The following is a 1119525-nucleotide window of genomic DNA, read 5'->3' as shown; positions in this document are numbered from 1 at the left end:
AGTGCTGAGAGTGCTGAGAGTGCTGAGTGTGCTGAGAGTGCTGAGAGTGCTGAGTGTGCTGAGTGTGCTGAGTGTGCTGAGAGTGCTGAGTGTGCTGAGTGTGCTGAGAGTGCTGAGTGTGCTGAGTGTGCAGAGTGTGCTGAGAGTGCTGAGAGTGCTGAGTGTGCTGAGTGTGCTGAGAGTGCTGAGAGTGCTGAGTGTGCTGAGTGTGCTGAGTGTGCAGAGTGTGCTGAGAGTGCTGAGAGTGCTGAGTGTGCTGAGTGTGCTGAGTGTGCTTAGAGTGCTGAGAGTGCTGAGAGTGCTGAGTGTGCTGTGTGCTGAGTGTGCTGAGTGTGCTTAGAGTGCTGAGAGTGCTGAGAGTGCTGAGTGTGCTGTGTGCTGAGTGTGCTGAGTGTGCAGAGTGTGCTGAGTGTGCTGAGTGCTGAGTGTGCTGAGAGTGCTGAGTGTGCTGAGAGTGCTGAGTGTGCTGAGTGTGGTGAGAGTGCTGAGTGTGCTGAGAGTGCTGAGAGTGCTGAGTGTGCTGAGTGTGCTGACTGTGCTGAGTGTGCTGTGTGTGCTGAGAGTGCTGAGTGTGCTGAGTGTGGTGAGAGTGCTGAGTGTGGTGAGAGTGCTGAGAGTGCTGAGAGTGCTGAGTGTGCTGAGTGTGCTGTGTGTGCTGAGAGTGCTGAGAGTGCTGAGTGTGCTGAGAGTGCTGAGAGTGCTGAGAGTGCTGAGTGTGCTGAGAGTGCTGAGAGTGCTGAGTGTGCTGAGAGTGCTGAGAGTGTGCTGAGTGTGCTGAGTGTTCTGAGAGTGCTGAATGTGCTGAGAGTGCTGAGAGTGTGCTGAGTGTGCTGAGAGTGCTGAGAGTGTGCTGAGTGTGTGAGTGTACTGAGAGTGCTGAGAGTGCTGAGTGTGCTGAGTGTGCTGAGAGTGCTGAGTGTGCAGAGTGTGCTGAGAGTGCTGAGTGTGCTGAGAGTGTGCTGAGAGTGCTGAGTGTGCTGAGAGTTCTGAGAGTGCTGAGTGTGCTGAGAGTGCTGAGAGTGCTGAGTGTGCTGAGAGTGCTGAGAGTGCTGAGTGTGCTGAGTGTGTTGAGAGTGTGCTGAGAGTGCTGAGAGTGCTGAGAGTGCTGAGTGTGCTGAAAGTGCTGAGAGTGCTGAGAGTGCTGAGTGTGCTGAGTGTGCTGAGAGTGCTGAGTGTGCAGAGTGTGCTGAGTGTGCTGAGAGTGCTGAGAGTGCTGAGAGTGCTGAGTGTGCTGAGAGTGCTGAGAGTGCTGAGTGTGCTGAGTGTGCTGAGTGTGCTGAGAGTGCTGAGTGTGCTGAGTGTGCTGAGAGTGCTGAGTGTGCTGAGTGTGCAGAGTGTGCTGAGAGTGCTGAGAGTGCTGAGTGTGCTGAGTGTGCTGAGAGTGCTGAGAGTGCTGAGTGTGCTGAGTGTGCTGAGTGTGCAGAGTGTGCTGAGAGTGCTGAGAGTGCTGAGTGTGCTGAGTGTGCTGAGTGTGCTTAGAGTGCTGAGAGTGCTGAGTGTGCTGTGTGCTGAGTGTGCTGAGTGTGCTTAGAGTGCTGAGAGTGCTGAGAGTGCTGAGTGTGGTGAGAGTGCTGAGTGTGCTGAGAGTGCTGAGAGTGCTGAGTGTGCTGAGTGTGCTGACTGTGCTGAGTGTGCTGTGTGTGCTGAGAGTGCTGAGTGTGCTGAGTGTGGTGAGAGTGCTGAGTGTGGTGAGAGTGCTGAGAGTGCTGAGAGTGCTGAGTGTGCTGAGTGTGCTGTGTGTGCTGAGAGTGCTGAGAGTGCTGAGTGTGCTGAGAGTGCTGAGAGTGCTGAGAGTGCTGAGTGTGCTGAGAGTGCTGAGAGTGCTGAGTGTGCTGAGAGTGCTGAGAGTGTGCTGAGTGTGCTGAGTGTTCTGAGAGTGCTGAATGTGCTGAGAGTGCTGAGAGTGTGCTGAGTGTGCTGAGAGTGCTGAGAGTGTGCTGAGTGTGTGAGTGTACTGAGAGTGCTGAGAGTGCTGAGTGTGCTGAGAGTGCTGAGAGTGTGCTGTGAGTGCTGAGAGTGCTGAGAGTGCTGAGAGTGCTGAGAGTGCTGAGTGTGCTGAGTGTGGTGAGAGTGTGCTGAGAGTGCTGAGAGTGCTGAGTGTGCTGAGTGTGCTGAGAGTGTGCTGTGAGTGCTGAGAGTGCTGAGAGTGCTGAGAGTGCTGAGAGTGCTGAGTGTGCTGAGTGTGGTGAGAGTGTGCTGAGAGTGCTGAGAGTGCTGAGTGTGCTGAGAGTGCTGAGAGTGCTGAGAGTGCTGAGTGTGCTGAGAGTGCTGAGTGTGCAGAGTGTGCTGAGTGTGCTGAGAGTGCTGAGAGTGCTGAGTGTGCTGAGTGTGCTGAGAGTGCTGAGAGTGCTGAGTGTGCTGAGTGTGCTGAGAGTGCTGAGAGTGTGCTGAGTGTGCTGAGTGTGCAGAGTGTGCTGAGTGTGCTGAGTGTGCAGAGTGTGCTGAGAGTGCTGAGAGTGCTGAGTGTGCTGAGTGTGCTGAGTGTGCTGAGAGTGCTGAGTGTGCTGAGTGTGGTGAGAGTGCTGAGTGTGCTGAGAGTGCTGAGAGTGCTGAGAGTGCTGAGTGTGCTGAGTGTGCTGAGAGTGCTGAGAGTGCTGAGTGTGCTGAGTGTGCTGAGTGTGGTGAGAGTGCTGAGTGTGCTGAGAGTGCTGAGAGTGCTGAGAGTGCTGAGTGTGCTGAGTGTGCTGAGAGTGCTGAGAGTGCTGAGTGTGCTGAGTGTGCTGAGTGTGCTGAGAGTGCTGAGTGTGCTGAGAGTGCTGAGAGTGCTGAGTGTGCTGAGTGTGCTGAGTGTGCTGAGTGTGCTGAGAGTGCTGAGAGTGCTGAGAGTGCTGAGAGTGCTGAGAGTGCTGAGTGTGCTGAGTGTGCTGAGTGTGCTGAGAGTGCTGAGAGTGCTGAGTGTGCTGAGTGTGCTGAGAGTGCTGAGAGTGCTGAGAGTGCTGAGTGTGCTGAGTGCTGAGAGTGCTGAGTGTGCTGAGTGTGCTGAGTGTGCTGAGAGTGCTGAGTGTGCTGAGAGTGCTGAGAGTGCTGAGAGTGCTGAGTGTGCTGAGTGTGCTGAGTGTGCTGAGAGTGCTGAGAGTGCTGAGTGCTGAGTGTGCTGAGAGTGCTGAGAGTGCTGAGAGTGCTGAGTGTGCTGAGAGTGCTGAGAGTGCTGAGTGTGCTGAGTGTGCTGAGAGTGTGCTGAGAGTGCTGAGTGTGCTGAGAGTGCTGAGTGTATCACACAGTATCACACAGTATCACCAAGGTTGGAAGAGACCTCACAGATCATCAAGTCCAACCCTTTACCACAGTGCCCAAGGCTAGACCATGGCACCAAGTGCCACATCCAACCTTGCCTTGAACTGCCCCAGGGACGACGACTCCACCACCTCCCCAGGCAGCCCATTCCAGTGCCCAATGACTCTCTCAGTGAAGAACTTTCTCCTCACCTCGAGCCGAAATTTCCCCTGGCGCAGCCTGAGGCTGTGTCCCCTTGTTCTGGAGCTGGCCACCTGAGAGAAGAGAGCAACCTCCTCCTGGCCACAACCACCCTTCAGGTAGTTGTAGACAGCAATAAGGTCTCCCCTGAGCCTCCTCTTCTCCAGGCTAAACAACCCCAGCTCCCTCAGCCTCTCCTCGTAGGGCTTGTGCTCGAGGCCTCTCACCAGCCTCGTTGCCCTTCTCTGGACACGCTCAAGCATCTCAGTGTCCTTCCTAAACTGGGGGGCCCAGAACTGAACGCAGTACTCGAGGTGTGGTCTGACCAGTGCAGAGTACAGAGGCAGAATGACCTCCCTGCTCCTGCTGACCACACCATTCCTGATGCAGGCCAGGATGCCACTGGCCCTCTTGGCCACCTGGGCACACTGCTGGCTCATGTTCAGGCGGGTATCAATCAGTACCCCCAGATCCCTCTCTGTCTGGCTGCTCTCCAGCCACTCCGACCCCAGCCTGTATCTCTGCATGGGGTTGTTGTGGCCAAAGTGCAGCACCCTGCACTTTGAGCTATTGAACCCCATCCCATTGGCCTCTGCCCATCTGTGCAGGCGGTCAAGGTCCCGCTGCAGAGCCCTTCTCTTAGTGTCATCTGCAAACTTGCTGATGACTGACTCGATGCCCTCATCCAGATCATCTATGAAGATGTTAAAGAGGATGGGGCCCAGCACTGATCCCTGAGGGACACCACTAGTGACAGCTGCCAGCTGGATGTGGCACCATTCACCACCACTCTCTGGGTCCGGCCCTCCAGCCAGTTCCTAACCCAGCACAGAGTGTTACCATCCAAGCCGCGGGCTGACAGCTTAGCCAGCAGTTTGCTGTGGGGGACAGTGTCAAAGGCCTTGCTGAAGTCCAGATAGACTACATCCACAGGCCTCCCCACATCCACCAAGCAGTCACCTGATCATAGAAGGAGATCAGGTTAGAAAGGCAGGATCTGCCCTTCCTAAACCCATGCTGGCTGGACCTGAGATCTTTGCCATCCCTCAGGTGTGCAGTTATTGGCCCCAAGAGAACCTGCTCCATCAGTTTCCCTGGCACTGAGGTCAGGCTGACAGGTCTGTAGTTCCCAGGTTCCTCCATCCGACCCTTCTTGTGGATGGGGACCACGTTGGCCATTTTCCAGTCTCCTGGGACCTCTCCGGTGAGCCAGGACTGCTGGAAAATGATGGAGAGTGGTTTGGCCAGCTCAGCTGCCAGCTCTCTCAGCACCCTGGGATGGATCCCATCTGGTCCCATGGACTTGTGGGTGTCCAGATGGCTCAGTGTGCTGAGAGTGCTGAGTGTGCTGAGAGTGCTGAGAGTGCTGAGAGTGCAGAGTGTGCTGAGTGTGCTGAGTGTGCTGAGTGCTGAGTGTGCTGAGAGTGCTGAGTGTGCTGAGAGTGCTGAGAGTGCTGAGAGTGCTGAGAGTGCTGAGTGTGCTGAGTGTGCTGAGAGTGCTGAGTGTGCAGAGTGTGCTGAGTGTGCTGAGAGTGCTGAGAGTGCTGAGAGTGCTGAGTGTGCTGAGAGTGCTGAGAGTGCTGAGTGTGCTGAGTGTGCTGAGTGTGCTGAGAGTGCTGAGTGTGCTGAGTGTGCTGAGAGTGCTGAGTGTGCTGAGTGTGCTGAGTGTGCTGAGAGTGCTGAGTGTGCTGAGTGTGCTGAGTGTGCTGAGTGTGCTGAGAGTGCTGAGTGTGCTGAGTGTGCAGAGTGTGCTGAGAGTGCTGAGAGTGCTGAGTGTGCTGAGTGTGCTGAGTGTGCTGAGAGTGCTGAGAGTGCTGAGTGTGCTGAGTGTGCTGAGTGTGCTGAGAGTGCTGAGAGTGCTGAGTGTGCTGAGTGTGCTGAGAGTGCTGAGTGTGCTGAGTGTGCTGAGTGTGCTGAGTGTGCTGAGTGTGCTGAGAGTGCTGAGTGTGCTGAGTGTGCTGAGTGTGCAGAGTGTGCTGAGAGTGCTGAGAGTGCTGAGTGTGCTGAGAGTGCTGAGAGTGTGCTGAGAGTGCTGAGAGTGCAGAGTGTGCTGAGAGTGCTGAGTGTGCTGAGTGTGCTTAGAGTGCTGAGAGTGCTGAGAGTGCTGAGTGTGCTGTGTGCTGAGTGTGCTGAGTGTGCTTAGAGTGCTGAGAGTGCTGAGAGTGCTGAGTGTGCTGTGTGCTGAGTGTGCTGAGTGTGCAGAGTGTGCTGAGTGTGCTGAGTGCTGAGTGTGCTGAGAGTGCTGAGAGTGCTGAGAGTGCTGAGTGTGCTGTGTGTGCTGAGAGTGCTGAGTGTGCTGAGTGTGGTGAGAGTGCTGAGTGTGCTGAGAGTGCTGAGAGTGCTGAGTGTGCTGAGTGTGCTGACTGTGCTGAGTGTGCTGTGTGTGCTGAGAGTGCTGAGTGTGCTGAGTGTGGTGAGAGTGCTGAGTGTGGTGAGAGTGCTGAGAGTGCTGAGAGTGCTGAGAGTGCTGAGTGTGCTGAGTGTGCTGAGTGTGCTGAGAGTGCTGAGAGTGCTGAGTGTGCTGAGAGTGCTGAGAGTGCTGAGAGTGCTGAGTGTGCTGAGAGTGCTGAGAGTGCTGAGTGTGCTGAGAGTGCTGAGAGTGTGCTGAGTGTGCTGAGTGTTCTGAGAGTGCTGAATGTGCTGAGAGTGCTGAGAGTGTGCTGAGTGTGCTGAGAGTGCTGAGAGTGTGCTGAGTGTGTGAGTGTACTGAGAGTGCTGAGAGTGCTGAGTGTGCTGAGAGTGCTGAGAGTGCTGAGAGTGCTGAGTGTGCTGAGTGTGCTGAGAGTGTGCTGTGAGTGCTGAGAGTGCTGAGAGTGCTGAGTGTGCTGAGTGTGCTGAGAGTGTGCTGTGAGTGCTGAGAGTGCTGAGAGTGCTGAGAGTGCTGAGAGTGCTGAGTGTGCTGAGTGTGGTGAGAGTGCTGAGAGTGCTGAGTGTGCTGAGTGTGCTGAGAGTGCTGAGAGTGCTGAGAGTGCTGAGAGTGCTGAGTGTGCTGAGAGTGCTGAGAGTGCTGAGAGTGCTGAGTGTGCTGAGAGTGCTGAGAGTGCTGAGAGTGCTGAGAGTGCTGAGAGTGCTGAGTGTGCTGAGAGTGCTGAGTGTGCTGAGTGTGCTGAGAGTGCTGAGAGTGCTGAGTGTGCTGAGTGTGCTGAGTGTGCTGAGAGTGCTGAGAGTGTGCTGAGTGTGCTGAGTGTTCTGAGTGTGCTGAGTGTGCAGAGTGTGCTGAGAGTGCTGAGAGTGCTGAGAGTGCTGAGTGTGCTGAGAGTGCTGAGTGTGCTGAGTGTGCAGAGTGTGCTGAGAGTGCTGAGAGTGCTGAGTGTGCTGAGTGTGCTGAGTGTGCTGAGAGTGCTGAGAGTGCTGAGAGTGCTGAGTGTGCTGAGTGTGCAGAGTGTGCTGAGAGTGCTGAGAGTGCTGAGTGTGCTGAGTGTGCTGAGAGTGCTGAGAGTGCTGAGTGTGCTGAGTGTACTGAGAGTGCTGAGAGTGCTGAGAGTGCTGAGTGTGCTGAGTGTGCTGAGAGTGCTGAGTGTGCTGAGAGTGTGCTGAGAGTGCTGAGAGTGCTGAGTGTGCTGAGAGTGCTGAGTGTGGTGAGAGTGTGCTGAGTGTGCTGAGAGTGCTGACAGTGCTGAGTGTGCTGAGTGTGCTGAGAGTGCTGAGAGTGCTGAGAGTGCTGAGTGTGCTGAGAGTGCTGAGTGTGCTGAGAGTGCTGAGAGTGCTGAGAGTGCTGAGAGTGCTGAGTGTGCTGAGAGTGCTGAGTGTGCTGAGAGTGCTGAGAGTGCTGAGTGTGCTGAGTGTGTGAGTGTACTGAGAGTGCTGAGTGTGCTGAGTGTGCTAGAGAGTGCTGAGAGTGCTGAGTGTGCTGAGAGTGCTGAGAGTGCTGAGAGTGCTGAGAGTGCTGAGAGTGCTGAGTGTGCTGAGTGTGCTGAGAGTGTGCTGTGAGTGCTGAGAGTGCTGAGAGTGCTGAGAGTGCTGAGAGTGCTGAGTGTGCTGAGTGTGGTGAGAGTGTGCTGAGAGTGCTGAGAGTGCTGAGTGTGCTGAGAGTGCTGAGAGTGCTGAGAGTGCTGAGTGTGCTGAGAGTGCTGAGAGTGCTGAGAGTGCTGAGTGTGCTGAGTGTGCTGAGAGTGCTGAGAGTGCTGAGTGTGCTGAGTGTGCTGAGTGTGCTGAGAGTGCTGAGAGTGTGCTGAGTGTGCTGAGTGTTCTGAGTGTGCTGAGTGTGCAGAGTGTGCTGAGAGTGCTGAGAGTGCTGAGAGTGCTGAGTGTGCTGAGAGTGCTGAGTGTGCTGAGAGTGCTGAGTGTGCTGAGTGTGCTGAGTGTGCTGAGTGTGCAGAGTGTGCTGAGAGTGCTGAGAGTGCTGAGTGTGCTGAGTGTGCTGAGTGTGCTGAGAGTGCTGAGAGTGCTGAGAGTGCTGAGTGTGCTGAGTGTGCAGAGTGTGCTGAGAGTGCTGAGAGTGCTGAGTGTGCTGAGTGTGCTGAGTGTGCTGAGAGTGCTGAGAGTGCTGAGTGTGCTGAGTGTACTGAGAGTGCTGAGAGTGCTGAGAGTGCCGAGTGTGCTGAGTGTGCTGAGAGTGCTGAGTGTGCTGAGAGTGCTGAGTGTGCTGAGTGTGCTGAGAGTGTGCTGAGAGTGCTGAGTGTGCTGAGTGTGCTGAGAGTGCTGAGTGTGCTGAGAGTGCTGAGAGTGCTGAGTGTGCTGAGAGTGCTGAGTGTGGTGAGAGTGTGCTGAGTGTGCTGAGAGTGCTGACAGTGCTGAGTGTGCTGAGTGTGCTGAGTGTGCTGAGAGTGTGCTGAGAGTGCTGAGAGTGCTGAGAGTGCTGAGAGTGCTGAGAGTGCTGAGTGTGCTGAGAGTGCTGAGTGTGCTGAGTGTGCTGAGAGTGCTGAGAGTGCTGAGAGTGCTGAGTGTGCTGAGAGTGCTGAGAGTGCTGAGTGTGCTGAGAGTGCTGAGAGTGCTGAGAGTGCTGAGTGTGCTGAGAGTGCTGAGAGTGCTGAGTGTGCTGAGAGTGCTGAGTGTGCTGAGTGTGCTGAGTGTTCTGAGAGTGCTGAATGTGCTGAGAGTGCTGAGAGTGTGCTGAGTGTGCTGAGAGTGCTGAGAGTGTGCTGAGTGTGTGAGTGTACTGAGAGTGCTGAGAGTGCTGAGTGTGCTGAGAGTGCTGAGTGTGCTGAGTGTGCTGAGAGTGTGCTGTGAGTGCTGAGAGTGCTGAGAGTGCTGAGAGTGCTGAGAGTGCTGAGTGTGCTGAGAGTGCTGAGAGTGCTGAGAGTGCTGAGTGTGCTGAGAGTGCTGAGAGTGCTGAGAGTGCTGAGTGTGCTGAGTGTGCTGAGTGTGCTGAGAGTGCTGAGAGTGTGCTGACTGTGCTGAGTGTTCTGAGTGTGCTGAGTGTGCAGAGTGTGCTGAGAGTGCTGAGAGTGCTGAGTGTGCTGAGTGTGCTGAGTGTGCTGAGAGTGCAGAGAGTGCTGAGAGTGCTGAGTGTGCTGAGTGTGCTGAGAATGTGCTGAGAGTGCTGAGTGTGCTGAGAGTGCTGAGAGTGCTGAGTGTGCTGAGAGTGCTGAGAGTGCTGAGTGTGCAGAGTGTGCTGAGAGTGCTGAGAGTGCTGAGTGTGCTGAGTGTGCTGAGTGTGCTGAGAGTGCTGAGAGTGCTGAGTGTGCTGAGAGTGCTGAGTGTGCTGAGAGTGCTGAGAGTGCTGAGTGTGCTGAGAGTCCTGAGAGTGCTGAGTGTGCTGAGAGTGCTGAGTGTGCTGAGAGTGCTGAGAGTGTGCTGAGTGTGCTGAGAGTGCTGAGTGTGCTGAGAGTGCTGAGTGTGCTGAGTGTGCTGAGAGTGCTGAGAGTGCTGAGTGTGCTGAGAGTGCTGAGTGTGCTGAGAGTGCTGAGAGTGCTGAGAGTGCTGAGTGTGCTGAGTGTGCTGAGAATGTGCTGAGAGTGCTGAGTGTGCTGAGAGTGCTGAGTGTGCTGAGTGTGCTGAGAGTGCTGAGTGTGCTGAGAGTGCTGAGAGTGCTGAGAGTGCTGAGTGTGCTGAGTGTGCTGAGTGTGCTGAGAGTGCTGAGAGTGCTGAGAGTGCTGAGTGTGCTGAGAGTGCTGAGAGTGCTGAGTGTGCAGAGTGTGCTGAGAGTGCTGAGAGTGCTGAGTGTGCTGAGTGTGCTGAGTGTGCTGAGAGTGCTGAGAGTGCTGAGTGTGCTGAGTGTGCTGGGAGTGCTGAGAGTGCTGAGAGTGCTGAGTGTGCTGAGTGTGCTGAGAGTGCTGAGTGTTCTGAGAGTGCTGAGTGTGCTGAGTGTGCTGAGAGTGTGCTGAGAGTGCTGAGTGTGCTGAGTGTGCTGAGAGTGCTGAGTGTGCTGAGAGTGCTGAGAGTGCTGAGTGTGCTGAGAGTGCTGAGTGTGCTGAGTGTGCTGAGAGTGCTGAGAGTGCTGAGAGTGCTGAGTGTGCTGAGAGTGCTGACAGTGCTGAGTGTGCTGAGTGTGCTGAGAGTGCTGAGAGTGCTGAGAGTGCTGAGTGTGCTGAGAGTGCTGAGTGTGCTGAGAGTGCTGAGAGTGCTGAGTGTGCTGAGTGTGCTGAGTGTGCTGAGAGTGTGCTGAGAGTGCTGAGAGTGCTGAGAGTGCTGAGAGTGCTGAGAGTGCTGAGTGTGCTGAGAGTGCTGAGTGTGCTGAGAGTGCTGAGTGTGCTGAGAGTGCTGAGTGTGCTGAGAGTGCTGAGAGTGCTGAGTGTGCTGAGAGTGCTGAGTATGCTGAGTGTGCTGAGAGTGTGCTGAGAGTGCTGAGTGTGCTGAGTGTGCTGAGAGTGCTGAGTGTGCTGAGTGTGCTGAGTGTGCTGAGTGTGCTGAGTGTGCTGAGAGTGCTGAGTGTGCTGAGAGTGCTGAGAGTGTGCTGAGTGTTCTGAGAGTGCTGAATGTGCTGAGAGTGCTGAGAGTGCTGAGTGTGCTGAGTGTGCTAAGTGTGCTGAGAGTGCTGAGTGTGCTGAGTGTGCTGAGTGTGCTGAGAGTGCTGAGAGTGCTGAGTGTGCTGAGTGTGCTGAGTGTGCTGAGAGTGCTGAGAGTGCTGAGTGTGCTGAGAGTGCTGCGAGTGCTGAGTGTGCTGAGAGTGCTGAGTGTGCTGAGTGTAGTGAGAGTGTGCTGAGAGTGCTGAGTGTGCTGAGAGTGCTGAGAGTGCTGAGTGTGCTGAGTGTGCTGAGTGTGCTGAGAGTGCTGAGTGTGCTGAGTGTGCTGAGAGTGCTGAGAGTGCTGAGTGTGCTGAGAGCGCTGAGTGTGCTGAGAGTGCTGAGAGTGCTGAGTGTGCTGAGAGTGCTGAGTGTGCTGAGTGTGCTGAGTGTTCTGAGAGTGCTGAATGTGCTGAGAGTGCTGAGAGTGTGCTGAGTGTGCTGAGAGTGCTGAGAGTGTGCTGAGTGTGTGAGTGTACTGAGAGTGCTGAGAGTGCTGAGTGTGCTGAGAGTGCTGAGTGTGCTGAGTGTGCTGAGAGTGTGCTGTGAGTGCTGAGAGTGCTGAGAGTGCTGAGAGTGCTGAGAGTGCTGAGTGTGCTGAGTGTGGTGAGAGTGTGCTGAGAGTGCTGAGAGTGCTGAGTGTGCTGAGAGTGCTGAGAGTGCTGAGAGTGCTGAGTGTGCTGAGTGTGCTGAGAGTGCTGAGAGTGCTGAGTGTGCTGAGTGTGCTGAGTGTGCTGAGAGTGCTGAGAGTGTGCTGAGTGTGCTGAGTGTTCTGAGTGTGCTGAGTGTGCAGAGTGTGCTGAGAGTGCTGAGAGTGCTGAGAGTGCTGAGTGTGCTGAGAGTGCTGAGTGTGCTGAGTGTGCAGAGTGTGCTGAGAGTGCTGAGAGTGCTGAGTGTGCTGAGTGTGCTGAGTGTGCTGAGAGTGCTGAGAGTGCTGAGAGTGCTGAGTGTGCTGAGAGTGCTGAGAGTGCTGAGTGTGCAGAGTGTGCTGAGAGTGCTGAGAGTGCTGAGTGTGCTGAGTGTGCTGAGAGTGTGCTGAGAGTGCTGAGTGTGCTGAGAGTGCTGAGAGTGCTGAGTGTGCTGAGAGTGCTGAGAGTGCTGAGTGTGCAGAGTGTGCTGAGAGTGCTGAGAGTGCTGAGAGTGCTGAGTGTGCTGAGTGTGCTGAGTGTGCTGAGAGTGCTGAGAGTGCTGAGTGTGCTGAGTGTGCTGAGAGTGCTGAGAGTGCTGAGAGTGCTGAGTGTGCTGAGAGTGTGCTGAGAGTGCTGAGTGTGCTGAGTGTGCTGAGTGTGCTGAGTGTGGTGAGAGTGTGCTGAGTGTGCTGAGAGTGCTGACAGTGCTGAGTGTGGTGAGAGTGTGCTGAGTGTGCTGAGAGTGCTGAGTGTGCTGAGAGTGCTGAGAGTGCTGAGTGTGCTGAGTGTGCTGAGAGTGTGCTGAGAGTGCTGAGTGTGCTGAGTGTGCTGAGTGTGCTGAGTGTGGTGAGAGTGTGCTGAGTGTGCTGAGAGTGCTGACAGTGCTGAGTGTGCTGAGAGTGTGCTGAGAGTGCTGAGAGTGCTGAGAGTGCTGAGAGTGCTGAGTGTGGTGAGAGTGTGCTGAGTGTGCTGAGAGTGCTGACAGTGCTGAGTGTGCTGAGTGTGCTGAGAGTGCTGAGAGTGCTGAGAGTGCTGAGAGTGCTGAGTGTGCTGAGAGTGCTGAGTGTGCTGAGAGTGCTGAGAGTGCTGAGTGTGCTGAGAGTGTGCTGAGAGTGCTGAGAGTGCTGAGAGTGCTGAGTGTGCTGAGAGTGCTGAGAGTGCTGAGAGTGCTGAGAGTGTGCTGAGAGTGCTGAGAGTGCTGAGAGTGCTGAGAGTGCTGAGTGTGCTGAGAGTGCTGAGAGTGCTGAGAGTGCTGAGAGTGCTGAGTGTGCTGAGTGTGCTGAGAGTGCTGAGAGTGCTGAGTGTGCTGAGAGTGCTGAGTGTGCTGAGAGTGCTGAGTGTGCTGAGTGTGCTGAGAGTGCTGAGAGTGCTGAGAGTGCTGAGTGTGCTGAGAGTGCTGAGAGTGCAGAGTGTGCTGAGAGTGCTGAGTATGCTGAGTGTGCTGAGAGTGTGCTGAGAGTGCTGAGTGTGCTGAGTGTGCTGAGTGTGCTGAGAGTGCTGAGTGTGCTGAGTGTGCTGAGAGTGTGCTGAGAGTGCTGAGTGTGCTGAGTGTGCTGAGAGTGCTGAGTGTGCTGAGTGTGCTGAGTGTGCTGAGTGTGCTGAGAGTGCTGAGTGTGCTGAGTGTGGTGAGAGTGCTGAGAGTGCTGAGTGTGCTGAGAGTGCTGAGTGTGCTGAGTGTGCTGAGTGTGCTGAGAGTGCTGAGTGTGCTGAGTGTGCTGAGTGTGCTGAGAGTGCTGAGTGTGCTGAGAGTGCTGAGTGTGCTGAGTGTGGTGAGAGTGCTGAGAGTGCGGAGTGTGCTGAGAGTGCTGAGTGTGCTGAGTGTGCTGAGTGTGCTGAGTGTGCTGAGTGTGCTGAGAGTGCTGAGTGTGCTGAGAGTGCTGAGAGTGTGCTGAGTGTTCTGAGAGTGCTGAATGTGCTGAGAGTGCTGAGAGTGTGCTGAGTGTGCTGAGAGTGCTGAGAGTGTGCTGAGTGTGCTGAGTGTGCTGAGTGTACAGAGAGTGCTGAGAGTGCTGAGTGTGCTGAGTGTGCTGAGAGTGTGCTGTGAGTGCTGAGAGTGCTGAGTGTGCTGAGAGTAGTGAGAGTGTGCTGAGAGTGCTGAGAGTGCTGAGTGTGCTGAGAGTGCTGAGTGTGCTGAGTGTGCTGAGAGTGCTGAGAGTGCTGAGTGTGCTGAGAGTGCTGAGTGTGCTGAGTGTGCTGAGTGTGCTGAGAGTGCTGAGAGTGCTGAGTGTGCTGAGAGTGCTGAGAGTACTGAATGTGCTGAGAGTGCTGAGAGTGCTGAGTGTGCAGAGTGTGCTGAGAGTGCTGAGTGTGCTGAGTGTGCTGAGTGTGCTGAGAGTGCTGAGAGTGCTGAGTGTGCTGAGTGTGCTGAGTGTGCTGAGTGTGCTGAGAGTGCTGAGAGTGCTGAGTGTGCTGAGTGTGCTGAGTGTGCTGAGAGTGCTGAGAGTGCTGAGTGTGCTGAGTGTGCTGAGTGTGCAGAGTGTGCTGAGAGTGCTGAGTGTGCTGAGTGTGCAGAGTGTGCTGAGTGTGCTTAGTGCTGAGTGTGCTGAGAGTGCTGAGTGTGCTGAGAGTGCTGAGAGTGCTGAGTGTGCTGTGTGTGCTGAGAGTGCTGAGTGTGCTGAGTGTGCTGAGAGTGCTGAGTGTGCTGAGTGTGCTGAGTGTGCTGAGTGTGCTGAGTGTGCTGAGAGTGCTGAGAGTGCTGAGTGTGCTGAGAGTGCTGAGAGTGTGCTGAGTGTGCTGAGAGTGCTGAGAGTGTGCTGAGTGTGCTGAGTGTGCTGAGTGTGCTGAGTGTACTGAGAGTGCTGAGAGTGCTGAGTGTGCTGAGCGTGCTGAGAGTGTGCTGTGAGTGCTGAGAGTGCTGAGTGTGCTGAGTGTAGTGAGAGTGTGCTGAGAGTGCTGAGAGTGCTGAGTGTGCTGAGAGTGCTGAGAGTGCTGAGTGTGCTGAGTGTGCTGAGAGTGTGCTGTGAGTGCTGAGAGTGCTGTGTGTGCTGAGAGTGCTGAGTGTGCTGAGTGTGGTGAGAGTGCTGAGAGTGCTGAGTGTGCTGAGAGTGCAGAGAGTGCTGAGTGTGCTGAGAGTGCTGAGTGTGCTGAGTGTGCTGAGAGTGCTGAGAGTGCTGAGTGTGCTGAGAGTGCTGAGAGTGCTGAGAGTGCTGAGAGTGCTGAGTGTGCTGAGAGTGCTGAGAGTGCTGAGAGTGCTGAGAGTGCTGAGTGTGCTGAGAGTGCTGAGAGTGCTGAGAGTGCTGAGTGTGCTGAGAGTGCTGAGAGTGCTGAGAGTGCTGAGTGTGCTGAGTGTGCTGAGAGTGCTGAGAGTGCTGAGAGTGCTGAGTGTGCTGAGTGTGCTGAGAGTGCTGAGAGTGCTGAGAGTGCTGAGTGTGCTGAGAGTGCTGAGTGTGCTGAGTGTGCTGAGAGTGCTGAGAGTGCTGAGTGTGCTGAGTGTGCTGAGTGTGCTGAGTGTGCTGAGAGTGCTGAGAGTGCTGAGAGTGCAGAGTGTGCTGAGTGTGCTGAGAGTGCTGAGAGTGCTGAGTGTGCTGAGAGTGCTGAGAGTGCTGAGTGAGCTGAGAGTGCTGAGTGTGCTGAGAGTGCTGAGTGTGCTGAGAGTGCTGAGAGTGTGCTGAGTGTTCTGAGAGTGCTGAATGTGCTGAGAGTGCTGAGAGTGTGCTGAGTGTGGTGAGAGTGCTGAGAGTGTGCTGAGTGTGCTGAGTGTGCTGAGTGTGCTGAGTGTACTGAGAGTGCTGAGAGTGCTGAGTGTGCTGAGTGTGCTGAGAGTGTGCTGTGAGTGCTGAGAGTGCTGAGTGTGCTGAGAGTAGTGAGAGTGCTGAGTGTGCTGAGAGTGCTGAGTGTGCTGAGTGTACTGAGAGTGCTGAGAGTGCTGAGTGTGCTGAGTGTGCTGAGAGTGTGCTGTGAGTGCTGAGAGTGCTGAGTGTGCTGAGAGTAGTGAGAGTGCTGAGTGTGCTGAGTGTGCTGAGTGTGCTGAGTGTACTGAGAGTGCTGAGAGTGCTGAGTGTGCTGAGAGTGTGCTGTGAGTGCTGAGAGTGCTGAGAGTGCTGAGAGTGCTGAGAGTGCTGAGTGTGCTGAGAGTGCTGAGTGTGCTGAGTGTGCTGAGAGTGCTGAGAGTGCTGAGTGTGCTGAGAGTGCTGAGAGTGCTGAGAGTGCTGAGTGTGCTGAGAGTGCTGAGTGTGCAGAGTGTGCTGAGTGTGCGGAGTGTGCTGAGAGTGCTGAGTGTGCAGAGTGTGCTGAGTGTGCGGAGTGTGCTGAGTGTGCTGAGTGTGCAGAGTGTGCTGAGAGTGCTGAGTGTGCTGAGTGTGCTGAGAGTGCTGAGTGTGCTGAGAGTGCTGAGAGTGCTGAGTGTGCTGAGTGTGCAGAGTGTGCTGAGAGTGCTGAGTGTGCTGAGTGTGCTGAGTGTGCTGAGAGTGCTGAGAGTGCTGAGTGTGCTGAGTGTGCTGAGTGTGCAGAGTGTGCTGAGAGTGCTGAGTGTGCTGAGTGTGCAGAGTGTGCTGAGTGTGCTTAGTGCTGAGTGTGCTGAGAGTGCTGAGTGTGCTGAGAGTGCTGAGAGTGCTGAGTGTGCTGTGTGTGCTGAGAGTGCTGAGTGTGCTGAGTGTGCTGAGAGTGCTGAGTGTGCTGAGTGTGCTGAGTGTGCTGAGTGTGCTGAGTGTGCTGAGAGTGCTGAGAGTGTGCTGAGTGTTCTGAGAGTGCTGAATGTGCTGAGAGTGCTGAGAGTGTGCTGAGTGTGCTGAGAGTGCTGAGAGTGCTGAGAGTGCTGAGTGTGCTGAGTGTGCTGAGAGTGTGCTGTGAGTGCTGAGAGTGCTGAGTGTGCTGAGTGTAGTGAGAGTGTGCTGAGAGTGCTGAGAGTGCTGAGTGTGCTGAGAGTGCTGAGAGTGCTGAGAGTGCTGAGTGTGCTGAGTGTGCTGAGAGTGCTGAGTGTGCTGAGTGTGCTGAGTGTGCTGAGAGTGCTGAGTGTGCTGAGTGTGCTGAGAGTGCTGAGTGTGCTGAGTGTGCTGAGTGTGCTGAGAGTGCTGAGTGTGCTGAGAGTGCTGAGTGTGCTGAGTGTGGTGAGAGTGCTTAGTGTGCTGAGAGTGCTGAGTGTGCTGTGTGTGCTGAGAGTGCTGAGTGTGCTGAGTGTGGTGAGAGTGCTGAGTGTGCTGAGTGTGCTGAGAGTGCTGAGAGTGCTTAGTGTGCTGAGAGTGCTGAGTGTGCTGTGTGTGCTGAGTGTGCTGAGAGTGCTGAGAGTGCTGAGTGTGCTGAGAGTGCTGAGAGTGCTGAATGTGCTGAGAGTGCTGAGTGTGCTGAGTGTGCTGAGTGTGCTGAGAGTGCTGAGAGTGTGCTGAGAGTGCTGAGAGTGCTGAGTGTGCTGAGAGTGCTGAGTGTGCTGAGAGTGCTGAGAGTGCTGAGTGTGCTGAGAGTGCTGAGTGTGCTGAGTGTGCTGAGAGTGCTGAGAGTGCTGAGAGTGCTGAGTGTGCTGAGAGTGCTGAGAGTGCTGAGTGTGCTGAGAGTGCTGAGTATGCTGAGTGTGCTGAGAGTGTGCTGAGAGTGCTGAGTGTGCTGAGTGTGCTGAGTGTGCTGAGTGTGCTGAGAGTGCTGAGTGTGCTGAGTGTGGTGAGAGTGCTGAGAGTGCTGAGTGTGCTGAGAGTGCTGAGTATGCTGAGTGTGCTGAGAGTGTGCTGAGAGTGCTGAGTGTGCTGAGTGTGCTGAGAGTGCTGAGTGTGCTGAGAGTGCTGAGTGTGCTGAGTGTGGTGAGAGTGCTGAGAGTGCTGAGTGTGCTGAGAGTGCTGAGTGTGCTGAGTGTGCTGAGTGTGCTGAGAGTGCTGAGTGTGCTGAGTGTGCTGAGAGTGCTGAGTGTGCTGAGAGTGCTGAGTGTGCTGAGAGTGCTGAGTGTGCTGAGTGTGGTGAGAGTGCTGAGAGTGCTGAGTGTGCTGAGAGTGCTGAGTGTGCTGAGTGTGCTGAGTGTGCTGAGTGTGCTGAGAGTGCTGAGTGTGCTGAGAGTGCTGAGAGTGTGCTGAGTGTTCTGAGAGTGCTGAATGTGCTGAGAGTGCTGAGTGTGCTGAGTGTGCTGAGAGTGCTGAGAGTGTGCTGAGTGTGCTGAGAGTGCTGAGTGTGCTGAGTGTGCTGAGTGTACTGAGAGTGCTGAGAGTGCTGAGTGTGCTGAGTGTGCTGAGAGTGTGCTGTGAGTGCTGAGAGTGCTGAGTGTGCTGAGAGTAGTGAGAGTGTGCTGAGAGTGCTGAGAGTGCTGAGTGTGCTGAGAGTGCTGAGTGTGCTGAGTGTGCTGAGAGTGCTGAGTGTGCTGAGAGTGCTGAGAGTGCTGAGTGTGCTGAGTGTGCAGAGTGTGCTGAGAGTGCTGAGTGTGCTGAGAGTGCTGAGTGTGCTGAGTGTGCTGAGTGTGCTGAGAGTGCTGAGAGTGCTGAGTGTGCTGAGAGTGCTGAGAGTGCTGAATGTGCTGAGAGTGCTGAGAGTGCTGAGAGTGCTGAGTGTGCTGAGAGTGCTGAGTGTGCAGAGTGTGCTGAGTGTGCTGAGAGTGCTGAGTGTGCTGAGTGTGCTGAGTGTGCAGAGTGTGCTGAGAGTGCTGAGTGTGCTGAGTGTGCTGAGAGTGCTGAGTGTGCTGAGTGTGCTGAGAGTGCTGAGTGTGCTGAGAGTGCTGAGAGTGCTGAGTGTGCTGAGTGTGCAGAGTGTGCTGAGAGTGCTGAGTGTGCTGAGTGTGCTGAGTGTGCTGAGAGTGCTGAGAGTGCTGAGTGTGCTGAGTGTGCTGAGTGTGCAGAGTGTGCTGAGAGTGCTGAGTGTGCTGAGTGTGCAGAGTGTGCTGAGTGTGCTTAGTGCTGAGTGTGCTGAGAGTGCTGAGTGTGCTGTGTGTGCTGAGAGTGCTGAGTGTGCTGAGTGTGCTGAGAGTGCTGAGTGTGCTGAGAGTGCTGAGAGTGCTGAGTGTGCTGAGTGTGCAGAGTGTGCTGAGAGTGCTGAGTGTGCTGAGTGTGCTGAGTGTGCTGAGTGTGCTTAGAGTGCTGAGAGTGCTGAGAGTGCTGAGTGTGCTGTGTGCTGAGTGTGCTGAGTGTGCAGAGTGTGCTGAGTGTGCTTAGTGCTGAGTGTGCTGAGAGTGCTGAGTGTGCTGAGAGGGCTGAGAGTGCTGAGTGTGCTGTGAGTGCTGAGAGTGCTGAGTGTGCTGAGTGTGCTGAGTGTGCTGAGAGTGTGCTGAGTGTGCTGAGTGTGCTGAGTGTGGTGAGAGTGCTGAGAGTGCTGAGAGTGTGCTGAGTGTGCTGAGTGTGCTGAGTGTGCTGAGTGTACTGAGAGTGCTGAGAGTGCTGAGTGTGCTGAGTGTGCTGAGAGTGCTGAGTGTGCTGAGAGTGCTGAGAGTGCTGAGAGTGCTGAGTGTGCTGAGTGTGCTGAGTGTGCTGAGAGTGTGCTGAGTGTGCTGAGTGTGCTGAGTGTGCTGAGTGTGGTGAGAGTGCTGAGAGTGCTGAGAGTGTGCTGAGTGTGCTGAGTTTGCTGAGTGTGCTGAGTGCACTGAGAGTGCTGAGAGTGCTGAGTGTGCTGAGTGTGCTGAGAGTGCTGAGTGTGCTGAGAGTGCTGAGAGTGCTGAGTGTGCTGAGAGTGCTGAGAGTGCTGAGAGTGCTGAGTGTGCTGAGAGTGCTGAGTGTGCTGAGTGTGCTGAGTGTGGTGAGAGTGCTGAGTGTGCTGAGAGTGCTGAGTGTGCTGAGAGTGCTGAGAGTGCTGAGAGTGCTGAGTGTGCTGAGTGTGCTGAGAGTGTGCTGTGAGTGCTGAGAGTGCTGAGTGTGCTGAGAGTGCTGAGAGTGCTGAGTGTGCTGAGAGTGCTGAGTGCTGTGTGTGCTGAGAGTGCTGAGTGTGCTGAGTGTGCTGAGAGTGCTGAGAGTGCTGAGAGTGCTGAGTGTGCTGAGTGTGCTGAGAGTGCTGAGAGTGCTGAGAGTGCTGAGAGTGCTGAGAGTGCTGAGTGTGCTGAGAGTGCTGAGAGTGCTGAGAGTGCTGAGAGTGCTGAGTGTGCTGAGTGTGCTGAGTGTGGTGAGAGTGCTGAGAGTGCTGAGAGTGCTGAGAGTGCTGAGAGTGCTGAGTGTGCTGAGAGTGCTGAGAGTGCTGAGAGTGCTGAGAGTGCTGAGTGTGCTGAGAGTGCTGAGAGTGCTGAGAGTGCTGAGAGTGCTGAGTGTGCTGAGTGTGCTGAGTGTGCTGAGAGTGCTGAGTGTGCTGAGAGTGCTGAGAGTGCTTAGTGTGCTGAGAGTGCTGAGAGTGCTGAGAGTGCTGAGAGTGCTGAGAGTGCTGAGTGTGCTGAGTGTGCTGAGTGTGCTGAGAGTGCTGAGTGTGCTGAGAGTGCTGAGAGTGCTTAGTGTGCTGAGAGTGCTGAGAGTGCTGAGAGTGCTGAGAGTGCTGAGTGTGCTGAGTGTGCTGAGTGTGCTGAGAGTGCTGAGTGTGCTGAGAGTGCTGAGAGTGCTTAGTGTGCTGAGAGTGCTGAGAGTGCTGAGAGTGCTGAGTGTGCTGAGTGTGCTGAGTGTGCTGAGTGTGCTGAGAGTGCTGAGTGTGCTGAGTGTGCTGAGTGTGCTGAGTGTACTGAGAGTGCTGAGAGTGCTGAGTGTGCTGAGTGTGCTGAGAGTGTGCTGTGAGTGCTGAGAGTGCTGAGTGTGCTGAGAGTAGTGAGAGTGTGCTGAGAGTGCTGAGAGTGCTGAGTGTGCTGAGAGTGCTGAGTGTGCTGAGTGTGCTGAGAGTGCTGAGTGTGCTGAGAGTGCTGAGAGTGCTGAGTGTGCTGAGTGTGCAGAGTGTTCTGAGAGTGCTGAGTGTGCTGAGAGTGCTGAGTGTGCTGAGTGTGCTGAGTGTGCTGAGAGTGCTGAGAGTGCTGAGTGTGCTGAGAGTGCTGAGAGTGCTGAATGTGCTGAGAGTGCTGAGAGTGCTGAGAGTGCTGAGTGTGCTGAGTGTGCTGAGTGTGCAGAGTGTGCTGAGTGTGCTGAGAGTGCTGAGTGTGCTGAGTGTGCTGAGTGTGCAGAGTGTGCTGAGAGTGCTGAGTGTGCTGAGTGTGCTGAGAGTGCTGAGTGTGCTGAGTGTGCTGAGAGTGCTGAGTGTGCTGAGAGTGCTGAGAGTGCTGAGTGTGCTGAGTGTGCAGAGTGTGCTGAGAGTGCTGAGTGTGCTGAGTGTGCTGAGTGTGCTGAGAGTGCTGAGAGTGCTGAGTGTGCTGAGTGTGCTGAGTGTGCAGAGTGTGCTGAGAGTGCTGAGTGTGCTGAGTGTGCAGAGTGTGCTGAGTGTGCTTAGTGCTGAGTGTGCTGAGAGTGCTGAGTGTGCTGTGTGTGCTGAGAGTGCTGAGTGTGCTGAGTGTGCTGAGAGTGCTGAGTGTGCTGAGAGTGCTGAGAGTGCTGAGTGTGCTGAGTGTGCAGAGTGTGCTGAGAGTGCTGAGTGTGCTGAGTGTGCTGAGTGTGCTGAGTGTGCTTAGAGTGCTGAGAGTGCTGAGAGTGCTGAGTGTGCTGTGTGCTGAGTGTGCTGAGTGTGCAGAGTGTGCTGAGTGTGCTTAGTGCTGAGTGTGCTGAGAGTGCTGAGTGTGCTGAGAGGGCTGAGAGTGCTGAGTGTGCTGTGAGTGCTGAGAGTGCTGAGTGTGCTGAGTGTGCTGAGTGTGCTGAGAGTGTGCTGAGTGTGCTGAGTGTGCTGAGTGTGGTGAGAGTGCTGAGAGTGCTGAGAGTGTGCTGAGTGTGCTGAGTGTGCTGAGTGTGCTGAGTGTACTGAGAGTGCTGAGAGTGCTGAGTGTGCTGAGTGTGCTGAGAGTGCTGAGTGTGCTGAGAGTGCTGAGAGTGCTGAGAGTGCTGAGTGTGCTGAGTGTGCTGAGTGTGCTGAGAGTGTGCTGAGTGTGCTGAGTGTGCTGAGTGTGCTGAGTGTGGTGAGAGTGCTGAGAGTGCTGAGAGTGTGCTGAGTGTGCTGAGTTTGCTGAGTGTGCTGAGTGCACTGAGAGTGCTGAGAGTGCTGAGTGTGCTGAGTGTGCTGAGAGTGCTGAGTGTGCTGAGAGTGCTGAGTGTGCTGAGAGTGCTGAGAGTGCTGAGAGTGCTGAGTGTGCTGAGTGTGCTGAGAGTGTGCTGTGAGTGCTGAGAGTGCTGAGTGTGCTGAGAGTGCTGAGAGTGCTGAGTGTGCTGAGAGTGCTGAGTGTGCTGAGTGTGGTGAGAGTGCTGAGTGTGCTGAGTGTGCTGAGAGTGCTGAGAGTGCTGAGAGTGCTGAGAGTGCTGAGAGTGCTGAGTGTGCTGAGTGTGCTGAGAGTGCTGAGTGTGCTGAGTGTGGTGAGAGTGCTGAGTGTGCTGAGTGTGCTGAGAGTGCTGAGAGTGCTGAGTGTGCTGAGAGTGCTGAGAGTGCTGAGAGTGCTGAGAGTGCTGAGTGTGCTGAGAGTGCTGAGAGTGCTGAGAGTGCTGAGAGTGCTGAGTGTGCTGAGTGTGCTGAGTGTGCTGAGAGTGCTGAGTGTGCTGAGAGTGCTGAGAGTGCTTAGTGTGCTGAGAGTGCTGAGAGTGCTGAGAGTGCTGAGTGTGCTGAGTGTGCTGAGAGTGCTGAGAGTGCTGAGAGTGCTGAGAGTGCTGAGTGTGCTGAGTGTGCTGAGTGTGCTGAGAGTGCTGAGTGTGCTGAGAGTGCTGAGAGTGCTTAGTGTGCTGAGAGTGCTGAGAGTGCTGAGTGTGCTGAGTGTGCTGAGTGTGCTGAGAGTGCTGAGTGTGCTGAGAGTGCTGAGAGTGCTTAGTGTGCTGAGAGTGCTGAGAGTGCTGAGAGTGCTGAGAGTGCTGAGTGTGCTGAGTGTGCTGAGTGTGCTGAGAGTGCTGAGTGTGCTGAGAGTGCTGAGAGTGCTTAGTGTGCTGAGAGTGCTGAGAGTGCTGAGAGTGCTGAGTGTGCTGAGTGTGCTGAGTGTGCTGAGTGTGCTGAGAGTGCTGAGTGTGCTGAGTGTGCTGAGAGTGCTGAGTGTGCTGAGAGTGCTGAGTGTGCTGAGTGTGCTGAGTGTGCTGAGTGTGCTGAGAGTGCTGAGTGTGCTGAGTGTGCTGAGAGTGCTGAGTGTGCTGAGAGTGCTGAGTGTGCTGAGAGTGCTGAGAGTGCTTAGTGTGCTGAGAGTGCTGAGAGTGCTGAGAGTGCTGAGAGTGCTGAGTGTGCTGAGTGTGCTGAGTGTGCTGAGAGTGCTGAGAGTGCTGAGTGTGCTGAGAGTGCTGAGTGTGCTGAGTGTGCTGAGAGTGCTGCGAGTGCTGAGTGTGCTGAGAGTGCTGAGTGTGCTGAGTGTGCTGAGAGTGCTGAGAGTGCTGAGTGTGCTGAGTGTGCTGAGTGTGCTGAGAGTGCTGAGAGTGCTGAGAGTGCTGAGAGTGCTGAGAGTGCTGAGTGTGCTGAGTGTGCTGAGAGTGCTGAGAGTGCTGAGTGTGCTGAGAGTGCTGAGAGTGTGCTGAGAGTGCTGAGAGTGCTGAGAGTGCTGAGAGTGCTGAGAGTGCTGAGTGTGCTGAGTGTGCTGAGTGTGCTGAGTGTGCTGAGTGTGCTGAGTGTGCTGAGAGTGCTGAGAGTGCTGAGTGTGCTGAGAGTGCTGAGAGTGCTGAGTGTGCTGAGTGTGCTGAGAGTGCTGAGAGTGCTGAGAGTGCTGAGTGTGCTGAGAGTGCTGAGTGTGCTGAGAGTGCTGAGAGTGCTGAGTGTGTGCCCTTGTGTGGCCACTGTTGGTTGGGTGCTGTGGGGTTGATGTCAGGGGTTGGTGTTACCCTGTGAGTGCCATTGTGTGGGTACCATGGGGTGGATGCTGTGGTTTTGATGTTATCCTGTGAGTGCCATTATGTGGGTGCTGTGGGGTGGGTGCTGTGGGGTTGGTGTTACTCTGTGAGTGCCATTGTGTGGGTGCTGTGGGGTGGGTGCTGTGGGGTTGGTGTTACTCTGTGAGTGCCATTGTGTGGGTGCTGTGGGGTGGGTGCTGTGGGGTTGGTGTTACTCTGTGAGTGCCATTGTGTGGGTGCTGTGGGGTGCGTGCCAGGGCAGGAGTGCTGTGGTTGAGTGCCACGGGGTGCACGCAGTGTATGTGGCTGTCACCCAGCTCAGGATGCCAGAGCCTCCCTGTGCCCCCGCGTGTGTGCCCACCCGGCTCGGCGTGGCGTGGATCCGCTGGCCAGCAGCCTGCCTGTGCAGCAGGACTCTCTGACCCCTCCTTTCCCCCTCCCCTCCCCTTGGCAGCGATGCGGGGCAGGGGCAGGGTGCGCGGGTGCGAGGCGCCGGCTGAGGAGCTGGGCAGAGAGGGGAGGTGGGGGAGGCTGGGAGGGGAGCAGCGGAGTGGATTTCTGCTCGAGTGGTTATTACAGCCTCGATTTGAGGAGACAGATGACGGCGGTGGCAGAGGAGGCAATAATTGAAAGCGCCATGAAACATTAATGAATGCCCAGGGACTGGATCAGGAGTTGTTAACGCTCACTTCGCTCTCTCTGTCTCCCTCTCTTTTTAAAGTCAAAATTGTTCCACTGCCCTCTAGGCGAAGGATTTATTTTATTCTTTTTTTTCCCTTTTTTCCCCCCCCTTTCTTCTCTTTTTCTCCCTGATTTAAAGGTGCAGGCACCCACCAGAGCAGCCCTGCCTGCCTGCATCAGCACAGCAGCTCTCCTCTGCTGGCGCTTCCACCACGGGAGGTGATGGTCCAGAGAGATCTGTGGGGCTGGGGGCTGCACTCAACAGGTTTCAGCCATGCACTGGGCAGGGAGGGAGTGGAGAGAGGCGAAGGGGGGCAGGGGAGCTGAGGTAGAGGTGCAGGGGGCAGGGGCTGCCAGCAGTGACAGCGTTGTCCCCTCTGGACACACATCTGGGTGTACGGGAGAGGGTCTGGAGGAGGACACAAAGATGTCAAGAGGCTGAGGAACAGGCTGGGAGAGTTGGGGCTGTTCAGCCTGGAGAAGAGAAGGCTCCAGAGAGCCCTTAGAGCTGCCTTCCAATGCCTGAAGTGGCTCCAGGAGAGTTGGGGAGGGACTTCTGTTGAGCATGAGGGACAATGGCTTTGAGATGGGAGAGGGGAGACTGAGAGAGGAGATGAGGAAGAAATCCTTGAGAGAGAAGGTGGTGAGACAGTGGCACAGGCTGCCCAGGGAGGTTGTGGATGCCTCAACCCTGGAAGTGTTTCAGACCAGGTTGGACGAGGCCTTGAGCAGGCTGTGCTGGTGGGAGGTGTCTGTGCCCATGGCAGGGGCTGGAACTGGATGAGATTGAATCACAGAATCACAGAATCAACCAGGTTGGAAGAGAGCTCTGAGCTTGTCCAGCCCAGCCTAGCACCTAACCCTTCTCATTAACTAGCCCCTGGCACCAAGTGCCTCATGCAGCCTCCTCTTAAACACCTCCAGCCATGGGCACTCCACCACCTCCCTGGGCAGCCCATTCCAGTGCCAATCACTCTCTCTGACAACAACTTCCTAACAACATCCACCCACAACCTGCCCTGCCACAGCTTCAGGCTGGGTCCCCTTCTTCTGTCCCTGGCTGCCTGGCAGCAGAGCCCAACCCCACCTGGCTACAGCCTCCCTGCAGGCAGCTGCAGGCAGCAATGAGCTCTGCCCTGAGCCTCCTCTGCTGCAGGCTGCACCCCCCCAGCTCCCTCAGCCTCTCCTCACAGGGCTGTGCTCCAGGCCCCTCCCCAGCCTTGCTGCCCTGCTCTGGGCAACCTTCCAGCACCTCGACATGCTCCTAACATCCATCCTGAAGCTGCCCTGGCACAGATTGAAGGTCCTTTCCAACCCGGTTCACTCCTCAGCTCTATGATCTGTGCAAAGCATCACAGCCATGGGACAGGGCTCAGCCCTCCTAGCCTAAATGTGAACAAATCCCACCCCCCCCACCAAGCAGACATCAGCCATGATGCTGCCCTTAGCCCATCACTGCCCAGAGGAGCAGGCAAAACAGCCTAGAGAACCTCTCCCCACCAAGACAGCTTCCTCCTGGGCTCCACAGATGCTCTCTGTGCTGTTTGCCACTCAGTGGGGCCTTCGGGGCTGAGGAACAAAGAGCTTTTAGCAGAGCTGTCAGCAGCAGAGAGGTCTGTGACCTGCAGGTACGAGGCTGTCGCTCAGGCAGGGCTGAGCCGGGGGCTGGGGATCCCCTGGCTGTGCTCTGAGGGATCTGACATCAGCGAGTGTCTGCTGCTCCGGCCCTGAAAGGAAATTAAAAGCCCTTGCCTGAAGGCAGGGTGAAGTGGAGGTGAAGCTGTGAGTGCCTCTGCCCCCCCTGCCTTTCTCCCTGGGGACAGTGTGGTGAGGTCCTTCTGTCCCCTGCACAACCAGGGCACAGGGAGGCTGAGGGGGAGGAGGGGGAGCTAGAGGGAACAGGACTCATTCTAGGGCAAAAGGGTGCAAGACAACCTAGGGGCTGGCTTCTGGTCCCCAGAGAGTGCCTTTGGCAGAGTCACTGAGTCACAGAATGGGTTAGGTTGGAAGGGACCTTAAAGCTCACCCAATTCCAACCCCCTGCCATGGGCACTTCCATCTGCCCAGGCTGAGGAAAGCCTCATCCAACCTGGTCCTCAACACCTCCAGGGAGGTTGTGGAGCACAGAAGCACCCAATGTGATCAAAGATCACATTGGGTGCTTCTGTGCTCCACAACCTCCCTGGGCAACCTGTGCCAGTGTCTCACCACCCTCAACCTGTGCCAGTGTCTCCCCACCCTCACTCCAGCCAATTTCTTCCTCACTGCCACTCTCAATCCCTCCTCAAGCTTCAGTCAGTTCTCTCTCATCACTATAAGCCCCTGTCAGAAGTCCCTTCCCACCTTTCCCACCCACTCCTGTCAGCAGGGCTCTGCAGCTCCTGGAAGATGGCAACATTTGATGGAGCAGGGAGCAGTGGTGCCCACTTCTCAGGACACAAATCCATGGCTGGACAGTGGCAGGGACACAGGCAGCCCAGGCTGTGCTGTCAGAGGCAGGAGGCAGCCCTGTGTCAGTGGGAGATGGAGACAGGCTGAGTGCTGCACTTGGGCCACAACCACCCCAGGCAGTGTCACAAGCTTGGGGCAGAGTGGCTGAGGAGTTGCTTGGTAGAGAACGACCTGGGGGTGTTGCTTGCTGAGCCAGCAGTGGGCTCAGATAGCCAAGAAGGCCAATGCCACCCTGGCCTGGATCAGCAGTGGTGTAGCCAGCAGGGCAGGGGTGTGATTGTCCCACTCTGTTCAGCACTGGTGAGGCCACAGCTTGAGTCCTGGGGTCAGTTTTGGGCCACTCACTCCAAGAAGGACATTGAGAGGCTGGGGCAGGTCCAGAGAAGGGCAACAAAGCTGGGGAAGGGTCTGGAGAACAGGGCTGGGGAGGAGCAGCTGAGGGAGCTGGGGGGGTGCAGCCTGGGGAAGAGGAGGCTGAGGGAGACCTCATTGCTGTCTGCAGCTCCCTGAGAGGAGGCTGCAGTGGGGTGGGGGCTGGGCTCTGCTCACACACAAGTGACAGGACAAGAGGAAACAGCTTCAAGTTGCACCAGGGGAGGTTCAGGCTGGAGATTAGGAACAATTTCTTCCCAGCAATGGTTCTCAGGCACTGGACCAGGCTGCCCAGGGAGGTGGTGGAGGGAGGGTTTGAGGCTAGAGTAGGGCACTGAGACGGTGGAAGAGGTTGCCCAGGGAAGTGTGGGCAGCCCACCCCTGGAGGTGTTTAGAAGCCACCTGGTGGGGTGCTGAGGGATGTGGCTTAGGGGCAGTGTCTTAGCAGCAGCAGAGGGGTTGTGAGCCCTGGGTGAGTGCTCAAAGTGCTCTTCCACCCTCTGGTTCTGTGACTATGAGACACAGGCAACCCCCAGAGCCAACCCAGGCTCTGCACCAGAGGAGCTGATGCCCTAAGTGCCAGGAGGGGAGCAGAGCAGGGTGAGTGCTGCCCTTGGTGGGGCAGCTGATTCCATTTCACTCAGGACATCAGAGTCCTCTTGGGGCTGCTCCTGGCCACCTGAGCACCCCAGGAGACCCTGAGACAGCTCAAAGCTCTGCAGCATGCAGCTCCTCACTGGTGCAGAGCAGGAGTGAAGGCAGCAATAATGATGGTAACAGCTCCTAATGAGATGGAAGAGACCCAGGAGCTGAACCAGCACCCAGGTGAGGTCTTCAGGGCTGTGTGGTGACAGCAATTGGCAGTGACAGCCTTCAGGAGCCCTGCTGCAAATTGACACTGGCATTTCTCCTGCCTGTCACCACAGGCTGTGCTGGTGCAGGTTCCACTTCACGTGGGCAAGCTGCTCACAGCCCAGCTGGGGCCCCAGCCCTGGTGCCACGCTGGTGCCCCACAGCTTTCCCACGCTGTGCATTCCCACACAGCTCGGGCTGGAAAGTGCCACTTTGTCCCCTGAGGGGCTGTGGGCTGACAAAGTGGCACTTTCCAACCCAAACCAAGACATCTCCAGCATGGGAACTGGTGGTGGAGGTCTTGGGCTGGGATCCCTGTGACCACAGGAGCCAGGCAGTAGCATCCCAGCCCAGAGTGACCTCCAGGCCCCTGACCACAGCCTCCACTGCCTCTTCTGAGCTCATGCCAGGAACAAAACCTCGACTGTGGCATCCAAGAGGCACAGCTGAAGTCTGCCAGTGAGGACAGCAGGTTGCACACCCTCTATGCTTAGGGACTGGGAGGCCAAGATGCTCAAGGGTCTCGGAGGGACCATTGGTCTCTGGGGCTCTTCCCAGGCTGTAGAGGGAAGAGCTAAGGTGGGCAGAGAGCTGTGCTCAAAGAGGCACCACAGAGACTGGGATGAGCTTGCTCCTAAATCAAGGCTTGCAACACTATTGAGAGATCCCTTCCCACCAGAGTGGTCTGAAACTAGAGCAGGGCAGACTTAGATTGGACATGAGGAAGAAGGTCTTGACTCTGAGGGTGGTGAGACACTGGCACAGGTTGCCCAGAGAAGCTGTGGACATCTCATGTCTGAAAGTGTTTAAGACCAGACTGGACCTCAGAGGAACCTTCCAGTAACTGAAGGAGTTCCAGGAGAGCTGGGAAGGGACTTTTGACAAGGGCTGGGAGTGAGAGGAGGAGAGACAATGGCTTTGAGCTGGGAGAGGGGAGAGTGAGAGTGGAGATGAGGAAGAAATCGTTGAGAGTGAAGGTGGTGAGACACTGGCAAAGGTGGCCCAGGGAGGCTGTGCCCCACAACCTCCCTGGAGATGTTCAAGGCCAGGCTGGATGGGGCCTTGAGCAGGCTGTGCTGGTGGGAGGTGTCCCTGCTCATGGCAGGGGTTGAAACTGAATCACAGGATCACAGCTCACAGATGCCAGGGGTTAGAAGGGACCCAAAGAGCTCATCCAGTCCAACCCTTGCCAGAGCAGGACCACACAATGCAGCTCAGGGCACACAGAACACATCCAGACAGGCCTGCAAAGGCTCCACAGAGGAAGACTCCACAACCTCTCTGGGCAGCCTGTGCCAGGGCTCTGGGACCCTTCCAGGCAAGAAGTTGCCCTTGTGCTGAGCTGGAACCTCCTGTGCTGCAGCTTCCATCCACTGCTGCTTGGCCTGTGCCAGGGAGCAGTGAATGCTCTTTAAGGTCCCTTCCAACCCAACCCATTCTGTGACTGTGTGATTTTTGAGTAGGTTTATTTGCTGCACCATGATGGAAAATATCAAACCACACATCTGAGGGGCCTGGGGTAGATGTGCCTGTAGCATGGCAGGTGACACCAAGCTAGGAGCAGCTGTGGAGCTATTAGAGGGTAGCAGAGCCCTGAAGTGGGACCTGGCCAGGCTGCATGGGTGGGCAGAGGCCAATGGGATGAGATTGAACAAGGCCAAGGGCAGGGCTCTGCACTTTGGCCACAACAACCCCATGAGTGCTACAGGCTGGGGCCAGAGTGGCTGAGAGCAGCCAGGCAGAGAGGGCCCTGGGGGTGCTGGGAGAGAGCAGCTGCAGAGGAGGCAGCAGTGCCCAGGTGGGCAGCAGAGCCAATGGCATCCTGGGCTGGCTCAGGAGCAGTGTGGGCAGCAGGACAAGGGAGGTTCTTGTGCCCCTGTGCTCAGCACTGCTCAGGCACTCTCCCTGTCTCAGTTTCCCCACCAGTGTCTCGGGGCCTTGCCAGCACTGGCCTGGCCACAGAGCCCCTGGCTGGAAAAGCTCCTCAGATGATGGAGTCCAGCCATAACCTAACACCCTCCTGCACACAGCTCTCACACCCTGGCTCTCAGCTCCTCATCCAAATGGCTTTTGAACCCCTCCAGGCATGGTGGGCATTGGCAGTGCCCAAGGACCCTTTCAGTGCAGGGATTCTTCCTAATTCCCAACCTGGTGCAACTTGAGGCCATTTCCTCACATCCTAACTCTTGTAACCTGGGAGGTTCTTCTGCCCCTGTGCTCTGCACTGCTCAGCCCACACCTGTCCAGTTCTGGGCTCCTCCATTGCAGAGAGATGTTGAGATGCTGGAAGGTGTCCAGAGCAGGGCAGTAAGGCTGGGGAGGGGCCTGGAGCACAGCCCTGTGAGGAGAGGCTGAGGGAGCTGGGGGGGTGCAGCCTGCAGCAGAGGAGGCTCAGGGCAGAGCTCATTGCTGCCTGCAGCTGCCTGCAGGGAGGCTGTAGCCAGGTGGGGTTGGGCTCTGCTGCCAGGCAGCCAGGGACAGAAGAAGGGGACACAGCCTGAAGCTGTGCCAGGGCAGGTCTAGGCTGGATGTTGTTAGGAAGTTGTTGTCAGAGAGAGTGATTGGCATTGGAATGGGCTGCCCAGGGAGGTGGTGGAGTCTGTGTGGCTGGAGGTGTTGCAGCCAAGCCTGGCTGGGGCACTTAGTGCCATGGTCTGGTTGGTTGGGCAGGGCTGGGTGCTAGGCTGGGCTGGCTGAACTTGGAGCTCTCTTCCAGCCTGTTTGATTCTGTGATTCAGTGATTCTATGAGCCTGTGTGAGCAGGTCCTAGTGGTGGCTGTCAGCTCCTCTCCAGGAGCTCTGCCCCAGGAGGTGCTGGCTCACCCTGCAGCTCTGTTGGTTGCACAACTGCTCGTGCCCAGGCAGTGTGTGCTGTGTGCTGTGGTACCCCCAGACCCGGGGCCGTGGGACATGGCTCCTACCTGGCTGGGCATGATCAGGAGGTCAAGGGAAAATGCTTGAGGGTCCTGGAGCCTGGTACCTGAGAGCAGCAAGCAGCAGCTGAGGTGTGCTGACTGCATCAGCTCTTTGCTGACCACTCAGAGTTGGAGATCCCAAAGGTCTCTTCCAACCCCACCAGGTCTGATTCTGTCATTCTGTCTCCAGCTCCAACCCTCCAGCCCCTGGGACACCTTTTTCCTTCTGCTCTTTTTCTTTTTTATGGAATCATTAAGGTGGAAAAAGTCTTCTAAGGTCATCAAATCCAACCTCCTACCCAACATCAGAGGGCTGCAGCAGCTCTGCTCTGAGCACAGGCTGAGAGAGTTGGGGCTGTGCAGCCTGCAGAGGAGAAGGCTTCCAGGAGAGTTTGGAGTGGCCTAGCAGGGTCTGCAGGGGGCTGCAGGAGGGCTGGGGAGGGACTATTGAGAAGGTCTGGGAATGGCAGGAGGAGGAGGAGGAAGAGGAGGAGGAGGAAGAGGAGGAGGAGGAGGAGGAGGAGGAGGAGGAGGAGGGGGAGGAGGAGGAATGGGTTTGAAGTGGCAGAGGGGAGATTGGAACTGGATGTGAGGAAGAAGTTGTTTGCAGTGAGGGTGGGGAGAGACTGGCACAGGTTGAGGGTGGGGAGAGACTGGCACAGGTTGAGGGTGGGGAGAGACTGGCACAGGTCTCTCAGGCAGGTTTCAGGACCAGGTTGGATGAGGCCTTGAGCAACCTGTTCCAGTGAGAGGTGTCCCTGCCTCTGGCAGGGGTTTGGAGCTGGCTGAGCTTTGAGCTCTCTTCCAACCCAACCCATTCCTTGAGTCCATGATCTCCATGGCTACCAGACCATGTCCCAAGGTGCCACACCTACCTGTGACCCCTCTGCCTCCCCAGGCAGCCTTCCCTTGTTGCCTCCTTGCTTTCCCCTCTGTCCCTCTGGTCTCTGCTGTGTTTTCCCCCCTCACCTCCTCCTGTCTTTCAGCCTGGCTTTCCAGTCTGCAGCATCAGCCCTCTCTCACCTTAGCCCACCCATCCAATTCACCCTTGGAGCATCCTGGCTGCTGCTGCTGGCTTCACTCTGCTCTTTCCTAGGCACACAGAGGGATGGCAGAAGGGGGAAGACCTCCCCTGCTGATCCAGGCACCCATCCAAGCGTGCAGCAGCCCAGCCCCAGCCCCTTGCCAGCAGCCAGGGCTGTCACTTCCCCGGGAGAGCAGTGCCAGGGAGGTGCTGGTGTATTTTTAGCTGTGCTGCTCGTGTCTGATAAGTGTTTTGACCTTTCTGAGCAGAGCTAATCGTGCTGTCTGCTCCTCACTCCTGCTCAGCTCCTGCTCCGCCTGCCAGGCAGCCGAGGGAGGAGCTGCTGCCTCCCCACCGCACCCCAGTCGTGCTGGGAGAGGAGCCCTGGGGCTGCTCTAGGCGTGAGCCCTCTCCCCCCTGCAGCCTCACCACAGAATCATTCCGGCTGGAAAAGACCTCTGAGGTCATGAGATGCAGCTGTGAGCCCAGCACCGCCAGGGCACCACTAAGCCATGTCCCTCAGCACCACACCAGCAGGGCTCTGACCCCCACCCCAGGCATGGGGACTGCAGCACTGCCCTGGGCAGCCTGGGCCAGGGAAGAAACTGCTCCTAACCTCCAACCTGAGCCTCTCCCTGATGCAGCCCGAGGCTGATCCCTCTTGTCCTGTCACTTGTTGGATCTGGGAGGAGCCCAACCCCCACCTCACTGCAGCCTCCTCCCAGGGAGCTGCAGAGAGCAATGAGTTCTCTCTCAGCCTCCTCCACACCCTCAGCTGCTCCTCCCAGCCCTGTTCTCCAGACCCTTCTCCAGCTTTGGTGTCCTTCTCTGGACCTGCTCCATCCCCTCAATGTCCTTCTGGGATTGGGAGGCCTCAGACTGCACTCAGCACTCAAGCTGTGGCCTCAGCAGTGCAGAGCTCATCCAGATGATCCCTGCCCTGCTCCTGCTGCCCACACCATTGCTGATCCATGCCAGGATGTTTCTTGGCCACCTGGGCAAGCAGAGGCACCTGCGAGGAGCAGCTGAGGGAGCTGGGGGTGTTCAGTCTGGAGAAGAGGAGGCTGAGGGAGACCTCATTGCTCTCTGCAGCTCCCTGAGAGGAGGTTGGAGTGAGGTGGAGGTTGGGCTCTTGTCTGAACCAGTAAGTGACAGCACAAGAAGAAACAACCTCAGGCTGCACCAGGGGAGGTCTGGGTTGGATGTGAGGAACAATTTCTTCCCCCAAATGGTTGTGAACCCCTGGCCCAGGCTGCCCAGGGAGTGGAGTCCTCATCCCTGGGGAGGTTTCAAAGCTGAAGGGCAGTGCTGGGTTCATGGCTGGACTCGATGACCTTAAAGGTCTCTTCCAATCAAAACTGAGGTTCTGTGACTCTCTGGTGCCCACAGCACCCAGCCTGTTGGTGTTGGGTCACAGGGACCAGGGGAGCTGCCTGCTCTGGTGCCCAGGGTCAGTGTGCTGTCCCAGAGGAGGCCAGGGCTGGGCCAGCAGAGTGCCTGCACCAGGGAGATGCTGCTTGGTGCCACAGAGGACGCTGGAGGCAGGGAGGTCTGGGACTGGCCTGGCAGCTCCTTGCAGTGGGAGATGCCAGCCAGGAGCAGGACTAAGCTGGTGGGACTTGGGGACCCACAATGATGCCCTGCTCAGGTCTCTGCTTGCCCAGCTCACCCTGTTTGCAGCCTGTGCCCCTTCTCATGAAGGGCAGAGGTGCAGGGAGGGGACTCTGTGGTGAGGGCAGGTGGCACTTAGCTCCCACTCTGGGCCTTCTGTGCCCCATGAAAACCCTGCAGGGAGCTTCCCCCTCTGCTGCTGCTGCTCTCTCTGTGCTGTTCTGCAGCCAGCCTGAGCAGCGCACCGAGAAGCTGCCATGGCCTCTGCCGGGGTGGATTTGGAGGCTCAGAGCTGCTCTTGCCCCTCAGCGGGACCGGCAGAGCCTTGGGGGCCAGCAGAGCCCCTTCTCAGCTTGCCTCCACCCAAGGCGAGAGGCCAGGAGTCGCCTCCTGGAGATGCTCCTTCCCCAGGTGCTCTCTGCGGAGCCTGCGCTGGGGGGGCAGGGGGAGAGGAGCCGCAGGTTCCCCGCGGGCGGCGCCGGGGGCCGTGCGCGGTGGCTCCGCGCAGCGCAGCAGCCACAGCCTGGAGCCCGCAGCTTAATCCTGCTGCTGCCGGGGAAATTAGGCAGAAAATGCTGCGATTGAGTGTGAAGGCCTCTGCTGCAATTTGGAGCGAGCAGCTGACATGCACTCAGCATTCGGGGGGAGATGAAAGCTTTTAGAGCTGCTGAGCACCAGCGAAATCTGTGAACATCTCTTTTTTGTCAGGATGGTAAAGACAGAGGCAGATGAAAGACAGCAGATAAAATTAGCCCCTTTGCGAGAGAGAGACAGGGAGAGGGGAACTGGGAGAGGAAAACCAGGGGGAGAGAAACAGGGAGAGAGAAACCAGGGGGAGAGAAACAGGGAGAGGAAAAACAGGGGGAGAGAGAAACAGGGAGAGAGAAAAACAGGGGGAGAGAAACAGGGAGAGGAAAAACAGGGGGAGAGAAACAGGGAGAGAGAAACAGGGAGAGAGAAAAACAGGGGGAGAGAAACAGGGAGAGGAAAAACAGGGGGAGAGAGAAACAGGGAGAGAGAAAAACAGGGGGAGAGAGAAACAGGGAGAGAGAAACAGGGAGAGAGAAAAACAGGGGGAGAGAAACAGGGAGAGGAAAAACAGGGGGAGAGAGAAACAGGGAGAGAGAAACAGGGAGAGGAAAAACAGGGGGAGAGAGAAACAGGGAGAGAGAAACAGGGAGAGAGGAAACAGGGAGAGACAGGGAGAGGGGAACTGGGAGAGGAAAAACAGGGGGAGAGAAACAGGGAGAGAGAAAAACAGAGGGAGAGAGAAACAGGGAGAGAGAAAAACAGGGGGAGAGGAAAAACAGGGGGAGAGGAAAAACAGGAGGAGAGAAACAGGGAGAAACAGGGAGAGGGGAACTGGGAGAGGAAAAACAGGGAGAGAGGAAACAGAGAGGAAAAACAGGGGGAGAGAAACAGGGAGAGAGAAACAGGAAGAGAAAGAGAGAAACAGGGAGAGGGGGAACAGGGAGAGAAGAAATAGAGAGGGAAACGGGGAGAGGGGAAACAGGGAGAGGGAGACCAGGGAGAGAGAAACAAGGAGAGAGGAAAAGGGAGAGAGAAACAGGATGAGGAGGGAGAGGGAGAAACAGGGAGAGGGGGAGCAGGGAGAGTGGAACAGGGAAGCAGGGAGAGGGGGAAGCAGAGGAGTAAACACAGAGGGGGAAACAGAGAAGGAGACAGAGAAAGAAGGGAACAGAGATGGGGAGACAGTGAGAGGGAGAATATTTCTGAGAAGACTCTTGGCAGAGAAGGTTCCTAACACTGGGACTGGAAGGCAAAGTGGAGTCACAGAGAGAGAGCTGCTGAGCTGTGGTGCTGTGGGACATGGCTGAGCACCAGACTTGGTAGAGGTAGTTTTTGGTTGGACTCCATGATCTTAGAGGCCTTTTCCAGCCAAAACAGCTCTGTGACTCTAGGGTCCTGCAGGAGCATGTGCATGAGGCTGTACATCCCTGTGGCAGCATTGGCTGCACTCCCACCTGGGCTGGAACCTTCTGGAAGGATGAGCTGTGGCTGCACTTGTCTGCCACGGCTGGCTGGGAGCCTTCCCCATGCCCCATTCCCCACACCCCAGCCTTGCTGCCCCAGCCCATGGGCAGAGGGACTGCAGGGGCTGCCCCTGGGCTCCTGAGCAGGGCAGTTCCCTGAGGAGGGCAGAGGACACCCAGGCTGTGATGGCCTCCCCCGAGCCCTGACCAGCCGAGAGGAGCAAGTGCTGACCAGCAGCAGCCACAGGGGGACTTGGTGAGGCTGCTGTGGGGTGCAGCTGTGCCAGAGGGGTGACAGCAGCAGGAGGCAGGGCTCCGAGCAACCTGCTCCAGTGGAAGGTTTTCCCTGCAGGGAAAAGCTTTAAAGGTCCCTTCCAACCCAAACTGTTCCAGGTCTTCCTGACCACTAGGTCTGTCTGCCAGCATTTTCCTGCAGGCTGCTCCAGGCCCTCACCCTGGGACACCTCTCCAGTGGTGAGACAGGAGGGACCAGGCTGGGCTCTGTCTGCAGGTGCTTGATGCTTCAGCTCTGACGCTGGGTCCTGCCCAAGGTCCAAGGCAGTAACAGAACCTCCTTCACTGTTCCTGCTTCTGCTGCTGGAGAGGAGAGGGCTGCTGGGGGCTCTGCTGTCTGGGCCACCACAAGGGAGAGTGGCTGGAGTTAGATTCCTTCAGTGAGAGGCTTCTCAAACACTGGAATGGTCTGCCCAGGGCATCCCTTCCCTGGGGGTGCTCAAGCAGTGTGTGGACCTGGTGCTTAGGGACATGGTTTAGTGTTGGCCCTGCTGTGCTGAGTCAGAGGTTGGGCTGGAGGAGCTTGGAGGTCTCTCCCAACCAGATACATCCTGTGAGCTCTGTAGCCATGAGGTTGCTGCATTCCAGAGTACCAATGGGATGGGAGAAGGGTCCCTCTGCTGTGTCCTTCTCAGCTGTACCAGGGAGCCAGGGAGCTCTGGGGTTAGCATCTGCCACAGGCTGTGGGGATGTGGCAAAGCAGACAGGGAAAGCTTCCCAAAAGGGCCTTTTGATGCTGCTCAGGACCCTCCTCTCTGTGGTGATCAGCTGCTGGATGATGGACTTATGGTGAGACATGGAAGGAAGGGAAGCAGCTCTCAGATCTCTCTGCACTGGTGGCCATCAGAACCTGGAAGAGTCTTTTCCCTCAGCCCACAGCTTTTGCTGCACAGGGCAGCACAGATGCAGATGTTACACCCCAGGGAAGTCTTGGCCCTTTTGGCAGGCTGCAGCTACACTGTGCCCACGAGAATGCAACTGAAGGGTAACTACCACCTTGGGGGGTGTAAGGACTGGGGATGTCCCCTCCCTGGAGATGCTCAAGGCCATGGGGCCTTGAGCAGCCTGTGCTGGTGGGAAGTGTCCCTGCCCATGGCAGGGGGTTGGCACTGGATGAGCTTTGAGGGTCCTCTCCAACCCATTCTGTGATTCTGTGGCCCAAGACCACCCTCTGAAGCAGCCACAGCCTGCAGGCACCAGGGATGCCCTGGATGCTGCCTGCCAGCTCAGGGAGCAGAGGCAGGAGGACTTCCCTCTTGTCCTCACGATGCAGCCCCAGGAGCTGCAGCAGCAGGAGACTCCCTCGAGTGGCACAACACCCACCAGAGTGAGTCAACAGGAGCATCAATAACAAGCAGAAAAGCCCCAGTGCCTCCTCCCCCGCCTCAGCCAGCTCCATGCAGCAGGACAGGAGCCCCCCGGGGGCTGCGATCCTGCTCCCCTGCCCCATGGCGCCTCGCACGGAGGGGCTGCTGCTGGCAGCAGGCAGGCGCTGGTCCTCGGCAGGGTGAGCAGGGCTGGGAGATGCCCTGGGCCCAGCATGGGGCTGGGGAATGCCCAGGGGTCTGCTGGTCCTTGCTGCCAGCGTGTGAGAGGCACCGAGAGCTCTGCTCAGTCGCGCAGGAGGCTGAAGCAGAGGAAGGAAGAAAGCCAGCGGTGAGCAACCAGAGCCGGGCAGAGCCTCCCCAGGAGCCGGCTGCGATTCCCAGCTGCAGTCCCCGCTCCTGGCTCACTGAACCCTCCGGGGATGACAGCAGGGACGGCAGCTCCTGCAGCCCGGCGAGGATGCAAACCTCCCTCCCTCCCTCCGGCAGCCCTCCGAGCGCTCCGGAGCGCCTCCCAGCAGCAGTGAGCGCTGCCGCCCCTGCTCCTCCTGCTCGGCACTTGGGCTGTCAGGGTGCCCAGCGGGGCAGGAGCTGCAGCTGATTGCTGCCAGACGTCGCCTTTGCAATTAGCACCGTGGATTGCATCACTCTCGGCTCTCACCTGCCCTCCCCCAGCGGACTGGAGCTGTGCCTCTCACCTGGCTCATCCCTCCCCAGGGCAACGAGGCCATGGGATCCCTTCTGCAGCACCATCCCTTGGCTTGGAGGGGTCCTTTGGGCTGGGCAGGCAGGAGGATGAGCTCAGCTCCCCAGCTCTGCAGCTCTCCCACAGTCACAGAACTGTCAGGGCTGGAAGGGACCTCAAGGATCAGCCAGTTCCAACCCCCCCTGCCATGGACAGGGACACCTCACACCAGAGCAGCCTGCTCAGAGCCACATCCAGCCTGGCCTTAGACACCTCCAGGGATGAGGCTTCCACCACCTCCCTGGGCAACCTGTGCCAGGCTCTCACCACCCTCATGCTGAAGAACTTCCTAAGGTCTAATCTCAATCTGCCCTCCTCTAGCTTGGATCCATTCTCCCACTCCTGACAGCCTAAAAGGTCCCTCCCCAGCTTCCCTGGAGCCCATTTGAGACACTGCAAGGCCACAAGAAGGTCACCTCAGAGCCTTCTCCTCTCCAGACTGCACAGCCCCAACTGCCTCAGCCTCTCCTCACAGCAGAGCAGCTGCAGCCCTCTGCTCATCCTCATGGGCCTAAAGAGTCCCTCCCCAGCCTCCCTGTGTTGGGAGGCCTTTCTTCAGGTAGGTCTTCAGCTCTGCAGTGTGGCTCTTTGCTCCTCCCTGCTCCTCAGCAGTCATCCTCTCCCCCAGCCACATCTGAGCAGACCCAAACCTATCACCCCAAAGGCACTGGGAAGGTCCCACTGAGGCAGATATTTGCCTGCTGGGAACTCCTCTCTCTGGCTGCTTGCACCTGGGAGTGAATTTTTTTTTCCCTTTCATTTCCCCCCCCCCCCCCCCCCCCCCCCCCCCCCCCCCCCCCTTTTTTTATTTTAGGGGGAGGAAGATGTTAAAACACAAAATGAAAATTCAGATTTGCCAACACCAAAAGGTTCTGGAAGGCTCTGCCAGGTCTACTGAATGGTTTGTTTGGAGAGGGAGGAGAGAAAAAACCCAACAAAACCACCACAGCAACAACAACAACAACAAAAAAACCCCCCCAGCCCCCCAAAGATCAAAACATTTCATTTCAGCCCTTGCAGAGTGAAATGTTTTGATTTTCTTGGGTGTTTTTTCCCCCACCCCTTCCAAACGACTTTGTTGCAGAGTTTGCCTTCATTTTATTGTCTTAGACACCAAAAACAAAAAGAAAGAAAGAAGAAAGAAAAATAAATAAAAGCTCAAAGTGTCCCCCAAAAAACAACCTCCCTCCCCCCCCCCAAAATAAATCTGTGACATGGCTGCAGTTGGAAGAAAGCTGCACTGCTTTGGTCACAACAAAACCTTGTGCTTAACTTCCACCCTCCTGAGAAGTTCACACCTCACTTCCATCCCCTCCCCCAACCCCCCTGGGGTTTTCATCTCATAGAACCATAGAATCAGTGAGGGCTGGAAGGGAGCACAAGGAGCAGCCAGTCCCAACCCCCCTGCCATGCCCAGGGACACCCTACCCTAGAGCAGGCTGCACACAGCCTCAGCCAGCCTGGCCTCAAACACCTCCAGCCATGGGGCCTCAACCCCCTCCCTGGGCAACCCAGTCCAGCCTCTCACCACTCTCCTGCTCAACAACTTCCTCCTCACCTCCAGCCTCACTCTCCCCACCTCCAGCTTTGCTCCATTCCCCCCACTCCTGCCACTCCCTCACAGCCTCAAAAGTCCCTCCCCAGCTTTTCTGTAGCCCCCTTCAGACTCTGGAAGGCCACAAGAAGGTCCCCTGGGAGCCTCCTCTGCTCCAGCCTGCACAGCCCCAACTCTTTCAGGCTGTGCTCACAGCAGAGCTGCTGCAGCCTCTCAGCATCCTCCTGGCCCTGCTCTGGACACTCTCCAGCATCTCCACAGCCCTCTTGTCCCAGGGGCTCCAGAGCTGGATGCAGCACTCCAGGTGGGGTCTCAGCAGAGCAGAGCAGAGGGGGAGAATCCCCTCCCTGGCCCTGCTGGCCACACTTCTGCTGCTGCAGCCCAGGCTCTGCTTGGCTCTCTGGGCTGCAAGTGCACACTGCTGGCTCCTGCTGAGCTTCTCCTCCAGCAGCACCCCCAAGTCCCTCTCCTCAGGACTGCTCTCCAGCCTGGCACTGCCCAGCTTGGATTGGTGCTTGGCATTGCCTTGACCCAGCTGCAGGACTTGCACTTGGTCTTGTTGAAGCTCCTGAGCTTGGCTTGTGCCCACCTCTGCAGCCTGTGCAGGTCCCTCTGGATGGATCCCTGCCCTCCAGCCTGGCTGCTGCACCACACAGCTTGGTGTGGGCAGCAAACCTGCTGAGGCTGCACTCAGTGCCTCTGTCCATGGCACCCACAGAGATGCTGAACCAGACTGGTCCCAGGAGTGATCCCTGAGGGACTCTGCTTGTCACTGCCTGCACTTGGCCATGGACTTTGTTAGGGATTTTCATCTCCAGGCCACCTCTGAATTCTTGGCTGCTTGTGGAATGGTTCTGCTTTCCCAAGTCACCAACCCCTCACAGCTCTGCTGCCCTGCTCTAGAGGGAGGCAGAGGTGTCCCAGGAGGCTGCAGACCCTCTCTGACTGCAGCCTCCAACCCTCCCTGCCAGGGCTCATGCTGGGACAGTGATTAATGGAGTCATAGAGTCATGGAAGGGGCAGGAATACCTCCCACCAGCACAGGTTGCTCAAGGCCTCCTCCAGCCTGGTCCTGAACACCTTCAGGGAGGTCGTGGAGCACAGAAGCAGAGAATGTGAGCAAAGATCACATTTGATGCTTCTGTGCTCCACAGACTCCCTGTGCAACCTGTGCCAGTCTCTCACCATCCTCAACCTGTGCCAGTCTCTCACCACCCTCACTCTCAACAATCTCTTCCTCATCTCCACTCTCACTCTCCTCCTCCTGGCACTCCCAGCCCTTGTCCTAAGTCCCTTCCCCAGCTCTCCTGGAGCCCCTTCAGTTACTAAAAGGCTGCTCTGAGGTCTGCCTGAAGCCTTCTCTTCTCCAGGCTGCACAGCTCCAACTCTCCCAGCCTGGCCCCAGAGGGGAGCTTCTCCATCCCTCTGATCATCTTCATGGTCTCCTCTGGACCCTCTCCAACAGCTCCAGGTCCTTCTTGTGCTTGGGACCCCAGAACTGGAGGCAGTGCTGCAGGTGAGGTCTCAACAGGGCAGAGCAGAGCAGAGGGGCAGAATTCTCCCCCTTGAGCTGCTGGCCAAGCCTCTGGATAGAGTCCAGGCCAAGGTTGGCTCTTTGGGCTGCCAGCACACATCACCTGCTCGTGTCCAGTGCCTCATCCAGCAGCACCTTGGCCAACCTAACTCTACCCTGCTCCACTTCCAAACCATTGCCCTCCTGCTATCCCCACAGCCCCTTCCAAGCAGTCCCTCCCCAGCTGCCTGCAGCTCCCCTGCAGATAGTGCAGCTCTGAGGTCTCCCTGCAGCCTTCTCCTCCAGGCTGCACAGCCCCAACTCTGCCAGCCTGTCCCTACAGCAGAACTTCTCCAGCCTCTGGTTATCTTTGTGGCCTCCTCTGGACCCTCCCCATCAGTTCTGTGTCCATCTTGTGTTGGGGCCCCCAGAACTGGGTGCAGTGCTGCAGGTGATGCTGGGGCTCAAAGCTCTGTGTCTGACACCCACACCTGCTGATTTTGCCTGACTCTGCCTGTGCCCAGCACAACCTGGGTAGAAGGAGAGCCTGATGGTGCTGGGAAGGGAGCTGATGTTTGGTCCTGCAGTGCTGGGCAGGGCAGGAGGCCTCCTGCCTGCTCTGGTGGTGGGCTGTGGGGATTTGAAGGCAGCTGCCTGCTGGGCTCCAGGCTTCCAGGAGTGTGAGGAGCAGCTGGTGAAGGGACTGGAGAACGTTGTATGAGGAGTGGAGGAGGGGAGCTGGGGGGTGCAGCCTGGGGAAGAGGAGGCTGAGGGAGACCTCATTGCTCTCCACAGCTCCCTGAGAGGAGGTTGCAGGGAGGTGGGGGTTGGGTTCTGCTCCCCAGTCTCAGGAGGAGAGGAAATGTCCTGAAGCTGTGCCAGGGGAGGGTTAGGTTGGTGAGAAGGAAAAATGTGTTTGCTGCAGGAGTGGTCAGGGACTGGCAGAGGCTGCCCAGGGAGGTGCTGGAGTTCCTATGCCTGGAGGTGTTCAAGAGATGTGTGTCCATGGCACCTGGGGCATGGTTTGGTGGCCATGGTGGGGCTGGGCTGAAGGTTGGGCTGGATGAGCTCAGAGGGCTTTGCCTACCCAAACCACTCTGTGTCTCTGTGGGGCTGAGCTGGCTGCTGGCTCTGGCTCTGCAAGCATGGTGGCAGCCTTGTGGTGCAGTGGAACAGGCTGCCCAGGGAGGCTGTGGATGCCTCATCCCTGGAATTGCTTAAGGCCAGGTGGGATGGGGCCTTGAGCAACCTCCTCTAGTGGGAGATGTCCCTGCCCACGGCAGGAGACTTGCAGCTGGATGCTCTTTAAGGTCCCAAACAATTCCATGATTCTCTGGCTCTGGATGGGGCAGCCTGGCCCAGGGCTGGAAGCTCCCAGATCTGCAGTCCTGGGGAGCCATCCACAAGGCAAACCTTCCCCATGACAGCACAGCCACCTCCTTACCCACAGCCTGGCATCGTGGCAACCACCCAGCATCACTCCCTCCACCCCTGCCTGCAGCCTGGCAACAGCCAAACCCCTGCAGGTGTTCCAGAAGCCTGTGCCCATGGCTCCTGGGGCCATGGTTTTGTGACCATGGGGGTCTTAGGTCCATGGCTGGACTCAGCTCTTAGAGGTCATTCCTAAGTGGAAGGGGTCAGTGGCTCTGTGCTCTGTGACAAGATGCTGGCCCTGCTCGGGCCACAGTCACCTCCTGAGCAGCTGGGGGCTGAGGGGGGCTTGGGCTCCGTGCTCCAGGTGGCTGCAGCAGTGAAGAGCTTTGCAGAGCAGCAGGAGCTGAGCGCACACAGCAGCTGCGCCGCTCGCTTCGCCCGCACCAGCTTCCTGCCCCAGCAGAGGGGGAGCAGCCAAAGAGCTCCCTCCAGCCCTGCTGGCTGCAGTCCCAGCGAGCTGCAGCAATGCTGCACCACCTGTGCAGATCCTGGAGCCTCCTCCTGCAAGCCCTGCTGCAGGCTCACCTCCAGCTTGGCAGCCTGCTGGCTACGTCAGTGCCAGCCCAAGCACGGATGCCAGCCCTGAGCACCCCACAGCATTGTCTGGAGGAGTTCAGGGCCAGGTTGGATGAGGCCTCGAGCAGCCTGGTGTGGGCAGGGAGGCAACAGAGAAGTGAAGGAGGGCAGGGAAGCTGAGGTGAGGTGGAGTGTGGCAGGGGCTCCCAGCAGTGACAGCACTGTCCCCTCTGCACACACATCTGGACTGCTGGAGGACACAAAATGATCAGAGGCTGAAGAACCTCTGCTATGGGGACAGGCTGAGGAGGCTGAGGCTGTTCAGCCTGGAGAAGAGAAGAGACCTCAGAGCAGCCTTCCAGTATCAGAAGTGAGCTCCAGGAGAGCTGTGGAGGGACTTTGGCCAAGGGCTGGGAGTGCCAGGACAAAGGACAATGGCTTTGAGCTGGGAGAGGGGAGAGTGAGAAGGAGACGAGGAAGAGATTGTTGAGAATGAGGGTGGGGAGACACTGGCACAGGTTGAGGGTGGTGAGACATTGGCACAGGTTGCCCAGGGAGGTTGTGGAGCAAAGAAGCACAGAATGGGATCAAAGATCCCATTCTGTGCTCCTTTGCTCCACAACCTCCCTGGAGGTGTTCAGGACCAAGCTGGATGAGTCCTTGAGCAACCTGTGCTGGTGGGAGATGTCTCTGCCCATGGCAGGGGGGTTGGAACTGGCTGAGCTTTGAGGTCCCTTCCAACCCACCCCATTCTGTGACTCCAGGATCCCACAGCCATGAGTTGCCATTGCATCCTTGTGCCAGCTGTCTGCCACCCCCCAGCATGTGAGGCACAGCTGGTGGCAGGGAGCAGCCCCCCAGAGCTGGCAGCTGAGCAGAGAGGGCAAGGTGTGAGGAGGGAATTAGTGTCCAGATCCATGAAACACTTGGTCCCAATTATGATAATGCACTGATTAGGAGGACTCAATAGTTCTGCTGGTGGTTAATGGCAGTAATTACCCAGATATGACTTCAGTGGCAATATTAATAACTCTGGGCCATTAGTATTGGTGAGCAATGAGCAGCAGGCACAGCTCTGAGCCTCCTCAGCCCCACTTCAGCTCCTGGGCTGGAGCTTGGCTGCAGAGGAAGCAGATCTAGGACCTGGCTGAAGTCTGTCAGACCCAGGAGAGCACAGTGCAAGCCACCTTTGCACCAGGGAGATGGTCCTGTTGCCCAGGCAGACCTAACAGCAGCTTTCCAGTACCTGAAGGGGCTACAAGAGAGCTGCAGAGGGACTGTTCCCAAAGGTCTGCAGGGACAGCAGCAGGGGCAGTGGCTTGAAATGAGAGCAGAGCAGATGGAGATTGGATGTGAGGAACAAGTTCTGCAGCAGGAGGCTGCTGGAGCACTGCAGCAGCTGCCCAGGGAGGAGGCTGAGGCTGTGATTCTGTGATGGAATCCTGCAGTCAGAGAATGGTTGGGGTTGGAATGGACCTTAAAGCTCATCCAGTTCCAATCTGCCATGGGCAGGGACACCTCCCACCAGCACAGGTTGCTCAAAGCCTCATCCAGCCTGGCCTTGAGCATCTCCAGGGAGGTTGTGGAGCACAGAAGCACAGAATGGGATCTTTGATCCCATTCTGTGCTTCTGTGCTTCTGTGCTCCACAACCTCCCTGGGCAACCTGTGCCAAGGTCTCACCACGCTTCTCTCCTCACCTCTTCTTCCCCCTCTCCACTCTCAGTCTCCCCTCTCCCAGCTCAAATCCATTGTCCCTACTCCTGGCACTCCCAACCCTTGTCAATATTCTCTGCCCAGCTCTCCTGGAGCCATCTTCAGGTCCTGGTACCTGTCCAACAGCAGTGTCTGTGCTGAGGGTACTCAGAGCTGCAATTGCTTGGTGGTGCTGCTGCAGCATAGGGCATACAGGAGGGCTGGGGAGGGACTGCTGAGAAGGTCTGGGAATGGCAGGAGGAGGAGGAATGGGTTTGAAGTGGCAGAAGGGAGATTGAAAGTGGATGTGAGGGTGGTGAGACCCTGGCACAGGTTGTCCAGGAAGGTTGTGGAGCACAGAAGCACAGAATGGGATCAAAGATCCCATTTTGTGCTTCTGTGCTGCACAACCTCCCTCGAGGTGTTCAGGACCAGGCTGGATGAGGCCTTGAGCAACCTGTTCTAGCTGTGTGCAGTGGAGATGGGAAAAGGTGAGCAAGGGACTGGGCTCTTGTGCTGCTGTGAGCGCATCTCTGCCTGACAGAGAAGAGGGAGCTGCAAGGGACCCACTGCAGGGAGGTCTTCACAAGCCTGATAATGGCCATGGGAAAGTGGGGAAGGGCTCCTGTAAGTGGCTTGGCAGAGTTTGAGTGTGAAGAGGGCGAGAAGGGCAGTGCTGGGATGCTGCTTCTCTCAAGAAGGGGCAGGACAGGGCTGGCTCAGGAGCAGTGTGGGCAGCAGGACAAGGGAGGTTCTTCTGCCCCTGTGCTCAGCACTGCTCAGGCCACCCCTGGAGTGCTGTGTCCAGTTCTGGGCTCCTCCATTGCAGAGAGATGCTGAGGTGCTGGAAGGTGTTTGGAGAAGGGCAGCAAGGCTGGGGAGGGGCCTGGAGCACAGCCCTGTGAGGAGAGGCTGAGGGAGCTGGGGGGGTGCAGCCTGCAGCAGAGGAGGCTCAGAGCAGAGCTCATTGCTGCCTGCAGCTGCCTGCAGGGAGGCTGTAGCCAGGTGGGGTTGGGCTCTGCTGCCAGGCAGCCAGGGCCAGAAGAAGGGGACAGAGGCTGAAGCTGTGGCAGGGCAGGTTGTGGGTGGATGTTGTTAGGAAGTTGTTGTCAGAGAGAGTGATTGGCACTGGAATGGGCTGCCCAGGGAGGTGGTGGAGTCTGTGTGGCTGGAGGTGCTGAAGCCAAGCCTGGCTGGGGCACTTAGTGCCATGGTCTGGTTGGTTGGGCAGGGCTGGGTGCTAGGCTGGGCTGGCTGAGCTTGGAGCTCTCTCCAGCCTGCTTGGTTCTGTGATTCTCTTCTGTGGTTGCACACACTCACTGCCAGGCCTCCATGTCCTTGCTGCAGGGGAGCACGGAGGAGCTGCAGCTCACACGGTGCAGGACATTTTGCTGCTCATCAGCAGCCTCTGCTTGCAGAGCCCTTCCCAAGCTCTGCTCCTGGCCTGGTGCCCCAGGGAGGGCTGAGAGCTCCTACCCAGGGGTCGCATTTTGGTGTCCTGTCTGCAAGAGGCTGTGCAGCCTCCTCTGCCGCCTTCCTGCCCGGAGTAGCATCCCTCAGGGGCTGCTTACAGCACCGGGGGCTGTCTGCTTGGCTCCCCCACTGCTGTCTGCCTGGCAGAGACCCTCGGCTCCGACTGCCTCTCAGCTCTGCTCCCCCAGGACCAGCCCCGACCGCAGGACACGGCTCTGACTCCCCCCCTGGGCTGTGGGTTGTGGGCGGCTGCTGGAGAAAAGAGGTGATTGATTGATTGATTGATTGCTGCTGCCTCACTTGCTCTCAGCAGAAGATAATTGTCCCTTCCACCAGCCCCCGAGAGACTGCTGATGGGTGAGAGAGTGAGGGCAGAGCCACCAGGCTGTGAGGGCACCCAGCCAGAGCTGGCCAGGCTGGAGAGCAGGGCCAAGGGAGCCGCAGGAGCTTGGACAAGAGCCCTGCACCTGGGGAGCAGCAGCAGCGTGCACAGGGCAGGGCAGGAGGTGACCTGCTGGGAAAGCAGCTCCCTGGAGAAGGACCTGGCAGTGCTGGTGGGCAACAACCTGCCCAGGAGCCAGCAGTGTGCCCTCCTGGCCAAGAAGGCCAACGGGCTCCTGGGGGGCACGAAGAAGAGTGTGGCCAGCAGGGCAAGGGAGGTTCTCCTGCCCCTCAGCTCTGCCCTGGTGAGGCTACCTCTGGAGAGCTGTGTCCAGCTTAGGGCTCCCCAATTCCAGGGGAACAGGGAACTACTGGAGAGAATGCAACAGAGGCTGTGAGGATGCTGCAGGGCCTGGAAGCTCTGTGTGAGGAGGGGAGGCTGAGAGCCCTGGGGCTGCTGAGCCTGGAGAGCAGCAGCCTGGGAGGGGCTCTGAGCAGTGGCTACAAACAGCTGAGGGGTGGGGGGCAAGCGGCAGGGGCCAGGCTCTGGGCAGTGTCCTGGGGAAGGGCAAGGAGCAATGGACACAAATTGGAACCCAGGAGGTGCCACCTGGGCATGAGGAGAAACTTCCTTGGTGTGAGGGTGATGGAGCCTGGAGCAGGCTGCCCAGAGAGGCTATGGAGGCTCCTTCTGTGGAGGGGCTGGACTGGATGATCTCCAGGGGTCCCCTCCAACCTCTACCATTCAATGATTCAGTGATTCCTGGACAGGTGTCCAACCTCCACCCAGCAAACTGCTGCCTGCTCTCTGCTTCTAAAGCCCAGGAGGCTTCCTGGGTTTGGCTCCTCTGCAGTCTTGTTCCCAGATCCTCTGCCAGCCTAGCTAAAGGCTGGAGCTGGAGAGAGGGAGAGATGGAGCAGGAGGCTCAGGGCTGTGCATTCAGCTCTTTGTTCACCAATACTAATGGCTCAGAGTTGCTAACTTTGCCCCTGATGTCCCCAGTGGGGCACAGGCCACCAGGACCAGGTGCCAGTGCAAACCCAGCCTGCATCCCTGCTCCCAGTGCTGCAGGGAGCTCTCCCACCCAGGCTCCTGCAGCTGAGTGCTAATCACAGCATCACAGAATGGCAGGGGCTGGAAGGGACCTCCAAAGCTCAACTCCTGCCAGAGCAGGAGCACCCAGAGCAGAGCACACAGCAACACATCCAGGTGGGGGTTGAATATCTGCAGAGAGGGAGACTCCACAGTCCCCCTTGGGCAGCCTGTGCCAGGCTCTGGCAGCCTCACAGGGAAAAATTCCTCCTCCTGTTCCCATGCCACTTCCTCTGTCTCAGCTTGCACTGCCCCTTGTGCTGGCACTGGCATCCCCCAGCAGAGCCTGGCTCAGCCTCCTGCCACTCACCTGCTCATCTTTACCACCATTGCTGAGGTCACCTCTCAGCTCCTCCTCTCCAAGGGTGGCAGCGTTTAGCACAGGGCCTGAGGCAGACACCCTGGCACCCAGGTGACCTGCCAGCCTGGCAGCTGCTGCAGCCTGATCCCCCAGGACCTGGGCTACCACTGGGAGCCGCTGCTGTGCCAGCCCCAGCTCCATGGGCAGCACCCAGGACACCCACCCAGGCTCTGCCCCACTGCCCAGGCTGGACATGGGGGGCCCTGGCAGCTCCCCAGCAGGAGGCTCACAGGAGGCAGTTCAGAAGCAACCACCAAGCAAGCAAACAAATCCATCCCTGGTTGTTTTCCACAGCCAGCTCCGGGGTGGATCCTTCTCTGCCTCCTGTTTGCCTGCGCTGCCATCAGATTCCCCCTCCCCTGCCAAACCCTTTCCTTGCAGGAATGAGAAACCCCAAACAAAAGCTGTCAGGGCACAAGATGGGGAAGCTGCTTGGCTCCCCAGCAGCCACAGACTGATTTTACCCAACCAAGAGCAGGAACAGGTTTTTTTTTACCCTGAGAATTTCCAGCTTCTTGGCTTCTGGCTGTGTGGAGTGGCTCAGGGACCTGGGATTGTGCAGCCTGGAGAAGAGGAGGCTGAGGGCAGGCCCGGAGAGGAGGATGCAGTGGAGTGGGGGTTGGGCTCTGCTCCCTGATATCAGGTGGTAGAAGGGGAGGAAATGGCCTAAGTTGTGCCAGGGGAGGGTTAGGATGGAGAGGAGGGAAATTTTCTTTGCTGTAAGAGTGGTCAGGGGTTGGCAGGGGCTGCCCAGGGAGGTGGTGGAGTCCCCTGGGGTCCTGGGGTGCATTAAGAAGAGTGTGGCCAGCAGTGCTCTGCCATGGTGAAGCCACACCTGGACTACTGCATCCAGTTCTGGGCTTCTCATTTCTATAGGGACTGGAGAGAGCCTAGGGGAGGCTACAAAGCTACTGAGGGGCCTGGAGCAGCTCTGAGGAGCAAAGGCTGAGAGCCCTGGGGCTGAGAGCCTGCAGGAGAGCAGCCCCAGGGGGGAGCTGAGCAATGCTCACAAGAGCTAAAGGGTGGGGGGCAAGAGGCTGGGGCCAGAGTCTTGTCCCAAGGACAGGACAAGGAGCAATGGGCACAGACTGGAACTGAGGAGGTTCCACCTGAACAGGAGGAGAAACTTGTGTGGTGTGAGGGTGCTGGGGGCCTGGAGCAGACTGCCCAGAGAGGTTGTGGAGTCTCCTTCTGTGGAGAGCTTCCAACCCCCCCAGGCCATTGTGATCCTGAGCAAGCTGCTGTGGGTGCCCTGCTCGAGCAGGGAGCTTGGACTGGCTGAGCTCCAGAGGTCCCTCCCAACCCCACCATGCTGGGATTCAGGGACTCCCTAACTCCCTTCAGAGGGTCTCAGCTCAAACACTTTCCTGGGCCTGACCATTGCAAGGTCTGGGGAGTCTCCCACACGAGTGGGAGCAGCTGGAAGCTCGTGGAGGTGTCTGCCAGCTCTCCCCCTCGTGCACCAGGATGTGGCTGCTGGGACGATGCCAAGGCTGCATCTTCACTTCTGTGCTCCCTGTTCCCACACTGTGCCTCCTCCACTCCAGTCCTGGGGCTGGGGCTGGGTAATGCTCTGATCAATACCAGCCTTAGTCGTTACTCCTGCCAGGAGAAGGTTAATTGTGCCTCCTGCCTGGGGGCAGCAGCTGATCGCCACGGGGGCCAGGGAGGCTTTGGCTGTCTCTGGTCAGCATTTCACAACCCACCAGGTTGCAGGTGGCAGAGTTTAACCATGTGCTGGAGCATCAGGTGCTGCTCAGGGTGGCAGCTGGGACATTGCTGTGACCCTGCCACACCTGGGATGTTTGCTGGCACCAGTCCCATGTGGGGATGCTGCCCCACCTGTGCTCATTCCAGGTCACCCACTCAGCCCCTACCCTAGTGAGGCCTCATCTGGAGTACTGGGTTCAGTTCTGGGCTGCTCAGTTCAAACGAGAGAACTGCTGGAGAGAGCTCAAGAGAGGCTACAAAGCTGCTGAGGGGCCTGGAGCAGCTCTGGGAGGAGCAAAGTGGGCTGAGAGCCCTGGGGCTGAGAACCTGCAGGAGAGCAGCCCCAGAGGGGAGCTGAGCAATGCTCAGCAAGAGCTAAAGGGTGGGGGGCAGGAGGCTGGAGCCAGACTCTGCTCAGTGGTGCCCAGGGACAGGACAAGGAGCAATGGGCACAAACTGGAGCCCAGGAGGTTCCATCTGAACAGGAGGAGAAACCTGTGTGGTGTGAGGCTGCTGGGGGCCTGGGGCAGGCTGCCCAGAGAGGTTGTGGAGTCTCCTTGTCTGGAGAGCTCCCAACTCTCCCCTGGCCATTGTAATCCTGGGCAAGCTGCTGTGGGTGCCCTGCTCGAGCAGGGAGCTTGGACTGGCTGAGCTCCAGAGGTCCCTCCCAACCCCACCATGCTGGGATTCAGGGATCTGAGGCCACCCTGGGATCCTCTGCACTGCCTCCACCGTGGCTATCCTTGGGCTCCCCAGGGTGACACGGGGGCACAGGGGCTGCCCCTGCCAGGCAGAGGATTGTGCCTCCCTGTGACCATGGTGTCTGAGCTGCTTCTCTGCCCCCACTCCAGGTGTGGCTCCGTGTCCCGGTGAAACCTGAGCGCTTGCAGAGCCATGAGGAGGAAGCTGAGCTGCACCCAGCAGGGAGAGCAGGCAGAGGCTGCAGAGCTGGGAGCATCCTCCCCCCAGAGCCCAGCAGGCAGGGGCTGGGATCCTGGAGCCTGCTGGGCAGGGAGCAGGAGGGAAAAGTTTGGCTGCTGCTGCTGCTGAGAAACACAGCAGAGAGACCTCTGCGCCTCTGCAGGGCTGCTCAGGACCTGGTCCTCTGTCTGCCTGCCTGCAGCCCCCCCGTGCTGCCTCGCTGTCTGTTCCCAGACATCCCCACCCCCCTTCTCCCCTCTCTTCTCCCTCTTGTATTTATAGTCTGTGCCCGTGGCCTCGTCTCCAGCCTCGCGTGTGACCTACTTACAGCCTCGGCTTTGCCTTTTCTCTGGCGAACAATGGCTGGGGCCAGCTGCACGCAGCCTGCTGCCCGCAGCCCCGCGGAGCCTCCCGCCCTGCCCGCAGCAGCCCCAGCGCCGGTGCCCGCCGCAGGCTCCGCGCCCCTGCTGCCCCGGCTGGCGCCCAAGGCTCTCACCCTGCCGGGAACAGCCAGCCAGGAGCTGGCCGGCAGGGCACACAGCCTGCAGCCAGCCGGCTCAGGGTGCTCAGGGCAGGGTGCTCAGCCAGAGCACTGCCCCAGGTGTGCCTGGGGCCAGCCTGCAGCATCCCAGCTGTGCTCACCCCTCTGCCGGTGTCTGCCCACTCCCCACCAGAGAACCACAGAACTGTTGGGGTTGGCAAAGCCCTCAGAGGTCACCCAGGCCAACCTTCAACCCAGCACCAGCATGGCCACCAAACCATGGCCCCAGGTGCCATGGCCACACACTTCTCCAGGCATGTGCACTCCACCCACTCCCTGGGCAGCCTCTGCCAGTCCCTGACCACTCCTGCAGCAAAGGCATTTCTCCTCCACTGCAACCTAACCCTCCCCTGGCACAGCTTCAGGCCATTGCCTCTCCTTCTGTTACCTGATTCTGGGCAGAGGAGCCCACCCACAGGCACTGGCATGCCACACTCAAGCACTGGGATGGCCACACTCAAGCACTGGGATGGCCACACTCAAGCACTGGGATGGCCACCCACAGGCACTGGGATGGCCACACTCAAGCACTGGGATGGCCACTCATAGGCACTGGGATGGCCACACTCAAGCACTGGGATGGCTACTCACAGGCACTGGGATGGCCACACTCAAGCACTGGGATGGCTACTCACAGGCACTGGGATGCCACACTCAAGCACTGGGATGGCCACACTCAAGCACTGGGATGGCCACCCACAGGCACTGGGATGGCCACACTCAAGCACTGGGATGGCCACTCATAGGCACTGGGATGGCCACACTCAAGCACTGGGATGGCTACTCACAGGCACTGGGATGCCCACACTCAAGCACTGGGATGGCTACTCACAGGCACTGGGATGCCACACTCAAGCACTGGGATGGCCACACTCAAGCACTGGGATGGCCACACTCAAGCACTGGGATGGCTACTCACAGGCACTGGGATGTCACACTCAAGCACTGGGATGGCCACTCACAGGCACTGGGATGCCACACTGAAGTACTGGGATGGCCACACTCAAGCACTGGGATGGCCACTCACAGGCACTGGGATGGCCACACTGAGGCACTGAGATGCCACACTCAAGCCCGGGCTGCCCGTGGGTGCCCGGAGAGGAGGGGACTGCTCCCCTCAGCTGATGAGGACAATCAGGTTATTAGGGCTGCACAGTCAGCAGGGGGCAGGGCCGTGGTGCTCTGCAAGCACTGAGCAGGGAGCTGCTGCCCTCTCCCCTGCACACCTGACTGCTCTCTGGGCTGCCTCTGCTGCTTGACACAGAGCTGAGAACCTCCTTCAGACTTCTTTCATCCACTACTGTCTTCATCAGCTCTGTGGTGAGGAAGCACAGGAAAGGGTCTTCACCCCAAGGAAGAAGGCAGAGGAAGAGTTTCCCTGTCCCATGCTGATGTTGGCTCATATCCAGGGATTAGCACAGGCTGCCCAGGGAGGTGGTGGAGTCCCCACCCCTGGAGGTGTACCAGAAACCTGTGGCCATGGCACCTGTGGCCGTGGTTTAGTGGCCATGGTGGTGCTGGGCTGATGGTTGGAGTGGATGAGCTCAGAGGGCATTTCCAGCCCAAGCCATTCCATGGTTCTGTGATTTGGCTTCTGAGTAGTGCCAGGCAGCTTGGGTGGGGTTGAACATTGAGATGAAATATCACAGGATCATGGAATTGTGTTGGGAAAGCTCAACACCACCCTGGCCCACATCCCAGCCCCCAAAGCATCTCCCTCCATGACCCAGACCATCCCTCCATGGATCATCCCTGCACGGCCCAGATCGCAGCCCCCAAAGCATCTCCAGCCCCCTCTGCCTGGGGCTGTCACCCAGAGGGGGCTGTGAGGCAGGGCTGAGGGCTGGGGGGGTGCCATGGATGCAGCTCAAATCACCACCTGCAGGAGATGCCCATCGCACCCAGCCCTGGGCACAGACCTGTCGCTGACACCACACACCCCAGAGCAGGGATCAGGACCCAGACTCCTCTCCGCACCCTTTCCACACCCGGGGCTGCTGGTCCCCTGCCTCCGCCTGCCACAGCTGCCTCTGCCTGCCACAGCTGCCTTCTGCTGCCACATCTGCCTCTGCCTGCCACAGCTGCCTCTGCCTGCCACAGCTGCCTTCTGCTGCCACAGCTGCCTCTGCCTGCCACAGCTGCCTCTGCCTGCCACATCTGCCTCTGCCTGCCACATCTGCCTCCGCCTGCCACAGCTGCCTTCTGCTGCCACATCTGCCTCCGCCTGCCACAGCTGCCTTCTGCTGCCACATCTGCCTCTGCCTCCCACAGCTACCTCTGCCTGCCACAGCTACCTCCGCCTGCCACAGCTGTCTTCTCCTGCCACATCTGCTTCTGCCTGCCACATCTGCCTCTGCCTGCCACAGCTGCCTCCACCTGCCACAGCTGCCTCTGCCTGCCACAGCTGCCTCCGCCTGCCACAGCTGCCTTCTCCTGCCACAGCTGCCTTCTCCTGCCACCTCTGCTTCTGCCTGACACATCTCCCTCCGCCTGCCACAGCTGCCTTCTCCTGCCACAGCTGCCTCCGCCTGCCACAGCTGCCTTCTCCTGCCACAGCTGCCTTCTCCTGCCACAGCTGCCTCTGCCTGCCACATCTCCCTCCGCCTGCCACAGCTGCCTTCTCCTGCCACAGCTGCCTCCGCCTGCCACAGCTGCCTTCTCCTGCCACAGCTGCCTTCTCCTGCCACAGCTGCCTCCGCCTGCCACAGCTGCCTTCTCCTGCCACATCTGCTTCTGCCTGCCACATCTCCCTCTGCCTGCCACAGCTGCCTCCGCCTGCCACAGCTGCCTCTGCCTGCCACAGCTGCCTTCTCCTGCCACAGCTGCCTCTGCCTGCCACAGCTGCCTCCGCCTGCCACAGCTGCCTCTGCCTGCCACAGCTGCCTCTGCCTGCCACAGCTGCCTCCCGACCCCGTGTGCTGAAGGTGGAGGAACCCCCAGGGCTGTGCCCTGCCCGGGACTGTGCCCTGCCCGTGGCTGTGCCCTGCCCGAAGCTGTGCTCTGCCCGTGGCCTTGCCCTGCCCATGGCCGTGCCCTGCCCATGGCCGTGCCCTGCCCGTGGCTGTGCCCTGCCCGAAGCTGTGCCCTGCCCGTGAAGGTGCCCTGCCTGGAGCTCTGCTCTGCCCGTGGCCTTGCCCTGCCCGTGACTGTGCCCTGCCTGGAGTTGTGCCCCACCTGTGGCCTTGCCCTGCCAGTGGCCATGCCCTGCCCATGGCTGTGCCCTGCCCCTGGCCGTGCCCTGCCCGTGGCCGTGCCCTGCCCGTGGCCATGCCCTGCCCGTGGCCATGCCCTGCCCGTGGCCGTGCCCTGCCCGAAGCTGTGCCCTGCCCGTGTCTGTGCCCTGCCCCTGCCCGTGCCCTGCCCGTGTCTGTGCCCTGCCCCTGCCCGTGCCCTGCCCGTGGCCATGCCCTGCCCGTGGCCGTGCCCTGCCCGTGGCTGTGCCCTGCCCTTGGCCTTACCCCGCCTGTGGCCTTGCCCTGCCCGTGGCTGTGCCCTGCTCGTGGCCTTGTCCTGCCCCTGGCCATGCCCTGCCCGTGGCCGTGCCCTGCCTGTGGCCATGCCCTGCCCATGGCCTTGCCCTGCCCCTGGCCGTGCCCTGCCCATGGCGGTGCCAGCGCCGGGCGCCACTCCCGCGCCGCAGCGGAGCGCTGACAGGGGCTGTAAATCGTCAGGCCCCGTAAAGCATTTAATGATTTTGAATTTATCTGCATCGATAAATACATGACAAGGTAACAGTCAAATAAATACCCATTAGTGCAGGCTCTCTCTTCTTTTTAATTAGGAGCTGGGCTCTAACCAATCATTTTCTGCTAAGCGAACGCCGCAGGAAATCTTCATTAGCAGCAGCCGCGGCCCCGGCCCCGGCCCCAGCCCCTCTGCAGCCTGCGGAGGAGGCAGCAAACTGCGAGCAGCTTTGGCCCCAGCTGCGTCCTGCTCTCACCCAGCACAGGCAGAAACCTGCCTGCTGAGGGGGGTGGGGGCTGTTGTCTGCTGGGCATCCACCCCCTGGCAGTGAGCAGCCCGAGCCGGGGGGAGGTGTCCCTGCTCCTGGCAACTGGATGGTCCTGAAGGTCCCTTCCAACCCAAACTATTCGGTGGTGATTCTGTGACCTTCGTTGTGCTGTGCAGCTGCCTTAGTGACAAGCTGAGCTCTCTGCTGGGGCACTCGCTGCCCAAGCTTGCACTGGCACTGCTGGGTCTCCTGCCTTCCCCTGCCAGCCTGGGAAAGCCCTGCAGGGTAGGGGGAGCAGAGAGGCTTAGACCAGGTCAAGAGGATGGGAGGGTGAGAGCTGCTCCTCCAGATTAGGCTGGAGGTACCATGGAATGGGTTGGGTTGGAAGGGACCTTAAAGCTCATCCAGTGCCAACTGCCTGCCATGGGCAGGGACACCTCCCACCAGCACAGCTTGCTCAGGGCCTCATCCAGCCTGGTATTGAACACTTTCAGGGAGGGGGCAGCCACAACCTCCCTGGGCAACCTATGCCAGTGTTTCCCCACCCTCACTGCCAAAGGTTTCTTCCTCATATCCAGTCTCAATCTCCAGGTAGTGCCCAGGGAGGGGGGTCTGGGGCAGTGATCCTGGCTGGGGGCTCTGCACACCCCACGGGCAGCATTTTCTGCAGGAAGATGCCAGCTTCTCAAAGGTCGTGCAGCAAGGGATGGGTCTCCTGTCTGGGCCACCACTGCACCCCTCACCACTCACCTCCACACTGGGCAGGCCAGAAAGTGTCAGAGGGGTGCAAAGTACCCAGGTCAGGGTCTCAGAGCAAGCCCTGATGCAGCAGTGCCAGGCTAGAGGAGTGGCATAAAAAAAAAACAACCCAGAAATGCTGAGACAGAAGTGGGCAGGTGGCTGGGCTGGGAATCCCCAGAGCTGCAGCTCCAGGGTCAGCTGTGATCCCACTGCCACCAGTGCTTGCTGCCAGCACTAAGGAGCAACCACAGACATGGAGGGAGTGCCAGTCCCTGGGTGGCATGGCCCTGGAAGGGCTGCAGCAGGGTCAGGATGGCAAGGCCCTGGCAGAGACAGAGCAGAGTCAGGCTGGTGGCACTGACAAGGGTGGATCAGGTTCAGGATCAGGATCAGGATCAGGGCTCTAGCCCTGGCAGGTGTGGAGCAGGGTCTGGATGCTGGCTCTGGTAGGGATTAAGCAAGATTGGCCTGGTGCCCCTGGCAGGGCTGGAGCAGGGTGAGGCTGGTGCCCCTGGCAGGGCTAGAGCAGGGTGAGGCTGGTACCCCTGGCAGGGCTGAGACAGGGTGAGGCTGGTGCCCCTGGTAGGGCTAGAGCAGGGTGAGGCTGGTACCCCTGGCAGGGCTGAGACAGGGTGAGGCTGGTGCCCCTGGTAGGGCTGAGACAGGGTGAGGCTGGTGTCCCTGGCAGGGCTGAGACAGGGTGAGGCTGGTGCCCTCGGCAGGGCTGGAGTAGGGTGAGGCTGGTGCCCCTGGCAGGGCTGGAGCAGGGTGAGGCTGGTGCCTCTGGCAGGGCTGAGACAGGGTGAGGCTGGTGCCCTCGGCAGGGCTGGAGCAGGGTGAGGCTGGTGCCCCTGGCAGGGATTAAGCAGGGTGAGGCTGGTGCCCTCGGCAGGGCTGGAGCAGGGTGAGGCTGGTGCCCCTGGCAGGGCTTAAGCAGGGTGAGGCTGGTGCCCTCGGCAGGGCTGGAGCAGGGTGAGGCTGGTGCCCCTGGCAGGGCTAGAGCAGGGTGAGGCTGGTGCCCTCGGCAGGGCTGGAGCAGGGTGAGGCTGGTGCCCCTGGCAGGGCTGGAGTAGGGTGAGGCTGGTGCCCTCGGCAGGGCTGGAGCAGGGTGAGGCTGGTGCCCCTGGCAGGGCTAGAGCAGGGTGAGGCTGGTGCCCTCGGCAGGGCTGGAGCAGGGTGAGGCTGGTGCCCCTGGCAGGGATTAAGCAGGGTGAGGCTGGTGCCCCTGGCAGGGCTGGAGCAGGGTGAGGCTGGTGCCCCTGGCAGGGATTAAGCAGGGTGAGGCTGGTGCCCCTGGCAGGGATTAAGCAGGGTGAGCTGGTGCCCCTGGCAGGGATTAAGCAGGGTGAGGCTGGTGCCCTCGGCAGGGCTGGAGCAGGGTGAGGCTGGTGCCCTCGGCAGGGCTGGAGCAGGGTGAGGCTGGTGCCCCTGGCAGGGATTAAGCAGGGTGAGGCTGGTGCCCCTGGCAGGGATTAAGCAGGGTGAGGCTGGTGCCCCTGGCAGGGCTGGAGCAGGGTGAGGCTGGTGCCCCTGGCAGGGATTAAGCAGGGTGAGCTGGTGGCCGCCCTGGGGCAGCGCCGGGCAGGGGTTGGTAAAGGGTCGTAGCGCAGGGCACCTCCTGCTGCTGCCCTTCGCAGCGTCCCTGGCACTCCTCTTCCCTCGGTGCCAGAGCAGCGGCTCCGAGAGGGGCAGAGGGAGCCGCTGGCTCCTTGGCTCTGTCTCCGCAATGCCTGGCAGCGTTTTTCCAGCAGAGCAGCTTTTAAAGGCTGGGAGTCTCCCGGGAATGCGTCGATCCTGCTGCCGGGGTTGGTTGTTCCGTGGGGGGGGTCGGTGGAGAAGTGTCAAATCAAATGATCGCAGCTTCCCCGCTCCGTTCCAGCACCGCGGCGAGAAGCTTTCCGGGGGGAGCTGAGCGCTTCCATCTGACATTATCCTTTGGTTTCATTTCATTTGGGCTTTCCTATTATCGCATCCCTCCAAACCTGCACTCCCAGCCCAGGCAGCTCTTCCCTCTCCAGCGACTCTGCAGCAGCAAAGCCCAACCGAACATTTTGATGTTTCTGCGTGGGGAATTTTCTCCTCCCTCCTCACCTCTCCCCACCCCCCCCCCCCCAAAAAAAAAAAGAGAATTGTTCGTGGTGGAGAAGGCTGCAATGGGAAGCCCTCAGCACCCCAGGGCAAGGAGCTGCCATCTTGCAGCTGGCTCTGGCTGCAGCAAAGAGCAGTGTGGCAGAGGCAGCAGCGATCCAGGGGCACTTTTGTGCCGTGCTGGAGGCAGAGGAAGGACACCAGATGTGACCTGCTGTGTGCTGTGCAGCCGCCAACAGTGAGGAGGGAGGGGAAGACACCGAGCATGAAGTGGAGATGAACTCATCAGGAGGGCTTAGGAGAGAAGATGCTCTTGGTACCCACAGCGGCTCCAGGGAGAGTTTGCTGCCCCTGGAGAGCAGGGCAGGCTGGATGCCAGCTCTGGCTCCAGGAGTGGCAAAACACAAAGAGAGCTTCCTTGAGGGGCAGGGTGGAGAGGAGCCAGATCGTTGCCTTCGTGAGCCAGCAGCCCCCAAGGGGCAGGATGTGACTCTGCTCCCCAGCACTGAGCCGAGGCAGAAGCCTGCTGCATCCTTTGTGGGAGCTGCCCTGATGGGAGCTGGGCTGTGGCTTCCCCTTGTCTGGGCACACCCTGCCTGCCCCAGTGGCACGTTTGGACCCATGCAGCTGGTGCCAGGGGTGTGTGCTGGGCTGCAGCTCTTTCCTCAGAGGAGGTGGCACAGCAGCACGGTACCCTGGCACTGCTCCTGGCTCAGCACTCCACAGACATGGCTCATCCCCTCCGTGGGCAGCGAGAGCCTGCGCTGGGATGCCCGAGTGCCCTGCTGCCTGCGTGCCACCTGCTCCCTGCGTGCAGCCTGCCAGGCTCCTGTCCCTCTCTCTCCAGCATCCCTGTCGGTAGCAGTATGCATTAAGAGCTGCTTTAATGGATATTTATGATGCCCATCACAGCCTTTTGCTGCCTGTCCCCTCACATCACAGCCGCTGCTGCTGCCATGTGCCCAGGCAGCTCATGGGGATGAGCCATTAGCACACCCCAACAGCCCCCTAGAATGCTTCAGACAGGTTCTCTTCTGCATCCCCCCATAGATCTCACAGAAGAGCCACCCACAAGTACCTCTCTGTGCCTCCTCAAGGCTCTGCAAACTCTCAGGTTTTACTGGGACACGGAGTGGGGGCAGAGAAGCAGCTCAGACACCATGGTCACAGGGAGGCACAATCCTCTGCCTGGCAGGGGCAGCCCCTGTGCCCCCGTGTCACCCTGGAGAGCCCAAGGATAGCCATGGTGGAGGCAGTGCAGAGGATCCCAGAGTGGCCTCAGATCCCTGAATCCCAGCATGGTGGGGTTGGGAGGGACCTCTGGAGCTCAGCCAGTCCAAGCTCCCTGCTCGAGCAGGGCACCCACAGCAGCTTGCCCAGGATCACAATGGCCAGGGGAGAGTTGGGAGCTCTCCAGACAAGGAGACTCCACAACCTCTCTGGGCAGCCTGCTCCAGAGCCCCAGCACTAGATGGGCAAACTGAGGCCCAGTGAGGAGTGAGCAGACAATGCCACTCATTGCCACTGCTGCCAGCTCTTCCCCCAGCATGTAGGGCTGGGACTGGCACATGTGCACGTGGAGCAGGAGGTGAGCATGGGTCAGAATTCAAGGCAGGGATGGCATCTGGAGTGGCCTGGGCAGTAGCCCAGTGCCTGTGCTGGGGGTATGCTGGGCATAGTGGCACGGGGCACGGTGGCAGGAACCATGGGCAAGTGCCAGGTCTGGGGGAAGCAGCCTCTGTGGGCATTTGCTGAGCACATCCTGCTGCCTTTTGGAGCTGGTGATGCTCCTGGGCTCGCAGGGGAGCTCAGGCTGCCTCTCCCCAGCTCTGAGGGAAGCTCCCTCAAGGCAGCACATTAAACCTGACCTGTGCACCACCTCCTCGATTAACATCAGAGCAGGAAGAATTGAAGGTCTGTGGAGGGCAGCTGAAGGGAGCAGGCAGGCACAGCTCTCCTCTCCTGCTGCAGGAGGGGGTGGAAGGGCAGCTCCCTGGGGACATGTGCAGGCCAGCTCTGCCCGGCTGCTGGCACAGCGTGGTGGCCTGAGTGCCACTCGTGCTGCCAGGGGGAGTTGATGCTCTCCTTCCCCAGCTCGCTGATGACAGGAGAGGCAAGAGAAGTCCCCTGGGAGGCAGCAGGGGAAACCAGGCCTCATTTGCTTTCCCACAGCACAGATGGGGCTGCAGCCCTGGCAGAGCCCTGCTGCCCACGGGGCTGGGCACCCAGCTGGGGCTGGGATGGGGGCTGGCAGCTAAGGTCCCAGCAGGCTGCCCACAGGGTTCATGATTCCTTGTGTGCTCCACACTGTGAACTGGGCTGCTCTGGGTTGCTGTGCACCAACACTGCTTCCTCACCACCTCTGGCTCACACCCAGGCTGTTCTGCACAGGGTCATGGTGGAGTTGGGAGGGACCCCTGGAGCTCATCTAGTCCAACCCCCCTGCCAGAGCAGGGACACCCAGAGCAGGTCACACAGCAACACCTCCAGAAGGGGTTTGAATGTCTCCAGAGGAGGCTCCAGCAGCTCTCTGGGCAGCCTGCTCCAGGGCTCTGCCACCCTTAAACCACAGAAGTTCCTCCTCACTTTCAGATGGAGCTTCTGATGTTCAGTCTGTGCCCACTGCCCTTTGTCCTGGCATTGGCACCACTGGGCAAGGCCTGGTCCCATCCTCCTGACCCCTCCCCTTGAAGCATTGATCAGCATTGATCAGCTCCCCTCAGGCTGCTCTTCTCCAGGCTCCAGCCCCAATGCTCTCAGCCTTTGCTCCTCACAGAGATGTTCCAGGCCCCTCAGCAGCTCTGCAGCCCTTGGCTGTGCCCTCTCCAGCAAGTCCCTGTCCTTGTACTGGGGAGACAGAACTGGACACAATACTTCAGATGTGGCCTCAGCAGGGCAGAAGAGAGGAGGAGGAGAACCTCCCTTGCCTTGCTGGGCACACTCCTCTTGCTGCACCCCAGGGCACCATTGGTTTTCTTGCCCACAGGGGCACCTTGCTGGCTCATGCCCATCCTGCTGTCCTCCAGGACTCCCAGGTCCTTTCCCAGAGCTGTTCTCCAAGAGATCAGCCCCAGCCTGTCCTGTTCCCTGGGGCTCTTCTCCCCCAGCTGCAGGACTTGCAGTTTCCTGGGGAGCTGAGGCACAGGCAAGCTGTAGAAGGGAACTGTCTGAAGGGGGCCACAGGAAGACTGGGGAAGGACTGTTCAGAAGAGCCTGTGGGGATAGGAGAATGAAACTGGAGCAGGGCAGAGCTAGGTTGGACAGCAGGAGGAAGCTGTGTAGAGTGAGGGTGGTGAGACACTGGCACAGGCTGCCCAGGGAGGTGATTGAGGCTCCATCCCTGGAGACATTCAAGGTCAGACTGGATGTGGCCCTGGGCAGCCTGCCCAGGTGGCCAAGAGAGCCAGTGGCATCCTGGCCTGCATCAGCAATGGTGTGGTCAGCAGGAGCAGGGAGGTCATTCTGCCCCTGTACTCTGCACTGCTTAGACCACACCTTGAGTGCTGTGTTCAGTTCTGGGCCCCCCAGTTTAGGAGGGACATTGAGATGCTTGAGCGTGTCCAGAGAAGGGCAACGAGGCTGGGGAGAGGCCTTGAGCACAGCCCTAGGAGGAGAGGCTGAGGGAGCTGAGATTGGTTAGCCTGGAGAAGAGGAGGCTCAGGGGAGACCTTATTGCTGTCTGCAACTACCTGAGGGGAGGTTGTGGCCAGGAGGAGGTTGCTCTCTTCTCTCAGGTGGCCAGCACCAGAAGGAGAGGACACAGCCTCAGGCTGTGCCAGGGGAGATTTAGGCTGGAGGTGAGGAGAAAGTTCTTCCCTGAGAGAGTCATTGGGCACTGGAATGGGCTGCCCGGGGAGGTGGTGGAGTCGCCGTCCCTGGAGCTGTTCAAGGCAGGACTGGACGTGGCACTTGGTGCCATGGTCTGGCCTTGAGCTCTGTGCTAAAGGGTTGGACTTGATGATCTGTGAGGTCTCTTCCAACCCTGATGACACTGTGACACTGTGACACTGTGATACTGTGATACTGAGCTGTCCCTGCTGCCTGCAGGGGGGGTGGGGCAGGATGCTCTTGGAGGGTCCCCTCCAAGCCTGCCAAGCTGTGACCCTGTGGTGCATCCACTTAGCTCTTCCAAGGGGTAGCAAGGCTGGGGCTGCTGCTGCTCCCCGCCGGCGCCTGGCAGCGAGCTGAGGAGCATCTCTGCGCCACGTCAGGCTCACCCCCACCCCATCAGCCAGCAGCAGACACCTGAGGCGCTGGCAGCTCGCAGCAGCAGCTGACAGGCCTGCGAGGATGAAAAGTTCAGCAGCAGCGCCGGGGCCGTGTCGGTGTCTGCGGCAGCAGCGCTCTGCCGGCAGCGCCGCGGCCGTCTGCGCAAAAGGTCACCCTTCAGCAGCCCGCAGGCACCGACCTGCCCCGGCACCGGGGCTCGCCTCCTGCTGCCCTTAATGAGGTGACCTTCAGACTGGCCAAGGCCAAGAGCCGGCAGGAAAGGCTCAGCAGAGGCTTTGTTCTGCCTCCTCTGTGGCTGGCCGAGCTGGAGAGAGGCTGAAGTGCTGCTTGCTCTGCAGCCTCCTTCATGGCTTTGCAGCCTGGGCATGGGCAGCTTCTGGGATGGTGCAGCCCTGGAGGTGTTCAAGGCCAGGTTGGATGAGGCCTTGAGCAGCCTGGTTTAGGGGGACATGTCCCTGCCCATGGCAGAGGGATTGGAATGTGGATGATCAGAGGGCTGAAGAACCTCTTCTGTGAGTACAGGCTGAGGGAGCTGAGGTTGTTCAGGCTGGAGGAGAGAAGGCTTCAGGGAGACCTTAGAGCCTGAAAGGGCTCCAAGCAGGCTGCAGAGGGACTGTGCCCAAAGCCTGCAGGGACAGGACCAGGGCAATGGTTTGGAATGAGAGCAGAGCAGACTGAGATTGGATGTGAGGAACAAGTTCTGCAACAGGAGGCTGCTGGAGCACTGGGGAGGTGGCTGAGGCCCCATGCCTGGAGAGAATGGAGGTGAGGCTGGACAGGGCTCTGGGCAACCTGATCCAGCAGAGGATGTCCCTGCTGAGGGCAGAGGGGGTTGGACTGGATGAGCTTTGGAGGTCCCTCCCAACCCAAACCACTCTGAGATCTCAAGGTAGAATCCATCCAGCTCCAGCCCAGGGGGGTTCAGTCTGCAGGTGCCTGTGTCTGGCTGTGTGCTGCAGTCCAGAGCAGCCACACAAAGGGGGGTCCCAGTGCTCCCCACCTCTCCAGGCTCCCAGGGTGAGGGAGATACCAGACACTGCTCTAAGGTGAAGTGTGGATGAGGAAAGAGAAGATTAAGGGCAGGAGCATCAAGGTTAGCTTCTGACCCCAGTGAAGGAAGTTTCTAGGATGGGTTCCTGCCTCTCACATTGAGCAGGGACCTCTCTCCCTGGTTTAATGCAGGTCTGACTGGAGAGGGCTCTGCTCCAGCCCTGTGCTTGGCAGGGCAGACAGGGAGCCCTGCAGCTCCAGGCAGGGGCTGCTTCAAAGCCAGGCTGCAGCACCAGCAGGGAGGTGTTTAGCGCTTGTGCAGGCTTCAAAACTGGTAAGAAGCTGCTCTGGAGTCCCCAGATGTAGAAGTTATTCCTCAGAGCTCAGAGCCTCAGAACACTTCTCCACAGCCAGGCAGTCTCAGGCCAAGGCAGAGGCAGGGCTGTGGCACCAGCACCATGCCAAGGGCTGGTGGAACACCAGGGGGAAACCCGAAGCAGAGGCAATGTCTCAGCTGGGGACTGTTTGCTTCATGCTCTGCAGTGGGGCACATTGCACTGAAGGCTCCTTCCATGCCCATCAGCCCATGGGCATGAGCAGACCCACCCAGTGCTGGAGGCCACCTTGAGTGGGGGGAGGCCTGGCAGGCTGCTGAGGCTGGTGGTGGCTCAGAGTGCAGGCAGGCACAGGCTGCTGTTTTGCAGCAGGGACCCCTGGAGCAGAGCAATTCCTTCAGATAGATTCCTCCTGCCACAGATTCCCCTCCAGCAGGGCTCCAGATCTCCTCAGCAGAGTGCTGCTGGTTCTCAGGGCACAGACACTGAGTTCACAGAGCCCAGGAGTGGAAAATGGAAGCTTCCCTTCCATGGCTGCACTGCTGGAGCCCCATGGCACTGCCAAGCTGAGGACTCAGAAGAGACAAGTGATGGAGGGGAACATCTCCTCCCTCTTGCCCTTTCCCTGCCAGGAGAAGCAATCCATGACATTCCTCCAGCAGAGGTGACCCTGAGTGCCCAGGCCATGGGCCCCCACACTGCCAGGCTTTGAAACAGGCCAGGAGCACAGAATCACAGAATGGGCTGGGCTGGAAGCAGCTCCAGAGCTCATCCAGTCCAATCCCTGCACTCAGCAGGGACATCCTCCACTAGATCACAGCTCACAGATGTCAGGGGCTGGAAGGGACCCAAAGAGCTCATCCAGTCCAACCCCCTGCCAGAGCAGGACCACACAATGCAGCTCAGGGCACACAGGAACACATCCAGACAGGCCTGGGAAGGCTCCACAGAAGGAGACTCCACAACCTCTCTGGGCAGCCTGTGCCAGGGCTCTGGGACCCTTCCAGTCAAGAAGTTGCCCTTGTGCTGAGCTGGAACCTCCTGTGCTGCAGCTTCCATCCACTGCTGCTTGTCCTGTGCCAGGGAGCAGTGAGCAGAGCCTGTCCCCCCCTGCTGACCCCCAGCCCTCAGAGAGTTACAGACATTGATTCAATCCCCTCTCAGGCTTCTCCTCTCCAGACTCTCAGCCCCAGGGCCCTCAGCCTCTCCTCACCAGGCACTGCCCCAGTCCCCTCCTCATCCTCACAGCCCTCCACTGGCCCCTAATCAGCCTTGTAGCCCTCTGCTGAGCCCTCTCCAGCAGGTCCCTGTCCCTCTGAAACTGCTTGTCCACAGCCCTCTCCAGCCTCACCCTGAGTATCTCCAGGCATGGAGTCTCAGCCACCTCCCTGGGCAGCTGCTGCAGTGCTCCAGCAGCCTCCTGCTGCAGAACTTGTTCCTCACATCCAATCTCCATCTGCTCTGCTCTCATTTCTAACCATTGCCCCTGGTCCTGCCCCTGCAGGCCTTTGGTAAGGTCCCATGGAATTCCCTGTGCAGGGAACATGAACTTTCTTTGCAGTGGCTTGGCCATGCCAGCTTTCAGCAGAGTTGGAGCTGCCAGGGACACGTGTGGCATGTGCACTGGCATGGCTTACCTGGCATGCAGCAGAGTACAGCTTGTTACCTGCTAGACTTCAGTGCCCAGCTGTGGGCTGCAGAAGGGGAAGCAGAGAGAGCTGCCAGGCTGGCTTGGCACAGAAGGCTGATCTCTGCCCCATGCCCTTCCCATGGGGAGCAGAAGCTGCTGGCCTCCCTCTCCCACCACAGATGCAACTGCCCAAGCTCAGGCACTTTGCTGCAAGCCTCCTAGGCTGGATCTGAAGTGTGCCCCCTGGGAGGGCTGGATCTAAAGTGTGCCCCCTGGGAAGGCTGGATCTGAAGTGTGCCCCCCGGGGAGGGCTGGATCTGAAGTGTGCCCCCTGGGAGGACTGGATCTGAAGTGTGCCCCCCGGGGAGGGCTGGATCTGAAGGGTACCCCCTGGGGAGGGCTGGATCTGAAGGATACCCCCTGGGGAGGACTGGATCTGAAGTGTGCCCCCTGGGGAGGGCTGGATCTGAAGTGTGCCCCCCGGGGAGGGCTGACTGCCATGCAGAGATGACCTCCATGGAGGAGTCTCCTCTGAGACCCTTTCTGGAGGGAGAGACCTGGAAACCACAGCATGGAGTCACCAAAACGCTGCTGTTAAATCTGGTGAGCTGGAACAGCTCCAGCCCCAGGGAACCTCACCCTGTCCCTCAGCAAGACATGGCTCTTGCCAGGGACTGTGGTGCTCCCTGGGCAGGACAAGCCACCCTTCCTTCCTAGCCTCTGTCATCCTCCCTGCTCAGCCATCTGCTTCCCATATCTGCTTCATCTCCAAGCCACAGAGCTCTGTCCTGGCCTCAGCTCTGCCTCCCTAAAATCCCTCACTTCCCTTGTCCCAGGCTGGGGGAGTTGGAGCTGTTGAGCCTGGAGAAGAGAAGGCTCCAGGGAGACCTCAGAGCAGCCTCCCAGTGCCTGAAGGTGCTCCAGGAGAGCTGGGGAGGGACTTTGGACAAGGGCTGGGAGTGGCAGGATGAGAGACAATGGCTTTGAGCTGGGGAAGGAGTGAGAGTGGAGATGGGGGAGAAATTCTTTGCAGTGAGGATGGTGAGACCCTGGCACAGGTTGCCCAGGGAGGCTGTGGCTGTCCCCTCCCTGGAGGTGCTCAAGGCCAGGCTGGATGAACCTTGAGCAGGCTGTGCTGGTGGGAGGTGTCCCTGCCCATGGCAAGAGGTTGGCACTGGCTGAGCTTTAAGGTCCATTCCAACCCATCCCCTTCTGTAATTCTATGACTCCTTCCTGCCCCCAGCTCTGCTGAACATCCTCTGCAGTGGCAGCTGAGTGCTGTCCTCGGCAGGGCTGAGGCACTCCCGGTGGCTGCTGCGGCTTTGCCACTGGTCCTCAGCCGCAGGAACCCACACAGCAACATCACCTTGTCAGAAGAGAGCCAGGGACACCCCCCCGGGCCCTGCTGAGCACTTGCAAGAGCTGCTCTGTGCTTCTCCTGTGACAGCAGCCAGGGTCGAGATGAAAAGGACCGGGGATAGAGCAGCCTGAGCTTGTTGTGGTGCTGCCTACCAAGGGGCTGGGGAGCGGCGTGGGAGAGGGAAGGCAGGAGACAGCAGCAGCAGCCAGAGCAAATGGTTCTTTATTTTATCTCCAGGATAAAAAGGAATTGGGAAGCCAGGTCCTTCAGAGGAGGTGCCTTCATCCTGCTGCAGAGTGTTTGATCATCTTAGCTGTTGTACAAGGAGGTGTTCGGCTGAATTATCATTAGGGGAGGTGATGGAGCTGAAGAGCAGCAGCAGAGTTCCCCCGTGGTGACCCAGACTCGTGTTATGTGCCTGCAGGGAGGAGAGGGGACAGCAGAGGAGCTGGCATGGCTCTCAGCCAGGGGACCAGCAGCAGGAGACCCCCCAGCTGCCCCCAGCTGCCCAAGGGGTTCCTGTTCCCTGCTTGCTGGGAGGTGGTCTGGGAGCCTGCGAGAGCAGCCCTGCCGCAGCTTCCCAGCTGGGGAGCAGGCACAAGCCCCAGGTACTTCTGAGCCTCCAAACCCCAGGCAGGCTCAAAGTACCACCCAGCATGGTGGCAAAGCCAGGATGGCACCGTGTGGCTCCGTGTCAGCTGGGCTGGTGGGGCCAGGGTGCTCTGAGCAGGGGATCCCATCGGTGGTTGGGATCCAGAGCAGTGGCATGTAGCAGCCGAGGACAAAGGGATCGTGGAGCCAAGGATCCTGGGGCTGGCAGTGCTGGCATCCCCAGCAGAGCAGGAATTCTTGCCTCTCTTTCCACATCAGTGCCCCTAATCATCCATCCATCACCCAGCCCTTCTGTCCTGAGTCCCCCAGCAGGTGTGGGGATGGCTGTGGCACGCCTGGAGCTGCCAGCCCCTGCTCTGCCTGCATGCTTGCTTAGCGCTAGAGCAAGAGCCATTTCCAGAGCCTCATTAGTATTTGCACTGTTGCATGGCTGTCTAAGAGGAGTAGCAGCTAAGTGAGCCAGTCAGCGCTTGCTAATTTGCATGTTAATGAAGCCCACAGAACGCAGCTTAGAGAGCCTGGCAAAGTAGACCTCCAACGGCTCGAGCTATAGATGCAGGCTGTGTGCGCTCAGAGACACAGCAAACACTGCAGGCAGACACCCAGATGGCTGGAGAGACAGACAGACAGATGGCTGCACACAGACGTCCTGGATGGGAGGGGTGAGGGGGAAAGAAATCTCTGTGGAGAGAGGTAGGGAGCAGTGCCGGAGAGGAGGAGGAAGGACAGCAAGATGGATAGGTGGGGAGAGAGAAAATATGAGTGGAGGAACAGATTAGTCAAGGGCTGTGAGCATGCTTGGGAATAAGAATCTTCTCCATTTGTTTCTCTCTCTCTCTCTCTCTCTCTTTTCTCTCGTGGCTGTGCACAAGCCCTGGCACAGCCCAGCCCCTGGTGGAGCTCTCTCCCCATCCCTGCGCTGGAGGGTGCTGCCCTGCAGTGCTGCAGAGGCTGGGCACACAGACATGGCATGGCTGAGGGGCAGGTGGACACAGGGGTTGGCTTCTCAACGGGCAGCTGCCCAGCCCTGGCTCTGGGAGGAGCCTGGCCAGGGTGCTGCTGGAGGAGGCACTGGGCAAGAGCAGGTGATGTGTGCTGGCAGCCCAAAGAGCCAACCCTGGCCTGGGCTTCATCCAAGGAAGCTTGGCCAGCAGGTCAAGGCAGAGGATTCTGCCCCTCTGCTCTGCTCTGCTCTGCTCTGCTCTGCTCTGCTCTGCTCTGCTCTGCTCTGCTCTGCTCTCCTCTGCCCTGCTGGGACCACACCTGCAGCACACCTCCAGTTCTGGGGTCCTCCAGGACATGGAACTGCTGGAGAGGATCCAGAGGAGACCACAGAGATAATCAGAGGCTGCAGAACCTCCTCTATAGGGACAGCCTGGGAGAGTTGGGACTGTTCAGCCTGGGGAAGAGAAGGCTCCAGGCAGACCTCAGAGTAACCTTCCAGTAGCTGAAGGTGATCCAGGAGAGATGGGAAGGACTTTGGACAAGGGCTGGGAGTGCCAGGATGAGAGACAATGGCTTTGAGCTGGGAAAGGGGAGAGTGAGAGTGGAGATGAGGAAGGAATTGTTGAGAGTGAGGGCAATGAGACCCTGGCACAAGCTGCCCAGGGAGGCTGTGGCTGTCCCCTCCCTGGAGGTGTTCCAGGCCAGGTTGGATGAGGCCTTGAGCAGGCTGTGCTGGTGGGAGGTGTCCCTGCCATGGCAGGGGTTGGCACTGGATGAGCTTTAAGTTCCCTTCCTACCCAAACCATTCTAGGATCATGCAGACTTTGCTCTCCTCAAGCCTCCCGTGGAGGGCTGGGGAGGCTGCACTGCGACTGTAGCCAAAGAGATGCACATCAGATGCCCACAGTTAGGGCACTGCTGGTGCCAGTGAGCTGAGCCAGCTCTCAGCCATGAGGTGCAGCAGCTGCAGCTCCTGGAGGAGGTGGTGCACAAGGGGGTCCTTGTTCTTCCCTGGGCAAGAGGCTCCAGCAGCCTGGAAGGTGCTGCTGCTGAAGGGCTGGAGAGTGAGATGTACCCAGCCAAGGAGAGGAGCAGGAGAGCTTTGCTCCAAGCATTGGTGACTCAGCTGGGACAACTTCCATCCACATCTGCACCTCCACAGGGACCAGCACCACCAGCAGCACTGCCCAGTTGGGAGAGCAGAGGAAGCAGTTGAGTGTGGAGAGAGATCTTGCAGCAATCCCCATCTGCTGGGCTGGGGCACCACATGAGCAGCTGCCACTGGGCCAAGAGGGCATCACTGTCCCTTGGGCAGTCACTCACTCCAGCTCTCCTCCATGTGGCCCTGCACTGGATTGGCAGCTCCATATCAGCAGGCTGGAGCCACCTGCAAGCCCATCACAGGCAGGTGCCAGGCTTAGAGCCCCAGCTCCTGTACTGCTGTTGTTTGTCCTCCTCTTGCTTTCTGCCCCTGTGCTCTGCACTGCTCAGGCCACCCCTGGAGTGCTGTGCCCAGTTCTGGGCTCCTCAATCCAAGAGAGATGTTGAGGTGCTGGAAGGTGTTTGGAGAAGGGCAGCAAGGCTGGGGAGGGGCCTGGAGCACAGCCCTGTGAGGAGAGGCTGAGGGAGCTGGGGGGGTGCAGCCTGCAGCAGAGGAGGCTCAGGGCAGAGCTCATTGCTGCCTGCAGCTGCCTGCAGGGAGGCTGTAGCCAGGTGGGGTTGGGCTCTGCTGCCAGGCAGCCAGGGACAGAAGAAGGGGACAGAGGCTGAAGCTGTGGCAGGGCAGGTTGAGGCTGGATGTTGTTAGGAAGTTCCTGGCAGAGAGAGTGATTGGCACTGGAATGGGCTGCCCAGGGAGGTGGTGCATTGCCCATAGCTGGAGGAGGCTGCATGAGGCACTTGGTGCCAGGGGTTAGGTTGGACTCAATGATCTCAGAGGTCTTTTCCAACCTGGTTGATTCTGTGATTCTGCTCTGTCTGCCCATGAGGGCTGCAAGATGCAGGCCATGGGGACAGGCAGCCTGCACTGGGTGGGTTTGCATCTCCAGCCACAAAGAGGGATCTAGAGGCACCAATGTGTTTTGTGTCCTTGTCCCAAGCTGTCAGAGGATTGTGAACAGTTTTGGTTGTGCCCAGCCACAAGGCAAGAGGTAAGAGGCACAGATCTGAACACAGAACTCCCATCTAAGCATGAGGAAGAAATTCTTGGAGCACTGGAGCAGGCTGCCCAGAGAGGTGTTGGAGTCTCCACCTCCAGAGCCATTCCAGCCCTGCCTGGACACTGCAGTCCTGGGCCACCTGCTCTGGGTGACTGCTCTGGCAAGAGGCCTGCACTGGATGACCCACAGAGGTCCCTTCCAGCCCTCCCCATGCTGTGATTCTGTCATTCTGTGGTCTCTGAACACAGTTCAGGCTCACTGGGAGAGGAAGGTGTCAGAGCCCAGACCTCAGCAGGGCTCTCTGGAGCCAACGCTCTCCCTGTTTGCATGGGCAGGGTGGTTGGATGCCAGGCAGGGCTGGAGCCAAAGGCAACCTGCAGAGGACAGTGCCTTGTCCCTGCTATTAGCTGGACTCAGAGGCCCCTCCAGAGGCCACTGAGCCATGCAGGGGTGCTGCAGGAGCATGCACAGGAGGAGGAGAAGAACCTCTCTGAGTTCAGTCAGCCTGGACCAGTCCCCATCACTGCTCCTGCTCCCATGTGCCCAGGAACGACAGGGGGAGGAGGATGCAGATTTTGCCCAGGACAGGCTGTGTGGGAGGGCTGGCACACAGCTGGGTGCCAGCACTGCCAGCTCTCACACAGCTCTGGTGTCTGAGGTGTCACTCAGCACAGCCAGCCCCTGCCATGCCCATTAGCTGCAGCGCTGATGCGGAGCAGCCCTGGCCCCGACAGCCCCTGCCGAGGAGCATGGCAGGGCTGGCCTGGGGAGCAGGGGCACAAATAACAGATGCCCACATCCAAACCACCCTGAAACACAGCCAGGGTGGGCACTCCACCACCTCCCTGGGCAGCTCCTTCCAGTCCCTGACCACTCCTGCTGGGAAAAAAAGATCTTCCTGATGTCCAATCTAAACCTCCCCAGTGGCAGCCTGAGGCCATTCCCCCTGTGCTGGCTGCAGCCACCTGTGAGCAGAGCCCAGCAGCAGCCTCTGCACAGCCTCCTTTCAGGTGGCTGCAGACAGCAGTGAGCTCTGCCCTCAGCCTGCACTGATTCACTCTGCCCATCCCCAGCTCCCTCAGCCTCTCCTCATCAGGTTTATTCTCCAGGCCCTTCACATCTTCCTTGCCCTCCATCTGGGCCTGCTCCAGCACCTCCACAGCTCTCCTGTATTGCACTGCCCAGCACTGCACACAGCACTCGAGCTGTGGCCTCACCAGAGCTGAGCCCAAGGGGACAATCCCCTCCCTGCTGCTGCTGCACACAGCATTGCTAACCCCAGCCAGGATGCCATTGGTCTCCTTGGCCTCCTGGGCACACTGCTGGCCCACACTAAGCTGCCTGGGCACTCTGCTGGCTCACACTCAGCTGCCAGGGCACACTGCTGGCTCACACTCAGCTGCCAGGGCACTCTGCTGGTTCACACTCAGCTGCCTGGGCACACTGCTGGCTCACACTCAGCTGCCTGGGCACTGCTGGCTCATGTTCAGCTGCCAGGGCACACTGCTGGCTCACACTCAGATCCCTGGGCACACTGCTGGCTCACACTCAGCCCCCTGGGCACTCTGCTGGCCCACACTCAGCTGCTTGGGTACACTGCTGGTTCATGTTCAGCTGCCTGGGCACTGCTGGCTCACATTCAGATGCCTGGACACTGTTGGCTCACACTCAGCTCCTGTCTATTCCAGCTCCCAGGTCCCTTTCTGCCAGCAGCCTTCCATCCACACTGCCCCAAGCCTGCAGCATTGCTTGAGGTTGTCGTGCTCCAAGTGCAGGACCTGACATTTGGCCTTGTTGGAACTCATCCCATCCATGTTGGCTCATTGGTCTGAGCCTACCCCAGCCCCTCTGGAGAGCCTCTCTGCCCTCATTCCAATCAACGCTGCCACCTCCCTTGGTGCCACCTGCAGACTCACTGCTGCCTCTTTCTGTGCCTGAATGGAGGGCATCAATAAAGAGGTCAAACAGAAGTGGTCCCAACACAGATCCCTGAGGAACACCACCAGTGCCCAGCCCCAGCTGCACTGAACTCCATTGAGCACCACCTGGGCAGTGGATGGGAAGTGCATGGGCAGTGGTGGGCATTGGATGGGCAGTGGATGGGCAGCGGTGGGTAGTGGTGGACAATGCATGGGCAGTGCATGGGCAGTGTATGGGCAGTGATGGGCAGTGGAAGGGCAACCTTGTTCCTTACCCCTGCTCAGAGCCTCTCTGCCTCCTTTTTATGAAGCAAGAGGAATTCTGGCACTGGGAAGGCCAAAACCCTGCCCAATGAGGTCTGAGCTCACCTCAGCACATCTCAGGGCTTGCTTGCACTTCAACTCCTCCAGCATGGACATTCTGCTCTCATGGTGGCCCTGCCTGTGGCCATGGCCATGTGGCCTCCAGGCAGAGAAGAGCAAACTGGAGTGAGCCAGAAAGGAGTCCAGAGTGGCAAATGATGGTCTGGAGCAGGGGGCTGAGTCCAGCAGCAGTGAGTTTGCAGATGGCACCAAGCTAGGAGCAGCTGTGGAGCTGTTGGAGGGTAGCAGAGCCCTGCAGAGGGACCTGGCCAGGCTGCATGGGTGGGCAGAGGCCAAGGGGATGAGACTGAACAAGGCCAAGGGCAGGGTTCTGCACTTTGGCCACAACAACCCCAAGCAGCACTACAGGCTGGGGCCAGAGTGGCTGAGAGCAGCCAGGCAGAGAGGGAGCTGGGGGTGCTGGGAGAGAGGAGCTGAAGAGGAGGCAGCAGTGCCCAGGTGGGCAGCAGAGCCAATGGCATCCTGGGCTGGCTCAGGAGCAGTGTGGGCAGCAGGACAAGGGAGGTTCTTGTGCCCCTGTGCTCAGCACTGCTCAGGCCACCCCTGCAGTGCTGTGTCCAGCTCTGGGCTCCTGAATCCAAGAGAGATGTTGAGGTGCTGGAAGGTGTTTGGGGAAGGGCAGCAAGGCTGGGGAGGGGCCTGGAGCACAGCCCTGTGAGGAGAGGCTGAGGGAGCTGGGGGGGTGCAGCCTGCAGCAGAGGAGGCTCAGGGCAGAGCTGATTGCTGCCTGCAGCTGCCTGCAGGGAGGCTGTAGCCAGGTGGGGTTGGGCTCTGCTGCCAGGCAGCCAGGGCCAGAAGGGGACAGAGGCTGAAGCTGTGGCAGGGCAGGTTGAGGCTGGATGTTGTTAGGAAGTTGTTGTCAGAGAGAGTGATTGGCATTGGAATGGGCTGCCCAGGGAGGTGGTGAAGTGGCTGTGGCTGGAGGTGTTGAAGCCAAGCCTGGCTGGGGCACTTAGTGCCATGGTCTGGTTGGTTGGGCAGGGCTGGGTGCTAGGCTGGGCTGGCTGAGCTTGGAGCTCTCTTCCAACCTGCTTGGTTCTATGGCTCTATGGTCCTTGTGCTCAACACACCTGTGGCCATGGCACTTTGGGACAGAAGTTTGGTGGCCATGGAGGTGTTGGGTTGCTGGTTGGACTGGATGAGCTCAGAGGCCTTTTCCAACCTAAACAGGTCAAAGGTTCTGTGATTCACAGATCTACAGAATGGGTAGGGTTGGAAACCAGTTCCAATCCCAAATCCAGTGCCATGGGCAGGGACACCTCCCACCAGCACAGCTTGCTCATGGCCTCATCCAGCCTGGTCCTAAACACCTCCAGGGAGGTTGTGGAGCACAGAAGCACCCAATGTGATCTTTGATCACATTGGTTGCTTCTGTGCTCCACAACCTCCCTGGAAAACCTGTGCCAGGATCTCACACCCTCAACCTGTGCCAGTCTCTCACCACCCTCAACCTGTGCCAGTCTCTCACCACCCTCACCCTCAACAATTTCTTCCTCATCTCCACTCTCACTCTCCCCTCTCCCAGCTCAAAGCCATTGTCCCTCCTCCTGGCATTCCCAACCCTTGTTCAAACTCCCTCCCCAGCTCTCCTTCAGCCCCTTCAGGCACTGGAATTCTGCTCTGAGGTCTCCCTGGAGCCTTCTCTTCCCCAGGCTGCACAGCCCCAACTCTCCCAGCCTGTCCCTGCAGGGAGGTTCTCCATCCTCTCATCATCTCTGTGGCTTCCTCTGGACCTTCTCCAGCAGCTCCTTGTGCTGGGGACCCCAGAACTGGAGGCAGTGCTGCAGCTGGGGTCTGTCTCCTTCTCCAACTGACACACAGACAGAGTGATTGATCGATTGATTGATTCTCCTTTTAGAAGCTCTCATCTGCCCATCAGCTTCCTCCTCATGACTGCCTGCAAAATGCTTTGAAGCCTCCAGCTGGAGGAGGCCACAGACACACAGAGCATTGCCAGCAGAGGTTGTTTGGGTGCCCCTCTCCTCACAGCTCATCCCCATCCCATGCTCCCCAGGGGCTGTGGAGCCTGGACACAAAGTCCTGGGAGCTCCCAGGGCCATGTTGTGTAGTGCAGGTGATGCCTGCACAATCCCTGCCTGTTCTGCTGGGGGGGGATTTGTCATCAGCTGGGAGCTTGGGGCTAGGTGATCCTGTGGGAATGGCTGGCTGTGGATTAGGGGATGCTGACAGCTCCTAATCCCCCTGCTCCACAGTGCAGGAATGGAGCTGCAGGGATTGCTCTGCAGGGCTGCTGCTGGCCTGGTTCTTTTGGGGGGCATTGCAAAGAGTCCTTCTGAGCATTACAGGAGGTGTCTTGTGCTGGCTCTGGGCTGTGCCTGAGGCAAAGGCAAAGGCAGGGGAAATAGAATCATAGAGTCATGGAATGGGTTAGGTTGGAAAGGACCTCAGAGCTCAGCCAGTCTCAACCTCCCTGCCATGGGCAGGGACACCTCCAGCTGGAACAGGTCACTCAAGGCCTCATCCAGCCTGGTCCTGAACACCTCCACAACCTCCCTGGAGGTGTTCAAGGCTAGGGGGTTGGAACTGGGTGATTTTTAAGGTCCCTTCCAAGCCAGACCACTCCATGAATCCTGCCCAGGGACACTCAGGCACAGGCACAGGAGGTTGTTCCTGAGCTCATGCTGGGAGGAGCAGCTGAGCTGAGCCCTGACCAGCAGCAGCAGCCCTGAGGTTTGGTGTGCTTTGGCCATGCTGATCTCTGTGCCTAGCAGGAGAGCTGAGCTTCATCATCCCACCACTGGAGCCAGGCTTTCAGGGACAAGTGTCTCTAATTATTAATTAGCTGATGAGGGAGTCTTAATGCCTCAGCACAGCTCTCCTGTTGCCTGTGACACTTAACTGGCACAGGGGAGGGGAAGGCTTAGTGCTCCTGTTGCTGGCACACGTGCAAGAGCTGCTGTGCAGGAACAGGGAGCTGCAGGGTGGGCAAATCCTTGTCCCACATGGACCACAGAGCTGGAAGAGCAGGAGAAGCCAGGTGCTGCTGGTTGTTATCCAGCCTCACTCACCCCAGCTTCCACCAGTCTGCACCCTCACAGCCTTCAGCGCCCTCAGGATGCTTCAGCCCCATCAAACCCTCCCCAGCATTCACAGAGATCCTTTGGTTGGGAAGGGACCCTCAAGATCATCCAGATCCAATTCCTACTCCAGCACCTCCCATCAGCACAGGTTGCTCAGGGCTTCATCCAACCTGGGCCTTGGAACACCTCCCTGGGCAAACCTGTGCCAGGGGCTCACCACCCTCAACCTGTGCCAGTCTCTCACCACCCTCAACCTGTGCCAGTCTCTCACCACCTTCAACTTGTGCCACTCTCTCACCACCCTCAACCTGTGCCAGTCTCTCACCACCTTCAACTTGTGCCACTCTCTCACCACCCTCAACCTGTGCCAGTCTCTCACCACCCTCTCCCACCTTCAATCCATTCTCTCTTGTCCTGTCACAACCAGCCCTTGCTAAAAGTCCCTTCCTGGCTTTCCTGTGTCCCTGCACTGATGTAGACCTGCTGGAAAGCAGCTCTGTGGAGGTGTACCTGGCAGTGCTGGCAGACAGCAGCCTCTCAAAGCTCACCTGGACACCTTCCTGCACAGCCTGCCCCAGGTGAACCTGCTTTGGCATGAGGGCTGGACTGGATGATGCCCAGCTCCTACCCATTCTTTGCTTCTGTGATACTTTTGGAGGCTTCAACCTGCACAAACTCCTTGCAGAGACCCTTAGAAGGTTGCCACACCTCTGGATTGAAGCCTGGGCTGGGGATTGCTCCAGGTGAGGATGAGCCTGGAGTGGGAAATGGTTTTAAAGTGGAGCAAGATGGATGTAGATTGGACATCAGGAAGAAGTTCTTTACTCTGAGGGTGGTGAGACCCTGGCACAGGTTGCCCAGGGAGGTGTTCAAGCTGGATGAGGCTTTGAGCAGCCTGGGCTAGTGGGAAGTGTCCTTGCCCATGGCAGGGGTTTGGGACTGGATGAGCTTTAAGGTCCCTTCCAACCCAACCCATCCTGTGATGCTATGAAATAGAGGAGCTGGCTCCCAGATGTGTTCCTCTCCTGCCTTGCTCTGGAGGAATCTCACTCCCAGCTGCCTCTCAGCAGCCCAAAGCGTCCCCAGGAGCTGCCATCCAGCTGTGCTACACTGCACTCAGCTGGCACCCAGCCCCAGCAGCTCTCCTCCTCTGCCTCACCCCGAGGTGAGGTGTTCCCTGCTGCCACCTCAGCTCAGCCTCTGCTGGCTGCAGCAACCCAGGGCAGGAGTGAGCCCCACGCTGCTGAGTCAGGCAGCGCCGGGCTGCTGGCAGAGGCTGGCAGAGGGAAGGGTTAAGTGTGACTGGGAGGCTCTGACATTTTGCTAATGTGCTGTGTTAATTGATTCGCTCATTTCCATTTGTTCCTGTTAAAGAGAGACAGATGAGAGTGGTCCTGCAGAGCAGCGACTTGGCAGGGAGCGGCTCCGCTGCGTGCAGATGTGCTCCTGACTCATTTGTTACCCACAGCCAGCCCCAGCCTGGCCTGGGCATGCTGCTGGCTCCGGGGCCAGGAGACAGCAAAGCAGCACAGCCCTGGCAGCCCTCCTGGGCCACCAAGGCCACGTGCCCCAGCTCAGAGCAGCCTGCTCGGATTGACCCCAGCTGGGCAAGGGGGAGAGTAACAGCCAGAGAAAGGTAGGGGCTGGGAGGGAGCTCCAGAGATCCTCCAGCCCAAGCCCTGCCAGGGCAGCATCACCCAGGACAGGGCACACAGCAGCACAGCCGGGGGGGCTGGAAAGGCTCCACAGAAGGAGACTCCACAACCTCTCTGGGCAGCCTGCTCCAGGCTCCAGCACCCTCACACCAAGGAAGTTTCTCCTCATGCCCAGGTGGCACCTCCTGGGTCCCAGTTTGTGTCCATTGCTCCTTGCCCTACCCCAGGACACTGCCCAGAGCCTGGCCCCTGCCTCTTGCCCCCCACCCCTCAGCTGTTTGTAGCCACTGCTCAGATGCCCTCCCAGGCTGCTGCTCTCCAGGCTCAGCAGCCCCAGGGCTCTCAGCCTCCCCTCCTCACACAGAGCCCTGCAGCATCCTCACAGCCTCCCTTGGACTCTCTGCAGCAGTTCCCAGTCCCTCTTGAACTGGGGAGCCCAGAACTGACGCAGTACTCTGGGCATGAAGCACAAAGGGCATCCCAGGCTGACAGGGTCTGGGGAAGCAAGACCTGAGCAGCTCTGAGAGGGGCATGGAGCACGCAGGGAGTGTCCTCCACACCCAGTGTGGCTTCCCCAGCCCTTGAGACACGAGGCAGGAGCAGAGAGGAGGTGGGAGAAGAGAGCAGTGGCTGCAGTGTGGGTGAACTTCAGAGCTGGGCTCAGCCCAGAGGGCATTGCTGCCACATCTGTCTGTGGAGTGGGGGATGCCCAACAGGCTGCCACGAAGGTGTCTCCAAACACTGCCTTCCTGCCCACATCTCCACAGGGAGGAGGCACAAGTCCCAAGAAGAAGATGCCCACCAGCACCCTCCAGAAGCTGGGCACTGGGGCTGCCTGCTGCTGCCAGAGCAGCACAAAAGCCACAGTTGGCTCCTCTGCTTCTCCTGCCCCTTCCACTGCTTGTCCCCAAAGGAAGAGTGGCAAAGTGGGGAGAAGTCCCTGCCTGTCCATGCCAAGTGTGGGCAGCTCTGCTAGGACCTGATGAGAGCAAAAGGTGTGGAGGTTCCTTGGTGCCTGCCCACTGCCCCCTGGCACGGGGATGGATGGGCAGCCCCCAGCCCTGGCAGGGCAAAGTGCTGCATGGGGAGGGGACTTCAGCTTCTTTGCTGTGAGGGTGCTGGAGCAGGCTGCCCAGAGAGGCTGTGGAGGCTCCTCTGGAGAGCTTCCAGCCCCTCCTGGCCATTGTGCTGCTGGGCAAGCTGCTGTTGGTGCCCTGCTGGAGCAGGGGGGATGGACTGGATGAGCTCCAGAGGTCTCTGCCAACCCCCACTGCTGGGATTCTGCGCTTGGATGTGTCTGGGAGCACCTAAGGGCTGTGTGTGGCTGCTCCATCCAGAAGGGCCCTGGCTGGCAGGCACAGAAAGCAGGTGGCACCTCCCTTCTGGCTGCTTAGATGCTGTAGTTAATGTGCAGGTGCCATGGCCACCCTTGCCAGCTCCTAAGGCCACCCTTGCCAGCTCCTATGGCCACCTATGCCAGCTCCCTTGGCTCCTGTGCCAGCTCCCACAGCCAGCAAGGGAGTGAGGTTCTGCTGTCCTGTGTGCCCGGGCACTGCGTGGTGGTAGCCTGAGCTGGCAGCTTGTGCTCAGATGCCTCTGGCTGGTCCTGATGGGGCACCTGGGCCAAGCTGGCTGTGCTGTAGGCTGGGCACGCCTGGGTCAGAGCAGAGTCTGAGAGCTGGTGAGAGTCACAGACGCTCTGAAAGGCTGGCACAAGGGCAACCCTGCAGCAGGCAGATGCCCTGGAGCTGTGGCCACTGGCCCATGCACACCTCTCTACCCAGGGCATGTCTCTCCTGTGCCCATCTCCGGAGGCACCCAGCATGGCACTGAATCACAGACTGAGTTGGATTGGAAGGGACCTGAAAGTTCATCCAGTGCCACCTCCCTGCCATGGGCAGGGACACCTCCCACCAGCACAGGCTGCTCAGGGCTTCACCCAGCCTGGCCTGGGACACCTCCAGGGAGGAGACAGCCACAGCCTCCCTGAGCAACCTGTGCCAGTCTCTCCCCACCCTCACTGGAAAGAGCTGTGGGGCAGATTTTGCCCATGTCCAGCAGTATGGCTGGCAGTACCCATAAGCAAGGCTGCCAGTGCCCATCAGCATGGCTGGTGGTGCCCATAGCCATGGCTGACTGCCTGTCACAAGGTTTTCAGTGCCAATCATCAAGGCTGGCAGTGCCCATTACCATGCCTGGCAGTGCCCATCAGCATGGCTGGTGGTGCCCATCAGAATGGCTGACATTGCCCATCACATAGTTGGCAGTGCCTATCAGATGGCTGTCAGTGCCCATTACCAAGGCTGGCAGTGCCTATCACTATGGCTGGCAGTACCTATCACATGGCTGACAGCATTTGGCAGTGCCCATCAGAGTGGCTGGCAGTGCCCATCACATGGCTGGCAGTGTCTGGCAATGCCCATCACTATGGCTAGCAGTGCCCATCACATGGCTGGCAGTGTCTGGCAGTGCCCATCACTATGTGTGGCAGTGCCCATCACATGGCTGGCAGTGTCTGGCAGTGCCTATCACTATGTGTGGCAGTGCCCATCACATGGCTGGCAGTGTCTGGCAGTGCCCATCACTATGGCTGGTAGTGCCTATCACATGGCTGGCAGTGTCTGGCAGTGCCCATCACTATGTGTGGCAGTGCCCATCACATGGCTGGCAGTGTCTGGCAGTGCCCATCACTATGGCTGGCAGGGCCCAACATATGGCTGGCAGTGTCTGGCAGTGCCCATCACTATGTGTGGCAGTGCCCATCACTATGGCTGGCAGTGCCCATCACATGGCTGGCAGTGTCTGGCAGTGCCCATCACTATGGCTAGCAGTGTCTATCACCGCAGCTGGCAGTGCCCATCAGCAAGTCTGGCCGTGCCCATCACACGGCTGGCAGTGGCACAGCCCCTGGGGAGGGAAGGAGCAGGGATGGAGAGCAGGGCCCTTGGCTGCTGCCACTTCCTGCTGCCTCTGGGCCATGCGGCGTTGCCTTGGCAACTGCTGCCTGGCGCTGCTGAGGCGGAGCAGGGGGGGCTGGAGGAAGGAAAGCAGAGCAGTGACTGCCAGCTCCTCGGAGCAGACCGTGCCATGGCAGAGGGCTCCAGCAGGAAGGGCAAGGCTCAGATGGGGCACCCCTGCCCCAGCCTCCTGTGGGCACGGATTGTGCCAGCAGCTGCCCATGGTCCAGCGCTGATGAAGAGTGCCCAGCAGTGAGTGGGCTCCTGTTCCTCCCCCTCCTTGTGCCCTCCTCTGACCTTGGCATCAATCAGGAGCTTTGGCCACCCTCTGGCACGGTGTAGGCTTGGTTTGCCAGCTTGCAGGATCAGCCTTGCCCTGCAGGAAGGGCTTTGTGCCACCTGCACCCAGCACACTTCCCTTTGGCTCCTGGCTGTTTGCAGACCTGGGAATGGTCCTTCCTTAGCTCTTCCCAAACAGCTCAGCTGCTCCCCACCTGCAGGAGCCAGGGTGGGGCTGAATCACAGCATGGGTTGGGTTGGAGGGGACCTGAAAGCTCTGCCAGTGCCAACCTCCTGCCACGGGCAGGGACACCTCCCACCAGCACAGGCTGCTCAGGACCTCATCCAGCCTGGCCTTGAACACCTCCAGGGAGGTTGTGGAGCACAGAAGCACCCAAGGTGATCAAAGATCCCATTCTGTGCTTCTGTGCTCCACAACCTCCCTGGGCAACCTGTGCCAGTGTCTCACCACCCTCAACCTGTGCCAGGGTCTCCCCATCCTCACTCTCAACAATCTCTCCCTCACCTCCACTCTCACTCTCCCCTCTCCCAGCCCAAAGCCATTGTCCCTCCTCCTGGCACCCCCAGCCCTTGTCCAAAGTCCCTCCCCAGCTCTCCTGGAGCCACTTCAGGCACTGGAAGGTTGCTTTGAGGTCTCCTTGGAGCCTTCTCCAGGCTGCACAGCTCCAACTCTCCCAGCCTGCTCCCACGGGGGAGGTTCTGTAGCTTCTCATCTTCCTCATGGTCTCCTCTGGACCCTCCCCACAGCTCCATGACCTTCTCCTGCCAGGAGCTCTGAGCTGCACACACGAGCACTGCTCCTGCTCCTGTTCAGGCAGATGCTGCCTCCAACCCTTGCAGCAGACCTCAGGTTTGACCTCCCCAGCCCCTGTCCCCAGCAGCCCCAGCTGCAGTCCCAGTGCCCAGCCCCTGGTCGATTCTCCCCATGGGCTGTCTGCTGCTGCAGCACAAGCTCAGCCCTGCAGGCTGGTGGCAGAACCGGGGCTGGCTGTCCAAGAGGCTCTGGTCTGAAGCTAATTCCTCCCTCTGCCATGCCCCACAGCCCCGGGGCAGGGCAGCAGGGGCTGGCTCATCTGCCTGGGTTCAGACGTCTAGACAGAGAGCAGGGAGGGCTGGCTCGGGGGTGTCCTTCAGCCCAGGGCTGCCCAAAGTAGGTCAGAGGAGTCTGTGCTATCAGGAGCTGTTTATTGCTATTGCCTCTCCAGCATGGGACATCTGATTCGGGCTGAGCTGCCTCAGGCCAGGCAAGATGCTCACACCTCACCTTGCTAGCAGCCTTTGGCCCTCCTCTGTGCACTTCTTTGCCTCCCTGCCCACACATTCATGTTTGAGAGGACACATCTGGAGCAATGTGTCCAGTTCTGGGCCTCCCACTTCAAGAGGGACATAGAACTGCTGGAGAGAGTCCAGCACAGAGCCACAGAGAGGATGAAGGGAATGGAACAGCTCTGTTAGGAGCAGAGCCTGAGGGAGCTGGGGCTGGGAGCTGGGAGAGGAGAAGCTGAGAGGTGACCTCAGCAATGGTGATAAAGATGTGCAGAGGAGGCCAAGATGCTGAGAGGGCTGCAGCAGCTCTGCTCTGAGCACAGGCTGAGAGAGTTGGGGCTGTGCAGCCTGCAGAGGAGAAGGCTTCCAGGAGAGCTTGGAGTGGCCTTGCAGGATGTGCAGGGGGCTGCAGGAGGGCTGGGGAGGGACTGTTGAGAAGGTCTGGGAATGGCAGGAGGAGGAGGAATGGGTTTGAAGTGTGAGAGGGGAGCTTGAAAATGGCTGTGAGGAAGAAGTTGTTTGCAGTGAGGGTGGCAGAGCCTGGCACAGGTTGCCCAGGGGGCTGTGGAGTCTCCCTCTCTGCAGATACTCAACCCCCACCTGGATGTGTTGCTGTGTGCTCTGCTCTGGGTGCTCCTGCTCTGGCAGGGCTTGGGCTGGCTGAGCTCTGGAGCTCCCTTCCAGCCCCTGGCACTCTGTGGCTCTGTGAGGTGCCTGCAGGCTTTGCCGAGCTGCTCACACAGTGAGTGTCAGCTCAGGAGCAGTCCCAGGCAGCCCTCAGGGGTTCTTTGAGGACAGACAGAATCACAGGATCACAGAATCAAGTAGGTTGGAAGAGAGCTCCAAGCTCAGCCAGCCCAACCTAGCACCCAGCCCTGCCCAACCAACCAGACCATGGCACTAAGTGCCCCAGCCAGGCTTGGCTTCAACACCTCCAGGGATGGGGATTATACCACCTCCCTGGGCAGCCCATTCCAGTGCCAATCACTCTCTCTGCCAACAACTTCCTCCTAACATCCAGCCTCAACCTGCCCTGGCACAGCTTCAGGCTGTGTCACAGATCAGAGGCTCTGGCCCAGCATTTCAGACTAAGAAGGGTGGCATGGGCAGTGCCAACCATGGCTGCAGAGCTGAGGGTCACAGGCAGCAGGAATGGGTCACACTGCCCTTCAAATGAGAGACTTTCCAGATGTGCCCAACCCAAGGGCCACTTCTTCTAACCAGATGAACCAAATTCTCTCCTCCTACCATGAAACCATGGCCATGGAGCCAGCACTTAGGTTGGGCATTAGGAAGACCAAGAGAGTTGGGACTGTTCAGCCTGCAGAAGGCTCCAGGGAGACCTCAGAGCAGCCTTCCAGTGCCTGAACGGCTCCAGGAGAGCTGGGGAAGGATTGTAGGCAAGGGCTGGGAGTGGCAGGAGGAGGGACAATGGCTTTGAGCTGGGAGAGGGGAGAGTGAGAGTGGAGATTAGGAGGAAATCCTTTGCAGTGAGGGTGGAGAGACCCTGGCACAGGCTGCCCAGGGAGGCTGTGGCTGTCCCCTCCCTGGGGGTGTTCAAGGCCAGGCTGGACGAGGCCTTGAGTAGGACAGAGTTAGATTGGAGAGCAGGAGGAAGTTGTGCACAGTGTGGGTGGGGAGAGACTGGCACAGGCTGCCCAGGGAGGTCCCCATCCCTGGACACATTCAAGCTCAAGCTTGCTGTGGTGCTGAGCAGCCTGCTCTAGCTGGAGCTGTCCCTGCTGCCTGCAGGGGGGATGGGCAGGATGCCCTTGGAGGGTCCCTTGCAGCCCAATGCACTCTGTGAATCCAAGCTGCCTGTGCAGCTGAGGTGCTGAGCTCCCAGGCACTCTGCCTGCATCACCAAGGAGACCTTTGGGGTTGAAAGAGAGCAGAAGTGCTGTGAAGTTTACCTCTTTTGGGTGCTGAGAGCTGTAAACCCCTCCTGGGGCTTGCTGATGGCTCCTTCATTTTCCTGCCTTCCCATGCTGGGAACAGAACCAGCACTGAAGATCCCTGGAGCTGGGTAGGCTTAGACTGGAGATGAGGAAGGAATTGTTGAGAGTGAGAGGGGTGAGAGACTGGCACAGGTTGAGGGTGGTGAGAGCCTGGCACAGGTTGAGGGTGGTGAGAGCCTGGCACAGGTTGAGGGTGGTGTAGACTCTGGCACAGGCTTCCCAGGGAGGTTGTGGAGCACAGAAGCACAGAATGGGATCAAAGATCACATTGGGTGCTTCTGTGCTCCACAACCTCCCTGAAGGTGCTCAAGGCCAGGCTGGATGAGCAACCTGGAGGTGTCCCTGCCCATGGCAGGAGGTTGGCACTGGCAGAGCTTTCAGGTCCCTTCCAACCCAACCCATTCCATGATTCCATACTCTCACAGCTCTTTTCCAACTGAAACAATTCTCTGACTTCTCTCCCTCTGCACCCAGGCTCTGCAGTGCCCAAACCTGCATCTGCAACTCCTTTCTCCCCCACCCCCACCCCCACCTTGCCAGGCACCTGCCCTACCCCATAAATAATCAAATGCTTGTTTGGTCTCGGTGTAATTAAGCTCCTAACTCCCTGCTTGGCGACACTGCCCGGCCCTGGCTGCAGTGATTGATTGTGGGGGATTGTTTGAGGCTCTAATTGAGTGCTGGAGTTTGGCTCTGCTCTGACAGCTTCTCCCAGCAATGATCTGTTGATGCTGCAGAGCAGTTTGGGGGTGAGCGCCGGAGAAAGCAGCTTAATAACAGAGCTCAAGCTCCAAAGGCAGGGACCTGTTGAAGGTGCTGCTTGGGGAGGCTTTTTTTGTGCCCCTTTTCCTTCCCCCTCCTTGCAAGCAGAGCAGGAATCTCCCCAGGGATCAGCTCCTTTTCATGCTCTGAAGCCTCGCAAGCTGCTCCATTGGAGGGATTGCCGCAGGAAATCGTCTGAGGCTTGGAAGTTTCCTTCAAAGGATTTAACTCTCTGCGCCCCTGGGGGTGCTGAGTTGGCTCCCGGAGCTGTGATGCCCGCGGGGTGAGGCAGGAGCCGCTGGCAGCTGAGCCACAGCAGGGTTAGGCTGGAGCCAAGGGAGTCCTTCTGTAGGAGGCTGCTGAGAGTCTGGCCCAGGCTGCCCAGGGAGGCTGTGGCTGCCTCCTCTCTGGAGCCTGGCACAGGTTGAGGGTGGGGAGACCCTGGCACAGGTTGCCCAGGGAGGTTGTGGCTGCCTCCTCTCTGGAGCCTGGCACAGGTTGAGGGTGGGGAGACCCTGGCACAGGTTGCCCAGGGAGGTTGTGACTGCCTCCTCTCTGGAGCCTGGCACAGGTTGAGGGTGGGGAGACCCTGGCACAGGTTGCCCAGGGAGGTGTTGAGGACCAGGCTGGATGAGGCTCTGAGCAGCCTGTGCCAGGGGGAAGTGTCCCTGCAATGGCAGGGGGTTGGCACTGGCTGAGCTTTCAGGTCCCTTCAGGGATTCGGTGCCATGCTGCCAGTGTTGGGTGCCTCTGGAGATGGGTCCTGGGTAGAGAGGTGTGCGTGGGCCAGTGGGCACAGCTCCAGGCTTCAGCAGCTGAGTCTGGCTGAGGGCTGCCCCTGCCCGCTGCGGGAGCTGGCTGCAGGTGAGCTCTGAGCTGCCCTGCAGCCTGAGCTGCTGCAGGAGTCCACGGCCCTGTGCCAGCGCTGCCCTGGGCAGTGCCCGCAGCTCTGCCCACAGCCTGCTGGAAGCAGCCTGGGAGGTCAGCCCTCCGGGGGGGTCTGTGGGTGAGGGTGAGTGTGAGTGTGTGAGTGAGGGTGAGTGTGAGTCAGTGTGAGTCTGTGAGTGCATGAGAGTGAGAGTGAGTGTGTGTGTGAGAGTCAGTGTGAGCCTGAGTGCATGAGAGTGAGAGTGAGTGTGTGTGTGAGAGTCAGTGTGAGCCTGAGTGCATGAGAGTGAGTGTGAGTGTGTGTGTGAGAGTCAGTGTGAGCCTGTGAGTGCATGAGAGTGAGAGTGAGTGTGTGTGTGAGAGTCAGTGTGAGTCTGTGAGTGCATGAGAGTGAGTGTGAGTGTGTGTGAGAGTGAGTGTGAGTGTGTGAGTGCATGAGAGTGTGAGTGTGAGTGTGTGTGCAGATTAATGTGAGTCTGTGAGTGTCTGAGAGTGAGTGTGAGTGTGCCTGTGTGAGTGTCTGAGAGTGAGTGTGAGTGTGCCTGTGTGAGTGTGCCTTTGTGAGTGTCTGAATGTGCCTGTGTGTGTGAGTGTGCCTGTGTGAGTGTCTGAGTGTGAGTGTGAGTGTGCCTGTGTGAGTGTCTGAGAGTGAGTGTGAGTGTGCCTGTGTGAGTGTGCCTTTGTGAGTGTCTGAATGTGCCTGTGTGTGTGAGTGTGCCTGTGTGAGTGTCTGAGTGTGAGTGTCTGAGTGTGAGTGTGAGTGGCTGAGTGTGAGTGTGCCCGTGTGAGTGTGAGTGTGCCCCTCGGGCACGGTCCCGGGGCCAGCCCTGGCTCGGACTCAGCTCTCAGCTCCTCTCCCACAGGCTCAGTGCCTGCAGGGGAGGCTGCAGCGGCTCCTGGCAGCCTGGCACACTGCCCTGTGGCATTCTCCACCTGAACCTCCCCTGGCAGAACCTGAGGCCGTTCCTAGGGAGCAGAGCCCAACCCCCACCTCCCTGCGGCCCCCTCGGGGAGCTGCAGACAGCAGTGAGGTCTCCTTCAGCCTCCTCTTCCCCACGCCGAGCACCCTCAGCCCCTCAGCTGCTCCTCCCAGGACTTGTGCTCAAGATCCCCCCGGAGCCAGCGTGGCACAAAGGGCACAAAGCTTCAGCTGAGGCAGCCAAACCCACCCAGGGTTGCCGGGGGGGTCCCCTCTCTCTCGTGCTCTCCCCCCAGCTGCCTGCAGCAGGGAGCTGCAGCATCACCTCCTGCCCTCCCTGCGCTCTCAGCTGCACGCAGGAGATTCCCTTCAGCCCTTTCCAGCAGCATGAGGCTCTGCAGAGCTCTGCTGGGGAAAGCCTGAGGTGTCCTCAGCCCTGCAGCTTTCTCCTGCTCCCTCCCTGGCACCCCCAGCACCTCCTCCTGTTGCTTTGCCCTGCCTGGCACACACAGGCTCACAGAATGCAGACATCACCCAGTGCAACCCTGTGGCCAAGCAGGGTCACCCTGGTGGGCTGGGGAGACTCAACCCAATCTTACTGCCCCTCCTGAGGCACAACACTTGAAGAGCCATTCCAGGGACCACCTCTGGCCACTCTGCAGCCAGAACCACCTCCAGAGCTGTCTGCAGGTCGCCTGAGCCTGGACTCTGCAGCCAAGCAGGGGCAGGAGGTAGCCCTGCAGAGCAGCAGCAGAGCAGAGTCACACAGGGGGTGCTGGGCTCAAGCAGGGCTCCTGTGCAGGCCTCCAGGCTGTGCTGCACACCTGCACTGCTGGGCTGGGGCTGCCTGAGCTGGGGAGCAGCATGGGAAGCCTCCAGCACAGTGTGCTGGGCTCTGGCTCCCTGCCCTTGCCCAGGGCACAGGATGTGCTCAGGGACTCCAATGCCTGCTCCCAGCTCAGCACTGCACCGAAGGGCACAGCCTTGGAACAGCAGCTTGGGGGGGAGGGAGAGAGTCACCAGGCAGAGACATCTGTGCCAGCTGCCAGCCCAGGGAAAGGGCCTGGCAGTGCTGGAGAGCGTCCTGGGGTGGGGTGGGGTAGGGTGGGATGGGGTAGGATTGGGTGGGATGGGATGAGGTGGGATGGGGTGGGATGGGGTGGGATGGGATGGGATGAGGTGGGATGGGATGGGGTGGGTTGGGATGGGGTGGGATTGGGTGGGGTGGGATGAGATTGGGTGGGGTGGGATGAGATGGGGTGGGGTGGGATGGGATGAGATGAGGTGGGCTGGGGTGGGATGGGATGGGCTGGGCTGGGCTGGGCTGGGGTGGGGTGGGCTGGGGTGGGCTGGGGTGGGCTGGGCTGGGGTGAGATGCTTGCTTGCCACACCTGAGAGGAGAGCAGCAGATCCTAGAATCACAGAAAATGGAGGTTGGGAGTGGCCTCCAGAGATCCTCCAGCCCAGCCCCTGCCAGGGCAGCACCACCCAGGGCAGGGCACACAGCAGCACAGCCAGGGGGGGACGGACTTGGAAGCTCTCCACAGAAGGAGACTCCACAACCTCTCTGGGCAGCCTGCTCCAGGCTCCAGCACCCTCACACCAAGGAAGTTTCTCCTCATGCCCAGGTGGCACCTCCTGGGTTCCAGTTTGTGCTCATTGCCCCTTGGCCTGTGCCAGGGCACCACTGGCATTAGCCTGGCCCCTGCTTCTCGCCCCCCACCCTTTAAGTCTTTGCAAACATCGCTCAGACCCCTCTCAGGCTGCTGCTCTCCAGGCTAAGCCCCTCCCCGGGCTCCCCCAGCAGCGCTCCTCTGGGCTCTTCCCATCCCTGCAGGGCTGTGTCCATGGTGCTGGTGCAAAGCATCGCAGCCTCTCCCTCTCTCCCCATCTCAGCAGCATTAAGCTCCTTGCTTATCCCTCCTCCCCGCGAGCAAGGGCAGAAGGGACAGGAGCAGCTCTTTATCTGCCTCGCTCTGGTCTCTGGGGGTGCAGGAGAGCTGCCCCCAGCCCCCGCCCAGGCAGACACGCGTCTGACAAAGGCTTTGCTTGTTCCAACAGGGACCTCTCTCCTAACTCTGTGTTCTCTCTGCAGCTGCCGAGGCCTCTGGGGAGAAGCTTCAGATACCTGATCGCGGCAGACGCCCAGGGAGGAGCGCAGCGAGGCTGCTCCTGCTCCTCTCCCTCCTGCGGGCAGCGCCTGCCGAGCGCCTGAGCTGCCGCAGCTCCCTCCCCGTCCCAACACCTGCCCCTGCTGCTGCTTTCCAGCCAGCCCCACAGCCACAGGCTGGGCCAGAGAGGTCTGCAGGGCACTCACAGCTGGGTCACCTCGCAGCTGGCACCGCAGGGGCTGCAGCAGCTGCACCCTTAGCCAGCCTCAGCTGCTGCAGCCCTCTCAGGACAGCAAAAGGTCTCAGACACAAAAGGCTCCCCAGGGCTGGGACATTTGGTGCTGTGCAGCCTCTCATCAGGAGAGAGGATTTGTGCCCATGGGTGCAGGGAGCTGCCAGGGCTGTCTGCAGCAGTGGCTTGGCCCAACCCTGCTGGTGCTGTGCCCCAGAGCTCAGAGTCAGGGAGTGGTTGGACTCTGTGATCTCAAAGCCCTGGAGCAGTTCTGAGATGTGATGACCTCATGTAGAAATACAGCTGCAGAGCAGCAGCAGCCCTCCTGGGCCCCTCCCAGGGCTGCCCCTTCACATCCCATCCTGCTGGAGACATTGCAGAACGAGTTGGGCTGGAAGGGACCTGAAAGCTCAACCAGTGCCAACCCCCCCTGCAGTCAGCAGGACACCTCCCACCAGCACAGCCTGCTCAAGGCCTCATCCTGAACACCTCCAGGGAGGTTGTGGAGCACAGAAGCACCCAAGGTGATCAAAGATCACCTTGGGTGCTTCTGTGCTCCACAACCTCCCTGGGAAACCTGTGCCAGGGTCTCACACCCTCAACCTGTGCCAGTCTCTCACCCCCCTCAAGCTGTGCCAGGGTCTCACCACCTTCACTCTCAACAATCTCTTCCTCATCTCCACTCTCACTCTCCCCTCTCCCAGCTCAAAGCCATTGTCCCTCCTCCTGGCACTCCTAGTCCTTGCCCAGAGTCCCTCCCCAGCTCTCCTGGAGCCCCTTCAGGCACTGGTAGGTTGCTCTAAGCTCTCTTTGGAGCCTTCTCTTCTCCAGGCTGAACAGCCCCAACTCTCCCAGCCTGTCCCCACAGGAGAGGTTCTGCAGCCCTCTGTGCATCTTCATGTCCTGCTCTGGACCTGCTCCATCTGTTCCAGGTCCTTCTAATTGCTTTCCTTCAGACTTCCTTCCAGCTACACCCAGAGCAGGACTAGCATCAAGCCTTGTCCCCCCCCCCTTGCCACCCTCCTGGCCTTTGCCCTTGCCCTTTACACTCTGAATGCAGCCCATGGGAGGTCATTTGGCCCCTGCAGGGCTGCTGACCAATTCTGGAGCCCCCTGAGTTGTCATCAGGCTGCTACCTGTGCCAAAGCCACCCAGCACACAGTGCAGAGCCTGGGACAGGCTTCGGGGGGAACTGTTGTGACCTCCTTGGTAAAGTCCACTCAGGTTTGCTGCTGGGAAGTGCTGTGCAGCAACTGCAGTAGTGAACAGCTCAGAGAGAGAGCAGTGCACAGAGAGCCCAGCACGGGGAGGGGGTTCCAGTGCCCCTGGTTCCAGTGCTCCTGGTTCCAGTGCTCCTGGTTCCAGTGCTCCTGGGTGGCTCAGCCATGGGCACATCACAGAACTGCAGAATCCAGACACGGTGTGGGCTGGCAGGGACCTCTGGAGCTCAGCCAGCCCAGCCCCTGCTAGAGCAGGGCACCCACAGCAGCTTGCCCAGGGTCACAATGGTTGGGGGGGATTGGAAGCTCTCCACAGAAGGAGACTCCACAACCTCTCTGGGCAGCCTGCCCCAGGCCCCCAGCACCCTCACACCAAACAAGTTTCTCCTCCTGTTCAGGTGGAACCTCCTGGGTTCCAGTTTCTGCCCAGTGCCCCTTGTCCTGTCCTTGGGCACCACTGACAAGGGTCTGGCCCCAGCCTCCTGCCCCCTACCCTTTAGCTCTTGTGAGCACTGCTCAGTTCCCCCCTGGGGCTGCTCTCCTGCAGGCTCTCAGCCCCAGGGCTCTCAGCCTTTGCTCCTCAGAGCTGCTCCAGGCCCCTCAGCAGCTCTATGGCCTCTGCTGGACTCTCCAGCAGCTCTCTGTCTCTCTTCAGCTGAGCACAGTGCTGGAGAGGCACAGGAGTCTCTCAAGCCAGCTCTTGGCACTGCTGTGCCTGGGAGATGAGGAGGTGTTGGGGCTGGGCACTGGGCAGAGCCCTGGCAGTAGGCTGTTTGGAGGCAGCAGCTGGTTGAAGGAGCTGCTCTGTCAACTCTCCAGCTTTGGGCACGACAAATCCACAGCTGCACTTTGCTCAGAGCCCAGGCCAGAGCCTGCTGCCATCACTCCTCTCTGGGAGGGCTGCAGAACCCCAGCCCTGTGCTGTGGGGCTGTGCCCAGACCTCGGCCCTGTGGCTGCCTCATCTTCTTCTCTCACCCACTACATGCTGCAAAGGGCTGCAGAAGGTCAACCACACAGAGAGGGAGGTGGAAAATGTCCCCTGGACAGACCTCAGAGCCTCATTGCCTCCCACATGCCCTTGGAGTGTCTGAGCTTTGAGTGGGGATGGAGCAGGGATGGAGGCCAGGACCTGGGATCTCACATCCCACACTTTTGGCTGCCTTCTCAGAGCTCCAGCCCCAGCTCTGAGCACAGCACAGTCACAGAATGGAGTCTCAGGTTGGCACTGGACAATGTGGATGGCACTGGACAGGGGCAGGCAGGAGGTGACCCCAGAGGCGTTGGAGCAGGGAGCTTTGGGGGCAGCTTTGAGTTTGTCCCAGCAGCATGCTCAGGATCTCCATGTCTGTGCCCTGCAGGGGGGAATCTGAGTTGGAAGCACGAGAGGGAAGGGGCTGAGGGAGGCAGAGGGGGAGGCTGCTGACCCCAGAGAGGCTGCAGCCACCACATTCCCTGTCCCAGCACGGGAGGGCTTTGGCTTTGCTGTCAGAAGCATCTTAGCAGCTGGGTGGAGTTTGCACAGACAGAGGCACAGGAGAGGTTTGCTTGGGTGAGACCTTTAAGATCCTCAAGTCCAGCACTGCCAGGTCACCCCCAGACCCTGGCCCTCAGCACAGCTACACAGCTCTGGAGCCTCCAGGGATGGGAACTCCACCACTGCCCCAGGCAGCCTGGGCCACAACCCTTGCAGAGAAGAGATTATTCCATGTGTCCAACCCAAAGCAGCCTTGGTACAGCTTGAGGCCATTTGCTCTTCCCCTGCAGCTTGTTCCTAGGGAGCAGAGTCCAACCCCAGCTCACTGCAGCCTCCTCTCAAGGAGCTGTAGAGTAATGAGGTCTCCTCTCAGCCTCCTCTTCTCCAGCTCCCTGAGCTGCTCCTCCCCAGCCCTGTTCTCCAGACCCTTCCCCAGCTTTGTTACCCTTCTCTGGACCTTCTCCAGCCCCAAAATATCCTTCTTGGAGTGAAGGGCCCAATCCTGACCCCAGGACTTGAGTTGTGGTCTCACCAGTGCTGAGTGCAGTGGGACAATCCCTGGCTGGTCCTGCTGGCCACACTATGGCTGGCAGCAGCCAAGATGCTGGTGGCCTTCACACACAAACATTCTGCTGGGGTGGGTGCAGAGGAAGCCACAGAGGTGTCCAGAGGGTGCAGAACCTCCTCTGTGGGCACAGGCTGGGAGAGTTGGGGCTGTGCAGCCTGGAGAAGAGAAGGCTCAGGTTGAGGGTGGTGAGAGCCTGGCACAGGTTGAGGGTGTGAGTCACTGGCACAGGATTCCCAGGGAGGTTGTGGAGCACAGAAGCACCCAATGTGATCTTTGATCACATTGGGTGCTTCTGTGCTCCACAACCTCCCTGAAGGTGTTCAGGACCAGGCTGGATGAGACCTTGAGCCCCCTGTGCTGGTGGGAGGTGTCCCTGCCCGTGGCAGGGGGTTGGAGCTGGGTGAGCTTTGATGCATCTTCCCACTCAAGCCACTCTAGGACTGCACTGGGATCTTTCATCTCTCTCTCTCAACCCATCCCTCTCCCCCCAGCTCTCTCGGTGCCCAGGAGGGGAGAGCAGCTGCCTGCATTGTCTGCCTGGGAAGTGCTCCTGCACTGCTGGATTTGCAAAACAACTGATTAAAGACAATGCAATTCATTATTCCTTGATGAAAGAGTGGGAATTGCCCTGCGAGCTGCAGAGGTGCAGCAGGGGCAGACCAAACCCCAGCCGCAGCTCAGCTCTGCTCCGGGAGCAGGGAGGTGAAGTGCCGAAAGCAAGCCCCAGCCGCAGCGGGCAGGGCTGGCCCCGGCGGGCTCCTGCTGGCAGCGCTGCTGTGCAAGAGATGCCCCCAGTGCTCCGCAGAGACCCCCACTGCTCCACAGAGACCCCCAGTGCTCCACAGAGACCCCCACTGCTCCACAGAGACCCCCAGCGCTCCACAGAGACCCCCACTGCTCCACAGAGACCCCCCAGTGCTCCACAGAGACCCCCACTGCTCCACAGAGACCCCCAGTGCTCCACAGAGACCCCCACTGCTCCACAGAGACCCCCAGCGCTCCACAGAGACCCCCACTGCTCCACAGAGACCCCCAGTGCTCCACAGAGACCCCCACTGCTCCACAGAGACCCCCACTGCTCCACAGAGACCCCCCAGTGCTCCACAGAGACCCCCAGTGCTCCACAGAGACCCCCACTGCTCCACAGAGACCCCCCAGTGCTCCGCAGAGACCCCCAGCGATGCACAGAGACCCCCAGCGATCCACAGAGACCCCCCAGTGCTCCACAGAGACCCCCAGCGATCCACAGAGACCCCCAGTGCTCCACAGAGACCCCCAGTGCTCCACAGAGACCCCCACTGCTCCACAGAGACCCCCCAGTGCTCCACAGAGACCCCCACTGCTCCACAGAGACCCCCAGTGCTCCGCAGAGACCCCCAGTGCTCCACAGAGACCCCCACTGCTCCACAGAGACCCCCAGTGCTCCACAGAGACCCCCCAGTGCTCCACAGAGACCCCCAGCGCTCCACAGAGACCCCCAGCGATCCAGAGACCCCCCAGTGCTCCACAGAGACCCCCAGCACTCCACAGAGACCCCCAGCACTACACAGAGACCCCCAGCACTTCACAAGGACCCCCAGTAACCCACTGAGTCCTCCAAAAACCCACAGAGACCCTAGCAACCCCCAGAGACCCCCAGCAACTCATCGATACCCTCAGCATCCCACAGAGACCCCCAGCATCCCCCAAAGACCTCCAGCACTCCACAGAGACTCCCAGCACCCCACAGAGACCCCCAGCAACCCAGAGACCCCCAGCAGCCTGCAGAGACCCCCAGCACCCCCAGAGACCCCCAGCAACCCATTGAGACCCCCAACAACCCAGAGACCCCCAGCAACCCAGAGACCCCCAGCAACCCCCAAAGACCTCCATTGCTCCACAAAGACCCCTAGCACCTCCCAGAGACCCCCAGCACTCCACCAGGACCTTCAGTATCACACCAAGACCCCCAGCACCCCCCAGGGACCCCCAAGCAGAGGTGAGGAGCAGCAGCTGGCAGTGGCTGCCCCCACAGAGCCCTTCCTCTCCATCTGCTGTGCCCCGGGCTGGGTGTGGGCCTCCAGCTGTGCTTACAGCATCTTCCATCAGCCCGGGGTGGGGTGCAGGAAGTGCCCACACCCTGGCACCACCCCTGGGGACAGCCCTGGAAAGTCTGAGGTCCCTCGGAGGGGAAGCTGTGGGCCAGCCCTCCTCATCCTCACCGCTGCTGCTCTCAGAGGGGATGAGGATTTGTCTCCAGCTCCTCCCAGGGACTGGCACCAATGCCCTGCCCTGCTGCTGTGGGCAGCACCATGTGCGGCCACGGGGACACCAGATGGGCTCCCAGGATGTCCCCCACACAGCTGCTGGTGCCCTGTGTGCCAGCTGCACTTCAGCCTCTGTTTTGTCCCCAGGCCAGGCTCCTGGGGGTGTCTGCTCCCCACCACTCTCCACACACCTCCCCCAGCATCCTCGGCCATACAATCACAGAAGCAGGCAGGGCTGGAAGGCACCACAAGGAGCAGCCAGCCCCAACCCCTGCCGTGGGCAGGGACACCTCACACCAGAGCAGGCTGCCCACAGCCTCACCCAGCCTGGCCTTAAACACTGCCAGGGATGAGTCCTCAACCACCTCCCAGAGCAACCTATTCCAGGGTCTCACCATCCTCCTGCTGAACAACTTCTTCCTCACATCCAGTCTGACTCTGCCCACTTCCAGCTTTGCTCCATCCCTCCTAGCTCCATTCCTCTGCCCAATGTGCTCCTTTGGATGGCTCTCACCTGCCACCTCTCCATCATCTGTTCCCTTCCTCACCACCAGTTCCTGCCTCATAAAAGCACAGTCACCCAGCCCAGCCTAGCCCCCAGCCCTGCCCAACCAACCAGACCATGGCACTAAGTGCCCCAGCCAGGCTTGGCTGCAACACCTCCAGCCACACAGACTCCACCACCTCCCTGGGCAGCCCATTCCAATGCCAATCACTCTCTCTGACAACAACTTCCTAACAACATCCACCCTAGACCTGCCCTGCCACAGCTTCAGGCTGCATCCCCTTCTCCTGGCCCTGGCTGCCTGGCAGCAGAGCCCAACCCCACCTGGCTACAGCCTCCCTGCAGGCAGCTGCAGGCAGCAATCAGCTCTGCCCTGAGCCTCCTCTGCTGCAGGCTGCACCCCCCCAGCTCCCTCAGCCTCTCCTCACAGGGCTGTGCTCCAGGCCCCTCCCCAGCCTTGCTGCCCTTCTCCAAACACCTTCCAGCACCTCAACATCTCTCTGCAATGGAGGAGCCCAGAGCTGGACACAGCACTCCAGGGGTGGCCTGAGCAGTGCTGAGCACAGAGGCAGAAGAACCTCCCTTGTCCTGCTGCCCACACTGCTCCTGAGCCAGCCCAGGATGCCATTGGCTCTGCTGCCCACCTGGGCACTGCTGCCTCCTCTGCAGCTCCTCTCTGCCACCACCCCCAGGGCCCTCTCTGCCTGGCTGCTCTCAGCCACTCTGGCCCCAGCCTGCAGTGCTGCTTGGGGTTGTTGTGGCCAAAGTGCAGAACCTGCCCTTGGCCTTGTTCAGTCTCATCCCCTTGGCCTCTGCCCACCCATGCAGCCTGTCCAGGTCCCTCTGCAGGGCTCTGCTACCCTCCAACAGCTCCACAGCTGCTCCTAGCTTGGTGTCCTCTGCAAACTGACTGCTGCTGGACTCAGCCCCCTGACCCAGAGCATCAATAAAGATATTTCCCTGCTGCTCTGGATCCTTTCACCATCAGCTCTCTCTGCCCAGCACAGCTACTCCCCTCTGCTTTCCCCTTTAAGCTGCCCAACAGCAGCCACCTCTCAGCTCTCAGGGATGTTCACCTCCCTCACGTTGCTCCACAACCTCCCTGGGCAACCTGTGCCAGTGTCTCACCACCCTCAACCTGTGCCAGGCTCTCACCACCCTCACTCTCAAGAATCTCATCCTCATCTCCAGTCTCAAAGCCATTGTCCTTCCTCCTGGCACTCCCAGCCCTTGTCACAAGTTCCTCCCCAGCTCTCCTGGAGCCCCTTCAGGCACTGGAAGGTTGCTCTGTTCTCATCTCCAGGCTTCACAGCCCCAACTCTCCCAGCCTGTCCCCACAGCAGAGGTGTTTCAGCCTCCTCATCATCTTTGTGGGCTCCTCTGGTCCCTCTGCAACAGCTCCAGGTCCTTTTTGTTCTGGGGGCAGGGCAGCAGAGCTGGCTGCAGTGTTGCAGGTGAGGTCTCAGCAGAGCAGAACAAAGGGACATCTCCTTCCACCTGCTGGCCCCAAATCCCTTGCTGCAGCCCAGCACACTCTTGGCTCTTTGGGCTGCTGCAGCACCTTGCCAGCTCCTGTCCTGCTTCTCATCACCCCCAGGTTCTTCTCTGCAGGGCTGCCCTCAACCCCACTCTGTATTTGTGTTTGGGGTTGCCCCAACCCAGCTGCAGGACCTTGCACTTGTCCTCGTTCAACTCCCTGAGGTTGGCTTGGGCTCAGCTTTGCAGCCTATCAGGGTCCCCCTGGCTGGGTCCTTCCCTCCAGCCTGGCAGTCAGGCCACACAGCTTGGTGCCATCTGCCAACTTGCAAGGGTGCCTCAAACCCTCTCCTCGTGTCCCTGGTGAAGATGAGCAGCACTGAGGGTCCCCACCCAGATCTCCTGTGGATCATCCGTGGGCAGCTGCCAGGGGCACAGCCCTGCGCTTCCCTGGGCATCACTCCACGTGTCCCTGCTCCACCCACACTGCTCCCCAGCCTTTCTGCTGCCTGTTTGTGTGCCTGTGTCATTGCCTGTGCCAGTGCCAGTTCTGCTGCCAGTCTGCCTCCAGAGCAGGGAGAATGCAGGGTGCAGCTGAAGCCCAGCTCCTGCCTGGGGAGCGTGGGCAGCGCGGGGCACGGGGAGGGGCTGCTGCCTCCTCCTCTCTGGCAGCTGGGGGCTGTTGATTTGATTTATTTCTGCTATTCTGAGTTTTAGCCAACGTGGGACTGGAGCCTACCCCGTGCCTGGTGTGCGTGGAACCAGTCCAGGCCCCACATGCCACCTGCTGCAATGTGCTCACCACACGAGTGGCACAAACAAAGCCTCCAGGCAGTGCTTGCTGCTTGTGCTGCTGCACCCATGGGGATCTCCCCTGGCCCTGCCCTGAGCTGCCCATGCCAGCCCTGTCACTCTGAGCCCCCCACGGACCCTGACACAGGGGCTGAGGTCTGGGCAGGTCTCTGTGGAGCTTCCCACAGGGTCTCAACCTCTGGGTCGCCACCATCAAGTCTCTTAGGCTTATCTCTTTCAGTGCTTCTCAGTGTGGGAGGGAGACCTGCCCTGGGGGCTTGCCCACGGTGTGGGTGCTGTAGCTCCAGGAGGGGAAACCCAAAAGCTGTCATGGGTTACAGTTGTAGTCTGAGTTGTTTGAGTTGCAAAAGCTCTCTGAGCTCATCCAGTCCAACCTTCAAGCCAGCACCACCACAGCCACTGAGCCCTGGCCCCAGGTGCCATGGCCACATGGCTCTGGAACACCTCCAGGCATGGGCACTCCACCACCTGCCTTGTCAGCCTCTGCCAATCCCTCACCACTCTTGCAGTAAAGGAATTCTTCCTCATCTCCAACCTAACCTCCCCTGGCACAGTTTCAGGCCATTTCCTCTCCTTCTATTACCTGAGACTGGGGAGCAGAGCCCAACCCCCACCTCACTGCAGCCTCCTCTCAGGGAGCTGTAGAGAGCAATGAGGTCTCCTCTCTCCCAGGCTGAGGGAGGTGGCAGCTGGCAGCAGAGCAGCCTGAGGGCTGCCCCCAGTGCTGTGCTAAGGATGTGCAGGGCAGTATCAAGAGGACTCAGCCAGGCTCTGCCCAGGGGTGGCCAAGGGCAGCACAAGGGGCACTGGGTGCCAGCTGCAGCAGAAGAGGTGCCAGGGGAAGAGGAGGGGAAACTTTCACTGTGAGGGTGCTGGAGCCTGGAGCAGGCTGCCCAGAGAGGTTGTGCAGTCTCTTGCGCTGGAGCCTTTCCAGACCCCCCTGGCTGTGTTCTGTGTGCCCTGCCCTGGCTGATGCTGCTCTGGTGGGGGGCTTGGACTGGCTGATCTGCAGAGCTCCCTTCCAGCCCCTATCACTCCGGTGCTGTGATCAGCTGCTGCCCTCCTTCTGGAGCCCTGAGCTGGAGAAACAAAGCAGGAAAAGTTTCACTGCTCATGGCCTGGTTTGGTGTTTTTCTTTTCCCTAATTCCAGTTAGAAAAGAAGAAGAAGGAGAAGGAGAAGAAGGAGAAGAAGAAGAAGAAGGAAAAGGAGAGGGAGGAGAAGGAGAAGGAGGAGGAGGAGGAGGAGGAGGAGGAGGAGGAGAAGGAGGAGGAGGAGGAGAAGAAGGAAAAGGAGAAGGAGAAGGAGAAGGAGAAGGAGAAGGAGAAGGAGAAGGAGAAGAAGGAAAAGGAGAAGGACAAGGAGAAGGAGAAGGAGAAGGAGAAGGAGAAGGAGAAGGAGAAGGAGAAGGAGAAGGAGAAGGAGAAGGAGGAGAAGGAGAAGAAGGAAAAGGAGAAGGAGAAGGAGAAGGAGAAGGAGAAGGAGAAGGAGAAGGAGAAGGAGAAGGAGAAGAAGGAGACAGAGAAGGAGAAGGAGAAGAAGGAGAAGAAGGAGAAGAAGAAAGAAGAAGGAGAAGGAGGAGAAGGGGGGAAGGAGGAGAAGGAGGAGAAGGAGGAGAAGGAGAAGGAGAAGGAGAAGGAGAAGGAGAAGGAGAAGGAGAAGGAGAAGGAGAAGGAGAAGGAGAAGAAGGAGACAGAGAAGGAGAAGGAGAAGAAGGAGAAGAAGAAAGAAGAAGGAGAAGGAGGAGAAGGAGGAGAAGGAGGAGAAGGAGGAGAAGGAGGAGAAGGAGGAGAAGGAGAAGGAGGGGAAGAAGAAGAAGAAGAAGAAGAAGAAGAAGAAGAAGAAGAAGAAGAAGAAGAAGAAGAAGGAGAAGGAGAAGGAGAAGGAGAAGGAGAAGGAGAAGGAGAAGGAGAAGGAGAAGGAGAAGGAGAAGGAGAAGGAGAAGGAGAAGGAGAAGGAGAAGGAGAAGGAGAAGGAGAAGGAGAAGGAGAAGGAGAAGGAGAAGGAGAAGGAGAAGGAGAAGGAGAAGGAGAAGGAGAAGGAGAAGGAGAAGGAGAAGGAGAAGGAGAAGGAGAAGGAGGAGAAGGGGAAGAAGAAGGAGAAGAGGAAGAAGAAGAAGAAGAAGAAGAAGAAGAAGAAGAAGAAGAAGAAGAAGAAGAAGAAGAAGAAGAAGAAGAAGAAGAAGAAGAAGAAGAAGAAGAAGAAGAAGAAGAAGAAGAAGAAGAAGAAGAAGAAGAAGAAGAAGAAGAAGAAGAAGAAGAAGAAGAAAGAAGAAGAAGCAGCAGCAGCTAAAAAAAGCAAGGCCAAGGCAGGGCTGGAGAGGGAGGGTGCAGGAGCCTGGCTGGTGGGGCCAGCTCACCACGCTTGTTTTTGCACCCATTTCCTGACCATTCCCACTAATCACACACCATGAAATGAAGCAGTTTGCAAACACCCCATGGGCTGGAAGCTGTTTGCATAAACTGCTCCGTGAGCACTCACAGATAACAAATTCATTTGCTGAAATCAGGATCAGCTTCCCAGCAGCTCACAGGATGGGAAACAACCAAACACATAAATAAAGCAACAAAATAAACCCCCCCCAAACAACAACCAAACCTTCAGTGAGGCTCCCACCAGGAGCTTCTCCCTTGCAGGACCACAGCATCAGCTGGGGTGTGCGGGGGATGGTACCAGAAGGGTTGCATCAGTTTGTGGAGCAGTCAGAAAGAGGCAGGGTTGGTTGTGGTGCTTCTGTTTGGGTTGTGGCACCCAATACAAAGGTTGTGTCGGGGGGGGCAGAGGGCTTCAGGTTGCAGATCCAAGCTGGGTCTACAGCTAAGGTTCTTCAGGCTGGAGGAATTGGGGCTCAGGTTGGGAGAGTTGGGGCTGAGCAGCCTGGAGAAGAGAAGGCTGCAGGGAGACCTCAGAGCTGCATTTCAGTGACTGAAGGGGACCTGCAGGCAGACTGGGGGGGGGACTATTCAGAAGGGCTTTTGGGAATAGGTTGAGGGCAATGGTTTGGAGCTGAGGCAGGGCAGAGTTAGATTGGAGAGCAGAAGGAAGTTGTGCACAGTGTGGGTGGGGAGAGACTGGCACAGGCTGCCCAGGGAGATCTCCATCCCTGGACACATTCAAGCTCAAGCTTGCTGTGGTGCTGAGCAGCCTGCTCTAGCTGGAGCTGTCCCTGCTGCCTGCAGGGGGGTTGGGCAGGATGCCCTTGGAGGGTCCCTTGCAGCCCAATGCACTCTGTGAATCCAAGCTGCCTGTGCAGCTGAGGTGCTGAGCTCCCAGGCACTCTGCCTGCATCACCAAGGAGACCTTTGGGGTTGAAAGAGAGCAGAAGTGCTGTGAAGTTTACCTCTTTTGGGTGCTGAGAGCTGTAAACCCCTCCTGGGGCTTGCTGATGGCTCCTTCATTTTCCTGCCTTCCCATGCTGGGAACAGAACCAGCCCTGAAGATCCCTGGAGCTGGGTAGGCTTAGACTGGAGATGAGGAAGGAATTGTTGAGAGTGAGAGGGGTGAGAGACTGGCACAGGTTGAGGGTGGTGAGAGCCTGGCACAGGTTGAGGGTGGTGTAGACCCTGGCACAGGCTGCCCAGGGAGGTTGTGGAGCACAGAAGCACAGAATGGGATCAAAGATCACATTGGGTGCTTCTGTGCTCCACAACCTCCCTGGAGGTGCTCAAGGGCAGGCTGGATGAGCAACCTGGAGGTGTCCCTGCCCATGGCAGGAGGTTGGCACTGGCAGAGCTTTCAGGTCCCTTCCAACCCAACCCATTCCACAACTCAGTGGAATCACAGAAGCCCAGAATGTGGTCCCAGGGGGGTTAGATTGTAGATGATCAGAGGCTGAAGAATCTCTGCTATGGGGACAGGTTGGCAGAGTTGGGGCTGTGCAGCCTGCAGAAGAGAAGGCTTCAGGGAGACATTAGAGCAACCTTCCAGTGCCTGAAGGGGCTGCAAGCAGGCTGCAGAGGGACTGTTCCCAAAGGCCTGCAGGGACAGGACCAGGGCAATGGTTTGGAATGAGAGCAGAGCAGATTGAGGTTGGATGTGAGGAACAAGTTCTGCAGCAGGAGGCTGCTGGAGCACTGCAGCAGCTGCCCAGGGAGGTGGCTGAGGCTCCATGCCTGGAGAGACTGAAGGTGAGGCTGGAGAGGGCTGTGGGGACCTGCTCTAGAGGAGGATGTCCCTGCTGAGTGCAGGAGTTGGGCTGGATGAGCTTTGGAGCTCCCTTCCAGCCCAGCTCATTCTGTGATTCTGTGCCAAGAGGGCCAAGAACAAAGCTGCCAAAGAGGCAGAGATGTGGTGCTGAGGGACATGGCTCAGTACCAGCATGGTGGAGATAGAGAATGGTTGGGCTGGATGCTCTCAGAGCTCTTTTCCACCCAAAACCATTCACTGGTTCTGTGACTCCTGGGCTCTGGGGTGGGCCAGAGGGCAAAGAGAGGCCAAGAGATGAGCCTGCAATCAGCTGCCGTGACCCCAGCACCAGGACCTCCTCCTTTCTCCTCTGCTTGCCCCTGTCCTGGCTAGCAGTGCCCACAGGGGAGCCCACCCCTACCCCCTACCCCCCACACCCCCCTCCACCACAGGGCTCAGACTTTCCAGGAAGGAACTGAGCTCCAGGAATGAAAAAAGGCTTTGCAGTGAGATGTGACAAGAAAGAAAAGGAAGCAAATGCCTTCAAACGAAGCTCCTTCATCTCCCCAGCAGCTCACCTTCCCGGCGGCTTCACTCAGCTCCCAGCCCCTGGAAAGGAAGGAGGAGAAGAAGGGGAAAGAAAAAAAAGAAATGAATCAAAAAAAAAAAAAAAAAAAGGCAGTTAGGAACTTGCTGAATAAATCATCTCCAGCCCCTCCCCTCCCCCCCGCCTGCCTTTTGTGCGAATCAAAGGCTGGGAGCTGCCAGGAGCTGCCAAGGGTGCCCCCAGCCCCCCAGCCCTGCCGCTCCTCACGGCCCCCGTCCTTGGGAACTTGGCGGGGAGAAGGAGCTGGTTTCAGAGGCAATCAAACTGTGACAGCCCTGCCGGAGGGACCTGGGGTGGGGGGGTGGGGGGGGATGGGGATGGGGAGGGAGCGGGGAGCGGCAGCTCTGCTGCTGTCGCTCCTGCAGGCGCTGGCTGCCTGCTCCCCGTGGGTCTTGTAGTTTGGAAACAAGGTAGGGAACATGTGGGGAAGGCTGATAATGGGCACAGAGGCTGTGATTAAGTGAGCCCAGCAAATTGAGATGCTTAGACAATTAGTAATCCTGGCGTGAAAGAAAGGGGAGGGGGGGGGGGGGGGAGGGGGGAAAAGAAACCAACCCTGGAAGAATCAAAGGCAGGCGCCGGGAGGGTGGCTTTTATTTATCTCATTCCATCCCCCTCCAGCCCCACCCCCTGCCCCAGCCCCAGCCTGCTCATTTCTGCTGCTTCTGCCAGTTGGAGCTGAAGCAAAGAGCCAAGGCAGGAGCACTGGAGGGTGGTTGGCACTGGAATGGGCTGCCCAGGGAGGTGGTGGAGTGGCTGTCCCTGGAGGTGTCCAAGCCAAGCCTGGCTGGGGCACTGAGTGCCATGGGCTGGGGCACTGGCTGGGGCTGGGTGCTAGGCTGGGCTGGCTGAGCTTGGAGCTCTCTTCCAGCCTGCTTGATTCTGTGATTCTGATTCTGTGATTTGCTCCCTGCTGCTCAAAGCCTCATCCAGCCTGGCCTTGAACACCTCCAGCAGCACCTGCACTTCAACCTCTCTCCATCCTGCTCTCCACCTCCACCAGCCACAGATGAGGCAGAACAAAGCATCTGCTGAGCCTGTGCTTCCCCAGGCTGAGCTGTGGGAAGCAGGGCACAGACAGCCCCAGCAGGGTGGGTGCCATGAGGGACATGAGTGCTGTGTCCAGTTCTGGGCTCCTCCATTGCAGAGAGCTGCTGAGGTGCTGGAAGGTGTTTGGAGAAGGGCAGCAAGGCTGGGGAGGGGCCTGGAGCAGAGCCCTGTGAGGAGAGGCTGAGGGAGCTGGGGGGGTGCAGCCTGCAGCAGAGGAGGCTCAGGGCAGAGCTCATTGCTGCCTGCAGCTGCCTGCAGGGAGGCTGTAGCCAGGTGGGGTTGGGCTCTGCTGCCAGGCAGGCAGGGCCAGGAGAAGGGGACAGAGGCTGAAGCTGTGGCAGGGCAGGTTGAGGCTGGATGTGAGGAGGAAGTTCTCCACAGCAAGAGAGATTGGCACTGGAATGGGCTGCCCAGGAAGGTGGTGCAGTGCCCATCCCTGGAGGTGTTGAAGGGGAGGCTGCATGAGGCACTTGGTGCCAGGGGCTAGTTAATGAGAAGGGTGAGGTGCTAGGCTGGGCTGGCTGAGCTTGGAGCTCTCTGTCACTCTGCTTGATTCTGTGACTCTGTGATTCTCTCTCTGCCCTCAAAAGCCTCCTGCCCACCACAGGCTCCTCTGTGAGAAAGGGGCACAGGCACTGCTGCCTGGCTGGCACGGAGGGAGGTGACCCAGGGCTGCTGGTGGTGGCTGATCAGGCTGCCAGCCACACTCCCACTGCTGCCACAATGCTGTGTTCTGCTGGGCAGGGGAGCTGGCAGTGTGCCCATTGCCATCCATACTCTGACAAGGGCTGGCAGCCCCACACCCAGCCCCTGGGCTGGCAGGATGGGCCATGCTGGCTGTGCCACAGCCCCAGGAGCACTGCTCCCCAGCTGCCCTCCTGCAGCTGCCTGCCAGCAGCTCTCCTGCAGCATGCAGGTGGTGCCCAGGCTGTTGAGGAAGCTAATCCCAAACCTGAGCCCAGCCCCAGCCTGGCAGCTGTCGAGTACCCATGCCAGGTCCATCCCAGTGCCCTCATCTGCTCTGTGACACTGCTGCCAGGTGAAGGGCTGGCTGGGGGCTGCCTCAGCATATGGTGAGCTGAGGGCTCCTGGCAGAGCAGCCTGGCAGCAGCAAAAGCACAGGCAGCAGCGGGGCAGGGGCATTGTGCAGGAGTCACCTGTGACTCTGGGCAGTCCTCACACTGCCCCTGAGCCCCTGCAGCCTTCAAAAGCCAAAGCTGGCACCAGTGCCTCTGGCTTTGCCTTGCTCAGCTGCCAGCAGTGTCCCAGGTGGCACTGGCAGGAGCTGAGCCTGTATCTCCCTGTGATGATTTCTCCAGCCTCAGCCAGGCTGCAGCTCAGGGGCAGCATTACAGGATATTAGGGGTTGGAAGGGACCCAAGGGGTCCAACCCCCTGCCAGAGCAGGACAATCCTAACACAGATCACACAGAACACATCCAGACAGGCCTGGAAAGGCTCCAGAAAGGGAGACTCCACAGCCTCTCTGGGCAGCCTGTGCCAGGCTTTGGGACCCTTCCAGGCAAGAAGTTGCCCTTGTGCTGAGCTGGAACCTCCTGTGCTGCAGCTTCCATCCATTGCTGCTTGTCCTGTGCCAGGGAGCAGTGAGCAGAGCCTGTCCCCCCCAGTCCTGATCCCCAGAGCCTGTCCCCCCCTGCTGACCCCCAGAGCCTGCCCCCCCACTCCTGGCAGTCCTCAGATACTTACAAACATTGATCAAATCTCCTCTCAGTCTTCTCTTCTCCAGACTAAGCAGCCCCAGGCCCCTCAGCCTCTCCTCATCAGCCATGCCCTGCAGTCCCCTCCTCATCCTCGCAGCCCTCCACTGGACCCTCTCCAGCAGTTCCTGTCCTCTGAAACTGGGGAGCCCAAAACTGAGCACAGGATTCAAGATGAGGTCTCAGCAGGGCAGAGCAGAGGGGCAGGAGAACCTCCCTTGACCTGCTGGGCACATCCTCCTACTGCACCCCAGGATCCCATTGGCCTCTTGGCCCCCAGGGGCACATTGCTGTGCCATGGGTGTTAGCCACCAGCACCCCCAGGTCCCTCTCCCCAGGGCTGCTCTCCAGCAGTCACCTCCCAGCCTGGACTGCTGCAGTTTGTTATCCCTGCCCAGGTGCAGGACTCTGCACTTGGCCTTGGTGAGCCTCATCTGGTTCCTCTGTGCCCAGCTCTGTCTGCCCAGGGCTCTCTGGATGGCAGCACAGCCTGCAGCTGTCTCAGCCAAGCCTCCCAGCTTGGTGTCAGCAGCAAACTTGCTGAGCAGCCTCTGTCTGTGCCCTCAGCAGTGGCACTGATGAAGATGCTGAACAGGTCTGGCCCCAGCCTGATCCCTGGGGGACACCACAGGTCACAGCTCTCCAGCTGGCCCTGGCACCATTGCTCACCACCCTCTGAACTCTATCCTGTAACCAGTTCCTAACCCCCCTCACTGCCTGCTCTTCCATCCCACACTGCCTCAGCTTGCTCACTAAAGTGCCATGGGAGAAGGTGCCAAAGGCCTTGCTAAGGTCCAGGCAGACTCCATCCACTGCTCTCCCTGGATCTACCCATTCAGTTATGGCATCACAGAATGCTCCCAGGTTAGCCAAGCAGGACTTCCCCTTGGTAAATCCATGCTGACTGCTCCTGGTAACTTCTGCTCTCCCAGGTGCCTTGAGATGCCCTCCAGCAGGAGCTGCTCCATCATTTTTCCAGGGCTGGAGGTGAGGTTGCCTGGTCTGTAGTTCCCTGGAACCTCTTTCTTGCCCTTTCTGAAGCCTGCAGTGCCATTGGCTCTGCTCCAGCCCTCAGGCAACTCTCCTGTCTGCCACCACTTGGCCAAGATGATGGAGAGTGGCAGAGCAATAACCTCAGGCAGTTCTCTCAGCACCCTTGGGTGCAGACCATCAGGGCCCAGGGACTTGTGGATGTTTGTGGAACTGCTCCCTAACCCAGTCTGCACTGAGCAGTGGGGAGCACTCCCTCCTCCAGGCTTCCTCTCCTCCATCCAGGGTCTGGAGTACACAGGGGAGCTCAGGAGCATGGGTCCAGGCTCCTGCAGGCACACTGCTCAGGCTGCCAGCAGCGCACAGCAGGGCTGTGAGCCACCATGGGGCTCAGCCTCCTCTCAGCAGGGGCCCTCTGGGCAGATGCAAACCTTCAGGGCACTCCTGTGCTCCCATGGGCAAGGCCTCCCCAGCTGGTGCAGTGGCTCCGTGCTGGCCCTCCCTGCCCTCCAGCCCCCTCTGCTCCAAGCCAGGGCTTGGCTCAGGCTCCTGCTCCTGGCGTTCAGGTTTCCTGCTGTTTGCTCTCCCCAGACACAGCCTGGAAGAGGTTTCATGTTTGCAGGACTCTCCTCCAGTTGGAGCTGCCCTGCCTTGCCAGGCTGCTCGTGGGTCCTGCCACTGCTCCTAGCCAGCAGCCCTGCCAAGAGCTCCAGTGGAAGGGCAGTATCCTGCTGCTCCAGGGATGAGTTGCTGCTCTGCTGGGAGCTGCTTCTCCCGAGCCAAACTGTTCAATGGCCTCAAGTTGCACCAGAGGAGGTTCAGGGAAACTTTCTTTGCTGCAGGAGTGGTCAGGGACTGGCAGAGGCTGCCCAGGGAGGTGGTGGAGTGCCCATGCCTGCAGGTGTTCCAGAAAGGTGTGGCCCTGGCACTTGGGGCTGTGGTTCAGTGGCCATGGTGGGGCTGGGCAGTTGGATTCAATGATCTTGGAGGTCTGTTCCAACCCAAACAATTCAGTGACTCTGTGGCACTGGATTCTGGATGTGTTCCTCTGTGACCTGTGCTGGATCTGTGCTAGGTCCCGCTCTGGCAGGGGGGGTTGGACTCAATGATCTCCTTGGGACCTTTCCAGCCCCTAACATCCTGTGAGCTGTGACACCTCTGGGCTCACCCCAATCTTCTGACTCCAGAGGTCTCTGAGCATGCAGAGATGTCCCTGAGCAGCACCTACAGCCACAGTCCTGCCTGCCCAGGGAAGCAGTGAAGAGCAGGACACCCTCCTCACCCCCACCCTCCCCTGCTGGCCTGGCATTGGCTTTGCCCCTGCACAGAAGCTCTCTCTGTGATGCTGTGTCTCCATTTCCCAAGGGCTGCTCCAGCAGCCCTTTGTGCATCACTTTCTGACCAAGTTTCATTTCCTTCCTCTTCATCTGCTGCTCTCTTTATTTGTTTAGAGTTTTATCTCTGGGATTGCAATTCCTCCTCGGGAGGTTGTTGCCTAAGTAGCCTCCATACTGATTGCAAGGGGTTTAATTTGGGAGCTTTCATCTTAAGCTGTTTCTGAGGCACTTCCTCATTTGTTTAAAATCTCCCTGCCTGGAGCCCTCCAACTGTTTTTCTGCCTTGATACTTCCCAAAGGGCTGTGGGACTTAATTAGAGTCCCTGCTCCTTTGTGGCTCGGTGACAGTTGTCTGGATTAAGCCAAGAGTTGCCACTCCACTCCTCTGCCCCACACCCCTCCTGGCAGCTCTGGCACTGCAGCGCTGCAGCTCTCGGCACAGGTAACTGCAGCCACTTGTAAGTGCTCTCCTGAAAGCAGCCAGGAAGAAAGGCACCTGGGGGTACTGGTGGATAGTAGGCTGCAGAGGAGGCAGCAGTGCCCAGGGGGGCAGCAGAGCCAATGGCATCCTGGGCTGGCTCAGGAGCAGTGTGGGCAGCAGGACAAGGGAGGTTCTTGTGCCCCTGTGCTCAGCACTGCTCAGCCCACACCTGGAGTGCTGTGTCCAGTTCTGGGCTCCTCCATTGCAGAGAGATGTTGAGGTGCTGGAAGGTGTTTGGAGAAGGGCAGCAAGGCTGGGGAGGGGCCTGGAGCACAGCCCTGTGAGGAGAGGCTGAGGGAGCTGGGGGGGTGCAGGCTGCAGCAGAGGAGGCTCAGGGCAGAGCTGATTGCTGCCTGCAGCTGCCTGCAGGGAGGCTGTAGCCAGGTGGGGTTGGGCTCTGCTGCCAGGCAGCCAGGGCCAGAAGAAGGGGACAGAGCCTGAAGCTGTGGCAGGGCAGGTCTAGGCTGGATGTTGTTAGGAAGTTGTTGTCAGAGAGAGTGATTGGCATTGGAATGGGCTGCCCAGGGAGGTGGTGGAGGCACCGTCCCTGGAAGTGTTCAAGAACAGCCTGGATGAGGCACTTAGTGCCATGGTCTGGTTGGTTGGGCAGGGCTGGGTGCTAGGTTGGGCTGGCTGAGCCTGGAGCTCTCTTCCAGCCTGGTTGATTCTATGAGATTCTGTGAAGCACAAAGAGAGCTGCAGAGCCTGCCAGGGTGGGCACAGCCTGCCCAGCATCCCAGAGCTGATGGAACCGCCTGGGGCAAGGAGCAGATCTGCAGGCAGAGCCCAGGGCAGGAGGGCTGGCTGGGGGGCATGGTGCACTGGCACGAGAAGCATCACAGCCCTGGGGTTAAAGTGACCCTGTGGAGGGCAGGAGGCTGAGCCAGGCTCTGCTGGGGGATGCCAGTGCCAGCACAAGGGGCAGTGGTGCAAGCTGAGATAGAGGAAGTGGCATGGGAACAGGAGGAGGAGTTTTTCCCTGTGAGGCTGCTAAAGCCTGGCACAGGCTGCCCAGGGGGGCTGTGGAGTCTCCTTCTCTGCAGATACTCAACCCCCACCTGGATGTGTTGCTGTGTGCTCTGCTCTGGGTGCTCCTGCTCTGGCAGGGGTTGTGCTGGATGAGCTCTGGAGCTCCCTTCCAGTCCCTGGCACTCTCTGACTCTGAAGACCTGCAGTGTGGGGGGATGCCTGCCCCAGCTGGTGCCCGAGCTCTGGCATTCCTTACTCCACTGGGGGCACCACCTCTGCCCACCACACTGCCACCCCTCTCCCATCTGCCATCCCCCTCTCTGGTGCAGGTCTCCTCCCATCTCTTTTCCCTCCCTGATGGTGCCTCCAAGGGTTTCTCCTCGCTGGAAGGGAGCTGTGCTGCCAGGGTCAGCCTCAGGCCAGCTCTGACATCCTTCACAGCAGGGTGTTTGCCTGAGCCCCACCTCTGGTTTATGGGATGTGATTGATGTTGGTTTAATTGGTGTTGGTTTAATTGGCTCATCCAACTCCCATATGTGCTGGGAGGGGGCCAGGGAGAGCATTAAAGGCTCACTGCACATTGCCAGTGTCTTTCTCCAGCTTCTCTCTGCAGCTCCTTCTCCTCCCTTCCATTTCAGGGAGCCAGGACAGGCTGCCACGAGGTGCAAATGTTTTCTGGGAATCCTGACCATGGGAATCTTGCTGAAACCAGGCAAAATGGTAGCCTGTGCCCCGAGCCACAGCTGCAGTGCTTAGTGCTCCCCCTTCCAGTGATCCCCCAGCAGCCCCCGGGCATGGGCAGCTCTGCAGGGAAGCAGCTCCCACCCCCAGTCCCCAGGTCCTGCATGAGCTGTGACTGCTCACACATTGGCAGCAGTCAGGTAGAGCCTGACATGGCCCTTCCCAGCCCTTTGCTTTCTGGAGGCAGCCCCAGCTCAAGAAGGGACACTGGGCAGGTGCTGGGCAGTTGTGTGCCACCAGGGTCTGAGGTTTGTGTCCTTGTGCAAGGTGTGTGTTGGATGGGATGGTCTCGGGCAGGCTTGGAGGAGAGGGATGCTCTACCTGGCACAGGGGTTGTGAGGGTGGCAGGGACATCACACGGGGAAGGACATTGCACACGTGGGGTACCCAGGGGGTGCCCAGGTGCCCTCTGTCCTCTGCATAGGAGGAGGGCTGCAGAACCTGCCCTGTGGGAACAGGCTGGGAGAGTTGGGGCTATGCAGCCTGGGGAAGAGAAGGCTCCAGGGAGAACTCAGAGCTGCCTCCCAGTACCTAAAGTGGCTCCAGAAGATCTGGGGAAGGACTTTGGACAAGGGCTGGGAGTGCCAGGAGGAGATACAATGGCTTTGAGCTGGGAGAGGGGAGAGTGAGAGTGAAGATGAGGAGGAAATCCTTTGCAGAGAGGGTGGGGAGAGACTGGCACATGTTGCCCAGGGTGTTTGTGGATGTGCTCTCTCTGGAGGTGTTCAAGGCCAGGTTGGATGAGGCCCTGAGCAGGCTGTGCTGGTGGGAGGTGTCCCTGCCCACGGCAGGAGGTTGGCACTGGCTGAGCTTTAAGGTCCCTCCCAAGCCAAGTCATTTTAAGACCCCAGGATGCACCAGCTTCAGGCGACCATGTCATACCTCAGCCCTGCTGGGCAGCGCCCTGATGCCAGCTGCTGCTCCTGGGTGCCACCTGTCCCTGCCCCAGCGGGCTGGCAGCACACCCCCTGCTTTCTGGGACCCTCTAAGGCTGGGGGTCAGGCTGCACCAGCACTGCTGTTCTCCCCCTGGAGTGCACAGGGTGTGCCCTGTGCTCGCACCTGCAGCCTGGCCTGCAGCATCCCCACAGCACCTCCCCTCCTCCCCCCCAGTCACCTTTGCCATGCTGGCTGCTGGCAGTGCCACTGTGCCTCACACAGCCAGCAGCAAGGCTCTCCCCAAAGCTCCCTTCCTGCCAGATGTGCCCAGTGCACCCCAGAACTTGCCCTGCCACCAGCTCCCCGGGGCAGAGCCACCCACTCAGCTCCACCACAGAGCAGTGTGAGAGGTGGCCCAGCCCCGGTGCCCTGGAGCGCCCCCCAGAGGCCTGCTGGTTTCTGAGCTCCACGAGGAGAGCAGCAGGAAGCTGCTGGGTTCTGTGCCCTGTAGAGTGCAGGGGGAAGGAAGTGCCAGCTGTGTGCAGGAGCCCTGGAATGGCAGCACTGCTGGGCACTGAGGGCAGCAGCCCTGGGGCATTCCCAGCACCGGCTCTCAGGTGCTGCTGGGCTCCCTGCGGGCAGGGAGCAGAAGCTTTGGGCTTCCCCTCCAGCCCTTGGCTGGGGACACCTCTTGCCCCGGGCAGCAGCTCCGGGCGGCAGCTCTGGGGGCAGGAGCAGGGTGGGAGGTGACATCCGTGGGGCTGTGCAGAAGGGACCTTGCTCTGCCCACTGCAGGGGGAGTCCCCTGCAGGCTAAGCCACAGGACCTTCACCTCCCCCCTGGAACCTGCTCTTTCTGAACCAGCCTGCAGAGATCCACCTCGGGAGGAGACCCCAGAGAGGAGCAGGAGCGGTGGTGCTGGGTGGGTGCGGGGCGCAGGCTGCGGGAGGAGCTGGCTGGGGAGCCTGCCCATGCTGCCAGCTTGGCATGGCAGAGGCAGCAGCCCCAGTCCCAAGCCACCCAAGCTGTTGGGAGTGGGTATCAAACAGACCCTGCTGGCCAGCGCCCAAGGGGAAGAGCTGGCTCGGGCAGGAAGCATCAGCGCTGACATTTAAGAGCGGGGGAAAGGCGCCCAGCTGGCAGCCGGCAGGAGCAGCACCGGGGCCAGCATCCTCCTCCTCCTCTTCCTCCTCCTCCTCAGGGCTGCAGGCCCCTTCCCGTGCCTCACCATTGCCTCACAGGCTCACAGCTCACAGATGTCAGGGGTTGGAAGGGACCCAAAGAGATCATCCAGTCCAACCCCTCTGCCAGAGCAGGACCATCCAATCTAGCTCAGGGCACACAGGGACACATCCAGACAGGCCTGGAAGGGCTCCAGAGAAGGAGGCTCCACACTCTCCCTGGAGGTGTTCAGGACCAGGTTGGATGAGACCTTGAGCAACCTGTTCTGGTGGGAGGTGTCCCTGCCTCTGGCAGGGGGTTGGCTCTGGCTGAGCTTTGAGCTCCCTTCCAACCCAAACCATTCTCTGAGTCTGTGGTTTCCAGCTCCTGGGACAGGACCAGCCCTGCCCTGCCTCAGTGTGCAGAGCTCTGCCTGACCACAGACAGCTCTGAGCATCTCCTGCAGGCATGGAAGTCTGAGCACTCCTCAGGACACTCAGCCCCGAGGGCTGCAGAACTTGGGCAGCTGCAGGACAGGGCTTGGGAGGAGCAGCTGAGGGAGCTGGCAGGAGAGGAGGCTGAGGGCAGAGCTTGTGGCTCTCGACAGCTCCCTGAGAGGAGGCTGCAGGCAGGCAGGGCTTGGTGTCCTCACTAGGCACAAGGGACAGGACAGGAGCAAATGGCCTCAGGCTGCTCCAGGGGAGGTTGAGGTTGGACAGGAGAAGAAAATTCTCCACTCCTCAGAGCCTGTCCCAGGCTGCCAGGGAGGTGGTGGAGTGCCCACCCCGGGGGTGTTTCAGAGAGGCAGAGAGGTGGTGCTGGGCTCCATGGTTCTGTGATGCTGGGGAGCTCTCCCTGAGCCCCAGGCTGGCTGTGCTGATGGAGGAGCTCATGCTGAGCAACTCCCCCTCAGCCCCAGGGTGGCAGCCTCCCTGCGAGCGGGCACATGGAGAGCCCCACCCTGCCAGGCTGCAGCCAGGGCAGCCTCCAAACTCAGCTCCAGTGGGTGGCTGAACCTGACTCTGGAGCCCCACTCTGCAGATGGCTGCAGCTCCCTGGCAGCTCTCTGGCAGCTCCTGGCAGCTCCCTGGTGAGGTGACTCAGCCTCTGCTGCTGAGGGAAGAGGTGCCTGAGTGCCCATGGGGTGCATCAGGCCCTCTGGTCCTCTGCGGGGCCAGCTGGGAGTGTCTGGGGTCAGCTCTGTGGCTGTGGGGCAGTGGAGGTGGAGCCCCCCAGGCACTGTCAAAGCTCAGCCACAAAACCCAAGCCCTGCCCTGAGGCCAGGGTGACCCAGAAAGAACCTGGAGAAGGAGGGAGGTGGATGGGCAGAGAGCTTGGAGTGGGCACTGTGGGCTGAGGGTCCCTGGTGGGGCACTGGGGATGGTGTGGGCAGGTGGAATGAGCCCACAGAGAGGGGATGGGGACCTGGCTGCTGCTGCAGGCAGCTGGAGGTACCAATGCAAATTCCATCATGGCAGAGCCCAGAGCTTGTCCTGGGCAGCCAAAACCTCTGCCTGGCCAAACTCAGGCTCAGACTGGAGGTCAGGGAAGAGCAGGAGGAGCAGCAGGACCCTGCTCACCCCAAAGGCAGCTTAGCATGAGACCTTCTTACCTCACCACCGTCCCGGGTGGCCATCAGGACAAACCCCACGCAAGACCCTGGCAGATGTGGGCATGAAGCCCTCAGGACAGGCCTTGGTCTCCAGCAATGGGTGGGCTGGTGGCACCCAGGGTGGGCAGAGGCCAGAGCTGCCTCCTGAACTTCCCCACCCCCCTCTCCCAGTGTCCCCCAGCCCTATGGGCTGGCAGCAAACCCGAGGGTGCCCACGGCGCGGGGCTGGAGCTGGTACCTGGCGGCACAGCTGGCGAGCAGCAGCAGCAGCAGCAGCAGCAGCAGCAGTGTGGGGCTCATAATTATCTGAAGATAATGAAGGGTTTCATTAAATACACTTGGAAAACAACTCAGCAGCCTCCCCAGGTTGAACTGCTGGGCTCAGCTCTCCAGACTGGTTAGAACTGATTAGCTTCCCCCGCGGGCCTCAAGCCTCTGAGCAGCAGAGAGGTCTGGCAGGAAGATCTTTTCCCTTCCTTTCTCCCTGCCTCCTTCCAGCGCCCTTGGGCTTCTCAGAAGTGCCTCTGTGTGTGTCAGGGGGCATCCACCAGCTCCCAGCTCCTTGCTTTCCCACTCCCTGTGCTCTCGTTTGCTCTCTCCCACCTGCCCCCGGCAGTGCTGTCCCTCCCCAGGCTGTTTCCAGGGGGGTGATGGAGTGGGAGGCTCCCATGGGCTGCTCCCCGCTGCAGCCCAGGCTGCAGGCTGCAGGTGGCTCTCGCTGCAGAGGGCTCAGCAGGAGGCTGAATGAGCCTGGGCTCGATCCCTGGCACGGGGCAGTGCCCTGGGCTCAGCTGAGCTCCCCTCAGCTGTATCTCTTCCTAAGGGCTGAGGGGAGGCAGAGCAGGGAGATGCTTTTCAGCTCCATGGAAAGGAAATTCCTGGTCTTGAGCAGCAGCCACAGCTTGGTGCTTGTGGTGCTCGGCAGCTTGGTGCTGCCACTCTGCCCTGCTAAGCCCTCACCTGCCATGCTGTGCCCAGCTGTGGCACCCACAGCACAGGTAGGGCATGGACCTGATAGAGCAGGCCCAGAGGAGGCCGTGAGGATGCTCAGAGGCTGCAGAACCTCCCCTGTGGGAGCAGGCTGGGAGAGTTGGAGCTGTTCAGCCTGGGGAAGAGAAGGCTCCAGGGAGACCTCAGAGCAACCTTCCAGTGTCTGAAGGGGCTCCAGGAGAGCTGGGGAGGGACTCTGGACGAGGGCTGGGAGTGCCAGGCAAGGGACAATGGCTTTGGGCTGGGAGAGGGGAGAGTGAGAGTGGAGATGAGGAAGGAATCCTTGAGAGTGAGGGTGGGGACAGCCTGGCACAGGCTGCCTAGGGAGGTGGTTTTGGCCTCACCCCTGGAGACACTCAGGGTCGAATCTGACATGTCCTTGGGCAGTTTGACCCAGTGGGAGATGTCCCTGCTGCCGGCAGGGGCTTGGCCAAGATGCCCTCCGAGGCTCCCATCCAGCCAGGGCTGTTCTGCAGATCTGTGAGGTGCCAGAGCCCAGCACTGGACCTGGGCTCAGCGAGGCTGAGTGGGGCACACAGAGCGAGCTGGGGGCTGCTCAGGGGCTCCAGCTCTCAGCCCACCCCTGCGAGGGAAGCTCCCAGCTCTGGAGAGGCAGGGAGCTCCCTTAGGGGCCGTGGAGGGCTGGGAGGGAAGGGACCTTGTTGCTGCTGGGGCTGATGGCAGGGCTGGGTCTGGCTCTGGTGCCAGCACAGCCCCAGGGGCTGGAGCCTCACCTGCCCTCTGGGAAGGATTGCAGCTGGTGCCAGGGGAAAACTTTGTGGCCCCAACTCTGCTTGGGTGAAGTGTTTGTGTTGAGGGGCAGCAGGGTGGCTCTTCTCATGGAGCCCATCGAGCCTGGTGCCAGAGAGCCTGCTCAGACCTTAGCCTGGTGCCAGAGAGCCTGCTCAGACCTTAGCCAGGTGCCTGAGAGCCTCCTCAGACCTTAGCCTGGTGCCAGAGAGCCTGCTCAGACCTTAGCCTGGTGCCTGAGAACCTCCTCAGACTCTAATCTGGTGCCAGAGAGCATCCTCAGACCTTAGCCTGGTGCCAGAGAACCTCCTCAGACTCTAATCTGGTGCCAGAGAGCATCCTCAGACTGTTCTGGTCCACAGCCCTGAGGGCCTGGCTGAAAGGAGCTGCAAGCAGAGGGTTGGCACAGAGGGGCCAGGTGGGCCTGAGTGTGTTGGGAGCCCCACGAGCTGCTCTGCTGCCTCCATGCTCCCCTGCTCTGCACTTCTGGAAGGAGCACTGGGCTGAGAAGTCGAGGTCTGGGCCAAGCTCCTGAGGAGGGCTCAAGGCATGGTCCTGGGGCTGCACCCAGCTGTGGAGTGGCACCAGAAAAGCTGCTGGGGGTGGGAACAGTTGGGGAGAGGGAAGGAAGGGTCCCAGCACCACTGCAAGGGGGTAGAAGTGGGATGGAGTCTCCATCTCTGGAGGTGTTTAGTGTGGGGAAGAGGAGGCTGAGGGAGACCTCATTGCTCTCTGCAGCTCCCTGAGAGGAGGCTGCAGGGAGGTGGGGGTTGGGCTCTGCTCCCCAGTCTCTGGTGATAGGAAGAGAGGGAATGACCTGAAGTTGTGCCAGGGGAGGGTTAGGTTGGAGAGGAGGAAAAATGTGTTTGCTGCAGGAGTGGTCAGGGACTGGCAGAGGCTGCTCAGGGAGGTGGTGGAGTGCTAATGCCTGGAGGTGTTCCACAAACCTGTGGCTCTGGCACTGTGGCCATGGCTCAGTGGCTGTGCTGGTGCTGGTTGCAGGTTGCAGGTTGGACCTGGATGATCTTAGAAGCCTTTTCCAAGCAGAACAGTTCCATGGTTCTATGGAAATCCATCTCCACCTTGCCCTGGCTGCACCTCTGAGCCACCTCTGCCCACGCTCTGAGCCCCAGAGGGTCCTTACCTGCTGCTCTGGGCTGGCCCAGCCTGGGGCAGGCACCTGGCAGCAAGCTGTGGTGGAGCCAAACGGCACAGGAAGTGTCTGCAGGGCAGAGCAGGCAACAACCTGGGTGCCAGGGGCTGGGGGCATGGAGCAGCACTGGCACAAAGCCAGCAAGAGGATTGTCAAGTCAGGGGAGAGCAGGGGACAGGCCCTGGGGCGCTGCCTTGCTGTGCCACCCAGCAGGGGTGCCCCACACAGGCATCTGCAGGGGGCTCTGGGGAGGGCTGGGGAGGGCTGGGGAGGGAGGATGCAGTTCCAGGTGGACTGAAGCAGCTCCCAGGGCCAAGCAGCAGCTGCCTCACAGCTCAGCCAGCCAGGGACACCTTCAGAGGTGCTTCAGAGGGGTTGGGTTGGAAGGGACCTGAAAGCTCAGCCAGTGCCAACCTCCTGTCATGGGCAGGGACACCTCCCACCAGCACAGCCTGCTCAAGGCCTCACCCAGTCTGGGCTGGGACACCCCCGGGAGGGGACAGCCACAGCCTCCCTGGCAGCCTGCTCAGGGCAGAGCAATGTGGAGAGTCCCAAAGCTGCTGCGGGAGGGAGCCAGGAGGGGCCAGCAGGTGAGGAGCCCCTGGGGCAGCTGGGGCTGGTCACTGGGAGCCCTGCAGGGCTCTGGGGGGGGATGCCCCCGGGGGTGTGACAGCCAGGCTGTGCCCAGCCCTGGGCTGCCAGTCTGCTGTGGGGGCAGCTGGGGCAGGCGGAGCAGAGAGAGATTGTGAGTGGGAAGAGGGCTGGAAGGCACATTGCTGCCTTGGCACCACTCTGTGCCCCACACTGCTGCCTTGGCACCGCTCTGTGCCCCACATTGCTGCCTTGGCACCACTCTGTGCCCCACACTGCTGCCCTGGCACCGCTGTGCCCCACATTGCTGCCTTGGCACCACTCTGTGCCCCACACTGCTGCCCTGGCACCGCTTTGTGCCCCACATTGCTGCCTTGGCACCACTCTGTGCCCCACACTGCTGCCCTGGCACCGCTTTGTGCCTCACACTGCTGCCTTGGCACCACTCTGTGCCCCACACTGCTGCCCTGGCACCGCTCTGTGCCCCACATTGCTGCCTTGGCACCACTCTGTGCCCCACACTGCTGCCCTGGCACCGCTTTGTGCCTCACACTGCTGCCTTGGCACTGCTCTGTGCCCCACACTGCTGCCTTGGCACCGCTTTGTGTCCCACGCTGCTGCCTTGGCACTGCTTTGTGCCCCACGCTGCTGCCTTGCCTGGGATTGTGGACCCGGAGTGGGGAGCTGTAAGGAGAAGGGCACACATGGAGCAGGCAGCTGCTCCCTTTGCCAGGTTGCCTCGGGCAGAGTGGCAGCAGCGGCAGGATGTGGGCATCAGGTGCAGCTGCCTGGCAGCAGGGAGGGCTTTTCCTGCAGGCACTGAGGCAGGAGCGGGGCCGAGGCTCCCGGAGCACCGCCTGGAGGAGGCTGCGCTGGGCTGTGGCTGGCAGTGCCCTGCTGCTGGCTCTCTGCTCTGCCGGAGCGGGGGCGGCTGAGCCTCCCGGGGGGGGCAAGGAGCAGAGGTGCCCAGGAGCTGGGCTCGGCCTCGCTCGCAGAGGGGCTCGGCCCCGGCTCGGAGCCTGCCCGGGCGGGAGCTGCTCTCCCAGGCTGCCCTCCCGCTGAACAGGGGCTGGGCTCGGCGCTCCCCGAGGGGGATGCTCCGCAGCTGGGAACTTCTCTCCCCTCTTTGGAAGGGGCCAGGTGAGAGCAGCTCTCTCCTGCGTTCCACACTCAGCTCTCTGCTCCCAGCCAGAGAGGGCAAAGCGGCTGGAGCCAGCTCGAGTGGGAGCAGCGGGGGCAGTGCCCGCCCCGGGCAGGCAGCCACGCAGAGCAGGAGCCCTGCCTGCAGCTCGGCTCATCAAAGCTGCTCTCCTAAGCAGAAGGGGCAGCTCAGTGTGTAAGTGGCTCACTGCCCCGAGCAGGGCACACATCTGCAGCCTGGCCCTGCTCCACGGGCACTGTCCTGTCTCTGCACCAGCCTTGCCCACGCGTCCCTGGCTGTCCGGGCACCGCAGGCAGCAGGGCAGGGGCTGGGATTGTGCTGTGCCCCCAGAGGAGTGTTCAGAGCTTGACTGGGCAGAGGGAGGGCTCTGTGCCGGGGCAAGGGGGCTCCAAAACCTGTCAAGGTCTGGCAGCAGCAGAGCTGAAGCCGTGGGAGGTGCAGCAGCGCTGGCACCGCCTGGCAGCTGGCCCGCGGCTGAGCGCAGAGGCTGCAGCAGGCACCGTGGTCCTCCCTGGCCCAAAGGGCTGCAACCTCATCTGCTCCCACCACAGAACCTTCTCTGTGGGCAGTGCTGTGTACACTGATGGGTGGGAAGGACAAGCACTTGCAGTCCAAACCCTGCCAAGCTCCACTTTGATGTGTCCAGAGGCAAGCCTGTAGCCGGCTGGAGCCAAGCCCTTTGCTGCCAGGGCAGTCGTTGCCAGCCCCACGGTGAGGGCAGTGCAGCTGATGGCTGCTTGGTGCCTTCTGTGGGGGGAAATCCACACCACGAAATTCCTGCACCACGTCCCACCGGAGGCAGCCTAGGGAAGGAGCTCATCCCCGTGGCTAAGTGGTGCTTGCTGAGCAGAGCCAGCTCTGCCCTGCCTCGGCTGTGCTGGGGCTGCTCGGGGACAGCCTGCAGTGGCTGACCCGGAGGCAGCCCCAGCTAAATGCCATGGGGCCACAGCAGGAGAGGCTCCAAGGCTGCTCCAGCTGCAGTTTCCAGATGGAGCTGGGGGTCGTGGGCATGACCTGTGAGGGTGCAGGTGAGGAGTCTGTGCCTGCAGGGTCAGGGCTGTGTGGAGAGAGAGGATTTGGTTTTGCATCTCAATCAGCCTGGGCTCTTTAGCAAGCTGACAGAGGGGTGGTGCTTTTCCATGCTGCTCTTGATCTCTGAGCCAGTAGCAAAAACCTTCTGGCAGGTCCCTGGGCACTGTCAGCTCCTCTCTCACCTGGCATCACTGCAAGGGGTACAGACAGAGCCAGGAGCAGATCTGAGGTCCAGGAACAGAGCTGAATTCCAGGAGCCGAGCTGAGTTCCAGAAGCAGAGCTGAGCTCCAGGAGTGGAGCAGAGCTGAGCTCCAGGAGCAGAACTGAGGTCCAGGAACAGAGCTGAGCTCCAGGAGCAGACCTGAGCTCCAGGATCATGCAGCCCTCCCTGCCAGTGGCCTCCACACTATGTCCTGATCCCAGCGTGGGTTGGAGGCTGGGGACCAAGGACAAGAGCAGTGCAGGCAGCTGGCTATGGGGGTTCTGGATCAGTTTTCCACTCAGCTGAGTAATTCATAGATTCACACAATGGGCTGGGTTGGAAGGGACCTTAAAGCTCAACCAGTTCCAGCCCCCTGCCAGGGACACCTCCCACCAGCACAGGCTGCTCAAGGCCGTATCCAACCTGCCCTTGAACACCTCTTTTGTGCTCCACAACCTCCCTGGGCAACCTGTGCCAGTGTCTCCCCACCCTCAACCTGTGCCAGTGTCTCCACACCCTCACTCTCAAGGATTTCTTCCCATTCTCCAGCCCCACTCTCCCCTCTTCCAGCTTCCATCCCAGGTTTATTAGTGCTGCACCACAGCAGTGGGTTCCTGGAGGTGGCAAAGCAGATTAGTGTGCCCAGGCTGCCCAGGGGAGTTGTGGAGTCTCCCTCTCTGGAGGTGTTCAAGAGCCATCTGGATGTGTTCCTGTATGATCTGCTCTGAGTGATGCTGCTCTGGCAGGGGCTGCAGCAGATGAGCTTTGGAGGTCCCTTCCAGCCCCTGACATTCAGTGATTCTAAGACACTCTCCTGCCTGTCACCTCAGTCCTTGATGACCTTGGGGATGACTTCCCTTTGCTCCCCAGCTCTTCTGCCTCTCCTCCTTCATCCCTCTGAGGTGAGGCTGTGGGGCTGTGTTCAGCCATCCTAAGGGGCACTTCTGCTCCTCCCCTGGGAGGCTCCAGCTGCTTCTCAGCACGGAGCCATTGCCCTTCCATGCTGCAGGCTGAAAGGGATTTCCCTCGGTGGCTGTGGGGTTGTTGTTGTTTTCTTCTGCTCTTTTCCTTCCTTATTCCCTCTCCCTCCTATGCAGTCTGTGAGGAGAACACTGCAGCTTGGGAGCCTGAGCCAACTGCTCCATACATTGCATGATCCTAGTGCTGGTGTGAGGAGGTGAGAAGGGCTCTGCGTGCCCAAAGGCAACCAGCTCGCACTCACACTCACACACACACACTCACTCACACTCACTCACACTCACACACACTCACACACACTCACACTTGCAATTCCTTGCTAAGCCTTTGTGCCTTTATTGTGCTCCTGACTTCGTGCAGCCTCTGCAGCTCAGAGCTTGAGCAGGAGAGAAGCAGAGGGGGAAGGTGGAGGAGACAGGGGCTGAGCTGCTCGGGGCTGAGCTGCTCACCTCTGAACTTTTGGCTGCCTCCTGTGCTTTGAGATCTTTTGGGCTTTGCAGGGTGTCTGATCAGAGCTTGGTGCTGCCCAGAGCTTGGTGCCTGCTCAGAGCTTGGTGCTGCTCAGAGCTTGGTGCTGCCCAGAGCTTGGTGCCTGCCCAGAGCTTGGTGCCTGCCCAGAGCTTGGTGCTGCCCAGTGCTTGGTGGCTGCTCAGAGCTTGGTGGCTGCTCAGAGCTTGGTGCTGCCCAGTGCTTGGTGGCTGCCCAGTGCTTGGTGCTGCTCAGAGCTTGGTGCTGCCCAGAGCCTGGTGCTGCCCAGAGCTTGGTGCTGCCCAGAGCTTGGTGCTGCTCAGAGCTTGGTGCCTGCCCAGAGCTTGGTGGCTGCCCAGAGCTTGGTGCTGCCCAGAGCTTGGTGCCTGCTCAGAGCTTGGTGGCTGCCCAGAGCTTGGTGGCTGCCCAGAGCTTGGTGCTGCCCAGAGCTTGGTGGCTGCCCAGAGCTTGGTGGCTGCCCAGAGCTTGGTGCTGCCCAGAGCTTGGTGGCTGCCCAGAGCTTGGTGCCTGCCCAGAGCTTGGTGATTGTCCAGAGCTCGGTGACTGCCCAGAGCTCGGTGCTGCCCAGAGCTTGGTGCCTGCCCAGAGCTTGGTGCCTGCCCAGAGCTTGGTGGCTGCCCAAAGCTTGGTGCCTGCTCAGAGCTTGGTGCCTGCCACGGTGGGGCTGGTGGAGGTGCCTGTGTGGGCTGCAAAGCCTTGGCCTCTAGCAGCAGGGGCTGGGCACGGAGATGTTTGCTCCAACTTGCTGCTGCTCGCCCGTGAGATGCTTGATTTATTCTCTGCCTGCAAACATCCATTTCACACCTAAGCAGGGGCAGGTTCATCACTTCTGCAATCATCATTTATTCATGTCGGGAGGGTTGCAGGAAGCAGAGATAAATGCATTTCCTTGGAACTGCTGCTCCAGGCTGCTTGGGAGGCTCCAGGGTGGGAAAGGCTCTAACTTCAGCTCCTCCACCCCAGCACAGCATCCTCCTCACAGCCCTGCTGTGCCTTGGGGCAGGATGTGGCAGCTGGAGGGCTCTGACCCCCAAACCAGCCAGGGGACGCTGGGGTGCCTCGTGCCCAAGTCTCAAGGTCTCCACACTGGGGTCCCTCCTTCCCCCATTGCAAGTTGATGGGTGCTGTGCACAGAGATGTCTGGCTGCAGGTCCCTGCTTTGCTGGCTGCTGGTCTTTGGGAGCTCTCTGTTCTCTGCGTTAAGAAGGGATTCCTAAATACCTTTTTCCCTGAGGGGGGAGGGGGAACACTCAGCTTTTCTGGAGGAGAACTCCCTGCCTGTTGTGCTCCTCGCAGAAGACAAGTGGCTGAGAGGGGCTGGTGCTGCATGAACCCTCCCAGCCACCCTGGAGGCCACAAGATGTGGGACAGAGCTGGGGACTTAACTGTGTCCACCAGGGCTAGAGTAAACCTTCTCAATGCCTGCAGGACATCAGAGCCCCGATGAGGAAATGCTACACCCAGGCAGCCCCTGAGCAGTTGCTGCTCTCCCTGTGGCCCCCAGGCTGGCAGAGCAAACCCCAAACCCTCAGAGGTGGATTTGCTCTCCCTAAATAATTCCGGGCTGGAGCTCACGCTTGGCTTCCTTTGTTACCTCGTTAGGAAGGGGGAAAATGATCCAAGATTCAAGAGCTCTGCCTCTGCTTCCAAATTTATGGGCATTTGAAATGTGATGTTGGAGCTTGTTCCTGCTCTGGCTGCTGCCAGGCTGATTCAGTGTGCAGCAGCGTGGGCACCCTGCCCCCAGCCAGCCTGGGCAGCGCCGCGCTCCAATGTGTCAGAGGCTGCTCAGCATCCTGTACACCCCCGGGGATGAGTGGATCCAGAGGGCTCACAGCCACCTGGGCACAGGGCTTCATGCAGTCCCCATGCTAAGCAGCTTCACCACCACATCCTCCTCCTTTTCCTCATCTTAGAGTCATAGACTGGTTGGGTTGGAAGGGACTTCAAATATCATCCAGTTCCAAGCCTTCTGTCGTGGGGAATGTTCAGCCTGGAGAAGAGAAGGCTGCAGGGAGACCTCAGAGCAGCTTTCCTGTGCCTGAAGGGGCTCCAGGAGAGCTGGGGAGGGACTGTGGACAAAGGCTGGGAGTGCCAGGAGGAGATACAATGGCTGGGAGGGGGAGAGTGAGAGCAGAGATGAGGAAGAAACTGTTGAGAGTGAGGGTGGGGAGAGACTGGCACAGGTTGCCCAGGGAGGCTGTGGCTGTGCCCTCCCTGGAGGTGTTCAAGGCCAGACTGGATGAAGCTTTGAGCAGCCTGTGCTGGTGGGAGGTGTCCCTGCCCATGGCAGGGGGTTGGAGCTGGATGGTTTTGAAGCTCCCTTCCAACCCAAGCATTCTGTGATCCCATGAATGATCCTGGCCTTGTCCAGCTTCTGCAGCTGTCCCTTGAGACATTCCAAGCCAGACTTGCTGTGGCCTGCTCGAGCTGGAGGTGTCCCTGATGACTGCAGGGGGGTTGGACAAGATGTCCTTCAAAGGTGCCTCCCAGCCCAGTGCATTCTCTGACTCTGTGTTGCTGTGTGAGGACCAGGACTCAGCAGCTGCGTTTGGAGCACACTTGTGAGCAGGTTGCTTGCAGCCACAGGATCATAGAATGGTTCAGGTTGGAAGGGACCATCCCTGCTCCTGTCACACCTCTGGCTGCTGCTGCATGTTCTTAGAGCTCTGCTGTGTGACATCTCACCTGCCCATCTGCACATGCACAGCCTCCCTGTGCTCTGAGTCTTCTGCCCAGGGAACCAGACCCAGATGCTCATGTCCTACACTCACAGGCAGCTCCTGGCATCTCATTTGGTGGCAAAAGGGAGCAGGGGAGCAGACTTCCTTCGTGGCCAGCAGGTTGCTGCCCTAAGTGTTGTGGTTGCTCCAGGTGAGCTTTGGGTTGGATGCTGGAGACACAGAACCTCTCTCGGGGGGTGCAAGGACCAGCCTCAGTGTGCAGAGCTCTGCCCGACCACAGCCAGCTCTGAGCATCTCCTGTAGGCATGAAAGTTTGAGCACTCCTCAGGGACATTGAGCCCTGAGGGCTGCAGGACTTGGACAGCTGCAGAACAGGGCTTGGGAGGAGCAGCTGAGGGACCTGGGAGGTGAGGAGGCTGCAGGCAGGCAGGGGTTGGTGTCCTCACTAGACACAAGGGACAGGAGATGAGTAAATAATAGAATCAGAATGGGTTAGGTTGGTAGGCACCTCAAGGATCATCCAGTTCCAACCCCCTGCCATGGGCAGGGACACCTCCCACCAGCACAGGGTGCTCATGATCTCATCCATCCTGGTCCTGAACACCTTCAGGGAGGTTGTGGAGCACAGAAGCACCCAATGTGATCGAAGATCACATTGGGTGCTTCTGTGCTCCACAACCTCCCTGGGAAACCTGTGCCAGGGTCTCAGCACCCTCAACCTGTGCCAGTGTCTCACCACCCCCATCCCTGGGGGTGTTTCAGAGAGGCAGAGAGGTGGTGCTGGGCTCCATGGGCTAGCCCCAGCCTTGGCAGAGCTGGAGATTGGTCGGGCAGGATCATCTGAAAGGGATTTTCCAGCCAAAATAATTCTCTGATCCTGTGATTCTCTGCTTCTGTGCCTACCTCCCTGCTCGCTGCAGCGCTGGCAGGAGGCAGGCAGCAGAGCCCATCAAGGACAGCAGAGCCAAGACCCCACCCCCCACCCCCCCGCCCTGCCCAGACTGTATCCTAAAATTAGCCTTTTCTGGGAAGGTTTCTGCTCTCATCCTGCATCGATGTCCCTCTGACAGGAGCTGAACTGCCTCAGAGCCAGAGAGCAGAGAGCAGGCAGGGTGAGAGGAGAAGAGCTCTAATGCACATCTAAACGGTGTCCAGCCACCCACTGCGGCCAGCTGAGCTCCCAGCGGGGCCTCAGCCGCCTGGCACCGAGCAGCAGCTGCCCTTTCATCAGCAGCCTGCTCATCCTCTGCCCCTGCAGCTGAATTTCCCTGGAAAAAAAAAGAAAGGAACAGAAAGAGAGACTCGAAGTGACAGGGAGGAGCAGGAGCCCCCGAGCCCAGCGCTGCCAGCCTGGTGCGCTCCTCAGCTGCGCCCTGCTGGCAGTGTGGGGACCTGAGCAGAGCCCTTGGGTCCTGCCCTGTCCCACAGCCACTGCAGCAGGGGAGTGCAGGGGTCACTGCTCCCCTCTCCAGCCCATCCACTGCTTCTGTGAGCTGGGGGTGTGCAGCCTGCAGCAGAGGAGGCTCAGGGCAGAGCTGATTGCTGCCTGCAGCTGCCTGCAGGGAGGCTGTGGCCAGGTGGGGTTGGGCTCTTCTGCCAGGCAGCCAGGGCCAGAAGAAGGGGATACAGCCTGAAGCTGTGGCAGGGCAGGTTGAGGCTGGATGTTAGGAGGAAGTTGTTGCCATTGGAATGGGCTGCCAGGGGAGATGGTGCAGTGCCCATGGCTGGAGGTGTTTGAGAGGAGGCTGCATGAGGCACTTGGTGCCAGGGACTAGTGAATGAGAAGGTGTTAGGGGATAAGTTCACAGGATCACAGCTCACAGATGTCAGGGGTTGGAAGGGACCCAAAGAGCTCATCCAGTCCAACCCCTGCCAGAGCAGGACCACACAATGCAGCTCAGGGCACACAGAACACATCCAGACAGGCCTGGGAAGGCTCCAGAGAAGGAGACTCCACAACCTCTCTGGGCAGCCTGTGCCAGGGCTCTGGGACCCTTCCAGGCAAGAAGTTGCCCTTGTGCTGAGCTGGAGCCTCCTGTGCTGCAGCTTCCATCCACTGCTGCCTGTCCCAAGGCCGGATGACCTCAGAGGTCTCCTCCAACCTGGTTAATCTGAGGTTCTGTGCTTGCTGGAGAGCCCCTGGGTGCTGGAGCATCTTGGTTTCAGCTTCAGGCCAGGAGGGCATGAGCCAGCCCTCAGCATGACCATCTCCTCCTTGCACATCCAGCCTGCAGAGCTGCTCCCCTGGAGACAGTCCTTTGCCTCAGGGATGCTCTGGAGAGGAAATGGCCTGGAGTTGTGCCAGGGGAGGGTTAGGTTGGAGATGAAGAGAAATTTCATTGCTGCCAGAGTGGTCAGGGATTGACACAGACTGCCCAGGGAGGTGGTGGAGTGCCCATGCCTGCAGGTGCTCCAGAAACCTGTGCCCGTGGCACTGTGGGCCATGGTTTAGTGGCTGTGGTGGTGCTGGGTGGGAGGTTGGACTGGATGAGCTCAGAGAGATTTCCTCTGTGATTCTCTGATTCTCCTTCAGCAGCCTGGGCAGTGCTGGGCAGGAGCAGGAGCCCTCAGCTGGCAGTGTGGTCCTGCACTGAGGCAGCACCGCAGTCGGAGAGGGGAGGCTGGGAGGAAGCTGCTTCATCTCCTCACCCTGCCAGTGAGCACAGGACTGCATCTTCACTGCACCTCTGGAGTGCCCACACCCAGATGCCCTCTGTCCTCTCTTGGAAGCCCCAAGGGAATGACCCTAATGAGCTCCAAGAGGAGCAGAGGAGGTCTGCAGCAGGAGCAGCCTGTGCAAGGCTTCTCTGAGTGTGGGGCAGGGCTGCGTGTGCCATCCAGTGCTCACCTCACTGCCAGCCAGCACTCACCTCACTGCCATCCAGTGCTCACCTCACTGCCAGCCAGTGCTCACCTCACTGCCATCCAGCGCTCACCTCACTGCCAGCCAGCGCTCACCTCACTGCCAGCCAGTGCTCACCTCACTGCCAACCAGCACTCACCTCACTGCCAACCAGTGCTCACCTCACTGTCATCCAGCACTCACCTCACTGCCAACCAGCACTCACCTCACTGTCATCCAGCGCTCACCTCACTGCCAGCCAGCACTCACCTCACTGTCATTCAGCACTCACCTCACTGCCAACCAGCACTCACCTCACTGCCAGCCAGCGCTCACCTCACTGCCAGCCAGCACTCACCTCACTGTCATCCAGCACTCACCTCACTGCCAACCAGCACTCACCTCACTGTCATCCAGCGCTCACCTCACTGCCAGCCAGCACTCACCTCACTGTCATCCAGTGCTCACCTCACTGCCAGCCAGCACTCACCTCACTGTCATCCGGCACTCACCTCACTGTCATTCAGCACTCACCTCACTGCCATCCAGCACTCACTGCACTGCCATCCAGCACTCACTGCACTGCCATCCAGCACTCACAGCACTGCCAGCCAGCACTCACCTCAGTGCCATCCAGCACTCACCTCACTGCCAGCCAGTGCTCACCTCACTGAGTGAGGCTTGGGGCAGAGAGGGATCTGGGGATGCTGGCCAGGAGCCTACTGAAGATGAGCCAGCAGTGTGCTCAGGTGGCAGCATTCTGGCCTGGATCAGCAATGTTCTGCTCAACAGGAGCAGAGAAGGGATTGTCCCCCTGTGCTGGGCACTGCTGAGGCTGCACCTTGAATGCTGGGGTCAGAATCAGGCCCCTCACTCCAAGAAGGACATTGAGGGGATGCAGCAGGTCCAAAGAAGGGCAACAAAGCTGGAGAAGGGTCTGGAGAAGAGGACTGGGGAGGTGCAGCTGGGGGTGTGCAGCCTGGTGAAGAGGCTGAGGAAGACCTCATTGCTCTCTACAGCTCCCTGAGAGGAGGCTGCAGTGAGGTGGGGGTTGGGCTCTGCTGCTTAGGAACAGGTGACAGGAGGAGAGGAAATGGCCTCAAGCTGCATCAGGATAGGTTCAGGCTGGACATTAAGAAAGATGTCTTCACTGAAAGAGTCGTTGGGCACTGGAGCAGGCTGCCCAGGGAGGTGGTGGAGTCAGCATCCTTGGAGCTCCTTCAGACATATTTGGCTGAGCAATCCTGGGGCAAGGCCTGAGAGTTGTGTGTAGGGAGAGAGATGCTGAGTTGTGGTCTCACAGTGAGGGTGGTGAGAGCCTGGCACAGGTTGAGGGTGGTGAGATCCTGGCACAGGTTGAGGGTGAGTCACTGGCACAGGATTCCCAGGGAGGTTGTGGAGCACAGAAGCACCCAATGTGAGATCACATTGCGTGCTTCTGTGCTCCACAACCTCCCTGAAGGTGTTCAGGACCAGGCTGGATGAGACCATGAGCACCCTGTGCTGGTGGGAGGTGTCCCTGCCCATGGCAGGGGGTTGGAACTGACTGACTTTGAGGTCACTTCCAACCTAAACCATTGGAGGATTCATCAGCTCAGGATCTTTCCCCATCAGCCCATTCTATGATCCTATGAAGCCAACCTCTGGGAAGGCACTGGGCAGGTGGAAAAAGACCTTTAAAGCCTTCTCCAAGGTGCTTTGCAGAGCTCTAAGAACTGCTCCTGCTTCTCCCCCACCCCCCTCAGCAAACCCTGCCAGGCTGTGAGCTCACTTCAGCTGCCCCAAACTGAGCAAGTGGAGGAGAAAAATGATTCCAATGATTTACAGCACTTGGGAAGAGCTGGGAAAAGAGGGGAAAAAAAGAAGTAAATAATAAATCAAACCCAGTCCTCCCCCCCAAAAAAGGCAGCAGAAGAAGGCATCCATCTTTCATGAGCTCCATTCACTGCTGCATGTACAGTTCAGACATAAAACAAAGTTGCTGCTGCTGCTGCTGCTTCAGAAGTGGCTGTGCCCAGCAGTTGCTCAGCTCCTCCAAACTACATAAAAGCAGAGGCAGAGGAGGTGCAGGAAACCAGCTCTGATGCTCTGCCTCCTTATCAGCCCTTCCCCAGCCTGGGAGGGGTTCAGCTGGGAGAGGAGCAGCAGCAGGCTGCCAGGATGAAAGCAGTGCTCTAAGTTTTGCCAGATTTGCCTTTCTTGCTTTTTTTAACCTCCCCCTCCCTCCTCCAAAATAAAAAGTGTTTTTATCTGCAGGGTCCTTGCTGCACCTGATGAGTTCATCAGCTGGGGAATGTCCTCTCAGCCCTAGCCCCATGTGTCTGAAGGACACCCAAGTGCCCACAAATGGTCTCTTCATCCAAGCTGCGTTCAGTCTGGGGGGGGTCCTGGGGGGCATTCAGCAGAGTGTGTCCAGCAGATCCAGGGAGGTTCTCCTGCCCCTCTGCTCTGCTCTGCTGAGACCTCATCTTGAACACTGCCTTCAGTTTGGGGCTCCCCAGTTTCACAGAATCATAGAATCAAGCAGGATGGAAGAGAGCTCCAAGCTCAGCCAGTCCAACCTGTCCCCAGCCCTATCCAGTCACCCAGACCATGGCACTAAGTGCCTCAGCCAGGCTTTGCCTCAACACCTCCAGGGACGGTGCCTCCACCACCTCCCTGGGCAGCTCATTCCAGTGCCAATCACTCTCTCTGCCAACAACTTCCTCCTAACATCCAGCCTGAACCTGCCCTGGCACAACTTGAGACTGTGTCCCCTTGTTCTGTTGCTGGTTGCCTGGCAGCAGAGCCCAATCCCCACCTGGCTACAGCCTCCCTTCAGGTAGTTGTAGACAGCAATGAGGTCACCCCTGAGCCTCCTCTTCTCTGGGCTAAACAACCCCAGCTCCCTCAGCCTCTCCTCATAGAGTTTGTATTCCAGGCCTTTCAGAGGGATAGGAACTGCTGGAGAGAGTCTACGAGAGGCTGCGAGGATGAGGAGGGGACTGGAGCAGTGCCTGGGGAGGAGAGGCTGAGGGCCCTGGGGCTGAGAGTCTGGAGAGGAGAAGCCTGAGAGGGGATTGAATCAATGTCTGTAACTCTCTGAGGGCTGGGGGTCAGCAGGGGGGGACAGGCTCTGCTCACTGCTCCCTGGCACAGGACAAGCAGCAGTGGATGGAAGCTGCAGCACAGGAGGTTCCAGCTCAGCACAAGGGCAACTTCTTGCCTGGAAGGGTCCCAGAGCCCTGGCACAGGCTGCCCAGAGAGGTTGTGGAGTCTCCTTCTGTGGAGCCTTTGCAGGCCTGTCTGGATGTGTTCCTGTGTGCCCTGAGCTGCATTGTGTGGTCCTGCTCTGGCAGGGGTTGGACTGGATGAGCTCTTTGGGTCCCTTCCAACCTCTGACATCTGTGAGCTGTGATCCTGTGAACCACAGAAGGCTCTTTAAATTCTTGCCTTGGAAGGGGTCCTGCAGGACTGTCAGAGTCATAGATCCATAGAACATATTGGGATGGAAGGGATCCCCAAAGGGCATCTTGGCCAACCCCCCTGCAGGCAGCAGGGACACCTCCAACTAGAGCAGGCTGCTCAGGGCCACAGCTTGAAGCTCTTCCTTGAGGGGTCTCAATTACACCCCTGGGCAGCCTGTGCCAGTCTCTCCCCACCCTCACTGTGCACATCTTGCTCCCAGTGTCCAAGCTAAATCTCCTCTGCTCCAGTTTCAAACCACTGTCCCTTGTCCTGTCACTCCCAGTCCTTGTCCAAAGTCCCTCCCCAGCTCTCCTGAAGCCCCTTCAGATACTGAAAGCCTGCTCTGAGGTCTCCCTGGAGCCTCCTCTTCTCCAGGCTGCACAGCCCCAACTCTGCCAGCCTGTCCCCAGAGCAGAGGTGCTCCAGACCCCTGATCATTTTTGTGGCCTCCTCTGGACCCTCTCCAGCAGCTCCAGGTCCTTCCTGCATTGAGGGCTCCACAGATGACCCTAGCCCTGCAGGTGAGGTCTCCCCAGAGCAGAGCAGAGGGGCAGGGTCTCCTCTCTCCATCTCTGCCCACACTGCTTTGGATGCAGCCCAGGCTGCCCTTGGCCTTCTGGGCTGGCAGTGCCCACTGCTGGCTGCTCCTCTGACTTTCCCCTTGGCAGGCACTCACTGCCCAGGGGGTGGCTGAAGGCTGCATCCAAACACTGATCTGAGCAGAGGTCACTCCACAGCAGAGCAAAGCAAGCCAGGGGTGGGAGGAAGGTGAGCAGAGCAAGCACTCTGCTGAAGTCACTCTGCTCTTCTTCACAGAAAGAGGGAAAGAGAGATTGGCACTGGGATGGGCTGCCCAGGGAGGAGGTGCAGTGCCCATCCCTGGAGGCATCAGTGCCAGTGAATGAGAAGGGTTAGGTGAGAGGTTGGGCTCGATGATCTCAGAGGGCTTTTCCCACCTGATTCATTCTGGTCCTGGTGCTGACACAAACTCTTCCCAAGGGCAGCTGAGCTGGAGCAGTGCAGATGATGCAATTCCCTCTGCCCTCAGGTTGCAGGAGCTCTTGGTAGCCTCTGAACCAAATCTATCCCAAACCTCCTCCACCAGTTTTCCCTGCAGACTGAGTCTAAACACCAAAGGAATTTGCTCCAAGGTCCTGGCTAGAAGTGAAGCCCTCCAGACACACTGACCCAGGACACTGTCCCTCTTTAGGGTGAAGTTGTGCCAGGATGTGGATGTGGCTTTGGAGCACCTCTTACAGGCAGCAGAAATTCCACTGCCACCCCAAAGAACCAGGATTGACCTTCTGCACCCCAGGGGCTGACAGCCCCAGCCCTGGGCAGTGGGGGCAAGGACCAGCCTCAGTGAGCAGAGCTCTGCCTGACCACAGACAGCTCTGAGCATCTCCTGCAGGCATGGAAGTCTGAGCACTCCTCAGGACACTCAGCCCCGAGGGCTGCAGAACTTGGGCAGCTGCAGGACAGGGCTTGGGAGGAGCAGCTGAGGGAGCTGGCAGGAGAGGAGGCTGAGGGCAGAGCTTGTGGCTCTCTGCAGCTCCCTGAGAGGAGGCTGCAGGCAGGCAGGGCTTGGTGTGCTCACTAGGCACAAGGGACAGGACAGGAGCAAATGGCCTCAGGCTGCTCCGGGGAGGTTGAGGTTGGACAGGAGAAGAAATTTCTCCACTCCTCAGAGCCTGTCCCAGGCTGCCCAGGGAGGTGGTGGAGTGCCCACCCCGGGGGTGTTTCAGAGAGGCAGAGAGGTGGTGCTGGGCTCCATGGGTCACCCCCAGCCTTGGCAGAGCTAGAAAACGTTTGGCCTGGGTGAGCTGGAAGGGCTGTGCCACTCCCCAGCTCTGACAAGTGGCAGCAGATGTGTCAGGGTGGGGCTGGGCACATCTGGGCTTGCCCACAGCAGGCACTGGGTGACACAGCCTGGTTCACCTTGCTGCAGGCAGGAAGTCTGTAAGACCAAGGAGGAAGGAGCCTGAGGTCCTGCCCTCAGCCAGGATGCTCTGGGCCCCCACAGCTGTTCTCAGGGAGGCTGGGGCCAGGCTGAGTCCTGAGGCCACTTTGTGGCTCCTCCACACACAGGGCTCCTGTCTCCCGCTTGGCACAGGCATCTGTGAGCTGCCCTCAGCTCCCTGCAGGGCCAGGGCCCCCCTGGCTGTTGGATGTGAGTCTGGCTGCTGGCTGCTGGCTGGCAGGGCTGCCAGGGGAGGTGGTGCAGTGCCCATGCCTGGAGGTGTTTGAGTGGAGGCTGCATGAGGCACTTGGTGCCAGGGGTTAGTTGATGAGGAGGTGTTAGGGGGTAAGTTCACAGGGTCACAGCTCACAGATGTCAGGAGTTGGAAGGGACCCAAAGAGCTCATCCTGTCCAACCCCTGCCAGAGCAGGACCACCCAATACAGCTCAGGGCACACAGAACACATCCAGACAGGCCTGCAAAGGCTCCACAGAAGGAGACTCCACAACCTCTCTGGGCAGCCTGTGCCAGGGCTCTGGGACCCTTCCAGCCAAGAAGTTGCCCTTGTGCTGAGCTGAACCTCCTGTGCTGCAGCTTCCATCCACTGCTGCTTGTCCCAAGGTTGGATGATGTAGCTAATGAGAAGGTGCTGAGTGCTAGGTTGGACTCGATGACCTCAGAGGGCTTTTCCAGCCTGCTTCATTCTGTGACTCTCCTGCAGGACATCCCAGCAGCCTGTCCCTTTGCTCCTGAAGGTAGTTACCTGCTTTTGCCCACTGTGCAGCTGCCCTGTCCTGCCCTTTGCTGTCAGGCAGCAGCCACAGGCTCAGGACACAGGGAGGCTCCTCAGAAGCTTCCAGTATCATCTTTCTGCTGCTCCAAGCTTCAGCAAAGCCTTTGGCACTGTCTGCCACAACAGGCTCCTGGTACAGCTGGCAGCTCGTGGCTTGGACAGACTCACTCTGATATGGGTCTAGAACTGGCTGGAGGGCAGGGCCCAGACAGAGGTGGTGAATGGTGTCCCATGCAGCTGGCAGCTGGCACTGGTGGTGTGCCCCAGGGATCAGTGCTGGGCACAGTCCTGTTCAATGTCTTTATTGATGCTCTGGACCAGCAGGTTGAGTCCAGCAGCAGTGAGTTTGCAGATGACAGCAAGCTGGGTGTCATCTCAGGAGAGATGTTGAGGTGCTGGAAGGTTGCCCAGAGCAGGGCAGCAAGGCTGGGGAGGGGCCTGGAGCACAGCCCTGTGAGGAGAGGCTGAGGGAGCTGGGGGGGTGCAGCCTGCAGCAGAGGAGGCTCAGGGCAGAGCTGATTGCTGCCTGCAGCTGCCTGCAGGGAGGCTGTAGCCAGGTGGGGTTGGGCTCTGCTGCCAGGCAGCCAGGGCCAGAAGAAGGGGACAGAGGCTGAAGCTGTGGCAGGGCAGGTCTAGGCTGGATGTTGTTAGGAAGTTGTTGTCAGAGAGAGTGATTGACATTGGAATGGGCTGCCCAGGGAGGTGCTGAAGCCAAGCCTGGCTGGGGCACTTAGTGCCATGGTCTGGTTGGTTGGGCAGGGCTGGGGGCTAGGCTGGGCTGGGTGAGCCTGGAGCTCTCTTCCCACCTGCTGGATTCTGTGGCTCTATGGTTCTAAGCTTTAGAGAATCAGTTTCACCACCTCCATCCTTTCCAGGCTCCAGCAGGAGCAGAGGTGGCCTCTGGAGAGCCCCAGTGCTCTGCATTTCCATCACCACTGACCTCTCACAGCCTTTCCCTGGAGGGATGTTCTTTCCTCAGAGGCACCAGCTTGTGGCAAGACTAAGTTCACTTCCAGCCCCTTGGATTCAGTGCTCACTGTAACCCACTGCAGCGCCATGAAGCCTGTGCTGAAGAAAGAGGAGGATCTTCCTCTGCTCAGCAGGAGCTCCTCTGCTCCATAGAAGTAGAGCTGGGAACCAGGATGCTCTGAGCACCAGGAGGAACTGTTGTGGCTGGCTGAGCTGCACAGCCAGGGAGCAGTGCTCAGGCTGCCATGCAGCAATGGGGGCCAGAGGGAGCTGAGACCCTTGTGAGAAGTGTGGGCACAGGGCAAGGGAGGGGATTCAGCCCCTTGGCTCTGCTCTCCTCCTCACCTGCAGTCCTGGGTGCAGTTCTGCAGCCCCCAGCACAAGCAGGACATGGAAGTGTTGGAGGCAGTGCAGAGGAGGCCACCAAGATGCTGAGAGGGCTGCAGCAGCTCTGCTCTGAGCACAGGCTGAGAGAGTTGGGGCTGTGCAGCCTGCAGAGGAGAAGGCTTCCAGGAGAGCTTGGAGTGGCCTTGCAGGATGTGCAGGGGGCTGCAGGAGGGCTGGGGAGGGACTGTTGAGAAGGTCTGGGAATGGCAGGAGGAGGAGGAATGGGTTTGAAGTGTGAGAGGGGAGCTTGAAAGTGGCTGTGAGGAAGAAGTTTGCAGTGAGGGTGGTGAGAGCCTGGCACAGGTTGAGGGTGGTGAGAGACTGGCACAGGTTGGGGATGCTGAGACCCTGGCATAGGTTTCCCAGGGAGGTTGTGGAGCACAGAAGCACCGAATGGGATCAAAGATTCGGTGCTTCTGTGCTCCACAACCTCCCTGAAGGTGTTCAGGACCAGGTTGGATGAGGCCCTGAGCACTCTGTGCTGGTGAGACATGTCCCTGCCCATGGCAGGGAGGGGTTGGCACTGGCTGAGCTTTGAGGTCCCTTCCAACCCTGTGCCTGTGAAGTGAAAGGAGGCCAATGCAGTTCCTGCTCTCCCTGCACTGCCCCAGAGCCAGCCTGTGCCCTCGGGGTGCCTGGGACCTACCTTGCACACTCTGTGCCAGGAGCTGGCAGTGCCCTTGGGGTGCTGTGGAGCTGAGCTGGCTGCCTCTGAAGCAATCTGCAAGGAGGCTGCTTTTAATTAGAAGGGGCTGCACACCCACCTGGAGCTGCTGTAAATCTGGGCAGGGCTGTAACGAATGTGCAGGGTTTAAGTTGTAATTAGAAGTTCTCCCGAGGCCCCACAGCCTCATTTGTCATCTCAGGCTGCTCATTGCTCCCAGTCAAGAAATCAATCTGGGCCCCTGCAAGAGATGGGCCCCGTCAGGTTTGCAGGGTGGATTGATGGGGCAGGATGCAGCTTCCCTTAACCCCTCTGCTGCCCTGCCTGGAGTTTGGGGGGGGGGGGTGGGGGGTGGGCAGGGGCAGGAGGAGCTCCATGGCTCCCTGCAGCCAAGCCCTGCTGCAGGCACTCCCAGTGCAGAGAGCAGCAGCAGCAGTGGCTCTGACTTCCAGGGTGGTGACTTGCAGCTGTCTGAGATGCCTGCTGGAGCAGCACAGGATGGGGCCAGAGCTCAGCACCCTGCAGGGAGTCATAGAATGGATTAGGTTGGGAAAGGCCTGGCTGGAGACCTGCCCCTGTCATGGATGCTGCAGCTCCAGGAGGGGGAAGGCAAAGAGATTTCCTGGGATATGGAGTCCCAGAATCATTCTGGCTGGAAAAGCCCTTTCAGGTCCTCTCCTCCAATCCTTCCCTAACCCTACCAAGGCCGGGGCTAAGCCATGGCCCTCAGCATCACATCTCTACCCTTCTAAAACACCTCCAGGGATGGGCATTCAGCCACCTCCCTGGGCAGCCTGGGCCAGGCTTTGGGAACCCTTTCAGTGAAGAAGTTTCTTCTGATGTCCAACCTAAAGCTCCTCTGGGGCAACCTGAGGCCATTGCCTCTTGTCCTGTCTCTTGTTCCTCGGGAGCAGAGCCCAACCCCCACCTCCCTGCAGCCTCCTCTCAGGGAGCTGTGGGGAGCAATGAGGTCTCTCTCAGCCTCCTCTTCTCCAGGCTGCATCCCTCCAGCTCCCTCAGCTGCTTCTCCTCAGCCCTTCTCTCCACAGGACCTTTAAAGGTCCCTTCCAACCCAATCCGTTCAGGTTCCCTGATCCAGCTGGAAGCAGAAGAGTGCTTAGAGGCTGCTCCAGCTGTGACACACAGCTCCAGCTGCTCACAGCTCCCCACCAGCCTGGGGCTCCCTGGGCTCAGCAGTGCTGCTGCTCCAGGGGGGCTGCATTTCACCCCTCGGGGTTGCATTTCACTCCTGGCTCTGCTGAGCTTGTTCCTTGTCACAGATTCTCAGGCCAAGGCCAGAGCTGGATCCCCTCACCCCCTTGCTGGGCTCTCTAGCAGGTGCTGCTCTTCCTCCTTCCCAGTGTGGCATGCTCAGGGGCTGCCTTCTGCACACACTGCCAAGATCTTCCCCTGGAGCAGCTTTTCTTATGCCATAGGAAAGCCACCAGGTGCCAACCTGTGCTGTGCTGGAGCTGTGCCACCACTTCACACGGTGCCTCTCCCTGCTGGAGGGGGAAACCAGGGATTAGCACTGCTTTGGCCAAGCCTCTGTGCCAGCACAGGCTGATCAGGCTTGTGCCCACTTAATTACAGCACATTATGAACCTCTGCTAGAGCAGGGCTGGCCCAGTGCAGTCAGCTGGAGCCCTCCCAGTGAAGAGCAGAAATAACTCAGGGCAGCAGTGCTGGCCTTGTCCCCAGCCAGCATCCATGATCTGCTTCCTGCTCCAGCAGCTCACACAGCCTCTGCTTTTCTGGCCCCATCCTGGCCCTGCTGGCATCTGCTGCAAACCCTCAGCACTGCTGCTCAGCTGAGGCCACTGTGGAGGGCTTCTGTTTGCCCACAGCCCCCTCAGCCCTGCTGGTGCTCTGCTGTGCTCTCTGGTGAAGCCTCTTGGGCATCACTCCTCTCCTCTTCTCCTTCTTGCTCTCTGTCAAGCAGAGCTCTGGAGCCATCCCCTCTCATCCCACACACCCCACAGGAGAGCATTTCTCCTCCTTCAGTAATGGAGGAACTGAGGCACAGGTGAGCATAGCCAAGCCTGGGCAGCCCCTGGGCAGCATCCCACTGCTGAGCTGCTCTGCAACGCAGGCCACAGGCCCTGCCCTGCTCCCCATCTGCCTGTTCCCACCTCTGACCTCCAGGAACAGCATCTGCTGGGTGCAGAAAGCCTCTACAGAGATGCCAGGGCTCCACCTCGGGGTCCTCAGCAGCCAGGGCCAGCAGCTGGTGGCCTTTCCTCTGGAGACTGCAGGGTCTGCTCTGTGGAGTGCCCCAGACCTTGGCTGCTGTGGCAGTGTAGAGGTTTGCTTGCCTGAGAACCATGGAACTATGTTAGAAGAGAGCTCCAAGCTCACCCAGTCCAACCTAGCCCCCAGCCCTGCCCAACCAACCAGACCATGGCACTAAGTGCCCCAGCCAGGCTTGGCTGCAACACCTCCAGCCACACAGACTCCACCACCTCCCTGGGCAGCCCATTCCAGTGCCAATCACTCTCTCTGACAACAACTTCCTAACAATATCCAGCCTAGACCTGCCCTGCCACAGCTTCAGGCTCTGTCCCCTTCTTCTGGCCCTGGCTGCCTGGCAGCAGAGCCCAACCCCACCTGGCTACAGCCTCCCTGCAGGCAGCTGCAGGCAGCAATCAGCTCTGCCCTGAGCCTCCTCTGCTGCAGGCTGCACCCCCCCAGCTCCCTCAGCCTCTCCTCACAGGGCTGTGCTCCAGGCCCCTCCCCAGCCTTGCTGCCCTTCTCCAAACACCTTCCAGCACCTCAACATCTCTCTGCAATGGAGGAGCCCAGAACTGGACACAGCACTGCAGGGGTGGCCTGAGCAGTGCTGAGCACAGGGGCACAAGAACCTCCCTTGTCCTGCTGCCCACACTGCTCCTGAGCCAGCCCAGGATGCCATTGGCTCTGCTGCCCACCTGGGCACTGCTGCCTCCTCTGCAGCTCCTCTCTCCCAGCACCCCCAGGGCCCTCTCTGCCTGGCTGCTCTCAGCCACTCTGGCCCCAGCCTGCAGTGTTGCTTGGGGTTGTTGTGGCCAAAGTGCAGAACCCTGCCCTTGGCCTTGTTCAGTCTCATCCCCTTGGCCTCTGCCCACCCATGCAGCCTGGCCAGGTCCCTCTGCAGGGCTCTGCTACCCTCCAACAGCTCCACAACTGCTCCTAGTTTGGTGTCACCTGCAAACTCACTGATGGAGAACTCAATCCCCTGACCCAGGGCATCAATAAAGATATTTATTCCTTTGTACTCCGAGGTTCTGCTCTGCCTCCTGAACCCAGAGGCTCCCAGGGCTTCCATTCACCACCTCACCCAGAAGTGTGGAAGCAGAGACAGCAGCCTGGTGCCAGTGGGAATGAGGCAGGATGGAGGAGAAGGCTGAGCAGAGCTGGGAAAGAGGAATCACCACCCAAAGTTCCCCTGTTCCTCAGTGCTGCCCTTGCCTGCTCCTTTGGCAGTGGCATGGGGGTAGGTCTTTCCACCCTCTTCACCCTCAACACTTGCAGCTCAGCATCCCACACCTGTAGGATGTCCCCAGCCTGGCTCCAGCCCATGGGGACTCTGCCCCCCAGAAGGGGACTCCCTGGGACACCCACACCTGCCTCTGCTCCTGCTTCTTCCACGTTTGCTCTGGTTGTGTTTTGGGCTTGGTTCTCCCCTGGCTGGGTCAGAGCCACAGCCCTGATGTTGTCTGACATCCTGTCAGAGGACAACGTCCCCAAGTGCCTTCTCACTCTTGGACTTGCCTCACTCATGTTCTCAGCACTGCCAAGCCCAGGGGAGGTGGTTTGGCTGCTGCCTCCCGATGAGGAGCACCACCCAGCAGCCTGCCTGCTGCCAGCCCTTGGTGGCTGGGTCGGGTTTGGGCATGGATTCAGGGGTGCAGGGTGCTCTCCCACCCCCTGGGACGTGCCAGACGACAGCAGAGGACGCTGGACAGCACCTCCCAGCCAGTGGCCCAGAGGGAGGCAGGAGGCCAGGGGGGATTTCGGGAGCTGCCTTCCCTGGGGACTCCTGAGGGCAGTGTGAGTGTTGTGTGAGTGCAAACCGCTGCAGACCTGGAGGCAGCCTCCCGAGCTGCAGGAAGCTGCAGGGAAGTGATGTGAACTCATCAGAGCTGGTGTAAAGCTGCCAAGGCTGCAGCTAAGCCCAGGGTGGCTTTGGATCACACAGCAGATAAAGAGGCAGCTCTCAGAGCTGGCCTCTGGAGCTGCTTTGGATTAACCTGGATTTCCAGCATCATTTCCTGCCATTCCAGGCCACAAATCCTGGGGGCTCTGCCAGAGCCTGCTGGGCTGGACCACAGAGCCCTGCAGACTCCCCTCTGCCAGCCCAGCCTGTCCTCACCTCTGTGCCAGGAGCTGGTGCTGCTGTGCTGAGCCCTGGTGCCCCTTTCCTCCTCTGCCCTTGGCAGTTACAGGTGGATAGGGCAGGAGGGTCTAAGGAGATCCCCAAGTGCCAAGGGAGGGGCAGGAGCCTGTACCCAGACACAGCCTCTGTGAGTGTGTGCAAAGGGCACTCTGCAGCAGCCCTGCACAGCCTGACCCCATCCCTGGGCTCCTCCATAGCCTGCTGCCACCTCTGCCTGGCCTTGTGCTGTCCTCCTCTGCCCTGCCCTGCTGAGACCACATCTGGAGAGTTGTGCCCAGTTCTGGGCTCCCCAGTTCAAGAGGCAGGGAACTACTGGAGAGAGTCCAGCAGAGGCTGTGAGGATGCTGCAGGGCCTGGAGGCTCTGTGTGAGGGGAGGCTGAGAGCCCTGGGGCTGCTGAGCCTGGAGAGCAGCAGCCTGAGAGGGGATCTGAGCAGTGGTTACAAACAGCTGAGGGGTGGGGGGCAAGCAGCAGGGGCCAGGCTCTGGGCAGTGTCCTGAGATAGGGCAAGGAGCAATGGACACAAACTGGAACCCAGGAGGTGCCCCCTGGGCATGAGGAGAAACTTCCTTGGTGTGAGGCTGCTGGAACCTGGAGCAGGCTGCCCAGAGAGGTTGTGGAGTCTCCTTCTGTGGAGCCTTTCCAGCCCCCCCTGGCTGTGCTGCTGTGTGCCCTGCCCTGGGTGGTTGCTCTGGCAGAGCTTGGGCTGGATGATCTCCATGGGTCACTCCAGTCTGTGGTTCTGGGATGCTTCCCCCATGGAGAGACAAAGCCTCCAGCACCTTTCTGCTGGCCAGGGAGAGGAGGTCTATGTGGGCAGCAGCCAGCCTGGTACTTAGCCCAGCCCTGATGAGCTCCTTCCTGGCTGCCTGCTGATGGCACCCAGGGCCGTGGCACTCCGGGGGACTCCTGCAGCTGTCAGACCAGGGCTAGGACTGAGGTGGAGCTGTCCCTACTGGGCAAGTTGGCATGGGGTGCTTGCCTCATGGAAATGCTCCTCCTGGCTCCCAGCTGAGCATAAAAGTAGCTTCCTCATCCTTCCTCATCCTTCCTGAGCTGGCTCCTGCTGCTAAAGCATTGCCTGGGTGATGCTCACCCAGCAGCCTTTAGGCAGCCAGGAGCTGTGTGAGATGTCCTCTGGCTTGGGCCTTTCCCCCCAGCTTTGTGTTGTGACATGAGATGTGACATGACCCTGAAAAGGGGGGTGGGGGGGGGCATGGAGCAGGGAAAGGGAGAGCAGCAGCAGGGAAAGGCTGGAGAGTGCCATGGGAGTGCTCTCTGCACCTGAAGGGAGGCTGCAGTGAGGTGGGGTTGGGCTCTTCTGCCCAGAATCAGGTGAGAGGAGAGGAAATGGCCTGAAATTGTGCCAGGGGAGGGGTAGGTTGGAGAGGGGGAAAAGTTTCTGTGCTGCCAGAGTGGTCAGGGCTTGGCAGAGGCTGCCCAAGGAGGTGGGGGAGTGCCCATGCCTGGAGGTGTTCCACAAGCCTGTGGCACTTGGGGACTTGCATGGCTAACCCCAGAGGCTTGTTCCATGCAAAGCAGCTCTGTGGTTCTGTGGGGGAGAGAAGGATTCCAACCTGGTTGATTCTATGGTTCCAAGATCCCAGCAACCCGAGCACATGTGGGGAGCAGAGAGAGTGGGCTCCATGGTCCCCTGCACAGGTTCTTTGTGGCCATCAAGTCCAACCATTGGCTAACCCCAGCAAAGGCTGGGTGGGTGCCACTCTGGAGAGGTGGGCACTGTGTCCCCAGCTCTCTCTGGAGGCAGCTCCTCCTTCCAAAACAGCCTCAGGTACTGGCCAGCTCCTAAAGCAAGTCCTGGCCACAGAGCATAGAGCTTCTTGGCCCAGGCCACCTCACAGGGCTGGAGTGAGGCCATCCCAGACACAGGCACTGGGCAAGCACTTTGCTCCTGCCCTCTCCAGGGTTGGGAGATCTCCTTCCCACCTCCATCCCATTGCTGAGGCAACTCAGAGGAAGGAGACATCCTTAAAGGTTTGCAAAGGAGAGTACAGGAAGCCAGCAAGGGGATGGGCATGGGGCTGGATGTGGACCTGGAGATGGGGATGGAGGTGGAGGTGGGGATGGGGGTGAGGGTGAGGATGAGGATGGAGATAGACAGAGATGGGGATGGAGGTGGAGGTGGGGATGGGGGTGAGGATGAGAATGGAGATAGATAGAGATGAGGATGGAGGTGGAGGTGAGTGTGGAGGTGGGGATGGGGATAAGCATGAAGGAGGAGGTGGAGAAGGTGATGAGGGTGGAGGTAGGGGTGGGGATGAGGGTGAGGATGAGGATGAAGCTAGTTAGAGATAAAGATGGAGGTGGAAGTGGAGATGGGGATGAGAATGGAGGAGGAGGAGGTGGAGAAGGGGATGAAGGTGGAGGTGGGGGTGGGATGAGAAGGGGATGAAGGTGAGGTGGGGGTGGGAATGCAGCCAAGGCTCATGGCCGTGAGCAGGAGGCTGTGTGGCAGCAGTGACAGTGCTGTGCAGGAGGTGTCCCAGAGGGCTCTGGCTGCGACAGGCCAAGATGCTGCAAATCCACCTTAAAATAGACTCCAGGAGGGCTTCCTCTCCAAGCCTATTATCTGCACTGAACGCCAGATTAGCGAGCAAAGCCCTCCCTGGGCTTTGGAAAGGCTCTGCTAAGGAGGGATAATCAGCACTGGGCCCCTCCAGGAGCCGCCCCGGAGGAGCTGGGGACAGCGGTGACCTCAGCAGATGCTTTATGCAAGGGGGATCCGGGCAGAGGGGGAAGGGCTCCTCAGTTCAGAGGCTGCTCTCCAGGGCCACCTTCACCAGGGATCATCCATTTCTCCATGTCCTGAGCAGTCACTGCTTCCCAGGGCTCTGTGCAGCTTGGCAGCACACCCTGGCATCTCCCACCCTGGCATCTCCCACCCTCCCTCCCAGCTCCCTATGCACCTCTGATCTGGCACCAGCAAGGCTGGATGTGCTCACAGCCTGCAGAGCTGCACCAAAGCCCTGGGGCACATCTTTCCCCTGGGCAGAAGAGGCAGAGGGTGAAGTGCTCCCTTCCAGCAGGCACAGAATGGGTTGAGTTGGAAAGGGACCTTAAAGCTCAGCCAGTGTCAACCCCTCCTGCCACGGGCAAGGACACTTCCCACCAGCACAGGGTGCTCAGAGTCTCATCCAGCCTGGTCCTGAACATCTCCAGGGAGGTTGTGGAGCACAGAAACACAGAATGGGATCAAAGATCTGTGCTCCATAACCTCCCTGGGCAACTTGTGCCAGACTCTCCCCACCCTCAACCTGTGCCAGTCTCTCACCACCCTCACTGCAAACAACTTCTTCCTCACAGCCACTTTCAAGCTCCCCTCTCACACTTCAAACCCATTCCTCCTCCTCCTGCCATTCCCAGACCTTCTCAGCAGTCCCTCCCCAGCCCTCCTGCAGCCCCCTGCACATCCTGCAAGGCCACTCCAAGCTCTCCTGGAAGCCTTCTCCTCTGCAGGCTGCACAGCCCCAACTCTCTCAGCCTGTGCTCAGAGCAGAGCTGCTGCAGCCCTCTCAGCATCTGGGTGGTCTCCTCTGCACTGCCTCCAACACTTCCATGTGCTGCTTGTGCTGGGGGCTGCAGAACTGCCCCCAGGACTGCAGGTGGGGTGTGAGGAGAGCAGAGCCAGGGGGCAGAATCCCCTCCCTTGCCCTGTGCCCACACTGCTCTTGCTGCACCCAGCACAGGGTTGTGTCTGGGCTGCACTCCCACTGCAGGCTCCTGTTGAGATCCTCCCAGTGCAACGACACAAACTGAGCAAGCCAGAGCTGAGCTTCCCCTGGGCTAAACTCTTCACTCCTAACCTGCTCTAATCGCAGGATCTTCCTGGGCTGCTGGGATGAGGTCCCTGTGCCCCATGGGGAGCATGTGCTGGGCTTTACTGGATGACCTTCAGGCTCCAGGGAGGGAAAGAGGAAGCCTTTGCTCTTGTTGGGGCAGCTGTTTATGCTCTCCAGTTTCCACAGCACGTTTTTACTGCCTGCAATCCTAAGCCTCATCAATCCAGAGCCAGCACCGAGGGGCTGGCTGCAGGCAGCGGCAGGCACCCAGCTGCTGGGCACAGGCAGCAGGGGTGGGGTCCCCAGCAGGCTCTGGGATGCTGGGAAGGGACATTTGCTGGGACGGGTTGTTCTTGGAGGACAGGGGACTGCCACCTACAGAGGCTCCCTGCCCCCCCACTGCCCCTCCTGGAACACTGCCGTCAGCGCTGGCTCAGGGCTGCTCAGCACAGCAGCTCAGCACGGCACTGCTGTGGAGAGGGAAGGGAGAGCCCCAGCCTGGGGAAAGGTGGGACAGAGGCTGTTGGGAGATGTGAAGACCTGGGCTGGCTTCTCCTGCTCCCCCCAGCCCCACCATGTATTGCTGGGCACCTCTGCAGCAGGTGCAGAGCACTGGCATGGGCAGTGTTAGCCAGGCAGGGGGAGACTTCTTCTGTCCCCCCCTGGCTGCTGCCTGCATGCTTGTGCCCAGAGCCTGCTCTGTGGATGACAGGAGAAACCCAAATCCCAACTGCTGACACTGAGGGATGTCCCCAGAGAAGTGCTTTGGGCAGGAGGAGACTCCACAGCAGGGCATGTGGAGGGGAGGAGAGCTGCTCTTCATCCCCAGGCACCGAGCGTGGATGGAGTGCCTGTGCTGCAGCAAAGCCTGGGCAGAGCAAGGCCTCCCGAGGGAGGTGTGCTGCAGGCACTGGGCTGTGCCCAAGCCCCATCCCAAGGGAGCAGTCCCAGCTCAGATCCTTGTTCCACCAAGCATGGAGCAGCCTTTCTGCAACCTTCACTGCAGGCAGCAGATGGTTTCCTGCACAGCAGAACAGGCTGCTCCTCACATCAGATAATTTGCTCTGCACCCTCAGTGCACAAATCTGACAATATTTTGTCACCCTTTATCACTGCAATTTCGTTGCTATCATGGCCTGGTGAATCATTATTGATAGACTCTTAATATCAGCAGCAGCCCTTGGCAGGGAGGAGCTTTAATGAGTGCTCTGCTCAAGGCAGCAGCTCGACTGCTCTCTGAGATGGTTCAGGGGGGGTCAGGCTGGAGCTGTAAAGCTGAATGTGTCCTGGAGCCATGGAATGGGTTGGGTTGGAAGGGAGCTCAGAGCTCAGCCAGTGCCAACCCCATGCCATGGGCAGGGACATCTCCCACTAAAACAGGTTGCTCAAGGCCTCATCCAGCCTGGTCCTGAACACCTCCAGGGAGGTTGTGGAGCACAGAAGCACAGAATGGGATCTTTGATCCCATTCTGTGCTTCTGTGCTCCACAACCTCCCTGGGAAACCTGTGCCAGGGTCTCAGCACCCTCAATGTCAGTCTCCCCTATCCCAGCTCAAAGCCATTGTCCCTCCTCCTGTCACTCCCAGTCCTTGCCAAAAGTCCCTCTCCAGCTCTCCTGAAGCCCCTCCAGATCCTGTTATTGGTCCAAGAGCAGTGTCTGTGCTGAGGCCATTCAGAGGTGAAATTGTTTCCTGCTGCTGCAGCACAGGGCTGCTGACCACTTGAGATGCCACAGCCTGCCCAGGGGCTGCAGTGCAGGGGCACACTCAGGATGTGGTTCTCTTCCCCCTCTACTCTGCCCTAGTGAGACCACATCTGGAGAACTGTGTCCAGTTCTGTGCAGCCTGAGAGGGGCTCTGAGCAGTGGCTACAAACAGCTGAGGGGTGGGGGGCAAGCAGCAGGGGCCAGGCTCTGGGCAGTGTCCTGGGGTAGGGCAAGGAGCAATGGACACAAAGTGGGACCCAGGAGGTGCCACCTGGGCATGAGGAGAAACTTCCTTGGTGTGAGGCTGCTGGAGCCTGGAGCAGGCTGCCCAGAGAGGTTGTGGAGTCTCCTTCTGTGGAGCCTTTCCAGCCCCCCCTGGCTGTGCTGCTGTGTGCCCTGCCCTGGGTGATGCTGCTCTGGCAGGGCTTGGGCTGGAGGATCTCTGGAGCTCCCTCCCAACCCCTACCACTCTGTGGTTCTATGCTCAGGAGGTCTCACGTGTGGGATGCCTGAGCTCCCACTGCATCTCCTCACCAGCTCACCTTTGGCTGCTGGAAGGATTTCTTTGAAGCTGTTTCCTGTTCAGTTCTCCTTTCCAAGGGGTGAACAGCTCCAGGATGTTCAAAGCAGATTTACTCTGTACTGTTTTCCTCCCACACCTCCCACACCCTTATTTTCTGGTGTCACCCCTGAAATACCACTTGAGGTGCACAGCACAGCCTTGGCTCATCAGCTGAGCCACCCTGACCTGGCATGGGGCAGCCACACTCACCCAGGAGGGCAGAAGGAGAGGCAGAACCAGCTGCAGCCACACTTCTGCCCTGGAGCTGTGGCAGTGATGGATGTCTCTGCTAAAACAAGGAGCTTCAGGCCTGTGCTCTGTGGGGGTAGCAGCTCCTTGGCCATGTCCATGGAGATGTGTAGAGAACCACAGAACCTTAGAGGTTGGAAGGGACCTCCAGGGACCATCCAGTCCAACTCCCCTGCCAAGCAGGAGCACCCAGGGTAGGCCACTGAGGAATGAATCCAGGTGAGTTTGGAAAGCCCTCAGGGAAGGAGACTCCACAACCTCCCTGGGCAGCCTGCTCCAGGGCTCTGCCACCCTCACACCAAAGGAGTTCCTCCTCACATTGAGCTGAAACCTTCTCTGCTCCAGTTTGTGTCCATTGCTCCTTGGCTCATTGCTGTACTCCACTGGCCAGAGCTTGGCCCCTCCACTGCCCCCCACCCCTCAGCCACTGATAGACATTGCTCAGGTCTCCTCTCAGCCTCTCCAGACTAACCAGCCCCAGGGCTCTCAGGCTCTCTCCAGAGGGGAGAGCTCTCTGCTGGCCTCTCTCCAGCAGGTTCTCTCTGCTCAAGCCCAGCTGGCAGCCTGCAGCGCTGGGTCACTGCGTGTGCTGCCAGGGAGCCAGGAGGGCAGCTGGGCTGCATGTCTAATGCCTGGCCCCCTGCCAGCTGCAGCAGGAGCCGAGCTCATCCTCCTGCCTGCTCTGCCCCCAGCCCTGCTTCAGCAGGCAGGGTGCTGAGCCCTGTCCGCCTGGCAGCTCGTCTGGCACCTGTCACTCAGCAGCACTGACAGCTGGAGGGGCTGGATGCACACAGGCTGGATGCACACAGCCTCTGCCTGCTGCCCCGGGCTGGATGCACACAGCCCCTGCCTGCTGCCCCGGGCTGGATGCACACAGCCCCTGCCTGCTGCCCCGGAATGGATGCACACAGCTCCTGCCTGCTGCCCCAGAATGGATGCACACAGCCCCTGCCTGCTGCCCCGGAATGGATGCACACAGCCCCTGCCTGCTGCCCCGGAATGGATGCACACAGCCCCTGCCTGCTGCCCCGGGCTGGATGCACACAGCCCCTGCCTGCTGCCCCGGGCTGGATGCACACAGCTCCTGCCTGCTGCCCCAGAATGGATGCACACAGCTCCTGCCTGCTGCCCCAGAATGGATGCACACAGCCCCTGCCTGCTGCCCCGGAATGGATGCACACAGCCCCTGCCTGCTGCCCCGGAATGGATGCACACAGCCCCTGCCTGCTGCCCCGGGCTGGATGCACACAGCCCCTGCCTGCTGCCCCGGAATGGATGCACACAGCCCCTGCCTGCTGCCCCGGAATGGATGCACACAGCTCCTGCCTGCTGCCCCAGAATGGATGCACACAGCCCCTGCCTGCTGCCCTGGGCTGGTTGCACACAGCTCCTGCCTGCTGCCCCGGAATGGATGCACACAGCCCCTGCCTGCTGCCCCGGAATGGATGCACACAGCCCCTGCCTGCTGCCCCGGAATGGATGCACACAGCTCCTGCCTGCTGCCCTGGGCTGGCTGCGCTGGCGCCGGCGACAGCTGCGGAGCTACAGAGGGTCAGGAGGCAGGCAGGCCCCGGCAGAGCCCACGGCAGGTTTGCACCTCCCAAGGCCGCCTCAGGAATGCAAACTCATCCTAGGGCAGAGCACTGCAGCTGCTGCCCTCTGCCATGGGTGCTCAGAAAGAATCATAGAATCACAGAATCAATCAGGTTGGAAGAGAGCTCCAAGCTCAGCCAGCCCAACCTATCCCCAGCCCTAGGCAGTCATCCAGACCATGGCACTAAGTGCCTCAGCCAGGCTTTGCTTGAACACCTCCAGGCACAGTGACTCCACCACCTCCCTGGGCAGCCCATTCCAATGCCAATCACTCTCTCTGTGCAGAACTCCCTCCTAACACCCAGCCTGTGCTTCCCCAGGCACAGCTTGAGGCTGTGTCCCCTTGTTCTGTTGGTGCTTGCCTGGGAGAAGAGGCCAACCCCACCTGGCTACAATGGCACCCAAGTGCCTGGCTCTGCTCATCTCCTTTGTGGGAAGGGCTGAGGGCCACGGGGAGGGATGAAGCAAAGGTCCATCCTCAGCCCCAGCAGGGACCTCTGCAGCACTGGCAGGAGCCATCGCGCTGCTGGCAGGGTTGTGCTGCAGGGCACGAATCCAAGTGAGCAGGGACACGACCTGGGAGCTCGGCCACGGTGCCAGGGCTAAAGAGAGCTGAGAAGATGCTGAATGGACAGAGCCGAGTCAAGAGCCCCTGGGAGCTCTCCAGCACGGCAGAGGGCAGCTGGACAAGGTTAAGCAGGGCTGTGCTCTGCCTGCCAGCCAGAAGGGAGGCTCTCAGAGAGGGCTCTGACAAGAACTGGCTCTGAAGCACTTGATGGGTTTAATGCTGGGGAACTCGAGCAGAGGAGATTGCGGAGCAGTGGCGCCGGCTCCTGCCGAGAGCTGCACTTGATGTGGTAATGAAGCTGTGAGAGATGTTTGTGACGGGGAGAGAGAGGAGGTGAGCGCAGAGAGCAGCCCAGAGCTGAGCCTGAGCTCTGCCCTTTCGGGCTGCTAAATGGGTTGGTGATGGGGAGCCAGGACTGGGCGGTGGCACAGCACACTCCAGACCCACAGCGAGCTCTTGAGGCATCAATTTGGGTTCTCCCAGGGGAGCACTCTCCAGTTCTGCCAAGGGATGCGTGGTGCTTGGGTGGGGAGCTCACAGAGAGCACCCAGCACACAGGATGGGCCTGGAGCTCAGGGCTCTGGATGTGGACAGGGTGGGAGGTGAGCTCCACACCAGTGTGCAGCCCAGAGCTGTCCCACAGCAGAGCTGAGGGCTGCAGAGGATCACAGAATGGACTGGGCTGGAAGGGACCTTAGAGATCATCCAGTTCCAACTCCCTGCCATGGGCAGGGACACCTCCCACCAGCACAGCCTGCTCAAGGTCTCATCCAGCCTGGCCTGGGACACCTCCAGGGAGGTTGTGGAGCACAGAAGCACCCAACGTGATCTTTGATCACGTTGGGTGCTTCTGTGCTCCACAACCTCCCTGGGCAACCTGTGCCAGTGTCTCCCCACCCTCAACCTGTGCCAGTCTCTCGCCACCCTCAACCTGTGCCAGTGTCTCCCCACCCTCAACCTGTGCCAGTCTCTCACCACCCTCACTCTGCAGAGTGTCTTCCTGATGGCACTTCCAAGCCATCACCAGGTTGGCCTCGTTTGCTCGCAGGGCTCTGCTCAGCCTCCAGCTCCTAGCACCTGAGTCACAGCTCCAGCAAAGCTCACATCAGAAGCTCAGAGGTTTGCCTGCTGAAAACAAGTTCCCAGCATTCAGTCTGTGCCTGGTGGAGCTCCTCAGGGCCTGTCCTGTCCTGGCAACTCTCACTAGAAGTTTGGCCATGACAGAGATGCCAGCTTGGCCACCCAGCTCCAGGTCGTGGGGCTGTGCAAAGCAGACACCACTCATGCTGCTGCCTGCTGCAGGGAGGGTGAACAACTCACAGGCCTCTGCAGGGCAGATCACTCCTGCACCTCACCCAGACCTCTCCCTGAGAAACCACAGCTGAGTGTCTCATGGAGGCATGGAATAGATTGGGCTGGTAGGGACCTCAAAGCTCATCCAGCTCCAACCCCCTGCTATGGGCAGGGACATCTCCAGCTTGCTCAAGGTCTCATCCAACCTGGTCCTGAACACCTTCAGGGAGGTTGTGGAGCACAGAAGCACCCAATGTGATCTTTGATCCCATTCTGTGCTTCTGTGCTCCACAACCTCCCTGGGAAACCTGTGCCAGGGTCTCAGCATCCTCAACCTGTGCCAGGGTCTCACCACCCTCAACCTGTGCCAGTGTCTCACTTCTTCTGTTGCTGGCTGCCTGGCAGAAAAGCCCAACCCCAGCTGGACACAACCTCCCTTGAACACCTCCAGGCAGGGGACATCCACAGCCTCCTTGGGCATCCTGAGCTTGCTGCTGTGCTTAGCCCTGCCTGGGCAGCTAGAGCAGCAGAGGGAAGATTCTTGCTGAACACCATGGGGAAGAGGGGAGGAAGATTCAATTATTCTCATGCATAAAGACACAAATTAATTAACTGAGTATGTCACAGGGGGACATTTCCCATGACCTGCAGAGAAGTGTTTCAGGGAGAAATGGCTGATGATTAATGCTCTTCTCTCTGTGCTGCATCAACAGGATCCTGGGAAGAGCTGCCTGAGAAAGAGAAGGGTTTCTCCAGCTTCAGTGTGGAGGTGATGGGTACTTAGGCAAGCACAGAATGGTCAGGGGTGGAAGGGACATCTGGAGAGCATTGAGTCCAACCCCCCTGCCAGAGCAGGGTCATCTAGAGCAGGTCACAAAGGAACACGTCCAGGAGGGTTTTGAATGTCTCCAGAGATGGAGACTCCAGCAGCTCTCTGGGCAGCCTGCTCCAAGGCTCTGCCACCTTTAAATTGCTGAAGTTCCTCCTCATGTTGGCACAATCCCAAGCACAGCTCCAGGATGGGGGGGAAAGGCTGAGAGCAGCCCTGAGGAACAGGACCTGGGGGTCTGGGCTGATGCAAAGCTCAACAGGAGCCTGCAGTGGGAGTGCAGCCCAGACACAACCCTGTGCTGGGCTGCAGCAAGAGCAGTGTGGGCACAGGGCAAGGGAGGGGATTCTGCCCCTTGGCTCTGCTCTCCTCACACCCCACCTGCAGTCCTGGGGGCAGTTCTGCAGCCCCCAGCACAAGCAGCACATGGAAGTGTTGGAGGCAGTGCAGAGGAGGCCACCAAGATGCTGAGAGGGCTGCAGCAGCTCTGCTCTGAGCACAGGCTGAGAGAGTTGGGGCTGTGCAGCCTGCAGAGGAGAAGGCTTCCAGGAGAGCTTGGAGTGGCCTTGCAGGATGTGCAGGGGGCTGCAGGAGGGCTGGGGAGGGACTGTTGAGAAGGTCTGGGAATGGCAGGAGGAGGAGGAATGGGTTTGAAGTGTGAGAGGGGAGCTTGAAAGTGGCTGTTAGGAAGAAGTTTGCAGTGAGGGTGGTGAGAGACTGGCACAGGTTGAGGGTGGTGAGAGACTGGCACAGGTTTCCCAGGGAGGTTATGGAGCACAGATCTTTGATCCCATTCTGTGCTTCTGTGCTCCACAACCTCCCTGAAGGTGTTGAGGACCAGGCTGCATGAGGCCTTGGGCAGGCTGTTCTAGTGGGAGGTGTCCCTGCCTCTGGCAGGGGTTGGCACTGGCTGAGCTTTGAGCTCCCTACCACCTAAACCATTCTATGTTGGGATGCAACTTCTGCTGTTCAATCTGTGCCCACTGCCTTTTGTCCTGGCACTGGCACCACTGGGCAAGGCCTGGGCCCATCCTCCTGACCCCTCCCCTTGTAGCATTGATCAGCATTGATCAGCATTGATCAGCATTGATCAGCTCCCCTCAGGCTGCTCTTCTCCAGGCTCCAGCCCCAATGCTCTCAGCCTTTGCTCCTCACAGAGATGTTCCAGGCCCCTCAGCAGCTCTTCAGCCCTTGGCTGTGCCCTCTCCAGCAAGTCCCTGTCCTTGTACTGGGGAGACAGAACTGGACACAATACTCCAGATGTGGCCTCGGCAGGACAGAGCAGAGGGGGAAGAGAACCTCCCTTGCCCTGCTGGGCACACTCCTCTTGCTGCACCCCAGGGCACCACTGGCCTTCTTGCCCACAGGGGCACCTTGCTGGCTCATGCCCATCCTGTTGTGGTCATCACTGCTCCCAGTTTGGTACCATCACAAACTGGCTGAGGGTCCACTGTGCCCCTTGGCTGCTGAGCAGGGCTGTGTGGCACAGGCTCTGCAGGGCTGTGCTCAGTCGACTGAGTTCTACTGCCAGAACTTTGCCACAACCTCTGATGCCACTGAGCTTGGCAAAACCACAGTCTGCAGCTGTGGAGAAACAGCAGAAAGTGAGAGCAGAGTGTGGAGACTCAGAAGATCACAGAATGGGTTGGGAGGAATCTCAAAGCTCATCCAGAGGCAACCCTCTCCCACCTCTCACCAGCACAGGCTGCTCAAGACCTCATCCAGCCTGACCTTGAACACCTCCAGGCACATCCACAGCCTCCCTGGGCAACCTCTGCCACTCTCTCCCCACCCTCACTCTCAACAATCTCTTCCTCATCTCTACTCTCACTCTCCCCTCTCCCAGCTCAGAGCCATTGTCCCTCATCCTGCCATTAGAGCCCTTGTCCAAAGTCCCTCCCCAGCTCTCCTGCAGCCCCTTCAGGCACTGCAAGGCTGCTCTGAGGTCTCCCTGGAGTCTTATCTTCTCCAGGCTGAGCAGCCCCAACTCTCCCAGCCTGTCCCCACAGCAGAGCCTCTCCAGCCTCTGAACATCCTCATGGCCTCCTCCAAACTCTCTCCAGCAGCTCCAGGCCCTTCTTGTGTTGGGTTCCCAGAGCTGGAGGCAGTGCTGCAGGTGAGGTCTGAGCAGAGCAGAGGGGCAGAATCCCCTCCCTGTGCTGCTGCTCTCCCTGCTCTGCCTGCAGCCAGCACACAGAGGGCTCTGGGCTGCAGGTTTTAGCAGTCAGAGCAGATCCAACCTCTGCTCTAGAGCCCAGAGGGCAGCTCCAGCTCTGCAGGTAACCTGAGTCAGAGAAAGCAGCAGCAGAGAGGGTGCAGGGAGGTGATGGCTGGGGTCAGCCCCTCACCACCACGCTCATGGCTGGGTTAAAGAGTTGCCAACTGGACACAGCAAATTGATGCTTCCCAGAGCTGCAGCAGTGCAGAGGCAGAGCAGAAGGAGGTTGTCTCTGTTGGCATTTGAAGGGGACACCAGAGCAGCTCACTTAGCACTAGGCAGGAGTCCAGCAGCTCCTGTGCTGCAGAATGAGCAACAGAGGAGCTGTGAGCACACCACAATGGCAGTGAAGTTCATGGCCATGGCAACCAGCATTAAACACTTCCTATTGAATCATGATGAGCAGAGCCAGCTGCAGGCAGGGCTGGCTGCAGGGGGAGGTCAAATGCTCCCCAAGGACTGGTTTTGTATTTCAGCTACAAAATGCAAGGGTTAGAAACTGACTCTCAGAATGTGTCAGGTTGGAAGGGACCCTCCAAGGGCATCTTGTCCAACTCCCCTGCAGTCAGCAGGGACACCTCCAACTAGAGCAGCAAGTCTGACCTTCAATGCTTCCAGGGATGAGGCCTCCACCACCCCTCTGGGCAGCCTGTGCCAGTCTCTCCCCACCCTCACTGTGCACAACCTGTTCCTCATGTCCAACCTAAATCTCCTCTGCTCCAGTTTCAAACCATTGCCTCTCGCCCTGGCACTCCCAGCCCTTGTCCAAAGTCCCTTCTCAGCTCTCCTGGAGCCCCTTCAGGCACTGGAAGGCTGCTCTGAGGTCTCCCTGGAGCCTTCTTTTCTCCAGGCTGAACAGCCCCAACTCTCCCAGCCTGTCCCCATTGCAGAGGTTCTCCAGAGCCTTGATCATCTTCATGACCTCCTCTGGACCCTCTCCAGCACCTCCAGGTCCTTCCTGTGTTGAGAGCTCCACAGCTGCAGGTGAGGTCTCCCCAGGGCAGAGCAGAGGGGCAGGATCTCCTCTCTCCATCTCTGGCCAGGCTGCTTTGGATGCAGCCCAGCCTGCCCTTGGCCTTCTGTGCTGCCAGTGCCCAGTGCCTGCTCCTGCCCAGCTTCTCACCCACCTACACCCCAAGGCCATTCCCTGCAGAGCTGCTCTCAATCTTATCACCCCCTAGCCTGATCTGGTAGCAGAGCCTAACCCATCCCAGGTGCAGGACCTTGCACCTCACAGAGAGTCACCTGGAGGCAGCCACTGGCCGTGAGGATCTCCCAGAGCATGAGGACAGGGCAGGGACAGGTCCTGTGCATGCTGCTTTGCTAGGAAGAAGATCTCTTTGCTCAGCCCAAAATGTGGCCTGTGCCTGAGAGTGCTGCTGCTTTGGATGAGACCCTGCAGAGAGGTCCTCAGCTCAGTGACTCACACAGCACACCCACACCTCCTGCTCCCAGCATGGCAGAAGGCCTTGGTTAGTAGCTGAGGCTCTGCTGATGGTCACATCAATGTCATTTGTAAGTCACAGCTCCTTAGAGGCTGGCTGAGGCCTCCAGAGATCCTCCAGCCCAGCCCCTGCCAGAGCAGCATCACCCAGGGCAGGGCACACAGCAGCACAGCCAGGGGGGCTGGAAAGGCTCCACAGAAGGAGACTCCACAACCTCTCTGGGCAGCCTGCTCCAGGCTCCAGCAGCCTCACACCAAGGAAGTTTCTCCTCATGTTGAAGTGAGTTTGTGTCCATTGCTCCTTGGCTTATTGCTGTGCTCCACTGGACAGAGCTTGGCCCCTCCACTGCCCCCCACCCCTCACATTGCTCAGGCCTCCAGGACCCTCACACCAAAGAAGTTTCTCCTCCTGTTGAGCTGAAACCTTCTCTGCTCCAGTTTGGATCCACTGCTCCTTGGCTCATTGCTGTGCACCACTGAGCAGAGCTTGGCCCCCTCCTCTTGCCCCCCACCCCTCAGCTATTTGCACACATTGCTCAGATCCCCTCTCAGCCTTCTCCTCCCCAGACTCACCAGCCCCAGGGCTCTCAGGCTCTCTCCACAGGGAGATGCTCAAGTCCCCCACTCAGCCTGGTGGCTCTGTGCTGGACTCTCCCCAGCAGGTCTCTGTCTCTCCTGAACTGGGGAGCCCCAAACTGGACACAGCACTGCAGCTGTGGTGTCAGCAGGGCAGAGCAGAGGGGGAAACTGGAACATCCCAGAGGAAGGAGCAGGTTGTGCTGCACTGCTCCCAGGTGGACTCTGTCCCTGAGAAAGGAGGGGATGGATTCTGCCAACGGGTCTGGGCTTGGTGGAAAGGGAAAACAAACCTTGGGAGAAAAGTGATGCTGAAAGCCTCCAGTGCTTGCTCCTTCCTGCTTTCCAAGGTCAGATCTGCTGGGGGACAGAGCTGCTAGAGAGGCAACCTTGGCCACCCAACACAGCAGGTTATAGTGAGCCTAGGGTTGGGCTCTTCTGCCTAGCATCAGGTGAGAGAAGGAGAGGAAATGGCCTGAAGTTGTGCCAGGGGGGGATTAGGTTGGAGCTGAGGAAGAATTTCTTTGCTGCCAGAGTGGCCAGGGATTGGCAGAGGCTGCCCAGGATTTGGATGAGCTTTAAGGACCCTTCCAACTGAAGCTGTTCTACAAACCCTCTGCATCCTTCTGGACCCCTTTCCCTCCATCTAACCTCTTGGTGCCAGGACCCTGCTTTAGGCTCAGTGCTGGGCATGGCCCAGGGGATGTCCTGCTAGCTTGGCCCTGCAGGGACTGCTGTGTCAGTCAGCAGGACTTGGGAGCAGAGGAGAAACCCAAAAGTGTTTTCAAAGTGCCTGTGTGATCAGAGGCCTCTTGGCTTTACCAACAGCTGGCTGTGGGGCAGCTGAGTGCTGCTTTTGGGCTGGATAATTTACACACTAGTAAAAGAAAACTGGAATGGAAAAAATAGAAAGGAAATCAAATAGAAAGGAAAAAAAAAGGAAATGAGAGAAAAAAGAAAGGAAAAAAAAAAAGAAAGGAAATCAAATAGAAAGGGGAAAAAAAGGAAATGAGAGAAAAAAGAAAGGAAAAAAAAGAAAGGAAATCAAATAGAAAGGAAAAAAAAGAAGGAAATGAGAGAAAAAAGAAAGGAAAAAAGAAAGGAAATCAAATAGGAAAAAAAAGGAAATGAGAGATAAAAGAAAGGAAAAAATAAAGACAAAATAGGGGGGGAAGGAAAAAGGAGAGGGGAAAAGAAAGAAAAAAGAAAGAAATAATGGGGACAGGAAAAAAAGGAAGAAAAAAGAGAGGAAAGGAAAATAAAAAAGAGGGGAAAAAATCAAGGAAAAGAGAAAGGAAAAAATGAAAGAAAAAGAAAAGAAACTAAAAAAAGGGGAAAAGAAAGAGGGAAAACAGGGGGAAAAGGTTAAAAAGGAAGAAAGGGAAAAAAAGAGAGATAAAAAAGAAGGAAGAGAAGAAAGATAAAAGGGGAAAATGAAAGAAAAAAAAGAAAGGGAAAAGTAAAAAGAAATGAAAGAAAGAAAGAAAGAAAGAAAGAAAGAAAGAAAGAAAGAAAGAAAGAAAGAAAGAAAGAAAGAAAGAAAGAAAGAAAGAAAGAAAGAAAGAAGGGGGAAATAAAAGAGAAAGGAATAAAGGAAAGAAGAGGGAGGGGGGAAAGTAAGCAAAGAAAAAAGAGAAGGAGAAAAAGAGAAAAGAAAGGCCAAAGAAGAAAGGCAAAAGAAGAGAGCTTTGGTTCTGCTGTGCCTGGATTTATTTTCACCCCTCAGCGAAGTCACCTCGAGATGGAATCCTTTCAGCAGCAGAGTCTCTCCCAGCTCGGGAGGGTTTCTGTCCCAGCTCAGGAGTGTTTGGTTCCTCCCCCAGCCCAGGAGGGTTTCTGCCCCAGCCTAGGAGGGTTTCGTTTCTCCCCCAGCCCAGGAGGGTTTCTGCCCCAGCTCAGGAGGGTTTTGTTTCTCTCCCAGCCCAGGAGGGTTTCTGCCCCAGCCCAGGAGGGTTTCTCTCCCAGCCCAGGAGGGTTTCTGCCCCAGCCCAGGAGGGTTTCTCTCCCAGCCCAGGAGGGTTTCTGCCCCAGCCCAGGAGGGTTTCTCTCCCAGCCCAGGAGGGTTTCTGCCCCAGCTCAGGAGGGTTTGGTTTCTCTCCCAGCCCAGGAGGGTTTCTGCCCCAGCTCAGGAGGGTTTGGTTTCTCTCCCAGCCCAGGAGGGTTTCTGTCCCAGCCCAGGAGGGTTTGGTTTCTCCCCCAGCCCAGGAGGGTTTGGTTTCTGTCCCAGCCCAGGAGGGTTTCTGTCCCAGCCCAGGAGGGTTTGGTTTCTCTCCCAGCCCAGGAGGGTTTCTGTCCCAGCCCAGGAGGGTTTGGTTTCTCCCCCAGCCCAGGAGGGTTTCTGTCCCAGCCCAGGAGGGTTTGGTTTCTCTCCCAGCCCAGGAGGGTTTCTGTCCCAGCTCAGGGGGGTTTGGTTTCTCCCCCAGCCCAGGAGGGTTTCTCTCCCAGCCCAGGAGGGTTTGGTTTCTCCCCCAGCCCAGGAGGGTTTCTCTCCCAGCCCAGGAGGGTTTCTGTCCCAGCCCAGGAGGGTTTCTGTCCCAGCCCAGGAGGGTTTCTCCCCCAGCCCAGGAGGGTTTCTGTCCCAGCCCAGGAGGGTTTGGTTTCTCTCCCAGCCCAGGAGGGTTTCTGTCCCAGCTCAGGGGGGTTTGGTTTCTCCCCCAGCCCAGGAGGGTTTCTCTCCCAGCCCAGGAGGGTTTGGTTTCTCCCCCAGCCCAGGAGGGTTTCTGTCCCAGCCCAGGAGGGTTTCTGTCCCAGCCCAGGAGGGTTTCTGCCCCAGCCCAGGAGGGTTTCTGCCCCAGCCCAGGAGGGTTTGGTTTCTCCCCCAGCCCAGGAGGGTTTCTCTCCCAGCCCAGGAGGGTTTCTGTCCCAGCTCAGGGGGGTTTGGTTTCTGTCCCAGCCCAGGAGGGTTTCTGCCCCAGCTCAGGAGGGTTTGGTTTCTCTCCCAGCCCAGGAGGGTTTCTGTCCCAGCCCAGGAGGGTTTGGTTTCTCTCCCAGCCCAGGAGGGTTTCTGTCCCAGCCCAGGAGGGTTTGGTTTCTCTCCCAGCCCAGGAGGGTTTCTCCCCCAGCTCAGGAGGGTTTGGTTTCTGTCCCAGCCCAGGAGGGTTTCTCTCCCAGCCCAGGAGGGTTTCTGCCCCAGCTGCCCCCTCCCAGAGCCTTCCTTTCCAGACCCTTCACGTTCAGAAGCAGCAGAAGGGAAGAGGCTCAGCTGCTGCCGGCAGAAGGAGGCTTGGGTCAAGCCCTTCGTCACAGCCTCAGTAATTCTTAATTCCTTTTTCAGCTGAGCTAATGAAGTGAAGAATCAATTACCCTCACAGCTTCCAACCTGCGGGGATACGGAGCTAATCTGGGGCCAGCTTCGCGGCGGCGCTGCCGCGCCTGGCACTGCAGCCAGGCACTTGGCAGGCAGCACCTGGAGCTGCTGCAGGGCAGGCTGCTCTGCGCTCGCCCAGAGGCACTCACACAGACCTTGACAAGCCCAGGTGCCACCTGAGAGTGGGCTCTGCACTGCCAGTTGCAGTGAGCAGCTCCTGAGTTCTTATTGATGGATCATGCTGGCAACTGTCCCTGATGCCATGAGAAACACACTTGAGAATCACAGGCTGGGTTGCAAGGGACCAGTGCCAACCTCCTGCCATGGGCAGGGAGACCTCCCACCAGCACAGGCTGCTCAAGGCTCCATTCCACCTGGCCTTGAACACCTCCAGGGAGGGGACAGCCACAGCCTTCCTGGGCAACCTGTGCCACTCTCTCCCCACCCTCACTCTCAACAGTCTCTTCCTCATCTCCACTCTCACTCTCCCCTCTCTCAGCTCAAAGCCATTGTCCCTCGTCCTGGCACTCCCAGGTCTTGTCCAAAGTCCCTTCTCAGCTCTCCTGCAGCCCCTTCAGGCACTGGAAGGCTGCTCTGAGGTCTCCCTGGAGCCTTCTCTTCTCCAGCCCCAACTCTCCCAGCCTGTCCCCACAGGAGATGTTCTGCAGCCTCTGAGCATCTTCATGTCCTCAAGCAGCTCCAAGTCCTTCTTGTGCTGGCAACACCAGAACTGGAGGCAGTGCTGCAGGTGAGGTCTCAGAAGAGCAGAGCAGAGCAGAGACCTCACCTGTGGTAGGGCATCTTGTGAGGTGCAAGGAGTGAGCAACTGCAACCCAGGTTAGGTGCCCCTGGGTGCTGAGCTCTCCACTGCTCTCTTCACTACTGTGAACTGGGACAGAGGATGGGGGCACAGAGAACTGGGCTGTGAGAAACCACAGTGCTGGGGGAGCTCATTGGTGTCCTGGAGCACTGCCAGGGCTTTGCTGGTATCAGCCTGGCACACTGCATGGGCACTGCTGGTGCAGGTGAGCAGCAGTGCATGGGCTGCACTGGGGGGTTCCAGGTGAGCAGCTGCTCAGGGGCTGCTCTGTTTAGATCTGGCAATGAGGACAGGAGCAGTTCTGCCCCACACGGGGCCTGCCCTTTGCCAGGGGCAGGGTGAACAGAGAGGAGGCTGCAGTGAGGTGGGGGCTGGGCTCTGCTCCCCAGGCTCAGGTGGAAGGGAGGAAATGGCCTGAAAGTGTTCCAGGGGAGGGATAGGTTAAAGACAAGGAGAAATTTCTTTGCTGCAAGATGGTGAGGGAAGGGCAGAGGCTGCCCAGGGAGGTGGTGGAGTGCCCATGCCTGGAGGAGTTCCAGAAAGCTGTGCCCTGGCACCTGTGGCCATGGCTCAGTGGCCATGGTGGTGCTGGGTTCCACTCAATCATCTCAGAGGCCTTTTCCAGCCCCAAAAGCTCTGTGGTTCTGTCCTGTCCTTGTCGCAGCCCTTGGGGCCCCCAGGGCAGGAGGCTTGGTTGGGGCAATGCCTCTCCTGTGGAGCCTGCCAGGGCTAGTTCCAGCCACCAGGAGATGCTCGCTGGCCGTGCCCCGGTGACATTTGTGCCCGGCAGCTGTTTCCGTCTCCTAGATGAAGCTGTAGAGGGGAATGGATGAGGGACGAGCAGGAGATTACCTCCAGCCTCTGCTCCCTGCCTGCTCCCAGCGGGGTGATGGATGGCAGGAGCGGGGAGCGGAGGCTGAGTCAGCTCCCGGTCTGACCTTGGCAGAGTGCCCCCCGGTGCCCGTCCCCGGGGCCGCTGGCGAGCCCGGGCAGATTGATGGCAGCTCAGGCTCGATTGCTCTGATGCACTTTTGCCGGGAGACACTCGTACATCTTCCCCACGTCGGCTCTCCACGTCTGAGGTCAGGCTTTCAACAGGCAAGAAATGTTCCCAGATAAATCACCTCCATCCCTCACCAGGGCTCTGCCAGCCGCGGGGGGGCAGGCTGAGGAGGGCAGCGAGCTGCAGAGCTGCCGCGGGCTGGTCTGTGCCTGCAGACCTGCAGCTGCAGCCAAATGTTCTCCCTGCCTGGGAGGGCTGCCCCGGGGAGAGAGCCCACAGCAGGCAGCAAGGGTGAAGATGCTGCTCCCACAAGGATTTCTCCAGGCTTCCTGTGGTTCTCTTCCTGCGTTCCTTGCACTGAGGCTCAGCACCTCTCGACTGGGAGTCTCCCTGCTCTGGCACACCTTGGCATGGACTGAGATGGGGGGCACCAAGCAGCACATCCTTCCCTGTGCCAGGAGGGGAAGGTGCCCCAGAACACACAGAACCATAGAACAGGTTGGGCTGGAAGGAAACTTAAAGCTCATCCAGTGCCAACTCTGCCCATGGGCAGGGACACCTCCCACCAGCACAGGCTGCTCAAGGCCTCATCCAGCCTGGTCCTGAACACCTTCAGGGAGGTTGTGGAGCACAGAAGCACAGAATGGGAAAGCTCTTGTCCCTTGTCCCCAGCCATGAGGACCAGCTGCCAGCAGTCAGGCATCCCAGGCAGTGTGGCCATCCCTTGCCCCAGGGGTGCTTCTGCACCCCAAAAATGCCTCTGAGAGCTCAGCAGTGAGCCTGGCAGCCCCTGCAAGCCTCTGCAGCCTCTCCTTCCACACCCTCAATGCCCTGCTCAGGCTTCAGCAACATCAACTCTCTCCTTCACATCCCTGCTCCCAAAGCCCAGCTACTCTGTGGCCTCTTCCTGCTCTTCCAAAGAACAAATCTCTTCTCCAGGCAGGGTGGTGGCCATGGTGGAAACCATGCAGAGCAGAGACCCCTCTGCTGGGAACAGCAAAATGCAGTGGGGTGTTTTGGGACCCCACGGGCTGGGGGCACAGAGGCCTCTGTGTCTCACTGTGAACTGGCTCTGGCTCTTCCCAGGAGATCCCAACCTTCCTGGGATTTTGATGCTGTCAGTCTTCTGTTCTGCAAGCCAAGCTGCTAAGCCTGGGGGAATTGGGCTTCTCTTGAATGAGCACCCACGGTCTGGCCTCCCTGGTGCTGTGCAGCCAAGCTGGAAATGAGAGACTGAGACTGTGCCAGGGGCTCTGAACTGGAGAACAAAAAGTCAGCCCTGAGCTTTGCAAGCTCCTTTCATCCAGTCACAGAATGGTAGAGGTTGGAAAGGACCTCCAGAGATCATCCAGTGCAACTCCCCTGCCAAAGCAGCATCACCCAGGGCAGGGCACAGAGCAACACAGCCAAGCAGGGCATGTAAACCAGGGTTGGGCTAAGAGCCAGACTGGCTGCTGCCCACATGGGCCCTCCTCTCCTCTCTCTGATGATGCCAGGAGGCTCCAGCAGAAAGGTGCTGGAGGCTTTGTCTCTCCACAGGTGAAGCATCCCAGAAGCAGAGATGGATGGAGTGGGGAGGGACCTCTGGGAACCACCAGGTTGACCACCCCCTGCCAGGGCAGGGTCACCCAGGGCAGGCCACCCAGGAGCACATCCAGATGAGTCTTGCAATCCTCCAGAGAAGGTATGGCAGGACACTCCTAAGTCCCTGCCCCACGGGAGGTTTGAATGGGGCATCAAACTGTTTTCCTCCTTCCCAGCCCCCCTCTGGCTCCACGGGTGTGGAATGTGGAAAGAAGTAGGTGCAAAGTTCCTTCCCCCACCCCCACGGGCTTGAATGGGGAAGAGCAAATCCTCCCAGCATAGACACATGGCAGCTGGGCACACTGGCTGCTCATGGAATCATGGAATCACAGGGTCAAGCAGGTTGGAAGAGAGCTCCAAGCTCAGCCAGCCCAGCCTAGCACCCAGCCCTGCCCAACCAACCAGACCATGGCACTAAGTGCCCCAGCCAGGCTTGGCTGCAACACCTCCAGCCACACAGACTCCACCACCTCCCTGGGCAGCCCATTCCAGTGCCAATCACTCTCTCTGACAACAACTTCCTAACAACATCCAGCCTCAACCTGCCCTGCCACAGCTTCAGGCTGTGTCCCCTTCTTCTGTTGCTGGCTGCCTGGCAGCAGAGCCCAACCCCACCTGGCTACAGCCTCCCTGCAGGCAGCTGCAGGCAGCAATGAGCTCTGCCCTGAGCCTCCTCTGCTGCAGGCTGCACCCCCCCAGCTCCCTCAGCCTCTCCCCACAGGGCTGTGCTCCAGGCCCCTCCCCAGCCTTGCTGCCCTTCTCCAAACACCTTCCAGCACCTCAGCATCTCTCTGCAATGGAGGAGCCCAGAACTGGACACAGCACTGCAGGGGTGGCCTGAGTAGTGCTGAGCACAGGGGCACAAGAACCTCCCTTGTCCTGCTGCCCACACTGCTCCTGAGCCAGCCCAGGATGCCATTGGCTCTGCTGCCCACCTGGGCACTGCTACCTCCTGTGCAGCTCCTCTCTGCCAGCACCCCTAGCTCCCTCTCTGCCTGGCTGCTCTCAGCCACTCTGGCCCCAGCCTGTAGCACTCATGGGGTTGTTGTGGCCAAAGTGCAGAACCCTGCACTTGGCCTTGTTAAAACTGCTCCCCAGTTGCATTTTTGGCTCCTCTGCTGGACACAAGGGAGCAGTGGTGGAGGCTCTGGCCACAGGAGCTGTGCTTCTGCCATGCTGTCCCTCTGTTGGCTCCCCAGGTGCCATCCAGGCACTGTTGTGCCTCTCCAGCACTCACATTGTTGTCTGTGCTAAACCAGGGGGGATCTGATCCTCACAGCACTGGGAGCTGTGTGACAGGCTGGGAAACAGATCCTGGGTCACACTCCCAGCTTCAGGGGTTGAACTGAGCAGGTCTCCACTGCCCAAGATGGAGACCTGGACACCCAGGTCAGCTCTGGCTGACAGCCCTGAGGGCAGGAGTGGTGCTGGGGGAAGTTGTCAGGTCAGAAGATTCCTTGTGTAGTAGTTTGGGATTCTAATTCAGTTCTGGAGTCCCAAAGAAGTGAGTGGCAGGGGTGGGGGGAGCAAGCAGCTGCCTAGGAAGCAGAAGGCTGCAGGGTCAGGCTCCAGCAGCCTGCACTTGTGCTGCACACAGACCCAAGTCAGCAGAGGAGAGGCTGGCACACGACAGGCTTCTGTGCCTGCAGCTCCTCAGAGAAGGAGGAAAGGTCACTTGGGAGGACACAACATCCCTTGCTGCTCTTGAAAACCATCTCTGAACCTCTGCCTGGGCAATGACTACATCCTGAGCCAGGGCCGAAATGGTTCCCTGCTTTACTGCCCACCCCAGGGCTCCTCAGAGCCCTCCCAGACCCACACAGCAAATCCTCCCTTTTGGCAGTGGAGCTCCAGGCAGTGGAGCTCATCTTTATTCCCCAAAAAGGGACCCCAGATGCCACCGAGTTGGATGAGTCCTCAAGCAAGATGATGACGGCCTGGAGCTATTTCTGTGTGAGCAGTCAAAGGGGAGAGGCTGGGGGAGCTTTTCCCAGGGGGCAGCAGGAGGGAAGCATTGAAGATTGGTCTGCTCTCCCTAGCATCAGGTGATGGGATGAGAGGAAATGGCCTGAAATTGTGCCAGGGGAGGGTTAGGTTGGAGAGGAGGAAACATTTCTTTGCTGCAAGAGTGGTCAGGGTTTGTCAGAGGCTGCCCAGGGAGGTGGTGGAGTGCCCATGCCTGGAGGTGCTCAAGAAAGGTGTGGCCATGGCACCTGGGGCATGGTTTAGTGGCCATGTGGGGCTGGGTTGGTGGCTGGACTTGGTCTCAGAGGGCTTTCCCAATCCAAACCCTTCTCTGATTCTCCTTCAGAGCCTGGGCAGTGCTGGGCAGGAGCAGGAGCCCTCAGCTGGCAGCCTGGTCCTGCTCTAAGGCATTATCTCAGCGGGAGGCTGGGAGGAAGCAGCTCCAAGCTCTTCCCTTTGCCCTGCCAGGGGGCACAGGGTTGCCTTTGCCCATTTGTAAGACAGCTAAGCTCAGTCTCCCTCCCCTGCCAGCCTGTCCCTGAGCCTCCACTGGTTTGTGCCAGAGGAACAAGGCACAAAGTGCTGTGTGCACACAGAGTCGGGCCTGATGCCCTGGCTCCTGGCACACTGCCCGTGCTGGAGCATGCCCTGGGGTGTCCCCTCCCTGTGGCACCAGGAGGACACAGCGAGCATGGCACAACACAGGCCCACAGCCAGGTGAGAAGAGGTGGTGTGGGTGGTGAGGAGGAGGGGTGAGGCAGGTCGTGGTGCCCTCCGGATCCTTGGGGAAGTGAGAAGGCACAGAGAGGGCTGGGACCGCGGGAGGATGTGTCCCCCCCGGGAACGCTTTGGGTCTGGTGTTTAAGGGCTGTGACTGGCACCAGGCTCCTTTGCAGTGTCTGCTTTCAGGGGGTAGCTCCAAGCCCCCAGACGCTCTGCTGTTGTTTTTCAGCTCCCACCCAGAGCTGTGGTGCCAGGCTGCCTGCTGTGCCATGCCTGGGCACTGCACCAACCTCCCAGCGTTGTGCACCAGGGACAAACAGGGCAGGGCTGTCCCCGGGGACAGGAAGGCTCCGGAGGAGCTGCCAGCTGCTGCCTCCCCGCACAGGGCACCACCGGTCCCGGGGAGCCCCGGGCACAGCACAGCCTTGTCCTTGCTCGTCTCCCGCTCCAGCCAGCCCTAGCAGCTCAGCGGCGTGTCCGTGGGCAGCCACCACCCTCTGCTGGGTGGACGTGGACCAGAGCAGGACAGACCCTGTGCCACGGCAATCTCTTGGCTCAAGAGGGGCAGATCCTGGCGGCCCCTGAGCAAGCAGAGCTGGTCCCTGGCACACGTCCTGGCTCTGCCCACCCTCCAACCTCTGAGAGCATCTCCACGGGAGCATCCCAGAGCCGTGACAAACGCACTGGCTGCACCATTTCCCCCACCCCCCCTCCAGCCTGGGCTCTGCCTGCTGAGCTCCCTCCACAGCCCATTAGGCAGTTCCTCTCGGGAACACGGATTGCTCCCCGCTGGCTGCAGGAGGTGGTGGCCTCCTCCGGCCCCCTCCTGTGCCTGCTGAGGGGACCGTGGCTGCCGCTCACTTCCAGCTGCTTAGCTCGGCGCTGCCTGGCAGTGCCCGTGGGGAGCCGCCGGTCGATCTCCCGTGGGTCACCTGCTGCTGGCAAGCGGAGGAAGGGCAGCAGACACCGCGCAGGGGCTGCCTGCCCCACGCAGAGCTGCTCAGGCTTGCAGCGAGCCTTTGAGCAAGGTGAGGAGGGAAATTCATTAACTGCGGGAGGGGAGGGGCAGAGCCCCCTCCCTGCTGCCCCAATTTGCCAGCCCCAGGAGCCGGCAGCTGGCCCGGGGTGGGGGTGGGCAGCTCCTGGGCTCTCGGCGGGGTCTGTCCCCAGCGCGCAGCAGGCACCCTGGAGCCGGATCCCATCCTCCAGGCTTGCAGGCAGCGGGAGGAGGGTTTTGAAGTTGGTTGAGTGAGACGCTGCGGCTCAGACCTTCTCCCAGGGCCTGATTAAAATGCAGACTGCAAATTCAGATACTGTAAACAAGGTCACTGGAGAATGAAGATCAACAGAGTGCAAGCGCGAGGAATGCAGAGCATTAATATTCCGATGTGTGAGCCCCTCCTAAATATTTTATCAGGCTAAGCTTTTTTGTACTGAGGCAGCCTTCCCCTGCTCTTCCTCCTCCTCCTCCTCTGCCTGCTTCGCGTCCTTCTCTCCGCTGCTCACAAAAAGCACTTTGTGTTTGGGCTGAGGCTTGAAATGTATGCAAGCCTCTACCCCCCACCCCCTCGCCCCCTTCCAGGCGGAGGGGGAGAGGTTTCCTACCCGAGTTGCTTTTGTTTCTGCCGACGTCTCACTTAGGCGCAGGGCTCGGCGGCTGCCGACCGCCCCCGGGGTCTCATCACCCAAGTGTCATTCCCTGCCCCCCCAGAGGCAGGGATTCCCTCCCACCTCCGGCAGCTCTGGAGCGGCAGGGAAGGGAAGGGAAGGGAAGGGAAGGGAAGGGAAGGGAAGGGAAGGGAAGGGAAGGGAAGGGGAAAGGGAAAGGGAAAGGGAAAGGGAAAGGGAAAGGGAAAGGGAAAGGGAAAGGGAAAGGGAAAGGGAAAGGGAAAGGGAAAGGAAAAAGAAAGGGAAAGGGAAAGGGAAAGGGAAAGGGAAAGGGAAAGGGAAAGGGAAAGGGAAAGGGAAAGGGAAAGGGAAAGGGAAAGGAAAGGGAAAGGGAAAGGGAAAGGGAAGTGAAAGGAAAGGGAAAGGGCAAGGGAAGGGAAAGGGAAAGGGAAAGGAAAGGGAAAGGGAAAGGGAAAGGGAAAGGGAAAGGGAAAGGGAAAGGGAAAGGGAAAGGGAAAGGGAAAGGGAAAGGAAAGGGAAAGGGAAAGGGAAGTGAAAGGAAAGGGAAAGGGCAAGGGAAGGGAAAGGGAAAGGGAAAGGAAAGGAAAGGGAAAGGGAAAGGGAAAGGGAAAGGGAAAGGGAAAGGAAAGGAAAGGGAAAGGGAAAGGGAAAGGGAAAGGGAAAGGAAAGGAAAGGAAAGGAAAGGAAAGGAAAGGAAAGGAAAGGAAAGGAAAGGAAAGGAAAGGAAAGGAAAGGGAAGGGAAAGGAAAGGGAAGGGAAAGGAGGGCAGGGCAGGGCAGGCGGCAGCCTGTGCCCTGCGTGCCATGTGCCAGCCTCCCGCTGCCCGCCCCCTGCCCGCACTGCCCGGGTTTGGCTGAGGGAGCCGACCCAGAGGTACTTGAGCTGGTGGCAGAGGAGCCGCGGCAGGGTCGTTGGCTTTTGGCCTCTGCCGAGAGCGGCTGAAAGCCTCTTAGTTAGAGAAGGAGGAGCTGGAATCCACCCTGGCCTCAGCTGCTGGGGCGAAGCTGCTCCCTGGCCCCGAGGAATCTCTGCCCGTGCCCCGAGGTGCAGGCTCTGGGTTTCCTCTAATGGCACTCCACCACCTCCCTGGGCAGCCTCTGCCAATCTCTGCCACTCTTGAAGCAAAGAAACTTCTCCTCCTCTCCAACCTAACCCTCTCCTGGCACAATTTCAGGACATTTCCTCTCCTTCTATCTCCTGGTCCTGGGGATTTCCTTGCACTGCACCTGCAGGAGTGGGGTTGGCTCCCTCCCTAGAGCTGGGTGGTGAGGTCATGCTGGGACCCTTCTCTCCCCCACGGAAGCACAGAACTGTTTGGCTTGGAAAATACCTCAGAGATCACCAATGCAAGTCCCCAAGTGCCACAGGTTTCTTGAACACCTCCAAGGATGGGGACTCCACCACCTCCCTGGGCAGCCTCTGCCAATCCCTGACCACTTTTGCAGCTAAGAAATATTTCCTGACATCCAACCTAAACCTGGGGCAGTTTCAGGTCATTTTCTCCTATAAACTGAAATCCAGAAGCCCAGGAAAGCATTTCTGATCACAGGATCACAGCTCACAGATGTCAGGGGTTGGAAAGGACCCAAAGAGCTCATCCAGTCCAACCCCTGCCAGAGCAGGACCACACAATGCAGCTCAGGGCACACAGAACACATCCAGACAGGCCTGGGAAGGCTCCACACAAGGAGACTCCACAACCTCTCTGGGCAGCCTGTGCCAGGGCTCTGGGACCCTTCCAGGCAAGAAGTTGCCCTTGTGCTGAGCTGGAACCTCCTGTGCTGCAGCTTCCATCCACTGCTGCTTGTCCTGTGCCAGGGAGCAGTGAGCAGAGCCTGTCCCCCCCTGCTGACCCCCAGCCCTCAGAGAGTTACAGACATTGATTCAATCCCCTCTCAGGCTTCTCTTCTTCAGACTCTCAGCCCCAGGGCCCTCAGCCTCTCCTCACCAGGCACTGCTCCAGTCCCTTCCTTATCCTCATAGTCCTCCCTTGGACCTTCTCCAGCAGATCTCTGTCCCTCTGAAACTGAGACTCTGAGCAACCTGCTCTGGCTGCAGATGTCCTTACTGAGTGCAGGGGGTTGGCCTGGATGAGCCTTAAAGGTCCTGCTCTTGCCCTGATCCAAGGATTTCTTCACCTTGCCAACTGGTGCTCCCTTGTGCCCCTCTGTGCTGCCCCCCAGCCCTAAATTGATCTGGTTTGAAAGGCTCCAGCCAGCCCACTAGGGATAATATCCAGTGAGTGGAGTGGCCAACCACATAGCTGGAGTAAGACACAGTGGAGGATTGAAGGGAAGAGTTTGGGAATAGTCAATTGAATGGGAATTATTCATGCAAGCTGCATCCCAGGCTCTTACAGGCTCCAGAAAATGAGGGCAGTTATGCACTGACATCTCATTACCAAAATAATCAGAAGAAATTGATTATTAATAAAGTATTGAGAGATAATTAACTTTTTTCCCCTCTCCTCACCCCCCACCCCCCCCCCCCCACCCCAGCAGAACATTCCAGCAAAGTGACCACTTAGAATCACAGAATCAGGCAGGGTTGGAAGGGAGCACAAGGAGCAGCCAGTCCCACCCCCCCTGCCATGCCCAGGGACACCCTACCCTAGAGCAGGCTGCACACAGCCTCAGCCAGCCTGGCCTCAAACACCTCCAGCCATGGGGCCTCAACCACCTCCCTGGGCAACCCATTCCAGCCTCTCACCACTCTCCTGCTCAACAACTTCCTCCTCACCTCCAGCTTTCCTCCATTCCCCCCACTTCTGTAACTCTCTCAGAGCCTCAAAAGTCCCTCCCCAGCTTTTCTGTAGCCCCCTTCAGATCCTGGCAGGCCACAAGAAGGTCCCCTGGGAGCCTCCTCTGCTGCAGCCTGCACAGCCCCAACTCTTTCAGTCTGTGCTCACAGCAGAGCTGCTGCAGCCTCTGAGCATCCTCCTGGCCCTGCTCTGGACACTCTCCAGCATCTCCACAGCCCTCTTGTCCCAGGGGCTCCAGAGCTGGATGCAGGACTCCAGGTGGGGTCTCAGCAGAGTGCAGCAGAGGGGGAGAATCCCCTCCCTGGCCCTGTGGCCACACTTCTGCTGCTGCAGCCCAGGCTCTGCTTGGCTCTCTGGGCTGCAGGAGCACACTGCTGGCTGCTGTTGAGCTTCTCCTTCAGCAGCACCCCCAAGTCCCTCTCCTCAGGGCTGCTCTCCAGCCACTCACTGCCCAGCCTGGAGTTGTGCTTGGCATTGCCTCCACCCAGCTGCAGGACCTTGCCCTTGCTCTTGTTGAAGCTCCTGAGCTTGGCTTGTGCCCACCTCTGCAGCCTGCCCAGGTCCCTCTGGATGGATCCCTGCCCTCCAGCCTGGCTGCTGCACCACAGCTGCTGTGGGCAGCAAACCTGCTGAGGCTGCACTCAGTGCCTCTGCCCATGGCACCCACAGAGATGTTGAACCAGACTGGTCCCAGGAGTGATCCCTGAGGGACTCTGCTTGTCACTCCCTGCACTTGGCCATGGACCTGTTGACAGGGTCAACCACTTCTGCTTTACAACTTCAACTCTGGCTTCCAGAGGCCTTGGAAGGGAATCCTCTGCACCAGAGCAGGGAGAGCTGTCCCAGGATCATTTAAATGCGATGTCAATCAGTGGCTGAGCTTTGCAGCAGGTGGAAACGTTGGAGCCTGTACCAATTGGCCTTTCCTGATCAGAAGGAGCAGCCTGGGGCTGAGGCTGCTGTGCAGCTCAGCAGATCTTGCACCCATGACCATTTTGCTGTTGTGCTCCTTCCTTTGCCTGCACTGCTCTGGCAGCAGCTTCGTTGCCCAGCGCTCGGCAGGGCACAAGCAGTTAGCAGTGGATGTGCTCCAGAGTCAGCAGTGTGGCTGGAGCCAGCAGCCAGCATCTTCCTTCAGCTCTTGGGAGCTTTTGCCCTCTCTGTGCTGACCCCTGAGAGCTCAGCACCACTGGGGTGGCAGAAGAGAGCTCCTGTGTGGGTATGGGCAGGCAGGACTGAGCCCTAGCAGAGATGCACAGGTTGTGTTGGGCTGGAAGGGACCCTCAGAGGTCTGCCTGTGCATTCACCTGCAGGCAGCAGGGACAGCTCCAGCCAGAGCAGGCTGCACAGGGACACAGCAAGGCTGAGCTTGAATATCTGCAAGGATGAGGCCTCAACCACCTCCTTGGGCAGCCTGTGCCAGGCTCTCCCCACTCTCACTCTGCACAACTTCCTCCTGGTGCCCAACCTAACCCTGCCCTGCTCCACTTCCAAACCATTGCCCTCAGCCTGTCCCCACAGCCCCTTCTGAGCAGTCCCTGCCCAGCCTGCAGCTCCCCTGCAGACACTGAAGTGCAGCTCTGAGCTCTCCCTGCAGCCTTCTCCTCTCCAGGCTGCACAGCCCCAGCTCTGCCAGCCTGTGCCCACAGCAGAGCTTCTCCAGCCTCTGACCATCTTTGTGGCCTCTTCTGGACTCACTCCAGCAGCTCCATCTCCTTTTTGCATTGGGGGCCCTACAGCTGGCCCCTGCCCTGCAGCTGAGCTCTCCCCAGAGCAGAGCAGAGGGGCAGGATCCTCTCTCCATCTCTGCCCAGACTGCTTTGGATGCAGCCCAGGCTGCCAAGGCAAAGAGGCAGTGAAATGTGTGGTTCAAGCTGCTGCACACAGAGCCAAAGGATTGTTTGCTTTGCAAAAGCCCTCTAAGCCCAACCAACAACCCAACCCCACCATGGCCACTCAACCATGGCCCCAAGTGCCATGGCCACAGGTTTCTGGAACACCTCCAGGGATGCTGACTCCAGCACCTCGCTGGGCAGCCTGTGCCAATGCCTGACTCACACAGCAGGCACCAGGCTCTTTGGCCCCATATTTCGTCCAGGTTTGGTCAGCCAGGGCCCAGGTGCCCTCCTGCAGGCTGGAGCAGTGCATGGCTGCTGCTGAGGATCTTGGCAGCAGCAGGGCAGAGGGAAAACCCTGGCAGGTTTTTTTCACTCCCTTCTTGGCACAGCTCTCTGGGAAGGCCTGAGCACATCCCCTCTCCCTCTGTGCCCATGTGCTCCAGCCCTCCAGTCCAACTGGGGGGACCCCAGGGAATGAAGACATTTCTACTGCTCATTGCCTGGCCTCTGCTCTGCTCTCCTTTGAAATACAGCAGCTTATTGATTTATGTTTAAAAGGGATGAATGCAGCATAGATCAGTATATTAGACACACTCCACACAAACAGAAAGGGCACCAGTGCCCTCCCACTTGGGCAATCCATCACCTCCCACAGCTCTCCCAGGGCAACAACTGGGCAGGCCAAGGAGGAAAGAGGATTTCTTCCCTCTACAGCCTTCCCCAGCAGAGAGGAGAAGTGGTGTGGAAGCAGGCTCTGCCCAGTGCCCTGCACTTCTCCATTGGTGCCCTCTGCAAATCCTTCTGGGCTCTGGATCATGGCACAGAGCCACCCAGACAGAGTGGCTGAGAGCAGCCAGGCAGAGAGGGCCCTGGGGGTGCTGGCAGAGAGGAGCTGCAGAGGAGGCAGCAGTGCCCAGGTGGGCAGCAGAGCCAATGGCATCCTGGGCTGGCTCAGGAGCAGTGTGGGCAGCAGGACAAGGGAGGTTCTTCTGCCCCTGTGCTCAGCACTGCTCAGGCCACCCCTGCAGTGCTGTGTCCAGTTCTGGGCCCCTCCATTGCAGAGAGATGTTGAGGTGCTGGAAGGTGTTTGAAGAAGGGCAGCAAGGCTGGGGAGGGGCCTGGAGCACAGCCCTGTGAGGAGAGGCTGAGGGAGCTGGGGGGGTGCAGCCTGCAGCAGAGGAGGCTCAGGGCAGAGCTGATTGCTGCCTGCAGCTGCCTGCAGGGAGGCTGTAGCCAGGTGGGGTTGGGCTCTGCTGCCAGGCAGCCAGGGACAGAATGAGGGGACCCAGCCTGAAGCTGTGGCAGGGCAGGTCTAGGGTGGCTGTTGTTAGGAAGTTGTTGTCAGAGAGAGTGATTGGCATTGGAATGGGCTGCCCAGGGAGGTGCTGGAGTGGCCGTGGCTGGAGGTGTTGAAGCCAAGCCTGGCTGGGGCACTTAGTGCCATGGTCTGGTTGGTTGGGCAGGGCTGGGTGCTAGGTTGGGCTGGCTGAGCTTGGAGCTCTCTTCCAACCTGCTTGGTTCTGTGACTCCATGATTCTATGTCCCAGCTTGGGGAAATGAGGCACGCAGCAGCAATTCAGTTTAGATCATGCCAAAGCCTGCACTTGGGTCACAGCAGCCCTGTGCAGTGCTCCAGGCCTGGGGCAGAGTGGCTGGGAAGTTGTCCAGTGGAAAAGAAGGACCTGAGGGTCCTGGCTGGCAGCAGCTGAGCATGAGCCACAGGTGTGCCCAAGAGGGCCACCAGAATCCTGGATCAGCAACGGTGTGGCCAGCAGGAGCAGGGCAGTGACTGTGCCTCTGGACTGGGCACTGCTGAGGCTGCACCTTGAGTGCTGGGTTCAGTTTTAGGTCACTGAGAGGCTGGAGCAGGTCCAGAGAAGGGAAACCGAGATGGAGAAGGGTCTGGAGTGCAGGGCTGGGCAGGAGCAGCTGAGAGTGTTCAGTCTGAAGATGTTCTGTGAATCCATGAATCCATGAATCCCTGTTCCCATGTTCTGAGCTCCAGCAGCTGCAGGTGAGGACCCCTCCTCAAGCAGAGTGAGGCAAGCCCCTTGCAGGGGCCAACTTGAATGCTGCAGCATCTCCTCCTGTTGGCTCTTGCTGTGTGTGAGGTCTCCATCAGCAGCATGAGCTGAGGTCACCTGTCACATCCACCTGCCCCAGAGATGACACTGAGACAACAGAGAGACTCACAGAGTGGGTTGGGTTGGAAGGGACCTTAAAGCTCATCCAGTTCCAACCCCCTGCCATGGGCAGGGACACCTCCCACCAGCACAGGCTGCTCCAGGCCTCATCCAGCCTGGCCTTGAGCACCTCCAGGTAGGGCACATCCACAGCCTCCCTGGGCAACCTCTGCCAGTCTCTCACCACCCTCACTCTCAACAATTTCTTCCACATCTGCACTCTCACTCTCCCCTCTCCCAGCTCACAGCCATTGTCCCTCATCCTGCCATTAGAGCCCTTGTCCAAAGTCCCTTCCCAGCTCTCCTGCAGCCCCTTCAGGCACTGGAAGGCTGCTCTGAGGTCTCCCTGGAGTCTTCTCTTCTCCAGACTGATCAGACCCAACTCTCCCAGCCTGTCCCCACAGGGGAGCTTCTCCAGCCCTCTGATCATCCTGGTGGCCTCCTCTGGACCCTCTCCAGCAGCTCCAGATCCTTTTCATGCTGGGGGCTCCAGAACTGGAGGTGGTGAGGTCTGATCAGAGCAGAGCAGAGGGGCAGAATCCCCTCCCTGTGCTGCTGCTCTCCCTGCTCTGGCTGCAGCCAGCACACAGCTGCCTCTGGGCTGCCAGGGACCATTGCCTGTACCTCTGCTCCGGCGGTAGATGAGGGCAGCTACAACCCATCCGGAGAGCAGCTGAGTGCAGCAGCTGGAAGGGGAGAGGTGCAGAGGACATGCTCAGTGAGCAGCTGATAGCTGAGTCAAATCGAAGCTGCTGCCTTCATGGAGGGGAGCAGACCTGTGCCAGAGCATCCCCCTGAGATACGATCTCAGGCGGTGATTACTCTGCCCGGCAGTGCCTGCCCCTGCTGCCCTCACAGCAGCCTTATTTATCTGGCAATAAACTGCCCTCCTGTCTGCACAGCCAGCCCTCAGCTGCAGCAGTAATGGGCAGCTTCAGCTCAGCTGGAGATGTGCCTGGAGGTGAAATGTGATTGGGAAGGAGCTTTGTCCTCCTGGCTGAACAAGAAATCCCCTGACCTGCTGCCCAGGGTGGCCAGGCAAGGGCAGCCTTGGGAAGGGGAACTGCTGCAGACACAGCTCACAGAGTCATTAAGGCTGGAAAACACCTCGAGGATCATCAGGTCCAACCTCCCACCCAACACCTCCCCACCCATTAGACCCTGTCCTGAAGTGCTACATCTACTCAGCCTTTGAACACCTCCAGGCATGGGCACTCCACCACCTCCCTGGGCAGCCTCTGCCAGTCCCTGACCACTTGGCAGCACAGACTTGTTTCCTCCTCTCCAACCTAACCCTCCCCTGGCATAATTTCCTCTCCTTCTATCACCTGAGACTAGGGAGCAGAGCCCAAGCCCCACCTCCCTGCAGCCTCCTTTCAGGCAGCTGCAGACAGCAATGAGCTCTGCCCTGAGCCTCCTCTTCTGCAGGCTGCACCCCCCCAGCTCCTTCAGCTGCTCCTCCCCAGCCCTGCTCTCCAGACCCTTCCTGGCTTTGTTGCCCTTCTCTGGGCCTGCTCCAGCCCTTAATGTCTGTCTTAGGCTGCAGTGCCCCAGACTGAACTCGAGCTGCAGCCTCACCAGTGCCCAGAGGGTGAAGCATCACTTCCCTGCCCCTGCTAGCCAGGGCACTGCTGGTCCAGGCCAGGCTGCTGGTGGCCTTCTTGGCCCCCTGGGTCTCCCTGCTCATCTTCAGCTGGCTGTTGGGCAGCACCCTCGGGTCCTTTCCAGGTTCCTTGGTTCTTTTCCTTCAGCAACTGTCCCTCAGGAGGATGCTTCTCCCTGTGGCTGATTAACAGGGCAGAGGAGCATGGCCATGCCCAGGGAGGGTTCCAAAAGCCTTTGCCTGTCTGCACAGTGCTGCTGCTGCTGCCTCCCATCCTGGCCCAAGCCATGCATCACATTAATGCCTTCCCTGTCAGCCCCTCTCTTGGGCCAGAGGGACAGATCCTGCCTGTCTCATTTCACCCTGCAGTGAGAACCTTGCACCAGAGCTGGAGAGACCACCCCGTGGATAGCTGATCCCTAAGGCAGTGTCTGTGGCCATGGGCTGCTCCCTTCTCCTTCATGGGCTTGGGTCTTCCCTCTGGCAATCATAGAATCATAGAATCAACCAGGTTGGAAGAGAGCTCCAAGATCATCCAGTCCAACCTAGCACCCAGCCCTAGCCAGTCAACCAGACCATGGCACCAAGTGCCTCAGCCAGGCTTTGCTTGAAGACCCCCAGGGATGGTGCCTCCACTATCTCCCTGGGCAGCCCATTCCAGTGCCAATCACTCTCTCTGACAACAACTTCCTAACAACATCCAGCCTAGACCTACCCTGGCACAGCTTCAGGCTGTGTCCCCTTCTTCTGGCCCTGGCTGCCTGGCAGCAGAGCCCAACCCCACCTGGCTACAACCTCCCTGCAGGCAGCTGCAGGCAGCAATCAGCTCTGCCCTGAGCCTCCTCTGCTGCAGGCTGCACCCCCCCAGCTCCCTCAGCCTCTCCTCACAGGGCTCTGCTCCAGGCCCCTCCCCAGCCTTGCTGCCCTGCTCTGGGCACCTTCCAGCACCTCAACATCTCTCTGCAATGGAGGATCCCAGAACTGGACAGAGCACTGCAGGGGTGGCCTGAGCAGTGCTGAGCACAGGGGAAGGGTTAATAAATCGTGGGATGGAGCAAAGGGAGAGTCAGAACTGACTCCACCAGCAGATCCCTCTGGAAGAGCAGCAGCACACAGGAGGGAGGGGTGCAAGATCCCTCATCACCGGGGACAGGAGGAGGGTGGCACCCTGCTGGCTGAAGTGCCTGGGAGACTCGGTGCCCTCGGGGGACAACAGAGGCCATTAGCAGCACAAAGACAGCTCCAGCCTGGCTCTCAGCCCTGTGGCACTTGTGACAGCCCAGCCTGTGCAAGACAAGTGACAACAGCAACTCCATTTATCACCTGCTTCGGGATCCTTCGGTGCCGGCTGCTGCCGGGAAGCCAAGCTCAGAACTGTTGTCCTTAGCAGCATTATTTTGTTATCACTGCCGCTATTATTAGCAGCATTAGCAGCATTCCCCTTCCAGCTGCACGGCAAAAGCATCCAGAGCAGCTCTGGCGCCGTTTCCCTCCCCCACCCCCAACTCCCCCTTGCTTGGAGCAGACAGAAATTGCCCCAAGAACTTCTCTCTCCTGGACGCTGATTTCTGCTCAGTTAACTCTGATTTTCGATCTGATTTTCAGGTTCCTGCAGTTCCACTGCCAGCAGTCAGCCACTCGTGGGGGGCACCACACCTGGTCCTGCCCTGCTTCTCCAGAGGGACTTGGATTGAAGCAGGTCTAAAGCCACAGAGATAATGCACCCGCAGCAGCTTGCCCAGGATCACAATGGCCGGGGGGGTTGGAAGCTCTCCGGAGAAGAAGACTCCACAACCTCTCTGGGCATCCTCCAGCACCCTCACACCAAAGAATCTCTTCCTGCTGTTCAGATGGAGCCTCCTGGCTTCGAGTTTGTGCCCCTTGTCCTGTCCCTGGGCACCACTGAGGACAGTCTGGCCACATCCTCTGCCCCCCACCATCACCCCGTGGCAGAAGAGGCAGCCCCACTCACAGCCACTGCTGGTGCCAGCCTCCCCTGCGGGCAGCAGGGTGGTAATTGCCTCCCCTGGCACGGGGAGGGTTAATTAGGCAGTGTTTGTTCTGAGCCGTGAATAGGTAAAAGGCTGTCTAAGTGCAGAGCCTGGTGATTAATAGCAGCCAGGCTGCTAAAGCAAAGTGCTTAGAAGGATTCCGAGAGGATTATTCATTCCTATGAATACGGAGGGTAGCTACAGTTACATTAAATGGGATAAAAATCTGCAGGGGACCTAAACCCTCACGCTTCAGGACATAAAGCAGCCATTAGCTGCCTGGGCTGGGGAGGAAGAGCTCTCAGAACACTTTAGCATAGTGTCAGGATGCTCAGCAGGAGACCCGCAGCGACTCAGAGAATCCTTGCAGCTGGAGAAGCCCTCCAGGATCACCCAGGCCAGCACCGCGGCCACTAAACCCTGTCCCCAAGCGCTGTGGCCTCACCTTTCTGGAACAGCTCCAGGGATGGGGACTCCATCACCCTCCCGGGCAGCCTGTGCCAGGCCCTGAGCCAAAGCATTGTGTGATGCTGGGGGCTTGTTGCTCAAAGAAGAGCATCTTGGGCAGAAGCTCCAGATCTGCACTCACCTTCAGAATCACAGCCACAGACTGCATCAGCTTGAAAGGGACCCTTGGAGGTCATCCTGCCCAACCCCCCTGCAGGGACGTCCCCAGCTAGAGCAGGCTGCTCTGGGCCACATCAGATTTGACCTTGAATATCTCCAGGGGTGGGAACTCAACCACAACTCTGAGCAGCCTGTGCCAGTCTCTCCTCATCTTCATGGGGCACAACTTCCTCCTGCTGCCCAACCCAGTTCTGCCCTGCTCCACTTCCAAACCATTGCCCTCAGCCTGTCCCCACAGCCCCTTCTGAGCAGTCCCTCCCCAGCCTGCAGCTCCCCTGCAGATTCTGAAATGCAGCTCTGAGCTCTCCTTGGAGCTTTCTCTTCTCCAGACTTAACTCCCTCATCCTGTCCTCCCAGAGAGGTGCTCTGCTCATCTTCCTGGCCCAGAAGCTGCTCTGCTGTGCACTTCACTCTTTTTTTGGGGGGAGGGAGGGGGATGCCAAAGGGTTAAAAACATCCCCAAACAACCTACTGAAGGTGCAGGTGGCAAAATCTTGCCAGAGCTGCAGGTTGTGTGGCATCCCTGGTGCCAGGGGTGGGAAGAAAAGAAGACTTCAGAGCTGGTCTTGGAGAGTGATGAGGAGCTGGAGGGGTCATGAGGAATTAAACTCAGGATCTGCAGAACATCACCGTGCAGGAAATGAAGCTGCAGTAAACCCAAAGCCCATCCAAGGTTTTATGCAGCCTGTGGTTAATCTGTGGAGCTCATTGCCACCAGATAGTAAAAGAGGTTGTCTGTGCACCTGAGCACCATGGACTGCAGGGCTGCACTTGAACCCTCCTGCTCCCCAGCCCAGGCTGACCAAGCTGCACCTGTGGTTAGCAGAGAGCTTCTCCAGGAGGAATTAGAGGGCAGTGCTGAACTGGTGGTTAAGAGGTCACAAAACTCTCAGGCCAGTATCTACATCTCCATGGGCCCCCAGGCCTCTGCTGGGCTTCAGGCAGGAGGTCTGTGCATGGCTTTGTCACTCTGAGTGTGCTGGAGCCCTGGAGCAGGCTGCCCAGAGAGGCTGCAGAGGCTTCATCTCTGCAGACATTCCAAAGCCACCTGGGTGTGGGCTCGTGTGGCCTGCCCTGGGTGATCCTGCTCTGGCAGGGAGGGGGTTGGGCTGGATGATCTCTGGAGGTCCCTTCCAACCCCTACCAGTCTGTGATCCTGTGATCCTGTGGTCCTGTGACCCTGTGACCCTGTGATCCTGTGGTCCTGTGATGCTGTGGTTCTGGGGTTCTGTGATCCTGTGATCCTGTGGTCCTGTGGTTCTGAGGATCTGTGATCCTGTGGTCCTGTGATGCTGTGGTTCTGGGGTTCTGTGATCCTGTGATCCTGTGGTCCTGTGGTTCTGAGGATCTGTGATCCTATGATCCTGTGGTTCTGTAGTTCTGTGGTTCTGTGACCCTGTGATCCTGTGGTCCTGTGATCCTGTGGTCCTGTGATCCTGTGGTCCTGTGATCCTGTGATCCTGCAACCCTGTGACCTCTGCTCCTTTCCCCAGAGGAACGCAGTGGATCTGCAGGATGCTGGGCACAGGCAGAGGCAGAAGTGGGGTGAGCTGTGGGCAGCAGTGGGGTGAGTTGGTGAGCAGCAGTGGAGTGAGCTGTGGGCAGCAGTGGGGTGAGTTGTGGGCAGCAGCTCTTGGGCTGAACAAGATGAAAAGAGTCCTCCAGAGCTCTTCTGCTTCAGGCACTGCTGAGGATTGACTTCAGCACCTTTGATCTTCAACAACAACCCTCTGCAACCCTGCAAGCTCTCCCACTTGGTGCAGATCTGATCTCCTGCATAAGCCCCCCCATGCCCACTTGTGACCCAGTTATCTACTGGGATGCTTCGTTTTCCTCAGACAGGTCCCTGTAAATGACTCAGTGCAATGCTCCAGGGTTAGGTCCTGCTGCACAGAGTCCCAGCATGGTGAGGGTTGGAAGTGACTTCTGAAGATCATCCAGTCCGAGACGCTGCTCAAGCAGAGCATCCACAGCAGCTTGCCCAAGACCACAATGCCCAGGGTGGGTTGGAAACTCTCCAGAGAAGGAGACTCCACAACCTCTCTGGGCAGCCTGCCTCCAGCAGCCTCACACCAAAGAATTTCCTCCTCCTGCTCAGATGGAACCTCCTGGGTCCTGTCCCTGGGCACTACTGAGGACAGTTTGCCCCCAGCCTCTTGCCCCCACCTTTAGCTAATGGTCTCTAGATCTTTATCAGATGAGATTTGGGATGATCTCAGGACCAGGATGAACCATGAGCCCTCCTGCCAGAGCCAGCTGCCAGGGCTCGCTTCCACCCCATGTTACAGGTGAAAGAGGTAAGCAGCAGCCTGCAGCTTGTTCTGTGTTGGGTGCTCCAGCCCAGAGGGACTGCCTTAGGCAGGAGGCTCCCTGGATGCCCAAGCAATCATAGAACCATGGAATCATAGAACCATGGAATCACCAAATCATAGAACCATGGAATCATGGAATCACAGTGTCACAGTGTCACAGTATCATCAGGGTTAGAAGAGACCTCACAGATCATCAAGTCCAACCCTTTAGCACAGAGCTCAAGGCCAGACCATGGCACCAAGTGCCACGTCCAGTCCTGCCTTGAACAGCTCCAGGGACGGCGACTCCACCACCTCCCCGGGCAGCCCATTCCAGTGTCCAATGACTCTCTCAGGGAAGAACTTTCTCCTCACCTCCAGCCTAAATCTCCCCTGGCACAGCCTGAGGCTGTGTCCTCTTGTTCTGGTGCTGGCCACCTGAGAGAAGAGAGCAACCTCCTCCTGGCCACAACCTCCCCTCAGGTAGTTGCAGACAGCAATAAGGTCTGCCCTGAGCCTCCTCTTCTCCAGGCTAACCAATCCCAGCTCCCTCAGCCTCTCCTCGTAGGGCTGTGCTCAAGGCCTCTCCCCAGCCTCGTTGCCCTTCTCTGGACACGCTCAAGCATCTCAATGTCCCTCCTAAACTGGGGGGCCCAGAACTGAACACAGCACTCAAGGTGTGGTCTAACCAGTGCAGAGTACAGCCATGGGCTGACAGCTCAGCCAGCAGTTTGCTGTGGGGGACAGTGTCAAAGGCCTTGCTGAAGTCCAGACAGACCACATCCACAGGCCTCCCCACAGCCACCAAGCAGTCACCTGATCATAGAAGGAGATCAGGTTGGAGAGGCAGGATCTGCCCTTCCTAAACCCATGCTGGCTGGACCTGAGCCCTTTGCCATCCCTCAGGTGCGCAGTTATTGCCCCCCAAGATAACCTGCTCCATCAGTTTCCCTGGCACTGAGGTCAGGATGATGGAATCATAGAACATGGAATCATAGAACCCTGGAATCATAGAATCATGGAATCATAGAACCATGGAATCATAGAACCCTGGAATCATAGAATCCCATAATCATAGAATCATGGAATCATAGAACCATTGAATCATAGAATCCCAGAATCATAGAACCATGGAACCATGGAACCATGGAATCATAGAACCATGGAATCATAGAATCATGGAATCATGGAATCATGGAATCATGGAATCATAGAACTATGGAATCATAGAATCCCAGAATCATAGAACCATGGAACCATGGAACCATGGAATCATAGAACCATGGAATCATGGAATCATGGAATCATAGAATCATGGAATCATGGAATCATAGAATCATAGAACCATGGAATCATAGAATCTCAGAATCATAGAACCATGGAATCATGGAACCATGGAATCATAGAACCATGGAATCATGGAATCATGGAATCATAGAATCATGCAATAATAGAACCATGCAATCATGGAATCACAGAACCATGGAATCATAAAATCATGGAATCATAGAATCATGGAATCATAGAACCATGGAATTACAGAATCATAGAATCACAAGATCAGGGAATCACAGAATGGCAGGGGTTGGAAGGGACCTCCAAAGAACATTGAGTGCAACCCCCCCTGTCAGAGCAGGATCACCGAGGGCAGGGCACACAAGAACACATCCAGATGGGTCTTTGAAGTCTCCAGAGAAGGAGACTCCTCCTCCCCGTGCTCATTACAATGGCTGAGGCCCCTTCCTTTGCTGAGAAGGAGCCAAACCCAATTTGTGTCATCTCCTAATATGTGCTCTAATACCTTACATTGGATCCAATTAGGTAATGGCAGCCCCAGCAGCAGAAAGACGAGGGGGGGTCAGACTTCATCCCAGTTTGGGCTCTGCTGTCAACATCGATCCTAATGAACGCCAGGCAGAGAGGTGTCCTCCTGAGCTGCTCTTTGTGATGCTGGAGCAGTTCAGGACTGGTTAATGCACGCTTAACACGGAGTGGTACCTGCAGAAGATGCTCAGCGAGAGGCAGCCGACACGGGGCCGGCTAATTTATGCCTGCAGAGCAGCATCCTCCGCGGGCATCGCGGCGGCGCTCGGGAAGGGCTCGCTGCCTGCCGCAGAAGAAAGGAAGGTTTGAAGTGGAGAGCTAAAGAAGGGGCTGGAGCATCTCCAAAGCAGGGCCACACACGCCCTCCAGCTGCGGAAGAAGGCAGAAGGGAGGCCGAGATAAAAGGGCAGCTTTGATCTGCCTGCATCCATCGGGCTCCGTTCAGCCGCGTCCCGCTGCGCAGGGGCTGCCGTGTGCCCTCTGGAGCTGCCGTGTGCCCTCCGGGGCCATCGTGTGCCCTCCTGAGCTGTCGTGTGCCCTCCTGGGCTATCGTGTGCCCTCCAGGGCTGCTATGTGCCCTCCGGGGCTGCCGTGTGCCCTCCAGGGCTGCTATGTGCCCTCCAGGGCTGCCGTGTGCCCTCCAGGGCTGCCGTGTGCCCTCTAGGGCTGCCGTGTGCCCTCCAGGGCTGCCGTGTGCCCTCTAGGGCTGCCGTGTGCCCTCCAGGGCTGCCGTGTGCCCGCCGGGGCTGCCGTGTGCCCTCTAGGGCTGCTGTGTGCCTGCCGGAGCTGCTGTGTGCCCGCCGGGGCTGCTGTGTGCCCTCCAGGGCTGCCGTGTGCCCACCGGGGCTGCCGTGTGCCCGCCGCACTGCCCAGCTGCCTGCCACCAGAGGCACCTTCGCTGCCCCCTGGCCTGTCCCCGGGCTGGGAGCCTCTGCTCAGCAGGGGCTGCTCTGCGCTGAGAGCCCTGCGGGGTCCTGCTGCTGCTGAATGATAGAATGGGTTGGGTGGGAAGGGACCTCAAAGCTCAGGCAGTGCCAGCCCCGTGCCATGGGCAGGGACACCTCCCACCAGCACAGCCTGCTCAAGACCTCCTCCAGCCTGGCCTTGAACACCTGCAGGGAGGGCACAGCCACAGCCTCCCTGGGCAGCCTGTGCCAGGGTCTCACTGCCCTCACTGCAAAGAATTTCTACCTCATCTCCACTCTCACTCTCCCCTCTCCCAGCCCAAAGCCATTGTCCCTCATCCTGGCACTCCCAGCCCTTGTCCAAAGTCCCTCCCCAGCTCTCCTGCAGCCCCTTCAGGCACTGGAAGGCTGCTCTGAGGTCCCCTCTCCAGGCTGAACAGCCCCAGCTCTCTCAGTGTGAGCTTCTCCATCCCTCTGATCATCTTTGTGGCCTCCTCTGGACCCTCTCCAGCAGCCCAGGTCCTTCCTGTGCTGTGTTCCCCAGAGCTGGAGGCAGTGCTGCAGGCGAGGTCTGAGCAGAGCAGAGAAGCAGATTCCCCTCCCTGTGCCGCTGCTCTCCCTGCCCTGGCTGCAGCCAGCACACAGCTGGCTCTGGGCTGCCAGCTCACCCTGCTTTGCTGAAGCAGTGTTCCCACTCCAGGTGCTCCAGCTGGGCACATTGGGGTTCCCCAGTGCTGGTTTGCAGGTATTTCAGTGCACTCACATGTCCAGCTTCCATCTCTTGAGGTGAAACTTCTTGGGTTCCAGTGTGGTCCTGTTGACCTCCCTTGAACTCTCTCTGCTTTTTCCCTGTCCCTTTTGAGCCCAGAACTGGACACAATACTCCAGATGAAGCTTTCTCTGCAATCCTTCTTCTCCTCTGCTCTCCCCTGCTGGCATAAAGTCCCTGTCTGGTGCTGCTGCCAGAGCATCTCAGTTCCACTTACAAACCCTCTGAGCAACTCCACTCATTTCAGAGCTCCAGCTCTCAGTCCAACACCCATCAGCAAGGAAGCCTGGGGGGGTCAGAGGCAATCCTAATGGACAGCATCTCCATGGGACAGCAATGTGCTCTTGTGGCCAGGAGAGTGCCTTAAGAAGTGTGCCCAGCAGGTCTAGGGAGGTTCTCCTCCTCCTCTACTCTGCCCTGGTGAGGTCACACCTGGAATACTGTGTCCAGCTCTGGGCTCTCTAGTTCAAGAGAGACAGAGACCTGCTGGAGAGAGTAAAATGAAGAGCTGCAAGGATGCTGAAGGGACTGGAAGATCTGTGTGATGAGGAAAGGCTGAGAGACCTGGGGCTGGTTAGTCTTGAGGGGGTCCTTATCAGTGCCTCTAAGTACCTGAGCAGTGGGTGTCAGGGTGAAGGTGCCAGGCCCCTTTTGGTGGTGCCCAGTGACAGGACAAGGAATGACTGGAACAAGCTGGAACCCAGGAGGTGCCACTTCAACATGAGGAGAAAATGCCTTGGTGTGAGGGTGCTGGAGGCCTGGAGCAGGCTGCCCAGAGAGGTTGTGGAGCCTCCTTCTGTGGACACTTTTGACACCCACCTGGATGTGTTCCTGTGTGCCCTGCCCTGGGTGACCCAGCTCTGGCATGGGGTTGGGCTCAATGGACTCCAGAGGTCCCTTCCAACCCCTAACATTCTGTGATCCTTTGAACCAACTCCTTTGGCCCCTGCTGGGCAGGGCTGGACACCACATGTCAAGGGATACGGGGCCGGTGGTGAGGGGTCCCCTGCCACAACCTACCCCTTGCACAAACCAAGAGCCACTGCCAGGAGCCCAGGGGGGAGGCAGAAACACATCGCTGGGGTCAGGCACGGTCACTGCAGCACCCGGAGCAAGCCTTGCCCTGGTTTGTGGAGACTAATTCACCTCGGAGCTGCAGCACCAATACGCGGAGGAGCTTCACTCACAGCTCCCTCGGAGCCTCTCGCCCAGCAGCGGAGCCTGCCGCAGCGCTCGGAGCCCGGCGCCGTGCTGGAGCCGCGGGGGAGCCGCATGCCCCTCGGGTGCCCACCGGCACACACCGCGCTGCCAGCGGAGCCGGGGGGGGGCTGCACTGCTCCGCGGATCCCAGGCTGGCAGGGAAATGAAGCTGCTGAGCTGCAGGCGGCTCCCGGCCCGGAGGGGCAATCACCGGCGGTGATTAAGTGGGGCAGTGCCGGGGGCAGGGGGCAGAGAAGGGGCAGGGGAGGTTGCTGCCCAGTTCAAACCAGCAGAGATCAGTGGGGGAGCTGAGCAGCATCCTGCCAGCAGGCAGGTGAGCAGAGCAGGACACACATCTTGGCTGGTGGCCTCATGAGCTGTGCATGTGCCCAGGATTGCTGCCCGGCACCAGGGGAGACTGGGGGAGGGGAACGCTGCTGGCCGGGAGAGCCACTGCAGTGCCTGGGGGGGAAGCTCTGGGAGCATCGAGCCAGACCCTTGGTGAGAGCCCATCTTGAGCACTGCCTTCAGGTTTGGGCTCCCCAGTTGGAGAGGGACAGGAACTGCTGGAGAGAGTCCAAGGGAGGGCTGTGAGGATGAGGAGGGGACTGGAGCAGTGCCTGGTGAGGAGAGGCTGAGGGCCCTGGGGCTGAGAGTCTGGAGAGGAGAAGTCTGAGAGGGGATTGGATCAATGTCTGTAACTCTCTGAGGGCTGGGGGTCAGCAGGGGGGGACAGGCTCTGCTCACTGCTCCCTGGGACAGGACAAGCAGCAATGGATGGAAGCTGCAGCACAGGAGGTTCCAGCTCAGCACAAGGGCAACTTCTTGCCTGGAAGGGTCCCAGAGCCCTGGCACAGGCTGCCCAGAGAGGCTGTGGAGTCTCCTTCTGTGGAGCCTTTGCAGGCCTGTCTGGATGTGTTCCTGTGTGCCCTGAGCTGGATTGTGTGGTCCTGCTCTGGCAGGGGTTGGACTGGATGAGCTCTTTGGGTCCCTTCCAACCCCTGACATCTGTGAGCTGTGATCCTGTGAGTGCAGCCACAGCCCAACCCTTCCCTGCACACAACTCTCAGGCCACATCCCTCAGCTCCTCACCCAAACATCTGCTAAGCCCTTCCATGGGAGCTCCACCGCTGCCCTGGCAGCCTCTGCCTGGTGCCCAACCACTCTTTCAGTGCAGAAGTTTTTCCTGACACCCAACCTGAACCTCCCCTGGTGCAACCTGAGGCCATTTCCTCTCCTCCTATCACTTGGTACTTCACAGAATGCACCAGTCATCTTGGCCAAACCCCCTGCAGGCAGCAGGGATGTCCCCAGCTGGATCAGGCTGCTCTGGGCCACATCAAGTTTCACCTTGAATGTCTCCAGGAATGAGGCCTCCTCCACATCCTTGGGCAGCCTGTGCCAGCATTTCACCATTCTCATTGGGAAGAACTTCCTCCTGATGTCTAAATCTACTGGGCAGAAGAACACCTCCAAGGCATGGGCACTCCACCACCTCCCTGGGCAGCCTCTGCCAATCCCTGACCACTCTGGCAGCAAAGAAATTCTTCCTCCTCTTCAACCTAACCTCCCCTGAAACCATTTCAAATGGCCACATTTGACACAGAATGGAGTCAGAGAATGGTTTGGGTTGGAAGGGAGCTCAAAGCTCAGCCAGTGCCAACCCCTGCCATGGGCAGGGACACCTCCCACTAAAACAGGCTGCTCGAGGCCTCATCCAGCCTGGTCCTCAACACCTCCCTGGGAAACCTGTGCCAATGTCTCTCCACCTTCAACCTGTGCCAGCCTCTCACCACCCTCACTGCAAACAACTTCTTCCTCACAGCCACTTCCAATCTCCCCTCTCACACTTCAAACCCATTCCTCCTCCTCCTGCCATTCCCAGACCTTCTCAACAGTCCCTCCCCAGCCCTCCTGCAGCCCCCTGCACATCCTGCAAGGCCACTCCAAGCTCTCCTGGAAGCCTTCTCCTCTGCAGGCTGCACAGCCCCAACTCTCTCAGCCTGTGCTCAGAGCAGAGCTGCTGCAGCCCTCTCAGCATCTTGGTGGCCTCCTCTGCACTGCCTCCAACACTTCCATGTCCTGCTTGTGTTGGGGGCTGCAGAACTGCCCCCAGGACTGCAGGTGGGGTGTGAGGAGAGCAGAGCCAAGGGGCAGAAACCCCTCCCTTGCCCTGTGCCCACACTGCTCTTGCTGCAGCCCAGCACAGGGTTTGGGGTTTGGTTTTGTGGTTTTTTGGTGTTTGTTTGTTTGCCTTTTTGAAGGGGTCTGAAGCCTTCTCCAGCTTTAAAAAACCTCTCTTTGGTTTCACTTGGAAACCTCCAAATTTGCTTGATTGAAGCAGAATATTCTGATGCTGTCTAGTGAAATGTTGACTCTAAACCCTTTTAAAAGTCAGTTTGAGGATGATTTGGAAGGACTTTGATCTTTGCTCCCAGCTTGAACCATGCTAAAAAGCCAACCCAACCAAGCCACAGCTCCCAGATGAGCTGGGAAGGGAAGCTCTTGGTGCAATAAAAAGAAGTCACTCATCTCATTTGCTGGGTGTGCAAAGAAAAAGGCCCCAAAGCCTCCCTTCCAAACATGAGGAACAATCTGGGCTCTACCCAGAGGTGCCCACATCCCACAGAGTCCAAGCCCTTGGAATGGAAGTTGTGGGTAAGGAACAAACCAGAAGCCACCAGGATGTGGCTGCCAGACCTGACCCAGCTTTTGGCTCAGTGAGCAGGCAAAGAGCAGCTTGCAGCAGGGGCCTTTGGGAGTGACTGATGGAGGCAGCCACTCAGCCACTGCCTGTGCCAAAGGTCCACATCAAATTGGGGAATTATCAGCCAATGAGCTGAGGGATGGCCTGAGGTGTTGGGAGGGAATGCAGGAGGAGAGGAGTGCGAGGTTTAGCAGCACTGTGAAAGGCAAACATCAGTATCTGACTCGGCTGAGAAGAGCTTTGAGAGGAGGAGATCCCAACAAGCCAAGTGGCAGACAAAGGCAGGACAGCAGCTAGCAGCTGGAGGGTGCAGCCAGGCAAATGGGGAGGGAGCTGAGTGCCAGTGTTAACAGTCAGGGAGAAAGGCCCTGGGCAGCTTCCTCTGGCACCTGCTGTGGTATCCACCCCCCAGCAGTGCTCACTCACTTGGGCATCTCCCTGTAGGATCTGCTGTGACCATGCAGTGGCTTTGGAAGGGCTGAACCACAGAATGCATCAGGTTGGAAGGCACCATCAGAGGGCATCTCGTCCAACCCCCCTGCAGGCAGCAGGGACAGCTCCAACTAGAGCAGGCTGCCCAGGGTCACACCAAGTCAGACCTTGAATGTCTCCAGGAATGGGGCCTCAAGCACCTCCCTGGGCAGCCTGTTCTGGTGTTTCACCACCCTCAGAGTGAAGAACTTCCTCCTGGTGTCCAACCTGACTCTGCCCTGCTTCAGTTTCAGACCACTGCCCCTTCCCTTTCTGGGAAGATCAGTGGTGGGTTTCAGAGCAAGGATGAAGGTCCCACGGTGTTCCCCACCCTCCCTGCACACTGTGGGCTGCAGTGATGCTGCCAACAGGAGATTCCCACAGCCTGGGGCATCCTCCACTGCCCAAGAGCAGCTGCTGAGCCTTGCTCATCCCTCAGGAAGTGCTTGGCCCATGGGGTGGTACCTCTGGCTTACAAGAACCATAGAATCATAGAATCATAGAATCACAGAATCAACCAGGTTGGAAGAGACCTCCAAGATCATCCAGTCCAACCTATCCCCCAGCCCTATCCAGTCAACCAGACCATGGCACTAAGTGCCTCAGCCAGGATTTTCTTGAAGACCTCAAGGGATGGCAACTCCACCACCTCCCTGGGCAGCCCATTCCAATGCCAATCACTCTCTCTGTGAAGAACTTCCTTCTCACATCCAGCCTCGACCTACCCTGGCACAACTTCAGGCTGTGTTCCCTTGTTCTGTTGGTGCTTGCCTGGCAGCAGAGCCCAACCCCACCTGGCTACAGCCTCCCTGCAGGCAGCTGCAGGCAGCAATGAGCTCTGCCCTGAGCCTCCTCTGCTGCAGGCTGCACCCCCCCAGCTCCCTCAGCCTCTCCTCACAGGGCTGTGCTCCAGGCCCCTCCCCAGCCTTGCTGCCCTTCTCCAAACACCTTCCAGCACCTCAACATCTCTCTGCAGTGGAGGAGCCCAGAACTGGACACAGCACTGCAGGGGTGGCCTGAGCAGTGCTGAGCACAGGGGCAGAAGAACCTCCCTTGTCCTGCTGCCCACACTGCTCCTGAGCCAGCCCAGGATGCCATTGGCTCTCTTGGCCACCTGGGCACTGCTGCCTCCTCTTCAGCTACTATCTATCAATACCCCCAGCTCCCTTTCCTCCTGGCTGCTATCAGTCACTCTGGCCCCAGCCTGCAGTGCTGCTTGGGGTTGTTGTGGCCAAAGTGCAGAACCTGCCCTTGGCCTTGTTCAGTCTCATCCCCTTGGCCTCTGCCCACCCACCCAGCCTGGCCAGGTCCTTCTGCAGGGCTCTGCTACCTTCCAACAGACCAACATCTGCTCCTAGCTTGGTGTCATCTGCAAACACTGATGCTGGACTCATCTCCATGCACTGCCCACGGCTCTGCTCTCAGCCACACAGCCCCACTCTGCAGTTCAAAAATCCTCTGTGGGTGGCTTTGTGCTAATCAGGATTCCCTCCCCAGACCACTTTCCGTTCTCCAAAGCACTTACACACCCCTCCCTCCACATCCCTATTACCCTGACTCAGTCTCAGCTCTAAGTAGTGCTTTGAGTTAAGGTTCTCCACTCTGCATTCAGCTGCAGTCGAGCAGGGGGTAGTTAATGTATGGACCATAAATAGCTGTTATTAAAGACCTTCAGAGGAGATTAACAACTGTGGTGTGAAATGGAGCTGTGTCTCACTGCTGTGCCATGGGCTGGGGGTCCCTCTGATGGAGCTGCTGGGTCTGTGTCTGCTGAACAGAGCAGGAATTCACAGTGAATGGTGCAGCAGAGGGCTGCAGCCACTGCCTCTGCTTCTGGCTGCAGTTGTGTGGAAGCTTCCAGTGTGTTCATGAAGTCACAGCAGGGTAGGGGTTAGAAGGGAGCTCTGAAGATCCTCCAGCCGAACCCCCTGCCAGAGCAGCATCACCCAGGGCAGGGCACACAGCAGCACAGCCAGGAGGGGCTGGAAAGGCTCCACAGAAGGAGACTCCACAACCTCTCTGGGCAGCCTGCTCCAGGCTCCAGCAGCCTCACACCAAGGAAGTTTCTCCTCATGCCCAGGTGGCACCTCCTGGGTTCCAGTTTGTGTCCATTGCTCCTTGCCCTACCCCAGGACACTGCCCAGAGCCTGGCCCCTGCTGCTTGCCCCCCACCCCTCAGCTGTTTGTAACCACTGCTCAGATCCCCTCTCAGGCTGCTGCTCTCCAGGCTCAGCAGCCCCAGGGCTCTCAGCCTCTTCTCACACAGAGCTTCCAGGCCTTCCATATCCTTCCACATACTCTCCCTTGGACCCTCTCCAGTGTTTCCCTCTCCCTCTTGAGCTCAGGAGCCCAGAACTGGACACATTTCTCCAAATATGGCCTCACAGGGCAGAGTAGAAGGGGAGGAGAATCTTCCTTAGCCCTCTGCATGCTTCCCTGGATCTCATTTGCCTTTTAGGCCGCCAGGGCACTTTGCAGTCCCACGGATAACGTAGCTGTCCTCCAGCACTGCCTGCTCCTTCTCCATGGTGCTGCTTTCCAGCAGGTCAAGCCTGCAGCTAGCTGGAAATTGGAGCTGCCTGCACACCCTCCCCTCCCCTGCTGGCGCTGGGGATCCATTCACCGGTGGTGTTCCGCAGGACTTGGTACTGGGTCCAGTTCTATTTCACACCTTCAGCAATGACCCCAACGAGAGGATGGAGACACCCTCGGGAAGCTTGCAGACAGCAATCTGGGTGGCAGTGCTGATAGGTCAGAGGTGAGGAAGACTCTGCAGAGGGACCTGCCCAGGCTGGCTGGAGGTGGCTGATGTCTGTTGTGTGAGGTTCAACAAGGCCAAGTGCTGGGTCCTGAACTTGAGTCACAATCACCCCAGGAACACTCCAGGGTTGGGGCAGGGTGGCTGGAAAATATTGTGGCAGAGAGGGATCTGGGGGTGCTGCTCAGCAGCTGACTGAAGATGAGGCAGCAGCATCCCGGCCTGGATCAGCAGTAGTGTGACCAGCAGGACCACAGCAGGGATTGTCCCTCTGGATTGGGCACTGGTGAGGCCACACCACAAATCCTGGGGTCACTTTTGGACCCCTCACTCCAAGAAGGACATTGAGGAGTTGGAGCAGGTGCAGAGAAGGGCAACAAAGCTGGGGAAGGGTCTGGGGAACAGCAGCTGAGGGAGCTGGGAGGGTGCAGCCTGGAGCAGGCTGAGGGGAGAACTTCTGCCTCTCTGGAATCTTAAAGCTCATCAAGGAAAGAAAAGAAAAGAAAAGAAAAGAAAAGAAAAGAAAAGAAAAGAAAAGAAAAGAAAAGAAAAGAAAAGAAAAGAAAAGAAAAGAAAAGGAAAGAAAAGAAAAGAAAAGGAAAGAAAAGGAAAGAAAAGGAAAGAAAAGGAAAGAAAAGGAAAGAAAAGGAAAGAAAAGGAAAGAAAAGGAAAGAAAAGGAAAGAAAAGGAAAGAAAAGGAAAGAAAAGGAAAGAAAAGGAAAGAAAAGGAAAGAAAAGGAAAGAAAAGGAAAGAAAAGGAAAGAAAAGGAAAGAAAAGGAAAGAAAAGGAAAGAAAAGGAAAGAAAAGGAAAGAAAAGGAAAGAAAAGGAAAGAAAAGGAAAGAAAAGAAAAGAAAAGAAAAGAAAAGAAAAGAAAAGAAAAGAAAAGAAAAGAAAAGAAAAGAAAAGAAAAGAAAAGAAAAGAAAAGAAAAGAAAAGAAAAGAAAAGAAAAGAAAAGAAAAGAAAAGAAAAGAAAAGAAAAGAAAAGAAAAGAAAAGAAAAGAAAAGAAAAGAAAAGAAAAAAGGCCAAAAGGCTCTGGGCTGGAAATGCCTCCCCGGGGCGCGTCCTGCGCTGGCCGCGGAGCGCCGCCGGCTGTGGCAGGCTGGTGCCAGCCGTGTCTGTGCCTCTGCCTCCGTTCCTGGGGGGAGCCCACCCGGGGGCTCTCGGTGCAGCCGCTGCGGCCGCGCCGGCTCCTTCCTGCCTGCTGCGCTGCAGGCTGCCGATGGAGGGAAGGGGAATGCAGGGGGGCTCGGGAAGGGAGCGAGGCAGCAGCAGCGGACAGGAGCTGCCAGCAGCGATGCCGGTGCCGAGCGGCGCAGGAGCTGGGTGCTGGCGGTAGCGGTGGCTGGGAAGGAGCTGCTCTGCGGAGAGGGTTACGGCACCCCGGGGGAATCTGACCCCCGGCCACGGCGGCAGCCCTGCTGCTGCGGGCAGCCCTCAGCCACTGCCAGCGCCGCGCTGCGCGGAGCCAGCCTGCCCCGGCTGCCTGTGTGCCTCAGCCGCCTGCACAGGGGGTGGGTGCTGGGCTGCAGAAGTGACCTTGAGCAGCCTGGGCAGGTGGAGGTGTCCCTGCCCATGGCAGAGCGTTGGAACTGCATGAGCTTGAGGGTCCCTTCCAACCCAAGCCCTTCTAAGAGCACAGGTGTGCGTGTGGATGAACCAGCCCTGAGGGTCTGGTGAGGATGTGTGGGGCTGTGTGGAGCTTGGAATCATTGGTTTGGTTGGGAGAGACTTCTAAGATCATCAGGTCCAACCATCAGACCCTCACTGCTGGGCAGCCTGGGCCTGGGCTTGACAACTCTTTTGAGGAAGAAACTTTCTCAAGTCCAGCCTCTGTCCGTTTGCTCTTGCCCTTCCACTTCTTCCTTGGGAGAGGAGATCAATCCCTGCCTCTCTGCAGCCTCTTCTCAGGGAGCTGTAGAGAGCAATGGAGTCTCCTTCAGCCTCCTCCACACCAAACCTCCCCAGCTCCCTCAGCTGCTCCTCCCCAGCCTTGTCCTCCAGACCCCTCCCCAGCTTTGTTGCCTGTCTCTGGACATGTTCCAACCCCTCACTGTCCTTCTCGGAGCGAGGGGCCCAGAACTGAACCTGGAATCTGAAGTGTGGCCTCACCAGTGTTGCTTAAAGGGGAGCAATCCCTGTCCTGCTCATTCAGCCTGACCTATTCCTGACCCAAGCCAGGGTGCTGGTGGCCTTCTTGGTCACTTGGGCAGCTTCTGGATGCTTCCCAGGGTGTGAAAGGACAGCCAAGTGGCAGTGTTTCTGTGCAGTGCCACCCACAAAGGTGTTTTCAGACTCTTCTCTGGGAGCTCTCTCCTCAAGGGCTGATTTCCAGCTGCTTTGTGCTGCCATTGCTGTCACAGCATCACAGAATCCTCCAGGCTGGTACAGCCCCTCAGGGGCACCAAGCCCAGCCTAGAACTTTGCTCTGCAAGATTCATCTTAAACCATAGCCCCAAGCACCACATCCAAACCACCTTGAAACACAGCCAGGCTGGGGACCCCAGCACCTCCCTGGGCAGCTCATTCCAGTCCCTGACCACTCTCACTGTGAAAAACTTATTCCTGATGTCACAGAATCACAGAATGGTTTAGGTTGGAAGAGACATCAAAGCTCATCCAGTGCCAACCTCCTGGCCACAACCACCTTCCACTAAATCAGGTTGCTCAAGGCCTCATCCAACCTGGTCCTCAACACCTCCAGGGAGGTTGTGGAGCACAGAAGCACAGAATGGGATCAAAGATCAATGATCCCATTCTGTGCTCCACGACCTCCCTGGGCAACCTGTGCCAGTGTCTCTCCACCCTCAACCTGTACCAGCCTCTCACCACCCTCACTGCAAACAACTTCTTCCTCACAGCCACTTCCAATCTCCCCTTTCACACTTCAAACCCATTCCTCCTCCTCCTGCCATTCCCAGACCTTCTCAACAGTCCCTCCCCAGCCCTGCTGCAGCCCCCTGCACATCCTGCAAGGCCACTCCAAGCTCTCCTGGAAGCCTTCTCCTCTGCAGGCTGCACAGCCCCAACTCTCTCAGCCTGTGCTCAGAGCAGAGCTGCTGCAGCCCTCTCAGCATCTTGGTGGCCTCCTCTGCACTGCCTCCAACACTTCCATGTCCTGCTTGTGCTGGGGGCTGCAGAGCTGTCCACAGTGTCCAATCCAAACCTCCCCAGCCTCAGCTTGAGGCTGTTCCCCCTTGTTCTATCTCCAATTACTGTCACAGAATCAGAGCATCCCAGACTGGTTTGGGTTGGAAGGGACCTTTAAAGGTCTTCTGATCCAACCCCCCTGCAGTCAGCAGGGACATCTGAATGTCAGCCTGCTGTGGTGACAGCAAAATCTTGCTGAACATTAAAGCCTTGCTGTATCTGCTGGTTGGGGAACCAGTCAGGAGGCTGTGGGGAGGCTCAGCACAGCCCAGCCTGGCACGGTTGGGTGGTGAGGAGATGGTGAGGAGCTGTTCCTCCTGGGTAAAAAGTGCTCCACAGCCCTTCCTGCTCCACGGCAGGAGGTGATGTGAGTGGCTGGGGCAAGCTCTGCTGCTCAGCCAGCCACAGGAACATTTCACATAGCCTAGGGCATGACAAGCAGCACCCGGGGGAAGGCAGCAGCAGCTCCGGGAGGAGATCCATCTGTTTAGGAACACTTCTTGAAGGTTATCTGGGAGGAGATACCTGTGGCTGGGTAGGAGGAGCTGAGGAGCTCCCTCCCCATGCCTGCTGTGCTCACACACACCTGGGTCGTGGCTGCTCCTCTTTCCTCAGTGCAGAGCTTTTCTTGTGCCCTGAAAGAGCTTTGCCTGCACTGATCCATGCCACACCTGCACTGCTGACCCCAGGCCACAAGAGCTCTGGGGGCACTGCTGCTGCTCAGCTCCGGTTCACAGGATCACAGCTCACAGATGTCAGGGGTTGGAAGGGATCCAAAGAGCTCAACCCCTGCCAGGGCAGGACCATCCAATCTAGCTCAGGGCTGTTGTGGTAGGGTTCATTACCTCAGGCTAACCAGACCTGTATCCTGAGACCCAGAACAACATCTGTCTGGTCTCCAGCTGTGCACCTCACCTCTGTGTACATCACTGCACCCTGGAGACTTCCCTTACTGCTCCCCAGGGAGCTGCAGGCACAGAGCAAAGGCAGGAGGTGAACTCTGTCCTGCTCCTGGGCTCTGCAGAGTTCATGGAATGCTTCTGCTGCCCGTGGGCTGCTGAGCCATTCCCAGGATTTCTGTGGGGCTGGAGAGGGACCAGAGCTTCCCAAGAGGGTGCTGGCTCCAGCTCTTCTGCCAGGCTCTGAAGCCAAGCAGGGAGCCTGCTGCCATGAAGAGCTGGAGATCTCTCCACAGCCCAGCACCCTCAGGTGAGTCCAGAGAAGCCTTCCCAGGCCTGAGCAAGCTCCCAGAGCTCTGCCCCTGGGCTGGTGCCACAGCTCTGGTGCTGCACAAATGTCTTTTGTCAGAGGCTGTCTCATTCTCCACCCTGGCTGTGTCTTCCCCCAGGCTGCTGGGGCAGGCAGTGCAGCCTCTCCACACCCCTGCCTGCTTCTCCTCTGCCCTCTTCCCCTGCATGCTTTCTCCTGGATGTTAGGAGGAAGTTCTTCACAGAGAGAGTGATTGGCATTGGAATGGGCTGCCCAGGGAGGGGGTGGAGTTGCTGTCCCTGGAGGTGTTCAAGGAAAGACTGGATGAGGCACTTGGTGCCATGGTCTAGTTAATTGGCTAGGGCTGGGTGCTAGGTTGGACTGGATGATCTTGGAGGTCTCTTCCAACCTGGTTGATTCTACTCTATTCTACTCTATTCTACTCCTGGGGGTGAAACATCTCTTCCTCTGCCCACCCAAGCCAATGCAAGCCAGGAGCCTCAGTAGCTGTTTCCAAGGACAGAAAGGCCCAGAGAGCTCCCAGCTGCTGTCCCCCTGTGACTCAGGCAAGCCCCAGCCAGCAGCTGCTCACAGCCAGAGGGTCAGATCCTTCCAGGCACATGGAATTGCTCCCAATGAGCACAACCACAGCTCAGAGGAGCTTTCTGGCTGGAGATGTCGGAGCCCAGAGGCCGTCTGTGCTCGGCATCTCTCCTGGCTTGGAAGGGAGCAGGGATGCTGGCAGCTCCCACCCAGCCTGCTGCTCTGTGCCAGGAGAAGAGTGTGGACCATCCTCTGATCACACAACCAGGCCAGGCTGTGCACAGATCTGCTGCCCTTGGCCTCTGATGGTGTCCTGGCTCCTGGCATCAGCTGGGAGAAGCCTGGACCTGTGCAGCCCCCAAAACAGCAGCTAAAGTCTTCAGCTGAAGTGTGCAGACAGAGACAGCTTCACACCACCTTTGCCCTCCAGACCACAGCCTGCCCACAGCCTGAGAGCTGCAGTGAGTGTGGCTGCTGTTGTCCTCTCACAGGTGGAAATCAAGCAGCCAGCAGCACAGGGAGCCTCTCACACCTGACAGGGGCCAGTGGGCTCTTGGTACTCAGTGGATGGGGCATAACCTCCAAACAAGTTTTCTGTGACCTCATGCTTTGAATCTGGGAGTTAATTCCAGCTCTCCAAATCCCTGGAGCATCATCATGCTGTCATGAGATGTGTGGCCATGGCACCTGGGGACTTGGTTTAATGGCCATGGTGGTGTTGGGCTGCTGGTTGGGCTGGATGAGCTTCGAGGTCTGTTCCAACCCAGGCAGTTCTGTGATTCTATCACCTGCAGTTGGCTCTTTGGCTGCAGCTGCACCTTGTGTTTGCTGGAGGCAGAAGTCTTCTTCCCTTCTGCAGATCAGGGTCTGCTCAGGACTGGGTCAGCAGTCAACAAGAAAAGTCCTTTTAGACAAGCTTTGTGTCCCACCTGTGCCATCAGGGTCACAGGGTGTTAGGGGCTGGAAGGGAGCTCTGGAGACCAGAGCTGTTTGCCCATTGCTGTCAGCTGCAGCCATCCCAGTTCTGCTCTGCTCCATCTGCTGGGAACCTGCAAAGAGGAAGAGCTTTTGCCCCATGGTGGCTCCAGCTCACAGGAGCAGGATAAGTTCTCCTGGTGTCCTGAGCCAAGGGGAGAAGTGCTGATGCCTCAGACTGCACAGAGGAGTCCCACACAGCCCGTCCTGAAAAGCCAAAACCTTGAGGTCATTCATAGCTGAGTCCCCTCCCTCCACACCCTGCCAGGCTGTGCTGCCATCCAGCCAGCTCTGGACTGGCTGAGAGCCTCAGGAGGTTCGATAAGACAAGTGCAGAGTCCTGCACCTGGGGAGGAATAACAGCAGGCACCAGTACAGGTTGGGGCTGCTCTGCTGGAGAGCAGCTCCGTGGAGAGAGACCTTGGGGTGCTGCTGGGCAGCAAGTTCTGATAGGCAGCAGTGTGCCCTTGGGCCAAGAGGGACAATGATGGCCTGGGGGGCATCAAGAAAAGTGTGGCCAGCAGGGCTAGGGAGGTTCTGCTCCCCCTCTGCTCTGCCCTGCTGACACCACAGCTGCAGTGCTGTGTCCAGTTTGGGGCTCCCCAGTTCAGGAGAGACAGAGACCTGCTGGGGAGAGTCCAGCACAGAGCCACCAGGGTGAGTGGGGGACTTGAGCATCTCCCCTTGGGAGAGAGCCTGAGAGTCCTGGGGCTGGTGAGTCTGGGGAGGAGAAGGCTGAGAGGGGATCTGAGCAATGTGAGCAAATAGCTGAGGGGTGGGGGGCAAGAGGAGGGGGCCAAGCTCTGCTCAGTGCTGCACAGCAATGAGCCAAGGAGCAGTGGATCCAAACTGGAGCAGAGAAGGTTTCAGCTCAACAGGAGGAGAAACTTCTTTGGTGTGAGGGTGGCAGAGCCCTGGAGCAGGCTGCCCAGAGAGGTTGTGGAGTCTCCTTCTCTGGAGGCTTTCAACCCCCTCCTGGATGCATTGCTGTGTGCCCTGCCCTGGGTGATGCTGCTCTGGCAGGGGAGTTGGACTGGATGAGCTCTGGAGGTCCCTTTCAGCCTCTAAGGGTCTGTGGCTCTGTAACTGGAGAGGATTTGTCCTTTTGAAATGTTTCATTATAATTAGCTGAAATTCAAAAGCAAGAGGTCAGCTGAGCTGCAAAACAGAGAACTCTTTTCCTCCTGGGGGGGATGTCAAAACACTTCATTCTGACAACTTCTCAACTCCTTCCAGTTTGACTTGTTTGTTTGTTTGTTTGTTTGTTTTCCCTGACTCAACAAATTCATCAAACCAAAGCAAACCTCCTCCTAAAACAAGAGGCAGTTCTGAACAAGTCAGCAGTTTCCAGAGGGGAAGGGAAAAAAAACCCAACACCACCACACTGCATCCCCAAATCCCTGCTCTGCTTCCAGCCTGGCTTCTCACCCCTCTGCCTTCTGTCCCTGAGTCTGAGGAAAGTTTCCTGCCCAGGCTGGAGCTGTTCCTGACCTTCTCTCATTGCTCACTTTAATAAACCCTCTGCTGCATTCCCAGGACCTCTGATCCTTGCTGGATTTATCAGCATGGGCAGTGAGAGAAAGTCAGGAACAGCTCCAGCCTGAGCAGGAAACTTTCCTCAGATTCAGGGACAGAGAATCACAGAACCTTAGAGGTTGGAAGGGACCTTCAGAGCTCATCCAGCACAGAAGTCCTCATCCATCCTGGTCCTCAACACCTCCCTGGGAAACCTGTGCCAGTGTCTCACCACCCTCAACCTGTGCCAGGGTCTCACCACCCTCATTCTCAACAATTCCTTCCTCATCTCTTCTCTCTCTCCCCTCTCCCAGCCCAAAGCCATTGTCCCTTCTCCTGGCACTCCCAGCCCTTGTCCAAAGTCCCTCCCCAGCTCTCCTGCAGCCCCTTCAGACACTGGAGCCTTCTCTTCTCCAGGCTGCACAGCCCCAGCTCTCCCAGCCTGTCCCCACAGGAGAGCTTCTGCAGCCTCTGAGCATCTCTGTGGCCTCCTCTGGTTCTCTCAAACCGTTCCATGTCCTTGCACAGCTTTGCAGAGCTTTGCAGCAGCTGTTTCACAGCTGTCAGTGAGACCCAAGCACAAGAATTAATTCCTCCCTGAGCCCAGTGCCCTGCCCAAGCCGGCCCCGAGTGGAGGGGCAGTGATTTCCCAGGTAGGTAAATCCTGCTGCAGCTCTCTGTGATCCTCATCCACAGCAGGCACAAACCCCCTCCCTTCTGCGAGTGCCTTAGGGGCTGCCCTGGCTGTGCAGAGCTGAGTAGCAGAGCTGAGCAGCAGGGCTGGGTGCAGAGTGGGCAGCACAGGGCAGGGCTCAGCTGTGTGACCATGAGCCTGACCCTGCTCTTGGGCCAGCAAGCTGCAGAGGAGCCTGCAGTGCCAACTCCTTTCCCCAGGGCATCAGGCAGAAGCAGAGGCCAAGCTCTTCGCTGGCATTCAAGACCAGTTTGCTAATGCCTGCAAGGTGCTGGCCGGGACAGTGATGGAGAGGAGAGCCCCCAGCACTGCAGCTCTCCTGGGACTGGGGGCAGTGAGGCCCTGGACCAAAGGGGACTTGTCTGCCTTGGACCTGTGCCCCCTGAAAGTGCCACCTGTCACTGCTTTAAAGGAACCCCCTGGTGCAAACAAGGCTCAGATTCCCCAAGGACTCTCACCTTGTGCTGTCTCCTCCAATCAGCTCCCTGAAACACAAACCCTGACACAGCCACCACGCACAGCCACCTCTGAATGAAGTTGCCATAGTTACTGGTGCCTCACAGCAGCAGGCTCAGCTCATTAAAATGATTTGAATGGCTACCCTGTAATCAAGGCAGGAGGGGAGGGGAGCTCTGGCGGGGAGGAGAGCCCCGGGACGTTATGGGCTCCAGTCCCTGTGGTGGGAGGATGGCTGGAGAGTGGCTCCAGAACCCTCATGGATCCATGAGCAAGCCCATGAGGGAGGTGTGGGAATCTTGCAGGGATGGGGCAACCCTGAAGGATGGCAGTGGATGCTGCCCACACTGCTGTGTAGAGGTGGGTGGGTGATGGTGTCTCTGTACTCAACACTGGGGAGGTCACATCTCAAATCCTGGGGTCAGTTTTGAGCCCTTCAATCCAAGAAGGACATTGAAGGGGCTGGAGAAGGTCCAGAGAAGGGGAAGAAAAATCTGGAGAAGGATGTGGAGAACAGGGCTGGGGAGGAGCTGCTGAGGGAGCTGAGGGTGTTCAGCCTGGAGAAGACGCTTAGAGGAGACCTCATTGCTCTCTACAGGTCATGGACAGGAGGATGGAGTGAAGTGAGGGTTGGGCTCTGCTCCCCAGTCTCAGGTGACAGAAAGAGAGACCTGAAATTGTGCCAGGGAAGGGTTAGGTTGGAGATGAGGGAAAATGTCTTTGCTGCAAGAGTGGTCAGGGATTGGCAGAGGCTGCCCAGGGAGGTGGTGGAGTGCCCATGCCTGGGTGGGGCCATGGCACTGTGGGACACGGTTTGGTGGCCATGGTTTATAGTTGGACTGGATGATCTCAGAGAGCTTTTCCAGCCAAGCAATTCCATGATTCTATGATCAGGCTTCTCTGCCAGGACCTCCTTACCAGCACTTGAACACCAATATCTCCCTCCATGGCACTCACAGCCTCACCCTTACACCACATGCCCACATCTCCAGCGGTGAGGCTTTGCCACCCTCTCCAGAAGCCCAGGAGCTGATGCTGCAGATGTGGCTTCCCACTGAAGAATTGGTGGAACCATTTTAACCTAAGATGGGGCAGATTTAGACTTGAGATTAGGAAGAAGTTCTTCACTCTGGGGGTGGTGAGACCCTGGCACAGGTTGGGGGTGGCGAGACCCTGGCACAGGTTTGCTCAGGGAGGTTGTGGAGCACAGAAGCACAGAATGGGATCTCCCTGGAGGTGTTGAGGACCAGGATGGATGAGGACTTCTGTGCTCCACAACCTCCCTGGAGGTGCTCAAGGTCAAGCTGGATGAGGCCTTGAGCAACCTTTGCTGGTGGGAGGCATCTCAGCCTATGGCAGGGGGTTGCAACTGGCTGAGCTTTGAGGTCCCTTCCAACCCAACCCCTTCATTGGTTCCCTGAGCTGGAGCCTTCCTCTTGTTTCTATCCATATTTAACAAGAAAACAACCCCAAATCACATCATTTTGGTTTGGATTCACCCAAAACATTCCCCCCAAATAAGGTTTCATGCTCTTTCTTTTTGCTGTTGTTTTTTCTCACCCCAAGACAAGGCTGTGAAGAAGTATTTTGGGATTTAGCTTCAGCTTAAACAGTTTTAAAGAGGAGAACAAAAATAAAAGGTATTAAAAATATCAGGGAAGGAGGGGGGGGGGGGGAAGGGTGGAAAGTCCCAAAGGTGCTGAAAATATCCTCTTAAAAATAAAACCAAACCCCCAAATTAATCCTCTTGGAGCAGTTTTTGCCTCCCAGAGCAGGTTGTGCTGGCATCCTTCACAGGGGCTTGCTCATAGCTGCTCTGCTGCATCCGAAGCTGCAAGGCAGCGTGGGTGAGGCTGCTGCTGGCTGAGGGTACCTGCGGGAGGAGCAGCCTGGCTGCTCCCAGCTGCCTGGTTGCTGGGAGATGAAGGATTCCCAGTTCCCTCAGCCTGTCATCAAAGGCAGCCTCTCTGCAAGGGAAGCCTTTTCCCTCAGCTCAGCCTGACCAGCTGCTACTTGCAGCTTGCCTTGGGTTGTGCAGGGGCCTGCAGCCCAAGCTGGGCTTGGCAAGGATCCCATCCCACCCCATTCTTCCCAGCCCATCCTACTCCACCCCATTGCACTTTATCCACTGCCATTCCATCTCATCCTACCTCATTCCATCCTATCTCACTCCATCCCACCCCATTCCACTCTAGTGCACCTCATTTCACCCCATCCCACCCCATTCTACCCCATCCCACTTCATCCTACTTCACCCTACCCCATCCCACTTTATCCCCTCCCATTCCACCCTATCCTACTCTATCCCACTTCATCCCATCTCATTCTACCCCATCCCACTTCATGCCACTTCACCCTACCCCATCCCACTTTATCCCCTCCCATTCCAGCCTATCCCACCTCATTCCACCCCATCCTACTCTATCTCACTTCATCCCACTCCATCCTACCCCATCCCACCCTATTCCACTTTATCCCCCCCCTTCCACCTCACACTACCCCACTTCATTCCACCCCACTCCACCCCATCCCACTGTATCTTCCTATTACACTCTATCCCACCTCAATCCATTCCATCCCACCTCATTCCACCTTATCCCACTTCATACTACCCCACCTCACTGCACCCCACCCCAACTCATCTCATTCCACCCCACCCCACTCCACTCCATCCCACTAGATCCCATCCCTGCACCCCAAGCAAACCCAGCCCAGTGCCCACCAGCTGCCTGCCTCCCTCGGTCAGATGTGGCTGGGCAGGTGGAGGTGTGGAGTGCAGCTGAGCCCCTGTGAGCTGGAGACAGCTGCTGAGAAGTCTCCCCAGCCCCTCCCCAGCTCCAGGGGAGTGCAGCTGTCTGGGAGCTTCCTGCCTCAGCCCAGCTGCAGCAGCAGCAAAACCTCTCTGCAGGCAGTGAGGAGGAGACTGCTCCATGGGCAGCTCTTGCCTCATGGAGCTGTGCTGGGTAGGGCAGTCAGGGCTGTGCTTCCTCATCCTGTCTGCCCTTCCTCATCCTGGCTGTGCTTCCTCACCCTGGCTGTGCTTCCTCACCCTGGCTGTGCTCCCTCACCCTGGCTGTGCTCCCTCACCCTGTCTTTCATCACCTTCATCTGTCTTTCCTCATCCTTGTCTGTCCTTCCTCACTCATGCCTGGCCTTCCTCACTCAGGGCTGGCCTCCTTCACCCTCATCTGCCCTCCTTCACACAGAGGATGCTGCCTTAGGCCAGGCCACCTCCCTGTCCCCTGGGTTCCTTGGGCTTTATTAAGCAGCTGCAGCATCTCCACCGTCCTCTCCCTGCCACCTCCCCCCCCAGCACAGAGCCCCTCCGCGGTGGCTCCCAGGTGGCCTCCCAGCTCCTCCACTCCCCACAGCCCCACAGCTCTCTGCAGAGAGGCCTCCCCGGGGGAGGCAGGGGCCTGCACCCCTGGCTGTGCAGGGAGCTCTCAGGGTGCAGGGAGAATCTTTTACTCTCCAGCACAAATAATTTATTACATTAAAATAACGGCTCTAAAAAATGAGTACTTTGGGAATAATTCAGCCTCGCCTGCGGAGGCATTTTTCAAAGTGCCATAATAGGCACTTAGGAATGGGAGGTTATTTTTATTCTCCCAGCCTGTCAAGAAGCTGATGGATCGAATTGGCTGATGACAAGGCAGCAGAGTGCTCCTCGGCGGAGGCCACAGCGTGAGCGCCGAGCCCGTGACAAACGAGCAGCCAGCTCGGGGCACAGCTCTGGCCCCAGCCACCTCCTCAGCAGCCTCCTGCCCCCCCCCCCCCCCCCCCGGGGCAGTGCTGGCCAAGTGGGCTGCAAGCAGAGAGCAGCAGGCAGCCCCTGCCCAGCAGCAAGTACCCTTCTTGCCTACAGCTTCCTCCTGCAGCAGGGAGCAACATCTGCCGTGCCCCTCTCCGTCCTGCCAGCTGGAATTGCTCCCTGTAGATCCAGGGACTCATAGAATGCCAGGTTGGGAGGGACCTCATGGATCATCCAATCCAACCTTTCAGGGGAAGAATATAGATTCCCACATCCCCACCCCTCTGCCAGGAGGATGAGTGTCCCAGGCATTGACAGTGTGCACTGGGTTGGAAGGGACCCTCCAAGGGCATCTTGTCCAACCCCCTGCACTCAGCAGGGACAGCTCCAGCTGGAGCAGGCTGCCCACAGGCACTTGAAGCCTGATCACAGATCAAAGGATGCCAGGGGTTGGAAGGGACTCAAAGAGATCATTGAATCCAACCCCCCCTTGAATGTCTCCAGGGATGGAGCCTCCACCACCTCCCTGGGCAGCCTGTGCCAGGCTCTCCCCACCCTCACTGTGCACAACCTCCTCCTGCTGTCCAACCTAACCCTGCCCTGCTCCACTTCCAAACCATTGCCCTCAGCCTGTCCCCACAGCCCCTTCTGAGCAGTCCCTGCCCAGCCTGCAGCTCCCCTGCAGGTACTGAAGTGCAGCTCTGAGGTCTCCCTGCAGCCTTCTCTACTCCAGGCTGACCTCTGCCAGCCTGTGCCCACAGCAGAGGTTCTGCAGCTCCCTGATCATCTTTGAGGCCTCCTCTGGACCCTCTCCAGCAGCTCCAGGTCTTTCCTGTGTTGGAGCCCCACAGCTGGCCCCAGCCCTGCAGCTGAGCTCTCCCCAGCGCAGAGCAGAGCAGAGCAGAGGGGCAGGATCCTCTCTCTCCATCTCTGCCCACACTGCTTTGGATGCAGCCCAGGCTGCCCTTGGCCTTCTGTGCTGGCAGTGCCCAGTGCCTGCTCCTGTCCAGCCTCTGCCCACCAGCACCCACTAATGTCCATACCCTAAACATCTCCTGGTGAACCCTGAGGCCATTTCCTCTCATCCTATCACTTTCTGCTGGGGCTAAGAGTCCAAGAAGTTATGGGCTCTGGTCTCCTGCAGCCTGTTTTTCACCCTGCTGCCCAGCAGCTGGGGATCTCCAGAGAGGGCAGTGGGGGCACATGGGACTGCTCAGGCTGCACCCATCCTACTGCCAGCTGCAGCTCCTACCCATTTGGCTCAGCCCTCCCAAGCTCTGCCAGGCCAGGCTGCAATCCCTGACTAGAAGAGGTCTGCCAGCTGCAGGCAGCTGCCCAGAGCAGCCCTTCTGTGCAACCCTGGCTGGCCTTGTCCCTGGTGCTTCAGCCTGCCAGGACCTGGCATGCCCTGGGAGGAAGGAAAAGGAACATTACTGGGAATTGCAGAGTACCAAAGGTGCAACACCTTCCTCTCCCACAGCCTCCTGCCTGCAGTTTGGAAGCTCTCCTGATGCTCCTGGACTGCTCCTCTGGCTCCTGGGGAGGGTTTGCAGGCTGACAGCAGCGTTTGGGCTGTGTGCTGATTGGAGGCTAAACTGGAGCACTTGAATGACAAAAACGATAGGCTGTGAAAAGGAAACAGTGCTGATGGCTGCTGCACTCAGGGGCTTGCTGAGGTGTGTGGAACAAGGACACAAGCACAGATAAGGGAGTGAGAGAGGCTCCTGCTGTGGCAGTCGCTGGCTGTGTTTTCTCCCTGGGCTGCTGCTGCTCTGCCTGCATCTCTGTAACCCAACTGATCCTTCTGCTTCTAACCCCCTGCCCATCCCCCCAGCTCTCCGTGCTTGTAAGGCAGACTCTGGGTTAAGGGAGAGGGGGGGAAAGAAGGTGGAAGGGTGGTTGGGAGCCCCTCCTGGGGACTCTGCTTTCTGGGAGGGCTGCTGTGTGTCTGTGTGCAAGTTAGAAGTAATACACAATATAATGGAAAGGAATATAATGGAATGGCCACAGCTTGAGTGCTGTGCCCAGCTCTGGGCTCCTCCATTGCAGAGAGATGCTGAGGTGCTGGAAGGTGTTTGGAGAAGGGCAGCAAGGCTGGGGAGGGGCCTGGAGCAGAGCCCTGTGAGGAGAGGCTGAGGGAGCTGGGGGGGTGCAGCCTGCAGCAGAGGAGGCTCAGGGCAGAGCTCATTGCTGCCTGCAGCTGCCTGCAGGGAGGCTGTAGCCAGGTGGGGTTGGGCTCTGCTGCCAGGCAGCCAGGGACAGAACAAGGTGACAGAGGCTGAAGCTGTGCCAGGGCAGGTCTAGGCTGGATGTTGTTAGGAAGTTGTTGTCAGAGAGAGTGATTGGCACTGGAATGAGCTGCCCAGGGAGGTGGTGGAGTCTCTGTCCCTGGAGGTGCTGAAGCCAAGCCTGGCTGGGACACTTAGTGCCATGGTCTGGTTGGTTGGGCAGGGCTGGGTGCTAGGTTGGGCTGGCTGAGCTTGGAGCTCTCTTCCAACCTGCCTGGTTCTGTGATTCTGTGACTCTAACATACCATAGCATGATATAAATGTGTTGTTTCTGTGTGTGTCTGTAATGCACTGCAGAGATCTGCTTATGTCTTGTGCTGTAGGTACAGCTTCATGCCCTCACTTGCAGCTGGCTGGGTCTAGCCTGGGTGATGTCCTAGGTGTGTGGGGTGGGTAACTCCCAAACCATCACAGGTTGGCAAAGCTCTCTGAGCTCATCCAGCCCAACCTCCTTCAACCAGCACCACCATGGCCACCAAACCATGGCCCCAGGTGCCATGGCCACAGCTTTCTGAAGCACCTCCAGGCATGGGCACTCCACCACCTGCCTGGGCAGCCTCTGCCAATCCCTGACCACTCTTGCAGCAAAGAAAGTTTTCCTCATCCCCAAATTAACTCAACTCTCCTCTGGCACAATTTTAGGACATTTCCTCTCCTTCTATCACCTGAGACTGGGCAGCAGAGCCCAACCCCCACTGGCTCCAGCCTCCTCTCAGGGATCTGCAGAGAGCAAAGAGGTCTGCCTCAGCCTCCTCTTCTCCAGACCAACCCCTCCAGCTCCCCCAGCTGCTCCTCCCAGCCCTGTTCTTCAGGCTGTGCTGGTTAAGGGCCAGGAGCTCCCCAGCACCAGAGCAGAGCAATGAAGCAACCAGACCATGGCACTAAGTGCCCCAGCCAGGCTTGGCTTCAACACCTCCAGCCACACAGACTCCACCACCTCCCTGGGCAGCCCATTCCAGTGCCAATCACTCTCTCTGGCAACAACTTCCTTTGAGATCCTCCAGTCCAACCAGTCCCTAACCCAACCAAGGCTGGGGCTAACCCATGGCCCTCAGCACCACCTCTCTGCCTCTTTGAAACATCTCCAGGGATGGGCATTCAACCACCTCCCTGGGCAGCCTGGCCCAGGGTTTGGGAGCCCATTCAGGAAAGAAGCTTCTTCTACTTCCCAGTCCAAACTTCCCCTGTTACAAACAGAGGCCATTTCCTCCTGTTCTGTCACTTGCTACTAGGGAGCAGAGCCCAACCCCCACCTCCCTGCAGCCTCCTCTCAGGGAGCTGTGGAGAGCAATGAGCTCTGCCCTCAGCCTCCTCTTCTCCACACTGAACCCCCCCAGCTCCCTCAGCTGCTCCTCCCCAGCCCTGTTCTCCAGACCCTTCCCCAGCTTTGTTGTCTTTCTCTGGACCTGCTCCAGGCTCTCTATGTGCTTCAGATGGAAAAGCACTTTCAGATCCTCCAGTCCCACATTCTCTAACTCCATCATGCCTGCTGCTAACCCATGGCCCTCAGCACCATCTCTGTGCCTCTTTCCAGCATCTCTGGAGATGGGGATTCAATGACCTCCTGGCAATGGAGAAGAGCCCCTCCAAGCAGCCAGGAGAGTAGTTCTAGGGCTGAGCACAGGGAGTGCTGCTCTCTGGAAAGCCTCAGCTCAAGGCAGGAAGCTGGGCAGCACTGCTGGTCTGCAGCTTCCTCCCAAAGCCTGTTGTGGTTGCTCGGCTGAGCAGTCCTGATCAATGCCTCCGTGGTGCAGGTCCATGAGGACAGCATATTCGTGGAGAAAGGGCAGTAAAACACCTCCAGAGCAGAGCTGGCTCTGAGCTTGCAGACTCTGAGGAGCCATGGGCAGAGCACATCAGCAGCCAGCTCTGGTGACAGCCTCCGGAGTGCTCAGCAGCCCCCAGGCACAGGCAGCTCATGCTCAGCTGTGCCATGGAGCCCTGCACAGGCAGCACCAGCACGGCCCAGAGAGCCAGCAAGGGCATCCAGCAGAGCAATCCTGGCTGCTGGAGAAGAGGAGAAAGAAGGCTGCAGTGAGGTGGGGCTTGGGCTCTTCTCCCAAGGACCAAAAGGAAATGGTCTCCAGTTGCACCAGGGGAGGTTTAGGCTGGAGATTAGAAGAAGCTTCTACACTGGAAGAGTTCTCTAAGCCTGGCACAGGCTGCCCAGAGAGGTGGTTGAAAGAGGTGTTTCAAAGAGGCAGAGGTGTGCTGCTGAGCACCATGGGTTAGCTCCAGCCTTGGCAGAGTTAGGGCCAGGTTGGACTGGATGAGCTTAGAGGTCTCTTCCAGCCCAAAGGTTCAGTCTCTCATTATAGCTGGGAAGAGACAGAGCAGTCACCCTCAGACCCTTGCTGGAGGCCCCTTTGAGCCATGCAGTGTGAGCTCTGCCTCAGAGCATGAAGGCATCTCTGGTCACTGGCTGATGGAGCACATTGTCACCTGTGATTGGTGTGACTGAGCAGCTGGAGGTGGCCTGCAGCTGTGCCTGATGTCCCAAGGTGTTCCCATGAGCAGGTGAAGCCCAGGGGCTCACACCCACACTTGTTCAGCCAGCACATGGAGAGAGAACAGTTCATGGGCTCTGCTTCCAAGGGGGGGGGGGCTGAAATCCTAGCAAAGAGCTTCCCAGCACAGAGGAGGTGTCTGGAGACCGGAACCAAGGGAGGACTTAGCCCAGGGAAGAGCTGCAGGCAGGTGCCCAGAGAAGGAAGCACTGAGGGGCTTCACTCTGTAGTCACCTCCCCACCTTTGAGCTCTTCTGGGTCAGGGAAGTGGGGTCTGGAAACACACTTTTGCAGTCAGGGAGAGGGAATCACTTTCTCCAGGCACCTTGGTAAGTCTCTGGGCCTGCTCCAGCCCCTCAGTGTCCTTCTTGGAGTAAGAGGCCCAAAACTGAGCCCAGGATTTGAGGTGCAGCCTCACCAGTGCCCTGATCCTGCTGGCCACAACATTGCTGGTCCAGGCCAGGATGCTGGTGCCCTTCCTGGCCACCTGGGCACACCCTGGCTCATCTTCAGCTGCTGCCAACCAGCACTCCCAGGACCTTTTCCACTGGGCACTTTCCAGCCACTCTGCCCCAAGTCTGGAGCACTCATGGGCACCAGGGGCAGATGCCAGCACTTAGCTTTGTTAAACATCCTGCAGCCAACCTCAGCCCATGGATGCAGCCTCACCAGGCCCCTCTGCAGAGCCTCCTACCCTCCAGCAGACATCTGCAAACTCACTGAGGGTCCCTCTCTCCCCTTGTCCACATCCACCTTTGTGACACCAAAGAGTAGGGGGCTGAGTCCTGGGGAGCAGCACTGGTGACATGTCCAGAGCAGAGGAGTTGCTAAGGGTCAGCAGCACAGCACCTTCGTGGCCCTGGGGAGTGGCTCTTGCTGAGAACACAACAGCAGTCTGGGGAGGAGAGTGGCCAGCCCAGGCTGGGTGCATGGCCAGAGGTGCTGGGGACTGGTACCCAGGGCAGCTGTAGCAGCTGAGGCCTGCCCTGGGTTTGGCTGGGCCAGAGTTAATTTTCTTCCCAGCAGCTGAGGGCTGGGTTTGGGATGAGCAGGCTGCTGATAACAGGCTGCTGATAACAGGCTGCTGGCTGAGTTGCTGCTGTCACTTTTGCACTAAATCCAGGGATTTTCAGCTTTTCTTGCTTTGCCAGCAAGGAGCTGGAGGGGCACCAGGAGCTGGAACAGAGCCAGGACAGCTGACCCCAGCTGACCATGGGGTGCCATAGATTCCCAGGATGGTTTAGGTTGGAAGGGACCTTAAAGCTCATCCAGTTCCAAGCCCATGGCTCAAGGCCTCATCCATATATCCCAGCCCATATTCCTCATGTTCCAGACCATGTGAAATCATGCCCAGTATCTAAACTGGGGGGCACTGGGGTGCTGCCTGGGGACTGGCTGAGCATCAGGCAGTGGATGCTGAGCGACTGTGCAGGGCATCACTTGTCTGCCTCCCTTGCTCTCTTCCTCTCCACTGCTCCCACTGCTGCTGTTACCCTCACTGAGCTTTAGTTCAATCATTAAAATGCTCTTACCTCACCCTGGGAGTTTCACTCATGTTCAACCCCCCTGCCCACTCCACCGAGGGCAGTGGGCACTGGGTCGGGCCGAGAATGGAAGCAGAGGAATAACCTCCTTGGTTCAGCACCTCCAGCCTGGAGGACAGTCCCAGCTCTGAAGATCAGGAGAGGAAAGCTTGGCTGGCTGCTCTGCACCCAAAAATGCACCAAGACCTGGCTGAGGACTCAGTGTGTCAAAGCTGTCATCCCCCATGGTGTCTGGGTCTCCTCCCCACCTCCCCCATGGAACTGACCTTCCTTGTCCCTTGGCTCCAGCCTGAGCAGTGCTCTGCAGTGGGACACTGGAACAGCTTCTTTGCTGTTCTGCATCCCTGGACACCAAGCTGGGTTCACTTAAGTCTCACAGCTCAGCCCCTTTATGATGCCAAGGAGCAGCTGGGGAAGGAGGAGGTTTGGAGGTGGCTCAGGGCACCTTTCCCCTCCATGGTTTGTTGTCACCAGCCCATTGCTCATTTGAAGGCCTTCAGCAGGCTCTGATGCCCAGCATGCTTCTGCCTTGCCTGCCTGCTGGGCAGCTGGCTGGACACAGTGGCTGGTGCTGTGTGGCTGCAGTGCCCTTCAGCTGGGATTGTGCCCACGAGGTCTGCCCCTTTTACCCTCTCTGGTTTTGAGCTCCCACAGGGAGCCTCCAGGCTGTGCAGGGCATGGGGACACCACTGCTGATGGAACCAAGGACTTGGGCAGGTTGGAGAGAGCTGATGGCATTGGCACTGCTGCCTGCTCAGCTGGGCCTGCCCGGGACACACCGGAGGCAGCTCCCAGGGCAGCAGCCCCCTGGGAGGTGACCCTGCCTGGCCCCTGCCCGCAGCTCCTTTTCTTTTGTTGCCAGTTCTCAGCCTCTCCGTCTCCAGCATCCATTAGGGTGAGCGGCTTCATGCTTCCCTCTAGCGGCCCCAGCTGCCCTCCAGCAGCACTCCAACACTGCTCCATCCCTACCCATCTCCCTGTCCCCCCCTCCAGCAGCACTCCGACACTGCTCCATCCCTGACCATCTCCCTGTCCCCCCCTCCAGCAGCACTCCGACACTGCTCCATCCCTACCCATCTCCCTGTCCCCACTCCAGCAGCACTCCAACACTGCTCCATCCCTACCCATCTCCCTGTCCCCCCCTCCAGCAGCACTCCGACACTGCTCCATCCCTACCCATCTCCCTGTCCCCACTCCAGCAGCACTCCAACACTGCTCCATCCCTACCCATCTCCCTGTCCCCTCCCCTCCAGCAGCACTCCGACACTGCTCCATCCCTAACCATCTCCCTGTCCCCACTCCAGCAGCACTCCAACACTGCTCCATCCCTACCCATCTCCCTGTCCCCCCCTCCAGCAGCACTCCGACACTGCTCCATCCCTACCCATCTCCCTGTCCCCACTCCAGCAGCACTCCAACACTGCTCCATCCCTACCCATCTCCCTGTCCCCTCCCCTCCAGCAGCACTCCGACACTGCTCCATCCCTAACCATCTCCCTGTCCCCTCCCCTCCAGCAGCACTCCAACACTGCTCCATCCCTAACCATCTCCCTGTCCCCTCTCCAGCAGCACTCCAACACTGCTCCATCCCTACCCATGTCCCTGTCCCCTCCCCTCCAGCAGCACTCCAACACTGCTCCATCCCTGACCATCTCCCTATCCTCACTGTGTCCTCAGCACTCTGCCCAGCTCAGGGGTGGGACCAGAGAGGCTCTGCCACAGGCTGGACTCGAGGAGGGGCCCCAGGCAGGGGTAGCACAGCTCAGCTCTGTGCCGCTCCTCAGTGCCCCACCCTGGTTTGTGAGTGGCTCTCTCACTGCCTTGCAGGGGCTTCAGAGGATGGGTTGGGTTGGAAGGGACCTCTGGAGGACCTTGGGTGCTGCAGAGCCTGTTCAGAACAATCCTGAGGCTTCGTGTTTAAAATCTGTCACCTCCCAGGGGAATCTTCTCCTCCTTTTTTTTGCTTCCCTTGACAGACTTTGCAGTCTTTGCCAAAGTGCTGACTCAGCTCAGATTCTCTTCTGGGGCTCCAAATGCTGCCTTCTGCTTGGGCACTGACCCAGGCAGGTTCCTGTTTCCCCTTTAAGGGTTGCTCAGCTGAGCTGATCTCTTTCAAGTCCCAGAACTGAGCAAGTCCAGCAGTTGGAAGCACAGAGTGCTGCTGCCTCAGCCTGCCTGGGCTGCAGAGCTCAGGGCTTTGTTGGCACAGGGAGAAAACTCCTCCTTGAGTTCCAGAGAGCTGCTTGGGCTGTCCCCTTCTTCACTGGGATGCACTAGAGACACGTGGAGCAAGCCCCACTAGGGAGGGATGTATCCAGTGTGCTGCAGTGAGACCAGGCCAGGCTGCAGCTCCAAAAGGCTCAGCACTGGGCTTGACAAAGCAGAGAGGAGATCCCAGCTGAGGACTTTGCTGTCCCACACCAGCAGCATGACCTCGACCCCAGATCCGTGGAGGGAGCTAAGCCCAGTCCTGCAAGTGAATCCCCAGCATCAGGTGACAGAAGGAGAGGAAATGGCCTGAAGCTGTGCCAGGGGAGGGCTAGGTTGGAGAGGAGGAAAAATGTCTTTGCTGCAGGAGTGGTCAGGGACTGGCAGAGGCTGCCCAGGGAGGTGGTGGAGTGCCCATGGCTGGAGGTGCTCAAGGAACCTGTGGCTATGGCACTTGGGACCATGGGGTAGTGGCTGTGGTGGTGCTGGGTCGAGGGCTGGACTGGATGATCTCAGAGGGCTCTCACAGCCCAGACAATTCTCTGGCTCTATGAATACACCTTGGCAGCTTCTGAGCACAGCCAGGAAGGACAGGTCAGGCTCAATGTCACAGAGGGCACTGACAAGGTTGGCAGGTGCCAATGAAGTCCTGACTTGCCCATCCAAGAGGCCAGAGGGATCTCTTGCTGGCTTGTCTTAGTAAAAGCTTCCAAAGGAACCTTCCAGAAGGCTGCAGAGGGACTTCTCATGAGGGTGTCTGAGACAGGACACAGGGGACTGGTTTGAAGCTGAGGGAGAGCAGAGACAGATTTGAGCTGAGGAAGCTGTTGAGTACAAGGGTGATGAGACTCAAGTTGCCCAGAGAGGTTGTGGATGTCCCTTCCCTGCAGGTGTTCTGCTGGCTGAGGCCTTGGGCAACCAAATCTAGTTAAGAGGTGTCCCTGCACGTGGCAGGGAGGCTGGAGCAGAGGATCTCTGAGGTCTCTTCCATCCTAGGATCCTGTGACTATGGAAATGAAGCAATCCAAGCAGAATGGGGCAAGTCCCAGTTTCCAGCACACCCAATCAGCTCTTCAGCCCCACTGCTGCTCTTCAGCCCAGCACAGCAGCACAGCCAGGCTGAGGCAGCTGGTGGCTTCCTGTGCCACTTGTGTCTTGCAGAGCTGACTTGGCCCAGGAGCAGAGGCAGAAGGAGCCACACAGCCCAGGCTCCTCTGTGCATCACAAGAGAGGCATGGAAGTTACCTTGTGCACTCCAGCCCCCCTGAGCAGCTGGGTCCTCGAGGTGCCACTCACTTCTCCATCAGCACCACGGCCAGAAGCAAGTGAGAAGATGTGGCTGCAGGCCTGGGGGAGGCTTTAGCAAGGCTGATCACGCCTGCTAATTAACATTGAGAGCTCTGAGCTCATCCACATCTCCTCATCTCAGCATTGTCCTTGTCTTGCTACATTACTTTTTGGCAGAGGCCCAGGCAGCACATGAGAGATATTGAGCTGACCTTAGAGTGAGGTAATAAAGCACACGTGGAGCATCAGCACCCAGCCCGAGCCAGCAGACCCACAGCAGGCAGCCAGAGGACTCTTGTTAACTTTGTTGACCTCCACATCAATCTACAGCCCTGTGTGAGGGAGCTGGGAGAGAAAGAGCAGGGCAGAGCCCTGGGCAGGGCTGCAGCCACCCCTTGGTGCTGGCTGTTTAGGTAGAGCAAACATGCTTGGGTGTTCCTGGGAGATTTGGATGCCTGCTTGTGAACCTGCAAGGTGACAGAGGCCCAGAGGCAGCTGTGTGCTGGCTGCAGCCAGGGCAGGGAGAGCAGCAGCACAGGGAGAGCATTCTGCCCCTCTGCTCTGCTCAGACCTCACCTGCAGCACTGCCTCCAGCTCTGGGGCAGAGGTCTTGGGTCTATGGGGCCAGACTGGGAGAGTTGGGGCTGTGCAGCCTGGAGATGGTTCCAGGGAGACCTCAGAGCAACCTTCCAGTACATGAGGGGGCTCCAGGAGAGCTGGGAAGGGACTTTGGACAAGGGCTGGGAGTAGCAGGAGGAGGGAGAATGACTTTGAGCTGGGAGAGGAGGGAGTGAGAGTGGAGATGAGGAAGAGATTGTTGAGAGTGAGGGTGGTGAGAGACTGGCACAGGTTGCCAAGGGAGGCTGCAGATGTCCCCTCCCTGGAGGTGTTCAAGACCAGGCTGGATGAGGCCTTGAGCAGGCTGGTGGGAGGTGTCTGTGCCCATGCCAGGGGTTGCCACTGGATGAGCTTTAAGGTCCCTTGAAATTCAACCCAGTTTGTGATTCTGTGACACCATGGACAGGGGACAGCAGGGAGGAGACTGAGCTCTGCACTTCTACACACCATGGACCCTCCTCAGAAACAAAGTCAGGGGCAAATGTCCTCACCCCTGTGTTCAGGCTCTGGTTTGCTCATTGTGTGGATCTTGCCCTCACAGCCTGGGGCAGCAGCTCCCTCTGTGAGCTTGTCCCATGGAACATTTACACAGGCATGGCTGGAGGCCACTGGATGGTGACAGCAGCAGGAATCCCATGGCTGATGTCCCTGGCAGGTAGATTTGGATTACACTTGAGCAAGAAGTTCTTCAGCATGAGGGAGGTGAGAGCCTGGCACAGGTTGCCCAGGGAGGTGGTGGAAGCCTCATCCCTGGAAGTTTTTAAGGCCAGGCTGGATGTGGCTCTGAGCAACCTAACCTGGTGGAGGATGTCCCTGCCCATGGCAGGGGGGACTGGAACTGGCTGACCCTTGGAGTGCCTTCCAACCCTGACAGTTGTGTGATTCTGTGACAGGTGGAGGAGCCAATGGACTGCCTGAGGCACTGAGTCACACTGAGCTGTGTGAGAGGAAAGCACAATGCTGGGCAAGGAGCTAAAAGCTGCTGCAGGCTGAGAGGGGAGCAGAGCAGCACATGGCCAGGGGCAGCAGTGGAGCTGTGTCCTGTCCACTCGCAGGAGGTGACTGCTGCCACATCCCCAGGCCCTTGGGGGTGGTTTCAGGGTAAGCTGCAGGGTGCAAGCCCAGCAGATAGATTGGCCCTTGGCCCCTGTCAAGTGGCTGCACCGAGTGCTGCTCACACACCAGCAGCTCCAGTAGGGTCCTGCCCCAGCGCTGACCTCCACCATCTGGGCCAGCAATCCGCAGCTCATTAACCACACAGCTCAGCTGCTGCCAGGTGTGACAGCAGACAGAGCTCACACTGAGCCAGACGTTTGGAGGAGCCTCCCTGGTGCCACGGGGCTGCTCAGGCTGTGTGAGCTCTGCCAGCACTGATGCCCTGGAGCACAGGTGGGAGAGGAGGTGCTGGGCTGGCACCTCCTGGCTGCCCGTTCTGGGCCACACTCTGCAGTTGCCATGGTAGGGTTTGAACACTCAGAGATCCTCTGTGCAGAACTTGTCCTGGCTGGACTCCTGACTGCCACCTGTATCAGGGAAGAGTCAGTGGGTCACAAGTCACATGGAAGGTCAGAGCCTCTGTGCTGGTTTGGACTGAAGGACTGAGCAACAAGCCCTGCACAGCCCTCACAAACCAGATCCAGCTCTGCCCTCTTCCAGGCTGACTCAGAAGCTGCAGCCTGGGCTCTGGAGGGACACTGTAACCAGGTGGGGTTGGCCTCTTCTCCCAGGCAAGCAGCAACAGAAGAAGGGGACACAGCCTCAAGCTGTGCTGGGGGAAGTACAGGCTGGATGCCAGGAGGAAGTTCTGCACAGAGAGAGTGATTGGCATTGGAATGGGCTGCCCAGGGAGGTGGTGGAGTCACTGTCCCTTGAGGTCTTCAAGCAAAGCCTGGCTGAGGCACTTGGTGCCATGGTCTGGTTGACTGGATAGGGCTGGGGGCTAGGTTGGACTGTGTGAGCTTGGAGGTCTCTTCCAACCTGGTTGATTCTGTGATTCTATGATTCTCTGAAGCAGTCTTCAGGGAGCAGCACATCTGCAGCCAAATGAATTCTGGTTCCTTTTCTTTGCATGACCTGAGGGAAACCCATTCTGACCCTCAGGCTCAGCTTCTGGTGGCCTTACTCTGCCACCACTGCAGTGTGGTGGTCCCTGAAAGGAGAGGATGCATTTGTGTCCTTCCACAGTAGCTGCTGACCTCACCTGCTCAGAGCTGGACACACATTCCTGCTTGGCTGGCTGAGGTCTTGCTTGCCAAGGGCCAGGAAAGGCACTTGTCAAGGCCCTTCCCCTGGCCAGATGGACATGCAGGTGAGGTTTGCATGCTGGGATCACACAGGATAACAAAGACTCATTCCTCAATCCTCATCCTGTTACAGAACCATAGAATGCTTAGGCTGGAGGGGACCTCAGAGATCATCTGCTCCAGCCCCTGGCAGGGAGTTGGCCAGGGACAGGGACACCTCTCAACTAGACTTGGTTGTTCAAGGCCTTATAACTCCCCCAGGGAATGAACAACCACAACCTCCTGGGCAACCTCTTCCAGAGTCTCACCACTTCTTCCCAAGATCCAGTCTAACTCTTCTGTCCCTCATCCTCAAACCATTCCTCATTGCCCTGTCCCTTCCCAGCTTTCAGCACCTATGAGCCAGCACCAGGCAAAGTTTGGTTCCTCCATGGTGAAGCAAAGCTCTGAAGAGAGGTGGCAGAGACACGAATGAAAGGGCAGAATCTCCAATCCTCTGGAAGCAATTTGGAGGCCAAGAGGTTGCCAATGTTCAGGCAAGGCAGAGCAGAGCAGGTGGAGAGGCTGTGGGGCACCAGCCAAGCAGGGAGGGTGAGGCACAGCTGTGCACGCTGAGGAGCAGCTCAGATGGCAGCTGCTTGGAGGAGGACATCCACTGCCAGAGGGCTTGGCTGAGGAACATCATCCCATTAACCTCTGCCAGACTGGAATGAGGCCACAGAGACCACTCCTGCTGAGCAGGTACCCAGCATGGGGGCAGAGCAAGCACTTGGGCATGGGCTGGGTGGCAGAGCTGCCCCACATGCAGCCACACAGCATGACAGAGCTGATGGCTTCATGCAGAGTGAGGTGCAGGGTGAGGCCACCACTCCAGTGACACTCCTACCAGAGACTCTTCCCACTGGTGTGGCATGGGAGTGCCACTGGAGCCACACTCCCTGCCACGGAATCACAGAGTCACAGAGTGAACCAGGTTGGAAAAGACCTCTGAGATCATGGAGCCCAACCTAGCACCTAACCCTTCTAACCTAAGCCCTGGCACCAAGTGCCTCATGCAGCCTCCTCTTCAACACCTTCAGGGACAGCGACTCCACCACCTGCCTGGGCAGCCCATTCCAGTGCCAATCACTGTTGCTGGGAAGAACTTCTTCCTGACATCCATCCTGAGCCTGCCCTGGCACAGCTTGAGGCTGTGTCCCCTTGTTCTGTCCCTGGCTGCCTGGCAGCAGAGCCCAACCCCAGCTGGACACAACCTCCCTTGAACACCTTCAGGCAGGGGACATCCACAGCCTCCCTGGGCAACCTGTGCCAGTCTCTCCCCATCCTCACTCTCAACAATTCCTTCCTCATCTCCACTCTCACTCTCCCAGCTCAAAGCCATTGTCCCTCCTCCTGGCACTCCCAGCTCTTGTTAAAAGTCCCTCCCCAGCTCTCCTTCAGCTACTGGAAGGTTGCTCTGAAGTCTCCCTGGAGCTATCTCCAGGCTGAACAGCCCCAGCTCTCCCAGCTTGTCCCCACATGGGAGGTTCTGCAGACTTCTGTCTCAGAGCTGGAGACAGTGCTGCAGGTGAGGTCTGAACAGAGCAGAGGGGCAGAATCCCCTCCCTGTGCTGCTGCTCTCCCTGCTCTGGCTGCAGCCAGCACACTGTTGCCTCTGAGCTGCCAGTGACCAGTGCTGGCCCCTGGGCACTTTGTCACCAGCTGATACCCCCAAGGTCTTCTCTTGCAGGCTGCTCTCCAGCCACTGCTCACTGAGCCTGGATTGCCCTGACCCAGCTGCAGGACCCTGCACTTGTCCTTGTTGACCTTCATGAGGTTGGCTCTTGCTGACCCCATTCATTTCCCTTGGGCTGAAGAAGCTGCCCAGGAGAGAACCTCTCTGCCTTTGCTGCTTTTGCTGCCTTTTGACAGGTTTTTTTCCCCCCAGTTAATTTATCTTCTGGCTCAATTCACGGCAACTTCACAGCACAAACCCAGCCCTTGCTCACCTGTGAGGTGTTATTGTCCTGCTGCAAAGCCCTGGCCATGTTGTTATTGCCACATTGTCCTCTCACGAAGTGAGGGACATCCTGGAGGTGGTGTGGGAAATGCCTGCTGCTGGCTCCTTGGCATTATTGACTGCAGAGGTCTGGCAGCTCCATTTTGTGTTATTTTTATTTCCTCAGCCTGCTCTTCAATAGCAGAGAGCATTTCCCAGCATTAGCAAGCTGGGAGCAGCAGAGCTGCCACACACTCTGCTTTGTCCCTCTCTGTCTCTGCTGCACATTTATCTGGGTCAAGATTCGGGGGGGGGGGGGGAGCCTGCTCTGTTCTCAGCTCTTCCTGCTGGGGCAGAAGGTCACAGCACCACTGCCACCATCACCCCTTGCCAAGCTCCTCACCAGTGAGAACCTGGAGGAAGACAGGAACAAAGCTGCTTTAGAAGCAGGGAATTGGTTGAGTTGGATAATATCTTGCAGCTCCTCCTGTCCAACCATTCTCTAACTCCCCCATGGCCTCAGCACCACACCTCCATGGCTCTGAAGCCCCTCCAGGGTTGGGGCACTCCACCACTGCCCTGGACAGCCTGAAAGGGTTTGAGAACCCTTTCAGTGAGGAAGTTTCTTCTAATATCCAGCCTAAACCTCACCTGCTGCAACTCCAGGCTATGTCGAGGTGCTGGAAGGTGTTTGGAGAAGGGCAACAAGGCTGGGGAGGGGCCTGGAGCACAGCCCTGTGAGGAGAGGCTGAGGGAGCTGGGGGGGTGCAGCCTGCAGCAGAGGAGGCTCAGGGCAGAGCTCATTGCTGCCTGCAGCTGCCTGCAGGGAGGCTGTAGCCAGGTGGGGTTGGGCTCTGCTGCCAGGCAGCCAGGGCCAGAAGAAGGGGACACAGCCTGGAGCTGTGGCAGGGCAGGTCTAGGCTGGATGTGAGGAGGAAGCTGTTGTCAGAGAGAGTGATTGGCATTGGAATGGGCTGCCCAGGGAGGTGATGGAGTCTGTGTGGCTGGAGGTGTTGCAGCCAAGCCTGGCTGGGGCACTTAGTGCCATGGTCTGGTTGGTTGGGCAGGGCTGGGTGCTAGGCTGGGCTGGCTGAGCTTGGAGCTCTCTTCCAACCTGCTTGGTTCTGTGATTCTGTGATTTCCCCTTGTCCTATCACTCCTTTACTCTGCAGCAGAGTCCATCCCCCACCTCACTGCAGTCTCCTCTCAGGCAGCTGCAGACAGCAATGAGCACTGCCCTCAGCCTCCTCTTCTCCAGGCTGCACACCCCCAGCTCCCTCAGCTGCTCCACTCCAGCCCTATTCTCTAGACCCTTCCCCAGCTTTGTTGCCCTTCTCTGGACCCACTCCAGTCCTTCAATGTCCTTCTTGCAGTGAGAGCCCCAAAACTGGACCCAAGATTCAGGACATAACCTCACCAGTGCTGAGTACAGGATAATGCCTGCCCTTGTCCTGCTGGTCACTGCTGCTGACACAGGCCAAACCTGATCTAACTTTGTCCCTGCTGAGGAAGGACAAACATGAAACAAGGCAGAAACTGACAGGAAAGGTCTGGAGTGGGAAACAATGATCTGGGAGCAGCTCTGCAGCAAAATATCTCTGGCTTAATTGGTGTGCCCAGCTCGCTGGGGAGGAGGTGACCAGCACAAGGAGATGTGCAAACACTGCCTGCAGCCACCTCCAGCCAGGCTCAGGAGCTGCACTTCAAGAAAGTGGAGGAGGGCTGGGGAGGGACTATTGACAAGGTCTTGTAAGGAGAGGAGGAGGAGCAGGAATGGAATTGAAGTGGCAGAGGGGAGATTGAAAGTGGATGTGAGGAAGAAGTGGTTTGCAGTGAGGGTGGTGAGAGACTGGCACAGGTTAAGGGTGGTGAGACCCTGGCACAGGTTGAAGGTAGGGAGACCCTGGCACAGGTTGCCCAGGGAGGTTGTAGAGCACAGAAGCACAGAATGGGATCAAAGATCACATTTGGCCACTAAGCCAAGAGAAATAAAATGGCATAAGCACAAGAAGGAAGATGGTTTGAGGGCAGAGAAGGAAATCCACAGACTAGAAGATGGCCAAAAGCCTCCCTGAGTCCAGCATGGGGGAAACAGGAATGCAGCCAGCACATCTGCTGGTGTTTGCTCCTCCTCCAAACGGGCAGACAAAGCATGGGCAGGTCCCTCCTCACTGACTGCTTCCTTCACAGCAGCAGACACAAGCCAAGCACTTGCTGATCAGAACCATCAGGCCAAAGTTTTCTTTGGTACAAGAGTGGTCAGGGATTAGCACAGACTGCCTGGGGAGGTGATGGAGTCCCCATCCTGGAGGTGTTCAAGAAACCTCTGACCATGGCACCTGGGGACATGGTTTAGTGGCCATGGTGGGGGTTGTGCTGATGGTTGAACTGGATGATCTTGGAGGGCTTTTCCAACCCAAACCATTCTTGATTATAGGATCATAGAATCAGTCAGGGTTGGAGACCCCATAAGGATCAGCCAGTTCCAACCCCCTGCAATGGGCAGGGACATCTCACACTAGATCAGGCTGGCCACAGCCTCATCCAGCCTGGCCTTAAACACCTCCAGGGATGAGGCTTCCATCACCTCCCTGGGCAACCCCTGCCAGGCTCTCAGCACCCTCATGCTGAAGAACTTCTTCCCACCATTCAGTCTGACTCTCCCCATTGCCAGCTTTGTCCCATTCCCCCCAGCCCTATGACTCTCTGACTGCCTAAAAAGTCCCTCCCCAGCTTTCTTGTAGCCCCCTTCAAATCCTGAAAGGTCACAAGAAGGTCACCTGGGAGCCTTCTCCTCTCCAGACTGAACAGCCTGATTGTATGTTTCCATCATCCTTGTTTCTCTGTTTCTATCACTCTGTTTCTATGTTTCTATCATCCTGTGTTTCTCTGTCTCTCTGTTTCATTCTCTGTGCTTCTGTTTCTCTGTTTCATTCTCTGTGTCTCTGTTCCATTCTCTGTTTCTCTCTTTCATTCTCTGTTTCTCTCTTTCATTCTCTGTGTCTCTGTTCCATTCTCTGTTTCTCTCTTTCATTCTCTGTGTCTCTGTTCCATTCTCTGTGTCTCTGTTCCATTCTCTGTTTCTCTGTTCCATTCTCTGTTTCTCTCTTTCCTTCTCTGTTTCTCTCTTTCCTTCTCTGTTTCTCTCTTTCATTCTCTGTGTCTCTGTTCCATTCTCTGTTTCTCTCTTTCCTTCTCTGTTTCTCTCTTTCATTCTCTGTGTCTCTGTTCCATTCTCTGTTTCTCTCTTTCCTTCTCTGTTTCTCTCTTTCCTTCTCTGTTTCTCTCTTTCATTCTCTGTGTCTCTGTTCCATTCTCTGTTTCTCTCTTTCATTCTCTGTTTCTCTCTTTCATTCTCTGTGTCTCTGTTCCATTCTCTGTTTCTCTCTTTCCTTCTCTGTTTCTCTCTTTCCTTCTCTGTTTCTCTCTTTCATTCTCTGTGTCTCTGTTCCATTCTCTGTTTCTCTCTTTCATTCTCTGTTTCTCTCTTTCATTCTCTGTTTCTCTGTTCCATTCTCTGTTTCTCTCTTTCATTCTCTGTTTCTCTCTTTCATTCTCTGTGTCTCTGTTCCATTCTCTGTTTCTCTCTTTCCTTCTCTGTTTCTCTCTTTCCTTCTCTGTTTCTCTGTTCCATTCTCTGTTTCTCTCTTTCATTCTCTGTTTCTCTCTTTCATTCTCTGTTTCTCTCTTTCATTCTCTGTGTCTCTGTTCCATTCTCTGTTTCTCTGTTCCAGTCTCTGTGTCTCTGTTCCAGTCTCTGTGCCTCTGTTTCAGTCTCTGTGTTTCTGTTTCTGTTTTATCCTATGTTTCTCTGTTCCATCCCATGTTTCTCTGTTCCATTCTGTGTCTCTCTTTCTACCATTCCATGCTTCAATGTTTCTCTCCGTCTCTGTTTCTGTGCCTGCAGAGCGCAGCCTCCAGCGTGTAACAGGAGATGGAAGCACACTGCCCACAGCCCATGGGAGGCGGCTGAAAGCCCGAACCGCCTGACTGCTGGCGAGAAGCAGCAGAGAAGGTCCTCAGCCACTGCAGCCCGGAGGTGACACAGGGGCCAGGACCCCCCCGGGCCCCTGCGCGGCAGCTGCGGAGGCTGCTGGGGAGCGCTGCCGCTGCCCGCCCGGCGGCGTGCGCGTCCCAGGGCGCCCTCTGGTGGCGCCGCTCCGGAGCTGCGCCTGGGGAGGGGGGAAGGGTTTGCAGAGCTGCCGCGGGGGCGCAGCTGGGGCTGAGCGCAGCTGCTTAGCTCTGCTTGAGATCCTCTTCTTCACCAGGGCACTTCCTACTGCTCGTGGTCGCTGCGTGCGGCGCCCAGCTAAGGTGCTCCTGCCTCCTCCTCCACCCTCTCTTGGCGGCTTGGCTGCGGGGGCTGCGAGGAGCTTCAGTCAGCTGCGGCCGAAGAGGGGCTGGGAGGGCTGGGAGCAGGGGAGGGACCAGCTACGGCAGCAGGAAAGGGGAATCATTTTGCAGCCCTGGCAACCTCTCTTCTCCTTCCAGCATGCATTGAAGTTTGAGTCAAGCTGACATCTACCCACTGCAGGAGCCACAGCCACCCCCCAGCAGTGATGGAACCCAGCCACTGGAAAGCAGCTGTGCTCAGACTGAGGGCAATTATCTACCAGAGAGATGACAATTAATCCTGCTCAAGGGAAATAGTTACTCTTTGGGATCTAAATGGAGTATGACGAGGCAGAGGAGGGGCACACACAGCTCCCCCAGGGCTGTTGTGCTGCCTGACCAGGCTGAACACCCCTGCCCTGCAGAGCTGTGGGGTGGGAAGTCACCTCCCTTGCAAGAGTTACCTTGCATTGGGCTGGAAGGGAGCCTCCAAGGGCATCTTGCCCAACTCCCCTGCAGGCAGCAGGGACACCTCCAGCTAGAGCAGGCTGCCTAGGGCCACATCCAGTCTGACCTTGAATGTCTCTAGGGATGGAACCTCAATCACCTCTCTGGGCAGCCTGTGCCAGTCTCTCCCCACCCTCACTGTGCACAGCTTCCTCCTGCTGTCCAACCTAACTCTGCCCTGCTCCAGTTCCAAACCATTGCCCTCAGCCTGTCCCCACAGCCCCTTCTGAACAGTCCCTCCACAGCCTGCCTGCAGGTCCCCTTCAGGTACTGAGAGGCAACTCTAAGGTCCCCCTGAAGCCTCCTCTCTGCAGGCTGAACAGATGTGCTTCCCCAGGCCATTGATGCACAGCCTGCTGGGGCTCCAGCCCCACATGAACCCCTCTGCCCTCCCAGCCCCTCCATGCAGCCAAACACAGCCCCCTCCCCACGTCACCTGCTGCAGGAGGGAGGAGGATGAGCATCACTGGCAAGGATGCAGAAGGCAGGAAAGGGTTAAAGGATCCAATTTGCGTTTTGCCTGAGAACAGCTTTTGCTCTGCTCTGCCTGCAATAGTGTTTATCAGCAATTGCAGGCTTTAAAATCCCTGCTTTACAAGTGCAGCACAACCTGCCAGTTATAATTGGTTGAATTATACTTCATCCCTGATGCAACTCTTGATGACTTCTCTGCCTCAGCCAGCAAACTGATAGCAGACAAGTTTATAGCTCTCTTGGAAAACCCAATTATAAACTGCATCCCTGCCACAAACCCTGGGAAAGGTTAACTCCTTCAGTGCAGCTCCCAAGGTGAGCAGAGTGTTGCAGCCATTTCTGTCCACATCTAGGAGGGGGGTGGGAGAGCAGAGAAAAAGGGAGCTGGAGAAGTTCAGGGGGATGCAAGAAAGATAAAGGAGAGGAAAGGAGGCATGTGCTGGGCTAGCTCCTAGGATCAGGAGGAAGAAGGAGAGGAAATGGCCTGAAATTGTGTCACGAGAGGGTCAGATTGGAGATGAGGTTGAAGAGTGGTCAGGGGTTGGCACAGGCTGCCCAGGGTGGTGGTGGAGTCACCATTGCTGGAGGTGTTCAAGAAACCTGTGGCCATGGCACCAGTGGCCATGGTGGGGTTGGGTTGGTGGTTGGACTGGATGAGCTTAGAGGTCACTTCAAGCCAAACCAATTCTATGACTTCTATCACACAAGAGAGGGACTAAGTGTCCTTGGGGAGCAGCACCCCAAGGAAAGGTACCAGGAAGCTGACTGGATGTGGCCATTGTGTGCTCTGCAGCCTTGTATGGGTCCAAATGAGACCACAAATCACTCATCCAGGGATGAGGCATGCACAGCTCCTCTGGCCTACCCATGCCAGTGTCTCACCACCCTCAGGGCAAAGCATTTCTTCCTAACACCCAACCTAAATGTACCCTGCTCCAGTTTGAAACTATAGTCCCTTGTCCTGTCCCCAGCCCATCCCAAATCCCTCCCTGGGATGGGTAGGCCTGTTCAGGACTGAACTCCCACAACCAGAATGACTCAGAGGATGCAGCATCTCCCAGGCATGGCCCAAAAGACCCTGATGGACCCTGAGGTGCTGTGATGAGGACTGGATGTGATGAGTTTAGTGCAGCACTCCAACCCAGACTGATCAGTTCTCAGAGCACCTGGACCTCAGTGCTTACAAGAACCTTGTCACAGCTACAAGAGTAGTCTCAGAGGCTTTCACTCTGCTGCCCAGGGCTTGTCTTTGAGGTGCAGCAGGACCAGCAAACAGCAGAGCTGCTCCTGCAGCACCTGACACAAAGGTGACCTGGTTTGCAGCTGAACTGTGCCTAGCCACTTGAACAGGTCCTGCACCAAGGTCAGGCCAAGGCTGCCTCTAAGCCTTCCATCCCCAAGGGCCATAGAACAAGGAACAGAGGGCACAGACCCCACAGAGGACACCCCAGAGAGGTTGTGGAGCCTCCTTCCCTGGAGGCTTTCAGGGCCCACCTGGCTGCATTCCTGTGTGCCTGCCTTGGGGGATGCTGTGCTGGCAGGGGGTTGGGCTCAAGGGTCTTTGGAGGTCCCTTCCAACCCTCACCATCCTCTGGTTGTGTGACACAAACCCCACACAGCTCACAAACCCCACAGAGCTCCAGCCAAGCACTGGCAGGTGTTACACCAGGGGTGCATCCAAAGTGCCTCTTGCCTTCAAAAACAGAAGCAGGACCCTTCCAGGGAAGGAAAGGAAAAGAGAGGAGAGGAGAGGAGAGGAGAGGAGAGGAGAGGAGAGGAGAGGAGAGGAGAGGAGAGGAGAGGAGAGGAGAGGAAAGGAGAGGAGAGGAGAGGAGAGGAGAGGAGAGGAGAGGAGAGGAGAGGAGAGGAGAGGAGAGGAGAGGAGAGGAGAGGAGAGGAGAGGAGAGGAGAGGAGAGGAGAGGAGAGGAAAGGAGAGGAAAGGAGAGGAAAGGAGAGGAAAGGAGAGGAAAGGAGAGGAAAGGAGAGGAAAGGAGAGGAAAGGAGAGGAAAGGAGAGGAAAGGAGAGGAAAGGAGAGGAAAGGAGAGGAAAGGAGAGGAAAGGAGAGGAAAGGAGAGGAAAGGAGAGGAAAGGAGAGGAAAGGAGAGGAAAGGAGAGGAAAGGAGAGGAAAGGAGAGGAAAGGAGAGGAAAGGAGAGGAAAGGAGAGGAAAGGAGAGGAAAGGAGAGGAAAGGAGAGGAAAGGAGAGGAAAGGAGAGGAAAGGAGAGGAAAGGAGAGGAAAGGAGAGGAAAGGAGAGGAAAGGAGAGGAAAGGAAAGGAAAGGAAAGGAAAGGAAAGGAAAGGAAAGGAAAGGAAAGGAAAGGAAAGGAAAGGAAAGGAAAGGAAAGGAAAGGAAAGGAAAGGAAAGGAAAGGAAAGGAAAGGAAAGGAAAGGAGAGAGAGAAAGAGAGAGAGAAAGGAGAGAGAGAAAGAGAGAAAGAGAGAGAGAAAGGAGAGAGAGAAAGAGAGAGAGAAAGAGAGAGAGAAAGGAGAGAGAGAGAGAGTGAGATAGGGAGAGAGAAAGAGAGAAAGAGAAAAAGAGAGAGAGAAAGAGAGAGAGAAAGAAAGAAAGAAAGAAAGAAAGAAAGAAAGAAAGAAAGAAAGAAAGAAAGAAAGAAAGAAAGAAAGAAAGAAAGAAAGAAAGAAAGAAAGAAAGAAAGAAAGAGAGAGAAAGAGAGAGAAAAGAAAAAGAAGAGCTCTGTCTTTTCTTCACCAGAGTCATTTGAATTGGGCCTGGAAGCAGCTGCCTGTGCTGGTCACCTCTGCTCTAGGCAGCACAGGTCTCAGGACAAGTAAGTAGGAGCTGTAACAAAGCAGGTCAGAGAGCCCTGGCTGTGGGGTGTGACCAGCCCAGCTTGGCCAGAAATCCTTCCCCTGGCACCAGTCAGCTCACTTGCAAAGGGCCCAGCATTAGCTCTAGAGTGGAGGCACTCTGGCATCTCCAGGAACCCAGCATCCTCCTCCCACCATCCCCCAGAGTGGTCTCCCTCAGCCGCTGTTGGCACTTGGAACGATGCAGTTTTAGGGCTGGCAAAGCCCTCTGAGCCCATCCAGCCCAACAGATTCAGCCCCACCGTGGCCACTAACCACTGGCCCCAAGTGCCACGGCCACACCTTCCTGGAACACCTTCAGGGATGAGGACTCCACCACCTCCTTGGGCAGCCTGTGCCAGTCCTTGACTACTCCTGCAGTGAAGAACCTCTGCTGGCACAATTTCAGGCCACTTCCTCTCCTGCCATCATCTGATCCTAGGCAGAAGAGCCCAACCCCCACCCCACTGCAACCTCCTTCCAGGGAGCTGTAGAGCACTGAGGTCTGTCCTCAGCCTCCTCTCTTTCAGGCTAAACAAACTTTCAGAACCTTGCTGAATCCAAGTGGCCTGAGAGCAAAGCTCTTGAGAGCCTGCTCCTGGTGCTGCCTCTGGTGGTCTCTGGCTCCCCTGGCCCCACATCACACCACACTTCTGAAGATCCAAGCTGATGATCCAGGTCCCAGCAGAGGCAGAGCAGCCTGAGCTGCTGGCACACAGGGAGGACCAGGCTGGTGACGTGCTCAGAGCAGAGGCTGTGGAGCCTCACCTGGTGCAGGGGTGGCTGCATGTGCAGGACTTCTCTTCTGGTGCTGCTCAGGGCAGTTGCTTTGGTGCTCTTGGAGGTGTCCTCAGGAGAAGATGTGGCCAAAAGTAGCCACATCCTAACCAGCACTTCCCAGCACTGTCTGCCTCCAGTGCTGCAGCCACTGCCAGGGCTCCCTCTGGCCCTTTCAGCTGCAGTGAGGATCTGCACTCCAAGCAGAAGGCATGGTGCAGGGCTGGTGCCCACCAAGGGGTCTGCATGGGACAGCTCAGGCAAGAGTCTTGCTTGCTCCAGGGTTTTCACCCTGCAGCTTCCATCAGCAAAGGCTGCAGTCAGACCTCATCCCAGGGTGAAAATGCTTCAGGGACCTTCCTGACCTAAACCTGATTTCTTGGGATGGGATGAGTAGAGAAGGCTTCAGGGGGACCTCAGAGCTGCCTTCCAATACCTGGAGGGATCTTATGGGAAGGCTGCAGAGGGAGTTTTCATGAGGGTGTCTGAGACAGGCCAAGGAGGAATGGTTTGAAGCTGAGGCACAGCAGGTTTAGACAGGAGCTGAGGAAGAAGCTCTTCAGCACAAGGGTGCTGAGACTCTGGAACAGGCTGCCCAGGGAGGCTGTGGCTGCCTCCTGCCTGGAGGTGTTGAAGGTCAGGCTGGGTGAGTCTAGTTGAGAGGTGTCCCTGCATGGCAGGGAGGGTGGAGCAGAGGAGCTCTGAGACCCTTTCCAACCTGAGCCATTCTGTGGGGGTCACCCTGGGCCACGCAGCTCTGTGGCATGGTCCTTCCCCTCCCACCTTCTCCCTTCTCTCTCAGCTCCTGCTGACTCAGAGGCCAGGGGCAGCCTGAAGCCTTCTGCTCTTCTCCAGTGCTCTGAGAGATGGGCCCAGCAATATTTACAGCCCCTCCCTCTCTGTCCCTGACCTTCAGCTTTTATTTGTGTACGTAAATCCTGCTCTCCTCTGGAGCTACAAGTTTCATATCAGGGCAGTTCAATCTTTATGAGGATAAAGTGTTTGCAGTGCTCTTAAGCTGCTTAATGTAAGCATGTGTGTGAAAGATTAACAGCTTTCTAAGACACAGCAGTTAAGTGACAACATAAAGAGAAAGGAAAGGGGAAAACATCATCAATCTACAGCAGCACTGGAAATATTGGAGATGAATTACGGGAGGGAGCTGCCTGCCAAGCCCAGCAGGGGCTCAGCAGGAGGCACCAATGGCCAGTGGAGGAGCAAGGCAGGGGCAGAGCAGCTTGGAAGGATCACAGGGTCACAGCTTACAGGTGTCAGGGGTTGGAAGGGACCCAAAGAGCTCATCCAGTCCAACCCCCCCTGCCAGAGCAGGACCATCTAATCTCGCTCAGGGCACACAGGAACACATCCAGAAAGGCTCCAGAGAAGGATCAACTTCTCCACAGCTCCCAAACTGGGAAGAGGAAGGAAACTAATTGACCCCTGGGACCTTTGTGTGGTGTGCTGCTCAGAGCTGACACTGGAAGGCTGAGAGAGGATCTGATCAATGCCTATAAACATCTGAGGGGTGGGGGGCAAGAAGGAGCCAGGCTCTGTCTGGTGGTGCCCAGTGAGAGGACAGGAACACAGGTGCAAGCTGCAGCCCAGGAGGTGCCACCTCAACATGAGGAGGAACTTGTTTGGTGTGAGGCTGCTGGAGCCTGGAGCAGGCTGCCCAGAGAGGTTGTGGAGTCTCCTTCTCTGGAGCCTTTCCAGCCTCCCCTGGCTGTGCTGCTGTGTGCCCTGCCCTGGGTGATGCTGCCCTGGCAGGGGGGCTGGGCTGGATGACCTCCAGGGCTCCCTTCCAAGCCCTACCATGCTGTGTTCCTGTGGCAGCCAAGTGGGGAAGGCAGAGGCAGACCTCTCAGCACAGCACAGAATGATTTAGGCTGGAGAAGACCTTTAAGATCAAGCCCAACTATTAGCCCTGCTCCACCAAGAGCACCTCTAAGCCATGTCCCCAAGCCTCACACAGTCTTGAACACCTCCAGGGATGGTGACTCCACCACCTCCCTGAGCAGCCTGCTCCAAGGACACCAGGATCAGGCTGCTCAGGCCTCATCCAGCCTGACCTTCAACACCTCCAGGCAGGAGGCAGCCACAGCCCCCCTGGGCAGCCCACCCAGAGTCCCAGAACCCTGCTCCTGAAGAACTTCCAATCTAAATCTCCCCTGTTCTGGTTTTGAACCATTTCCCCTGGAGCTTGGACCCAGAGGAGCTTTCAAGGCCACCTTCTCCAGGCAGGGAATTGCACTCCAGAACTTCTTCCTCAGCTCCACTCTAACCCTGCTCTGCCTCAGCTCCAAACCATTCCCCCTTGGCCTGTCTCTAGACAGCCTCATGTAAGTCTCCCTGCAGCCCTGCTGCTGAGTGCACAGGAACCCTGAGACATGGTTCTGAGAGCATCTCCTTGAGCACCCAATGCCCTCCCCGGGGCAGGAGGTGGCAAAGCATTAGTCAGAAACACCTGGAGGGGACAGCTCAGCACAGGGCCTCTTTTATTGGCCTGCTGCACCTGCAGAGTGCTCCAGGAGGCTCCATCAAGATACCAGTGCAAAGCACAGGGCCAGGTGAGGACAAAGACTCTTTATGACCTCTGGCAAAGCAGCTCCTGTCTGTGCCCTTGACTTGACCTCCCCACAGCCCAGGGGCAGCTCTGCCTCTCCTCCAAGGCTGCTTTACTACTGAGTGCTCACAGAATGTCCTGAGAGCCCCTGCTGAGGCATCTCTTGAAGAGCAAAACCCTCCTGACGCCAATGGGAAGTGGCTTCTTTGGCTCCAGCTTTTAGCTGCAGACAAAACGAGAGGCAGAGAGCAGAGCAAGGCCTGGCACAGGGAACAGGAGGCAGCAGCAGAGCCAGGGAGTGGTGCTGGGTGTCAGCCACCACCTGCTGGAGCTGCTCTTTGCCAGACTCACAGACCCAGAAGCAGCACAGCCAGAGATGGAGAGAGGAGATCCTGCCCCTCTGCCCTGCTCTGCTGAGACCTCACCTGCAGGGCTGGGGCCAGCTGTGGCACCCTCCACACAGCAAGGACATGGTCCTGCTGCAGAGGAGGCCACAAAGATGGTCAGAGGCTGGAGGAGCTCTGCTGGGGGCACAGGCTGGCAGAGTTGCTCAGCCTGCAGAAGAGAAGGCTCCAGGGAGAGCTCAGAGCTGCACTTCAGTACCTGCAGGGGAGCTGCAGGCTGGGCAGGGACTGCTCAGAAGGGGCTGTGGGGACAGGCTGAGGGCAGTGGTCTGGAAGTGGAGCAGGGCAGGGTTAGGTTGGGCCCCAGGAGGAGGTTGTGCAGTGAGGGTGGGGAGAGACTGGCACAGGCTGCCAGGGAGGTGGTGGAGGCCTCACTCCTGGAGATATTCAAGGTCAAACCTGATGTGGCCCTGAGCAGCCTTCTCTAGCTGGAGGTGTCCCTGCTGCCTGCAGGGGGGGGGGGTTTGGCAACCCTTGGAGGGTTTCTTCCAACCTGTCATCTGTGACTGTGAACCCCAGAATGACAGCTTGGAAGGGACCCCAAGGATCATCTGGTCCAACCTCTGCAGGAGCTGCACCCCTGGGTTATGTATTCCCAGCTTCAGGCCCCTACCTTTGGTGCCATTGTACTCCATAAGGTTCTTGCCAGCCTCTGCTGCAGCCTGCCCAGGCCCTCCTGGAGGGGGCTCTGCCTTCTGCAGTGCCAGGCTGCCCACTCAGTTTGGTCACTTGTGAGACACCAAATCAGTCAGGATGACTCAGTAAGAGGAGAAGGCTTCACTGAGGCTGCTCTAGAAGGGAATCACAGAATGGTCTGGGTTGGGAGGGAGCCTCAAAGCTCATCCAGTCCAAGGCCCTGCACTCAGCAGGGACATCCTCCACTAGAGCAGGTTGCCCACAGCCCTGCCCAGCCTTACCTTGAGGGCTGGGACATCAACCACCTCCTGAGCAACCCCTTGCAGTGTTCCAGCAGCCTCCTGGTGCAGAACTTGTACCTCACATCCAATCTCAATCTGCTCTGCTCTCACTCCAAACCATTGCCCTGGTCCTGTCCCTGCAGGCCATTGGGCACAGTCCCTCTGCAGCCTTCAGCTGTTGGAAAGATGCTCTAAGGTCTCCCTGGAGCCTTCCCTCCTCCAGGCTAAACAGCTCCAACTCTGCCAGCCTGTCCCCATAGCAGAGGCACAGATGAGATGCACCAGGAGAGCCTCCAGTGTGTGTGAGCTGTGGACAAGAAGATCAAGCAAGGCAGCTGCTCAGCAGCTGGCACTCACCCCCATTTGGGCAGGGCCTTTACTGCCCATGTCAGAGCCTGGCAGGAGGCCTGGCCCCCTTGACCCTTGCCTGGTGCCCAGGGCTGTCACTAAGCACTTGATCTTCAGCAGTGCTGTGCATGAGTCCTTGCTGCCAGCCAAGGTAGCCAGAGGCTGGGGAGAGACATCTGCTGCCTGCAGAGCTAGCTTGAATGCTGACAGCCTCAGGAGCTGCACTGTTAGCTTTGGGGATGTCTGTGGCTGGAGCAAACCTCTCTTGGGCAATACCTGCTCAGCAATCTGCAACTGGGTTTATTTTTTCTCCTCCAGGGAATTTTGCCAAACCTCAGCCCTGGATTAAGGGATTGAAGCAAAGGATTTAGGGGACTCCACTTCAGAGCTGTTGGAATTTCCTTTTGTGGTGAGGCACAGAGCTGAGGCAGAGCCCAAACATCTCCATTCCATCAAAGCTGAGTATTTTGTTTATCCTGACCATAGACTCAGAGAATGGGTTAGGTTGGAAGGGAGCTCAAAGCTCAGCCAGTTCCAGCCTCCTGCCATGGGCAGGGACAACTCCCACTAGAACAGGTCACTCAAGGCCTCATCCAGCCTGGTCCTCAACACCTCCAGGGAGGTTGTGGAGCACAGAAGCACAGAATGGGATCAACCTCCCTGGGAAACCCATGCCAGTGCCTCACCAGTGTCACAGGTGGAGACTTGTGCCAGGCTCTCACCACCCTCACTGCAAACAACTTCTTCCTCACACCCACTTCCAATCTCTCCTCTCACACTTTAAACCCATTCCTCCTCCTCCTGCCATTCCCACACCTTCTCAGCAGTCCCTCCCCAGCCCTCCTGCAGCCCCCTGCGCATCCTGCAAGGCCACTCCAAGCTCTCCTGGAAGCCTTCTCCTCTGCAGGCTGCACAGCCCCAACTCTCTCAGCCTGTGCTCAGAGCAGAGCTGCTGCAGCCCTCTCAGCATCTTGGAGGCCTCCTCTGCACTGCCTCCAACATTTCTTTGTCCTTCTGATGTGGGACATTTCCCTGTGTTTTCACTCTCGTTCCATGTCAGTGGAAAAGGGAACCTGGCTTCAAAGCAAACCCTGGCCACATCAGTGGAAAATACCCCAGGTTTGCCCTGACCTTCAATGGGGTCTGCAGTGGTGGCAGAGAGGGCAGCAGGACACAGCAGTGGAGCTGGAGGTTAACAGGCTTCATAGATGTATCACTCAGCTCAGTCAGGCTCTGCTGCTTCCAAGGAGGGCCCAGGTTGCTTTCAAGGGAGAATAAAACCTCCTCTCTTTGCATCAAGGGGAAGTCTGAGCTGTGGCAACCAGAAAAGGGAACTCTTCTTTCGACAGGGATTGGCAGGAGTACAAATAAACACCAACAGTTGCCTTAGAGACTCAGAGACTCACAGAATGGGTTGAGCTGGAAGGGACCTCAAAGCTCAGCCAGAGCCAACCCCCTGCCATGGGCAGGGACATCTTCCACCAGCACAGCCTGCTCAAGGCCTCATCCAGCCTGACCCTGAGCACCTATAAGGAGGGGGCAGCCACAGCCTCCCTGGGCAACCTGTGCCAGTCTCTCCCCACCCTCACTCTCAACAATTTCTTCCTCATCTCCACTCTCACTCTCCCCTCTCCCAGCTCACAGCCATTGTCTCTCATCCTGCCACTCCCAGCTCTTGTTAAAAGTCCCTCCCCAGTTCTCCTGCAGCCCCTTCAGGCACTGGGAGGCTGCTCTGAGGTCTCCTTGGAGCCTTCTCTTATGCAGGTTGAACAGCTCCAACTCTCCCAGCCTGTCCCCACAGCAGAGCTTCTCCATCTCTCTGATCATCTTCCTGGCCTCCTCTGGACCCTCTCCAGCAGCTCCAGGTCCTTTCTGTGCTGGGGCTCCAGAGCTGGAGGCAGTGCTGCAGGTGAGGTCTGAGCAGAGTAGACCAGAGCAGCAGAATCTCCTCCCTGTGCTGCTGCTCTCCCTGCTCTGGCTGCAGCCAGCACACAGCTGCCTCTGGGCTGCCAGTGACCAGTGCTGGCCCCTGGGCACTTTGTCACCAGCTGATACCCCCAAGGCCTCCTGCAGGAAAGCTCTCCTGAGGCAGGACACTTGGCCCATGTCACTTTGCTGCCTCATTTGTTGCAGATGCAAAGAGGAGAGCTCACAATTCTTCTGCAGAGCAATGGATCCTTTGCAGACCTCCCTGCCAGCCCTGGGAGCAGCACAGCTCCCTGAGCAATACTGAGAGATCTTGGGAGGCCAACTCCATGAGAGAGACAGCCTAAAGCTTCCAGCAGCTCAGCACTTGGCTTTGCAGTATTAATGATGCTCATTCAATAAGGTCTTCACTTCCCTCTGCTCTCTTCTGAGCCTCTCACTGCCTATCAAAAGCTGAGAGCACACAGCCTGGATGGCAAAGCAGAGATCAAGAAGTGACAACCTGGACCTTAACATCACTGCATCTATATTTGATATGCCCAGGTCAGAGCAGAGCATTCTGCAGCACAGCAGCCCACAGCTCTCCTGCTGCTCTGCCTGACAGGCAGCCAGCCAAAGCCCAGCTGAAATAAGATGCACATCTTTAACACCTCCTGAGTAATTACCTGCTGAAAGAACTTCCCAGGCAAGGAATTAAGCACAGATCCCCTGAAGGGTCCTGGGATTCTCCAGCTCAGGTTTTCTTCTTCTCACTGCTAGGCAGATTTCAGCCCGAGGTGAAATGAGTCCTGGACCTCAAACTTTACCCCAGTTTGTACAGGGCTGGGAAGCTGCTGAGGGGCCTGGAGCAGCTCTGTGAGGAGCAAAGACTGAGAGCCATGCAGCTGAGAGCCTGCAGGAGAGCAGCCCCAGAGGGCATCTGAGCAGTGCTCAGCAGGAGCTAAAGGGTGGGGGGCAAGGGGATGGGGCCAGACTCTGCTCAGGACAAGGGGCAAGGGACACAAACTGGAACCCAGGAGGTTCCATCTGAACAAGAGGAGAAACTTCCTTGGTGTGAGGCTGCTGGAGGCCTGGGGCAGGCTGCCCAGAGAGGCTGTGGAGTCTCCTTCTCTGGAGAGCTTCCAACCCCACCATGGCTTTGTGCTCCTGCGCAAGCTGCTGTGGGGGCCCTGCTTTAGCAGGGGGTTGGACTGGATGAGCTCCAGAGGTCCCTTCCAACCCCACCAACATGTTGCAAAGGATTCCCATGTCCAGGGTTTGGAATCTCTCCAGAGAAGGAGACTCCACAACCTCCCTGGGCAGCCTGCTCCAGGCCTCCAGCACTCTAACACCTCCTCCTGTTCATATGGAGGCTCCTGGGTTCCAGTTTATGCCCTCTGCCCCTTGTCCTGTCCCTGGGCACCACTGAGCAGAGTCTGGCCCCAGCCTCTTGCCCCCAACCTTTAGCTCTTGCTGAGCATTGCTCAGCTCCCCTCTGGGGCTGCTCTCCTGCAGGCTCTCAGCCTTTGCTCCTCACACAGCATCTTCACAGCCTCCCTTGGATTCTCTCCAGCACTTCCAGCCCAGAACTGGATCCAGGCCTCACCAGGTCAGAGCAGAGGGGGAGGAGGATCTCTCTGTTCCCTGGGACAGGACATGGGCACTGCTGGGCCACTGGCACCTGCCCCAGCTTATCCTTGTGCTCAGCAGGCTGCAGCAGAAGCAGTGGTGCTCAGCACTGGGGCAGGAAGCAGCTGCTGGCCCCACAGGACACAGAGATGCCAGGGGAGCTCACTCTGCTCCACTCGCTCCGGGGGGCTGTGGTGCTGCCTGTCCCCCAGGGGCTCCCTGGAGGGCAGGGAGGGCAGGCAAGGGAGGGATGTCCCCGGGGAGCAGCCCAGTGTCCCCGCACAGGATGTCCTCCTGCCCTTCCTCCTCCCCAGCAGATTAAAAGGGCTATGAAACAGGCAGCAGATAAGGCCCAGGAGCAAAGTGCTGCAGGGCTCATTCCCCTCTGCCACTTCAAAAGAGCCTCCTGCAGCACCTCCCGGCCGTGCCCGGGCACGATGCCCTTGGCCACTGAGGCGCTTTGTGGGGAGGATGCCTGCAGAGCTGGGGGAAGGAGCAACCTCCTCAAACTGCCCTCCCCACCACAGACACCTTCCTGTGCCCATCCATGTGCCCGGCCCATAGCCACAGCCCCTCACCCGCCTGCAGGTGGGCGTTCAGCTAACGCCAGAGGCCATCCTGAGCCACTGTGCTGTGAGCCAGCTCTGGTCAGCACTGCCCCCTCCCAGCTCAGGCTCTGCACTCCAGGGCACTCTCCCTGGAGAGCCTCTGGCACTTGCTCAGTAACCATCCTGCCCTTGCCAGGAGTGGTCCTGTGGGTGCCAGGAGTGTCTGGAGCACACAGCCTGTGTCTGCAGCCTGCTCTGGCACCTCAGATATGGGTCAGCACTCAACAGGCTTTGCTGATGGACTCTGCCCATCACCTGCTGGACCTTCCCTCTGCAGAGCTGAGGCCTCTTGCTTGAAGCTGTCACATCACAGAGTCACAGAGTGGTTTGGCTTGGAAGGGAGCTCCAGAGCTCATCCAGCCCAACCCCTGCACTCAGCAGGGACATCCTCCACCAGAGCAGGTCCCCACAGCCCTGTCCAAGCCTCACCTTCAATATCTCCAGGCATGAGATCTCAACCACCTCCCTGGGCAACCCTCCTGATGCAGAACTTGTTCCTCACATCCAACCTGCTCTGCTCTAGTTTGAAGCCATTGCCCTCATCCTATCACTACAGGCCCTGTCTCAGGCCTTACTCTTTCAGCTTACTCCTTCTGCTGTCTTCCAGGATCAGGATTTTCTCCAAGCTGCCCTGGGAGCTCTGCTCCCCTCTGGGTGATCTTTAGGAGCAGTTGGCAGCCAGAGCTCCACACGACAGCAGTGCCCTTTTGGCAGGGGCTGGGGCATAACTGATCAGGCTGCTTGTTCCCAGGGCTGTGGCAGCAGCCTGACATTTCTCCCTCTCTCTGCTCCTGGTGCTGCAGGAAGACTTCTGCTGAGTTCTGCTCTCTGCCTCCAGCACAGGCACCCTCGGGAGCCACCGCGCTCGGCTGCCTGGGGCACGCAGCTGTGCCCAGGGCACCTCTGCAGCTCCACTCCTCCCTGCCCAGCACTCCCAGCACGGAGCTGGCAGGGCCACTGCCACCACTGTGTGCTTAGCTATTACTGGCAGTTATGGCTGGGAGGTCCTCCAGGAGCTCATCATCATGAGAGGAGGCTGCAGAGAGGTGGGGGCTGGCCTCTTCTCCCCGGTGACAAGGGACAGAACGGGAGGCAGTGGCCTCAGGTTGCACCAGGCTGGGCAGTAGGAAAAATGCCTTCACTGAACGGGGCACTGGGCACTGGGCAGTGGACACTGGGCACTGGGCACTGAGTACTAGGCATTGGGTACTGGACATTGGGCACTGGGCACTGGACATTGAGTACTGGACATTGGGCACTGGGTAGTGGACACTGGGTACTGGACACTGGGCACTGGGCACTGGACATTGGGCACTGGGCATTGGGCACTGGGCACTGGGCACTGGACATTGGACATTGGGCACTGGGCACTGGACATTGAGTATTGGACATTGGGCACTGGACATTGGGCACTGGGTAGTGGACATTGGGTACTGGACACTGGGCACTGGGCACTGGACATTGAGCACTGGGCATTGGGCACTGGGCACAGGACATTGGGTACTGGACATTGGGCACGGGGCAGTGGGCACTGTGCAGTGGGCACTGGACATTGGGTACTGGACACTGGGCACTGGGCACTGGGCAGTGGACATTGGATACTGGACACTGGGCACTGGGCAGTGGGCACTGGACATTGGGCACTGGGCATTGGGCACTGGGCAGTGGGCAGTGGGCATTGGGCAGTGGGCAGTGGGCAGTGGGCAGTGGACATTGGATACTGGACACCGGGCACTGGGCAGTGGGCACTGGACATTGGGCACTGGGCAGTGGACATTGGGTACTGGACACTGGGCGCTGGGCACTGGACATTGGGCACTGGGCAGTGGACATTGGATACTGGACACTGGGCACTGGGCACTGGACATTGGGCAGTGGGCAGTGGGCAGTGGGCAGTGGGCACTGGGCATTGGGCATTGGGCAGTGGGCATTGGGCATTGGGCCAGGCTGCCGGAGGAAGTGGTGGAGTCGTCACCCCTGGAGGGGTTTAAGAGCTGTCTGGATGAGGAGCTGAGGCCATGGCCTGAGAGCTGTGTGCAGGCAGCTGCTGGATCCAGCTTGGACTTGCTGCTCTGCAGGGGCTGCCCAGCCAGGGGACTCCATGGCTCTGCCATCTGCCCTGCTGGGCTGTGCTGAGGAAGTGCTTCCCACGGGCTGTAGGGAAAGCTGCTTGGAACTTTGCTCCTCCAGAGGAATGGCAGAGGAAGGCTTCACTTGGTGGGTGCCCTCCCAGCCCCCCTTGCCCTGTGCTGCTGGTGCTGTTCTCTCAGCAGCTTCATGCTCAGCAGCCCAGGGCTGATGCTTGCTGCACTGCCTGCAGCCAGAGATGCTGGTGAGGAGCAGCTCCCTGCTGGCAGCAGCTCTGCCTCGGAGCCTCTTTCTTCCCGAGGGGATTTTCCTTCCTTTGAGGAGATCTGAGGCTTTCCTTGGAGTTTACTTTTGCTCAGTTTGCCTCTGGGAGAGGCAGGAATAGGGGAAGCAGTGAGAGAAGGCAATAGAGATGTTATGTGTCCTGTGCTCTCTGTTGCTCCAGACCTCTCTGTGAGGGATGCTGAGGGGGCTGAGCATGAGGCATTTGGGCTGCAGCTGGCAGGAGGGGTGCTGGGTGCCTGCTGGCTGGCAGAGGTGGTGGACAGCTCTGTGGTGCAGGGCAGAGGGTACCTGGCATGCACTGATGCCTTGCAGGAGGCTGGAAGAAAGGCCCTGGGAGAGGCTGGGAGCTGTGGGCAATGGAGGGGAGAGATTGCATGGAGGAGATTTTGGCCAGGGGAGGGGTGGGCACTCCAGATGGGACATGGGAGCTGTCCCAGCCTGGTGGCAGGACAAGGGCAGTGATTTCTCCCTGTCTTTAGAGAATGGGCTGTTGGCTGGAGGTGCTGAGAGAAGAAAGGATGCCAAGGCAGGAGAGCACTGGGCTGGCAGGGCAGGAGGCCAGAGGGACTCTCTCCTGCCCCAGGGTTTGTTGCTCAGCTTCTCAGGCTGTGTCCCAGCCCTGCCAGCAAACCATTCCCACGTTCCCACCGCCTCTGTCACACGGAGATGCTGCTGGGATCCCCGAGGCTGCTCAGCACAGCCCTGGGCACAGGCTCCACTGCAGCAGAAGAAGCTGCCCTGCAGCTGACACAGGGCTTGCTGGTTATGGGCTGGGGCCAGACACGGGAGGGAGCTCAGCACACCCCTGGAGAGCTCAGCATCACCTCGGGCACAGCTGCCTCAGTCCCGTGGTGCCCAGAGCTGCCAGGGTGCCAGGGCCCCATGCAGGGAGCTGCCTGGGGGGCTGCTCTGCAGCAGGGTGCTGCTCTCAGCTGGGCTTCTTTAAAGCTGTCATCAGCAGAGTCATGAGTCAAGTGCAGTGTCAGTGGTGCTGTGTGAGTGGCTCCCTGGGAGCCTGCCTGCCCTGGAGGTGCCAAGCTGTTGCTGCTGCTCTTGGAGAGGAGCCAGCTCCAGCATTATGATTTCATTACATGACCCCAGCAGTTGCAAGGGAAAGAGCTGTGCCATGAGACAGGAAGGAAAACAAGGCTTGGGCTCCTGCCCTTTGGAAGGGAGAAGGGCAGGGCTGTGAGGTTCCCTGGCTGCACCCATGGGGGTGCAAAGAGGGCTTAGCCCCTTCAGGCTCTCTCCACTCCCCCTGGGATTGGGAGCACCATCCTGTGGCCCTCCCAGTCCTGTGAGGCTCAGGGCAAGGCTGCTGGATCTTTCTTAGACCTGTGTCTTAGCCTGACCCCATCCAGGTGCAGGCTTGCAGGCTGCAGATGGGACAGCAGGAACCACCCAGCCAGCAGGCACCACTGGCTGTGCCAAGGGGCTAAAGGCCTACAGAAACAGAGGACATGGGGAGAGCTTCAGACCCACTCCCTTCTTGACCCAGGGGAGGTCTTCTCCTCCCTTTCCTCATCCCATCCTCAGCCTCCTCAGCTAATCTAGACTCTGCCTCACCAATCATTTCCCTTCCACCTCTAACTCACAGAATCATAGGATCACAGAATGGGCTGAGTTAGAAGGGACCTCCAGAGCTCATCCAGGGCAACCTCCTGCACTCAGCAAGGACAACTCCACTGGAGCAGGCTGCCCACAGCCCTGTCCATCTTCACCTTCAGTATCTCCAGGCGTGGGGTCTCCAATCCCTCCCTGGGCAGCTGCTGCAGTGCTCCAGCAGCCTCCTGCTGCAGAACTTGTTTCTCACATCCAATCTCCATCTGCTCTGCTCTCATTTCTAACCACTGCCCCTGGTCCTGCCCCTGTAGGCCTTTGGGAACAGTCCCTCTGCAGCTTCCTTGTAGCCCCTTCAGCTATTGGAAGGCTGCTCTAAGGTCTCCCTGGAGCCTTCCTGAGGCTGCACTCTTCTGGACTTTAGCAAGCCTTTGAGGTTGGAAGCACATCCATGGATTGCTGGTGGTGATGGCATTTCCTAGTTCCTGAGACACCAGCAGTTAGGACAGCAACCCCTCACCCTGCTCCCCTCTCTGCAAGGCCCAGGGATCAGCCACTGCCTCATTTTCAGGGTGGGTGGACAGGAGCAGACATTTCAATCACTCATGCACTGAACCAGGGCCCTCCAGCTATGGGTCAGTGCTGATCTCCACAGACAGGCAGGCTCAGAGGGGCCACAAGGGATCAGCATCCCCACACTGGCTGCCATCCACTCACACCAGGGACGTGCAGCAGACATGGCCCCAGTGCCTCTGCAGAGGGCTGGCACTCCCCTTTCCCCCTGGCAGTGAGGCTGCAGGAATGGCAGGAGATGCTCTCACCTCTCCTAGACCATGATGGTGACAGACAAAAGGCACCTGAAGGTGCTGGCCACTGCCTTTCAGAAGGGGCCAAGTCAGGAAGGACACAGAGCAGCACTGCACTGCCTGAAGGGGCTACAGGAAGGCTGCAGAGGGACTGCTCCCAAAGGCCTGCAGGGACAGGCAATGGTTTGAAATGAGAGCAGAGCAGATTGAGATTGGATGTGAGGAACAAGTTCTGCATCAGGAGGGCACTGGAACACTGCAGCAGGTTGCCCAGGGAGGTGGTTGAGGCCCCAGCCCTCAAGGTGAGGCTGGAGAGGGCTGTGGGGACCTGCTCTGGTGGAGGATGTCCCTGCTGAGTGCAGGGGCTGGGCTGGATGAGCTTTGGAGCTCCCTTCCAAGCCAAACCACTCTGTGGCTCTGTGATGTGACAGCTTCAAGCAAGAGGCCTCAGCTGTGCAGAGGGAAGGTCCAGCAGGTGATGGGCAGAGTCCATCAGCAAAGCCTGTTGAGTGCTGACCCATATCTGAGGTGCCAGAGCAGGCTGCAGCCACAGGCTGTGTGCTCCAGACACTCCTGGCACCCACAGGACCACTCCTGATAAAGGCAGGCAGTAAAACCATAGATGGAGGAATAATTACCCAGGGGCTGGAAGGGGATAAAAAGGAAAAGAGCCTTGATGTAACATAAACATCATAAAAGGCCATAAAGGCAGAGCTAAGGGAAGTGTGAGGGAGACTGAAGGTTGGCAGCAAATGTACACAAACAGAAGGAGCCAATCTGGCATGGCCTGGAAAGAAGGAAAGCTGTGGATGGACTGGAATGGAGAAGAGATGAAGCTGAGATGAAAACAGGCAAGGAAATAGGTTGATGGATGGGACCCAGCACTGAGAGCTGCAACCCAGAGCTGTGGGGCTCCTGAACACACCTCAGTGAGGGCCATCTCCAGGAGGCTGAGTGAGACTGAGAGGAGGGAGAGCAGGAGGAGAAGGGAAGGCCAAAGCTCTGACAGCTGGCAGCAGCCATGAGGTGGGGAAGGCAGGTTGAGGGCACCCCTGCCTGAATTGTCACCCACACCTGGCCAAAAGAGGAGCTGGTGCCTGCTGGCGAAGTCTCAAGAGGAGCAGGGCAGTGGGTGGAGGCTGCCTGCTCCTGCCTGCACAGAGCAGCTGAGGCAGAGCCAGCATGGGCAAGGGCAGAGGAGCCAGGGCTGAGGCAGGGCTGAGCTGCTCTGGCCCCTCCACACAGTTTGGAGCCTGTTTAGCCGACCTCAAGGTTCCTTATTCCTGGGAGTGGAAGCAGAGACCAAGAGGAACCTCCTGGCACTGCTGACATCAGCCTGGAGCCACTGAGAGCTGCTGCTGTGGAACCAGGGCAGAAGCATCCTCCAGCTGCTGCGAGGGCCAAACACTTCTCCTTCCTCATGCGCTCTGATTACACCTCCACACTCAACAGAGCTGCAGGCAAGGTCCTCCCCAGCCCTGCTAATTATTAATCATGCTTCTGGTGAGCTTAGCCTGAGCTGCTTGTCAGCTGCTGGCAGGAAGGGAACTGTGGGAGAGCCTGGAAACAGATCTGACGACTCACTGGAAGCACTGCCAGGGTTGCAGAGCTCTGGAGCCTGCTGCCTTCAGGTGTCATTGTCCACCCTGTGCCCCAGCCCTGCTCTCAGGCTGCTCACCCTGGACCTGGGATCACAGAATCACAGAATGGGTTAGGTTGGAAGAGACCTCAAAGCTCAATCAGCTCCAACACCCTGCCATAGGCAGGGACACTTCCCACTAGAACAGCTTGCTCAAGGTCTCATTCAACCTGGTCCTGAACACCTCCAGGGAGGCTGTGGAGATCACATTAATTGCTTCTGTGCTCCACAACCTCCCTGGGCAACCTGTGCCAGGCTCTCACCACCCTCAACCTGTGCCAGTCTCTCACCATCCTCACTGCAAACAACTTCTTCCTCACATCCACTTTCAGTCTCCCCTCTCACACTTCAAACCCTTTCCTCCTCCTCCTGCCATTTCCAGACCTTCTCAACAGTCCCTCCCCAGCCCTCCTGCAGCCCCCTGCACATCCTGCAAGGCCACTCCAAGCTCTCCTGGAAGCCTTCTCCTCTGCAGGCTGCACAGCCCCAACTCTCTCAGCCTGTGCTCAGAGCAGAGCTGCTGCAGCCCTCTCAGCATCTTGGTGGCTTCCTCTGCACTGCCTCCAACACTTCCATGTCCTGCTTGTGCTGGGGGCTGCAGAACTGCCCCCAGGACTGCAGGTGGGGTGTGAGGAGAGCAGAGGGAAGGGGCAGAATCCCCTCCCTTGCTCTGTGCCCACACTACTCTTGCTGCAGCCCAGCACAGCACTGCAGGCTCCTGTTGAGGTTTGCATCAGCCCAGACCCCCAGGTCCTGTTCCTCTGGGCTGCTCTCAACCATTCCCCACCGAGCTTGGATTTGTGCTTGGGATTATACCCACGCAGGTGCAGGACCTTACACTTGGCCTTGTTGACTTCTCTCCTCTGAGATCAGGTTCAGGAGCCTCCCAGGGACAATGCTGACAGGAAGCTGTTTCAGTGCTGTTGCTCCTGGTTGCCACTGCTGGTCACACTGAGGTGCCTCACCAGGACCTTGCTGGTCTGGGGCAAGCAATGGCCCTAGGCAGTAACCTACCTCTGCTGTGAGGACAGGCTGAGGCAGCTGGGGGTGCTCAGCCTAGATGAGAGAGGACCTAGAGCTGCCTTCCAGTAGCTGAAGGGACCCTACAGGAAGGCTGCAGAGGGACTTTGGGAATCACAGAACGGTTTAGGTTGGAAGGGACCTGAAAGCTCAGCCAGTTCCAGCCCCCTGCCATAGGCAGGGACACCTCCCACTGGAACAGGTTGCTGAACGTGTCCAGAGAAGGGCAGCAAGGCTGGGGAGGGGCCTGGAACACAAACCCTATGAGGAGAGGCTGAGGGAGCTGGGGGTGTGCAGCCTGCAGCAGAGGAGGCTCAGGGCAGAGCTCATTGCTGTCTGCAGCTGCCTGCAGGGAGGCTGTAGCCAGGTGGGGTTGGGCACTGCTGCCAGGCAGCCAGGGACAGAACAAGGGGACACAGTCTCAAGTTGTGCCGGGGCAGGTCTAGGCTGGATGTTAGGAGGAAGTTCTGCACAGAGAGAGTGATTGGCATTGGAATGGGCTGCCCAGGGAGGTGATGGAGTCTGTGTGGCTGGAGGTGTGCAAGAAAAGCCTGGCTGGGGCACTTAGTGCCATGATTTAACTGACTGGATAGGGCTGGGTGCTAGGTTGGGTTGGCTGAGCTTGGAGCTCTCTTCCAACCTGGTTGATTCTGTGATGCTGTGATTCTATCCAGCCTGGTCCTGAACACCTCCAGGCAGGCTGTGGAGCACAGAGCACCCAGCGTGCGGCAGGGGGCGCTGCTGCTCGGGGGCTGAGCGCTGCAGACGGAGGCAGGCAGAAGCAGAGTGCTGAGCGCAGGCGAGCGCCGCGGGGCAGCCTGAGCTGCTCACCTGTGTGCCCCCACTCCCTGAACGTGGGCCCAGACTGATGGCCCCCTGGCCACCAGAATGGCCAACCAGCTTGGCAGTCAGCCAACCCCTACCACAACAGGCAAAAGCCACAGGCCTGGACCTCCCAAGGGTGGGGACCACAGGGGCCTGACACTGGGCAGGCAGGAGCTGGGCGTGGGGGGGCTTACATGACCTAACGCCTGGGCAGGCCAGACCTGAAGGGAGGCTGTAGCCAGGTGGGGTTGGGCTCTTCTCCCAGGCAACCAGCAATAGAACAAGGGGACACAGCCTCAAGTTGTGCCGGGGCAGGTTCAGGCTGGATGTTAGGAGGAAGTTCTGCACAGAGAGAGTGATTGGCACTGGAATGGGCTGCCCAGGGAGGTGGTGGAGGCACCATCCCTGGAGGTGTTCAAGCAAAGCCTGAATGAGGCACTTAGTGCCATGGTCTGGTTGACTGGATAGGGCTGGGGATAGGTTGGGCTGGATGAGCTTGGAGCTCTCTTCCAACCTGCTTGATCCTGTGAGTCTATGGTTCTAATTATGGCACCAGGCCTGTTGTGTCCCTTTGTGCTCATTATGTGTTTGCCCCTGGTGTGGGCAGAAAACATGTCCAGGCAGGACAAGGCATAAATAAGCCTATTTTTGGGCCTACAGGCCCTCCACAACAGCTCATCCAGTCCAACCTTCAACCCAGCACTGAAGGATCAACACTAAACCATGTCCCTAAGTGCCAGGCTTGCAGGGTCTTCAAACACCCCCAGGGGTGGTGGCTCCAGACCTGCCCTGGGCAGCTTGTGCCAGTGTCTGAGAGCCCTTCCAGTGCAGAAATATTTCCTAGCAGCCAGCCTGAGCCTCCCTCTGGGGCAGCCTGGAACCATCTCCTCTGCTCCTGTCCCTTGGCACCAAGGAGCAGAGGCTGTGCCCTCCTCACTGCAGCCTCTCTGTAGGGAGCTGCAGAGAGCAAGGAGCTCTGCCCTCAGCATCCTCTTCTCCACCTGCACACCCTCAGCTCCCTCAGCCCCTCCTCACCCCCAGCTGCTCCAGGCCCTTCCCCAGCCTCATTGCCCTGCTCTGCACAGGCTGCAGCCCCTCAATGTCCTTCCTGCAGTGAGGGGCCCAGAGCTGAACACAGCATTCAAGCTGTGGCCTTCCCAGTGCTGAGCACAGGAGGATGATGCCCTCCTCTCCCTGCTGCCCACCCTGTTTCTAACCCTAGCCAGGATGCCATTGGCCTCCTTGGCCACCTGGGCACTGCTGGCTCACGGTCAGTGACTGCCAACCAACCCCCCCATGTGCCTCTCTAATCTGCAGCTTTCCAGCCACACATCCCCAGGTCTGGAGCTCACCATGGGGCTGTTGTGACCCAGGTGCAGGACCTGGCACTTGGCCCTACTGAACTTCATACAATCAGTCTCAGCCCATGGCTCTCATCTGTGCAAGTCCTGCTTTAAAGCTTCCCTACCCTCTAGCAGAGGGAGAGCCACCCAGCTTGCTGCCACCTGCACTCTGAAGTGATATGCAAACTGCTCACCTCACTCCAAAGCTCTTCATTTAAAGCCCTTCCCAGAAGCAAGCCTGCAGCTGCAGGCAGCAGCCAAAGTGGTTTCAGCTCCTACAAACCAGGGACTTCTTCTTTCTACAAGCCAGGCTCCAAATCATGCCCTGCTGCTCTGCCAGCACAGCCAGGCTGAGGGATGGATGCTTTACAGATTCAGACTACCTCAGGGTGGAAGGGACCCTCAAAAGTCATCTTGTCCAACTCCCCTGCCAGGCAGCAAGGACACTCCCAACTAGAGCAGGCTGCTTATTGATTTAGGAGGGGAGTGGAGGTGGCAGCTGATAACAAGGGGCAGCTGATAACAAGGGGCTCAGCTCTCCTCAGAGGCTGACCCAAATTATGGAACCTGTATCTTAGTTTAATCCTTCAGCAGCAGCTGTCTACAACTACCTGCAGGGAGGCTGTAGCCAGGTGGGGTTGGGCTCTGCTGCCAGGCAGCCAGCAACAGAACGAGGGGACACAGCCTCAAGTTGTGCCAGGGGAGGTCTAGGCTGGATGTTGTTAGGAAGTTGTTGTCAGAGAGAGTGATTGGCATTGGAATGGGCTGCCCAGGGAGGTGGTGGAGTCTGTGTGGCTGGAGGTGTTGCAGCCAAGCCTGGCTGGGGCACTTAGTGCCATGTTCTGGTTGGTTGGGCAGGGCTGGGTGCTAGGTTGGGCTGGCTGAGCTTGGAGCTCTCTTCCAACCTGCTTGATTCTATGACTCTATCTCAGCTCTGAGCCCCTTGACTTCTTTCTTACCTGAGTAACTGTGAGAAGCATCCCAGCTCTAACCCCCTGGGACACCTCCCACCAGCACAGCTTGCTCAGGGCCTCATCTGACTTGATCCAAAACACCTCCAGGGAAGGGACAGCCACAACCTCCCTGGGCAACCTGTGCCAGTCTCTCACCACCCTCACTCTGCAGAGTGTCTTCCTGATGGCACTTCCAAGCCATCACCAGGTTGGCCTCGTTTGCTCGCAGGGCTCTGCTCAGCCTCCAGCTCCTAGCACCTGAGTCACAGCTCCAGCAAAGCTCACATCAGAAGCTCAGAGGTTTGCCTGCTGAAAACAAGTTCCCAGCGTTCAGTCTGTGCCTGGTGGAGCTCCTCAGGGCCTGTCCTGTCCTGGCAACTCTCACTAGAAGTTTGGCCACGACAGAGATGCCAGCTTGGCCACCCAGCCCCAGGTCATGGGGCTGTGCAAAGCAGACACCACTCATGCTGCTGCCTGCTGCAGGGAGGGTGAACAACTCACAGGCCTCTGCAGGGCAGATCACTCCTGCACCTCACCCAGACCTCTCCCTGAGAAGCCACAGCACCAGGGAATGCTAGGGGCTGGGAAGGAACTCTGCAGATCAGCCAGTCCAAGCCTCCCAGAGCAGGAGCACCCAGGGCAGGGCACACAGGGCACAGCCAGGGGAGTTTGGGAAGTCTCCAGAGCAGGAGCCTGCACAACCTCTCTGGGCAGCCTGTGCCAGGCCCCAGCACCCTTACAGGGACAGTTTTCCCTCCTCTTCCTGAGGCACCTCCTCTGCTGCAGCTGGCAGCCAGTGCCCCTTGTGCTGCCCTTGGCCACCCCTGGGCAGAGCCTGGCTGTGTGCCTGAACATCTTTAGCTCAGCACTGAGGGCAGCCCTCAGGCTCCTCTGCTGTCAGCTGCCAGCCCTGGGGCCTCACAGGAGATGTTCACTGCCTGCAGCAGTTTTGTGGCTCTGGGCTGGACTCTCTCAAGCACTTCCCTGAGCTCCTTCTTAAACTGAGGGCCCAGAACTGGACACAATATTCCAGCTGTGGCCTCAGCAGAGCAAAGGGGCAGGAGAACCTCTCTCACCACAGCCCTTCTAATGCACCCCAGGATGCCCTTGGCCTTCCTGGCCACCAGGACACTTTGCTGGCTCATTGGCATCCTTCTGCCCACCAGGACCTCAGGTCCCTCTCCTCTGTGCTGCTCTCCAACAGGTCAGTCCCCAACCCACACTGGCCCTTGGGGTTGTGCTCTCCCAGGTGCAGGAATCTTCTCTTGCCTTGATGGAATTTCAATGAGCTCAGCATGACCAGGCCAGAGGGAGGCAGCAAAGCCATCAGAGCCCCTTTTTGTGTGCACTGATCTGATAAACACCTGAATGTGTTTTTTCAGAACCCAAAGCAGCTCCCAGTGGTGAGCTGAGTGGATCCTGCCTGCAAAAGCTCCTCCATTGTTCAAAGCAAACTCTGCTGTCCAACACAAACAGGGACTCCTAAAACCATTCTCATCCAAAACAATTGCCCTCGCCTTTGGTATTTTCATGGTCCTTGCTCTCCCCTGCTGTTTTTCCCTTTTCAAAGGCCCTGTTCCAGGTGCCTCTGCTCTGGAATTCAGGGCTTCATCACCCAGGCTTCAGTATCAGATGCAATGGAAAGAATTTGGTGGCAGTTGTTTTGACTCCAGCACCTCCCTCTCGTGTGTTTCCACAGCCTCCTTGCCCTCAGCAGAGCTCACAGATGTGCCTGCAGCCAGGCTGGAAGAGTTCAGCTCTAGTGCATCATCTCTCTTCTGAGCAATCCCCCTCCTTGCTCCCCTGTGGGTAACTTCTTCCTTGGCATTCACAGAGAAGATGCTGAACACTTCCTTAATGTTGCTACAAAGGAACCTTCAGGATCTCTCTATGACCTATGGATCTATGATCTGTGACCATGAGGTGCTGGATGCTGTGCTCAGAGGAACGATCCCTACTCCTGAAAGCAAGACTCACAATGCCCAAGGCAAGAGAGGGCACATGGAGCCAGCCAGGCTGGCACACTCGCCAGGTCTGGCAGCCAAAACCCACTCAGCTGCCTGTGGAGTTTGCTGCATTTTATCGAGGGCTGCAGAATGGGGCACAAGGGAGGACTTCTCTGAGAGAGAGACATTTATGAGCCAGGAGAAGAGATGTGAGGGCAATGCCCGAACACAATCAGAGACTTATTTGGTTGGCAAAAGCCCTCTGAGCTCATCCAGTCCAAGCAGCAACCCAGCACCACCACGGCCACTAGACCATGGCCACACCTTTCTTGAAAGCCTCCAAGCACAAGAGGCTCCCTGGGCAGCCTCTGCCAATCCCTGACCACTCCTGCAGCAAAGAAACTTTTCTACAGCTCCAACTTGAACCTCCTCTGCTGCAACTTGAGACTCTTTCCTCTTGTCCTCTCACTTGTTGCATGTGAGAAAAGCCCAACCCCCACCTGGCTCCAGCTTCCTCTGCTACTTTCACAGTGTCACAGTCTCACAGTATCATCAGGGTTGGAAGAGACCTCACAGATCATCAAGTCCAACCCTTTAGCACAGAGCTCAAGGCCAGACCATGGCACCAAGTGCCACGTCCAGTCCTGCCTTGAACAGCTCCAGGGACGGCGACTCCACCACCTCCCCGGGCAGCCCATTCCAGTGTCCAATGACTCTCTCAGGGAAGAACTTTCTCCTCACCTCCAGCCTAAATCTCCCCTGGCACAGCCTGAGGCTGTGTCCTCTCCTTCTGGTGCTGGCCACCTGAGAGAAGAGAGCAACCTCCTCCTGGCCACAACCTCCCCTCAGGCAGTTGTAGACAGCAATGAGGTCTCCCCTGAGCCTCCTCTTCTCCAGGCTAACCAATCCCAGCTCCCTCAGCCTCTCCTCGTAGGGCTGTGCTCAAGGCCTCTCCCCAGCCTCGTTGCCCTTCTCTGGACACGCTCAAGCATCTCAATGTCCCTCCTAAACTGGGGGGCCCAGAACTGAACACAGCACTCAAGGTGTGGTCTAACCAGTGCAGAGTACAGGGGCAGAATGACCTCCCTGCTCCTGCTGGCCACACCGTTCCTGATGCAGGCCAGGATGCCATTGGCTCTCTTGGCCACCTGGGCACACTGCTGGCTCATGTTCAGGTGGGTATCAGTCAGCACCCCCAGATCCCTCTCTGTCTGGCTGCTCTCAGCCACTCTGACCCCAGCCTGTATCTCTGCATGGGGTTGCTGTGGCCAAAGTGCAGCACCCTGCACTTGGAGCTATTGAACCCCATCCCATTGGACTCTGCCCATCTGTGCAGGCAGTCAAGGTCCTGCTGCAGAGCCCTTCTGCCCTCCAACCCAGTCACATCTGCCCCCAGCTTGGTGTCATCTGCACACTTGCTGATGACTGACTCCATGCCCTCATCCAGATCATCTATGAAGATGTTAAAGAGGATGGGGCCCAGCACTGATCCCTGAGGGACACCACTAGTGACAGCTGCCAGCTGGATGTGGCACCATTCACTTTGCAGCGAGCTAGAAGGTTTGGGTGAGAAGAATTAGCTTACAGGCTGTGAAAAGGAACCAGTGGTGATCTCTGCTTCACTCACAGGCTTGCTGAGAGGCAGAAGAACAAGAACACAGATACAGATAAGGGAGTGGCTCTCTGGGTGCTGGGCTGCACTTCTCTCCCTCACCTCACTTGCCGCCTGTGTGCCTAATCCATCTGCCTCTTACCCCCCTGCCGACCCTCCACACTTTCCTGGACTGGAAGGCAAGATCTGGGGTGAGGCAGAGGGGTGGTTTTGAGCCCTTCCTGGGGACTCAGCTTCCAGGGAGGGCTGTTGTGTTCCTGCATTGCTGTCCCACTGGTACCTTTCTCTGCCTGTCTCCTGTGTCAGCTGGAACTATAAAGCTTCACTCAGTTCCCAGAGCTGCTGGCTCTGGGCTGGGTCATTTTCCAGAGTGGGAGGGGGGGCAGGTGACACCCAAACCATCACACTTCCTTTCAGGGAGCTGTAGAGGGCAGTCAGGTCTCCCCTCAGCCTCCTCTTCCCCAGGCTGAACAACTCCAGCTCCCTCAGCTGCTCAGAGCAAGGATCCTTGCTCCCGAAAGCAACACTCACCATGCCCAAGGCAAGAGAGGACACAGAAGGGAGCATGAAGAGCAGCAGTGGAACTGATCTCAGCAGAGCTCCAAAGCCCTTTGGCCTCTCTGCAGAGCCTCTCCCAGCCAAGCTCAGCCCAGGCATGGCTCTGACCATGGCAGCCCTGGCAGAGGAGCAGCTCTTCACCAGATGCACCCAGGGGCTGAAAGGGTCAAATGCCCTTCACACAAACAAGCCCAGGTCACAGCTGCCAACTCCTGTGAGCCCCACACCACTCACCCTGGCAGCATGTGGCAGCCACTCCACGTGGGCTGAGGAGCACAGACAAGTCAGCACTGCACAGTCACAGCCAAGCACAGAATGCTTCCATTGGGAAGGCACTTGGAAGATCATCAGTCCTAGGGGAACCTCCCAGCAGCACAGCTTGCTCAAGGTCTTCTCCAGCCTGCCCTTGAACACCTCCAGGGAGGGCATCCAGAACCTCCCTGGGCAACCTGAGCCAGGGTCTCACCACCCTCACGCCCCTCACCTCCAATCTCACTCTGCCCTCTCCCACCTCAAAGCCATTGTCCCTCCCCATGGCACTCCTCAGAAGTCCCTCCCCAGCTCTCCTGGAGCACTGCAAGGCTGCTCTAAGGCCTCCCTGCAGCCTTCTCTTCTCCTGCCTGAAGAGCCCCAAGCTCCTCATCCTGTCCCCACAGAGGCAGTAGCACAGAGGACACCAATTCCATTTGGCTTTCTTTACTTCTGCTCCAAACATTTCCATTGCTAAGCAATGCACTGCCCTGAGCAGCCTCTTGCAGGGCTTGGCAGCCCCAGGCCCCTCAATCCAGACTCTGCAGCCCCTCTGCAGCCCCTTCCTGCCCTCCAACAGCTCCACAGCCCTGCCCAAGGCCCCCAGAGCTGCCCCTTGCAGCTGTGTCCCCGGTGTGAGGCTGGCACAGACCCAGTGGGCCATGCCCACTGCCCCTGCCCCTGTCCCTAGCTGGGCACGGGCAGCTGAGGGGACGCTGTGGCCATGGTGCCAGCAGGGACCAGGGGGGCAATGCAGGACACTGGGCTCAGGACCTTGCTCTGTTGCACCTGGTGAGGTGAGCAGAGGGCAGGGGAGGGACAGGGGCTGGCATGGGGGGGCCGAGGGAGCAGTGGGCCCCACACCTCAGAGCTCCAGGCCTGTGCTGCAGGCACACCTGTGCCCTGCTGCTTCTGGATGAGCCTTGGAGCTGCCTTCCAACCCAGAGCTTTCTCTGACCCCATGAGTGCCTTGCCCTAAGCAGAAGGAAAAGAGCTGATGCTGGAGCAAGGCAGAGAGGGACATGGGAGAGGGAATTTGATGGCTCCTGAGAGAGAGCTACCAGGACAGGAAACACTTTGGCAGCCTCGAGCTCAGGGGGCAATAATGATGATTAAACTCTCAACAAGTGACTGGAAAAGGGCTCCAGCACTGGGCAGCCAAATCCCAGGAGGGGTCTGAACTGCACCAAGTGATGCAGACACCTGGAGAGGACCCCCAGCATGGGAGGAAAGGTGATGTGAGGCAGCTGCAAAACGGACCAGTTGGGTGCAGAAGAGGAGGGAAGGAGCAGAGTAGCTGTGACCATGCAGCTCCTGTGGCCACCAAGCTCTGGAGCCCAGACAGAAGTGACACAGCAGGGATGGGCTGGCAGGGGTGGCAACTGCCCAGGAACCTGCACTTGCCTGCAAAGTTGATCAGAGTGGGGAGGGAGAGGAGAAGGGAAGGAGGCAGAAAAAGAGGCCGAGGAAGGATGGAATGGAAGCAGGAGAGTGGGCAGGAGCTGCTGCCCAGGCAGCAGAGCTGGCTCAGCCAGGAGGCCAGGGGCTGTTGGGAGGGAGGTGGCTGGCACTGAACTCAAGGCAGGGTCAGCCTATGTGCAGCTCAGCCTCGACAGCCCTGCTGGGCACTGCCCTGCTGCTGCCACTCTGCCCTCACCACCAGCAAACCCTTTGCTTCCCCAGGCCCTGGCAGATCCTTCTGTGCAGCTCCTGTGCTGCTGAAGGGACTCACAAGAGCTGCTCCAACCTGAGTGCCAGCACAGACAGCTGGCAGTGCCCAGGAAGCCAGGAGCAGCAGCCACAGCTGTGGCAAGCAGGGGGCTCCTAGGCAACCTCAGGGCTGCTGGGCAAGGGCCTGGGTGCCCAGGGCTGGGCTGCTGCAGGGCAACGGTGGTGATGTCACAATGGCCTTGGTGACCTCTGCAGCTGGCCCTGCCCTGCAAAAGGGAGCTCTGGGCTCAGGTCCTTGTTCACTTGGACCTGGAGAGGTAAGGAGATGGCAGGGGAGGGACAGGGGCTGCCATGGGGGGGCTGAGGGAGCAGTGGGCCCCACACCTCAGAGCTGCAGGCCTGTGCTGCAGGCACACCTGTGTCCTGCTGCTTCCTCAGCCCTGTGCTGCTTCTCCCCCAGAGCCAGCAGCAGAGCACTTGCAGCACCCCCAGCACTGCGCTGAGAGGGACACTGCAGAGGCTCAGCCGCGACCAGTTCCAGCAGCGAGATGAGCACCACCCCAGGGCAGCAAGGTGAGAGCAAAGCCTCCCTGCGGCAGCCTGGCAGAGGGCAGCCTGGGGGCAACCACCTGGGAGGCTTCCCCTGGCCCCACAGAGCTGCTCATCCCACTGACATTGCTCTGTCCCCTGCAGCCTGCCAGCTGTGCCACCGGGCACACTTGGACCCTCAGCTCTACGGGCCCTTGTTAGAGCAAAAGGGGATCTGTGTCCATGAACTGTGCCTGGTGAGTGCCTCAGCAGCTCCCTCCTGCTCTCCCACAGCTGCCCTGACAAACTCCTCAGCAGCTCTTCTCTTCTCCCTCTCTCCTGCAGTACTTTGCCACTAATATTTATCCCACCAATGTGGAAGGAGATTGGGTGATCTATTCCTGTTCTGACATAAGGAGAACAAGCCAGGAGGTAGCAGAGAAGGTGAGGCCCTGGCAAGCACAGGGAGAGTTGTGCCAGGAGAGGTTTGCAGGAGCTTAGCCCAGACCCCTAAGCAAAGCCCAGCCCTGCCAAGCAGCTCTGGGACACAGCTCTTGCTCCCAGCACCTGCACAGTGCTTCCTCCACAGCAGCCTCATCTGCCAGCCAGAGCTGTGTGGGGGCTGCCCGCGGCACTGGGCACATCCTGCACCTGCCCAGGGCCGTGGGGCTGGCTGGGGAGGTGCTGAGCAGATGCTGACAGAGGCTGCTCTGCTCTCCCCAGCAATGCTGTGTCTGCGGCAGTGGTGGAGCTGCCACCGACTGCTGGGAGCCAAGCTGTGAGCGCAGCTTCCACCTGCCCTGTGCCCTGCCTGGGGAATGCATCACTCAGTACAACCAACACTACAGGTAAGGGCAGATGCCCCTGGGCCCCAGGGATGCTCCTCACCTTCAGTGCCCCTCCGGACAGCCTCGGGCACACCAGAAGCCAAGCTGCTGTGCCTCTGGCCCCAGCCAAGCGCAGGCACAGCCAGCGCTGGCCCAGCTCTCCAGCTCCTCCAGCCCTCCCCTGCCATCCTCCTCACCGCCAGGGAAGGGCTCAGCACCACACCCCTCGCCCAGCCCTTTGCTCTTCCCCGCAGGGCCTTCTGCTCGCTCCACCGCCCACAGCAGGCAGTGGACAGCGACCCAGAGCCCCGCACCGAGTGCCCGCTCTGCACGGAGCTGCTGGACGACACCAAGACCTACAGCACCATGGTGTGCCCAGCGTGCCAGCACGCCTGGTTCCACAGGCACTGCATCCAGGTAGGAGCTGCTCCCTCCCACCAGGGCCACTGCAGCTGCTCAGCACCACCACGGCCCCCTCATGCTCCTCCTCTTGCCCCTGCAGGCACATGCTCTGTGTGCTGGCGTTTCAGCCTTCACCTGCATGCTGTGCAGAAACAAAGAGCTGTTCCAGGAGGAGATGCTCAGGATGGGCATCCGCATCCCCAGGAGGTTGGTTGCATTTCTTCACAGCCCACGAAACAGAAGGCTGCCAGGGCTGTGCCAGGCCAGGGGCTGCCCCTGCACTCCTGCCCCTCCACTCTCTCCCCACACTGGCCTTCAGCTGCAGGGGGAGTGGGGAACAGGGCAGGGGGAGGCAGGGACACCCTGCACCTGCCCCAGCCTGGCACAGCAAGAGCTCAGCAACTTCCCTTTCTCCATCAGACCCCCAGCATGGGAGACTGCTGAGGCATTCCAAGAGCTCGTGGCAAGCCACAGCCGGTGCGATGCCAGCCTGTGCCTGTGCCCAGCAGGCAGGGAGCACGCAGAGGAGGAAGGGTAAGTTCCCAGAGATGCACCCTGCAGCTCTGCACAGGCTCCCTGCCTGCCTAAGAGCTCAAAGCACAAGGCCCAAGAGCTGGAGCCCTGCTGGACACTGCCCTGCTGCTGCCACTCTGCCCTCACCACCAGCAAACCCTTTGCTTCCCCAGGCCCTGGCAGATCCTTCTGTGCAGCTCCTGTGCTGCTGAAGGGACCCACAGGAGCTGCTCCAACCTGAGTGCCAGCACAGACAGCTGGCAGTGCCCAGACTGTGCTGGCTCCAGCACTGGTAAGAACCACAGCACTCAGGTGCCCCTGGGCTGCTGCCCTGGCACGGAGTGCCCAGCCCGGCTTGCCACAGCCCCTCTGCTCCAGGAGCCAGGGGCACTGCTCTGGCCTGTCCTCTTCAGCCTCCTGCTTCTCTTTGCAGCTTCCAGTGCCAGCTCTGCGATGGCTGAGCCCAGCATTGCCAGGCGGGCAGCACCGGGGCCATGCCAGGGCTCCCCAGGGCCGGAGGGCAGCAGCTGCACCCATGCCCCTGGGCCCGTGTGGGTGCGGGTGGGCTCCCGCTTGCAGCGCCGAGCGCAGCCCAGCCCCCGCAGCCGGCGCAGGAGACGCTGCCAGAGCAGCTGCAGCGCAGCCCCCGGCGCAGGCAGCAGCGCCCCGAGCCCGGCAGCGCCGGCGGCGCCCCACAGCTCGCTGCCCCCCGAGCCCAGCAGCGCCCACAGCTGCCCAGCAGCACCCAGCGGCAGCCGCTGCAGCCCTGCCGGGACCCTGCGGCGCCCACACCGCTCCCGCAGCCGACCTCGGACCCCACACCCTTACGGCCGGCCCCGAAAGCGACGACGGAGCTGAGCTGTGCTGGCCGCGACTGCTGCCCTCAGCCCCCTGCCTGCCACACCAAAGGTCGCTCTTCAACTCTGCCCTGCCACTTGCAGGCTCTTCTCTCCCCTTCTCCCTCCATGCCCTTTCTCCAGGGGCACTGGCAGAGACTGTGCCCAGAGGCTTCTCTTCCCACAGGGCTTGCCAGAGACTTCCCAACACCTCCAGCCTCCAGGATGCCCCTGGCCAGCGACCCAGCGCCGTGCTCAGATGCTTCGGACCCCACTGACTCCAGCAGCTTGGTAGGTTCACAGCCAGCCTGAGCACTGCCCCTTTCTGCCCCTGCCCCTGGGAGGCTGCCCACACACAGGCCAGGCAGCTCTGCTGCCTCTCTCCTAGCAAGCTGAGCTCTGTGTGCCCACCTGGCATGGCCTGACAGCTTGGTGCCCACAGCCACCCAACCCCACCCAGCCTGGACTGGCTGTAACCTCTGGGCATCTCCTCTCCTCCCTGCCCAGCTCAGAGAGGGCTCTGGCACAGACACAAAGCTGCTTTTCTGCACAGGCTCAGTCACTGCCATGTCTGCCCTGATGACACAAAAGCCTTCTGCACATGGTCCTGCTCTTGCAGCCCCAGAGTCTGCCCCTGCCCTGCCCCAGCACCTCCTTCCCAACACCATTGCTGCTCTACCCACCAAAGGCTTCCTTCTGGTAGCCATAAGCCAAGAAATCTTTCTCCTGCAGGGAGACTGCAAAGCCCTGATAAGAACTTTTCTCCCCAGAACTCACAGCAGGACCTGGTCCTCAGGGCTGAGGCAGAGAACCCAGGGCTTGCCAGCACCTTCCCATCACCTTCTGCCTGTACCTGGCCACCCCTGGCCAGCTGCCACTCCTGCACCCAACTGCTCCTCAGCTCCAGCCCTGTTGCTGGGGCTGTGCCCATCTCCCTCAGCTCCCTGCTCAGGGGATGCCCCTACTGGGAGTGCCTGCTCCAGGGACATACCCTGGAGCAGCTTGTGGCAATCATCTCCCTGCTCAACAGGACAGAGAAGAGGAATGGGGTGGGGAAATGCTTAGAGAAAGGGAGCCACACTGCAGCTGTGTGCAGAGGAGCTCTTCCCCAGCAGCAGCAGGGCCATTGGATTGCCTGCATGGAACAGCAGGTGTGGGAAGATCCCAGTGCTGTAGTCAGAAATGGCCTGGACAGACACTGTGTTTGGGTGAGGGCTTTGATGAGGAGGCAGGAGCGGGGAAAGCCTTTCCCAGCCAGGCCAGCTGGAGGCCACAAATCTCCCTGGTGGTTTCTGCCGTGGGAGCCAGAGAAGGCTCCAGGGAATGTCTCTGCTCCTCTGGAAATCACTGCAACTGCAGCCATGGATGCAACCCACAGGTGCCAGGAAGAGCTTCGGCAGGCAGGGATGAAGGCCTCGCAGAAGAGGATGGTGATGGCTCCGGGATCGGCGCCAAAGGCAGGGAGGGGCAGGCTTGGTGAACAGGACGAGTTGCTGGTGAGGCTGTGCAGCAGGGTAAGGGAATGTCTGCAGGTCAGAGCAAAGCAGGGGAGCTGGCAGAGACACTGCCCGAGGCCGAGAGGGGTGACACTTGTGGGGGGGGTCTGCAGCAGAGCCTTGGTTACCCTCCTGCTTCCCTCACCTAAGCATGAAAGTGTTCCCGGTGCTGGCACCAGCACTGGGACAGAAGAGACTCAGGCAAGTCCTACAGGGCAGAATCTGTTCCCCAAGGCAATGTCTTGGGGCAAAGAGTTTGAGCTGGAGTTGGGAACCCTGCGCTGGGCTTGGCAGAGCCTTCCCAACAGAGCCCCACCAAGGTGCTCATGGCACTGCCACTTGCTCTGTGCCCTGCAGCCTGCCAGCTCTGCCCCCGGGCACACCTGGGCCCTGAGATCTAGGGGCAGAAACCAGAGCAACAGAGGAGCTGTGTCCAGCAGCTCTGCCTCCTACATGCCCACAGCCTGGCCCTGCCAAGCTCTCCTCAGCAGCTCTTCCCTTCTCCCTTGCTCCTGCACATGGCTTGGCAGAGCCTTCCCAACAGAGCCCCACCGAGGTGATCATGGCACTGCCATTAGCTCTGTGCCCTGGAGCCTGCCAGCTCGACCTTCTTTCTACTCCTGCTAATGTTTGTCACCTGCTTGGCTTCACCCTCTACCACAGAGCCTTTTGCCTCTGTGCCATGAGGGCTTTGAAGGCTCTCCAGAAGGTGATGCTCCAGGAGAGCCCCAGCTGAGCTGCAGGCACTAGCCCCTGCATCTGCATCAGCTCCAAGGGCTCTCTGATTTCTGGTTCAACAGCCTTGATTCCCAATCGCTTCTGTCCCAGGGGGCTCACTGGGGAATGGGATTGAGGATGTTAAAAAGCAAGGCAAAGGCAGCACCAGGAGCCTGCCAGCTGGGGCAGAGGCAGGTCACAGAATGGCTTCGGTTGGAAGGGACCTCAGAGACCATCTACTCCAACCTGCCCACCCTGGCTAGGGACTCCTCTCGACTAGACTTGAGTGCTCAAGGCTGAGTCTCTGCAGGTCTGGGTGGTATTCTGGCCCTTCTTATAGTCCCCATCAAGAGCATTAACTCAGCCAAAGGAGAACAAAACTCCTTTGAAGAGGATGATTTTTCTGCCATTCCTTTCTTAGCTGTGAGCATTCCAAGTGCCCTACACACAATCATAGGAACATAGAATCAGTCAGGCTTGGAAGGGACCACAAGGAGCAGCCAGTCCCAACCCCCCTGCCATGCCCAGGGACACCTTACCCTAGCTCAGGCTGCCCAGAGCCCCATCCAGCCTGGCCTTAAACACCTCCAGCCATGGGGCCTCAACCACCTCCCTGGGCAACCCATTCCAGCCTCTCACCACTCTCCTGCTCAACAACTTCCTCCTCACCTCCAGCCTGAACCTACTGTGTGCAATATATGTTTGATCCAATCTATTTGTGGCAAGAGGCCACAGACAGGGGAAGAAGGGGGACTTTGAATGGAGCTGCACTCCTCCTTGCACAACCAGCACAAAAGCATGCACTTGGTTTAAGGTAACAGAGCAGTGAATAATTAGGAACTAGAAAGGCTGGTGGAGGAGGGAGGCAGGTGGAAGAGACATCCTTTGTGCATGAGTGTGGTGGAGGGGCAGCAGCCCCAAAACAGAGGCTTCTCTATGCCTCTACATGCCTGGACATGTTTTTCTGCCAGGACCCATGAGGCAGCAAACAGGTTGTGTAACACACACACGTGCAGTCTGTGTACCCCGGGGTCTGCCCAGGTAATCCCCATTGGGAGGGTCCAGGCATGTCTCTATTGCCTATTGGGGCAAGGTTTGGCTTACTGCCAGCCTGATTGGTCGTTTTAGATGTCCAACAAGCCACGAATCTCGGCCCAGAGCCTATAAAGAGGGGTGCACAGCAGCACCACGTGGTCAGAGGTTCATTAGTTCGGAGCATTCAGAGCATGCAGACCCAGCTCTGATCCACAGCAGCACCCTGCTGCCCTGACCTGCTTGCATGGCCTAGACACAGGATCAGGCCTTACTCACTTGCAAGCATTACAGAGGCTCAGACCTCATGCATTGATCTCAAGGCGCAGTCAAGCTACCTGTGAGCCCTTTGAGAAGCAGAGCACATTCATGCCTGCACTTCATACACACATGGGGAGCCAAGAACCCCCTGCCTAAGCCTAGAGCTATCTTGATTTACCTATGGAGCTCGTCTCCCTGCAGCCTGGCAGACCCTGCTTGCCCGGCATAGACTGCTTATCAGCTGTTCTCTAAGTCTGGAAAGACCCAGGCCCAGCAGACCCTCAGCCTGTCTGCTAACCTGCAAACACAGCCTGCTAGCTGTGAGACTGTGTCAGAAGCTACACAGGCAAATCCTTCTCCTGCCCCTGGGAATCCTGCCAGCTGACCATCCCTGGACACACGGCTTCCAGAAGTAGCAGCTCCGAGGCAGAGACCGCACCAGGAGAGAAGGTTAGAGAAAATACAATTACCCCAGGGACTGGGAACACCTTATCAATTCCCCTTGCAAGCCAGGACAGACCTTCAGCTCCATCAAGACCCGAATATGGGGCACATGCTGAGACAGAATCCTGAGAGGTTGGTTAATGATTAATACCTGAGAGCAACACACCTGAGTAAGCTTTAATTCTTTTGTAATATGAGTTACCTCTACCTTTAGAGCAGACACAGTTTCAGCCCTTGCTGAGCAGGCAGTATAGTTGCTGAGAGGCATTAAGCCTAAGGGAATTTCTCTCTGTCTATAGTTGTTGATAATTTGATATTTCCATTTAATAACCAATCCCTGTAAATATATCCCAAGCTATGTTCATCACTTTGCAATATGAACCTGGATTTCATAGTGGTTGGGGGTGGGTACAAATTTGTAAATATTAATTTTAATTAATAATTTTATAAAAAATCAAAACCACCTCAAATTAATTTCTCACCTCCCCCTAACAGAGGAGGAACAGAGAAATCCCCTCCACGACAATGAGCAAACCGAGGAAGAGCCATACAAAGGACACTGCTAGTTTGGAGTTCAAGGACACTTGAGGAAGACCCCTTACTTCATCACTGAAGACCACCAGAGGGACCACTGGATAAAAAGAGACAAGTGTGGAAGAGGCACCTCCCATTGTTGGAACTGATAAGGAAACCTCAACCTCTTCTTAGAGTTAGCAATGAGTCTGTAGTAGAGTAGGACATGAACAGAGAGCACCGAAGGCAAAGGCTGTGCATTAGGGCAGAGCAGAGCTCCCCACGCACCCAGGTCTGTGCATTGCTTGATTCCTGTGACTCTATTAAAGCCTTGTTCTGCATGAAGCTAAGTTTATGCCTCTTATTTGTGACTCTCCCACCTCCAGCTTTGCTCCATTCCCCCCAGTCCTGGCACTCCCTGACAGCCTCAGAAGTCCCTCCCCAGCTTTTTTGTACCCGCTTCAGACCCTGGCAGGCCACAAGAAGGTCCCCTGGGAGCCTTCTCTGCTCCAGCCTGCACAGCCCCAACTCTTTCAGGCTGTGCTCACAGCAGAGCTGCTGCAGCCTCTGAGCATCCCAGTGGCCCTTCTCTAGATGTTCTCCAGCATCTCCACATCCTTCTTGTGATGGAGACTGCAGAGCTGGATGCAGCACTCCAGGTGGGGTCTCAGCAGAGCAGAGTATCACAGTATCACAGTATCACCAAGGTTGGAAGAGACCTCACAGATCATCAAGTCCAACCCTTTACCACAGTGCCCAAGGCTAGACCATGGCACCAAGTGCCACATCCAACCTTGCCTTGAACTGCCCCAGGGACGACGACTCCACCACCTCCCCGGGCAGCCCATTCCAGTGTCCAATGACTCTCTCAGGGAAGAACTTTCTCCTCACCTCCAGCCTAAATTTCCCCTGGCGCAGCCTGAGGCTGTGTCCTCTTGTTCTGGAGCTGGCCACCTGAGAGAAGAGAGCAACCTCCTCCTGGCCACAACCACCCTTCAGGTAGTTGTAGACAGCAATAAGGTCACCCCTGAGCCTCCTCTTCTCCAGGCTAAACAACCCCAGCTCCCTAAGCCTCTCCTCGTAGGGCTGTGCTCAAGGCCTCTCCCCAGCCTCGTCACCCTTCTCTGGACACGCTCAAGCATCTCAATGTCCCTCCTAAACTGGGGGGCCCAGAACTGAACACAGTACTCAAGGTGTGGTCTGACCAGTGCAGAGTACAGTGGCAGAATGACCTCCCTGCTCCTGCTGACCACACCATTGCTGATGCAGGCCAGGATGCCACTGGCTCTCTTGGCCACCTGGGCACACTGCTGGCTCATGTTCAGGCGGGTATCAATCAGCACCCCCAGATCCCTCTCTGTCTGGCTGCTGTCCAGCCACTCCGACCCCAGCTTGTATCTCTGCATGGGGTTGCTGTGGCCAAAGTGCAGCACCCTGCACTTGGAGCTATTGAAGCCATCCCATTGGCCTCTGCCCATCTGTCCAGGCGGTCAAGGTCCTGCTGCAGAGCCCTTCTGCCCTCCAGCTCAGTCACATCTGCCCCCAGCTTGGTGTCATCTGCACACTTGCTGATGACTGACTCCATGCCCTCATCCAGATCATCTATGAAGATGTTAAAGAGGATGGGGCCCAGCACTGATCCCTGAGGGACACCACTAGTGACAGCTGCCAGCTGGATGTGGCACCATTCACCACCACTCTCTGGGTCCGGCCCTCCAGCCAGTTCCTAACCCAGCACAGAGTGTTGCCATCCAAGCCATGGGCTGACAGCTTAGCCAGCAGTTTGCTGTGGGGGACAGTGTCAAAGGCCTTGCTGAAGTCCAGATAGACTACATCCACAGGCCTCCCCACATCCACCAAGCAGTCACCTGATCATAGAAGGAGATCAGGTTAGAAAGGCAGGATCTGCCCTTCCTAAACCCATGCTGGCTGGACCTGAGATCTTTGCCATCCCTCAGGTGCGCAGTTATTGGCCCCAAGAGAACCTGCTCCATCAGTTTCCCTGGCACTGAGGTCAGGCTGAATCCCCTCCCTGGCCCTGCTGGCCACACTTCTGCTGCTGCAGCCCAGGCTCTGCTTGGCTCTCTGGGCTGCAAGTGCACACTGCTGGCTCCTGTTGAGCTTCTCCTCCAGCAGCACCCCCAAGTCCCTCTCCTCAGGGCTGCTCTCCAGCCTGGCACTGCCCAGCCTGGATTGGTGCTTGGCATTGCCCTGACCCAGCTGCAGGACTCCAGTTGAATCGGGAGCGTCCCTGGGTGACAGTCGATGACTTCCAACCAGACTTGGATTCTGCCCTGCACGAAGGGGCACAGATGGCAGATACTCAGCTCCAGCTTGGAATCCTGCTGAGGGCTTTCACAGTCAGCACTCATGAGACCTGTGCCCAGGGCTTCTGGCCCAGGCAAACGCTGGCTGCATCGATGCCCTCTCACTTAACACAAGAGAGGTTCCAACCAGAACTCATCTTTTCAGCCCAGGAGAGCCTCCTCACATGGCTTAGGTAGCTGCTTGCTGAGGGGAAGGAGGCTCTCAGGGACTGTGCACAGACACACTCACAGGCAGCTGCACCCAAGGGGCTTAGCTTAACTCTTCCCCACAGGGCAGAACTGGGCATGAGGCAAATCTCTCCATGGCTGTGGGGGCTTGTCCTGAGATGGTAGATAGGAACTGGGGGAGAGGCCTTGGCACTGCATCTCTTGGGGGAGATCCTGAGGCACCAACCAGGGCTCTGGCAACAGAATTAGCATCAGAGGGACCCTCTGTGTGAAGCTCCCCTGGCGAGAAAGTTCCACATCACAGCTCTTTGCCCAGGGAAAGCCCTCACCCACTCAGCAGGCCCAGGGAGCTTCAAGGGAGCTCCAGAACAGCACTGATGCTTCTCACATGGCACTGATGCTTCCTGCTCTGGCAGGGGGGATGGGCTCAAAGATCTCCAGAGGTCCCTTCCAACCCCTAACAGCTGTGATCTTCCACTTCTGGTGCATGGACAGGCTGACATCATGTGAAATACAGAAGCAGTTCTAGACATGGAGGTACACCAATGTCTGAGCCACAGGAGCCACCTGAAATCCAGGCATCTGATGGACATGCATTTAGTCCTGAGGTCAGGACAGGAGCTTTAGGCTGCAGATGAGGAAGAGATTCTGTAGAGTGAGGCTGGAGAGACACTGGCACAGGTTGCCCAGGGAGCTTGTGCTTGCCCCCACCCTGGAGGTGTTCAAGGCCAGGCTAGATGAGGCCTTCAGCAGCTTGCTCTAGTGGGAGGTGTCCCTGCCCATGGCAGGGGGGGTGGAACTGGATGATCTCTGAGGTCCCTCCCAACCCAATCCATCCTGTGAGTCTCTACTGTCTCCCATGCACATCTCTTTAGGCCCCAGGTCTGAACCTGAAGGCAAAGCTGGGCAGATCTGAGCACTGCTGCTCTAAGCTGTGAGCCACAGAGGAGCTCTTACTGGCTGATTCTAACTTCTCACACTGCTGGGTTGAAGCTCCTGCAAGAGGAGCAGGGATGAGATGTCCTGTGCTAAAGGACAAGGATGCTGGCTCAGAGGGAAGCAAAAGAGGCAGCTCAAAGGGCAAAAATGCCTGCAGATGAGCAGCATTGCTTAAAGACATCATCAAGCTGCCCAGACTAAAGATCATCTCACTGCAGCCCTCGGAACTTTTGCCTTTGAACATCAGTTTGGAACTGTCAACCTAGGAGCTAGAAGCAATTGTGACTTGGTTCCACTCACTTCAGAAGCTGCTCTCACCCCTCCATAGGCTGCCAGTATCTTTCTCTGTGGGGTGTAATTTCCCTCTGAACCTCTGCAGCTACAACCCCAGGGACCAAGTGGATGACCACAAATGTGTCCCATTGGGAGCTCTCTGCCAAAGACTCCAAGTTGGACCATTGTCACTGGCAGCTGTGCACAGAATGTTCTTAATGTCCAGACCAGTCCAAACAGGTCCCAAATCCACTGCATGGACTACTTCTCGCTTGATCTGATCGCAGGCTGCTTGCTGTGCAGGTGCCCATTGTTGAAGAACTGCAGCTGCTCTGGGGAGCTGAGGATGTGGCAGCTGCTTTTGTGGCATTGCTGCCTCTGTTTCTGCCACTCTGCACTTCCTTGGTCCTCTTCAAAAGAACTGAAGTAGGTTGACTCTCTCACTTGTTCACGTTCTCAGCCGATTGGTCATAGAATCAGAATCAATCAGGTTGGAAGAGAGCTCCAAGCTCAGCCAGTCCAACCTAGCACCCAGCCCTAGCCAGTCAACCAGACCATGGCACCAAGTGCCTCAGCCAGGCTTTGCTTGAAGACCTCAAGGGACGGTGCCTCCACCTCCCTGGGCTGCCCATTCCAATGCCAATCACTCTCTCTGTGCAGAACTTCCTCCTAACATCCAGCCTAGACCTACCCTGGCACAACTTGAGACTGTGTCCCCTTGTTCTGTTGCTGGTTGTCTGGGAGAAGAGGTCACCCCCACCTGGCTACAATGTCCCTTCAGGTAGTTGTAGACAGCAATGAGCTCTGTCCTGAGTCTCCTCTGCTGCAGGCTGCACACTCCCAGCTCCCTCAGCCTCTCCTCATAGGGTTTGTGTTCCAGGCCCCTCACCAGCTTTGTTGCCCTTCTCTGGACACCTTCCAGCACCTCAACATCTCTCTTGAATTGAGGGGCCCAGAACTGGACACAGCACTCAAGGTGTGTCCTGAGCAGTGCTGAGTACAGGGGAAGAAGAACCTCCCTTGTCCTGCTGCCCACACTGCTCCTGAGCCAGCCCAGGATGCCATTGCCTCTGCTGCCCACCTGGGCACACTGCTGCCTCATCTTCAGCCTACTCTCTATCAGTACCCCCAGGTCCCTTTTCTCCTGGCTGCTCTCAGCCACTCAGTCCCCAGCCTGTAGTGCTGCTTGGGGTTGTTGTGGCCAAAGTGCAGAACCCTGCACTTTCTTCCTACACAGCATCCTCCACAGTGGCCCATGAGGTCGCTGATGTCTGGGTGGAATTTGTCTCCTGGGCCGGAATTGCCTTGCAGGAGGTGGGTGTCTGTTCCTGGTGGCAGAAACATGCACCCACCCAGGAGAAGAAGGGATGGGATCCTTTGCAGGATTAGATAGGGAGGATTTAAACCTCTCCTTCAGGTTTTTCATGGTGTCTTCTCTCTCTGTACTGAGAGTCTTTGTGACAGAGGCGAGGGCAGAATGCGACAAGCTGTCCTCTGTAGCTGCCTCAGTGGCTCAGTGAAGTCACTCACAGTGAGAAGCCTTCCATGGTCACTCCTTGACAGGCACCTGCTAGCCAGGATGTTAGCTTAGGATGAAGGAGCAAGCTTAATGAGCTTCTTTGTGAGACCTGTTCCAAGAGGAATGTCATCAGGCTCGTGTGTAACATCATCTCCACAGAGCACTTCCTTCACAGCAAACTCCTTCAGAAGCTTCTTTCCCTGCTTGGTTGTGCCCCACTTCTTAGCTGCCCATGGCCAATCATCTCAGGCAAGATACAGGCACAGCCAACAGGAGGCATGTCCAGAAGCTAAGCTTACCGAGAGGGCTTGCCAGGTATTTGTCCACTCCACTCTCCTTTGTGAGTGGCCCCAGCTGCTTGGCAGACTTGGCTCCTACCTGTAGGGCATTGGCACCAATAGTACAGCATTCCACCAGCCAGCTCAGCATGGGCTCTCCTGATGCCCTTGCATATTCCTTTCTAACTCCCCTGATCTCTTTGAGGGGATCATTGGAATCCTGGGTGTCCTCCTTCTCCTCTTCCCCTGCTTGTCCTTGGCCTAGAAACAGAACTTGCCTAAGAGCACTCTAAACTGCTCAGAGCTATCCTCCTCCTTGGCAGCCAATCTCACACAGCTCCTTTCACCACTGCACTGCAATTTGAATATTTTGGCTAAATCTCTAAGGTTGCATTTATCCTCCTCTTCCTCTTGTGTACCAGAGGTCCCTTCTCCTAAATCCTCCCTTGAGTCACTCCTTTCCAAATGTTTCATCTCAGCCTGCACCTTTGCTGGAGCCAAAAAGGCTTTGGAAGTTCCTTCTAGCAGCTCTGATTCTCTGACAGGCTGAGAGCTTGAATCTGCCCCTAAGTTTCTGTCTGGTTTAGGGTTAGAAGCTGCTGCCTGAAGATGTGAACTAGCTGAAGAGACAGCTCAGACTTGAACAGCTGGACCTCTGCTTTGGCTGTGTGGTGGAGGGTTACACAGACCCAAATGGCCGTGCTTACAAGTCTATTCTTGCCCCCACATGTTGTCCCCCCGAAAGGTGTTGCCCTGCCCAAACCTGGGGAAAACAAATTAAGGGGGACAAAGGAGCACAATAAGCCTGGTGCCTTCGAGTCTGGGCTGCCTGCTTGCAAGGTTGAAGTAAACACATTGTGTAAGCTCACACGCCCAGGGTGGGGATCCACCTGAGCCCCCTCCATATTTGGGGGTACCAGACCTGTGGACTTCACCTTATTTGGTATGCTTTGGCCTGCTGCCAGACACTTATTGGACAGAATTGTGGCCAAGGACCATCAATCTCAGGCTCAAACCTCATAAAAGGGACAATTCAGTGTTCCTGCCACCTCTCCTCCACCCGCCACTCCTGGCCGCTTTGCTGCTTTTGGGGCCATTGCTGCTGCATGATTTTGACCCACAGCATTTTGCACCAGCCCAGGGAAATTGACCAAGGTGCTCCTGGCCAGCTGCTGCTCCAGCCTGCTGTGCCCAGCTCGATCATGCCCATGGAGTCCCTCAGACAGCACGCCCCAATAATCCCTGAACTGAACTATTCAGACCCACGAGGGTCAACAGCGTAGCTTTGCTATACTTATTTTCACAGTATCACAGTGTCACAGTGTCACAGTATCATCAGGGTTGGAAGAGACCTCACAGATCATCAAGTCCAACCCTTTAGCACAGAGCTCAAGGCCAGACCATGGCACCAAGTGCCACGTCCAGTCCTGCCTTGAACAGCTCCAGGGACGGCGACTCCACCACCTCCCCGGGCAGCCCATTCCAGTGTCCAATGACTCTCTCAGGGAAGAACTTTCTCCTCACCTCCAGCCTAAATCTCCCCTGGCACAGCCTGAGGCTGTGTCCTCTTGTTCTGGTGCTGGCCACCTGAGAGAAGAGAGCAACCTCCCTCTGGCCACAACCACCCCTCAGGTAGTTGTAGACAGCAATAAGGTCTCCCCTGAGCCTCCTCTTCTCCAGGCTAACCAATCCCAGCTCCCTCAGCCTCTCCTCGTAGGGCTGTGCTCAAGGCCTCTCCCCAGCCTCGTTGCCCTTCTCTGGACACGCTCAAGCATCTCAATGTCCCTCCTAAACTGGGGGGCCCAGAACTGAACACAGCACTCAAGGTGTGGTCTAACCAGTGCAGAGTACAGGGGCAGAATGACCTCCCTGCTCCTGCTGGCCACACCATTGCTGATGCAGGCCAGGATGCCACTGGCTCTCTTGGCCACCTGGGCACACTGCTGGCTCAAGGAGATGTGACTAGGTCTGAAGGAAAAGGCAGAATGAAAGACAAAATGGAGAATGTTTACTTCTTCTTCCCAGAGTTCTCAGCCTGACTGTGAGAGAAGACACAACCATGTTTACCTTTTCACTGCCCATTATCTAGTTCTTTTACCAAAACATTCCAGCTTGCTTCAAACTAGCACAGCAGTGAACTCTCAAAAATCACAGACTCTTCATTTCAGCCATTCTGTATTTTAATTCGCAACCACGGACCAAGAACTTATGTGGGATAGCTCTAAATAGGTCTGGGGAAGGGAATTTCTGGTGTTTATAGTCATAAATCTATTAAATTCTTTCTATTTTGGCCTCGCATATCATTCCCCAAAACTCCCCAAACTCTTCTCCACAGCGACAAGAAAATGCTTCCCCTGAAGGGACTCCTGGTTTCCAGAGCTCCCATTGGATAGGCAGCAGCACTAAAAGCAACATTTCACTGGCCCCAGGGCCAAAGCACAGTCAGTGCTGAATAGCTCTTGGAAGGGTGTTGAGAACAATCTCAGGAGTTAGAGATGTGTTAACCTTAGCTTAGGGTCACTAAAACCAGCTGAGGCTATGACTGCCCTGAAGTGAGCCCCAATGCAGGGAAGTAGGAGCCCATCCCTAGTAACCTATTTAACCTGTCTGAGTTCTTCAAGCAGTAATGAGCTGCCCCTGGATGAGAGAGGTGGAGGGAGGACAACACACTGAGAACTCCTAAAGCTTGGCCAGGTGGCCAGAAGTGTCCACAGAATCCTAGAATGGCTCAGGTTGGAAGGGAACCCAGAGACCTCCAACTGCCCTGCCATGGGCTGGGACACCTCTCAACCAGACTTGGTTACTGAAGACCTCATCCAACCTGGCCTTGAACATCTCCAGGCAGGAGGCAGCCTGTGCCAGAGGCTCATCACCCTCCTACTGAAGAACTTCTTCCTCAGCTCCAGTCTAACCCTGCTCTGCCTCAGCTTCAAAGTATTTCCCTTTTTCTTGTTTCCAGACACCCTCAGGAAAAGTCTCTCTGCAACCTTCAGGTACTCTCTGACTCCTTCAGGTACTGGAAGGTAGCTCAGTCCCCCTGGAGTATTCTCTTCTCCAGGCTGCACACCCCCAGCTCTCTCAGCCTGTCCTCACAGCAGAGCTGCTCCTGCCCTTGGATCACCTCTGTGGCCTCCTCTGGACTCTCTCCAGCAGTTCTGTGTCTGTCTTATACTGGGGACAGCAGAGCTGGAGGCAGGATTGGAGGTGAGGTCTGAGCAGAGCAGAGCCAAGGGGCACAATCCCTTCTCTTTGCTGCTGCCCACACTGCTCTGGCTGCAGCCAGCACACAGCTGCCTGCAGGGCTGCATGGGGGCACTGCTGGCTCCTGGGGAGCTGCTCAGCACCCAACACCCCAAGGCTCTTTCTTCAGGGTGTCTTTTAACCCACCCTGCACTCAGCCTGGATTTGTGCCTGAGGTTGGCCTGACCCAGATACAGGACCTTGCACTTGGATGTCTAACCAGAGGTTGAAAGACAAAGCCCCATCCTGGGTGTAAACTGCCATAAAGCAAAGGGGAGGTAAAAACCAACTCTGACCTGCATGGCCCAAAGATCCTGAGGGACCTCGGGTTTTGGTGCCTGGCTCTGCCAGACAAACCCTTACAGAGCAGTCATTGCTGTGTTGGCTTCTGTTTCCATTTGGACTTCTGGTTCTGAATGAGGTCCTCGTGCCTGTGACCAAGCCTCCAAATGCCTACGATTCACAGGAGCAGGGACAAAGGAAGCAATGACAAAGAAGAGACTTAATGAACTTCATCTGAGCCTTGATTTCACCACTACTACTGTGCTCTACTGCAGCAGAGTTATTAGAGAAGAGGACTGCTGAGGAGCAGCTGAGGGAACTGGAGTGGTTTGGTCTGGAGAACAGGAGGCTGAGGGCAGACCTCATTGCTCCCTACAGCTCCCTGAGGGCAGGCTGCAGGGAGGTGGGGGTTGGGCTGTCCTCCCTCATCTCAAGTGATAGAAGGAGATGAAGTGGCCTGGAATTGTGCCAGGAGAGGGTTAGGCTGGAGATGAGGAAAAGTTTCTTTGCTGCAGGAATGGTAAAAGATTGGAACAGGCTGCCCAGGGATGTGTTGGAGTCCCCAGTGCCAGGAGGAGTTCAAGAAACAAGCAGATGTGGCACTTGAGTGGTCATGTAGGTGTTGGTTAGAAGGTTGGACCTGGTGATTTCAGAGGACTTGTTCAATCTTAATGATTCCATGACTCCATGCAGTAAATCCACACAATTCCTTGGACAAGGGCAGCCTTAGCAGGTCAGATCCACTTCCCCCACCAGGCCACAGTATCTGTTCTTAAACAAAAGCCCCTGTGAGGGTTGGCTTTGGCCCTTCTCCAGTGAAAACTCCAAGTAAACAAGGCAACTAAGTGCAGTAAGTCAGCTTCACTCAGCTGGAGTGTAAATGACAGCGCAAAGCTCTGGTGGTGACTCTGACATCATCCATGGTGACAGGAGGAGCACTGGTGAGGGTGGGCAGACAGCTTCACACATGGCAGTGAGGAGTCATCAGGGATGACAGCTCATTAGAAACTGCTGGCCCATGGGCCTGCAAATAGTGCTGCTGTTAGCTGGTGTCCTCTTTCCAGTCCTCATCCATCATCTCAGCTCCAAATGAATGAAACAGACCAAACAAATGTAAAGAAGCAAACCCAGAGTAGGGCTGAGATTGGCAGGTGCACCACAGCCAGAAGGAGAGCAGCTCTCTGTTGCAAGGAGACTCTTTAGAGCCCAGGACCAAGGATGGGGAAAAGACAACCCAAGCATATGCAGAGTTCTGGGCCACAACCACTCCATGCAATGGTAAAGGTTTGGGGCAGAGTGACTGGAGAGCTGCTTAAGGAGCAGGACCTGGGGGTGTTGACTGATGGGCAGCTGAATATGTGTCAGCAATGTGCTCAAGTGGCCAAGAAGGCCAATGGCATCCTGGCTTGGATCAGCAGTGGTGTGGTCAGCAGGGCAGGGACGTGATTGTCCTACTCTGCTCAGCACTGGTGAGGTCACACCTTGGATGGGGCCAAGCTCTGCTCAGTGGTGCACAGCAATGAGCCAAGGAGCAGTGGATCCAAACTGGAGCAGAGAAGGTTTCAGCTCAACATGAGGAGAAACTTCTTTACAGTGAGGGTGACAGAGCCCTGGAGCAGGCTGCCCAGAGAGGTTGTGGAGTCTCCTTCTCTGGAGACTTTCAAACCCACATAGATGCATTCCTGTGTGAACCACCCCAGTGCTGGGCTGCTCAAAGGCTGTGCAGGAGACTGGAAAGACACAAGCTTATGCCAATATGATACACAGAAGGTCAGTCTGTTTACTGGAGCTCAATGTGACACTTCCATAGTGGATTGGGTACACCTGTATGTAATTCTGGTAGGCTTTGCTGGCCACAACAATTTTGCTTGTCCCAGGGCTGACCATCCTGCCCCCCTTCAAGGCCCCCTCGCACAGCTCAGCTACAAGAGAGCAGCTAAACTTTCTCAGCTTGTACCCAGGGCTGCTTCCCTGCAGCTGTGCCTCTTAGCAGAGTGACCCTAGTCTTACCCTGCCTGCTCTTCTCACTTCTCAGACTATTCAGTTCTGCTCAAATCCCAGCACGCCAGGTGATGCTGCCTTGGCAGGGAGGCTGGACTGGATGAGCTCTGGAGGTCCCTTCTAACCTCTGAAGTTCTGTGACTCTGTGCCTGCCTTGACAGAGTTCATAGAATCACAGAATCAAGCAGGTTGGAAGAGAGCTCCAAGCTCAGCCAGTCCAACCTAGCACCCAGCCCTAGCCAGCCAACCAGACCATGGCACTAAGTGCCTCATCCAGTGTTTGCTTGAACACCTCCAGGGATGGTGCCTCCACCACCTCCCTGGGCAGCAGACAGGCTGCTGCAGTGACAGGGTTCCCATTTGGACCATCCCTGCTTTTGGGTGGCTCCTACCTTTTCACACGGCTCTTGGTTTTGCACCATCCCTGCCTTCAGATGCTGCTCCCCACTTTGGCACCATGCTGTGCAAACTTGCACTTGGCAAGTCCTGGGCTCCACTGGAGAGAGCTGCTGGCAGCACCTGGCCCTGGCTACTCTCTGGCTGCTATTCCAAGCTGGGCAGACCCCAGCAGTTTGGCTCTTCCCTGCTGCTGCCGAGCAGCATCACTTCCACCAGGGCCTGTCTTGTGGCAGCTGTGTGCAGAGACATTTCTGGCTTTGCCACTCACCTTGGGCTGCTGCTGCCTGGGTCCAGACTATTGGATATTGCTTGCAGCATCAGGAGGCAGCTGAGCTGCAGAGAAATCCAGCAAGGGATCACCACTCTATACCTGTCTCTCACCTCTGTGAGTAAAGCCTGCTGCTCCCTTCGTTCTCTGCCCAGCCTGTGTGATGGTTTGGGTGTCACCTGCCCCCCCCCCCCCCCCACTTTGGAAAATGACCCAGCCTAGACTCAGCAGCTCTGGAAATTGAATGAAGCTTTATAGTTGCAGCTTACACAGGAGACAAGCAGAGAGTTGCCATGTGCACAGAAAGACACCAGTTAAAAAGTAATGCAGGAACACCACAGCCCTCTCAGGAAGCTGATTCCCCAGGAGGGGCTTTCAACCACCCTTCCACCTTCCTCCCAACCCTTCTATCTTACACTAGATCTTGCCTTATGTTTAAGGTAGTCTGGAGGGTCGGTCAGGGGGGTTAGGAAGCAGATGGATTAGTCACACAGATGACAGGTTAGGTTAGAGAGAGAGAGAGGTGCAGCCCACAAAGCCCAGAGAGCCACTCTGTTATCTATGTTCTTGCTCTTATACATCTCAGCAAGCCTATGAGTGAAGTAGACATCATCATTGTTTTCTTTTCACAGCCTGTAATCTACATTCTTCTCACCAAAACATTCTAGCTAGGCTCAAACTAGCCCAGCCTGGTTGATGGAGGGGTAAAGCTGTGTTTGTAGCTTAGCCTTTTCCATTGCCTGACTTCCCAAATCTCCAAATTTGTCCATAACATCCTTTGAAGAATTCCCAATCGAATCAGAATCTGTAAACAAACCTAAAGTAGTTCTGGGGGCAGAGGTTTTCAGGGAGAGAAAATAATTCTGCTTTTATAATTCCTGCCTCAGCCCCATTAATTCCCTGCCTCCACCACAGGATGTGAGCACAGGGCTGGGGAGGAGCAGCTGAGAGAGCTGGGGGTGTTCAGTCTCCAGAAGATGAGACTGAGGGCAGAGCTCTTTGCTCTCTACAACTCTCTGAAAGGAGGTTGCAGTGAGGTGGAAGTTGGGCTCTTGTGATATGCAGCAGTGTCAGGACAAGAGGAGACAGCCTGGAGATGATTCTCCATCAGCCACATTTGTCTGTGGCATTGCCTTTTACCCCTGAGCATCCAGCTCTGGATGCTGCTCAGGGCTGGTGGACAGCATCAGCCTGTGCTGGTGTGGCAACAGACAGACTCCCACGCACAGGGATGCTGCAGGGAGATGCCTGCTGGATTTCAGATTGGTCTTTCCAAGTGCACCCTGACCCCAGCAGTCAGTGCCAAGGTGAACCTCACCTGGGGATCCCAGGTCATCACATCCCCAGCACCTCCAGGTGGGAACACACATCAGGCTTGGCTTCTGCTCTCCACAACCATCTCAAGCAGCCTGGAGCAGGTGAGATCCTTTGCTCTTGCCACTCTCAGTTGATCTCTCCTCAGGTTGGTAATGTCACTCTGGACCAAGCCAACCTCTCCCTCTCAGATCAGTGCATGCTGATGGTACCATTAGGATAAGCTTCACTTTGCCCTCCCTCAGCAACAAAACTCCTTTTGTACCTCCACAAGGACTGTTAGAAGTTGCTGTTAGACTACTCAAGGGAGAGACCAGAAGGTGCAGGTTGTGAGATGCCTCCTACCATGCAATTAAGGGAGAAGAGTTGGAGCTGGCATTCACCTGTGGTTAGCTCTTGGGCTCTTCAGGTGGATGGAGAAGCCAAGGAACAATGTTTGGGCTTGATCTGGCTTCAAAGTCTTAAAGAAGAGGAGACTCTAAGTAAATCAATGCACTTTTCCATGGAAAAATGGGAAGGGATCCATCCAGAGGGACCTGGACAGGCTGCAGGAGTGAGCCAATGCCAACCTCATGAGGTTCAACAAGACCAAGTGCAGAGTCCTGCACCTGGGTTGGGCCAACCCCAGGCACTGATACAGGCTGGGCAGTGCCTGGTTTGAGAGCAGCCCTGGGGAGAGAGACCTGGGGGTGCTGGTGGTCGAGAAGCTCAACAGGAGCCAGCAGTGTGCACTTGCAGCTTAGAGAGCAACCAGAGCCTGGGCTGCAGCAGCAGAGGTGTGGCCAGCAGGGCCAGGGAGGGGATTCTCCTCCTCTGTACTGCTCTGCTGAGACCCCACCTGGAGCACTGTGCCCAGTTCTGGAGCCTTAATTGCAAGAGAGATCTGGAGGTGGTGGAAAGTGTCCAGTGAAGGGCCATAAGGGTGCTCAGAGGGCTGGAGCTGCTCTGCTGTGAGGGGAGACTGAGGCAGTTGAGGCTGTTCAGTCTGGAGAGGAGAAGGATCCCAGGTGACCTTCTTGTGGCCTTCCAGTGCCTGAAGTGGGCTATAAGAAAGCTGGGGAGGGACTTTTTAGGGTGTCAGGCAGTTATAGGACTGGGGGGGAATGGATCTGAGCTAGAGGAGGGGAGATTGAGATTGGATGTTAGGAAGAAGTTGCTGAGCATGAGGGTGCTGAGAGCCTGGCACAGGTTGCCCAGGGAGGTGGTGGAAGCCTCATCCCTGGAAGTTTTTAAGGCCAGGCTGGATGTGGCTCTGAGCAAGCTGACCTAGTGTGAGGTGCCCCTGCCCGTGGCAGGGGAGTTGAAACTGAATGATCCCTGAGGTCCTGTGCAGCCCAGACAGTTCTGTGAAGTCACATCTCTATTCCACATGGCTGGAACTCAGCTGAGCCCCACTCCCACTGAGACAAAGGCTGCCAGGAGGTCTGAGCAAAGCCAGGAGGCTTTCTTTAGCCTAAGTGGACCCTCAGTAAGGCTCCTGCAGGCCATGAGTCATTGCTGCCACAACATGATGAAGACTATCATCGTTATTATTATTATCCTCTTATTACCACTTGGCCTTGTTCAGTCTCATCCCCTTGGCCTCTGCCCACCCATCCAGCCTGGCCAGGTCCCTCTGCAGAGCTCTGCTACCCTCCAACAGCTCCACAGCTGCTCCTAGCTTGGTGTCATCTGCAAACTCACTGATGCTGGACTCAATCCCCTGCTCCAGATCATCAATAAAGACACTGAACAGGACTGTGCCCAGCACTGATCCCTGGGGACACCACCAGCTGCCAGCTGGATGTGGCACCTCCTGGTTAGAGGTGTCCTTGGGGTAGGGCTGAGCTGTCAGTGCCTTGTCCCTGAGGTGCCTGCAGTCACTGGGAGGTGCCTGGCTCCGGCTGAGAGGCAGGAGCAGGCTGGGTGCTGAGCTGAGCGCTGTTCACGCTGCCTGCAGGCAGCAAACCACACAGCAACCCGGCTCTGAGTTACCCAGAACTGGGGAGGTGATTAGCAGGCAACCTGCCCCAGCCTGCCCTGTGGACAGCATGTGGATGGCATCTGCTGTGTAATTAAAGAGCAGGTCTCTGGCTGGCTGTGCTCCAGGAAATAAAAGGATACCTGAGGTGTGACTAAGAGGAATGCAGAGGTAATGTCTGGTGTGCTTCAGAACATGAGATGTGTCACCTGCCCTGACGCCAGCCCAAGTCCAAAGCACTGCCAGGCTGCCTGAGTGAAAGTCACATTTCTAGTAGCATTGTCCCCTAGAATATTTCTTGAAGGGAGCCACTGAGGGACTCAGCTCAGTGTCACCTACCCCTCCCTGCCAGGGGTTGCCTTCCTCCACCTCCAAACACACAAGCTGAATTCATGCAAATTTTACAGCTCTTGCAGAGCTGCTGCTGGGAGTTCTTCAGATGAAATCCTTGCTCCACACCCAGGTCAGGGCAAATTCAGGCTGGGTGAGGAGTGGCTGGAGAGGATCTTGGGGGTGTCAGCTGGTGACAAAGTTCCCAGGAGCCAGCACTGGTGGCTGGCAGCCCAGAGGCAGCTGTGTGCTGGCTGCAGCCAGAGCAGGGAGAGCAGCAGCACAGGGAAGGGATTCTGCTCCTCTGCTCTGCTCTGCTCAGATCTCACCTGCAGCACTGCATCCAGGTCTGGGGTCCTCTGCCTGGAGACACAAGAAGGACCTGGAGTTGCTGGAGAGGGTCCATTTGAGACCATGAAAATGATCAGGGGATGGAGAATCACATCCTCGAGGAGGCTGTTCCAGCCTTTGAGAACCCTTTCAGTGGAGAAGTTTCTTCTAATGCCCAACTTAAACCTTCTCTGGTGCCACCTGAGGCCATTCCCTCTCATCCTATCACTTTTTACTTGGGAGAAGAGACCAACCCCACCTCACTGCAGCCTCCTCTCAGGGAGCTGTAGAGAACAATGAGGTCTCCCTTCAGCCTCCTCTTCTCCACACCAACCTCCCCCACCCCCCCCAGCTCTCTCAGCTGCTGATCCTCAGCCCTGTTCTCCAGACCCTGGAGAAATCAATACCCAAAGCAATTAATTGGTCAGTGCTGAATGCAGTACGTCAGGGACCAACAGAAACAGCCTCTGAGGGAGGTGATGAGGGAACACACACCTCTGGACCCAGGTTCTGATGAAGGGATTCAGCAGCTGGTGTCACTATTTATGGGACAGGCTGCTAGTGGCATCAGAAGAAAACTTCAAAAGCTGCCTGCAAGGGAGGGAAGGGACCTGGAGGTATTACTGGATGTAGCCTGGAGAGTATTTTCAAACAGGGAGGATGAAACTAGAAAGAAGGAGAAAAAGATTTTGGTAGCAGCACTACAAGGAGTGAATAAGCAAAAGGTCACAAGAATAAGGTTGGAAAAGGATCAATGTGCCCTGTGCAAAAAGAGGGGGCACTGGAAAAATGAGTGCCCAGAGAGGAGGAGGTCTAAAGGGCATTTGCAAGCACAAGTAGAGGAAGCAGAACAGGGAGGACCAGGATGGTCTACCCTAGCAGAGCCACTGGTTACAATGAGGCTAAGGAAAAGGGAAAACAGCTGGAAGTCTTAGTAGAACAGAATGGAATAGAATCAACCAGGTTGGAAGAGAGCTCCAAGATCATCCAGCCCAACCTGGCACCCAGCCCTATCCAATCAACCAGACCATGGCAGTAAGTGCCCCAGCCAGGCTTGGCTTCAACACCTCCAGGCATGGTGCCTCCACCACCTCCCTGGGCAGCCCATTCCAATGCCAATCACTCTCTCTGACAACAACTTCCTAACAACATCCAGCCTAGACCTACCCTGGCACAGCTTGAGACTGTGTCCCCTTATTCTATTGCTGGTTGCCTGGCAGAAGAGACCAACCCCACCTGGCTACAGCCTCCCTTCAGGTAGTTGTAGACAGCAATGAGATCACCTCTGAGCCTCCTCTTCTCCAGGGGAAACACCCCCAGCTCCCTCAGCCTCTCCTCATAGGGTTTGTGTTCCAGGCCCCTCACCAGCTTTGTTGCCCTTCTCTGGACACCTTCCAGCACCTCAACATCTCTCTTGAATTGAGGAGCCCAGAACTGGACACAGCACTGCAGGGGTGGCCTGAGCAGTGCTGAGCACAGGGGCAGAAGAACCTCCCACGTCCTCCTGGCTACACTGCTCCTGATGCAGGCCAGGATGCCACTGGCTCTCTTGGCCACCTGGGCACACTGCTGGCTCATCTTCAGCCTACTCTCTACCAGCACCCCCAGCTCCCTCTCTGCCTGGCTGCTCTCAGCCACTCTGTGCCCAGCCTGTAGTGCTGCTTGGGGTAGTTGTGGCCAAAGTGCAGAACCCTGCTCTCATCCCATTGGCCTCTGCCCACCCATCCAGCCTGGCCAGGTCCCTCTGCAGGGCTCTGCTACCCTCCAACAGCTCCACAGCTGCTCCTAGCTTGGTGTCATCTGCAAACTCACTGATGCTGGACTCAATGCCCTGCTCCATATCATCAGTAAAGCTATTGAACAGGACTGGGCCCAGCACTGATCCTTGGGGAACACCACTGGTGCCAGCTGTCAGCTGCACGTGGCACCATTCACCACCACTCTTTGGGCCAGGCCTTTCAGGCAGTTCTTGACCCATATCAGAGTAAATCTGTCCAAGCCAGGAGCTGCCAGCTGTGCCAGGAGCCTGTTGTGGCATACAGTGTCAAAGGCTTTGCAGTCCAAGTAGACTCCATCCACAGCCTGCTCCACATTCACCAGGCAGGAACCTGATTACCAAAGGAGCTCAGGTTGGTGAGGCAGGACCTGCCCTTCCTAAACCCATGCTGGCTGGGCCTGATCCCTTGGCCATCCTGTAGGTGCTTTGTGATGGCACTCAAGATGACCTGTTCCATGACCTTGCCTGGCACTGAGGTCAGGCTGACAGATCTGTAGTTTTCTGGCTCCTCCTTTCGAGCCCTTTTGTGGATGGGCATCACCTTGGCCAGCTCCCAGTCTTCAGGGACCTCTCCAGTGAGCCAGGACTGTTGGTAAATGATGGAGAGTGGCTTGGCCAGCTCAGCTGCAGCTCTCTCAGCACCCTAGGGTGGATCCCATCTGGTTCCATGGACTTGTGAGGATCCAAGTGTCTCAGCAGGTCCCTTACTTCTTCCTCATGGATTAGAGGGGGACTGTACTGGTCCCTGACTCCATCTGCCAGCTCAGGAGTCCAGCTGTGCTGGAGACAACCTGTCCCACTAGTGAAGATTGAGGCAAAGAAGGTGTTAAGCACCTCTGCCTTTTTTTCATCCTTTGTCACTCTGTTCCCCTCTCTATCTAACAAGGACTGGAGCTTGTCCTTGGCCCTTCTCTGCCATTCAGATATTTATAGAAACATTTTTTATTCCCCTTACCAGCAGTGGCAGCCTAAGCTCCAAATGGGCTTTTGCCTCTCTCATTTTTCTCTACAAGACCTAGCAACATCCTTGAACTCTCCTGGGACACCTCCCCTCTTTTCCAAAGGTGATATACTCTCTGTTTTGTCTTTAATTCCCTCAGCAGCTCCCTGCCTATCCAGTCTGGCTGCCTCCCTCCTTGGCTCGTCTGCCGGCTCAATGGCACAGCTGCTCCTGTGCCTTCAGGAGTTCTCTCTTGAAGCAGCTCCAACCTTCCTGGACCCCTTTGTTTTTAAGGGCTTTTTCCCAAGGAACTTTCTGAGTTAGTTCCTTAAATAGGCTGAAGTCTGCCCTTGGGCAGTCCAGTGTGGAGGTTCTGTTGATGCCCTCCTGGTTTCACTCTATCATTTCATGGTCACTGGACCCCAGGCAGCCTTCAACCACCACATCCCCTACCAGCCCCTCTCTATTTGTGAGCAGCAGGTCAAGCAGGGCTGCCCCCCTGGTAGGCTTATGTAACAGCTGGGATAAGAAGCTGTCCTCCATACGCTCTAGGAACCTTCTAGGCTGCCTCTCCTCTGCAGTATTAAAGTCCCAGCAGCTGTCTGTCAGGTTAAAGTCACCCACCAGAACAAGGGCAGGTGATCTTGAGGCAGCCTCTAGTTGCTTAAAGAGGCTCAACCTCTTCTTCCTGGTTGGGTGGTCTGTAACAAACTCCAACCAGGATATCAGTCTCGTTGCCCTTCCCCTGAATTCTCACCCATAAAGACTCCACTTGATCATCCTGAATTTCTACCTCCACGACATCCAGACCATTCCCAATATATGATCGGAGACCTCATTTTGTGGCAAAAGCAGTGCAACAAGCTAGCTCCTTGTTGGAGACTGCTGGGCAATTGCACACCCCTTATAGCCCACAATCAAGTGGGCAAATGGGAAAAAATGAACCACCAAATCAAAACTCAAACAGTAAAGATTGTCCAGGAAGCAGCCATGCCTTGGCCACAGGCACTGCTGTGGTGGTTTGGCTTCTATCCCGCCCCCCCACACTTTAGAAATGTCCCAGCTAACTCAGACGGGCTCTGGGAGTATAAATGAAGCTATTTATTTACAGCTAGCACAATATACAAGCAGATATTTACAGCATATACAGTTATAGACAGAAATAGACAAGTTAAAAGTAATACAGAAACCCAACTCCCCTCCCAGAAACCTGAGTCCCCAGGAGGGGCCCTCAACCACCCCTGCACCTCCCCCCTGCCTCTCTCAACCTTACCCCAGTTCTCAGGAAGAAAATAGGTGCAGCCAAGAGGTTAAGAAGCAAGGTTGAGCCAGCAGTGTGCCCAGGTGGCCAAGAGAGCCAGTGGCATCCTGGCCTGCATCAGCAATGGTGTGGCCAGCAGGAGCAGGGAGGTCATTCTGCCCCTGGACTCTGCACTGCTTAGACCACACCTTGAGTACTGTGTTCAGTTCTGGGCCCCCCAGTTTAGGAGGGACATTGAGATGCTTGAGCGTGTCCAGAGAAGGGCAACGAGGCTGGGGAGAGGCCTTGAGCACAGCCCTACGAGGAGAGGCTGAGGGAGCTGGGATTGGTTAGCCTGGAGAAGAGGAGGCTCAGGGCAGACCTTATTGCTGTCTGCAACTACCTGAGGGGAGGTTGTGGCCAGGAGGAGGTTGCTCTCTTCTCTCAGGTGGCCAGCACCAGAACAAGAGGACACAGCCTCAGGCTGTGCCAGGGGAGATTTAGGCTGGAGGTGAGGAGAAAGTTCTTCCCTGAGAGAGTCATTGGACACTGGAATGGGCTGCCCGGGGAGGTGGTGGAGTCGCCGTCCCTGGAGCTGTTCAAGGCAGGACTGGACGTGGCACTTGGTGCCATGGTCTGGCCTTGAGCTCTGTGGTAAGGGTTTGGACTTGGTGATCTGTGAGGTCTCTTCCAACCTTGGTGATACTTTGATGCTGTGATACTGTTAGTGGCAGCGAGGTTAAGGAGATGCAGCTTCATCCAAGCCCAGCCCGAAAGTGAAGCCAAAATGGAGAAAGTGTTATCTAATGTTTACTCTCTTGTTCCCATACCTCTCAGTGAGACTGTGAGGGAAGAAGACACAATCATTGTTTTCTCTTTTCAGCCATTTATCTCCTTTCTCTCACCAAAACACTGTAGCTTGCTTCAAACTTGCACAACTGCCTACTGCACTGCTCCACATTCCAACCAAGCAGTGCACAAAGGAAGGGCTGTGGTGGAGGCAGGAATTAATGTGTGGCCGAGTCAAGAATTTTTAATACAAAAATAGAGTTGTTTATTTGCCCAAAATCCGCCCCCAAAACTATATATACAAAGATTACTTTAGGTTAATTAACAGATTCAGTTACTTGAGAATATCTACAGGGATACCATCGGTAACCTGACTATTTTGGAAGTCAGAAGTTGGGAAAGGCTTTAGCTATTAATTAATAGCATTTTCTTACTAATAAAGATGAGCCAAAATAACTCACGGCCAGGCTGACTTCCTCCTGCAGGCTGTCTCTCTCTCTCTTGTTCCCTTTCAGCACCCGCAGGTGGACCATTAAGGGTCGTTAAGCTTACAAAGGGTGTCATAGGATCATAGAATCATAGAATCAACCAGGTTGGAAGAGAGCTCCAAGCTCAGCCAGTCCAACCTAGCACCCAGCCCTAACCAATCAACCAGACCATGGCACTAAGTGCCTCATTCAGGCTTTTCTTGAAGACCCCCAGGGACGGTGCCTCCACCACCTCCCTGGGCAGCCCATTCCAATGCCAATCACTCTCTCTGGGAAGAACTTCTTCCTAACACCTAGCCTATACCTACCCTGGCACAACTTGAGACTGTGTCCCCTTGTTCTATTGCTGCTTGCCTGGGAGAAGAGGCCACCCCCACCTGGCTACAATGCCCCTTCAGGTAGTTGTAGACAGTAATAAGATCACCCCTGAGCCTCCTCTTCTCCAGGCTAAACAGGCCCAGCTCCCTCAACCTCTCCTCATAGGATTTGTGCTCCAGGCCCCTCACCAGCTTTGTTGCCCTTCTCTGGACATGTTCCAGCACCTCAACATCCTTCTTGAATTGACAATGGGTGAAGTAGTCTTTGAAGATCTCTCTGCATCCAGGCCAGGCGAGAGAGGTGGGGGAGCACGAAGGTTCAGGCAGTAACGAACTCCAAGCAGGACGAACTCCAAGGCGGGAACAAACTCCAAGGGGGGAACCCCCAAGAGCGGGAAGCCCCCAGTGTTTATACCCTCTTGTCATGGAGAGTATCACAGTATCACAGTATCATCAGGGTTGGAAGAGACCTCACAGATCATCAAGTCCAACCCTTTAGCACAGAGCTCAAGGCCAGACCATGGCACCAAGTGCCATGTCCAAGCAAAAGCACTTAGCAGGCCTCCCTGTTGTGAAAGTTGTAGTGTCTCCCATTAATGCCAGGAGCATTGCAAAACCAAAACAATCCTTCAGTGCCATGAGAAAGTCTCTCCCTAGTCGAGATAAAAGGTAAACCTTGGCCACTGTTTTCCTGTCGGCCTTGCTTCCCAGCCATGCTCTGCACCTGGTGTGGGCTGAGCTTGGGATGGTCTTAGAAATTGTTTTGGTAAAGATTCTCCAATTGTATGGATTGATTATAACTTTGTGCCAATCTGTAAGAATAACATCACATAGCCTGGACTGGAGGGTTACACCTCTTTTGGACATGATAAAATGGTGTGCCGGCCTGGATCGGGAGCTCGCTCTCGCTCTCTGCTCTGGGCTCTATGCCTGCTCGCTGCCTGCTTCACTCCTGATCAGCCCTGCCCGACGAAGGGGCTGCAGAGGCCTGAAGCCTGCCTAGGCCCGATCCTGACAAACAAAGGGACACCACCCAAAACTTCTAACCTAGCTGAACTGAACTGCGGCACAGTGAGTAAATCAAAGCAAAGACTCTTCTACCTAAAGACTGAATCACTTTAAAGACTCCAAAGAACTCTAAAGAAATCAGAGACTCTCTTTCCTTTGCCTTTTTCTGAAATGTTATTCTACAACCTCAGATCAAAAGAATTCAGGTGGGGAGTTTAGTTCGGGAGGGGGATCTCCGTGTTTGAGCAATAAATCACTTGAAATTCACAAGTGAGCCTTTGTGTATTTTCCCTAATCCCCCCAAACTATCTTCCGTGACAGCTCTCCAGACAGAGGGCAGAGTTACCACTTCCTTAGGCGCGAAAGCGCACAGCCAATCCCAGCCCGATTCCAGCGCGGGCACTGCACGGGGCACTCCTCATGCGGGCAGGACCCCTTTGCTCACCCCCTTCACTGCCTGCAGGGCAGGCGAGGTGGGATGGGGGACAAGGCAGCTTTCCCTCTCCCCCGAAGTCACGGCAGGAGAGGAATTTAGGGGTATACAGGACTCCAGGACAAGGGCTCAGCCCATCTGAAACTTTGTTTGGTCATTGCTGTGGAGGGGGATTTCTGTCCCTACGCCTATTTGGCGGAGGTGAGAAATGAATTTGAGGTGATATAAATTTTATACAAAAATATAATTTATAAAAATTAATATTTATGAACTCTTGCCACCCCCAACCACTGCGTATTAAACCTTAGTTCTTGTGCAAAGTTATGAGAACAATTAGGACATAATATATACAGGGATCTGGTTAATAACTAGCAAAACATTCAGACTCTAAACAGAGAGAGGAGTTTCCCTTCTGGCTTAGTGCCGCTTGGGAACTTAGGCTAGTTGCCCAGCAGAGGGGCTGAAACTCTTTCTGCTCTAAGGCAGAGATAACATATTACAGAGGAATTAAAGCTTTACTTGTAAGTGTTATTATTAATTATTAATCGCCCTCTGGGGTTGTGACACAGCCTGTGCCCAGTGTCCGGACTTCCAGAGGTCTCTCTGTGGACTCTGTGAGGCTGGAATCTCCCTGGCTTGAGGGGAAATGATAAATCTTTCCAGTCTCTGGGGTAAACAGGTTTCTCTAGCCTTTTGTTCTCCTGGCATGGGATGATCTCTGCCTCGATGCTGCTGTCTTCTTCTGGATACCGTGTCCAGGGATTGTCAGCTGGCAGGATTCCAGGAACAGGAGAAGAATTTCCATGCAGTCTCTGGCACGGTTCTCTTCACGGCTATCAGGCCAGGTGTGGGGGCAGACAATCCAGAAGTCTGCTTTCCTGCTTCCCTTACCAGGCTTTAAGCTGGGAGTCTGAGCTCTGTAGATAAATGATATAGCTTGCAGATATGCACAGCTGGCTTTAGGAGGCTATCGGCTCCTTGTGCATGTATGTGTGTGCAGGCTTGAATGAGCTCAACATCTAAGGGACACAATCAGGTTAGCTGTGAACTGAGTCAGAGCATGAGGCCTGAGCCTCAGAGAGCATCGGAGCTATGCAATGGCATCCGAGTGTGTGGGTATGAGTGGCTGAGTGCTTCAGGTGAAGGTCAGAACTGTGTCTGATCCTTGCAGGTGGGTCAGAGAGCTGAGGGAGCTGAACAGATATGAACACGTGGCTCTCCTGTGCACCCCTCTTTATAGACTGTGGGCTGAGATTAATGTGCCCTTTGGCCACCAGAGTGACCAATCAGGTTGGCAGTCAGCCAAACCTTACCATAATAGGCAGGAGGCTCTTGCCTGGACTTTCCCAAGTATGGGGATCACATAGGCTTGCCCCAGGGATACACGAGCTGGATGTGTGTGTGTGTTACACAACCTGTTCACTACCGGGGTCCTGGCAGAAAAACATGTCCAGGCATGTAGGGGCACAAAGAAGCCTCTGTTGGGGCCTAAAGGCCCTCCACAACAGCCATCCATACAGAGTCCAGACCACGCAAAGTGTGGTAACTGAGGGATTTAGAGAGGAGACACTTAACAGTTATGTTAAAGAAACACAGAAAAACTTAGCAAAAATCAACAGGCAAGCAGTGACCTCACAAGCTTGGGGTTTGGACAGGCCAGTGCAGAATGTGGGACCAGGTGACTGTGTATATGTCAGGTCTGTTTCAGATGATCCCCTTGTTGTGGAGGGCCTATAGGCCCAAAAATAGGCTTGTTTGTGCCTTGCCCTGTCTGGACATGTCTCTCTGCATGCACCAGGGGTAAACGAGCAAATAGGGGCACAACAGATCGGGGCCATAAAGTTAGTTGCCCAGGACACCTGATTGTGTAAGCCCCCACATGCCCAGCTCGTGCCTGCCTGGTGCTGGGCCCATGTGATTCCCATATTTGGAGTCCAGGCCTGTGGGTTTAGCCTAGTATGGTAAGGTTTGGCTGACTGCCAACCTGATTGGTCATTTGAGTGGCCAATGAGACCATTAATTCTCAGCCCACATTTAATAAATAGGGATACACAGGCTCACATGGGAGGCTTCCCCACACTGCTTGCTTGCCTGCCTGCATACTTCCTTGCTGTGCTCACCTATGCCTGCCTTTATATGATTGCCCGGTGTGCACCACTGCCACAAGTTGCCAGGAGCAAAGCCACCTGTCTGCATTTGATCAGCCTGAGTAGTCAGTGTTAGACCCGTGCTCAGACTGCACGGAATCCTGCCTCTGCACCTGGAGATCCTGCTTACGAATTCCCTGGGCAGAGCATCCAGAAGGAGCCAGCAGCATAAGGTCAGAGACTGACATTTCCCCTGAAACCAGAGGATTCCAGCCTCAAAGTCCACAGGCAGAGACCCTGGAGAATTGGACATTTGTATAGGCTGTGACATAGCCCCGGAGGGTGGCTGTTGATTAATCAGAATTGTGAGTAAATACTTGAATGCCTCTGCAATTTCTATTACCTCTGCCATAAAGCAGAAAACAGCTTTCAGCTCACCCTTGCTGGGCAAATGGTATATGACCCCAAGCGGCGTTAAGCCGTGGGGATAACTCCTCTCTCTGTTTATAGTTTAAATGTTTGCTAGTTATTAATAAGTTACTGTAGATACTTATCCTAGAATGCTTTCATAACTGTGTAGAACTGTTTTAATATTAACATACAGTGGTTGGGGGTGGCAGAGTTCAGAATATTGAGTTTAATAAATAGATATTTTTATAGAACATTACCTCTCAGCACTTAATTTCTCCCCTCCGCCGAAATCGGCGTAGGCAGCAGAATACCCCCTTGTGACACCCCTCAAGCCGAAGTGGACAGAACCACTCCAAGTCCTGTTAACATCCTTCACTGCCATCAAGATCAAGGAACAAACTGCTTGGATCCACCACACCTGAGTCAAGAAGGATCTTGTGAGACAATGGAAACTCGAGCCTCGGGGCCCCGTGAAACTCAAGCTATATCAATAGTTGTGATAAGCTTCTTGGTTATACCTGGGGGGGAGGTGCCACGGGCTGGATACCATGGGTATCTGTGGTGGAGGGCCACATAGGCCCAAATAGCCTTGTTTACAAGTCTGTACTTGCCTAGACATGTTTTCCCTCCTAAAGGTGTTTTTCTATCTAAACCAGGGGAACACAAATTAAGTGGACAAAGGGGCACAACAAGCCTGGCGCCTTCAAGTCTGGCCTGCCCTGCTTGCAAGGTTGGGGTAAACAAGTTGCATAAGCTCACACGCTCAGTGTGTGGGCCCACCTGTGCCCTCTCCATATTTGGGGATATCAGACCTGTGGACTCTACCTTATTTGGCATGTTTTGGCCTGCTGCCAGGTGCTTATTGGACAGTATTGTGGTCAAAGGACCATGAATCTCAGCCCACATCTCATAAATAGGGCAATTCAGTGCTCCTGCCACCCTCCTCTGCCCACCGCTCCTAGCCTCTGTCACCTGGGGCCACTACCACTGCATTAGGCTGAGGGAGCTGGGATTGGTTAGCCTGGAGAAGGCTCAGGGGTGACCTTATTGCTGTATACAACTACCTGAAGGGTGGTTGTTGCCAGGAGGAGGTTGCTCTCTTCTCTCAGGTGGCCAGCACCAGAACAAGAGGACACAGCCTCAGGCTGCACCAGGGGAAATTTAGGCTGGAGGTGAGGAGAAAGTTCTTCACTGAGAGAGTCGTTGGACACTGGAATGGGCTGCCCGGGGAGGTGGTGGAGTCGCCGTCCCTGGAGCTGTTCAAGGCAGGGTTGGACGTGGCACTTGGTGCCATGGTCTGGCCTTGAGCTCTGTGCTAAAGGGTTGGACTTGATGATCTGTGAGGTCTCTTCCAACCCTGATGATACTGTGACACTGTGATACTGTGATATGATTCCAGCCCATGGTACTTCGTACTGGCCCAGAGGAACGATCGACCAAGGCACTCCCAGCCAGCCACCGCTCCAGCCCGGCGTTCCCAGCCCGATCGTGCCTGTGGAGCCTTCAGACAGCGCACCCTATTAATACCCAAACTGAACTATTCAGACCCATGAGGGTCAACAACGTGGCTTTCGCTACACATATTTGGGACCACCGAGACTGTGACTCCCACTAGTGAGTAACTGAACAATCTCGATTTGAACAGCAAAGAATCTCAGTGACTTTACCCGTGGCACTTTTATGCCACAAGACTCTCTCTATCCAAACCTTTCCAAACCTCTACCAAATTCCTTAATCCTGCTGTAAATAGACATTCTGTAAAATAATTTCACAACCGCATACAAAGAACTTGTGTAGGTTAACTGCATATAAGGTTGGGGGGGAAATTCCCTTTGTATATATTATTGAATTATTTAAAATGCTTTTAAATTCGGCCTCTCATCTTACCCCAAACACAGACAAAACCCCTTCACAACAGTATCAGAAGAGTAAGAGACGGGGCAATGATTAATGTAAGCAAGTTCCAATCCAATCCATTTATTGCATTCCAAACATGTGTTTCCCATACCTTTCATCAGAAGGCTACAAATTGTATTGAACTACAATTGGTTACATGCACCTGCGTTAGAAATTACATGCCAATTAGTATAGACACCCATCACGTTCTCTCAGCAACACCTGCATTGTGTCCAAGCAATCCAAGTCCGCAGAGCTAGGTGAAAACCACAGGCTCCAGCCTTACATTTGTTTGTATTTGTTACACCATTCTCTATGGTCATTCCAACAGTGTCACAGTATCACCAAGGTTGGAAGAGACCTCATAGATCATCAAGTCCAACCCTTTACTCAACGCTAGACCACGGCACCAAGTGCCACATCCAATCTTGCCTTGAACAACCTTCCACTTTATCTTAACTCAGCACTTCTGAGCTCCTGCACTGTGATGGTTTGGGTGTTCCCTACTGTGATGGTTTGGGCTTTTACCTGCCCCCCACACTTTGTATTTGCCCCAGCTAACTCAGAAGGGACTCCAGGAATATAAATGAAGCTATTTATTTACAAAGCAGCACAACATACAAGCAGCTATTTACAATATCTACAGTTATATACAGAAATATACAAAGGATAAACAACATAGAAGCACAACTCCCCTCCCAGAAACCTGAGTCCCCAGGAGGGGCTCTCAAACCACCCCAACACCTTCCCTGGCCCCTCTCAACTTTACCCCAGTTCCCAGGAAGAATAGAGGTGCAGCCAAGAGGTTAAGAAGGAAGGACACTGGAATGGGCTGCCCGGGGAGGTGGTGGAGTCGCCGTCCCTGGAGCTGTTCAAGGCAGGACTGGACGTGGCACTTGGTGCCATGGTCTGGCCTTGAGCTCTGTGCTAAAGGGTTGGACTTGATGATCTGTGAGGTCTCTTCCAACCCTGATAATACTGTGATACTGTGATACTGTTAGTGGCAGTGGGGTTAAGGAGATGTGGCTAGGTCTGAAGGCAAAGGCAGAAGTGAGAACAAAATGGAGAATGTTTACTTCTTCTTCCCAGAGTTCTCAGCCTGACTGTGAGAGGAGTTGACACAACCATGTTTTCCTTTTCACTGCCCATTATCTAGTTCCTTTACCAAAACATTCCAGCTTGCTTCAAACTAGCACACCTACCCCCCCACACTTTAGAAATCACCCAGACTAGACTCAGCCGGCTCAGGGAATATGAATGAAGCTATTTACTTACAGCTGGCACAATATACAAGCAGATAGTTACAGTATATACAGTTATAGACAGAAATAGACAAGGTAAAAGGCAATACAGAAACACAACTCCCCTCCCAGAAACCTGAGATCCCAGGAGGGGCTCTCAACCACCACTTCACCTTCCCCCTGCCCCTCTCAACCTTACCCCAGTCCCAAGGAAGAACAGAGGTTCGGACAAGAGGTTAAGAAGCAAAGTGGGTTAGGCCAAATGGAAGGTGTGTTAGAGAGATGCAGCTCAGCCAGCAGCCCAAGTGAAAGGGAGAGAAAATGTCGAGAGTGTTAGCTAATGTTTTCAGTTCTTGTTCCCATGCTTCTCAGCGAGACTGTGAGTGAAGCAGACGTCACCATCGTTTTCCTTTCACAGCCTGTGGTCTGGTTCTTCTCAGCAAAACATTCTAGCCTGCTTCAAACTGGCACATGCACTCTCACCTGTCATGGAATCATAGAATCACAGAATCAACCAGGTTGGAAGAGAGCTCCAAGCTCAGCCAGCCCAACCTAGCACCCAGCCCTATCCAACCAACCAGACCATGGCACCAAGTGCCTCAGCCAGGCTTGGCTTGAAGACCTCCAGGCACAGTGCCTCCACCACCTCCCTGGGCAGCCCATTCCAGTGCCAATCACTCTCTCTGGGAAGAACTTCCTCCTAACATCCAGCCTGTACTTTCCCTGGCACAACTTGAGGCTGTGTCCCCTTCTTCTGTTGCTGGTTGCCTGGCAGCAGAGCCCACCCCCACCCGGCTACAATGTCCCTTCAGGTAGCTGAGGCTGCTGGCCGGAGCTGGGGCTGCGGCTGGGGCTGAGGCTGCTGGCCGGAGCTGGGGCTGGGGCTGGGGCTAGGGCTGAGGCTGCTGGCCGGAGCTGGGGCTGGGGCTAGGGCTGAGGCTGCTGGCCGGAGCTGGGGCTGGGGCTGGGGCTAGGGCTGAGGCTGCTGGCCGGAGCTGGGGCTGGGGCTAGGGCTGAGGCTGCTGGCCAGAGCTGGGGCTGGGGCTGCAGCTGGGGCTGGACCCCGCTCCGAGGAAGCGGCCCCGCTGCCAAGGGCGGGCCTCGGCCCGGGCTTCCCTCTGCCGGCGCCTGCGGGGAGGAGGCAGGGGCGGGAAGGGCGCTCAGGGCTCGCCGCTGCGCAGCCGCCCTCAGAGGGGCCTGCGGCTCCCGGCCGGGGCGGAGCTGCTGCCGAGCCGCGCCGAGGGCCGTCCCGAAGGCTCTCGGTGCACACAGCCTGCCAGCGGCTGCGGCCTGCTGAGGAGCGGAGGCTTGCTGGAGCCTGTGGAGCCGGCTGGGGGCTCCGTGCTGCTCCTCTGCGCAGCGTTCCTCGCTGGGTCACCTTTCTGGCCCCCCGGCAGCTGGCGCAGAGCTGCCCAGCAGAGGCTCTGCAGCACAGCTTTGCTTCGTGCTGCGCTCCAGAGGCACTCGCTGGTCTCCAGCAGGAGGCAGATCCATTGCCAAGGCCTTTGGTACCTTCCCGCAGAGCAGAGCTGGGCTCCGGCACACAGAGCCTGCCTTGCTAGGAGAGAGCAGCAGAGGTGGCCTGTGTGAGGGCAGCCTGCCGGGGGCAGGGGCAGCTGGGCAGGGGCACCCTGGAGGCTGGAGGTGCTGGGAAGCTTCTGTCCTGTGCAGGAGCAAGGGAGAAGGGAAGAGCTGCTGAGGAGAGCTTGGCAGGGCCAGGCTGTGGGCATGCAGGAGGCAGAGCTGCTGGACACAGCTCCTCTGTTGCTCTGGTTTCTGCCCCTAGATCTCAGGGCCCAGGTGTGCCCGGGGGCAGAGCTGGCAGGCTGCAGGGCACAGAGCAAGTGGCAGTGCCATGAGCACCTCGGTGGGGCTCTGTTGGGGAGGCTCTGCCAAGCCCAGCGCAGGGTTCCCAACTCCAGCTCAAACTCTTTGCTCCAAGACATTGCCTTGGGGAACAGATTCTGCCCTGTAGGACTTGCCTGAGTCTCTTCTGTCCCAGTGCTGGTGCCAGCACCGGGAACACTTTCATGCTTAGGTGAGGGAAGCAGGAGGGTAAGCAAGGCTCTGCTGCAGACCCCCCCCACAAGTGTCACCCCTCTCAGCCTCGGGCAGTGTCTCTGCCAGCTCCCCTGCTTTGCTCTGACCTGCAGACATTCCCTTACCCTGCTGCACAGCCTCACAGCAACTCGTCCTGTTCACCAAGCCTGCCCCTCCCTGCCTTTGGCGCCGATCCCGGAGCCATCACCATCCTCTTCTGCGAGGCCTTCATCCCTGCCTGCCGAAGCTCTTCCTGGCACCTGTGGGTTGCATCCATGGCTGCAGTTGCAGTGATTTCCAGAGGAGCAGAGACATTCCCTGGAGCCTTCTCTGGCTCCCATGGCAGAAACCACCAGGGAGATTTGTGGCCTCCAGCTGGCCTGGCTGGGAAAGGCTTTCCCCGCTCCTGCCTCCTCATCAAAGCCCTCACCCAAACACAGTCCCTGTCCAGGCCATTTCTGACTACAGCATTGGGATCTTCCCACAGCTGCTGTTCCATGCAGGCAATCCAATGGCCCTGCTGCTGCTGGGGAAGAGCTCCTCTGCACACAGCTGCAGTGTGGCTCCCTTTCTCTCAGCATTTCCCCACCCCATTCCTCTTCTATGTCCTGTTGAGCAGGGAGATGATTGCCACAAGCTGCTCCAGGGTATCTCCCTGGAGCAGGCACTCCCGGTAGGGGCATCCCCTGAGCAGGGAGCTGAGGGAGATGGGCACAGCCCCAGCAACGGGGCTGGAGCTGAGGAGCAGTTGGGTGCAGGAGTGGCAGCTGGCCAGGGGTGGCCAGGTACAGGCAGAAGGTGATGGGAAGGTGCTGGCAAGCCCTGGGTTCTCTGCCTCAGCCCTGAGGACCAAGTCCTGCTGTGAGCTCTGGGGAGAAAAGTTCTTATCAGGGCTTTGCAGTCTCCCTGCAGGAGAAAGATTTCTTGGCTTATGGCTACCAGGAGGAAGCCTTTGGTGAGTAGAGCAGCAATGGTGTTGGGAAGGAGGTGCTGGGGCAGGGCAGGGGCAGACTGTGGGGCTGCAAGAGCAGGACCATGTGCAGAAGGCTTTTGTGTCAGCAGGGCAGACATGGCAGTGACTGAGCCTGTGCAGAAAAGCATCTTTGTGTCTGTGCCAGAGCCCTCTCTGAGCTGGGCAGGGAGGAGAGGAGATGCCCAGAGGTTACAGCCAGTCCAAGCTGGCTGGGGTTGGGTGGCTGTGGGCACCAAGCCGTCAGGCCATGCCAGGTGGGCACACAGAGCTCAGCTTGCTAGGAGAGAGGCAGCAGAGCTGCCTGGCCTGTGTGTGGGCAGCCTCCCAGGGGCAGGGGCAGAAAGGGGCAGTGCTCAGGCTGGCTGTGAACCTACCAAGCTGCTGGAGTCAGTGGGGTCCAAAGCATCTGAGCACGGCGCTGGGTCGCTGGCCAGGGGCATCCTGGAGGCTGGAGGCGCTGGGAAGTCTCTGGCAAGCCCTGTGGGAAGAGAAGCCTCTGGGCACAGCCTCTGCCAGTGCCCCTGGAGAAAGGGCATGGAGGGAGAAGGGGAGAGAAGAGCCTGCAAGTGGCAGGGCAGAGTTGAAGAGTGACCTTTGGTGTGGCAGGCAGGGGGCTGAGGGCAGCAGTCGCGGCCAGCACAGCTCAGCTCCGTCGTCGCTTTCGGGGCCGGCCGTAAGGGTGTGGGGTCCGAGGTCGGCTGCGGGAGCGGTGTGGGCGCCGCAGGGTCCCGGCAGGGCTGCAGCGGCTGCCGCTGGGTGCTGCTGGGCAGCTGGAGGCAGCCGCTTCTGGCAGCGGAGTGGCGCTGTGGGGGCTGCTGGGGCCCAAGTGTGCCCGGTGGCACAGCTGGCAGGCTGCAGGGGACAGAGCAATGTCAGTGGGATGAGCAGCTCTGTGGGGCCAGGGGAAGCCTCCCAGGTGGTTGCCCCCAGGCTGCCCTCTGCCAGGCTGCCGCAGGGAGGCTTTGCTCTCACCTTGCTGCCCTGGGGTGGTGCTCATCTCGCTGCTGGAACTGGTCGCGGCTGAGCCTCTGCAGTGTCCCTCTCAGCGCAGTGCTGGGGGTGCTGCAAGTGCTCTGCTGCTGGCTCTGGGGGAGAAGCAGCACAGGGCTGAGGAAGCAGCAGGACACAGGTGTGCCTGCAGCACAGGCCTGGAGCTCTGAGGTGTGGGGCCCACTGCTCCCTCGGCCCCCCCATGGCAGCCCCTGTCCCTCCCCTGCCATCTCCTTACCTCTCCAGGTCCAAATGAACAAAGACCTGAGCCCAGAGCTCCCTTTTGCAGAGCAGGGCCAGCTGCTCCTGGTTCCAGAACTGTAAGAGAAAGGACCAATTGCAGCTGCTGGGCTGAGGTGCCAGGGAAAATGGAAATGCCCAGCCCAGCTGGCTGGCACTGCTGGGCTCACAGCTTAGTGCAGAGCTGCTCAGCTCTTTCCAGGTTTCCCTTCTGGCTTGCATCTGGGGACTAAACAGATGTGCAGCAGAGAGTGCTGAATGGTTTTGTTGGCAGGGCCCAGAAGCATCTTCCAGTTGCAACCTCTCCAGCCCAGGCTGCTCAAGGAAGGCCTCATCCAAGCTGGCCTTGAACACCTGCAGGCAGGGGGCATAAACAGCCTCCTGGGCAAGCTGTGCCAGTGTCTCCCCAGCCTCACTCTAGAGACTTTATTCCTTGTATCCATTCACCTCTGCCCTCCTGCTTACCCTCCTGGATCAGGTCTGAGCACTGAATGGATCAGTGGACTGCAGGTGGCTCCTGCAGCTCATGCCTTGCTGTTCCTCGGTGTTTAGGAGTGCATCTGCCTGCATGAAGGCCCTGGTCTGTGGTGCTCCTGAGAAGCCCAGCGCAGGGTACCCACCCCCAACTCAAACACTACTCCAAGACATTGCCTTGGGGAACAGATTCTGCCCTGTAGGACTTGCCTGAGTCTCGTCTGTCCCAGTGCTGGTGCCAGCACCGGGAACACTTTCATGCTTAGGTGAGGGATCCAGGAGGGTAACCAAGGCTCTGCTGCAGACCCCCCCACACAAGTGTCACCCCTCTCAGCCTCATGGAGTATCTATGTTAGCTGTCCATGTTTTGGAGAGCTGTGCCCAAGCCAACCTCATGAGGTTCAGCAAGGCCAAGTGCAAGGTCCTGCACCTGGGTCAGGGTAGCCCCAAGCACCGATCCAGGCTAGGCAGTGACAGGCTGGCAGCCTGCCCTGGGGTGAGGGACCTGGGGGCTCTGGGGGATGAGCAGCTCAGCATGAGCCAGCAGAGTGCACTTGGAGCCCAGAGAGCCAACAAGATGCAGGCTGCATCAAGCAAAGTGTGGCCAGCAGGTCGAGGGAAGTGATTCTCCCTATCTGCTGCACTCTGGTGAGAGCCCACCTGGAGCAGTGCATGCAGCTGTGGAGGCACTATTACATGAAAGCTCTGGAGGGGCTGGAGCTTGTCCAGGGAAGGGCCAGGAGGATGCTCAGAGGTCTGGAGCACCTCTCCTTTGCAAGGGAGTGAGAAAATTGGGGCTGTTCAGTGTGGAGAAGAGAAGGCTCTGAGGAGACCTTACTGCAGCCTTGCAGTATCTGAAGGAGGCTACAGGAATGCTGGGGAGGCCCTTGGTAGGCTGTCAGGTAGTGACAGGGCAGGGGGGGAATGGAGCAAAAGGAGAAGTGGGTAGGTTCAGATTGGATGTTAGGAAGAAGTTCTTCAGCATGAGGGTGGTGGGAGCCTGGCACAGGTTGCCCAGGGAGGTGGTGGAAGCCTCATCCCTGGAGGTGTTTAAGGCCAGGCTGGATGTGACTGAGCAAGATGATCCAGTGGGAGGTGTCCGTGCTCACGGCAGGGGGGTCAGAACTGGCTGATCCTTGAGCTCCAATAGCCAATTCCTTGCCTCTTTGCTGAAGACCTCTGGAAAGTTCCTATTCCTTATTTACAGCTAGAGACAAAAGCTAAGCTAAGCCTTAAAGCAGAACTGTCCTCCCCTTCTGTGTGGTCCCATTGCCTGCATTGAAACCTCTGCCTCCTCTAAGCATCCTCCTAATCTAAAGCAGTACTTACCAAGGTGATGAGTGAAGTCCATGTGCTGGTGTCTGCCACTGTGACTGTCTCAGCTGTAGGTGATTCAACAGTTCAGGCATTAGGAAGCAGGAAAAGTTCCTTTCTCCGCAGGTGAGACGAAAGCAGGGACTGCTCCCAGGGGACTCAGGGTTTGTGCTCCTGTCCCGTAGATTCCTCCTGAAGTCTCCCTCCAGTCACCACCTTGTACCCGACCCAAACTCTCCTAAGAGCTTGTGTTGTGCCCTCTGGATTTCAGCTCTCTCAGCTCAGGTTAGCTCTCCCTGTGGCAGGCGCCGAGTGTCAGCATTCTCTGGCATTGTCCAGTGTGTGTGAGCAGGACCCGCAGCAGAATCCACTCCTTGGGCTGGTTTTCCAGCTTCCCAAAGTTCCATGCCCATGGCTTGCAGGGTGGTTCTAGCAAACCCTTGTAGCGCTGAAGCCTTCCTGAAGCTGGTGCACAGCAGGGGGTGTGGGAACTGCAGTGGAGGCTGTGCTTTGACCCAGGTTGTAGGGGGGTTGGTTTTGAAATGAGTTCCACTGCCTGATTCCATTGTCTCTGCAGTTCCCTGTCTCCAAGACCGCTGCTAGGTGCAGCAGCAGAAGTCCTTGGGTCGCTTCCTAACCATCCCATGCAGAGCTGAGGTCGCTGGGCACTGTCCAGGCTGGCTGCAAGGACTGGGGGTCCGACGACTCAAGTGGGAACAGTGTGGGCACCGCAGGGTCCTGGCAGGGCTGCAGCGGCTGCCGCTGTGTGCTGCTGGGCAGCTGTGGGGGCTGCTGGGCTCGGGGGGCAGCGAGCTGTGGGGCACCGCCGGCGCTGCCTGGCTCGGGGCGCTGCTGCCTGCGCCGGGGGCTGAGCTGCAGCTGCTCTGGCGGCATCTCCTGGGCCGGTGGTAGGGACTGTGCTGAGCTCGGCGCCGCAAGCGGGAGCCCACTCGCAGCCGCATGGGCCCAGGGGCACTGCCACAGCTTCTGCTGTGCGCTGCTGGTGAGCTGGAGGCAGCCCCTGGCTGCGGCTGAGTGGCAGTGCGGGGTGTGCTGCTCTCAGGTGCCAGTGACCTGCAGGGCAGCAGTGGCGCTGCCTGGCTTGGGGGGCTGCTGCCAGCCCCGGGGGCTGAAGTGTGGCTGCTCTGGCGGCGCCTCTTGGGTGGGCAGTAGGGACTGAGCTCAGCACGGCGCCGCAAGCGGGAGCTGGCTCGCAGCCGCACGGGCCCAGGGGCACCAGAGCCTCTGTCCCTGGCAGCTGCTGGCAGCCTGCACACAGCTGCTGGTGGCAGCTGACTGGCGGTGCCACGGCTGCCAGCAGGTGCCTCGGGTGCCAGCGAGCTGTGTGGCACCCCTGGTGCCGCCAGGTTGGAGGTGCTGCTCCCTGCCATGGCCGAGGAGCCTTGGCTGCTCTGGCGGCGCTGGCAGTGTCTGCGGTGGCAGCTGTAGGGAGCGAGCTCAGCACGGCGCCGCAAGCGGGAGCTGGCTCGCAGCCGCATGGGCCCGGGGGCACCAGAGCCTCTGTCCCTGGCAGCTGCTGGCAGTCTGGAGGCAGCCACTGATGGTCGCTGACAGTCAGTGTGGGGGCTGCTATCCTCCGGTGGCAGGGAGCTGTGGGGCACCACTGGTGCCGCCTGTCCCAGAGGAGTGCTCCCTGCCCCGGGGGCTGAGCTGCAGGTGCTCTGGTGGCGTATCCTGGACTGGCTGTAGGGACTGTGCTCACTGTGGCACTGCCGTGGGGAGCTGCCTTGCACCTGCATGAGGGCAGGGGCATTGGAGTGGTTGCTGTCCTCAGACCCTGGAGAGCCCTGGGATGGCCCCGATCCTGCCTGGCTGGCACTGCTGGGCTCAGCCATCGCAGAGCTGGCACTGGAAGCTGCAAAGAGAAGCAGGAGGGTGAAGGGGACAGGCCAGAGCAGTGCCCCTGGCTCCTGGAGCAGAGGGGCTGTGGCAAGCCGGGCTGGGCACTCCGTGCCAGGGCAGCAGCCCAGGGGCACCTGAGTGCTGTATTTCTTACCAGTGCTGGAGCCAGCACAGCCTGGGCACTGCCAGCTGTCTGTGCTGGCATTCAGGTTGGAGCAGCTCCTGTGGGTCCCTTCAGCAGCACAGGAGCTGCACAGAAGGATCTGCCAGGGCCTGGGGAAGCAAAGGGTTTGCTGGTGGTGAGGGCAGAGTGGCAGCAGCAGGGCAGTGTCCAGCAGGGCTCCAGCTCTTGGGCCTTGTGCTTTGAGCTCTTGGGCAGGCAGAGAGCCTGTGCAGAGCTGCAGGGTGCATCTCTGGGAACTTACCCTTCCTCCTCTGCGTGCTCCCTGCCTGCTGGGCACAGGCACAGGCTGGCATCGCACCGGCTGTGGCTTGCCACGAGCTCTTGGAATGCCTCAGCAGTCTCCCATGCTGGGGGTCTGATGGAGAAAGGGAAGTTGCTGAGCTCTTGCTGCACCAGGCTGGGGCAGGTGCAGGGTGTCCCTGCCTCCCCCTGCCCTGTTCCCCACTCCCCCTGCAGCTGAAGGCCAGTGTGGGGAGAGAGTGGAGGGGCAGGAGTGCAGGGGCAGCCCCTGGCCTGGCACAGCCCTGGCAGCCTTCTGTTTCGTGGGCTGTGAAGAAATGCAACCAACCTCCTGGGGATGCGGATGCCCATCCTGAGCATCTCCTCCTGGAACAGCTCTTTGTTTCTGCACAGCATGCAGGTGAAGGCTGAAACGCCAGCACACAGAGCATGTGCCTGCAGGGGCAAGAGGAGGAGCATGAGGGGGCCGTGGTGGTGCTGAGCAGCTGCAGTGGCCCTGGTGGGAGGGAGCAGCTCCTACCTGGATGCAGTGCCTGTGGAACCAGGCGTGCTGGCACGCTGGGCACACCATGGTGCTGTAGGTCTTGGTGTCGTCCAGCAGCTCCGTGCAGAGCGGGCACTCGGTGCGGGGCTCTGGGTCGCTGTCCACTGCCTGCTGTGGGCGGTGGAGCGAGCAGAAGGCCCTGCGGGGAAGAGCAAAGGGCTGGGCGAGGGGTGTGGTGCTGAGCCCTTCCCTGGCGGTGAGGAGGATGGCAGGGGAGGGCTGGAGGAGCTGGAGAGCTGGGCCAGCGCTGGCTGTGCCTGTGCTTGGCTGGGGCCAGAGGCACAGCAGCTTGGCTTCTGGTGTGCCCGAGGCTGTCCGGAGGGGCACTGAAGGTGAGGAGCATCCCTGGGGCCCAGGGGCATCTGCCCTTACCTGTAGTGTTGGTTGTACTGAGTGATGCATTCCCCAGGCAGGGCACAGGGCAGGTGGAAGCTGCGCTCACAGCTTGGCTCCCAGCAGTCGGTGGCAGCTCCACCGCTGCCGCAGACACAGCATTGCTGGGGAGAGCAGAGCAGCCTCTGTCAGCATCTGCTCAGCACCTCCCCAGCCAGCCCCACGGCCCTGGGCAGGTGCAGGATGTGCCCAGTGCCGTGGACAGCCCCCACACAGCTCTGGCTGGCAGATGAGGCTGCTGTGGAGGAAGCACTGTGCAGGTGCTGGGAGCAAGACTTTGCACTTGCCAGGTCCTCACCTTCTCTGCTGCTTGCTTGATTGCTCTTAGAACATCAAAGCTATCATAGATGAGAAAATCCTCTATGGTGGTGACAGGAGAGACTCCACTGGCAAAGCGCTGCAGGACAGGGAGAGCAGAGGAGGAACTGCTGAGGGGAGTTTGTCAGGGCAGGTGTGGGAGAGCAGGAGGGAGCTGCTGAGGCACTCACCAGGCAGCAGTTATGGACACAGATGCCCTCTGTCTCTATTCGCCAGCCATAGAGCTCAGAGTCCAAGTGTGCCCGGTGGCACAGCTGGCAGGCTGCAGGGGACAGAGCAATGTCAGTGGGATGAGCAGCTCTGTGGGGCCAGGGGAAGCCTCCCAGGTGGTTGCCCCCAGGCTGCCCTCTGCCAGGCTGCCTCAGGGAGGCTTTGCTCTCACCTTGCTGCCCTGGGGTGGTGCTCATCTCGCTGCTGGAACTGGTCGCGGCTGAGCCTCTGCAGTGTCCCTCTCAGCGCAGTGCTGGGGGTGCTGCAAGTGCTCTGCTGCTGGCTCTAGGGGAGAAGCAGCACAGGGCTGAGGAAGCAGCAGGACACAGGTGTGACTGCAGCACAGGCCTGCAGCTCTGAGGTGTGGGGCCCACTGCTCCCTCGGCCCCCCCATGGCAGCCCCTGTCCCTCCCCTGCCATCTCCTTACCTCTCCAGGTCCAAGTGAACAAGGACCTGAGCCCAGAGCTCCCTTTTGCAGAGCAGGGCCAGCTGCAGAGTCACCAAGGCCATTGTGACATCACCACCGTTGCCCTGCAGCAGCCCAGCCCTGGGCACCCAGGCCCTTGCCCAGCAGCCCTGAGGTTGCCTAGGAGCCCCCTGCTTGCCACGGCTGTGGCTGCTGCTCCTGGCTTCCTGGGCACTGCCAGCTGTCTGTGCTGGCACTCAGGTTGGAGCAGCTCTTGTGAGTCCCTTCAGCAGCACAGAGCTGCACAGAAGGATCTGCCAGGGCCTGGGGAAGCAAAGGGTTTGGTGGTGGTGAGGGCAGAGTGGCAGCAGCAGGGCAGTGCCCAGCAGGGCTGTCGAGGCTGAGCTGCACATAGGCTGACCCTGCCTTGAGTTCAGTGCCAGCCACCTCTCTCCCAACAGCCCCTGGCCCCCTGGCTGAGCCAGCTCTGCTGCCTGGGCAGCAGCTCCTGCCCACTCTCCTGCTTCCATTCCATCCTTCCTCGGCCTCTTTTTCTGCCTCCTTCCCTTCTCCTCTCTCTCCCCACTCTGATCAACTTTGCAGGCAAGTGCAGGTTCCTGGGCAGTTGCCACCCCTGCCAGCCCATCCCTGCTGTGTCACTTTTGTCTGGGCTCCAGAGCTTGGTGGCCACAGGAGCTGCATGGTCACAGCTACTCTGCTCCTTCCCTCCTCTTCTGCACCCAACTGGTCCCTTTTGCAGCTGCCTCACATCACTTTTCCTCCCATGCTGGGGGTCCTCTTCAGGTGTCTGCATCACTTGGTGCAGTTCAGACCCCTCCTGGGATTTGGCTGCCCAGTGCTGGAGCCCTTTTCCAGTCACTTGTTGAGAGTTTAATCATCATTATTGCCCCCTGAGCTTGAGGCTGCCAAAGTGTTTCCTGTCCTGGTAGCTCTCTCTCAGGAGCCATCAAATTCCCTCTCCCATGTCCCTCCCTGCCTTGCTCCAGCATCAGCTCTTTTCCTTCTGCTCAGGGCAAGGCATTCATGGAATCACAGAGAAAGCTCTGGGTTGGAAGGCAGCTCCAAGGCTCATCCAGTCCAAGGCCCTGCACTCAGCAGGGACAGCCTCAAGTTTGCCCAGGGCCCCGTTGAGCCTCCCCTTGAGTACCTCAGCTATTGCAAGGCAGCTCTAAGGCCTCCCCACACTCTTCTCCTCTCCACACTGGACAAGCTCAGCTCCCTCAGCCTGTCCTCATCACAGAGCTGCTCCAGCCCTTGCATCATTGCTCCTCCAGATTGCTCCAGCACTTCTGTGTCCTTCTTATGGTGGGGACATCAGGAGCTGTCTGCTCAGGAGACAGGAGCACAAGGGTAGGTCAGGCAGGGAGCTGGCTCTCAGCAGGCTCTGCATCAGTGGGAGGTGGTGGAGGCACCGTCCCTGGAGGTCTTCAAGAAAAGCTTGGATGAGGCACTTGGTGCCATGGTCTAGCTGACTGGATAGGGCTGGGGGATGGGTTGGAGTGGATGATCTTGGAGATCTCTTCCAACCTGCTTGATTCTATGATTCTGTGGGACTTTTACAGCAGTTTTGGAGGAGTCTTTTTATTGGTGCAGTTAAGAAAGGGAGTGTTGAAATGCAGAACTCTTCTCTCAGCACAGACAATCCTCTCAAGGTTTTTGGTTGGTTGGTTGGGGTGAGTAGAGCTGAGTGCTCTCTTGGTTCTGTGCTGTAAAACTCCTTGGTGAGGGACTGAAGAAGAGAAAAGCAAACAGATTGAAGTCATTTGGGCCTTGCCTCATTTCTCACAGCTCAGATTTCCATGGAGACATCAGCACAGCTTCCACCTGAAGGTACAAATCAGCATTCCAGTGTGGCCATCAGCCCCAGGCCTGTGAGATGTCCAAGCCTCACAGAACTGCCACTTTGCTCTGGTGAGACCTCACCTGGAGTACTGCATCCAGATCTGGAGCACTCAGCACAGGAAGGACATGGACCTGATGGAGCAGGTCCAGAGGAGGTCACAGGAATGATCAGGGGGTTGGAGCAGCTCTGCTGTAGGGACAGGCTGAGGGAGCTGGGGATGTCCAGCCTGGAGAAGAGAAGGTTCCAGGGAGACCTTAGAGCTGCCTTCCAGTACCTGAAGGCGCTACAAGCAGGCTGCTTCCCAAAGGCCTGCAGGGACAGGACGAGGACAATGGTTTGAGAGCAGAGGAGATTGAGATTGGATGTGAGGAACAAGTTCTGCACCAGGAGGCTGCTGGAACACTGCAGCAGGTTGCCCAGGGAGGTGACTGAGGCCTCAGCCCTGGAGATATTCAAGGTGAGGCTGGACAGGGCTGTGGGCAACCTGCTCTAGTGGAGGATGTCCCTGCTGAGTGCAGGGGTTGGGCTGGATGAGCTTTGGAGCTCCCTTCCAACCCAGCCCATTCCGTGGTTCTGTGAAGTTCCCAACTCCTTTTGGGGCCTTTCCCTCCAGGATGTCACTGTGTGATCCTTTTCAGGAGCCACTCAAGCTCTGGCTTCAAAGTGAGGTGGGACCCACAAGTCCTGCACCACCTCTTCACTGTTCCCAGTCCTAGAAGCTTCTGTAGAGTTTTGTGACCCATTTATGCTCAGCTCTTTGCATCACTGTGGTCCTCAAGTTTAAACACCTTCTAAACCTGCCTAATTCTTTTGCTCCCTGGTGCATTTACAGAAGATTTTAGTCTTTGTTCTCCTTCCTACTTTTTTCTCCTTGGTGTATTTTCAGGAGGTTTTGTTCTGTGCTCTGCTGGTTGAGAGGAGTCAAGGATTTGGCCTTCTCCTCTGGAAACACTTGTGAGGGTGCAGCTTTGGGAGCTGCCTGGCCAAATCTAAGGGCAGTTTTCAGTCTTACCCAGACAAAGCAGACTACACCAGGATTCTGTTCCCCTTGCCAAAGCCTCACTGCAGAGCACCCCTGCACTGCTGTGAGTGAATCGGGGCATGAGCTCAAACCAAACCTGTCCCTGCCTGGAGCTTTGCAGCTCTCAGACCTCCTGTGGCTTCAGATCAGAAAGGCAGAATTAGACTGGAGATGAGGAAGAAATTGTGCAGAGTGAGGGTGGGGAGACCCTGTCACAGGTTGCCCAGGGAGGCTGTGGATGCTTCCTCCTTGGAGGTGTTCAAGGCCAGATTGGCTGAGCCTTGAGCAGCCTATGCTGGTGGGAGGTGTCTGTGCCCACGGCAGGGGATTTGGCACTAGAGGATCTTTAAGGTCCCTTCCAACCCAACTCATTCTATGATGGCAGAGTCCTTCCCTGTCCCTCAGCATCTCCTGTGTCTCCTCAGACAGAGGGGTTTTGTTGAAAATGGGTTTAAAGGGATGATATTACCCCCCCCCCCCCCCCCCCCAGCCAAACAAAAGCAATCCCAGCTGAGCCCATTACACATTATTGAGTTAAATAAGAGGGATTTTACACAGCCTGTAATTGGCTTCTAAATCATGGCTGTAACCAGCTGCTGCTCTCTAGAAAGCCTCAGAGAGGGAGTGCTTAGGCACAGTCCTGTTAGCAGAGCTCCCAGATGCCATCTTTGGGCACATTTACCATCCAGGTTTTGTATCTGAAGGAAGAATTTACTGACTGCCTAATCTCTGCTGATTAATAATGCTCTCACAAAGCCACCACAGAAGGTTTGCTGCTCTTGTCTAGAGAGTGACAGACTTTGGCCAAGCAAAGTCCTTTATCCTAAACCATATTTGCCTAGAAAGTGCAATGATTATTCTGGGGAATGCCAGGTGTGGATGCCCAGGGTGCTTGCTCTTGTTCAGTGTGGGCTGTTCCACAGATAAGAAGGCAAAAGGGTAGGAGCTAGGCCAGGTTTGTCAGCCCAGATAACATCTTCAATTAGACCAAAAGCAGCACTGGGAGATTGAGAGAGGCTTGCAGACACGGAAGCAGACGTGGAGGAAGCCCACGTGTGCCAGAGCTGACAGGGCTCCTTTCTGCCCATTTATCACAGGGCAGATAGCACAGCTCCCTCAGAACCTGCCTTTGTTTGGTTTAATCCCCATTAGATGTGGGTTAAGCCAGAGAGGAACAAGGCAGAGCTGTTTCACACTGGGCAGGTCCACAGTGGGAACTCTCTGCTGCTTTCTGAGTCACTTAGCTCTGCTTAACAGCAGCCTTTAGGATCTGTCACACAGCAAAGCCAAATCGCTGAAAGGATTTCAGCTTTCATCTGGGGGTTTGACTGTGCCAGAGTGGTGCTGCTGCATGATTCATTGCTGGGATAAGAGTCCCTCTGAAAATGTGGGTGAGAAGGCCACAAGGATGGGGGTTGTTCAACCTGGAGAAGAGAAGGCTTCAGAGGCACCTTAGAGCAGCCTCCCAGTACCTGAAGGGGCTCCAGGAGAGCTGGGGAGGGACTTTGGACAAGGGCTGGGAGTGCCAGGAGAAGGGACAATGGCTTTGAGCTGGGAGAGGGGAGAGTGAGAGTGGAGATGAGGAAGAGATTGTTGAGAGTGAGGGTGGTGAGACCCTGGGACAGGTTGCCCAGGGAGGGTTGTGGATGCCCTCAGCCTGGAGGTGTTCAAGGCCTTGAGCAAGCTGTGCTGGTGGGAGGTGTCTCTGCCCATGGCAGGGGATTGGAACTGGGGGAGCTTTAAGGTCCCTTCCTACTTAACCCATTCTGTGATTCAGAGCTGGAGGCAGTGCTGCAGGTGAGGTCAGAGCAGAGCAGAGCAGAGGGGCAGAATCCCCTCCCCGTGCTGATGCTCTCCTGCTCTGGCTGCAGCCAGCACACAGCTGCCTCTGGGCTGCCAGTGACCAGTGCTGGCTCCTGGGGAGTTTGTCACCAACTGACACCCTCAAGGCTTTCTCCTCCAGTTTGCCCTCCAGCCACTCCTCACCCAGCCTGCATTTGTGCTTGGGCTTGCCCTGCCCCACATCCAGGAGCTGGCTGTGGTCTCCAAGTTGGCAGTGTGGGATAATTCCTTCCCCAACATGCAGAACGACCACAGCCTGTGCTCCAAATGCTTGCAAATTGTTGTTCCTCCTACCTCCATTTGCTGATCTGAAGTTGTGTCTGCAGCCTCTCTGGAGCTGGTAGAGCTGGGTGGAGCCAGAAAGTCCCAAGATGATAAACATGGAATCATTTTGGTGTTTCCTTTTCTTGCTTCCTGGGAATGCAAAGCAAACTCAGCAGAACCTTCTGGGTACCAGGCAAAGGCTTTGAACTCTGCAGCAACAGAAAAGAATCTCAAGTCCCTCCTTCGTTTTTGCCATCTGTATCAGGTCTCAGGAGTGATTACTTATCTGGGAGCCTGGCTGGAACACAGTGGGTGTGCTACAGCTCAGCCCCCAGCCAGTCCCAGGCAGCAGGGAACAGGGAACAGAACCTCTGTCTGGTTTAACCTGCTCCAGCCCCTCATGTCCCTTCCAGCCATGCCGTGGGAAGTCCACGACCAACAGGGACTGCAGTGGCTGCAAACACAGGGACCTGCGAAGCACTTGCAAAGCCTCAAAGGGTTTCCTGGCTTCAGGTGGGTCCCTAAGTGCTGTAAAAGTGGGCATGGTCCCCAGTGGCTAAAGTCGTTCTCTGCAGGAAGGATGGGACAGCAGCATGCTGGACCTGCAGAGAGCAGTGCATGAGCACTCTGTGCTTGTCCTGGTTTAACCTGCTCCAGCCCCTCAGTGTCCTTGGAGTGAGGGCCCCAGACTTGAACCCAGGGTTTGAGGTACAGCCTCAGCAATGCCCAGGCCAGGGGCACCATCACTTCTCTGCTCCTGCTGGCCACACCATTGCTGACCCAGAGAGGCATTAGTAGGTGTGGGCAAGATGTGCTCTTGGGTTGACTCCTCCAACACAGTTGTGACCTCCTCCTGAGGTCACAGCTGAGCCAAAGTGTGAGAGTGGCACTCACAGGAACCATAACCTGGCAGTCCAGGAGAGGCTCAGCTGCCTTGCCTTGTAATGAGAGGCTCTGAGATGAGGAAGGCAATGAGCTCATCATGCCAGAAGCTGTAATGATGCTCTGGAAACAAAGACTCAGAAGAAAGGGGAAGATCCTCTGGCCTGTGCCTCAGTGAGCTGCTTGCTTTGACCACAAGCAGAGGATTTGTGACCAATGCCTGAGATGCCACAGGAATGTAAGGAGCTGCCCATCTGGATTCAGCACTGGTGAGGACAGGCAGAGCTCTCCTGACCTCATAGGTGTTTTCCATCTCTCATTTCTCCAGCTCCATGATAGAACAAGACAGGAGGCATTAAAAAGACATCTGAAGGGAAAAAGCTTTCCCATGACATCAATAAAAACTACCAGCCCCAACAGGAGGAGGCTGTCAAAGACACCCAGCCTGAAAGCCTCAATAAAAGCTGTCTTGTGAGCAGCTGATAGCCTCTGCCACAGCCTGTAAAGCTGCACAAGCTGACAGCCAAGCAGCAGTCAGAGCCTTTGCCTGTGACAGCAGAGGCTGCTTTGCTGTCAGCTCTGAGGGCTTCTAGGGAGCTTCAGCTTCTTGAGTGCTTCCCACTCAGATGAGAAGTGCTGACATGCTCTGGGTGGAAGGAGCCTTTTTCACTCCCCTTTCCTCTGCCAAGTCTCTCTCTTGCCTTAGCACAAGGCAACCCACAATAACCTCCTGGAGAGCAGCCTGGCAGCGAGGGACCTGGCAGTGCTGGGTGCCAGCTGGCTGGGCATGAGCCAGCAGTGTGCCCAGGTGGCACAGAAGGCCAAGGGCTTGTATCAGGAATGTTGTGGCTGTCATTCTGCCCTGTGCTGGCACTGGGGAGGCCTCACGCAGAGCACTGTGTGCAGCTCTGGGCCCTCACTGCAAGAGGGGCTGGAGCGGGGCCAGGGGAGAGCTATGAGGCTGGGGAGAGGGCTGGAGGGGAAGGCTGATGGGGAGAGGCTGAGGGAGCTGGGGTTGGTTAGCCTGGAGAAGAGGAGACTCAGGGGGGACCTTAGCACACTCTGCAGCTACCTGAAGGGAAGTTGCAGACAGGTGGGGGCCAGACTCTGCTCCCAGGCAACTTGTGCCAAGATGGGCATGGCCTGAAGCTGTGCCGGGGCAGGGTCAGGTTGGCTGTCAGGAAGCACTTCCTCAGGGCTAGGTTGGGTGTTAGGAAGCAATTTCTCATGGAAAAGGCAATCAGACACTGGAATGCACTGCCCAGGGAGGTGGTGCAGTTGCTGCCCCTGGAGGTGTTTCAGGAAAGCTTGGATGTGGCACTTGGTGCCTTGGTCAGGTGGATGTGGTGGTGTTGGGCCATAGGCTGGACTGGATGACCTCAGAGCTCTGTTCCAGCCTCAATAACTCTGTGATTCTGTGAAATGCCTGCCCAAGACCAAACCACTCCTTGGCTGCAGCTAAAACCCAAGGTCTTTTCCTTGCTGTGCTCCCTGCAGGTGGACTCTCACTGCCTCTTGAGTGTCCAGGACACTGCCTGGCCCCAGGCCACGTTGCAGCAGATTCTCTCATTTCTTCAAACCCCAGGCAGATGAAGCAGTGCCCACAGACAACAGAGACAGCACCATCAGTGGGAGGCCACCACGGGCTGCAGTGTGCATCCCACTTCAGGGACAGCAAACATGGGAGCAGAGAATAACCCAGGCGAGAAGGGACCTTAGGATCTCTCTAGACTCATCTGCTCCATTGCCACCATCTGCATCTGCCCATCTGCTGTGTGGTCAGAGAGCTGCAGGTAGCTGCCTCAGAGGTGTTTTTCTAGGAGCCATCATGTTTGCAGCTCCCAGCTCCCAGCAGCTCCCAGCCTGGTGAGGTGGCAAGCACCCTGCTGATCTTCACCCCTCTTTTCCAGAACCTGGCTCAATAAGTTACATCTACCAAATGAGCCTGGATCCTGCTCTTGAATCAACCCTTTGCACCTCTCAGGTGTATCTCCCATCCTCCTGGCCCTGCTCACCTGCTCCTCCTCTCTCAGGACAAAACAGAGGCATAGGAACCACAAAGCAGAACTGAGCCTTCTGCTGCAGGGATCACCTCTCTTGATGGCTTGTGGGCAAGAAGCTCTCCAGAACCAGAACATCCTCCCTACATCCCACCACCGGCTGTGGCCCTCCCATCCCTGCTGCCATTCCCCGTGGGGAGTGCCAGGTCTGTGCTGCTCCATGAGAGGGCAGTGTGGTATGGAAGCAAGGAGCCCACTGAACCGATTGGGAGGTCTGGGCTGGTGGGGGATGAAGTCCCAGCCCCAGCTCCTTCAGCCTGGTCCCACAACCACCCTGGGCAGCCTGTGCCAGTGTCTCAGTGACCTCAACCTGTGCCAGTTTTGTGGCTCTGGGCTGGACTCTCTCAACACTTCCCTGAGCTTCTTCTCAAGCTGAGGGTCCCAGAACTGGACACAATATTCCAGCTGTGACCTCAGCAGGGCAGAGCAGAGGGGCAGGAGAACCTCTCTGACCTTCTGTTGCACCCCAGGATGCCCTTGGCCTTCTTGGCCACCAGGGCACCTTGCTGGCTCGTGGGCATCCTTCTGTTCAGCAGGACTCCCAGGTCCCTCTCCTCTGTGCTGCTCTCCAGCAGGTCAGTCCTGTTCTTGGGCACTTAGAAGATGTTGCAGACTGCCAGAAATTATCTCTCCATGGGATTCTAAAGTCTGGACTGGAGCTGGGAAGCTCTCTGAAAGATTGGTGAGGAAAGAAAATGCAGGAGAGGAGGTCACAGCCTGTGAGATCCTGTAGGATACTTCTGTTCAGAGCAGTTCTGAGGGGCTCTGCTGTGGCTCTTCAGCAGTCCTGCCTCTGGCTGAGCAGCCTCAGCTCTGTGCTGCAGGAGGGCACAGCTCTGCTCGTTGTGTGTGTCACAAAAGCTCCCCGAGGCTCCTGGCTCATCACCACATCTTCAGAGGAGACCTCCACCTGCTGCCTGCTGGGAGCTGCAGGGACAAAAGGAAGATGTAGGCCAAGCACCCTGGGAGTGTTTAATCCCTGAGTGCTGCTGAGGGAAAATCCCCTCCTGACTGCTTAACTTCTGGTGTGGAGCTCCAAAGAGAGGCCTCTGAATTCCCAGCAGCTCACCTGCAAAGGTCCCATCCCAGATCCTCTCTCCTACAAACATTTTCCACTGCATAAATAGGTCACAGATCAAGAAGTTGCTTCTCCAGAGCTTACAGCTCAAGCAGAAGCTCTCCTCCAGCACAGCTGGGCTTGCTCCTGAGCTCCCCTGCTCCCCCTCCTCCACCAAGGGGTCATGGGGCAGTGTGGCAGGAGGGGTCAGACACTGACACTGGTACCTGCCCTCAGAAATGATGCCAGGTGTAGGAGAGGAAGGGAGGCTGCCCCCACTGCTTGCAGCTTTGTTCTGAGACATGCAAGGGAAGAGATTCACCTCCAGCCACCTTCCATTAGGAAGAGGATCTTCAGTTTGAGGATGGTGAGACCCTGGCACAGGTTGCCCCAGGGATGCTGTGGCTGCCCCCTCCTTGGAGGTGTTCAAGGCCAGGCTGGATGAGGCCTGGAGCAAGCTGTACTGGTGGGAGGTGTCCCTGCCCATGGCAGGAGGCTGAGTAGATGTTCTCTGAGGTGCCTTGCAGCCTGAGCCCTGCTCTCACTGACTATGATCCTGCAGCCTGTCCCTCTGGAGAGGGGACACAGCCTCTTCTGCAGGGGGAAGGAAACTTTCTCCTTCCCAATGTGGCTGACCAAAGGGCAAGCCACAGACATTGTCCTTAACCATGCACAGCCACGAGGAGGATATCAGAGAGCTCTGCTCCTTCGAGCTGCTCTGTGGTGTGACCCCAGGCAGCTGCAGCTCACATTACTGGAGACCTTCTCATATAACCCTGCTGGGTTCTGCCTCACCAGGAACCTCCACACATTGCTGCCTCAGGGGCACTGTTTTACAGCAAAGGACGTTTGGGTCACACTGGGTAGAAGATGATCAGAGCCTGGACAAGCTCCCATGTGGGGACAGGCTGAGACAGTTGGGGGTGTTCAGTCTGGAGAAGGAGAACTTAGAGCAGCCTTCTAGTACCCAAAGGAGACCTGAGGAAGTCTGGGGAGGGACTGTTGAGAAGGGCTGGGAGTGGCAAGAGAAAGGACAATGGCTTTGAGCTAGGGGAGGGGAGAGGGAGAGGGTAGATGAGGAAGAAATTCTTGTGAGGGAATTCAGGGGGGTGAGACCCTGGCACAGGTTGAGGGTGATGAGACCCTGGCAAAGGTTGAGGGTGATGAGACCCTGGCACAGGTTGAGGGTGATGAGACCCTGGCAAAGGTTGAGGGTGCTGAGACACTGGCACAGGTTTCCCAGGGAGGTTGTGGAGCACAGAAGCACCCAAGGTGATCAAAGATCACCTTGGGTGCTTCTGTGCTCCACAACCTCCCTGGAGGTGTTCAAGGCCAGGCTGGATGAGGCCTTGGGCAGCCTGTGCTGGTGTGAGATGGCAGGGGGTTGGAATTGGGTGAGCTGTAAGGTCCCTTCCAACCCAAAGCATTCTATGGATCTGTGAATCACCTGAGCCCCTAAAGCCAGCACTGCCTTTTCAAGAGATTGGCACAGAAGGGGCAGATGAATTCTCTGTGCCCACAGAGTGAGTCCTTCCCATGTAATCAGCAGAGCTGCCAAGGGGATGCCTTTGGAGATGCCTCTGAAAGCTTCCCTGACCATGTCCTATCCACTGTGGTTATGTAACTTGTTTGTTTTCTGGGGCCCTGAGGGCAGCAGTGCTCATGGCAAACCAGCAGCAGCAGCAGAGGGCAGGGGGGCAGCATTTGGGCATCTCTCCAGCACTGAGGCTTTCATTTGTCAAAGTGCTGTGAGGTCACTGCAGGCAAAGAAGAGCAACGAACCAGGGAACAACCTCAGGTACCTGTGGTGCTGCTGAGCTCCCTGTCAGTGCACTGCTCCTTGCTCTCCTCCTTTCTCCTGTTCTCCTTTTCCTTCTGGAAAGCTCTTTGTGTGCCCACTCTGCTCTGCAGTTTGACTTGGTCTCCAGGCCTTTGGACTGCCTTTAAAGACTCACACCTTTGCAGATTGCATCTAGTTGGAAGGATCCCTCAGAGGTCATCTTGTCCAACCCCTCTGCAGTCAGCAGGGACACCTTCAGATGGATCAGGCTGCCCAGGGCTACAGTGAGGCTGATCCTGGGTATCCCCAGGGACAAGGTCTCGACAGCATCCCTGGGCAGCCTGTGCCAGTGTCTCACCACCCTCACTGTGCAGAACCTCCTCCAGATGTCCAGCCTAAGTCTCCCCTTTGCCAGCACAAAGCCACTGCCTCTCATCCTGCCACTCCAAGTTCTTCTGAACAGTTGTTCCCAGGGGGGGCTCTTCCTTAGGTCCCCTTCAGGTACTGGGAGGCTGCTCTGAGGTCTCCCTGGAAGGAGCCTTCTCCTCCCCAGGCTGAACAGCCCTGACTCTCCCAGCCTGTCCCCATAGCAGAGCTGCTCCAAACATTGATCATGTTCGTGGCCTCTTCTGGCCCCATTCCAGCAGGTCCATGTCCTCTTTGTGCTCTGCAGTGTGATTCTGCTGCCCTCAGGGCCCTGAGCTCCTGCAGGGACTGCATGTCTCAAGGGTGTAGTATCCCTGGGCCGTTGGTTCTCCTGCCAAGATGCTGAGGCAGAGAAGTGTGAGAGTTTTTGCAAGGTTATGCTGAATCAGTTGCTCAAGAGTGCTGGAGGGATCCCAAGGCTGCTAAGATCCTGTGTCATAGGTCTCTGGAGCTGCACCCAGCATCATTTGTTTCCAATCAGCACTCCTGGGGTAGGTTTTCAAAGGACTTTCCAGAGATTGATGTCTGAAACAACTGTGAGGCACTTTGTGGTGACATCTCCCATGTGAGGAGGTTCAGCTGCCAGCAAACCCCAGGGCTTGGTGCTTTGGGGATGTGGATTGGTGAGGCTGGTGACACATGAAAGCAGATGACTCTGCAGGTCACATTCCAGTGGCTGCAGGCTAAAAATCAAAGCTGGGAGCCACTGGCAATGATTTAGCAGGAAGCCTGCTCAGTGCTCCTCACTGATCCCTGTCACACAGAAATGCACAGAGCTCACCTGCAGGGAGCTCAGCTCTGGGGCTCCCAACACAAGAGAGACATGGACCTGCTGGAGAGGGTCCAGAGAGGGCCACCAAGATGATCAGAGGGCTGGGAGCAGCTCTGCTGTGGGGACAGGCTGAGAGACATGGGAGTGTTCAGCCTGGAGAAGAGAAGGCTTCAGGCAGACCTTAGAGGAGCCTGCCAAGGGGCTGCAGAGAGCTGGGGAGGGACTTTGGACAAGGGCTGGGAGTGGCAGGATGAGGGACAATGGCTGTGAGCTGGGAGAGGGGAGAGTGAGAGTGGAAAGGAGGAAGAAATTCTTTGTAGTGAGGGTGGTGAGACCCTGGCACAGGCTGCCCAGGGAGGTTGTGGCTGTCCCCTCCCTGGAGGTGTTAAAAGCCAGGCTGGATGAGGCCTTGAGCACCCTGTGCTGGTGAGAGGTGTCCCTGCCCATGGCAGGGGGTTGGGACTGGTTAATCTTCAAGGTCTCTTCCAACCCAACCCATTCTGTGACCCTGTGAATCCACGAGAGCAGCTGGCCCAGGGGTACCACACTGCCCCCAGCACTGGAGGGTCCCTTGCAGCTTGAAGCATTCTGTGTCTGTGTGGTATGACAAAGGGGCAGGTGGAGCTCTGAGCCAGCAGGGAGCCTGATTCTGGCTTCAGTTTTGGGTCCCTCCCTCCAAGAAGGACATTGAAGTGCTGGGGGATGTGCAGAGAAGAGCAATGAAGCTGAGAAAGGGTCTTGAACACAAGTCCTGTGAGGAGCAGCTGAGGGAACTGACCTTGTTCAGGCTTCAGAAGAGGAGGCTGAAGAGAGACCTCATTGCTGTCTTCAGCTGCCTGGAGAGAGGCTGCAGAGAGGTGGGGGTTGGGCTCTGCTCACATGGTGCAAGTGATAGGACAAGAGGAAAAGGCCTCAAGTTGCACCAGGGGAGGCTCTGGTTGGATGTTAGGAAAAAAGTCTTCACTGGAAGGGGCAGTGGGCAGTGGGTGCCAGAGCAGTGGGTGCCAGGGCAGTGGGTGCCCAGGGCAGTGGATAGTGGGTGCCAGGGCAGTGGGTGCACAAGGCAGTGAGCAGTGGGTGCCAGGGCAGTGAGTGCCCAGGGCAGTGGGCAGTCGGTGCCAGGACAGTGGATGCCCAGGGCAGTGGGCAGTGGGTGCCAGGGCAGTGGGCAGTGGGTGTCAGGGCAGTGGGTGCCCAAGGCAGTGGGTGCCTGGACAGTGAGTGCCCAGGGCAGTGGGTGCCCAAGGCAGTGGGCAGTGGGTGCCAGGGCAGTGGGTGCCAGGGCAGTGAGTGCCCAAGGCAGTGGGTGCCAGGGCAGTGGGTGCCAGGGCAGCGGGTGCCAGGGCAGTGAGTGCTCAGGGCAGTGGGTGCCAGGGCAGTGGGTGCCAGGGCAGTGAGTGCCCAAGGCAGTGGGTGCCAGGGCAGTGGGTGCCAGGGCAGCGGGTGCCAGGGCAGTGAGTGCTCAGGGCAGTGGGTGCCAGGGCAGTGGGTGCCAGGGCAGTGGTGGAGTCACTGCCCTGGAGGGGTTTTGAAGATGTCTGGAGGAGGAGCTCAGGGCCATGGTGTGAGAGCTGTGCGCAGGGAGCCGTTGGGTTAGGCTTGGACTCAGTGACCCTAAGGTCTTTCCCACGCAGGCCATTGTGTGGTTCCATGCTCCCTGCAGCTGTGCTTCCCCTCGGCAGCAGAGCTCCATCCTCCCTCCCTGGAGCAGTGCTCCAGCAGGGCTGTGGCACTGCAGGCACTGCCTGGCTGCTCTCGCTGGCTCCAGATGCGTTTCGTGACTCACTGCTCAGGGCTGTGCTCACTTCTCATAAAGCAGAGTGACTTCATCATACCTTCTGCCTGAACTCATGCTGCTGCACCTTCCCTCCTGGCTACAGCTCCAGCAGAGCTGGGTAACCCTGCTGCTGCCAGCTGCTGCTGCTCCTGGGCACGATTACCCAGCCGGGCAAGGTGCGGAGCTGGCCGCTGGGCGCTGCTCTGCCAACCCTGCAGCTCCACATGCCTCTGCTCAGGGACCTGCCTCTGCCTGCTCTCTGGGGGAGTTGTCCCCACCTAGCAGATGGGCAGCAGGCCTGGAAATCCCAAAGCCTGCTCCCTAAGGAGCTGTTCGTGCAGAGGAGGCTCCCTCCTGGACTCAGATCCCTGTGCCTCGACAGGATTTGCCTTGGCAGCTCAGCAGAAGGTGCCTCAAGAAGTCAGCTCCAGCCTGGCAGCAGCTCAGCCTGCCCCAGACAGCAGCCCCCAAGTGCCTCTTCACCTGCTGGGAAGTGCCAGGGTTTATACTGCTCCTTCCCTGCCCTTGGAGCTTCCACAGCTGTGGCAGGAGAGGAGGCTGGGACTGAGCTCTGCCAGCTCTGTGCTTACTCAGAGGAGAAAAGGAATTCATAGAGTCATAGACCTGCAGAGCTTGGAAGAGACCTTTGAGATCACCAGGTCCAATCCCTGCCCTCACCATCCCACCCCTGCCACTGAACCTCTGCCCTCAGCTCTTATACTCCTCCACCAGCCTCTGCCAGGGCCTGGGAGCACTTTTGGTGAGGAAACTATTCCTAACATCCAACCTGAGCCTCCCCTGGAACAATTTGAGGCCATTTCCTCTTCTTCTATCAGCTGAGACTAGGCAGCAGAGCCCAACCCCCACCTCCCTGCAGCCTCCCTTCAGGGAGCTGTAGAGAGCAGTGAGGTCTCCTCTCAGCCTCCTCTTCTCCAGACTGAGCAAAGCCAGAGTCCTCAGCTGCTGCTCACAGGACTTGTGTTCAAGAGCCTTCACCAGCTTGGCTGTTCTTCTTTGGACATGCTCCAGCCCCTCAGTGTCCTCCTTTGAGGCAAAGGCCCCAGACTGAGCCCAGGACTCCAGGTGTGGCCTCAGCAGTGCACAGTCACATCCCTGGACCTGCTGACCACTGCTGCTGATCTGGGCCAGGATGCCATTGGCCTTCTTGGGCACAGATTCTCCAGCAAGGAAGTGTGTTCTCCAGATGGGACCAGGAAAGCTGGGCTGGGAGATCTGGGTGCCTTCAGGAATCAAACCCCCCTCTGCTCTCAGGAGAACAGCAGTGGGCACAGGATCTGGTTCCCTGAGTGTGCACTCCCTGCCTGGAGTGCACTGCAGTGCTTGGGAGGGGAGGGAGCTGGTGAGTAAGGATCCCACATGGCTCAGGTTGGAAGGGAACTCAGAGGTCATCTATTCAAACCTCCCCTGCTGTGGGCAGGGACATCTCTTGGCTAGACTTGGCTGCTCATGGCCTCATCCAGCCTGGACTTGAGTATCTGGAGAGCAGCCAGGAGGAAATGGACCTGGGGGTACTGATAGATAGTAAGCTGAAGATGAGGCAGCAGTGTGCCCAGGTGGCCAAGAGAGCCAATGGCATCCTGGGCTGGCTCAGGAGCAGTGTGGGCAGCAGGACAAGGGAGGTTCTTCTGCCCCTGTACTCAGCACTGCTCAGGCCACACCTTGAGTGCTGTGTCCAGTTCTGGGCCCCTCAATTCAAGAGAGATGTTGAGGTGCTGGAACATGTCCAGAGAAGGGCAACAAAGCTGGTGAGGGGCCTGGAACACAAATCCTATGAGGAGAGGCTGAGGGAGCTGGGGCCTGTTTAGCCTGGAGAAGAGGAGGCTCAGAGGTGATCTTATTACTGTCTACAGCTACCTGAAGGGACATTGTAGCCAGGTGGGGGTGACCTCTTCTCCCAGGTAACCAGCAATAGAACAAGGGGACACAGTCTCAAGTTGTGCCAGGGTAGGTTGAGGCTGGGTGTTAGGAGGAAGTTCTGCACAGAGAGAGTGATTGGCATTGGAATGGGCTGCCCAGGGAGGTGGTGGAGGCACCATCCCTGGAGGTCTTCAAGCAAAGCCTGGATGAGGCACTTGGTGCCATGGTCTGGTTGACTGGATAGGGCTGGGGGATAGGTTGGACTGGATGAGCTTGGAGCTCTCTTCCAACCTGCTTGATTCTATGATTCTATGATTCTATGATCTCCAGAGAGGAGGCAGCCACAACCTCCCTGGGCAGCCTGTGCCAGAGTCTTACCACCCTCCTGCTGAAGAACTTCTTCCTCAGCTCCAATCTAACCCTGCTCTGCCTCAGCTCCAAACCATATCCCCTTGTCCTGTCTCCAGACACCTCAGGGAAGGTCTCTGCAGCCTTCCTGTAGGATCCCTTCAGGCACTGGCAGGCAGCTCTCAGGTCCCTCTGCAGTCTTCTCTCCAGGCTGAACACCTCCAGTCCTTGGATCACCTCTGTGGACTCCTCTGGACTCCCTCCAGCAGTTCTGTGTCCTTCTGCTGGGGACAGCAGAGCTGGAGGCAGGATTGGAGGTGAGGTCTGAGCAGAGCCAAGGGGCACAATCTCCTCTCCTGCCCTGCTGCCCACACTGCTCTGGCTGCAGCCAGCACACAGCTGCCTGCAGGGCTGCATGGGTACACTGCTGGCTCCTGGGGAGCTGCTCAGCACCCAGCACCCCCAAGGCTTTTCTTTCAGGGCTGCCCTCAACCCACTCTGCACCCAGCCTGGACAGGACACTGCCATGCCTGCTCCCACAGGCTAGAGGTCCAAATCACTGTTGCTGAGCCCCTGCTGAGCTCACAGCCTGTCTTCCTCTTATCCCTCTTTCTATTTTGATGTGTATGAGGTCACGACAGAACCCACAGAGCAAACGTCCACGTTCTTGAGCAGTAAATACTGCTGCCAGGTCCTGGCATCCTGCAGACCAAAGGAATTGTTCTGCTAATGAGTTGTTGTCCTCCTTTATTATGCACCAAAGGCCTGTGCTGACTCACTGCCAAGTGCATGGCTTGCCCAGAGGGCAATCAGAGCCACAGGATGCTTTGGGTTGGAAAAGCCCTCTGAGATCATCCGGTCCAAGCACCAACCCAACAGCCACCAAACCATGTCCCACAGTGCCATGGCCACAGGTTTCCTAAGTACCTTCAGGGATGAGGACTCCACCACCTCCCTGGGCAGCCTGTTCCAGTGCCTGGGGAGCTTGCTCTAGTTTTCCTCCAGCTCTCCTCCAGAACTGCAGAGGAGACAGGAACATGGGAGTCAGGGAGCCAGAAAACCACTGTGAGGCCTCATGTCAGAGCAGGGCCACAGGGACTGAGGAGTATGTCCTGCACCTCAGCTTCTCCCTGGCCATGGAATCATAGAATTGTTAAGGCTGGAGAAGCTCTCTAAGCTCCTCAAGTCCAACCCAACAGCTCCATGAGCACTGAACCATGTCCCAGAGTGCCACTTCTACTCTTTTCATGTTTCATTGAGTAGTCAGGAAGCTGGGGATGAGTGAGTGGCTGATGAGGGGAGAAGCAAGGGTTGGAATGGTGCAGCTGATTAAGAGTGCTCCCAGGGCTCCACCAGAGCTGATGATGCCAGAAGCCTGGAGCTGGATTTCTCCTGAGAGTGCTGCCTTCACAGCCAGAGCAGTGGTGGCTTCTTGCTTCTGCCTGGTGCAGAGCGGCAATGAGAGCATCAGCACTGTGCAGGGGCCCCAGTGCCACTGCAGAGTCAGAGACAAAGGATGCTGCTGGGAATTCCTCTCTTCCCTTCCCACCCACCTCTGCAAACCCAGCACTTGAAAGAGGCACAACTTTTCTTCCTTGCTTCACAGGCTCACAGGAACATTCCAGTGGCAAAGCCCCTCAGGAGCAGCAAGCCCAATCCAGGTCCCTGCTCTGCAAGGTGCAGCCTAAACCATAGCCCCGAGCACCACAGCCAAAGGACTTTAAACACATCCAGGGTTGGGGACTCCACCACCTCCCTGGGAAGCTCATTCCAGTCCCTGAACACTCTTGATGGGAAAAATGTTTCCCAATGTCCAGTCTGAACCTCCCCAGAGGCAGCTTGAGGCCATTCCCTCCTGTTCCATCACCATTTACCTGGCAGCAGAGACCAGCAGCAGCCTCTGCACAGCCTCCTGTCAGGTAGCTGCAGGCAGTGCTGAGCTCTGCCCTCAGCCTCCTCTCTTTCCCACTACCCATCCCCAGCTCCTGCAGTCTCTCCTCAGCAGATTCACTCCCCAGGCCCTTCACAGCTTCCTTGCCCTGCTCTGCACTGGCTCCAGCACCTCCACAGCCCTCCTGTACTGAGGTGCCCAACACCGAACACCACACTCCAGCTGTGCCCTCACCAGAGCAGACTCCAAGGGGACAATCTCCTCCCTGCTGCTGCTGGCCACAGCATTCCTGATCCCAGCCAGGATGCCTTTGGCTTTCCTTGCCACCTGGGCACACTGCTGGCTCACGTTGAACCCTGACCTGCCCACCCCCATCCATGCCTCTTAGGACTCATCTCTCCAGGCCATAACTATTTGAACACAACAGTCATGAGGCAGAGGGTCAGAACTTCCCCTCCCTTGCAGCAGAGCTTGTTGGCAAATGAGGAATGAAGTGGGATGAGATTAGAGGAGCTTTGTGACAGCAAATTGCTTCAGCAAAGGCAAGTGTAGAGCCCTGCACGTGAAGGACAACCCCAAGGATCACTACAGGCTGGGGGAAAGGACCTGACAGTCCTGGAGGACAGCAGGATGGCCATGAGCCAGCAAGGTGCCCTTGTTTGCAAGAGGGCAAAGGTGCCCTGGGGTGCAGCAAGAGGAGTGTGGCCAGCAGGGCAAGGGAGGTTCTCCTCTGCATCTCCTCTGCCCTGCTGAGACCTCACCTGGAATATTTTGTTCAGTTTGGGGCTCCCAGTACAAGGACAGGGACTTGCTGGAGAGGGCACAGCCAAGGGCTGCAGAGCGGCTGAGGGGCCTGGAACGTCTCTGTGAGGAGCAAAGGCTGAGAGCATTGGGGCTGGAGCCTGGAGAAGAGCAGCCTGAGGGGAGCTGATCAATGCTGATCAATGCTTCAAGGGGAGGGGTCAGGAGGATGGGCCCAGGCCTTGCTCAGTGGTGCCAGTGCCAGGACAAAGGGCAGTGGGCACAGACTGAACATCAGAAGCTCCATCTGAAAGTGAGGAGGAACTTCTGCAGTTTAAGGGTGCAGGAGCCCTGGAGCAGGCTGCCCAGGGAGGTTGTGGAATCTCCATCTCTGGAGACATTCAAACCCTCCTGGAGGTGTTCCTTTGTGACCTTCTGTAGGTGACCCTCCTTTGATCTCAGGTTGGTGTTCAGGACCAGGTTAGCTGAGGCCTTGAGCAGCCTGTGCTGGTGAGAGGTGTCCCTGCCCCATGGCAGGGGGTTGGCACTGGCTGAGCTTTAATGTCCTTTCCAACCCAACCCATTCTGTGAATCCATGCCATGGGGGCAGAGTTGGTTTTCTGTGCATAGCTGATTCTCCTCTCCACTTCCCTGCCCTTCAGACACAGCAGCATTCAATTTATTGATGGATTATATAATGCAGCCTCAGCTGCAGGCATTATCTGTCCTCATTCTATTTTTAACAGCCAGCCTCATCTTTCTGGGTTGTTTCCTGAGCTGCAGGCTCAGGCCTCTTTGCTCTCATATCCATGAGCCTTGTGCAATCTGCACTTGAAAGATAAAGCCATTAGCCCAGTGCTGATGATTCCATGATTAGCAGGGAAGAATCATGAGCAGTGCATCACACTGCAGCTCACAGCAGAGCTACAGGACTGCTTCTCTCCCCAGCCCAGCTTTAAACATCTCCTCCAGCACCATCAGCCCTGATGGCAGCTCTCAGAGCACCAAAGCATCTGATAGAGGCAGGAGTATTTTGCAGCACTGGCACCAGCAGTCCCTTCTTTGGGGGTGAGAAAGCCTCTTCTGCACCACAGCAGCATGGGGGAGACTCCAAAGCAAGGCCTGGAGCTCAGGGAACTGCTGGTGAAATAGCTTTAGTTTGTGTGACAGACATGGAGTGGTTTGGGTTGGAAGGGACCTGAAAGGTCATCAAGCTCCAACTCCCTGCCATGGGCAGGGACACCTCCCACCAGCACAGCCTGCTCAAGGCCTCATCTAACCTGGCCTTGAACACCTCCAGGGAGGTTGTGGAGCACAGAAGCACAGAATGGGATTAAAGATCCCATTCTGTGCTTCTGTGCTCCACAACCTCCCTGGGCAAACCTGTGCCAGGGTCTCACCACCCTCAACCTGTGCCAGTGGCTCACCACCCTCACTGCAAAGAATTTCTTCCTCTCCCAGCTCAAAGCCATTCTCTCTTTTCCTGCCACTCCCAGCCCTTGGCAAAAGTCTCTCCTAGAGCCCCTTCAGCTACTGGAAGGCTGCTCTGAGGTGCATGCTGCAGGTGCATGTTGGCAGGGACTGCTCCCAGAACAGTGCTGCAAGTGCCTCTTGGTGCAGGATGCAAAAGCCTCACAGTGCACAAAGCAGTTCATAGATTCACAGAATGGGTTAGGTTGGAAGGGAGCTCAAAGCTCAGCCAGTGCCAACCCCCAGCCATAGGCAGGGACAGCTCCCACTAGAGCAGGTCACTCAAGGCCTCATCCAACCTGGTCCTGAACACCTCCAGGGAGGTTGTGGAGCACAGAATGGGATCTTTGATCACATTGGGTGCTTCTGTGCTCCACAACCTCCCTGGGAAACCTATGCCAGAGTCTCACCACCCTCAACCTGTGCCAGGCTCTCACCACCCTCACTGCAAAGAGTTTCTTCCTCATCTCCACTCTCACTCTCCTCTCTCCCAGCCCAAAGCCATTGTCTCTCATCCTGCCACTCCCAGCCCTTATCCAAAGTCCTTCCCAGCTCTCCTGAAGCCCCTTCAGGCACTGGCAGGCTGCTCCATGCTCTCTTTGGTGCCTTCTCTTCTCCACAATGAGCAGCCCCAACTCTCCCAGCCTGTCCCCACAGGGGAGGTTCTGCAGCCTTCTGATCACCTTTGTGGTCTCCTCTGGGACCTGCTCCAGCAGCTCCATGTCCTTGCTGTGCTAGGCCCATTTCTTTTCAGCCCAGATACCTTTTCAGATGGGGGGAATAAAGTAAGAAAAAAGATCCTTGCAGGCTTGCAAGTGCAGAGATAAAATGAAATCCCTCACAGAGGGGAGAAAATCACTCTCAGAACTGAATCTTTTTACTTTTCTCCCTCTTTTTCTTTCACTCCTCACTTATCCCTCAGTGCCAAAAGGCTCTCTTCGAATTGCCCAATCTGTTTGGAGGAGTTATTCTTGCTCCCATCCAGGGAAATGATTTATTCATCACGTTGGGGCTCAGAATAAATTGGATTCTCCTTTCCAGTTAACTGCTTGGATTGACGCAGCGTGAAGAGCTCCTGCAGCCTTGTGAGCAGCTGCAGCAGCACTGCCTCAGCCTCACATTTCCTTCCAGTTTCTAAGCTGTCAGTTCATTAACATCCCTCCAGTGGCTTCTTTTGCAGCCCCACAGAATGCTGCTCTCAACTCAGGGAACCTGACTGGCAATGACTGCCAAGCAAGCCTGCAGCGCTGCGCTTGTCAGTAGTCAAAGGGCACTTGGGGAGTGATGTTCTGCAGCAGGCTGGGGGAGGTTTGGTGTCAGAAGAGCATTGGCTCACAGCCCATTGCACAAAAGCTCCTTCTGAGCTGGTTTGGGTTAGGAACTGGCTGGAGGGCCAGACCCAGAGAGTGGTGGTGAATGGTGCCACATCCAGCTGGCAGCTGTCACTAGTGGTGTCCCTCAGGGATCAGTGCTGGGCCCCATCCTCTTTAACATCTTCATAGATGATCTGGATGAGGGCATGGAGTCAGTCATCAGCAAGTGTGCAGATGACACTAAGCTGGGGGCAGATGTGGCTGGGTTGGAGGGCAGAAGGGCTCTGCAGCAGGACCTTGACTGCCTGGACAGATGGGCAGAGTCCAAGGGGATGGAGTTCAATAGCTCCAAGTGCAGGGTGCTGCACTTTGGCCACAGCAACCCCATGCAGAGATACAGGCTGGGGTCAGAGTGGCTGAGAGCAGCCAGACAGAGAGGGATCTGGGGGTGCTGATTGATACCCGCCTGAACATGAGCCAGCAGTGTGCCCAGGTGGCCAAGAGAGCCAGTGGCATCCTGGCCTGCATCAGCAATGGTGTGGCCAGCAGGAGCAGGGAGGTCATTCTGCCCCTGTGCTCTGCACTGCTTAGACCACACCTTGAGTGCTGTGTTCAGTTCTGGGCCCCCCAGTTTAGGAGGGACATTGAGATGCTTGAGCGTGTCCAGAGAAGGGCAACGAGGCTGGGGAGAGGCCTTGAGCACAGCCCTACGAGGAGAGGCTGAGGGAGCTGGGATTGGTTAGCCTGGAGAAGAGGAGGCTCAGGGCAGACCTCATTGCTGCCTGCAACTACCTGAGGGGAGGTTGTGGCCAGGAGGAGGTTGCTCTCTTCTCTCAGGTGGCCAGCACCAGAACAAGAGGACACAGCCTCAGGCTGTGCCAGGGGAGATTTAGGCTGGAGGTGAGGAGAAAGTTCTTCCCTGAGAGAGTCATTGGGCACTGGAATGGGCTGCCCGGGGAGGTGGTGGAGTCGCCGTCCCTGGAGCTGTTCAAGGCAGGACTGGACGTGGCACTTGGTGCCATGGTCTGGCCTTGGGCTCTGTGCTAAAGGGTTGGACTTGATGAGCTGTGAGGTCTCTTCCAACCCTGATGATACTGTGACACTGTGACACTGTGATACCTTGGGCAGGCTTCACAACCCTGGCAGCAAAGAGCAGCTTGGATAAGGCTGGGGAGCAACACCCAGGATTTAGCTGAGGTTGCCTTGAGTGAGCAGAAGCTGAGAGAGGGGAGACTGAGAGTGGAGATGAGGAAGAAATTCTTTGCAGTGAGGGTGGGGAGAGACTGGCACAGGTTGAGGATGCTGAGACCCTGGCACAGGTTGCCCAGGGAGGTTGTGGGGCACAGAAGCACCCAATGTGATCAAAGATCACATTGGGTGCTTCTGTGCCCCACAACCTCCCTGGAGGTGTTCAGCTCCAAGCTAGATGAGGTCTTCTGTGCCCTACAACCTCCCTGGAGATGTTCAAGGCCAGGCTGGATGAGGCCTTGAGCAACTTGAGCTAGAGGGAGGTGTCTTTGCCCTGTGGCAGGGGCATTGGAAGGTGGTAATCTTTGATGCCCTCTCCAACCCAAACCACTCTGTGATTCCATGAAGGTTCACTTTTGGTTGCCTGCCCTGAGACTTGTCAATGACTTCCCTGGGGCAGGCATCTCAAACCCTTCCTGTGTGAAGCGTGGGGCTGTGGGTGTGGGTGGCTGGAGCAGAGCATTTGCAGCAGGGACAGCTGCAGGGGGAATTCCTCCATCAGCTGCTGGGGCAGACATGGAATTCAGACAGGAATGTGCTGGATCCAGGATCACTTCAGACAGGAATGTGCTGGATCCAGGATTGCAGCAGGAGCCTCTCTCTTCACTCAGGTGTTTGCTGGAGGTGTGGTGTGCTGGTTTGAGCCTGGCTGGGACATTTTGGTGAGAGGAATCAGATGCCAGGCTGTGAAAAGGAACCAGTGGTGATGGCTGCTGCACTCCTAGGCTTGCTGAGATGGATTAAAAACAAGAACACAAACACAGAGTTGCTCTCTGGCTGCCTCTCTTCTCTCCCTGACCTGCTGTCAGTGTAACTAATGCTTCTGCTTCCTAACCCCTCCAAACTCACCTTGAACATAAGGCAGAGTCTGGGAGAAGGTAGAGGGGTGGAAGGGTGGTTGGGAGCCCCTCCTGGGCACTCTGGTTGCTGGGAGGGCTGATGTGTGGCTCTGTTGCTTTTAACTTGTGGGTTTCTGTCTGTGCTGTACCTCTCTGCTTGCATATTGTGCTAAGCTGGGACTGTAAAGCTTCATTCAGTTTCCAGCCTGGCTGGGTCTAGTCTGGGTGATTTGATAACAGTGGGGGGGGCAGGGAACACTCAAACTCTCACCTGTGGTTTGGGGGCAGTGGTTGAGGCAATGCTGTCATTGTTCAGTGGGCATCAGAGCCCAGGGTGAGGGTTTTGGGGCACCGATGGTGAAGCTCCTGAGCTGTTTATAGAGATCAGCAGTGCTGCCCCCAGAGACACAGACCTAGGGGATGGGTTAGGTTGGAAGGAACCTTGAAGGTCATCCAGTTGCAACCACCTCAGTTGTGGAGGCAGGGAATTAACGTGGCCCAGTCAGGGATACAACAATGGAATGGTTTTGTCTTCCTGAAACCTGCCCCCAGAACTAGATAGGAATTAAAGAGCAACAGATCCATGCTGCTGGATAAATTGGGCTGCAAACTCCAACAGTAGCAAATGGGAGGGTTTAGATAAAGTTTTGTCCTTTTAGCATGTTTTAGCCATTGGAATGGGCTGCCCAGGGAGGTGGTGGAGTCACTGCCCCTGGAGGTGTTCAAGCCAAGCCTGGCTGGGGCACTTAGTGCCATGGTCTGGTTGACTGGATAGGGCTGGGGGATAGGTTGGACTGGCTGAGCTTGGAGCTCTCTTCCAGCCTGCTTGATTCTGTGATTCTGTGATGATTCAGATACAGAAATGAGCTGAGTTTAATTTGCAGCCTCAGCTGGATTGAGAAGATCTTACAAGGATGCCACAGATAAATCTGGCTCTTTTAGAAGCCAGGGAGTGGAAAAGGCTAAGCCATGAGCACAGCTTCCCAGAGTCAGCCAGGCTGAGCAGAAAGTGCCCTCAGAGGTGAGCCAGGCTGGCTGGGAGGAAGGGCAGCCCAGGGCTCAGCAGCTCTCTCTCAGAGGCAGCAGAGGCTCCTGAGGCCTGTGGAGCTTGCACTGAGGGAGTCAGGGCAGGAGCTGCCCGCAGCAGAGACGCTCCTGGCCCCCTGCAGCTCGTCCTGCACAGCGCCAGGGGACCCCTGCAGGAGCTGTCCAGGCAGGGCAGGGCTCTGAGGCTGGCACCCCAAGGCAGGCAGCACCCCAATATTTATCCCTTTCCTAGGCAAAGAGCTGAGTTACCACTCCTGGGCACAAAGAGCACAGCCAACCCCCAGCGTGGGCATCTGCAGGGGCACCCCTAGTGCCAGCAGGGCTCTTTGCTCCCCCCATGGGCATCTGCAGGGGCACCCCTAGTGCCAGCAGGGCTCTTTGTTCCCCCCATAGGCATCTGCAGGGGCACTCCTAATGCCAGCAGGGCTCTTTGCTCCCCCAATGGGCATCTGCAGGGGCAGCCCTAGTGCCAGCAGGGCTCTTTGCTCCCCCCATGGGCATCTGCAGGGGCACCCCTCGTGCCAGCAGGGCTGTTTGCTCCCCCCATGGGCATCTGCAGGGGCACCCCTCATGCCAGCAGGGCTCTTTGCTCCCCCCATGGGCATCTGCAGGGGCAGCCCTAGTGCCAGCAGGGCTCTTTGCTCCCTCTCTCTAGGCCTGCAGGGCAGGGGAAGGTTTCTTGTGCCTTTCCCATTCAAACCACGGAGGGAGAGGAGTTTTGGCATGTCCAGGCCCCCAGGACACCTCCCACCAGCACAGGTTGCTCAAGGCCTCATCCAGCCTGGCCTGGAACACCACCAGGGAGGGCACATCCACAGCCTCCCTGGGCAACCTGTGCCAGGGTCTCACCACCCTCACCCCAAAGAATTCCTTCCTCATCTCCACTCTCACTCTCCCCTCTCCCAGCTCACAGCCATTGTCCCTTCTCCTGGCACTCCCAGCCCTTGTCCAAAGTCCCTCCCCAGCTCTCCTGGAGCCCTTCAGGCACTGGAAGGTTGCTCTGAGGTCTCCCTGGAGCCTTCTCTTCTCCAGGCTGCACAGCCCCAGCTCTCCCAGCCTGTCCCATAGGGGAGGTCCTGCAGCCTCTGCTCATCTTCATGGCCTCCTCTGGATGCTCTCCAGCAGTGCCCTGTCCCCCTGCTGGGGGCAGCCAGCATAAGGACATGAGGCCATTCTCTGAGGGGGGGGAGCACAGCAGGTGCAGGGGACCAGGAGGCCTCCTGACTGTTCTCCAAATCAGCCACACTTTGCATCTGAAGTTGGGAGTGTTCTGCACAGCCAATGGCAGCAATGATTCCACTTGCCAGGAAGGGCAACCTCCTGCCAGCTCAGCTCCTGCACTCCTTCTCCATCCAAAGAACTGGACAAGTCTCTGGACCTTAAGCCAGAGAGCATCCAGGCCAGCCTTGTAACTGGAGAGAGCACTCCATGGCCTGCACATCACCTCCCTCTTCAGCCCTGGTGCTGGGACACTGCTCAGCTGAAGGGTCACTGCCTGGGGCTGTGCACATGGAGCACAGGGACAGGGACAGAACAAGGGAGCTGCATGTAGGGAAGAGAAGAAACTCTGCAGCAGCTGAGGGCTGGTTCTGATACGTGTCCAGCACAGCTGAGAGCTCTGGCAGTGTCCCCAGGCTAACACAGGTCCTCCCTGGAGCAGCCCTGTGGTTGGGATGTTCTTCAGACATGTGGGAGGCCAAATTCCAGCTCCTGCTTGAAATGAAGCTCATCTGTGACTTGAACTTGATGTGCCTGAGTCTCTGCCAGTGCCCTAAGCTCTGGTTACTTTGGGGTGACTCACCCCTCCCATGCCTCCTCAGAGACACCATCCTGGGTTGGAGCAACCTTTGCTGACATGAAACACTTCCCAGCAGCCACAGCCTCTGCTCTGCAGCATCCCAGTGGCTTCTGGTCCAGAACCTTGTGACCAGACAGACAAAGGAAGTGCCAGGACATCTGAGAGAGGACGAAGAGATGTGGGCAGAGTGCTGGGGAGAGTCCTGGGCTCCAGATGCTTGGCCAGATGCTCAACCACAGGACAAACATTCATGAGGAATATGGAGAGGGCCCAAGGAACAGCTGCTGCTGCTGAGCATTCATGGGCTGGGTTGATGCCTTCCTTTCTAAAGGTCTGAAATGAGGCTTCAGGAGAATCCCTGCATGTTCTTGGCTCCATAACTCGCAGGACACAGCTGCCTGCCAGGCTGGGGTGGCTGCAGGCTCCTGGGGATCCTCATCAGTGAGCCCCAGGGCTGCTAAGAGAACCACAGTAAAAAAGATTCAAGTCAGGAACGTGAACTGCTCTGGCCTGCCCCTTTCTTGCTGTTCTTGCAGTGCCTCTTTGCAGGGAGGTAAGAAAGAGAGGAGCAGTCCCAAAGAGAAGGACTTGGGGGGTGTCTGTTGATGGTCATGAGCTGGGAGTGTGTGCAGGAAGCCCAGAGGCAGCTGTGTGCTGGCTGCAGCCAGAGCAGGCAGAGCAGCAGCACAGGGAGGGGATTCTGCCCCTCTGCTCAGACCTCACCTGCAGCACTGCCTCCAGCTCTGGAGCCCCAGCACAAGAAGGACCTGGAGCTGCTGGAGAGGGTCCAGAGGAGGCCACCAAGATGATCAGAGGGCTGAGAACCTCCCCTATGGGACGGGCTGGGAGAGCTGGGGCTGTTCAGCCTGGAGAAGAGAAGGCTGCAGGGAGAGCTCAGAGCAGCCTCCCAGTGGCTGAAGGGGCTCCAGGAGAGCTGGGGAGGGACTCTGGACAAGGGCTGGGAGTGGCAGGATGAGGGACAATGGCTGTGAGCTGGGAGAGGGGAGAGTGAGAGTGGAGATGAGGAGGAAATTCTTGGGAGTGAGGGTGGTGAGACCCAGGTTACCCAGGGAGGTTATGGAGGTGTTCCAGGCCAGGTTGGATGAAGCCTTGATCAAGCTGTGCTGGTGGGAGGTGTCCCTGCCCATGGCAGGGGGCTGGCACTGGATGGACTTTGAGGTCCCTTCTATGAGGGCCTATTTCCTCCCCTTGGCACAAGAGATATCACCCAACAGGGCTGCCAGGAGTGCTGCTGGCAGGCAGCAAGGGGAAGGGGAGCCCTGGTGACTGTGGGGTTCCAGTGCAGTGGTGCTCAGCAGTCGTGGCCTTGCACTTGCTGTCTCCTCTTTGCACTGTGCACAGCTCCTCAGGGTTCCTCTGCCCTGGGCAGGTCAGCAGGCACAGCAGAAAGCTCCATCCCCGTGGCTGCAGCTCTCCCACTCTCTCCTCTGATCCCCAGAGACTGGCAATGAGCACAGTTGGCATCACCAAGTGACCCACACAGTGTCCTCTTTGTCTGAGGTCCAACTGACCCTGGCAGGCTGCATGGAGGTGACTCCTCCAAGGCAGCTGCAGAGCCACTCTGATTAATTCTTTTGGGTAGGTGCCACTGGCAAGTGAGAGCTTCAGTGCCCCTGGTGCCTGCCACCCCCCCAGCCAGCCTGCCTGGCAGCAGAGAGGAGCCAGGAGGAAGTCATCTCAGCCACCAGCTGCAGCTCCAGAGCTTGGCTGGTTGTAGCAGTCAGCTCTGGGCTCTGGCACCAGGTCCCTCTGCGATGTCAACTCAGCCCAGGGCTGCTTTAACTGCCAGGGAGAGTCCAGCAGAGGCAGCTCCAGCCCAGGGCAGTGTGCCCAGCCTGGACGTGTGGGTGTGATTTGTCCCCAGCCTGGTGCTGTGGATGAGATGATTTGTCCCCAGCCTGGCACAGTGGAGGGGGTGATTTGTCCCCAGCCTGGCACAATGGAGGGGGTGATCTGTCCCCAGCCTGGCACAATGGAGGGGGTGATTTGTCCCCAGCCTGGCACAATGGAGGGGGTGATTTGTCCCCAGCCTGGCACTATGGAGGGGGTGATCTGTCCCCAGCCTGGCACAGTGGAGGGGGTGATTTGTCCCCAGCCTGGCACTATGGAGGGGGTGATTTGCCTCCAGCCTGGCACAGTGGAGGGGGTGATTTGTCCCCAGCCTGGTGCTGTGGATGAGGTGATTTGTGCCCTGTGGATGACAGACTTTAGCAGCTGATGACAAGTGACAGGTCTCCAAGCTCTGCATGCAGATTGGAGCTGCCCTGGTCACACTTGACCCCGTGCCAGCTTCCTTGGCCGTGGTTAATGTGGATGTAGCCTTCCCTGAGGGCAGCTGGCCCTGGTAAGTGCTGTCAGTGCAGGTGGGACAGTGTCCTGGAGAACCTGAGCTTCCTGTCCCTGCGTCCAAGGGCAGCCCCTGGGGTTCCTCTGGCTCCAAAGGAAGTGACAGAGAATTTCCCACACAGACAGAGGAAGATGAACTAAACCCAGAGAAACCACAGAGCATCTCTGCTCCCAGGAGAGGGACATCTCATGCCAGGAAGATGTCTGGGCTGGTCCTTCCTCTGTCTCACACCAGCTCTTTACCTTCCCATGGGAGCACCTCAAATACTGGATTCAGTGTGGGGCTCCTCACTGCAAGAAGGACATTGAGATGCTCCAAAGAAGAGAAAGTAGGATGAGGAAGAGCCTTGGAGGTCTGGTGAGGAGAGGCTGAGGGAGCTGAGGGTGTCCAGACTAGAGCAGAGCAGGCTGAGGGCAGAGCTCATTGCTCTCTGAAGCTCCCTGCAGGGAGGTTGGAGCGAGGAGGGCACAGCCTCTGCTCCTTGGTGCCAAGGGACAGCAGCAGGGGAATGGTTCCAGGCTGTCCCAGGGGGAGCTCAGGCTGGCTGCTAGGAAATATTTCTGCACTGGAAGGGTTCTCAAACCTTGGCATGGTCTGCCCAGGGCAGTGCTGCAGTCACCAACCATCCCTGGGGGTGGTGAGCAGTGTGTGGAGCTGGCACTTAGGGACATGGTTTAGTGGTGAGCCTGCAGAGCTGGGTCAGGGCAGGACTGGCTGAGCTTGGAGGGCTCTGCCAGCTGGATGGATTCTGAGGTTCTGTGATTCTGTCATGCTCCAAGTGACAAACCTCAGTCCCTACACAACACTAAACAAGTTGTTCTCCCTCTCTGTTGACATCCTCTCCTTCTGCATGCAGCTCATAAACCCACCAGGAGCAAAGATTTGCCTTCTCCATGTGCATGGCACCCAGCTGGTCGGAGCCTGATCCTTGCTAGGATCCTAAAGTCCTTCCCAGTCTGTGACTCACCATCCCCATTGCTCAACAGAGAGAGAACAGAGGTGTCAAACCACCACAGACATCCCAGAAGGAAGTGATACTCTGCTCTCAGAGCCAGCTCCAAAAGGAGCTGATTGTCCCCTGTGTGTGCCAGATGTCTGCAGCCCAAGGAGCCCAGGCCACGTGGAAGAAGTGCTCAGGAAGCCAATCAAGTCCTCCAGAGAAAGCTCTGCCCATGAGGCAGCAACAGCACTGCCTAGAAGCATGGACTCATAGGATGGTCTGGGCTGGAGGGGCCCTCCAAGGGTCAGCCAGTGCAACCCCCTCTGAACTGCAGCAGGGTACTCATCTTCTCCACCATGGAGTCACAGAACTGGCAGGGCTGGGAGGCACCTCAAGGATCATCCAGTTCCAACCCCCCTGCCATAGGCAGGGTCACCTCACACTAGATCAGGCTGCCCAGAGCCACATCCAGCCTGGCCTTGAAAATATCCAGGGATGAGGCTTCCACCACCTCCCTGGGCAACCTGTGCCAGTCTCTCAGCATCCTCACTGCAAACAACTTCTGCCTCACAGCCACTTTCAGTCTCCCCTCTCACACTTCAAACCCATTCCTCCTCCTCCTCCTGCCATTCCCAGACCTTCTCAACAGTCCCTCCCCAGCCCTCCTGCAGCCCCCTGCACATCCTGCAAGGCCACTCCAAGCTCTCCTGGAAGCCTTCTCCTCTGCAGCCTGCACAGCCCCAACTCTCTCAGCCTGTGCTCAGAGCAGAGCTGCTGCAGCCCTCTCAGCATCTTGGTGGCCTCCTCTGCACTGCCTCCAACACTTCCATGTCCTGCTTGTGCTGGGGGCTGCAGAACTGCCCCCAGGACTGCAGGTGGGGTGTGAGGAGAGCAGAGCCAAGGGGCAGAATCCCCTCCCTTGCCCTGTGCCCACCCTGCTCTTGCTGCACCCAGCACAGGGTTGTGTCTGGGCTGCACTCCCACTGCAGGCTCCTGTTTGAGCTTTGCATCAGCCCAGACCCCCAGGGCCTGTTCCTGAGGGCTGCTCTCAGCCATTCCCCACCCAGCCTGGAGCTGTGCTTGGGGTTGCACTGAGTAACTCATCTGATTTCCAGATGTTTCCAAGCAGGTGTCCTGAGCACCTCTTGGAGTGCCCACAGCTGACCTCCCATGCCCAGGTGGAGGCAGTTGCAGTGAATTCACCTTTTGACACTGCCCAAATGTAAGGAGAGCAGGGGAGGGACTGTTTTTTGGGGTTCTGTGGTGACAGGACAAGGAGAAGTGGTTTGAAAACAGAACAGGGGAGATTTAGGTTGGACATCAGGAGGAAGTGCTGGACAATGAGGGTGGAGAGACACTGGAACAGGTTGCCTGATGAAGTTGTTGCTGTCTCACCCCTGGAGGTGTTCAAGGCCAGGTTGAGGCCTTGAGCAACCTGTGCTGGTGGGAGGTGTCCCAGCCCATGGCAGGAGGTTGGAACTGGATGATCTTCAAGTCCCTTCCATCCCAACCCATCCTGTGACTCTTGGATTCCTTCTGCTCTCCCTCCAGGTCCTTGCACCATGGCCCTGAGTACTGCAGGCTCAGGCAAACCTTCCTGAGGGGCTGTGATGAGCACCTTCAGCCTCAGACTTCCTTTGCAGTGATGCCAGTGACAGGGCAGGGCCAGTGGGCACAAACTGAGCTTCTGAACAGGAGGAGGAACTTGTTTGGTGTGAGGCTGCTGGAGGCCTGGGGCAGGCTGCCCAGAGAGGTTGTGGAGTCTCCTCCTCTGGAGAGATTCCAGACTCCCCCTGGCCACTGTGCTCCTGGGCAAGCTGCTGTGGGTGCCCTGCTTGAGCAGGGGGGCAGGACTGGGTGATCTCCAGAGGTGCCTTCTGCCCCACCCCATGCTGGGGTTCTGGGGTTTCCTGTGCCCTGCTTCTTTAGAGTGCCTTTAGAAGTGGTGCACTCAGTAACAGGCTTCCAATTGGGTTTCAGTTGGGTGTCTGCAAAAGTCAGCCCTCAGCCTGCAGACTCCAAAGCCTGCAGACAGGGAGGCAGTCAGACACTGCATCACCTGCCAAGACACAGCCCAGAGGTGCTTGGCATTTGTGCAGGAGGAGATGCCAGGTGCTGAGCAGCAGAGCCCTGCTCTGTCACAGCCACCCCTCCCCTTGGCACAGGGTGTCCCCCACAGGCCCTCGTGTGGCTCCATGCAGTGGGGATCACTCTTCTGGCAGCCCTAAGAAGAAACTCAAACTGGTTCAGATTGGGTTGCAAGGGATCCTCAAAGGGCATCTTGTCCATGCCCCCCTGCAGGCTGCCCAGGGCCACATTGAGTCTGACCTTCCATGTCTGCAGGGCTGAGGACTCAGCTCCAGTTCCAGTGTCTCTCCACCCTCACTGTGCAGAGCTTCCTCCTGATGCCCAACCTACATCTCCCCTGCTCCACTTTCAAGCCATTGCAGTTGTCCCTCTCAAGCCCAGGTGACACTCACAAGTCAGGGCTGGTCCTGGGCTCTGCTTGACAACCTCAGCCTGACCGGGGCAAAGTTTGCCCACAGCAGCTCCATCAGTCCCAGCTCCAGCACTCTGCAAACCTTCCCCACGTGCAGTGTTTGCTCTCCAGCCCAGCTCAGCCTTTCAGTGCTGTTATCTGCAGTTGAGGCCTCCAGCAGCAGCCTTGGCAGGGCAGAGCTGCACTGCTCTGACAGACAGATAAAGGAGAAGCAAAACATTCCCCTTCCAGCAGGCACTGCTGTGCCAAGCCTGCAGAGGCTGTGGGCAGGCCAAGCAAAGTGGGGCACTGATACAAGAAGCAGCCCAGGCACAGCTATCTGCTGCTGCTGCTGCAGTGTTTGCTCAGTGATAGCTCAGCAATGGAGCTGTCAGTCAGCAGAGCAAGCTGCAGTGCCCCACACGTGCCCACTTCTCGCCTGTGCCACTGCCTCTGTTGGCTGGAACAAGTTATCCATGGCACAGCAAAGTGTCCTGGTGGCTGAGAGGGCCAATGGGGGGCATTCAGCAGAGTGTGCCCAGCAGATCAAGGGAGGTTCTTCTCCACCTCTACTCTGCCCTGCTGAGACCTCATCTTGAGCACAGCCTTCAGTTTTGGGCTCCCCAGTTGAAGAGGGACAGGGATCTGCTGGAGAGGGTCCAAGGGGGGGCTAAAAGGATGATGAGGGGACTGGAGCTGTGACCTCAGTGCACAGTTGAGAGACTGAACTCACACTTCCCTCATGCTGCCCTGCCTGTGCTGCTGGCAGGAAATCCACTCAGCAGCCTCAAGTCCCAGCTCTGAGTGCTGAGCATCAGTGATGGCTCCGTTGAAGAGGGACAGGGATCTGCAGCAGAGGGCTAGGAGGATGCTGAGGGGACTGCAGCACTGCCTGGTGAGGAGAGGCTGAGGGCCCTGGGCCTGCTTAGTCTGCAGAAGAGAAGACTGAGAGGGGATTGAATCAATGTCTGTAACTCTCCGAGGGCTGGGGGTCAGCAGGGGGGGACAGGCTCTGCTCACTGCTCCCTGGCACAGGACAAGCAGCAGTGGATGGAAGCTGCAGCACAGGAGGTGCCAGCTCAGCACAAGGGCAACTTCTTGCCTGGAAGGGTCCCAGAGCCTGGCACAGGCTGCCCAGAGAGGTTGTGGAGTCTCCTTGTGTGGAGCCTTTGCAGCCCTGTCTGGATGTGTTCTGTGTGCCCTGAGCTGGATTGTGTGGTCCTGCACTGGCAGGAGTTGGACTGGATGAGCTCTTTGGGTCCCTTCCAACCCCTGACATCTGTGAGCTGTGATCCTGTGAATCAATGATCTCAGAGGTCTTTTTCAACTGAAATTCCAACTCAGATTCTATGACTCTACCTCCAGCCTCACAGGCCTGAGCCCTCCCTCTGCAGACATCCAGGGCAGATTGAGAACTTCCTTCCCTCTTCCAGTCTCAGTCCCATTTGAGCAGAGGTTGGCCAGGCTGCACTTTAGGGAAGGTCATGTTGATAGGACAAGAGGAAATGGCTTCAAGTTGCACCAGGGGAGGTTTAGGTTGGATGTTAGGAACAGTTTCTTCTCCAGAAGGGTTGTTAAGACTTGGGAAAGATTGTCCAGGACAGTGGTGGAGTTCTCATCCCTGGAGGGGTTTCACAGCTGTGTAGATGTGGTGCTGAGGGACTTGGTGCTTCTCTGGAAGAGAAGACTGAGAGGAGATCATACAATCACAGAATCAGTCAGGAGTGGAAGGGACCACAAGGAGCAGCCAGTCCCAACCCCCCTGCCATGCCCAGGGACACCCTACCCTAGAGCAGGCTGCACACAGCCTCAGCCAGCCTGGCCTCAAACACCTCCAGCCATGGGGCCTCAACCACCTCCCTGGGCAACCCATTCCAGCCTCTCACCACTCTCCTGCTCAACAACTTCCTCCTCACCTCCAGCCTCACTCTCCCCACCTCCAGCTCTGCTCCATTCCCCCCACTCCTGCCACTCCCTCACAGCCTCAAAAGTCTCTCCCCAGCTTTTTTTGTAGCCCCCTTCAGATGCTGGAAGGCCACAAGAAGGTCCCCTGGGAGCCTCCTCTGCTCCAGCCTGCACAGCCCCAACTCTTTCAGGCTGTGCTCACAGCAGAGCTGCTGCAGCCTCTGAGCATCCTCCTGGCCCTGCTCTGGACACTCTCCAGCATCTCCACATCCCTCTTGTCCCAGGGGCTCCAGAACTGGATGCAGCACTCCAGGTGGGGTCTCAGCAGAGTGCAGCAGAGGGGGAGAATCCCCTCCCTGGCCCTGCTGGCCACACTGCTGCTGCTGCAGCCCAGGCTCTGCTTGGCTCTCTGGGCTGCAAGTGCACACTGCTGGCTCCTGCTGAGCTTCTCCTCCAGCAGCACCCCCAAGTCCCTCTCCTCAGGGCTGCTCTCCAGCCTGGCACTGCCCAGCCTGGATTTGTGCTTGGCATTGCCTTGACCCAGCTGCAGGACCTTGCACTTGGTCTTGTTGAACCTCCTCAGCTTGGCTTGTGCCCACCTCTGCAGCCTGTGCAGGTCCCTCTGGGTGGATCCCTGCCCTCCAGCCTGGCTGCTGCACCACACAGCTTGGTGTGGGCAGCAAACCTGCTGAGGCTGCACTCAGTGCCTCTGCCCATGGCACCCACAGAGATCTCATTATTGGTTACCTTACTAAGGTGTCTGAAGGGTATCTGAAGGGCAAGAGGGACCAGACTCTTTTCAGTGGTGCCCTGTGATAGGTCAAGGGGCAGTGGAGGCAAACTGGAACCCAGGAGGTTGCACCTGAGGATGAGGAGAAACTTGTTTGGTGTGAGGGTGCTGGAGGCCTGGAGCAGGCTGCCCAGAGAGGCTGTGGAGCCTCCTGGAGAATTTCCAACCCCCCCTGGATGCGTTGCTGTGTGCCCTGCCCTGGGGGATGCTGCTGTGGCAGTGGGGTTGGACTCCATCTCCCTGAGGTCCCTTCCAAGCCCTACCACGTTGTGATCCGATGATTCTATGAAGGTGGTGCTGCAGCACACACACACCCCCAGCCCCTGTGGGCTGCTCAGTGGGCAAAGCAGCTCACACGAGAAGCTCTGAGGCTCTCTGTCCTTTGTCTCTTGCAGTCTTGCTTTGGGTTGCAGGAAGGAGCCCAACAAACCATTCACTTGCTGCTGGGACAAAGCCCCGGGGCAGAGGTTGTCATTGTGCATCTCCATCAGAAGCCCCAGGGGGTTCCAAGGCTCTTTCTGGGTGCTTGAGCTGTCCTGAGCACAGCAGAAACAAAAAGCTGTGTGAGGAGGCAGCAGAAGGAAGGTTGTTCTGCACACAGCGTGGTGCATGCCCAGAGCTGTGAGAAGTGCTCCTGTGTGCTCCTAGCCCACAGCAAACCCCAGGCACTGTGACTGAGCTTAACCCACCATGAAGGAAGGAACATTCCTTGCATTTGCCACGGACTGGGAGCATGTCCACAGACAGCTCCTATCATCCCCTGGCGTGCTGCAATTTGTTCAGGGCCTGGCACCTGGTAAGTCCTGCTGGTTCTGATAGCCTCTGGGTTCCTAAGCATTGATGTCACCTCTGGAGGTAGAGCTTAGGTATGTAGGAGAGTGGAGGAAGGTAAAGTTTAACCCCAAAGTCACCAGGGAATGTGGAAAGCACAGAAAGGTTAGAGCTGGCTGAGCCAGGGACTTGCAGTGGTGTCATGAAAGGGAGCTGCAGGGACAGGGTGAGAGGCAGTGACTTGGAACTGGAGCAGGGCAGAGTTAGGTTGGACATCAGCAGGAAGTTCTGCACAGTGAGGGTGGGGAGAGACTGGCACAGGCTGCCCAGGGAGGTGGTCAAGGCACCGACCCTGGAGACACTGAAGGTCAAACTTGCTGTGGCCCTGAGCAACCTGCTCTAGTTGGAGGTGTCCCTGCTGCCTGTAGGGAGTAGAAGAAGATGACCTTTGAGGGTCTCTTCCCACCTGATGTATTCTGTGATCTGTGAGCTGGATCTAGACTGGACCTCTCCTGTGGGCCAGCTCAAGTAGTTGGGCAAAGCTTTGAGCCACTTCTGTCAACCCTAACCAACGATTTGGGGCTCTTTGGTGGTATCTCTAAGTTTGCCTGCATGGTGGCTGAAGAGAATCAGTCCTTGTGGTAGCTTAGTAATGATGGACAAAGGCAGGTCTCCAGGTCATATGAATCAACCTCCAGAGGGACCAGCTGGGCTGTGAAGAGCTGCAGACATAAGGCAGAAATGAAATAGAGAAGTTGTATTCCATGACAGGCACATGGGGAAGGCTTATGTCACAGCATCACAGCATCACTGAATCACAGCATCACAGCATCACAGCATCACAGCATCACCAAATCACAGAATCACAGCATCACAGCATCACAGCATCACCAAATCACAGAATCACAGCATCACAGCATCACAGAATCACCAAATCACAGCATCACAGCATCACAGCATCACAGCATCACCAAATCACAGAATCACAGCATCACAGCATCACCAAATCACAGCATCACAGCATCACAGAATCACAGAATCACAGCATCACAGCATCACAGAATCACAGCATCACAGCATCACTGAATCACACCATGTGATGTTTTGGTTCAGCGATGCAGTGATTCAGTGATTCTGTGATGCTCTGATGCTCTGATGCAGTGATTCAGTGATTCTGTGATGCTCTGATGCAGTGATTCAGTGATTCAGTGATTCTATGATTCAGTGATTCTGTGATGCTCTGATGCTGTGATTCAGTGATGCTGTGATGCTGTGATGCTGTGATGCTCTGATGCTCTGATGCTGTGATTCGGTGATGCTGTGATTCAGTGATTCTGTGATGCTCTGATGCTGTGATTCAGTGATGCTGTGATTCTGTGGTGCTGTGCTAAGAGTATATAAAGAGAAGAGCAAATAAATCAATTGGCCAGAAGGTGCCAAAAAATTCAGCTGGTGGAGATGAGATGTGATGGGTTCTGAAGAGGAGAAGGCTGAGAGGGGATTTGATCAATGTCTGTGAATATCTCAGGGCTGAGAGTCAGTAAGGAAAGGACAGGGACAGGCTCTGCTCACTTGTGTCCAGGGATAGGACAAGGGCAAGGGATGGAAACTGCAGCACAGGAAGCTCCATCTCAACATGAGGAAGAACTTCTTGCCTGGAAGTGTCCCAGAGCACTGGCACAGGCTGCCCAGAGAGGTTTTGGAGTCTCTTTCTCTGGAGCCTTTCCAGCCCTGCCTGGATGTGTTCCTGTTTGACCTGTGTTAGAATCTCTGGCAGGGGTTGGACTGGAAGATCTCCAGAGGTCCCTTCCAACCCCTAACATCCTGGGATCCTGTGAACGCCTGAAAGCTCTTCTCAGAGGCAGGGTTCAAAAGCTGTGGAGCAGTTGGAGCTGTAAAAGGACCAGAAGCTAATGTGACAGAAGCATCCACTGAGTGCAGAGGGAGGAAGGCAATGCTGCCTCTGCAGCCTGCAGCTGATCTCCCCAGGGGTAACCAGCTTAAGAGATTTAATGAAACCCATCAGAGCATCCTTCCCCAGGGGATGCTCTTGTCAGGCTCTGCTCTGTATTCCTTGGTGTGTCAGGGAGCAGTGGAATGAGACCTGAATAATGTTCTCAAGGGCGTCTGGGACAGGTCACCTCCATCACTGGTGTTGGAGCTTCTCTCCCATTGTGGTGATCTCTCCTCTGAGGAAGAGGGACAAGCAAAGGGATGCACTCAGACAGGCTGCAGGCAGCAACAGGCTGGAGGCTTGTTTGAAGCTCTCCTGACATCCAAGATGTGGGCTTGGCTATGTTCTGCTGTGCTTGGCAGTCACAAGCTCTCCTGTGGCCTTGTGGTGCTCCATGGCCCCTTGCTTAAGCAAACCACTGGAAGGCTGAGCCCCCTCTCCTCCTGGCCCTGCTTAGTGCCCCAATTCTCAGTGCACCATGTTAAATTGGAGCAGGTCCCCTCCAGCTGCAGGGCAGCTGGAGCTGGATGGCCTTTAAGGTCCCTTCCAACCTAGACCACTCTGTGAATCCATGGATCATCTGTTTTCCAATGGAATGGCAGGAGAGCACCATGGGGGCTGGGGAGTGTGTGTGCTGCAGCAGCAGGCTGAGCTGAGCCACAGCCACACAGTGTCACTGGAGACAGACAGGAGCTCTGAGGACATGACACATCCTGCAGCCTAAATCAGGATGAAGGCTTGAAGCAGTCTACTTCCAGTCTCTGAGTGCAGTGAGTGCTGCAGACACAGATGTGTCCACAGTGTAGGCATCTAAAGTCAGGGAAGAAGAGCTCCAGCTTTGCAGAGCTCTTCCTTCCCAGCTGAGCTTGCACCTGCACAGTTGGCCAGGAGCAGAAGGGTCTGTTCTGCTCTGCTTGACACCAAGCTCCCACGGCAGTGACACAGGAGAACTCCAGTGCTGGGCCCCTCAGCTCAAGAAGGACCTCAGAGAACTGCTTGAGAGAGTCCAGCACAGAGCACAAAGCTGCTGCAGGCAGCAAACATCTCCTGAGGCCAGGCTGAGGGAGCTGGGGCTGGGAGCTGGCAGCAGAGGAGCCTGAGGGCTGCCCTTGGTGCTGTGATAGAGAACACAGGAGCTCAGAATGAACCAGGTTGGAAAAGACCTCTGAGATCATCGAGTCCAACCTAGCACCCAACAGCTTCTCATTAACTAATCCCTGGCACTAAGTGCCTCCTGCAGCCTCCTTTAAACACCTCCAGGCATGGCCACTCCACCGCCCTGGGCAGCCCATTCCAGTGCCAATCACTTTCTCTGCCAACATCTTCCTCCTAACAAACAGCCTAGACCTCCCCTGGCACAGCTTGAGGCTTGTTCTGTCCCTGCCTGCCTGGCAGCAGAGCCCAACCCCACCTGGCTACAGCCTCCCTGCAGGCAGCTGCAGGCAGCAATGAGCTCTGCCCTGAGCCTCCTCTGCTGCAGGCTGCACCCCCCCAGCTCCCTCAGCCTCTCCTCACAGGGCTGTGCTCCAGGCCCCTCCCCAGCCTTGCTGCCCTGCTCCAAACACCTTCCAGCACCTCAGCATCTCTCTGCAATGGAGGACCCCAGAGCCAGACACAGCACTCAAGGGGTGGCCTGAGCATTGAAGTGAAAGATGTGCAATGATGCAGCCAGGCTCTGCTGAGGGGTGGCCAATGACAGCACAAGGGGCACTGGGGGCAAGCTGGAGCAGAGGAGGTGCCACAGGAGCAGGAGGGGAAACCTTTTCCCTGTGAGGCTGCTGGAGGCCTGGAGCAGGCTGCCCAGAGAGGCTGTGGAGCCTCCTGCTCTGGAGACTTTTGAAACCTGACAGGGTCCTGGTGAGCCTGCCCTGGGTGAGCCTGCCCTGGGTGAGCCTGCCCTGGGTGAGCCTGCCCTGGGTGAGCCTGCTCTGGGTGAGCCTGCCCTGGGTGAGCCTGCCCTGGGTGAGCCTGCCCTGGGTGAGCTTGCCCTGGGTGAGCCTGCTCTGGGTGAGCCTGCCCTGGGTGAGCCTGCCCTGGGTGAGCTTGCCCTGGGTGAGCCTGCCCTGGGTGAGCCTGCTCTGGGTGAGCCTGCCCTGGGTGAGCCTGCCCTGGGTGAGCTTGCCCTGGGTGAGCCTGCCCTGGGTGAGCCTGCTCTGGGTGAACCTGCTCTTGCAGAGGGGTTGGACTGGATCACAGAATCACAGAATTGCCTAGGCTGGAAAAGACCTTTAAGGTCACTGAGTCAAATCAGTAGCCCAACACTGACAAGTCCTTCACTGGACCATAGCCCTAACCACTACCTACCCATGACACTTAAATATCTCCAGGCATGGGCACTCCACCACCTCCCTGAGCAGCCTCTGCCAATCCCTGACCACTCTTGCAGCAAAGAAGTCTTTCCTCATCTCCAGCCTAACCCTCCCCTGGCACAATTTCAGGCCATTTCCTCTCCTTCTATCACCTGAGATTAGTACCAGATTCATCTGAATAATTAATCAAGGCAAGACCTCATTTTGCCTTGGGCCATCACTGAAGATCTTTCTCCTCCCTGCACTCCATCTCTGAATGAAGTGTGGGAGCACATCCCCAGTGTCCCCTTCCAAGGGGGTTTGGGAGTATTCCTGCCTCCCCCAGCAGCATGACACTATTCCTGCTGCTGGGGGATGAAACAGAAGGCTGCACAGGCTGCCCAGGGAGGCAGTGGAGTCTCCATCCCTGGAGGTGTTGCAGAAATGTGTGGCCATGGCACCTGGGGCCATGGTTTAGTGGCCACGGTGGTGCTGGGTCGATGGTTGGACTCAGAGATCTGAGAAGGCTTTTCCAATGGGAGCAATTCTGCGATTCTAAGACCAAAGGAGGCTCCAGGATGTGTAGCTCCAAACGCTAAAGAGTGTGAGCAACTCCCAGCCCCTGCCCTGCAGGTTTCCCTCCCTGGCTGGGGGAGGGTGTGGAGGGGATTGCGAAGTTCAGCTGACGGAGCTGGGAGCGGCAGCAGCTTCTCAGAGCTGGCTATATTTAGGTCCCTGCAGGTTGGAACAAGAAAAGCAGGAGGTCTCCTTCTCCCCTTCCACATGAGTGTGCCTGGCAGCAGAGTCTGTCAAGCCTGACCACATTTTGCAGCTCCATTTCCCCTTCTCCAGCCGTGCAGCCTGGCTGCATCCTCGCCAGGAACCTCCCTTGGGTTTCTCACAGCTGCTCAGCAGAGCACTGCCTGAGGGGCTCTGTCTCAGAGGCAAGCTGCCTGCTCTGCTCCACCTGAGTGCTTCAGACCACAGCTTGGAGCTGAAGATTGCTCCTTAGCTGCTCAGCTCCAGCTCCTCATATCTGCCACTGAGCAGGACGACAACAAGAGGCCACAGGCTACATGGGCAGTGGGCAGTGGTGCCACAGACAGGGAGCTTCCCGACCTGATCCTACACTGATGAGCTCTTCCCCAGAGCAGGAGGTGCCATTCCCTTGGGCAAGTCACCCTCACCATTGTCTCAGATCCTTTGGCTTCTTAGAGGCTGTGAGATCTCATCCTGGCCTGGGTCAGCAATGGTGTGGCCAGCAGGAGCAGGGCAGAGATTGTGCCCCTGTACTGGGCACTGTGAGGCTGCACCTGGAATCCTGGGTTCAGTTTTGGGTCCCTCACTCCGGGGTGGACATTGAGGGGCTGGAGCAAGTCCAAAGAAGGTGGTGAAGAGTGTGGAGTCTGGTGATGAGGAAAGGCTCAGGCAGCTGGAGGTGCTCACCCTAGAGAAGAGGAGGCTGAGAGGAGACCTCATTGCTCTCTACAGCTCCCTGAGAGGAGGCTGCAGGGAGGTGAGGGTTGGGCTCTGCTCCCTAGTCTCAGGCGACAGAAGGAGAGGAAAAGGCCTGAAACTGTGCCAGGGGAGGGTTAGGTTGGAGAGGAGGAGAAGTTTCTTTGCTGCAAGAGTGGTCAGGGACTGGCAGAGGCTGCCCAGGGAGGTGGCAGAGTCCCCATGCTTGGAGGTGTTGAAGAAAGGTGTGCCCATGGCACCCGGGGCCATGGTTTGGTGGCCATGGTGGCACTGGATGGTGTGGGAAGGCTTTCCCAAGCAGAACAGCTGTGTGAGCCTGTGCAGTGCACTCAGCAGCCCACAGCACAGCCTGGCAGTGGGCACAGGGAAGCTCTGCCACACCATAGAGCCTGGGAAGGAGCTCTCAGAGCAAAGTGCAAAGAGCCTCCCAGTGCCTGCAGCCAAGCAGGGACATGAAGCACTGATCTAGAAAGCTCACCCGAGGCAGAGGCAGGCACCTGGCTGCTGCCAGCCAGCAGCCAGCCACAGAGGGTCAGGGGGTGCAGGGCAGTGCAGCCTCCTGTCCCCACCTCCCTCAGAGGCTACCTGCTCCCAGCAGCTGTGTGAGCAGCTCCTGACCTGGCTGTGGCATCTGGGGGCATGGCTTGGTGGCCATGGTGGGGTTGGGTTGGTGTCTGGACTGGATGATCTCAGAGGGCTTTTCCAGCCAAACAATTCTCTGCTTCTAGGATTCGATGATCTTAAGGGCAGAGGCCAGCACAGGAATCTGTCTCCAATGTAGCAGGAGCATCAAAGAGCTAAAATAATGAATTTCTCCTCAGACTTCATAACAAAACTTCACTTTCTCTTTAATCCTCTAGAGCAACCCCAACCTGGTTCCTCTCTCACCTCACCCAAACCATCAACCCTCCTGCAGCCCTACCTTGGCCATCTCTGTCTTTCTCCTCTATTTCTTCCTCTCCCCATCCTATTTTGAAGGCAGTGTGAGAAACTCACCTGAAAACTCTTCTCTGGACATCAGTGCTGCCAGTTTCCAGGCTGCTGCCACCACTTCAATCTTGTATCACATTTCTTACTCTTCCTACCCCTAACTTCCAAGACAGGGACCAGAAAACTCACTCTGGGGGTTGTAAGAAACACCTGGAAGGCTCAGGGTAGGAGGTGCACACTGAAGGGAGTTTCTGGCTGACAACCTCTCCATTGCCTGTGCTATGTAGAATTCAGCTCAGAAAAGTGCTGTTCCTTTCACCTTTGGCTTGCACAAAGCTCTGATTGTCCTTTCAGCTGTCTCTGCTGGAGCTGCACTAGAAAATGGTCAGCCCAAGTCATAACTCTGTTGGAGGAACCACAGAGAAGTGAAGGACAATTCGTGTCAGGCTCCTCACATCTACCCTCACTGGGCAAAGATCTGCAGCTCCCAAGCTGCTGCTCATAGCCCTGCCCAGGTGCACTGTTTCAGACTCACAGAATGGTTTAGGTTGGAAGGGACCTCAAAGCTCATCCAGCTCCAACTCTTTGCCATGGGCAGGGACACCTCCCCCCAACCCTGGGTGTGTTTAAAGGCCATTTGGCTGTGGTGCTTGGGGCTATGGTTTAGACTGCACCTTGCAGAGCAGGGACCTGGCTTGGGCTTGGTGCTCCTGAGAAGCTTTGCCAACCTGAGTGTGTCTGTGGTTGACTCCAGATTCCTCCTTTTGGGGTAGGGGCTGCTGCTGAAGGAGGCACTTAGTGCCATGGTCTAGTTGATTGGCTAGGGCTGGGTGATAGGTTGGACTGGATGATCTTGGAGGTCTCTTCCAACCTGGTTGATTCTATGATTCTATGACTATCACAGAGCCATAGAATGGTTTGGGTTGGAAGGGAGCTCCAAAGCTCACCCAGTCCAACCCCCTGCACTTGTCAGGGGCATCCTCCCCTAGATCAGGTTGTCCACAGTCCTGTCCAGCCTCCCTGGGCAAGCTGTGCCAGTGTCTCTCCACCCTCACTGCAAAGAATTTCTTCTTCCTAACATCCAGTCTAAATCTGCCCTCCTGAAGCTTAAAGGAGGTTAGAGTTAGACTGGATCCTGAAGGGAATGGAACATCTCTCTTACGAGGAGAGCCTGAGGGAGCTGGGGCTGTGCTCCTTGCAGAAGAGGAGCCTGAGAGGTGACCTCAGCAGTGGTTCTCAATGTGTGCAGGTGTGTGGCAGGAGGCTGAGCCAGGCTCTGCTGGGGGATGCCAGTGCCAGCACAAGGGGCAATCACATAATCACAGAATGACAGAACCAAGCAGGCTGGCAGAGAGCTCCAAGCTCAGCCAGCCCAACCTAGCACCCAGCCCTGCCCAACCAACCAGACCATGGCACTAAGTGCCCCAGCCAGGCTTGGCTGCAACACCTCCAGCCACACAGACTCCACCACCTCCCTGGGCAGCCCATTCCAATGCCAATCACTCTCTCTGACAACAACTTCCTCCTAGCATCCAGCCTAGACCTACCCTGGCACATCTTCAGGCTGTGTCCCCTTCTTCTGTCCCTGGCTGCCTGGCAGCAGAGCCCAACCCCACCTGGCTACAGCCTCCCTGCAGGCAGCTGCAGGCAATGGTGGAAGCTGAGGCAGAGGGAGTTTCACTTAAACATGAGGAGGAATGAACATGTCACCCTGTGAGGGTGCCAGAGCCTGGCACAGGCTGCCCAGGGGGGCTGTGGAGTCTCCCTCTCTGCAGATATTCAAACCCTGCCTGGCTGTGTTGCTGTGTGCTCTGCTCTGGGTGCTCCTGCTCTGGCAGGGGTTGGACTGGCTGAGCTTTGGAGGTCCCTTCCAGCCCCTGACATTCTGTGATCCTGTGTAGAGATGATGAAGATGATGAAGACAGACTCTAGGAGGTTCCTTAGACATCAGAGTTCTTGTTGGATGCAACAGGCACCAGGCTGCTTCTGCCCTCCCCCTTCTCCTGGCATAGATCAGAGGCCTAAGCCTTGCAGAGGTGGAGAGGGATCAGCAGTGCAGGATGTTCCTGGGGTAGCACTTCCAGGTTGTTAAATCACTGTGCAGGAAGGGCAAGGCTGCAGACTCAAAGCACTCAAGAATGCTTGTGGGCTGCTGCAGAGCCACAACTGAGACCCTGCAGAGTGCTGTCATGGTCAAGTCTTTCCCTTGTCACCACACACAGAGGTTTTTCCCACCAGATCCCAGACTCAGCTCTGGGATCAAAACTCTCTGTGAGCCTTTCCTGACATTTATTTTGTCTAAGTGATTTGCTTTTATGGTTTCAGTCCTCTGTTGTTCCTTAAATCAGCTCTTCAGCACATACTTGGGTGTCTGGAGCAGGCTGGGGAGAGGCCTTGGATATGTTTCCCACAAATCATAGGATCATGGAATTCCAGGGCAGGGAAGGGACCTCTGAGGACCATCCTGTCCAATCCCCCTGCCAGAGCAGCCTCACTCAGGGCAGGGCACACAGGAGCACATCCAGGTGGGGCTTGAAAGTCTCCAGAGAAGGAGACTCCACAACCTCTCTGGGCAGCCTGTGCCAAGGAACCTTCACACCAAGGAAGTTTCTCCTCACCTCCTGGCTTCCAGTTTGTGTCCATTGCTCCTTGCCCTCTCTCAGGACACCACTGGCATGAGCCTGGCCCCTGCTGCTTGCCCCCCACCCTTCAGCTATTTATAGACATTGCTCAGACCCCTTCTGAGCCTTCTCCAGACAAAACAGCCCCAAGGCTCTCAGCCTTTTCCCGTGGGAGGATGTTCAAGTCCTGTAGTGTCCACATCAGAAGATCAGCAGAAGCAAGAGGAGAGCAGGTCCCAGTGCAGACAAATGCTGCTCCCTGGAGAGCAGCCTGCCAGGGCTTTGGCCAGGGGCATGGCCTCATATCTGCTCAACACTGAGCAGCTTCAGCTACATTCTCATCTGCAGGCCAGCTCCAGGGTGCCCTGTGGTGGCTGGCACACTGCTGAGCTCTTGCTCAATCTGGGGCTTCCCCTACCTGCCTGGGGAGAAGAAAACCTTTTCCAGAAGGGTGCTTTGCCTTTTCACTTCCCAGGTTGGAGCTGAAGGGGAGCTCACTGTCTCCTTCCCCATCTGCCTGGGTCACAGTGAATCACAGAATGGGTTGGGTTGGAAGGGTTGTCAAAGATCATCTAGTTCCAACCCCCTGCCATGGTCCCTCCCCAGCTCTCCTGAAGCCCCTTCAGGCACTGGAAGGCTGCTCTAAGGTCTCCCTGGAGCCTTCTCTTCTCCAGGCTGAACAGCCCCAACTGTCCCAGCTGGTCCCCACAGGGAAGGTTCTCCAACCCTCTGATCATCTTCATAGCCTGCTCTGGGCACTTTCCAGCAGCTCCATGTCCTTCCTGTGCTGGGGGCCCAGAGCTGGAGGCAGTGCTGCAGGTGAGGTCTGAGCAGAGCAGAGGGGCAGAATCCCCTCCCTGTGCTGCTGCTCTGCCTGCTCTGCCTGCAGCCAGCACACAGCTGCCTCTGGGCTGCAGGCACACAGCTGCCTCCACTGGTTTTTCTCTTCCCCTTCTTGTGTGCCATGAGCTCAAGCCTTAGGCTGACCCTTCACTTCTCCCACCCTTAAAAGGCAAGTATTAATTATAACTGCTTTCAAAATATGCCCAGCTCTGAGCCCTGCCTCTGCCAGGGGCAGGCTGATGAAGCCACTCCTGCACCAAGCACAGTTCACTCCCCTTTGGCACGCAGCTCCCCAGGACAGCTCACTTGCTGCTTCTCCAAAGTGCCTCCAGAAACAGAGCTTCCAGGAATAAACAAAAGGGTTCAGACTCTTCTCCCAGTGCCCTGAACAGAGGAGTGATGAGCAGAGTCAGTGTCACTGCAGGATCCTTTGGTTTTCACTCCAACCAGCCTCTCCTGTGGGATCTTTTGCCCTTGTAGAGTTAGAGCATGGCTGCCATGCAGAAGCTGAAGGGAGTGGAAAGCTCTCTTACAAGGAGAGCCTGAGGGAGCTGGGGCTGGGAGCTGGGAGCAGAGGAGCTGAGAGGTGACCTCAGCAGTGGTTCTCACTGTGTGCAGGTGAGTGGCAGGAGGCTGAGCCAGGCTCTGCTGGGGGATGCCAGTGCCAGCACCAGGGGCAGTGGTGGAAGCTGAGGCAGAGGAAGCTCCATGGGAACAGGAGGAGGAATTTTTCCCTGTGAGGGTGCCAGAGCCTGGCACAGGCTGCCCAGGGGGGCTGTGGAGTCTCCCTCTCTGCAGATATTCAACCCCCACCTGGCTGTGTTGCTGTGTGCTCTGCTCTGGGTGCTCCTGCTCTGGCAGGGGTTGGACTGGCTGAGCTTTGGAGGTCCCTTCCAGCCCCTGACACTCTGGGATGCTGTGGTTGGACTGGAGGATCATCTTAAAAGGCTTTCCAATTGAGATGGGTCTGTGACTTTGCCAAGGCCTTCAGTCCCCTTAGATCTCAAGTCCTTGCTGATCCAAGATACTGCTCCCTCTGCCTCTTCCATCTGGCTGATCCTGAACTGTGGGAGTGACAGCTGCAGGAGGGCACAGGCACATAGGTGTAGCAGCAAGGCAGTGTACAGCTGGAGTGGGAACAGCCCTGGCTGCAAACCCTACCCAGGCTGCATGGGTACTGATAACTAACTTGGAAGGATAGAATCATTCCCAAGAAGGGAAAAGATCTCAGAGATCATGGAGTCCAGCCAGGCTCTAACTCTACCACAGCTGGGGCTGAGCCATGGCCCTCAGCACCACATCTCTGCCTCTCTGAACGACCTCCAAGCATCAGGATTTAACCACCTCTCTGGGCAGCCTGTGCTTGGGAACCCTTTCAGTCAAGAAGTCTCTTCTGATGTCCAACCTAAACCTCCCCTGCTGCAGCCTGAGTCCATCTCCTCTTCTCTTATCACTTGTTGCTTGGGAGAGGAGAATGACCTCCACCTCACTGCCACCGGGGTGCAACTCAGCCTTGGGGAACAGCTACAGCAAACAACACCTAGCAAAGGGTGGTGGAACCCAAAGCCACCCAACAAAGGGTGGTGGAACCCAAAGCCTCCCAGCAAAGGGTGATGGAACCCAAAGCCTCCCAGCAAAGGGTGATGGAACCCAAAGCCACCCAACAAAGGGTGATGGAACCCAAAGCCACCCAGCAAAGGGTGGTGGAACCCAAAGCCACCCAGCAAAGGGTGATGGAACCCAAAGCCTCCCAGCAAAGGGTGATGGAATCCATAGCCTCCCAGCAATCAGCCAGCAGTGACTATCAGGATCATCTAGAGGAATCTTCCAGGTCTCCTAAATGATTGATTTATCTCCTTCTGGATTGCTGTGGCTCCTGGGCCAGAAGGTAGCTGCCACCAAACAGGGCACAGATAATCTACAGACTCCAGGAAAAGAGAAGTGAGGCTGGAGCCAGATCCCCCACTGACATCAAAAGGCAGAGCATCATTTTCCTGCTCCACCACTTCATGCTGTCATCTCAGAAGAGCATCCTGGCCCCAGCTCCCAGTGGGGCCTTGGGGCAGAGATGTCAGACAGAGGAACCTCTGCTGGAGGTTTTATTTTTACAGAGAAGAGACAGCCAGGGGGGGCTTCAGAGGCTGCAACCATCACAGGCTATTTCCAGCTCCAAATACATTGACTTAGCTCTGACTCACAGACCAACATGCCAGGACTCAGCATCTTGCCCTGCAGCAGCACAGCTTCCCTTGGGTCTCCCACGTAGTCCTGGCTAGCTTGTGAGAGCTGACACACAGTGAGGTACAGCAGCAAACCCTCTCCTGGTCCTCTCTGAGGGGCTCTTCATGGCACCAGGAAGCCTTTCTCACAGAGATGCAGCTTGCATGAACCTGGCAACCTTCTCACCCTTCCCTGGAATCACAGAACCAGAGAATCACAGAGTCACAGAATGAACCAGGCTGGAAAAGAACCTCTGAGATCATCGAGTCCTGCCTAGCACCCAACAGCTTCTCATTAGCTAACCCCTGGCACTGAGTGCCTCCTGCAGCCTCCTTTAAACACCTCCAGGCATGGGCACTGCACCACCTCCCTGGGCAGCCCATTCCAATGCCAATCACTCTCTCTGACAACAACTTCCTAACAACATCCAGCCTCAACCTGCCCTGCCACAGCTTCAGACTGTGTCCCCTTCTTCTGTCCCTGGCTGCCTGGCAGCAGAGCCCAACCCCACCTGGCTACAGCCTCCCTGCAGGCAGCTGCAGGCAGCAATGAGCTCTGCCCTGAGCCTCCTCTGCTGCAGGCTGCACCCCCCCAGCTCCCTCAGCCTCTCCTCACAGGGCTGTGCTCCAGGCCCCTCCCCAGCCTTGCTGCCCCAGCTCACTTCCATGCAATCAGCACCTCAACAGCTGAGAGATTTTGCACTCCCAGGTCTGGACAAAGGGAAAATGAAATGGTCAAAGAGTGCTGATGTGGAGCAGTGATGGGGGTGGGACCAATGCCTCTGGAGCTTTCTGAGTGCAGCCCAGAACTGGACACAACTCTCCTGATGCAATTGGCACACTACATCCCCCAGGGCTATAGGAAAATCACCTCTAAAAGCATTCATTTGAGCTGTCCTCTAGGGGGTCACTTTCTGCAGCCTTTATCCCCATGGAGTTCAGCAGTGGCCTAAGCAAGTTCTGGAGAATTCTGTCAGAGATGTGCCCTTGGAGGTGCTCTGCAGGACTGGCCACTGGCTGGAGCTCTGGCAGCTGTGGGGAGGTGCAGATCCTAGAGAAAGAAGCAGAAGGGCAGGGTGCAGAGGAGGCAAAGGTAGCAAATCCATCAATTGATTACATAATTCCTAGGTGATAAAATTCATTTATCTCCCTTTTTTCTTCCCCTGCACTTTGCCCTGGGAGCCTTCCACAAGGCAGACTTCCAAAGTCCCAAAGCAGCTTAACTCTGTTCATGTCATCAAAATTCATCTTCCTGTCCTGCCCAGAGTGAGTGACTTCTGTCTATGGGAGAGGGAGAAGGAGAGGACACAGCCTGAAGCTGTGCCAGGGCAGGTTCAGGCTGGATGTTGTTAGGAAGTTGTTGTCAGAGAGAGTGATTGGCACTGGAATGGGCTGCCCAGGGAGGTGGTGTAGACCCCAGCCCTGGAGGTGTTGAAGAGGAGGCTGCAGGAGGCACTCAGTGCCAGGGGTTAGTTGATTGGATGGTGTTGGGTGCTGGGTTGGACTCGATGATCTCAGAGGTCTTTTCCAACCTGGTTCATTCTGTGACTCTGTGATATGACAATCCAGTGACCAGGAGCCTGCACTTCCCCTGGGAAGTTCTGGGCATCCCAGGTCTAGAAGGACAAAGAACTACTGGAGAGAGTCCAGTGAAGAGCAGTGAGATGCTGAGGGGACTTGGGACATCTTTCGTCTGAGGATCACAGCTCACAGATGTCAGGGGTTGGAAGGGACCCAAAGAGCTCATCCAGTCCAACCCCTGCCAGAGCAGGACCACACAATGCAGCTCAGGGCACACAGAACACATCCAGACAGGGCTGCAAAGGCTCCAGAGGAGACTCCACAACCTCTCTGGGCAGCCTGTGCCAGGGCTCTGGGACCCTTCCAGGCAAGAAGTTGCCCTTGTGCTGAACTGGAACCTCCTGTGCTGCAGCTTCCATCCACTGCTGCTTGTCCTGTGCCAGGGAGCAGTGAGCAGAGCCTGTCCCCCCCTGCTGACCCCCAGCCCTCAGAGAGTTACAGACATTGATTCTATCCCCTCTCAGCCTTCTCCTCTCCAGACTAAGCAGCCCCAGGGCCCTCAGCCTCTCTTCACCAGGCAGTGCTGCAGTCCCCTCCTCATCCTCCTAGCCCTCTCTTGGACTCTCTCCAGCAGTTCCTGTCCCTCCTCAACTGGGGAGCCCCAAACTGAAGGCAGTGCTCAAGTTGAGGTCTCAGCAGGGCAGAGTAGAGGCAGAGGAGAACCTCCCTTGATCTGCTGGGCACACTCTGCTGAATGCTCCCCAGGAGAGCTGGGGCTGGTGAGCCTGGGGAAGAGGAGGCTGAGGGGGGTCTGATCTATGGTCACAAATGTCTAAGGGGTGGGGGGCAGGAAGGTGGGGCCAGGCTCTTCTCGGTGGCTCCAAGTGACAAGAGAAGAGGCATTGAGCATAAACCTGCACTGGGGAGGTTCCATCTAACCATGGGAAGGAACTTGCCTGAGCACTGCAGGGATTGTGGAGTCTCCAGAAGCAGAGACTCTGCCCCTCTCTGGGCAGCCTTCTCCAGGCCTCCAGCACCCTCACTTCAAAGAGGCTTCTCCTCATGTTGAGGTGGAACCTCCTGGGTTCCAGTTTGTGTCCCTCACCCCTTGTCCTACCACAGGACAGCCTGGCCCCTTTTGCCCCCCACCCTTCAGATATTTAACCATTGCCCAGATGCCCTGTCAGGCTGCTCCTCTCCAGGCTCAACAGTCCCAGGGCTCTCAGCCTTAAGATGAAAATCTTCTCTCAGTTCTGGTTGAGCAGTTCCCATAACACCACTGGAAGCAAGTGCTTGGCTCTCCCAGTCTCCAGCATGTCCAAAGCTGCTGCAGCCAGAGATGTCAGAGCAAAGCTGAAAAGCTTGGGAACATGGCCAGGTCTGTGCCCAGCCCCATCCAAATGTGCAGCCCCACACTGAAGCCAGGGCAGAGGGTTTGCAGGTGCCAGGCTGTGTGTGCTGCCTGAGAGCCAGCTTGAGGGAGAGCAGCCAGAGCATGCAGGGCTCATCTGGCACTGCCCTCCAAGGCTCAGCAGGTTGGGGCCAAGCAGGAGTCCTGAAAGGATGCCCAGAGAAAATCAGCAGCCCTGTTCTGCAGAGATGTTCACAGGCTGCAGAGCAGTGCAAGGGACCCTCAAAGGGCATCTCCTGCCACCCCCCTGCAGGCAGCAGGGACACCTCCAACTGGAGCAGACTGCCTGGGGCCACATCAAGTTTAATCTTGGATGTCTCCAGGGATGAGGCCTCCACCACCTCCCTGGGCAGCTTGTGCCAGTCTCTCCCCACCCTCACTGTGCACAGCTTCTCCTGATGCCCAACCTAAATCTCCCTGCCCCAGTTTCAAGCCACTGCCTCTCATCACCACAAGCCCTTCTGAAGAGTCCCTCCCCAGGCTCAGGTTTCACATGCCAGAGGTTTGAAGATCAAGGCATCAAGAGCTCCCTGCAAGGCAACACTGGGTGTGAGCCACAGGGTGGTACCTGAGGCCCTGTGGAGTGGTGCCAGCTTCTCCTGACAGCCTCCAGCTCTGCTGACAGCAATTAGCCTTGAAGCAGATGACAAACTGTGGACTTCTCCCCTGAGCCCTCCAGCTGGTTCCGAGGGTGCAGCAACCTCTCTGCTGCTGCCCTAAGTCCCAGCAAGATGTGCTGATTCCTGCCACTGGCAAAAAGGTTCCTGGAGCTGCCAAAGCTGATCTGCCAACCTGAGCACACCACTGAGCCACCCAGCTCTCACCGGGTGGGGTGCAGCTCCAGAGCTGCCTGCCCAAGGCTGCTGCACTGATTTCAGCTCAGGCAGCCAAGAGCTTTGCAGTGCAAGTTTCCTGGGAGCATCAGGGTTGCAGAATAGCCACAGCAAGCTCCTGCCTGGCCCCAGGCTGCTCAGCAGGACACAGGCATTAGTGAGCAGCATCCCGGGCTGGAGGACTGGCAGCACTAAAGCTGCTCACAGAGCACCATGCAGCCTGTTTGGAGCAGGATTCTTTCTCTTGCAGCTCAAGCCCTTTCCAGGTCGTGCATGGAAACGTGACCGAGTGTAAGCACAGCCCAAGGCAGCTACCCTCTGACTCCTGCTCCTCAGGTCACAGTGAGTGTTAATTGACAACCTTGGGGCACCTAAACCCTCTCTAAACCTGGCCCTTTGCCCCCTCCTGTTGGACAGGCCAAGCCCTCTCACTGCCAAAATGCCTGTTCAGTTCAAACAGCCTCCAGTCTGCACTTGCTCTGCTCTCTATCTCCATCTGCTCTCATCTTCACTTCCTTTTCCCTCTCAGTAGCCCTAAGGCAGCAGAGGAGGTTGACTGCCCCTGTGCTGCTGTGCTGTGTCAGACTAAGGGCACAGCACTGGCTGTGAGCATCCTGGGCCCTCTCAGCTGCTGCTGCACCTTGGCCACAGCCACTGGAGCTGCCAGCACCAGCAAAGCCACCAGAGGAGACCTGCTTCCAGGAGACACAGTGCAGAGCTTCTCTCCTCTGTGACAGGATCCCAGAATGGTAGGGGTGGGAAGGGACTTCTGAAGAGCATTGAGTCCAACCCCCCTGCCAGAGCAGCCTCACCCAGGGCAGGGCACACAGCAGCACAGCCAGGTGGGGCTTGAAGCTCTGCAGAGAAGGAGACTCCACAACCTCTCTGGGCAGCCTGCTTGAGGCTCCAGCAGCCTCACACCAAGGAAGTTTCTCCTCCTGCCCAGGTGGCACCTCCTGGGTTCCAGTTTGTGTCCATTGCTCCTTGCCCTACCCCAGGACACTGCCCAGAGCCTGGCCCCTGCCTCTTGCCCCCCATCCCTCAGCTGTTTGTAGCCACTGCTCAGAGCCCCTCTCAGGCTGCTGCTCTCCAGGCTAAGCAGCCCCAGGGCTCTCAGCCTCTTCTCACACAGAGCTTCCAGGCCCTGCAGCATCCTCATAGCCTCCTCTGGACTCTCTCCCTGTCCCTCTTGAGCTGAAGAGCCCAGAACTGGACACAATTCTCCAAAGGCAGAGTAGAGGGGCAGGAGAACCTCCCTAGACCTGCTGGCCACACTCTCCTTAATGCCCCCTCCAAGACCATTGCCCTTCTTGGCCACAAAGGCACATTGCTGTCCCATGGATAACTTATTGTCCACTGGGATCCTTCTCCATGGAGCTGCTTCCCAGCAGGTCACCTCCTCACCTGTACTGCTGCGTGGACCTGTCCCTCCCCAGGTGCAGGACTCTACTCCTCCTCTTCTCAAAGCTCATTAAGTTCATTTGCTCAGCTTCCTGATCCTGCTGAATGGATGTCCAGCAGCAGCAGCTGCCCTTGGACTGGGCTCTGGTGAGGCCACAGCTTGAGTGCTGTGTTCATTTTTGGGCATCACAATACAAGAGAGATGTGGAGGTGCTGGAGAGGGTCCAGAGGAGGGCAAGAAGCTGGAGAAGGGCCTGGAGAATAAATGTTATGAGGAGAGCCTGAGGGAGCTGGGGATGGGTAGTGTGAAACAGAGGAGGCTGAGGGCAGAGCTCACTGCTGTCTGCAGCTACCTGAAGGGACATTGTGCAGAGGCTGCTGCTGGGCTCTGCTCACAGGCAGCTGCAGACACAACAAAGGGGAATGGCCTCAAGCTGAGCCTGGGGAGGTTTGAGTTGAACATCAGGAAGAAGTCTTTCCTGGAGAGAGTGGTCAGGGACTGGAATGAGCTGCCCAGGGAGGTGCTGGAGTCCCCAGCCCTGGCTATGTCTCAGGGTGGTTTGGCTGTGGTGCTTGGGGACATGGTTTAAGGTGAATCTTATAGAGCAGGGCTCTAGGCTGGGCTTGGTGCTCCTGAGGGGCTGTGCCAGCCTGCATGGCTCTGTGTTCCTGTGTCTCAGGCAGCCCTCCCAGTCTGGTGTCATCAGCAAACTCTGCCTAGGTGAGCTGTGAAACCAAGAAGCCACAACAACTCCATGAGCTGCCTACAGATGCTGCACTGCCCAGCGGCAGAGGCAGAGGCTGCTGCAGACAGTTCACTTCCTGCCCTGAGCCAGTCCCACCACAGCTTCTTTCCCTTCCCCATCTCATCCACAGCTGTGCTGCCTGCTGCTCCCCACCTGCTGTCCTCTCCTGAGAGAGCTTCATTTTTGGTATTCACAGACTCACAAAGGTTCTGCTCAGCCAGCTGAGCCTGCACACTGAGCCCTTTGGTGTCCCTGGGGCTCTGCTCAGCCACCTGAGCCTGCACACTGAGCCCTTTGGTGTCCCTGGGGCTCTGCTCAGCCAGCTGAGCCTGCACACTGAGCCCTTTGGTGTCCCTGGGGCTCTGCTCAGCCAGCTGAGCTTACACACTGAGCCCTTTGGTGTCCCTGGGGCTCTGCTCAGCCAGCTGAGCTTACACACTGAGCCCTTTGGTGTCCCTGGGACTCTGCTCAGCCACCTGAGCCTGCACACTGAGTCCTTTGGTGTCCCTGGGGCTCTGCTCAGCCAGCTGAGCCTACACACTGAGCCCTTTGGTGTCCCTGGGGCTCTGCTCAGCCACCTGAGCCTGCACACTGAGCCCTTTGGTGTCCCTGGGGCTCTGCTCAGCCACCTGAACCTACACACTGAGCCCTTTGGTGTCCCTGGGGCTCTGCTCAGCCAGTTGAGCTTACACACTGAGCCCTTTGGTGTCCCTGGGACTCTGCTCAGCCAGCTGAGCTTACACACTGAGCCCTTTGGTGTCCCTGGGGCTCTGCTCAGCCAGCTGAGCCTGCACACTGAGCCCTTTGGTGTCCCTGGGGCTCTGCTCAGCCACCTGAGCCTGCACACTGAGCCCTTTGGTGTCCCTGGGGCTCTGCTCAGCCACCTGAGCCTGCACACCGAGCCCTTTGGTGTCCCTGGGGCTCTGCTCAGCCACCTGAGCCTGCACACCGAGCCCTTTGGTGTCCCTGGGGCTCTGCTCAGCCACCTGAGCCTGCACACTGAGCCCTTTGGTGTTCCAGACAACAAAGCTGGTGAGGGGTTTGGAGAGCAGGCTGTACAGAACAGGCTGAGGGAGCTGGAGCTGTGCAGCCTGAGGAAGAGGAGGCTGAGAGGAGACCTCATTGCTCTCTACAGCTCCTGGAAAGGAGATTGGAGTGCAGCTGGTGTTGGCCTCTTTGTCACAAGGCACTGATGAGAGGACAAGAGGAAATGGCCTCAAGCTGCACTGGGGGAGGTTTAGGTTAGACATGAGGAACGATTTCATTGCTGCAAGAGTGGTCAGGGATTGGCACAGGCTGCCCAGGGCAGTGGTGGAGTCCTCATGCCTGAGGGTGTTCAAGAAGATGTGGCACTCTGGGGCATGTCTGGTGGTGATGGAGGCGTTGGGTAGAAGGAGTTGATGACCACAGAATCAGAGTGTTAGGGGTGGGAAGGGACCTCCAGAGATCATTGAGTCCAGCAGGTGTCTGCCAGCCTTGATTGTGCTATGGAACATCAGAGATGCTTCCAACGTCCCTTCAGCCACCTAAGCTCTGTCTCAGCAGCCAATGCCATCTTCATCTTAGAATCATAGAACCAACCAGGTTGGAAGAGACCTCCCAGCTCATCCAGTCCAGCCTATCACCCAGCCCTGTCCAATCAAGTAGACCATGGCACTCATCCAAATGCCTCATCCAGGCTTCTCTTGACTATCATCTCTGGGCCACCTTAGAGTGAGATGGATGGCAAAGGGTTAAAATGATTTAAGTGTTTCAGTGGGACAAATGATGGAGATTCAGCCATGGCAGAACATGGTTTTAGTCCTGGAGCTGTCAAACAGCTTTCATTATTCACAGGAGAGGAAAGGAGAACAATGCAAAGTGCATTGCTGTGCTCTCAATAAGGGCACTGGGGCTTGGCCTTGGCAGCTCTCCTGTCTCTCATGCAGCCTCCATCTCCCAACGTGGAAAAGCAGCTAAAGAAGCAGCAAGGGGTTCAAGGCAGCAGGCAGTGCTCTGCTGCTGAATCAAAGCCCTCCTGCTCGTTTCCCTTTCCCCTCCTTCAGGGCAGGAATTCGGAACCGTGGGTGATTAACCCTGGCTTGAGCCAAAAACAGGAGCAGGAAAAACAAGGGCAGCCCAGCAGAGGAGCTGTGTTTATGTGGTGCTGTTGGATTTCCTGCCCCCTCTGAAGTTCATCTGGAAGTCAGGATGCTGGAGGACCAGAGGGAACAGAAGCTGGCTGGGGAAAGGACCAGGTACCTGCACTGAAGCACAGCAGGCAGAGCTGGCAGCCGCCAGCGGTGAGCTCAGCCTCTGGCCACAAACGTTGTTGTCTGAGGCTTATGAGCAGCTGATATTGTCCTGGCAGGCAAAAGAAAGGCCTCGATTCAAAGGGCTGAGGAAGAGGAGGAGCTCAGCCAGGCAGGTGCCAGGCTGCTCTGATCTCCACGTGTCTCACCTGCTCCCTTTGAAGCCTCTGAGGTTGCCCCAGCACTGCCAGCTGGGCTCCACACTCAGCCCACAGCAGACCCTGCAGCAGACATCCAGACCGAGTCAAAACAACTTTGCCTGCTCTTCTGCTGGCTCTGCAGGCTCTCATAGAGTCACAGAATGGTTTGGAAGGGACCTTAACAATCATAGAACCCTAGAATCAGTCAGGCTTGGAAGAGACCACAAGGATCAGCCAGTTCCAACCCCCTGCTATGGGCAGGGACACCTCCCACCAACCCAGTTTGCTCCTCACAGCATCCAGCCTGGCCTTGAACACCTGAAGGAAGGAGGCAGCCACAACCTTCCTGGGCAACCTGTGCTGGTGTCTCCCCACCCTCACTCCAGGGAATTTCATTCTTCTCTCCAGTCTCAATCTCCCCTCCTCAAACTTCAATCCCATCCCTCTCCTCCTATCACCCCAAGGCCTTTCCTTAGAGCTCAGGGCTTGGCTGCTCTCAAGCAGCATTCTGTGTGAGTGTGATGCTTTGAGAGTTACCCACCCCACACACAATGAATTCACCCAGACTAGACCCAGCTGGCTGGAAGTTAAGGAATGAAGCTTCCTACTCACAGCTTAGCACAACACACAAGCAGATGCTCACCATAGGCTACAAATACCTACAGCTGCAGGCAGAAATCCACAAGGTGAAAGTAACACAGACACACAGCAGCCCTCCCAGAAGCCAGAGTCCCCAGGAGGGGCTCCCAACCACCCTTCCACCTTCATTCCCCCCCTCACCCTTACCCCAGAGTCTGCCTTACAAGCACGGAGAGCTGGGGGGATGGGCAGGGGGTTAGAAGCAGAAGGATCAGTTGGGTTACAGAGATGCAGGCAGAGCAGCAGCAGCCCAGGGAGAAAACACAGCCAGCGACTGCCACAGCAGGAGCCTCTCTCACTCCCTTATCTGTGCTTGTGTCCTTGTTCCACACACCTCAGCAAGCCCCTGAGTGCAGCAGCCATCAGCACTGTTTCCTTTTCACAGCCTATCACCTGAGTTTTCACAGTCTCACAGTCTCACAGTATCATCAGGGTTGGAAGAGACCTCACAGATCATCAAGTCCAACCCTTTAGCACAGAGCTCAAGGCCAGACCATGGCACCAAGTGCCACGTCCAGTCCTGCCTTGAACAGCTCCAGGGACGGCGACTCCACCACCTCCCCGGGCAGCCCATTCCAGTGTCCAATGACTCTCTCAGGGAAGAACTTTCTCCTCACCTCCAGCCTAAATCTCCCCTGGCACAGCCTGAGGCTGTGTCCTCTTGTTCTGGTGCTGGCCACCTGAGAGAAGAGAGCAACCTCCTCCTGGCCACAACCTCCCCTCAGGTAGTTGCAGACAGCAATGAGGTCTGCCCTGAGCCTCCTCTTCTCCAGGCTAACCAATCCCAGCTCCCTCAGCCTCTCCTCGTAGGGCTGTGCTCAAGGCCTCTCCCCAGCCTCGTTGCCCTTCTCTGGACACACTCAAGCATCTCAATGTCCCTCCTAAACTGGGGGGCCCAGAACTGAACACAGCACTCAAGGTGTGGTCTAAGCAGTGCAGAGTCCAGGGGCAGAATGACCTCCCTGCTCCTGCTGGCCACACCATTGCTGATGCAGGCCAGGATGCCACTGGCTCTCTTGGCCACCTGGGCACACTGCTGGCTCATGTTCAGGTGGGTATCAATCAGCACCCTCAGTGCTGATTTTCTCCCTAAAATATTCCAGTTAGCCTCAAACCAGCACAGTGAGCAAAGGCAGAGGGAGAAGGAAGGATAGGGAATGTCATGGGGAGCTTCCTTGAGGGAAGTCTGTGAGGAGAAGGGAAGGGCTGCTTTTCACTGTCATATGCCTGGAGAGGTCACCACTGATGTAAAACTTCATGGATGGGTGGTGAGCACCTCCCCTAGGGGACAGGCTGGGAGAGTTGAGGCTGTTCAGCCTGGAGAAGAGAAGGCTCCAGAGAGACCTTAGAGATGCATTTCAATATCTGAAGGGGCTCCAGGAGAGCTGGGGAGGGACTTCTGACAAGGGCTGGCAGTGGCAGGGTGAGGGACAATGGCTTTGAGCTGGGGAAGGGGAGAGTGAGAGTGGAGATGAGGTCTTTGCAGTGAGGGTGCAGGTCTCAGGTGACAGGAGGAGAGGAAATGTCCTGAAATTGTGCCAGGGGAGGGTTGGGTTGTAGATGGGGAAACATTTCTTTGCTGCAAGAGTGGTCAGGGATTGGCAGAGGTTACCCAGGGAGGTGGTGGAGTGCCCATGCCTGGAGGTGCTGCATAAAGGTGTGGCCATGGCACTTGGGGCCATGATTTAGTGGCCATGGTGGGGTTGGGTTGGTGTTTGGACTGAGTGATCTGAGAGAGTTTTTCTAACCAAAACCAAGAGGGACTCCAGAAGGGCTGAGGAAGGACTATTGTAATGACAGGACAGGGAGGAATGGGTATAAAGTGGCAGAGGGGAGACTGAAAGTGGATGTTAGGAAGAAATTGTTTGCAAGTAGGGTGGTGAGACCCTCGCACAGGTTTCCCAGGGAGGTTGTGGAGCACCTCCTGTGGATCCCATTCTGTGCTTCTGTGCTCCACAACCTCCCTGGGAAACCTGTGCCAGTGTCTCTCCACCCTTAACCCATGTCAGTGTCTCACCACCCTCAACCTGTGCCAGTCTCTCAACACTCTCACTGCAAACTTCTTCCTCACATCCACTTTCAAGCTTCCCTTTCACACTTCAAACCCATTCCTCCTCCTCCTGCCATTCCAGTAGTCCCTCCCCAGCCCTCCTGCAGCCCCCTGCACATCCTGCAAGGCCACTCCAAGCTCTCCTGGAAGCCTTCTCCTCTGCAGGCTGCACAGCCCCAACTCTCTCAGCCTGTGCTCAGAGCAGAGCTGCTGCAGCCCTCTCAGCATCTTGGTGGCCTCCTCTGCACTGCCTCCAACACTTCCATGTCCTGCTTGTGCTGGAGGCTCCAGACCTGCCCCCAGGACTGCAGGTGGGGTGTGAGGAGAGCAGAGGGAAGGGGCAGAATCCCCTCCCTTGCCCTGTGCCCACACTGCTCTGGCTGCACCCAGCACAGGGTTGTGTCTGGGCTGCACTCCCACTGCAGGCTCCTGTTGAGCTTTTCATCAGCCCAGGCCCCCAGACAGCCATGGTGAAGGAGGTGTCCTGCTTGTTCTGTCACACATGGAAACGGAGCTGAAAGGATGTGCAGAGCCCTGCGGGGCCCTGCAGGGTGTCTCGGGAGGGGTCCTGTGCCTACAAAGCCATGGCCAGCCAGACCTGGGCACCAGCAGGAGATCAGCCACCAGAAGATGTCTGGAAGATGTGAACTGTGTGGGAAGAGTTCATAATCTGAGCTGCTCATAGAGATAAAAGCAAGGGGAAAAAAATCCATGGGTGGAAAAAAAAAGGACATTTTAGACTCTTTCAGCTGGGAGGGTGGTGAAAAGTTCTTTGTAAGGAGTACTTAAAAGGGACAGAGACACAAATGGAGTTGATCTGCCTTGGGCAAGGATTGCCAGCTCCACTCCTTTGTGAATCAATGAGGTTTAGGTCGGTTTTTCTTTACTGCAAAAGGATATTCTTTGCATAAAGGAGGTGAAGGGAGGTGGCAGCTCACATGTGCAGGCAAAGCTTCCCTCTCCTCGGAGAAAGCTTCCTCCAAGGAGCCAGGACACAGACAGGGAGGGGTTTTACAGAAGGCAAGGCAGATGATGTAGGGGGAATAAAGGGGTTTGCCCAAAGCCAGGGAGAGGAGATAGCTGAGAGCTTAGCCTGGAGAAGAGGAGGCTCAGGGGTGACCTCATTGCTGTTTATAACTGCCTGCAGGGAGGCTGTAGCCAGGTGGGGTTGGGCTCTGCTGCCAGGCAGCCAGCAACAGAACGAGGGGACATAGCCTCAAGTTGTGCCAGGGGAGGTCTAGGCTGGATGTTGTTAGGAAGTTGTTGTCAGAGAGAGTGATTGGCACTGGAATGGGCTGCCCAGGGAGGTGGTGGAGTCTGTGTGGCTGGAGGTGTTGCAGCCAAGCCTGGCTGGGGCACTTAGTGCCATGGTGTGGTTGGTTGGGCAGGGCTGGGTGCTAGGTTGGGCTGGCTGAGCTTGGAGCTCTCTTCCAGCCTGCTTGATTCTATGATTCTATGTGAAGGCTGCAGAGGGCTGCCTGCAGATATTCCTGCCCCATATCAGCAGTGGTGTGGCCAGCAGGAGCAGGGAAGTGATGATGCTCCTGTACTGGACACTGGTGAAGCCACATCTCCAATACTGGCTTCAGTTTCGGGCCCCTCACTCCAAGGAGGACATTGAGAGGCTGCAGCAGGTCCAGAGAAGGGCAACAAAGCTGGGGAAGGGTCTGGAGAGCAGGGCTGGGGAGGAGCAGCTGAGGGAGCTGGGGGTGTTTAGTCTAGAGAAGAGGAGGCTGAGGGCAGAGCTCATTGCTCTCTACAGCTCCCTAGGGGGAGGCTGCAGGGAGGTGGGGGTTGGGCTCTGATCCCCAGTCTCAGGTGACAGAAGGAGAGGAAAAGGCCTGAAATTGTGCCAGGGGAGGGTAAGGTTGGAGATGAGGAAACATTTATTTTGTGCAAGAGTGGTCAGGGATTGGCAGAGGCTACCCAGGGAGGTGGTGGAGTGCCCATGCCTGGAGGTGTTGAAGAAAGGTGTGGCCATGGCACTTGGGGCCATGGTTTAGTGGGCATGGTGGGGTTGGGTTGGTGGTTGGACTGGGTGATCTGAGAGGGTTTTTCTAACCAAAACCAAGAGGGGCTCCAGGAGAGCTGGGGAAGGACTATTGACAAGGTCTTGTAATGACAGGAGAGGGAGGGATGGGTTTAAAGTGACAGAGGAGAGACTGAAAGTGGATGTTAGGAAGAAATTGTTTGCAGTGAGGATGGTGAGAGACTGGCACAGGTTGAGGGTGCTGAGACCCTGGCACAGATTTTCCAGGGAGGTTGTGGAGCACAGAAGCACAGAATGGGATCAAAGATCCCATTCTGTGCTTCTGTGCTCCACAACCTCCCTGAAGTTGTTCAGGACCAGGTTAGATGAGGCCTTGAGCAACCTGTTCTAGTGGGAGCTGTCCCTGCCTATGGCCAGGGAGCTGGACCTGGCTGAGCTTTGAGCTCCCTTCCCACTTATCCCAATCTATGATTCCAGAAATCTGTGTTTCTATGCTTCTATAACTGAGTGGAGCTCACTGTGAATATTCTGAGCCTCTTCTCCTTCCCTGCCTCTATAACCACGTTGCAAGCAGAGGCTTTTTAGTAGGAAGTGCTCAAACAAGCAAAGCAAAATGCTGCAGGGCACTGCCTTGTCCCCGTCAGAGGAGGCAACCGATTGAGTGTCCATAATTGCTTGCAGCTCCTGGGGACCCTCAGAGCTTCAGTCAGGTACACCTGAGACGGCCAAAACTTTTCCAGAGTGAAGGAATCAAGAAAACTAAAAGCCCTTTGGGGATGAAGATGGACTCGAGGGAGCTGTTTCCTGCTTTCCAGGCTGGAGAGGGAAACGCTTCCATCATCTGCTCCCAACCTGCTGCTGCTGCCTGCCCCGCGGCGCCCGCAGCCAGGTAATTAATTTCAGGAGGAATTACCCAACCCTTAATTCTTCTGAGCAATTATCAGCTCAGGCAGCAGCCAGCAGCCAGAGAGCTCTTTGCTGCGATGATGGCTGGGTGCAAGTAGCTGCAGACTCCTCTGCGATGCTGCAATTTAGCAGGAAGTCTCCTGCGGTATCTGTCTTGAGATGCCTTCAGCTGCTGAGCCTGCCCAGATAGCGATCGCAGCCTCTCCCTTGTGTTCAAACGGGCAGTGCCGAGGAATGCTGCCAGCTCTGCTCCCTCTCAGCTTCTGTTTGGGGAAGTGGTGCAAAGGGCTTGGGCTGCAGAACGGGTTCAGCCTTCCTCCTCAGTGGGCACAGCCTGCAGGAGCAGGGCTGGAGGTGGCAGAGAGGGTCTGGGGCATCTGCGCTGTGGTTTGTTTCTCTGTGCAGCTGCTCCGGAGAGCTGCTCTTCCTCTGTGCCTCAGTTTCTCCACTTGTTGTTCTTCTCGACACTTGGAGACCTCAGAGTGTCCTTCCAGTAGCTGAAAAGGGCCTGCAAGAAAGCCAGGAAGGGAATTCTTACAAGGGCTTGTAGTGATAGGATGAGGGGGAATGGGTTGAAGCTTGAGGAGGAGAGATTTAGACTGGAGAGTGGGAAGAAATTCTTTAGAGTGAGGGTGGGAGGACACTGGCACAGGTTGCCCATAGAGGCTGTGGCTGCCTCCCTGGAGGTGTTCAAGGCCAGGTTGGATGATGCAAAGAGCAACCTGGGTGGTGGGAGGTGTCCCTGCCCATGGCAGGGGCTTGGAACTGGCTGAGCTTTGAGGTCCCTTCCGACCCAAACCATCCTGTGCTTCCCTCGCTCACTGCTTGGTGCACGAAGGACTCCTGCCCCACCCAGCCAAGCACCAGCAGCCCTTTTCCAGTGTCCCCAGGCAGTGTGGGCCAGGTCCTACCTGCAAGCTCCTGGGATGTGTTTGCAGTGAGCAGGTCTCAGCAGCCACTCAGCAGCTGGGTTGGGGTTGCTGCGCTAACAGAGTGCAGCCTGTGGCAGACTGTTGGCTCGGCAGGGCAGGGGCAGGTTCCTGCCCGGGTTCCAAGGCTTCATGTTTAGTTACAGCACTCTATAAAGGCTTTGCTGTGATAAGGGACAGTGTTTGTGAGAGCAGATGAAGGTGACAAAGCATTTCCTTGTCATGGTGTCAGCCACTCCCTGCCATCGTTGCCTGCTCTGCTGGGGCTGGTTTAGATCCCATCCCCAAGGTGAGTTCAGGGTAAACAACAGAAGCAGAGAATGGGTTGGGTTGGATTGGACCTTCAAGCTCATCCAGTTCCAAACTCCCTGCCATGGGCAGGGACACCTCCCACCAACCCAGGTTGCTCAAGGCCCCATCCAACATGGCCTTGAACACCTCCAGGGAGAGGGCATCCACAGTCTCCCTGCGCAACCTGTGCCAGTCTCCTCCCACCCTCACTCTAAAGACTTTCTTCCCAGTCCCCAGTCTGAATTTACTCTCCTCAAACTTCAACACACTGCACCCTCACCCTGGCACTCCCAGCACTTGTCCAAAGCCCCTCCCCAGCTCTCCTGTAGCCTGCTTCAGGTACTGGAAGCCTCCTCTAAGTTATGCCTGGAGCCTTCTCTCTCCTGTGACTGAGTTTATGTCCACTGCCCCTCATCCCATCCCTGTTCCTGAAAAGTGACAGCTCCATCCTCCTGGCAGCCACCCCTCAGACGTTGTAGGCATAGATCAGATTCCCTCTCAGCCTTCTCACTCCCAGGCTAACCATTCCCAGGGCTCTCAGCCTTCCCTCATCACACAGATCTTCAGTGCCTTCAGCATCCTTGGAGTTCTCTATCAGGCTATCTCCAGCAGTTCCTCTCCTCCTTGATCTGGGGAGTCCAGACCTGAACACACTACTCCAGATGTGGTCTCACTAAGGGCTGAGTAGAGGGAGAGGAGAACCTCCCTTGACCTGCTTAATGCACCTGAGTGTACCATTGGCCTTCTTGGCCACCAGGGCACATTGCTGGCCCAAGGAGAACTTATCATCAACCAGGACACCAATGTCCTTCTCTGCAGAGCTGCTCTCCAGCAGGACAACCTCTAAGCTGTCCTGGTGGTGGTGTCAGTACTTGTATGAAGCAGCTGGACTTAGGGACAGAGCTTGTCTGCAGGTGCTGGTTCTGGTGCTGGCAGGCTCAGCGTGGCTGAGCGATGCTCTCGTACCACAGCTGACTCCTGATTACTTTTCAGCCCCCTGTGGCCTGAGTGAGGATGTCAGCAGCGCTGCCAGGGGCCAGTCTGACCCCAGAACACTTTGCCATCTGGATGCCAAGCTTGCAAAGCTGCTCTCTGGGAGCCTGAGGGCAGGCTGAACTGCTCGTGTAGTACAAAGGGTGCTGTCACCAGCTGCCAGCTGCAAGAAGCCAGCACAGGCCTGGTCTGCTTTCCTTGGCTCTCATTCAGAGATGAGGGAAAGATGATGGAGAAGCTTGAACCACAGCCCACTGAAGAAGAGGTTGTGCTGGAGAAGGCATTTCTTTAATCAGCAGGAACCCCAGGGGCCTCTGTGCTCTCCTCGTGCCCTGTGCTGTCTGCATGGGACAGAAGCTTCCCAGTCCACCTCACTCCTGCCTCTGGTGCTGCACTCCTGCATGCTTGGAAGATCTCCTGGGCTCTGCTACAGAAATGAAGCAGCTGTGGATCCAAAGCTGGCTAAATGCGGGGGGTGGCTTCATCACACCTGCCTCAGAGGCACACAGAGTGGTTGAAGAGATGTCCTGCAGCCTGGGAGCAGGCTGAGGTTCAGGTCACTCCAGATGGGCTGTTGTGGTGATGTAGCTGGCATGTGGTGAGTGATCCATGGAAGGCAGCATCCTCAGCCTGTGTGCTTGGTGCTCCTCAGACACAGACATCAAACTCTGTGAGGGAAAGAGGCCAACTTCACAGGGAGTTTGTTCCAAGCCTGCACAGTTAGCATCAGTGCTGGTTCCAGGCAGTGGAACCTGCCTGCTGTGAGGCCAAGTGAGAGAGTTGAGGTTGTTCAGCCTGGAGAAGAGAAGGCTGCAGGGAGACCTTCTGGTGGCCTTGCAGTGCTTAAAGGGCTGAGCAGAAAGCTGGGGGCAGACTTTAGAGCAGGGCCTGTGGTGACAGGACAAGAGGGGAGTGGTTTGAAACTAAAAGAGGGAGATTAAGGCTGGAGAGAAGGGAGAAATGTTTGACACTGAGGGTGGTGAAAGCCTGTCCCAGGTTGCCTGCAAAGGTGGGAGATGCCCATCCCTGAAACCATCCCAGGTCAGGTTGTTTGGGGCTGGACCCAGCAGCTCTAGCTGCTGATGTCCCTGTTGAGTGCAGGGGGCTGGACTGGATGAGCCTCAAAGGTCCTTTCAACCCAAGCCAGCCTGGGACTCCATAATTCCATAGGCACAACAACTGTAATGGCAGCTCCAAGAGCAAGAGAGGCAGCTGAGCTGCCAGCCATGACCAGGCTGAGCTGCCTTTGGGGAGCAGGTGAAGCCAGGAGGAGACCTTCTACTGCTCTTAAGGAGAGAGGTTTAAGAAGAAATCAGACTTGTCACAGTTAAATAAAAGAGTATTTCTGCCCCCTCAAAAACTTGATCTGGTTTTCATCAAAGCCTGGCTTAGTGCCATGGTCTGGCTGCTTGGCCAGGGCTGGGTGCTAGGTTGGGCTGGATGAGCTTGGAGCTCTCTTCCAACCTGCTTGGTTCTGTGATTCTCTACTTTGTTTTCCAACACATTTTGGTTTCAGTGCTTGCTCCTTGGAGACAACTCTTGCTAGGTGGCAGAACAATCTGCAGTGTGCTCTGCTGGCCAAGAAAGTCAAAGCCATTCTGGGGTGGATTAGAAGGGCTGTGGTGAGTAGGTTGAGAGAGGTTCTCCTCCCTCTCTGTTCTGCCCTGGTGAAGCCACGTCTGGAATATTGTCTCCAGTTCTGGGCCTTGCAGTTCAAGAAGGACCTCAGAGAACTTCTTGAGAGAGTCCAGTGCAGAGCCACAAAAAAGATGAAGGCAATGGAACATCTTCCTCACAAGGAGAGCCTGAGGGAGCTGGGGCTGTGCTGCTTGGAGAAGAGGAGGCTGAGAGGTGACCTCAGCAATGGTTCTCAATGTGTGCAGGTGAGTGGCAGGAGGCTGAGCCAGGCTCTGCTGGGGGATGCCAGTGCCAGCACAAGGGGCAGTGGTGGAAGCTGAGGCAGAGGAAGCTCCATGGAAACATGAGGAGGAATTTTTCCCTGTGAGGGTGCCAGAGCCTAGCACAGGCTGCCCAGGGAGGTTGTGGAGTCTCCCTCTCTGGAGATATTCAAGACCAGACTGGATGTGCTCCTGTGTGCTCTGCTCTGGGTGCTCCTGCTCTGACAGGGGTTGCACTGGCTGAGCTTTGGAGGTCCCTTCCAGCCCCTGGCATTCTGTGTAGCATGCTCCAGGAATGCTTCACTGCAGAGAAGTTCACCTACCTGAAGGGCTGCAGACAGCCACTGCTCAGATTGCCAGCTGCCAGCCTCAGCCTACCTGGGGCTCCAGTGGACCAGGGCGAGGATGCTGGAGCCGCAGTGCTGCTGCTGAGGCAGTTCTGTGTTGGATGGAGGAGCTGGGAAGTCCCTGTGATTTTGGCAGCTCACTGCAATGGCTTCAACTGAGCTCACACTGCTGGGTGCCAGAGTGCCCACTGAGCATCCCTGTCCTCTCACAGAGTCACAGAATGAAGCAGGTTGGAGAAGATCTCTGAGATCATCGAGTCCAACCTAGCACCCAGCACCTTCTCATTACCTAACCCATGGCACTAAGTGCCTCATGCAGTCTCCTCTTAAACACCTCCAGGGATGGGGACTCCACCACCTCCCTGGGCAGCCCATTCCAGTGCCAACCACTTTTGCTGGGAAGAACTTCCTCCCAACTTGCAGCCTGAACCTGCCCTGGCACAGCTTGGGGCTGTGTCCTCTTGTTCTATTGCTGGGTGCCTGGCAGCAGAGCCCAACCCCACCTGGCTACAGCCTCCCTGCAGGCAGCTGCAGGCAGCAATGAGCTCTGCCCTGAGCCTCCTCTTCTGCAGGCTGCACCCCCCCAGCTCCCTCAGCCTCTCCTTGCAGCCCAGCCCATGGCTTGTGAGGAACACAACAAGTGATGGTTTTGCTGCTTGCTGGAGGAAAGTGCAGTGCCAACAAGTAGGGCTAAGGGCAGGCTGAGCACCCAGGGAGCTGCCAGCTTCCTCTCTGCAGCACCCTTGACGCCCATCTCAAGCACTGGATTCTACCTAGAGATCCATAGATTGTGAAGGAGGAGTTGCTGTGACATCTAATCTGTCTTCCTGGGTAATAAAGACCTCGGGAGAGCAGAGAATTAATTCCTGGCTGTGGCAGAGACTTTCATTGAAAGCCAAAAGTCATCTTGATTGAAGAAGATGCCAGCAGTGGTGAATCCACAGTTCCACACCTTTTGCAGGCTGTCCCAAGGAGCAGTTTTCCTCCTAGTGCTCAGTCCGACCCTTCTTGCTCAGGTGAAACAGCATGATCATGCTCTCCACTTCCACCCCACCTTCACTGGCAATTGAAGACATCTGCTGAGCTCAACAGGGCTCTGAGCAACCTGCTGCTGGGGAAGAAGTCCCTGCTCACTGCAGGGGGGCTGGACTAGGTGACCTTGGGAGTTCCCTTCCAACCCAGACTGGTCTATGGTTCTACCTCTGCTGTGCATATTCAGAGGTTCACATCTCTCAGGGGGTATCCATGAAGATCCTTCTCTATTCAGTCACCACATGGAGGGTTCTTCACTGAGCTCTTGCAAGCTGTGCTGGAGTACTGCATCCAGTGCTGGAGCCCCTGGGACAAGAGGGCTATAGAGGTGCTGGAAGGTGTCCAGAGAAGGGCCATGAGGATGCTCAGAGGATTGGAGCTGCTCTGCTGTGAGGAGAGACTGAGGGAGTTGGGGCTGTGCAGTCTGGAGAGCAGAAGGCTCCCAGGTGACCTTATTGTGGCCTTCCAGTATCTGAAGGGGGCTACAAGAAAGCTGGGGAGGGACTTTTGAGGCTGTCAGGTAGGGATAGGACTGGGTGGAATGGAGCAAAGCTGGAGGTGGGGAGATTCAGGCTGGGTGTTAGGAAGAAATTCTTCAGCATGAGGGTTCTGAGAGCCTGGCACAGGTTGCACAGGGAGGTGGTGGAAGCCTCATCCCTGGAGGTGTTTAAGGCTGGATGAGGTTCTGGCCAGCCTGATCTAGTGGGAGGTGTCCCTGCCCATGGTAGGGGGTTGGAACTGAGTGATCCCTGAGGTCCCCTCCAACCTTGACTGATTTCTATGATTCTGTGATTCTTGACCCACCTCTGGCACTCTCAGTCTCCTTGAGGCACCACCAACAGCAGCAGCAAAGTGGCAGTCACCAGTACTGGGTTGCTGCCTGTTGTAACAGGGCAGCCCTGGCACAGGGCACTGCTGCTGCTAGCATTGGCACACAAGCTTTGCACTGAGCCTGCAGGACCTCAGGGCTGAGGCTGGTCAAAATCTCTTCATCTGAACTTTACCTGACCCTGTTGGCCCTTTTGCAGTGATGTCAGCTCAGGCAATTGTGTGGGTGCCTGTGGCTGCTGGGTTTGCTCTGCTGCCTTTGCGTGCTAGAGCCAGAGGGTTTTATAGGCAGCACTAACAAGTGCTGCTTCTGGCCATAACGAGGTGTTTATGGCTCTCAGACAATGTGTTGGAGAAATACAATCCAGGTGAGACAGCAGAGAAATGAGGAGTGGAGGCACAGGGTGCAGCATACAGGTGGAGTGATAAAAGGTGGGGTGAGGGCTGGCAAAGGAGACCCCCACAGCTCTGAGCAACTAACTCAGGGACATAGACTGCGTTGGGTTGGAAGGCAGCCTCAAAGGTCTCTTTGTCCAACCCCACTGCAGGCAGCAGAGGCACCTCCAACTAGATCAGGCTGCCCAGGGCCACACTGAGTTTGACCTTGAATGCCTCAAGGGATGGGCATCAACCACCTCCCTGGGCAAGTTGTGCCAGTGTCTCCCCACCCTCACTGTGCACAACTTCCTCCTGATGTCCAACCTAACTCTGCCCTGCTCCAGTTCCAAACCATTGCCCTCAGCCTATCCCTACAGGCCCTTCTGAACAGTCCCTCCCCAGCCTGCCTGTAAGTCCCCTTCAGATACTGAAATGAAGCTCTAAGGTCTGCCTGGAGCCTTCTCTTCTCCAGGCTGCACAGCCCAAACTCTCACAGCCTCTCCCCATAGCAGATGTTCTCCAGGCTCTGACCATCTCTGTGGCTGATCAGGCTGCCCAGGACCACATCGAGTTTGACCTTGAATGCCTCTAGGGTGAGCATCAACCACGTCCCTGGGCAAGCTGTGCCAGTGTCTCACCACCCTCAGCACCACAACTCACCAGTGGCCAGGTGAAAAAGCCATGCAGCTCTGTGATGGGAGAAGAAGGAGGCAGCTCCTAGCAGATGTGAAGGACACCAGAGTGTGAGTTTGGGGGTACATTCATGCCAGAAGGGAGTTTAGCAGCCAGCACACAAACAGGAGCTGTTAGAATGGGAGAGAGCTTATACAAAGCTCTTCAAGTGGATGCTGGAGAGAAAAGAAGGAAAGCAGCAAAGTGGGCATCAAATTCCTCCCAAAGCAGGACTCTGCATCACAGAGTGCCAGAGTGCCAGGTGGGAAGGACCCCAAGGCTCATCTGCTCCAACTTTTCTAGCTCATGGTGCAGCTGAAATGAGCTGGCACAGCAGCCTGGCAGGCTGAGTCTGGAGACTGCCCAGTGCAGGGCACTGCACTGCTGCCCTTGGGGGATGATGCCAGTGGCTGCCTGCTCTCATGGGCAAACACTTTCTTGTGGAGCCCAATGGGAATGACCCAAGCAGGAACTTGTCTCCATCACCACTTGGCTTTCCCATGGGACTCCCTGTAAAAAGGGAGTCTCCACCCTCCTGGTAGCCTCCCTTTACGCACTGGTCTGTGGTGTTAAGCTCTTCACAAAGCCTTCTCTGCCCCAGGCTGAACAAACCCAGGTGGTGGTGTCTTCTCCAGCACCTTGAGCTTCTGACACTAAGACTCAGAGGAGCAATGGAGAGGGAGGGCTGACTCCAAGAGGAAGGGCAGACAGTAGGGAATGTGTGTCCTGCAGTTCTGACTCCACTGTCACTGTCAGAGTCTCTTCTCCTCTAAGCTCTGGAACTTCACTGTTGCACTTTCTGCTACAGTTAAGCCCAGTGAGGATCACTCAGTTCACAGCTTGAGGACACTCCCAATGGCCACTCGGTGCTGGGCAGCAGAGAATCACACAGCCACAGAATCAACCAGGTTGGAAAAGACCTCTGAGATCATTGAGTCCAACCTAGCACCCAGCACCTTCCATTAGCTAAGCCCTGGCACTAAGTGCCTCCTGCAGCCTCCCCTTCAACACCTCCAGGGATGGGGACTCCACCACCTCCCTGGGCAGCCCATTCCAATGCCAATCACTCTCTCTGACAACAACTTCCTTCTCACATCCAGCCTCAACCTGCCCTGCCACAGCTTCAGCCTCTGTCCCCTTCTTCTGGCCCTGGCTGCCTGGCAGCAGAGCCCAACCCCACCTGGCTACAGCCTCCCTGCAGGCAGCTGCAGGCAGCAATCAGCTCTGCCCTGAGCCTCCTCTGCTGCAGGCTGCATCCCCCCAGCTCCCTCAGCCTCTCCTCACAGGGCTGTGCTCCAGGCCCCTCCCCAGCCTTGCTGCCCTGCTCTGGGCACGAAGATGAAGAAGAAGCTTTGCTGCCTCCCCAAAAGGGAATGAGGGAGCTGATGAGTGGATAAACATCTACACTCAGAAAGCTCCAGGGGCATTGGTCCCACCCCCATCACTGCTCCACATCAGCACTCTTTGACCATTTCATTTTCCCTTTGTCCAGACCTGGGAGTGCAAAATCTCTCAGCTGTTGAGGCTGATTGCATGGAAGTGAGCTGGGGCATGCCTGAGGGACTCAGCCTCTCACTGGAGAGCTTGGAGAGCACTGCTGCTGCTGCTTCTGCCTCCACTTTTCCTCCAGCAAATAGGAAAAAGCTTTTCCTCCTTTACTCTGCCCTGCTGAGGCCACATCTGGGGCAGTGTGACCAGGTCTGGGCTCCCCAGTTCAGGAGAGATTGGGAAATAATAGAGAGAGTCCAAGGGAGGCTGTGAGGATGCTGCAGGAACTGGAAGCTCTATGTGAGGAGAGGCTGAGAGCCCTGGGGCTGCTTAGCCTGGAGAGCAGCAGCCTGAGAGGGGATCTGAGCAGTGGCTACAAACAGCTGAGGGGTGGGGGGCAAGCAGCAGGAGCCAGGCTCTGGGCAGTGTCCTGGGATAGGGCAGGGAGCAATGGACACAAACTGGAACCCAGGAGGTGCCCCCTGGGCGTGAGGATAAAATTCCTTGGTGTGAGGCTGCTGGAGCCTGGAGCAGGCTGCCCAGAGAGGTTGTGGAGTCTCCTTCTGAGGAGCCTTTCCAGCCCCCCCTGGCTGTGCTGCTGTGTGCCCTGCCCTGGGTGAGGCTGCTCTGGCAGGGGTTGGATGATCTCTGGAGGTCCCTTCCAACTCTACCATCCTGTGATGCTGTGAAAGATCAGTTCTTGGGTAAAGATGAGTGACACAGCCCAAATGTCAGGGCTGGATCTCCACAGTGACAGGAATGCTCAGTTAGTCTGGGCCAAGGCTGTGCCTAGAGGCAAAGTGGGGCCAGGCAACTCCAGTACCAGTTTGTGCCAGAGTTCAGAAGCAAAACACTGCTGAGTGTTCAGTGCTGAGCTTTCTGTCCCTGGATGTCAGGGGTTGGAAGGGACCCAAAGAGCTCATCCAGTCCAACCCCCTGCCAGAGCAGGACCACACAACCCAGCTCAGGGCACACAGAACACATCCAGACAGGCCTCCAAAGGCTCCACACAAGGAGACTCCACAACCTCTCTGGGCAGCCTGTGCCAGGGCTCTGGGACCCTTCCAGGCAAGAAGTTGCCCTTGTGCTGAGCTGGAACCTCCTGTGCTGCAGCTTCCATCCACTGCTGCTTGTCCTGTGCCAGGGAGCAGTGAGCAGAGCCTGTCCCCCCCTGCTGACCCCCAGCCCTCAGAGAGTTACAGACATTGATTCAATCCCCTCTCAGGCTTCTCCTCTCCAGACTCTCAGCCCCAGGGCCTTCAGCCTCTCCTCACCAGGCACTGCTCCAGTCCCCTCCTCATCCTCACAGCCCTCCCTTGGACTCTCTCCAGCAGGTCCCTGTCCCTCTGAACCTGGGGAGCCCAGAACTGAACAAAGTTGTTGCTTGAGGTGTGGCCAAGCCTCCCTGGAAGCCATTTCTCACTTTTGCCCAGGTTGCAGAGCTGCCTGGAAGGGTTTGCAGAGGTAACTTTTCAATGAGGGAAAGGCAAAGCAGAGAGGGGCATGGGGGAGGAGGGGGCCGTGGGGGGAAGATGATTATTTGCCCTATTTCTAGGTGAGTGCTGCCAAATTCCTGGACCCTTCTGTAATGAGCAGGCAGCCTGAGTGCTGTGCCATGCCAGCATCTGCTCTGCTGCCCTGCCCCGGGCAGCCCTGCCAGGCTCTGCTCCCTGCAGCTCCCAAGCGCTGGTGAGAAACGAGGGGCTGGGGAGGGGCGGGGGGGGGGGGGGGGGGAGGGAGGAAGTTTGGGGGTTTGCTGTGGCTGCCGTATCCAGGTGAGCTTTCTCCCTTCCCCTCCTCCCCGGCCGCCCCTGCCGGCGCTGCAGCGCAGGTGCTCTGCGGCTTTGCTGCCGGCCAAAGCTGCGGTTTGCGGTGTGCCAGGATCCGTAGGATGCATGTTTTGGGGAGGGGAGGGGGGAATGGGGGGGGGGGCGGGGGTGTTTTCTTTGGCTGTGAAGAGTGCTCCTCAGATACCATCCCCGCCTCCAGATCCTGCAGATGCCTCTATAGATAGTGCAGTTTATTCCTGGCTTGGAGTCATCCAGTGGAGTGCAAACAGTTTCCATCCAGCCCTTCCCATCTCGTTGCTGGTAGCAGCAGGGAGGCTGCAGGGTGACAGCGAGCTGAGGATGATGCAGATAAGCATCACCGAGGAAGATGAAGTAACCCAAGCAGATTTCTTCAGCCTTCACTTCTCAGGACCTTGCTGGGCAGATTTTGAAATCTCCCTTTCCAAGGTTGCTTTCACACTGTTTAATAAGCTCTTATCTCATGAGCCAGAATAAGGTTTCAGACCCTGATCCGGCGAGATTAGGTTGGAGGGGGCTGTGATTTCTTTAGCATCTGAGTACCCCAGGGACAGAACATTCAGGGCCAAGCCCAGAGATAAATGAAGTGATTAAAGCTGAGCTGCAGCACGGAGAGGACAGGATCCACTCTCTTGGCCTCCCACGACCCCAGCTGGAGTCAAGAGCAGCTCCTGGCTCTGCTCCCACACCCCCTCCAGGAGGAGCAAGCACAGTCCCCGTGTCACACATTGGAGGTCTGGGTGCCAGGAGAAAAGCCTTTGCTGCCAGAGTGGTCAGGGACTGGCAGAGGCTGCCCAGGGAGGTGGTGGAGTCCCCAGCCCTGGAGGTGTTCCAGAAACCTGTGGCCATGGCACTTGGGGCCATGGTTTAGTGGCCATGGGGGGGTTGTGGTGGTGCTTGGACTGGATGACCTCAGAGGGCTTTTCTAACCCAAGCCATCCTTTGGGTTTATGCTCAGGAGTCCAACCTGCATTGCCCATCTCTGGGGCACTCTGGGTGACCTGCCTTAGTTGCAGATGTTCCTGCTCACTGCAGGGACCTTTAGAGGGCCCTTCCAGCCCAGGAGGCTCTGTGATTGTGATTCTGTGATCTCAGAGGTTTGCCCAAGCTGTGCTGTTGTTCCACAATACACCTGTGGCAGTTCTACTTCAGAAAGGAGTTTGCCAAGGAGGAGGCAGCTCAGCTCTGGAGTCAGGCATCAGCAAGTTTGCAGGTGACACCAAGCTGGGGGCAGATGTGGCTGGGTTGGAGGGCAGAAGGGCTCTGCAGCAGGACCTTGACCGCCTGGACAGGTGGGCAGAGCCCAAGGGGATGGAGTTCAATAGCTCCAAGTGCAGGGTGCTGCACTTTGGCCACAGCAACCCCATGCAGAGATACAGGCTGGGGTCAGAGTGGCTGAGAGCAGCCAAACAGAGAGGGATCTGGGGGTGCTGATTGATACCTGCCTGAACATGAGCCATCAGTGTGCCCAGGTGGCCAAGAGAGCCAGTGGCATCCTGGCCTGCATCAGCAATGGTGTGGCCATCAGGAGCAGGGAGGTCATTCTGCCCCTGTACTCTGCACTGGTTAGACCTCACCTTGAGTGCTGTGTTCAGTTCTGGGCCCCCCAGTTTAGGAGGGACATTGAGATGCTTGAGTGTGTCCAGAGAAGGGCAACGAGGCTGGGGAGAGGCCTTGAGCACAGCCCTACGAGGAGAGGCTGAGGGAGCTGGGATTGGTTAGCCTGGAGAAGAGGAGGCTCAGGGGAGACCTCATTGCTGTCTGCAGCTACCTGAGGGGAGGTTGTGGCCAGGAGGAGGTTGCTCTCTTCTCTCAGGTGGCCAGCACCAGAACAAGAGGACACAGCCTCAGGCTGTGCCAGGGGAGATTTAGGCTGGAGGTGAGGAGAAAGTTCTTCCCTGAGAGAGTCATTGGGCACTGGAATGGGCTGCCCGGGGAGGTGGTGGAGTCGCCGTCCCTGGAGCTGTTCAAGGCAGGACTGGACGTGGCACTTGGTGCCATGGTCTGGCCTTGAGCTCTGTGCTAAAGGGTTGGACTTGATGGTCTGTGAGGTCTCTTCCAACCCTGATGATACTGTGACACTGTGATACCCTCAGCAAGTGCACTGGGAGGAGTGGCTGCCACCAGACCAGGCTGTGCTGCTGCTCAGTGAGACCTGGCCAGGCTGGAGAGCTGGGCAGAGGAACCTCATGAAGTCCAGCAAGGCAAACTGTAGGGTCCTGCACCTGGGGAGGGACAACCTCCTGCTCCAGGACAGGTGAGAGGGGACCTGCTGGGAAGCACCTGGTAAGAGCCTGGGAGTGCTGGTGGGCAAGCTCACCATAAAGCAGTAATGTGCCCCCATGGCCATGGAGGCAAATGGTCTCTAGGGTGAATCAAGAGGAACTGAGGGAGGATCTCCTCATGCTTTATTCACCCCCAGGGAGGCCTCCTCTGGAGTATTGGGTCCAGGTCTGGGCTCCCCACTCGAGGGAACTGCTGGAGAGAGTCCAGCAGAGGCTACAAAGCTGCTGAGGGGCCTGGAGCAGCTCTGGGAGGAGCAAAGGCTGAGAGTCCTGGGGCTGAGAGCCTGCAGGAGAGCAGCCCCAGAGGGGAACTGAGCAGTGCTCAGCAAGAGCTAAAGGGTGGGGGGCAAGGGGCTGGGGCCAGACTCCTGTCAGCAGTGCCCAGGGGGAGGCCAAGAGGCAATGGGCACAAACTGGCACCCAGGAGGTTCCATCTGAACAGGAGGAGAAACTTGTTTGGTGTGAGGGTGCTGGGGGCCTGGAGCAGGCTGCCCAGAGAGGTTGTGGAGTCTCCTTCTGTGGAGAGCTTCCAACCATTGTGCTGCTGGGCAGGCTGCTGTGGGTGCCCTGCTGGAGCAGGGGGGTTGGACTGGATGATCTCCAGAGGTCCATTCCAACCCCACCCTGCTGAGGCTCTGGGATTTGACCAGAGAAATCCTATCTGAAAAACAGGAATCCACCCCACACTGTGATCACTTCCCTGGAACCAGACAAGCCCTGGTGGTGTTCCCAGTGCCAGGAAGAGTGCTGAGCCTTTGTGCTCTGCACCAGCAGAAGTGCCCAGCAGCAAAACTCTTCCCCACTGGTGGGAATAAGTGAGAAGGATGCTCCACGTGTGGGAAATGTTGCCCTGTGGAGTCTGAGTGGAACTGAGATGTTTGCAGTGTGAAACACTCCCCAGGTCCTCAGACCTTCTCTTCAAGACAGCTGAGGCAGCTTTTCTGTCTTCATCTCCTTTTTACTCCTGGTCCCTGCTCCCCAGAAGCTGCCTCTGGCTGGTTTTGTCATTCCAGGTGATGGGAATAGCCTCACCCAACCTGCAAACTGAGCAACTGCTCAGGCAGATACTGTGCTGTGGGGTTAAGCTCCCAGCATCAGTTCAGACCCAGGATCTCCATCATCCCTTTTTCCTATTCAGGGATCATTTTAAGACCTTCCCAAGGTTCAACAAGCAGCACAAGCCCCAATTACCACTTGCCCTGCAGAGTTCACCTGTGGCTGCAGAAAGCAGCTACTTAAACCTAGGAAACCTCAGGTAAAAAGGTCAAACCTTGGTGCAAGCTCTGGAAACTGACCTGAGGGAAGGCCTTGCAAGAGGCAGAGGAAAGCCCTGGGCTCTCAGACTGCCTGAAGCTTCATCTCCAATCAGCTCAGCTCCCATTTTAGGTGTTGACATTAAGGACTCAGCATCTAACTCACGCCTGGGTGGTGCTGATGGTTACACTGCCAGAAGCAAACACCTCCTCCCTCTTCAGCCTCTAGCAGCCTGGCTTCACTTTTGTACTACACTGTGAAGCACTTAGCATGGTCAGACCCAGTGAGAGCTTAACAAACTATCAGAGAGTCACAGAATGGGTTGGGTTGGAAGGAACCTTAAAGTTCATCCAGTTCCAACCCCCTGCCATGGGCAGGGACTCCTCCCACCAGCACAGCCTGCTCCTTGCATCATCCAGCCTGGCCTTGAGCACCTGCAGGGGGCATCCACAGCCTCCCTGGGCAACCTGTGCCAGTGTCTCCCCCTCTCACTGTAGAGAATTTCTCCCTAATCTCCAGTCTCAGTCTACCTCCTTCCAACTTAGTGAGAGCAACCCAGCATGGCCATTACAAGCTGGGCAGGCTGGGCACAGCACACCTGCCCTTGGGCTGTCTGCAGCTACCTGAAGGGACGTTGTGGAGAGGCTGCTGCTGGGCTCTGCTCACAGGGAACTGGAGACAGAGCAAGGGGAATGGCCTCAGGCTGAGGCTGGGGAGGTTTAGGTTGGATGTTAAGAAAAAGCTTTTCCTGGAGAGAGTGGTCAGGGGCTGGAATGAGCTGCCCAGGGAGGTGGTGGAGTCCCCAGCCTGGCTGTGTCTCAGGGTGGTTTGGCTGTGGTGCTTGGGGCTGTGGTTGAAGGTGAATCTTGCAGAGCAGGGCTCTAGGTTGGCCTTGGTGCTCCTGAGGGGCTGTGCCAGCCTGCATGGCTCTGTGAGGCTGTGATTAACCCCCCAAAGGGAGATGTAAAACCTTCACCCTCATCAGAGATGTCACATCTGTGGGTACCCCCTCCTACCCAGCTGGCCCAAGGGGCAGATCTTTGAGCACCCCTTTCCAGACTGTTGCTCTTCCCATGGAGTTCCTGAAAGCTCTCAGGGTGCAGGGGGCAGGCTGGAACTCCAACCTCCTTTGTTTAGTCTCGGGGAATGCAGGGCAGGAAAGCATGGCCATCCTGTTTTCCAGCCTCTAGCACGCAAATAAGAGTGGAGGAAAAACACAGCAGCCCCTGACAGGTCCTGATTAATCCTCATTGTGTCCCACGTTGAAGAGGTGCCAGAGGTGCTGCTCGACCCCGGCTCGGGAAGAGCCCAGGCTGAGCCTAGGAGGCAGCTCCTGTGCATGGGGGGGGAAAAGAGGATTCCTGCACACGTAACTGTGTGTCCTGGGGGGGATGCAGCCGAGCAGCCTGGTGCCTGCCCCGCCAAGGGCTGCTGTAAGAGAGCTGCCAGCAGCCTGCAGAGCCAGCAGCAGGAGGCTGAAGCTCCTCGTGCAGGCTTATCTCTGCTGCCCGTGCAGTGCAGCCTGACTGCTCACCCTTGTCCCGTCCCTATCTCCTCAGCACCCTTTGCTAGCTCAGCCCCAGGGCACGGCTGCTTTGCTTTGTTTTCTCCTCTCCACCCTGGGCCGGCCTCGTGTGGGCATATTGCCTGAGTCAGCAGGGCTGAGGCTGGCAGCTTGTGCAGGGCTCAGGAGCTGCGTGAGCCTGGTCTGCAACCCAAGCACACAAACCTGGCTGCAGGCAAAGCAACCCCGAGCTGAGCTGCAGTGCCCCTGGGACCCAGCACAGTGCCAGTGCCAGGAGGGCATCACAGAGCCATGGAACTGCAGAGGTTAAGGAGACCTTTGAGATCACCAAGTCCAACCACTCACCTGCAGCTCACAACCCTGCGGCTGCTGCTAAGCCTCTGCCACTGAACCACAGCCCTCAGCACCACATCCACACAGCTTTTAAATACCCCCAGGCATGGGCACTCCACCACCTCCCTGGGCAGCCTCTGCCAGTCCCTGACCACTCTGGCAGCAAAGAAATTGTTCCTCATCTCCAGCCTAACCCTTCCCTGGCACAATTTCAGGCCAGTTCCTCTGCTGCTATTACCTGATACTAGCAGGAAGAGCCCAGCCCCCACCTCACTGAAGCCTCCTTTCAGAGAGCTGCAGAGAGCAATGAGGCCTCTCCTCAGCCTGCTTTTCTCCAGGCTGAACACCTCCAGCTCCCTCAGCTGCTTCTCCCCAGCCCTGCTCTCCAGATCAAGTCCATCTTCTTGCCTAGGGCTCACAATCCCACCAGTGCTGCTGAATATTCTGCACCAGCTTCTGGACTCAGACCTGCTGCTCTGTGCTTTGCTGTCCAGAAGGGTAAATCCGTGAGAATTTGTCCTGCTGTTACCCTGCAGGGCACCTCTGGTCTCTGCACACAGGTTGTAGCTTTGCTGCTGCTGGGTTGCAGTGGCTGTGAGTAATGATGGCAGTGGAGCTACTGTGCAGTGTGACCCTCCACTACAGCCCTGAGCAGGGGGCTTTGGGCCCCTCCATCATAGACAGCCTGACCAAGACATCACAGAACCACTGCCTGCAGTGGGATGGAAGGGACCCTCAAAGGTCATCTTTGTCCAACCCCGCTGCAGGCAGCAGGGACACCTCCAGCTAGAGCAGGTTGCTCAGGGCTCACCTTCAATGTCTCCTCTACCACCTCCCTGTGCAACCTGTGCCAGACTCTCCCCACCCTCATTGTGCAGAACTTTCTCCTCATGTTCAACCTAAACCTGCACAGCTACAGGTTCAAACCATTGTCCCTTGTCCTCTCACTCCCAGCCCTTGTCACAAGTCCCTCCCCAGCTCTCCTGGAGCCCCTTCAGGCACTGGAAGGCTGCTTTGAGTTCACAGGATCAGAGGCTCATAGGATGTTAGGGGATGGAAGGGACCCAAGGAGCTCATCCAGTCCAACCCCCTGCCAGAGCAGGACAATCCAATCTAGCACAGGGCACACAGAACACATCCAGACAGGCCTGCAAAGGCTCCACAGAAGGAGACTCCACAGCCTCTCTGGGCAGCCTGTGCCAGGGCTCTGGGACCCTTCCAGGCAAGAAGTTGCCCTTGTGCTGAGCTGGAACCTCCTGTGCTGCAGCTTCCATCCATTGCTGCTTGTCCTGTCCCAGGCAGCAGTCAGCAGAGCAGCCTCGACTCTCCCAGCCTGTCCCTATAGCAGAGGTTCTCAGCCTTCTGACCATCTGTGTGGCCAGTTCCATGCTTGTCTCCTGGGGTGGCTTTGCTGATGCCTGTAAAGTGGAGCCTGTGTTTGCAGCAGCAGGGACTGAGGCTGCTCAAGCCTGAGCACAGCGATGGTGGCGCAGGATGTGGCACTGTGCTGTCAGGGGTTGGTGTCCTTGGCACGGATGCAGACCTCTGTGGCCTGCAGCCTCCAGAGAGTCTCAGTGTTTAAAGAGTGAAGAAGTCTGACTGCACGTTTCAGAAGTGTTTACATCCCACAGAGGTCAAAGCTGCAGGGCTCTGGCTTGTAAATGAACTTCCCATGTGGCACCTGCACAGCGCTGGGGGCAGTGTGGTACCCCTGGGCCAGCTGCTCTCGTGGATTCACAGGGTCACAGAATGGGTTGGGTTGGAAGAGACCTTAAAGATTAACCAGTCCCAACCCCCTGCCATGGGCAGGGACACCTCTCACCAGCACAGGGTGCTCAAGGCCTCATCCAGCCTGGCTTTTAACACCTCCAGGGAGGGGACAGCCACAACCTCCCTGGGGAGCCTGTGCCAGGGTCTCACCACCCTCACTACAAAGAATTTCTTCCTCCTTTCCACTCTCACTCTCCCCTCTCCCAGCTCACAGCCATTGTCCCTCATCCTGGCACTCCCAGCCCTTGTCCAAAGTCCCTCCCCAGCTCTCCTGCAGCCCCTGCAGGCACTGGAAGGCTGCTCTGAGGTCTGCCTGCAGCCTTCTCTTCTCCAGGCTGAACAGGTTGAACTCTCCAAGCCTCTCCCTGTAGGGGAGGTTCTCCAGCCCTCTGATCATCTTTGTATCCTCCTCTGGACTTGCTCCAACAGTTCAGTGTCTTTCTTGTTTTGAGGGCACCAGGGCTGGATGCAGTGCTCCTGTTGGAGTCCCATGAGAATAGAGGGGAGGGAGCCCTCCCCTGCTCTGCTGCTCACACTGCTTTGGATGCAGCCCAGATATGGATCTCCTAAGCAGCCTCCTCTGCTCTTCAAGCCAGGCTGTTAGCAGTGAGTTGTGGAAACAGGGGGACATGGCACTGTCCCACTGCTGCTTGCTGGATCAGAGCTTTCCAATACCTGAAGGGATCCTACAGGAAAGCTGCAGAGAGACTTTTCCTGAGGGCAGGGGGAGATGGTCTGAAGCTGAGGCAGAGCAAGGTTAGACTGGAGCTGAGTTCTTCAGCACCAGGGTGGTAAGACACTGGAACAGGCTGCCCAGGGAGTTTGCCTCCTCCCTGGGTATGTTCAAGGTCAAATTGGATGAGGCTTTGAGCAGCCAAGTCTAGCTGAGAGGTGTCGCCGGGGGGGGGGGGGGGGGGGGGTTGGAGTGGATGACCTCTGGGATCCCTTCCAGCCTGAGCCATTCTGTGACTCTGTGGAATCTGACAGGACCTCTTTAGGCAAAGGAGCTGCAGGCAGAACACAAGCTGGAGGTGAGCTGTGTTATGAGGCAGAGCAATCACCTCTCAGGCCACCGAGTCAGGGACAGAGAATTCTGTGTCTGGACCCAGGCCCTGCTGCAGGCCACCCTCAAGTCCTGGCCGCGGCGTGGGAACCACTGTGGCTCCTTCCAAGACTGCAGTGTTTGGGCAGGTCAGCTGACATCATTGTAATGGTCCCTCCTGACCTTGCAATCTACAAACCCTCATAATTTGTAATCAGGATACCAATTATTTGCCTTCTGAGCTGGGGAAGGAAGTCCTCTGCATCACCTATCTGCTCCCAAACATCCGCTCCTCCGCAGCCTGCCCCCCGCAACGTGCGGCGCTTCCACCGCGGGAGCCAGCTCAGCAGCAGCCTCTGCTACGAGGACAGGCTGAGGGAGCTGGGGCTGGGCTGCTCAGCCTGGACAAGAGAAGGCTCCAGGGAGACCTCAGAGCAGCCTGCCAGTACCTGACAGGGCTGCAGGAAGGCTGCAGAGGGACTGTGCCCAAAGGTCTGCAGGGACAGGACCAGGGCAATGGTTTGAAATGAGAGCAGAGCAGATTGAGGTTGGATGTGAGGAACAAGTTCTGCAGCAGGAGGGTGGTGGAACACTGGAAGAGGTTGCCCAGGGTGGGAATTGAGGCCCCATCCCTGGAGATACTGAAGGTGAGGCTGGACAGGGCTGTGGGCAATGTGCTCTAGTGGAGGATGTCCCTGCTGAGCACAGGAGGTTGGGATGGATGAGGTCTGGAGGTCCCTTCCAACCCAAACTGTTCTGTGATTCTTTGAGCCTGTGACCCACCAGTAGCTTTTCACAGGCTGTCTGGGCAGAGCCAGCCTGGCTTAGCCTGCCAGGCTGTCAGTGATGTGGCTGTTCCACCTGGGGAGGGAACAGGCTGGATGTAGGCTGCTATGGTACGAGTAACATTGCCTCTTCCTTTGGCCCTGGCTTAAGTACAGCTGAGGCAGTCCCAGCTCTGTCCAACATCTCTGCACATCCAATCACCTCCTTTTCATATTCATTCCTCTCACCAACATCTCCCCCAGGGACACAGAGTGAGCTCACATCGACCTCATGGACAGCAACCATCACAGCCACAGTCCCACACAGAACCATAGCATGGACCGGGCTGCAAGGGACCCTCAAGGGTCATCTTGTCCAACCCCACTGCAGGCAGCAGGGATACCTTCAGCTGGAGCAGGTTGCTCAGGGCCACATCAGATTTTCCTTCAGTGTCTCCAGTGATGGGACTTCAGACTTCAACCACCTCCCTGGGCAAGCTGTGCCATTGTCTCCCCACCCTTCACTGCACACAGCTTCCTCCTGCTGTCCAACCTAACTGCCTTACTCCAGTTCCAAACCATTCCCCTTAGCCTATTCACAGTATCACAGTATCCCTGTATCATCAGGGTTGGAAGAGACCTCACAGATCATCAAGTCCAACCCTTTACCACAGAGATCAAGGCTAGACCATGGCACCAAGTGCCACATCCAACCTTGCCTTGAAGTGCCCCAGGGACGTCGACTCCACCACATCCCCGGGCAGGTCCTTCTGAACAATCTCTTCCCAGCCTGCCTGCAGCTTCCCTTCGGACACTGAAATGCAGCTCTGGGGTCTCCCTGGAGCCTTCTCTTATCCAGGCTGCACAGCCCCAACTCTGCCACCCCGTGCCCACAGCAGAGCTTCTCCAGCTTCTCATCATCTTTGTGGCCTCTTCTGGATCCTCTCCATCAGGTCCATGTCCTTTCTGTGTTGAGGACCCCAAAGCTGGACACAGAACTGCAGATGAGGTCTCCCCAGGGCAGGTCTGCAGTCTTAGTAAGTGAATGAAGTTACATCTGCAAGCTAGGAGGAGAGGAAGGGTCTGGGGTGGGGGGTGGAGTGTTATGGCTGTGGTCCCCTGAGGCATGCACAGAGGGCAAGAACAGAGCTGGTGATCAAAGGAGGCTTTGCAGGGTCTGTGGTGTGGTTGCTCTGAGCTGGGTGTCTCCTTGCTTTGGGACAAAACAGCAAGGGAGGCAGCTCCAGGGGGTGAAGGAGGAGGCCAAATTGTCCACCTGCTATGGTACTGTCTCTGTATAGAATCATTTGGTATGGAAAAGACCTCTGAGTTCATCGAGTCCAACCTTCTACCCAACACCTCCATGACCAAAAGGCTGTGTCCCAAAGTGGGGACTCCACCACCCTGGGCAGCCTCTGCCAATCCTTGACCACTCTTGGAGCAAAGAAATCTTTCCTCCTCTCCATCCTAACCCTCCCCTGGCAAGGTTTCAGGACATTTCCTCTTGTCCTTAGTCACTTGTGAGAAGAGGCCAGGTCCAGCCTCACTGCAGCCTCCTTTCAGGTAGTGAGGTCTCCTCTCATCCTCCTCTTCTTCCAGCTCAGCACCCCCAGCTCCCTCAGCCTCTCTCATAACAATCTGCTCTCCAAACCCCTCCCCAGCTTCATTGCCCTTCTCTGGACCTGCTCCAGTACCTTGATGTCTTTGTTATACAGCAGTGCCCAAACCAGAACCCAGTACTCAGGGTCTGGCCTCACCAGTGCCCAGTACAGAACAATCTCCTCCCTACTGCTGGCCACAGAGCTTCTGATCCAGGCTACACATCCAAGCCAACTCCACTGGGCCAGGCCCTGGCTCATGAGCTGGCTGCAGGGCTGTGAGCTCAGTGCACAGTTCAGAGACTGAACTCACACTTCCCTCATGCTGCCCTGCCTGTGCTGCTGGCAGGAAATCCACTCAGCAGCCTCGAGTCCCAGCTCTGAGTGCTGAGCATCAGTGATGGCTCCGTTGAAGAGGGACAGGGATCTGCAGCAGAGGGCTATGAGGATGAGGAGGGGACTGCAGCACTGCCTGGTGAGGAGAGGCTGAGGGCCCTGGGGCTGAGAGTCTGCAGAAGAGAAGACTGAGAGGGGATTGAATCAATGTCTGTAACTCTCTGAGGGCTGGGGGTCAGCAGGGGGGGACAGGCTCTGCTCACTGCTCCCTGGCACAGGACAAGCAGCAGTGGATGGAAGCTGCAGCACAGGAGGTTCAGCTCAGCACAAGGGCAACTTCTTGCCTGGAAGGGTCCCAGAGCCCTGGCACAGGCTGCCCAGAGAGGCTGTGGAGTCTCCTTCTGTGGAGCCTTTGCAGGCCTGTCTGGATGTGTTCTGTGTGCCCTGAGCTGGATTGGATGGTTCTGTTCTGGCAGGGGGGTTGGAGTTGATGATCTCTTTGGGTCCTTTCTAACCCCTAATATCCTGTGATCCTGAGACTCGATGATCTCTTTGGGTCCCTTCCAAGCCATCCTGTGAGCCTGTGAGCTGTGAGCCCCTGGGGGAGCAGGGGGGGAGCAGAGGGAGGGTTTCGGCAGCGCAGCTCCCGGGGGTGCTCAGAGCAAGCGCCCAGAGAGTGTCTCTCTCCTCTGGAGAGCAGGGAAAATGCACCCTGCGCAGTGTCTGTGCCGAGCAGGAAGAGGCTGCATTCCTGGGATGGCAGCGGCGTTGTGTCACTGTCTGTGGCCACAGCCAGGACTCAGGCTGCTGCCGGGCAGGCAGAGGAGGCTGAGCGGGCAGGCAGAGGAGGCTGAGCAGGCAGAGGAGGCTGAGCGGGCAGAGGAGGCTGAGCAGGCAGGCAGAGGAGGCTGAACAGGCAGAGGAGGCTGAGTGAGCAGAGGAGGCTGAGCGGGCAGGCAGAGGAGGCTGAGCGGGCAGAGGCAGCTGAGCGGGCAGAGGAGGCTGAGCAGGCAGAGGAGGCTGAGTGGGCAGAGGAGGCTGAGCGGGCAGGCAGAGGAGGCTGAGCGGGCAGGCAGAGGAGGCTGAGCAGGCAGAGGAGGCTGAGCGGGCAGAGGAGGCTGAGCGGGCAGGCAGAGGAGGCTGAGCAGGCAGGGGAGGCTGAGTGGGCAGAGGAGGCTGAGAGGGCAGGCAGAGGAAGCTGAGCAGGCAGAGGAGGCTGAGCGGGCAGAGGAGGCTGAGCGGGCAGGCAGAGGAGGCTGAGCGGGCAGAGGAGGCTGAGCGGGCAGAGGAGGCTGAGCGGGCAGGCAGAGGAGGCTGAGCGGGCAGAGGAGGCTGAGCGGGCAGGCAGAGGAGGCTGAGTGGGCAGGCAGAGGAGGCTGAGCGGGCAGAGGAGGCTGAGCAGGCAGAGGAGGCTGAGCAGGCAGGCAGAGGAGGCTGAGCAGGCAGGCAGAGGAGGCTGAGCGGGCAGAGGAGGCTGAGCGGGCAGGCAGAGGAGGCTGAGCGGGCAGAGGAGGCTGAGCAGGCAGGCAGAGGAGGCTGAGCAGGCAGAGGAGGCTGAGCAGGCAGGCAGAGGAGGCTGAGCAGGCAGAGGAGGCTGAGCAGGCAGGCAGAGGAGGCTGAGCGGGCAGGCAGAGGAGGCTGAGCAGGCAGGCAGAGGAGGCTGAGCAGGCAGGCAGAGGAGGCTGAGCAGGCAGAGGAGGCTGAGCAGGCGGGCAGAGGAGGCTGAGCGGGCAGGCAGAGGAGGCTGAGCGGGCAGAGGAGGCTGAGCAGGCAGGCAGAGGAGGCTGAGCAGGCAGAGGAGGCTGATCGGGCAGGCAGAGGAGGCTGAGCGGGCAGCGCTCGCTGCCAGCCGCTGCCTGTGCCGCTCGCTGCAGCGCGGTCAGGAGCTCCAAGGCAAACCAGAGGGCATTGTTTTGGGCTTCTTCCCTCGAGAAGGGCTCCCGAGCGAGCCTGCATCTTGCTGCTGGGCCCTGAGCACGCAGGGGTTGCGTTCCCGGGCAGGGCGCTCAGGTCGCTTGCCTCAGCTGCCAGGAGGACGCAGCACTGGGCTGCATCACAGCTCTGCCTCCCAAAGCCCTGACCCCAGGAGCTGGCAGCGTCTGCCCCCAGGCATGAACTCATCTCTGCGTGCATGGACTTTCAGAAGGAGATTCCACCAAGGCCTGCAGAGTTGGAAGGTGCCTGGACCCTTCCTTTGCCCCTTGCTGTGCCATGGAAGATGTTCATGCACCTGTAGCCTACAGCTCCTCCTGGCTGTCCTCACACACCACAGGGACTGACCACTGCAGATTCACAGGATGGGTTAGGTTGGAAGGGATAATCTGTTCCCAACCCTCCTGCCATGGGCAGGGACACCTCCAGGGAGAGGGCAGCCGCAGCTTCCCTGGGCAACCTGTGCCAGGGAGGGGACAGCCACAACCTGTGCCAGGGTCTCCCCACCCTCACTCTCAACAATCTCTTCCTCATCTCCACTCTCACTCTCCCCTCTCCCAGCCCAAAGCCATTGTCCCTCATCCTGGCACTCCCAGCCCTTGTCCAAAGTTGCTCCCCAGCTCTCCTGCAGCCCCTTCAGGCACTGGAAGGCTGCTCTGAGGTCTCCCTGAACAGCCCCAGCTCCCCCAGCCTGTCTCCCTAGAGGAGGTCCTCAGCCCTCTGATCATCTTTGTGGCCTCCTCTGGAACCTATCAAACGGTTCCCTGTCCTTCTTCACAAAGACCCAAGCATGTCTCCTGGGGTGGCTTTCCTGAGAAGTTCTCCAGCCCTCTGATCATCCTCGTGGCTTCCTCTGGACCTGCTCTAACACCTCCAGGTCCCTCTTGTGCTGGGGGCACCACTGGTAGATGCTAGAGAGGCTCAGAGTTAGCAAGGCTGAGTACAGACTCTGTACTGCAAGCCCTGGACGTCTGTCAGGAGGCATCATCGTGGTGGCAATGCTCCTGCTGGGAAAGGGCAGCTCTGAGCTGACTGCAGATGTGCCAACCTTGCCCTCCACACCATCCTGCTGGGCACACCTAGCTACCTCCCTAGATGATGACCAAAGGAGACACCTGGGTGAGCTCTTCCAGAGGAGAGGGCAAACCTCGCTGGAGGGTGAGCAGCCAGCTGGAGAAGGCTGGTGTCTGAATCTGCTGGAGCTCATCCTTCTCCACTGCACCCAGCAGCCTGCTGAGCTGTGGCTGCTTGAAGCTGCTCCACAAAACACTGTGAGCTTCTATCAGTTCTCAGAGAAGGAAGGGCAGATGTGAGTGGAACAGTGCAGAGCAGGCTGCCCTCTGCCGTGGGGGACATCAGGAGAGGTTGACAAGCTGTGGCCAAGGAACTCGAGGCTGAAAGTAGCAGCAGAAAGTACTGTGAAGGTATCAGAGGGACTGGGGAGGGACTTTTTAGGCTGTCAGGTAGGGATAGGACTGGGGGGAATGGAACAAAGCTGGAAATGGAGAGTCAGGCTGGAGGTTAGGAAGAAGTTCTTCAGCATGAGGGTGGTGAGAGCCTGGCAGGGGTTGCCCAGGGAGGTGGTGGAAGCCTCATCCCTGGAGGTGTTTAAGGCCAGGCTGGAAGAGGCTGTGGCCAGCCTGATCTAGTGTGAGGTGTCCCTGGGCATAATAGCAGGGGGTTGTGATTGGCTGATCCTTGTGGTGTCTTCCAGCCCTGACTGATTCCATGATTCCATGACTCTGTGATCAGGAGCAGCCTGCTGGGTCTGGCTGAGCACTGTGGCTGTGGGTAGATGACCTCCTGTGGTTCCAGCTCTGGGGAAGCCAAAGGGGACAGGCTCAGATCCAGGAGACTCATCTAGTCCAACCCTCCTCCTGGCACGCTGGGGAAAAGCCAGGGAGCTGAAGGCCTCTTTTCACCTCCTCCAGGGAGAGCTCTCCTGAGCTTGGCACTGTGGCAATGGGCATGTGGTGCTGAGGGACTCACTGCAGCCCTGCTGAAAGGTGACCCCTCCAGTGGAGACATCTCCTGGCACCCATCCTGACTGCAAGCTTCTCTTCTGGAGCACACCTCAAGGGCTTCCAAGTTGCCTTCTGCTGGTGGAGAGAAGCAGGAGAAGCATTTTCCTTCTTTCCATGTGCATGGTGTGTTTTTGTACTGCTCCTGGAAACAATTGTCCTTCTGAGCAGAGGGTGTGGATGGAGCTGGACTGAGGCACTGTAGGAAAACATCTCTCTCCTTCTCTGGCAGACCAAATTCCTCCCCCCTGTCTGTCAGGCAGGAAATAAAGGAAACCTTTGAAAGCACCGAGGAGGAGCCTTAACTGTTGGAGTGCAGGGCAGGAGGCTCAGGGAATGAAGAGCCTCAGGGAATGAAGAGCCTCAGGGAATGAAGAGCCTCACCTCACCTCTACTGCAGCAGGAGGGTGACAATGGGCAAAGCTTTTCTGTCCAATTCTTAGCTCCCCAGTTCAGGAAGAACAGGAATATAATAGACAGAGTCCAATGGGGGCTGTGAGGGTGCTGCAGGGCCTGCAAGCTCTGTGTGAGGAGGAGAGGCTGAGATCCTTGGGGCTGCTTAGCCTGGAGAGGAGCAGCCTGAGAGGGGATCAGAGCAATGGTTACAAGCAGCTGAAGGGTGGGGGGCAAGAGGCAGGGACCAGGCTGGGATAGGGCAAGGAGCAATGGACACAAACTGGAACCCAGGAGGTTCCACCTCAGCATGAAGAGAAACTTCCTTGGCGTGAGGGTGCTGGAGGCTGGAGCAGGCTGCCCAGAGAGGTTGTGGAGTCTCCTTCTGAGGAGCCTTTCCAGCCCCCCCTGGCTGTGCTGCTGTGTGCCCTGCCCTGGGTGATGCTGCTCTGGCAGGGGCTGGGGTCACACTTGGTGACCTCTTTGGGTCCCTTCCAGCCGCTACCATTCTCTGACTCTGTGGTTGCAGTTTGGTGCCACAGAGGAGGAACAAGATGTTCTGTCAGTGTGACAGAGGCAGGAATCTGCTCCCCCTGTGCTGCTACTACCTGAGTGCCATGCCCAGGGAAGCACAGGGAAGCAGAGGGAAACAGAGGGAAATACGTCTGTCCCTCACACTTCCTGGCACTGACGGTGTTGGTGGCCTTCATGCTCTGCCAAGGAGCCTGCTCTGCCGTCTGGTGACAGCTCTGGTGAGGCCACACCTCTAATTCTGAGTTCAGCTTTGGGCCCCTTGCTCCCAAGAAGAGCACTGAAGGACTGCAGCAGGTCCGGAGAAGGGCAACAAAGCTGGGGAAGGGTCTGCAGAGTAGGGCGGGGGAGGAGCAGCTGAGGGAGCTGGGGGTGAGTAGTGTGGAGCAGAGGAGGCTGAGAGGAGACCTCATTGCTCTCTACAGCTCCCAGAGAGGAGGCTGCAGGGAGGTGGGGGTTGGGCTCTGCTCCCTAGTCTCAGGTGACAGGAGAGGAAAAGGCCTGAAACTGTGCCAGGGGAAGGTTAGGTTGGAGAGGAGGAGAAGTTTCTTTGCTGCAAGAGTGGTCAGGGACTGGCAGAGGCTGCCCAGGGAGGTGGCAGAGTCCCCATGCCTGGAGGTGTTGAAGAAAGGTGTGCCCATGGCACCCGGGGCCATGGTTTGGTGGCCATGGTGGCACTGGATGATGTGGGAAGGCTTTTCCAAGCAGAACAGCTGTGTGAGCCTGTGCAGTGCACTCAGCAGCCCACAGCACAGCCTGGCAGTGGGCACAGGGAAGCTCTGCCACACCATAGAGCCTGGGAAGGAGCTCTCAGAGCAAAGTGCAAAGAGCCTCCCAGTGCCTGCAGCCAAGCAGGGACATGAAGCACTGATCTAGAAAGCTCACCCGAGGCAGAGGCAGGCACCTGGCTGCTGCCAGCCAGCAGCCAGCCACAGAGGGTCAGGGGATGCAGGGCAGTGCAGCCTCCTGTCCCCACCTCCCTTAGAGGCTGCCTGCTCCCAGCAGCTGTGTGAGCAGCTCCTGACCTGGCCCATTCCCAGCCCACACCTCCACCACGTGCACTCTGCCATGCCTGGAGGGAGTTGCTCCTGCCCAGCTGCACCTGCAGCTCCCTTCCCCTGAGGCTGAGGACACAGCTCTGGCACCCAAGGCTGTGCTCCTCTGACATCCTCTGCTTCATGACCTGCTGCTAGGTTGGGGCTTACTAGCAAGGGCCTCTTACCCTCCAGAGTGCCTGAGGAAAGGGTATAAGACTTAGGAGGAGCAGCTGAGTGAGCTGGAGGTGCTCAGCCTGGAGAAGAGGAGGCTGAGGGCAGAGCTCATTGCTCTCTGCAGCTGCCTGGGAGGAGGCTGCAGGGAGGTGGGGGTTGGGCTCTGCTCCCTAGTCTCAGGTGATAAAGGAGAGGAACTAGCCTGAAGTTCTGCCAGGGGAGGGTTAGGTTGGAGATGAGGAACAATTTATTTGGTGCAAGAGTGGTGAGGGACTGGCAGAGGCTGCCCAGGGAGGTGGTGGAGTGCCCATGCCTGGAGGTGTTTGAGAAAGGTGTGGGCATGGCACTTGGGCCAGCGTTTAGTGGGCATGGTGGGGTTCAAGAAAAGAGTGGATGAGGCACTTAGTGCCATGGTCTGGCTGGTTGGACAGGGCTGGGTGAGAGGCTGGACTAGATGAGCTTGGAGATCTCTTCCAGCCTGCCTGATTCTATGATCCTATGACTCTGTGGTTGGACTGGATGAGCTCAGAGAGCTTTTCAAGCAGAACAGATGTGTGATCCTATGACTCTAAGATCAAGGGCTCTGTGCTGATTGCTTCTCCTTCTTTCAGAGGAAATGAGGTGGAAGAGGTTTTCCAGCAGAAGATGTCAGTGAAATGTACAAAAGCAAAGCAACCAAACAACAGCAAAAAGCCAAAGAGCAGAGTTTGGCCAATTGGTGCTGGAGACAATCAGTAAGTAAAGTGCAAGCATGCAGAGCTGCAGGTGAGCTTTCAGCATCCTCCCAAGGCTGGGGCAGGGATGGTTGGAAGCTTGTCTGAAAGCAGGAGGGAGCTCTCCAGCCCTGCCCCTCGGTTAGGAATGACACATTCAGGAGTGTGCCCACAGCTTGTGTTAGTACAGAGTCAACTCTTCCTCAAACCTCTCCTCGGCCCTTCAAAACCAGCAGAGATTTATTCTTGGTTAACTGGCACAAGAAAGCAAGAGGAGCACATAGAGCCTGGGAACCCACAGAGAAACATGGAATGGGTTGGGTTGGAAGGGAGCTCAAGGCTCAGCCAGTTCCAACTCCCTGCCATAGGCAGAGACACCTCCCACTAGAACAGGCTGCTCAGTGTCTCATCCAGCCTGGTCCTGAACACTTCCAGGGAGGTTGTGGAGCACAGAAGCACAGAATGGGATCTTTGATCTTTGATCCCATTCTGTGCTTCTGTGCTCCACAACCTCCCTGGGAAACCTGTGCCAGGCTCTCACCACCCTCAACCTGTGCCAGGCTCTCACCACCCTCACTGCAAACAACTTCTTCCTCACAGCCACTTTCAAGCTCCCCTCTCACACTTCAAACCCATTCCTCCTCCTCCTCCTCCTGCCATTCCCAGACCTTCTCAACAGTCCCTCCCCAGCCCTCCTGCAGCCCCCTGCACATCCTGCAAGGCCACTCCAAGCTCTCCTGGAAGCCTTCTCCTCTGCAGGCTGCACAGCCCCAACTCTCTCAGCCTGTGCTCAGAGCAGAGCTGCTGCAGCCCTCTCAGCATCTTGGTGGCCTCCTCTGCACTGGCTCCAACACTTCCATGTGCTGCTTGTGCTGGGGGCTGCAGAACTGCCCCCAGGACTGCAGGTGGGGTGTGAGGAGAGCAGAGCCAAGGGGCAGAATCCCCTCCCTTGCCCTGTGCCCACCCTGCTCTTGCTGCACCCAGCACAGGGTTGTGTCTGGGCTGCATTCACACTGCAGGCTCCTGCTGAGCTTTTCATCAGCCCAGGCCCCCAGACAGCCATGGTGAGGGAGGTGTCCTGATTGTTCTGTCACACATGGAAATGGTCTTCAAGGCCAGGCTGGATGTGGCTCTGTGCAGCCTGATCTAGTGTGAGGTGTCCCTGCCCATGGCAGGGGGGGCCTGGAACTGGCTGATCCTTCAGGTCCCTCCCAGCCCTGACTGTTCTGTGATTCTGCCCTGTGCAGACAGAAGCATTCCAGAGGTTGACAAATCTTCAGCCTGCAGCAAATCCATGAGCAGTGCTCCCACTGCTGCAGCTCAGTGATTGTCCCCAGAGCCTGCAGCCTCCCTTGCTTTAGCTGAGGCACTGGTGTGGGGCAGAGGGGGGGTCGCAGGCTGCAGCTGCTCTGCCTGCAAGCAGAGCCAAGCACTGGAGTGAAGGAGTGATGCAGGCACAGCCTGCTGTGCTTTCCCCTCCTGGACACCAAGTTCTCCACGGGACAGCAATGTGCCCTTGTGGCCAAGAGGGCCAATGGTATCCTGGGGTGCATCAAGTAAAGTGTGTCCAGGAGGACAGGGCAAGGGAGGTTCTTTCCCCATCTACTCTCCCTTGCTGCAACCACAGCTGCAATCCTGTGTCCATTTTGGGCTCCCCAGTTTGAGAGAGGCAGGGCCCTAATGGAGAGAGTCCAGCAATGACTCTGGGGATGTCTGAGGACTTGCACTTCTTTGCTGTGAAGAAAGGCTGAGAGCCTTGGGACTGGCTAGTCTGGAGAGGAGAAGGCTGAAAGGGGTCTGATAAATACCTGAAGGGTTTGCTGTCAGGGTGAAGGTGCCAGGCTCTTATCAGTGGTGCCCAGTGATAGGACAAGGAACAATGGGTAGAAGCTGGAACCCAGGAGGTTCCACTTCAACATGAGGAGTCTCCAGAGAAGGAGACTCCACAGCCTCTCTGGGCAGCCTGTGCCAGGGCTCTGGGACCCTTCCAGGCAAGAAGTTGCCCTTGTGCTGAGCTGGAACCTCCTGTGCTGCAGCTTCCATCCACTGCTGCTTGTCCTGTCGCAGGCAGCAGTCAGCAGAGTTCCCTCCAGCTTCTGATTCCCAGACAGATGTGCAGATGTGCAGAGATGGAGCCAGGCTCTGCTCAGGGATGTCCAAGGACAAGACAAAGAACGTTAGGTGTCAGCTGGAACAGAGAAGGTGCCACAGGAAGAAATGGGAAAACTTCTTTATCATAGAATCAAGCAGGTTGGAAGAGAGCTCCAAGCTCAGCCAGCCCAACCTAGCACCCAGCCCTGCCCAACCAACCAGACCATGGCACTAAGTGCCCCAGCCAGGCTTGGCTGCAACACCTCCAGCCACGGCCACTCCACCACCTCCCTGGGCAGCCCATTCCAATGCCAATCACTCTCTCTGACAAGAATTGCCTGGAACCTGCCCTGGCACAGCTTCAGGCTCTGTCCCCTTCTTCTGTTGCTGGCTGCCTGGCAGCAGAGCCCAACCCCACCTGGCTACAGCCTCCCTGCAGGCAGCTGCAGGCAGCAATGAGCTCTGCCCTGAGCCTCCTCTGCTGCAGCCTGCACCCCCCCCAGCTCCCTCAGCCTCTCCTCACAGGGCTGTGCTCCAGGCCCCTCCCCAGCCTTGCTGCCCTTCTCCAAACACCTTCCAGCACCTCAACAGCTCTCTGCAATGGAGGAGCCCAGAACAGGACACAGCACTGCAGGGGTGTCCTGAGCAGTGCTGAGCACAGGGGCACAAGAACCTCCCTTGTCCTGCTGCCCACACTGCTCCTGAGCCAGCCCAGGATGCCATTGGCTCTGCTGCCCACCTGGGCACTGCTGCCTCCTCTTCAGCTCCTCTCTGCCATCACCCCCAGCTCCCTCTCTGCCTGGCTGCTCTCAGCCACTCTGGCCCCAGGGTGGGGGACTTTGTCCCTGTGAGGGTGCTGGAGTCCTGGAGCAGGCTGCCCAGAGAGGCTGTGGAGTCTCCTTCTCTGGCAGCTTCCAAGACCCACCTGGATGCCCTCCTGTGCAAGGTGCCCTTTGTGAAGGCCTCAGACTGGGTGACCTCCAGAGGTCCCTTCCAGCCCCTACCATTCTGTGGTGCTGTGACTCTCTGATTTACTTTCCCACCTAATATCTTTTTAACCTTCTGGCTGCCTCAGCAGGTTGCTGAACTCCCTGAAAGCAACAAGACAGGGGTTGAGGAACCTGCTTTGGCCAACCCCAGCCCCAGGGCTTTGTCTTGGAGCTCTGATTACAGTGATTTGTCTGGAAAATTTGGCTTTCAGTGATAAAGGACCTCTCTGATGAGAAAGAGCCTAATCCTGTTTGCAACCTCTGCTGAGCTGAGGCTGTGCAAATGCCTGTGAGCAGAGGTGTGCTGCTCTGCAGGAGAGCTCATGCATAGCAATGACTCTCTTTCCCAAGCTGTTTTCACCTGCTCCACAACACAGCCCCAAGTTATCTTATCTGTGTGGCTAAGGAAAATAAACAGATGCCTCCAAACATCAAAACCCTCCTGCATGAGGAGTTCCTTATCAGGCCTCACTTCCTCCCCCTGGCTCAGTTAAACCTGCACTAAGTCCTTCATTTCCTCCCATGGCTTGTCTAGAAGAGTTAACCAACTTTTCCCTAGCAGCATCTTTTGGATCTGGTGAAGCTGCAGTTGCCTCATGTTTTGTTTGCTTTCTGCATCCTACAGGTCATAGAATCACAGAACCAAGCAGGTTGGCAGAGAGCTCCAAGCTCAGCCAGCCCAACCTAGCACCCAGCCCTGCCCAACCAACCAGACCATGGCACTAAGTGCCCCAGCCAGGCTTGGCTGCAACACCTCCAGCCACACAGACTCCACCACCTCCCTGGGCAGCCCATTCCAGTGCCAATCACTCTCTCTGACAACAACTTCCTAACAACATCCAGCCTGGACCATCCAATCCCTTCAGCTTTAGCCCTGCCTGCCCTACCTCTGCTAATTAGCTCCTTACCCACACACTTCTTCCCTGGGCAAATTCAAAGCCTGAGGACAAAAAAAGCTCAAACCAGAAACTCTTCAGAGCCTGGAAGTGCTTTTACTGTACATTGACTGCCCCTCAAGGAGGAAATAAAAGGGGTAGGATTCCAGCACATCCCTGATGCACAGCTCCTGCAACTTACTATCCCCTGGGGAGATCACAGGTTCATAGAATGGGCTGAGCTGGAAGGGAGCTCAAAGCTCAGCCAGTTCCAACCCCCTGCCATAGGCAGGGACACCTCCCACTAGAACAGGTCACTCAAGGCCTCATCCAACCTGGTCCTGAACATCTCCAGGGTTGCCACTCCAGACTAACCAGCCCCAGGGCTCTCAGCCTTTCTTCTCAGCAGAGATGTTCCAATCCCTTCATCAGTAGGCTGAAGATGACTCAGCAGCATGCCCAGGTGGGCAGCAGAGCCAATGGCATCCTGGGCTGGCTCAGGAGCAGTGTGGGCAGCAGGACAAGGGAGGTTCTTCTGCCCCTGTGCTCAGCACTGCTCAGGCCACCCCTGCAGTGCTGTGTCCAGTTCTGGGCTACTCCATTGCAGAGAGATGTTGAGGTGCTGGAAGGTGTTTGGAGAAGGGCAGCAAGGCTGGGGAGGGGCCTGGAGCACAGCCCTGTGAGGAGAGGCTGAGGGAGCTGGGGGGGTGCAGCCTGCAGCAGAGGAGGCTCAGGGCAGAGCTGATTGCTGCCTGCAGCTGCCTGCAGGGAGGCTGTAGCCAGGTGGGGTTGGGCTCTGCTGCCAGGCAGCCAGCAACAGAACAAGGGGACAGAGGCTGAAGCTGTGGCAGGGCAGGTTGAGGCTGGATGTTGTTAGGAAGTTGTTGTCAGAGAGAGTGATTGGCACTGGAATGGGCTGCCCAGGGAGGTGGTGGAGTCTGTGTGCCTGGAGGTGTTTTGGCCAAGCCTGGCTGGGGCACTTAGTGCCATGGTCTGGTTGGTTGGGCAGGGCTGGGTGCTAGGTTGGGCTGGCTGAGCTTGGAGCTCTCTTCCAACCTGCTTGGTTCTATGAGTCTATGATCATCCTTATTGCTCTCCCTTCAGACTCTCCCCAGCAGGGCTCTCTCTCTCCTGAACTGGGGAGCCCAAAATGGACACAGTATTGCAGCTGTGTTCTCAGCAGGGCAGAGCAGAGAGGGAGAAGATCCTCCCTAGCCCTGCTGGCCACTCTTCTCCTGTTGCCCCCCAGTCTGCCATTGGCTCTGCTGGCCCAAGGGCACACTGCTGCCCAGCAGCACTCCGAGGTCTCTCTCCAGCAGATGCTGATGCGAGGGCAGTGACCACACAAGGCACACCACAGGCTCTGCCCAGACTCGAGTGGAGATCAGCAGATTGCCTTCTCCAAGGCTTTCTGCTCCCCCAGGAAAATGCTCTGAACTCCCCTGTGACCTTGCAATGAAGCAGATAAATCTCCCTTCAGAGCACACAGCACTCACTGCTCGCTGCTGCCCAGCCCCATCCTTCATGAGGATTACTCTGGCTACATCTTCCTGCCAAAGGGTTATTTTGAGGGCAACACAGAAGCTGCTCCCATCAGTCTTGATAGAGAGACATGAAGAACATCCCCTCAGCCCAGAGCCTCTTGCTATCACTCCTCCTCAGCTTCCAGAGGATATTTCTTGCCTGTCTTTAAGGTCTAACATTACCTCAATGACTCTAAGCAGGAGCCTTGATGGAGGAGGCTTGAACAACAGTGATCAGAGCTTAGGCTCCACAGAAAATTAACTCATTTGTTTTCATATTTCCCCCCTGCTGGGCCAGAAGGTGGCTCAGTTGTCATTGATCAAAGGTCAGGTTAAATCAATGGCCTCATCAACCCCTCTTCCTGTGAGGATCAATGCGAGGAGATGGAGAGGAAGGGATCCAAAAGAGCTGCATGCTGGGATCTGGGCAGCAGGAAGCATTTGTGCAGGCTGCTGGCAAGGGCAGGGGCTGGGAGGTAATTTCCCTACTCATCTGGATGGAAAAGAACAAAAAATCAGGAGAAAAGGGATGAACTCTGCAAGGTGGCCTTGAGGGAAAGGAGGAGCAACTCTTTCACAGAAGCTTTGAATCCAGGCATGGTGTGGGCTGGAAGGGACCTCTGGAGATCATCCAGCCCAACCCCTACTGTTCCAGCAGGGCAGCTTGCCCAGGAGTGTAATGGCCAGGGAGGGTTGGAAGCTCTCCACACAAGGAGACTCCACAGCCTCTCTGGGCAGCCTGCTCCAGGCCTCCAGCACCCTCAGACCAAAGAAGATTCCCCTCCTGTTCAGATGGAACCTCCTGGCTTCCACTTTGGGCCCTCTGCCCTTGTCTTGTCCCTGGGCACCACTGACAAGAGTCTGGCCCCAGCCTCTTGCCCACCACCCTTTTTGTACTGAGCATTGCTCAGCTCCCCTCTGGGGCTGCTCTTCTGCAGGCTTTCATCCCCAGAAGCTCTCAGCCTTTGCTTTTCACAGAGCTGCCACAGGTTCCTCAGCACCTTTGTGACCTCCTCCAGACTCTCTCCAGCAGTTCTCTCTCTCCCTTAAATGGGGAGCCCAGAACTGGACCCAATATTGCAGCTGAACCCTCACCAAATCAGATGAGATGCAGAGGAGAACTTATCTCAACACTTAGAATAATAGAACCAAGCAGGTTGGCAGAGAGCTCCAAGCTCAGCCAGCCCAGCCTAGCACCCAGCCCTGCCCAACCAACCACACCATGGCACTAAGTGCCCCAGCCAGGCTTGGCTTCAGCACCTCCAGCCACACAGACTCCACCACCTCCCTGGGCAGCCCATTCCAATGCCAATCACTCTCTCTGACAACAACTTCCTAACAACATCCAGCCTCAACCTGCCCTGCCACAGCTTCAGGCTGTGTCCCCTTCTTCTGCTGCTGGCTGCCTGGCAGCAGAGCCCAACCCCACCTGGCTACAGCCTCCCTGCAGGCAGCTGCAGGCAGCAATGAGCTCTGCCCTGAGCCTCCTCTGCTGCAGGCTGCACCCCCCCAGCTCCCTCAGCCTCTCCTCCCAGGGCTGTGCTCCAGGCCCCTCCCCAGCCTTGCTGCCCTTCTCCAAACACCTTCCAGCACCTCAGCATCTTTCTTGAATGGAGGAGCCCAGAACTGGACACAGCACTGCAGGGGTGGCCTGAGCAGTGCTGAGCACAGGGGCAGAAGAACCTCCCTTGTCCTGCTGCCCACACTGCTCCTGAGCCAGCCCAGGATGCCATTGGCTCTGCTGCCCACCTGGGCACTGCTGCCTCCTCTTCAGCTCCTCTCTGCCAGCACCCCCAGCTCCCTCTCTGCCTGGCTGCTCTCAGCACTCTGACCCCAGCCTGTAGTGCTGCTTGGGGTTGTTGTGGCCAAAGTGCAGAACTCTTAACCCTTTGATAACTGAAATTCACTGCAGGGCAGGTGCAGAGAGCATTTGTTGCAGATGCCTTCTAGGAAATAGTGTTGCTGCTCTTCCTTGTAACCAATCAGCATTGCCCTGAAGATAATTTTTGGGTAGGCTTCTCCTATCAGCCATATGAACATCTCACAGGCTCTGGAAAGAGGTTGAGCAGCACAAGGTAGAAGGTCAGTAGAGTGAGTCTGGGATGTGCTTCCAAGCAGCTTCTTTTCCTGTAGAGATCCAGGAGAACTCGATTTAGATTCAGGTCTCATTCATCCACCTCCAAAATATGTATGAGGTTGAGCACCACTTCTAGATGGTAGGAAGAAGTTCTTTGCAGTGAGGGTGGTGAGACACTGTCACAGGTTGAGGGTGGTGAGTCCCTGGCACAGGATTCCCAGGGAGGTTATGGAGCACAGAAACACCAAATCCCATCTTTGATCCCATTCTGTGCTTCTGTGCTCCACAACCTCCCTGAAGGTGTTGAGGACCAGGTTGGATGAGTCCTTAGAATCATAGAATCATAGAATCAACCAGGTTGGAAGAGACCTCCCAGATCATCCAGTCCAACCTATCACCCAGCCCTAACCATGGCACTAAGTGCCTCAGCCAGTCTTTTCTTGAGCAACCTCTTCTAGTGAGAGGTGTCCCTGCCTATGGGAGATTGGAACTGGTTAAGCTTTGAGGTCCCTTCTAACCTAAACCATCCTATGATTCTCTCACCAGTGGCTGGAGGTGGCTGGCACCAGCAGAGCACTGTCACTGGTTAGCCTCTTACCACACTGCCCTTCAGCTGGTACATCTCTTTCAGTGCCTTCTCATTGTCACTCTCCACAGCTCCCTGAAAAGAGGTTGGAGCCAGGTTGGGGGCAGTGTTTTCACTTAAGGAACAGGAGAAAATAGCCTCAAGCTTCACTAGGGCAGGGTTAGGATGGAGATGAGGAACAATTTCTTTGCTGCCAGAGTGGTCAGGGATTGGCAGAGGCTGCCCAGGGAGGTGGTGGAGTGCCCACTCCTGAAGGTGTTGAAGCCAAGCCTGGCTGGGGCACTTAGTGCCATGGTCTGGTTGGTTGGGCAGGGCTGGGTGCTAGGTTGGGCTGGCTGAGCTTGGGGTTCTCTTCCAGCCTGCCTGATTCTATGATCCTATGACTGTGGTTGGACTGGATGAGCTCAGAGAGCTTTTCAAGCAGAACAGATGTGTGATCCTATGACTCTAAGATCAAGGGCTCTGTGCTGATTGCTTCTCCTTCTTTCAGAGGAAATGAGGTGGAAGAGGTTTTCCAGCAGAAGATGTCAGTGAAATGTACAAAAACAAAGCAACCAAACAACAACAAAATGCCAAAGAGCAGAGTTTGGCCAATTGGTGCTGGAGACAATCAGTAAGTAAAGTGCAAGCATGCAGAGCTGCAGGTGAGTTTTCAGCATCCAGGGTGGTGGTGGAGTCCCCAGTGCCTGGAGGTGTTCCAGAAACCTGTGGTCATGGCACCTGGGGCCATGGTTTAGTGGCCATGGTGGGGTTGAGTTGCTGGTTGGACTTGCCCTTAGAAGGCTTTTACAGCCTTAATCATTGTGTGATTCTATAAGGACAGAAACAAATCTGAGGGCAACCACTGGACAGTAAAACTTTCCTCCTTCCCACTGCATCACACTCCTCTGCCAGGGTCACTCCTTAGGGTGCTGATGCCTTGTGAGCAGATGCAAAGACACCAATAGAAAAAGCATGGTCTGGTGCTAGAAAACAGGTGGTGCTCCTGGCAGTTAGTCCCACAGTGCCATCAAGGGCTGGCAGCCAGAGTTATCCCTCACATGAGAGCAAAGGGGATGTGCAGCATCTGCCCCTGGGAAGTGGCAGAGGAACCAACACTTGAGGGGATGTGCAGTATCTGCCCCTGGGAAGTGGCAGAGGAACCAACACTTGAGGGGATGTGCAGTATCTGCCCCTGGGAAGTGGCAGAGGAGCCAACACTTGAGGGGATGTGCAGCATCTGCCCCTGGGAAGTGGCAGAGGAACCAACACTTGAGGGGATGTGCAGTACCTGCCCCTGGGAAGTGGCAGAGGAACCAACACTTGAGGGGATGTGCAGTACCTGCCCCTGGGACATGGCAGAGGAACCAACACTTGAGGGGATGTGCAGTATCTGCCCCTGGGAAGTGGCAGAAGAACCAACACTTGAGGGGATGTGCAGTACCTGCCCCTGGGGAGTGGCAGAGGAACCAACACTTGAGGGGATGTGCAGTACCTGCCCCTGGGAAGTGTCATGGAGAACCAACACTTGAAGGGATGTGCAGTATCTGCCCCTGAGAAGTGGCAGAAGAACCAACACTTGAGGGGATGTGCAGTATCTGCCCCTGGGGAGTGGCAGAGGAACCAACACTTGAGGGGATGTGCAGTACCTGCCCCTGGGAAGTGGCAGAGGAACCAACACTTGAGGGGATGTGCAGTACCTGCCCCTGGGAAGTGGCAGAGGAACCAACACTTGAGGGGATGTGCAGCATCTGTCCCTGAGAAGTGGCAGAGGAACCAACACTTGAGGAGATGTGCAGTACCTGCCCCTGAGAAGTGGCAGAGGAACCAACACTTGAGGGGATGTGCAGTACCTGCCCCTGGGACGTGGCAGAAGAACCAACACTTGAGGGGATGTGCAGTATCTGCCCCTGGGAAGTGGCAAAGGAACCAACACTTGAGGCTTGTATGTGGCAAGCTGGAAGACACACAGCAGAGATCAGTGTTTGGTAGCTGTGTTACATCCCAAGTGAGGCCAATTCCAGCTAGAGTGGCCTTGGAGCAGCCTTCCACTACTTGAAGGGGCTCCAGGAGAGCTTGGGAAGGACTTTTGGCAGTGGTGAGGGGAAGTGGCTTTGAGCTGCAAGAGAGATTGGAGATGGGGAAGAAATACTCTGCAGTGAAGGTGGAGAGACACTGGCAGAGGTTGCCCAGGGAGGTTGTGGATGTCCCCTGCCTGGAGGTGTTCAAGGCCAGGCTGGATGAGGCCTTGAGCAAGCTGTGCTGGTGGGAGGTGTCCCTGCCCATGGCAGGGGGTTGGAACTGGCTGAGCTTTAAGGTCCCTTCCCATCCAAACCATTCTGTGTTCTGTGGTTCTAATGAAACCTGTGCCTGTCAGTGGTAGGAGAAGTCCTTACCCCAAACCTTGACATGCAAAGAAAGAAGAAAAGAGTAAGAAAAACCACTCAGCATCTCTGTCTTGCAGGATCATTTAGAGCAGACATCCTTCCAACAAGCTGCATCTCCTTCTAGTTCCTTTGCCTGTCCTTTCATCCAAGGGAAGCTCTGCACAGGAGCATTAACTGCAGCATCACAGAGTCCTTTAACCATAGAATGGTTTGGGTTGGAAGGTGCATGAAGAAGAGTGTGGCCAGGAGGCTGAGAAAGGTTTTCCTGCTCTTTTACCCTGCCTTAATAAAGGCACATGTGGAGTATAGGCTGGATGTTGTTAGGAAGTTGTTGTCAGAGAGAGTGATTGGCATTGGAATGGGCTGCCCAGGGAGGTGGTGGAGTTGCTGTGCCTGGAGGTGTTGAAGCCAAGCCTGGCTGGGGCACTTAGTGCCATGGCCTGGTTGGTTGGGCAGGGCTGGGTGCTAGGTTGGGCTGGTTGAGCTTGGAGCTCTCTTCCAACCTGCTTGATTCTGTGAGTCTATGATTCTATTTGCTCCCTAAATCCAGCTGCTTCATACAAGTATTGACACCACCACCAGGACAGGTTAGAGGCTGTCCTGCTGGAGAGCAGCTCTGCAGAGAAGGACCTTGGTGTTCTGGTTGGTAATAAGTTCTCTGTGGGCCAGCAATGTGCCCTGGTGGCCAAGAATCTCAGAATCATAGAATCAGGCAGGGTTGGAAAGGAGCACAAGGATCAGCCAGTTCCAACCCCCCTGCCATGCCCAGGGACACCCTACCCTAGAGCAGGCTGCACACAGCCTCAGCCAGCCTGGCCTCAAACACCTCCAGCCATGGGGCCTCAACCACCTCCCTGGGCAGCCCATTCCAGCCTCTCACCACTCTCCTGCTCAACAACCTCCTCCTCACCTCCAGCCTCACTCTCCCCACCTCCAGCTTTGCTCCATCCCCCCCAGTCCTGGCACTCCCTGATAGCCTAAAAAGTCCCTCCCCAGCTTTTTGTGTAGGCCCCCTTCAGATCCTGCCAGTGGTACACTCAGGTGCATTAGGAGTGTGCCCAGCAGGCCATGGAGGGTCTCCTTCCCCTCTACTGAGCCTTAGCCAGACCATATCTGGAGTACTGTGCTCAGTTCTGGACCCCCCTGGTCAAGGGTGACAGGGAACTGCTGGAGAGAGTGCAGTGGAGTGCAAGGATGCTGAAGGCACTGAAGATCTGTGTGATGAGGGAAGGCTGAGAGCCCTGGGGATGGTTAGCCTGGGAGTGAGAAGGCTGAGAGGGAATCTGATCAGTGGAGGCTACAAAGGTGCTGAGGGGCCTGGAGCATCTCTGTGAAGAGGAAAGGCTGAGAGCCTCCCACCATGGCAGGGCCATTGGAGCTGGGTGATCTTGGAGGTGCCCTCCCAACCAAACCATCCTGTGACCCATCCTATCTGCCAGCCTGTGCAGGTGTCTCAGGTGCCCTAAGCTGTCTCAGAGGTCACTGGACTTCTGTATTTGGGCACCTCAATCAGGTCCAAAGGCACAGCCATGTCAAAGCCCAAAGTGTCACCCTGATGGCTGTGGCTGTTTTCAGCAGGAGGTTGTCTGCAATCACATCGACCCTGCCAGGCAAGGCAGAACTCAGGAGAAAATGGAATGAGAGCACTTCCAGGGGACTCTGAGTCAAGGTAAAGTTCAGCCCACGTCTCAAAGGTGGCTAAAATAAGAAACAAGCAACTCTTTGTTGCCATCTCTGCCAAATCAGGCAGTGCAGACTTCAAAGGCACACAGCTGGGCTGTGATTCCCAAAGGAACCCACAGCCCTCAGCTGCACAGCCCTGGCCAGGTCCCCCCTCACATCCCTGAGCACCACTGAGAATACAGAGCTGGTTCTGTGTATTCCTTCTGCTTCCCATGCTTGCTTCAGAGCCCTGCAGCAGGCTGCCCAGAGAGGTTGTGCAGTCTCCTCAGGAGGCTTCCAAAACCCACCTGGATGTGTTCCTGAGTGGACTACTCTGTGCGATGCTGCCTTGGCAGGGAGGAGCAGATGAGGGAGCTGGGGATGGGTAGTGTGAAACAGAGGAGGCTGAGGGCAGAGCTCACTGCTGTCTGCAGCTACCTGAAGGGACATTGTGGAGAGGCTGCTGCTGGGCTCTGCTCACAGGCAGCTGGAAATAGAACAAAGGGGAATGGCCTCAAGCTGAGGCTGGGGAGGTTTGAGTTGAACATTAGGAAGTCTTTCCCAAGCTGGGAGCAGATGTTGGTCTGTTGGAGGGTAGCAGAGCCCTGCAGAGGGACCTGGCCAGGCTGGATGGGTGGGCAGAGGCCAAGGGGATGAGATTGAACAAGGCCAAGTGCAGGGTTCTGCACTTTGGCCACAACAACCCCAAGCAGCACTGCAGGCTGGGGCCAGAGTGGCTGAGAGCAGGCAGGCAGAGAAGGAGCTGGGGGTGCTGGGAGAGAGGAGCTGCAGAGGAGGCAGCAGTGCCCAGGTGGGCAGCAGAGCCAATGGCATCCTGGGCTGGCTCAGGAGCAGTGTGGGCAGCAGGACAAGGGAGGTTCTTCTGCCCCTGTGCTCAGCACTGCTCAGGCCACCCCTGCAGTGCTGTGTCCAGCTCTGGGCTCCTCCATTGCAGAGAGATGTTGAGGTGCTGGAAGGTGTCCAGAGAAGGGCAACAAAGCTGGGGAGGGGCCTGGAGCACAGCCCTGTGAGGAGAGGCTGAGGGAGCTGGGCCTGTTTAGCCTGGAGAAGAGGAGGCTCAGAGGTGATATTATTACTGTCTACAACTACCTGAAGGGGCATTGCAGCCAGGTGGGGGTGGCCTCTTCTCCCAGGTAACCAGCAACAGAACAAGGGGACACAGTCTCAAGTTGTTCTGGGGTAAGTCTAGGCTGGATGTTAGGAGGAAGTTGTTGTCAGAGAGAGTGATTGGCATTGGAATGGGCTGCCCAGGGAGGTGGTGGAGGCACCGTGCCTGGGGGTCTTCAAGCAAAGCCTGGATGAGGCACTTGGTGCCATGGTCTGGTTGACTGGCTAGGGCTGGGTGCTAGGTTGGGCTGGATGATCTTGGAGGTCTCTTCCAACCCGGCTGATTCTATGATTCTATGGAGAGAGTGGTCAGGGACTGGAAGGAGCTGCCCAGGGAGGTGGTGGAGTCCCCAGCCCTGGCTGTGTTTCAGAGTGGTTTGGCTGTGGTGCTTGGGGCTATGGTTTAAGGTGAATCTCGTGGAGCAGGGTTCTAGGTGCTCCTGAGGGGCTTTGCTGACCTGGCTGGGTCTGTGATCCTGGGATGCTGCTCTGGAAGTGCCTTCCCCCCTCTGCAGTTCTGTGCTGCTGTGTTTCAGCTGGGCTTTGCCTGTCCCTGCAGGGATGCCATTCCAGCAGCACAGCTCTCCTGCAGTTTGGCTTCATTGGGCTCCAGGGACAGTATTGCCCAGAGGAGCACTGCTCCCACCCCTTGCAACACCCAGGCTCTCCTCGGAGGTCTTCCACTGAAGTCACAAACAGGCCCAACCCTGCTCTGTTTCGGAGGTCTGATAAGATCACTGCCCACGGTGCTGTGGCTGCAGGCCAGAATTCTGTCCCAGTAAACCATTTTCTGGAGGACCACCTTGCCTGGACTTGTCCTTCCCCATGGAGCCAGGCACAGCAAAGCATTCAGATGCTAAAAACGTCTACCTGCTGCTGGTGCCTGGCCAACATGTGGAGGCTCATAAATCTCCCAGCAGAGATAGGATAGGAGCCTGGGTAAGAAAACAGGAAGCTTTATGCAGTGATTCCTCTCCTGCTGCTCCCAGCAAAGCTATTGCCTGCTGATGAAATGCCCTCTTTGACTGGCTTCCAACCCAGCACTGTGCCCACCAGTGCTCTTCTGCATGACAGGAGTCAGACACACACCTACAGGCTGTGATCAAAGGGGAAATGCTAATCCATAAGTGCAGAGCTGTCTGCAGGGAGAAGAGAAAAGCCAGCAGCAAAAGGAAGTCAAGAAAGCCCAGGCAGTGTTCCCTCTGCTCTGCCCCAGCACAGGTGTCTGCAGCCACAGGAGTGTGGCCAGCAGGGCAAGGCAGGATCCTGAGGCCACACCTGCAGTGCTGTGTCCACTTCAAGAGAGACAGGAACCTGCTGGAGAGAGCCCAAGAGGAGGGCAGCAAGGATGGGGCAGGGGTTGGAACAGCTCTGCTGTGAAGAAAGGCTGAGCCCTGGGGCTGCTTAGCCTGGAGAGGAGAAGGCTGAGAGGGAGCTGATCCAGGTCTGTCACTAGCTGGGGGGTGGCTGCCAGGATGAAGGTGCCAGGCTCTTGTCAGTGGTGCCCAGGGACAGGACAAGGAGCAGTGAGTACAAACTGGAACCCAGGAGGTTCCACCTCAAGAGGAGGAGGAACTGCTTTGGTGTGAGGCTGCTGGAGGCATGCAGAGGTTATGGAGTCTCCTCCTCTGGAGTGATTCCAACCCCCCCTGGCCATTGTGATCCTGGGCAAGCTGCTGTGAGTGCCCTGCTTGGGCAGGGGGTTAGGACTGGATGGTCTCCAGAGGTCCCTTCCAATCCCCTCCACGCTGGATTAATGTGGTTCTGTGAAGTCTTTCTGGGCCATGCTCAGGTGTCTGTGAAGCTCTTTATTAAAGACATGGCCAAGTGATCTTCCAGTGTGAGCCCAGCAGTGAAGCTGGGCTGAGGAACATGTCCAGAGCCTGCCACAGAGCTTGGCACTTGTGGAAAATCCCAAGTTTCCTCTTTGTCCAAGACAGACAAAGTGGTGGAGAGCTCCAATCTGTCACTAGACCTGACTGGGAGGATGGGAAAATGCAGCCACATCACTCACACCTCTGAGGGCTGAAGCAGAACCTTGCTTCAAAGGAGAGGAACAACCTGGCAGGAGGATGAAGTCTCCCAGGGAGTGAGTGCAGTGGGTGCAGAACAAACCCCTCTGGGGTTAGCTTGCAGTGGCTGCTCTGCAGTGGAGCTGCTGCCACGAGCCAGCTACAAATGCAGTGCACAAAGAGTGCCTGCCTGGACACTCCAGTGCCTGGTGGTGAGAGCTGCTTTGCAGCAGCTGAATGTCCTGCTGAGCTCCTGCCAGCTCCCAGCCAGGGGTGGCTGAGGCCACCAGAGTGTTCTCCTGCAGGTCTTATGACAGTTAGCATCACAGAATCCTTTCAGCTGGAAAAGCTCTCTAAGCTCAGCCAGTCCAAGCATCAACCCAGCCCCACCATGGCCACCAAACCATGGCCCCAGGTGCCATGGACACACATCTCTTCAGCACCAGTGCAGAGCACAGGGGCAGAATGACCTCCCTGCTCCTCCTGGCCACACCATTCCTGATGCAGGCCAGGATGCCACATGGGCACACTGCTGGCTCATGTTCAGGTGGGTATCAATCAGCACCCCCAGATCCCTCTCTGTTTGGCTGCTCTCAGCCACTCTGACCCCAGCCTGTATCTCTGCATGGGGTTGCTGTGGCCAAAGTGCAGCACCCTGCACTTGGAGCTATTGAACTCCATCCCCTTGGACTCTGCCCATCTGTCCAGGAAAACCTCTTCCACCTCATTTCCTCTGAAAGAAGGAGAAGCAATCAGCACAGAGCCCTTGATCTTAGAGTCATAGGATCACACATCTGTTCTGCTTGAAAAGCTCTCTGAGCTCATTCAGTCCAACCACAGAGTCATAGGATCATAGAATCAGGCAGGTTGGAAGAGAACCCCAAGCTCATCTAGTCCAGCTTCTCACCCAGCCCAGTCCAATCAACCAGACCATGGCACTAAGTGCCTCATCCACTCTTTTCTTGAACCCCACCATGCCCACTAAACGCTGGCCCAAGTGCCATGCCCACACCTTTCTCAAACACCTCCAGGCATGGGCACTCCACCACCTCCCTGGGCAGCCTCTGTCAGTCCCTGACCACTCTGGCAGCAAAGAAATTGTTCCTCATCTCCAACCTAACCCTCCCCTGGCATAATTTCAGGACATCTCCTCCTATCACCTGAGACTGGGCAGCAGAGCCCAACCCCCACCTCCCTGCAGCCTCCTCCCAGGCAGCTGAAGAGAGCAATGAGCTCTGCCCTCAGCCTCCTCCTCTCCAGACTGCTCACCCCCAGCTCCCTCAGCTGCTCCTCCCCAGCCCTGCTCTCCAGACCCTTCCCCAGCCTTGCTGCCCTTCTCTGGACACACTCCAGCCCCTTGGTGTCTTTCAGATCACCTTGAGCCTGCCCATTTCACATGTGGAAGCACAAACTGCTCAGGTGGCCTCTTTTCTGCTCTGGGAGAAATGAGATGTGAAGCCAAGTGGCAGTGCTGAGGGGCAGAGAGGTTTGCTGTGCCCAAGCCCTCCCAGCCCCCAGGGCAGGACTTGTAACATCTGGGGAGGCTTCATGCAGTGCCACGGATGGGGACTCCCCTGCAGCTGCACCAGATCTATGCCTGCAGGCTGCCTGTGCAGGGAGCCTCCTGCCTGTCCCCCTCATTTCCACCGGTTGCTGGTGGATGGCAGTGAGGTGCTCTGAGCCCACAGTGCTGCACTCTGCAGGAGCTGAGCAGCCTCACTGGGAGGCTTCCCAAAGTGCCAGGCACTCCTCCAGCAGACCTCAGAAGGAGCTGCTGAGAGCTGCAGAAGTAGGTCCCTGCAGTGGCTCTGAGCAGCTGCTGCTGCTCCTCAACTCAGGCTCTACCCAAGAGCAGCTCCATCAGCACCACAGCTCCAGGTGTGGCCACAGGAGGTTCCTTGGACACAGGCCTGGGCTGTGCTCTGCCAGCTGTGCCCATGGGAAGCACTGTGCAAGGAATCAGAGAATCTCAGCATCCTCCAGGCTGGGAAAGCTCCTGGGACCATCAAGTCCAACCACTGACCCTGCTCTGCCAGGTGCAGCCTGAGCCACAGCCCCAAGCACCACAGCCAAAGGACTTTAAACACATCCAGGGTTGGGGACTCCACCACCTCCCTGGGCAGCTCATTCCAGTCCCTGAACACTCTTGATGAGAAGAAAATTATCCTAATGTCCAGTCTGAACTTCCCCAGTGGCAGCTTGAGGCCATTCCCTCCTGTTCCATCACCATTTACCTGGCAGCAGAGACCAGCAGCAGCCTCTGCACAGCCTCCTGTCAGGTAGCTGCAGGCAGTGCTGAGCTCTGCCCTCAGCCTCCTCTCTTTCCCACTACCCATCCCCAGCTCCTTCAGTCTCTCCTCAGCAGATTCACTCCCCAGGCCCTTCACAGCTTCCTTGCCCTGCTCTGCACTGGCTCCAGCACCTCCACAGCCCTCCTGTACTGAGGTGCCCCAAAGTGGACATATTACTTGAGCTGTGGCCTCACCAGTGCCAATCCAGGGAGCCGGTGACAGCAGTGCCAATCCAGGGGGACAATGACAGCAGTGCCAATCCAGGGAGCCAGTGACAGCAGTGCCAATCCAGGGGGACAATGACAGCAGTGCCAATCCAGGGGCACAGTGACTCCCCTGCCTGTGCTGGACACAGCACTTGCAGTCCAAGCCATGATGCCATTGGCTGCCTTGGCCAGCTGGGCACACTGCCTGCTCACCTGCAGCCCCTTGTCTCTGGGGACAGGTTGCACTGGTGTGGAGGCATGAGGCAAGGGGAGCCTGCCCCTTGCTTCCCTCTCTGGTCATGCCTGCATAAACCTCCACAGCAAAATGCTCATCCACTCTGGGCTGGCATCTCCACATGGGATGTGCCAGCAGAGAAGGGAACAGTCAAGCCACAAGGCCCCTCCAGAGCTGCTGGGGTAGATCTTTTCATTCTATTCCTCTACAACTCAGCCCAGGGAGGCCAAAGGTCATAGTTGGTCCTTCTTAGCTCAATGCCAGCAGGGACAGATGTGGCATTGATGGAAATGGTCAGCAGCTGCTGTAACCAACTTACAGGCTGAGAGAGTTGGGGCTCTGCAGCCTGGAGGAGAGAAGGCTGCAGGGAGACCTTGGAGTGGCCTTGCAGGATGTGCAGGGGGCTGCAGGAGGGCGGGGGAGGGACCATTGAGAAGGTCTGGGAATGGCAGGAGGAGGAGGAATGGGTTTGAAGTGGCAGAAGGGAGATTGAAAGTGGATGTTAGGAAGAAGTTGTTTGCAGTGAGGGTGGTGAGAACCTGGCACAGGTTGAGGGTGGTGAGACCCTGGCACAGGTTTCCCAGGGAGGCTGTGGAGCACAGAAGCACAGAATGGGATCCCTGGAGGTGTTGAGGACCAGGTTGGATGAGGCCTTGATCAACCTCTTCTAGTGGGAGGTGTCCCTGCCCATGGCAGGGGGGTTGGCACTGGGTGAGCTTTGAGCTCACCAGGTACTTCTGTGCTCCACAACCTCCCTGGGCAACCTGCGTCAGTCTCTCACCACCCTCAACCTGTGCCAGGGTCTCACCACCCTCACTGCAAACAACTTCTTCCTCATCTCCACTCTCAATCTCCTCTCTCCCACCCTAAAGCCACTGTCCCTCATCCTGGCACTCCCAGCCCTTGGCAAAAGTCCCTCCCCAGCTTTCTTGTAGGTCCCTTTCAGGTACTGAAGGCTGCTCTAAGGTCCATGCCCTCTAGGTGAAAGAAATGCCCTGAAGTGGTCAGAGAACTTTTATCCTCCATGGATGTTGTCCAAAAATCTTCCCCCCCAGACAGCAGGCAGCCACTGGCATCATTGATGATCTCCTTGGGTCCCTTCCAGCCCCTCACATCCTGTGAGCCTGTGCCCATCTCCCAAGGGCAGCAGTGCAGTGCCCTGCCCTGGGCAGCTTCCAGACTCAACTGGCCAGGAGCTCATTCCAGCTGCACCACCACCTGGGGAGATTGGAGCAGGTGATCCTGGAGGTCCCTTCCAACCTGGCATTCTGTGATCCTATGATTGCATCCATGGTCTTGCTTCTCTGGCACCTTGTTAGCCTCTTGGCACCTTTAAATTGATTACTTAAGGATTTGTTCTCTGCTGAGACCCCACCTGGAGTACTGCAGCCAGTTCTGGAGACCCTGGGCCAGGAGGGCTGTGGAGATGCTGGAGAGTGTCCAGAGCAGGGCCAGGAGGATGCTCAGAGGCTGCAGCAGCTCTGCTGTGAGCACAGACTGAAAGAGTTGGGGCTGTGCAGGCTGCAGCAGAGGAGGCTCCCAGGGGACCTTCTTGTGGCCTGCCAGGATCTGAAGGGGGCTCCAAAAAAGCTGGGGAGGGACTTTTGAGGGTGTGAGGGAGTAGCAGGAGTGGGGGGAATGGAGCAAAGGTGGAGGTGGAGAGAGTGAGGCTGGAGGTGAGGAGGAAGTTGTTGAGCAGGAGAGTGGTGAGAGGCTGGAATGGGTTGCCCAGGGAGGTGGCTGAGGCCCCATGGCTGGAGGTGTTTGAGGCCAGGCTGGCTGAGGCTGTGTGCAGCCTGCTCTAGGGTAGGGTGTCCCTGGGCATGGCAGGGGGGTTGGGACTGGCTGATCCTTGTGAACCCTTCCAACCCTGCCTGATTCTGTGATTCTATAATTCTATCCTTTTGCTGCTCAGGTTGGGTTATTGTCATCTGCAGCTCCTCAAGTCCTCCTTTCCTGCTTTTAAGTGTGATGCTTCCCTGCTTGCCACTTTTCAGTCCTCTTGGGCCTTAAGCATCCTCCACCACTGCTTGCAGAGGTTTGGTCTCAGGGATTGCCTTGACCTAGTTCCTGCTGCACTCTGTGCTAGACCTCATCACATCTCAGTGCTCTGACTCACCATTTTGTTGGATATTCCCAAGCTTCTTCCTTCCCTCTTCTGATCTGCCCATCTGGCTGCTCTAGCAGCTCCCTGTGTCAGCAGGTCCCTCACAAAGGCAGGGGCCAGGAAGGTCTGAAGGCTGACACCTACCAGGATGATCTTTTCTGCACTCAGGACACTGTGCTAGACCAGGAAGGAGACCACTCACCTTTTGCTGACCATATCTCACCTTGGCCTGAGGCTTTCTGCCATTATCACCCATTCCTTGTTAATCATTTGCCTCTCTTAATGTACTTTACTTTCATGGCTGGTTAAAGGACTCCATGGTGATAATCTTGCTGCTTCTGTCTTCTTCTGCAGCAGGATTGTTGCCCTTTGGCTCTGAGTTCCTTCCTCCTGTTAGCTACTCAGACACCCCTAAACCCCTCCTCAATTTGTGCTCCTGCAAACTGGCTTCTATATCCCTACCTTCCCTAGGCTCAGAGAATGGGTTGGGTTGGAAGGGACCTCAAAGCTCAGCCAGTTCCAACCCTCCTGCCATGAGCAGGGACACCTCCCAGAGGCACAGGCTGCTCAAGGTCTCATCCAACCTGGCCTTGAACACCTCCAGGGAGGTTGTGGAGCACAGAAGCACCCAATGTGATCAAGGATCACATTGGGTGCTTCTGTGCTCCACAACCTCCCTGGGAAACCTGTGCCAGGGTCTCATCACCCTCAACCTGTGCCAGTGTCTCACCACCCTCTTCCCTCTCCCAGCTCAAAGCCATTGTCCCTCCTCCTGCCACTACAAACCCTTGCAGTAGATTTCTTTTTGTTTGTCTCTGATTTCCACCCAACCACACTACACAAACCTGATTTCAGCTTCCTTTGGCATTCCATAGAATCATTGAATCAAGCAGGCTGGAAGAGAGCTCCAAGCTCATCCAGTCCAACCTAGCACCCAGCCCTGGCCAATCAATCTCACCATGGCACTAAGTGCCCCAGCCAGGCTTTTCCTGAAGAAGGGGGCACAGCCTGAAGCTGTGCCAGGGCAGGTCTAGGCTGGATGTTGTTAGGAAGTTGTTGTCAGAGAGAGTGATTGGCACTGGAATGGGCTGCCCAGGGAGGTGGTGGAGTCTGTGTGGCTGGAGGTGTTGCAGCCAAGCCTGGCTGGGGCACTTAGTGCCATGGTGTGGTTGGTTGGGCAGGGCTGGGTGCTAGGTTGGGCTGGCTGAGCTTGGAGCTCTCTCCAGCCTGCTTGGTTCTATGATTTTAAGTCCAGTGCCTGTTACTCACTCTAAGAGTTCTGCTGTCCTCCTCACATGCCCTTCCCAACCCAGCTGTCCTTTTCCTTGCCCCACTCCAGACCCTGGGGGCTCTCACTGCCTTTGCTATCAGCTCAGTCACTGTGCTGGTTTTGACTTCAAGTTCCTCTTGTTCATCCCCCCTCCCCCCAACACAGGGCTGCATTTCACCACTTCCATCCATTCTACCCACCCTGGCCTCTCCAGGGCTGCTGCTGCTCACCCCCAGTGAGGTGCCAGCTTGTCAAGCCTCCATTTTTCACACCCCCCTCCCACCCCTGTAGCCTCTGCTGTCAGCCAGCCTCAGCCCCACACCTCTCCCAATCCCCATCCAACAGCCAAAGCCACTCTGCCCTGTGCACACTTGCTCCAATCCTGCCAGCAGCTGCAGCACAGCCAAGAGATTCCAGGTGAGAGATAGCAGAGGTGAGAAGCAATTTTCTTGTTCAATATCATCTGGGACTCTGTTTTAGTTGCTTTTTTTTTTGAGCCTTCTTTCAACCTTCCCAATTAGGAACTCAAACTCTTGTTTTGCCAGGATAAACTCATTTTTACCCTTAAGCATGTCTGGTATTAAAGGCAAGTCTAGGTGAAGCTGTGAGATCTGGATTGCCTCGTTGGAGACAAGGATTCCTTGGACACCTGGGACCAATTTGGAGTACCCTGAAGCTGTTGGGCTGTGCTGGGTCAAGCTACAAGGCCAAGGCCAGGCTTGGAGCTGTCACCTTGCAGGTTGGATGGAGTCAGTGGAAAGACACTTTGCAAGGCAGGCAAACCCCAGCCTGTGGCAAGCATTTGTGCTGGGCTGGCATTGCAGCCTACCCCCCTCAGAAGGGTCAGGCAGGTCACCTTCCCAACCAGCCTTGGCCAAAATTCATCCCTGTGAGGTCAGGGTCAGAGACTCCTCACCTGGTGGCAGAGGATGAACAGAGCTGTCAGAATCTGTTGTCCCCTTGGAGTCTGCTCTGGTGAGGGCACAGCTGGAGTGTGGTGTTCAGTGTTGGGCACCTCAGTACAGGAGGGCTGTGGAGGTGCTGGAGCCAGGGCAGAGCAGGGCAAGGAAGCTGTGAAGGGCCTGGGGAGTGAATCTGCTGAGGAGAGACTGAAGGAGCTGGGGATGGGTAGTGGGAAAGAGAGGAGGCTGAGGGCAGAGCTCAGCACTGCCTGCAGCTACCTGACAGGAGGTTGTGCAGAGGCTGCTGCTGGTCTCTGCTGCCAGGTAAATGGTGATGGAACAGGAGGGAATGGCCTCAAGCTGCCACTGGGGAGGTTCAGACTGGACATTAGGATAATTTTCTTCCCATCAAGAGTGTTCAGGGAGTGGAATGAGCTGCCCAGGGAGGTGGTGGAGTCCCCAACCCTGGATGTGTTTAAAGTCCTTTGGCTGTGGTGCTCAGGGCTATGGTTTAGGCTGCACCTTGCAGAGCAGGGACCTGGGTTGGGCTTGGTGCTCCTGAGGGGCTTTGCCAGCCTGAATGTTTCTGGGGTTGACTTCAGATTCCTCCTTTTGGGGTAGGGGCTGCTGCTGAAGGAACTTATCACAGAGTCATAGAATGGTTTGGGTTGGAAGGGAGCTCCAAAGCTCACCCAGTCCAACCCCCTGCACTTGTCAGGGGCACCCTCCCCTAGATCAGGTTGCTCACAGCCCTGTCCAGCCTCACCTTAAATAACCCCAAGGATGGAGCCTCAACCATCTCCTTGGGCAACCTCTTCATGTTCCAGTGTTCCACTAACTTCTCCTGCTAGCTCACCTGAGGCCAAGTCTTGCTGTCAGTTTGGGTGTCTGGACTACTCAGATGGCTACAAAGGGAGCAGATGTCTCCTTCTGAGCAGTTCTTTGGCCTTTCTCTGAAGTCTGATGCTGGCTGCTGGCAGAGATGGGCTGCTGGGTCTCAGCATGAGGGGGAGCAGAGGCAGCTTTGTGGAGCTGATTCCTCCTGCAGGACCTCTGCATTTTCCAGTCATTTCTATCCTGTTTTCCCTCTTGCCTAGAAGAGCTAAGTGCAGCTCTGCCCATCCCACCCACTCCATGCCTCTGTGTTAAAAGAACTGCAGAGGCCAGAGCTGGGGCAAGTGTTAGAGAAACAAACCCCAGGGCAGGTTGAGTTCGGGGCACAGCATCAGACATGCTTTGCATTCCCTGAGCCAGGAACCAGCTGCAACACATCCCACAGGCAGCAGGCAGCCCATGGTAGGGCTGCAGCTCTTCCACAGGAACAGCCAAGGCCAAAAGCTGGAGGGAGGCAGCACTGCAGCCCAGGAGCTGAAGGGAGGCAGCACTGCAGCCCAGGAGCTGAAGGGAGGCAGCACTGCAGCACTGCAGCCCAGGAGCTGAAGGGAGGCAGCACTGCATCCCAGGAGCTGAAAGGAGGCAGCACTGCATCCCAGGAGCTGAAGGGAGGCAGCACTGCATCCCAGGAGCTGAAGGGAGGCAGCACTGCATCCCAGGAGCTGAAGGGAGGCAGCACTGCAGTCCTGGAGCTGAAGGGAGGCAGCACTGCATCCCAGGAGCTGAAGGGAGGCAGCACTGCAGCCCAGGAGCTGAAGGGAGGCAGCACTGCAGCCCAGGAGCTGAAGGGAGGCAGCACTGCAGCCCAGGAGCTGAAGGGAGGCAGCACTGCAGTCCTGGAGCTGAAGGGAGGCAGCACTGCATCCCAGGAGCTGAAGGGAGGCAGCACTGCAGCCCAGGAGCTGAAGGGAGGCAGCACTGCATCCCAGGAGCTGAAGGGAGGCAGCACTGCAGCCCAGGAGAGGTCATCTCAAGATCCTGGGCTGCGAAGATGTCGGAAGATCAAAGTGTCCCTGAGGGGAAGCCATAAATGGACTTTGTCCTTGTTTTCAGTGTGCCTGGCACCAGGGCAGTGTTTATGGTGCAGCTGTTTCCCTGTCACCATCCCTCAGGTCTATATAGAAAGGCAAAGTGAAACAGCAGCAGGGAGGAGCTGACCTCTGGGATGGGTGACTGTAAACAAAGAGGGCTCCTGCTCTGCTCACCACACAGCAGCCTCCAGCTCCAGCCCCTTCCCACCATAGGTAGCTGTGTCATGAGTTGGATCCCAAATATCCTAATCTGCTGTCAGAGCCTCTAAGATTTTAGTAGGAAAGAGATTTAAGTACATGAGTCCATCCAGACTGCTGGGACCCATCCTAGCCCTCCACCACCTTCAGCTGGAAAGCAGGGAAATGATTCATCAATGCTGTGAGAAATCACAGAACCATAGAACCAAGCAAGTTGGAAGAGAGCTCCAAGCTCCTCCAGCCCAGCCTAGCACCCAGCCCTGCCCAACCAACCAGACCATGGCACTAAGTGCCCCAGCCAGGCTTGGCTGCAACACCTCCAGCCACACAGACTCCAACACCTCCTTGGGCAGCCCATTCCAATGCCAATCACTCTCTCTGACAACAACTTCCTAACAACATCCAGCCTCAACCTGCCCTGCCACAGCTTCAGGCTGTGTCCCCTTCTTCTGCTGCTGGCTGCCTGGCAGCAGAGCCCAACCCCACCTGGCTACAGCCTCCCTGCAGGCAGCTGCAGGCAGCAATGAGCTCTGCCCTGAGCCTCCTCTGCTGCAGGCTGCATACCCCCAGCTCCCTCAGCCTCTCCTCACAGGGCTGTGCTCCAGGCCCCTCCCCAGCCTTGCTGCCCTTCTCCAAACACCTTCCAGCACCTCAGCATCTCTCTGCAATGAAGGAGCCCAGAACTGAGCACAGCACTGCAGGGGTGGCCTGAGCAGTGCTGAGCACAGGGGCACAAGATCCTCCCTTGTCCTGCTGCCCACACTGCTCCTGAGCCAGCCCAGGATGCCATTGGGGAAAGGAAGAAAAGAGAAGGAAAGGAGAGGAAAGTAAAAAAAAAAAAGGGAAAAGGAGGAAGTGAGAAAAAGGAAAGAAAAGGAGGGGGAAGGGGAAAAGAAAAAATGGGGGGAGGGGAATGTAAAAACAGAAAAGAGAGGAAAAGAAAGAAAAAAGGGAAAGGGAGAAAAGGGGTAAAAGATGAAAAAGAGGAGTAATGGGGGGGAAAAAAGGAGGAAATAGAGGAGGAAAAGGGAAGAAAAGGGGAAAATGAAAAAAAAATAGGAGAAAGGGAAAAAAGAGGAAAAAAAGAAAGACAAATGAAAGGGGAGGAGGTGAAGGGGGCAAAAAGGAAGACCTCTGAAACTCCAGGCCAGTCAGTCTGACCTCTGTGCCTGACAAGATCCTGGAGCAGATCCTGCTGAAGGCCCATGGAGAGTGAGGAAGAGGTGGTTGGTGGCACCCAGCTTGGCAAACTCTGCCTGACCCATTCTGTGGCTCTCCATGCTGGCATCTCCTCTCCCTGGGTGCTTCCTACCCTTCACAGCTCCTGTCCTTTGTATGTCCTCCACAGCCTCTCCATGGTAAGGCCCAAACAGGGACTGGAACAGTGCTGGAGTGTTCTAAAAGGCTTCATTAGAGCTCCTCAGCAACAACTTGGGTGGATGCAATCACAAACACTGCACCAGGCTGGGTGGGGAATGGCTGAGAGCAGCCCTCAGGAACAGGACCTGGGGGTCTGGGCTGATGAAAAGCTCAACAGGAGCCTCCAGTGTGAGTGCAGCCCAGACACAACCCTGTGCTGGGCTGCAGCAAGAGCAGTGTGGGCACAGGGCAAGGGAGGGGACTCTGCCCCTTGGCTCTGCTCTCCTCACACCCCACCTGCAGTCCTGGGGGCAGTTCTGCAGCCCCCAGCACAAGCAGGACATGGAAGTGTTGGAGGCAGTGCAGAGGAGGCCACCAAGATGCTGAGAGGGCTGCAGCAGCTCTGCTCTGAGCACAGGCTGAGAGAGTTGGGGCTGTGCAGCCTGCAGAGGAGAAGGCTTCCAGGAGAGCTTGGAGTGGCCTTGCAGGATGTGCAGGGGGCTGCAGGAGGGCTGGGGAGGGACTGTTGAGAAGGTCTGGGAATGACAGGAGGAGGAGGAATGGGTTTGAAGTGTGAGAGGGGAGATTGGAAGTGGATGTTGGGAAGAAGTTGTTTGCAGTGAGGGTGGTGAGAGCCTGGCACAGGTTTCCCAGGGAGGCTGTGGAGCACAGAAGCACAGAATGGGATCTTTGATCTTTGATGTGATCAAAGATCAAAGATCCTATTCTGTGCTTCTGTGCCCCACAACCTTCCTGGAGGTGTTCAAGGCCAGTTTGGATGAGGCCTTGAGCAACCTGTTCTAGTGGGAGGTGTCCCTGCCCATGCTGTGGGGTTGGGACTGGCTGAGCTTTGAGGTCCCTTCTGACCCAAACCATTCTGTGATTCTATAACCCTGAAGGTAAGGAGTGTTGGTTGTGAAGATGATGGGAGAGGATGGTTCCTACAGCACTTCCCAGGGACAGAGCAGGCAGCAGCTGCTGAAGATCTGTCCCTGCAGGGCTGCAGTGGCCAGAGGCAGCTGCAAATGGGTTGCATTAAAGTGTCAATGATGCTGTTTAACCTTATGGGATGGAAAAATCTATCTGGGGAAGCCCACACAGGAGACAGCAGAGACAGGAGAAGGTCAAGTTTGTGCTTCCTTAAGGATTAAGAAAGGTACTTCCTTAGGGCACCAAAATAGCTATTTCCAGATTAAAAGGAAGCCTGCAGTTTGCAGACACTTTGGGTGCAAATGGAAGACTAATAATAACATCATCATCATCATCATCATCATTGTTGCTGTTAGTGTACTGTCTAGATGAAATGTAAATTAGATAGATATAAATTCAATCTAAATACAAAACTGTGCTGGTCTGAGCCCAGCTGGGATACTTTGGTGAGGAGAATGAGATGCCAGGCTGTGCAAAGGAACCAGTGGTGATGGCTGCTGCACTCCTTGGCTTGCTGAGATGCACAAGAACAAGAACACAAACACAGAGAACAGAGTTGCTCTCTCTGGCTCTGGCTGTCTCCCTTCCCTCCCTAACCTGCTGTCTGTGTAACTAATCCTTCTGCTTCCTAACCCCCCTGACTGATGCTCCAAACTCACCTTGAAGGTAAGGCAAAGTCTGGGCTAAGGTAATAGGGGTGGGGAGAAGGTGGGAGGGTGGTTGGGAGCTCCTCCTGGGGAGGGCTGTTCTGTTTCTGTATTACCTTTAACTTGCCTATTTCTGCCTAGAGCTGTGAGTATTGTGAATGCCTGCTCCTGTACTGTGCTGAGCTGCAAATATAAAGCTTCATTCTGATTTCCAGCTGAGCTGAGTCTAGTCTGGGTGATTTCATAAGAGTGAGGGGGCAGAGAACATCCAAACCTGCTCAAAAGTGAACATAATACAAGAACAACCAACAGCAACCACCACCACTAGTAATAGTAAGAATAATTGGAGCTGTGCAGCCTGGACAAGAAAAGGCACCAGGTAGACCTTAGAGCATCCTTCTACTACCTGAAGGGATCCAGGAGAGCTGGGGAGGGACTCTGGACAAGGGCTGGGATTGGCAGGATGAGGGACAATGGCTTTGAACTGGGAGAGGGGAGAGTGAGAGTGGAGATGAGGAAGAAATTCTTGGGAGTGAGGGTGGTGAGACCCAGGTTACCCAGGGAGGCTGTGGAGGTGTTCCAGGCCAGGTTGGATGAAGCCTTGGTCAGGCTGTGTCTCTGCCCATGGCAGGGGGCTGGCACTGGATGGACTTTGAGGTCCCTTCTATGAGAGCCTATTTCCTCCCCTTGGCACAAGAGACATCACCCAACAGGGCTGCCAGGAGTGCTGCTGGCAGGCAGCAAGAGGAAGGGGAGCCCTGGTGACTGTGGGGTTCCAGTGCAGTGGTGCTCAGCAGTCGTGGCCTTGCACTTGCTGTCTCCTCTTTGCACTGTGCACAGCTCCCTGGCACAGGGACACTGTGGATGTCCCCTCCCTAGAGGTGTTGAAGGCCAGGTTGGATGAGACCTTGAGCAACCTGTGCTGGTGGGAGTAGAGGACAGAAGAACAAATCCTTAAGTAATCAATTTAAAGGTGCCAAGAGGCTAACAAGGTGCCAGAGAAGCAAGACCATGGATGCAATCATAGGATCACAGAATGCCAGGTTGGAAGGGACCTCCAGGATCACCTGCTCCAATCTCCCCAGGTGGTGGTGCAGCTGGAATGAGCTCCTGGCCAGCTGAGTCTGGAAGCTGCCCAGTGCAGGGCACTGCACTGCTGCCCTTGGGAGATGGGCACAGGCTCACAGGATGTGAGGGGCTGGAAGGGACCCAAGGAGATCATCAATGATGCCAGTGGCTGCCTGCTGTCTGGGGGGGAAGATTTTTGGACAACATCCATGGAGGATAAAAGTTCTCTGACCACTTCAGGGCATTTCTTTCACCTAGAGGGCATGGACCTTAGAGCAGCCTTCAGTACCTGAAAGGGACCTACAAGAAAGCTGAGGAGGGACTTTTGCCAAGGGCTGGGAGTGCCAGGATGAGGGACAGTGGCTTTAGGGTGGGAGAGAGGAGATTGAGAGTGGAGATGAGGAAGAAGTTGTTTGCAGTGAGGGTGGTGAGACACTGGCACAGGTTGAGGTTGTGGAGACACTGGCACAGGTTGAGGGTGGTGAGAGACTGGCACAGGTTGCCCAGGGAGGTTGTGGAGCACAGAAGCATCCAAGGTGATCAAAGATCACCTTGGGTGCTTCTGTGCTCCACAACCTCCCTGGAGATGTTCAAGGCCAGGTTGAGGCTCTGAGCCTCATCCAGAAGCTGTTCTGGTGGGAGCTGTCCCTGCCCATGGCAGGAGGGTTGCAACTGGCTGAGCTTTGAGGTTCCCTTCCAACCCAACCCATTCTGTGAACGAATCCCTGAGTAAAGACCTCCCACTTCTGAAGTAAGCTGCTCCTACTGGGAAGGGCTCCACAAACTCTGCCTCATTACTTTGTCCAAACCCCTGGAGTTTCAGCCAAAGCTTTCCAGCAGGTCCCCAAGCCACTGCAGTGTTATTAATGACTCCCTTGGCCAATGTGCCTGTAACAAAACAAACTGCAATTAGTTGAACAGCCAAAAACAAAAGCCCCAAGAACCCTGTTCAAAGCAGAGGCTACTTTCCAACCTCCTGACAAATGCAAGAAGTGGAACCCAAACAAAGGGCACAATCAAGGCAGAGCAGTGACTGGAGGGGCAACACTGCTCCAGTGCACTTCAGATGGAGGCTTTCATCCATCAGAGCCCCCAAAAGGGCTTCATCAAAGTGATGGAAAGCAGGAAGGGAAAAAAGAGATTTGCAGGCAGAGGATGGAAGTTTGCAGATGACACTAAGCTGGGGGCAGATGTGGCTGGGTTGGAGGGCAGAAGGGCTCTGCAGCAGGACCTTGACTGCCTGCACAGATGGGCAGAGTCCAAGGGGATGGAGTTCAATAGCTCCAAGTGCAGGGTTCTGCACTTTGGCCACAACAACCCCATGCAGAGATACAGGCTGGGGTCAGAGTGGCTGAGAGCAGCCAGACAGAGAGGGATCTGGGGGTGCTGATTGATACCCACCTGAACATGAGCCAGCAGTGTGCCCAGGTGGCCAAGAGAGCCAGTGGCATCCTGGCCTGCATCAGGAATGGTGTGGCCAGCAGGAGCAGGGAGGTCATTCTGCCCCTGTGCTCTGCACTGGTTAGACCACACCTTGAGTGCTGTGTTCAGTTCTGGGCCCCCCAGTTTAGGAGGGACATTGAGATGCTTGAGCGTGTCCAGAGAAGGGCAACGAGGCTGGGGAGAGGCCTTGAGCACAGCCCTAGGAGGAGAGGCTGAGGGAGCTGGGATTGGTTAGCCTGGAGAAGAGGAGGCTCAGGGCAGACCTCATTGCTGTCTGCAACTACCTGAGGGGAGGTTGTGGCCAGGAGGAGGTTGCTCTCTTCTCTCAGGTGGCCAGCACCAGAAGGAGAGGACACAGCCTCAGGCTGTGCCAGGGGAGATTTAGGCTGGAGGTGAGGAGAAAGTTCTTCCCTGAGAGAGTCATTGGCCACTGGAATGGGCTGCCCGGGGAGGTGGTGGAGTCGCCGTCCCTGGAGCTGTTCAAGGCAGGACTGGACGTGGCACTTGGTGCCATGGTCTGGCCTTGAGCTCTGTGCTAAAGGGTTGGACTTGATGAGCTGTGAGGTCTCTTCCCACCTTGGTGATGCTGTGAGACTGTGATACTGTGAAGACAAATGGAGCCTGTGGCATGTATCAGAGAGAGGCAGAGGGAAAGGGGGTTGCAACTTTTCCTCTCACAGAAATTTCCTCAGGTCACTTATCTTCATTGCTTGTCTCCAGAATTACCACTTCCCCACCCCCCTCCCCTCCTTAACTAAGGTGACAAAGTGCCCAGCATGTGAGAGAGCAGCAGTGATTGATCTATCAGCATTAGCATGTTCTCAGCATCGCTCTCCTGTCTCCTTTACACAGCCCAGCACCACTTCCATCCTTCCTCCCCTGCTGCCACCAAGCTTGCAGTTGGGTTGTGCCTCCACAGTGCTGTGTGAGATGCTTAAGGTTTTGGCTAGAGAAAGTTTCCATCAGTGAGTTTCTGGCAGCAGTGCCTCAAGCACTGTTCTTTCAGGTTGTTTTTCTCTGGGTATTCTTCTTCTCTGGTGAAGAAGAGATGAGACCTCTCACCCCTAGCTGGTGAGGGGTCTGGAGAGCAAATCCCATGAGCAATGGCTGAGGGAACTGGGCCTGGTGAGCCTGCAGGGGAGGAGCTTGGGAGGAGACCTCACTGACCTCTGCAGCCCCCTGAATGGAGGTTGGAGTTGGTCTCTTCTCTCTAGTAACAGGTGATGAGGAAATGGCCTCAAGTTGCACCCAGGGAGGTTTATGTTGGAGATTAGGAGCAAAATTATTTGCTGCAAGAGTGGTCAGGGATTGGCAGAGGCTGCCCAGGGAGGTGGTGGGGTCCCCATCCCTGGAGGTGTGCAAGAAAGATGTGGCCATGGCACTTGGGGCCATGGTTTAGGGGCCATGGTTTAGAGGCCATGGTGGTGTTGGGTTGATGCTTGGACTGGCTGAGCTTAGAGAGCACTTCCAGCTGAAACAGCTCTGTGGTTCTGTTATTCCATGACATCAGGTGAGAGACAGAGTCAAGGCTTTAGCACCAAGCACAGATGCTGGGGACCACACTTGTGGTGGTGCACGAAAGGTGTGGGCATGGCACATGGGGCCATGGTTTAGTGGCCATGGTGGTGTTGGGTTGCTGGGCTCTGCTCGCAGCTAATTGGAGACAACACAAGGGGGAATGGCCTCAGGCTGAGCCTGGGGAGGTTTAGGTTGGACATTAGGAAGAAAGTTTTTCACTGAGAGAGTGATCAGGGACTGGAATGAGCTGCCCAGGGAGGTGGTGGAGTCCCCAACCCTGGCTGTGTTTCAGGGTGGTTTGGATGTGGTGCTTGGGGCTATGGTTGAAGGTGAATGTTGTAGAGCAGGGCTCTAGGATGGCCTCGGTGCTCCTGAGGGGCTGTGCCAGCCTGAATGTTTCTGTCTGTGATTCTGTTGGACTGGATGATCCTGGAAGGCTTTTCCAGCAATTCAGTGACTCTGATTCTGTGACAAGTACCCAGGCACAGCTTTCCCTGGCCCAGCTGCAACCATTAGCCCTGTAACCACGAACCTCATTTAGCCTGGAGAGGAGGAGGCTCAGGGCAGAGCTCATTGCTGTCTGCAGCTGCCTGCAGGGAGGCTGTAGCCAGGTGGGGTTGGGCTCTGCTGCCAGGCAGCCAGCAACAGAAGAAGGGGACCCAGCCTGAAGCTGTGGCAGGGCAGGTTGAGGCTGGATGTTGTTAGGAAGTTGTTGTCAGAGGGAGTGATTGGCACTGGAATGGGCTGCCCAGGGAGGTGGTGGAGTCTGTGTGGCTGGAGGTGTTGCAGCCAAGCCTGGCTGGGGCACTTAGTGCCATGGTTTGGTTGGTTGGGCAGGGCTGGGTGCTAGGTTGGGCTGGCTGAGCTTGGAGCTCTCTTCCAACCTGCTTGATTCTCTGATTCTATGATTCTATGAAACCCTCAAAGTCATTCCTCCTCCTCTGCTGGTTATCCATCTCACCTTTCCTCCAGCACCAACCTATTCATTCACCTGCCTGTGGCAGGTCCACCTGGAGCTTTTCCCACTCTGCTTGCTGAGCTCTTGGCTGCCCTCACTAGCTTGGTGTGATCTGCAGCTCTGTCATTGCTCACTTTCTTCTCAAGATCACAGGCGGAGCCGCCCAGGATGGTGTCAAGCCCAGGAGCTAAATGCAAAATGGCACTCACCCAGAAGGTGAATTTATGTCCCCATGTTGAGCCAGCAGAGGAAGCTCGAAACTAAAAGCCTGTTTGAATAACAGAGGAGTCATCCTTGCTTTCAGCAGTGATTTAGGGGGCTCTCAGTTAATGGCTCCTGCCTGCTCCCCCTGAACGTGGAAGGATTTCAGCATATAGAGGAGCTGCATTAATGTGGCACTAATGGAGCTGCAGAGGCTGGAGCAGAGGTGACTTTGTGCCGTGGAAGGGCAGAGTCAGCACATCCATGGAGGGATGTCCTTGCTGTCATGTCCTTGAGCTGTTTCCACTGCTGTCCCAGAATCACTGAATTGCTTGTAGATCACAGATCACAGAGGTTAGGGTTTGGGAGGGACCTTCGTACGTCATTGAGTCCAACTCCCCTGCTGGAGCAGCACCATGCAGGTCTCACATCCAGACAGGGCTAGAAAGTCCACTTGGAAAAGCCCTCTAGGACCATTGAGCCCAAGCATGAACCCAACCCCACCATGGCCACTAGGCCATGGCCCCAAGTGTCATGGCTCTAATGCATGTGGGGAGTCCTAAGAGGTTCAGGCAGGTGACATCTCCACCCAACCATCTGCACTTCTGGAATTGTTTGGGTTGGAAAAAGCCTCCAGGATCATCCAGTCCAAGCAACAACCCAACCCCACCATGGCCACCAAATTCTGTCCCCAAGCGCCATGGCCACACCTTTTGGGAACACCTCCAGGCATGGGGACTCCACCACCCCCCTGGGCAGCCTCTGCCAGTCCCTGACGACTCTTGCAGCAAAGAATTCTTTCCTGACCCTCCCCTGGCACAATTTCAGGCCATTTCCTCTCCTCCTATCACCCTAGAGGCAGTCTGTGAAGGTAGCTGTGCTTTGAGCTCAGCCTAAATGATCAACCAGAGCTGTGTGCTGGCTGCTGGTGGGGAGACCCTGGGCCAGCTGCTGGTGCTGCTGGCACCTGTCCACAAGGAACTCACCCAGTGACACTTCCTGACTGGTCTTGGGGACTACTCACATCTGAGGTCTCAAACACAGCAAAATCACAAGAGAGAAGATCAGGTCCTTTCATAGAAGATCATAGAAGATCACAGAATCCAGCAGGTTGGCAGAGAGCTCCAAGCTCAGCCAGCCCAACCTAGCACCCAGCCCTGCCCAACCAACCAGACCATGGCACTAAGTGCCCCAGCCAGGCTTGGCTGCAACACCTCCAGCCACACAGACTCCATCACCTCCCTGGGCAGCCCATTCCAGTGCCAATCACTCTCTCTGGCAACAACTTCCTAACAACATCCAGCCTCAACCTCCCCTGCCACAGCTTCAGGCTGTGTCCCCTTCTTCTGTTGCTGGCTGCCTGGCAGCAGAGCCCAACCCCACCTGGCTACAGCCTCCCTGCAGGCAGCTGCAGGCAGCAATCAGCTCTGCCCTGAGCCTCCTCTGCTGCAGGCTGCACCCCCCCAGCTCCCTCAGCCTCTCCTCACAGGGCTGTGCTCCAGGCCCCTCCCCAGCCTTGCTGCCCTTCTCCAAACACCTTCCAGCACCTCAGCATCTCAGGTCCAACACCATGACCGTGGTAAGCTAAGAAAATGTGGAGATGCACAGCAAGGCTGTGCTGGGTCCAGCAGCAGTATCTACCTCTGAACAAGATATCCTGAGGGCTGCTTCTGGGCAGGGTAGTGAGTAGGTTCCTTTCCTAGTTATATTCTTCCCTTGTTTCCCTTCCCTGTTTTCATACCCAGTCCCCTTCCTGAGTCCCAGTGAGGAATGGAGGAGTTGGGAATGGGAGCCAGGACAGCAACCATTGGATGGATACAGAAGTTCCTGGATTCCTGACCCAAAAAGCTTGTGGGCACTTGCTGAAGAAGTGGAGCTGATAGCAGAGGGAGGCTCATAGTGCAAGTCACAACAGCAGACACATTGCTGGGTGGAAGCAAACCTGATCCAAGGCAGCTGCTAAAGAGACCTTCTGCAAGTGCCCAGCAACCGCACTTAGAGCGGTGGAGTTATGGGGGGGACATCTCCCACCAGCACAGGGTGCTCAAGGACTCAGCCTGGCCTTGAGCACCTCCAGGGAGGTTGTGGAGCACAGAAGCACAGAATGGGATCAAAGATCCCATTCTGTGCTTCTGTGCTCCACAACCTCCCTGGCAAACCTGTGCCAGGGTCTCACCACCCTCAACCTGTGCCAGGGTCTCAGCATCCTCAGCCTGTGCCAGGGTCTCAGCATCCTCAGCCTGTGCCAGGGTCTCAGCATCCTCAGCCTGTGCCAGGGTCTCACCACCTTCACTCTCAACAATTTCTTCCTCCTCTCCATTCTCACTCTCTTCTCTTCCAGCTCAAAGTCGTTGTCCCTCTTCCTGGCACTCCCAGCCCTTGTCAAAAGCCCTTCCCCAGTTTTATAGGTCCCCTCCAGGTACTCCTGGGTCAGTTCCATCTCCCAGTTGAGTCACTCCCTGTCTCCCCAGCCATCCTGCAGCTCCAGCTGGGCACAGGCTTTCCTCCACCTACAAATGAGCTGCAGACTTCTTTCTCTGGAGACTTCCCAGCCCTGTCTGGATGTGCTCCTGTGTGACCTGAGCTGGAGTGCCTGGTCCTGCTCTGGCAGGGGGGATTTGGACTGGATGAGCTCTTTGGGTCCCTTCCAACCCCTGCCATCCTCTGATCCTCTGATCACAAAGCTGTGAGGATACTTTCCTGGAAATGATCAGGAGCTCAGGAGAAAAAGGCTGAGGTGGCCTTTGAACCAAAATGTTCTGCCTAAGGTCAAAGGACTGTTCAGAAGGGCTTGTGGTGACAGGAGGAGGAGCAGTGGTTTGAAACTGGAGCAGGGCAGAGTGAGGTTGGACATCAGGAGGAAGTTCTGCACAATGAGGGCAGTGAAATAGTGCAAGAGGCTGCCCAGGGAGGTGGCTCAGTGTGCCTGGAGACATTCAAGGTCAGACTTGATGTGGCCTGAGGCAGCCTGCTCTAGTTGGAGGTGTCCCTGCTGCCTGCAGGGGGGTTGGACAAGGTGACCCTTGAGGGTCCCTTCCAACCTCATGCAATCTGAATCTGCAGACATGTTGAGTATCCTGAGGGTAGCTGTGATGCTGATGTGGGAGGGATCCTTCCCTCACCACCTTCCTGCTGCTGCTGCTGCTGAGTCCCTGCAGGCATGCCTTGGCCTGCAGAAGCACCTCTGGCCACCTCTGCCCATTTTAATGGCTGGAGAGCAGTGCCACCAGCTCCTGTTCCATGCCACGGGTGCCAGGTTAGGCAGATGGCATTTGCAGGAGCTGTTCTGGTCCTGCCTGTGTGGAGCTCCTACAGACATGCCAGGAAAGAGGACTTGGCCTCTGTCTCCAGTGACTTATGGCCTGACTGTAGGCAGCTAATGAATCACTGGGACAGGTCCCAAGCCTCTGTCCACATCTCTCATGGCTTTGGTGGGACAAGTGATGTGCAGACACTCTGGATGCAGGAACCTGTTTCCTTGTGGATTCGATGGGGATGCAGGCAAGGGGGAAAGTGAGTGATGGGGGAGGGAGAGGCTCTGATTCCTGCCTGGCTTTTTGTTTGTTGGTTTTATTTCACCCCACATTTTGAGGGCACCAAGGGGACTGGAGTTGTGTCAGTGCATGAGGAGTTAGGGGGGGCTGTGTGTGCACCTCCTGCCACCATTTAGGCCAAGCCCAGAGCCCACTGACCAGCTGCTGCTTCTGCCCCTGCAACACCTTTCTCTCCTTTGGGCATTTCTCCTTGGCCCAAAGCTTCTCCTCACCTAGAGGGTTCAGAGACCTCCTCCCTACATTAGATGCTTCTCTGCATGGCAGTAGATCTGTATCCTGCCATCCTTTGCCTGCTCTGGAAGATCATAGAGTCATAGAACCAGTCAGGATTGGAAGGGACCACAAAGATCATCCAGTTCCAACCCTCCTGCCATGCCCAGGGACACCCTACCCTAGAGCAGGCTGCACACAGCCTCAGCCAGCCTGGCCTTAAACACCTGCAGGGATGAGGCTTCCACCACCTCCTTGGGCAACCCCTGCCAGGCTCTCAGCATCCTCATGCTGAACTTCTCCCTAACCTCCAGTCTGAGTTTACTCATTTCACAGAAGCACAGAATTAATGTGGTTGGAAAAGACCTCTAGGGACATCCAGTCCAACCTGCCAGCTAACCCTTCTCCTTCACTAACCCCTGGCACTAAGTGCCTCATGCAACCTTCTCTCAAACACCTCCAGGGATGGGGACTCCACCACTCCCCCAGGCAGCCCATTCCAGTGCCAATCACTCTTTCCATGTAGAACTTCTTCCTTACATTTCCAGCTTTGTTCCATTCCCTCCAGTCCTGTCATGACATCCTGCAAAAGTCCCTCCCCAGCTTTCTTGTAGCCCCCTTAAGACACTGAAAGGTCACAATAAGGTCACCTCGAAGCCTTCTCCTCTGCAGGCTGCACAGCCCCAACTCTCTCAGCCTGTGCTCAGAGCAGAGCTGCTGCAGCCCTCTCAGCATCTTGGTGGCCTCCTCTGCACTGCCTCCAACACTTCCATGTGCTGCTTGTGCTGGGGGCTGCAGAACTGCCCCCAGGAGTGCAGGTGGGGTGTGAGGAGAGCAGAGCCAAGGGGCAGAATCCCCTCCCTTGCCCTGTGCCCACACTGCTCTTGCTGCACCCAGCACAGGGTTGTGTCTGGGCTGCACTCCCACTGCAGGCTCCTGTTGAGCTTCTCATCATCCCAGACCCCCAGGTCCTGTTCCTCAGGGCTGCTCTCAGCCATTCCCCACCCAGTCTGGAGCTTGGGATTGCACCCACCCAGGTGCACGACCTTGGGTGGCCTTGTTGGATGTCATGAGGTTGTCTTGGGCACACCTCTCCAGCAGTCCCTAAGCTGATCAACCTTCTCAGGCCCCTGTGTGACCTCAGCATCCATCCCCAGGCAGCAGCTTCAAGCCAAGATTGCTGCTTGCTCAATGATCCTTTCCTCTCCTTTATTTGCAGGTCCTGTTTGACTTTGGGAGGTTGCTAATGGAGCCACAGCTTTGACATCCAGAGGGAGTGTTCCTGACACCTTCCTCTCTTGCCCTGCACAAGAGCAAGCAGAGATTTCTGTGTCCAGGCTTCCCATTACATCATCAGGTGGCCACAAGCCACTGACTTGGCTCTGAAAGGCATCTGTGACATCAGCCCTACCTCAGACATTCCTTGCACAGAAATGGGAAGTCAAAGGTCTCAAAAGCTGAATGAGCAGGCACTGCTCTGCTCCAAGATCATCCAGCTCCAGCCCCCTCCCACCAGCACAGCCTGCTCAAGGCCTCATCCAACCTGGCCTTGAACACCTCCCTGGCAAACCTGTGCCAGGGTCTCACCACCCTCAACCTGTGCCAGTCTCTCACCACCCTCAACCTGTGCCAGTCTCTCACCACCCTCACTGCAAAGAATTTCTTCCTCCTCTCCACACTCACTCTCCCCATTCCCAGCTCACAGCCATTGTCCCTCATCCTGTCACTCCCAGCCCTTGGCAAAAGTCCCTCCCCAGCTCTCCTGGAGCTCCTTCAGGTACAGTAAGGCTGCTCTAAGGTCCCTCTGAAGCTTTCTCATCTCCAGCCTGAATGTCCCAAACTCTCCCAGCCTGTCCCCAAATCAGAGCTTCTCCAGCTCTGATCATCTTGGTGCCCTTCTCTGGGCCCTCTCCAGGTCCTTCTTGTGCTGGAAAACCCCAGCACAGGAGGCAGTGCTGCAGATGAGGTCTGAGCAGAGCAGAGCAGAGCAGAGGGGCAGAATCCCCTCCCTGTGCTCTCCCTGCTCTGGCTGCAGCCAGCACACAGCTGCCTCTGGGCTGCCAGCAACCAGTGCTGGCCTCTGGGCACTTTGGCACCCAAAGTCCTCCTCCCCAAGGCTGCTCTGCAGTCACTCCTCACCCAGCCTGGATTTGTGCTTGGGATTGCCCCAGCCCAAAGTGTCTTTTAGTGCACTTGGCAGGGGCTGAAGTCATTGGAAGCTTCATCCATGCATCTTGCCCAGAGTTGAAGCTGTCTTCACTCCCCAGTGCCTGTTGGAGCTTTCCTTAGCTTCCAACAAATCAATGCAGCAGAAAACAATTTTCCCCCCAGCTTTCAGGGGTGAGGAGCCAGACTTTCCCTGCTCACAGGCAATGTCAACAGCCTTTGTTCTGAGGGAATTCAAATGCCTGCACTCTCAGGAAAGTTTCCAAGTTTCCCTCTAAGGCTTTTTTTTTTTTGCTTTTTGCTTTGTGTTTTCATTTTTTCCCCCCTTTTCCAGTCCCCAGTGCCTGACCTTTCCTCCAAGCCACCTCCTTCTCTCTTTAATCTATAACCAGCATTTCAGTAGGGTGCTTGGGTTGGGTTTTGATGTTTTCCTTTGCAGTAATCCATGCCTCTACAGGGCAGACTCTGCTTCTGCTTTGGGCAGAGAGGCAGAGAGGCAGCAAGGTTGGAAAATACCTCTCCAGGCAAGCACCAGCCCAACCCCACCATGGCCACCAAACCATGGCCCCAGGTGCCATGGACACACATCTCTTGAACACCTCCAGGCATGGGCACTCCACCACCTCCCTGGGCAGCCTCTGCCAGTCCCTGACCACTCTTGCAGCAAATAAATTGTTCCTCATCTCCAACCTAACTCTCTCCTGGCACAATTTCAGGACATCTCCTCTCTTCCTATCACCTGAGACTGGGCAGCAGAGCCCAACCCCCACCTCCCTGCAGCCTCCTCCCAGGCAGCTGAAGAGAGCAATGAGCTCTGCCCTCAGCCTCCTCCTCTCCAGACTGCTCACCCCCAGCTCCCTCAGCTGCTCCTCCCCAGCTCTGCTCTCCAGACCCTTCCCCAGCCTTGCTGCCCTTCTCTGGACACACTCCAGCCCCTTGGTGTCTTTCAGATCACCTTGAGCCTGCCCATTTCACATGTGGAAGCACAAACTGCTCAGGTGGCCTCTTTTCTGCTCTGGGAGAAATGAGATGTGAAGCCAAGTGGCAGTGCTGAGGGGCAGAGAGGTTTGCTGTGCCCAAGCCCTCCCAGCCCCCAGGGCAGGACTTGTAACATCTGGGGAGGCTTCATGCAGTGCCATGGATGGGGACTCCCCTGCAGCTGCACCAGATCGATGCCTGCAGGCTGCCTGTGCAGGGAGCCTCCTGCCTGTCCCCCTCATTTCCACCGGTTGCTGGTGGATGGCAGTGAGGTGCTCTGAGCCCACAGTGCTGCACTCTGCAGGAGCTGAGCAGCCTCACTGGGAGGCTTCCCAAAGTGCCAGGGTCTCCTCCAGCAGACCTCAGAAGGAGCTGCTGAGAGCTGCAGAAGTAGGTCCCTGCAGTGGCTCTGAGCAGCTGCTGCTGCTCCTCAGCTCAGGCTCTACCCAAGAGCAGCTCCATCAGCACCACAGCTCCAGGTGTGGCCACAGGAGGTTCCTTGGACACAGGCCTGGGCTGTGCTCTGCCAGCTGTGCCCATGGGAAGCACTGTGCAAGGAATCAGAGAATCTCAGCATCCTCCAGGCTGGGAAAGCTCCTGGGACCATCAAGTCCAACCACTGACCCTGCTCTGCAAGGTGCAGCCTGAGCCACAGCCCCAAGCACCACAGCCCAAAGCAATGCCCTCAGCCTCCTCTTCTCCAGACTGAACGATCCCAGTGCCCTCAGCTGCTCCTCATGAGGGCTGTGCTCTAGATCTTCACTTGTCCTCACAAGGCAAAGTGAATTCCAAGTGCTACAGCCCAGCTGTGCAGGTGCTTGGGCACTGCTGAGCTCAGAACTGTGCACGCTGCAGCTTGCATTGTGCCATGTAGGCACTGACCTGTGGAGAGCACTGAAAGCTTGGAGCTGCTGCACAAACCTCCTGCAGCCTGCATGCAATGTCCCTGCAGCTAGAAACGAGCAGGAGATGAGGAAATCAGGTTTTGCTGCAAGAGTGGTCCGGGACTGGCAGAGGCTGCCCAGGGAGGTGGTGGAGTGCCCATTCCTGGAGGTGGTCCTGAGAGCTGTGGCCATGGTGGAGCTGGGTTGATGTCTGGACCTGATGATCTTGGAGGGCTTTTCCAACCCAAACAATTCTGTGCTTCTATCACTTGACAGCCAGGTGGGAGGAAGGAGAAGGAAGATGAGTTCCCTGCAGGCCAAATGGCTCTTCAACAGAAGCAGTCACCAGGGGGGTGCTGCTGTGGGGCACATCTGCTGGGGTGCCCTGCACCCATGGCTGGGGTAAGGCACTGCATTGTTCTTGTTGGGACAGCTCTGCTGGGGCAGGCAGGTGAGTCATGGCAGCATATTTAGATCCTTACATAACCAGTGCCAAAAGGCAAGGTGGTACAGCAGGGCTGCCAACACAAATGCCCAGGGACCAGCTCTGCTCTCAAGAGGATGAGTAAACCCTCCAGAGCAGAGCCAGAGCATCTCTTAGGCATCACCAGCAGGGTGTTTTGCAACTGGGAGGAGCTGGAGCTCTGCCTCTGGGGGCAGTTGGCTCCCCAGATGCAGGGATGGACAAAAAGGTTTCTGTGTTCCCAGAGGAGGCTTTGGTGCATGGAGCTACAAACACCTCTGTGCACAGCTCACTGGCACATGTCCCAGCACCATCTGCTGAGTGCTTATGAAGCATCACAGGACCCTTGGAGACCATGGAGATGCAGATCCACAGATTGCATTGGGTTGGAAGGAGCCCTCAAAAGTCACCTTGTCCAACCTCCCACTGGAGCAGGCTGCCCAGGGCCATAGCAGGGCTGACCTTGAATGTTTCCAGGGGCAGGGCCTCCACCACAGCCCTGGGCAACTTGTTCTGGTGTCTCCTCACCCTCACTCTGCACAACTTCCTCCTGGTGCCCAACCTAACTCTGCCCTGCTCCAGCTCCAAACCATTGCCCTCAGCCTATCCTCGCAGGCCCTTCTGAGCAGTCCCTCCCCAGCCTGCCTGCAGGTCTCCTTCAGACACTGATGCAGCTTTAAGGTGCCTTGGAGCTCTCTCTTCTCCAGGCTGCACAGCCCAAGCTCCCCCAGCCTGGCTTCCTAAGTGAGGTTCTCCAATCCTCTGATCATCTCTGAGGCCTTCTCTGGATGAACTCCAGCAGCTCCATCTCCTTCTTGTGTTGGGGGCCCCACAGCTGGCCCCAGCCCTGCAGCTGAGCTCACCCCAGGGCAGAGCAGAGGGGCAGGATCTCCTCTCTCCAGTTCTGCCCACGCTGCTTTGGATGCAGCCCAGGCTGCCCTTGGCCTTCTGTGCTGGAAGAGAGCATCAGTGCAGAGCCCTCTCAGACAGCACCCAGAGATGGGTCTGCAGGCACCAAAAAGCAAGAGCAGCCCTGCTGGAGTCACTCAGCCCTGTCACAGCCTCCTGCTGAGCTGCAAAGCTCCCTTGGCTTAGTGCTGGTGACTGGAGATTAGCAGGAGGTTGTGTTTCACCATGTTCCCCAAACTCTGCCTGTCTCTTGGCCCCCCAAAACAGCAGCTGCCTCACACCTGCCCCCCACGAGAAGGGAAACTCCTGCTAGAAGGGCTCAGTCCCCAGGAAAGGCAATGACAGCACTGCCTGGCAGACACACACCACCCCCAGCACTCCTGGGCTGCTCACCACTTCAAAGCAGCACTGCCCTGACTGATGCTAACTCCTGAGAGGGTTAAATCAGTGGTTCCTAGGCAAGAACACAGCAGAGCAGAAGGCTCCAGCCAGGCAGGGATCTGTGCTGAGCCTCTCTCACCCACAAGAGAGTAGGGAGACTGAGGGATAGAGTCTCAGATTGCACTGGGTTGGAAGACAGCAGCAGTGTGCCCAGGTGGGCAGCAGAGCCAATGGCATCCTGGGCTGGCTCAGGAGCAGTGTGGGCAGCAGCACAAGGGAGGTTCTTCTGCCCCTGTGCTCATCACTGCTCAGGCCACCCCTGCAGTGCTGTGTCCAGTTCTGGGCTCCTCCATTGCAGAGAGATGTTGAGGTGCTGGAAGGTGTTTGGAGAAGGGCAGCAAGGCTGGGGAGGGGCCTGGAGCACAGCCCTGTGAGGAGAGGCTGAGGGAGCTGGGGGGGTGCAGCCTGCAGCAGAGGAGGCTCAGGGCAGAGCTCATTGCTGCCTGCAGCTGCCTGCAGGGAGGCTGCAGCCAGGTGGGGTTGGGCTCTGCTGCCAGGCAGCCAGGGACAGAACAAGGGGACACAGCCTGAAGCTGTGGCAGGGCAGGTTGAGGCTGGATGTTGTTAGGAAGTTGTTGTCAGAGAGAGTGATTGGCACTGGAATGGGCTGCCCAGGGAGGTGGTGGAGGCTTCATCCCTGGAGGTGTTCAGGAAAAGCCTGGATGAGGCACTTAGTGCCATGGTCTGGTTGAGTGGATAGGGCTGGGGGATAGGCTGGGCTGGCTGAGCTTGGAGCTCTCTTCCAACCTGGTTGATTCTGTGATTCCATGATCAGAGGTCATCCTGTCCAACACCCTTCGAGTCAGCAGAGACACCTCCAACTAGAGCAGGCTGCTCAGGGCAACATCAAGTCTGATCTTGAATGTGTCCAGGGATGGGGCCTCAAACACCTCCCTGGGCAACCTGTGCCAGGGTCTCAGCACCCTCAACCTGTGCCAGGGTCTCAGCACCCTCAACCTGTGCCAGTCTCTCATCACCCTCAACCTGTGCCAGGGTCTTTCACCACCCTCACTGCAAAGAACTTCTTCCTCACATCCAGTTTCCATCTGCCCTCTGTTTAGAACAGAACCACAGAATCATAGAATGGGTTAAGTTGGAAGGGACCTCAAAGCTCAGCCAGTTCCAACCTCCCTGCCATAGTCAGGGACACCTCCCACTAGAGCAGGTCAGGAGGTTTAGTGTCAACCCTTTAGTGCTGGACTGAGGGATGGGCTGGGTGAGCTTGGAGGTCTCCAACTGGATGTTTTCTGTGAGAATAGGGCAGGTGGGAACTGTGTCCAGTTCTGGGCCCCTCAATTCAAGAAGGATGTTGAGGTGCTGGAACATGTCCAGAGAAGGGCAACAAAGCTGGTGAGGGGCCTGGAGCACAAATCCTATGAGGAGAGGCTGAGGGAGCTGGGCCTGTTTAGCCTGGAGAAGAGGAGGCTCAGAGGTGATCTTATTACTGTCTACAACTACCTGAAGGGACATTGTAGCCAGGTGGGGGTGGCCTCTTCTCCCAGGCAACCAGCAACAGAACAAGGGGACACAGTCTCAAGCTGTGCCAGGGTAGGTCTAGGCTGGATGTTAGGAGGAAGTTCTGCACAGAGAGAGTGATTGGCATTGGAATGGGCTGCCCAGGGAGGTGGTGGAGGCACCATCCCTGGGGGTGTTCAAGAAAAGCCTGGCTGAGGCACTTAGTGCCATGGTCTGGTTGACTGGATAGGGCTGGGTGCTAGGTTGGACTGGATGATCCTGGAGGTCTCTTCCAACCTGGTTGATTCTATGATTCTATGATTCTAGAGAAGCTTTCTTAACCCCAAAGCAGCTGATAACACAGAACCCTGTGCCCATGAGGAGGTGCTGAAGGGTGTCTTGTACAAAATGCTCTCTCACCTGGGATGCTTCAGAAGGAACAAAGCAGAACTCATAACCCACCAGCAGAAGCCAAGCTGCAGACCAGCCCTGAAGCATGAGATGAGCTCAGCAGCACTGCCTCAGCTCCCCCAGGAGGAGCTGCCTATCTCCACCCTGCCTCAAACACAGACCAAAGGCACATCCCCAGAGTGTGTTTTGTCAACAAGGGCGAAAAGCTGCTCCTGTAAAGCATCTCCTTGTGTTCAAGGACCTCCTCGTGGCACCAGCTCAGCTCCTCAGCTCTCAGATTATCAAAGGCAAAACTCCTTTTCCCAGAGCTTGCTTCCTTCCTACAGACAAACCTTGCCAGTCCACTGGGTCTGTTCCAAAGCCACAGCTGAACTGGGGTTTTTTTTTAACCTCAGACTGCTTTTCTGGCTTCAGACACAGACCTCAGCACTGTAGGGACTGCTCCTGAGATCTCAGGCTCCAGCAGGTTACAGGGACTTGCCCCATCAAAAAGAATGCATTACCAAAGGAGCCTCTTCAGATCCCTTCTCTTCTCCAAATGGGTTCCCCAGAACCTTGCTGTTTGCCTTCTTTACTCCACAACTGACACAAAGAATGGGGATGTTGGAAGGGACCCCAAAGCTCAGCCAGTTCCAACCCCCTGCCATGGCCAGGGATGCCTCCTGCCAGCACAAGGCCTCCTCCAACCTGGTCCTGAACACCTCCAGGGAGGTTGTGGAGCACAGAAGCACAGAATGGGATCAAAGATCCCATTCTGTGCTTCTGTGCTCCACAACCTCCCTGGGAAACCTGTGCCAGGGTCTCAGCATCCTCAGCCTGTGCCAGTCTCTCACCACCCTCACTCCCAAGAGTTTCTTCCCCATCTCCACTCTCACTCTCCCCTCTCCCAGCTCAAAGCCACTGTCCCTCATCCTGGCACTCCCAGCCCTTGTCCAAAGTCCCTCCCCAGCTCTCCTGGAGCCTCTTCAGGTAGAGGGAGGCTTCTCTGAGGTCTTCCTGGAGCCTTCTCCTCTCCAGGTTGAACAGTCCCAACTCTCCCAGCCTGTCCCCACAGCAGAGCTTCTCCATCCCTCTGATCATCTTCCTGGCCTACTCTGGACCCTCTCTAGCAGCTCCAGGTCCTTCTTGTGCTGGGGCCCCAGAGCTGGAGGCAGTGCTGCGGGTGAGGTCGGAGCAGAGCAGAGCAGAGGGGCAGAATCCCCTCCCTGTGCTCTCCCTGCTCTGGGCTGCCAGCACACAGCTGCCTCTGGGCTGCCAGCCACCAGTGCAGGCTCCTGTGGAGTTTGTCACCAGCTGACATCCCCAAGTCCTTCTCTTCCAGGCTGCTCTCCAGCCATGACTGGTTCATTTTCCACCACGAGTAGTTCACTACTGCTTGCAAATGATGCTCAACCTGAGATCTGCAAGTGATGCAAACCCCAAGGAGCCAGAGCTTGTGCAGCTGCAGTGCCTCTCCAGGAGCTGCCACCAGCAGCAGGCTTCACTCTGCTGAGCAGGTCCCTGGCTTTTGAAGTTAGGAATGAGAAGGCACCAAAGAGCTCCACGGTGCTGCAAGGCAAAGCAGGTTAATCATTCACAATCTCAAAGCAGGACAGGAGGTAGAAATCTTGACTGATAATAACCCACACCAAGTTTCCTTGAAGCACCTCCCCTTGCTCGCAGGAGGACTGCACATTCCCGGCGGCTTTCTCAGGCAGTGTCACAGGCAGGGCACCAGAAGGATCTCCTGTGGCTGCCACTTCATTCCTGGCTGATTACACTGCTAACCAGGGCACGGTTTCAAACTGCCCTATCATCACTTTCAGAAGCACCTCCAGCACAGTAGCACCAGACCTGCCCATCCTGCCGGCAGCAGCAGCTGCAGCCTTCTCCTGCTGCTGAATCACACAGAAGCAACCAGGCTGGAAGAGAGCTCCAAGCTCAGCCAGTCCAACCTATCCCCCAGCCCTAGCCAGGCAACCAGACCATGGCACTCAGTGCCTCATCCTGGCTTTTCTTGAACACCTCCAGGGATCACAGTATCACACAGTGTCACAGTATCATCAGGGTTGGAAGAGACCTCACAGACCATCAAGTCCAACCCTTTAGCACAGAGCTCAAGGCCAGACCATGGCACCAAGTGCCACGTCCAGTCCTGCCTTGAACAGCTCCAGGGACGGCGACTCCACCACCTCCCCGGGCAGCCCATTCCAGTGTCCAATGACTCTCTCAGGGAAGAACTTTCTCCTCACCTCCAGCCTAAATCTCCCCTGGCACAGCCTGAGGCTGTGTCCTCTTGTTCTGGTGCTGGCCACCTGAGAGAAGAGAGCAACCTCCTCCTGGCCACAACCTCCCCTCAGGTAGTTGTAGACAGCAATGAGGTCTGCCCTGAGCCTCCTCTTCTCCAGGCTAACCAATCCCAGCTCCCTCAGCCTCTCCTCGTAGGGCTGTGCTCAAGGCCTCTCCCCAGCCTCGTTGCCCTTCTCTGGACACACTCAAGCATCTCAAAGTCCCTCCTAAACTGGGGGGCCCAGAACTGAACACAGCACTCAAGGTGTGGTCTCACCAGTGCAGAGTACAGGGGCAGAATGACCTCCCTGCTCCTGCTGGCCACACCATTGCTGATGCAGGTCAGGATGCCACTGGCTCTCTTGGCCACCTGGGCACACTGCTGGCTCATGTTCAGGATGATGCCTCCACCACCTCCCTGGGCAGCCCATTCCAGTGCCAATCACTCTGCCAGGAACTTCTTCCTAACGTCCAGCCTAGACCTCTCCCAGCACAACTTGAGGCTGTGTCCCCTTCTTCTGTTGCTGGCTGCCTGGCAGCAGAGCCCAACCCCACCTGGCTACAGCCTCCCTGCAGGCAGCTGCAGGCAGCAATCAGCTCTGCCCTGAGCCTCCTCTGCTGCAGGCTGCACCCCCCCAGCTCCCTCAGCCTCTCCTCACAGGGCTGTGCTCCAGGCCCCTCCCCAGCCTTGCTGCCCTTCTCTGGGCACCTTCCAGCACCTCAGCATCTCTCTGCAATGGAGGAGCCCAGAACTGGACACAGCACTGCAGGGGTGGCCTGAGCAGTGCTGAGCACAGGGGCAGAAGAACCTCCCTTGTCCTGCTGCCCACACTGCTCCTGAGCCAGCCCAGGATGCCATTGGCTCTGCTGCCCACCTGGGCACTGCTGCCTCACCTTCAGCTACTCTCTATCAGTACCCCCAGGTCCCTTTCTTCCTGGCTGCTCTCAGCCACTCTGGCCCCAGCCTGGAGCTGCTTGGGGTTGTTGTGGCCAAAGTGCAGAACCTGCCCTTGGCCTTGTTCAGTCTCTTCCCATTGGCCTCTGCCCACCCATCCAGCCTGGCCAGGTCCCTCTGCAGGGCTCTCCTACCTTCCAACAGCTCCACAGCTGCTCCTAGCTTGGTGTCATCTGCAAACTTACTGATGCTGGACTCAATCCCCTGCTCCAGATCATCAATAAAGACATTGAACAGGACTGTGAAGACACAAGAGGAAGCTGAGCACAGAGCAGGTGGTGGATGCCTGTGAGGCTGTGTCCAGCCAGCCTTTAACAACCTGGCCAGGGAAAGACAACCACTGAAATCCAGGTTATGCAGATTGTGATGGGCAGGGGACTGCAGAATGTGATCATAGAAAGCTTTGCTTGGTCTCAGGCTCCTGAGGTATCCTAGAGGATAAAGGCTTCAGGTGGAAACCTGCCTCCTGCCTGTGATCCACAGCATTCCTGGGTCTTCACAGCTCAAGGCCATTTGGGGTGCAGAAAACAGGCAGCTCTGTCCCCACTTCTCCATTCTGTGGCAACCTTCAGCCATTACAGCATCTTGGGAGGTCAGGACTTGAATCCAAGCAGAGTCCCAGCGGGACAGGAGAAGTGCAAAGTCCTCTCACCTAGAAAATCTCCCTTTGTATGGTCAAAGCCCTTTGGAGAGGGAAGTTTAAAGGCCTTTGAAGTGGAGGATTGTCTGGAGGCTCAGGGCTCCCAGCTCCTGCAGTCAGTCAGTGCTCTAAGCAGAGTCTTGTGATGCTGGAGAGGACACAAGGAGGAGCCCACCTGAGAAGTGCAAGGCACAGGCTGGGCAAAGAATCCCAGACAGGCAGTTCAGGAGGGTCCAAATACACCAAGTGGCCTTGAACCTGCCCGTGCAGAACACTCACACTGACCCCATCTGCAGACTGAGCATTGGGCAGGGATTGGAACAGGCTGCCCAGGGAAGTGGTTGTCCTGGCAGGCTAATAGGCCTATGAGATGTCCTGGCTTGCCTCACCCTTCTGCTGATGGGGGAAGCCAGGGCAGGAGGAAATAAAGGCTTGGGCCATTATGTGCCCTCCCAAAGTGATAAGCAGGGACCCACAGGAGGTTAAGTATTTGCTGGTGTCTTGCCCAAAGAAGGCTGAGCAAGCCCTGGGGGCACCTAACATGGTCAGTTTGCAAAGGCCATCTGATTGGTGAATCTCTGTGGCCAAAGAGCCTCTGCACTCAGGCAAGTAATATAAATTGAGCTAAGTTGCAAGCAGTTGAGCTGCCTCTGCCTGGCTGCCTCTGCCTGGCTGCCTCTGCCTGGCTGCCTCTGCCTGGCTGCTTCTGCATGGCTGCTTCTGCCTGGCTGCCTCTGCCTTGCTTCTGCCTGGCTGCTTCTGCCTGGCTGCCTCTGCCTGGCTGCTTCTGCCTGACTGCCTCTGCCTGGCTGCTTCTGCCTTGCTTCTGCCTGGCTGCTTCTGCCTGACTGCCTCTGCCTGGCTGCCTCTGCCTTGCTTCTGCCTGGCTGCTTCTGCCTGGCTGCCTCTGCCTGGCTGCTTCTGCCTTGCTTCTGCCTGGCTGCTTCTGCCTGGCTGCTTCTGCCTGACTGCTTCTGCCTGGCTGCCTCTGCCTGGCTGCCTCTGCCTGGCTGCCTCTGCCTGGCTGCTTCTGCCTGGCTGCCTCTGCCTGGCTGCTTCTGCCTTGCTTCTGCCTGGCTGCTTCTGCCTGGCTGCCTCTGCCTGGCTGCTTCTGCCTGGCTGCCCCTGCCTGGCTGCTTCTGCCTTGCTTCTGCCTTGCTTCTGCCTGGCTGCTTCTGCCTGGCTGCCTCTGCCTGGCTGCTTCTGCCTTGCTTCTGCCTGGCTGCTTCTGCCTGGCTGCCTCTGCCTGGCTGCTTCTGCCTTGCTTCTGCCTGGCTGCTTCTGCCTGGCTGCTTCTGCCTTGCTTCTGCCTGGCTGCTTCTGCCTGGCTGCTTCTGCCTGGCTGCTTCTGCCTTGCTTCTGCCTGGCTGCTTCTGCATGGCTGCTTCTGCCTGGCTGCCTCTGCCTGGCTGCTTCTGCCTTGCTTCTGCCTGGCTGCCTCTGCCTGGCTGCTTCTGCCTGGCTGCCTCTGCCTGGCTGCTTCTGCCTTGCTTCTGCCTGGCTGCTTCTGCCTGGCTGCCTCTGCCTGGCTGCGTCTGCCTGGCTGCCTCTGCCTGGCTGCCTCTGCCTGACTGCCTCTGCCTGGCTGCCTCTGCCTGGCTGCCTCTGCCTGGCTGCCTCTGCCTGGCTGCTTCTGCCTGGCTGCCTCTGCCTGGCTGCTTCTGCTTTGCTGCTTCTGCTTTGCTGCCCCTGCCTGGCTGCTTCTGCTTTGCTGCTTCTGCCTTGCTGCCCCTGCCTGGCTGCCTCTGCCTGGCTGCTTCTGCCTGGCTGCTTCTGCCTTGCTGCCCCTGCCTGGCTGCTTCTGCCTCATGGAGCTGCCTCTGTCTCAGTGTTCTTGGCCAACCTGTTCTGCTCTACCTCATGCTCCAGACCAGCTAAGCCCTGATGTTTTGGGCTTGAACTACCTGGAAACTGAAGTGCCCTGAGTTTCCCAGGAGAAGGCATTGAGTGCCTCACGCTGTGGCAAGCAGTGCCACTGCCATGGTGCTCTCTGCAAGAGATGCTGCCTGCACCTCTGCAAACCTCTGTGCCAAGAGGAACCAGGATGAGGTCAGAGATCCTCTGCCTCTTTCCCAGCACCCTGGGAAGATCTGGAAGCCTCCCAAGGGTTGAGCAGTTCCAACACTGCCACAGAGGAGCCACGGACTAGCTTGACATTTCTACTCCATGGCAGTGAGCAGCACAGACTTGCCCATGGGCTCCAGGCTGCCTCTTTGTAAGTGAGGCAAAGCCATTCTGTGGCTAAACCTTTCCCATGTTCTGATTCTCCTAACTGAATGAACTGCCCAGAAGCATCCTTGGGAAGAGTTTCCTGACCCAATTAGAACCCAAATAAAACTCATTTGCATGGAGTTGTGGGTGGGGCTTGCCAGAAATAAAACTAACTACATGTTTTATCATCCCTGCCTCCTTAATTGCCACAAGTTTATCAGTGGTGCAGTCACCACCCCTAGATGGGTTCCAGATGTGTAGAGGTGGCACTTGAGGACATGGTTTAGTGGGCACAGTGGTGCTGGGCTCCTGCTTGGTCTGGATGACCTTAGAGGTCTCTTTCAACCTTAATGATTCTATGAGCTCTGCACCCAGGTCACCGAGGCACAGAAGGTCATCAGTCCCACCCAAGATGCCTCTCTCCACTTTGCTGAGTCAGGGACCAAAGTGCCAAACAGGGCTCAGGATTTCTCCCCACCCCCACCCCCCAGTGCAGCAGTGCAGCACTGAGCCTCACAGATGCCTTCTGCTGGAGCAGTGCCAGGAGCCACAGGCAACTCACCCTGCCTATGCTGCAGGCTTCACCATCTTCCCCCCTCCTCAGGCCACCCCAGCCAAGTTGTGGAGAGTTTTTTCCACATGCTAGGCCTAAAGGTTTCAATGAGACATGAAAAGGGTGGAATGATCTGAACAAATCACCTTGATGAAGCCACAGGTGGCTTCTTCAAAGGCCAGGTCAGCAGGACCTGCCTTGCCTCCCAGCAGAGGCTGCCTCAGGACACTTCTGAAGTGCACACCAGAGTGTGCAAGACTTTCCAGGGGTCCCCCATCCCTGGAAACATTCAAGGTCAGGCTTGAGCAATCTCACTTAGGTGGGGTTATCCCTGATGACTAGAGGGGGCTTGGTCTAGATGACCTTTGAGGGTCCCTTCCCACCCAGTGCATTCCCTGTCTGTGATTCTAAGGTGATGCTCTGGGCTGCCATCCATTTTCAAGGGGTTCTGCAGAGAGAGCTGCAGAGTTATCAGCTCAGCTGAGTGCTGCAAGCAGGCACCCAAAGAGCACTGCACAGCCCCAGTGGGTAGCAAACATCTGCCTGTAGAAGCATAGAATCCCAGAACTGACCTTGGAACTCCTCTAGTCCAACCTCTCCCCCAGAGCTCAGCATCCCACCACGGCTGCTGAGCCACTGCCACTAACCCACAGCTCTCAGCACCACATCAGGTGTCTCTAAAGCACCTCCAGGCATGGTGACTCCACCACCTCCCCAGGCAGCCTGTGCCAGTGCCTGGCAACCCTTGCTGGGCAGAAATTTCTCCTAACATCCAACCTGAACCTCCCCTGGCACAACCTGAGGCTCTTTCCTCTTGATCTGTCACTTGTTGCATGTGAGCAGAGCCCAACCCCCACCTGACTGCAGCCTCCTTTCAGGGAGCTATAGAGAGCAATGAGGTCTGCCCTCAGCCTCCTCTTCCTCAGACCAAACAACCTCAACTCCTTCAGCTGCTCCTCAGAGCTTGAGAGCTGAGCTGCAGGGCTGCAGTGGGAAACACCTGGAGCGTTTGGGGGGCTGTGATTCCAGAGCACACAGCCACAGATGTTCAGAGCAGCTCTGCTCTGAGCACAGGCTGAGTTGGGGCTCTGCAGCCTGCAGAGGAGAAGGCTTCCAGGAGAGCTTGGAGTGGCCTTGCAGGATGTGCAGGGGGCTGCAGGAGGGCTGGGGAGGGACTGTTGAGAAGGTCTGGGAATGGCAGGAGGAGGAGGAATGGGTTTGAAGTGTGAGAGGGGAGACTGAAAGTGGCTGTTAGGAAGAAGTTGTTTGCAGTGAGGGTGGTGAGACCCTGGCAGAGGTTGAGGGTGCTGAGACCCTGGCACAGGTTTCCCAGGGAGGCTGTGGAGCACAGAAGCACAGAATGTGAACTTTGATCTTTGATCCCATCCTGTGCTTCTGTGCCCCACAACCTCCCTGGAGGTGTTCAAGGCCAGGTTGGATGAGGCCTTGAGCAACCTGTTCTAGTGGGAGGTGTCCCTACCTATGGCAGGGAGTTGGCACTGGCTGAGCTTTGAGATCCTTTCCAACCTAACCCATTCTATGACTCTGTGATCTATAAAGCTGGAGGGGCAGTGTGAGACTGGGAGGAAGTGAAGTGCAGTCTTCTTAGGTGAAGGAGGCTGCAGAGGTTTTAGGTGCTGAGTACAGCTCAGCTGCTCTTTCTTGCTCACATCCCTAGAGGGGTGAGCCCAGCACCTTCTCACTCAGTTCAGCAATGTAAAGGATCCCAAATCTGTCTGGAAATGGCTTCAGTGCAACACTGCCTTCAACCTCTGGCTGTGTGGGTCTCCTCTAATTGCTTTTTTGATGTCAAGCCAGCAAATGTCGTGTTTGAAGTCTGCTTTTCAACAGAGGAGCTGGGAGCAAGCTTTCATCTTTGTGGAAAAGAATGGAGCCTCACAGCACATCATGACCCTAGGAGCTGGGGAGCTAAGGAAGATGTCAAACACAAGTTGTAACACTGTCTGCTGCACCCCAGGCTTGGGGAGGGATCCCAATCCCACCCTCCAGGGAGGAACCTGCAGCTCAGTCCAGCTGGACTTGGGAAGGAACACACTGGGCTGACTGGGGAAGACCTTCAGCCTTGGCAGCCTTGATCTGCTGAGTGCCCAAAGCCCTGCTGCCTGGGCTGTGGTGGCTCTGCCCTCTCAGGCTGGGGGTAGCAGAGAGCAGGAGGGCCTGGGCAGGTTGGAACAACACCTCCACATCTGATGCTTTCCTCAAGGGCAGCTCTCTCTGTGTCACCCTTGAATCCCAGCCAATTAGCCTCTAGAGTGTGATTTAAATGGTGTTGCTCATGTTCAGGTAGGCTGCCTGTGTTGTGCTATTTGCAGCCTGCCTGCAGGCTGGGAAAAACACTTGTCAGCCCGAGAGGAGCAGGAGCAGCAGGGCCTGGAGACCAGGATGGAGTCACCACCCCAGCAGGTAGTTAAAAGCTGGCTGGATGTGGTGCTGAGGGCTGTGGTGCTGAGGGCTGCGGTGGTGGTTTAGCAGCAGTGGTGGGGTTGTGAGCTCAGGGGGAGGGGTTGGACTGGGTGAGCTCAAAGGTCTCTTCCACCACCACCAGCTCTGTGGTTCTTTGGTTCTGCAGGTAACTGTTGGCTGCTCACTGGAGCTGCTCAGTGCTCTCTGAGATGCTTGCAGCACTTAATCAGCTGAACTAACTCTGCAAGCTTCCCCCTGCAGAACCCCTTGAAAGTGGGTGGCAGCCCAGAACATCATCTCAGAGTCAGAGGCTCAGGGAATGCACTGGGTGGGAAGGGACCCTCAAAGGTCCAAGCCCTCTGCAGTAAGCAGTTCGAGCAGGTCGCTCAGGGCCACAGCAGGTTTGACTTTGAAAGCCTCCAGGAATGGGGCCTCAAACACAACTCTGGCAGCCTGTTCCAGTGTCTCACCACTCTCCTTGTGCAGAACTTCCTCCTGATGTCCAACCTAAATCCCCTCTGCTCTAGTTCCAAACCGTTGTCCTCATCCTATCCCCACAGGCCCTTCTGAACAATCCCTCCCCAGCCTTCTTGTAGGTCTCTTTCTGATATGGAAATGCAGCTCTAAGCTCTCCATGGAGCCTTCTCTTCTCCCTGCTAAACAGCCCCAACTCTCCCAGGCTGTCTTCACAGGAGCTTTCTTCCAGCCTCTGATCCCCTCTGAGCTCCCCCCACTCCCTAGCACTGCTAAGGGCTGGTGAGAACTCCCTGAGGTTTCTCTTGGTCTCCTCTACCCTTGGCTTTTGTCAGTGATAGCAGAGGGAGTGAAGGAGACCTCTGGGTGGACCCAAGCCCCATTCTGAGGAGAAACTTCATTGCTAGAAGGGTGCTGGAGCCCTGCAGCAGGATGCCCAGAGAGGTTGTGGAGTCTCCTGTGGAGACTTTCAAACCCCACTTGGATGTGTTGCTGTGTGCCCTGCCCTGGGTGACCCTGCTCTAGCCGGGGGGTTGGACTGGGTGATCTCTGGAGGTCCCTTCCAACCTCTACCATTCTATGACTCTATGATTTGGAGCTGGACACATCTGTCACAGGCTGAGTTTCTCCAGGAAGAGTGATGGTGCTGCAGGTCAGGTTTTGCATGTCTGTACTCAGATTGCAGTGGTGGAGAGGGAAGCTGTGATTAAAGCCTGGACCTGCACCTTCTTGCATCTCTGTGCCTATCCCCTTGAGCATGTGCAAGTATTTGTGTGTCCCACATGTGCCAAGCACAGCACAGTCCCTGAGGGGACCCTACAGGAAGGCTGCAGAGGGACTTTTCATGAGGGTGTCTAGGGACAGGACAAGGGGGGATGGTTTGAAGCTGAGGCAAAGCAGGGTTAGAGTGGAGCTGGGGAAGAAGTTCCTCCATAGGAAGGTGGTGAGAATCCAGAGCCCAGGGACTTTGTGGCTGCCTCCTGCCTGGAGGTGTTCAAGGCTAGGCTGGGGAAGGCCTTGAGCAGCCAAGTCTAGTTGAGAGGTGTCCCTGCCCATGGCAGGGGAGGCTGCAGTAGATGATCTCTAATGTCTCGTCCAACCTGAGCCACTCTGTGAACACAGAATGATGTCCCCAGTGCCATGCCTGGCAGAGAGAACAGACATGCAGGCAGCAGCCTCACCTCCTTCTCAATCCTGAGCCTGGTGACAGCTTCAAGCATGAGCTGAGGGCTCCAGCTACAACCAGCTTCACAGGCTCACAGCTCAGAGGATGTCAGGGGTTGGAAGGGACCCAAAGAGCTCATCCAGTCCAACCCCTGCCAGAGCAGGACCACACAATCCAGCTCAGGGCACACAGGAACACATCCAGACAGGCCTGGAGAGGCTCCAGAGAAGGAGACTCCACAACCTCTCTGGGCAGCCTGTGCCAGGGCTCTGGGACCCTTCCAGGCAAGAAGTTGCCCTTGTGCTGAGCTGGAACCTCCTGTGCTGCAGCTTCCATCCACTGCTGCTTGTCCTGTGCCAGGGAGCAGTCAGCAGAGCCTGTCCCCCCCTGCTGACCCCCAGCCCTCAGAGAGTTACAGACATTGATTCAATCCCCTCTCAGGCTTCTCCTCTCCAGACTAAGCAGCCCCAGGTCTCCCAGCTGTTGCTCCAGCAAGTGATAATCTCTTCTCAGGATAAAGCATTTAGACAACACAAAGCATCAGCTGCTCCCCCAGGGAGGCAGCAGCATCCTGTCCAAAACGGCCATTGAGTTCTGGAAGGTTGCTCTAAGGTGTCCCTGGAGCCTTTCTTCTCCAGGCTGAACAGCCCCAGGTCTCCCAGCCTGTCCCCACAGCAGAGCTTCTCCAGCCCTGTGATCATCTTCCTGGCCTCCTCTGGACCCTCTCCAGCAGCTCCAGGTCCTTCTTGTGCTGGGGCCCCAGAGCTGGAGGCAGTGCTGCAGGTGAGGTCTGAGCAGAGCAGAGCAGAGGGGCAGAATTCCCTCCCTGTGCTCTGCTCTCCCTGCTCTGGCCGCAGCCAGCACACAGCTGCCTCTGGGTGCCAGTGACCAGTGCTGGCTCCTGGGGGGGGTTTGTCACCAACTGACACCCCCAAGGCCTACTCCTCAAGGCTGCTCTGCACCCACTCTTCACCTACTCTGGATATTGGAAGGCTGCTCTAAGGTCTGCCTGGAGCCTTCTCTTTCCAGGCTGAACAGCCCCAACTCTCCCTGCCTGTCCCCATAGTGCAGGTTCTCAACCCTCTAACATCTTGGTGGCCTCCTCTGGAACCTCTCCATCACCTGCAAGTCCTTCTGTTGGGGTGCCCAGAACTGGGGCAGAGCTGCAGCTCAGCTCTCAGCAGAGCAGGGCAGGGAGGATGTGCTCAGTGTGGCAGATTCACTTCATTGCTCACCCCATGAGTGTGAGCTGGCACCAAGCTGCCCTTCCCTGCTGCTTCTCTCTTTCACTGCTCCACATCTCCTGTCTTGGCACCTCTTACCCACCCCTGGAACTGCTCTGATCTCTCTCTTTTTGGTTTGGCTTTTACTGTGTTTGGTTGGTTTGGTTTTTTGCTTGGTTGGGTTTTTTCAGTTGGAGTTCAAACCTCACTGCTGTGTAAAGCACAATAAAGAGGAAGGGAGAGGGGAGAGGAAAAGGGGAAAGGGGAAAATGGAAATAATGATGGCACTGTCATAAGAGCAAAGAGGTAGAGAGATAAGCAAAGGGGGAAGGAAAAGCTGAGCAGAGGATCCCAGCCAGGGGATGGATGTGGGAAAAGAGAGACTCATGGAATCACTTTGGTTGGAAAAGCTCTTTAAGATCACCAAGCCCAAGGCTGGGGCTAAGTCCTGGCCCCCAGCACCACATCTCTGTGTCTTTTAAACCCCTCTGGGGCTGAGGATCCAACCTCCTGGAATCACAGAATCATTAAGGTTGAAAGATACCTCCAAGACCATCGAGGCCAACCATTAATTCAGCACTGCCAGGTCAGCACTCAGCCATGCCCCTCAGCACCATTCTGGGGAGCCTCTTTCAGTGGTTGGTGTGCAGAGAAACTCTGGAAGCTGTGGAAGGGGAAATGTGGGAACAGAAGGAAAGGAAAGGAAAGGAAAGGAAAGGAAAGGAAAGGAAAGGAAAGGAAAGGAAAGGAAAGGAAAGGAAAGGAAAGGAAAGGAAAGGAAAGGAAAGGAAAGGAAAGGAAAGGAAAGGAAAGGAAAGGAAAGGAAAGGAAAGGAAAGGAAAGGAAAGGAAAGGAAAGGAAAGGAAAGGAAAGGAAAGGAAAGGAAAGGAAAGGAAAGGAAAGGAAAGGAAAGGAAAGGAAAGGAAAGGAAAGGAAAGGAAAGGAAAGGAAAGGAAAGGAAAGGAAAGGAAAGGAAAGGAAAGGAAAGGAAAGGAAAGGAAAGGAAAGGAAAGGAAAGGAAAGGAAAGGAAAGGAAAGGAAAGGGCAGGGCCAGTCTGGCTGGAGGAGGGCAGCCACCCCCCAGTGAGCACAGGCAGCAGGGCAGCACCACCCCACTGAGACACTGTGGTGCTCCAGACTGGTCACATGAACCCTGCACACAGCAGGCACAGAGCTGCTGCTTCACCAAGCAGCAGGTGCCCAGGTGGGCACAGGAACATCCTGAGGTCAGAAAGGTTCCTCCAGGGAGAGCAGATTGTGAAGCAGCCTGCCCTGAGCTAGACAGGGCCTCTCAGCAGAGCATTTCCCTCTGTAGCTCAGACATCTCCAGCCTCACCCGTCCAGACTGGCCAATTCCTCCTCTGGTCACACTTTCCATCTGCTTTATCAGCCACTGCTGCTGCTGGGCTCCCTCACAGCCTGGCTCCTTGGCTGTGCTTCCCCTCTGCTGGCAGCTCATGGTCTCGGGCAGCTCTGCTCTGTCACTCATTTCAACACCACCTCCTCGGGAGAGTCCCACTGAGGCAGGGACAATGCAGAGCTGAGCTGCTTCAGCACAGGCAGGAGAGATGCTCAAGGACACTTCAGGAGCCAAGCACCATCTGTCCTTGCTAGGTGGTGGTGTCAGCCCTGTAGGAGCCAGCAGGGCCCTTATGTGCAGGGCTGCTTATGTGCAGCAGTCCCTAGGCATGAGCCCCAGAGTGGCTCCCTGATGGCCTCTGCTCAGGGCTCTGCCTCTCAGAGACTGCCCAGAGAGGCTGTGGAGTCTCCTTGTCTAGAGCCCTGAACACAGACTTGGGCAACCTGCTCTGGGCTACCCTGGACTGGATGATCTCCAGAGGCTCCTTCCAACCCTCACCATTGTAGGAACCTAGAGTGGAATCATGGAGTGCTTTGGGTTGGAAGAGGCAGTTGGAGGTTACCTGTGTGACCCTGCTCAGGCAACAGGGACTTCACCACCTGCAGCAGGCTGCTCAGGGGCACATCAAGTCTGACCTTGAATGCCTCCAGGGATGGGTCCTCAACCACCTCTCTGGGCAATCTGTTCCAGTATTTCACTAATTCACAGTAAACAACTTCCTCCTGGTGGCCAACCTGAGTGAGTCTCCTCTGCTCCAGTGTCAAGCCTTTGCCTCTCATCCTGTCACAGTATCACAGTATCACAGTATCACCAAGGTTGGAAGAGACCTCACAGATCATCAAGTCCAACCCTTTACCACAGTGCCCACAGCCCCTCCTGAGCAGTCCCTCCCCAGCCTTCCTGTGGGTCCCCTTCAGACACTGAAATGCAGCTCTAAGGCCTCCCTGGAGCCTCCTCTCCTCCAGGCTGCACAGCCCCAACTCTGTATTCACAGGAGAGGTGCTCCAGCCCTGTGGGTTCTGTGCTCCTGTGGCAACACTCATGGAGATGGAGCCATTGCCACCTGGCACTGCCCCATGGAGGGCAGAGAACAAAGGACAAATGTCCACACTGTCACATTAAGTCTCCAGCTCTTCATTTACACTGTGACATGTGGACATCATCCTCCTGTCCCCTGTGTGCTTGCCTCTTGCACAGCTTTCCCTGGGAGCAGGAGGGCAACTAAGCCCTCTGCAGCACAGGAGGTTGCAGCTCAGCACAAGGGGCAACTTCTTGCCTGGAAGGGTCCCAGAGCCCTGGCACAGGCTGCCCAGAGAGGTTGTGGAGTCTCCTTCTGTGGTGCCTTCCCAGGCCTGTCTGGATGTGTTCTGTGTGCCCTGAGCTGGATTGGATGGTCCTGCTCTGGCAGGGGTTGGACTGGATGAGCTCTTTGGGTGCCTTCCAACCCCTGACATCCTGGAGGCTGGTGAGGGGTTTGGAGAGCAGGACTGGTGAGGAGAGGCTGAGGGAGCCTGGCTGCACAGCCCCAAATCCCTCAGTCTCTCCTCACAGCAGAGCACCCTCAGCCCTCTGCTCTTCCTCAGGGCACTTCTCTGGACACCTTCCAGCACATCCATATCTCTCTTGCAATAGAGGCTCCAGAACTGGATGCAGTACTCCAGGTGGGGTCTAACCAGATCGGAGCAGAGGCTGAAGAAGAGGAGGCTGAGAGAAGACTTCTTTGCCCTCTACAGCTCCCTGAAAAGAGGCTGGAGTGAAACCAGTCTCGGTCTCTTCTCTCAAGTAACTAACAGCAGGACAAGAGGATGTAGACTCAAGCAGCACAAGGGCAGGTTTTTGTTGGGCGTTAGGAATAATTCCTTTGCTGTAAGAGTGGTCAGGGATTGGCAGAGGCTGCCCGAGGAGGAGGAGGAGGAGGAGGAGGTGGAGTCCTCACTGACGCCTGGAGGTGTTGCAGAAAGGTGTGGCCACGGCCCTTGGGGCCAGGGTCTTGTGATCATGGAGCTGTTGGGTAGGGATTTGGACTCGATGCTCTTAGAGGACTTTTCCAGCCTTCATGACTCTGTGATGCCATCATCTCTAAGAGCGGCTGTGCCAGCCAGCCTGGCACGCAGGCAGCCGCGGCGCGGCAGGCTCTGCGCTGGTGCCGGTGCCAGCGCACCCAGCGCCGGTGCCGCGGGGGAGCTGCGGAGAGCCGCTCCCTGCGGACCGGGAGCCTATTTTTCTCCTGCCTTTGCCGCGGTTGGCTTTTGTTTTGCTGAGCTGTTGCTATGCACCTGAGGCTGGGCCGGGGCAGGCAGCCCTCCGCAGGAAGCAGCAGCGGCAGAGAGGCACCGCAGCATTGTTCTGCTGCGCCCTGCGCCGCCAGCAAACAGGAGGATCTGCGCTTGTTTGTCGGGAGGCAGCAGGGCAGGATTGTGCCTCTTATCCTCAGAGGTGATTTGTCTGGTGGACCTGCTGGTCCCGGTGGCAGCACTTAGCCCCCAACAAAACAAAACCAGGAAAAGACTAAGTGTTCCCATCCAGCTTCCAGCACAATCAGGCAGCCCTCCTCGAAAGCGCCTTTGAAAGGAGAAATGGGAGAAGGGGGAGGCAGGGAGGGGGGGAGGGGGGGGAAAAAAACCAATTAGCAGCAGAGACCTGACTGGAGAGAGGAAAAAAAAACCTCATCAAAATAAAGAAGACAATTCTGTCATTAATCAGCCCCTTATCAGCAGCAAGGTGATAGAGAGCCAGGCTGTAATTGGGCCGGAGCAAATGTGTTTGTGCTGCTGCGGGCAGCCTCGTCTGTGCGCGCAGGAATGTGGCCTGCATCCTGTTTTCCTTCCCGATGGGGCAGGAATCTGCTCCCCCGTTCCTTGAAAAGCTGTGTGTGTGTTTTCCACCGGCTCCATGCTGGGCTTGTGAATTGGGTTCCTGCGTCTCTGCATCCTGGAGGGGACAGCTTTGTGCTCAGAGGGATCCCGAAACACCGCCCGGGGTTTGGAGAGGAAAAGAGCTGCCCTGCGGCAGGTATCACACAGTGTCAGTGTCACAGTGTCACAGTACCACAGCATCACAGTATCACCAAGGTTGGAAGAGACCTCACAGATCATCAAGTCCAACCCTTTAGCACAGAGCTCAAGGCCAGACCATGGCACCAAGTGCCACGTCCAGTCCTGCCTTGAACAGCTCCAGGGACGGCGACTCCACCACCTCCCCGGGCAGCCCATTCCAGTGCCCAATGACTCTCTCAGGGAAGAACTTTCTCCTCACCTCCAGCCTAAATCTCCCCTGGCACAGCCTGAGGCTGTGTCCTCTTGTTCTGGTGCTGGCCACCTGAGAGAAGAGAGCAACCTCCTCCTGGCCACAACCTCCCCTCAGGTAGTTGCAGACAGCAATAAGGTCTCCCCTGAGCCTCCTCTTCTCCAGGCTAACCAATCCCAGCTCCCTCAGCCTCTCCTCGTAGGGCTGTGCTCAAGGCCTCTCCCCAGCCTCGTTGCCCTTCTCTGGACATGCTCAAGCATCTCAATGTCCCTCCTAAACTGGGGGGCCCAGAACTGAACACAGCACTCAAGGTGTGGTCTAACCGGTGCAGAGTACAGGGGCAGAATGACCTCCCTGCTCCTGCTGGCCACACCATTCCTGATGCAGGCCAGGATGCCACTGGCTCTCTTGGCCACCTGGGCACGCTGCTGGCTCATGTTCAGGTGGGTATCAATCAGCACCCCCAGATCCCTCTCTGTCTGGCTGCTCTCAGCCACTCTGACCCCAGCCTGTATCTCTGCATGGGGTTGCTGTGGCCAAAGTGCAGCACCCTGCACTTGGAGCTATTGAACACCATCCCCTTGGGCTCTGCCCATCTGTCCAGGCCTCAGCTGCTGGCACCCCTGCCCCTCCCTGCCTCCTCTGATCCCAGTCTGCCTGTGGACAAAGCAATGGTAGAGTCATGGAAGCATGGAAGCAGAGAATTTCCTTGGCTGGAAAATCACAGAATCACAGACTTGTGATAGAAGCACAGAAGCGTAGAATCAGGCAGGGCTGAGAGGGACCTCAAGGATCATCCAGCTCCAAGCTCCCCATGCCATGAGCAGGGACACCTCACACTAGGTCAGGCTGCTCAAAAGCATAGCATCAGGTAGGGCTGGAATGGACCTCAAGGATCATCCAGATCCAAGCCCCTGTGCCATGAGCAGAGACACCTCACACTAGGTCAGGTTACCCAAAAGCATAAAATCAGGTAGGGCTGGAATGGACCTCAAGGATCATCCAGCTCCAAGCCCCTGTGCTATAAGCAGGGGCACCTCACACTAGGTCAGGTTGCCCAAAAGCATAGAATCAGGCAGTGCTGGAAGGGACCTCAAGAATCATCCAGCTCCAAGCCCCTGTGCCATGAGCAGGGACACCTCACACTAGGTCAGGCTGCTCAGAGCAACACAGAAGCATAGAACCAGGCAGGGCTGGAAAGGACCTCAAGGATCATCCAGCTCCAAGCCCCTGTGCCATAAGCAGGAACACCTCACACTAGGTCAGGTTACCCAAAAGCATAGAATCAGGCAGTGCTGGAAGGGACCTCAAGGATCATCCAGCTCCAAGCCCCTGTGCCATAAGCAGGAACACCTCACACTAGATCAGGTTGCCCAAAACCATAGACTCAGTCAGGGCTGGGAAGGACCTCAAGGATCATCCAGCTCCAAGCCCCTGTGCCATGAGCAGGGACACTTCACACTAGATCAGGTTGCCCAAAACCATAGACTCAGTCAGGGCTGGGAAGGACCTCAAGGATCATCCAGCTCCAAGCCCTCATGCCATGATCAGGGACACCTCACACTAGGTCAGGTTGCTCAAAGCCACATCCAGCATGGCTCTAAACACCTCCCACCAGCAGAGTTTGCTCAAGGTCTCATCTAGCTTGGAGCTGAACACCTCCAGGGAGGTTGTGGAGCACAGAAGCACAGAATGGGATCTTTGATCACATTGATCACATTGGGTGCTTCTGTGCTCCACAGCCTCCCTGGGAAACCTGTGCCAGGGTCTACACCACCCTCAACCTGTGCCAGTCTCTCACCACCCTCAACCTGTGCCAGTGTCTCATCACCCTCATGGTGAAGAACTTCTTCCTAACATCCAATCTCAATCTCCCCACTTCTAGTTTCTCTCCATTCCCCCCTAGTCCTATCACTCCCTGACAGCCTAAAAAGTCCCTCCCCAGCTTTCTTGTAGCCCCCTTGAGACACTGAAAGGCCACAAGAAGGTCTTCCTGGAGTCACCTTCTCTCTAGACCAAACACCCCTAACTGCCTCAGTCTCTCCTGACAGCAGAGCAGCTTCATCCCTCTACTCTTCCTCAGGGCACTTCTCTGGACACCTTCCAGCACATCCATATCTCTCTTGCAATAGAGGCTCCAGAGCTGGATGCAGGACTCCAGGTGGGGTCTAACCAGATCACAGAAGAGGAGCAGAATCCCCTCCCCTGCCCTGCTGCCCACACTTCTCCTGTCACAGCCCAGGCTCTGCTTGGCTTTCTGGGCTGCCAGTGCACACTGCTGGCTCATGCTGAGCTTCTTGTCCACCAGCATCCCCAAATCCCTTTCCTCAGGGCAGCTCTCCAGCCAGTCAGCCCTGAGAAAAGGGACTTGGGAAATCCCTCTAAGATCATCCAGTCCAAGCACCAACCCCACACCACCATGGCCACCAAACCATGTCCCCAAGTGCCATGGCCACAGGTTTCTTGCACACCTCCAGGCATTGGGACTCCACCACCTCCCTGGGCAGCCTCTGCCAATCCCTGACCTCTCTTGCAGCAAAGAAATTTTTCCTCATCTCCAATCTAAATTCCCAAAGCAAGGAGATTTGAGACCCCTGTGGTGGGTGACTCACTGCCCTCTCACCTCACTGCTCACTCCTGCCTTTGGAAAGGGCATGGGGGGCAGAGAGAAAGCCCAGGGAGGGTTGTGCTGCATCCTGCAAGTGGTGCCTGTGGGTGCTGAGTGCTCTCTGCCCTCAGGAAGGTGAGCAGAAGGCAGCATGCATGGGAGGCTCCTCCAGTCCCTTGCACCCCATGAGCTATTTTTGAGGGGCACCTGATCATTGCCAGCTCCATGGTGGATACTCAGAGATGTTGTTGAGCCTCTGCCAGCTCCAGGAAGGTCTCTCTGATCCACCCAGGCCTTTCCCCTCTCCAAGGGGTGCTCTTTGCTCCTTTGCAGCTATCCCTTCATTTACCACATCCCATGATGCTGGGTTGGGTGCTTCAGTGAACCTTTTCCCTGCTCCAGCACCATGACACTTGGAATTAGGGCATCTTTAACACCAGGATCCATCACCTTTGTGTAGGAGTAATTTGGTCTGTCCTCCCCATCTAACTTCTGTAAGACCTTCAAGGACACTTCACAGGCCTCCTCTTCACCTTTTCTCCTCTTCCCATCCCCAAGCTCTTGAAAAGGGAATGGCAGTGGTGCCTCCCCCCTACTTTTTGTCAGAGCAGTTGCTGATGGGATGTAGACCCCCACTCCAAATTCAATAGCCTGGTCTGACATCTCTGTCAGCAGGAGCAGGGAGGTCATTCTGCCCCTGTACTCTGCACTGCTTAGACCACACCTTGAGTGCTGTGTTCAGTTCTGGGCCCCCCAGTTTAGGAGGGACATTGAGATGCTTGAGCGTGTCCAGAGAAGGGCAACGAGGCTGGGGAGAGGCCTTGAGCACAGCCCTATGAGGAGAGGCTGAGGGAGCTGGGATTGGTTAGCCTGGAGAAGAGGAGGCTCAGGGCAGACCTCATTGCTGTCTGCAACTACCTGAGGGGAGGTTGTGGCCAGGAGGAGGTTGCTCTCTTCTCTCAGGTGGCCAGCACCAGAACAAGAGGACACAGCCTCAGGCTGTGCCAGGGGAGATTTAGGCTGGAGGTGAGGAGAAAGTTCTTCCCTGAGAGAGTCATTGGACACTGGAATGGGCTGCCCGGGGAGGTGGTGGAGTCGCCGTCCCTGGAGCTGTTCAAGGCAGGACTGGACGTGGCACTTGGTGCCATGGTCTGGCCTTGAGCTCTGTGCTAAAGGGTTGGACTTGATGAGCTGTGAGGTCTCTTCCAATCCTAATAATACTGTGATACTGTGATACTGTGATACTGAATGTTCTGCACCCCATGAAAGCTGCAGGCTTGAGGCAGAGGGCCTGAAAAGTTGCCCAGCAAAAATAAAAGGACCTGGAGGTGCTGAATGACAGCAGCTGAACGTGAGCCAGGGTCTGCCCTGGTGGTCAAAAGCATCTTGGCCTGGATCAGCAATGGTGTGGCCAGCAGGAGTAGAGAACTGATTGTGCCCCTGTACTGGGCACTGCTGAGGCTGCACCTCAAACCCTGGGCTCAGGTTTGGGACCCTCACTCCAAGAAGAACATTGAGGAGCTGGAGCAGGTTCAGAGAAGGGCAACAAAGTTGAGGAAGGGTCTGGAGAATAAGGGCTGGGGAGGAGTAGCTGAGGGAGCTGGAGAGGAGGAGGCTGAGGACAGAGCTCATTGCTCTCTACAGCTACCTGAAAGGAGGCTGGAGTGAGGTGGGGGATGGGCTCTGCTCCCTAGTCTCAGATGTTGAGGTGCTGGAACATGTCCAGAGAAGGGCACCGAAGCTGGTGAGGGGCCTGGAGCACAAATCCTAACAAGGGGACACAGTCTCAAGTTGTGCCAGGGTAGGTCTAGGCTGGATATTAGGAAGAAGTTCTTCACAGAGAGAGTGATTGGCATTGGAATGGGCTGCCCAGGGAGGTGGTGGAGACACTGTCCCTGGGGGTCTTCAAGTAAAGACTGGATGGGGCACTTAGTGCCATGGTCTGGTTGACTGGCTAGGGCTGGGTGCTAGGTTGGACTGGATGATCTTGGAGGTCTCTTCCAACCTGCTTGATTCTATGATTCTATGACAGAAGGAGAAGAAATGTCCTGAAGTTGTGCCAGGGAAGGGTTAATTTGGAGAGGAGGAAAAAATCTTTGCTGCAAGAGTGGTCAGGGGCTGGCAGAGGCTGCCCAGGGAGGTGGTGGAGTGCCCATGCCTGGAGGTGTTGAAGAAAGGTGTGGGCATGGCACTTGGGGCCAGGGTTTGGTGGCCATGGTACTGCTGGGCTGATGCTTGGACTGGATGATCCTGGAAGCCTTTTCCAACCCAAACAACTCTTAAAAGTGCAGATGGTTTGGGTGGAGATGCCTGAACCTCTTAGGACTCCCCCAGCCGAATGCAGAGCTCACCTTCCCCAGGCAGGAGCAGGAAATGTCACCCAAGAGCAAGTTCTGCAGCAGAGTGGCAAATCCAGGCAGCCTGGCAGCCCAAGCACAATTAAGCAGCATTCCTCATTCACGTCATCCCCTGGCTTTGGCAGAGCTTTTATTATAGTCATTACCAAGACAGATATTGCTTTTGGATTGACTCACTTGATGGGTTGATCAGCACTTTATTGTAGCCTCCAGTTACAGCACTTTTTTATGGCATCCAGGAGAACTTAACCATTAGCACGCTATTAGGAGGTGCACTGGCAGCTGATTAAGTTGCTGAAGGTCAAAGACATTCCTCTTAATTGCTCCGTGTGTGCTCCCTCCTCCTCCTCCTCCTCCCCTTGTGATGGAGCTGGAGGGAGCTGGTTCTGTTTTAAGTGGCAAAGGCATTGCTCATCTTTGCCATCGAATCTCCAGGGAGAGGCTTCCTCAGCCTTTTCAGACCCCGTCTAAACTGTTCTGGGCTTGCTCCTGAAATGAAGGCTTGGAGGTTTTCAGGGCTTGCATTGCAAATGACAACAACAGCAGCAAAAGCCATCAGGGTGACTTATGGAGGTGCTTAACAAAGAGTGCAAACAATCTGCTCTTAGGGGAGCCATCGAATGAATGCATGGGTGAGCTGCTGGAGGGAGGTGCTGGTTTGGGGGGTGAAGGAGGAGGATTTTCCAGCCTCTGGGAGACTCTCAGAGCTCTGAGGTGTGCTGCCAGAGCAACCCCAGCACAGACAAGGGTTTGACAAAGTCTGTCTTGGGCTTTGAGCAAGCCTCTCTTGGGGGTTGTGCAGTCTCCCCCTCTGCAGATATTCAAAACCCACCTGAGCTGGACAGAAACCCTCCTGGGCTGGGAGAGACTCTGCTGCTGAAACGATTCCATCTCGAGGTGACTTCGCTGAGGGGTGAAAACAGATCCAGGCACAGCAGAACCAAAGCTCTCTTCTTTTGCCTTTCTTCTTTTGCCTTTCTTTTGCCTTTCTTCTTTTGCCTTTCTTTTGCCTTTCTTCTTTTGCCTTTCTTTTGCCTTTCTTCTTTTGCCTTTCTTTTCCCTTTCTTCTTTTGCCTTTCTTTTCCCTTTCTTCTTTTGCCTTTCTTTTCCCTTTCTTCTTTTCCCTTTCTGCTTTTCCCTTTCTTCTTTTGCCTTTCTTTTCCCTTTCTTCTTTTCCCTTTCTTCTTTTCCCTTTCTTCTTTTGCCTTTCTTTTCCCTTTCTTCTTTTGCCTTTCTTTTGCCTTTCTTCTTTTGCCTTTCTTTTCCCTTTCTTCTTTTGCCTTTCTTCTTTTCCCTTTCTTCTTTTGCCTTTCTTTTCCCTTTCTTCTTTTGCCTTTCTTTTCCCTTTCTTTTCCCTTTCTTTTCCCTTTCTTCTTTTGCCTTTCTTTTCCCTTTTTCTCCTTCTCTTTTTTCTTTGCTTACTTTCCCCCTCCCTCTTCTTTCCTTTATTCCTTTCTCTTTTCTTTCTTCTTTCTCCCTTCTCTTTCTTTCCTCCTTTCTTTTTTCCTTTCTGGACGTGTCCCTGTGTGATCTGCTGTAGGAGATCCTGCTCTGGCGGGGAGGGGGGGGGGGGGGGGTGGGTGGGTGGACTGGGTAAGCTTTGGAGGTCCCTCCCAGCGCCTGAGATTCCGTGGTTCTGTGCTCAGCTTTGTCATTCTCCCCTTTGGAATGCAGCATTCCAGGTGTTGCCCTGCTAACTCCCCTGCTCAGCAAGGTGTTCGTCTGCAGTCACCAGCACCACACAAGCTGCACGCTGAGCTGCTCCTCCTGACCAGCCCAGAGGTGCCACAGGAGTGTGAGTGCCACTGCAGACTTTGTAACCGAGTCAGTGGAAGCCTCCCTGCCCTTCTGGGAGAGCTGAGGCTGTTCAGCCTGGGCAAGAGAAGGCTGCAGGTAGGACTTAGAGCCTGAAGGGGCTACAGGAGAGCTGGGGGGGGGGACTTCTGGCAAGGGCTGGGAGTGCCAGGATGAGGGACAATGGCTCTGAGCTGGGAGAGGGGAGAGTGAGAGTGGAGACGAGGAAGAAATTGTTGAGAGTGAGGGTGGGGAGAGAGTGGCACAGTTTGCCCAGGGATGCTATGGCTGTCCCCTCCCTGGAGGTGTTCAAGGCCAGGTTAAGTGAGGCCTTGAGCAAGCTGTGCTGGTGGGAGGTGTCCCTGCCCATGGCAGGGGCTTGGCACTGGGTGAGCTTTCAGGTCCCTTCCAGCCCAAACTCTTCTGTGATTCAGCACCACAACTGGAGACAGAAATCAGAAAGGAAGCAGCCAGCTCCTCTGTGGACTCACCTCAGCAGCAGCTACCCTCTGAGATCACAGCAGAGGGCAAAAGGGAGGACACTGCTCCACTGCCCTGCTTCCCTCAAACCCACACGGTCAGCCTGGGAAAGCCACCAGCAGCCTGATGCTCCTGGGGAGGGTGCACATCACAGTGGGACAAGGCTCTGCTGGCTGCCTGCTTTGGCTGCAAGGTGTGGAAGGCTTCAGCTGCCTTCTCACCCAGCGTTGCTGAGGGTGCTCGCAGCTGCCATGCTTCACCCAGCTGCTTGCAGGATCAAGGAGGTGCTTACCTGGAGCTCATTGCCAGGGTGGGGCATCAGGGCAGTTACTGAGCACAGCTTTAAAGTGATGATTTCATCTGACTGTGCCCGTTCAAATGTTCTGCTCCAGCTTCCACCCCCTCACGAGCTTCCTGCTCTCACCTGAGATGGGAAACCAAAGTCACTGAGAGCCCTTTCTGAGGGAAATTCCAGCTGCAAGGGCTCAGCTGTCCTGCTGCTCTCTCACGTTTGAGTTTCAGCTGTGCCCAGGGCTTCATCTTGCAGCTCCAGATTCACCTGACCAAGCTGAAGGCACTGCACCATCAAAGGCCTCCTCCCTCACTTCTCCTGAGCAGGATTTCTCCCAGTTCCATTTTCTCACTGGGTTTTGCCTAGCATCAGCCAGTGCCAGAGGGCAGAGGTGGGCTGAGGACCCAAGGCTGCAGAGCTGCCCTGTTGCAGGTAGTGAAGTGAACCTCACTACTCTCCTCAAGGGAGGGCAGTGAAGGCTTTGCAGGGCACCCTGGAGGAGCAGTGCTTTGCAGAGGAGCAGCCTGCACCCTTTGAGAAGGGGACAGCTGAGAGGGCTCCAGAAGTTAGGTGGGTGAGAAGCACCCATCAGGGAGCATGTGTGGGCTTGGAGAGACTTCAAACGCTCTCATGGGCTGCATAATGCTGCTGTGAGTGCCAGAGGGAGGTGTGAGAGGTGGAGGTGTCCTTCACCCAGCACTCTGATCAGCTGGCTCACCCAGCAAGTGACTGGGGGTTAAACCTGAGGTTTGATTCCTACAGGAGTGGGTCCAGTGCTTCATGTGCACTGTTGCTGAGACAGGCTGTGGCTGGTTGGACCAGGGCCTAGCATCCCAAGAGCCCATGGATGTCCTTGCCCCATGGATGTCCTTGCCCCATGGCTGTCCTTGCCCCATGGCTTTCCTTGCCCCATGGCTGTCCTTGCCCCATGGCTTTCCTTGCCCCATGGCTGTCCTTGCCCCTTGACTTTCGTTGCCCCATGGCTGTCCTTGCCCCTTGGCTTTCCTTGCCCCATGGCTGTCCTTGCCCCATGGCTAGGAGATCCCAAAGATGTGGGATGCAGCTGACCACAGACAGCTCACCAGCCTCTGGCAGAAGGTGAGAAATTGGAGCTGTAGATCCTCCTGCTTTATGTCAACACATCTCCTCCTGAGCAGAGCCTCTCAGTTCAGCAGAGAGGAGATGGGAGCAAACGTTCCATTAAAGAAGAAGCAGGAAAGGTAGCTGCTATCTGGGTCTGGGACATGGAATTGTCAGAGCAGGTCCAGTGGAGGGCCACAAAGAGATCAGAGAGCTGGAGCACCTCTCTTAGGAGGACAGGTGAGGAGGGTTGGGGCTGCTCAGCCTGGAGAAAAGGAGGCTCCACCTTGAGTGCTGTGTCCAGTTCTGGGCTCCTCCATTGCAGAGAGATGTTGAGGTGCTGGGAGGTGCCCAGAGAAGGGCAGCAAGGCTGGGGAGGGGCCTGGAGCACAGCCCTGTGAGGAGAGGCTGAGGGAGCTGGGGGGGTGCAGCCTGCAGCAGAGGAGGCTCAGGGCAGAGCTCATTGCTGCCTGCAGCTGCCTGCAGGGAGGCTGTAGCCAGCTGGGGTTGGGCTCTGCTGCCAGCAATAAAACAAGGGGACACAGCCTCAAGCTTTGCCAGGGCAGACACAAACCAAGCAATCAAAAAGAGAGGACATCAGAGCAGTTATAGGGAGGGTAAGAGGTGCCAAGACAGGAGATGTTGGGCTTGATGATCTTAAAGAGCTTTTCCAACCAAACTGATTCCATGAGTCTCTCTTTTCCCACATCCATCCCCTGGCTGGGATCCTCTGCTCAGCTTTTCCTTCCCCCTTTGCTTATCTCTCTACCTCTTTGCTCTTATGACAATGCCATCATTATTTCCATTTTCCCCTTTCCCCTTTTCCTCTCCCCTCTCCCTTCCTCTTTATTGTGCTTTACACAGCAGTGAGGTTTGAACTCCAACTGAAAAAACCCAACCAAGCAAAAAACCAAACCAACCAAACACAGTAAAAGCCAAACCAAAAAGAGGGAGATCAGAGCAGTTGCAGGGGTGGGTAAGAGGTGCCAGGACAGGAGATGTGGAGCAGTGAAAGAGAGAAGCAGCAGGGAAGGGCAGCTCGGTGCCAGCTCACACTCGTGGGGTGAGCAATGAAGTGAATCTGCCACACTGAGCACATCCTCCCTGCCCTGCTCTGCTGAGAGCTGAGCTGCAGCTCTGCCCCCAGTTCTGGGCACCCCAACAGAAGGACTTGCAGGTGATGGAGAGGTTCCAGAGGAGGCTACTAACCAGAGCCCTGGGCACCCCAGGATGGCATTGCCCCTCCTGCCCACGGGTGGACACTGCTGGCTTCCTGTGCACACTTCTGCTGGCTCCCTGTGCACACTGCTGCTGGCTCCCTGTGCACACTGCTGGCTCCCTGTGCTCACTGCTGGCTCCCTGTGCACACTTCTGCTGGATCCCTGTGCACACTTCTGCTGGCTCCCTGTGCACACTGCTGGATCCCTGTGCACACTGCTGACTCCCTGTGCACACTGCTGCTGGCTTCCTGTGCACACTGCTGGCTCCCTGTGCACACTGCTGGATCCCTGTGCACACTTCTGCTGGCTCCCTGTGCACACTTCTGCTGGCTCCCTGTGCTCACTGCTGGATCCCTGTGCACACTGCTGGCTCCCTGTGCACACTTCTGCTGGCTCCCTGTGCACACTGCTGGCTCCCTGTGCTCACTGCTGGATCCCTGTGCACACTGCTGGATCCCTGTGCTCACTGCTGGATCCCTGTGCACACTGCTGGATCCCTGTGCTCACTGCTGGATCCCTGTGCACACTTCTGCTGGCTCCCTGTGCACACTGCTGGCTCCCTGTGCTCACTGCTGGATCCCTGTGCACACTTCTGCTGGCTCCCTGTGCACACTTCTGCTGGATCCCTGTGCACACTGCTGGCTCCCTGTGCACACTTCTGCTGGCTCCCTGTGCACACTGCTGGATCCCTGTGCACACTGCTGGATCCCTGTGCACACTTCTGCTGGCTCCCTGTGCACACTGCTGGCTCCCTGTGCACACTTCTGCTGGCTCCCTGTGCACACTGCTGGATCCCTGTGCACACTGCTGGATCCCTGTGCACACTTCTGCTGGATCCCTGTGCACACTGCTGGATCCCTGTGCACACTGCTGGATCCCTGTGCACACTTCTGCTGGCTCCCTGTGCACACTGCTGGATCCCTGTGCACACTGCTGGCTCCCTGTGCACACTGCTTGATCCCTGTACACACTGCTGGCTCCCTGTGCTCACTGCTGGCTCCCTGTGCACACTTCTGCTGGCTCCCTGTGCTCACTGCTGGCTCCCTGTGCTCACTGCTGGCTCCCTGTGCACACTTCTGCTGGCTCCCTGTGCTCACTGCTGGCTCCCTGTGCACACTTCTGCTGGCTCCCTGTGCTCACTGCTGGCTCCCTGTGCACACTTCTGCTGGATCCCTGTGCACACTGCTGGCTCCCTGTGCACACTGCTGCTGGCTCCCTGTGCTCACTGCTGGCTCCCTGTGCACACTTCTGCTGGATCCCTGTGCACACTGCTGGATCCCTGTGCACACTGCTGGCTCCCTGTGCACACTTCTGCTGGATCCCTGTGCACACTGCTGGCTCCCTGTGCTCACTGCTGGCTCCCTGTGCACACTTCTGCTGGATCCCTGTGCACACTGCTGGCTCCCTGTGCACACTGCTGCTGGCTCCCTGTGCACACTGCTGGCTCCCTGTGCACACTGCTGGCTCCCTGTGCACACTGCTGGCTCCCTGCTTTCCTGCTTCCCTGCAGTTTCTCTTAAGTAAAGTTTTGCCATCCTCTCCTTCCCTGGCACGTGTGAGAGCTCAGTGACTGTGACTCCTCCAGACTGCTTCAGCCCCTGCCTGCCGCTGACTTTAGAGACCACAGAGAAAGCACAGTGCTGTCTTCTCTAATCACACCTAATTAGCTCTTGTCATTAAAACTGTGCCCAAGGGGTTGGGCTTTGCATGGCTGTTGGCATTGCTTCAGGCAACAGGGTTGGTGTCCCTGCCAGGCTCAGGTTGTGAACAGCTGCTGTGAGCAGGGCCTTGGAGAGCTTTTCTGGACATGAGATATTTTTCAACTGGCTGTGGATATGGAATCATAGAACCACAGAATGTCAGGGGCTGGAAGGGACCTTGAAAGCTCACCTGGTGCAGCCCCACCTGCCAGAGCAGGAGCACCCAGAGCAGAGCACACAGGAACACATCCAGATGGTCCTTCAGTATCTCCGGAGAGGGAGACTCCACAACCCCCCTGGGCAGCCTGTGCCAGGGCTCTGCCACCCTCACAGGGGAAAAAATCTTCCTCAGGTTCACATGGAACATGGATAAGTTGACCTCCAGTGTTTGCCTCTGAAGTTCTCTCTGCTGAGTCACAGGATCAAAGGATCACAGATGTCAGGGGTTGGACAGGACCCAAGGAGATCATCCAGTCCAACCCCTGCCAGAGCAGGACAATCCAATCTAACACAGATCACACAGAACACATCCAGACAGGCCTGGGAAGGCTCCACAGAAGGAGACTCCAGAGCCTCTCTGGGCAGCCTGTGCCAGGGCTCTGGGACCCTTCCAGGCAAGAAGTTGTCCTTGTGCTGAGCTGGAACCTCCTGTGCTGCAGCTTCCATCCACTGCTGCTTGTCCTGTCCCAGGGAGCAGTGAGCAGAGCCTGTCCCCCCCTGCTGACCCCCAGCCCTCAGAGAGTTATAGGCATTGATTCAATCCCCTCTCAGGCTTCTCCTCTCCAGACTCTCAGCCCCAGGGCCCTCAGCCTCTCCTCACCAGGCACTGCTCCAGTCCCCTCCTCATCCTCATAGCCTCCCTTGGACTCTCTCCAGCAGATCCCTATCCCTCCTCAACTGGGGAGCCCAAAGATGAAAACAGTACTCAAAATGAGGTCTCAGCAGGGAGGGCAGAGTAAAGGGGGAGGAGAACCTCCCTTGATCTGCTGGACACACTCCTAATGCACCCCAGGATCCCATTGGCCTTCTTGGCCAGCAGGGCACATTGCTGTGCCATGGGGAACTTGTCAGCCACATGTCCAATGTTTCCCAGAGGAATGCAGCTAGAGAGACTTGGAGGATCTTCCACCACTCAGGTCAAGATTTCCTCTCTTCATTGATCTTAGGGTTGGAATAAACCCAACCAATCAACCCACCCCCAGATGGATGAGCTCCAATTCCCTCTCTCTCTGTTTGACATTGGGGGTTGCTTTCTTCTCTGTAGTAAGAAGTGATGGGATGAGAGGAAATGGCCTCAAGTCACACCAGGGGAGGCTTAGGTTGGACATTAGAAGAAACTTCTTCACTGAAAGGGTTCTCAAAGCCTGGCCCAGGCTGTGCAGGGAGGTGGTTGGATCCCCATCCCTGCAGGTGTTTCAAGGAGGCAGAGATGTGGTGCTGAGAGGCAGGGGTTAGCCCCAGCCTTGGTTGGACTCCATGATCTTAAAGGGCTTTCCCATCCAAAATGACTCTGGGGGTCTGTGGTGTCTGCCTTCCATCCCACATGCCATGGCAGGGCTGGAGAATGCCTCTGAGGTCCCACCTGCAGCAGAGGTGATGCTCCCCTAGCACTGTGTTCCAGGGTGATGGAGCTGCCCGGGGCAGGGAGGCTTTGCTCTCTGTGACCAAGCTCTGACTGAGGCCATAGTTCTTCTGTGCCTTCAGAAAGACAAAGAGGCTGGGCCCAAGGCTGCCTCAACAAACATTCCAGGCAATGGGCAACGCTTCCCTGGGAGATGTGTGCATCTCCAACAGCCCTCAGCTTCCTCATCCAGCTCACCTGAGAGCAATCCAGGCTGGACACCACGGAGGGAGCTGGGGGTGTGCAGCCTGCAGAGGCTTAAGGCAGAGCTCATTGCTGCCTGCAGCTGCCTGCAGGGAGGCTGTAGCCAGGTGGGGTTGGGCTCTGCTGTCAGGCACCCAGGGACAGAAGAAGAAGACACAGCCTGAAGCTGTGCCAGGGCAGGATCAGGCTGGATGTTGTGAAGTTCTTCCCAGCAGGAGTGATTGGCATTGGAATGGGCTGCCCAGGGAGGTGGTGCAGTGCCCATCCCTGGAGGTGTTGAAGAGGAGGCTGCAGGAGGCACTTGGTGCCAGGGGTTAGTTAAGGAGGTGTCAGGTGCTAGGTTGGACTCAATGATCTCAGAGGTCTTTTCCAACCTGCTCCATTCTGAGATTCTGTGAAATTACCCCAAACAGGTAACATTTCCAGACCTGATCTGGAACAAGGCTGAGGAGGACAGAGAAGATCTGCAGTGTTCCAGGACTCCTTTTTTCCCTGTGATTCAAGGTCGTTTTATCCCAGACCTTTATCATTAATGCCATAGAAACTGGGACTGAGTGGCACAGAAACATCTGAAGGAAACCAGCTCTCACCTCTAGCATCAAATCACAGGGTGGAGGCTTGACCATGGGAGATGTAGCTCAGCCAGGCTGGGCAAAGGGAAGAGTTGGGGCTGCAGCTCTCTGGGCTGCTGTTCTCAGGAAGCCATAAAGAAGTGCTGTGGTTCCTGGGCATGCAGCAAGCACAGTGCCAGCTTTGCCAATCCTCTCTCTTCATCACTTCCTTCTCACAGCTGCACTGTGAGATTCACTGAGTTAACTACCCCAGAATCACCTTGGAGTGGTCCTTCATGCAGTGACAACCATCAGGTGGATGATGGCTTTGTGACTGTAGCTCAAAAGAGTTAAACCCACTCAGCACACCTCAGCTCTGTAAGGTGGTGGATGCAGGTGAGGGTGGGTCTGGCCCTGTGATCCTGACACCAGTGACAGACCTGAGAAGAGAATCTGGGGGCAAAGGATCAACCATGGGAAAATTTCACCAAGATCCTTTGGCACAAGAGTCTGAGCTGCCCTCAGAGCCAGAGATTAGTTTGGGCTGGATGGGACCCCAAAGCTCATCCAGCTCCAACCCCCCCACCATGGGCAGGGACACTTCCACCAGCACAGGCTGCTTAAGGCCTTGAACACCTCCATGGAGGGGACATCCCTAAGCATCCTGAGCAACCTGTGCCAGTGTCTCCCCACCCTCACTCTCAAGGATTTCTCCCTAAAACTTCTCCTCTTCCCAGAGCCCTAAGGACAAGTTAGGGTTAATTTCTCATCTGTGTCCCCACAGCCATTGAGAAAGGAACACCTAAAAGGCAGTAGAAAGACTATTACTATGTTACTTTAAGTGCAGGAATGTTTGAGTCCCCTAAATGGGAGATCTTCCAACTGCCTTCCAGTACCTGAAGGGGCTCCAGGAGAGCTGGGAAGGGACTTTGGACAAGGGCTGGGAGTGCCAGGATGAGGGACAATGGCTTTGAGCTGGGAGAGAGGACATGAGGAAGAAATTGTTGAGAGTGAAGGTGGTGAGACCCTGGCTCAGGTTGAGGGTGGGGAGACCCTGGCACAAGTAGAGGGTGGGGAGACCCTGGCACAGGTTTCCCAGGGAGGTTGTGGAGCACAGAAGCACAGAATGGGATCAAAGATCCCATTCTGTGCTTCTGTGCTCCACAACCTCCCTGAAGGTGTTCAGGACCAGGCTGGATGAAGCCTTGAGTGACCTGTTCTAGTGGGAGGTGTCCCTGCCTATGGCAGGGGGTTGAAACTGGCTGAGCTTTGAGCTCCCTTCCAACCCAACCCATTCAGTGATTCTCTGATGATTCACTTTAGCCCTCAGCACATTTCAATCCATTCACAAGACCCCACACAGCCTCCTTATACCCTCCTCCCCCCTCCCTCAAGCTCTGCTGTCCATGTCCCTTTCAGAGGGCTTGTAGCCAGCTGGATTTCATCCACTTCATCACCACCACCCATAAGGAAGGGGGAAAAAAAAGTTATTGACTTTTGTCATGATTTATTACAAATTAAATGTTGCAATTTAGTCTGAATTAAAAAAACCAAACCAACAATCAACAGATTTCAATAAATAGGCAGATTTCAGGATGCTACATGTGTGCAGCAAGTCACTTGAGGAGGTACACTGCAGACACAGGGAGATACAATTTGTCCTTTACCAGCAGGAGTTCTGGTTTAAATTCGTTAGGCTCACATTAAACCATGTGCAAAGTTTCTTTCCTCTGGAACAAAACCCTTTCAGGATTTTCATTCTTTATTTTCTCCCCCCCCCCCCTCCCCCTTTGGTTTCAGAACAACTCAAAACCTTCAGAAGGTCAAAACTATCTATGTGAAAGGATAAAAACAACCCTAAAGAGATCCTCTTGCAGCTTTGGGGACCGAGTGCTCAGTCTGCCCTTTCTTTGGCCATACAATCGGTGGGTCTCAGTTTCCACCCTCCTAAGGCTTAAAGCAAAGCATCGAGGAAGTATTTTGTATGTCCGACGGGACTGCACTTGCAGCAGCCACAGATTTTGGTCCATCACTGACTTCAAGCAGGCTCTGCAAACGCTCGTGTGCAATACTGGGCTGGGCAGCAAGAGGGACCCAGCAGGGACCCAGCAGAACAACTCTCTACCTGCACTAACCCGATGACAGCTGCAGCCACAGCTGGCAAGAGAAGTTAACCAGCCCAGGCAAACGAAAGTGCATTTCTGATACAGCTCCAGAGCCTCGAGTTCGTGTTTGCCTGCAAGAGCAGCTCCTGGGCTCAGTGTTTTAACCTTCCCTCCTCCAGGCCAGCAGTGCCCTGCTGCTCCCTGCCTGGGGGAGCAGGCAGGAATCTGGCACTGGATTTCAGTCCAAGCCCTTCTCCTAAAGCTGTGCAGGCATTGCTGTGCTCTCTCTCACCAATTCTTTCCTCCACAGCCATCCTACCTGGCCCTAATCCATCCTCTGCTCAGGTTACGCTTCTCACAGTGAGATGCTGTCCACTGTCATCTATGACCCCAGAGCCCTGACTGAAGTGAAGCAGCAAGCAAGCCTCTGTGTGCTGTATTCCCACTGCCCTCCTCTGCCCCTGGCCTCTCCTTTCAGGCAGAGCTGGAAGCAAGCTGGGATATTAGGTTGAGCTGAAAGTGCTCTACCCTGCTAAGGTTATGTCTGAGGAGATGAGACAGGCTCATAGCACTGAGCTCACCCAGACAAGCAGCTCAGCTCTGCCTCAGAGCCAGTGGGGCTGCTGACCTAGGCTACATGGAGCTGCATGCACAGAGCTCCACTGCAGACTCCCACCCCTACCCTGATGACCAGGTCGTGCTTGGCTCTGATGCAAGCTCCTGGGTGAGCAAAGCTGTCCTCCACCTGAGCCAGAGCCACTTAAGGCCCTCCAGTTAGGGTCTCAGCCAATGCCACTGACTACTGAACTGGCTTTCAGGCTTCTAGGTGATGTCTACCTTTTAATAGAAGCTGGGAGCTGTTTGGCCAGGGGAGTCTCATTCACGGGCACCCTGCACTGTCTGACAAGTGAGACAGCAAAGTGCAAAGGTGAGCTCACACTGCAGGCAGCTTTTCCCCCTCTACAACTACCAGCCAAGCCACCTCTGACTGGGGTCAGGCTGGAACCATGCTCAAAGATGACTCAAAGGCAGAGCAGCCCAGGCCACTGACATGGGCTCCATGCTGCCAGGTGCAGAGCTGTGTGGCACCAGCCAGTTTGTACACAAAACAACCACCCAGCATGGGCTGCCCCTCTGCCTCGGGCTCCAGTGCAGAGCCCAGCTCGTGCTCCTCCAGCAAGACCCTTGCCTGATCCAAAAAGGCACAACTCAGCTCCACAACACATCTGTGACTGTATAGAGAGAGCTTTCCCTTTACATCAGTCTCTGGAGTGCATGCAGCACTGGTTCACACCAGGGGCATGGAGACTTCCACTTCTTCCCCCTTCCACTCATGGCCTTTCCTTCAGCTCTAACTACCAACAGTGGCGTTAGTGGCACCCACAGGGCTCCAAATTCTTCTGGTGAGCTTGGTGTGCACCTGCTCCTTTATCTCTTCTTCTTCCAGATGTTCTTCTCCCAAGGCAATGCTGCCAGCTGTGGGCTCCTCTGAGAGCGGCGCTGATGCTTGCCGAGCCGCAGACGGGAGGCAGCGAGGTCCCTGCCAACAGGAGAGACAACAGGAGGTGGTCATTCCCCAGTCCAGCCTCCCACTACTCAGCCACAGCCCCTATCCTATTCACCTACCCCTTGCCTAGTTATTTATCTGCCACCCCATCATTTCTGGGGGAAGGAAGCTGGAGGATGCCCAGCGGCAGCCACAGCAGGTATCTGTCCAGCCCAGTGGTGCCTTTGCACCAGTAACAGAGGGTTCCAGGAGTGCTACAGCAGAGCATGGCCCAAGTGATGCTTCCCCAGATCTGCCTTTCACAAAGTGCTGTCTCTGCATCTGACTGAACTGATTTAACTGCCTCCCATGGAACAAAACACCTTCAGCTCTCCAGCTCCAACTCAGCTGCACTCTTGGAGCCCATGGCTTCTTCCACCAAAGAGTCTCATAACTCCGTGATGTGATGGGAGAAAGAGTTCTTCCCTTTGGTCCAGAAGTTTCTGGCCAGACATTTTCCTGCCTGCTGCTGACCCTCCCCTCCTTGCATAACACCCATTTGTCTGTCCTGTGCCACAGGAACTGCCAGCTCCAACCAAGAGTTCCATCTGGTTTTGGAAGGACAGCAGGGGTTTGAGCAGCCCTGCTTCCCTCAGCTCTCAGCCTTCCACCCTACAGAGAGCAGAAAGAGCCAAGTCTGCTTGTTTAAAGGCAGACAGGAGAGACAAGTCAGGTCAGACCCAAGTGGTGACTGCACTCTGGAGTCACAGCCACAGGCTGCGAGGTGCTGCCAAAGGACCCTCAGAGGTGGTTTAGGTGGCACACTCACCTGAGAGCCCTCAGCAGCCCGGGATGGGAAGGCCTCACTCCACTGCTCTGCAGAGACTTCATTGATGCTCCAGAGCTTGCTGGCAGCTTCAGAGTTTGGAGGTACCTAATGAGCAAGAGGAGATGAATGAACTACTCACATCCAGCCATGCTGTGGTAGGTAGCAGGGGGAGGGCTGCTCTAATGTCGCCAGTGACAGACTGTGACAGTTGAATGTGGGGTTTTGAAGGGTTAATTGCAGCTATTTGAGAGCTATTCATAGCTCACTTCTGCTGCTCCCCTCTTTTGTCAGACCTGCCTCTATTCACAGCCCCATTTAACGACTGGAGATTTTAACTACTGCCTTGCTATGACACCAATGACAGGTCCCTGCGGGGACTCTGCTCCCACCTCCCCACAGGTTCTCTGTGCCACTGGGTGAAGCGAGGCAGCTAAGAGCCCACATGCACTGGAATGAGCTGGTGCAGAAGATACAGGACACAGTCTCACACAGTCCTACCCCCCTGCAGCCTCTCCCACCTGTGCCACGCAGGAGACACTGGTGTCCCAAACTTCCACACCCTCCCCTGTCCCTCTCCCAGTGCACTGCCAGCTCCTCCCTTCCCACCAGCGCACACAGCACTTGCTCAGCCTCCTGGCAGCGGGAGGGATGAAGGTAACACTGCTTCATATGGGCCCCTAAAGAGTCTATTGTACAACAAAGCCACCCTGGTGACACTTTGCCAGGGCCTCCTGGGAGGGGTACAAAAGCCACTAGACAAGTTCCAGCTGTTTGCACATCGCTGCGCAGCCGCCCCTGGGGAGGCTCCGCTGTCACTCCAGCTCCTCAGCTCTGCTCTCACCCCCTCAGGGACAGCCCCAGGACCCCCTCGGACTTACCTAGCCTGTGGCTGGCAGAAGGTGGCACAGATGCTGTCCCTGGAGTGCAAGCACTCGCACCTGCCGAGCGCTCTCTTGCGCCGCCTTGGCGGACTTCCCAGCCCGTAGGGAGCGGTGTGCCTGCTCGAAACAAAAGAGAGCAGCTCTGCAGCTAACTTTTTATTAGCCCACAGCTTTATAACGCAGCCCTGGGAGGCGGCCAAGCCAGTGCCAGGATAATAAAAGACTCATCTACAGCTATAAGGTGAAAAGGCCACTGATAGGTCTAAGCCTTTAAACCCCAGCTCCTCTCCCACCTACTGCTTTCCCCACCCTACCCCTCCCAGGGAGATTGCCACTCTGCGCTGGCTTGCAAATGGAATTGTCTCTCCTCACAGCAGCCCAGGTGCCCGTGCAAGGGTCGCTGGACGGGCTGGGTGAGCTGGCACTTCACCTGCGTGGCACAGCTCGGGAGGAGCACAGCTGCCCCAGTCCCAGTGCGGAGTAGAGAGGTCAGGACTCCCCCTCCCCGCCGTGGGCTCAACACACAGGACAGTACAAATCAGGATGTCTTGGGGCCATAACAGGTTCTTCTGATCACAGCAGGCTCTGGGAGCCGTTAGCACATTCCCACTCCATCTTTGATCACAATCTACTCTCCCAGAGGGTTTGGGATTGGCAGCGACTGCAACTATTCTCTGAGCAAGCAGCGAGTTGTAATTGCACGTTGGGAAGAGCGATTATAACCACACCTGAGTACATGTGTTGTGCTGCAGTGTGATGGCCATTGGCCTGAAACTGCTCCCGTTGCTGCTCCAGCATTCTTGAGGGCAGGACTTGGCAGCCACAGCAGGTTAGTGCCAGCCCACCACTGTCTCATTAACAATACTGGCACCCAGCAGCCCGGGTTGCAGTTTGCAAGCGGGTAGAGGAACTTTCTGACTCGCAGCTATAACATCTTGGTGTTGCTTTTGGCTCGCAGAGACACAAACCTCAGCAAAGCACAAAGGAAGCAGCAGCCTGAGCTTTCACCTGGGCTTTCCCTCTGCTCCCACCTGGCTTACGCTGAGCAGGAGCACAGCTTGTCCCTTGCTGGACGCTGGGAAGGACTGGACTTGCTATGCTCTGCAGAGGAGGTGCTGCAAGAGCTTCCCAACAGCGGGACCCTTTTGTACCTTCCTCTAACCTCAGCCCATCCTCCATCAGAAGTCATTTACTCACCCACAGAGCACCCCCACCCCTCCTGAAAGCTCCCTGCATGCTTACCCTGGTGTGTTGACCCAGATGATGTCCAGGTGACAGAAGTAAATGCATTCCTTATCTAGCCAGCTGTTGCAGGAGCATCGTTTGGTCCTGGGGTGGGCAGCCGGGTGGGTCTCCACGGGATGATGTCCCATACCTGCAGCAGAAGGAGGAAGAGATGAGCCGAGGGTCGGCGCAGAGCTCTGCGGTGCCCGTCGGTCCGTCAGCTCTGCGGGCGCTCCCGGGGAGCCCTCCGGTGATTTCTGCAGGGCAGCAGCGCTCCAAGAGCTGCCGGTTACGGCTGGGGGCTCATCAGGGACTCGCACACCCCCGAAGCTGCTCCCGAAGCACAGGCACCGTGGAAAGCACCCACCCCGCAGCCAGCCTTGGGGGCATCCTATGGGCAACTCCATGCGGCCCCAGAACGTCCAGCCGAGGGGGCAAAAGGGGTTTCTCGGCCAGAGCAGACCCTCCCCGGAGGTCCGAAGCCGCTGCCAGCCCGGGGCTCACCGTCTCCCAGGAGGACGCAGAGGGCGAGCGCCAGCAGCACGGTGCCGGTGGCAGGGCTGGGCATGGTCGCGGCTCTGGCTGGAGCGGGGGCTGCGGGAGCTGGGGGGGTTGGGTTGGTTGAGGCTTTTCTTTCCCCCTCTTCTCCCGGCGCTCGCTGTGCGGTGCTGCCCCTGCCGCCGCCGCGGTGCCTCTGGAGCCGGCGGGCTCCTGGCAGGTGCTTTATAGTCCCGGAGCCGCCGCGTCACGGCCCCGCTCCGCCCCGCGGCGTGCAGCGGGGAAACAACCGGGGCCGGGCACGGCGGGAGGCGCTTGCACACCCCCGGCCCGCGGCTGGCCGTGCCCCCGGCCCCGGGCCAAGCCTTAACCCTCCGGGGCAGAACTTCGGAGCTTCTCCCGGCAGGACTACTCTGCCCGGGCAGAACAACCCCTCCAGGGCAGATCTTTTCCTCCCGGGGCAGAGCAGACCTCACCTCCCCGGAGCAGCTCATCCCACTCCGGAGCCCGAGCAGATTGCACCCCCTTAGGGAGATCTCCCCCTCCTCCGGGAAGAACAGACTTCCACCCCGGGCAGACACCCCCCCCCTCCCCACTCCGGGGAAACCCTTCCCTCCGGGCCCCCCTGCCGCAGGGAACACGCGTGGGCACTTCCACCCCCCTCTGCTGGGAGCATGCCCGAAGCGTGGAGTGAGACCGGGGACAGCGTCGCCAGGAGGTGTCAGGGAGTGGATGCGGCGTGGGCAGGGTGAGGAGCATGGGATGCTCTATGAGGGCAGGTGGTCTCTTTGCTGCGGGTCTTGAGTGGGGGCTGCTGCTGTTCCCACTGCATGGCTGGGGCTGAGGTCAGGGCCTTCCAGCAGCAGGTGAAGGCAGAAGCCATGGAATCAATCATAGGACTATTTAGGTTAGAAAAGACTCCTCAGCCCAGCCATGAACCCAGCACTGCCAGCTCAGCACCAAACCATATCCCTCAGCATCACATCTCCATGGCTTTGGAGCCCCTCCAGGGATGGAGACTCCACCACCTCCGTGGGCAGCCAAGGCCAGGGCTTGACAACCCTCTGGGAGAAGAAATTGTTCCTAATGTCCAACATATGTCACCCTCGGTGCATCTGGAGGCCATTTCCTCTCATTCTATCTTTCATTCCTAGGGAAAAGAGCCCCATCCCCACCTCACTCCAACCTCATTTCAAGAGAGCTGCAGACAGCAATGAGCTCTGCCCTCAGCCTCCTCTTCTCCAGGCTGCACACCCCCAGCTCCCTCAGCTGCTCCCCCCCAGCCCTGTTCTCCAGACTCTTCCCCAGCTTCGTTGCCCCTCTCTGCCTCATCCTCTCAATGTCCTCGAAACCCGAAGCCACTTTGGGAGGCAGTTTCGGTCGCCGCCGGCAGATGGAGCGGGAGGGGTGCAGGCAGCGTCTGCCGCCCTGGGAGCCCCGCAGGCTCCACGCGTGGGGGTCAGTCCCAGCCCCGGGCACGTCCTCCAGGCATGGTGACAAAAGGGTAGGTGAAGCTGCAGCTTAGCAGGTGAAGCTGATCTGCCTGGGAAGGCTGATTTAACCTGGGTGGAATCTAAGGCAAGTTACACTTCAGGTAACGTTTTTGCCCGATTGAGTAAAATGTAACTGTCCAATCAAAGCTGCTGCTTGCTCCTCGTGGAATCACTTCAAAGGTTGCTGATAGATGGAGCAATTAACATTTCTTGCGTTGAAACTGCCTGGGTTTTGCTTCAACACCACTGCTGCACAGTCATAGACTCATAGAATCGAGCAGGTTGGCAGAGAGCTCCAAGCTCAGTCAGCCCAACCTAGCACCCAGCCCTGCCCAACCAACCACACCATGGCACTAAGTGCCCCAGCCAGGCTTGGCTTCAACACCTCCAGGGATGGACACTCCACCACCTCCCTGGGCAGCCCATTCCCATCAGCACTCTTTTAGTGTGTGACAGACAGAGGTCAGCTCCTGGTGTGCACGAGGCACAGCAGCTTCATCCCAGCCATCATGTGTGCCATGCAGAAAAGAAGTGTCCTCCGAAGAAGCACTGGGTACTGACCACAGCAGAGATGGAAAACTGCTTCCAGGCACCCCATAGAACCTGGGACCAACACCTCAGCTCTGAGGGGCAGCTGCCAGCCTCACAAGGCTTGGGTGGATCTTGGGAGAGGAGCATGCTTTGGAGGGCAAACAGGTTAGCAGTGCCTGAGGAGCTACTGCACTTAGAATCCCAGAATGGTTTGAGTTGGAAAGGACCTTAAAGCTGATCCAGTTCCAGCCTCCTTGCAGAGACACATCCCATCAGCTCATCAGAACTGCTCTAGCAGACCAATGCCTGGATCCAGACCACTGCTGCATGTGTCATGGAATCCCAGAATAGTTTGGGTTGGAAGGGACTTTAAAGCTGATCCAGTTCCAGCCTCCCTGCAGGGACACCTTCTACCAGCCCAGGTTGCTCAAGGCCTCATCCAACCTGTCCTTGAACACTTCTAGGGAGGAGACATCCACAACCTCCCTGGGCAACCTGTGCCAGGGTCTCACCAACCTCACTCTAAAGAGTTTCTCCCTAATCTCCAGTCTCAGTCTCCCCATTCTGAGCTCATAAGCCACTGCCCCTCATCCTGCCCCCATCACCTGCCTCCAACCTCCTTTCAGGGAGGTGCAGAGAGTCATGGTGACTTGACTGTCTCCCCATGGTTTTGAAGGTTTCCTGGGAACAAGGGAGTGTGTTTGGATTTGTTTACCACCTAAAGATGTCCTGGAGGGGTTATTGCACTGCCTGCATCATGATGGCAATTGCAGTGAATCACTGAGAGGGCTCATGCAAAGCAGAACACGTGTGGGGAAGGGAAAGTGCAATAGGAAAGAGTGTGGTGAGCCAGGGTGTGGAAAACTGCTTTCAGCTGAGCAACAGCTTCTGCTGCAGCATCCCGTGGAGGTAACACAGCTCACAGCTGCATTCCTGCACATGATGGGGAGAAGCTTCAGCATGCAGCCAGACCAAGCTGCAGCTCCCTCTCTGTGTCCATGCAGGCAGAAGATGTGTGCAGGGCAGAACCCAGGGTAGGGCCAAAATGATGTGCTGAGGGGAATGTTCTGTCCTCCAGCAGCTCAGTCTCGCTGTGATGGTAGGTGGTGATGGTGCCCCAGAGCTGGGCACTGATGGGGCCACACCTCCAATACTGGATTCACTTTTGGGGCCCTCAATCCAAGAAGGACATTGAGAGGCTGCAGCAGGTCCAGAGAAGGGCAACAAAGCTTGGGAAGGGGCTGGAGGCCTGGGATGGGGAGGAGCAGCTGAGGGAGATGGCAGGGCTCAGCCTTGAGAAGAGGAGGCTGAGGGCAGACTTCATTGCTCTCTGCAGCTACTGAAAGGAGGTTGGAGTAAGGTGGGAGTTGGTCTCTTATCCCTAGGTGATACAAGGAGAGGAACTGGCCTGAAATTGTGCCAGGGGAGGGTTAGGTTGGAGATGAGGAACAATTTCTTTGCTGCAAGAGTGGCCAGAGGTTGGCAGAGGTCACCCAGGGAGGTGGTGGAGTCCTCATCCCTTGAGCTGTTGAAGAAAGGTGTGTCCATGGCACTTGGGGCCGTGGTTTAATGGCCATGGTGGGGTTGGGCTGGTGGTTGGACCGGGTGATCTGGGAGGGCTTTTCTAACCAAAACAGTCCTGTGGTTCTACAGGAGCTCAGGTACTGCCCACAGCTGTGCCAAGCAAGAGGCCACAGGAGGCCACAGAAGATGGAAAATGTGCGAGTGGGATTGGAGGTAAAATTGCAGAGTGGAGGGCACCAGGCAGAGAAAGTCAGGAGCTGTGGAAGTTTTATTTTGAAAGACCAAAATCCAGAGATGGCAGTGGTACAAGAAAGCTGCAGTGAGGCAACCAAGGTGCAGTGTGCAGGGCAAACGAGCAGAGGGAGGGCTTTAACCTCCGCACTGATGCGATTCACTCTGCAGAGCATGGGGAAGTAGAGCAGCAGCAGAACCTGCCCAGCCCAGGCTCCAGCTGTGCCAAGTTTCAGAGGTATGTCAGAGCTGGGATATGTGTGACATTCCAGATGCCAGCTCACTGATATCATAAACCTCCCTTGGCTCCTGTTTCTGAGATCCTCACTCTGGTCACTGCAGGGTGAAAGAAGATATCCTCGACGTGGGGAAGGCAACGCAGCAGCAGTTACCCCACGGAGGGAGGGCTGGGGAGTAGCTGACATCATCTGGCTCAAAGCAGGGCCTCCTTCTTAGCAAAGGTGGCTGCATGAGTTATGAGGCACAGCCACAGGTATGTGGCTTTCCAGGGTTCACCTGCTGAAAGGATCAGAGGAGAACTTTGTCATCTGCTGACCTCTCATGTCTCCAGGAAGGAAGAAGAGTCTCAAGTTAACATGAGGGTTTGGGGATATGGGTTCAAGAGGTTTCCTTTCCAGGCTCCTTTTGTGGCCACAGCTTTTTCACTTAGCTTTTATTGCCAAGAAGAGCCTAAAGGTAGACAGAACTGTCTGGAAGGTTTCCTTGCATTACTAGAAGTGCTCAGGTACCTGCTAGAGGCAAAGCTCTCAGAGCATGAGCAGTCCACTGCCATCAGAGCCCTGCCTGCCTTTAATGCCAGCTGCAAAACCATCTCTACACACCTGACCTTTCCACCAAGGTTTCTCTCTTGTTTCCTTCACTTCTCATAAATCCCAGAGAGATTTTCACTGGCACAGAAAATGGAGCAAGTGCTGCAGCCTCTTGTTCACAGCAGGGAGTTGGAGATGATTTTTTCTCTCCAGGAAATACCCTGCTGCCTTGGGCAGGCACAGACCTGACCAGCACATGGAGAGAGGTTTGGCACCAGCATTTCAGAGGTCTTAAAGGCTGGACAGAAAACTCCATTTGTGGCAGAGAAGCAGGAATCCTGCAAAGAAGAGGTGAGGTTGGGGTTGCACTGAGCTGCTTTGCACTGATCATGCTCTGGGAGCTTTGCCAGTGCTCTGGGAAGCTTCCAGACAAGAAGTTGCCCCTTGTGTTGAGCTGGAACCTCCTGTGCTGCAGCTTCCATCCATTGCTCCTTGTCCTATCCCAAGGAGCAGTGAGCAGAGCCTGTCCCCATCTCAGCCCTCAGATAGTTATAGACATTGATTCAATCCCCTCTCAGGCTTCTCTTCTCCAGACTAATCAGCCCCAGGGCCCTCAGCCTCTCCTCACCAGGCAGTGCTGCAGTCCTCTCACCATCCTCATTGCCTTCCACTGGACTCTCTCCAGCAGGTCCCTATCCCTCTTCAACTGGGGAGCCCAAAAGTGAAGGCAGTGCTCAAGGTGAGGTCTCAGCAAGGCAGAGTGAGGTGGAGGAGAATCTCCATGGGTCTGCTGGACACTTTTCAATGTCAACCAGGGTCCCTTTGGCCTCTTGGCCACAATGCAGAGCTGAGAGCTTTGCCCAGAGCTGCAGAAGTTCTCTGTGAACACAGCAGTGGCTTCCCAAAAAGGCCTTTGCCTTTAGGCTGGGAAGAAGAGTGTCCAGACACAGGCTGAAAGAGCTGCCTCAGCATCAGCCACCCCCACAGTGCTCTCCTGCCCTCTAACTGTGCTGCCTTCAAGAGCAGCTGCTTTGGATCCCAGAATCAAAGAACTCTTTTGGTTGGGGAAGCCTCTTAAGCTCATGGAGTCCAAGCAGCCTCCAGCTGTCCCAGGGCTGGGGCTGAGCCATGGCCCTCAGCACCACATCTCTGCCTCTTGGAGACACCTGCAGGGATGGGGATTCGACCTCCTCCCTGGGCAGCCTCTTTGGGAGCCCTTTCAGTCAAGAGGTTTCTTCTAACATCCAACCTGAACCTCCCTGGGGCAGCTTGAGGCCATTTCCTCTTGTCCTGTCACTTGTTCCTTGGGAAGACTCCAACCACCAAGTGGCTCCAACTTCCTTTTAGGGGTTGTAGTGAGGCAGAAGGTCTCCTTTCAGCCTCCTATTCTCCAGGCTGAGCACCCCCAGTTCCCTCAGCTGCTTCTCACCAGCCCTGCTCTCCAGACTGTCCAAGCCTCCTTCATATCATTCATATGTCATTACTAGAGGGGTGTGGAGGAGCTGGAGACAGTGCAGAGGAAGGCAACAGGGCTGGGGAAGGGCCTGGAGAATAAATCTGATGAGGAGAGACTGAAGGAGCTGGGGATGGTTACTGTGAGGAAGAGGAGGCTGAGGGCAGACCTCATTGCTGTCTACAGCTACCTGTAAGGAGGCTGTGGAGAGGCTGCTGCTGGGCTCTGCTCACAGGGGAATAGTGACAGAGCAAGAGGGAATGGCCTCAGGCTGCCACTGGGGAGGTTTAGCCTGGGCACTAGAAAGTATTTATCCCAGCAAGAGTGGTCAGGCTCCGGAATGTGGTGAAGTCCCCAACCCTGGATGTGCTTAAAAGTCATTTGGCTGTGGAGCTTGGGGCTATGGTTTAAAGGAGAACTTTGTAGAGCAGGGATCAGGGTTGGGCTTGGTGATCCTGGGGCTCTTTTTGCAACCAGAACATCTCTGTGATGCCACAGCCTGGGGAGATACAACTGGCACTGGGAGCAGTGCTTCAACTTGACTTGGCGGAGCCCGGGAAGCTGCCCAGCTCCTGCTAGTGTCCCTGTTGCCCTGATAAGGAGCAGGGGCCACTGCTTCCCAGGGCCAACCCTGCTGGCACTATCAGCACAACAGAATCACAAAGGAAAGGAGCAGGCTGGAGCTGAGGGCTGGGCCCAGGCTGCACAAACACAGCCTGCACGGCGCGAACAAAGGCGCGCGGAGGGCCCTGGATGCCAAAGATGGGCTTTGCCTCCCGCGGTTGTTTTTTCCCCTTGCTGTTTCTGCCCCTAGGAATACTTTGTTCAGCTTCATTGTCAGCAGCTCCAGGCAGACATGACGAAAGGGACGAAGCAGCTGCGGCCAAGAGGCGTCCGCGCGGAGCTCCTGCGCCTGGAAGGAGCCAAGAGGAAAAGTGCCTGAGCCGTGGAGCAGGCAGGATCCCTGCGTGCTCTGGGCACCAGCGGGAACAATGGGCTGATGTCAGGAGCACAGCTCCCCCCGGGGGGGATGGAAGCCCAGCAAAGAAGCATAACTCTTGTCCTGGGACACCAGCAGCATTCTTCCGTGCTTGGTCATCCCCGCAGCGAGTCCCTGTTAGGAAGCGTAGGAAGGAGACATTGTCAAGGGAGGCTTCCTCAGGGAGATTCATCCCTCCCCCCCTTTGCCCCCCAGCTCACCACATTGGTTGCTGTAAATCACTTCTTTCTGCTGACTAGGAGGAATTTGAGTGGTGGTGCCAGGAGGCTGAGCACGAGGCTGCCTGAGGAGTGTGCTGCATGCAGGGAGGAAGAGACCACGCAAGGGCCTGGACACCTGCAAAGGCAAAGGAGCAGAGGCCTCATTAGCTGCTTAGGGCTTTGAGCTGACAGAGCATCACCACGGAGCTTTGGCCTTCCAGATTCAAAGGTGCCGAGAGTGGGAAAGAGCTTAGGAGACAGAGCCCTGTACAAAGAGTGGTGCTTGGAGAGCTTCTATCAAGTTTATGGCTTCTAAAGGACAGGAGCAACATGAGAGCATCCTCCAGACCCCAGCTTCTCCTCCTTATTCTGCTCTGAAGTCAGCTCTGTGGAGAGTGGCCTGAATTTCAGCTGCAGCACCCAGGTTTAATGGATACTGCTCAGGCCTGCAGTGCTGTGTCCAGTTCTGGGCTTCTCAAGTCAAGAGAGATGCTGAGATGCTGGAAGGTGTCTAGAGAAGGGCAGCAAGGCTGGGGAGGGCCCTGGAACACAAACCCTAGGAGGAGAGGCTGAGGGAGCTGGGGGGGTGCAGCCTGCAGCAGAGGAGGCTCAGGGCAGAGCTCATTGCTGTCTGCAGCTGCCTGCAGGGAGGCTGTAGCCAGGTGGGAGTTGATCTCTTCTTCCAGGCAACTGCCAATAGAACAAGGGGACTCAGTCTCAAGCTCTGCCAGGGGAGGACTAGGCTGGATGTTGTTAGGAAGTTGTTGTCAGAGAGAGTGATTGGCATTGGAATGGGCTGCCCAGGGAGGTGGTGGAGGCACCACCCCTGGGGGTGTTCAAGCAAAGCCTGGATGAGGCACTTGGTGCCATGGTCTGGTTGACTGGACAGGGCTGGGGGATAGGTTGGACTGGATGATCTTGGAGCTCTCTTCCAACCTGTTTGATTCTATGATTCTATATGAGGCTATGGATGAATGATGAACCTATGTGCAGGGTTGTAGAAACCCAGCAGAGAAGAGGAGGGGTTGGGATTGCATTGCCCAGAGCTGCTTCAAGCTGATCCTTCTCTGAGAGCTTCATCCACAGCTAAGGAATTTCTGTGTGCAGACAAAAAGAAGCTGCAAGGCAACTCTTGAATTCCCCTTTGGCAGTTGGCCCTTTCTTTTGACAGGGACTGTGAGGACTGGGATGGGCAGGCAATCCCCATGGAGTAGGGATGGCTTTCAGGCACTATGGGCTCACCTCTCCAACATGAGCTCTGCAAGATCCCCAGTCCATCAGGTTGGGGAAGTGTGCCCAAGACAACCTGACGAAGTTCAACAAAGCCACCCAAGGTCCTGCACCTGGGTGGGTGCAATCCCAAGCACAGCTCCAGGCTGGGTGGGGAATGGCTGAGAGCAGCCCTCAGGAACAGGACCTGGGGGTCTGAGCTGTTGCAAAGCTCCACAGGAGCCTGCAGTGGGAGTGCAGCCCAGACACAACCCTGTGCTGGGTGCAGCAAGAGCAGTGTGGGCACAGGGCAAGGGAGGGGATTCTGCCCCTTCCCTCTGCTCTCCTCACACCCCACCTGCAGTCCTGGGGACAGTTCTGGAGCCCCCAACACAAGCAGCACATGGAAGTGTTGGAGGCAGTGCAGAGGAGGCCACCAAGATGCTGAGAGGGCTGCAGCAGCTCTGCTCTGAGCACAGGCTGAGAGAGTTGGGGCTGTGCAGCCTGCAGAGGAGAAGGCTTCCAGGAGAACTTGGAGTGGCCTTGCAGGATGTGCAGGGGGCTGCAGGAGGGCTGGGGAGGGACTGTTGAGAAGGTCTGGAGATGAGAAGGAATGGGTGTGAGGTGTGAGAGAGGAGACTGAAAGTGGATGTGAGGAAGAAGTTGTTTTGAAGTGAGAGTGGTGAGAGACTGGCACAGGTTGAGGGTGGTGAGACCCTGGCACAGATTTCCCAGGGAAAAAGATGGGATCAAAGATCCCATTCTGTGCTTCTGTGCTCCACAACCTCCCTGGAGGTGTTCAGGACCAGGCTGGATGAGGCCTTGAGCAACCTGTTTTAGTGGGAGGTGTCCCTGCCTATGGCACAGAGGGGTTGGAACTGGCTGAGCTTTGAGCTCCCTTCCAACCTAACCCATTCCTTGATTCTGTGACCTCCCAGCAGAACTCACCAGCTCTGGGCTGATTCACAGGAAGGTTGCTGTTAGCATGATGGAGAGGAGGGGCTGCTTGGCCAAGCTGGACATGGAATTGCTCTTTCAACAGCAAGAAGGACTTCAGTGAGCCTAAGGCAGCCATGAAACAGCAGCCCTGAAGAGAAGCAGCACTAAGACAGGAGTGTTTGCATGGTTTGTGATAACAGCCTTGTCCCTGGGCTGTGTTTGTTTGTGGTTTGCACTATCAGACCCTGAGTTTACCACAAGGAGTTGTTTACTTCAGTGCCAGCTTCCAGATTTTTGTGTGTTTTCCCCATCCTAACATTTTCCAGGGAAACCAAGTGTCCTTCTAGAAGACAAGGCTCTAGGAAGACCTTAGAGCAGCTTTCCAGTGCCTGAAGGGGCTACAGGAGAGCTGGGGAGGGACTTTGGATAAGGACTGGGAGTGACAGGAGGAGGGACAATGGCTTTGAGCTGGGAGAGGGGAGAGTGAGAGTGGAGATGAGGAAGAAATACTTGGCAGTGAGGGTGGTGAGACCCTGGCACAGGTGGCCCAGGGAGGTTGTGGAGCACAGAAGCACAGAATGGGATCTTTGATCACATTGGGTGCTTCTGTGCTCCACAACCTCCCTAGAGGTGTTGAGGACCAGGTTGGTTGAGGCCTTGAGCAGCCTGTGCTGGTGGAAGGTGTCCTTGCCCATGGCAGGGGCTTGGAACTGGCTGAGCTGTAAGATCCTTTCCAACCCAACCCATTCAGTGATTCTATGACACATGCAGCAGTGGTCTGGGTCCAGGCATTGGCTCTTGCTGCCTCCTCACATCACAGACTCAAAGCTGCCCTGGTGCAGAGGCAGGAATCTCTCCAGAAAAGGGGTGAGAGAAGCTGGGATGACACTGCCAGCCTGGCACAGGCTGCCCAGGGCACTGGTTGAACCATCAACCTTGGAGGCATGTAAAAGCTGTGTAGCTGTGGTGCTGAGGGACATGGCTGAGCAGCAGTCAGGGCAGTGCTGGCTCAGGGGTTGGACTCAGTGATCTTTAAGGTCTTTTCCAGCCTAAATGATTCTGTGATTCCATGAAGGTGAAGACTCTGCCCTGCAACCTGAGGCTTGCTGTCTCCATTCCTTCCAGTGAGGTGGGAAGGGAACAAGCAGCAGCAGGTGGTCTGCTGAAGGGACATTTAACCCCAAGCATCAGGACTCTCCTCTTAGATTAGCCCTGGATGAGACCCACAGCAGCAGCAGGACTTTTCCCTTGTCCACCTTTCTCTTCCTCTTTGGGGAGTTGCTGCCACAGACCTTCTCCAGTCTGGTTTTGTGTGCTGCTGCTGAAGGCAGCTCCATGGAGAAGGAGCTTGGAGTCCTGGCAGACAAAGAGTTCTCCATGGGACAGCAATGTGCCCTTGTGGCTATGAAAGCCAATAGGCTCCTCAGGTGCATTATGAAGAGCATGGGCTGCAGGTCAAGAGAGGTTTTCCTCCCCCTCAACTCACCTGGTGAGATCACACCTGGTGAACTGTGTCCAGTTCTGGCCTCCCCAGTTCAAGAGGGACAGGGAATACTGGAGAGAGTCCTGTGGAGGCTATGAGGATGATGAAGGGCCTGACACATGTCTCTTACAAGGAAACAGTGACAGACCTGGAGCTGTTTGTCCTGGAGAGCAGCAGCCTGAGAGGGGATTTGAACAATGGCTACAAACAGCTAAAGGGTGGGGGACAACCAGCAGGGGCCAGGCTCTGTGCAGTGGTGTCAAGGAGGCAATGGACACAAACTGCAACCCAGAGAGTTCCACTTCAACATGAGCAGAAACTTCAGGCTGGAGGTGAGGAGGAAGTTGTTGAGCAGGAGAGTGGTGAGAGGCTGGAATGGGTTGCCCAGGGAGGTGGTTGAGGCCCCATGGCTGGGGGTGTTTGAGGCCAGGCTGGCTGAGGCTGTGTGCAGCCTGCTCTAGGGTAGGGTGTCCCTGGGCATGGCAGGGGGGTTGGGACTGGCTGCTCCTTGTGGTCTCTTCCAACCCTGCCTGATTCTATGATTCTTTGGTGTGAGGCTGCTGGAGCCTGGAGCAGGCTGCCCAGAGAGGTTGTGGAGTTTCCTTCTGTGGAGCCTTTCCAGCCCCACCTGGATGTGTTCCTGTGTGCCCTGCCCTGAATGATGCTGCTCTGGCAGGGGGTTGGACTGGATGATCTCCAGAGGTCCCTTCCAGCATCCCCCCCACTCCGTGGCTCCAGGACACCTTCCCACGCTGCTCTGGGTGCTCACTGCTAAAAACCTGCAACTCTCAACCCCCAAGGAGTCTGCTGAGTATTTTCAGCAGCAGCTCTTCCTTCTTTGACAAAACTAAGGAGTCCAAAGGCTGTGACCTCATCCCATTCCTTCCTCTCTACCTGGGAAGCTGAAGCTCCTTCACCTTTTTTGTTTTTCATCCCCTGTGGATGGAAAAGTTTCATCAAAGGGAAACATTTGCAGGTAAAAAGGAGGCTTTGGGTTTGCTTATGGAGCTAAACTGCAGGACAATTACAGATCTGTCCTGTGGGCCTGCCCTGATTACATCTTTCTGTGCCCAAAGGGCAAGGAAAGAAAAGTGCAGTGTGTGTTTAGGCAGCCCCACGGAGACATTCCTTGTACATTGGGTGTTCATTGGAACACTTTAACATGGATGTCTGCCTCTACTCCACCCTGCTGGGTGAACTCCTTCAGCTTTCCAGCATGATGAGTGACCTGGAATCTATAATTACAATAGGTGTCATGCAATTAATCACCACCTCCCAGCTGCTTCTATTGCTAACTGCTTTACGACACCAACCCTCTGCAGCAAGTGCATGAGAACAGTTTGGGTAACCTCCCTGCTGCCAGCTGAGACAAGTTCAGTGGGCACCCAACCACCCTGGCAGGCAAATGGCCCTTGCTGCACCATCTGCTCTCTGCAAATGCCATTGCTCTGCAGGCTGCAGGCACAGCAAGGCTCAGCACCCAGCTCAGGTACCGGCAGATGACGCAGAGCCATAGAAGTGCTTCAGGTGAGGATCACAGATCAGAGGCTCATAGGATGTCAGGGGTTGGAAGGGACCCAAAGAGATCATGAAGTCTAACCCCCCTGCCAGAGCAGGACAGTCACAGATCACACAGGAACACATCCAGACAGGCCTGAAAAGGCTCCACAGAAGGAGACTCCACAACCTCTCTGGGCAGCCTGTGCCAGGCTCTGGGACCCTTCCAGGCAAGAAGTTGCCCTTGTGCTGAGCTGGAACCTCCTGTGCTGCAGCTTCCATCCACTGCTGCTTGTCCTGTCCCAGGGAGCAGTGAGCAGAGCCTGTCCCCCCCTCCTGACCCCCAGCCCTCAGATAGTTATAGACATTGATTCAATCCCCTCTCAGGCTTCTCCTCTCCAGACTAAGCAGCCCCAGGGCCCTCAGCCTCTCCTCACCAGGCAGTGCTGCAGTCCTCTCACCATCCTCATTGCCTTCCACTGGACTCTCTCCAGCAGGTCCCTGTCCCTCGTCAACTGGGGAGCCCAAAACTGAAGGCAGTGCTCAAGATGAGGTCTCAGCAAGGCAGAGTGAGGTGGAGGAGAAGCTCCCTGGGTCTGCTGGATACTTTTCAATGCCAACCAGGGTCCCTTTGGCCTCTTGGCCACAATGCAGAGCTGAGAGCTTTGCCCAGAGCTGCAGAAGTTCTCTGTGAACACAGCAGTGGCTTCCCAAAAAGGCCTTTGCCTTTAGGCTGTGAAGAAGAGTGTCCAGACACAGGCTGAAAGAGCTGCCTCAGCATCAGCCACCCCCACAGTGCTCTCCTGCCCTCTAACTGTGCTGCCTTCAAGAGCAGCTGCTTCGGATCCCAGAATCAAAGAACTCTTTTGCTTGGGGAAGCCTCTTAAGCTCATGGAGTCCAAGCAGCCTCCAGCTGTCCCAGGGCTGGGGCTGAGCCATGGCCCTTAGCACCACATCTCTGCCTCTTTGAGACACCTGCAGGGATGGGGACTTGACCTCCTCCCTGGGCAGCCTCTCTGGGAGCCCTTTCAGTCAAGAGGTTACTTCTAACATCCAACCTGAACCTCCCTGGGGCAGCTTGAGGCCATTTCCTCTTGTCCTGTCACTTGTTACTAGGGAGAAAAGACCAAGTCCCACCTCACTCCAGCCTTCTCTCAGGGAGCCATGGAGATGAGGAAGGTCTCCTTTCAGCCTCCTATTCTCCAGGCTGAGCACTCCCAGTTCCCTCAGCTGTTCCTCACCAGCCCTGCTCTCCAGAGTGTCCAAGCTTCCTTCATACCATGGGTTGGGGGAATTCAACTTGGCCTAGAAGTAGTTCTTCACTTTGGCATGGGAGCAGTGGTTCAAAATGACCATCTAGACCCAGAGACCCTGCACCTCTTGGCTCCTTTCAGGGAGTTGTTGAGATGCTTGAAATCCTCCCTAAGCAGCTAACCTAAATTGCAGCACAGGAGGTTCCAGCTCAGCACAAGGGCAACTTCTTGCCTGGAAGGGTCCCAGAGCCCTGGCACAGGCTGCCCAGAGAGGTTGTGGAGTCTCCTTCTGTGGAGCCTTTTCAGGCCTGTCTGGATGTGTTCTGTGTGCCCTGAGCTAGATTGGATGGTCCTGCTGTGGCAGGGGTTGGACTGGATGAGCTCTTTGTGTCATTGATTCATAGAATCAGCCAGGCTGGAAGAGAGCTCCAAGCTCAGCCAGCCCAACCTAGCACCCAGCCCTGCCCAACCAACCAGACCATGGCACTAAGTGCCCCAGCCAGGCTTGGCTGCAACACCTCCAGCCACACAGACTCCACCACCTCCCTGGGCAGCCCATTCCAATGCCAATCACTCTCTCTGACAACAACTTCCTAACAACATCCAGCCTCAACCTGCCCTGCCACAGCTTCAGGCTGGGTCCCCTTCTTCTGTTGCTGGCTGCCTGGCAGCAGAGCCCAACCCCACCTGGCTACAGCCTCCCTGCAGGTAGCTGCAGGCAGCAATGAGCTCTGCCCTGAGCCTCCTCTGCTGCAGGCTGCACCCCCCCAGCTCCCTCAGCCTCTCCTCATAGGGTTTGTGCTCCAGGCCCTTCCAACCCCTAACATCTGTGATACTTTCTGTGCCCAGCAGCTCAAACCCTTTGCAGATCTCTCTTTCCAGGTCATTCCTTTGGGGGAGGCATGTGGGGAAAGTGGTGATGTGAGTGAACTGCAGAGAGCTTAGTCAGAGAGAGAAATTCCTACAGAGGCTAAGGCCCAACTTAGAGATGGTTTGAAGAAAACAAAGGAGAACAGTGGAAAAAATGCAAGTGCCTGCCCTTTAAACCTCAGCCCTGCTGGCTGTGGTTAATGATTAATTATTGATATGGTTTATTGATGGATTGATGCCTCGATCTGTGCCACCTAGAGGACAGATCCTGCTGTTCCCGTGGTGGCATCTGAGGAGTTCCCAAAGGCTTTCCAAGAAGTGCTAAATGCTGGAGGGCTGAAAACTTTGCACATTGAGACCCTCTCAGTGCTTCCCTCAAATTAGGAGCTGAAGCCCAGGGCTATGAATCAGTTTGTTGCTTTCAGTCAGGTCTTTTTGCCTGCCTCTCCCCCTCCCCAAGCCTTGCAATCTGTTCAAAAGGATGGAGTTGATTGCATTTGCTTTACTCAGGGGCTCAATGTTGTAATGGATAATAGGTTGGACTGGATGGTCTTGGAGGTCTCCAACTTGCTTGATTCTGTGAAAGAAACAACCAACAAACCAAACATCTCCTGCCCAAAAGCAGCATTTTAATCACAGAATGGGTTGGGTTGGAAGGGATCTTAAAGCTCAGCCAGTTTTAACCTCCTGCCATGGGCAAGGACACCTCTCACCAGCACAGGAGGCTCAAGGCTTCATCCAAAGTGGTCCTGAACACCTCCCTGGGAAACCTGTGCCAGGGTCTCAGCACCCTCAACCTGTGCCAGGGTCTCACCACCCTCATTCTCAACAATTTCTTCCTCATCTCCACTCTCAATCTCTCCTCTCCCAGCTCAAAGCCATTGACCCTCATCCTGTCACTCCCAGCCCTTGTCAAAAGTGCTGTGTGATCTGCTCTGGGTGCTCCTGCTCTGGCAGGGATTGCAGTGGATGAGCTTTGGAGGTCCCTTCCAGCCCCTGCCATTCTGGGATTCTATGAAGTTCCAAGGGCAGTCATGAACCAGCAGGGTGCCCTTGAGGCCAAGAAGGCCAAAGGCATCCTGGGGTGGATTAGAAGGGCTGTGGTGAGTAGATCCAGTGAGGTTTTCCTGCCCCTCTGCTCTGCCCTGACGAGGCCACATCCAGAATATTGTCTCCAGTTCTGGGCCACTCTGTTCAAGAAGGACCTCAAGGAACATGAGCCAGCAGTGTGCCCAGGTGGCCAAGAGAGCCAGTGGCATCCTGGCCTGCATCAGCAATGGTGTGGCCAGCAGGAGCAGGGAGGTCATTCTGCCCCTGGACTCTGCACTGGTTAGACCACTCCTTGAGTGCTGTGTTCAGTTCTGAGCCCCCCAGTTTAGGAGAGACATTGAGATGCTTGAGTGTGTCCAGAGAAGGGCAACGAGGCTGGGGAGAGGCCTTGAGCACAGCCCTACGAGGAGAGGCTGAGGGAGCTGGGATTGGTTAGCCTGGAGAAGAGGAGGCTCAGGGCAGACCTTATTGCTGTCTGCAACTACCTGAGGGGAGGTTGTGGCCAGGAGGAGGTTGCTCTCTTCTCTCAGGTGGCCAGCACCAGAAGGAGAGGACACAGCCTGAGGCTGTGCCAGGGGAGATTTAGGCTGGAGGTGAGGAGAAAGTTCTTCCCTGAGAGAGTCATTGGACACTGGAATGGGCTGCCCGGGGAGGTGGTGGAGTCGCCGTCCCTGGAGCTGTTCAAGGCAGGACTGGACGTGGCACTTGGTGCCATGGTCTGGCCTTGAGCTCTGTGCTAAAGGGTTGGACTTGATGGTCTGTGAGGTCTCTTCCAACCTTGATGATACTGTGAATTGCTTGAGAGAATCCATTGCAGATTCACAAAGGTGCTGCAGGCAGTGGAACAGCTCCAACCTTTGTCCAGAGTCCCTCCCCAGATCTCCTTGGAGCCCTTTCAGGAACTGGCAGGCTGCTCTAAGGTCTCCCTGGAGCCTTTTCTTCTCCTGGTTTGAATGCTTTAAAATCATTTCCTTTTTATAAGACATCAGAAATCATTGCTTGAAAAAAAAGAAAAATCAAAAGCAACCAAACCAACCCAAAAGCTCAACCAAACCAACCTGAAAACTCAACCAAGCCAAACCAAATCCTCAACCAACCCAACCCAAAACCTCAACCAACCCAACCCAAAACCTCAACCAAACCAACCCAAATCCCCAGCCACACCAACCCAAAACCTCAACCAAACCAACCTGAAAACTCAACCAAGCCAAACCAAATCCTCAACCAACCCAACCCAAAACCTCAACCACACCAACCCAAAACCTCAACCAAACCAACCCAAAACCTCAACCAAACCAACCTGAAAACTCAACCAACCCAACCCAAAACCTCAACCACACCAACCCAAAAACTCAACCAACCCAACCCAAATCCCCAACAACACCAACCCAAAACCTCAACCAAACCAACATGAAAACTCAACCAAACCAAACCAGAGCCTCAACCAAACCAACCCAAACCCTCAACCAAACCAACCTTAAAACTCAACCAATCCCCCCCCCCCCCAAACATTTCCAGCAGAACAAGTAGGTGCTAATTTCCAGCCAGCTCCCTTTGGTAGGAGCTGAGAGACTCCAGCTTGCAGGAGCAGCTCAGGCAGGGGGAAGCTTTCCATGAGAGGTTTAATTAAGGCAGGAGCAATTAGGCACTGAGGAATCACCACACGTTGCTGGCGAGGGATCAGTGTAGCTCAGCTGCACCTCTGCCCTTGGCCAGCTGCAGCCACAACTCAGCTCCTGGTGAAGCAGCTTCCCATGCAGCTTCATCCCCCACAGCCTGCCCCCTGCTCTGCTCTGCCTGCTGCTGGCTGCCTGCAGGCCCAGAGCCGAGGGGGGCAGGCAGATTTGCTGCTTCATCAGGAGCTGTGGAGTCTTCTACTCCTACTTAAAATGATGTCAAACTGCTCACTTTTGTGGCCTTCCAGGACCTGAGTGGGCTGCAGGAGAGCCAGTCACTCACCCACCCTGCTTCCAGGACCTGAGTGGGCTGCAGAGGAGCCTGTCACTCACCCACCCTGCCTCCAGGACCTGAGTGGGCTGCAGGAGAGCCTGTCACTCACCCACCCTGCCTCCAGGACCTGAGTGGGCTGCAGGAGAGCCTGTCACTCACCCACCCTGCTTCCAGGACCTGAGTGGGCTGCAGGAGAGCCTGTCACTCACCCACCCTGCTTCCAGGACCTGAGTGGGCTGCAGGAGAGCCAGTCACTCACCCACCCTGCTTCCAGGACCTGAGTGGGCTGCAGGAGAGCCTGTCACTCACCCACCCTGCTTCCAGGACCTGAGTGGGCTGCAGGAGAGCCTGTCACTCACCCACCCTGCTTCCAGGACCTGAGTGGGCTGCAGGAGAGCCTGTCACTCACCCACTCTGCTTCCAGGACCTGAGTGGGCTGCAGGAGAGCCTGTCACTCACCCACCCTGCTTCCAGGACCTGAGTGGGCTGCAGGAGAGCCAGTCAGTCACCCACCCTGCTTCCAGGACCTGAGTGGGCTGCAGGAGAGCCTGTCACTCACCCACGCTGCTTCTTCTGCTGCCCACTTACAGCCCAGCTGAAGCTGTGTGCTGTAGCTCCTCTGATGGGGAGAGCTCAGCCCCACAGGCACCATCTCTCACCAACACCTTCTGCAGCCAAGGGCTGGCTGGGCAGGCAGGTCCCAGCCCATCCTCCTGGCCCAGCAGTGCTGTTTGCATCTGCTCAGGATGGACACCTAGAACCTGTGCTCCACAACCTCCCTGGAGGTGTTCAAAGCTGAGTTGGATGAGGCCTTGAGCCACCTGTGCTGCAGGGGGGTGAGACTGGAACTGGCTGATGTTTGAGGTCCCTTCCAACCCAAACCATTCCATGACTCTGTGGCACTTGGAGAGGTGGTCTGGCTCCAGGTGCTGGGGCTGGTGGAGCAGTTTTGGATGGCCTTTTCCTTCCAACCCAAACCACTCCACGATATGATTCTAGGCTCACTCAGGAATTTAAGCCTCACCAACATCATATCTCAGCAGCAATGTTGTGCCAGGGCTCAGCAATGTTCTCCTCTCAGCAAGCAGTTGGCAATGTTTGCTCTCTTAAAAAAAGAGTTTCATTGCATTAAAGCAAAGCTTCTGGTTGGAGAAGTCAATTGAAAGGGCAAATGAATCCTGTCCAAAGCTGCAGGCAGGAGGAGATCCTGCAGATTGCTGACACTGCTCAGTTTTGTCAGCTCTGCTCTTCGTGTGGTGGTCTCAGCCCAGTCAGGGCACTCGTGGAGGCTGTTTGCCCACGCTCGCAGTGTTTGCCACTCACCCCAGGCAGCTGAGTCTCTAACACTCACTTGGGCTCTGTTTCCCAGTGGAGAAGAGGAGAAAGGAGGAAATCTCTTTTCTTTCCACTGCTTGTTTTGTCTCCTTGGCTGTCTGGGATGGTTCTGAGCTCTCTGACTGTGGCTCAGAGGGGAGGTCTCCATCAGGAGCTGCTGAGCAGGGAGCAGAGTGTTGCCTCTGAGTGGTTTTGCTCTGAAGGCCATGGGTTAGTTGTGTCTGACATCTCTGGGATGCCACAAACCATCCCCTTTGTTGTTGGAGATAATCTGGGAGCAAACAAGGCAGAGGAGTAGCAGAGGAGGTGAGAGGACTCAGCTCCCCTGGAGCTGCTACTATTTTTACTTCAGGGATTCCTCAAAATAGCCTCTGTTGTGCTTACAGGGAGGCTTTGCTTGGCATGAGTCACTCAGAGACCTCCTGCTCAGCACTGACCACAGCTCCTGGGATCTCACCAGCTCAGCCCTGGCAGGAGGCTGGGGAAGAGAAGTTGTCTTGGTGCTGTGAGGAAGGACACCCAAGAGCATCCTCAGCTACTTGCAGGCAAACTCCTCTCTGACCACTGAGGCATCATTGTCAGTTTGGAGCAAGTCCAAGCCTCTCACCCACCCTGCTTCTACTGCTGCCCACTTACAGACCAGCTGAAGCTGTGTGCTGTAGCTCCTCTGATGGGGAGAGCTCAGCCCCACAGGCCCCAGCTCTCACCAACACCTTCTGCAGCCAAGGGCTGGCTGGGCAGGCAGGTCCCAGCTCATCCTCCTGGCCCAGGAGTGCTGTTTGCATCTGCTCAGGAAGGACACCTAGAACCTGAATGCAGCTTAGAAGGACACAGGAGCAGCCTGCTAAAATCCCATCCTCACCTGCAAGTAGGGATGTGGCCTGAGGAGGTGTCAGGTGTCTGCTGTGGGTGCTTGTTTGTAGAGCTTGTTTGCTCTAGCAGTGAGTTTGGACTTGATCTTCAGAGGTCTCCTTCCAACCCCTACCATTCTGTGACGTGCAGCAAGTCTTGGGGTGGTTGCTACCTCATTTTTTTCAGGCTCTTTCTAAGGAAAGGTCTGGATACTTCCAGTGAACCCCCAAATATCAAGGGAGCAGAACAGTCTGAGCCACATCTCCACTCAGCCTTCTCATAATCCTCACTAACCTCTGTTGAGGTCTCCTCTATCTGGCAATGGTGCACTCCTCCATGCTCCCTCTGCAGCTGCCCACTGTGCCAGGCACTCAGCAGGCCCCATCCTTCCACCAGGCACTCAGCAGGCCCCATCCTTCCACCAGGCACTCAGCAAGCCCCATCCTTCCACCAGGCACTCAGCAGGCCCCATCCTTCCACCAGGGTCTCAGCAAGCCCCATCCTCCCACCAGGCACTCAGCAGGCCCCATCCTTCCACCAGGCACTCAGCAGGTCCCATCCTTCCACCAGGCACTCAGCAAGCCCCATCCTTCCACCAGGCACTCAGCAGGTCCCATCCTCCCACCAGGCACTCAGCAGGTCCCATCCTTCCACCAGGCACTCAGCAAGCCCCATCCTTCCACCAGGCACTGAGCAGGTCCCATCCTTCCACCAGGCACTCAGCAGGCCCCATCCTTCCACCAGGCACTCAGCAAGCCCCATCCTTCCACCAGGCACTCAGCAGGTCCCATCCTTCCACCAGGCACTCAGCAAGCTCCATCCTTCCACCAGGCACTGAGCAGGTCCCATCCTTCCACCAGGCACTCAGCAAGCCCCATCCTTCCACCAGGCACTGAGCAGGTCCCATCCTTCCACCAGGCACTCAGCAGGTTCCATCCTTCCACCAGGCACTGAGCAGGTCCCATCCTTCCACCAGGCACTGAGCAGGTCCCATCCTTCCACCAGGCACTGAGCAGGTCCCATCCTTCCACCACTGCTTTTCTTTCCCCTCTGAGAGCAGCATCCCTGCTCAGCCATATGTCAGATCTGCTGTTCCCTGCCCTCTCACACACTCAAATTTGCACATCCCCCTTTAGCCTCCCCACAATAATCCTCATCTGCCTGTCACAGAGGTTAAGCTTCCTGAATTGATGACTACAAAGTACTGCAAACCACTACACTGGAAAACTGAGTTTGGTCTCATTTTTTTTCTGCTGCAAGCTTCCTCCAGAGCCCTGGGAAATGCCCAAAGGCAGTCTGTAAAGTTTTAGCCATTCTGCTGCCAGCTTGGGAGGATGAAGATGCTTTAGATCCATGGATTTTCAGAGGTGCTTCTTCTTCAGATGCTGCAATGTGTAAGGGGAATCAGGACCCAGGGAAGACTCAGGGTGAGCAGAGAGCTGCCTGAGTTAGTGGGAAGTGCAAAGAAGGGAGGTGGGCAGCAGCAGGAGTGTTGGCTGTGAGGTTCCTTAGAAGTGATAGGATGAGAGGGAATGGAGTGAAGCTTGAGGAGGGCAGATTGAGACTGGAGATTAGGAAGAAATTATTTCCAGTGAGGGTGGAGAGACCCTGGCACAGGTTGCTCAAGGAGGTTGTGGATGCCCCCTCCCTGGAAATGTTCAAGGCCAGGCTGGATGAGGCTGTGAGTAACCTCTGCTGGTGGGAGGTGTCCTTGCCCATGGCTTGGGGGGGTTGGAACTGGCTGAGCTTTGAGCTCTCTTCCAACCTCTTTAAGGACTCTTCCAACCCCTCTGTGTATCTATGATGCTCTAAGTTCCATACCAGAAAGGGTTGTGAGCTCCCCACAATTAATGAGGTCTGGGAAGAGGAAGGTCTCTCCTTCCACCCTCTATTCAGCCTCCACTTCCATCCAAGCTTCCACCTCAGCCAAAGTTCAGTTAGTTGTACAAAAGAGAAGGAAGGGTATGGAAGTCCCATCCCAGGTAAGCTCCCTGTCTCCTGCCAGCAGGAGGTTAACAGCCACAGCACCAAACAGGTAAAGTCATTCACACTTGGCCTCTCCCACAGCCTGGGCAAGGCTGCAAGCAGCAGGCTGGGAGCCTGCTGGTACACACACATGTCTGAGGCTCGTCTCTGCTGTCTTTTGTGTGGCTTTGGCAAGCTCTGCACATGCCTAATGGATCAGGTCTTGCCAAAAACACAGGAGGTGGGGAACGCCCAGTGTGAGAGCCTCTCAGGGCTTGTGCACAAGCAGCTCACCGTGGCCAGCACAGCTGAATCCAGAGGGGATTAAGTGCTCAAACCTAAAACCTGAGCTGCCACCTCAAGCTGTAGGTGCCTCAGGTGCCTGGGTGCTGGCATTCCTGAGGGGCAGTGCAGACAAAACTGCCTCCACCCCAGGCCTTTTGAGGCATCCTGCGAGAGCTACGTGCACAGCCCCATGGCATCAGCGCTCTCCACCTGCTGTGGAGGCAGGGAATTGATGCAGCCCAGGCAGGAAGATGTAGAGAGAAACACAGAGCTACTTTATTTTCCTGAAAACCTGCCCCCAGAACTAGATACAGAAATCAATTGAGTTCTAATTAGCAGATTCAGTGAGATTGAGAAGATCTTACGAGGATACCATAGGTACATTTGACTCTTTTGGCAGCCAGGAGCTGGAAAAGGCTAAGCTGCTAACCACAGCATCCCCCACTGTTAACCAGGCTGAGCCAAAAGCTCACTCCTGGGTGAGCCAGGCTGGCTGACAGAGAGGGCAGCCCAGAGGCTTGGCCACTGCTCTCCTTCAAAGCCGTCCGAGGCTCCTTAAGGCCAATCAGGCTGCACAGAGGCAGTGCTTAGGGTGGGAGCCCAAAGCCTGTGCCTCAGCAGCTTGTCCTTGCAGCGCCAGGGGACTCCTGCTGCAGGAACTGTGCAGGCAGGGGAGAGCTCTAAGGCAGCACTCCAAGGTGGGCAGCACCCCAATATTTATACCCTTCCCAGACAAAGAGCTGAGTTACCACTGCCTGGGCGCAGAGAGCACAGCCAAATCCCAACATGGGCACTGCAACAACTTCCTCCCAACATCCAGCCTCGACCTGCCCTGGCACAGCTGTGTCCCCTTGTTCTGTTGCTGGTTTCCTGGGAGAAGAGGCCAACCCCACCTGCTACAACCTCCCTGCAGGTTGTTGCAGACAGCAGTGACGTCACCCCTGAGCCTTCTCTACTCCAGGCTGCACCCCCTCAACTCCCTCAGCCTCTCCTCACAGGGTTTGTGTTCCAGGCCCCTCACCAGCTTTGTCACCCTCCTCTGGACACTTTCCAGCATCTCAACATCTCTTTTGAATTGAGGGGCCCAGCACTGGACACAGCACTCAAGCTCCTCCAACCGAGGTCATTAAGCCCTTTATCCAAGCATCCCCAGCTCTCTGTTGCCTTTGAAGTGTTGTCCATCATGCAAAGTTAGCTTCAGAAAGGTTCTTCCACCCTCAGCCTTGATGTGACTTGGTGTGGAGAGCACAGAGCTCTGCTTTGCTGTCCCTGAGAGCCCTGCAGCTTCCAGCACAGCTCTGCCTGCCCTCACCAAGCTCTCGGCAGGACCTGATGCTGTTGCCTGTGTGTAGCGAGAGGGAAAGGAGTCCCTCAGGAGCAGCTTTTGAACCTGCTGTTAACATCTGCCCCGGTAAATTCCGAGCTGGGAGCAGCTGTTGAGTGCTCTGGAGGCTCGGCTCTGTCTCAGCCATCCTCAGCCCTGCTTCAGCAGCTGCTCAGCCGAGCTTGTTTTCAGGCTGGAAGCTGTGTGCTTGGCTGCCAACAAGCCGCGCTGCTTTGCACAGCTAATTGCAGGCAGCAGCAGATGCCTCATCGTGCTGTGATTGCCTGGACATGATGCAGCAAAGCCTTGGTCTAGCTGTGTCAGAGGGCTGAGCAGAAGCCCTCAGAGGCTGATCTGCCCTGGGTTAATGGCATAATGAGAGAGGTGTGAAAACCATGAGCCCTGGCAGCGCTGGGAGGCAGCTGCTTTATCTGCCTGGTGACAGATGCCACCCGAGGAAGAGGGAGCTCTGCTACAGACAGGTGATGCAACACAAGCCTCAGTGAGCACTTCCAGCACTGGCTCTCCAGCTGACAGTTCACAGGGAGCACACACTCCTGCAGGCACAGGAGCTGCAACCAGCAGCACTGAAGGGCAGCCCCATGGGGGCACAGGGGCTTGCCTGAGAAGGGCTCTGTGGCACTCCACTGCCTCATGGTGCTTGGTGTCCTCAGCTTTCCCAAAGGTGACTGCAACCAAAAGCCACAGGCACAGTCACACAGGCTCACAGGATGGTAGGGGTTGGAAGGGACTTCCATAGAGCTTTGAGTCCAACCCCCCTGCCAAAGCAGGAGCAGAGAATCCAGCACAGGGCACACAGGAGCACATCCAGACAGGCCTGGGAAGGCTCCAGAGAAGGAGACTCCACAACCTCTCTGGGCAGCCTGTGCCAGGGCTCTGGGACCCTTCCAGGCAAGAAGTTGCCCTTGTGCTGAGCTGGAACCTCCTGTGCTGCAGCTTCCATCCACTGCTGCTTGTCCTATCACCATCCCTGGAGGGGTTTAAAAGACATTTGGATGAGGAGCTCAGGGACATGGTCTGAGAGCTGTGTGCAGGGAGGTGTTTGGTTATGGCTGGACTTGATCTCAAGATCTTTTCCAGCCAGGCAGCATGGTTTAATGGCCATGGTGGGACTTGATGATCTTCCAGGTCTTTTCCAGCCCAAACAAGGCCAGGGTGCTGTGCTTTCACTGGGGAGGATCCTGGAGAAGCAGATGGATATTGTGTCTGGGTCAAGGCCATCCCAAGCACCAATATAGGCTGGGCAGTGACTGGCTTGACAGCAGCCCCGAGGAGAGGGACTTGGGGTGCTGGTGGATGAATCATAGAATCCCAGGTTGGAAGGGACCTCAAGGATCATTACCTCCAACCTTTCCAACCCCATACTGCTTTCCATGGCTCTGGCCAGGCTCTGCCACAGATGTCTCAGAGCCCAAGACAAAGACAAACTCCCAAGGCACTGGGAGGTTGTTCTGCTGCTGGAACAATGGTACCAAAACCTCCAGCCCAGGACACATCCATGATGTCCCCAGGTCTGCTCTCCTCTCCCAGAGCAGATCCCAGCAGTGCTGTTTGGAAACACAACACAGAGACAGAGCAACCACAGAGGCAGAGGGGCACAGGGGCAAAGAGAGGGTCCCCCCTCTACAAACTGCTCCAGGCCTGTAAAGTCTGCTCTTGCACTACCCTGCTGAGAGCTTTCCTCCTGCTTCTCTGGGCTCCACCAGCTCCAGCAGAAGTGTCCTTCTGTGCCTCTGCCAAGCATGGAAGTGGCAGAGCAGATTTGCAGTCAGGTTGCACAGGCTGCATGCAGCAGGTTCCAGAGATGGTGAGGAAGGCAAATGGGGAGCACAAAGGTTTTGCCCTCAACAAGTCAAGTGTTTAGAGTGACTGCTCCTGAGAGCATTTGTCATGATGTCTGCAGTCATGGAGGTGTCCCTCTGTTACCCCCTGTGCCACCATGGCTGGAGACCACTGCCCTCTGGATACAGGCATCAGCATTGGATGCCACTTAGGAGAGCTTCAGCTTCTCTAATGCTGTGGGAGGAGAGAGGGGGCTCAGGCTGAGGTGTGGAGCTGTTGGAGGGTAGAAGAGCCCTGCAGAGGGCCAGGCTGGATGGGTGGGCAGAGGCCAAGGGGATGAGACTGAACAAGGCCAAGGGCAGGGTCCTACACTTTGGCCACAACAATCCCAAGCAGCACTGCAGGCTGGGGCCAGAGTGGCTGAGAGCAGCCAGGCAGAGAGGGAGCTGAGGGTGCTGGGAGAGAGGAGCTGCAGAGGAGGCAGCAGTGCCCAGGTGGGCAGCAGAGCCAGTGGCATCCTGGGCTGGCTCAGGAGCAGTGTGGGCAGCAGGACAAGGGAGGTTCTTCTGCCCCTGTGCTCAGCACTGCTCAGGCCACCCCTGCAGTGCTGTGTCCAGTTCTGGGCTCCTCCATTGCAGAGAGATGTTGAGGTGCTGGAAGGTGTTTGGAGCAGGGCAGCAAGGCTGGGGAGGGGCCTGGAGCACAGCCCTGTGAGGAGAGGCTGAGGGAGCTGGGGGGGTGCAGCCTGCAGCAGAGGAGGCTCAGGGCAGAGCTCATTGCTGCCTGCAGCTGCCTGCAGGGAGGCTGTAGCCAGGTGGGGTTGGGCTCTGCTGCCAGGCAGACAGGGCCAGAAGAAGGGGACACAGCCTGAAGCTGTGGCAGGGGAGGTTGAGGCTGGATGTTGTTAGGAAGTTGTTGTGAGAGAGAGTGATTGGCATTGGAATGGGCTGCCCAGGGAGGTGGTGGAGTTGTCCCTGGAGATGTTGCAGCCAAGCCTGGCTGGGGCACTTAGTGCCATGGTCTGGTTGGTTGGGCAGGGCTGGGTGCTAGGTTGGGCTGGCTGAGCTTGGAGCTCTCTTCCAGCCTGCTTGGTTCTATGGTTCCACACTGCACCATTCTGGGGACACTTTCTCAGCTCAGGGATGCAGCAGCACAGCTGTCAGGGAAGTGCTTTCAAAAGGTTAGAAAGGAGGAGCTGGGAGCTGCCAACCTGTCAGCCTCACCCCTGTGCCTGAGAAGATCATGGAACTAGCAGCTATGGTAAGGCACAGGGAGGACAGGGAGGTGATTGCAGCCAGCATGGCTTCCTGCCTGACCAGCCTAGAGACCTTCTGTGACGAACTGACTCCCTCAGCAGACAAGGGGAGAGCTCTGGATGGCATCCACCTGCATCTCTGAAAAGCCTTTGGCACGTTCCTCTACAACATCCTTCTCCAGACTGGAGAGGGAGGGATGGGATGGGCAGATGATGAATAGTGACATCCAGAAGGGAATGGTTGATGACTTCATGTCCATGTGGGGATGGGTGAGGAGTGATGTCCTGCAGGCTAATCCCCAGCAGGGTGGGCAGCAGGGGCAGGGAGAGGATTCTGCCTCTCTGTTGTACTCTGCCGAGACCCCTCCTGCAGTGCTGGCGCAGCTCTGGAGCCCTCAGCACAGCACAGGCAGGGACCTGCTGGAGCAGGGCCAGAGGAGACCACAGCAGTGCTGGCAGCACAAGCAGGACATGGAAGTGTTGGAGCCAGTGCAGAGGAGGCCACCACGATGCTGAGAGGGCTGCAGCAGCTCTGCTCTGAGCACAGGCTGAGAGAGTTGGAGCTGCGCAGCCTGCAGAAGAGAAGGCTTCCAGGAGAGCTGGGCAGCTGCTGAGTGGTGGGCAGATGTTGAGAGGTGGGCAGATGTTGAGAGGTGGGCAGATGTTGAGAAGGTGGCAGCTGCTGAGAGATAGGCAGATGCTGAGAGGCTGGCAGCTGCTGAGAGGTGGGCAGATGTTAAGAGGTGGGCAGGTGCTGAGAGGTGGGCAGATGTTGAGAGGCTGGCAGATACTGAGAAGCTGGCAGATGTCGAGAGGTGGGCAGCTGCTAAGAGGCTGGCAGCTGCTGAGAGGTGGGCAGGTGTTGAGAGGTGGACAGATGTTAAGAGGTGGGCAGGTGTTGAGAGGTGGGCAGGTGTTGAGAGGTGGGCAGGTGTTGAGAGGTGGACAGATGTTGAGAGGTGGGCAGCTGCTGAGAGGTGGGCAGCTGCTGAGTGGTGGGCACATGTTGAGAGGTGGGCACATGTTGAGAGGTGGGCAGATGTTGAGAAGGTGGCAGCTGCTGAGAGATAGGCAGATGCTGAGAGGCTGGCAGCTGCTGAGAGATAGGCAGATGCTGAGAGGTGGGCAGATGCTGAGAGGTGGGCAGCTGCTGAGAGGTGGGCAGATGTTAAGAGGTGGGCAGCTGCTGAGAGGTGGGCAGTTGTTGAGAGGTGAGCAGATGTTGAGGTGGGCAGCTGCTGAGAGGTGGGCAGATGTTAAGAGGTGGGCAGCTGCTGAGAGGTGGGCAGTTGTTGAGAGGTGAGCAGATGTTGAGGTGGGCAGCTGCTGAGAGGTGGGCAGTTGTTGAGGTGGGCAGGTGTTGAGGTGGGCAGTTGTTGAGGTGGGCAGATGTTGAGGTGGGCAGATGCTGAGAGGTGGGCAGATGTTGAGGTGGGCAGGTGTTGAGGTGGGCAGCTGTTGAGGTGGGCAGCTGTTGAGGTGGGCAGCTGCTGAGAGGCTGGCCCCTGCTGAGAGCCCACCTGCACCGCAGCTGCCCCCCAGGGCACCGCTCTGCAGCGGGGAGCAGCGGGAAGGGCTGTGGGACGCCGGCACCAAGCTCCTCAAGCGTCGAGAAGCAAACAGCTCCACGTGGGCCATGCAAACAGAAGTGGATTCGGATCCCCCGAGCCGGCAGCTTAGCCTGCCCTTGAGAGAAGCGCTGAGAGGGGCCAGAAGCTGCCGGGAGGACAGCGCAGACGGGAGGACTATGGGCTCTGACTCTACGGGGAAGGAACAAAACCATCTCTGGTGGGCAGCGCTGCCCGCACGGAGCCTGCTGCGGCTCCCCGATATGCCAATCTGCCCACAGGCAGCTGGGGCAGCTCCCTGCCGCTGCCCGCTTTGGTAAGAGCCTTCTACGTGACTCGGCTCTGACTAAGCAGAAAGGCATCGCAGAGGACTCTTTGTCCTGGAGGCTCAGCCGGAATACGACCCTGCTGGGCTGGCAAGGGAGAGGGAACAGAGAGCTGCGAGGTTAATGAGTGCCAGAGCCAGCTCCTGGCAGCCAGCACGGAGCAGCAGTGACAACAATGTCAGACGGAGATAATCCATCACCCCCAGGGCCCAGCTCACCTGCTCAGTGCCCAGCTCACCTACCCACTGCCCAGCTCACCTGTGCAGTGCTCAGCTCACCTGCCCAGTGCCCAGCTCACCTACCCACTGCCCAGCTCACCTGCCCACTGCCCAGCTCACCTGTGCAGTGCCCAGCTCACCTGCCCACTGCCCAGCTCACCTACCCACTGCCCAGATCACCTGTGCAGTGCTCAGCTCACCTGCCCAGTGCCCAGCTCACCTACCCACTGCCCAGCTCACCTGCCCACTGCCCAGCTCACCTACCCACTGCCCAGCTCACCTGTGCAGTGCTCAGCTCACCTACCCACTGCCCAGCCCACCTACCCACTGCCCAGCTCACCTGTGCAGTGCTCAGCTCACCTACCCAGTGCCCAGCTCACCTACCCACTGCCCAGCTCACCTACCCACTGCCCAGATCACCTGTGCAGTGCTCAGCTCACCTGCCCACTGCCCAGCTCACCTGTGCAGTGCTCAGCTCACCTACCCACTGCCCAGCTCACCTGTGCAGTGCCCAGCTCACCTACCCACTGCCCAGCACACCTAGCCAGTGCCCAGCTCACCCAACCCACTGCCCAGCTCACCTGCCCACTGCCCAGTTCACCTACCCAGTGCCCAGCTTACCTACCCAGTGCCCAGCTCACCTGCCCCACTGCCCAGCTCACCTGCTCACTGCCCAGCTCACCTACCCAGTGCCCAGCTTACCTGCCCAGTGTCCAGCTCACCTAACCCACTGCCCAGCTCACCTGCCCACTGCCCAGCTCACCTACCCAGTGCCCAGCTAACCTACCCAGTGCCCAGCTCACCTGTGCAGTGCCCAGCTTACTTACTCAGTGCCCAGCTCACCTACCCAGTGCCCAGTTCACCTGCCCAGTGCCCAGTGGAGGTGAGGAAGGAATTGTTGAGAGTGAGGGTGGTGAGACACTGGCACAAGTTGAGGGTGATGAGACCCTGGCACAGGTTGCCCAGGGAGGCTGAGGAGCACAGAACGGGGTCAAAGATCAGGGATCTCATTCTGTGCTTCTGTGCTCCACAACCTCCTTCGAGGTGTTCAGGACCTACTGAGGCCTTGAGCAACCTGTTCTAGTGGGAGCTGTCCCTGCCTATGGCAGGGGCTTGGAACTGGCTGAGCTCTGAGCTCCCTTCCAACCTAACCCATTCTGTGATTCTAAGAGTGGTCAGGGATTGGCAGAGGCTGCCCAGGGAGGTGGTGGAGTGCCCATGCCTGGGGGTGTTGAAGAAACCTGTGGCCATGGCACTGTGGGACATGGTTTAGTGGCCATGGTGCTGCTGGATGATCTCAGAGGGCTTTTCCAACCCAAACAAGCCTGTGATGCTCTGACTCTCTGAAGCTGGGCTTCTGCAGACAGGGGCAGAGTCTGCACCTCAAGCTGAGGTGTGCAGCAGGAGCAAGGAACTCTGCAAGCTTTTCCCACCCTAGTTCTAACCCAGGTTGTAGCCAGCTGTTAGGGATGGAATAGATCTGAGTTCCCCTTCCAGTCCCCAAGTGCCTATGGGAGTCTTTAAAGCTCTGAGTTATCTCCCACAGCTGCAAAGTAGCTCTCCACAAAGCCATCACATCCCTGAGGCTGGAAAAGCCCTCCAAGATCATCCAGCCCCACCAGCAACCCAGCAGCACCATGGCCACAGGCCTCCAAGTGTTTCTTGAACACCCCCAGGCATGGGGACTCCACCACCTCCTTGGGCAGCCTCTGCCAATCCCTGGCCACAGGTTTCTTGAACACCCTCAGGCATGGGGACTCCACCACCTCCCTGGGCAACCTCTGCCAATCCCTGACCACTCTTGCAGCAAAGAAGTTTCTCCAATATCTATCTTAATCCTCCCCTGGTGCACCCTGAGGCCATTTCCTCTTGTTCTGTCGTTAGCTGCTTGGGAGAAGAGATCAACCAACCCTGCCCTGTCCAAAAGGACCTGCTCTATATTTGAAATCAATCACAGCTGCCTACTTGCAAGGCTAAGCTGTGCTGTTGGGAAGAGGATTTTCCCTGTAGCCTTCCCAAACCCTTGTGCCCTGTGAGCAGCAAGAGGTGAGATAGGATCTTCATTACTCCAGTGGCTGTCTCAAAGCAGGCTTCAATCCCCCAGCTCCCTGATGGGAATCAAGCACCTAAAGCACAGAATCAGAGAAGCACAGAATGAAACAGGTTAGAAAAGCCCTCTGGGATCACTGAGTCCAAGCTAGCACCCAACACCTTCCAACTAACTAAGCCCTGACACCAGGTGCCTCCTGCAGCCTCCTCTTAAACACCCCCAGGGATGGGCACTCTGCCACCTCCCCGGGCAGCCCAGCCCAATGCCAATCTCTCTTGCTGGGAAGAACTTCTTCCTAACACCCACAGAGCCTAAATGCCACAGGGGGATGATGCCCTCCTGTCCCTGCTGCCCACCCTGTTTCTAACCCAAGCCAGGATGCCATTGGCCTTCTTGGCCATCTGGGCACTGCTGGCTCATGGTCAGTGACTGCCAACCAACACCTCCAGCTCCCTCTCCAAGCTGCAGCTTTCCAACCACACATTCCCAAGGCTGGGGCTCCCCATGGGGCTGTTGTGCCCCAGGTGCAGGACCTGGCACTTGTCCTCATTAAACTTCCTCTAATCAGCCTTGGCCCATGGCTCTCACCTGCCCAGGTCCAGACCTAGGCAGAGCCTCCCTGCCCTCTGACAGAGGCACACAGCCACCCAGTTTGGTGCCATCTGCACACCTACTGAGAGTGCCTCAGTCCTCTCACCCAGATCGTTGATAAAGACATCAAAGAGGACAGCCCTCAGTGCTGAGCCCTGGGGGAACCAGCAGGGACTGGCACCAGGCAGACTCAGCTCCATTCCCCACCACTCTCTGGGCCCAGCCTGATACCAGTCCAGAGTGCAGTGCACTGAGCCAAGCCTTGTGCCAGCAGCTCCTGAAGGAGAACGCTGAGGGAGACAGAGTCAAAGGAGCTCTGTGGAGAATGGTTCAGCATAAACACTTCAAACAGAAAGTGAATGGACTGTGAGGAGCAGCAGCTGCCCAAAGGCCAAATGAGCTCAGAGCAGTGCAGGCTGCACAGGGCTGGCAGTGCAGGGAGGAATTGGCTCTGCTGTGCTGTGCAATGGGCAGCAGAGGAGGACGTGAAGAGTCCTGGCCCTGCTGCAGTGAGTGCCCGGGAGGCTGGCAGGCAGGACCCCATTGTTATCAGCCTGGCTTAAAGGCTTTGTTTGCTGTTCTCACAAGGAGTGAGTAACAGAGCAGCCTTGCTTCCTAAGCGGGGATTAATCACCTGCGGCTCTTGCCCCACAGGCTGTGCTCTGCAGTCCCCTCTGAAATTCTTGCTCTAGGTCTCATCTAACCTGGCCTTGAGCACCACTAGGGAGGGGGCATCCACAGCCACCCTGTGCCAGTCTCTCCCCACCCTCACCCCCAACAATTTTCTTCCTCATCTCCCCTCTCCCAGCTCAAAGCCACTGTCCCTCATCCTGGCACTTCCAACCCTTGCCAAAAGTCCCTTTCCAGCTCCCCTGGAACTCCTTCAGGTACAGGAAGGTTTCTCTAAGGTCTCCCTGCAGCTTCCAGGGCTGGGAATGCTCAGGGCTGGGCTTTCCTCACAGCTATCTCCACTGACAGCAGTGAGGACTTCCCGGGGAATCAGAGCACTGAGTTTCACCTCTCTGGGCTGCCACAGCCACAGAGAGTGGCTCAGCTGCCCAGCGTCAAACGGGGGCTGGCAGCAATGCCCCTCCCCGCAGGGGGAGGATGAGGATGTCAGATGGAAGTGTAAGCAAAGCAGGGCTGGGCACTGGGCTGCATGTCCTTGTGCTGCTTGGATCTGTTGTTGTCTACTCTGAGCTTTGTTAATCAACTGTTGTGACCAGCCTCGGTGTCAACAGGGACATTAAGCTCTCCATGTGCCCCTGGAAGACATCTGTGAACCCATTGCCAGGCACAGAGCCTGGCATGGCCAAAACCACTCCTCCCAGTGCATGTTTTCACACATGGCTGCCAATGAACCCTTCTGCCTCTGGCTTCAGCTCTTGAGTGGATTGCTCATTCCTGTGAAGAAGTGTGCAAGAAGCAGGCTCTGTGCCCTGGGAGGTGAGGGTCTGGAGCAGAAAAGCAGCACAGTCACCAATAAACTTCTTGTCATCAGGAACAGCAGAAGCCCAGTGGAGGGGGGGAGGGAACAATGATCTCCATTCCCAGAGAGTTATAAACTCATGCAATAGGTTGGGCTGGAAGAGACCTCAAAGCTCATCCAAATCCAGCCCCCTGCCATGGGCAGGGACACCTCCCACCAGCACAGCTTGCTCTAGGCCTCATCTAACCTGGCCTTGAGCACCACTAGGGAGGGGACATCCACAGCCACCCTGTGCCAGTCTCTCCCCACCCTCACCCCCAACAATCTTCTTCCTCATCTCCCCTCTCCCAGCTCAAAGCCACTGTCCCTCATCCTGGCACTTCTAACCCTTGTCAAAAGTCCCTTCCCAGCTCCCCTGGAACTCCTTCGGGTACAGGAAGGTTTCTCTAAGGTCTCCCTGCAGCCTTCTCTTCTCCAGGCTGAGCAGCCCCAACCCTTGCAGCCATTTATTGATCTCCACTGGTCCACACTGACGCTGGATGGGACCATCTCAATCACCACTGTGCAGCTTCAGCCTTGCACAGGGAGGCAAATCTCAGCCAGGTTCTGGCTCTCATGCAGCCTCTGTTCCCTGCTTTGAGTGGTAGCAGCATGTGCAGAACCCTCCCTTGCTGTGCCTCCCTACCTTGGTGAGCAGCCTCCTGTGCCTCCCTCTGCCCTCAGCAGCAGTCACCACTGTTAATGCACCCAAATGTGAAGGACATGTGGGCTGGGCACCATCCCAGACCACTGCATCTGCTGGGTCCCTGTGTAGGACTCCATGTGCCTCTGGAGGGCTTTCCCCTGAGCTGTTCCCACTCTCTGAAGATGTCTCCTGCATGTCACTGTAGCAAAGACTGATTAGTTTGGCTGCAGACACCTGATTTTCCATGCTCAGGTGGGTGAATCCCATGGCTGGAGACTCTCCAGGCTGGAGAAGAGAGGACTTCTGGGCTTGTGCTCTTTCTCTCTGGGCATGTCCAGCTTCTTGACCTGTCTAGTGGGAGGTGTCCCTGACTATAGCAGGGGGTTGGAGGCTGAGCTTTGAGGTCCCTTCCAACCCAAACCATTCTATGTGCATTTCCCATCCAGGCTGTGTGGGGAATGGCTGAGAGCAGCCCTCAGGAACAGGACCTGGGGGTCTGGGATGATGAAAAGCTCAAACAGGAGCCTGCAGTGTGAGTGCAGCCCAGACACAACCCTGTGCTGGGTGCAGCAAGAGCAGTGTGGGCACAGGGCAAGGGAGGGGATTCTGCCCCTTGGCTCTGCTCTCCTCACACCCCACCTGCAGTCCTGGGGGCAGTTCTGCAGCCCCCAGCACAAGCAGCACATGGAAGTGTTGGAGCCAGCCCAGAGGAGGCCACCAAGATGCTGAGAGGGCTGCAGCAGCTCTGCTCTGAGCACAGGCTGAGAGAGTTGGGGCTGTGCAGCCTGCAGAGGAGAAGGCTTCCAGGAGAGCTTGGAGTGGCCTTGCAGGATGTGCAGGGGGCTGCAGGAGGGCTGGGGAGGGACTGTTGAGAAGGTCTGGGAATGGCAGGAGGAGGAGGAATGGGTTTGAAGTGTGAGGGGAGCTTGAAAGTGGCTGTGAGGAAGAAGTTGTTTGCAGTGAGGGTGGTGAGAGACTGGCACAGGTTGAGGGTGCTGAGACCCTGGCACAGGTTTCCCAGGGAGGTTGTGGAGCACAGAAGCACAGAATGGGATCTTTGATCTTCTGTGCTCCACAGTCTCCCTGGAGGTGTTGAGGACCAGGCTGGATGAGGCCTTGGGCAGCCTGCTCTAGTGGGAGGTGTCCCTGCCCATGGCACAGGGGGGTTGGAACTGGCTGAGCTTTGAGCTCCCTTCCAACCTAACCCATTCAATGATTCTTCCTTCCTGCAGGGTGAAAGCCATTTTCCTGCAGGTATTCCTGCCTCACATGGACACCGTGGGGGGTCTCTGCTGGCCACTGGAATGCAATCCATGGGGTCTCAGGCACCACTTCTCTGCAGCTCACTGAATTAGAGTAGGGGGGGAATTCTTTGGGGGCTGATAAATGGAACTTGCTGGACTCCAAGCCTCATTAATGCCTGAGGTCATGGGAAGCTGAAAGCAGCAGCTATAGCTGAAGGAATCTCAGGAAGATTAACATCAGTCCCTGGGGGGTGTCCAAGGGAGACAGGAGCCCACTGGCAGGCTCAGAAATGCACCTCCAATGTTTTCTTTCCTCCTGTTTGAAGGCTGCTGCTGGGACCTTTTGTTGTTCCCTGGAATGTGAGCACACTTTGATCCTCAAGCCAGCCACTTTGCCAAGGTGCTGGTGGGCACTGAGAGTGGGCAGTCAGGTGTGGAAGGAAGCTCCAGGGACCAGGCAGCCAGGGGAGCTGTGGTGTTTGCTGCAGCTGAAGCCCCAAATCGTCTCTCACCGCCTGGGAAGTGCATTGGCAAAGGGTCAGAGAAAACAACGTTCAACCCAGTGGCCTCTCCCATGGCTCCTTGGAGTGGCTCCAGCCTCACACCTTTGTTAGGCTCTGGAGAGATTTCAGTTCTGCCTCTGTCAACACTTCCTTGTCTGCAGAGTTGCCCTCCCCACGGGCACGGGCGCCGGCGGTGCCTCCCCGCACCGCTGCAGGGGCTGGCAGCGACCCCACTCCTGCAGCAGCACCCTGCAGGAGCTGTGGCCATGGCTGCAGCAGGCACAGGGCCTTCAGAGGGAGCACAGCTCACCCCTGGGGTGCTGCTGTGGGGAAGGTTTGCCTTGCCACCACTTGGCATCCCCAGTGGCAGCCGTGGGGTGCCATGGAGGCGTCAGGGGAGCAGCAGGGCAGAAGAGCCTTCAGCCTCCTACACACAGCACACTGCTGCCACATCCTCACCCTCCAGCCAGCCTGCCAGGAGGTTAAACCAAAACCTGTCTTGCAGCTGGACTTCATTGCCTTGTCTTTCCGTGTGGGAGCTGGGAAAGAAGCTCTGCTTGGGGTACAGTAACCACCTGAGGGCATCTTATGGCATCCACCTAATGCCCAGCCTAGTGAGCTGGGCTCCCCCTCACCTGTGGCATTCAAAGGCACACCACAGATGCTGACACCACAGCTGCCCTCTCCAGCTTGCTCCTGCAACCTTTCTGCAAGACCTGTGTGCCCAAGGGGCAGTGGAGGATCTGCCCTCACCCCCCACTGAAGGGCAGCAGCCCAGTGCAGAGTGCCAGAACCAGAAAGGCAAAGGCTGGAAGGGATCTCTAGAGATCAACTGCTCCAATCACCCTTCTAAAGCAGGTTCCCCTGCTTGCAGCTCACAGTTGGGCAAAGGCATGGCAAGAATCACAGAATGGTTTAGTTGGAAAGGAGCTCAAAGCTCAGCCAGCTCCAAGCCCCTGCCATAGGCAGGGACACCTTCCACTAGAACAGGTCACTCAAAGCCTCATCCAGCCTGGTCCTGAACACCTCCAGGGAGGTTGTGGAGCACAGATTCACAGGATGTGGCAGAGGGTTGGCACTGGATGATGTTTGAGGTCACTTCCAACGCAACCCATCCTATAAGCCTGTGATTCCCAGCCTGAGCCTTGCACTGACCATTGCAGAGGTCCCACGGAGGACAGTGGCTGGATAAAATTCCTGTGGAGCTACACATTCCTATCTCTCAAACATCCCCTTGAAGCCATCATCCTGACCCAGTGAGCTGCAGAAAAACTGTTGAAGCAGAAAATGCTAATGATTTATGCAGCCATGGAAGCACTGCCACACAGCAAATGTCAGCTGGTTAGAATCACAGAATCACAGAATCAGGCAGGGCTGGAAGGGAGCACAAGGAGCAGCCAGTCCCAACCCCCCTGCCATGCCCAGGGACACCCTACCCTAGAGCAGGCTGCACACAGCCTCAGCCAGCCTGGCCTCAAACACCTCCAGCCATGGGGCCTCAACCCCCTCCCTGGGCAACCCATTCCAGCCTCTCACCACTCTCCTGCTCAACAACTTCCTCCTCACCTCCAGCCTCACTCTCCCCACCTCCACCTTTGCTCCATTCCCCCCACTCCTGCCACTCCCTCACAGCCTCAAAAGTCCCTCCCCAGCTTTTTTGTAGCCCCCTTCAGATGCTGGAAGGCCACAAGAAGGTCCCCTGGGAGCCTCCTCTGCTCCAGCCTGCACAGCCCCAACTCTTTCAGGCTGTGCTCACAGCAGAGCTGCTGCAGCCTCTCAGCATCCTCCTGGCCCTGCTCTGGACACTCTGCAGCATCTCCACAGCCCTCTTGTCCCAGGGGCTCCAGAGCTGGATGCAGGACTCCAGGTGGGGTCTCAGCAGAGCAGAGCAGAGGAGGAGAATCCCCTCCCTGGCCCTGCTGGCCACACTGCTGCTGCTGCAGCCCAGGCTCTGCTTGGCCCTCCGGGGGGGGCACCTGCCCCTTTTTTTTTTGACAAGGGAGAAACCTTTCAGCATGCTCAGCTCATGTGCAGCTGCTTGCTGGGGTTAGCTGACAGCTGCTCTCCTTCACCAGGGAGCCTGTGACACCTGGCATGAAAAGGAGCTCCAAACTCAGAGCTAAATGGTCACAGAGTCAGAGAATCCTTTGGGTTGGAAGGAACATGTAAAGGTTTAAGCCCTCTGCAGTCAGCAGGGACACCTGCAGCTCGAGCAGGTTGCTCACAGCCCTAAACAGCCTGACCTGGAATGGTTCCAGGCACAGAGCAACTCAGGATCACAGAAACATCCAGGTTGGAAAAGACCCTCAGGATCTCAAGTTGTGCCAGGAGAGGTTCAGGCTGGATGTTGTTAGGAAGTTGTTGTCAGAGAGAGTGATTGGCACTGGAATGGGCTGCCCAGGGAGGTGGTGGAGTCTGTGTGGCTGGAGGTGTTGCAGCCAAGCCTGGCTGGGGCACTTAGTGCCATGGTCTGGTTGGTTGGGCAGGGCTGGGTGCTAGGTTGGGCTGGCTGAGCTTGGAGCTCTCTTCCAGCCTGATTGATTCTATGGTTCTATGATGATCACAAAGTCCAGCCTCTGTGGGCAACCTGGGACAGGCTCTCACCACCCTCAGTGTCAAACATTTCTCCCTTCTCTCCAATCTGAATCTCCTCTTTCAGTTCAAACCAACACTCCTTGTCCTGCTACCACAGGCCTTGCTCAAAAGCCTGTCTCCAGCTTTCTGCTCAGCCACTTGAAACGCTGCAATGCCACCAGAAGGTCTCCCTGAAGCCTTCTCTTCCCCTCAACTCTCTTAGCCTGGCCTCCCATCACTGCTGTGGCCTCTTCCAACAGGTCTTCTCCTATGCCATCTCCTGCTGAGCCAGAGGGCTTTGCAGCCTTGCTGATGTGTGCAGGGCTGGAGGGACCAGATGCTGCCTTTAGCAGCACCAGCACGACCCTGGTTCAGCAGTTCACCTGGAGGTAACCAAGCCCTGGACGTGCATGCCATGGGGTAGTAGAGGCTGCTCTGGAAGCTGTGGCTGAGAGTGACTGACTCAGATGGCAGCAGGTTGGCAGCCCTTCAGAGAGCCTTTCTTTGTCTTCTTTGTGGGAGGTGTAAATGAGCTGCACAGAGAGAGAGCTGCTGAAGGCTTTCCCGTGCCAGCTGTTGGCAATCTCACTTCTATATATAGCTTCTGCCTGCCTTGCTGGGGGTGAGCAAGCAGAGTGGCATGTGAGCTATGGCTCCTGTCACGTTCTCCTCTCTGGGCTGCTTGCATTCTGTTTGCTTGCTCTATCCTGGTGATGTAAGGCAGGAGAGAAGAGGCTGTGCAGCTCCACAGCTTCAGAGAACCAAGCAGGTTGGAAGAGAGCTCCAAACTCAGCCAGTCCAACCTAGCACCCAGCCCTGCCCAACCAACCAGACCATGGCACTAAGTGCCCCATCCAGGCTTTTTTAGCTTCAATATGCTTCTGCAGGATCCAGTTAGGAGCTTCCTGATGTGTTGCTACTCCAGGGTGCCACAGCTTCAGGACAGGGAGCAGAGCTCCAGGCAATCTGCCAGGGAATGTCAGGCAATTTCCAAGCTGTTTCTCCATGTTGACAAGGTCTGGTAAGGAGAGGATGAGGAGGAATGGGTTTGAAGTGGCAGAGGGGAGATTGAATCTGGAGGTTAGGAAGAAGTTGTTTGCTGTGAGGGTGGTGAAAGACTGGCACAGGTTGAGGGTGGTGAGAGACTGGCACAGGTTGAGGGTGGTGAGAGCCTGGCACAGGTTGAGGGTGGTGAGACACTGGCACAGGTCACCCAGGGAGGTTGTGGAGCACAGAAGCACAGAATGGGATCAAAGATCACATTGGGTGCTTCTGTGCTCCACAACCTCCCTGAAGGTGTCCAGGACCAGGTTGAATGAGGCCTTGAGTGACCTGTTCTAGTGGGAGGTGTCCCTGCCATTGGCACTGGCTGAGCTTTGAGGTCCCTTCCAACCTAACCCATGCCATGATTCTATGATCTGTCTGGCCAGGTTTGTGGGCATGAGGAGAAGCAGTGGGAGAGCAGCAACATAAGACAGGTGGAAAGCAGTGAAAGTTCCCCCTCTGCCCCTTGTCAAGCAGAGGCTGAGCAGCCCCAGGTTTGCCAGAGCTTTGGGCAGTTTTCCTGCTCTCTCTGATTTCTCTGCATTCTGCACTGGCACCAGAAGCAACATCCCAAAGGCTGCTCCAACAGCACCATGCAGAGCTCCAGAGCACAGCTCCCTCCAGGGGAGACTGGAGTAAAAAAGCCTCTGCCCAGAGCCTGTTCAGCCCAGCCCAGTGTGAACAGGCTCCCTTCACCTGGCTCAGCCATCCCCATTTGCCCTCTGAGCTGCTTAGGATCACAGAACCGTTTTGGTTGGAAGAGACCTTTCAGATCACCCAGGCCAAAAACGAACCCAGCACTGCCAGGGCACCTCTAACCCATGGCCCTCAGCATCACATCTCCATGGCTTTGAAGCCCCTTTGGTGATGGGGACTCCACTACTGCCCTGGGCTGCCTGTCCCAGGCCTTGACAATCCTTTTGGGGAAGGAATTGTTCCTCATGTCCAACTTAAACCTCCTCTGATGCAACTCAAAGCTGCTTCCTCCTGTCCTGTTGCTCACCGGGAGAAGAGAGCAACCCCCAGCCAGCTCCAGCCTCCCCACAGGGAGAGAAGGATCTCTCTGGAGCCTCCTTGTCTCCAGACTAACCCTTCTCAATTCTCTCAGCTGCTCCTCACAGGACTTGTGCCCCAGACCCCTCAACCAAGCAGCCCTCAGACGCAGGAGCTTCCCTGCTGCGCTTGTGGAGGGGCAGCAAGTGCAGCAGCAGCTGGAGCTGCAGGCAGGCAGGTAGGGCTCAGCCAAGGAAGTTAATTAGAGATAGAGAATCTGGGCCCAGTGCCCCACTCCCTCATCCCCACCTCAATTAGGAGACACGAGCAGGCAGCCTGAGGGCTGATCCTTCTCTGGGCTGTCTGTGCCAATGCAAAATGGCTGCGAAGCCTCCCAGCGCTGAGCGGAGACCTGCAGCTGCCTCTTCACAGTGTCACAGTGTCACAGTGTCACAGTGTCATCAGGGTTGGAAGAGACCTCACAGATCATCAAGTCCAACCCTTTAGCACAGAGCTCAAGGCCAGACCATGGCACCAAGTGCCACGTCCAGTCCTGCCTTGAACAGCTCCAGGGACGGCGACTCCACCACCTCCCCGGGCAGCCCATTCCAGTGTCCAATGACTCTCTCAGGGAAGAACTTTCTCCTCACCTCCAGCCTAAATCTCCCCTGGCACAGCCTGAGGCTGTGTCCTCTCCTGGTGCTGGCCACCTGAGAGAAGAGAGCAACCTCCTCCTGGCCACAACCTCCCCTCAGGTAGTTGCAGACAGCAATGAGGTCTGCCCTGAGCCTCCTCTTCTCCAGGCTAACCAATCCCAGCTCCCTCAGCCTCTCCTCGTAGGGCTGTGCTCAAGGCCTCTCCCCAGCCTCGTTGCCCTTCTCTGGACACGCTCAAGCATCTCAATGTCCCTCCTAAACTGGGGGGCCCAGAACTGAACACAGCACTCAAGGTGTGGTCTAACCAGTGCAGAGCACAGGGGCAGAATGACCTCCCTGCTCCTGCTGGCCACACCATTCCTGATGCAGGCCAGGATGCCACTGGCTCTCTTGGCCACCTGGGCACACTGCTGGCTCATGCTCAGGCAGGTATCAATCAGCACCCCCAGATCCCTCTCTGTCTGGCTGCTCTCAGCCACTCCGACCCCAGCCTGTATCTCTGCATGGGGTTGCTGTGGCCAAAGTGCAGCACCCTGCACTTGGAGCTATTGAACTCCATCCCCTTGGACTCTGCCCATCTGTCCAGGCAGTCAAGGTCCTGCTGCAGAGCCCTTCTGCCCTCCAACCCAGCCACATCTGCTCCCAGCTTAGTGTCATCTGCACACTTGCTGATGCCTGACTCCTGCACAGATAGACTGCAGCACTCAGCAGGGCCTCAGGGTGCTGCTGTGCAAGGGCCACAGATGTTCATTAGCCACCTCTGGTGATGTTGTTCTCTGTAGGTCTGGGAGCAGCTTCCCCCAAAGGGTCGTCCCAAGGACACCACTCACACACAGGCAGAGCCAGCAGCATCCCTGATGTGTTTGCTCACCACAGATCCCATCTGCATGCTCTGCTGTGTGCATGGCATCCCCACAGGGGCAAATGCTGGCAGCTGGTACCAAGCATGGCCCCTCCACCATGTCCCCATCTAGGCCCCAGTGCTGGGTGCTGAGCATGCCAAGAGTTCACAGCATCAGCAGGTCCCTGGGGCAAGCTCTGGCACACGTGGGCCAGCAGCGAGCCCCTCAGCACTGAGCCTCTGTGTGTGTTGGCAGCACCAATTAACATTCCTGGATCCCCACCAGCAGCTTTGACTCTGTTTGGGCCAAATTCCCAAAGGGGCCCCTTCTCTGCTTCCATGTTGGCTGTGGCCAAGGTCTCTTGAGAGCAGACTGGTCCAAGTTGGAATATGTTTTAGATAAAGAGCATGTCAGGGTTTGGCACTTGCCCAACAGCCTGAGCCAGCCCCAAATGCAACCCTCCCCACCCCTGCAAGCCCAGCTCTCCTGCAGAGGTGATGGGGGCCCATGACAGTGGCTTTGGGCCCACCATGGATGGAGCACACCATGAAGTCCTTAATCCCCCAAGAAATCTCAGCAGGCAGGATATAGAATCACAGAATTCTGGAATGGTAGGCGTTGGGAGGGATCATCCACTCCAACCCCCCTGCCAGAGCAGCATCACCCAGGGCAGGGCACACAGCAACACACCCAGGTGGGTTTGGAAAGTCTCCAGAGAAAGAGACTCCACAACCTCTCTGGGCAGCCTGCTCCAGGCCTCCAGCAAAGAGGTTTCTTCTCATGTGGAGGTGGAACCTCCTGTTTGCAGCTCATGTTCCTTGTCCTGTCACTGGGCACCATCAAACAGAGCCTTGCACCTTCATCTTGGCACCTACCCCTAAGATACTTATAGCCACTGATCAAATCCCCTCTCAGCCTGCTCTTTTCTTCTGGGCCACTCCAATTCAAGGGAGATGTTGAGGTGCTGGAAGGTGTCTGGAGAAGGGTGACGAAGCTGGTGAGGGGCCTGGAGCACAGCCCTGTGAGGAGAGGCTGAGGGAGCTGGGGGGGTGCAGCCTGCAGAAGAGGAGGCTCAGGGCAGAGCTCATTGCTGTCTGCAGCTGCCTGCAGGGAGGCTGTAGCCAGGTGGGGTTGGGCTCTGCTGCCAGGCAGCCAGCAACAGAACAAAGGGACACAGCCTGAAGCTGTGGCAGGGCAGGTTGAGGCTGGATGTTGTTAGGAAGTTGTTGTCAGAGAGAGTGATTGGCACTGGAATGGGATGCCCAGGGAGGTGGTGGAGTCTGTGTGGCTGGAGGTGTTGAAGCCAAGCCTGGCTGGGGCACTTAGTGCCATGGCCTGGTTGGTTGGGCAGGGCTGGGTGCTAGGTTGGGCTGGCTGAGCTTGGAGCTCTCTTCCTACCTGTTTGGTTCTATGATTCTCCAGTCTAAACATCCCCAGGTCTCTCAGTCTTTCTTCACAGCAGAGATGTTCCAAGTCCTTCGTTATCCTCATTGCTCTCCACTGGACTCTCTCCAGCAGTTCCCTGTCTCTCTTGTACTGATTCTGGCATCCCACTGACCAGTTGCTCCTGGGTGATCACACAGGGACAGGCAGGGTCATTCCAGGTGATGACCTTTGAAGACTCTACTGCCTATCCCAAAGCAGTGGTGGTGACCTGCTGGTGCTGACTCACAGCTGCAGGACCTGGCTGTGCTGTGCTCCCCTGTCTGCACCAGTCCATGGAGCTGTTAGCATCAGGCTCACTGGGAAGGGGAACTCACTTGGACTAAACTAAACTGCTCTGTTCTTCCCCTGCAAGAGAATTAGGAGCAGGAATGGTCTGAGTGAAGCAGCAGGACTGATCCAGCAAATAAACACAGATCCTTTTCAGAGTGAGGCTCCTCCAAGCACCAGCACTATCTGAGGGGGAATGACACAAATGAGAGACCACGAGCAGCCAGAACTATGGAGACAAAAGGCAGAGCCAAGTTAATGTTCCCAAGCTCAGCCATTCCACTTGGGAATCCAAACCTCCAGCTGGGTTTGAGATTCAGTGAAGCCTTTCTCTCTTTGTTGCATGAGGCCACCCTGGGTAGGAGTGAGAAGAAAGGAGATTGAGACTGGAGATAGGAAGAAATCCTTTAGAGTGAGGGTGGGGAGACCCTGGCAGAGGTTGCCCAGGGAGGCTGTAGATGCCTCCTCCCTAGAGGTGTTCAGGGCCAGGCTGGATGAGGTCCTGAGTGATCTGGTTTAGTGGGAGGTGTCCCTGCTCGTGGCAGAGGGCTTGGAACTGGATGATCTTTCAGGTGGGGAGACACTGGCAGAGGTTGCCCAGGGAGGCTGTGGATGCCTCCTCCCTAGAGGTGTTCAGGGCCAGGCTGGATGAGGTCCTGAGCGATCTGGTTTCGTGGGAGGTGTCCCTGCCCGTGGCAGAGGGCTTGGAACTGGATGACCTTTCAGGTCCCTTCCAACCCAAAGCATGCTATGGCACAGGGAGAGGTGGCCTGGCTCCAGCACTGGGGCTGCCAACTGCTCTTGTGCTTCGAGACGTCCTGCTGCCTCCACCTCCTCGTGTCTCAGACACAGAGCTCCTTTGCTGCAGGGGCAGGAACCTCTCCAGGAAAGAGATGAGAGAAGGTCCCTTCCAACCCAAACCATTCCACGATGCTCTGAAGAGCAGAGGAGACAGCTCATGGTGACCTGGATTCACTCTCCAAAGCAACCTCTGATGCCACGTGGCCATGGTCTGCAGGCAGGCAGCCAGGGTGGAGCAGTGATGCAATGTTGTCCTTTTGGGATATCCTGATGCTGAGTGTGCAAAGAAAGCTGGGAGATAGCTCAGTATCTACCACTTCAGATTGTCAGCTTCTCAGGGCTTTACTCAGCCTTTCCTCAGATAAGTGATTTGTGGGTGGTGATTTGAGTAAGGAATGAGTAAAATATGATTAATGCTATCTAGGATCGGCGCTGGAAGAGAGACTCACTGGACCCAGGAGAGGCAGCAGATATAAAGCAGCCTTCTGGCAGCCTCCTCTTTATCAAGTGGTTCTAAATGAAAATGAGAACTGATTTGCTTCTCTGATTCCTTGAAGACTTCAGGCAAACCAGACTAAGAAGCACAAAGGGAAGGTGGAAGGGGCAGCATCTTCTGTGCCAGCTCATAGAAGCACAGAAATCAGTCAGGCTTGGAAGGGACGCCAAGGAGCAGCCAGTTCCAACTCCTCTGCCATGGGCAGGGACACTCACACTGGAGCAGGCTGCTCACAGCCTCAGCCAGCCTGGCCTTAAACACCTCCAGGGATGAATCTTCCACCACTTCCCTGGGCAACTCCTTCCAGGCTCTCACCACCCTCATGCTGAAGAACATCTTCCTAGCATCGAGTCTGACTCTCCCCACCTCCAGCTTTGTTCCATTCCCCCCAGTCCTATCACTCCCTGATGGCCTAAAAAGTGCCTCCCCAGCTCTCTTGTAGCCCATTTCAGATATTGGAAGGCCACAATAAGGTCACCTGGGAGCCTTCTCCTCTCCAGACTGTACAGCCCCAACTCCTCTCATCTGTCCACACAGCAGAGCAGCTCCAGCCCTCTAAGCATCCTCATGGCCCTTCTCTGGACACCTTCCAGCACCTCCACATCCCTCTTGTCCCAGGAGCTCCAGAGCTGGATGCAGTACTCCAGGTGGGGTCTCAGCAGTGGGGAGCAGAGGGGCTCACACTGTGATGCCCACACTGCCCTACTGCCCTTGCTGCAGCCCAGGCTCTGGCTGCTCTCTGGGCTGCCAGAGCACACTGACAGCTCAGACTGAGCTTCTCATCCACCAGCACCCCCAAGTCCCTCTCCTCAGGGCTGCTTTCAACCCAGGCACTGCCCAACCTATATTGGCACTTGGGATTGCCTCGACCCAGCTGCAGGACCTTGCACTTGGTCTTATTGAACTTCATGAGGTTGACTTGGGCCTGGCTCTGCACCTCTCCTTCTTAGCTCTCTTGACAGCCAAGATAACACCAAGCACCCCTCACACTCCCAGAGTAGGCAGAAACACCCAACCCAGCAGGTTTTAGGGTAGTTATTCTGGACATGGCACCTGGGACATGGTTCAATGGCCATGGTGGTGCTGGGCTGATGGTTGGACTTGCTGATGCTGGGGGGTTTTGTCAAGCAACACAATTCTCTGACTCTCTCTGTCTTTAAAACATCAGAAACAAACCTCCCTGGGCCTGTGTGTGTGAGGTCTGTAAGGATACAGCCCACATATTTAAAGAGAAAAGGAAGGTGGGGACAAGCTTTTGAGCAGGACCTGCTGTGACAGGGCAAGGGGTGGTGGTTTAAAATCAAGATAGAGAGATTCAGACTGGAGACAAGGCTGAAATTGTTTTTATGCTGAGGTTGGTGAGAAACTGGACCAGGCTGACCAGAGGGAAGGGAGATCCCATTCTGTGCTTCTGTGCCCCACAACCTCCCTGGGAAACCTGTGCCAGGGTCTCACCACCCTCAACCCATGCCAGGGTCTCATCACCCTCAACCTGTGCCAGGATCTCACCACCCTCAACCTGTGCCAGTGTCTCACCACCCTCACTGCAAACAACTTCTTCCTAACGGCTTCTTTCAAGCTCCTCTCTCATACTTCAAACCCATTCCTCCTCCTCCTCCTCTCATCACAAGACCTTCTCAACAGTCCCTCCCCAGCCCTCCTGCAGCCCCCTGCACATCCTGCAAGGCCACTCCAAGCTCTCCTGGAAGCCTTCTCCTCTGCAGGCTGCACAGCCCCAACTCTCTCAGCCTGTGCTCAGAGCAGAGCTGCTGCAGCCCTCTCAGAATCTTGGTGGCCTCCTCTGCATTGGCTCCAACACTTCCATGTCCTGCTTGTGCTGGGGGCTGCAGAACTGCCCCCAGGACTGCAGGTGGGGTGTGAGGAGAGCAGAGCCAAGGGGGCCTGTTGTGAGAAGGGTCTCTCACCAGAGGGTCTAAGCCCACACAGTCCTTACCCACCCTGTACCAGCACTGCCTCTCGATGCTATCCCAGCCCAAGTGCAAACACACAGAGGATTTTCCTCCTGGAGCTTCCACTCAGAATCAAGTTTGGGAATGTGCCAGGAAATTACAGACATTATGCAAGGCAAGGAGATGGAAAGACACAAGTGGAAAGGAGCTGCTGGGAGAGTGCACCGAAGGGAAAATCCCTGTTAATTGCTTTTCTCCTCTAGGACACAGCCCAGAGCTGTGCCCAGCGCTGTGCTTACAGGGAAATGCAGCTCTGCTGGGGAGCTGTGGGTGGTAAGATAAAATCCCACTAGATGGCACTCCACGGACACAGATAATCCACTTCCACCTCACCCGGAGCCCTCTGCCACGGCCTTGCTGCGGAGCTGGGCAGCCTGGCACAGCTGGTGTCATGCTGGCAGCCACCCCAAGTGTGCTCCCCAGCATCTGTGCTTGGTGCTAGAGCCCTGATTCTGCCTCCCACCTGATGCCATGGAATAACAGAACCACAGAGCCCTTTGGGTTGGGAAAGCTCTCTAAGATCATCCAGACCAAGCAATCAGCCCAGCCCCACCGTGGCCACCAAACCATGGCCCCAGGTGCCATGGACACACATCTCTTGAACACCTCCAGGCATGGGCACTCCACCACCTCCCTGGGCAGCCTCTGCCAGTCCCTGACCACTCTTGCAGCAAAGAAATTGTTCCTCATCTCCAATCTAATCCTCCCCTGGCACAACTTCAGGAGATTTTCTCTCCTTCTATCACCTAAGAAGCAGAACCCAACCCCCACCTCCCTGCAGCCTCCTCTCAGGGAGTTGTAGAGAGCAATGAGCTCTGCCCTCAGCCTCCTCTTCTCCAGGCTGCACACCTCCAGCTCTTTCAGCTGCTCCTCCCCAGCCCTGCTCTCCAGACCCTCCCCCAGCTTTGTGACCATTGAGAGAGTCCAGAACAGAGCTACAAAGGTGCTGAAGGGAATGGAACATCTCTGTTATGAGGAGAGCCTGAGAGAGATGGGGCTGGGAGCTTGGAGAAGAGGAGCCTGAGCGGTGACCTCAACTTTGAGCCCAACCCCCCTGCCAGAACAGGACCACACAATCCAGCTCAGGGCACACAGAACACATCCAGACAGGCCTGGGAAGGCTCCAGAGAAGGAGACTCCACAGCCTCTCTGGGCAGCCTGTGCCAGGGCTCTGGGACCCTTCCAGGCAAGAAGTTGCCCTTGTACTAAGCTGCAACCTCCTGTGCTGCAGCTTCCATCCACTGCTGCTTGTCCTGTGCCAGGGGGCAGTGAGCAGAGCCTGTCCCCCCCTGCTGACCCCCAGCCCTCGGAGAGTTATAGACATTGGTTCAATCCCCTCTCAGGCTTCTCCTCTCCAGACTAAGCAGCCCCAGGGCCCTCAGCCTCTCCTCACCAGGCAGTGCTGTTTCCCTCCTCATCCTCAGAGCCCTCCCTTGGACTCTCTCCAGCAGATCCTTGTCCTTCTTCAACTGGGGAGCCCAAAAAGGTCGGGCATGGACATCACCCCATGCCATGGCAGTGCATCACCCCACACCATGGCAGTGCATCACCCCACACCATGGCAGAGCATCTCCCCACTCCATGGCAGCTCATCACCCTACACCATGGCAGAGCATCTCCCCACTCCATGGCAGCTCATCACCCCACACCACGGCAGAGCATCTCCCCACACCATGGCAGTGCATCACCCCACACCATGGCAGTGCATCTCCCCACACCATGGCAGTGCATCACCCCACACCATGGCAGTGCATCTCCCCACACCATGGCAGTGCATCTCCCCACACCATGGCAGTGCATCACCCCATGCCATTGCAGTGCATCTCCCCACACCATGTCAGTGCATCACCCCACACCATGGCATCTCATCACCCTACACCATGGCAGTGCATCACCCCACACCATGGCAGTGCATCACCCCACACCATGGCATCTCATCACCCTACACCATGGCAGTACATCACCCCACTCCATGGCAGTGCATCTCCCCACACCATGGCAGCTCATCACCCCACTCCATGGCAGTGCATCACCCCACACCATGGCAGCTCATCACCCCACACCATGGCAGTGCATCACCCCACTCCATGGCAGCTCATCACCCCACACCATGGCAGTGCATCACCCCACACCATGGCAGTGCATCATCCCACTCCATGGCAGTGCATCTCCCCACTCCATGGCAGTGCATCACCCCACACCATGGCAGTGCATCACCCCATGCCATGGCAGCTCATCACCCCACACCATGTCAGTGCATCACCCCACTCCATGGCAGTGCATCTCCCCATGCCATGGCAGCTCATCACCCCACACCATGTCAGTGCATCACCCCACTCCATGGCAGTGCATCTCCCCACACCATGGCAGTGCATCACCCCACGCCATGGCATCTCATCACCCTACACCATGGCAGTACAACACCCCACTCCATGGCAGTGCATCACCCTACACCATGACAGTACAACACCCCACTCCATGGCAGTGCATTTCTCCACTCCATGGCAGTACAACACCCCACTCCATGGCAGCTCATTCCACCACTCTACAGCAATGCATCTCCCTGCCCCCACTCTGAGAGCTTCCAGGCTGCACACATCTGTTCCAGGTGTCTCTGGCTCAAGCACAGCTCCTTGAATTTGGTGTGGTGAGACCTTAACCAGACCTGCACCGTGTGCCATGAGCCAGGGCTTGGCCCCAGTCTGCTCCTTCTCAGACCTCCCTCTATAGCTCAGCCCTGCACACACCTCCGTGGCAGTGCAGGTCCCCAGTGCCTCTCCCCTTTGTTTCTGTGCACAGGACGTTTTGTCTGAAGCTTCTTTCTCATCTGGAACCCCAGACATGGGCCCCTTGATGCACCCCAAGACCAGCACTGCTACATGGCTTAGCCCATCCCCATGGCCTGCAGCTCAGACAGGTCCCTGCCTGCCCTTCTCTCAAATCAAAGTCTGGCTGCAGTTTCTTGCTGGCTTCAATTAGCAGCAGCCCAAAATGGGAAGTGCAGCCTCTCTTCATGGTGACTGCAGGCAGGAAAGCTGAGCTGCTTTTTGCCTTGGATGCTCTGGGAATAGCTCATGGTCCAGGAATGTGGCTCTCCAGAGCACTGCTCTTTCCCTGCTTAAAGCCAGAGGAAAAGAGATCAAATTTTAACTGGCATCAGGGGAACCTGCTGCAGGAGGTTTCCAACCTGCCTGGTGGAGAGACAGGCTGCAAACCTCCACCACACTTCCAGCACTGCAGGCTGCAAAGAGCTCTACCAATGCCTGGAGGATGGAATGAGCTGGAGAGAGAGGTGGCAGTGCAGAGGAGGAGGATGTGAATTTGCCTGAAGAGATGATGAAGGCCAAGCAGCATCTCTTGCTCTGATGGTGGCTAAGCAGTGAGACTCTTTCACAGACACATGGAATCCAGAACTGTCTGGACTGGAAAAGTCCTCTCAGATCACCCAGTCCAACCAGCAACCCAGCACCACCACAGCCCCTAAACCATGGCACCTTTCTTGAACACCTCCAGGCATGAGCACTCCACCACCTCCCTGGGCAGCCTCTGCCAGTCCCTGACCACTCTTGCAGCAAAGAAATTGTTCCTCATCTCCAATCTAACCCTCCCCTGGCACAACTTCAGGAGATCTTTTTCTCCTTCCATCACCTGAGACTAGGGAGCTGAGCTCAACCCCCACCTGACTCCAGCCTCCTCTCAGGGAGCTGCAGAGAGCAATGAGGTCTCCCTCAGCCTCTTCTTCTCCAGGCTGCACACCCCCAGCTCCCTCAGCTGCTCCTCCCCAGTCCTGCTCTCCAGACCCTCCCCCAGCTTTGGTTGCCCCCCTCTGGACCTGCTCCAGTCCCTCAATGTCCTTCATGGAGTGAGAGGCCCAAAACTGAGCTCAGGATTTGAGGTGTGGCCTCACCAGTGCCCAGTCCAGGGGCACAATCCCCATCCTGCTCCTGCTGGCCACACCATTTCTGATCCAGGCCAGGATGCTGGTGGCCTTCTTGCCCAGCTGGGCACACCCTGGCTCATCTTCAGCTGTTACCAACCAGCACCCCCAGGTTCTGCAGGGCAGTTTCCATCCACTCTGCCTCCAGCCTGGAGCATTCCTGGGGTTGCTGTGAGCCAAGGGCAGATGCCAGCACTGGGCTTTGCTGAACCTCATGCAGCTGACCTCAGCCCATTGATCCAGGTCCCTCTGAAAAGCCTTTCTGCCCTCCAGTAGCTCAACACTGCCACCCACTTTAGTGTCACCTGACTGAGGGTTCACTCAATCTCCTCATCCACATAAAGACTTTGGAGCCAACTGGCCCCAGCACTGAGCCCTGGAGAACACCACTGGCAGCCAACTGGATTTAACTCCATTCCTCACTACTTCTGAGGCCAGGCCAGCCAGCTCTTAACCCAGCCATGAGCAGCCAGGTTCTCCAGCAAGATGCTGCTCCCTGGCTCAGTTCTGTATCTGTGGAAGTCCTCAGCCCCTGAGCTGGTTCAGGCTGCAGCAAAGAGCCCAGCGGCTGGACTGGGCTCTCACTGGTATCACAGCAACAGCAGGAAGGTTTCAGAGCAATCTCAGTTTGCCTGAAGCCTCTGGGCTTCTGAGGCTCTTTAATGTCTGCAGAAGCAGTTTGAAAGCCAGGGGTGAGGAATGTGGCAGGGGAAGGAGGAGGCTTGTTAAGAACGTGGTGGATTGTGCTCTGAGCGCATCCGAACGCAGCAAGCTCAGAGGAATCACACCCAGAGAGCAGCTCTGTGAGGCAGCTCAGCTCACATCTCTGCCTGAGAAACAGCCAACCTCAGCTGACACCTCTGCCTAAGAAACAGCCAAGCCCAGCTCACATCTCTGCCTGAGGAACACCCAAGGAGACCCAGCAAGCTGCATGGCCTAGAGGATGCTTCAGGTGGGATGAAGCCAGCAGAAAACCAAAGGAGTGATTCTTGATGGTCCAGCACTGCAGGAGCTGTCAGCTCAATGCAAGGGCAGAAAGAGCTCTTTCTTATCCTGCTTGCTGGGTAGAGAGAGGTTAGGAACCACAATGTGCTTCCTGCTCCTTTCCCCATTCCCAGAGTGCCTGCACTGCCCTGGAAAGATCCTGGAAACTTCCAGCCCTGATCATCCCCTCCCAAAAAGCCTCTTCTCTAAAAATCCCCCCTCTAGGATATAGTCCTCAGCCCTGCTAGAAGGCAGAGTGAGGTCTGTGGCTGTGAACTGAACCCACAGGAAGAAACTGGGCAAAGATGAGGTCATTGCTGCCTTGTGCACATCCCTTGGAAGGGGAGGCAGAGAGGGAGAAGAGAGCCTCAGAATGAGCCACGCTGCCTGGAGATGCACTTCAAGATGAGAGGGGATGGATTGAAGCTTGAAGAGAGGAGATTGAGAATGGAGATGAGGAGGAAATTCTTGAGAGTGAGAGTGGGGAGACACTGGCACAGGTTGAGGGTACTGAGACCCTGGAACAGGTTTCCCAGGGAGGTGTTCAGGACCAGGTTGGATGAGCCCTTGAGCAGACTGTGCTGGTGAGAGGTGTCCCTGCCCCATAGCAGGGGCTTGGAACAGGCTGAGCTTGAAAGGTCCCTTCCAACCCAAACCTTCCTATCAATCTTTGACTCTCAGGTGTCCCTTTGGAGCTGCCCTCCCCACTGTGTGGTCAGCCACACTGAACACCTCTCCAGGCTGTGGGATAGGAATGCAGAGGAGAAGAACCCAGCCCTGTTCTTCCTCCTTTGCAGCAGCTGCTGGCACGTTTTGGAAGCAGAGGCTGAGTGCTGAGGCTCAGTGCTCCAAAGCTCTTATTTGCCTGTGGCAGAAAGCATTTAAAACATTCTAATGGGACCTCCAGTGTCCACTAAAGCAGATCAGGGAAGGAGACTGGAGGCTTGCAGAGCTTCTCCTCCTTCCTGAAGCAGTACCCCTGGGTTATTGGACTTATTAAATTAGGAGCTGTAGAGCAAGTGGGTAAATAACAAACTGCTAGGAGGGGAAATGAAAAAAGAGGCTGGAAAAATGCCACCCATTGCAGTTGTTAGCCCAGATGAGTGAATTAGGTGTTGAAAGAGCAGCTTGGAAGTTGGGCTCATTAAATCATCCCCCAATTGAGTGCCTAGCAGGTCTCCAGCCAGATATATAAAAGCAGGGGGAAGATGAGTTTGCTGTCAGCAAGAGCCATTCCTTTTTCTGCTGTGAGCAGCCCAAGAGTCTCTCTCAGGCTGTTTGCTGGGTTGGGAGAGAAGAGTTTAAAGCAGCAGCAGCAGCAGCTCCTGGTGCTGTGTGAGGCTTTGGCAGCTGTGGGCTTTGTTTCTGGAAGAGGAGTTCACAAATGTTCACCAAGAGGCAGGAAGGCACAGAAAATGAGCTGGGAGGAGACTTTCTGGTCTATCTGCTTGTCCCAGAGGAGGATCAGCCAAGGTGCTCAGATGCCAGCAGCCACCACTGCACTGTCATCACAGAATGGTTTGGGTTGGAGGGGAGCTCAAAGATCATCCAGTTCCAACCCCTCTGCCATGGGCAGGGGCTGCTCTCACCAGCCCACGTTGCTCAAGGTCTCATCCAACTTGTCCTTGAACACTTCCAGGGGTGAGGTGTCCATAACTTCTCTGGGCAGCCTGTGCCAGGCTCTCCCCACCCTCACTGCACAACTTCCTCCTGGTGTCCAACCTAACTCTGCCCTGCTCCAGTTCCAAACCATTGCCCTCAGCCTATCCCCACAGCCCCTTCTGAATAGTCCCTCCCCAGCCTGGCTCCAAGTCCCCTTCAGATACTGAGATGCAGCTCAAAGGTCTCCCTGCAGCCTCCTCCTGTCCAGGCTGAACAGCCCCAACTCTGCCAGCCTGGCCCCAGAGCAGAGGTGCTCAAGTCCTTCTCTGGACCCTCTCCATTTCTGAGGTTAAAGAATGATTCATTTCACAGCCTTCCAAGCTCCCTGATCTCAGGAAATCCAAGGTGATGGCTTCCAGCTTCTGTTTTTTCCATCCCCACAGCAAGTGAAGCTGTTAACAGGTTAACAACCTGACCCTAGCAGCAGCCTCCAGACACTTCTTTGGTGCCAGGCTGCTGGAGGCCTGGAGCAGGCTGCCCAGAGAGGCTCTGGAGTCTCCTTCTGTGGAGAGCTTCCAGCCCCTCCCCTGGCCATTGTGATCCTGGGCAAGCTGCTGAGGTAGAAGAGGAGAGCCAGCAGCAAAAGAAAGTGAAGAAAGCCCAAGCAGTGATTCTTCTGCCTTTGCACCAGGAGAAGTGTCTGCAGCAAAACCACAGGAACACAGAATCACAGAATCAGGCAGGGTTGGAAGGGAGCACAAGGAGCAGCCAGTCCCAACCCCCCTGCCATGCCCAGGGACACCCTACCCTAGAGCAGGCTGCACACAGCCTCAGCCAGCCTGGCCTGAAACAAACCCAGGGCCTCAACCACCTCCCTGGGCAACCCATTCCAGCCTCTCACTGCTCTCATGGCGCAGAACTTCCACCTCAGGTCCAGCCTGAGGATGCACAGGAGGGCAGCCAATGTGCCAGCACCACCACACCCCATTCCCACCACCATTCTGGGCAACCTGTGCCAGGCTCTCACCACCCTCACGATGAAAAACTTCTTCCTAACATCCAGTCTGCACCTCCCCATTTCCAGCTTTGTTCATTCCCCCATTCCTATCCCTACCTGACAGCCTAAAAGGTCCCTCCCCAGCTTTCTTGTAGCCCCCTGAAGAAGAGTGTTGCATCTAAAGGGGAGGAGAAACTTGTTTGGTGTGAAGGTTCTGGAGGCCTGGGGCAGGCTGCCCAGAGAGGTTGCAGAATCTCCCTCTGTGGAGAGCTTCCAAACCCCCCTGGCCCTTGTGCTCCTGGGTGTTAAGCAAGCCCAGGCAGTGTTCCCTCTGCTCTGCCCCAGCACAGGTGTCTGCAGCCACAGGAGTGTGGCCAGCAGGGCAAGGCAGGATCCTGAGGCCACACCTGCAGTGCTGTGTCCACTTCAAGAGAGACAGGAACCTGCTGGAGAGAGCCCAAGAGGAGGGCAGCAAGGATGGGGCAGGGGTTGGAACAGCTCTGCTGTGAAGAAAGGCTGAGCCCTGGGGCTGCTTAGCCTGGAGAGGAGAAGGCTGAGAGGGAGCTGATCCAGGTCTGTCACTAGCTGGGGGGTGGCTGCCAGGATGAAGGTGCCAGGCTCTTGTCAGTGGTGCCCAGGGACAGGACAAGGAGCAGTGAGTACAAACTGGAACCCAGGAGGTTCCACCTCAAGAGGAGGAGGAACTGCTTTGGTGTGAGGCTGCTGGAGGCATGCAGAGGTTATGGAGTCTCCTCCTCTGGAGTGATTCCAACCTCCCCTGGCCATTGTGATCCTGGGCAAGCTGCTGTGAGTGCCCTGCTTGGGCAGGGGGGTTAGGACTGGATGATCTCCAGGCCTTCTAAACTCCCCCATGCTGGGGTTCTGTGTAGTGAAGCTGACTCATCTCACAGGCTTTCCTTCTGAGGTTTGAAGCTGCTGATCAGCTCCTTAAAGCTGTGCCACAGGGGCAGGCTCCTTGTGTCCTTTCAACACTGCAGCTGCAGAGAGCAGCAGCAGGAGGCTGTGGTTGACCCCCAGACCCCCAGCTCCTGAGCATGGAGTTGCAGAAGCCATGTCAGGTTGGTTTTCTCTCCACTGCAACTTCTGAGCCCCTGGGAGGCTTTAAGCCATTCCTCACACATTGGTGTGCTGGAGCAGGTCCAGAGGAGGGCAACGAAGCTGGGGAAGGGCCCAGAGAATGAATCTGATAAGGAGCAACTGAGGGAGCTGGGGATGGGTAGAGAGAAACAGAGGAGGCTGAGGGCAGAGCTCACTGCTGTCTGCAGCTACCTGAAGGGACATTGTGGAGAGGCTGCTGCTGGGCTCTGCTCACCTTGGAGACAGCAGAAGGGGAAATGGCCTCAAGCTGAGACTGGGGAGGTTTAGATTGGACATTAGGAAATGGTTTATCATGGAAAGAGTGGTCAGGCACTGGAATGAGCTGCCCAGGGAGGTGGTGGAGTCCCCAGCCCTGGCTGTGTGTTCAGGGTGGTTTGGATGTGGTGCTTGGGGACATGGTTGAAGGTGAATCTTGTAGAGCAGGGCTCTAGGTTGGGCTTGGTGACCCTGAGGGGCTGTGCCAGCCTGCATGGCTCTGTGATTCTGTGGTTCTGTGTATCTCAGGTGGGAGCAGGGTCAGACAGGAGCTCAGCTCAGCTTGCTCTGTCCTCTCTCTAGTCTGATCTTGAAGCCTTCCCTGATGCTCCTGTTAGAAAAGTGAGCATCACACTCCTGAAGATGTCACAGCAAGGCAGTGGCAGGCACAGATTCCACATGGGTGTTGGGGGTCTGCAGCCTGCAGAGGAGAAGGCTTCCAGGAGAGCTTGGAGTGGCCTTGCAGGATGTGCAGGGGGCTGCAGGAGGGCTGGGGAGGGACTGTTGAGAAGGTCTGGGAATGGCAGGAAGAGCAGGAATGGGTTTGAACTGGCAGAGAGGAGATTGAAAGTAGATGTGAGGAAGTTGTTTGCAGTGAGGGTGGTAAGACCCTGGCACAGGTTGCCCAGGGAGGTTGTGGAGCACAGATCTTTGATCCCATTCTGTGCTTCTGTGCTCCACAACCTCCCTGGAGGTGTTCAGGACCAGGCTGGATGAGGCCTTGAGCAACCTGTTCTAGTGGGAGGTGTCCCTGCCTATGGCAGGGGGTTGGAACTGGCTGAGCTTTGAGCTCTCTTCCAACCTAAACCATCCTATGAGGCTGTGATCCCTCTTGGCAAGCACACAGGGGCCACAGGCACAAGTTCTGCTCCAGACCCCAGAGGATGAAGCTGTTTTCATTCTTCTGATGATGAAAGCCAACATTTACACTTCATCACCTGGGGCCAGGAGCTGTGGCTTTACACAGCAGTGCAGGTTGCAGGGCAGCTGAGTGAAATGCAGAGCACCAGCTGAGACCATGAGCTTACCCCAACAGCTTCCTGCACCTCTTGATTTGATGCTGACCTCCTTTTGGGGCAGGGGAGGCTGTGAGGGGGCAGCAGTGACTCCAGCAGGACAAAAAAGCTTTGCTAGGAGGTGATTTATTTGTTGTTGCTTGCCTTGCTACCAGTCCAAGAGATATCAGCAAGGAGGATGAGGTCATGCTTCGGCTGCCAGAGCTCCCCACCTGGCATCTGCTGCAGCCATCAGCAGAGTCTCTTATGTCAGCCTTTATTTCCCCAGCTTTTGCCCACCAGGCATGTGCAGGGTGCTGGGGGGGGCTCAGGCTGCTGCTGGTGTGTCCAGACCCTTCTTTTGCACAGTGGGGTCAGGAGCCACAGCAGAAGGCACCAAGCCTAACCCTGCCTGGTGCCCTTCCTGATGGCTGCATCCCTGGGGATGTCAGGGAATCATTTTGGTTGGAAACAAGCTCTAAGTTCATCAAGTCCAACCATTACCCACCCCAACCAGCCTGGTGCTTCCCTGTCCCTGGGGGGGTCATGGAACCATAGAATGGCTCAGGTTGGAAGGGACCTCAGAGCTCATCTCCCCCAACCTTCCCTGCCACAGGGCAGGACACCTCTCAGCCAGACTCAGCTGCTCAAGGTCTCAGCCATCCTGGCCTTGGGCACTTCCAGGGAGGAGGCAGCCACAGCTTCTCTATTCCAGAGTCTCACCACCCTCCTACTGAAGAACTTCCTCAGCTCAAGTCTAACCCTGCTCTCCCTCAGCTTCAAAGTATCCCTCCTTGGTCTGTGTTTAGACACCCTCAGGAAAGTCTCTCTGCTGTGGGATCCCTTCAGGTACTGGAAGGCAGCTCTAAGGTCCCCCTTCCAGGCTGCACACCCCCAGCTCCCTCAGCCCGTCCTCACAGCAGAGCTGCTCCAGCCCTTGGATGCTCTTTGTGGCCTCCTCTGGCCTCACCCCAACATCTCTGTGTCTGTCTCATGCTGGGGACAGCAGAGCTGGAGGCAGGACTGGAGGTAGGGTCTGAGCAGAGCAGATCCAAGAGGCAGAATCCCCTCCCTTGCCCTCCTGCCCACACTGCTCTGGCTGCAGCCCAGTTCTCCATCCCTGAGGGTGTCCTCCCTGCCTGCACCATGCACCTTAACCTCATACCTCCCTGGCTGGCTGAGACCTTCTCCACCTCAATCCCTTTTCCTTCCCTGTTCTGCTCTGCACCCAGCAGGCTTCTCCCGTTGCCATAACAACAAGCAGCAGCCCGTGGTGGCCATGCCAGCCCTGCCAGCAGCAACACCTCCTCCTGGGACAAGGCTCTGGCTGCAGCCCCAGCACACCTGGCTGTGCTGGGCAGGAGCCTGAGCTCACCCCCAGGCAGAGGCATTGGGTTTGCTGCCTCTTCCCACCCAGACACTTCACCCTGGGTCCTGCTCCTCAGTGCTGGGTGCTGGACACACATGTAATGTGTGACAGAATGAGAGGACACAGCCCCAAGCTGTGCCAGGGCAGGCTCAGGCTGGATGTTAGGAAGAAGTTCTTCATGGCAAGAGTGATTGGCATTGGAATGGGCTGCCCAGGGAGGTGGTAGAGTGCCCATCCCTGGAGGTGTTGCAGCCAAGCCTGGCTGGGGCACTTAGTGCCATGGTCTGGTTGCTTGGCCAGGGCTGGGTGCTAGGTTGGGCTGGATGAGCTTGGAGCTCTCTGCCAACCTGCTTGATTCTGTGATTCTCTGACTCTTTCCCTTCTGCTACCCCTACCCTGCACTGGTGCACCTCTGGGCAAGGCTGGGGAGTGCTCAAGAGCAGGCAAATGGACTGAGTGTGGCTAAAGCCATCCAGCTCACTCTGCACAGCAGCTCAGCAGCTCTGCCCAGTAGTGAGAGAATCATAGGACCATTTGCCTGGAAGAAACCTTCAAGATCACCAAGTCCAACCCTTGCCCCAGCACTGCCAGGTCACCACTAAACCCTGTCCCTCAGCACCACAGCTACACAGCTCCAGAGATGGGAACTCCACCACTGCCTGGCACAGCCTGCCCCAAGCCTTGGCAACCTTTCTGGGGGAGAAAGTTTTCCTCACCCAAACCTCTCCTACTGCAACTTGAGGCCATTTCTTTGTGTCCTATCCCTTGATCCTTAGAAGAGACCAACCCCTACCTGGCTCCAACCTCTTTTCAGGGACTTGTAGGGAATGAGAAAGTCTCCTCTCTTCTTGTCCTGTCCTGTCCTGTAACTGGGCACCAATGCAAGGAGTCTGGCCCCATCTTCTTGCCCCAACATGGTGCAGCTAAAACCCACCCCTTGGCTGGGCAATGCAGCTCCTTCTTCAGCCAAGAACTCTGCAAGAGGTCAAAGAGTGAATGTTCCTGTAGGTGTTTTTGTGCCTGTGGTGCACATAAAGGCCTGGCTGGAAGAGGAATTCATCATTCCTGGCTCTCAAGCCAAGCTCCTGAGCTGCTGGGAGACTGAAGCTGGGGAGAAGCAAAGAGCATTTTTCACCTTGGGTGCTTCAGGAGCAGAGCAGAACTTGAAGCCTCCCAGTGAGGGGCACAGGTTTGAGCTTCCCCCAGTGCCGCCACAGCTTGCACACAGCTCTCAGTAACTGCACTGCCCAGCCTGAACCAGCAGCTGAAGGGCTCAACCTTTCGATGCCACATTTGGCTTCCCAAGGGAGGAAGTGTCTGGGCTCCATGTCTAGAAAGCAAAGACCCCTCAGGGGGAAGGAATCAGGGACACCTGATCAACTGGAGCTACTCTGGAGGGTCTTAGAAACCAAATTGGTTCCAGCTTTGGGAGATGAGCAGAGTTTTAACTGCAGCCTGCTCCAGACAGCTCTGCCTGCCTCTGGAGCTGTTCTGCTTTGGAGTATTGGAGAAACTCACTTTGCCTGCTTTGTTTTTTAAGGAAAAGGCCATGCCTGCTTCTGGTGGCTGCAGCACACAATGGAGGGGCTGGCAGCCTGCCTGGAACAAACATCACCACTCCACAGCCTCCAGCCAAGCCTCGTTGCCTTCCACCACCAGAAAGGAAATCAGAAAGTGTTGTTAGGGTAGGAAAGGGCTCACTTGTCCCAAGCTCTGCCCCTCACACATCTGCCCAGGCCTGCAGAGGCTCTTTGGATGATCAGGGAGCTGGATGAGGGGGAGCTGGGGTTCTTCAGCCTGGAGAAGAGAAGGTTCCAGAGAGAACTTAGAGCTGCCTTCCACTTCACAGTATCACACAGTATCACAGTGTCACAGTATCATCAGGGTTGGAAGAGACCTCACAGCTCATCAAGTCCAACCCTTTAGCACAGAGCTCAAGGCCAGACCATGGCACCAAGTGCCACGTCCAGTCCTGCCTTGAACAGCTCCAGGGACGGCGACTCCACCACCTCCCCGGGCAGCCCATTCCAGTGTCCAATGACTCTCTCAGGGAAGAACTTTCTCCTCACCTCCAGCCTAAATCTCCCCTGGCACAGCCTGAGGCTGTGTCCTCTTGTTCTGGTGCTGGCCACCTGAGAGAAGAGAGCAACCTCCTCCTGGCCACAACCTCCCCTCAGGTAGTTGTAGACAGCAATAAGGTCACCCCTGAGCCTAAGGTCACTTGAGGGGCTGTGGGAAGGACAAGGACAATGGCTTCAAACTACAGCAGAGCAGATTGAGATTGGATGTGAGGAACAAGTTCTGCACCAGGAGGCTGCTGGAACACTGCAGCAGGTTACCCAGGGAGGTGGTTGAGGCTTCAGTCCTGGAGATATCCAAGGTGAGGCTGGACAGGGCTGTGGGCAACCTGCTCTAGTGGAGGATGTCCCTGCTGAGTGCAGGGGGCTGGGCTGGATGAGCTTTGGAGCTCCCTTCCAACCCAGATCATTCTGTGATTCTATTCATGGACCAGAACTTTACATCCACTTCTAGTGCACCTTGAAGGCTTTTGGAGCAGAGGCAACAGCAGGAGTGGAAACCTCATGGAGCAGAGGGCTGCAGAGTAGAGCCAGCAACAACAGCTTTCTAGGCCTGTCACAGAATCATAGGATCAAGCAGGTTGGGAGAGAGCTCCAAGCTCAGCCAGCCCAACCTAGCACCCAGCCCTGCCCAACCAACCAGACCATGGCACTAAGTGCCCCAGCCAGGCTTGGCTGCAACACCTCCAGCCACAGCCACTCCACCACCTCCCTGGGCAGCCTGTGCCAGTCTCTCACCACCCTCACTGCAAACAACTTCCTAACAGCCACATTCAATCTTCCCTCTCACACTTCAAACCCATTCCTCCTCCTCCTGCCATTCCCACACCTTCTCAACAGTCCCTCCCCAGCCCTCCTGCAGCCCCCTGCACATCCTGCAAGGCCACTCCAAACTCTCCTGGAAGCCTTCTCCTCTGCAGGCTGCACAGCCCCAACTCTCTCAGCCTGTGCTCAGAGCAGAGCTGCTGCAGCCCTCTCAGCATCTTGGTGGCCTCCTCTGCACTGCCTCCAACACTTCCATGTCCTGTTTGTGTTGAAGGCTTCAGGGCTCTTGCAGCTCAGCTAGTTCAAAGACCCTGCCATGGGCAGGGACACCTCCCACTAGAACAGGCTGCTCAAGGGCTCATCCAACCTGGTCCTGAACACTTCCAAGGAGGCTGTGGAGCACAGAAGCACCCAATGGTATCTTTGATCCCATTCTGTGCTTCTGTGCTCCACAACCTCCCTGGGCAACCTGTGCCAATGTCTCACCACCCTCAACCTGTGCACTCTCACTGCAGTGCTCCACAGTCTCCTTTGGGCAGGTTCTGTGCTCCACAGCCTCCCTTGGGCAACCTGTTCCAGTGTCTCACCACTCTCACTGCAAACAGCTTCCAAAAGCCTTCACATATTCATAGACTCATGGAATGATTTGGGCTGAAAGGGACCTGTAAATCATCCAGTTCTAACCCTCCTGCCACGGGCAGGGACATCTCCCACTAAAGCAGGCTGCTCAGGGCTTCCTTCATCTCTCTCACCCAGCACAGGCACCATGCCCAGAAACCAGTGCTGGAGCAGGCAGCTCTGCAGGCTCTGGCTCTGCTCTGTGGACAGGGAGCAGCTGGGACTGCTCTGCTGGCTGCTGCCAGCTGCACTCTCACAGACACAGGCTAAAGATTTCCTTCCTTGACCTATTTTTCGAAGCCTCCCCACTCCAGCAGCCCCCAAACCCCTTCCCCCCCCCACACACTGTCTCTGAACTTCTCTGCTAAGGTCCATCAAAGCTGGACAGGCTGCTGGAGGTGCTGGGCTGGAGAGGAGCAGGTGGGAATATTCCCAGAAGGATTTAGTGGTGCATAAAGGGAATGGTTGGGCTGCAGGCAGCCTGCTTTGTGGGGAGGACAATTAGCAGGGGGAAATGACAGGGTTGGCTTTTTTGGGGGGTTGGTTTTGGTTTTGTTTGGTGTTGCCTTTTTTTTCCTCCTAATAACCACATTCATTTCAGGAGCAGGACTGGCACTGGACCAGCCTGGGCCAGGGCTGGTACCCAGGATGTGATGCTCACTGCACCAAGGCTTGCATGAGCTGCAGAATTAGGTGGAAAAGGTCAGGGGTCTGCAAACGTGTTGGGGTGCAGCATGCGCCCCCAGGCTGCTTCCTGCTGGCAGGGGAAAGGGCAGAGCAAGATGAGAAGAGCAGAGCCCCTCCCAGAGCACAATCTCCCTCTGCAGGTTTGCTTTGCCCTGGCTGCCCTATGGCAGAGATGCAGTGGGGCAGGCAGAAGCCTGGCAAGACAGTGTGGCAGAGCAGGGACACACAGATGTACCCTGGATGGGGAAGGATGGGGAGCAGAGCAGTGAGAAGGAGACAGTGAGGACAGGGAACTACTGGGGAAAGTCCAGCAGAGGCCATAAAGATGCTTGAAGGGCCTGGAGCATCCCTGTGAGGAGGAAAGGCTCAGAGCCCTGGGGCTGAGAGCCTGCAGAAGAGCAGAATCCCAGAACCAAGCAGGTTGGAAAAGACCTCTGAGATCATCGAGTCCAACCTAACACCTAACCCTTCCCATTGACTGACCCCTGGCACCAACAGCCTCCTGCAGCCTCCTCTTAAACACCTCCAGGGATGGGACTCCACCACCTCCCTGGGCAGCCCATTCCAATGCCAATCACTCTCTCTGACAACAACTTCCTAACAACATCCAGCCTAGACCTGCCCTGCCACAGTTTCAGGCTGTGTCCCCTCATTCTGTCCCTGGCTGCCTGGCAGCAGAGCCCAACCCCACCTGGCTACAGCCTCCCTGCAGGTAGCTGCAGGCAGCAATCAGCTCTGCCCTGAGCCTCCTCTGCTGCAGGCTGCACTCCCCCAGCTCCCTCAGCCTCTCCTCACAGGGCTCTGCTCCAGGCCCCTCCCCAGCCTTGCTGCCCTGCTCCCAACACCTTCCAGCACCTCAATTTCTGTCTTAGATTGAGGGCTGAAGGAGCTCTCCAGCATTCCCAGATGGGATCAGGGCTGAAGGAGTTCTCCACCAATCCTGCAGCAGTCTCCTGCTGCTCACCTCCCAGCACCACTTTTCTCTTGGGACAGCTCCTGCTGCCCCCCTGACTGGGTTTCCTCGTGGCTATGCCCTCCTTGGCCACAGCCAAGCACAGCAGGTCCCTTCTGACCTGGGATTCTGTGATGCTGTGATCTTCTCAATGCTCAGCAACAGCTGAAGTGTGGGGGACAAGAGGATGGGGCCAGACTCTTGTCAGTGGTGCCCAGGGACAGCACAAAGGGCAATGGGCACAAACTGGAACTCAGGAGGTTCCATTTGACCAGGAGGAGAAAGTTGTTTGGTGTGAGGGTACTGGAGCCCCAGAGCAGACTGCCCAAAGTGGAATCTCCTCTGGAGTAGGACAAGGGGCACTGGGCACAAACTGGAATCCAGGATCACAGCATCACAGGATATTAGGCATTGGAAGGAACCAAAGATCACTGAGTCCAGACACAGGAGGTTCCATTTGAAGAGGAGCAGAAACTTTTTGGTGTGAGGGTGCTGGAGGCATTGAGCAGGCTGCCCAGGGAGGTTGTGCAGTCTCCTTCTGTGGAGAGCTTCCAACCCCCCCTGGCCATTGAGCTGTTGGACAGGCTGCAGTGTGTGCGCTGCTGGAGCAGGGGGCTGGGACTGGGTGAGCTCCAGAGGTGACTTCCAACCCCCAGCAGGAAGGCAGGCAGAGCTCTCTGGGTGCAGTCCCGGGGTGCTAGAAGGGCAGGCAGGCAGAGCTCCCTGAGTGCAGCCTGGGGGGGGGGGGGATAGAAGGGCAGGCAGGCAGAGCTCCCTGAGTGCAGCCTGGGGGGGGGATAGAAGGGCAGGCAGGCAGAGCTCCCTGAGTGCAGCCCAGGGGGGGGAATAGAAGAGCAGGCAGGCAGAGCTCCCTGAGTGCAGCCCTGGGGGGGGGAATAGAAGAGCAGGCAGGCAGAGCTCCCTGAGTGCAGCCCTGGGGGGGGGAATAGAAGGGCAGGCAGGCAGAGCTCCCTGAGTGCAGCCTGGGGGGGGGAGAATAGAAGAGCAGGCAGGCAGAGCTCCCTGAGTGCAGGGGGATAGAAGGGCAGGCAGGCAGAGCTCCCTGAGTGCAGCCCAGGGTGGGGATAGAAGGGCAGGCAGGCAGAGCTCCCTGAGTGCAGCCTGGGGGGGGGGAATAGAAGAGCAGGCAGGCAGAGCTCCCTGAGTGCAGGGGGATAGAAGGGCAGGCAGGCAGAGCTCCCTGAGTGCAGGGGGATAGAAGGGCAGGCAGGCAGAGCTCCCTGAGTGCAGCCGGGGGGGGGAATAGAAGAGCAGGCAGGCAGAGCTCCCTGAGTGCAGTCCGGGGCACTAGAAGGGCAGGCAGGCAGAGCTCCCTGAGTGCAGTCCGGGGCACTAGAAGGGCAGGCAAGTGGCAGAAGGGCAGGCAGGGGACGGAAGGGCAGGCAGGGGGCAGGCAGGGGGCAGCAGGGCAGGCAGAGCTCCCTGGGTGCAGCCTGGGGCGCTAGAAGGGCAGGCAGGCAGAGCTCCCTGGGTGCAGTCTGGGGTGCTAGAAGGGCAGGCAAGTGGCAGAAGGGCAGGCAGGGGACAGAAGGGCAGGCAGGTGGCAGCAGGGCAGGCAGAGCTCCCTGGGTGCAGCCTGGGGCGCTAGAAGGGCAGGCAGGCACTCGAAGGGCAGGCGGGGGGCAGCAGGGCAGGCAGGGGACAGCAGGGCAGGCACTCGAAGGGCAGGCAGGGGGCAGCAGGGCAGGCACTCGAAGGGCAGGCAGGCACTCGAAGTGCAGGCAGGGGGCAGAAGGGCAGGCAGGGGACAGCAGGGCAGGCACTCGAAGGGCAGGCAGGGGGCAGCAGGGCAGGCAGGGGGCAGCAGGGCAGGCACTCGCAGGGCAGGCACTCGAAGGGCAGGCAGGGGGCAGCAGGGCAGGCAGGGGGCAGCAGGGCAGGCAGGGGGCAGCAGGGCAGGCAGCACACTGAGGGATGTTGAGACTTGCAAATTTATTCCAAGATGCTGCTGTTTTAAAAAGCAGCCCAGGCAGAGCAGAGCTGAGCTGTGGGGAAGGCAGAGTGAGAGCTGCCAAAGCTCCTCACTCAGTGCCGATGGCATTTACCACAGGGGTCACAAACAGCAAATACTGAGCAGCTTTTGCCTCTTTTTTTTCCTTTCTTGTTTTTTTCCTTTTTTTCTCTTTTTTTTTTTTAATGTTTTCCCTTTATTTTTCCTTTTTTTCCTTCCTTTTAAAAAACATTTTTCCTTTTTTTCTTTTTCCTTTTTAATTTTTTATATTTTTCCCTTTTTTCTTTTATTTTTTTCCTTTTTCTTTTTCTTTTTTTTTTTCTTTTTTAAATTTTTTTTTCTTTTTCCTTTTTTCTTTTTTCTTTTTCCTTTTTCTTTTTCCTTTTTTTCTTTTTTCCTTTTTATTTTTTCTTTTTTCTTTTTTTTTCTTTTCCTTTTTTTTCCTCTTCTTTTCCTTTTTCCTTTTTTCCTTTTTCCTTTTTTCTTTTTTTCTTTTTTCTTTTTTCTTCTTTTTTCCTTTTTCCATTTTTTTCTCTTCTTTTCCTTTTTCCTTTTTTTTTCTTTTTCTTTTTTATTTTTTTCTCTTTCCTTTTTTCTCTTCTTTTCCTTTTTCCTTTTTCTTTTTTCTTTTTTCTTCTTTTTTCCTTTTTCCTTTTTCTTCTTTTTTCCCTTCTTTTTTTTCTTCTTCCTTTTTCTTTTTTCCTCTTTTTTCTTTTTCCTTTTTCTTTTTTTCTCCTTTCTCTTTTTTTCCTTTTTCCTTTTTCTTTTTTTCCTTTTTCCTTGTTTTCCTTTTTCCTTTCTATTTTTTCCCCTTTCCCCCATTTTCCCCCCTTTTATCCTTTATATTTTTCTTCTCTTTTTTTTTCAGCATGTTGCCTTTTCTTCTATTTTTTTCCCCCTCAGTCTGTGCTTTTACCTGCATTTTTAATTTCTTCTCCTTTCCCTTTCCCCCCTCTTTTTGCTTCCTTTGTGTTGCTGTTTCTCATCCATCGCTGCTCTGTCACCTCTGCATTTTCCTTCACACCGCTACCCCCGCACAGACATTGCAAGATGCAAGTGTAAGAAAGTGGCAGTGAAACCAAAATTCCAGGCCACTAAAAACCGACCCCAAACCCTACCAAATTACATGGTGAAGCTGTACATATTAAACAGGCTGGGGTCAGAGTGGCTGAGAGCAGCCAAACAGAAAGGGATCTGAGGGTGCTGACTGATACCTGCCTGAACATGAGCCAGCAGTGTGCCCAGGTGGCCAAGAGAGCCAGTGACATCCTGGCCTGCATCAGCAATGGTGTGGCCAGCAGGAGCAGGGAGGTCATTCTGCCCCTGTACTCTGCACTGCTTAGACCACACCTTGAGTGCTGTGTTCAGTTCTGGGCCCCCCAGTTTAGGAGGGACATTGAGATGCTTGAGCGTGTCCAGAGAAGGGCAACGAGGCTGGGGAGAGGCCTTGAGCACAGCCCTACGAGGAGAGGCTGAGGGAGCTGGGATTGGTTAGCCTGGAGAAGAGGAGGCTCAGGGCAGACCTCATTGCTGTCTACAACTACCTGAGGGGAGGTTGTGGCCAGGAGGAGGTTGCTCTCTTCTCTCAGGTGGCCAGCACCAGAACAAGAGGACACAGCCTCAGGCTGTGCCAGGGGAGATTTAGGCTGGAGGTGAGGAGAAAGTTCTTCCCTGAGAGAGTCATTGGACACTGGAATGGGCTGCCCGGGGAGGTGGTGGAGTCGCCGTCCCTGGAGCTGTTCAAGGCAGGACTGGACGTGGCACTTGGTGCCATGGTCTGGCCTTGAGCTCTGTGCTAAAGGGTTGGACTTGATGAGCTGTGAGGTCTCTTCCAACCCTGATGATACTGTGACACTGTGACACTGTGATATTTACAGGACTCTTGTGCTTCTCTTTCTCCCCTCCTCTCTTTGCTTCGCGTTTCGCTTGGCTCCAGTCAGGTTTCCTTTTGGAACGCGTTGCCGTTGTAAGACCAGACAGAAACTCTCTACAGAACCCTTCCACTTACAGAACACAGAGACACCTTTTAGAAAAAAAGGCAAATATTTATCTTACATGAGACCATGTATATTAATTTTTTTTTGCTTACACATCATCATTATTCATCATCATCATCATCATTATTATTATCATCATCATTATTATTTTACATTACATTTACTAAAGTGATCGTAAGTGCCATCATACCTCAGGGAATGCAACCAGGGCAGGTTGGTGCCCTCAGGATTGTTAGTTTTAACCTTGCTTTCTTTTGTAAATAATTTACAAGGGTTTGTGGGTTGGTTTGTTGCTTTGTTTTTTCTTTCTTCCCTTTGTCAATGCTGTGCAATAAATGGAAATCGTTAAAAAAAAAAATGAATTCAACCCAAATAAAATAAGAAGAACAATAATAAAGCAAAGGTCAGGGTGAAACCAAGTCAGTAAAAGGAAAAGCTAATGCAAGAAGGGCAGGAAAAGGGCTAGATCAAATTGTCCAGGATCTTGGTATTGGAATCACTTGGATGATTTGGGTATGACCAAGGGTATTGCTCGTCCAGGTGCTGTTCAAAACCAAAAGTCAGGCAAAAGTGAGAGCAGGCTGGAGAGGAAGCCAGCTCCTGGGCAGGTGTTTTGGTGGAGGTGGAAGAAAAGGGATGGGGATGTGGCTAGTTGTGCCCAAGCACTCTGCTGGAGCTGGTGGGTAGTGACTGGGAGGGTGCTTGGGTGCTATGGTGGAGTGCAGGTGGACATCATCCAGCTCTGCTGGGAGACATCTCCTGCCACATCCACCCAGCTCTGCTGGGAGACATCTCCTGCCACATCCACCCAGCTCTGCTGGGAGACATCTCCTGCTATGTTCACTCAAACTCTACCAGAAAACATCTCCTGCCATGTCCTCCAAACTCTGCCAGCACATTTCTCCTGCCATGTCCACTCAGCTCTACCAGCACATTTCTCCTGCCATGTCCACCCAGCTCTGCCACTAGACATCTCCTATCACTTCCACCCAGCTCTACCAGCAGACATCTCCTGCCCTACATCCAGCACCAGGGCTCAGCAAGTGGGTGGGCAGTGGGACCAAGAAAGTGCTCCCAACAAACCCCAGCAGCTCAGGTGGGATCAGGGTTTGGGACCAGTGATGACTTTTATCAGTAACCCAAGCACTGGCTGAGGACTGTACCTTTAGAGATTCCAAGGCCAAGATGTCACCCCCTGAGGAGCAGGTGATGAGGAACATTCTCCAGCCACAAGCTGCGAAGTCAGAGCTACTTCATCATTACTGCTAGGAGTTTCCTGCTGCAGTTGCTGGGTATCAGCCAACAACCTGTGAGTGATTAGGGCTGACAGAGATCTGCTACAGAGATCTACACCGGGTTGGTTTTGGGAGCCAGCTGTCCCACTCTCTTCCTCCCATGGTCTGCTCAGTCCTGCAAGATGCCAAGCTCCTTGACCTTGATAAATTCATGTTTAAGCACAAAGAACTTACTGAAACTCCAGAGTTCCTTAGGGCTGTCAGTGTCCAGGTGCTTTATCAGCTCTGGATACAAAGCTTGGTACTTCACATGACTGCTCCAAGGAATTAGGAGCCAAGGCCTCCAAGTGCAGAATGATTTCTCTGATGCCAGAGCATCCCTTTGCTATTGAGTACCTTCATTCCTGGGAGCTACACCAGCAGCTTGCCAGGGAAGGAAGGATCAGAGCAGGGTTTTTGGCTGACTGACCAGGTGCATAAAGGGGAGCAGGCAGTCTGGAGGCCTGCTGCCTTCACAGAGCCAGAGACCTGTTTTGGGTGGAAAAGCCCTCAGAGATCATCCAGTTCAACCAGCAACCCAACACCACCATGGCCACTAACCCATGGCCCCAAGTACCATGGCCACACACATCTTGAACACCTCCAGGCATGGGGACTCCACCACCTCCCTGGGCAGCCTCTGCCAATCCCTGACTGCTCTTGCAGCAAAGAAATTTTCCACCTCTCCAACCTAATCCTCCCCTGGCACAATTTCAGGCCATTTCCTCTCATCCTATCACCTGATCCTAGGGAGAAGAGCCCAAGCCCATGGACTGTAAATGGAAGAGTCTCTGCCAGAGGAAGGGCAGAAGGTTTTACCTCTCCCTGCTGATGGCAGGGCTGGTCCCATTGGCAGTATGAATCCATTCCCTTGCAAACCACAGCACTGACTGCCCTGCAAAGCCTCCGAGCAGACCCAAACCCAGCCACTCCTGCAGCCCTCCTGGGACAGGGAGCAGGATTTATCCTGCTTTCTTTTTTTCACAAAGGAACAACACACCCAGAGTGATACTGGAAGCTGTGACCCCAAACAGCTTTCACCCAGTGGGAGACAGGAAAGCCAAGTGGGGGGGAGGGGGGGCTGCAGATCTGGGAGGCAGCCACCAGCGCTGGCCGCGTCCCCAGCCCTGCTGTAAGCAACCCTGCGAAGGGCAGAGGGGCTGCACCGCCCTGCTCCGTGGCTGAGGATGAAGTGGGGGGACAGGATTGGCACAGGGGCATGCTCTGATCGCACAGCAGGGTTGGGGCTGCCCTTCGAGAGCTCTGCAGCTGCCCCTCGAGGACTCTGCAGCAGCCCCTCGGGACTCTGCAGCTGCCCCCTCGGGACCTTCTGGCTGCCCCTTCGGGGACTCTGCAGCTGCCCCTTGGGACTCTGCAGCTGCCCCTCGGGGACTCTGCAGCTGCCCCTCGGGGACTCTGCGGCTGCCCCTTGGGACTCTGCAGCTGCCCCTCGGGGACTCTGTGGCTACCCCTCGGGGACTCTGCAGCTGCCCCTCGGGGACTCTGTAGCTGCCCCTCGGGACTCTGCAGCTGCCCCTTGGGACTCTGCAGCTGCCCCTCGGGGACTCTGCGGCTGCCCCTTGGGACTCTGCAGCTGCCCCTCGGGGACTCTGTAGCTGCCCCTCAGGGACTCTGTAGCTGCCCCTTCGGGGACTCTGTAGCTGCCCCTCGGGGACTCTGCAGCTGCCCCTCGGGGACTCTGTGGCTGCCCCTCGGGGACTCTGTAGCTGCCCCTCGGGGACTCTGCAGCTGCCCCTCGGGGACTCTGCGGCTGCCCCTCGGGGACTCTGTGGCTGCCCCTCGGGGACTCTGTAGCTGCCCCTCGGGGACTCTGTAGCTGCCCCTCAGGGACTCTGCGGCTGCCCCTTTGGGAACTCTGTAGCTGCCCCTCGGGACTCTGCAGCTGCCCCTCGGGGACTCTGTAGCTGCCCCCTTGGGGACTCTGTAGCTGCCCCCTCGGGGACTCTGCGGCTGCCCCTTGGGACTCTGTAGCTGCCCCTCGGGGACTCTGTGGCTGCCCCTTCAGGGACTCTGCGGCTGCCCCTTGGGACTCTGTGGCTGCCCCTTGGGGACTCCGTGGCTGCCCCTTGGGACTCTGTGGCTGCCCCTCGGGGACTCTGTGGCTGCCCCTCGGGACTCTGTGGCTGCCCCTTCAGGGACTCTCACCCTGGCCGCAGCCGGAGATGCTGGTGCGGTGCGAAGGAGGAGCTCGTTCCGCGGAGCTCTGAGCTGTCAGTGTGATAATTAGCCCTTAAAGAGTAATTGATTAGTGTGTGTGTGTGTGTGAGAGCCTTTTTGCCTGGCCAGCAGGCCATATTGTGCCCCTTGGGCAGGGCATGAAGCACCATTTCAGCCCGGCCAGAGCCTCCCTGCCATGCCTGTGTCCCAACCGGGTGAAGACTTGGGGCAGCCCTGGGGGAGTTGTTCTCCATCGCCTGAGTTTTCAGAGGTCCGGTGGCTGCCAGAGGGGGGGGGTGAGTGGGTGTGGGATCCAAGCAAAGGCATGACCCAGGAGCACTCCACTGCTGCGAGGACCTTTCCTAAATGCCTCTCCCCACTTATTTTTGGCCGTGGGTTGAAGGCATCTGGATGCAGCCCCACGCAGAGCTGGCTGCCAGCCTGGGTGCTCTGCAGCAGAGCTGCTGAAAGCTTCAACTCATCTCCAGCTGCTGGAAAAGCTTTCAGTAACAGCAACAACAACAATAACATCAATAAAACAAACCACAGCAACAAAAGCAAGGAATCAATGTAATGACTTCTGGGGGTCTGTTGGGCTGCTTTGTGTCTTTTGGTTTCTCCTCCCTTCATTTGGATGTGACCAAGGGAGAGAAAAAGAAACAGTTCCATGCAAAGCATCACCAGGTCAAGGCTTGAAACAGAGACACAGAAAGAAGCCAAACAAATTTGATCTAGCCCAAAGCTCGTCTCCAATGCACCAAGCAAACCCAGGAGGCTGAGTGCACAAATGCTGCAATATTCTTTTTTTTTTCCTCTTTTTTTTTTTCCCCATGTACAAATTTCAAAATAGAGAGAATAGAAAAATGAAATAAAAAAAAGAAAAGAAAGGGGGGAGGAAAAAAAGGAATAAAAGGGAAAAAAATGGGGGAAAGAAAAGTTATCTTGGAATCATGTTAAGAGTGTGACAAGGGCAAGGGATAAATAGGGAAAAGGAAGGAGGAGAAAGGGGGGGAAGAGAAAAGTTATCTTGGAGTAATGTTAAGAGTGTGAAGGGTTCCCTAGAAAAAGGGGGGGAAGGGGGGGGAAAGAAAAGCTATCCTGGAGTAATGTTGAGTGTGACAAGGGCAAAGGAATAAAAGGGGAAAAAGAGGGGGGGGGAAGAAAAGTTATCTTGGAATAACGTTGAGTGTGACAAGGGCAAAGGAATATAAGGGGAAAAAGAGGGGGGAAAGGGGGAGAAAAGAGGGGGGGGAAAGAAAAGCTATCTTGGAATAGTGTTGAGGGTGACAAGGGCAAGGGAATAAAAGGGGGAAAAGAGGGGGGGAAAGGGGGAGAAAAGAGGGGGAAAAAAGTTATGTTGGAATAATGTTGAGGGTGACAAGGTCAAGGGAATAAAAGGGGGAAAAGAGGGGGGAAAGAGGGGGAAATGAGGGGGAAAGAAAAGATATCTTGGAATAATGTTGAGGGTGACAAGGGCAAGGGAATAAAAGGTGGGGAAAGGGGGAGAAAAGAGGGGGAAAAGAAAAGTTATCTTGGAATAATGTTGAGGGTGACAAGGGCAAGGGAATAAAAAGGGAGAAAGAGGGGGGAAAGAGGGGGGAAGAGGGGGGGAAAGAAAAGCTATCTTGGAATAGTGTTGAGGGTGACAAGGTCAAGGGAATAAAAGGGGGAAAAGAGGGGGAAAAGAGGGGGGAAAGGGGGGAAAGAAAAGCTATCTTGGAATAATGTTGAGGGTGACAAGGTCAAGGGAATAAAAGGGGAAAAAGAGGGGGAAAACAGGGAGGAAAAGAGAGGGAAAAGAGGGAGGAAAAGGGGGGAAAGAAAAGTTATCTTGGAATAATGTTGAGGGTGACAAGGGCAAGGGAATAAAAGGGGGAAAAGAAGGGGAAAAGAGGGGGAAAAAGGGGGAAAGAAAAGCTATCTTGGAAAAATGTTGAGTGTGACAAGGGCAAGAGTGGGGAAAAGTGGTGGCAGTGGTTGCCTGGCTGGGGCTGGGTGCTAGGTTGGACTGGATGATCTTGGAGGTCTCTTCCAGCCTGGTTGATTCTAAGTCAGGAAAGTCTACACTGTTGTGAGATTTGGTGTGGGGGTGTCCCAGCAGGGATGCTCACACCAACCCTGGCTGAGCAATCCACTCCCAGACAGCTTGGGGTTAAGCAGGAGCTTAAAGCTTGAGCAGGATTCAAGCTGGTGCTGAAGATTGACTGAATGGAGCTGCCCTGCTGAGCTGAACACCCCCAAGCCTGCAGCCCTTGCTCCTGCCAAGGGATCTGCCTGGGTTTGGAAGCAGAACCAGGCCTGAGGCCAAAGAAAAGGGGAGCTGGGAGGGGAAAAAAAAAGGGAAGGGAAACTTGATAGAAGTGCTAATGAAGGTGGAAAATGCTTCTGGAGGTTGGTTTTGGTCAGTGTCACAGCCTTAATGCTAGTTCCATGATATCTTCTTTTCTACTGAATTCCCTTTACAAGAAACAAAAACTCCAAAACAACAACAACAAAAAAAACAGCCAAAGGAAAAACCCCAAACAACAACCAAAAAAAAAAAAACCCCAACCCCAAATCAAATCACAGAAGATTACCACAAAATTGATATTATTTGCCCATGAAAAAGGGAACAGTTCATAGCTCATCAAGTCTGGCAAGGAAACATGTTCTCATTCAGGGCTCTGAGTGGATTTTTCCCTTTGCCTTTCTTTTTTTTTCCTTCCTTTTTCTCTTTTTTTTTCTCTTTTTCTTTTTTCTTAATTTCCATTTTCTTCTTCTTCTTTTTTTTTTCTTCCCTTTTTTTTTGTTTAAAACCAAAGTCTACTGCATATCCAATCAGTTGGAGCAGCTCTGAAAGGAAAAAGGAACTGGTCCACTGCTTAAGTTTTTTTTTTTTTCTTTTCTGGGGTGAAATTAGAAGAAATAAAAAGGAAGGAAAAAAAGATTAAAAAGGGAGAGAAAAAATGGGGAAAAAAGAGGAATAAAAAGAGAGAGAAATGGGGGAAAAAGAGGAATAAAAAGAGAGAAAAATGGGGGAAAAGAGGAATAAAAAGAGAGAAAAAATGGGGGAAAGGGGGGGAAAAGATGAAAAAATAGGGAAAAAGGATGAAAAAAGGTGAAAAATGGGGATAAAGAGGAAAAATTTGAGAAAAAATAGGGGAAATGAGGGGGGGAAGAGAGGAAAAAATGGGGGAAAATGAGGAAAAAAACAGAGAAAAAATGGGGGAAAAGAGGAAAAAAAGGAGAAAAAATGGGGGGAAAGGGGGAAAAAAGATGGGGAAAAAGAGGGGGAAAAGAGAAAGAAAATGAGGAAAAAAGAGAAAAAAAAAGAAAAATGGGGGAAAGAGAAAAAAGAGAGGGAAAAGTGGAGGAAAAAAGAGAAAAAAAACATGGGGAGGGAAGAAAAAAAGGATAAAATGGGGGGAAAAGAGGAAAAAAGAGGAAAATGGGGGGAAAAGAGGAAAAAAAGAGGAAAATGGGGGGAAAAGAGGAAAAAAAGAGGAAAAATGGGGGGAAAAGATGAAAAATGGGGGGGAAAGAGGAAAAAAGAGGAAAATGGGGGGGAAAGAGGAAAAAAAGAGGAAAATGGGGAAAAAGAGAAAAAAGAGGAAAATGGGGGGGGAAGAGGAAGAAAAAAGATAAAAAAGGGGAAAAAAGAGAATAAAAGGAGAAAAAATTGGGGAAAAGAGGGGGAAAGAGAGAGGAAAAATAAAGTACAAAAAGAGAGGGACTAAAACAGGAGGAAAAGAAACCAAAAGAAGAGAGGTGATTGGAGATTCCACAGACCAGCAAACCCCCCTGAGATAGCAAAGAGCTTCTGCCTGCTGGGGCAAACCCCCAGTGAAGGGCTGGGGATGTGTTATAAGAGGTGTGATGAGGTGACAGAGAGGGGTGGCCCCTGCGGGTCCCCTCTGTATTTGGTATCAGATCTCTTGGCAGTAGAGGGCATTACTTTGCTTGGGGGAGGGGGGGGGTGTTAAGCCTCCAAACCCCCCCTGTGGGAAGAGCTGCTGCTTGTGCAGGAGGAGCTGAATGCAACCACGAAGTGCTCAGCACAACTTCTTCTTTTTCATATATCCAAACCTCTAATCAAAGCATAAATAAGACCAGAAATAGGCTCAGCTGCACAGCCACAGAGTCACAGAACAGGTTGGGATGCAAAGGACCTCAAAGTTCATCCAGCATCAACCTCCCCTGCCATAGGCAGGGACACCTCCCATCAGTTCAGGGTGCCCAAAGCCTCATCCAGCCTGGAGTTAACACTGCCAGGGAAGGGGCAAGAAGGGCAAGGACTGCAGTAGTCTACTTAAAGCAAGAGGCAGAGTCCCTGGTGAGCTGCAGGTGTGCAGAGGAGCAGAGCTCAAACTGCTCCTGCATCCCTGATGCTCAACCAAGGATGGGATGAGATGGGATGGGATGGGATGGGATGGGATGGGATGGGATGGGATGAGATGAGATGAGATGGGATGATAGGAGATGGGATGAAGCGGGATGGGATGGGATGAGATGGGATGGGATGAGATGAGATGGGATGAAGCGGGATGGGATGGGATGAGATGAGATGGGATGAGATGTCTTCTCCTGGGAAGACAGGCTGAAAGAATTTGAGCTCTTCAACACAGAGAAGGCTCTGGGGACACCTTACATGTCAATATCTGAAGGGGACCTCCAGGCAGGCTGGGGAGGGACTGTTCAGAGGGCCTGTGGGGATAGGCTGAGGGCAATGGTTTGGAACTGGAGCAGGGCAGAGTTAGGTTGGACATCAGGAGGAAGTTCTGCACAGGGAGTATGGGGAGAGACTGCCACAGGCTGCCCAGGGAGGTAGTGGAGACCTCAGCCCTGGAGACATTCAAGATCAGACTCATTGGGCAGCCTGCTCTAGTTGGAGGTGCCACTGCTGCCTGCAGGGGGGTAGCACAAGATGCCCTCTGAAGGTCCCTTCCAGCCCAATGCAATCTGTGACTCTGTGGGATGAAGGCAGCTCATCCACCACTGAGAAATGGATGGAGGCAAAATGGCTACAAGGTTGAGTTGACTTCTACTTTGACAGGGGCAACGACATGTCCTGTGAGGAGAGGCTGAGGGAGCTGGGGGTGTGCAGGCTGGAGAGGACAAGGCTGAGGGCAGAGCTCATTGCTCCCAGCAGCTCCCTGAAGGGAGACTGAAGCAAGGAGGGGGCAGCAACAGGAGCAGAGGAAATGGTTCCAGGCTCCACCAAGGAAGGTTCAGGCTGGATCTCAGGAAATATTTCTTCACAGAGAGGGTTCTTAAACCTTGGAATGGTCTGCCCAGGGCAGTGCTGGAGTCACCACCCCTGGAGATGCTCAAGCAGCATAAGGACCTTAGGGACATGGTCCCTTAGAGGACCCTTAGGGACACGGTTCAGTGATGACCCTGCAGTTGGGCTGGATAGGCTTGGAGGTCTCTCTTCCAAGCAGAGACATTCTGTGACCCATGAAAGTGAGGGAGGGCTGCTCAGAGAGGGCTTCCAGCCCCCAGCACAGAGGGGTTCTGGGGCACAGGCATGACTTTGCCAGGGAGGCAGTGGATTAAAGCAAGAAGCAAGTGGGGTGAGGGCAACTCATCCAGCGAGGGGACACCAATCCTGGCACTGGCTCTCCACTGGATCCATTTCTATGCTCTTGCAGTTCAATCTTAGAAGAAGAAGAAGAAGAAGAAGAAGAAGAAGAAGAAGAAGAAGAAGAAGAAGAAGAAGAAGAAGAAGAAGAAAAGAGAGGAGAGGAGAGGAGAGGAGAGGAGAGGAGAGGAGAGGAGAGGAGAGGAGAGGAGAGGAGAGGAGAGGAGAGGAGAGGAGAGGAGAGGAGAGGAGAGGAGAGGAGAGGAGAGGAGAGGAGAGGAGAGGAGAGGAGAGGAGAGGAGAGGAGAGGAGAGGAGAGGAGAGGAGAGGAGAGGAGAGGAGAGGAAAAGAAAAGAAAAGAAAAGAAAAGAAAAGAAAAGAAAAGAAAAGAAAAGAAAAGAAAAGAAAAGAAAAGAAAAGAAAAGAAAAGAAAAGAAAAGAAAAGAAAAGGAAAGAGAAAAGAAAAGAAAAGAGAAGAGAAGAGAAAAGAGAAGGAAAGAGAAAAGCTTTTTTTCCATTTGAATTTTTTAAAGTCCTTTTTTAAGCCCATTTCATTTTTCCCTTTTTTTTTCCCTTTTTCACCTTCTTTTTGTTTTGTCCCTTTTAAGAGCAGGGCTTGGATGTGTTCTGCAGGAGGGATGCTCAAGGTTCCGATTTGGGGGTTGGGGTGTTTTTTGTCTTACCAGTGCACAGCTTCTCTGGCTGCTTCTCAGCTTTCCCCCACCTCCCACCTGCCCCCCCTCTTCAGCCCCCTCCTCAAGCAAGTGCTCAGTTTCAGGTACAAGCTCAGGGTCAAAGACATCTTTGAAACACAAAGCAGTCTCAACCGGTTCTCCAAGCACAACCAGAGGCAGTCTGAGGGATGCCAGGAGAAAACAAACCAACCCAAAAATAAACCCCCACTCCCCCTCCCCTCCCCCCCCCCCCAAAACAACCACCCAGCACTTGGCAAAGAATTAAATAAAGCTCCTAATAAATACTCAACCATCAACTTCTGCACAGGGGGGAGCCAGGAGGGTTTGGGTTTGGGTTTGCTCTCTTGGGCTGTTTGGTTTTGAAGCATTTTCATCAGTAGATATAGATTAAAAAAAAAAAGAGAGAGAGAGAGTTTTTTTCTGGTTTGTTTTTGTGGTTTTTTTCCCTTTGGTTTATTTTCTTTCTTTTTTTTTTTTCTTCTTTTTTTTTTCCCCTTTCTTTATGTTTTTTTTTTCTTAATTTTTCTCTTTTTTTCTTTTTATCCTTTTTTTTCTCTTTTTCTTTTTATCTTTTTTCCCTTTTTTTTCTTTTTTCCTTTTTTCTTTTTCCCCTTTTTTTCCTTTTTAATTTTCCTTTTTTTCTTTATTTTTATTTATTTTTTCCCTTTTTTCTTTTTTCCTTTATTTTTTCCTTTTTTCCTTTCTTTTTTCCTTTTTTCTTTTTTTCTTTATTTTTTCCTTTTTTCCCTTTTTTCTTTTTTTTCTTTATTTTTTCCTTTTTTCCTTTCTTTTTTCCTTTTTTTCTTTTTGCCTTTCTTTTTTCCTTTCTTTTTTCTTTTTTCTTTCTTTTTTTCCTTTCTTTTTTTCTTTTTTCCCCTTTTTTTCCCTTTCTTCTTTTTTTCTTTCTCTTTTCCCTTTTTTTCTTTTCCTTTTTTTTTTGGTGATTTTTTGGTGTATTTTTCTTTCTTTTTTTATTTGTGTTTTTTCCTTTCCTTGTTTTTCTCTTTGTGCATTTTTTTCCCTTTCCTTGTTTTTTTTTTGTGTTTTTTTCCTTCCCTTGTTTTTCTTTGTGCATTTTTTCCCTTTCCTTGCTTTTTCTTTGTGTTTTTTTTTTCCTTCCCTTGTTTTTCTTTGAGCATTTTTTCCCTTTCCTTGTTTTTTCTTTGAGTGTTTTTTTCCTTTCCTTCTTTTTCTCTTTGTGCATTTTTTCCCTTGCCTTGTTTTTATTTTGTGTGTTTTTTCCTTTCCTTGTTTTTCTCTTTGTGCATTTTTTCCCTTTCCTTGTTTTTTCTTCGTGTGTTTTTTCCCCTTTCCTTGTTTTCTCTTTGTGGTTTTTTTTTTCCCTTTCCTTGCTTATTTTCTTTGTGTGTTTTTTTTTCCCTGTTTTTTCTTTGTGTGGTTTTTTATTCCTTTCCCTCTTTTTTTCTTTGTGTCTTTTTCTTTCTTTCTTTTTTTTTTTTTTTAATCTTCGTTTGGTTTTTCGTTTGGTTTTTCATCTCTTTCTTTTTTTTTTTTCCAGTGCATCTTCATCCTCTTCAAACACTTAACCCTTCCCTTTTTCTGCATCTCTCAGGCCCGCACCAAAATGCCAAAACCTTCCCCACCCCCAAAATAAAAATAATAATTAAGAATTAAAAAAAGGAATCATTAAAAAAAAACAACCAAACCACAACATCAACAACAGAAAATAATAATTAATAATAATAATAATAATATAATAATAATAATAACAATAACAAAGAGAAGGTCCTAACAAACCCCCCCCTTTTTTTTTTTTTCCCCAAAAAGACTCTAAAAAAATATTCACAGCCTCAAACAGTTTGGTTTGTTGTTTGTGGAGGGGTTTTTTTTGTTTCTTTTCGGTTTGTTGTGTTTGTTGTTGTACATTTCCAAGCAACGAAAGGTCTAGAAAAAGGCACAAGTAACTGCATACATGTGGAGATAATACCAGACTGGGGACAGAAAGAAAAGAAACAGGAATCTTCCGTGGATTTGGTCATTCACCAGAGTGCTGCTGACAGCCAGGATCGTACCAAAGGAGAAAAGAATCAACAACAAAAAAAAAAAAAGTGTTGAAAAAAGTCTGTTGATTTTACAGAGGAAGCCTAAAAGTGGAACGGATGGTGGAGGCTTAAGCACTTCTCGTGTTTTCATCCACCTTTGGGTGAGTTTGACCTAAATCTGCCGGCTCTAGGTGCGGACTGCTCTGGCTGGAGGTTCCCCCACCTTGGCAGCTGGGCTTGGGCTCTCCGGAGAGGTTTCTCCTGCGGCCGGGGAAGGGTTGGGGGTGCGGGTGGCTGGCTGAGGGCTCTGAGAGGCAACCGCAGCCGCTGCCACCGCTGCCACCGCTGCCACCGCTGCCACCGCTGCCGCCGCTGCCGCCGCCGCTGCCGCCGCCGCCGCTGCCGCTTGGGTCCGACGGCTGCCGGGGGAGATCTGAGATGAAAGTGCAGGACGATTCCAAAGAAGTGCTCGAGCTGCCAGATTGCTTCTTGCCCGTTTGGATCAAGGGTTCTTCTTCTTCTTCTTTTTCTTCTTCTTCCCCGCTCGTCGAAGGCTTTGGAGAGTGCTCGTGGGCTGTGCTGGGGCTGGCTGGGGACGCCGAGCAGCCTGCCCGCTCCGCGCCGCTGGGCTCAGCCAGCGTCTGTACCCTGTGTTCCTCCTGCTCGCCCTTCTGCTGAAGCTCACTAGTCCTCATTTTCTCTTCTAGGTAACCGCTGCTGGTAAGCTCTGGGGACAGAGTGTACTTGGAAACCTTCGCCACCGGGGAGACGGAGGCCGAGGACGGCTCCCGAGGCTCCTGCGGCTCCTGGTCCCTCCTGGGAGCCCAGCTGAGCTCCGGGAAGCTGCTGCCCTCAGGGGCAAAGCATCCTGCTTGCAGGGACACGACGGAGCTGGGCACCAAGCTCGGCCTCGCCTGGACCATCTGGATGCCCCCAATGGGGATCATGGGGTACGGGGTCCTGGTGAGCTGCTGCGAATGCAGTGGGAGATGGCTGAAGACATTCTCCTCCCCTCGGCTGGGAGCGTGGAGGTGGATTTCGTGAGGTGCCTGCAAGGCTCTGGAGCAGACAGGCTGTGTGAGGCCAGGTGAGCATGTTGGGCTCCGTGGTTCTATCTTCTGCACCAGAGAGGGAAAAGAAAGAGCTGGATCAGTGCCACGCACAGGTTACGGCATCAGCATCTCTGGCGCTCACTACAGGGCCTGGGGTGGTTACTGTTTCCTTCTAGCTTGGGGAGATCGATCAAGGGAGGAAGATTTGGACCCCAAGACCTCTAAGGTAAGGAGCAGCACAACCCATTGGCCTTCTGGGTACAAATATGCTCATGGTCTGCTGGGGAACAGACCCAGGGCTTTGGTTCAGGCTTGGCTCACTACAAAATCATGGACTAGCCTGGGGGGAAGGGACCTTTAAAAGGTCTCCAGCCCAACCTCCCTGCAATCAGCAGGGACATCTGCAGCTCCAGCAGGCTGCTCAGAGTCCTGACCTGGGATGGGGAATCTGCCACCCACCTGAGCTACCTGGGCTGGTAGTTCACTACCCCCACCACAAGGCTACCCTGTGCCTAGCCTGAATCTCCCTCTTTCAGTTTAAACCATCACCCCTTGTCCTGTTATCAGAGCTGCCTTGGAAGCCCTGGCAGAGGCTGTCAGTGCTTCCTGCCATCAGAGCTGCTTTGGATGCCTTTTGAGTTGCTGAGAGGCCAGAACGTGTTGCCTCTTTTTACTGTGCTTTCCTACAGCAGGATTACATCCTTACAGCTGCCAGTTGCAAGGAAGCTTTGGATGGAGTGAAGCATTAACTCTCCTGCCAGACAAAGCACACCCAGCAGTGTGGTCCCCACCACCACCACCCTCATGGTGTGGGCTGCAGAGATCAAGGGTTAAATCTCTACCATTTTACCTTCTCCTCTTTCTCTCCTGGTGCTTCTCATAGTTTCCTAATGTACATCATGGAGAGATATGTGGCAGAACAGAAATGGAGGAATTAGTGATGAGGTTAGAGCCAGACCCCTCAACAGGGCACCCGAGGAGGGGAAGCAACAGAAACTGGAATCAACTTCTCCTCCAGCTATAAAATCTGAGGATTCACTGGAGGGTGAATTTCTCTGTGGAGTTGCCTGACCCTGCCAGGTGGATCTCTAGGAAGAGGTGACAGAGGAAAGCAGCAAAAGAGAAGAGGAGAGAGAGCAAGCAGGAGCCACTGAAGATAGTGCCTATTTGGTCAGCACTTAGAAGATCCAAACCTCACTAAATCTCACTTAGCCACATGGAGTCTTGCTAGAATCACTTATAGGGGTGCTGGGAAACCCCCAAACAAACCATCTCAGTGGTGCCACAGCCAGCAGAAAGAGAGATTCTCTCCTGCAAGAGCCAGTGGGAAGGGAGGTGGTGGTGGTCAGGCAGAAAGGCTTCCACTGGTGCTAAGCTAAGATGGTCTCCAAGTTTCCAAGCAATGCACCAAGTTCTGTTTGGGGTCTGACAAAGCCACCTCTGAGCTTTCTGTTTCTTGTAGCCTTTAGCAGCAATCTCATGTTCCAGTGAGAGCTCAGCTGCCCACCTGACTGAGAAATGGGAAGTGTCCCATTTGGGTCCTTGTTGTGGCTGTGGAGGTGCATGAGAAAAGCTGCAGTGGAGACTTAGGGTGCATAGGAGATGCAGAAAATGGGGCAAAAAGGGAAGTGTGTGAGAGGGTCAGTTAAAAGGTGGGGATGGGCAGGTAAACAGAGGAGCAGATTTGTCTCCTGCTGTGGAGTAGGGAGCTTAGGAGCCCTTGCTCCAAGATGTGGCAGTGGCAGTGCTGCTGACAGAGATGCTTCAGAGCTGTAGGGCCAGGGGAGCCACCACAAGAAGTTAACTGAGAGGAAAGGGAAGCAGCATTAAAGAGAGCACAAGTCTGGAGCTACAGCTAAAGGCAGCCTCTGAGAAGGTAGGACAAAGACCCGCAGGGGAGAGCAGAAGGAAGGCAGCACCAAAAGGTGTCACAGCATCAGCCACGGGAGGGACGCACAGCAGGCAGCTGGAGAAGACCTGGGTCAGCATCTGCCGGGACAAGTTCTCCAGGGGCTGGACAAAGGCCTCTCTCTTCCCAGTGCAGTCCCTAAGGGCTCGAGTCTCTCCTCACACCAGTTTCACAGCAGAGGAACTCCAGCAACTGAATCTCATGGTCATCAGCACAAAAACCAGGAGAGCCAGGCACCTCAGGAGGGATGGAAACGCTCCACCAAACCCGACGTCTAATTTGCCTGCAGCAGAACATGCAATTGTCCTTTACCCAGAGGATTGGATATGTCCAGCAGAGACATTAAATAGCTTTCTGGACCCAGTGGGAACCACCTCTCTGTGCTGAAGAGAGAAGTGAGGAGATGAAATCAGAGATGTCCAAACAAACATGTCTCAGCAGTCAGTTGAGCAGAGCTGACCACGCCTGGACGGAGCCAGGCGCCAGCAAGGCAGGGCAGTGGCCAAGACAGAGATGCTTCGGGTCACTGGGCAGGGAAAACAGGTCCCAGCTTCACCCCTGGTGGTGACAGGGGCACAAACACCCCAGGAAAACACGTGGCTCTTAGTGACAACTAATCACTGTGGAGTGGTCACCCCTACTGCTCATGCCAGCAGGAGGCTGCTTGGGTCAGGGGTGGAAATAGTCCCTTGGAGAAGGAACAGCTTCCCCTCTCTTCAGCTGAGACAGGCAGGGCCAAAATGGGTGCAAAAGCCATTGCTGCCCACTGTCACTTTTCTCTGGGTGACCTGTGGCATTGGTCACAGAGTCACTGTGCCCCTCTGCATAGCAACCTTCACTAAAAACCAAGGCAGAGAAGGCACTGCAGGGCTGAGGGGGCTCAAGGGGCTTGCACTTACCAGCTTGGACTCGTGGAGCTGTATGCTTTTGCCAAAGAACCTGTGAGGTAGAGGCATCGAAGACAATATCCCCTGCTGGGCTTGATAGGAGCTCTGAACTTGGTCATCTGCTGCTGGTCTGCTAGTCCCAGGCAAGTCCTCTTTCCCAGGGGATGGATACCTTGGCGACTCCAAACAGCCTGGAGACAAGACCTGGGCCAGTGACAAAGGTCTGACCGCTGACACCTCTCTGCTCGGCGATGAGTGCCTGGCGGGGGAGACCTCTTCTTCTGCTGGCAGGTATGGCCTCGGGGACAGCTCTCTTCTGGGGGAAAGATGCCTGCTGGGTGACAGCTCAAGCCTTGGTGACACACACCTCAGTGGAGACGCCTCCCTCCTGGGGGAGACACGCTGGCAAGGGGACAAGCCTCTCCCCGGGGACAGGCAGCGCAGAGCAGGCAGCTCCGCCGGGGGGGAGAACCGCTTGGGCGAAGTTTCGTTTTTGGTTAGGAGATGCTTTCTCCCTAGCATGGCTCTGCTGCTGCCACCACCTCTGCCAGAGTCCTGGCTGGGAGACCACCTTTTCCTTGGGGAGGTGTCTTTGGAGGTTGACAGGTCCATAACTAAGGACATCTGTGGCCTGGTGACAGACTCTCTTTCGGCAGAAGCCAATTGTTCGGTGGAGGTCAACGCTGGTCTGGTGAGACTCAAGAAGCTGTGGCACACAGCAATGTCACTGCTGTCTGCTGACCACTTTGTTTCCAGCCCTGAGGACGAGGCCTGATGGCCTTCACCTGCTTTTTGGCTGCTGGAAACAGTGTCTGGAGCTAAGGGCAATGCTGTTTCAGTGCTTTCCTCTTGAGAAGAGGGAGAGCCACCTGAGGAGTGCCTCGGGAGGGTGGCCTGTGTGCCTTCAGGCACCTTTACAGTTGGCTCGTCTTGGCTCTCCTCTTCCTCCTCATCTTCCTCATCTTCGTTGTCGTCATCCTCGTCAGACTCCTCTAGGTCTGAAAACTGGTGTTCCTCAATGGGCTCAGATCCCTCCCGCCCCTCAGAGTCCTGGAATAGGTCTTCACTGGTTCCTGAAGGGGCAAAGACAAACAGGGTGTAAAGCACACACACAGCCACAGGCATGGTGCTGGAAGGTGTCCAGAGAAGGGTGACAAAGCTGGGGAGGGGCCTGGAACATAAACCCTATGAGGAGAGGCTGAGGGAGCTGGGGGGGTGCAGCCTGCAGCAGAGGAGGCTCAGGGCAGAGCTCATTGCTGTCTACAACTACCTGAAGGGACATTGTGGCCAGGTGGGGGTGGCCTCTTCTCCCAGGCAACCAGCAATAGAACAAGGGGACACAGTCTCAAGTTGTGCTGGGGGAGGTCTAGGCTGGATGTCAGGAGGAAGTTGTTGGCAGAGAGAGTGGTTGGCATTGGAATGGGCTGCCCAGGGAGGTGGTGGAGGCACCGAGCCTGGAGGTGTTCAAGAAAAGCCTGGCTGGGGCACTTGGTGCCATGGTCTGGTTGACTGGCTAGGGCTGGGGGATAGGTTGGACTGGATGATCTTGGAGCTCTCTTCCAACCTGCTTGATTCTATGATTCTATGATTCTAAGAGGAGAGCACCTGGCTGCTTCCTAGGCCTGATCATCTCCTGCTTTGGTGGCTGCAGCCTTGCCTCCTGTGCCAACTCACCTGATGAGCCCAGTGAACCCCACCACTGGGACCTCCCACTCTACCCTAACTTTGGTTCCAACTATTGCTGAGCCACCAGACCCTGCTTCTGCTGTGCCCTTTCCTTACTCTGCCTGCATCTCTCTAGCAATGCCATGAGGCTCTTGAGAGGTGAGAAGGACATCAGCACTGGCATCCCTCGGTGGGGTTTTTATGACTACCTCTTGCAATGGTGCCTGCAAAGTGTCTACAGCTGCCCAAGTATGGGGATGTTGTTGAGGTGACTGCTGCCATCCTCCAGCTGTTGAGACTTCTGCTGCCTAGGTGATGTGACAGAGACACAGCAGCAGGACAGAACTTCTATTACAAAGCAAACCAGAAAGGAGGCTGTAGCCAGCTGGGGTTGGTCTCTTCTCCCACACAACCAGTGACAGAATGAGGGGACACAGCCTCAAGCTGTGCCAGGGCAGGTTTAGGCTGGATGGTAGGAAGCTCTTCACACAAAGAGTGATTGGCATTGGAATGGGCTGTCCAGGTTGGTGGTGGAGTCCCCAACCCTGGAGGTGTTTAAGAGGAGACTGCATGAGGCACTTAGTGCCAGGATTTAGTTGATTAGATGGTGTTGGGTGATAGATTGAACTTGGTGATCATAGAATGATTTAGGCTCGAAAGGACCTCATAGCTCAGCCAGTTCCAACCCCCCTGCCATAGGCAGGGACACCTCCTGCTAGAACAGGTTGCTCAAGGCCTCATCCAGCCTGGTCCTGAGCACCTCCAGGGAGGTTGTGGAGCACAGAAGCACAGAATGGGATCTTTGATCCCATTCTGTGCTTCTGTGTTCCACAACCTCCCTGAGTGAACCCCTGCCAGTGTCTCACCACCCTCAACCTGTGCCAGTCTCTCACCACCCTCACTGCAAACAACTTCCTCACAGCCACTTTCAAGCTCCCCTCTCACACTTCCAACCCATTCCTCCTCCTCCTGCCATTCCCAGACCTTCTCAGTAGTCCCTCCCCAGCCCTCCTGCAGCCCCCTGCACATCCTGCAAGGCCACTCCAAGCTCTCCTGGAAGCCTTCTCTGCAGGCTGCACAGCCCCAACTCTCTCAGCCTGTGCTCAGAGCAGAGCTGCTGCAGCCTTCTCTCGAAGGTCTTTTCCAGCCTGCTTAGTTCTGTGATTCTGTAAGGTGGCTCCTGGCCCATTTTGATATGCTCCAGCTATGATGCAGACAAATCTTGACTGTTTGACTGTTGACTGGAGCCAAGGTGTGCCCAGGTGGCCAAGAAGGCCACCAGCATCCTGGCCTGGATCAGCAATAGTGTGACCAACAGGACCAGGGCTATGATGATGCCAATGTCCTGGGCAATGGCTCAAATACTGAGTTCAGTGTTGGGCTCCTCACTTGAAAGAAGGACAGTGAGGGGCAGGAGTGTCCCCACAGGAGGGCACAGAAGGGTCTGAAGGCAGTATCTGTGGTCCTCCAGCCTAGAGAAGAGGAGGCTGAGGGGAAACTTTCTGGCTCCCTACAACTCCCTGATAGAAGGCTGAGACCAGGTGGGGGTTAGTCTGTTCTCCTGAGGAACAAATGACAGGAGGAGAGGGAATGCACTCACACTGCACCAGAGGTGGTTTAGGTTGGACATTAGGTGGAGGAGTGTTGAGGCATTGGAACAGGCTGCCCAGGGCAGTGGCTTCATCTCTGTCCCTGGGAGCCTTCAGCAAACCTGTGGACGTGGAGCTTAGGGATGTGGCTTAGTGGTGGACTCGGCAGTGCTGCTTGACAGATGGACCTGATGATCTTGAAAGGCTTTTCCACCTTCATGACTCCGTGGCAGAGAGCTCTGCTGCCTGCCTGGGGAAGGCCTTGCACAGGGACACCTTCTGGGCAGGACTTTGTGAGCAGTGAGGAACAGACAGAAAAGAAATGCTGAAGGTAGCTCTAAAGACAAACCCACAGCATCTGCCTGCTTCAGGGGCCAGCAGAACCCTCCTGAGGTCAGCACCAGGCTCCCAAGAAGCACAAAGGGAAGGTGGAAGGGGCAGCATCTTCTGTGCCAGGTCATAGAGTTAGAGAATCATAGAAGCATAGGATCATAGAATCAGCCAGGTTGGAAGAGAGCTCCAAGCTCATCCAGGCCAACCTATCACCCAGCCCTAGCCAGTCAACCAGACCATGGCACTAAGTGCCTCATCCAGGCTTTTCTTGAACACCTCCAGGGATGGTGCCTCCACCACCTCCCTGGGCAGCCCATTCCAATGCCAATCACTCTCTGTGCAGAACTCCCTCCTAACATCCAGCCTATGCTTCCCCCGGCACAACCTGAGGCTGTGTCCCCTTGTTCTATTGGTGGTTACCTGGCAGCAGAGCCCAAACCCACCTGGCTACAGCCTCCCTTCAGGTAGCTGTAGACAGCAATGAGCTCTGCCCTGAGCTTCCTCTTCTCCAGGCTAAACAACCCCAGCTCCCTCAGCCTCTCCTCATAGGGTTTGTCTTCAGTCAGGGCTGGAAGGGACCACAAGGAGCAGCCAGTCCCAACCCCCTGCCATGCCCAGGGACACCCTACCCTAGAGCAGGCTGCACACAGCCTCAGCCAGCCTGGCCTCAAACACCTCCAGCCATGGGGCCTCAACCCCCTCCCTGGGCAACCCATTCCAGGCTCTCACCACTCTCCTGCTGAAGAACTTCTTCCTCACATCCAGGCTGCCTCTCCCCATTTCCAGCTTTGTTCCATCCCTCCCAGCCCTATCACTCCCTGACAACCTAAAAAGTCCCTCCCCAGCCTTCTGGTAGCCCCCTTCAGATACTGAAAGATCACTGCTGGCTCAGCCTCTGCTCTGCACTGAGGACACCTGCCCTCCCCCATCCAGATGCTGGCAGCAGTGGAGGCTCAGCCTGCAGCGGTCCACCGGGAACAGCCACTGGATGTCACTGCAGCCCAACGCAGCTGCGCTGCCAGGAGGCTTTCCGGAGAGCCCAGCAGCGCTGCAGGGCACAGCCGAACACTCTGCGGGTGCCAAGCACCAAGACGATGGATGCAGAGCTCCCGGGACACACAACCAGGGTGGATGCCAGGAGGATGGAGACTCCCTTTTCACAAGGGAAAGGCTGGGGAGGGGCTGGAGCACAGCCCTGTGAGGAGAGGCTGAGGGAGCTGGGGGGGTGCAGCCTGCAGCAGAGGAGGCTCAGGGCAGAGCTCATTGCTGCCTGCAGCTGCCTGCAGGGAGGCTGTAGCCAGGTGGGGTTGGGCTCTGCTGCCAGGCAGCCAGGGACAGAAGAAGGGGACAGAGGCTGAAGCTGTGGCAGGGCAGGTTGAGGCTGGATGCTAGGAGGAAGTTCTTCATGGAAAGAGATTGGCATTGGAATGGGCTGCCCAGGGAGGTGGTGGAGTCCCCATCCCTGGAGGTGTTGAAGAGGAGGCTGCATGAGGCACTCAGTGCCAGGGGTTCATTGATCAGAGGGTGTTAGGTGCTAGGTTGGACTCTAAGATCTCAGAGGTCTTTTCCAACCTGGCTCATTCTGTGACTCTGAAATGCCAAGGGGTGGTGATGGGGACAAGTTACTGCTGGGGACATTCCCACTGGGCTCCACAAGAAAGTGTTTGCCCATGAGAGCAGGCAGCCACTGGCATCATCCCCCAAGGGCAGCAGTGCAGTGCCCTGCACCGGGCAGTCTCCAGACTCAGCCTGCCAGGCTGCTGTGCCAGCTCATTTCAGCTGCACCATGAGCTAGAAAGGTTGGAGCAGATGAGCCTTGGGGTCCATTCCAGCCTGGCACTCTGGCACTCTGTGTGCCACGTGGTGTCTGGCTGTGAAAGGAGAGCTCCTGGATGCTGCTCTGACACCTATCTGAAGCCAGGTAACTGCTGCAGCACCACTGGCCTCTTTCCACCATCAGTTCAGCCTAGGACACAGTTCCTCCTCTCAACACTGAACAGGTTTTCCATTCAGAGCTGCCATCTGCCAGCAGGATGAGCCCAAGGGGGAACTCAGCAGTGCCAACCCCGAGGCTGGCCCACACCTGCCTGCAGCACACAGGGTGGCTGCCAGAAGGGGTCATGGCCACACAGTGAGAAGGCACTGGGAGCTGTGGATGAAAATGTTGTTTGTCTCTTCTCAAAGGTTAACTGGAGACAGAACAAGGGGGAATGGCCTCAAGCTGCCACTGGGGAGGCTTAGATTGGACATTAGGAAAAAGTTTTGCATTGAGAGAGTGGTCAGGGACTGGAAGGAGCTGCCCAGGGAGGTGCTGGAGTCCCCAGCCTGGCTGTGTCTCAGGGTGGTTCAGGGTGGTGCTTAGAATCATAGAATCAAGCAGGTTGGAAGAGAGCTCCAAGCTCAGCCAGTCCAACCTAGCACCCAGCCCTGCCCAACCAACCACACCATGGCACTAAGTGCCTCATCCAGGCTTGGCTTGAAGACCCCCAGGCACGGTGCCTCCACCACCTCCCTGGGCAGCCCATTCCAATGCCAATCACTCTCTCTGTGCAGAACTTCCTCCTAACATCCAGCCTAGACCTACCCTGGCACAGCTTGAGACTGTGTCCCCTTGTTCTGTTGCTGGTTACCTGGGAGAAGAGGCCACCCCCACCTGGCTACAATGTCCCTTCAGGTAGTTGTAGACAGTAATAAGATCACCTCTGAGCCTCCTCTTCTGCAGGCTAAACAGGCCCAGCTCCCTCAGCCTCTCCTCATAGGATTTGTGTTCCAGGCCCCTCCCCAGCTTTGTTGCCCTTCTCTGGACATGTTCCAGCTCCTCAACATCTTTCTTGAATTGAGGGGCCCAGAACTGGACACAGTACTCAAGGTGTGGCCTGAGCAGTGCTGAGTACAGGGGCAGAATAACCTCCCTTGTCCTGCTGCCCACACTGCTCCTGATGCAGCCCAGGATGCCATTGGCTCTCTTGGCCACCTGGGCACACTGCTGGCTCATCTTCAGCCTACTCTCTATCAGTACCCCCAGCTCCCTTTCCTCCTGGCTGCTCTCAGCCACTCTGGCCCCAGCCTGTAGTGCTGCTTGGGGTTGTTGTGGCCAAAGTGCAGAACCCTGCCCTTGGCCTTGTTCAATCTCATCCCCTTGGCCTCTGCCCACCCATGCAGCCTGGCCAGGTCCCTCTGCAGGGCTCTTCTGTGTCTCAGGGTGGTTCAGGGTGGTGCTTAGGGGTATGGTTGAAGGTGAATCTTGCAGAGCAGGGCTGTAGGCTGGCCTTGGTGCTCCTGAGGGGCTGTGCCAGCCTGCATGGCTCTGTGAGGCTGTGATTTACTCTGAGTAGTGAATGCCCACAAAGTGTTTGTTGGTCCTTAGCAGACACAAGAGATGTGGATTTCTACCAGGGCTTGGGATCCAGCCAAAGGTCACCCTGAAATGCAGCTGGTTTGGTCCCCACCCTGCCTCTCAAAGCTGGGGAAGGGTCTGGAGAGCAGCAGCTGAGGCAGCCATAGTTAGCTTGAACTGGCCACTCCTTGCTTTCACTCTGTAGCTGCCAGGAGCTCTGTCAGGAACTGTGTCCAGTTTGGGCACTGCAGTCTAAGAAAGACACTGAGGGGCTGGAGTGGGTCCAGAGAAGGGCAACCAAGCTGGTGAGGGGTTTGGAGAGCAGGGCTGGGGAGGAGCAGCTGAGGGAGCTGGAGGTGTCCAGCCTGGAGAAGGGGAGGCTGAGAGGAGACCTCATTGCTCTCTGCAGCTCCCTGAGAGGAGGCTGGAGTCAGGTGGGGGTTGGTCTGTTCAACCAAGCAACTAGCAACAGGACCTGAGGTTGCACCAGGGGAGGGTTAGGTTGGAGATGAGGAACAATTTCTTTGCTGCAAGAGTGGTCAGGCACTTGCAGAGGCTGCCCAGGGAGGTGGTGGAGCCTCCATCCCTGGAGGTGCTCAGGAAAGCTGTGTCCATGGCACCTGGGACCATGCTTTAGTGGCCATGGGGGTGCTGGGTTGCTGCTTGGGCTGGGTGATCTTGGAGGGCTTTTCCAACTGAGACAGTTGTAGGTCTGTGTGGCTCTCTCTGTTAGCTACTCCAGAGGGCAGGAGCTCTGCAGGGCTCACACAGCATCGTGTTGAAGTCAGCAGCTCTTCAGCAGGCCACTGACTTGCCTTGGGAAATGCTTCTCTGATGATGTTTTTTGCTGGACTGAGGATCCAGCAAGAGGTTGTTTGCAAAATTCCCCCAGGAGCTGAGCTCAGAACAAATATTATTCCAGCCCCCCCCCCAGCTGCAGGCTGAGCTGTGCACATTTCCTGCTTGGGAAAGGAATGCCTTGCACTACCAGAGCTGCAAACTGACTCTGCTTTTGAGGTTTGACATCTCTGAGCTTGGGCAGGGACACAGAGCTACAGCTTCAGAACCCACCACGTGGCTCTCCCAGCCTTGGCCTGTGTGGTCTCCTTGTTTGGCCCCAGTGACACCACAGACAGGCTCTGGGCAGGACAGAAAGCAAGGTCAGAAGTGTGGAGCGAGGGGAAAGTGAAGCCAGCTCCACACTGGGGAGTTGTTTGCATTTGCCACCGAGGGAAACATTCCAGTGAGGCCTGGGACAGCCCAAAGGGAGTTTGCTTTGGCCTCCTAACGTGCTCCTTGCAGGCAGAAAGAGAGCTCAGACCTGAGCCCTGGTTTCTTGCAACTGAAAGGCATTTTGCTGAGCTCATGAGCAGAGAAAGGGCAAGTCAGGAGAAGACACAGAGGGAGGGAGAGAAGGAGGAAGGCAAGGAGAGAGGGAGGCAGTGGAGATATGCCCTGTCTGAGGGCTGCAGTTCATTCCATCTGTGTTATCCCAAGGTTGTTCCACCAAACTGTTGCAATCAGACCAAGTAAAACCTCTGCAGGAGAGGAGAATTTGACTCCAGTCTCCTTTTATAGCAACACCCTTTGCTTTCTGCTGCCTCTTCAGCAGCAATGAAAACAAGCAAGTGAGACACAGCTCCACTTTAAAACAACCTGGGAGGCCTCTGGGGGAGCTGCTCCCTCCCTGCCTGATCCCAGGGGAAAGCACAAGGAACTGAGAGGAGACCTCGCTCCCTCCAAGCATCTGCAAGGAGGCTGCAGTGAGGTGGAGGCTGCAGTGAGGTGGAGGCTGCAGTGAGGTGGAGGTTGCAGTGAGGTGGAAGTTGCAGTGAGGTGGAGGTTGCAGTGAGGTGGTGGCTGCAGTGAGGTGGAGGTTGCAGTGAGGTGGTGGCTGCAGTGAGGTGGAGCTTGCTGTGAGGTGGAGGCTGAAGTGAGGAGGAGGTTGCAGTGAGGTGGAGGCTGCAGTGAGGTGGAGGCTGCTGTGAGGTGGAGGCTGCAGTGAGGTGGTGGCTGCAGTGAGGTGGAGGCTGCAGTGAGGTGGAGGCTGCAGTGAGGTGGAGGTTGCAGTGAGGAGGAGGTTGCAGTGAGGTGGAGGCTGCAGTGAGGTGGAGGCTGCAGTGAGGTGGAGGCTGCTTTGCTCAACCAAGCAATAGTCACAGTGAGCTTAAATTGGCCACTTGTTGCTTTCACTCTCTCGTTGCCAGCAGCACTGCCAGTGACTGCATCCAGTTTGGGCACTGCAGTCTAAGCAGGGCACTGAGGGGCTGCAGAGGATCCAGAGAAGGGCAACCAAGCTGGTGAGGGGGCTGGGGAGCAGGGCTGGGGAGGAGCAGCTGAGGGAGCTGGAGGTGTCCAGCCTGGAGAAGAGGAGGCTGAGAGGAGACCTCATTGCTCTCTGCAGCCCCCTGAGAGGAGGCTGGAGCCAGGTGGGGGTCAGGCTGTGCTCCCTAGTCTCAGGTGATGGAAGAGGAAATGGTCTCAAGCTGCACCAGGGGAGGGTTAGGTTGGAGACGAGGAAGAGTTTCCTTGCTGCAGGAGTGCTCAGGGATTGGCACAGGCTGCTCAGGGAGGTGGTGGAGCCTCCAAGGTGGTGGAGTCTCCATCTCTGAAGCTGTGCACCTGGGGCCATGGTTTAGTGGCCATGGTGGTGGTGCTGGGTTGCTGCTTGGGCTGGATGAGCTCAGAGAGCTTTGCCAACCTTCCTGCTTCTGCTCTCTGACCTTCCCCTGCTGGTTTCTGTCTCATGGGAAGAGTCTCCTCTGAAAACTGTTTTCCTCTGGTAATTCCAGCAGCCCTTGCTGGGCTCTGCTCTCAGCCTCTTTGCCAAGCAGAGGAGCAGGCTCTGTGGTTGCACAGGGAAAGGCTCTCTGCAGTGCCCTGCTCTGGGGGGTGTGTGACCCAGCTCTGCTCTCTCTGGTGGCTCAGGAACCTTTCTGCCACTTCTGAGCTTATTTTCTCATCCATCCAAATAGCCCCAACCATTATGGCACAATCCACAGTTTTCTGCCCATCTTCTGGGGCTGCTTCATTTGGTAGTTATTTGTCATCTGTGAGCCTGCTGAGGCTGAACTGGCAGCAGGAGCCCAGCATTGCCTTCAGCCAGGTGAAAAACAAACTGGGAGGACAGAAAGGAAGCCTCCCCTGACACCAGACCTTCCTCTTCTCACCTTCCTGCAGGCCTTCCTGGCAGCCCATCCCCTTGACACAGACACAAGCTCAGCTCCTCAGTGGGAGGAAAGGGATGCTTGGGGGAGTTCTACCCTTACAGGAATTGCTGCACAATGCACTAAAGCCCAGAGAGGGCAACAGAGTGAGCAGCCACAGAGCCAACAGCAACAAGGGCAGAGGATCCCTCTGCAAGCCCTCTGCACTCACAGATCCCAGTGTGGTGTGGGCTTACAAGGGACCTCTGGGGCTCAGCTCACAGGATGTTAGGGGTTGGAAGGGACCCAAGGAGATCATCGACTCCAACCCCCCTGCCAGAGCAGGACAATCCTGTCTAACACAGATCACAGAACACATCCAGACAGGCCTGGAGAGGCTCCAGAGAAGGAGACTCCACAACCTCTCTGGGCAGTCTGTGCCAGGGCTCTGGGACCCTTCCAGGCAAGAAGTTGCCCTTGTGCTGAGCTGGAACCTCCTGTGCTGCAGCTTCCATCCACTGCTGCTTGTCCTGTGCCAGGGAGCAGTGAGCAGAGCCTGTCCCCCCCTCCTGGCAGCCCTCAGATAGCTCTAAACTTTGATTCAATCCCCTCTCAGCCTTCTCTTCTGCAGACTAAGCAGCCCCAGGGCCCTCAGCCTCTCCTCACCAGGCAGTGCTGCAGTCCCCTCAGCATCCTCCTAGCCCTCTGCTGCAGATCCCTGTCCCTCTTCAACGGAGCCATCACTGATGCTCAGCACTCAGAGCTGGGACTCGAGGATGCTGAGTGGATTTCCTGCCAGCAGCACAGGCAGGGCAGCATGAGGGAAGTGTGAGTTCAGTCTCTGAACTGTGCACTGAGGTCACAGCTCCAGTCCCCTCATCATCCTTGTAGCCCCCCCTTGGACCCTCTCCAGCAGATCCTTGTCCCTCTGCAACTGGGGAGCCCAAAACTGAACACAGGATTCAAGATGAGGTCTCAGCAGGGCAGGGTAGAGGGGCAGGAGAACCTCCCTTGATCTTCTGGACACATCCTCCTAATACACCCCAGGATGCCATTGGCCTTCTTGGCCACAAGATCATCCAGTCCAACACTGCTGATCAAGCAGGGCACACACAGCAGCTTGCCCAGGAGCAAAATGGCCTCAAGGGTTTGGAAGCTCTGCAGAAGAGACTCCACCACCTCCCTGGGCAGCCTGCTCCAGGCCCCCAGCAGCCTCACACCAAAGAAGATTCTCCTCCTGTTCAGATGGAACCTCCTGGGCTCCAGTTTGTGCCCATTGCCCCCTGTCCTGTCCCTGGGCACCACTGACAAGAGTCTGGCCCCATTCTCTCGCCCCTCACCCTTTAGCTCTTGCTGAGCATTGCTCTGAGGCTGCTCTCCTGCAGGCTCTCAGCCCCAGGGCTCTCAGCCTTTGCTCCTCAGAGCTGCTCCAGGCCCCTCAGCAGCTTTGTGGCCACTGCTGGACTCTCTCCAGTAGTTCCCTGTCCCTCTCAAACTGGGGAGCCCAGAACTCCACCAGGGAGGTGGTGGAGTCACCATCCCTGGAGGTGTTCAAGCCAAGCCTGGCTGAGGCACTTGGTGCCATGGTCTGGTTGGCTGGCTAGGGCTGGGGGATAGGTTGGACTGGATGAGCTTGGAGCTCTCTTCCAACCTGCTTGGTTCTATGATTCTAACTGGACCCAGGACTTCAGCTGTGGCCTCACTGGGGCAGAGTAGAAGGGGAGGAGAATCTCCCTCGACCTGCTGGCCACACTCTTCATGCAGGCCAGGACACCATTGGCCACGAGGACACCTTGCTGACTTGTGCTGAACTCATCCACCAGCACCCCCAGCTCCTCCATGGAGCTGCTTTCCAGCAGGAGATCTCCTGACCTGCACTGGTGCAAGGGCTTTTGTTTGGACCTATTCTTTCCATGAGGACAAAGAGTGAGACCAGCTCAGCCTGGTCACCTGCCAGACCTCACTTTGTACAAGCAGAGAGTTCCCACTCACAGTTCTCACACAGGGTGCTGCTGAGTCCATCACAGTTAACCTGCTATGAGCCCAGGGATGAATCAGAGAATGTTTGAGTTGGAGTGAACCATAAAGATCATCCAGTTCCAACCCTCCTGCCAAGGGCAGGATCATTCAGATACAGTTGCAGGGAACCATAATCATCCAGTTCCAAATCTCCTGCCATGGGCAGGATCATTCAGTTCCAGTTGGACCCATAAAGATTATCCAGTTCCAACCCTCTTGCCAAGGGCAGGATCATTCAGATCCAGTTGGAGGGAACCATAAAGATCATCCAGTTCCAACCCTCCTGCCAAGGGCAGGATCATTCAGATCCACTTGGAGGGAACCATAATCATCCAGTTCCAACCCTCCCACCAGCCCAAGGTTGGTGAGGATGCTCAAGGCCTCATCCAACCTGGCCTTGGACACCTCCAGGCAAGAGACATCCACAACCTCCCTGTGCCAGTGTCTCTCCACCCTCGCTCTCAAGAATTTCTCCACTCTCACTCTCCTCTCTCCCAGCTCAAAGCCATTGTCCCTTGTCCTGGCACTCCCAGCCCTTGTCAAAGTCCCTCCCCAGCTTTCTTGTAGCTCCCTTTAGGTATTGAAGGGGAGGTCTGAAGGAGACTGAAGTCCTGCAGGAAAGCCCAGCTGAAAGCATTCTCCAGCCCTGGTGAATGAGCCCTGGAGTTCTGCCCTCAGGGGGCTGCAACTGTCACAGAAACAGGAGCTCCTGACCTGCAGGTTTCCAAAAGTGCCTCTCAATTAATGAGCTCCATTAGTTCTGACTGCCTGGAGTGGAGAGGCTCAGAACCACCCTGAGGGGCAGAGTCAAGCAACCAACAGCTCAGGAGCCACCTTCCTCTTTCCCTGGTGGAACAGCAAGGAGAGACTTCTGGAGACCATCAGCTCTCCAGTTATTTGAAGTGAGTTCCCAGGCTGAAGGAGGTCTCCAGCACTCCCAGACAGGTGAAGCACTGAAGGAGTTCTTCAGCATTCCCACATGGAACCACAGAGTTAAGCAGGTTGGAAAAGACCTCTGAGATCATCCAGCCCAACCTAGCACCTGGCACCTGACTGACCCCTGGCACCAACAGCCTCCTGCAGCCTCCTCCTAAACACCTCGAGGGATAGGACTCCACCACCTCCCTGGGCAGCCCATTCCAATGCCAATCACTCTCTCTGACAACAACTTCCTCCTCACATCCAGCCTAGACCTGCCCTGGCACAGCTTGAGGCTGTGTCCCCTTCTTCTGGCCCTGGCTGCCTGGCAGCAGAGCCCAACCCCACCTGGCTACAGCCTCCCTGCAGGCAGCTGCAGGCAGCAATGAGCTCTGCCCTGAGCCTCCTCTGCTGCAGGCTGCACCCCCCCAGCTCCCTCAGCCTCTCCTCACAGGGCTCTGCTCCAGGCCCCTCCCCAGCCTTGCTGCCCTTCTCCAAACACCTTCCAGCACCTCAACATCTCTCTTGAATGGAGCAGCCCAGAACTGGACACAGCACTCCAGGGGTGGCCTGAGCACTGCTGAGCACAGGGGCACAAGAACCTCCCTTGTCCTGCTGCCCACACTGCTCCTGAGCCAGCCCAGGATGCCATTGGCTCTGCTGCCCACCTGGGCACTGCTGCCTCCTCTGCAGCTCCTCTCTGCCAGCACCCCCAGCTCCCTCTCTGCCTGGCTGCTCTCAGCCTGTAGTGCTGCTTGGGGCTGTTGTGGCCAAAGTGCAGTGGTGCAGGGGCCAGGCTGACTCTGCCTGCAGAGGTGAGAGCAGCTCATGCATGCAGCAGTGCCTCAGGCACAGCCCAGACTTGCAGTGGGGATCTGCAGCCTCCTGGGCTCAAGCAGATGCAGTGATCCTTACTGAAGATGATCCTTACTGAGAGGTCTTCCTCTAGAGGCCATCTCAGGAGGATGGAATCCTCCTGAGGCTAATACTGCTGTGGTGCTGGAGTGTGTCCCCTCTGCAAGGACATCACCATGGCCTGCATGGGCCACACACCAAGGGTGAGCCTTGGCTCATGCTCACCACTTCAGCTCCATGCCAGTAGAACCTGCAGTTAGATCCTGCCAGGGTTGGGGTTTGTCCTTCAGCCAGCAGGCAGTGCTGCAGCAGCAAAGTGGCAGTTCACACAGGCTCAGCATGCGAGGGCTTGGAAGAGACCTCTGGAGATCATCCAGTCCTAACCCCCTGCCCAAGCAGGGCACTCACAGCAGCTTGCCCAGGATCACAATGGCCAGGGGGGGTTGGAATCACTCCAGAGGAGGAGACTCCATAACTTCTGCATGCCTCCAGCAGCCTCACACCAAAGCAGTTCCTCCTCCTCTTGAGGTGGAACCTCCTGGGTTCCAGTTTGTACTCACTGCTCCTTGTCCTGTCCCTGGGCACCACTGACAAGAGCCTGGCACCTTCATCCTGGCAGCCACCCCTCAGCTAGTGACAGACCTGGATCAGCTCCCTCTCAGCCTTCTCCTCTCCAGGCTAAGCAGCCCCAGGGCTCAGCCTTTCTTCACAGCAGAGCTGTTCCAGCCCCTGCCCCATCCTTGCTGCTCTCCTCTTGGGCTCTCTCCAGCAGGTTCCTGTCTCTCTTGAAGTGGACACAGCACTGCAGGTGTGGCCTCAGGATCCTGCCTTGCCCTGCTGGCCACACTCCTGTGGCTGCAGACACCTGTGCTGGGGCAGAGCAGAGGGAACACTGACTGGGCTTGCTTAACACCCAGGAGCACAAGGGCCAGGGGGGTTTGGAAGCTCTCCACAGAGGGAGATTCTGCAACCTCTCTGGGCAGCCTGCCCCAGGCCTCCAGAACCTTCACACCAAACAAATTTCCCCTCCTCTTTAGATGCAACTGCTTGGATTATACTTTGTGCCCCTTGGGTGCCCTTTGGGCACCACTGACAAGAGTCTGGCCCCAGCCTCTTGCCCCCTACCTGTTAGCTCTTGCTGAGCTTTGCTCAGATCCCCTCTGGGGCTGCTCTTCTGCAGGCTCTCAGCCCCAGGGCTCCCAACTTTTCCTCCTCACAGAGCTGCTCCAGGCCCCTCAGCAGCTTTGCAGCCTCTGCTGGACTCTCTCCAGTTGTTTCCTGTCTCTTTCGAACTAGGGAGCCCAGAACTGGACCCAGCACTCCAGCTGTGCCCTCACCAGAGCAGAGCAGAAGGACAGGAGAACCTCACCAGGGCAGAGCAGAAGGACAGGAGAACCTCCCTCAGCCTCCTGGCCACACTCTCAGTCATGTACCCCAAAGACAGGCTGTGAGGTTCACAGCCTCATGCAAAGCATCTTGAGGGTGGCTCTCATTTTGAGACCAGGCTCTTCCAGAGCACAGCAGCCAGAGGCAGTCTCAACACCAAGAAGCATCTTTCCACAGCACAGATCCACTCCTTGCTCTATCCCAGCCCACACATGCAGCACTGGGCTAAACACAGGTGCTCACTGCTTACTCCTGCCCTTGCCTGCAGCCAGCCAGCCATGACCTCCAGGGAAGGGACATCCACGACCTCCTTGAGACCCAGTACTTGAAGAGGCTCCAGGAGAGACTTTGGACAAGGGTTGGGAGTGCCAGGATGAGGGACAATGGCTTTGAGCTGGGAGTGGGGAGAGTGAGAGTGGAGATGAGGAAGGAATTCTTTGGAGTAAGGGTGGTGAGAGACTGGCACAGGTTGAGGGTGGTGAGAGACTGGCACAGGTTGAGGGTGGTGAGAGACTGGCACAGGTTGAGGATGCTGAGCCCCTGGCACAGGTTGCCCAGGGAGGTTGTGGAGCACAGAAGCACAGAATGTGATCAAAGATCCCATTCTGTGTTTCTGTGCTCCACAACCTCCCTGGAGATGCTCAAGGCCAGGCTGGATGAGGCTTTGAGCAACCTGTGCTGGTGGGAGGTGCCCCTGCCCATGGCAGAGGGTTGGAACTGGATGAGCTTTAAGGTCCTTTCCAACCCCACTCATGCTGTGTGCAACCTTCCAGCAGAGAGCCAGAGGCTCACAGACCCTCCTGCCATTACCCAGGGTGGCCCCAGGGCTCAACCCATGCAAGCAGAAATCCCCTCCTCGGATGCTGGGTGGAGCCTTGGGTGAATAAAGCTGCTGCATGTCATCTGTGGAGCACATCTCCTGCCAGCATGGATTTGGCTCTCTCAGCACCAAATGCACCTTGACAGTGTGGAGGATTTTACCTTCTTCGGCTTCCAGATCCACCAGTGAAGATACCAACACGCCCATCTCCTGACATTTCTTGCTGTGGGCCTTTGACTTCATATGCTTAGTCAGATTCCCTGGAAAAGAAGAAGCAGAAAGCATGTTTGGGTCACCATGGCTCTGCTTTTCCCAGGCTCACAGGGTACTAGGGGCTGGAAGGGATCATCGAGTCCAATCCCCCCTGCCAGAGCAGGACAATCCAATCTAACACAGATCACACAGGAACACATCCAGACAGGGCTGCAAAGGCTCCAGAGAAGGAGACTCCACAACCTCTCTGGGCAGCCTGTGCCAGGGCTCTGGGACCCTTCCAGGCAAGAAGTTGCCCTTGTGCTGAGCTGGAACCTCCTGTGCTGCAGCTTCCATCCACTGCTGCTTGTCCTGTCCCAGGGAGCAGTGAGCAGAGCCTGTCCCCCCCTGCTGACCCCCAGCCCTCAGCTAGTGACAGACATTGCCCAGATCTCCTCTCAGCCTTCTCCTCTGCAGACTCAGCCCCAGAGCTCTCTCAGCCTTTCCTGGATTTCTTTCAGCTCTGATGGTGCAGCAAAGACAAATGGCAGGAAAGCAGCAAAGAGAAACATCTCAATCCAGCCTCCACCTCCCACCCCATGCCCACACTGCTGCTCACTGCCTGGAGGTGAGGAGCTCCTTAGCACCTACCAAAATGAGTGCTCAAGCTGCCAGCAACAGGCCAAAACCTTCCAATCATCCTACCCACCCCAGCAGGATGGCTCAGGTGCTCTGGCATGCACTGAAGTGCCAGGCAAAAGTCCTCAGCTCCCTGGAGCAGGATTCCTGGACCTTCTCAAGTCCTGAGCACTGGTTGGGGGGAGGGGCTGGCAGCACTGAGGAAACCTGATGAGTGTTAATGAGGCTTAATTAGGGCCAGGATGGAACAAGCAGCCCCTGTAAAGGGGAGTCTGGGGTGGGGGCCATGGGTTCCTGGCCTGAGACAGCATGGTGAGATAACCCATGGGCATGGTGGCCTCACAGGGCACCTCTCTAATTGCACCTCCCAAATTACAGGCAGGTTAATTAGACACTTATTAACCTGACTGAGAGCCAAGGGAAATGGTTAACAAAAAGGAAGCTTTTCTGAGAGGGAAAAGGCAGAGAGGTGGAATGAAGGGGAAAGAGAAAGGGCAGGAGAAGCAAAGCAAAAATGTCACCAGAGAATCATGGAATCACAAAGTGGTTTGGGTTGGAAGGGATCACCTCAAAGCTCAGCCAGTTCCAAGCCTCCTGCCATGGGCAGGGACACCTCCCATCAGCACAGGTTGCTCAAGGTCTCATCCAACCTGACCTTGAACACTTCCAGGGAGGTTGTGGAGCACAGAAGCACAGAATGGGATCTTTGATCCCATTCTGTGCTTCTGTGCTCCACAACCTCCCTGGGCAACCTGTGCCAGGGTCTCAGCATCCTCAACCTGTGCCAGTGTCTCAGCATCCTCAACCTGTGCCAGTGTCTCCCCACCCTCAACCTGTGCCAGTGTCCTCAACCTGTGCCAGTGTCTCCCCACCCTCAACCTGTGTCAGTGTCTCCCCACCCTCAACCTGTGCCAGTGTCCTCAACCTGTGCCAGTGTCTCACCACCCTCAACCTGTGTCAGTGTCTCCCCACCCTCAACCTGTGTCAGTGTCCTCAACCTGTACCAGGGTCTCCCCACCCTCAACCTGTGCCAGTGTCCTCAACCTGTACCATGGTCTCACCATCCTCAACCTGTGCCAGTGTCTCCCCACCCTCAACCTGTGCCAGTGTCTCCCCACTCCCACTCTCAACGTTTTCCTCCTAAATGTCTCATCTTTCTTTTGCCTTTCTCCCACTTTCTGATGAGGATGAATCTGAGCTGCACTGAGGGCTCTTGAACCTCCCAGTGGAGGCCAGGAGCTGGCTGAGCACTGCAGACAGGGCAGCAGTTTGATGTGCCACAGCCTTCCTGCCAGCTGGCACCTGAGGAGAGTCCCTTACACCAGCCTTGTTTTTCTCAACCCCACCTCAAGCAAAAATCAATCAACCAATCAATCAATCAAACAAAATCCAACCAAGCAAACCCAAAACCAAACCCCCAACCCAACTAAAACCACAAATGAAGCAAAAAACTCAAACAAAAAAAAAAAACCCAAACCCCCAACCCAAACCCCAAAGGTGCACAATTAAAACCCAACCAAGCAAAAAAAAGCCAAAGCCACAAGTAAAAATCAAACCCAAAACCCAATGAAACAGAAAAAACCCAAACCAAACCAAAACCCAAACTAAAATGCACAATCAAAACCCAACCAAGCAAAAAAAAAGCCAAAGCCACAAACAAAACTCAAACCCAAAACCCAACCAAACCCAAACCACAAATGAGGCAAGAAACGAAACTCAAATACAAACCCAAAACTGAACCAAACCAAAACCCAAACAAAAATACACAACCAAAACCCAACCAACCCAAAAAACCCCAAACCCACAAAAATCAATCCCAAACCAGACCAAAACCCAAACAAAAATACACAACCACAACCCAACCAAGCAAAAAAAAGCCAAAGCCACAAGTAAAAATCAAACCCAAAACCCAATGAAACAGAAAAAACCCAAACCAAACCAAAACCCAAACTAAAATGCACAACCAAAACCCAACCAAGCAAACAAAACCCCTCCAAACCCACAAATAAAACTCAAACCCAAAACCCAACCAACCAAAAACCACAAATGAAGCAAGAAATGAAACTCAACTACAAACCCAAAACTGAACCAAACCAAAACCCAAACAAAAATACACAACCAAAACCCAACCAAGCAAAAAAACAAACCCTAACAAAAATCAAACCCAAAACCTAACCAAACAAAAACCACAAATGAAGCAAAAAAAACCAAAACTCAAGCAAAAAAAAAAACAAATCCAAACTTGAAGCAAACCAAAACTCACAGCATCACAGTGTCACAGTGTCACAGTGTCATCAGGGTTGGAAGAGACCTCACAGACCATCAAGTCCAACCCTTTAGCACAGAGCTCAAGGCCAGACCATGGCACCAAGTGCCACGTCCAGTCCTGCCTTGAACAGCCCCAGGGACGGCGACTCCACCACCTCCCCGGGCAGCCCATTCCAGTGTCCAATGACTCTCTCAGGGAAGAACTTTCTCCTCACCTCCAGCCTCAATCTCCCCTGGCACAGCCTGAGGCTGTGTCCTCTTGTTCTGGTGCTGGCCACCTGAGAGAAGAGAGCAACCTCCTCCTGGCCACAACCTCCCCTCAGGTAGTTGCAGACAGCAATGAGGTCTGCCCTGAGCCTTCTCTTCTCCAGGCTAACCAATCCCAGCTCCCTCAGCCTCTCCTCGTAGGGCTGTGCTCAAGGCCTCTCCCCAGCCTCGTTGCCCTTCTCTGGACACGCTCAAGCATCTCAATGTCCCTCCTAAACTGGGGGGCCCAGAACTGAACACAGCACTCAAGGTGTGGTCTAAGCAGTGCAGAGTCCAGGGGCAGAATGACCTCCCTGCTCCTGCTGGCCACACCATTGCTGATGCAGGCCAGGATGCCACTGGCTCTCTTGGCCACCTGGGCACACAATCAAAATGCAACCAAGGAAAAAAAAAAAACCCCAAACTCACCAACAAAAATCAAATCCAAAACCTAACCAAACAAAAACCACAAATGAAGCAAAAAAACAAAACTCAAGGAAAAAAAAACCAAACCCAAACCTGAAGCAAACCAAAACTCAAACAAAAATGCACAATCAAAATGCAACCCAGCAAAAAAAAAACCCCAAACTCCCCAACAAAGATCAAACCCAAAACCTAACCAAACAAAAACCACAAATGAAGCAAAAAACCAAAACTCAAACAAAAAAAAAACAAAACCAAAGCAAAACCCAAACAAAAATACACAATCAAAACCAATCAAAAAACCCACCAAACCTCAAACAGAAATCAAACCCAAAACCCAAACTGGAAAAAAAACCAAACCAAACCAAAACCCAAACAAAAATACACAACCACAACCCAACCAAGCAAAAAAAAAACCCCTCCAAACCCACAAATAAAATTCAAACCCAAATCCCAACCAAACAAAAATCACAAATGAAGCAAGAAACGAAACTCAAATACAAAACCCAAACCTGAAGCAAACCAAAACTCAAACAAAAATGCACAATCAAAATGCAACCAAGCAAAAAAAAAAAAACCCCAAACTCACCAACAAAGATCAAACCCAAAACCTAACCAAACAAAAAACAGAAATGAAGCAAAAAACCAAAACTCAAACAAAAAAAAACAAACCAAAGCAAAACCCAAACAAAAATACACAATCAAAACCAATCAAAAAACCCACCAAACCTCAAACAAAAATCAAACCCAAAAACCAAACCAAACCAAAACCCAAACTAAAATACCCAATCAAAACCCAGTGAAGAAAAAAACAAACAACAAACCCACAAACAAAAACCTAACCTAAAAGCCAACCAAACAAAAACCAAAACAAAAAATACCAAACCCAAAACCAAGCCAAAGCCCAAAGATACACAATCAAAACCCAACCAAGGAAAAAAGACCCCAAACCCACAGACAAAAGTCTAACCTAAAACCCAACCAAACAAAAACCACAAATGATGCAAAAAACAACATTCAAACAAACAACAAAAATAAACCCAAACCCAAAGCAAACCAAACCCAACCAACAAAAAAAAAACCCAAACCCACAAGCAAAAATCAAACCCAAAACCTAACCAAACAAAACCCACAAATGAAGCAAAAAACAAAACTCAAACAAAAAAACCAAACCCAAAAGCAAACCAAAGCAAAACCCAAACACAAACACCCAATCAACACCCAACCAAGAAAAACACAAACAACAAACCCACAAGCAAAAATCAAACCCAAAACCTAACCAAACAAAAAACACAAATGAAACAAAACCCAAAACTCAAACAAAAAAACCAAACCCAAAAGCAAACCAAAGCAAAACCCAAACACAAACACCCAATCAACACCCAACCAAGAAAAACACAAACAACAAACCCACAAGCAAAAATCAAACCCAAAACCTAACCAAACAAAAAACACAAATGAAACAAAAAAACAAAACTCAAACAAAAAAACCAAACCCAAAAGCAAACCAAAGCAAAACCCAAACACAAACACCCAATCAACACCCAACCAAGAAAAATACAATCAACAAACCCACAAACAAAAATCTAACCTAAAACCTAACCAAACAAAAACCAAAGCTCAAAACAAAAAATACCAAACCCAAAACCAAGCCAAAACCCAAAGATACACAATCAAAACCCAACCAAGGAAAAAAGACCCCAAACTCACAGACAAAAGTCTAACCTAAAACCCAACCAAACAAAAACCACAAATGATGCAAAAAACAACATTCAAACAAACAACAAAAATAAACCCAAACCCAAAGCAAACCAAAACCCAACCAACAAAAAAAACCCCAAACCCACAAGCAAAAATCAAACCCAAAATCTAACCAAACCAAACCCACAAACGAAGCAAAAAACAAAACTCAAACAAAAAAACCAAACCCAAAAGCAAACCAAAGCAAAACCCAAACACAAACACCCAATCAACACCCAACCAAGAAAAACACAAACAACAAACCCACAAGCAAAAATCAAACCCAAAACCTAACCAAACAAAAAACACAAATGAAACAAAACCCAAAACTCAAACAAAAAAAAACAAACCCAAACCTCAAACCAAACCAACCCAAAACCCAAACAAAAATACACAATCAAAATCCAACCAAGCAAAAAAACCACCAAACCTACAAATAAAAATCAAAACCAAATCCCAAACAGGAAAAAAAACCCAAACAAACCCAAAACCCAAACAAAAAACCCCAACCATAACCAAAACCAACCAACAAAACCCAACCACAACCAAACGTCAACTAAGAGCCACAAACAAAACCCAAAAGCCAACTAAAAAACCCCACAAAACCTAAAACTCAACCAACAAAAAACCTCTCCACAAACAGGAATCAAAACCAAACCCCAACCAACAAAAATAACCAACAAACAAAAAGCAAAACCAAACAAAAAACAACAAACAACCCCAAAAGCCAACCAAAAGAACCAGAAGCCAAAGCAAAACCCAATGCCAACCAAAACACCATGAACAAATCCAACCAAAAAAACCCAAACAAGACCAAAACCCAACAAAAAAAAAGACAAAGAAAACAAAAACCAAACAAAAAACACCAAACAAAACCAAAATGTAACAAAACAAAATCACAAAGAAAACCAAAACCTACCCAAAAAAGCCAAAGCCAGCCAAACCAAACAAAAAAATCCAAACAAAACCAAACCCAAACAAAAAAGCAGAAACAAAATCAAACCCAACCAAAAACCCAAAGAAAACAAAACCAACAACAAAAAAAAAACCAAATAAAACCAAACCCAAACTGAAGAACTCAAACAAAACCAAAACCCAACCAAAAAAAGCCAACCAAAACTAAATCAACCAACAAAACCCAAACAAAAAGCAGAAGCAAAACCCAAACCAACCAAAAAACCCAACCCAACCCAAACCAAACCAAACAAAGAAGCTCAAACAAAACCAAAACCAACCAAATAAAATAACCCAACCATACCAAAACCCAACCACAAAAAGCCAAACCCAAAACTCAACCAAAAAAAGCCAACCAAAACCAAAACCAACCAAACAAAACACAAACCCAAACAAACAAAATGCAGAAACAAAACCAAATCCAACAAAAAACCCCAAAGTCAATAAAAAAAGACACAGAAAACAAAAAACAACCAAAAGAACCCAACCAAAGCCAAAACCCAACCAAAAAAGCCAAACAAAACCAAAACCAACCAACAAACCCCAACCAAACCCCAAACAAACCCAAAACCTAACAAACAAAAATCACAAACAAACCCAGCCAAAAAAAAACCCCAAATCCAACCAAGACCAAAACCCAACCAAATAAACCCAACCAAAACAAAACCAACCAAACAAAACCAAACCCAAACAAACAAAAAGCAGAAACAAAACAAAAACCAACAAAAAAAATCAAGCAAAAGAAAACCAACCAAAAAAGACACAGAAAACAAAAAACAACCAAAAGAACCCAACCAAACCCAAAACCCAACCAAAAAAGCCAAACAAAACCAAAACCAACCAAAAAACCCCAAACAAACCCCACCAAACCCAAAACCTAACAAACAAAAATCACAAACAAACCCAGCCAAAAAAAAACCCCAAATCCAACCAAGACCAAAACACAACCAAATAAACCCAACCAAAACAAAACCATCCAACCAAAACCAAACCCAAACAAACAAAAAGCAGAAACAAAACCAACACCAACAAAAAGAAGACACAGAAGACAAAAAACCCCCAAAAGAACCCAACCAAAACAAAACCAACCAAAAAAGCCAAACAAAACCAAAACCTAACAAACAGAAATCACAACCAAAACCAAAACCAGCCAAAAAAAACCCCAAACCCAAACCCAACCAAAACCAAAACCCGACCAAAACCAAACCCAACCAAAACCCAACAAAAAAAACCCAACCAAAACAAAGCCAACCAAATAAAAACCCAACCAAGCCCAAAACCTAACATACAAAAATCACAAACAAAACAACACCCAACCAAAACCAAAACAAAACCCAACCAAAACCAAACCAACCAAAAAACCCCAACCAAACCCAACCAAACCCAAAACCTAACAAACAAAAATCAAAACAAAACCCAACAAAAAAAAACCCCAAACCCAACCAAACCCAAAACCCAACCAAAGAAACCCAAACAAAACAAATGCAACCAAAAACACCCCAACCAAACCCAAAACCTAACACACAAAAATCACAAACAAAATCAGCCACAAAAACCCCCAAATCCAACCAAGACCAAAACACAACCAAATAAACCCAACCAAAACAAAACCAATCAAACAAAACCAAACCCAAACAAACAAAAAGCAGAAACAAAACCAACACCAACAAAAAGAAGACACAGAAGACAAAAAAACCCCAAAAGAACCCAACCAAAACAAAACCAACCAAAAAAGCCAAACAAAACCAAAACCTAACAAACAGAAATCACAACCAAAACCAAAACCAGCCAAAAAAAACCCCAAACCCAAACCCAACCAAAACCAAAACCCAACCAAAACCAAAACCCAACCAAAACCCGACCAAAAAAAACCAACCAAAACAAAACCAACCACAAAAAAACCCAACCAAGCCCAAAACCTGACACACAAAAATCACAAACAAAACAACACCCAACCAAAACCAAAATAAAACCCAACCAAAACAAAACCAACCAAAAAACCCCAACCAAACCCAACCAAACCAAAAACCTAACAAACAAAAATCAAAACCAAAACCCAACCAAAAAAAAACCCAAACTCAACCAAACCCAAAACCCAACCAAATAGACCCAACCAAAACAAAACCAACCAAAAAACCCCAAACAAACCTAACCAAACCCAAAACCTAACAATCAAAAATCACAAACAAAACCAGCCAACCAAACCCAAAACCCAACCAAAAAAATCAACCAAAGCCAAGCAAAAAACCCCAAACAAACCCAATGCAAAACCTAACAAAAATCACAATCAAAACCACACCCAACCAAACCCAAACCCAACCAAACCCAACCAAGACCAAAATACAAACAAATAAACCCACACAAAACAAAACCAACCAAACAATACCAAACCCAAACAAACAAAAAGCAGAAACAAAACCAAAACCAACAAAAAAAAACTCAAACAAAAGAAAACCAACCAAAAAAGACACAGAAAACAAAAAACAACCAAAAGAACCCAACCAAAACCAAAACCCAACCAAACCCAAACCCAACCAAAACAAAACCAACCAAAAAAAAACCCCAACCAAACCCAAAACCTAACACACAAAAATCACAAACAAAACCACCCCCAACCAAACCCAAACCCAACCAAATCCAACCAAAACCAAAACCCATCCAAAACAACCCAACAACCAAAACCCAACAAAAAAAAACCCAACCAAACCCAAAACTTAACACACAAAAATCACAAACAAAACCACACCCAACCAAAACCAAAACAAAACCCAACCAAAACCAAAACCCAACCAAAAAACCCAACCAAAACAAAGCCAACCAAAAAAACCCCAACCAAGCCCAAAACTTAACACACAAAAATCACAAACAAAACCAAACCCAACCAAACCCAAAACCCAACCAAATAAACCCAAACAAAACAAAACCAACCAAAAAACCCCAAACAAACCCAACCAAACCCAAAACCTAACAAACAAAAATCACAAACAAAACCAGCTGAAAAAAAACCCCAAACCCAACCAAACCCAAAACCCAATCAAATAAACCCAAACAAAACAAAACCAACCAAAAAAATCAACCAAACCCTAGCAAAAAAACCCAGACAAACCCAATGCAAAACCTAACAAACAAAAATCACAATCAAACCCACACCCAACCAAACCCAAACCCAACCAAACCCAACCAAAACCCAACCAAAACAACCCAACAACCAAAACCCAACAAAAAAAACCCCAACCAAACCCAAAACCTAACACACAAAACTCACAACCAAAACCATCCCCAACCAAAACCAAAACAAAACCCAACCAAAAGAAAACCAACCAAAAAACCCCAAACAAACCCAACCAAACCCAAAACCTAACAAACAAAAACCACAACCAAATCCCAACCAAAAAAAAAACCCCAAACCCAACCAGACCCAAAACCCAACCAAATAAACCCAAACAAAACAAAGCCAACCAAAAAACCCCAAACAAACCTATCCAAACCCAAAACCTAACAAACAAAAATCACAACCAAAATCACACCCAACCAAACCCAAACCCAAACCCAACCAAACCCAAAACCCAACCAAACCAATCCAACAACCACAACCCAACCAAAAAAACCCCAACCAAACCCAAAACCTAACACTCAAAAATCACAATCAAAACCAAAACCCACCAAAAAAAAACCCCAAACCAACAAAAAAAAATACCCCCACAAAACCCAAGCCAAAACCCAACCAACAAAGCAGCAAACAGGATACAGAAATTCCTCTTCACACTTTCTTACAAGCTTCAGCTGAGGACTGAGGTCCCTCTGCTGGCATCCTGCTAGCCAGGGTCCCCATGTCCCTGAGCTGGGTGGGAGCACAGAAGAGCTTCTCTCAACCTCTCTGGGTAGTGTAAGTAAATCACTAAGCAACTCTTCACTGGAGCAGAGAGCTGCCTGTGGTGCCCTCACAGCTCAGCAGTGCCATACCCACCCAGCTGCCAGCTTTGTGTCTCTCTAGCCCAGCAGTTATTGCTTTAGTCCATTGCATACAAAATGGAACAGCTCCAGCAGGACAGAGCCAGAGAGCCAAAGGCTGACTCCAGAGCCTGCTGTGCCCCCAGCCAGGATGTGGATCTGAAGGGACACAATATTTCAGCCTGCAGCAGAGGAGGCTCAGGGCAGAGCTCATTGCTGCCTGCAGCTGCCTGCAGGGAGGCTGGAGCCAGGTGGGGTTGGGCTCTGCTGCCAGGCAGCCAGGGACAGAAGAAGGGGACAGAGGCTGAAGCTGTGGCAGGGCAGGTTGAGGCTGGATGTTGTTAGGAAGTTGTTGTCAGAGAGAGTGATTGGCATTGGAATGGGCTGCCCAGGGAGGTGGTGCAGTGCCCATCCCTGGAGGTGTTTAGGAGGAGGCTGCAGGAGGCTCCTGGTGCCATGGGTCAGTTCATGAGGAGGTGTTGGGTGCTAGCTTGGACTCCATGATCTCAGAGGTCTTTCCCAACCTGGCTCATTCTGCAGTGTGGATTTCTCTAACAGTCATGCAGCAAAACAGCTCCAATAAGATTCATTCTTTGCTTTATTCCCAGCTCCATGCTCAAACCCCCTTAGCCCCACGGTCAGGATGCTCTGGCAGGAGCTCAGGTCCTTGCTCTCAATCAGACCTTTCTGTCTCCACTTCGGAGCAGGAGCTTTGCAGTGGCTCCCAAGACACCCAGACACCTGCTCCAGTGGACACCTCCAAATGAGGAAGAACTGCTTGGCTGTAAGGGTCCCAGAGCCCTGGCACAGGCTGCCCAGAGAGGTCACCTTGAGTCACTCGTTTTAAAGACAAAATCTCTTTCACCCTGAAGCATCCAAACAAGTCCAAATTGTGGCCTCATGGAATTGGAATTCAATTTTGGACCAAATGAGCAAAGAGACAAACTGCCTCAGCCTGCTGAAACCCAACCCTGCTGCTGCTGCCTGTCCTGCACAGCACATCCTGGCTGGCAGAAGTGTCCCAGCTTCTCTTGGATGCCACAGCAAAAGCCCTCACTGCTTTCTCTCCAGGTGGTAAACAACACAGCAAAGGAGCCCAAGCGAAGCTCTGGTGTGGCCAGGGGGTTGTTGGCTAACCCAGGGGCTGTGGCACCTCAGGAGCTCAGCTGTGACCCCCATGGTGGGGGGGGGAAAGGTCCACCAGGCACTGTGGCACTGCCACATAACCCAAACAGGCTCATCAATCCCCTGTGCCACATGAACATGGCCTGGGTTACACGGGGAGGCAGGGGGATGCTGCTCAGTGCCATGCTGGGGGCAAGGCTGCAGGCACCTTGCACCCAAGGGAAGGGCTCTGCTCCCCAGGGGGCACCTGGGCCACTTTGGCGACACACACAGCACCTCCTGCACTGTCCCTGTGCAAGGCAGCACCATGGCTTCTCCTCTTCCTCCACCATGGCTTCTCCTCTTCCTCCACTACAGCTTCTCCTCCTCCTCCACCATGGCTTCTCCTCCTCCTCCACCATGGACTCTCCTCTTCCTCCACTAAAGCTCCTCCTCTTCCTCCACCATAGACTCTCATCTTCCTCCACTATAACTTCTCCTCTTCCTCCACCATGGTTTCTCCTCTTCCTCCACCATGGCTTATCCTCTTCCTCCACTATGGACCCTCCTCTTCCTCCACTATGGCTTCTCCTTTTCCTCCACTATGGCTTCTCCTATTCTTCCACCATGGCTTCTCCTCCTCCTCCACCATGGACTCTCCTCTTCCTCCACTAAAGCTCCTCCTCTTCCTCCACCATGGACTCTCATCTTCCTCCACTATAACTTCTCCTCTTCCTCCACTATAGTTTCTCCTCTTCCTCCACCAAGGATTCTCCTCTTCTTCCACCATAGATTCTCATCTTCCTCCACTATGGCCTCTCCTCTTCCTCCCCCACCCATGCCTGAGCTGAAGTCACTGCAGGGGAAATGCCAACCACACCCTGCACAAACGAGTTCATGCAAAGCACCCAAGGGCCAGCTCACAGCACCTGTTGCTCTCTTTCCCCTTCTGTTTTCTCCTCTTTCCTTCATTCCCCTTTGCTTAGACAAGGCAGTAGCCACACTGATGAACAAGATAAGCCTGCCAAGCCCTTGGTGCACACCCCCCAGGCATGGTCTGTCCATGCACAGCACCCTGCCTGCATCCCAGGAGGAGATTCCAGCCACAAAGGGATGCTGTCAGCCTTTCAGGGAAGGGAGACTCTGCAGACCAGATTCTCATCTGCCCTAAGGATGTCCCATTTTAAGGGAGTTAAAAGCTCAGTTGGGAAGCAGAGTTCTCACCTCAGGAGCTGTTTGGAGGGCAATGATTTTATCTTCTCAGGGTTCCTAGAATCACAGAATCAGGCAGGTAGGAAGAGAGCTCCAAGCTCAGCCAGCCCAACCTAGCACCCAGCCCTGCCCAACCAACCAGACCATGGCACTAAGTGCCCCAGCCAGGCTTGGCTGCAACACCTCCAGCCACACAGACTCCACCACCTCCCTGGGCAGCCCATTCCAGTGCCAATCACTCTCTCTGCCAGCAACTTCCTAACAATATCCAGCCTAGACCTGCCCTGCCACAGCTTCAGGCTGGAGCCCCTTCTTCTGGCCCTGTCTGCCTGGCAGCAGAGCCCAACCCCACCTGGCTACAGCCTCCCTGCAGGCAGCTGCAGGCAGCAATGAGCTCTGCCCTGAGCCTCCTCTGCTGCAGGCTGCACCCCCCCAGCTCCCTCAGCCTCTCCTCACAGGGCTCTGCTCCAGGCCCCTCCCCAGCCTTGCTGCCCTTCTCCAAACACCTTCCAGCACCTCAACATCTCTCTGCAATGGAGGAGCCCAGAACTGGACACAGCACTCCAGGGGTGGCCTGAGCAGTGCTGAGCACAGGGGCACAAGAACCTCCCTTGTCCTGCTGCCCACACTGCTCCTGAGCCAGCCCAGGATACCACTGACTCTGCTGCCCACCTGGGCACTGCTGCCTCCTCTGCAGCTCCTCTCTGCCAGCACCCCCAGCTCCCTCTCTGCCTGGCTGCTCTCAGCCAATTTGGCCCCAGCCTGTAGTGCTGCTTGGGGTTGTTGTGGACAAAGTGCAGAACCTGCACTTGGCCTTGTTCAATCTCATCCCCTTGGCCTCTGCCCACCCATCCAGCCTGGCCAGGGCCCTCTGCAGGGCTTTGCTACCCTCCAACAGCTCCACAGCTGCTCCTAGCTTGGTGTCATCTGCAGACCTACTGATGCTGGACTCAATCCTCTGGTCCAGATCATCCATAAAGGTATTGAACAGGACTGTGCCCAGCACTGCTTCCTGGGGCACACCACTGGTGCCAGCTGCCAGCTGCATGTGGCACCATTCACCACCACTCTCTGGGCCCAACCCTCCAGCCAGTTCCTGACCCATATCAGAATGAACCTGTTCAAGCCACAAGCTGCCAGCTGTGCCAGGAGCCTGTTGTGGCAGACTGTTCTTCCAGTTTGTGTTTTTACACCCCCTTAATTAATGCCAGCAGGACTAAATGCTATAAAATTTAGACCACTTCAGCTAAGACAAAGCTGGATGTGACTCCTGCAAGCAAGAACTCACAATTACTTGCTGCCTTGCAGAGGTCTGGCTTCCAACTTCCTCATCACAACCAAAATCCACATGGCTTTGCTTCCTTGGAAACAGTGGGGAAATACAGAGGAAGGAGCAAGAGAGAAAGGAGCAGGCAGAGAGGGAGGGTGGATGGAAATAGCTGAGCAGTTGGATTGAATCCCAGGTGGGAACTGATCCTCACTAGGGGTTGACTACCAAAACCTTCACAGATCTGAAGCCACAGAATCACAGTTCCAACCCCCCCTGCCATGGGCAGGGACACCTCTCACCAGCACAGGTTGCTCATCCAGCCTGGCCTTGAACACCTCCAGGGAGGTTGTGGAGCACAGAAGCACCCAATGTGATCAAAAGAGGTTGTGGAGCACAGAAGCACCCAATGTGATCTTTGATCACATTGGGTGCTTCTGTGCTCCACAACCTCCCTGGGCAGCCTGTGCCAGGGTCTCACCACCCTCAACCTGTGCCAGGGTCTCACCGCCCTCACCCACAACAATTCCTTCCTCACCTCCACTCTCTGTTTCCCCTCTCCCAGCCCAAAGCCATTGTCCCTCATCCTACCACTCCCATCCCTTGTCCAAAGTCCCTCCTCAGCGCTCTTGGAGCCCCTTCAGGGATTGAAAGCCTGTTCTAAGGTCTACCTGGAGCCTCCTCCAGCCTGAACAACTCCAACTCTCCCAGCCTGTCCCCATAGCAGAGGTTCTCCAACCTCTGGTCATAGAATGACAAAATCCCAGAGTGGTTTGGGTGGGAAGGGACCTCAAAGGTCATCCAGTTCCAACCTCCCTGCAGGGACACCTTCCACTAGCCCAGGTTGCTCAAAACTTCATCCAGCCTAGGCTTAAACACTTCCAGGGATGAGATGTCCATAATTTCATGGGCAACCTGTGCCAGTGTCTGACCACCCTCAGAGCAAAGAACCTCCTCATCTCTCCAAGCTCTGGCTGCATTTGCACTCAGGAACCAGTGGAAGTTGTGACCTCACCCCAGCTGCTGCTGCGTTGGAGGAGCACAGGTGGCATCAGCACAGCTCTTTCTCTCTCTGCTTATGACTGTCTATTATGGGCTGCTTAAGCTCTTCTTATGTTGTGAGGTCTTATTCTGGACTTAAAGCAGCTTAAATGCTTGTGTTGTTTTGAGAAAGCTCAAAGTCTCCTGTTCCAAAAGCACTTAAAGCAGCTTAAGAGGGACAAAAGCGATTCCCCAGAGCCACTGGCAGAGGGGAATTAACCTCTCAGAATAGCCATTACCATGGCAGAGGTGGCAGGGCTAAAGCCAAGTGCAGACAAGAGGAAGGTAAGATTCTGGGGGGGAATGACCCTGATTTTGGGGGAGAATGACCCTGCCTGTACTGGGCACATCTCATCTTTCTCTTTCTATGTAATGGGAACAAATGAACCCTGAGCAGCCTGACCTAGCTGGAGGTGTCCCTGCTGCCTGCAGGGCAATTGGACCAGATGCCCTTTGAGGGTCACTTCCTAGGCAGTGCAATCTGAGACTCTGTGAAAAACAACCCCAACAACTGCCCAACTGCAGGAGCTCAGTGTCCAAGGCCACACAAACACCTGCAGCTTTCCAGGAGCACTTTCAGATTCCTCTTGAACATGCCCAAGGAGGGCAGCAGCTGCTGTGCTGCTGTGAGACACACACACAGAGCAGGCACTGGCCAAAGCTCCCCATGGCAGGTGCTGTGAGTGCCTCCAGGGATGCACAGACCTTACAGGCCTGGGCAGGGGGTAATGGCACAGTCACAGAGTGTCAGGGACTGGAAGGGACCTCCAAAGCTCAGCCAGTCCAACCCCTGCCAGAGCAGCAGCACCCAGAGCAGAGCACACAGCAACACAGCCAGGTGGGGGTTGAATATCTGCAGAGAGGGAGACTCCACAGCCCCCCTGGGCAGCCTGTGCCAGGCTCTGGCAGCCTCACAGGGAAAAACATCAGCTCCTGCCACCAGGCAGCTCATGGAGTTTTGTCTAAGGCTTTTGAGCCTTTCCATGGAATCAGAGGATGCTTTAATTTGGAAGAGACATTTACCCACTCCACCCTGCCTGCAGGCAGCAGGGACATAGAATCACAGCATCACAGAATGTCAGGGGCTGGAAGGCACCTCCAAAGCTCAGCCAGACCAAGCCCTGCCAGAGCAGGAGCACCCAGAGCAGAGCACACAGCAACACAGCCAGGTGGGGCAGCCTGTGCCAGCCTCTGGCAGCCTCACAGGGAAAAATTCCTCCTCATGTTTCCATGGAGCTTCCTCTGCCTCAGCTTCCACCACTGCCCCTGGTGCTGGCACTGGCATCCCCCAGCAGAGCCTGGCTCAGCCTCCTGCCACTCACCTGCACACATTGAGAACCATTGCTGAGGTCACCTCTCAGCTCCTCTGCTCCCAGCCCCCAGCCCCAGCTCCCTCATGCTCTGCTCCTAACAGAGCTCTTCCATTCCCTTCATCCTCTCTGTGGCTCTGTGCTGGACTCTCTCCAGCAGTTCTGTGTCCCTCTGGAACTGAAGGAGCCAGAACTGGGCACAGTGCTCCAGGTGCAGCCTCACCACATTGGCTGCCCCAGCAAGGTAATGACTCTCCAGGTGAGACTCATCAGAAGGAAAACATTAAACTGAACTCACTTCAGATTTCAGGGGTTAAAAAATCTTATCATTTGTTATACTTTTTTCACCTAAAGGTTAAAGAAGAGAATTTCAACTCCATGAGGGTCAAGCAGGACAAGTGCAGGATCCTGCACCAAGGGAGGACAAAGCTGCTGCACCTCTAGAGGGGAAAGGGGACCTGCTGGGAAGCAGCTCCATGGAGAAAGGCCTGGGGGTGCTGGTGGGCAGTATCCATCAGGCAGCTGTCTGCCCTCATGGCCAAGAAGGTCAGTGGGCCATGACTCCATGGAGCATGGCCAGCAGGTGGAGGGAGGTTCTCTTCTCCTCCCTCTCTGTTTTGTCCTCATGAGGACACAGCTGGAGTGCTGAGTCCAGTTCTGGGCTCCCCAGATCAAGAGGGACAGCAGAGAGGGTTCAAAGGAGGATACAAAGCTGCTGAGGGGCCTGGAGCAGCTCTCTGAGGAGCAAAGGCTGAGAATCAGGGTCACAGAATTAACCAGGGAAAAGCCCTTCCAGATCATGGATCCAACCTATCACCCAACACCTTCTCACTAGCTAACCCCTGGCACTAGGTGCCTCACCCAGCCTCCTCTCCAACACCTCCAGACAGCCCTGGGGCTGGTGAGCCTGGAGAGGAGCAGCCCCAGAGGGGATCTGAGCAGTGCTCAGCAGGAGCTAAAGGGTGGGGGCAAGGAGATGGAGCCAGGCTCTTGTCAGTGGTGCCCCAGGGACAGGACAAGGGGCACTGGGCACAAACTGGAACCCAGGATCCCAGGATGTTAGGGGTTGGAAGGGACCCAAAGAGATCACTGAGTCCAACCCCAGGAGGTTCCATGTGAACAGGAGGAGAAACTTCTTTGGTGTGAGGGTGCTGGAGGCCTGGGGCAGGCTGCCCAGAGAGGTTGTGGAGTCTCCTTCTGTGGAGAGCTTCCAAACCCCCCCCGGCCATTGTGCTGCTGGGCAAGCTGCTGGGGGTGCCCTGCTGGAGCAGGGGGCTGGGACTGGATGAGCTCCAGCAGTGGATGGAAGCTGCAGCACAGGAGGTTCCAGCTCAGCACAAGGGCAACTTCTTGGCTGGAAGGGTCCCAGAGCCCTGGCACAGGCTGCCCAGAGAGGCTGTGGAGTCTCCTCCTCTGGAGCCTTCCCAGGCCTGTCTGGATGTGTTCTGTGTGCCCTGAGCTGGATTGTGTGGTCCTGCTGTGGCAGGAAGGTTGGACTGGATGATCTCCTTGGGTCCCTTCCAGCCCCTTATGTCCTGTGATCCTAGGATCCTGTGAGGATCCTGTGAGGATCCTGTGATCTCCAGGGGTCCCTCCCAATCCTCACCACTCTCTTGACTCTGGGGTTGTGTGATTTACACATCCAGGCTGCCTGCATCAACACAGCCTATCAAATTTCTGCCCCCTTCTGGGTCAAGCCTATCAGCTTGGACTCAGCCTACACTTAATCCTCCAGAAAGGAACCTGGGTTGGATTTGCAGATTTCCAAACACAGGGAACTGGCAGATTTGCCACTGAGGTTTGTACTCAGACTTAAGCACTGTTGAAAGTACATTAACAGCCAACATTCCACTTGAATTTGCCAGTCCTGTGCCTCCAGCCCTCAGTGCTTTCATTTTCACCCTTCCCTTGTACACTGAGGAGCGTTTTTTGCTCATCTCCTGGCTGCATCTTTTGTTTTCATCTCCTGCCTGCACCACTGTGGCTTTCTGTGGTGCCAGCAACACATCTCCAGCCACATTGTGTTAAGGGAGCAGGCAGCAAGCTCATGAGGATCATAGAGACACAGAATGGGTTGGTTTGGAAGTGACCTCCGAGATCATCCAGTCCCAAGCCCTCTGCTATGGGCAGGGACACCTCTCAGCAGTACAGGTTGCTCAAGACCTCATCCAACCTGGTGCTGAACACCTCCCTGGGCAACCTGTGCCAGGGTCTCACCACCCTCAACCTGTGCCAGGGTCTCACCACCCTCAGCCTGTGCCAGGGTCTCACCACCCTCACTCTCAATGATTTCTTCCTCATCTCCACTCTCACTCTCCCCTCTCCCAGCTCAAAGCCATTGTCCCTCACCCTGCCACTCCCAGCCCTTGTCAAAAGTCCCTCTCCAGCTCTCCCAGAACCCCTTCAGGTACTGGAAGGCTGCTCTAAGGTCTCCCTGGAGCCTTCTCTTCTCCAGGCTGAACAGCCACAACTCTCCCAGCCTGTCAGGATAACTCTGTCCCCATGAGATAGCTCTGTCAGGATAACTCCATCAGGATAACTCTGTCCCCATGGGATGACTCCATCAGGATAACTCCATCAGGATAACTCTGTCCCCATGGGATGACTCCATCAGGATGACTCTGTCCCCATGGGATGACTTGGTCAGGATAACTCTGTTCCCATGGGATAGCTCTGTCAGGATAACTGTCCCCATGGGATGACTTGGTCAGGATAACTCTGTCCCCATGGGATAGCTCTGTCAGGATAACTCCATCAGGACAACTCTGTCCCCATGGGATGACTCTGTCAGGATAACTCTGTCCCCATGGGATGACTCCATCAGGATGACTCTGTCCCCATGGGATGACTTGGTCAGGATAACTCTGTCCCCATGGGATGACTCCATCAGGATGACTCTGTCCCCATGGGATGACTCTGTCAGGATAACTCTGTCCCCATAGGATAGCTCTGTCAGGATAACTCCATCAGGATAACTCTGTCCCCATGGGATGACTCCATCAGGATGACTCTGTCCCCATGGGATGACTCTGTCAGGATAACTCTGTCCCCATAGGATAGCTCTGTCAGGATAACTCCATCAGGATAACTCTGTCCCCATGGGATGACTCTGTCAGGATAACTCTGTCCCCATAGGACAGCTCTGTCAGGATAACTCCATCAGGATAACTCCCTATGGGATGACTCTGTCAGGATGACTCTGTCCTCATCCCATTGGAGCTTTGCAACATCCTAAGGAGCTGGGGACACCGAAGCCTCCTCTCAGCAGTGGCTCCATAGGGACCCTCAAACCTTTTCCCTCTTCCCAAGCTCTAAGGAAGGTCCCCAGCAGTCCCAGGCACATTCTGCAGCTCCACAGCAGTTAATTCTTTAAAGCTCTCTGCCAGTTAGATCTGCTCTGGAGTTTCCAGAGGAGGCTTTAGCAGGGCACTGAGTCTGCTGGAGCAGGAATAACAACAATAAACTCTGCAGCCATAACCTTGCCTGTAGGGGCTGGGGGAGGGCTGGGGGGTGGAGGGGGAATGCATTTAATATATTAACATGTTCAATAACCCCAGTGCCTGTCATGTGCTGATTTAAGGAGCTGCAAAACTAATTTACTGAAGGAAGACTATGGCTGAGGACATGAAGAAGTCTGGTGTCTGGAAGGTGTGAGTGGACCAGACTATCAAAAGGAGCTCTTCAGCCAGCAGGCTCTGGTGTCCTTTACACCAGCACCTTTTAAATGAATTGCAGGCTCTGTGTCCCTTCTGACCTCCAAGCAAAGGCAGCAGCAGCAAGCACCAAGCAGCTCCACACACTCTGCTCAGATACAGAATGGCTCAGGGGGGAGAGCCTGGCGTGAGCCTGGACCAGAGCAGGAAGGAGCTGTGGTAGGGAGAATAGAATCACAGAACCATAGAATCAGGCAGGGTTGGAAGGGAGCACAAGGAGCAGCCAGTCCCAACCCCCTGCCATGCCCAGGGGCACCCTACCCTAGAGCAGGCTGCACACAGCCTCAGCCAGCCTGGCCTCAAACACCTCCAGCCATGGGGCCTCAACCACCTCCCTGGGCAACCCATTCCAGCCTCTCACCACTCTCCTGCTCAACAACTTCCTCCTCACCTCCAGGCTGAGGATGCACAGGAGGGCAGCCAATGTGCCAGCACCACCACATCCCATTTCCCCCCCAATTTTCCAACTCATTTCCCTCTTTTCTTTTTTCCTTTCCCTTTCCCAAGGAAGATGGAGACAAACTCTTCTCAGTGGTGTCCAGTGACAGGACAAGGAGCAATGGACCCAAAGTGGAACCCAGGAGATTCCACCTAAACCTAAGGAAAACATTCCTCCCTTGGAGCTCAGGACCAGGCTGCCCAGGGAGGTTGTGCTCCAGCTCTGCAGGCATCCCAAAACCTCCTGCATGTGTTCTGGGGGGGATTTACTCCAGGGGGTCCTGCACCAGCATGATCCCCAGAGGCCCCTTCCGACCCCCACCAGCCTGGGATGCTGTGGTCCTGTGAAGTCACCCAGGAGGAGTGGCTGAGCTTCCCCGCGGGGGCTGGAGGCGAGTGCCAAGGGGAGGCTCTGGGTCCTCTGTGCCAAGGAGGCCAAGGAGCAAAGCTTCCCTGCCCTCCCTGACGGGACAAGGAGCAGGCTGCGAGCGCTGCTGCATTGCCTTCCTGGCAAGCAAGCAAGGAAGAAGCTGCTCTGAAACGACCTCCTGGAGGCTACTGCTGCAGCGGAGGAGGAGACACCTCCTGGGACAGGCACTTCTGGAGCTGGCCCAGGGGCGCCGGAGCAGAGCAAGGCTCGGGCAGCCCTCACCGCGCAGGCTGCTGCGGGAACTGCAGCGAAGCAGAGCAGGCACAACCCAAAGCAGCCTCAGAGGGATCCGGTAATAATGAGATAAGGAATTGAGTAATAGAGAGAATAATAATCGATTAATAATGAGAAAAGGAATTGAGCAATAAAGAGAATAATAATCGATTACAAATGAGAAAATGAATTGAGTAATAAAGAGAATAATAATCGATTATTAATGAGAACAGGAGTTGAGTAATAATAATAATAATAGATTAATAATGAGAATAGGAATTGAGTAATAAAGAGAATAATAATCGATTACTAATGAGAACAGGAGTTGAGTAATAAAGATGATGATGATGATGATAATAATAATAATAATAATAATCGATTACTAATGAGAACAGGAGTTGAGTAATAGAGAGAATAATAATCGATTAATAATGAGAATAGGAATTGAATAATAAAGAGAATAATAATCGATTAATAATGAGAATAGGAATTGAGCAATAAAGAGAATAATATTCAATTAATAATGAGAAAAGGAATTAAGTAATAAAGAGAATAATAATCAACAAATAATGAGAAAAGGAATTGAGTAATAAAGATAATAATCGATTACTAATGAGAATAGGAATTGAGCAATAAAGAGAATAATAATCGATTACTAATGAGAACAGGAGTTGAGTAATAAAGATGATGATAATAATAATAATAATAATAATAATAATAATAATCGATCAATAGTGAGAATAGGAATTGAGTAATAAAGAGAATAAAAATCGATTACTAATGAGAAAAGGAATTGAGCAATAAAGAGAATAATAATCGATTAATAATGAGAACAGGAGTTGAGTATTAAAGATGCTAATAATAATAATAATAATAATCGATTAATAGTGAGAATAGGAATTGAGTGATAAAGAGAATAAAAATCGATTACTAATGAGAAAATGAATTGAGTAATAAAGAGAATAATAATCGATTAATAATGAGAATAAGAATTGAGCAATAAAGAGAATAATAATCGATTAATAATGAGAACAGGAGTTGAGTAATAAAGATAATAATAATCATAATCATAATAATCATAATAATCGGTTAATAGTGAGAATAGGAATTGAGTAATACAGAGAATAATAACCGATTAATAATGAGAACAGGAAATGAATAATAATAATAATAATAATAATAATAATAATAATAATAATAATGGTAACAATAACTGATTAATAATGAGAATAGTAACTGATTATTAATAATAACAACAATAATGATGATAATAACAACATTAAAATACCATTCTAGCAATAACAAAAGCCAGTACATGATTATCCTGTTCTATATCTTATATCTAATAAACATAGGATACGAAAAGCATTAACAAATTAGTAATAACCAATTATTAGAATGATGATAATGGTAACAGTCTTATTAATGATAATGATTCTACTCTGTTCTAGCACTGTGAGATAGGCAACATAAGTCTAAATACAGTAAAAATATGGATGGGTAGTAATAATAGGAAGAAATTATTAATAGAGATTATTAACAGTTATAATTATTAATAATAGCTGTTAAATAACTAAAAATAAATAAGCTCTTAACAGTTAGCATTAAGAATTATTATTTATTCAGTAAAAGTGAAATAATTATTTATTAATAATTGCTTTTACATCAGTTATTAATTACTAATTCGCATTTTTGCATTTAATACTGTTGTTTTATTAATAATTATTAACTTTATTAATACTATCAATTATTTTCCATTAACTATTATTAATTAATCAATGACCGTCTATTAACAATTATGTATTGGTAATATAAAATTAATGACTAACTAACAATAATTATTATTAATGATATCAGTTAATGATAACTGTTAATAACTGTTTATTATTATTACTCGTCCATATCCATAATAATATGCATGGGTTATTAATAATAATAAATTTGAAGTAGTTATTGTTAACAGTTATTATTAGTAATAACAGATAATAAATACAAACAAATAAAAGAAGTTGAGTTAGCATTAATAATAATTAAATATTAAATAAAAGTAAATAAAAATTATTATTAATATTTTTTGCAGTAATTATTAATTAGTAGTTAATGTATTGTATTATCATTAATTAATAAATAATATTTTAATTATTAAAGTTTATTATTAATTAATAACATTAATATTATTAATTAACATACATTTACTATTAATAAATAAGCAAATATCGTTAATTAATAATTATTTATTATTAAGTTATTATTAATAATATGAAATATTTATTAGTTATTAAATAAAGTATTTTTATTAATGCTAACTGTTAAAGAGAGCTACTAATAATTGCTTATTATTATTACTCATCCATATCCGTAATCATAATGGTGGGTTATTAATAGTTATTATTAATAGCTATTACTGTTATTATTAACAGTTAGTATTAAAAAAAGCTATTAAATAAATAAAAATAAATAAAATAAGTTACTAACAGTTAGATTAATAATTATTAATTATTAAACAAATGTAAGTAGAATAATTTTTATTTATTACCAAATATTTTAACATTAGTTATTAATTAGTAACTAGCAATTTTATTATTACTATTACAAATTTTTATTATTAATTAATAACATTATTAATATTATTACTTAATTTACATTAACTATTAATAATTAAGCAACTATCATTTGCCAATAAGTATTTATTAACACTTGATTATTAATAGCATAAAATAATCATCAGTTATTAAGTAAATAAATTATTATTACTTATAAATATTAATAATAGCTATTAATAATAGCGTATTGTTATCGCCACTATCAATTTAATTATTAATATTACTATATTTTATTATTGATGAATAACATAAATATTCCTTCATTTACATTCACTATTAATAATTAAGCAACGGTCGTTTACTAATAAGTATTTATTCACACTTGATTATTAATAGCATAAAATATTCATTAATTATTAAATAAAACAATTATTATTAACGATAAATGTTAATAATAACTATTGATAATAGCTTATTATTATCACCACTCATCCATACCCATAATCATTAATATTATTATTATTAGATAAAAATCTAAACTAGAAATGATGATGATGATGATGATGATGATGATGATGATGATGATGATGATGATGATGATGATGATGATGATGATGATGATCACACTGCCAACCCCCCTTCGGTTCCGTAACCCCAAGGCACAGGCAGAGAGCAGCAGCAGTGAGAAAGGAGCCCCCAGGGAGAGCTCTTTCGCCCGGGAGAGTTTCCCCAGCTCTCGGATTCCCCAGGGTGGGAAGGGCCCGGGAGGGGAGGCAGAACTTAAGCAGGTGCAGACCTCATTAACGTAACAATAACTCCCCCCCAGCTGACTGCTCCCAGCCTGCTTGAGACTTAGAGCTTAGACCATGCTGGAGAGAGCAGCCGTAGGCGGCATGAGGACAGCTCCGCAGGCATCCCCCGGCAGGTTGCACGGAAGGCTTCAAATGCCCTTTGCAAAGCTGATTTCTACCAGAGCCTTATCTCAGCTCCTCTGCTTGCAGCCCAGAGCTCCAGCTTCTTCTCCCCCCTGCAGCCCAGAGCTCCAGCTTCATCTTCCCCCTGCAGCCCAGAGCTCCAGCTTCTTCTTCCCCCTGCAGCCCAGAGCTAGAGCTTCTTCTCCCCCCTGCAGCCCAGAGCTCCAGCTTCTTCTCCCCCCTGCAGCCCAGAGCTCCAGCTTCATCTTCCCCCTGCAGCCCAGAGCTCCAGCTTCTTCTTCCCCCTGCAGCCCAGAGCTCCAGCTTCTTCTTCCCCCTGCAGCCCAGAGCTCCAGCTTCTTCTCCCCCCCTGCAGCCCAGAGCTCCAGCTTCTTCTCCCCCCTGCAGCCCAGAGCTCCAGCTTCTTCTCCCTGCAGCCCAGAGCTCCAGCTTCTCCCCCTGCAGCCCAGAGCTCCAGCTTCTTCTCCCCCCTGCAGCCCAGAGCTCCAGCTTCTTCTCCCCCTGCAGCCCAGAGCTCCAGCTTCTTCTCCCCTCTGCAGCCCAGAGCTCCAGCTTCTTCTCCCCCCTGCAGCCCAGCGCTCCAGCTTCTGCCCCTGCAGCCCAGAGCTCCAGCTTCTTCTCCCCCCTGCAGCCCAGAGCTCCAGCTTCTTCTCCCCCCTGCAGCCCAGAGCTCCAGCTTCTTCTCCCCGCTGCAGCCCAGAGCTCCAGCTTCTTCTCCCCCCTGCAGCCCAGAGCTCCAGCTTCTTCTCCCCCTGCAGCCCAGAGCTCCAGCTTCTCCCCCCTGCAGCCCAGAGCTCCAGCTTCTGCTCCCCCCTGCAGCCCAGAGCTCCAGCTTCTCCCTCTGCAGCCCAGAGCTCCAGCTTCTTCTCCCCCCTGCAGCCCAGAGCTCCAGCTTCTCCCTCTGCAGCCCAGAGCTCCAGCTTCTTCTCCCCCCTGCAGCCCAGAGCTCCAGCTTCATCTTCCCCCTGCAGCCCAGAGCTCCAGCTTGTCCTCCCCACTGCAGCCCAGAGCTCCAGCTTCTCCTCCCCACTGCAGCCCAGAGCTCCAGCTTCTTCTCCCCCCTGCAGCCCAGAGCTCCAGCTTCATCTGCCCCCTGCAGCCCAGAGCTCCAGCTTTTCCTCCCCACTGCAGCCCAGAGCTCCAGCTTCTCCTCCCCACTGCAGCCCAGAGCTCCAGCTTCTCCCCTCTGCAGCCCAGAGCTCCAGCTTCTGCCCCCTGCAGCCCAGAGCTCCAGCTTCTTCTTCCCCCTGCAGCCCAGAGCTCCAGCTTCTTCTCCCCCCTGCAGCCCAGAGCTCCAGCTTCTTCTCCCCTCTGCAGCCCAGAGCTCCAGCTTCTTCTCCCCGCTGCAGCCCAGAGCTCCAGCTTCTTCTCCCCCCTGCAGCCCAGAGCTCCAGCTTCTTCTCCCCTCTGCAGCCCAGAGCTCCAGCTTCTTCTCCCCTGCAGCCCAGAGCTCCAGCTTCTTCTCCCCCCTGCAGCCCAGAGCTCCAGGTTCTTCTCCCCCCTGCAGCCCAGAGCTCCAGCTTCTTCTCCCCCCTGCAGCCCAGAGCTCCAGCTTCTTCTCCCTGCAGCCCAGAGCTTCAGCTTCTTCTCCCCCCTGCAGCCCAGAGCTCCAGCTTCTTCTCCCCCTGCAGCCCAGAGCTCCAGCTTCTGCAGCCCAGAGCTCCAGCTTCTTCTTCCCCCTGCAGCCCAGAGCTCCAGCTTCTTCTCCCCCTGCAGCCCAGAGCTAGAGCTTCTTCTCCCCCCTGCAGCCCAGAGCTCCAGCTTCTTCTCCCCCCTGCAGCCCAGAGCTCCAGCTTCTTCTCCCTGCAGCCCAGAGCTCCAGCTTCTTCTCCCCCCTGCAGCCCAGAGCTAGAGCTTCTTCTCCCCCCTGCAGCCCAGAGCTCCAGCTTCTTCTCCCTGCAGCCCAGAGCTTCAGCTTCTTCTCCCCCCTGCAGCCCAGAGCTCCAGCTTCTTCTCCCCCCTGCAGCCCAGAGCTCCAGCTTCTTCTCCCCCTGCAGCCCAGAGCTCCAGCTTCTTCTCCCCTCTGCAGCCCAGAGCTCCAGCTTCTTCTCCCCCCTGCAGCCCAGAGCTCCAGCTTCTGCCCCTGCAGCCCAGAGCTCCAGCTTCTTCTCCCCCCTGCAGCCCAGAGCTCCAGCTTCTTCTCCCCGCTGCAGCCCAGAGCTCCAGCTTCTTCTCCCCCCTGCAGCCCAGAGCTCCAGCTTCTTCTCCCCCTGCAGCCCAGAGCTCCAGCTTCTCCCCCCTGCAGCCCAGAGCTCCAGCTTCTGCTCCCCCCTGCAGCCCAGAGCTCCAGCTTCTCCCTCTGCAGCCCAGAGCTCCAGCTTCTTCTACCCCCTGCAGCCCAGAGCTCCAGCTTCTCCCTCTGCAGCCCAGAGCTCCAGCTTCTTCTCCCCCCTGCAGCCCAGAGCTCCAGCTTCATCTTCCCCCTGCAGCCCAGAGCTCCAGCTTTTCCTCCCCACTGCAGCCCAGAGCTCCAGCTTCTCCTCCCCACTGCAGCCCAGAGCTCCAGCTTCTTCTCCCCCCTGCAGCCCAGAGCTCCAGCTTCATCTTCCCCCTGCAGCCCAGAGCTCCAGCTTTTCCTCCCCACTGCAGCCCAGAGCTCCAGCTTCTTCTCCCCCCTGCAGCCCAGAGCTCCAGCTTCTTCTTCCCCCTGCAGCCCAGAGCTCCAGCTTCTTCTCCCCTCTGCAGCCCAGAGCTCCAGCTTCTTCTCCCCTGCAGCCCAGAGCTCCAGCTTCTTCTCCCCACTGCAGCCCAGAGCTCCAGGTTCTTCTCCCCCCTGCAGCCCAGAGCTCCAGCTTCTTCTCCCCCCTGCAGCCCAGAGCTCCAGCTTCTTCTCCCTGCAGCCCAGAGCTTCAGCTTCTTCTCCCCGCTGCAGCCCAGAGCTCCAGCTTCTTCTCCCCCTGCAGCCCAGAGCTCCAGCTTCTGCAGCCCAGAGCTCCAGCTTCTTCTCCCCGCTGCAGCCCAGAGCTCCAGCTTCTTCTTCCCCCTGCAGCCCAGAGCTCCAGCTTCTTCTCCCCCTGCAGCCCAGAGCTAGAGCTTCTTCTCCCCCCTGCAGCCCAGAGCTCCAGCTTCTTCTCCCCCCTGCAGCCCAGAGCTCCAGCTTCTTCTCCCTGCAGCCCAGAGCTCCAGCTTCTTCTCCCCCCTGCAGCCCAGAGCTAGAGCTTCTTCTCCCCCCTGCAGCCCAGAGCTCCAGCTTCTTCTCCCCCCTGCAGCCCAGAGCTCCAGCTTCTTCTCCCCCCTGCAGCCCAGAGCTCCAGCTTCTTCTCCCTGCAGCCCAGAGCTCCAGCTTCTCCCCCTGCAGCCCAGAGCTCCAGCTTCTTCTCCCCCCTGCAGCCCAGAGCTCCAGCTTCTTCTCCCCCTGCAGCCCAGAGCTCCAGCTTCTTCTCCCCTCTGCAGCCCAGAGCTCCAGCTTCTTCTCCCCCCTGCAGCCCAGAGCTCCAGCTTCTGCCCCTGCAGCCCAGAGCTCCAGCTTCTTCTCCCCCCTGCAGCCCAGAGCTCCAGCTTCTTCTCCCCCCTGCAGCCCAGAGCTCCAGCTTCTTCTCCCCCCTGCAGCCCAGAGCTCCAGCTTCTTCTCCCCCCTGCAGCCCAGAGCTCCAGCTTCTTCTCCCCCTGCAGCCCAGAGCTCCAGCTTCTCCCCCCTGCAGCCCAGAGCTCCAGCTTCTGCTCCCCCCTGCAGCCCAGAGCTCCAGCTTCTCCCTCTGCAGCCCAGAGCTCCAGCTTCTTCTCCCCCCTGCAGCCCAGAGCTCCAGCTTCTCCCTCTGCAGCCCAGAGCTCCAGCTTCTTCTCCCCCCTGCAGCCCAGAGCTCCAGCTTCATCTTCCCCCTGCAGCCCAGAGCTCCAGCTTTTCCTCCCCCCTGCAGCCCAGAGCTCCAGCTTCTCCTCCCCACTGCAGCCCAGAGCTCCAGCTTCTTCTCCCCCCTGCAGCCCAGAGCTCCAGCTTCATCTTCCCCCTGCAGCCCAGAGCTCCAGCTTTTCCTCCCCACTGCAGCCCAGAGCTCCAGCTTCTCCTCCCCCCTGCAGCCCAGAGCTCCAACTTCTGCTCCCTGCAGCCCAGAGCTCCAGCTTCTGCCCCCTGCAGCCCAGAGCTCCAGCTTCTCCTTCTGCATCCCACTGGGGGCTTGCAAAGCTGCAGAGCAGGAAAAGTGTCCTAATGCATCAGGGCACAAACCAACCTACTCTCATGTGCCTGCAAAGTGAATTGTGAAACCCCTACCCCAGTCCTGCAGACCTCCTGGATCTCTGGATCACACTCCAGGACCACCAGCAAGGATTCTGGAAGCAGACTTTGAACTGCTCCCTCGCTCAGCACACGTGGCTGAGCTTTTCTCCCTCTTCAGTCACTCTCCCAAAGGTCCTTGTGTCTCCAGCAGCAAAGCAAGCAGCTTTCACCCAAGTGCTGCAGAGGTCTGTGGGGTGCAGCCATGCCCACAGGACACAGCCCACAGGACACAGCCCACAGCACTGCCACCCCCTTCCAGCAAAGGGCCACTGGCATGCAATTCCACCTTGCCATCATGCAACTACCTGCCCTGCAATGCTGATGTGGGGAAGTTCTACCCCTTCATGCAGGCACAGAGAGAGTTTTGCATTGAAATCCCAACCCTGGGTTGGGTTTGGTCGTTGGATGTGGGTTTCTTTTGAAGGAAGCATTTCCATGCTCCCTCCCTCATGCAAGTTCCCTGCAAAGCTGAAGAAGGGAAGTCCCTCGGAGGCAAAGGAGTGTTTGCAATGTGCAATCAGCACAGTCAGCACTGATGGTTCATGTGCTTCCAGGGAGCAGGGATGAAGAGCAAAGCAGCCAGAGAGATGGTGAGGAGGATGGTTTGGTCACAGCATCCTGACCAAAAGCCCTACAGAAGCATGGTGGAGAGCGAGGTGAAGTGAGGGAAGAGGTGGAATGGATTCACCTCTGGAAGGCAAACCTCAGAACAAAGTGACACAAGCAAGAGGGAAGGAGAAAGAAAATTAACCAGAGAGGGCTCCAGGCTGGGGGATGAGGGAGGGAGGGGAAAGAATCATCACTCAGATCTGCTGCATGTCTCTGACAAGAATTTGGCCTCAAACTCAGTATCACTTCCCCATGCTCCCATACGTGCCAGTGCTTACCCACAGGTCGCTACCCAGAGATCGCCACCAGCTTCACCAGCAAAGCCCTCACCCAGCAGCTGCCAGCCTGAACCACCCAGGGCTGGGGACGCTGGCATGTCCTGGGGAAGTACATGGTCCACACAGCACCCAGGGCCTCCTCCCCACACCCCTGCTGTGTCAGTTCCTTGGGCAGCACTGGCCTTTGGGGGGTGATGCTCTCCTTGAGCAGCTACCTCTCCCATGAGTGGCGTCTGCTGAGACGGAGCTGCAGAGCGTTCGCGGAGCAAGGAACTCCACTCGACCCCTTCATTGCAAGGCTTGGTGCAACCAAAGATGGAGAGGAGGTCTGTCAAACCCATGGTGCCAGACTCTTCTGAGAAAGGGACCTGGGCACCCCTGGCACTTCTGACAATTCCCCCCACAGTCTCTTGGAAGAGACTTTCTCTTTGCAGGTGGTTTTGCACCTTCCTGCTAGAGCTCTCTCGCTGAGGCCATGATGGAGGTGTCTTGCAAAGAATATCTGGTGGTGGTGGTGAGGCTGTGGGGGATTCATGGCTAAATGGTCTGAAATGGAGACCCTTAGAGACAAAGCCTACTGATGTGATCCAGAAAATGTGGAAGCTCCATGCAGGATGAGGATGTGTAACGCAAAGAGGTCTCGAGAGCACTGGAGCCAAAGAGCCACCCAAAGCCTGCCCTCCAGGTGCTCAGGCAGGGATGTGCTCCTGAGGCCAGGAGCTCCTGCTGTCACTTTGGGGTGCTTTGGTTTATAAATCCCTAGTGCTGAAGCTGCACCTCAGGATCATTCCCTTGAAGAAGCACAGGGAGGATGGCACAGATTCCATAGCGTCATAAAGGCACAGAATGGTTCGGGGTTGGAAGGAACCTCCATGATCATCCAGCTCTAACCCCCCCCTGCCATGGGCTGGGACACCTCCCACTAGCCCAGGCTGCTCAAAACCCCATCCAGCCTGTCCTTGAACACCTCCAGGGAGGGCACAACCTATTCCAGCACCTCACCACCCTCACTGCCAAGCGCTGCTCTGCCGCACACCCTTCACCACGCCGCTCATCCGAAACCTCCAGCCGGGCGCGAGGCTCCCTCTTTCATCCCCCTCCTCCCTCCAACTCCTGGGGTTAAGCTTTTCCCTTCCCCTTTTCACCAGCACCCCGGAGAAGGTTTGGAAGTGGAGATGCTGAGGAGAGGAGCTAGGAGCTGGCTGTGTCTCTTACCTTTGGTTTTAAAAGCAAAGTTACAGTACTTGCAGACGTACGGCCTGACGTCTGTGTGCGTGCGAATGTGCTTCTTCAGCATGCTGGGTTTCTTGCAGCGAATTCCACACTCCTCACATACATACTTCCCTCTTCCACGGCCTCGCACATACACATACTCTTCGTTTGATTTGTACCTATGAGCAACAGGTGTCAGGGTAATAAAAGAGAAGATTCCCACCTTCCAAAGTCAGCACAACCTCCCCGGCGTGGCGCAGCGCTCGCCGCTGGTACCCGCCAGCGTTCCGGAGGGATGGGGACTTGCACGGAGTTGTAGGATCACAGAATGGGTTGGGTTGGAAGGTAGCTGTAAGGCTCAGCCTGTCCAACCCTTCTGCACTCAGCAGGGACATCCTCCACTAGAGCAGGTTGCCCAGAATTCTGTTGAGCCTTGCTTGGAATATCTCCAGGGATGAGGCCCCAGCCACCTCCCTGGGCAACCTGTTGCAGTGTTCCAGCACCTTCCTGGTGCAGGACTTGTTCCTAATATGCAATCCAATCCTCTGCTCTAGGTTGAAGTTGTTGTCCTTTGTCCTGTCCTTGCAAGCCTTTGCAAACAGTTCCTCTGCAGCCTTCCTGCAGCCCCTTTCAGGTACTGGCAGGCAGCTCTAAGGTCTCTCCCTGGAGCCGTCTCTTCTCCAGGCTGAACACCCCCAGCACCCTCAGCCTGTCCCCACAGCAGAGCTGCTCCAATCCCCTGATCATTTTTGTGGCCTCCTCTGGACCCACTCCATCAGCTCCATGTCCTTCCTATATTGAGGGCTGCAGAGCTGGATGCAGTCCCCCAGGTGAGGTCTCACCAGAGCAAAGTGGCAGAATCACCTCTCTGGATCTGGCCACACATCTTCTGATGCAGCCCAGGATGCCACTGGCCCTCTGGGCTGCAAGCTCACACTGGCTATGTTCAAAACATCTGCACAAGCTTTCTGCCCAGGTGCCTGTTGGCTCTTCTGCAGCTGCCTCTCTGTGCAGACAAACAGCCCAAAGGCTGAGGTAAGCCCCAGGGCCACCCAAAGGTCCTGGTTTGCCCTGCCCTCAAGTCCAGCACTTGGAATGCTCTGAGCAAGACCTGCCACAGTCCAGCCTGGCTGCCTGAACCAGCCTCTGCTGTGGTTTAAGGCAAGCCCTGTCTGTCGCTGTGCCATGCAGTGCTGGGAGATCCACCCCAGCCACAGCCCTTGGGAGCCAGCCCCTGCCAACCCTGGGAGCCTGCGACGCCACAGGGGCAGTTGTGTCCCCTGCACGGACACGAGAGGCGCGGAACGGGCACGGGGAGGGGAGAAGGCTCTGCTGGAGAGGTTGTGCTGCTCTGCTGTGAACCCTGCCTGGCACTCAGCAGCACTTCATGCTCCAAGGGAAGGAGACTGCTCACCCTCCCTCCCCATGGCTCACTCTTCTTCATCGCTGGTTACCCTCCCCCACCACTGGTCACTTTTCTTCACCATTGGTGACCCTTCCTCACCACTGATCACCTTTCCTCACCACTGATCACCTTTCTTCACCACTGATCACCTTTCCTCACCACTGATCACCTTTCTTCACCACTGATCACCTTTCCTCACCACTGATCACCTTTCCTCACCACTGATCACCTTCCTTCACCATTGGTCACCTTCCTTCACCATTGGTCACCCTCTTTCACCATTGGTCACCCTCCCTTGCTACTGGCCACTTTCTCTCACCATTGGTCACCTTCCTTCATGTATAGGGTTAACACTCCTGGGGGAGTGACCCTGAACCTGACCCTAGGGGTCTCGGCCCCTCCTCAGGGGTGGGCCACACTCCAGGTGATGGTTAGCCCACTCCCCCCACTTCCTGTGGTATAAAAGACAGGAGCTTTCCTGCTTCTGGGTCTTTTTCTCTCTCTCTCTCACTTCGCTCCCCTTCTTAGGTGCATTGGTCGGGATTCGAACCTGAGTCTCCTGCATGGCAGGTGAGAATTCTACCACTGAGGCAAAGTTCCTGTCTCATGGCTGGTATGGTCACCCTCTCTCACCACTGGTCACCTTCCCTCAGTACTGGTCACCCTCTCTCACCACTAGTCATCCTCCCTCACTGTTGGTCACCTTCCTTCACCATTGGTCACCTTCCCTCACCACTAGTCACCCTCCCTCACCATTGGTCACCTTCCTTCACCATTGGTCACCTTCCTTCACTATTGATCACCTTCCTTCACCATTGGTCACCTTCCCTCACTATTGGTCACCTTCCCTCACCACTGGTGACCCTTCATCACTATTGGTCGCCCTCTCCCACCACTGGTCACCCTTCATCACTATTGGTCACCCTCCTTCACCACTGGTCACCCTCCTTTACCATTGGTCACCTTCCCTCACCACTGGTCACCCTCTCTCACCACTGGTCACCCTCTCTCACCACTGGTCACCCTCTTTCACCACTGGTCACCCTCTCTCACCACTGGTCGCCCTCCCTCACCATTTCTTTTCTGCCCACACACCAGGGCACAGGGAAGGCTACATGATGGGGGGAGGGAGAGGTTGAAAATATCTGTGAGCCTGAGACAAATCACTCAGCCTCCTGCTGCCTAGCAAATGGAGCTGTAATTTCCTGTCCTTGCAGCACAAGAACAAGGTAACAGCAAATTGGTCCCCTCAGGTTTTTAAGAGGCAGGTTTTTGATGCAGGGCACTTCTTGCAACTCATTTTTCTGTTGTTTTTCTTTCTCCAGTAAAACTTCTGTCAGGTCTTCAGCAATCTCCAAGCATCCACCTTTGACAACCAGACCTCCTAAAGCACCTTAATAGGGCAGCCAAAAACCACCCAGCACCATCAGGCACCTTTCAATAGCTTCCCAATAAAAACCTCTTCCAAAGCAGAACGGTGAGAAAACAGCAGCCAGGGCAGAGAGACACTGAAGAGAAGCAGCAGCAGCAGCAGCAGGAGCAGCTTGAGAGCATAAATAAGAGAAGGTTTGGTAAATCCTAAAATAGTATGGAAATTATGGGGGGGGGAGGGGAAATAAATCACTTCCCACTGAGTGAAAGTGCACAGAGGCCACGAGTCCAGCCCTGAGCTGGCAGGATGCTAATGGCATAGTCTGCACAGGATGCCTCCAAACCACATCCCAGCTACCCACAGGTGTGGATGTAAGAGCAGGGAAGTCTCATTGCATGGACCCCTGCAGCATGCAAACATAGAACTGGTTGAGCTGGGAAAGCTCTCCAAGATCATCCAGTCCAAGCATCAGCCCAGCACCACCACAGCCCAGCACCACCATGGCCACCAAACCATGGCTCAAGTGCCATGGCCACAGCTTTCTTCAACACCTCCAGGCATGGGCACTCTAACACCTCCCTGGACAGCCTCTGCCAATCCCTGAGCACTCTTGCACCAAAGAAATTGTTCCTTACCTCCAACATAACCCTTCCCTGGCACAGCTTCAGGCCATTTCCTCTCCTTGTATCACCTGATCCTAAGGAGCAGAGCCCAACCCCCATCTCCCTGCAGGTTCCTTTCAGGGAGCTGTAGAGAGCAATGAGATCTGCCCTCAGCCTCCTCTTCTCTGGGCAGGATGCACCTGGCCTGGGCTCAGTTTCACTCCTTTGGGCAATTTCAGTCCTAGCTGGGTGTTTAAGGGACCTGCTACAGTAATCTTCCTGGGTGCCATCTGCTGCATGTTCTGGACTAAAGTCTTCCTCTCCTGCTAAGACCTGCCCTCTCTGTCTCAAGGGCTCATCTGTAAGAGGCAGCTGAGCCACTCAGTTGTTTCCTAGGAGAGATGTGAGCAGCTGCTTGAAGGATGCTGAGCTGCCATGCATTAAGGTAAAGATCCCCTCTGCGAGTTCAGACACAGACTAGGGAAGGGAGAGGAAAGAAGAGTGTCCAGATAGCCCCAATCCAGGCTGAAATGCCAGCAGCAGCACTCCCATAACCAGGCCTTAGTGTCCAACAGCTGCATGCAGGGCAATACTTTCTTGGTTTTGTCCTCCTACACCAGCAGGAGCTCTGCAGAGCACAGCCAGGGTGTTCTGGTAGCCCAGGTCCTCTGTTCTACCTCCTGTAACTGAAGGCAAAGCAAAGCTGCCTTCTCCATGTCTTCCCCTCTAAAAGAAGTCCAGCACCAAACCTCCTCCATCACAAGGTTCTGCAGAGAGGACAGTTGAGGTTGGACATCAGGAGGAAGTGGAGAAACCCTGGACCAGGCTACCCAGAGATGTAGCAGAGACTCCATCCCTGGGGACACTTAAGAGCAGACTTGCTGTGGCAGCCTGATCTAGTTGGGGGTGTCCCTGCTGGCTGCAGGGAGGTTGGACAGGATGACCTTTGAGGGCCATTTCCAACCTGATGCAATCTGTGAGCTGCTGTCTGCAGAGCACAGCCTCCGCCCCAGCATGAGCAGCATCTCCATCTAACTACTCAGACACCAGAGTGCACATAATGCCCTGGCTCAGGAGCAGTGTGGCCAGCAGGAGCAGGGCAGTCCTTCTGCCCCTGCACTCAGCACTGCTCAGGCCACACCTGCAGTGCTGTGTCCAGTTCTGGGGCCCTCAAGTCTGAAAAAGATGTTGAGAAGCTTGAACATGTCCAGAGCAGGGCAGCAAGGCTGGGGAGGGGCCTGGAGCACAGCCCTGTGAGGAGAGGCTGAGGGAGCTGGGGGGGTGCAGCCTGCAGCAGAGGAGGCTCAGGGCAGAGCTGATTGCTGCCTGCAGCTGTCTGCAGGGAGGCTGTAGCCAGGTGGGGTTGGGCTCTGCTGCCAGGCAGCCAGGGACAGCAGAAGGGGACAGAGTCTGAAGCTGTGGCAGGGCAGGTTGTGGGTGGATGTTGTTAGGAAGTTGTTGTCAGAGAGAGTGATTGGCACTGGAATGGGCTGCCCAGGGAGGTGGTGCAGTGCCCATCCCTGGAGGTGTTTAAAGGAGGCTGCAGGGGGCACTCAGTGCCAGGGGTTAGTTAATGAGGAGGTGTTGGGTGCTAGGTTGGACTCGATGATCTCAGAGGTCTTTTCCAACCTGCTTCATTCTGCGACTCTGAGAATTGTCAGGGTTGGACAATTTCTTCTCTTCATTCAATCAGTGACTTAACTCTAAAGGAGCAAAAGGAGCACAGGAACCCAGGAGTGCTGCTTTCTCTGCTGCTGCTCAGATCAGTGTTGGAAGCTTCCTTCCCTCTCCCTTTCTGTCCCTGTGCTGCTAATCACCTTGCCACTTCAAAGCTCAAATTGCTCCTTTATCAGCCTTGTGCTTGCACTGCCCTTAATTAGTCTCACATGGAAATCTGGAAGGAAGCTCTTTGTGTCCAACAGTCTCTTCATCAGCCTCATTAGAGCTAACAGGAGCTGCCTTTTGCAGGATGAAAAGGGGCAGGGGATGTGAGCTGAAATGAGACCCTGCCACTGATCTGACAGAGAGCCTCAGCCCTCCTTCAGCACTGAGACTGCTCCACAGCTCCCTGAGACCATGTGGAAACCACAGAGAGAATGACAGAATCACAGCATCACAGCATGGGAAGGGACCTCAGGAGGTCATTGAGTCCAAGCCCCCTGCCAAAGCAGGGTCACCAAGGGCAGGCCATGCAGGAACACACCCAGGTGGGTTTGGAAAGTCTCCAGAAGAGACTCCACAACCTCTCTGGACAGCCTGCTCCAGGCTCCAGCACCCTCAGAGGGGCAGAGTTTCCCCTCCTGTTCCCATGGCACCTCCTCTGCTGCAGCTGGCACCCAGTGCCCCTTGTGCTGCCCTTGGCCAGCCCTGGGCAGAGCCTGGCTGAGTCCTGCCCACACTGCCCTGCACATCCTTAGCATAGCACTGAGGGCAGCCCTCTGGACAGCATCCAGCCCAGCTGCCCTGCCAGAGCAGCATCACACAGCAACACATCCTGGTGGGTCTTAAAAGGCTCCAGAGAGAGAGACTCCACAGCCTCTCTGGGCAGCCTGCCCCAGGCCTCCAGCACCCTCACACCAAAGAATGTTCTCCTCGTGTTGAGATGGAACCTCCTGGGTTCCAGTTTGTGTCCATTGCTCCTTCTCCTATCCCTGGGCACCACCAAAAGGAGCCTGGCACCTCTATCTTGACACCCACCCCTCAGATATTTAGAGACTGATCAGATCCTCTCTCAGCCTCCTCTCCAGACTAACCAGCCCCAGGGCTCTCAGCCTTCCTCACAGCAGAGACCTTCCAGTCCCACAATCATCCTCGTAGCTCTCCACTGGACCCTCTCCAGCAGCTCCCTGTCTCTCTTGAACTGGGGGACCCAAACCAGTGTTCCAGGTATGGTCTCAGCAGGGCAGAGTAGAGGGGTAGGAGACCCTCTCTGGACACACTTCTCTTGAGAAGCAGAAGGAAGGAAACTCAAAGAAACACCAAACCAACCAGGAAGGCAAAGGAGGTGAAACTGCCACAGCACAGAGCAGGCTGCAGCAAAGCTGCCTATGCTGAAGGCTAAAGCAGAGACACTGAGCTCCTGGAGTGTGTCCAGAGAAGGGCAACCAAGCTGGGGAAGGGTCTGGAGAACACAGCTGGGGAGGAGCAGCTGAGGGAGCTGGGGGTCAGTCTGGAGAAGAGGAGGCTGAGGGAGACCTCATTGCTCTCTACAGCTGCCTGAGAAGAGGCTGCAGGGAGGTGGGGGTTGGGCTCTGCTCCCTAGGATCAGGTGACAGGATGAGAGGAACTGGCCTGAAATTGTGCCAGGGGAGGGTTAGGTTGGAGAGGAGGAAACATTTCTTTGCTGCCAGAGATGGGCAGAGGCTGCCCAGGGAGGTGGTGGAGTGCTCGTGCCTGGAGGTGCTGAAGAAAGGTGTGGCCATGGCACTTGAGCCATGGTTTAGTGGCCATGGTGGGGCTGGGTTGAAGGTTGGACTGGAAGATCCCAGGGGTCTCTTCCAACTAAACCAGTTCTATGACTCCATGTTTATGTAGATAATGACTTCAGCATGGCCTTGGGTTCTCTGTGGAGCTGATCCACTTGCATGATGTGCAGCTGACAGACACCTCAATGACAGCTGACTTCACATGAAGGCTGACCCTGGGCAAAGGATCTTCCTGCTCTGTAAGGTTGGATGCAACCAGATCCCACTAACATCCACAGCTGGAGCAAATCTGGGCCTCTTCTCCAGAGCAATGTGGAATTCATGAGCCTGCAGTTAGCAACTCCCACACCCCCTGCAGTGTCACAGCCTCCATCTGACAGTCACAGCACCTTAGAGGCTGGAAGGGACCTCCAGAGCTCATCCAGCCCAAGCTCCCTGCCAGAGCAGCATCACCCAGGGCAGGGCACACAGCAATGCATCCAGGAGGGGGTTGAAAGCCTCCAGAGAAGGAGACTCCACAACCTCTCTGGGCAGCCTGCTCCAGGGCTCTGCCACCCTCACACCAAAGAAGTTTCTCCTCCTGTTGAGCTGAAACCTTCTCTGCTCCAGTTTGGATCCACTGCTCCTTGGCTCATTGCTGTGCACCACTGAGCAGAGCTTGGCCCCCTCCTCTTGCCCCCCACCCCTCAGCTATTTGCACACATTGCTCAGATCCCCTCTCAGCCTTCTCCTCCCCAGACTCACCAGCCCCAGGGCTCTCAGGCTCTCTCCAGAGGGGAGATGCTCAAGTCCCCCACTCAGCCTGGTGGCTCTCTGCTGGACTCTCCCCAGCAGGTCTCTGTCTCTCCTGAACTGGGGAGCCCCAAACTGGACACAGTACTGCAGGTGTGGCCTCAGCAGGACAGAGCAGAGGGGGAGAAGAACCTCCCTGGCCCTGCTGGCCACACTTTTCCTGATGCCCCCCCAAGCTGCCATTGGCTCTCTTGGCCCAAGGGCACATTGCTGCCCATCAGAACTTGCCCAGCAGCACTCCAAGGTCTTTCTCCACAGAGCTGCTCTCCAGCAGGGCAGCCCCAACCTGTACTGGTGCCTGCTGTTATTCCTCCCCAGATGTAGGACCCTGCTCTTCCAGCACTGAGTTGCTTTGCAACCCAGGAGGCTAAATGGTCATGATGAGCTCAGGGGATAATTCAGACACATCAAATAACACAACTGCAGTCGTTTTCTGCACTCTGGGATGGTTATTTGCTGTGTTCTGCTCACAAATGCATGGATTTGGATGAGTCCTGATGAATTTGTGTCCAGCCTCTAGAAGCCCTAGAGGAACTGGCAGGGCTGTGGCAGCATCAGTGCTGCCTAAGGCAGTGCCAGATTCAGCCATAGAGTGGGGTGGGTTGGAAGGGACCTCAAAGATCATCTGGTTCCAACCCCCATTCTACCAGCCCAGGTAGCCCAAGGCCTCATCCAGCTTGGTCTTAAACATTTCCAAGGAGGGGAGATCCACAACCTCCCTGGGCAACCTGTGCCAGGGTCTCACTGGAAAGAATTCCCTCCTCATCTCCAGTCTACCCTCCTGAAGCTTCAATCAATTCTCTGGATTGAATGAATGAAGACTCAGAGACTTGATGGCCCCAGGGCAGGACACCACTGTCAGGAGTCACAAGAAGCCCAACAATGAGCAAACATGAACCTGGAGAAAGCTTTGTCTCAGCTCTTAAACTGAGCTGAAACTTAACCCATGAACCATTTATTCCTTTGCAGGCTTCAGGAGGCTTAGCTCTTAACATTTGCTGTTAGAAACATCTGAGTCTCCTTTTTCAGCCACAGACACATTGTTTTCTCTTTCCCCCAGCACTCTGAGCCACATCCAAAACCTTCATGTGGCTGAAAACCACACAATAAAACCTTGGAGAGCAGAGAGGAGAGGAAGTTTGGTGGGTCACAGGCAGGAAAGGAGAGCAGGTTCCTGGGGGACTCACTGCTTCACTATGAGGCATGGTTGGGCTGCACTTCCACTTCACTCTGCTCTGGTGAGACCTGATCTGGGCTGCTGCATCCAGGTGCCCTCAACACAGGGAGGACATAGACCTGATGGAGCTGGTCCAGAGGAGGCCACAAAGATGATTTGGGGGCTGGAGCACCTCTGCTACAAGGGCAGGCTGAGGGAGCTGGGGTTGTGCAGCCTGGAGAAGAGAAGGCTCCAGACAGACCTTAGAGCTGCCTGCCAGTACCTGAAGGGGCTCCAGGACAGCTGAGGAGGGACTTTTGGCAAGGGCTGGGAGTGACAGGATGAGGGACAGTGGTTTGAAATGAGAGCAGAGCAGATTGAGATTGGATGTCAGGACCAAGTTCTGCACCATGAGGGTGCTGGAACACTGTAACAGGTTGCCCAGAGAGAGATTTGAGGCCCCATCCCTGGAGATATTCAAGGTGAGACTCAACAAGGCTCTGAGCAACCTGATCTAGTGGGGAATGTCTCTGCTGAGTGCAGGGAAGGGTTGGACTGGATGAGCTTTGGAGCTCCCTTCCAACCCAGGCCAGTCCATGACTCTATGGATCCCCTCTTCTCCCTTGCCTTCCACAACCCCCAAGAATTCACCTCTGTTTTACAAAGTCTTTGCTGCTGTGACCTTGCTGCCCACAGTCCCAGCACAGCAGCTGCACTTCTGTTCTCTGCAGCCAGAATCTGTGACCTGCCAGCAACTGGAGCTCCAGAAGGTGTCACAGGCAAGGTCACACCACTGGTGAGGTTTGCAGCAAGGGGACAAGTATTTCCTGGGCTGCTTTTGCCACTTGTTCAAGGCCCCTGGTTGCTCTTTGGAACTGCTGCTGCCTGGTCCCAGCAGTCAGAGATCTGCTCCCTGTACTTCGTTCCCCAGGGAGCTGGGGGGGTGCAGCCTGCAGCAGAGGAGGCTCAGGGCAGAGCTCATTGCTGCCTGCAGCTGCCTGCAGGGAGGCTGTAGCCAGGTGGGGTTGGGCTCTGCTGCCAGGCAGCCAGCAACAGAAGAAGGGGACAGAGGCTGAAGCTGTGGCAGGGCAGGTTGAGGCTGGATGTTGTTAGGAAGTTGTTGTCAGAGAGAGTGATTGGCATTGGAATGGGCTGCCCAGGGAGGTGGTGGAGTCTTCTATGTGGCTGGAGGTGTTGCAGCCAAGCCTGGCTGGGGCACTTAGTGCCATGGTGTGGTTGGTTGGGCAGGGCTGGGTGCTAGGTTGGGCTGGCTGAGCTTGGAGCTCTCTTCCAGCCTGCTTGGTTCTGTGATTCTAAGGGATGTGAGCAGCTCCAGTTGTTGTCTCTGGTGGAAGTCCTCTGATATGACTGATGGCACAGTGGAGTTGTCATCAGGCTGCCTACTCCCCTGGCTTGGCTGAAGCCTGTGGAGGTTCCTGACAGCCTGCCCTGGCATTACCAGCTGTGGTTGTGGGTTCAGTGCTGCCTGCAGGGTTTGCCAAGGTGCTGACAGATACCTGGGCAGCCTGCTCTAGGGTAGGGCGTCCTGGGCACGGCATGGGGGGTGGAACTGGCTGCTCCTTGTGGTCCCTTCCAACCCTGCCTGATTCTATCATTCTATGGGTGGCTCTCAGAGTGTCTCCTTGCTAGACCCTTCCCACAGACCACTTCTCCCACAGGGACACCTGCAACCCCACTCACAGCCTCACAGAGCCATGCAGGCTGGCACAGCCCCTCAGGAGCACCAAGGCCAACCAAGAGCCCTGCTCTGCAAGATTCACCTTCAACCATAGCCCCAAGCAACACAGCCAAACCACCCTGAGACACAGCCAGGGCTGGGGACTCCAGCACCTCCCTGGGCAGCTCATTCCAGTCCCTGACCACTCTCTCCAGGAAAAACTTCTTCCTAATATCCAATCTAAACCTCCCCAGCCTCAGCCTGAGGCCATTCCCCCTTGTGCTGTCTTCAGCTACCTGTGAGCAGAGCCCAGCAGCAGCAGTGACCCTTCAGGGAGCTGCAGGCAGAACACTGAGACACTCTGAGCCTGCATGTGCAGAAGTCTTTACCCTCCCTCACCCCACAGCCAAAGGGAGCCCAGGGTGGGAGAGCAGCAGCCCATGTCAAGCACCACCACACACACAGCTGTGTCCTCAGGAGCAGACAGTCACTATGAACTCTCCCTCAACCCAAGCCAAGCTCCAGCAGCACAAACAGATTGATTTCCTCCCAAGCCCAGACCAGACAATGTCATTTCCAGGTTTCTAAAAGCATCACAAAACCTGATCCTTGAGGCCACTTCCAATTCTGGCATTCCAGCATCCCAGTTTGGCAGCCAGGGACACTGCACCCAGACAAACAACCAGCTACAGCAAGACACAGAGCAAGAGCTGGCTGTGGTATGGGAGAGCCTGGCAGGCAAACCCCCTCTGCCCTCTCTAAAGCAGAGGAGCTTTTGCAAGCAGCACTTGCCAACCTCCAGGGGAACTGCAGGAGGCAAAATCTGAGCTCAGAGAGACTTCACCACCCCAGCTGCACACAAAAGGCTGCAGTGAAGCTGTCACAGTGAATCACAGAGTCACAGAATGATCCAGGTTGGAAAAGACCTCAGAGATCATCGAGTCCAACCTAGCACCCAGCAGCTTCTATCTAATGAACTAACCCCTGGCACTGAGTGCCTCTCCTGCAGCCTCCTCTTCAACACCTCCAGGGATGGGCACTCCACCACCTCCCTGGGCAGCCCATTCCAATGCCAATCACTCTCTCTGCCAGCAACTTCCTAACAACATCCAGCCTGAACCTGCCCTGCCACAGCTTCAGCCTCTGTCCCCTTCTTCTGTCCCTGGCTGCCTGGCAGCAGAGCCCAACCCCACCTGGCTACAGCCTCCCTGCAGGCAGCTGCAGACAGCAATGAGCTCTGCCCTGAGCCTCCTCTGCTGCAGGCTGCACACCCCCAGCTCCCTCAGCCTCTCCTCACAGGGCTGTGCTCCAGGCCCCTCCCCAGCCTTGCTGCCCTTCTCCAAACACCTTCCAGCACCTCAACATCTCTCTGCAATGGAGGAGCCCAGAACTGGACACAGCACTGCAGGTGTGGCCCGAGCAGTGCTGAGCACAGGGGCAGAAGAACCTCCCTTTCCTGCCAGAGTCATCAGGGACTGGCACAGGCTGCTCAAGGAGGTGGTGGAGTCCCCATCCCTGCATGTCTTCAAGTAAGGTGTGGCCGTGGCACTTGGTGTAGTGGCCATGGTAGTGCTGGGTTCCTGGTTGGAGTGGGTATCTTGGAGGCCTTTTCCAACCCAAAGAGTTGTATGATTTAATGATCTCCTTGCACAGACACCAGTTCTCCTTGACAGTGCTGCTGTCCCTCAGAACAAATCATCCCCTTGGCTTGACAGCACTGCTGATCACCACCACTGCAAAGCACAAGGGGAGCTCAGCAAGAAACTCTACAGGCACCTTCAGGAACCAAGGATCCTGGGCTGCAGCTAGAGCAGTGTGGGCAGCAGGGCAAGGGAGGGGATTCTGCCCCTTCCCTCTGCTCTCCTCACACCTCACCTGCAGTCCTGGGGGCAGTTCTGCAGCCCCCAGCACAAGCAGGACATGGAAGTGTTGGAGGCAGCCCAGAGGAGGCCACCAAGATGCTGAGAGGGCTGCAGCAGCTCTGCTCTGAGCACAGGCTGAGAGAGTTGGGGCTGTGCAGCCTGCAGAGGAGAAGGCTTCCAGGAGAGCTTGGAGTGGCCTTGCAGGATGTGCAGGGGGCTGCAGGAGGGCTGGGGAGGGACTGTTGAGAAGGAATTGTAATGGCAGGAGGAGGAGGAATGGGTTTGAAGTGTGAGAGGGGAGATTGAAAGTGGATGTGAGGAAGAAGTTGTTTGCAGTGAGGGTGGTGAGAGACTGACACAGGTTGAAGGTGCAGAGACCCTGACACAGGTTTCCCAGGGAGGTTGTGGAGCACAGAAGCACAGAATGGGATCTTTGATCTTTGATCCCATTCTGTGCTTCTGTGCTCCACAACCTCCCTGGAGGTGTTCAGGACCAGGCTGGATGTGGCCTTGAGTGACCTGTTCTAGTGGGAGGTGTCCCTGCCTATGGCACAGGGGGGTTGGAACTGGCTGAGCTTTGAGCTCCCTTCCCACCTAAACCATTCTCTGATTCTGTGATTTCCTCTCTGTGGGAATCTCAGCACTGATAGGAGGAGCAGGAATTTCCTGGCTCTGCAGAAGCTGCTCTGATCGCACAGCACAGCTCAGGCTTAAGTTACCCTTTCTGCTTTGTCTAACATCCCTGGTGGGTCCTCAGCAGGCAGCTCTCATGTGGCTGTTACCTAAGGCCATTTTCCACATCCCTCTGAAGAGCTAACAATAAGTGGGAGTAGCCCCACGGGGAGCTCCTGCTGACCACAGCTCTGGCAGCACCACCTCAGTGGCACTGGTGCTGCCTGGGACATGCCAGCTGCTTCAGAAGTGCTGCTAGCACCATGGGTGGGCAAAGCAGTGGCCAAAAGCAGAGCAGTGAACCTTCAGCTCGCCTGCAAGGAGCAAAAAACCATCACTGCAAGAAGCCACAGGAGCTTCCTAACAACATCCAGCCTCAACCTGCCCTGCCACAGCTTCAGGCTGTGTCCTCTCATTCTGTCCCTGGCTGCCTGGCAGCAGAGCCCAACCCCACCTGGCTACAGCCTCCCTGCAGGCAGCTGCAGGCAGCAATGAGCTCTGCCCTGAGCCTCCTCTGCTGCAGGCTGCACCCCCCCAGCTCCCTCAGCCTCTCCTCACAGGGCTGTGCTCCAGGCCCCTCCCCAGCCTTGCTGCCCTTCTCCAAACACCTTCCAGCACCTCAACATCTCTCTTGAACTGCATCCAAGCTTCTGAGTTTCAAAACTCAACTGGTGCCAGTGAACAAGAAAGCAAAGGGAATGGAAGAACATCTCTGGTGGAAGGGATGAGCTCAAAGATGGATTAGGGAGGGGGTGCAGACATGCTACTGAACCACACAGAGAGCGGTCTAGGGGCAAGGAAGTGACCTGGGAAGGTGTGCATGATGGTGAGGACAGAGAGACATTGATTGGGAGTCACAGAATCATTGCATTGTTCCAGTTGGAAAAGATCATCAGGTCCAACCTTCCACCCAACACCTCCATGACCACTACACCACATCCCAGAATGCCACATCTGCTTGGTTTTTGAACACCTCCAGGGATGAAGACTCTACCACCTCCCTGGGCAGCCTCTGCCAATCTCTGACCACTCTTGAAGCAGAGAAATTCTTCCTCACCTCCAACCTAACCCTCCCCTGGCACAGTTTCCTCTCCTTCAGTATCCTGATCCTAGGGAGCAGAGCCCAACCCTCACCTCACTGCAGCCTCCTCTCAGGGAGCTGCAGAGAGCAATGAGGTCTCCTCTCAGCCTCCTCTTCTCCAGGCTGGACACCTCCAGCTCCCTCAGCTGCTCCTCCCCAGCCCTGCTCTCCAAACCCCTCACCAGCTTGGTTGCCCTTCTCTGGACCCACTCCAGCCCCTCAGTGTCTTTCTTAGACTGCAGTGCCCAAACTGGACACAGTTCCTGACAGAGCTCCTGGGAACCACAGAGTGAAAGCAAGGAGTGGCCAATGAAAGCTAAAGGTGAGAGCAGATGGGCAATGGCCTCAGGCATGCACAGAACCATGGCATGGATGTGAGCAGTGTAACACCTCCATCTGAGGACAAGCAGCAGTGGATGGAAGCTGCAGCACAGGAGGTTCCAGCTCAGCACAAGGGCAACTTCTTGCCTGGAAGGGTCCCAGAGCCCTGGCACAGGCTGCCCAGAGAGGTTGTGGAGTCTCCTCTGGAGCCTTCCCAGGCCTGTTTGGATGTGTTCTGTGTGCCCTGAGCTGGATTCTCTGCTCCTGCTCTGGCAGGGGGTTGGACTGGATGAGCTCTTTGGGTCCCTTCCAACATCCTGTGATCCTGTGATCATCTGATCCTGCATCTTCAGCCTTTAAAGCCCCTTCTTGCTTCACACAGCTCCTTGCTTTCCCTGGAAGAGCTGACCAAAGCAAAGTGTAAAGGTCTCCAGAGGTGGACAAAGAGCCAGAGTGAAGGCAAGACAGAAACCAGGCAGAAACAACCCAAACCCACCCAAGAAGCTTTTGCTGCCACAGAAGCCCAGGCCAGAGAATGACTTTTAATGGCATTTCAGCAGCAGCAAAAGCAAATCCTCTTGTTAGCAGAGTCTGTTTGGATTGAAGAAGTGCTGTGGGCTACAGGGAAAAGAAGATCTGCAATTGCCTGAGGTGGTCTCCACCGAGAGGACTGCTCCACCAACAGCCACATCTGAGCCCTGAGCCTGAAGCTGCCCCTAGAGCAGTGTGGTGTGGGCAAGGCAGACCATGGGACTCAAGTTACACAGGAGCACTGAATAGACCTGGTTGGAACACAGCTCAAAGCCCTCTCCTCACCAGCCCTGCTCTCCAAACCTTTCCTCACCAATCCCATTGCCCTTCTCTGGATGTGCTCCAGCCCCTGGAGCTTCACTATAGACCCGAGCACAGGGACACAATCACTTCCCTGCTCCTGCTGGCCACAGCACTGCTGAGACCTCACCTGGGCACCTGAGCCAGCAGAGACACCAAGGCCACCAAAGAACTAGCACAGAGAAGTCCCCAGGGGAGAGCAGACAGAACACTCCCAGGGCTCTGCTCCAGCAGCAGCAGCTTTGGCTTTTGGGGATCAGATCCAAACAGAGCAAAACAAAGAATCATAGAATCAGAGAAAGGGTTAGGTGGGAAGGGAGCTCAAAGCTCAGCCAGTGCCAACCCCCTGGCCATGGGCAGGGACACCTCCCACTAGGGTGCTCAAGGTCTCATCCAGCCTGGTCCTGAACACCTCCAGGGAGGTTGTGGAACACAGAAGCACAGAATGGGATCAAAGATCCCATTCTGTGCTTCTGTGCTCCACAACCTCCCTGGGAAAGCTGTGCCAGTGTCTCAGCATCCTCAACCTCTGCCAGGCTCTCACCACCCTCACTGCAAACAGCTTCCTCACATCCACTTTCAGTCTCCCCTCTCACACTTCAAACCCATTCCTCCTCCTCCTGCCATTCCCAGACCTTCTCAACAGTCCCTCCCCAGCCCTCCTGCAGCTCCCTGCACATCCTGCAAGGCCACTCCAAGCTCTCCTGGAAGCCTTCTCCTCTGCAGGCTGCACAGCCCCAACTCTCTCAGCCTGTGCTCAGAGCAGAGCTGCTGCAGCCCTCTCAGCATCTTGGTGGCCTCCTCCCAGCCTGCACATCCCCATCCAGCTGATTCATACAATATTCATGGCCAAAGCCTCCCATGGAAATCCCCACAGAGGATCCTGTCTCAACCCCACTCCTTCCTCCTCTGTCTCCATCAGGGTTGATTAAGCAACTTCCAAAGAGGCTGGCATGAAGGACTCTGTCTGCCTCCAAGTGACTCCCATCTGACTCCCATTCCTCTTGCTCACACCACAGCTTCTCCTGCAACTCATCTGCTGAGTGCTGGGCATGGCTCTGGCTGCCATGGCTGCATCAGTTCCAGGCTGCCACCTCCTCATGCTGCTGCTTCTCACTGCCAGGAGGAAGAACTCTGCTTAACAGCCTCTCTGCTGTGGCTCTATCCCAGCAGGGCTGCTGGAGAGGTCCAGAGGAGGCCACAAAGATCATCAGAGGGCTGCAAAATCTCCCCTTATGGGGACCGGCTGGGAGAGTTGGGGTTGTTCAGCCTGGAGAGGAGAAGGCTGGAGGGAAAGCTTAGAGCAGCATTCCAGTGCCTGAAGGGGCTCTAGGAGAGCTGGGGAGGGACTTGGGACAAGGCTGGGAGTGATAGGATGAGGGACAATGGCTGTGAGCTGGGAGAGGGGAGAGTGAGAGTGGAGAAGAGGAAGAAATCATTGAGAGTGAGGGTGGTGAGAGACTGGCACAGGTTGGGGGTGGTGAGACCCTGGCACAGGTTGTCCAGGGAGGTTGTGGAGCACAGAAGCACAGATCTGTGATTTACTGAAAGGTTGATGCTGTTTATTAGCAGCTTTTACATTCGCTGTCTTATTTGCACTTGAGAAGCTCAACTTAGCCCAGCAGAAACCCAGTCCTTTGGAGGGTCACAGAATCACAGAATCATAGAATCAGGCAGGTTGGAAGAGAGCTCCAAGCTCAGCCAGCCCAACCTAGCACCCAGCCCTGCCCAACCAACCACACCATGGCACTAAGTGCCCCAGCCAGGCTTGGCTGCAACACCTCCAGCCACACAGACTCCACCACCTCCCTGGGCAGCCCATTCCAGTGCCAATCACTCTCTCTGACAACAACTTCCTCCTCACATCCAGCCTCAACCTGCCCTGACACAGCTTCAGGCTCTGTCCCCTTCTTCTGTCCCTGGCTGCCTGGCAGCAGAGCCCAACCCCACCTGGCTACAGCCTCCCTGCAGGCAGCTGCAGACAGCAATGAGCTCTGCCCTGAGCCTCCTCTGCTGCAGGCTGCACCCCCCCAGCTCCCTCAGCCTCTCCTCACAGGGCTCTGCTCCAGGCCCCTCCCCAGCCTTGCTGCCCTGCTCTCAACACCTTCCAGCACAGGTCCATTCCTTACAGTAGCCTTTATCTGAGGCAGTTATTAGTTACATGGGCAAACAGGACTAATGCTTCAGGCTCTAATTAGTTCATTTGTTAGCTGCTGGAGTGCACACACTACAGGATTAAGCAGCTCTGGGATGTGAAAGTCTCTCAACAGCAACATTCTGCCACAAAAAATCTGCTTTCTGGCATGATGCTTCCCAGGGACTCAGAGTTTATTCCATTCATGGATGGATTTTGGAGGGTATTTGGCTTTCAATCCCCTCCTGTTCCAAGTGGGATATGCAAAGGACCCTCAACACCTCTGGGTCTGCTGCAAGGATGGTGCAGAAGATTTTACTTGTCAGGATTTCCTTCTGCCTGCCAGACATAGAATCATAGAGTCATAGAATCACAGAATCGAGCAGGTTGGAAGAGAGCTCCAAGCTCAGCCAGCCCAACCTAGCACCCAGCCCTATCCAACCAACCAGACCATGGCACCAAGTGCCTCATCCTGTCTTTTCTTCAACACCTCCAGGGATGGGGACTCCACCACCTCCCTGGGCAGCCCATTCCAATGCCAATCACTCTCTCTGCCAACAACTTCCTCCTCACATCCAGCTCTCTGCATGGTGCCTGTGGATACTGAGGGTTCACAGTGCTCTGCTTGCTCCCTCTGTGACCCAGGTTTGGCTGCAGCTGGCGACAGTGTTACAGCAGTGCTGCTATCATAGCATCTTAGAATGGGTTAGGTGGGAAAGGACCTCAAAGCTCAGCCAGTTCCAACCCATCTGTGCCACAGGCAGGGACAGCTCCCACTAGAACAGGCTGCAGGAACCTGCAAGAACAACAGCAATGGTGAAAGCAAATTCCACTTCCTCTCAGGTTCCTCCACACTGGAGATGTTCTCCTTGGGCATTTCTCCAGCCTGCACCAAGAGGCTGCAGCTGCCAGCCCCCAGAGGAGCTGCAGGGAGCTTGGGAGGTGCTGCTGTTCAGGAACTGGTTTTAATCCCCATCCTTTTGTTACTTAGCAATATAGAAACCCAAACACTTCTCCTCCAAGTGCAGCAGGCGTCCAGCAGCTCCAGCAAGAGCCCTGCAGGGAGGACTGGATTTCATTCACTCCTTCACCAGCGACATGAGGACCCATCCCTGGGGCTGCTGGCACAAGGGAGGTGGAACATCTAAGCCTGCCTGCCATGAGCAGTGAGGCCAGCCCTGGTTTTACACTCTGAACTAACAGCAACTGCCTCCAAGTCAAAGAATCCTGGGCCTGAACCTGATACCTTGCACATGATGGAATAACTTGATGGAGGCAAACACTTCATTTCCAAATGTCCTCACCAGACAGCCCAGGCAGCCTCACTGCCAGCCCCAGGGAGAGCTTCAGCAGAAGGCAGGCTGCTGGCTGGGAGCAAAGAGGTGTTCCAGCAGCATCAATGTGCCCTGGGCAGGTTCTTCTCCCCTCTACTCTGCCCTGCTGAGATCTCATCTTGAATACTGCCTTCAGTTTGGGGCTCCCCAGTTGAAGAGGGACAGGGATCTGCTGGAGAGGGTCCACGGGAGGGCTATGAGGATGAGGAGGGGACTGGAGCACTGCCTGGGGAGCAGAGGCTGAGGGCCCTGGGGCTGCTTAGTCTGGAGAGGAGAAGACTGAGAGGGGATTGGATCAATGTTTATAACTATCAGCAGGGGGGCACAGGCTCTGCTCACTGCTCCCTGGCACAGGACAAGCAGCAGTGGATGGAAGCTGCAGCACAGGAGGTTCCAGCTCAGCACAAGGGCAACTTCTTGCCTGGAAGGGTCCCAGAGCCCTGGCACAGGCTGCCCAGAGAGGCTGTGGAGTCTCCTCTGGCACTTTGCAGGCCTGTCTGGATGTGTTCTGTGTGCCCTGAGCTAGCTTGGATGGTCCTGCTCTGGCAGGGGTTGGACTGGATGAGCTCTTTGGGTCCCTTCCAACCCCTGACATCCTGTGACCCTGTAAGCCCTTCAGAAGGACTCAGGCAAGGGGCTCCTAGGGCTGGACTGGCACCAGCAGCTGAGTCATTGAAGGCTCCTTGTTCTTCCCTGGGGTGCCCTCAGGCTGACCTCAGGACCTGGGGGTACTTCTCCTTGCCAGCAGGATCCTGGGCATCACTCCCAGCTGACTCTTCTGGGTTACACACCTGGGCTCTGACAGCCTCTGGCAGGAGGGAATCTGTTCCACCAAGTCTGTCAGCTCCCCAGGTGAGGTCCAGCTCCCCAGGGAAAGCCTTTAATGATTAATAACAATAAATACCAATAACAGAGGAGATTTAGCTCCAGAGCAAGGAAGCCAAAAGCCTCTGGCTGTACTGAGAGGCAGGAGGACATTGAGCTGTTGGAGCTGCTCCAGAGAAGGGAAATGAAGCTGGGGAAGTGTCTGGAGAACAGGGCTAGGGAGAAGCAGCTGAGGGAGCTGAGGGGGTTTAGTAGGGGGAGGAGGAGGCTGAGGGCAGAGCTCATTGCTCTCTACAGCTCCCTAAGAGAGGCTGCAGTGAGGTGGGGACTGGTAATTAGTGATAGGGAAACAGGTGGTCCTCAAGGGGAAGGTTAGGTTGGAGATGAGGAACAATTTCTTTGGTGCAAGAGTGGCCAGGGACTGGCAGAGGCTGCCCAGGGAGGTGGTGGAGTGCCCATGCCCAGGGAGGTGTTCAGGAAAGCTGTGGCCATGGCACCTGGGGCCATGGCTTAGTGGCCAGGGTGGGGTTGGGTTGGTGGTTGGACTGGATGATCTCAGAGGGATTTGCCAACCTTAATGCTTCTCTGATTCTAAGCCCAGTTGCCTGCTCCCTTTTTCCCCCCAGAGGTCACAGAGCTGCACAGAAAAGCAGAGCAAAGCCAACCTGAGAACCACTGGCAGCAAAAGGACTCAGCCAGGAGCCCTCCCTGGCCTGCTCTTGCCCTGCTCACCGCTGGGCACTGACACTTAATGAACTGCTGCTCCCCAGACAGCAGCACCACTGACAAAACACCCACAGCCACTAGGTTCTTATGACATCTCAAGCCCCCAGAGGATCTATAGTGGATGGAGGCCTTCCTCTCAACCTTCCTCCTCCTCCTCCTCTGCAGGAGCTAAGGGTTGGCATTGTTAATGGGATGCTGTGCACTGCTCTGGGGCAGAGAGCAACGCTGCAAGGAAATGTGAGCCTCAGACCCACCCCAGGCCCTCACCCACCCTGCAAACTGCATCCAAGCCAAGCCCATTGCTGAGAGCTGACTCAAGGACTTCTCATTTCCTGTGCTTCCTGTCTCCTGGCATGGCCAAGCAAGGGAATGAGGACTAATCCCAAGGAGAGCTGAGATACCACCAGTCCAAGTGGACAGCAGAAACTGCCTGAGAAAGCTTTGTCCTGCCAAACTGCAGAGCAGCCCTAGACAGGTAAGAGAACCCAGCTGGGCTGGAGTGCTGTGAGCCACAGGCACTGCTCTGCCTCTGGAGGAGATCATAGAATCATAGAATCACAGAAGCAAGCAGGTTGGAAGAGAGCTCCAAGCTCAGCCAGCCCAGCCTAGCATCCAGCCCTGCCCAACCAACCAGACCATGGCACTAAGTGCCCCAGCCAGGCTTGGCTGCAACACCTCCAGCCACACAGACTCCACCACCTCCCTGGGCAGCCCATTCCAGTGCCAATCACTCTCTCTGACAACAACTTCCTAACAACATCCAGCCTAGACCTGCCCTGCCACAGCTTCAGCCTCTGTCCCCTTCTTCTGGCCCTGGCTGCCTGGCAGCAGAGCCCAACCCCACCTGGCTACAGCCTCCCTGCAGGCAGCTGCAGACAGCAATGAGCTCTGCCCTGAGCCTCCTCTGCTGCAGGCTGCACCCCCCCAGCTCCCTCAGCCTCTCCTCACAGGGCTCTGCTCCAGGACCCTCCCCAGCCTTGCTGCCCTTCTCCAAACACCTTCCAGCACCTCAACATCTCTCTGCAATGCAGGAGCCCAGAACTGGGCACAGCACTCCAGGGGTGGCCTGAGCAGTGCTGAGCACAGGGGCACAAGAACCTCCCTTGTCCTGCTGCCCACACTGCTCCTGAGCCAGCCCAGGATGCCATTGGCTCTGCTGCCCACCTGGGCACTGCTGCCTCCTCTGCAGCTCCTCTCTGCCAGCACCCCCAGCTCCCTCTCTGCCTGGCTGCTCTCAGCCACTCTGGCCCCAGCCTGCGGTGCTGCTTGGGGTTGTTGTGGCCAAAGTGCAGAACCCTGCCCTTGGCCTTGTTAAATGCCATCCCCTTGGCCTCTGCCCACCCATCCAGCCTGGCCAGGTCCCCCTGCAGGGCTCTGCTACCCTCCAACAGCTCCACAGCTGCTCCTAGCTTGGTGTCATCTGCAAACTTACTGATGCTGGACTCAATCCCCTGCTCCAGATCATCAATATCTTTATTGATGATCTGGATGAGGGGGTTGAGTCCAGCATCAGTAAGTCTGAAGATGACAAGGTCTCAAGCCCTGCTTGCCTAATGCTGAGCAGGAGGTCCTGTGGTGTGCAGCACTTGACAAGCAGTAAGGGATGAGCCCCAGTGAGTCTAGGAACAGCAGAAAGCTCTTTCAGTGCTTCTCCAGCCAACATATGGGCCCCAGTCTGACCTGCCCTCACGTCACTGGGAGGACCTGGGCATGGGCTGCAGGCAGGGTTGAGCAGAGGTTTGTTTCAGACAGCACAGGCTGGGGCCATGTGTCACAAATCCTTTGCTGACCAAGCAGCTGCTAAGCAGGCAGCTCTCTCCTCCAGCCCAGGCAGGGGTTTGGTGAGTGCCATTCCCACATCTGCACACAATCAGACATCCCTAAGGACCATCCTCTGTCAGCCACATGGTCCTCAGCCAAGTTTTGACAGGCCTGGGACTTTCCAAGGCCACACACCACAGGGAGAGAGGAGTTCCTCTGGAAGTGCCCCTGCCCTCCTCACTGCTCCCCAGGGCAGCCTCAGAGGCAGAACTTCTGACCCCTGCAGCTAAGGAAGGGTTGTGATTGCCCTCTTCTCCTCCTGCTGCAAAACCCAAGGCAGCCCAGAGAGAGGGAGCTGGATCCTGTTCTCTCTTGCACATCATCAAGCCAATGATTTAGGCAGCTCCACCACACATGCAGAGCAGAGGAAGGAAGCAGAGCAGTGGAAGGAAGCAGGGCAGCAGGAGGGTAAGTAGGAGTAGAGCCTTCGTTACCCAGGATGATGTGTGAGGAGCTGAGCAGAGCCAAAGCTGTCCTTGCAGGACCTACAGTTGAAAACAAAACCCTTCGTCTTTTAAGTTGGCACCAAAAAGCACATCAGATACCACAGCTGTGGAGGAGAAGGCCTCTGGAGAGCCCATGATGTCCTTTCCCCAGCCACTGTTCTGCAACTGGGTTTCCAAGAATGAAAGCAGGAAAGAAACCAACCCCCAGCCCACCTCTCTCTTCAGCAGCTGCTCTCAGCTGGCACAGCAGATAATTGCTGTGCAGAATGATTGTCATAATCATAGAGCTGGGATCATGCCAAGAGCAGGCTCCTCTGGAGCTGCAGCAGGATCCAGGCATGCCCTGAGGAGCCAGAAAACTACAAAGCTGTCAGCCTGACCTCAGTGCCAGGCAAGGGCATAGAACAGGTCATCCTGAGTGACATCACAAAGCACCTACAGGATGCCCAGGCAGCAGGGGTTTAGGAAGGGCAGGTCCTGCCTGACCAACCTGAGCTCCTTTTATGATCAGATTCCTGCCTGGTCAATGTGGGCAGGCTGTGGATGGAGTCTGCCTGGACTGCAGCAAAGCCTTTGACACTGACTGCCACAACAGGCTCCTGGCACAGCTGGCAGCTCCTGGCTTGGAGAGGTTCACTCTGATATGGGTCAAGAACTGGCTGGAGGGCAGAGCCCAGAGAGTGGTGGTGAATGGTGCCACATGCAGCTGGCAGCTGGCACCAGTGGTGTGCCCCAGGGGTCAGTGCTGGGCACAGTCCTGTTCAGTGTCTTTATTGATGAGCTGGAGCAGGGAATTGAGTCCAGCATCAGTGAGTTTGCAGATGACACCAAGCTAGGAGCAGCTGTGGAGCTGTTGGAGGGTAGCAGAGCCCTGCAGAGGGCCCTGGCCAGGCTGCATGGGTGGGCAGAGGCCAAGGGGATGAGATTGAACAAGGCCAAGGGCAGGTTCTGCACTTTGGCCACAACAACCCCAAGCAGCACTACAGGCTGGGGCCAGAGTGGCTGAGAGCAGCCAGGCAGAGAGGGCCCTGGGGGTGCTGGCAGAGAGGAGCTGAAGATGGCATCCTGGGCTAGCTCAGGAGCAGTGTGGGCAGCAGGACAAGGGAGGTTCTTGTGCCCCTGTGCTCAGCACTGCTCAGGCCACCCCTGGAGTGCTGTGTCCAGTTCTGGGCTCCTGCATTGCAGAGAGATGCTGAGGTGCTGGAAGGTGTTTGGAGAAGGGCAGCAAGGCTGGGGAGGGGCCTGGAGCACAGCCCTGTGAGGAGAGGCTGAGGGAGCTGGGGGGGTGCAGCCTGCAGCAGAGGAGGCTCAGGGCAGAGCTGAGTGCTGCCTGCAGCTGCCTGCAGGGAGGCTGTAGCCAGGTGGGGTTGGGCTCTGCTGCCAGGCAGCCAGGGTCAGAAGAAGGGGACACAGTCTCAAGCTGTGCCAGGGCAAAACAGGGCACTCACAGCAGCTTGCCCAGGAGCTTGCCCAAGGCCGGGGAGGGTTGGAAGCTCTTCTAGAGAAGAAGACTCCACAACCTCTCTGGGCAGCCTGCAGAATCTCCCTTCTAAGGGGTCCCTTCCAGCACCCTCACATTAGAGAATCTTTCCCTCCTGTTCAAATGCAACCTCCTGGGTTCCAGTTTGTGCCCACTGCCCCCTGTCTTGTCTCTGGGCAACACTGACAAGAGTCTGGCCCCACTCTCTTGCCCCTTACCCTTTAGCTCTTGCTGAGCATTGCTCAGATGCTCCCTGGGCTGCTCTCCTGCAGGCTCTCAGCCCCAGGGCTCTCAGCCTTTGCTCCTCACAAAGCTGCTCCAGGCCCCTCAGCATCCTCAGAGCCTCTGCTGGACTCTCTCCAGTAGCTCCCTGCCCCTCCTGAGTCGTGCAGCACAGCTGGACCCAGTACTCCAGGTGCATCCTCACATCAAACAACTTTCTCCTCCTGCTCAGATGGAACCTCCTGGGTCCCAGTGTGTGCCCAGTGCCCTCTCTCCTGTTGCTGGGCACTACTGAGAAGAGTCTGGCCCCAGCCTCTGTCCCAGATTTCCTTCACTCCATGAAGTGGGAACCTCTTCACAAACTCACATCTGGGAGCTTCTCTGTGGCTAAGCTGTCAGCCCATGGCTTGGATGGCAACACTCTGTGCTGGGTTAGGAACTGGCTGGAGGGCCAAGCCCAGAGAGTGGTGGTGAATGGTGCCACATCCAGCTGGCAGCTGTCACTAGTGGTGTCCCTCAGGGATCAGTGCTGGGCCCCATCCTCTTTAACATCTTCATAGATGATCTGGATGAGGGCATGGAGTCAGTCATCAGCAAGTGTGCAGCTGACACCAAGCTGGGGGCAGATGTGGCTGGGTTGGAGGGCAGAAGGGCTCTGCAGCAGGACCTTGACTGCCTGGACAGATGGGCAGAGTCCAAGGGGATGGAGTTCAATAGCTCCAAGTGCAGGGTGCTGCACTTTGGCCACAGCAACCCCATGCAGAGATACAGGCTGGGGTGGGAGTGGCTGAAAGCAGCCAGACAGAGAGGGATCTGGGGGTGCTGATTGATACCCACCTGAACATGAGCCAGCAGTGTGCCCAGGTGGCCAAGAGAGCCAGTGGCATCCTGGCCTGCATCAGCAATGGTGTGGCCAGCAGGAGCAGGGAGGTCATTCTGCCCCTGTGCTCTGCACTGGTTAGACCTCACCTTGAGTGCTGTGTTCAGTTCTGGGCCCCCCAGTTTAGGAGGGACATTGAGATGCTTGAGCGTGTCCAGAGAAGGGCAACGAGGCTGGGGAGAGGCCTTGAGCACAGCCCTACGAGGAGAGGCTGAGGGAGCTGGGATTGGTTAGCCTGGAGAAGAGGAGGCTCAGGGCAGACCTCATTGCTGTCTGCAACTACCTGAGGGGAGGTTGTGGCCAGGAGGAGGTTGCTCTCTTCTCTCAGGTGGCCAGCACCAGAACAAGAGGACACAGCCTCAGGCTGTGCCAGGGGAGATTTAGGCTGGAGGTGAGGAGAAAGTTCTTCCCTGAGAGAGTCATTGGACACTGGAATGGGCTGCCCGGGGAGGTGGTGGAGTCGCCGTCCCTGGAGCTGTTCAAGGCAGGACTGGACGTGGCACTTGGTGCCATGGTCTGGCCTTGAGCTCTGTGCTAAAGGGTTGGACTTGATGATCTGTGAGGTCTCTTCCCACCTTGGTGATGCTGGGATACTGTGATCACTTCTGGACCTGCTGACATTTCTTATTCATGCCCACCCACCCACAGAGCAGCTCATCAACATCTGCCACTTCTCAGGACCCATGGAACAGCTGCAGAAGCTATTCTAAGTGGATGGAAACCCAACCTGCCTTCATTGGGAGAGGCTCCACTCAAGGACATCCTGTAGCTGCTCTTAAAACCTGCCAGAACTGATTGATGCTGCTTAGAGAGCTGAAGAGGTGGAGTTAGGGGAGCACCAAATATTGGTGCTTCTGAATCAAGTGATATCAAAAAGCATCACTGACAAGAGCCTGGCCTCAGCCTCTTGCCCCCCACCCTTTAACTCTTGTTGAGCATTGCTCAGATCCTCTCTAGGGCTGCTCTTCTGCAGGCTCAAGCTGCCCCCAGGGCTCTCAGCCTGTCACAGAATCACAGAATGAACCAGGTTGGAAAGGGACTCCAGGATCACTGAGCCCAACCTAGCACCTAACACCTCCTCATGAACTAACCCCTGGCACTAAGTGCTTCAGGCAGCCTCCTCTTAGGCACCTTCAGGGATGGGACTCCATCACCTCCCTGGGCAGCCCATTCCAATGCCAATCACTCTTTCTGTGTAGAACTTCCTCCTAACATCCAGCCTTTGCTCCTCACAGAGCTGCTCCATGCCCCTCAGCGCCTTTGCAGCCTCTGATGGACTCTCTCCAGCAGTTCCCTGTCTCTTTTCAACTGGGGAGCCCAGACATGGACCCAGGACTCCAGCCCCAAGGCTCTCAGCCTCCTCACAGAGCTGCTCCATGCCCCTCAGCACCTTTGCAGCCTCTGCTGGGCTCTGTGCAGAAGCTCCTGTTAGCCTCCTGCATCCTGATGGCATCAGCAGTGGTTCCAGCCCTGCCGGGGGAGGTTTGCAGCTGGCAGCTGCATGCCACAGGCGCTCTGTGAGGCTGCAGGGTGGCTCCCAGGGGCCAGCACTCAGCTCCATCGCCCACCGCAGGTCTCCGCACTCCGGTGGGCAGCTCCCAGTGCACACAGAACCACAGAACCAAGCAGGCTGGAAGAGAGCTCCAAGCTCAGCCAGCCCAACCCAGCACCCAGCCCTGCCCAACCAACCAGACCATGGCACTAAGTGCCCCAGCCAGGCTTGGCTGCAACACCTCCAGCCACACAGACTCCACCACCTCCCTGGGCAGCCCATTCCAATGCCAATCACTCTCTCTGACAACAACTTCCTAACAACATCCAGCCTGTACTTTCCCCAGCACAACTTGAGACTGTGTACCCTTGGTCTATTGGTGATTGCCTGAGAGAAGAGGACACCCCCACCAGGCTACAGCCTCCCTGCAGGCAGCTGCAGGCAGCAATCAGCTCTGCCCTGAGCCTCCTCTGCTGCAGGCTGCACCCCCCCAGCTCCCTCAGCCTCTCCTCACAGGGCTGTGCTCCAGGCCCCTCCCCAGCCTTGCTGCCCTTCTCCAAACACCTTCCAGCACCTCAGCAGTTCTCTGCAATGGAGGAGCCCAGAACTGGACACAGCACTGCAGGGGTGGCCTGAGCAGTGCTGAGCACAGGGGCAGAAGAACCTCCCTTGTCCTGCTGCCCACACTGCTCCTGAGCCAGCCCAGGATGCCATTGGCTCTGCTGCCCACCTGGGCACTGCTGCCTCCTCTGCAGCTCCTCTCTGCCAGCACCCCCAGCTCCCTCTCTGCCTGGCCTCTCTCAGCCACTCTGGCCCCAGCCTGTAGTGCTGCTTGGGGTTGTTGTGGCCAAAGTGCAGAACCCTGCACTTGGCTTTGTTAAATGCCATCCCCTTGGCCTCTGCCCACCCATCCAGCCTGGCCAGGTCCCTCTGCAGGACTTTCCCCCACCCTGCATTCCTGCAAGGGCCACGGGATCCCGCAGCTCCTGGTGTTCCCAGAGGCTGTGCCACGCTCAGGTCAGAGACAGAAGCAGGCAGCAGCTGGGAAAGGAGCCAGGAAGCAGCCCCTGGGTCCCCGGCACGGCCACGCACCGGCGGCGTGGGGATGTCCACAGAGAACGTGGGGCTGGTGGGAGGAGGAGAGCAGCTCCCAGGGCACTGCTGGGGAATGCCAAAGCTCTGACCACGTCCCCTGGGGGCCAAAAGGGGACTGTGAAAGCAGTTCTCCTTGGAAAGCTTCCCATGGAAACCTCGCAGAGGAAAACACGTCCGTGGCTGTGTGTGCACATAGGGGCTGGGGTACAGCCCTGAGAGGAGAGGCTGAGGGAGCTGGGGGTGTGCAGCCTGCAGCAGAGGAGGCTCAGGGCAGAGCTCATTGCTGCCTGCAGCTGCCTGCAGGGAGGCTGTAGCCAGGTGGGGTTGGGCTCTGCTGCCAGGCAGCCAGGGACAGAAGGGGACACAGCCTGAAGCTGTGCCAGGGCAGGTCTAGGCCGGCTGTTGTTAGGAAGTTGTTGTCAGAGAGAGTGATTGGCACTGGAATGGGCTGCCCAGGGAGGTGGTGGAGTCTGTGTGGCTGGAGGTGTTGCAGCCAAGCCTGGCTGGGGCACTTAGTGCCATGGTCTGGTTGGTTGGGCAGGGCTGGGTGCTAGGTTGGGCTGGCTGAGCTTGGAGCTCTCTGCCAACCTGGCTGATTCTATGATTCCAAGCTCCAACAACTTCCTAACAACATCCAGCCTCAGCCTGCCCTGCCACAGCTTCAGCCTCTGTCCCCTTCTGTTGCTGGCTGCCTGGCAGCAGAGCCCAACCCCACCTGGCTACAGCCTCCCTGCAGGCAGCTGCAGGCAGCACTCAGCTCTGCCCTGAGCCTCCTCTGCTGCAGGCTGCACCCCCCCAGCTCCCTCAGCCTCTCCTCACAGGGCTGTGCTCCAGGACCCTCCCCAGCCTTGCTGCCCTTCTCCAAACACCTTCCAGCACCTCAACATCTCTCTGCAATGGAGGAGCCCAGAACTGGACACAGCACTGCAGGGGTGGCCTGAGCAGTGCTGAGCACAGGGGCACAAGAACTTCCCTTGTCCTGCTGCCCACACTGCTGCTGAGCCAGCCCAGAGGCTGAAGCCCATTCTCTGGGCACTTCAGGAAGGCACTTTCTCCACTAGCACTTGAGGGCAGTTCCCTTTAAAAGAAGACTGAAACAGCACAGCAATCCCTGCCCAGAGTTCATCCTCTCTCTGTTTTTCATGTGCCAGTCAGAGGCACCAGGACATGGTGTGCAGTTCTGCTGAGACCAAAATAAACTCCCTTTTATCTCCAGCAAGCCACAACTCACTGATCCTGCCTTATCCTATGGCTGTGGTACTTTGCCCAAGCCAGGGAGGGACAAGCAGGCTCCTGAGGGTCTCTTCTCTATGCCAGGGAGGGACAAGCAGGCTTCTGGGGGTCTCATCTCTATGCCTGGCAGGGACAAGCAGGCTTCTGGGGGTCTCACCTCCATGCCAGGGAGGGACAAGCAGGCTCCTGAGGGTCTCATCTCTATGCCAGGGAGGACAAGCAGGCTTCTGGGGGTCTCACCTCCATGCCAGGGAGGGACAAGCAGGCTCCTGAGGGTCTCATCTCTATGCCAGGGAGGATAAGCAGGCTCCTGAGGGTCTCACCTCCATGCCAGGGAGGGACAAGCAGGCTTCTGGGGGTCTCATCTCTATGCCTGTCAGGGACAAGCAGGCTTCTAGGGGTCTCTTCTCTATGCCTAGCAGGGACAAGCAGGCTTCTGGGGGTCTCATCTCTTTGCCTAGCAGGGACAAGCAGGCTCCTGAGGGTCTCATCTCTATGACAGGGAGGGACAAGCAGGCTCCTGAGGGTCTCATCTCTATGACAGGGAGGGACAAGGCAGGCACCTGAGGGTCTCACCTCCATGCCAGGGAGGGACAAGCAGGTTCCTGAGAGTCTCATCTCTATGTCTGGCAGGGACAAGCAGGCTCCTGAGTGTCTCACCTCCATGCCAGGGAGGGACAAGCAGGCTCCTGAGGGTCTCATCTCCATGCCAGGGAGGGACAAGCAGGCTCCTGAGGGTCTCATCTCCATGCCAGGGAGGGACAAGCAGGCTCCTGAGGGTCTCACCTCCATGCCAGGGAGGGACAAGCAGGCTCCTGAGGGTCTCATCTCCATGCCAGGGAGGGACAAGCAGGCTCCTGAGGGTCTCATCTCCATGCCTTCACATGGGCTTGCTTTCAGCTAAGGCTCTGCTGGCCAGAGTGCTGCTGCCTGAGGAGAAGGGACACTAACCCCTGCAAGAATCCGAGCTGAGTCCTCCTCAAACCCTCTCTTAGATAAACATCAAGCGCTAGGAGGCTGCCAACAAGCACCAGCAGCTCCTGGGCTCACCAGCCAGCTGGGAGTTCCCTTGATGGGGGCCATCTGCAGAGGAACTTGAAGCCATCTGATCCCAGGCAGAGTTCATGAACTGCACTGCTCCAGAGGTGACCTCAGCTGCTGGAGGCTTCAGCAGCTCTGGTGGCAGGACTCAGCCTTGTGAAGCCATGGCAGGGACTGTCTGTGCAGGGCCACTGCTGACATGGCCTCTGCTCTGCAGCACTGCTGGGCTGTGCAGGAAGAGAACTGCTGTGCTGGTTCGAGGCTAAGTGGAATATCTGACTGGGAAAGATGAGATGCTAGGCTGTGAAAAGAACAATGCTGATGGCTTCTGCACTCAGGGGCTTGCTGAGGTGTGTAAGAGCAAGAACACACAGACAGGACAGTGCCAGTGTGTGTCTGTCAGAGCCTGTGCTTCTCCCTGGGCTGCTTCTGTGTAACTGATCCTTCTGCTTCCAACCCTCCCTGCTGATCTTCCAAACTCACCCTGAACGTGAGGCAAACTCTGGGATAAGGGAGAGGGGTGGAAAGGAGGTGGAAGGGTGGTTGGGAGGCCCTCCTGGGGACTGTGGCTGCTGGCAGGGCTGCTGGGGGTGTGTGTCACTTGTCTATTGCTGCCTGTGGCTGTAAGTACTGTGACTGTCTGCTTGCCTACTGTGCTAAGCTGGGAACAGAAAGCTTCAGTCCTTAACTCCCAGCCCAGCTGAGTCTAGTCTGGGTGATAACATCATGTGTGTGTGGAGGGGTAACTCCCAAACCATCACAACTGTGACATGGAAGTCCTCTTCTGAAGCAGGGTAAGGGAGGGGTCAGAGTTAGAAACTCTTTTAACTCTTTGCTCTTCACTGCAAGACACAAAATCTCCCTAAGCTTCAGCAGAGGGACCCAAATGTGGCCATGCAGAGAGGCACTGGAGAGCTGCTGTGCTGCACAACAGAGATGCACCATGGCCCTGCTGGAGGAGAGGCTGGACAGGAGCCAGCAAGGGTCACTGGCAGCCCAAAGAGGCAACTGTGTCCTGGGCTCCATCCAAAGAAGCTTGGCCAGCAGGTCAAGGCAGGGGATTCTGCCTCTCTGCCTGCTCTGCTCAGACCCCACCTGCAGCACTGCCTCCAGCCTAAGCCCCAGCACAAGAAGGACCTGGAGCTGCTGGAGAGGGTTCAGAGGAAGGCACAAAGACGATCAGAGGGCTGGAGAACCTCCCCTGCAGGGACAGGCTGGGGGAGCTGGGGCTGTTCAGCCTGGAGAAGAGAAGGCTCCAGGGAGACCTTAGAGCAGCCTGCCAGTACCTGAAGGGGCTCCAGGAGAGCTGGGGAGGGACAATTTCTAAGAGCTGTGGTGCCAGGATGAGGAGCAATGGTTTGAAATTAGAGCAGGGGAGATTCTGACAAGGGCTGGGAGTAACATGACAAGGGACAATGGCCTGGAGCTGGGAGAGGGTGAGAGTGAGAGTGGAGATGAAATGCTTGAGAGTGAGGGTGGTGTGACCCTGGCACAGGTTGAGGATGGTGAGACCATGGTACAGGTTGAGGATGGTGAGACCCTGGCACAGGTTGAGGATGGTGAGACCATGGTACAGGTTGAGGACACTGACACAGGTTGAGGGTGGTGAGACCCTGGCACAGGTTGAGGATGGTGAGACCCTGGCACAGGTTGAGGACACTGGCACAGGTTGAGGGTGGTGAGACATTGACACAGGTTGAGGGTAGGGTGGTGAGAGACTGACACAGGTTGAGGGTGGTGAGACACTGCATAGGTTGAGGACACTGGCACAGGTTGAGGGTGGTGAGACCCTGGCACAGGTTGAGGACACTGGCACAGGTTGAGGGTGGTGAGACACTGGCACAGGTTGAGGACACTGACACAGGTTGAGGGTGGTGAGACACTGGCACAGGTTGAGGACACTGGCACAGGTTGAGGGTGGCGAGAGCCTGGCACAGGTTGCCCAGGGGGGGCTATGGATGCCTCTCCCTGGAGGTGTCCAAGGGCAGGTCAGATGAGCCTGGAGCAGGCTGTGCTGGTGGGAGGTGTCCCTGCCCATGGCAGGGTAGCTGTAACCAAATGAGCTTTGAAGTCTCCTCCAACCCAAACCATGCTAGCACTCGGTGAGCCTATGGCCCAGCCCTGCAGGAGCTACAGAGACCTTCTCTGCTGGGAAAGTCGAGCTGCAGATTGGAACATTCCCAGGCCAGGACTGGCATCTCCCAGAGCTCTTCTACTTTTGTAGCCTGCTGCTGCCTGCAAGTGCCCTTGGTGATGGATTAGCACCTTCTTAATTTACCAACAGCACCAATGGTGCCAGCACACAGCAGGGCCACAGTTCTCCCTCCTGGGTGCTCTGAGTGAGCTCAGTAACCTCACATGGTGACATCCCACAAAGGTCCAGTTTGCACCCACAGTCCTCAACGACCAGAAGGAGCTCTGCCCATTGCTCAGCACCTTGGGCTCAGTGTTCAGCCCAACCTTTTGAACTCCAGGTGCAACTCTTCCAGAGGAGAGAGCCTGAGAGCCCTGGGGCTGGTGAGTCTGGAGAGGAGAAGGCTGAGAAGAGACCTGAGCAATGTGTGCAAATAGCTGAGGGGTGGGGGGCAAGAGGAAGGGGCCAAGCTCTGCTCAGTGGTGCACAGCAATGAGCCAAGGAGCAGTGGATCCAAACTGGAGCAGAGAAGGTTTCAGCTCAACAGGAGGAGAAACTTCTTTGGTGTGAGGGTGGCAGAGCCCTGGAGCAGGCTGCCCAGAGAGGTTGTGGAGTCTCCTTCTCTGGAGGCTTTCAACCCCCTGCTGGATGCATTGCTGTGTGCCCTGCCCTGGGTGATGCTGCTCTGGCAGGGAGCTTGGACTGGATGAGCTCTGGCCTCAGATCCCTCAGCTCCTCCCCAGACTTGTGCTTTAGATCCCCCTCCAGCTTTGCTGCCCTTCCCTGGACCCATTCCGTGGATTTCTCACCTGGTTCTGAAGAAGGACACCACATCCAGGTGGGGTTGGGCTCTGCTGCCAGGCAGCCAGCAACAGAAGAAGGGGACACAGCCTGAAGCTGTGCCAGGGCAGGTTGAGGCTGGATGTTGTTAGGAAGTTGTTGGCAGAGAGAGTGATTGGCACTGGAATGGGCTGCCCAGGGAGGTGGTGGAGTCTGTGTGGCTGGAGGTGTTGCAGCCAAGCCTGGCTGGGGCACTTAGTGCCATGGTCTGGTTGGTTGGGCAGGGCTGGGTGCTAGGTTGGACTGGCTGAGCCTGGAGCTCTCTTCCAGCCTGCTTGGTTCTGTGATCCTGTGATTGCTCCTTGTGCTGGCACTGGGCATCACCCAGTAGAGCCTGGCTCCAGCCTCCTGCCACTCACCTTGCTAACCACTGATGGATTTCCACTACAGATCTGCCCAGGATCTGTGTGTTTGCTCTGTGACTGCATGCCCAGGCTGCCCAGGGCAGGGCTGGAGTCCCCACTGCTGGGTTTCAAAGCTGTGTGAACGTTATGCTGAGGGCCACACTTCAGTGGTGACCTGGTGGTGCTGGGCTAAAGGTTGGACTGGATGGGCTCAAAGGTCTCTTGCAACCAAACTGACTATGAAAAATGCCTCTATGATGCTATGATTCTATGATCCCACCCTGCCTTGGTCCTCAGCTGCAATCTGTGACAGTCTGAGCAGCAGCAGCAGCTCCTTCAGGACAAGGAAAGGACTTGGAGCACTTGCAGTGAGCAGACACAGCTCTCCCTCACTGCTCCACCCCAGGGAAACTGAGCTGGGCTGGCAGCTGCCTTGCAGCACTTCTATGATCCAGAGATCATGGGACTCAGATTGGCTACAGGTTTAACTGCATCTGCCTGCACCTTGGCCCCAGGGAGCTTCTCCTCAGGGAAAAAAAGGAAGACAACTGAACCAAAAGTTGGGTAGAGAGGTTTTATAGGAACCCCCTGGCAGCACAGCTCCTGACTAGTGAGAAGCAGCTTGGGGAGAGGGAATATTGGAAGAAGAAATGAAAGTTTCTCTGCAGCCCTGCCCACTTCATCCTTGCAGCTGGATCCTTGCCTCCAGCAGCCTCTGGTCCCAGGCTCACAGGATCACAGATGTTAGGGGTTGGAAGGGACCCAAAGAGCTCATCCAGTCCAAGCCCCTGCCACAGCAGGACAATCCAATCCAGCTCAGGGCACACAGAACACATCCAGACAGGCCTGGGAAGGCTCCACAGAAGGAGACTCCACAACCTCTCTGGGCAGCCTGTGCCAGGGCTCTGGGACCCTTCCAGGCAAGAAGTTGCCCCTTGTGCTGAGCTGGCACCTCCTGTGCTGCAGCTTCCATCCACTGCTGCTTGTCCTGTCCCAGGGAGCAGTGAGCAGAGCCTGTCCCCCCCTGCTGACCCCCAGCCCTCAGACAGTTCTAAACACTGATCCAATCCCCTCTCAGTCTTCTCTTCTCCAGACTCTCAGCCCCAGGGCCCTCATCCTCTCCTCATCAGCCATGCCCTCCAGCCCCCTAATCACCAGGTCCCTCTGCTCTTCTCCCCATCTGCTCTTGCCACATCCCACAGCCTCTCAAACCTCTCTCCCCCCTCCTTGAGCAAGCCCAGTGGTGTCCCACGGGGGAGGAATGATCTCACCTTCCTTCCATGGCATTGCACCTCCTTGCCTTGTGCAGATGAAGGATGCTGCTCAGACCCATCACAGCTCCAATTACATCATGAGGCTATCCCAGGACAAAGCACAGAGGCTGAGCTGCTCCCTCCCAGCAACAAGCCAGGAAGGACTGGGGAAACTGTCTTGAATGTAGCATCTGGCAGTGCCACTGCTGGGGGATGGAGCAGGCTCTACTCAGCTCTTACAAGTGCTCTCAGCATGACTTTGTGTGCTCACAGCCACAGTATGCAGGGAGCTCCAACTCTGCCAAAGACACACGTTTGGAAGCCAAACTGGGAGAGGGAGTGGGAATGCTTCACTCCTGGGCTCAGGGAGAAGGTAGCTCCCTCTCTAGGGGAAGCACATAGTCAGTGGATGGATCTCAGAGGATTCATGCTCCCACATCCCAGAATCCCAGCTTGGTGTGGGTTGGAAGGAAAGCACATAGTCAGTGGATGGATCTCAGAGGATTCATGCTCCCCCATCCCAGAATCCCAGCTTGGTGTGGGTTGGAAGGGAAGCACACAGTCAGTGGATGGATCTCAGAGGATTCATGCTCCCACATCCCAGAATCCCAGCTTGGTGTGGGTTGGAAGGGAAGCACATAGTCAGTGGATGGATCTCAGAGGATTCATGCTCCCCCATCCCAGAATCCCAGCTTGGTGTGGGTTGGAAGGGAAGCACACAGTCAGTGGATGGATCTCAGAGGATTCATGCTCCCACATCCCAGAATCCCAGCTTGGTGTGGGTTGGAAGGGAAGCACATAGTCAGTGGATGGATCTCAGAGGATTCATGCTCCCACATCCCAGAATCCCAGCTTGGTGGGGATATGGAAGGGAAGCACATAGTCAGTGGATGGATCTCATAGGATTCATGCTCCCACATCCCAGAATCCCAGCTTGGTGGGGATATGGAAGGGAAGCACATAGTCAGTGGATGGATCTCAGAGGATTCATGCTCCCACATCCCAGAATCCCAGGTTGGTGGGGATATGGAAGGGAAGAACATAGTCAGTGGATGGATCTCAGAGGATTCATGCTCCTACATCACAGAATCCCAGCTTGGTGTGGGTTGGAAGGGAAGCACATAGTCAGTGGATGGATCTCAGAGGATTCATGCTCCCACATCCCAGAATCCCAGCTTGGTGGGGTTTGGAAGGGAAGCACATAGTCAGTGGATGGATCTCAGAGGATTCATGCTCCCACATCCCAGAATCCCAGCTTGGTGGGGATATGGAAGGGAAGCACATAGTCAGTGGATGGATCTCATAGGATTCATGCTCCCACATCCCAGAATCCCAGCTTGGTGGCAATTGGAAGTGACCTCTGGAGATTACCAAGTCCACCCCCCTGCTAAAAGCAGGTGCATGGAAGATCTGAGAGCTCTCAGACCTCTGTCATTCCCTTCATGCTGAATGTTGCCAAGATTCTCCCATCCCATCTGGCAGCAGCAGGATTCTGTGGTGGTTGCTACGCAAGAGAACTGAAAATCAGGTTGGACTTGATGACCTTAGAGGACTTTCCCAACCTTAATCATTCTATGACTCCATTAAGACTAAAAAAGCCCCCCCAAAAAGCCCCCATCAAAGAGGAAGCAGCCTGGCAGCTGCCTTCAGAAGAGCTCTGCCTCCTCCAAAGTCCTTTTTATTCCATCACTAGAAAGGGACAGAGAAGGAAGTCCCCAAAAGCCAGGTCAGAGTCATCCCCTCAGAGTCATCTTGCAGCCACAGACTGAGTCAGCAGCAGTCAGGTCTGGCTCTCTTTGACCATCAGGGTTCTAACTGCTTGCACAGCCCTTGGAATCTCTTCAAGGGCTTTTAGAAGTTCCAGCTCCATGCAGCAGAGGCTGCCTGCAGCTGCAGAGGGTAAGAACTGGCTGAGCCTAAGGGAAGCTGCTCAGAAAGTCTCCTTCTGCAGCCTTCCCACCCAGTGGATTGCAGAGCTGGAGAGGCTGAGTCAGGGAAGAGCAAACCCCAGCACAAAGGGGCACAGTCTGGAAGCCAGGAGGTGCCATCTGAAGAGGAGAAGAAGCTTCTTTGGTGTGAGGGTGCTGGGGCCCTGGAGCTGCACACAGAGGTTGTGGAGTCCCTGGAGCTTTCCCAGCCCTGTCTGGATGTGTCCCTGTGTGACCTGTGCTGGATCCTCTGCTCCTGCTCTGGCAGGGGTTGGACTTGGCTGATCCAGCTGCAGGCTTGCAGCCTCCAGTGAGACCTGGGCAGACAGAGCTGGGCACAGAGGGACCAGATGAGGTTCAACAGGGACAAGTGCAGAGTCCTGCACCTGGGGAGGGATAACAAACTGCAGCAGCACAGGCTGGTAGGTGACTGCTGGAGAGCAGCCCCAAGGAGAGGGACCTGGCAGTGCTGGGGGAGAACATCCATGGCACAGCAATGTGCCCTGGGGGCCAAGAGGGGCAATGGGGTCCTGGGGGGCATTAAGCAGAGTGTGTCCAGCAGACCAAGGGAGCTTCTCCTTACCCTCTACTCTGCCCTGCTGAGACCTCATCTTGAGTAGTGCCTTCAGTTTTGGCCTCCCCAGTTGAAGAGGGACAGGAACTGCTGGAGAGAGTCCAGCAGAGAGCCATGAGGATGATGAGGGGACTGGAGCATTGCCTGGTGAGGAGAGGCTGCATGCAGGGCAATACTGTGTTGCTTTTGTCCTTCAGCACCAGCAGGAGTTCTCCAGACGACAGCCAGGGGCCCCTGACAGCCCAGATCATCTCCTCCAGACTACACACCCCCAGCTCCCCCACCTGCCTCTCCCCATCCCTGTTCTCCAGACCCTTCACCACCTTCATTGCTCTTCTCTCCTGCTTTGCCTCAGGCAGGTAACCCCAAGCAGCTGTGCAAAGCATCAAAGACATTTTCTTGCTTGCTACTGGCCCTAAAGTTGCATTTGTGGTGATCTGGATGGAAAGCAAATGGGAATTCTTCTCTTTGTGTAACACAGAGAAGATGAAAGTCAATGCTGAGTGGGGCAAGAAGCTGGGAAAACCCAGCTGGGAATGCTGGGCTTAGGAAGAGCAGCACCAAAGCAGCACACTCAGCCTCACCATTGCAGGCTGGGGAAGTTCCTGGGCTGGCTGGCAGGATGCTAACAGGGATCTTGACTTTCAGGAGGAAAGAAATTCCTGCAGAAAGTTCAGCATCCCACACAAGGTCAGGCAGGAAACTGGAGCTGATGATTGGTAACGACTGCCTGTGGGAAATCAGCATCGAGCTGCACTGCAAGTGCCTGCCAGCAGGAAGTGTAAGGGAAGTGGGCTGGGGAGAGAGAGGCAAGAATCCCTCACGGGAAAATGAGAAGGAAAAGCAGACCACAACCTAGACTAAATCCTTCTGTGCTTGTCAAGTCTCCTGGGAAAACCAGGATAAGCTGCAGAGTAAACCAGCAGCCAGGCAGAGAGGGAGCTGGGGGTGCTGGGAGAGAGAGGCTGCAGAGGAGCCAGCAGTGTGCCCACACTGTGTGTGTGCAAACACAGCTGGCAGCAAAGGCCAGCTCTGGGCTGTGGGCACATGGGCACATCCTGCACTCCAGAGCCAAGGGGCAGGTGGTGCAGGGCTGCTCACTCACCACCATGCCCGAAGCATGAGGAGCACAGGGGCTGTGCCCTGCCAAGATGCTTGTGTCCAGCTGCCTCAGGGCTGGGAGGGCAACAGAGAGTGGGACCAGGCTCAGCTGGCTGAAACGTGCAGGGTTCCATGGGGATGTCTGTACCTGCATCTGAAAGGGCAAACCAAAGGAGGCAGCATGGGGACAGTGCAACCAGCAGGACCAAGGCAACAATGCCACAGGGCCACAGAAACACTCAGGCTGGCAAAGCCCCTCAGGAGCACCAAGCCCAACCCAGAGCCCTGCCCTGCAAGGTGCAGCCTAAGTCAGAGCCCCAAGCACCACAGCCAAAGGACTTTAAACACATCCAGGGTTGGGGACTCCACCACCTCCCTGGGCAGCTCATTCCAGTCCCTGAACACTCTTGCTGGGAAGAAAATTATCCTAATGTCCAGAGGCAGCTTGAGGCCATTCCCTCCTGTTCCATCACCATTTACCTGGCAGCAGAGACCAGCAGCAGCCTCTGCACAACCTCCTGTCAGGTAGCTGCAGGCAGTGCTGAGCTCTGCCCTCAGCCTCCTCTCTTTCCCACTACCCATCCCCAGCTCCTTCAGTCTCTCCTCAGCAGATTCACTCCCCAGGCCCTTCACAGCTTCCTTGCCCTGCTCTGCACTGGCTCCAGCACCTCCACAGCCCTCCTGTACTGAGGTGCCCAACACTGAACACCACACTCCAGCTGTGCCCTCACCAGAGCAGACTCCAAGGGGACAATCCCCTCCCTGCTGCTGCTGGCCACAGCATTCCAGATCCCAGCCAGGATGCCTTTGGCTTTCCTTGCCACCTGGGCACACTGCTGGCTCACATTCAGGTGCTGGTCAATTACCACCTCCAGGTCCCTTTCTGCTGACAGTTTCCAGCCACACTGCCCCAGGCCTGTAGCCTTGCTTGGCCCAAGTGCAGGAGCTGCCATTTGGCCTTGCTGCAGCTCAAAGCAATGTCCAAAGAAAGGCTGTAATGGTTCCAGGCCACAGCAGCAGTGAGGAACAGCTGAGGGACCTGGGATTGCTTAGCCTGGAGAAGAGGAGGCTGAGGGAGACCTCATTGCTCTCTGCAGCTCACTGAAAGGAGGCTGGAGCCAGGTGGAAGTCAGGTTCTTCTCCCAAGGGAATAGTCACAGGACAGGAGGAAGCAGCCTCAAGCTGCATCAAGAGAGGTTTAGGGGGGACATGAGGAACAATTTTGTCACTGAAAGAGTAGTCAAGGCATGGAGCAGGCTGCCCAAGGCACTGGTGGAGTCTCCATCCCTGAGTCACAGACTCACAGAATGAACCAGGTTGGAAAAGACCTCTGAGATCATCCAGCCCAACCTAGCACCCAGCAGCTTCTCATCAACTAACCCCTGGCACTGAGTGCCTCCTGCAGCCTCCTTCAAACACCTCCAGCCACACAGACTCCACCACCTCCCTGGGCAGCCCATTCCAGTGCCAATCACTCTCTCTGACAACAACTTCCTCTAACATCCAGCCTCAACCTGCCCTGCCACAGCTTCAGGCTGGGTCCCCTTCTGCCTGGCAGCAGAGCCCAACCCCACCTGGCTACAGCCTCCCTGCAGGCAGCTGCAGGCAGCAATGAGCTCTGCCCTGAGCCTCCTCTGCTGCAGGCTGCACCCCCCCAGCTCCCTCAGCCTCTCCTCACAGGGCTCTGCTCCAGGCCCCTCCCCTGCCTTGCTGCCCTGCTCCAAACACCTTCCAGCACCTCAACATCTCTCTGCAATGGAGGAGCCCAGAACTGGACACAGCACTCCAGGGGTGGTCTGAAGGACCTGAGAAACAGCACAGATGTGGTGCTGAGAGACATGGCTCAGTGGTGGAGCAGGCAGTGTGGGGTTAACAGTTGGATGAGATAATCTTAAAGGTCTCTCCCAAGCAAAGCACTGAAATTTGCACTGCACAGAGCCTGGAGAAAGGCTCCAGAGGATGTCTCAGCTCCCAGGTTACTTATCATAAACCCAGGGACAATAAAATGTGCTGAGCCCTGAGCTCTCTTCCAAAGGCACAACACTTGCAGGCTGCTTCCCTGGTGGTTACACAACCAGAAGCTGCTCCCAACACGAATTAATAACCTGTTTTAAAGCTAATAACCTGAGGTTACTTCTATATTATACAAGGTTACTTATACAAGAGCTCCTGGCACATGGCACCATCTGCTGAGTGGCAGGTCCAGGAACTGGCACTGTTACAGAGCCATCCCACTCCTTCCCTCTGAAAGGAAATCTGTCAGCTCTCCCAGACACACCAGCTCTTATCTAACACATCTCAGCAGCAGCTCCAAGCAAGCAGACAGGCTGAGGTGTCCAAGGAGGGAGTCAAACCACTTACACCTTTGCTTTGCTGCTCTCTGCACTGCCACAGGAAGGCTCAGAGCCCTGGGGAAAGGCTGAGGGCTGACTTTGTTCAGCCTGCAAAAGAGAAGGCTCAGGGGAGACCTTATCACTGTGGACCAGGGCATAAAGGGAGGCTGCCAGGAGGGTGGAGAATCTCTTTTCACAAGGTAGCTGTCTACAACTACCTGCAGGGAGGCTGTAGCCAGGTGGGGTTGGCCTCTGCTGCCAGGCAGCCAGCAACAGAAGAAGGGGACCCAGCCTGAAGCTGTGGCAGGGCAGGTTGAGGCTGGATGTTAGAGGAAGTTGTTGTCAGAGAGAGTGATTGGCATTGGAATGGGCTGCCCAGGGAGGTGGTGGAGTCTGTGTGGCTGGAGGTGTTTGAAGGAGGCTGCAGGAGGCACTCAGTGCCAGGGGTTAGTTGATGAGAAGCTGCTGGGTGCTAGGTTGGACTCAATGATCTCAGAGGTCTTTTCCAACCTGCTTCATTCTGTGAGTCTGTGACTCAGGGATGGAGACTCCACCAGTGCCTTGGGCAGCCTGCTCCATGCCCTGACTACTCTTTCAGTAACAAAACTGTTCCTCATGTCCCCCCTAAACCTCTCTTGATGCAGCTTGAGGCTGCTTCCTCCTGTCCTGTGACTATTCCCTTGGGAGAAGAACCTGACTTCCACCTGGCTCCAGCCTCCTTTCAGTGAGCTGTAGAGAGCAATGAGTTCTCCCTCAGCCTCCTCTTCTCCAGGCTGAGCAATCCCAGGTCCCTCAGCTGTTCCTCACTGCTGCTGTGAGGCACTTAGTGCCATGGTCTGGTTGATTGGATAGGGCTGGGTGCTAGGTTGGACTGGTTGAGCTTGGAGCTCTCTTCCAACCTGCTTGATTCTATGATTCTATGAATCTATGAGAAGCTACTGCTGGGGACATTCCCATTGGGCCCCACAAGAAAATGCTTCCTCACGGGCAGCAGTGGAGTCCTCTGCACTGGGCAGTTTTCAGAGTCAGCCTGGCAGATTGCTGGGGCAGCTCACTGCAGCTGCACCACCACCACCACCACCTGGAAAGGTTGGAGCAGATGATCCTTGGGGTCCCTTCCAACCTGGCATCCTGGGACTCTGTGAGCCTCCCCCTGCGAACTTCTCCCTCTCCTCCTCTTCCATGCACTGATTCCTGCCCTCTACTTTGCTGCTCTTGATCCAAGCAAAAATTCCCTGGACAGAAAGGCAAGAAGGACTCATTGTTGGCTTTGGTTGCCTCTCCAGTTGCCAGGGGATTTTTTTTTTCCCAATTAAAGCCAAAATTACCAAGAAAATATATCCAGAGTTTCAAGCAGAGATATTATGGGGAGAACAAAAGCATTTGCTCCAAGTCACAGAATCAACACAGAATGGGCTGGGCTGGAAGGGACCTTAAAGCTCATCCAATTCCAACCCCATGCCATGGGCAGGGACACCTCCCACCAGCACAGCTTGCTCAAGGTCTCATCCAACCTGGTCCTGAGCACCTTCAGGGAGGTTGTGGAGCACAGAAGCACAGAATGGGATCTTTGATCCCATTCTGTGCTTCTGTGCTCCACAACCTCCCTGGGAAACCTGTGCCAGGGTCTCAGCACCCTCAGCCTGTGCCAGGGTCTCACCACCCTCAACCTGTGCCAGTCTCTCACCACTCTCACTCTCAACCATTTCCTCCTCATCTCCACTCTCACTCTCCTCTCTCCCAGCTCAAAGCCATTGTCCCTCATCCTGGCACTCCCAGCCCCCTGTCAGAAGTCCCTCCCCAGCTTTCTTGCAGACTCCAAATCAACCCTTTTGTTTCTCTTAGCTTTCAAGGCTCTTTGAGTGTAAAGCTGCACTGCTTTTCACAGCCAAAAGCTCAGATTCCTTCTGGTGGGAAATGATTCCCTCCCTAGTTCCTATCATCCTCTGCTGCTATTCCTGAAGCTCTCCCCTGAGCAGCTTTGCTCCCTGCCTGCTCAAACCATTTCTCTCTTTCATCTTGTCACCATCCCCAAACTCATCCTTCCTGAATTGCCACCCTGTGCCTTGTCTCCTCAGGACTGTTACCTGCTCAGGCTGAAAATGTGCTCTGCTTGTGCTATGGAGAGAGAAAAACCAGAGTGGAACTGTATGGTGCTCAAAGGGGCCTCAGCTTCCCGGGGCCACTGGGATGCTGAGGGGACCAGAACACCTCTGAACATGAGCCAGCAGTGTGCCCAGGTGGCCAAGAGAGCCAGTGGCATCCTGGCCTGCATCAGCAATGGTGTGGCCAGCAGGAGCAGGGAGGTCATTCTGCCCCTGTACTCTGCACTGCTTAGACCACACCTTGAGTGCTGTGTTCAGTTCTGGGCCCCCCAGTTTAGGAGGGACATTGAGATGCTTGAGCGTGTCCAGAGAAGGGCAACGAGGCTGGGGAGAGGCCTTGAGCACAGCCCTACGAGGAGAGGCTGAGGGAGCTGGGATTGGTTAGCCTGGAGAAGAGGAGGCTCAGGGGAGACCTTATTGCTGTCTGCAACTACCTGAGGGGAGGTTGTGGCCAGGAGGAGGTTGCTCTCTTCTCTCAGGTGGCCAGCACCAGAACAAGAGAACACAGCCTCAGGCTGTGCCAGGGGAGATTTAGGCTCGAGGTGAGGAGAAAGTTCTTCCCTGAGAGAGTCATTGGACACTGGAATGGGCTGCCCGGGGAGGTGGTGGAGTCGCCGTCCCTGGAGCTGTTCAAGGCAGGACTGGACGTGGCACTTGGTGCCATGGTCTGGCCTTGAGCTCTGTGCTAAAGGGTTGGACTTGATGAGCTGTGAGGTCTCTTCCAACCTTGGTGATACTGTGTGATACTGTGATACTGTGATATGAGGAGAGGCTGAGAGCTGGGGCTGGTTAGTCTGGAGAATCAGAGAAGCAGAGAATGGTAAGGGTTGGAAGAGGCCTCTGGAGATCATCCAGAGCAGGATCACCCAGGGCAGGGCACAGACTCACAGAAACACTCCAGTGGAAGAGCCTCTCAGGAGCACCAAGCCCAACCCAGAGCCCTGCTCTATGAAGTTCATCCTAAAGCACCACATAAAGTTCACTCATGGCCCCAAGCACCACAGCCAAATGACCTTTAACAACATCCAGGGTTGGGGACTCCACCACCTCCCTGGGCAGCTCATTCCACTCCCTGACCACTCTTGCTGGGAAGAAAAATGTTTCCTTATATCCAGTCTGAACCTCCCCAGAGGCAGCTTGAGGCCATTCCCTCCTGTTCCATCACCATTTACCTGGCAGCAGAGACCAGCAGCAGCCTCTGCACAGCCTCCTGTCAGGTAGCTGCAGGCAGTGCTGAGCTCTGCCCTCAGCCTCCTCTCTTTCCCACTACCCATCCCCAGCTCCTTCAGTCTCTCCTCAGCAGATTCACTCCCCAGGCCCTTCACAGCTTCCTTGCCCTGCTCTGCACTGGCTCCAGCACCTCCACAGCCTTCCTGTACTGAGGTGCCCAACACTGAACACCACACTCCAGCTGTGCCCTCACCAGAGCAGACTCCAAGGGGACAATCCCCTCCCTGCTGCTGCTGGCCACAGCATTCCAGATCCCAGCCAGGATGCCTTTGGCTTTCCTTGCCCCTGGGCACACTGCTGGCTCACATTCAGGTGCTGGTCAATTACCACCTCCAGGTCCTTTTCTGCCAGGTCACACAGGAACAGATCCAGGTGGGTTTGGAAAGTCTCCAGAGAAGAAGACTCCACAACCTCTCTGGGCAGCCTGCTCCAGGGCTGCAGCAGCCTCACACCAAAGAAGTTTTTCCTCCTGCTAAGAAGAAGGAAGCTGAGGGGAGGAGAGCAGCTGAGGAAAAGGGGAAGCTGATGGAGGATATTATGAGCAAAATCTTCCACCCATCAGGAACTCTCTTGGTTTTGGGAAGCCCTTTGCAGAAGCAGCACCAAGACCTGTGCTGAAGCTGATACTGAGAATGTGAAACCACATTTCAGGGAGCAGCTAGAGGCAGGCAGGGTCAGATCCTCAGGTGGGCAGTGCAGCCACAGGGCTGCCCAAAGGCAGCACAGCAATGCCACAGAGCCATGGAAGCACTTTGGTTGGAAAAGACCTCTAAGATCATCCCAGCCAACCCTTAAGCCAGCACTGCCAGGCCACCACTAAAGCACAGCCCCACAGCTTTAAAACCCTTCCATGAATGGAGACTCCACCACTGCCCTGGGCAGCACCTTCCAGGGCTTCACAACCCTTCAGGGGGAGAAACTGCTCCTCATATCCAAGCTAAACCTCCCCTGGGGCAACCTGAGGCTGCTTCCTCTGGTCCTAAAGCTTGTTCCTTGGGAGAAAAGCCCTTCCCTACCTCACCACATCACTGCACCTCTCAAATCAAGGGAAGTGCAGCAACCAAAGCCCACAGCATGCTCACACCACCAGCAAGTGGCCAGTCTGGCACCAGCAGCCCTGTGGGAAAGGTTCCAACAGCAATTTCCCACTCCATGGTGAGCAGGGCCTGAGGAAAATCCTTTTCACTTGAAAATGGGAATTAAAGGAATTCATTGCTTGTATCTAGGAGCTGAGGAAGCAGCAGAATCACAGAAGCACAGAATGGTAGGGGTGGGAAGGGAAGGGAGGAGAGGAGAGGAGAGGAGGGAAGGGAAGGGAAGGGAAGGGAAGGGAAGGGAAGGGAAGGGAAGGGAAGGGAAGGGGAAGAGAGGAGAGAAGAGGAGAGAAGAGAAGAGGAGAGGAGAGGAGAGGAGAGGAGAGGAGAGGAGAGGAGAGGAGAGGAGAGGAGAGGAGAGGAGAGGAGAGGAGAGGAGAGGAGAGGAGAGGAGAGGAGAGGAGAGGAGAGGAGAGGAGGGAAGGGAAGGGAAGGGAAGGGAAGGGAAGGGAAGGGAAGGGAAGGGAAGGGAAGGGAAGGGAAGGGAAGGGAAGGGAAGGGGAAGAGAGGAGAGGAGAGGAGAGGAGAGGAGAGGAGAGGAGAGGAGAGGAGAGGAGAGGAGAGGAGAGGAGAGGAGAGGAGAGGAGAGGAGAGGAGAGGAGAGGAGAGGAGAGGAGAGGAGAGGAGAGGAGAGGAGAGGAGAGGAGAGGAGAGGAGAGAAAAGAGAAGAAGAGCAGAGCTCTGAGGAGACTTTATTGTGGCCTTCCAGTACCTGAAGGGGCTACAGAAAAGCTGGAGAGGGACATTTAAAGGAGTTAGGTAGTGATAGGACTGGGGAGAATGAATCTGAACTACAGGAGGGGAGATTCAGATTAGACATTAGTAAGAAGCTCTTTACAGTGAGGTTGGTGAGATACTGGCACAGGTTGCCCAGGGAGGTGGTGGAAGCCTCATTTCTGGACGTGGCTCTGAGCAACCTGATCTGGTGTGAGGTGTCCTTGCCCATGGAACTGGCTGATCTTATAAGTCCCTTCAAACCGTGAAAGCCAGGCAGAGAGGGAGCTGGGGGTGCTGGCAGACAGGAGCTGCAGAGGAGGCAGCAGTGCCCAGGTGGGCAGCAGAGCCAATGGCATCCTGGGCTGGCTCAGGAGCAGTGTGGGCAGCAGGACAAGGGAGGTTCTTGTGCCCCTGTGCTCAGCACTGCTCAGGCCACCCCTGCAGTGCTGTGTCCAGTTCTGGGCTCCTGAATTCTAGAGAGATGTTGAGGTGCTGGAAGGTGTTTGGAGAAGGGCAGCAGGGCTGGGGAGGGGCCTGGAGCACAGCCCTGTGAGGAGAGGCTGAGGGAGCTGGGGGGGTGCAGCCTGCAGCAGAGGAGGCTCAGGGCAGAGCTCATTGCTGCCTGCAGCTGCCTGCAGGGAGGCTGTAGCCAGGTGGGGTTGGGCTCTGCTGCCAGGCAGCCAGGGCCAGAAGAAGGGGACACAGCCTGAAGCTGTGCCAGGGCAGGTCTAGGCTGGATGTTGTTAGGAAGTTGTTGTCAGAGAGAGTGATTGGCATTGGAATGGGCTGCCCAGGGAGGTGGTGGAGTCTGTGTGGCTGGAGGTGTTGCAGCCAAGCCTGGCTGGGGCACTTAGTGCCATGGTCTGGTTGGTTGGGCAGGGCTGGGTGCTAGGTTGGGCTGGCTGAGCTTGGAGCTCTCTTCCAGCCTGCTTGAGTCTGTGATTCTGTGATTCTGTGATTCTGTGATCTGTGATTCAGTGACCTCCAGAGGTCGTTGGGTTTCAGCTCCCTGCTTAAACAGGATCCCCTTGGGCAGACCACACAGGGGCAGGTCCAGGTTGGCAGATTGCTCTTCAACACCAGCCCAGCTCCACAGAGCTCTACACCCACGGGAGGCCCTGAAGTGTGGTGCCTGCAGGATCCCAGCAGGTTTGCAGGTCAATGAGCTCACACTGGTGGACACAGCAGCTGGCTGAGATTCCCCTTCCCGGCTCCAGGAGCATGCCCAAGCTGCTGCCCTGGGGAGAAATGACTCCTTCCAAAGTACATGTGGAGAATTGTCAGCCCTCAGCTGAGCAGCAAAGGAAATCCCCTGAAGGGAAGGGTTTGGAGTTACATGCTGAGAACCTTTGCTTGGCTATCAGAGAGGCTTTCTCAGGGGCTGGGCTGGGGGTACCAGAACTCTGCTGCTGCTGTGCCAGGGATTTTCCACGAGGTGTGTGAGTGGCTGCTGGGGGCTGCAGCTCCTGTGGCCGGGCACAGAAACGCAGTGAGCTCAGCCCAGGGGAGCACACCCCAGGTCCCAGCCAGTCCACAGGGGCAGGAGCTGGGGGAAGGGAGGTTTGCACCCAGCTAAGGCAGCCCCCGAAGGTTGGTTGGGGATTTTCTATCCTCTAATCAGCAATTGTGTTCCAGGCTGATCAACCAGCCCCAAGGCTGCTCCAGTTTCCTCCAGCCCAGGGGAAGGTCTCTCACTAGACAGGCTCCATGGTCTGCCCACCTGCCTAAAATCCCATGAGCAGCCTCATGGCATGGAGACAAAGCTCTGGCAGAGCCTGTGCCAGGGCTCTGGGACCCTTCCAGGCAAGAAGTTGCCCTTGTGCTGAGCTGGCACCTCCTGTGCTGCAGCTTCCATCCACTGCTGCTTGTCCTGTGCCAGGGAGCAGTGAGCAGAGCCTGTCCCCCCCTGCTGACCCCCAGCCCTCAGAGAGTTACAGACATTGATCCAATCCCCTCTCAGGCTTCTCCTCTCCAGACTCTCAGCCCCAGGGCCCTCAGCCTCTCCTCACCAGGCAGTGCTCCAGTCCCCTCATCATCCTCACAGCCCTCCCTTGGACTCTCTCCAGCAGATCCCTGTCCCTCTTCAACTGGGGAGCCCCAAACTGAAGGCAGTGCTCAAGATGAGATCTCACCAGGGAGAGCAGAGGCAGAGGAGAACCTCCCTTGATCTGCTGGGCACACTCTGCTTAATGCCCCCCAGGATCCCATTGGCCTCTTGGCTCCCAGGGCACATTGCTGTGCCAGGGATGTTCTCCCCCAGCACTGCCAGGTCCCTCTCCTTGGGGCTGCTCTCCAGCAGTCACCTCCCAGCCTGCACTGCTGCAGTTTATTTTTCCTCCCCAGGTGCAGGACTCTGCACTTGTCCCTGTTGAACCTCATTGGTTTTCTTGAACCTCATTTGGTTCCTCTCTGCCCAGCTCTGTCTGCCCAGGTCTCACTGGATGCCCACACAGCACCCAGCCAAGCCTCCCAGTTTGGGGTCACCAGCAAACCAGCTGAGCAGACTCTCTGTCCCCTCCCCCCCCCCCCAGTTTTCATTTCACATGACACTGCTCTGGGAATGCCAGTTAAGGTTAGTGGAGTTTAATCTCCTATCCCTTGGTGCTGCTTTCCCTACCAGTTGCAACAAGCCCCACAAAAGCACTGAGAGTTCAGCCACGGAAGAGAAGAAGAAGAGATATTGACTGGACCTGCCCCACCAGGCTCAGATTTCCCCCTGGCAGTGCTAATGCACCACAACCAGGCAATATTTCCCTGAGCAGACCACGATGCCATCACAGACCTCCCCCTCCAGTCAGGTCGATACCAATCTACAGTTTCATGATGTCAGATTTCAGAATGGTTCTGGTGCCTCCAGAGCCCCAGAGCAGAGATTGATGAAGGTGACCCAGAGCCACCAAGGAGTCACGATGCTGCTGGAGCACTGCTGGCCAGCTTGACCTTCAAGGATCATCTTCCCTGCTCAAAGCCACCACATCCCTCAGGAGGAGTCCAATGGATATTTCTATCAGCTCCTTCAGGAGTCTAAACACTGCTTAATGGCACAGCCTCCCCAAACCCACCCCGAGGGGGCTGCACAGTGTCCAGCCTGGCCATGGGGTGTTAAACAACTCCCACACCTTGCAGCCAAGTGTGTGTGGTGGAGGATGGGGGAATGCTGGTTGTAGTGGAGCTGCATCCAGCCTTAGGAAGTGTCAGGGTTGCCAGCAAAAAGCTCCTGCTGAAAGGAGTTATGGAGGGACCTTAAGGCTCACTCTCCACAGGGAATTTGTTCTTTAAGCAGGAGCCCAGCAGAAAGTTCCCTGGATCCCTCCTCTGTGGAACAGCCAAAGCAGAACCACACACACACATCCCTCCTGTGGTCCCCGAGACACCAGAGGCACGAAACAAAGGGACTGCAGATGCTCTTCTGCCAAGGCAGGTAGCAAGGCAGCAGGAGCTGAGCACCACTACCCAGCCCATCCCCAGTGACTGCTACCTCACATCCTGGGATGGCAGCACAGGGGACAGCTGACATCCCTCATGGAAAGAGTGCTGGGGGATGAAACTGGACCCACACACACCTGATGCATGGCATTACTAAGCCTCGACCCTAAAGCCAAGCATCTCAAGGCTCAAAGGCTCTGCAGCTGCACTTCCCAGAGGGCAAAGACAACGCAGCAGCATTCCATGGTCATAGCCTGGCAGGGGGCATCTCCAAAACAGAGGCTTCACAAGAAGACAACCTGCCCCACGTGCTCCAGCAGCCTCTGCTGGCTTCCTTGGCTTGTTCCTGTTAAAATGGGCAGTGAGTGTGAGCAAAGAATGAGATCTGCCCTGCCTGCTCTCCTCTGAAAGCCCAGAAATGTGACTCTAGCTGGAAGGCTGCACAGCAGCAGAGCTGCTCCTGGCAGGGCTTTAACCAGTGTAGCAATGAGGGAAAGCTGCAGCAGGGATTGGGGAAGCCTGGAGGCTGTACAGAGGGAAGAGCAAGTGTTGAACATGGCAGTCAGAAAGGCAAGAGCTCAGAGGAAACGAAAACTGAGGGCAAGAAGGAAGTAAAAGCTGCAGGAGGTTCACCTTTAGTGGGAACATTTCAGGTCCTCCCTTATGTGAAGCAATAATGCATGGGATGGCTCCCAGAGATCTGAACCCAGCTGCATCCCCGTGAAAGGATGGGTCCAGCCAGCAGCAGACCATGTGGAGCCAGCAAACAAGGGCAGAAGTGAGAGGAGGAGGAGGTTTTTATGGGAGGGAAAGAAAGAAGATAGTGAAAGAGAGTTTGGAGAATGGATGGACTTTGTGTAGAGTATTCTCCAGAGGTGGCCAGGGAAGAGGCTGAGCCATTCAGCACCTGGCACAGAGAACAACCAGGAAAGAGGCTGAGCCATTCAGCACCTGGCACAGAGAACAACCAGGAAAGAGGCTGAGCCATTCAGCACCTGGCACAGAGGATGATAAGGAAAGGGGCTGAGCCATTCAGCACCTGGCAGAGAACGACCAGGAAAGAGGGTGAGCCATTCAGCACCTGGCACAGAGAACAACCAGGAAAGGGGCTGAGCCATTCAGCACCTGGCACAGAGAACATCAAGGAAAGGGGCTGAGCCATTCAGCACCTGGCACAGAGGATGATAAGGAAAGAGGCTGAGCCATTCAGCACCTGGCAGAGAACGACCAGGAAAGAGGGTGAGCCATTCAGCACCTGGCACAGAGAACAACCAGGAAAGGGGCTGAGCCATTCAGCACCTGGCACAGAGAACAACCAGGAAAGAGGCTGAGCCATTCAGCACCTGGCACAGAGAACATCAAGGAAAGAGGGTGAGCCATTCAGCACCTGGCACAGAGGATGGCCAGGTAAGAGGCTGAGCCATTCAGCACCTGGCACAAATCACCCTGCAGGCTTACCCCTTCCCTGCAAGGGAACATCCTGGTGGCCACAAGCTGCTGAGGCTGATCGCTTGGACACCAGAAACCCTGAGGGAAGGAGACATGGAGGAGCAGCAGGTTCACAGCGAGCCCCTGGGGGGGAACAGCCTGTCCTGCCTGACCTCCTCGCAGCGCCTGTGCTGGGCAGCTCAGATCTCAGATGTCTTTCTGCAGCCTGCTGTGTTCCACCCGTGCCTGTGCCTGGCACTAAGCAGCTCCTGCATTCCTGTCTCCCACCCAGAAGGATGTCTGCCTTCAGCCCGTGCCACGGCAGCTCCAAAATAGACCCGAGCAGACGTTCAGCATGACTAATGCCTCCCCTGATGGTGGCTTCCACAGAAGATGCTGGAGAAGCTGCTCCATTCCGTGTCTGTCCTTCAGCAACTGTGGCTCTGCAGGCACTGTGTGGGGCTGGGGGCTGCGGGCAGGCTCCCCGTGCCAGCGCCTCGGCAGGGGCAGGTGGGCAGCAGCCAGCACCCCCGCACCTCTCCCCAGAAACCCTCTGCAGAGCTGCTCAGGGAGGGGCAGGGAGATTTGCTCTCCTCCTAACAGAGTCCCTCTGAAGCAGTCACAGCTCTGGGCCAAGGTGGTTGAGGGGCATTGGAGGCTTCTCAGCGGCTTCAGGGTGACAAAACCCCACCGGTGCCGCGGGCGGTGGCAGCTCACCAAACCCATGGCATGGCTCAGGCTGTCGCTCATTTGCCACCCCCTGGATCCCTCCTTCCATCACTTGAGGCCATAACCATTACAGGTTGCCACCACTGCAGCTCTTCACCTTCACTACTCACTGCTGATGTACCCAAACCCGGGCTGGACCCAGGCTGCCTACGTCTGGGTGAGAGGCGAGCAAACGAGCAGGTTGCCTTTCCCAAAGCACTGCTTTGCTCACTCAGGTTAAGCCACTTTGATCATCTCCTGATGGAATGTTTCAAGACAAAAAGCAAAGCTCCACTGGTGAGGGCAGCAAACCACAACCACTGCCTAAGTAAAGCCTTCTCCTAACACACCAAAACAAGACCACCCAATGGCAAGGGCAGACCAGATGAACCCTGCTAGGGATTTCTTCCATCTCTCTGACCCCCCTCAGCAACACACAGGTGGGATGGCCTTGAACTGTACCCCACAGCTGCTACTTAACAGCTGGGGTGGGTTCATTTATTGGAAGATGAGCAGCAGCATTAGAGCAGTGCTGGGTTAGAGAAGAGTGCTCTGAACCACCTGGAGCCAAGAGTTAAGAGACATCCAACGAGACCTCGCATCCACTCCGGTTTGAGCTGCTTTGGTTGGGTGGGATCCAAATCACATCAACAGAATCCTTCTTTTTCTCCCTCCCACCCAAAACCCAGACATCAAAAAAAAAGAGATCTGCCCAGATCCTTCTAATGGTTACAAGCATCAGGGATAAGACTTTGAGAAGCAGGAGCCAGAAGATGTGGAGGACAGCCCTGTCCCATCAGAGACAGCTACCCAATCTGTCAGTGCTCTTTAGCCATCTTGCCTCGACCACCCACTCAGAAGAGAGGCTGAGGAGCTTGCTAACTTAAAGACACCTCAAAGAAAGACAAGGAATGCAGTCTGGAGTGTCTACTGATCTCCAGGGCCAGGTTTTCACAGCTGCAACCCAACTGTCTCTGGCCTTCTGCTCACCTCCACGTGGCACCTGCCTGGCCACCATTGCTAGCAGTTAGCTGCCACACAGCAAGAGAAAGAAAACGAGACACTTACCCTCCTTCGAAGATCTTGATCCTGACTGGCTCCCCTCTTTTGGTCACAAGAGCCTCTTCTTCTGATTTGCCTCTTTTATCCTCTTCCTTCTCAGCTCTAGTTATATCTTTTCGACCTTCATTAGAAAGGAGCGAAGGCAAATGAACCTATCTCCCCAAAAGAGCAAAACAATCCATGATTACACACAGAGTCACTCCAAGGCAGACACAGACCAAACAGCCTCAGAAGGAGCCAGCAAACCTACCACAGCCTGCTCCTGACACCTAAGTGCACTCACTTGGGACATCCTCTTAACAAACAGGACCTCTGCTTCTGCCCTCGGAGCCCTGCTGGCTGTGCTCTCCTTGCTGTGGCCACTTCCAAGCTGTTACAGCATCTGGGGGGCTCAAGATTGTCTGGGGGGACCTTAGAGCTGCTTTTCAATCTCTGCAAGGGACCTACAGGCAGGCTGGGGAGCAACTGTTTAGAAGGGCTTGGAGTGACAGGACAAGGAGCAGTGATTTGAAACTGGAGCAGGGGAGGCTTAGGTTGGACATCAGGAGGAAGTTCTGCACAGTAAGGGTGGGAAGAGACTGGAACAGGCTGCTCAGGGAGGTAGTATGGGTCAATAACTGGCTGGAAGGCTGGGCCCAGAGAGTGGTGGTGAATGGTGCCACATGCAGCTGGCAGCTGGCACCAGTGGTGTGCCCCAGGGATCAGTGCTGGGCACAGTCCTGTTCAACATCTTTACTGATGAACTGGACCAGAGGATTGAGTCCAGCAGCAGTGAGTTTGCAGATGACACCAAGCTAGGAGCAACTGTGGAGCTGTTGGAGGGTAGCAGAGCCCTGCAGAGGGACCTGGCCAGGCTGCATGGGTGGGCAGAGGCCAAGGGGATGAGACTGAACAAGGCCAAGGGCAGGGTTCTACACTTTGGCCACAACAACCCCAAGCAGCACTACAGGCTGGGGCCAGAGTGGCTGAGAGCAGCCAGGCAGAGAGGACCCTGGGGGTGCTGGGAGAGAGGAGCTGAAGCTGAGGCAGCAGTGCCCAGGTGGGCAGCAGAGCCAATGGCATCCTGGGCTGGCTCAGGAGCAGTGTGGGCAGCAGGACAAAGGAGCTTCTTCTGGCCCTGTGCTCAGTACTGCTCAGGACACCCCTGCAGTGCTGTGTCCAGTTGTGGGCTCCTCCATTGCAGAGAGATGTTGAGATGCTGGAAGGTGTTTGGAGAAGGGCAGCAAGGCTGGGGAGGGGCCTGGAGCACAGCCCTGTGAGGAGAGGCTGAGGGAGCTGGGGGGGTGCAGCCTGCAGCAGAGGAGGCTCAGGGCAGAGCTGATTGCTGCCTGCAGCTGCCTGCAGGGAGGCTGTAGCCAGGTGGGGTTGGGCTCTGCTGCCAGGCAGCCACGGACAGAAGAAGGGGACACAGCCTGAAGCTGTGGCAGGGCAGGTCTAGGCTGGATGTTGTTAGGAAGTTGTTGTCAGAGAGAGTGATTGGCACTGGAATTGGCTGCCCAGGGAGGTGGTGGAGTCCCCATCCCTGGAGGTCTTCAAGAAAAGACTGGATGAGGCACTTGGTGCTATGGTTTAGTTGACTGGACAGGGCTGGGTGCTAGGTTGGACTGGATGATCTTGGAGGTCTCTTCCAACCTGGTTGATTCTATGGCTGAGGCTTCACTCTTGGAGTTATTCAAGGTCAGACTTGACGTGGCCCTGAGCAGCCTGATGTAGCTGGAGCTGTCTCTGCTGACTGCAGGGAGGGCTGGACAAGAGGACCTTTGAAGGTCTCTTCCAACCCAATGCAGTCTGTAAATCATTCATCTCTTGGCAACTGGAAAACTGAGACATAAAGATGTTAGGAAGGAGCTGTTTGCAGTGAGGGTGATGAGAGACTGGCACAGGTTGAGGGTGGTGAGAGACTGGCATAGGTTGTCCAGGGAGGTTGTGGAGCACAGAAGCACCCAATGTGATCTTTGATCACATTGGGTGCTTCTGTGCTCCACAACCTCCCTGAAGGTGTTCAAGGCCAGGTTTAATGAGGACCTGAGGTGTCCCTGCCCATGGCAAGGAGGATTGGAGCTGACTGAGCTTTGAGGTCCCTTCCAACCTAAACCACTCCATAAAGAGAAGTATCTTGGCTGGGGTCGCTCTGAGCTCTGTTCCCAAATCCACTGCTCTGTCCTTGGATAATCCTCTGGGAGATTTACATCTACAGAGGTTTAGAGTGGAGACATCTACAGAATTCATCTCTTTGACCTCAGCCTTTGGGTTTCCCCCAGGTACACACACAAACACTCACATGGATTTGGCCATCAGCCACCTACACCTGCCACAAACCCCTCTGCAGCTGAGGCTCTCAGGTGCTTTCCTCTCACCCAAGGGCACAGCACAGAGAAAGCTGCAAAAGCCCTCAAAGAAAATAATCCTCAGCCTCCTTAGATGTTCCCAGGGTAAAATTTGATGTCTTTCCCCCCCTCCCCCAACTGTTAACCTTGCAACCCCTTTGTGACAGTTTGAGAGCTCCTGGGTCTCCTCCAACAAAACCATAGGGACAAAGGCCCTTGTTGAGACCCTAAGCAGCTCCTCCAGAGTGTTTAATGCCATTTGTTATGCTGTGTGCACCTAAACATTACAGCTGCCCCCCCTTCCAGCTCCCTGCACTGCAAAGGGAGCTGCCCACACCCAGAATTAAGTCTTGGGATGTTGCCCACCCTGTAACCCAACAGGACAAGCAAGGAGAAGTGTCCAAGGCTCTGGAAGAGGACAGCAGATTCCTTTCACCAGGGGTGCTTTGTACACAAGGGCAAGGGGTTGGAACTTGATGATCTTTGAGGTCCCTCCCAACCAGCGTTCTATGATTCTCCTATCTTTGAAGCCCAACCTCAGATCCCCAGACCCTGCTTTTTGTATGACTGATGGAAATGCTGAGGGCATCTGAGAGACCAAAGCTCTGAGAGGGATTTTGGCCTGAATGCAGCCAATGGACTGGCAGCAATCTAAAGCAGAGCTGCTCATCCACATCCAGCTGGCAGCTGGCACTAGTGGTGCACCCCAGGGATCAGTGCTGGGCACAGTCCCATTCAGTCTCTTTATGGATGATCTGGAGCAGGAGACTGAGTCTGGACTCAGATGACACCAAGCTAGGAGCAGCTGTGGAGCTGGTGGAGGGTAGCAGAGCCCTGCAGAGGGACCTGGCCAGGCTGGATGGGTGGGCAGAGGCCAAGGGGATGAGACTGAACAAGGCCAAGGGCAGGGTTCTACACTTTGGCCACAACAACCACAAGCAGCACTGCAGGCTGGGGACAGAGTGGCTGAGAGCAGCCAGGCAGAGAGGGCCCTGGGGGTGCTGGGAGAGAGGAGCTGCAGAGGAGGCAGCAGTGCCCAGGTGGGCAGCAGAGCCAATGGCATCCTGGGCTGGCTCAGGAGCAGTGTGGGCAGCAGGACAAGGGAGGTTCTTGTGCCCCTGTGCTCAGCACTGCTCAGGACACCCCTGCAGTGCTGTGTCCAGTTCTGGGCTCCTCCATTGCAGAGAGATGTTGAGGTGCTGGAAGGTGTTTGGAGAAGGGCAGCAAGGCTGGGGAGGGGCCTGGAGCACAGCCCTGTGAGGAGAGGCTGAGGGAGCTGGGGGGGTGCAGCCTGCAGCAGAGGAGGCTCAGGGCAGAGCTCATTGCTGTCTGCAGCTGCCTGCAGGGAGGCTGTAGCCAGGTGGGGTTGGGCTCTGCTGCCAGGCAGCCAGCAACAGAAGAAGGGGACAGAGGCTGAAGCTGTGGCAGGGCAGGTCTAGGCTGGATGTTGTTAGGAAGTTGTTGTCAGAGAGAGTGATTGGCACTGGAATGGGCTGCCCAGGGAGGTGGTGGAGTCTGTGTGGCTGGAGGTGTTGAAGCCAAGCCTGGCTGGGGCACTTAGTGCCATGGTGTGGTTGGTTGGGCAGGGCTGGGTGCTAGGTTGGGCTGGCTGAGCTTGGAGCTCTCTTCCAGCCTGCTTGGTTCTGTGACTCATCCTGGACTCTTTAAAGTTACTGGGAAGAGTGGCAGCTCTCAAGAGTGATTCATCTGCTCTCCCTTTAGACACTTATCTTAGGGGGAATGAATCACCCATGAGGTGCCTCCTTGTCTCCCGTGGTGCATGGGAAGCCAGAGAGTGGCTCCAAGTGCACCAGGCACAATTCCATGGGTACAACCCAGGCTCCCCAGCAGTGTGCTGCTGGTACTACCACCAGGCTCAGCAGGAGAAGAGATGGACTCACTAAAATGCAGCTTTGTAGAACTGAGCTCAAACACTGCAGACTTTCCCAGTGGCTTCAGGAGCTCAGCTCAGAGCATTCAGTGCACCCAGGAGGGCTCTTTGTGCCCTCGGGGCCAGCACACATCCACACCATCAGACCTTCACAGCCTTCCTAGATGCCTCCTGGGCATGGTTCCTGTCCTGTCCCCAGTTGTGCTTGGAAATTGCTTGGGAGAGCAGACAGAAGAGTGCCAAGAACCACTGTAACCCTTTAACAGCAGAAATGGCCTCACACTGCTGTCTCTGGGCATGGAGATGCCCCTGCTTGGAGGAGATCAGTGGCAGGACACAACACTGAGCACCTTTAAAAACGAATCCTTGTCTGTTATGGCTTCAGAAACTGATGTGAGCTACACAGAAGTGCTGTGATGGCCTTGGCAGGTCAGGTCCTTATCGACTGAGGAATGCAACACAGCTGACTTTCTAGATGTAGCATCAGCTTTATTCATTGCAGCTTCAGCAAGCACAAAACACAGGCAGCTGAAAAGCACCAGAGAGAGCCACCATGACACAGTCACTGCTCCCCCCTTGCAGAACCCCACTCCCTCTACAAAGGTGTGCAAGCTCCATACAGTGTCATCAGCCAGCCCCCCCCACACACAGCCTGGAGCCTGAATCAGTTCACTTTCAGAGCTGATCTGCTCAGGAAATCCCAGCAGCAATTTCAGGACCATGTGCAGAGGGAGGACTCAGAGCACTGCTGCTGGCAGGGAGCTTGCTGCATGCACAAGAGCACAAACCATCAGAGCTGCTGCAGGCTCTCTGTTGGGTCAGCTGTCAGCTTCAGAGAACCCTGCAACGGTTTGGGTTGGGAGGGACCTTAAAGATCATCCAGCTCCAAACCCATGCCATGGGCAGGGACACCTCTCACCAGCACAGCTTGCTCAAGGGCTCATCCAGCCTGGCCTGGAACACCTCCAGGGAGGTTGTGGAGCACAGAAGCACCCAATGTGATCTTTGATCACATTGGGTGCTTCTGTGCTCCACAACCTCCCTGGCAAACCTGTGCCAAGGTCTCAGCACCCTCAACCTGTGCCAGGGTCTCAGCACGCTCAACCTGTGCCAGTCTCTCACCACCCTCAACCTGTGCCAGTCTCTCACCACCCTCACTCTGAACAATTTCTTCCTCATCTCCAGTCTCAATCTCTCCTCCTCCAGCTTAAATCCATTCTCTCTTGTTCGATCACTACAAGCCCTTGCCCCAAGACCCTCCCCAGTTCTCCTGTGGCATCCTTCAGGACAGCTTCCACTAGATCAGGTTGCTCAAGGCCACATTCAACCTGGCCTTGTAGGACCTACACAAAGTTAAAGCACCCCTAGAAGTGCTCAACTCAGGGTGGTGGCCTCGGGGTGGGGGGTGGGGGGACACAAGACCACCCTGCTGGAGTGGAAGGGAAATATTGAAGGGACTAACTGAAGGTTGGACTTTCAGCCTTGGATTGCTGCTGCTGCTCTGCAGCTCCTGTGAACTGCATCCTCCTGAGTCCCCAGCAAAGCTCCTTCCTCACCTGTGCCATTGGAAAAATGAAAGCAAAGGTTTCACTCCCACTGCTCCTCTAATCAGGAATTATCTCTGCTTGGCACAAGGTCAATTCCTCTCCATTGGCAGTGACAGTTCCAGCAAAACAGACTCCTTCAGCAGCAGGTATTCATGTGAGATTTGGGCTGCACCATGTGTTTTTAAGGTGAATTTGGCAGAACAAACTCTCACTTTCACAAACTGGACCATGAAAACATCAGCTCTTGCCACCAGGCAGCTCCTGGGGTTTTCTCCAAGGGTTTGGAGTCTTTCCATAGATTCAGAGGATGCTTTAATTTAGAAGGGACATTTGCCTACTCCACCCTGCCTGCAGGCAGCAGGGACATAGAATCACAGCATCACAGAAGGTCAGGGGCTGGAAGGCACCTCCAAAGCACAGCCAGTCCAACCCATCCAGTCAGTAGAGAGAAGGGGCTGGGGGTTACAAGTGTCATGGACAGTGAGGATGGGAGGAAGGAAGGGTGAGAGCAAGGACAGAGATGTCCTCTGCAGTCAGAGTGACTGTTGGGAATGATGCTGAAGTCACAGAATCCCAGAATGTCAGGGGCTGGAAGGGGCCTTCAAAGCTCAGCCAGTCCAAACCCCTGCCAGAGCAGGAGCACCCAGAGCAGAGCACACAGGAGCACATCCAGGCAGCTCTTGAATATTTCTAGAGAGGGAGACTCCACAGGCCCCCTGGGCAGCCTGTGCCAGGCTCTGGCACCCTCACAGGGAAAAATTCCTCCTCAGGATTAAATGAAACTTGCTCTGCCTCAGCTTCCACCACTGCCCCTTGTGCTGGCACTGGCATCCCCCAGCAGAGCCTGGCTCAGCCTCCTGCCACTCACCCTGCACATCTTTATAACCACTGATGAGGTCACCTCTGAGGCTCCTCTTTTCCAAGCAGCACAGCCCCAGCTCCCTCAGGCTCTCCTTGCAAGAGAGACTTTCCATTCCCTTCATCATCTTTGTGATGCAACTAGAGCAACCAGAGCAGTTTGCTCAGAGCCCCAACCAACCTGACCTGCAATGATGCCAGAGATGGGACATCTACATGAGGCATCTCTGGTTAAACACAGAACAGGCTCTCACCACCCTCAGTGTCAACATTTTCTTCCTGCTCTCCACTCTGAATCTCCTCTTTCCGTTTCAAACCATCCCCCCTTGTGCTGTCACAACAGGCCCCACTCAAAAGTCTGTGCCCAGCTTTCTGATCAGCATCTTTAAGTGCTGCAAGGCCACCAGAAGGTCCTCTCCAGGCTGAACACCCCCAGCTCTCAGCCTGGCCTGGCAGAGCCCTTCCAGCCCTCCCATCCCTGCTGTGGCTTCCTCTGGCCATGCTCTTCCAGGTCCCCGTCTGTGCTGTGCTGAGGGCTCCAGAGCTGCCCCAGCACTGCAGGGGGAGGTCTCAGCAGAGCAGAGCAGAGCAGACTAAATGCATGCATTGAAATATGTCTTTTGAGGACAAAGAGCTGAACCACTCCTGCCTAGAGCTCAACCTTTAGCTTCAGGACACGAGGCTCTCTCCTTCTCAAGCACACACTTGGCTCATGCTTTAGCACCACGTCAGAGAGCAAAGCTCAGAGGAGCACTGCCCCTGGAGAATGCCATCAGGGATGGTCCAGCTGCATTCTGACACAACCCTTCTTGAAGAGTGCATAAATCTCAAGCCTCAGGCTGGTTATGGCACTGCACAGGCCATTATCTGCCCCTGCATCCCTAGCAACTCAGGCTTTTGCCCTTCTGCAGAAGAGTGATGGAGATGCTGAATGGAAAGCACAGATTTATTGGATGGAGGCGACTCCACTGTGTATTTTGAGGCATATTTATAAGCAGCAGCTCCAGCAGTGATTATGATAAACTTAATATTCAGGCTTTCATTCCACAATACAGAAATAAAATGAATAATCCATCAATAGAAATTGACTGGAGATGAAGATCACATTGCAAAACCTTCCCAGCAAATTCTGCTTGCCAAGCTGCAGGAACCTGAGCTGGATTAAAGGGATCTTGTGTGGTTCAGCATTAACCAAGCCAGGCAAAGTCTGGGCCTGAGAGTGAGATACCTAACACTGAGCAGCTACCACGAGTGTCTTAAAGACCTCTGTGCCCGTGTGGGCAATGCCTTTGGTGAGCTCTACCCCTCTGAAGCCTTTTGCCTTGATCCTCTTAACTCGACAGCCCAGCTAGACACTATCCTTAGGTACCTGGCAAAAAGCAGGTGGACTGCCAAGGACGTGAACTGCACAGCCCAAAGCTGCAGGACTGAAACCTACCCAGGCACTTCTCTAGGCGCCCCTGAATGCCTCTCTGCTTCTTTGGGAGCCTAAAACCTCTTCCAAATCTGCCTTTCATAATTTTCTTAAACACTTCTAAGCGTGCCTCTCCATGCTGATTAACGTGAGCTCAGCAGCTGCACAAGCTGGCAGAATCCCATTTCCCCGAGGTAATCCTTCTCCATTTATCACATGCAAGAAAAAAGGGGAGGGAATTAGAGCAGCATTTAGAGACGGAGATAGAAAAGAAAACGCGAAGCTGTTTGCAGCAGGCAGCCAAATGCAGATCAGGTCTGATCCTCTGCTGCTGCAGCAGTGGCAGCTTATGGGGTGGGGGTGATTCCTATGTGCTCCTTGGACGAGAAGGGGAAGAGGAAGGTGGCACATTGCCCTGGAGCAGGCCTGCCTTTTCCTTGTTCCTCTCTGATGATTTGAGGACAGTGGAGTTTAGCTCCCTCACTCTAAAAGCTTCACCCAGAGCAAGTGCTTAGCAAAGCGAGGCAGGGATGAATAAACTCCTATGAGGCTAAGACCAGCAACTCCCCATCCCTCATCCCCCTCTTCCCCTGCATCCAGATGGATGAGGAGAAGCAGACAGGACTGCATTACCTCTGTCATTTTGGGCTTCCTGGAGCTGGATGGGACAAGCCTGCCTGCCTCTGGGCGCGGAGCAGTAGCCATGGTGTAGGTCTCCTTGCTCACTTTCTGCTTGGACCTCAGGAGGGCCAGGGCTGCTTTAGTGGATATACCTGGAAGGTTAGGATTATACAAGCTGATGCACCAGCTGGCATAGACTGAGGAGCGTCGATCAGCTTGCTGGGTATGATTTGGCTTTATGTAGTTTAAATAGCACCAACTGACATTAGTGGTTGTGTGGAGGCTGGGGAACTGCAGTACCTTCTTCGTGTCTGTACCTTCGCGCGGCTTCATTGCACTGTGAGCACCCTCAGCCAGAGGGGCAGGGCTGGGAGGGTTTGGTGGAGACTGCTCCACTGGTTCTTTGGAGTCTTCTTTCTTCACAGGCTGCAAAGGTGCCTTGCTGGGGAACTGTTTGCCAGCTGGCTGCTTGTACTCTTCCAGCGCCTCAAAACTTGGAGAGCCTGAAGGAGACTCAGCCTGTGGCGAAGTCCTTGGGGTTTCCTTTGGCTCTGACTGCTCGAGGGACAGAGTGGGAGGCGCTTCCACCTCGACCCCGCCTGGGCTGTCTGCGAGAAACTGGGACTTGTCCTGCTTTTCCCCTTCCTCTATTGCACTGGGGGGCTTCACCACCTCCAACTTCTCCTCTGCTTCGGACACTTCCTCCTCTTTCACTCGCTTCTGCTGCTGCGTTTCCATCGTCAGCTCCAAACTACCGGCTGGAGAGAGCATCCTTTTGCTTCCACCCACCGTGGAGGAGCCTCCTTCCAGGCCGAGGATGCTGTCTGAGGGGGAGGTGAGCGGCATGTAGCCTTTGCGCTCCGGCAAGGGTAAGGGCACTCTCAGATAGGGGCTCTGGAAGATGCTCCTTTGATCCTCTGTGATCATCTGTGCCAGATCGAAACCCAGCCCGTGGACATCAGCACTGCAGACCAGGGTGCCCTTGGGTTGGTGATCGTCGAATTTGGGGAGGACGATAGAAGAGGAACTGCCCTGGGACTGAGTGACCAGGATCTGGGACAGCGTGGTGTACATGGCGCTGCCGTAGGACGGCATGTTCGTCTGGATGCGGACGGGGACCACCAGGGACACCACCGGCTCTGGCCGCGTGGGCATGGCCAGCTGGGAGGCAGACGCAGACACCGAGGGACTCGTCGTGCGGGTCAGAGGATGCAGCCTACTGTCCGAGTCGTACTCTGTGCAGGGGGAAAGCCTGGAGGTCTCCACTGCTGGGAATAAACTGGATTTGAGTGGTGGCAAATGCCCACCGGCTTCGCCCGGCAGCTGGAGAGCAAACTGAGACTGCAGAGGCAGAAAAAAGGCTGAAGGGATGGGTGAGGAAACAGGGTAGTGCACGGGCAGGAAGGAAGGATGCTGCCTGAAGGGCACCTCGGCTGGGTGAGACATCAGGGGAGGAGCGATATGAAGCGGGCCCGGGTGGATGAGCGTCTGTGGGAGAGGCAGCGGCGGGGTCTGAAATATGGAAGGAGGAATCTGAGGCATGGAGAACTGAGCAGAGAGGATGTCAGACATGGTGTGCGCAGCAAAGAGCTCTGCAGACTGCCCTGGCTGTGGCAGGAGATGCTGGTAGGGAAAGATGGAAACCTGGGGGGCCATGAAGTGCTTCTCATGCAGCGTTAGCTGTGGGATGGGGTGGTGAAAGACCTGCAGTGCTTCTGTGTACGGCTGGGTGTATGCGGGCTGAGGGCTGTCTTTTGGCTGACTCTTTTCACTCGGGTAAGTACCATGAGCAGGCAAAGGTGGGGAGGATGTCGTCTGATGAGGCAAACTCGTCGCAGGAGCTTTGCTTGAAGAAGGAACTGGATCATCTGCCTCTGGACGGCCTGCCGGGGCCACGTCTGGCTCATGCTCTGGGTGTCTAGTGAGGGACGCCTGCCTGACCAGAAAGCATTTCCTTCTCTCCTGTGGAGCTGAGGAGGCAGAGGGGCCGGGGGTGGAGGCAGGGGTGGATGACAAGCTCCCGTAGTCAAACGATTTGCTGCGGGTCTCTGACATCTGGGAAGGATGGGACACGTTGGGGGTCTGCTCAGAAGCCGATCTGCGCATTTCCCTGGAGTGATGGTGGTGGCTCGGCACCATCAGCATGTGCGAGCCAGAGGCGGGAGGCTTGGGCTGGGGCTCGGGGGGCTGCCCGGGGGGCTCCGACTTGCCGTGATCTTCGCGATCGAAGGAGACGGAGTGGCTGGAGCCGTGGGACACGCTGCTCTCCTGACTCGGGCTGCGGGTGAGGGACACCGACTCAAAGCTGGACTCTCCGGAGGACTGAGCCATTTCCGCCAGCCGCAGCCTCTTCTTTTTCGGTGGGAGTTTCTCTGCAGGGAGCTGAGAAAGGGTCTGGCTCCTCTGCGGCCACTGAAATTCCTCTGTTTTCTCTGGCTCTTTGGGAGGAGGCTCTGGCTCTGTTTCTGGTCTGTCAGGTTCTTCCGTGACCAGGATCTCTGGCACCTGGATGTTGGGCTGGCGCACCAGCTTGGGCTGCAAGGAGTGAGGCGGTCGGCTGTGCTGGGGTGCTGGCTGGGATGAGTATTGTGGCAAGGGTTTGTCTTCTCCTTCCAAGATGCTCGCCTGCTCGATAGAGTCAGACTTCTCAAAGGAGCTGGTGTGCTGGATGACCGAGATCTCCTTTGAGGTTGTTCTTCTCTCTTTGCCCTCTGCGCCCGAAGCAGTTTTGGTACTCCTGGCATGGAAGCTGGCACTGACATCAGGAGGTGCAGATTTCCCGGGGTCTGCTGGTGCCTTAATGGATTCACGGGTTAGGTTTAAAGCGACATCAGATGACGCTGGGTTTGCAAACTGAGTCCCTGGCCCGGCGCTGGAGGAGGGAGTGTCCGACAGCTCGAAAGCTGGAGGCTCCTCGTCGTCACCCAGGCTCTTTTCCTTCCGCCTCTTTCGGAGCGGGGTCAGCTCCAAGCTGCTCCCCAGTTTGTAATGCATCACCTGGGGCCAGGCGTCAGGATCCGCGGCGCTTTTCTCAGCCTCTGAAGAGGTGTGGGAAGCAGAAGGGCGAGGCTTTGAGAGCTGCAGCTCTGAGCAGTAGTACTTCTTGTGGGCCTCGTAATTGTCCCTTTTCTTGTAGCGAGCGCCGCAGACGCTGCACTCGTACATGAAGCCTTTGACTTTGGGGCCCTTCCGTGACTTTTTGGTAAGATCGCTTTCCTTGGTTTCAGGCTCCTCAGGAGGTTTGGGAACAGCTTCTTTGTTTGCAGAGCTAACCTCCTCCGAGAGATACTCCACTCCCAAAGGCAGCTCGATCGCTGGCTGCCGCTTCAGCATTCGAGGATGGGAAGAGAACGCTTGGCTGCGGCTTAAGACTTCCGGCTCCATGATGTGATCATCGAACGAGTAGCTACCTCTAAAGGTGTGTGGGGAGCTTATAGTGCATGCAGCAGAAGGCATTGAGTGGCTTCTTAGGAGAGGCACTGTCTCTGTGGCACTGTGGGATTGCTGAAGTGACAACAATGATTGTTCAGGCTTAACTTTTTCACCGTGGGATGTCAAGGCTTTGGAAGCATCCAACTGGCTACCGGAAGCAGACTTGATGTCGAACTGGAAGGGCTCTCTGTAGGGACCAGACTTTGGAGATTCGATGCTGCTGCGCCTAGACAGAGAGCTTCTTCTAGGCTTAACGCTGTCTATTTCGCTGGTGTCCACGACAGCTTCGTTAATGGTAATCAGCTTAGTGATGTGTTCGATAACCTGTGTCCTGGGCACAGACAATGGGACCATGCTGGGTTTCTCTTCGGCAGACAGGTGTGGAAAGCCCTGGGTGGTGTTGGTGGCTAAGGCCGCGCTCCTTTGCCCGATTCTGCCACACTTCCCAAAGATAATTTCAGCGTAAGATTTGGCGTTGGTGTTGGGAGGGCTGATCTGCTGCTCGGCGCTCTCCGACCTGGAGAAGTAGCCCGACTCGGTGCTGCCCTTGCTGCCGGGGCTCAGGAAAGCCTGCTCGTCTATCACCTTCTTCCGCTCGCTCAGGCGCAGCGCCAGCTTCTGCTTGATGGTGTGGGTGTCCTCGGATTTGTGGCTCAGGGCGTGGTCTGGCGACGGCTCTGCGAACTGGCTGCTGTCCTCCAGAGACTGGGACATGCTGGAGTGAGACAGCGAACAGCGGTCGTGGCTGGAGCCTTGGCTCCCCCCGCTCAGCAAGCTGCTGGACAAGAGGCCGTGCTTCCGCCGGGGAGAGAGCTCCACCGAGTGCCCTGCCATGGTGCCCGTTTCCTCCTCCGAATCTGTGCTCTCTCCTTCCGTTGGCTCTTCAAACTCCTCCCCGCCGATCCTCTCCATCTCCAGGCTCGAGGGGTACATCTCTGCCCCGATCCCTGAGGCCAGCCCAGCTTTGATGCGATGAGCGTGAGACTTCCTATGCTTATACAGATTGCTCTTAGTCTTAAAAGAAAAGCCACATGGGATGCAAGGGTAGGGCCTCTCCCCGGTGTGCGACCTGATGTGCTTCTGGAGCACGCTGGGCTTCGCGCAGGGCCTGCTGCAGTACTGGCAAATGTACTTGCCTGGCTTCTGAGGTTTCTTCTCCTTCTTGTGCACCTCCTCAGCCTGCTTTAAGGAGACCTGCGAGGAGCGAGGGACGTAGACCTTCTGCACGGACGGCATGTCCTCCGCGGGAACGACCGGCGAGTGGGAAGGTAAGAGCTGGCCGTGGTGAGAGTGGAGCCCGGGGGATGAAAAGGAGCCAGAAGGACCTGGTCTTACTGGATCAACTAGCTGCCATGTGGGACCTTCAAGGACGTGCTCGGGTTTCCCAGGAGACATAAATGCTGGTGTCAGTGCGTGCTGCTGAAGCTGCGAAACGTGGGGAGGATGCTCGAAGGAGGAAGGTTTGGGTTGCTTCTGCTGCCCAGGCTTCTCCTGAGGCTCCTCCCTCGGAACTGGCACAGACCCAGAAAAGTGCTGCTGCGAAATGATATCTCGGAGAGGGGTTCCTTGCGAAGAAGCAGAGCTGCCCTGGTACGTAGTAGTGGATGAAATACTGGCTTGGAAAGCCTCTCCTTTGGGAAGCCTCTTTCTTGGACTTTCCTCAGCCTTTTTTGTGCTCTTCTGGCTTTGTTCAGGATCCATGACCTTAAAAGGGTCTTTGAATGCTATTTCGGGAAGGTTTTGGCAGGCTTCATTTACGGACAGGAAAGGTCTCTGCTGTAGATTCCCTGCTTTGCCTGCATTTGCTACGAAGCTGGAGCCCCCAGGAGATGCTTGTTGGTTGAAGATTTGACTAAAGTGTCACTGGTTGCTATTGGAGCCCCCCCAAAAAAAAAAAAGGCTTTCAAGGTCAATAAAGTTCACATTGGTAACACATGACAAACTACTTCAAAGGGAGAAAACTTGCCAAAACTTTTAGTCCAAATATTTCCCTTGTGAACTTGGTTAAGGCTTTAAACCTTGCCATTTTGTTTCCGTTGACAGTGGCAAGCCTTCAAAGTCAAGATGCAACCCACAATGTGTCTCTTGTTTGTTATGCAAACCTCTGAGAACTCGAGACTCCAGCGCTCATCTCATCAGGAGCTTTCTGCCTCTTTTTTTTTTCACTTCTCCCTCTTTTCTTCTGCAAGGAAAACAACACTGAACGGTGTAGGTCCCCCTGTGTCTTCCTTCTGTTCCACTCTGGAGTTCAAAAGCTTTGGAAAAGAGTTTCCCACATTTCTGTGATTGCAGCCAAAGGAAAACAGACAGAAAAGAAAACAAAACACAGAAAGGGTTATTGTAGCATTTGAATCATAGGATCATAGAATCAGCCAGGTTGGAAGAGAGCTCCAAGATCAGCCAGTCCAACCTAGCACCCAGCCCTGTCCAGTGAACTGGACCATGGCACCAAGTGCCTCATCCAGTCTGTTCTTGAACACCTTCAGGGATGGTGACTCCACCACCTCCCTGGGCAGCCCATTCCAATGTCAATCACTCTCTCTGCCAACAACTCCCTCCTAACATCCAGCCTCAACCTCCCCTGCCACAGCTTCAGGCTGTGTCCCCTTGTTCTGTTGCTGGTTGCCTGGGAGAAGAGACCAACCCCCACCTGCCTACAACCTCCCTGCAGGTAGTTGTAGACAGCAATGAGGTCTGCCCTGAGCCTCCTCTTCTCCAGGCTAAACAACCTCAGCTCCCTCAGCCTCTCCTCATAGGGTTTGTGTTCCAGGCCTTTCATCAGCTTTGCTGCCCTTCTCTGGACACTTTCCAGCACCTCAGCATCTCTTTCGAATTGAGGGGCCCAGAACTGGACGCAGCACTCAAGGTGTGGCCTGGTTTACGTCGTTAAATGCTGCTGCTTCTGCAAAGGATGAAAGCAAACGTTTTGCCCTGAAGGAATTCGGAGTGACTGATGCAGCACTGGCCACTGGCAGGATGCTGCTCCTCACGGTAACCACCAGTGGAACCAGTTGAGCACTGGAACAGGTTGCTCAGAGAGGCAGGAGATAAAATCACAGAATCAATCAGGGTTGAAAGGGATCACAAGAAGCAGCCAAGTTCCAACCCCCCTGCCATGCCCAGGGACATCCTGCCCTAGAACAGGCTGCACACAGCCTCAGCCAGCCTGGCCTCAAACATCTCCAGGGATGAAGCTTCCACCACCTCCCTGGGCAACCCATTCCAGGTTTTCACCACCCTCCTGCTGAACAACTTCTTCCTAACCTCCAGTCTGACTCTCCCCATTTCCAGCTTTGTTCCATTCCTCCCAGTCCTATCACTCCCTGACAACCTCAAAAGTCCCTCCCCAGCTTTCTTGTAGCCCCTTTCAGATACTGCAAGGCCACAATAAGGTCACCTGGGAGCTTTGTCCATCTTCAGACTGCACAGCCCCAAGTCCCTCAGTCTCTCCTCACAACAGAGCAGTTCCTGCCCTCTGCTCATCCTCCTGGCCCTTCTCTGGACACCTTCCAGCACTTCCACAGACCTCTTGTAATAGGAGCTGCAGAACTGGATGCAGTACTCCAGGTGGGGTCTCAGCAGTGCAGAGTAGAGAGGCTGGACAGGGCTCTGGGCAGTCTGATCTAGTTGAGGATGTCCCTGCTGACTGCTGAGGGGTTTGGACTGGATGACCTTTGGGTGTCCCTTTCAACCCAAGTGATACTATGATCCTATGAGTCTAAACTGCACTCAGTCAAAGCTCAGGGCTCCTGCTCAGTTTAGCACCCACACACAGCCTGGCTCTGCAGCAGTGACCAGAGGCAGGAACTTCAAAGAGAGACAGTTCTGAGCAATGGGTTAAAATCATAGAATCATAGAAGGGTTTGGGTGGGAAGGGACCTTGAAAATCATCCAGTTCCAACCCCCTGCCATGGGCAGGGACACCTCCCACCAGCACAGGTTGCTTAAGGCCTTATATTACAGGATCACAGGGTTTGGAAGGGTCCTGCAGAGATCATTGAGTCCAACCCCTGCCAGAGCAGGACCACAGAATCCAGCTCAGGTCACACAGGAGCACATCCACACACAGCTGGGAAGGCTCCAGAGAAGGAGACTCCACAGCCTCTCTGGGCAGCCTGTGCCAGGGCTCTGGGACCTTTACAGTCAAGAAGCTCTTCCTCATGTGGAGGTGCTGCAGTTTCCATCCCTTGCCCTTGTCCTATCCTAGGGCACAAGTGAGCAGAGCCTGTCCCTGTCCCTTCCTTCCTGACCCCCCCACAGCCCTCAGCTATTTACAGACATTGCTCAGATCCCCTCTCAGCCTTCTCCTCTGCAGACTAAAACCTCATGAGCTTTGAACCCCCAACCTCATGAGCTTTGAATCTCATGAACCTCACTGAACTCCACTTAACTTCACCTTCTTTTTCCCCCACATACAGATTCTGCTCCTCTCCAGCATGACCTGCAGAGCACCTGCACTTGCCTCAGCTTGCCAGGGAAGATGCCTCATGTCCATGGGCTCTTTCCTAGGAGCAGCAGTTAATGACACTTTGAAACTCCCTTTTGGAGCATGGTGGCTCCTCAGTGCTGACTCACACCCACCATGGTCTGTGCTAGACTGAGAGCACTGCACTGACAGCACAGGACTCACTCGAGATCAAAGACAAGTTGTGGACCTGATTCATTGTGCTTGCTTTTGCCCAAGATGCTCTTCTCTGCCTCACTCATGACACACCAAGAATATTAACTTGGAAGGAGTGGATTTCAGCAGAGACTTCCTCAGCAAGAGCAAAGCAAATGTTGCCTCCCACAAGCTCAAACATTCACATCCAAGATCTGCCAGCTCCACTGCCTGAGACACATGAATGTTGTGGTTTCTCCTACAGGCTCCAAACCTACTTCTAAATGTGTCATAAATAGGGTTGTGAGGAACCTTTCTGAGATGATATAGACAGGGAGAAGAGTGGTTTGAGAGCAGCCTGCAGGAGAAGGTCTTGGGGCTGTCAGTTGGTGTCAAACTCCCCAGGAGCCAGCACTGGTCACTGGCAGCCCAGAGGCAGCTGTGTGCTGGCTGCAGCCAGAGCAGGGAGAGCAGCAGCACAGGGAGGGGATTCTGCCCCTCTGCTCTGCTCAGACCTCATCTGGAGTAGTGTCCAGTTATTGTGCCCCCAGCACAAGAAGGATCTGGAGCTGCTGGAGAGGTCACAAATATGATCAGAGGGATGGAGAACCTCCCTGCGGGGACAGGCTGGGAGAGCTGGGGCTGTTCAGCCTGGAGAAGAGAAGGCACCAGAGAGACCTCAGAGCAGCCTTCCAGTACCTGAAGGGCATCCAGGAGAGCACAAGCAGGACACGGAAGTGTTGGAGCCAGTGCAGAGGAGGCCACCAAGATGCTGAGAGGGCTGCAGCAGCTCTGCTCTGAGCACAGGCTGAGAGAGTTGGGGCTGTGCAGCCTGCAGGAGAGGTTGGAGTGGCCTAGCAGGATGTGCAGGGGGCTGCAGGAGGGCTGGGGAGGGACTATTGAGAAGGTCTGGGAATGGCAGGAGGAGGAGGAGGAATGGGTTTGAAGTGTGAGAGGGAAGATTGAAAGAGGCTGTTAGGAAGAAGTTGTTTGCAGCGAGGGTGGTGAGAGACTGGCACAGGTTGAGGGTGGTGAGACCCTGGCACAGGTTTCCCAGGGAGGTTGTCAAAGATCCCATTCTGTGCTTCTGTGCTCCACAACCTCTCTGGAGATGTTCAGGACCAGGTTGGATGAGGCCTTGAACAACCTGTTCTAGTGGGAGGTGTTTCTGGTGGGAGCTTTGAGGTCCCTTCCCACCTAAACCATTCTGTGATGCTATGGTTCAGTGACTCACAGATTGCATTGGGTTGGAAAGGACCCTCAAAGGTCATCCTGTCCACCCCCCCTGCAAGGACACTTCCAACTAGAGCAGGTCTCTCAGCAAGTTTGACCTCAAATGTCTCCAGGGAAGAGGCTTCCACTACATCTCTCTGGGTGTTTCACCACTCTCACTGTGAAGAACTTCCTCCTGCTGCCCAAATCAGAGGCTTCTCTGGTCATGAAGAGGAGGAGGAGGAGGAGGAGGAGGAGGAGGAGGAGGAGGAGGAGGAGGAGGAGTAGAGGAAAGTAAAAGCAAAAGAGTTGCCTGTTCTGAGAAAAACTGGGGGTGCTGGGAAAGGGCCACGAGGATGCCAAGGCTGAAGTCTGAAGATAGCTTCTGGCTGAGGGAAAGAGAACAGAAATAGAGGAAGGAAGAGTAGGGCCTCCTCTCTCTGTGAGTCCCAAGGGATTTCCCAAAGGAGCCCCTGGGAAGCCACCTGTGCAGAGGAGCTCTGGGAGGGCTGACCCCTGCCAGCCCCCTCCTCTCTGCCAGCTGCAGGGGAAGCATCAGGCAACAGCAGGGGACCAGGGGAACAAGGGCTGGGGGAGAATGGCAGAACGGTTTGGGTGGGAAGGGACTTTTAAAGCTCATCCAGTCCAACCCCTTGCAGCTAGAGCAGGTTGCTCACAGCCCCTGACCCAGAATGGTTCCAGGGATGGGGAACCTCCCACCTCTCAGGGCAACCTGGGCCAGGCTCTCCCCACCCTCAGTGTCAAACATTTCTCCCTTCTCTCCAGTCTGCATCTCCTTCTTTTAGTTCAAAGCATCACCCTTTGTCCTGGCACCACAGGTCCTGCTCAAAACCCTGTCCCCAGCTTTCTGCTCAGCCACTTCAAGCACCCAAAGGCCACCAGAAGCTCTCCCTGCAGCCTTCTCTCCTCCAGGCTGACCAAGCCCAACTCTCCCAGCCTGGCATTGCAGCAGAGCCCTTCCAGCCCTGCCAGCACTGCTGTGGGCTCCTCTGGCCCTGCTCCAGCAGGTCCCTGTCTGTGCTGTGCTGAGGACTCCAGAGCTGCCCCAGCACTGCAGGGGGAGTCTCAGCAGAGCACATCAGAGGGGCAGAATCCCCTCCCTGTCCCTGCCACCCACAACAACCCCATGCAGAGATACAGGCTGGGGTCGGAGTGGCTGAGAGCAGCCAGACAGAGAGGGATCTGGGGGTGCTGATTGATACCCACCTGAACATGAGCCAGCAGTGTGCCCAGGTGGCCAAGAGAGCCAGTGGCATCCTGGCCTGCATCAGGAATGGTGTGGCCAGCAGGAGCAGGGAGGTCATTCTGCCCCTGTACTCTGCACTGCTCAGACCACACCTTGAGTGCTGTGTTCAGTTCTGGGCCCCCCAGTTTAGGAGATGCTTGAGTGTGTCCAGAGAAGGGCAACGAGGCTGGGGAGAGGCCTTGAGCACAGCCCTACGAGGAGAGGCTGAGGGAGCTGGGATTGGTTAGCCTGGAGAAGAGGAGGCTCAGGGCAGACCTCATTGCTGTCTGCAACTACCTGAGGGGAGGTTGTGGCCAGGAGGAGGTTGCTCTCTTCTCTCAGGTGGCCAGCACCAGAACAAGAGGACACAGCCTCAGGCTGTGCCAGGGGAGATTTAGGCTGGAGGTGAGGAGAAAGTTCTTCCCTGAGAGAGTCATTGGACACTGGAATGGGCTGCCCGGGGAGGTGGTGGAGTCGCCGTCCCTGGAGCTGTTCAAGGCAGGACTGGACGTGGCATTTGGTGCCATGGTCTGGCCTTGAGCTCTGTGCTAAAGGGTTGGACTTGATGATCTGTGAGGTCTCTTCCAACCCTGATGATACTGTGACACTGTGACACTGGGACAGGGCTGGCTTATCCCCAGCTCTTCATCCTGCAGCCAGGCACCCAGACAAGCTCTTTACCGCTGGATTTGGGACCGAGACCCCTGCGAGTGGCAGAAGAGATGCTGCAGGTCGCACCTGACGCCTGAGTTCCAGGTGGGAAGATCACTGGAAGGACATTTGAGGGCATCAGGACTTCATTTACATGTTGGCTGGGCTGCAGAATCCCTTCCTTTCAAGTGCCATGTGGCAGACGCAGCGCTTGGCTTTCTGTCACTTGCCTTTTGTTTCCAGGGCACTGACACATCTTGTTCGAGAGGATCCTTAAAGCCCTGCTGGTGGCAAAACTGCTGCCTGCAGTCCTCCAGCAGATGGAGGGATTTGCTTTGGTGGTTGGCCCTGTCCCAGCCAGATGGAGATCCAGTGTGACTTAGTGGGAAGCTCTTACAGCTCTGCCCTCTCTAATGCTGTTCCAAGCATAACAGCATTGTCCTCTACGCAGCAGCTTCTAGCCTGGCTCTGAGGATGCCAGGCTTATGGCAGAAGGCCTGGGGTGCTCCCAGAAACCCTTCCTGTTTCTTGCTCCTGATGACTTTTAAGCCATTTGGCCAATTTGGACCAAATTTACCCAATGACCATCACAGCATCAGAGTGCTTTGGGGTGGAAGGGACCTACAAAGGTCATCTTCAAGGGCATAGAGTTCAACCATTATAGAATCATGGAATGGTTCAGATTGGAAGGGAGCTCAAAACTCAGCCAGTTCCAACCTCCCTGTGCCATAGGCAGGGACACCTCCTACTAGAACAGGTTGCCCAAGGTCTCATCCAGCCTGGTCCTCGACATCTCCAGGGAGGTTGTGGAGCACAGAAGCACAGAATGGGATCAAAGATCAAGGATCCCATTCTGTGCTTCTGTGCTCCACAACCACCCTGGGAAACCTGTGCCAGGCTCTCACCACCCTCAACCTGTGCCAGTCTCTCACCACCCTCACTGCAAACAACTTCTTCCTAACAGCTTCTTTCAATCTCCCCTCTCACACTTCAAACCCATTCCTCCTCCTCCTCTCATCACAAGACCTTCTCAACAGTCCCTCCCCAGCCCTCCTGCAGCCCCCTGCACATCCTGCAAGGCCACTCCAAGCTCTCCTGGAAGCCTTCTCCTCTGCAGGCTGCACAGCCCCAACTCTCTCAGCCTGTGCTCAGAGCAGAGCTGCTGCAGCCCTCTCAGCATCTTGGTGGCCTCCTCTGCACTGCCTCCAACACTTCCATGTCCTGCTTCTGTTGGGGGCATTGCTGAACTCTGTCAAGTCTGGTGCTAACCCATGGCCCTCAGCATCACATCTTTGCCTCTCTGAAGCATCTCCAGACATGAGGAATCAACCATAGAATCATAGAATAGAATCACAGAACCAGACATGGTTGGAAGGGACCACAGAATTATCTCCCTGGGCAACCTGTGCCAGAGCTTGAGAACCCTTTTGGTGAAGAAGTCAAACCTAAACCTCCCCTGGTGGAACCTGAGGCCATTTCCCCTCCTATCCCTGGGAGAAGAGCCCAACCCCCACCTGGCTTCAGCCTCTTCTCAGGGAGCTGTAGAGAGCAATGAGCTCTGCCCTCAGCCTCCTCTTCTCCAGCCTGCACACCCCCAGCTCCCTCAGCTGCTCCTCCCCAGCTCTGTCCTCCAGACCCTTCCCCAGCTCTGTTGCCCTTCTCTGGACTCACTTCAGCCCCTCAGTGTCTTTCTTGGAATGAGTGGCATGAAACTGAAGCCAGACCTCATGCTGTGGCCACACCAGTGTGAGCTACAGGGGGACAATCCCTGCCCTCCTCCTGCTGGTGACCTTACTGCTGGTGACCTTACTGCTGGTCCAGGCCAGGCTGCTGGTGCCCTTCTTGCCCACCCGGGCACACCCTGGCTCACCTTCATCTGCTGTTGACCACCACCCTGAGGTCTTTTTCTATCAGGCAGTTTCCAGCCACTCTGCCCCAAGCCTGGAGCACTGCTCAGGTTGTTGTGGCCCACGTGCTGGACCTGGCACTTGGCTTTGCTGAGCCTCAGACCATCAATGCCTGCAGCTTCTTTGGGTCTCTCTGTAGACTTTCCCTATCTTCAGAGAGATCAACAGCCCTGGCTGGCCTGGTGTCCTCTGCAAACTGTCTGAGGGTGCCTCAATCCCTTCATCCAGATCATGGAAGATATTAAAGACATCCCAGCTGCAGGTTTAATCAAAAGAACTGATGCCAGATTAAGACTTGGAAGTGATTTATGACTGAGAGGGATTTGCAGTGCAAGCAGCAGCAGCACATCTCCTTGTTAGCTCTTCTCACATCTTGCAGCTAGACTCAGAGGCACAAAACTGCAAGGCTTGGAGGACTTCCCAGGTGAAAGTTCTGACCTCACCTGGAGCACAGCCTCCAGTTCTGAAGACCCCAAGGCAAGAAGGACATGGGACTGTTTGAGAGGGTTCAGAAGCCTGGAGAAGAGGAGGCTCAGAGGTGATCTTATTACTGTCTACAACTACCTGAAGGGACATTGTAGCCAGGTGGGGGTGGCCTCTTCTCCCAGGCAACCAGCAATAGAACAAGGGGACACAGTCTCAAGTTGTGCCAGGGTAGGTACAGGCTGGATGTTAGGAAGAAGTTCTTCCCAGAGAGAGTGATTGGCACTGGAATGGGCTGCCCAGGGAGGTGGTGGAGGCATCATCCCTGGGGGTCTTCAAGAAAAGACTGGATGAGGCACTTAGTGCCATGGTCTGGTTGATTGGCTAGGGCTGGATGCTAGGTTGGACTGGATGAGCTTGGAGGTCTCTTCCAACCTGCTTGATTCTATGATTCAATGATTCTAAGAGGCCACAAAGATGCTCAGAGGGCTGAAGAACCTCAGAGGCTGGGAAAGTTAGAGCAGCCTGGAGAAGAGAAAGCTCCAGGGAGATCTTAGAACAGCCTTCCAGTGCCTGAAGGGGCTCCAGGAGAGCTGAGGAGGGACTTGGGGCAAGGGACAATGGCTTTGAGCTGGGAGAAGGGAGATTGAGAGGGGAGATGAGGAAGAAATTGTTGAGAGTGAGGGTGGTGAGAGACTGGCACAGGTTGAGGGTGGTGAGAGACTGGCACAGGTTGAGGGTGGTGAGAGACTGGCACAGGTTGAGAGTGCTGAGACCCTGGCACAGGTTTGCCAGGGAGGTTGTGGAGCACAGAAGCACCCAATGTGATCAAAGATCACATTGGGTGCTTCTGTGCTCCACAACCTCCCTGGAGTTGTTCAAGGCCAGGCTGGATGAGGCAGCCTGCTCTAGTGGGAGATGTTTCTACTCATGGCAAGGGCTTGGAACTAGATACCCTTTAAGGTCCATTCCAACCCAAACCCATCCTGTGATTCTCAGACTGAATTAAAGCTGCAGGGAGCCAGAGAAAGAGCAAAGCAGGTCCTGCTGCCAGGCTGAGCCCAGGGCCAGGGGCAGTGCAGACAAAAGCAGAGGGTACTCACAGTGGATGTGGGGGTCTGGAGTGCTGCTGATGTCCCTCTCCTGCTTGCCCAGGGTTTGGTTCAGTCTGTAAGAGAAGCAGCTCCTTGGGAGTTGGATTCTGTGCCTAGTAAAATGCCACAGAGGGCTTACATCAGGTGCCCTGATGGAGAGGATTGCTTGGTAGCCCAAGCAGGACACCAGCTGAGGCCCAACAGCTGGAGGAGCCCTTGGTGGCTGCATGCAGCTCCTGCAGGACATTCACCCAGCTGGTGATGTGCAGGCTGGCAGAAAGCACAGCAGCATGAGGTGAGCCTCCTGCAAGAGGCTGCAAGGGAAACCACAGAGTAAATGGGGTTGGAAGAGACCCTCAAAGGGCATCTTGTGCAAGCCCTCCCCTGGCAGGCAGCAGGGACACCTCCCACTAGAGCAGGGTGTTCAGGGCCACTCTGAGTCTGCCCCTGAGTGGCTGCAGCAACAGGACCTCTCCAGGCAACCTGTTCTATGACTTCCCCAACCAGAACTTCCTCCTGATGTCCAACCTAACTCTGCCCTGCTCCACTTCCCATTGCCCCTTGTCCTACCCCCACAAGCCCTCCTAAACAGTCCCTCCCCAGCCCTCCTGGAAGTCCCCTTCAGATACTGAAATGCAGCTCTAAGGTCTCCCTGGAGCCTCCTCTTCCCCAGACTGAGCAGCCCCAACTCTCTGAGCCTCTCCCCACAGCAGTGAGCCTCCAGCTCTCTGATCATCCTCATGGCCTCCTCTGAACTCACCCCAGCAGGGAGACTCCACCTTGGAGTATGGATCCTGCTCCAAGGCAAAGAAGAGATCTCCTTGGCAGACAGCAAGCACTGCAATGCCCCAGGAGGGGCATGCAAAGCCCCAGGGAGAGGTATGCAGTGCCCCCAGGAGGGGTATGCAGTGCCCCAGGAAGGTTATACAATGTCCCCAGGAGGGTTATGCAGTGCCCCAGGAGGGGTATGCAGTGCCCCCAGGAGGGGTATGCAGTGCCCCAGGAGGGGTATGCAGTGCCCCCAGGAGGGGTATGCAGTGCCCCAGGAGGGTTATGCAGTGCCCCAGGAGGGGAATGCAGTGCCCCCAGGAGGGGTATGCAGTGCCCCCAGGAGGGGTATGCAGTGCCCCAGGAGGGTTATGAAATGCCCCCAGGAGGGGTATGCAGTGCCCCCAGGAGGGGTATGCAGTGCCCCCAGGAGGGGTATGCAGTGCCCCAGGAGGGTTATAAAATGCCCCCAGGAGGGGTATGCAGTGCCCCAGGAGGGGTATGCAGTGCCCCCAGGAGGGGTATGCAGTGCCCCAGGAGGGGTATGCAGTGCCCCCAGGAGGAGCATGCAGTGCCCCAGGAGGGTTATAAAATGCCCCCAGGAGGGGTATTCAGTGCCCCAGGAGGGTTATAAAATGCCCCCAGGAGGGGTATGCAGTGCCCCCAGGAGGGGTATGCAGTGCCCCCAGGAGGGGTATGCAGTGCCCCAGGAGGGTTATAAAATGCCCCCAGGAGGGGTATGCAGTGCCCCAGGAGGGGTATGCAGTGCCCCCAGGAGGGGTATGCAGTGCCCCAGGAGGGGTATGCAGTGCCCCCAGGAGGGGTATGCAGTGCCCCAGGAGGGTTATAAAATGCCCCCAGGAGGGGTATTCAGTGCCCCAGGAGGGTTATAAAATGCCCCCAGGAGGGGTATGCAGTGCCCCAGGAGGGGTATGCAGTGCCCCCAGGAGGAGCATGCAATGCCCCCAGGAGGGGTATGCAGTGCCCCCAGGAGGGGTATGCAGTGCCCCAGGAGGGTTATAAAATGCCCCCAGGAGGGGTATTCAGTGCCCCAGGAGGGTTATAAAATGCCCCCAGGAGGGGTATGCAGTGCCCCAGGAGGGGTATGCAGTGCCCCCAGGAGGAGCATGCAATGCCCCCAGGAGGGGTATGCAGTGCCCCCAGGAGGGCTATGCAGTGCCCCAGGAGGGGTATGCAGTGCCCCCAGGAGGGCTATGCAGTGCCCCCAGGAGGGCTATGCAGTGCCCCAGGAGGGGTATGCAATGCCTCCCTGCTGGCATCTCAGTGCTTGCTGCCTGCAAAGGAGATCTCTTCTTTGCCTTGGTGCAGGATCCCTACCCAGGGTGTCTGTGGATGCCCTCTCCCTGCAGATGTCCCAGAGAGCTGTGCCCATGGCACTTTGGGTTTGTGGCCACAGTGGTGTTGGGTTCCTGGATGGATTGGATGATCTGAGAGGTCCTCTCCAAGCCAAACCATCCTCTGCTCCTGTGGCCTGCCCAGCTGCTGAGCACATGCTGGAGGGAGAGGCAATCCTGCTGGGGCTCAGTTCCCGCTTTGGTTACACATTTCCTGTGTGAAACTGGGCAGCTGACAGCATCTCCAGCCCCTCTTGGTACCCTCTGCTACACCAAGGAGACTTCCCTCTTGCACAGATGTGTTGTGAGTCATCTCCTGGTGGCTGTGAGGCCCTCCAGTGCTACAGGAAGGAGAGACCCACAGAGACAAACAGGGATCCATGTCAATAGAAACAGCTGGGAGGGCATCCAGAAGCCTTTCTCTGCTCATTAAAGGACTCCTCAGACTGAAAGCTCTGCTTAGGAACTTTCACTTCTGCCCCACATGGCTTCAGCAATGCTGAGCTCCAAGGGCTCAGCACTGGGACAAGTTCTCTGCAATAACTTCAGCAGTGATGTGGAGGAAGGGATTGAGGCACCCTCAGGAAGTTTGGTCAGGCATTGGAATGAGCTGCCCAGGGAGGTGGTGGAGCTGCCAACCCTGGGGGTGTTTAAAAGTCGTTTGGCTGTGGTGCTTGGGGCTATGGTTTAGGCTGCACCTGGTAGAGCAGGGATCTGGGTTGGGCTTGGTGCTCCTGAGGGGCTTTGCCAGCCTGAACTTAGAACTTAGATACTAGAAGGTGCCCAGAGCAGGGCAGCAAGGCTGGGGAGGGGCCTGGAGCACAGCCCTGTGAGGAGAGGCTGAGGGAGCTGGAGGGGTGCAGCCTGCAGCAGAGGAGGCTCAGGGCAGAGCTCATTGCTGCCTGCAGCTGCCTGCAGGGAGGCTGTAGCCAGGTGGGGTTGGGCTCTGCTGCCAGGCAGCCAGGGACAGAACAAGGGGACACAGCCTGAAGCTGTGGCAGGGCAGGTTGAGCCTGGATGTTAGGAGGAAGTTGTTGTCAGAGAGAGTGATTGGCATTGGAATGGGCTGCCCAGGGAGGTGGTGGAGTTGTTGTCCCTGGAGGTGTTGCAGCCAAGCCTGGCTGGGGCACTTAGTGCCATGGTCTGGTTGGTTGGGCAGGGCTGGGTGCTAGGTTGGGCTGGCTGAGCTTGGAGCTCTCTTCCAACCTGCTTGGTTCTGTGATTCTGTGTATGAATGATAAATGTTTCTGTGACAGGTTGCCCAGAGCCTTGTTGAGCCTGACCTTGAACATCTCCAGGGATAGGACCTCAACCACCTCCCTGGGCAACCTGCTCCAGCATTACAGCACCTTCATGGTGCAGAACTTGTTCCTCACATCCAATCTCAGTCTGGCAGCCCAGAGAGCAATCAGAGCCTGGGCTGCAGCAAGGGCAGTGTGGGCAGCAGGGCAGGGAAGTGATCCTGCCCCTCTGCTCCCCACTGCTGAGACCCCATCTGGAGTACTGCACCCAGTGATGGAGCCACTGGGACAAGAGGTGCTGGAAGGTGTCAGAGAATCATAGAATCAACCAGGCTGGAAGAGACCTCCAGAGCAGGGCCACGGGGATGAGCAGAGGGATGCAGCTCCTCTGCTGTGAGGAGACTGAAAGAGTTGGGGCTGTGCAGGCTGGAGCAGAGGAGGCTCCCAGAGGACCTTCTTGTGACCTTCCAGGATCTGAAGGGGGCTGCAAAAGAGCTGGGGAGAGACTTTTGAGGGTGTGAGGGAGTGCCAGCACTGGGGGGGATGGAACAAATCTGGAGGTGGGGAGATTCAGATTGGATGTTAGAAAGAAGTTGTTGAGCAGGAGAGTGGTGAGAGCCTGGCAGGGGTTGCCCAGGGAGGGGGTTGAGGCCCCCATGGCTGGAGGTGTTTGAGGCCAGGCTGGCTGAGGCTGTGTGCAGCCTGCTCTAGGGTAGGGTGTCCCTGGGCATGGCTGCTCCTTGTGCTCCCTTCCAACCCTGGCAGATTCTAAACTAATGCTGCTTGCTTGCACAGAGCCCCCAGGACTGCCAAGGACCCTCAGGGCCACTCCACTCTCTGCCTGTGAAGAGAGCTTTGCTTTCTGTGCAGCTCCAGCACCCTGCCCCGGGGGCTGCAAGAGCCTCTGCTGCTCTCCCTTCTCACAGACTCACTGCTGCAAGTAAAAGCTCATATCTGGAAGCCACTGCTGTGTAATGATCCCTCCAGAACCCAGGTGAACTGAGCCCCTCCAGCCCTGCCAAAGCAGGAGTGGGAAGCCAGCTCTTGGTGGTGACTCCTTGAAAGGCAAGGGCGCAGAGCTGGGCAGGAATTGCCTTTCCCTCAGAAGTCTTTCACCCTGCTGAGACTCACAGCTCAGCTTTCTGCTCTGTCCTGCTGAGGCCACACCTGCAGTGCTGTGTCCAGTTTGGGGCTCCCCAGTTCAGGAGAGACAGAGACCTGCTGGGGAGAGTCCAGCACAGAGCCACCAGGCTGAGTGGGGGACTTGAGCATCTCCCCTCTGGAGAGAGCCTGAGAGCCCTGGGGCTGGTGAGTCTGGGGAGGAGAAGGCTGAGAGGGGATCTGAGCAATGTGTGCAAATAGCTGAGGGGTGGGGGGCAAGAGGAGGGGGCCAAGCTGTGTTCAGTGGTGCACAGCAATGAGCCAAGGAGCAGTGGATCCAAACTGGAGCAGAGAAGGTTTCAGCTCAACAGGAGGAGAAACTTCTTTGGTGTGAGGGTGGCAGAGCCCTGGAGCAGGCTGCCCAGAGAGGTTGTGGAGTCTCCTCTGGAGGCTTTCAACCCCCTCCTGGATGCATTGCTGTGTGCCCTGCCCTGGGTGATGCTGCTCTGGCAGGGAGCTTGGGCTGGATGAGCTCTGGAGGTCCCTTCCAGCCTCTAATTTTCTGTGACTCTGAGCTCCTGCACTGAGAAACCTTCCCAAGCTGTGCCACAGAGCTTCAAGCCACAGAAGTGAAGGGGAAAAGAAAGAAGAAAGAACAAGAAGGGACAGTCAGAGTTCAGATGGAGTTTCTGATCTCTGCTCAGTCAGGGAGAACTGCTGGGGAAGGAGGTTTTCATCAACACCACAGGACCTGCTCTCACAGCCAGCAGCTGTGCAGAGATCAGCTGGAAATGGTTTCCCCCTTGACCTTCTTCTGACTCACAGAATGGCTCAGGTTGGAAGGGAGCTCAGAGATCATCTGCTCCAACCCCTCTCTCATGGGTAGGGACACCTCTCAGCTAGACTCAGCTGCTCAAGACCTCATCCAGCCTGGCCTTGAACACCCCCAGGAGGGAGGCAGCCACAGCCTCCTTGTACTGAAGAATCAGAGCCTCCCAGAGCCATGCAGGTTGGCAAAGCCCCTCAGGAGCACCAAGCCCAGCCTGGAGCCCTGCTCTGCAAGATTCACCTTCAACCACAGCCCCAAGCACCACAGCCAAACCACCCTGAGACACAGCTAGGGCTGGGGACTCCAGCACCTCCCTGGGCAGCTCATTCCAGCCCCTGACCACTGTCTCCAGGAAAAGCTTTTCCCTAATGTCCAATCTGAACCTCCCCAGCATCAGCCTGAGGCCATTCCCCTTTGTGCTGCCTCCAATTCCCTGAGAACTTCTCCCTCAGCTCCACTCTAACCCTGCTCTGCCTCAGCTTCAAACCATTCCCCCTTGGCCTGTCTCAGACACCCTCATGCAGTCCCTTCACAGCCTTCCTGCAGGACCCCTTCAGGCAGTGGCAGGCAGCTCTAAGGTCTCCCTGGAGCCTTCTCCTTTCCAGGCTGCACACCCCCAGCTGCCTCAGGCTGCTCTCACAGCAGAGCTGCTCCAGCCCTGGGGTCATCTTTGTGTCTCTCTCCTCAGAACCTTCCTTGCCTGCTGCCCATGGATGCACAGAGCCATGCTGGGGCAGTGGTGCTGAGCACAGCAGACACTGCAGGCTGCCTGCTGCCTGCTGCCTGCTGCTTGCTGCCTGCTGTTTGCTGCCTGCTGCTTGCTGCCTGCTGCCTGCTGCCTGCTGCTTGCTGCCTGCTCCATTTGCCTTCTGCAAAAGCCACCTGGGGGATGGACAGTGGAGGTGTGATGCAAAACAGGAGTGTCCCAGACTATTTTGCTGGGTAAGAAGCAGAATCTTGCTTCAAGAGGAAGCTCTCCCTTCTCCAGGGAGCACACACAGAGCCTAGACACTGAGGTGGAGGAGCTGCTTCCATGGCACTGGCCCTCAGGGTCAGGCAATTGATCCTAGCTCCTTGTAATTACTGCTAGGAGAGTACCTTCAGCTGCTGCAGAGCTGGAGGGTGGAGGGTTTTATCTGCAGTTAGTCACTGCCCTGCTCCTCCTGCCCTGAGGAACTGACTCCTCTCACTGCCTGCTGAACTCAAGGGCTGGGACTGAGCAGGAGGAAGTGCACCACGGGGAGCTGAGCAAAGACAGATGAACCCCAGTGGAGGTCAGGCTGCCAAAGGCTTCAGGAACAGATAAGAGGCCAACTCTCAGACAGCAGACCCAGTGCTGACTCACAGCTTGCAGCTCTGGTTTGACAAGACCTGTAAGCAGCCACTGGGACCAGGAGGGGTCCCAGCCAGATCCGTTGCACCCCTCAGCCAGGCTGCTCTGCAGCCCTGCAGCAAGCCAGAGAGAGCACAGGTCGTGGAGTTGCTGTTTTGCATGTGTAGGAGCTGGGGCTCACTGCACACAGCTCCTCCAGCCCTATGCAAATAGCAGAGCCAGAAGCCTGCCTGCCCTGCTGCAGGCTGAGGGCTTCCTCTGTGCTGGGAACCAAAACAAGCACCTCAGGGACACAGTCCTGAGCCTGGCACACAGTGTGAAAAATGGAGCCCAAAATGGAAAGGAGGCTGTGCCACCACCTCCTGCACCCTGCCTGACCCTGCAGCAGCACACAGCAAGGGCCAGCTCCTGGCTCCCACAGAATCCCAGCATGGTGGGGGTTGGAAGGAACCTCTGGAGATCATCTAAGTCCAGGTCTGCCCAGGTCAGGTTGTGCAGAAATGCATCCAGGCTGGGTTTGAAAGTCTCCAGAGGAGACTGAGACACTGCCTGCTGAGGAGAGGCTGAGGGACCTGGAGGAGAGAAGCCAGAGAGGGGATTGAATCAATGTCTAGAACTCTCTGAGGGCTGGGGGTCAGCAGGGGGGGACAGGCTCTGCTCACTGCCCCCTGGCACAGGACAAGCAGCAGTGGATGGAAGCTGCAGCAAAGGAGGTTGCAGCTCAGCACAAGGGCAACTTCTTGGCTGGAAGGGTCCCAGAGCCCTGGCACAGGCTGCCCAGAGAGGTTGTGGAGTCTCCTTCTCTGGAGCCTCTCAAGGCCTGTCTGGATGTGTTCTGTGTGCCCTGAGCTGGATTGTGTGGTCCTGCTCTGGCAGGGGATTGGACTGGATGAGCTCTTTGGGTCCCCTCGAACCCCTGACATCTGTGAGCTGTGATCTGTGTCCTGTGATCTGTGTCCTGTGATCTGTGAGCTGTGATCTGTGAGCTGTGATCCTGTGAGCTGTGATCTGTGAGCTGTGATCTGTGTCCTGTGATCTGTGAGCTGTGATCTGTGAGCTGTGATCTGTGTCCTGTGAACTGTGATCCTGTGAGCTGTGATCCTGTGAGCTGTGATCCTGTGAGCCTCCACAACCTTTCTGAGCAGCCTGGGCCAGTGCTTCAGCAACCTCCACACACACATGTAGATGGTGTTGGCCTTAAGGGATCAGTCTGGAAGCTCTTCTCCCAGTGACTTCAAGAGCATCACAGGATGCTAGGGGTTGGAAGAGACCTCTGGAGATCTTCCAGTCCAACTCCCTGCCAGAGCAGGACCATAGAATCTAGCACAGGTCACACAGGAACACATCCAGGCAGGGCTGGAAAGGCTCCAGAGCAGGAGACTCCACAACCTCTGTGTGCAGCCTGTAGGACAATGGATGGAGCATGAGGTTCCCCAGCAGGCAAGCCTGCAGCTCCAGGATTTCTGTGCTCAGGTAATCACCATGCAAAAGGAGACTGAATGAGAGAGGAGAGGTCAGAGCTCCTCGCAGAGCATCCTCCAGCGCTTTGGACAGGCAGATTTTACCACCCAGGATTTAGAGCCCACACCACACTGTGCAACTTACTCCTCAGGGCTTTTCCTTCATAAGGACACAGGAGAAGCTCTTCACAAAAGGTAGCAACTGTGCTCCTCTGAGACTGGAGCTGGCACTAACTGCTGGAGCCTTCTGCAGCTCTCCAGGCAGGAGTAAATCCCCGCACGGGGCTGCATCTCCCAGCTCCTTGCATGATTCTCCTTGCATGCAGCAGCTGAATTGCTACAACTCCCTTTCCAGTTTGTGTTTCAGAGAAATACAGGATGGGTTTGGCTGGGAAAAAGCCCTCTAAGATCACCCAGACCAACTGTCAGCCTTTGATCCCATTCTGTGCTTCTGTGCTCCACAGCCTCCCTGGGAAACCTGTGCCAGGGTCTCACCACCCTCAAGCTGTGTCAGTGTCTCACCACCCTCAACCTGTGCCAGTCTCTCACCATCCTCAACCTGTGTCAGTCACTCACCATCCTCAACCTGTGCCAGTCTCTCACCACCCTCAACCTGTGCCAGTCTCTCACCACCCTCAACCTGTGCCAGTCTCTCACCATCCTCAACCTGTGCCAGTCTCTCACCACCCTCAACCTGTGCCAGTCTCTCACCATCCTCAACCTCTGCCAGTCTCTCACCACCCTCAACCTGTGCCAGTCTCTCACCACCCTCACTGCAAATAACTTCTTCCTAACAGCCACTTTCAGTCTCCCCTCTGCCACTTTAAACCCATCCCTCCCTCTCCTGTCATTACAAGACCTTGTCAATAGTCCTCCCTCAGCCCTCCTGCAGCCTCTCTTTGTTTTGGTTAGAGAAGCCCTCTCAGATCAGGCAGTCCAACCACCAACCCAACCCCACCACAGCCACTAAACCATGGCCCTGGTGTCATGCCTACACAATCCTTGAACACCTCCAGGCATGGGCACTCCACCACCTCTCTGGGCAGCCTCTGCCAACCTCTGACCACTATGGCAGCAAAGAACATTTTCCTCAGCTCCAACCAGAACCTTCCCTGGCACAATCTCAGGTATTTCCTTTGCTTCTATCACCTGAGACTAGGGAGCAGAGTCCAGCCCCCACCTCCCTGCAGCCTCCTCTCAGGGAGCTGTAGAGAGCAATGAGCTCTGCCCTCAGCCTCTTCTTCTCCAGGGTTGGCACTCCCAGCTCCCTTAGAATCACAGAACCAAGCAGGTAGGAAGAGAGCTCCAAGCTCAGCCAGTCAAACCTAGCACCCAGCCCTGCCCAACCAACCAGACCATGGCACTAAGTGCCCCAGCCAGGCTTGGCTGCAACACCTCCAGCCACACAGACTCCACCACCTCCCTGGGCAGCCCATTCCAGTGCCAATCACTCTCTCTGACAACAACTTCCTAACAACATCCAGCCTAGACCTACCCTGCCACAGCTCCAGGCTGTGTCCCCTTCTGTCGCTGGCTGCCTGGCAGTAGAGCCCAACCCCACCTGGCTACAGCCTCCCTGCAGGCAGCTGCAGGCAGCAATGAGCTCTGCCCTGAGCCTCCTCTGCTGCAGGCTGCAGCCCCCCAGCTCCCTCAGCCTCTCCTCACAGGGCTCTGCTCCAGGCCCCTCCCCAGCCTTGCTGCCCTTCTCCAAACACCTTCCAGCACCTCAGCATCTCTCTGCAATGGAGGAGCCCAGAACTGGACACAGCACTGCAGGTGTGGCCTGAGCAGTGCTGAGCACAGGGGCACAAGAACCTCCCTTGTCCTGCTGCCCACACTGCTCCTGAGCCAGCCCAGGATGCCACTGGCTCTGCTGCCCACCTGGGCACTGCTGCCTCCTCTGCAGCTCCTCTCTCCCACCACCCCCAGCTCCCTCTCTGCCTGCCTGCTCTCAGCCACTCTGGCCCCAGCCTGTAGTGCTGCTTGGGGTTGTTGTGGCCAAAGTGCAGAACCCTGCCCTTGGCCTTGTTCAGTCTCATCCCCTTGGCCTCTGCCCACCCATCCAGCCTGGCCAGGTCCCTCTGCAGGGCTCTCCTACCCTTCAACAGCTCCACAGCTGCTCCTAGCTTGGTGTCATCTGCAAACTCACTGCTGCTGGACTCAATCCCCTGCTCCAGATCATCAACAAAGACATTGAACAGGACTGTGCCCAGCACTGATCCCTGGGGCACACCACTGGTGCCAGCTGCCAGCTGCATGTGGCACCATTCACCACCACTCTCTGGGCCCAGCCTTCCAGCCAGTTCTTGACCCATCTGTGTTGACCCTCAGCTGCTCCTCCCTGGGTGCTCTCAGAGCAGGGAGCTCACTGCAGGGCACAGCAGGGTCGTAGGACTGAATGAAACCAAGTGAGGAATCTGAAGGCAGTGAAAGCAATAAGAGGAAACCTTCAACAGGCAAATTCCATCTCTGCTCCTGGATAACTTTACTCTGAGAGCCATTACACAAACTGCTTTGGGTCTCATTACCAAGAAGGCAGAAGCAATTAAGCAAAATGCAGTAAAACATAAGCCAAAGGGAAGGGAATCAGGCTGCAGGAGTATGGAACGACCTTGCCAAGGTGACAGAGTGATCTTCCACCCTGACATCACCCCAAGCCTCCAGCTTGCCTTGGGTACAGCAGTGGGGTGAGGATGTAAGCCAGCAAATGTCACTCCCCAAGTAACTTCTCTCCCTGGGAGTGGAGGTGGCTGGGAGCTGCGTTAGTAGTTGGTCAGGTGCTGGCACAGGCTGCCCAGGGAGGTGGTGGAGTCCCCACCCCTGGAGGTGTTCAATGGCACCCTGGGGACAGGGTTTGGTGGCCATGGTGGTGTTGGGTTTACAGAATCAGAGCAGGTTAAGGGTTGGAAGGGACCTCCAAAGATCTTCCAGTCCAGCCCCCACCAATGCCAGAGCAGGATCACCCAGGGCAGGGCACACAGGAACACATCCAGGTGGGGTTTGGAAAGTCTTCAGAGGAGGAGACTCCACAACCTCCAGCAGCCTCACAGGGACAAAGTTTACCCTTCTGTTCCTGTGGCACCTTCTGTGCTCCAGCTGGCACCCAGTGCTCCTCATCCTGTCCTTGGACATCCCTGAGCAGAGCCTGGCTCCATCCCTGAACATCTGCTGGGGGTCAGCAGGGGGGGACAGGCTCTGCTCACTGCTCCCTGGCACAGGACAAGCAGCAGTGGATGGAAGCTGCAGCACAGGAGGTTGCAGCTCAGCACAAGGACAACTTCTTGCCTGGAAGGGTCCCAGAGCCCTGGCACAGGCTGCCCAGAGAGGTTGTGGAGTCTCCTTCTCTGGAGCCTTCCCAGGCCTGTCTGGATGTGTTCTGTGTGCCCTGAGCTAGATTGTGTGTTCCTGCTTTGCCAGCAGGGTTGGACTGGATGATCCTTGGGGATCCAACCCCTGACATCCTGTTAGCCTCTGATCTTTAGCACAGCACTGAGGGCAGCCCTCAGGCTGCTCTGCTCCCAGCCCCAGCTCCCTCAGCCTGGCCTCACAGGAGATGCTCACTGCCTGCAGCAGCTTTGTGCCATTACTATGGAGATGGCTTTGGCTTTTTAAGTCTGGAGGACCTGAAGATTTTCCCTGTAGCTCTCAAGCACTGTACCAGGCTGCCCAGGGCTAGAGATGCTTCAATCTTGTGTGGATAAGGAAAAAAGTTTCTCCTTCTGTTTATGTTTGGACTTGATGATCTTAGAGCTCTTTACTAATCAAACCAATTCTGTGATTAACAGCTGGACTCCATGATCAGGGAGGTCTTCTCCAACCAGAATGGCTCCCTGATCATTTATCCCTGAGCAGAAACACAGAGCAAGCCCACAGAGAGGCTCCCTCTCTGACATCCTCTGATGCTGTGAGTGTGGCTGCAGACTGCACCTGGCACTGCCCTGCAGGGTGAGCAGCTCAGAGGTGGCAAACCAAGAGCCTGCTCTAACACATGAAGCCTGCTCTGCTCAAGTTGTGCCAGGGCAGGTTCAAGCTGGATGTTAGGAGGAAGGGCAGCAAGGCTGGGGAGGGGCCTGGAGCACAGCCTGGTGAGGAGAGGCTGAGGGAGCTGGGGGGGTGCAGCTGTGGAGCTGTTGGAGGGGAGGAGAGCCCTGCAGAGGGACCTGGCCAGGCTGCATGGGTGGGCAGAGGCCAAGGGGATGAGACTGAACAAGGCCAAGGGCAGGGTTCTGCACTTTGGCCACAACAATCCCAAGCAGCACTAGAGGCTGGGGCCAGAGTGGCTGAGAGCAGCCAGGCAGAGAGGGAGCTGGGGGTGCTGGCAGAGAGGAGCTGCAGAGCAGGCAGCAGTGCCCAGGTGGGCAGCAGAGCCAATGGCATCCTGGGCTGGCTCAGGAGCAGTGTGGGCAGCAGGACAAGGGAGGTTCTTGTGCTCCTGTGCTCAGCACTGCTCAGGGCACCCCTGCAGTGCTGTGTCCAGCTCTGGGCTCCTCCATTGCAGAGAGCTGTTGAGGTGCTGGAAGGTGTTTGGAGAAGGGCAGCAAGGCTGGGGAGGGGCCTGGAGCAGAGCCCTGTGAGGAGAGGCTGAGGGAGCTGGGGGGGTGCAGCCTGCAGCAGAGGAGGCTCAGGGCAGAGCTCATTGCTGCCTGCAGCTGCCTGCAGGGAGGCTGTAGCCAGGTGGGGTTGGGCTCTGCTGCCAGGCAGCCAGGGCCAGAAGCAGGGGACACAGCCTGAAGCTGTGGCAGGGCAGGTTGAGGCTGGATGTTGTTAGGAAGTTGTTGTCAGAGAGAGTGATTGGCACTGGAATGGGCTGCCCAGGGAGGTGGTGGAGTCTGTGTGGCTGGAGGTGTTGCAGCCAAGCCTGGCTGGGGCACTTAGTGCCATGGTGTGGTTGGTTGGGCAGGGCTGGGTGCTAGGTTGGGCTGGCTGAGCTTGGAGCTCTATTCCAACCTGCTTGGTTCCCTGATCCTCTGTTTCTCCCCCCCTCACCCTTGTGCACACACAGAAGGACATCTGTGCCTCGGCTCCTTCGCTCTTAGCAGATGGAGCTGCTCTGACAGCCACTGCTGGCTGACACAGGGGACACAGAGCAGGCAGCAGCTGAGCTGGAAGCAGCAGCAGCTGCTGCTGAGCCAGGGCCCTGCTGCTGGCAGATGCAGCACCTCACAGCTTGTCTGCATGGCACAGAGGGGGACCTCTGCCATCAGTCACCAACGGGTGGCAGGGGCACTTCTGTCACTGCTTAGCGACAGCCCAGCTCTGCTCTTCAGCCTTTGTTCAGGGCAGCACAGAGACTGCTGCTGGGTTGGGGTTGGTAAGGGTTTGGGGGTTGTTTTTTTCCCCATTTTTAATGTTTTCTGCTTTATACTTAAAAAAAAACCCCAAACCCAAGGAGATGATTAAATATCTCAGGGCTTTGGTCACTTCCCTCTTGGAGAAAACACAGCAAACTCACAAGGCTTTAGCAAACTCCTGGGGGTGTGCCAAGGGCTGCATCCTTCCAGAGCTGACTGCCAGCAAAGGTGAGAGGCGTTTGAAAGGCAGCCAGGAAACTCTGGAGTAGTCCATTTGACTTGGACAAGACTGAAAGAAGCCCAAAGCACACTCAGGCTGCCACCTCCAGAGCTCCTGGCAGGGCTGACTGATGAGCCTGCTCACCACAGCATCCCTCCTACCCCCCAACCCCCCAGCAGCTCCAGCAAGGCCAACACATGCTCAGCAGAAAGCTTCCACAGCAAACAGCAAAGGCTTTGCCCTCTCAGCTCCAGGAGTTGGGCTTTTTCCCCCCCCCCCCCCCTTCTCTCTTCTCAAGCAAAGAAGAGACAGATCCAGGCTGTCAAAGTTCCCAAGCCACGAAGCTTGGCATTGCTCTGGCCTTAGACAACACCAGGCTGACCCAGGAGCAAAGCTGAGGAGCCTGAATCAGCCTCTGCCCTGCCCAGCCCCTCTGCCGGGATGCTCAGAAGGGAGGTGGCAGGAGGAGGGCACTGAGCATACAATAAAGGAGCAGAAAGAAGCCACTTTGGCTCAAAGCAGCATCCTGCACGGGGGAATGAATCTACCTGTCCTGAATCCTCCCCCCTCCCCCCAGCAAAACCCAAACATCAACACCACCAGCTGCAGAGATGTGTTCTGAGACCCCCCCTGCAGTGCTGGGGCCAGCTCTGGAGTCCTCAGCACAGACCTGCTGGAGCAAGGACAGAGGAGGCCACAGCAGTGCTGGCAGGGCTGGAAGGGCTCTGCTGGGAGCCCAGGCTGGGAGATTTGGGGGTGTTCAGCCTGCAGAAGAGAAGGCTGCAGGGAGACCTTCTGGTGGCCTTGCAGTGCTTAAAGGGCTGAGCAGAAAGCTGGGGGCAGACTTCTGAGCAGGGCCTGTGGTGGCAGGACAAGAAGTGGTGGTTTGAACTGAAAGAGAGATTCAGGCTGCAAAGAAAGGACAAATGTTTGGCACTGAGGGTGGGGAGAGCCTGGCCCAGGTTGCCCAGAGAGGTAGGAGATGCCCATCCCTGGAACCATCCCAGGTGAGGTTGTTTGGGGCTGTGAGCATCCTGCTCTAGCTGCTGATGTCCCTGCTGAGTGCAGGGGGCTGGAGGGGATGAGCTTTAAAGGTCACTTCAGCCCAACCCAGGCTGTGTCTCTGATAAAGCAGAGCCCTTGCCCAGGCACTCAGTGCACCTGCACAACATCCATGGTGATGGGAAGCAGCCAGCAGCAGACAACCTCCCCTGTCTGTGCAGTGTCAGTGGAGGTTGTGTGCTGCTGGCTCCAGCAGAGGACTGAGTTAACCCCAGGGAGCAGGAGCCTGGCAGAGGCAGGCAGAGGCAGGCAGAGCCAAGGTCTGCACTGCAGCCTCCTGCTGTCTGGCACTATCCTAACGCCTGTGGCAGCTCTGTCAGAGCTGAGCCCTTTCTCATGCCACCCAGAAGCTGTGCTACTTCCATGGCAGCCAGGGTGAGGGCCTCAGCCTGCAGAGCTGCTGCATGCTCAGAGGCTTGGAGCCAGCAGGAAGCAGCTTTCTTCTCCACCCAGCAAAGGGCAAGCTCCAGCTCTGTGCCTCGCCCCCTCCAGCTCAGGCCATGCCAGCTGGGGCAGCCCTGCTGCTGCTGCAACGTTTGCATCACTTCAGGCCATGACCTCAGCAGACCTCAGTGGCCACACCACGAGCTGGAAGGTGCTGGCATTTTGCTAGAAGGTCTGCAGGAAATCCAGGCAGAGATTCACCAGCCACTGCCCTGCCCATGAGGAGCAGCTACACCAGTGGCTCCAGGCAGGGTGAGGGGGACTTTGAGACTGAAATCTGGAGATGGAGCATTAAAGAGCCCAGAAACCCTTCTGGGCAACCACAGCCTGGAATTCCCACACTGCTGGGCAGGAGGTTTTGTTTCCCTTGCTGCTCAGCAGAACCAGGCCAGGTCAGTGCCTGCTCTTGCTCAGCTGCCCTCTGCCCATGCACAGTAGTCCAGCAGCAGAAGCTGAGTGAACCAAGTCCCTACCACCCTGACACAGTAAGGACAGAGTGAACCAAGTCCCTACCACCCTGACACAGTAAGGACAGAGGGAACCAAGTCCCTACCACCCTGACACAGTAAGAACAGAGTGAACCAAGTCCCTACCACCCTGACACAGTAAGGACAGAGGGAACCAAGTCCCTACCACCCTGACACAGTAAGGACAGAGTGAACCAAGTCCCTACCACCCTGATACAGTAAGGACAGAGTGAACCAAGTCCCTACCACCCTGACACAGTCAAGACAGAGTGAACCAAGTCCCTACCACCCTGATACAGTAAGGACAGAGTGAACCTAGTCCCTACCACCCTGATACAGTAAGGACAGAGTGAACCTAGTCCCTACCACCCTGATACAGAAAGGACAGAGTGAACCAAGTCCCTACCACCCTGATACAGAAAGGACAGAGTGAACCAAGTCCCTACCACCCTGATACAGAAAGGACAGAGTGAACCAAGTCCCTACCACCCTGATACAGAAAGGACAGAGTGAACCAAGTCCCTACCACCCTGATACAGTAAGGACAGAGTGAACCAAGTCCCTACCACCCTGATACAGAAAGGACAGAGTGAACCAAGTCCCTACCACCCTGACACAGTAAGGATAGAGAGAACCAAGTCCCTACCACCCTGATACAGCAAGGACAGAAGATGCTCTAGGAAGACAAATGCATTTACCAATTCCCTGGGTTAGGATGATGCAAATGCAGGACATAGAGAGGAGAATTACAGCATCTGTCTGCAGCCTCTGATGAGATAAAAACACAAAGTGACCCCACCTGGAGCACTGCCTCCAGTTCTGGTAGCCCCTGCACAACATGGAACTGTTGGAGAGGGTCCAGAGGAGGCCATAAAGATGATCAGGGAGCTGGGGAACATCCCCCTGTGGAGACAGGCTGAGAGAGTTGGTGATGTTCAGCCTGGAGAAGAGAAGGCTCCAGGCAGACCTTAGAGCAGCCTTCCAGTAGCTGAAGGGGCTCCAGGAGAGCTGGAAAGGGACATTTGACAAGGGCTGGGAGTGGCAGGAGGAGGAGGAATGGGTTTGAAGTGGCAGAGGGGAGATTGAAAGTGGCTGTGAGGAAGAAGTTGTTTGCAGTGAGAGTGGTGAGACCCTGGCACAGGTTGAGGGTGGTGAGACCCTGGCACAGGTTGAGAATGGTGAGACCCTGGCACAGGGTGAGAGTGGTGAGACACTGGCACAGGTTGAGGATGCTGAGACCCTGGCACAGGTTGAGAGTGGTGAGACACTGGCACAGATTGAGGGTGGTGAGACCCTGGCACAGGTTTCCCAGGGAGGTTGTGGAGCACAGAAGCACCAAATGTGATCTTTGATCACATTTGGTGCTTCTGTGCTCCACAACCTCCCTGGAGGTGTTCAAGATCAGGCTGGATGAGGCCTTGAGCACCCTGGTTGGTGGAAGCTGTCTCTGCCCATGGCAGAGGGGGTTGGAACTGGATGATCTTTATGATCCCTTCCACCCCAACCCATTCTATCATCCCATGATAAATCAGATCTGCCAAAGCTTGTGTGTGTGTCCCTTTCTGGACACAGCATCAATACACAACAGTGCTTTGTGCCAGCCTGGATCTTATTTAACCCAAACACAAAGAGCAGATGCTGAAAGAATTCTTGTCTAAGGGACAGTGATGGGGGGGGGGGGGGAAAGCAACACTCTGAAATCTCAGTGGAAATAATTCAACAGGGAAACTTCTCCCTCTGATTCAGGAGCAAAGACAATGGGATTCTTCCTACCCTCAATGAAAAGAATCATAGAATCATAGAAGCAGTCAGGGTTGGAAGGGACCACAAGGATGATAGAAAGAGCAGAAAAATGGTCCTTTTATTCCCTGCAAGCAAAAATAGAGCTTCTGATCCTGTCAGCAGGCTGGCAACCTCCTCTTCACTGAACCATCAGGAGCATGCACTGCAGCTCATAGAATCATAGATGCAGGCAGGGTTGGAAGGGAGCACAAGGAGCAGCCAGTCCCAACCCCCCTGCCATGCCCAGGGACACCCTACCCTAGAGCAGGCTGCACACAGCCTCAGCCAGCCTGGCCTTAAACACCTCCAGCCATGGGGCCTCAACCCCCTCCCTGGGCAACCCATTCCAGCCTCTCACCACTCTCCTGCTCAACAACTTCCTCCTCACCTCCAGCCTCACTCTCCCCACCTCCACCTTTGCTCCATTCCCCCCACTCCTGCCACTCCCTCACAGCCTCAAAAGTCCCTCCCCAGCTTTTTTGTAGCCCCCTTCAGATGCTGGAAGGCCACAAGAAGGTCCCCTGGGAGCCTCCTCTGCTCCAGCCTGCACAGCCCCAACTCTTTCAGGCTGTGCTCACAGCAGAGCTGCTGCAGCCTCTGAGCATCCTCCTGGCCCTGCTCTGGACACTCTCCAGCATCTCCATAGCCCTCTTGTCCCAGGGGCTCCAGAGCTGGATGCAGGACTCCAGGTGGGCTCTCAGCAGAGCAGAGCAGAGCAGAGGGGGAGAATCCCCTCCCTGGCCCTGCTGGCCACACTGCTGCTGCTGCAGCCCAGGCTCTGCTTGGCTCTCTGGGCTGCAGGTGCACACTGCTGGCTCCTGTTGAGCTTCTCCTCCAGCAGCACTCCCAAGTCCCTCTCCTCAGGGCTGCTCTCCAGCCTGGCACTGCCCAGCCTGGATTGGTGCTTGGCATTGCCTTGACCCAGATGCAGGACACTGCTCAGTTCTGCTTTGTCACAGAACAGAAATGGGGAAATAAACCCAGAGGCCTCCTTGGGCACACAAAGTGTCTGCCTGTCCCCAGTGCCACCCTCAGCCCAAAAACTTCCTCAATGAAGACCTTGCTGTGTGTGCTGGCTCCGTGGCAGGAGAGCTGCAGGAAGAGGCAGTTTAATTAACAGAACTCTTCTCAGGATCAATATTTTCCCAGGCACCACAGAGCTGCTGGAAGGCTGAGTGCTGGCTGCTGGGCAGAGGGGAGCAGCTCTGGCCACCCTCTGCAGCTCCTGCAATTCCTCCTTCCCAGAATCCCAGATGATGGATCTGTTTCACAGCACCCCAGCACGGTGGAGGTTGGAAGGGACCTCTGGGGATCATCTGGTCCAAGCCTCTTGATCAAGCAGGGCACCCACAGCAGCTTGCCCAGGAGTACAATGGCCAGGGGAGGTGGAATCACTCCAGAGGAGACTCCACAAACTCTCTGAGCAGCCTACTCCAGGCCTCCAGCACCTGCACACCAAAGAATCTTTCCCTCCTGTTCAGATGGAACCTCCTGGGTCTGTGTCCACTGCCCCTTGTCCTGTCCCTGGGCACCACCTAAAGAGCCCAGCCCGAGCCCCTTGCCCCCCACCCTTTAGCTCTTGCTGAGCATTGCTCAGTTCCCCTCTGGGGCTGCTTTTCTGCAGGCTCTCAGCCCCAGGGCTCTCAGCCTTTGCTCCTCACAGAGCTGCTCCAGGCCCCTCAGCATCCTCATAGCCTCTTCTGGACTCCCTGCAGTGGCTCCCTGCCCCTCCTGAGCCGTGCAGCACAGAGCTGGACCCAGTACTCCAGGTGCATCCTCAGCTACAATCCCTGACCATACTTCAGTAACATAAATCTTCACAGCCTCTGCTGGACTCTTCCCAGTATTTCCCTGCCCCTCTAGAACTGGGAAGCTCAGAACTGCACAGAATATTCCAGATGTGGCTTCACTAGGGCAGAGCAGCCAGAGAAGAAACCCCCCCTGGAGCCTCCTTAATGCAGCCAGCAATGTCCCTCCAGCCTCACCTGGACAGGATGGCTCCCACCCTGCTGCTGTCTGCTCCCTCACACAGGTCTGTACCTCAGTGCTTCCAAAGGAGAGCTGCACAGCTCTGTGCCAGCAGCTCCAAAGGCTGTGAGGCCAGGTCAGTGCTGGGAGCCTCTGGTGCTCCTCACACCAATGGCAAGGAAGTTCAGGGCCCCTCAGTTCTGGGCCCCCCAGTTCAAGAGAGACCTACCTCTGGCCATTCCCACCCACCTGGCAAGCAGCTGTGAGTGCTTTGCTTTAGCTGAAGGCTTGGACTGGATGATCTCCAGAGGTCCCTTTTGCCCCTCTGTAGTTCTGTCACCTCTGCCACTCTGGAAAGCAGCAGGCTTAGTTCATAGGTCAAGGGAGGTTCTCCTGCCCCTCTGCTCTGCCCTAATGAGGCTGCATCTGGAGCACTGTGTCCAGTTCTGGGCTCCCCAGTTCAAGAGGGACACAGAACTGCTGGAGAGAGTCCAGCACAGAGCCACAGAGAGGATGAAGGGAATGGAAGAGCTCTGTTAGGAGCAGAGCCTGAGGGAGCTGGGGCTGGGAGCTGGGAGCAGAGGAGCTGAGAGGTGACCTCAGCAGTGGTTCTCAATGTGTGCAGGTGAGTGGCAGGAGGCTGAGCCAGGGTCTGCTGGGGGATGCCAGTGCCAGCACCAGGGGCAGTGGTGGAAGCTGAGGCAGAGGAAGCTCCATGGAAACATGAGGAGGATTTTTTCCCTGTGAGGGTGCCAGAGCCTGGCACAGGCTGCCCAGGGGGGCTGTGGAGTCTCCCTCTCTGCAGATGTTCCAGAGCTGCCTGGCTGTGTTGCTGTGTGATCTGCTCTGGGTGCTCCTGCCCTGGCAGGGCTTGGACTGGCTGAGCTTTGGAGGTCCCTTCCAGCCCCTGCCCTTCTGGGATCCTGTGAAATGTCAGCTTTTACAGCTCCTGCACTGCCAGGAAAGGCCAAGCCAAGTCACAGGCAGCAGAAAGAGTCTTAAATCAAGATACACATCTGCTTAAGAGGAAAGGAAGGGAAAACATGAGCGAGTTTGGAGGGAATGCTGTTAGCTTTGCAGGAAGAGAAGCATCAGGTCTGGACAGTGTTTGCCTCCCTGTCATCACAAGCTGCACAAACCCTCCCTGTGCCCCCAGACAAGAGCACATCTTGTGGCAGGGAAGTGAGGCAGCCCTTAAGGAGCAGCAGAAAGTGCTGTGGTTCATTTCCAGGGGCTTGGCCTCTCCTTAGCAGATTTAGCAGATCCTTCTTGGAGATGAAGGCAAATATTTCCCTAGGCACCCCTCGGGCTCCCTGCCTGTCCATTTGGTTCTTTCCCCTCATAAACCTGTTCCTGAGGAATCCACAGCAGCAGAACTCACTGTGGGGAACCCAGAGCAGGATTTCCCACCCCAGGCAGGATCTCCTCTGCCCCAGAGAGTCTCCACTCTCTGAAATCTGATTGGATTAAAGCAGCAAGCAAACATTCCTCATCCTCCTCTCCTACACAGGGATGCAGCTAGACCAAATATTCCCTCCAGCAGCATCTGCTGCTGCCAAAGGGCTGCTGTGGCTCCCCTGAGGTGGTTTTGCATGGGGGAAGTTGCTCTCCACCACAGTGGCACAAATTCACTGAGTGATGCAGCAGGGCAAGGAGGAATTTTTTCACCTGCATCTGGGTCAGGCCAACTCCAGGCACAAATCCAGGCTGGGTGCAGAGTGGGTTGAGAGCAGCCCTGAAGAAGGAGCCTTGGGGGTGCTGGGTGCTGAGCAGCTCCCCAGGAGCCAGCAGTGCCCCCATGCAGCCCTGCAGGCAGCTGTGTGCTGGCTGCAGCCAGAGCAGTGTGGGCAGCAGGGCAGGAGAGGAGATTGTGCCCCTGGGCTCTGCTCTGCTCAGACCTCACCTCCAATCCTGCCTCCAGCTCTGCTGTCCCCAGCAGAAAGACACAGAACTGCTGGAGAGAGTCCAGAGGAGTCCACAGAGGTGATCCAAGGACTGGGGCAGCTCTGCTGTGGGCACAGGAGATGGGGGGGTGCAGCCTGGAGAGGAGAAGGCTCCAGGGGGACCTCAGAGTGCCTGAAGGGCTCCTGCAGGAAGGCTGCAGAGAGACTTTTCCTGAGGGTGTCTAGAGACAGGGCAAGGGGGAATGGTTTGGAGCTGAGGCAGAGCAGGGTTAGCTTTGAGCTGAGGGAGGAGTTCTTCAGTAGGAGGGAGATCAGACTGCAAGCAGCTGAGTCTAGCTGAGAGGAGTCCCTGTCTGTGGCACCAAGGTTGGAGTAGCTGAGCTCTGAGGTCCCTTCCAACCTGAGCCATCCTAAGCCCCATTTTTCCCTTGCCAAAGACATCTCAGCTGTTAAAAACACAGCAAAGAAACACTCTGGAGCCTACCCAGCTCCTGCTGAGCCCTCTGCTAAGAGGAGCTGTAAGACCTCAGGTCTCCTGGATGACTGCTCACAGAGAAACCCATCTGCTTTGCTGGGGATGTCAGATCAGGCTTTGAAAGACATTTAGTTGCCTCCAGTTGGTTAACAGTTGCCCTCCATAGCACTTCCCCAGTGCCACTCCAGCTCCCAGCCCTGAGGAGCTCAGCTAGGAAGCGCCAAGGGATGTCTGGAGGTGTCTCAGGCCAGCAGTGTGAGCTCCTCTCCAATTAAAGCCCAGCTCAAACCAGAGTTCATTAGAAGCACAGCAATAAATGCACCCAGAATTGGCTGATTCTTAACTCTTTAGCTATTAGAAACAACTGCCCTGACCCTGCCAGGATCAGCAGGCAGAGCTCTGTGCAGCTCCAGTCGCCTGCATCTCCTGAGCTACATCCCCATGCCACATGCAGCTGGCAGCTGGCACCAGTGCTGTGCCCCAGGGAGCAGTGCTGGGCACAGGCCTGGTCAAGGTCAATCTGGAGCAGAGGATTGAGTCCAGCATGACTAAATCTGCAGATGACACCAAGCTAGGAGTAGCTGTTGGAGGGTAGCAAAGCCCTGCAGAGGGACCTGGCCAGGCTGGATGGGTGGGCAGAGGCCAAGGGGATGAGACTGAACAAGGCCAAGGGCAGGGTTCTGCACTTTGGCCACAACAACCCCAAGCAGCACGACAGGCTGGGGCCAGAGTGGCTGAGAGCAGCCAGGCAGAGAGGGAGCTGGGGGTGCTGGCAGAGAGGAGCTGCAGAGGAGGCAGCAGTGTGCCCAGGTGGGCAGCAGAGCCAATGGCATCCTGGGCTGGCTCAGGAGCAGTGTGGGCAGCAGGACAAGGGAGGTTCTTGTGCCCCTGTGCTCAGCACTGCTCAGGCCACCCCTGCAGTGCTGTGTCCAGTTCTGGGCTACTCCATTGCAGAGAGATGCTGAGGTGCTGGAAGGTGTTTGGAGCAGGGCAGCAAGGCTGGGGAGGGGCCTGGAGCACAGCCCTGTGAGGAGAGGCTGAGGGAGCTGGGGGGGTGCAGCCTGCAGCAGAGGAGGCTCAGGGCAGAGCTCATTGCTGCCTGCAGCTGCCTGCAGGGAGGCTGTAGCCAGGTGGGGTTGGGCTCTGCTGCCAGGCAGCCAGCAACAGAAGAAGGGGACACAGCCTGAAGCTGTGGCAGGGCAGGTCGAGGCTGGATGTTAGGAGGAAGCTTTTGGCAGAGAGAGTGATTGGCACTGGAATGGGCTGCCCAGGGAGGTGGTGGAGTCCCCATCCCTGGAGGTGTTGCAGCCAAGCCTGGCTGGGGCACTTAGTGCCATGGTCTGGTTGGTTGGGCAGGGCTGGGTGCTAGGTTGGGCTGGCTGAGCTTGGAGCTCTCTTCCAGCCTGCCTGATTTTGTGATTCTCTGCCTTTTTGCTCAGGGCCTGGAGAGCTTGGGGTGATTTATCCAGCTCAGGGCTACAACAACAGCAGGTACAGCTCCTGCTGAAGAGCCCCTGGAAGGTCAGACCAGCAGGAGATTCCTTTCCCTTTGATTTGGGGCAAGCTGGGGAACAGCTGGAATGGGTCCAGAAACATCATTTAGACACTTCCCACTGGCACAGGTTGCTCAAGTTCTCATCCAGCCTGGACTTAAACACCTCCAAGCAGGGGGCAGCCACAGCCTCCCTGGGCAACCTGTGCCAGTGTCTCACCACTCCTCTGTCTCACCACCCTCTCTTCTTCCCAATCTCCACTCTCACTCTCCCCTCTCCCAGCTCAAATCCATTATCCCTCATCCTACCACTCTCAGCCCTTGCCCAAAGTCCCTCCCCTGCTTTCCTGGAGCCCCTTCAGGTACTAGAAGGCTGCTCTGAGGTCTCCCTGGAGCCTTCCCTTCTCCAAGCTGAACAGCCCCAGCTCTCCCAGCCTGGCTGTTTGGGTTCATGATGTGCTCTCCTGGGGCAGCTCAGAGCAGAAGCATTTGGATGTTTTGCACAGTATCATCTACTAAACCTGCAAGCAGCAGCTCCTGCTCTACAGGCTGCTGGAAACAAGCCCCCCTAACACCAAGACCACTCCAACCTTCCACAGCAAGCTGGTTTTGCTGGGTGCCAGGGCCTGTCCAAAGCTCAGGGGCACCAAGTGCTGGGAGAAGAGCTCTGCCTCTGCCTTGCCCTCCATGTGCCCAGCGACGCTTGTGGACGAGGCAGGTCTGAAACTGCCTCCAGCCTCTCCAGGAAAGCTTAAACCAATATCTATATGGAGAGGAAAAGAAAACTACTGAACCTGAGAAGCATTCCTGCTTGATGGCTGAGCACTGGAAGGCAAGAAACAAAGCAGCTACAGGCCTTGACAGGTGCCAGGCAGCTCTCCCTGTGCTGCTGTAGCCTGGCTGCTGGCGGCTGTCGCCGCGGATGCTGCTGGCTGGCTGCGAGCAGCAGACAGCAGTGGTTGTCTCCTCTCTGCTGGCAGCTGAAGAGGAAAGTTGTGTCAGCCCAGCAATAAAGCAGTGGGGACAGGTCCAAAGCAGGTGCTGGGCAGGGCTTCTGCATGGCCTCAAGCAGACGGTGTCAGTCACATCTTGCTAAGGAGAGGGACTCGGAGTCGTCTCCTTAGCGGAGCAAGCAGCGAAGGCAGCTCTGGAGCAGGGTTCAGGGCTCTAACCAGACCAGCTGAGATGGCTGCAAACATCCAGAGGAGCCTCCAGCCCTGCTACCAGAGGAGCTTCCAGCCCTGCTACCAGAGGAGCCTCCAGCCCTGCTACCAGAGGAGCCTCCAGCCCTGCTACCAGAGGAGCTTCCAGCCCTGCCAGCAGAGGAGCCTCCAGCCCTGCTACCAGAGGAGCCTCCAGCCCTGCTACCAGAGGAGCTTCCAGCCCTGCTACCAGAGGAGCCTCCAGCCCTGCCACCAGAGGAGCTTCCAGTCCTGCCACCAGAGGAGCCTCCAGCCCTGCTACCAGAGGAGCCTCCAGCCCTGCCACCAGAGGAGCCTCCAGCCCTGCCACCAGAGGAGCCTCCAGCCCTGCCACCAGAGGAGCCTCCAGCCCTGCTACCAGAGGAGCCTCCAGCCCTGCTACCAGAGGAGCTTCCAGTCCTGCCACCAGAGGAGCTTCCAGTCCTGCCACCAGAGGAGCCTCCAGCCCTGCCACCAGAGGAGCCTCCAGCCCTGCCACCAGAGGAGCCTCCAGCCCTGCTACCAGAGGAGCCTCCAGCCCTGCTACCAGAGGAGCCTCCAGCCCTGCCACCAGAGGAGCTTCCAGCCCTGCTACCAGAGGAGCTTCCAGCCCTGCTACCAGAGGAGCCTCCAGCCCTGTTGCTGGTCCATAATGCTGCAACATTTGCAACACCAAAACGTGTCCAAGAGAAATTCTGCCCTGCTGAGCCCCCACCTGCAGCACTGCCTCCAGTTCTGGTGCCCCCAGCACAATAAGGACCTGGAGCTGCTGCTGGAGAGGGTCCAGAGCAGGCCACAAAGATGGAGGGATGGAGAAGCTCCCATGTGGGGACAGGATGGGAGAGTTTGGGCTGTTCATCATAGAGAAGGGAAGGCTGCAGCAAGACCTTAGAGCAGCCTTCCAGTGCCAGAAGGGGCTCCAGGAGAGCTGGGGAGGGACTTTTGGCAAGGGGTTGGAGGGAGAATGGCTTTGGGCTGGGGGAGGGGAGAGTGAGAGTGGAGATGAGGGAGAAACTATTTAGACACTGGCACAGGTTGCCCAGGGAGGTTGTGGAGCACAGAATCACCCAATGTGATCAAAGACCACACAGGATGATTCTGTGCTCCACAACCTCCCTGGAGCTGTTCAAAGCCAGGCTGGATGAGGCCTTGAGCAGCCTGTGCTGGTGGGAGGTGTCCCTGCCCATGGCAGGGGGCTTGGAACTGGCTGAGCTTTGAGGTCCCTCCCAACCCAAACCCATTCTGTGATTCCATGACAAGAAACAAGCAGTTCTCACAGCATGGGGTGGGAAAATGAGGATCAGCATTGGGCAAGGGTCCCCCCAGGATGGTGTAAGAGGGCAGGGCCAGGGAGGGGATTCTCCTCCTCTGCTCTGCTCTGCTGAGACCCCACCTGGAGTCCTGCATCCAGCTCTGGAGCCCCTGGGACAAGAGGGATGTGGAGATGCTGGAGAGTGTCCAGAGCAGGGCCAGGAGGATGCTCAGAGGCTGCAGCAGCTCTGCTGTGAGCACAGACTGAAAGAGTTGGGGCTGTGAAGGCTGGAGCAGAGGAGGCTCCCAGGGGACCTTCTTGTGGCCTGCCAGGATCTGAAGGGGGATCCAAAAAAGCTGGGGAGGGAATTTTGAGGCTGTGAGGGAGTGGCAGGAGCAAAGCTGGAGGTGGGGAGAGTGAGGCTGGAGGTGAGGAGGAAGTTGTTGAGCAGGAGAGTGGTGAGAGGCTGGAATGGGTTGCCCAGGGAGGTGGTTGAGGCCCCATGGCTGGAGGTGTTTGAGGCCAGGCTGGCTGAGGCTGTGTGCAGCCTGCTCTAGGGTAGGGTGTCCCTGGGCATGGCAGGGGTTGGGACTGGCTGCTCCTTGTGCTCCCTTCCAGCCCTGCCTGCTTCTACCAGTTTATGAGCCTAGGCAGGTAGGAGATCTCCTTGCTGCATGCTCCCCCCATGCTCACTCAGTGACCTGCAAGCTCAGCCCTGCTCCCCGCAGGCTTCCTGCGGTGCTGGGTGCCCAGGGTGTGCCCCGTGGGCAGGGCAGGATGTGGGCCCACACCTCCTGTGCTCAGCAGCTCAGCACTGCTCAACCTGCAGCAGCCCTGGCACAGCTCAGCACCTTGAGGGCTCGGGAACCCTGCAGGACAGCACAGCAGGAAGGTTGCTTAGATTTGCCCCCAAGTCCTTCACCAGCTCAGCAGCTGGCCCCAGGCCACCCAGGAGCTCAGCTCAGAGTCACAGAATGAACCAGGTTGGAAAAGACCTCTGAGGTCATCCAGTCCAACCTAGCACCCAACACCTCCTCATTAACTAACCCCTGGCACCAAGTGCCTCCTGCAGCCTCCTTTAAACACCTCCAGGGATGGGCACTGCACTACCTCCCTGGGCAGCCCATTCCAGTGCCAATCACTCTCTCTGACAACAGCTTCCTAACAACATCCAGCCTCAACCTGCCCTGCCACAGCTTCAGGCTGTGTCCCCTTCTTCTGTCCCTGGCTGCCTGGCAGCAGAGCCCAACCCCACCTGGCTACAGCCTCCCTGCAGGCAGCTGCAGGCAGCAATGAGCTCTGCCCTGAGCCTCCTCTGCTGCAGGCTGCACCCCCCCAGCTCCCTCAGCCTCTCCTCACAGGGCTGTGCTCCAGGCCCCTCCCCAGCCTTGCTGCCCTTCTCCAAACACCTTCCAGCACCTCAACATCTCTCTTGGATTGAGAAGCCCAGAACTGGACACAGCACTCAAGCTCCTCCAGTTTCACAAGGACAGGGATCTGCTGGAGAGAGTCCAAGGGAGGCTATGAGGATGAGGAGGGGACTGGAGCACTGCCTGGGGAGCAGAGGTTGAGGGCCCTGGGGCTGCTTAGTCTGGAGAAGAGAAGCCTGAGAGGGGATTGAATCAATGTCTGTAACTCTCTGAGGGCTGGGGGTCAGCAGGGGGGGACAGGCTCTACTCACTGCTCCCTGGCACAGGACAAGCAGCAGTGGATGGAAGCTGCAGCACAGGAGGTTGCAGCTCAGCACAAGGGCAACTTCTTGCCTGGAAGGGTCCCAGAGCCCTGGCACAGGCTGCCCAGAGAGGTTGTGGAGTCTCCTTCTGTGGAGCCTTTGCGGCCCTGTCTGGATGTGTTCTGTGTGCCCTGAGCTAGAATGGATTGTCCTGGATGATCTCCTTGAGTCCCCTCCAACCCCTGTCATCCTCCACTCCCAGGCTGCAACTCCAGGAGTTCCTGGGTGCTCCTGTCCCCACCTCTCCTGCTGCATCTCTCCTTGCTCCTCCACCGCCCAGGGCTGCAGACCAGAAGGTGGTGCTGCAAGAATGGTGCAGACCCAAGAACCTGACCTGAGCTGGGCTGGAAGATGCTGAATCATCCTTCGAGCTTCACAGAGCCCCAGCCCCTACCAGACCTGCTCAACCAAAACCAACAGGCTCCAAGACTGAAGGAACCCAAGCAATTAATTGGCCATCTGGTGAGAAGCACTCTTCTGAGGAACCCCAAATGGCAACCTTGCTTCTCTGCCTCCTAAAACTGCCCTCTCGAAGCACTTTGCATTCATTCACCAACAGGGCTGTGGGGGAGGGGAGCTGCTCAGATGGCTCTGCGCTGGGTGCAGAGAGAGGATGCTCGGGCAGACAGGCAGCAGTCAGACCGCACAGCCACGGAGAGAGAAACAAGCTCTGTGCTTTCCCTTTGATGCTTAGTTTTCACCTCAAATCTGCTCTTCCTTCTCACGACAGACCTGCCACTCTCACAACCAAACCTGGAGATGAGGAGAAAGGTCCCAGAGCCACCAGCACCCAAAAAATCAAGAGGGAAGTTGAAGGATGAATGCAAAAGTGTTAAATCAAACCTACTGCTGCACAAGAGCTCATTTCTCTTCACCCTCAGCTTCCACACAGCTCACAAACCAAAGGCTCACAACCAAACCTGGAGGTGGAAGAGAAAGGTCCCAGAGCCACCAGCACCCAAAAAATCAAGAGGGAAGGTGAAGGATGAATGCAAAAGAGTTAAATCAAACCTACTGCATGACTGCTGCACAAGAGCTCATTTCTTCTCACTCTCAGCTTCCACACAGCTCACAAACCAAATACAACCAAACCTGGAGCTGAGGAGAAAGGTCCCAGAGCCACCAGCACCCAAATACCAAGAGGGAAGTTGAAGGATGGATGCAAAAGTGTTAAATCAAACCTACTGCTGCACAAGAGCTCATTTCTCTTCACCCTTAGCTTCCACACAGCTCACAAACCAAATGCTCACAACCAAACCTGGAGGTGGAAGAGAAAGGTCCCAGAGGCACCAGCACCCAAAAAACCAAGGTGAAGGATGGATGCAAAAGTGTTAAATCAAACCTACTGCTGCACAAGAGCTCATTTCTCTTCACCCTTAGCTTCCACACAGCTCACAAACCAAAGGCTCACAACCAAACCTGGAGGTGGAAGAGAAAGGTCCCAGAGCCACCAGCACACAAATACCAAGAGGGAAGGTGAAAGATGGATGCAAAAGTGTTCAATCAGCTCTACCAGAACTGCCTCACAGCTGCACAAGAGCTCATTTCTTTTCACCCTCAGCTTCTGCACAGCTCACAAACCAAATGCTGTGAGCTGTGTGGGCTCCAGGGGTGATTCTGGCAGCTAGCACACAGCCCAGACAGCACAGCAACCGTCTTGGAGCTGCATGAGCTTTGAGGTCACTTCCAACCTAAGCCATTTCATGTGCATTTCCCATCCAGGCTGGGTGGGGAATGGCTGAGAGCAGCCCTGAGGAACAGGACCTGGGGGTCTGGGCTGGTGAAAAGCTGAACAGGAGCCTGCAGTGTGAGTGCAGCCCAGACACAACCCTGTGCTGGGTGCAGCCAGAGCAGTGTGGGCACAGGGCAAGGGAGGGGATTCTGCCCCTTCCCTCTGCTCTCCTCACACCCCACCTGCAGTCCTGGGGGCAGTTCTGCAGCCCCCAGCACAAGCAGCACATGGAAGTGTTGGAGGCAGTGCAGAGGAGGCCACCAAGATGCTGAGAGGGCTGCAGCAGCTCTGCTCTGAGCACAGGCTGAGAGAGTTGGGGCTGTGCAGCCTGCAGAGGAGAAGGCTTCCAGGAGAGCTTGGAGTGGCCTTGCAGGATGTGCAGGGGGCTGCAGGAGGGCTGGGGAGGGACTGTTGAGAAGGTCTGGGAATGGCAGGAGGAGGAGGAATGGGTTTGAAGTGTGAGAGGGGAGACTGAAAGTGGCTGTGAGGAAGAAGTTGTTTGCAGTGAGGGTGGTGAGAGCCTGGCATAGGTTGACGGTGGTGAGAGACTGGCACAGGTTTCCCAGGGAGGCTGTGGAGCACAGAAGCACAGAATGGGATCTTTGATCCCATTCTGTGCTTCTGTGCTCCACAACCTCCCTGGAGGTGTTCAAGGTCAGGTTGGATGAGGCCTTGAGCCACTTATTCTAGTGGGAGGTGTCCCTGACTGTGACAGAGGGTTGGAACTGGATGATCTTTGAGGTCCCTTCCAACTTAAACCATTCTATGATTCTAGTCCATTTGACTCAGGAATTCCTTCTCCTAACCCTAGACTGAGCAGCACACAACATTGACTTTCCCATTCTTGGGCCACTACAGATAGAGAACTGCAGGAGAATCACAGAACCAAGCAGGCTGGAAGAGAGCTCCAAGCTCAGCCAGCCCAACCTAGCACCCAGCCCTGCCCAACCAACCACACCATGGCACTAAGTGCCCCAGCCAGGCTTGGCTTCAACACCTCCAGCCACACAGACTCCACCACCTCCCTGGGCAGCCCATTCCAGTGCCAATCACTCTCTCTGACAACAACTTCCTAACAACATCCAGCCTAGACCTGCCCTGGCACAGCTTCAGGCTGTGTCCCCTTCTTCTGTCCCTGGCTGCCTGGCAGCAGAGCCCAACCCCACCTGGCTACAGCCTCCCTGCAGGCAGCTGCAGGCAGCACTCAGCTGCACTGTAGCCAGGGGCTGTGATGGTTGTGTTTGGGACCAGCACTGCCATGCAGGTGAAGAGGCTGATGTTCCAAACGTGACACCAGCAGCTCCCACTGGTCTTCAGAGATGCTCAGCTGTGAGGACCAGGAGACAGCTTGATAAATGCTAATGCCTGACCTCCTGCTCAGCACAGCCTGCAGCAGCTCGCAGACACTTCTGCATCAAGCTCATTACTTGTCCCTTGAGCTTCAACAGCTCCTCCAGAAATAGAAACCAGACTTGATTTAAAGAGTGGAAATGGTGGGGGAAGAAGCAGCTCTCAGTTGAGACGTTCCAGTGACCAATTTCTTCTCTGCTCAGATTCTGTTCCCTTTTCTTACTCTTATTTCTAGGCTCTGCTGTCTAAGCTTCACTGCCCCAACTCCTGCACCCAGCACATTCAGCACCAGGGTTGTTTTTCTGGGGGGTGGGGTTGGGATGTTGGTTTTACTCTTCTAGACTACCACAAGCCAAGAAGAGATCTCTGAGGGCCTCTCCTACACTCCAGGCATCTGTGTTGTAATCCCCAACCTACAATTACCACTTGAGATCTATTTGGGGGGGAAGAGAAACAGAGAGGAAATATTAGACCTTACCCAAAACAAAGCACAGGAGAATTCTTGGAAGCTTTGCTCCTTTTCCATCAGCCTCCTGCATATCTTACACAAACTGCCCTAGCTGCAACTGGCTCTGTGGGCTGCAGAGAGGCTGACTTGGGACACTGGGGCATGGTTTTGGATGACCAGCAATGGGCAGGAGCCAGAAACCATCATAGCTGTCCCTGGATGTGGAGACCCAATGATCACAGCTCACAGGATGTCAGGGGTTGGAAGGGACCCAAAGAGCTCATCCAGTCCAACCCTGCTGGCACAGCAGGACCACACAATCCAGCTCAGGGCACACAGAACACATCCAGACAGGCCTGGGAAGGCTCCACAGAAGGAGACTCCACAACCTCTCTGGGCAGCCTGTGCCAGGGCTCTGGGACCCTTCCAGGCAAGAAGTTGCCCTTGTGCTGAGCTGCAACCTCCTGTGCTGCAGCTTCCATCCACTGCTGCTTGTCCTGTCCCAGGGAGCAGTGAGCAGAGCCTGTCCCCCCTTGCTGACCCCCAGCCCTCAGAGAGTTACAGACATTGATTCAATCCCCTCTCAGTCTTCTCTTCTCCAGACTAAGCAGCCCCAAGGCCCTCAGCCTCTCATCAGCCATGCCCTCCAGTCCCCTCATCATCCTCACAGCCCTCCCTTGAACTCTCTCCAGCAGTTCCTGTCCCTCTGCAAGCCCAAAACTGAAGGCAGTGCTCAAGATGAGGTCTCAGCAGGACAGAGTAGAGGGGCAGGAGAACCTCCCTTGCTCTGCTGGACACATCCTCCTAACACACCCCAGGATCCCATTGGCCTTCTTGGCCACCAGGGCACATTGCTGTGCCATGGATGTTAGCCCCCAGCACCCCCAGGTCCCTCTCCACAGGGCTGCTCTCCAGCAGATCACCTCCTGGTGGAGTTAATTACTCCTCCCCAGGTGCAGGACTCTGCACTTGTCCTTGCTGAGCCTCATCTGGTTCCTCTATGCCCAGCTCTGCCTGCCCAGGTCTCTCTGGATGGCAGCACAGCCTGCAGCTGGATCAGCCAAGCCTCCCAGCCTGGTGAAGGGCAAAGGCAAAAGAGGTCCCCAGTAAAAAAATGAAGACAAAAACAGGCATTTCTGGTCTTTGCAAAGGAGTTGACATCCCTGCACCCACACCTGGCCACCCAGCACTGCCAGAATCCCCTTTTCCTTTATTCTGCAGCAGGGAGGCTTTGGAAAGGTTGTTCTGAAATGCTGCAAACAAGGGAATAAAAACCACTTAACATCACTAAATAGAGGCTGTGGGGGTTAATGATGACAGAGTGCACAGTAGCCCAGACTCAAAGTTCAGAGAAGGACAGAAGGGTTTGGGTTGGAAGGGATCTCAAAGCTCATCCAGTTCCAGCCCCCCCCTGCCATGGGAGTTCTTCCTGGCAGCAGAGCCCAACCCCCACCTGGCTACAGCCTCCCTGCAGGCAGCTGCAGACAGCAATGAGCTCTGCCCTGAGCCTCCTCCTCTCCAGGCTGCACACCTCCCACCAGCCCAGGGCCCTCAAGGTCTCATCCAAGCTGGCTTTGAACATCTCCAGGGAGGGGACATCCACAGCCTCCTGGGGAACCTGTGCCAGGGTCTCACCACCCTCACTGCAAAGAATCTCTTCCTCATCTCCACTCTCAGTTTCCCCTCTCCCAGCTCAAAGCCATTGTCCTCAGCCTGCCACTCCCAGTCCTTGGCAGAAGTCCCTCCCCAGCTCTCCTGGAGCCCCTTCAGGTACTGGCAGGCTGCTCTGAGGGCTTCCTGGAGCCTTCTCTTCTCCAGGCTGAACAACCACAACGTCAAGCCCCAAGTCCAACACACTGTACCAAACAGCTCCTGTGGTTTCCTTCTTTGCTCCCCAGTACAGGGCTGGAGTCGTGGGTGCTGGGCTGCTGTTTTCACAGAGTCACAGTTAACCAGGCTGGAAAAGACCTCTGAGATCATCCAATCCAACCTAGCACTCAACCCTCCTCATTAACTAACCCCTGGCACTGAGTGCCTCCTGCAGCCTCCTTTAAACACCTCCAGGGATGGGCACTGCACCACCTCCCTGGGCAGCCCATTCCAATGCCAATCACTCTCTCTGACAACAACTTCCTAACAACATCCAGCCTCAACCTGCCCTGCCACAGCTTCAGGCTGTTGCTGGCTGCCTGGCAGCAGAGCCCAACCCCACCTGGCTACAGCCTCCCTGCAGGCAGCTGCAGGCAGCAATCAGCTCTGCCCTGAGCCTCCTCTGCTGCAGGCTGCACCCCCCCAGCTCCCTCAGCCTCTCCTCACAGGGCTGTGCTCCAGGCCCCTCCCCAGCCTTGCTGCCCTTCTCCAAACACCTTCCAGCACCTCAACATCTCTCTGCAATGGAGGAGCCCAGAACTGGACACAGCACTCAAGCTCCTCCAGTTTCAGAGGGACAGGAATCTGCTGGAGAGAGTCCAAGGGAGGGCTATGAGGATGAGGAGGGGACTGGAGCACTGCCTGGGGAGGAGAGGCTGAGGGCCCTGGGGCTGCTTAGTCTGGAGAGGAGAAGCCTGAGAGGGGATTGGATCAATGTCTAGAACTCTCTGAGGGCTGGGGGTCAGCAGGGGGGGACAGGCTCTGCTCACTGCCCCCTGGCATAGGACAAGCAGCAGTGGATGGAAGCTGCAGCACAGGAGGTTCCAGCTCAGCACAAGGGCAACTTCTTGCCTGGAAGGGTCCCAGAGCCCTGGCACAGGCTGCCCAGAGAGGCTGTGGAGTCTCCTTCTGTGGAGCCTTCCCAGGCCTGTCTGGATGTGTCCCTCTGTGATCTGTGTTAGATTGGATTGTCCTCTTGAATGGAGGAGCCCAGACCTGGACACAGCACTGCTCAGGCCACAGCTTGAGTGCTGAGTCCCAGCTACCAAAGCACAACAACCCTGCAGGGCTATGAGAGCAGTTCCAAGAGCAAGCCCAAGGGGGAAGCAGGTTGGGCAGCTGCTCCATCCTGCTGGCAGGTGGAAGGGAGCCAAAGAGCAACCTCTTCTTTTAGGAGGCACTCAGAGCAAGGCCAAGCAGTAAGAGCAGCTCTGGAGCCTCTCCCCCAGCAGCACAGAGGAATTGCTTCACTGGAAGACACTGTGTAAATATTTAGCTGAGCTGCCAGAGGAGGAAGCTCCCCTGGCCTGCCGCTGCCATGTGGCAGGATGGGTTCCCAGGCACAATGCTCAATGGGTGCCATTATCCAGAGGGTGTTTATTTCACATGGCCAAGTGCCTGCCAGAGCACACAGTCACGAGTCTCAGCCCAGGGCTCTGCAGAAACTCCTCTCTGAAGGAGAATGAGATGATTATGGTGGGGATTAACCCTTTGGCGGCGGTGGCAGAGGGACTCCCCCTGGCCCTGCATCGCCTCAGCCCTGCAGCCAGCAGTGCTGGAGGCACCAACATCCCAGCTGACCCCCTCCAGGTGCTGGTGAGCTAAGCAAAACTCTTGGGCTCGCTGCAGACAGGTGGAGACTGGAGCTCTGCCCTCCTCTTCGATGCACACACACCAGGGCTGATGTTCTGCTGATCACAGAGTCAGAGTTGTAGTGGGAAGGAGATCTGAGATGGCTCAGGGATCAGAGGCTGCTTTTGCACAGCCATCAGAGAACTGGTTCAGTTGGCAAAGCCCTCTGAGCTCAGCCAGCCCAACCTGCAACCCAGCACCACCACAGCCACCAAACCCTGGCCCCAAGTGCCATGGCCACAGCTCTCCTGAACACCTCCAGGCATGGGCACTCCACCACCTCCCTGGGCAGCCTCTGCCAACCTCTGACCACTCTGGCAGCAAAGACTTTTATCCTCAGCTCCAACCTGAACCTTCCCTGGCACAACCTCAGGGTATTTCCTTTGCTTCTATCACCTGATCCTAGGCAGCAGAGCCCAACCCCCACCTCCCTGCAGCCTCCTCTCAGGCAGCTGTGGAGAGCAATGAGCTCTGCCCTCAGTCTCCTCTTCTCCAGGCTCAACACCCCCAGCTCCCTCAGCCCTGTTTTCCAGACCCTTCCCCAGCTTCATTGCCCTTCTCTGGACTCACTCCAGCCCCTCAATGTCCTCCTGGCAGTGAGGGTCTCACTCCCTCCACTGCAAGGCAAGGCAAGGAGCAAAGTGCTCTGCGAGGGCTGCCCTGTGGCTGGGGGCAGAGCTCAGCAGCAGCTGACAGCTTCTGTTTCTCTGGGGGTATTTCATTTCCACTCCAGATGTCGTTTCCTTAATGAAGACAAATGAAGGCACCCCCAGGCTCAAGAGCCTGCTCCATGGCAAGTGCACCAAGCTCAGCCTCAGCCATGAGCCTGCCTCACCCCTTTTGCCTTGCTGAGTACTCTGATTTCCCTGCCCTGCTTTTGCACTGGGGTGATTGCTGCCTTTGAGGCAGCCACTCTGGGATGTGCAGTAATTAAGAGGAGAATTAGCCCTCATGTGACCCTCTGCTCCTATCCCTGCACTCAATGTGTTTACAATCACTGACTGCATCAGGCTGGAAGCAACCCCCCCAAAGCTCATCAAGTCCCACACCCCTGCAGTCAGCAGGGGCATCTTTAACTGAGCAGCAGGTGTGACCCCACGATGCTAAGTCCAACAGCAGGGAATCCTGAAAGGCAAGAAGGGCATCACTGCTATCTTAGAGCTGGTACCCAGGCTCCTGGCAAGGTGTTGCATGAGAAGGCAGCAGCAGGGCTGAGCTCAGGCGTCCTGTTTTGCCTCCTGTTGTCATGATAAGCTTATCATAGCATCACAGAATGGGTTAGGTTGGAAGGGAGCTCAAAACTCAGCCAGTTCCAAAACCCCTGTGCCATAGGCAGGGACACCTCCCACTAGAACAGGTTGCTCAAGGCCTCATCCAACCTAGTCCTTGATACCTCCCTGGGAAACCTGTGCCAGGGTCTCAGCACCCTCAACCTGTGCCAGTCTCTCAGCACCCTCACTGCAAACAACTTCTTCCTCACAGCCACTTTCAATCTCCCCTCTCACACTTCAAACCCATTCCTCCTCCTCCTCCTGCCATTCCCAGACCTTCCAGTAGTCCCTCCCCAGCCCTCCTGCAGCCCCTGCACATCCTGCAAGGCCACTCCAAGCTCTCCTGGAAGCCTTCTCCTCTGCAGGCTGCACAGCCCCAACTCTCTCAGCCTGTGCTCAGAGCAGAGCTGCTGCAGCCCTCTCAGCATCTTGGTGGCCTCCTCTGCACTGCCTCCAACACTTCCATGTCCTGCTTGTGCTGGGGGCTGCAGAACTGCCTCCAGGACTGCAGGTGGGGTGTGAGGAGAGCAGAGCCAAGGGGCAGAATCCCCTCCCTTGCCCTGTGCCCACACTGCTCTTGCTGCACCCAGCACAGGGTTGTGTCTGGGCTGCACTCACACTGCAGGCTCCTGTTGAGCTTTTCATCACCCCAGACCCCCAGGTCCTGTTCCTCAGGGCTGCTCTCAGCCATTCCCCACCCAGCCTGGAGCTGTGCTTGGCATTGCACCCACCCAGGTGCAGGACCTTCCACTTGGCCTTGTTGAAGTTCATGAGGTTGGCCTGGGCACAGCTCTGCTGCCTGCCCAGGTCTCTCTGGATGGATCCCTGCCCTCTGGCAAGTCACCTGTGCCACACAGCTTGGTGCCACCTGCAGACTGGCTGAGGGTGCACTGATAGCTCTGTCCACGTGGCTGACAACGATGTTCAACAAGCACTGGTGCCAGCACAGACCCCTGAGGGACACCACTTGGCACTGCTTCTCTTTTTCCCTTCTATCAAAGCTTCTCCTTTTCCCTTCTGCAGAACCCTGCTGCAGACAAGCCATGGTGTTTCCCTCCCACTTCCCATGCAGCAACCTTTCCCCTGAACTGGGTGCTGCAGCCTCCTCACCTCTCTCTGGGGGGCAAGAGGATCACTGCCTGCTTGGCTGCAACCTGCTGCAGGTTAACAGCACCACAGAAAGCTGCAGGAAGCAGCAGAGGTCTTGAGGGTGCTGCAAGATCTCATAGCCATGTTCAAAGGAGGAGGAGGGGAGGTGGAAGATCACAGACTAGCACCAGATGCTCTGGCACTAAGAGTTCAGAGAATCAGAGAATCATAGAACCAAGCAGGCTGGAAGAGAGCTCCAAGCTCAGCCAGCCCAACCTAGCACCCAGCCCTGCCCAACCAACCACACCATGGCACTAAGTGCCCCAGCCAGGCTTGGCTGCAACACCTCCAGCCACACAGACTCCACCACCTCCCTGGGCAGCCCATTCCAGTGCCAATCACTCTCTCTGACAACAACTTCCTAACAACATCCAGCCTAGACCTGCCCTGGCACAGCTTGAGGCTGTGTCCCCTTCTTCTGTTGCTGGCTGCCTGGCAGCAGAGCCCAACCCCACCTGGCTACAGCCTCCCTGCAGGCAGCTGCAGGCAGCAATGAGCTCTGCCCTGAGCCTCCTCTGCTGCAGGCTGCACCCCCCCAGCTCCCTCAGCCTCTCCTCACAGGGCTGTGCTCCAGGCCCCTCCCCAGCCTTGCTGCCCTTCTCCAAACACCTTCCAGCACCTCAGCATCTCTCTGCAATGGAGGAGCCCAGCACTGGACACAGCACTCAAGGTGTGGCCTGAGCAGTGCTGAGCACAGGGGCACAAGAACCTCCCTTGTCCTGCTGCCCACACTGCTCCTGAGCCAGCCCAGGATGCCATTGGCTCTGCTGCCCACCTGGGCACTGCTGCCTCAGCTTCAGCCTAGCCTTTCCCAGAGGAAAAGGGGAAAGGAAGTGAAGATTCTCTTCCTTCATTACTTCCCTATGCCATTACTCCTCATTGAACATGACACTACCCTCAACTCCCCACAGCAGCATGGGACACAGAATGTGCTGCATCAGCTACCAGACACCTGCAGGAGAGAGACCTTCTCCAGTGTTGAACAGCACTGAGCCTTGGGGGAAACAAAACCAGCAGCCACAGAGGTTACTGGGAAAGGTGAGGAGGAAGAGACTCTGCAAAGGAGCCTGTACTGGCTGCTGGCACAGGCACCACAACATCAGACCTCCCCTTTTAACTGATGAAGGCACAGAATAGAATCATTCAATGCTTTAGGTTGGAAGGGACCTTTCAAGCTCATTCACACCAGCCCCCTGCACTCAGCAGGGACATCCCCAGCTAGAGCAGGTTGCTAACAGCCCCAAACAACCTCACCTGCAATACTGCCAGGGATGGGCATCTCCCACCTCTCAGGGCAATCTGGGCCAGGCTCTCCCCACCCTCAGTGCCAAACATTTCTCCCTTCTCTGCAGTCTCAATCTCCTTTAGTTCCAAACCATCACCTCTTGTCCTATCACAACAGGCCCTGCTCAAAACTACTGTCCCCATCAATCATGGTCAGAGCATCCACAAGTCCATTTCACAGGATCACAGAATGCCTTTGGTTGGAAGAGACCTTCAAGACCATCCAGTCCAGCCTCCAATCCAGCACTGCAGGGTCACCACTGAACCATGTCCCTAAGCACTAGGTCCAGGCAGCAGGACCTCTGGGGGCAGTGACTCCACCCCTGCCCTGAGCAGCCTGTTCCAGTGCTTGAGGGAAGAGCTTCAGGTTTTCCAGGCTCACAAACTCAAAGGCATCTTCACAGTAATAGCACAAAGCTGCTGCAGGCAGTGAGCATCTCCTGGGAGGGCAGGCTGAGGGAGCTGGGGCTGGGAGCTGGCAGCAGAGGAGTCTGAGGGCTGCCCTCAGAGCTGTGATAGAGAACACAGGAGCTCAGAATGAACCAGGCTGGAAAAGACCTCTGAGATCACTGAGTCCAAGCTAGCACCTTCTCACTAACTAACCCCTGGCACTAAGTGCCTCATGCAGCCTCCTTTTAAACACCCCCAGGGATGAGGACTCCACCACCTCCCTGGGCAGCCCATTCCAGTGGGGATCACTCTTGCTGTGAAGATTTCTAACAGAATCAGTCAGGGATTGGAAGGGACCACAAGGAGCAGGCAGTCCCAACCCCCTGCCATGCCCAGGGACACCCTACCCTAGAGCAGGCTGCACACAGCCTCAGCCAGCCTGGCCTCAAACACCTCCAGCCATGGGGCCTCAACCACCTCCCTGGGCAACCCATTCCAGCCTCTCACCACTCTCCTGCTCAACAACTTCCTCCTCACCTCCAGCCTCACTCTCCCCACCTCCACCTTTGCTCCATTCCCCCCACTCCTGCCACTCCCTCACAGCCTCAAAAGTCCCTCCCCAACTTTTTTGTAGCCCCCTTCAGATGCTGGCAGGCCACAAGAAGGTCCCCTGGGAGCCTCCTCTGCTCCAGCCTGCACAGCCCCAACTCTTTCAGGCTGTGCTCACAGCAGAGCTGCTGCAGCCTCTCAGCATCCTCCTGGCCCTGCTCTGGCCCTTCTAACATCCAGCCTGAACCTGCCCTGGCACAGCTTGAGGCTGTGCAGGGATGAAGCCAGGCTCTGCTCAGGGATCTCCAAGCACAGGACCAGGGGCAGTGGGTGCCAGCTGGAGCAGAGAAGATGCCACAGGAACAGAACAGAAAACTTTGTCACTGTGAGGCTGCTGGAGGCCTGGAGCAGGCTGCCCAGAGAGGCTGTGGAGCCTCCTGCTCTGGAGACACTCAAACCCACCTGGATGTGTTCCTGTATGACCTACCCTAGGTGCTCCTGTTCTGGCAGGGTGGGGGTTGGACTCAGAGGTCCCTTTCCAACCCTCAGCATCCTCTGAATTCTGTGATTTGGTTTGAAGCTTTCCCAGGAAGAAAAAAAATGAGAAGAGGAGGACGAATGGGATGGAAAATTCCCTCCCTTGCCAGATCCTGCTCTGCCACCTTCGCTATAGGCAGCCACATATGGGCAAGCAGCTATGGGATGCCATCCAGATTTGTTTTGTGACAGATCTGAACAGCTTTGCAGCAAGAGGGAGAAGCTGCAAGGAGAGAAAAGAAAAGGGGATGGGAAGAGCCAGAGGCATGTGCAAGGGAGAAAACAGAACAGCTCTGGGTGAGACACACGAGTGGGAAACTCACAGAAGGATCCTTCCTTCCTTCCTTCCTTCCTTCCTTCCCTCCTTCCTTCCTTCCTTCCTTCCTTCCTTCCTTCCTTCCTTCCTTCCTTCCTTCCTTCCTTCCTTCCTTCCTTCCTTTCCTTCCTTCCTTCCTTCCTTCCTTCCTTCCTTCCTTCCTTCCTTCCTTCCTTCCTTCCTTTCTTGCCTTCCTGCCTTCCTGCCTTCTTTCCTTCCTTCCTTCTTTCTTTTCTTTTCTTCCTTCCTTCCTTCCTTCCTTCCTTCCTTCCTTCCTTCCTTCCTTCCTTTCCTTCCTTCCTTCCTTCCTTCCTTCCTTCCTTCCTTCCTTCCTTCCTTCCATCCTTCCTTCCTTCCTTCTTGCCTTCCTTCCTTCTTGCCTTCCTTTCTTCCTTCCTGCCTTCCTTCTTTCCTTCTTTCCTTCTTTCCTTCCTTCCTTCCTTCCTTCCATCCTTCCTGCCTTCCTTCTTTCCTTCCTGCCTTCCTTCTTTCCTTCCTTCCTTCCTTCCTTCCTTCCTTCCTTCCTTCCTGCCTTCCTGCCTTCCTGCCTTCCTGCCTTCCTGCCTTCCTGCTTTCCTTCCTTCCTGCCTTCCCTCCTGCCTTCCTTCCATGTGTGGTGGCATGGGGCAGGGCTGCTGCACCAACAGAGGCTGTGAGCAGGTCAGCAGAGCAGGAGCAGGCTGCAGCTGAGTGTAACTCTCACATACAAAGAACAGAACTGCAAGAAGAGAACTGTGGCCAGGAGGAGCAAGGCAGTGACCCTGCCCTGGGCTCGGCACTGGTGAGGCCACAGCTTGAGTACTGTGTCCAGGTTTGGGTCCCTCCCTCCAAGGAGGGCATTGAGGGGCTGGAACGTGTCAAGAGAAGGGCAATGAAGCTGGGGAAGGGGTTTGGAGGACAGGTCTGGTGAGGAGCAGCTAAGGGAACTGAGGGGGTTTAGTCTGGAGAAGAGGAGGCTGAGGGCAGAGCTCTCTACAGCTCCCTGCAAGGAGGCTGCAGGGAGGTGGGGGTTGGGCTCTGCTCTCTAGTAACAGGAGATAGAAGGAGAGGAAGTGTCCTGAAATTGTGCCAGGGGAGGGATAGGTTGGAGAGGAGGAAGAATTTCTTTGCTGCAGGATTAGTCAGGGATTGGCAGAGGCTGCCCAGGGAGGTGGTGGAGTGCCCATGCCTGGAGGTGCTGAAGAAACCTGTGGCCATGGCACCTGGGGAAATGGTTTAGTGGAGGTCATGGAGGTGTTGGGTAGGAGTTTGGAGTAGATGACCTTAGAGGTCATTTCCAACCTTAATGATTCCATGACTCTGTGTTTGAAGGCATTAGCACAGAGGTAGGCAAACCACCTCTGGATGGGCAGTATGGGGAAGGTGAGAGGAGCTGGATTTAGTGACAAGAGAAGATGTGAGAGGAGCTGGAGAGCAAATGGCTGGCTGGAAATGCTGGATGCAGGCTGAACCCCCCCCCCTGACAACCCAACCAGGCAGGGATTCATGCCTGTGAAATCTGTGAGAGCAGCACAAAAATGGCACTGCAGCTCCAAAAGGCTTCAAACCAACCCCCCTCAGATGTGTTTTTCTGCCACTGAAATAAAAGCCAGGCAGCTAAATGAACCCTAATTAATCTGATTGGGATTACTGCAGTGGTAAGAATCATTTACTGGTACCAGAAGCTTTTTTTCTCTCCCCCTCCTCCAACCTCTCTCCAAAGAGAACTCCCTTTTGTGCACTGCTTTTAACACCTCCTTACCAGACAGCACATCCAAATCCAAAGCCATTATGGCCAGGAGAGATTTCATCCACTCCACAAAGTGCAATGAACCAACACAAAATCATTCACCTCCTGGACTCTCTGCAGGGGGGGGTGAAGGTTTTCTGCCCCCAGTCAATCACTTGGATGCAGTTCAAGCCCTTGAAAACTACCAAATCTCAAGTCCTTGCTGACAGAACTTCCTTTCTCCTCCAATTCTTCTGACTTTGGGAAAGACACAGAGGTGACAGAGCAGGGGACAAGCAGCACTGTGTCTCAGCCAGGCTGACTCCCTCAGCCTGGCCTCCAATTGTGGCCTCCTGTGCCTCAGTTTCCCCCTGTGCAGTACCTCTGGAGAGCAGAAGTGCTGCCTCACTCTCACCCCTGTGAAGCCTGAGCTGCAAGGCAGGCAGGAAGCATCCCTCCTGCTTAACTGACATTTCCAGGACCACAGAACCATGGAATTGGTTGGGATGGAAAAGCTCTCTGAGATCATCCAGTCCAAACAGCAACCTGACCCCAGCAAGGCCACTAAACCACAGCCCCAAGTGCCATGGCCACAGCTTTCTTGAACACCTCCAGGGATGGGGACTGAATAGAATAGAACAGAATCAAGCAGGTTGGAAGAGAGCTCCAAGCTCATCCACTCCAACCTAGCACCCAGCCCTGCCCAACCAGCCAGACCATGGCACTAAGTGCCCCAGCCAGGCTGTGCTTGAACAACTCCAGGGATGGTAACTCCACCACCTCCCAGGGCAGCCCATTCCAATGCCAATCACTCTCTCTGCCAACAACTTCCTAACAACATCGCCTCTCTGGGCAGCCTCCTCCAAACCCTGACCACTCTTGCAGCAATGAAATTGTTCCCCAACATAGTTCCAGGTCATTTCCTCTTCCTGATACTAGGGAGCAGAGTCCAACCCCCACCTGGCTCCAACCTCATAGAAGCACAGACTCAAGCAGGTTGGAAGAGAGCTCCAAGCTCAGCCAGCCCAGCCTAGCACCCAGCCCTGCCCAACCAACCAGACCATGGCACTAAGTGCCCCAGCCAGGCTTGGCTTCAACACCTCCAGGGATGGGGACTCCACCACCTCCCTGGGCAGCCCATTCCAATGCCAATCACTCTCTGACAACAACTTCCTAACAACATCCAGCCTCAACCTGCCCTGCCACAGCTTCAGGCTGTGTCCCCTTCTTCTGGCCCTGGCTGCCTGGCAGCAGAGCCCAACCCCACCTGGCTACAGCCTCCCTGCAGGCAGCTGCAGACAGCAATGAGCTCTGCCCTGAGCCTCCTCTGCTGCAGGCTGCACCCCCCCAGCTCCCTCAGCCTCTCCTCCTTTCAGGGAGCTGTAGAGAGCAATGAGGTCTCCTCTCAGCCTCCTCCTCTCCAGACTATCCACCCCCAGCTCCCTCAGCTGCTCTAGCCCTGTCCTCCAGACCCTTCCCCAGTTTCATTGCCCTTCTCTTGGCAGGATCCAGCCCCTCCATGTCCTTATGGGAATGAGTGGGCCAGAACTCAACCCAGGATTTGAGGTGTGGCCTGCCCAGGAGATGTCACAGAGATGAGAAGGTTGGAATCCAGGAGCTTCCCTGAGAACCACACTGAGGTGCAGCTAACAACAAAACCCAGCTCTGTCCTCCTCATGGAAGGGAAATGTCTTTGGTGTGAGGCTGCTGGAGGCCTGGGGCAGGCTGCCCAGAGAGGCTGTGGAGTCTCCTTCTGTGGAGCCTTTTAAGACCCACCAGGATGTGTTGCTGTGTGATGCTGCTCTGGCAGGGCAGCTGGGCTGGATGCTGTCCAGAGGGCTGCCCTCAGTGCTGTGCTAAGGATGTGCAGGGCAGTGTGGGCAGGACTCAGCCAGGCTCTGCCCAAGGGCAGCACAAGGGGCACTGGGTGCCAGCTGCAGCAGAGGAGGTGCCATGGGAACAGGAGGGGAAACTCTGCCCCTCTGAGGGTGCTGGAGCCTGGAGCAGGCTGCCCAGAGAGGTTGTGGAGTCTCCTGCTCTGGAGGCATTCCAGACTCATCTGGATGTGTTGCTGTGTGCCCTGCCCTGGGTGCTCCTGCTCTGGCAGGGAGGTTGGAGTGGATGATGCTCAGAGGTCCCTTCCAGCCCCCTCATTCTTTGACCCTCCCTTTGCCATCACTGAGTTGGATGATGGAACTCCAGATGCTTACTGAATTGGCTGCTGATGCCAGGCTGGGGCAGGCTGCAAGCACTTCGGAGGCCAGGATTAGGGTTCAGAATGGTCTTGAGAAGTTGCAGGAATGGTCTGGAAAGGCAGAGAGAGAGAAAAAAAAGAGAGTTCAGACCTGCTGGGTGAAGAGTGCCATGGCAGGGACACAGTCACACAAGGGAAATAAACATCAGCTCACAAAGGTTATTTGGTCTGGAAAAGGATCTCAGGCTCCCCAGGGGGCACAAAGCAAACAGGAGGCTCAGGGCAGAGCTCATTGCTGTCTACAACTACCTGAAGGGAGGTTGTAGCCAGGTGGGGTTGGGCTCTGCTGCCAGGCAGCCAGCAACAGAAGAAGGGGACACAGCCTGAAGCTGTGGCAGGGCAGGTTGAGGCTGGATGTTGTTAGGAAGTTGTTGTCAGAGAGAGTGATTGGCACTGGAATGGGCTGCCCAGGGAGGTGGTGGAGTCTGTGTGGCTGGAGGTGTTGCAGCCAAGCCTGGCTGGGGCACTTAGTGCCATGGTCTGGTTGGTTGGGCAGGGCTGGGTGCTAGGTTGGGCTGGCTGAGCTTGGAGCTCTCTTCCTACCTGCTTGATTCTGTGCTCCTATGATTCTGAGGTCTCCCTGGAGCCTTCTCTCCTCCAGGCTGCACACCCCCAGCTCCCCCAGCCTGTCCTCATAGCACAGCCCCTCCAACCCCCCAGTCAGTGCCATGGCCCCGCTCTGGCCCTGCTCCCTCACCCCACACCAGAGGCTCACTCAGACACCTGCAGCTGCCCTGTTCATGGCAGCACTTAAGAGGCTCTCAAAATAGGTTCAGTTTGCAACCAACCTGCCTCCACACATGGCATGCTAAACGTTCACCTGCAGGTGAAAGATGGCAGGAGAGCTGCTCAGAGCACTGATTCCTCATTAGCTGCAACCTGCACAGAATAAGGATGGGGCTGGGGGGTGTGGGGGGGCAGGAGCTGGGAGCTTGATGACTGAAAGCAAATATTTTTAGCAGTTTTCCTTGAGTGCAAAAATAGATGCCAAAAAATCCCTGCTCTGCCAAGCCAGCAGGCTGCTGGCAGCCACAGCAGAGGCTGCAAAGTGCACCTCAGCAGGGCTGGAAAAGCATCCCCTAGCTTCCTTTGAGTGCTGAGGGGGCATTTTGGTCCAGCCCAGCCACCAAGCCACAAAACCTTGCCTCTGCTGCACACCCAAGCAGCCTCTCTGGTCTGTGCAGGGATGAAGATGAGCTAATGTGTGCCCAAGGTGTGCCCAACAGCCTCCTGGTCTGGATCAGCAATGGTGTGGCCAGCAGGAGCAGGGCAGGGATTGTCACAGAGGCACAGAATGAACCAGGTTGGAAAAGACCTCTGAGATCATCCAATCCAACCTAGCACCCCTCAACCTTCTCATCAACTAACCCCTGGCACTGCCTCCTGCAGCCTCCTTTAAACACCTCCAGCCACACAGACTCCACCACCTCCCTGGGCAGCCCATTCCAGTGCCAATCACTCTCTCTGACAACAACTTCCTAACAACATCCAGCCTAGACCTGCCCTGCCAAAGCTTCAGCCTCTGTCCCCTTCTTCTGTCCCTGGCTGCCTGGCAGCAGAGCCCAACCCCACCTGGCTGCAGCCTCCCTGCAGGCAGCTGCAGGCAGCAATGAGCTCTGCCCTGAGCCTCCTCTGCTGCAGGCTGCACCCCCCCAGCTCCCTCAGCCTCTCCTCACAGGGCTGTGCTCCAGGCCCCTCCCCAGCCTTGCTGCCCTGCTCCAAACACCTTCCAGCACCTCAACATCTCTCTGCAATGCAGGAGCCCAGAACTGGACACAGCACTGCAGGGGTGGGCTGAGCAGTGCTGAGTCCCAGCTACTGAAGCACAACAACCCTGCAGGGCTATCAGAGCAGTTCCAAGAGCAAGCCCAAGGGGGAAGCAGGTTGGGCACTGGTGAGGCCACACCTCGAGTATTGGGTTCAGGTTTGGACCCCTCACTGCAAGAAGGACATTGAGAGGCTGCAGCAGGGCCAGAGAAGGGCAACAAAACTGGGGAAGGGTCTGGAGAACAGGGCTGGGGAGGAGCAGCTGAGGGAGCTGGGGGGGGACAGTCTGGAGAAGAGGAGGCTGAGGGAGACCTCACTGCTCTCTACAGTTCCCTGAGAGCAGGCTGGAGCCAGGTGGGGGTTGGGCTCTGCTCCCAGGGAACAAGTGACAGGGCAGAGGACATGGCCCCAGGCTGTCCCAGGGGAGGTTTAGGTTGGACATGAGGAAAAGCTTCTTTCCCTAAAGGGTTGCCAAGCCCTGGGACAGGCTGCCCAGGGCAGTGGTGGAGCCTCACACACCAGGAGGGGTTTCAATGCCCTGGAGCTGTGCTTCAGTGGTGACCTGGCAGTGCCATCTTAACAGTGGGACCTGATGGCCTCAAAGGTCTCCTCCAAGCACTTTGATTCTGTGATTCTCTCTTTACCAACGACCTCAAGAGAGAAAAAGAGCTCACAGAAACCCCTGGCAGCCCCCAGCCCTCACTGCCACCTGTCTGTGGCTAAAGCAGGAGCATTCAGTGCCAGGACAGGCCTTAGAGATCCTCTGAGAGATGAATTTTCATGTCAATAAGAAAGTGCAAATGAAAACAAACAGTGAAGAGAGCCTCTCAAGAGCACACAGTGCTGGGGCAGAGTACTGCTGCTGTGGCACTCCTGTGCCACTGAGGTGTCTCCAGGGCATCCCTCATCACAGAGAGCAGCTGAAATGCCAATGGCAATGAACATTTGCCTCATCACCTTCCTGCTGCATCAACACTGAAGCAGACTTCTCTCTGCACTGCCCCTGACAAGCTGAAGCTGCAGCTTTTACCCCAGGTCAGAAGCATCCTAGGAGACAGCAGGCAGAGGTCTGCTGATGAGCTGCATCAGCCTCACCTGAGGAGGGGCCTCTGCCCCTTCTGGGGTTGGTACAAAGCACATCAGACTGAAAGGGAGAAGGAAAAAACAACTAAGAGCTGCAATCCAGGCACTCGAGGTGAAGTGGCTGTTGGCACCTCCCCAGCAAGGCTGTGTGCTTCCATCTCCAGGCAATGACTGGGTGATGCCAGCCTGAACACTAAGGAAAGCCTCCCAGAGACAGCACAAGAGGCAGCAGGCACAAACTGGAAGCCAGGAGGCTCCATCTGAACACCAGGAGACTCTTCTTTGGTGTGAGGCTGCTGGAGCCCTGGAATAGGATGCCCAAAGAGGCTGTGGAGACTTAACCATCCCAGAGTGGGTTGGGTTGGAAGGGAACACAAAGCTCATCCAGTTCCAGCCCCTGCCATGGCCTCCACTAGCTCAGGTTGCTCAAGGTCTCATCCAGGAAAGGACATCCACAGCCTCCCTGGGCAACCTGTGTCAGAATCTCCTCACTCTCAACAGTTTCTTCCTCCTCTCCACTCTCAGTGTCCCCTCCCCCAGCTCAAAACCATTGTTCCTCCTCCTGTCACCCCCAGCCCTTGTCCAAAGCTCCTGCCCACCTCTCCTGGAGCCCCTTCAAGTACTGGAAGGTTGCTCTAAGGTCTCCCTTCTCTTCTCCAGGCTGCACAGCCCCAACTCTCAGCCTCTCATCTTCGTGGCCTCCCCTCCACATGGACCCACTCCAACAGTTCCAGAGTCCCCCTCTCTGGAGAGCTTCCAACCTGCCCTGGCCACTGTGATCCTGGGCAAGCTGCTTTAGCAGGGGGTAGGAGTGGATGATTGCCCAGTCCCTACCAGGCTGGGGGCTGGGATTGTCTAACTGGCATCCCAGCCAAGCTGTCCTCACTGAGCCAGGGCAGGGTCAGTGGTCCTGGGACCCTTTGCTATGCATTGGTGGGCAAGGATGGCACTGCCAGAGCAGCTCCCTGCTGCCTTCATCCTCTCCAGGCAGAGAAGAGCCTTGCTGCTCCTCTTCCCCCATGGAACAACAGCTGGCAAAACCTTTCAGGTGAAAATGATCCATTTCAGGCTGGAAACGACCTTGGCAATCACACAGCCTGGCATGCAGGCAGCTGGCAAGTGTCCCTTGCAGGGGCTGAGGGCAGGGAGCTACCACAATCACTCAGCTCTGCCTTCTGAGGCCACCCTGGGTTCCTTCTCCCCACACCAGTGCTGCCCCCCTAGCAGACTTGCAGGACAAGACAGAGCCACTTAGAGGAGCAGCTCAAAGCATCCAAAGGTTGATTCAGCAGCTGAGAAGGGGTCACAGAATCAGAGAGTGGCTTAGGTAGGAAGAGACCTCAGGTAGCAACCTCCCTGCCAGCAGCCCAGCACGGTTGTGGCTCTCAGGAGGCAGCAGCACAGCACTGGGACTGGATTTCTGTAGGTGACTCTTCCCCACTGAGCAGCAGAGGACATAAAATGCACCATTTCTGTGCAATTTCACCCTGCTGGCAGGCAAGAGCTGGAAAAGGCCATGGGTGCTGAGCTCCATTAGATTTGAGGGTGAGGGAAGAGAGTAATGTGCACTTTCACCCTGCTGGCCACACTGCTGCTGCTGCAGCCCAGGCTCTGCTTGGCTCTCTGGGCTGCAAGTGCACACTGCTGGCTCCTGTGGAGCTTCTCCTCCACCAGCACCCCCAGGTCCCTCTCCTCAGGGCTGCTCTCCAGCCTGGCACTGCCCAGCCTGCATTGGTGCTTGGGATTGGCATGCACAGGGGCAGCTCACACTAGACCATGTGGCCCCATGCAATCTGGCTTAGAATGCCTCCAGAGAGGGCCCTTGATGAGCCAACCCCCCCAGAGGTGCATCTATTCCACTGCAGCCAGAGCACAGCATCCTCAGAGCTTCGGAGCTCTCCCTCCCCACACCCTCCAGTGTGAAATCAAAGATCAGCTTTGGCCTCAGGGATGCTTTTTGCTCCTCTCCTGCCTGCCCTCAGGCTCTGCAAGCAGTGCAGCAGGAGTCGTTGCCCTCCAGGGCAGGATGCAGACCCAGCCCAGCCCAGGCCTTTCTCCTCCTCTGCCTGGGGACTGAAGTGAGTTGGCTCCCAAGCAGTGATGGAGGGAGCACACTGCCAGGCTGGGCTGGCTCAGCCCCCCCCGAGGGCACTGCTGCTGCCAGGGCACAGCAGCACTGCCACACAGCACCAGGCACCGAGTGAGGCACTGCCTGGGAGGGGACCTCAGAGGTCATCTCATTCCAAGCCCTCTCCCAGCAGAGCAGCTTGCTCGAGGCCTCATCCACCCTGGCTTTGGACACCTCCAGGGAGGGCACATCCACAGCCTCCCTGGGCAGCCTCTGCCAGGGTCTCACCTCCCTCACTCTCAACAATTCCTTCCTCATCTCCACTCTCACTCTCTCCTCTCCCAGCTCAAAGCCATTGTCCCTCATCCTGGCACTCCCAACCCTTGTCCAGAGTCTCTCCTGGAGCCTCTTCAGGTACTGGCAGGCTGCTCTGAGGTCTCCCTGGAGCCTTCTCTTCTGCAGGCTGAACATTCCCAGCTCCCCCAGCCTGTCCCCACAGGGGAGGCTCTCCAGTGCCAGGTACTGACTCCTGCCAGTCCCCTCTCAGTCTCTGGCTTTGGGGCATCTCCCCAGGCTGGTTCTTTGCTTTCTCCCAGCACAGCAGCTTGCTGAAGGCTGCATCCAACCTGGTTTTTAACACCTCCAGGGAGGGGACATCCACAGCCTCCCTGGGCAGCCTCTGCCAGGGTCTCCCCACCCTCACTCTCAACAATTCCTTCCTCATCTCCACTCTCACTCTCCCACCTCAAAGCCATTGTCCTTCATCCTGTCCTTAAAAGCCCTTGTCCAAAGTCCCTCCCCAGCTCTCCTGGAGCCTCTTCAGGCACTGGCAGGCTGCTCTGAGGTCTCCCTGGTGACTTCTGCTGCTTTAAGGTCTCCCTGGAGCCTTCTCTTCTGCAGGCTGAACATTCCCAGCTCCCCCAGTCTGTCCCCACAGGGGAGGCTCTCCAGTGCCAGGTACTGACTCCTGCCAATCCTCTCTCAGTCTCTGGCTTTGGGGCATCTCCCCAGGCTGGTTCTTTGCTTTCTGTGCCCCTTTTCTCACCCCACCATCACCACTGCTTTTCACATTGCCCAGGCAGGAAGCAAGTAGCCATGCAGTAGCCTGAAGCTGTGGTCTGGGGCAACCAAGATGCCCTTTGAGCAGAAGATGCTGCAAGCTACAAACAAGTACAAAAAGGAAGGAGAAGAGCAGCAACCTCTGGTGCTCTGGAATCAGTCAGGGGGCAATTTCTTCTCCAAATCCACACCTCTGACCTTAGCCAGCTCCATACCCTCACGAGGTTGCTCCCCAGCAATTAAACTGTGAGCTTCCAGCAGCTTTTTGTGAGGCCAAGGAGAGCAGAAGGTCTCTCTCACCTTCATGCATTTGCTCAGCAGGCTGCTGCAAGTTCAAAGGGAGAGCTGCAGCAAAAGGGTTGGTGTGAAAGGGAGGGATGCAGCTCCAGCAGTCAGCTCTCTACAGAGACCAGGACTCCTCAGACAGGCAGCTTCGACCTCTCCTGCCTAGCAAGGAGCCATCAAATTGCCTCTGCAGCCCTGACAATGCAGCAGGCAAATGCAGCATCTACAAGCATGGTGAGGTCTTGGCTTGAAGGGCTGCTGGTGCAGGTCCAGAGCAGGACATGAAGATGAGCAGAGGGCTGGAGAACCTTCTGTATGGGGTGGGATGAGGGAGCTGGGGCTGCTCAGCCTGGAAAAGAGAAGGCTCCAGGGAGACCTCGGATCATACTTGCAGTGCCTGAAGGGGCTCCAGGAGAGCAGGGGAGGGACTTTGGACAAGGGCTGGGAGTGGCAGGCTGAGGGACAATGGCTTTGGGCTGGGAGAGGGGAGAGTGAGAGTGGAGATGAGGAGGAAATTCTTTGGGGTGAGGGTGGGGAGACCCTGGCACAGGTTGCCCAGGGAGGCTGTGGATGTCCCTGGATGAGACCTGGATGAGAACTCTGAACTGGAAGAAAGGAGATTTAAACTGGATGTTGGGAAGAAGTTCTTTACAGTGAGGGTGGTGAAGGACATGGAAGTGTTGGAGCCAGCCCAGAGGAGGCCACCAAGATGCTGAGAGGGCTGCAGCAGCTCTGCTCTGAGCACAGGCTGAGAGAGTTGGGGCTGTGCAGCCTGCAGAGGAGAAGGCTTCCAGGAGAGCTTGGAGTGGCCTTGCAGGATGTGCAGGGGGCTGCAGGAGGGCTGGGGAGGGACTGTTGAGAAGGTCTGGGAATGGCAGGAGGAGGAGGAGTGGGTTTGAAGTGTGAGAGGGGAGATTGAAAGTGGATGTGAGGAAGAAGTTGTTTGCTGAGAGACTGGCACAGGTTGAGAGTGGTGAGAGACTGGCACAGGTTGAGGATGCTGAGACCCTGGCACAGGTTTCCCAGGGAGGTTGTGGAGCACAGAAGCACCAAATGTGATCAAAGATCACATTTGGTGCTTCTGTGCTCCACAACCTCCCTGGAGGTGTTCAGGACCAGGCTGGATGAGGCTTTCAGCAACCTGTTTTAGTGGGAGATGTCCCTGCCTATGGCACAGGGAGGTTGGATCTGGCTGAGCTTTGAGGTCCCTTCCAACCTAACCCATTCCAGGAACTCATGAAGACCCTGAGGAGATCTGCACCCCCCCCCTCACACACACTTCCCACGCTCTGCAGACAGCTCACAACCACCAAGCTGTCAGAAGGAAGCTGCTGTGAAGCAGGCACAGAGCCTGGGGCAGTTTGCACAGCTCCTGCCTCACCTTTCCCACAGCCACCTCAGCAGCACATCAGGTGCCACAGAGGAAGGAGTTCCACAGCTGGCACAGTCCTGCTGCTTCTGGGGCTTGTTCTGCTTCAGTTTAGTACTTCAGGGGGGTTCCAAGCTGCTATCAAGTGTGGCCTTTGCCTTTGGAAACCATTAAGAGAAGCAAAGAGGCCCCCCCAAGCATGGGGAAGTGTCAGGCACTACAGCTTTCAGGCACTTGTGCAGAGCAGAAGTGGAGTCAGGCTCTGCACTGAGCCTGAACCAGCAGCTCAGGAGCTGCAGAGTAGGAGGCAATCACTTAAAGGAGCCTGAAGAAGCAAAGAGAATCTCTTTGGAGAAGCCTGGCCCCCACCTCTGAGGAGAAAGCACCACACAGGCAGCTGCCTCAGTGAAAAATGAGATGGCCAAATGCAGGCACTGAGGAGTCATGAAGGGAAGATCTTTGCCTCATCTTCCCAGCAGCAAAATTTCACTTCCCAGCCTCCAAACTACAACCCTCCAGGTTGTGCCTAAGAGCCAGGCACCAGGATGCTCCCAGCACCCTTCCCAACCCACCAGAAGGGAGGGCAGAGATCACACTTCCCACAGTGGTCTCTGCAGTCACACCGAGGTCCACGGCAGGAACCAGAACCTCTGAGAGGGTTTAAAGCCTCAGCAGCCTGAGAAAGGTTCTCTAGGAGCAAGATGAGCTCCTTGCTGCAGCGTGGCCAGCACAAGGGCAAATCCACACTGGGCAGCCTGAAATGCCTCAGTGTTTTCATCCCACAGGTCCAGAGGCTCACACACATTGGCAGTTTCTGTGCCACCACTCAGCTTTCACAGCAGAGACCTCTGGAGCTCATCCAGTCCCAGCCCCCCTGCTCCAGCAGGGCACCCACAGCAGCCTGCCCAGCAGCACAATGCCCAGGGGGGGTTGGAAGCTCTCCACAACCTCTCTGGGCAGCCTGCTCCAGGCCTCCAGCAGCCTCACACCAAACAGGTTTCTCCTCCTGCTCACATTAAACCTCCTGGGTTCCAGTTTGTGCCTCTTGTCCTGTCCCTGGGCACCACTGACAAGAGTCTGGCCCCATCCTTTCACCCTCCCCACTCTTTATCCTCTGCTGAGCATTGCTCCTTCTGGGGTTGCTCTCCTGCAGGCTCCCAGCTCCAGGGCTCTCAGTCTTTGCTCCCCACAGAGCTGCTCCAGGCCCCCCCATTCTCCACCATTCCCCTCTGAAAGAGAAGACAGAAGTGCAGCCTTGAGCACAGCACCTAAGGCTGATTGTCAACTTGAAACTGCCCCCATGGCACAGATGCAGCCTGTGCAAAGCACAGCTGAGTGCTGCACCAGGGCCTGGGGCTGCTGATGGACAGGAAGCTGCAGAGGAGCAGTGTGAGCTGGCAGCTCAGAAGGCAGAGCACAGCCTGGGCTGCATCCAGAGCATCACTGCCAGCAGGGCCAGAGAGGGGATTCTGCCACTTTGCTCTGGTTGAGACCTCACCTGGAGTCCTGTGTCCAGCTCGGGAGCCCTCAGTACAGGAAGGACATGGAGCTGATGGAGAGGGTCCAGAGGAGGCAGGAAAACAATCAGGGGGTTGGGGCAGCTCTGCTATGAGGACAGGCTGAGGGAGCTGGGGGTGTGCAGCCTGGAGAGGAGGAGGAGGCTCTGGGGAGACCTTAGAGCAGCCTGCCAGTAACTGAAGAGAGCCTACAGGAAGGCTGCAGAGGAGCTGTTTGCAAAGGCCTGCAGGGACAGGATGAGGGCAATGGCTTCAAACCAGAGCAGAGCAGATTGAGATTGGATGTTTAACCTCTTGCCAGAGAGAGTGATTGGCATTGGAATGGGCTGCCCAGGGAGGTGGTGGAGTCACCATCCCTGGAGGTGTTCAAGCACAGCCTGGCTGGGGCACTTAGTGCCATGGTCTGGTTGATTGGCCAGGGCTGGGTGGTCTCCAGAGCTTGGAGCTCTCTTCCAACCTGCTTGATTCTATGATTCTATGGCAGGGCTGGGTGCTAGGTGGGGCTGGATGAGCTTGAAGCTCTCTTCCAACCTGCTTGATTGTATGGTTCTATGGCAGGGCTGGGTGCCAGGTGGGGCTGGATGAGCTTGAAGCTCTCTTCCAACCTGCTTGATTCTGTGACTCTATGATTCTATGGCAGGGCTGGGTGCTAGGTTGGGCTGGATGAGCTTGAAGCTCTCTTCCAACCTGCTTGATTCTGTGACTCTATGAACAGGCTCCAGCACTACGAAGGAGCTGGAACACTGCATCAGGTTGCCCAGGCAGGTGGTCAATGCCCCATGCCTGGACATACTCGAGGTGAGGCTCGACAGAACTCTGGACAAGCTGCTCTAAAGTCACAGAAACATCCATCCCTGCATTCATTCATGCTGGCAAAGCCCCTGAGGATCACCCAGTGCAACCCACACCCCTGCTCCAGTGGAGGATGTCCCTGCTGAGTGCAGGGAGGGCTTGCACTGGATGACCTTTGGGGGTCCTTTCCAACCCAGAGCATCCTACGACTCTGCGAGTGGCAGGCTTGTGAGGGCTGCTTTATGAAACAGCCAAGAGCAGGCAGCAGCAATTCTCTTCTGTGCAGAGCACTTCTGCTGGATGACAAACCAGAGAACCACAAGTGCAGAGCCCAGGGGAGGCAAAGGGCTGATGCAAACGGAAAACAATGCAGCGAGAGGAAGTCCCTCTGCAAGGCAGCTGCTTTGTTCTCGCAGGGGCTTTCTGGGCAGGCATCTCCTTGCCATGCAAAGTTTCCACTGCAGTTATTTAAATGAACCTCCCTGTTGTCTTTCTGCCCTCCAAGCCCTGAGGCTGCTAGCAGCAGCTCTGCTGAAAGTCAGTGCAAGGGCAGCTGCGAGTTGTGAGTGGGGCACAGAAGGGTAGGGAGGGCTGGGGAGGTTCTGCTCTGCCCTGCTGACACCACAGCTGCAAGACTGTGTCCACTTTGGGGCTCCCCAGTTCAGGAGAGACAGAGACCTGCTGGGGAGAGTCCAGCACAGAGCCACCAGGGTGAGTGGGGGACTTGAGCATCTCCCCTCTGGAGAGAGCCTGAGAGCCCTGGGGCTGGTGAGTCTGGGGAGGAGAAGGCTGAGAGGGGATCTGAGCAATGTGTGCAAATAGCTGAGGGGTGGGGGGCAAGAGGAGGGGGCCAAGCTCTGCTCAGTGGTGCACAGCAATGAGCCAAGGAGCAGTGGATCCAAACTGGAGCAGAGAAGGTTTCAGCTCAACAGGAGGAGAAACTTCTTTGGTGTGAGGGTGGCAGAGCCCTGGAGCAGGCTGCCCAGAGAGGTTGTGGAGTCTCCTTCTCTGGAGGCTTTCAACCCCCTCCTGGATGCATTGCTGTGTGCCCTGCCCTGGGTGATGCTGCTCTGGCAGGGAGCATGGACTGGATGAGCTCTGGAGGTCCAAGCCTTAATGCTCTGTGATGAAAGGGACCTCTGGAGATCACAGATATCACAGAAACACTCAGGTTGGAAGAGCCTCTCAGGAGCACCAAGTCCAAGTCTTCATCCTTCTCAACAAGGTGCACCTTAAACCATCTCCCCAAGCACCATGTCCAAACTACATTTAAACACATCCAGGCTTGGGGACTCCACCACCACCCTGGGCAGCTCATTTCTGTGCCTGACCACTCTTGCCAGTCCAATCCATGTAGCCTGGCACCGGGCAGCACTGAACAAAGCCTGGCCACATCCTCCTGATGCCCACCCTTGCAGTATTGGTGAGATCAGCAGTGATGAGATCCCTCAGGCTGCTCTTCTCTAGGTTACAGAATCACAGAGTCAGTCAGGGTTGGAAGGGAGCACAAGGAGCAGCCAGTCCCAACCCCCCTGCCATGCCCAGGGACACCCTACCCTAGAGAAGGCTGCACACAGCCTCAGCCAGCCTGGCCTCAAACACCTCCAGCCATGGGGCCTCAACCCCCTCCCTGGGCAACCCATTCCAGCCTCTCACCACTCTCCTGCTCAACAACTTCCTCCTCACCTCCAGCCTCACTCTCCCCACCTCCAGCTCTGCTCCATTCCCCCCACTCCTGCCACTCCCTCACACCCTCAAAAGTCCCTCCCCAGCTTTTCTGTAGCCCCCTTCAGATGCTGGCAGGCCACAAGAAGGTCCCCTGGGAGCCTCCCCTGCTCCAGCCTGCACAGCCCCAACTCTTTCAGGCTGTGCTCACAGCAGAGCTGCTGCAGCCTCTGAGCATCCTCCTGGCCCTGCTCTGGACACTCTCCAGCATCTCCACAGCCCTCTTGTCCCAGGGGCTCCAGAGCTGGATGCAGGACTCCAGGTGGGGTCTCAGCAGAGCAGAGCAGAGGGGGAGAATCCCCTCCCTGGCCCTGCTGGCCACACTTCTGCTGCTGCAGCCCAGGCTCTGCTTGGCTTTCTGGGCTGCAAGTGCACACTGCTGGCTCCTGCTGAGCTTCTCCTCCACCAGCACCCCCAGGTTCTTTGGTCAGCAACTTAGGGAAAACAAAAGGAATGTCCCAAAATGCTCAGTGAGTCAATTTCTTAATCTAAAACCTGGCAGGGCCTCAGGATATCACTTACCAAAGCCACTGGAGATGTTTTAGAGGGGACAAAAACATTTGCAAGCATGGGCAGAGTCAGAGGCCAGAGATACCTTCACAAGCACAGACACCTTTAAAGGTCCCTTCCAGCCTAAAACATTCTCTGGCTCCATGACCTTCATGGAATGGAGCAAAACAGGGAAAGGGAAGGGTTAAAAGCACATTAGGAAATCTCTCCAGCAAGCATCAGCCCATCCCAGGGCTGGACAAAGGTCCTCACTCTGCTGGGCTGGAAATGCTCCTTTCCAGGCTGCAGATATTCATTATTATCATCTTCATCCTGGGCTGCAGCAGGCTCAGCCATGGGGGAGACCATGCATGAGGAGTGCAGCTGGATCTGAGCTGCAAACCTGAGCTGGAACCTCCAAGTGGTTTGGCCAATGCCAACCACACCAAGTCCAACAAAGCAAAGTGCCAGGTCCTGCAGCTGGGTCAGGGCATTCCCAGGCACAATTCCAGGCTGGGTGATGAGTGGATTGGAAGCAGCCCTGCAGAGGAGGACTTAGGGGTGCTGGTGGATGAGGCACTGGATATGAGCTAGCAGTGTGCCCTGGCAGCCCAAGCAGCCAAGGGTGGCCTGGCACTATGGCCAGGAGGACAGTGGAGAGATTCTGCCCCTCTGCTCTGCTCTGGTGAGACCCTACCTGGAGCACTGCACCCAGTTCTGGAGCCTCCAACACAAGAAGGACTTGGATCTGACAGGGCAGGTCCAGAGGTGGCCACAGAGATGAAGACAGGCTGAGAGAGAGGGAATGGTTCAGCCTAGGGAAAAGAAGGCTCCAGGAGGATCTTGGAGCAGCCTTCCAGTGCCTAAAAGGGGCTGCAAGAGAGCTGGGGAGGGACTTCTTGCAAGGGTGACAGGACCTGGGACAATGGTTTGAAACTACAGCAGGGGAGTAGGAAGAAGTTCTTTACTCTGAGGGTAGTGAGACACCAGAAAAGGCTGCACAGAGAGGTTGTAGATGTCTCATCCCTGGAAGTCTTTCAGCCCAGGCTGGATGCAGCCTTCAGCAAGCTGCTCTGCTGGGAGAAAGCAAGGAACCAGCCTGGGAAGATGCCCCAAAGCCAGAGACTGAGAGGGGACTGGCAGGAGTCAGTACCTGGCACTGGAGAGCCTCCCCTGTGGGGACAGGCTGGGGGAGCAGGGAATGTTCAGCCTGCAGAAGAGAAGGCTCCAGGGAGACCTTACAGCAGGAGAAGGCTCCAGGGAGACCTCAGAGCAGCCTGCCAGTGCCTGAAGAGGCTCCAGGAGAGCTGGGGAGGGACTTTGGAGAAGGGCTTGTAAGGACAGGATGAAGGACAATGGCTTTGAGGTGAGGGAGTGAGAGTGGAGATGAGGAAGGAATTGTTGAGAGTGAGGGAGGTGAGACCCTGGCAGAGGTTGCCCAGGGAGGCTGTGGATGTGCCCTCCCTGGAGGTGTTCAAGGCCAGGGTGGATGAGGCCTCGAGCAAGCTGCTCTGCTGGGAGAGGGCTTGGAATGAGATGACCTCTGAGGTCCCCTCCCAGGCAGTGCCTCACTCGGTGCCTGGTGCTGTGTGGCAGTGCTGCTGTGCCCTGGCAGCAGCAGTGCCCTCGGGGGGGCTGAGCCAGCCCAGCCTGGCAGTGTGCTCCCTCCATCACTGCTTGGGAGCCAACTCACTTCAGTCCCCAGGCAGAGGAGGAGGAGAAAGGCCTGGGCTGGGCTGGGTCTGCATCCTGCCCTGGAGGGCAACGACTCCTGCTGCACTGCTTGCAGAGCCTGAGGGCAGGCAGGAGAGGAGCAAAAAGCATCCCTGAGGCCAAAGCTGATCTTTGATTTCACACTGGAGGGTGTGGGGAGGGAGAGCTCCGAAGCTCTGAGGATGCTGTGCTCTGGCTGCAGTGGAATAGATGAACCTCTGGGGGGGTTGGCTCAGCAAGGGCCCTCTCTGGAGGCATTCTAAGCCAGATTGCATGGGGCCACATGGTCTAGTGTGAGCTGCCCCTGTGCATGCCAATCCCTAGCACAAATGCAGGCTGGGCAGTGCCAGGCTGGAGAGCAGCCCTGAGGAGAGGGACCTGGGGGTGCTGCTGGAGGAGAAGCTCCACAGGAGCCAGCAGTGTGCACTTGCAGCCCAGAGAGCCAAGCAGAGCCTGGGCTGCAGCAGCAGCAGTGTGGCCAGCAGAGCCAGGGAGGGGATTCTCCCCCTCTGCTCTGCTGAGTCCCCACCTGGAGTCCTGCATCCAGTGCTGGAGCCCCTGGGACAAGAGGGCTGTGGAGATGCTGGAGAGTGTCCAGAGCAGGGCCAGGAGGATGCTCAGAGGCTGCAGCAGCTCTGCTGTGAGCACAGACTGAAAGAGTTGGGGCTGTGCAGGCTGCAGCAGAGGAGGCTCCCAGGGGACCTTCTTGTGGCCTTCCAGGATCTGAAGGGGGCTACAAAAAAGCTGGGGAGGGACTTTTGAGGCTGTGAGGGAGTGGCAGGAGTGGGGGGAATGGAGCAAAGGTGGAGGTGGGGAGAGTGAGGCTGGAGGTGAGGAGGAAGTTGTTGAGCAGGAGAGTGGTGAGAGGCTGGAATGGGTTGCCCAGGGAGGTGGTTGAGGCCCCATGGCTGGAGGTGTTTGAGGCCAGGCTGGCTGAGGCTGTGTGCAGCCTGCTCTAGGGTAGGGTGTCCCTGGGCATGGCAGGGGGTTGGCACTGCCTGCTCCTTGTGGTCCCTTCCAACCCTGCCTGCTTCTATCATCTTTAAGTTCCTTTCCACCCCAAGCCTTTCCATGGCTTCAGGATGCCTGTGCCAGTCTCCAGTGCACACAGGTGGCTGAGCAGAGAAGCAGCTTCTGCTCCCTGGCTGCAGTGGCACCAGCAGTGCCCAGAGAAGCCCATTTATTGCAGGAGATTTACCCCCCAACCTTTCAACCCTCTCCAGGGGTGAGCCAAGAGGGGAGAGCACAGGTTGCTGGTGGGAAAATGACTCACAGGAAGGATGGCAACAAAGCAGTGCTATGAAATATTAATCAGGCTCTCTGCCCTGGGCTGCAAGAAGCAAAACCAAGGTAAGTGGCCCTGTGCTGGGTTGCTTTGGTGGGGTTTTTTTTTTCCCCTCTCCTCCTGCTTCTCAAAGTCACTAATGGCCCTCTGGGTCTGGGAGCAGATGTCAGCAGCAGAGTGCAGGTACCACAATTTACTTGCTGCAGATGATTGCCTGGCATTTAATTAAGGTTTCATCGTGGCCATTCCCAGCAGCTCTCTCTCTCTCTCTCTCTCCAATAGAAAACAAAGAAGCAAGAGAGAAAAGTGGAGCTCTTGGAGCAAAGCAGCCCAAGCTCATCAATAAAATGCTCCAGCTGAGAAAGAGGAAAGGGAAGTGTGTGGTGAGAGGTTTGGGTGTTTGTGTTCTTTCCCTGCCCAGGGGCCCTGTGCTGCTGTTCCCAGCACTGATACCCAACCTGAAGCAGCCTGAAGCTGGCTGTGGGCCCAGGGCTGCACAGGGATGGTGGTTGGCTGCTTGGGCTCAGCACAGCTCAGGTAGGGTCCCTTCATAGAATCACAGAATCAGACAGGTTGGAAGAGAGCTCCAAGCTCAGCCAGCCCAACCTAGCACCCAGCCCTGCCCAACCAACCAGACCACGGCACTAAGTGCCCCAGCCAGGCTTGGCTGCAACACCTCCAGCCACACAGACTCCACCACCTCCCTGGGCAGCCCATTCCAGTGCCAATCACTCTCTCTGACAACAACTTCCTAACAACATCCAGCCTAGACCTGCCCTGCCACAGCTTCAGGCTGTGTCCCCTTCTTCTGTTGCTGGCTGCCTGGCAGCAGAGCCCAACCCCACCTGGCTACAGCCTCCCTGCAGGCAGCTGCAGACAGCAATGAGCTCTGCCCTGAGCCTCCTCTGCTGCAGGCTGCACCCCCCCAGCTCCCTCAGCCTCTCCTCACAGGGCTGTGCTCCAGGCCCCTCACCAGCTTTGTCACCCTTCTCTGGACATCTTCCAGCACCTCAGCATCTCTCTGCAATGGAGAAGCCCAGAACTGGACACAGCACTCAAGGTGTGGCCTGACCAGTGCTGAGTACAGGGGCAGAAGAACCTCCCTTGTCCTGCTGCCCACACTGCTCCAGACTCAGCATCCCTCGAAGCAGGTCCAGAGGAGGTCACAAAGCTGATCAGAGGGCTGGAAAGAGGCTGACCAAGAAATGGTCTTAGATGTGCAAGGCAAAAGCTGCAGGTGGGAGTGGGCTGCAGCTACAGGAGTGTGGGCAGCAGGGCAAGGAGGAGGGGGGGATTCTGCCCCTCTGCTCTGCTCCCCTGAGACCTCACCTACAGCACTGCCTCCAGCTCTGGATCCTCCAACACAAGGATGTGGAACTGCTGGAGAGGGTCCAAAGGAGGCCACAAAGATGCTCAGAGGGCTGAGAACCTCCCTGTGGGGACAGGCTGGGAGAGTTGGGGCTGTGCAGCCTGCAGGAGAGAAGGTTCCAAGGAGACCTCAGAGCAGCCTTGCAGTGCCTGAAGGGGCTCCAGGAGAGACTTTTCTCAAGGGCTGGGAGGGACAGGATGAGAGACAATGACCTTGAGCTGGGAGAGGGGAGATGGAGAGGAAGAAATCCTTTAGGGTGAGGGTGGGGAGAGCCTGGCACAGGTGGCCCAGGGTGGCTGTGGATGTCCCTTTCCTGGGTGAGGCCTTGAGCAGCCTGTGCTGGTGGGAGGTCCCTGCCCATGGCAGGGGGATGGCACTGGATGATCCCCTCCAACTCAAGCCATTGGGTGAGTCTATGGACACTTCACTTGCCCTGCTCTGGAGGCAAACCCTGTGACAACAAAAGCTCCTGCTCTGCTCTTTCATTTCCCACATCACAGAGGAGCTCGGTGGGAGGATCTGTCCAGCTGATGGAAACTCCTCAGTGACTTGAGCTAATTCCCCCTAAAATGAGGGATGATCATTTTGCTGCCTGGGAGCCACTGGGGAGCTGGGGGCTGCTAATGCTCCTGGGGAAGGAAGCAAAGGGACCAGGTCTGCTCTCTCAGGCCACTCCTGCATGCACTTCCCTGTGCTCAGATGTTGCAGGGGTTCAGAAGGGGCCCCAAGATCACTTCTTAGAATCATAGAATCATAGAATCAACCAGGTTGGAAGTGACCTCCAAGATCATCCAGTCCAACCTATCACCCTGCCCTATCCAATCAACCAGACCATGGCACTAAGTGCCTCATCCAGGCTTTTCTTGAAGACCCCCAGGGACGGTGCCTTCTCCTGCCCTACACATCTGCCTGGACACAGAACTGCTGGAGAGAGTCCAGCACAGAGCCACAGAGAGGATGAAGGGAATGGAAGAGCTCTGTTAGGAGCAGAGCCTGAGGGAGCTGGGGCTGGGAGCTGGGAGCAGAGGAGCTGAGAGGTGACCTCAGCAATGGTTCTCAATGTGTGCAGGTGAGTGGCAGAGGCTGAGCCAGGCTCTGCTGGGGGATGCCAGTGCCAGCACCAGGGGCAGTGGTGGAAGCTGAGGCAGAGGAAGCTCCATGGAAACATGAGGAGGAATTTTTCCCTGTGAGGCTGCCAGAGCCTGGCACAGGCTGCCCAGGGGGGCTGTGGAGTCTCCCTCTCTGCAGATATTGAAGAGCTGCCTGGATGTGTTGCTGTGTGCTCTGCTCTGGGTGCTCCTGCACTGGCAGGGGTCTGGACCAGATGATCTCTGGAGGTCCCTTCCAGCTCCTGACACTGTGACTCCATAAAAGCCAGCAACCACAAGCACAAAGGTAGGAGCTGAGCAGCTCCAGGGCTTAAACAGCAGCTCCATCCATCCCAGATGCTCTGGCAGTGATCATGTAGAGATCTTAGAGTCACTCAGGTTGGAAGGGACCTGTAAAGCTCATCCAGTCCAACCACCCCACAGTGAGCAGGGACATTCTCAACTAGATCAGGTCACCCAGAGCCCTGTTGAGCCTCAATTTGAGTATCTCCAGGGATGGGGCCTCAGCCACTTCTGTGGGCAACCTGCTCCAGTGCTCACCAACCCTCACATCCCTAACATCCCATCCAAACCTACTCTCTCCTCATTTCTAACCATTGCCTCTCCTCCTGTTGCTGCAGGCCTTCATCAACAGTCCCTCACCAGCCTACCTGCAGGCCCCCTTCAGGTACTGGCAGGCTGCTCTAAGGTCTCCCTGGAGCATTCTGTTCTCCAGGCTGAGCAGCCCCAGCTCCCCCAGACCCTACAGGTGCCCCTGGCTCCAAGGGAAGAAGAAAACCCCACAGGTGTCTCATCTGCTCTCTCCTCCTGGATCACACAGGTGGAGATCCCAAATCACAGAATGATAGAATCAGGCAGGACTGGAAGGAAGCACAAGGAGCAGCCAGTCCCAACCCCCCTGCCATGCCCAGGGACACCCTACCCTAGAGCAGGCTGCACACAGCCTCAGCCAGCCTGGCCTTAAACACCTCCAGGCATGAGGCTTCCACCACCTCCCTGGGCAACCCATTCCAGCCTCTCATCACCCTCATGCTGAAGAACTTCTTCCTAACCTCCAGCCTGCATCTCCCCATTTCCAGCTTTGTTCCATTCCCCCCAGTCCTATCTCTCCCTGACAGCCTCAAAAGTCCCTCCCCAGCTTTCCTGCAGCCCCTTTCAGACACTGCAAGGCCACAATAATGTCACCTGGGAGCCTTCTCCTCTCCAGCCTGCACAGCCCCAACTGCCTCAGTCTCTCCTGGCAGCAGAGCAGCTCCAGCCCTCTGCTCATCAATCCATGAGCTAAACAGCACAGCCAAGGGCTGGTGGCCTCTAGGACAGCCAGGTTGGATGGGGCCACCTGGTCTAGTGTGAGCTGTCCCTGCCCATGGCAGGGTGGGGGGGTTGGACCTGGATGACCTTTTAGGTCTAACAGCAAATTGAGAGCAGCAAATTATCCAACACCTCAGTGTCCTGCCACCTTTGATCCTTCAAAGGGAAAAGAGGAGAGAAAAAGCTAAGCAAGAAGGCAAAACTTGCTCAGCTCTTTGTGGATTTGGAAGAACCTCCCTCCTGATACCTGCAGACATCCATGGGAAGCCCTGAAGACCTAAGGGAAAGATTTGTGCTGAGTGATAAAGGATGCTAAGAAAAACAATGGCAGCTTCTCCCTGCCCCTTGGCTGGAGGAGAAAGAGGCTCATGCACACAGCAGCTTCAGGGCCAGGCTGGATGAACAACATCATCTGCCCTACAGCTCTGTGCTGGGCAAAACCCCAGCTCCTCAGCCTTAAAACTGAGGCTCTCTGAAGACCTCAAGCACACAGGGTCAAGGAAGACATCAGCACCTTGCTGGAGTCTCAGGAGCTAACACAGGCAGAGAAGAGCTGCTCCAAAGCAAGCTGCAAACTTCAAACTGGAAGAAGGGAGATTTAAACTGGATGTTGGGAAGAAGTTCTTTACAGTAAGGATGGTGAAGGACATGGAAGTGTTGGAGGCAGTGCAGAGGAGGCCACCAAGATGCTGAGGGCTGCAGCAGCTCTGCTCTGAGCACAGGCTGAGAGAGTTGGGGCTGTGCAGCCTGCAGAGGAGAAGGCTTCCAGGAGAGCTTGGAGTGGCCTTGCAGGATGTGCAGGGGGCTGCAGGAGGGCTGGGGAGGGACTGTTGAGAAGGTCTGGGAATGGCAGGAGGAGGAGGAATGGGTTTGAAGTGTGAGAGGGGAGAGTGAAAGTGGCTGTGAGGAAGAAGTTGTTTGCAGTGAGGGTGGTGAGAGACTGGCACAGGTTGAGGGTGGTGAGGCCCTGGCACAGGTTTCCCAGGGAGGTTGTGGAGCACAGAAGCACAGAATGGGATCTTTGATCCCATTCTGTGCTTCTGTGCTCCACAACCTCCCTGAAGGTGTTCAGGACCAGGCTGGATGAGACCTTGAGCAACCTGTTCTAGTGGGAAGTGTCCCTGCCTATGGCACAGGGAGGTTGGAACTGGCTGAGCTTTGAGCTCCCTTCCAACCTAACTCATTCTGTGACTCTAAACCTCCCCCTTTAAAGGTATCTGCTGATGCTTCACCTTCCCAGCACAGCTACTCTGGGAAGTCAGAGCTAGAATGGATGGATGCAAAATTAAAAGCTCAATAAATAATGAATTGCTGAGGTCATGGAATTGTATCAATCTGCTCAGCTCCCTCTCTGGTTCAGCAGGGAAATCTCTGCTTCAATGCTGGCTGAAGTGGTCCTGCAAGAAGCATCCTGCACCAGCTGCTGTCGAGGAGCTTTGCCCTGGGTGCCACACCAGTCAATAGCAATAAATCATCTGCTGCAGGCTGGGAAGGGTTGAAGAGTGTTAAGCAAACAGAAAGCCTCCAGAGATGGCCAAAATCAAGTGAGAGGTGAGTCTGAGGAACTCATTAAAGTAATTATTAGAATGCATCACAGCTAAACAGCCAATGGGCATGGCACAGACAGGCAGAGCCTTCTCCCCTTCCCTCTAGCAGCCTCTCTCCACCACTGCCAGTGAAAAAGAGCTCTCTGAAGTCCCACAGCACACAAAGCACACAGGAAAGCCACAGCAAACCCACCTCACCCTGCTCACCACCAACCTTTCTCTTCCCTCTCCTCCTCTCTGCCTTAGAAAGGCTTTGGGGACAGGATGGGAAGCAATGGTTTGAAATTGCAGCAGGGCAGAGTTAGGTTGGACATCAGCAGGAAGTTCTGCAGAGGGTGGGGAGAGACTGGCACAGGCTGCACAAATACTTGGTGGAGGTCTCATCCATGGACATATTCAAGATTAGACTCAATGTGACCCTGGGCATCCTGCCCCAGTTGGAGGTATCCCTGTTGAGTGCAAGGGGCTGGACAAGATGACTTTTAAGGGTCCCTTCCAACCTACAACTACCTGCAGGGAGGCTGTAGCCAGGTGGGGTTGGGCTCTGCTGCCAGGCAGCCAGGGACAGAATGAGGGGACACAGGCTCAAGCTGTGCCAGGGCAGGTCTAGGCTGGATGTTAGGAGGAAGTTCCTGGCAGAGAGAGTGATTGGCACTGGAATGGGCTGCCCAGGGAGGTGGTGGAGTCTGCGTGGCTGGAGGTGTTGCAGCCAAGCCTGGCTGGGGCACTTAGTGCCATGGTCTGGTTGGTTGGGCAGGGCTGGGTGCTAGGTTGGGCTGGCTGAGCTTGGAGCTCTCTTCCAACCTGCTTGATTCTGTGATTCTGCCTTCTACAATGAGTTCCCTCAAATGGGACAATGTGGCCAGGTCACAGAACCTGCAGCTGCCAGGTTGGAAGGGACTCAGAACCACAGACAGGTTTGGGTTGGAAGGGACCTTAAGGATCATCCAGTTCCAAACCCCTGCCATGGGCAGGGACACCTCCCACCAGCACAGCTTGCTTAAGGCTTCATCCAACCTGGCCTTGAACACCTCCAGGGAGATTGTGGAGCACAAAAGCACAGAATGGGATCAAAGATCACACTGGGTGCTTCTGTGCTCCACAACCTCCCTGGGCAACCTGTGCCAGGGTCTCACTACCCTCACTCCAAAGAATTCCTTCCTCATCTCCACTCTTACTTTCCCCTCTCCCAGCTCAAAGCCATTGTCTCTCATCCTGCTACTCCCAGCTCTTGTCCAAAGTCCCTCCCCAGCTCTCCTGGAGCCCCTTCAGGTACTGGGAGGCTGCTCTAAAGTCTCCCTGGAGCCTTCTCCAGCCTAGACAGCCCCAACTCTCAGCCTGTTATTTTTGTGCCCTTCTCTGGAGCCATTCCAGAGCCTCCCTCTCTGCAGAGATTCCATCCCCACCTGGCCACTGTGATGCTAAGCAAGCTGCTGAGGGTGCAGATCCCTGAGTCCTGTGACTACAACATCCACATGCAGAAGTGTCCCAGGATAGCCCAGAGAGCTCTCCAGATGCCACCAAAGACTTTCATTTCATTTCAGCAGAGATGTGAAGACTTCTGCTGCATGCTCACATCTCCTTTTTGCCCTTACACCTGTTCACTGAGGCCAAAAAGGTGAGACCCTTCCTGGAGTCCTGTGTGCAGTTCTGGATTGAATTGGATTGGAAAGGACCCTCAAAGGTTATCTTGTCCTTTCTGGGTGGGGAATGGCTGAGAGCAGCCCTGAGGAACAGGACCTGGGGGTCTGGGCTGGTGAAAAGCTCAGCAGGAGCCTGCAGTTGGAGTGCAGCCCAGACACAACCCTGTGCTGGGTGCACCAAGAGCAGTGTGGGCACAGGGCAAGGGAGGGGATTCTGCCCCTTCCCTCTGCTCTCCTCACACCTCACCTGCAGTCCTGGGGGCAGTTCTGCAGCCCCCAGCACAAGCAGCACATGGAAGTGTTGGAGGCAGTGCAGAGGAGGCCACCAAGATGCTGAGAGGGCTGCAGCAGCTCTGCTCTGAGCACAGGCTGAGAGAGTTGGGGCTGTGCAGCCTGCAGAGGAGAAGGCTTCCAGGAGAGCTTGGAGTGGCCTTGCAGGATGTGCAGGGGGCTGGAGGAGGGCTGGGGAGGGACTGTTGAGAAGGTCTGGGAATGGCAGGAGGAGGAGGAATGGGTTTGAAGTGTGAGAGGGGAGCTTGAAAGTGGCTGTGAGGAAGTTGTTTGCAGTGAGGGTGGTGAGAGACTGGCACAGGCTGAGGATGCTGAGACACTGGCACAGGTTGAGGGTGCTGAGACCCTGGTACAGGTTTCCCAGGGAGGTTGTGGAGCACAGAAGCACAGAATGGCATCAAAGATCCCATTCTGTGCTTCTGTGCTCCACAACATCCCTGGAGGTGTTCAGGACCAGTTTGGATGAAGCCTTAAGCAACCTGTTCTAGTGGGAGCTGTCCCTGTCCATGGCACAGAGGGGCTGGAACTGGCTGAGCTTTGAGCTCCCTTCCACCCCAACCCATTCTGTGGTTCTATTCTACGATTCTAAGCGCTGCTCTCCACCACCTCCTAACTTCTGCATGGTTCCCAATCCTGATGAACACAAAGACAAAGGCAAAGTCTTTCTACCTCCACAGGTGGAGGCCAGATCAGCCCAGGAAGGCAGCAGCCCAGGTCTGTGGCACTGAAGCAGAGGCAGAAGCAGAAAGCAGAAAGCAGCTTTACTCCAGGGAGAGCATTCAGCAACCAGCAGCTCAGGTAGGACTTTCCTTTCCCTTCTTTAAAGACCTAAACCCTGCATAATGCATAATAAAACCAACACTGAAGGTTTTTTTTCTTCAGCAGAACACCAGCCCAGTGCTGCCTTAGGGTCCTGCAGTCTGGCAGCAGTGGTTTTGGAGCTGCCTCCCTCTCCTCTGACCGAGCACGGACGGCGCCGCTCAGAGAGGGACTGCAAAGCAGAGAGGGTTTGGTTGTAATCACAGCACCTTGAATTAAAGAGGATTAGCTTGGAACGGTGGGACCCAGGACAGCAAACTCATTAGACACTGAGGCACTGCTGTAGAATGCTCTCAGATCACAGAGTCAGAGAATTGCAGAGTGGTAGGGACTGGAAGGGGCCTCTGGGGATCATCGCATTGGCCAGGCTGAAGTGGCACAGAGAATTCACCCCACGGGTCAAAGAGCTCCCCCATACACTGGCAACTTCTGGGCCACCACTCACCTTCACAGGAAGGACCTGAGGAGAGGGACTTGGGGGTGCTGGTGGAGGAGAAGCTCAGCAGCAGCCAGCAGTGTGCACTTGCAGCCCAGAGAGCCAAGCAGAGCCTGGGCTGCAGCAGCAGCAGTGTGGCCAGCAGGGCCAGGGAGGGGATTCTCCTCCTCTGCTCTGCTCTGCTGAGACCCCACCTGGAGTCCTGCATCCAGCTCTGGAGCCCCTGGGACAAGAGGGATGTGGAGATGCTGGAGAGTGTCCAGAGCAGGGCCAGGAGGATGCTGAGAGGCTGCAGCAGCTCTGCTGTGAGCACAGCCTGAAAGAGTTGGGGCTGTGCAGGCTGGAGCAGAGGAGGCTCCCAGGGGACCTTCTTGTGGCCTGCCAGCATCTGAAGGGGGCCCCAAAAAAGCTGGGGAGGGACTTTTGAGGCTGTGAGGGAGTGCCAGGAGCGGGGGGAATGGAGCAAAGCTGGAGGTGGGGAGAGTGAGGCTGGAGGGGAGGAGGGAGTTGTTGAGCAGGAGAGTGGTGAGAGGCTGGAATGGGTTGCCCAGGGAGGGGGTTGAGGCCCCATGGCTGGAGGTGTTTGAGGCCAGGCTGGCTGAGGCTGTGTGCAGCCTGCTCTAGGGTAGGGTGTCCCTGGGCATGGCAGGGGGTTGGGACTGGCTGCTCCTTGTGCTCCCTTCCAACCCTGCCTGATTCTATCATTCTATGACCTCTGGAGCTCATCTAATCCACCCCCACTGCTCAAGCAGAGCACCCACAGCAGCCTCCCCAGCAGCACAATGCCCAGGGCAGGGTGGAAGCTCTCCACAGAAGACTCCACAACCTCTCTGGGCAGCCTGCTCCAGACACCAAACAGGTTTCTGCTGTGCACATGCAGCCTCCTGAGTACCACTTTGTGCCCTTTCTTTTTTTCAAGGCAACCAAAAATCTCCTTGCCTCTTTCTTGCAGGCTCACAGATTGCACTGGGGCAGAAGGGACCCTTCAAGGGCATCCTGCCTGACCCTGCAGGCAGCAGAGACACTTCCAACTTGCTTGCTGAGACTAAAGTACTCCTGCCTCATGCCCTGGGCACCAGTGACAAGCATCTGGCCCCATCCTCTTGCCCCCCACCCTTTATCTCTTGCTGAGCTTTGCTCAGCTCCCCTCTGGGGCTGCTCTTCTGCAGGCTCTCAACCTTTGCTCCTCACAGAGATGCTGCAGGTGCCCAACGTGAAGCTTCAGCCTGTGCAGGGCTGCTCATGGAGCACTTCAAGCAGTACCTGAATGGGTTAAAGACATCTAAGAATTGCCTGGAGCGGCTGCTGGGCCATCAGTGCTGAAAAGCAAAGGCTTCCCCTGCCTCCGTGCTGGTGACCCAGAGCTGTGCCTCTCCAACCTGGGAGTTTTCATCCCTGTCTGCAGCTCTGGCAGGAAGCCCTTCAAATGCTGCTTCGAATGAGCATCAACTGAATTCTTCTTTGGCATTTCTCACACCGGGGGGGGAAACCACCCAAGCCTCTGTGGTGTCTGACCCAGTGCTGCAGAGGGGAGTGAGGAACACCCAAGCCTCTGTGGTGCCTGACCCAGTGCTGCAGAGGGGAGAGTGGAACACCCAAGCCTCTGTGCTGCCTGACCCAGTGCTGCAGAGGGGTGAGGAACACCCAAGCCTCTGTGGTGTCTGACCCAGTGCTGCAGAGGGGAGTGAGGAACACCCAAGCCTCTGTGCTGCCTGACCCAGTGCTGCAGAGGGGAGTGAGGAACACCCAAGCCTCTGTGCTGCCTGACCCAGTGCTGCAGAGGGGAGTGAGGAACACCCAAGCCTCTGTGCTGCCTGACCCAGTGCTGCAGAGGGGAGTGAGGAACACCCAAGCCTCTGTGCTGCCTGACCCAGTGCTGCAGAGGGGAGTGAGGAACACCCAAGCCTCTGTGGTGCCTGACCCAGTGCTGCAGAGGGGACAATGGAACATCTAAGCCTCTGTGGTGCCTGACCCAGTGCTGCAGAGGGGAGTGAGGAACACCCAAGCCTCTGTGCTGCCTGACCCAGTGCTGCAGAGGGGAGTGAGGAACACCCAAGCCTCTGTGCTGCCTGACCCAGTGCTGCAGAGGGGAGTGAGGAACACCCAAGCCTCTGTGGTGCCTGACCCAGTGCTGCAGAGGGGAGAGAGGAACACCCAAGCCTCTGTGCTGCCTGACCCAGTGCTGCAGAGGGGAGTGAGGAACACCCAAGCCTCTGTGCTGCCTGACCCAGTGCTGCAGAAGGGAGTGAGGAACACCCAAGCCTCTGTGCTGCCTGACCCAGTGCTGCAGAGGGGAGTGAGGAACACCCAAGCCTCTCTGCTGCCTGACCCTGTGCTGCAGAGGGGAGTGAGGAGCACCCAAGCCTCTGTGCTGCCTGACCCAGTGCTGCAGAGGGGACAATGGAACACCCAAGCCTCTGTGCTGCCTGACCCAGTGCTGCAGAGGGGAGTGAGGAACACCCAAGCCTCTGTGGTGCCTGACCCAGTGCTGCAGAGGGGAGTGAGGAACACCCAAGCCTCTGTGCTGCCTGACCCAGTGCTGCAGAGGGGAGTGAGGAACACCCAAGCCTCTGTGGTGCCTGACCCAGTGCTGCAGAGGGGAGTGAGGAACACCCAAGCCTCTGTGCTGCCTGACCCAGTGCTGCATAGGGGAGTGAGGAACACCCAAGCCTCTGTGCTGCCTGACCCAGTGCTGCAGAGGGGAGTGAGGAACACCCAAACCTCTGTGGTGTCTGACCCAGTGCTGCAGAGGGGAGAGTGGAACACCCAAGCCTCTGTGGTGCCTGACCCAGTGCTGCAGAGGGGAGTGAGGAACACCCAAGCCTCTGTGGTGCCTGACCCAGTGCTGCAGAGGGGTGAGGAACACCCAAGCCTCTGTGGTGTCTGACCCAGTGCTGCAGAGGGGAGTGAGGAACACCCAAGCCTCTGTGCTGCCTGACCCAGTGCTGCAGAGGGGAGTGAGGAACACCCAAGCCTCTGTGCTGCCTGACCCAGTGCTGCAGACGGGAGTGAGGAGCACCCAAGCCTCTGTGGTGTCTGACCCAGTGCTGCAGAGGGGAGTGAGGAACACCCAAGCCTCTGTGCTGCCTGACCCAGTGCTGCAGAGGGGAGTGAGGAACACCCAAGCCTCTGTGGTGCCTGACCCAGTGCTGCAGAGGGGAGTGAGGAACACCCAAGCCTCTGTGCTGCCTGACCCAGTGCTGCAGAGGGGAGTGAGGAGCACCCAAGCCTCTGTGGTGCCTGACCCAGTGCTGCAGAGGGGAGTGTGGCAACACTCCTGGGAGGGGCAAGGATATTTTTAACCCCATTTTACAGAAGTGGGAACTGAGGCCCTCATTTTTCCACTGAGGGCCAGGGGCCAGAAACACTTCTGAATGCAGGCAGGGACCACTTCCAGCAGAGCTCCTCAGCTCCAGGAGAAGTGGACACTTCTTGCAGCCCCCAGCAGTCCACCCAGCTGTGTCCCAGCCAATTCTCTCACATCAGCAGAGAGGTGAGGCAGTGGCCAGAGTGGTTTCTCTTTGGGTTTTGGTTAATTTAAGCCTGAGAAAGTCATGAAGGAAATACCTGAGCACTATGGGCAGAGCCTGTGGGAGGCAATTAAACAGCCAGCTCCACTTCCCTTCCAGCTCTGAGAAGCTTCACCTTCTTCTCTAGGTGTCTACTACTCTATTTTTGCCCTTGCTTCTAGCCTGACCTCTCCTTGCACTGTTCTGTTCCACACTCACACACTCTGCATGCCCAAAACGATGCTGTGGGGTTTGGTTTATTTGAAAGGCAACCAAAATTGTCCTTTCCTCTTCTTTGCAGGCTCACAGATTGCATCAGGATGGAAGGGACCCTCCAAGGGCATCCTGCCTGACCCTGCAGGCAGCAGAGACACCTCCAACTTGCTGGTTGAGACTGAAGTGCTCCTGCCTCGTGCTGCCCAGAGCCATGAGGCTCCATCAGCCTTAGCAACACTGCAAGAACAGCCTCTGCTTATGCCTGGGGGGACCAGTGATGGAACAGCTCACAGGCCAGTCAAAGCATAGAATCACAGAATCAGGCAGGGTTGGAAGGGAGCACAAGGAGCAGCCAGTGCCAACCCCCTGCCATGCCCAGGGACACCCTACCCTACAGCAGGCTGCACACAGCCTCAGCCAGCCTGGCCTCAAACACCTCCAGCCATGGGGCCTCAACCACCTCCCTGGGCAACCCATTCCAGCCTCTCACCACTCTCCTGCTCAACAACTTCCTCCTCACCTCCAGCCTCACTCTCCCCACCTCCACCTTTGCTCCATTCCCCCCACTCCTGACACTCCCTCACAGCCTCAAAAGTCCCTCCCCAGATTTTTTGGAGCCCCCTTCAGATGCTGGCAGGCCACAAGAAGGTCCCCTGGGAGCCTCCTCTGCTCCAGCCTGCACAGCCCCAACTCTTTCAGGCTGTGCTCACAGCAGAGCTGCTGCAGCCTCTGAGCATCCTCCTGGCCCTGCTCTGGACACTCTCCAGCATCTCCACATCCCTCTTGTCCCAGGGGCTCCAGAACTGGATGCAGGACTCCAGGTGGGGTCTCAGCAGAGCAGAGCAGAGGGGGAGAATCCCCTCCCTGGCCCTGCTGGCCACACTGCTGCTGCTAGAGCCCAGGCTCTGCTTGGCCCTCCAGGCTGCAAAGCACTGTGTTAGGATTCACACCAGGTGTCTCACAGCCAGAAAACATGGACTGAAGCAGGAATCTCCAAAGTCTGCTAGAGTGGCCTTCCCAAGTGGCAGCTCCTGCTTTTCATCTAGTAAAATAGAGAGAGTGATTGGCATTGGAATGGGCTGCCCAGGGAGGTGGTGGAGTGCCCATCCCTGGATGTGTTGCAGCCAAGCCTGGCTGGGGCACTTAGTGCCATGGTCTGGTTGGTTGGGCAGGGCTGGGTGCTAGGTTGGGCTGAGTGAGCTTGGAGCTCTCTTCCAACCTGCTTGGTTCTGTGATTCATTGCAGAAGCAGCAGGAAATGCTCATCCTCCTGAAGGATGCATGCCCTGAAGGACCAGGCACTACCTCCTCACACCCAGCCAGCTAACAGCCACCCTTCACTTGCTCCTCCACAGCTACCCTCACTGTGTGCCTCTAGTGCCTGCAAGGGACTCCATCCTCCTGGGGCAGTAAGGGTGGCACCTGCAAGCTACCAGCCTCTTGCTGAGCCCCACTCCACCCAGCCCAGCAGCTGCTCTTGTTTTCAGGTGGCAGGAGCCACCCCAGGAACACCTGAACCTTGTGCAACCTCCTCATTTTCTGTTTCTCTTCAACTCCTTTTAGCCTCACCTCCAGGTTTTGCTTTTGTTTGTTTGTTTGCCTGCAGCTCCCCAGAAACCTCTCCAGTAAAGCTCCCCAGAAGGGAACACAGAATCCCCAGATCCCAGCATGGTGAGGGATGGAGCCATGGGTTGGACCCAGCTGGCAATGGTGGGAGCCAGGGCAGCAAACTCATTAGACACTGAGGCACTGATCACAGAGTCAGAGAATGTCAGACTGGTCCAGACTGGAAGGGACCTCTGGAGCTCATCCAGTCCAACCTCCCTGTTCAAGCAGGGCACCCACAGCAGCTTGCCCAGGATAACAATGACATGGGGGGCTTGGAATCACTCCAGAGAAGGAGACTCCATAACCTCTCTGAGCAGCCTGCTCCAGGCCTCCAGCAGCCTCACACCAAAGCAGTTCCTCCTCCTCTTGAGGTGGAACCTCCTGGGTTCCAGTTCATACTCACTGCTCCTTGTCCTGTCTCTGGGCACCACTGACAAGAGCCTGGCACCTTCATCCTGGCAGCCACCCCTCAGCTAGTGACAGACAATGCCCAGGGGGAGGTTGGAGTCTGTATGGACAGGGAGACTCCACAACCTCTCTGGGCAGCCTGCTCCAGGCCTCCAGCACCCTCACACCAAACAAGCTTCTCCTGCTGTGCACATGGAAACCTCCTGAGTACCACTTGGTGCCCATTGCTCCTTCTCCTGACCCTGGGCACCACTGACAAGAACCTGGCCCCATCCTCTTGCCCTCTCACCCCTGAGCCTTGCTCAGATGCCCTCTGGGGCTGCTCTTCTCCAGGCTCAACAGCCCCAGGCTAAAGAAAACCAAAAGGACTGAAGCAAGGGCAGGAGGCAGGACAGGAAACCCGTGGGCAGCTATTTCAGGAGCCAGCAGTGGCTCATGGAAAACTCTGAGCTGTTCCCGTCAGTGACAAAGCTCTGCCTTGGCCACAGGTCACTGGCTCAGCCCCTGCCTCCTCCTTGCCTCACCCTGACCAGAGGCAACAGGGACAGACTTTCTATCTGACACCTTCTCCTGGGCACCTCTCCACAACTGGAGGCAGAAGGAAGCAGACAGAAACTCAGGAGTGCTTCTCCTAATCCCCCTGAAAGCTGCCAGAGGCTCTGTGTTGAGTATTCCAACCTCCTTTGTGAAGCCTCTGCCCCAACACCTGACAACCATCACCTGTGCCAGGTGAGGTGGCTGGAGGTAAGACCCCGCCTGGAGTCCTGGGTGCTGTTCTGGAGCCCCCAGCACAAGCAGGGCATGGAAGTGTTGGAGGCAGTGCAGAGGAGGCCACCAAGATGCTGAGAGGGCTGCAGCAGCTCTGCTCTGAGCACAGGCTGAGAGAGTTGGGGCTGTGCAGCCTGCAGAGGAGAAGGCTTCCAGGAGAGCTTGGAGTGGCCTTGCAGGATGTGCAGGGGGCTGCAGGAGGGCTGGGGATGGGCTACTGAGAAGGTGTGGGAATGAGAGGATGAGGAATGGGTTTGAAGTGTGAGAGGGGAGCTTGAAAGTGGCTGTGAGGAAGAAGTTGTTTGCAGTGAGGGTAGTGAGAGACTGGCAGAGGTTGAGGGTGGTGAGACCCTGGCACAGGTTTCTCAGGGAGGTTGTGGAGCACAGAAGCACAGAATGGGATCTTTGATCCCATTCTGTGCTTCTGTGCTCCACAACCTTCATGGAGGTGTTCAAGGCCAGGTTGGATAAGGTCTTGAGCAACCTGTTCTAGTAGGAAGTGTCCTTGCAGGGGGTTGGAATTGGATGACCTTTGAGGTCCCTTCCCACCTAAATCATTCTATGACTCTAGGACATGCCACCACTGCCAGCAGCCAGCCAGAACTCTAAAGCCTTCAGCCTGCAACTTAACTTACTTGTAGGTAGCACACATCCAGTCATGTACTCTTCTTTTGGCCTTTATCCCAAGACCAGTCCCTACCCTGAGTCAGGAATTCAATCAGCTTACAACACAACACCCCTGGGGTCCCTCTGTCCCCACTGGCTGATGGCTTCTTGGGATGCTGGTGATGGGCAGGGATATCAAAAGATCATAGAATGGTTTGGGGCTGGAAGGAACCTCTAAAGCTCATTCAGTCCAACCTCCATGTGATGCTGATAATGGGCAGGACTACCAAGACCTCAACCATAGAATGGTTTTAGGCTGGAAGGAACCTCTAAAGCTCATCCAGTCCAACCTCCATGTGATGCTGACAATGGACAGGGATACCAAGAGAACCACAGAATAGTTTGGGCTGGAAGGAACCTCTAAAGCTCATCCAGTCCAACCTCCATGTGATGCTGACAATGGACAGGGATACCAAGAGAACCACAGAATAGTTTGGGCTGGAAGGAACCTCTAAAGCTCATCCAGTCCAACCTCCATGTGATGCTGACAATGGACAGGGATACCAAGAGAACCACAGAATAGTTTGGGCTGGAAGGAACCTCTCTCTAAAGCTCATTCAGTCCAACCTCCATGTGATGCTGATAATGGACTGGGATACCAAGAGAACCACAGAATAATTTGGGCTGGAAGGAACCTCTAAAGCTCATTCAGTCCAACCTCCATGTGATGCTGACAATGGGCAGGACTACCAAGACCTCAACCATAGAATGGTTTTGGGCTGGAAGAAACCTCTAAAGCTCATCCAGTCCAACCTCCCTGCAGTCAGCAAAGATATTCTCAACCAGATCAGGCAGCACAGAGCCCTCTTGAGGCTAACTATCTCCAGGGATGGGGCCTCAACCACCTCCCTGGGCAACCTAATCCTGCATGTGAAGATGAAGAAGGTCAGTCCATGTACACCTGAGGCTTACATCTGCTGGGAGCTGATATGGAAAGCAGCAGTAGGTGGTCAGAGAATTAAGAGCTGTGCCTGTTTGTGCCTTTTGAGTCCTGCAAGGTAGGAGCTGCTCTTCAGGAGAGGCCACCTAAGCCATGCAGAACTGCATTTCAACCTGGACACAGGAGTGTGGCAGAGAAGACTTCAGGGAAGTACTACACTTAAACCCAGGTTTGCTGGGAAAAAAAGCCAGGCTCAATTTCCTTGGATTCTCCTGAGCTGTCTCCTCTGAAGTGCACCACCAAATGAAGGCTCAGCAAACCCCTCCAGGTCTCAATCATCCAAGAGCAACATTAGTGGAGAACCCCAAATCCCATGTCTGAATTCAGCTGGATCTGGCCTGGTTTGAACACACTTCCCCTTCCTGCCTAAGGCCTGGGGGGGTCTAATGGAGAAGCAGAACAAAACAGCTGAAACCCCAAAGCCTCCTGGGGCTGCAAAGCCTGAAGAAGACTTTAATGAGCAGGTGACCCTCCAGAGTCTGAGGGGGGAACAAGGGAAGGTCTGGCTAAGCAGCGTGGAAATGGCAACTTGAGATCTGGAGACTGAGGAGCTGCTGAAACTGAAAGCCTCATCTGCACCAAAGAGGGGGTTAGAACATGGATGTGCCATGAGGTTTCCCAGGGTGCTGAAGAGGTTTGCAGCCCTGGCTGCCCCCTCCTGCTGGCGATGCCCTACAGGAGCTTTGCTCCTACGCCAGGTGGTACCCAGGCAATGAGGAAGGAGCAGCCTTTGCGTACAGCAAGGCCATTTGGGGAGGGCTGGAAAAGCTTGATCTGACTCATGCTTTCCTCTTAGTTATCCCCTCCTTAAAAACAGCAGAGCAAGGCCCCAAAAGGAAGCTGCCCCCCCAAAACGTCCACACAAACAACAGCAACACAAAGAGGGGGGGGTTAGAAAAACCCCTTCCAGGTGCATTTCGCATCCACTCTCAATCTACCCTCCTCAAGCTTCAACCCATTCCCTCTTCTCCCACAAGGGCTTGTTGTGACAGGACAAGAGGGAATGGATTGAAGCTTGAAGAGGGTAGATTTAGGCTGGAGATTAGGAAGAAATGCTTAATGGAGAGGGTGGGGAGACACAGTACCTGAAGGAGCTCCAGGAGAGCTGGAGAGGGACTTTTGCCAAGGACTGGGAGTGACAGGATGAGGGACAATGGCTTTGAGCTGGGAGAGGGGAGAGGGAGAGTGGAGAGGAGGAAGAAATTCCTTCCAGTAAGGTTGGTGAGACCCTGGCACAGGTTGAGGGTGGTGAGACCCTGGCACAGGTTGTGCCCAGGGAGGCTGTGGAGCACAGAAGCACAGAATGGGATCAAAGATCACATTCTGTGCTTCTGTGCTCCACAACCTCCCTGGAGGTGTTCAAAGCCAGGTTGGATGAGGCCTTGAGCAACCTTGGGCTGGTGGGAGGTGTCCCTGCCTGTGGCAGGGGGGGGTTGGAACTAGCTGAGCTTCGTGATCTCTTCCAACCCAACCCATTCCATGATTCTAGGATTTAATGGCTTAGTCACCATTCCTCCTAGGGAAAAGGCTGCTGGGGAGACTTCCACACTGGGATGGCTCTGCTCACCTCCTCCAGCTGTGCAGGGCTGATTTCCTCCCCTCGTCCTGCTGCACTGCAGCCCTTAGCCACCATCTCAGAGGAGCAGGCAGCAGGGACAACCAGCAGCGCATGAGGTCGTCACAGCTGGGACTTCCTAAGCAGGAGGGGCTGGGCTTGGCCCAGGGCTTTGCACAGCAAATGAGGCAGTGTGGAGGATGAGGAGGAGTTATTGCACCCTTAGTTCCACCCAGTGTTTCTTGAAGGAGTGACTAATCCCCTCACCCCCCTGCCACAAGCCCTCCCCACCGCACAATGGGTCCTTTGGATGCTCATTAAGAGGTTCACCTTATGCAGGCACCTTAATTAGACCTGGGCTGGATCAAACTCTCCGTTCTGCTGCCTGCACCAGGGCAGAGGCTTAGATCCCTGCTGACCATGCAGAGGTGGCCTGGAAAGGAGCATTTTTTGGGGGGGGGATTCAAGCCCTGGCACTGCAGGAGCTCTAATCACAACTGTCCTCTTGCAAGGTGGTCTCAGCAGAGAGCCCAGGAGAGGGAGCACCAGGGACAAAATCGTTCGGGATTAAGGAGGGGAAGGTGGGAAGAATTCAGCAAGTGTAATGGGCAGGATGGAAAAGAGAAGAAATATTTCCCTGCATCCTAACTGGCCCAACTGCCTGCAGCTCCCAGCAGGGCTATAAAGACCTACTAACAAGCAGCCTTTTGAAAGGTGGAGACAATGCTGCTGAATGTACAGCTCAAAGAAATTGCTTTCCTTCCCAGAGGGTTCTTGGGGGGGGGGGGGGGGGTTTCTTTGGGTTTGGGTTTTGTGGGTTGAGGTTGGTTTGGTTTTTTTTCTCTTTCCCCCTCCTTTTTCTCCCTAAGTTTTAAGCTCTGCCAAGAAAGCAAAGGCTTTTAAAGCGCCTTAGAAACGGGGAAGTCTGTGGAAACACTTTTGGCATTCACCATGCGCAGCCAAACGTGGCCCGGGAGCTCCGACGGCAGAGCTCCTCCGAGCGCTGTAGGCAGCGGGAAGCAGGGCGGTGAGGATGAGCAGGAGGAAGGCGCAGGCAAAGCTGCTTTCCTCGGGCAGAAGGAGCTACCCGTGGTGGCCATGGGGACTTTGCCAGTGACGTCGGGCGAGGGAGTTCCCAGGAGCCCCTCGTTAATCAAGAGGACAGCAGCGGTGATTTCCCCAGCCGGGCTGCCCTTCCCTGCTCCCTCCGCTTCAGCGCCGGAGCCGCCCGGGGTCAGAGCCGCCCGGGTCAGCGCCGCCCGACGCCCGCAGCGCGGCCGAGGTTTCTCAACAGCGCTTCTGTTGTTCGCTTCAGAACAAATATTATCTGCCAAACCCTTTCCCCCCGGGGACTCTCTCTCACCCCACCGGATCCCCTCGGTAGTCCCCCACATCCGAGCGTGCTCACACCCAGCGAACACTGAGCCATTCTACCCGACGCCTGCCCCGGGGTTTGCAAGAGCCAACTGCAAACACTGCTGGGTTTGCTCGCACCCTGCTCGGCTCTCCCCCTCCGCCCTGCCTGCCACAACGTGCTTCTGCTCGGCCGGGGAAGGAGAACCAGTAGAGCCTGGGCTCCTCTCTCTGCTTTTTTTCCCCACCGCTTGTGCTCTGCAGGGAGAAACCTTAGGAGGGTCTCTTGTTAAGATGCTAAAAGCGCAGCAGAGAAGCTGCGGCAGGACAGAAAAACCTTTCTGAAAGTGGAGGGATGTCCTGCCCGGAGAAATTCCAAGTGCTCATTGTGGATGAGGGTGAAAATAGTCAGCCCCAGGGAATAAATCTCCCTCCTTCTGTGCTGCCAGAGCTTCCCCGGGGGAGAACAGGGGGCTCCTGAAAGGCAGTTCTCAGGGGCTGCACCACCACGCTGCTGCCTGTGCTGCATGTGTCCCAAAGGACACAAAGCCCAGACCTGCTGCAAGCGGTTTGGTGGTAACACATTCATTAATTAATCAACCAGTAACTCCTGGAAGCTGTTCCTTTGATGCACACTTTACACAAGTCCTCTACAGATTTTCTTTTCTCTTTGCTTGTTAAGGGCTGCAGTGAAGCCTTCACCAGGCTGAGAAGCCTGACACCAAGCCTTGGAGGCAGGAGGCTTTTCTTCTCAGAAGCAACCCCCCCACCATCTCCTGCACCAACACCTCTGCATCCTCCCCTGATCCATCTCTAGACATGAAAGAAATCATATCTCTGGGACCCTTTAAGGGGGTCTGCCCAGGCCAGAAGCGGGGTGGGGACAAGGAGACTCACTACGTGGACTTTGGAGCCCCCTGGCACCTGTAAGCCAAGGAAGAATCACAAGGTCCCACCCCTCACCAAGCCCACCTGTCCTCACTGGGGATACCCACTCTGAACATTCCCCTGCAAGAACCAGAATGAAAAGTTCCTGAAGCACTGAGGCTGTGAGAAAAATACTGACAGCCCCCAGCAAGCCCAAGCAGCTTCTAGGGGACCACTGAAGCTGGAGCTATGGCAGGAGGCTCTCAGGACATCCAGAAAGCAAAGGTTAAAGCTGGCCCTGCATGCTGACCCTTTCAACAGCAGGGGAAACCAAAAGCCTGGAAGCTTCAGGTTCTCCTCCTGCCACTGAGCAGGGTTTGGATTGTATTGCTCACACCATCAATCACCTTGTCAGCTGCCCCAGCCATTTCCACCCACCAGTGTCACTGGGTAAAAGTGCCAAGAGCTTTCCCCGTGGTTGGCCAACGAGGTGAAGAATGAGGAGGAGAAAAATCAAGCCATGCACAGTGCCTTTCCCCAGGGCAACAACCCCCGTGTTCGCATGGAGCAGCTCAGTGCCTCTGCCCCCCCACCCCCCGCCCGGGTTATTCATGTCCATCGAGGAGGATCACAGGAATAGAAGGAGTTGGAAATGACCTCGGTTAGAGATAATCAAGTCCAACCTCCCTGCTAAAGTAGGTTCATTTAAAGCAGGTCACACAGGAACACATCCAGGTGGCATTTGACTGTCTCCAGAGGAGGAGACTCCACCACCTCTCTGGGCAGCCTGCTCTGAGCGCTCTGTCACCCTTACATTAAAGAAGTTCCTCCTCACGTTTAGATGGAGCTGCTCCTGTTCAACGTCGTGCCCAGATCGAGCAGCTGAAATCCCTCGTGCTCATCCACCCAGGCTCTGTGCATCTTGAAAGCTTCCTCGGTTCCATTCCGACGGGCAGGTGCTAACCAGCACCACCTCAACCACCGCAACACTGAAGAGGGCTAAGCACGCAAAGGGTCAGCCCCAGGCACTGACCCTCCGTCTCTGCATCCCGCAGGTCCACCCTCCTCACCTGCCTGCAGACGCCTGGGCGCTGGGGGGGCAGCGGCAGCCGGGCAGCAGCCCGGGCAGGGATTTTACTCACATCACGTGTGGCCCCGACAACAACCTCTCTGCTCCCCACTTGCTTTCCTGTGCAAGTGATAAGGAGGAAATCCGTCCCAGACAGACCGCCAGCCAGCCAGACATGCTGCAGCCAGAGAAAGTCCCCAAGCTCGCAGGACCCTTAATTAGCGGTGGCTGCCAATTAAGAGCGGAGCTGCAGTTTCTGGCAGTGCCAGCGCAGGCTCCCGAGCTGTTTGGCGACAGATCAAGAGCAACAACCCCTCTCCGTGTTTACAGTGTGGAGCAGCTAGCCCGACACCCAGTAACTCCCAGTTTACTCACTGCAGTGACCTCATCAAGCGAGACACTGCCCGTGCGCTACCACCGCTCTTAATTGCGCTACCGCCGCTCTTAATTACAGCTCCTCGGCTGCTCTGCCCTCCGCGCACCGACCGGGGCTGTCCCCACCAATAACTCGCTAATAGCCGCATCGATTGTAAAGCGCCACACGCACTCCTCAGCACCCCCCCACACCCTCCCCACGGCCACACGCAATACCCTCCAACACCCCCCCCTCCCCCCAGTGAGCGGCTGGAAGGCGGCGATGGGATCCGTTACCTGCACTTGCCCCGGGCACTGCAGCCGCGGCTCTGCCATGACTCTGCCCGGGGAGCGGGGCCGGGCCCTGGGGCTCCGGGGGAGGTGTAGAGGGGGGGGGGTGGGGGGAATCTTCTGCCGGGCTGCGATAGAAAAGGTTGGTTTCAAGCTCCTTATTTGGGCAGTGATGTCAAGGGAAGTTGTTCAGGCAGCGCCTCCCCCTTTTTTCCATTCACTCCACATTGTTTCCTGTTGTCAAGCAGCTGCTGCGGCCCCGGCCGGGGACAAGGGAATCCTTCAGCCCCCGCTGCCCGCTCCCGGCTGCCCACGCAGGGGCCTGGGGGGGGCCAGGGGGTGGGGAGCGAAGAGCGGACGCGCAGCAGCAGCGGCGGGTCGGAGGTAGTCCTCTGGCCCCCCCTTCGCCACCCCAAACGCCAGCGCTTTCCATCACAAAAGCGGCTTCTTGCCTGCAGCAGCTGGCGGCAGGGGGGAGCCCGGCAGCGCCGGGGCTCGGGGAAGGGGACACACAGGCGGCTGGTGGCAGCGGTGGAGAGCGCTGCTTGCCCCGCTGCCGCCTTCCCTTCTTCCTCCTCCTCCTCCTCCTCCTCGTCTCCTCCCCATCTGTCCGCGCTCTTCCCGCCCTCCCCTCCCGGCGCTGGTCCAGGCGCTTCCAGCGGCAGCCTCCCGCCGGCACCGTGCGCGGCGTGGGGAGGTCGGGAGCAGCCCCGGCCGCGGCTTGCGAGTGGGAGGGGAGTCGCCGTGGCGAGAGAAGGAATCTGGCCCGGGAGGACCCGAGAGTGCCCCGCCGGGGTCCTCCGCGCAGCCTCCCGCCGGGGCTGCCTGCGCAGCCACACTCTGAGCTCCCCGGGAGCGGCCCCCGCCGGGCACGGAGCGATCCGCGGGTGCGCAGCTGGAGCGGCAGCAGCGCTCGGCACCGCCAGATCCGCGGCCACGGCCGGACAGGGACCCTGCACTGCCCAACTCTGCTCGGTGGGGTCCCAAAACACTTTTTCTTTCTTTGCTTTGCTTTTTATCCCCCTTTTATTTTTTTCCCCTCTTTAGCTTTTTTTTTTTTTTTTTACTATTATTTTTTCTCTTTTCCTCTTTACCTCTTTCCTTTTCTTTTCCTTTATCTCCATGCCTTTTCCTTTTTCATCTTTTTTATTCCCATTTTTTTTGTGCATTATTACTTTTGTTGTTGTGGTTGTTCCTTCTTCCCTTCTTTTCTTCCTCCCTCTCGTTCTCTCTCTCCTCGCTCTCTCTCCCTCTCGTTCTCCCTCTCCCTCTCGTTCTCTCTCCCCCTCTCCCTCTCGTTTTCTCTCTCCCTCTCGTTCTTTCTCTCCCTCTCCCTCTCGTTCTTTCTCTCCCTCTCCCTCTCGTTCTCTCTCTCCCTCTCGTTCTCTCTCTCCCTCTCGTTCTCTCTCTCCCTCCCTCTCGTTCTCTTTCTTTCCCTCTCGTGCTCTCTCTCTCAGCTCTCACTGCCCGAGCACACCGAGGGCCTGAGCCCATGCACTGAGAGGGGGAGACAAAGTGCTCCTTCCCAGGGCCGCCGGCAAAGCAAACCTCTCTGGCAGTGAGATCCACCGAGAGAGTTCCTTTTCCACGTGGTGATGCCAAAGGGGTCCAGCGGTGCTTGTGCCAGCTCCCGAGCAGGATCCCAGCTCTGCCAGCTGGGGACAGAGAGAGGAGACCCTGGCTTTGCTGCCAGGCAGCTAGGAAGAGGCATCTGGGAGCAGAGGTTTAAGTGGCCTTGGCACCCCAGGCTGTGTTCTCATTTAAAGTACATGTGCACATTGCCCAACAAAGCTTTGGTGCTGGTTCTGGAGTCACCAGACCCTGTTGTAGGCAGGATTTTACTGCTCAAGCTGGGAACTCTTGCCCAGATGACTTATTTTACCCATTGGTATGTCCTTGATAAGAGATTGTCCCTGCACAGGGGCCCTGCTAAAGCATTCTGTGGTGCCAGCAGCTCTACCCCACAGCTGGCACAGCCACCCTAGCAAAACTGCCCCTCAGGCTTCCTCTTCTAATGCAGGCTGCACACACAAAACAATCACAGTTACAAAAGAAAACAAAGCAACACCCCCCCCCCCCCAAAAAAAACAGCCCCCAAACCACCATTTGCAAGCCTGTAGAACCACAGAGTGCTTTGGGTTGGAAAAGCCAATGCCAAGCACCAACCCAACACCACCACAGCCACTAAACCACGTCCCCAAATGCCATGGCCACACATCCCAAGCTTTCCAAAGTCAGGGTGGAGCCAAAAAAAAAAGGAGTTACCCAAGGATGAAGTAACAATGATGTGATGGAAAGAGTTCTGCTGGCAGCCAAATGGACTTAGCAAGATGTGCTTTTTTGGGGGGGGGGGTGGGGGGAGGGTGGACATCAACAGAGGTCTTGTTTCACTCAGAAAACAGCACATTGCTTTGCAGGAGGATTTACAGCTGCAAGCCTGCTACTGGAACACCACTTCTGGCCTGCTTCCAACCAGCCCCAGAGCAAACTCCACGCCAACTGCATCCCCAAAATGCTCTTTTGGTGCTAAAATGCTTTTGGTGCTAAGCTCATGAGGCTTAATGAGGCCAAGTGCAAGGTCCTGCACCTTGGTGGGGCCAATTTTCGAGACCAATCCAGGCTGGGGGATGATGAGACTGAGACCAGGACTGAAGAGATGGGCGTAGGGGTACTGGTGGGTGAGAAGCTGGCCAGGAGCCAGCAATGGGCATTGCCAGCACAGAAGGCCAGGGGCAGCCTGGGCTGCATCCAAAGCAGTGTGGGCAGAGATGGAGAGAGGAGATCCTGCCCCTCTGCTCTGCTCTGGGGAGATCAAACCTGCAGGGCTGGGGCCAGCTCTGGGGCCCCCAACACAAGAAGGAGATGGAGCTGCTGGAGTGGGTCCAGATGAGGCTGCAGAGATGATCAGAGGGATGGAGAACCTCTGCTGTGGAGACAGACACTCTGCTGTGGGAATAGACAGTTGGGACTGTTCAGCTTGGAGAAGAGAAGGCTCCAGAGAGACCTCAGAGCTGCATTTCAGTATCTGAAGGGGCCCTGCAGGAGGGTTGGGGAGGGACTGTTCAGAAGAGCCTGTGGGGGCAGGACAAGGGCAATGGTTTGAATCTGGAGCAGGGGAGCCTGAGGTTGGACATCAGGAGGAAGTTCTGCACAGTGAGGGTGGAGAGACACTGGAACAAGCTGCCCAGAGAGGTGGCAGAGTCCCTGCCCCTGGAGACATTCAAGGTCAAAGTCGATGTGTCCCTGAGCAGCCTGATGGAGCTGGAGGTGTCCCTGCTGAGTGCAGGGACAGGATGGCCTTTGAGGGCCCCTCCCAGCCTGATGCAATCTGTGACTGTAAACCCAAGCTCATGCTGTGTAACACCCACACTTTCTGTGAGCAAATGAGCTCCTCAGTAGCCCCATTCCACACCCAGTTGCAGCTTCTCACATTCCAGACAGAAAGGAGAATTAGAATGTGAGGGGGAAATGCTTCATAGTTGGATGTGTTTGATTTGGGTCTCATTCTGCCCCCTACTCCCCCCCCCACCCCTCAGCCCAAGTCACTTGGTGTAAGCAGCTGTGGTTGCTTAAGGTCTTTAAGGGATTGCCTGGACACAGCCAGACACTGGATATGGTAACAGGCCCACAAGTGCACGTGGAGTGGCCTCTACCCTCCCAAACCTCACTTGACAAACGCTGGAACTGGGAGTCTTTCCTCCTCCAGGCAGCTTCCACATCCCACTGGCTGCAATTAGGGCAGCTCTGTCCCAGCCTCTGGTTTCAGCCCCCAGTTTGCTCCTGGCCAGATGGCAGATCACAGGCAGAGCTCTGCATGGACCAGCTCTGATGGGCCAAGAGCCATAAAAGCAGGTTTGTCACTTAATGCAACCTGGACTGAACGAGAACTGTGGGGATGGAAGGGACTGGATCTGGCAAAGGCATTCACTTGTTTCTTCCAGAGCAGGGCAGCAAGGCTGGGGAGGGGCCTGGAGCACAGCCCTGTGAGGAGAGGCTGAGGGAGCTGGGGGGGTGCAGCCTGCAGCAGAGGAGGCTCAGGGCAGAGCTCATTGCTGCCTGCAGCTGCCTGCAGGGAGGCTGTAGCCAGGTGGGGTTGGGCTCTGCTGCCAGGCAGGCAGGGACAGAAGAAGGGGACACAGCCTGAAGCTGTGCCAGGGCAGGTCTAGGCTGGATGTTGTTAGGAAGTTGTTGTCAGAGAGAGTGATTGGCATTGGAATGGGCTGCCCAGGGAGGTGGTGGAGTCACCATCCCTGGAGGTGTTGCAGCCAAGCCTGGCTGGGGCACTTAGTGCCATGGTGTGGTTGGTTGGGCAGGGCTGGGTGCTAGGTTGGGCTGGCTGAGCTTGGAGCTCTCTTCCAACCTGCTTGGTTCTGTGATTCTATGACTTGAGCATTTGGATGGACATGTCATAAACCACAGCTCCCAGCAGCATGGGCAGAAGTGCAAAGTGAAAAGCAGCCTAACTAAAAGCAAAAGCTGCCACCAAAGTCTCTCTTTTACTCCAGGCCACAACAGGCCAAAAAGCAGTTACAGCTCAGCTCTTGTGTCTGTGCCTCAGATTCCAGCAGCAGCTCTGGAGCTCAACTCTTCTTGACCCATCTGCAACCTTCCTTCCTCCCTTCTGCACATGGGGAGGCAAAGAAGCACTTAGCAAAATCTCACCTCCCAGTCTGAAAGGGCACAGGCACCCAGCACCTCTGGGAGAGGCTCCAGCACCTCTGCTAGCAGAGACATTCTCTCCTTGCAAGATGCATCCCCTGGAAGCCAGGAAAGCAGCAGCAGGGCACTGATGTTGCTTTTAACCTGCACCACAAAGGACCAAACGTGGGAATCACACACAGCATCACACACACAGTATCATCAGGGTTGGAAGAGACCTCACAGCTCATCAAGTCCAACCCTTTAGCACAGAGCCCAAGGCCAGACCATGGCACCAAGTGCCACGTCCAGTCCTGCCTTGAACAGCTCCAGGGACGGCGACTCCACCACCTCCCCGGGCAGCCCATTCCAGTGTCCAATGACTCTCTCAGGGAAGAACTTTCTCCTCACCTCCAGCCTAAATCTCCCCTGGCACAGCCTGAGGCTGTGTCCTCTTGTTCTGGTGCTGGCCACCTGAGAGAAGAGAGCAACCTCCTCCTGGCCACAACCTCCCCTCAGGTAGTTGCAGACAGCAATGAGGTCTGCCCTGAGCCTCCTCTTCTCCAGGCTAACCAATCCCAGCTCCCTCAGCCTCTCCTCGTAGGGCTGTGCTCAAGGCCTCTCCCCAGCCTCGTTGCCCTTCTCTGGACACGCTCAAGCATCTCAATGTCCCTCCTAAACTGGGGGGCCCAGAACTGAACACAGCACTCAAGGTGAGGTCTAAGCAGTGCAGAGTACAGGGGCAGAATGACCTCCCTGCTCCTGCTGGCCACACCATTCCTGATGCAGGCCAGGATGCCACTGGCTCTCTTGGCCACCTGGGCACACTGCTGGCTCATGTTCAGGTGGGTATCAATCAGCACCCCCAGATCCCTCTCTGTTTGGCTGCTCTCAGCCACTCTGACCCCAGCCTGTATCTCTGCATGGGGTTGTTGTGGCCAAAGTGCAGCACCCTGCACTTGGAGCTATTGAACTCCATCCCCTTGGACTCTGCCCATCTGTGCAGGCAGTCAAGGTCCTGCTGCAGAGCCCTTCTGCCCTCCAACCCAGCCACATCTGCCCCCAGCTTGGTGTCATCTGCACACTTGCTGATGACTGACTCCATGCCCTCACCCAGGTCATCCATGAAGATGTTAAAGAGGATGGGGCCCAGCACAGAATGCTCAAGAGTGTAATCCCCCATGCACAAAATCAACCCCCAAACCCTACTGGTTTTTTAACCTGATTTATTTTTAGCCATCACTTGACCTCTGTGCTGGTTTGAGCCCAGCTGGGATATTTTGGTGAGAAGGATTAGATGCCAGGCTGTGAAAAGGAACCAATGGTGATGGCTGCTGCACTCCTAGGCTTGCTGAGATGGATAAGAACAAGAACATAACCATAGATAACAGAGTTGGTTGCTCTCTGTCTGTGGGGCTGCACTTCCCTCTCTAACCTAACTTGCTGCCTGTCTAATCCTTCTGCTTCCTAACCCCCCTGGCTGACCCTGCACACTCGCCTTGAATGTAAGGCAAAGGCTGGGGGAAGGTAGAGGGGTGGGGAGAAGGGGGAAGGGTGGTTGGGAGCTCCTCCTGGGGACTCTGGTTTCTGGGAGGGCTGCTGTGTGTCTGTGCTACCTTTAACTTGTCTATTTCTGTCTATAGCTGCATAGGTTGTGACTATCCCAGGCTCACAGGATCATAGATGTTAGGGGTTGGAAGGGACCCAAGGAGATCATCCAGTCCAGCCCCCTGCCAGAGCAGGACAATGCTATGTAACACAGATCACACAGGAACACATCCAGACAGGCCTGGAGAGGCTCCACAGAAGGAGACTCCACAGCCTCTCTGGGCAGCCTGTGCCAGGGCTCTGGGACCCTTCCAGGCAAGAAGTTGCCCTTGTGCTGAGCTGGAACCTCCTGTGCTGCAGCTTCCATCCACTGCTGCTTGTCCTGTCCCAGGGAGCAGTCAGCAGAGCCTGTCCCCCCCTCCTGGCAGCCCTCAGAGAGTTACAGACATTGATTCAATCCCCTCTCAGTCTTCTCTTCTCCAGACTAAGCAGCCCCAGGGCCCTCAGCCTCTCCTCATCAGCCATGCCCTGCAGTCCCCTCCTCATCCTCGCAGCCCTCTGCTGGACTCTCTCCAGCAGATCCTGTCCCTCTTCAAGACCAAAACTGAACACAGTATTCAAGGTGAGGTCTCAGCAGGGCAGAGTAGAGGGGGAGGGGAACCTCCTTTGCTCTGCTGGACACATCCTCCCAATGCACCCCAGGATCCCATTGGCCTTCTTGGCCACAGGGGCACATTGCTGTGCCATGGGGAACTTAACACCTGCCTGTGCATTGTGCTAAGCTGTAAATAGAAAGCTTCATTCTTCAATTTCCAGCTCGACTGAGCCTAGTCTGGGTGATTTTCCTGAGTGTGGGGGAGGCAGGTCACACCCCAACCATCACCTGGGCACACTCAAGATTGTAACCCCCCCAAAAAAAAAACCCCAAACCCTGCTGATTTCTTACCCTGATTTCTTTTTACCCAGCCCTCCACCTCTGCCCATCACACCAAACCACCTCTTCCCACTCCACAGAGGTGACCTCTGTCCCCAAAAAGCCAGGGTGTTTTTCCCCTGGGTGAGGACAAAAGTGGCCATTGGAGGTGGGCAGCACCAAGGTGTTTGCCTGCTGGTGGCTTTTCTTAGGTGGAAGAGTTGTGGTTTGGCTTCAGTGGGAAAAAAATAAGGCTCAGGTTCCCCTGAGGGATCTCTTCCCACTGCAGGGGCAGCACAGGGAGGTGAAGTTGAGGCCACGGAGGGTAGCTTTGTGGAAGCTCTTTGTTAGGAACCAGCAGTGAGGCAGGAAAGGGACTGTCCTGGGTAGAGGATGGTTAAAACAACCACAGCTCACTCCCCATTTTGAGGTCAGACTCTTCCTCCCCACACTCTCCAGAGTGGTTATGCTGCCTGCCCATCCTTCACCCACCCCTGCTCAGCTCAGCGTGGCCCAGGGTGTGCACCAATGCCCTGCTGCCTGAAAAGGCCTCTTTGACACTGTGCCCACCTCTTTTCATTCTGAGTGCTCTGAGTTTTTCCACTATAGACCCACAGAATCCTTTTGGCTGGAAGAAACCTTGGAGAGCATCAAGCCCAACCCATCTGCAGCTCTGCCAAGGCTGGGGCTTAGCCATGGCCCTCAGCACCACATCTCTGCCACCTTGAAACACCTCCAGGGATGGGGATTCAGCCACCTCCCTGGGCAGGCTTGGAGAACCTTTTCAGCATAGAAGTTTCTCCTGATGTCCAACCCAAACCTCCCCTGGGGCAACCTGAAGCCACTTCCTCTTGCCTTAGCACTTGTTACTAGGAAGACCAAGTCCCACCTCACTGCAGCCTCCTTCCAGGGAGTTGTGGAGACCAAGAAGGTCACCTCTGAGCCTCTTCTTCTCCAGACAGAGCAAGCCCAGGTCATGGAATCATAGAATCATAGAATCAAGCAGGTTGGAAGAGAGCTCTAAGCTCATCCAGCCCAACCTAGCACCCAGCCCCATCCAGTCCACTAGACCATGACACCAAGAGCCTCATCCAGGCTTTTTTTGAACACCTCCAGGGATGATGCCTCCACCACCTCCCTGGGCAGCCCATTCCAATGCCAATCACTCTCTCTGACAACAACTTCCTAACAACACCCAGCCTAGACCTCCCCTGGCACAATTTGATGCTGTGTCCCCTTGTTCTGTTGGTGGTTACCTGGCAGCAGAGCCCAACTCCACCTGGCTACAGCCTCCCTGCAGGCAGCTGCAGGCAGCAATGAGCTCTGCCCTGAGCCTCCTCTGCTGCAGGCTGCACCCCCCCAGCTCCCTCAGCCTCTCCTCACAGGGCTGTGCTCCAGGCCCCTCCCCAGCCTTGCTGCCCTTCTCCAAACACCTTCCAGCACCTCAACATCTCTCTGCAATGCAGGAGCCCAGAACTGGACACAGCACTGCAGGTGTGGCCTGAGCAGTGCTGAGCACAGGGGCACAAGAACCTCCCTTGTCCTGCTGCCCACACTGCTCCTGAGCCAGCCCAGAATGCCATTGGCTCTGCTGCCCACCTGGGCACTGCTGCCTCCTCTGCAGCTCCTCTCTGCCAGCACCCCCAGCTCCCTTTCCTCCTGGCTACTCTCAGCCACTCTGGCCCCAGCCTGCAGTGCTGCTTGGGGTTGTTGTGGCCAAAGTGCAGAACCCTGCACTTGGCCTTGTTCAATCTCATCCCCTTGGCCTCTGCCCACCCATGCAGCCTGGCCAGGTCCCTCTGCAGGGCTCTGCTATCCTCCCACAGCTCCACAGCTGCTCCTAGCTTGGTGTCATCTGCAAACTCACTGATGCTGGACTCAATCCCCTGCTCCAGATCATCAATAAAGATACTGAACAGGACTGGGCCCAGCACTGATCCCTCAGCTGCTCCTCACCAGCACTGCTTTCTAGACCATTCACCAGCTTCTTTGCCTCTCTCTGGACCCATTCCAGCAACTCTTGGAGTGAGGCCCACAGCTGATCCCTGCTGCTGCACAGGACTCCCCAGCAGCGACCTCCTTGGAGGAGCCTCCAGTGCTCTGCATGCTTCCAGCTGCTCCCTAACTCATCTCTCTCTTCCCTGCTGTCAAGATGCTGGAACAAAGGCCAAAAGCTGGGTCAGGACTTGCAGTTTTTCTGAGCCCACCACTGCTAGAGCTGCTGTTTGAGTGGGAAGGGAGAAGGCAGACTCTGTCCTGGGCTGCATCAAGACAGGTGATTCTCCCCCTCTACACTGCTCTGCTGAGACCCCACCTGGAGCACTGTGGGCAGTTCTGGAGCTCCTATTGCAAGAAAGATGTGGAGGTGCTGGAAGGTGTCCAGAGAAGAGCCACGAGGATGAGCAGAGGGCTGGAGCTGCTCTGCTGTGAGGACAGGCTGAGAGAATTTGGGTTCAGTGTGGAGAACACAAGGCTCTGAGGAGACCTTGTTGTGGCCTTTCAGTATCTGAAGGGGGCTACAAGCAAGCTGGGGAGGGACTTTTTAAGCTGTCAGGTAGGAATAAGACTGAGGGGAATGGAGCAAAGCTGGAAATGGGGAGATTCAGACTGGAGGTTAGGAAGAAGTTCTTCAGCACCAGGGTGGTGAGAGCCTGGCAGGGGTTGCCCAGGGAGGTGGTGGAAGCCTCATCCCTGGAGATGTTTGAGGCCAGGCTGGCTGAGGCTGTGGACAGCCTGAACCAGTGTGAGTTGTCCCTGCCCATGGCAGGGGGCTCGGAACTGGCTGATCCTTGAGGTCCTTTCCAGCCCTGCCAATTCTGAAAGGGTTCTCAAACACTGGCACAGGCTGCCCAGAGCTGCATTGGGGTCCCCATCCCTGGGGGGTGTTTAACCTGATGTAGTGTGAGATGTCCCTGCCCATGGCAGTGGGGTTGGAACTGGCTGATCCTTGAGGTCCCTTCCAGCCCTGCCAATTCTGAGTGCTCACTGAAAGGGTTCTCCAACACTGGCACAGGCTGCCCAGAGCTGTTGGGGACCCCATTCCTGGGGGTGTTTAACCTGATGTAGGGTGAGAAGTTCCTGCCCATGGCAGTGGAGTTGGAACTGGCTGATCCTTGAGGTCCCTTCCAGCCCTGCCAATTCTGAAAGGGTTCTCCAACACTGGCACAGGCTGCCCAGGGCTGTGTTGGGGTCCCCATCCCTGGGGGGGTATTTAAGCAGCCTGTGGACCTGGCACATAGAGCCGATGGCTTAGTGGTGACCTTGCAGTGCTGGGTCACAGTCTGGGCTGGATGAGCTGGGAGGTATCTCCCAACCCAAGCCACTCTCTGCTGCTGCTGCTGCTGCTGCTGCTGCTGCTGCTGCGCTCCTGCTTTCCCACATCTGCAAAACGGGAATAGCAGCATTCCTGAGCTCCAAAGGTCCCAGTGCTCATTAAACTTCTTCAAGAAGCATGTGGGAGCATCTTCAATTATTTTCTTCCCCCTCCAAACAAAAAAAACCAAACCAACCAACCCCAACCCTTGTGCAGTGTCATTCTTCTTCCAAGCCTTCCATTGAAGACACATGTCCTGGGGAGTCGCAGGCACGAGGAGTCGTGCTGCTAATTATAGAGGCAGCATCTGCTCAGAGTTAAAATCTCAGACTTTGTCTCGAAGAAATAAGCTGAATTTTGCTTTAGTTTAGTTTTTAAACTCCTTCTCCAGAGCTGACATTTGTCAGACAATATGTTGGGAAGAGAAATCCCAACCGGCCAGGAGTGATCCCCCACCAGCGCGCTGGCGCTCAGGGAGAGGGGTTGATGGATACTGGAATCTTGGGTTCAGTTTTGGGTCCTGCACTCCAAGATGGATGTTGAGGGGATGGAGCAGGGTCAGAGAAGGGCAACAAAGCTGGGAAAGGGTCTGGAGAACAGGATTGGGAAGGAGCAGCTGAGGGAGCTGGGGGTGTGCAGCCTGGAGAATCACAGAACCAAGCAGGTAGGAAGAGAGCTCCAAGCTCAGCCAGCCCAACCTAGCACCCAGCCCTGCCCAACCAACCAGACCATGGCACTCAGTGCCCCAGCCAGGCTTGGCTGCAACACCTCCAGCCACACAGACTCCACCACCTCCCTGGGCAGCCCATTCCAATGCCAATCACTCTCTCTGACAACAACTTCCTAACAACATCCAGCCTAGACCTGCCCTGCCACAGCTTCAGGCTGTGTCCCCTTCTTCTGTCCCTGTCTGCCTGGCAGCAGAGCCCAACCCCACCTGGCTACAGCCTCCCTGCAGGCAGCTGCAGGCAGCAATCAGCTCTGCCCTGAGCCTCCTCTGCTGCAGGCTGCACCCCCCCAGCTCCCTCAGCCTCCCCTCACAGGGCTGTGCTCCAGGCCCCTCCCCAGCCTTGCTGCCCTTCTCCAAACACCTTCCAGCACCTCAGCATCTCTCTGCAATGGAGGAGCCCAGAACTGGACACACTACTTGAGGTGTGAGAGGAGACCTCATTGCTCTCTGCAGCTCCCTGAAAGCAGGCTGGAGCTGAAGCAGGGACTGGGCTCTTCTCCCTAGTGGCAAGTGTTAGAACAAGAAGAAATTGCCCCAAGTTGCCCTGGAGGAGGTTTAGGCTGGACAAGAGGAACAATTTCTTCCCCCACAGTATTGCCACAATGCCTGGCACAGGCTGCTCAGGGTGTTGGTGGAGTCCCCTTCCCTGGAAGGGTTTCAAAGCCATGGAGATGTGCTGAGGGCCATGGTTTGGTGCTGGCCTGGCAGTGCTGGGGTTGGACTCAAGGATCTTAAAGGTCTTTTCCACCCTAAGTGGCTCTGTTGTCATTTCTGTGCAGAAGCTCCTCAGCACTTTCCCTCTCACCTAACTCAGTTTTGCAATGCACCTGGGGGCAGAAGGTTGCATCTTCAGAAGTCTCAGCCTGGCTTCTGGCAGTTGCCAGCAGCGTCTGGCCTGGGGGAAGGGACTCTGCTACCTTCCAGCATGTTCTCCCCCTTCTCTTTTTCCATGCAACCTTCCTAGGAATTTTTGGCCAGTCCCTTCCAGCATGCCTGGAGAGCCCTGGGGATCTGGAGGCTGCTACGAAGGACTTGGTGAGTTCTAACTGAGAAAAGCAAACCCAGCACACCTGGCAGCTTCAATTGGCTGTGCAAATGGGTGCAGCCCAGTGTGAGGGAAAGGAATAAAGACATCCAATTTACAAACCAAACCCAACACCAACACCAACAGAAAGGTTGGAAACCACTGACATGGACCAACAGACAGCAAACAACCCAAGGACCCAAACAGCCCAAGAAGGGCTCTGCAGCAGGACCTTGACTGCCTGGACAGATGGGCAGAGTCCAAGGGGATGGAGTTCAATAGCTCCAAGTGCAGGTGCTGCACTTTGGCCACAGCAACCCCATGCAGAGATACAGGCTGGGGTCAGAGTGGCTGAGAGCAGCCAAACAGAGAGGAATCTGGGGGTGCTGATTGATACCCACCTGAACATGAGCCAGCAGTGTGCCCAGGTGGCCAAGAGAGCCAGTGGCATCCTGGCCTGCATCAGGAATGGTGTGGCCAGCAGGAGCAGGGAGGTCATTCTGCCCCTGTACTCTGCACTGCTTAGACCACACCTTGAGTGCTGTGTTCAGTTCTGGGCCCCCCAGTTTAGGAGGGACATTGAGATGCTTGAGCGTGTCCAGAGAAGGGCAACGAGGCTGGGGAGAGGCCTTGAGCACAGCCCTACGAGGAGAGGCTGAGGGAGCTGGGATTGGTTAGCCTGGAGAAGAGGAGGCTCAGGGCAGACCTCATTGCTGTCTGAAGCTACCTGAGGGGAGGTTGTGGCCAGGAGGAGGTTGCTCTCTTCTCTCAGGTGGCCAGCACCAGAACAAGAGGACACAGCCTCAGGCTGTGCCAGGGGAGATTTAGGCTGGAGGTGAGGAGAAAGTTCTTCCCTGAGAGAGTCATTGGACACTGGAATGGGCTGCCCGGGGAGGTGGTGGAGTCGCCGTCCCTGGAGCTGTTCAAGGCAGGACTGGACGTGGCACTTGGTGCCATGGTCTGGCCTTGAGCTCTGTGCTAAAGGGTTGGACTTGATGATCTGTGAGGTCTCTTCCAGCCTTGGTGATACTGTGATACTGTGATGCTGTGATATACACTGCTCCAGTGACAGCCACTCTCAGGTCACCCTGCACAGCCTCATTTACCTCATGGGTAGGTGAGCAGAGGAGTTCAGGGCACTGCCTGCTCAGTTCACACAGAATCCCAGGCTGGCAGCTTGGAGGGGGCCCCAAGAATCATCTGCTTCAGCCTCTCTAGGTGATGATGCAGCTGAACTGAGCTGGCACAGCAGCTTGGCAGGCTGGAAACTGCCCACTGCAGTGGGGGGGATGATCTGCAGAGTCAGAGCATGGTTGGACTCCATGAGCTGGAAGGTCTTTTCCAACTGAAATGATTCTGTGGTTCTACAGAGGAATCCCAGGATGGTAGAGGTTGGGAGATCATCAGGTCCAACCCCTCCAGACATGATTCAATGTTTCTTGTGTCAGCAGCTTTGGCAGGTCCCAGGCCATGAGCAGCATCAAGTGTCCTGCTCAACCACCACGAATCTGGGGCCAAATTCAGCCTCAGAGTGACTCCATCCAGATGAATGGGCAGATTGTTTGGGAAGCCTTCCTGTTTGTCTGTGTACCTCCTGCTGCCACTGCCAGAGCCCCCAGCCAAAGGCCTGGCTGCCCAGGGGACATGGGTAAAAATAGAGACCCAACCTGGCAGGTCAGTTGGAACAAGGAGAACTGCAGCTGAAGAGAGATCTGGCAGCTCTGCCGTGGGAGAGAAGGGCTGAGAGCTGGGTTGGGTCAGCCTGGAGAAGAGAGAGCTCAGGGGAGACCTTGGACAGGGGACCAGGACATGAAGGGTCCTACCAGGAAGGTGGAGTTTTGGGCTCCTCAGTTGAAGAGGGACAGGGATCTGCTGGAGAGAGTCCAAGGGAGGGCTATGAGGATGAGGAGGGGACTGGAGCACTGCCTGGGGAGCAGAGGATGAGGGCCCTGGGGCTGCTTAGTCTGCAGAAGACTGAGAGGGGATTGAATCAATGTCTGTAACTCTCTGAGGGCTGGGGGGCAGGAGGGGGGGACAGGCTCTGCTCACTGCTCCCTGGCACAGGACAAGCAGCAGTGGATGGAAGCTGCAGCACAGGAGGTTCCAGCTCAGCACAAGGGCAACTTCTTGCCTGGAAGGGTCCCAGAGCCCTGGCACAGGCTGCCCAGAGAGGTTGTGGAGTCTCCTTCTGTGGAGCCTTCCCAGCCCTGTCTGGATGTGTTCTGTGTGCCCTGAGCTGGATTGTGTGGTCCTGCTCTGGCAGGGGGGGCTGGGTTCAATGATCTCCTTGGGTCCCTTCCAACCCCTGTGAGCTGTGAGCCTGTGAAGCTGTGACTATGAGGGTGATGAGGACATAGAATGGTTTGGGTGACCTGCACTAGATTCTCTGCTCCTGCTCTGGCAGGGGGCTTGGACTGGAAGATCTCCAGAGGTCACTCCCAACCCCTAAGATCCTGGGATCTGTGATCCTGTCAACATGGTGCTTCCAAACCTAGGCTATGAGCAGCACCTAGCAGCTCCTGGAACTCCAGAGGTTCTAAGAGCAGCAGTGTGTGTTGGGACTGGCACAGCACAAACAGCAGTGCCCTGTGAAGCCAGGCAGGAATGCAGCAGGGAATATTCTTGGAAGAATCAGTTCCTATGACCAAAGCTCTACCAGCAGCTTCTGCTGCCCTTTGCATTCATTGCACTGCCAAATATCTCCTTCCCACCAAAGGGAAATTGCAGCAGTTCTGGCAGCTCAAATTCCCTCTTGCAAGTCAGAGTTAGCCATGGGAAACCAAAATGGTTTTATTAGCAGCTGTGGCCTTTCCCCAAACTTCAGGAATAAGTCAGCACAACTTTTGCATCTGCAGCTAAGCACAACAGGACCTGGGGGGGCTGCCTGTGACCACTAACAGAGAGCACAGGACCATAGAAAGGTTTGGGTTGGAAGGGAGATGTTAAAACTCAGTCAGTGCCAGCCCCCTGCCATAGGCAGGGACAGCTCCCACTAGAACAGGTTGCTGAAAGCCTCATCCAGCCTGGTCCTGAACACCTCCAGGGAGATTGTGGAGCACAACTTCCCTGGGAAGCCTGTGCCAGTCTCTCACCACCCTCAACCTGTGCCAGGCTCTCACCACCCTCAACCTGTGCCAGGCTCTCACCACCCTCACTGCAAACAACTTCTTCCTTACAGCCACTTTCAGTCTCCCCTCTCACACTTCAAACCCATTCCTCCTCCTCCTGCCATTCCCACACCTTCTCAGCAGTCCCTCCCCAGCCCTCCTGCAGCCCCCTGCACATCCTGCAAGGCCACTCCAAGCTCTCCTGGAAGCCTTCTCCTCTGCAGGCTGCACAGCCCCAACTCTCTCAGCCTGTGCTCAGAGCAGAGCTGCTGCAGCCCTCTCAGCATCTTGGTGGCCTCCTCTGGGCTGCCTCCAACACTTCCATGTCCTGCTTGTGTTGAGGGCTCCAGAGCTGCCCCCAGGACTCCAGGTGGGGTCTGAGCTGAGCAGAGCCAAGGGGCAGAATCCCCTCCCTCACCCTTAGCTTCAACAGGAGCAAGAATAGCCTAGAATAGGACATGGTCCTCACAAAGGTGCTGTGAAGGTGTCTGCATCTGCTCTGCAATGCCAAACACTTCAGAGGGCAGCTGAGAGCTCCCTAGGCTGTGGTCCTCTTGATGGGAATGGAAATGTCAGCACCAAGCAGGTGGCAGTTGCTGCCAGGGGCAAAACCTGAGCATCTAACATCTTGTGTTGGGTGGCTCCAGAACTGCACAGAGGACTCCAGCCTAAGACCTCCCCAGAAAGGACAAGATGACCTTTGAGGATCCCTTCCAACCCAATGCAATCTGTGAAGCCTGTGGGGAAGTGACCTCACAGCATAGCAAGGTCACCTCTGAAGTCCTCTGTGCAAAGTTAACATCCAGAGAACTCTTAAACCCAGACTGCCCAGGGAGCAACACAGCAAAGCCAAAGGCTGGAGGGTTGCTGTGCCTGATCCCTGTGCTCAGCTATCTTGCATCAGCTACTTCATACAGCATCTCTGAAGAGGGCTGGAGCTAAAAAGATAGAGGGGGAGCTAAAAAGATGAGGCAAGAGCTAAAAAATGATAGAGGGTCCCAAAAATAATCCCTCTGCTGTGAGGCCAGACCTGAGCTTGTTCAGCCTGGAGAAGAGAAGGCTCCAGGGAGACCTTCTGGTGGCCTTGCAGTGCTTAAAGGGGCTGGGCAGAAAGCTGGGGGCAGAGTTCTGAGCAGGGGCTGTGGTGGCAAGACAAGGGGGGATGGTTTGAGCTCAAACAGTGAGGTTCAGAGTAGAGAGAAGGAAGAAATGTCTGACACTGACCATGATTGATGGGGACAGTATTTTTGAGCAGGGCCTGTTGTGACAGGACAAGAGGTGATGGTTTGGAACTAAAAGAGGGAGATTGAGACAGCAGAGAAGGGAGAAATGTTTGACACTGAGGGTGGGGAGAGCCTGGCCCAGGTTGCCCAGAGAGGTGGGAGATGCCCATCCCTGGCACCATCCCAGGTGAGGTTGTTAGGGGCTGTGAGCATCCTGCTTGAGCAGGGATGTCCCTGCTGACTGCAGGGGGCTGGAGTGGACGAGCTTGAAAGGTTCCTTCAGCCCAACCCAGGCTGGAGCTCTATGATCTTATTCAGTGCAGCCACTCAGGCACTGGTGGCTGGAATGAAGAGCACAGGGCAAGCTCAGTGCTTCCCTTGGCTCCCTTCTCCCTGCTCCTTAGACACTTGGTAGCCTGAACACTGTGAGCTCCAAGGCTCCCTGCAGCCTCTGCTCTTTGTCTGCTCTCTTCATGAGCTGCTTCAATGGCACAAAGAAAGCTTTTAAAGCTCACAGTAAAAAGGGGCTGGGGGCTGAACCCTGCACACCTTTCCCCAAGCTGTGATTCTTGGCAGCAGAAACATCTAAGCTATTGCTAATAAAAATATCTCAGTGCCTGTCTCTGGCTGGAATTTCTCTCACCCAGCTCCAGATTTCTACAAACTCCACAGCTCCTTTTAGGGAGGATTGCCCTAGAGATGATTCCTTTCAGTGTCTGCTGGCAGCCCCAGAAGGCAGCCTTGTGCTGGGCTACATCAAAAGCAGCATGGCCATAGGCTGAGGGAGGTGATTCTCTCTCCTCTGCTCTCCTGAGACATCACCTGGAGCACTGCATCTGGTCCCATCCCAATAGAAGAACATGGAACTGGTGGAGCAAGTCCAGAGGAGGTCATGAAGAGGATCAGAGGGCTGGAGAAGCTCCCCCATGGGGACAGGCTGGGAGAGTTTGGGCTCCAGGAGAGAAGGCTCCAGGGAGAGCTCAGAGCAGCCTTGCAGTACCTGAAGGGGCTACAACAGTACCTGAAGGGGCTACAAGACAGATGGGGAAGGACATTTTATAAGGCCCTGTGGTGACAGGACAAGGCACAAAGGTTTGAAACTAGAGCATGGGGAGGTGGAGATTGGACATCAGGAGGATGTTCTGCGCTATGAGGGTGGTGAGACACTGGCACAGGTTGCCCAGGGAGATTGTGGATGCCCTCTCCCTGGAGGTCTTCAAGCCCAGAGCCACCTGGGCTGGTGGGAGGTGTCTCTGCCCATGGCAGGGGGGCTGGAACTGGATGATCAGGTCCCTCCCAACCCAAGCCACTCTGTTTCCATGAGGATGAGGAGGGGACTGCAGGGCATGGCTGATGAGGAGAGGCTGAGGGCCCTGGGGCTGCTTAGTCTGGAGAAGAGAAGACAGAGAGGAGATTGGATCAATGTCTATAACTCTCTGAGGGCTGCCAGGAGGGGGGGACAGGCTCTGCTGACTGCTCCCTGGGACAGAACAAGCAGCAGTGGATGGAAGCTGCAGCACAGGAGGTTGCAGCTCAGCACAAGGGCAACTTCTTGCCTGGAAGGGTCCCAGAGCCTGGCACAGGCTGCCCAGAGAGGTTGTGGAGTCTCCTTCTCTGGAGCCTTTCCAGGCCTGTCTGGATGTGCTCCTGTGTGCCCTGAGCTGGATTGTGTGGTCCTGCTCTGGCAGGGGGTTGGACTGGATGAGCTCTTTGTGTCCCTTCCAACCCCTGACATCCTGTGAGCCTATGACTCACTGCAAGATACACATCTAAAGCTGCAGGGGAACCCTGCCCTGGGACATATTCATCTCTCTCCTGACTGCACATGGAGAGTGAGGACATCTCAGCTGCAGAGAGATGAGAGGAGTCAGGCTCCAGAGCCCAGCAGCACGCTCCAAGGGCTGTGTGTTTGTGGTAGTTTGGGAGTTTCCCACCCCCCCCACGAATTCCCCAGACTAACTCAGCCAGCTGGAAGTTAAGGCATGAGGCTGCATTTACAACCTGGCACACTTTACAAGCAGATACACCCAAGCTAGGCAGACATTTACACCTATGGGCAATTCTATTACTTTTAACTTGCTTAAGAGTAATACAGAAACACAAACTCCCTCCCAAGCAGCAGCACTGCCCAGGAGGGCTCTCAAACCACCTCCCCTCTTTCTTTCCACCCCTCCTGCCTTATCTCAGAATCTCTTACAGGCAAGGGGTAAAATGCAGGCAGCCAGATAAGAAGTTAGCAGAAGATTGATTAGAGTTCTGCAGGTGCAGGCAGAGGAATTGGTTGGAGTCACCATCCCTGGAGGTGGTTAGAAGGAGACTGGATGAGGCACTTGGTGCAGCATCACTGCCTGCCCAGAGCAGCCTCTGAACAAAATCCTCTGTCCACACTTCTCATATCTGGAGCCCCTCTGGGAAACCTCCCATGGAATCTTGGCTGGGAAAGAAATAGCAGAGTGCCTCTGCCTGCAAAACAGACATTGAGGGGTCCAGGGAAGGGCAACAAAGCATCCCCATTCCTTGAGGGGTTTAAGAGGAGGCTGCAGGAGGCATTTGGTGCCATGGGTTAGTTAATGAGAAGGTGTTGGGAGATAGGTTGGACTGGATGATCTTGAAGGTCTTTTCCAACCTGGTTAATTTGGTGGTTCTGTGATTTGGTGATTCTCTGATTCTGTGATTTGGTGATTCTCTGATTCTGTGATTTGGTTATTCTCTGATTCTGTGATTTTGTGGTTTTGTGATTCCTTGATTTGATGATTATTTGGTGATTCTGTGATTCTGTAACTCTTTGATTCTGCAATTCTGTGGTTCTGTTGATTAGGTGATTCTGTGATTCTCTGATTCTGTAATTCTCTGATTCTGTGATTTGGTGATTCTGTAGTTTGATGATTTTGTGGTTTTGTGATTCTCTGATTCTGTGGTTCTGTAACTCTCTGATTCTGCAATTCTGTGGTTCTGTGATTTGTGGATTCTGTGTTCCTCTGAATCTGTAATTTTGTGATTCTCTGATTCTGTGATTCTGTGGTTCTGTGATTTGTTGATTCTGTGATCCTGTGTTTCTCTGAGTCTGTATTTTTGTAGGTTTGTGAGTCTTTGGTAATTCTGTGATTTGGTGATTCTATAATTCTGTGATTTGATGATTCTGTGATCCTGTAATTTGGTAATTCTCTGATTCTCTGATTTTGTAGCTCTCTGATTCTGCAATTCTGTGGTTCTGTGATTTGTTGATTCTGTGCTTCTCTGAATCTGTAATTTTGTGGTTTTATGGCTCTGTGATTCTGTAATTTGGTGATTCTCTGATTCTGTGATTCTCTGATTCTGTAATTTTGTGGTTTTGTGATTCTTTGATTTGGTGATTCTGTGATTCTCTGATTCTGGAGTTCTGTGGTTCTGTTGATTTGATGATTCTGTGATCCTGTAATTTGGTAATTCTCTGATTCTGTGATTTTGTAACTCTCTGATTCTGCAATTCTGTGGTTCTGTGATTTTGTGATTTTGTGATTCTGTGATTTAGTGATTCTGCAATTCTCTGATCCTGTGATTTGGTGATTCTGTAATTTGATGATTCTGTGGGTTTGTGATGCTCTGAATTGGTGATTCTGCAATTCTGTGCTTCTGTGGTTTGATGGTTTTGTGATTCAGTGATTCTGTGATTCTCTGATCCTGTGATTTGGTGATTCTGCAATTCTGTGCTTCTTGTGGTTTGATGGTTTTGTGATTCAGTGATTCTGCAATTATCTGATTCTGTCATTTGGTGATTCTGTGATTCAGTAATTTGGTGATTTTGTGATTCTCTCACTCTGTGATTCTTTGATTCTCTCACTCTGTGCTTCTCTGCTCCTGTGCTTCAGGCAGCAGCCAGCCAGAGACTGCCTGAGCCCCGCTTAGGTTTCTGATCTCTCTGGCTCCCAGCAGAAGCAATGTGTGCTGCAGCCATTGCTGCTCTTTTCTTTCCACAGCCAATGCTCTAATTCCTCTCATTAAAACATTCCCATCAGCCTCACACCAGCACAGTGTGTGTGGAGCCTGAGCCTGCCTTGCTTTCCCCTCCAGCAGCCCCCTGGCCCTGCCACCTGTTCGCCCTGGCTGCGCCTGCGGTTTGGTATCCATCCAGCCCCTTGGATGCCATCCCCCAGCAAAGGCCACACAAGACAAATGCACATTGCACACAGGGATGTGCCTCAGAGAGAGCCTTCCACATGGGATGTAGTAGCTTAGAACTCAGAAACATGGGAAAGGAAGGCTTCAAGTCACATAGAAAATCAATCCAAATAAATGCAGCTGAAAGGAAGGCATCAGAAAAGCTTCCTAAAGCTTGGAGCAAGGCAGGGCAGGGAGACAGAAAAGCACAACCACAGAATGGCTCAGGCTGGAAGGGATCCCAGAGATCACAGGATCACAGATGTTAGGGGTTGGAAGGGACCCAAGGAGATGATCCAGGCCAACTCCCCCCTGCCAGGGCAGGACAACACAGTCTAGCTCAGGGCACACAGGGACACATCCAGGCAGGGCTGCAAAGGCTCCACACAAGGAGACTCCACAACCTCTCTGGGCAGCCTGTGCCAGGGCTCTGGGACCCTTCCAGCCAAGAAGTTGCCCTTGTGCTGAGCTGAACCTCCTGTGCTGCAGCTTCCATCCACTGCTGCTTGTCCTGTCCCAGGGGGCAGTGAGCAGAGCCTGTCCCCCCCTGCTGTCCCCCAGCCCTCAGATAGTTATAGACATTGATTCAATCCCCTCTCAGTCTTCTCCTCTCCAGACTAAGCAGTCCCAGGGCCCTCAGCCTCTCCTCATCAGGCAGTGCTGCAGTCCCCTCCTCATCCTCGCAGCCCTCCGCTAGACCCTCTCCAGCAGATCCCTGTCCCTCCTAAACTGGGGAGCCCAAAACTGAACACAGTACTCAAGATGATCATCTAGATCATCTATTCCAGCCCCCCTGCCATGGGCAGGGGCACCTCTCAGCTAAACTTGGCTGCTCAAAGCTTCATCCAGCCTGAACACAGAGTCACAGAAGCACAGAATGAAGCAGGTTGCAAAAGACCTCTGAGATCATCGAGCCCAACCTAGCACCTGACACTAACTGACCTGACATCAACTAACCCCTGGCACTGAGTGCCTCCTGCAGCCTCCTCTTCAACACCTCCAGGGACAGCAACTCCACCACCTCCCTGGGCAGCCCATTCCAGTGCCAATCACTCTCTCTGACAACAACTTCCTAACAACATCCAGCCTCAACCTGCCCTGCCACAGCTTCAGGCTCTGTCCCCTTCTTCTGTCCCTGGCTGCCTGGCAGCAGAGTCCAACCCCACCTGGCTACAGCCTCCCTGCAGGCAGCTGCAGGCAGCACTGAGCTCTGCCCTGAGCCTTCTCCTCTCCAGGGAGGAGACATCCACAGCCTGCAAAGAGCTGCCCAGTCCTTGGTGGCTGCTGGCTGAATGGGAAGCAGCAGTGTGCTCCAAGGCCACCAGCAGCCTGGCCTGGGTCAGCAATAATTTAGCCACATCCAGGGGCATGATTGTTCCTCTGTACCCAGCACTGCTGAGGCCACACCTCAAATCCTGGATTCAGTTGTGGGGCCCTCACTCCAAGAAGGTCATTAAAGGGCTGGAGCAGGTCCAGAGAAGGGAAACAAAGCTGGGGAAAGGTCTTGAACACAGGTGCTGTGAGGAGGAGCTGAGGGAACTGGGGTTGTTTAGTCTTCAGAGGAGGAGGCTGAAGAGAGACCTTATTGCTCACTGCAACTCTCTCAAAGAAGGCTGGAGCCAGGTGGGGTTGGGCTCATCTCACACAAACGTGACAGAGGAAAAGGAAACAGCCTCAGTCACAGCATCCCAGAAGGGCAGGGGCTGGAAGGCACCTCCAAAACTCAGTCAGTCCAAGCCCTGCCAGAGCAGGAGCACCCAGAGCAGATCACACAGCAACACATCCAGGCAGCTCTGCAATATCTGCAGAGGGAGACTCCACAGCCCCCCTGGGCAGCCTGTGCCAGGCTCTGCCACCCTCACAGGCTAAAATTCCTCCTCATGTTTCCATGGAGCTTCCTCTGCCTCAGCTTCCACCACTGCCCCTGGTGCTGGCACTGGCATCCCCCAGCAGAGCCTGGCTCAGCCTCCTGCCACTCACCTGCACACATTGAGAACCATTGCTGAGGTCACCTCTCAGCTCCTCTGCTCCCAGCTCCCAGCCCCAGCTCCCTCAGGCTCTGCTCCTAACAGAGCTCTTCCATTCCCTTCATCCTCTCTGTGGCTCTGTGCTGGACTCTCTCCAGCAGTTGTGTCCCTCTTGGACTGGGAACCCAGGACTGGACACAGTACTGCAGACATGGCCTCAGCAGGGCAGAGCAGAGGGGCAGGAGAACCTCTCTCCACCTCTCAAGTTGTGCCAGGGGAGGTTCAGGTTGGATGTTAGGAAAATATTCTTCCCAGTGAGAGTCCACAGGCACTGGCAAAGGCTGCCCAGGGAGGTGGAGTGCCCATGCCTGGAGCTGTCCAGATGCTGTGTGGATGTGATCCTGAGGGCAGTGGTTCAGCAGCAGTGGTGGCATCATGAGGTCCAGGGCAGTGGTTGGGTTTGATGCTCTCAAAGGGCTCTTCCACCCTTAACAGTTCTGTGGTTCTCCCCAGATTGAAGGAAACTCATGATCAGGGTTGGGCTGTTCCTGCACAAGGTCTGTCTGTATGAATCCAGATTTTCCTGCTCTCTGGAGCTTAGCAGCTGCACTCATAGCAGCCTAGAATCAGTCAGGGCTGGAAGGTGCCACAAGGAGCAACCAGTTCCAACCCCCCTGCCATGCTCAGGCACACCTCACACTAGATCAGGCTGTTCCAGAGCCTCATCCAGCCTGGCCTTAAACACTTCCAGAGATGAGGCTTCCACCACCTCCCATTCCAGGCTCTCATGGTGAAGAACTTCTTCAGTACTTGGGGGTACTGGTGGATAGTAGGCTGAAGCTAAGGCAGCAGTGCCCAGGTGGGCAGCAGAGCCAATGGCATCCTGGGCTGGCTCAGCAGCAGTGTGGGCAGCAGGACAAGGGAGGTTCTTGTGCCCCTGTGCTCAGCACTGCTCAGGCCACCCCTGGAGTGCTGTGTCCAGTTCTGGGCTCCTGCATTGCAGAGAGCTGTTGAGGTGCTGGAAGGTGTTTGGAGAAGGGCAGCAAGGCTGGGGAGGGGCCTGGAGCAGAGCCCTGTGAGGAGAGGCTGAGGGAGCTGGGGGGGTGCAGCCTGCAGCAGAGGAGGCTCAGGGCAGAGCTCATTGCTGCCTGCAGCTGCCTGCAGGGAGGCTGTAGCCAGGTGGGGTTGGGCTCTGCTGCCAGGCAGCCAGGGACAGAAGAAGGGGACACAGCCTGAAGCTGTGCCAGGGCAGGTTGAGGCTGGATGTTGTTAGGAAGTTGTTGTCAGAGAGAGTGATTGGCATTGGAATGGGCTGCCCAGGGAGGTGGTGGAGTCTGTGTGGCTGGAGGTGTTGGTGCCAAGCCTGGCTGGGGCACTTAGTGCCATGGTCTGGTTGGTTGGGCAGGGCTGGGTGCTAGGCTGGACTGGCTGAGCTTGGAGCTCTCCTCCAGCCTGCCTGATTCTATGATTCTAACACCCAGTCTGAACCTACCCATTTCTAGCTTTGTGCTTTCCTCCTCTGTGCCTGTGACCAGCACTGAGTGTCCCAGCTCAGGGAAGGTTTGGTGGCCCCCACCCCCTCCCAGCACACCATGACCTGTCCTACCTTTGCCCTCTCTCCCAGTGCCAAACCTTTCCAAACTGGGATTAGATTTCAAGGAGGTTTTCTCTGTGGTACAACTACTTTAGCTTCATCCTCCAGTGTCGAGGGCATAAAATGAGCCAAGAGATTCCCTGGGGTTATTTTACTGAGCAGGGAGGGAGAAGCTCAATATTTGGGTGGTCTCTCAAGTGCCTTTTCTGCCAGGTGAGGAGGGCAAACCTTGATGCCCTTTATGCTTTAGGGGTTCTTGTGTGTGTGAAGTGGAAAGACAGAGAAGGATTTTCTGGATCTGGGCTCCCATGGCCTAGGGAAAAGCAGAAGGTCTTGGGCCACAGAGCAGCTGGGTGATGCTTGCACCACTTGCTGTGCCAGCAGCTCCTGTGCCCGTGGGGCTGTGTGCCCAAGGGGCTGTGTGCCCGAGGGGCTGTGTGCCCGTGGGGCTGTGTGCCCATGAGGCTGTGTGCCTGAGGGGCTGTGTGCCCATGGGGCTGTGTGCCCGAGGGGCTGTGTGCCCGTGGGGCTGTGTGCCCGAGGGCATCCTGAGCATTTGGGAGGATCAAGTTTCTAAGTCTGAGCTGCTCACCCTTACAGGATCCCAGGATGGTTTGGGTTGGAAAGGACTTTAGAGATCATCCAGTTCCAACTGGCCATAGCTTGGGACACCTCCCATCAGCACAGGGTGCTCAAGACCTCGTCCAGGTCCATCCTCATCCATCCATCTGGCCTTGGGCATCTCCAGGGAGTAGGCATCCACAGCCTCCCTGGGCAACCTGTGCCAGGCTCTCACCACCCTTACTGGAAAGAATTTCTTCCTCATCTCCCCTCTCCCAGCTCAAAGCCATTGTCCCTCATCCTGCCACTCCCAGCCCTTGCCAGAAGTCCCTCCCCAGCTCTTCTGGAGCCCCTTCAGGCACTGGCAGGCTGCTCTGAGGTCTCCCTGGAGACTTCTCCTGCTTTAAGGTCTCCCTGGAGCCTTCTCCTCTCCAGGCTGAGCAGCCCCAGCTCCCCCAGCCTGTCCCCATGGCAGAGCTTTTCCAGCTCTCTGATCCTCTTCGTGATTCTGTCTGGACCCTCTGCAGCAGCTCCAGGTCCTGCTTGTGCTGGGCTCCCCAGAGCTGGAGGCAGTGCTGCAGGTGAGGTCTGAGCAGAGCAGAGTGGCAGAATCCCCTCCCTGTGCTGCTGCTCTCCCTGCTCTGGCTGCAGCCAGCACACAGCTGCCTCTGGGCTGCCAACAACCAGGGCTGGCTCCTGGGGGGGTTTGTCACCAGCTGACCCTCCCAAGGCCTTCTCCTCAAGGCTGCTCTTGAGCCACTCCTCACCCAGTTTACACCTCACCACCCTTATAATTTCCCCATCACAACTCAGGCCAAGGGGCAGTGGTGGAAGCTGAGGCAGAGGAGGTTCCATGTGAACCTGAGGAAGGATTTTTTGCCCTGTGAGGGTGCCAGAACCCTGGCACAGGCTGCCCAGGGGGCTGTGGAGTCTCCCTCTCTGGAGATACTCAAGCACCATCTGGATGTGTTCCTGTGTGATCTGCTCTGGCAGGGGAGCTGCACCAGGGGAGCTGCACCAGGGGAGCTTTGGAGGTCCCTTCCAGCCCCTGCCATGACTCTGTGACTCTATCAACTCCCCAGACCACTGCTGTGCCACCTGAGGAAGCTGCTGCAGTCCCTTTTGTGCAGCCCCAACGAGACCCACAGGAAGGATGGCAGAGCCCAGGGTGCAAAAATCAGTGCTGGGAAGTCAGGGAAGGGAGAGAGGAAGCCTGGAGAGGCTGGGTGGGAGCTGCCAGACACATCTGGTGGTGGAATGAAAGAGTCCATTTCTGGGAGCACATTTCTGAGGCACTTTGATGATTTATCCCAGAGAGGCAGGGCAGGCACATGGTGAATCTGCAGGCAGAAGAGGGCTGCTGCTAAATCAGGTTGTCATTTCTGCTGTTCATCTCCACAGCCAGGTGTGTTTGCCACTCTCTCCCTTTCCTCCTCTCCCTCCTGGCTGTGTGGCAGGAGCTGTGGTGTTGCTTATCTCTGAGACAGCAGAACAGAGCAGGACTTCTGCTGGAGCTCAGCCAATGCTCTGTGCTGGGTAGCAGAGGAAGGTGGGAGAGAATCTTTCAGCTTTAGGTGATGTCCAGATGTTCTTTGCATCTGCTTTGGCATCTCTGCCTGGCTTTGGCATCTGATGCTCTGTGCAGGCTCAGGAGAGCGATGCAGGCACAGCACACTCCGAGCTGCTCAGCCTTGCAGGTGTCTAAACGTGGCTAGAGGCCATGGAGCACCCAAAATATCCCCTGGGTGCTCAGATTCAGGCACCCACAGGTGCTGGGAGGTGCCCCAAGCTCTGGAGCTGTACTGTGTGCTCATGTCTGAACTGTGCCTTGAGCCAAAGGGAAGGCTTAGCCTCGACACCAGCCACGGGGCAGGGGCAGCCCCCAAATTCTGCCTGGCCCTCAGCACCACATCTCCACAGCTCTTCAGGCCCTCCAGGGATGGGGATGCCACCACTGCCCTGAGCAGCCTGGTCCAGGCCTTGAGAACCTTTCAGGGCAAGAAGTTGTTCCTCATGTCCAGCCCAAACCTCCCCCAGAACAACTTGAGACTATTTCCTCTTGTCCTGTCAGTTGTCACTAAGGAGAAGGAATCAACCCCCACTTGGCTCCAACCCCCTTTCAGGGAGCTGTAGGGGACCAGAAGGTCTCCTTTCAGCCTCCTTTGCTCCTGTTCCCTCAGTTCCTTCAGCTGCACCTCACCAGCCCTCTTCTCTTGCAAGACCTCACTGCACTGCTTTGGACCCACTCCAGCACCTCACAGAGAATCACAGAGTGACAGAATCAGGCAGGGTTGGAAGGGACCACAAGGAGCAGGCAGTCCCAACCCCCCTGCCATGCCCAGGGACACCCTACCCTAGAGCAGGCTGCACACAGCCTCAGCCAGCCTGGCCTCAAACACCTCCAGCCATGGGGCCTCAACCACCTCCCTGGGCAACCCATGCCAGGGTTAGAGAGTGATATAAGAGCTGCTGCTGGGCGCTCACCTCCTTCCATCACTTTTATGATGTTATCTAGGACCAGAAGTTTGCCTTTCCCCTTAGCCACCTGCTCCTGCTGCTGTCAGCTGCCCCAGGGCAGGGTGGGAGGCATGGCCTGTTGGGGGAGCCTGTGCCAGAGCATGGCTGTGACCATTCTGGCCACTGCTGTGGGCTGCCTGGGGTCATGCAATAGAAATCACAGAATCACAGAACCAAGCAGGTTGGAAGAGAGCTCCAAGCTCAGCCAGCCCAACCTAGCACCCAGCCCTGCCCAACCAACCACACCATGGCACTAAGTGCCCCAGCCAGGCTTGGCTTCAACACCTCCAGCCACACAGACTCCACCACCTCCCTGGGCAGCCCATTCCAGTGCCAATCACTCTCTCTGCCAACAACTTCCTAACAACATCCAGCCTCAACCTGCCCTGCCACAGCTTCAGGCTGTGTCCCCTTCTTCTGTTGTTGGTTACCTGGGAGAAGAGCCAAGCTAGGAGCAGGTGTTGATCTGTTGGAGGGTAGCAGAGCCCTGCAGAGGAACCTGGCCAGGCTGGATGGGTGGGCAGAGGCCAAGGGGATGAGATTGAACAAGGCCAAGGGCAGGGTTCTGCACTTTGGCCACAACAACCCCAGGCCATGCTACAGGCTGGGGCCAGAGTGGCTGACAGCAGCCAGGCAGAGAGGGAGCTGGGGGTGCTGGCAGAGAGGAGCTGCAGAGGAGGCAGCAGTGCCCAGGTGGGCAGCAGAGCCAATGGCATCCTGGGCTGGCTCAGGAGCAGTGTGGGCAGCAGGACAAGGGAGGTTCTTGTGCCCCTGTGCTCAGCACTGCTCAGGCCACCCCTGGAGTGCTGTGTGCAGTTCTGGGCCCCTCAATTCAAGAGAGATGCTGAGGTGCTGGAAGGTGTTTGGAGAAGGGCAGCAAGGCTGGGGAGGGGCCTGGAGCAGAGCCCTGTGAGGAGAGGCTGAGGGAGCTGGGGGGGTGCAGCCTGCAGCAGAGGAGGCTCAGGGCAGAGCTGATTGCTGCCTGCAGCTGCCTGCAGGGAGGCTGTAGCCAGGTGGGGTTGGGCTCTGCTGCCAGGCAGCCAGGGACAGGAGAAGGGGACAGAGGCTGAAGCTGTGGCAGGGCAGGTTGAGGCTGGATGTTGTTAGGAAGTTGTTGTCAGAGAGAGTGATTGGCACTGGAATGGGCTGCCCAGGGAGGTGGTGGAGTCTGTGTGGCTGGAGGTGTTGCAGCCAAGCCTGGCTGGGGCACTTAGTGCCATGGTGTGGTTGGTTGGGCAGGGCTGGGTGCTAGGTTGGGCTGGCTGAGCTTGGAGCTCTCTTCCAACCTGCCTGGTTCTGTGATTCTATGATTCTATGACTGGGGGAGTGTGGGGGCCATAGGATGGGGAGAAAGGGCAGCTGGGGACTGCTCAGGGCTCACAAAGGGATGTTCAGGGAAGGAACCACACCTGGGCATGGGAGGGCCCAGGATGCTTTGGGGAGGAACATATATGGTAAGACACAGAGGTAAGGAGGGAGAAAGGACCCTGCCTGTGTGAGCAGTGCTGGGCAGGACACTTGGGCAGCCCTGCCCTGTGTGTGAGGGCTGCAGCCTGTCTTGGACTTCATCTCTAGCTGTTTTCCTGGGTGAGGAACTGCTCTGTGTGCCTCAGGTCTGGGTGCAGCAGCTGGGCTGGGATCAGGAGGTGCTGGGTGGCCACTGGCCAAGCACCAAGCTGGACTAGTTGGGGACTAACAAGTAAGTGAAGGTCATGGAACCAATGTGTGAACAGGCAGAAGTGGCTGCCAGAGGACCTGGAGAACACCTGGAGAGGAGCTGTGTGTGGAGGTGTTGCCACTGAAGTGGGTCAGTACCAGCAGCTGTGCAGCTGAGCCACACAGGACCATGGTCAACTGCAACACCCAAGCACTGGGGTTCCCCTGGGACAATCCTGCTTTGAGAATCACAGAGTCACAGACTGCATCAGGTTGGAAGGGATCCTCAAAGGCCATCTTGTCCAAGCCCTCTGCCATGGGCAAGGACACCTCCAACTAGAGCAGGTTGCTTAGGGCCACATCAAGTTTGACTTTGAATGACTCCAGGAATGGGACCTGAACCACCTCCCTGGGCAGCCTGTGCCAGTCTCTCCCCACCCTCATGGTGCAGAACTCCCTCCTGCTGTCCAACCTAACTCTGCCCTGCTCCAGTTCCAAACCACTGCCCTCAGCCTGTCCCCACAGGCCCTTCTGAACAGTCCCTCCCCAGCCTGCAGCTCCCCTTCAGATACTGAAATGCAGCTCTGAGGTTTCCCCTGGAGCCTTCTCTTCTCCAGGCTGCACAGCCCCAACTCTGCCAAGCTGTTTTTGTGGCAGAGGTGGAACTGTTTTGGTACTTCTGTGTCACCCATCATGACCAACACCTCTGAGTGACATCCAAAGGGCTGTGGTCATCCCTCCAGGAGATCCAAACCCATCACCTCCATCAGGAAGCCTCATCCTGCCACCAGCTCAGAAGTGCTAAGCTTCCTTTCCTGGCCCTCTTGGATGCTGAAATGAGCAGCTTGGAATTTGTTCTTTGAGATGTAATTTTACAGTTTCACTTCAGTAGAGAAAGCTCCTAAATTTTTTGTTCCTTCCAGGGCTTAAATCTAAGTAATTACAGGCTGCAGCCACACAGTATAAGCTGGCTGGGAGAGCTCTCTTAGCTGCCAGGAAAGGAGGTCAATTATGAGCAATGAACCCACATTTACCAGGAGAAAAAGCTGGTTTGGATTCTGGGCAATTAGAGCTCAAACTGCCTTGGAAGGGAAAAAGGTAAATGGAGTTAATAGAGCTGTGCAGCCAGCACAGACCACAAAGGCTTCAGCCCTGCCATGGCAGGAATCCCTGGTGCTGGGGCAGAAAATCAACTTGAAAGCTGCAGGGGGAAGTTAGGCAGGTTCCTGCCCTGTCTCTTCCCACCTCCAGCTTAGGGGGTTCATTAAAAGAGCCCTAAGCTGCTCCAGGAGGCTGCTGAGACTTCACTCATGCTCAAGTGATTTGCCATTGGAATGGGCTGCCCAGGGAGGTGGTGGAGTCACCGTGGCTGGAGGTGTTGAAACAAAGCCTGGATGAGGCACTTGGTGCCATGGTCTGGCTGAGTGGATAGGGGTGGGGGATAGGTTGGAGTGGATGAGCTTGGAGCTCTCTGCCAGCCTGGTTGGTTCTGTGATTCCATAAATAAGCTCTCTAAAGCCACCAGCACTGCAACACCTCCAGCAGGAGGAACCTGCAGAGAAAAAGGCTCCTGCTCTGGAGCAGAACAGGGTGACAGCAGGATCCCAGGATCCCAGGGTCACAGGGTCAGGCTGAGGGAGCTGGGGGTGTGCAGCCTGGACAAGAGGAGGATCAGGGCAGAGCTCATTGCTGTCTACAGCTACCAATGTCATCCTGGGCTGGCTCAGGAGCAGTGTGGGCAGCAGGACAAGGGAGGTTCTTCTGCCCCTGTGCTCAGCACTGCTCAGGCCACCCCTGGAGTGCAGTGTGCAGTTCTGGGCTCCTCCACTGCAGAGAGATGTTGAGGTGCTGGAAGGTGCCCAGAGCAGGGCAGCAAGGCTGGGGAGGGGCCTGGAGCAGAGCCCTGTGAGGAGAGGCTGAGGGAGCTGGGGGGGTGCAGCCTGCAGCAGAGGAGGCTCAGGGCAGAGCTCATTGCTGCCTGCAGGGAGGCTGTAGCCAGCTGGGGTTGGGCTCTGCTGCCAGGCAGCCAGGGACAGAAGAAGGGGACTCAGCCTGAAGCTGTGCCAGGGCAGGTTGAGGCTGGATGTTGTTAGGAAGTTGTTGTCAGAGAGAGTGATTGGCATTGGAATGGGCTGCCCAGGGAGGTGGTGGAGTCTGTGTGGCTGGAGGTGTTGCAGCCAAGCCTGGCTGGGGCACTTAGTGCCATGGTCTGGTTGGTTGGGCAGGGCTGGGTGCTAGGTTGGGCTGGCTGAGCTTGGAGCTCTCTTCCAACCTGCTTGGTTCTGTGACTCTATGACTCTATGGTCACAGGGTCATAGGATGTTAGGGGCTGCAAGGGACCTCCATAGGTATCTTGTCCAACCTCTCTGCAGGCAGCAGGGACACCTCCAGCTGGACCAGGCTGCCCAGGGCTACATCAAGGCTGACTTTGAGTGCCCTGAGATGCTCAAACCCTTTACCTCTTTATATTGATTGAGGGTTGGATTTGATGGACTTAGAGGTCTTTGCCAAGCAAAACAATGCTGTGAGTCTGTGATGATTCTCTACTGGCTGGGGAGGCTCTCTCAGGCTGTTTTCACAGGACCACAGATGTTAGGGGCTGGAAGGGACCTCCAGAGATCATTGAATCCAACCCCCCCTGCCAGAGCAGGAGCAGAGAATCCAGCACAGGTCACACAGGAGCACATCCAGACAGGGCTGGGAAGGCTCCAGAGAAGGAGACTCCACAACCTCTCTGGGCAGCCTGTGCCAGGGCTCTGGGACTCCCTTCCAGCCAAGAAGCTCTGCCTGGTGTTGAGGTGAAGCCTCCTGTGCTGCAGCTTCCACCCATTGCCCTTGTGCTGTCACAGAGCACAACTGAGCAGGGTTTGTCCCCTCCCCAGCCCTCAGACATTTATAAGCATTGATTCAGTTCCCTCTCAGTCTTCCCTTCACCAGACCAAGCAGCCCCAGGGCCCTCAGCCTCTCCAAGAGGACAAGAGGTGTGTGCCCCTCTAGACCTCTTTCTCCACCCTGCAAAGCAGCTGTGGGCTTTGGTGGTTGTTTTCCCCCCAGCCCTTCAGGAGGGAGGAAATTCCTCACAGTGAGGGGAGTGGAACACTGGAACAGGCTGCCCAGGGAGGTGGTGGAAGCCTCACCCCTAGAGACACTCAAGGTCAGGCTTGTTGAGGCTCTGAGCAGCCTGATCTAGTTGGAGGTGTCCTTGCTTACTGCAGGAGGCTTGGACTAGATGAGCTTTGCTGAGATCCTCCCTGCAGTGCTGGGGCAGCTCTGGAGTCCTCAGCACAGCACAGACAGGGACCTGTTGGAGCAAGGGCAGAGAAAGCCACAACAGGGCTGGAAGGGCTCTGCTGGGAGAGTTGTGCTTGTTCAGCCTGGAGAAGAGAAGGCTCCAAGGAGACCTTCTGGAGGTCTTTCAGTACCTAAAGGGACTGATCAGAAAGCTGGGGACAGACTTCAGAGCAGGGCCTGTGGTGACAGAACAAGGGATGATGATCTGAAAGTGAAAGAGGGAGATTGAGACTGCAGAGAAGGGAGAAATGTTTGGCACTGAGGGTGGGGAGAGCGTGGCCCAGGCTGCCCAGAGAGGTGGGAGATGCCCATCCCTGGCACCATTGCAGGTGAGGTTGTTTGGGGCTGTGAGCATCCTGCTCTAGCTGGAGATGTCCCTGCTGAGTGCAGGGGGCTGGAGTGGATGAGCTTGAAAGGTCCCTTCCAGCCCAATGCACTCTGCTCTGATGATGCTGTTACCTCCTCACCCACTGCTCAGCACCAGCAGCTGCAGTGTGCAAGGCCTTGCTGGACTCCTACTCCACGACTGCCAGGGCCACAGCCAGGGAGGAAGAAGAGGAGGAGCAAGCATGAAGCAGGCTTCCTTGGGTGCTCCTTGCAGAGGTCTGGCTTCCTTACAGCCCAGAGACCTGGGACCAGTAGCCTGAATCAGGGAATGGGGGATTCCTCCATCACCACCTTCAGTGACAGCTGGTCTGGAGAACAGGTCTGGGTGAGGAGCAGCTGAGGGACCTGGAGTTGTTTAGATGGAGAAGAGGAGGCTGAGGGAAGACCTCACTGCTCTTTACAGCTCCTGCCTGGAGCTTGGAAACTGTCTCCAGCTGGTAAATTTGCACTTCATCTCCCAGGGGTGGAATGGGAGCTGCAGGCACCTCCAGCTCTCTGCTCAGCACCACTGGTGCAAGGCACACCAAAGGGTTTGTTGTTGTAAGCAGCCAGAGGTGTGCAGCAGCACAGCCAAACTCACAGGGATGGCAGAGAGAAGTTGTGTAGGCAGTTCCCAGGGGACAGGATCTGCTGGAGAGAGTCCAAGGGAGGGCTATGAGGATGAGGAGGGGACTGGAGCACTGCCTGGGGAGCAGAGGCTGAAGGCCCTGGGGCTGCTTAGTCTGCAGAAGAGAAGCCTGAGAGGGGATTGAATCAATGTCTGTAACTCTCTGAGGGCTGGGGGTCAGCAGGGGGGGACAGGCTCTGCTCACTGCTCCCTGGGACAGGACAAGCAGCAATGGATGGAAGCTGCAGCACAGGAGGTTCCAGCTCAGCACAAGGGAGAACCTCTTGCCTGGAAGGGTCCCAGAGCCTGGCACAGGCTGCCCAGAGAGGTTGTGGAGTCTCCTTCTGTGGAGCCTTTGCAGCCCTGTCTGGATGTGTTCCTGTGTGCCCTGAGCTAGATTGTGTGGTCCTGCTCTGGCAGGGGCTGGACTGGATGATCTCTTTGTGTCCCTTCCAACCCCTGACATCCTGTGAGCCTCTGATCTGTGATCTGTGGTCCTGTGAGCCTGTGACATGCAGTGAAAGCAGCAGCTGGGGAGCTGAAACTTGGCTGCCTCCTGCAAAGCTGGGAAGGTGCAGCCATTCTAGCATTCCTTGTGCCCCATCCCATGCCACAGCAGGAGCCTGAGGAGCTGCATCTCCAGAGGCTGTGCACCAGTGGCAGGGTCACTGAGCTGTGCTTTTTAATCCCTACTTGGCCCCAAGAGCCCAGGTGTAAAGAGATCATCACCCAGAGGCACATTTATAGCACGGCTGAGGTGGGAAGGGCTTTCTGACGACCTTCTGGTCCAATCCCCTGCTCAGCAAGGCCACCTAGAGCAGGTGGCCCAGGACTGTACCTGAAGCTGAAATGCTCCAGGGCTTCCCTGTCCCCAGAGCTTGCTGGCACGGGGCAAGCCCCTGTGCATCACACAGCACCCAGCAGGGCCATGGAGAGCCTGGCCCTGGGCATCCATCTCTGCCCTCACTGTGTTCACCACGGGAGTGCAGCCACGACCCCACAGACCACCCTCCCACTGCTGGAGCCAGGAGCAGTTGGCATGGGTCAGAGCAAGGATGCACATGTGGGGTCCATCATGTCCCAGGGCTGTCCCTCAAACCAGCAGTGCCACATGAGCAGGTGCTGTGGTGGTTCAGGCTCCCAGCAAGTGCCCACAGGCAGAGGTGCAGGCAGTGTGGCCAAGCTCTGCCCTCAGCTCCACCACATCCTGGCCCTGCCTTGTTCCCCTCATGACAAAGCTGCCCTCCTTGGGTGGCACCATATGGACCCAGCTGTGGGTAAGAGGAGTGTGGCCAGCAGGTCAAGGGAGGTTCTCTTCCCCCTCTGCTCTGCCCAAGTGAGACCTCACTTGCAATGCTGTGGTCAGGTTTGGACTCCCCAGTTGAAGAGGGACAGGGAACTGCTGGACAGACTACAGGGGAGGGCTGCAAGGATGCTGAAGGGACTGGAGCACTGCCTGCTGAGGAGAGGCTGAGAGCCCTGGGGCTGCTTAGTCTGGAGAGGAGAAGCCTGAGAGGAGATCTAATGAATGTTTGTAAACATCTGAGGGCTGGGGGGGGTCAGGAAGGGACAGGGACAGGGACAGGGACAGGGTCAGGCTCTGCACACTTGTGCCCTGGCACAGGACAAGGGCAAGGGATGGAAACTGTAGCACAGGAGGCTTCACCTCCACATGAGGAAGATCTTCTTGACTGGAAGGCTCCCAGAGCCCTGGCACAGGCTGCCCACAGAGGTTGTGGAGTCTCCTTCTCTAGAGCCTTCCCAGCCCTGTCTGGATGTGCTCCTGTGTGACCTGAGCTGGATTCTCTGCTCCTGCTCTGGCAGGGGGGTTGGACTGGGCCATCTATGGAGCTCCCTTCCAGCCCCTAACATCCTCTGATGTGTGATCCTTTGAAACATGACTGCCCACCAGATCACGACCTGGCATGACAGAGACCATCAACAGGTCACCTTGCATCACCTCCTCCATTTACCCAGGCACAAAGCTGATTAGGATAGAAAGGAGCCAAGGAGGGAAAGCTCTGCCTGGGCACACAGCACAGATGCAGGACATAGAATCACAGACTCTTAGAATCAGTCAGGCTCGAAGGGACCACAAGGATCAGGCAGTTCCAACCCCCCTGCCATGCCCAGGGACATCTCACACTAGATCAGGCTGTTCAGAGCTTCATCCAGCCTGGCCTCAAACACCTCCAGGCATGAGGCTTCCACCACCTCCCTGGGCAACCCCTGCCAGGCTCTCACCACCCTGATGCTGAAGAACTTCTTCCTAACCTCCAGTCTGACTCTCCCCATTTCCAGCTTTGCTCCATTCCCCCCAGTCCTGGCACTCCCTGACAGCCTAAAAAGTCCCTCCCCAGCTTTCTTGTAGCCCCTTTCAGATACTGCAAGGCCACAAGAAGGTCACCTGGGAGCCTTCTCCTCCAGCCTGCACAGCCCCAACTGCCTCAGCCTCTCCTCACAGCAGAGCAGCTCCAGGGAGCCTTCTCCTCTCCAGACTGCACAGCCCCAACCCCTTCAGCCTCTCCTCACAGCAGAGCAGCTCCAGGGAGCCTTCTCCTCTCCAGACTGCACAGCCCCAGCTCCTTCAGTCTCTCCTCACAGCAGAGCAGCTCCAGCCCTCTGCTCATCCTCTTGGCCCTTCTCTGGACACCTTCCAGCACCTCCATAGCCCTCTTGTAACAGGGGGCTCCAGAAGACCCACTTGGAGGGGCAAGGTTCATCCCACTCTCCTCTGTGGCTTCTGCTTGGGTTAACCCTGGGACAAAGTGGGGATTGTGAAAGCCCAGAGCCACTCTGAGGTTGCTGGCAGTGAGTCCTGTTGGCCTCCTGCTACTTCAGCTGTTCTTAAAAGGCTGCAAAGCAAAACAACTGCAGCTCAGACACTCAGCAACCCAGCGAGCCCCAGGCTTGGCTGCTGACAGCAGCAGCAGCAGCACCACCGCCCCCCTGCACGGCTGGCAGGCTCCACACCTCCACCTTACTCTTGGCTCTGCTCAACAGCACAGGAGGGTGACCTTAAACGGCACCAAGCAGGCTCAGGAAGGCCTCAGCTGACCTCCTGCTTATCTGAGCAGCTCCCTAATCTCTGGCCAGAGCTGCACAAGCTGACCTGGGGTCTTGCAGCTCTGCAGGCATCTCCCTCTGGACGTCGGTGGCAGCACTTCAGGGGTGCAAATCAGAAGATGATGCAGTAATAGGGGGAAGGGGGAAAAAAGGCTTTGTAGCCAGTCATGGAATCACAGAGCCACAGAATTAAACAGGTTGGAAAAGACCTCTAAGGTCATTGAGTCCAACCTAGCACCTAACACCTCCTAATTAACTAACCCCTGGCACTGAGTGCCTCCTGCAGCCTCCTCTGGAACACCTCCAGGGATGGGGACTCCATCACCTCCCCAGGCAGCCCATTCCAATGCCAATCACTCTTGCCATGAAGAACTTCTTCCTAATGTCCAGCCTGAGCCTAAACCATCATCACAGCATGGTTTGGGATGGAAGGGACATTGAAGATCATCCAGTTCCAACCCCCCCCCCCCCCCACTCCCTGCTATACACAACTCCCACCAGCACAGGTTGCTCAAGGCTCCTTCCAGTTGGGTCTTGAACACCTCCAGGGTGGTTGTGGAGCACAGAAGCACAGAATGGGATCAAAGATCCCATTCTGTGCTTCTGTGCTCCACAACCACCCTGGGAAACCTGTGTCAGTGTCTCAGCATCCTCAGCCTGTGCCAGTCTCTCAGCACCCTCAACCTGTGCCAGTCTCTCACCACCCTCACTGCAAACAACTTCTTCCTCACAGCCACTTTCAGTCTCCCCTCTCACACTTCAAACCCATTCCTCCTCCTCCTGCCATTCCCAGACCTTCTCAACAGTCCCTCCCCAGCCCTCCTGCAGCCCCCTGTAGACCCTGCAAGGCCACTCCAAGCTCTCCTGGAAGCCTTCTCCTCTGCAGGCTGCACAGCCCCAACTCTCTCAGCCTGTGCTCAGAGCAGAGCTGCTGCAGCCCTCTCAGCATCTTGGTGGCCTCCTCTGCACTGCCTCCAACACTTCCATGTCTTTGTGTTGGAGGATCCAGAGCCGCAGGCAGTGCTGCAGGTAAGGTCTGAGCTGAGCTGAGCTGAGCAGAGCAGAGGGGCAGAATCCCCTCCCTTGCCTTGCTGCCCACACTTCTGTTGCTGCAGCCCACTCCCACCTGCAGCATTTGCCTTGCACATGTAAGACAATTTCTTCAGCAGCCTTTTCCTAGCCCTCACAGAAGGGCTCTGTGCTTGGTGTTATTAATAATAGCTCAGTCTGGCTCCTCTTGAAATGTTATTAAGATCCACACAAAGATTTTTTTTCCTTGGCAATGAATTCCAGGGATTAATTATCCCCTCTGTTAAGGGGCTTAGTGTTTTCCATGTGAGATCAGATCTCCTTAGAGGCTCTGTGCTCCTGCATCTCCAGAGCAAGAGAGGTGGCAGGATGAGTGCATTGTCTGCACCTTTGCAGTGCCACAGGATCACAGCATGGGTCAGGTTGAAAGGGACCCCAAAGATCATCCAGTTAGAGCCCCCGGTGCAGGGTGCTGGAGCTGCACAGAAAGCAAAGCTCTCTTCACAGGCAGAGAGTGGAGTGGCCCTGAGGGTCCTTGGCAGTCCTGGGGGCTGTGTGCAAGCAAGCAGCATTAGTTTAGAATCTGCCAGGGCTGGAAGGGACCACAAGGAGCAGCCAGTCCCAACCCCCCTGCCATGCCCAGGGACACCCTACCCTAGAGCAGGCTGCACACAGCCTCAGCCAGCCTGGCCTCAAACACCTCCAGCCATGGGGCCTCAACCACCTCCCTGGGCAACCCATTCCAGCCTCTCAGCACTCTCCTGCTCAACAACTTCCTCCTCACCTCCAGCCTCACTCTCCCCACCTCCACCTTTGCTCCATTCCCCCCACTCCTGCCACTCCCTCACAGCCTCAAAAGTCCCTCCCCAGCTTTTTTGCAGCCCCCTTCAGATGCTGGAAGGCCACAAGAAGGTCCCCTGGGAGCCTCCTCTGCTGCAGCCTGACCAAAGCCAACAGAGCCCAAGTGGTCTCTTGCTCCTCATCTCTCTAATGTTCCCCACATGGATGGGGGGGGAGGGGTGGAAAAATGAGTTCCTGCACTGTCACTCTTCAAACAAATGCTTCAGGTTGGCTGCCTGCTCCCACAGCCAGCAGATGACAAAATGCAATTGCTTCCAGAGCCTGGTGATGAGAACCATGCCCATGGCTGGTGGCTTTCAGCCAGGTTCTCCCCATCCCATCAGCTGGGGCAGCACAGTGCAGTTGGGTTGACACTCAGTGGGACACAGGGAGCAGGGCTCAGGGCAACCTGCTCTAGGTGAGGATGTCCCTGCTGACTGCAGAGGGGGTTGGGCTGGGTGAGGTCTCTTCCAACCCAGACCATTCTATGAGCCCAAGTTTCATCTCAGCCTCTCTCCCTTGCTCTATCACCCCAACTGAGTGATTCTCCCCCTGTACTCTGCTGATGTTTCAGGTCACTTCCAACCTAAACCATTCTATGATTCTGTCTCATCAGTGCTGACTTCAAAGGTGGAGGTCAGGAGGATGGGGCCAGGCTTTGTTCTGGGGTGCCCAGGGCAGGACAAGGGGTATGGGGGCAGGAACCTGAACATAGACAGCTCAGTCTAAGCCTGAAGGGGAACTTCTGTAATTGAAGAGTCCTGAAGCCCTGGAGCAGGCTGCCCAGAGAGGTGGTGGAGTCTCCATCTCTGGAGATATTCAACACCTACCTGGATGTGACCTTCTCTAGCAGGGATGTTGGACTCAATGATTTCCAGCAAGCCAAGAGAGGGGATTCTGCCCCTTTGCTCTCCTCAGACCCCACCTGGAGTCCTCTGTGCAGTTCTGGAGCCCCCAGCACAAGCAGGGCATGGAAGTGTTGGAGGCAGTGCAGAGGAGGCCACCAAGATGCTGAGAGGGCTGCAGCAGCTCTACCCTGAGCACAGGCTGAGAGAGTTGGGGCTGTGCAGCCTGCAGAGGAGAAGGCTTCCAGGAGAGCTTGGAGTGGCCTTGCAGGATGTGCAGGGGGCTGCAGGAGGGCTGGGGAGGGACTGTTGAGAAGGTCTGGGAATGGCAGGAGGAGGAGGAATGGGTTTGAAGTGTGAGAGGGGAGCTTGAAAGTGGCTGTGAGGAAGAAGTTGTTTGCAGTGAGGGTGCTGAGGCCCTGGCACAGGTTTCCCAGGGAGGCTGTGGAGCACAGAAGCACAGAATGGGATCAAAGATGTGTGTGCTCCACAGCCTCCTTGGAGATGTTCAGGACCAGTTTGGATGAGGCCTTGAGCAACCTGTCCTAGTGGGAGGTGTCCCTGCCTATGGCACAGGGGGGTTGGAACTGGCTGAGCTTTGAGCTCCCTTCCAACCTAACCCATTCTATGACTCTATGATTATCTCTGCAGCTCGCCCAGCACTAGGACAGGACATTGGCTCTGTTTCTGGCTCTCTTTCTGGCTCTGACTCTGCCTCTGATTCTGCTGCAGGTTAAATATGTGCCCAGGGTTCAGATTTGCTCTCCTAAATGGTACTTGTGGACACAAGGAGGTTCCTGCTAACCTCCTGTTCCTAACACTGATCCTCAGGAGCCTCTCCTTTTCTTTCTGTACCCAGAACAAATAAGGCAATGAACCTGCCCCACCTCCCTGCTGGAAGATGCTGTTTGCTCATCTCCTTCATTCTTGTTGCCCTGGCATAAGAATAGTAATAATAACAGGAGCAGAAGTAAGAAAAACAACCCAGAAAACACAAGAGCATTTTGTTGATCAGTGCCAACGTGAAGCTGAGCTGGTAAACATCACTCTTGAGACTCAGGCATCTATTTGTGTTTGCAACTGATTTCATTTTCCAGGATTAAATGGAAGATGGAGGCCTGTAGCTGCTGCTCCTCCCCAGGGCCCTGGGATGGGGCCAGCCTTGGTCAACGTCTTCATCAGTGAGCTGGATGAAGGCACAGAGTGGCCCCTGAGGAAATTTGATGATGCTGAGCACCCCCTCAGCCTGTGCTGCCCTTCAGATAGACTTGGCCAGGCTGGAGAGATGGGCAGAGAATTATAGAAGCAGTCAGGGCTGGAAGAGAGCACAAGGAGCAGCCAGTCCCAACCCCCCTGCCATGCCCAGGGACACCCTGCTCCACAGCCTCCCTGGGAAACCTGTGCCAGGGTCTCAGCACCATCAACCTGTGCCAGGGTCTCTGCACCCTCAACCTGTGCCAGTCTCTCATCACCCTCACTCTCAATGATTTCTTCCTCACCTCCACTCTCAATCTCCCCATGCTTAGAGCAGGCTGCACACAGCCTCAGCCAGCCTGGCCTCAAACACCTCCAGCCATGGGGCCTCAACCACCTCCCTGGGCAACCCATTCCAGCCTCTCACCACTCTCCTGCTCAACAACTTCCTCCTCACCTCCAGCCTCACTCTCCCCACCTCCACCTTTGCTCCATGCCCCCCACTCCTCAGGAACCTCATGAAGTTCAACCAGGGCAAGTGCAGGGTCCTGAACCTGGGGAGGAACAACCTCCTGCAGCAGTACAGGGGAGGGGAGACCTCCTGAGAAGCAGCTCCATGGAGAGCTCACCATGAGCCACCAATGTGCCCTTCTGGCCAAGAAGGCCAATGGGCTCCTGGTGCGTGAGCAGGAGTGTGGCCAACAAGCCAAGAGAGGTTCTTCTGCCCCTCTACTCTGCCCTGGTGAGGCCACTTCTGCAGTACTGGGTCCAGTTCTGGGTTCCCCAGTTCAAGAGAGACAGGGAAGTGCTGGAGAGAGTCCAGCAGAGGCTCTGAAGGTGCTGAGGGGTCTGGAGGATCCCTGTGAGGAGCAAAGGCTGAGAGCCCTGGGGCTGAGAGCCTGCAGAAGAGCAGCCCCGAGAGCATCTGAGCAATGCCCTACAAGGACCTGGGTGGGGGCAAGAGGCTGGGGCCAGACTGTGGTCAGTGGTGCCCAGGGACAGGACAAGAGGCAGTGAGCACAAATTGGAAGCCAGAAGGTTCCATCTGAACAGGAGGAGAAACTTGTTTGGTGTGAGGCTGCTGGAGGCCTGGAGCAAGCTGCCCAGAGAGGTTGTGGAGTCTCCTCTGGAGAGCTTCCAACCCCCTCTGGGCATTGTGCTGCTGGGCAAGCTGCTGGGGGTGCCCTGCTTGAGCAGGAGTCTTGAACTGGATGATCTCCAGAGGTCCCTTCCAACCTTTCCCATGCTGGGGGCACAAACTGCCTCCTTGTCCAGGAGGAGATGTGGGTTTGGGTCTTTTCCTCATAGAAACAACCCAAGAGTTGAGACTGAGCAAATAACATTGGAAGAGCCTCCAAGGCTACAGGATGGAGCAGAGGTGTGAGACACAGCTCCAGAGCACAGGCATGCTTGAGACAGGTCTTGCTGAAAGCAAATAGCTTCAGCAGCAGGGAGCTGCCATGTGCTGACCATGAGCAGCAGCAGGGCACTCAGCAGGGCACTGTGCAGTGCCCAGGTCAGCTGAAGGCACAGACTGGCTGCAGCACAGAGGGGCAAAGCCATCAGCATGGGCACAGTGCCCAGAGGTGACTCACAGGGCACTGGGAAAGCTGTGGGGGCTCATTCCTTCAAGATTCACAGAACCAGAGAGTCTCAGACTGGTTTGGGTGGGAAGAGCCATCGAAAGTCCAACCAGTCCAGGCCCCCTGCACTCAACAGGGACACCAGCAGCTAGAGCAGGCTGCTCACAGCCCCAAACAACCTCACCTGGGATGGTGCCAGGGATGGGCATCTCCCACCTCTCAGGGCAGCCTGGGCCAGGCTCTCCCCACCCTCACTGTCAAACATTTCTCCCTTCTCTCCACTCTGAATCTCCTTCTTTTAGTTTCAAACCATCCCCCTTTGTCCTGGCACCACAGGCCCTGCTCTAAACTCTGCCCCCAGCTTTCTGCTCAGTCCCTTTAAGCACTGCAAGGCCACCAGAAGGTCTCCCTGCAGCCTTGGCTCCTCCAGGCTGAACAAGCACAACTCTCCCAGCCTGGCCTCCCAGCAGAGCCCTCCCAGCCCTGCCAGCACTGCTGTGGCTTCTTCTGGCTTCATTCCTGCAGGTCCCTGTCTGTGGACACCAGAGCTGCCCCAGCACTGCAGAGGGAGCCTCAGCAGAGCACAGCAGAGAGGCAGAGCCCAGGGATGGGCATCTGCCACCTCTCTTGGGACAGGTTCTTACCACCCTCCCTGTAAAACAAAACCACCTTCCTTCTGTCTAGTCTGAATCTCACACACTGCTAACGTTTCCAAAGGACAGGGGAGCCTTCCAGCCAGCCCAAAACGTCCTGGTCCAAGCCTCCCATAGGCACAGAGAGCAGTGCCAGGTCCAGATGCAGATGGAAAGGTTCTGGAGAGCAGCTCTGGTGAAAAAAACACCCAATTAACCTCGCAGAGAATCCCAAGTGCTGCTGAGGCTGCTCTGGAGCAAGTGCAATTGCTGTGCTGCTGTCACTCTGTCAGATACTTGGGAGTGCATTTAAGTGATTAGGGATGAAAGAGCAGAAGAGATGAAGAGTGACATTTGAAAAGGAGCTGGCTCCAGTTGGGGCTGTTTGTGGCTCCTTTGAAGAGGATTGCTTTTGTTCTTCTGGATAGGTACCTTATGGAGCACCACAGCACTTGCACAGATTGCTAAGGGTTGGAAGGGACCTCTGGAGATCATAGAAGCATAAGAATGGGTTAGGTTGGAAGGGAGCTCAAAGCTCAGCCAGTTCCAATCCCCCTGCCATAGGCAGGGACATCTCCAGCTAGAACAGGTTGCTCAAAAGCCTCATCCAACCTGGTCCTGAACACCTCCAGGGAGGTTGTGGAGCACAGAAGCACAGAATGGGATCAAAGATCCCATTCTGTGCTTCTGTGCTCCACAGCCTCCCTGGGAAACCTGTGCCAGGGTCTCATCACCCTCAACCTCACCACCCTCAACCTGTGCCAGGGTCTCACTACCCTCAACCTGTGCCAGTCTCTCACCACCCTCAACCTGTGCCAGTCTCTCATCACCCTCACTCTCAATGAATTCTTCCTCACCTCCACTCTCAATCTCCCCATCCTTAGGCTTCAATCCATTCCCTTTCATCTTGTCACCCCCAGCCCTTGTCCAAAGTCCCTCCCCAGCTCTCCTGGAGCCCCTTTCAGTTACTGGAAGGCTGCTATGAGGTGTCCCCAGAGCCTTCTTTTCTCTCACTCTGTCACTTGTTACTAAGGAGAAGTTTTGGGATGCCTCTTTAACTGCTAGGAGAAGCTGCTGCCACAACATCATTGCTGTGGTGCTGGAGTCAAGGTCTGCCCAAAGAGAAGAATCAGAATCATAGGATGGTTGGAAAGGAGCTCAAATCTCAGCCAGTTCCATCCCCTCTGTGCCATGGGCAGGGACAGCTCCCACTAGAACAGGTTGCTCAGGGCCTCATCCAACATGGTCTTGAACATCTCCCTGGGAAGCCTGTGCTATTGCCTCACCCCCCTCAACCTGTGCCAGTCTCTCACCCCCCCTCAACCTGTGCCAGTGTCTCACCCCCCTCAACCTGTGCCATTGCCTCACCCCCCTCAACCTGTGCCAGTCTCTCACCCCCCCTCAACCTGTGCCAGTGTCTCACCCCCCTCAACCTGTGCCAGGCTCTCACCCCCCCTCAACCTGTGCCAGTGCCTTACCCCCCTCAACCTGTGCCAGGCTCTCACCCCCCTCAACCTGTGCCAGGCTCTCACCCCCCCTCAACCTGTGCCATTGCCTCACCCCCCTCAACCTGTGCCAGTCTCTCACCCCCCCTCAACCTGTGCCAGTGTCTCACCCCCCTCAACCTGTGCCAGGCTCTCACCCCCCCTCAACCTGTGCCAGTGCCTCACCCCCCTCCACCTGTGCCAGGCTCTCACCCCCCCTCAACCTGTGCCAGTGCCTCACCCCCCTCAACCTGTGCCAGGCTCTCACCCCCCCTCAACCTGTGCCAGTGCCTCACCACCCTCAACCTGTGCCAGTCTCTCACCACCCTCACTGCAAACAACTTCTTCCTCACACCCACTTTCAAGCTCCCCTCTCACACTTCAAACCCATTCCTCCTCCTCCTCCTGCCATTCCCAGACCTTCTCAACAGTCCCTCCCCAGCCCTCCTGCAGCCCCCTGCACATCCTGCAAGGCCACTCCAAGCTCTCCTGGAAGCCTTCTCCTCTGCAGGCTGCACAGCCCCAACTCTCTCAGCCTGTGCTCAGGGTAGAGCTGCTGCAGCCCTCTCAGCATCTTGGTGGCCTCCTCTGCGCTGGCTCCAACACTTCCATGCCCTGCTTGTGCTGGGGGCTCCAGAACTGCACCCAGAACTGCATCCTAACAACACCCAGAAGGGCCAAGCTGACCTTTGAGGGTCCCTTCCAAGCCAATGCAGTCTGTGAAGCCTGTGAGCTGCAGAGCCCCAACTCCCCTAGATCCTTTCCTGTAATTTGGGACCTCAGAGATGCCCAAACAGAAAGCCAGAAAGTTCTCACAGCCAACCTGATGGATTTTCAAGACCATCTAATCCTTTGGAATCTTTCTGAATTCCTGCTCCTCTGAACTGGATAAAGCCTGGGACAACTCTGCAGAGCAGCTTCCCAAGCTGCTTGCTGGAGCCCAGAGAACCATTCTGAGGAAGATGCTAAAAATAGGCCCTCTGGTTACCACAGCAAAGCACCCAAACACACACAGAAATATTTCCCTGCAAAGACAACCTGAATTTTACTCTGTTTTTTTTCCCCTTACCCTGTCTCCCAAGCCCACAGCCTCCCCAGGGCTGGGACAGCTCCATCAAATTCAAACTCAGCGTCCTCTGTGCGCCAAGTTCCGTCCATCTCCTACATCAGCCTTGAGTCTCACCTGCTGGGGGTTGCTGTTTGGTCAAAGAGGAGTTCTCACAGAGTCACTGAATCGTGGAATCAACCAGGTTGGGTCCCTCACTCCAAGATGGACATTGAGAGGCTGGAGCAGGGCCAGAGAAGGGCACCAAAGCTGGGGAAAGGTCTGGACAACAGGGCTGGGGAGGAGCAGCTGAGGGAGCTGGGGGTGTGCAGCCTGGAGAGTCATAGAATCATAGAGTCAAGCAGGTTGGAAGAGAGCTCCAAGCTCAGCCAGCCCAGCCTAGCATCCAACCCTGCCCAACCAACCACACCATGGCACTAAGTGCCCCAGCCAGGCTTGGCTTCAACACCTCCAGCCACACAGACTCCACCACCTCCCTGGGCAGCCCATTCCAGTGCCAATCACTCTCTCTGACAACAACTTCCTAACAACATCCAGCCTCAACCTGCCCTGGCACAGCTTCAGCCTCTGTCCCCTTCTTCTGTCCCTGGCTGCCTGGCAGCAGAGCCCAACCCCACCTGGCTACAGCCTCCCTGCAGGCAGCTGCAGGCAGCAATCAGCTCTGCCCTGAGCCTCCTCTGCTGCAGGCTGCACCCCCCCAGCTCCCTCAGCCTCTCCTCACAGGGCTGTGCTCCAGGCCCCTCCCCAGCTTCATCTCTCTGAATTTAAAGGAAAAGAAATGAAAAAGAAATCAACAACTTCCTAATTTGGGGTCTGTGAACAAACCTCTGAGTCTGGGCATGCTCCAGGAGCCTGAAACAACTGAGGGTCAGAGCTGCTCTCTGCAGTTTACAAACCTCCTCAGCCCTGGGGAGCTGGGAGAGCTCTGCAAGTACCAAATAAGCATCTGGATTGCCCTGTGAAAAAGGCATCAGGGATTGTCAGGGCAGGGTTGGCAGGCAGTGAGCAATGTCTGAGTTGTAGGAGCAGAAAGTGATGTGGCTGGAGCAGGCTTCCAGCTTCTGCATGGTCATAGATTCATACAATCATCAAATGGGTTGGATGGGAGCTGAGAGATCAACCATTTCCAGCTCCCTACCATGGGCAGGGACACTTCCCACCAGCACAGGGTGTTCAGGACCTCATCCAGCCTGGACTTGAACATCTCCAGGGAGGTTGTGGAGCACAGAAGCACAGAATGGGATCAAAGATCCCATTCTGTGCTTCTGTGCTCCACAACCTCCCTGGGCAACCTACGCCAGAGTCTCACCACCTCAACCTGTGCCAGGGTCTCACCACCCTCACTCTCAACAATTCCTTCCTCATCTCCACTCTCACTCTCCCCTCTCCCAGCTCAAAGCCATTGTCTCTTATCCTGTCCAAAGTCCCTCCCCAGCTCTCCTGGAGCCCCTGCACTTACTGGAAGGCTTCTCTGAGGTCTCCCTGGAGCCTTCTCTTCTCCAAGCTGCTCAGCACCAACTCTCCTAACCTGTCCTTATAGCAGAGGTTTTCCAGCCCCTCTGATCACCTTTGTGGTCTCCTCTAGATCCTCCACAACAGTTCCATGAGCCACAGCATGCACTTTTGGTAACAAGCAAGGGGATGATGAACAATGCTGGGGACAGATGGAGGCACAGAGCCCATGCAGAGCTGCAACCATCAAGTTAGCTGAGATCATGGAGCCCTGCCCACCTCAGAGCAGAGCATCACAGGATGGGTTGAGTTGGAAGGGACCTTAAAGATCATCTAGTTCTAACCCCTGTGATATTTGACACCCACCTCTTTATTTGGCCTGTGCTGGCACACTGCCACTGGGTGCACACTGAACGACCATCGGTGGTGCCAACGCTCTGTGCGCTCACAGCAGCAGGAGCTGCCAACCTGCAGTGCTCTGGCCAAAACTACAGGGGCAGGTGCATGGGAGGAGCTCACTGCAAGGGCCAGGGCAAGCTTTGGCAGCTGCCCTTCTGCTCTGCTATGCCCTGCACACATCCCACTGCTGCCAGAGCTTTCACAAGCCAACAGACTGCAAGCGACCTGCTCCAGTGGGAGGTGTCCCTGCCTGTGGCTGGGGGTTGGGACTGGCTGAGCTTTGAGCTCCCTTCCAACCCAACCCATTCTGTGATTCTGCCAGCAACAACCAAACCTCCACAAACCTTCCACACCCTCATCCAGCCACTTCTCCACCACCTTGTGACTGCATGGATTGCATTGGGTTGGAAGGGACCCCCAGAGGTCATCTTGTGCAATCAGCCTGCAGGCTGCAGGGACAGCTCCAACTAGAGCAGTCTGCCCAGGGACACATCGAGTCTGACCTTGAATGTCTCCAGGGATGGGACTTCAACCACCTCCCTGGGCAACCTGTTCCAGTTGTGACCTTCCAGCACCTGAAGGGGGCTAAAAGAAGGCTGCAGAGAGACTGTTCCAAATGGTCTGTAGTGACAGGATGAGGGCAATGGCTTCAAGCTAGAGCAGAGCTAGATTGGATGTGAGGAACAAGTTCTGCACCATGAGGGTGCTGGAACACTGCAGCAGGTTGCCCATGGAGGTGGTTGAGGTCTCATCCCTGTAGACATTCAAGGCAAGGCTCAACAGGGCTCTGAGCAACCTGCTCTAGTGGAGGATGGCCCTGATGGGTGCTGGGGGTTGGACTGGATGAGCTTTGGAGCTTCCTTCCAACCCAGACCATTCTACAGTTCTATCTTCTCATCACCCTCATAGTTACAGGCTCACAGGTTCATAGGATCACAGATCTCAGATCACAGATCAGAGGCTTATAGGCTCACAGGGGTTGGAAGGGACACAAAGAGCTCATCCAGTCCAACCCCTGCCAGAGCAGGACCACACAATCCAGCTCAGGGCACACAGAACACATCCAGACAGGCCTGCAAAGGCTCCAGAGAAGGAGACTCCACAACCTCTCTGGGCAGCCTGTGCCAGGGCTCTGGGACCCTTCCAGGCAAGAAGTTGCCCTTGTGCTGAGCTGGAACCTCCTGTGCTGCAGCTTCCATCCACTGCTCTTTGTCCTATGCCAGGGAGCAGTGAGCAGAGCCTGTCCCCCCCTGCTGACCCCCAGCCCTCAGAGAGTTACAGACATTGATTCAATCCCCTCTCAGGCTTCTCTTCTGCAGACTAAGCAGCCCCAGGGCCCTCAGCCTCTCCTCACCAGGCAGTGCTCCAGTCCCCTCCTCATCCTCATAGCCCTCCCTTGGACCCTCTCCAGCAGATCCCTGTCCCTCTTCAACTGGGGAGCCCCAAACTGAAGGCAGTGCTCAAGATGAGGTCTCAGCAGGGCAGAGTAGAGGGGCAGGAGAACCTCCCTTGATCTGCTGGACACACTCTGCTTGATGCCTCCAAGGATCTCATTGGCCCTCTTGGCCCCCAGGGCACATTGCTACCCCATGGATGTTCTCCACCAGCACTCCCAGGTCCCTCTCCTTGGGGCTGCTCTCCAGCAGTCACCTCCCAGCCTGTCCTGCTGCAGTTTATTTCTCCTCCCCAAGTGCAGGACTCTGCCTTTATCCTTGTTGATCCCAGCTCACAGGATGTCAGGGGCTGGAAGGGACCCAAAGAGCTCATCCAGTCCAACCCCCCTGCCAGAGCAGGACCACCCTATCTAACACAGATCACAGAGGAACACATCCAGACAGGCCTTGAAAGGCTCCAGAGAAGGAACCCCATTAGGTTCCTCTGTGCCCAGTGAAGAGCTCCCTGCTGCTGCCTAACTCAGCAGAGTGAAGCCCAAAGCAGCGCTCCAGAGCCGCTGCTACAGCAACGCTCTCCGAGCTCCCTGGCTCAGCCTTCCCCCAGGATTAACAGCAGCCCTGCAAACCACAACAGCCTCATCCTGCTAAGAAACCAGCCCTGGGTTTTCATGTGCCACCTGCACAGCCTGCACAGATCTACAAGGCCCTAAATATAACCAGACAGCCCCTTCCTGGCTGCTCAGCTGAACACTGCCTGGGCTTGTTCTCCAGCCCAGCCAAAATTAGAGCTGCTTGCAGATCAGAACGGGTTTAGGGTGGGACATTTTCAACTCCTCCCCACCCCCCCAACCCCTCCTCTCTTCTTTTTTAGAGGTTTATGAATAAGGCATTCACTCTACCCAAACCCCAGAGATGCCCAACATTGGAGGGAGAGCTAAAATTAGTGGGGAGTGTTGTGCCTGGAGCTGCCAGGAGAAGCGAAGGCTGATGTGGGATGCTGGAGGTTGGGCAGGCAAAACAGCTGAGCCAGCTGGGTCCTGCGTGGCACCTCTGGTGGGAGGGTTGATGGCTTTGCATAAACCCCACGGGCACATTTGTTTACCTAGCCAAAAAGCCTTGGTTATTCCTGGAAAGTCCAGCAGTGGGAAGTTGTGCCAGCCCACGTGTGCCTGAGCAGGAGCAGAGAAAGCACCAAGCTGTGGCTATCTGAGCTGTGGCTGTCTCGAGTTTCCACTCTAGAAGACCCAAAATAGTTTTAAGGTGGTAAAAATGGAGCTCCAGACACTACTGGGTCCAGAAGAGGCCACAAAGATGATTAGAGGGCTGGAGAAGCTCTCCTGTGGGGACAGGCTGAGTTGAGGCTGTTCAGGCTGGAGAAGAGAAGGCTCCAGGGAGAGCTTAGAGCTGCGTTTCGATAGCTGAAAGGGACCTACAGGAAGGCTGGGGAGGGACTTTTGATAAGGGTTGGGAGTGTAATGGCTTTGAGCTGGGAGAGGGGAGACTGAGAGTAGAGATGAGGAAGGAGTTGTTGAGAGTGAAGGTGGTGAGACCCTGGCACAGGTTGAGGGTGGTGAGACCCTGGCACAGGTTGCCCAGGGAGGTTGTGGAGCACAGAAGCACCCAATGTGATCAAAGATCACATTGGGTGCTTCTGTGCTCCACAACCTCCCTGGAGGTGCTCAAAATCAGGCTGGATGAGACCTTGAGCACCCTGAGCTGCCCATGGCAGGGGGTTGAAACTGAACCCTTCCAACTCAACCCCATTCTAGGTCATCTCTCTCCATAACCCAAGCATGCCCCTTGGTGCTCTGCCAGCCAGCGGTGCTGGCAGGCAGCCTGTGTGGCACAGACCCCTCCTTTCCCTTCCCAACCTTTGCTTACATTTCAGCTGGTCTACTTGGATTCCAAGGTTTAATAAAGCCCAGCATGGCTTGAATTAATTAATGAGGTCTCATTCCAAGCCACTGTGCAATTAGTCTGTTACTCACAGAAGAGTCAGAGCCTGGCAGCATCTGTCCCATGTGCAGAGGCAGCCACAGACCGACCTGGGGTTTGCCAGCTCAGCCACCCTGCAGCACAGGGGTGGATTTGTCTTTCCTCTTCCATCATTTCCCCACTAAAAGAACTCCTGAAGGTATGAGCAGACATACCATGAGGTGAGCCCCACTCACCTCACAGCCCTCAGCAGCACAGGGGGAGTCTCACCCCTGCAAATATAGAACCATAGAGTCAAGCAGGTTGGAAGAGAGCTCCAAGCTCAGCCAGCCCAACCTAGCACCCAGCCCTGCCCAAGCAACCAGCCCATGGCACTAAGTGTCCCAGCCAGGCTTGGCTTCAACACCTCCAGGGATGATCACTCCACCATTTAGCTTTCTTCATCAGAATGGGTGAGTTGGAACCAAAGAGCTACCTAGGATCAAAAACTGGCACAGGCTGCCCAGGCAAGTGGTTGAATCCTCATCCCTGGAGGTGTTTCAAAGAGGCAGAGATGTGGTGCTGAGGGTTAGCAGCACAGTTGGTGGAATGATCTTAAAGGTCTGTTCCAAGCAGTAATTCTGTCCAAACAGAATCCTGGAATGAGTTGGAAGGGACCTCAAAGCTCAGCCAGTTCCAACCCCCTGCCATGGGCAAGGAACAGCTCCCACCAGCACAGGTTGCTCAAGGCATCATCCAGCCTGGTTTTGAACACCTCCAGGGAGGTTGTGGAGCACAGAAGCACAGAATGGGATCAAAGATCCCATTCTGTGCTTCTGTGCTCCACAGCCTCCCTGGGAAACCTGTGCCAGGGTCTCAGCACCCTCAACCTGTGCCAGGGTCTCACCACCCTCAACCTGTGCCAGTCTCTCACCACCCTCACTGCAAACAACTTCTTCCACATCTCCAGCCACAGTCTCCCCTCTCAAAGCCATTTTCCCTTATCCTATCAGTCCCAACCCTTGTCAAAAGTCCCTCTCCAGCTCTCCTGGAGCCTCAAAGGCTGCTCTAAGGTCTCCCAAGAGCATCCTCTTTTCCCTCTGCTCCAGAACTTTTCCTCCTTCCTCCCCCTCTATGCCTCTGGCTTTTTTTGCCTCTCCAACTCAGCCTCACTGAATCAGCCTCATTTTTTTAGTTCCCTGATGCAAAGAAACCACAAAACTAAATTTCCCCCCCCCACCAGGAACAAGCTGTGAGAGTTGAGGAGAAATGGGGACACTTTGAGAGGATTGCAGCACTTTTCCCTGCACAGATCTGCCTGGTTAAGATGATTTCCAACAAACTCAGCATCCCATTGGACTCTCCATGGAGCATCCTCAAAGTCACAGAATCACAGGAGCATGGAATTGTTGTGGCTGGAAAAGCTCTCTAAGCTCATCCAGTCTAACCACCAACCCAGCACCACCATCGCCACTAAACCATGGCCTCAAGTGCCATGGCCACAGGTTTCTTCAACACCTCCAGGCATGGGCACTCCACCACCTCCCTGGGCAGCCTCTGCCAATCCCTGACCACTTCTGAACCAAAGAAATTATTCCTCCTTTCCAAGCTAACCCTCCCCTGGCACAACTTCAGGCCATTTCCTCTCCTTCACAGAATCACAGAATCAGGCAGGGCTGGAAGGGAGCACAAGGAGCAGGCAGTGCCAACCCCCCTGCCATGCCCAGGGACACCCTACCCTAGAGCAGGCTGCACACAGCCTCAGCCAGCCTGGCCTCAAACACCTCCAGCCATGGGGCCTCAACCACCTCCCTGGGCAACCCATTCCAGCCTCTCACCACTCTCCTGCTCAACAACTTCCTCCTCACCTCCAGCCTCACTCTCCCCACCTCCACCTTTGCTCCATTCCCCCCACTCTTGCCACTCCCTCACAGCCTCAAAAGTCCCTCCCCAGCTTTTTTGGAGCCCACTTTAGATCCTGGAAGGCCACAAGAAGGTCCCCTGGGAGCCTCCTCCGCTGCAGCCTGCACAGCCCCAACTCTTTCAGGCTGTGCTCACAGCAGAGCTGCTGCAGCCTCTGAGCATCCTCCTGGCCCTGCTCTGGACACTCTCCAGCATCTCCACAGCCCTCTTGTCCCAGGGGCTCCAGAGCTGGATGCAGGACTCCAGGTGGGGTCTCAGCAGAGCAGAGCAGAGGAGGAGAATCCCCTCCCTGGCCCTGCTGGCCACAATGCTGCTGCTGCAGCCCAGGCTCTGCTTGGCTCTCTGGGCTGCAAGTGCACACTGCTGGCTCCTGTTGAGCTTCTCCTCCAGCAGCACCCCCACTATCTATCACCTGAACCTAGGAAGCAGAGCCCAATCCCCACCTCCCTGCAGCCTCCTTTCAGGAAGCTGTGGAGAGCAATGAGGTCTGCCCTCAGCCTTCTCTGCTCCCAGATGAACAGCTCCAGCTTCAACTTCTCACCAGGGTCTCTTCCCCAGATCCTTCACTCTTTGTTGCCCTTCTCTGGACACTCTCCAGCCACTCAACACCTTTCTTGCTATGCATGGCCCCAAGTTGAGGCCAAGACTCAAGCCCAAATCATAGAATCATAGAATCAAGCAGGTTGGAAGAGAGCTCCAAGCTCAGCCAGCCCAACCTAGCACCCAGCCCTGCCCAACCAACCAGACCATGGCACTAAGTGCCCCAGCCAGGCTTGGCACCAACACCTCCAGCCACACAGACTCCACCACCTCCCTGGGCAGCCCATTCCAATGCCAATCACTCTCTCTGACAACAACTTCCAAACAACATCCACCCACAACCTGCCCTGGCACAGCTTCAGGCTGTGTCCCCTTCTTCTGTCCCTGGCTGCCTGGCAGCAGAGCCCAACCCCACCTGGCTACAGCCTCCCTGCAGGCACCTGTAGACTAAATCAGTTGTAGACTAAATCAGTCCTGTCAAGGTTTTTGCTCTCTCTCTGCTCATCACTTTCCCTGTCACAGCTCAGGGAGAAGCAGTCTCAAGTGCTTGGTGCCCACAGTGCTGCCTGCGGCGCCGGAGCAGACAGCGACCAGCACACAGGAGATGTTCCTCACTGCATCCTCCTCTGCTTTGCAGCCTTTGCAGGCAGTGCAATGAATTCTGAGCTCAGCAGAGCCTCAGCAGCTCTGCCTGCTGGCAGTGTGCTGGGCAGGGCCCCGAGGATGTGCAGTTGTTTACCAACACAGTGGAGCCTATTCCAGATCCATTGCTTCTTGCTTCCAGCTGCCCAAGGACAGCTCCTGGACTGCTCCCAGAACTAAAGCTGACAGGTTGCCAAAAAGGACACAGCCAGGGAGCAAGGAGTTGGGGGGGGAGGATGGTGGAGGCAAGGAGGGAAGGGCAGATGAGAGGTGGCCAGGCAGCCCAGCAGATGAACACATTATCCTGCTGCCTCCGGGAGTGGAGAGCAGAAGCCAGAGCAGGCTGGAGGGACACCCTGCAAGAAACACTTGTGAAATTAAAGGTCAGCAAGATAATGAGCCCTAACTGCAGCCAGGCAGGAAGCCTCTGCTGATGGAGCCTGCCCAGAGCTCTCTCTGAGTGTGCCTACCTGCTGCTGCCAGGCTGCAGCACCTGGCCCCTGCCATTGCTGGAGGCAGTGCAGGCAGTGCCCTGCTGCGGCTCCCCAGGAAGCTCTGAGCTTCCCCTGCCTGCTCCCTCCTCAGCTCAGTGTTGGTCCAGGCTGGGGATGAAGGGTGGAGAGCAGCCCTGTGGACAAGGACTTGGGGTGCTGGGGGGTGCAAAGTTGGGCATGAGCAACTGCCAGCCCAGAGTCAGCCTGTCCTAGGCTGATCCCCAGCAGAGTGGGCAGCAGGGGCAGGGAGGGGATTCTGCCCCTCTGCTGTGCTCTGATGAGACTCCCCCTGCAGTCCTGGGGGCAGGTCTGGAGCCCTCAGCACAGCACAGACAGGGACCTGTTGGAGCAGGGCCAGAGGAGCCCACGACAGTGATGGGAGAGCTGGAAGGGCTCTGCTATGAGGCCAGGCTGGTAGAGTTCAGCCTGGAGAAAAGAAGGCTCCAAGGAGACCTTCTGGAGGTCTTTCAGTACCTAAAAGGACTGATCAGAAAGCTGGGGACAGACTTCAGAGCAGGGCCTGTGGTGACAGAACAAGGGATGATGATCTGAAAGTGAAAGAGGGAGACTGAGACTGCAGAGAAGGGAGAAATGTTTGGCACTGAGAGTGGGGAGACCCTGGCCCAGGCTGTCCTGAGAGGTGGGAGATGCCCATCCCTGGCACCATTGCAGATGAGGTTGTTTGGGGCTGTGAGCAACCTGCTGTAGCTGGGGATGTCCCTGCTGAGTGCAGTGGGGTTGGACTGGATGAGCTTGAAAGGTCCCTTCCCACCCAAACCATTCCATGATTCCATGATCTCCAGGCCAATCTCTCCTCTTTGAACAAAGGCTATGGCTCATGCAGGAGCAGGACCACTTCCTCTCCCAGCCTATTTCCCTCCACAGCAGCTTTCCTGCTCTTTGGCTGCTGTGCTGCCCATCCACCATCACTGTGTTTTAACTGAGCAGAGCTCACACCTGTGGGTCTGCAACAGGCACCTGGCTGCAGGCAGCAACAAGATGCATGAGCTGTGTGTGCAGCCACAGATCATAGAGTGGGTTAGGTTGGAAGGGAGCTCAAAGCTCAGCCAGTTCCAACCCCCCTGTGACACAGGCAGGGACACCTCCCACTAGAACAGGTTGCTCAAGGCCTCATCCAAACTGGTCCTGAACACTTCCAGGGAGGTTGTGGAGCACAGAAGCACAGAATGGGATCAAAGATCCCATTCTGTGCTTCTGTGCTCCACAACCTCCCTGGGAAACCTGTGCCAGGCTCTCACCACCCTCACTGCAAACAACTTCTTCCTAACAGCCACTTTCAAGCTCCCCTCTCACACTTCAAACCCATTCCTCCTCCTCCTGCCATTCCCAGACCTTCTCAGTAGTCCCTCCCCAGCCCTCCTGCAGCCCCCTGCACATCCTGCAAGGCCACTCCAAGCTCTCCTGGAAGCCTTCTCCTCTGCAGGCTGCACAGCCCCAACTCTCTCAGCCTGTGCTCAGAGCAGAGCTGCTGCAGCCCTCTCAGCATCTTGGTGGCCTCCTCTGGACTCACTCCCTACAGCTAAACCTAAAGCAGGGAGCAGAGAAGCTCCCTTTCCACTCAAGGCCATCAGATCAATCCCATGTTCACCATCACATCTAGCACCATATCAGCCAAGAGCCTCACAGTCTTTAACATCCACCCTACACTGGCACCAGACCCTGGGCTGAGCCTTTACCACCTGCAGGTGCCCAGTGGCCATGCCCAGCAGTGCAGCACCTCCTTTTACAGGGTTCTGCAAGAGCTTTCTGAGCATCATTTTATGTCCACAGAGTTATGCAAAGTTGGGCAAGCAGCAGCCCTAAGGAAGGAGAAACTTCAGCAGCAAATGAAGCTACTCCACGAAGGCTGCCCGGGGTGAGAGGCAGAGCTGCAAGAGACAGGGAGAAGAGGGTAGGGAGGGGGGGATTTGGGGACCTGCAGCTCAAGTTGCTCAGCTACAAGAGGAGAGACCCAACAGCAGCTCCTGTTTTGGAGTACATTAGGAGGCTGCTGGCTGAAGAGCCAGAAAGGGCAGCAGGGGAGGCAACCTCCAGGGCAGCAGGGGAGGCAACCTCCACCCTACTGCTGTAATCCACTCAGAACCCCCCAGCAGGCACCTTCAGGACAGCAGAGGCTGCTCTGGCTGGGCAGCTGCCAACAAAGCCAACAACACACTGCAAGCAGGAATAAAACAGGTCCCCAAGACCAACAGCCTGGACCAGTCCCTGCCCCTCCAAACATCCCTTTCAACACTCAGCCGCTCTGCATCTGCTCAGGGGATGGCCAATCCCTGCAGCCACATCACCTCGGAGGGGCACACAACCCACAGGAGCCCCAGCAGAAGGCAAACTCCCACCACAACGGCAGGCAGCAGGGGCAGAGGCTCAGCCCTGAGGCGCTGTGGCCGTGGGCTCTGTGCTCCACCACCTCACCGGCGATGGCTTCAGCCTCTTACCTGCAGACCAGCTGCTACAGGTCCATCCCTCTGGCACTGCTGCAGACTCAGGTGCTTGTAGGCTGGCCTGGGAGCCTGGGTAGAAAAGAGGAGAGCTGAATGTACTGAGGCAGTTTGAAGTGTGGGCATTTAGACTGCTGACACATGGAGTCCTCTGCAGCTGAGGGAGCAAATGGGACTGCTCTGCTTGCTCCCAGCCAGCCACGAGGGCTTCTGATCTCCAGCCCCTTCTCCAACATGCCTTAGAGAAGCCTGCCAGGACCTGAAGGGTGCCTTGCCTGGGGCTCTCAGCAACCTGCTCTGGTTGCAGGTCACAGAATCACAGAGTCACAGAGTCACAGAGTCACAGAGTCACAGAATCAGTCACAGAAACATTCAGGTTGGCAAAGCTCCTCATAGAATAGAATAGAGTAGAATAGAATCAACCAGGTTGGAAGAGAGCTCCAAACTCATTCAGTCCAACTTATCACCCAGCCCTGTCCAAGCAACCAGACCATGGCACTAAGTGCCCCAGCCAGGCTTGGCTGCAACACCTCCAGGGATGGTGACTCCACCACCTCCCTGGGATCCCCCCTCAGGAGCACCAAACCCAACCCAGGTCCCTGCTCTACAGGGTGCACCCTAAAGCATAGCCCCAAGCACCACAGCCAAACAACCATTAAACACATTCAGGGCTGAGGACTCCCTGGGCAGCTCATTCCAGTTCCTGACCACTCTTGCTGGGAAGAAAAATGCTTCTTAATGTCCAGTCTGAACCTCCCCAGAGGCAGCTTGAGGCCATTCCCTCCTGTTCCATCACCATTTACCTGGCAGCAGAGACCAGCAGCAGCCTCTGCTCAACCTCCTGTCAGGTAGCTGCAGGCAGTGCTGAGCTCTGCCCTCAGCCTCCTCTCTTTCCCACTACCCACCCCCAGCTCCTGCAGTCTCTCCTCAGCAGATTCACTCCCCAGGCCCTTCACAGCTTCCTTGCCCTGCTCTGCACTGGCTCCAGCACCTCCACAGCCCTCCTGTACTGAGGTGCCCAACACTGAACACCACACTCAAGGGGGTAGGTTAGGTGACCTTTAAAGCTCTCCAGCCAAAGCATTCCACAGTTCTATGATCCCCACAGTGAAGAGAAGCATCCATCCTCGGTGGGCAGCTGTGACCAGGCATGCAAGCAAAGCAAGAGGAGAAACTGCAGCCTGCAAAGCAGCAGCAGGTGTGGGGGGGAAGAGGCAGCTTTGTCCTTGCAGCTGGAGACTCCTGAGGTATTGCAAGGTGACCAGAGAATGGCAGCAAGGCTGGGGAGGGGCCTGGAGCACAGCCCTGTGAGGAGAGGCTGAGGGAGCTGGGGGGGTGCAGCCTGCAGCAGAGGAGGCTCAGGGCAGAGCTCATTGCTGCCTGCAGCTGCCTGCAGGGAGGCTGTAGCCAGGTGGGGTTGGGCTCTGCTGCCAGGCAGCCAGCAACAGAACAAGGGGACACAGCCTGGAGCTGTGCCAGGGCAGGTCTAGGCTGGATGTTGTTAGGAAGTTGTTGTCAGAGAGAGTGATTGGCACTGGAATGGGCTGCCCAGGGAGGTGGTGGAGTCTGTGTGGCTGGAGGTGTTGCAGCCAAGCCTGGCTGGGGCACTTAGTGCCATGGTGTGGTTGGTTGGGCAGGGCTGGGTGCTAGGTTGGGCTGGCTGAGCTTGGAGCCCTCTTCCAGCCTGTTTGATTCTGTGACTCTATGGTCCCTGGGCACTTTGCAGTCAGCCACTGGTGCTGCTTGTCTCCGAGCAGGAGGAGAGCCTCATGGCACTGGGGTGGAAACTGCAGAGAGATTTACTCTGTGAGTCTGAATCACAGACTCATAGAATCAAGCAGGTTGGAAGAGACCTCCAAGCTCATCCAGTCCAACCTATCCCCCAGCCCTATCCAATCAACCAGACCATGGCACTAAGTGCCTCATCCAGTCTCTTCTTGAACACCTCCAGGGACAGTGACTCCACCACCTCCCTGGGCAGCCCATTCCAATGCCAATCACTCTCTCTGGGAAGAACTTTCTCCTAGCATCCAAGATCATCCAGTCCAACCTATGAGGCAGAGAGGGCTGCAGCTTCACAGCCATGCACTGACTCCATGATCTCCCCTCAGCACCTCACTGTCCCAGCTCCCTCAGATAACACCCATCCAGGGTTACTCTTCTTGTCTCCTTTGGTTATGGTTTTTAACTCATTACACAGGAGGAAATCACTGCAGCCAGGTCAGGCTCTGGGGCTTTAATGGAACTAAAGCTTCTAGGCCATCCAGCAAGCCTTCCTAGCATCCTTCCCCACCATGCCTTCTGCTGCCAGCAATTAGATTAGATAATTCTGAATCTGTGTCCTTATTAGTGTCTTGTGAAAGCTGCTGGCACAGGGATGCAGCTGCAGAGCCAGAAATGAAGTCAGAGAAAACTCTGTACAATGTGGGCAGCAGTGAGGCCACAGCTTGAGTGCTGGGTTCAGTACTAGAGCCCCTCAAAGCAAGAAGGAGATTGAGGGGCTGGGGCAGGTCCAAAGAGAGGCAATGAAGCTGGGGAAGGGTCTAGAGAACAGGGCTGGGGAGGAGCAGCTGAGGGAGCTGGGGGTGTGCAGTGTGGAGAAGAGGAGGCTGAGGGCAGAGCTCATTGCTCTCTGCAGCTCCCTGGGAGGAGACTGGAGTGAGGTTGGGGTCAGTCTCTTCTCACATGCTACAAGTGACCAGAGGAAATGGCCTCAGGCTGTGCCAGGGGAGGTTCAGTTTGGATATTAGGTGCAATTCCTTCCCAGCAAGGGTTCTCAGGCACTGACACAGGCTGCCCAGGGAGGTGGTGGAGTCCCCAGCCCTGGAGGGACCTAAAGGACATGTGCATGTGGTGCTAAGGGATGCAGGTTAGTGGTGGTGACTTAGCAGCAGTGGTGGGATCACAGCCTCACAGAGCCATGCAGCCCCTCAGGAGCACCAAGCCCAGCCTAGAGCCCTGCTCTGCAAGATTCACCTTCAACCACAGCCCCAAGCACCACATCCAGACCACCCTGAGACACAGCCAGGGCTGAGGACTCCGGCACCCCCCTGGGCAGCTCATTCCAGCCCCTGACCACTCTCTCCAGGGAAAACTTCTTCCTAATGTCCAATCTAAACCTCCCCAGCCTCAGACTGAGGCCATTCCCCCTTGTGCTGCCTCCAGGTACCTGTGAGCAGAGCCCAGCAGCAGCCTCTCCACAATGTCCCTTCAGGTAGCCATAGACAGCAATGAGCTCTGCCCTCAGCCTCCTCTTCCTCACACTGAGCATCCCCAGCTCCTTCAGTCGCTGCTCATCAGCTTTATTGTGAGCTTTAGGTGAGTGGTTGGACTGGATGAGCTCAAAGGTCTCTCCCAACCTCAACAACTCTCTGGTTCTGCTCTCTAAAGCATCTAGGCACAAGTCAGTGCCCTAGCAGGAGAGGGCTGAATAAAGACACTGAGCAAGCTTTAGATCACTGTGAACACAAAGGCTGAAGGCACTGGAGAGGATGAAACACCCCACTCAGTAATCCTGGACAAAGAAACAACCACTCATGGGCTCCCAGAGTCATTCTCTTCCAAGGAGACCTTTAAGATCATCCAGGCCAACTACTGACCCAGCACTGCCAGGTCACCACTCAGCCCCAGCCCTGAGGGACAAATCTGCAGCTCTGTGCTCAGAGCCAAATCTGCAGCTCTGTGTTTGGTACCAAATCTGCAGCTCTGTGTTTGGTACCAAATCTGCAGCTCTGTGCTTGGTACCAAATCTGCAGCTCTGTGCTTGGTACCAAATCTGCAGCTCTGTGTTTGGTACCAAATCTGCAGCTCTGTGTTTGGTACCAAATCTGCAGCTCTGTGTTTGGTACCAAATCTGCAGCTCTGTGTTTGGTACCAAATCTGCAGCTCTGTGCTCAGAGCTAAATCTGCAGCTCTGTGTTTGGTACCAAATCTGCAGCTCTGTGTTTGGTGCCAAATCTGCAGCTCTGTGTTTGGTACCAAATCTGCAGCTCTGTGCTCAGAGCCAAATCTGCAGCTCTGTGTTTGGTGCCAAATCTGCAACTCTGTGCTTGGTACCAAATCTGCAGCTCTGTGTTTGGTACCAAATCTGCAGCTCTGTGCTCAGAGCCAAATCTGCAGCTCTGTGTTTGGTGCCAAATCTGCAGCTCTGTGTTTGGTACCAAATCTGCAGCTCTGTGTTTGGTGCCAAATCTGCAGCTCTGTGCTCAGTACCAAATCTGCAGCTCTGTGTTTGGTGCCAAATCTGCAACTCTGTGCTTGGTACCAAATCTGCAGCTCTGTGTTTGGTACCAAATCTGCAGCTCTGTGTTTGGTACCAAATCTGCAGCTCTGTGCTCAGAGCCAAATCTGCAGCTCTGTGTTTGGTGCCAAATCTGCAGCTCTGTGTTTGGTACCAAATCTGCAGCTCTGTGTTTGGTACCAAATCTGCAGCTCTGTGTTTGGTACCAAATCTGCAGCTCTGTGCTCAGAGCCAAATCTGCAGCTCTGTGTTTGGTGCCAAATCTGCAGCTCTGTGTTTGGTACCAAATCTGCAGCTCTGTGTTTGGTACCAAATCTGCAGCTCTGTGTTTGGTACCAAATCTGCAGCTCTGTGTTTGGTACCAAATCTGCAGCTCTGTGTTTGGTGCCAAATCTGCAGCTCTGTGCTCAGTACCAAATCTGCAGCTCTGTGTTTGGTACCAAATCTGGAGCTCTGTGTTTGGTGCCAAATCTGCAGCTCTGTGTTTGGTACCAAATCTGCAGCTCTGTGTTTGGTACCAAATCTGGAGCTCTGTGTTTGGTGCCAAATCTGCAGCTCTGTGTTTGGTACCAAATCTGCAGCTCTGTGTTTGGTACCAAATCTGCAGCTCTGTGTTTGGTGCCAAATCTGCAGCTCTGTGTTTGGTGCCAAATCTGCAGCTCTGTGTTTGGTACCAAATCTGCAACTCTGTGTTTGGAACCAAATCTGCAGCTCTGTGCTCAGAGCCAAATCTGCAGCTCTGTGCTTGGTGCCAAATCTGCAGCTCTGTGTTTGGTACCAAATCTGCAGCTCTGTGCTCAGAGCCAAATCTGCAGCTCTGTGTTTGGTACCAAATCTGCAGCTCTGTGTTTGGTGCCAAATCTGCAGCTCTGTGCTCAGAGCCAAATCTGCAGCTCTGTGTTTGGTATCAAATCTGCAGCTCTGTGCTCATCTTGCATTGGTCTAGCAGCAAAAAGCTCACAGCTCACAGGATGTCAGGGGCTGTAAGGGACCCAAAGAGCTCATTGAGTCCAACCCCCCCCAGCCAGACCAGGACTGACCCAAAAAACCTCATCGACTCCAACCCCCTGCCAGAGCAGCAACATCCAATCCAGCACAGGGCACACAGGAACACATCCAGACAGGGCTGCAAGGGCTCCACAGAAGGAGACTCCACAACCTCTCTGGGCAGCCTGTGCCAGGGCTCTGGGACCCTTCCAGCCAAGAAGTTGCCCTTGTGCTGAGCTGGAGCCTCCTGTGCTGCAGCTTCCATCCATTGCTGCTTGTCCTGTCCCAGGGAGCAGTGAGCAGAGCCTGTCCCCCCCTCCTGACCCCCAGCCCTCAGCTAGTTATAGACATTGATAATCCATTGATAGTTATAAACCTTGAAACCCTTTGCTAAACCTTCTCAGTCTTCTCTTCTGCAGACTAAGGTCCCTGAGCCTCCCCTCATCAGGCATAAGGTTGTTTTAATTTAGCAAGGGTAAAAGTCAGTGCAGTGCAGCACAAGCAGGGGAAGGCCTCACAGAGGTTGTGAGGAAGTTTTGGGTTGAGCAGCAGAGCACAGCAGCATGGGCATGGCTCAAGCTGATCCCCAGAGCATGTGTGGAAAGCAAGCATCACCTGCTGAGTTCTCCTAAAGGACTTTGTGGTCACCTTCTCGAGCATGAATTTGCCTGAGGTTTAGCAGAGATCTGTAGAGTCCCAGCTTAAATCCCCACCATGCTCTGCACCTGCCCCCAGGCAGCTCCCAGAGAGCCAGCAGGGTCCATAGAACCATAGCATCAGTCAGGGTTTGAAGGGAGCACAAGGAGCAGCCAGTCCCACCCCCCCTGCCATGCCCAGGGACACCCTACCCTAGAGCAGGCTGCACACAGCCTCAGCCAGCCTGGCCTCAAACACCTCCAGCCATGGGGCCTCAACCCCCTCCCTGGGCAACCCATTCCAGCCTCTCACCACTCTCCTGCTCAACAACTTCCTCCTCACCTCCAGCCTGAACCTGCTCATCTCCATAAAGCAGCACCAAGCCCTCCCTGCCCTGCCACTCAGCACAAAAGCAGTGTGGGCAGCAGGGGCAGGGAGGGGATTCTGCCCCTCTGCTCTGCTCTGCTCTGCTCTGCTCTGCTCTGCTGAGACCTCACCTGCAGGGCAGGGTCCAGCTTGAGTCCCAGCAGAGTAAGGACATGGACCTGTTAGAGCAGGGCCAGAGGAGGCCACAGAGATGCAGGAAGCTCTCTGCTGTGAGGAGAGGTGAGGTTGTTCAGCCTGGAGAAGAGAAGGCTCCAGGCAGACCTCAGAGCATCCTTCCAGTGCCTGAAGGGACTCCAGGAGAGCTGGAGAGGGACTTTTGACAAGGGCTGGGAGTGCCAGGCTGAGGGCTGAGAGCTTCAATCTGGAAGAAGCTCAATTTAGAGGAGAGTTTAGGGAGAAACTCTTCCCACAAAGGTGGTGAGACACTGGAACACATTGTTCAGAGAAGCTGCTGAGGCTCCAACCCTGGAAGTGTTCAAAGCCAGCTTGGATGAGGCTCTGAGTGGCCTGTGCTGGTGGGAGGTGTCCCTGTCCATGGCAGGGGCAGGGGGGTGGAAAAAGATCATCTTTAAGATCCCTTCCAACCCAAACCATTCTCTGATTCTATGACAGTTCCATGTCCAGCAATGCCTGTGAAGGCTCCTTCAGGCTGAGGGGAGGGTTGGACATGCTGGCTCCAGGAGAGTGCTGCTCTATTTCACCTCCTTTAGTGCTTGACAAACACTTGGCAGCTGCTGGAGCAAGCCAAGCTGGGCTCACAGGCTGCAGCTCGCTCCAGCTGCCTTGCACCATCCTGCACCTCAAAAGCTTCCTTTCAGCTCAGCAGCTTCTCCCTCTCCATGGAGCAGCTCTGGAGAAGGCAAAGCAGAGCTTGGAAGCCTGTGGCTTGGGATGAATCACTGCAGGAAGGCTTCCTGGCTTTGAAGGCAGGTGAGCAGAGCGTGAGCGGCTTCGCTTTCCTCTCGCTGGCTGCCAGCTCCTGGGTGTCTCATGGAAAGGGTTTAATGAGCTAATTTGTACCTTGGAGAAGTTGTGTGTCAAAGCTGAGTGCAGCTTTGGTCTGGCAAATGGAGCTGTGAGGACAAGCTTCCCACGAGCACTGCTGTGCCAGCACAACACACTTGCAGCCCTGCAGGGAGGGCAGGCTGCAGAACCAGCACAAGAGAGACCTGGAGTGGGTCACAGAAGCATAGAAGTCACAGAACCAAGCAGGTTGGAAGAGAGCTCCAAGCTCAGCCAGCCCAACCTAGCACCCAGCCCTGCCCAACCAACCAGACCATGGCACTAAGTGCCCCAGCCAGGCTTGGCTGCAACACCTCCAGCCACACAGACTCCACCACCTCCCTGGGCAGCCCATTCCAGTGCCAATCACTCTCTCTGACAACAACTTCCTAACAACATCCAGGCTCAACCTGCCCTGCCACAGCTTCAGCCTCTGTCCCCTTCTTCTGGCCCTGGCTGCCTGGCAGCAGAGCCCAACCCCACCTGGCTACAGCCTCCCTGCAGGCAGCTGCAGGCAGCAATGAGCTCTGCCCTGAGCCTCCTCTGCTGCAGGCTGCACCCCCCCAGCTCCCTCAGCCTCTCCTCACAGGGCTGTGCTCCAGGCCCCTCCCCAGCCTTGCTGCCCTTCTCCCAACACCTTCCAGCACCTCAACATCTTTCTTGAATTCAGGAGCCCAGAACAGGACAGGAGGGGCATGAAGATGATCAAAGGGCTGACAACCTTCCCTCTGAGGACAGGCTGGGAGAGCTGGAACTGTCCAGCCTGGAGAAGAGAAGGTTCCAGGGAGACCTCAGAGCAGCCTTCCAGTACCTGAAGGGGCTCCAGGAGAGCTGGGGAGGGACTTTGGACAAGGACTGGGAGTGGCAGGATGAGAGACAATGGCTTTGAGCTGGGAGAGGAGAGATTGAGAGTGGAGATGAGGAAGAAGTTGTTTGCAGTGAGGGTGGTGAGACACTGGCACAGGTTGAGGATGCTGAGACCCTGGCACAGGTTTCCCAGGGAGGTTGTGGAGCACAGAAGCATAGAATGGGATCAAAGATCTTCTGTGCTCCACAACCTCCCTGGAGGTGTTCAGGACCAGGCTGGATGAGGCCTTGAGTGACCTGTTCCAGTGGGAGGTGTCCCTGCCTATGGCACAGAGGGCTTGAAACTGGCTGAGCTTTGAGCTCCCTTCCAACCTCAACCGTTCTGTGATTCTCTGACCTTTTTTTGGGGGGGTTTCCCTTCCAACCCAGCCCCTTCTATGACTCCACATCCATAAGAGCAGGGAGCCTCTGTGCCCCTCTCTGCCCCTTCAGGCACCACAGACTCCTCAGCACAATACCCCCCAGACGTTTTGCCTGGCAGCCTGGAGGGTTGGGGTTGGGTTTTGGGGGTTGTTTTGCTGTTTGTTTTCTTTCTTTAAGGGAGGGGGGGAAAAACATCACAACCCTTGGGCAGCTGTTTTGCCTCCTGGCTTGCAGCACAACTTAGGTGCTTTGCAACCTGGCAAACCAGAGGCCAAGCTTTTGGGGATGGGGGGGTCGGGGGGGGGAGGTTTGAGCAGCCCTGGGTGGTTGTTATAGCAACAGGCACACGTGTGGCTGTGTGTGTGCATCTCAAACAGACCCCAGCCCGGGTTGTCATGGGCAACAGAAGGCAGCTTCCAGCTCACACCCAACTCCCTGTCTCGCCTGGTGTCATCTGAAGGCAGCAGCCAGCTCCAGCAGGGGCTGGGTAACATCCTGATGTCTCCCCTGCTGGTGCCAGTGGCTGGCTGGGAGCTCGGAGCTGTCTCGCAGCTGATTCAGCTCCCTCAGAAGAGGATAATTTTCTTGATCCTGTTTGCTTCCTCCTCCCCTTGCAGGCTGCCACAGCACCTTAGCCCAGCTGGGGGAAGACAAGCTCGTGGCTCCCTCCCAAACAGATGGCTGCAAGGAAGGGCCAAAAATAATCTCCCCTCTTTGCCTGGGAGTTTTGAGCTTGCTCTGCTGATTGGCAGACCCTCCAGAGACCACCAGAAGAAGCAGATGGTCAAGACATGAGATCAGAGCTAGAGACAGAGATGTCAATCAGAAGGCTGGAGCACCAGGCCCTGGGATGTGGGCAGGAGCAGGCAGCTACAGCAGCCCTGAGCACATCACTGCCCAGAGGACAGGGGTGGGCAGCAGCACTAAGCAGGAGATCACTGCCCAGAGGACAAGGGTGGGCAGCAGCACTAAGCACATCACTGCCCAGAGGACAGGGGTGGGCAGCAGCACTAAGCAGGAGATCACTGCCCAGAGGACAGGGGTGGGCAGCAGCACTAAGCAGGAGATCACTGCCCAGAGGACAGGGGTGGGCAGCAGCACTGAGCAGCAGAGCATCACTGCCCAGAGGACAGGGGTGGGCAGCAGCACTGAGCAGCACAGGATCACTGCCCAGAGGACAGGGGTGGGTAGCAGCACTGAGCAGCACAGGATCACTGCCCAGAGGACAGGGGTGGGCAGCAGCACTGAGCAGCAGAGCATCACTGCCCAGAGGACAGGGGTGGGCAGCAGCACTGAGCACATCACTACCCAGAGGACAGGGGTGGGTAGCAGCACTGAGCAGCAGAGCATCACTGCCCAGAGGACAGGGGTGGGCAGCAGCACTGAGCAGCAGAGCATCACTGCCCAGAGGACAGGGGTGGGCAGCAGCACTGAGCACATCACTGCCCAGAGGACAGGGGTGGGTAGCAGCACTGAGCAGCACAGGATCACTGCCCAGAGGACAGGGGTGGGCAGCAGCACTGAGCAGCAGAGCATCACTGCCCAGAGGACAGGGGTGGGCAGCAGCACTGAGCAGCAGAGCATCACTGCCCAGAGGACAGGGGTGGGCAGCAGCACTGAGCAGCACAGGATCACTGCCCAGAGGACAGGGGTGGGCAGCAGCCCTGAGCAGGAGATCACTGCCCAGAGGACAGGGGTGGGCAGCAGCCCTGAGCAGGAGATCACTGCCCAGAGGACAGGGGTGGGCAGCAGCACTGAGCAGAATGGCCTCAAGCTGAGGCTGGGGAGGTTTAGGTTGGACATTAGGAAGAAGTCTTTCCTGGAGAGAGTGGTCAGGGACTGGGATGAGCTGCCCAGGGGGGTGCTGGAGTCCCCAACCCTGGCTGTGTTTCAGGGTGGTTTGGCTGTGGTGCTTGGGGCTATGGCTGAAGGTGAACCTTGGAGAGCAGGGTTCTAGGTTGGCCTTGGTGCTCCTGAGGGGCTTTGCCAACCTGCATGGTTCAGTTTCTGAACCACCAAGATGCTGCCTGGGGCCTGGAAGCTCTGAGCCCTTTGGAGAAGTGAAAGGAGCCAAATCTGCATCTCACAAAAGAAATGAAGGTGGGAGGCAATAAAAAGCCTCCACCCCAATAATTGATGGGTGCAAGTGCCAGGAGGAAAAGAAATTGTCTAGGGAGTGTATTTGCCTAATGAAGCAGATGAAGGGAAGGAGAATTTCTCCTGACTGCTACACAATTAAGCTGCTGGAGAGAGGAGTCACATCCAAGACATCTCCTAAGGACAGTGGTAGCAGCTCCTTGACACCACAGGCTAAGCCCTAGGACACTGCAAAGCTCTGCCCAGCACCAGCTCCTGGGAGGAGGAAGAAAATCTGCCCTGCCTTGCCTCTTCCCCTCAGATCCCTGCACTTCTAGCAGCTCCTTTGCCCATTCCTTAGCATATTCCTAACTGGCAAGGCTGAGTTTTAAACCTGTGCTTGCTCTCCTGCAGCACTTCCTAAGCTTTCTTCCCTCGGGCATGCCAGCAGCACCGACAGCAGCAGCAGCAGCAGCAGCTCCTGCTCAGAGAAGTCCTACCTCACTGTCACACCTGTGAAGCCTGAGGTGAAAGGAAGCTGCAATTATTTTTCCTGCTTCAACTGAAATTTCCAGAGCCACAGAATGGGTTTGGTTGGAAAAGCTCTCTGAGATCACCCAGTCCAAGCAGCAACCCAGCACCACCATGGCCTCATCTTTCTTGAGCACCTCCAGGCATGGGCACTCTACCACCTCCCTGGGCAGCCTCTGCCAGTCCCTCACCACTCTTGCAGCAAAGAAATTGTTCCTCACCTCCAACCTAACCCTCCCCTGGCACAACTTCAGGCCATCTCCTCTCCTAACACCTGATCCTAGGAAGCAGAGCCCAACCCCCTCCTGACTGCAGCCTCCTCTCAGGCAGCTGCAATGAGCTCTGCCTCAGCCTCCTCTTCTTCACACTGCACACCCCCAGCTCCCTCAGCTGCTCCTCCCCAGCCCTGCTCTCCAGACCCTTCCCCAGCTTTGTTGCCTTTCTCTGGACCTGCTCCAGACCCTCAAAGTCCTTCTTGAAGCAAGGTACCCAAAACTGAACCCACAATTCAAGGTGCAGCCTCCCCAGTGCCCAGCACAGAGACACCATCACAGCCACAGTCCTGCTGGCCACACCATGGCTGATCCAGGCCAGGACCCTGGTGGCCACTTGGTGCTGCCAACCAGCACCTCCAGGTCCTTTTCCACTGGGCAGTTTCCAGCCACTCTGCCCCAACCCTGGAGTGCTGATGGGGCTGCTGTGAGCCAAGGGCAGGACCTGCAGCCCCAGCCTGCAGGTGACAACTTGCAGAGCTGTTCAGAGACACAAATCAACTTCAGCTCTTGTTTTTGTCCAGCTCCTGCTGTTTTAAAGCCTTGCCCTTGCCCTTGCCCTTCTGCCAAAGCAATGAACACATCAGGCAGCCCCAAGGCTGGACCACACCTCCCATAAAACAGAAGCCCCTGCCCACATGCCAGCCTGCTGCTGCACACAGCTGAGAGGGTAATTTTAGCTGTCTGGAGAGTGCCAGGAGATGACAACATTCCTGAAGGACCATCTGGAGAGATGTCTGCAGGAGCAGATGCAGAGCAGCCCTCACCACACTGCTATCTGGGCACTGCAGATGTGACAACATTGATGCCTGTTGCTGTGTCCCCCCTGAAACACAACCCCCTGGGCACAGGGAGCACTTCAAGGACTCAATTTAAGGAAGGTGTTGAGGTGCTGGAAGGTGTTTGGAGAAGGGCAGCAAGGCTGGGGAGGGGCCTGGAGCACAGCCCTGTGAGGAGAGGCTGAGGGAGCTGGGGGGGTGCAGCCTGCAGCAGAGGAGGCTCAGGGCAGAGCTCATTGCTGCCTGCAGCTGCCTGCAGGGAGGCTGTAGCCAGGTGGGGTTGGGCTCTGCTGCCAGGCAGCCAGGGACAGAAGAAGGGGACACAGCCTGAAGCTGTGGCAGGGCAGGTTGAGGCTGGATGTTAGAGGAAGTTGTTGTCAGAGAGAGTGATTGGCATTGGAATGGGCTGCCCAGGGAGGTGGTGGAGTTGCCATCCCTGGAGGTGTTTAAAGGAGGCTGCAGGAGGCACTCAGTGCCAGGGGTTAGTTGATGAGAAGGGTTAGGTGATAGTTTGGACTCAATGATCTTGGAGCTCTCTTCCAACCTGGTCCATTCTGTGCTTCTGTGAGGCTCAGGGCAGAGCTCATTGCTCTCTAAGCTACCTGAAGGGAGGTCATAGCCAGGTGGGGTTGGTCCTGGGGAGGTGGTGGTGTCCCCATCCCTGGAGGTGTTTAAGAGGAGGCTGCAGGAGGCACTCAGTGCCAGGGGTTAGTTGATGAGAAGCTGTTGGGTGCTAGGTTGGACTCGATGATCTCAGAGGTTCTTTTCCAACCTGCTTCATTCTGTGACTCTCTGCAAGTAAACCCACCCTGAGTGCAGCCATCCTCTGCCCCACAGCTTCATCCTCCTGCTGCTGGGTGAGGAGAGGAACACTTGAGCAGGCAGCCTCTGCTCCACTGCTGCCTTCTCCCCCAGCACAGAGATTAATTCAGATTTACAAGAGCAATCCAAATGCCTCAATGTGGTTCTTGGCTGCAGCTCCTGCAGCCTGCTGCCAATAACAGCTCAAACTAACCAGGACCCCAAAGTCAACCTTTGGGGAGCTATGAGGAGTCTCTCTGAACTGAGCTCAGGGGGAAATGGGAGGGAAATGAAGAGCTGAGGACACAAAACACACAGAGCCACAGAACAGTAGGGGTTGGAAGGGACCTGCAGAGATCATTGAATCCAAACCCCCTGCCAAAGCAGCATCACTGAGGGCAGGTCACACAGGAAGGCATCCAGAGGATCATAGAATCAGGCAGGGTTGGAAGGGACCACAAGGAGCAGCCAGTCCCAACCCCCCCTGCCATGCCCAGGGACACCCTACCCTAGAGCAGGCTGCCCACAGCCTCAGCCAGCCTGGCCTTAAACAAGGCCAGAGGAGGTCTGAAGATTGTCCAGAGAAGGAGACCTCTCCACAACCTCCCTGGGCAGCCTGCTCAGGGGCTGCTTTTTCTCATGGTGAGCTGGAATTTGCTGTGATTGAGTTCACATCCACCACCCTTTGCCCAGCACTGAGACAGTCCCAGCCTGGCTCCATCCTCCTGACAACCACCCTGCAGGTATTTGTAGACATCAGGCAAGGTCCCCTCTCAGCCTTTTCTTCTCCAGACTGAACAGCTCCAGGGCTCTTAGCCTCTCCTTGTAAAAGAGAAGCTCCATGAGTCCAGGAGGTGATGGGGAACAGCTTTGTCCCAGCACACACACACTGGCCAAAGCCCAATTCTGTTCACTTCTATGCTCCAGCACTGAAAATGCTCTAAAAAGAGGTGAAGCAGAGAAGCTCAGCCCCAGCTCTGTGATCCATGAGCAATTCCAGCTGTGCCAAACACTGCACCTAATCATAGAATCACAGAATGGGTTAGGTTGGAAGGGAGCTCAAAGCTCAGCCAGTTCCAACCCCCCTGTGCCATAGGCAGGGACACCTCCCACTAGAACAGGTTGCTCAAGGTCTCATCCAGCCTGGTCCTAAAACACCTCCAGGGAGGTTGTGGAGCACAGAAGCACAGAATGGGATCTTTGAAGCTGTTTGGAGAAGGGCAGCAAGGCTGGGGAGGGGCCTGGAGCAGAGCCCTGTGAGGAGAGGCTGAGGGAGCTGGGGGGGTGCAGCCTGCAGCAGAGGAGGCTCAGGGCAGAGCTGATTGCTGCCTGCAGCTGCCTGCAGGGAGGCTGTAGCCAGGTGGGGTTGGGCTCTGCTGCCAGGCAGCCAGGGGCAGAATGAGGGGACCCAGCCTGAAGCTGTGCCAGGGCAGGTTGAGGCTGGATGTTGTTAGGAAGTTGTTGTCAGAGAGAGTGATTGGCATTGGAATGGGCTGCCCAGGGAGGTGGTGCAGTGCCCATCCCTGGAGGTGTTTAAAGGAGACTGCAGGAGGCACTCAGTGCCAGGGGTGAGTTAATGAGAAGGGTTAGGTGATAGTTTGGACTCAATGATCTTGGAGCTCTCTTCCAACCTGGTCCATTCTGTGCTTCTAGGAGGCTCAGGGCAGAGCTCATTGCTCTCTACAGCTACCTGAAGGGAGGTCATAGCCAGGTGGGGTTGGTCCTGGGGAGGTGGTGGAGTGCCCATGCCTGGAGGTGTTTAAGAGGAGGCTGCAGGAGGCACTTAGTGCCAGGGGTGAGAAGGGCTTAGGTGATAATTTGGACTCAATGATCTCAGAGGTCTCTTCCACCCTGCTTCATTCTGTGATTCTGAGTGAGGGCCAGATCCAGGCCACCAAGCAGCCCAGCCAGGCAGTTGGAATCTGCAGCTTGGTGGCACTTGGAGCCTGCCCCAGCACATGTCAGCTCCCAAACTGCTACGGGATTCTGGTGCATCCCAGACGTCTGTATCCCATTATTATCCATCCAGATCCTAGAGGCATTCTCCAGTGCTCCTCTGGGGCATCATCTGTGCTGCCAGTTCCCATAACAACTTGTGAATTCATCATTCCAAAGCTGCCTTCTTTTTTTTCCCCCTTCTTCTTCTTCTTCTATTTTTTTTATCCTTTAATTGAAATAAAACCCAAAACCCAAGCCCCAAACCCCAGCCCAAATTCTCTTTTGTCAGCTACTGAAGCATTCTGATCCCTGGCAGCCTGCCTCTTCTTTTTCTCCTCCTCTCTTTTTATTCCTGCTTGTGATGAAAAGCAAGCCAGGCATCCACTGAGATGGGCCCTTAGGATTATTTAGAGAGCCAAAAAAGCAGGGTGGGAGATGCTGGCCCCTGGTAAATGCTCCAGGGGGGGGAGGGAAAAGTAACCCTGGTGGGTGAAGAGAGTTTTACATATTGGGTGCTGATTGAGTTGATGTATGAGGCTCTTTAGCATCTCCCTGACAGGTCTATTTAGAGCTTCCTCCTCGTCTGGCCTTCCTCAGGCAATGACACTCATTACTCTCTGCCTGTCAGTCAAAAGGAGTTATAATAGAGCTTAAATGGCTCTCCTGACACAGTGCCCTTGCAACGGCAGAGAGTGACAAGCAGCAGCCACAACGCTGCTACCTGGAGCTGTCTGGCAGGCAGAAGGAGCAGCCCCCAGCTGCCCTGGCTGCAGGGATCAGGCTCTGTTCCTGCCTCCCTGTGCTGGCTTCAGAGGGGGGTGGCTTTATCCCTGAGAGATCACAGCTGCACAGGTGGCACTGGAGTGGAAGGGATTGAAGAGGGCTGGGTGATGGATTGGGCTGGGTGAGGGGTTTGGCTGGGTGAGGGGTTGGGCAGGGTGAGAGGTTGGGCTGGGTGATGGGTTGGGCTGGGTGAGAGGTTGGGCTGGGTGATGGGTTGGGCTGGGTGAGAGGTTGGGCTGGGTGATGGGTTGGGCTGGGTGAGAGGTTGGGCTGGGTGAGGGGTTGGGCTGGGTGATGGGTTGGGCTGGGTGATGGGTTGGGCTGAGTGAGGGGTTGGGCTGGGTGAGGGGTTGGGCTGGGTGAGAGGTTGGGCTGGGTGAGGGGTTGGGCTCGGTGATGGATTGGGCTGGGTGAGAGATTGGGCTGGGTGAGAGGTTGGGCTGGGTGATGGGTTGGGCTGGGTGATGGATTGGGCTGGGTGAGAGGTTGGGCTGGGTGATGGGTTGGGCTAGGTGATGGGTTGGGCTGGGTGATGGATTGGGCTGGGTGAGAGGTTGGGCTGGGTGATGGGTTGGGCTAGGTGATGGGTTGGGCTGGGTGAGGGGTTGGGCTGGGTGATGGGTTGGGCTAGGTGATGGATTGGGCTGGGTGAGGGGTTGGGCTGGGTGATGGATTGGGCTGGGTGAGGGGTTGGGCTGGGTGATGGGTTGGGCTAGGTGATGGATTGGGCTGGGTGAGGGGTTGGGTTGGGTGAGAGGTTGGGCTGGGTGAGGGGTTGGGCTGGGTGAGGGGTTGGGTTGGGTGATGGGTTGGGCTAGGTGATGGATTGGGCTGGGTGATGGGTTGGGCTAGGTGATGGGTTGGGCTGGGTGATGGATTGGGCTGGGTGAGCTTGGAGGTCTTTTCCAACCTGGTTCATTCTATGATTCTCTGACCCCCAAAGCTCATCTTGCCCAACCCCACTGCGGGCAGCAGGGACAGCTCCCACCAGAGCAGGCTGCCCAGGGACATACTGAGTCTGATTGTGAATGTTGCTGGGGATGAGACCTCAAACACAGCCCTGGGCAACCTGTTCCAGTGTCCCTCCACCCTCACTGTGCAGAACTTCCTCCTGATGTCCAACCTAACTCTGCCTTGCTCCAGCTTCAAACCATTGCCCTCATCCTATCCCCACAGGCTCTTCTGAACTGTCTCTCTCGAGCTTTCCTCTAGGAATGTGATGGAAGATCCCATTCTGTGCTTCTGTGCTCCACAACCTCCCTGGGAAACCTCTGCCAGGGTCTCCCCACCCTCAACCTGTGTCAGTCTCTCACCACCCTCAACCTGTGCCAGGGTCTCACCACCCTCCCTGTCAAGAATCTCATCCTCATCTCCATCTCAGTGTCCCCTCTCCCAGCTCAAAGCCATTCCCATGCCACTGCAGTGATCATTCTGTGCAGGTAAAGAGTTAAGTGGGGAGGGAAAAGCCTGAGGACCATTTCTCTACCCATGTGTCAGTCATGGACATTCCTCTCTGCTGAGCAGACCCTGGGCTTGGTGCTTTTAAGAACAGTGAACTATAGCTTGGGAGGAGAAATATCCCCTTTGGAATGAGATTATCTGCCAATTGCAGAGCAATTACCTGTGAACAGCATTAAACCCCCATTAAGATGTCCTAGGTAATAGGTCAGCCTGGGCTGATTGCCCCTAGCATCAGGGTCCTTGGTTCCTTGGCTTGCACCATCTTCTTCCTCAGCCATCCAGGAAGAGCACGAGGCAGAAGTGGTGTAAAACTTAGCAGAGAATCAGAGTTCTCATCATAGAACTGAGCCTGGAGAATCATAGGGTCATAGAATCCAGAAGGTTGGCAGAGAGCTCCAAGCTCAGCCAGCCCAACCTAGCACCCAGCCCTGCCCAACCAACCAGACCATGGCACTCAGTGCCCCAGCCAGGCTTGGCTGCAACACCTCCAGCCACACAGACTCCACCACCTCCCTGGGCAGCCCATTCCAGTGCCAATCACTCTCTCTGACAACAACTTCCTAACAACATCCAGCCTCAACCTGCCCTGCCACAGCTTCATGCTGTGTCCCCTTGTTGTGTTGCTGGCTGCCTGGCAGCAGAGCCCAACCCCACCTGGCTACAGTCTCCCTGCAGGCAGCTGCAGGCAGCAATGAGCTCTGCCCTGAGCCTCCTCTGCTGCAGGCTGCACCCCCCCAGCTCCCTCAGCCTCTCCTCACAGGGCTGTGCTCCAGGCCCCTCCCCAGCCTTGGCTGCAACACCTCCAGGCACAGTCAGGATGCCACTGGCTCTGCTGCCCACCTGGGCACTCTTGCCATGGTCTGCAGCTTTTACTCTTGCCTGAAATCCAAAGCTCCTGACTAGAGCTAACAACCACCTCACCTATCAGAAGTTGTAGAGAGCAATGAGCTCTGCCCTGAGCCTCCTCTGCTGCAGGCTGCAACCCCCCCCAGCTCCCTCAGCCTCTCCTCACAGGGCTGTGCTCTTGTTCCCAACACCCAAGCAAAATTGGGCTCTTGGTCTCAGAATCACAGAACCACAGCACCATGCAGGCTGGCAAAGCCCCTCAGGATCACCAAGTCCAACCTAGAGGACTTCTCTACAAGGTTCACCTTAAACCATATCCCCAAGCACCACATCCAAACCACCCCGAAACACATCCAGGGTGGCTGACTCCAGCACCAACCTGGGCAGCTCATTCTCCTTCCCTTTTGTAACCTACAACACCCCAAAAGCTACAGCCTGCACCAAAAGAGCATGCAAGGAAAGAGCTCCTGCTCCAAAAGCATGCAGAAGCCATTCTGGGAGCTCCACTGCTCCTGTTGAGGGTAGGAGACTCCTTTGTGATGTTTTGGTTTGTTTCCCCCTGCACTAAAAGCCCTTTGCTGGAGTTCTGGAGAAGCAGAGGAGCCAGGGGCTGAGGAGAGGTCCTGCAGTTTGCATTTACCCAGTGACTCGTTGAGCCTCTTGCCAAGTGTCTGGCTGGCTGCTCTTCCAGCAGGTAATGAAAAGCCCACAGCAGCCTGTCCCTGCAGAACTACTTAAGGGGCTTAGGAGGTTTGCTCTCAGTCTCCTCTTAAGCCCAAGTGAGAGGGTTCCATGCTCTCAGCATTTGCTCTGCTTTCCTCTTTGTCCCAGCCCCCAAGCCCTGCTCTATCCTCCAGCAGCAGGAACATCTCTGCCCTAGAACCTCCCCCACTGTCCATGGTTGGGGGTGCTTTTGGTTCTCCTCCTCCTCCCCCTCCTCCTCCTCCTCCTCCTCCTCCTCCTCCTCCTCCTCCTCCTCCTCCTCCTCCTCCTCCTCCTCCTCCTCCTCCTCCTCCTCCTCCTCCTCCCTCTCCCCCTCCTCCTCCCTCTCCTTCTCCTCCCTCTCCTCCCCCTCCCTCTCCCCCTCCTCCTCCTCCTCCTCTCTCCTCTCCTGAAGTTCTGCCTCCCACCCAGCCAGCCTGGCCAGAGCCCCCCAGCAGGACTTGTCCAGTGCAGCAACACAAAGTGCCTGGCTCAGCACCCTGCTGCCCTTACACAGCTCATCTCCACCAGCTCTACTCCAGTCCCTCCCAAAGACAGGGCAGCAAAAGCTAAAGGTACTTTCCAGATGGCCCTCACAGATGTCCTAACCAGGCCACATCCCTCCTGTCTTCAACAGGAGCCTGAGGAAGCTTGGCAGAGCCCAGGAGTTATCACCTATAAATTATGGTCTGTGGAATCAGAAGCAGCCCAGGCTGGGAGGCTTTCCCAAGTCATGTGCAGTTGTCCTGCTCACCCTCATCAGCCTGGCCTGGGGCCCTCCAGAGAGGGCTGAGTGGCTCAGGCTTCAGCTGGGCTCTTCACTGCTCCCTGATGGCTTTGCTGACCTCCTGATACACATCAGTTAGGAGAGGAGGAGATGCTGTGCAGCAGGACAACCCTTGCTGCTCTGCCTCATGGTGGACCTGAACTAGTCACAGCTGCCTTGCAGACCTCTCCCCAAGTGAGCTCACCAAAACAGGTCTCTCTATCCTCCTCTGGAGGAAAACAGCTTTGCACAGAATGAACCAGGCTGGAAAAGACCTCTGAGATCATCCAGTCCAACCTAGCACCTGACACCTTCTCATTAACTGACCCCTGGCACTGAGTGCCTCCTGCAGCCTCCTTTAAACACCTCCAGCCACACAGACTCCACCACCTCCCTGGGCAGCCCATTCCAGTGCCAATCACTCTCTCTGACAACAACTTCCTAACAACATCCAGCCTAGACCTGCCCTGCCACAGCTTCAGCCTCTGTCCCCTTCTTCTGTCCCTGGCTGCCTGGCAGCAGAGCCCAACCCCACCTGGCTACAGCCTCCCTGCAGGCAGCTGCAGGCAGCAATGAGCTCTGCCCTGAGCCTCCTCTGCTGCAGGCTGCACCCCCCCAGCTCCCTCAGCCTCTCCTCACAGGGCTGTGCTCCAGGCCCCTCCCCAGCCTTGCTGCCCTTCTCCAAACACCTTCCAGCACCTCAACATCTCTCTGCAATGGAGGAGCCCAGAACTGGACACAACACTCCAGGGGTGGCCTGAGCAGTGCTGAGCACAGGGGCACAAGAACCTCCCTTGCCCTGCTGGCCACACTGCTCCTGAGCCAGCTCAGGATGCCATTGGCTCTGCTGCCCACCTGGGCACTCTTGCCATGGTCTGCAGCTTTTATTCCTGCCTGAAACCCAAAGCTCCTGACCAGAGCTAACAACCACCTCACCTCTCAGAACTATTGTCCACCAGCATCACCCCAGCACAGCTCCTTGGGGCATGCTCCCTGCAGCAGCTTTCCACAGGACCTGCAGCAACTCACCCCTGAGTCCTCACACCTCAGGCTGAAGGGCCAGGATGAGCTGAAAGGAAAGGTCTGGGTGCTTTGTTTGGAGGTCTGATGCTCAGGCATCTTCCTCACCAGCACTTGTTCTGCACACACCTGGCTTCAGCACAGCAGCAGTGGCCTTGGGGCAAGTTAAATGTGAAAGAAAAAGATGAGGAGGAGGAATTCATTTGGTGTGAGGCTGCTGGAGGCCTGGAGCAGGCTGCCCAGAGAGGTTGTAGAGCCTCCTTCTCTGGAGAGATTCCAAACTCCCCCTGGCCACTGTGGTCCTGGGCAAGCTGCTGAGGGAGTCCTGCTCTAGCAGTGGGGTTGGACTGGATGAACCTCAGAGGTTTCTTCCAGGCTCCACCATGATGGGACTGGGGAATTCTGTGAGCCACTACCCAAGGTAAGGAAGGGAAGTAGCTGACTGCCTCCCATACAGTGGAGGTCTCAGGGTTCCCAGGACCCTGTTCCATCCTCAGCCATCAGGCTCTGTCCAAGCATGTTGGGATTTCATAGAATCATAGAATGATAGAACCAGGCAGGGCTGGAAGGGACCACAAGGAGCAGCCAGTCCCAACCCCCCTGCCATGGCCAGGGACACCCTACCCTAGAGCAGGCTGCACACAGCCTCAGCCAGCCTGGCCTCAACCACCTCCAGCCATGGGGCCTCAACCACCTCCCTGGGCAACCCAGTCCAGCCTCTCACCACTCTCAGGCTGAAGAACTTCCTAACCTCCAGCCTCACTCTCCCCACCTCCAGCTTTGCTCCATTCCCCTTCACTCCTATCCCTACCTGACAGCCTCAAAAGTCCCTCCCCAGCTTTTTTGTAGCCCACTTCAGATCCTGGCAGGCCACAAGAAGGTCACCTGGGAGCTTCCTCTGCTCCAACCTGCACAGCCCCAACTCTTTCAGTCTCTCCTCTCAGTAGAGCAGCTCCAGCCCTCTGCTCATCCTCATGGCCCTGCTCTGGACACCTTCCAGCACCTCCATAGCCCTCTTGTTCCAGAGACTCCAGCACTGGATGCAGGACTCCAGGTGGGGTCACAGCAGTGGGGAGCAGAGGGGCAGGATCACTTCCCTGCCCTGCTGCCCACACTGCTCTTGCTGCAGCCCAGACTCTGGCTGCTCTCTGGGCTGCAGGAGCACACTGACAGCTCAGACTGAGCTTTTCATCCACCAGCACCCCCAAGTCCCTCTCCTCAGGGCTGCTCTCCAGCATTTCTGAAGGAGCTGATTCATCACTGCAGACTGCACTTAGTGGAAGGGTCTTAAGCCATGCCCAGAGGACCAGACAAAGTTCTTCTTTAGAAAGCACCTTGGCCCCTGAGGGCAGGGGATTGAAATGCTTCCCCTTGGGCATACTCCTGCTGCTCTAAAGAAGACAGCAACCTGCCATGCCCCTTTGGGCACAGCCTCTCTGCTAACTGTACTCCTGCATGATATGGGGAACAAAATAAAAGGGGTGGAGATGTAGCTGAGAGATTCCCTCCTTTATCACTGCAGGCAGCACCTGTGCAGAGCATGGAAAGCAAACCCAGAGAGCTGAGCTCCTATATCCAACACCCCCTGGCACTGACCAACCCCCACCAACCTGAAGTGCATCTTGGACTTTCCCTCCCAAGGCTCCCTGAACAAACATCTCCAGCACATGCTTCCTGCCCTCCAGTTCCTCCCAGCTGGAGTGAGAAGCCAGACAAGTGGCTCAGAGGAACCCAGCAGTGCCCCTTCCATCTGCAAAGCAGGGCTGAGCTCCCTTCCAAAACGAGAAGCACAAAGGAGGGCAGAGAGGCTTCCATCTGACTCCTATCACAGCCTGGATGAGGGAAGGCTTTCAACACTGCCTTCCAAGTGGGCTCTTTGTAAAGATGGGAGGATGGGCAAAAATCACTTGTAATGAGAGCCTAATGAATCAGCAGCAGTGGTGGGGGCAGCAGTGCAGCAGCTCCCATGTGCCACTCAGCTGCCTGAGCTCCTTGCCAGCGGTGCCAGAGCAGCGCCGTGGCACATCCACGCTCTTTGCCATCCCACTCCCCCCCACCCCCCCCGAGATGCTTTTCCTTCCCCTTGCAGTGCAGGTTCAAACTCTGTTTCACCCCAAAGAGAAACAGGACATGACTTTAGCAGAGCCCAAGCAAGCAGGGCTCTCTGGGCTGGGGCACCTGGAAGGAGATGAAAGCAGCAGCAGCAGCAGCAGCAGCTTGCCCTGCTTTACCCATTCGTGGAGCTTCCTTGCAGCCAAGAATCCAGCTTGGGAAGCCAGGCCAAGCCTTCCCTGTGGCACAGTGGGAACCCATTCAAACCATCCCAAAATTCCTTGGCAAGGAGCCCAAGACTTCACAGCAGTCTGATTTCCATGAGATGCTTCTCATTCCCAACCCCTCCTTCGGTGGCAGCTCCCCCCCCGGTGGGTTAGGGGATGTGGTTCTGCGGCAGCGCTGGCAGTAAGGAGGGAGCTGAGCTCTGCTGGAGAAGCTTGCAGCAGCCCTGGAGAGCATTTCCACTTGCCAACCTGCCTGCCAGCTCCACCAGCAGCACACTGGCACTGTTCTGCAGCAGAAGTGAGGTGCAGATGAAATGCTTCTCCTGACAGACAGAATAATGAATGCCACTAAACCGCATCCCTCAGCACTACGCAGCCTTGAAACACCTCCAGGGCTGCTGACTCCATCACCCTCCTGGGCAGCCTCTGCCAGTACCTGAGATCCTTTGCTGGAAAGAAAACTTTCCTGATATCCAACCTGAGCCTCCCCTGGCACAATCAGAGGCTGTTTCCCCTCAACTGGTCACTTGCTGCACATGAGAAAGAGACCAAGCCCCACCTGGCTCTAAGTTTTCATGGAATTATGGAATCACAGAATGGGTTGGGATGGAAGGGATCATCCAGTTCCATAGGCAGGGACACCTCCCACTAGAACAGGTTGCTCAAGGCCTCATTCAACATGGTCCTGAAAATCTTCAGGGAGGTTGTGGAGCACAGAAGCACCCAATGTGATCGAAGATCACATTGGGTGCTTCTGTGCTCCACAACCTCCCTGGGAAACCTATGCCAGGGTCTCACCACCCTCAACCTGTGCCAGTCTCTCACCACCCTCAACCTGTGCCAGTCTCTCACCACCCTCACTGCAAACAACTTCTTCCTCACAGCCACTTTCAGTCTCCCCTCTCACACTTCAAACCCATTCCTCCTCCTCCTGCCATTCCCAGACCTTCTCAACAGTCCCTCCCCAGCCCTCCTGCAGCCCCCTGCACATCCTGCAAGGCCACTCCAAGCTCTCCTGGAAGCCTTCTCCTCTGCAGGCTGCACAGCCCCAACTCTCTCAGCCTGTGCTCAGAGCAGAGCTGCTGCAGCCCTCTCAGCATCTTGGTGGCCTCCTCTGCACTGCCTCCAACACTTCCATGTCCTGCTTGTGCTGGGGGCTGCAGAACTGCCCCCAGGACTGCAGGTGGGGTGTGAGGAGAGCAGAGCCAAGGGGCAGAATCACACAGTGGGACTGAGGCACCCTCAGCAAGTTTGCCAAGGACAAGAAGCTGTGAAGGCCAGGCTGAAACTCTGGAGGGAAGAGAAGGCATCCAGAGAACCTGGACAGGCTGGATAGGTGGTCCCATGCCAACCTCTTCAAGTTCAGCAAAGCCAGTTCTGAGCTCCCCTGTTCAAGAGAGACAGGAAACTACTGGAGACAGCCCAGGGGAGGCTACAAAGCTGCTGAAGGGCCTGGAGCAGCTCTGTGGGGAGCAAAGGCTGAGAGCCCTGAGACAGAGCCTGCAGAAGAGCAGCTCCAGAGGGCATCTGAGCAATGTCCAGCAAGAGCTAAAGAGTGGGGGGAAAGGAGCTGGGGCCAGACTCTTCTCACTGGTGACCAGTGAGAGGACAAGGGGCACTGGGCACAAACTGGAAGCCAGGAGGTTCCTTCTGGCCAGGAGGAGAAAGAAGAACTTCCCTTGCCCTGCTGCCCACACTGCTCCTGAGCCAGCCCAGGATGCCATTGGCTCTGCTGCCCACCTGGGCAATGAAGTCTCCTCTCAGCCTCCTCTTCTGAAGCCTAAACAACCCCAGGTCCCTCAGCCATTCCTCATGGGACTTGTGTCCAAGGCCCTTCATCAGCTCCTGTGCCCTTCTCTGGACATGCTCCAGTCCCTCTCAATGTGCTTCCTGTAGTGAAAGACCTGAAACTGAACCCAGTATCTGAGGTGTGGCCTCAGCAGTGCTGAGCACAGGGGGACAATCACATCCCTGGCCTGCTGGCCACACCACTGCTGGTCCAGGCCAGGATGCTATTGGCCTTCTTGGCCACCTGAGCCCACTGCTGGCTCATGTTCAGCAGCCCATCAATCAACACCTCCAGGTCCTTCTCCAGCCACTCTGCCCCAAGCCTGTAAGGCTGCCTGGGGTTGTTTTGTCCCAGGTGGAACACTCAGCACTTGGCCTCGTTGAATCTCATCCCATTGGCCTCAACCAACTGATCCAATCTGTCCAGATCCCTCCCTGTCCTGCAGCAGGAAAACATCACTGATCTTCCCACACATCAAAAGAAGGACTTGTCATGCCCATAGCCAAAACTCAGCTCCTTATGGATTTCAGCTCCATCCCATCACTCCTAGGCACAGGCTAGGTCACTGCTGCCAATGTGTCTTTGGTAGGACCTGGATCACAGAATCAAACAGCTGTCAGGGTTGGAAGGGACCTCAAGGATCATCCAGCTCCAATCCCCCTGCCATGGGCAAGGACACCTCATGCTAAATCAGGTTGCTCAGAGCCACATCCAGCCTGGCCTTAAAAACATCTAGGGATGAGGCTTCCACCACTTCCCTGGGCAACCTGTGCCAGTGTTTCAGCATCCTCATGGAGAAGAACTTCTTCCTGATGTCTAATCTAAATCTCCCTTCCTCTAGCTTGGATCTATTCCCCCCCCAGACCTATCATTATCCAACACTCTAAAAAGTCCCTCCCCAGATTTCCTGTAGCCCCTTCAGACACTGAAAGGCCACATACCATGAGTGGGCTGAGGTCCTTTATCCCATCCCATCCTTTATCCTACCCCATCCTTTATCCCATCCCTTATCCCATCCCATCTTTGATCCCATCCTATCCCTTATCCCATCCCACAGGACAGAGAGCTGTGTTGTCAGTGCCAAGAAGGTTTTCCTGCTGCCTCATGGATCATGCTGGTTCCCTGGGGCCTTGGTGGATCTAATTTCCACTATCAGAACTCAAGGCAGAACCAAGCTAATGAATTTCCCTTGTACTTAGCTCTCCTCAAATCCAGCATCCTTTTTCTGGCCACAATATCCCCAACATCAAACACAACTCTGAGCTCTCAGCTCCACAAGCATTAGAACCACAGTGACAAGGGAGGAATCTACTTCCAAAGACATGAAAGGAGGAAATTTTGTGTGCAGGTCTTCTCTGAAAGCTGGCCCACGTGGCTCAGAAAGGTGGAACCACTCCAGGTCAGGCTGTTTGGAGCTCTGAATAACCTGCTCTAGTTGCAGATGTCCTTTGAAGATCCCTTCCAAGCCAAAGCATTCTCTGACTCTCTAACAGCTGTCTCTACTCAGAGCTCTCTGGCTGGCCACACACTGGCCACACCAGGAGGGGGTTGGTATTGGGGTGTTTTTCTGGTCTGATTGGTTAAGGTACCCAAAAGAGGACCCCCAGGGTGATTCCTACCTGCATGAACCATTAATCACACTGCTACAAACCATGAGGCCAAAAGCAGGAAGCATAAAAGGAGGATTCAGGTTGGTTTCCCCATTTCAAGCTTGTTATTTTTGGCTGAATTCCCTCCCTTTCCTTTCAAAGCAAAAGCCAGGTCAGAAGATGAGATCCCAGTGGAGCAAAGCATTTCCCTTCTCTCTTCCCTCTCTTTTGATCCTCCCTTGTTCTGCAGCAAGAGGGCCACGAGCTATTTCCACGGCAAAGAAGAAGGTGGATTCAGCACAGTGCTGCCTCTCATGCTGCTGGCAACAGCACTGCTGGCAGGGGAGGCAGCAAGAAATGTCAGGAGCTGCTGCAGGCAGGACAAGAGCAAGGCCAAGTGTGGCCACAGCACCTAGGCTGGGAGGTATCACAGTCTCACAGTATCATCAGGGTGGGAAGAGACCTCACAGATCATCAAGTCCAACCCTTTAGCACAGAGCTCAAGGCCAGACCATGGCACCAAGTGCCACGTCCAGTCCTGCCTTGAACAGCTCCAGGGACGGCGACTCCACCACCTCCCCGGGCAGCCCATTCCAGTGTCCAATGACTCTCTCAGGGAAGAACTTTCTCCTCACCTCCAGCCTAAATCTCCCCTGGCACAGCCTGAGGCTGTGTCCTCTTGTTCTGGTGCTGGCCACCTGAGAGAAGAGAGCAACCTCCTCCTGGCTAGCTCAAAGGATCTAAACAAGACATGGGAGCAATATCAAGCTTGGTTGGGTCTGAAGCCAGATTTAGACTTCTGCAGGTCCTCTCCTATGGAGAGCTGAGCACAGCTTCCAGCATGAGCAAGACATCTGCTGGGCTCTGCTCTCCTCTGCAATTGCACTGCTCTGGCAATCACAGCATCACAGAGCCTTAGGGGTTGGAAGGGACCTCTGCAGGTCATCCAGTCCAACCTCCCTGCCAGGGCAGGGTCACCCAGGGCAGGGCACACAGCAGTGCATTCAGCTGGGTTTTGAGTGCCTCCAGAGAAGGAGGCTCCACAACGCCTCTGGGCAGCCTGCCCCAGGCCCCCAGCAGCCTCACAGTGGCAGTTTCCCCCTCTGCTGCAGCTGGCACCCACTGCTCCTTCTCCTGGACGTGGCCACCCCTGAGCAGAGCCTGGCTCCATCCCTGCACATCTCCATCACAGCACCGAGGGCAGCCCTCAGGCTCCTCTGCTGCCAGCTGCCAGCCCCAGCTCCCTCAGCCTGGCCTCACAGGAGATGTTCACTGCCTGCAGCAGCTTGGGGCTCTGGGATGGCCTCTCTCCTGCAGCTCCCTGAGGTCCTTCACAGGGTCCCAGGATGTTAGGGGTTGGAAGGGATCAATGGAGATTTCCCAGTCCAACCTCCCTGCCAGAGCAGGAGCAGAGAATCCAGCTCAGGGCACACAGGAACACATCCAGACAGGGCTGGAAAGGCTCCAGAGGAGACTCCACAACCTCTCTGGGCAGCCTGTGCCAGGGCTCTGGGACCCTTCCAGGCAAGAAGTTCTTCCTGAGCTAGAGGTGGAACTTTCTGTGCTGTAGTCACCATCCCTTGCCCCTTGTCCTTCTTAAACTGAGTTAGACTCAAGGCTGCTGCCCTCTGTCTCCCTGTGAGTGTGCCAAGGGCAGCTCTGTGCCACAGCTGTGGGCACAGGGCAGACAGGGCCACGTCTGTGCACACACCTGCAAGGTGTAAGGAAGGATTTACTTGCTCAGACTACTTTCCTCCCATCACAGGAGGGAAGGAGGTGTGGCAGCTTTCAAACACATGGAGCTGCTTCCACATTTAACTGTGTTAGTAAATAGATCTACTTGTTTGGTGCCTTAACTCTCTTGAGCAGCCTCACACATGCACATCCCTTAGGTCCTGAGAGCTTGCCAAGCCACTCCAGCCTTTATCCCACTGGATGAGGCACTTAGTGCCATGGTCTACCTGATTGGATAGGGCTGGGTGAGAGGCTGGGCTGGAGGAGCTTGGAAGTCTCTTCCAACCTGCTTGATTCTATGATTCTATTCTATGATTCTGTGATCCAGGGCTAGAAGTAGCCCAAGCAAAGGACAAAACCAGGTGGGCTGCCAGCATGAATGGGACTTGTAGATAGAGAAAAACCTACCTCATACTCCCTCCTTGGCTCAATCTGAGGAGAGGCTGAGGGAGCTGGGGGGGTGCAGCCTGCAGCAGAGGAGGCTCAGGGCAGAGCTCATTGCTGCCTGCAGCTGCCTGCAGGGAGGCTGTAGCCAGGTGGGGTTGGGCTCTGCTGCCAGGCAGCCAGGGCCAGAAGCAGGGGACACAGCCTGAAGCTGTGGCAGGGCAGGTTGAGGCTGGATGTTGTTAGGAAGTTGTTGTCAGAGAGAGTGATTGGCACTGGAATGGGCTGCCCAGGGAGGTGGTGGAGTCTGTGTGGCTGGAGGTGTTGCAGCCAAGCCTGGCTGGGGCACTTAGTGCCATGGTCTGGTTGGTTGGGCAGGGCTGGGTGCTAGGTTGGGCTGGATGAGATTGGAGCTCTCTTCCAACCTGCCTGATTCTGTGCTTCTATGATTCAGCAACCTGATCTAGTGTCCTTGCCCATGGCAGGGGGGTTAGAACCAGATGAGCTTTAAGAGTCTTTCCAACCCAACACATTCTGTGACTCAAAAGCTGCTCCTGGCAGGACCCAGCCCCTTCCAACCCAAACCATTCTATGAATCTATGAATTTTCCACAGCAGCACAGGCAGCATCTAGCCCAAGGTCAGACACAAAGACCATGGCCTGAAGGTTTGCAGGACCAACCCAAGCCTTGCAGGACCAACCCAAGACTTGCAAGACCAATCTAAACCTTGCAGGACCAACCCAAGCCTTGCAGAACCAACCCAAGCCTTGCAGGACCAACCCAAACCCTGCAGGATCAACCCAAGCCTTGCAGACCCAATCCAAACCTTGCAGGACCAACCCAAGCCTTGCAGAACCAACCCAAGCCTTGCAGAATCAACCCAAGCCTTGCAGGACCAATCCAAACCTTGCAAGACCAATCCAAACCTTGCAGGACCAACCCAAACCTTGCAGGACCAACCCAAGCCTTGCAGAACCAATCCAAGCCTTGCAGGATCAACCCAAGCCTTGCAGACCCAACCCAAACCTTGCAGGATCAACCCAAGCCTTGCAGAACCAACCCAAACCTTGCAGGATCAACCCAAGCCTTGCAGGACCAACCCAAGACTTGCAACACCAATCCAAACCTTGCAGGACCAACCCAAGCCTTGCAGACCCAACCCAAACCTTGCAGGATCAACCCAAGCCTTGCAGACCCAACCCAAACCTTGCAGGATCAACCCAAGCCTTGCAGGACCAATCCAAGCCTTGCAGAATCAACCCAAAGCTTGTAGGACTAACCCAAGCCTTGCAGACCCAACCCAAGCCTTGCAGACCCAACCCAAACCTTGTAGGACCAACCCAAGCCTTGCAGAACCAACCCAAACCTTGCAGGATCAACCCAAGCCTTGCAGACCCAACCCAAACCTTGTAGGATCAACCCAAGCCTTGCAGACCCAACCCAATCCTTGCAGACCCAACCCAAGCCTTGCAGGACCAAGCAAGCCCTTGACTCTGGATGTTAACTAACAAGCTAAAAACTCCAGGCTTGGGATCTGCTGAGCAGAACCTAAGGCCAAATAAAAGCAGCTGTTAGGAAACAGTGAGAAAACCAGAAGCCAGGAGCCTGCAGTGGTGAGCCCATCTTCAGGCCAAGCTGTGACATCACGTCTCACAGGGCTCCCCATGGAGTAAGAGGTTTCTTTCCTGGACTAATAAGGAATAACAGCCTTGAACAGAGCAGTGCTGATGTGGGAGAACACTTGTAATGGCCACATCAGCCCAGCCTGAGGGGGATGTGCCTGTCTGCAAGCATCCTCACATGTCAGAGGACACCCTGGTGGGGCTGGTGGAGCACCACACTGCAGATGGAAAAGAGCACAGAGAATGCAGGTGGGGTCTGGCCTCAGAGGGGTTAAGATCACAAGGGGCACCTGAGTGCCAGGCTCTCCCTAAAAGGAATCTGGAAAGCAATGCATATGTGGATAGGACACGTCCCAGGGAAAGGAAGTCAGCCTGGAAGGCAAAGAGTGGCCAGGAGACAGTGGAGCTGAGGTGTTTCAGGCATTGCAGTGGGCTGCTCAGGGAGCTGGTGGAGTCCCCAACTCTGGAGGTGCTCATCAAGTCCTTTGGCTGTGGTGCTTGGGGCTATGGTTTGGGGTGCACCTTCCAGAGCAGGGATCTGGGCTGGGCTTGGTGCTCCTGAGGGGCTTTGCCAGCCTGAATGTTTCTGTGATTCCTCTACTCTCTTTGCAAGCCAGGAGAGGAGCACAGATGGGTCCTTGTGCTCTGTTGTGAACACTTTGCACCTCTGGGACATGAGTAGACCTTGCCTGTGGGCTGGAGGCATCTCCACAGGGGTCACAGAATCACTGAAACATCCCAGTTGGAACAGCCCCTCAGGATCACCAAGCCCAACCCATCTCCCTGCTCTACAAAGTTCACCCTTAAACCATATCCTCAAGCACCACATCCAAACGACCCTAAAACACATCCAGGGTTGGGGACTCCACCACCCCCCTGGGTTCTGCAACAGCCCCCACCCCTGTCGTGCTTGTCCTGACTCCTGCATCACTTATGCAGCTGTGCATGGACCATCAGGTCCACACAAGCTGCAGGAGTCAGGCAAGACATGGGCAGAGGTCTTTAAGACCTGAACCATCTGCTCAGGGAGGTGGTGGAGTCTGTGTGGCTGGAGGTGTTGCAGCCAAGCCTGGCTGGGGCACTTAGTGCCATGGTCTGGTTGGTTGGGCAGGGCTGGGTGCTAGGTTGGGCTGGCTGAGCTTGGAGCTCTCTTCCAACCTGCTTGATTCTATGATTCTATGATCCCAGAGTGCAAGCACAGCTCTGAGCACCATCCCCTGGGACCAAGGGTGCAGCCACATGATCCCTAAGGCAGCCACCACCCTCAGCTGAGCAGCTCTAAGGATGCTCTGATTTCATGTAGGTCCTACAAGGCCAGGTTGGATGAGGACTTGCACAACCACATGCAGTTGGCAGCTGTCACTGATGGTGTACCTCAGGGATCAGTGCTGGGCACAGTCCTGTGCAGTATCTTCACTGATGCTCTGGAGGAGAGGATTGAGTCCTGCATCAGTGAGCTTGCAGAGGACACCAAGTTGGGAGCAAGTGTTGGTCTGTTAGAGAGCAGGAGGGCTCTGCAGAGGGACCTGAGCAGGCTGCACAGATGGGCACAGTCCAGTGCCAGGAGTTGTAACAAGTCCAAGTGCCAGGTTGTGCACTTTGGCCACAACAACCCCAAGCAGCACTACAGGCTGGGGCCAGAGTGTCTGAGAGCAGCCAGGCAGAGAGGGAGCTGGGGGTGCTGGCAGAGAGGAGTTGCAGAGGAGGCAGCAGTGCCCAGGTGGGCAGCAGAGCCAATGGCATCCTGGGCTGGCTCAGCAGCAGTGTGGGCAGCAGGACAAGGGAGGTTCTTCTGCCCCTGTGCTCAGCACTGCTCAGGCCACCCCTGCAGTGCTGTGTCCAGTTCTGGGCTCCTCCATTGCAGAGAGATGTTGAGGTGCTGGAAGGTGTTTGGAGAAGGGCAGCAAGGCTGGGGAGGGGCCTGGAGCACAGCCCTGTGAGGAGAGGCTGAGGGAGCTGGGGGGGTGCAGCCTGCAGCAGAGGAGGCTCAGGGCAGAGCTCATTGCTGCCTGCAGCTGCCTGCAGGGAGGCTGTAGCCAGGTGGGGTTGAGCTCTGCTGCCAGGCAGCCAGCAATAGAAGAAGAGGACACAGCCTGAAGCTGTGGCAGGGCAGGTTGAGGCTGGATGTTAGGAGGAAGTTGTTGTCAGAGAGAGTGATTGGCACTGGAATGGGCTGCCCAGGGAGGTGGTGCAGTGCCCATCCCTGGAGGTGATTAAGAGGAGGCTGCAGGAGGCACTTAGTGCCAGGGGTTAGTTAGTGAGAAGGATTTAGGTGCTAGGTTGGACTCGATGATCTCAGAGGTCTTTCCCAGCCTGGTTCACTCTGTGCCTCTGTGATTCTGTGACTCAAAAGCTGCTTCTGAGGCTGCTGGCAGGACCCAGCCCCTCTTAGACTTGCTGCGTCCATCCCCGACTGCCGCAGGAGGCTGGAGCCCTGCTAGCGGCGCCAGAGCAGAGGGGTGGAGAAATGCCACCTTGCGTGCCCTCGGAACTTGGCACCTGGCAGGGAGCACCTAGAAAAGCCCAGGGAGAGAGCCGAGGCCCAGGAAGACAGGAAAGGACTGGTGGGAATCCCTGCTCCCACCCCACCCTTCTCCTGCCGGGGTGAAACCTGCCAGCCCAGGGTTTTCCCGGTGCCCACGGATGTAGCAGAAAGCCAAAGCAGAGGGAAGCAGCTTTCTCTGGCTGTTCAGTGAAGGAACATCAGGCCAAGACCCTGCCTCCTGCAAGAGTTTTGCCAAGCCCTCAGTCCCCCTGAACTTCCAGATGCAGCATCAGTTGCTCTCCCAGCCCCCTAATTTGCTCTCCATTTATTGTTCCCAGGATCAGGCACTCTTTTTTTTTTCCCCCTCCCTAACTGAAAACACAGCAAAAAAGCTGAGTGCCAGGAGGCTGAAGGAAGTCTGTGCTATTCACCAGCCACCCAGCCACCCACATGCTAGCTTCATTCAGGCGCAGACAAAGGCAGCTCTTTGTCTCCCCGCCTGCCTCTGTGCCGCTCATTCATTCCCGGTGAGATATCGCTCCCAGGAATCAGAGCCCGGCCGGGGAGAGGGAGGCGAGGGGGGGGGGGAAGAGGAGACAAACCCCTTCTAATCGGGCCGAGACTTTGCCCCATTGTCAGCGAGACAGCTCCTGCGGTTAAAACAATGTATCCGTGGCAGGGGATGGGGGCTGAGCACCACCCTCGCCACGCCGAGCCAGGTGGCTGCCTGCTGCAGCGCTGAGCCGCGGCTGCGGCGGTCGCCTGCCGGCCAGGGGGGCAGAGCCGCGGAGCAGGGCAGGGGAGGAAGAGAGCAGTAGAGTAAGGGGGATGCTGGGGAAGAGGAAGGGGGATGCTGGGGAAGAGGAAGGGGGATGCTGGGGAAGAGTAAGGGGGATGCTGGGGAAGAGGAAAGGGGATGCTGGGGAAGAGTAAGGGGATGCTGGGGAAGAGGAAGGGGGATGCTGGGGAAGAGTAAGGGGGATGCTGGGGAAGAGGAAAGGGGATGCTGGGGAAGAGTAAGGGGATGCTGGGGAAGAGGAAGGGGGATGCTGGGGAAGAGGAAAGGGGATGCTGGGGAAGAGGAAGGGTGATGCTGGGGAAGAGGAAGGGGGATGCTGGGGAAGAGGAAGGGGGATGCTGAGGAAGAGTAAGGGGGATGCTGGGGAAGAGGAAGGGGGATGCTGGGGAAGAGGAAGTGGGATGCTGGGGAAGAGGAAGGGGGATGATGGGGAAGAGGAAGGGGGATGCTGGGGAAGAGGAAGTGGGACGCTGGGGAAGAGTAAGGGGGATGCTGGGGAAGAGGAAGTGGGATGCTGGGGAAGAGTAAGGGGGATGCTGGGGAAGAGGAAGGGTGATGCTGGGGAAGAGTAAGGGGGATGATGGGGAAGAGGAAGGGTGATGCTGGGGAAGAGTAAGGGGGATGCTGGGGAAGAGGAAGTGGGATGCTGGGGAAGAGGAAGGGGGATGCTGAGGAAGAGTAAGGGGGATGCTGGGGAAGAGGAAGGGGGATGCTGGGGAAGAGGAAGTGGGATGCTGGAGAAGAGGAAGTGGGATGCTGGGGAAGAGGAAGGGTGGCGTTAGAAAGCAATAAAGGTGGGACTGGGAAAGAGTGAGGGTGATAGTGGAAAAGAATAAGGGTGATATTAGACAAGAATAAGTGTGATATTGGAGAATAATAAGGGTAATATTGGGAAGTAATAAGGGTGAGACTGGGAAATAATAAGGAGGAGACTGGGAAATATTAAGGGTGAGGCTGGGAAAGAATAAGAGTGAGGCTGGGAAAGAATAAGGGTGATATTAGACAAGAATAAGTGTGATGTTGGAGAATAATAAGGGTAATATTGGGAAGTAATAAGGGTAATATTGGAGAATAACAAGGATAATATTGGAAAATAGTAAGGGTGAGACTGGGAAAGAATAAAGGTGAGACTGGAAAAGAATAAGGGTGATATTGGAGAAGAATAAGGGTAATATTGGAAAATAATAAGGTTAATATTAGAAAATAATAAAGGTAATATTAGAAAATAATAAGGGTGATACTGGAAAATAATAAGGGTAATATGAGAAAAGAATAGGGGAAATATTGGGAAATAATAAGAGTGATACTGGAAAATAATAAGGGTAATATTGGAAAAGAATAAGGTTAATATTAGAAAATAATAAGGGTAATACTAGAAATGAATAAAGGTAATATTGAGAAATAATAAGGGTGGCATTGGAAAATAATAAGGGTATTATTGGGAAATAATAAGGGTAATATGCAAAAAGAATAAGGGTAAAATTGGGAAATAATAAGGGTAGTATTGGGAAATAATAAGGGTAGTATTGGGAAATAATAAGGTTAGTATTAGAAAAAGAATAAGGTTAATATTGGGAAATAATAAGGGTGACACTGGAAAAGAATGAGGGTGATATTAGAAAATAATAAGGGTAATACTGGGAAGTAATAAGGGTAATGTTGGAAAAGGATAAGCTAATATTGGGTGCTGGAATTGAGGCTTGAGTATAGACTGAGGTGAGACTTACAGAAGATACAGAGGACACTCCTAAATCCCCAGGGAGCTACTGGAGAGAGTCCATTGGAGGCAACAAAGCTGATGAGGGCACTGGGGCATCACTCTGATGAGACACCTGGGGCACTTCAGCCTGGAGAAGAGCAGCCTGAGAGGGAATCTTCTCAGTGCTGATTGCTATCTAAAGGGTAGCAAGGGAATGGGGCTGGCCAGGCTGCTCAGTGGTGCCCAGCTGGGCAGAGGCAAAGCTGTGCCCAGGGAAGCATAGGCTGGATGTTGTTAGGAAGTTGTTGTCAGAGAGAGTGATTGGCACTGGAATGGGCTGCCCAGGGAGGTGGTGGAGTCTGTGTGGCTGGAGGTGTTGGTGCCAAGCCTGGCTGGGGCACTTAGTGCCATGGTCTGGTTGGTTGGGCAGGGCTGGGTGCTAGGTTGGGCTGGCTGAGCTTGGAGCTCTCTTCCAACCTGCCTGATTCTATGACTCTATGACAGGCACAAACCAGAGCACAGCAAGGTTTACATGGCCATAAGGAACAACATTCTTAAAGGTGCCAGAGTGCTGGAAGAGGCTGCCCAGAGGGGCTGTGGAGTCTCCTTTCTAGAGGCTTCCAAAACCCACCTGGAGCAGCCTGCTCTGGGTGACCTCAGTTTAGCAGCCAAAGTGGGACCAGATGGTCCCCAAGGGTCCCTTCTGATTCCCACCACTCTGTGACTCTGTGTGACTCTGTGACTGTGTTATAGTAAGAGTAGTAGTGATAATAATAACAACAACAGCAACAGCAACAACAACAGCAACAACAACAACAACAACAACAACAACAACAATAATAATAATAATAATAATAATAATAATAATAATATCGGGGGAAATAATAACACTAGAAAATAATCATATTAGGAAATAATGATAATGATAAAAATAATGAGAATATTAGGAAATCATTATAATGTTAGAAAACCATAATCATATTGGGAAATGTTAATAATAGAAAATAAAAGCTAATAATAATAATAATAGAAGATGAGGGGGAAATAATAACACTAGAAAATAAGCACAATATTAGGAGATAATCACAGTGTCACAGTATTATTAGGGTTGGAAGAGACCTCACAGATCACCAAGTCCAACCCTTTAGCACAGAGCCCAAGGCCAGACCATGGCACCAAGTGCCACGTCCAGTCCTGCCTTGAACAGCTCCAGGGACGGCGACTCCACCACCTCCCCGGGCAGCCCATTCCAGTGTCCAATGACTCTCTCAGGGAAGAACTTTCTCCTCACCTCCAGCCTAAATCTCCCCTGGCACAGCCTGAGGCTGTGTCCTCTTGTTCTGGTGCTGGCCACCTGAGAGAAGAGAGCAACCTCCTCCTGGCCACAACCTCCCCTCAGGTAGTTGTAGACAGCAATAAGGTCTGCCCTGAGCCTCCTCTTCTCCAGGCTAACCAATCCCAGCTCCCTCAGCCTCTCCTCGTAGGGCTGTGCTCAAGGCCTCTCCCCAGCCTCGTTGCCCTTCTCTGGACACGCTCAAGCATCTCAATGTCCCTCCCAAACTGGGGGGCCCAGAACTGAACACAGCACTCAAGGTGAGGTCTAACCAGTGCAGAGTACAGGGGCAGAATGACCTCCCTGCTCCTGCTGACCACACCATTCCTGATGCAGGCCAGGATGCCACTGGCTCTCTTGGCCACCTGGGCACACTGCTGGCTCATGTTCAGGCAGGTACCAATCAGCACCCCCAGATCCCTCTCTGTCTGGCTGCTCTCAGCCACTCCGACCCCAGCCTGTATCTCTGCATGGGGTTGTTGTGGCCAAAGCTCATCTAGTCCAACCCCCAATGCAGTAAGCAAGCATATCTCCAGCAAGTGGTGCTCAGAACCTCATCAAGCCTGACCTTAAATGATGACAGGATGTGAGGGGTTGGAAAGGATCCAAAAAGGTCACCAAGTCCAACCCCTCCAGGGATAGGGACTCAACCACCTGCCTGAGTAGGCTGCTCCAATGATCTGAACTGCAATGTGATCAGAAGCTCCCCTTTGAGGCTGAGAGAGTTGGAGCTGTTCAGCCTGGAGAAGAGAAGGTTCCAAGGAGACCTCAGAGCAGCCTTCCAGTGCCTGCAGGAGGTCCAGGAGAGCTGGGGAGGGACTTTGGACAGGATGAAGGAGACAATGGCTTTGAGCTGGGAGAAGGGAGATTGAGAGTGGAGATGAGGAAGAAATTCTTTGCAGTGAGGGTGGTGAAACCCTGGCACAGGTTGAAGGTGGTAAGACCCTGGCACAGGTTTCCCAGGGAGGTTGTGGAGCACAGAAGCACCCAATGTGATCAAAGATCACATTGGGTGCTTCTGTGCTCCACAACCTCCCTGGAGATGTTTAAGGCCAGGCTGGATGAAGCCTTGAGCACCCCATGCTGGTTTGAGGTGTCCCTGCCTATGGCAGGGGCTTGGAACTGGCTGAGCTTTGAGGTCCCTTCCAACCCAAACCCTTCTAGGATCACACTCCTAGTAAAGAACTTCTCCATCATATCCATAGCTCGAGGTTGCTTTAACCTTTCTCTCTTCAAAGACTTTGCTTTCCAGTGCTTATCAAGCTGCACAGATGTGATTTGCAGCTGTTGAAGGGTTAATCCCAGGCCATTGTTTTAATTGGATCAACAATTGGCCTTTTGCCACCTCCCTTGGAAGATTATTCCACCATCTAATAGGAATCAGTGCCAGAAAGTATTTTCCTGAGAAGACTTGCCAGAGGAAACACTTCTGGGAGTAGATAAGTTTCACAAGGGATCAAATATTGCAGTTGTTATCATCCCCAGGCAGAGCCAGGACAGCTATGACTGCATGTGGTAGCATTTCCAGAGCTGCAGCATCCTTGGGAATGAGAAGTTGATGGAAAAACTTACTCCAAACCCTGCAGCTTGCAGACATGTAGAAAAGGAGGGATAAAAAGTGATGCCTGATGCTGTGTGTGCAGGGCCTGAGAAGTGTTTTCAGCTGGAAAAGCCCTGCAAGGTCACTGAGTCTAAGCACAGAGCCAGCACCACCATGGCCACCTAACCACGGCCCCCCAGGAGCCTTTCTTGAACACCTCCAGGCATGGGGTGTTCCCTCCAGCACCTCTCTGGGCAGCCTCTGCCAATCCCTGACCAATCTTGCAGCTGGGAAATTTACCTAACCCTCCCCTGGTGCAGCTTGAGGCTCTTCCCCTTGACCCATCCTTTGTTATTTGAGCCCAACCCCACCTCACTGCATCCTCCTTTCAGGGAGCTGTAGAGAGCAATGCGCTCTGCCCTCAGCCTCCTCTTCTCCGGGCTGAACACCCCCAGCCCCCTCAGCTGCTCCTCACCATTCCGGTTCTCCAGACCCCTCACCAGCTTTGTGTTGTGCTGCCTAACAGCAGTGCAAGGCAAAATCTAGAGCCCAATTGCCTTGATCCTAGAATCACAGAACCAAGCAGGTTGGAAGAGAGCTCCAAGCTCAGCCAGCCCAACCTAGCACCCAGCCCTGCCCAACCAACCAGACCATGGCACTAAGTGCCCCAGCCAGGCTTGGCTGCAACACCTCCAGCCACACAGACTCCACCACCTCCCTGGGCAGCCCATTCCAGTGCCAATCACTCTCTCTGACAACAACTTCCTAACAACATCCAGCCAAGATCTGCCCTGACACAGCTTCAGGCTGGGTTCCCCTTGCTCTTTCCCTGGCTGCCTGGTAGCAGAGCCCAACCCCACCTGGCTACAGCCTCCCTGCAGGCAGCTGCAGGCAGCAATCAGCTCTGCCCTGAGCCTCCTCTGCTGCAGGCTGCACCCCCCCAGCTCCCTCAGCCTCTCCTCACAGGGCTGTGCTCCAGGCCCCTCCCCAGCCTTGCTGCCCTTCTCCAAACACCTTCCAGCACCTCAGCATCTCTCTTGACTCGAGGGGTGATGAGATCTTCAGAGCTGCTGCTCTTCCCTTTGAGAACAAGACTAAAACCAGCTGAGCAGCTCAGACACCTCCACTGCCTTCTCCTCAAGAGGGACCCATTCGAATTTACACTGCTCCACCTGAGTCTGCCCAAACCCATTCCAACCCAGGCAAAGGGAAGCACTTTCCAGGCTTTGCTTTCTGCCAGCACATTTTTTTTTCTACCCAACAGCCCAAGAGAAACAAATCTCTGAGGAGCTTTAACTGCCACTCCTGGGCCACGAAGTCCTCCTATGCCTGCAGGCGCAGCCCCAGCACCGCCACTCGCTGCAGTGCCTCCGTATGGTTCAACACTTGCTGCCTGGCACAGGCAGCTCACAGGCTGGTGGCAGCAACTTTTCTCAGCCAAAAAAAAAACCCTCTTCCTTTCAGCTACATTTTCCTGACCTTCAGCTCAGCCTGCAGGGGCTGGGACCAGCAGGGAAACTGCCTTGCAGACAGATTGTTGCAGGCATCTTCTCGAGCACTCGCCGTGCAGCCAGCCCAGAGTCATGGAATGGTTTGGGTTGGAAAAGAGCTCCAAAGGTCATCCAGTCCAACTCCCCTGCAGTCAGCAGGGACATCCTCCACTAGAACAGATTGCCCAGAGGCCTGTCCAGTCTCACCTGGGATCTCAACCACCTCCCTGGGCAACCTGTTGCAGTGTTCCAGCAGCCTCATAGTAAAGAGCCTGTTGCTGACATCCAATCTAAATCTGCTCTGCTCTAGTTTGGAGCCATTGCCCTCATCCTGTCCCTGCTGGCCTCTGCAAACAGTCTCTCTCCATCCTTCTTGTAGCCCCTTCAGGTACTATTAGGGCTTCAGACTGCTATTAGGGCTCTTTGGAGCCTTCTCTTCTCCAGGCTGAACACCCTCAGCTCCCTCAGCCTCTCCTCGTAGCAGAGCTGCTGCAGAGCTGCTGCAGCCTCCTGATCATTTTCATGGCCTCCTCTGGACCTGCTCCATCAGGTCACAGGATCATAGGATGTTAGGGGTTGGAAGGGACCCAAAGAGATCATCCAGTCCAACTCCCCTGCCAGAGTAGGACAATCCTATCTGACACAGATCACACAGGAACACATCCAGACAGGCCTGGAAAGGCTCCAGAGAAGGAGACTCCACAGCCTCCCTGGGGAGCCTGTGCCAGGGCTCTGGGACCCTTCATGATCCTTGAGGTCCATGTCCTTCCTGTGGTTGAGAGCTCCAGAGCTGGACACAGTAGTCCAGGTGAGGTCTCAGCAGAGCAGAGTGGCAGAATCTCCTCTCTCCATCTGCTGGCCACACTGCTTTGGATGCAGCATCATTGCTCTTGTGAGTGACTGCCTGGGTCAGGCTCCTCAGCTGCCCTCTGGGTGAGCACACACACATTCACCTGCCCAAATACCATATCTGCTGCTTCACCCTGCACTGGGGGTTCTTAGAGTCACAGAATTGGTTTGGTTGGAAGAGACCTTCCAGCTTTGGAGAAACAAATGTCATCAAATACTCCTGGAGCAAGAGAAATCACAGAAGCACAGAATTCACCAGGTGGAAAAGACCTTTGAGATCACTGAGTCCAACCTATCACCTAACACCTTATAGCTAAACCATGGCACTAAGTGCCTCATCCAGACCCTGCTCTAAATCACTGCTGAGAAACAGATCCTGAAACAAGAGTTGGCAAAGGGCACAGAAGTGTCTATCTCTGACACAGCAGAGCCACTAAGGCCCTTCAGAGACCTCTAACACTGCCTGCAGGAAGCTACCTCCAAGCATTTGGTGTTCAGGCTGCATTCATCAGCACCAATGGCAGCACTCCTGCAACACCCCAGAAATCACAGATCCACAGAGCCACAGAACCACAGCACCACAGAGTGTCAGGGGCTGGAAGGGACCTCCAGAGCTCAGCCAGTCCAAGCCCTGACAGAGCAGCAGCACCCAGAGCAGATCACACAGCAACACATCCAGACAGGTCTGGAATATCTGCAGAGAGGGAGACTCCACAGCCCCCCTGGGCAGCCTGTGCCAGGCTCTGGCACCCTCACAGGGAAAAATTCCTCCTCAGGTTTCCATGGAGCTTCCTCTGCCTCAGCTTCCACCACTGCCCCTGGTGCTGGCACTGGCATCCCCCAGCAGAGCCTGGCTCAGCCTCCTGCCACTCACCTGCACACATTGAGAACCATTGCTGAGGTCACCTCTCAGCTCCTCTGCTCCCAGCTCCCAGCCCCAGCTCCCTCAGGCTCTGCTCCTAACAGAACTCTTCCATTCCCTTCCTCATCTTTGGGGCTCTGTGCTGGACTCTCTCCAGCAGTTCTGTGTCCCTCTGGAACTGGGGAGCCCAGAACTGGACACAGTACTCCAGATGCAGCCTCAGCAGGGCAGAGCAGAGGGGCAGGAGAACCTCCCTTGTCCTATGAACTAAGCCTGCTGCTTTCCAGAGTGGCAGAGGTGACAGAACTACAGAGGGGCAAAAGGGACCTCTGGAGATCATCCAGTCCAACCCTTCAGCTAAAGCAAAGCACTCACAGCTGCTTGCCCAGGTGAGTGGGAATGGCCAGAGATAGGTTTGGCTTTGCCCCTCTGTGCTGCAGCCAGTCTGTGCCTTCAGCTGACCTGGGCACTGCACAGTGCCCTGTTGAGTGCCCTGCTGCTGCTCATGGTCAGCACATGGCAGCTCCCTGCTGCTGAAGCTATTTGCTTTCAACAAGACCTGTCTCAAGCATGCCTGTGCTCTGGAGCTGTGTCTCACACCTCTGCTCCATCCTGTAGCCTTGGAGGCTCTTCCAATGTTATTTGCTCAGTCTCAATTCTTGGGTTGTTTCTATGAGGAAAAGACCCAAACCCACATCTCCTCCTGGACAAGGAGGCAGTTTGTGCCCCCAGCATGGGGAAGGTTGGAAGGGACCTCTGGAGATCATCCAGTTCAAGACTCCTGCTCAAGCAGGGCACCCCCAGCAGCTTGCCCAGCAGCACAATGCTCAGAGGGGGTTGGAATTCCTTCAGAGAAGGAGACTCCACAACCTCTCTGGGCAGCCTGCTCCAGGCCTCCAGCAGCCTCACACCAAACAAGTTTCTCCTCCTGTTCAGATGGAACCTTCTGGGTTCCTGTTCGTGCCCATTGCTCCTTGTCCTGGCTCTGGGCACCACTGACAAGATTCTGACCCCTTCTTCTTGCCCTCCACCTTTCAGCTATCTGTAACCACTGATCAGCTCCCCTCTGGGCCTGCTCTTCTTGCAAGCTAAACAGCCCCAGGGCTCTCAGCCTTCCAATCTCCTTCTCATCTGCAGTTCCTTCAGAAGGCAGATGGCAAAGCCATCTCTGATGGTGGCAAAGCCATCTCTGATGGTAGCAAAGCCATCTCTGATCGTAGCAAAGCCATCTCTGATGGTAGCAAAGGAGCCTCTGTCTATGCAGGACACTTGCAAGATGAGAAATGTTGGGGCAAAGATTTCTTGCAAGAGGCTGCTGCTCCTCAGCAGTGTGTGCTGTGTGGAATCATAGAATCAGAGTCATAAAATCAAGCAGGTTGGCAGAGAGCTCCAAGCTCAGCCAGCCCAACCTAGCACCCAGCCCTGCCCAACCAACCAGACCATGGCACTAAGTGCCCCAGCCAGGCTTGGCTGCAACACCTCCAGCCACACAGACTCCACCACCTCCCTGGGCAGCCCATTCCAGTGCCAATCACTCTCTCTGACAACAACTTCCTAACAACATCCAGCCTCAACCTGCCCTGGCACAGCTTCAGGCTGTGTCCCCTTCTGTTGCTGGCTGCCTGGTAGCAGAGCCCAACCCCACCTACAGCCTCCCTGCAGGTAGTTGTAGACAGCAATGAGCTCTGCCCTGAGCCTCCTCTGCTGCAGGCTGCACCCCCCCAGCTCCCTCAGCCTCTCCTCATAGGGTTTGTGTTCCAGGCCCCTCCCCAGCTTTGTTGCTCTTCTCTGGGCACCTTATCAGCTCTCATGTGGGGAAGGAGGGGGAATAATTGGAGATAAATCAGTCAGAATAACCTAAAAAGGACTAGGAGCAAGTCTAGAAACGTCTTTCTGCTGGAAGGGCTGAAGTAAGAGAAGCAGAGCTGGAGATGGTCAGGGCAGTGGCAGGGTGAAGAGCAGAGCCTCTGTAACTGCTGTTTGAGCAGGGCAGTGGGGAAGGGAGTAGAGGAACCAGAGGGCTATGAACAGAGAGGGTTGTCAAGCTGGGGACAAGCCCTACTCTGTGCAGCAGTGCCAGTGGGACTGCAAAGGAAATAGCTCCCTGGCTTTGCCAGCTGGTGGCAAGCTCTGGCTGCAGCAGCTCAAGTGGAGGTGAGGGCAGGGTGGGGAATAGGCACCTGGGCAGAGCTCCTGGCTGAGCCTCGGAGCATGGTGAGAGCCAGGGCTGCTGCCAAAACGTTCCTGCAGGCAGGGCCTGAGGTTGGGATCTGGGCAGAGAGGGTTAAAAGTGGAGGAAATAAGAAGAGGAACCGAGCCCAGGTGAAGAGCAGCTGCAGGGAGGTGCAGGGGTCAGAGCCTGCACACCTACGAATACCAAGCAGGTTGGTTGGTCCCTGCAGCAAACCACAGAGACAAAGACCTCTTTAAAGCTCATTCTGGGGCATGGTCAAGGCATGCAAAGTTTCTCAACTCCCAGCTACTATCCAGATGCCTGCATCAGATTCAGCAGAGGAGTTGCAACACTCTCAAGCTCAAAGCCTTCAGCAGTGAACAAAAGCAATGTCTGAGGGCTGTGGGAGTGACAGAAAGACCTGGGGAGGATGAAAGGCTTGGCAGGGTGGATGCAGTCAGGGCACTGCAGTCTGCACTGAGAGGCTGGGCTGAGCAGCACACCAGTGTAAGACACGAGGGGGGGCCCCTGCCAGAGGTCCACCTTAGCCTTCTTTGAAATGACTACTCCTTAAGTCCAGTAAAAGCCTCGGTAGCCTGGGGTCTGTAGGTAATTAACTGTAATTAAGCAGGCTGTACTCACTGGCTGGGAAAATCAGAGCCTAGCAGAGAGGGAAAGAAGGGAAAAGTCCCACAACTCACTCCCGAGCTGAGGGGCTCAGCCTGCAGCCCTCCAGCACTCCCCCAGAGGTGTCCAAACTGCAGCTCAAAGTCCCCTGAGGGCCCTTCCTAGCCCACACCTCACCACCACAGCACAAACACTCCTGATCAGCTCTGCCCTCCTTAAACCCTGTATGCAGCCCTCTGTGCCCCCACAACCACCCTGTCCTCGTCACACAGAGGGGGTGAAGGAGCCAAGAGAGCTCTGCCATTTAGTCCTCTGGAGTTGGCTCCAAGGCTAAGACCAAAGTCTAAACCCTTTATGCCATGTTGCAGTGTCACAGACTGCTGTGGGTCAGAAAGGACCTCTGGAGCTCATCCAGTCCAACCCCACTGCTAAAGCAGGACACCTACAGCAGCTTGCCCAGCAGCACAGTGGCCAGGGGTGGGTTTGGAATCTCTCCACAGAAGGAGACTCCACAACCTCTCTGGGCAGCCTGCTCCAGGCCTCCAGCAGCCTCACACCAAACGAATTCCTCCTCCTCATCTTTTCCTTTCACATTTAACTTGCCCCAAGGCCACTACTGCTGTGCTGAAGCCAGGTGTGTGCAGAACAAGTGCTGGTGAGGAAGATGCCTGAGCATCAGACCTCCAAACAAACCACCCAGACCTTTCCTTTCAGCTCATCCTGGCCCTTCAGCCTGAGGTGTGAGGACTCAGGGGTGAGTTGCTGCAGGTCCTGTGGAAAGCTGCTGCAGGGAGCATGCCCCAAGGAGCTGTGCTGGGGTGATGCTGGTGGACAATAGTTCTGAGAGGTGAGGTGGTTGTTAGCTCTGGTCAGGAGCTTTGGGTTTCAGGCTGGACAGCTGCTGGGTGGAGAAGGACCTGGAGGTGTTGATTGATTGGCAAGCTGAACATGAGCCAGCAGTGGGCTCAGGTGGCCAAGAAGGCCAATAGCATCCTGGCCTGGACCAGCAGTGGTGTGGCCAGCAGGCCAGGGATGTGATTGTCCCCCTGTGCTCAGCACTGCTGGGGCCACACCTCAGATACTGGGTTCAGTTTCAGGTCTTTCACTACAGGAAGCACATTGAGAGGGACTGGAGCATGTCCAGAGAAGGGCACTGGAGCTGATGAAGAGCCTTGGACACAAGTCCCATGAGGAATGGCTGAGGGACCTGGGGTTGTTTAGGCTTCAGAAGAGGAGGCTGAGAGGAGACTTCATTGCCCAGGTGGGCAGCAGAGCCAATGGCATCCTGGGCTGGCTCAGGAGCAGTGTGGGCAGCAGGGCAAGGGAGGTTCTTCTTTCTCCTCCTGGCCAGAAGGAACCTTCTGGCTTCCAGTTTGTGCCCAGTGCCCCTTGTCCTCACACTGGTCACCAGTGAGAAGAGTCTGGCCCCAGCTCCTTTCCCCCCACTCTTTAGCTCTTGCTGAGCATTGCTCAGATGCCCTCTGGAGCTGCTCTTCTGCAGGCTCTGTCTCAGGGCTCTCAGCCTTTGCTTCCCACAGAGCTGCTCCAGGCCCTTCAGCAGCTTTGTAGCCTCCCCTGGGCTGTCTCCAGTAGTTTCCTGTCTCTCTTGAACAGGGGAGCTCAGAACTGGCTTTGTTGAACTTGAAGAGGTTGGCATGGGACCACCTATCCAGCCTGTCCAGGTTCCTCTGGATGCCTTCTCTTCCCTCCAGAGTTTCAGCCTGGCCTTCACAGCTTCTTGTCCTTGGCAAACTTGCTGAGGGTGCCTCAGTCCCACTGTGTGATTCTGCCCCTTGGCTCTGCTCTCCTCACACCCCACCTGCAGTCCTGGGGGCAGTTCTGCAGCCCCCAGCACAAGCAGCACATGGAAGTGTTGGAGGCAGTGCAGAGGAGGCCACCAAGATGCTGAGAGGGCTGCAGCAGCTCTGCTCTGAGCACAGGCTGAGAGAGTTGGGGCTGTGCAGCCTGCAGAGGAGAAGGCTTCCAGGAGAGCTTGGAGTGGCCTTGCAGGATGTGCAGGGGGCTGCAGGAGGGCTGGGGAGGGACTGTTGAGAAGGTGTGGGAATGGCAGGAGGAGGAGGAATGGGTTTGAAATGTGAGAGGGGAGCTTGAAAGTGGATGTGAGGAAGAAGTTGTTTGCAGTGAAGGTGGTGAGAGCCTGGCACAGGTTGAGGGTGGTGAGAGACTGGCACAGGTTTCCCAGGGAGGCTGTGGAGCACAGAAGCACAGAATGGGAGTTCCTGTGCCTCACAACCTCCCTGGAGGTGCTCAAGGCCAGGTTGGATGAGGCCTTGAGCAACCTGTTCCAGTGGGAGGTGTCCCTGCCTATGGCACAGGGGGGTTGGAACTGGCTGAGCTTTGAGCTCCCTTCCAGCCTAACCCATTCTACGATTCTACAATTGTATGCCACCAGCAAAGGTTTCTCTTGACTGCTCACTGCCCCATGTCAGTTACTTTCCCACCACAACCCAACGAAGATGGAGCCACTCCACAGGGCACATCCCACAGCAGCAGCAGCAAGCTGAGAGCCAAAAGCGGCACAGGATGGGTGCAAGGGCTGAGCCGCCACAGAGCACAGGCACTCAGAAGAGGGCAGAGAGGGACCCACTGCCTCCCACTGTGAGCAGCTGGCACCACTGCATGGGCCAGCCCCTGCCACAGAGGACAAATCCTGCATCACACCTCAAGAGCAGGCAATATTCAGCCTGGCACACTTAATGCCCCGGGTCAAATCCACCACCACAGCACAACTGCACCACTCAAATGGATCTGCAGCAAGGGATCAGGCAGCTTAATCATGGAATCACAGAATCAAGCAGGTTGGAAGAGACCTCCAAGATCATCCAGTCCAACCTATCAACCAGCCCTAACCAATCAACCAGACCATGGCACTAAGTGCCTCATCCAGGCTTTGCTTGAACACTTCCAGGCACGGTGCCTCCACCACCTCCCTGGGCAGCCCATTCCAATGCCAATCACTCTCTCTGTGAAGAACTTCTTCCTAACATCCAGCCTAGACCTACCCTGGCACGACTTGAGACTGTGTCCCCTTGTTCTATTGCTGGTTGCCTGGGAGAAGAGCCCACCCCCACCTGGCTACAATGTCCCTTCAGGTAGTTGTAGACAGTAATAAGATCTCCCCTGAGCCTCCTCTTCTCCAGGCTGCACACCCCCAGCTCCCTCAGCCTCTCCTCATAGGATTTGTGCTCCAGGCCCCTCACCAGCTTTGTTGCCCTTCTCTGGACATGTTCCAGCACCTCAACATCTTTCTTGAATTGAGGAGCCCAGAACTGGACACAGCACTCAAGGTGTGGCCTGAGCAGTGCTAAGTACAGGGGCAGAAGAATCTCCCTTGTCCTGCTGCCCACACTGCTCCTGATGCAGGCCAGGATGCCATTGGCTCTCTTAGCCACCTGGGCACACTGCTGGCTCATCTTCAGCCTACTCTCTATCAGTACCCCCAGGTCCCTTTCCTCCTGGCTGCTCTCAGCCACTCAGTCCCCAGCCTGTAGCTGCTTGGGGTTGTTGTGGCCAAAGTGCAGAACCTGCCCTTGGCCTTGTTCAGTCTCATCCCCTTGGCCTCTGCCCACCCATGCAGCCTGGCCAGGTCCCTCTGCAGGGCTCTCCTACCTTCCAACAGATCAACATCTGCTCCTAGCTTGGTGTCATCTGCCAACTTACTGAAGCTGGACTCAATCCCCTGCTCCAGGTCATCAATAAAGATATTGAACAGGAGCTTATTAATTCATATCCCATTTAGACTCCTGTTTGAGAGTCTTGTCTCAGCTCAAGCTTGACTAGAAGCTGTTCATTTGTTGCTGCCTGAGAGCTACAAGCAGCAAAAAGAAAAGGAGATTAGGTAATTGCAATGCAAGCACCGAAATACAATCAGTGATTTTATGAGCTCTGGCCTGTCCCAAACCACAGTTTTGGTATTGTTCATAAACACCATCTGCAGATGGGGCTTTATCAGCAAACACTGTGTTTAGATGCTGTAAGAATACCATTTCCTAATGAAAAACTATTTGCTTTTGTCTGAGGCACTGGCAAGAGCCAGAAACATTCTCAGGCTCCTGCTTGTGGCTGCTGCTTGAAGTGCTGGAGAGAGAATCATAGAATCATAGAACCAAGCAGGCTGGAAGACAGCTCCAAGCTCAGCCAGCCCAACCTAGCACCCAGCCCTGCCCAACCAACCAGACCATGGCACTAAGTGCCCCAGCCAGGCTTGGCTGCAACACCTCCAGCCACACAGACTCCACCACCTCCCTGGGCAGCCCATTCCAGTGCCAATCACTCTCTCTGACAACAACTTCCTAACAACATCCAGCCTCAACCTGCCCTGGCACAGCTTCAGGCTGTGTGCCCTTGTTTTACTGCTGGCTGCCTGGCAGCAGAGCCCAACCCCACCTGGCTACAGCCTCCCTGCAGGCAGCTGCAGGCAGCAATGAGCTCTGCCCTGAGCCTCCTCTGCTGCAGGCTGCACCCCCCCAGCTCCCTCAGCCTCTCCTCACAGGGCTGTGCTCCAGGCCCCTCCCCAGCCTTGCTGCCCTTCTCCAAACACCTTCCAGCACCTCAGCATCTCTCTGCAATGGAGGAGCCCAGAACTGGACACAGCACTCCAGGGGTGGCCTGAGCAGTGCTGAGCACAGGGGCACAAGAACCTCCCTTGTCCTGCTGCCCACACTGCTCCTGAGCCAGCCCAGGATGCCATTGGCTCTGCTGCCCACCTGGGCACACTGCTGCCTCATCTTCAGCTACTCTCTATCAGTACTCCCAGCTCCCTCTCTGCCTGGCTGCTCTCAGCCACTCAGTCCCCAGCCTGTAGTGCTGCTTGGGGTTGTTGTGGCCAAAGTGCAGAACCCTGCCCTTGGCCTTGTTCAGTCTCATCCCATTGGCCTCTGCCCACCCATGCAGCCTGGCCAGGTCCCTCTGCAGGGCTCTGCTACCCTCCAACAGCTCCACAGCTGCTCCCAGCTTGGTGTCATCTGCAAACTTACTGCTGCTGGACTCAATGCCCTCATCCAGATCATCAATAAAGATATTGAACAGGACTGGGCCCAGCACTGATCCTTGGGGAACACCACTAGAAATGGAATCAAATGATCCTGGAGCAAAAGAAATCACTGCTGGGAAACAGAGCCCTGGAATGAGGAGTTCAGAGAGTCATAAAGAGTTGGAAAAGGGGATGGAAGTATCTGTCCCTTAGGAAGAGAGACTGAAGGAGCTGGGGATGGGTAGTGGGAAAGAGAGGAGGCTGAGGGCAGAGCTCAGCACTGCCTGCAGCTACCTGACAGGAGGTTGTGGAGAGGTTGGTGCTGGGCTCTGCTCAACAGGTAAATGGTGATGGAACAAGAGGGAATGGACTCAAGCTGCCACTGGGGATGTTTAGACTGGACACTAGGGAACATTTTTGAGCTGCCCAGGGAGGTGGTGGAGTCCCCAACCCTGGATATGTTTAAAGGTGGTTTGGCTGTGGTGCTTGGGGCTGTGGTTTAGGCTGCACCTTGCAGAGCAGAGACTTGGATTGGGTTTGGTGCTCCTGAGGGGCTTTGTCAGCCTGAATGTTTCTGTGGCAGCAGAGCCACTAAGGCCCTTCAGAGATGTGCTGAGCCAACCTCTAACACTGCCTGCAGGAAGCTACCTCCAAGCATTTGGTGTTCAGGCTGCATTCATCAGCACCAATGGCAGCACTCCTGCAACATCCCAGAAATCACAGATCCACAGAGTCACAGAACCACAGCACCACAGAGTGTCAGGGGCTGGAAGGGACCTCCAGAGCTCAGTCAGTCCAAGCCCTGACAGAGCAGCAGCACCCAGAGCAGAACACACAGCAACACAGCCAGGTGGGCTTTGAATATCTGCAGAGAGGGAGACTCCACAGCCCCCCTGGGCAGCCTGTGCCAGGCTCTGGCAGCCTCACAGGGAAAAAATCCTCCTCATGTCTCCATGGAGCTTCCTCTGCCTCAGCTTCCACCACTGCCCCTGGTGCTGGCACTGGCATCCCCCAGCAGAGCCTGGCTCAGCCTCCTGCCACTCACCTGCACACATTGAGAACCATTGCTGAGGTCACCTCTCAGCTCCTCTGCTCCCAGCTCCCAGCCCCAGCTCCCTCAGGCTCTGCTCCTAACAGAGCTCTTCCATTCCCTCCAGCACCTTTATGGCTCTAATCACAGCATTGTTTCCACTGGAAAAGACCTTTAAGGTCATCACAGCATTGTGGAATCATAGAATGGTTGGAGTGGGAAGGGACCTCTGGAGAGCACCAAGTCCAAACCCCCTGCCAGAGCAGGGTCACTCAGGGCAGGTCACACAGGAACACATCCAGGCAGGTTTTGAAGGTCTGCAGAGAAGGAGACTCCAGAACCCCTCTGGGCAGCCTGCTCCAGGCCTCCAGCACCCTCACACCAAACAAGCTTCTCCTCCTGCTGAGGTGGAACTTCCTATGTTCCAGTTTGGGTCCATTTCTTCTTGTCCTATCACTTGTTACTAGAGAGAACAGACCAAGCCCCACATCTCCATGGCTTTGAAATCCTTCTAGGGATGGGGACTCCACCACTGCCCTGGGCAGCCTGAGCCAGGCCTTGACAACCCTTTGGGGGAAGAAATTGTTCCTCCTGCCCAGCCCAAACCTCCCCTGGTGCAACCTGAGGCCATTTCCTCTTGTCCTATCACTCCTTGCTAGGGAGAAGACAACAACCCCAGGTGGCTCTCTCAAGAAGTTGTAGAGACCCAAAAGGTCTCTCCTCTGCCTCCTTTCCCCCAGGCTGAAGACCTCCAGTCCCCCCAGCTGCTCCCCACCAGCCTTGTGCTCTGGAATTGGGCTGACTTGGGTCACTAGTGGTGTCCCTCAGGGATCAGTGCTGGGCCCCATCCTCTTTAACATCTTCATAGATGATCTGGATGAGGGCATGGAGTCAGTCATCAGCAAGTGTGCAGATGACACCAAGCTGGGGGCAGATGTGGCTGGGTTGGAGGGCAGAAGGGCTCTGCAGCAGGACCTTGACTGCCTGCACAGATGGGCAGAGCCCAAGGGGATGGAGTTCAATAGCTCCAAGTGCAGGGTGCTGCACTTTGGCCACAGCAACCCCATGCAGAGATACAGGCTGGGGTCAGAGTGGCTGAGAGCAGCCAGACAGAGAGGGATCTGGGGGTGCTGATTGATACCCACCTGAACATGAGCCAGCAGTGTGCCCAGGTGGCCAAGAGAGCCAGTGGCATCCTGGCCTGCATCAGGAATGGTGTGGCCAGCAGGAGCAGGGAGGTCATTCTGCCCCTGTACTCTGCACTGGTTAGACCACACCTTGAGTACTGTGTTCAGTTCTGGGCCCCCCAGTTTAGGAGGGACATTGAGATGCTTGAGCGTGTCCAGAGAAGGGCAACGAGGCTGGGGAGAGGCCTTGAGCACAGCCCTATGAGGAGAGGCTGAGGGAGCTGGGATTGGTTAGCCTGGAGAAGAGGAGGCTCAGGGCAGACCTCATTGCTGTCTGCAACTACCTGAGGGGAGGTTGTGGCCAGGAGGAGGTTGCTCTCTTCTCTCAGGTGGCCAGCACCAGAACAAGAGGACACAGCCTCAGGCTGTGCCAGGGGAGATTTAGGCTGGAGGTGAGGAGAAAGTTCTTCCCTGAGAGAGTCATTGGGCACTGGAATGGGCTGCCCGGGGAGGTGGTGGAGTCGCCGTCCCTGGAGCTGTTCAAGGCAGGACTGGACGTGGCACTTGGTGCCATGGTCTGGCCTTGAGCTCTGTGCTAAAGGGTTGGACTTGATGGTCTGTGAGGTCTCTTCCAACCTTGGTGATACTGTGACACTGTGATACTGTGACACTGTGAGACTGTGACTTGATGTCTCCTTTGGGTGTGCCAACTTCCTTTGAGGGAGGTGCAGCAATGTCAGCTAACAATTAGCTGATCTAAGCTGAAGTCTAATGAGCAGTCCCCTGACACCTCCTGCCTCTGCCTGCCAGCAGCTCTTCACCCATCCTGTTGTGCCAGTTACCTGCTTCTGGTAGTTTCCAGTCCTTAAGGCTTGCTCTTTGTTTCTGCACTCTAAAAAGACCTCAACAGGAAACTCCTTTTACCACTTGCAGCTCACTGTACCCTCCAAAGCCTCCTTTCTTCTTTCCCCTTTCACTAAAACACTTTGAGCTTTCCTCCAGAGCTACCTCCTGGCCTTTTCTTTTAGCCACAGCCTGAAAACCTGCCACTAGCAGAGACACTTTAAGATGCTGCTCATGGCAATAAGCTCACAGAGTCCACAGCCAATTCCTTCTCTGCCTTCCATCCTGGCTTCTGTACACCACCTCCTCTGGTCCCTTCAGTTGTGAGCAGAGCTTATCATGGAGTGGTTTAGGTCAGAAGGGACCTCAAAGATCAGCCAGTTCCAACCCCCCTGCCATAGCCAAGGACATCTCCCACTTGATGCTTAATGCTCAGCTTGATGCTGAGGTGTCCAAACCTCCCTGCTGAGGCTTGAGCCCTTCCCACCTGCAGCAGCAGTGCTCAAGCACAGACTAGTTTGGGTTGCAAAGCACCTTTAAGATTGATGCCAACCATCGACCCAATGGCCCCCTGGGCACTAAGCCATGGCCCCAAGTGCCATGGGCACACTGTTCTTGGTGACTCCACCACCTCCCTGGGCAGCCTCTGCCAGTCCCTCACCACTCTTGCAGCAATGAATTTTTTCCTAATCTCTAACCTAACCCTCCCCTGGCACAATCCCAGGCCTGTTCCTCTCCTTCTAGCTAAAGAGTAGAGCCCAGCCCCCACCTGGCTGCAGCCTCCTCTCAGGGAGCTGTAGAGAGCAATGAGCTCTGCCTCAGCCTCCTCTTCTCCACACTGCTCCCTCAGCTGCTCCTCCCCAGCCCTGTTCTCCAGACTCATCCCCAGCTTCATTGCCTCTCTCTGGACCTGCTCCAGTCCCTCAATGTCCTTCTTGGAGAGGGGTACCCAAAACTGAACCCAGAATTCCAGGTGCAGCCTCCCCAGGGCCCAGCACAGAGGCACCATCACTGCCATGGTCCTGCTGGCCACACCAGGGCTGATCCAGGCCAGGACAGTGGATCTGCCCCAGCCCCTCAATATCCTTCTTGGTGTGAGGGGCCCAAAACTGATCCCAGTATTGAAGGTGTGGCCCTATCAGTGCTGAGTACTGGGGGACAATCACACCCCTAGACATGCTGGGCACAGCATTGCTGATCCAGGCCAGGGTGTGCTGTTTGTTTTCTTGGCCACACACTGCCTCATCTTCCTCCAGCTCTCAATTAGCACCCTCAGGTCCTGTTCTGCTGGGCAGTTTCCAGCCACTCTGCCCTAGGCAAGAGTTTATAGCATCAGAGGGTGTCAGGGGTCGGAAGGGACCCAAAGAGCTCATCCAGTCCAACCCCCCTGCCAGAGCAGGATCACACAATCTAGCTCAGGGCACACAGAACACATCCAGACAGGCCTGCAAAGGCTCCACACAAGGAGACTCCACAACCTCTCTGGGCAGCCTGTGCCAGGGCTCTGGGACCCTTCCAGGCAAGAAGTTGCCCTTGTGCTGAGCTGGAACCTCCTGTGCTGCAGCTTCCATCCATTGCTGCTTGTCCTGTCCCAGGGAGCAGTGAGCAGAGCCTGTCCTCCCCTGCTGAGCCCCAGCCCTCAGAGAGTTACAGACATTGATCTAAGTCTTCTCCAGCCTAAGCAGCCCCAGGGCCCTCAGCCTCTCCTCATCAGCCATTCCTTCCTGTCCCCTCCTCATGCTTGCAGCCCTCCACTGGACCCTCTCCAGCAGTTCCTGTCCCTCTTCAACTGAGAGGCCCAAAACTGAACACAGTACTCAAGAGGAGGTCTCAGCAGGGCAGAGTAGAGGGGCAGGAGAACCTCCCTTGATCTGCTGGACACATCCTCCCAATGCACCCCAGGGTCCCATTGGCCTTCTTGGCCACCAGGGCACATTGCTGTGCCATGGGGAACTTGTTAGCCCCCAGCACCCCCAGGGCCCTCTCCTTGGGGCTGCTCTCCAGCAGTTCCTGTGGTGGTTGTGACTCCAGGGCAGGAGCCAGCCCTTGCCTTAGAATCATAGAACCAAGCAGGTTGGAAGAGAGCTCCAAGCTCAGCCAGCCCAACCTATCCCCCAGCCCTATCCAACCCACCAGACCATGGCACTCAGTGCCTCATCCAGGCTTTTCTTCAACACCTCCAGGGATGGTGCCTCCACCACCTCCCTGGGCAGCCCATTCCAATGCCAATCACTCTCTCTGTGGTTGTATCTTTCCAGCTTCTGCTTCATCCCTCAATGGCACAGCTCTGGAAATCTCTGCCCATCACTACATTTCTCCACGAGCATCACTGTGAGAGTCCTCATCAAAGGCTTCTGGGGAGCTGCTGGGACATCCTGGCCTGCTGCTCCCTGGCTGCACAGTGCAGTGACTGCCTTAAAGGATGAGCCAAAGCAGCAAAGCAGCACCAGGGGAGGCTTTTGCTCCTTTTTTCCTTTGGGTAGCTCTTTCATTTAGCTTTTCTGGCTGCTGCCCTTGTGCTGAGCAAGAATTCTCTAGCATCACCTCCCAGCCCCTGCAGACAATTATGGGCTGTGCCATATTCCACTTCTCTTGGGGAGAAGGAGATTTGGACAGGCTTGTGTGTTGTCATTAGCAGCCTAGCACCCACTTGAAGTGCCTTCAAGAGCCTTGGGTGGTTCTTGCTGTGTCCTGCTGACTAATTCCTGTAGAAGCAGCACTCTGCCTGAACACTTCCCCTTGCCACAGCTCGCTGACTAAGAGCCCCTCGGTGCCTCCTCCCTGCTATTGACAGAGAGAAACCCAGAGGAGGAGAGGTGAGGCTGACTGAAACCCAGCACTGCTGCAAGCCAGAGGGGATTTCCCTGCAGGTCTTGTGATCCACTTTCTGGTGACCTCTGGCATTTCACACTTCATACAACCTCTTCAGCTGAAAGGGTTCTCAGGCACTGGAACAGCCTGTCCAGGGAGGTGGTGGAGTCTCCACCAGAGGAGGTATTGAAGAGGAGCAGCTCTGCATGAGCACAGCCTGAAAGAGTTGGGGCTGTGCAGGCTGCAGCAGAGGAGGCTCCCAGGGGACCTTCTTGTGGCCTTCCAGCATCTGAAGGGGGCTCCAATAAAGCTGGGGAGGGACTTTTGAGGCTGTGAGGGAGTGGCAGGAGTGGGGGGAATGGAGCAAAGGTGGAGGTGGGGAGAGTGAGGCTGGAGGGGAGGAGGAAGTTGTTGAGCAGCAGAGTGGTGAGAGGCTGGAATGGGTTGCCCAGGGAGGGGGTTGAGGCCCCATGGCTGGAGGTGTTTGAGGCCAGGCTGGCTGAGGCTGTGTGCAGCCTGCTCTAGGGTAGGGTGTCCCTGGGCATGGCAGGGGGGTTGGCACTGGCTGCTCCTTGTGCTCCCTTCCAGCCCTGACTGATTCTGTGATTCCATGATTGGATGAGCTGTGTAGATGCAGTGCTTAGGGATATGGTTTAGTCAAGGACTAGTTGGTGTTGGGCCAATGACTGGACTTGGTGATTCATGGAATGGTTTGTGTTGGAAGAGACCTTAAAGATCATCCAGCTCCAACACTTGTGCCATGCAGGACACCTCCCACCAGCACAGCTTGCTCAAGGCCTCCTCCAGCCTGGCCTTGAACACCTCCAGGGAGGGAGCATCCACAGCCTCCCTGCACAAGCTGTGCCAGGGTCTCCCCACCCTCACTGCAAAGAATCTCTTCCTCTCCTCCACTCTCACTCTCCCCTCTCTCAGCTCAAAGCCATTGTCCCTCAGCCTGCCACTCCCAGCCCTTGTCCAAACTCCTCTCTCAGCTTCCCTGCAGTCCCTTCCAGGTACTTGAAGGGTGCTCTAAAGTCTGTCTGGAGCCTTCTCTCTGGGATGAAGAGTCCCAACTCTCCCAGCCTGTCCCCATGGGGGAGATTCTCCAGCCCTCCTAAGAGTCTTTTCCAAGGCAGTTCTGTGATTCTGTGCTGCAGTAAGACAAGAAGTGATGCTCTGAACTGAAAGAGGGAGATTCAGACTGGAGAGAAGGGAGAAAGGTTTGACACTGAGGGTGAGGAAAGCCTGACCCAGGATGCCCTGAGAGCTGGGAGATGCCCATCCCTGGAACCATTCCAGGCCAGGTTGTTTGGGGCTGTGATCAACCTGCTCTCATTGCAGGAGTCCCTGCTGACTGCAGGATGAGCTTTAAAGGTCCCTCCCCACCCAAACCATTCGATGCTGCTATCATTCTCTGTCAGCTTCTGGCTCAGGTGATTCATTACAGCAGAAGAGCCAAAAACCCTATGAATTGATTCTGCAGCACTCAAGGGCTTTAGAGTGAGTCTGTGCCCTCATAACACTCCCAAAGAGTGACACTGTTGCTGTATCTCACTGCCAGGTAGATAATAAGGAGTAATTCTGCCATCATCAACATCCAAACTGACTGGGAGATCTGCAGCAAGCCAGAAACTCTTTTTATTTAGGATCATAAAATGCTTTTACATCAACTTGTTTAGAACCAGAGAATGTCAGGGGCTGGAAGGGACCTCCAAAGACCATCCAGTGCAGCCCCCAGAGCACTGCCCATGCATACAGGGAGAGCTCACTGCTGCTCTCACTGCCCCACAGCCTGGGCACCTCACACAAGCAACCTGAAAGCAATTAATGAGGAGGAGGTGATTCAGAGAAGAGCAGAGGAAGGCCTGAGGATGACTTCATCTTGGACCAGCTGCTGCCTGCACCACCCAACGCAGCCCCGCTCCGAGCTGGGCACTGCTCCTTCTCCCCAGCACGGCTTGCAGAGGTGGAGCAGAGGCTCCCAAACACCCTGCACACACAAGGCAAGCAGCAGGCTTAGGGTTGGGATAGTTTTGCCACGGGGCAGCCTCAGCCTCCCCCAGAAGCAAAGGTTCTGCCCCTCGGTAGGAGAGCAGCAGTGGCGCAATCAGGGAGCCCACAGGCATTTTCTGGCCGTGAGGTCATTGCCACTGCAGAGAGGCACAGGGGACTTTGGTTCCCAGAAAACACATGGTGCTGAGCCAGGGGGAAGGGAGGAAAGAGAGGAGATCGTTCTGGCTTTGACTCTTTGAAGGGGGTGAGGGAAATGGTCCCCAGTCCACCCAGCAAAGGAGCATCCCCTGCTGCCAGGCAGCCGACATGAGCAGCTGAGGCACTCATCCAGCCCGGGCTGAAGGGAGAAGCTTTCAACCTCAAAGCCTCTGGAGCAAACCCATAAAGCAGCCTGGAGTTGAGCCCTCTGGATTTACAGAGCCCACCCTAAAGAGACAGGAAGGGGGGGAAGGGGGAGGCAGCATCTGTGCTTTGCAAAGGGCCTCCCTGCTAAGGACTGTGGACTGGCAAAGCGAAGCAGGCAAGAGCCTGCTGGCATGGGGCACCCACAGGATGCCTCCCCAGCCAGATGCCATCCACCCCAGACAAAAGAGGTGGCTCTGCCCTGCAGGACCATGAAGGCTTCACCAGGCAAGAGTGAATCAAAGCTTCCTGCTGCTGTCCCTGAGAGCAGAACTGGGTTCTGCCATGCTGAAGATGCTCCTTCAAGAAACAAAACCCCTTTGAGCTGCTCTCTTTCTCCTCCTTTCCTTGCAGCCCTGGCAGCAAACACCTTTTCTGAGGGCTGATACTCCATAGGAGCCCCTTTGGGGACCTAGAGACCTCACAGGGCAGAGCTCTGGCTGCTTTAGCAGCTGCAGCTCAGGAGCTCCTTCCACACATAGAATCATAGAACCATAGAATCACAGAATGGTTTAGGTTGGAAGGGAGCTCAAAGCTCATCCACTTCCAACCCCCTGCCATAGAATCATAGAATCAGCAAGGTTGGAAGAGAGCTCCAAGCTCAGCCAGCCCAACCTAGCACCCAGCCCTAGCCAGTTGACCAGACCATGGCACTAAGTGCCCCAGCCAGGCTTGGCTTCAACATCTCCAAGGATGGGCACTCCACCACCTCCCTGGGCAGCCCATTCCAATGCCAATCACTCTCTCTGCCAACAACTTCCTCCTCACATCCAGCCTATGCTTCCCCCAGCACAACTTGAGACTGTGTCCCCTTGTTCTATTGCTGGGTGTCTGGGAGAGAAGAGACCAACCCCACCTGGCTACAACCTCCCTTCAGGTAGTTGCAGACAGCAATGAGCTCTGCCCTGAGTCTCCTCCAGGCTGCACCCCCCCAGCTCCCTCAGCCTCTCCTCACAGGGCTGTGCTCCAGGCCCCTCCCCAGCCTTGCTGCCCTTCTCTGGACACCTTCCAGCACCTCAACATCTCTCTTGAATTGAGGGGCCCAGAACTGGACACGGCACTCCAGGTGTGGCCTGACCTCCGTGGGAAGCATCCTTAAGCTGTGGGAATGAAGGTCAAGCACTTAATACAATGCTCCTTATCCTTCTCTCTTACACTGGATTCCCCCAGACCTGTCCTCAGAGTGGAGAGCTTAAGCATATATGGCTCTTGCCATAGGTCTCTGAAGATCTGCCTGTGCCTGTTGGATCAACTCCTCGAGGCAGCAGGAACTGCTCCTGCTGATGCTGGCTGACAGCAGCAGCCCAGGCAGGGCTCAGATCAGACATTTGGGTTTTCCCATGCCCAGCCTGAGGGGTGACTTGCTCAGCATTTCCATGCCCACCTCTCTGCTCCTCTGTACAGCCACACACTGGCAGTGAAGGAGTGAGGAGGAAACTTAGCCACAGAAAGCAACATTACTGGGTGGAAAGGTATTTATCTGCCTTTCTTATCCTCTCCTACCTTGCCCAGGGCAGACCTCAGCTTGCCAGGGTGCTGGGCCAGCTCATTTCAACTCCACTGTTACCTAGAAAGGATGGACCAGGTGGTCCCTGGGGTCCCTTCCAGCCTGGCACTCTCTGATCAGTGCTGCCTATCTTCTGGAAGTTGGGCTCCAAGCAGCTTCAGCAGAGAGAATTTTTGGTCTCTTTCCCATCAGCAAAGCCTTTTGTCTATCACCTTCACCTCAAGAGAGTAAACTGTGAGAAACCCAAAGCAAAGGACTATGACTTCACACAGCCCATGGGCAGGAGGAGAACATGGCCTAATGGAGACTGAGGAGGATGAACCTCTGACAGTATCCCAGCTCCTGACCAATGTCCCTCTGCCTGTCACCCTGCAGGAGCTCAGTCATGTCACCCCTTTGCCAGTGAAAGAAAGGTGACAGTGAGAGGTTGCTGCTGTTCTGGGCTGGATTAGAAGGGCTGTAGAGAGGTTCTCCTGCCCCTCTGCTCTGCCCTGCTGAGGCCACATCTGGAGCACTGTGTCCAGTTCTGGGCCCCCAGTTCAAGAGGGACACAGAACTGCTGGAGAGAGTCCAGCACAGAGCCACAGAGAGGATGAAGGGAATGGAAGAGCTCTGTTAGGAGCAGAGCCTGAGGGAGCTGGGGCTGGGAGCTGGGAGCAGAGGAGCTGAGAGGTGACCTCAGCAATGGTTCTCAATGTGTGCAGGTGAGTGGCAGGAGGCTGAGCCAGGCTCTGCTGGGGGATGCCAGTGCCAGCACCAGGGGCAGTGGTGGAAGCTGAGGCAGAGGAAGCTCCATGGAAACATGAGGAGGATTTTTCCCTGTGAGGCTGCCAGAGCCTGGCACAGGCTGCCCAGGGGGACTGTGGAGTCTCCCTCTCTGCAGATATTCAAAGCCCACCTGGATGTGCTTCTGTGTGACCTGCTCTGGGTGCTGCTGCTCTGGCAGGGCTTGGACTGGCTGAGCTTTGGAGGTCCCTTCCAGCCCCTGACACTCTGTGATTCCAGCATCATTCCCAACAGTCACTCTGGCTGCAGAGGACATCTCTGTCCTTGCTCTCACCCTTCCTCCCTCCCATCCTCATGGTCCATGACTCTTGTAACCCTCAGTCCCTGCACTGTACTGACAACAAATCAGATGAAAAGGCTGAGCTGCAACCAGAAGCTTTTTAAACCCAGCAACAGAAAGCAGCTAAAGGTCCTGTGAGTGATACATCAGCTCCCAGCAGCAGTATCAGGATGTCAGCACCTGTCTGCCACAAACAAGAGACCCCCCCACAACAAAGGCATAAATCAATGGACCTGAACACCCAGGAACATTATCTCAGAGAACACTGCAGGGCTACCAAATGCCCTCTTTATTTGCTCAGCCAGAACCATTCCCTCTGCTTGCAAGGCAAAGTCACAGGACGAATGAATCACATCCCAGATGCCTCTGCACAACCTCAGAGAGCAGTCAGCAAACAGCTTGGCACCCCAGCAGCTCCCTGCCCTGCCTCTGGGCACTTGGCACAGACCCTTAGGAGTCTTTGGGTTGGAAAAGGCCTCTAAGCTCATCCAGTCCAACCAGCAACCCAGCACCACTATGGCCACTAAACCCTGGCCCCTGCCACACCTTTCTTCAACACCTCCAGGCATGAGGACTCCACCACCCCCCTGGGCAGCCTCTGCCAACCCCTGACCACTCTTGCAGCACAGAAATCTTTCCTAATCTCCAACCTGAACCTTTCCTGGCACAATTTCAGGTCATTTCCTGACACTGTATCACCTGATACTGGCAAGAAGAGACTGACCCCAACTTCACTTGCACTTCACTGGCCCTCAGGTGCTTGTTTGGGAACACTCAGTTCTTCCTTTTCCCTCTGCAGCTCCCACCTTGGCTGCTGGCAGAGGCAGGAGCAAAGAGACACTGAGTGGTTCAAGCTGTAACTGTGCAGAGGTCTCTGGCTCCAGCACATCACCCACAGGGATGGGGAGCTACAGCTTAGGCTCTGACCACTGGGCACACGGTGGCAGGGGTGACAGGAGCAGCACTGCCACTGAAACTGTCCTTTCCCACACTGCCTGTGGTGTAAACTCCAATGCTGCAGAGGCAGCAAGCCTGGCCCTGCACATCTGAACTCAGAAAGATGCAGGCTGATAGTCCTGGTCTGAGCTAGAGCAGAGCCAGTTCTGGCCAGTGCTGTCCTTTCCCAGCTCAGGCTCTGCTCAGTGAGGCACTTGCTGAAGGTCAGGGCAGGTATGCACAGCCCAGGGGCTGCTGCTAGCAGGGAGAAGCTGGTGAGGAGCTGGGGTTAAGGGCTGGGGGGTCAGACCAAGGGCACTGCCACAGCTTCTGCCTCACCTTGGGGTGCTGGAAGTCAGAGGTGGCACCCATGCGGAGGAGTGGACAGGACAGGTGACCCTCAGCTGCCCAAACAGGGCATGGATGCTGGGTGAGCTGGCAGCAGGGTCAGGCCTTTTCTTCCCTGGCCAGTGCCTCAGGAGTGCTCTCCCTTTTGCCTTCCATCCTGATCTCTGTTCCTGAACTCAGTTCCAGAATCCAGCTCCTGAATCCAGTTCCCATCTGTGGCTGAGTCTAGTCTGAGACTTCTCCAGTGCCTGCCCCTGGCACCAGTGGTGCCCTCATTGCCACCAGGGGTTGGGTTCCATGCTGGTTTGTGTCTCTGTGTCTCTACCCCATGGCATTGTTCTTCTTTCCTTCCCAGCTGTTTAGTTTCTTTCCCACCCCATCAATCTCTCTCCCTTCTTCCCTTTCTCCTCTCTTTGGGAAGCAGAGGGGCTCATGGAGAGCATCTGGCACTTGTTTAGTGGCCAGCCCAGCCCTCACCTTTGACATTGATCCTGCACTTAGAGTGGATAAAGCCCTGCTGCCCACCTCACCTTGACCCTGCTCCCATCCCCTTCAGAGCCCAAGAAGCTTTGGTGACTTTCTGGGGCACAGAAATAAAGGACCAGGATCCTTCCCTGGCACTTTGTCACCTCCCTCTGAAAACTCCACTACAGAACCACCTGAGAGTGGTTGAACTCCAACCATCAGGGACTCCTCTTGGTGGATGAAATGGGAGATGGAAGCTTCATGGTGAATAATAGAACCAGAGAATGGTTTAGGATGGAAGGGACCTCAAAGCTCAGCCAGTTCCAATCCCCCTGCCATAGGCAGGGACACCTCTCACTAAAACAGGTTGCTCAAGGCCACATCCAACCTGGTCCTCAACACCTCCAGGGAGGTTGTTGTTGTGGTAGGTCTCATGGGCCCAAAATAGGCTTATACATGTCCTGTCCTGCCTTGCCTAGGGAGGTTTTTCTGCTCCACCAGAGAGGCAAGCATGGGAAACAGACACAAAAGGACCTGGAGCCACTGAGTCTGGCCTGCCCAGGGCCCTGGGGTGTAAGGGACACACTTAGCTTGTGCCTGCCCAGTGCAAGGCCTCTGCTTCTCCAGAGTCAGGGAGAGGAGAGCCTGTGGCTTTGCCTAAGGTTTGGCTGCCATCCTGACTGGCTGCTCTGTGTCCAAGGGGCAACTGATCTCAGCCCACACTGATCAAAGGAGATAGGCAGGTGAGCAACCTGCTTTGGCTTCCCTGCTTAGCTTCCTGCTTTGGCTTCCCTGCTTTTGCTTCCCTGCTTTGCTTTCCTGCTTTGGCTTCCCTGCTTTGCTTCCCTGCTTTGCTCCCTGCTTTGCTTTCCTGCTTTGGCTTCCCTGCTTTGGCTTCCCTGCTTTTGCTTCCCTGCTTTGGCTTCCCTGCTTTGCTTCCCTGCTTTTGCTTCCCTGCTTTGGCTTCCCTGCTTTGGCTTCCCTGCTTTTGCTTCCCTGCTTTGGCTTCCCTGCTTAGCTTCCTGCTTTGGCTTCCCTGCTTTTGCTTCCCTGCTTTGGCTTCCCTGCTTTGGCTTCCCTGCTTTGCTCCCTGCTTTGCTCCCTGCTTTGCTCCCTGCTTTTGCTTCCCTGCTTTGCTCCCTGCTTTGGCTTCCCTGCTTTGGCTTCCCTGCTTTGGCTTCCCTGCTTTTGCTTCCCTGCTTTGCTCCCTGCTTTGCTCCCTGCTTTGCTCCCTGCTTTTGCTTCCCTGCTTTGCTCCCTGCTTTGGCTTCCCTGCTTTGCTCCCTGCTTTGGCTTCCCTGCTTTTGCTTCCCTGCTTTGCTCCCTGCTTTGCTCCCTGCTTTGCTCCCTGCTTTTGCTTCCCTGCTTTGCTTCCCTGCTTTGGCTTCCCTGCTTTGCTCCCTGCTTTGGCTTCCCTGCTTTGGCTTCCATGCTTTGGCTTCCCTGCTTTGGCTTCCCTGCTTTGGCTTCCCTGCTTTGCTCCCTGCTTTGCTCCCTGCTTTGCTTCCCTGCTTTGCTTCCCTGCGTAGCTTCCTGCTTTGCTTCCCTGCTTTTGCTTCCCTGCTTTGCTCCCTGCTTTGGCTTCCCTGCTTTGCTTCCTGCTTTGCTCCCTGCTTTGGCTTCCCTGCTTTTGCTTCCCTGCTTTGCTCCCTGCTTTGCTTCCTGCTTTTGCTTCCCTGCTTTGCTCCCTGCTTTGGCTTCCCTGCTTTTGCTTCCCTGCTTTGGCTTCCCTGCTTTGCTCCCTGCTTTGGCTTCCCTGCTTTGGCTTCCCTGCTTTGGCTTCCCTGCTTTGCTCCCTGCTTTGCTCCCTGCTTTGCTTCCCTGCTTTGCTTCCCTGCTTAGCTTCCTGCTTTGCTTCCCTGCTTTGCTTCCCTGCTTTGCTTCCCTGCTTTGCTTCCCTGCTTAGCTTCCTGCTTTGCTTCCTGCTTTGCTTCCCTGCTTTGCTTCCCTGCTTTGGCTTCCCTGCTTTGCTTCCCTGCTTTGCTCCCTGCTTTGCTTCCCTGCTTTTGCTTCCCTGCTTTGCTCCCTGCTTTGGCTTCCCTGCTTTGCTTCCTGCTTTGCTCCCTGCTTTGGCTTCCCTGCTTTTGCTTCCCTGCTTTGCTCCCTGCTTTGCTTCCTGCTTTTGCTTCCCTGCTTTGCTCCCTGCTTTGGCTTCCCTGCTTTTGCTTCCCTGCTTTGGCTTCCCTGCTTTGCTCCCTGCTTTGGCTTCCCTGCTTTGGCTTCCCTGCTTTGGCTTCCCTGCTTAGCTTCCTGCTTTGCTTCCCTGCTTTGCTCCCTGCTTTGCTCCCTGCTTTGCTTCCCTGCTTTGGCTTCCCTGCTTAGCTTCCTGCTTTGCTTCCCTGCTTTGCTTCCCTGCTTTGCTCCCTGCTTTGCTTCCCTGCTTTGCTTCCCTGCTTTGCTTCCCTGCTTTGCTCCCTGCTTTGCTTCCCTGCTTTGCTCCCTGCTTTGCTCCCTGCTTTGCTTCCCTGCTTTGGCTTCCCTGCTTAGCTTCCTGCTTTGCTTCCCTGCTTTGCTTCCCTGCTTTGCTTCCCTGCTTTGCTTCCCTGCTTTGCTTCCCTGCTTTGGGTTCCCTGCTTTGCTTCCCTGCTTTGCTTCCCTGCTTTGCTTCCCTGCTTTGCTTCCTGCTTTGCTCCCTGCTTTTGCTTCCCTGCTTTGCTTCCCTGCTTTGCTCCCTGCTTTGCTCCCTGCTTTGCTTCCCTGCTTTGCTTCCCTGCTTTTGCTTCCCTGCTTTGCTTCCCTGCTTTGCTCCCTGCTTTGCTCCCTGCTTTGCTTCCCTGCTTTGCTCCCTGCTTTGCTCCCCTGCTTTGCTCCCTGCTTTGCTTCCCTGCTTTGCTTCCCTGCTTTGCTTCCCTGCTTTGCTCCCTGCTCTGCTTCCCTGCTTTGCTTCCCTGCTTTGCTTCCCTGCTTTGGCTTCCCTGCTTTGCTTCCCTGCTTTGGCTTTCCTGCTTTGTTTCCCTACTTTTGCTTCCCTACTTTTGCTTCCCTGCTTTGCTTCCCTGCTTTGCTTCCCTGCCTTGCTTCCCTGCTTTGCTCCCTGCTTTGCTTCCTGCTCTGCTCCCTGCTCTTTGCCTGCTCTCTCTGCTGTGCCCAGCACTGCTGCTACTGCACACTGCCTTATTGCCTGCCTGCTAAACTCCACTGCTGCCAGTTACCAGCAGCAGACCCTGGATGCCTGTGCTGAGACTGCACCACATCTGCCTCTGCACCTGCAGGTCCTGCCTAGACTCCCTGGACACATACACAGATGGTCCAGAGGAAGCCAGGAGCCAAGTCCAGTGCCTGTCTGCATCCTGTCTCCAGGAGCAGGGAAGATTCAAGCCTCAACATCCATCAAGACAGAGCCCCCTGGAAGCATTTGGGCACTGTCTGGGCTGTGGCTAAGACCCACGAGTGGGTAATAATCATAACCTGTGAGTTATGCCTCTTTGTAATTCTCCACTGCCCTCTGCCATGGAGCAGAAAGAGCTTGAGCCCAGCTACTGTGCAAGCAGCACTCTGACTGCAAGCACAGAATGTGATCAAAGACCTCATCCAACCTGGTCTTGAACATCTCCAGGGAGGTTGTGGAGCACAGAAGCACCCAATGGGATCTTTGATCCCATTGGGTGCTTCTGTGCTCCACAACCTCCCTGGGAAACCTGTGCCAGGGTCTCACCACCCTCAACCTGTGCCAGGGTCTCACCACCCTCACTGTAATCTTCTACCTCTTCCACTGCAATCTACCCTCTCTGTAGTCTTGCCCTCCAGCCTACAGGAGCCCAACTGCCTCTGACTGATTTCTAAAGAGCCTACTTGACATTTTTTTTCCTGCAGCCAACAGCTCCAACGTTCACCTTTGTCACCCTGGTGGCTGCTGGAGAGGAAACTAAAGCCACCATTGGCATCCCATTTCCTTCCAGTATCTGAAAGGGTCCTACAGGAGGGCTGGGGAGGGACTGTTTACAGGGTTTGGTTGGGGTAGTTTAGTCTGGAGAGGAGCAGGTTGAGGGGGAACTCATCAGTGCTGGTCAGTACTTCAAGAGTGGGTGTCAGGAGGATGGGACCAGGCTCTTGGTGGTGGTACCCAGTGGACAAAAAGGTAACAGGCACAAACTTGGGCATCAGAAGGTCCAATTTAAACAAGAGGAGGAACTTCTTTTATGTGAGGCTGCTGGAGGCCTGGAGTAGGCTGCTCAGAGAGGTTGTGGAGATATTCAAACCCCTCCTGGACATGTTCCTGTGTGACCTTCTTCAGGTCATATTCTGTGCTCCACAACCTCCCTGGAGCTGTTTAGGACCAGGCTGGATGAGGTCTTTGATCACATTCTGTGCTCCACAACCTCCCTGGAGCTGTTCAGGACCAGGCTGGATGAGGTCTTTGATCACATTCTGTGCTCCACAACCTCCCTGGAGCTGTTCAGGACCAGGCTGGATGAGGTCTTTGATCACATTCTGTGCTCCACAACCTCCCTGGAGCTGTTCAGGACCAGGCTGGATGAGGTCTTTGATCACATTCTGTGCTCCACAACCTCCCTGGAGCTGTTCAGGACCAGGCTGGATGAGGTCTTTGATCACATTCTGTGCTCCACAACCTCCCTGGAGCTGTTCAGGCCCAGGCTGGATGAGGTCTTTGATCACATTCTGTGCTCCACAACCTCCCTGGAGCTGTTCAGGACCAGGTTGCATGAGGTCTTTGATCACATTCTGTGGTACTGTGCTCCACAACCTCCCTGAACATGTTCAGGACCAGGCTGGATGAGGTTTTGAGAGACCTGTTCTAGTGGGAGGTGTCTCTGCCTATGGCAGGGGGGTTGGAACTGGCTGAGCTTTGAGCTCCCTTCCAACCTAAACCATTCTGTGCTGCTGTGATTCCCACTGAGCAAAAGGGACTTTGGGTCTAGCACAGGGTTTCAACAGGCTCTGCTAGCCTGTGTGCACACAGCCAGAGAGGTCCTGTGTCAGGGAATCATAGAATCATAGAATCAACCAGGTTGGAAGAGACCTCCAAGATCATCCAGTCCAACCTAGCACCCAGCCCTATCCAATCAACCAGACCATGGCACTAAGTGCCTCATCCAGGCTTTTCCTGAACACCTCCAGGGACGGTGCCTCCACCACCTCCCTGGGCAGCCCATTCCAGTGCCAATCACTCTCTCTGCCAGGAACTTTCTCCTAACATCCAGCCTATACCTACCCTGGCACAACTTGAGACTGTGTCCCCTTGTTCCATTGCTGGTTGCCTGGGAGAAGAGGCCACCCCCACCTGGCTACAATGTCCCTTCAGGTAGTTGTAGACAGCAATAAGATCACCTCTGAGCCTCCTCTTCTCCAGGCTGCACACCCCCAGCTCCCTCAGCCTCTCCTCATAGGATTTGTGCTCCAGGCCCCTCACCAGCTCTGTTGCCCTTCTCTGGACACCTTCCAGCACCTCAACATCTTTCTTGAATTGAGAGGCCCAGAACTGGACACAGCACTCAAGGTGTGGCCTGAGCAGTGCTGAGTACAGGGGCAGAATAACCTCCCTTGTCCTACTGGCCACATAGCTCCTGAGCCAGCCCAGGATGCCATTGGCTCTCTTGGCTACCTGGGCACACTGCTGCCTCATCTTCAGATACTCTCTATCAGTACCCCCAGGTCCCTTTCCTCCTGGCTGCTCTCAGCCACTCTGGCCCCAGCCTGTAGTGCTGCTTGGGGTTGTTGTGGCCAAAGTGCAGAACCCTGCCCTTGGCCTTGTTCAATCTCATCCCCTTGGCCTCTGCCCACCCATCCAGCCTGGCCAGGTCCCTCTGCAGGGCTCTCTACCCTCCACCAGCTCCACAGCTGCTCCTAGCTTGGTGTCATCTGCAAACTTACTGAAGACCACTGAGGAGAAAGAGTTTGCCACGCTGGTGTGCAGAGAGCAGAGGAAGCTGCACCTGCTATAATTAGAAGGTGCTGACACCCCCCAGGCAGCGGCTCCTGCCCACGCATTTCATCACCGGGAGCTGCTCAGCTATATTTAACTCCTGCAAGGAGTGTTTGACTCGAGATGGGACACAGAAAGCCCCACCAGGATGTGGTAAGTGAGAAGGGAAGTTCACAAGATGTGATCTCTAACTGACATCATTTTGAGGCACATCTGAAACTCAGATGGCTTCGGTTTGGGTTGGGTTTTTGTAAGGGGTGAGGTCAGCATTGAAAAGGAAAAAGGAAAAGGAGAAAAAGGAGGGGGGGGAAGAAGAAGAAAAAGAAGAATAAAGAGAAGAAAAAGAAGAATAAAGAGAAGAAAAAGAAGAGGCAGAAGGAGGAGAGGAAGGAGGAACAAAAAGAAAAAAAAAGAAAGAAAAAATGAAGAAAAAGAAGAATAAAGACAAGAAAAAGGAGAAGAGAAAGAAAGAAAGAAAGAAAGAAAGAAAGAAAGAAAGAAAGAAAGAAAGAAAGAAAGAAAGAAAGAAAGAAAGAAAGAAAGAGAGAAAGAAAGAAAAAGAAGAAAAAGAAGAAGGAGAAGAAGGAGGAGAAGAAGGAGAAAAAGAAGGAAAAAAAGAAGAAAAAGAAGAACAAAGAGAAGAAAAAGAAGAACAAAGACAAGAAAAAGAAGAAGGAGAAGGAGAAGAAGAAGGAGGAGAAGAAGAAAAAGAAGAAGAAGTGAAAAAAGATGAAAAAGAAGAATAAAGACAAGAAAAAGAAGAAGAAGAAGGAGGAGAAGAAGAAAAAGAAGAAGAAGTAAAAAAAAAGAAGAAAAAGAAGAATAAAGACAAGAAAAAGAAGAAGAAGGAGGAGGAGAAGAAGAAAAAAGAAGGAAAAGAAGAAGAAAAAGAAGAAGGAAAAAAGAAGAAGAAGAATAAAGACAAGGAAAAGAAGGAGAAGAAGGAGGAGGAGGAGAAGGCGGAAAAGAAGAAGAAGGGAAAAAGAAGAAAAAGAAGAAAAGGAAGAAGGAGAAGGAGAAGATGAAAAAGAACAAGAGAAAACTAACATAAAAAGAAGAAAAAGAAAAAAGGGGACAGGAAAAAATGGGAAGGGAAGGGGAAAGGGAAAGGGAAAGGGAAAGGGAAAGGGAAAGGGAAAGGGAAAGGGAAAGGGAAAGGGAAAGGGAAAGGGAAAGGGAAAGGAAGGATCACCCAGGGCAGGTCACCCAGGAACACATCCATGTGGAGTTTGAATGTCTCCAGAGCAGGAGACTCCACAACCTCTCTGAGCAGCCTGCTCCAGGCCTCCAGCAGCCTCACATTAAAGAAGTTCCTCCTCATGATTAGATTGGAATCACAGTCAGGGCTGGAAGGGAGCACAAGGAGCAGCCAGTCCCAACCCCTCTGCCATGCCCAGGGACACCCTACCCTAGAGCAGGCTGCACACAGCCTCAGCCAGCCTGGCCTCAAACACCTCCAGCCATGGGGCCTCAACCACCTCCCTGGGCAACCCATTCCAGCCTCTCACCACTCTCCTGCTGAAACAGATTGGAACTTCTGATGTCCAAGTTTGTGCATCACTGGGCACCACATCCACTGGGCACCACTGACAAGAGCCTGTGGGTGTCCCATCCTCCTGACACCCACCCTCTAAATACTGCCCCACTCTAAATCCTGACCCTCTCAGCCTGCTCTTTTCCACACTAAAAACCCCCAACTGAATCTCTCAGCCTCTTGTCCTAAGAGTGATGCCCACCCTGGGCAGTGAGAGGGACATGCAAGCTTCCCTGCCACCCTGAGCTCACCCTGGGCAATGAGAGGGACATGCAAGCTTCCCTGGCACCCTGAGCTCACCCTGGGCAGTGACAGGGACCTGCAAGCTTCCCTACCACCCTGAGCTTACCCTGGGCAGTGAGAGGGACATGCAAGCTTCCCTGCCACCCTGAGCTCACCCTGGGCAGTGAGAGGGACATGCAAGCTTCCCTGCCACCCTGAGCTCACCCTGGGCAGTGAGAGGGACATGCTAACTTCCCTGCCACTCTGAGCTCACCTTGGGCAGTGAGAGGGACATGCAAGCTTCCCTGCCACCCTGAGCTCACCTTGGGCAGTGAGAGGGACATGCAAGCTTCCCTGCCACCCTGAGCTCACCCTGGGCAGTGAGAGGGACATGCAAGCTTCCCTGCCACCCTGAGCTCACCCTGGGCAGTGAGAGGGACATGCAAGCTTCCCTGCCACCCTGAGCTCACCCTGGGCAGTGAGAGGGACATGCTAACTTCCCTGCCACCCTGAGCTCACCCTGGGCAGTGACAGGGACATGTTAACTTCCCTGCCACCCTGAGCTCACCCTGGGCAGTGACAGGGACATGCAAGCTTCCCTGCCACCCTGAGCTTACCCTGGGCAGTGACAGGGACCTGCTAACTTCCCTGCCACCCTGAGCTTACCCTGGGCAGTGACAGGGACATGCAAGCTTCCCTAACACCCTGAGCTTACCCTGGGCAGTGAGAGGGACATGCAAGCTTCCCTAACACCCTGAGCTCACCCTGGGCTTGCAGGAACCACCACACGAGCCTGAATAGTCCCATTAGAGACGTTTGAAGCCAGGTCAGGTGGCAGGCAGTGTTTGGCATGAAGCCACTTGGGGGTTCTACTGCTTCTCTGGCAGGAGCCAGGAGCTCCACATTATCACCACTCCATCAGGCTTCTCCTCCAGCTGCCTGGGGAAACAAGCAGCAGAGCTGCAGAACCATTTGCTGATGAGCAGCACTGAAGACCAGGAGGGGCAGAGATGAATCAAAGCAGCTTGGGCTGGCAGGGCTATCATCTTGATCCAGCAGGTTCATTTTGGGGTACACATCTACAGCCATGGAGCCTTCCCCTCAGCCCAACACAAAGCTCTGAGCCTCTGTCTCACCAAACCAACCAGATGGAAAGAAACCATTCCAGGCTCTCATTAGAGGATCTCTTTTATAGCTGGGCTTCGAGTCTTGCCTAACCCAATCTCCTTTCCATTGTCCTGCAGGATGACATGGCACACTCACAGTGCCAAGCTGGGGTGTGCTGTGAAGGCCTGAACTGCTCTGCCTTAAATAAGTCAGGCAGCACTTGACTGAGGCTTGGTCTATGCTAAAAGCAAAGTAATGAGAGAAAACTGCTGGGGAGTGGGGCAGGGAATTTGCCATGACCTAATGCAGCCTGGGTGATGCCACAGAGAGAGAATCACACCCCCAGAACATAGAGGTGATGCCATAAAGTGGCACCAGAAGCACATCCCCAGCACCTGAAGGTGATGCCAGGGAGGAAGTGGCAGCAGAAGCTCATCCCCAGCACCTGAAGGTGATACCAGAGAGGAAGTGGCAGCAGAAGCTCACCCCCAGCACCTGAAGGTGATACCAGAGAGGAAGTGGCAGCAGAAGCTCACCCCCAGCACCTGAAGGTGATACCAGAGAGGAAGTGGCAGCAGAAGCTCACCCCCAGCACCTGAAGGTGCTGCCACTGCAAAATGCAAAGCTTTCTTAATCCTCAGAACTGCCAGCCCCTGGTAACTGGACATGGAGAGAGAACTTCTCCATCAGGTCACTGCTTTGTGCTTGGCTGTAACTGAGCCTGAGCTTTTTCCATCAGTAGTAGAAAATATCTCAAAGGGAATCTTGTCCAGCCCCCTGCAGGCAGCAGAGGCACCTCCAACTAGAGCAGGCTGCCCAGGGACACAGCAAGTTTGACCTCCACCACCTCCCTGGGCAGCCTGTGCCAGTGTCTCACCACCCTCACTGGGCAGAACTCCCTCCTGATGTCCAAGCTAGCCCTGCCCTGCTCCAGTTTCAAACCATTGCTCTCATCCTCCACCTAGAGCAGGCTGCTCAGGGACACAGCAAGGCTGAGCTTGAATGTCTCCAGAGATGAGGCCCCCACCACCTCCCTGGGCAGCCTGTGCCAGTGCCTCACCACCCTCACTGTGCACAACTTGCTCCTCATGTCCACCCTAACCCTGCCCTGCTCCAGTTTCAAACCATTGCTCTCATCCTCCAACTAGAGCAGGCTGCCCAGGGACACAGCAAGTTTGACCTCCACCACCTCCCTGGGCAGCCTGTGCCAGTCTCTCCCCACCCTCACTGGGCAGAACTCCCTCCTGATGTCCAAGCTAACCCTGCCCTGCTCCAGTTCCAAACTGCTGTCCCTCATCCTATTCCCACAGGCCCTTCTGATCAGTCCCTCTCCAGCCTGCCTGGAGGTGTCCTTCAGACACTGAAATGCAGCTCTGAGGTCTTCTTGGAGCTCTCTCCAGGCTGAGCAGCCCCAACTCTCCCAGGCTGTTTTCACAGCAGAGGTTCTCCACCCTCTGTCTCTGTGGCTCCTCTGGACCCTCTCCACCATGCCCATGTCTCTCTTGTGTTGGGGGCTCCAGAGATGGACACAGCAGTGCAGGTGAGGTCTCAGCAGAGCAGTCAGAACAGGCAGCATGGAGCAAGCCATCAGCCAACAGGCACAAATCCCTTCACAACCTTCACATTTCTACCCAGATCATTTTTCTTCCACCTTTCTGCCCAGGTCACAGAATCACAGAAGCAGGCAGGGCTGGAAGGGACCACAAGGAGCAGCCAGTCCCAACCCCCCTGCCATGCTCAGGGACACCCTACCCTAGAGCAGGCTGCACACAGCCTCAGCCAGCCTGGCCTCAAACACCTCCAGGGATGAGGCTTCCACCACCTCCCTGGGAGACCTGCTCCAGGCTCTCACCACCCTCATGCTGAACAACTTCTTCCTAACCTCCAGCTTCACTCTCCCCACCTCCAGCTTTGCTCCATCCCCCCCAGTCCTGGTACTACCCAATACCATAAAAAGTCCCCCCCCAGCTTTCTTGTAGCCCCCTTCAGACACCTGAAGGTCACAAGAAGGTCACCTGGGAGCCTTCTCCTCTGCAGCCTGAACAACCTCAGCTCTCTCAGCCTCTCCTCACAGCAGGGCAGCTCCAGCCCTCTGCTCATCCTCCTGGCCCTGCTCTGGACACCCTCCAGCACCTCCAGATCTTTCTTGCAGGTTCCAGAGCTGGGCACAGTGCCCCAGGTGTGGTCTCACCAGAGGCAGCAGAGGGGCAGAATCCCCTCCCTTGCCCTCTGCCCACACTTGTGCTGCTGCAGCCCAAGCTCTGGTTGCTCTCAGGGCTGCAAGTGCACACTGCTGGCTCCTGCTGAGCTTCCTATCCCCCAGCCCCTCCAAGTCCCTCTCCCCAGGGCTGCTCTCAAGCCTGGCACTGCCCAGCCTGTATCAGTGCCTGGGGTTGCCCTGACCCAGCTGCAGGACTTTGCACTTGGTCTTGTTGAACTCCCTGAGGTTGGCCTGGGCCCAGCTCTGCAGCCTGCCCAGGTCCCTCTGGATGCATCCTGCCCTCCAGCTGGCAGCTATCCCCTGCAGACTCCCTCCTGCTCTCAGCAAGCCTCAGCAAACAGAGGGTCCAGACTCCTCCAGCAGAGGCTTGCTGTGCCCAGCCCCATGCCAGGGAGCCTGCTGCTCTCCAAGCCACGCTGGGCAGTGCCAGCACAGCCTGGCACCTGCCCTCTATGGGTCTTTCCATCCCCCAAAGTCCACCGTGGCTGCTTGCAGGGAGGCTTGGCTGGCTGTGGGCAGGGCTGGAAACTGGCAGGGCACAGGCAGTGTGCCAGTGGGCAGGGGAAGTGCTCAACAAAGATGCCCTTGTGTCAGCCCCCTCTGTTTATTGCTTCTCCTTCTATTCATAACATCTGCTCCCAGTGAAGCAACCACTCCACGTCCCAGGGGATTCTGAGGTGGCTCTAGAAGCTATTTTGGGGATGAGAGTTTGGACTGGCAAGAATAACACAGCCCCTCAGGCTTGCCTTCCTCCCCCTCAGGCTTGCCTTCCTCCCCCTAGGCGTGCCTTCCTCCCCCTCAAGCTTGCTTTCCTTCCCCTCAAGCTTGTCTTCCTCCCCCTCAAGCTTGCCTTCCTCCCCCTCAAGCTTGCTTTCCTTCCCCTCAAGCTTGTCTTCCTCCCCCTCAAGCTTGCCTTCCTCCCCCTCAAGCTTGCTTTCCTTCCCCTCAAGCTTGTCTTCCTCCCCCTCAGGCTTGCCTTCCTCCCCCTCAAGCTTGCTTTCCTTCCCCTCAAGCTTGCTTTCCTCCCCCTCAGGCTTGCCTTCCTCCCCCTCAAGCTTGCTTTCCTCCCGCTCAAGCTTGCCTTCCTCCCCCTCAAGCTTGCCTTCCTCCCCCTAGGCTTGCCTTCCTGGTGATGCACTCTTACATCTCTTCCTGGGACAGGCCAAGCAGCAGTGGATGGAAGCTGCAGCACAGGAGGTTCCAGCTCAGCACAAGGGCAACTTCTTGCCTGGAAGGGTCCCAGAGCCCTGGCACAGGCTGCCCAGAGAGGTTGTGGAGTCTCCTTGTGTGGAGCCTTTCAGGGCCTGTCTGGATGTGTTCTGTGTGCCCTGAGCTAGACTTTATGGTCCTGCTCTGGCAGGAGGATTGGACTGGATGAGCTCTGGGCCCGTTCCAACCCCTGACATCCTGTGAGCCTTCCTCCTCAGCTCCAATTTTGGCTCTGAAACTCAGGAGGAGAGAGCAGCTGCTGCTTCCTCAGCCTGGCAGGTTGATGCTGTCGATCCTGAGTGCTCCCAGTGACTCCCAACCAAAGTGACAGCTGCTGGGCTGCAGCTGGGAGGACACCTGCAGGGCTCAGGTGCCTGCTGGGTTTATTCCCTCTGCCCTACCTGTTGGTATTTGTTAGAAGCAAGGTTGGAGGAGGAGAGGCTGAAGGTTTTCAGAGCTGTTGTGCTCATCCTTCCTGAGCAGCCACCTCCCACTCATGTATCTCTTGACTTAAGACTGATTAGTGCCAAGCAGCTAAGAGATAGATCCAATAAAGGAATGATGATGAGACCCAAAATAGGACATAATGACCTGAAGTGCAGTGTGGGAGGGCTTCAGGGGGAAATTCAGGACAACAAAACAAAGTTCCCCTTGGCTTGTGTGCTTCAGGCACCAGAGGGTTGTGATGGCTCCCAAAACAAAAGCATAGCCCCAGGGAATGGGGGAGTTGGAAAGGAGCTCTGGAGACCACAGGATGTTAGGGGCTGGAAGGGACCCAAAGAGATCATCAAGTCCAACCCCACCCCTGCCAGAGCAGGATCACACAGGAACACATCCAGATGGGTCTTGAAAGTCTCTGGAGAAGACTCCACAACCTCTCTGGGCAGCCTGCTCTAAGGCTCCAGCAGCCTCACCATAGTACCCTGAAGCCAAGGAGATGTCTCCACTAAAGCAGCAATGAAGGCCAGCACAGAGCTGTCAGTCAGGAGAAGCCAAGAGGGCTCCAGAGCAGTAGGGAATTGGGTTGAGATGGAGAACATAAAGCAGGGAGTGAGCCTCCAGAGCCTGCTGCCCGTGGATGTGGCAGGGACTGATAGGATAAGGGCAATGGCTTCAAAGATTTAGATTCAGATTGGATGTGAGCAGCAAAGTTCTGCATGAGGAGGCTGCTGGAACACTCCAACAGGTTGCCTGGGGAGGAGGTTGAGGCCACATCCCTGGAGATATTCAAGGTGAGGCTCAGCAAGGCTTTGGGCAACCTGCTCTGGTGGAGGATGTCCCTGCTGAGTGCAGAAGGGGTTGGACTGGATGAGCTTTGGAGGTCTCCTCCAACCCAGCCCATTCTATGATGATTCTTTGAGACCAGAGGGTCCAAAAGAGGATTGAGACAAAATTCTGTAGGCCAGAAGCAAATGGCAAAGCCAACAGGAATGTTCCTTGGCATGCTCTGTCATATGACAGCCAAAAGACCTGATGAGGTTGGAGAGAAATGGAGCACAGGCAGCAGGTGGGCAGCTGAGTTCTCCCAGGAGAGCATCTGCCACAGGAGTTACCCAGCTCAGCTCTGTGCAAGGCTCACTCCAGCCTCAAAGGCTGCTCACAAGCAGTTGGCAGTGATCAGGTCTGGAGCTCTCAGCACAAGCAGGACGTGGAAGTGTTGGAGGCAGTGCAGAGGAGGCCACCAAGATGCTGAGAGGGCTGCAGCAGCTCTGCTCTGAGCACAGGCTGAGAGAGTTGGGGCTGTGCAGCCTGCAGAGGAGAAGGCTTCCAGGAGAGCTTGGAGTGGCCTTGCAGGATGTGCAGGGGGCTGCAGGAGGGCTGGGGAGGGACTGTTGAGAAGGTCTGGGAATGTGCTTCTGTGCTCCACAACCTCCCTGGAGATGCTCAGGTTGGATGTGACCTTGAGCAACTTGTTCTAGCAGGAGGTGTCCCTGCCTATGGCACAGGGGGTTGGGACTGGCTGAGCTTTGAGCTCCCTTCCAACCTAAACCCATTCCATGATTCTAGGATCTACATTGAGTCATTTGCACATCAATATCCCAAGCTCCAGCACTCTGCCTCATCATCTTGGTCCCTGCTTACTACCCCAGTGAAAAGGAGAGCAGAGCAGCAATAAAGCAAGAGCAGAGCAGCCATAAATAGTTGGGCAGTTAGAAAGAGGAAAGTGTTTATTGCTTCCTGTAGGGAGAGGAGGCAAAGTGACTGCCAAAGTGGTGCAGTGGTATCCCCAGAAGGCCACATCTAGGATGGGCCTGGACTCACAGTGCTGCCAATGTCATGCAAGTGGCAATGCTGCCAGCCAGGACCACCCTGAAGCCCTCTGCCTAGAGTGGGTTGAGTGGGAAAGGACCTTTAAAGGTCATTGAGTCCAACCCTTCTGAAGTCAGCAGGGACATCCCCAGCTAGAGCAACCTCTCCTGGTTCCAGGGATGGGCATGTCCCACCTCTCTGGGCAACCTGGGCCAGGCTCTCCCCACCCTCAGTGTCAAACATTTCACAGTACCAGAGTGTCACAGTAGCACCAAGGTTGGAAGAGACCTCACAGATCATCAAGTCCAACCCTTTAGCACAGAGCTCAAGGCCAGACCATGGCACCAAGTGCCACGTCCAGTCCTGCCTTGAACAGCTCCAGGGACGGCGACTCCACCACCTCCCCGGGCAGCCCATTCCAGTGTCCAGTGACTCTCTCAGGGAAGAACTTTCTCCTCACCTCCAGCCTAAATCTCCCCTGGCACAGCCTGAGGCTGTGTCCTCTTGTTCTGGTGCTGGCCACCTGAGAGAAGAGAGCAACCTCCTCCTGGCCACAACCTCCCCTCAGGTAGTTGTAGACAGCAATGAGGTCTGCCCTGAGCCTCCTCTTCTCCAGGCTAACCAATCCCAGCTCCCTCAGCCTCTCCTCGTAGGGCTGTGCTCAAGGCCTCTCCCCAGCCTCGTTGCCCTTCTCTGGACACGCTCAAGCATCTCAATGTCCCTCCTAAACTGGGGGGCCCAGAACTGAACACAGCACTCAAGGTGTGGTCTAACCAGTGCAGAGTACAGGGGCAGAATGACCTCCCTGCTCCTGCTGGCCACACCATTCCTGATGCAGGCCAGGATGCCACTGGCTCTCTTGGCCACCTGGGCACACTGCTGGCTCATGTTCAGGCAGGTATCAGTCAGCACCCTCAGATCCCTTTCTGTTTGGCTGCTCTCAGCCACTCTGACCCCAGCCTGTATCTCTGCATGGGGTTGTTGTGGCCAAAGTGCAGCACCCTGCACTTGGAGCTATTGAACTCCATCCCCTTGGACTCTGCCCATCTGTGCAGGCAGTCAAGGTCCTGCTGCAGAGCCCTTCTGCCCTCCAACCCAGCCACATCTGCCCCCAGCTTGGTGTCATCTGCACACTTGCTGATGACTGACTCCATGCCCTCATCCAGATCATCTATGAAGATGTTAAAGAGGATGGGGCCCAGCACAGATCCCTGAGGGACACCACTAGTGACTGGCCACCTCCCTCTTTCACTTCAAACCATCCCCTCTTGTCCTGGCCCTGCTCTAAAACTCTGCCCCCACCTTTCTGCTCAGCCCCTTTAAGCTCTGCAAGGCCACCATAGGTCTCCCTGCAGCCTTCTCTTCCCCAAGCTGAACACCCCAACTCTCCCAGCCTGGCCTCCCAGCAGAGCCCTTCCAGCCCTGCCAGCACTGCTGTGGCTCCTCTGGCACCAGTCCAGGAGCTCCACCAGGCCACCAGCCTCGGGGCACTGTCAGAGGAGCATTTCAAACTCCAAAGGCAAGAAGCATTGCAGGTGCCCCAGGACGGGTTCAATGCACCACACCTCCACCCCCTGCTCAGCACCCAGCCACTGCTGCTCCTGCCAGCCCATGGCCAGGGGCCTGCAACACCTCAGATCCACCAGCCAGCTGAGCCTGGCAGATGGGCTCCTGGAGGGGATGCCAGAGCCATGCAGGGAGCGTGAGACAGGCACAGCAGAGCCCAAATCTCCCAACCGCTGCGGGAGGCTCAGCAGAGCTGGAGCCCTGCCTGAGGCTCTGGGGCAGCACTGGGGATGAACAAGCAGTGCTTGGGCATGAGGAAAGCTGGGGAGGGACTTTTTAGGCTGTCAGGCAGAGATAGGACTGGGGGGAATGGAGCAAAGCTGGAAATGGGGAGATGCAGACTGGAGATTAGGAAGAAGTTGTTCAGCAGGAGGGTGGTGAGAGCCTGGAAGGGGTTGCCTAGGGAGGTGGTGGAAGCCTCATGCCTGGAGGTGTTTAAGGTCAGGCTGGATGAGGCTGTGGGCAGCCTGATGTAGTGTGAGGTGTCCCTGTGCATGGCAGGGGGGTTGGAACTGGCTGCTCCTTGTGGTCCCTCCCATCTCTGGACTGATTCTGTGATTCTATGATTCGATGCCTCAAGCCCACACGTTTTGCTCTTTCCCCTGTGGGCTTTACCCATGATGATGTCCCCACGAATGTCAGAGCCCCACAGATGTTTCCACAGCTGCCCAAAACCTCTGCTGGATCAGCAGGTGACAGGCAGGACACAGTCTGCTCACAGCATAGTGGTTGATCCTTGTGGTCCCTTCCAACCCTGACTGATCTCATGAGTCTATGAGCCTGTGACATCAGGTGAGGAATCAGCAGAGCAGCCAAGCAAAAGGCAAACAAAAAGGCACTTTTAAAGGAGTTTCATACTCAAATCCTGCTGCTTGCTTCCAGCAGTTGCTCTGGATCATAGAATCAGAGAACCAAGCAGGTTGGAATAGAGCTTCAAGCTCAGCCAGCCCAACCTAGCACCCAGCCCTGCCCAACCAACCAGACCATGGCACTAAGTGCCCCAGCCAGGCTTGGCTGCAACACCTCCAGCCATGGGCACTCCACCACCTCCCTGGGCAGCCCATTCCAGTGCCAATCACTCTCTCCCTGATGGCCTTGGACACCTCTTCCAACCTTAAGGGCTTGGTGATTCTTGGCATTCCAAGATGTTGCAGGGCAGCTGGAACTGCAGCGGGACCTTGACTGCCTGGACAGATGGGCAGAGCCCAAGGGGATGGAGTTCAATAGCTCCAAGTGCAGGGTGCTGCACTTTGGCCACAGCAACCCCATGCAGAGATACAGGCTGGGGTCAGAGTGGCTGAGAGCAGCCAGACAGAGAGGGATCTGGGGGTGCTGATTGGTACCCATCTGAACATGAGCCAGCAGTGTGCCCAGGTGGCCAAGAGAGCCAGTGGTATCCTGGCCTGCATCAGGAATGGTGTGGCCAGCAGGAGCAGGGAGGTCATTCTGCCCCTGTACTCTGCACTGGTTAGACCACACCTTGAGTGCTGTGTTCAGTTCTGGGCCCCCCAGTTTAGGAGGGACATTGAGATGCTTGAGCGTGTCCAGAGAAGGGCAACGAGGCTGGGGAGAGGCCTTGAGCACAGCCCTAGGAGGAGAGGCTGAGGGAGCTGGGATTGGTTAGCCTGGAGAAGAGGAGGCTCAGGGCAGACCTCATTGCTGTCTGCAACTACCTGAGGGGAGGTTGTGGCCAGGAGGAGGTTGCTCTCTTCTCTCAGGTGGCCAGCACCAGAAGGAGAGGACACAGCCTCAGGCTGTGCCAGGGGAGATTTAGGCTGGAGGTGAGGAGAAAGTTCTTCCCTGAGAGAGTCATTGGACACTGGAATGGGCTGCCCGGGGAGGTGGTGGAGTCGCCGTCCCTGGAGCTGTTCAAGGCAGGACTGGACGTGGCACTTGGTGCCATGGTCTGGCCTTGAGCTCTGTGCTAAAGGGTTGGACTTGATGGTCTGTGAGGTCTCTTCCCACCCTGATAATACTGTGACACTGTGATGCTGTAACTCAGACCCTCATTTCAAGCCTGTGGACGTTCAATCCTCTAGAAACATCTCTGGAAAACAAATCTCCTTGTCTGAGCACCTCAGTGCCCCAAACAGGACCACAAACAGTGACCTGAAGTCCCTGCCCATGGTGGGGAGGTAGGAACTAGATGATCTTTGAGGTCACTTCCAACCTAAACCATTCTGTGACTCTATGATAAGTACTTTGGTAGGGCTGAAGAACCTCCCCTGAGGGGACAGGACGAGAGGGTTGTGGCTGTTCAGCCTAGAGAAGGCTCCAAGGAGACTTCAGAGCAGCCTTATAGTACCTGAAGGGGCTCCAGGAGAGCTGGGGAGGGACTTTAGGCAAGGGCTGGTAGTGCCAGGTTGAGGGACAATGGCTTTGAGCTGGGGGAGGAGAGAGTGAGAGTGGAGATGAGGAAGAAATTGTTGAGAGTGAGGGTGGTGAGACCCTGGCACAGGTTGAGGTGGTGAGAGGCTGGCACAGGTTGCCCAGGGAGGTTGTGGAGCCTCTCTTTGCACACCCAACCTAGGTGCTCCTTTCCCTTCCTAGTTGCTGCATGAACTCCTCAGCATGGAAAATGTTGTTCTGGGGTTTTGTTTTTGATCCCCCAAGATCTCTTCACTGAGAGAGTCATTAGGCACTGGAATGGGCTGCCTGGGGAGGTGGTGGAGTCGTCGTCCCTGGGGCAGTTCAAGGCAAGGTTGGATGTGGCACTTGGTGCCATGGTCTAGCCTTGGGCACTGTGGTAAAGGGTTGGACTTGATGATCTGTGAGGTCTCTTCCAACCTTGGTGATACTGTGATGAAGGGAGCTAAGTGAGGGCTACATAGGATTATTCACAACCCACTCTCCTCCAAACCACCTCCCACTGGCACCAAATCCTTCACAGCTCAATTTAAATCAACCCCAGAGGCTCTCTGCTCACCCCAGGACCACAGCTTGGCTCCTAAATGGGCAAAGATTTCAGGAGGTTAACCCAAACTGCTTTATTTGAGCCCTCCCTACTGCTCCTGCTGCATTGTAATATTGTGGGCAGAAGCAACCAGCAGCAAAGGGAAAGGAGAAGCTCTTGCCTGGAGCCAAACCTGGATGCTTGGAGTCAGGAGCAGCAGAGGCAGGAGCTGGTTAACAACACTGCCTGCAGCTGGCAGCTCCAAACTGGTTTCACCTCCAGCTGCCAAAACCATCAGGTTTAGGTTAAAGGCAACACTCATCACCAGCTACTCTGCAACCACTGCACCTCCCCTGGCAGCTCCCTGCTTCAGCCAGGCTGGGCTGCCTGGCCAGAGGCCACCTTCAAAAGCAGCCACTGCACTTTGGAGCAGCCTCAACTGAAAGCCTGGGCAAAAGAAGGCTCCAGGGAGACCTTCAGTGCTTAAAAGGGGCTATGGCATTATGGTCACAGGATCACACAGGATGGCAGGGGTTGGAAGTGACCTCTGGAGATCTTCCAGTCCAACCTCTGCCAGAGCAGGAGCAGAGAATCCAGTACAGGGCACACAGGAACACATCCAGACAGGGCTGGGAAGGCTCCAGAGAAGGAGGCTCCACAACCTCTCTGGGCAGCCTGTGCCAGGGCTCTGGGACCCTTCCAGGCAAGAAGTTCTTCTTCACGTGGAGGTGAAGCCTCCTGTTCCCATCCCTTGCCATTGTCCTATCCCAGGGAGCAGTGAGCAGAGCCTGTCCCTGTCCCTTCCTTCCTGACCCCAGCCCTCAGCTGTTTTCAGACATTGCTCAGATCCCCTCTCAGCCTTCTCCTCTCCAGATTCTCAGCCTCAGAGCTCTCAACCTCTCCTCCTCAGGCAGTGCTCCAGTCCCTGCAGCATCCTTTTAGCCCTATCAATCAATCCATGCTCAGCAAGACCTGAGGTACTTAAAGGTTGGACTTGGTGACCTTTGGTCTCTCCCAGCCAGAAGGATTCTGTGATTCTATGACCACTGCCTTGCTCTGGATGTGTGCTTTGTTTTCCCAGGAGTGCAGTTGCCTCCCTGTGGTGCCAGAGGCTGCTTTCACCAGCAGCATGGTCCTGTTCAAGCTGCAGGTGCAGTGAGTGGATGGAGATATGGACACAACATGTTGGCTGGGGAAGGGGGGTGGAGAGCAGCCCTGTGAGGAGAGGCTGAGGGAGCTGGGGGGGTGCAGCCTGCAGCAGAGGAGGCTCAGGGCAGAGCTCATTGCTGCCTGCAGATGCCTGCAGGGAGGCTGCAGCCAGGTGGGGTTGGGCTCTGCTGCCAGGCAGCCAGGGACAGAATGAGGGGGGACAGCCTGAAGCTGTGGCAGGGCAGGTTGAGGCTGGATGTTGTTAGGAAGTTGTTGTCAGAGAGAGTGATTGGCATTGGAATGGGCTGCCCAGGGAGGTGGTGGAGTCCCCATCACTGGAGGTGTTTAAGAGGAGGCTGCAGGAGGCAGTTGGTGCCAGGGGTTAGTTGATGAGAAGGTGTTGGGTGGTAGTTTGGACTCGATCCTAAAGGTCTTTTGCAATCTGCTTCCTTCTGTGCTTCTGTGAACAAGGCCCACAGAGCTGAGGGCTCCAAGAGAAACATGGATAACCAAGGCTGAAAACACAACTCCAACATCCCAGGCAAGAAGGGCACCAAAGCCTCCTGGCACCTGTCCAACCTAATCTGACTGCACTGAAATGAGCCTGCAGTGGGAGTGCAGCCCAGACACAACCCTGTGCTGGGCTGCAGCAAGAGCAGTGTGGGCACAGGGCAAGGGAGGGGATTCTGCCCCTTGGCTCTGCTCTCCTCACACCCCACCTGCAGTCCTGGGGGCAGTTCTGGAGCCCCCAGCACAAGCAGGACATGGAAATGTTGGAGGCAGTGCAGAGGAGGCCACCAAGATGCTGAGAGGGCTGCAGCAGCTCTGCTCTGAGCACAGGCTGAGAGAGTTGGGGCTGTGCAGCCTGCAGAGGAGAAGGCTTCCAGGAGAGCTTGGAGTGGCCTTGCAGGATGTGCAGGGGGCTGCAGGAGGGCTGGGGAGGGACTGTTGAGAAGGTCTGGGAATGGTAGGAGGAGGAGGAATGGGTTTGAAGTGTGAGAGGGGAGACTGAAAGTGGCTGTGAGGAAGAAGTTGTTTGCAGTGAGGGTGGTGAGAGCCTGGCACAGGCTGAGGATGGTGAGACCCTGGCACAGGTTTCCCAGGGAGGTTGTGGAGCACAGAAGCACAGAATGGGATATTTGATCCCATTCTGTGCTTCTGTGCTCCACAACCTCCCTGGAGGTGTTCAGGACCAGGCTGGATGAAGCTCTGAGCAACCTGTTCTAGTGGGAGGTGTCCCTGCCTATAGCAGAGGGCTTGGAACTTGCTGAGCTTTGAGCTCCCTTCCAACCTAACCCATTCCATGACTCTATGAAACACAACTCCAAGCTCCTCCCTCCACATTCCTGCCTCTCTGCTAAACTCCAATAAATCAAGGAGCCCATCAAGACATGAAGTTTATTTTAACTTAGCAGGTTGGCAGAGCTGGAAATCAAAAGAAGGAAGCAACCTTTCAGTGGGGTCACTGGAAATGAATCAACCCAAATCCAAAAGGCCTGATCCAAGGAAAACTTGAGCCACACCAAACTCTCCCAACAAACAGGCAATGTTCTGGATGAAATGCAGATGCTTGAAGAGGAGTAGGGAGGAGGGGAGGAGGGGGGAACATAAAAAGCAAACCCAAACAAATCCTTCCTTTTGCTCCTGTGCATCAGGGCTAAGTGCCTGGGAAGATCTGCTGGGTCCTTCTCACTGAGCTGAGACCTCCTGTTCTGGTGGAATGGTGCTGGATGGAAAATGCAGCCCTGCCTGGGATGCAAAATGAGCCTAAAACTGGGACATGCATTAAAGCCTTTTCCCTACAGAAGCTGGGGGTGGGGGGAAAGGTTATGCATTTGAAATTCCATCCAGGCCCTGCTTAAATGCTCTCCAAATCTTCTGTTTCATTTTCCCTGCTTGCTGCTGGAGCTTTTTAATTAGCAGCCTCTGAAGCTGGCTGAAGAGCTTGCCCTTGCCCATCCCCTTGCACCACTGCACCTTCCCAGCTCACACTTTCCATGGAGGGGGTTGGATGAGCACAGACTGAAAGAGTTGGGGCTGTGCAGGCTGGAGCAGAGGAGGCTCCCAGGGGACCTTCTTGTGGCCTGCCAGCATCTGAAGGGGCTCCAAAAAAGCTGGGGAGGGACTTTTGAGGCTGTGAGGGAGTGGCAGGAGTGGGGGGAATGGAGCAAAGGTGGAGGTGGGGAGAGTGAGGCTGGAGGTGAGGAGGAAGTTGTTTCAGCAGGAGAGTGGTGAGAGGCTGGACTGGGTTGCCCAGGGGGGGGGTTGAGGCCCCATGGCTGGAGGTGTTTGAGGCCAGGCTGGCTGAGGCTGTGTGCAGCCTGCTCTAGGGTAGGGTGTCCCTGGGCATGGCAGGGGGGTTGGGACTGGCTGCTCCTTGTGCTCCCTTCCAGCCCTGACTGATCCTGTGATTCTATGATTCTATTTCCACTCAGGCAGCTGGAAGAGGTTGGCAGAGGCTGGCTGGGGAGGAGGCTGCTCTCCTTTCTTGGGCTTTGGGTTTGGTTTTTAGGAGGTAGGAAATATCCCTTTTGGGTTCCTGAACTGGAAATCATTTTTAAACCTTCTCCTTTTTTACCCCCAAACAATGTGTCTTTGTGAAACAACTCTTTAGAGTGAGGGTGGGGAGGCACTGGAAGAGGTTGCCCAGGGAGGTCATCATCAATTCCCTCCTGCCAGCAAGGTTTCAGAGCACAGAAATCTCCCACCAAATAGTCCTCATCTGGGGGTCACTCTGCTTAAAAACCTCTTTATTACAAGGGCTGGGAGTGATAGGAGGAGGGACAATGGCCTTGAGCTGGAAGAGGAGAGACTTAGACTGGAGATGAGGAAGAAACTCTTTAGACTGAGGGTGGGGAGACAGTGGCAGAAGTTGCCCAAGGAGGATGGAGGATGGAGGTGTTCAAGGCCAGGCTGGATGAATCATTAAGCACCTTGTGCTGATGGGAGGTGTCCCTGCCCATGGCAGGATGAGCTTTGAGGTCCCTTCCAACCTAAACCATTCTATGACTCTGTGATGGCAGAGGGGAGGGTAGTGAGACCCTGGCACAGGTTGAGGGTGCTATGACCTTGGCACAGGTTTCCCAGGAAGGTTGTGGAGCACAGAAGCACCCAATGTGATCAAAGATCCCATTCTGTGCTTCTGTGCTCCACAACCTCCTTGAAGGTGCTCAGGATCAGGTTGGATGAGGCCTTGAGTGACCTGTTCTAGTGGGACATGTCCCTGCCTATGGCAGGAGGGTTGGATCTGGCTGAGTTTTGAGGTCCCTTCCAACCCAACCCATTCTATGCAGGTAGAGAATCTCCACCCCACATGCAACAGCACAGAGCTGGGAGCAAAGCATCACTTTGGGTTGCACAGTGAATGCAGCATTGGGGGCAGAGGAGCAGCAATAGCACAGAGCTGGGAGCAAAGCATCACTTTGGGTTGCACAGTGAGGGCAGCACTGGGGGCAGAAGGAGCAGCAACAGCACAGAGCTGGGAGCAAAGCATCACTTTGGGTTGCACAGTGAGGGCAGCACTGGGGGCAGAAGGAGTAGGGAAGCAGAGAGCTGGGAGCAAAGCATCACTTTGGGTTGCACAGTGAGGGTAGCACTGGGGGCAGAAGGAGCAGCAACAGCACAGAGCTGGGAGCAAAGCATCACTTTGGGGTGCACAGTGAGGGCAGCACTGGGGGCAGAAGGAGTAGGGAAGCAGAGAGCTGGGAGCAAAGCATCACTTTGGGTTGCACAGTGAGGGCAGCACTGGGGGCAGAAGGAGCAGGGAAGCAGAGAGCTGGGAGCAAAGCATTGCTTTGGGTTGCACAGTGAGTGCAGCACTGGGGGCACAAGGAGCAGGGAAGCAGAGAACATCCAGCCCTGCTTGTGCTGAGGCTGCCATGACATTTGTCCTGCCTGGGAACACCTTCTTCCTGTGAGCAATTTTATCCTTTAACAGCTGAGGACTGTGAGGTGCATGTAGGAGGAGTTCAAGCACAGCTGAAGTGTTCTCCAACAGCAGTTGACCTTCTCACGTTTGCCTTGTGCCCTGCTCACCAAGTTCTTCCTCCTCCTGAGAGCATCCAAAGCAGGTAGGAGCTGAGTGCTCCAAAGCTGCAGGCTGCTCCCAAAGATTCTTTGCATGAAAGACCAAAGGCCAAGGCAAGGTTTGGCAGCTGCCCTTAGAATGACAGAACAGGACCAGGCAGGGTTAAAAGGCACCACAAGGACAAGCCACCACAAGGATCATCCAGTTCCAACCCCTCTGCCATGGGCAAGGACACCTCACACTGGATCAGGCTGGAGAGCCTCATCCAGCCTGGCCTTCTGCTCTGCCATGCCCTGCACACATCACACTGCTGCCAGAGCTCTCAGAAGGCAGCAGACTGCAAGCAACAACCAAACCTCCACATGAACGCTGAACCTTCCAGCCCCTCATCCAGTCACTTCTCCATCACCTTGTGGCTTCTCAGATTGCACTGAGACCCTCAAAAGTCATCTTGCCCAACCCCCCCTGCAGGCAGCTGGGACAGCTCCAACTAGGGCAGGCTGCTCAGGGGCACAGCAAGGCTGAGCTTGAATGTCTCCAGAGATGAGGCCCCCACCACCTCCCTGGGCAGCCTGTGCCAGTGCCTCCCCACCCTCACTGTGCACAACTTGCTCCTCATGTCCACCCTAACCCTGCCCTGCTCCAGTTTTAAACCACTGCTCTCATCCTATCCCCACAGGCCCTCCCCAGCCTGCCTGCAGCTCCCCTTCAGACACTGAAATGCAGCTCTGAGGTCTCCCTGAAGCCTCCTTTTCTCCAGGCTGCACAGCCCCAACTCTGCCAGCCTGGCCCCACAGCAGAGCTTCTCCAGCCTCTGATCAGCTTTGTGATCTCCTCTGAACCTACTCCATCAGGTCTATGTCTCACTTGTGTTGGGGGCCCCAGAGCTGGCCCCAGCAGTGCAGCTGAGGTCTCCCCAGAGCAGAGCAGAGGGGAAGGATCTTTTCTCTCCACCTCTGGCAATGCTGCTTTGGATGCAGCTCAGGCTGCCCTTGGTCTTCTGAGCTGCCAGTGCCCATTGCAGGCTCACTGCTGACCTCTGAGCTGCCAGTGCCCATTGCAGGCTCATTGCTGACCTCTGGGCTGCCAGTGCCCATTGCAGGCTCATTGCTGACCTCTGAGCTGCCAGTGCCCATTGCAGGCTCATTATTGACCTCTGGGCTGCCAGTGCCCAGTGCAGGCTCATTGCTGACCTCTGAGCTGCCAGTGCCCAGTGCAGGCTCATTGCTGACCTCTGAGCTGCCAGTGCCCATTGCAGGCTCACTGCTGACCTATGGGCTGCCAGTGCCCATTGCAGGCTCATTGCTGACTTCTGAGCTGCCAGTGCCCATTGCAGGCTCATTATTGACCTCTGAGCTGCCAGTGCCCATTGCAGGCTCATTGCTGACCTCTGGGCTGCCAGTGCCCATTGCAGGCTCACTGCTGACCTCTGGGTTGCCAGTGCCCATTGCAGGCTCATTATTGACCTCTGGGCTGCCAGTGCCCATTGCAGGCTCATTATTGACCTCTGAGCTGCCAGTGCCCACTGCTGGCTCATTGCTGACCTCTGGGCTGCCAGTGCCCAGTGCAGGCTCACTGCTGACCTCTGAGCTGCCAGTGCCCACTGCTGGCTCATTGCTGACCTCTGAGCTGTCAGTGCCCATTGCAGGCTCACTGCTGACCTCTGGGCTGCCAGTGCCCACTGCTGGCTCATTATTGGCCTCTGGGCTGCCAGTGCCCACTGCTGGCTCATTATTGACCTCTGGGCTGCCAGTGCCCATTGCTGGCTCACTGCTGACCTCTGGGCTGCCAGTGCCCATTGCTGGCTCATTATTGACCTCTGAGCTGCCAGTGCCCATTGCTGGCTCATTGCTGACCTCTGAGCTGCCAGTGCCCATTGCAGGCTCATTGCTGACCTCTGGGCTGCCAGTGCCCATTGCAGGCTCATTGCTGACCTCTGGGCTGCCAGTGCCCATTGCTGGCTCATTGCTGACCTCTGGGCTGCCAGTGCCCACTGCTGGCTCATTATTGGCCTCTGGGCTGCCAGTGCCCACTGCTGGCTCATTATTGACCTCTGGGCTGCCAGTGCCCATTGCTGGCTCATTGCTGACCTCTGGGCTGCCAGTGCCCATTGCAGGCACATTGCTGACCTCTGGGCTGCCAGTGCCCATTGCTGGCTCATTATTGACCTCTGGGTTGCCAGTGCCCATTGCAGGCTCATTATTGACCTCTGGGCTGCCAGTGCCCATTGCTGGCTCATTATTGACCTCTGGGCTGCCAGTGCCCATTGCAGGCTCATTGCTGACCTCTGGGCTGCCAGTGCCCATTGCAGGCTCATTGCTGACCTCTGGGCTGCCAGTGCCCTTTGCAGGCTCATTGCTGACCTCTGGGCTGCCAGTGCCCATTGCTGACCTCTGAGCTGCCAGTGCCCACTGCTGGCTCATTATTGGCCTCTGGGCTACCAGTGCCCACTGCTGGCTCATTATTGGCCTCTGGGCTGCCAGTGCCCACTGCTGGCTCATTATTGACCTCTGGGCTGCCAGTGCCCATTGCTGGCTCACTGCTGACCTCTGGGCTGCCAGTGCCCATTGCAGGCTCATTGCTGACCTCTGGGCTGCCAGTGCCCATTGCTGGCTCATTATTGACCTCTGGGCTGCCAGTGCCCATTGCAGGCTCATTGCTGACCTCTGGGCTGCCAGTGCCCTTTGCAGGCTCATTGCTGACCTCTGGGCTGCCAGTGCCCATTGCAAGCTCATTGCTGACCTCTGGGCTGCCAGTGCCCATTGCTGACCTCTGAGCTGCCAGTGCCCACTGCTGGCTCATTATTGGCCTCTGGGCTACCAGTGCCCATTGCTGGCTCACTGCTGACCTCTGGGCTGCCAGTGCCCATTCCAGGCTCATTATTGACCTCTGGGCTGCAAGTGCCCATTGCAGGCACATTGCTGACCTCTGGGCTGCCAATGCCCACTGCTGGCTCATTATTGGCCTCTGGGCTGCCAGTGCCCATTGCAGGCTCACTGCTGACCTCTGAGCTGCCAGTGCCCATTGCAGGCTTATTGCTGACCTCTGGGCTGCCAGTGCCCATTGCTGGCTCATTGCTGACCTCCTTCCTGGGTGTCACCATTGCACCACATGGATGCAGACATCCAGACAAGCATCCTCTCAGCTTGCTTGACCTCATTTGCCTTAACAGTTGTGACACTCCAAAGGCAACAAAGAGAAAGTCAACACCCTGAGACACTGCCATGGTGTAATGACACCAAACCATTGGGACCCTTCCAACCCTGAGTGATTCTGTGATTCTATGAAAACCCCCAAAGGGATTAAAGATAAACCCAAACAAGCAAATCCAAAACTAGCCAAACCCAAAACTAACCAAAACCCAAACCAAGAAAGCAAAGGACAAAACCAAACCGAAAGAGAACAAACCAAAGCAAAAACCCAACCCAAACAACCAAACAGAAGCCTTGAAGGCTCCAACAAAAAGCCAAAACAAATCCAAAACCAGAACAAAAACTCAAAACAAGCAAAGGAACAAAAACAACCAAAAACCCAAAGCAAGAAAGAAAAGGACAAAAGAAAAAACCCAAACAAAAAATCCAACCCCACTCCCAAAAAAGAACCCCTAAAAAGCTCAACCAAATAAACAAAATCCCCAAACAAGTCCAGAACCATTAACAAAAGTCAAACAAGCAAACAAAGGAAAACAACCAAAACCCAAAGCAAGAAGGAAAAGGACACAAAAAAACCCAAAAATCCTAATCCCCCCCCCCAAAAAAAAACCCAAACAAGCAAAAAAACAACCCCAAAACATCCAGGATTGGTGATTCCACCACCTTAGAATCATAGAATCAACCAGGTTGGAAGAGACCTCCAAGATCATCCAGTCCAACCTCCCTGGGCAGCCCATTCCAGTGCCAATCACTCTCTCTGACAACAACTTCCTAACAACATCCAGCCTAGACCTGCCCTGGCACAGCTTCAGCCTCTGTCCCCTTCTTCTGTCCCTGGCTGCCTGGCAGCAGAGCCCAACCCCACCTGGCTACAGCCTCCCTGCAGGCAGCTGCAGGCAGCAATGAGCTCTGCCCTGAGCCTCCTCTGCTGCAGGCTGCATCCCCCCAGCTCCCTCAGCCTCTCCTCACAGGGCTGTGCTCCAGGCCCCTCCCCAGCCTTGCTGCCCTTCTCCAAACACCTTCCAGCACCTCAACATCTCTCTTGAGGAGCCCAGAACTGGACACAGCACTGCAGGGGTGGCCTGAGCAGTGCTGAGCACAGGGGCACAAGAACCTCCCTTGTGCTGCTGCCCACACTGCTCCTGAGCCAGCCCAGGATGCCATTGGCTCTGCTGCCCACCTGGGCACTGCTGCCTCCTCTGCAGCTCCTCTCTCCCAGCACCCCCAGCTCCCTCTCTGCCTGGCTGCTCTCAGCCACTCTGGCCCCAGCCTGTAGCACTGCTTGGGGTTGTTGTGGCCAAAGTGCAGAACCTGCTCTTGGCCTTGTTCAGTCTCATCCCATTGGCCTCTGCCCACCCATGTAGCCTGGCCAGGTCCCTCTGCAGGGCTCTGCTACCCTCCACCAGCTCCACAGCTGCTCCTAGCTTGGTGTCATCTGCAAACATACATGGAGCCAGCATGGCAGAACACAACAGCAGGCATCCAAACTCAGTCAGGTAGAGCCTCCTGATTTCCTTCCCCTCAGCCACAGGCAGGGATTTCAGCCTCCAAAGAGGCCTTTGTACAGCCCCCCCCACGGCAATGGGAAGGGAAAAAAAATCCTCCAGGAAGACAGGTGGGAGCCATGGGAAGGAATCAGCCCATTTGGGGAGGACTCATTTCCATAAGAGCAAGAGGCAATACCAAAGACTCCATCAGAGGACCTTGTTCAGGCACCCAAGGGGCTGGAGGCTCACAGAAGGCAGGAGAAATGCCTATCAGGCACCCCTCTGGTGGCAGGGAGCTGCCAGGCTGGCACAATCCACCTTGAAAGGGAGGATGCAGGAAAAGAAACATTGAAAAACAAGTTGGAGAGAGCCTTGGTTCCTGTGCCCCTCTGCACGAAGGGCAGCAGGGGAGGTGGTGGCAATGCCACCGTGGGAGCAGGGCTCTCAGGAGCACCTCCAAGCAGACCAGGAGGGCTAAGGCCCATGGTGGGTTTGGAGATGTTGAAGCCAGAGTAGCTGGAGGGCCAGAGTGGGCTTTTATGCTGGCATCCCTCAAGAAGAACAACTTAGAGAAGGACAAAAGGCTTCACTGTCCTGGCCAAAGGGAAGCAGATGGGCAGCAGCAGCACCCAACAGGCGTTGGGAGCTGTGCTTGGAGAAGGAGACCATCTGTGCTCCACTGTCCCAAAGCACCTCCGAGCCTCTTGGAGCTGTCCTGAGGCATTGTGAGGATCAGAGGAATAAAAGGAGAGGAAGACTCAAGGCACAGGGCCCAGGGATGTAAAAGGAGAGGAAGACTCAAGGCACAGGGTCCAGGGATGTAAAAGGAGAGGAAGACTCAAGGCACAGGGTCCAGGGATGTAAAAGGAGAGGAGAGGAAGACTCAAGGCACAGGGTCCAGGGATGTAAAAGGAGAGGAGAGGAAGACTCAAGGCACAGGGTCCAGGGATGTAAAAGGAGAGGAAGACTCAAGGCACACGGTCCAGGGATGTAAAAGGAGAGGAAGACTCAAGGCACAGGGTCCAGGGATGTAAAAGGAGAGGAAGACTCGAGGCACATGGTCCAGGGATGTAAAAGGAGAGGAAGACTCAAGGCACAGGGTCCAGGGATGTAAAAGGAGAGGAAGACTCGAGGCACAGGGTACAGGGATGTAAAAGGAGAGGAGAGGAAGACTCAAGGAACATGGTCCAGGGATGTATAAGGAGAGGAAGACTCAAGGCACAGGGTCCAGGGATGTAAAAGGAGAGAAGAGGAAGACTCAAGGAACAGGGTCCAGGGAAGTAAAAGGAGAGGAAGACTCAAGACACAGGGTCCAGGGATGTAAAAGGAGAGGAAGACTCAAGGCACAGGGTCCAGGGAAGTAAAAGGAGAGGAAGACTCAAGGCACAGGGTCCAGGGATGTAAAAGGAGAGGAGAGGAAGACTCAAGGCACAGGGCCCAGGGATGTAAAAGGAGAGGAGAGGAAGACTCAAGGCACAGGGTCCAGGGATGTAAAAGGAGAGGAAGACTCAAGGCACAGGGTCCAGGGATGTAAAAGGAGAGGAAGACTCAAGGCACAGGGTCCAGGGATGTAAAAGGAGAGGAAGACTCAAGGCACAGGGTTCATTGAAAAGTCCTGTCTCAAGAACTGCTGCCCAGGTCTGCCATCACCCTACCATCCCCTGGGGATGGAGATGAAGGGATAGGAGTGAAAGCAGAGGGGAGCCCAGAGCAGCCTCTCTGGTTGTTGCTGGGGACCGATGGCAAGGAACAGCTAATGGCAGCCTGCGAGGTTAATTCCCACCCCTGTGAGCAGAGCAGCTCAGGACGAGGCACTCCCACAAAGACAGAAGTTTGCCAGCTAAGAGGAAATACATCTGCTGGGGAAGGTGCAGATGTGAGCAGGTGCATGGACACAAGCGAGGGCCACCCCGAGATGGCAATCTGCAGAGCTGATGGCATCACAAGGGCTGGGCAAGCCCAGCTGGTGCAGACCCTGACAGCCAATCCACCTCCTGCACCACCCAACAGCGTCGGAGGAGCTGCCTGAGACTGCAGAGAGCCTGAAGCAATACCACTAATGAGGGTACTCATTCCATCCCTAATGAGGGTGCTCATTCCATCACTAATGAGGGTACTCATTCCATTCACTGTAAGACATCCCAGGAGACATTTCTGCTGTGGAATTCGATTAAAGCTGGTTCTCAACCAATCTGCTCCTCTCCATTGGTGCTTGGAGGACCTGCCCAGAGCTGCCTCTTGCTCCACAGCTTTTCTCCTGGTGGGGCAGCTGAGAAAAGGAGGACTTCTCCTGCCACAGCAGCTCCAGGAGTACTCAAACCCATCCTTCGTCCAGTTCCCTCAGCTGCTTCTCACCAGCCCTATTCTCCTTCACCCTCTGGACCTGCTCTTCTCCAGGCTGAACATCTTCTAACATCACCCAGGGCCTGTTCAGTGGCATTTCAAGAGCACTGGTTTGGTGCCCTCCACCCTGAGTGATGCTGGCTCAGGAGAGATGACTGAGACCTCATTCACAGCTACCTGAACCACAGACTTGCTTTGGCTGGAAAAGACCTTCCAGATGATTGAGCCCAACCATTATTTAGCCCTAGCAAGTGTGGAGCTAAACCATGAGGGGTTCTTTTTGAGGAGGAAGTTGTTGAGCAGGAGAGTGGTGAGAGCCTGGCACAGGTTGCCCAGGGAGGTGGTTGAGGCCCCATCCCTGGAGGTGTTTAAGGTCAAGCTGGATGGGGCTCTGGCCAGGTTGATCTAGGGTAGGGTATCCCCTGCCCATGGCAGGGGGCTTGGAACTAGATGATCCTTGTGGTCCCTTCCAACCCTGACTGATTCTATCATTCTATGACCCTCAGCACCACATCTCTGCCTCTCTCAAACCCCTCTAGGGATGGGGATTCAATCACCTCCCTGAGCAGCCTGTGCCAGGCTTTGAGAACCCTTCCATGAAGAGCTTTCTTCTAATGTCCAACCTAAATCTCCCCTGGGGCAACTTGAGGCCATTTCGTCTTGTCCTATCACTTGTTCCTTGGAAGAAGACCCCAACCCCCACCTCCCTGCAGCCTCCCTTCAGGGAGCTCTAGAGAGCAGTGAGGTCTCCCCTCCCCACAGCTTCCTTTTCTCCAGACTAAACCATCCCAGCTCCTTCCTTCCCCTGCTGTCCACATCCTTTCCCAGCTTTGTTGCCCTCCTCTGGATACTCTCCAGCCCCTCGACAACCTAAAACTGAACCCAGTGCTGCAGCTGCAGCCTCAGCAGTGCCCAGCACAGGGGCAGGATCCCTTCCACACTGATGCTGCTTCAAACCAGGATGCTCTTGGCCTCTGCTCACTTCCCACACGGTATCTAGAGTCACTCTTTAACACTCTGCCCACCCTCAAAGATGTTCACAGAGCAGAGAACCAAAAGCTGCTTGAAGCAAGAAGAAAACAGAGGCAGAGCTTCATTAGGAAGCAGGATCCATGGGAAGGGCTCTGGGAGGCTACATCCCCCCCCGGCACAGCGCAGGTACTCTCTGGGCTGCTGTGCCATACTCAAACGAGTAGGGGAATAGAGGGAGCTTTGCTGGGCTTTTGTTTAGTCTCCTGCTCTCCAGCCCCCAGCTAGCAACACCAGGAGGATGTTTGTTTACTCAGGAATAAAACTAAGCTGGAAACAAAAGCCTTTCCCAGGCGAATCCCTAATCCCTCCCTTTTCCTCTGCGGACACCTCAGCAGCTGGCTCTGAGAAGGGGTGGGAGGGGGGGAGGAATTTCAAAGCCTTGCAGCAATGAAGGGTCTGGATTTCAGCAGCAGTGGCAGGCAGGGTGGCAGGGCTGTTAGACAAGAGATGAATGAGGCAGGCGAGGGGAGCGGCAGGACCTTGGCCAAGCATCTTGCCGCTGGCACAACTCCACCTGCTGCGTTTAGCCTGGAGAAGAGGAGGCTCAGGGGAGACCTTATTGCTGTCTGCAACTACCTGAGGGGTGGTTGTGGCCAGGAGGAGGTTGCTCTCTTCTCTCAGGTGGCCAGCACCAGAACAGGAGGACACAGCCTCAGGCTGTGCCAGGGGAGATTAAGGCTGGAGGTGAGGAGAAAGTTCTTCACTGAGAATCATAGAATCATAGAATCATAGAATCAACCAGGTTGGAAGAGACCTTCAACATCATCTAGTCCAACCTATCACCCAGCCCTAACCAATCAACTAGACCATGGCACTAAGTGCCTCATCCAGAGAGAGTCATTGGACACTGGAATGGGCTGCCCGGGGAGGTGGTGGAGTCGCCGTCCCTGGAGCTGTTCAAGGCAGGACTGGACGTGGCACTTGGTGCCATGGTCTGGCCTTGAGCTCTGTGCTAAAGGGTTGGACTGGATGATCTGTGAGGTCTCTTCCAACCTTGGTGATGCTGTGACACTGTGACACTGTGATACTGTGATACTGTGATACTGTGATGCTGTGATACAGGACCCGCAGGGAGAGGAAGCTTTTGGGTTCTTCCAGTGGAAATCCTCCACCTTCCAGCAGCCCAAGGCCACACCACATCATCCTCACACTAAACATTAAGGTGAGCTCCTTAACCTGCATCTTCTTTTGGATTGCTAAGCCTGGGGGTAATTCCCTTGATCCGACTTCAGAGCAAGGCAGAAAAGACATCAGAGACTCTTGCTAGGTCAAACCCACTCGTGGGGACGGGCAGGGAACTTCAGCCAAGCAACTCTCAGCAGCTCTGACCAGAAGTACAAAGGGAAGAAGGATAATAATGTGTTGATGGCAGCTTGCACATGTGGAACTGTCTGAAGAGGACAGGAGAAGCCTGAACGCAGCCAGGCAGCAGGACAGAGCACAGCAGCAGCAGGTGGGAGGAATCAGCCTGCCCTGGGCACCTCCCTGAGAGGAGGCTGCAGTGAGGTGGGGTTGGGCTCTTCTGCCTAGTCTCAGGTGATAGAAGGCAAGGAAATGGCCTCAAGTTGCACCAGGGGAGGGTTAGGTTGGAGATGAGGAAAAATGGCTTTGCTGCAAGAGTGGTGAGGGATTGGCAGAGGCTGCCCAGGTGCTCTGCCAGCCTGAGCTAGGGGAGGGTGACCCTGCCCATGGCAGGGGGCTTGGAACTGGCTGAGCCTTGTGGTCCCTTCCAACCCTGATTGATTGATTCTATGATTCTCTGGTGGAGTCCCTGTCCATGGAGGTGCTCGAACCTGTGGCCATGGCACTTGGGGACATGGTTTAGTGGCCATGGTGGTGCTGGGTTGATGTTTGGACTCAATGACCTTAGAGAGCTTCTCCAGCCAAAAGAAGGAAAAGGAATGAAAGGGAAGGGGTCCAAGCTTGAGGAGGGTAGATTTAAACTGGAGATCAGGAGGAAATTGTTGAGAGTGAGGGTGGGGAGACACTGGGACAGGTTGGAGAAGAGGAGGCTGAGGGCAGAGCTCATTGCTCTCTACAGCTCCCTTAAAGGAGGCTGCAGTGAGGTGGGGCTTGGGCTCTGCTGCCTAGTCTCAGGTGATAGGAGAGGAAATGGCCTCAAATTGTGGCCAGGGAAGGGTTAGGTTGAAGAGGAGGAAAAAATTCTTTGCTGCTAGAGGGGTCAGAGGCTGCCCAAGGAGGTGGTGGAGTGCCCATGCCTGGAGGTGTTCAAGAAAGCTGTGGGCATGGCACTTGGGGCCAGGGTTTGGTGGCCAGGGTGGGGTTGGGTTGATGGTTGGACTGGATGACCGTGGAGGGCTTTTGCAACCCAAACAGCCTCTGACTCTGGGAATCTCTGCCACCACCCCTGGCTCCCTAAGCCATGCCCAGAGCTCTGTTTTCACACAGCCTGCAGAAATCACAGCTCCCAACTAAGGAGTCACCATCAGCCTTGGAGGCCAGCAACGGGCAGGGGGCTGGAGGAGAGCACAGGTAGGAAATACAGATGCCCACCTACCCACCCAGCCAGACAGCTCCATAAGCAGCATCAAAACCAGAACAACCAAAAAACCAACCCAAGCCCAAGCAAACCAATGAGGAGAGCCCAGGGGCTCAGATGTTTCTCTTTCCCAACAGCTAAGCTCTTCACAGGGCTTTTTTTCCCCCCTCTCTCACCTCCCCCTCATTGTTAAAGTTTGGCTTCTGCCTGAGAACCATCATGGGCATTTCCTCCTCTGAACAAGAAACATTCATGTGGCCAGTTTGGTATTTGTTAGTATCTTTCCATGCTCAGTGCCATTAGGACATCTCATGCCCATTGCTGCAATGGTTGGGAGGACACAGAGAGGGGTTGGTGTTTGGGGGAGGGTGTCCTGACTTCAGCTGTCTCAGAGTGCTGGAAGGTGTCCAGAGAAGGGCCAGGAGGATGAGCAGAGGGCTGGAGCTGCTCTGCTGTGAGGACAGGCTGAAAGAGCTGGGGTTGGTCAGGCTGGAGAAGGCTCTGAGGAGACCTCATTGCAGCCTTGCAGTATCTGAAAGGGGCTACAAGAAAGCTGGGGAGGGACTTTTCAGGCTGTCAGGGAGTGATAGGACTGGAGGGGGAATGGATCCAAGCTGGAGGAGTGAAGATTTAGACTAGACCTTGTGAAGAAGTTCTTCACCATGAGAGTGGTGAGACCCTGGCACAGGTTGCCCAGGGAGGTGATGGAAGCCTCATCCCTGGATGTTTTTAAGACCAGGCTGGATGTGGCTGTGGGCAACCTGTTGCAGTGGAAAGTGTCTCTGCCCATGGCAGGGAGGTTGGAACTCTTGATCCTTGGGGTCCCTTCCAGCCCTGACAGTTCTCTGAGGATCACAATCAGTTCTCAGGTCATCAGTGGGGAGGTGCTGAGGGATCCTTCCCAACTGAGGGGAGTGTGTGGAAGAGATGAGCTGGTTCAGCCTCCAGCACCTCCTGCTCCTGGGCCTGCTGAGCAGGTGCCCAACTCTCAGACCATTAAATTAGATTAAATGTCTTTGGTGAAAGAAACCCAAACCCAAAGGAAACAAACTGTGGTATGAAAATTGCTGCACTGCAAGTAGAGCCCAAAGACAGCAGGAAACTCCTGCTTGGTTTGTAGCACCTTCACCTTTGGAAGGATCACTCTTAGCCAGGGAGGCAAAGGAGGGATCTTCATAGTCATGTTGGTTGGAAGAGACCTTGAGGATCAAGTCCAATCACTCTCAAATGTTATGCAGCCTGGTGCTAAAGCAGAGAATCATAGAGTCAAGCAGGTTGGAAGAGAGCTCCAAGCTCAGCCAGCCCAACCTAGCACCCAGCCCTGCCCAACCAACCACACCATGGCACTCAGTGCCCCAGCCAGGCTTGGCTGCAACACCTCCAGCCACACAGACTCCACCACCTCCCTGGGCAGCCCATTCCAGTGCCAATCACTCTCTCTGACAACAACTTCCTAACAACATCCAGCCTAGACCTGCCCTGGCACAGCTTCAGGCTGGGTCCCCTTCTTCTGGCCCTGGCTGCCTGGCAGCAGAGCCCAACCCCACCTGGCTACAGCCTCCCTGCAGGCAGCTGCAGGCAGCAATCAGCTCTGCCCTGAGCCTCCTCTGCTGCAGGCTGCACCCCCCCAGCTCCCTCAGCCTCTCCTCACAGGGCTGTGCTCCAGGCCCCTCCCCAGCCTTGCTGCCCTTCTCCAAACACCTTCCAGCACCTCAGCATCTCTCTGCAATGGAGGAGCCCAGAACTGGACACAGCACTGCAGGGGTGTCCTGAGCAGTGCTGAGCACAGGGGCACAAGAACCTCCCTTGTCCTGCTGCCCACACTGCTCCTGAGCCAGCCCAGGATGCCATTGGCTCTGCTGCCCACCTGGGCACTGCTGCCTCCTCTGCAGCTCCTCTCTCCCAGCACCTCCAGCTCCCTCTCTGCCTGGCTGCTCTCAGCCACTCTGGCCCCAGCCTGCAGTGCTGCTTGGGGTTGTTGTGGCCAAAGTGCAGAACCCTGCCCTTGGCCTTGTTCAGTCTCATCCCATTGGCCTCTGCCCACCCATCCAGCCTGGCCAGGTCCTTCAGCACACAGTCACAGAACTGTTTGGTTGGCAAAGCTCTCTCAGACCATCCAGTCCAACCCAAACCCACCATGGCCACCAAACCATGCCCCCAAGTGCCATGAGCACAGCTTCCTGGAACACCTCCAGGCATGAGGACTCCACCACCTCCCTGGGCAGCCTCTGCCAATCCCTGACCACTCTTGCAGCAAGGAAATTGTTCCTGATCTCCAACCTAACCCTCCCCTGGAACAATATTCCTCATTCCCAAGCCCAGGCTGCCTTTGGGATACCACAGCCCCTGCCAGTGTTGCACACAGACTCACCTCTCCTGCTCACTCTTTCACATGGGACACTGGCACAGGCTGCCCAGGCAGGTGGTGGAAGCCTCATCCCTGGAAGCTTTTAAGGCCAAGCTGGATGTGGCTCTGAGCAACCTGCTCTCATGTGACTTGTCCTTGCCCATGGCAGGATGAGCTTTGAGATCCCTTCCAACCCTGCCAGCTCTGTGACTTGTAGGAGACCCAACAGCAGTGGGGGAAATGCTGAAGCTTCTGGGCTCAGCCCTCTTACTCCCATGGACACTGGCAGTCAGAAGATGATCTCTGAACCTCTTCTCTTACAGTTGCCCAAGGGAAAAACACACCAAGAAAATCACTTTTTTTCCCCCATCCTTGCACCAGTTAAATCTGATGGAGGCCTTGAAGCTGCTCCAACAGCTGAAGAGTGGCACAGTCCCTAGCCCAGCAGCCATGGTCTGCAGAACCCCTGGCACCCTTCTGAAGAGCCAAAAGCACAATTTGGGGCAGGCAACATCCAACCCCTTGCACAGCCCATGAGAGCCTGAAGTGTCACAGTGTCACAGTATCACACAGTATCATCAGGGTTGGAAGAGACCTCACAGATCATCAAGTCCAACCCTTTAGCACAGAGCTCAAGGCCAGACCATGGCACCAAGTGCCACGTCCAGTCCTGCCTTGAACAGCTCCAGGGACGGCGACTCCACCACCTCCCCGGGCAGCCCATTCCAGTGTCCAATGACTCTCTCAGGGAAGAACTTTCTCCTCACCTCCAGCCTAAATCTCCCCTGGCACAGCCTGAGGCTGTGTCCTCTCCTTCTGGTGCTGGCCACCTGAGAGAAGAGAGCAACCTCCTCCTGGCCACAACCTCCCCTCAGGTAGTTGCAGACAGCAATAAGGTCTGCCCTGAGCCTCCTCTTCTCCAGGCTAACCAATCCCAGCTCCCTCAGCCTCTCCTCGTAGGGCTGTGCTCAAGGCCTCTCCCCAGCCTCGTTGCCCTTCTCTGGACACACTCAAGCATCTCAATGTCCCTCCTAAACTGGGGGGCCCAGAACTGAACACAGCACTCAAGGTGAGGTCTAACCAGTGCAGAGGACAGGGGCAGAATGACCTCCCTGCTCCTGCTGGCCACACCATTGCTGATGCAGGCCAGGATGCCACTGGCTCTCTTGGCCACCTGGGCACACTGCTGGCTCATGTTCAGGTGGGTATCAATCAGCACCCCCAGATCCCTCTCTGTCTGGCTGCTCTCAGCCACTCTGACCCCAGCCTGCATCTCTGCATGGGGTTGCTGTGGCCAAAGTGCAGCACCCTGCACTTGGAGCTATTGAACTCCATCCCCTTGGCCTCTGCCCATCTGTCCAGGTGGTCAAGGTCCTGCTGCAGAGCCCTTCTGCCCTCCAACCCAGCCACATCTGCCCCCAGCTTGGTGTCATCTGCACACTTGCTGATGACTGACTCCATGCCCTCATCCAGATCATCTATGAAGATGTTAAAGAGGATGGGGCCCAGCACTGATCCCTGAGGGACACCACTAGTGACAGCTGCCAGCTGGATGTGGCACCATTCACCACCACTCTCTGGGTCTGGCCCTCCAGCCAGTTCCTAACCCAGCACAGAGTGTTGCCATCCAAGCCATGGGCTGACAGCTTAGCCAGCAGTCTGCTGTGGGGGACACTCACAAGCTTTCCACATGCAGTCTGAAGGAACATCTTCAGAGAGCCTTAGCAACCCACTGAAGTGCCTTTGAAAACCTCCTCTTCCCTCCCCCTCCTCCTCCTCCTCTTCCTCCTCCATGTCCTCCTGCTGCCTTTCCTGGAGCCAGCTATGCTGAGGCATTACCACACAGTGTCACACAAGCAGCACCACACTTACTTTGCTCTCCCTTTGCTTCTCTTCCTTCCAGCTTTCACACCCACTGGAACATTTGGTCCACTAAATAGGAAGGAAGGTCTCAAACCCATCAAGGGAGGAGGGGGGGGAATAAAACACCCCCAAAAACCCAAACCCAAGCAGCCACTGTTCCTCAGCTGCAAAACTGTCTTTGTCTGCTGGAAAAGTTTTGCAAGTCTACAAGTCTGAGCTGTGGAGTAACTGTGCAGTTTTGGTGTGTGCAGGGAACAGGGAAATGGTTTGCTCAGGTCTCTGCTTTAGTCAAATGAGCCAAAGGGCAGCGACAGAGCCCCTGCCTGGGGAGCTGCACCCTGCACAGGGCAGCCAGACCACAGCTGGAGTGAGCTGAGGAGTGCTCAAACTCAGACCAAGGAGGGCAACATCAAGGGAGGGGATTCTGTCCCTCTGCCCTGCTCTGCTCTGCCTTGCCCTGCTCTGCCTTGCCCTGCTCTGCTCTGCTCTGCCCTGCTCTGCCCTGCTCTGCTCTGTTGTGTTCTGCCCTGCTCTGCTCTGCTCTGCCCTGCCCTGCTCTGCCCTGCTCTGCCTTGCCCTGCTCTGCCTTGCCCTGCTCTGCTCTGCCCTGCCCTGCCCTGCCCTGCTCTGCCTTGCCCTGTTCTGCCCTGCCCTGCTCTGCTCTGCCCTGCTCTGCTGTGCTTTGCCTTGCCCTGCTCTGCTCTGCCTTGCCCTGCTCTGCCTTGCCCTGCTCTGCTCTGCTCTGCTCTGCCCTGCTCTGCCTTGCCCTGCTCTGCTCTGCCCTGCCCTGCCCTGCTCTGCCCTGCTCTGCCTTGCCCTGCTCTGCCCTGCTGCTCTGCCCTGCTCTGCCCTGCTCTGCCCTGCTCTGCTCTCTCTTGCCCTGCTCTGCCCTGCTCTGCTCTCTCTTGCCCTGCTCTGCCCTGCTCTGCTCTGCCCTGCTCTGCTCTGCCCTGCTCTGCCCTGCCCTGCTCTGCCCTGCTCTGCTCTGCCTTGCCCTACCTTGCCCTACCTTGCCCTGCCCTGCTCTGCTCTGCCCTGCCCTGAGCTGCCCTGCTCTGCCCTGCTCTGCCCTGCTCTGCTCTGCTCTGCTCTGCTCTGCCCTGCTCTGCTCTGCTCTGCTCTGCTCTGCCCTGCTCTGCCCTGCTCTGCTCTGCCTTGCCCTACCTTGCCCTACCTTGCCCTGCCCTGCTCTGCTCTGCCCTGCCCTGAGCTGCCCTGCTCTGCCCTGCTCTGCCCTGCTCTGCTCTGCTCTGCCCTGCTCTGCCCTGCTCTGCTCTGCTCTGCCCTGCCCTGCTCTGCTCTGCTCTGCCCTGCTCTGCTCTGCTCTGCCCTGCTCTGCCCTGCTCTGCCCTGCTCTGCTCTGCTCTGCCCTGCTCTGCTCTGCTCTGCCCTACTTGCCCTGCCCTGCTCTGCCTTGCCCTGCCCTGAGCTGCTCTGTTCTGCTCTGCCCTGCTCTGCTCTTCTCTCCTCTGCTCCACTGAGACCTCACCTACAGCACTGCCTCCAGTTCTGGGCCCTCCAAGCCCAAGAAGGGCATGAAACAGGGGGCAGAGAGCTGGACTGGGGGCAGAAGAAGCCATGAAGAGAGGGCTGGAAAACCTTCCTTGTGGGAACAGGTTGGGGGAGTTGAGCCTGGAGAAGAGAAAGCTCCAGGGAGACCTTAAAGCAGCCTTCCAGTACCTGGAGAGCTGAGGAGAGACTTTTGACAAGGGCTGGGAGTGACAGGATGAGGGCAAATGGATTGAAGCTTGAGGAGGGAAGCTTGAGAGTGGAGAAGGGGAAGAGATCCTTTAGAGTGAGGGTGGTGAGAGACTGGCACAGGTTGAGGGGGTGAGACCCTGGCACAGGTTGAGGGGGGTGAGACCCTGGCACAGGTTTTCCAGGGAGGTTGTGGAGCACAGAAGCACAGAATGGGATCAAAGATCCCATTCTGTGCTTCTGTGCTCCACAACCTCCCTGAAGGTGTTCAGAACCAGGCTGGATGAGGCCTTGAGTGACCTGTTCTAGTGGGAGGTGTCCCTGCCCATGGCAGGGAGGTTGGAACTGGCTGAGCTTTGAGGTCCCTTCCAACCCAACCCATTCAGTGATTGATGTCTGCAATATTTTGCACTCAATGTGGTGGAGTTTTCCCCCTTCCCAGCTGCTGTAAACAGAGTTTCTCAGCTCAGGGCTTAGAAGGCATCTTGAAAAGCAGCCACTCTCTGTAACCAAATCCCTCCCTGGGGCTGGAGGAGTGTGAGATGCACCCCAGGACAAACACAAAGATTCTGCATCCTAAAAAGCAGCTTCAGCAGCCTGCTCTGGCTCAGCTTTGCTGTCCCAGTGACACAAAGGAGCTGTAAACTCAGCCAGCCTTGTAATTGCTTTGCATCACAAACCTCCCAGCAGCCAGACCACTTTGGTGACTCAGGCTGGAAGGTAGCAGGAGCAATGCAAGTGCAGAGTACAGGTGGGTTAGGGGCTGAGGAGATGATGGCTGTGCTGTGATGCCCTCTGTGCACCACAGCAGCTCAGTGAAGTCATTATGCATGGAACCAGACAATAGTTTGGGTTGGAAAAGACCTCTCAGATCACCCAATCCAAGCAGCAACCCAGCACCACCATGGCCACTAAAGCATGGCCCCAAGTGCCATGGCCACACCATTCTTGAACACCTCCAGGCATGGGGACTCCACCACCTCCCTGGGCAGCCCTTCCCTCTGGCCCTTGGCTCCTGCCTGGAGGCAGGAATTAAGAGTTGTGGAGTCATGGGATGTGGAGTCTATGGAACCCTAGAATGGGTTGGAAGGGACCCTTCAAGGTCATCCAGTTCCAACCCCCTGCCATAGGCAGGGACACCTCCCACCAGCACAGCCTGCTCTTTGACCACTCTTGCAGCAAGGGAATTCTTTCTCATCTCCAATCTAACCCTCCCCTGGCACCATTTGAGGCCATTTCCTCTCCTTCTATTACCTGAGGCTAGGGAGCAGAGCTCAACCCCCACCTCACTGCAGCCTCCTTTTAGGGAGTTGCATTCCAGGACCTTGGGAGCAGAGCCCAACCCTCACCTGGCTCCAGCCTCCTCCCACGCAGCTGCAGACAGCAATGAGCTCTGCCCTCAGCCTCCACACTGCACACCCCCACCTCCTTCAGCTGCTCCTCCCCAGCCCTGTTCTCCAGACCCTTCCCCAGCTTGGTTGCTCTTTGGACAAGCTCCTTTCTGTTTGACTTCACCACACACCACCAGAGAAGCAGAGTCTGAGTGGGCTCTGACAGAAATCCAGGAGAGGCTCTAAATGACATGGAGGAGCCTGGTGAAAAGTGCTGGATTGCAAAGGAGCTAAGGAGAGCACTCCAGAGGGGGTCGAAGTCAGGCTGGCAGGCAGTGGAAGCAAGCAGGGATCCATCCTGCTGTCAGTTCTCTCTTTGCTGTGTGATGCACAGATCGAGAACAAAGTGCAGCAGCTCTGCAGATGACATCAAATCAGGGAGCAGGAGCCTCAAAGAGCCTCTCCCTGCAATCAGGTTGCAGAAGCAAGCCTCAGGAGCAGGCTGGTGGCTGTGTTGTCTCTCTAAACTCCTGCCTGGCATCTCAGTAGGAAAACATTCACTTCTATTTGACTCCCCCAGCACAACAGCATCCCAGTGTCAGCCACCAAGCAGGCCCCACGGAGGTGCTGCTTGCCCTGAGTTGTGCCTGCAAACCACAGAAGCAGCAGCTGGGGAATGTGCTCAGGTGAGGCTGTGCTGGAGGAGAGGCTCAGGGAGGACCCTGAGTCCCAACTGCCTTCAGCATCTCCACTTACTACCTTCCCAGAGTGGGTTGGAAGGGAGTCCTGCAGCCAGTTCACAGGGTGCTAGGGGTTGGAAGGGAGCCAAGGACATCATCCAGTCCAACCCCCCCTGGCCAGAGCAGAGAGCTCCAGTCCTGGAGCCACTGGGACAAGAGGGATGGAGATGTGCTGGAAGGTGTCCATGAGGATGAGCAGAGGGCTGGAGCTGCTCTGCTGTGAGGAGAGACTGAGGCAGTTGGGGCTGTGCAGGCTGGAGAGGAGAAGGCTCCCAGGTGACCTTATTGTCACCCTCCAGTATCTGAAGGAGGCTACAGGAAAGCTGGGGAGGGACTTTTTAAGCTGTCAGGTAGGGATAGGACTGGGGGGAATGGAACACAGATAGAAATGGGGAGATGCAGACTGGAGGTGAGGAAGAAGTTGTTGAACATGAGGGTGGTGAGAGGCTGGAATGGGCTTACCCAGGGAGGTGGAGGAAGCCTCATCCCTGGAGGTGTTTGAGGCCAGGCTGGCTGAGGCTGTGTGCAGCCTGCTCTAGGGTAGGGTGTCCCTGGGCATGGCAGGGGGGGTTGGGACTGGCTGCTCCTTGTGCTCCCTTCCAACCCTGACTGCTTCTATGATTCTATGATCTTTAAAACCATCCAGTTCCAACCCCCCTGGCACAGGCTGGGACAATTCCTACTGCAGCAGCTTGCCCAAGGCTCCAGCAAACCTGGCTTTGAACATTTCCAGGCTTGGAGCCTCCAAAACCTGCCTGAGCAACCTGTTCTAGTGCCTCAGCACCCTCATGGGGTAGAAATCTTTCCTGATGCCTAACTCCAGCTTCTTCCAGCTTGAAGCCATCAGCCTTGTCCTGTCACTCCATGCCTTGGTCCAAAGCCCCTCCCCAGCTCTCCTGCAGCCCCATCAGGTACTGGCAGGTTGCTCTAAAGCCTCTCTGGAGACTCCTCCAGGCTGAACAACCTCAGCCTGGCCTCACAGCAGAGGTCCTCTCCCCACCTTTCAGCAAGAGCACATCTGCCCCACACAGAGCTTGGGTTTGGGGTGCAGTTAGATGCCTTCTCTCTCCATGAGCAGGGAGGGGCTGAGGAAGCTGCCCTGGGCAAGCAGCTCAGTGCTTGGCAGCTCCTCTGCTTAATGAGCTGCAGGGGGATTGGGTAGCAGTAAGGAGGTTTCTATTCCAAGCCAGCAGACAGCAATTAAACAGCCTGACCCACACACAGTCCTCAATTACAGCCCAGGGGCTGTTTACCAGCCCAGTTAACCTGCAATTACAGAGCCTTCCAGAGCCCTCAAACCAGGCAACTCCTTCAGAACCATCCTGTTTGGTAGTGAAAATAATCCAGGCACGTTCTGGTGCTATCTCAAGCTGCTTATTAGAGACCTCTCACCAAGCTGAGGGCTCCTTCCTCAATATTGTGGCCAAGCCTCACTACCTGACCTGTTCTTACTCTGTTTTGTCCTTCTTGAGGGCTCCTTCCTCCCAAGCATCACTACCTGACCTGTTCTCACTCTATTTTGTCCTTCCTGAGGGCTCCTTCCTCCCAAGCATCACTACCTGACCTGTTCTTACTCTATTTTGTCCTTCCTGAGGGCTCCTTCCTCCCAAGCATCACTACCTGACCTGTTCTCACTCTATTTTGTCCTTCCTGAGGGCTCCTTCCTCAATATTGTGGCCAAGCATCACTACCTGACCTGTTCTTACTCTATTTTGTCCTTCTTGAGGGCTCCTTCCTCCCAAGCATCATTACCTGACCTGTTCTTACTCTATTTTGTCCTTCCTGAGGGCTCCTTCCTCCCAAGCATCATTACCTGACCTGTTCTTACTCTATTTTGTCCTTCTTGAGGGCTCCTTCCTCCCAAGCATCACTACCTGACCTGTTCTCACTCTATTTTGTCCTTCTTGAGGGCCCCTTCCTCCCAAGCATCACTACCTGACCTGTTCTCACTCTATTTTGTCCTTCCTGAGGGCTCCTTCCTCCCAAGCCTCACTACCTGACCTGTTCTTACTCTATTTTGTCCTTCCTGAGGGCTCCTTCCTCAATATTGTGGCCAAGCATCACTACCTGACCTGTTCTCACTCTATTTTGTCCTTCCTGAGGGCTCCTTCCTCCCAAGCCTCACTACCTGACCTGTTCTTACTCTATTTTGTCCTTCCTGAGGGCTCCTTCCTCAATATTGTGGCCAAGCATCACTACCTGACCTGTTCTTACTCTATTTTGTCCTTCCTGAGGGCTCCTTCCTCCCAAGCCTCACTACCTGACCTGTTCTTACTTTATTGACCTGTTCTCACTCTATTTTGCCCTTCCCCAAACATTTTTAGCCCTGTCCTGGAGTACTACACAGTGCATTGGGCTGTGAGCCTGGCCAAGCACCAACTGCATTGAGAAACCTGCCAGGACAAGCAGGGAGACAACCCAGAGGAGGCAATGAAGATGATCAGAGGGCTGGAGAACCTCTCCTGTTCAGCCTGGAGAAGAGAAGGCTGCAGGCAGACCTTAGAGCAGCCTCCCAGTACCTGAAATGGCTACAGGAGAGCTGGGGAGGGACTTGTGGAAAATCCACCTGGCAAAACCAACCAGACTGTGATGGGACATCAGAGTCAGTCCCAGGGATGGGTGATCCCCTTGGGCACAGACAAGAGAACCACAAAGTTGATCAGAGGCTGGAGAAGCTCTGCTGTGGGGACAGGCTGGGAGAGTTGGGGCTGTGCAGCCTGGTGAAGAGAAGGCTGAGGGCAGACCTTAGAGCATCCTTAGACCTGAAAGGACTCCAGGAGAGCTGGGGAGGGACATTGGACAAGGGCTGGGAGTGGCAGGAGGAGGGACAATGGCTTTGAGCTGGGAGAGGGGAGACTGAGAGTGGAGATGAGGAAGGAATTTTTGAGAATGAGGGTGGGGAGACCCTGGCACAGGTAACCCAGGGAGGCTGTGGATGCTCCCTCCCTGGAGGTGTTGAAGCCCAGGTTGGATGAGGCCTTGAGCAACCTATGCTGGTGGGAGGTGTCCCTGCCTATGGCAGGGGGGTTGGGTCTGGATGAGCTTTGAGGTCCTCTAAACCATTCTATGATTGCAGAGAGAGTCACAGAATGAACCAGGTTGGAAAAAACCTCTGAGATCATCCAGTCCAACCTAGCACCTAACCCTTCTCACTAACTAGCTCCTGGCACTGAGTGCCTCCTGCAGCCTCCTCCAGGGATGGAGACTCCACCACCTCCCTGGGCAGCCCATTCCAATGCTTCACTCTTGCTGTGCAGAAGCACACACTGAGTCCAAGAACGACCAGGAAGGTCCCTCTAAGCCTTTTTGGCTTTCTGGCAGCACCCAGAAGCACTTTTCAAACCCCCAAGGAGTGATCAGCAAGGAGAAGGTTTTGCAGTGGGCAGTTGAGAGGCAGCCCTGAATGAGAGAGCCACTCAGGATCTGACACACATCTCCCCAGCCTGGCTTGAAGTGGAAGATGTTGACATTGTGGAGCTGGGAAATTGTCACCAGGATTGCTGATGAGGGTAAAACAAGAGAGGCTGCAGCATCCCCCAGCCCCAGTGCATTACTGCTGCTCAAACCCCCAAGTGTCAAAATTAAGCCCATTTAGCCATCAGCTCCAAAAGCTCCCATTAAAAGCCTCAACATTCCCCTGCCCTGGCAGGCAGAGAGCCAGGAGGATCAACAGCCACTAGGCAGGCAGGCAGACCCAGCAGCTTCTCCATGTCAAACACCAGGAGCCAGAGGAGCAGATGTGGAGGCTGTGAGCTGCTGCTGCCAGGCTGCAAGAGGCTGCTGAGGATTGTGCAGAACAGGCAGGGGTAAGCCCAGGGAGAATCACAGAGTCGATGGCAGGGGCTGGAAGGGACCTCCAAAGCTCAGCCAGTCCAAGCCCCCTGCCAGAGCAGGAGCACCCAGAGCAGATCAGCCAGGTGGGGTTGGAATATCTGCAGAGAGGGAGACTGCACAGCCCCCCTGGGCAGCCTGTGCCAGGCTCTGGCAGCCTCACAGAGAAAAAAAATCCTCCTCATGGTTAAATGAAACTTCCTCTGCCTCAGAGAGGGAAGTGATGGTCAAAGGGTCCTGCCCTCATGTCTCTGACAGGAATCACAGAGGCATTCAGGCTGGCAAAGCCCCTCAGGAGCACCAAGCCCAGCCCAGGTCCCTGCTCTGCAAGGTGCAGCCCAAACCATAGCCCCAAGCACCACAGCCAAAAGACTTTAAACATATCCAGGGTTGGGGACTCCACCACCTCCCTGGGCAGCTCATTCCAGTCCCTGATAGGTTGGACTGGATGATCTGGGAGGTCTCTTCCAACCTGGTTGATTCTATGATTCTATGATCACTCTTGCTGGGAAGAAAAGTGTTTCCTAATGTCCAGTCTGAACCTCCCCAGAGGCAGCTTGAGGCCATTCCCTCCTGTTCCATCACCATTTACCTGGCAGCAGAGACCAGCAGCAGCCTCTGCACAACCTCCTGTCAGGTAGCTGCAGGCAGTGCTGAGCTCTGCCCTCAGCCTCCTCTCTTTCCCACTACCCATCCCCAGCTCCTTCAGTCTCTCCTCAGCAGATTCACTCCCCAGGCCCTTCACAGCTTCCTTGCCCTCCTCTGCACTTACTCCAGGACTTCTTTTTTTCTCCTCCCCTTCCCCCCTCCCCCCCAAAAAAAAGGTTCCACACTTGCTCCTGAGCTTTGCTTGCAGAGAATCATAGAATCAATCAGGCTGGAAAAGACCTTTGAGCTCCTCCAGTCCAACCTATCACCCAACACCTTAGAATCAACTAAAAGATGGCACCAAGTGCCTCATGCAGCCTCCTCCTAAACACCTCCAGGTTAAGGTGAGAGGGAAGTGATGGTCAAAGGGTTCTGCCCTCATGTCTCTGACAGGAATCACAGAAACATTCAGGTTGCCAAAACCCCTCAGGAGCACCAAGCCCAACCCAGGTCCCTGCTCTGCAAGGTGCACCCCAAACCATAGCCCCAAGCACCACAGCCAAACCATCCTTAAACACCTCCAGCCACACAGACTCCACCACCTCCCTGGGCAGCCCATTCCAGTGCCAATCACTCTCTCTGACAACAACTTCCTAACAACATCCAGCCTAGACCTGCCCTGGCACAGCTTCAGGCTCTGTCCCCTTCTTCTGTCCCTGGCTGCCTGGCAGCAGAGCCCAACCCCACCTGGCTCCAGCCTCCCTGCAGGCAGCTGCAGAGAGCAATGAGCTCTGCCCTGAGCCTCCTAGAAGCACAGAATGAACCAGGTTGGAAGAGAGCTCCAAGCTCATCGAGTCCAATCTATCACCTAACCCTTCTCATTACCTAACCCATGGCACTAAGTGCCACCTGCAGCCTCCTCTTAAACACCTCCAGGCACAGCAACTCCACCACCTCCCTGGGCAGCCCATTCCAATGCCAATCACTCTCTCTGACAACAACTTCCTAACAACATCCAGCCTAGACCTGCCCTGGCACAGCTTCAGGCTGTGTCCCCTTGCTCTGTCCCTGGCTGCCTGGCAGCAGAGCCCAACCCCACTTGGCTGCAACCTCCCTTCAGATAGCTGCAGACAGCAATGAGCTCTGCCCTGAGCCTCCTCTTCTCCTAGCAGCTTGCTGCTGGAGGAAAGCCCCTGGGTGGCTGCCATGGGAAGAGATGTTCATGGGGAGTGGGTTGGGTATGGCTGAGCCCACAGCCAAGCAACTCTCAGAGGCAGTGCCTCCAGCCTGCATCTTTCACTAGTATTATCTGCATTATTTGTTTATTAGGGTTTGTTATTATTAATTATTAATATTATTACTTTTAATTACTATTATTTATTGTTATTCTTTGAAGAGGAGGCAGCTCTTTGCTGCAGAGCCAGGGGCTGGCATCTCTCACCTGTTGTCACCCATCCACAGAGCTCCTCACCTTGAGTTCCTTCACCTTGCCTCTTTCAGCATGGGGATGAAGGAGAAGGATAATCAGGAGGATATTCACCCTCAGCCTGTGCTCCACTCTGAGACCAGCAAGTGAAAAAACAAAGCAGCTGCTGGTCTCTATGGCTCCCCAGTTCAGGAGAGACAGAGACCTGCTGGGGAGAGTCCAGCACAGAGCCACCAGGCTGAGTGGGGGACTTGAGCATCTCCCCTCTGGAGAGAGCCTGAGAGCCCTGGGGCTGGTGAGTCTGGGGAGGAGAAGGCTGAGAGGGGATCTGAGCAATGTGAGGGGTGGGGGGCAAGAGGAGGGGGCCAAGCTCTGCTCAGTGGTGCACAGCAATGAGCCAAGGAGCAGTGGATCCAAACTGGAGCAGAGAAGGTTTCAGCTCAACAGGAGGAGAAACTTCTTTGGTGTGAGGGTGGCAGAGCCCTGGAGCAGGCTGCCCAGAGAGGTTGTGGAGTCTCCTTCTCTGGAGGCTTTCAACCCCCTCCTGGATGCATTGCTGTGTGCCCTGCCTTGGGTGATGCTGCTCTGGCAGGGAGCTTGGACTGGATGAACCCCATCCTTGGGGGTGTTTAAGGCCAGGCTGGCTGAAGCTGTGTGCAGCCTGCTCTAGGGTAGGGTGTCCCTGGGCATGGCAGGGAGGTTGGGACTTGTGATCCCTTCCAACCCTGCCTGATTCTATCATTCTATGATCTCTGGAGGTCCCTTCCAACCTCTCTGGTTCTGTGATTCCTCTTCACTACCTTTATTAAAGGAGGAGAATGGGACAAAACGCTGCAATCCTGCAACATTCCCAGAGCCTCTAAAACAAAGCAGCTTTCAGCGATGCTGGGAGAGGGTTTGGTGCTATTAGCATAGAGTAGCTCGAAGGAATTTTATCTCCTTCACATCTATGTGCCCAAGTCTGTCCCTGTCAGAGATACCTAAGGGTGGTACCAAAGAAGTCTGCCACCCAGAGAGGGCATTAGGAAGATGGAGAGAGCAAAGCCTAATGGTTTCTAAACAAGTCTATTCTGCTGGTGTGCTGCAAGTGCCTTTTCCTACACCCCCTCTGCCCACACACACAAATGCATTCACAACTGCACTGCCACAAAACTAACTGTACAATGCCTCAATGCCAAGGAAGAAAGAAAAGAACCTTTTTATCCAGGGCACCCCACATCAATGGCCACTTTATGTTAAAGTGGAGGCACAAACTTAAAAGCTGCACTGGGGGAAGAGAAAAAGAGGGGAGAGAAACAGAGAGAGAGAGAGAGAGGAGGGGGAGGAAGTCTTCCTCCTCTGCCATGAACACTTTTAGAACCAGGGCTGTGAGCCCTGAGGTCTGTGCTGGCCTCACCTACAGCAGAGGGATGGAAGGGCTCAGCTTTGCAAGTGGAGCTGCTTTGCAAAGGATCACCTTTTGCTAGCTCCTGAGCTGGGCAGCCCTGCACATCATCTGCTCAATGTCCTTTTCTGACTCCAAGAGGGGAAGGAAAGGAATTCGTGCTGGATGTTGGATGAAAAGTGCTGCCACTGGGATTCATCCTTCCTACACCAACATCAGGAGTGACCCCAAACTCTAATGGCCACAACTTGGGAGGAGCACTGGATGACTTGGCAGCTCAAAGCACACTGCAAGGCAGACAAAGTCCCAGGCTATGACCTGGCATAGGAGTTTTAAGCACTTGAAAACCTCTTTGATTGACTAAAGCAGCTGAAGTGCCTCTAAGTATGAGTATGAGCCTCTAAGGATGAGATTGAACAAGGCCAAGGGCAGGGTTCTGCACTTTGGCCACAACAACCCCAAGCAGCTACAGGCTGGGGACAGAGTGGCTGAGAGCAGCCAGGCAGAAAGGGAGCTGGGGGTGCTGGGAGAGAGGAGCTTCAGAGGAGGCAGCAGTGCCCAGGTGGGCAGCAGAGCCAATGGCATCCTGGGCTGGCTCAGGAGCAGTGTGGGCAGCAGGACAAGGGAGGTTCTTGTGCCCCTGTGCTCAGCACTGCTCAGGCCACCCCTGGAGTGCTGTGTCCAGTTCTGGGCTCCTGAATTGCAGAGAGCTGCTGAGGTGCTGGAAGGTGTTTGGAGAAGGGCAGCAGGTGGAGAGACTGGCTTTAAAATTCAGCTTTACAGGCAAGTTGCCTACCTTTACATCCTTTCTGCTTCATGATTTGATTACTTCCTAGCATTTCAGGGGAAGCTTCCACTCCACTTTATGGGCAATTAGGAGTGCTGAGGACTCGAGCTGAAGCCAAGCCCCAGGAGCAGAAAACATTTTCCCTCTACATTGCTCTGTATTATGCAATTTTAAGGTGCTGGAGAAACATTTGATAGCCTCCTGCTCTCCCCAGAGGCACACTCCCAGACAGCTCCTGCAAGCTGCTCCACAGTTGTCCTGCCAAGAGCCCAGCCATCAGAAACCCAACAGACACCTAAACCCTGGCAGTGAGGCAGCCAAGCCAAAGGAACAAACCCACAGAACCACTCAACTTCTGACCTGAAGCATCCTGCAGCTTCTGCAGGGCAGGCAGAGGCTGCCCAGGGAGCTGGTGGAGTCCCCATGCCTGGAGGTGCTCAAGAAACCTTTGGCCATGGCACTTGGGGACAGGGTTTGGTATCCTGCAGCTTCTGCAGGGCAGGCAGAGGCTGCCCAGGGAGGTGGTGGAGTCCCCATGCCTGGAGGTGTTCAAGACACCTTTGGCCATGGCACTTGGGGACAGGGTTTGGTATCCTGCAGCTTCTGCAGGGCAGGCAGAGGCTGCCCAGGGAGGTGGTGGAGTCCCCATGCCTGGAGGTGCTCAAGAAACCTTTGGCTATGGCACCTGGGGACAGGGTTTGGTGGCCATGGTGGTGTTGGGTTGGTGGTTGGACTGGATGATCCTGGAGGGCTTTGCCAGCCTTACTGATCCTAGATCATTAGATCATAATGATCAATAGATCATAGATCTGATGTCAATTACATGATGAAAAACAAAATCACCTTGGGATACAGGATGGAATTAAACAGAAGAAGTCTTAGTCACAGCTCAGCATCTTCAGAGTCTCTCAAGCAGGTCACTGGGCTTGAAAGTAATTTTTGATCAATATTGGCCAGTCCAGGGGCTAAAGGGTGATGCTGGGAGGAAGAAATAAACCCCCATGTGAAGGGAAGGGCTCTTGGACAGCTTCTGAGGTGCTAGAGGAATAAAACTACCTGTAATTAAGGAGCAGTGAGAGGAGGGAGAGCTCACAGCCCTGTGACTCTGGGGAGCAAAAGAGCACTGCTAGGATGTTGCTGCCTAAGCTGTCTATGGATGAGAGATGGATTCATGCACAGAGTGGTGAGTGCTTCATCATCCCAAATGTTTGTTCCCCCTCTACCACACCTGCAAGACTGTGTCCACTTTGGGGCTCCCCAGTTGAGGAGAGACAGAGACCTGCTGGGGAGAGTCCAGCACAGAGCCACCAGGCTGAGTGGGGGACTTGAGCATCTCCCCTCTGGAGAGAGCCTGAGAGCCCTGGGGCTGGTGAGTCTGGAGAGGAGAAGGCTGAGAGGGGATCTGAGCAATGTGTGCAAATAGCTGAGGGGTGGGGGGCAAGAGGAGGGGGCCAAGCTCTGCTCAGTGGTGCACAGCAATGAGCCAAGGAGCAGTGGATCCAAACTGGAGCAGAGAAGGTTTCAGCTCAACAGGAGGAGAAACTTCTTTGGTGTGAGGGTGGCAGAGCCCTGGAGCAGGCTACCCAGAGAGGTTGTGGAGTCTCCTTCTCTGGAGGCTTTCAACCCCCTCCTGGATGCATTGCTGTGTGCCCTGCCCTGGGTGATGCTGCTCTGGCAGGGAGCTTGGACTGGATGAGCTCTGGAGGTCCCTTCCAGCTTCTAAGGTGCTGGGACTTGATGATCTGTGAGGTCTCTTCCAACCCTGATGATACTGTGATACTGTGACTCTGTGAACTGTTTTTCCCTGTTGCTGCTGAGCCACATGAAGATGTTCACCTCCAGCACTGCAGATTTGAGCTGGTTTAGGGAAGATGAAGGCACCCACAGGGTTATTTCCCTCTTACTGTCCTGCCAGGCGCTCCCAGGGCAAACACAAGGCAAACTGTTGGCCTGTGCCATGATTTTCACCAACCTGCTTGCAAGTGCTACACACAGTTGAGTGCTGTGGGACAGGAGGAGGAAGTTTGGGCACCAGGAGGAAAGTCTTTACAATGAGGGTGATGAAATACTGGCAGAGGTTGCTTTCATAACCCTCCTGGATGCATTCCTGTGTGAACTACCTTGGGTGATGCTGCTTGGCAAGGAGGTTGGACTCAATGATCTCTGGAGGTCCCTTCCAACCTTTGATGTTCTGTGTGATCCTGTGATGATTATCAGACCAAAATCTCTATCCCAGACAACACCACCTTGCCAATGGACAACAGAAGGAATTGCAGTGCAAAATGACTGCTGAAGTCCTCCTGCTCCCACGATTAAAAGGGGATTGCATCGAAAAAGCAGCCCTGCCCCACCCCCTGTTTGGTTAGCACAAAGAGCAGGCATGGAGGAATGGATAGAAAGGAAGAATTCCACCACATCCCTGGGGAAGCTCCCAGGCATTAAAGTGCAGTGCAGGTACCATTAATGGCATCCTGGCTTGCATCAGGAATAGTGTGGACAGCAGGTCCAGGGATGTGCAGCCTGCAGCAGAGGAGACTCAGGGCAGAGCTCATTGCTGTCTGCAGCTGCCTGAAGGGAGGCTACAGCCAAGTGGGGTTGGGCTCTGCTGCCAGGCAGCCAGCAAACAACTTCTTCCTAACGTCCACTTTCAATCTCCCCTCTCACACTTCATACCCATTCCTCCTCCTCCTCCTCCTCCTCCTCCTCCTCCTCCTCCTCCTCCTCCTCCTCCTCCTCCTTCTGCCATTCCCAGACCTTCTCAACAGTCCCTCCCCAGCCCTCCTGCAGCCCCCTGCACATCCTGCAAGGCCACTCCAAGCTCTCCTGGAAGCCTTCTCCTCTGCAGGCTGCACAGCCCCAACTCTCTCAGCCTGTGCTCAGAGCAGAGCTGCTGCAGCCCTCTCAGCATCTTGGTGGCCTCCTCTGCACTGCCTCCAACACTTCCATGTCCTGCTTCTGCTGGGGGCTCCAGAACTGCACCCAGGACTCCAGGTGGGGTCTCAGGAGATCAGAGTAAATAATCTTCCTAATGTCAAGCCTAAGCCTCCTCTGGTGCAGCTTGAGGCCATTTCCTCTCTTTCTACCTCCATAAGAGATGCTCCTGTTCAACATTTGGTCTCTTCTGCCAGGCAGCCAGCAACAGAAGGAGGGGACACAGGCTCAAGCTGTGGCAGGGCAGGTTGAGGCTGGATGTTGTTAGGAAGTTGTTGTCAGAGAGAGTGATTGGCACTGGAATGGGCTGCCCAGGGAGGTGGTGAAGTCTGTGTGGCTGGAGGTGTTGAAGCCAAGCCTGGCTGGGGCACTTAGTGCCATGGTCTGGTTGGTTGGGCAGGGCTGGGTGCTAGGTTGGGCTGGCTGAGCTTGGAGCTCTCTTCCAACCTGCTTGGTTCTATGATTCTATGCTCAGTGCGTGCAGTGGTAAAGCAACCCAGAAGGTATCAGACAGCAGGAGCAGGGTTAAAAGGCATCACCTTTGCACCTGTGTGCAAACACAGCTCCAAGGAAAGTGCTCACAGCTACCTAGAGCAGCTCTGCTCACAGGAGGTGCAGCTCCACATCAAGGCTCTAAAGGGCAGGAGGAAAGCCTGGAGAGCTTCCACCCTGCCCCCCAGCAAACACCAGCACAAGGAACTCCAGGAGACTGGTGGGGAGGGAGCAGCACTCAGAACACACACACATGAGCTCAGACTTTCATCTCCAATGAATGAGACTCACAAATAAGAATCCCTCACAGAAACATGAGCTAGGAGGAGGCCAAGCCTCTGACCTCTGCTCCCTCCTCCACAAAGCCTTTCCAACATGGTCAGGCATTCTGGCTTGAGAACAGCCTTCAGGAGAGGGACTTAGGGGTGCTGGTGGACAAGAAGCTCTGTATGAGCCCTCAGTGTGTTCCTGCAGCCCAGAAGGCAGCCAGAGCCTGGGCTGCAGCAAGAGCAATGTGGGCAGCAGGGCAGGGAAGTGATCCTGCCCCTCTGCTCCCCACTGCTGAGACCCCACCTGGAGTACTGCATCCAGTGCTGGAGCCACTGGGACAAGAGGGCTATGGAGGTGCTGGCAGGTGTCCAGAGAAGGGCCATGAGGATGAGCAGAGGGCTGGAGCTGCTCTGCTGTGAGGAGAGACTGAGGCAGTTGGGGCTGTGCAGGCTGGAGAGGAGAAGGCTCCCAGGGGACCTTATTGTGACCCTCCAGTATCTGAAGGGGGCTACAGGAAAGCTGGGGAGGGACTTCTTGGGCTGTCAGGGAGAGATAGGACTGGGGGGAATGGAACAAAGCTGGAAATGGGGAGAGTCAGAGTGGAGGTTAGGAAGAAGTTGTTCAGCATGAGGGTGGTGAGAGCCTGAAATGTATTGCCCAGGAAGGTGGTAGAAGCCTTATCCCTGGAGGTGTTTGAGGCCAGGCTGGCTGAGGCTGTGTGCAGCCTGCTCTAGGGTAGGGTGTCCCTGGGCATGGCAGGGGGGTTGGAACTGGCTGATCTTTGTGATCCCTTCCATGCCTGCCTGATTCTATCATTCCAAGACTCAGAGATCTTCACCTTCTGAATCCAACTGACTTGGAAGCATCTTTCTGCAATAAACACGCTGCAGTTTTTCACTCCCAGCTCTCTGCCAAGGGCAAGGAACAGCTCTGAGGGAAGGCTGTGAGGAGCAGAGGCAGAAGGCTGTGTGTGATCTGCCAGCAGCTGCAGGGTACCGCTGGTCAGAGGGCAGCCAGCAGCAGCTGGCTCATTTGGAGAGCAACAGCCAGCAGCAGGCTGCAGCGAGGAGCTGCACTCACACTGCAGCACAGCACAGCACAGCACAGCACAGCACAGCACAGCACGGGAGGCTGCAGCCTCAGGGCAGCCCTGCAGGACACTGCTCCTCCTGCCATCCTCTTGCCATCCTCCAGGAGCTCCAAAGAGGCTTCTCCAGGAGAGGCTGAGGGCAGAGCTCATCACCCTCTGCAGCAGCTGCAAAGGAGCTCAGAGCGGGCTGGGGCTTGGTCCCTTCTCATGGGCACTAAGGCTGGATGTGGCCATGGGCAACCTGCCCTGAGTGCCTCTGCTCTGGCAGGGAGGTTGGACCTAGACTCATGGGGTCATGGAACCACAGGATCATGGAATAATGGGATCATGGAACCACAGGATCATGGAAACCACAGGATCATAGAATCCTGGGGTCATGGAACCATAGGATCATGGAGACATGGAATCATAGGATCATGGGGTCATGGAACCATAGGATCAGAAACATGGGATCATAGAATCATGGAATCATGGAACCATGGAATCATGGGGTCATGGAACCATAGGATCATGAAACCACAGGATCATAGAATCATGGAATCATGGAACCATAGGATCATGGACACATGGAATCATAGGATCATGGGATCATGGAACCATAAGATCATGGAGACATGGAATCATAGAATCCTGGGGTCATGGAACCATAGGATCATGGAGACATGGAATCAAGGGATCATGGAACCATAGAATCATAGAAACATAGAATCATGGAATCAAGGAATCATGGACACATGGAATCATGGGATCATGGAACCAGAGAATAATGGAAACATGGAATCATAGAATCATGGGGTCATGGAACCAAAGGATCATGGAAACATGGGATCATAGAATCATGGAATCATGGAACCACAGGATCATAGAAACATAGAATCATGGAGACATGGAATCATAAAATTGTGGAATCATGGAATCATGGGATCATGGAACCATAGGATCATAGAATCATGGGGTCATGGAACCACAGGATCATGGAAACATGGGATCATGGAAACATGGGATCATAGAATCATGGGGTCATGGAACCACAGGATCATGGAAACATGGGATCATAGAATCATGTGGTCATGGAACTACAGGATCATGGAAACATGGGATCATGGAAACATGGGATCATAGAATCATGGGGTCATGGAACCACAGGATCATGGAAACATGGGATCATAGAATCATGGGGTCATGGGACCATAGGATCATGGAAACATGGGATCATAGAATCATGGGGTCACGGGACCATAGGATCATGGAACCACAGGATCATAGAATCCTGGGGTCATGGAACCACAGGATCATGGAAACATGGGATCATAGAATCATATGGTCATGGAACTATAGGATCATGGAACCACAGGATCATGGAAACATGGGATCATGGAACCATAGGATCATGGAGACATGGAATCATAGAATCCTGGGGTCATGGAACCATGGCATCATGGAAACCACAGGATCATAGAATCATGGGGTCATGGAACCATAGGATCATGGAGACATGGAATCATAGAATCATGGAATTATGGAACCATGGAATCCTGGGGTCACAGAACCATGGGATCGTGGAAACCACAGGATCATAGAATCATGGACACATGGAATCATAGGATCATGGAGACATGGAATCATAGAATCATGGAACCAGAGAATCATAGAATCATGGGATTATGGAATCACAGAATCATGGGATCATGGAACCATGGGATCATAGAGTCATGGGATCATGGAACCATAGAATCATGGAATTGTGGAATCATAGAAATGGAACCATGGAATCAGAGAACCATAGAAATGTAGAACCATGGAATCATGGAATCACAGAAACATAGAATCAGGGAATCATGGGATGATAGCATGGTCTGGGTTGGAAGGGGCCCCTGAAGGTCACCCAGTCCAACCCCTCTGCACTCAGCAGGAACATTGTCCCCTAGATCAGGTTGCCCTGAGCCCTTTCCAGCCTCACCGTGAGTGTCTCCAGGGATGGGGCCTCAGCCTCCTCCCTGGGCAACCTGTTTGGTCCCTTCCACCCTCTAGTATGATTCTATGCCAAGAGGGAATTGCCTCAGTTTGTGCCAAGGGAGGTTCAGGTTGGATATGAGGAAAAGTTCTCCACAGAAAGTTTATCATTAGCCCAGGCTGCCCAGGGTGGTGGTGGAGGAATCTCCACTCCTGGAGGTGGTTACAAGCTGCATGGATGTGGTGCTGAGGGCAGAGGTAGGGTGGTGAGCTCCAGGTGACTGCCTGGACTCCATCACCCAAGGGTCTCTTCCAGCCCAAACACTCCTGTGGCACACACTCAATGTGGTGCTGAGGGCAGAGGTAGGGTGGTGAGCTCCAAGTGACTGCTTGGACTCCATGGCCCAGTGGCTGTGGCACTTAGTGCCATGGTCTGGTTGCTTGGGCAGGGCTGGGTGCTAGGTTGTACTGGCTGAGCTTGGAGCTCTCTGCCAACCTGCTTGATTCTATGATTCTATGGTTCACATCCACTGGGATCACCTGGCAGGTCATGACCATGAAGGTGACATCTGCCTGGGGCATCTTCTGGCCCAGGGGAACCACTGACACCACTCCTGGCACTCACTCACACTCAGCTTCCCTTCCCAAATCTCTTCCTTTCCCCCATCCAAACACACACTTCACACTGGCTGCATTCTGTTTGGAAGCAGAAGAAGCAAAGGCTTACTTCATCATCTGACCCCCCTGCTCTGGCCTTGGGGCTGGAGGGGTCTCCAGGGCAGAGACTGGAAAGCATCCAGGAGGTGTTTTAAGGTCTGAAAGAAACAATAAATCACAATCAGTGACCTCTCCACCACCCTGGGCTCTCTCCCTGGCTCCCCAGACAGGTCCATCTCCTAGCTGACAGATGGTCTCCTGGGAGAACCTTTAAAGATCTCTGCTTAACTTCTAATGAAGACATTTCCCAGCAGCAGAATTAACACTCTGGGTCCTTCCCACCTGCCTCACCTGGCACTGTGGCACCCCTCTGGTACATGCCCAGCAAAGCAGAGCTGCAAAGAACTCAATTAAAGCAGAAGCGCCTGGAAAACAGCCAGAGAGTAACCAGCACAAAGCCAGAGAGAGCAGAGAGGAAGGAGGGGAAAGAACCTACTAAAGGTTTGGCCTTGAGACAGCTTCAAGTCTGAGCAGCAGAGCTCAAAACAACTGCATAGGGTCATAGAATCCTTTTGGTTGGGTGAGACCTCTGAGGGCATCCAGCCCAGACATTAACCCAGCGCTGCAAGGTCACCACTGGCCCTCAGCATCACACTTAAACAGCTTTTAAATGCCTCCAGAGGTGGTGAGGTCTGAGCAGCCTCTTTCAGGGATAGATCAATGCCTTCAGGGAAGAAAATCATAGAATGGTTGGAAGGGAGCTCCAAGCTCAGCCAGTTCCAGTCCCTCTGTGCCATAGGCAGGGATGCATCCCACTAGAACAGGTTGCTCAAGGTCTCATCCAACCTGGTGCTGAAGACCTCCAGGGAGGTTGTGGAGCACAGAAGCACAGAATGGGATCAAAGATCCCATTCTGTGCTTCTGTGCTCCACAACCTCCCTGGGAAACCTGTGCCAGGGTCTCACCACCCTCAACCTGTGCCAGGGTCTCACCACCCTCAACCTCTGCCAATCTCTCCACACTCTCAACCTGTGCCAGTCTCTCACTGCAAACAACTTCTTCCTCACAGCCACTTTCAGTCTCCCCTCTCACACTTCAAACCCATTCCTCCTCCTCCTGCCATTCCCAGACCTTCTCAACAGTCCCTCCCCAGCCCTCCTGCAGCCCCCTGCACACCCTGCAAGGCCACTCCAAGCTCTCCTGGAAGCCTTCTCCTCTGCAGGCTGCACAGCCCCAACTCTCTCAGCCTGTGCTCAGAGCAGAGCTGCTGCAGCCCTCTCAGCATCTTGGTGGCCTCCTCTGCACTGCCTCCAACACTTCCATGTCCTGCTTGTGCTGGGGGCTGCAGAACTGCACCCAGATCTCAGGAGGTCAGAGTAAATAATCTTCCTAATGTCAAGCCTAAACCTCCTCTGGTGCAGCTTGAGGCCATTTCCTCTCTTTCTACCTCTGTAAGAGATGCTCTTGTTCAACATTTGGTCTCTTCTGCCAGGCAGCCAGCAACAGAAGGAGGGGACACAGGCTCAAGCTGTGGCAGGGCAGGTTGTGGGTGGATGTTGTTAAGAAGCTGTTGTCAGAGAGAGTGATTGGCATTGGAATGGGCTGCCCAGGGAGGTGGTGGAGTCTGTGTGGCTGGAGGTGTTGCAGCCAAGCCTGGCTGGGGCACTTAGTGCCATGGTCTGGTTGGTTGGGCAGGGCTGGGTGCTAGGTTGGGCTGGCTGAGCTTGGAGCTCTCTTCCAGCCTGCCTGATTCTAGGATGCTATGACTTATGGGGCAGCTTTGAGGAAGAGCAAGGGGGGAAAAGCAGCAGTAAAGGTTGGTGACATCACTGCAGAGGTCAGAGCAGCTTTGCCATGCTGTGTGCACCCTGAGGAAGGGCATCCCAATGCAGCCCTCACAGCTGCTCCTCTCGTGGGTACATTCAGACCTAGCAGAAGCAGGGAAAGCTCAGAGGCCTTCTCACCAAGGACAATCACAGAACTGCCAGGGTTGGAAGGGACCTCAAATATCAGCCAGTTCCAACCCCCCCTGCCATGGGCAGGGACACCTCACACTAGATCAGAGTCACAGCCAGCCTGGCCTTAAAACCCTCCAGGGATGAGGCTCCCAGCACCTCCCTAGACAACCTGTTCCCAGGGGAGCTGCCCTACACCTCTCAGCCTGGTCTCATGCACAAACCCTGAGCTGTCAGGACCCTCTTACCTCCCCATGCTCCTCCATCTGTCACCCCTCACACAGGGCCAGGATTTTTCACAGCTCAGGAGCCAAGTGTGGCCCTGCTGGAAGTGGAAACAATCAGCAGAAGGGCATCCAGAGGAACCCTTTACCCCTTCCCCCTCTCCTTCCCTTCCCAACACAGGCACAAGACCTCTTTTATGCTTCAATCTTTTTCCTGCCCTACTCCTCAGAGCTGGAAAGCTCAGGATGGCTCTGCTGGAGGAGAGCATTTAGGAATGGCACTGAACATTAGCTGCAGCTTGCACTCAGGTGGTTTCTAACCTCCAGCCACTGCTCCCTGTCCAGACCACAGGGCAGCATCAACCCCACAGCGATGCCGCAGGATAAATCCTCTGCGGGCAGGGATGGAGATCTTGCTGAGAGCAGCACAAGGAGGCCTTGTAGAAGGAGGTGTGAAAGGATCAGACAGTGTCAGCCCTGCCTTTGTTGTGAACGTTAAAGACATCTCTAATGCTCGAAGGTATTCCTCTGGGTGAGGCTTTCTGGCTGCTCATCTTTAACAGGAGCCGCTGCACAATGCCTTAATTGTGCAGAGCTGCCTGGAAACCCAAACATCCACCTCAGAGGCGTCTGCGAGATGACAGCTTCCCCCATCCCCTCCTGAACCTCCCAGGAGGCTGTCTCCACTCGGGTGTCTGGCTGCTGGGGGAGCAGGCAGAGCACAGAGCAAGGTGGTTGGCTCGGGGGATGCCCCGGGGATGCCCTGCCTCTGGCACATCCTCCCCCGCCCTGCCTCACGCCCTGATGGAGAGTGTTTAGAATAATCCTACAGTGAAAGCTGAAAGTAGGCTTTGAATTCCCTCCCTAAGCCCACAGAGCTCTTCCCAGAGCACCACTGCCTGGCTGGCAGCTGTGTGAGCATCAGCCAGCAGGCTGCTGAGCTGGACCAGAGCATCCTGGTCTGGATCAGCCACGGTGTGGCCAGCAGGAGCAGGGCAGAGATTGTCCTCCTGGACTGGGCAGTGATGAAGCCACATCTCAGGTCCTGAGCTCTCTTTTGGGGCCCTCACTCCAAGAAGGACATCGAGGGGCTGGAAAATGGCCAGAGAAGGGTAACGAAGCTGGGGAAGGGTCTGGAGAGCAGGGCTGGGGAGGAATAGCTGAGGGAGCAGGGGGTGTGCAGCCTGGAGAAGAGGAGGCTGAGGGAGACCTCATTGCTGTCTACAGCTCCACGAGAGGAGGCTGCAGTGAGGTGGGGGTTGGGCTCTGCTCCCTGTGATCAGATGATGGAGGAAATGGCCTGAAATTGTGCCAGGGGAGGGTTAGGTTGGAGATGAGAAACAATTTCCTTGCTGCAAGAGTGGTCAGAGATCCCTTCCAGGTCAGGTTGCTTGGGGTTTTGAGAATCACAGAATCATAGAATCCAGCAGGCTGGAAGAGAGCTCCAAGCTCAGCCAGCCCAGCCTAGCACCCAGCCCTGCCCAACCAACCAGACCATGGCACTAAGTGCCCCAGCCAGGCTTGGCACCAACACCTCCAGCCACACAGACTCCACCACCTCCCTGGGCAGCCCATTCCAATGCCAATCACTCTCTCTAACAACAACTTCCTCCTCACATCCAGCCTCAACCTGCCCTGGCACAGCTTGAGGCTGTGTCCCCTTGTTCTGTTGCTGGCTGCCTGGCAGCAGAGCCCAACCCCACCTGGCTACAGCCTCCCTGCAGGCAGCCGCAGGCAGCAATCAGCTCTGCCCTGAGCCTGCTCTGCTGCAGGCTGCACCCCCCCAGCTCCCTCAGCCTCTCTTCACAGGGCTGTAAGGATGAGTGGCAGAGGCTGAGCCAGGCTCTGCTGGGGGATGCCAGTGCCAGCACCAGGGGCAGTGGTGGAAGCTGAGGCAGAGGAAGTTGCATGGAAACCTGAGGAGGAATTTTTCCCTGTGAGGCTGCCAGAGCCTGGCACAGGCTGCCCAGGAGGGCTGTGCAGTCTCCCTCTCTGCAGATATTCAAACCCTGCCTGGCTGTGTTGCTGTGTGCTCTGCTTTGGGTGCTCCTGCTCTGGCAGAGCTGGGACTGGCTGAGCTTTGGAGGTCCCTTCCAGCCCCTGCCATTCCATGATGCTGTGATCCTTGTGGCCTCCTCTGGCAGGTCCATGCCTCTCTCATGCCCCAGAGCTGCCAATCCACCAGGCAGGGAAAAAGCAAAGCCAAAAGAGAGAGAAAAGAGTCAAAAGCAGTGTCACCCTCTCCCTGGTGACATGTAAAGAGCTGTCAGCACCTCCTTGCAGGCAGCATCTCGGGGAGCACTGCACTCATTTATTATTCCCCTGCAGGTTTAGCTGTTGACATTGAAGGGCTTTTTTTTGTTGTTGTTGTTGTGGTTATTATTTTAGTGGATTGTTTTATTTCCTTTCTTTTCCTTAAGCATTTGGATTTCCAACCCTTCCATAGAGAGAGAGAGAAAAAAAAACCCCAAACCCTCAACCCATCTGTGAATTCCAAACAGGCTCTGCATGCCAAGCAGCCTGGGATAAATTATTCATGGCAGGGCTGGTTTCACAGGTAGGAGATATTTGTCTAGCTGTCAGAGTTAGGACTCCACAGTTCCACATCTGGAGCTTGCCCAGGTTGCTGTGTGAATGCAGCACAAAGCTGCCAACATCAGACACCTTCCCTCCCCCCCCCCCCCCCCCCCAAGAAGAATGAAACAAAGAAATCCTCTTGTAAATGCAGCATAAAAAGAACTCTCCCCCATCATCACCACCATCACCATCACCACTCCCCTCAGGAACTCTCCCCCCATCACCACCACCATCACCACCCCCCCCAGGAACTCTCCCCCCACCACCACCATCATCATCACCCCCCTCAGGAACTCTCCCCCCACCACCACCACCATCACTACCCCCCTCAGGAACTCTCCCCCCACCTCCACCACCATCACTACCCCCCTCAGGAACTCTCCCCACCACCACCACCACCATCACCAACCCCCTCAGGAACTCTCCCCCCATCACCATCACCATCACCACCCCCCTCAGGAACTCTCCCCCATCACCATCATCACCACCCCCCTCAGGAACTCTCCCCCATCACCACCACCATCATCACCCCCCTCAGGAACTCTCCCCCATCACCATCATCACCACCCCCCTCAGGAACTCTCCCCCATCACCACCACCATCACCACCCCCCTCAGGAACTCTCCCCCATCACCATCATCACCACCCCCCTCAGGAACTCTCCCCCATCACCACCCCCATCACCACCCCCCTCAGGAACTCTCCCCCCATCACCACCACCATCACCACTCCCCCTCAGGAACTCTCCCCCCATCACCATCACCACCCCCCTCAGGAACTCTCCCCCATCACCACCACCATCACTACCCCACTCAGGAGCTCTACCCCCACCACCATCACCACCCCCCTCAGGAACTCTCCCCCCATCACCACCACCATCACCACCCCCCCCAGGAACTCTCCCCCATCACCACCACCATCATCACCCCCCGCAGGAACTCTCCCCCCCCCACCACCACCATCACTACCCCACTCAGGAACTCTACCCCCACCACCATCACCACCCCCCTCAGGAACTCTCCCCCCCATCACCACCACCATCACCACTCCCCTCAGAAACTCTCCCCCCCCACACACCACCATCATCATCACCCTCCTCAGGAACTCTCCCCCCCACCACCACCACCATCACTACCCCACTCAGGAACTCTACCCCCACCACCATCATCACCCCCCTCAGGAACTCTCCCCCCACCACTACCACCCCCCTCTTCAGAAACCTTGCCACACAGATCAGAGGCTCACAGGATCACAGATGTTAGGGGTTGGAAGGGACCCAAAGAGCTCATCCAGTCCAACCCCTGCCAGGGAAGGATCAGACAATCCAGCTCAGGGCACACAGGAGCACATCCAGACAGGCCTGCAAAGGCTCCAGAGAAGGAGACTCCACAGCCTCTCTGGGCAGCCTGTGCCAGGGCTCTGGGACCCTTCCAGGCAAGAAGTTGCCCTTGTGCTGAGCTGGAACCTCCTGTGCTGCAGCTTCCATCCACTGCTGCTTGTTCTGTGCCAGGGAGCAGTGAGCAGAGCCTGTCCCCCCCTGCTGACCCCCAGCCCTCAGAGAGTTACAGACATTGATTCAATCCCCTCTCAGGCTTCTCCTCTCCAGACTAAGCAGCCCCAGGGCCCTCAGCCTCTCCTCATCAGCCATGCCCTGCAGTCCCCTCCTCATCCTCGTAGCCCTCCACTGGACTCTCTCCCGCAATTCCTGTCCCTCTGAAACTGGGGAGCCCAAAGCTGAAGGCAGTACTCAAGAGGAGGTCTCAGCAGGGCAGAGTAGAGGGGCAGGAGAACCTCCCTTGCTGTGCTGGACACATCCTCCTAACACACCCCAGGATCCCATTGGCCTCCTTGGCCAGCAGGGCACATTGCTGTGCCATGGATGTTCTCCATCACAGAATCATACAACCAGCTCAGAGGCTGCATTTCAGCCCCAGCTGGAGGGGAAGCCATCCCATTCCCTGCTCCAGGGAGGGCAGCCCTGGCTCTCAGGAGCAACCACAAGCTTGGTAAGATGGGACCTGTTGAAGTCCTCTTCACTGAGAACCAGCTGTGAGTATCACTGTGAACTCCATGCAGGCAGAGAGAAGGGTCTGGAGAACAGGGCTGGGAGGAGCAGCTGAGGCTGTTCAGTCTAGAGGAGGCTGAGGGCAGACCTCATTGCTCTCTGCAATGAGAGGTCCTGAAAGGAGGTTGCAGGGAGGTTGGGGTTGGACTCTTCTCAGGTGACACAATGAGAGGAAATGGCCTGAAATTGTGCCAGGGGAGAGTCAGGCTGGGGATGAGGGAAAATGTCTTCCCTGCAAGAGTGGTCAGGGATTGGCAGAGGCTGCTCAGGGATGTGATGGAGTCCCCACAGAACCAAGCAGGTTGGAAGAGAGCTCCAAGCTCAGCCAGCCCAACCTAGCACCCAGCCCTGCCCAACCAACCAGACCATGGCACTAAGTGCCCCAGCCAGGCTTGGCTGCAACACCTCCAGCCACACAGACTCCACCACCTCCCTGGGCAGGCCATTCCAGTGCCAATCACTCTCTCTGACAACAACTTCCTAACAACATCCAGCCTAGACCTGCCCTGCCACAGCTTCAGGCTGGGTCCCCTTCTTCTGTCCCTGGCTGCCTTGATTCTAGGATTCTATGACTTATGGAGCAGCTCTGAGGAAGAGCAAGAGGGAAAAGCAGCAGTAAAGGTTGGGGACATCATTGCAGGGGTCAGAGCAGCTTTGCAGGTGGGGTGTGAGGAGAGCAGAGCCAAGGGGCAGAATCCCCTCCCTTGCCCTGTGCCCACACTGCTCTTGCTGCACCCAGCACAGGGTTGTGTCTGGGCTGCACTCCCACTGCAGGCTCCTGTTGAGCTTTTCACCAGCCCAGACCCCCAGGTCCTGTTCCTCAGGGCTGCTCTCAGCCATTCCCCACCCAGCCTGGAGTTGTGCTTGGGATTGCCCCCACCCAGGTGCAGGACCTTCCACTTGGCCTTGTTGAAGTTCATGAGGTTGGCCTGGGCACAGCTCTGCTGCCTGCCCAGGTCCCTCTGGATGGATCCCTGCCCTCTGGCAAGCCACCTGTGCCACACAGCTTGGTGCCATCTGCAGACAGACTGAGGCTGCCCTCAAGTCCTCTGTCTGTGTTGCTGCCAAAGACGTCCAACAAGCACTGGTGCCAGCACTGACATAAAGAAGCTTTCCCTTAACCCAAAGTCTTCAGACCTCTTTCCAGCATCTGAGGGCTCCTCACTCATCCTCACTGCTCATTTACAACCAGACCTGCCATCTCTCCATGCTGCCTCCACTGCCAGGGCAACAAAACCACCTGAAAATCAGCAAAGCTTCACAGAAGAGCTCTGTTGCTAACACAGAGCAGCAGCCCCAGCTCCTGCAGGTGATGGATGTTGCCATTGCAGAGGCAAAGCACCGACCAGCAGTAAGCATTTCTCCCAGTGAAGCCAATCTGAGAGCCTTCATATGCACAGGAGAGGAAACATTTAGTCCAAGTGCACATTAGCAGCAGAAATTCAAGCACAATCTGAGCAGGGAAACTCATTTAGGCAACTTCTTTCAGCACAGTGATTCAAAAACAGCCTCTTAGAGCTTGTAAGAGAAGCAGATAACTGAGCTTTCAGTGACAGCCAGGCTCCTGTTTGGCTTTTTCCCCCCACCTCCAAAAAAGGAGGGGGTTGAATCTCCATCCCTGCAGGTGGTTAAAAGAGGCAGGGATGCAGTGCTGAGGGCAATGGTTTAGCTTGGTGGAGTTAAGGAATCCTCAAGTGGCTCAGGTTGGAAGGGACCTCAGAGGTCATCTACTCCACCCCCCCCACCCCTGCCATGGGCAGGGAAACCTCTCAGCTAGACTCAGCTTGCTGAAGGCCTCATCCAGCCTGGACTTGAATGCCCCCAGGGAGGAGGCAGCCACAACCTCCCTGGGCAGCCTGTGCCAGACTCTCAGCACCCTCCTACTGCAGAACTTCTTCCTCAGCTCCAGTCCAGCCCTGCTCTGTCTCAGTTTCAAACCATTCCCCCTTGGCCTGTCTCCAGACACCCTCATGCAAAGTCCCTCTGCAGCCTTCCTGCAGGTTCTCTTCATGTACTGGAAGGCAGCTCTAAGGTCCCTCTGGACCTGCTCTTCTCCAGGCTGAACATCTGCTGACATCACCCAGGGCCTGTCCAGTGGCATTTCAACAGCACTGGTTTGGTGCCCTCCACCCTGAGTGATGCTGGCTCAGGAGAGATGACTGAGACCTCATTCACAGCTACTTGAACCACAGACTTGCTTTGGCTGGAAAAGACCTTCCAGATGATTGAGCCCAACCATTATTTAGCCCTAGCAAGTGTGGAGCTAAACCATGACCCTCAGCACCACATCTCTGCCTCTCTCAAACCCCTCCAGGGATGGGGATTCAATCACCTCCCTCAGCAGCCTGTGCCAGGCTTTGAGAACCCTTTCATGAACAAGTTTCTTCTAATGTCCAACCTAAACCTCCCCTGGGGCAACTTGAGGCCATTTCTTCTTGTCCTATCACTTGTTCCTTGGAAGAAGACCCCAACCCCCACCTCCCTGCAGCCTCCTTTCAGGGAGATATAGAGAGCAGTGAGGTCTCCCTCAGCCTCCTCTTCTCCAGGCTGCACTCCCCCAGCTTCCTCAACTGCTCCTTCCCACCCCTGTCCTGCAGACCCTTCCCCAGCTTCATTGCCCTTCTCTGGACCTGCTCCAGCCCCTGAAACCACCAGGGCTCAGGTACCAGAGTGGAACTGCTTCTTGCTGGACATCACCCACCCCACCTGAGCTCATTCTCCTGGCTCAGAGTGTTTAGAAGCTTGGATATTTTGCTTCAGTGACCAGGACAGTAATTCTCCTCTTCTCTGTCCCCTCTCAACAAGCACAAATTGGAATGGGCTGCCCAGGGAGGTGGTGGAGTCTGTGTGGCTGGAGGTGTTGAAGCCAAGCCTGGCTGGGGCACTTAGTGCCATGGTCTGGTTGGTTGGGCAGGGCTGGGTGCTAGGTTGGGCTGGCTGAGTCTGGAGCTCTCTTCCAACCTGCCTGATTCTATGACTCAGTGAAATTCATCTCACCCACAAGTTGATGACAAAGCTGTGGGGCCACACCATGGCCACCCTGTTGGCCCTTCTCTACAGCCTCCCTGGGAGCTGCTGCAAACCCACAGCCTCTGCTGTCTTTCCTTTAGATTATGCATTTCCTGCTACCAAGACAGCTCCTGCTTTCCAACCTGCACTGGTCAATCTGCCCAAATCCTATCCATGTGGGTTAGGATTTGCTCTGAAGGGGTATCCACTCCTTTCCTTGCAGGCAGTGACTGCTGCCCCTGCAGCATCTCAACTTCTCTGGTGTCCCACTCTGTCAGGGTGATTCTGCCTCTCTGCACTCTTCAGACCCCACCTGCAGTCCTGGGGGCAGTTCTGCAGCCCCCAGCACAAGCAGGACATGGAAGTGTTGGAGGCAGTGCAGAGGAGGCCACCAAGATGCTGAGAGGGCTGCAGCAGCTCTGCTCTGAGCACAGGCTGAGAGAGTTGGGGCTGTGCAGCCTGCAGAGGAGAAGGCTTCCAGGAGAGCTTGGAGTGGCCTTGCAGGATGTGCAGGGGGCTGCAAGAGGGCTGGGGAGGGACTACTGAGAAGGTGTGGGAATGGCAGGAGGAGGAGGAATGGGTTTGAAGTGTGAGAGGGGAGCTTGAAAGTGGATGTGAGGAAGAAGTTAATCATAGAATCATAGAATCAGCCAGGTTGGAAGAGACCTCCAAGCTCATCCAGCCCAACCTAGCACCCAGCCCTGCCCAACCAACCAGACCATGGCACTAAGTGCCTCAGCCAGGCTTTGCTTGAAGACCCCCAGGCACGGTGCCTCCACCACCTCCCTGGGCAGCCCATTCCAATGCCAATCACTCTCTCTGTGAAGAACTTCTTCCTAACATCCAGCCTAGACCTACCCTGGCACAACTTGAGACTGTGTCCCCTTGTTCCATTGCTGGTTGCCTGGGAGAAGAGGTCACCCCCACCTGGCTACAATGTCCCTTCAGGTAGTTGTAGACAGTAATAAGATCACCTCTGAGCCTCCTCTTCTGCAGGCTGCACACCCCCAGCTCCCTCAGCCTCTCCTCATAGGATTTGTGCTCCAGGCCCCTCACCAGCTTTGTTGCCCTTCTCTGGACATGTTCCAGCACCTCAACATCTTTCTTGAATTGAGGGGCCCAGAACTGGACACAGTTGTTTGCAGTGAGGGTGGTGAGAGACTGGCACAGGTTTCCCAGGGAGGTTGTGGAGCACAGAAGTTGTTTGATCCCATTCTGTGCTTCTGTGCTCCACAGCCTCCCTGGAGATGTTCAGGACCAGGTTAGATGAGGCCTTGAGTGACCTGTTCTAGTGGGAGATGTCCCTGCCAATGGCAGGGGGTTTGGCACTGGCTGAGCTTTGAGGTCCCTTCCAACCTAACCCATTCTATGACTCCACAGTTCTGCGTCCATCCTGTGCCCAGCAGCCCCAACTGAAGTTCAGAGCCTTGCTGCTGGAGGGAATACCAGCACCAGGCCAAGGACTTTGGGTCCACATCAGCTTGGGTAGAGGTTTGAAACTCAACACAACTCCTGGAGCCCCAATATGTTAATGCTCTCATTAGCTGGACACAGACAAGCAGATTAAATTAGGTAGGCAAACTGAAAGGCTGCAGGAGACTTATCCCTAAACACAATTACCTTGAGTTGAAAAAACAAAGCAGTGCCAAGCCTGCTGCTGCTGCTAGCAGAGCAATCTGACTTGAATATGGAAACAAAGACCCATAATGACCAGGATAATTAACATCCAGCAGCACACTGCTCACAGCCTTCCTCGAACACTGGCTTCCACACCTCTCTGGAAGCACAACCTTCAGCCCTGCCTCTCCCAGCCTACTGAAAGAGGCTGCTGGACCCCTGAAAAAAAAACACATTGGAGCTGTCATTAGGAAAGGATGCTCCAAGGAAAGGATGCTCCAAGGAAAGGAAGCTCCAAGGAAAGGAAGCTCCAAGGAAAGGATGCTCCAAGGAAAGGGATGATGCAAGGAAAGGAGGCTCCAAGGAAAGAGCCTCCTGCAAAAAACACATTGGAGCTGTCATTAGGAAAGGATGCTCCAAGGAAAGGGATGATGCAAGGAAAGGATGCTGCAAGGAAAGAGCCTACTGCAAAAAACACACTGGAGCTGTCATTAGGAAAGGAAGCTCCAAGGAAAGGAAGCTCCAAGGAAAGGATGCTCCAAGGAAAGGATGCTCCAAGGAAAGGAGGCTCCAAGGAAAGGAAGCTCCAAGGAAAGGAGGCTCCAAGGAAAGGAAGCTCCAAGGAAAGGAAGCTCCAAGGAAAGGATGCTCCAAGGAAAGGAAGCTCCAAGGAAAGGATGCTCCAAGGAAAGGATGCTCCAAGGAAAGGATGCTCCAAGGAAAGGAAGCTCCAAGGAAAGGATGCTCCAGGGAAAAGGGCAAGACAAAGAATTTTTAGGCTGGAGAGGAGAAGGCTGAGGGGAGACTTCATTGCTCTCTACAGCTCCCTGAGAGGAGGCTGCAGTGAGGTGGGGGTCAGGCCCAATTCAGGAGCTGGCAGATGAAGTTTTGAGTGTGCAGCTCACAGAGCATCCCCATGCCTGGGCACTGTGGGGACATCAGTAGGTGTGGGCACAGGATCACAGAGCACACAATGTTAGGGGTTGGAGAGGACTTCCACAGATCATCGAGTCCAAGCCTCCTGCCAGAGCAGGAGCAGAGAATCCAGGGCAGGTCACAGAGGAACACATCCAGACAGGGCTGGGAAGGCTCCACAGAAGGAGACTCCACAACCTCTCTGGGCAGCCTGTGCCAGGGCTCTGGGACCCTTCCAGCCAAGAAGTTCCTCCTCATGTTGAGGTGGAACCTCCTGTGCTGCAGTTTCCATCCATTGCCTCTTGTGCTATCAGAGTGCAACTGAGCAGAGTTTGTCCCCTCCCTCTTGACCCCCAGCCCTCATGAAAAGCACTGATTAGATCCCCTCTAAGTCTTCTCTTCACCAGAGGGTATTTGTAATGTATTTATTAGAGCAGTGTTGGATATAACCACAGCTTGAGTATGGAGGTTCAGGTTTGGGCACCTCACTCCGAGGACATTGAGGGGCTGGAACAGGTCCAGAGAAGGGTAACAAAGCTGGGGAAGGGTCTGGAGAACAGGCCTGGGGAGGAGAAACTGAGGGAGCTGGGGGTGTGCAGTGTGGAGAAGAGGAAGCTCAGGGCAGAGCTCATTGCTGTCTGCAGCTGCCTGAGAAGAGGCTGCAGTGGGGTGAGGGTTGGGGTCCCAAGTGTGGAGAAGAGGAGGCTGAGGGCAGGCCTCATCTACAGCTCCCTGTAGAGAAGAAGCTGCATTCAGGTGGGGGTTGGACTCTTATCCCTACTCCCAGGTGATAGGAGAGGAGGTAGCCTGAAACTGTGCCTGGGGAGGGTTAGGTTGGAGATGAGGAAAAATTTCTTCCTCCAAAAGAGTTGTCAAGCCCTGGAACAAGCTGCTGAGGGCAGTGGTGGAGTCACTATTCCTGGAGGGCTTTAAAAGCTGCCTAAATGTGGTGCTGAGGGACAAGGGTTAGTAGCAGACTTGGTAGAGGTAGGTCATCATGGTTGGACTGGGGCATCATAAAGCTCTTGTTCAGCCTAAAGAGTTCTAGAACTTTCTGACCTTATGTATATATTGTGATACCTCTAATAGTTTATTGTTAACAAGGCCAAGGCAGGTTCTGCACTTTGGCCACAACAGCCCCAAGCAGCACTACAGGCTGGGGCCAGAGTGGCTGAGAGCAGCCAGGCAGAGAGGGAGCTGGGGGTGCTGGGAGAGAGGAGCTGAAGAGGAGGCAGCAGTGCCCAGGTGGGCAGCAGAGCCAATGGCATCAGAGCTGCTGCAGCCCTCTCAGCATCCTCCTGGCCCTGCTCTGGACACTCTCCAGCATCTCCATAGCCCTCTTGTCCCAGGGGCTCCAGAGCTGGATGCAGGACTCCAGGTGGGGTCTCAGCAGAGCACAGCAGAGGAGGAGAATCCCCTCCCTGGCCCTGCTGGCCACACTGCTGCTGCTGCAGCCCAGGCTCTGCTTGGCTTTCTGGGCTGCAAGTGCACACTGCTGGCTCCTGTTGAGCTCCTCCAGCAACACCCCCAAGTCCCTCTCCTCAGGGCTGCTCTCCAGCCTGGCACTGTGTGCAGTGTGGAGAAGAGGAGGCTGAGGGGAGAGTTCATTGCTCTCTACAGCTCCCTGAGAGAAGGCTGCAGTGAGGTGGGGGTTGGGCTGTGCTCCATAGCATCAGGTGATAGTGGAGGAGGAAATGGCCTCAAATGGTGCCAAGGGAGGGTTAGGTTGGAGATGATGAAAAATTTCTTTGCTTCAAGAGTGGTGAGGGATTGGCAGAGGCTGCCCAGGTGCTGTGGCCAGCCTGAGCTAGGGGAGGGTGGCCCTGCCCATGGCAGGGGTCTTGGAACTGGCTGAGCCTTGTGGTCCCTTCCAACCCTGACTGGTTCTATGATTCTGTGATGGAGTCTCTGTACCTTGAAGTCTGCAAGAAAGGTTTGGCCATGGCACTTGGGGCCATGGTTTAGTGGCCATGGTGGTGTTGGGTTGATGGTTGGACTGGGTGAGCTTAGAGAGCTTTTCCAACCCAACCAGTTCCATCAGTCTATGTAGATGTGTCTGTTGATGCTTTAGCACCCAGCTTTGAGCACCACCTTCTTGGCTGACTTCAGCCTGACTTGAGTTTCCCTCCTGCCCTCTGGTGCCTTAGATGTTCAGATTTTGCCTCTGACAGCAACTGCCACCTGCATCTTGCTCACATTTCCATTCTCACCAAGAGGGCCACAGCCTAGGGGGCTCTCAGCTGCCCTCTGAAGTGTTTGGCATTGCAGAGCAGGTGCAGACACCTTCACAGCACCTTTGGAAGGCAAATGTCCTATTCCAGGCTTTTCTTGCTCCTGCTGGAGTTAAGGGTGAGGGAGGTAATTCTGACCCTTTACTCTGCTCCCCTCAGACCCCACCTGCAGTCCTGGGTGCAGTTCTGCAGCCCCCAGCACAAGCAGGATTTGCTCTGAAGGGATATCCACTCCTTTCCTTGCAGGCAGTGACTGCTGCCCCTGCAGCAGCTCAGCTTCTCTGGTGTCCCACTCTGTCAGGGTGATTCTGCCTCTCTGCACTCTTCAGACCCCACCTGCAGTCCTGGGTGTGGTTCTGCAGCCCCCAGCACAAGCAGGACATGGAAGTGTTGGAGGCAGTGCAGAGGAGGCCACCAAGATGCTGAGAGGGCTGCAGCAGCTCTGCTCTGAGCACAGGCTGAGAGAGTTGGGGCTGTGCAGCCTGCAGAGGAGAAGGCTTCCAGGAGAGCTTGGAGTGGCCTTGCAGGATGTGCAGGGGGCTGCAGGAGGGCTGGGGAGGGACTGTTGAGAAGGTCTGGGAATGGCAGGAGGAGGAGGAATGGGTTTGAAGTGTGAGAGGGGAGCTTGAAAGTGGATGTGAGGCAGAAGTTGTTTGCAGTGAGGGTGGTGAGAGACTGGCACAGGTTTCCCAGGGAGGTTGTGGAGCACAGAAGTTGTTTGATCCCATTCTGTCTCTCACCACCCTCACTGCAAACAACTTCTTCCTCACATCCACTTTCAAGCTCCCCTCTCACACTTCAAACCCATTCCTCCTCCTCCTCTCCTCCCTGGAGATGTTCAGGACCAGGCTGGATGAAGCTCTGAGCAACCTGTTCTAGTGGGAGGTGTCCCTGCTCATGACAAGGGTTTGGAACCCTGCTAGGGTTCTCTGGCTCTGGGGTGTCCTGCTCCAGCTGTCCTGCTCCAGCTGTGCCAGAGCAGGGCTTGCAGAGCACCCAGCTAGCACCAGCAGCTCCCCAGGCAGAATGCAAAGGCCCCAGCCCACAGGCAGGGCTGGCTGCAGTTCAGTGCAGAGCCTCAAAGCTTTGGTGGCTGGCAGGCAGCTGAATGCCCACCCAGCCAAGAGCAAAAGGGAGAGCAAGGATCAATCAGTGGAGACATTTATTGCCCAGGCCGAGGGCAAGTGCTGGTGCTTAACCCCAAATCCTGGCTGCTTGCAGCTGCCTGGGCTGTGTGCAGCAAAAGGCAAGCTGGGGAGGGCTCTAAGAGAAGAACAAAGACAAGAATAAAAGGTTGCCCAGAGGTTGTGGTGGAGCCTCCATCCCTGGAGACATTCAGGGTCAAACTTGATGGGGCTTTGAGCAACCTGATCTAGTTGGAGGTGTCCCTGCTGACTGCAGGGCAGTTGGATTAGATGACCTTTGAGGGTCCCTCCCAGCCCTCTGTGACTCTGAAGGATTCAAGAGTGCAGAACAGCAAACACACCAGCAGCTACTACTCATTACCCAGCTCAAACTGATGGGCAGATGGATGAATGAGCCACTGAAGGAAGGAGAGTGAGAAGGAGGGAGAAAAAGGACATGGAAGTGTTGGAGCCAGCCCAGAGGAGGCCACCAAGATGCTGAGAGGGCTGCAGCAGCTCTGCTCTGAGCACAGGCTGAGAGAGTTGGGGCTGTGCAGCCTGCAGAGGAGAAGGCTTCCAGGAGAGCTTGGAGTGGCCTTGCCTGGCAGGATGTGCAGGGGGCTGCAGGAGGGCTGGGGAGGGACTATTGAGAAGGTGTGGGAATGGCAGGAGGAGGAGGAATGGGTTTGAAGTGTGAGAGGGGAGCTTGAAAGTGGCTGTTAGGAAGAAGTTGTTTGCAGTGAGGGTGGTGAGAGACTGGCACAGGTTGAGGGTGGTGAGGCACTGGCAGAGGTTGAGGGTGCTGAGACACTGGCACAGGTTTCCCAGGGAGGTTGTGGAGCACAGAAGCACAGAATGGGATCAAAGATCCCATTCTGTGCTTCTGTGCTCCACAACCTCCCTGGAGGTGTTCAGGACCAGGCTGGATGAGGCTTCGAGTGACCTGTTCTAGTGGGAGGTGTCCCTGCTGCAACTGGCTGAGCTTTGAGGTCTCTTCCACCTAACCCATTCTATGAGTTGCCAAACACTCCACTGGAAAAGGAGGAAAGAGAAGGAAGAGGAGGAGGGCAGAGCTGTCCCCATCCCTGGAGACATCCAAGCTCAGACTCATTGTGTCCCTGGGCAGCCTGCTCTAGTTGGAGATGTCCCTGATGCCTGCAGGGGGGTTGGCCAAGATGCCCTTTGAGGATCTCTTCCAACTCGATGCAATCTGTGAGTCTGTGGATGGAGCCAGAGCAGGGAAGGGAGGTGGCAGGGTCAGGCTGTCACACAGGACCTGCCTGCTGCCAGGCTCGGGCACAGCGACAGCTCTCCCGGGCACCGGCTGGGCTGCAAAGCTGTCAGTGGTGGCCAAAGAAGGAGGCTTTGGCTCTCAAAGGAGCTGTTTCTATTCTCAACACTGAACTCACACAGCTCACTTAACGAGCCCAGTGGCTGCTGGGACCCGAGGAGTGAGGCACAGGTGGGAAACGTGGATGAGCTCCAAGCAGGAACCAACAACCCGGCAGAAAGGCAGCACTTAGAGTGATAGAATCAGGCAGGGTTGGAAGGGAGCACAAGGAGCAGCCAGTCCCAACCCCCTGCCATGCCCAGGGACACCCTACCCTAGAGCAGGCTGCACACAGCCTCAGCCAGCCTGGCCTCAAACACCTCCAGCCATGGGGCCTCAACCACCTCCCTGGGCAACCCATTGCAGCCTCATGGCACGGGATTGGGACTGGCTGAGCCTTGTGGTCCCTTCCAACCCTGACTGCTTCTGTGATTCCGTTCTATGAACTCCCACTGACTGCTGCCACAAGCACACAAAACTCACCCCCAGCCTATGCTCACTTCTCCTGAGCCCCTGCACAACAGGAGGGTGGTGCAGACTCTTGATGGCAAGCAAGAAGGACCACCCCTGGGTGCCTCCTCTAGCACTCAACATGCAAGGAGGAAACTCTTCACTCACACCAGTCCTCTGCAGCTGTGCTGGTTTGAGCCCAGCTGGGATATTTTAGGGAGAGGAATTAGATGCCAGGCTGTGAAAAGGAACCAATGGAGATGTTTACTTCATTCCCAGGCTTGCTGAGATGGATAAGAACAAGAACACAAGCACAGATAACAGAGTTGCTCTCTGGCTGCCTCCCTTCTCTCCCTAACCTGCTGTCTGTGTAACTAATCCTTCTGTTCCCTAACCCCCCTGGCTGATCCTCCAAACTCACCTTGAACATAAGGCAAAGTCTGGGATAAGGGAGAGGGGTGGAAAGGAGGTGGAAGGGTGGGTGGGAGCCCCTCCTGGGGATTCTGGTTGCTGGCAGGGCTGTTGGGTGTCTGTGTCACCTTTCCCTTGCATATTTCTGCCTCCAGCTGTGCAGATTGTGAGTAGTTGCTGGTGTGTTGTGTGTGCTGAGCTGTGAACAGAAAGCCTCATCCCAATTCCCAGCTTGGCTGAGTCTAGTCTGGGTGATTTCTTAAGTGTGGGGGTTCAGGGAACACCCAAACTACACCAGCAGCTCTTCATAGAATAGAATCATAGAATCAACCAGGTTGGAGAAGGCTTCCAAGGTCATTCAGGCCAATCTAACACCCAGCCCTATCCAGTCAACCAGACCATGGCACCAAGTGCCTCATCCAGTCTTTTCTTGAACAGCTCCAGGGATGGTGCCTCCACCACCTCCCTGGGCAGCCCATTCCAATGCCAATCACTCTCTCTGCCAACAACTTCCTCCTAACATCCAGCCTAGACCTCCCCTGGCACAACTTGAGACTGTGTCCCCTTCTTCTGTTGCTGCTTGCCTGGCAGAAGAGCCCAACCCCACCTGGCTACAGCCTACTTAGTTGACCTGAACCAGTGATCCATGTGGGAAAAGGTAACAACAGTCTTTTTAGTTGCATCAGTGCATCTCTACCTGTTGAAGGAGATCACAGAATCACAGAATCAAGCAGGTTGGAAGAGACCTCCAAGCTCATCCAGGCCAACCTAGCACCCAGCCCTATCCAGTCAAATTGACCATGGCAGCAAGTGCCTCAGCCAGGCTTTGCTTGAAGAACTCCAGGGATGGCAACTCCACCACCTCCCTGGGCAGCCCATTCCAATGCCAATCACTCTCTCTGCCAACAACTTCCTCCTAACATCCAGCCTATACCTACCCTGGCACAACTTGAGACTGTGTCCCCTTGTTCTATTGCTGGTTGCCTGGGAGAAGAGCCCAACCCCACCTGGCTACAACCTCCCTTCACCACCATCAGACAGCTTCTCTCCAGCCCAAGGTGGACACAGTAAAAGTTTATCAGGATCACTTGGTTTAAAGGATGACAAACCCTTGAGGAGACTCAGAAGCTAAAAGAAACTTCACAGCAGAGCAGTTCAGTGCAGTTAAAGAGACCAACCCTGGCCTGGGCTGCAGCCAGAGCAGGGAGAGCAGCAGCAGCAGGTTGAGGATTCTGCTGCTCTCCTCTGCTCTGACCTCACCTGCAGCACTGCCTCCAGTTATGCTGACTCTAACACAAGAAGGACCTGGAGCTGCTGGAGAAGGTCCAGGGCAGGCCACAAAGATGACCAGAGGGATGGAGAAGCTCCTATATGGGCACAGGCTGGGAGAGTTGGGACTTATCAGCCTGGAGAAGAGAAGACTCCAGGGAGATCTTAGAGCAATGTTCCAGTGCCTGAGGGGGATACAGGAGAGCTGGGCAGGGACTTTTGCCAAGGGCTGGGTGTGCCAGGAGGAGGGACAATGGCTGTGAACTGCGAGAGTGAGATTGAGAGTGGAGATGAGGAAGGAATTGTTTGCAGTGAGGGTGGGGAGAGACTGGCACAGGTTGAAGGTGGTGAGACACTGGTGCAGGTTGAGGGTGTTGAGACACTGGCACAGGTTTCCCAGGGAGGTTGTGGAGCACAGAAGCACAGAATGGGATCTTTGATCCCATTCTGTGCTTCTGTGCTCCACAACCTCCCTGGAGGTGTTCAGGATCAGGTTGGATGATGCCTTGAGCAAGTTGTGCTGCTGGGAGCTGTCTCTGCCCATAGTAAGGGGTTGGAATTTTAGGTTCCCTTCCAACCCCAACCCATTCCATGGATCTGTGAAACATGAGGCAGACAACTGCAATTCTTCCAGGCCAGTGTGGGTTTGCTTTTTTCCCTATTAAGCACTGGAAGTGTTTTAGTGAGTGACAAAGGTTTTAGCAGCTCTAGAGTGAGGCTCCTGACTCCACATCTCAGGCTGCCCACAACTCAAGTGACACAACCTCCTTTCAAGATGCACAGCCTCTGTGAGGCTCTCCTATTCCAAGGCTTTGTCCAGTTTTCCTTGGCTTTGCTCCCAGGCTCACAGAAGCCAGCCTAATCCTCCAGGCTAGCACTGCAATCCCCATGGGATCACAACCACCAGGCTCTTGATTCCCTCCTTTAGCAGCCAGGACCTCCTGCTTAGACCAACAGCCACCCAGAGAGCAAGGAACAAAACTCATTCTACTCCTCTCATTAGCCAGGAGTTAATTATGAAAGAATCATAGAACCAAGCAGGTTGGAAGAGAGCTCCAAGCTCAGCCAGCCCAGCCTAGCACCCAGCCCTGGCCAACCAACCAGACCATGGCACTAAGTGCCCCAGCCAGGCTTGGCTGCAACACCTCCAGCCACACAGACTCCACCACCTCCCTGGGCAGCCCATTCCAGTGCCAATCACTCTCTCTGACAACAACTTCCTCCTCACAGCCAGCCTCAACCTGCCCTGCTTCAGGCTGTGTCCCCTTCTTCCATTGCTGGTTGCCTGGCAGCAGAGCCCAACTCCACCTGGCTACAGCCTCCCTGCAGGCAGCTGCAGGCAGCAATGAGCTCTGCCCTGAGCCTCCTCTGCTGCAGGCTGCATCCCCCCAGCTCCCTCAGCCTCTCCTCACAGGGCTCTGCTCCAGGACCCTCCCCAGCCTTGCTGCCCTTCTCCAAACACCTTCCAGCACCTCAACATCTCTCTGCAATGGAGGAGCCCAGAACTGGACACAGCACTGCAGGGGTGGCCTGAGCAGTGCTGAGCACAGGGGCAGAAGAACCTCCCTTGTCCTGCTGCCCACACTGCTCCTGAGCCAGCCCAGGATGCCATTGGCTCTGCTGCCCACCTGGGCACTGCTGCCTCCTCTGCAGCTCCTCTCTCCCAGCACCCCCAGCTCCCTCTCTGCCTGGCTGCTCTCAGCCACTCTGGCCCCAGCCTGTCCCCTGGCTCTTCTGCCAGGCACCTAGCAACAGAACAACAGGACACAGTCTTAAGCTGTGGCAGGGCAGGTTGAGGCTGGATGTGAGGAGGAAGTTGTTGTCAGAGAGAGTGATTGGCACTGGAATGGGCTGCCCAGGGAGGTGGTGGAGTCTGTGTGGCTGGAGGTGTTGAAGCCAAGCCTGGCTGGGGCACTTAGTGCCATGGTCTGGTTGGTTGGGCAGGGCTGGGTGCTAGGTTGGGCTGGCTGAGCTTGGAGCTCTCTGCCAACCTGCTTGGTTCTGTGATTCTAGGATTCAAAAATAAACCCCCACACCATGGCTTTTCCACCTGTGGCTTTCTCCCAGCCTCACACAACCTTCCTCTGCTCAACCTTTTCATCCCTTCATTCACAGCCCCAGCTGCAAGGCTCCTTCCACTGCTCGCTTGAGCTTTGTTTCATCTGGTCTCATAATGCTCCCACACTGCAGGCTTGCTGGGTACATCTGCACCTTCCTACCCACAGATCCACTGAGTTCTTGACAGCCACATCAGAGCAGAAGCCAGCAGCCTGAGTTGCTTTCCATGGAACCTCATGGTAACAGAGCAGGAGGCAGTGACTCTACCTGGGTTGCCGCTAAATGGCACCAGCAATTTATTAGACCACTAACTGAAGAGGGGAACAACATTTTGCACAGCCTAACCTGCCCAAAAGCTTCATTAGACACCAGAGAATATTCTGCTCAGTGAAGGATCCCTCCCATGTGGACTCTCTGATGTCTGACAGGCCTGGAAAGCCAGTCAGAGCTTGTCCTGCAAAGCCTGGGGCACTCATAATAGCTCTGCCCAATGTAGAGTCTCTGATGCCTCAGAAGCAGCTCACTCTGAAGGCTTTTTCAGTTCAGTTAGGAAAGGATTTGACCTCTGGCCACAGGTTTACTGGAAATGAGGCTGCAGCCTTCCCAGTGGTCAGCAAATATTCTGCTTCCTTTCCTTCTCCACTGTTTACTGCTGCAAAACTGTTCAATCTGAATGGTTTGGGTCAGAAAGGGACCTTAAAGCTCATCCAGTTCCAACCCCCTGCCACGGGCAGGGACACCCCCCACAAGCTCAGGTTGCTCAAGGCCTCATCCAACCTGGCCTTGAACAGTCACAGATTGCATTGGGTTGGAAGGGACCCTCCAAGGGCATCTTGTCCCACCCTCCTGCAGGCAGCAGGGACAGATCCAATCAGAGCAGGCTGCCCAGGGACACAGCAAGGCTGAGCTTCAATGTCTCCAGGGATGGGGCCTCAAGCACATCCCTGAGCAATCTCTGCCAGTATTGCACATCCCTGAGCAACCTCTGCCAGTATTTCACCACCCTCGTTGTAAAGACTTTCCTCCTGGTGCTCAAACTTCCTCCTCCTGTCCCACAGCACTCAACTGAGTGTAGCATTTGCAAGCAGGTTGGTGAAAAGCATGGCACAGACCAACAGTTTGCCTTGTGTTTGCCCTGGGAGCACCTGGCAGGACAATAAGGGGAAAAGGGGAAAAGGGGAAAAGGGGAAAAGGGGAAAAGGGGAAAAGGGGAAAAGGGGAAAAGGGGAAAAGGGGAAAAGGGGAAAAGGGGAAAAGGGGAAAAGGGGAAAAGGGGAAAAGGGGAAAAGGGGAAAAGGGAAATGGAAAAATAAGAAAAAGTAAAATAGAATGGAAAAAGAATAAGAGGGGGAAAAGGAAAAAAGAAGGGAAAAGAGAAAATAAGAAATAAAAAAGGAAAAAGAAAAAAGGAAAACAGGAAAAAAAAGGAAAACAAAAAAGGAAAATAAAAGCAAAACACAAACGTGGAAAGAGAAAAAAGAAAAAAAATTTACAAAACGAAAGGAAAAAGAAAAAAGGAACAAGAAAGAAAGGAAAAAGAGAAAGGGAAAATGGGAAAATGAAAGGGGGAAAAAAAGAAAAACAAAGGGGGAAAAGGAAAATGAAAGAAGGTTAAAAGGGAGGTGGGAAAAAAAGGCAAAAAGAAAAGAAAAATAGGAAAAGAGAGGGAAAGGGGAATGATAAAAGAGAGGAAGAACTGTTCTGTATTGAGAGCAGGGCTGCAGGAGAGGATGGACTCCAGGAGCAGACTCTGAGCTGCAGGCCAAGCAAGTGACCTTCTGCTTAAGGTTTAGGAGAGAAGAAAGGCAAAGTGCTCCACTGCTCACCACAGCCTGACCCCACAGCTCAGCCTCCACAGCCTCCAGCAGCCTCTACAAGCCCCCAGACCTGCTCTGCCTTGTCCTCCCTCGCCCCCACTTCCCCCCACCTGACACGGCTCGGGTTTGTTTTCTCCTGCTTAGGAGCTAATTGAAAGGATGCTGAGGTTTGGCTTCGGCTTTCACCTCGGCGCAGCAACAATTATGCATTCTGAGAGCAGCAGAAGGAAAGGAGTGCGGGGAGGGGGAAGGGGAGGAGGAGGAGGAGGAGTGGGAGGAGGAGGGGGGAAAAGCAGGCTCCGAATTTCTCACTCTTGATGTCAGGTGAGATGAGTCATTGCTGCCAGAAGCCCTTGGAGAAGAAGTCTTTTAAGGCTTCAGCAGGAGCAGGAGGCTTGCAGGAAGGGCTGCGGGAGGAGAGCCTGGCAATTAGCGCTGCGCCTCTCCGGCTCACACCGATCCCTGCCCAAACCGCTGGGGAGTTGAAGCCATTTTCACGAATCCTATTTTAAGGGGAGGGGTGGGGGGTGGGGGTGGGGGGGTGGTGGAGGAGGGTAGGGGGGAAATGAGCTCCTTAAAGCGAGGGGAAACTGCCGGAGAAGGCAAAGCAAGGCAAAGCAGGCGCATTCCTGAGGCAGATGGAGCCACTTTGCCCCTGATCAATCACTGTCTGCGCTTATCCTTAAATGACCCCCGGCGGCACCACCGCCGATTCGCCGCTAACGCTTCGCAGGCACCGAGCATCCTTCCCCCAGCCTCGGTTACCCATAGCAACTGCGAACTGTCCCATCAGATTCAGATGCTGATTGTTCCGTGCAGAATGGATATGACATCATGGTAATGATTCCAAGAAATTAACATCACTTTTTTTCTACCCCCCCCCCCCCCGCCCCTCTCTTTTCCACGCTCCCTGCTCGCTTCGCTCTGATTTCAATCGCCTGGTCCCGACTGGGAGGCACTGACCCTGCCGCGCACCATCTGGGCAGGAGCTAAGGCTTCGCTAACATCCTCCTTTTCTGGCCCTGCCACGCTGCTTTGTGTTCGTTTCCAAGCCAAGGAGGGGTTGGATTTCAGCCCTCCCGCTAAGGACTTGGGTGGCATTCAGCACACTCCGTTTTGGCCACCGCCAGCACCACGAATCCCTTGTCCTCAGCTTAACGCAGCCCCCGGCTGAAAACAAGGAGCTGTGCAAAGAGAGGGCTGTAAACAGGGCTGAGAGAGGGCAGGTGACAAGAGAGCTGCCACATAAACACCTCCTGGGGTTCTGCTGCTCACCACCAGGCTTGGTTTCTGGTCAGTCAGCAGAGAGGGAATGGAATTGATTCTATTTGTGTATTTATTCTAGGTCTTGGTTTGAGATAGAATCAGAGAATCAGAGAATCAACCAGGTTGGAAGAGACCTCCAAGATCATCCAGTCCAACCTCACCCAGTCCAACCTATCCCCCAGCCCTAGCCAGTCATAGAATCAACCAGGTTGGAAGACACTTCCAAGATCATCCAGTCCAACCTATCCCCCAGCTCTAGCCAGTCAACCAGAACATGGCACTAAGTTCCTATTTCATGGCTACTGGGTTTTATATATATATATATATAAAATACATATATAAACCTCCAAATATACCTAAAATATATCTAAAATATATCAGTATAGAGATATATGACAATATATAATGTATAAATCTATGTAAAAATACATATATGCATATAAAAATCTCTAACAATAGATATATTTTATATATATATATATATATATATATATATACATGAAATAGATATATAAATGGGAGAGGTGGGCACAAGCCAAACTCAGGAGGTTCAACAAGACCAAGTGCAAGGTCCTACAGCTGGGTCGAGGCAATGCCAAGCACAAATCCAGGCTGGGCAGTGCCAGGCTGGAGAGCAGCCCTGAGGAGAGGGACTTGGGGGTGCTGCTGGAGGAGAAGCTCAGCAGGAGCCAGCAGTGTGCATTTGCAGCCCAGAGAGCCAAGCAGAGCCTGGGCTGCAGCAGCAGCAGTGTGGCCAGCAGGGCCAGGGAGGGGATTCTACCCCTCTGCTCTGCTCTGCTCTGCTCTGCTCTGCTCTGCTCTGCTGAGACCTCACCTGGAGTACTGCATCCAGTGCTGGAGTCCCTGGGACAAGAGGGCTGTGGAGATGCTGGAGAGTGTCCAGAGCAGGGCCAGGAGGATGCTGAGAGGCTGCAGCAGCTCTGCTGTGAGCACAGACTGAAAGAGTTGGGGCGGTGAAGGCTGGAGCAGAGGAGGCTCCCAGGGGACCTTCTTGTGGCCTGCCAGCATCTGAAGAGGGCTCCAAAAAAGCTGGGGAGGGACTTCTAAGGCTGTGAGGGAGTGGCAGGAGTGGGGGGAATGGAGCAAAGGTGGAGGTGGGGAGAGTGAGGCTGGAGGTGAGGAGGAAGTTGTTGAGCAGGAGAGTGGTGAGAGGCTGGAATGGGTTGCCCAGGGAGGGGGTTGAGGCCCCATGGCTGGAGGTGTTTGAGGCCAGGCTGGCTGAGGCTGTGTGCAGCCTGCTCTAGGGTAGGGTGTCCCTGGGCATGGCAGGGGGTTGGGACTGGCTGCTCCTTGTGCTCCCTTCCAACCCTGCCTGATTCTGTGAAATATATCTATATATAGATATAACAATATATAAAAACTAACATATTAAAGGATATTACAATAAAATGAATTTACATCTATTGAAAGAGCTATGTAAATAAAGAGACAGCTATACACAGACCCATGCAATATACCTTTATATAGTATCTATATCTATGCATATGTTAGAATCATAGAACCATAGAATCAGGCAGGCTGGCAGAGAGCTCCAAGCTCAGCCAGCCCAACCTAGCACCCAGCCCTGCCCAACCAACCAGACCATGGCACTAAGTGCCCCAGCCAGGCTTGGCTGCAACACCTCCAGCCACACAGACTCCACCACCTCCCTGGGCAGCCCATTCCAGTGCCAATCACTCTCTCTGACAACAACTTCCTAACAACATCCAGCCTAGACCTGCCCTGCCACAGCTTCAGGCTGTGTCCCCTTCTTCTGTTGCTGGCTGCCTGGCAGCAGAGCCCAACCCCACCTGGCTACAGCCTCCCTGCAGGCAGCTGCAGGCAGCAATGAGCTCTGCCCTGAGCCTCCTCTGCTGCAGGCTGCACCCCCCCAGCTCCCTCAGCCTCTCCTCACAGGGCTGTGCTCCAGGCCCCTCCCCAGCCTTGCTGCCCTTCTCCAAACACCTTCCAGCACCTCAACATCTCTCTGCAATGGAGGAGCCCAGAACTGGACACAGCACTGCAGGTGTGGCCTGAGCAGTGCTGAGCACAGGGGCACAAGAACCTCCCTTGTCCTGCTGCCCACACTGCTCCTGAGCCAGCCCAGGATGCCATTGGCTCTGCTGCCCACCTGGGCACTGCTGCCTCCTCTGCAGCTCCTCTCTCCCAGCACCCCCAGGGCCCTCTCTGCCTGGCTGCTCTCAGCCACTCTGGCCCCAGCCTGGAGTGCTGCTTGGGGCTGTTGTGGCCAAAGTGCAGAACCTGCCCTTGGCCTTGTTAATAATAAACTATTAGAGGTATCACAATATATACATAAGGTCAGAAAGTCCTAGAACTCTTTAGGCTGGACAAGAGCTTTATGATGCCCCAGTCCAACCATGATGATCTACCTCTACCAAGTCTGCTACTAACCCTTGTCCCTCAGCACCACATTTAGACAGCTTTTAAAGCCCTCCAGGAATAGTGACTCCACCACTGCCCTCAGCAGCTTGTTCCAGGGCTTGACAACTCTTTTGGAGGAAGAAATTTTTCCTCATCTCCAACCTAACCCTCCCCAGGCACAGTTTCAGGCTACCTCCTCTCCTATCACCTGGGAGTAGGGATAAGAGTCCAACCCCCACCTGAATGCAGCCTCTTCTCTACAGGGAGCTGTAGATGAGGCCTGCCCTCAGCCTCCTCTTCTCCACACTTGGGACCCCAACCCTCACCCCACTGCAGCCTCTTCTCAGGCAGCTGCAGACAGCAATGAGCTCTGCCCTGAGCTTCCTCTTCTCCACACTGCACACCCCCAGCTCCCTCAGTTTCTCCTCCCCAGGCCTGTTCTCCAGACCCTTCCCCAGCTTTGTTACCCTTCTCTGGACCTGTTCCAGCCCCTCAATGTCCTCGGAGTGAGGTGCCCAAACCTGAACCTCCATACTCAAGCTGTGGTTATATCCAACACTGCTCTAATAAATACATTACAAATACCCTCTGGTGAAGAGAAGACTTAGAGGGGATCTAATCAGAGGGGGTCATGAGGGCTGGGGGTCAAGAAGGAGGGGACAAACTCTGCTCAGTTGCACTCTGTGATAGCACAAGAGGCAATGGATGGAAACTGCAGCACAGGAGGTTCTACCTCAACATGAGGAGGAACTTCTTGCCTGGAAGGGTCCCAGAGCCCTGGCACAGGCTGGCCAGAGAGGTTGTGGAGTCTCCTTCTCTGGAGCCTTCCCAGCCCTGTCTGGATGTGTTCCTCTGTGACCTGCCCTGGATTCTCTGCTCCTGCTCTGGCAGGAGGCTTGGACTCGATGCTCTGTGGAAGTCCTCTCCAACCCCTAACATTGTGTGCTCTGTGATCCTGTGACCACACCTACTGATGTCCCCACAGTGCCCAGGCATGGGGATGCTCTGTGAGCTGCACACTCAAACCTTCATCTGCCAGCTCCTGAATTGGGCTTCTCAACCGCACAGCTCCTGGCCGTGAGCTCTCTTCCCTTCCTTCCTTTGAATTAGCTCTGCAGATGAAACTGGAAGCCTCCAGGCTTTGTTAATGCCAGCCTGAATCCAGCCCAGCCAGATCTAGTCAGGATTAAAAGCTGTTCTCCTCCCTGGGATGTTAAATGACCTTATTACAGGCAGAGTTCTGTGCTTGCACACCGCTGTGCTCTGCACCGAGCAGCCAGCCCAGGAGAGACCTAGAAACGCAGAAACCCCATGGGCTGCACCAGCCCTGACCCCCCCAGGCAAAGCTTTCTCCTGCACAGCCATAATGGGGCTAGGGGAAAGGAGGAAAAAAAAAGGCTTCAAGGAGATAAGAGTTTGCTCACATCAACAGTGCTCTGCAGAGACATCAGTGGCAGGCTGTGGGGCGTGGGGGGAGGTCAGGGAAGGACGCTGGCAGCAAATGGTAGATGTGAGCTCCCTGGGAAAGTGAACATGCCTCAGAAGAGCAAAATCCACGAGGATGAGCAGAGGGCTGGAGCTGCTCTGCTGTCAGGAGAGAATGAGGGAGTTAGGGCTGTGCAGGCTGGAGAGGAGAAGGCTCCCAGGTGACCTCATTGTGACCTTTCAGTATCTGAAGGGGGCTACAAGAAAGCTGGGGAGGGACTTTTGAGGCTGTCAGGGAGTGAGAGGATTGGGGGGAATGGAGCAAAGCTGGAAATTAGGAGATTCAGATTGGAGGTTAGGAAGAAGTTGTTGAGCAGGAGGGGCCTGGAAGGGGTTGCCCAGGGAGGTGGTGGAAGCCTCATCCCTGGAGGTGCCATGGTCTAGCCTTGAGCTCTGTGGTAACAGGTTGGACTTGATGATCTATGAGGTCTCTTCCAACCTTGGTGATACTGTGACTGTGACAATACTGTTTAAGGCCAGGCTGGCTGTGGCTGTGTGCAGCCTGCTCTAGTGTGAGGTGTCCCTGGGCATGGCAGGGGGGTTGGAGCTGGCTGATCCTTGTGGTCCCTTCCAAGCCTGACTGATTCTATGCTTCTATTCTATGATATCACCTGCTGTGGAGAGCTTCCCTATTTCTTAGCCCTCAACCACCATCAGCCACCCTCTCTCCATAAGCCTGGGTCCTCCCAAGGGCAGAGGAAGAATATTGCTGTGGATTTCCCAGTGAAGAGTTCAGCTGATTTGTGAGGGGTAGAAATATTTCACCTCAGGTTGACATTATTGTTATTGAAATGAAACCTCAGGCTCCAGTGGTTCCTGACTGTGGGTGCTGCCTGCACCCTCACCTCCAGCTGGGCTGCCTAAACACCTCCATTGCAGAGACAGCACTAGGGGCAATGGGTTGAAACTGGAGCAGAGCGGACTTAGGTTGGACAGCAGGAGGATGAGGGTGGTGAGACACTGGAACAGGTTCCCCAGAGATGTGGTGAAGGCCCCATCCCTGGAGACATTCAAGATCAGATTCGATGTGGCCCTGGGCAGCTTTGCCTTAGTTGGAGCTGTCCCTGCTGCCTGCAGCAGGATTGCCCAAAATGCCCTTGGAGGGTCCCTTGCAAGCCAAAGCAATCTGTGAATCAGTGAACCAGGGCTGTCTGGCAGTGAGATCTTTGCTTCCAAGAGCCCCAAAACACAGGATCAGAGGCTCACAGGATGTCAAGGGTTAGAAGTGACCCAAAGGGAGCACCCAGTCCAACCCCCCTGCCAGAGCAGGAGCAGAGAATCCAGCACAGGGCACACAGGAGCACATCCAGACAGGCCTGGAAAGGCTCCACAGAAGGAGACTCCACAACCTCTCTGGGCAGCCTGTGCCAGGGCTCTGGGACCCTTCCAGCCAAGAAGTTCTTCCTCATGTTGAGGTGGAACCTCCTGTGCTGCAGCTTCCATCCACTGCTGCTTGTCCTGTGCCAGGGAGCAGTGAGCAGAGCCTGTCCCCCCCTGCTGACCCCCAGCCCTCAGAGAGTTCTAAACATTGATCCAATCCCCTCTCAGTCTTCTCTTCTCCAGACTAAGCAGCCCCAGGGCCCTCAGCCTCTGCTCCCCAGGCAGTGCTCCAGCCCCCTCCTCATCCTCACAACCCTCCCTTGGACTCTCTCCAGCAGATCCCTGTCCCTCTTCAACTGTGGAGCCCAAACCTGAAGGCATTGCTCAAGGTGAGGTCTCAGCAGGGCAGAGTAGAGGGGGAGAAGAACCTCCCTTGATCTGCTGGCCACACTCTTCCTGATGCCCCCCAGGATCCCATCCCCCCTCTTGGCTCCCCAGGGCACATTGCTGTGCCAGGACCGACAAAAGGAGCAGCAAGTCACAGAGCCACTCACACACTTCATTCCCCGACCCGGCCGGAGGGGAGCTGCTGTTGTCGGAAGGAAATTAAGGTGCTTTGAGCAAAGGAGCTAATCCTTTTTTCCCCCTCACAAGAGCCGACGACTGCTGCTCCCTAAAGCGCAGCTCTTGTTTCCAAGCATTAACGCTAATCCTCAGGCTTCCCCCGACGCCGCTCCGGGTTAGCGCCAGCACAAAAGGCAGAAGCAGGGCTCAGGGCTCAAGTGGTTTGCGGGGGGAAGCCGCAATGAGGTTCTGCTTTTCAAGGCTTTCCAGCGGGGGAGTCGTCAGAGATGGGCTCTTAAAGCACCCCGCATTAGAAAGGGGTCGGCGGCAGCGGTGCGGGGGGTGGGTGGGTGAGCAGCGCTATCCGCGTTACACAAGGGGATTAAAACTGCCAGATTAAAGCTGCTGCCTTCACAAACGAGCCCTGGGGCTGGGTGGCTTCGCTCTGCGATGTGGCACAGGCTCTTGACAGCTGCAAACAGCCCAGGTGTTGGCACGGGCAGGAAGAGCCGTCGCAGGACTCGCCACCCGGAGCCATGGCTCGGCTCTTAGCCCGGCTGATTACATCCCTTATTATTCCCGCGCTAATTAGGCCAATTAAAATGTTCTTTCCCCGACTTCAAAGATGGGTTGGGAGGTCTCTGCGAAACGCTGGAGCGGCAGCACAAAGCGAACTCGCAGCACTGCCACGGGTTCTTGCTCCGCGGTGGCAGCCGAGGCTGCAGCCCGGGCACCCACCAAGCCCCCGGCGCTACCAGGGCTGGCTGTGTGGGTCCAGAAAGACTTCCAAGAGGGGGGAAAAAAAAAAACCCAGCATATCCTGGCCTGCAGACGTGTCCCAACAGCGCCGAGATGCAGATCAGCCCCAACCTGCCTGCCAGCCACGCTCTTTCTTCCCCTGCCCCCGCACAGCATCCGCGAAGGGGCGCGGAGGAAGGATGCGTCAGGCTGGCACACGCCGAGCAGAGGCAGGGATGCGCTCGCCAGGCTGCTGCATCCCCCCTCCCCCGCTCCGCCCCCCCAAGCCTCCTCAGGTCACCCTCGGCGTCCTGCTGGCTGCCACCACGCCAGCCCCTGGCACTTAGTCACCCATCGCCAGCACGGGCAGAGTAAATCAGCCCCACGTGGCTGGGCTGCTTTCTGGTGCCATCTGCACGGGGGCACGGCGATGGGCACGGCCATGCCCACGTGAGCAGGCAGACGCTCTCTGGTGCTTAACCCTCAGGTTTTGAAGAGCTTTTCGGCTCCACGAGAGAGCTTTGCTTTCCTTTTTTAACTCCCCCAATCCCTGCTTCCCGCAGCAAGCCAAGCGAAGAAGAGATTCCTCCTCCTGGCTTGGCAGGAAAAGTTCACCCCCCCCACACACACCTGCCAACAGCTCAGCCTGGCTGCCGGTCCTGCCCTCGGCAGGGCAGAGCTGGCAGCCGAGGTGCTGGGCATTGGCTCTTCTCGACACTGGAAGGCAGGAGGCTGCTGTTCAGCCCTGGCGGTGTGAATGAAATGGGCAAAGCAGCCCAGCCCACGCACACAGGTCACTGCGAGTTCAGTTTCACGCAGCCCAGCAGCTTCACCTGCCACCGAACCCAGCCCAAGGCAAACCACTCTGCTCCCTGTGCCTTTGCAGCAGCCCTCCAGGCATCATCCCCCACCCCCCCCCTCAACAAGCAAAGAGAGCAGACCTGAGCTCACGTCCCACCTCCTCCCCCCTCCGCTCCCAGGCCAAAGCATTTTGCAAGCTGAGCCTCTACAAACCCTTTACAACACGGAGCTGTCTGGAGGAGGACCACACCATGAGGCTTCCTCATTGCACCAGCTGAATCTCAGCCCAGAGAACATCGTTCAGGGCTGCCCCACTCATCCCCACGCACACACAGCATCAGAGAAACACAGAATGTGGGGGGCTGGAAGGGACCTCCAGAGCTCACCCAGTCCAACCCCCCTGCCAGGGCAGGAGCACCCAGAGCAGATCACACTGGAAAGCATCCAGATGGTTCTTGAGTATCTCCAGAGAGGGAGACTCCACAACCCCCCCTGGGCAGCCTGTGCCAGGCTCTGGCACCCTGACAGGGAAAATAGTTCTTCCTCGGGTTCACATGGAACCTCCTCTGCCTCAGCATCCACCACTGCCCCTTGTCCTGGCACTGGGTACCACCCAGCAGAGCCTGGCTCCAGCCTCCTGCCACTCACCCCTTACACTGCTCCTTGTCCTGGCACTGGGATCCCCCAGCAGAGCCTGGCTGCAGCCTCCTGCCACTCACCCCTTACACTGCTCCTTGTCCTGGCACTGGGATCACCCAGCAGAGCCTGGCTCCAGCCTCCTGCCACTCACCCCTTACACTGCTCCTTGTCCTGGCACTGGGATCACCCAGCAGAGCCTGGCTGCAGCCTCCTGCCACTCACCCCTTACACTGCCCCTTGTCCTGACACTGGGCACCACCCAGCAGAGACTGGCCCCAGCCTCCTGCCACTCACCCCTTACACTGCCCCTTGTCCTGACACTGGGTACCACCCAGCAGAGCCTGGCTCCAGCCTCCTGCCACTCACCCCTTACACTGCTCCTTGTGCTGGCACTGGGATCCCCCAGCAGAACCTGGCTGCAGCCTCCTGCCACTCACCCCTTACGTATCTATAACCACTGGGGAGGTCAGCTCTTGGTCTCCTCACCTCCAAGCTAAAAAGCCCCACTGGAAGGCAGGGCTCTTAGTGGAATGCAGTGTGTGAAACTCACATCCCATCCCTGCAAAGCCTTGGGTGGCCATGGAGCCAGACACACAGGTGTGGGCACAGCTGTGCCTACCTACACGGCTGAGGCTTTCCTCTCCAGCACGGAGGCTCCTCCTGCCAAGTGGCCACAGCAAGACGCTGAAGGTGATAAATCCTCCCTGCCAGGCTGATTCCCTTCAGCCAGGGGGAAAATCCTGCAGGATCTCACTATGTGGGGCACGCAGGAAAGGGATCTCACCGGCAGAGATCAGGCTACAACACCCTCGTTGTGATGTCTGAGCTGCTTGGCTCCAGATTCATCTGAATGCTGCCAACTCAGCACTTTACCCTGAGTGTCCTGACATTACTTCCCTTGCAGGCTCAGTTCCTGGAGCTCAGGGAGAGATTCAGTTTTCCTTCACAGTGAAAGCCTGAAGACAACTTGCAGCCTAAGTCCTTAAACCCCATGAGATGATACTTAAACAGGCATCACCCCCAAACCTCAACCTGCTCTGTGCTTCGGAGCACTGAGAACCATAGAATGGTCTAGAGGCTGGGAGGGACCTCTGGGGATCATCCAGCCCAACCCCCTGAATAACCTAGGGCAGGTCACACAGGAACACACCCAGATGGCTCTTAGAGAATCAGAATCAGGCAGGCTGGAAGAGAGCTCCAAGCTCAGCCAGCCCAACCTAGCACCCAGCCCTGCCCAACCAACCAGACCATGGCACTAAGTGCCCCAGCCAGGCTTGGCTGCAACACCTCCAGCCACACAGACTCCACCACCTCCCTGGGCAGCCCATTCCAGTGCCAATCACTCTCTCTCACAACACCTTCCTAACAACATCCAGCCTAGACCTGCCCTGCCACAGCTTCAGGCTCTGTCCCCTTCTTCCATTGCTGGCTGCCTGGCAGCAGAGCCCAACCCCACCTGGCTACAGCCTCCCTGCAGGCAGCTGCAGGCAGCAATGAGCTCTGCCCTGAGCCTCCTCTGCTGCAGGCTGCACCCCCCCAGCTCCCTCAGCCTCTCCTCACAGGGCTGTGCTCCAGGCCCCTCCCCAGCCTTGCTGCCCTTCTCCAAACACCTTCCAGCACCTCAGCATCTCTCTGCAATGGAGGAGCCCAGAACTGGACACAGCACTGCAGGGGTGACCTGAGCAGTGCTGAGCACAGGGGCACAAGAACCTCCCTTGTCCTGCTGCCCACACTGCTCCTGACACAGTCCTTCTTGAAAGCCCCCAGAGAAAGAGAGTGCACAACCTCCCTGAGCAGCCTGCTCCAGGGCTCCAGCACCCTCACACTAAACAAGTTTTCCTCATGTTGAGGTGGAACTTCCTGGCTACCAGTTTGTGCCCCTTGTTCTACCACAGGACTGCACATTGCCAGCTCCAACCCCCCCTGCCATGCCCAGGGACACCTCACACTAGAGCAGGCTGCACACAGCCTCAGCCAGCCTGGCCTTAAACACCTCCAGGGATGAGGCTTCCACCACCTCCTTGGGCAACCCCTTCCAGGCTCTCACCATCCTCATGCTGAACAACTTCTTCCTAACCTCCAGTCTGACTCTCCCCATTTCCAGCTTTGCTCCATTTCCCCCCAGTCCTATCTCTGCCTGACAGCCAAAAAAGTCCCTCCCCAGCTTTCTTGTAGCCCACTTTAGATGCTGCAAGCCCACTATAAGGTCACTTGGGAGCCTTCTCCTCTCCAGACTGCACAGCCCCAACTGCCTCAGTCTCTCCTCACAGCAGAGCAGCTCCAGCCCTCTGCTCATCCTCATGGCCCTTCTCTGGACACCTTCCAGCACCTCCATAGCCCTCTTGTAATAAGGGCTCCAGAACTGGACACATCTTGTGCTTAGAAGTGGTGATGTCATCAGCCAGCTATTAGAAACAACCAAAAGGACCTGTTGGGTAGAGAGGAAACCCTCTTAAATCAAGCTGAAGTGAGAGGCACTGATTCACTGAGCAGAGCAGCACCAACACACTGACGCCAAACACAAGCCCAGAGGAGGCCACCAAGATGCTGAGAGGGCTGCAGCAGCTCTGCTCTGAGCACAGGCTGAGAGAGTTGGGGCTGTGCAGCCTGCAGAGGAGAAGGCTTCCAGGAGAGCTTGGAGTGGCCTTGCAGGATGTGCAGGGGGCTGCAGGAGGGCTGGGGAGGGACTGTTGAGAAGGTCTGGGAATGGCAGGAGGAGGAGGAATGGGTTTGAAGTGTGAGAGGGGAGCTTGAAAGTGGCTGTGAGGAAGAAGCTGTTTGCAGTGAGGGTGGTGAGAGACTGGCACAGGTTGAGGGTAGTGAGACCTTGGCACAAGTTGAGGGTGCTGAGACCCTGGCTCAGGTTTCCCAGAGAGGCTGTGGAGCACAGAAGCACAGGGATCTTTGATCCCATTCTGTGCTTCTGTGCTCCACAGCCTCCCTGGAGGTGCTCAGGACCAGTCTGGATCAGGCCTTGAGTGACCTGTTCTAGTGGGAGGTGTCCCTGCCTATGGAGCAGAGGGGTTAGAACTGGCTGAGCTTTGAGCTCCCTTCCAACCTAAACTATTTTAGGGTTCTAAACTAGTGCCATTTCTTCTCCAGCATCCTCCCAGTACTGAAAAGGCTCCAGCAGCCACAACAATGCTGGAGCCCTTGGGGCATATTTTAGGAGAGGAAATTAATAGAACTAAATGCAAATAATCATCTCCCAAAAGAGCCCAAACGACCTCCAGCAGCCAGGCTTGCCTCAGCAGGCTCCCATTTCCATCCCTGGGTAGCCAGGAGGCTGGGAAATTCCCTCCTGCTGTCAAAGGTTCAGAGCACAGGAACTTTCCCCCTCCTCCCCCAAAATAGTCCCCATCTGAGGGTCACTTTGCTTTAAAAAGCTCTTTTTCAGGAGGGATTGTAGTGATAGGATGAGAGGCAATGGCTCTGAGCTGGAAAAGAGGAGATTGAGAGTGGAGATGAGGAAGGAATTGTTGAGAGTGAAAGTGAGGAGACCCTGGCACAGGGTGAGAGTGGTGAGGCACTGGCACAGGTTGAGGGTGGAGAGACTGGCACAGGCTGAGGGTGGTGAGACACTGGCACAGGCTGAGGGTGGGGAGACACTGGCATAGGTTGAGGATGGAGAGACTGGCACAGATTGAGGGTGGGGAGACACTGGCACAGATTGAGGGTGGTGAGAGACAGGCAGAGGTTAAGGGTGGTGAGACCCTGGCACAGATTTCCCAGGGAGGTTGTGGAGCACAGAAGATCTTTGATCCCATTCTGTGCTTCTGTGCTCCACAACCTCCCTGGAGATGTTCAAGGCCAGGCTGGATAAGACCTTGAGCAAGCTGTGCTGCTGGGAGGTGTCCCTGCCTATGGCAGGGGAGTTGGAACCTGATGAGCCTTGAGGTCCCTTCTAACCCAACCCATTCTGTGAGTCTGTGATTATTTAACCAATCTCACCCTGGTCTTGGCTGCAGTTTCTCAGGGCTGTGCTCTCCAGGCTCTCTTACTCCCATCAGAGCATCTCTCCCCTCCTTACTGGGTTTGTCAGTGCCATGGACAGAGGCACTGAGTGCAGCCTCAGCAAGTTTGCTGCCCATACCAAGCTGTGTGGTGCAGCAGCCAGGCTGGAGGGCAGGGATCCATCCAGAGGGACCTGCACAGGCTGCAGAGGTGGGCACAAGCCAAGCTCAGGAGGTTCAACAAGACCAACTGCAAGTCCTGCAGCTGGGTCGAGACAATGCCAAGCACCAATCCAGGCTGGGCAGTGAGTGGCTGAGAGCAGTCCTGAGGAGAGGGACTTGGGAGTGCTGCTGGAGGAGAAGCTCAGCAGGAGCCAGCAGTGTGCACTTGCAGCCCAGAGAGCCAAGCAGAGCCTGGGCTGCAGCAGCAGCAGTGTGGCCAGCAGGGCCAGGGAGGGGATTCTCCCCCTCTGCTCTGCTCTGCTGAGACCCCACCTGGAGTCCTGCATCCAGCTCTGGAGCCCCTGGGACAAGAGGGCTGTGGAGATGCTGGAGAGTGTCCAGAGCAGGGCCAGGAGGATGCTCAGAGGCTGCAGCAGCTCTGCTGTGAGCACAGCCTGAAAGAGTTGGGGCTGTGCAGGCTGGAGCAGAGGAGGCTCCCAGGGGACCTTCTTGTGGCCTGCCAGGATCTGAAGGGGGCCCCAAAAAAGCTGGGGAGGGACTTTTGAGGCTGTGAGGGAGTGGCAGGAGTGGGGGGAATGGAGCAAAGGTGGAGGTGGGGAGAGTGAGGCTGGAGGTGAGGAGGAAGTTGTTGAGCAGGAGAGTGGTGAGAGGCTGGAATGGGTTGCCCAGGGAGGGGGTTGAGGCCCCATGTCTGGAGGTGTTTGAGGCCAGGCTGGCTGAGGCTGTGTGCAGCCTGCTCTAGGGTAGGGTGTCCCTGGGCATGGCAGGGGGGCTGGGACTGCCTGCTCCTTGTGCTCCCTTCCAACCCTGCCTGATTCTGTGATTCTGTGGTATCAGAAGTGTGGCTCTTCTTCTGTCCCTTCCCATCCTCAGGCCATCTGCTTGCTCCTGCCTTTGCTGCTGCCTCCTGCTATGTTCAAACACATTCCCTTTAGCCAACAATTCACATCAGCAGTGATGCTTTTACCCAAAGCACAATAAATCAGCCATGCCAAGAGCAGTGGCCACGTGCTTCCAAGCACTGGCACTTGAAATGATCAAAAGATGCATTCAGCCAAATCTTCCTTCTCCTCCCATGTCCATTAGGTTCTTTTTTTCCCTTCCCATGAAGACATAAATCAAAGATCTGACTTTATTCCAGTCTATTCCCCACATAAAGGGGGGGGAAAAAATGATGCTGCAGTTTCAAAGATGAAGCAGAAGTTACTGGAGGGGATAAAGATTATCCCAAATTCCCATTGCCTTAGGGAAGGAGTTGAAGAGAGGTGAAACTTCAGTAGTGTTGTCTTACACTGAAACCATCCACACTGGTCTAAAGAGAGGAGAAATGTTGGAGTTAAGGATGAAGAATGGGTTGGGTTGGGTTGGAAGGGAGCTTAGAGGTCATCCAGTTCCAACTCCCCTGCCATGGGCAGAGACACCTCCCAGCAGCACAGCTTGCTCAAAGCTTCATCCAGCCTGGTCCTGAACATCTCCAGGGAGGTTGTGGAGCACAGAAGCACAGAATGGGATCTTTGATCCCATTCTGTGCTTCTGTGCTCCACAACCTCCCTGGGAAATCTATGCCAGGGTCTCACCACCCTCAACCTGTGCCAGTGTCTCACCACCCTCAACCTATGCCAGTCTCTCATCACCCTCAACCTGTGCCAGTCTCTCCCCACTCTTCCTCTCAACAATTTCTTCCTTACCTCCATTCTCAAACTCCCCTCTCCAAGCTCAGATCCATTTCCCTTCATTCTGTCATTCCAAATCTTTCTCCAAAGTCTCTCCCCAGCTCTCCTGGAGCCCCTTCAGGTACTGGAAGGCTGCTCTAAGGTCTGTCTGCAACCTTCTCTTCTCCAGGTTGAACAAATCCAACTTTGTCTGGATGTCTCCAGTTCCAACCCCATGCCATAGGCAGGGACACCTCCCAGCATCACAGCTTGCTCAAGGTCTCATCCAGCCTGGTCCTGAACACCTCCAGGGAGGTTGTGGAGCACAGAAGCACCCAATGTGATCTTTGATCACATTGGGTGCTTCTGTGCTCCACAACCTCCCTGGGAAACCTGTGCCAGGGTCTCACCACCCTCAACCTGTGCCAGTGTCTCACCACCCTCAGTCTGTGCCAGGGTCTCACCACCCTCAACTTGTGCCAGGGCCTCCCCCCCCCCTCACTCTCAACAATTCCTTCCTCATCTCCACTCTCTCTCTCCCCTCTCCCAGCTCAAAGCCATTTTCCCTCATCCTGCCCCTCCCAGCCCTTCTGAACAGTCCCTCCCCAGCCCTCCTGTAGGTCCCTTTCAGATAGTGAAATGTAGATCTAAGCTCTCCCTGGAGCCTTTTCTTCCCCAGGCTGAACAGCCTCAGCTCTCCCAGCCTGTCCCCACAGAACAGGTTCTGCAGCCCTCTGACCATCTTCATGGCCTCCTCTGCACCTACTCCAACAGTTCCATGTCCTTATGGTGGGGACACCAGCACTGGACATGACTATTCTCAGCTAAATACTAGAGCAAGCCTATCAGCTGGCATGCTTAGCACTCAGCTACTCCCACTGAAGACACTCAAAGCTCACATTCTGTGCTCCACAACCTCCCTGGAGGTGTTCAGGACCAGGCTGGATGAGACCTTGAGTGACCTGTTCTAGTGGGAGGTGTCCCTGCCTATGGCAGAGGGGTTGGGACTGGCTGAGCTTTGAGCTCCCTTCCAAACCTAACCCATTCTAAGCAGCTCTGCCAGCTGAGCAGTTCCAAATGGGACAAACTGCTTGAACTTGTGCAGGAGGAATGCTGCTCCCAAAAGGCAGTGCAATGACCTCATTGTTCCTTGTCTTCAGCCTGCCACACTCATTTCCAACCTTAGCCCCATTCCCAGGCTCTCTGCTTAGTTATTTGCTCTTTGGTTTTAATTACTTTTCCCTTCTTGAGGTTCTTGGTGGTGCTTGAAGGGTTCTTAGAGCTCTCCCAACCACCAGCAGAAATCCAAGGAGGGGAAACTCACTGGAAATAAACAAAAGCAATCAACCAAAACCTCTCAAACTACATCACTTAGGTGGGCAAAGACTCAGTTCCATAGAATTTCTCCCTCTGATAATGGAGCAGCTGAGTGGGGCTGGGAGAGGAGACAGGGGTCACAGAGGTCTGCTGCTCTGCACCAGCACAGCACAGGCACAGCAGCATAGAATCAGTCAGGGCTGGAAGGGACCTCAAGGATCATCCAGGACAGAAGACAGGGGACACAGAGGTCTGCTGCTCTGCACCAGCACAGCACAAGCACAGGGTCATAGAATCAGACAGGATTGGAAGGACCTCAAGGATCATCCAGGACAGAAGACAGGGATCAAAGCAATCTGCTGCTCTGCACCAGCACAGCACAGGCACAGCATCATAGAATCAGACAGGGCTGGAAGGGACCTCAAGGATCATCCAGGACAGAAGACAGGGGACACAGAGGTCTGCTGCTCTGCACCAGCACAGCACAAGCACAGGGTCATAGAATCAGACAGGATTGGAAGGACCTCAAGGATCATCCAGGACAGAAGACAGGGATCAAAGCAATCTGCTGCTCTGCACCAGCACAGCACAAGCACAGGAGCATACAATCAGTCAGGGCTGGAAGGGACCTCAAGGATCACCCAGGACAGGAGACAGGGGTCACAGAGGTCTGCTGCTCTGGACCAGCTTATCACAAGCACAGGGTCATAGAATCAGACAGGATTGGAAGGGACCTCAAGGGTCACCCAGGACAGGAGACAGGGATCACAGCAGTCTGCTCCTCTGCACCAGCACAGCATCATAGAATCAGTCAAGGCTGGAAGGGACCTCAAGGGTCACCCAGGACAGGAGACAGGGATCACAGCAGTCTGCTCATCTAGACCAGATTAGAACAAGCACAGGATTATAGAATCAGTCAAGGCTGGAAGGGTCCTCAGGGATCATCCAGGACAAGAGACAGGGATCACAGCAGTCTGCTGCTCTGCACCAGCATAGCACCAGCACAGCATTATAGAATCAGCCAGGGCTGGAAGGGATCTCAGGGATCATCCAGTTTCAACTCCTCTGCCATGGGCAGGGACACTTCACTCTAGATCAGGCTGCTCAGAGCCTCTTCCAGCCTTGGCCTTTAACACCTCCAGGGATGAGGCTTCCACCACATCCCTGGGCAACCTGTGCTAGTTTCTCACCACCCTCATGCTGAAGAACTTCTTCCTAACATCCAATCTGAATCTCCCCCCTTCTAGTTTTGCTCCATTTCCCCCAGCCCTATCATACATGGCATCCTAAGAAGTCCCTCCCCAGCTTTCCTGTACCCCCTTCAGACACTGGAAGGCCACAATAAGGTCTCCTTGGAGCCTTCTCCTCTCCAGACTGCACAGCCCCAACTCTCTCAGCCTGTCCTCACAGCAGAGCAGCTCCAGCCCTCTGCTCATCCCTGGACATGTCCACATCCTCAGGAGCAAGATCCACACTCAGAAGCCAGATGCCAGCTCAAATGGTGATGCTGGGTGTGTTGTTTAGAGTTAGTCAAGCAGCCAATATTTGATAAGTCACCCCCTGAGAAATGTCTTGCTCAAGGACACAGAGAGTGGGATCCAGGCTCCCCCAGCAGATGGCACCAAGCTGAGTGGCAGAGCTGAGAAGCCTGAGGGGCAGGATCCATCCAGAGGGATCTGGAAAAGTTGGAGAAGTGAACCTCATGAGGTCTGGAACCCAGAACAGAGCCATTTCTTTTGTCACTAGAGTCCAGGAGATGAAGGGTAAAGAGCAGCCCTGTGGAGGACCTGGGGGTGCTGGAGGGTGCAAAGCTGGACATGAGCCAGCACTGAGTGTTGCCAGCCCAGAGTCAGTCTGCCCTAGGCTGATGCTCAGCAGGGTGGGCAGCAGGGGTAGGGAGGGGATTCTGCCCCTCTGCTGTGCTGAGGCTCCCCCTGCAGTGCTGGGGCAGCTCTGGAGTCCTCAGCACAGTCAGGAGTGGGGCCAGAGGAGGTCAGAGCAGTGCTGGCAGGGGTGGAAGGGCTCTGCTGTGAGGCCAGGCTGGGAGAGTTGTGCTTGTTCAGCCTGGAGATAGCTCCAAGGAGACCTTCTGGTGGCCTTGCAGGACTTAAAGGAGTTGAGCAGAAAGCTGGGGACAGACTTCAGAGCAGGGCCTGTGGTGCCAGGACAAGGGGGGATGGTTTGAAACTAAACCAGGGAGATGCAGACTGCAGAGAAGGGAGAAATGTTTGACAGTGAGGGTGGGGAGAGCCTGGCCCAGGCTGCCCTGAGAGGTGGGAGATGCCCACCCCTGGCACCATCCCAGGTGAGGTTGTCTGGGGCTGTGAGCAGATGTCCCTGCTCACTGTGGGAGGGTTGTGCCAGATGACCTTTCAAGGTCCCTTCCCACCCCAACCATCCCTAGGTTTCCATCTATCCCCTGGGCTGGGGCTGCTCCAATCCCTGCCTGTCCAGCTGCTTCCAGACCCCCCCACAGAGCCCTGCCCCTCAGCAAACTCCCCATCTGCTTTGCCAAATCTGGCCCTTTGCCCACTCCTCTGCCAGGGCTGGCATGTGCCAAGCTGCCTGCTCCACAGCCAACTGGGGGGCTGGAGTGGGTCCAGAGAAGAGCAACCTCCCCAGCCCTGTTCTCCAGACCCTTCCCCAGCTTCCTTGCCTTTCTCTGGTCCTGTTCCAGCCTCTCAGTGTCCTTCTTGGAGTGAGGGGCCCAAAACTGAACCCAGTACTCCAAGTGCAGCCTCCCCAGTGTCCAGAACAGGGGCACCACCACTGCCCTGCTCCTGCTGGCCACACCACTGCTGCTCCAGGCCAGGATGCTGGTGGCTTTCTTATCCACCTGGCCACAGCCAGGCTGTCAACCAGCACCCCCAGGTCCTTTCCTGAAGGCTGCACACCCCCAGCTCCCTCAGCTGCTCCTCCCCAGCCCTGTTCTCCAGACCCTTCCCTAGCTTGGTTGCTCTTCTCTGGACCCACTCCAGCCCCCCAATGTCCTTCTTGGAGTGAGGATGCCAAAGCTGACCTCAGGGTCTGAGCTGTGGCCTCAAACTGGCAGCAGAGTGATCCTCTGCTCTGCAAGGTGCCACTGAAAGGAAGCAGAAGTGGCTTTTGGTTGGTAGCTGTGGCAGTCAGCTGAAGAGGATCTGCCCTTTGCTGAACTGGCACTGCAGGCACCCCAGAAGCTTGCTTGGAACAGGGAACTGCAGCTTCTGTTGTCCTTATTCAGACACACTGCACCCCCTCCATATCTTATAGAACAAAGAGAATCATAGGAGAGAATCACAGAATCAGGCAGGGTTGGAAGGGAGCACAAGGAGCAGGCAGTCCCAACCCCCTGCCATGCCCAGGGACACCCTACCCTAGAGCAGGCTGCACACAGCCTCAGCCAGCCTGGCCTCAAACACCTCCAGCCATGGGGCCTCAACCCCCTCCCTGGGCAACCCATTCCAGCCTCTCACCACTCTCCTGCTCAACAACTTCCTCCTCACCTCCAGCCTCACTCTCCCCACCTCCAGCTTTGCTCCATTCCCCCCACTCCTGACACTCCCTCACAGCCTCAAAAGTCCCTCCCCAGCTTTTTTGGAGCCCCTTCAGATGCTGGCAGGCCACAAGAAGGTCCCCTGGGAGCCTCCTCTGCTGCAGCCTGCACAGCCCCAACTCTTTCAGTCTGTGCTCATCCAACCCTCTCCATGGAAAGTGTGAGCTGGGAAGGTGCAGTGGTGCAAGGGGATGGGCAAGGGCAAGCTCTTCAGCCAGCTTCAGAGGCTGCTAATTAAAAAGCTCCAGCAGCAAGCAGGGAAAATGAAACAGAAGATTTGGAGAGCATTTAAGCAGGGCCTGGATGGAATTTCAAATGGATAACAGACTGAAATAGAGGGCAGCAGCAGCATCCTCACCCCAGGATGCTGCTCTCCATGCACTGGGGCACCTCCTTTGCAGGCAGGGATGCTGCTCCCCCACACCCTGGGGCACCTCCTTTGCAGGCAGGGATGCTGCTCTCCCACACTCTGGGGCACCTCCTTTGCAGGCAGGGATGCTGCTCTCCACACCCTGGGGCACCTCCTTTGCAGGCAGGGATGCTGCTCTCCACACCCTGGGGCACCTCCTTTGCAGGCAGGGATGCTGCTCTCCCACACCCTGGGGCACCTCCTTTGCAGGCAGGGATGTTGCTCTCCCACACCCTGGGGCACCTCCTTTGCAGGCAGGGATGCTGCTCCCCATGCACTGAGGCACCTCCTTTGCAGGAAGGGATGCTGCTCTCCCACACTCTGGGGCACCTCCTTTGCAGGCAGGGATGCTGCTCCCCATGCACTTGGGCACCTCCTTTGCAGGCAGGGATGCTGCTCTCCCACACCCTGGGGCACCTCCTTTGCAGGAAGGGATGCTGCTCTCCCACACTCTGGGGCACCTCCTTTGCAGGCAGGGATGCTGCTCCCCATGCACTTGGGCACCTCCTTTGCAGGCAGGGATGCTGCTCCCCATGCACTTGGGCACCTCCTTTGCAGGCAGGGATGCTGCTCCCCATGCACTTGGGCACCTCCTTTGCAGGCAGGGATGTTGCTCTCCCACACTCTGGGGCACCTCCTTTACAGGCAGGGATGCTGCTCTCCCACACCCTGGGGCACCTCCTTTGCAGGCAGGGATGCTGCTCCCCATGCACTGGGGCACCTCCTTTGCAGGCAGGGATGTTGCTCTCCCACCCCCTGGGGCACCTCCTTTACAGGCAGGGATGCTGCTCTCCCACCCCCTGGGGCACCTCCTTTGCAGGCAGGGATGCTGCTCTCCATGCACTGGGGCACCTCCTTTGCAGGCAGGGATGCTGCTCCCCCACACCCTGGGGCACCTCCTTTGCAGGCAGGGATGCTGCTCTCCCACACTCTGGAGCACCTCCTTTGCAGGCAGGGATGCTGCTCTCCATGCACTTGGGCACCTCCTTTGCAGGCAGGGATGCTGCTCTCCCACCCCCTGGGGCACCTCCTTTGCAGGCAGGCTCTGGAGCTAGCAGCAGAAACACCTCCAAACCCAGCCCTGAGAGCCAAGAAGCAACACTTCTGCCACAGGCAAAGCAACAGGGGAAGCTTTTCCATCACCCCCTCCCCGGGCAGCTGCCGAGGTCTCAGCTAAACACCATCTGGAGCTCTCTTGCAGCCCTGCTGCCTTTTTCCTTTCAGCTGTAGCCTCTACCTAACATAAGCACAGAGCAGCTGCAAATCTGGGCAGGCTTCCTGAGAGCCACGGAGCTGATCCTCACCTGCAGGAGCCATTGGCTGGCTCCGGAGCGCTGCGAGCAGGAGGAAGCCTGCACAAATTAATTGCTTGCCCAAGGCCACTTGATATTTGCCTTAACTGGGTCAAACAAACTGTAGCAAACCACCCTGACTCCCTCTCCCCTTAAAAGAAAAGAAGGAACTAATACCCAGTTGCAGGTTTAATGAACTGAGCTTCCTTCCACAAATAGCTTTGCACGGTTGAGGCTGCAGCTTGCTCCATCCTGTGAGGTGTGCAGAGAGGAGAGGAAGGAAAAGGAGGCAGTGTGGAGGGTGTTGATACCCAGCAGGGCCAGGAGTGGCCTGTAGTGCTCCTAGACAGAAGGAACAGATCCTGCTTTGATGCCTTAGGGATAAGACGTTGGGATTTTCACCTTGAAGCCACTGGTGGCTGTGAAGCTGCTGTGGTGCTGCTGTCATCTGGTATGGGGTCACAGAGGCACAGACTAAAGCAGGTTGGAAAAGAGCTCTGAGATCATCGAGTCCAACCTAGCACCTAAGTCCTTCTAACTAACTAACCCCTGGCACTAAGTGCCTCCTGCAGCCTCCTCTTAAACACCTCCAGGGATGGGGACACCACCACCTCCCCAGGACCAACCCCACCTGGCTATGACCTCCCTTCAGAGAGCTGTAGAGAGCAATGAGCTCTGCCCTGAGCCTCACAGAAGCACAGAATGGACCAGGTTGGAAGAGAGCTCTGAGATCATCGAGTCCAAACTATCACCTAACACCTCCTCATTAACTCACCCCTGGCATTAAGTGACACCTGCAGCCTCCTCTTCAAAACCTCCAGGGATGGCAACTCCACCACCTCCCTGGGCAGCCCATTCCAGTGCCAATCACTCTCTCTGACAACAACTTCCTAACAACATCCAGCCTCAACCTGCCCTGCCACAGCTTCAGCCTCTGTCCCCTTCTCCTGTCCCTGGCTGCCTGGCAGCAGAGCCCAACCCCACCTGGCTACAGCCTCCCTGCGCAATGAGCTCTGCCCTGAGCTTCCTCTGCTGCAGGCTGCACCCCCCCAGCTCCCTCAGCCTCTCCTCACAGGGCTGTGCTCCAGGCCCCTCCCCAGCCTTGCTGCCCTGCTCTGGGCACCTTCCATCAACCAGTTGATGAGCTCTGGAGACCATTCTGTGACCCTGTGGTTGTGAGCACATCCACTGGGAGCCCCACACTGCTCTGCTCAGCCCCCAGACCCCATGCCAGGCTGCTCCAAGGGTGCCAGGCTGCACCAAAGATGCCACATTGCTCCAAGGATGCCATGCTGCTCCAAAGATGCCACATTGCTCCAAAGCTGCCATGTTGCACCAAGGGTGCCAGGCTGCACCAAAGATGTCATGTTGTTCCAACGATGCCAGGCTGCTCCAGGGGTGCCAGGCTGCACCAAAGATGTCATGTTGTTCCAACGATGCCAGGCTGCTCCAAGGGTGCCAGGCTGCACCAAAGATGCCACATTGCTCCAAGGATGCCAGGCTGCTCCAAGGATGCCAGGCTGCTCCAAGGGTGCCAGGCTGCACCAAAGATGCCACATTGCTCCAAGGATGCCAGGCTGCTCCAAGTATGCCAGGCTGCTCCAAGGATGCCAGGCTGCACCAAGGATACCAAGTGGCACTAAGGATGCCTTGTTTCACCAAGGAAGCCATGATGCTCCAAGGGTGCCATGCTGCACCAAAGATGCCACCTTGCTCCAAGGATGCCATTATGCAGCAAGGACAGCAAGTAGCACCAAAGATGCTATGTTGCATCAAGGATGCCAGGATGTGCCAAGTATACCAGGCTGCAGCAAGGACACCAGGCTGCACCAAGGATGCCATGATGTTTCAAGGATGCCATGTTGCCCCAAGGGTGTCATGCTGCACTAAGGATGCCATGCTGCACCAAAGGTGACAGGCTGCACCAAGGATGCCATGCTGCTCCAAGGATGCCATGCTGCTCCAAGGGTGCCATGTTGCACTAAGGGTGCCAGGCTGCACCAAGGATGTCACGCTGCACTAAAGATGCCATATTGCACCAAGGCTGCCAGGCTGCACCAAAGATGCCATGTTGCACCAAGGATGCCAGGCTGCACCCAGGAGCAGAGAACAGAGGTGGTCTGGGAGGTGCACACTTGTGCAGCAACTGCAGAGCTAAACTCCCATCCCATCATGGGTGTCAGTGATGTCCCTGTGGTGGGTGTCAGTGATGTCCCTGTGGTGGCTGTTGGTGATGTCCCTGTGGCAGGTGTGGGGAGTGCAAAGGGACAGCAAGAAAGAAAAGCCAAGCCCAGTGAGCAGTAATGGAAGCAGAATCGATCCTTCAGAGCAGCACTGCTGGGTTCAATCAAAGCAGTGAGCAGTTACTGCTTTGGCACATCACTTAATGACCCAAATCAACAACTGCTTGCAGGATCACTGGTGGCTTGTAAAAATCCTCTCCAAACCCACTCCTGGTCCTCTTCCATCAGTGTAGATGACCCAAAGAGCCTCCACTCAGGCAGCTTGAGCCATTTAAAGTCATACTGAGGCCAATGCTTCAGAGTTGCAACCACAGAACTCAGTCTCTCCCCAGTAGCTGCTCCCAGTACTTCCAGCAGTGCTCTGCTTTCTCACAGCAGCTCCTGACTCAGCTCACAGATCAGCTTTTGTACAGCTGCTTGGGCTGAAGCTTTTGGAGAGCCTCAACCCAAGCAACAGCTGAACACAGCAAAGAACTTTGTTCTTCTTTTTGTCTTCCTCTCTTTGATAAGCACAAAAGCACCGAGATCTAAACATGATTTTTGAAGCAAGTAAGATCAATCCTCTCCCTGTGACAGAAGGTGACAGAATCACAGACATGATTCAGCTGAAAAACACCTTCAGCATCATGTCCAACCATCAACCCAGCACCACCATGGCCACCAAACCATGGCCCCAAGTGCCCTGTCCACAGGCATGGGGACTCCCTGGGCAGTGTGATGGTTTGGGTGTTCCCTGCTTCCCCCTACTCTTATGAAATCAGCCAGACCAGACTCAGCTGAGCTGGAAGTTAAGGAATGAAGCTTTAGAGTCACAGGATTTACAGCTGCATACAGCAATAGACAAGGTAAAGGTGGTACAGAAACACAACAGCCCTGCCAGAAACCAGAGTCATAGAACCATAGGATCAAGCAGGTTGGAAGAGGCCTCCAAGCTCAGCCAGTCCAACCTAGCACCCAGCCCTGCCCAATCAACCAGACCATGGCACTAAGTGCCAATCTAGCACCCAGCCTTAGCCAATCAACCAGACCATGGCACTAAGTGCCAACCTAGCACCCAGTCCTAGCCAATTAACCAGACCATGGCACTAAGTGCCAATCTAGCACCCAGCCCTGCCCAATCAACCAGACTATGGCACTAAGTGCCAATCTAGCACCCAGTCCTAGCCAATCAACCAGACCATGGCACAAAATGCCAATCTAGCACCCAGCCCTGCCCAATCAACCAGACCATGGCACAAAATGCCAATCTAGCACCCAGCCCTGCCCAATCAACCAGACCATGGCACTAAGTGCCAACCTAGCACCCAGTCCTAGCCAATCAACCAGACCATGGCACTAAGTGCCAACCTAGCACCCAGTCCTAGCCAATCAACCAGACCATGGCACTAAGTGCCAACCTAGCACCCAGTCCTAGCCAATCAACCAGACCATGGCACTGAGTGCCAGTGTAGCACCCAGCCTTAGCCAATCAACCAGACCATGGCACTAAGTGCCAACCTATCACCCAGTCCTAGCCAATCAACCAGACCATGGCACTAAGTGCCAATGTAGCACCCAGTCCTAGCCAACCAACCAGACCATGGCACTAAGTGCCAATGTAGCACCCAGTCCTAGCCAATCAACCAGACCATGGCACTAAGTGCCCCAGCCAGGCTTGGCTTCAACACCTCCAGGATGGCAACTCCACCACCTCCCTGGGCAGCCCATTCCAGTGCCAAACACTCTCTCTGACAACAACTTCCTCCACACATCCAGCCTAGACCTGCCCTGCCACAGCTTCAGGTTGTGTCCCCTTCTTCTGTTGCTGGTTGAGGGACTCCCCACAACCCTTCCACCTCTTTTCCACCTCTCCCTTATCCCAGACTTCGCCTTAGGTGCAAGGTGAGTCTGGAGGATAGGCCAGGGGGGTTAGGAAGCAGAAGGATTAGTGACACAGATAGCAGGTCAGGGAGAAAAGTGCAGGCACCAGCTGCAACACAGAGCCACTGTAACTCTCTTATCCATGTTGGTGTTCTTGGTTTTCTCCATCTCAGCAAGCCTCTGAAGGCAGCAGACATCCCCACTGCTTCTTTTTCACAGCCTGGCATCTCATTTCCCTCACTGCAATATCCCAGTTAGGCTCCAGCTAGCACAGACAGCCTCTGCCAACCCCTCACCGCTCTTGCAGCAGAGACATTTTTCCTGCTGCCCAACCTAACCCTCCCCTGGCACAATTTCAGGCCATTTCCTCTCCTTCTATCACCTCATGCTTGGTAGAAGAGACCATAAGCTTCAACCAGCTCCCTGGGCAGCCTGTTGCAGGGTTTGAGAATCCTTTGGGGGAAGAAGTTTCTCCTAATGTCCAAAACAAACCTTCCCCTGGTGCACCTTGAAGCTCTTGTGCTGTTGCTTGTTCCTTGGGAGAAGAGCCCAACCCCAGCTGGCTCCAACCTCCTTTCAGGGAGCTGCAGACAGCAATGAGCTCTGCCCTCAGCCTCCTCCAGGCTGCACACCCCCAGCTCCCTCAGCTGCCCCTCCCCAGCCCTGCTCTCCAGACCCTTCCCCAGCTTCCCTAAACCAAGTCCACCTTCAGCTGCAACATGAAAGTGGTTGGAAAAAGCCTAAACAGGAGTTAAAACAGAGACCTTTATAAACCATGCTCTTCTTGCACCAAGCTCCAGGACTCAACCCTAGGAATTCTTCAAAGGGGGTGGGGAATGGCTTTGGAATGAACATCTGCACTGCACAGCTCTGCTTCATTGAAATCCAACAGCTGGGATGAGAAGTGGCTGCTGATCAACAGCTAATAACTGCATTCCCTACTAACCTCCAGAGTGCCCCAGCAGTGAGGCAAGCACAGATACAGAGAGACATACACCAGAGATGTATATATGTGTAGGATGGGTTAGGCTGGAAGGGAGCTCAAAGCTCAGCCAGTTTCAAGCCCTCTGTGCCATAGGCAGGGACACCTCCCACTAGAACAGGTTGCTCAAAGCCTCATCCAACCTGGTGCTGAACACCTTCAGGGAGGTTGTGGAGCACAGAAGCACAGAATGGGATCTTTGATCCCATTCTGTGCTTCTGTGCTCCACAACCTCCCTGGGAAACCTGTGCCAGGGTCTCAGCACCCTCAGCCTGTGCCAGTGTCTCACCATCCTCAACCTGTGCCAGTCTCTCACTACCCTCACTTCAAACAACTTCTTCCTAACAGCCACTTTCAAGCTCCCCTCTCACACTTCAAACCCATTCCTCCTCCTCCTGCCATTCCCACACCTTCTCAACAGTCCCTCCCCAGCCCTCCTGCAGCCCCCTGCACATCCTGCAAGGCCACTCCAAGCTCTCCTGGAAGCCTTCTCCTCTGCAGGCTGCACAGCCCCAACTCTCTCAGCCTGTGCTCAGAGCAGAGCTGCTGCAGCCCTCTCAGCATCTTGGTGGCCTCCTCTGCACTGCCTCCAACACTTCCAGGTCCTGCTTCTGCTGGGGGCTCAGAACTGCTCCCAGCACTCCAGGGACATAAAATATCTGCCATGGATTGGCTTTGCAGAATGCTTTATTCCAGGGAGGAGGCTGTTACAGAATCCCAGCAAGGTGGAGGTTGGAAGGGACCTCTGGAGCTCATCCAGTCCAACCCCACTGCTACAGCAGGGCACTCACAGCAGCTTGCCCAGGATCACAGTGACCAGGGTGGGGTTGGAAGCTCTCCAGAGAAGGAGACTCCACAACCTCAAGGTGGTGGAGTCCCCATCCCTGAAGGTGTTTAAGAGGAGGCTGCATCAGGCAGTTAGTGCCATGGGTTAGTTAATGAGGTGTTAGGTGCTAGGTTAGACTGGAGGATCTCAGAGGTCTTCTCCAACCTGCTTCATTCTGTGATCCTGTCTACGGGGACAGGTTCTGAGCTGCAGCTCAGCCTGAGGACATCTCCCACTGCCACACACAGGAGCAATGTGCAGACCAGGAGCTGCCTCCAGATAATCCACTCTGTGCTGGACACAGAGCGAGTGGCTGCTTGTCCACATCCAGCCAGCCAGAGGGAAACCACAGGGATACAACAGCCAGAGCATCCCAGCATGGTGAGGGTTGGAAGGGACCTCTGGGGATCATCCAGTCCAACCCCTCTGCTCCAGCAGGGCACCCACAGCAGCTTGCCCAGGAGCACAGTGGCATGGAGGGGGGTGGGGTGGTAGAATCTCTCCAGAGAAGGAGACTCCACAACCTCTCTGGGCAGCCTGCTCCAGGTCTCCAGCAGCCTCACACCAAACAAGTTTCTCCTCCTGTTCAGATGGAACCTCCTGGGTGCCAGTTTGTGCCCAGTGCCCCTTGTCCTGTCACTGGGCACCACTGACAAGTGTCTGGCCCCAGCCTCATACCCCCTACCCTTTAGACACTGATCTGCTGTCCCCTGAAGGGCTCTCACTGAGGCATCTAAAGAGGTCTTCAACCAAATGGCATAAGAAATGTTGTGCATCCCATTCCAGCATCATCCAACCTGCTCAGGCTGCACATGGAATTGTTTGGGTTGGCAAAGCACTCTGAGATCACCCAGCCTGACCATCAGCCATGGTTACACATCTCTTCAACACCTCTCCAGGGACAGTGACTCCATCATCTCCCTCTGCCAGTCCCTGACCACTCTTGCAGCACAGAAATCCTTCCAGATCTCCAACCTAGACCTCCCCTGGCACAACTTCAGCCCAAACCAATGTCCACCTCACTGCAGCCTCCTCTCAGGGAGCTGTGGAGAGCAATGAGCTCTGCCCTCAGCCTCCTCTTCTCCAAGCTGCACACCCCCAGCTCCCTCAGCTGCTCCTCCCCAGCCCTGCTCTCCAGACCCTTCCCCAGCTTTGTTGCCCTTCTCTGGACCTGCTCCAGCTCCTAAAAGTCCTCCTTGGAGTGAACCCAGTGCTCAAGATGCAGCCTCACCAGTGCCCAGTGCAGTGGCACCATGCCATCCCCACTCCTGCTGGCCACACCACTGCTGATCCAGGCCAGGATGCTGCTGCCCTTCCTGGCCACCTGAGCACACTGAGCTCACACTCCCTAGCCCTGAGCCACATCTTAGAGCCTGGGGCCAGCTCCCAGGGTCCACATGGCTTTACCCCCACAGTTGGCCCTGTCGTGGGCAGTGGAGCAGAGGAGTTCAGGGCTCTGCCCTCAGCCTGGCACCGCCACCCAGGGCTTCCCCCGCAGCCTCATTACTACCTTACATTTCTCTACACTTAACAGCTTAAGCCTCTTATCTCCCACATGCTCTGAGGCTATGCAAACAGGGCTAATAAAAGCTGAGGATTCTCATTACAGCACAAATCTCTTCTCAGAGCACTGCCTGTGGCCTTTCTCCCCCTTTGAGCACCAGGAAGCAGCCCGGGAAGACAAAGCAGCCCAGCCTCAAGAGGACAAAAGCAATGCAAAGATACATCAGGTCGAGCCTTTCATTCTCCTCCTCCTCCTCCAAGGGCAGCAGCTCCAGTTCAAGTTCATCTTCAGGGGGATTCCCAGAAGCCAACTCAACCTGCTGGCTGTGTTCAAGCACACACAGCCCCAGTGCCACCACTGAGCATCCAGATCTGAATACCAACAAAAAAGGGGGGGACCCCCCCCAGAGCCAAACCAGAAGTGAAGCCAAAGCAGCCTAAAGTGTCTGCATCTGCATCTGCAGTGTGCACTTGCAGCCCAGAGAGCAACCAGAGCCTGGGCTGCAGCAGCAGCAGTGTGGCCAGCAGGGCCAGGGAGGGGATTCTCCTCCTCTGCTCTGCTCTGCTGAGACCCCACCTGGAGTCCTGCATCCAGCTCTGGAGCCCCTGGGACAAGAGGGCTGTGGAGATGCTGCAGAGTGTCCAGAGCAGGGCCAGGAGGATGCTCAGAGGCTGCAGCAGCTCTGCTGTGAGCACAGCCTGAAAGAGTTGGGGCTGTGCAGGCTGCAGCAGAGAAGGCTCCCAGGGGACCTTCTTGTGGCCTTCCAGGATCTGAAGTGGGCTCCAAAAAAGCTGGGGAGGGACTTTTGAGGCTGTGAGGGAGTGGCAGGAGTGGGGGGAATGGAGCAAAGGTGGAGGTGGGGAGAGTGAGGCTGGAGGGGAGGAGGAAGTTGTTGAGCAGGAGAGTGGTGAGAGGCTGGAATGGGTTGCCCAGGGAGGTGGTTGAGGCCCCATGGCTGGAGGTGTTTGAGGCCAGGCTGGCTGAGGCTGTGTGCAGCCTGCTCTAGGGTAGGGTGTCCCTGGGCATGGCAGGGGGGTTGAGACTGGCTGCTCCTTGTGCTCCCTTCCAACCCTGCCTGATTCTATCATCCTATGATCCCAAAGGTCAAGCAGGGATGGGATCCATTCTTCTCCCTCTCCTTCCTGCTGGCAGCTATGCACCCCAGCTACAGAACTCCTTCCCTCTGACACTGCAGCTCTGCAGCTGCCTTCAGCAGGTCCCTGTCTTGCCTTTAACCCCTCTGCTATCTCTCCACCTTTGATCAAGCATCTGGCAAGGTTTAAGGACAATTTATGTTCTCTGTATTTCAGTGCTGAGCAGATGGGGAGGAAAGAAATGTCAGCTCGTGGAAAAAAAAGGGAGGGGAGTGGGAATGAAAGCCTGAATCATCCTCCCAGTTGTGAACCAGTTGATGTGGAGCTTGTCTCAGCCTCCTCTTTTCCTGTGTAGCTGCCTGCAATAGAACCACAGAATCATTTGGGCTTGGAAAAGACCTCTCAGGTCAAGTCCAACTCTCTGCCTACAGCCACATCCCCAAGTGCCATGGCCACACATTTCCTGAACACACAGAATGGGCTGAGCTGGAAGGGACCTCCAAAGCTCATCCAGTCCAACCTCTCTGCAGTCAGCAGGGGCATCCCCAACTAAATCAGGGTGCTCAGAGCCTTGTCCAGTCTCACCTTGAGCATCTCCAGCACCAGGGGACAAGACAAAATATTCATCTTCTCCTCTCTTCCTACTAACTAGAAGGCTGCTACAAGGAAAATCATCCCTCAAGCTTCTGACTTGCTTCATATGCCTCAATCTTTTCCCACCCTCAATGTTTTTCCCAGCCTGACTGACCTCAAAAGCACCAGAGAGAGGTTTTGCTGCTCATTTTGTACAAGCAGCACAAGACAGGAGAGGAAAGAAGGAACAGCCTCAAGTTGCCATTGGGGAGCTTCAGGCTGGACATTAGGAAACATTTTTTTCCCAGCAAGAGTGGTGAGGGATGGGAATGAGCTGCCCAGGGAGGTGGTGGAGGGGAATGAGCTGCCCAGGGAGGTGGTGGAGGGGAATGAGCTGCCCAGGGAGGTGGTGGAGGGGAATGAGCTGCCCAGGGAGGTGGTGGAGGGGAATGAGCTGCTCAGGGAGGTGGTGGAGGGGAATGAGCTGCCCAGGGAGGTGGTGGAAGGGAATGAGCTGCCCAGGGAGGTGGTGGAAGGGAATGAGCTGCCCAGGGAGGTGGTGGAGGGGAATGAGCTGCTCAGGGAGGTGGTGGAGGGGAATGAGCTGCCCAGGGAGGTGGTGGAGGGGAATGAGCTGCTCAGGGAGGTGGTGGAGTCCCCAGCCCTGCATGTGGTTAGAAGTCCTTTGGCTGTGTGCTTGGGGCCAAGGTTTGGGCTGCACCTTGCAGAGCAGGAACCTGGGTTGGGCTTGGTGCTCCTGAGGGGCTTTGCCAGCCTGAATGTTTCTGTGATGCTGTGAAATTTGACTTCTTTAGACATCATCAGTGAGGGTTTAGAGTGATCCTTTACCAGGAGCAAAGGAAGGGAGGAGTCCAAAGCTGCAGGTGTAGTTGGCCCAGGGTAGCAAAGTAGTATCATCATAGAATGGGTTTGGCTTGAGAAGTCCTCTGAGATCATCCACTCCAAGGATCAGTGTTGGGCACCTCAGTACAAGAGGGCTGTGGAGGTGCTGGAGCCAGTGCAGAGCAGGGCAAGGAAGCTGTGAAGGGCCTGGGGAGTGAATCTGCTGAGGCGAGACTGCAGGAGCTGGGGATGGGTAGTGGGAAAGAGAGGAGGCTGAGGGCAGAGCTCAGCACTGCCTGCAGCTACCTGACAGGAGGTTGTGCAGAGGCTGCTGCTGGTCTCTGCTGCCAGGTAAATGGTGATGGAACAGGAGGGAATGGCCTCAAGCTGCCACAGGGGAGGTTCAGACTGGACATTAGGAAGCATTTTTTTCCCCAGCAAGAGCATTCAGGGACCGGAATGAGCTGCCCAGGGAGGTGGTGGAGTGCCCAACCCTGGGTGTGGTTAGAAGTCAATATCTTTATTGATGACCTGGAGCAGGGGATTGAGTCCAGCATCAGTAAGTTTGCAGATGACCCCAAGCTAGGAGCAGGTGTTGATCTGTTGGAGGGTAGCAGAGCCCTGCAGAGGGACCTGGCCAGGCTGGATGGGTGGGCAGAGGCCAAGGGGATGAGATTTAACAAGGCCAAGGGCAGGGTTCTGCACTTTGGCCACAACAACCCCAAGCAGCACTACAGGCTGGGGCCAGAGTGGCTGAGAGCAGCCAGGAGGAAAGGGACCTGGGGGTACTGATAGAGAGTAGCTGAAGATGAGCCAGCAGTGTGCCCAGGTGGCCAAGAGAGCCAATGGCATCCTGGCCTGCATCAGGAGCAGTGTGGCCAGTAGGACAAGGGAGGTTATTCTGCCCCTGTGCTCAGCACTGCTCAGGCCACACCTTGAGTGCTGTGTCCAGTTCTGGGCCCCTCAATTCAAGAGAGATGTTGAGGTGCTGGAAGGTGTCCAGAGAAGGGCAGCAAGGCTGGGGAGGGGCCTGGAGCACAAATCCTATGAGGAGAGGCTGAGGGAGCTGGGGGCCTGGAGAAGAGGAGGCTCAGGGGAGATCTTATTACTGTCTACAACTACCTGAAGGGAGGTTGCAGCCAGGTGGGGGTGGCCTCTTCTCCCAGGTAACCAGCAATAGAACAAGGGGACACAGTCTCAAGTTGTGCCAGGGTAGGTCTAGGCTGGATGTTAGGAAGAAGTTCTGCACAGAGAGAGTGATTGGCATTGGAATGGGCTGCCCAGGGAGGTGGTGGAGGCACCGTGCCTGGGGGGCTTCAAGAGAAGCCTGGCTGAGGCACTTAGTGCCATGGTCTGGTTGACTGGATAGGGCTGGGTGATAGGTTGGGCTGGATGAGCTTGGAGCTCTCTTCCAACCTGGTTGATTCTATGATTCTATGATTCTAAGTCCTTTGGCTGTGGTGCTTGGGGCTATGGCTTAGGCTGCACCTTGCAGAGCAGGGACCTGGGCTGGGCTTGGTGCTCCTGAGGGGCTTTGCCAGCCTGAATGCCTCTGTGGTTCTGTGGAGGGCAGCAAGGTGCAGAGCACTGAGCCAAGCAGAGCCTGCAGGCAGACAGTTTCCTGCTGAAAGCTGTTTCAGTCACACAGAGAAGTTTCTCCTGCTGCCTCGGAGAGGCTCCAGGGCACAGTACTGCCCTTTCTCCAGGCTGGCAATGCCCACACTCCACAGCAGCCTCAGGGGCAGGGGTTGCAGCTTCGGGGTCAGGTGTGCCCCACGCTCTCTGCCCATCCATCAGCCCTGAGGTAATCAGATAAGGACAGACTACAAATAACTGCCTAAGCTGGCACTCAGCAAAGTTGTGTCCAGATTAAAAAGGACATTAACAGCTCCTTGGCAGCTAAAGAGGCCAGCAGGGATTTGCAAGCTGTTGCCCTGGTCCAGTTCCTCCCTGCCTCAGCCTGCAGCTCCAGGTGAGTTCAGGGAAGGAGGCAGGGAGGGTCTGCAGGACCCAGCTCACAGAATCATAGAACCAAGCAGGTTGGAAGAGAGCTCCAAGCTCAGCCAGCCCAACCTAGCACCCAGCCCTGCCCAACCAACCACACCATGGCACTAAGTGCCCCAGCCAGGCTTGGCTGCAACACCTCCAGCCACACAGACTCCACCACCTCCCTGGGCAGCCCATTCCAGTGCCAATCACTCTCTCTGACAACAACTTCCTAACAACATCCAGCCTAGACCTGCCCTGCCACAGCTTCAGGCTGTGTCCCCTTCTGTCCCTGGCTGCCTGGCAGCAGAGCCCAACCCTGCCTTCAGGCAGCTGCAGGCAGCAATGAGCTCTGCCCTGAGCCTCCTCTGCTGCAGGCTGCACGCACACAGAATCACCACCCTCAAGCTGTAGCCTCACCAGAGCAGAGTCCAAGGGGACAATCCCTTCCCTGCTCCTTCTGGCCACAACATTCCTGATGCCAGCCAGGCTCCATAGTCCTCTCCCCTTATCTGATGTGCAACCCCAGCAGAGCCCAGGCCGTGGCTAATCAGCAATGCTGTGTTGGAAGGCAGGGAGCTGCCCTTCACACCACCCCAGCCAGCATTTGCTCTCCCTTCTTCTTGCTTTCCTTTTTTTTTTTTCTTTTAACCTCCTTTTCTTTTTCTTTCCTTTTTTTTTTGTTTTTTAACCTCCTTTTCTTTTTCTTTCCTTTTTTTTTCCCCCCTTTTTTTAAACCACTGTGACTCATCAAAGAGAATTTTCCACACTTTGGACACATGCTGGGTTTAAAGGCTTGGGAAGCCTTTTTGTGTTTTTTTTTCTTCTTCTTTCCCCCTTCTGCTTTTTTAATTTGAAAAAGGCCTCACTGAAAACAGAAACACTTGAAAGGAAGAAGAGAAAAAAAAAAAGCCAAAACCAAAGGCACTCAGGAAATATTAATAGGAAAGAGGTGGGAGCCATGTGTGTGCCTTTGAAAAGTTCTCCTGAGCTCAGCCCTACCTTGACAGGCAACAGCAGGGCAGGCAGGATGTGGCCCATCACACTTCTGCTGGCCACAGTCTTTTTCCTCCCCTCCCTTCCCCTTCTCCTCTTTTCCTTTTGGTTTTTTTTTTTCTTCTTCTTAATGGTTTAAACTCTGGAGGTTACTTCATAGATCATAGACCCATAGATCATAGATTCATAGATCATAGACCCATAGATCATAGATTCATAGAGCATAGACCCCTAGACCATGGACTCATAGACCATAGACTCTTAGATCATAGACCATAGATTCATAGACCATAGACTCATAGACCATAGAATCATAGACTCATATACTCCCAGATAATAGACCCATAGATCATAGATTCATAGAGCATAGACCCATAGATCATAGATTATAGAGTATAGACCCCTATACCCATAGATCATAGATTCATAGAGCATAGACCCATAGATCATAGATTATAGAGTATAGACCCCTATACCCATAGATCATAGATTCATAGAGCATAGACCCATAGATCATAGATTCATAGAGCATAGACCCCTAGACCATGGACTCATAGACCATAGACTCTTAGATCATAGACCATAGATTCATAGATCATAGACTCATAGACCATAGAATCATAGACTCATATACTCCTAGATAATAGACCCATAGATCATAGATTCATGGATCATAGACCCATAGATCATAGATTCATAGAGCATAGACCCATAGATCATAGATTCATGGATCATAGACCCATAGATCATAGACTCATAAAGCATAGACCCCTAGACCATGGACTCATAGACCATAGACTCTTAGATCATAGACCATAGATTCATAGATCATAGACTCATAGACCATAGAATCATAGACTCATATACTCATAGATAATAGACCCATAGATCATAGATTCATGGATCATAGACCCATAGATCATAGATTCATAGATCATAGACCCATAGACCCATAGATCATAGATTCATAGAACATAGACTCCTAGACCATGGACTCATAGACTCTTAGATCATAGACCATAGATTCATAGATCATAGACTCATAGATCATAGAATCATAGGCTCATATACTCCTAGATAATAGACCCATAGATCATAGATTCATAGAGCATAGACCCATAGATCATAGATTCATAGAGCATAGACCCCTAGACCATGGACTCATAGACCATAGACTCATAGAGCATAGACTCATAGAGCATAGACTCCTAGACCATGGACTCCTAGACCATAGACTCATAGACCATAGAATCATAGACTCATATACTCATAGATAATAGACCCATAGATCATAGATTCATAGATCGGAGACCCATAGACCCATAGATCATAGATTCATAGATCGGAGACCCATAGACCCATAGATCATAGATTCATAGATCGGAGACCCATAGACCCATAGATCATAGACTCATAGAGCATAGACCCCTAGACCATGGACTCATAGATTTATAGACCATGGACTCATAGATTTATAGACCATAGACTCATAGACCATAGACTCATAGACCATAGACTCATAGACCATAGAATCCTAGATCATAGACTCATAGACCATAGACTCATAGATTATAGACCCATAGATCACAGACTCATAGATCATAGATTCATAGATCATAGACCCCTAGACCATGGACTCATAGATTTATAGATCATAGACTCACAGACCATAGACTCATAGAACACAGAATCATAAATCATAGATTCATAGATCATAGATTCCCAGACCATAGAATCATAGAACATAGATTCATAGATCATAGACTCACAGACCATAGACTCATAGACCATAGACTCATAGATTATAGACCCATAAATCACAAAGTCATAGATCATAGACCCCTGGACCATGGACTCATAGACCATAGACTTATAGATTTATAGATGATAGACTCATAGACCATAGATTCATAGATCATATACCCATAGATCATAGACTCATAGATCATAAACTCATAGAGCATGGACTCATAGACCATAGACTCATAGATTTATATATCATAGACTCATAGAATCATAGATCATAGACCCATAGATCACAGACTCATAGATCATAGATTCATAGATCATAGACCATAGACTCATAGAATCATAGATCATAGACCCATAGATCACAGACTCATAGATCATAGATTCATAGATCATAGACCATAGACTCATAGAATCATAGATCATAGACCCATAGATCACAGACTCATAGATCATAGATTCATAGATCATAGACCATAGACTCATAGAATCATAGATCATAGACCCATAGATCACAGACTCATAGATCATAGATTCATAGATCATAGACCATAGACTCATAGAATCATAGATCATAGACCCATAGATCACAGACTCATAGATCATAGATTCATAGATCATAGACCATAGACTCATAGAATCATAGATCATAGATTCATAGACCATACAATCATAGAGCATAGATCCATAGATCATAGATTCATAGACTATAAACTCATAGATCATGGACTCATAGACCATAGACTCATAGACCCATAGATCATAGACCCATAGACCATAGATTCATAGATCATAGACTCATAGACCATAGACTCATACAGTGTAGACTCATAGATCATAGATTCATAGATCATATACCCATAGATCATAGACTCATAGACCATAGAATCATAGACCGTAGATTCATAGACCATAGACTCATACAGTGTAGACTCATAGATCATAGATTCATAGATCATATACCCATAGATCATAGACTCATAGACCATAGAATCATAGACCGTAGAATCATAGACTCATAGACCATGGACTCATAGACCAGAGACTCATAGACCACAGGATCAAGCAGGCTGGAAGAGACCTCCAAGCTCATCCAGCGATGCTTCAGAGCCTCAGAGAATCATAGAATGGTAGAGGCTGAAAGGGACCTCTGGGGATCATCCAGTCCAACCCCTGATCACCCTAGGGCAGGTCACACAGGAGCACATCCAGAAGGCTCTTATGGAATCGAGCAAGTTGGAAGAGAGCTCCAAGCTCAGCCAGCCCAACCTAGCACCCAGCCCTGCCCAACCAACCAGACCATGGCACTAAGTGCCCCAGCCAGGCTTGGCTGCAACACCTCCAGCCACACAGACTCCACCACCTCCCTGGGCAGCCCATTCCAATTTGTGCTTGTTGAGAGGGGACAGAGAAGAAGAGAATTACTGTGCTGGCCACTGAAGCAAAGTATCCAAGCTTCTAAACACTCTGGGCCAGGAGAATGAGCTCAGGTGGGGACTCCACCACCTCCCTGGGCAGCCCATTCCAGTGCCAATCACTCTCTCTGACAACAACTTCCTAACAACATCCAGCCTCAACCTGCCCTGCCACAGCTTCAGGCTGTGTCCCCTTGGTCTGTCCCTGGCTGCCTGGCAGCAGAGCCCAACCCCACCTGGCTACAGCCTCCCTGCAGGCAGCTGCAGGCAGCAATCAGCTCTGCCCTGAGCCTCCTCTGCTGCAGGCTGCACCCCCCCAGCTCCCTCAGCCTCTCCTCACAGGGCTCCCATCCAAACTTCCCCAGACTGCCCTGATGGAGCAACTGCTTATGCAGGCTGAGGATGTCTGTGAGGATGTATTTCATTAGCTGGGGTAGCAGGGGGTGGGGTGGGGGTGCATTTTTAAGCACATACTTGGAGGTTTTAACTTCTTTATTTCAGAGATTTAAAGGCACTTTACAATGCAAATTGGGTTCAGTTCTGGATCCCTCACTCCAAGAAGTACATTGAGGGACTGCAGCGTAGCCAGATTAGGGCAAGGAGGCTGCAGAAGGGCCTGGAAGGGCTGGGTTAGGAGAAGGGCTGAGGGAGCTGGGGGTGTTCATGTTGGAGGAAGAGGAGGCTGAGGGCAGAGCTCATTGCTCTCTGCAGCTACTGACTCAGTTCAGCCTGGAGAGGAGAACTGATCAATGTGTACAAATATCTGAGGGGTGGGGAGCAAGTGGAGACAAAGGGTGAAGCCTTCCTCATGAGATGCTTCCAGGTCCTAAAAGCTTAGAAACCTTAGAAACCATTCCCAGTGGGAGGCCACAGAAGGAAGTGTGTCCAGCACACAGGTTCTGCTCCCCTCTGCTCTGCCCTGCTGAGGCCACAGCTGCAATACTGTGTCCACTTTGGGGCTCCCCAGTTGAGGAGAGACAGAGACCTGCTGGGGAGAGTCCAGCTCAGAGCCACCAGGGTGAGTGGGGGACTTGAGCATCTCCCCTCTGGAGAGAACCTGAGAGCCCTGGGGAGGAGAAGGCTGAGAGGGGATCTGAGCAATGTGTGCAAATAGCTGAGGGGTGGGGGGCAAGAGGAGGGGGCCAAGCTGTGCTCAGTGGTGCACAGCAATGAGCCAAGGAGCAGTGGATCCAAACTGGAGCAGAGAAGGTTTCAGCTCAACAGGAGGAGAAACTTCTTTGGTGTGAGGGTGGCAGAGCCCTGGAGCAGGCTGCCCAGAGAGGTTGTGGAGTCTCCTCTGGAGGCTTTCACCCCCTCCTGGATGCATTGCTGTGTGCCCTGCCCTGGGTGATGCTGCTCTGGCAGGGAGCTTGGACTGGTTGAGCTCTGGAGGTCCCTTCCAGCCTCTAAGGTGCTGTGATGCTGTGCAGGGAGGTTGGAGTAAGCAGGGCACAGCCTCTGCTCCTCGGAGTCAAATGACAGGAGCAGAGGAAATGGTTCCAAGCTGCACCAGGGGAAGGTCAGGCTGGATCCCAGGAAATATTTTGTCACAGAGAAGGTTCTTAAACCATGGAATGGTCTGCCCAGGGCAGTGCTGGAGTCACCATCCCCAGGGGTGTTCAAGCAGCATAAGCACCTGGCACTTCGGGACATGGTTTAGTGGTGACCCCCCCAGTGCTGGACTGGATGAGCTTGGAGAGCTCTTCCAACCAGGAGGTAGGACCAAACTGGTGCCAGGGAAGACTCTGGAGTGGATGGATGGAAAGGTTTAGGGGGAAAAAAAACCCAACCAAAGAGCTTCACAAAAATATTATCTTCAAAATGAAGACTCTGAAAAGCCAAAATGATCCATCCCAAGTGTGGGCTGAAGCTCTTTGTGCTCATCTCAGAGCTTTGAGCCTTAAAATGCAAAGCACTGTGGCAAGCTGGAATGAGGTGGAGTAGAATGCACCTGGATGAGAGAGTGGTTGGACCCTTGAGCTCCCAACAAAGCTTTTGTGCAACATTTAACTTCAATCACTGCATTAAAAACAGGTCTCCATGGACAGGGTCACCTCTCATCAGTCTCAAGGCCTCATTCAACCTGGTCCTGAGCACCTTCAGGGAGGTTGTGGAGCACAGAAGCACAGAATATCCCTGGGAAACCTGTGCCAGTGTTTCACCACCCTCAACCTGTGCCAGGATCTCATCACCCTCAACCTGTGCCAGTGTCTCACCACCCTCAACCTGTGCCAGTGTCTCACCACCCTCAACCTGTGTCAGTGTCTCACCACCCTCAACCTGTGCCAGTCTCTCACCACCCTCAACCTGTGCCAGTCTCTCACCACCCTCAACCTGTGCCAGTCTCTCCCCACTCTTCCTCTCAACAGTTTCTTCCTTATCTCCAATCTCAAACTCCCCTCTCCAAGCTCAGATCCATTTCCCTTCATCCTCTCATTCCAAATCTTTGTCCAAAGTCTCTCCCCAGCTCTCCTGGAGCCCCTTCAGTTACTGGAAGGCTGCTCCAAGGTCTGCCTGCAGCCTTCTTCTCTCCAAGCTAAACAACTCCAACTCTGTCTGTATGTCTCCAGCTCCAACCCCCTGCCATGGGCAGGGACACCTCCCAGCAGCACAGCTTGCTCAAGGCCTCATCCAGCCTGGTCCTGAACATCTCCAGGGAGGTTGTGCTCCACAACCTTCCTAAGCAACCTGTGCCAGTCTCTCACCACCCTCACTGCAAACAACTTCCTCACATCCACTTTCAATCTCCCCTCTCACACTTCAAACCCATTCCTCCTCCTCCCCCTCCTCCTCTCATTACCAGACCTTGTCAATAGTCCCTCCCCAGCCCTCCTGCAGCCCTGTGGTAGCACAGGGTTAAGTGAAGCCCTCTACAGCAGATATTCTTTGTGAAGCTATGGAGGAACCACACTTGTGGTGATGAGGACAAAACAGAAACACAGAACTGCCAGGGTTGGAAGGGACCTCAAGGATCACAGAATGGTTTAGGTTGGAAGGGAGCTCAAAGCTCAGCCAGGGCCAACCCCTAGTCATAGGCAGGGACATCTCCCACTAGAACAGGTCACTCAAGGTCTCATTCAACCTGGTCTTGAACATCTCCAGGGAGGTGTGCAAAGCCAGGCTGGATGAAGCCTTGGGCACCCTGAGCTGATGGAGATGTCCCTGCCTATGGCAGGAGGTTGGCACTGGATGACCTTTTAATGCCCCTAAGCCACTGTATCGATCTATGACGTTCAAGACTGAACCACTTCTGCAACTCAAGCATCTCCCTCCTGCCTTTCTCAGGCATTTCTGCCCTGAAATGCTCTTCCAACACATGTCAGCAGCTCCTTATTAGTGCTGAAACCACAAATATACACCAGCTCCCTCCTCCAGTTTCTCCAGAGCCCTTCCACTCTAACACCAAACCCCTCCCTCCTGGTGAGCCTCGCTCAGAGGAACAATGGAGGATTCCTTCTACTCCACATCTCACACTGCCTCCAAAATAAAGAGAAAAGCCCCAACCCACAATCACTCAACACTGTCACCAGGCCAGGCAGGCTGCCTTCAGCTTCCCAGACCATGCCAGGCTCTGTCTTGCATCCCATCAGACTCTTTGTCTTTGCATCCCATTAGCTCCGAGAGAACAAATAACAACACCACACGGTCCTGACACAGCAGAGCCACTCTGGGGGCACAGAACTCTTCGTGGACTCATGCAGACAGCACTGATGCAGTTTTGCCAAGTGGAGAGGCTCACGGACTTCTGCAGAGAGAATGGAAGCAAGTTTGGTGGAGAAGAGGCTCAAGGACTCATGCAGACTGCACTGATGCCATTCTGCAAGAGGAGAGGCTCAAGGAGCCATGCAGACAGCATTGATGCCATTCTGCAAGAGGAAAGGCTCAAGGAGCCATGCAGACAGCACTGATATCATTCTGCAAGAGGAGAGGCTCAAGGAGCCATGCAGACAGCACTGATGCCATTCTGCAAGAGGAGAGGCTCAAGGAGCCATGCAGACAGCACTGATGCCATTCTGCAAGAGGAGAGGCTCAAGGAGCCATGCAGACAGCACTGATATCATTCTGCAAGAGGAGAGGCTCAAGGAGCCATGCAGACAGCACTGATGCCATTCTGCAAGAGGAGAGGCTCAAGGAGCCATGCAGACAGCACTGATGCCATTCTGCAAGAGGAGAGGCTCAAGGAGCCATGCAGACAGCACTGATGCCATTCTGCAAGAGGAGAGGCTCAAGGAGCCATGCAGACAGCACTGATGCCATTCTGCAAGAGGAGAGGCTCAAGGAGCCATGCAGACAGCACTGATGCCATTCTGCAAGAGGAGAGGCTCAAGGAGCCATGCAGACAGCACTGATATCATTCTGCAAGAGGAGAGGCTCAAGGAGCCATGCAGACAGCACTGATGCCATTCTGCAAGAGGAGAGGCTCAAGGAGCCATGCAGACAGCACTGATGCCATTCTGCAAGAGGAGAGGCTCAAGGAGCCATGCAGACAGCACTGATGCCATTCTGCAAGAGGAGAGGCTCAAGGAGCCATGCAGACAGCACTGATGCCATTCTGCAAGAGGAGAGGCTCAAGGAGCCATGCAGACAGCACTGATGCCATTCTGCAAGAGGAGAGGCTCAAGGAGCCATGCAGACAGCACTGATGCCATTCTGCAAGAGGAGAGGCTCAAGGAGCCATGCAGACTGCACTGATGCCATTCTGCAAGAGGAGAGGCTCAAGGAGCCATGCAGACAGCACTGATGCCATTCTGCAAGAGGAGAGGCTCAAGGACTCATGCAGACAGCACTGATGCCATTCTGCAAGAGGAGAGGCTCAAGGAACCATGCAGATAGCACTGATGCCATTCTGCAAGAGGAGAGGCTCAAGGAGCCATGCAGACAGCATTGATGCCATTCTGCAAGAGGAAAGGCTCAAGGAGCCATGCAGACAGCACTGATATCATTCTGCAAGAGGAGAGGCTCAAGGAGCCATGCAGACAGCACTGATGCCATTCTGCAAGAGGAGAGGCTCAAGGAGCCATGCAGACAGCACTGATGCCATTCTGCAAGAGGAGAGGCTCAAGGAGCCATGCAGACAGCACTGATGCCATTCTGCAAGAGGAGAGGCTCAAGGAGCCATGCAGACAGCACTGATGCCATTCTGCAAGAGGAGAGGCTCAAGGAGCCATGCAGACAGCACTGATGCCATTCTGCAAGAGGAGAGGCTCAAGGAGCCATGCAGACAGCACTGATGCTATTCTGCAAGAGGAGAGGCTCAAGGAGCCATGCAGACAGCATTGATGCCATTCTGCAAGAGGAGAGGCTCAAGGAACCATGCAGATAGCACTGATGCCATTCTGCAAGAGGAGAGGCTCAAGGAACCATGCAGACAGCACTGATGCCATTCTGCAAGAGGAGAGGCTCAAGGAACCATGCAGACAGCACTGATGCCATTCTGCAAGAGGAGAGGCTCAAGGAGCCATGCAGACAGCATTGATGCCATTCTGCAAGAGGAAAGGCTCAAGGAGCCATGCAGACAGCACTGATATCATTCTGCAAGAGGAGAGGCTCAAGGAGCCATGCAGACAGCACTGATGCCATTCTGCAAGAGGAGAGGCTCAAGGAGCCATGCAGACAGCACTGATGCCATTCTGCAAGAGGAGAGGCTCAAGGAGCCATGCAGACAGCACTGATGCCATTCTGCAAGAGGAGAGGCTCAAGGAGCCATGCAGACAGCACTGATGCCATTCTGCAAGAGGAGAGGCTCAAGGAGCCATGCAGACAGCACTGATGCCATTCTGCAAGAGGAGAGGCTCAAGGAGCCATGCAGACAGCACTGATGCCATTCTGCAAGAGGAGAGGCTCAAGGAGCCATGCAGACTGCACTGATGCCATTCTGCAAGAGGAGAGGCTCAAGGAGCCATGCAGACAGCACTGATGCCATTCTGCAAGAGGAGAGGCTCAAGGACTCATGCAGACAGCACTGATGCCATTCTGCAAGAGGAGAGGCTCAAGGAACCATGCAGATAGCACTGATGCCATTCTGCAAGAGGAGAGGCTCAAGGAGCCATGCAGACAGCACTGATGCCATTCTGCAAGAGGAAAGGCTCAAGGAGCCATGCAGACAGCACTGATATCATTCTGCAAGAGGAGAGGCTCAAGGAGCCATGCAGACAGCACTGATGCCATTCTGCAAGAGGAGAGGCTCAAGGAGCCATGCAGACAGCACTGATATCATTCTGCAAGAGGAGAGGCTCAAGGAGCCATGCAGACAGCACTGATGCCATTCTGCAAGAGGAGAGGCTCAAGGAGCCATGCAGACAGCACTGATGCCATTCTGCAAGAGGAGAGGCTCAAGGAGCCATGCAGACAGCACTGATGCCATTCTGCAAGAGGAGAGGCTCAAGGAGCCATGCAGACAGCACTGATGCCATTCTGCAAGAGGAGAGGCTCAAGGAGCCATGCAGACAGCACTGATGCCATTCTGCAAGAGGAGAGGCTCAAGGAGCCATGCAGACAGCACTGATGCTATTCTGCAAGAGGAGAGGCTCAAGGAGCCATGCAGACTGCACTGATGCTATTCTGCAAGAGGAGAGGCTCAAGGAGCCACTCAAACAACCTCTCCTCATAGGGCTGTGCTCCAGGCCTGAAATAGTGCCAGGAGAGGTTTAGGTTGGACATGAGGAACAATTCCTTGCCCAGAAGGGTCATCAAAGCCTGGAACAGTCTGCTCAGGGCAGTGGTGGAATCCCCATCCCTGGAGGTATCTAAGAGCCATGTAGATGTGCTGCTGAGGGGCATGGTTTAGGCAAGGGCTTGTCAGAGTTAAGGTTAATGATTGGACTCAATTATCTGAAAGGTCTTTTGCCTCCCAGGCAGTTGTGTGAGCGAGGCAGAGCAGAGCAGCTGCAGCAGGGAGCTGGGGAGGGGCTCTCCAGTGGCCCAGGAGCAGCCTGGCTGCAGCAGCATGGGCTGCACACTCTATTTTTAAGCCAGTAAAGACAAACAAATCTCCTGAGCACCTTAACACACTTCCAGCAGCAGCTCAGGCTGACACCACTGGAGATAAATATGAGGCACAGCAGAGATGCAAACAGCAACCTCCTGGTTCCTTCGGTTTGGCCTGGGGATGGCAACCTGGGGTCTGTCCTGGCTCAGGGCTGGGATGTGTGTAAGGATCCACTTGAAGAGGGACAGGAACTGCTGGAGAGGGTCCAAGAGGATGAGGAGGGACTGGTGGGCATGGCTGATGAGGAGAGGCTGAGGGCCCTGGGGCTGCAGAAGAGAAGACTGAGAGGGGATTGAATCAATGTCTAGAACTATCTGAGGGCCAGGAGCTGGGGGACAGGCTCTGCTCACTGCTCCCTGGGATAGGACAAGCAGCAATGGGTGTAAGATGCAGCACAGGAGGTTCCAGCTCAAGACAAGGGGGAACTTCTTGCCTGGAAGGGTCCCAGAGCCCTGGCACAGGCTGCCCAGAGAGGTTGTGGAGTCTCCTTCTTCTCTGGTGCCTTTCCAGGCCTGTTCCTGTGTGCCCTGAGCTAGATTGTCTGGTCCTGCTCTGGCAGGGGGGTTGGACTGGGTGGTCTCTTTGGGTCCCTTCCAACCCCTAACATCCTGTGAGCCTCTGATCCAACACAGCTGCAGCTGAGCTCCTCACAGCCTGCATGGGGGCAGGTTCTGAGCTGCAGCTCAGCCTGAGGACATCTCCCACTGCCACACACAGGAGCAATGTGCAGACCAGAAGCTGCCTCCAGATAATCCACTCTGTGCTGGACACAGAGCAAGTGGCTGCTTGTCCACATCCAGCCAGCCAGAGGGAAACCACAGGGATACAACAGCCAGAGCATCCCAGCATGGTGAGGGTTGGAAAGGACCTCTGGGGATCATCCAGTCCAAACACCCCTGCTAAAGCAGGGCACCCACAGCAGCTTGCCCAGGAGCACAGTGGCATGGGGGAAGTGACAGAAGAAGGGGACACAGCCTGAAGCTGTGCCAGGGCAGGTTGAGGCTGGATTTTAGGAGGAAGATGTTGGCAGAGAGAGTGATTGGCATTGGAATGGGCTGCCCAGGGAGGTGGTGGAGTCTGTGTGGCTGGAGGTGTTGCAGCCAAGCCTGGCTGGGGCACTTAGTGCCATGGTGTGGTTGGTTGGGCAGGGCTGGGTGCTAGGTTGGGCTGGCTGAGCTTGGAGCTCTCTTCCAGCCTGCTTGATTCTCTGATTCTAAGATTGCAGTCAGCTGCTGCTGGGCTTCTCTGTGACACTTCCACAGGAGCTGGGCAGAGTTTAATTAACCAACCTGGGGGAATCTGGAACAAATGAGCCAAACTGTGAGAGAGCTACTGCAGAGCAGGCAGCAAATCCAGAGCCACCGAGCTGCTGAGAGCATCTGGCACTGAGACCTGCCATCAAACTTTTCAAGGTGAGAAGCTTCAAGCCAGCAAAGCTCCCTTCAAATAAAAACCAAACCCAAGCCCAGGTGTCAGAAGCAGCTGAAGGGAAGGCTCAGAACGAGCAGAGGCTCTTGTCCAAAAAGGCTTTGCAGAAAAGGAAACTCCAATCAATGTTTGCTGTAGCCTTGGACCTTATTTCCAGGGCTTTAGTGGCAGGGATCTGTTCCAGCTTGGCTGCCTTGATTACCCTGCCTGGTTTTTGCTCTGTGTGAAATGAAAGGGCTCTCAAATATGAGGAGAGCTGGGCTAAAGCTTTCCCTCTCACCTAATAAAGGCTGCTGTGATCTGGGAGGGGGTTAGAACCCTTTTTCCCCCCCCTCCCACTTATGGATTGCAAATGGACTAACAGCACTGTGCAGCTCCCTTCCTGTGCTGATGCACCTGGCAGCCAGAGATGCTGAGACCAGCCCCAGGGGTTCACTTCTTCAGTGTTGGATACACACAGGTAGGTATTTCCTTGGCACAAAGATCTTCTCCTTTAGCAGGGGTGCTGTGGGGGCACAGCCATTGTGCACAGGCTTTAAAACCTGGTCTGAACCAGAGCAGAACCTGCTCTGCTCAGTGCTGACCCTTCCCAGCTCAGGCTCTGCTCAGTGAGGCAGCTCCTGCAGTTCAGGGCAGGTTGGCACAGCCCAGGGGCTGCTGCCAGCAGGGAGAAGCTGATGGGAACAGCTCCTGCTAAGGGCTGGAGGGCAAAAAGGCTCTGCCTGAGACTTGCACCTGGGCACACCAGGGGCACTGCCACAGCTTGTGCCCTACTCTGGGGGGCAGGGAGTCAGAGCTGGCAACTCCAGGGAGGACTGGACAGCACAAGGAATTCCATCCCATGGGTGTCATCTTCAGGATCTAGCTGAAGGGTCACCAGGGTCAAGCTTCCTCCCTGGCAGGTTGTACCAGCAGGACTCTTCTACCTCCAATCCAATCCCTGTGTGCCTGAATCCAGTTCCTGAACCTGGTTCCCTTCTGCTGCTGAGCCCATCCTGGGAACTTCCCCAGCACCAGAGGTGCCAATGTTGCCATCACTGCCATCAGGGGTGGGGTTCCATGTGGGTTTGGGTCTCAGTGTCTCTATCCCATGGCACTGTCCTTCTTTCCATCCCAGCTGGGTTAGTTTGTTTCCCACCCCATCACTTTCATCTTCCCTTTGGGAAGCAGAGAGGTCCATGGAGACCTTCTGGCATTCATTTAGTGGCCAGCACAGCCCCAGCCCCTAGCTGGACCTTAGCAGAAGGTGGCAGGTAAAGCACTTCATGGAGCTGTTATTCCTTCCTCTCTTCATGCACATCTCCAGTGGCAAGAATGGATTTAGCAGGGGTAAGATTTTCCCATCTTGCCTTGAGCAGAGCTCACTCTGCCTGCAAGGCTCTTTGGTGGCAGGGATCTCATCTCCAGCTTCACAGATTTATGCTGCCCTTTGGTGCTTCTGTGGTCTGGAAAGACCACAAGCAGAGGTTCAATTTGCACCAGAGCTGCCTTTCAAGGACCCATACCAAGACTGTGACTCTGCAGAGGAGCTGAGGACAGAAGCAGGGTGATGGAATGATGCTGCCTTTGTAGACAGACATGCAGGAGACCTGCACACTCTCTCCTGCATCAGCTGGAGCTTTCTGTCTTGTCCTGTTATTGCTTTTGGACAGGGAAATGCAAACACTGGGCTCCCCAGCTCGAAATGAACAGGTTGTTACTGGAGAGACTCCAGTGGAAGGCCAGCAGGGTGCTGAGGGGCCTGGAGCAGCTCTGGAAGAGCAAAGGCTGAGAGCCCTGGGGCTGAGAGCCTGCACAAGAGCAGCCCCAGAGGGCAGCTGAGCAATGCTCAGCAAGAGAGAAAGGAGTTCTGGGGGGCAAGAGGCTGGGGCCAGACTCTTGTAAGTGGTGCCCAGGGACAGGACAAGGGGCACTGGGCACAAATTGGCACCCAGGAGGTTCCATCTGAACAGGAGGAGAAACTTGTTTGGTGTGAGGCTGCTGGAGGCCTGGAGCAGGCTGCCCAGAGAGGTTGTGGAGTTTCCTCCTCTAGAGAGCTTCCAACCCCCTCTAGGCATTGTGATCCTGGGCAAGCTGCTGTGGGTGCCCTGCTGGAGCAGGAGAGGTAGAATGAATGACCTCCAGAGGTCCCTTCCAACCTCCACCATGCTGGAATTATAGAATCATAGAATGGTTTAGGTTAGAAGGGACCTCAAAGCTCATCCAATTCCAACCCCCTGCCAAAAGCAAGGACACCTCCCACTAGAACAGGTCACTCAAGGCCTCATCCAACCTGGCCTTGAACACCTCCAGGGAGGGAGCAGCCACAACCTCCCTGGGCAACCTGTGCCAGTCTCTCCCCACCCTCACTGCAAAGAACTTCTTCCTAACATCCAGTTACAATCTCCTCTCTGACAGTTTAAACCCATTCCTCCTCCTCCTGGCATTACAAGTCCATGTCAATAGAATCATAGAGTCATAGAATCAAGCAGGTTGGAAGAGCTCACTCAGCCCAACCTAGCACCCAGCCCTGCCCAACCAACCAGACCATGGCACTAAGTGCCCCAGCCAGGCTTGGCTGCAACACCTCCAGCCACACAGACTCCACCACCTCCCTGGGCAGCCCATTCCAGTGCCAATCACTCTCTCTGACAACAACTTCCTAACAACATCCAGCCTCAACCTGCCCTGGCACAGCTTCAGGCTGTGTCCCCTTCTTCTGGCCCTGGCTGCCTGGCAGAAGAGCCCAACCCCACCTGGCTACAGCCTCCCTGCAGGCAGCTGCAGGCAGCAATGAGCTCTGCCCTGAGCCTCCTCTGCTGCAGGTTGCACCCCCCCAGCTCCCTCAGCCTCTCCTCACAGGGCTGTGCTCCAGGCCCCTCTCCAGCCCTCCTGCAGACCCCTTCAGATCCTCCAAGCTCTCCTGGAAGCCTTCTCCTCTGCAGGCTGCACAGCCCCAACTCTCTCAGCCTGTGCTCAGAGCAGAGCTGCTGCAGCCCTCTCAGCATCTTGATGTCCTCCTCTGAATTCTGTGTGAATCATTCAGCTTTCTGCTAAGAAATGCAAGACCTTTGTCTTCCTCAGTCAGTGTGACAGGAGCCAATGCAAAGGAGCTCAGCACTCCAAGAGGTCTTTCCCCCCCCCCCCCCCCCCCCCTATTTACCCTCCCAAGAATCACTGCTCAGTGATAGGTCAGGAGCACTGCTGGGGATTCCTGCAACCAGAAGCTGCCTGAGCTCAGTAAAGGGCAACTCCTTCAGAACTGTCTCCTCTCCTTCCAACTCCATTTCAAGCCTCACCTGCTGGAGCTGGATCCAGCTGTTGCTTGGGTTCCTGCAGACTCTGTGCCTCTTTCCTGGCTGAGGCTCTGGGGTAAGGAGCACAGCAACTGCTGCTCTGCAAAGGCCACTGACTGAGCAGCTCACAGCTTCTCACCTTTTCCCCATCTGCCACAAAAGCAAGGGGGGAAAGGAGAGAGCTGAAAATAGCAGTTGTTTCCTGCCAGCTTCTCAGTCCCGCTGGAAAGGAGGAGGAGAAAGGCCACAGCCTGGCAGCCCCTGAGGGCTGAGACTGCAAAGGAGCTGCAGCACCATCAGAGCCAGCTCCTGCAGCCTGCTCTCAAGGCAAGGCAGGATGCTCTGCAGAGCTGGGAAAGGGCATCTGCTGCTGCTTGTGCTCCCACCCAGCACCTCCAGTACTGCCTTCAGCTCTGGGCCCCACCCCTGGGCATACTCAAGATCAGGCTTGATGTGGCCCTGGGCAGCCTGATCCAGTTGCAGCATCCCTGCTGCCTGCAGGGTGGGGGGGGGACACAAGATGACTTTTGAGGGTCCCTTTCAACCCAAAGCCATCTGTGAACCCCAAAACCCCTGGGGGCTGCACATAGCTGCTACTAACTACTAACCCTTGGTTAACCTGAACTAGCAGCAGGAGCTAATCTCAGGGAAGAGAAAAGCCTTGCTGTGGGATGGGATGGGAGCAGCTGCCTAAGGATCTCTTCTTCCAAACTGGCAATGGATTCAGCCTGAGCCTCCCTGATGCTTTATCCTCCTGGTGAACCAAGTTTGCATGGAGCAAAGCTGCTACCTAGTGAAAGAAAAGCCTGAGAAAGGAAGGGTCAGATGAACCCTGGAATTTGCTTTGGGATGGAAGAGACCTTAAAAGTCATCTAGGTCCATGCCTGTGCCATGAGCAAGGACATCTCCTACCAGACCAAGCTACTCAAGGCCCCATCCAAGCTGGCTTTGAGCACTCAGAGCCTCCACAACTTCCCTGGGCAACCTGTTCCAGTGCCTCACCACCCCTGTGGGGAAGAATTTCTTCCTAATGTGTAATCTAAACTGAGCTTCTTCCAGTTTGAAGCCATCTCCTCTTGTCCTGCCTCTACATGTCTCTGGAAAAGTCCCTCTCCAGCTCTCCTGGAAGCCTTTCAAATGCTGGAAGGCTGCTCTAAGGTTTCCCTGGACCCTGTTCTTCTCCAGGCTGAGTAGACCAAATTCTCTCAGCCTGTCTTCATAGCAGAAGTGCTCCAGCCCCCTGATCACCCTTGTGACCCTCTCACAAACCCAAGTAATCAGCTCCTCAGCTCTTTCCAACAGCACAGAAACAGAGGATCACAGATTCAACCAGGCAGAAAAAGACCTCTGAGATCATCGAGTCCAACCTAGCACCTAAGTCCTTCTAACTAACTAACCCCTGGCACTAAGTGCCTCTTGGAGCCTCCTCTTAAACACCTCCAGGGATGGGGACTCCATCACCTCCCCAAGACCAACCCCACCTGGCTACAACCTCCCTTCAGGTAGCTGTAGAGAGCAATGAGCTCTGCCCTGAGCCTCACAGAAGCACAGAATGGACCAGGTTGGAAGAGAGCTCTGAGATCATCGAGTCCAAACTATCACCTAACACCTCCTAACTAACTAACCCCTGGCACTAAGTGCTGGATGCAGCCTCCTCCTAAACACCTCCAGCCACACAGACTCCACCACCTCCCTGGGCAGCCCATTCCAGTGCCAATCACTCTCTCTGACAACAACTTCCTAACAACATCCAGCCTAGACCTGCCCTGCCACAGCTTCAGGCTGTGTCCCCTTCTTCTGGCCCTGGCTGCCTGGCAGCAGAGCCCAACCCCACCTGGCTACAGCCTCCCTGCAGGCAGCTGCAGGCAGCAATGAGCTCTGCCCTGAGCCTCCTCTGCTGCAGGCTGCACCCCCCCAGCTCCCTCAGCCTCTCCTCACAGGGCTCTGCTCCAGGGCCTTCACCTTTGCTTTTACTTTTTTTTCTGAGGGGGGTAAGCAACTTAGCAGGAGCTGCTAAAAATAAACCTGGGGCAGGTAGAAAAAAAGAAGTCATAGAATCATAGATCATAGAATCAGGCAGGGTTGGAAGGGACCACAAGGAGCAGCGAGTTCCAACTCCTCTGCCAGGGGCAGGGACCCCCTACCCTAGAGCAGGCTGCTCAGAGCTTCATCCAGCCTGGCCTTAAACACCTCCAGGAATGGGGCCTCAGCCACATAGAATCATAGAATCAACCAGGTTGGAAGAGACCTCCAAGATGATCCAGTCCAACCTCTCACCTCCCTGGGCAACCCATTCCAGGCTCATGCTGAACAACTTCCCCCTCCCATCCCAATCTGGACCTCTCCACCTCCAGCTTTGCCCCATTCCCCCCAGTCCTGGCACTAGAGGGGAAGAGCAATGACTCAACTCCTGCAGTACTCAGCCACCTGAGGAGATTCAGCTTGCACAGAGATGCCAGGAGAGTGCCAGGGCAGGGAATGGGGAATTACACAGCAGCATCCTGCAAAGGGAGACACCTCGGGTAAGGCTGCCTCTGCTCTCCCTCCTCACACCTCTTTATGCAAAGCCCAGGAGATGAGCTGCAGCTTGTTGTGACAATCTCCTCCTCCCCGAGAGGCGAGAGATAAAGTCAAGGTATTTACTGCATTTGTTCTTTAAATGATGTACTTTGATCTCCCTGCCGATAACAAGAGAGTAATTGAAGGTAGCCTCCAGCGCAGCAGCACTGCTCCTCCACCCAGCACTTGCCATTCCCACACCTCTCGCTGCTCAGCAGAGAACTGTAACAGAGAATGGAATGCTTGGGGTTGGAAGGGACCCTCCAAGGTTATCTCATCCAACCCCTCCTGCAGGCAGCAGGGACAGCTCCAAGTAGAGCAGGTTGCTCAGGGCCACGTCGAGTCTGATCTTGAATGTCTCCAGGGATGGGGCCTCAACCACCTCCCTGGGCAGCCTGTGCCAAGGTCTCACCACCCTCACTGTGTACAGCTTCCTCCTGATGTCCAACCTAACCCTGTCCTGCTCCAGCTTCAAACCATCTCACTTCCTCCTACCCTCACAGCCTCTTCTCAACAGTCCCTCCCCAGCCTGCCTGCAGGTCCACTTCAGGTACTGGAAGGCCACTTTAAGGTCTCCCTGGAGCCTGAATGTCCCCAGTTCTTCCAGCTTGTCATCACAGCAGAGCAGCTCCAGCCCTCTGATCATATTCATGGCCTCCTCTGGGCTCTCTCCATCAGGTTCATCTCCTTCTTGTGTTGGGGGTCCCCATAACTAGACCCAACCCTGCAGCTTTGGTCTCCCCAGGGCAGAGCAGAGGGGCAGGGTCTCCTCTCTCCAGCTCTGCCCACACTGCTTTGGATGCAGCCCAGGCTGCTCCTGGCCTTCTGTGCTGCCAGTGCCCAGTGCTGGCTCCTGGCCAGCTTCTCCCCCACCAGCATCCCTAAGGGCTGCTCTCAGTCTCCTCATCCCCCAGCCTGGGTTGATAATGGGGATTGCCCTGAGCCGGGGGCAGCACTTTGCCTTAGCGAACCTCATCAGATACTCCCCAGCCTGGTTGACTCCTGTGGGGGGAGGGATGCAGAAGGGAGAGACTCCAGCATCCAGACCCTTGCCTCCAGCATGCAGCTCTCCCAAGCTCAGCTGCAGCTTTTCTCTGCTTCCATACAGAGCTTTTCTCGCTCAGCACAGTCGTTTCTCAAAACACAGCTCGTTCAAATGCAAACAAGCTGAGCTCAGAGTTTAACTCCAACAACTCTCACAGCACTTCCAACGAGAACAGCACAGAGAGGCCATGCCCCTGCAAAGATCAGCTGGGACATGAGCATCACCACGGCTGGTTAGGGGAGGAACATGGGGCTGGCCCATCCAGCAGGCAGATGCTCAAGGCTGCACCAAATTATGAATGCAAACCATCCTCTCCTTTCTCCTCTCCTCCTTTCTCTCCTTTCCTTTCCTTTCTCCTCTCCTCTCTCCTTCCTCCTCCCTCCTTTCCTCTCCTCTCCATTCTCTCCTCTTCTCTCCTCTCTCTTCTCCTTCCTCCTCTCCTTTCTCTCTTCTCCTCTCATTTCTTCTCTCCTCTCTCTATTCTCTCCTTTCCCTTTTCCTTTCTCTCCTCTCCTCTCCCCGTCCTCCTCTCCATTCTCTCCTCTTTTCTCCTTTCTCTTCTCTCCTCTCCCCTTTCTCTCCTCTCCCCTTTCTCTCCTCTCCCCTTTCTCTCCTCTCCCCTTTCTCTTCTCTCCCTCTTCTCTTCTCTTCTCTTCTCTTCTCTTCTCTTCTCTTCTCTTCTCTTCTCTTCTCTTCTCTTCTCTTCTCTTCTCTTCTCTTCTCTTCTCTTCTCTTCTCTTCTCTTCTCTTCTCTTCTCTTCTCTTCTCTTCTCTTCTCTTCTCTTCTCTTCTCTTCTCTTCTCTTCTCTTCTCTCCTCTTCTCTCCTCTTCTCTCCTCTTCTCTCCTCTCCTCTCCTCTCCTCTCCTCTCCTCTCCTCTCCTCTCCTCTCCTCTCCTCTCCTCTCCTCTCCTCTCCTCTCCTCTCCTCTCCTCTCCTCTCCTCTCCTCTCCTCTCCAAGCTTTACTGAGGCAAACTCCATCAGCATCAGACCTGGAGCAAACACATCTCCACGGGAAAGCTACCTCCTCCTTGGAGCAAACACATCTCCATGGGATAGCAGCCTCCTCTTCCTGAGAACACCACAGCAGTGGTGGGGACTATGTGGCCCAAGACCCCCCCAGTGCAGTCACAGGCTACATTCTGGCCAGCTCTGAAGTCACTCATAACTGTCTCTACTGAGTGCACTTTTGCTCAGGTATTCCATGGATTTGTTGAGTCCCAAATTCAGCTCCAGCACTCCCAATTCAGCTCCAGCACTACCAATTGAGCTCCAGCACTACCAATAATTCAGCTCCATCATTACCAATTCAGCTCCAGCACTATCAATTCAGCTCCAGCACTACCAATAATTCAGCTCCAGGACTACCAATTCAGCTCCAGCACTACCAATTCAGCTCCAGCACTACAAATAATTCAGCTCCAGCACTACAAATAATTCAGCTCCATCATTACCAATTCAGCTCCAGCACTATCAATTCAGCTCCAGCACTACCAATAATTCAGCTCCAGGACTACCAATTCAGCTCCAGGACTACCAATTCAGCTCCAGCACTACCAATAATTCAGCTCCAGCACTACCAATAATTCAGCTCCAGCACTACAAATAATTCAGCTCCATCATTACCAATTCAGCTCCAGCACTACCAATAATTCAGCTCCAACACTACCAATTCAACTCCAGTACTACCAATTCAGCTCCAGCACTACCAATAATTCAGCTCCATCATTACCAATTCAGCTCCATCATTACCAATTCAGCTCCAGCACTACCAATTCAGCTCCAGCACTACCAATTCAGCTCCAGCACTACCAATTCAGCTCCAGCACTACAAATAACTCAGCTCCATCACTACCAGTTCAGCTCCAGCACTACCAGTTCAGCTCCAGCACTACAAATAACTCAGCTCCAGCACTACCAATTCAGCTCCAGCACTACAAATAATTCAGCTCCATCATTACCAATTCAGCTCCAGCACTACCAATTCAGCTCCAGCACTACCAATTCAGCTCCATCATTACCAGTTCAGCTCCAGTGCTTCACGCTGGACTGTGAGCTCCCAGATGAGACTGCCTCTCATTATGATGATGTAGACACAGCCTTAATCTCCTCCTGGTAAGGAAATTGCTCTCTCCTCATCACTCTAATAGCTGCTCATCACATTTATCCCAATTTGAATTCATCTTCCTGACCAGGAGGAAACAGAACTGTGTAAAAAAGCAGCTGAGATCCTCCAGGGCTTCCTCTCCCATCACAATTCTCCCTTCTACCCTTGAGAGTACCTAAGTGACTGTCCATGTATCTCACAGCTTCACAGAATGCTTTGGGTTGGGAGGGAACCTTCAAGCTCAGCCAGTTCCAACCCCCCTGCCATAGGCAGGGACACCTCCCACCAGCCCAGGGTGCTCAAGGCTTCATCCAACCTGGCCTTGAACAAGTCTAAGGAGGGAGCAGCCACATTCTCCCTGGGCAAAAACCTCTAAAACCATCCAGTCCAACCATCAACCCAACACTGCCATGGCCACTAAACCATGGCCACAGCTTTCTAGAACACCTCCAGGCATGGGCACTCCATCACCTCCCTGGGCAGAGTCTGCCAATCCCTGACCACTCTGGAAGGGAAGAAATTCTTCCTAATCTCCAACCTAACCCTCCCCTGGCACAATTTCAGGCCATGACTGAACTGAAGTCTCAGATGTCTTCCAGTGGTCATTTTGTCCTCACAGTTTGGTGACCTAAGAGGAACTTTTGGGGAAAAGATGGACAACAAAGAAGGTCTTGAGAAGGAGCAGGTTGTAAGACCCTACATGGAGTCCTGTGTCCTGTTCTGGAGCCCCCAGCACAAGCAGGACATGGAAGTGTTGGAGCCAGCCCAGAGGAGGCCACCAAGATGCTGAGAGGGCTGCAGCAGCTCTGCTCTGAGCACAGGCTGAGAGAGTTGGGGCTGTGCAGCCTGCAGAGGAGAAGGCTTCCAGGAGAGCTTGGAGTGGCCTTGCAGGATGTGCAGGGGGCTGCAGGAGGGCTGGGGAGGGACTGTTGAGAAGGTCTGGGAATGGCAGGAGGAGGAGGAAAGGGTTTGAAGTGTGAGAGGGGAGCTTGAAAGTGGCTGTGAGGAAGAAGTTGTTTGCAGTGAGGGTGGTGAGAGACTGGCACAGGTTTCCCAGGGAGGTTGTGGAGCACAGAAGCACAGAATGTGGCAGCCTCACAGGAGATCTCAGGTTTCAGAGATGTCTACCAGCCCTACCTCAGGCAGAGTGTGGAAGCTGGACCCAAGCCTGAATTCCTCCCCTGCTCCCAGCTGGTGTCAGTCACATTCCGAGCACACTGCACACATCTCAGCAGGGACAGATGCTGAAGCCTCAGCTTGAAAACGGTGCATAAGATCTGCTGTGGTCCTGCAACCCTTCAGCTGCATCTAACACTGTGTTAAAGGTTCCATAGAATCACAGAACCAAGCAGGTTGGCAGAGAGCTCCAAGCTCAGCCAGCCCAACCTAGCACCCAGCCCTGCCCAACCAACCAGACCATGGCACTAAGTGCCCCAGCCAGGCTTGGCTGCAACACCTCCAGCCACACAGACTCCACCACCTCCCTGGGCAGCCCATTCCAATGCCAATCACTCTCTCTGACAACAACTTCCTAACAACATCCACCCACAACCTGCCCTGGCACAACTCCAGGCTGTGTCCCCTTGTCCTGTTGCTGGCTCAGGCAGGAGGCTCCCAGGCTCATGTAGCAAGTGGGGGAAGCTCTCTGTGAGTCCAGCAGCTGAGGAGAAGGGAAACTGTGGCAACAAACTCCAGGCTGGGCTATGCCAAAAACCTCCTCAGAGCCTCAAGCAGGTAGCTCCCAACTACAGGAATCAGCACGTTGAGAAAGGACAGGGAGTGCCAGGCTGCCCAAACAGGGGAGCTCTTCCAGTTGGCTCCAGAAACCACCCTGCTGGAGTCCTCAGTGCTGGGTGCTGATGCTCCTGGCCTTGAGCAACCTGTTCGAGTGGGAGGTGTCCCTGCCCATGGCAGGGGGTTGGGACTGGCTGAGCTTTGAGCTCCCTTCCAACCTCAGCATTCTGTGACTCTCTGATTTCAGCAGCCTGCCCTGCTTGCCTTGCCCAGAGTGCACTGACATCACAGCCAGGTGATGCAGCTGCCCACGGCTACCTCTGGGGAGGTTGCTGCAGCCCTGCTGGAGAGGTTTGCTCTGCTGGGATCAGCAGAGCTGCCTGGGCAGGCTGGTGGCAGCTCGAGCTGCACTGCAGAGCCCTCTCTGTGTTTTCTTAGGCTTCGTGCTCTGAGCAAGAGCAGTGCAGAGATGTTTGTAGAAGGCAAAGGAGAGGCCATGATTAAGAGAAGAAAAAGCCTCTGATCTTCTCTGAGCTCAGTGCTTGGCTTTGCTTGCACAGCACAGAGCTGCCTGTGGTGGCTTCAGCAAGCTGCTCAGCAAGCACATGGCACAGATCCAGGAGGTTAAGAGCACAAAAGAGGTGGTTCTGCCCTCTGCTCTCACGAGATGCCACCTGGAGTAGTGCATCCAGTTCTGGGACCCCCAATGCAAGAAGCACCTGGAACTGTTGGAGAGAGTCCAGAAGGGTGATGAAGAAGATGAGAGGGCTGGAGAACCTCCCCTATGGAGATGGGCTGGGGGAGTTGGGGCTGTTCAGCCTGAAGAAGACTTCAGGAAGACCTCAGAGCAGCCTGCCAGTACCTGAAGGGCCTCCAAGGAGAGCTGGGAAGGGAGTTTTGATAAGGGCTGGCAGTGCCAGGCTGAGGGACAATGGCTTTGAGCTGGGAGAGGGGAGAGTGAGAGTGGAGATGAGGAAGAGATTGTTGAGAAGGAGGAGACACTGGCACAGGTTGCCCAGGGAGACAGTGGATGCCCTCTGCCTGGAGGTGTTGAAGTTCAGGCTGGATGAGGCTTTCAGCAGCTTGTGCTGGTAGGAGGTGTCCCTGCACATGGCAGGGGAGTTGGAACTGGATGATCTTGAAGGTCCCTTCCAACCCAGCCCATTCTATGAGTGAGTATGACCTGAAAGCAAACACAGCTGCTCCAGGTGTGGACAGCTTCCTGAGGAGGGGGCACAGTCATCCTCTCAGGGATAAATATTGCACTTGAGGTGACAGCTGTGGCTCAGGATGCACCCCAGGCCTGCCCACCCACCTTGCATCAGCCTCAGGTGCAGGTGGGAGGGTGGTGCTGGGGTTCCCTGGAGTCTGCAAATCTGCACTAAGAGCCTAAAAGGATCAGAATTAGTCACTGTGGCAATAAAGAGCAAGCAGGAGTCAAGCTGAGAGCCACTCCTGAAGGGGCTCTGACACCTGCAGGACCTTCAGGTTTGTAGCTCCATGGCTGAGACAAAGCATAGCAAATGCACAGAGGAGGTTTCAAACGGAGCCACTTTGCTCTTCTGAGGTATTTCAGGGAAGAAGATCTGAATTGAGCTTCAGGAAGGGCCAGGAGGATGCTGAGAGGCTGCAGCAGCTCTGCTGTGAGCACAGCCTGAAAGAGTTGGGGCTGTGCAGGCTGGAGGAGAGGAGGCTCCCAGGGGACCTTCTTGTGGCCTGCCAGGATCTGAAGGGGGCTCCAAAAAAGTTGGGGAGGGACTTTTGAGGCTGTGAGGGAGTGGCAGGAGTGGGGGGGATGGAGCAAAGGTGGAGGTGGGGAGAGTGAGGCTGGAGGTGAGGAGGAAGTTGTTGAGCAGGAGAGTGGTGAGAGGCTGGAATGGGTTGCCCAGGGAGGTGGTTGAGGCCCCATGGCTGGAGGTGTTTGAGGCCAGGCTGGCTGAGGCTGTGTGCAGCCTGCTCTAGGGTAGGGTGTCCCTGGGCATGGCAGGGGGGTTGGCACTGCCTGCTCCTTGTGCTCCCTTCCAACCCTGCCTGATTCTGTGATTCTCTTCTATGATTCTAAGAGCAATGTGCTCTTATGGCCACCAGGCCAATGGGGTCCTCGGGGCATCAAGCAGAGTGTGTCCAGCAGATCAAGGGAGGTTCTCCTGCCCCTCTGCTCTGCCCTGCTGAGATTTCATCTTGAGCACTTGTGATGGTTTGGGTGTTACCCACCCCACACACTTTTAGAAGTACCCAACTAGACTCAGCGAGAGTTTTGGGCTCCCCAGTTTCAGAGGGACAGGGATCTGCTGGAGAGAGTCCAAGGGAGGGCTGTGAGGATGAGGAGAGGACTGCAGCACTGCCTGGTGAGGAGAGGCTGAGGGCCCTGGGGCTGCTTAGTCTGCAGAAGAGAAGCCTGAGAGGGGATTGGATCAATGTCTGTAACTCTCTGAGGGCTGGGGGTCAGCAGGGGGGCACAGGCTCTGCTCACTGCTCCCTGGGACAGGACAAGCAGCAATGGATGGAAGCTGCAGCACAGCAGGTTCCAGCTCAGCACAAGGGCAACTTCTTGCCTGGAAGGGTCCCAGAGCCCTGGCACAGGCTGCCCAGAGAGGTTGTGGAGTCTCCTTCTGTGGAGCCTTTCCAGGCCTGTCTGGATGTGTTCTGTGTGCCCTGAGCTGCATTGTGTGGTCCTGCTCTGGCAGGGGGGATGGACTTGGTGATCTCTGGAGCTGCCTTCTGGGCCCTGACATCCTGTGAGGCTCTGAACTAAAAGTTCCCTCCAAGGGAAAGCAGAGAGTCATTGGACACTGGAATGGGCTGCCCGGGGAGGTGGTGGAGTCGCCGTCCCTGGAGCTGTTCAAGGCAGGACTGGACGTGGCACTTGGTGCCATGGTCTGGCCTTGAGCTCTGTGCTAAAGGGTTGGACTTGATCAGCTGTGAGGTCTCTTCCAAACCTGATGATACTGTGAGACTGTGACCCTGGGAGCCCATCAGGCAGCAAGTGCCCTGGAGGTCAGGCTTTGAGGGCAGCCTTGGGGCCAAAGGCTTGCACCAGGGATGTCCTTTGAGCACTCAGATCTCTCAGTGCCCAGCAGGCATTCCAAGGATCAGCTGGCACTGCTGCAGGGCCTGGCTCACAGCTGCAAGGAGGAGCACAGAGGGGGTTGCCCTGTGCCTCACAGCCCCAGGTGTGCTGAGCTGGGCCATGAGGAGGTCCAGACAGCTGCAAGCTCAGCAGATGCTCCTGACAGAAAGGAGCCAGGTCCACGTGTGGGGGGAGAGATGCTCACCACTGAAATGAAAGCCAGATGGAATCAGGCAGGCACAAGCCCACTCCACTTGCAAAGGCAGTGCAAGGTCTTGCCCTTGGGTTGGGCAACCCCCACTGTCAACCCAGGCTGGGGATGAAGGGTGAAGAGCAGCCCAGGGCAGGAGGACATGGGGTGCTGGGGGGAGAAAAGCTGGATGTGAGCCAGCAGGGAGGCCAGGCTGAGAGAGTTGGGCTTGCTCAGCCTGGAGAAGAGGAGGCTGCAGGGAGACCTTTCTGGTGGCCTTGCAGTGCTTAAAGGGCTGGGGATGGAGTTTGGAGCAGGGCCTGTGGTGAGAGGACAAAGGGTGATGGTTTGACCTGAAAGAGGGAGAATGAGACTGGAGAGGAGGAAACATTTGACACTGAGGGTGGTGAGAGCCTGGCCCAGGTTGCCCAGAGAGGTAGGAGATGCCCCATGCCTGGCACCATTCCAGGTCAGACTGTGTGGGGTTGTGAGCAACCTGCTCTAGTCCCTGCTGACTGGAGGGGGTTGGCCTGGATGAGCTCTGATGGTCCCTTCCAGCCCAGCCCATCCTGACTGCACAGCCACAGAGCCAGCAAACAGCCTCCCAGGCACTGACCCTGCAGGCACTGCTGGGGCAGGGATGGGGCAGGGACAGGACAGGGCCAGGAAGTGGGCAAGGACGAGGCAAAGGTGGGACAAAGATGAGGCAGGGATGGGGCAGGACAGAGATAGGGCAGGACAGGGACAGTATAGGGCCTGGAACTGGGCAAGGACAGGGCAGGGGTGGGACAAGGATGAAGCAGGGATGGGGCAGGACAGGGACAGAATAGGGCCTGGAACTGGGCAAGGACAGGGCAGGGGTGGGACAAAGATGAGGCAAGGACGGGGCAGGGATGGAGCATGGATGGGACAGCACAGGGACAGGATAGGGCCTGGAACTGGGCAAGGACAGGGCAGGGGTGGGACAAAGATGAGGCAAGGACGGGGCAGGGATGGAGCATGGATGGGACAGCACAGGGACAGGATAGGGCCTGGAATTGGGCAAGGACAGGGCAGGGGTGGGACAAGGATGAAGCAGGGATGGGGCAGGACAGGGACAGAATAGGGCCAGGAACTGGGCAGGGATGGGCCAGGGATGGGACGGGGCAGGGATGAGACAGGGATGGGGCAGGGATGGGCCAGGGATGGGATGGGGCAGGGATGGGCTAGGGCCAGGGATGAGGCAGGGCTGGGGCAGGGCTGGGATGCTGCCAGCTGAAAGCAAGGGCCTGAAGGGGAAGCAGTGCAGCAAGCTGCAGCGATCCAGCAGCAGTTCTGGGGAAAAGACATCTGAGCCCAGGAAGCCTTGAGGGGAATTCTTGCCAGCGTGGGTTAGACAAGTCCTGGTCCCTCTCTGCTGCACCCAGGAGCCAAGAACAACATGTGCTGAGCAAACAGACACTGCGACAGTGCCACCTGCCAGCCCTCCCCAGGCAGCCCTGCCAGCTGCCCAGCCCAACCCGCTGAGGAAGCCCAGGCTCCTTCCTGGGGTCTCCAAAGAGCTTGGCCCCGCAGGAGATTGTCCTCCAGGAGTCTGCAGCCTCTTGAAATCCTCAAGCCTCTCTAAGCACTCATTTCTGGTTGTGCTGCTCAGTCCCTTCCCTCCCCAGCCAGCCTTAACTGCTGCTTTGCAGCCCTCTCCCTCTGCTGTCCTGCCTGCCTGCAGAGGTCCCTGGAAGCTCTTCTCTTGTGCTGTATCCCACCAGGACCCCAAGGCCCTGGAGCTTCCTGGCCTCTCTCTCCAAGCTAGGAGCAGCTGTGGAGCTGTTGGAGGGTAGCAGAGCCCTGCAGAGGGACCTGGCCAGGCTGCATGGGTGGGCAGAGGCCAAGGGGATGAGACTGAACAAGGCCAAGTGCAGGGTTCTGCACTTTGGTCACAACAACCCCAAGCAGCACTGCAGGCTGGGGACTGAGTGGCTGAGAGCAGCCAGGCAGAGAGGGAGCTGGGGGGGCTGGCAGAGAGTAAGCTGAAGATGAGGCAGCAGTGTGCCCAGGTGGCCAAGAGAGCCAATGGCATCCTGGGCTGGCTCAGGAGCAGTGTGGGCAGCAGGACAAGGGAGGTTCTTGTGCCCCTGTGCTCAGCACTGCTCAGGCCACACCTTGAGTGCTGTGTCCAGTTCTGGGCCCCTCAATTCAAGAGAGATGTTGAGGTGCTGGAAGGTGTCCAGAGAAGGGCAACAAAGCTGGGGAGGGGCCTGGAACACAAATCCTACGAGGAGAGGCTGAGGGAGCTGGGGGTGTGCAGCCTGCAGCAGAGGAGGCTCAGAGGTGATCTTATTACTGTCTACAGCTACCTGAAGGGCATTGCAGCCAGGTGGGGGTGGCCTCTTCTCCCAGGCAACCAGCAATAGAACAAGGGGACACAGTCTCAAGTTGTGCCAGGGTAGGTATGGGCTGAATGTTAGGAGGAAGTTCTGCACAGAGAGAGTGATTGGCATTGGAATGGGCTGCCCAGGGAGGTGGTGGAGGCACCGTGCCTGGGGGTCTTCAAGAGAAGCCTGGCTGAGGCACTTAGTGCCATGGTCTGGTTGATTGGATAGGGCTGGGTGCTAGGTTGGACTGGATGATCTTGGAGCTCTCTTCCAACCTGGTTGATGCTATGATTCTGTGATTCTATGATTCCAGGCCACATTGCCCCTCTGATTTCCACACTTGCCACCTGGTATCAGCCTGAAGAAACTCCTCTGCTCCTGGCAGACCCTCCCTTAGCTCCACACAAATCTTTCCCCACCACTTCAGCACTCAATGGCCAGAAGTTACTTCAGCTAGAACCAAACCCAAGTCCAGCCACCACCTCCAACCAGCCACTCTGGACCCCCAGCTTTATCCACCTTCTGTCTCAAGGCTGGCAGCAAGCCCTGTCCATGGTTTGAGAGACAGCAAAGCTTCTTCACTGACTCAGCCTCTTGCCTGTCAAGCCACAAACCCTGAGCATCTCCACATCTCTCCCCATGTTCACACCCTGCAAGCTGGAGTGGCCACCACAAACGACAGCAAATCCACACCCAGCTGCCACCACAAACAAACCCCACCCAAAACCAAACCCTGCCAGCCCTGCTGTGCACTACTGAGCCAGCAGCTGATGCTCAGAGACCTTCCTGGAGAAGAGCAGACCTGCACGCTCCAAACTCTGCCCTGCACACTCCAAACTCTGCCCTGCCCCTTCCAAACTCTGCTCTCCCCTTCCAAACTCTGCTCTGCCCCCTCCAAACTCTGCTCTGCCCCCTCCAAACTCTGCTCTGCCCCTTCCAAACTCTGCCCTGCACACTCCAAACTCTGCCCTGCCCCTTCCAAACTCTGCCCTGCCCCTTCCAAACTCTGCTCTGCCCCTTCCAAACTCTGCTCTGCCCCTTCCAAACTCTGCCCTGCACACTCCAAACTCTGCCCTGCACACTCCAAACTCTGCCCTGCACACTCCAAACTCTGCTCTGCCCCTTCCAAACTCTGCCCTGCCCCTTCCAGACTCTGCCCTGTCCCTTCCAGACTCTGCTCTGCTCCATCCAAACTCTGCTCGGCCCCTTCCAACCTCTGCCCTGCACACTCCAAGCTCTGCTTGCCCTGTACACTCCAAGCTCTGCCCTGTCCCTTCCAGACCCTGCCTTGCCCCTTCCAGACTCTGCTCTCCTCCATCCAAACTCTGCCCTGCTCCATCCAAACTTTGCCTTATCCCCTTCCAACCTCTGCCCTGCACACTCCAAACTCTGCCTTGTCCCCTTCCAACCTCTGCCCTGCTCCGCAGGGCTCCCCTCAGCTCCATCCTGCAGCAGTTGCATGAAGGAGCCTTGCAAGGAACCTGATTAACTTCTGCAGTCATCTGATGACCTGAGAGTGAAAGTCCAGAGTCAGGCAGGTTTCAAGGTCTCCATGTACCAGACATGGTCTGGCTCTGGGGAAAGGAAACTGAAAGACACTGAGGTGCTGGAGAGTGTCTAGAGAAGGGCAACCAAGCTGGGGAAGGGTCTGAAGAGCAGGGCTGGGGAGGAGCAGCTGAGGGAGCTGGGGGTGTGCAGCCTGCAGCAGAGGAGGCTCAGGGCAGAGCTCATTGCTGTCTACAGCTGCCTGAGAGGAGGCTGCAGTCAGGAGGGGGTTGGGCTCTGCTCCCTGCTATAAGCTGACAAAAGGAGAGGATATAGCCTGAAACTGTGCCAGGGGAGGGTTGGGTTGGACACGAGGAAAGATTTCTTTGCTGCTAATGGTTTAGGTTGGAAGGGACCTCAAAGATCATTCAATGCATGGGCAGGGACAGCTCCCAGTAGCACAGCTTGCTCAAGGCCTCATCTACCTTGAACACCTTCAGGGAGGTTGTCCAGAGAAGGGCAACAAAGCTGGTGAAGGGCCTGGAACACAAACCCTATGAGGAGAGGCTGAGGGAGCTGGGGGGGTGCAGCCTGCAGCAGAGAAGGCTCAGGGCAGAGCTCATTGCTGCCTGCAGCTGCCTGCAGGGAGGCTGTAGCCAGCTGGGGTTGGGCTCTGCTGCCAGGCAGCCAGGGACAGAAGAAGGGGACACAGTCTCAAGTTGTGCCAGGGCAGGTTGAGGCTGGATGTGAGGAGGAAGTTGTTGTCAGAGAGAGTGATTGGCATTGGAATGGGCTGCCCAGGGAGGTGGTGGAGGCACCATCCCTGGAGGTGTCCAAGCAAAGCCTGGCTGAGGCACTGAGTGCCATGGTCTGGTTGACTGGATAGGGCTGGGGGCTAGGTTGGGCTGGCTGAGCTTGGAGCTCTCTTCCAACCTGCTTGGTTCTATGATTTCTCTGGGTTCTGCTCTTACCTTCCACCCTGCCCTGTTTGTTTTTCCTTTCTGTCTTTCACAACTCATGGTGGTGAGACATTGGCACAGGTTGCTCAGGGAGGTTGTGGATGCTCCCTCCCTGGAGGTGTTCAAGGTCAAGTTGGAGGAGGTCTTGAGCAACTTGAGCTGGTGAGAGGTGTCCCTGCCCATGGCAGGGGGGTGGAACTGGATCACAGATATTAGGGGTTGGAAGGGACATCCAGAGATCATTAAGTCCAAACCCCCTGCCAAGAGCAGGGGCAGAGAATCCAGTGCAGGTCACAGGAACAGCCCTTGAAAGGCTCCAGAGAAGGAGATTCCACAAACTCTCTGGGCAGCCTGTGCCAGGGCTCTGGGACAGTCAAGAAGTTCTTCCTCATGTTGGAGTGGAACCTCCTGTGCTTTAATTTCCATCCACTGCCCTTCTCCTATCCCAGGGCACAAGTGAGTAGAGTTTGTCCCCTACCTCTTGACCCTCAGCCCTCAGATAGTTATAAACATTGATCAGAATTGCACAGAATCAACCAGGTTGGAAGAGACCTCCAAGATCATCCAGTCCAACCTATCCAACCAGTCCAACCTATCCAACCAGTCCAACCTATCCAACCAAGATCATCCTATCCAACCTATCCATCCTATCCATTCAGTCCAACCTATCCAACCAATCCAACTTATCCAACCTATCCAACCAAGATCATCCAGTCCAACCTATCCAACCAGTCCAACTTATCCAACCAAGATCATCCAGTCCAACCTATCCAACCAACATCATCAGTCCAACCTATCCATCCAGTCTAACTTATCCAGCCAAGATCATCCAGTCCAACTTATCCATCCAGTCCAACTTATCCAACAAAGATCATCCAGTCCAACCTATCCAACCTATCCATCCAGTCCAACTTATCCAACCTATCCATCCAACCTATCCAGTCCAGCCTATCCATCCTATCCAAATGAGATCATCCATTCCAGCCCTATGCAACCAACTAGACCATGGCACTAATTACCTCTTCCTCTCAGTCTTCTCTTCTCCAGACCAAACAGCCCCAGGTCTCTCAGCCTCTCCTTGGCAGGCAGTTCTCCAGCCCCTGCATCATCTTTGTAGCCCCTTCCAGCAGGTCTCTGTCCCTCCTGGACTGGGGAGACCAAATCTGAACACAATATTCCAGGTGAGGTCTTACCAAGGCAGAGCAGAGGTGGAAGAGAGACTCCCTCCATCTGCTGGGCACATTCTTAATGCACTCCAGGCCCTCACTGGCCTTCTTGGCCACAAGGGCACATTGCTGCCCAAGATGATGATCTTGAAGGTCCTTCCAACCCAGACCATTCTGTGACTCTATGACTGTATTGTTTAAGTTTTGTCTCTGTAGCTCTTTTAGGGAGTCTGGGATAACCTGGAACCCCTCAAACCATGACAGTTGTTACCTCTGACCACACATCTGGATGGGCTGCAAAGCCCTGGAGGCTGCTCTGGCCCCTAAGCAGCTCTGCTCTGTGAGCCCTCAGAAGAGACTCATGACTGTGAGCAGTTCAGAGCAGCAGAGCTCTCTGAAAACCTCAACATCAACTCCCTGCTTCCACTCTGAACCTTCTCACACACCTGCCACAGAGATGGGCACAGCCCCCAGCCTGAAAGGGTTAAAGAAACAAACCTGAAAGCCTCCTTCTGCCACCAGGGTGCTGTGCTCAGCATGCAGAGATGGAAAACCTCACCAAAACCACCCAGCTCTCTGCCCAGAAACCAGCCCCTGAGGCTCTCCACCACCAGCAGAGAGAACTGAGTCCTCTCACACCACAGTTCTATCAGTGCAGCACCCATGGGTGCTCCAGCCTGGGACTAACCATGAGGTGTCTCCTAATGGACACAACATCCTCAAGGCTCTGTCCACAACAGGACTCAGCTGTGTGCTCAGGGATGCTCCTCCACGAAGGCAGAACAGAATCACAGAATCACTTTGGGAGGAAGAGACCTCTAAGACCATCAGGACAAATGATCAACCCAATGCTGCCAAGTCTACCACTACACCACAGAATCACTTTGGGGGGAAGAGACCTCTAAGACCATAAGGTCCAATCATGAACCCAACACTGCCAAGTCCAGCACTGAACTACAGAATCACTTTGGGAGGAAGAGACCTCTAAGACCATCAGGTCCAATCATCAACCCAACACTGCCAAGCCCAGCACTGAACTACAGAATCACTTTGGGGGGAAGAGACCTCTAAGACCACCAGGTCCAATCATCAACCCAACACTGCCAAGTCCACCACCAAACCACAGAATCACTTTGGGTGGAAGAGACCTCTAAGAACATCAGGACAAATGATCAACCCAATGCTGCCAAGTCTACCACTACACCACAGAATCACTTTGGGTGAAACAGACCTCTAAGACCATCAGGTCCAATCATGAACCTGACTGCCAAGTCCAGCACCAAACCACAGAATCACTTTGGGGGGAAGAGACCTCTAAGACCATCAGGTCCAATCATCAACCCAACACTGCCAAGTCCACCACTGAACTACAGAATCACTTTGGGGGGAAGAGACCTCTAAGACCATCAGGTCCAATCATCAACCCAACACTGCCAAGTCCACCACTGAACTACAGAATCACAGAACTGTTTGGGTTGGAAATGACCTCAAAGATTATTGAGTCCAACCAGCAACTCACCACCACCACTGCCACTAAACCATGGCCCCAAGTGCCATGGCCACAGGTTCCTTGGACACCTCCAGCCATGGGCACTCCAGCACCAACCTGGGCAGCCTCTGCCAATCCCGGACCACTCTTACAGCAAAGAAATTGTTCTTCCTCTCCAACCTAACCCTCCCCTGGCACAATTTCAGGCCATTTCCTCTCCTTCTATCACCTGAAACTAGGGAGCAGAGCCCAAACCCTTTGGGTATCTTTGTAGCATTTTTTATCTCTTTTCTTTTAATTTTTTTTAAGCTTTTTTTGGCTCTTTTAATTATTTTTAACCTTTTTTTTTTTGTTTCTTTTCTTTTAATCTTTTTTTTTTAGCTTTTTTGTCTCTTTTAATTATTTTTAAGTTTTTCTTATCTCTTCTTTTCTTTTTTTTTAGCTTCTTTGTCTCTTTTAATTATTTTTAAGTTTTTTTTTGTCTCTTTTATTTTAATTTTTTTTTTAGTTTTTTTGTCTGTTTTAATTATTTTCAACCTTTTTTGGTCTCTTTTCTTTTAATCTTTTTTTTTTTTAGCTTTTTTGCCTCTTTTAAGTTTTTCTTGACTCTTATTTTCTTAGCTTTTTTGGCTCTTTTAATTATTTTTAACCTTTTTTTGTCTCTTTTCTTTTAATCATTTTTTTTAGCTTTTTTGTCTCTTTTAATTATTTTTAAAGCTTTTTTTTGTCTTTTTTTTAGCTTTTTTTGGCTCTTTTAATTATTTTTAAGCTTTTTTTGTCTCTTTTCTTTTAATTTATTTTTAGCTTTTTTGCCTCTTTTAATTATTTTTAACCTTTTTTTTTTGTCTCTTTTCTTTTAATCTTTTTTTTTTGCTTTTTTGTCTCTTTTAATTATTTTAAGGGTTTTTTTGTCTCTTTTCTTTTAATTTTTTTTTAGCTTTTTTTTGTCTGTTTTAATTATTTTCAACCTTTTTTGGTCTCTTTTCTTTTAATCTTTATTTTTTTAGCTTTTTTTGTCTCTTTTAATTATTTTTAAGTTTTTCTTGTCTCTTTTTTTTTTTTTTTTAGCTTTTTTGGCTCTTTTAATTATTTTTAAGGTTTTTTTGTCTCTTTTATTTTAATTTTTTTTTTAATCTGTTTTTAATCTTTTTTTTCTTGTAGCTTTTTGCATCTTTTCTTTGTATCTTTTTTTTTTTCCCTCCATCTTTTCAACTTCTTTTTTTTAATCTTTGCAAGTTTTTTATCTTGTTTTGGTTTTATGGCTTGGGATCTTTTTTTGGGGGGTGATTTTTTTTTGTTGTTTGGCTTTTTTCTCCATCAATTAGCTTTTAAAACCCTAGCTGTTTTGTCAACTAACCATTTTCTGCCCCAGATGCTCTCCCAGGCACCAAAGCAGCACTCAGGCTTCACTCTCTGAGCATGAGCCTTGCTATCTCCAAGAGAATTCAGTGCTTGGCAGGCTGGAAGCCAACAATTCACCTTCAAGCAAGCACTCACCTTCTCCTGCTATGAATAATAAATACACTAATTTATTAAGTGAATAAACTGCAGGAGCCCAGAGCTTGTTAGCAGCTGCCCTGTGAATAACTCCTGCTAGCAGCCCAGCCCCTGAGCCTCAGCTCCTGAGCCTCAGCCCCTGCCCAGAGAACTGAAACTGAAACTTTGGGCTTAGTTTTCTAAGGTCTGTTGCAAGTTAAACCATTTCCCCCCCAAAAGTCATAGGTAGGGGTTGGAAGGGACCTCTGGAGATCATCCAGCCCAACCTCCCTGCCAAAGCAGGGTCACCCAGGCCAGGGCACACAGGGACACATCCAGATGGTGTCTGAAAGTCTCCAGAGGAGACTCCATAACCTCTCCAGCAGCCTCACACCAAATAAGTTTGGTGTCTGAAGGTCTCCACAGAAGGAGACTCCATAACCTCTCCAGCAGCTTCACATCAAACAAGTTTGGTGTTTGAAGGTCTCCACAGAAGGAGACTCCATAACCTCTCCAGCAGCCTCACACCAAACAAGTTTGGTGTCTGAAGGTCTCCACAGAAGGAGACTCCATAACCTCTCCAGCAGCCTCACACCAAATAAGTTTGGTGTTTGAAGGTCTCCACAGAAGGAGACTCCATAACCTCTCCAGCAGCCTCACACCAAACAAGTTTGGTGTCTGAAGGTCTCCACAGAAGGAGACTCCATAACCTCTCCAGCAACCTCACACCAAACAAGTTTGTCCTCACATTGAGGTGGAACCTTCTGAGTTCCATCTTGTGCCCACTGCCCCTTGTCCTGTCTCAGGGCACCACTGCACACAGCCTGACCCCTGCTTCTTGCTCCCTACCCTTCAGGACACATTACTAAGATCCCCTCTCAGTCTTCTCCAGACTAAACACCCCCAGGGCTCACTCAGCCTTTCCTCATAGCTCCTAAAGCTGTCTCCTCCTAGTGTCAGGGGTCTGTGTGGGTCTGGCTTAGCCATCTGTAGGGCAGACTGAAAAGCTGATACTGATGGAATCATTGAATCACAGCATCTGGGTTGGAAGGGACCTTTGAGGGTCACCTTCTCCAGCCCCCCCTGCAGCGAGCATCTCCTGCTAGATCAGGTTGCTGAGAGCCCCATCAAGTTTGACCTTGAATGCTTTCAGGGATGAGGCTGAGTGAGAGGTTGGAGTGAATGAGCTTGGAGGTCTCTTCCAACCTGGTTGATTCTATGATTCTATGATCCCTGGGCAACCTCTTCTAGTACTTTACCACCCTCATTGTGATGAACTTCCTCATGTCCAACCTAAATCTCCCCTGCTCCACTTTCAAAGCCATTGTCCCTCATCCTGGCACTCTCAGCCCTTATCAAAAGTCTCTCCCCAGCTCTCCTGAAGCCTCCTTCAGGCACTGGGGGAGGCTGCTCTAAGGTCTCCCTGGAGCCTTCTCTTCTCCAGGCTGAACAGCTCCAACTCTCTCCATGTATCTCCAGTTCTAACTCACTGCTATGGGCTTGGACATCTACCAGCACAGGATACGCAAGACATCACCCAACCTGGTGCTGAACACCTCCAGGGAGGTTGTGGAGCACAGAAGCCCAGAATGGGATCTTTGATCCCATTGTCCAAAGTCCCTCCCCAGCTCTCCTGCAGCCCCTTCAGGCACTGGGAGGCTGCTCTAAGGTCTCCCTGGAGCCTTCTCTTCTCCAGGTTGAACAGCTCCAATTCTCCCAGCCTGTCCCCATAGAGGAGGTTCTGCAGCCCTCTGATCATCTTCATGGCTCCCTCTGGACCCTGCCTAGCAGCTCCAGGTCCTTTTTGTGCTGGGGGGCACCAAAATTAGAAGCAATGCTGCAGGTGAGGTTTCAGCAGAGCAGAGCATATAGGGGAAGAGCATCCAAGAGTTCAGCAGGAGGGAACACAGCAGCTACTTTGCCCAGGATTGGAGCAAAAAACTTCCCTGAGTCCTTCTTATCTGTGGTGTTGCTACCAGCCTGTGTCCTAAACAAACTATTCCTGGGGCTGCTGCTCCTCCAGCTTGCAGAACAGCTTCAGTGCCTCTGTGCTCTAAGGCAGAGTGAACAACTTCTGCCTTTCACAGCATCACAGTATCATCAGGGTTGGAAGAGACCTCACAGATCATCAAGTCCAACCCTTTAGCACAGAGCTCAAGGCCAGACCATGGCACCAAGTGCCACGTCCAGTCCTGCCTTGAACAGCTCCAGGGACGGCGACTCCACCACCTCCCCGGGCAGCCCATTCCAGTGTCCAATGACTCTCTCAGGGAAGAACTTTCTCCTCACCTCCAGCCTAAATCTCCCCTGGCACAGCCTGAGGCTGTGTCCTCTTGTTCTGGTGCTGGCCACCTGAGAGAAGAGAGCAACCTCCTCCTGGCCACAACCTCCCCTCAGGTAGTTGCAGACAGCAATGAGGTCTGCCCTGAGCCTCCTCTTCTCCAGGCTAACCAATCCCAGCTCCCTCAGCCTCTCCTCGTAGGGCTGTGCTCAAGGCCTCTCCCCAGCCTCGTTGCCCTTCTCTGGACACGCTCAAGCATCTCAATGTCCCTCCTAAACTGGGGGGCCCAGAACTGAACACAGCACTCAAGGTGAGGTCTAAGCAGTGCAGAGTACAGGGGCAGAATGACCTCCCTGCTCCTGCTGGCCACACCATTGCTGATGCAGGCCAGGATGCCACTGGCTCTCTTGGCCACCTGGGCACACTGCTGGCTCATGTTCAGGCAGGTATCAATCAGCACCCCCAGATCCCTCTCTGGCTGCTCTCAGCCACTCTGACCCCAGCCTGTATCTCTGCATGGGGTTGCTGTGGCCAAAGTGCAGCACCCTGCACTTGGAGCTATTGAACTCCATCCCCTTGGACTCTGCCCATCTGTCCAGGCAGTCAAGGTCCTGCTGCAGAGCCCTTCTGCCCTCCAACCCAGCCACATCTGCCCCATGGAAGTGCAGCTCCATCTAACTAAATGGCAGAGGTGGGGGAACCCAAACCAGAAACCACCAACTCTGAGTCTGAATCACTTCTGACCTTCCCTTGCAAACTGATGGAAGAATCAGGCCCTTCATTAGGGGACCTACAAGAAATTTGGAGAGGGAGTTTTAACATGGGCTTGGAGTGGAGCTAGAAGAGAGGAGATTGAGAGTGGAGATGAGGAAAAAATTGTTGGGAGTGAGGGTGAGGAGACCCTGGCACAGGTTGAGGGTGCTGAGACCCTGGCACAGGTTTCCCAGGGAGGCTGTGAAGCACAGAAGCACAGAATGGGATCAAAGATCTCCCACTAGAACAGGCTGCTCAAGGTCTCATCCAGCCTGGTTCTGAACATCTCCAGGGAGGTTGTGGAGCACAGAAGCACCCAATGTGATCTTTGATCCCATTCTGTGCTTCTGTGCTCCACAACCTCCCTGGAGGTGTTCAAGGCCAGGTTGGATGAGGTCTTGAGCACCCTGGACTGGTGGGAGATGTCCCTGCCCCTGGCAGGGGGTTGGAACTGGAGACTTATGGAGAGAGATCAAGGACATATGGAGAGTGATTTTTGATCACATTCTGTGCTTCTGTGCATCACAACCTCCCTGGAGGTGTTCAAGGCCAGGTTGTATGAGGTCTTGAGCACCCTGGGCTAATGGGAAGTGTCACTGCCCATGGCAGGGGAGTTGGAACTGGATAAGCTTTAAGGGACCCTTCCAACCCAACCCATTCTATGACTAACACCACAAGGACGTGGCAGTGAGGTGCAGGCAACAAGGAGAGAATGCCCAAATCAAGCCAAGCCTCTGCCTGGACTCATTCCTCTGTTTATGTACAGCTATTTAAAAGAGGTTTAATTAGCTACCACATCTTAAGATGGGATTTCAAAAGCTACAGAAGCAATTTAGGAGGAGGCAGGCTGCAAAAGGGCAGCTGAGACCCCCCCTCAGCCAGAGTAAATTGCATTCATTTTCTCCTGCAAATTAGATAGAGTTTTAGCCAACATAACCTGGGGCCAGGGAGAGAAGTTAGAGCTGATCACAACCTAAGCATCGAGGGCAGAGCTAAGGTGAAAGATTCAGCTTCTCCTGCTGCCTTCAGCTGCCAAAGCAGCAAACATTCCAAGTGTCACAACCTACAAGATGAAGGCAGTGAAAGCATCTTCCAGTAAGGAGTGGATGGGCAGAGCTCTGTGTGTGTGTCCCCACTCCCTCCTCCAGTGGGGAGCAGCAACCTGTGAAATCAATCAATCAATCAATCAATCAATCAAACCAAATCTCAGCCTGGCTAAAATTCTTCCCCTCAAGCTTTAGATCTGTTTAAGGTATTTAAGATAATCTAAAGTCCTTCTATTGGCACAAGCTGTTTAAAATGATCTAAGGCTTTTAAATTGGTTTAAGCTGCTTAGGCAGCTTTAAGGCTTTAAAAAGGTTTAGAGTGCTCAAAAACATTCATCAGTGTGTGTGTGTGTCCCCCAAAAAAAAAAGGAAGCCAGTGGGGTTGTTAGCTGGGAGCTGATTGCATCACTTCATGCCCCTCAGCCTGGTGCAGATGCAGGAGGAAAATGTTTTGTTTGCAAGGCTAAAAGTCCAAGTCACAGCTCCACAGATTGCATCAGGCTGGAAGGGACCCCTCAAAGGGCAGCTTGTGTGATCCCCCCCCACCTGCTGCAGGCAGCAGGGATAGCTCCAGCTAGAGCAAGGCTGAGCTTGAATGTCACCAAGGATGGAGCCTCCACCACATCTCCCACTAGAGCAGGCTGCTCAAGGTCTCATGCAGACTGGTTCTGAACATCTCCAGGGAGGTTGTGGAGCACAGAAGCACAGAATGGGATCAAAGATCCCATTCTGTGCTTCTGTGCTCCACAACCTCCCTGGCAAACCTGTGCCAGGGTCTCACCACCCTCAACCTCTGCCAGTCTCTCACCACCCTCACCCTGTGCCAGTCTCTCACCACCCTCAACCTGTGCCAGGCTCTCACCACCCTCACTGCAAACAACTTCTTCCTAACAGCCACTTTCAATCTCACCACTCCCACGCCAAACCCATTCCTACTCCTCCTGCCATTCCCAGACCTTCTCAGCAGTCCCTCCCCAGCCCTCCTGCAGCCCCCTGCACATCCTGCAAGGCCACTCCAAGCTCTCCTGGAAGCCTTCTCCTCTGCAGGCTGCACAGCCCCAACTCTCTCAGCCTGTGCTCAGAGCAGAGCTGCTGCAGCCCTCTCAGCATCTTGGTGGCCTCCTCTGCACTGCCTCCAACACTTCCAGGTCCTGCTTGTGTTGGGGGCTCAGAACTGCTCCCAGCACTCCAGGGACATAAAATATCTGCCATGGATTGGCTTTGCAGAATGCTCTATTCCAGGGAGGAGGCTGTTACAGAATCCCAGCAGGGTGGAGGTTGGAAGGGACCTCTGGAGCTCATCCAGTCCAACCCCACTGCTACAGCAGGGCACACACAGCAGCTTGCCCAGGATCACAGTGGCCAGGGTGGGGTTGGAAGCTCTCCAGAGAAGGAGACTCCACAACCTCCCTGGGCAGCCTGTGCCAGTCTCTCACCACCTTCACCACAAAGAACTTCCTCCTGGTGTCCAACCTAACTCTGCCCTGCTTCAGTTTCAAACCACTGCCCTCATCCTATCCCCACAGGCCCTTCTGAACAGTCCCTCCCCAGCCTGCCTGCAGGTCCCTACAGATATTGAGATGCAGCTCTGAGGTCTCTCTGGAGCCTTCTTTCCTCCAGGCTGAACAGCCCCAACTCTCCCAGCCTGGCCCCATAGCAGAGCTTCTCCAGTCCTCTGATCATCTCTATACCAGCTCCAGCAGCTCCATCTCCTTCCTGTGTTGGGGGCCCCACAGCTGGCCCCAGCCCTGCAGGTGAGGTCTCCCCAGAGCAGAGGGGCAGGATCTCCTCCCTCCATCTCTGCCCACACTGCTTTGGATGCAGCCCAGGCTGCCCCTGGCCTTCTGTGCTGCCAGTGCCCATTGCTGGCTGCTGTCCAGCTTCTCACTCAAGTCCTTCACTGCAGGGCTGCTCTCAATCTCATCATCTCCCAGCCTGGACTGATATCAAAGATTGCCCCAACCAAGGAGCAGGACCTTGCACTTTGCCTTATTGAACCTCATGAGTCAGTACCAAGCCTACAGATCCTGAGTTTCTGGATGATTCCTCCTGGCAGAAGGAGCAGCACATCCCAGTTAGTGCTCCAGAAGCTCTCTCTTGTGTAAGGACAAAGCTACCACAAGAAATTGCAGAGAAGCCTCCTGCAACAACTCCACTCTGCTAGGGACAAGGAGATGACATGGCAGTGAGAAAGCCTCCAGGTTCAGCTTGCTCCTTAGAATCATAGAATCAAGCAGGTTGGAAGAGACCTCCAAGCTCATCCAGTCCAACCTAGCACCCAGCCCTATCCAATCAACCAGACCATGGCACTAAGTGCCTCACCCAGGCTTCTCTTGAAGACCCCCAGGGATGGTGCCTCCACCACCTCCCTGGGCAGCCCATTCCAATGCCAATCACTCTCTCTGTGCAGAACTTCTTCCTAACATCCAGCCTAGACCTACCCTGGCACAACTTGAGACTGTGTCCCCTTGTTCTATTGCTGGTTGCCTGGGAGAAGAGGTCACCCCCACCTGGCTACAATGCCCCTTCAGGTAGTTGTAGACAGCAATAAGATCACCTCTGAGCCTCCTCTTCTCCAGGCTGCACACCCCCAGCTCCCTCAGCCTCTCCTCATAGGATTTGTGTTCCAGGCCCCTCCCCAGCTTTGTTGCCCTTCTCTGGACACCTTCCAGCACCTCAACATCTCTCTTGAATTGAGGGGCCCAGAACTGGACACAGCACTCAAGGTGTGGCCTGAGCAGTGCTGAGTACAGGGGCAGAAGAACCTCCCTTGTCCTGCTGCCCACACTGCTCCTGATGCAGGCCAGGATGCCATTGGCTCTCTTGGCCACCTGGGCACACTGCTGGCTCATCTTCAGCTACTCTCTATCAGTACCCCCAGCTCCCTCTCTGCTTGGCTGCTCTCAGCCACTCTGGCCCCAGCCTGTAGCTGCTTGGGGTTGTTGTGGCCAAAGTGCAGAACCCTGCACTTGGCCTTGTTCAATCTCATCCCCTTGGCCTCTGCCCACCCATCCAGCCTGGCCAGGTCCCTCTGCAGGGCTCTGCTACCTTCCAACAGATCAACCCACCACTCATGGCCAGCCTTGCACCACCAAAACACAGTATTCTCCTCCTCAGGTTCTTGCAAGCCCACCCCTGTCTGTGGGGGTATGAAATCCAAGCTGCTTGAGAAGTTCCCAAGCCCCCATTAGCCACACAGGTCCTTGCCTTGAGCGATGCTTCTGCAGTTCAGTGGGGGCTGGAACACACAAGGGCCAGGAAGGCTGTTCCAGGAGGCCAGGGGTGGCTTCCACTCTCATCTGCACCTTTGCAGCACAAAGTTAGCCCCACTCACATCTGATTCTCACTCAAGGAGCAATGCTCAAGCCTCATGTTAACAACCCAGCTGGTGGAGGTGCAGAGCTCTTGGCTGCAAGGGGGACTTTCATCTTCCTGGCAAGTCCACCTGCACTCCAAACACCTCCAAAGTCCTCACAGCTCACTTCTCCCTGAGATGTGTGCACTGAGTCCTGCTCCATCCCTGCACCCTGGGCTCTGCAATGCCTACCCTGGTGAGATAATTTTACAGCCTCATCCACCACAGGGGTCATAGGATGCTGGGGAGAAGTCTACTCCAGATATTGGGGTTGGCTCCAGATGCTGGCTTCGGATCCAGACCTCAGGTTCAGATCTGGACCCTGGGGTCAGATCCAGACCCTGGATTCCAATTCAGACCCTGGGGTCAGACAGGGACCCACAGATCAGATCCAGACTTTGGGGTCAGACAAGGACCAGCAGGACAAGGGAGGTTCTTCTGCCCCTGTGCTCAGCACTGCTCAGGCCACCCCTGCAGTGCTGTGTCCAGTTCTGGGCTCCTGAATGCAAGAGAGATGTTGAGGTGCTGGAAGGTGTTTGGAGAAGGGCAGCAAGGCTGGGGAGGGGCCTGGAGCACAGCCCTGTGAGGAGAGGCTGAGGGAGCTGGGGGGGGGTGCAGCCTGCAGCAGAGGAGGCTCAGGGCAGAGCTCATTGCTGTCTGCAGCTGCCTGCAGGGAGGCTGGAGCCAGGTGGGGTTGGGCTCTGCTGCCAGGCAGCCAGCAACAGAGCAAGGGGACACAGCCTGAAGCTGTGGCAGGGCAGGTTGAGGCTGGATGTTGTTAGGAAGTTGTTGTCAGAGAGAGTGATTGGCACTGGAATGGGCTGCCCAGGGAGGTGGTGGAGTCTGTGTGGCTGGAGGTGTTGCAGCCAAGCCTGGCTGGGGCACTGAGTGCCATGGTGTGGTTGGTTGGGCAGGGCTGGGTGCTAGGTTGGGCTGGCTGAGCTTGGAGCTCTCTGCCAACCTGCTTGATTCTATGACCCTGGGATCAGATCCAGGGTCCCTGGGGTCAGACAGGGACCCTGGCATCAGATCCAGACCTTGGATTTTGATCCAGAACTTGAGCTCAGACCCAGACCTTAGATTCAACTCAAGACCAAAGCTTCAGTCCCACCCAGGCTGTGAGATGAGGACCCCTGAGCAAACTTCATCCCAGGCTGGGGATGACAGCACTTAACTTCAAGGCCAGTCACCAGCCATCCCTTGGGGAGCCTGAATTTCCTTGCTAAAGCCCTGTCTGGAAAATCAGGGCATCTCTCCTGCTCCAGGGCACCCCTTTTAGAAGCACTTCCCGAGGCACATCTTGGTCTCCTTCAGCCAGTTCACAGGATCAGGCTCACAGCATGTTAGAGGCTGGAAGGGACCCAAAGAAATCATCCAGTCCAACCCTCTGCCAGAGCAGGACCACACAATCCAGCTCAGGGCACACAGGAGCACATCCAGACAGGGCTGCAAAGGCTACAGAGAAGGAGACTCCACAACCTCTCTGGGCAGCCTGTGCCAGGGCTCTGGGACCCTTCCAGGCAAGAAGTTCCCCTTGTGCTGAGCTGGAACCTCCTGTGCTGCAGCTTCCATCCACTGCTGCTTGGCCTGTGCCAGGGAGCAGTGAGCAGAGCCTGTCCCCCCTCCTGACCCCCAGCCCTCAGAGAGTTACAGACATTGATTCAATCCCCTCTCAGGCTTCCCCAGACTAAGCAGCCCCAGGGCCCTCAGCCTCTTCTCACCAAGCAGTGCTCCTGTCCCCTTCCTCATCCTCATAGCCCTCCCTTGGACTCTCTCCAGCAGATCCCTGGAGCAGTTCACTCACCACAATTTCCAGCTCCCCTTCCTGCCCACGGGAGGGGATGGTCCCATCCCTCCCTGCCATCTAGAAGCAGCAAATGCAGTTAGAGAGGGACAAAAGAGCCCTTTTCTCACCAAGCACTCAAGCCCCCCTCTGCTGCCATTCACACAGACATAAAGGCAGAGCATCTGGCCATGGCTCACAAGTCTTTAATTACAGGAACGAGCTGAGCTTCAATATCTATTTATTGAGACTTGTAAATGACACAAGATTGCACTCTCCCTGCTGAACACCACCCAGACAAAGGCAAGTCAGGATCCCACATCCACCCTCCTGCTTCCTTCTGCCGGCCTCAGATTGCTTAACTTTGCAACTTCGATGGGATACAAATGTAGGCATCTTCCCCCCACCCCCTCTCCCCCCACCCCAGCTTTGCAGTTTGCTCTTGAGTGCCAAGCTCAGCTCAGGGCTCTTCAGGCATGCAGAACTAAAGGAAGTGTTGTTCAGAACCAAGGGGTTTATCCTGACCTGTGGGTTTGACTTGGGACTCTGCTTTCTTACAGAACCAAGGAATCATTGCAGCTGGAAAAGACCTCTAAGATCATCCCCCAGTTTCAGTCAACAAGCCCAACCTCAGAGTCCCAAGCCCAACCTAGGAACCCACCAAGCCCAACCTCAGAGCCCCAAGCCCAACCTAGGAACCCACCAAGCCCAACCTCAAAGCCCAAAGCCCAATGCAGGAGCCCCAAGCCCAACCACAGCACTCACCAAGCCCAATCACAGAGCCTCAGAGCCCACTAAGCTCAATCTCAGCTCCTCAGAGCCCACCAAGCCCAACCTCAGAGCCCACCACATTCAATCTCAGCTCCTCAAAGCTCACCAAGCCCAACCTCAGAGCCCACCACGTTCAATCTCAGATCCTCAGAGCCCACCAAGCCCAACCTCAGCCCTCACCAAGCCCCAACCTCATAGAATAGAACAGAATAAAACTGCTTTGAAGAATGATAGAATCAGTCAGGGTTGGAAGGGAGCACAAGGAGCAGCCAGTCCCAACCCTCAGGGACACCCTACCCTAGAGCAGGCTGCACACAGCCTCAGCCAGCCTGGCCTTAAACACCTCCAGCCATGGGGCCTCAACCACCTCCCTGGGCAACCCATTCCAGCCTCTCACCACTCTCCTGCTCAACAACTTCCTTTTTTTGGAGCCCACTTCAGATGCTGGAAGGCCACAAGAAGGTCCCCTGGGAGCCTCCTCTGCTCCAGCCTGCACAGCCCCAACTCTTTCAGTCTGTGCTCACAGCAGAGCTGCTGCAGCCTCTGAGCATCCTCCTGGCCCTGCTCTGGACACTCTCCAGCATCTCCACAGCCCTCTTGTCCCAGGGGCTCCAAAACTGTATGCAGTACTCCAGGTGGGGTCTCAGCAGAGCAGAGCAGAGCAGAGCAGAGCAGAGCAGAGGGGGAGAGCTCCAAGCTCAGCCAGCCCAACCTAGCACCCAGCCCTGCCCAACCAACCAGACCATGGCACTAAGTGCCCCAGCCAGGCTTGGCTGCAACACCTCCAGCCACACAGACTCCACCACCTCCCTGGGCAGCCCATTCCAGTGCCAATCACTCTCTCTGACAACAACTTCCTAACAACATCCACCCACAACCTGCCCTGCCACAGCTTCAGGCTGTGTCCCCTTCTTCTATCCCTGGCTGCCTGGCAGCAGAGCCCAACCCCACCTGGCTACAGCCTCCCTGCAGGCAGCTGCAGGTAGCAATGAGCTCTGCCCTGAGCCTCCTCTGCTGCAGGCTGCACCCCCCCAGCTCCCTCAGCCTCTCCTCACAGGGCTGTGCTCCAGGCCCCTCCCCAGCCTTGCTGCCCTTCTCCACACACCTTCCAGCACCTCAGCATCTCTCTTGCATTCAGGAGCCCAGAACTGGACACTCAGTGCCCACCAAGCCCAACCTCAGCAGGCAGCACCAGCCCACAAGCAGCTTTTGCCAAGGCAAATTCTGAGCAAAATCCAAGTGGCTGAGGAAAAAAAAAATTACAGAAAAGTGCTGACAGAAATAACAGCAGAAGGGACTGAAACCTGCTCTGTGCAGAGAGCTGGGAAAATCAGCCTCTTGATTTTCAGCTGATAGCAGCCTTCCAGTACCTGCAGGGACCTTCCAGAATGCTAGGGAAGGATTTGGACAAGGGTTGGGAGAGTCAGGGTGAGGGACAATGGCTTTGAGATGGAAGAGGGGAGAGTGAGAGTGGAGATGAGGGAGAAATTGTTGAGAGTGAGGGTGGTGAGACCCTGGCACAGGTTGCCCAGGGAGGCTGTGGATCACAGAATCACAGAATGTGATCTTCTTTACTCTGCTCTCCTCAGACCCCTCCTGGAGTCCTGGGGGCAGTTCTGCAGCCCCCAGCACAAGCAGGACATGGAAGTGTTGGAGCCAGCCCAGAGGAGGCCACCAAGATGCTGAGAGGGCTGCAGCAGCTCTGCTCTGAGCACAGGCTGAGAGAGTTGGGGCTGTGCAGCCTGCAGAGGAGAAGGCTTCCAGGAGAGCTTGGAGTGGCCTTGCAGGATGTGCAGGGGGCTGCAGGAGGGCTGGGGAGGGACTGTTGAGAAGGTCTGGGAATGGCAGGAGGAGGAGGAATGGGTTTGAAGTGTGAGAGGGGAGCTTGAAAGTGGCTCTTAGGAGGAAGTTGTTTGCAGTGAGGGTGGTGAGAGACTGGCACAGGTTGAGGGTGGTGAGACCCTGGCACAGGTTGCCCAGGGAGGTTGTGGAGCACAGAGGCTTGGATAAAGTGAAGATCCCAGAGCCACAGAGTGGTAGCTTGGGTTGGAAGGGATCTCAAAGCTCAGCCAGTTCCAATCCTGTATCATGGGCAGGGACAGCTCCCACTAGAACAGGTTGCTCAAGGTCTCATCCAACTTGACTTTGAACACCTCCAGGGAGGTTGTGGAGCACAGAAGCACAGAATGGGATCTTCGACCTCCCCTGGCACAACTTGAGCCTGTGTCCCCTTGTTCTGTTGCTGCTTGCCAGGCAGAAGAGCTCAACCCCCACCTGGCTACAAAGTCCAGTCAGGTACGAGGCCAATTTAAAAGCTATTAAATAATCTACTAATATACACAAAATAATTCCCCCCAAACTTACTTACAACTCTCCACACAAGTCCTTGGCTGCAGTGAGCAGAACTATTTCACAGAATGTCTCTAAAGAAGGGAATTTTGAGAGGTTTCAGAAAGCATTTTTAACAGAGAGCCTGGCAGCTTCATTCGCCACTTGTGAGCCTCCAGTTCCTTGCACTTAGAGTCACAGAATCAACCAGGATGGAAGAGACCTCCAAGCTCATCCAGTCCAACCTAGCACTCAGTCCTGGCCATTCATAGAGTCACAGAATCAACCAGGATGGAAGAGACCTCCAAGCTCATCCAGTCCAACCTAACACCCAGCCCTGGCCATTCATAGAACCATAGAATCAACCAGGTTGGAAGAGACCTCCAAGCTCATCCAGTCCAACCTAGCACTCAGTCCTGGCCATTCATAGAACCATAGAATCAACCAGGATGGAAGAGACCTCCAAGCTCATCCAGTCCAACCTAGCACCCAGCCCTGGCCATTCATAGAACCATAGAATCAACCAGGATGGAAGAGACCTCCAAGCTCATCCAGTCCAACCTAGCACTCAGTCCTGGCCATTCATAGAATCACAGAATCAACCAGGATGGAAGAGATCTCCAAGATCATCCAGTCCAACCTAGCACCCAGCCCTGGCCATTCATAGAACCATAGAATCAACCAGGTTGGAAGAGACCTCCAAGATCATCCAGTCCAACCTAGCACCCAGCCCTGGCCATTCATAGAATCACAGAATCAACCAGGTTGGAAGAGACCTCCAAGATCATCCAGTCCAACCTAGCATCTAGGTTGATTAAAATCCTTTAGCAACTGGAACAAAGAATGAAGAGTACTCACTAGTCCTACTGTCTGTGGTCCAAAATGTAGGCAGGAAAAGATTCAACAGAAGGGGATGAGGGAGGTTCTTCTTCCCCTGTGCTCAGCACTGCTCAGCCCACCCCTGCAGTGCTGTGTCCAGTTCTGGGCTCCTCCATTGCAGAGAGATGCTGAGGTGCTGGAAGGTGTTTGGAGAAGGGCAGCAAGGCTGGGGAGGGGCCTGGAGCAGAGCCCTGTGAGGAGAGGCTGAGGGAGCTGGGGGGGTGCAGCCTGCAGCAGAGGAGGCTCAGGGCAGAGCTCATTGCTGGCTGCAACTACCTGAAGGGACATTGTGGCCAGGTGGGGTTGGGCTCTGCTGCCAGGCAGCCACCCATAGACCAAGGGGACACAGCCTCAGGTTGTGCCAGGGGAAGTACAGGCTGGATGTTAGGAGGAAGTTCTGCACAGAGAGTGATTGGCACTGGAATGGGCTGCCCAGGGAGGTGGTGGAGTCTGTGTGGCTGGAGGTGTTGCAGCCAAGCCTGGCTGGGGCACTTAGTGCCATGGTGTGGTTGGTTGGGCAGGGCTGGGTGCTAGGTTGGGCTGGCTGAGCTTGGAGCTCTCTTCCCACCTGGTTGGTTCTATGACTCTAACCAGACTGGGCTGCCTGAGGTTTCTTTGTCCTGTTCTCCCACCTCTGGCTGCAATGCAGACAGGCAGGACATGCTTAGGCCTATTTTATGCCCTTTAGGACTATTCACCACAGACACCTCCAGCTGCAGCTGGCTCAGCATCAATTTCCCCCCGCAGCAGTGGATGGCCTGAGCCAGGCAGCCACCTCAGTCACCACCTTCCCTTGGCACAGCACCATGTCTGTGCCAGCCACTCTAACTCCTTACCTTCCATCTGCCTACAGGGCACAGCACAGGTCCTGCACTTGCCAGGTGGCAGATTTGCTTCCCCCTGCATAAAACACACAGCTTGATGGATGGAATCAAAGAGCCACCAGCAGCAAGGAGGTGGTTTGGGTGTGCTTGCTGGAAGTGTCCCTGCTGCCCAGGGGTCAGCCTGAGGATTCATTGCTAGCAACAAATCCACTGCAGCAAAGAGCTGTCAGGAGGAAACCTGGCTGAAGTGCTGTGAAACAGCCATGGAAAAGAAAACAGCAGCATGGCCTCAGCAGTTTTCACTCTCCCATAAAATCCACTCTGATGCCAGGATCCCACACACCAAAAAAAAGAAAGAAATCATGTGGGAAAATATCACTTAAAGCAACTCCCCCAAAGAAGGGTGTAGGGAAGAGTGCCTGCAACACAGAGGATGGCAGAGACTTTGAAACCCACCAGCATCAGGCAAAAGGCCATGGGGAGAGAGACCAGAGATGCATAGAATGGGTTGGGTTGGAAGGGACCTCAAAGCTCAGCCAGTTCCAAGCCCCTGCCATAGGCAGGGACACCTCAAACCAGCATGGAGTGCTCAAGGCTTCATCCAGCCTGGCCTTAAACACCTCCAGGGAGGTTGTGGAGCACAGAAGCACCCAATGAGATCTTTGATCACATTGGGTGCTTCTGTGCTCCACAACCTCCCTGGGCAACCTGTGCCAGGGTCTCACCACCCTCAACCTGTGCCAGGGTCTCACCACCCTCAACCTGTGCCAGGGTCTCACCACCCTCACTGTCCCCTCTCCCAGCTCCCAGCCATTGTCCCTCACCCTGGCACTCCCAGCCCTTGCCAAAAGTCCCTCCCCAGCTCTCCTGTAGCCCCTCCAGGCACTGGCAGGCTGCTCTGAGGTCTCCCTGGAGCCTTCTCTTCTCCATGCTCAGCAGCCCCAACTCTCCCAGCCTATCTCCATAGGGGAGGTTTTTCAGCCCTCTTATTTTCTCCGTGGTCCCCTCTGGACCCTCTCCAACAGTTCCAGGTCCTTCTTGTGCCCAGAGCCCCAGAACTGGATGCAGTACTCTTTAGACAGCCTGATCTAGTGTGAGGTGTCTCTGCCCATGGCAGGGGGGTTGGAACTGGCTGATCCTTGAGGTCCCTTCCAACCCTGACTCATTCTGTGATTCTACTCCAGGTGGGATCTCCTCCAGCCTGGCCTTGAACCTCTCCAGGGAGGGAGCATCCACAACCTCCCTGGGCAACCTGTGCCAGTGTCTCAGCAGCTTCCCTCTCAAGAATTTCCTCCTGATCTCCAATCTCTCCTCTCCCATCTCCAATCCATTCCCTCTTGTCCTATCACTACAAGCCCTTGCAAAAAGAGGAAGGGTGAGAAACTTACTTTTGTGGCCTAAACCTCAGAGGCAAAAGGGGGCTGGGCAGGACTGGACATGCCTTTGAGACAGAGACGATGTATGATGGATGCAGGTTAGAGGGGGCAGGACTGGGGCAGCACTGGGGCAGCACAGGATGATGCTTGCACAGCTGAGCCTGTCCCAGGGGGCTGCTCTTCAGCACAAGAGCATTTAAAAGACCACATGAGGTCACCTCACACCTTTAGCAATTTCTCCTTGGGTTACTTCAAACCTTCCAGACCTTTTGCTTCCAAACCCATCAGTTAACATTAACACACCTTAGGATGCACGAAATAAGCTTAAACTCTCAAAGTGACTTAAAAAAACCCACAGTGGGTTAGTTTTGTTTGTGGCAGAGGTGCCTTTTGAATGCCTCTGAGCTCATCCCTGACATCACCACGAGCAGCCCTGGCCTCTCTCACTCCCATTTCAGCAGCATGATAAATTCTGTGGTGCCTCCTTTTCAGCAGATCGATTGTGACATCAGGCTTAACTCACTGCTTTTTGCTGGCAGCCCCCAAAACCAGGGCTGTGAGTCAGCAGCCACCCTGGGCCCTTCCTCCAGAGAGGCAGGAGATGGTCCAGCCACTTGTGGTTGTCTCCTCTCCACTGGGTTTTATTACAGTCTCACAGTATCACCAAGGTTGGAAGAGACCTCACAGCTCATCAAGTCCAACCCTTTAGCACAGAGCTCAAGGCCAGACCATGGCACCAAGTGCCACATCCAGTCCTGCCTTGAACAGCTCCAGGGACGGCGACTCCACCACCTCCCCGGGCAGCCCATTCCAGTGTCCAATGACTCTCTCAGGGAAGAACTTTCTCCTCACCTCCAGCCTAAATCTCCCCTGGCACAGCCTGAGGCTGTGTCCTCTTGTTCTGGTGCTGGCCACCTGAGAGAAGAGAGCAACCTCCTCCTGGCCACAACCACCCCTCAGGTAGTTGTAGACAGCAATGAGGTCTGCCCTGAGCCTCCTCTTCTCCAGGCTAACCAATCCCAGCTCCCTCAGCCTCTCCTCGTAGGGCTGTGCTCAAGGCCTCTCCCCAGCCTCGTTGCCCTTCTCTGGACACGCTCAAGCATCTCAATGTCCCTCCTAAACTGGGGGGCCCAGAACTGAACACAGCACTCAAGGTGTGGTCTAAGCAGTGCAGAGTACAGGGGCAGAATGACCTCCCTGCTCCTGCTGGCCACACCATTCCTGATGCAGGCCAGGATGCCACTGGCTCTCTTGGCCACCTGGGCACACTGCTGGCTCATGTTCAGGCAGGTATCAATCAGCACCCCCAGATCCCTCTCTGTCTGGCTGCTCTCAGCCACTCCCACCCCAGCCTGAGGCGCCCATGTGTCCGTCAGGAGCTGATGGAGCGATGAGGTGGTGCATGGCAGGGGAAGCAAGGGAGAGGCAAGCTCAGGCTGCACTGAAAGTCTGGGCTGTTTGAGGAGTGAACAACACATCTGAAGGTCCTCAGTCCCGTGGGACTCCCATGCAGGGAGCCACAGGGCTGTGGGATCCTCCTTCTCCCAGCTGTAGGGAGAGGCAGATCAGCCAAGACCATTGAGTTAGGGTCATTAGGGCCATCCTGGGTCACAACAACCCATCCAGACCAGCCCCAGGCTGGGACTAGCAGCTGGGTTCCTCCTGGGGATCATCCCAGCAGCTATTTCTGGGGGCTCCTCCTCCCTCTGCTCCCAGGGGATGCCAGCAGCATCCCATGTCCCTCAGCCACGAGGGCTTTCACACGCAGCCTCCTCAGAGCCTGGGCTGGCCACACCACCTGCAGCGTGCCTCGTTAAGTCCTTGGTTGTGATGTTCACCCCCCAACAGCCCAGGCTCACACACCCACACCTGAGGAGCTGAGGTTGCTCCTGCTTCTCACAGCAAGGATCAGCAGTGCCACACAACAGATCTAGCAGCAGGCATCATCCATGCAGTAAAATCATAGGCTCAGAGAACTCTTTAGGTTGGAAAAAGCTCTCTGAGCTCATCCAGTCCAACCAGCACCTCAGCACCACCATGGCCCCAAGTGCCACAGCCACACCGTTCTTGAACACCCCCTCAGGCATGGGCACTCCACCACCTCCCTGGGCAGCCTCTGCCAATCCCTGACCACTCTGGCAGCAAAGACATTTTTTTTCCCCCCTCATCTCCAACCTAACTCTCCCCTGGCACAATTTCAGGCCAAAATATCCATCCCCACCCTCACAAACATCCCCCCCCCCCCCTCCATCACTACCCTCCCCCCACCCCACGACTGCCCTGTGTCCAGCCAGCAAATAAAGCTGGAGCAGAAACCCAGCGAGTTGTTGCTGTCTGCAGTCGTTGAGCTTAGAGTCACAACTTATTACTCCTAGTTTCAATCTGCCAGGGACTCACACTGAGATCTTGGCCAAATGGCTTTCCCCCTTTCCCCCCCTCCCCATTTCCCACACAGAAAGGGGGGGAAAAAAAAGGAGAAAAGAAAGGAAAAAGAAAAAGTAAAGCACAGAAAGGTTAAATAAGAACGAAAAAAGGCCACTCTGCTTCCCCCTCCCCCCATCCCCACCTCAGTTAACCACCGAGATCAGAGCTGAGCAAACCCATGACTTCCACAGCTGCTGCCTTTCCATTCTTGGCATAAAAGTTCCTGAGCTTTTTAAAGAACTAAATGAAGAGAGAGGGTTTTTTTTTCTCCCTCTTCCCCCCCCCCCCCCCACCTCCTCCTCTGAATTCTGACATCCCTTTTTGCAGTTAAGGTCAGGGAGATGTTGAAAGAGAGGCAGGCACCAACCAGCCCACTTAGATTATTTTGGAAGGCCCTCTCCAGAGGATGCCAAGCACCTCTAACCACAGTAAATCAGCCTGCTGGGATGCACTTTTCCTTGGAGCATCCATAACTAAGCCACCTCAGCTGAGCCAGCTGCAGGATATTTAGCTCTTCACTGAGGGAAAAAAAAAAAGAGACCTTTCTTTGCAGCCCCCAAACTGTCCTGAAGTGGTTTGTGCTGCTACCAGCACAAGGCAGAAAGACTCATTCCCAGCTGGTCCAATTAAAAATGATGGGTTTAGGTCAATATTATGCTCCTGATCTCCTGGCACTGTTCCCCTTCTTCTCCAGGTCTTGAGCAGAGACAGCTCAGATCTGTGGTAATTATTAGACCAGCCCAGGGCCAGGTGGAAATCCAGAATTAAAGTGCACCTGAGGAGGGGGAGGAGGAGGAGGAGGCCCTTAAACGACTCTGCACTTGGGACTCCTCCAGGGGTCTGTAAAACTTTTTGGCCCACCAACAGCTATCTCAATTGCCAGCAAATAGCTGCATGCACAGGACTTGACTGAACAGCCCAGCCTGGAGCTCTACCAGAAACGAGCCAAGATGCTGGAGAGCCATTTCAAAGCCACGACCTTGCAAGTCATGGATGTTTATGGAGAGTTTTACAGCTGTTTCAAGCAAAATAATGAGCAGGATCCCTCACAAGCACTCAACAGTCAGATGACCCAGGCTCCAGTGCCTGGGAGAACAACAGTTTCATTTCCCCTTCCTCAGGAGGTGATGAAAGGATAAAAAGTCAGAGGGATGCAGGGCCACCAATTCCCACCAGTCTCAAGGTAATACAGAGGCCTCAGAAAAGGGCAACTCCTGGAAGGACTCAGATGCCACCACCTCTGCAGAGAAGCATGCTGACTCTGACAACAGCAGACAAAACCTGCTGTGGCCTGCTCAAACTGCTGGGAGGAGGGTTAGGGCTGGGCAGTGCACGACGACCCCAGAGGCAGCAAAGCAGAAGCCCATGGGGATGGGGATGCAGGGATACAGGGGAAGCCTCTGGAGTTACAGGAAACGATTTGATAGGAAAAACACCACCTTCCCTTCCTCCTCCCCCTCAGCTACCGCTCCACTTGGGCTTCCTCAGGAGGTTTATCATCCAAAATACTTCCCACCAGCCTGAGCAGAGCCATAGCTCAGGGCTGGAGACTCGCAGTGAGCTCCCACATGGCACAGCTTCACAGAAATCCCACTGAGCAAGCAAGGCTGGCTGAAAGGAGGGGGAAATAAAGACCAGCATCACCACCACCACCCCCAAACACACACATAGACACTCATTTTGCTGCAGCCAGGAGGATTTGCAATCTCCAAAAAGACAGAAGGAAAAACCATGTATCCAAAGCAGCTCTGAGCAGGCTGCTTCCTGGGCACGCAGGGAGTGAAAAGCAGAGAGGCGAATCCTGTCCCCGCAGGACCTCGCAGCCCCGGCGTGAGCTGAGCATCACTGCCTCAGCACAAGGGAGCCAGGGAAAACATCACCTCCTTGGAGCCCAAAACACCAGCCTGGGGGTCACCAGCGCTCACCAGCCTTCAGCTTTGCCATTGCTGGCACAGCAGGAGGGCACAAGAGGCACTTGCAGCCCTGCGCCCAGCCGAACATCAGGCATGGAGGAACATTCCCTCACCCCTGGCTCCACAGCGTGCTTGAATCATCTCCTGCCTGCAGCCCCAAAATCAAGCTCCTCATTCAACGTCGTTTGCTTTTGGGAGAGGGGGACACACAGAGACCAATCTGCACACTCAGCTTTGATTACTTTTTGTCTGTCAGGTTAGCTGTTCCCCACTTCTCTCTCTAGGAAGCCTCAGGAGGTTGTTTATATAAAACCAGTGGCTTATTCCATGTGCTGCCCACCCTCAGCTTGCACAGTTCCTCGGGAGAAACTTTCTCCAGGTCCTTTCCTGAACACCCAGGCCAAAAAAAAAAACCCAAACCATTACCCCCCCACCCCTACAAACACTCTTGCATGCAGACAGGGAAAAGGGAAATACTGCTCAGACTCCAACAGACCAAAATATCAACTCAAACTTGCAGGCAAAAGGCTAATTTCTGCCCTGGGAGGTTCATAAGGGCCGAAGAAGCTGGAGGATCCTAGCAAAGGCTGCATTCGGCCCTCGGAGAGGCCACTGCAGTCCTTGCTGCAAGCTCAGGCTCGCAGCTGTGGGAGCACGGTAGGAACCCTGGAGCCCGAGCGAGAGCCGAGCCAGGTACCGCATGGGGCTGCTGCGGATGCCTCCACCTGCCTCCGCCGCGGGGGCCAGCTCCAGCTGCCCAGCAAAGGACCAACCTCGGAGGGCACCATCCCGGCGCTGCCCAAACACCGACCCCGAGCGCACCCGCGAAATAAAAACCCTCACCGGGGCGAAAAAGAAAAGAGGCAGCGGCCAGGCTTTGTGCAGGCAAAGCGTACCGAGGCACGGGCAGCAGGGATCCGGCCCTTGGGATGAGCAACGAGATTGCTTCCGAGCTGTCTGTGCCCGCCGTGGCACCAGGTACCGCCTGCTGCCGCTGCGCAGGGAGCTGGGATGCAGGCTGGGAAGGCAGCAGCAAGGCCTGGGGGCAGCCAGCATCACCCCAGGAGGGGCGAAGGCTCCCCGTGGAGCGGCGACAACAGCAGCAGCAGCAGCAGCATGTCCTTCTCCCACCGAGCTAGCAGCAACGGTGGGTCCGGGGCCGGCGGCGGCCACGCCACGCCACGCGTGGCCCTCTGCACGCCCGTGCCCGCGGTGCACGTTGCACAGCACACGCAGCTTTACCTCCCACCGCCCGCCCCCCTCCCTACCCAGCACGGAGGGGGGGGGGAAGGCAGCATAACCTATAGAGCCTGGGAAGCTGCTGTCAAGCCACGCTGAATCCCTGCGCCCGGCAGCGCTCATTAAGCGGCAGCGAGCGGCGAGGCGGCGGGGACAGGGTTACAGCGCTGGCTGCGGGGCTGATTGGCACCGCCGAGGTTACCTCGGGCTGGGGGGAGCTCGCCCATCGCGCCAGCGCTGGCCACCCAGGGGAGAGACAGGCCAGACGGAGAGCTCCGGCTAGCGATGGAGGTCTGTGCACCCCCACCCCCACCCCATCACCACCACCTCCAGCCCGGGGGTTGCGCCGGGGAACCGGCGGCTCCTTGGCAACCTGACACCTTTGGGCAAGCAAAATGGAATCTCGCCGTCCGGTGGTGCGGCCGCAAGCGAGGGAGGCAAAGCAGAGCGTTTGGAAATACGCAGGTAGAGAACAACAAGGAGGAGGAGGAGGAGGTTGGGGTGGGGGGGGATCATAGTAATAATAAACCGAGCGAAGCTGCTGGTGCCTACCTTTGCTGGGTGCCAGCAGGCAGATCCGGAGCGATTCGGCTCGGTGGTGACTGTTCCCTTCTTTAGGAAACGTTGTGCACGGGCGGTGCTGTTTGCGATGCTTTCATTAGCACCTGTTTCGAGTAAGGAAGGAGAAAGCTCATTACGAGATCAGCTTCCTTTCGAAATAAATTATTTATTTAAAAAGAGAGGGGGGGAAAAAATGGTTTGGGGTTTGTTTTGGTTTGTTGTTTGTTTTTTTTTTCTCCTCCCTTAGAGCTGCAGGCTGCAACAAGGCTAAAAAAAAAAACACAGGAAAAAATAGGAGGGAAATAGAGGAGAGAGGGGGGGAAAAAAAGGAAGGAGGGAAAAAAAAGGAAGGAGAAAAAAAAAAGGAAGGAGAAAAAAAAAGGAAGGAGAAAAAAAAAAGGAAGGAGGGAAAAAAAAAGGAAGGAGAAAAAAAAAAGGAAGGAGGGAAAAAAAAAGGAAGGAGGGGGAAAAAAAGGAAGGAGGGGGAAAAAAGGAAGGAGGGGGAAAAAAAGGAAGGAGGGGGAAAAAAAGGAAGGAGGAAAAAAGGAAGGAGGAAAAAAGGAAGGGAAAAAAAGGAAGGGAAAAAAAGGAAGAAGAAATAAAGGAAGGAGGAAAAAAAGGAAGAAGAAAAAAGGAAGGAGAAAAAAAAGGAAGGGAAAAAAGGAAGAAGAAATAAAGGAAGGAGGGAAAAAAAAGGAAGGAGGGGAAAAAAGGAAGGAGTGATAAAAAGGATGGAGGTAAAAAAGTAATGAGGGAAAAAAAGGGAAGGAGAAAAAAAAGAAGGAGGGAAAAAGAAAGGAGAATAAAAGGAAGAAGAAAAAAGGAAGGAGAAAAAAAAGGAAGGAGGAAAAAAGGAAGGAGAAAAAAAAGGAAGGAGGGGGAAAAAAAGGAAGGAGGAAAAAAGGGAGGGAAAAAAAGGAGGATAAAAAAAGGGAGGGATAAAAAAGGAGAATAAAAAAAGGAGGAAAAAAAAGGAGAAGAAAAAAAGGAGAAAAAAAAAAAAGAGAAAAAAAAAAGGAAAAGAAAAAAAGGAGGAAAAAAAAAGGAGGAAAAAAAAAAAAAACCAAACCAACCCACATGGATATTAAAGCCCAAAGTAGGCAGTTTAATAATGGGAGATCTTGCAGGTTGTGAGCATGCTCCAAGCCGGAACAAATCCTTCCTCTGTTATTCCTCTGAATAAAAATAAACCACGCTCAAGAAACCCAAACGGAAGCTTCCTCCTAGAATCCCTGCTGCTGGGGAAGGAGGGGGAAAAAAAAAGATGTAATAAATTCAGCTTGAAGACGCAGCCTCTAATCAAGCAGCTGTTTTCTGGATCCAAAGGCAGCCAAAGCCTCTCTTGTCTTCTCCCCCCCCCCCCCCACCCCCCCCCCTCACTATGAGTCTAGGCCTTTTTGAAAAGGGTTTTAACCTTTTAAAGACACAGCGCACCAATTATCACTTCTGGAGGGCTGTCACTCAGGGCACCAAAGAAATTCCTAAAGGGGCAGCGACGGCACAGGCAGAGCAAAGAGGGAGGGGGGGGGGGGAGGTGTGGTTTGTACTCCCAGTCCTCTCCTCGTGGGTGTTGTTATGGTTTATTGATGGATTATTAGAGGGGTTTGGGTTTGGGTTTGATAGAAGAATGGGTTAGGTTGGAAGGGAGCTGAAAGCTCAGCCAGTTCTAACCCCTCCCCTGTGCCATAGGCAGGGATGCCTCCCGCTAGAATAGGTCGCTCAAGGGCTCATCCAGCGTGGTGCTGGACACCTCCAGGGAGGTGGTGGAGCACAGAAGCACCCAATGTGATCTTTGATCCCATTCTGTGCTTCTGTGCTCCACAACCTCCCTGGGCAAACATGTGGCAGGGTCTCACCACCCTCAACCTCTGCCAGTGTCTCACTACCCTCAACTTCTGCCAAAGCCTCACCACCCTCAACCTCTGCCAGTGTCTCACTACCCTCAACTTCTGCCAAAGCCTCACCACCCTCAACCTGTGCCAGTCTTTCACTACCCTCAACTTCTGCCAAAGCCTCACCACCCTCAGCCTCTGCCAGGGTCTCACCACTCTCAACCTCTGCCAGGGTCTCACCACCCTCAACCTCTGCCAGTGTCTCCTTACCCTCAACTTCTGCCAAAGCCTCACCACCCTCAACCTGTGCCAGTCTTTCACCACCCTCAACTTCTGCCAGCCTCACCACCTTCAGCCTCTGCCAGTGTCTCACCACCCTCAGCCTCTGCCAGTGTTTCACCACCCTCAACCTGTGCCAATGTTACAGCACCCTCAACCTCTGCCAGTGTCTCACCACCCTCAACCTCTGCCAGTGTCTCACCACCCTCAGCCTCTGCCAGTCTTTCACCACCCTCAACCTGTGCCAGTCTCTCACCACCCTCACTGCAAACAACTTCTTCCTCACCTCCACTTTCAATCTCCCCTCTGCCACTTCAAACCCATTCCTCTTGGTCCCGTCCTTACAAAACCTTGTCAATAATCCCTCCCCAGCCCTCCTGGAGCCCCTTTCAGATCCTTCCTCCTCCCCCCCAGACTCACACTCCTCATCCTCTCCTCTTTAAGGGGGATACTGGGAGCTTGGAGACCTTGCCACCCATCTCTTGGATAAATGCAGAGTCATTACAAAACCGAACAGCTGCTGGATGCGATGTTGTGGCCACTCCTTCTTGGCGGCTTTCAAACGAAATCGGTTTGCCAACCGATTTTGGAGGCATTGCCGTTGAGGCATTAACAGTTTCCAGCCCAGCCGGTGGCGTGAGAGGGTTAACGACATGAAGAGGAGGCTCTGTCGAGTGCTTCCCATCCAACCGAGGAGCAGGCTTGCGAAGTTTGAAGCCAGCAGCCCTGGCACGGCAAGAAAGCATTCTTCCAGGAGTGGGATTTTGGGGGTGGTTGGGTTGGTTGTTTTATTTTCATCCTTCCAGCAAACTGAGCCGAAGCCTTCCCTCCCCCCCCTTAGAAAAGAAAAGCTCAGCCCTGCGCTACTAAGCCCCGCAAAGCGCTGGTGCCCCCCACGTGTGGCACCGCTCCCCTGGGAACAGTGGGGAGCCAAACGGAGAAGAGAGGGGGGGGATGGGGGGTGTTGCTGGGTGCTCTCAAAATGGGGAGTCCCCAGAGGCCTGGCACCCCACGGCAGCGTGTCCCGGCAGCCTGTCCCGCTGCCATCGGCACCCGGCCCACCTGGGTGGCATTGGCATCCTCCTGGGCAGGGAGCGGGGAGCAAGAGTCCATCCCCGGGATGCTGCAGCTCCGCACCCGGCAACTCTGCTCTGGCCAGTCCTTTCTGCAGCCCCTGGCATGCAAACCATCAGGAGCAAGCGGTCCTCCCCCTTCCTCCTCCTCCTCCTCCTCCTCTTCAGCAGAAAACCATCATATTTCATGTGTCGCTGCTCCTGCCGAGCCAATTGGCTGGGCACTGGCAGGCGGAAATGTCAGGAGCAGTCCCGCATCGCTGCCTGCCCACGGCCACCCTCTCCCCCGGGACCACCCTGCCCCACAGCCCGGGGCAGGGGGCACTGGGCTGGCCATCCAAACCGGAGGGCTGGGGGAAGGGAGGGAGGGAGGGTGGGTGGGTGGGTGGTTGGCGTTGGGAGGTTTTTCTTTCCCTCTTTGGCTCAGCTCCCGAGGGATGCAGGCTGCCAGCAACTTGACCTTGACCCGCACGATTGTGTTGTGCTGCCAGCAAGAAGCATTTTCCGGATGACGGAGACCCAGCACATCTGCTCTGCTCCACAGAGCCACCTCCTTCTGCTCCGGGCCGTGCCCAGGGGGGTGGAGGCGGGGGGGGAACCACACTAACCCAGCCCAGCAGCAGCTCCAGGAGTGCAGCTCCAGTCCCAGCTCAGGTACGATGGCAGCTCGGAGGGACAACGCCTGACAAATGGATGCTTGGGGGTGGGGGTGTGTGTGTGTTGTGTTTGGCTTTTCTCTTCCCCCCCCCACCCCCCCCATTTTCAAAGTCTGTTTATTTTGCAGCTTGCTCCTCACATCCAGACCCTGCAAGCAAGATGCAGCAGAGTGATTCTTTCTCATCTTAATAGCTGGAGAAGCTGGGATTTGGAAAGTGTGGCTTTGCCTGAAGCTACCCAGCGTGGAGCAGTGGCTGAAGTAGGAAGATAGCTCCAGACTTAGCATCTGATCATTTATTTTTCCTTCTCAAAGCTGGGGGGGGAGGGGAAAGAAAATAGGAGGGGGAACCCCCACAAAAAAACCCCAACCTTAAACCAGAAAGATTAAATCTCTTTGGAAATGAGCAATGGAATAGCAGAAAGGAATGATGCTGATGGAAAAGTGACATCTACCTCCCTCCTTACCACCTGGAAATGAAAGGTGACCACATCCAGCCCCCCCCCTGGCCCCTGTGCTCCTGAGCAAGCTGCTGTGGGGGCCCTGCTTTAGCAAGGTTGGTCTGGATGTGACTCAGACTGGAGGTGAGGAGGAAGATCTTCACCATGAAAGTGGTGCTCTGGCATGGGGGTTGGAGTGGATGATCTCCAGAGGTCCCTTCCAACCCCTGCCATGCTGAGATTCTGGGGTTCTGTTGTGGGGTGCCCTCATCTCCCCCATTCCTGCAGTCAGGTTCTTTGCAAACTCATCTCTGAAGCCCACTCACAGCTCCTCTCCTTCAAGCCCTGCCAGGAAATGCATCCATCCTGTGCACCCTACAGGCTCTGCTGGGACAAATCCTTCATCAGGCTCCAGTTTAGAGGAAAATGAGTGGAGACTTCTGCCCTCTGGACAGTCAGCAGCCCCTGTGCTGTCCAAGGTGTTTGTGGCAGGCCACACAGCTCCTGCCAAGAGGATTTGGGTCTGCAGGACAAGGCAGCCTGTAGCAACTGAGCTACGTTTCCCTGCTGGGCTCCCCAGCACAGCATCAGCATGAGGGAGCAGGGGAGACCCAGACACAACAGCCAAAAGCTAACTTCCATTTCGTGGCTGCTTACAGAAGGATTAAATAGAGGGGGGGGGGGGAGGGGAGGGGGAAATAAACTGCATTGTCACAAAAACTAAAGAGGATTTGAGTGTGACATTTATGGTACAAATCAGCTTAGGAAGCCCACAGCTCTCTGCTGGCTGGGGGAAAACTCAGTAGTAAACGGGCAACACATGGGATGGAGGAGCCAAGAGGGCTCCACAGCCCTCTGATGAGCATCCTGCAAGTCCAAAGCACGTCAGCAAGTGGATCCAGCTCTTGTATGGGGAGCTTGGTGGTCACCATTGCCACCAGCGACAATGTCCTCTGCCTGTCACTTGCACTGTGTCAAGGCGAGTGCCTTGGCACAGCAGAAGCTCGTCACCACTGTGTGTCACTGTAGGCATTGAAACAACTGCAGCAAGAAGGGAGAAAGTGAGATGATCAGGCTGTAGAGCAAACCTCCCCCACCCCCGTGTCAGCCCAGAGCAACAGGACACAGTTCTTCAAGCTGCTCTTCCCCTTCCCAGTTTGAAGAGGAAGCCACACAGCAAAGTGTTCCATCATCTTGGGCTGCAGCAAGAGCAGTGTGGGCAGCAGGGCAAGGGAGGGGATTCTGCCCCTTGGCTCTGCTCTCCTCAGACACCTCCTGGAGTCCTGGGTGCAGTTCTGGAGCCTCCAGCACAAGCAGGACATGGAAGTGTTGGAGCCAGTGCAGAGGAGGCCACCAAGATCCACTTTCAATCTCCCCTCTCACACTTCCAACCCATTCCTCCTCCTCCTGCCATTCCCAGACCTTCTCAACAGTCCCTCCCCAGCCCTCCTGCAGCCCCCTGCACATCCTGCAAGGCCACTCCAAGCTCTCCTGGAAGCCTTCTCCTCTGCAGGCTGCACAGCCCCAACTCTCTCAGCCTGTGCTCAGAGCAGAGCTGCTGCAGCCCTCTCAGCATCTTGGTGGCCTCCTCTGGGCTCTGGTTTAATCCTCTTCAAGCACCACATGAAGCTGCATCACCTTTTGCTACCCAAGCAGCACACTCACAGCATCCCCCACATGCTTTGTCCTAACTAAGCACTTGGTCTTGATGATCTGGCTGGGGCACTTAGTGCCATGGTCTGGTTCCTTGGCCAGGGCTGGGTGCTAGGTTGGGCTGGCTGAGCTTGGAGCTCTCTTCCAACCTGCTTGATCCTTTGATCTTGGAGGCCTTTTCCAACCAAAACAATCCTGGGATTCTAACCACCCTGAGCCCTTTTCTAGAATCATAGAATCAACCAGGTTGGAAGAGACCTCCAAGCTCATCCAGTCCAACCTATCCCCCAGCCCTATCCAATCAACCAGACCATGGCACTAAGTGCCTCATCCAGTCTTCTCTTGAGCACCTCCAGGCATGGTGCCTCCACCACCTCCCTGGGCAGCCCATTCCAATGCCAATCACTCTCTCTGTGCAGAACTTCTTCCTAACATCCAGCCTAGACCTACCCTGGCACAACTTGAGACTGTGTCCCCTTGTTCTATTGCCTCTTGCCTGGGAGAAGAGGCCACCCCCACCTGGCTGCAATGTCCCTTCAGGTAGTTGTAGACAGTAATAAGATCACCTCTGAGCCTCCTCTTCTCAGACAAGCACAGATTTCCCCTCAGCATTCTGAAACTTCCCCAGGAGTGGAAGATTTGTTCTAAACCAACATGAGCAGCAGGGAGAAACTCCCTGAATAGCCACAGCAAGGCCTTGCATTGCAAATCATCCAAATCTTTTCATGCTGAGCAGGCTCTGACAACCTGGGAGAGCCCAGCCCGAGGGGGTGCCTTGGCTGGCTGCTCCCTCTGCAGTCAAGCAGACCCTCATTAGAGGTGACACACTCCACAAAAGCTGAGTGTTGTGGAGGCAGGGAATTAATGTGGCCAAGTCAGGAATATATATATATATATATATATAAAAACAGAGTTATTTTATGTCCCCAAAAACCTGCCCCCAAAACTAGATACAGAAATTAATTGAGTCTTAATTAGCAGATTCATAGAATCAAGCAGGTTGGAAGAGAGCTCCAAGCTCAGCCAGCCCAGCCTAGCACCCAGCCCTGCCCAACCAACCAGACCATGGCACTAAGTGCCCCAGCCAGGCTTGGCTGCAACACCTCCAGCCACACAGACTCCACCACCTCCCTGGGCAGCCCATTCCAGTGCCAATCACTCTCTCTGACAACAACTTCCTAACAACATCCAGCCTCAACCTGCCCTGCCACAGCTTCAGGCTCTGTCCCCTTGTTCTGTTGCTGGCTGCCTGGCAGCAGAGCCCAACCCCACCTGGCTGCAGCCTCCCTGCAGGCAGCTGCAGGCAGCAATGAGCTCTGCCCTGAGCCTCCTCTGCTGCAGGTTGCACCCCCCCAGCTCCCTCAGCCTCTCCCCATAGGGTTTATGTTCCAGGCCCTTCACCAGCTTTGTTGCCCTTCTCTCAACACCTTCCAGCACCTCAACATCTCTCTGCAATGGAGGAGCCCAGAACTGGACACAGCACTCAAGGTGATTGAGAAGATCTTACAAGGATACCATAGGTACATTTGACTCTTTTGGCAGTCAGGAGCTGGAAAAGGCTAAGCTGCTAACCACAGCATCCCCCACTGTTAACCAGGCTGAGCCAAAAGCTCACTCCTGGGTGAGCCAGGCTGGCTAACAGAGAGAGCAGCCCAGAGGCTTGGCCACTGCTCTTCTTCAAAGCCTTCTGAGGCTCCTTAAGGCCAATCAGGCTGCACAGAGGCAGTGCTTAGGGTGGGAGCCCAAAGCCTGTGCCTCAGCAGCTTGTCCTTGCAGCACCAGGGGACTCCTGCTGCAGGAACTATGCAGGCAGGGGAGAGCTCTAAGGCAGCACCCCAAGGTGGGCAGCACCCCAATATTTATACCCTTCCCAGACAAAGAGCTGAGTTACCACTGCTGGGCGCAGAGAGCACAGCCAAGCACAGCCCCTTCCCAGTGCAGGCACTGCAGGGGCACCCCTGGTGCTTAAGGGCCCTTTGCTGCCTCCATGGGCACAGCACAGCCATCCCTAGTGCCAAGGGCCCTTTGCTCCCCGCATGGGCATCTACACAGACACTCCCTGTGCCAGAAGGGCCCTTTGCTCCCCCATGGGCACTGCACAGGCAACCCTCGTGCCAGAGAGGCCCTTTGCTTGCCCCATGGGCATCTGCAGGGGCAGCCCTAGTGCCAGCAGGGCCCTTTGCTCCCCCATGGGCATCTGCAGGGGCACCCCTAGTGCCAGCAGGGCCCTTTGCTCCCTCATGGGCATCTGCATGGGCACCCCTAGTGCCACCAGAGCCCTTTGCTCCCCCCATGGGCATCTGCAGGGGCACCCCTAGTGCCCGCAGGGCTCTTTGCTCCCCCCCATGGGCATCTGCAGGGGCACCCCTAGTGCCCGCAGGGCTCTTTGCTCCTCCCATAGGCATCTGCAGGGGCACCCCTCGTGCCAGCAGGGCCCTTTGCTCCCCCATGGGCATCTGCAGGGGCACTTCACGCCTTTTCCTCCCCCATTCAAACCACAGAGCAGAGGGATTTGGGGGTACACAGGACTCCAGGACAGTGTCCCTGCCCATGGCAAGGGGGTTGGAGCTGGCTGATCCTTGTGGTCCCTTCCAGCCCTGCCTGATTCTGTGATCCTAACTAGCAGCAGAGAGTTGCATATTTTACTTGCCAGCTTGGCTGTAGCTCTTGGGATCCAAAAGGTAAGATCTGAGGGTTGCTTCTTCCAGTTTTCTTCTGCTTCTGAATACATAGTAAAGACAGAAAGGCAGAGCCTGGCTTTGGTTTCAGCCTCCCAAAACCTAAAGCAGCCAAATCAATCAGATTCCTGCTGCCACTGCATAATGCATTGCACTTGGAGTGCAGGCTGTGGGCTAGGAAGATGCAGAAGATAACAGCACAGAGGGAGAAGGGATGAGTTGTAACCAGGGGAACAGAGCAGAGGGCTGTGAGTTGTCAGAGCTAAGGCAGAGGCACTGAGGGCTAAGGGCTAGATCCTGATCCATCTCCTCTCAGAACCTCCTTTGCTGGCTGCATCTGGTGGGGATTTGCACAGGAGCAGAGCGGGGAGCAGGATGGAACAGCTGCTGGTGCCTAGTCTCAGGTGATAGGAGAGGAAATGGCCTGAAATTGTGCCAGGGGAGGGTTAGGTAGGAGATGAGGAAACATTTCTTTCCTGCAAGAGTGGTGAGGGATTGGCAGAGGCTGCCCAGGGTGGTGGTGGGGTCCCCATGCCTGGAGATGGTCAAGGAACCTGTGGCCATGGCACTTTAGGCCATGGTTTAGTGGCCACGGTGGTGCTGGGTTGATGCTTGGACTCAATGACCTTAGAAGGCTTTTCCAACTGAAACAGTTCTGTGGCTGTGGTTGTATGATGTGCTGAGGGCACCTGGCTGCTGTTCACAGCTGCCTTTTCAGCTCAGGGAGCTGCTGTCTCCTGCAGAGCCCAGCAGCTTGCCCCTGACTGGGAGGTGCCTTTGTGCTGTTTGAGTCTTTCTTCAACTCCTTCCAAAGACTGATTCAAAAACAACAGAGAGTGTCTGGATGAGAGGTTCCTGGAGTCTGCATGGGGGTGGGAGCCTCTCCCTTTCCCCATCACTAACCTCCTGCCCTCCAGCTGGCCCCAGCAAGAGGATTACCCAAAGCTCTGAGAGGGGCTGCATGAAGTAGCCATGGGTGAGACACTGCATGGAGGAACCTCACCCACAGAGGCACAGAGCCACTGTGGTTGGAAAAGGTCTTCAAGATCATAGACTCCAACCATTAGATCATAGAACCAAGCAGGCTGGAAGAGAGCTCCAAGCTCAGCCAGCCCAACCTAGCACCCAGCCCTGCCCAAACAACCAGACCATGGCACAAAGTGCCCCAGCCAGGCTTGGCTGCAACACCTCCAGCCACACAAACTCCACCACCTCCCTGGGCAGCCCATTCCAGTGCCAATCACTCTCTCTGACAACAACTTCCTCCTAGCATCCACCCACAACCTGCCCTGGCACAGGCTGTGTCCCCTTGTTCTATTGCTGGCTGCCTGGCAGCAGAGCCCAACCCCACCTGGCTACAGCCTCCCTGCAGACAGCTGCAGACAGCAATGAGCTCTGCCCTGAGCTTTCTCTTCTCTAGGAAGACTCTGGGCTGGCTCTGACTTTGCCAGGGCCACTACAACACCATAGCCTTGAGCACCATATCCAGGCTGCTTTGAAACACATCCAGGGATGGGGATTCAACCACTTTTCTGGCAGCTTCCTCCAGTCTTTGAGAATCCTTTGGGTACAGAGGTTTTTCCTAATGTCCAAGCAAACTTCCCCGGGTGTAACACTCTGCATTCTCTGGTCCTGCTCTGGCAGAGGGGTTGGACTTGAAGATCTTCAGAGGTCCCTTCCAATCTCCTAAGATGCTGTAATCCTGTGAATCCCAGAATGTCAGGGGCTGGAAGGGACCTCCAAAGCTCAGCCAGTCCAACCCCTGCCAGAGCAGCAGCACCCAGAGCAGATCACACAGCAACACATCCAGGCAGCTCTGCAGTATCTGCAGAGAGGGAGACTCCACAGCCCCCCTGGGCAGCCTGTGCCAGGCTCTGGCATCCTCACAGGGAAAAAATCCTCCTCATGTTTCCATGGAGCTTCCTCTGCCTCAGCTTCCACCACTGCCCCTGGTGCTGGCACTGGCATCCCCCAGCAGAGCCTGGCTCAGCCTCCTGCCACTCAGCTGCACACATTGAGAACCATTGCTGAGGTCACCTCTCAGCTCCTCTGCTCCCAGCTCCCAGCCCCAGCTCCCTCAGGCTCTGCTCCTAACAGAGCTCTTCCATTCCCTTCATCCTCTCTGTGGCTCTGTGCTGGACTCTCTCCAGCAGTTCTGTGTCCTTCTTGAACTGAGGGCCCAGACTGGACACAGTGCTCCAGATGTGGCCTCAGCAGGGCAGAGCAGAGGGGCAGGAGAACCTCTCTCCACCTACTCCCCACAGCCCTTCTAATCCAGCCCAGACTGGCATTGCCCCTTCTGGCCCCCAGAGCACACTGCTGGCTCATCCTCACCCTCCCATCCACCAGGACCCCTAAATCCTTTTCCCCTTTGCTGCCTTCCAACAGCTCAGCTCCCAACCTGTACTGCTCCCTGGGGTTGCTCTTTCCCAGGTGCCAGCCTCTGCACTTGCCCTTGGTGACTTTCAGGAACACTCCTCCTCCATTTGGAGTTGCAGTGAGCACAGTTTAAGAGGAGGAAATAAAACCACTCAGCCTGCTTCATTACCAACCTCTCCATTTCCATCAGAGGCTTCCCCCCACACCTCTTTCCTTCTGTTCCTGCAAGAGGAGAGCAGCTCTCTGCTACTGCAAATTGTGTCTGTGGAGCATCCCCAGGTTTGCCTGGGATTCCCATGACATCTGTCCTCATTTTAGGGGTAGGCAGCTCTGAGCTTGTCTGGACACCCAGAATGAGTTCAGTCTTAGCTATATCAGAAGAAAGAAGAACAAACATCTGTAGATATTCATTAATTCTACCTAGTTCTGTGATCCAGACTCACTACCTGGTGGCAAACCACACAATCAGTTGGGTTGGAAGAGACCTTGCAGATCATCAAGTCCAGCCCTCAACCCAGCACTGCCAGGTCACAGTATCACAGTATCACAGTATCACAGTATCACCAAGGTTGGAAGAGACCTCACAGATCATCAAGTCCAACCCTTTAGCACAGAGCTCAAGGCCAGACCATGGCACCAAGTGCCACGTCCAGTCCTGCCTTGAACAGCTCCAGGGACGGCGACTCCACCACCTCCCCGGGCAGCCCATTCCAGTGCCCAATGACTCTCTCAGGGAAGAACTTTCTCCTCACCTCCAGCCTAAATCTCCCCTGGCACAGCCTGAGGCTGTGTCCTCTCGTTCTGGTGCTGGCCACCTGAGAGAAGAGAGCAACCTCCTCCTGGCCACAACCTCCCCTCAGGTAGTTGCAGACAGCAATGAGGTCTGCCCTGAGCCTCCTCTTCTCCAGGCTAACCAATCCCAGCGCCCTCAGCCTCTCCTCGTAGGGCTGTGCTCAAGGCCTCTCCCCAGCCTCGTTGCCCTTCTCTGGACACACTCAAGCATCTCAATGTCCCTCCTAAACTGGGGGGCCCAGAACTGAACACAGCACTCAAGGTGTGGTCTAACCAGTGCAGAGTACAGGGGCAGAATGACCTCCCTGCTCCTGCTGGCCACACCATTGCTGATGCAGGCCAGGATGCCACTGGCTCTCTTGGCCACCTGGGCACACTGCTGGCTCATGTTCAGGTGGGTATCAATCAGCACCCCCAGATCCCTCTCTGTCTGGCTGCTCTCATCCACTCTGACCCCAGCCTGTATCTCTGCATGGGGTTGCTGTGGCCAAAGTGCAGCACCCTGCACTTGGAGCTATTGAATGGGTTAGGTTGGAATGGACCTCAAAGCTCAGCCACTTCCCAACCCCCTGCCATAGGTTCCACACCTCTCACTGTGCTTGGCTTCTCCTTCATGCCACCAAGAACAGCAAAGCACAGAAGGGACACCCATCAAAGCAGTCTTGTTCTGCTGGTTGTGTTGCAGTCACTAAGCAGCAATCTCCTCCAGCTCAGCATCTCTCACCCACGGTGACTCTCGGGGCCAGAGGCATTAACTCCTCGGCACTCTCTGCTGCCGGCAGAGCCCTGCAGGATCGATTCCCTCTCTCCCTGTCTCACCGCTGGCTGCACTGCTTCTCAGGGCAACTTATGGGGCTCTTTAGCACTCCCAGTTGCCCTGGAGGGTTTGATGAGCTCAGCTGTCGGCAGCAGAGGGATGAGAGGAACCAGAGATGATTTGTCTGGGCACGACAACCAGAGTGAAAGCTGAAGTAGGATCAATCTCCTCCGTTCTAGCCTGGAGCCTATTAGACAAGAGCTGTAAGAGCAGCTCAGCAGCAGGATTGGGCTGTGCTTGGTGGTGGTGGGGGGGTGGGTTGGTTTCACACACCCCCCCTCCCTTTTTACTTCAATGATTCCTTGTCCTCAAAGAAGGAACATTACCTAATTCCTCTGCAGCATACCCAGGCTTGTGTCTTATCCCTCTACACAGATCCATCTTAAGCCAACCACAGGCAATAACCTCAAACCATTCAGTGCAGGAAGCAGCATAATCTGCCATGCATTAAAGGGCTAAAAAACCCCTGCCTAATGTTAGAGGAGTCTCAGAGCTGTTAAGCTACTACTTAACCACGGTAATTCAGCACCAAGGCTCTCCCCCCCATGGCACAGCCAATAATGAGCACGTGGCTCAGGCCTTTAATGAGTGTCCCCCCCCAAATAACTCAACCAAAAGGCAAAATCCAAGAGGCTTTAGTGCCCAGGGAGAGCAGAAAATAATCATCATCATTAAAATAGTGAATGGGCAGAAGCATCCAATGAAGGCTGAGGGGGATTGTAAAATCATTTAGGGTAGAGGAGGGAGGATGTTGCTTCCCTGGCCCAAAGGCAGGCAGGCAGGCTTGGAGTATGTACCTGGGGCTCCACATCCCTCTTCCTCCCTGGATCACAGATGCTAGGGGTTGGGAAGGACCTCTATAGATCAAGTCCAACCCCTCTGCCAGAGCAGGAGCATAGAATCCAGCCCAGGAACACATCCAGACAGGGCTGGGAAGGCTCCAGAGAAGGAGACTCCACAATCTCTCTGAGCAGCCTGTGCCAGGGCTCTATGATGTTGTGGAGGCAGGGAATTAACGTGGCCCAGACAGGAATAATGTTCTCAGTACCTGCACCTGTTTTGGCAGAAGGGAGTCCAAGGGGATGGAGTTCAATAGCTCCAAGTGCAGGGTGCTGCACTTTGGCCACAGCAACCCCATGCAGAGATACAGGCTGGGGTGGGAGTGGCTGAGAGCAGCCAGACAGAGAGGGAACTGGGGGTGCTGATTGATACCCACCTGAACATGAGCCAGCAGTGTGCCCAGGTGGCCAAGAGAGCCAGTGGCATCCTGGCCTGCATCAGGAATGGTGTGGCCAGCAGGAGCAGGGAGGTCATTCTGCCCCTGTACTCTGCACTGGTTAGACCTCACCTTGAGTGCTGTGTTCAGTTCTGGGCCCCCCAGTTTAGGAGGGACATTGAGATGCTTGAGCGTGTCCAGAGAAGGGCAACGAGGCTGGGGAGAGGCCTTGAGCACAGCCCTACGAGGAGAGGCTGAGGGAGCTGGGATTGGTTAGCCTGGAGAAGAGGAGGCTCAGGGCAGACCTCATTGCTGTCTGCAACTACCTGAGGGGAGGTTGTGGCCAGGAGGAGGTTGCTCTCTTCTCTCAGGTGGCCAGCACCAGAAGGAGAGGACACAGCCTCAGGCTGTGCCAGGGGAGATTTAGGCTGGAGGTGAGGAGAAAGTTCTTCCCTGAGAGAGTCATTGGGCACTGGAATGGGCTGCCCGGGGAGGTGGTGGAGTCGCCGTCCCTGGAGCTGTTCAAGGCAGGACTGGACGTGGCACTTGGTGCCATGGTCTGGCCTTGAGCTCTGTGCTAAAGGGTTGGACTTGATGATCTGTGAGGTCTCTTCCAACCCTGATGATACTGTGAGAAATTAATTGGGGTGAGATCATTTTATCTAAGAATATAGATTTATTCATCTCAGTGTTCTGCACTCTGCCACCCCCAAGCACTGTACATTAATATCAATGTTTGGTACACAGTTATGAGAACAATCTAGGATAAAATATGTACAGGAACTTATATTTTTAACTAGCAAACATTCAAACTATAAACAGAGAGAGGAGTTTTCCCCATGGCTTAATGCTGCTTGGGGGCTCTATGCTATTTGCCCAGCAGAGTGGGCTGGAGCTGATTCTGCTCTGTGGCAGAGGCAACAGATATTACAGAGGTATTGCAGCTTTTACTCTCAATTCTTATCACAGGATCAACCAGGTTGGAAAGGACCTTCAAGATCATCAAATCCAACCTATAATTGAACACCTTCTAATTAATTAAACCATGGCACTGTCTCATCCAGTCTCCTTTTAAACACCTCCAAGGATGGTGACTCCACCACCTCCCTGGGCAGCTCATTAATCACCCTCTGGGGCTGCATCACAGCCTGTGTCTAATGTCCAGTTCTCCAGGGTCTCTGCCTGTGGACTCTGAGGCTGGAATCCTCCTGGCTTGAGAGGAAAGGATGAATCTTCCCAGTTGGTGGGGAAATAAGTTTCTGACCTTGTTCCCCTTGGTGAAGATGCAATCTCTGCCTTTGGTGCTGCTGGCTCCTTCTGGATGCTTCTGCCCAGGAGTTCTCAGCTGGCAGGATGTCAGGAGCAGGAGGAGAATATTGTGCTGTCTCTGGCATGCTTCTTCATGGCTAGGAGACCATGTGTGGGTGCAGACAATCCAGAGTCTGCTCCCTGGTTCTCTCAGCAGCAGTGGCTTTCACCAGGCAGTGATAGGCAGCAGGCATGCAAAGTGTGCACAGCTGCTGGGAGCCTGAGCTCTGTAGGTAAAGGCAATGCAGGATCTGGTCCTGATAAGGCAGTGGTGTGCAGATGTGCACAGCTGGCTTAGGAGACCATAGGCTCCTTATATGTACATATGTGGGGGTGGCCTCTTCTCCCAGGCAACCAGCAATAGAACAAGGGGACACAGTCTCAAGTTGTGCTGGAGTAGGTCTAGGCTGGATGTTGTTAGGAAGTTGTTGGCAGAGAGAGTGATTGGCATTGGAATGGGCTGCCCAGGGAGGTGGTGGAGTCTGTGTGGATGGAGGTGTTGCAGCCAAGCCTGGCTGGGGCACTTAGTGCCATGGTGTGGTTGGTTGGGCAGGGCTGGGTGCTAGGTTGGGCTGGCTGAGCTTGGAGCTCTCTTCTAACCTGCTTGGTTCTATGATTCTATGTGCAGGCTTAAATGAGCTCTGCAAGCAGATATGCAGGCAGGTGAGCTGTGAGTAGGTCAAAGCATGAGGTCTGAGCCTCTGAGCATCAGAGCTGTGCAATGGCATCTGAGCATGGGGGTCTGAGTGGCTGAGCACTGCAAGTGAGCACAGCCGACCCCCAGCGTGGGCATCTGCAGGGGCACCCCTAGTGCCAGCAGGGCTCTTGGCTCCCCCCATGGGCATCTGCAGGGGCACCCCTAGTGCCAGCAGGGCTCTTGGCTCCCCCCACGGGCATCTGCAGGGGCACCCCTAGTGCCAGCAGGGCTCTTGGCTCCCCCCATGGGCATCTGCAGGGGCACTCCTAGTGCCAGCAGGGGTCTTTGCTCCCCCATGGGCATCTGCAGGGGCACCCCTAGTGCCAGCAGGGCTCTTCGCGCCCCCCATGGGCATCTGCAGGGGCACTTCTAGTGCCAGCAGGGCTCTTTGCTCCCCCCATGGGCATCTGCAGGGGCACCCCTCATGCCAGAAGGGCTCTTTGCTCCCCCATGGGCATCTGCAGGGGCACTCCTAGTGCCAGCAGGGCTCTTTGCTCCCCTTATGGGCACCTACATGGGCACCCCTCGTGCCAGAAGGGCTCTTTGCTCCCCCCATGGGCATCTGCAGGGGCACCCCTCGTTCCAGAAGGGCTCTTTGCTCCCCCCATGGGCATCTGCAGGGGCACCCCCCATGCCATAAGGGCTCTTTGCTCCCCCCCTCCAGGCCTTCAGGACAGGGGAAAGGATTTTTGTGCCTTTCCTCTCCATCCAACCCACAGAGGGAGAGGAGTTTTGGGGTGTCCAGGACACATGACCCTCACAGTCAAGAAGTTGTTCCTCATATCGAGGTGGAGCTCCCTGTGCATGGGTGGCATCAGCAGTAGTGTGGGCAGCAGGTGCAGGGATGTGGTGAGGCTGTGGATGCTCCCTTCCACGGGGTGCTCAAGGCCAGGCTGGATGAGACCTTGGGCAACCTATGCTGGTGGGAGGTGTCCCTTGCCCATGGCAGGAGGGTTGGAACTGGCTGAGCTTTAAGATCCAACCCCTCCTATAATCCCATCTAAAGCTTCACCTTGCATTTTCCTTGTGGGAAGCATCAAAGCAAGCTGAGCCCAGGCTGCTGCTGAGCCTCATCTTGCTTCCTGACAGTCCACATCAGGGCCTTGTGAAACTGGACTGGAATAGGAGTTGTACTGCCAGGTAATGGTGCATCCAGCTGGAAAAATGGTGCTCAGAGCTCTAAAGGACAGAAGAAAATGCTCCTCAGGACGTCTCCCACAGCTCTCACCAATCACAGGGCTATTAAACTTGCATCACCATTGGAGCTGCTCCAGAATTGGTCTCCAGATCAATTTTCATGTCATGCTTTGGCAATGCAAAGCAGGAGGATTCTGGGGGAAGTGGCTGCTGATAGGGAGCAAGGAAATCTCATTGGTGAGGGAGAAGGAGGCAGCACACAGTGCAAGTGGAAGGACTGAAGATCAGAGCCCTGGCTTCAGGGTGCAGAGAAGGAGCAAGTTCATGAGGGAAGGACAAAGTCAAGGATGCTGCAGCCAGCTGGAAGCTATTTGGGTAGAAAAGTAGGCTTTGGAGAGAGAGTCCCAAGGGATCCAAAGGGTGAAGGAAGCTGACAGGGAGCACAGCAGGAGAATCACACAATGGTCAGGGCTGGAAGGGACCTCATGGATCATCCAGGACAGGAGACAGGGATCACAGCAGTCTGCTGCTCTGCACCAGAACAGCATCATAGAATCAGTTAAGGCTGGAAGGGACCTCAAGGATCATCCAGCACAGGAGACAGGGATCACAGCAGTCTGCTGCTCTGGACCAGCTTAGCACAAGCACAGCATCATAGAATCAATCAAGGCTGGAAGAGACCTCAAGGATCATCCAACACAGGAGACAGGGATCACAGCAGTCTGCTGCTCTGGACAAGCTTAGCACAAGCACAGGATCATAGAATCAGTCAGGATTGGAAGGGACCAACAGGATCATCCAGTTTACAAGTAAGCTGGGGAGGGACTTTTGAGGCTGTGAGGGAGTGTCAGGAGTGGGGGGAATGGAGCAAGGCTGGAGGTGGGGAGAGTGAGGCTGGAGGTGAGGAGGAAGTTGTTGAGCAGGAGAGTGGTGAGAGGCTGGAATGGGTTGCCCAGGGAGGTGGTTGAGGCCCCATGGCTGGAGGTGTTTGAGGCCAGGCTGGCTGAGGCTGTGTGCAGCCTGCTCTAGGGTAGGGTGTCCCTGGGCATGGCAGGGGGTTGGGACTGGCTGTTCCTTGTGGTCCCTTCCAACCCTGCCTGTTTTTGTGATTTCCAGCAATGATGCAGAGGAGTGCAGTGAATATCACTGAAGCAATGGAGAACACCACACAAGGGAAGAGCAAAGGAGCAGTTTGCTTAAGCTGGCAAAGTGCAAGCTGTGAGGAGAGGACAATATTTCCAAGGACAATGCTGGCATGAGTTGAAATGGAGGTAGCACAGCCCAGAGCTGGGTTGAGGCTGGAAGTCTGCACTGCCATCAGTGCTTCTTTCCCACAAGAGGAAAGGCAAGAAGTAACAAGACAGAATTTGGTGCCTTTGCAAGAAGCCCTCAAGAAAGTCCTGGCACTAGGTCAGAGCAGGCTTGGACTGATGGAGTTTTGATCCCTGACCTTCACAGACAGCTTACAGCAAAGCCCCATCATGAGCTACAGGCAGGCAGCAATACATGCAGGCAACCTGCCCTAGTGTGAGGTGTCCCTGCCCATGGCAGGGGGATGGAGCTGGTGCATCCCTGTGCTGGGCTGCAGCCAGAGCAGTGTGGGCACAGGGCAAGGGAGGGGATTCTGCCCCTTGGCTCTGCTCTCCTCACACCCCACCTGCAGTCCTGGGGGCAGTTCTGCAGCCTCCAGCACAAGCAGCACATGGAAGTGTTGGAGCCAGCCCAGAGGAGGCCACCAAGATGCTTAGAGGGCTGCAGCAGCTCTGCTCTGAGCACAGGCTGAGAGAGTTGGGGCTGTGCAGCCTGCAGAGGAGAAGGCTTCCAGGAAAGCTTGGAGTGGCCTTGCAGGATGTGCAGGGGGCTGCAGGAGGGCTGGGGAGGGACCACTGAGAAAGTCTGGGAATGACAGGAGGAGGAGGAATGGGTTTGAAGTGTGAGAGGGGAGCTTGAAAGTGGATGTTAGGAAGAAGTTGTTTGCAGTGAGGGTGGTGAGAGACTGGCACAGGTTTCCCAGGGAGGCTGTGGTGCACAGAAGCACAGAATGGGATCTTTGATCCCATTCTGTGCTTCTGTGCTCCACAACCTCCTTGGAGATGTTCAGGACCAGGTTGAATAAGATCTTGAGTGACCTGTTCTAGTGGGAGATGTCCCTGCCTATGGCTAGAGGTTGGCACTGGCTGAGCTTTGAGCTCCCTTCCAACCTAAACCATTCTGTGATCCTTGAGGTCCCTTCCAACCCTGGCAGTTCTGTGTTTCTGTTTTGTCCTCATCACCACAAGTGTGGTTCCTCCATGGCTTCACAAGCAACAGCTGCTGTAGAGGGCTTCACTTAACCCTGTGCTACCACATCCAGGTGAGGAACATCTCCCAACCCCTCCCAGAGGAAGAAAACAGAACATTCCAACAAGACTCTCAGGAATAAACATGGACTGTGGCCTGGGAAGCAACTGCTCTGCTCTGCAAGCCAAACTCAAGCCAAGCCCAAATCCAAACCCGCAGCTTACACAAACCAATTGGACTCTGCTGGCCCAGAGCTCAGCTCCAAGGTTTTGTTTTCCTCCCTGAGTGCTTCTGAGGACAGCTTCTTGCTGCAAGCAAAAGATTGAAACCAGATTTGGGATCCACTTTTCTTCTGCATGGGTGAAGGATAAACAATTCAAGCAAGGTTTGTTTGGTTCAGGAAGGACAAAGTAACACTGCTGGGAAATATCTGAGGTGACATCTCTCACACTTTCCTTTGTGTCCCACACTTGTTGTTCCAGACAACATCCTGCTTGGAGCAAGAAAATAGCCCAATTCAATTCCAACCTGCCTCAAGCATCCCCACTGGGCAGCAAAGTGAATGTTTGCACAGTGCTGAGCTCCACAGTCAGTGGAGTTTGGCCACTGGAAAGAGTTGAACCACTTTGTGGTTTTCTCCCTTGTTACTCTCATTTGGCAGCACCCCAAGGACCACCCCAGCTAGGGCAGAGAGATTGGAGTGGAGCAAAACTAAACCTGGGGAGGTTCAGATGAGATGTTAAAGTTCTTTAGTATGAAGGCAATGAGACAGGCACAGGTTGCCCAAGGAGATGGTGGAAGCCTCATCCCTGAAGGTGTTTAAAGCCAGGCTGGATGGATGTAGCTCTGAGCAACCTGAGATTCAGCCTGGATGTTAGGAAGAACAAGCAGGACATGGAAGTGTTGGAGCCAGCCCAGAGCAGGCCACCAAGATGCTGAGAGGGCTGCAGCAGCTCTGCTCTGAGCACAGGCTGAGAGAGTTGGGGCTGTGCAGCCTGCAGAGGAGAAGGCTTCCAGGAGAGCTTGGAGTGGCCTTGCAGGATGTGCAGGGGGCTGCAGGAGGGCTGGGGAGGGACTGTTGAGAAGGTGTGGGAATGGCAGGAGGAGGAGGAATGGGTTTGAAGTGTGAGAGGGGAGACTGAAAGTGGCTGAGGAAGAAGTTGTTTGCTGTGAGGGTGGTGAGAGACTGGCAGAGGTTGAGGGTGCTGAGAGCCTGGCACAGGTTTCTCAGGGAGGTTGTGGAGCACAGAAGCACAGAATGGGATCAAAGATCACATTGGGTGCTTCTGTGCTCCACAACCTCCCTGGAGGTATTGAGGATGTTAGGAAGAAGTTCTTCACCATGAGGGTGGTGAGAGTCTGGCACAGGTTGTGCAGGGATGTGGTGGAAGACTCATCCCTAGAGATGTTTAAGGCCAGGCTGGGTGTGGCTCTGATCCAATGTGAGGTGTCCCTGTCCATGGCAGGGGGTTGGGACTGGATTATCCCTGAGGTCCCTTCCAGCCCTGACTGCTCTGTGCACCTAACATTTGCTGCTGCTCTCACTCCTTTGCAATTCCAAGTCACAAAGCTCTGACTCTCGTGGGGAGCAGATGAGTGCTGAGCAGCATCACAGACCTTGGGGTGCAGCCTGTGCAGGAGCTTCAGACCCTTACCCACCTGGCAGCAAATCAATCTCTTTCCCAGCCCATCCACAGAGCACCTGAGGAGCTGCAGCTTGCAGCCAGAGTGCTGTGAGAGGAGATTGCTCAGTCCCTGTGCAAAGGAGTGCAGCTGGGAGCAGAAACTGCCCTGCTTTGAGAGAGCAACTTGGAACAGCTCCTGGCTGCCAGGCAGCTTCAGAGAGTGAAAGCCTGAAGCCCACCACAGCCATCCAGGGCCCTGCCCTGGCTTAACACAGGCAGGACCTCACCTTGTGCTGGCTGCAGGGAGCTTGAGCTCAGCCACAGCACAAGGCAGAGCTTTAGCTGCTCTGACACAAGAGTGCCAAGGAGATTGGAGGTTTATTCCCTTGTCCTTGGCAGGGACTCTCAGACATTCCCTCCATGCCCATGCAGTGCTTTCCAACACCTCCACAGCTCCCTCCCTGCCTTTGGCCAGGTGTGCAGAAAGGAGCAGCTGAGCAGAGAGGAGCTCAGCCCAAGCAAGGAGAGTGATCATCAAGTCGAGCCCTGCCTAGCCAGGGGGCCACCAGGCCCCCCAGCCTTTAGTTCACTCCACCATTCACCCAGGGTGCACCAGGGGCACTCACCTGGGATGCCAGCAGGAGGATCCCTCTGCCCAGTTGGGCAAGCTTGGGATTGCTGCCTGAACTGGGGCTGATTATAAAGGGGAGTGGGCAGGGAGGGCCAAGTGGTCCCACCTGGGGTGGGAGGAGGCTCCAACAGCAGCCAGGTGCTCTGGGTTGGGGGAAATGAGGGGTGGGGTGAGAAAGGGGAGGTGGTGCTGAAAGGAGGGAGATGGAGAGGAAAAGGAGGGAGATGAGAGGAAAAAGGAATGGTATAGAGGGGAGAAAGGAAGATGGGGGAAAGGAAGGAGATGGAGAGGAAAGGAAGGGGATGGAGATGAAAAGAAGAAGGTGGGGGAAAGGAGAGAGGAAAGGAGGAGAATGGAGAGCAAGAGGAAGATGGAGAGGAAAGGAAGGAGATGGAAAGAGAAGGAGAGGGGGAAACAAGAGGTGGAGAGGAAAGGAAGGAGATGGAAAGAGAAGGAGAGGGGGAAATAGGAGGTGGAGAGGAAAGGAAGGGGATGGGGGAGGAGGGAACTGACAATGACAATAACAGTAACAGGAACAATCCCAAGGCAAAGCTGCCTGCAGAGCTTGCCCTGGAGCAGCCTTTGCACCACCAAGCCTTTGCCATTCCTGCTTGCAGCAGTACCCAGACATCTCCACAGGCTCACTGTGCTGGCTGGAGAAGAGCAAATCTCACCTGGGGGAGAGGAAGAAGTGAGGCAGTAAAGAGGACAAGTGAGGAATAAAAATGCACAGCAAACCCAGATGCTACCTGAGTACATCTCCAGGCACACAGAGCATGAGGAGCTTGCAACTGATGATCCTCCAGGCCCCTTCCAGCCCTGACACTTGCACCACTCTCTGCATTCCAGGGGGCTTGGCCTCTCCTGGGCTCAGCTCTGCTTTTCTTTCCAGTAGGAGTTGCTTTTGGTTTCACAGCTCCTGCTCTGAAGCCTCTTTGTGTTTGGTTGGGCTTTGCTGCTGCCACTTTTGCTTGCAGTTGGCTCCCTGGGAGGGCTCCTTGTTGCCTTTGGCATTCTGAGTGCTGTGTCCAGTTCTGGGCTCCTCCATTGCAGAGAGATGTTGAGGTGCTGGAAGGTGTTTGGAGAAGGGCAGCAAGGCTGGGGAGGGGCCTGGAGCAGAGCCCTGTGAGGAGAGGCTGAGGGAGCTGGGGGGGTGCAGCCTGCAGCAGAGGAGGCTCAGGGCAGAGCTCATTGCTGCCTGCAGCTGCCTGCAGGGAGGCTGTAGCCAGGTGGGGTTGGGCTCTGCTGCCAGGCAGCCAGCAACAGAAGAAGGGGACAGAGGCTGAAGCTGTGGCAGGGCAGGTCTAGGCTGGATGTTGTTAGGAAGTTGTTGTCAGAGAGAGTGATTGGCACTGGAATGGGCTGCCCAGGGAGGTGGTGGAGTCTGTGTGGCTGGAGGTGTTGCAGCTAAGCCTGGCTGGGGCACTTAGTGCCATGGTGTGGTTGGTTGGGCAGGGCTGGGTGCTAGGCTGGGCTGGCTGAGCTTGGAGCTCTCTTCCCACCTGCTCTATCCTATGATTCTCTAAGTACTGACCCAGCCCTGTCTCTAAAATCCAAGGAGCTCAGCAGCCAGGGGAACTTTGGGGTTTAGTTAATAAAAGTGCACTGCCACCACCAGCCTCAGCCTTTTGATCTGCCCAGGCAGGAGGTTTTCATTCGCTTTGCTCCCCATCAGAAGCAGGCCAGGAGCAGCTGGTTTGGGTTAGGAAGGAGCTCTGGGAAGTGGAAGCTCCCTCCAAGAAGGACATTAACCTGCTGGAGTGCAGCCAGAGGAGGCCACTGCAAGGATCTGAGGGCTGGAAGCCCTCTTCAGTGAGGACAGACCAAGAGAAACATGTTTAGGACTGGATGATCTCCAGAGGTCCCTTTCAGCCCCTGTTCAGCCTGGAGAAGAGAAGGCTCCAGGGAGACCTTCTGAAGGCCTTGCAGCACTTAAAGAGACTGATCAAAAAGCTGGAGACAGCCTTGAGCAGGACCTGTTGTGGCAGGCCAAGGGGTGATGGTTTGAAACTAAAGGAGGAAGCTTCAGACAGGAGAGAAGGAAACTGCTAGAGGGTGGTGAGAGCCTGCCCCAGGTTGCCTTAGAGAGGTGGGAGATGCCCATCCCTGAACCATTCTAGGTCAGGTTGCTTGGGGCTCTGAGCCACTTGCTCTAGGTGCAGAAGATCTTGTTCAGTGCAGGGAGCTTTAAAGGTCCCTTCCAACCCAATGCATCCTGCAGTTGTATGGCTTAGTGGCCATGGTGGTGTTGGGTTGGTGTTTGGGCTTGATGACCTCAGGGGGCTTTGCCTACCAAACCAGTTCTGATTCTATGGTAGCTTGAGCCATGGTACCCTGAAGCTGCAGGTTAAGGGTGGTTCACCCTGGCAGTGCCTCACACCTGCCAGACAGGACAAGGCTTTCAGCAGGGTTTCTGGGGTGATTGACACACACTGAAACATAGAATCACAGAATGGGTTAGGTTGGAAGGGAGCTCAAAGCTCAGCCAGTTCCAAACCCCCTTCCATGGGCAAGGACACTTCCCACTAGAACAGGTCACTCAAGGTCTCATCCAACCTGGTCTTGAACATCTCCAGGGAGGTTGTGGAGCACAGCCTAAAGTTGTGCCAGGGCAGGTTGAGGCTGGATGTTGTTAGGAAGTTGTTGTCAGAGAGAGTGATTGGCACTGGAATGGGCTGCCCAGGGAGGTGGTGGAGTCTGTGTGGCTGGAGGTGTTGCAGCCAAGCCTGGCTGGGGCACTTAGTGCCATGGTCTGGTTGGTTGGGCAGGGCTGGGTGCTAGGTTGGGCTGGCTGAGCTTGGAGCTCTCTTCCAGCCTGCCTGATTCTGTGATTCTGTGATTGGTTCTAAGTCACCAAATCCTTTCTAGGGTCCTGCACTTGCTTATTGTCCTGCTTATAGTCTCTGCTCAGATGTTATCCTCCCCATCCTGGGCTGAACTAGGGCAGATCCAGTTCTGGTCAGTGCTGACCCTTCCCAGCTCAGGCTCTGCTCACTGAGGCAGTTCCTGCAGTTCAGGGCAGCTTGGCACAGCCCAGGGGCTGCTGCCAGCAGGGAGAGGCTGCTGGGGACAGCTCCTGCCAAGGGCTGGGATGCAGAAATCCTCTGCCTGAGACTTGCTCCTGGGCACACCAAGGGCACTGCCACAGCTTGTGCCCTACCATGGGGGGCAGGAAGTCAGAGGTGGCAGCTGCAGGGAGGAGAGGACAGCACAGGTGACCCTCAACTGCCCACCAAGGGATTGCAGCCCATGGATGGCATCTGCAGGAGCAAGCTGAGGGATCACCAAGGTCAAGCCTCTTCTTCCCTGGGTGCTGTCCCAGGAGGACTCTGTCCCTTCTGCCTTCCATCCCCATCCCTGGGCTCCTGAGTCCAGTTCTCAAACCCAGCTCCTGAATCCTGCTGCCATCTGTGGCTGAGTCCAGCCTGAGACTTGCCCAGTGCCTGCCCAGCAGCAGTGGCACCAGAGGTGCCCTCATTGCCATCAGGGCTTGGGTTCCATGTTGGTTTGTGTCTCTGTGTCTCTTTTCCATGGCATTCTTCTTCTTTCCACCCCAGCTGGGTTAGCTTCTTTCCCACTCCATCAGCCTCTCTCCTTCCTTTCTCTTCCCTCTGGGAAGCAGAGAGGTCCATGGAGAGCATCTGGCACTCATTTAGTGGCCAGCCCAGCCCTGACCCTTGACTCTCCCCAGCTCAAACCACCTCACTGTGGTTCCTCCACAATAAAGGTTTAAATCTGCTGGAGTTACAACATCTCCATGACAAGCAGAGATCCATCACTGAGGCACTTCAAAGCTCAACTCCCTCCACACAGGAGCTGGAAGCTTCTCCTGCACTCTCTCTCTCTCACACACACACACACTGAAATATTAATCTTTCTCCTACTGTTGCTTTGAGTTTCATCTTTCCCAGCTCTGGCACTGCTGCTCCAGTGCTTTGCTGCTCTCCAAACACCAAATCCATAGATTGGAAACTTAATTAGGCAGAAGCTTGAAGCCCCCATTACAAGAGGGCTGTGGAGATGCTGGAGAGTGTCCAGAGCAGGGCCAGGAGGATGCTCAGAGGCTGCAGCAGCTCTGCTGTGAGCACAGAGTGAAAGAGTTGGGGCTGTGCAGGCTGGAGCAGAGGAGGCTCCCAGGGGACCTTCTTGTGGCCTGCCAGGATCTGAAGGGAGCTGCAAAAAAGCTGGGGAGGGACTTTTGAGGCTGTGAGGCAGTGTCAGGAGTGGGGGGAATGGAGCAAAGGTGGAGGTGGGGAGAGTGAGGCTGGAGGTGAGGAGGAAGTTGTTGAGCAGGAGAGTGGTGAGAGGCTGGAATGGGTTGCCCAGGGAGGGGGTTGAGGCCCCATGGCTGGAGGTGTTTGAGGCCAGGCTGGCTGAGGCTGTGTGCAGCCTGCTCTAGGGTAGGGTGTCCCTGGGCATGGCAGGGGGTTGGAACTGGCTGCTCCTTGTGCTCCCTTCCAACCCTGCCTGATGCATTGGTTCTATGATTAATGTGACCTGTTTAAGCCCCATGTGCTGCCCCACGCTGCAGGAGTGCAGCTTTGCCACTGCTCTCACTGGGTATTAGTAGCAGTTCCTGAAGCTATTAATAACTGGAGCCCAGCAGCTGATCTGTGTCATCTGCCCAGGGGTCTCCAAAGCAGCAGCAAAGGCCTGAGTCTCCTTCCAGCAGGAGGTACAAGAGCAGCAGCAGGTCCAGCTGGTGCTGGGGGGGGGGAAGATGAGACAAAGCACTGCAGGAAAGCCCAGCTGTGGTCAGCCAGGAAGGCTGTGATGATCCTGGGAACAGAGCCCACAGCCTCATCCTCCCCTCTTTGATCTCACAGAGACTGGAAGAATCTCTCCTTCAGGATGGGAAACTTTGTGATCTCCTTAGGGCCAAGAGCTGCTTCTCTCTTTTCTTCAGCCACAAAAGAAAGCAGCCTTCAAAGTGGGAAAGAAGCAAGAGGAAGCTTTTGAAATGAGCCCTGGGAAGCACTCCCCTCCCCCCAGCCGTTTGGCACCCATGGCAAGACCCAAACCCTCCTGCTGGTGGGTGGCAGGGTGGGATGAGAAAGAGTCTCCTTGCAAGATGAAAGGTTTCACACTTCCCCCCCCCCAGCTGCAATCCACATTACTCTGAGCACGCCGGGAGGGTGCCAGCTCCCTCTGTCCCCATGGCAAACCCCCTGAGCAGCACAGGCAGGATCAATGCCCCACTCCAGGAAGCTGGGCTCGATTTGAAAGCATCTCCTCTGCATCACTTTGTCAGCTGAAATGATAAAGAAAGCAGAAGCCAATTTCACTTCTGTCATCCCTGCTGGGGACAGCAGATGGGAAGGACCCTCAGAATCCCATTTCTGCAGCAGATGAAGTTTGGCTTGGGGCAATGCAACCTGAGCACTCTGACAAGGAGAGGCAGAACAGCCTCAGCTCCAACCCTTCTCCTCCTCCTCCTCCTCCTTCAGCAGGTAAACTCAGGCACACTCCTAAAGCTGCCACCCACTGCTACCCACGGGAGACACATACACCCTGAGCTTTGCAGTGCACAGCAGAGAGGAGCCAAAGCCACTAAAATCAGGTGAAATTTGCTCTTCAAAGCCAACGCCAAAGGAAAGCAAATCCACAGCAGCAGAGGCTTTGTTGCTTCATGCGAGCCGCAATCAGCTTCCAGCCAGCTGGCAGCAGAGCCTGAGATCAGCTGAAGCCCCTCCACAGAGCCACAGATTCCAGGCTCACCCAGAAGGGCATCGAATTGGCTGCTTTGCTGAAAGCCACAAGGCAGAGGCACAGCCAACCACACACACACAATTAAATCACCTTCCATTCAACATCCCAAAGGCCACTTTGCAGCTTGCTCCCCCCGGCAGGAGGTGCCCACTGGAGTCAAAGGGTGAAGCCTTCCCCTGTGAGATGCTTGCAGGTCATAAAGGCTTAGAAACCATCCCCAGGTGGAGGCCAGAGATGGAAGTGTGTCCAGCACACAGGTTCTGATCCCCCTCTGCTCTGCCCTGCTGAGGCCACAGCTGCAATACTGTGTCCACTTTGGGGCTCCCCAGTTGAGGAGAGACAGAGACCTGCTGGGGAGAGTCCAGCACAGAGCCACCAGGGTGAGTGGGGGACTTGAGCATCTCCCCTCTGGAGAGAGCCTGAGAGCCCTGGGGCTGGTGAGTCTGGGGAGGAGAAGGCTGAGAGGGGATCTGAGCAATGTGTGCAAATAGCTGAGGGGTGGGGGGCAAGAGGAGGGGGCCAAGCTGTGCTCAGTGGTGCACAGCAATGAGCCAAGGAGCAGTGGATCCAAACTGGAGCAGAGAAGGTTTCAGCTCAACAGGAGGAGAAACTTCTTTGGTGTGAGGGTGGCAGAGGCCTGGAGCAGGCTGCCCAGAGAGGTTGTGGAGTCTCCTTCTCTGGAGGCTTTCAACCCCCTCCTGGATGCATTGCTGTGTGCCCTGCCCTGGGTGATGCTGCTCTGGCAGGGAGCTTGGACTGGATGAGCTCTGGAGGTCTCTTCCAGCCTCTACTGTTCTGTTCTCCCCTTGCTAACATCTCTCTCCTCATACCCAACCTGAGCCACTTCACAAGACCCAGCTGAAGCCCTCCTCTGCCTGGGTGAGGCTGAAGACATTAACCCTCACTGAGTCATTGCTGGACCACAGCATCATTAAGGCTGGAAGAGAGCTCTAAGAGCAGAGAATCACAGAATGATGAAGGTTGAAGGGGAGCTCTGGAGACTTTCCAAAGCTTCCTGGATGCATTCTTGTGTGAACTGCCAGGGTGATCTGCTATCAGATGTGTGGGCAGCAGGACAAGGGAGGTTCTTGTGCCCCTGTGCTCAGCACTGCTCAGGCCACCCCTGCAGTGCTGTGTCCAGTTCTGGGCTCCTCCGTTGCAGAGAGATGTTGAGGTGCTGGAAGGTGTTTGGAGAAGGGCAGCAAGGCTGGGGAGGGGCCTGGAGCAGAGCCCTGTGAGGAGAGGCTGAGGGAGCTGGGGGGGTGCAGCCTGCAGCAGAGCAGGCTCAGGGCAGAGCTCATTGCTGCCTGCAGCTGCCTGCAGGGAGGCTGTAGCCAGGTGGGGTTGGGCTCTGCTGCCAGGCAGCCAGGGACAGGACAAGAGGACACAGCCTGAAGCTGTGGCAGTGGAGGTTGAGGCTGGGTGTGAGGAGGAAGTTGTTGTCAGAGAGAGTGATTGGCATTGGAATGGGCTGCCCAGGGAGGTGGTGGAGTCTGTGTGGCTGGAGGTGTTGCAGCCAAGCCTGGCTGGGGCACTTAGTGCCATGGTCTGGTTGGTTGGGCAGGGCTGGGTGCTAGGTTGGGCTGGCTGAGCTTGGAGCTCTCTTCCAACCTGCTTGGTTCTATGATTGTGGAGTGGCTCAGCAATGGTGATGACAGATGAAGGCTCCTTGCTGCTGCTGAGCTGAAGCTCAATGCCATGGGCATGGTTTGAAGCCTCACTTCTTCCCAAAATTAACCACAGCATCTCCCAGGACAACCCAGAAAGTGGCCCAGGCATGAGCAGCACCTCTGAAAGGCAGTGTCCATTCTGCAGCCTCTGAATGGCAGTGTCTATAGTGCAACCTCTGAATGGCAGTGTCTATAGTGCAACCTCTGAATGGCAGTGTCCATAGTGCAGCCTCTGAATGGCAGTGCCCATAGTGCAGCCTCTGAAAGGCAGTGCCCATAGTGCAACCTCTGAATGGCAGTGTCCATAGTGCAGCCTCTGAATGGCAGTGTCTATAGTGCAACCTCTGAATGGCAGTGCCCATAGTGCAGCCTCTGAAAGGCAGTGCCCATAGTGCAACCTCTGAATGGCAGTGTCCATACTGCAGCCTCTGAATGGCAGTGTCCATAGTGCAGCCTCTGAATGGCAGTGTCCATTCTGCAGCCTCTGAATGGCAGTGCCCATACTGCAGCCTCTGAATGGCAGTGCCCATACTGCAGCCTCTGAATGGCAGTGTCCATTCTGCAGCCTCTGAATGGCAGTGTCCATAGTGCAGTGTCCATAGTGCAACCTCTGAATGGCAGTGTCCATAGTGCAGTGTCCATAGTGCAGCCTCTGAATGGCAGTGTCCATAGTGCAGCCTCTGAATGGCAGTGTCCATAGTGCAGTGTCCATAGTGCAGCCTCTGAATGGCAGTGTCCATAGTGCAGTGTCCATAGTGCAGTGTCCATAGTGCAGCCTCTGAATGGCAGTGTCCATTCTGCACTGCTCAAGAGAAATGAGGATTCCTCCTTTTAACAGACAGGGCAGGGGGAGAATCCAATAGGGGCTGTGGGGATGATGAAGGGACTGGAACATCTGAGTGAGGAGGAAGGGCTGAGAGCCCTGGGGCTGGTGAGCCTGGAGAAGAGCAGTGCCAGAGGGGATCTGAGCAATGCTCAGCAAGAGCTAAAGGGTGGGGGGCAAGAGGCTGGGGCCAGACTCTGGTCAGTGGTGCCCAGGGAGAGAACAAGTGGGCAGAGGGCACAAGCTGGGCTCTAGGAGGTCCCCCACAAAGACCAGGAGAAACTTCTTTGCTGTGAGGCTGCTGGAGGCCAGGAGCAGGCTGCCCAGAGAGAGGCTGTGGAGTGTCTCCTTTGAAGACACTCAGGACCCAGCTGGGTGCTTTCCTGTGTCCCTGCCCTGGGTGACCCTGCTTTGGCAGGAGGCTTGGCCCAATCCCAAAGCTCCCTTCCAGCCCTTCACCTTCTGTGATAATTTAGCCCAACTGCTCCTCCTCTCCCCAGCTCTATCTCCTCCTCTCCCCAGCTCCATTTCCTCCTCTCCCCAGCTCTATTTCCACCTCTCCCCAGCTCTATTTCCTCCTCTCCCCAGCTCTGTTTCCTCCTCTCCCCAGCTCTATATCCTCCTCTCCCCAGCTCTGTTTCCTCCTCTCCCCAGCTGTTTCCTCCTCTCCCCAGCTGTATCTCCTCCTCTCCCCAGCTCTATTTCCTCCTCTCCCCAGCTCTATTTCCACCTCTCCCCAGCTCTATTTCCTCCTCTCCCCAGCTCTGTTTCCTCCTCTCCCCAGCTCTATATCCTCCTCTCCCCAGCTCTTTTTCCACCTCTCCCCAGCTGTTTCCTCCTCCCCATCTCTATTTCCACCTCTCCCCAGCTCCTTTTCCACCTCTCCCCAGCTCTGTTTCCACCCCTCCCCAGCTGTTTCCACCTCTCCCCAGCTCTATTTCCACCTCTTCCCAGCTCTATTTCCTCCTCTCCCCAGCTCTATTTCCACCTCTCCCCAGCTCTGTTTCATCCTCCCCAGCTCTATTTCCTCCTCTCCCCAACTCTATTTCCTCCTCTCCCCAGCTCCATTTCCTCCTCTCCCCAACTCCATTTCCACCTCTCCCCAGCTCTATCTAACAGCAGGAAGGAGAGCCCGTGGCTCTTATGGATGTCAGGAGGAACATAAGGTCCAAGTTATGTGCAAAGCACAGAGGAAGGGTTTGGATTTCCAACCTGCAGTGTTTGTTCCTCCTGTGCCCTGAAATAACGACTCCAGCCTGGGTGTGCTGCCAGAGAGCCACAGCAGCTGCAGGGCTCTGAAACATTCAATTAGCAGGAGGTGTGAGGGAAGTTGCACAGCTCTGCCCTGCTGGAAGGTGTTTGGAGAAGGGCAGCAAGGCTGGGGAGGGGCCTGGAGCACAGCCCTGTGAGGAGAGGCTGAGGGAGCTGGGGGGGTGCAGCCTGCAGCAGAGGAGGCTCAGGGCAGAGCTCATTGCTGCCTGCAGCTGCCTGCAGGGAGGCTGTAGCCAGGTGGGGTTGGGCTCTGCTGCCAGGCAGCCAGGGACAGAAGAAGGGGACACAGCCTGAAGCTGTGGCAGGGCAGGTCGAGGCTGGATGTTGTTAGGAAGTTGTTGTCAGAGAGAGTGATTGGCATTGGAATGGGCTGCCCAGGGAGGTGGTGGAGTCTGTGTGGCTGGAGGTGTTGCAGCCAAGCCTGGCTGGGGCACTTAGTGCCATGGTGTGGTTGGTTGGGCAGGGCTGGGTGCTAGGTTGGGCTGGCTGAGCTTGGAGCTCTCTTCCAACCTGCCTGATTCTGTGATAAGAAAGATATTGAGGTGCTGGAGTAGGTCCAGAGCTGAGTGATGAAACTGCTGAGGGGCCTGGAGGTGTCTCAGGCCAGGCTGGCTGAGGCTGTGTGCAGCCTACTCTAGTTTAGGGTGTCCCTGGGCATGGCAGGGGGGTTGGAACTGCCTGATCCTTGTGGTCCCTTCCAGCCCTGACTGATTCTATGGTTCTATGATGCTAAGAGAGGATGTGAGAAGCAGAGGGGAAAGAGCCCAGCCAGACTCAGCTGCTTAAGCACTTCTGTAGCCTGTCACCAGGGGAAATTCCAGTTCAATTTTCACTACCAGCCCAGGCAGGATGCAATTTGGTTTCCTTCTAACCCCCACTGGAATAGCCTTTCTTTTTCTCCCCTCCCCACTCCCATAGCAGACAGCACAAACTCCCCCAAGGCAGTCATACAAACCTCCCCTCACCCCCCCAACCCCTCAGAAACACCACAGGAAAATAAGAGCCTAAAAAGAAAAACCCCAAACCAAACAAGCAAACCCAAAACCCAAGCAAAAACCAAAAAGCACCATAAAACTCTGCATTAAGAGGGTTTTATGAGGTGCAGAAGAACCATCCCAGAATTGTCCTGTATGGGCCAGTTCAGTGGTCTGGCAGCAGCAGCAGCAGCAGCACAAAAGCCTCCTGGCAGATGGCTTTAGTTTATTGGAGGATGGGAACAGCTTCAGAGCACAGCCAACAAACCCCAAACCTCTCTCCACAGAAAACACTTTTCCAGCCAGATGATGTTCAAAGGGGCAGGACCCAAGGCTGCAGGAAGGAAAAATGAGGTTGGGGTTCCCTCCCCCCCCACCCCCAGCCACCACCACCACCACCACCACCTCTCTTCTCTGCTGTACAAGGCACAGGACAGGGATCTCAACCTGCAATTGGTTTCAACCCTTCCCCCCCATATAAATCAACCAAAGCAACCCCAAGCATCTTTGGAGCTCCCTTTTCCATAGCTCTGCAGAGGTCAGAGGGAAGATGTGGCAGGAGCAGAGAGGAACCAGCTGCAGCTGCGAGCAGCCAGACAAAAGAACAGCAGGGAAGGTTTTCCTGCGTGGCCAGGAGGGGGAAGGCAGAGGGAAGCCCTGCTCCCAGCCGGCTGCTGCAGACAGCTGGGATGGAGGGGAGGTTTGCCCTGCTGTCACCAGGGAGGGGGATGTAGCCCAGCAAGAGCTCCTTGTGCCAGAGAATGGTTCCTGCTGGGGCTGACATCTCCTCTCTTGTTCCTGCAGCAAGGGGGATTTGTTGCCTGCAGCAGCCCAGCACCTTCCCTGCTGTGAGCAGTAGGGAGGAGATTCTGCCCCTTGGCTCTGCTCTCCTCACACCCCACCTGCAGTCCTCTGTGCAGTTCTGCAGCCCCCAGCACAAGCAGGACATGGAAGTGTTGGAGGCAGTGCAGAGGAGGCCACCAAGATGCTGAGAGGGCTGCAGCAGCTCTGCTCTGAGCACAGGCTGAGAGAGTTGGGGCTGTGCAGCCTGCAGAGGAGAAGGCTTCCAGGAGAGCTTGGAGTGGCCTTGCAGGATGTGCAGGGGGCTGCAGGAGGGCTGGGGAGGGACTGTTGAGAAGGTCTGGGAATGGCAGGAGGAGGAGGAATGGATTTGAAGTGTGAGAGGGGAGCTTGAAAGTGGCTGTTAGGAAGAAGTTGTTTGCAGTGAGGGTGGTGAGAGACTGGCACAGGTTGAGGGTGGTGAGACCCTGGCACAGGTTTCCCAGGGAGGTTGTGGAGCACAGAAGCACAGAATGGGATCTTTGATCCCATTCTGTGCTTCTGTGCTCCACAACCTCCCTGGAGGTGTTGAGGACCAGGCTGGATGAGGCCTTGAGCAACCTGTTTTAGTAGGAGGTGTCCCTGCCTATGGCAGGAGGTTGCATCTTGCTGAGCTTTGAGCTCCCTTCCAACCAAACCCATTCTGGGATCCTATGACTCAATTAAATTGCTGCACTGTGTTGTCATCCCTGGATTGTCACAAACATCTCCACCAGGTACTCAAGGAGGCCTTCAGTTGTTTCCCACAGCATGGACTTCACTGCACTGCTTTGACACAGCTCCCCTGGAATGCTGAAAGCAGAGGGAAACAGGAACAAAAACCTCTCTGCTGGCTGTCAAGGGCAGATTTCAAACCTGGATTTCATAGAATCCTGCAATTCTTTGGCTTGGAAAAGCTCTTTAGGATCATCCAATCCAACCTTCAACCCAACACTACCATGGCCACCAAACCATGGGCCCAAGTGCCATGGCCACACCTTTCTGGATCCCCTCCAGGCATGGGCACTCCACCACCTCCCTGGGCAGCCTCTGCCAATCCCTGACCACTCCTGCAGCAAAGAGATTTTTTCCTGATGTCCATCCTAAAATTACCCTGGGGACAGGTATTGTCACTGGAGACTGGGGAGCAGAGCCCAGCCCCCACCCCACTGCAGCCTCCACTCAGGGAGCTGGAGAGCAATGAGGTCTCCCCTCAAACACCCCTTCCCCAGGGTGCACACCCCCAGCTCCCTCAGCTGCTCCTCCCCAGCCAAGTTCTCCAGAACCTTCCCCGACTTTGTTGCCTTTCTCAGACCCTTCCCCAGCTTTGTTCCCCTTCTCAGACCCTTCCCCAACTTTTTTGCCCTTCTCAGACCCTTCCCCAGCTTTGTTGCCCTTCTCAGACCCTTCCCCATCTTTGTTGCCCTTCTCAGACCCTTTTCCAACTCTGCTGCCCTTCTCAGACCCTTCCCCAGCTTTGTTCCCCTTCTCAGACCCTTCCCCACTTTGTTGCCCTTCTCAGACCCTTCCACAGCTTTGTTCCCCTCCTCAGACCCTTCCCCAGCTTCATTACCCTTCTCTGACCCTTCCCCAACTTTTTTGCCCTTCTCAGACCCTTCCCCAACTTTGTTCCCGTTCTCAGACCCTTTCCATCTTCCTTGCCCTTCTCAGACCCTTCCCCAGCTTTGTTCCCCTTCTCCAGAACCTTCCCCAGCTTTGTTCTCCTTCTCAGACTCTTCCCCAGCTTTGTTCCCCTTCTCAGACCCTTCCACAACTTCGTTGCCCTTCTCAGACCCTTCCCCAGCTCTGTTCCCCTTTGCAGACCCTTCCCCAGCTCTGTTCCCCTTCTCAGACCCTTCCCAAGTTTTGTTCCCCTTCTCAGACCCTTCCACAACTTTTTTGCCCTTCTCAGACCCTTCCCCACCTCTGTTGCCCTTCTCAGACCCTTCCCCAGCTTTCTCCTTCACCCCAGGCAGGCTCCACACCAACACAGACCCTTCCCTGCATCCCAGCCTCCGCTGTGATGCTGTTTGTCTGTCTCAGCCTCAGCTGGGGGGGAGCCTTTGCCACTCTGTTAGCCTAACCCAAAGCTTTATCTCAGAGAGACCTCAACTCCAGGCAGGAATTCCCAGCCCTGCCCTTTCACCTGCAGCGAGGCTCAGAGCAGATTCCCTTACCCCAAGCATCTTTTTTTTCCAGCAGCAATTCCAGCCACAAGGAACTTTTCATTTTGAGCAGTGATTTTTGTCTGCTCCCAGCCCTTTTCCTGAGGCCAGCCTGAAGCTTGCTAAGTGCTGCAGTGATGAGTGGGGAGTAATTTAGCTCTGCTGTTATATTTGGTGCTGTTTCTTTGTGGGTTTGCTGCCTAGAGAACACAAAATAATCCCTTAGTGTTGTCAAGCAATTAGAACCCAGATGCTCTTAGTCACCACCTACATGTGAGGGCCTCATTTATTCATTCTGTCTGCTTTAGAACTTGAGGAACACAAATGGGGGTTTGGACTCAATGAGCATGAGGCAGCAGTGCCCAGGTGGGCAGCAGAGCCAATGGCATCCTGGGCTGGCTCAGGAGTAGTGTGGGCAGCAGGGCAAGGGAGGTTCTTGTGCCCCTGTGCTCAGCACTGCTCAGGCCACCCCTGGAGTGCTGTGTCCAGTGCTGGGCTCCTGAATTGCAGAGAGATGTTGAGGTGCTGGAAGGTGTTTGGAGAAGGGCAGCAAGGCTGGGGAGGGGCCTGGAGCACAGCCCTGTGAGGAGAGGCTGAGGGAGCTGGGGGGGTGCAGCCTGCAGCAGAGGAGGCTCAGGGCAGAGCTCATTGCTGCCTGCAGCTGCCTGCAGGGAGGCTGTAGCCAGGTGGGGTTGGGCTCTGCTACCAGGCAGCCAGGGACAGAGCAAGGGGACACAGCCTGAAGCTGTGGCAGGGCAGGTCTAGGCTGGATGTTGTTAGGAAGTTGTTGTCAGAGAGAGTGATTGGCACTGGAATGGGCTGCCCAGGGAGGTGGTGGAGTCTGTGTGGCTGGAGGTGTTGCAGCCAAGCCTGGCTGGGGCACTTAGTGCCATGGTCTGGTTGGTTGGGCAGGGCTGGGTGCTAGGTTGGTCTGGCTGAGCTTGGAGCTCTCTGCCAACCTGCTTGGTTCTATGATTCTATGATTTTCTATGATCTCTTTGGCTGCCTTCCAACCCAGCCTGTGAAAATAGTGAGAGGGGCAATGGGTTTGAAAGTGGAGCAGGGGAGAGTGAGGTTGGACATCAGGAGGAAGTTCTGCATGGTGAGGGTGGGGAGAGACTGGAGCAGGTTGCCCAGAGCTGTGGTTTATGCCCTGAGCAGCCTGATCTGGTTGGAGGAACAGGTAGAGTAAGAGCTCAGTCTCCTTCAAATGACTGCTGAGGGATGTGCCCTTGTGGCCAAGGAGGGCAGTGGGACCCTGGGGTGCATTAAGAGGAGTGTGCCCAGCAGAGGCAGGGAAGTTCTCCTCCCCCCTTGCTCTGCCCTGGTGAGACCTCACCTGGATTATTGTGTTCAGTTTTGGACACCCTGGTTCAGGAGGGACAGGGACCTGCTGGAGAGAGTGCAGGGGAGGCCTACAAAGATGATGAAGGGGCTGGAGCACTGCCTGCTGAGGAGAGGCTGAGGGACCTGGGGCTGCTTGGTCTGGTGAGGAGAAGACTGAGAGGGGATTGAATCAATGGTTATAAATGTCTGAGGGCTGGGGTCAGGAAGGAGGGGACAAACTCTGCTCAGTTGTGCCCTGGAATAGGACAATGGGACAGGAACATGAGGAAAGAACTTCTTGGCTGGAAGGGTCCCAGAGCCCTGGCACAGGCTGCCCAGAGAGGTTGTGGAGTCTCCTTCTCTGGAGCCTTCCCAGCCCTGTCTGGATGTGCTCCTGTGTGCCCTGAGCTGCATTCTCTGCTCCTGCTCTGGCAGGAGGAGTTGGACTCAGTGATCTCTGGAGGTCCTTTCCAGCCCCTAACATCTGTGGTCCTGTGAAAAAAGACTTAAAGAGCCTCCCCAGCCAGTAGAGAATCATCACAGACTCACAGCATTGTTCTGCTTGGCAAAGACCTCAAGTCCAAGCCCCTGGCTTTGGTGAGGCCACAGCTCGAGTGCTGTGCTCAGTTTGGGCACCCCAATACAAGAGAGATGTGGAGGTGCTGGAGTGGGTCCAGAGGAGGGCAGGGAAGCTGGGGAAGGGCCTGGAGAATAAATCTGATGATGAGGAGGAACTGAGGGAGCTGGGGATGGGTAGTGTGAGGAAGAGGAGGCTGAGGCCAGAGCTCATTGCTGTCTGCAGCTACCTGAAGGGACATTGTGCAGAGGCTGCTGCTGGGCTCTGCTCACAGGGAGTTGGAGACAGCACAAGGGGGAATGGCCTCAAGTTGAGGCTGGGGGAGTTTAGGTTGGACATTAGGAGGAAGTTTTTCCTGGAGAGAGTGGTCAGGGACTGGGATGAGCTGCTCAGGGAGGTGGTGGAGTCCCCAACCCTGGCTGTATTTCAGGGTGGTTTGGATGTGGTGCTTGGGGCTATGGTTGAAGGTGAATCTTGTAGAGCAGGGCTCTAGATTGGACTTGGTGCTCCTGAGGGGCTGTGCCAGCCTGGGTGGGTCTGAGAGTCTGTGATTTAATCAATAGGTGAAGGGTTTGAGCATCTCAGGGCACTCCAAGTCAGCCTTGATGTGGCCCTGGGCAGCCTGATCCAGCTGGAGCTGTCCCTGCTGCCTGCAGGGGGGTTGAACAAGATGCCCTTGGAGGATCCTCTCCAACCTCTGAACCTGTAGCAATGACATTTATTTACCACTGAAATGATTGCTGCTGAGCTGCCTGAGCTGGAGTTGGGATCTGGTTGGAGTTACATCAAACCTCAGCATTTTGACCTGCTTCTCCTCTAGAGAAAGCCAATTAAAACCTGCTGGGGAGGCAGAAAGAATGAATTAGCAGAGCCTGGCTGGCAGCTGCAAGGGAGCACCTCTGCAGGAGGTGCATTTGCATGGAGCTGACCCCTGCAGCCTGAGAGGTGAAGGTTGCAGTGCATTTATCTGCCCTGAGAGGCACACAAAGGAGCCTTTAGAGTCCCCAAACCCAAAGCAAACAGCAAAGTCCCTTTCCAACGAGGGGTTCAGCTTCCAGCCTGCACAGGCCTCTCCTGAGCTTCCCAGAGCCCTTTAGGGAACACAATGGGCTTGCAAGTCTGACTCCAAGCTCTGGCAGGGAGCAGGATCCATCCTCCCCTCCATGCTCTCAACTGCAGGCTGGAACAAACCCTCCTGTGCTGGTAATTCCTGTCCTTTTGCTCCCTGTGGGGAGCAGAATGCCAAAGGCAACAAGAAGCCCTCCCAGGGAGCCAACTGCAAGCAAAAGTGGCAGCAGCAAAGCCCAACCAAACACAAAGAGGCTTCAGAGCAGGAGCTGTGAAACCAAAAGCAACTCCCACTGGAAAGAGAAGCAGAGCTGAGCCCAGGAGAGGCCAAGCCCCCTGGAATGCAGAGAGTGGTGCAAGTGTCAGGGCTGGAAGGGGCCTGGAGGATCATCAGTTGCAAGCCCCTCATGCTCTGTGTGCCTGGAGATGGATTCAGTTAGCATCTGGGTTTGCTGTGCATTTTTATTCCTCTCTTGTCCTCTTTACTGCCTCACTTCTTCCTCTCCCCCAGGTGAGATTTGCTCTTCTCCAGCCAGCACAGTGAGCCTGTGGAGATGTCTGGGTACTGCTGCAAGCAGGAATGGCAAAGGCTTGGTGGTGCAAAGGCTGCTCCAGGGCAAGCTCTGCAGGCAGCTTTGCCTTGGGATTGTTCCTGTTACTGTTATTGTCACTGTCAGTTCCCTCCTCCCCCATCCCCTTCCTTTCCTCTCCACCTCCTATTTCCCTCTCTCCTTCTCTTTCCATCTCCTTCTTTTCCTCTCCACCTCTTGTTTCCCCCTCTCCTTCTCTTTCCATCTCCTTCCTTTCCTCTCCACCTCCTATTTCCCCCTCTCCTTCTCTTCCCATCTCCTTCCTTTCCTCTCCACCTCTTGTTTCCCCCTCTCCTTTTCTTTCTATCTCCTTTCTTCCCTCTCCATCTTCCTCTTGCTCTCCATTCTCCTCCTTTCCTCTCTCTTTCCTTTCCCCCACTTTCTTCTTTTCATCTCCACCCCCTTCCTTTCCTCTCCATCTCCTTCCTTTCCCCCATCTTCCTTTCTCCCCTCCATACCATTCCTTTTTCCTCTCCATCCTTTTCCTCTCCATCTCCCTCCTTTCAGCACCACCTCCCCTTTCTCACCCCACCCCTCATTTCCCCCAACCCAGAGCACCTGGCTGCTGTTGGAGCCTCCTCCCACCCCAGGTGGGACCACTTTGCCCTCCCTGCCCACTCCCCTTTATAATCAGCCCCAGTTCAGGCAGCAGCCCCAAGCTTGCCCAACTGGGCAGAGGGATCCTCCTCCTGGCATCCCAGGTGAGTGCCCCTGGTGCACCCTGGGTGAATGGTGGAGGGGATCTAAAGGCTGGGGGGCCTGGTGGCCCCCTGGCTAGGTAGGGCTCGACTTGATGATCACTCTCCTTGCTTGGGCTGAGCTCCTCTCTGCTCAGCTGCTCCTTTCTGCACACCTGGCCAAAGGCAGGGAGGGAGCTGTGGAGGTGTTGGGAAGCACTGCATGGGCATGGAGGGAATGTCTGAGAGTCCCTGACAAGGACAAGGGAATAAACCTCCAATCTCCTTGGCACTCTTGTGTCAGAGCAGCTAAAGCTCTGCCTTGTGCTGTGGCTGAGCTCAAGCTCCCTGCAGCCAGCACAAGGTGAGGTCCTGCCTGTGTTAAGCCAGGGCAGGGCCCTGGATGGCTGTGGTGGGCTTCAGGCTTTCACTCTCTGAAGCTGCCTGGCAGCCAGGGGCTGTTCCAAGTTGCTCTCTCAAAGCAGGGCAGTTTCTGCTCCCAGCTGCACTCCTTTGCACAGGGACTGAGCAATCTCCTCTCACAGCACTCTGGCTGCAAGCTGCAGCTCCTCAGATGCTCTGTGGATGAGCTGGGAAAGAGCTTGATTTGCTCCCAGGTGGGTAAGGGTCTGAAGCTCCTGCACAGGCTGCACCCCAAAGTCTGTGATGCTGCTCAGCACTCTTCTGCTCCCCACGAGAGTCAGAGCTTTGTGACTTGGAACTGCAAAGGAGTGAGAGCAGCAGCAAATGTTAGGTGCTAAGTCCCAGAGCAGTCAGGGCTGGAAGGGACCTCAGGGATAATCCAGTCCCAACTCCCTGCCATGGACAGGGACACCTCACACTGGATCAGAGACACATCCAGCCTGGCCTTAAACATCTCTAGGGATGAGGCTTCCACCACCTCCCTGCACAACCTGTGCCAGTCTCTCACCACCCTCACTGCAAACAGCTTCTTCCTCACAGCCACTTTCAGTCTCCCCTCTCACACTTCAAACCCATTCCTCCTCCTCCTGCCATTCCCACACCTTCTCAACAGTCCCTCCCCAGCCCTCCTGCAGCCCCCTGCACATCCTGCAAGGCCACTCCAAGCTCTCCTGGAAGCCTTCTCCTCTGCAGCCTGCACAGCCCCAACTCTCTCAGCCTGTGCTCAGAGCAGAGCTGCTGCAGCCCTCTCAGCATCTTGGTGGCCTCCTCTGCACTGCCTCCAACACTTCCATGTCCTGCTTGTTCTTCCTAACATCCACTCTGACTCTCCCCTTTTCCAGCTTTGTTTCATTCCCCCCAGTCCTATCACTACCTGACACCCTAAAAAGTCCCTCCCCAGCGTTTCTTGTAGCCCCCTTGAGACACTGGAAGGCCCCACTGAGGTTCCCTGGGAGCCTTTTCCTCTCCAGACTGCACAGCCCCAACTCTCTCAGTCTCTCCTGACAGCAGAGCAGCTCCAGCCCTCTGCTCATCCTCATGGCCCTTCTCTGGACACCTTCCAGCACCTCCAGATCTTTCAGGGTTGAATGTGTGTATGAAGTCATCCTGAGTTGACTTCCAATGCTTCAGTTCACTCTTATCACTTGAGGAAATACTTTCTTCATGGCTTAAAAGTCCAAGAGGTCCCAACTCACAGATCCTTCCACAGCAGTGGTTTAAAGGCATCAACACAAACTACAGCTGCAAACAGATTTTCAGCATCTCCAAGTGCAGAGGCCTCCCTCTGTGCTCCATGGAGGTGATTCCTCCCCTCTGCTGAGACCCCATCTGGAGTCCTGCATCCAGCTCTGGAGCCCCTGGGACAAGAGGGCTGTGGAGATGCTGGAGAGTGTCCAGAGCAGGGCCAGGAGGATGCTGAGAGGCTGCAGCAGCTCTGCTGTGGGCACAGCCTGAAAGAGTTTGGGCTGTGCAGGCTGGAGCAGAGGAGGCTCCCAGGGGACCTTCTTGTGGCCTGCCAGGATCTGAAGGGGGCTCCAAAATATCTGGGGAGGGACTTTTGAGGCTGTGAGGGAGTGGCAGGAGTGGGGGGGATGGAGCAAAGGTGGAGGTGGGGAGAGTGAGGCTGGAGGTGAGGAGGAAGTTGTTGAGCAGGAGAGTGGTGAGAGGCTGGAATGGGTTGCCCAGGGAGGTGGTTGAGGCCCCATGGCTGGAGGTGTTTGAGGCCAGGCTGGCTGAGGCTGTGTGCAGCCTGCTCTAGGGTAGGGTGTCCCTGGGCATGGCAGAGGGGTTGGGACTGGCTGCTCCTTGTGCTCCCTTCTAGCCCTGCCTGACTTTCCCTCTCTCCCCTCCCTCCCTCCCTCTTTTCCTCCCTTTCATTTAAGATCCCCAAAGCATCCAGAGATGTTTATGGAAAGTTCTGGGTGTTTGTTTGGGTTTCTTTTGCTCTTTCCCCTGACATGTCTCAGGCAGCTGCACAGCTTCCAGCCTCACACATCATTGAGAGCTTCCTGCAGCAGCTCTGGCCCAGGCACTCTGAGCTCCTTGGCGCACTTCCTCACCAATTAGCGAGGCTGGGAGCTCCAAAACGCTGATAAGGAGGATGTCTAGGAAAGAGGAGAAGCAGGATGGGACTATGAGAGGCAATTTTGGGGCCTTCCCTCCTTCCTCCTAATAGTCTGAATTGGACAGCTCAGCATCCCTGGGCTGGGGGTGTGTGTGCAGCTGGTGAATGGTGACTGCAGCCAAGAGGTGAGCACAGAATGTTGTGATGTAAGAAGTGTGGCCAGGGGAAGAAGAACTTCCCTTGCATACAGCCAGAGCTGTGCTGGTGTAAAGCACAGCAGCTCCAGTGCAAGAGCAGTGCTTACTTGGCTGAGTAAAGGTGGCTGCAGCAAAGGTCTGCATCAGCAATGGTGTGGCCAGCAGGAGCAGGGAGGTCATTCTGCCCCTGGACTCTGCACTGCTTAGACCACACCTTGAGTGCTGTGTTCAGTTCTGGGCCCCCCAGTTTAGGAGGGACATTGAGATGCTTGAGTGTGTCCAGAGAAGGGCAACGAGGCTGGGGAGAGGCCTTGAGCACAGCCCTACGAGGAGAGGCTGAGGGAGCTGGGATTGGTTAGCCTGGAGAAGAGGAGGCTCAGGGCAGACCTCATTGCTGTCTGCAACTACCTGAGGGGAGGTTGTGGCCAGGAGGAGGTTGCTCTCTTCTCTCAGGTGGCCAGCACCAGAAGGAGAGGACACAGCCTCAGGCTGTGCCAGGGGAGATTTAGGCTGGAGGTGAGGAGAAAGTTCTTCCCTGAGAGAGTCATTGGACACTGGAATGGGCTGCCCGGGGAGGTGGTGGAGTCGCCGTCCCTGGAGCTGTTCAAGGCAGGACTGGACGTGGCACTTGGTGCCATGGTCTGGCCTTGAGCTCTGTGCTAAAGGGTTGGACTTGATGAGCTGTGAGGTCTCTTCCAATCCTAATAATACTGTGAGACTGTGAGGGGATGCTGCCTCTGTGCTCTGCTCTCCTGAGACCCCACCCTGAGTGCTGTGTGTAAGGTCCTGCTCCTGGGTGGGTGCAGTCCTCAACATAGCTGCAGGCTGGGTGGGGAATGGCTGAGAGCAGCCCTGAGGAACAGAACCTGGGGGTCTGGGATGATGCAAAGCTCCACAGGAGCCTGCAGTGGGAGTGCAGCCCTGACACAACCCTGTGCTGGGTGCAGCAAGAGCAGTGTGGGCACAGGGCAAGGGAGGGGATTCTGCCCCTTGGCTCTGCTCTCCTCACACCTCACCTGCAGTCCTGAGGGCAGTTCTGCAGCCCCCAGCACAAGCAGCACATGGAAGTGTTGGAGGCAGTGCAGAGGAGACCACCAAGATGCTGAGAGGGCTGCAGCAGCTCTGCTCTAAGCACAGGCTGAGAGAGTTGGGGCTGTGCAGCCTGCAGAGGAGAAGGCTTCCAGGAGAGCTTGGAGTGGCCTTGCAGGATGTGCAGGGGGCTGCAGGAGGGCTGGGGAGGGACTGTTGAGAAGGTCTGGGAATGAGAGGAGGAGGAGGAATGGGTTTGAAGTGTGAGAGGGGAGATTGAAAGTGGCTGTGAGGCAGAAGTTGTTTGCAGTGAGGGTGGTGAGAGACTGGCACAGGTTTCCCAGGCAGGTTGTGGATCAAAGATCCCATTCTGTGCTTCTGTGCTCCACAACCTCCCTGGAGCTGTTCAGGACCAGGTTGGATGAGGCCTTGAGCAACCTGTTCTAGTGGGAGGTGTCCCTGCCCATGGCAGGGGTTGGCACTGGCTGAGCTTTGAGAACTCTTCTAACCTAAACCATTCTCTGATTCTATGATGTGATGGAGCAAGACAAACCCCAACAACAGGCAGGGGGGACTGACAGTGAGGAAATCACTCCCCAGCTTCTGCTTTCACCTGCCTCTCCCAGCCCTTGAGCCAGCAGCCCTCAAATCTCAGACATCTGTGCCAGCAGAGGGGCAATGCCAAAGCCCCTACCCTGGCATCCAAGGGAGCCCTTTCCCTGTGAGTGGGGCAGGCACAGGGAGGATGACTGCTTTGTGCTCTGGCTGGTAGCCAGGCTTGCCACTTCTCCCTGCCCCAAGACAGAATGTTGGCTGGGAATTGGCATCCAACCATCCCCATTTGCATGAATCCTGGGGCAGGCCATGCACAGCTCCTGTCTGCCATGCAGGGGGGTGTGATGTGCATGCAATGAACAAGGGCAGCCTCAGGACACCTTTCCAGTGGGAGCCTCAACTTTCTGTGCTGGGAATAAGATGAACAAAGGAGGAGGAAGAGGAAGGTCCCTTTATTGTGCTATTTGCAGCCATTCTTTAGGAGGACCAAACAGGAGCAGCAGAAAGTCAGAGCCCTCGGAGCAGTGCTGCCAGCCTGGCTGGAGAGGCTGCTGGGGGGACAAAGGCACCAGTGCTGAGCTGGGAGCACCCTGCAGGCTCCAGAAACTCATGGGAGTGACTTCAAATTGGGTAAGGACAAAAGGAGAAATGCAGTAACAGATGTCTGAGGAGAGAGAGAGAGGGGAAGGGATCTGTTTGGGCTTGTGAGAGCAGAGAAAATGAAGTATGCAAGTCACTGCTCAGTCTGGTACCCAAACACCCCCTTGGAGGGCTGAGCCAAGGGAGAGAGAACAGCAAGAGTGAGCCTCAGTTTGCTCATAAACCTGGAGGAGAGGAGGGCACAAGACTTGGCTCCTCTCACCACACACATCTCCTGTGCAGCTGCCTGACTGCTCACTCTTTGCACCCCAGGCAGGGATTCTCCTTGCTTGGGTGAGTCCTGGAGGAGCCAAACCATCCCCAGCACAGCTTGAACTGAGGGAGGGTCACAGGATCACAGGAGCTTGCAGGCTGGCATGGGACCTTGGCTGGAAGGGACCTCCAGAGCTCAGCCAGTTCAAGCCCTGCCAGAGCAGGAGCACCCAGAGCACATCCAGGCAGGGTTTGCCAGCTGAGAGGGAGACTCCACAGCCCCCCTGGGCAGCCTGTGCCAGGCTCTGCCACCCTCACAGATTAAAAATTCCTCCTCATGTTTCCATGGAGCTTCCTCTGCCTCAGCTTCCACCACTGCCCCTGGTGCTGGCACTGGCATCCCCCAGCAGAGCCTGGCTCAGCCTCCTGCCACTCACCTGCACACATTGAGAACCACTGCTGAGGTCACCTCTCAGCTCCTCTGCTCCCAGCTCCCAGCCCCAGCTCCCTCAGGCTCTGCTCCTAACAGAGCTCTTCCATTCCCTTCATCCTCTCTGTGGCTCTGTGCTGGACTCTCTCCAGCAGTTCTATGTCCCTCTTGGACTGAGGGGCCCAGAACTGCTGGTTTAAGCCTTCTCATCTAAGAGTTGAGACCCTGCAGAATACTTCTGGAGCCTCCTGCCTGCAGCTGAGACCATCATTAGCTGCTTAGGGCCATGTGCTTAGCTAGATTTAGGAACTGGACTTGGCAGGCTCAGCTCTGCAACCCTGCACTGAGTGCATCAGTTTGGCACTCTCCAGGAGGAGATCTCAGAGGACAGAGACCCTCTGGCTGAAGGACAGGCCTGGCTCTCTGCCTCTGATCACAGAACCATGCAGGTTGGCACAGCCCCTCAGGAGCACCAAGCCCAGCCTAGAGCCCTGCTCTGCAAGGTTCACCTTAAGCACCACATCCAAGCCACCCTGAACCACAGCCAGGCTGGGGGACTCCAGCCCCTCCCTGGGCAGCTCATTCCAGTCCCTGACCACTCTCTCCAGGAAAGACTTCTTCCTAATGTCCAATCTGAACCTCCCCAGCCTCAGCTTGAGACTATTCCCCCTTGTGCTGCCTTCAGTTCCTGTGAGCAGAGCCCAGCAGCAGCCTCTGCACAATGCCCCTTCAGGTAGCTGCAGACAGCAATGAGCTCTGCCCTCAGCCTCCTCTTCCTCACACTACCCATCCCCAGCTCCCTCAGTTCCTCCTCCTCATCAGGTTTATTCTCCAGGCCCTTCCCCAGCTTCCCTGCCCTCCTCTGGACCTGCTCCAGCACCTCCACATCTCTCTTGTATTGGGGTGCCCAAACTGAACCCAGCGCTCCAGGTGTGGCCTCACCAAAGCAGAGCACAATCACCTCCCTGCTCCTGCTGGCCACAGCATTTGGGATACAAGCCAGGATGCCTTTGCCTTCTTGGCTACCTGAGCACACTGCTCCAGTGGTCAGATGTGGCCAGCAGCCATGCTTCTCACTCCTGGCAGAGTGACCACTGCCACCTGCCCATGAAAGACAAAGGTTTTTCCACAGCCTGTAGTAAGAGCAACCCCTCAGCTGCACAGACCTGCTCAGGGCTGAGTGTCCCTAATGGACTTCCCCAACCCTCTGCCACTCCACAGGAGTTTCCTCCAGGAATGCCTCCTGGGTAAGCAGGAGATGCTAAAGGATGTGCTGGCAGTGATGGAGGGTGTGGAGGAGCATCCATGAGGGTAGCAGGACACTGGAACAGGTTGCCCAGGTGTGGAGGAGCATCCATGAGGGTAGTAGAACACTGGAACAGGTTACTCAGGTGTGGAGGAGCACCCATGAGGGTAGTAGGACACTGGAACAGGTTGCCCAGGTGTGGAGGAGCACCCATGAGGGTAGCAGGACCCTGGAACAGGTTGCCCAGGTGTGGAGGAGCACCCATGAGGGTAGTAGGACACTGGAACAGGTTACTCAGGTGTGGAGGAGCACCCATGAGGGTAGCAGGACCCTGGAACAGGTTGCCCAGGTGTGGAGGAGCACCCATGAGGGTAGTAGGACACTGGAACAGGTTGCCCAGGTGTGGAGGAGCACCCATGCAGGTAGTAGGACACTGGAACAGGTTACTCAGGTGTGGAGGAGCATCCATGAGGGTAGCAGGACACTGGAACAGGTTACTCAGGTGTGGAGGAGCATCCATGAGGGTAGCAGGACACTGGAACAGGTTACTCAGGTGTGGAGGAGCATCCATGAGGGTAGCAGAACACTGGAACAGGTTGCCCAGGTGTGGAGGAGCATCCATGAGGGTAGTAGAACACTGGAACAGGTTACTCAGGTGTGGAGGAGCATCCATGAGGGTAGCAGGACACTGGAACAGGTTACTCAGGTGTGGAGGAGCATCCATGAGGGTAGCAGGACACTGGAACAGGTTACTCAGGTGTGGAGGAGCATCCATGAGGGTAGTAGGACACTGGAACAGGTTACTCAGGTGTGGAGGAGCACCCATGAGGGTAGCAGGACACTGGAACAGGTTGCCCAGGTGTGGAGGAGCATCCATGAGGGTAGCAGGACACTGGAACAGGTTGCCCAGGTGTGGAGGAGCATCCATGAGGGTAGCAGGACACTGGAACAGGTTGCCCAGGTGTGGAGGAGCTGTGTCCTGCTGAGCCAAGTTCAGGATTCTCAGTGGCCTCTTACATGAGCAGAGCTCATTGCTACAGCTCCCTGCAGGGAGGCTGCAGCCAGCTGGGGTTGGGCTCTGCTGCCAGGCAGCCAGCGACAGAAGAAGGGGACACAGCCTGAAGCTGTAGCAGGGCAGGTCTAGGCTGGATGTGAGGAGGAAGTTGTTGTCAGAGAGAGTGATTGGCACTGGAATGGGCTGCCCAGGGAGGTGGTGGAGTCTGTGTGGCTGGAGGTGTTCTTGCCAAGCCTGGCTGGGGCACTTAGTGCCATGGTCTGGTTGGTTGGGCAGGGCTGGGTGCTAGGCTGGGCTGGCTGAGCTTGGAGCTCTCTTCCAACCTGCTGGATTCTTCGATCCCAGGGCAGGCAGAGGGGATGCAGTGTGGATGCTGAAGGGTTAAACGAATCCTCCCATCCAAGCACCATCTGATGTGTGCACATTCCAAGTGCTAATTATGCCTAACAAAGACAATGCACAAGGCCCTACATGATACTGCAGAAGATTTCAGTACCACCACAGAGCTTATTAGGATTCTGGGTTAGTTTTTTTTTCCCCTGGTGGGTGAAAATAGAGGAGGAATATTCAAAACCCTCCTGGGTGTCTGCATGCAGTGTCCCCCAGCACGGGGACATCTGAATGAGGAGCAATTAGCACAAAGATACTGTGTGAGCAGGGCTGGGTGGTAAATCTCCTACCTTGGCTCTGAAGTCCTTCAAGGACCAAAGCAGAAAGCTGCAAGGAGAATTTAGCCATAAATTGGGGGTGTCTCAGTTAGAAACTGGGATGGACACAGCTGAAGCAAAAGAACTTAAGAGGCATTTCCCAAAGCAGGCTCAAGAGGTCATATCAGGGCTTGAGCTGAAGATCATCCAGCTCCAAGCCCTCTGCCATGGGCAGGGACTCCTCTCACTAGATCAGGTTGCTCAAAGTCTCATCCAGCCTGGGCTTAAACAGCTCCAGGAAAGGAGCATCAACAACCTCATCACATCCCTGGATCTGCTGCCCACACTGTTGCTGGTGCCATCTGTGGAAGAAGAGGGATCAGAGAGTCATAGAATCAAGCAGGTTGGAAGAGAGCTCCAAGCTCAGCCAGCCCAAGCTATCCCCCAGCCCTATCCAGTCAACCAGACCATGGCACTCAGTGCCTCATCCAGGCTTTGCTTCAACACCTCCAGGGATAGTGACTCCTCCTCCTCCTCCTCCTCCCTGGGCAGCCCATTCCAATGGCAAATGTGGATGTGGAGCCCCAGACAGGTACTGCAACCTGGCTGCCTTTGGGCCAGGGCAGCACTACCCTCCCTCTTCCACCCCAAATGATTTTATAGTCACCCTCAGCCTTTGTTTGATTCTTCTGCAGGGATGAAGCCAAAAAGCCACAATGGCTGCAGGGCTCTGAAACATTCAATTAGCAGGAGGTGTGAGGGAAGTTGCACAGCTTTACCCTGCTGGAAGGTGTCCAGAGCAGGGCAGCAAGGCTGGGGAGGAGCCTGGAGCACAGCCCTGTGAGGAGAGGCTGAGGGAGCTGGGGGGGTGCAGCCTGCAGCAGAGGAGGCTCAGGGCAGAGCTCATTGCAGCCTGCAGCTGCCCCCAGATAGGTACTGCAACCTGCAACTTCTCTGGGCAACCTCTGCCAGTGTCTCAGCATCCTCTTAGCAAAGGACATCTTCCTAATGTCCAATCTAAATCTCCTTTGCTTTGGTCTCAAACCATTGCCCCATATCACCACAGGCCCTTATAAAAAGTCCCTCCCCAGCTCTTCTGTAGCCCCCTTCAGGGGCTGGAGGACCACTCTAAAGTCTCCCTGCAGCTTTCTATTCTCCAGGCTGAACAGACCTCAGCCTGTCATAGAGTCATAGAATCAAGCAGGTTAGAAGAGAGCTCCAAGCTCATCCAGTCCAACCTAGCACCCAGCCCTGCCCAACCAACCAGACCATGGCACTAAGTGCACCCAGAGAAGGGTGACAGAGCTGGGGAGGGGCCTGGAGCACAGCCCTGGGAGGAGAGGCTGAGGGAGCTGGGGGGGTGCAGCCTGCAGCAGAGGAGGCTCAGGGCAGAGCTCATTGCTGCCTGCAGCTGCCTGCAGGGAGGCTGTAGCCAGGTGGGGTTGGGCTCTGCTGCCAGGCAGCCAGAGACAGAAGAAGGGGACACAGCCTCAGGCTGTGCCAGGGCAGGTCTAGGCTGGATGTGAGGAGGAAGTTGCTGGCAGAGAGAGTGATTGGCACTGGAATGGGCTGCCCAGGGAGGTGGTGGAGTCTGTGTGCCTGGAGGTGTTGCAGCCAAGCCTGGCTGGGGCACTTAGTGCCATGGTCTAGTTGGTTGGGCAGGGCTGGGTGCTAGGTTGGGCTGGCTGAGCTTGGAGCTCTCTTCCAGCCTGCTTGGTTCTATAGCTCTATGAAGTGCCCCATCCAGGCTCTGCCTGAACACCTCCAGGGATGGTGATTCCACCACCTCCTTGGGGCAGCCCCTTGCAGGAGAGGTGCTCCATCCCTCTAATCATTTTTGTGGCCCTCCTCAGGACCTGCTTCAGCAGTTCCATGTCCTCCTTGTTGCTGGGATGTGGAATCTGTTGGGAAGGACCCAGGAGGAGGCTGAGGTTTACATTTCTGCCTCACAAGGTTTCCCCACAGCACTGTTGGCAGCTTGGGTCTAAGGCAGGGGAAGTGGTGCAGGGTTGGGAGCCAACCTTCACCTCCTCCACTCTCTTCCAGATCAATGAGGAACAGATAAGTACATATGGTGAGAAGAGCTGGAGTGCTGCAGCTCAGCATGCCAAAACAGGGAAGAGCTGCTGAGGTCAACGTGAGGACAGCTGGGACCTGAGCCATGAGCCTCATCCCTTCCATGCAGGCAGTTGAGCAGCAGCTGAGGCAGTCTGCAGAGCCTGCACCAGGCTGGCTGAGGCAGAAGGGAGGCAGGTGCTGGCAGAGGGAACAGTTGCTTAGCAGTGTGGCTGCATGCACATGGCAGCAACACAGAGAGCCAGGTCCAAGCCCAAGCAGTGAGGAAGTGCTAGGTTAGTGCTGAGTTAATTATGGACCTTGCATCTTTTGGGTGGGTTTTGGTGGGGTTTGGGGTTGGGTTTTTTTCCCTGTGTCTGTAATTTTATGTGGATCCCAAAGAGGCAAATCCCAAAGCACCTCAAAGCTTCTGCATTTCTTCTTTGCCTTATTACTTGGCACTGCAGGAGCCTGAGGCTCTGTCATGCCCTGACATGTGAGGGTGAGTTGCAGCCTCTGAGTAAGTCCCCCCAGGCATGGTGCAAGGCAGAAGGTAAATGTGGGTCTGAGTCACTCCCCCCCAGGCATGGTGCAAGGCAGAAGGTAAATGTGGGTCTGAGTAAGTCCCCCCAGGCATGGTGCAAGGCAGAAGGTAAATGTGGGTCTGAGTAAGTCCCCCCCAGGCATGGTGCAAGGCAGAAGGTAAATGTGGGTCTGAGTAAGTCCCCCCAGGCATGGTGCAAGGCAGAAGGTAAATGTGGGTCTGAGTAAGTCCCCCCAGGCATGGTGCAAGGCAGAAGGTAAATGTGGGTCTGAGTAAGTCCCCCCAGGCATGGTGCAAGGCAGAAGGTAAATGTGGGTCTGAGTGAGTCCCCCCAGGCATGGTGCAAGGCAGAAGGTAAATGTGGGTCTGAGTAAGTCCCCCCAGGCATGGTGCAAGGCAGAAGGTAAATGTGGGTCTGAGTCCCCCCAGGCATGGTGCAAGGCAGAAGGTAAATGTGGGTCTGAGTCCCCCCAGGCATGGTGCAAGGCAGAAGGTAAATGTGGGTCTGAGTAAGTCCCCCCCAGGCATGGTGCAAGGCAGAAGGTAAATGTGGGTCTGAGTAAGTCCCCCCCAGGCATGGTGCAAGGCAGAAGGTAAATGTGGGTCTGAGTAAGTCCCCCCCAGGCATGGTGCAAGGCAGAAGGTAAATGTGGGTCTGAGTCCCCCCAGGCATGGTGCAAGGCAGAAGGTAAATGTGGGTCTGAGTAAGTCCCCCCCAGGCATGGTGCAAGGCAGAAGGTAAATGTGGGTCTGAGTAAGTCCTCCCCAGGCATGGTGCAAGGCAGAAGGTAAATGTGGGTCTGAGTCCCCCCAGGCATGGTGCAAGGCAGAAGGTAAATGTGGGTCTGAGTCCCCCCAGGCATGGTGCAAGGCAGAAGGTAAATGTGGGTCTGAGTAAGTCCCCCCCAGGCATGGTGCAAGGCAGAAGGTAAATGTGGGTCTGAGTCCCCCCAGGCATGGTGCAAGGCAGAAGGTAAATGTGGGTCTGAGTAAGTCCCCCCCAGGCATGGTGCAAGGCAGAAGGTAAATGTGGGTCTGAGTAAGTCCCCCCCAGGCATGGTGCAAGGCAGAAGGTAAATGTGGGTCTGAGTAAGTCCCCCCAGACATGGTGCAAGGCAGAAGGTGAATGTGGGTTTGTGCTGCTGGAGGCTTTCTGGGCTGCTGCAGGGCTGCTGGTTTGCAGAGTTTCCTATGGAGACCACCACATGGCAGCTAAAAATCAACCCCTGAGTGTAAAACTGATGGTTGAGAGCAGCTGAAGAGGAGCCAGCGGTGTGCTCAGGTAGCCAAGAAAGACAACAGCATCCTGGCCTGGATCAGCAATGGTGTGGCCAACAGGAGCAGGGCAGTGGTTGTGCCACTGGGCTCAGAAGCACAGAGCTTTAAAGGCTGGAAGGGACACAGGGAGGGTTAAGGTCTTCAGCCTCACCCAGGCAGAGGAGGGCTTCAGCTGGGTCTTGTGAAGTGGCTCAGGTTGGGTGTGTGGGGAGGGAAGGTAGCAGGGAGAGAATCACAGAACAGTAGAGGCTGGAAGAGACCTCCAGAGCTCATCCAGTCCAAGCTCCCTGCCAGAGCAGCATCACCCAGGGCAGGGCACACAGCAATGCATCCAGGAGGGGGTTGAAAGCCTCCAGAGGAGGAGACTCCACAACCTCTCTGGGCAGCCTGCTCCAAAGCAACATCACCCAGGGCAGGGCACACAGCAATGCATCCAGGAGGGGGTTGAAAGCCTCCAGAGAAGGAGACTCCACAACCTCTCTGGGCAGCCTGCTCCAGGGCTCTGCCACCCTCACTGTAAAGAAGTTTCTCCTCATGTTGAGGTGGAACCTTTTCTGCTCCAGCTTGTATCCACTGCTCCTTGGCTCATTGCTGACCACCAAAAAGAGATTGCCCCCAAGCACTTGACACCCATTCCTCAGTACTGGTGAGGCCACAGCTTCAGTACTGGGGTCACTTTTGGGCCCTTCACTCCAAGGACATTGAGGGGCTGGAGGAGGTCCAGAGAAGAAAACAAAGCTGGGGAAGGGTCTGGAGAAACAGGGCTGGAGAAGAGCAGAGCAGCTGAGGGAGCTGGGGATGTGGAGAAGAAGAGGCTGAGGGCAGAGCTCATTGCTGTCTACAGCTCCCTGGGAGGAGGCTGCAGTGAGGTGGGGGTTGGGCTCTGCTCCCTGGTCTCAGGTGATAGAAGGAGAGGAAATGACCTGAAACTGTGCCAGGGGAGGGTTAGATTGGAGATGAGGAACAATTTCTTTGCTGTAAGAGTGGTCAGGGATTGGCAGAGGCTGCCCAGGGAGATGGTGGAGTCCTCATGCCTGGAAGTGTTCAAGATATGTGTGGCCATGGCACTGGGGGCCATGGTTTAGTGGCCATGGTGCTGTTGGGTCAACAGTTGGCCTGAATGACCTTGGAGGTGTTTTCCAACCCAAACAATTCTCTGATTCTCTTTGAATGATGGATGAGAAGCCCAACAGGAGCCAGCAGTGTGCACTTGCAGCCCAGAAAGCCAACCAGAGAAGTTGGCATCAGGACTCTCTCCAGCAGATCCCTGTCCCTCCAGTTCCTCAGTCTCCTCCTCTCTCATCTCCCAGCCCCAGCTCCCTCAGGCTCTCTCTCTAACAGAGCTCTTCCATTCCCTTCAGCATCTCTGTGGCTCTGTGCTGGACTCTCTCCAGCAGTTCTGTGTCCCTCTTGAACTGGGGGGCCCAGAACTGGACACAGTGCTCCAGATGTGGCCTCACCAGTATAAAGTCATCAACATCTTCCAGTGGTGCCTACCAGAAGTCTTCTGACAGAAGAAGGGGACAGAGTCTCAGGCTGTGCCACGGGAGGTCTAGGCTGGATGTTGTTAGGAAGTTGTTGGCAGAGAGAGTGATTGGCATTGGAATGGGCTGCCCAGGGAGGTGGTGGAGTCTGTGTGGCTGGAGGTGTTGAAGCCAAGCCTGGCTGGGGCACTTAGTGCCATGGTCTGGTTGGTTGGGCAGGGCTGGGTGCTAGGTTGGGCTGGCTGAGCTTGGAGCTCTTTTCCAACCTGCTTGACCCTGTGATTCTTTATTGTAGGTCAGACCTTCTCCATCTTTCTCCGCAGGTCCAATCTCCTCTGAGCATCCTTCTTTTGCTCCAAGCATTCTCTCCCCTTGCCCCACATCTAAATCAGTTCACTTATGGGTACCCTCATTTTCACTTTGACACCTGTAAAACTGCTCCTCAGGATGAGCAGAGCAAATCAGCTTCATGCATCACACAGCCCTGTGCTGCACCATGCACACCACTAGGTCCTGGTGCTCAGGTCCCACAGGTAGGGCACAGCCCCAAGTGCCAACCCTGCAGCCTGGCCTCTTGCTTGCTCCTGCCTATAGTTAGTAGCTGCTTTGTGCCCTCATTCAGTTACTCCCTGATTTGTCCACTTTGCTCTCATAATTTGATTCCTGATCCTGTCCTTAAATATCCTCTTGGCCCATCTCAGCTTTGTGCCATCAGCAGATTTAATAAGTGGGTCCTCATTAATAGGAATAATTGATGTTGCCAGTGCCAGGGCAGGCTCTTGTCAAGCCTCTCTCCATGCACTCTTCCTTTCTAACAGGAAGCTGCAATCAGTTTGCAGATATCAGATATCTCCTGAGCTGTTGGAATGGCTCCAGAGGAGGCCATGAAGATGATCAGAGGGCTGCAGAACCTCTCCTGTGGGGACAGGCTGGGAGAGTTGGGACTGTTCAACCTGGAGAAGAGAAGGCTTCAGAGAGACCTTAGAGCAGCCTTCCAGTGCCTGAAGGGGCTCCAGGAGAGCTGGGGAGGGACTTTGGTGAAGGGCTGGGAGTGACAGGATGAGGAACAATGGCTTTGAGCTGGGAGAGGGGAGAGTGAGAGTGAGTAGACACTGGCACAGGTTGAGGGTAGTGAGACACTGGCACAGATTGCCAGGCAACCAGCAACAGAAGAAGGGGACAGAGCCTGAAGCTGTGGCAGGGCAGGTTGAGGCTGGATGTTGTTAGGAAGTTGTTGTCAGAGAGAGTGATTGGCACTGGAATGGGCTGCCCAGGGAGGTGGTGGAGTCTGTGTGGCTGGAGGTGTTGCAGCCAAGCCTGGCTGGGGCACTTAGTGCCATGGTCTGGTTGGTTGGGCAGGGTTGGGTGCTAGGCTAAGCTTGGAGGTGTCTCACAGCCTGGTTCATTCTATGATTCTGTGACCAGGCAGAACAGAGAGCTGAGATGTGACTGGCCTTTGTAAAGGCACTCCATGAGAAGCAGAAATGAGGCTGATTTGAAGCCTTGGCACACTGGGCAGGATAATCTCTCAGCCTGCAAGGAAAAGTTGCAGTTTTCCTCCCTTCCAGCCTTGCAGGCTCCCAGAGGGGTAAACATCAACTGGCTGAGGAACATCACCAGCACCAAGCTGTGCAGCTGGGGTGGGTGACAATGCTCAGTGATGAGTCAGGAGTCAAGGCAGAGCCAGCTCCCTGCATCCAGCATAAGCTGTTGAGGAGAAGGCAGGAGGGGGAAGCCAAGGAAAGCTGTGTTGAAAGCAGTGAACTCAGCAGGCTCTGCCTGTCAGCAGTTTTGTTTGGTTTCAGTGCAGATTTAGGAGTTGTGAATATCTCAAGGAGCTGCTGGCATCTGGGAGTTTCAGCCTGAGAGGGAGCAAGCCTGGCTGCCTGCTCCTCCTGCCATGCTACCCAGCAGGGTGGCTGCAAGCCCTCAGCTCATGCTGCTTCCACCGCAGACCTTTGCTCCCATCCCCCTCCCGAGCAGCAAGGCACAGGCAGGATCACTCAGTCAGGGTTCACTCAGCACCTACCCATTCCCAGGAACTCCATAAAGCTCCCTGGAGCTCTGTGTGGGGAAAAGCAATAGTGCACAAGCTGGGAAATAAAAGCCTGCCCCCTGCCAGCAGACCCTCAGCTGATGGGATGCTCCTGGGGCTTGGAGAAGGGCCAAGGGCAGCATAGGAAACAAGGAGAGGAGCTGGAGGTGGGAATGATGCTTTGGGACTACCAAAGCCAAGCAGCCAGGAAACACAAAACTTCCAAAAGCATTTGGTTCTTTTTTCCTCCCAGCTTCAGAGCCTTGAGGGTAACCTGAGCCAGGGCAGTGAGGTCTTTTGCTCAAGGTGATGGAAAAAGCCTAAGCACAGCTTTTCTGCAAGCTGATATTCCCCCACAGCCTGGAGCTCTGCAGCTGAGGAGCTCAGAGCAAGCTGCACAAGTCACAGATCAGGTGCAAGAGCTGGTCCCTTCCACACCTTGAGAGAGGGCAGTGTGCCCAGCTGGCCAAGAAGGCCAATGGCATCCTGGCTTGTATCAGGAGCAGTGTGGGCAGCAGGACAAGGGAGGTTCTTCTGCCCCTGTGCTCAGCACTGCTCAGGCCACCCCTGCAGTGCTGTGTCCAGTTCTGGGCTCCTCCATTGCAGAGAGCTGCTGAGGTGCTGGAAGGTGTTTGGAGAAGGGCAGCAAGGCTGGGGAGGGGCCTGGAGCACAGCCCTGTGAGGAGAGGCTGAGGGAGCTGGGGGGGTGCAGCCTGCAGCAGAGAAGGCTCAGGGCAGAGCTGATTGCTGTCTGCAGCTGCCTGCAGGGAGGCTGTAGCCAGGTGGGGTTGGGCTCTGCTGCCAGGCAGCCAGCACCAGAAGAAGGGGACACAACCTGAAGCTGTGCCAGGGCAGGTTGAGGCTGGATGTTACCACTGTATCAGAGTATCATCAGGGTTGGAAGAGACCTCACAGACCATCAAGTCCAACCCTTTAGCACAGAGCTCAAGGCCAGACCATGGCACCAAGTGCCACGTCCAGTCCTGCCTTGAACAGCTCCAGGGACGGCGACTCCACCACCTCCCCGGGCAGCCCATTCCAGTGTCCAATGACTCTCTCAGGGAAGAACTTTCTCCTCACCTCCAGCCTAAATCTCCCCTGGCACAGCCTGAGGCTGTGTCCTCTTGTTCTGGTGCTGGCCACCTGAGAGAAGAGAGCAACCTCCTCCTGGCCACAACCTCCCCTCAGGTAGTTGCAGACAGCAATGAGGTCTGCCCTGAGCCTCCTCTTCTCCAGGCTAACCAATCCCAGCTCCCTCAGCCTCTCCTCGTAGGGCTGTGCTCAAGGCCTCTCCCCAGCCTCGTTGCCCTTCTCTGGACATGCTCAAGCATCTCAATGTCCCTCCTAAACTGGGGGGCCCAGAACTGAACACAGCACTCAAGGTGAGGTCTAAGCAGTGCAGAGTACAGGGGCAGAATGACCTCCCTGCTCCTGCTGGCCACACCATTGCTGATGCAGGCCAGGATGCCACTGGCTCTCTTGGCCACCTGGGCACACTGCTGGCTCATGTTCAGGTGGGTATCAATCAGCACCCCCAGATCCCTCTCTGTTTGGCTGCTCTCAGCCACTCCCACCCCAGCCTGTATCTCTGCATGGGGTTGCTGTGGCCAAAGTGCAGCACCCTGCACTTGGAGCTATTGTTAGGGAGCTGTTGTCAGAGAGAGTGATTGGCACTGGAATGGGCTGCCCAGGGAGGTGGTGGAGTTGTCCCTGGAAATGTTTAAAAAGAGACTGGATGAGGCACCTGGTGCCAGAGTTTAGTTGATCAGAAGGTGTTAGGTGATAGATTGAGCTCAAGGAGCTCAGAGGTCTTTTCCAACATGATTAGTTCTATGATTCTGTGGAGCACTGGAACAGGTTGCCCTGGGAGGTGGTTTGAACCTCATCCCCGGAGATATTCAACCTGCTGTGATGCTGTGATAGGGCAGCAGGAGGGCCAAGAGCCAAGCAGAGGCAGAAGGCACAGGGCAGAGGCAGGTACAGAGAGGTTGGGACGTCAGCAGGTCCTCACCTACTGCAGCACAGGCACAGCCAAGCTAGAGGAGACCTCAGTCCATCAACAGTGGTCAAAGGACTTCACAGACTTCACACAGCAGAGGAGCTCACCCAGAGGCATTCACCCAAGTGGCAGGTCCTGCACCATGCTCTCCTCCTCTGCCAGCCTCCAGGCAGGCAAAACCAGCTCAGACCTTTCTGCTACTCTAAAATAGGCACGACCCAAGAGCAGTAATAAGAACCACACTTTGCTCCTGGCTCAGAAGGAGATTTAAAGAGGTGTTTGCTGCCCTGAGCACAGATTTTTTTAGGGTCAAGCAATTCTCTTGGTGAGCAGGTGGAGGAATGCATTAAATCAGTCAATGCAAGCTGAGCTGTCAGCACTGATCTGAACAGGCTTCAGCATTTGCAATGCAGTTTTTACCCACGTGGAGTGGATGATCTTTCCTATAAACAGCCAAAGGAAGGGAGGGGAGGGGTGGGAATAAAGCATTCCAAATCTTCTGGCACCAGAGCAACAGGGAGGCAAAAGGGAGGATGGCATCACACACAGCACCCCTCTAAACCAGGCCATTTTGGGGACATCTCTGATCAGCAGCACTCTGCAAACCACAAAGGGCTGCACTGCTGAGAACCAAAGCCCAGCAGTGCTCACAGCTTAGGCAAAAGAAAGGCTTCAAAGCCTGATCACAGAATGGGTTAGGTTGGAAGGGAGCTCAAAGCTCAGCCAGTTCCAACCCCTCTGCCATGGGCAGGGACACCTCCCAGTAGAACAGGTCACTCAAGGTCTCATCCAGACTGATCCTGAACACCTGCAGGGAGGTTGTGGAGCACAGAAGCAAAGAATGGGATCAAAGATCCCATTCTGTGCTTCTGTGCTCCACAACCTCCCTGGGAAACCTGTGCCAGGGTCTCACCACCCTCCACCTGTGCCAGGCTCTCACCACCCTCACTGCAAACAACTTCTTCCTCACAGCCACTTCCAATCTCCCCTCTCACACTTCAAACCCATTCCTCCTCCTCCTGCCATTCCCAGACCTTCTCAGCAGTCCCTCCCCAGCCCTCCTGCAGCCCCCTGCACAACCTGCAAGGCCACTCCAAGCTCTCCTGGAAGCCTTCTCCTCTGCAGGCTGCACAGCCCCAACTCTCTCAGCCTGTGCTCAGAGCAGAGCTGCTGCAGCCCTCTCAGCATCTTGGTGGCCTCCTCTGCACTGCCTCCAACACTTCCATGTCCTGCTTGTGCTGGGGGCTGCAGAACTGCCCCCAGGACTGCAGGTGGGGTGTGAGGAGAGCAGAGCCAAGGGGCAGAATCCCCTCCCTTGCCCTTGCCCACACATCCATCCCAGCCTCAAAACACCTCCTGGTGCTTGTCAACTCCTTCAGCTTGATTGTTTGGGGTTTATTTTGCAGTTTACTACACAGCTCCACCAGGTAGTTGAGCTTTGTGGGGTAATAACTTAATGCACTTTCATGCTTAGCCCAGGGGGGGGTTACCCATAAAAACCCCAATTGCTGCTAATGGATATTCTAATCAGGGCAGCTTCCAATGGGGAGGAGCTGAGAACTCAGCCACTTGATTTTGTAACCAGATCTATTTATTAGTGCTGCTGGATTGCAGCTGGAGCAGCAGGAAGGTTGTGCTCTTGATTCAAACAGCAACCCAAGAGTGCTACGAGAGAAAGAAATCACTCAGGAGCTGCTCAATGTATTCACTGCAGCTACAGAGCTGCCAAGAGAAGGCTCCCTTGAAGCACTCAGGTCTCATCCTGACTCTTAGAGGCTTGAGGGCACTTTGCTGGGCTGGCTGATGTTGAGGGGGCTGGAGCAGGGCCGGAGAAGGGCAATGAAGCTGGGGAAGGGTCTGGAGAACAGGGCTGGGGAGGAGCAGCTGAGGGAGCTGGGGGTGTGCAGCCTGGAGAAGAGGAGGCTCAGGGCAGAGCTCATTGCTGTCTGCAGCTGCCTGGGAGGAGGCTGCAGGGAAGTGGGGGTTGGGCTCTGCTTCTGAGGAACAAGTGCTGGGATGATGGTGCTAGGTGCAGCTGGAGACCTGTAAGCAGTGGAGTCCCCCAGGGGTCAGGCCTGTTCAAGGTCTTTATCAATGGCATTGGGGAGGGGACAGGTAGGCAGGCAGGTAGACAGGCAGACAGGCAGGTAGGCAGACAGACAAACAGGCAGGTAAGCAGGTAGGCAGGCAGGTAGATAGACAGGTAGGTAGACAGACAGATAGACAGGTAGGTAGACAAACAGGTAGGCAGGTAGACAGCCAGGTAGGCAGGCAGGCAAGTAGGCAGGGAGGCAGGTAGACAGACAAACAGACAGGCAGGCAGATAGACAGGTAGGTAGGCAGGCAGGTAGACAGGTAGGTAGGCAGGCAGGTAGACAGGTAGGTAGGCAGGCAGATAGACAGGTAGGTAGGCAGGCAGGTAGACAGATAGACAGGCAGGCAGACAGGCAGACATGGAGGTAGACAGACAGACAGGCAGGCAGGCAGACAGACAGGTAGACAGACAAGCAGGCAGGCAGATCCTGCTCAACAAGTTTGTGATGGTACCAAAGTGGGAGGCTTGGCTGAGCCACCTGGAGGCTGTGTGGCCATTCAGAGAGGCTTGGCCAGACTGAGAGCTGAGCAGAGAGCACCCAAATGAGGTTCACCAGGGACAAGTGCAGAGTCCTGCACCTGGGAAGGAGTAATTAACTGCAGCAGTCCAGGCTGGGAGGTGGCTGCTGGAGAGCAGCCCCAAGGAGAGGGCCCTGGGGGTGCTGGGGGCTAACAAGTTCCCCATGGCACAGCAATGTGCCCTGCTGGCCAAGAAGGCCAATGGGACCCTGGGGTGCATCAGGAGGATGTGTCCAGCAGATCAAAGGAGGTTCTCCTGCCCCTCTACTCTGCCCTGCTGAGACCTCACCTGGAATATTGCATCCAGCTCTGGGCTCCCCAGTTGAAGAGGGACAGGAATCTACTGGGGAGAGCTCAAGGGAGGGCTGCAAGGATGGTGAAGGGACTGGAGCACTGCCTGGTGAGGAGAGGCTGAGAGCCCTGGGGCTGAGTGTGGAGAGGAGAAGGCTGAGAGGGGATCTGAGCAATGTCTGTAAGCATCTGAGGGCTGGGGACAGGAAGGTAAGGACAGGGACAGGCTCTGCTCACTTGTGCCCTGGGACAGGACAAGGGCAAAGGATGCAAGATGCAGCACAGGAGGTTCCACCTCAACACGGGAAGAACTTCTTGACTGGAAGGGTCCCAGAGGCTGCCCAGAGAGGTTGTGGAGTCCTCTGCTCTGGAGCCATCCCAGCCCTGTCTGGGTGTGTTCCTGTGTGACCTTGGCTGGGCTGGGGTGGGGGGGGGGGGGAGTGTTGGCTTGGGTGATCTCTGGAGGTCCCTTCCACCCCTTAGCATCCTGTGACAAGAGGAAATGGCATCGAGTTCCATCAGGGGAGGCAGAGACCCAGACTTCAAAGATCACTTCATGACCTTTAAAACTCTTCAGGTCTGATTTATTCCTTCATTTCTTTATTGATTTGGACCAATTAATGCCATGTTCTCTTTCTCTGCCCTTCTAATTACCTTGGTTTTACCTGCAGGGGGTTGTGTTTCTGCCTTTTTTAGTCTTCAGAAGGAAAAGAGGGGAACTTTTCAGGCTCAGGAGTGCTCAAGGAGGTTGAAAATAATGAGGTGGTGGTGGTGGACTTCAAGGTTACCATGAATCAACATGCAGGAGTTGATGCCAGAATCAAATCAGGGAAGTGGTAGTGCCTTAGAAGAAAGATGTATGAACTTCTTGCAGAGGTTCTGACCTGTGCTGCTAAAGCAGTGACTGGAAGAAGAGGAAAAGGGAAGGAGGGAAAGGGAGAAGAAGATCTACAAAAGAAGAGGAGCTTGGAATTCACAGAATCCCAACATCCCAGCGTGGGGGAGGTTGGGAGGGACCTCTGGAGATCATCCAGTCCAGCTCCCCACTGCTAAAGCAGGGCACTCATAAGTGATTGGACAAGAGGGAATGGCTCCAGGTTGCACCAGAAGAGGTTGGAGGTGGAGATCAGGAAAAAAACTGTTGTAAGGATGGGCAGGGATTACATCCAGGCAGGGCTGGGATGGCTCCAGAGCAGGAGACTCCACAACCTCCCTGGGCAGCCTATGCCAGGCCTTTGGGACCCTCCCAGGCAAGAAATTCTTCCTCATGTTGAGCTGGAACCTCCTGTGCTGTAGTTCATACAGCATCCACCTTGGCAGTGCCCACCTTGCTCAGAGCCCAGACAGCAGCAGAGTGCAGAGCTCAGGCTCCTGTCTCAGAGCCTGCTTTGACACCTGATGTCCAGAAACCAAACCACAGGGGGCTGAAGACTGCAGCCTGTGCCTCAAGCCTGTATTTATAGACACAGAGAGGCTTTTTTGGTGTACCATGAAGTTCCTTCCCCAGCCAAGGAAGGTTAATTGGCAATGGCAGTGGTACTTGAGTGCCCACTCTGACTTTACTGCTGTTTATTGCCCATTTCAGCACTCCAGTTACTGCTTTTAGTCTTTCCTCTCCCTTATGCTTTTCCCCCTCCTTACCTTAAGAAGGTTTTGGGGTTGGTTTTCCTGGCAGCCTTTTTATCATCCCCCACCACCTTCCAGCCTTTCATTCAAGTGAGTTTATTTAAACCCAAACCACCACATACCTCTAAGGGTTCCTACTTAACAGGATGGACTTAACTCGAGGTGTTTACTCAACAGAAAATAGCTGTGGAGCTCAGGTTGCTCTGGGAGGTTTGCAGGCAGCTGCTGAGCTCACTGCACTTAGCCACAGGGCAAAACCTCTTTGTGCTCCTGTCCTGTCACTGAGGAACCCATCAAGTAGATGTGAGGGCAAGGGTTGTGCTGAAATGATGCTCAGAAAGGCAGATGTGAGAGCACATCTGGAGCATTGTGGCTGGTTCTGGGCTTCCCAGCTCAAAAGGGACTTGAGTATATTAGAGAGTGTCCAGTGGAGGCTGTGAGGATGCTCATAGAATGGTTTAAGTTGGAAGGGAGCTCAAAGCTCAGCCAGTTCCAAACCCTTGTCATGGGCAGGGACACCTCCCACTAGAACAGGTTGCTCAAAGTCTCATCCAGCCTGGTACTGAACATCTCCAGGAAGGTTGTGGAGCACAGAAGCACAGAATGGGATCTTTGATCCCATTCTGTGCTTCTGTGCTCCACAACCTCCCTGGGAAACCTGTGCCAGTCTCTCACCACCCTCAATCTGTGCCAGGGTCTCAGCACCCTCAATCTGTGCCAGTCTCTCACCACCCTCACTGCAAACAACTTCTTCCTCACAGCCACTTTCAAGCTCCCCTCTCACACTTCAAACCCATTCCTCCTCCTCCTGCCATTCCCAGACCTTCTCAGTAGTCCCTCCCCAGCCCTCCTGCAGCCCCCTGCACATCCTGCAAGGCCACTCCAAGCTCTCCTGGAAGCCTTCTCCTCTGCAGGCTGCACAGCCCCAACTCTCTCAGCCTGTGCTCAGAGCAGAGCTGCTGCAGCCCTCTCAGCATCTTGGTGGCCTCCTCTGCACTGCCTCCAACACTTCCATGTGCTGCTTGTGCTGGAGGCTGCAGAACTGCCCCCAGGACTGCAGGTGAGGTGTGAGGAGAGCAGAGCCAAGGGGCAGAATCCCTTCCCTTGCCCTTGCCCACACATCCATCCCAGCCTCAAAACACCTCCTGGTGCTTGTCAACTCCTTCTGTGGAGACTTTCAAGACCCATCTGGATGTGCTCCTGTGTGCTCCTGCTCTGGCAGGGGAGCTGGGCTGGATGCTGTCCAGAGCTGCCTTCCATCCCCTGCCAGTCTGTGGCAAGTTCCTCTGCATCAGGCATTATTGTTCCCCAGCTGAAGCACAGTTGGAAGGCAGGAGGAGGCTGAGCCTTGCCTGCTAAGGAGAGATTTGATGTAGCTGAGTCTCCCTAAAACACAGCCTAAAGTGACTGCCTGACAAGAGGAGACCTGCGGCCAGCCTCTGGCCAGGGCAGATTGCTCCAAGGGCTCCTCTCCAGCGGGCAGGGAAAGGGCTGGGGATCTTCGAGGGAAGGAAGGAAGGAAGGAAGGAAGGAAGGAAGGAAGGAAGGAAGGAAGGAAGGAAGGAAGGAAGGAAGGAAGGAAGGAAGGAAGGAAGGAAGGAAGGAAGGAAGGAAGGAAGGAAGGAAGGAAGGAAGGAAGGAAAGGGAAGGGAGGGAGGAAGGAAGGAAGAGGAAGGGAGGGAGGAAGAAAGAAAGAAGAAGGTAGAAAGGGGAAGGAAGAGGAAGGGAGGAAGGAAGGAAGAGGAAGGAAGGGAGGAAGAAAGAAAGAAGAAGGTAGAAAGAGGAAGGAAGGGAGAAAGGAAGGAGAGAGAAAGGAAGAAAGAAAGAAAAGAAAGAAAGAGAAAAGGAGAAAAGGAAGAGAGAAAGGAAAAAAGAAAGAAAGAGAAAAGGAGAAAAGGAAGGAAGAAAGTAAGAAAGGAAGAAAGAAAGAGAAAAGGAAGAAAGAAAATAAGAAAGGAAGAAAGGAAGAGAAAAGGAGAAAAGGAAGGAAGAAAGAAAAGAAGGAAGGAAGAAAGAAAAGAAGAAAGGAAGAAAGGAAGGAAGAAAGAAAGGAGGAAAGAAAGAAAGAAAAGGAGAAAAGGAAGAAAGAAAGTAAGGAAGAAAGAAAGAAAGAGAAAAGGAGAAAAGAAAGAAAGAAAAGGAGAAAAGGAAGAAAGGAAGGAAGAAAGAAAGGAAGGAAGGAAGGAAGAAAGAAAGGGAGGAAGGAAGAAAGGAAGGAAGGAAGACGCTCCCAGAAGCCAAACCCCCGTGGGGCCAGAGCAGCCTGCGAAGGAGTTAAGTGAGGCCAGCAGCAGCCTCCCAGCAGCTTCGCTATTCCTTGCAACATGTCATTTTCTTGTCTGATGTGTCAGAGAGTTTCCTCTCAGATGCAGAAACATGGAATTGAAGAGTCTGGCTCCTGCCTGCCTTCCCAGGCTCCCAGCAGCAGCTGGCAGAGCAACGCTCACCAAAAGCAAGCTGCTGCCACGTCCGCGGGTGGGCATCGCTCTGCGGTGTCTGCTGCCCGGGGGTGGGCAGCACTCCACTTGCACCCAAAGTGCCTTCAGAGAGTGGGAACCACCAATCTCAGCTGCCTTGAGAGGAGGGAAGTGTAAGCTCAGAGGCAATCCCAGAATCATCTCAGCGTGGTGGAAGGTTGGGAGGTTTAGGCAGGGCATTAGGAAGGAATTCTTCCCAGCAAGAGTGGTTGGCATTGGGATGGGCTGCCCCGGGGAGGTGGTGGAGTGCCCATCCCTGGAGGTGTTTGAGAGGAGGCTGCAGGAGGCACTTAGTGCTAGGGGTTAGTTAATGAGAAGGGATAGGTGTTAGGTTGGGCTCAGTGATCCTGGAGGTCTCTTCCACCCTGCTTAGTTCTGTGATTCTGTGGAGATCATCCAGCTCCAACCTCTCTGCTCCAGCAGGGCACCCACAGAGGCTTGCCCAAGATCATAATGGTCACAGTGTTTTGGAAGCTCTCCAGAGAAGGAGACTCCACAACCTCTCTGGGCAGCCTGCTGCAGCCCTCCAGCACCCTCACACCAAACAAGTTTCTCCTCCTGTTCAGATGCAACCTCCTGGCTGCCAGTCTGTGCCCACTGCCCCTTGTCCTGGCACTGGGCACCACTGACACGAGTCTGGCCCCAGCCTCTTGTCCTCCACAGCTCCTTTAGCTCTCACTGAGCATTGATGAGATCCCCTCTGGAGCTCACCAGCCTCAGGGCTCTCAGCCTTTGCTCCTCACAGAGCTGCTCCAGGCCCCTCAGCACCTTCATAGACCCTTCTGGACTCTCTCCAGTAGTTCCCTGTCCCTCTTGAACTGGGGAGCCCAGAACTGGACTGAGTACTCCAGATGTGCCCTTCACCAGGGCAGAGCAGATGGGAAGCTCCTCTCCCAACCTGCTGACCAGACTTCTCTGCATGTCCCCCAGGAGCCCACTGCCCTTCTTGGCCCAAGGGCACATTGCTGGTTCATGGGCAACTTGTTGCCCACCAGCACTCACAGGTCCTTCTCCTAGGAGCTGCCTTCCACCAGGTCACCTCCTCACCTCTCCTGTTCCCCAAGTGCAGGACCCTCTACTTGTTAACTTGAGCTTGACATATCCTGAGGGTCTCCCCAAGGCTACCAAGAGCCAGAGCAGGACTCAGGCACTGTTCCAAGACACAAATTTCTCTTTCTCACTTCAAAATGGACACTAAAAATGCAACCCCTGGCAGTCAGCCAAACCTTACCATAATAGGCAGAAGCTCTTGCCTGGACTTACCACAATATGGGGATCACATGGGCTTACCCCAGGGAGACATGAGCTGGGTGTGTGGGGGCTTACACAACCTGAACATGAGCCAGCAGTGTGCCCAGGTGGCCAAGAGAGCCAGTGGCATCCTGGCCTGCATCAGCAATGGTGTGGCCAGCAGGAGCAGGGAGGTCATTCTGCCCCTGGACTCTGCACTGCTTAGACCACACCTTGAGTGCTGTGTTCAGTTCTGGGCCCCCCAGTTTAGGAGGGACATTGAGATGCTTGAGCGTGTCCAGAGAAGGGCAACGAGGCTGGGGAGAGGCCTTGAGCACAGCCCTACGAGGAGAGGCTGAGGGAGCTGGGATTGGTTAGCCTGGAGAAGAGGAGGCTCAGGGCAGACCTCATTGCTGTCTGCAACTACCTGAGGGGAGGTTGTGGCCAGGAGGAGGTTGCTCTCTTCTCTCAGGTGGCCAGCACCAGAACAAGAGGACACAGCCTCAGGCTGTGCCAGGGGAGATTTAGGCTGGAGGTGAGGAGAAAGTTCTTCCCTGAGAGAGTCATTGGACACTGGAATGGGCTGCCCGGGGAGGTGGTGGAGTCGCCGTCCCTGGAGCTGTTCAAGGCAGGACTGGACGTGGCACTTGGTGCCATGGTCTGGCCTTGAGCTCTGTGCTAAAGGGTTGGACTTGATGATCTGTGAGGTCTCTTCCAACCCTGATGACACTGTGACACTGTGGTACTGTGAAACCCCCTTTGCTGCCTGTGCTGACAGAAAGCCACCAGCCCTGCTAGCAGAGCCCAGTCCAGCTCCAGCCTGCACTGAAGAAGTTCAGCTGAGGAAAGGGATGTCAGAAGTTCTCCTTGCTTTGGTTCCCTGATCTAAACAAGCACAGCAAATATTTAGAGGGCTCTTTTTTCCTTGCATAGTTTTCCTTTTAGAACAGGGCAGGCAGGATCCTAGGAAGCAGAGCCAGGCAAGGCTGGCTTACCAAGCAGGAGAGCAGCCATGCCCCAGGAGGGCTATTTTTAACTCACAAGCTCTTTGGGACAGGGACCATTCCCTGGACAAGGACTTGGCTGGATGGTGGCACCCAGAGAGTGGTGATCAAGGGCACAGTGTCCACCTGCAGCCCAGTGCCAAGTGGTGTCCCTCAGGGGCCAGTGTTGGCACCAGTGCTGTTGAACATCTTTGGCAGTGATAGGGACAGTGGACAAGAGGGCACTCTCAGTGAGGCTGCAGATGGCACCAAGCTGTGTGGCACAGTTGACTTGCTAGAGGGCAGGGATCCATCCAGAGGGAGCTGGGCAGGCAGCAGAGCTGTGTCCAGGCCAACCTCATGAACTTCAACAAGGCCAAGTGTAAGGTCCTGCACCTGGGTGGGTGCAATCCCAGGATGCTGGGTGGGGAATGGCTGAAAGCAGCCCTGAGGAACAGGACCTGGGGGTCTGGGATGATGAAAAGCTCAACAGGAGCCTGCAGTGTGAGTGCAGCCCAGACACAACCCTGTGCTGGGTGCAGCAAGAGCAGTGTGGGCACAGGGCAAGGGAGGGGATTCTGCCCCTTGGCTCTGCCCTCCTCAGACCCCATCTGCAGTCCTGGGGGCAGTTCTGCAGCCCCCAGCACAAGCAGGACATGGAAGTGTTGGAGGCAGTGCAGAGGAGGCCACCAAGATGCTGAGAGGGCTGCAGCAGCTCTGCTCTGAGCACAGGCTGAGAGAGTTGGGGCTCTGCAGCCTGGAGAAGAGGAGGCTCAGGGCAGAGCTCATTGCTGCCTGCAGCTGCCTGCAGGGAGGCTGTAGCCAGGTGGGGTTGGGCTCTGCTGCCAGGCAGCCAGCAACAGAGCAAGGGGACACAGCCTGAAGCTGTGCCAGGGCAGGTCTAGGCTGGATGTTGTTAGGAAGTTGTTGTCAGAGAGAGTGATTGGCATTGGAATGGGCTGCCCAGGGAGGTGGTGGAGTCTGTGTGGCTGGAGGTGTTGCAGCCAAGCCTGGCTGGGGCACTTAGTGCCATGGTCTGGTTGGTTGGGCAGGGCTGGGTGCTAGGTTGGGCTGGCTGAGCTTGGAGCTCTATTCCAGCCTGCTTGGTTCTATAGCTCTATGAAGTACCCCATCCAGGCTCTGCCTGAACACCTCCAGGGATGGTGATTCCACCACCTCCTTGGGGCAGCCCCTTGCAGGAGAGGTGCTCCATCCCTCTAATCATTTTTGTGGCCCTCCTCGGGACCTGCTTCAGCAGTTCCATGTCCTCCTTGTTGCTGGGATGTGGAATCTGTTGGGAAGGATCCAGGAGGAGGCTGAGGTTTGCTATTCTGGATGATCTTGGAGCTCTCTTCCAACCTGCTTGCTTCTGTCATTCTCTGATAATTAACTCCTGGCTAATGAGAGGAGGAGAATGAGTTTTGTTCCTTGCTCTCTGGGTGGCTGTTGGTGTCAGCAGGAGGTCCTGGCTGCTAAAGGAGGGAATCAAGAGCCTGGTGGTTGTGATCCCATGGGGATTGCAGTGCTAGCCTGGAGGATTAGGCTGGCTTCTGCGAGCCTGGGAGCAAAGCCAAGGAAAACTGCACTTCGGAGGTCTCTTTCAACCTGGTCTATGATTCTGTGCCCTGCTGATCCCTGCCTCCATCCGCATCCCTCCCCCTGCCGCGGCCGCCGCCCGCAGCGAGCTGCGTTGCCCCTGGCAACGGAGTTGGTGGAGGTGATAAAAATTCTTCTTCTCTGCCTGCTAGAGGGGAAAAAAAAACCCAAATGAAATCAGAAGTGCCAGGGCAGCGAAATGCAAATGGGTCTGCTGAGGCAAGGGTCGTCTGAGGTAAAGGGAGGCGATTAGCTGCTGCGTCCCTGCGAGGGGCAGGCTGAGAGCTGAGCTGCAGCCTGGGTGGCACCTGGGGTGTGGCCTGGGTGGCACCTGGGGTGTGTCCTAGGTGGCACCTGGAGTGTGTCCTGGGTGGCACCTGGGGTGTGTCCTAGGTGGCACCTGGGGTGTGTCCTAGGTGGCACCTGGGGTGTGTCCTGGGTGGCACCTCGGGTGTGCTGTGTGCTGGCACCTGGGGTATGTCCTGTGTGGCACCTCGGGTGTGCTGTGTGCTGGCACCTCGGGTGTGCTGTGTGCTGGCACCTCGGGTGTGCTGTGTGCTGACACCTGGGGTGTGTCCTGGGTGGCACCTGGGGTGTGCTGTGTGCTGGCACCTGGTGTGTGCTGTGTGCTGGCACCTGGGGTGTGTCCTGGGTGGCACCTCGGGTGTGCTGTGTGCTGGCACCTCGGGAGTGTCCTCGGTGGCACCTGGGGTGTGTCCTGGGTGGCACCTGGGGTGTGTCCTGGGTGGCACCTCGGGTGTGCTGTGTGCTGACACCTGGGGTGTGTCCTGGGTGGCACCTGGGGTGTGCTGTGTGCTGGCACCTGGTGTGTGCTGTGTGCTGGCACCTGGGGTGTGTCCTGGGTGGCACCTCGGGTGTGCTGTGTGCTGGCACCTGGTGTGTGCTGTGTGCTGGCACCTGGGGTGTGTCCTGGGTGGCACCTCGGGTGTGCTGTGTGCTGGCACCTCGGGAGTGTCCTCGGTGGCACCTGGGGTGTGTCCTGGGTGGCACCTGGGGTGTGTCCTGGGTGGCACCTCGGGTGTGCTGTGTGCTGGCACCTGGGGTGTGTCCTGTGTGGCACCTGGGGTGTGTCCTAGGTGGCACCTCGGGAGTGTCCTAGGTGGCACCTGGGGTGTGTCCTGAGTGGCACCTCGGGTGTGCTGTGTGCTGGCACCTGGGGTGTGTCTTGGGTGGCACCTGGGGTGTGCTGTGTGCTGGCACCTGGGGTGTGTCCTGGCTGGCACCTCGGGTGTGCTGTGTGCTGGCACCTGGTGTGTGCTGTGTGCTGGCACCTGGGGTGTGTCCTGGCTGGCACCTCGGGTGTGCTGTGTGCTGGCACCTCGGGTGTGCTGTGTGCTGGCACCTGGGGTGTGTCCTGGGTGGCACCTCGGGTGTGGTGTGTGCTGGCACCTGGGGTGTGTCCTGGGTGGCACCTCGGGTGTATCTTGGGTGGCACCTGGGGTGTGTCCTGTGTGGCACCTCGGGTGTGGTGTGTGCTGGCACCTCGGGTGTGTCCTGGGTGGCACCTGGGGTGTGTCCTGTGTGGCACCTTGGGTGTATCTTCGGTGGCACCACGGGTGTGCTGTGTGCTGGCACCTGGGGTGTGTCTTGGGTGGCACCTGGGGTGTGTCTTGGGTGGCACCTGGGGTGTGTCCGGGATGGCACCTGAGGTGTGTCCTGTGTGGCACCTGGGGTGTGCCGTGTGCTGGCACCTCGGGTGTGCCGTGTGCTGGCACCTGGGGTGTGTCCTGTGCTGGCACCTGGGGTGTGCTGTGTGCTGGCACCTGGGGTGTGCTGTGTGCTGGCACCTCCTCACAGAGCTGCTCCAGGCCCCTCAGCACCTACAGAGCCTCTGTTGGACTCTCTCCAGTAGTTCCCTGTCCCTCTTGAACTGGACAGCCCAGAACTGGACTCAGTACTCCAGGTGTGCCCTCACCAGGGCACAGTAGTTGGTGAGAAGAACCTCTCTCAACCTGCTGGCCACACTCTTCTTCATGCTCCCCCAGGAGCCCAATGGCATCCTTGGCCACAAGGACACATTGCTGGCTCCTGGGCAAGTTGTCCACCAGCACTGCCTTGGCCAGAGGAGTTCAGCAACAGCACTCCAGCAGGATTACTGCTTCCATCCATCCACCCTAGAGGTCTCCCAAGGGGTAATGCCCAAGCTTGAACCAAAAGGAGGCGTTTTTATTAGGAGCAGCCCTTCCTAAACATGATTAATGGAAGAGCAGGAGGAGATAGCAGGTTGCAGTCCCCTGGGTAGAGCTGGTGTCCCTTGGGTGGCCAATCCAGCTCAGCTGCAGGCCCTGCAGACCTGCAAAGTCATGGATGTGGTGCTCCCTTGAGAGGAAGGAGTGGTTTGTGTCTGTCTGGTTTGCCTCAGAAGGGATTTAGGGGGGAAGCAGCTGAGCTGTGCTGACAGTAGGAATTGCAACCTCCAGAGGTGAGAAAACTGCAGGAGGAGCTCCACACAGAGCAGCAGCAGGCACTGGGGGTACCCAGGAGCAGCTCAAGTCACTTGCCAAAAGGTCTAACAAACTTGAGCTGCTGCTGCTGCTGTGTCTTCACTCAGGGTCCCAGGAGCTGCTGGATAGACCAGAGCCATTCTCTGGGGTGGGGAAGGCAGCAGCAGCACTGCCAAGCTGTGGCTGCAGGATACTGACACAGAGACTTGTTCAGCTTCCCAGCTGGAGAGCAGACCTCAGAAGACAGAATGCAGGATCCACTTTCTAAGAACCAGATGAGAATACAGAGAATGCAGGATCCACCTGCTAGGAAGCAGCTGAGCACACACAGAATGCAGGATCCACCTGCTAGGAACCAGCTGAGCACACAGAATGCAGGATCCACCTGCTAGGAAGCAGCTGAGCACACACAGAATGCAGGATCCACCTGCTAGGAAGCAGCTGAGCACACAGAGAATGCAGGATCCACCTGCTAGGAACCAGCTGAGCACACAGAATGCAGGATCCACCTGCTAGGAACCAGCTGAGCACATAGAGAATGCAGGATCCACCTGCTAGGAACCAGCTGAGCACACAGAATGCAGGATCCACCTGCTAGGAACCAGCAGAGCACACAGAGAATGCAGGATCCACCTGCTAGGAACCAGCTGAGCACATAGAGAATGCAGGATCCACCTGCTAGGAAGCAGCTGAGCACACAGAGAATGCAGGATCCACCTGCTAGGAGCCAGCTGAGCACACAGAATGCAGGATCCACCTGCTAGGAAGCAGCTGAGCACACAGAGAATGCAGGATCCACCTGCTAGGAACCAGCTGAGCACATAGAGAATGCAGGATCCACCTGCTAGGAACCAGCTGAGCACACAGAATGCAGGATCCACCTGCTAGGAACCAGCTGAGCACACAGAGAATGCAGGATCCACCTGCTAGGAAGCAGCTGAGCACACAGAGAATGCAGGATCCACCTGCTAGGAAGCAGCTTGAGGAGCCTTTCATTTCTGGGGTCCCAGGAGACACCCGAGCCAGTGACTAAAGTCCTGCCATCACAGAGTCATTAAGGTTGGTAAGATCATCAGGTCCAGCTGCCAATCAAGCACCCCCATGTCCACTGAGCCATAGAATCATAGAGTGCAGAGGCTCAGGAGGGTTCTCAGGAGGTCATGTTCAGAATGAGGGGACACAGTCAGGAGCTGTGCCAGGGCAGGCTCAGGCTGGATGTTAGGAGGAAGCTTTGCCCAGCAAGAGTGGTTGGCATTAGAATGGGCTGCCCAGGGAGGTGCTGGAGGCACTGTCCCTGGAGGTGTTTAAACAGAGACTGGGTGAGGCACTTGGTGCCATGGGTTAGTTAATTAGGAGCTGCCATGGCTGAGTTAATTAGGAGGTGCCATGGGTTAGTTAATGAGGTGTTAGGTGATAGGTTGGACTTGATGATCTTGGAAGGTCTTTTCCAACCTGCTTGATGCTGTGATGCTGTGCAAGGGCAGCAGGAGGGCCAAGAGCCAAGCAGAGGCAGAAGGCACAGGGCAGAGGCAGGTACAGAGAGGTTGGGATGTCAGCAGGTCCTCACCTACTGCAGCACAGGCACAGCCAAGCTAGAGGAGACCTCAGTCCATCAACAGTGGTCAAAGCACTTCACAGACTTCACACAGCAGAGGAGCTCACCCAGAGGCATTCACCCAAGTGGCAGGTCCTGCACCATGCTCTCCTCCTCTGCCAGCCTCCAGGCAGGCATGTCCTGAAGTGCCATGCCTACATGTGCACCTCCAGGCATGGGGACTCCACCACAGCCTTGAACAGCCTGTTCCAACGACTGATCAGCCTAATATCCAACCTAGACCCCCCTGGCACAACCTGAGACCATATCCTCTTGTCTTGTCACTTGATACTTGGGAGAAGAGACCAAGCCCCATATTGCTTCAACCTTCTTTAATGGAATCATGCAATTGTTTGGCTTGGAAAAGACCTGCAGGATCATCCAGTCCAAGCATCAACCCAACCCCACCAGGGCCACCAAACCATGGCCCCAAGTGCCATGGCCACAGGTTTCTTCAACACCTCCAGGCATGGGAACTCCACCACCTCCCTGAGCAGCCTCTGCCAACCTCTGACCACTCTTGCAGCAAAGAAATTGTTTCTCATCTCCAACCTGACTCCTGGCACAGTTTGCTCTCTAAAAGTCATTGCAAAGGGCAGTGGTGGTTGGGCAGTGTGAGCAGCTCTGCTGTACTTCTGCAGTCTTCAGGGTGGCAGCACACAGCAATCTCACCAGAGAAAAGTGGCTGGGGCATGTGGGAACCCAGGCCAGCAAAAAGCCATTTTCTCTGCTGGTGTTGACATTTCCCAGTAAGGACTGGAATGCTCCCATGAGAAACAGCTCACAGTTACTGATGCCCGTGGTTGGGTGGCACTGCAGCATCCAGGAGTCTTCACCCCATGCTGAAAGATGTTGAGGTGCTGGAAGGTGTTTGGAGAAGGGCAGCAAGGCTGGGGAGGGGCCTGGAGCACAGCCCTGTGAGGAGAGGCTGAGGGAGCTGGGGGGGTGCAGCCTGCAGCAGAGGAGGCTCAGGGCAGAGCTCATTGCTGCCTGCAGCTGCCTGCAGGGAGGCTGTAGCCAGGTGGGGTTGGGCTCTGCTGCCAGGCAGCCAGGACCAGAAGAAGGGGACACAGCCTGAAGCTGTGCCAGGGCAGGTCTAGGCTGGATGTTGTTAGGAAGTTGTTGTCAGAGAGAGTGATTGGCATTGGAATGGGCTGCCCAGGGAGGTGGTGGAGTCTGTGTGGCTGGAGGTGTATAAGAGGAGGCTGCAGGAGGCACTCAGTGCCAGGGGTTAGTTAATGAGAAGGGTTAGGTGATAGCTTGGACTCGAAGATCATTGAGGTCTTTTCCAACCTGCTTCATTCTGTGATTCTATGAAACCAAAAAATAACTGAATCCTGGAAGCACAGAACAGGCAGGGCTGGAAGGGACTTCAAGGATCATCCAGTTCCAACCCCATTGCCAGGGGCAGGGACACCTCACTCTAGATCAGGTTGCTCTGAGCCACATCCAGTCTGGTCTTGAACATATCCAGTGTTGAGGACCTCCTCCTGTGAGGACAGACTGGACCCCACCTGGAGTACTGCATCCAGCTCTGGAGCTCCTGGGACAAGAGGGCTGTGGAGATGCTGGAGAGTGTCCAGAGCAGGGCCAGGAGGATGCTGAGAGGCTGCAGCAGCTCTGCTGTGAGCACAGACTGAAAGAGTTGGGGCTGTGCAGGCTGGAGCAGAGGAGGCTCCCAGGGGACCTTCTTGTGGCCTGCCAGCATCTGAAGGGGGCTCCAAAAAAGCTGGGGAGGGACTTTTGAGGCTGTGAGGGAGTGGCAGGAGTGGGGGGAATGGAGCAAAGGTGGAGGTGGGGAGAGTGAGGCTGGAGGTGAGGAGGAAGTTGCTGAGCAGGAGAGTGGTGAGAGGCTGGAATGGGTTGCCCAGGGAGGTGGTTGAGGCCCCATGGCTGGAGGTGTTTGAGGCCAGGCTGGCTGAGGCTGTGTGCAGCCTGCTCTAGGGTAGGGTGTCCCTGGGCATGGCAGGGGGGGATGGGACTGGCTGCTCCTTGTGGTTCCTTCCAACCCTGCCTGATTCTGTGATTCCAAGACTTCCACCACCTCCTTGGGCAGCCTGTGCCAGTGTCTCAGAACCCTCATCCTGAAGAACTTCTTCCTAACATCTAACCTCAATGTCTCCTCTAAGCTTGGATCCATTCCCCCCAGCCCTATCACAACCCAACACCCTACAATGTCTGCTTTCCAACCTCTAATTGAAATCTGGGTCAAGGCTGATTCCTCTGACATTACCTTTTTGGTCTTTAAATTAAGAGATTCTTTCATGAGAGGAAAGATTTAGTTTCAGTTTGTGTTAGAAGAGTGAGGAAAAAGAAGCCAAATATTTAAGCAATGCCTGCTCCTTAGCATTTCCTCCTCCAACAGTGGCTGCTGACCTCAAGGGAAATGCAATTGTGCTTGAAGTGCTGGAACCCAGACATCAAGAAGGGCAAAAAGGCTTTGGAAGGACAAACTTAGAAGCAGGGAATTGTTTCAGCTGGCAAAACCTCCAAGGTCATCCAGCCCAAGCATCAACCCAACCCCACCATGGCCACCAAACCTGTGCCAGCCTCTCACCACCCTCACTCTCAACAACTTCTTCCTCATCTCCACTCTCACTCTCTCCTCTCCCAGCTCAAAGCCATTGTCTCTCATCCTACCACTCCCAGCCCTTGTCCAAAGTCCCACCAGCATTTTGTGGGCTGGTAAAGCCTTCCAAGCTCATCCACTCCAAGCTTCAACCCAGCACCACCATGGACACCAAACCATGGCCCCAAGAGCCATGGCCACAGGTTTCTTGAACAGCTCCAGGCATGGGCACTCCAGCAGCTCCCTGAGCAGGCTCTGCCAACCCCTGACCACTCTTGAAGCAAAGAAATTGTTCCTCATCTCCAACCTAACCCTCCCCTGGCACAATTTCAGGCCATTTCCTCTCCTACCATCTGAGACTAGGGAGAAGAACCCAACCCCTACCTGGCTCCAGCCTCCTTTCAGGGAGCTGTAGAGAGCAATGAGGTCTCCTCTCAGCCTCCTCTCCTCCACACTAAACACCTCCAGTTCCTTCAGCTGCTCTTCCCCAACCCTGTTCTGTCCATGCAACCAAACCCTATTTTGAGGAGCATATTTTGCCTGGAATTTTATCTTCAACTTCCCTTATTTAAACTGGCATCAGAAACTCCTTTAGCTCTGAAAGGATAAAAGAACACAACCCATAAAAACAACCCCACCCCAACACCCTGAGAGCTGCCTGCACAGAAAGGCTTCCAAATTCCTGTGGTCTGAAAGCCATCCAGAGATGAACTTCTTTTGGGGTTGTTTTTTGATGTCAGCCTGCCCTATAAATCCCTGGCAGAGCTGGAAGTGCTGCACTAACTCCTGGGAGACAGAAGGTGAAGAGAACAGCAAAGGGAGCCCTGTTTATCTTGGGTGCAGTAATAGCTCAGCTCCTTTCAAACAGCTCTTGGGGGGTGGAGTAAACCAAGGGAGTCTTCGTGGTAAATATAGAACCAGCACTGGGTTGTTTGGGTTGGAGAAGACCTCTGAGATCATTAGGTCCAGCCATAGGTAAAGGGTTTGAGCATCTCTGTTAGGACATTCAAGAAGGGCTTTGCAGCAGGACCTTGACCCCCTGGACAGATGGGCAGAGTCCAAGGGGATGGAGTTCAATAGCTCCAAGTGCAGGGTGCTGCACTTTGGCCACAGCAACCCCATGCAGAGATACAGGCTGGGGTCAGAGTGGCTGAGAGCAGCCAGACAGAGAGGGATCTGGGGGTGCTGATTGATACCCACCTGAACATGAGCCAGCAGTGTGCCCAGGTGGCCAAGAGAGCCAGTGGCATCCTGGCCTGCATCAGCAATGGTGTGGCCAGCAGGAGCAGGGAGGTCATTCTGCCCCTGTACTCTGCACTGCTCAGACCACACCTTGAGTGCTGTGTTCAGTTCTGGACCCCCCAGTTTAGGAGGGACACTGAGATGCTTGAGCGTGTCCAGAGAAGGGCAACGAGGGTGGGGAGAGGCCTTGAGCACAGCCCTACGAGGAGAGGCTGAGGGAGCTGGGATTGGTTAGCCTGGAGAAGAGGAGGCTCAGGGCAGACCTCATTGCTGTCTGCAACTACCTGAGGGGAGGTTGTGGCCAGGAGGAGGTTGCTCTCTTCTCTCAGGTGGCCAGCACCAGAACAAGAGGACACAGCCTCAGGCTGTGGCAGGGGAGATTTAGGCTGGAGGTGAGGAGAAAGTTCTTCCCTGAGAGAGTCATTGGACACTGGAATGGGCTGCCCGGGGAGGTGGTGGAGTCGCCGTCCCTGGAGCTGTTCAAGGCAGGACTGGACGTGGCACTTGGTGCCATGGTCTGGCCTTGAGCTCTGTGCTAAAGGGTTGGACTTGATGAGCTGTGAGGTCTCTTCCAACCCTGATGATACTGTGAGACTGTGATGCTGTGTTACTGTGATGCTGTGATGTGGCTCTGGGCAGCTTGCTGTAGTTGGAGCTGTCCCCTGCTGCCTGCAGTGGGGTTGGACAAGATGACCTCTGAGAGTCCCTTCTGACATGATGCAATCTGTGAATCCTCATTAGCAACAGAGGGTGGAGGATGAGGTGGAGAGAAAACAGCCCTGCAGACAAGGATTTGGGGGTGCAGGTGGGGGAGAAGCTGGCCAGGAGCCAGCAATGGGCACTGGCAGCACAGAAGGCCAAGGGCAGCCTGGGCTGCACCCAGAGCAGTGTGGCCAGAGCTGGAGAGAGGAGATCCTGCCCCTCTGCTCTGCCCTGGGGAGACCAAACCTGCAGGGCTGGGGCCAGACAGGGAGCCACTAAGACAAGAAGGAGCTAAAGCTTCAGGCTCATGGCTCTGGGCTCCAGCTTCAGGCTCATGGCTGTGAGCTCCAGCTTCATCTTCACCTTATGTTTCTTTCTAAGGCTGCAGGTTCATCTTTCCAGCCAGAAATGTACTCACAGGTGAGTACCTGTGTCCCAGGATTGGAGATGCAGAAAAATGCCTTTGCTGCAGGAGTGGTCAGGGGTTGGCAGAGCCTGCCCAGGGAGCTGCTGGAGTGCCCATGCCTGGAGGTGTGCAAGAAACCTGTGGCCATGGCACCTGGGGCCATGGTTTGGTGGCCAAGGTGGTGCTGGGTTGAAGCTTGGCCTGGATGAGCTTGGAAGGCTTTACCAGCCCAAACAATGCTCTGATCCCAGGAACTGCCCACCATGCTCTCTACTCCAGCTGGGAGAAAGGAGGTCTGACCCAGGCAGCTGGCATCCAGGCTGGAGCTTCCCCAGGCAGCAGCAGCAGCACTCCTCAGAGCTGTGTCTTTGAGCACCAGGCAGCTCTGCTCACAGCAAAGCCTCCTCTGCTCTGGTGCTCCCAGGCAATGTCTCAGGTGCTCCTTATGCAACTGTTTTCTGCTGGAGCATGTCCAGAGGAGGCCATAAAGATGATCAGAGGCTGCAGCAGCTCTGCAAGCACAGGCTGGGAGAGTTGGGGCTGCTCAGCCTGGAGAAGAGAAGGCTGCAGGGAGAGCTTAGAGCAACCTTCCAGTACATGAAGGGGGAGTCCAGGAGAGCTGGGGAGGGACTTTGGACAAGGGCTGGGAGTGGTAGGATGAGGGACAATGGCTTTGAGCTGGGAGAGGGGAGAGTGAGAGTGGAGATGAAGAAGAAGTTGTTGAGAGTGAGGGTGCTGAGACCCTGGCACAGGTTGCCCAGGGAGGCTGTGGAGCACAGAAGCACAGAATGGGATCTTTGATCCCATTCTGTGCTTCTGTGCTCCACAACCTCCCTGGAGGTGTTCAAGGTGAGGTTGGATGAGACCTTGAGCACCTTGGGCTGCTGAGAGGTGTCCCTGCCCATGGCAGGGGGTTGGGACTGGATCATTTTTAAGGTGGTCCCTTTCCAACCCAAATCTTTCTGTGATTCTATGCTTTTTGCTGCTAAAGTGGCACTGTCACATCCACAGTGCCTCAACTGTCTATTTAATGACTATTTTAACTGTTTAATGACCATTTTAACCTGCAGCAGATGATGTATGGTGGGAAATGATCTCACCCAAGTCATTAAGCTATGTGGCTGCATTCCAGGATAGTAACAAGAAGTCAGAGACAGCACTAAAAGGAAGAGGGGGAGGATAAAAATCCCTTTTCTGCTCTTAAGGGATCTCTGCCTGCCTCTGGGTGAAAGTTTCACAGCAAAAACTAACCCAAAGTTCTATGTCCTTTCACCCAGCCAACTTTGGGAGCCCCCCTGAGTCCTCAGCATCACTTCCCTTTAGAAGCTGGGAGGGAAAATTCAGGCTGAAATGGTATCTTAGCCACACACACAGGCTGGAAAAGCACTTTGGTCACTGGGAGCCTCACTCCAGGAAAGACATTGAGGGGCTTGAGCTGGTCCAGAGAAGAGCAACAAAGCTGGGGAAGGGTCTGGAGAACAGGGCTGGGGAGGAGCAGCCTGGAGGAGGCTTAGGGCAGAGCTCATTGCTGTCTACAGCTGCCTGAGAGGAGGCTGCAGTGAGGTGGGGGTTGGGCTCTGCTTCCCTAGTCTCTGGTGATAGAAGGAGATGGCCTGAAACTGTGCCAGGGGAGGGTTAGGTTGGAGATGAGGAACAATTTCCTTGCTTCAAGAGTGGTCAGGGATTGGCAGAGGCTGCCCAGGGAGGTGGTGGAGTCCTCATGCCTGGAGGTGTCCAAGAAACCTGTGACCATGGCACCTGGGGCCATGGTTTAGTGACCAGGGTGGTGCTGGGCTGATGCTTGGGACTGGATGACTTTGGAGGCCTTTTCCAACCCAAACAGCTTGGTCAAGATCATTTATTTTGTAGGCCATGTCCAAATGCTCCTGCAGTGCCTCTGAGGGGTGTGGAGCAAACTTTTCCTACCTGAATTAGAATGCCACAGCCCAGGGATGAAAAGGCCTTTAATTGTCTTCTGCTAATGGCTTTCAGAGTGATGAGTGGCTGAGACTTGGTTCTCCAAGCAGGAAGAACATCTATAATTGGGAGACTCATTAAGTTCACTTAAAGTGCCATGGCTGACATCCTGAACCTGTGGTCTCTTAATACCTCTTTCTTAATTGTCCTAAAGCAGCTTGAAGAGCACTTTAAGATGCCTCTGTTTACAAGATGAAAACAGCAATACCAATAACCACCCCTACAGCATCTTAAATCTTCCAGCAGAGGCTCCACTCCTTTGGGTCTTGAGCCAGAGATCAGGTTTTATTCCCCCACACACACACCCCTCCAACACCACCACCCCTGGATGAGGATGCAAATGCAATGAGGAGACTGCTCCCATTGCTCTGCCCCCACACCCCTCCAACACCACCACCCCTGGATGAGGATGCAAATGCAATCAGGAGACTGCTCCCATTGCTCTGCAGCAGAAGGAAGTCCTAAGGCCAGCTCCTAAATCAGCTTCTTTGTTTCTGGGGTTCCATATGGTGAAAGGGAAGAGATGTTTGCTGTTAAGCAAAGAAGCAGCAGGGCTACAAGTTAGGTGTTAGAATATACAGGCACAACTTAGGTAACCTCTTGCATCAGCTTCATTTCAGCTCTCTTTTGACTTAGAGGACTGCTGCATTTCTCCAGGTTGGGTAAAGCTCAGCAGAGCCTCTTCTGCCTTCAGCTGACTTCAGCCTCTGAGCATTGCCTACACTTCCCTCTTGAGGAGTCCACCTCAGTAGTGAGAATCAGAGTCACAGAATGGGTTAGGTTGGAAGGGAGCTCAAAGCTCAGCCAGGGCCAACCCTCCTGTGCCATAGGCAGGGACACCTCCCACTAGAACAGGTTGCTCAAGGCCTCATCCAGCCTGGTCCTGAACACCTTCAGGGAGGTTGTGGAGCACAGAAGCACAGAATGGGATCAAAGATCCCATTCTGTGCTTCTGTGCTCCACAACCTCCCTGGGAAACCTGTGTCAGGGTCTCAGCATCCTCAACCTGTGCCAGAGTCTCACCACCCTCAACCTGTGCCAGTCTCTCACCACCCTCACTGCAAACAACTTCTTCCTCACAGCCACTTCCAATCTCCCCTCTCACACTTCAAACCCATTCCTCCTCCTCCTGCCATTCCCAGACCTTCTCAACAGTCCCTCCCCAGCCCTCCTGCAGCCCCCTGCACAGCCTGCAAGGCC

At 56.0% G+C, this 1119525-nt stretch overlaps 2 protein-coding genes and 2 long non-coding RNA genes across 9 annotated transcripts in view; all 4 read right to left on the bottom strand.

Annotated features, from left to right (window-relative positions):
• Positions 1-65590: 65590 nt before the first annotated feature.
• On the bottom strand, positions 65591-100531 carry LOC135190887 (uncharacterized). Its single transcript, XR_010308667.1, has 4 exons — positions 100498-100531; positions 99135-99258; positions 82536-82659; positions 65591-65802 (listed from the first exon to the last, which is right to left on the bottom strand). It is a non-coding gene; the product is annotated as an uncharacterized LOC135190887 (long non-coding RNA).
• Positions 100532-459689: 359158 nt separating this feature from the next.
• EDN2 (endothelin 2) lies at positions 459690-465409 on the bottom strand. Its single transcript, XM_064172642.1, has 5 exons — positions 465232-465409; positions 464746-464878; positions 463501-463620; positions 462623-462727; positions 459690-461847 (listed from the first exon to the last, which is right to left on the bottom strand). Exons 1-5 carry the CDS (start codon positions 465293-465295, stop codon positions 461736-461738), a joined length of 534 nt encoding a protein of 177 aa, XP_064028712.1. The 5' UTR covers positions 465296-465409; the 3' UTR covers positions 459690-461735.
• Positions 465410-542231: 76822 nt separating this feature from the next.
• On the bottom strand, positions 542232-1039850 carry HIVEP3 (HIVEP zinc finger 3). 5 transcript variants are annotated; one of them, XM_064172675.1, is made up of 11 exons: positions 1039530-1039850; positions 926096-926183; positions 806806-806880; positions 713316-713410; positions 669523-669587; positions 654961-660660; positions 646297-646442; positions 594091-594266; positions 563315-563413; positions 547098-548158; positions 542232-544355 (listed from the first exon to the last, which is right to left on the bottom strand). In XM_064172675.1, exons 6-11 carry the CDS (start codon positions 660079-660081, stop codon positions 543366-543368), a joined length of 7593 nt encoding a protein of 2530 aa, XP_064028745.1. In that variant the 5' UTR covers positions 660082-660660; positions 669523-669587; positions 713316-713410; positions 806806-806880; positions 926096-926183; positions 1039530-1039850; the 3' UTR covers positions 542232-543365. The 5 variants fall into 5 exon arrangements, with proteins under 5 accessions (XP_064028745.1, XP_064028746.1, XP_064028747.1 ...); XM_064172676.1 differs by lacking the exon at positions 669523-669587; XM_064172677.1 differs by lacking the exon at positions 926096-926183.
• A 4688-nt stretch (positions 1039851-1044538) lies between these two features.
• Positions 1044539-1119525, bottom strand: part of LOC135190905 (uncharacterized) — a 614761-nt gene continuing 539774 nt past the window's right edge. The window contains exons 1-3 of one of the 2 annotated variants that reach the window (XR_010308669.1): positions 1056370-1056857; positions 1048121-1048191; positions 1044539-1044858 (exon numbers count right to left, since the gene is read on the bottom strand). This is a non-coding gene — a long non-coding RNA (uncharacterized LOC135190905). Of the gene's footprint in view, positions 1044859-1048120; positions 1048192-1056369; positions 1056858-1119525 lie in introns of those variants that run through there. The other variant, XR_010308668.1, reaches the window with a different exon arrangement.

The sequence above is a fragment of the Pogoniulus pusillus genome, chromosome 37 (assembly GCF_015220805.1).
Source record: "Pogoniulus pusillus isolate bPogPus1 chromosome 37, bPogPus1.pri, whole genome shotgun sequence".
In the NCBI taxonomy this organism is placed as follows: Eukaryota; Metazoa; Chordata; class Aves; order Piciformes; family Lybiidae; genus Pogoniulus; species Pogoniulus pusillus.
The sequence above is the reverse complement of the archived record's forward strand: the minus strand, read 5'-3'. Positions and strand labels throughout refer to the sequence as shown.

Bases quoted from the DNA above. Each gene is read 5' to 3' on its own strand.
- HIVEP3 (XM_064172675.1), bottom strand. From the start codon at position 660,081: ATGGATCCTGAACAAAGCCAGAAGAGCACAAAAAAGGCTGAGGAAAGT. The intron at 646,443-654,960 runs GTAATGCAGTCC...TTGGGGAGATAG, and splicing joins GGAAGCCCAAAATGACAGAG to GTTCATTTGCCTTCGCTCCT. The intron at 563,414-594,090 runs GTAAGAGACACA...CTTCTTTTCCAG, and splicing joins CTTTGCTTTTAAAACCAAAG to GGAATCTGACTAAGCATATG.
- EDN2 (XM_064172642.1), bottom strand. From the start codon at position 465,295: ATGCCCAGCCCTGCCACCGGCACCGTGCTGCTGGCGCTCGCCCTCTGC. The intron at 463,621-464,745 runs GTAAGCATGCAG...TGTTTCGAGCAG, and splicing joins ATCTGGGTCAACACACCAGG to GCACACCGCTCCCTACGGGC. The intron at 462,728-463,500 runs GTAAGTCCGAGG...CTTGCTCATTAG, and splicing joins TTCTGCCAGCCACAGGCTAG to GTACCTCCAAACTCTGAAGC.